At 39.1% G+C, this 975662-nt stretch overlaps 13 protein-coding genes across 43 annotated transcripts in view; 6 read left to right on the plus strand and 7 right to left on the minus strand.

Annotated features, from left to right (window-relative positions):
• TADA2B (transcriptional adaptor 2B) overlaps positions 1-1422 on the minus strand; it is a 6022-nt gene extending 4600 nt beyond the window's left edge. Inside the window, exons 1-2 of the mRNA XM_065836583.2 lie at positions 1146-1422; positions 1-91 (exon numbers count right to left, since the gene is read on the minus strand). The exon at positions 1-91 is cut by the window's left edge and continues 4600 nt beyond it. Of these exons, the coding sequence (XP_065692655.1) occupies positions 1-91; positions 1146-1415 (361 nt within the window). The 5' untranslated portion in view covers positions 1416-1422. The remainder of the gene's footprint in view (positions 92-1145) is intronic.
• Positions 1423-1807: 385 nt separating this feature from the next.
• On the plus strand, positions 1808-4000 carry CFAP184 (cilia and flagella associated protein 184). Its single transcript, XM_065836118.2, has 2 exons — positions 1808-2593; positions 2881-4000. Exons 1-2 carry the CDS (start codon positions 1808-1810, stop codon positions 3433-3435), a joined length of 1341 nt encoding a protein of 446 aa, XP_065692190.1. The 3' UTR covers positions 3436-4000.
• Positions 4001-7957: 3957 nt separating this feature from the next.
• Positions 7958-75907, minus strand: TBC1D14 (TBC1 domain family member 14). 3 transcript variants are annotated; one of them, XM_065836327.2, is made up of 14 exons: positions 75753-75907; positions 69481-70225; positions 53640-53760; positions 37259-37377; positions 34574-34656; positions 32344-32461; positions 30721-30827; positions 29777-29857; positions 28254-28348; positions 27114-27185; positions 25648-25776; positions 22577-22686; positions 14750-15008; positions 7958-11269 (listed from the first exon to the last, which is right to left on the minus strand). In XM_065836327.2, the coding sequence occupies exons 1-14, from the start codon at positions 75793-75795 to the stop codon at positions 11204-11206; spliced, it is 2148 nt and encodes a 715-aa protein (XP_065692399.1). In that variant the 5' UTR covers positions 75796-75907; the 3' UTR covers positions 7958-11203. The 3 variants fall into 3 exon arrangements, with proteins under 3 accessions (XP_065692399.1, XP_071664657.1, XP_065692401.1); XM_071808556.1 differs by lacking the exons at positions 53640-53760; positions 69481-70225; positions 75753-75907 and adding an exon at positions 41752-41772; XM_065836329.2 differs by lacking the exons at positions 53640-53760; positions 69481-70225; positions 75753-75907 and adding an exon at positions 41566-41703.
• A 7353-nt stretch (positions 75908-83260) lies between these two features.
• KIAA0232 (KIAA0232 ortholog) lies at positions 83261-153027 on the minus strand. 2 transcript variants are annotated; one of them, XM_065836693.2, is made up of 9 exons: positions 152809-153027; positions 132972-133475; positions 118840-118977; positions 105932-105998; positions 104478-104559; positions 99621-102918; positions 89060-89141; positions 86896-86993; positions 83261-85927 (listed from the first exon to the last, which is right to left on the minus strand). In XM_065836693.2, the coding sequence occupies exons 2-9, from the start codon at positions 133200-133202 to the stop codon at positions 85748-85750; spliced, it is 4176 nt and encodes a 1391-aa protein (XP_065692765.1). In that variant the 5' UTR covers positions 133203-133475; positions 152809-153027; the 3' UTR covers positions 83261-85747. The 2 variants fall into 2 exon arrangements, with proteins under 2 accessions (XP_065692765.1, XP_071664658.1); XM_071808557.1 differs by lacking the exons at positions 132972-133475; positions 152809-153027 and adding an exon at positions 120121-120183.
• A 40313-nt stretch (positions 153028-193340) lies between these two features.
• On the minus strand, positions 193341-205867 carry S100P (S100 calcium binding protein P). 2 transcript variants are annotated; one of them, XM_065837803.2, is made up of 2 exons: positions 196088-196683; positions 193341-193587 (listed from the first exon to the last, which is right to left on the minus strand). In XM_065837803.2, the coding sequence occupies exons 1-2, from the start codon at positions 196223-196225 to the stop codon at positions 193438-193440; spliced, it is 288 nt and encodes a 95-aa protein (XP_065693875.1). In that variant the 5' UTR covers positions 196226-196683; the 3' UTR covers positions 193341-193437. The 2 variants fall into 2 exon arrangements, 1 of the variants encoding a protein (XP_065693875.1); XR_011739022.1 differs by lacking the exon at positions 196088-196683 and adding an exon at positions 205779-205867 and having other exon boundaries at positions 193511-193587.
• A 17313-nt stretch (positions 205868-223180) lies between these two features.
• Positions 223181-253818, minus strand: MAN2B2 (mannosidase alpha class 2B member 2). Its single transcript, XM_065837351.2, has 19 exons — positions 253504-253818; positions 249656-249802; positions 245935-246040; positions 243381-243553; positions 242028-242143; positions 240860-241037; positions 237683-237881; positions 234769-234959; positions 233727-233913; positions 232673-232806; positions 230373-230629; positions 228264-228455; positions 227078-227330; positions 226867-226977; positions 226566-226758; positions 225779-225931; positions 225312-225424; positions 224309-224426; positions 223181-223411 (listed from the first exon to the last, which is right to left on the minus strand). Exons 1-19 carry the CDS (start codon positions 253816-253818, stop codon positions 223317-223319), a joined length of 3231 nt encoding a protein of 1076 aa, XP_065693423.1. The 3' UTR covers positions 223181-223316.
• A 3446-nt stretch (positions 253819-257264) lies between these two features.
• On the plus strand, positions 257265-459248 carry PPP2R2C (protein phosphatase 2 regulatory subunit Bgamma). 7 transcript variants are annotated; one of them, XM_071808559.1, is made up of 11 exons: positions 315583-315638; positions 360326-360460; positions 361941-362091; positions 401273-401370; positions 401982-402147; positions 406430-406542; positions 407791-407968; positions 429155-429319; positions 441944-442113; positions 446569-446660; positions 456395-459248. In XM_071808559.1, the coding sequence occupies exons 3-11, from the start codon at positions 362043-362045 to the stop codon at positions 456684-456686; spliced, it is 1323 nt and encodes a 440-aa protein (XP_071664660.1). In that variant the 5' UTR covers positions 315583-315638; positions 360326-360460; positions 361941-362042; the 3' UTR covers positions 456687-459248. The 7 variants fall into 7 exon arrangements, with proteins under 7 accessions (XP_065693530.1, XP_071664661.1, XP_071664659.1 ...); XM_065837458.2 differs by lacking the exons at positions 315583-315638; positions 360326-360460; positions 361941-362091 and adding exons at positions 257265-257446; positions 257653-257733; XM_071808560.1 differs by lacking the exons at positions 315583-315638; positions 360326-360460; positions 361941-362091 and adding exons at positions 257681-257733; positions 371283-371438.
• A 12607-nt stretch (positions 459249-471855) lies between these two features.
• On the minus strand, positions 471856-506204 carry WFS1 (wolframin ER transmembrane glycoprotein). 4 transcript variants are annotated; one of them, XM_071808561.1, is made up of 9 exons: positions 505990-506126; positions 505546-505601; positions 503810-504001; positions 485498-485580; positions 481641-481785; positions 480624-480794; positions 479887-479967; positions 476202-476347; positions 471856-474554 (listed from the first exon to the last, which is right to left on the minus strand). In XM_071808561.1, exons 3-9 carry the CDS (start codon positions 503994-503996, stop codon positions 472746-472748), a joined length of 2622 nt encoding a protein of 873 aa, XP_071664662.1. In that variant the 5' UTR covers positions 503997-504001; positions 505546-505601; positions 505990-506126; the 3' UTR covers positions 471856-472745. The 4 variants fall into 4 exon arrangements, with proteins under 4 accessions (XP_071664662.1, XP_065693444.1, XP_065693442.1 ...); XM_065837372.2 differs by lacking the exons at positions 505546-505601; positions 505990-506126 and adding an exon at positions 506171-506204; XM_065837370.2 differs by lacking the exon at positions 505546-505601 and having other exon boundaries at positions 505990-506142.
• Positions 506205-529841: 23637 nt separating this feature from the next.
• JAKMIP1 (janus kinase and microtubule interacting protein 1) lies at positions 529842-760135 on the plus strand. Of its 12 annotated transcripts, XM_071808565.1 has the most exons (27): positions 529843-529997; positions 532561-532680; positions 584848-585042; positions 600539-600807; positions 606205-606699; positions 619922-620131; positions 620815-620934; positions 623192-623338; positions 623981-624121; positions 627277-627336; positions 634030-634158; positions 635426-635554; positions 637415-637498; positions 641042-641104; positions 642338-642436; positions 645456-645557; positions 648370-648423; positions 649438-649503; positions 653191-653259; positions 656459-656536; positions 658108-658311; positions 672970-673035; positions 675811-675855; positions 678318-680486; positions 682683-682834; positions 684539-684677; positions 686728-686983. In XM_071808565.1, exons 4-24 carry the CDS (start codon positions 600679-600681, stop codon positions 678348-678350), a joined length of 2523 nt encoding a protein of 840 aa, XP_071664666.1. In that variant the 5' UTR covers positions 529843-529997; positions 532561-532680; positions 584848-585042; positions 600539-600678; the 3' UTR covers positions 678351-680486; positions 682683-682834; positions 684539-684677; positions 686728-686983. The 12 variants fall into 12 exon arrangements, with proteins under 12 accessions (XP_071664667.1, XP_065692126.1, XP_071664668.1 ...); XM_071808566.1 differs by lacking the exon at positions 532561-532680 and having other exon boundaries at positions 529842-529997; positions 675780-675855; XM_065836054.2 differs by lacking the exon at positions 532561-532680 and having other exon boundaries at positions 529842-529997.
• On the plus strand, positions 628063-629478 carry LOC139827972 (uncharacterized). Its single transcript, XM_071808569.1, has one exon. It carries the CDS (start codon positions 629271-629273, stop codon positions 629460-629462), a length of 192 nt encoding a protein of 63 aa, XP_071664670.1. The 5' UTR covers positions 628063-629270; the 3' UTR covers positions 629463-629478.
• Positions 760136-767865: 7730 nt separating the features above from the next.
• Positions 767866-817966, plus strand: CRMP1 (collapsin response mediator protein 1). Of its 2 annotated transcripts, none has more exons than XM_065836528.2 (14): positions 767866-768462; positions 784163-784251; positions 789869-790053; positions 791560-791724; positions 796931-796992; positions 798641-798721; positions 801824-801892; positions 803659-803779; positions 804882-805038; positions 809182-809323; positions 810962-811132; positions 812347-812526; positions 815038-815203; positions 816953-817966. In XM_065836528.2, exons 1-14 carry the CDS (start codon positions 768091-768093, stop codon positions 817042-817044), a joined length of 2052 nt encoding a protein of 683 aa, XP_065692600.1. In that variant the 5' UTR covers positions 767866-768090; the 3' UTR covers positions 817045-817966. The 2 variants fall into 2 exon arrangements, with proteins under 2 accessions (XP_065692600.1, XP_065692601.1); XM_065836529.2 differs by lacking the exon at positions 767866-768462 and adding an exon at positions 770637-771014.
• A 4915-nt stretch (positions 817967-822881) lies between these two features.
• On the minus strand, positions 822882-872843 carry EVC (EvC ciliary complex subunit 1). Its single transcript, XM_065836527.2, has 21 exons — positions 872673-872843; positions 869107-869217; positions 866316-866399; positions 865572-865804; positions 864513-864597; positions 862276-862374; positions 860486-860623; positions 858393-858551; positions 857423-857639; positions 855572-855720; positions 853215-853313; positions 844095-844307; positions 837506-837615; positions 836013-836223; positions 833101-833307; positions 832179-832323; positions 828681-828789; positions 826653-826779; positions 825891-825984; positions 824589-824700; positions 822882-823569 (listed from the first exon to the last, which is right to left on the minus strand). Exons 1-21 carry the CDS (start codon positions 872841-872843, stop codon positions 823488-823490), a joined length of 2955 nt encoding a protein of 984 aa, XP_065692599.1. The 3' UTR covers positions 822882-823487.
• Positions 872844-872945: 102 nt separating this feature from the next.
• On the plus strand, positions 872946-947566 carry EVC2 (EvC ciliary complex subunit 2). Of its 6 annotated transcripts, none has more exons than XM_065836521.2 (22): positions 872946-873218; positions 875926-875974; positions 882709-882869; positions 883413-883478; positions 888039-888225; positions 890288-890397; positions 891537-891599; positions 896692-896826; positions 898332-898483; positions 909722-910046; positions 913448-913687; positions 916402-916577; positions 919941-920100; positions 921374-921838; positions 924861-925061; positions 926362-926484; positions 933829-934056; positions 936179-936390; positions 937809-937896; positions 944504-944697; positions 945562-945663; positions 946179-947566. In XM_065836521.2, the coding sequence occupies exons 1-22, from the start codon at positions 872946-872948 to the stop codon at positions 946450-946452; spliced, it is 3984 nt and encodes a 1327-aa protein (XP_065692593.1). In that variant the 3' UTR covers positions 946453-947566. The 6 variants fall into 6 exon arrangements, with proteins under 6 accessions (XP_065692593.1, XP_065692591.1, XP_065692592.1 ...); XM_065836519.2 differs by having other exon boundaries at positions 921377-921838; XM_065836522.2 differs by lacking the exon at positions 875926-875974 and having other exon boundaries at positions 873151-873218.
• Positions 947567-975662: the final 28096 nt, after the last annotated feature.

Consider the following 975662-nt stretch of genomic DNA (forward strand, 5'->3'; position numbering starts at 1 on the left):
TGCCCAGGTTGCCGTGGATGTACATGCTCACGTAATGTTCCATCACCTCCTGAGGCGTCCGGGATGCCCCCACGTGAGCAGCCATGTCCTCCTAAATGGAAAATAAGGGCGAATCATAAAGCGATTCCCGTGACACCTCCAGCATAATGTTCACTCAGGTAAGAGCACGGTCTTGTTCCCTGCCCCTCAAAAGCCAACCCTCACAACACCTAAACTTTTCTGGCAATACTGAAATGAGCCAGGTTTCCACCAGATCTGCATTTTTAGGCCCAGTTAAGTACTGACAGGTGCACAGGGGCATGTAAGCCATGAACACAGCACCAGAAACCCCACTGAGGTGAGCTGTGTCAGATCCTCTGGTACAGGAACGCCATCGAGACACAGGATCCACGTGGGGACTCCTAAGCATCCATCGCTTGCTCAAAAAATCCACTTAGCATCACCAGGAAGCTTCCTAAGTCCCACACCAGCACTGAGATCACTAAGTTGTTTGGATTTTTCTCACTTACATTGCATCAGTGAAGTACTTTTAAAGCAATATAGTAATAAAGGTAGTATTTACAGTACAAAATATGGTATTTATGCTTTTCTAGTTATTTAAGAACTAAAACAAGCTACAATGATCATAAGCCTTAATATTTTGAAAAAGTCACAGGATCACAGAATCGACTGGGTTGGAAAACACCTCAGAGATCGAGTCCAACCCTTGGTCCAACTCCAGTCTGTTTACTAGATCATGGCACTAAGTGCCATGTCCAGTCTCACTTTAAAAACCTCCAGGGACGGTGAGTCCACCACCTCCCTGGGCAGACATTCCAATGCCTGACCACCCTCTCCGTAAAGAATTTCTTTCTTTACGTTTAATGAAGCAAAACTTAATCAATTAACAATTAATGAATCAAATGATGACGGTCTCCGCTGCTATTTTTGAAAAGGGAGCCTGGCCGTATACTGACACGGAAGGGAAGCGGCAAGTGCAGAGCGGTGACACACTGAAGGAAAAGGTGGAACACGAAGCAGAAGAGGTACAAGCCCCGTCACGCAGCCAGGCTGGAGGACGGCGCAGCTGGGGCTGAGGGGACAGGTGAAGGCCGGACGCTCCCTGACGGGCCGTTCCCCCGCCCGCCCCCCCCGGCGGCCCTTACCCAGTTGCCGAAGCCGAACTGCTCGATGGCGTCCAGCAGCAGCTGCTCCTCCCGGCTGCTCCAGCCGCCCTCGGCCTCGGCGCCCCAGAGGGTGAAGCGGCCGCCGTCGACGAGCTGGTAGCCGTGCCATCGGCGGTGCGGGCCGATCTCGGCGCCCGCCGAGAAGCAGTCGGGGCAGAGCTCGATGTCGGCGCAGTCGGTGCAGCGGAAGCGCAGGGAGCTCACCTCGGCCAAGCAGTACACGCAGTACTTCTTCCCCAGTTCCGCCATCTTACCCCGCCCGCCCGGCGCCCGCGCGCACGCGCCGGCACGCCCCGACGCCGGCAGCGCCAATGGCCGTGCGCCCGGAGGGCGGAGCCCCGAAAAGGACAGCCAATGGACGTGGAGGGCTCGGCCCTCCTTTCCCATCCCTGGCCAATGGGGCCAAGGCGCCTGAGCGCGAGGGGTATTGAAACAAATCAAAAGCTACGATTGGCCGACAGGGATTCCTCTGCCCTTTCCGGCAGCCAATCGAAGAGGGGATCCTAAGCGACCCCGCTGCTGAGTGGTGGTCAGAAGCGAGGGGGCGGGGCCGAGCCGGCGCCCGGGGAGAAGGGCGGGGCCACCCGCCAGAGCCGAGTCCCGTTGCCCGGGCAACGGGGGAAGCAGGGAGGGGTCCGGCCATGGAGGCGGCGGCAGAGCCGGAGAAGCTGAGCCCGGATGCCGCAGGGGAGCCGCCAGGGCCCGAGGTGCTCGACGGGCCCTGCGAGCCAGAGAAGCTGGCGCTGGAGGAGAAGGAGCCGCCGGGGCTGTCAGAACCGTCAGAGCCAGAGGTCGCGGCGGGACCGCCGGGGCTGTCGGTGGCCGCGCCAGCAGCCGGCGGTGCCGGGGAGGAGGAGTCGAGCAGCGAGGACGAGTCGGCGAGCACAGCGCCTCCCGCCCCGCCGGCTGAGGAACCGCCGGTTCCCCCGGCTCCGGCCGTCCCCGGGGGAGCCGAGCAAGGGGGCGGACAGGAGGACTCCGCGGAGGAGAACGAGGAGGAGCGGCAGGAGCGGGACGAGCTGCTGGAGCAGTACGGGCAGCTGTCGGGCGAGCGGGACCGGCTGCGGCAGGCCAGCTCCCGCCTGCAGATGCGACTGGCACAGCTGCTGCGGCTGCGGCAGGGAGCGCGGCGGCCGAGGGCAGAGCGGGGCTCGGCGCAGCTGTACGGGCAACTCCTGCGGCGGCTGCAGGAGCTGCGGCAGCAGCGGGAGCTGGTGGCCGCTGACTGCCGGGGCAGGCTGGAGGTCCGGGAGCGGGCCGGCGAGGAGCGGCAGTCCCGGGCCCAGGCCGAGTGGACCGTCTTCCAGGCCCGCAAGAAGGCGGTGACCGTGTCCAGCCTCTGCCGGCAGCTGGGCGGGGATGCGGCAGCGAAGGCAGCGGCACACATCCAGGACAGGGAGTGGGACAAGGAACGGCGAGTGCGGGAGGTGAGGGCACGGCCCCGGTGGAGCTGTGGCTGCAGGCGTCTGTCCCTTCTCTGCCTTCTCTTATCAAAAAGATTGCTGCAAGTCCGGCCTTTTCCTCTTGTTGAAGACAGGGTAATTTCTTCCTCTAAAAGCACCTTTTCAGTATTAAACAACAGAAGATGTGTGATGCTTTTCTCCCCTTGCAGTTTTATTATTATCATGACTTAATTGAAATGGAGTCACTTCTTCTCTGGCAAGGCAAAGATTAAAGAAATAGAGTAATTCTTCTTTTATTTCTACTCCTCTAGGCCCGTGTGGAAAACATCAAGCTGAAGCATGAAATCCAAAACCTTGAAACCACCTTAAAAGCTCAGGCAGAAGAGGCGGAGGGTCAGCCTTTTGTGGACTTAGAGCAAATGAAGAAAGAGAATCAGAAACACAGCAAAAGGGTTGATGACCTCAGTGATGAAATCCTGAAGCTCAAAAAGAAGGTAGCAAATGCAGTACATATTCTTAGCCAGTTCAGGGAAAAACTACAGTTTGTGGAAGCTGATAATGCAAGCAGAAAGGCTGAACTGATGGACATTGAGATCGACTTGGCACAGAAGAGAGACATTCTGACCAAAAGCAAACAGGCCAGAGACAGACTGCGGAAACTCAATTTGAAATTGCAGCAGCAATGTGGGTTGCTTGGAAATGAGATACTGCTTCGGGACTTTGAGGAGAAGGTGGATGCTGAAGAGCTGCTAAGTCAGCAATTAGAAACACTAAAACGTCACCATGCTGGGCTAATCGTTACCTGTAGGGGAATTCAGAAAAAGATCAAGAAAGCCAATTACTCTGTTCTTGCTGAGGACAACTGAAGAAAAGAACATATGGAAAACTCCTTTGTTTATTTCTTTTCTATCATTCCCATTTTAACATGCGTCTCTTTGGTAAGCCCTGGGGAATATACCACACCACACTCCTGAAAAAGCCTTTTCCACGTGATGTGTCGGTATTCAATGCATTCAATGAAGAGATTACAGTAGTTACTTATTTTGGATGAAGCCATATACATATGCCTATCTTAAACAAACAAAAAGCTACAGCCAAAAGCCTATCCTGTTAGAAAACCATCTTAGTATTCAGTCCCTTAAGATCACGGCAATACTGCTTAAGCAGAGCACTCACCACACCCTAACTCAAATCCTGATCCTGTCACCCTCTCTGTGAATTTTGGAATATATCAACTTCATCTGTACAATAAAGACACCTGTCTCTGGGCACACGGTGAGGGGGATTTTCAGAGATGTGGCTGAGAAGTGGAGAGCAGCTTAGTGTCAATACCTGACATGACTCACAGCTACTGTGCTACAGAAGCACCAAACCACTCACCCATTTTGAAAATATACTTGGCTCCCAAGTTTGCCTTGGTGGTGCACAAGAAGAAAGGTTAATTACTTAAAGAACTATTTTCATAATATAAATATATACATAAATCTTATTACTCCAAACTATAGTTTTAAGCTTTTTGGTCTTTCAGCTTCTACAGTTTTAGACGGTACACTGCCTTGTCCTCTGTATTCATGGCGTGTGATGATGTAAAGACCGGTACAAGCCCATCACTCTTTCAGCCCCCTCTGCACTGCTGTACTATAGTGTACCAGAATTCCAGAAAAAAAAAAAAAAAAGGTTGAAGAGAAAGGGGAGGGAATAGCTTGGGTTGGAAGGGACCTTCAAAGGCCATCTAGTCCAACGCCCCTGCAATGAACAGGGACACCTTCAATCAGATCAGGTTGCTCAGAGCCCCATCCAGCCTGGTCTTGAATGTTTCCAGAGATGGGGCATCTACCACCTCTCTGGGCAACCTGGGCCAGTGTTTCACCACCCTTACCATAAAAAATTTCTTCCTTGTATCTAGTCTAAATCTACCCTATTTTAGTTTACAATCATTACCCCTTGCTCACAGAGCTTTACTTACAGGAATCAGCTTCGCCTTTCAAAATGATACATTCTTTAAACTCCCATTCCCCATGGCAACCAGCAACTGTGCGATACATATCCTGCAGCTCTTGTTGTTGCTATTGTAGCATTATTTTTAAGGTCACAGAATCACAGGATGTCAGGGATTGGAAGGTACCTCGAAAAATCATCCAGTCCAATCCCCTGCTGGAGCAGGAACACCCAGATGAGGTTACACAGGAAGGTGTCCAGGTGGGTTTTGAGTATCTCCAGAGTAGGAGACTCCACAACCTCCCTGGGCAGCCTGTTCCAGTGTCTGTCACCCTCACTGAGAAGAAGTTTCTTCTCAAATTTAAGTGGAACCTCTTGTGTTCCAGTTTGTACCCATTACCCCTTGTCCTATCATTGGTTGTCACCGAGAAGAGCCTGGCTCCATTCTCGTGACACTCACCCTTTATATATTCATAAACATTAATGAGGTCACCCCTCAGTCTCCTCCAAACTAAAGAGCCCCAGCTCCCTCAGCCTTTCCTCATAAGGAAGATGCTCCACTCCATCATCCTCATGGCTCTGCACTGGACTCTCTCCAGCAGTTCCCTGTCCTCCTGGAACTGAGGGGCCCAGAACTGGACACAATATTCCAGGTGTGGTCTCACCAGGGCAGAGTAGAGGGGAAGGAGAACCTCTCTCGACCTACTAACCACCCCTCTTCTAATCTACCCCAGGTACCATTGGCCTTCCTGGCCACAAGGGCCCAGTGCTGGCTCATGGTCATCCTACTGTCCACCAGGACCCCCAGGTCCCTTTCCCTTACACTGCTTTCTAACAGGTCATTCCCCAACTTACACTGGAACCTGGGCTTGTTCCTACCCAGATGCAAGACGCTCCACTTGCCCTTGTTATATTTAATTGAATTTTTCCGTGCCGAACTCTCCAGCCTGTCCAGGTCTCTGGATGGCAGCACAGCCTTCTGGCGGGTCAGCCACTCCTCCCAGCTTGGTGTCATCAGCAAACTTGTTGACAGTGCACTCTATTCCCTCAAAGGTATGAGATGGATGTCAAGAATATAGAAACATTACAGGCCAGTAAAATTTTGGAGCTCACCATAGGGTATGTTCCCATCACTGAAGGAACCGCAGCCTTTGCAGGTGCCTTACAGACCACCACCAGCTGATGGACCCAGTTATTCAATCAGCCCTACTTCAGTTAATTGTTAACTTCTGTGTGTCATACTTTGCCTAGAGAGACCAGCAACCTTTAGTCCCATTTTTGGTAGTCAGAGTTGGGTATTAAAAGCTCAGACTTAAGTGTTCAAAGGCTGTGAATTTTGCAGGAAAGAAGCCACAACCCCGTGGGAAAGAGCAGGAGTGGCATCCACAGTTTTCTACGACAGGCTGGAACTACACCCCGTGGGACGAGTATTTATCTGAGCTGCTGGCTCTAGTTCCAAACTAAGTTGCACATGCATTTAAATGAACTATGCAAGTCACTGAATACACTTCTATAGGGATAAAAAGTAGATAAACTTACAAAAAGGCATCTCTAGGAATTTGCTGCATCTTTTAAATCATCTCTGAACTGGGTTTTCTGAATTGCCTGGATACTTAAAAGACAAACATACTTGAAGTGGTTATTACACTACTGAAGGTTTAAATCTTGTTCTTGTGTCATAGGGAAATGAGAGAAGAGTAATTTCTTTCTCCAATCACACAGGAGCAGTTTGGTTGTATATCCTCTAAGGTCCTTCCAGTTCTGTGGAACTATTGCATAAACACAGTGGAACAGAGCAGGCTCTTGTTCTGCCCACACCTCGAGCACTCTGTATCTCCAGCAGCTCACACGCTCTGCTCATGAAGAGACATTACATTACACAACTAACATGCAAAAACTTTTTGCAGTTACAAGCATAACTGCCAACCATTTTCTTTAAAAAGAAGACACCAAAATCAGTACCTTTCATCATAAACCATTACCAAATGTGAGCTCTTCTCCTGCTGCAAGAGTAGCTATTGCACAAGCTGAGTAGCCTCCTGGTGCTCCACAAAACTGTTTTCAGTAAATAATTAAGGTTGATCAGCAATCATCTCCCAAAGAGCAGTTACTTTTACCTGATTTAACTTCTTGCAAATTCCTGCCAGGAAAGTTCTTACACTTCTTGCTGCTTTTGGCTTAAGGCAAATAAACCTTCCTTTAGCTTCTTCAACACCATCAAGCAACAAATGTAGACTAAGGGAGGAGGACGAGGGAAACTAAGTCTTAGATGCTTTTGATTGATGCGTATTTGACATCTGGAAAAGGCAAGAATGTAGACAGCAAATAAGGATATGTGATCGTGTATTCCCTGAACTGAATTATTTCTACTGGAAACAAATACTACTAAGGTATTTGCTTAAACTTCACACACTGTCTCCAGGACAGCGCTGAGCTGTTGACACTGCCCACTGCTACCCTGGCTTTCCAAAGCACCATGGGGATGAAGGTCAAAGATTTTTCTAGTTTTGTCCTATAAATATAGGCAGACATTTCGTCAGGAAGCAGTAAAGACAAAAGTCTCTTTATTTCCTAATCGCATGTGCCTGCATGCAGGGAAGTATTTCACTTCTCTTCCAACAGACCGGAATTAGTTCCAGGAAAACAGCTAAGGAAAAGTAAATCTAGTTTTGAACAGTTGTATGCAACTCCTGTAATGTATACAACATAAAACTCTCTTGGTATCAAATTGGTATAGCCTTATTGAAAGCAATTCTGATTTTACATTCTATAATCCAGCAAATCAAACAGTAAAATACTTTGGTACAAGGAAGGGAGAGACGTGTTTACCAGAGGAACTAGAACCGTGGCAGCCAAGTCTTTGACAACGTTCCCCACCTAGTCCTGTTGCACAGGTACTGTCTTCTCTCTGCTTTTTTTTATCTTCTACTTGGTGCTTTAACCTTTTGTCAGTTAAGTAAGCAACTGGAAACTTCTCCACTTTACTCTCTGATGTTATGTCTATGTAAGAATCAAAAAAATAGTGCCTTAAGATGAGCACAAAAATACCTTGTGATTATGAAACTTCCAATAAACCAAGATTTCTTACATTAAAACGTAGAAAGGATAAGGTATCCAGGCACTTCCGAGTTCTGTGCATCTCACAAAGATGTATTCACGTCTGTTTTTAATAAGAAATTTATTAGATCTCAGATCTAGTTCAGAGAAAGGTGTATGAAATTGACTGAACCACGGACAGCATTAAGTATCAAATCTTCTAAATGTCACCTGTACTATAACAAGTATTTTAACATGAGAACTTGGAAAGCAGCATGAAAAAAATCTTCCACCTGCAATATTTAAATGTCCTGAAGTCCAGATTTCAGACAGACAAAAACTGCTACAGAAGCCTGTGAAGAAACAGACACGTACTTGAATTTTTAAATTCCAAACCACACTGATGATAGGTGATTAAGATAACTTTACATGACTTTATTTAACAAAACCATATATTTACAGTTGAAAAAAGTTCCAGTTTGATACACATATCTAAACAAAACAAACTTGATAACTACATAAAACCAATTTAAACACGATGTACGGGGGATGTATCAACAGTTCTCTGTATGTCATTCTACTTTTTTTGAAAAATAAGCTGTTACAAGGTACCTTTTTTTTTCCCAGATGAAATTCTTCACTAAATGAAATAACATTAATGACTGATTGCTGATTGAAGTTGCAAAACGGCTTTATTATAAAGTGCAGGTCGTACAGAATTCCAAACCTGGTTGATGTTTCCTGGTTTCTCTGATCTGCTCTATGTACACTGGTAGGTAGTTGCAGACTTAAGATGTATTGCAGCATTTTTATTTTTCCTTAAATCCAGGAAGAAAATAAAGTTTGTTTGATGGGGACACTTGCTCAATGAAAGAAAATCTCATGCATCTTGTTACAGATACTCTCAAGCACCTGAACAATAAAATTGTCAAAATTTTTTATGCAATCCCTGAATTTTTCACAGCAATCTTCCTTAATGGCTAATTAAGAGATTTGGTATGCTGCAACAAACTTAAAAAGCTCAGTGGCAAGTAATTCTATGCCCTTACAACTCATCTTCTTATCAGAATTCGAGCGTTACCTTCAAATCAAGTTACAGAGAAGTTGGAACAACTGCATCCTTAGGCAGATTATTTTTTTTTTCCCAAATGTATTTAGTTTGAAAACAAACTGTGCAAAGCTCCTTATTGCATTGCTTTTCTTCATTAAAGAACATACCTTATATACACAAAGAAATCATTTAGAAAATATATACATCTTCTAAGAACAGAAAGATCAAATCACAGAACAAAATAATTACATTTGCAAGTAACAAACAGTGCACAAGTGTTGCAGCAGGCCTTTTTCCCCCAGCTATGCCCATTTTCACTGTTACATTCAACATCTTATTGAGAAGAGAAAAAGGAGAACAGGCTGTGGATGGCTGCAAAGATACCTAGTAGCAAAAGACTGCATTTTAACCAGACAAATGAGCCAGACTTGCAGACTTGGTTTAAAAGGAAATACAAATGTAGGTGCAATGAAGACTCAAATCACAAAGCCAGTTACAGTACCACCTGAAACTGTGTACTGAGGAAAAGCTGTCTATGTGTTTAATAAATCATTTAAAAGCATAGTGCAAATGTTTCAGATTGTAGGCCTCTCATAACCTTCATGGAAAGGCATATTTGTTGTAGTAATAGAAAAAGTACTATTAAAAAACACTTAGTGACCTTCCAGCTTTCTATTGCACCTCATAGCAGTGTAGCAATACAAGTACCGGTCATCGAAGGAACAAAGGTTTACAAATTCTGGGAGAACTAACATTTGTTTCACATCAACATCTCGATGTCTGTTTTCAGTAAGTGATGACCTAGAAGTCTTACGGAGGAATTAAGACGGCCATCAAAAAAGCCCATCCACTACGCCAGGTAGACAAACCGGACAGGAAAAGAGGCCCAGGAGGTATCAGACCTGCACGCTGCATTTGCATTACTCATCTTCCAAAGTGATCAGGAGTCCTCAGCAGGGAATCTTGCTCTCACTCTTTTAATAGTACAGTCAAACTGCCCCTCGCAGAAACAATGTTTGTACTGAAGGACAGTATTTTGATTAAGTCCTACAGTCCTTTATATTGTATTTTGAGTTGAGCAGTGTACAACTATTTTTCTCATTTTTTAAATTCAGACAATGCCAAATTAATCAGCATAAACCAGACTAAAGAGCATTGGGAACAGCTGACCATACAGCTAGAGGTTTTAGTAATGCCTCTTTACAGTTAACACAAATATTGCTTCAGTTAGTTTCCCTTTTCAGCGATCTTCATTATTTATAAAATAGATTTTACACTATACATTATGCAATAAACATTCTTGTAAATCAGAGGCACTCATGATTTACAGTTCAACATTGATCTGAGTGCAGAGGGGATCTAAGCTGTATAACAGAATTACACAGCCACAGTTTGCCCTCTCTGTAACTTGCTCCCACATATTAGAGGCTGGATAAAACACTAGGAAACAACAGCTTTGGTAGTATTTATCTGGTGCATTTCCCAATAAACTTCTTTCACTTGTCACTACATACAGATCAGCTCCACGTCATGCTTTCCCACTGTGGCAGCAGCGGCTTCAGGAGATCCCACACAACCTTTTATTTTCAGCAGCAAGGCTGACTCACCAAACTTCTCCCCTACACCCTTCCTCCTCAGTTTTGCCAGTGAGCAGAGCTGGATTTAAAGTAACTATAAAAATTGCTTTTAACCATTTCTCAATTCATCTGCTCAGCCCTCAGTTTTATCAGCATGACTGGAGAGACGGCACAGGAGTAAGTAGCTGGTAAGCAAAACGGCACTGTCCCACAAGAGGGGGTCATGGAAACACACATTTAGCATAATTTCACCCTGGCTTTTAACAAAGGAAAGAGAATACAACTGAGAAATGATGCCAGCTTAATACTAGAAACCCCCCAGTGAGTTTGGAATCTAATCTGATTAATGGAACGTCTTCCACATGCATCCAGATTGGAAACACAAATCTCCAAGGCATCTTGAAGAAGAACTGGTTTTGCACTGCTAGCGTGACCTCTGCGTTTACTTTCTACTTAAGTTTTGAAAGAATGGAATGTAATTCTATGTCTACATGATTTCTTTGGCAAATGGGACCCACAACCTATAAAACAAGAAGCATTTCTAAAGAAATGGTCCTTACATCATTTAACTACAAATTCCAGCACCAGCTATTTAAAACTCAGATCCAGGTTCTGTTACGGGTATGGAAAGTAGATCCTGTCTAAGAATGAAACTGGGCAATAGCTCTCAAAGCAACTGACATTGCTGAATGTCTGTCCAGTCTTTCAAAAGATCAAAGAAAAACCTTAAAAAAACCACCTTAATATTGTTTAGTTTCACTGCCCTCATCAGAAGTACAGAATGTGTAACACTGTCCACAGCAAATGCTCATTCCACTAAAAGTTTAAGGCTAAGCCTAGGTTTCACTTATAAGGGTTTTATCCCCCGGATTTGCCCCCTCCTCTTTTTTCCTCTCTCCCCTTTAAGGCTATCATACTACCAAACAAACTCTGAAATAACACTTTGATTTGTAGGCTCATACATGTCAAACCGTACTCAATACTTCTGCCACTTTAGCTCTTTGTCCACGAGTCACTGGAGGCAACCATAATTCAATGTTTAAGCGAAGGACTTCCTTTTTCCATCTCCCGGTTATCTTTCTGCAGAGCAGCCAGTATCTAGACATTTCGAGGAATAAGAGAGAAAAAAAAGTATTAGATTTAAAAAGCTATTGAATAAGTAATTGTCTGAAGAGTTTCCAATTTAATTATCTCTGAGCAGCACTATTTTAACTTTTAAATATTAAATTTATTATTATTAATTTACAAAACCTCTCCACTGATGGAGACTACTCCCGTGAGTCCTTGTGGCATGGATACAAATGGATTTAACAACGGTTTAAACTCACTCTCCCCCAACACACACTTATGAAGCCTGGAGATGAAATTCTTACCAAGATTACACAAGTCTAGTACTATTAAGTGACGGTGCCTGAGGAGAAGGTATGATTCTCAAGATAAATGGTCTGTCTGAAAACACGGCAAGTGAGCAGCCTGAGCTGTGTGATATTATCTAAGAGTTCAGACCAGAATTACCTTAGCACTGACTGGTGCTTGTCTAGAGCACATCACTGTCTCCAGAGCTGCTTACATCTTTTTCTGAAGCAAAAAGTCCGCATTTGCCTCCACACTGAAAATGTTTATTTCCTATTATCCAATGCACAATTCCATTTCATTAGCCCTCATGTAGAGAGCACAATGATCGCCAGTTTCTCATGCTGCTTAACACGCTTCCTGCCCTATAGTTTGCTGAAGAAGTCCAGCAGCATCCCCAAGAATCACCCTGGAACTGAACGTATTGAGGGCCATTTCATCTCAAATAACTGCAGTTACAAGTAAGCCTGCTGGTTTCTCTCTGACTTCAAAGCAACCTCTGTGCCATCTGAGTTAACAGCAGCTGGGGCTAAATCACTCACAGAGCAATCACACAACACTGACTACGCTTCAACTGCTTCAATGCAAAAGCATCCATGGCTGTTGCAACAGAAGAGTTCATCGTGGCTCTGAACAGAGCCACAGCTGGCTGGCTGTTGGGCAGTTTCTAGAGCTGCAGAGATTTCAGTAAGGTCCTCTTCACAGAGTTTCAGGGTAAATCAGCAGCTACTCAATCACATGGGCTTCTGAGAGTTTCAAGTGCCATAATAACAATGTCCTTGGTAGAAATAAACCTCTTTAAAGATTCGGACAATTACAGAAAAACACGTACGCAGAAAAGCATAGACATCAAGCCAACTAATAGAGCTCAGATTCTTTAGTTATTTGGAAAACTTTATGGAGCTAAGATTTGGAGCACACAGATGACAGAAATGCTAAGCCCACAGTCCAGTCTGTTCTACCATCTCTATTTCTCTGCTGTTGATGACAAAGTGTAACGACAGCCACTCACATCTCAGACTAAGGCTGTATTGGCGCAGTACCCTGGAGTTCTTTGAAGGTTAATTCCAGACAGAAAATAGGGCTTGCAGGTTTCCTATACTGATAACCAGAGTAATTCTTCTCAGAAGTGCCATGCCTGTGATTTATCCGGACTCCTTCAGTCTTTAGTTTCCTGATCACGTTGTCAATGATGCAAAATGGAGTAAGATGAAAAATACACACCGGCCTGTCTGATGAGGGAACCAGGACCATGGGATTCAGATTCATAAGGAGCCCATAACATTTTAGACCAGGCCCTACCTATATCATCATGATACCAGAATGTGACCCACAGGATACCAAGACCATAGTTACCATGGTACAGCAAGGCGAAAGGTTCAGTGAGCAGATGTTTTCCTGAGTGCCAAATGCACCCACTGCTGAGATGTGCAGCTGAATTTGACCAAACATACTCCCTACAAAGAAGTGGTACCTCAAGCTCTGCTGCTTACTTATGCAGTATGATTACTGTAACTAAACAAGATGATGCTAGAGATGGGAACACAAAGCCCACTTTTCTAAGCTCAAGAACACTCTGCATTCTCTGGCAACCAGTGTCCCTGGTCAGTCAGTCCACATAGAGTTTATCTTAACGGTAATGTCCATCACAATGGACATTTATTTTGCTACTTTGAAAAGGTGTTTCCCTACAGAAAACACATGGATACTACAGCAAAGCATCTGACTCCTACAACTATAATTATCCAGCTAAGAAGCATCCCAGCTGCAGGCAGACTTCAAGCACGCTGTGTGGGTGCGTGCCGCCCCAGCGCTGCTACGAGTCCACCTGTGCAACCAAGTCACACACTACCAAAAGCCTGTCTGCCCTGGAACAGCAAAGTTCAGGTTTCTGAATCCAGACTCATCCTGGCGAATTTTAAAAACTTCAAGAGAGGCAGGTAGTCACCACAGGTAGCATCTTAATAATAGAAAACATAATCCCATACACTCTTTGTCTTGTTCATGTTTCTAGGTTGGTTCTAATAGTGGTACCTCAGTAAGTACCTGCTAAGTGCATATGTGAGCAAACTCATAGCCCCTACCCACTTTGGCTTGGTAAAGGACGGCAGGCTAGCGAGTGAAGAGGCTTTCTTGATGGAAACTTACTCAGCAATGGAGCTATCTGGTGAAGAAAGCCGCTCGGTGCAGAAGCCAAGACAGGCAAGAGGTCAGCCAACACCAACCTACGGTGTGCTGTGTCTTAAGATCTATCTGCACCACAGTTCAACAGCATTTTTTCATTCATTTCACCACAACAAGTGAAAACAATCAGACATTCCAGAGCAGTCTGAACGAAGCTGATGAGACTGAGGAAGGTTATTTGGGCTAGAGTACTTTGAAGGAGTCCTCCTGGTATGATAATCAGCACTAAACCTCCACAGGTGTCACCGACTGAAAACCACTGGTTAAGCAAGACCATAACTTGGGGTACCTGGCAGAACAGGACCACTGTCTCCCCTTCTCTGCAAAAGAAGCAGCAGTAGACTGAGAATCGATTTGGTATGTGATCCTCGTCCACACAAGACATGTTCAAAGAAAGTGAGCCACCGGAACGAGGACCAAGACTAGGAGATTACTTGTAGAGCCATTGCTGGCTGAAAAATGTTCTTAGGGACAGAAACAAAGCTGAATCGGTACTAGCAACTTATGACCAAAACCAGAAGGTAAATTCTTTAAAGCTGGGATTTAGTTTGACTTACAGTGATGAGACTACAATTTTTGAAGTAAAGGCTTCAGTGCAAAAATCCAGGGAAGAAATCAGAGTAGTCAATTCTCTACAGCCCAAAATTAGGCAGACTGGATCCTCAAGGATATTAAGATAATGACTGTATGATGATGTGTCTCGACAAATTGTCAGCATCTCCCAAAGACTGAATTTATGCTTTTAAATATCAATTTGTAATGCTGCTAGTAGCCTTTGTAATTAATACATTTTAAAAGTCATATCATCGACTCCACCAAACGTTTCAATTTTGAATGTTGCCTGATGTCTCCCTTTCCAGAAAAGCTCAAGGAATCCAACTCATCTGAATGTATACTAAAACCATTGAGTGAGCTACATTGAGTCCTACCTACCTGTAAAATCAAACACTAGCTCTGTTAAAACTATCTTCCAGATGTTGCCAAACCCCATTTTCATTAGGATGGTAGTCATGTGTTATCAAAGATCAACATTCTCTTTACCTGAGCCCACTTTTTGTTTCTACTTTGCATCTGAATGGCCGCAATAGATGTGAAGAATTCTTCCGAAGGCAAGTCCTCTGGTAGCTTTGTTAAAAACTGAGCTATATGAATGAAGTCCATTTTGGTCAAAATATCTTCAAAAAGTTTTAATATTCCCAGAGCTGTACGGAATAAGAACTCTTCTCCATCACGGCAGAACACATCCCACACACGACATGCCAAGTCTAGTGGCAAAGATTTGCTGTACAATGTGAATATCCTGAAAAACAGATTAAAATTTTCAGAGTTACAGCACAAGAAATCATTTTGGATACTCGCAGAAGTACACAGACTGTTTTTTAGTTAAGTTTGAGGCTTCTCAAATATTTGCACTTGAATACTTTCTTATTTCGAAAGTACTTTTATTAGTTGCTGCAAAGCAATACATGAAACAACATCAAATTGTACAACAGTTACAGCATCTTCCTATCAATCTGGGTCTCCAAGTTCAATTTTCTCAGATCACACCAGGAGAGTCAACATACATGGTTTAATGACGGACATGTACTGGCCACAAGTATAATCAAAGGCATACTTAAACTTATCACTTCGAAGTTGAGGATTGATGCAGTTTTAGCTATGAGAACACAAAAAGATGCATCTTAAGACATACTGCAAAGGGAATTTTGTGGATGAGATGAAGGAGATGTGTAAAATTAACTCTCTGTTCCAGGCTTGATTGACAGGCAAAGTAATAATAGCACGAGTTTTGGAGGAAAGACCAATTTAAATTCTCGTGAGTTGAGAAAAACAAGTAAGATGTCCAGAGAGGACACTGGGATAGCTGCAATATGCTCAGAGTGCTTCAGCAGATATGATCCCCAAAGAGTAAAGATAACAGCAGAACAAGAACTTCCTCCCAGTTGCTAAAGCCACATTTTTGTTAACTGCCAAGAGCACATTTCTTCCTTCATCAAAATGCCTTGTAGCCAGAAATGCAAAATGCTCCCTACTCCCTCCTGACCCAACACTTTGCTACAAGGCAGAGCAGTTTTCTTTGTCACTAATAACGTCATAACAGCAAGTGAAAAGAATTAAGTTACCTGGAGTCATGTTATAGTATTTAAGGGAAGAGAGTTTCAGTGATCTTTTCCTTCAGAATTTAGAGAGAACACTTCTCCAGAGATGCACTGCACAGAAGAGCTCTCTAAAACTGCAAATAATTCTTTGTCCGACAGAGGTCAGCAAAGGCCCCCATTTATATACAAGCTTGCCACATCTTTTAACATAAAATCTCTTCTTAAATATGCTGAATTGAACAGTAGTTCTCTTGTGTTTAAGACTCCCCCCATCCCCTCCAATTTCTTATTTAGGAAATTTGGGTTACATTGAAATATTACAATGGAACAGGATATACACACACATATAGAGAGGTATAGAATACGAATGATTTTCATAGCAAATTCTAATGAAGGTTTTCTGCAGTATCTGCTTTTTACTACATAAGATTATTTGAATGATGCGTCATCAAGTATCTGACTTCTCCGTGAATCAGCACACTTCAGGAAAATGGGAAAATATATTCATTATACAAGCAGCAACATGAAACAAAACCATTTGCACAAATACAGGTGACAAGTAAATTGCAGGTTTAGGATTAATAGGATGTTACTTTTTTCTATTTTTAATTCTCATTGCAATATCTTTATAACAAGTAGAAATCCTTTACATTCTGTTCTCCAAAAGATAAATTAGAAGTATAAAAATAAGCAAATGTGAGGGAGAGTCTGGGATGAAAACAACCACTATTGTTCATATATGTCTTTTACATACATACATGACTCTACAAGAATAGCATGATACAAACCCCTTCTCTGGGTTATTGGCTTACCCTGCCTTGCAGACTTCGTGTGCTCTTCCAGCATTTTTGTACAGTCACACGCCATATAAAAACGTCTTGCTACAGAACACTGACACAGCAGAACTAAGGCTTTTTGTCTATATGGACACACGCAATGGAAACAGCAATAGTTCTTCCATTTAAAAATAACAATGTAATAGGAAACAATTCAAGTGAGTCCTTTCCTGGTCACCAAGTAGCAGGCAAACAGCCTGAAACTAGTCCTGCTAAGGATAAGTAATAATGTCTATTTTTTTAATCTGTTTCTACTCACAAAAGCTATTATTCTGTCATGATTCAGACCTAACCTGAATAACCCACATGTATTAAATCTGCAACTATGCAGAAAATTAACTGTCAGAAGAAATAGACAGAGCTATTTATTAGAACACTACTTTTTGTAGGAAAAGATTTACTTGCAGCAAAAAAGCTGTCATATCAAATAAGGTATTTGACACTGATCTCTTCATAATTTGGAATGAAGTGCAATTTGCAGGAAATTTGCAAGGCAATTAACTTTCATTAATACTAGCATGGAATTAAATGCATCAAGCCCTAAGAATGAAGGGGTCCCCTAGAATAAACAATGGAACAACAGAAGGAATCATTACTGCTAAGAACTGATACAGCACTTGCTCCCTTCAAATGTTTCCTACTGAAAGACATTTTTTAGCAGACATCTGAGCTACTGGTCTGAAACCCAGCTGAAATCCGTTATAGTAATAAAGCAGCTGCTAGAGGAGAACAGTAGCAGCGGTGGTTCTCGGCAGCACCAGCACTACTTGCTCAGGACCTGCTCAGGCTACTGTACCAAGGGATGATGTTGTGTCTGCAGCTCGCTCCCAGTGCGCTACAAGTCCCAGGCACAGACTACACGGTCAACCAGCACAGAGATGGCAGTGGCTACCGGCCACTATCTGTTTGGAAGGGGGGGGAAGAAAAGAAAAAGTACCAGCTGCTCATGATGCAGGTGGACTCTGAGGTGGAGGCATGAAATCCTGGCTCACAGGGAAGGCGTGTGACCATAATGTTACCAAGAAAGCAAAGCACTGTTACTATGATAACCACAGGCCCAGTGTCGTCCTTGCTTTGTTTCTCCTTTCCCCCCCGCTCTTTTCTTCCTAATTAAAATGTCTTCACAAGATCCTGTTAGCAACAGCAATGAAGACAGGTATGCCAGATTTTGGACTGACAACTCACGCAAATCGACTGATGCAAATCAGATCTTGCACTTCAGACCTTGGTTCAGATCAATTCTTGCACTATACCTCTCCCACATCAGTAACAGCGAAAAAATATTTCTGCAATGTCAGAGTTCAGTTGTGGGAACTGATGAACCAAACTACCTTTTAAACTTATTCTTGCACCCTCCCCCCTTAATCCTAGTACTAATTTTCAGTTGTTACATTTTGCATCAATTTCAACTATATCTCCTTTGATACAAACACTGCGCATTTCTAAGTGTTTGTGTATCACCTCACCATATAGTGTCATCTCATTAGCACTTTCAGAGTTATTGCAATAAGCTTGTTGGTAACAGTTTATTTAGTACAATTTTAAATCATCACAGTTGGAAAAAAAGTGGAAGTATTTTCATTAGGAAAATAAAATCTTAAATATTAAGCACTATACAATACTGACTGCAACAGAGCTACTTCTTAGCACTCAGTAAATCTGACTGCATTGTAAAATCTATCAATATATTACAATAGAATGTGAGTTTCTGAGAAATTTCCAACCAGTCAGAAGCATCCCAAAAGCCCTGTTCTCTCGCCCAGGACTACTACACAGCAATGCAGTATTTCACTTGATTTCACCCTAACCTGCAGTGACATAAGGATGAGCACACTGTAAACTGCACTGAAGACTCTGATCTTTTGGACTCCAGTAACAACTCAAATTCAAGAAAATCAGAAAGTCACCAGAAACCTTTGGACAGAATTACAGTCCATTTTTCCTTTGCAAAGGAGGCATGAACTCCAAGCATCATCTTAAGCTTTATTTTTTTAGGGGGTTGGAGAGTTACTGGCATGACATGGACTATGTTTTTCTTAATGAAACTGATAGCAAGCTTATAATACTTCACTGGAAGTGCCCACTTCAAACATCCAAAGTGCTTTGGAGCTTTCTCACAACGAGTAAATGGTGTCAACAGAAAGTTAGTGCTCACAGGGCACAACCACAGTCAATGCAATACTAAAGAACCACTGATCAATCCTTCAGTACAAACAAAGCCCCTGGCTATAATAATTGCCCAAATCATTTTTCTGGGTAGGGATAAAGAGGTGTTTGTGCAGTAGCAGCAGGCCAGAAATAGACAGCACGTGTCCTTCACAAATCCACATTCTGCTCTGCGCGGAAGAGCCTGTGGTTCATCAGCTGACAGGGCCGGGAGGCCAAAGCTGGGCTGTTCAGACACGCTATTTCCCCTCTATGGGAACCTGACTGCATGTTGCTCTTTACACCCCTCTCACACTGGATTCCCTTTATATTCTTCAAAAAAAGTAAAAACCTGTCTAGCTTTTGAATTCTTCCCATGAGATTTATCAGCTGGAGTTTGGGGTTGGGGCACGCTGGTCTTTTTTAAGAGATGTCTTGTTTCTGGCAAGTATCCACTGATAATCACGCCACTGTACCTTTTCATTAAATTCCTAAGTCCTTGGTGTTTTCCAAGCACAAAAGGCAGTGGTGGAACTGAACTGGCAAGGTGGTTCCCCTCCCTAAATCCTCTACCGGCCCCAAGAAAACCCAAAGCCACATTGCATCACCTGCATAGCTGAGCCACCTATATGCACAGCATTTCTTCTTCTTGGAACACATCCCTTCAAAAATGATTGAAGCATATACATTTTACTGCCATTCGCTGCAGCACAAAGGAGGTGCGCTGATCGTGCTGTAATTGCGGCAGGAGCAGGAGGGTTTCCCAGCAACTGGCCTGTGCAGCGCAGGCACCAGGGACACGGGCGGCACACAGGCCTGCACAGCAACCGCGCCAGCCACCGCCACAGCAGCTGGCATCCCTGCCGAGCTCGGAACTAATGAACATTTAAATAAAAGTCATGTTGTCAGAGCAAGGCTGTTTCACAAAGATTTTTACCTACCTCCCTATTCAGAGTGACACTGTACCATGTTCTTCCCTGACTTTAACACACTGAAACCACATCCTTATCTCTGCGGAAGCAGCTCTGTTGTTAATGGAGCAATATCTGTACTACAGCAAATTCCTTGTCAGCCATGAGCCACTGGTAACATAAACATTTTCCGAAGTCCTTTAGTAGTTACTCACTTGTGTGAACACAGACCCACCTGATTTTTCCTTACAACTTCTCTATACTAATTCCTGGATGTAATGGAAGGACAGCACATATAAAGTCCAATTTGTTAAGTTTCCAGTGGTCATTTAAAATAAATAAAATTTAAAAAATCTAAATCTGCTTCCTACAGGACCGAAGTACTTCAAAGTAGAAAGTATACGTACGCACGTGGTATATGTATACTTATATATACATGCACATAAACACATATTTGAATATTATACCTAAATCTTACACAGTTAAACACCAACTCTGCTGTCTAACAAAATTAAAGACAGAGTGGAACAAGCTGTCTAGCTCAAGATAAGCGTGAAAAAAGTTTAATATAGGATTGGGTAAGACAGCCTCAACTAGCCCACATTCCTGTGCAAGACCAGTCTAGGGATGGGGAGGAACACAATAAATTGTCCTTGGGATTAATATAAACAGCTTTAACATGGATGCAGGTAGGCAGCAAGAAATGCTAAGATTTGTCAGTCCACTCATACAAAGACCTTGAGAAGTACCATCCATAGGCACTCCTGAGAGAAGTGTCTTTCAAGTGTTTTTAACAACACCCACAGAAGGAACAAAAAGGGGTCAGTTGTGTCCCACGTGCTCACACTTCAGCACTTCAGTTCTTTGCTGGTAAGTCTGTTTTTTTAAACCTATAAATCAGAGCAAGTGATCACATAAATGTTTACTCAAGGAAATACAACTAATCTATCAAAGAACAATTGCTGAGGGGGATGTAAACCTTCAACCTTTCACCAAAAGTCTTTTTCTAAACCTCCAATTTGTGGTGTTGTTCCTCAGGATTTCTTCTTTACAACATAAAGCTCAAGGTTAGACAAAGGAGTGATATTAACATGACTGCAGCATGAAGACACACACTTATAGTCTCTCCTACATAAAAAGATGACATGACAACATCATATTAAACTAGTAATCCATTAAAAAGATAATAACCTGGTGATTTTAATGCTGTCTATCCAGTTATTCTCCATCATGTTTACAGACTTCCTACCCTGATACCCCTTTTATTCAATTGCTTCTTCCACACACAGGCTTTTCACAACATTGTCTGAGGCAATACAATTTCAACATCTTTCCTCTTATCACTGAACATACCAGCCTCTGCCCTCTTGCTTCCCTTCTATCCTATTCCAGTATTTTTTTAGCATCTTCTTGCTCTGTGCATAGATCTTGTTCGGTTTAATATATTCTCAGTCTTTAGTCACAAAAATCTTCCCGATAGTATTTCTCCAACCAAATGCTGGGAGAAATGAGCCTATCCATTACACACCTCTTCATTCTCTTACTTACACTGCATTAAAATTTAATCCCAGTGTAAAAGCCAAGTCAAACAAAGCCCATATTATACTGTCCTCTGTGCAAGAGGCATATGAAAATCAAGGAACTCAAACAAAACCAGCATGAGGCCTGTACGGACGAACAAGGACCTCGTAAAAAGGAAGCAGAAAAGAGGCTGAAGGAGGGACAGATGACCCTAGAGAAATAGAGACACTGAGTATGCAGGGAAGGGGCTAGGAAAGCCAAAGTCCACCTGGAGTTGAATCTGGCAATGGATGTTAAGGTCAATGAGAAGGGCCTGTCCAAAGACACATCAGCAGAAAAAAAGACTTGAGAAGACATGAGTCCACTGCTGAACAGGGCAGGGAACCTGGTGACAAAACACATGCAGAAGACCATGGTACTCACTGCCCTCTTTATCTCAGCCTTTACTAAGAAGACTTGCCTTCAGAAATCCCAGGTCCTCCAGACCATTGTGAAAGCCTAGTGCAAGGCTGCCCTGCCTCAGGTGGAGGAGGATCACGTGACAGAACATTTAAACAAATCGGGCACATGCAAGTGCACAGGACCTGGTGAAATACACATACGAGTGCTGAGAAGACTGTCTGGTGTCACTGTGAGGTCACTCTCAATCATCTTTGAAAGGTCCCAGTAATCAGGGGAGGTTCCTGAAAACTTGAAGAAACAAATGTCACTCCTGTCTTGAAGAAGTAGGATCCAGGAAACTACAAGCTGGTCAGCCTCACCTCTGTCCCTGGGAAAGTAATGGAAGAAAAACTCCTGGAGATCATTTCAAAACATATGCTGGGCAAAAAGGTGATTGGGAGATGTCAGTATGGTTTTTAAACAACCTGTACTGGGATCCTCCAAATAGGATCTGGGACCACCTTACATTGAATGAGATACTGCCCCAGAGTCTCAGTTCATCCTGCCAAAAGCCCAGGTGTTCGCTTTTCCATAGCTTGCAGCTTTTTGTTGTATGGACAGAAGGACTATGTTTTAACTACTCTTTTCTTGTTCTGTGCAAGAGGACAAACTATAAATTTCAAATGCAAGACTAGCAATACTGTCTGGATATACACCCTGCCACATGAAATAGAAAAGCGGAATTTCAAAACAAGCTTCAAACTCGATGGAAGTACAACAATGGTTAGGCAAAGGTTAAACATCACAGAAGTAAGTGTGAATTATTTGGATTGACAAACTCAAGTATTGAACAAAAGATAAAGTCTTTATCTTAAAAGAACACTAAATCAGGTAAGTGCACTCCAGCTTCTGTCTTGAATACTGACATGGAGCTAAACGCTAGTATGCACATCAATTATGCTTTCAGTGTCTTACCAATCAATAAGGTAGATGTCTGGAGTTAAGTTATTTTTTTTGAAGTGAGCAAATAACTTTGGCAGATTTTCTTCAAAGAATACCTCAAACGCAGCAAAGTAAGTCAACATCTGGGAAAATAGAATGGGGAAAAAAAAAGCAGTTAGCTGTATTAATAGGCTTAGATGTATTGTCTGTTGTTGGATTAATGCTCTTCAAAGCCAGGATCATATGAATTACATGATACAATAAGGAGCTAAACATTTACATAAAGGACAGCATTTGCAAGCACAGAGAGTTTAAGATCCACCCTATATACTGTTCTCATTCTAAACAATGTAATTAATTTTTTGGGTCTTGGCCAGTTTCCTTTGGAAATAAAAATACCAGCAGGAGAGAAGTTATTTGCTGATTTCTCAAAATAATTATGATAATAGAATGGTGCTTTATGCTTGAGGCAGTACTTTAATATTACACTGAATAAAATCCAAGGCCCAATGGATTATAAAATGAAATACAAAACTAAAATAATTTAATAGTTCAACGCATGAGTGAAGTGTCCAGTTGTCTCCAGCCATAAATCATATTCTAATCCCAAAGCTGCTTCTACACCATACATTGTAAAATAAGAGCATTTCTATTGCAAAGAGAGAGAGACAAAGTTCACACATAAAAGCCAAAGATAAAGATAAAACAACTATGCAAGAAAAACAGATAACTCCCATCTGATACCATAACTCCTGAATTGTACTGCTTTTAATACAGAGACTTCCATGTTATTTTAAATTTGAATTTCATAACAGGAGCTTTTTAGCTCCCTACTCCTCCCCTTACCCTCTCCTCTTAATACTAGAGGGAGAAAAGTTAAGCAAAGTCCTTGAATGCTTCAGTAATTTTAATTACAATGTCCCAATAAAAGCAATGAAGAATGGTTGTGATCTCTTCCAAGTCTGAGTTGTATCAGCATGCTTCCCCTCAAAACATCACGACAATAAAGGGAAAAGAGGAGCCTTCTGGATCCTTTTGTCTGAAAACCTTTTAAAGGATGACAGATTTGTTTCCCAGGGTCTTTTTTTTTAATGTTCTTACAGGAAATTTTCCTGTTTCATCTGCCTGAACTGGCAGATGGTGGACTACCTTCAGGAACAGCGGCAAGTGAAAAATTGAGCCAGGTAGTCAGTAAGAGTCTAAAGCAGTCACATAAAATCTCTGAACCCTTAGCTACAGAGAAGCAGTTTCATGGCAAATATGAAACCAGAAATTTAGAAACCCACTTAAGGGAACCGTACAACTAAACCAGCTTCCTAGTATAGATTTTAAATGGATGAAATCCAAGCATCAGGTGAGATCTGAGTATAAAGAAGGAAGCAGGTAATACAGCAGATATTCCTACTTCCAAAATGATGTGTTTACCTGCTAGCACCACAGCAAGAGAGATCTATCTACTAACGCTTTTCAAAGGCACTTTAGAGAAGAGATCTTACACACAACTGCTACGGTCACATCTACTGATAGTAATGCAGGCAGCTCTGTGAGAAATGCAATAGCAGTTTTAGGTATCTTAATCAAAAACATTAAACAAGACAGTTAGTCAGTAGTAATTAAAAAACATCCTAGTTTAATAAAGCTGCAACCAACAAAAGAAATCAAGATAAATCAGCACAAATTACCTTATTTCCACAACTAACTTATGCTGGTTTTTCTGTGGTTTGTTTGTTAGTTTGTGGGTTTGTTGTTGTTCGGTTTGGTTTTTTTTTTTTTTTTAATTTTATTACATGTTAAGACAAATAAGCATTTAGTTTAGTTATTAAACTGTAAAACTGACACAAAAAGATGAGGGTAGACAGCAGATCAGTATATTAACCACAGGAAGCCAAAACTGTCTTGCTTCTCTGTTTGAAGTACTAGGTACAAAGTTTTCTTTGTGCTGTGAATCATGGCTTTGTAATTTCATATGTTAATATTCTTTATGTATCTCCATCTCTACTCTCCATAAGCATTCATTTACGTCATAGCCTCTATTTAGCCAAGCTAACAGCACTAAATGCACTATCCAAGAACATACCAAACCCCCACTATTTCAGCTAAAAGAGCAAAAAATCTTATTCTAGCAAATTTAATTCCAAAACATTATTCGCAAGGATCATATTCACACACTGAATGGATGAAAATGCCCTGTTCTTCCAAGTACATTAATGGAGGTGACTGACACCGCTTCTAGCAATGCTGTCTGTACTGTGGTACATCTCCTCATGGACATTTACAACTGAGGAGATTCAGGGGCTGCAACAAGGAATTTCACGCTGCTCCTACAGCACCCCCAGTGCCCCGCTGTTCAGGCAACGAAAGTGATTGTTGTTGGTGTCATCCATTCCCTTGCTTTATTTCTTCCATTTGAACTCTCAAGAAACAAATCCTATCCTTCATAGCATTAAAAAGTAAGTGAGAAAGAAATGCAGAATGCCATATATTTTACAAAAAAACCCCAAATTTCTGAAGTAAATTAAGAACACATTTCAGGAGATATGTCTAATTTTGCTATGGTACACAAGCAGGCCAGTGTACATGCTAAGAAGGACTTTTAGATCCTTCAGAGAGAACCAGGTGACCAGCTGCCACTGAAAACTGAAGTGGTCTCATCATCTGCTTCCCCTGGGCACATTTTCAAACACAGTGGCTACAGCAAGAGCTGGGAAACCTCATTCTCACTACAATGGTCTATTTTTAGCAACTTACTAGTTCAGGGTAAAAAGCACCTTCAAGATATTTCTTCTAATTTTAAGGTGTTTTCAGCCTTCAACTACAGTGCTGAATTTGAAAAACACCTAAAATAATAGTCTCATAACTATTCTCCAAGCATCATAAAATAGCAGCTGAACAATTTAACTCACCTGCCTATTCAAAAAGGTTAGTGGGGTGGTTTTGGTTTGGTTTTGTTTGTTTGTGTTTTTCAGGGGGTGCAGGTGTGTGTGTTGGGTTGTTTATCAACCACATTGCTTTAAAATAAATTCTGACTTATTTTGCAAGCTATTTTTTAAACTTTCCGTACACACATCTACCACATGTAGATTACTGTTTTCTTGCATACTTACAAGGCCATGGTCCACACGAAAAAACGCCATCTGACAGGGTTTATTTAAAAGGTTAGAAAAAGCAATGAAGGCATCTGCAGTATCCAAGTTCAAGATCAATACTGCTGCTATGAATGACATGCCCTGTACCTGAAGAAAGGAGAAGAGTTACCATTCAGTAATAACTGCATTCTTCCAAGAACACTGCTTCGTTTAGTCCTTGCAGCCACTCATGTTTAACGTACTTGCTGAGCTGCTGAATTAAAGCACTTGCGGAGCTCCTGCGCAACATTCAGAAAGGCAGGGTTTTAACCCACTTGACCCTTTGGAATTGTATGTTCCAAGCACAGAAGCTAATGATCCCCATTGCTGCCTCTTTTCAAAGGCTAAGTAAGATTCCAAAGATAGGTTAGGATGACAGCACTTTCAAATACGTAGAATAAAGATTTTTTTGAGGAACAATCTGTTTCTAAGTAATCACTCCTCTCCTAGGAAAGGATCATATATACCCTTATTTCTAGAAAGCTGACTAGGACACTGGAGACAATGACTGTTCTTTTAAAATCAATTACCAGCAGTTACAGACAACTGCAATGACTCATTTGACAAGCAGCACCATTTTGAGATTAAGTTCATGTTTCATTTACCATAAGCTCAGAACGTTGCTGCATTTTTCTACACAGTATGCTACAGGATCGATGCTCAATCTAGGCAAACCTCACTCAGAGGGTGCAGCGTTGTTGTGCAGTTGCACAGAGCAAGGTGTGACAATCCTTCCTGCAAGCCTGAGGAACAAGCTGCTTCCCAACACAACAGCAGGTTCCGTGCCAAGCAGAGTACACCACCTGATCTCCTCTCTTCCAGTTTCCCAGTAGACACATCCAGCAGTTTTTGCCAAGCATCACATGCTGCTCACAGAATAGGAACGTTCTCTTTCTACATTTGTCTTCTCTAAAACCACTGCTCCTGAATAAAGAATAAGCTCCTACATATATTCCTGCTCAGGGGAAAAAAGACTAAATGGAGTATCTGAAATCCACTCAGTCCTTTCCAAATCACTACTTCAAATATTTTGAGGAGCGCACGTAGCCCTGATGGGCATTGCTTTAAAGACTGTTCCAGAAGTCCACAGTGCTGAGGCACAGAAATGTATAAGCAGGAGTAAGATACTCAACAGAATAGTCTCAGTAAGACTGCCACTAAGAACACTACGTACTTCAAAGGACCAACTTAACTCCATCTTCTCTTTTTCAAACACTGCAAATATGTACTTTTCAGTTTTCCAATTACTTAACCTGTTAAAAAGCTTAAATCTAGAAACAAAACCATTAGATACGCTTCTCAAGCTTGTACTGGAATAGAAGAGAGCAAACAGAAATCTCACAAATATTCACAAAAAAAAATCACTTAATACCGATTTACAAAGGACTGATTAACACAATTCTCCCTCTTCGCCCCCATCCCGCCAAAAAAAATTCTTCACTTACATAGCCTACATCAGGTCTGTAACAAGTATAGGCTCCTAAAATACTGTGCAACGTGTCATGGTAGGGACCACCCTGTAATTAAACAAAAATGAGACATCTAACAGATGCTAAAAACCCTTCAGTGCCACAGACAGTATCTATTGCTTCCGATGACGTTATTTCTCTGTGCAGCTTTGACAGCCCCAAGTCCGTCAAAATAATTTTGATTTTTAAAGTATGAAACAGCCCTTCATACCACATTTATTACGAATGCATACAGTTAATTCAATATATCGATTACATATTAAATCCTTATACAAAAGCAATGTTAGCCCAAGAGACTCCTTATAGCTTAGCAACACTTCGACAATGGTGTCAAGAAAGCAGAACACTAATGAGAACTACTTAACTGGCTGTTAGATTAGAGGCAGAATTCAGTCACAATGAAAATACTTAAAACAATGATATGCCATAACACACAGGAAGCATATCAAGTATGACATGTACAGCTAAAAAGAATTTCACATTGTTGACTACTGACAGCTGCCATATCTTACACTAAGTACTGTAACTGGTTGAGAATTTCCAAAGGGAAGATTTTCAACCAAAGATGTTGATTTATCACAGTCTCAGCTTTTTACAGGGCTTCTGAAATTTGTGTATAGAAGGACAAAATATGTGGTTAAATGAGTCATTAAAGTGCACCAAAAACATAAAAGTTAAATTGGTCTTGCATGGAACCAAAAAAAGGCCACCAAACCCTGCTTGAGCTGTGCTCCCTCTCACTTACCATGTATTTATAACCCACCAGTGTTGATTCACTGATCCAGAAACACTCACCTGCATCACTTCATCAGACAGAAGCCAGCATGAACTGGGTTGGATGAATCACATCTATCAGCCAACAGATTTTTGTTTGGTTGGGTTTTTTTGTTTGTTTGGTTGGTTGGTTTTGGTTTTTTTCCCTCTCACAAATGTATAGTACTTTGAAGTTATTCTTCTAGATTATTTATAGTTTTCCAAAATCTTTAGGAACCTTTTACTCTCAAGATGTCTAGTCCTTCATATTTGAACTCAATAGGCTGTTTCAACCAGGGGACAGACAAGATTACATAAAGTTAATTTCTCTGAGAAGTCAGGACAAAAGTTATCATTGCTTACTTGCTGGAATATACAGAGGTTAGGAAACGTCCTTGAGATATCCAGTTTTATTAACTCCAAGCTTGCTTCTCTGTCAGCTGCAGAAAATCCAGCATCTAAAAAGCCAAAGTTACTGCATTTATTACACGAATAAGTTTATGTTGTTTGTTTGTTTGTTTTCCCCTGGTAAGGGTTAGCTTTTGCATAGTTCACATATTTCAATGTGAATGCTAGGGAGTAAGGGTATAGACAGGACAATTCCCTGAATTCAGCACACAGGCTAAGCAGCAAATATGTTGTGACTCACAGCACCTCTACAGTGCACACTGACCCTCAATATGTTTCAAAGCGACAGGGAAAAGATGCCAGGCAAGGCAGGCCAGGCACTTCGCTGGTATCTGCTGACCAAACATCAGACAGACACACACGCTGGGTAACCTGTGACCCCTCACTCTCAACAAGGCTTCCCAGCGGCTCCTGAAGTAGCTGTCTCTCCTGAAAGGTTGTGGTGGAAGTGAAAAGTCCCAAAGCAGAAGCATTCAATGGATGCCACCTACCTCTACTACCGTCAGCTCTCCTTCCAAAACACTGTTTATTTACTCTTTGTATGTGTTGTTAAATACATCAAAATGGACATTGCAATACACTCTATGTAACTGAAACAGATCTCATCCAAAGTACATTCCTGCAGAATTAGTTTTCTTTCTGATATGAAGAAGTTTTACTTGTATTTTGTCTGCTCTGCTAAGTATAGTCGGGAATTACCTATTGTTACTTATTGACTAATCAAAAAACAAGAGTTGTCACTAATCAGTGCTCACAGTAACCACATGAGCATATATGCTCCAGAAAACAAAGTGCAAGAGGAAGCTGGAAGTGTACTAAATGTCAACTTAGGTAAGGCGCAGACAAACATGACAAAACTAAGTAGGGGATTTCCAATTAAAAATATTTTTCTGTTGATAAATGTCAGTATGTATATCATCCTTTTCTTGCTCAGCGTAATTCCTTACCAAAGGCATTCCAAGTATCTGCATGTACTTTTATACCTTCTCAAAACCAGACAACTCTTCCAATCAATTAGTAAATCTCAAACCACTTCATCTACAAAAATAAATTGCTGCTCGCTGAAATACACCCGAGAGATGGGCTCAAAGCTGTAATAACGGACTAAAACGCTATTTTCTGCTATAATTACAGTTTCAATTCCAAAACTACAGATGCCGAAAAGTATTTTTGTGTTGCCATTCAAATTCTAATCCCCAAACTTTCCTAGTTTTTCTGCAAATCAGCATCAAGTAAGAACATGTACCTACAGATAGTTTCTAAAGAAAAATGAAAAAATGTGTTTTATAACAGACTACAGTTTCATTGAGAGAAAAAACACAGCTATTTCTTGCTTCCGCAAAAAGCAGCTTTCTTTTTACCAGTGGCATCTTCATAGCTGAATTTTTTTGTTTTAAAGCTGTGATTTCATTTTAAGGAATGATTTTACAAAATCTCTCGTTTTATAACACAGCATAAATGCTTCACGAACAACATACCTTCACATTCTACTTCAGCCCCTCCTGTGCTAAGTGATCGCCACTTCTCTTTGGCACGAGCCAGGCAAATATCGTACAGTTCTGGAAAAGGAAAAACAGAGAACATCAAGTCCACTATTTGTACGCACTTGTTCCCACTATCAGGTACTAACTACCAATGCTGTCCCAGTCATTACAAGTACAGTATTTCTACCACAGTGGCTGAATTTCTAAGTAGGTTATGGTTCTAAAAGACGTGTTCCACTGACCTATAACTGAAGATTAAGTGATAAGGAAAGGCAATCTAGGCACAAGTTGCATTTCATGTTCAAGGATTTGCTTCTCTTACAGAGCACTGGGGTTCAAAATTATAGTCTGAATGGGTAGAAATCTAGAAAATTCCATGTAAGAACTACACCCAAGGTAACTAAGCCCAGCACAGAAACACAGCACAATACAGCAGGAATACAGGCAGCCTACCACACTCCCATGTTGGAATGAATCACACATTAGTCTTTCAGAGCTGTGTTTTCCTGTACTCTGAAGTAGCACACTATTTCTATTTTCACAAACACGCACAAAAGTACAAATTTTCCCAGAGTCTTTAAATCTCTCACAAACCTAATGTGTTGCTCTAAAAGAAAGGAAACATGCTGTATGCATACTCACAGGTATTCCAATATTAACAACTCTTAAATCTAAAAAATAAAAAAATTCTGACCATCTCCATCTAACAAGGAAAGACGGTGACAGCAATCATCAGAAACAATTCACAGCAGCACTCCTAGAGCAGTTACAAGACTAAAAGACACTATTTTTTAAAAAAACACATCAAAGCACCACAAAGCATAGCTAGATAACATCTTCTCAACGCTCACACCTCATGTTCTGATACATCATAATAAACACAAGACTGTCCCCTTGCTCTTTGTCTTTGTAAGACGATGCAGACAAAACAGTCTCACCGTGGGTGATGTTTAATTCGTTGCCAATTGCCAAGCTCCAGACTTTGCCTCTCACACTCGGAGGGATGCCCTGCCACCAGAGCTCTCGAACTTTACGGGAACAGCACCTGTTCAAAATAAAACAGATTATTCTAAGAAATACTTAATTGCCAGTTGAATTGCGAATGTGTCCTCCTACCACTGCTGAAGGGATCCAAACCAAAACGAACATCAACAGGCCGAGAAGTGAAACATGGTTTGTGTATACCCATCCTTCAGTACTACTTTGCTTTGAACTGTAAAGGAAAGCTTAACTTTCTTCCAAGATAATGGTTTATTCTGACAGCAGCTCTGCAATCACAATATCTGTAATCTGCAACCACACTTAACCAGGCAAAAATCATAGGAACAGAAATAAACAAATGAAATTGAAATTCACACCTATGTCACTGCCTATGCTGAAGACTGGGAAGACTTAAATCTCCATGTAAAATTAAACACAGAAACAATTTACAGAAGCCTACCCTCTCTGCTCTGTCATCACCCTGCTGTGCACGTGCAATATGCAGTTTCCCACCCAGCTGTGCAGCTCTAACCCTCCAGAAAAATGCATGAAGATGTAACAAGTACCAACTTTTAGGTGGGAGCATGAAAGACATTTTAACAAAAGACAGGCTTTGAAACAGCTGCAGCTGATGCTCAGCGATCTGAGAGCTCAGGAGGAAGAACCAAATACCACCCAAGCACCAATGAAAGTTTGTGGTGGTGACAAAAACCACCACAATGTACTTATCTAAAAGCAGATTCTGAATTAAATGTAGAATAGTGAATACATTGGGGGACTTCGGGATTTATAAACCAATATAGGAAAAGGTGTCCTTATTTTAATAGCAGCTGTAACAAATGCACCTTCAAATGCTAAAGGCAGACATGTAAATCTGTGATTTCCTTATACTGAATTTATTACTTCAGTTCTCCAGAAATGCATTTTCCAACAAATTCCATCCATATTTTTAACATATATTCTCATGACAACTGAATTCCATGATTAGGCAAATTGCAATTGTAGCGCTGTGGAGGCTTACATGCTGTGGTGGTTACATTCACTGGGGGGAGGCTGTTTTTTTTTAAGATTACTAGTGAAGTCCATGAAAAACCAGACAGTGAAAGCAGCTTATCAATTGTCTGTGCTGTTCTTTGCAGGAAATATTTTAGCACTCCGCATTTTTTTAAAAAATAACTTTTTCCCTACTTCTCTTTTCCATCACTTGATTACCCCAGCAGGTAAAGCACTCCGTAATTAAAGAGCCTACATGATACCATAGACACATTTCAGTCTGCACCTGATATTATAACATCAACAATATTATGTTCTGTGATTTTACATTCTTCACCACAGATTACTTCAGTGTTTCACAAGTTCTAAATACTCTGAACCTCCACTAAAGACAAATAACAACAGCATAACTTCCAGCAACCTTGTAGAAATAACATGTCGTTCATTTTCTCTGCAAATGTCCAAAAGTGACTTTCAAACAAAAGTTTCCAAGACCACTTAAAATTATACTTGCTAACTTTGTAACTTATCTTCAGGACACAGACTCGGCAATTGTAATTAAAACTCAGTATAACATACTGTCTTACATAGTTTCCCAGTTGGGCAAGATTTCATTGTTCCAAGTTAAAACAGCATTGCCGATGCTGTCTTCCAGTTTACACCGTTCTTCCAGTTGTTTCTTTCTCCTCTGGGCTTCTTTAAGCTCTGCAGAAAAGCAATTTCCCTTTTAAGTTAATAAAAACAGAAACCAAGTATTCATAGTTAGCTATTCATGGCTATATGCCCATATAAAAGCACACTATATTCACCTAAATACACAGCGGACTGTTCAAATTCTAAAGATTTCCCAGTCATACAGCAAGCTGAGCAGTGAGGCCAAATGTGAATAAAGAAAAAAGTGGAACGAACTATGCATAAGGTTCATTTCTGATGGATGGCGCAAAGGGAGTCAGATAATATACTGCTCCTTTCACCCTTCAAATCTAACCACATAAGTACCTTTGAATTAGCATCTCTGACAGCCAACAGCCCCACCTGGTAGGACAGGTCAGAGCACTTCCCAGTAAAGCCCCACCCCTTGTTTTATAGCAGACTCAAAAAGACTGGCCAATATAATACAGATTTTGTATTTTGTTTTCATCACTCTTATGTGTTGGTCTTTGTAAATCATGAATTATATATACTGTCAGGAAATCAAAAAAGCCACATTTTTGATGCTACTTAGCGCATGCTTAATCTACACGTCATACATCACAAGTATATATATATACCAGAAACATCCAGTTCCTTAAAAAGAAAACCGTTTTCAAGATCTGTTTAAACATATTTTACATTTTCGCATCATTGCTCAGTATTTCTTCTTGAATCATCAACTACTGTTTTTTCTACAGGCAAATTTGCTAGACATGCAATTTAACAAATGCAGGCAGACGCTCTTTATAGCAGCAAAGTGGAAATACAGGATGTGCGTGCACACACACAACGTTCACCACACAGGAAGGTTCTGACCTGGCGAGGAAATTAACTGAAGGACAGCAGTACCGTGAACAAGGTTTTTGGAAGGAACACACACAACCTGATGGGTCCACTTTAAAGCCCAAGGGAAGTTGTGCCTGAGCAGAACCACACCAACCACCTCCTAATATTTTCAGCTGTGATACGAGCTCTTTGCAAGTCTGCCTAAATACAGGCTTACACACTTAAATAAAGGGTGTTTACACTCTCTGAGTTCCTGACCTCTACACATCACTCTGCAAAGCTGTTGCTCTGGAGTGGCTTTTGGGAAAAGGGGCTTGTCAGGATATTTATCCAGGCAGAATGGCATACTCCAGTCCAGTGAAGACAGCACAAGGGCCTGGCCCATTGCCTAAACTAAGCATCAGCCCATTTATCCCAAACCATCTGCTCTACGTGCAAAGAAAGAACAGAGAAGCCCCTTTTGACTACTACACATTAAGTGCGGTACTAACACAGGAGTCACATGAAATTAGAACTTCACTGCTAGCTGCATGATGTTCAAAACCACGAGAGGATACTTTTATTAATATGTGAACTGCAGAAAGCAAGTCTTGTGTTCATATCACCTTTCCACTGTTTCATATGGCTCAGAGGTCTGGCCATCTGGAAAAAAAAGAATTTCCAGTAGCTCTCACTGGACACAAAACTTCTATGAGTCCAAATTTCCTATTATTGCAATGTTTTTTATTAGAAAAGTCAGATGGTCAAAAATGTCAGCAGAAGAAAACCACAACTCTCAGCTCCACCTGACGTGCACAGTACAGTGCTGCTGAGATCCTTCTGTGAACAATGCCACAGAGAAGTGATTAGCAAAACCTTGGGAAAGCTGTAAATTTTAAGTGGGAGATAGATTAACAAATAAACATAACTACATTAATTTTCCTATGTGGAAAATTATGTATTTATGTACTAGAGCCTCAACAGGTTGTTCCCAACATGAAACTATCAAATATACCGTAGTTATCTACATAAGTCTAGTCTTCACTAATTCGACTGATAATCTATTTCAATATATTAATAACTTTTTAAACACACAAACAGATGCCACTCAATTATTTAAGTATTGCAAATTAAAAAATTATTTTCTGCTGGATTCTTGGATTGTTTCCTTTTTTAGCTTGGCATCGGGCTTTTAAATTCAACTACCATCACCCCTCTCTCTTCTCTGGATTGATTCTTCTCGAGAGGAGGTACAGGTCCCTCATGGCACAGAGCAGCAGACTGACACAAGTATATTTCAGGGTCAGAAACACCCCTTAAACTTTAAATTTCTCCTCTGAAGATAAGAAATTCCATCACCTCTTTTTTTTGCTTGAACCACCATTTCTTCGTACTGTTGTCTGTGTTTCTGAGCTTCTTCAGCTGGTTTTGCAGGAAGGTTCCTTAAATTTAAAAAATAATAATAATCAGTCTTTGAAGTTGGCAAGCCTGTCTAAAGAAAATTCTACACACTTCTAAAAGAAAAGCATATACTGCTTCTTGTCAAAATATGTGATCAAAGAATAGAGCAATGGATCCTTGGAAAGATTTTTTTCCCCAGAGTCAGCAGAAGAGACGGAAAGAACACTGACCAGCTACGACTACGTTTATATACAAAATATGCTGAGTAATTTCCTTATGCTTGGCAATCTCAGCATTTTTATTATTGAACCAACTGAACCCACAGGTTGATCTTCATAAATAAAGAGAATATACTGGTATATACCAAGCTGGTAGGTTTTGATTTAAACTGATTTCTACAGATAAGATGCAAGACCATATTCTCTCTTACCACACACCTCATTTAAGAGTTACATTCACAATATTTCCCCACACAGTAAGGACTCAATACATCAGCTTCCTTTTCCCCTTCGCTCTCTGAGACCCCATTTCTATTTTAAAGGCTTAACTCCTCCCCCTCGCTTCTACAGCAACAAGTGGCACTGGAGTCATCCTCTATATTCTCCATTTATCAACACTAGCACAGCCTTTTTGATCAGTGACTAAAGCCTGAACTGGTAACATATTTGCCATACAAGTACACATGCTCCTATCTCAGACCACATTAACTTTAAGCTAATCATATTTGTAATTAACATAACCACTATGTATCTCACACAACTACAGGATCACCAAAACATCAACACAGGAAACAACTAAGTATTCCGCTCTTCTGTATGACAGAACACTGTATTGTATTCCTGGGACAGTTTATATCTTTGGTTAATAACAAAGATATGCAAAAATTCACTGTCACGTTCCTGTAGGGTGTCACACATCAGGCAGCTGCTACCCATCAACGTAAGTCACAACTACTGGTAGCATCCTTTACTATTTACATAATCATATTATCTGTAAAGTATGCATAGCCAGGTGATACATGCCTATGAATATTTTTAAAAATCAAAATTGTGACAAGAACAAGTGGATTTTCACATTACTGTCATTGTTAGCCATGGTTCTTTCACAGTTCCATTTATGTAAATTCACCAGCATCTTATTTAAATCCATGTCTTCAGAAATGGTGTAAGTTAGGGAAAGTTCGGAAAGGAAAAAACAGATGAAACAACCAAGTTCTGTTAACTTAAATTCCACCACTTAAATGATTTGTCCTGTCTCACATACACATGAGATGGTGTTTACTATCTATTAAGATTCAACTAACACTTTTTCCAGTTAAAGCTGGAGTCATTATGGAATATTTATTGGGTTTTTTTTCTATACGGTTTTACCCTAACCCTACAAGTGAAAAAAATTCTCACTACATTTTTCATACAGAAGTTTTAAATATTTTTGTCATAGGAAATTTAGAAAAAAAAAAAAAAACTTAAAGCCTAATAGGTTAAAAAAAGTGTACGGTAACTGCAAGTAAACAATTTTAAAAGATTATGTAGAAAGATTCGTCAGAGGACAGCACTGTTGTCCAGAGCACTTTTCCCTACAAGACAAAAGAAATGAAGATTCATTGTCTAGAATCTTAAAAAGTACCTTTTGTGCTGGGAGTTCCTCAGTCTATCAACAGTAGAAAAATGAAAAAGCAAAATCTGAATGTTATCCTCTAACATATCACTAACTCAGTCCAAACTCTGTACTTCTCAGACCATCTCACATAAAAAATTATTTTTAATAGACACGTTTTAAATACAACAAATAAGCTAGTATGCATCGCTTGCAGCTGCATACAATAAAACCTGCTATAACAAATAATCACTCTTCCATTGCTCTAGATGTCCCAAGAACTCTTGTGACAGTCTACCAGTCAAGTAAAAAACTGTTCTAAACATGAGCATTCTTCATCCAGACTTGTTGATGAAAATACAGACTTACGTCAGTTCATTACAGCAATGCACAGCTCTATTAAAAATGCAGATGCCATGCCTGTAAAGCTGAGTACCATTCATAAATGGACTAAATATGACTTTGTGTGCTTCAGGAGCAAACCACGGCAGAACAGTTGCCAGTAAATCGCTATGGAGTTCATCTGTGTATGCAAGAATCTCCTTACAGTAACTGCATGAAACAACTTAGCAAGTACTGGACAACCTCTAAAATGCAATGCTGAACCCACTGCAGAACAATCATTATGTTGTTCCATTATTTATGAAAGTGTGGTCTTTCTCTGTGTAAACAGGACACTGTATCCTTGCTTCTCAATTTCTTCAGCATGTACCAGCTTTACTTCTATGCTTATGTTCTCTCAGAGAAAATAAAAACCCCTTATTCATGTTTAGAAGTTAGAATTACTCAAATCTAGAGCTCCGCTCTCCTAATTGCCTCCTTTCATACAAATCTGTTGCTTTTATTATAAAATAAGGGTACTTTTGTTTGAATATTTTTTTTCTCATAATCAGCACACTTTCATATTCACTAGCCTGAAAAAGAAAAAATCTATTTTAAATTTTAAATTATCTGTTTAAGCTAAGAGTAATCAAATACACATGGTAAGAAAAGCTTTGCTCGTCTAATTTTAAAGGCACCTTCACTGTGGTATTTCCCAAAACTTACGCTGGTCTGTCCTCTAGAATGAGCGCTGTAGTGGAGAGGGGTTCGAAATCAAGATTCTTCCTCACATTCTGTTTAGGAGAGAGTGGTCTGTGAGCTCGTCCAGTTTTTTCTTCATATTCCTAGAGAAACAAAAGACAGGGCAGGTTGCAAGAGTCAAGAACACCAACATGATGCACATAAAAATTTAAACAGGGCCTACAAAATTCTTCAAGATAGTGCTTTCACATCTCTGCCCAACTGCAGTCCACTTAAAGCTTTTCAACAAGAGCAGCCTCAGAACTGAAAACAATTTATGTTCAGCAGTGAGATTTGATGTTTTTTCCATTCCTTCTGTTTGTAGCAACATCTAAAGTTCCTCTGACTGGCAGCCTGATTTTACAAAGTACTGCTAAGAATGAGCTTACAAACAGCGCATACTATCTGAGGTATAAACTAAGACCTATTTAAAATATTATTGTTTTCATTTACATGGTTTTGAAATTGAAGCCAAAACCAACCATAAGCTCCTTATCTTAATATCGCATGGTAAGATTTCTCCAACTTGAGTTATTTTAAGATGCAACCTTTCAAGGACTGATGGGGGAGGTTAAAATCACGGTTAGACAGAAACCCCACACTTGTTATGATGCCTTGAAGTATGACAATCCCAAAGCCTAACGGAGCACAAGCTACTGTGTTTGTAATATAGACACTGACACAGCAGAGCAAGACGAATGAAGAGACACCAACATGACTGAGGTCTGAAGCAAGTGACACACAAGGAAAGGTGAGAGAACTGGGCTTGTTCAGCCTTTGGAGGACGAGGCTGCGCTGGATCTTCGGCAGGCAGCATGAATGGGACAGTGAAGGCTGAGCATGAGTCTCTGAGGAGCTTGTGTAAAGAACATGAAGACAACAGGCACAAACTGCTACAAGGAGAATTCTGCTCTTAGGGGAAAAAAAAAAAAAGGAAAAACAACAACAAACAAACACTAGGAAGGCAGTCAAACACTGGGACAAGTTTCCCGAGATGTGGTGGAACCTCTGTCCTTGAAGGCATTCAAAACGCAAGTGGATGAACCCTGAGACTCAGAGGTCCTTTCACCCTTAGTTACTGTATCACTATGATCTACATTAGAAGACTTGGCATTACATGTACCATGCTATTATTATTTTTCCCACAAACATCATTTTGAAAGAAAATGTATCAAAAACATAACCTAGTGGGATAAAACAAACCTTACACAACTCCCATCTACTCCAATGCTTGAAATACTAGAGCAAACATTAAGTATTAAAAAACAAGGACAGTCAAACAGTCCTACAGAAAAAAAAATAATCCATATTATATATACTTCTACAATCTACTTCATAATGAATTTTGTCACTATCCAAACCCACCTGTTCTCATGTGTAGTTTGTTTATGCAATTTCTATTAAAATAAAAGAAACAACACTGTGAGAACTAATCATTATAAATGAGAACTACGAACAGTGTTCCAGCCATGGATGTTATCCCGTTAGCACAAACAGCTCCTCAAATGGTTCTGATTTCTTTCTCTCCACCTAACCTGTCAATCAGGTCAAAACTTCCTTGGGCAACAGATCCAACCTTTCCAACACAATCAGAACAGCCTGGATCATTCAGAAACTAAAACAGGCTCCCTACCACTTCCAGAAAGGTCTTCTCCTCCAATCCCACCTTCGAAAAAAAGGGGATAGATGAAAAATATACAGAAATGCCAAGCAACACAGCTGTGGTTTTCTACTCTGTCATACAATTCAATTCTAGTTCACGCTAGGTTTTGTGGGACCCACAGGGGCAGGTCTCCAAAGCTCCTGGGACACAGAAAAACCCTCCTTTTCCTTGTGTGCTAACTGGGCACTGCCTCAATGATCAATCCTGTGATGCCTGCATTGCTGTGACAGGAAACATTGTCACGAATTGGGAATGTCTGGCTCATTAATACCAGTTAATGCTGCTATGCATGACATCAGTTTGAAAACAAGGAAAAGAACCAAGAAAAACGCATTTCAACTACTGAATAACACTTAGCTCTGTTTAATAAAGGGATAGTGCTCATGCTGACAAAGATGTTCACTAAAAAAACTCCATTGAGAAAATAAGGAAAGAAAAATAGTGTGGGCAGGAATGAGGCTAATGGTTTTTCTTTTTCCCAGTTTCAATGAGGAGACCGACTTTTTTATTAGCTATTTTTCACAAATTAACACAGTCAAATATTAACTTCCATTGCTGCTTCAACAGACAAAGCGAACTTCGTCCCTAAATCTAATGTTTTTACTCCTTTGAGAGACTGCTGGTGAATGAAAAACCATCCAGCATCCAACTGCCAATATGCAGAAATCCTCATATATTGATCTCCCTGAAGCATCACAGAACTTGACATTAAAAGACATGTACCCAATGCTTACCACAGTAGAAGTTCCAGAAAAGCTGCTTAATTTTGGCTATGAAAATTATTTTCTGGGCCTTCTTTCACTGAAAGTCAACTGGTGAGCAAATTCGCTTTTGGAAGATGAGAAAAATTGTACACACCCGGCTGCAATGGGGATGTTATTCCTTACAGTAGGATTATCTTGGAAAGCTCATTTGGCCAAGCATAACGTTTTCCAGACCAGCACTACAGATGAATATCATTCTTCCAAGAATTTCTTGGTTAAGGAATGTTTTATTTTCAAATACGGATGGCTAGTTACAGTACTGGCATATTAGTACAGTTACTGAAACACCTTAAAGAGCAAAAGCCCACCCTGTATCTCAGCAAGTATTCACTGACGTGTTCCACTCAGCACTATCCTACAGTAAAGAAGCCAGAGCAGCACAAAAATGGGAGTGGCACATTTTATCCGATTACAAGTATGAGTCTTTTGTAGTAATATCACCCTTTTCAGCAGTAGCCAAAAAAACAGAATAAAAATGTCTGCTGGTGACAGTTGTTATCCACAAGGCTGTTTTTTAATAAGGGAAAAACAAACAAACAGAAAAACCCAACAACAATAAAACCACACTCCACCCCCCAAAAAACCCTAAGAAAAAGCCACCAAAATTCACAGATGACAAAAGCTCATGAAAATGATATTTTATTCCAGTAAGAAAAAAATGCAGTTTGAACAGAGTACAATGTACGATACAGCAGTGAAGGAGAATGAAGCCTCCACAAACTCATGTTAAGGAGTATGTGCTGACTGAGCAAGTGGAAGTATTTGCACATCCAGGCATACTGCAATAGGCTGAACCACACAATAGCTCATTTTAAGCTTTTTTTTTTTTTAATCCACACTCAATTCTCTTACAGGTACAAATAATTCTATACTGTGATTAGGGGTTTCTAACCTGATATGGTTGCAAGTTAATTTTACGATCAATTTAGGATAAGCTGATCGTTTACAATTTAAAATACATTCTTATCACTGAGATCACTTAGGCTGTCTTCCAGGTTTCTGTCTTAAGCTATTCAGCATTCAGCCACAACAGCTGAACGAGGGTTTGAAGATGTTCTATGATAGTGTGCTGCAGATCAAAGCACGGATTTAAAAAACCCAAAGCAAACAAACACAAAACTCCACAGAAGCACACACCCCCGAAACCAAGTTTAATTGTAGGTGGAACCTGACAGCTTTGCAGTTGAGATGCAAAAAGCTCAAGCTGTGGTGACCCCCCCGTAGTTCTTAAAGAGACGCTAATCTGCAAAGGGATCCTAAGCCATCTTTAAGGAGAAACACAAATAACCCACCAGAAAGCAGGGCAGGTGCCACAAGACCAGGGCACCGCGCAGGAGGCGGCTGTGTGACTCCACACACCCACCGAGAACCGGGCACAACCGAACCTGCAACACACCGACTGCTCTACCAAGGTCATCTCGTCTTGGCCCTGTTTATTTGGAGGTAACCACCTTCCGAGGTAGCCGAAGGTGAAATATTCCTGCCGGGTGACAGAGCGGCAGGCGCCAGAGGGCTCCAGGGCCGGTAGCTCCGCTCGGGACGGAGGCGGCGGGGCCGGCACAGCTGTCGGTTCCACCAGCGGCCCCGGCGGGAGCAGCCCCAGCCCGGGGGGCCGCTCCAAACCACCGCCTCCCACGGCGGGGTCCTGCCGCCCCGCCCGCCTCACACAAAGGGAGCCCCTTCCCGGGAAGGGATTTGCTACCAGACCCGGCAAGGCGAGTTAGGAGGAGACAAGGCCAGTTTTACCGATAAGCTTTAGAGTCCGCACCTACTCATCCCGTCTTCCCGAACCCAAGCGCCCAGCAGCCGCCCGTCCTGTCCTGCCCGCCGGCACGGCTGCCCGCACCCAGCTGCCCCTCACTCACCATGAAAGCTGCGGCCTGTCACAGGCGGCGGCCCCGGAGCCCCATGCCCGCCCCGCACCGCGGGCCTGGCTCCCGCCGCGGCGCCGCCCGGGCCCGCACGGCCTCGCGGGCCGCCCGCCCCGACCCTGCCCGGGCCGCCCACCGCGGCGCCTCCGCCCGCCCCGCCCCGCCAGCCTCCGTAATCACCCGCGGAGCCGGCGCAGCCGATCGGTTCTCTCCGCCTCGGCCAGCGCTGCCTGAGTACGCACGGCGCGCCCGGTGGCGGCGGTACCGACCCCCGGACAGCCCGGCCCGGCCCTGCGGCCACGGGCGGCGGTACCGACCCCCGGACAGCCCGTCACAGCCCGGCGGTACCGACCCCCGGACAGCCCGGCCCGGCGGCCACGGGCGGCGGTACCGACCCCCGGACAGCCCCTCACAGCCCTGCGGGCGCGGCAGCCACGGCTCAGCCGCGCTCAAACCAGTCCAGAGGGAACAGCAGCGGTGTCACGCTGAAATATCCCCGTAAGCATCTTCTCAGCGCAACTCCCACCCTGTCCTCTCCAGACAGCGCTAAAACATGAGATACACAGATCTTTCTTCCACAGTTCAGACAAATTCCACATCACATCTCGTTAAATATTTTGCCCTAATCTAGATGAATTAGGTTTGCCACTTTTCCTTTGTCCAGAACCCCCAAATCTAACTCAGGGGAGGTAGCCAATTTGCTGTGGCACCATCTTTAGCAGACCCACATTTTAACCTGTTCATCCATTCATCAGCAGCCGTTAGTTGTCCTTTCCTCAGGACTTCACAGTACTTTGTCTCACTGACTGCAGTTTGCAGCTGCCAGGCTGCCTTGCTCAAGGCCTGATCTTGAACCACAAGACGAGCAGCAAAGATGGACTCGAAAATAACCAAAGTCACCTCAGCATTCTGCATTCAAGAGGTGGCTTTGCAAGAGCTGAGATAACTTATTTTCTCAAAATTTCTAACTGTTGCATTAACTAATGTGTTCAACCCACGACTTCTCATCTAATTCACAGATGAAGCGATATTATACCAAATGAGGAAGAGCTCACTGTTTAAAAGTATCTTGGCTTCATTCCCACCATCACCAATTAATTACAGACATCTGCCATCCAAGCATCTAGTGTCAGAGCACTAATAATTACCACGATGGCAAGTCAATATAGTTCATGGAAAGCACTCCAGCCTCCACTGATAACGCTTTTCCTCATAACTTATCTGAAATAGTAAATTATCGCACATATTAAAATACATTTATGTAAAATTATCGTTACTAACACAAAAAACACCTTCAGATCATGAGGAAGAGCAACCTTAGGTAGACAATAGTAACCCTGTGGTAAATCTCTGTGGTTTCACAAGGTGAAAACAAAAGGAAACTGCAGCTCTTCTGGATGTAGGAAATAGTCGTGTATCGATTCACATAAAGAAGAGCTCAAACAACTAATTCTGCAAAACACTGATTTGGAGAGTGATTTCTGGTGACATGGGAAGATCTGCAACTCAAGCCGTACCCAGCCACACATTACACAGACAGTAACAGTCACTATTTTTAGGCTGCTGCAATTATAAGAGCACCTGAGGCTACCTGAACAATCTACGCACATGCTTTAATTACGTATTTTTTCCACTGGAATCCTCACCTCAATTCAGCATACAACATAGGAACTGGACCGGGATTGCACAAGCAAACTGAAAATTGTTTTTTCCTGTTTTTTGAGTCTCACTGCTACCTACATTTTACTTCAATGTTCCCTTCCGTTGCTTTATAGTTTTCCAACTGCATGTCCATCTGCAACCTCTTGCCTTTTCTTTATAAAGTGGTTTACCAGATAAACTTAGGTTGCTACACGCTCAACACTTCAGTGCCCTCCCCTGCCCTTCTGGTTCCTCACACCAATTTTTTGTATTACTTTACGTAGTTGTGTGAGTGCACAGCACACTAGATTGGGGAAATGATACTGCTAAAAGTAGCACCTTTGGTTTTGCTGGATTAGTGTGGTTACTCTGGCAATGCCTGCTGTGGGGCAATGTGAATGTGGAAGTAAATGGAAGGAAAAGGAGCAAGCAGCAGGACTGTTCTTTCAGAAATGTAATTGAAACTGGCAACTGTCAAATTATGAGAATATCCTTCAAAACTGAACAGAAAGGGAATACAAACTGCTGAACTCAGATATTAAACTTAAAAACATATATGGAGGCTTTTTTAAACTCCAAAACCAATACAGAACTATTCTGAAATCTGTTTAGTTTATTAGTTACTGATCTGACAACCTGAGAAATCAGAGTTGTGCACTCAACCTGCACTCTTTGCCAAAGTGATCTGGCAAATTCTATAGTTAATTAACAGTTCAAGATCCATCGGCCCTACTTGCTTTACCCATATATACATAATATATATATATATAATATATATATTTTCTGCTCTGGTGTATATAGGACACCAGAGCAGAAAATAGCAATGTGATGACACAACTTGACTGAAATAACTATGTGCGTGAGGTTTTATCTTCCACCAGGACAACCTTCTTGTCTTTAGTAGCACAGTATTCTTCCGTTCCATACTTAACAAACTAGGAACGCTTAAGCAATGTAACGGTAAAAGACTACATCCAGTTCAGATGAGGAAAACCCCACGCTACCTGTTTCTAGGCATCAAGTAATCTGAAATTTCCCTCTTTTGCCCTGAAAAGTATCTACTTTTCTCTTCTGATTAGAGGTGAGACAGAACTTGGGCTTGCAACTTTGGTCCCGCACAATCACACTGAAGCAAAAAGAATAAAACAACACACATCTTCAAAACGGTTAACAGCAGAGAGAGACGTAGAAGCCACAACCTCTGCTTTGAAGCCCTATGCTCCAGCCACTGGATTAAAGAAATTACATATCTGTATTTTATACAATTGTATTTTGAGCAATGAAGGCACCAAATTAAGGAACATTTAAAACCTAATACTAGATAAGGTCAAGCAAGGTAGGTCTTCCAAGAAAGAATAACAGTTTGCTGTTTTGGAGTCTGCCATGTAACACGCTACCTATCAGATGGTTCTCACCCTCAGGGTTCATGTTTCATTTGTGCTATATGTTAATAATTTAAGTGCTTTTTGGTTCATGTAGAGTGACACGCTTTATTTTTTAAAAAGGAAGCTAGAATAGTTTCCTATATTGGAAGCACTCTGAGACAAAGCGTACCTCTGAACCGTGTGGCTTACAAACAGCTCTTTATTGTAACCAGCATATTGCTACCAGTGACTCCAGCATGAGTCACAGTCACAAAAAAACTCCCTGCTGCTTAGAACACTGAAAAGGATGTAATTTAATCGGCATATACAAACATGTGCACAGTTTCCCTATATACTGATAGTATCTGATACACTGCAGTACCAAACAAGTGGAAACATCTACAAGAAAGGCTTCCAGCACAGCAAGCATCTGATAAGCGCTTGAGCAAGAGAATATGAGCTAAATGTTGTGGGGTTTTTTTTACGAACATCTGCCAGAATAAAATACTATCAACATCTGCTTTCAGCATATCCCTTAAATGTCACTTTCAGAGACCAGGGTAACACTGGATGTGAGCTTCACATATAAACAATTTTACATAAACTGTATGTCCGCTCACTGATCTGTCCACCTCACCCTTCCAAATCATCTCTCAGCAGCTTTTTCTTCTGACATTTCACATCAGTGCTGATGTTACAGAAGAAAACTTATCTTTCCAATCTCTTCTCAAATGAGCTGTCCCACTCATCCTGACACAGAAATACAAGCACTCTCCATGTCACGTCAGCTGCTGAAATGGCCAACGCACCAGGTAAACTCTGCGATATAGAAACGGAGTCACAGGAATATGGCATTTTATCTTCCAAATTCTCAAATCAGTTGCAAATATGACCTCGAATACTCGCAGTCTTCAAGACAGCATACAAGCCACCCAGGAATGCCATCTACTTTGCAATGCACAGCAACTCGTAGCGTTATGCTGTTTACAATCACAGCAGCACCCAGTTACTATTTTTCTTTGCAAACAGCTGTCTTATAGGTAAGTATGTGCAGGCTTGTATTTAGCTACATGACTTCAGTATGTACACCAAACTAGTGTGAGAAAAGGTACTTCACGTGATACTTTAAACCATATTCCATAGCGAAAAAACTAAAATAAAAGCTTTAAAACTGGAAAGGGTTGGGGGGAACCCCCTCACTTTCGAAAAATACTTTGTAGCTTGCCTGATACTCAAAGCCTATTATTTCCTATTAGCTTAATGTTTGTAACATATTCTGTGCTTTCACATGTTCATAACATAAGGGAAGAAATTCCAAGAGCATCAAAAGCAGCACTGTGACAGCTAGACTCTGTTAGATTATAACACCCGGGTGAGTCTCATTACATTCTTTTATTATTAAAATACTCAAGAACAATCCTTTTGCCATAGTATTAAATTACCCTTTCATTTACTGTGGATAGAAGCTTGCTTTATCTGTTTAAATATGATAGTAGATGTGTTTGAGGCAGGTAATTTTCAAGTCAGGACAACTGTAACACACTCTTTGTAGAGTAATACAGCCAACTGGAATTGCTGAATAATCTGTTTACTACATTTCTTGCTATTTGAGAAAAAGAGATGTTTTCGAACTTCAGTTACAAAACAGATTTCCTTTCTTATTTTTATTTATGAAAAAAATAGATGCCTTTTGTAAATTATTATGATAAAAAATATTTATAAGTGGATGAGAAGGAAAGACGTGAGATAGCAGTGCATTAAGACAACTTGCAAGTTTAGGGTTATAATTCTTAAGTGGTAAAATAAGAGTTACACCTTTATTTCTAGAGACCGCAACAAGAATAAGCATAGGTTAGTTTTAGAGTAACCACAGTAACTATGTCTTCTTGCACTGCAAATGAGCTTTTGTTTCTTTATTCTTAGAAAAAAAAAAAAAAGAACTCGGGCACACCAAAACAGATTGAAAACCTGCGTTTTTGATGGCTGACAAGTAGAAATGAACCCAGAGGAGGAAAAAAACAGGAAATGACTCATTAACACCCCTGGACTTCTACTGCAGAACAGAAAAAATGCACTAGACAGTTTAATACCTAGAACGCTTTAAACTGTGAATGAACTCTACACATAAACAGCCCCCTCGCCATTAGTCAGAACAATTTAACCAGTGATCTATCCAAAGTAAAGTCAGTATGAGCAGAAGACAATGCTTTATCCAAAATCATAGAGATCTAGATCCTTTCAGAATCTACAGCCAGCTTGAACCAACCACTTCCCCTTCACAAGGCCCCGAATGGATCATCTGAACACAGCACAGCGTGTGCTTAAAGCAAATGCTTACCAAAGCTCGTTGTTTTCAGACAACGGCCACCCCCTCAGCAGAGGGCCAGGGGAAGCGGAACATGTGGTGGCACGGCCATGCTGCTGCTCATGGACCTGCACCAGAACCTCCACACAGCAGCAGACGCTGGACTTTTCTCTTTGTCTTTTTCCTGGATAGAACACACTGCTCTCAGCTCCTATCACTGTCTGCCTGAAGCATGACTTGTAGTAATTTCTTTCAGTAATTCTTGCTGGATGCTGCTGCTCTGCAACTCATTTCCACCTAATAGATTTGAACAAAACACTAGATGTCGAGTAAAGTGATTTTTTTAATCAACTGGGGTAATAGCTTAATGGAAAACAAAATCAAGTGAAGATTGACTTGAATGATAACTGATCCAAATCAACTTACACAGGTTTTTCATTGAGTACTATTAAAAACTTAACCATTCATCCCACAAAAAAGGATTGCCTATGAGCCAAGCAATGTATTTAGCTCTTTCGAGAGTTCATTTTCACCATATCACATGCTGCAGAGTAAGCTTAAGTACAATTGAATTTAACTGACTGGAATGCTGAACCCACATATAGTCATGATCTAATTATTACAGAAAAACATAATTGGTAGATCATATTGATTCATTTCCTGTTAGTGCATCACTCCTAAAAGAAAGCCTGTTGTGTCTCCATCTGAAGACAGCCCAGTTGGGAAATGTTATCATTGGTACCAAAAAATAAATGAGACTTTTCCATCTCCCCCCTTTCCTCAAAAGAGACAAATACAGGAATGACTGCGGGGGGGGAGGGGGGAGCCGATTAAAAAAACCCCCTAAAACAGTCTGAAATCTTTTTCAGTTTGGAAAAGTGAAAACCTCTAGGTTAAAACTCATAATTACTTTTTATTATTAAGGAACCACCATTAGGAATTCTAAATATTCTGATATGGAATGTCAGCAAACAAAATAATATAATATTTAGACCTGAATTTTTGAGTTAAGATTGTTATTGAAAGGCCTCAACTGTTACATATGCTGAATTTTACTGGTATCAAAACTCAAGGAAAATGAATATACCCCATTGTGCTCTTACTGGAATTTATACAGTTGAAGTTAAATTGAGCAGTCTTCATAGGGTCACAGCACATTTGGAAGGGGAAAAAAAATATGCACTGATTTAAAAAAATGGATTTTCACATTACAGGAAAAAAAAAAAAAAAGGAAGATAAATACACCATAAAGTATTTTAATTTAAGCTGCTCCTTTGGGGAAGATAGCTATAATGCATCTGCAGGATATACCTAAAATCTGACTTTCCTCTATACACACTAGTACACAAGATCTTGACTGGGCAGTTGCAAATAAGTTCTGTGAAGACTGATCACATGAGAGGAGACAACCAAAGGATACGCCGAGAACAATATTAACTCTTCTTGAATTTTTAAAGGAATTTCTTTTTTCAAGAGCACTCACTAACAAAACCACTGAAAGGAATAAAAAAGGAAAAGTTGCAAACACACGGTATTTACACCTGTTGTTCCTGCCAATCCTGAAAAGAATTCCTGAAAGCAACAGTGGCTGCAGAACCTAGCTCAGCTCTACAGCCTATCCAGAAGGGAAGATAATTTAACTTCAGTTACTACTCTCCGTGAAGTACTGTCATCTGACTTCCAATGCATTTTCACACATCAATTACAAAAGCAACTGGCGTAACCAGTTCTATTTAAGCAGGATTCCTGAAGATAATTGATACAAAAAAGTAACCATGCAAACCTCCACTGCAAATGTACTTGTAGCTTCTCAGACGAGTTCCTTCTGCTGACAGCTTTTAAGCTTTACAACATTTAACTGGATAAAAACTGCATAAAACCTCTTGGTGATCACGCAAGCAGCCCAACCTTAGCGTATGCCAATACTGATTCTTTATTGTGTATCCTGTCAGCAGTAAAAGCCGGCCAAACACCAACTTAGCCAGAGTGACTTTAATCCCATATTGTTAAAACAGAGTATGATGCTTACACATACCAGTTGAACAAGTGAGTGCTGTTAAAAGTTTTTATAGGACTTGAGAAAAGGTTTATGTGCTCGAAAACCTGTTTGACCATTCTTTTGGTGGGAGGTCAGGCAGAAAGCAACGCAACTGCTCCTTACGTAGTGCATCTGGCCTCAGCTGTGTATGTACGACCATCTTCAGCTGTGCTATAATTATGTTCAGTTTGTTAAAGGCACCTGAAGTTTGAGGGTCTGCAGTTTTCAGCATTTATTTATTAAGTAGGCAGCCAGAAGGAAATAAGAACTGGTATTTATAAGAACGATCTTAAACCAGTTCAGAGTGCAATTACTTTTCTTCCCCCTCTCTTTTGTGCTTTACATAAACACACACCTTACTATTGCATTATTTCTTGCAAATTTTATTACAGGGAAAGTATCAGAATAATATACAATGTGAATGTATTTCAAGATTTTTCCCTTCATATAATTTTAATTCCCTACACTTTTTTTTTAATTGTGCACACAAACATTCTCATCCTTTAGAAGATTAAGTTTGCATTTAACTTTGTTCATCTCATTCTGTGAAAAAAATATAAAGGTATCAAAATATGGAACCATGAACATACCAATGAACTCACTATGGGAGTTTACAGCCAAATTAACTGCATAGTCACAGGGCTCTAATTAGGGACCTGCACAATAGATCTCTTTGATGTCTGTCCAGAAGTCAAAGAAGCTGACTTGAGAAAGGATTACTTGGTGGCTCAGTCACCTTATTCCTGTGCACAAAGAGCTTCACAGCAAGCACTAATGGTCAGATGATTTCCCTAGGTATGTGAAACTTGAGGACAGATACAAACAGAAATTGATAAAGGTAGCTAGTACTACAGTCAGGCTATTTTGGTGCATCTTAGAAAATCCAAAGGATTTTTAATAGTCTAAACAAGTTACATGCCCAAGATGGGAAACCATGGTCAAGTAAAAGTCATGACAAAGGATTGATCACCTCTCCTCTAAGTTGCCTTTCCGAATTAACTTAGACCAAGATTCTGCTAACAGAAACACTACTCAAGAACCTCTGTAGCTAGGCAGACCCAGTCTACTACCTGTGGTCTAGTGAGCATTTTACCATGTAGACAGTAACATCACTGCAAACAGACAATTTGCAGGAAGAAAGGTAGGAATATGTTTGTTTTGTTTTGTTTTGTTTTTTTTCCTTGAAAAGGATCAGTAAGCCAAGCCTGAGCAGCCAGAGAATGGAAAGGCTCTTGCTCAATAAACAACCCCTGTTTCAAGTACCCCAGTAATGTCCAGCATCAGCAAGAGGTGGGAACTGGAATAGGAAGGGCAGTGTCAAGCTCAAGCAGGCAGCACAGCCTGTACATCCACCCTTTCCCAAACCTGAGGGATCTCAAGTAAGAGACTCTCAGAAGCCTGTCAGTTTTGTGTCACCAGCAAACAGGCATGAAACCCTTTACCAGTGTCTCTTCAGAACAAATCCAGATGAACACCCAAGAGGCAGAGTGATGAAAAGTTAGTTACAAGGGCACGCCAACACACAATTCTTTTGTTCATCTTGTCAGCAACACAAAACATTACCACTAAGCCTGTCAGAGCACTGAATCCTATGAATGAAGTCAGATAATCCTGCACATACACAAGACGGAAGGAATAAAATGTACTATGGGAAGGAAGCAATACCCATGAAGCTGTGGCCAGCAGCACATGGGCAATGCCTAACTATTTCTCATCAAGTTTGCACAAGCTGAGTTGTGTAATATAATCAGAAAATCACAGCATGGAGTGACAGGTGACTGCTGCTACAAATCATGACGTTAGCTCAAGAGATCAGACAGCAGGGTTCAAAACCCTCCTGACATCAGAAAAACAGACTCTCCCTTTTCTCCCTCCAGTTTGATTTTCTTGAAGTGTATAGAAAGTTACACACAATGCTACGTTAAGAGAATCGTTAGAGTTTGAATTAGTCCCTTCTGTCCAGGTGGTACTTTCCACTCAGACTCTGTGTCCTACCCACTTCTCTCCATAGGTTCATTTAACAACCACGATGTTGCCACCACTGCTCAGAGCCTCAGAGCCCCCACACTGTCCTCAAGACCCAGATCCCATAACTAACAAGTTCATGTAAGAGTGTTCCACGATATTTTCCACATCTCTTTGCATAAGACAGTGTGGAAGTCAACTCATAAAACACTGGTGGCCAGGATATGGAGTCTTGAGCTCCAAAACAGTCACCAACTCTGTGTCCTCAAACAATTGGCTTCTCAGGTACCTAACATTTATAGTTGATTTCATATAATGCAAGTGTAACTCATGCCCCACAGGAAAAAGTGCACACACTGAAATCACTTACTACGACACTAACCATTTACCTTGATCACAGCCTCTCTTGGTCTTGGAAATAAAATACCTCATGGCACAAAGAGCCAGAGCATTCGTTCTTCCGACTTTGTACTGCTCCCCCTTCCCCCCCCCTTTTCTTTTTCTCCAGAAAGCAGAAGGAACTGGTGCTGGCCAACAGGCATCATCCCAATAGTCATATACTGTCAACTTCTCCACTTAAACATATGCAAGCTCTTTAGGTACAAATCAAAGGGCTAAAAGCTTGCCCCTAAATGGGCAAAAAACTGCTACGCAAGTGCTACTCTGTCATTGTCAAAGCAACCCGTGAGGGGTGGCCTAAATTGGGATGTGTCTTTGGGTGCTGGTGAGACTGGATTAATTATTTACAGCCCTGTCTCAGAAATTTTACATGTCAAACCTAACTTAAAGAAAGCACCAAATAAATTAGGAAGCTCTAATTATTGTTATACAAGAGGCATTGGAGACAATTGTTTCAGACTTGCAATCTTGCCAGAAACTCGCTAATGGTTGGATGCCATACCACATAATTTTTTAATAGCTACTTTTTTTCCAACAAACTTAATGTAACCATTCAAAGTTGTAATGTTCTAGAAATACTGAATCCTCACAATGTTTGGATCTAAAGGACAAATCTTCACAGTACCAGTAACAAACACAACATGTTAATAAATTACTTACCCACTTATAACAGATAACTACAATAAAATACACCAAGTGTCAGAGTACTGTGATGATTAAGCCTCTTCAATTGTGTCATCAAAAATCCTCAGTGAACACTTTAGAACTGTTAATTGTATCAAGATAAGCTGTAGATCAAGTCTGAAAGGTTGATCATAATGACAACTTCAAAAAGCTGCTTGAAGTTCATTTAAATTCACAGCCTAGCTACAGCTAAGAACAGTCACATGAGATACCTGGATTTTCAGAGCACTTTAAATTAAGCAGCTCAGTCCTTCAAATCAGCATTCTCATTTCACATACACCGGCTGGTTGTGAAGTTCCAACTGCACGGCCTCTTTCCATGCAAACCTTACTAGTCCCACAGTGGTCCGAATAACTAAGAACTGAATGAAATACAACAAAAGCCTCAAACACATAAAATGTCTATATAATGCAATCCAAAAATCCCAGATCAAGCGAGACAGACTGAAAGAGGTTGTTCCCTTCTCACTGAAAGAGCAGCTCATAAACTACTGGCTACATATTTGGATTTCACAACATTTTTCCCCCTTGGGAAGGCAGGTTCTTTGATTCACTAGCAATGTACTTGGGTTTATCAGTACTCTGACATGTCACGTTTTTCAACAAAGTTATAATGCTATAGGTTCCGAAGTAATATGCAGAGAAGGAGAAAAAGGGTTTTCACTGTGTTTTTTTATTACCTTACGATACACTAAAGTAAGGCCCGAAAAGGATTTTGTATAGCCTCTTCAGCCCCTTCCCCTGCATCCCAAAAAACAGCTGCTAAAATTTGACAAATCATGGATCTCACTACCGGCAAATGTAAGCAACAGACACACACATAAAAACCAATGTCAAAACCAGTTAAGCAGCAATGAAGACAGGGAGAAACCCAAATTCTTTTATGTTTCTGATGCTTTTAAATTTTTTCTTAATTCAGGGAACCACTTCAGTAAACACTTTCAATTTCCTTTTGAATTATACTGTACAAGGGAAAAAAAAAAAACACCACAACAAAAAAAATCCAACAACAACAAAAAACCCACACAATTTTATTCCATGTACTTATTCTAAACTGTACTCTGTTGTTCCAACATTTCAAGTCAGTAATCAAATTTTCATCAAGGACCACACATGGAAAATTTCAACTCCAACAGCAAATACTTCAGAAAACAAGGAATGGGTGAAACCAGCATTCCTACATAAGTTTCTGGTACTCCATCACATTCACTCTATCTTGAATTTATGTATTTTTTAATTACTATTTAAGCACAGATAAGCCAAAGCCCAGCAGAACACTATTTCCCTTTTAATAGCATGTTGTAGATGGGTCCATGACACAAAGGCCACAAACCAGTGAAAACTAGAACGAGATAAAGACAATTGAAAGATTTTCAAAATCTCTGCTAAGCTTTATTAAAAAACACAAAGACACATTCATATACTTCGAATCTTCACATGCAAAGCTTTATATCAAAGTGGCATTTTCACAGAGCACTCAATGTAATGACCACGTAGAACATATTCTTTTGAATGGCACTACTATAATGGAAGTAAAACTTCAATGAAGAACCTTCTTTGATACTGCCCAAGAAATTGTGCACAATTCACCAAAGAAACAAGCTTCACAGACATTACACAGATCATAAACTTAACCGTCACCACGAATCCTAACAGAGAGTTAAACAAATACCTTCTGTGTTTTCTTTGGATCTTTCTGTGAGTTTTCTCTGAGAGGTACTTTTCCAAACAACTTCCATCCCACATCATTTTGTTTTTCAAATCTTGCACTTTGCTTTCTGGTAAACAAATTCCTACAAAAAAAACAACAAGGTCTGATTAAGAGAGTTGATTCATTACAAAAAACAGAAGGACAGACAATTTGCTGACCTTATGTACCCCATTCACACATTCCAACTCCTTTTTGTGGTTGTGCTGGTAGCCACTGTTTCCCATCCTCAAGAGGTACATTATGCAGCAATATCGCCGTACTAGGCAATGGACTTGGTTAATTAAGAATTTTTAGTAGATTAAAAAAATCCATCCATAACTTTCAAAAAAAGCAGCCTCCTTTTTTAGCCTCCCTCTAGATCATTCAGCCTCACTCTTTTAAAATAAGACTAAGACACTGAAATCTCTTGCTGCATAAACATTCTTCACCCACCTATTACAACACACTGCTACCAAAAATCACAAAAAGTTGCAGACATAGCAGCCTTTTACTGTAATTGATATGCTTTCGTAAAAGATTATTTTTCCTGAATAACCTTAAAAGCAGCTATCAAAACACATTAATTCTGAGGTCTCTCTAAACCATCTCAAATTAATCAGCTTAAACACTGTAGTAACAGTCATAAAGCTAGACATAAAGTCACTGAGAGTTAACTTATTTTTACTGCCATTGCTAGTTTTTAATCATGAAGTGATATGCTAGACTTGTGTCTTCTCAGGACAACTATGTGAACAGTTTCTTCTAAAACTGGACTGAAGATCAGTCTTCATGCTTTTGGTAGCTCCCAGCTCCACCAAGAGCACAACATACATTCTACACCCATGGCATGTCTGGATTATTACAATAACAGATTTTCTTTCGTCCTGCTGTCTAGTTTACCTAATATTCAAGTACGTCCAGGTTAGCTCAGTTATTTACACACCTTCTGATAGGTTTTTCTGGGAACTTGACTAGTGGTTTTTGCTCTTTCATTTAACAGAGGAAATTCAAACAAACAAACACACACACAAAACCCCACAATTACACGGAGACTAAAGCACTTCTGCTACCTCAATGATCAGGCAGCTATAGCACCTTCTTACCACAGACACTTCCAGTCTGGCATTACTGCCTTTCCTTACCTACAGTTACTACCTTAATGCCCAGATTGTTTCTTATTCATAAAGCATGGCAGTTTGGGAAATAAAACTACATTGAGCTTCATGTTCTAAAAGGGCTGAATACAACCTGGATGCTAAAAAGGTTTTCCTGGCCACTCCACATCAGCTAACATGAACAATATCATAAATACACCAACAGATAAAATATTGCTTGGAATACATGAGAAATGTTTCACATGAGCAAAACAATCGCACAAACATCAGTGTGCTGGAATATATTATAAAGTTAATAGGATACGCTGCCATCCTTAAATATGTATATATTTACACAAATGATCACATGCTTCTACATCACAAGGGTACAGTTACCTTGAAACCCAAACCAGGAACAGATTATCATATGAAAAGATAAGAACAAAGTGTTTAGGTACAGAAATTACACAAGTGACTAACAACTGATATCAAAGCTTAGCAGTGACTGTAATTCTATCAAACCCCTTTCAGCTTTCCCCTAATCCACCCCACACAAAAAATAGCATTAAGGCATAGGGGAAACAACTGTGGTGAAAGCACTAAAGAAGAACAGCATGGAAAACATGGAAATGCACTGCCATGGTTTGCCTCTTCCCACTTTTTTCAAACAATGAAATTATATTATACAGGTAAACCACTGGATCAAACCCAAATATTTGCTTTGTCTTAATTAGCATACTCCATTTCAGTGTTATGAGACTCTCTTGTAGTTCATCATTACAGCTGTAATGCTACTTAGAGATTTATAAGCTAAGTAGAGAATTAATCAACAAGTTTGAACACACCGTTACCACTACACCTGCTAGTGCTGGGAAAAAGAGACCATCAAAACCAACTTCCAATAAAGGTAACTCAGCTGAATTTGCTTTCTTTTCACCAGCAATTCCTTCACCTTGGCAATAAGAAGAACCCATTCCGCTTGAGCGTTCAGTACCCTGAAGGGATTATACATGTAACTATCTCCTTACCTCTGCCCAGGTTCATACATGTATGTAAGACAGCCTGAAATTATGGATTTATAGGGTCATTTGAGACAGCTACCAGGGAAATAAAATGTAAAGAGAGATAAACATGAGATTATCTTTTATATATATATACGTGTATATATATATAAATGGAGAAATATCAAGCAAGTTCTAAAATATGTCTAAGAATAAAAAGGGAAACATGACAAGAAACAACATCAAAGTCACTGCAGGTAAATAGGATACACAATGCAAGACAGGCTGGCTGTTCTTGCAAAACGTTTTCTTTCAGGTTGTTACTGCTTCAGACGCAAGCAAATGACATTCCAGACTGCACAGTCTTCAGAGAAACAAGAACTTGTAGCAGCAGGGTCACCTGGAGGAGCCTCACGAGGTGGCACAGCTGTGTGACAGTCCCCTGCACATTCCAATCCTCTCCTGTAAGTCAAGGGCTTTCATCACAGATCATTAGCGCTGTAAAAGCATGAAAACTGAAGGACTATCAGGCGATATTCTCTCCCTGTCCATCCACATCAGAGGGTGCTAGCACAGGTATATACAAGCAACAACCCCCCCCCACCTCCTTCGAGGGATTTTAAGAGCAGCAGGTCTTTATCCTCAGAGCAAAACACAGATGAACTGGAATGATAAAGCATTAAAACTCTCTGATACAAGTGCCTGCACAAAATGAACTAAATCTGAAAAGTCAATCTCACATACTCACTTTCAATTCAATTCTGCAACCCTAACTGTCTTCCCTTTAGGGGGAGCGTCATAATAAGTAATCTGTTCCACAGCTTATCTAGCAGATGGCACAGGACTTGCTCAGCTCACTTTTCGCTCTCTGTGATTTTCACTGTATGTTCTAGGGCACCAGGCATCTCTTCCTCTCTTTGTGCTATGTCAGGGACATTTTTTTTTAACTTAAAATATTGAACTGAAAGCACCAGGCATTTACAATTCCCATTCTGTACAGAGCAACTTAATCTCCTTTCCTCTTTTTCCCTGTCCCCTGTCTATGCCTAAGTTCTGTTGTTTTGCTGGTGTCTGCACTCCTTATGCACTCCAGAAAGTCTCAAATGTCTCAAAAGGCATAACGTTATCTGAGGCCACAAACTGGCACAATCCGACGTAGAACCACAAACTACAACCTGTTCTGGCTTTGACTGAGGACACACAACATCATTAAACCCTGACCTGCCCCAGGCTGGAACAAGCCAAATGTAAAGCACATGATGACTGGGCTGGCATGGGAGGAGCAGCTTTTGCACCTCATTTTAGAAAACTTAAGGAAAAAATACCAAACTGTGGAATGTCCTCTGGTCCAATTTCTGCAGAGCTTTGCAATAAATCAGGACAACACTGCAGGGTCCTGATGAAACTACTACTTGAGACTTCTGAACTGAAAACAGACCCTTAAAATATGCAGCTCCCTTAGAGCCAAGTAATGATCAGAGCAAATAATTCATAGCAAAAGCTTTCATTTTCTGCTGCCGCAGCACAAAAAGGTATTCCTTTTTTGCCATGCTTACACAGGTCCACAGGATTTTCAAAACCAGTACTAAGCAGTCTCGCTTCTGAGCAAATATAATCCACCAAAAAAATTCCACTCTAAAGGTAACTTAAGGAGACCTTACCTAATAAAAAATGCAGGTTAACAAGGAGCAAGAGCTCACTATTCGAAAAAACAAACAGATTTCCATCCAAATATGAACTTAGAAATCCCAGGGTAGAAGATCTCAAAGTTTAATTCCAACTGTGTTAAATTATAAAAAGTAATTTGAGATCTTGAACCTAAAAAGGGTTGACATGCCTGGAAAGAAAAGATCACATGCTGATCATTATCTCAGTCTCATTGTCCTCTTCACAACCATTACACGACATCATGCTGATTTATAACAGAGATATTAACAGGAATATCTGACATGATGTCTGCAGTATTCTTAATGTGGAGCCATTAAAGTGTCATGGGTTACATTTGCATTCCTATTGAACATGTTAACTATTTTACACTAAGTGTCTGTAGCTGCTTATTTTAGCAAAACCAAGCACAGAAGTTAAATTGAGATCACATTTCCAATAGATAATTACTTTCGCACAGTCCCCTAAAACAGTATTTGGCACCAACGAGCTGTTTAACCTTGTTATTTTAATTGCGCTGTGGAAAGGAATTACCTGCATGAATAGAATTTAATTCTAACTCCAGAGTCAATGTTCATATACATACAAATAGCATCCTGTGATACAGGAGAGAGACCAAACAGTCTTTTGCTAGAACACACACACACACACACATGCTGCACCATGACCCTATATTGATCTGCTCAACTGCCTTTTAGTGGGAAGGGAAGAATTTAAGACTAACAGGTAAATTCAGCAGTGTCAAGAAAACCTTATTATTTTATGAAAATTAACAACCACTTCATTTTGGTTCTATAAGCACTACTAAGATAAACTTACTGAATAGTTGCCATATACACATACTACACATTCATATATTGCCAGTATTTATGTAGCCCTGTGGGCTGCCACGGCCAAGCTGTAGCCCTGATCAAATTTTAAAAAATAATGTATATATATTGGAATCACATCAACTAGAAGTAATCAAGCCAAACCTATCCATATAGTCCCTATTACAGTTTTTTCCAGTTTATGCTTTTAAACAGTTTATCTAGTTCAGTCCAATTCTCTTTCTAAAAAGCCAACAAGTATGTAATACAACTGCTGGCAGCTACCGCCACACGACATGCTCATTGTGCTGCTCCACAAGCTTTCAAGCGTTCACTTCTTCCACATTTCAGCTGTGGCTTGTCCCACGCAAGGTCACCCACACCTACATGAAGTCACCTCTCAAAGGGTCACCCCTCCCCACCGCCCCCTGGTTCAGTGCACAAACTCTGCACTACAGGGAGCAGAGACAGTGCTGCCAGGGCTTCTGCTGCCCATTTAGTCCGGATCTTAAAAGTCAGCAGTAAACCTCTCCCCTGAAAGATCTCAAAAGTCTTCTCCAGCCAGGGAGGCTCAGTGCTGTGCCCCTTGAGATACCTCTGAATTTTGGCACCAGGCGAGTCAAGAACCGTTTCTCAGGCACACGTCACGGAACAGCAGGAGCCAGGCTGGGCTCCCACAGAGCTGCTGCCAGGGGATGAACCCGGGCTGCCAGGCAACACACAGCCTGGGGTTTCCGCACAACTCCCAAGATACACCAGTTGCCCGAAATAAAGGGTACAGGAGAAGTTTTCATCATTATTTGGGTTCTTCAGAAAATCTGATGTTCGTTATTTTTAACTGTTTTGCTGTGCCTATTTTGCCATGGCTCCTTAGATGAATTTCCACATTACATGAGCTACTGGCATGCAGCACGGAATGACAGTCATGAGCAAAAGGGAGATGGCATAAGCTGCTCTGTCATAGACTACTTTAACACTGACTTCACAAAGAGATTATATTTGCAAATAAATGGGTTCCTTAGTCTTAAAAAAAACCCTGTTGCTGTAAAGAAACACACATGAGAATTAACTAAGAACTGACACAACTCATGCACAGACTGATGCAATTTTTCATCTGCACTTACCCAAAACTAATTTGCAATTGCAAGTAAATTTTCATTGCAAGTGTTAAAAACACATACAACATTTCCCACTCTCAAGATGCATGCTTACATTCTAATTTTAATTACTCTTTGTATTAAGAAGGTTATTTTCAGAACATAAAACAATTGGAATAGTCATGCAATTTAACAACTGGAAGGACTTACCAGTCTCCTAAGTAGAGCAGATGAAAAATAAGGACAGTGGAGAAAGTTCAAAAGATTCAGTTTTTGCAGAACAAAATTACATTGAAAAACAATTTTAAATGAGTATCAGGCTTACATGTGTTCTTAAGAAGCAGGAAAGAAACAAGTCAACGTTCAGTTCATTTCAGCAGCTTCCGGGAAAAGATCCTGAAATTCTCGGATAATTCTACATGTGGAGAGAGCACTCGGGTCTTGAGCCCCTCAGCCTATGCAAAGGCAGTCATGCTGGATAGTTTAATGGACTTAATATAAAGAGTTAGACAGTAAGCAGTTATAAAACACAAGAAGTCGTTAAACCCATGTCAAGCACATAAGCACAGTATAAGAGATGTCTCCACAGACATTATTGCTCAAGGTATGCAGAAACCTACATTGAAAAATGACCATTTTAAGTAACATATTGCACTCACTGAGAAAAAAAAAAAAGAGAAATTTCATTAAATGTTTGCTGTATTGTGTGCAAAAGTGTCCAGCCACCTTACCTGGCATGGTACAAATTCAATTAACACTATCTAGAAAACATTCTCACACTATTATGGAATTCAGGCAAAAGATATAACAACACTGTCTAATCTTCATCCTTCAATGACCTTTTGTATTCTGTACTAGCTATAACCTTCACAACTTACCCTCAACAAACAGGAGAAAGATCTCACCATAGATGTTCCAAATTCGCATGCTGGCCACCTAAACAATTATCAGAGGAACAGAAAATAAACCCTGAAAAATCAGCAATGTATTCTGCCACAGAACTTTGGTTACCTGATTAGCGGAGGAAACATTGACATATAAATCATGATGACTGGAGAACTGACAAGACTTGAGAAGAAATACTTGTCAGAAGACCTACCAAAAATCTGTGAAAAACCTTAAATCTACATTCTCCACAGATTAAAGCCAACAGCTGGTACCCAGGACCAGATAACATTGGTTTCTAGAAGTAATTCACTAGATGGAGTGATTGCCAGTTCCTCCTCCCAACTCCAGATCACCTCTCAGTCAACCTACACCTTTATTAAAAACAAAAACAAGAAACAACCACCAACCACAACACCCCAAACAACCCTCCTACATATACACACACACACACACACACAAAAGTCCAAGTATTTTGGCTCCGGTCAAGAACCTTCATCAACAAGTCAAAAGTTATGCTTTGAACAAGATTCCAAAATCATAGACAAAGGCAGGGTTTGCAGAGTTTTACCTCTAAGAGATTGCCAAAGGTCAAGGTAAAGGAAGAACAATGCTTGGTTTATGGATAAACAAACCCAACAGAGGTACAGCCAGAGAGCCAAGAAGCTGACCTACCTATGAAAGAGGTTAACAAATGACAAATGGTGTTTTATAAATCCCCATCGCATTTCATAAACAAAGTTTTCCAAACACTGACATTCCAGTGTGTTCAGTAAGAATAAAGAATAATGACACTTTACAATGTAACAGACACCTGCAAGTCTGAAAAGAGATTTCCACAGTTGCAGGAGACAGTAATACAATAGAAGTTAGCAGTACAGGATTTCTAACGGCTTGCAATTAGATAACTTTGAAATCTCTCCTTAGATTTCTGAGGGAAAAAAAGAAAACAAAAAAGCAGGGTTCGATAAACTACTTATCAAGACTACAACATTCTGCCTTTTTTCCTAGAGGGTAGCCCTCATTTCAGAGGAGAACAAAGCAGAGCTGCCTACACTGACATGTCAAAGATGTGAAAAGGTAAGTCAGACACTAATCCTGCACGTTTAGCAGTTAGGACCACTTGGAGCAAACCAAGAACTATTTTTCATGTTGGTGATGCCCAGCACTAGCCCACCATGCTAATGCTGCAGAATTCTCAGAAACGGGAGTTTCAGCAAGTTAGAGCCCTCATACAAAAATCAACATCTGGATCCAAATTTAAAGGATTAGAGTCACCAACTACATATAACGGTTCTTTTCTAGCTGGTAAAATTCCTAGTTATCCCAATGCTATCAGAATAATCCAAAATTCCATTCCCAGAGTCTGAAAGCAGATTTCTTCATTGATCTGAAGCACTATTATCACACAGATCAAAAACCTAATGAATACATGAAATGTCATCCTAAGCAAAAAGCTGAACCCGTGTCAGCAGTGAAGACCTTGCAGCAATAAAGATTAAACATGGACTGGGTTGTATTAGCAAGATCAAGAGGAAAAAATGATTAAAATATATCTGCATCCAATTTGGGGGCCCTGGACTAAAATGAAGAAAGATCAAAACCTGAAGGCAGTGCAGTGGCTGGCCACCATGGTGCCTGGGTGCTGAGGCCTACAACACAGAACTGGGGATGATGAGAGGGGGTTTCATTTAGCCTGTGTGACCATTCTCAGAGAAGCAAACAGAAAAAAAAAAAAAAACAAGAGGCAAAGCAGCAACTGCTGCAAGGTAAATTCCAACTGGAAAAAAGGAGGAGAAAAAAAAATCCCAGTAGTAGTGGCTAAATCCTGGACTATGAAGCCTGGAGAGGTTGTGGTGACTCTGTCCTGGGATATACTCAAAAAAGGGGAGTCCAAGCCCTAAGTAAATACCTTGTCTTATAATTGTGACCAAATTCTTGTGTTTATTCTGTCAGTTGTCAGTGTAAGGTGTGAATGACTCTTCACTTACTGTAGGAGTTTTTTTCTTTATTATTCTTACAGTATGGTTCAAAAACTTCTGAGGCACTTAATGGCTATGAAGAGGGGATAGCTCCTTAAAACGGCAATGTAAATAATGCTCAAATTGAGACTAACAGTTCATAAAAAAAAGAAGTCAGATTTTTTTCCTTAAAGCAAATTCAGAACTCTGAATACCCACAGAAATACCTCAAACCACATATTCTTGCTCCACAACACCTGTGGTATCCATAAACTATTTCTGCTAAACAAGTATTCATCCATATATAGAATTCTATTAATAGATCATCTCCTGTTTGAGCCTTCATAAAGACATTTAAAACCAAAAGTTAGTGTTGACTCCAACTTCCCCACAGATTACATAAAACTGGGAAAAGAAGGGAGACACTATTAAAAACAATAATAATCAATGAGCAGATTTATTCCATCTAATTTCACCTTGCTCACTTCATTCTTCAGAATCTCTAACCATATATAACATTCCCTCACAATGTTGACCCTGAATTAAGTATTCTTTACAGTCAGAAGTGGGTGTTTTTTAATCATTTCTGTACTTGAAGAAACTTGAAATAGTTGATATTGCTGACAAGGAAGGGAGCAAACAAAAAGTCAGCTGAACATTAAACGGTATTTTGATGAGAGAGAGAGAGAGAGAGAGTGCCACATGACAGTGATGGTGTTGATAGTTTCCATGTTCCCCAGTGCCTGTCCACTTCTTCTCACGGTTCCTTTCAACACAGGGAGACATCAGGAAAGTCCTTGCGAGTTAACTGAAGATACAAGGTCCATCTAACTCACTAATTCACTAACCCTTCATTTGGACAATGAATCAGAATTAAAACAGACTTTCATTTCTTTCATCTGAATTAGTTCCTGAAGTCTTGTATATATCTATCAAAATGTATGTCATTCACACTCTTCCTATGCAAAAATAAGCACGTAGAACACGTAGAACCGAACCACCACAAGCTCTCCAAAAGGCAGCCTCACATGGGGGATGAACGAGAAGGAATGGGGCAAAAAAGCATTACAGCTGAATGCTGCAAGTCACACACAACACCCACGTACGCTACAAATTTCGTTCACTAGTCAGCAGGAGACCTTGTAATGCTTCCCAACAGCCACTAGAAAAGAAACATACACATTTGACTCTATTTAAAATAATAACAGGATCACATTAAGTCCTCATTTACTGCATAGTTCTGTAGCATTACTGAAACAAAATCCCAGAATTCAAAGAACTGCTGAGCAGATTTTCATTTAACTTCCATGATGAACAAATAACTTCAACAAGCCTCTTAGTTTTGCTGTTGAGCAACTTAAAACAGTTTTGCGCAAACAGGAGTTTAAATAAAGCCAGTTTTATCTGCAAAAGCAACTTCCCTTTATTTTAAAGAGCTGCTTGTCAAGTAAGATTAAGTGCAAAATTTAAGGAAGAACTAATAAAACAATAATTCTAAGCAGAAGTTATATTATTCCACGCATAAAGGGAAAATATGGATTAAAATTTATGTAGGCAGTTTCAGTTCAACACCTAGTGGAGAGCAGGCCACATGAAAAAGTTCAAAACTTGACACACTGAATTACAGGATAAAGAATTCTGAAAACTGTATAATTCAGTTTTCAACCTTTTCAAAAGAAAAGGCTGTTGTCTTTGTAGAATTCCAACTTTGTACCTATGGATGATCTGCTTTGATAGATAATGTTTATTCCAGAAAAATTCTGCAACTTTTCTTTTATTCTACACAGAGACATGATATTAAATACAGATAAAGGAAGACTACTAGTCTTGCTTCAAGCAGACAGAAAGTGGCTTTCAAATAAGTACTATTCAAAACCATATTGTGAAGATTAAAGCAGCTGTCAGGTGAGTATACCTGAATGCCTCTGGTGCTGCCAAGACATTGTTTCCAGCATCATCTGTTGATACAGATAGGCAGTGCCCATGCAGCTCCTCACCCCACAGCTTGTCTGTCTTCCTCTCCACAACCCTTTCAAATGCCTGCTATTTGACAACAATTAGCTCAAAATGCATTTCAGTCCTGTTCTCAGTCTGTTTCCTCCTTAACAACCTTTAATAGGCTTCATTTAATATCAAACAGGCACAGAAGAGGAAACAACATCATATCTAAAGTTTAATATCTCAGATTACTCAATCATAATTATTTTAACCCTTGCTCTTCCACTCTCTGGTCAGTGAATTCACTTTTTGGAGAGAGGAAAGTGGGAAATGAACAGTAAAATGCTCTTTGTTATTCTACCTTCCTTTTAACACCAAAATTAGAGAAGTACAATAAGCTGCTCTCTCATTAAAAGCAACAAACAGCATTATGAAAGGATCCTATTAATTAACACAGGTGCCCTATCTACAGTATTGATGGACATAATTCCAAGTTCAGAACTCCCAAATAAGTGTGACCAGTGTATGAGCGTGCATGTGATATAAATGTACAAGTTACATTATTTCAGACTTACTGCTGAAATCAGTAGTTACTATTGTGAAACTTAAACCCTTTTTCTTCTCAGACTACAATAAGACCACAGCCTGGCCTAGGTTTGTGCTTCTGTGGATGGTGTAGGATGCCAACCCTGCTTCAGAAGCTTTCTCTCAAAAACACAGAGATTCTTTGGACGCAGTAAAGCGTAATATTCTTCTTAAAGCCTTTTATTTCATGTTTAGTCCCTGTTCTCTGTAGAGGTTTCCCAAGATCCCGCTACTTAGAACATTCAAATAAAAAACTTCTAGGAGCAGCCTGAAAAGGAAGAAGATCCAGATTCCTGGAGATATGGACAAAATCCACAGCAGTGGACTAAGTAAAAACTTAGGATTCTTGCAGTCCACTCAAAAGGAAGGGAACTGCATTGCTTATTATTTAAGCTAACAAAGTCCTAGTGCTTTTTACGGTCACTCTGTGTGTAAACATTAAAAGCCTCAGCCTCACTCTCCAAAATGATAAATGAAAACAATAAATGACAAGTACAACTTCTACAGTAAGATCACAACTGTCCTGATTCAGCAAAGCTGTTTAAAAACCTGAGCATTTAAAAAGTCTGTGTGCTTCAGCAGTACCGTACAGAAGCAAAGTCCAAAGGTAACACTCATTATCCTGCACTACTCTGGGTCACTAGGGCAAAGGGACAAACAAGTCACCAACTCCTTAGTCTCCAAGCCAATTATTTGCTCACACTACTTCTCAAACCAAGTTCCTGTACACATTCAAACAAAGAAAAACAATTCAAACTCATGCTTTATGTGAAACACTTCCAGCCTTTTAGAGCTGATACGTGTGACACTTGAAAACGACCAACATGCCAAGTTTGTTTGCCAGCAGCATTTTCATGTGCTAACCTGGAGCCTAATGAGAGCACCAGTACTCCACCTAGCACGGTCCCTGTGATGCCTCAAGCTCTTTCAATGGGAAAGCCATGTGTAAACAAGCGGGAAAGCGGCCTCTTTTTCTCACTTTGGATCTTCCTGCCACACCCAAAAGGCAATGAAGAGCTTGAGGAAACAACCAGATCTTTCATAGTCTCAAACCACTGAAAAGACAACAACTGAGACAGGCGCAGCTCAGGAAACTTTCTTCACCACAGTTCTCAGAAGGGCAGGGCAGGCGCACTCCATGCTCAGGTGCCCTCGAAGGTGCCAGGACTGACGGGTAATGAGCCAATGAGTTCTCCTCTCATCTCCTCTGTAACACGATTTTCAACTGCAACCCCAAGCCAAAACCAGCACTTCATAACACACCACAGATATTGCCACAACTGATACGGAACACACAACCTCACGCGTAGTGCATGTGCACACAGGTCTTGCAAAGAAAAATAAACTGACAGAGTGCTAAGAAATAATTTTACTTTCCAAAGCAGGTGCTTCTCCAAGCATCTTCTTGATACTATAGAAGATTTACCCTTAATTGATACATAAGCAGCTTAGGTGCATGTGATCAAGCACTGGATACATCTAAGTTTTGTCAGTATTATGCCTACAGACAGCCGTAAATCTTAATTGACATAACCAGAGCAAACTCCACCTTTAAAAGTTCAGTGAAACTAACACCTTCTCGGATGACAAATGGGTTTCAATGCAAGTACAGCTGCCATTTCAAGAAGCAAGGGTTCTCCTTTTACCAAACATCCACAACTTGAGGAAAAACTAAAGGTGATTCATCTTTGTCCTCAGTGGTTCAACCCTGCAACCCAGAGGAGCCCTCAAAGAGCAAGACCTGCAGGCGTAGGCTGAGAGCCCCACTGCAGCCTTCCTGGACCATCAGGCTGCTGAAGGCACAAAGGCCACCTACAAAGCACTCAGGTGCCTGTTCTTCCACATCATACACAAGTGTGTCAGCCACTGACCAACGCCAAAACAATTTGGCTTTCTCCTGCCATAGCTCATCCTTGGTTTTCAAAAAATAAGGTTTACGCACTTAACCTCCCGCTCTGCACTGGTGCAGCCTCACCTGGAGCACTGTGTGCAGTTCTGGGCACCACAGGATAAGAAAGACATTAAGCTACTAGAGAGTGTCCAGAAGAGGCCATGAAGTTGGTGAAAAGTTTGGAGAGGAAGCCGTATGAGGAGCAGCTAAAGCCACTTGGTTTGTTCAGCTTGGAGGAGACTGAGGGAAGACCTCATTGCAGCTACAGCTTCCTCACAAGGGGAGGAGGAAGGGGAGGTGTCGAACTCTTCTCTTTAGTGACCAATGGCAGAACCTGAAGGAATGGCAGGGAGATGTGCCAGGAGAGGTTTAGGCTGGACATTAGGAAAATGTTCTTCACCCAGAGGGTGCTGGACACTGGAACAGGCTCCCCAGGGAGGTGTCACAGCCCCAAGCCTGACAGTGTTCAATAAGAGACTGGACAACACCCTCAGACACATGTTGTGAACTGTGGGGTTGTCCTGTGCAGGGACAGGAGTTGGACTCAATGATCCTTGTGGGTCCCTTCCAACTCAGCACATTCTAACCTGCAAGACCTTGAGTATCAAGTGAAAATCCTTTCAGCACAGAGTGGAGTACTAAGAACACGCTCCTCTCAGGATTTCGTTTATAACTATCACAACAATATTTTCTACAAACATCTTTAAGAAGCTCCCTTCCCAGCAAGGTGGTCTTCAAAGATCCTATCCCAAATGTTTCCTCCTTGTCTAACGCTGCACACAAACCCAGGCACACAGCGCTAGCAGGCAGCCAGGCCCCCACAAGTCAGTCACTCCAAACCAAACACTTCAGGGCCTCCGTTCATTTGCTGAAGTACTTGTTTAAGCCCTGGGAATCCAAGGAGCACAAAGGAATCCCAGGGAACACAGACTGTATGGGATCATTAGAGGAAGCAATTACAACCCCATGGACAGCAGACTGCAAATATCAACAAAAACTAGCAACAGCATATTTTGATCCTTAACAATGTGGACAGCATAAATGTAGACAGCATTCCCTGTGGGACAAAAGGACCCTCAGAAGCTCCCTGCTTGTTCAATACCTGTGAAATTCACCAACAGGTCGCACAACAGAAGAGAACAGATGCATAAAATATTGGTGTGTGGAGTGCAAGTACAAACAAAAAGTGAGCAGCTCTTGTTTTCAAAATCGAGCAGAAGTGGATGTTAAAGGGAAGGATATTAAAGGCCAGGTTACAGACAGACCACCTGGAACTTCAAAGCCAATGACCTGTTTGAACTTAATCCTCAGATGCTCATGATCACATCACATGGTGACCAAGATTACATGTTCCTCCTTTAAAAGGTAGTAAGGACAGCCTTTGCTCTCTGGAATTCAACGCACTTGAAAAGATTCAGGTAAAAAATTCAGTTTAGTGAGTACCACCATTTCTGTAACACTGGCAAAACCACTAGAGACTACACTAGAACAGAATTTGGACAGATGGCTCTATTTTGTTGGATGAGAACAGCTGAGCAGCAGTTAAATATCCTACTTTGAGCAGGGTCTAAATGTGCCTGTTCCACTGTGCTTCCTCTGGGCTGAAGGACAGCATTTGTTTGAGGCAGCAGTTGTGCTACCAGAATGAATAACAAAAGTTCACGCTTTGAAGTGCTGAGAAGCCTCCTGCTTCAGAATTAAGTCTGGTCCCATGGCAACAAACAGACGGGTCCACAAAAGTTTCAGCACCTCAAACAGACTGATGACTGCAGTTCTGCTGCACTGTACTCTACGTTAACTTTAACCTAAGAACAAACATCAATGAAGGTTTCAGCCAATTTAGTAAATCTACAGAACCTGCTTCAAAAAGCAGCAGGCTTTCAAAGAATGTTATTATTATCTATGTATCTATATAATTATGTAAGTATTTTATCACCCTATTCATCTCGTGCAAAAAAAAGTTTACATGAGGAGAAAGACTAGCTGAAGCAATCACGTGTTCAAAACATGTTAGATACAGCCAACTCTGCTTGATGTCTGAAGTTTACTTCTAGAACCATTTATTCAAAATATATCATACTTCAGACACTATATGACAAAAATCAGAGACATTATTAAGGCCTTAAATGAACAAAAAACACCAAACAACCCAAACACCAAAAAGTAGACTAGTCCTCTTCCTCATTCACTGCTTTAACTGGGATCTGCATTTAGAATACCTTATCATTCATACAAGGGCTAAGTTTAAAAGAGGTCATGTAACCGCTTTCATTTCAACAGCTGAGTGACAAAATGTTGGATGTTCTCATTCTATACAAAAATGAAGGAAAAAAATGTATTAACAAAACCATAACTGAGATTTGGGAAAATCATAGTAGTCATCCAAGTGTTTGGCAAATATTTGTATTTTAAGCTACATACACTTTCATCGATCAATAAAATACTCCATTACTACTAGACCACTTATGAATCCTTAAATGTCAAAGCTCTTCAATACAGATATGGACTCTACCCATATCTACTTACAGAACATGAGATTAAGAACTATGGCCAAAATCACAAAAGGCATCACTGGAGAAGCCAGAAAGAAAAACCCTTGTTCAGAGGAAAAAAGCCTTGTTCAGAACTCCTTTCACTGTAATATAGAAGGAATATTTTAATTAGATTTAAGATGCTTCCATATACCATAAAGATAATACAAAGTAGGATTCAGAGCCTTAGTCCCTAGCAGGATTTGTCAACTTAGTCAGAACAGAAAAAATATGTCGTTAACACCAATTTAAATTCAAGTAGCAAGCTATTACCTCTTTCAAAGTAAAATATCACAAAAGAACTTCGTCCTATGTTCTTACTTAATCTCCCTGTTAAAATACAAATATACTATATGGAAATACTACCTGGCAAAGAAGTTCGTAAAAGGTCCCAATATTTTTCGTTTACTGTCCACATCTGTCTCTTGACAACACTCATCATTGATCTCTTGCTGGCTCTCATCATTGGTCTCTTTAGTGGAATTCAGGGTAACATCCGAGAAGTGTGTCTCATCAGTCTCCAGATTAACAATTGCACTTGAACTGCTTGTGACCACAAAGTCCAAAATGTCTTCATTGCTAACTGATAAAGTTGTTGACAGTTCTGTGCTAAGACTAGAAACACTACAGACAGAGATATCATCACTTCGATTCAGAGTTTTTGAAGTTGGACTATAAAGTTTGACAGTGTCATACCCAGTTCTTGGGAAAGTAGAGGATTTTCGCACAGCATGGTCACGTTCAGAAGTCAGAGAATGTGGAGGCACATAAGACGGCAGCGTGCACGCACTCTGAAAAGCCTTGTCAGGCACAATTTCAGCTTCTGACTGCTTTCTCTTCACATTTAACACATTGCAGTGAACAGGCTCTGGATTTCCTATTTCTAGAGTTGGAATACCAGAATCCACTGATTTAAGGCTATGACAATCTTCTAAAGCACTGGACATCTGGTCAGGCCCATACTCAGGCAATGAGAGAGATCTTGGGGTCCCGGAGTTCAAGTTTTGAAGGCCCTGGATACCACCCACTCTTGTGTCCAGAATTCCCATGAAGCTCAAACCATTTAAGGAGTTGGATAAATTCACATCAGTTGTCTTGGCCCAACTGGTAACTGGTTAAAAAGAAAGAAAGAAAAAGACAAGATTATGAGTTTGCAGGAAGGTTGTGGTTTGTTTGGTTTTATATATATATATAAATATATATATATATATAAATATATATATATATATACACATACACACACTCAGTCCTGTCATAATTTAGGGTTTTAATTAAAAGTTATTAATCTTCTCTTGCACATGATTACTATTCCTTCTCCCTGCTCGAACAAGCAAGACAATGGCAACTTAAATTAGGCTTCTAGGAAATGTCAAGCATGAAAAGCTTTGCATAAGCAGTTTGTGTGCCAGTGTTTGTTTCATATACATCTCCTGAGAGTGAAATTACATATTATAAAAACTGCAGTACTTTAATATTCCATGTCAATATCAAGATAAATATTTGAAAAAAAAAAAAAAAGTATACAGTCATAAATGCATATTTACTGATGTTGGGGGGCTACAAATCTTGTTTTCATACACTTCAACCAAAATTCTGAAGTGTTCATTTGAACAGAATTTCTTAGCATTCTTCTGGAAACCACAAAAATAGTAATAAATTTGTCACTGAAACAGAATGCATAATATATCAGTTTTGCATTAATCAAGAGATGCAAAATCCGAACACCTATAAAGTTATCCCTATAGCCAACGTTTGGACAACACACATGATGCACTTCATTAGCGGACATCCAGCAAAATTGACACTTGCAAATATATAGTATTTCCTGCACTCAGAGACTGCTGTTCTTCATACCTGCGATCCATACTCACACTGTCTCCCTAGGAGCTGCCAGCGGGGCAGTTAATCCAGTCAGTGCCCCACTTCCAGTCTAAATCCGCGCGGCTCAAAGAGAGGGCAGCCCAGCACGAGCTGCAGGTTAGATGCACTGTCCTCATGGGCAACTGCAGCCTTCCATAAACCTGGAACACCATCAGGACACTGCCCTGGCTCCCAGAACTGTTGCTGACCCTTGAAAACACTACACCATTATATTCTCTTTCTATATGAATAGTTGAATTATCTACAGCTCTGCTGAAATTTGCAATGTAATTATTCTGCAGCAGCTGGCAGAACAAATATGCACATAGTGCTTCAGTTTCTTCACTCTGAAACACTCTGGGCTAAGTGTGAAGGAGTGAAGAATACTCTTCCCATCTCACGAACAGCTTGCTTTCTAGACAGATTTTTCTCTGGTTCCTGAAGCCAAGGCTCCTGCTTCTGGCCTTCTACTCTCTCTCAAGTGTAGTACTTAAAGGTGCCAATTGGCCCCTAAAAGGTACTCCCCGCATTCAGCTTTTAGAAAACAAACAAGACTCACACCCACCCTCCTATCCCCCCTCCAAAAAAATCAAATATGGTTCCTCCCAGCAGTTCCAAACCACTGGCTACTGGCACCCAAGCCCAGACAAACACCAGGGTTTGACACACTTCATTCTTAGTCCTGAACCCATCAATATTTTGACTTTGTGATACTGACAGGGAGTAAGTGACAGAAAACACATTTCAAACATATTCTACTGGTCCAAACAGTAACAGTTTTTGCCACAAGCATTCAGTCACATAAAAAATTCATGAATCCAAATGTACTTCATGTGCTATACCGACTCCTTAGCTTAGGAAGGACACAAATGCTATTCACTTGCTGACGCAACACTCCAGTTCCTATGTGCAGGGAAAAGTCAAGTAGAAACAACTTTGGACATTTCATCTTTCAGACCTTTTCAGAACTTTCTAACCACCAGCTATGTACTACCCATGCAAATCAATCAATGCATCAATTGCCTAATCCTTTGGATAAGCAGGCTTCCAATTACTGTTTTGACCAAAAAGCTTGTGAAAGATGCACACTTTTCATAAAGAGTTGCTATAGCAACTTTTTTGCACATTACCACAGTTTGAAAAGTTTACATCCCCTGCAAATTAAAGAAGTGATGTCTTGAGATAGCTAGCATACCAACTGCGTACATTACAAACCTCTCTGCTCACTAAATTAAACTGCATAGGCCATAGAAGAGAAAACGAAACAAAACAAACACACACAGAAAACCCTGAACAACAACCTGTGAATACCAGCAACAAACTGTTCTACTTCATGAAGTCAACTGTAATAATCAAAGTGTACAGATATAATGTAACAATAGATACAATTACTGTTGCATACACTTGAATCTCCTGCTCTCAGACCTTCTTGCTTGGATTCTTTTATTTTTCCAAGGTAAGTCTGACTATTTTCTCATGCCCATGCTCAGCCACCCTTTCATACACATCATATAGTTCTTTAACTCAACAGCCCACCCAGCCCCGCTGTTTCTCCAAAGCGCATCACACACATTGCAGAACTGTGTCTGCAAGGGTGCAGGTGTTTGCTTTACCACAATTTGTACTTTTTAACGCATCCAGACAATGTAGTTCAGAATCGTATTCAGCCAGGGACAACTTTGATGCTGTCTGGGTAAACAGCACCAGCATGTTCCAATAACAAAGACCTTCAGTGACCGCCTTCTCTTCTGCTCAATGACTTTCTTAAGTAAGAGTCAGTCCTTAGTTTAATTGCACAGCTCTTCTCGACTAAGCTTACAAATGGAAAGTGGCCTTGGAAGAGCCAGTAAACACAGCAGCTCAAGAGACCAAACAATTCTTTAAAGGAGAGAGTTCAAAGAGAAGTGAAAATAAATTTCCATGTGGGGTACCGAAGCTATTTTAACTTGGCTTGGTATTTTTTTAAGCAAGAAATTTAACAGGAAGAGGTCCTTTAAACAGGCAACCAGCAAAAACAGAAATATATAACAGTTACAGCTTGCTGGAACAAATTATGCAATAACAAGCTCCAAAGGTTTTACATAGTTCAGCGAAACTGTTGGAAGCTTTGAAGTATACCCATCAAGGGCTTTAAATGGAAACTTGAGATGTAATCAGCTGTCAAAAACATACATGAGAACTTCTTGATTAATTTTGCATGAGGTTGTAGGATTTTTTTAAAGTATGTAGTGAAGTGATGTTTACACTCCGTATTTTAGTTGCCTCACTGGTAAGTGCAAAAATCTAACAACTGATTTCAAACATTTTAAGTGTTCTGTGCTCCAATGCTAACTTCTTTCCATAAATAATTTAATACCATAACATTATCACAACAATAAGCATAATGCTATTAAAGTATTAGCAGTGTAATAAACTATTGAGAAAGAATAAGGAATTTTTTTCTGCACAACATTCATAATTCCCATGGTTTATTTAGATGCTCATATATTTAAGTAAAACTTATATTTGTAAATAACCTATGTCTTATAGGAACCATGATCTTATGAGTGTGAGTGTCCCAGAAGAGAGCTGAAGAGGGAAAGGGAGATAGGAAAACACAGCAGAGGTCACAAGTGGCAAGGAGAGAGAAGGAAGGCATTATTTACTCATTAACTCTTCCAACATAAATGCTATGGGACACCAAATAAACATAGTTTTGTAGCCAGGTTCAGAATTAACGAACAGGACATAGCTATTCATGCAAAAGTAGCTGAACTGCATAACTCCTTGCCACAGGACAGTGAGGATGCTGGAAGTTCACATGTAGGCTCAGGGAAGAAAAAAAAGCACTGAGGATTCCTGAACAAAGAGAAACTCAGGAGATCTCTGAACTGCAAGTGTCAGAACTTCAGCGAAATACCAGTGCACATTAGTCCTGCTTTTAGGCTCTCTCCCAGCTAAATTCTTCTGTCTGTCAGGTAGAGTTTTGGTCCATCCCAGTACGGCTGTCCATACATTCCACTTACATTCCCCAGATTCTGATGGCAACATGTAAGACGGCTCTGAAAATAATCCGAGGCTTTAAACCAGACTTTGACTTTACATATTGCCTAACAACACAGAGGGAACAAGTCATATCTGTTTATAATTTCTAAGATCTAGAATAAAATGGCTTTTAAATTCATTTTGATGTAAAATTTAAAGAAAGTTAACAGCAATGCCAAACAATCAGGGTAAAACAAAGATCAGAAAGATGCCAGCTCGAGACATGTTGTTCCAAGTTTGCTGTGACTTGCAATGGAATTTAGGCAATGAACTTTCTTAGAAAGATGAGTAAGAAAACTATCTACAGAACAGGCTTTTTATCTTCTTGCCTCACAGGAATGACAACGGTAGCCTATGAATACTGCTCAGTTCTCAAAGAGTTAACATCTCAGTTTTTATCACCTCGTTTCTTCAACACTTATCTGTGGCAGCTTTTAAAACAAGGTTTTAAGAGCAAGGAATTGTTTCAATTACAAAGTTGCAACTGGTTGTTTTGTTTTTTGTGGTTTTTTTCTTCTTAAATAAAAAACATTTTTAAAAGCGAAGGGTTTAAAATCTCCATGCATTTGACGGTATTTTTGTTGAATGTAACCACATTTGTTGAATGTAACAACACATTGCTGCTACCAACAGCAGGTGACCTCAGTGCACAAGAGCATCAAAACCAGTTTTGTTTATTAAACCTGGGTTCAGATTGTTCATGTTCTAACAGCCACAGCATTGCTGAAGAATTCCCGAGCCTACAAAACAGCTTTTGACAAAGCAAGAGAATGAAATACAGTGACTGAGGCTACATGTGCAAGCACTGCCAAAACTTTAATGGCAAAAAGAAACGGGATTTTTTTTTTATTAAGAAGTCTTTTATGTAACTCCCAGCTGGCGTCCTTCACAGAGTGTGAGCTTTACAAACCTGGCTTCCGAGCGAATTGCTTGGAGAATGATTATAAGTAAACCATTCACCGCTTTTCCACTTTTTTGCTATGTCAGGCAGGTAATATAAATGAGTCACAGTGTTCTTCTAAAGCCTGTGTTCCAGAAGCAGTTTACAGGGATTTTTTTTTTTTCCTCCTCACACCAGTATCACTGGGAAAAAAAATCTGAGGCCACATTAAATTATCAGCAGCGTCGTAAGAACTTCAGCTGATGTCAGTAGTTTTATTTGGTGTCTGGGAATCACCTAAAAGACTTCGATTAGAAAGTGAAACAGATTACAGTCGCTTCCTTTACACGGCGCTGACCTGACACCGCGAAGGTTTCCTGGCTGGTGGCCTCCAAAAAAAATTAAAAAAAAAAAAAGTACCAAGCCGATGCGTTTCTTCAAAGGCTTGAGGAAGCAACGCTCACCCTCCCCTGTGGTCTTCTGGTCTTTAAACCACTCGGCGAAGACTCCGGCGGTGCCGAGCAGATCCTCCAACTTTTTAAGGTGGCTGCGGAGGGGCCGAGCGCGGCCCGCCCGGCCCAGAGACCCCGCACCGCGGGGCTTCTCCTGTTCCCGCCCGGCCCAGAGACCTCGCACCGCCGGGCTGCTCCTGCTCCCGCCCGGCCCAGAGACCTCGCACCGCCGGGCTGCTCCTGCTCCCGCCCGCCCGGCGCGCAGGTGGCGGCGGCTCCGCACGGCCCAGCCCAGCCCTGGCCCGCTCCCCCCTGGGCTCTGCCCCTCACCCCAACAGGTGCCCCGCACACCCCCGGCCCCGAGCAGCGCTGCCCGGCGCCGCCCGCGGAGGAACAGCCGCACAGAAACTTTGACGCCTCACCGGGGTAGCGCTGCCCTCCGCCGCTCTCCTCATGCTGAGCCATGCCCGACCCGCCTCACAGCTGCTGCGGGACTAGGAGGCGGCGGGCAGCTGCAGCGGACGGTCCATGTCGCTGTGCGGTCGCCACGGAGGAACGGCGGGTTCAGCGCAGGTGAGGGGGCGCAGCCCCCGCCCGCCGGGCGCTCTCCCCGCACGGCGCGGAGCCTCCCATGGCGCCCGCCCCCGCGGCGGGCACGGGCGGTGCAGCACACACCTGGCGGCGGGCTCTGCCGGCGGGACAGGTGCCGGGTTCTTCCCGGGACGCTCCGCTCCCCGCAGCCCGGCCTCCTCCCGCCCCGCCGCCGCTCCCCCTCCCCAGCGCGGTGGGGAGAAGCACCGCCCGCCGGAGAGCGAAACGCCTGCGCGGTGGGGGGCGGGGAGGCGGCCGTTGGGCGCGGCCGCCATTTTGACTCGCCTCAGCGCGTCCAAGGTTAGGGGTTAAGGCGGGGGTGCGTTGTGAGCCCCAGCTCGGAGGCGGGGCCCGGGAGCGGGGCGGGTGGAGCAGCGGGGGCTGTAACTGAGGCCCCTTGCTCAGAGCGGTTCCGCCCGCGCGGGAGTGAGGCCGGTCCGCCGATACCGGGCGGCTGCTGCTCGGCCCGCGCTACCGCCGGCCGGGGACGGCCGGTTCGGGCTGCACAAGGGTCTTCTTGTGCTCCCGGCTGCATTTAGCAATAAAGCAAAATCTGGTCGGTTTTGCAGGTTTGGGCTGTGGGACGTTTTAGTCGGGGACATACATGAAGGTGTATCTATAGCTCTGTGAAACTGAACTGTAATGCCTAAAGTGAAGGCTTTAAGATGGTAATTGTTACTCTAGCATGTTCGGTTTATCTTTCCGTTTTCTTCACCCTCTGTCTCGAAGTGTCCCCTTTGGATGTCGACAGTCAACCTGTTGTGCACACCCCTCCGCCCCCACACTGACAGGATTCGGGAGCAGAGACCTCATGTGTCCCTGACATCTTCGAACTCTTGTCTCCTTGTGGTTGGGGTTCTTTTTGTTGTTTGGGTTTTGGTTGGTTGGGTGGTTTTTGTTGTTTTTGTTTGTTTGTATGTGTGTGTGTTGTTTTGTTGCAAAGGTCATGTACATTTTGCATCCGGTGATTGTTTCTCTACAATGGTAGTAAGATAAACTTGTCTCCCATCTTAAGGATATAAGTACCAGCCTCTGATCACCTCACTCCTTTTATGTCTACCCTGAAGCTGGAACTTTGAGTGCCGCAAATGCAGAAATATCTGAACTTCTGTTAATGTAATGAGCTCAATATCAACAAGAGCAAAGCTGTAATTGTTCAAGCTTTGATGTGGGCAGGTTGCACCTGGATAAACTGTGAGAGGCTGAGGTGAACTTGTACAGAATTACTTGCCACTGTGACCCCAGTTCCATGTTATCAACATGAGAAGTTGGCACCGAAAACCTATGGTGAACCAAAAATGATACCTCTGCAGGTACTTTCTGTGACTGGGTCGGAGACTGATGAATTTCAGTGCTCATTCCGCTGGATTTCTAAGATGGGTATCAACACAAGTAAGATTGGCACTAATTTCTCCATATCTTTCTTTGAAAACCAGTGCTACCTTTTCGTGACAGCTTGCATATTACTACCAAAAGAAGGTAAATAAAAGCAAAACAGCTTTGAAGCACTATAAACTTATTTATGTGCAAGAGGTATACTATTTTGAAGCATATGCTGTCACTAATTCCTTTTTCAGTATTAACATTTTCCTTCTGATTTTGAGAGGGGATCAATTCTTCTACTGGAGCAACCAGAACAGTGTGTTGTCATAATGGTATCCTCAAACCTGGGTCAAAGTTGTTGAGTTCACAGGGTAAACAGCAGAACAGAAATAGTCATGGATCCTTTAAGTCTGCAGAGTGACTCCAAAGGCAACAATTATAGTCTCATCTTCATAATATTATTTAGGCTGAAAGAACTGTTAGAAAAATCTGCTGCAGGAAATCTTTCAGCAGTGGCAGAGTGTAGAGCACAGCTGGAAGTTTCCAATCATGCAAGGAGTCAGGTGCTTAAATACTTTTTGAGTCAGTACTTATTTAAGGATAGAATTTTGCCTAACAACCAGAATACCTTTGAGGTCCCCTTCTAAGTGATTTATTTTAGTGGATTTCCAACCCACAGATGACTCTTCCTATTCATCTGGTAGGTTTTTTGATAGCCACTCACAACAAAATTCTTACTGTTCTTTGCACTGAGAAAACACAGAACAACCAGGGTCCCAGCCTAGTAATATTAAAAAAATACTTTTTATTGCATGCAAATGACTCTATAACTCGTGGAAAAGGGTACATAGCATTTCTGGTTGTTGCAAGCTATTAGCAAAAATTGACTTTTTGCATTAGCAGTTAGTGTTAGGTCAGTGAAAGCCACCTCCATCCAAGAGAAAATAGTTTCTGTCTGCAAGTATTGTGTATTACTGTTCCTCTGGACTGGGAGAAGCTGAAGGGCTGACATTATGTGACTAAATGCAGCATCACACCATTAGCTCTCAGGGAAGCGTGGCATGCCCCAATTACTGAAAGGAAACAGAACAGGTACTACCAGGCACAGGAAGTATAAATGCATAACTAAGTGCAAGGGGGACCTTCAGTGCCTTTGTTTTTCAGCTGTGCAAAATATAAAGTTCTACCAGAAGGGCACACTGAAAAACCAAGTCGTCTTGTAAGTAAATCTTCAAAAGTATACGAAGTTAGTTGTGGCGTTTACTGAGTGTGGTTATCATCAGTGCTCTGCCACTGATTCAGAGTCAGCTAAACCTGTAAAATACTTAATTTCCTAAAAATTCTTGGGAGAAAATCCTGATGTTTTGCTCAACAGTGTCTTGCCCGTGGCTGTTGTCTAGAAATGAAGCACCACATAGAGTGGCCTCGAACTGGCAACCAGTGTTCACCTAGCGGACAAAAACATGGCAGTGGTGTAATGACAGATCAGTGCTAGCGATTTTAATTTTCTGAAAACATTCAATTAAAAAACCTTGTCATACAAACTCCTACCAGCAGAATTATATAAGCCAATTTTATGGTTACTCTGTAAAAAAAACTCGGTTTGCGCTCTGTTCTGTCTCACAAAATTTGTCCAAAATATACTACATATAACAAAGGAACGCAGAGTAATGGTCCTTCCTTTGTTCCTGTAGAACAAGGTTGAGTTCACAAGCTTCCCTCATGCATCTTACGCCTGTAGATGTAGGAAATCATTCTCTGCTTAGGCTTTCAGTTGTATTTTGAAGCTTCAGCAGTTTTGCAATTGATACAACTTTTAATTTTTTTAAGAACTAGATGGGAACATCTAGATTGAATTTCCATTCATCAGAAGCCAAGTATGATACAAGCAGCTTTCAGAGACAGCCAAACTGAGCTTCATTTGAATTGGCTGTGCAGCTCCCTGCCTACCTCGAGGTCAGTAATTCTGTCATAAAGTAGAAGACAGCTCAATATATTTTTTTCTCTAGTTAACCATAGATTTGCATATTGAGAAAACAATTGCACATCATTGAATAGTAGCTGGTCAGCAGCTCTTGGCTCCATTTGCCATTACTGTAATTTAAGGCAGTTTTAGCTCATGCAAGCAGGAGTGCAGTGTAGCAAGTGATGGATAATCTGTTATCGTCCATCCTGCTAAGAGACAGAGAAGTTCACTCCTGAAGGTGTTAGAACAGTGATGAGATATTGATCGGTGCATGCATGGTAAAGTAACTAATGCATGTTTTATGACACAAGAGAGGGAACAATGAATAAATTCAGGTTTCTACTGACTTGTAGCAATGAGCAGGATGATTTGATCAAAAATATCAATACCTCACAAGAAGATGGTGATGTTTTTGACAAATGGAGAACACTATGCTCTTCAAATTCATCTCACATTAATTGTGCTCACACAAAACTAACATCTGCCTTTTGCGCATCTGTGTTGGACAGCAGTTCATTTCCAGCACAGCCGCTGTCTACACAGGCGTTCCTGCGAGCAGGGGAAGGTCTGTGCACCAATCCGTATTAATAGGTTTGGTCTGAGTCAGGAACAGCTGGAGAAAAGCCTGCCGCCTCCTATAGAGTTTAAACCTGATAAAGGAGGAGGAAAAGAAGCCAGGTCTGTAACTATCATTACTGTTAACCCCTCTGTAACCACTGGGTAAGAATATACTTGCATGGTTTAAAGTTCCCCTCCATGAGACAGCAAGAAAATAAAGAGCAGGAAAGATGGTGTGAGACTTTCCAGCACATTCAAATTGATTTTACTGAAGCGTGATGCGTGTGACTGGAATGTTTCTATCGCTGTCTACAAGCTGTTTAGGAAAGACAATGTGAGTAATAAGGCTTAAAGGAATAAGACTGTACAAACTAAAAATATTGCTACTTTTAAATATCTCAGAATTGCAGAATCTTAAGTGCCCACAAATAACTGCAAACAAAGCCTCCATGGTACTTCTTTTTTGGATCTTAATTCATCACTAAATCACACCAGAGAAGAAAACAAGGTTGGTTTTTTTAATGCACAACTGAATAATGAGAAGTTGGAATGCTGCAGCAGATTCTCTTAAGCGAGCACAATTTAAATTACATTTTCAAAAGCAAACATTCATTCTGTAACACAAGAGGCATTGCACCCAATGTGGTAACTTTCTGTTGGGACTTGCTAGGAAAAAAAAGCACTGGACTAAAAATTATTTTTGTCTAGAACTAGTAATAATGAATGAAACCAGGTAACATTCAACTTGGGCAGATAACAGATCCAATTATTATGTCTCTATGGATTTGCAGTGATTCAAAATATATTTTTGTATTGAATAAAATTATAGGAAAAATATCTTAAAAACATGAATCACAAATGAAACTTCTTGAAGGAGACTTTGTTGTCAAATGAATAAATGTTCCAGGGTCAAAAGACTATGGGCTAAAACGCCATCTCCAAGTGAAGATAATTAAAAGCCAAATGTGAATAAAAAAATTAGAAGTTACATAATATTACAAAAAATGTAAGAGAAAAAGGGAAAATAATCCTACGGAAGGGATATTTGGAACCAAAGGATGCTCACAGTCCGTAATGTTCATTATTGCATGAAGTAACTGTGCAAAAAAAGAAGAATTCAGTACCAATTTCTGTCCTGTATCTGGAAGGGATCAGGATGGCGGATGTTAATGGCAGGTAGGGATTAATGAGGCAAATTATCCTTTGGATAACGGGTTTAAACCACACACAAGCTGTACTCCTTTCAGACACAAGTTTGGGATCAGTAAAGGAAAAACTGCACGTTTTAATGTCCCATAGGCAATCTAATAGTTCTTTTTTTCTTTGTAAACTATAAATCAATTTAATAGCCCTTCTGGATGTAAGCTGTTCCTGTATAGAATACAGGATTCAGAGAAGTCTGGAGATCACTTAATTCCTCATTTTTCCCCAAGGCAGGATTAATACATCCAGATCTACATAATTTTTGACACATTTGTCTAATGTGTTCCTAAAAATGTCCCACGGTGGAAGCGGCATCCCTTCTGTAGGCAGTCTATTCTAGTGCTTACGTATTTGCGTTCAGTACTGCTCCTGTACTACGTGCCATTTCCTCAGGGACTTCCATGGCTATGAGCAAGAAAAACACTGAAATGAACGCATCCTCATCTACAGTTTTTAACAGGCTTAAATGTTTAGATTGATTGTAGAAGAAATTAAGGAATTTGAGACTGCCTAGTCCTGTGATATAAGGAGAGTTGCTACATCTCACTGTGCTCCATTCCCTTGTAGTCAGTGAAATAAAATCGGCACAGAAATGATGGGTATTTAGGCCTTCTTTATATGCAAAGCAATTGCAGCAAAATTATATAGTTGTTACTGCTGTTAATAAAAGCGACCATGCCTTGTGGTGACAGGGACTCACTGCTGCTTTTGCACCATCTCACCGTCTTGGATTAACTGGGTTCTACACAGTAGCAAATCCATTATAGTAACAGACGCAGTTCTTCCAGAAGCACTTGCCCTATGGGTCGGTTGTCAGGTAGGAGAAGGCAGCATACGTGGAAGTCTCTCGTCTCAGTCCCTGTCCTCAGTGCATTCTTTACAGGTGAAGCTCCGTGCACCGAGGAAGGAGGGCAGGAAAAGCCCTGTTTTGCCACCCAGTCACTTTGTCTGGGCAGCGTGCCGACGCACTGCCAGCTCTGTCAGCTTTGCTTTTCCTTTTAATCCCATTATCATCATATTAGAACACACAGGTAGCTCATAAAACTTACAAGCACTTGCATATTATATTTTAAGAGCAGCTTGAACAACGGGAAAAGGGATATTGCATAAACCTAAAACATATTAGTTAAGTTCCATTTGTCTTAAACCTCTGGACTCTCATTGCTACTAGTTTCACAGGTCATAAAATAATGTATGAAAGGTAGATGACAAATTTGTCGGGGGTAATGCTTAAATATGCTGGTCCTGGCAGGAAAAGAATGAGTTAGCAGCAAGGAATCCCAGGCAGACTGGCTCTGCAGGAGCTGCAGTACCTTTCTGTGTATTTTCACTGCAGACAACACTCCCCTAAGTCACAGTTCCATGCGCACCTACCGCCTGTGCTACCACTGACAGGCGCACTTGCTGCCAAGGACAATGCAGAGGGGTTTGCATGACAGCAGCATTCTTTACTTTGGAAACTAATTTTTCAGCATACAACAACTGAAAGGCCTGGCTGATCAGATGTAATTCTTTTATCAAGCATCTTCTGTAAACAGTGAAAATACACTAGTGCTGTATTTAAGAAATAATTAAAAATAATTTATGCCTTTGAAAGTTTTAACTACAAAATTTAAAGCATGCTTGATGTTAATGAACAAAAGTATTTACCCAAGGACCATACAGAACAACTATTTTTCATTATTTCCTGTGTGTATTTATGTGGCATTTTCACTGCACTTCTAGTTCAGGGAAATGGCAAATCATTCTACATACAATCCCAGGTCACTGTGGCTGTAAACTTAGAGCGAGATCATGCACTTGTCTCCACCAAGCTGCATGTGAGCTGTTCAAAAGAGGGTCTGTCTCTTTTCCTTTTTAGAAAAAGAGGGCTGGCCATGGGGTTAGGAGTGAGCGTGTTCTTGTGTATGGGTGCAGTTCTTCTAAAGATACAGTGAGATGCTGACCATTGATGGCTGAACACAAGTTGAGAGCAGAAATGACGTCCGCTATTACATAAAAGTTCTTTGACTGTTATGTGAGAAAGGACCTTGGAACTAAGCTTGTTATGTCTATTTATATATATATATATATTTAAAAAAGAACATATGCAGTGTATTTCATTTTCCTGCATTGTGCTGAAAAAAAAAAAGTTTTAAAAAATATAGCAATGAAACGGACTCCCAAATCAGATACCTCAAGCTCTCTCTCCAGAATGTTTAATGCTTAGTTACCATCTTGTATCTAAGTTATATATATTAGCCAAAGAAAATGAACACACACACACACACACGCACACACGCCATCCAATTGTCCTTTTATATTTTTATTCGGTGTTAAGTAACTCCACAAGAAAACAAAATCAGTTACTCTGGTGTACGTGAAATCAGAACAATACAACCACTTGAAGCAAAAAGTAGAAACAAATTTCAGCCCAGGAATGGAAAACTGATACTTCAGTGCTATGGATATGCAATGCGCTTCATACCACAGTGCGGTTCAGCGTATGCCAACCTGTAATGCTTCTGTTGTTGGTGTTTTGTTGGTTGTTGTTGTGTGTGTTTCTATCCATACAGAAAAACTAAAAACCACACTTCAACTCTCACTGAAAGCTTTAGAGCTTTAGCCATTAAACTATGAAAACAAGTAAAGACAATTTGTTATTGCCCAAGCTCAAGATACGATTTTATTTTCCCCAAAGGTGCTGGAATTATTACATGCCACAATGTAATTATAAGCAACACCTTTGTCATTTTTGAGCCCTTTCTTACCAAAGAAGCAGCTCTAGCCAAAATTAACTGAGCTGAAGTTTGTGTTTGAAATATGTCCATTTGGTCATTTCTTGTTCTTGAATGAAGTTCTATTCCATTCTTCACTGCAGTGATTTGAAGAATTTGTGTGTTAAGTTCTTTTTTACTTTCATGTTACAGTTAACTAGTTCTCAGTGCAGGTGCTAAACAACCTCTCAAGGAAGCTCCAGAAGAAAGTAAAATATATAAAAATCTACCCAATGTCTGCAAATAAATTAAGGAAAGAAAGTGTAACGTGTCAAAAGATCTGTTGTATGAATACAAACCCTAGAACATAGTCTAAGAGGAGGACCAAAAGAAAGTCCCCAGGTAAGGACAAACCAAGCCAGTTTTCAGTAAGGATCTGAACATAAGCGTTACGCAAAGATCGGCATGGTTCTCCAACCACGGATTTAAATTCTTACATTATCAACTGAATAAAGGCAACAAAACCCAGTTACTCAGAAACTCTTACCAGCACAGAACATATTTCAAAGGCAGTTCAGCTCACATTTCACACAGCTATAGTTTTCATGAGTTTTATTGCCTGTCAAAATTAATGGTTAAGCTTTTCAAGTCGGTATTGGACTTCCTGCACTTCCTGATGTTATAGACATGCTGCTATTGTATAGACTAGTTAGTTGTTGTTGTTTTTTAAACTATGAGTTGGTGAAAACTTAGAATGTTTAGTTTTGCAAATATTGCTCCTCCTGGCTTATACATTTTGCATAATGTCTTAAAAGCACAAGGAGTTGATAGTCTTGTACAGATGCACCTTGACAATGTATTGACTTTCTAAGTTAAGAAAATAAAATTTAAAAGCAAGTCACATAAAGCAACAATCACTACTGCAATCACACATGTATGTTGTAAGTCGTCGCTTTCCCTGCCCCCACCCACCACACACAGAACTTGCCCCACACATTCTCTCAGAAACACAAAATGAACTACGAGATTTACTAAATTACAGCCACAACAGCAGCTAACTGCAGCAGCCACAGGATTTCTTTCAAGTGAAGCACTGACCCTTTGCATTTCAAACATTGAACACTCTGAGCATTTTAGATAGTTTCAGTCATTCAGGCTCAAGTTCAATACAGGATGCTTTTGCAGGTTACATGAATGCCATCATCTGCAACAAGATAACATTCTCATTACTCGGTACAAAATTCACAACAATCCACTCACCACCCCAGTGGTTTATTATTTTTGGTGTTACTTTTTAAATGTCTGCCCCACATTGGCAAGTTGCTAAAAAGGACAAAAAAAGAAAAAAAAAAAAAAAAAGAAAAAAAGGAAAAAAAATCACCCACATTGCCTCCATACCTACAAAAAAAATCCTTGGCTTCTCCAGTTAGCAAAAATACAAACCATGGTATCCTCAGTGTTGGTTTGCGGGAGGGGGGAATCATAGGATAGAAAACACAGTTTCTGTAAGTCTCTAAAGCACAACCCTGTTGTTCCTACTTCAAAATTATGAGATTTACTGAATGAAGACTGGACAAGTCATTCATGCTTTTCTCCTGCGCTCAGAAAGGCACTGATAGATTACAGTGTTAAGTATTTATCTCCCAGTTCTTAAAGAACAAAGCCTAATGTGCAGAAAGCTGAAGTCTCAGAATAGCAGAAGTAGTTGTAGACACTGCGATGCTAAGAAGGTAGTAATAGTGGTAGGGCTACAGTTACGAATGAAAATAACTGCAATTAAGATGCAAAAAAGCAGTGGTACTACTAAGACAAGCACATGCACATCCATTCTTGATTTGACAACACAATCTAGTCTAGTTCAAATAGCCAAGAATTTAACAGTTTTTTGGGGAAAAAAAAATCTTCAATAGGACAGCTGTGTCCTCATCTATAAAATCAGCAAGAAGAGAAAGATAAATACACATCTGAATCCATTAACTGAAGAGGAAACTCAAGTTGTTGTTTTAGAGCTACAGACCCTCAAGAAAGATAGTTTTCCATCTCATGTTCCTTTTAAATCATCTTTTCTACTCTGCAGTTTTTATAGTTGAGTTCGAGAAAAAAGCTCCTCCTCACACGGATCAGCCCATTCACTTCCACCTTCTGAAGCTGTCTCTGCAGAGCCGGAGCTATCGCTGGAGTAGATCTTCTTCCTGAAGCCATTTGGTTTTGCCTCAGCATTTATATCATCTGCACATCTTGCTTCATAAACAGAAGAAACCTAAGGATTTAAACTGACAGTGTTGATGGGGAACAATAAAGAACATGTTTGCTTTTGTCTGGGCTGGGAGGCTTTATAATTTTGTAGCTGTTCAAGAGAGAAGTCACAATTACAGAGCAAGTCCTCTTTGCTGACTTAGTCCACTGTGTAGAAAGGATTGCAGAACATCAGGGGAAGAGGAGGGGCTTTTATTAGTTTTTCCTATTCCTTAATTTTAGGATTTGCACACAACAGCAAGAGATTCAAAAGTGAACTTAGAATGCATCATTATCACAGTTCATGTTAGGAAATGACTGTAAAGGTTACCTCCAAAATGTGGTAGTAAGTGTTAAATATGAAGAAAACACAGCACAGATCTGACTAACAATGCAAACCCAGTATATTTTCAGCTGAATCAGTAAAGCTACAGCAAGCGTGTCATGGTGTAAATTTACCTGCTACCATCACTATAAAGTTTAAAAGTACATCAGTAAATGCACAGAGAAACGCAAAAATTTCCCTATGGAAAAAAAAAAAACAGGTGTTTTTTTGCTTGTAAATAAGACAGAATTTGGCATACATTATGTTTACTCCTATAGTTACCAGTCCTTTCTGCCTTCGTAGTGCACATCAGCCCACTCTACGCTTACTGAAATTAGAAGTCAAGGGAAAAAAAGACTCATGTTTAACATAGACAACAAGCTAAAGCCAAATGTTCCCAAAGGAAACTGAATTTGCTTAACCACTAGAAGTACAACTGGGGCTGTAATTCCCCGAAGTATTAATACAACACCAAGGAGTTTCCAGAAGAACGCTCAAGACATAGAGGCAAGGAAAAAACATGAAGCAAGAGAAGAAAAGTTTTAGAAGGTTCTTGCAGAAATTGCATTTGAGGCCAGACTGAAAACTGCGATGAAAGGAAAGATGTGGTAGGACACCCTCATAAAATAAACAAACAAACTCCTCCCCCAAACCAATGACAAACTTACCATATTAAAATCTAAAATATGTTCATCATCATTGGATATTTCCTTTGCATCTGCAAATTCTCCTACACCATTCTCTCCCTTGGCATTTGTATAACACTCTTAGATTGTGTTTGTGGGGGTGTTTCAGAGGAAAAAGGAAGAAAAAACAATTGAGGAACATTGTTATTTACATTTAGCCAAAATGAAATCATCTAGAGAAGTATTGTTGAAATTCACACTCTAAGTCATATAAACTCTGTACTTGTGGGTGTTTTAGTTTGACATCCTTAAAGAGCTTAATACCTTAATGAAGCATCATCAAATCTTACCTAGATAACCAAATTTGAAAGAGAAAAAAAAAGCAGCGACTTAGTTAATGGAAACATCTAAAATAATAAGGTACAAAGACCAATAATTACCTTTATATTATAAATGGTTCAGTGTGTTTTTTAATTCTGATACTGCACAGTTTTCCAGATCATTCCTATTTTTACACCCACACAAAATACACTGCAACAGTAGCCTGATCCTGACTTCAGCTCAGAAAAAGTTAACATGAATGGCTGTGGTTTCTACTTACCAGAGTAAATTTCCAGATATAATACCAACATATATCACAGAGATACATATGGATCACATGCATCAATATAAGCATATAAAAAATACCCATACAGAAATCTGGATACAGCTAAAGATTTGTGAATAACATTAGTTCTGAGGATAAAGCTCTGTTTTTTTAAACTTGGTCTAAAAGAGGAAATTGTGCAACTATTGTACTTCACAGAAATTCTGCCACTGTATTGAGCAGGTTCTGGACTTCACAGTATTTTATACTGTATAGTCTGTCTTCCTCTGATGAAATAAGGTCATGAACACTGAGACAGTTCTGCAGGATCACCAGTGGATGTCAGCAAAAGGATGACACAATTCACTCACAGGAATGGAAGGATTACCATGTTAAATACGTCCTCAAAGAACGTGAGTCACTACATTTGCTAGTACACCAATAATGCCTCTGCGATTATCACTGTGGGGAAAAAACTGAAACTTTACAAAAGGACACTAAATATCTCTACTTTGTAAATACTGAGGTTTTTTTTCTAATATGGGAGGTTCTGTGACCAGTCCCGGAGGGAAATCAAAGTCCTGCAGGCATCAATTTATTCTCTTTCACCGTGCAAACACACTTCTATAGTTGGGAGTGAAGTATGTGAAGATGCTCTTGAAAGTAACCCAAACTGTTCTAAATATCACAGTAAAGAGCATTTACTGTGGCACCGAGAACACCTTTTAGTTGGTTGCATTTTAAGGTGCATTCCAAAAATAGTTCAGTAATAATTACCAGCTAATCTACTTCCAGATTATTAAGGAGGCAGGTTTCTGGTCAAAACTCTTTTGCACTGAGCCTCTACCACCAAAAAGTCTGTCTATTTGGTACACAAAATGTTCTTATTTAGCTTCTTGCCTTCTCTCCAGAAAAGGTAAATTGCTTTGAAGGCAGAAAAATAAAACCAAAACTGTCTGGATTCTCGGCTGTCCACTGAAGGCCTGGGCTTGGGCCAGCTGTCAGATGCTACAAATTCTTGGGAGGCAACAGAGATTGTGGCAGTGCAGCTGCTTCTGCGGGCGAGCAGCCGCCCTAGGGGCTGGGCTTGCTCTGTGCCGGACAGAAAAATTCCCAGATTGTCACTATGAAACGAGTCGCCAAGAGGCAAATCTCTCTCCTCCCCAGCTGGATGGAAATACCACACATTCACTGAATAACTGGCGTGTCATTTACCTGAACCCATAAAAGGTAATTACCATGTTTTCACATCCTTAAAAAATTAGCTACCTAATAAGTATTATTCAGGTTGAAACATTCAAAAAATGTAATAAAGGATTTTCCGAGTCAGAGATTAATATTCTGGCTCTGGAATAGAATAAGTTTGCATAAATATTAAGAATATTTTAAAAGTACTTCAATTTTAAAACTATTTAGAAACATGCTAGAGATTTATTGCAAATGCAACTGAAGCATCCCAGTTCTCTCTCAGGTAAGAGGATTTATTATGAAAGGTTTTGTTTGTTTTCAATACAGATGGAAGTTCCAATTCATCTGCAGCAATTCCAATCCGTAAGAAAGAGCATTTCATTCTAACACAGGTGCAAGAGCAAGTTAGGTCAAACAGGCACAGCTTCTTACCTTCACACTGTGATGCAGGAAAAAGGGGAGAATAGAGCGCCTTTTCCCACCAACATTGCTTTTCCTGGCTGCCACTCATTCTCTGCAGATTAGTATTCAATACAGGAAAGTGTTTAGACAATAATCACACTTCATTATGCCATAAATAATATACTTACATGTATAAGAGGAAACTCTGGTATTACAACCAATTTGCTAGGTCTTAAAGGTCACACTGATTTCTAACACTAACAGGAAAGGACTGTCAAACTACAATAGAACATCCATTATCTGAGCTCTTATAATCAATATGAACTCCACGCAGGGGCTCAAACTTAATCAATACAGAGTTGTACAAAACCAGAACAAAAAGATGAATGCCAGCCCTACGCTTCATAACTAAGTACAAAAAGAAAAACAGATGAGATACCCAAGAGATGAAAATACAATGAAGCAACATCAGTCAACATGACAAATGGTTCAGTGTAAAACAAAACAGAAAAGCAAACAAAAAGCAGCAAAATTTAATGTTTAAAGTATTACCATCAATGGAATAACATAAAATTAGAGAATGTGTCAACATGAGGGAAAGCTGGTTATGAGGGTGATCAATAATTTGACTTTATGCTAAAAATAATCTAAATCTACTCACTAAAAATACCTAAATACTCTCTCCCTGTCTTTTAATGCTAATTTAAGTTTACCAGAACCCTGTCCTTATGAAATTAATGGACATGGCTAAAATACCAAACACTCATCACAACAGTCCCTGTTTTATAACTGCATCTGTGGTAACCTCATCGACTTGGAAAAGATGTAACATTCCTTATAGATATTAAACAGAATGATTCAAAAACTATAGTACAACTAGCTACTACAAACAGTAACAAAGGAGCTTCAACACTAAGTTTCTATCCAGCTTCCTTTTCTGTAAATCTGAGAACATTTAAGCATGGAAATTGAATGAATCCTCTTTTGTTCCTCCTAAAGCTACTCTAGACCTACAAACCTATAGAACCTAAACTCAGAAACACCTATGATTTAATGTAAGAGAAATCCCTCTCAACTCAAATAGGCAACTCAAGAATACTCTGTTCTGAAACGACCTTTTTCCCTGTAAAATTCTGCTATAATGAATACTGAAATTATCCATGCTGTTTTCTTCCCATAACACTGAAGAACAATCCTTTTGGAATGACCGTCCAAAAGCTCGAACCCCAACTCCAGAAAAGGGAGTTTTTAGAAAATTAAGTTATAGTTTAAAAAAGATCTAGGGTATTTGAAGCAGGATTTAGTAAGAAATATGTGCATTTGCAAATAAATTAAATCATGGAAGCTTCACTCTGCTGCTGACTATAGACAGAGGCAGCCCAGCTCCACAGGCACAAAGCTTTATTAAGTTCCAAGTTTCCCCCATCGCTGGTGTTGTGAGAAGCTGGATAAACCACTGTGGGTCACAAGCAAAGCCACCTCGAGTCAGGCAGGTGTAAGAAGCTCCAGCAGCCCTGATTCCAGGGCCAAGTCACCATCAGAGCCTGCATGTCTGCCTCAGGCTGGGCCAGGGACTGAGCTGGTGTTGACTGCAGCTGCTTCAGCCCCTGTGTCCTCCCAGCCCTGCCCAGGGACCAGAGAAGCGACAGAAAGCCAGACACTGAGCTGAGCGCAGCAGCAACCCAGCAAGACTGCAGTTTGAGCTCAGACCTGGCCCTCTTGCCCCAACACTGACCCTCGTGGAATGACTTGTCTTCATTTCTAAACCAGCATTAAGGTCAGGTGTATAAAGCAAATGGACAGAGGGGAACAGACCCACTATTTGGGGGTTTTGTTTGGGAGGTGATGGGGGGCACGAGCTGATGTCAATTTTATACATTCAGTGTTTACTATAATTGCATGGTCTATCATCATGAAAATTTCTGTGAATTAAAGAAATATTCCCAATCAGTATTTACAAAATACCAACTCCAGACTAGTACCATGACTCTACCTTCCTTCATTGGCATTCTTCCCCTTCTAAAATGGCATTTTCAGTTTATGCCCCCTCCTTCTCTTTCACACATACTCACATATACTTCCAGTGTTCTATGAAAAGTTTTACTAAATTTTCCAGCTACCCATCTAAATAGCTATTCTTCTGGTATTAGAAACAGCCAGCGGAAGCCCTTCCTCTCTCAAACCATTCATAATTGTTTCACTTTATTCTTAAGCAGAGCTCAAAGACAATAAGGCAAACCCAACCGCAATGCTGCTGCACTCTCAGTCTTGCTGCAGGTCTGAGAGAAGGCTGATGGGGTTTCTTTCTTTTCTCGCAGCCAGACATATGGTAACAGAGGCTTCTCTTAGAGCCTGATGTGAGGTAAAAATCACTTGAGGACATCAGCATGCCCAAGCACAAACACTACTGTAATGTTATAGTTACACAAGATCCTCCTGCCCTGAGTCCTGGATTTCAGCCACAATGGTCTGTGAATTTTAAATAGATTGGGGTCAGAATTGTACAGTTACATGCAGAAACTACAAGTCCAATTCTGCTTCTGTCCCCGTTACCTCTCCCATATTTAGAGTTAAGCCAACAGCAGAAAAAATAATTTTAATGTTTGCTTTGCTAATGCTTGTACAAGAGTTTGAAAGAGAAAAATAAGTTTCAAAACTTTAAAAAGCACTTGTAAGATTTTCATTGGCATCTAGCTCGCATTTGTTCTTTCCAACGTCATTTTATGTCTTTTTTCTCATATAAACCTTCCTAAGAACTTCATGTAATTGCAGGACTGTCCACTTAGGTCTTTCATCCAAAATTTCAAATGAAACCTCTTGTATACAAAAGAACAACCATTCTTCACAAACATCAACACAAATATTTTCCAAAGGAATAAAAGTATTACATTTTTTTCAACTAAAAAACCCCCAAACCTAGTGCTGCTTCAAAGATCAAACCATAGTGAAATGACTCTCTAATCTAGCTGGTGTAAAGCAGATAACATAGGAGAGATTTTGTAAGTTAAAGCTGATAACAACTACTTGTATTTCATAGAATCATTGAATAGTTTGGGTTGGAAGGGACCTTCAGAGGTCAGCTAGTCCAACCCCCACTTTGAGCTCCAGCATCACAATGGAAAAGCAATTCAGTATTTTAAGGATACAATTGAATAAAATGCAAACAAGCAGAGAAGTGGAAGATTGTTCCCTGCAGCATGAACACCATTTCCTGCAATCCATGGGATTTTTCCTCACCTCTTCACTCACATGCAGGTTTGAAATAAAGCAGCTCAGGAAGACTACTGTTCTACACAGCTTTATTGTATTGCTGCTTTACCCACAAGACTACTATGGAAAGCAGTATGTAATTCATTAGCTGATGAAGTTGTATCGTGAGCATGTAGCAAAATATCATGTTATATTGATCTGGGGAAAAAAACAAGCTGCTCTGGTGAGGACACCTGAGCCTGCGAAGCTGGGCCTGCCAGAGCCAATGCCCAGGAGAAGCATTTCACGCTTCTGCTCATTTTGCTCATGTAAACTGTTCCATATTCACTACAGCAAGGGACGTACCCAACACCAGGGTTTTCGGCTGTGACCAGCAAGTAGCCTGATAAACAGCACATTTGCATGGTGCTGTTGGGTTGCTGACAGAGCTGAAATTTAACTCGAGGTACTGTACAACCGGACACTAAGCCAACTGTTAGGAATATCTCTGACAGAGGTATTTAGGCAGGCAAGGCAATAATGACTACCAAAGCTGGGAAAGACCAGGTCCAGAGGTATGGAAGCAGAATTCAAGGTAAAAAGACCGAATAATATGATAAAATTATAAACCTGGTACACATCTGCGGTATGAGGTTTTATTGCCTGAAGCATAAGAGTTGCAGCTGGAAAAATCACAAAACAAAAGGCAGGAGAAATTTGCAGGAGGCAGAGAGATGAGGTTCCTTCCCCCTCTCCTTATGCATACACATGTATTAAAAGGGAAGTTCATGTTATTAGATTTTTAAAAATATATGTATTTTGTTATACATACATATATATACATGTAAATAGTTCTCCTTGGGTAAGAGCTTGATTGTTCATACACGTAGTTCATTAGGAATTTACTTTATTCTTTCTTCTAGCCAGAATAAAACATATCTTTTTTGCAACCTCAGATACATTTCTTAGAGAGCATTTATGAATATGCAACACATTTTTTCTTCTCCAACAAGAACAGATATAGGATGTACTTAACAACTTAAATCTTATTTTATCAACGATCTGCATAGGGGGAAATCTTAGTATGATGGTTTGGGCTGTTCCTTGTATGAAGCAGCAAACATTTTTGTTGATTTCCTTGCTTCCATCACAAGTTTTTCCCTACAGTTGCAGACAAAAGCCTACAGCAAATTCATATGGCAGATCAGTCACTTGCTAGTTAGAAAAATTACACTGGTCAGAACTTCAAGCATCTTCTCAGAGCTGGAATCTACAGTGTCAAGGACCATCTGCCTGCAGGTCCTGAAAAAAAGCACACTTCCAGTATTTTACAAACAGTTTCATTAAACTTGCCAGCCACCCATCTAAATAGCTATTATTTTTCATCTAAATTGATATGCCTTTCAGGAGAGACTACTTGGGCTTTAGATGCTCATTTGCAACCACCCACATCGAGTATTTCTGCTCTTTCAGAATGCCTACTGACAGCGACTGGGGCAGGGACAAGAGTTTTGCACAATCTGAACAGAATAAGCACTAAAGCCTCATGATCTGAATATTATCTGAAGTGTTATGACTGACAGATTCATGACCAACCACAGAAAAAGTCCTATTAATCTGTAAATACAAATTTCCTTGAACTTGCTCTGCATCCCCTTACTATCAGAAAGGATACAAGAAACACATGAATAATTTAGAAGTCAAAGCAGCAACTAAACCCTTGAGTCCCATTCCAAAAGATCAGATCCTAATTTTAGTTCATCAGCTACCCAGGGAAGATACATCTGGCTCAAGAAACTAGTCACAAATGAATGAAGGGAGCCTGGTCTAGACTTCCCATTCTTAAAACCTATTTGGCAGTCACCTAATTCTCAAATTTAACTGAAAATACATGTATAAGGGACCCCACCAGGTCATCTAGTCTCTGCTCTTGCACACAGCCAGAATCACCTGCAATGCACTATTCCTACACCCTGCATCTCTTCAAGACATTTCCCACTGCTTCCCTAAAAATTACTGAGCCTTACAGTAAGCTCATTTTCTGGTTAGAATTAGTTCTCTTCCACTTCCCTTGCTGTGATTTAAGGTCATCACATGCACTTTCTTTGTGTTTACCAGAGCCTACACCACAACACAGCTTTTTCTGTATCTCTTGTAACTGTGAATCACAGAATGTTAGGGATTGGAAGGGACCTCGAAAGATCATCCAGTCCAATCCCCCTGAACATGGCTTCTGTAAAAATGCTGGGTTCTTCTTCAGGCCTCTGTTTTCAAAACTAGTCAAGTCTGTGCTGCTCTCCTCAGGACATCTTTCCTGATACAGGGTGATCAGAGCTCAGCCCAATACTCCAGCAGAAGACTCTCCAGCTCCAGGAAATGATACTGCTCCTCTTTACAGAAGGGCGTTCCTATTTATATACCACAATGCTGGCTTTTACAGTGTGTTATTGCTAATTCATGCTCAGCTCATGATCTACTGGAAGATGCTTTCCTGTTTCACGTCATTTTCTCGCCTGCCACTGCTCACACTCTGTTTGTGAAGAGGACTATTATCTTCTTTAGAAGTCTGTATTTGTCCCTGCTGGATTGCATTTTATTTTTCAGACCATTTCTCCAATGTAACAGCCTTTTGATTCTAATCCTGTCTTCCAGTGTAACTGCAGAACTTCCCAGTTTCATATCATCAGGGATTTTCATAAACATGTATTTTACACCCCAGACCAGAAAAAATTAATCATCTCCCTTGTCCTCTAATAAACCACTGTTATTTTGAGAGTGCAATCTTTCTGCCAAACCGATACGTTAAAACTTTCTCTGTTTCTCAGGCATCTGTGCCATGTACAGTTTAAAACATTTATTTAGGGAATTAAGAGAGCCATCCGTAATACCCCAAGTTCCATTCTCCTTTTTAAGATGGCAATGTGCTTGCCTTCTACATATTTTCTATCTCCTGTGTGCTTTCAAACAAGTATTCTACTAAGCTTTTTTCAAATTAGTTGCTGCTCATGGTATTCAGCTAAATATTCGTGTGACTAGCTGAAACAGTGTAATTTATCTGTACTACTCCTTTGCTTTGTTGTCTCTCCACCAACAATTCAGTGACAAAAAATGCACTATACAGTACCTTTTCAACATCATCTCTTCACGGCTTTCCAAGTTTGTTAGTTCTGTCTCAGAAATATCCTTTAGTCATTTTCCTGTTTCTGACTGACTTCTAGGACTTTCAGTTGTACTAGATCTTTATTTTATTGGCTTATTTTAAACCTTGTTTTTTTTTCCTCATTATTTTTATGCTGTCATTGTGAACTCTATGAGATATTTTCACCCTTCAAAATCTCAGCAAATTAATGTCTTATTAATTAGAAAGAGCTCAAAGTCTTTGTAGATGTTTTTATCATCTGCCATGATCAGCACTTACCAGGAAGTACCTGGACCAATCTCTTCTCAGCCCCAAATGACTCTCTCTTTTACAGTCAAGTCCTTTGCTTTGTATGTGGACAACTTCACGTGCTCTTGAATGTTTTTCCCACTTGATTCTCCTCATTTTAAAGCATAAAGCAGACCACATTTTGTCTCTTATCACTACTCGGGTTTATGGCAGGTACCTCCTACACTACTGACCTCAGCACCAATGTACATTGGTCACCTCTCTTCCCTTCCTCTCTCGCCAGCCACTCCTAAAGGATTTATACACTTACACTGCACTACTCCAGTCAGGCAAAGTACTTCAACAAATCTAACAGGCCAAATAAGTAACGAGATCATAAACACTTAAGGTTTTTACAAGTAAAGTTTATCCTAGGCATGTTCAGACCTCACAAGTCTGATACCGATCCCAACGAAACCCACGAGTCTCTTAATCCATGTCAAGGACTCAAGAATACAGGCATTCTTAGGACACACCTACTAGATCAGAGCCCATTTAAAATTTGTTGGTCAGAGATTGAGTGTTATTATATTGAGAGACCATTAACTGGACCAGACCATACTTACCCACGACTCCACAGCTAAATGGTAAGAACATTTACTTGGAAGAAAAAGGACCGTACTTCAGCAGGTATTTTTTGTAGGTTATGCTGCTGTTGTTGGGAGTGGGTGTGTTGGTTTTTGTTCTAGTGGTGGTTTTTTGGTTTTTGTTTGTTTTTATTCCTGAAGCTAGGTATACAATCATTCCCTTTTGAAGGAGTTATTGGCAAATTCCTGTTGCGAAATACGCTATGATCCCCAAAAGAAGTGTGCTCATATAGAAGCTAAGTGGGATGAAACTGAACCAGATTTTTCTACAGTCTTATAAACTAGAGTTATTCAAAGATGTGTGTTTGCATGGCACGCACATAATTCAAGTTCATGTGACACAAAACAGAATGTTTTACTATTACACTGTGGTCTACATTAGTATTTTCACATCCATTACTCAAGTAAAAATACCAGAGGTACCTCAGAACACAGCTCAAACTTTATGTTAGATAACAGTAAGTTAAACAGTAATTTTTATGCTAAGTCAATAGAAGCAAGCACAGAAGTTTCATTTAAAAAATCCTTTACAAATATTGATCTATACTGATCAGTCAGTTCCACAGCCTCTGCTCAAGTTAAAACTCTTTTTCCCATGCAGGTATATGTGGAATATCTGGGAAGAATGTTTCTCCTAAACCATTCTAGAATAGGTATTTTATATTGATTTTGTTTATGCTCATGAAAATAATTAATATAACTCTTAAAAAGAAAAAAGTTCATATACAGAAGACATACCTGCATGACATTTGCACTCCTTCCTCCACACAATATAGTAATCTTTACTGATGAAAGCTTACTTCACAATCAACGTATTAAAATTGTTTTAATGCATAAAAAAACCTCTTGTTTTACGCATAATCTTAACTACAATAACAAATTTAGATAAATGTTCTCAAGCCAAAAAGCCTGTTGGTGTGCCCACATCATCCTGAGACACGCTAGACATAGGAGGGGCAGTTAACCCCGTTTTCTGAGTTCAGGTTGTAATCAGGCTCCTGAGGCCCCCTAGGAAGAGCTTAACTGCAAACCAAATTGGAGTCTAGACTGTGGAGATGGTTGTTGGCCCTTTGTACTTCTTACTGGCTTATAATTCTGAACATGTGAAAATGCCTACAAGATCATGCAACCTGAGCAAGTGAAGCCGTTAGTTGTGCTAAGGAACTTAAAGCAAATAAAACACCAGAGCTTTATGAGCACTATTCAGTATCAAAGGTTTTTTTCTGAGCCTCATAGCTAAAACAAACTATGGAACCACTGTAAACTTGTACCAGACATTTGGTACTTTCTTGAATCGATAACTGGTTGATGATGAGAATAAACATTCTCATGGAGAACTAAGCATCCAGAAAGGAGATCTGAAAAGGGCTGGAAGGAACTTTAGACCCTTGCTATCACAAGTAACTGTATTATACCATTTGTTCATTCGTTATGCCCTACTGCATGATGAACTTCCAATTCTGCTTACTCTGGGTAAAAGGCAATTCCCAAATCTATGCTGACTTACAGACTAAGTTTATTCATTTTTTGGTGGCTGTTTCGTCAAGGCCTGGCACAAACCCAGAAACTCCCAGACTTCAGAAAAGATTCTGAGCCACTTCATCGCCATTAACTTAACAGAGTAGCATGAGCCAAGATGGCTAGAAGAGGCCTGAAAAAGTCAAATTTCGTTCTCCTGTGCAAGCAGGGGACATCAACTTATTGACATTGGGAAAAGAAGCTGCAATAGCAACTAATTTAAAGGAGGATCAGAGGATAAATGAAGAAGGAAAATAAGGAACTCTGATTTCTGTTCAACAAAAAGGCAGGTAGCTTTAGTTTCATCAAGAAAAAGGTTAGCTTTCCCATACACGCATTAGCGTTTCAAACTTGTAACTGAGGAGCATACAATCACCCAACACAAGCTGGGTGCAACTCTTCAGTTGAAAACAAAAAAAAAATTCCTCCTAATGTAGATGCCACACTGCTGAGTATGTGGAAGCAGAGGCTGATGAGGAAAAGAAAATGTAAGATGCAACTTATAAGTATTCAGACATCATCTCTGGTCTGGCTGCAGAAATAATTTTAGACTAGAGACCAACAACAACCATCTAGTCCAACTGCTTGACCACTTCAGGGCTGAGCAAAAGTTCAAGCATGTTAAGGGCATTGTCCAAATGCCTCTGAAACACTGACAGGCTTGGGGCATCAACCACCTCTCTGGGAAGCCTGTTCCAGAGTGTGACCACCCTCTTGGTAAAGAAATTATTCCTGATGTCCACTGGATGCCAGATGGAAAAGCTCAGCACCTCCTTCCCCACAGTCCCTCCTCAGGAGGTTGCAGAGAGCATTGCGGTCACCCCTCAGCCTCCTTTTCTCCAGACAAACCCAGCGTCCTCAGCCACCCCTCACAGCACATTCCTTCCAGCCCTACCACCACTTCTGGTGTCCTCCTCTGGAAGCATTCAAGGACCTTCATTGTGCTGGTCAAATATTTCTTGTCAAGAGCAGAGGGAGCTCACAGCAAGAAGAACTTGGATATTTTTGGCTGGAAGGGATTTTTGCTATTCGACGTTATTTAATCTATGGCTACAATGACCTGGAAGAAAACTTAAGAGCTCAACCCATAGTTATAGCGAGACCTCCTTACAGTACGGTGGCAGCAATGGATATTTTACATTCATGTTTTATTTCTTTTTGTTTCTATGCTGACAAGGAACATTTTAATTTCCAGACAATTAAATCTTTCTACAAATCTTTCTTTCCTGAACTTTACATCCAATAATTCAAACTCTTCTACTTGGAAGTAACTATAATTCATATTGCAAAGACGGACTTCAGATCTTCCTCTTCAAAACTTTAGAATAGGTTTGAATCAAAATCAGTAGTATCTTATTACTCGAACTTTATGCACATTTTAACATATTGCAGGTAAATCAGATAAGCTAAAAACCTAAGATAAACAGATTTTAAAGCCACATGAGTGTACACATGCATATATTTTTAAAAGTATGCAAGATGACACCATAATGCCTAAAGATGGTTAATTTTTCACAGAATCACAGAATGACTGAGGTTCAAAAGTACCTCTGGAGGTCATCATGTCCAGTTCCTCCTGCTCAAGCTGGGCCACCTAAAGCACACTGCCCAGGATCTTGCCCAGATGTCTTTTGAGTATCTCCATGGGTGGAGACTCCACAACCCTCCTGAGCAACCTGTGCCAGAGCTAGGTCACCCTTACAGTGAAAACATTTCTCATTATGTTCAGATGGAACCTCCAGTGTTTCTACAAAACTGTATTTTTCTAGAGAACTATACAATTACAAATGTTTAAATTGAACTGTCACATGACAAATTGCTGGTTATCAGCCACCAGCTGCAAATTCTGTAATTTTATATATCCACATACCTCTTCAAGCTCTCCTGAAGAAACAGGATTATCCTCATATGTGGGGAAATGGCACCCTGCTTTACAACTGCAAAACCTGGCAGTCTCCTCACGTGGCTCCACTATTCTGCAGTTGACTTTAGAGCTCTCCATCGCCCTCCCTTCTAGAGATTCTTTCATACTGCATTCTAAACAGGGATCTTGGTTTCCTACTGGCAACATCCCAGCCGACTCTTCTTGGGAATCCAGTGATGTTTGCGCACTCTTCTCCATTCCAGACTTTTTTAATCTGGGAAGAAATTTTCCAGATTCGAGCTCTGATTTTCCATAATAATGCCCTTCTTTTTCTGCATCTTCTTCCAGAGGTTTGAGATCTGCTTGTGGATCCTCAAATACATCTACTTGAGAAGACACAGCAATACCTCCCTCATCTTTTTCTGACTCAAATTCTGACTCGCTTCCACCACCTGGAGAAAGTTCAGATGCAGAAATGGGGCGAAAGTGAGTCCTTGGAGAAATCCGTATAGCCCTGTACTGCGTTCGATCAACACCACATATCCTGGGGTGTAAAACCTCACTGTCTGAATCAGAGCACAGAATTGACTTAGGTTTAAAACTAGGGCTGAAAGACGCAATTCCTTCTGGCTCAAACGAACACTCTACATGAAGAACTTGTGAAAATGGATTGTTCAGGTCAAAGGAAGAGAATGAGTATTCAAGCCCCGGTTCTTCAACTTGAAAGTTACCACAAGCTCCCAGTAAGTCTTCATGGAAGATAAAAGAAAACCCCTTATTTAATCCGTTATCTCCACTCTTTGATTGCTCATTTTGTTCAAATGATACAAATGGCCTCCATAATTGCCTATGACCGGGGGCAAAGCTATTACCTGGAGTCATAAAAACATCTGTACCAGCTATTGTCACTACATCAGAAGCTGCACATTGTAATAAGCTCCCTTTTGAGTGACCAGGTGGCACCACTGCCCATTCTCCATCACTGTTAAATGTTTTGAGCTCCCCATAAACACCACCAAGTATAAAGGAATTTTCTTTATCCTGGTTAACATCCCATGGTTTTGATGGTGTAGTATAGTCACCACCATCTACTTTCGATAAATCATTGGAGACAAAGGCTCTCTTCTCTAAATTCTCCTTTTGACCTTCCCAAAGATGATATTCTGATCTCTGCACTGCTTTATTGGGCTCCTGCAGGGTTTCAACTTTTGCTTCTGTATCCAAACAGCAGCAATAGTTATTTACATCAGTTGAAAACAATTCATCTTCTATTCCTTCTATTTCTACCATGGCTGCAGAATTTCTGTCTGTCATATTTGTCCAAATATCTTTAATAACCCCTGAGCTGTAGCCATCTCCATGTGGACTGTTTTCACTACACCCTTGTGTAGTTTCATAGTCTTTACTTTCTGCTTTTTGTTCTAGCTGAATACCACAGACAGATTCTAGCTTAGATTTCTTTTTGAAAATCAAAGTGGGCATTTCTCCTAACGTTCTAGCTTGTTGCTGGCAGGTTTCCTCTGGCAAAAAATCTAGAATTTCTTCATCTACATAACTCGAAGACACTCTAGGAACTACATAATTCATATCTTCTGCATTAAATTGCGTGGATTCTTCATATGGAATATTTAAAGTCTCATTGTCTGAACGTGTTTCTTCTGAGTGTGACCATGGACTACAGGTTCTCGTTGAAAGATTGGAACAGTGTTCATTTTCATCAAAGGCACTATTTTTGGTCCATATTAGCAATCTAGACTGTGTTTTCCCAAGAATATTAGCAGTGCTACTAGAATCTGCATTTTCATTTCCCAAGTTGAGTGTTTCAAAAGAAAATGGTAAAACAGAGTTACTGCATTGCACTTCAAACACTGAAAAACAAGAGTTTATACCAGACCCTTCATTAATATCTGAAAAGAGCTCTTGATTGCCAGCAAGCATGTGTGAATTAAGCATTGTGCTGTCTAAGATGGGGGAGAATCTGATCGGAGAATCTCCTCCAAAACTTTCCCCATCTGCATCACCAGAACTAGAAGATGAACAGCACTCCCAAAATTGAGCTAAATTACTAAGGTCTTGCAAGAACCACCCTTCAGCACCAACAGAGCTGGTCGAATCTGTCCATATTGCACTTTCCCCTTGCAACTCCATTCCATCTAACACTATGCAACATTCTGCCTCAAAATCAGTTTTTTCTTTACTCTTTTGTCGAATCATATTTAAAATTCGACTCTCCCCTTGCATCGTTTCTGAGGCACCAGGATCCAACATGGATTGATCAATATCCACTTCATAGAAGTGTGTTAGTTCTGACAGATGAACATCATCTAAATATTTGTCGTCCTCTGGTTGAGAACATATTGAGGTCCCAGCGAGGTCAATATCCTCATTTAGAACTGCAGGCATTTCTACAAAGTGACCATCGATGAAAGTACCTGCTGCGAGGTATGTTTTATGAATATTATTGTTGCTAATACAAAGACCATGCACTGATTCAGACAGCTCTTCTACAGCCTCTGATGTTACACCACATATATCTTCTCTGTTGCGGTACGTAGTCTCCAGCTTGCTTTTCCTGCTAAGAGGAACGAAATACTCTGTGATCGGCTCAGTGTACCACAAGGGTTCTTCTTTATACTCCTTCTCATTTCTGCTGTCTAAATACAAATCTTTTCCATCGCTACCACCAGCTTCTTTTCTTCCGATTTCTTTTAATGGCCTTTTACCTCTTTTACACAGCTGTTTGACGGACCCGCTGCTACTGCTGCTACTGCTTCCACTGTGGACTTTTCTATCGGCCTTTTCACCAGATTTCACTGCAAGCCTGCTTTGCCCATTACGCCCTTTTTTGTTTCGAACCTCTCTTGTTTTGTGCCTTACTTTAATGCATTTCATTGATGCCTTGTATTCACCTTGATTACCACTAGAACTTGAGCCAGCCTCACTGGATCCAGATGACCAGGAGCGAGGACGCATCTTTCCCTCAGACTTATGTCGGACTTGCTTTTTGTACAGAACAGGCTTCTCTTCAACAGTGTTGTTACTAAACTTGTTTTCTTTCTCATTTTTACTTTTCTTCTGCTGGGTTCTTTCCTGTACAGTGGCAGATGCTTTATTACTTCTGTCTTTAGTTACTTCACTTTCACTATTGCAGTCCTTTGGAGAAGATGTATCCGTGCTAGTTGGTGGAGCAGTGGATGAAGATGAGGAGCTAGAGTAAGAGCATACTTTGGATTTATTCCATACAGTCATAATTTCCTGCAGGCAAACTGGCTTTTCAGAAAGAGGAGGAAATGCTTCATAGTACCTGAAAGCAAAACAAAAGGGTCCCATTCACTTGGTAGAACTTCAAACAGGCATTAAGAAGTATTATTAAAGTGCATCAAAACACTACCAATCATTGTCAAAAAAAATCGAGTTTGTTCTACACATGCACATGCCAGTCATTGTGTGGTTTATTTGAATGATAAAAAGGGCAGATTAAGATAATATTTAAAAGTGTTTATATTAATATATGTTTAAAAACATACTGCCATGTAAAACAATTCCATTTTTAAGGAGCACTAAACTTCACTGTAGACAGAAATTGTGGATGCTTAAAGCAGTGAAGGCCTGACTCCAGATTTAGTAGATATTGTAGCAATTCACTACACTCATCTTAAACATGTCTGATTTAGAGTTAAAATGAGAAAGACCTGAATTTCAGTCAGTTCAGTCCCAAATTACAGTTTTTTAAACTCTCCTTTGTGAAATGAGACACTGCCTGTTAAGTTTTACACAGTTTGATTGTCCAGTTATTTAAAAAAAAAAAAGCTATTGCAAAAAAAGATTAATTCTTAACAGCTTTGTGCAACAGGGACAAGATTAAAATACATTCTGCAACGTTTAAAGTAGTAGGTGTTTGAGAGTAAAGAGATTTATACTGAATCACATATATTTCAATGAAAAATCTATTACAAAGCATTCAGAAGTAAATTAAATTAAATGCACATTAGCACAAACAGCTCCCTAAGTAAGTGTCATCCATTTAGCAACACATCTACTAGACTGTTGCTACCCATGGTTATTATTAAGAGATACAGAAGCAGTCATATCTCCAAGAAAAGTCAGTGATAAAACTCCTGGGTACTTCATTAACACCAGACTCCGGTTCTTGGTAACTAGTAGACCACTCTGGTTATAAAGAGTTTAAAGGTTATAAGTTTCAGTTTCCCATTTCTGGAACAGAAGACAAAAAGTTCTGAACAAGACAGAACACGGGTTGATGGTTTTAAACTAAATGAGGGGAGATTCAGCCTAGAGATGAAAAAGAAATTTTTTTACACTGAGGGTGGTGAATCCCCAGCCCAGGTTGCCCAGAGAGGTAGTGGATGCCCCATTTCTGGAGACATCCCAGGCCAGGTTGGAAGGGGCTCTGAGCAACTTGATCTGGTTGCAGATGTCCCTGCTTATGACAGGGGGGTTGGACTAGATGACCTTTGAAGGTCCCTTCCAACACAAACTATTCTATGAACCCAGGAAATTGATTCTCTCCCTGCAAGTCTAATGTGTCAATTAATGCTGTTTTAAGGCTTTTCATTTGTCTAGTTGACTTCATCTTAAGGAAACTAAAATACAATATGGTTTGAGTTCTGCAAACAGTGAAAATAAAGCAGTCAGGACTTTTCCAGAAATTGAGCTAGCCCATGGTACCAAATATCTGTATTTGAATATACAAGATTAACGAAAGAAGATGACAGGAAAAAATGTATCCCTTAATACCCAGAAAAATCCAGATTCCCCCCAGGTTAGCTTCACTGTGTTAAAATACGGGAATAAAAGGAGAAAAGCATCTCAGATAGTAATAATAATTTAAAAAATGCATACATTTCTACTTGATCCTTTGCTGTAGGAGATAAATCAGTCTCAGGAGACAAAGAGCCTTCTAACTTTTTGTGAATCTTCTCCTCTGTTTTGGAAGAAAATTCGAAATGCTTAATAGAAAAATTCAGAAAGCCAGTGTACTTTATAACAGTATTTAACAAAAAGCACCAGGATGTATACCTGTAATAGTAATACATTTCCATAAAACACTGTAAATAGCAGAACAATTTATAGTCTGGTTATTATACAAAGAAATTACAAGTTATCACCCAAGATTCAAATTTTCCACAGTTGTCTTGTTAAGCCCTGCGAATGTCACGAAACGTGACTGGCCAGCAGCTGCGCGCAACTTCACACTTAGCAATTCCTCCACTAGGAGGCTTCCTGTTAAATTTTTACTTACTTCACACTCAAATTCTCATCTCCTTGCATTGCTACATATAAGAAAATATTTAAAGCAAAATCAACTATTTAACTAAATATTTTGAGGAACAGTTGCCCACTGAAAGGAAGTAACCCTGCAGTAGCTGCTGTGCTTTGTGTGGAGGTAAAGGCAAATTTCCTGCATGAGAGGTGACTCTAAGGATTCCTAATTCTTTATATTAAAATCTGTAAAATATAGAAAAAAAATGCAGTGAGATACACATTCATTTTACTTTTTGTCATAATAAATAGCATCACCTTGGCTCAGTAAGGAAGTGTCAAAGCACATCACTATGAAACATTAAGAGACAACTAGAATTACTGTTTAAAAAACAGAAGAAGGGAACGGAAACAAACATGTTTTGAGCATGTAAATATTTATCCCGTATTTATTGCTATTTATATCACATAATAAGCACATTAATTTTACTGCTATTGTCAAAGGCTGCTGCTATGTGCCTGAACAAACATTTATGTGTGAATGAACTTTCATGGGAGACATCACAATTTTATATTATGCTCCCTGCCCTAAACTTGACAACATAACATCCCAATTTTCATTCCCCTAAAGCCTGGAAATTCTAAGCACAGCACTCTATGATGGCTACCTGGATGCTTCTCACAGGAGTAGTTGTTAATAACATGTAACAGTTTTGAGGCCCATCTACACTTTGCAAATATCAGTACACAAAAGGAACAGAATATACACTTTATTTTTATTTATTTTGGTGGGGGAGGGGGATGCTGAATATGGAATATTCACTAAAAAGGCAGACACAGCTAGATCTGAACAGCTACAGCTTTCCATGAGGGAAACTCCATTTGTGAATGGCTATTTCTTAGGTAAACAACGCATACTAGTACAGAATTGCTTCAGCTATTTGAACAAAATTATTCAAATGTATTTTAAAATTGCATGGCGTGTATTAAAAGCTACTGAATTAACAGCCTGCTCCCCCAACCCTACATCTCAGAATGTTACACAGCTCAAATATACAATATATGGCCTGAGAGTTTAAAGATGGTTTCCTCACCTTGCTTACTCTGAAGGTCTTTCAGTCTGGAGCAAAGCTCCTCCACTAGCGTTTCAATCCCAGAGCTCTGCACGACAAAAACAAAGAGGGGGCGGGGAGGAAAGAAAAAGCAAAAATCAATACTGTAAACATATCTTGTCAGAGATGTATTTTTTTTTGTATGGTAACTACGGGTTAAAAAGCAGCAAAAAATATTACTAGGTATAAATCCATTCCTATAAATACGTTAATTAAAGGTCAAAATGATTCCATGAAACATGTAGATACATTCATTCAAGCAGAGGTTTCAAACTACGAGTCACATTGTTGCATTATTGTATATTCAAGATTTTGCAAATTCTACAAAAACTGTCACATTTACTGCAGTATATCACTTAGAATTTAGCCAAGAGCCTCATGAGAAAAGTTCAAGAATCAAGTGATCACTAAGATGCATTTTAAAAAGCTAAGCTGGACCCTTCTGGTTGCACAGTTTATGCCTCTGGTAACAGGAGGAGAACAGAATGGAGTCATATACACAGGGGTGGCACGGAGGGAGAGGAAAAGCTTCCACCGCATCTTCATGCAAAACTTATCCCATAGTTTTGCCAGTTTACAGTGCCCAGATTTTTGTTTTCTAAATATTGTACTGTTTGCTCAGGAGAGCAGAGGGGAAAATAAACAGCTTATTCATCTATAAGTCTTTATTTTCCTTCTTTATTCTTCCACATAAACTTTCCATACACTGAAGCTTCCTTTCAAATCCCATTTCAGTGTTATTCTCACATGCTTCTGCTTTTACCATCTGCCTAGACCTGCAAGCAATTCCAGATAAAGCAACAGCAGCAGAACAGCAAATTATTGAAAAATAAACATACAGATAAAGTGGTACAATATACGACCAGCCGTTCCATAGAAGAAAATCCTGTGCTGTTCTAATGGAATAGAAGTTGAATTCCAGTCAGCAAAATACTACATACCAACCTACAGCCTGAAATGACCGTTCCTGTTGGAAGGAAAACTAGGTGAGGTGAGTACTGTATAGATATTTGTGTTCTTAGTATTTCGATGCTCAGGGATCACGTTTGGAGATAAGACTTGGCAATTTCCATAACTACAAACACAAGGCAGCGATCCCAAACAAGTGAAGGTACACGAAGTCCCTGCACATTACCATACAGCTGGGACCGGTGACGGGGGAGAACTGCGCGGCTTCTTGTATCCTGCTTTCCTCAATGTCGACCCCAACACCTTGATCCCATCATACTTGGAGATTCTGAGACTTGTATAAACCTCCCAAAAAATTGTCTCACCGGAATTTGACACGATCTTTTGTGCATATAGTAACGGAATATGCATTCTCTTCAAAGACAACGTGGATCAAGTATCAAGTTACAGAAATGCATAAAAGAGGAGTTTGATTTGCTGTGTGACCATGGTGGTATAAAGATTTAATTTTTCCAAGATCTAAGCATTTCTCCTGTCTCTTCACTACTGAATAAAAATTGCAGAAAAACGTGAATATGTGTGTTGCTAAAGCACAAGAAAATGTTATGGAAAAGGGAATACTAATTTATACAGCGAAACCAGCTTGTTTAACTCTGTCACAAACATACACTTGAAAAATCATGTACTAAAGCAATGACTTATATGCTAACTTTTAAATTTTAATTACCTGCAGTCAAGTGAGAAAGCAATTTTCTACTCCTATCTGCAATGCTGCACTGACGTGCTAAATATAAACCTTTATGCACATACTTAACGGAGGATGACTTAGCAATATTAAACTTCAGAAGACATCTTCTCTATCAGTAAATTTAGCAACAGAAAGTAAATTGTTTGGAAAGAACCGAGCATCAAAGTAATATAGACAAAGATATGTAGTTGTAACAATTGTCACTTTATGCTTATACGGCTCCTGACTCCCCCCTCCTCCTCCCGAAAGGGCAGCAGAGGAGGAGCTGGCCTTGTTTTTGCCTCGCTCTCCCAACTGTCTGATCCAACCAACACCTGTAGCAAACGCTCAATATAGATCCACTTCCTTAACTTAATTATATCATGATGTAAAAAAATAAAAATCACCCCCCAAACCAGGAACAATATGCTCACCATTACACTGAAGAAGTGAAAACTTTTGGAATCAAACGCTTCATTTCCTCCCGTACCATGAAACTAATACTCGAGTCAGCTGACGGGCTGCACGCTGGCTGGCCCGGCTCGCTGATCGCCCTGGCACTAGCTTAAGAAAAATGAAAAACAAATAAAGGGGGTGCGGGGGCACCGTTCAGAATGCCAAGTCTCCAGGGACCACTTGCTCAACCTCTTACTGCAGTATATAAAAACAAGCTGCAGACTTAACGCCTCGACGAGATTCAGTTACTGTGGTTTTTCATTTTTTAAGTTAATGTGTTGTAGTCGCAGCAACCCCATTGCCAGAAAGTAAGATATTCCAGGCACTGGCTTGGTTCACTAGGACACAAACAGTTAACAAAATGAGGTGATCTGCCTGAACCTCTTTGCTTATGTTCAAATTTAAAGACAGTATCCAAATAGTACAAATACTGGAGTACCTTAAATACATTTTTCCACATGGAAGTGCCTAACTATGATTGCTTTTGTAATTCCAACACAAAAGGCTTAGATCTCATGATTATCTGTAAGGCCATTTAAACTACTGACCCAGATTTCTACTAACCCTTTTCTCTTGTTCAAACTACAAAGGGCAGCACATCATTGTTTTAATTTATATTCTTTATTTTGCATCACAAAACCTCCTCTACACCAACCACATTTCATTCTGTTCTACTGTTTCCAACATATTTCTGTTTCCTTCTCCTGCTTTAACTTACAACCAGTTCCATCAAAAGTTGTTCTTTTTGGCTTTTCATCAGCTGGCTGAAGCAAGGGAAGGATTACATAAAGGATAGGTGTTATGTTACTGGCACAGGAGTGATGGTGCTAACAGATAAATTAAGCTCCTGAACTCACCCAGCATGAACAGGAACAGTCAATCTGACTGCTGGAGTTACAGGGCTCTAACAGCCGGTGTCTGGCTTACTGACCAACACAACTCCATTCAGAGCCAAATTAATGTAGTTTTGCATAACGAGGAATGAGAGCAACTAAAAAAAAATTCAAAAACTAGCAAACGTCATGCACATTTATATACATAAATATATATGTATTTTTTTTTTTTACACATATATATATATGTAGTGTAAAATCTTAAATAAAATATCTTTAACATGCTCTTCTTTGGAACCAGAGCACTCAGAGATGACAAGTGGCAACTCATTAGCTTAAAGCAATGCAATTGCTTTTGTAGGTATGTTCACGCCCCTGTATAGCTGCAGAAAATGTTCTCAGAATATACTAAATCTATAAATTTAACTACTTCTGAAATATTTTTATAAATTTAAAATAATCAGTTTAATTAATCGTAAACCATGGAAACAAAACAATGTTACATACACCAAATTCAAATCCACTAAAAGCCATTGCGTGTGTTAACAGGGGCCACTGACTTGCATGTTCTGAGAGTCCTCAGTGAGCAGCTGTGGAACATCAACTCCTCTCAGATTTTTGACCAACCACTTTAATTCTCATTGACATTCACTTCTGCTAGTACATTACTTCTCAACATTGGAAACCAGCACTGTGCAGTCACCATTCAGGAGATTTGACAAGTTTTTCCTGAATTTGGTCACAAATGTTCATGCAGCATTATTATCTCACGTACTTATTCTATGGAACTCAGGACATCATTAGTCAGCACAATTTTTCATTTTCAGAGTTTTTACCCCTTCCTATCACCCAGCAATGATGTCTGGTTATGGCTCTTGTATTCCATCCAAGAACTGCCATGCAAATGTGTGCTTTGTTCCGCAGATCTGCACATATGCAATAGTCAAAAATTCTGGACAAAAAAAAAGGAAACAAAGTTGTGATAGCCAGTATTTAAGAATGAGCTTTCCACATCTGACATACCAAAAATATATATACATAAACTGAAAAATTCCATCTGATTATACAGCTCAAAGGGAAGGGCTGTTTTTTGGTGTTTTGTTTTGAGGGGTTTGGTTTTTTTTTTTTTTCTTTTTTCTTCTAGCCAATAGCTTCCTCCAGAAGCTTTGAACTGTGTACTGTAAATATTTACTAAATATGGCTTGTTACTTCAGGCCTGTAAGGTATGAGGAAAGTCCCTTGTTCCTCTTTTCAGCATTTTGAGAAGACGCAAGCATTACACTTCATTTTACTTCAACAATTAAAATAACAACTCGTTTGTTTTTTGGGTTTTGAGAGCTTTTTAGGTTACGCTTTTAAAACAAATCCTCATTTCACTTTCCCAGATGCACAGAATTGTTTTGATTGGAAAGAACCTCCAGAGATCATCTAGTCCAGACCCCAGCTGAAGCAGGATCAGCTAGAGCAAAATACAGACGCTCTTTTCACAGAATATGAGTTCAAACAATCAAGAACTTAAAATAAATCAATATATTCATAGTTTCAACTCATTCTTTTAACAGGTCACAGGACTCTCCGACAGAGATGGCAATCTGACTGCAGTGTACCAGGCCTGTTTTCTTGGCCCAGAGCCTGTCACCAAGAGCAGGATCAGGTAGCTGTTCTATATGAATCAGCTGTTAAACCACATTAACTGAATAAGGCACAAAATGTAATTCATTGCAACCACACGTCTATTTCTATACTTTGTAGGATGATGAGAGCTAGATAAAAGTCTAGGTTTTCATTTTCTAACATTGTGATAGAGTATAACTCATCTGATCACAACTACTCGCAGAAGAGGTGCTCAAGAGGGACTAAAAAAATAAATCCCTAACCCTGAGATGACCACATAATGCATAAATAAATAAATCAATGAAAACAGCAGCCTCCTTGGGATGTTCAATCAAGGTCAAGTTCAAAGGAATAAAACAAGGTTCCAGTTCGCATTATGGGGTTTTCCTCCAGCATAATAAGGTGGATGACACTACAAAACATTTAAGAGTATGTAATTGTACAATACCTTTTTGACCCTTCAGTACAGAGAACACAATTAAATCTTTCTCTTTTGAGTTGAATACATAATAATTTACAACAAAGGCATTGGACCAGTCAAAAAAACAAATTCTATCTACTAACTTCTCCTTCGGGGTTCACAAATTCTTGAGCCAAGTAATCTTCAAGAGATGTGTGACCTCAGAATATCGATATCCAAGCAGACAAATGGACATAATTTCAAAAAAATTCCAAACAATAGGAGAGCACTAGCTTTCCCATAAGGAGTTAAAATACTTTCTTGCAACTCTCTTAGTCCTGTGTTCTGTGCTAAAGCAGCATTAGGAAAGGTAAATCACTTATCTAGGATAAGGCTCAGATTTCAGAGCTGTTCTTCACTGCTTCACACCACACATTCTCAAAGAGAGAGAGAACAGCACATTATTTACTAATTCTAGACAAAAAAGGTCAACTACTAGCTCAAATTAACTTAAAACAAACACCTGTCCCTAAATGTAGGTTACTAGAGTAGCTAATCTGATTTCTGTTATTAAAAACTTAATTCTTGTAGCTCCCATAGCAGGCTACACTGAGTAAAAAGTTATCCATCAAAGAAAGGATAATTTCTCTCTAGAAATTATTCTTCTTTATTATTCATCGCTTATAAACAAACACCCTGACTTCAAAGCCAGAAAAGACTTTACTATCCTTGTAAGCAAGGCTGCTGCAAGATTCCACTTAATCACAGTACTTCAGCTTGCGGATGATGAAATGTTCGTATCTGTATTACCGACAAAACAGCAGAAACTTTTCAAAACGTGTTCCAACCAATTATGCAAAATTTATGTTCTGCATCAAGTGAAATGCAGAAAGGATGCTTGAAATTTCCTCAGTAGGTAGGCTGACATGTTCACTGAAATCTGCTGGTGTCTATGATAAGAATTCATAACGGATTCCCAATTCAAATTTTTGATGAAAATGATTGTACTACATTAAGGAAAATTATAATCAAATAACATTGTTCCGTGATGAAACATAAAGCATTATTTAGGAGACCTATGTAACCACCTTCTCTGGCATTTTCATGGCCATAGTTGTTTATCTGAAAAACTGGGCCGCCTTCTTCCTCCAAGACGCGTACATGCAAACTGACTTTCTGACCCAGACTCACCAGACAAGCTGCTGGCAAGAGACCTGCCGGGCCCTTATTTCACACACAGGGTGAAATAACTTTCAGTCATACCGAACACCGACTTTCAGCCTCCAAGACAAAATGATCTATACTATAAGGGATATTTAAATACGAGAAATACAAGATAGACATTAATTTATTTTTGCTGGCTTGATGTAAACTGAGAAACAAATGCCCCAAAAAATGTCAGGAAGCAACTTCTGTGTAGACTACGGTCTCAAGAAGAACTTCTCCAGTTTGATATACACTTCTTCTATAGCAAGAAGACTCATATAAAAATTGGAAAAAAAGAAAACTTCTGTCAACTTCCATTAAAGTGACTATTATGCTCAGGGTAGCAGCTTCAGTGACCTGACAAAACAGATACATGGCACTATGAATATCTACTTAAATGCCAAAGTCATAAGGAAAAATGAATGGATTTATTCTAATTATTTTATTCTATGATAGTTACCTTGGCAAGACAAATTCACTTCAGCTTTCTATATGGTATCTGAAGTTATAAAACATAGGCTAATACAGTTTGCCAAATTCAATACCACATAGCTTACTTAGTATATGAATAGAGAAAGAAGGAAAACCTTTGAAGCCAATGGATTGGATAATACAGAGCCAATACAAATTCTCTTAAACCACTACAAATTAAATTATCATAGAAAAAACATGACTGGTTGGAAATAATAAAACCTGATGGTGCCTTCTCACAGAGGTAGACAAGTGCCAGCAGTCCTGGCTTGATTTTACTTTTCAAAACATACATCTTGTCTAAAAGTCTTCTTAGCTCCTGAAAAATTTTAAAATCGTTTCCTAAATAATGCTGTGTGTTGTAGGAACAGCTAGTATACCCCTTTGAAGAAGGTCAATTGGGTGCAGCCTAGAAGAAAGAATATTCACTGGTTTTGTGAACCATTTGGGCATTTCCTCGAGAAAAAAAATCTGAACAATCATCATTGAACACACAGAAATGCTCATAACTGAGCTAGTCAGGATATACACTTCAAGAAGCATTACGGTTGTTTTGGAACCTTAATTTCATGTTTTTGCTTTAATAAATTCAGACTTTTCAACAGAACTTCAGCACTTCATCTTTCTGATTTAAGACAGCTTTTACAAAACTTGCTTCGTTCTTGTACTGTCCTTTACCTTCACATTAGCTGTGTTCGTCCTAGCACTCGCTTACCCTCCTAACAGGGCTTTTCACTAACATTTTTCACGTATTTTTACAAGTCAAAAGAATATTGGGCACTTTCTTTCCAAATCTTTTGTTCCTGTCGCTTCCAGTTAAATGAAGAATCATAACTAATTGATTAATCTGGCCTAATTAGGAGTTTATTTCTTCAAGTAAGGTTTATGTGCAGAGCTGTAGTAGCTGCATGGAAAGATTGACAGTTCTGTACTTAAGAGTAAGAAAGATGACAACTGCTAAGAAAACTTCAACAGAATCTTAGTTTAGACACATCTCATATTTGTGCTGAAAGTAAGGTACATTTGAGATTAAGATTACCGTTTCAGTAGGGCCACACTGGTTCCTCTAAGCGCTCACATTTGATATCAGAAGGGTCACATTTCCCCCTCGTAATTCAAAGTAAGCAAAGCCAGTGCTCCAGATAACAGCATGCCCACACACAACTACATTTCAAAGAAATTACTGTCATGAAGTTTCACCAATTATGTTTCCATGCTACCTCCAAGCAGTAACTTCTTGGAACAGCAGGATGGAAGGCACTGTTTGCTTCTGTCAAATATATTACAGCAGTGCTCTTTCAAAATTCATTATGGAGTCTATTAACCAACACTAATTCTAACTTTAACATGTTGTACGCTGTTTCATATGGCAGTCAGCAGATTTTGAGAGCCTGGTTAGCTCAGGAAGGGACCTTAGGACGTGCCTTGAGAGGTCAGCAGCATTAGTCACGGGCACGATGTCACTGTATGTGCTGTGGAACAGCTTACGTGAAGCGCCCACCTATAGGCAGAGAATTTTGGAAAAAGTCTGGGAGATGTGTTTTCATCAGTGCATAATGTAAGAGATTATACATACAAAGGAGTCTCCTTTGCTTATTCTTAAAATGCCCTCGTACAGTTCAGCAGAATAGAGACACCAACTGCTTTAACTGAAACACTAGCACCATCTTGGGGTAGAATTGCACAGGTAGTACTGCAAGTGTTCCATGAGTGAACTATATATATTGTATAGGAAATGCAACAACACAGCTGAAAACCTGCTTACTCTATCGAGCAATGCAACTTTTAGCTGAAAACTAGTCAGTTAAAAGGTACCTAAGCATGCATTAAGTAGTAGGCAGGCAACATGAGTAGTTTCAATACTACTATGAAATACACCTACTGAAAAGTCTCACACTTATCAGGCTCAACAAGTAACCTCTAATTCCAGCCTTGCTCAATCAGCGTCCACCTTGCAAAAATACAACACAGGCGAATTTCTGAACTCTTACCTTTTTACTAAACTCCTGAGTCTCAAAGATATTGCTGTCATGTTACTGACAAGTTACATTATTCAAATCCAAAGTAATTTACAGACTTTCAAAATTAAGAGGCTTTAAAAAAGAAAAAAAAAATATCTCAGAAATGATACACGAACAAACTGACCTTCTCAATTTTAGATGTACCAGACAGGAATTAGAAAACAAGAAAAACTAACGGAAAAAAAGCCATTTAATGCTGACAGAAACAGCTGTTTTTACTTAAAATCTGAGGCAGTCATTTCAGGATAAAATTTCTTATTTTCCTCAAAGGACTTTACGTAAGTACTCCCCAGACATAAACAGTTTTGGTTTTTTTAATCAACATTTCATTAGAAAGGATACTCCTACTTTGTGAGTTAATTGCACAGCAATGTTTTAAAATTTCTTCTACAATTCAGTGGGATAAGAATTAAGATAAAATCTCTACTCAGGGTCAATATTAACAAGCTCTGTAAAATGTGAACAATTCTTCAGCAGGTCTTTGAACTGCTATTTATAGTCCATTCAAGTATTTTGGAAAAAATAAACTTCAGACCAGCAGTAAGAATAGAAATGGATTGCTACACTGAAGTACTTGTCTTCAAAGTTCTTCTCGCCATCATTCTGTTTTCTGGCAAGCTGCACCATATTTACATTTTCTGACTGCATTGAGAGCATCTGCAGCCAAAGACTCAGCGAATATAAACAATGTGAGACACCAAAATGCTTGTCACACAAAAAATATTGTCCTCAGAACATACACACATCAACAATTTTCATTCTTATCTGGCAAAATCAGCCCTCCTGTCACAAAAATACTTAGTGCACAACATGCTTTGCCACTGCAAGACACAGTGATGCAGAGCAGCCAAAAGAATGAATCTTCTCTGACGCGTCATACTCCATAACCTAGGAAATCTTTTAGAAATAAACACCAAACTGTAGGCTTTTTGAAGGCAAATATTTGTTTTCTGCACCATAAAACTATAATTAGAATCTTGGATTTTTGTCTCAGAATAGTGTTTTACAGGATTACTCTTTTTAATAAGAGACAAAAAGCTTAATTCAAACAAAACTAAGCTACCAGATAAAGTACTCCCTAAGAATCAATATTATGTAAATGAAAACCCACACGAGGTAAGACTTCAGAGTAATAATTTCAACTATTAAATGAAAGACTGACAAAAGCAGTGTTTACTGTTATCAAATCAATTTTCATCTAATCTATTTCATTACTTCCTCTCCCCATCAAGTATCTTTTTGAAGTGATCACCCAATCTTAGGGCCTTTGATTACTGACAGGGGGAGGAGACAGACTGTCTGCAATTTCTCAATACATTACTGGTTTAAGTAATTCAATATAAACACCAAGATTATGGTACCTGGATCTCTTTCATTTCCTGTAACAGTCAGAAAAGTTATTAACCCCCAATACCTTTTCGTCCTCTGCACATTTTCCCCCCTAAAATAGATCAGGCTGCAGAATTCTGAAATTTTAACTTGTCTCCTTGTTTTGTTGGTTTTTCTATTGGTTTTGTGTGTGTGCATACACGTGTGTATATATACTCTTTCTACATACACACACAGGGTAAACATTCTGTTTCACCTAAGTATATTTAAATAAAATTGTGTTTAAGTCTAAATACACTAAGACTTCTTTTGATTACTCCCAATAATAGAGCTACCTCAACCCCGCTTGCTTTGTTCCAATGCTGAGGTTGAAGGAAGAGGTGAGGCTGGAAGAGCAAGTGTTCCATATCCATGTGAGAATACTGGTATTTCTGTATCCACCTGCTCTGAAAAAGGAGCACAGGACACCAAAACTGCAAGCAAGCTCTGGAACTGCCCACACGAACTATTGCAAGAAAAAACTGTGAGAACAAAGCTCCTAGTTGACAGATTTATGAAGATCCTAATGAACACATCTACCTATTCGACACAAAAAGTCTCTACAAGTAAAAATTTTCAGATTATTAAAAAAAAAAAACCACATTCAAGTGGCATTTGAAAAGGAAGTATTTATTTGTATCTCAACAACTCTTACTAACACTCCTCACTCACACACCACTAATCATCAATTTTGGCTACAGTTAAGAGTATTTTTTTGTAGAGATGAAATCATCAACATTGCATGAAGCAGCTTGAAAGCCTCAACAGAAATAGTATTTTAACATTATGCTTCACAGTCCAAAAACTACTGATCCGTAAACGTAAGCACAGAAACCAGCCAACCCGGGAAATGTTTGAAAAGCAGTAAGAAAAGCTACTTTACAATTTACTTTAAAGTATCACTAGCATCAAAGCAGGATCACCTTTTCTCCCAACTCCAGGGTAAAACAACCAAACACATAAATAAATGAATAAATTTGCAATTCTCTCTTATGCAATACATGTGTTAAACTACCTACAGAACAGCTTTAAGTAAAAACTCTTTCTGTAAGTTTAAATGTTCCACTCTGTGTTTGAAAATACATAACAAAAATTATTACCTACAGTTTTATTAAAGACAACAAATGTGCAAGCTTAATTGTCTGAACATGCAACGGAAGTTAAAATAGCCCCAAAAGAGCACAAGTCTACAGGCTGTAGATTATAGGTTAATGTTCAACAATAAAAACCTGACAAGGGGGCAGGAGTCAAAGGAGGAAGCTACTTGTCCAGCCTGTCAGAGATCACACGTCTTTTTATTCTTTCAACACTCTAGCTGAAGGGTTTCTTCCCTTCTTCTGCTTTAGATTATATGAATTTTCAAGTGGAGGCAGATCAGGGATTATTAATAATTTTACTCTTTTTTTTAACTGGATTTAGCTCTAAGTGATGCCTCCTTGATTTTCAGTTGTGTGAAGATGCATCAAGAGAATGATTTCTAAAGCTAAAAAATCAATCATTAGTATTACTGTGGTTTATGCATGAGACTACTACTTTTTGTTGTTCATAAAATGAGTATACAAAGATAGTAATTTCCTCAAGAAGGACATTACTTCTTACAATTATTTCTTCATATTTTCTTCATATCTAAATTAACTTTTACAGTAGTCAGAGTACTGACCTCAGTATTCTGTAACTAGGAGAGCAGAGCAAATGACCAACAAAATTATATTTTGCATCACTTTGTTAGGATAAGTAATGGGAAAATGGGAGCTCAGAAATCTCCCTATTAGTCAATTAGCACCTTAGCAACTGAACAAACACTCAAGTAGCTTCACAGTCAGCCAGTGTAGGGTGGCAATGCTGCAGCAGGTGGTGGTGGTGGCAACAAGCACACAAATCAGCCCCACTTCCTTCGTTATTGGTGGCCAAATCCCTTCCTCGCTCTGGCTGGCACTAGTGCCTCTGCTACAAATCTGACCAGGAAACCTCTCTGTGTTAACATTTCCTTCACCTCCGCCAGGTTCATCTCACAAACTGATTCACTTTCCCAATCCAGTTTTCCACACAACCACACGAATGTTTGCGCAAGCACAAACTGTGGCTAGGAAGACATATGGAGCAATAACACAACCAGACTGCACAGGCGGGGTAGAGTTTCTTCTTACACTCGTGACAGATCAGTCTCTCTGTAGTTCTGTAACCTAAAAGACAGACTTCCATTTCTGCAGTCTGAGTAATCTCTTTGGAAAACTTTCATTGACCTGTGCTACAGATTATTTTTTCTTTTTAAGTATTTCCTTGGATGGCCTCTCCCTTTCTCCACTTTTCTTTTGAGCTACATGGTATCTGCTGCCTCTGGCACTTTCCCTTCAGCCTGCTGCCTTCACCACTCCTCACCTTCTCCACTCAATGCACTTCCAACTCCACTTCCACTCAATGATGTAATGTGCAAAGTGAACATTGGCTACTAGTACACATCACGTTTTATTTAGCAATTCTGGATTGCACATACAACATGCACAAAGCAAGATGGCTTTCCGCCCAAACATTCCATACCTTGCTGCTCATACACAACGCAAAGTAAATTTTAAGAAATATGTTTATGCAAAGCTTTGTGGTAATTTCAACACAAAGTGGTGCATTGCAACTGTCCCTGACAAGAACAGGTAAGGGGTTACAGAAAGGAAAGCATGACACTACTCAGTACATTTCTTTTGTGAAATCCTGCTGCCATACACAGATTTCATAATTTCCTAAAGAAAAATAAAGAACTCTCAGAGAACACTTGTGGAACTTGCATTTTAAGAAGCCATCAAATTAAATTATAAGCCTCACAAGCTAAATCTATCTAACATAAAGAAGGGCATAAAGTCTTAAGAATCTATCAAACAGTCCAAACTTACTTCATCAGAAGCAGAGCGAAGACACTGGACAGCAGCCTGTTTTTTCATTTCCTCTAGTGTTAGATCAGAGCACTTTTTCTTACTCTTTCCCCATTTCTTGTAAGCTCCCTTTTCCCAGCCCAGGAAGATGTCATTCTCCTAAAATCAAAATAAAGAAATTACATTACTTAAAATACCTTAATATCTCCATAGTATAGCAGAACAGACAGCATGACAAATAACACACCGTTCAAAATAAAAAAAACCTCATCCTATCTACTAAAAACTACTTTTTGTCAAATTAAAGATCAATGTGATTACAGAAAACTTGCACTTACTATTCAGAAAAGGACATATATTTTTCACGGGACACAGAGGCTACTCACGGCAAATTTATGATTAAAGGTATTACTGTAATTTACATAAAATATGTCAGAGTTTCACTGATCTCTGAATTAATGATGAGAACCAAGTAAATCAGAGCTAGGATCAAACTAGAGAGAAAGCTAAGCAAGCAAAAAGAAGAAAATGCAATGTTAAACTCCAAAGCCTTCCACTCAGTCTGACAATGAGCATCATTACCATTAGAGACAGCAGTGCCTATTTTAAAAAGAATCTGAACTAATTTAAAAAGAAAATTAGACACTGGGGGATGGGGGCGCTGGGTTCCCATACACGTAAGAACATTTAATTAAGAAAAATAAAATCAAAGAAGAACGCTATTGTATTATGTATAATAATCTAAAGATACATAGTATCTGTTTTATATGGCTTTTCAGAACTTACAAAATTTTTTATCCAACTTGCTCATTCTTTGCTATCTGTTCACATGTATACACTATTTCCTGTCTTCATCTCAAAGAAATCTTTTGGCTACCAGGAAAATAATCTTTAACATCTTTTAATGTACACTAATCTAAACCAGTTTTTCAAGATACCCCTTTTAGCCTTTTCAACAGATCTGTTACTGCTTCTAATGAAGCCCAGGCTGAGGCCTACCCTCCTTTAAAACAACTCCTGATTCCTCATGGCTTCAAAATGAAGTAAAAACAAGTAGTCAGAGAAAGAAGTTGTCTCTGCAATCAAAGATGGAAAAAAAGCAGGTGGAGATGGACCAATCAACCTTCAGAAGCAGTCACTGAAATGGCTTCTGTTCATGATTTCACATGACCGAGTCCTTCAGAAAAGAGTAGAGAAATCTCTTTAATTTATTTCTTAAAGTCTCATTTGATTACCAAAACTGATGAAATGGATTTAGTTCCAGAAGAACAAAAAGCTATCAGTCACTCTGTTTATCCTTACATGTGTCCAAGATGCCAGTGGTCCATTTAAAACAAGACATTTGAACATGGTACTGTTCTGCTATTGGAAAGACTAACAGAAAGGAAGAATAGACAAAAAACATTATCAGAAAAAAGGATGAATGGACAGTGCACATCTACACTCAGTTTTTAAAAAAATCTGTAAGTATTTTCTAAAATTGTAGTTTATATATTTCTTTATACACAACGAGGCTGTAGAGCACTCTAACTCTTCCCAATATCCATGTGAAAGTTTACAAACTGATGAGACGCACCTATGGCCCACCAGCTTCCAAAGCCCGTCCTGCTCACCCACATGGCACAATTACAAATGAAGAAATCCAGACCCACTTGCAATACGTTACTCAAAATGAAAATCTAGGTACACCAGCAAATGCGCACCAAGTTAATCTCATGTATTCTGCTCTTAGGTGGAAAGTTGACTCAGACAACATCTATAATATAAAATAACATTACCAAGATGCTATATATTACGGTACTTTGTTTTATCTCTGCCAACAAAGCTTTGCTTTGCACTGGTACATTGAAGCTAATCTCTGCAAGAGGAGCTTCACTGGCCTTATATGCTGGCAGTCTGGCAGCAGAGCAGTGAGAACCTTCACAGTTAGAGAAATGTATAAAGCATTTCATCAGAACCACACCAAATCAATTGGAAGGAAGGAACAAAAAAAACAGAAACACAAAACCAAAAACACCCCACCCCATCAAAAAACACACCTCACTAGAACAGCCAAGAAAAAAGAAAATGTCATATACTCTAGCAAGTGAATTTGTAGAACTTGATGTGACACACAAACCAAGTGGAATTCTGCTTTTATGAGGACTAAACTAATAATAATAACAAAAAAGTCAATCCAGTGATTTTAAATGGTTTAAATTAATCTCTTGCTTTCTGTCACACTTTTATTTCCTTTGTCTCCAGTGGTCAGGAGCTTGTTAATAGGTTTACTTCGTAGACTGTAAAACATTAATTCCATGACAAACATGAAAGCAAGAGGTTCAACAAAACATCCAGTACGCACAAAGGTAAGTAAACTAGTTACTTCACACAGAAAGAACCACTAGAGACTTCTGTTCTCTTCAGCTACTAGATGCCTTTGTTTATCTTTGTTACGTAACAGAACTGGAGATTGTATGATAACGCTCATTTTAATGCAAGAGCTCTATGATAACTTTGAATTTTCACAATTCTGTTCTGTGGTCACTTAATATTTCATAAAAGCAATGTCATCCTAAACATACTGATTTTAAAAGCATGCATACACATGGAAAAAAAAAGAATCCTGTAAGCCAAATTTCATATTTAAAACAAACTACCACTACTTAATTTTTAAGAGATGACCACCCAATATTACATAAATATCAATAGGAAGCCTAGGCCATCTGGATATTGGAAAAATTTGAGTTTGAATACCTAAACCGCTATTTAAACATCTACTCTTCAGAGTCAAACTGTACCTACCTACTATGTAAATAGATAATTTCATATTAGAAATTAACTGTAAGAACACTGAAAATGCAAAGTTTCATGACAAGAAAAACTTAAGAACCAAAAATGTGGTTAAAAAATGTTGGTGAGGTATCTGTATTCTTTATGCTAATGCTGCCTCAAGAAATCCAGTATTTGGAGTGCTTAATTCAATCCTGAATTAATGTATCGGTGTAAAGTTTTAAAAGAGATTTCTAAGTTGTTTCTTCTGCTTAACTATGCAAAACTAGCAATTCCACCACTTCTCTCCACACTACCAAGAAACTGGAGAAGCAAAAGAAAAGCAAGCTTGGTACCGATTTGCTAGAAATAGAGAAATATCTACTATCAGTAAGGGAACAAATATGGCACCTTGTGATAAGACCAAAAATTGTTTTGAAGCTCACAGTCTAAATAAATAGAAAATTAGTGTTAAAACCTACTTCAAGAATCTTCCAGGAACTACCCGTTTCATAAAAGTTGGAGTCAAGTTCACTGATGCAGAAACACTCGATGACTCAAGGTCCCAGTTTCGACCCAGGTAAGCAAACAGGCTCCAATTTCGCCTTATCCGCAGAACACACAGGAAAGTAATCAGACTTAATACCCGATAAAAAAACTCCCCAAATAGGAAATCAAATCAACAGAAAAACGTTTTAATTTTTTGTTTGTTTGTTTTCCCTTAGATTAAGTTCAGGGAAACTAATTCTCTATGATTCTACCCGTGTAAATGCACTACAGACTGAATTAGTTACACACTTAAATGATGAACAAACATATATCAAGTTTTCAGATAATGTATTAAACAGCCTTAATTATCTATGCGATCAACATTTCTATTAAAAATTATACACAAGAGACTTTAGGGCAAGAATTTCTGTTCTCTCAAAGAAAATAATAAAAAAATGAATTAAAAAATTCTGAATCAAGAGAATTTTGAAAAACTCCTCTTTTTTGTGCATTTCAATTTCAGCATAAACCAGTTGCCATTCAAGCGTATTACCATCTTGACATCTCTTGCTCTCATATAAGTTGTTGCTGGTCAGCCAAAATGTGCTGCTTCAAAAAGCAAGTTCTAGTAACAAGTTCAAAAAAAAAATAACTATTCCATGTCATAATTTCTCAAATATAAAATAATCACCCACACAGAGTCTCTACCTTTAAGAATCCAACTCAAGGAATACCATCACAATAAGTAACCCAAGCATCCAGACACTATAATCTAAAGTGAAAAAGAATTCCCAAAAATTAAGGTATGCAAGTAGAGTCCTGCAAGAATCAGTAACAAACATGAATCATTTTTCGTTCTTATAATTCTCAGTCAACAGATTAAGAGATATCTCCAAGGAAGGGAATAAAATTTACCCACAGGGTTTTTTTTAAAAGAGAATAAACATTTGCCAAAGACTCAGTACAGCGGTTGATCAGTATTTTTGCCATTAACAGCTTGGAGCTGTATGTCTACAGACTGTCTGGCCAGTTCCTGCACAGCGTAGAATATAAAGGTTAAGTTTCGTCTGCTTGTTCCAAACTGGGGCATTAGTCTGCAGACTCCTCTACCAAGCTGTATGAGAAACCTTTCTTACAAAACTTCTTTGAAGATGCTCAAATGCCATTAAAAGAGATCATAAAATTACAGGACAGGCCAAAGGGGAAAGCAGAATGAATGTTCATATAGACAGAGTGAACAGTGAATGAATATGCTGTCATTTCTTAGAAAGAAGCTCAAAACCAGAAAGACAGATCACCGAAGCCAACCATGGTCACAGATTGCAGAATACACCAAAAAACCCAAAATGTCTTGTAGAACTATGGAATTTGCAGACCTTTGCCTACGAGGCAGAATAGTCTCAACTCAAGACAGCAGCATTCTCCAAAGGCATTCACATTCTCCCCACAAACACACCCCAAATAATCCCTGAATACCAACACACACTCCAGAAAATTTCCCTGCTGAAGTCTATCATCAGTTACCTTACGTCAGTGTCAGCTAGCTAGGTCTTCAGTGAATAAAAGAAAACAAAGACTGTATAATCTGACATAAGGAAAACCCAGGTAGTCCAGCAGTCCTGGTCTCTTCCGGCAAGAGCAGTTTACAGCATTGATGTTTAATTAAATGCAATGTTCACATCGACAGGTATGAACCACTGTGCACTACAAAAAAGTTTTCACAAAAAGTTATTCAAAGAACTCAAAAAATCAACTCTTCAGATATTTCGATCAGTAGGAAATGGAAAAAAAATAGCTGTAAGTTTAGCCAAAATGGGAATAGGTCTTCACTACCTCTAGGAGGATCTCACAATGGAGAACTGGAGAAAACTGCAACAGATCATTTCTGTTTCACCTTTAAGATTATACAGAAGCAGATTGTGTAAATACCTTTAATGATCTCCCCTGAAAACATACTTCCCCTAAACATTGCATCTCATTATAATTAATGAGAAAGGTCTATAAAGGGCCAGGATCAGCTCAGACATTCCTCACGGGCTGCCTCAGACTGAGACAAAGATAATGAGATAATACATATGCAAGTCAATTCAGAAGCAAGCACAAGAACAGTGGCACAAGCTCAGTTCATACTCTCCAAAAGACACTCAACAAGAGGTTCTGCAGTCAACCACCAGATAAATACACTTTCAGAGAGCAGCACAAGTCTCCTCCATGTCAAAAACTATGCTACCATGAATGGAGAAGACTGAAAAATGTTATTTAATGTTAGATGATTACTCCACATCCAGGTATTAGCAGAAGAAGAAAAAATAATCTTAGACTTTTTGTGAAAAGCCAGAGAACCATCTGGCTACTACAGCCACGTCCTTCCCAGTTGCTGTAACTGGGACATGACAATCCCAGGCAACTGGACTGCAACAGAAGAGCTGACTATATATCAGACCACATCAAGCACTGCTACAACGTCCAGGTCCTCCAGGCATTCGGGACTGATAATTCCACTATCTGCAGGCAGAGAAGAGCTCTACCTATCAAAACCAATCCATCTGAGTATAGAATTCTGTAATCCAAGTTTCTGTCAATTATAAACTCTTGTTTATAACCCTACCAACTTGAAAGGGCAGTCTATGTGTTGCTCACTAATTAGAAGTTACTCTAGGCTGAAACCAAGCAGAAGAAATTTGATCACACCCACTCCCAAGAGCGGGAGAACATGCAAATGCTGCATCTGTTGAAATCCTATGTTGAGCAGGCTGCCTTCAGAGTTTTTTTCCATTAAAGTAAAAGCAGAAAAGAAGAAAATTTAGTAAGACCATAGCTACAGCGACATCATTTTATTTGTATGTCTTACCTACATGGCAGAAAAGAAAGACAAGAACTCAACAGAAACTGCTACTACAGGCTCCAGAGACCTGAAAGGGACATGTTGTGACTGGAGAAGCTATTTCACATTCTTTACGGTAGACCTCTTGGCCTTTGGGGAAAAAGTGTGGTAAGTATCACAGACCACTGTCATTATCTGATTTCAGAGAATATAGGCAGAGCACACCTATTCTTGGAGACATGTGCTGAATGTACCATCATGCAATGATCTACCGTGCCAAGAACACTAAGCAGGTATCTCAGCTACTCCCGGAATCTGAAACAACACAATTGTATCAGCACAGAGATGGCTGCAAATAAATCCTGAGTGTTAGGACAGCTAACCAACTTGGCACTTGACCTTATATCTCTGCTTTGCATTATGTGAGCCTTTGTGAGAATTCGTTAGTAGTCATAACAATAAAAAAGTGATTCTGCTATTCTTTTTGTGTAGCTGTGAGAGACACATGATAACTAAGCACTAGATGCTACTTAGAAAATCACAAGAGATAATGTAGAACTGTTTTAAAGGACAGCTTTGATTACTCAGAGCAGAAGCTACTGATAACATGTAACTATATTACACAGAGGTGTCTATTTCAACAGGATAGCACAGGAGATAGGCACCACAGACACTGTAAGCTTGATGTCTTGAAATGGATGTTTCACCTATTGGAACAGACATGTTTGCAAAGGAATCAGCATTTCAACGTGATCACTCACACCAGTAGAAAAGGCAGAAGAGAGTATGAAAGAAAAATTCCTCAGATAACCAGAGTCCTTGAGAACAAATATTTTTCTTTTTCACTAACAGATCAGCTGAAGCTGAGCACTCTGAAAACTGTACAGCTTGCACAAATAAAATTACCCCGAAAGCCTAGAACTGAACTCCAAACACTGCCACTGCAATTCTTGTCCCCAAAACAGAATAAAGAATACAAAGGCATAGCCCATGATACCCCAGATTTACCCCATACCTGACAGTCATCAAGACAGAAATACAGAACAGAGCAGTTCTCATAATTAACAAGTTAAATGCTAACTAAAAATTAACAAAGGGGGAAAAGGCAGGAAAAGGGGAAATTCCCACAACTTGAATTTTATGTACTTAGTTTGGATAATGACTAAAAAACTAATGTCAGAAAATTTTAAAAAAAGGTTCCTACCAGAATGTTGCGTAGCTTAATAGAATAACCAGTACCACAAATACAAACTAAACTGAAAATGTTTTGCATTCAAGAAATTTACTTCTACATGTTGCTGGTGAACTTTGAAACTTAACAATACTGGTGTGCAGCAGTCACGCAGCATTACCCTGCTATAACAGAACTATACTCTGCATAGTGTAATGTTTTAAAAAAACACAGGGTTTACATGACTCACAGTAATTTCTCTGGGATGATAAAAAAGCAGTTGCAAAACGCATCCTCTTCCCTCTAAAATATACATGTGAAAAATGAAATATCCGTTACCAGAATATAAATCAGACATCAGGTCCCTCTACTGGGTTACCACGGGATGGCAGGGAGAACAGGTGACAAGTGCTCAGCTGGATCTTGGAACCCAGCAGGTGCACAGAGTGCTGTGAGCAGCAAGTGAAGTGTCCTGTGTCACCAGCACACGCTCGCCAAACGCAGAGGAGTTGGCAATGACATCCCCAGCCCAGCTCAGAGTAACAGGCCAGAAGCATTTACAGAGATACAACCACAGAGTAAAGACCTAAAAATCATCGTATGCAGGCTAAGATCTCTTTTCTACTGCTCTGTTCTTCTCTTAATACAAAAAAGAAAACCATATTTTGGACTTCGAATATGTATGCACTAATGATGAAGAAGCAAGAATAAAAACTATGATCGGACAGTCAGCAGAAGTGTAGCTACCATTCTGCAGCCTTTTTCTATCTGTCCATGTAAAAGATTACCTGAATGGAATGATTTCAAATCAGTCTACAAATAATTAGATTTCCAGAATTAAATCCTCTCTTTTACATGGTGAAAAAACAAAAAGAAAAAAACCTCATGCTGCTCACAGAAGAGCAGAGTTTCCAAAACAACAGCTACTTAATGTTGTGAGTTCGCAAAACATTATCTTTTAAAAAAAAAATTTTTTTTAGGATTTTTACTTTTGAGGGTCAGAAAAACAGTCAGTTTCCAAAAATGAGTTGAAAGGAGCAGATCAAAAGCAACAGAAGCCACTTGATTCAGAAAATACGTGTAACAAATGCATTTATACCTTCATGCTGCATGACTAAAGGCTTCTAAACAAAGCCTTTATCTCTCAGACTGTCTGGCTGTTGGGTTTGGGTTTTGGGGTTGTGGGTCATTTTTAGTAAATGCTCCATCCCTTCAAAAGGGAGAACAGTCTGCAGGCAAGAAAACATGAACTTGTTATATTTGGAAACAGCTACACTTACAAATAGTATGTAAAAGATACAACACAGAACACTGATTTTAATGTTGTACAAATAAAGATAAATGTAATAATGTTTCACACAAAAATCTATTTTAAGGCAATGCCTTCCACTTCACAGAGATTATACTATCTTAATGCAATGTTTACTGTATCACAACTGCTTTGAGAATACACGTATCTACAAATATACTTTAAATTACCATTTAAATAACAATCAGAAATCTTTAAGGCACCTGCTTGGTTTAACAACAAGAGCAAGCCATTCTGATTAAAAATCAGTGTAGTCTGAAGTCAACATGCTGTCTCACAATATTTGGATCTCCCCAACAGCAATTTTGTGGGTCCCCAAAGGACTCTCCTTAATTTATCCTTTATTCCCAAATGAGAAAAATCACTAATAAAATGCAAATGACGAAAGCATATATACTTAACAGAAACACTCTGCACTTTAGCTACCATCAGAGGCTTTAAATCCATATCAATTTTATGACATTTTCCTTAACACCAGTGGTTTTCAAACTTAAAAAAACAAAACAAAAAAAAACCACATTTAAAAAATGTGTATTTAGGAGGTGTTACCATAATTCTTCATAGCTATGTATAACATATGTATAACCGTGGCAGCTCTGGAAGATCTTGCTACCATAGTGTAATTTACCATAAACAAGATTCCTTTCTTGAAAGCTTTCTAGTGCTTTGAAACACAGCTGGGCAACACATACTACCTGCTTATCAATTTTCACAATATTTTAATAGATATTTCAGTTTAAGCCAGTGAGTCAGAATAAAAATTGCAAACATGCCAGTAAAAATTGGTTGCAGCTTTTTAGGGTTTCACTTTCACCAGTTTTTTGTACTGTGCCTCCATCCACAGCCCCCCACACAAGTACCTGTAAAAAGCCCCCATCAACTCTCTGAAAACTCACGACCTATTATCGTGTTGCGATACTGAGCCTGTGTCCATATAATGATACCCACAGAGACCACTCTAATCGGGCAAGGTATGAAATAAACTGTAATAATAAAAGCAAACAACCAAAACCAACCAAACAAAACCAAAACAAAAGCACTCCCCAAACCAGACTCATACTCACACCTCAAAAAAAAGAACAACCCAAAAAACAACCCCACACACCAAACCCTTAAACACATCTTATCTTCTGTCCACATTTCAAACTACCCCACCATACAGAGACAGATAATATTACAGGAAAAGAGGTCAAACGACCAAAGCTACAGAAGTTTGTAGCAGAATCAACACTAGAAACCACATACTCTATATTAGTAACAAACCAGAAGGGAACATCCTGTTTATTCTCCAAAATAACCCTGACAACTTAATCAATCAAGACTTCCATATTCTTTTGAAATACCTATTTTAAACATAAGCAGAAGTGACTGAGAATACAGTAACACTGGTATCTTAAACAGCTGGTTATGCCTAGTAAGGTTGGAGATGTTTTTTTTCATTTATTTTTTATTTTAAATCTTTCTGTACTTACCTGACAGAACTTCTGTCCAGGACTTCAGAGTTTCATTTCCCTGCTGCAGTTGATGACACCAAAACACTATAAAGCAAGCATGGGAGGAGGCTCCCTGAAGCGACTGAAACAGTGCTAATGATGTCATCAACATTCTGAGTTGGAAAGATCTTAACGACCATCAGTTGGCAACTTTTCTAATGAAGACGATCTATAGAGTATCTGTAAGATTAACACTTCATAAATTTGTCCTCCCCACCACATCCCCACAAAGCATATTGCGATGGACTGTTTATAAGTGTAATCCCATCCTAGGGGTTCAGAGACCACATGTTCCTTTTAACCTGTTCAAAACAGAAGCCATTGCTCCATCAGTACTGGGGCTCGTTCTGTTTAATCTCTCTGTCAACGATCTGGGCAAGGGGATTGAGTGCATCCTTAGTAAATCTGCAGATGACACCAAGTTGAGTGGCAGTGTTGATCTGCTGGAGGGTAGGAAGACACTACAGAGGGATCTGGAGCAGCTGGATTGTTGGGCTGATACCAGCTCTATGAGCTTCGAAACAGTGAAGTCCTGCACTTGGGTCACAACAACCCCAGGCAGCGCTACAGGATGGGGAAGAGTGACTGGAAAGTGCCTGGCAGAGAGGGATCTGGGGGTGATGATTGACAGCCGGCTGAACACGAGCCAGCAGTGTGCCCAGGTGGCCAAAAAGGCCAACAGCTCCTGGCTTGTATCAGGAATAGTGTGGCCAGCAGGGCTAGGGCAGAGATCGTGCCTTTGTACTCAGTGCTTCTGAGGCCACACCTTGAATCCTGTGTTCAGTTTTGTGCCCCTCACCGTAAGAAAGACATTGAGGTGCTGGAGAGAGTGCAGAGGAGGCAACGAAGCTGGTGAGGGGCCCAGAGCCCAAGTGTGATGAGGAGCGGCTGAGGGAACTGGGGTTGTTCGGCCTGGAGAAAAGGAGGCTGAGAGGAGACCTTAGCGCTGTCTGCAACTGCCTGAAAGGAGGTTGTAGCATGGGGGGTGTTGGCCTCTTCTCCCAGGTAGCAAGTGATAGGACGAGAGGAAATGGCCCCAAGTTCAATCAGGGAAGGTTCAGATTGGATATTAGGAAACATTTCTCCATGGAAAGGGTTGTCAGGCATTGGAACAGGCTGCCCAGGGAAGTGGTGGAGTCACCATCCCTGGAGCTGTTCAAAAGACACACAGGTGAGTTTCTCAGGGACATGGTTTAGTGCTAGATCTAGGTTATGGTTGGACTCCGTGATCTTAAGGGTCTCTTCCAACCAAAATTATTCTATGCTTCTAAGCAAACAATCACAGAATCATGGAACAGCCCAGCTTGAAGGGGCCTCAAAAGATCATCTGGTCCAACCTTTTGAGGGAAAGAGAGCCTAGATAAGATTATCCAGCACCCTGTCCTATTGCATCTTGAAAACCTCCAGCAACATGGACTCACGTTCCTCAGGAGGTTGTCCCAGTGAATGACTGTTACCATCACTAAAAAAACAAAAAAATAAAAAAAAAATTCTCAGGATGAAACCTCACCCAGCACAACCTGGACCCATTGTCCCTTGTCTTCTCCATATAGCTCCTTGTGAAGAGAGAGCCTCTGTCCTCTTTGTAGCTGCCCCCTAAAAGTTGGTGAGAAATCACTGCAACAAATCTACTACTGAGAACAGTTCTTTCTGTGCAAATTCTGTCATCTTTCTCAAAAATCAAAAGTATTGTATGGGAGAAAAAATTCCTGAGATGTCAAGAACCAACTCTTCTTTGGAATTTATCTGAATTAAAAGAGCTCAGCAACTCTCAATATTTTACTCCTAAATTGTTTTTCATTCAGATGTTTAATTGTTGCACTCATCCCCAATTTCTATTTGTATACAACACAAGTATTTATTCTTGCCCTTTGTCTTAATGTTGTACCCATCGCCAAAATTGGATTAGAACTGCACAGATTTTCTTGTTTCTGAATGACTTAACTAAAATTAATTTAAAAATGCTAAGTCATACAAATAATCAGTAGGCAATAAGTAAAATAAATAAATAAATAAATAAAAGAACAAGCATGTGTGTTTCAAGATTTCCTCAGTTCTCCACATAAGAAATTTGTGTTTGCAGTCTTCAAAGACTAAGCTATTTGAGAAAGGAATTAGGTAGCAGTATAGTTCACAACATATGCATCCAATCATTATTACAGAATAGCATCCCAAAACTAAGTTAGTATTAGGTCTCAAAACTTAGAAAACTGTTATCTGAAGTAGAGGGAACATATGCAATAAAAGTACGTTATAAGTAGGATCTAATTGCAGGAGGTGGATAAAGAAACTTCCACCTTCTTCACGTCTTGATGTCATTCAGAAGACACCTTGTACATTTGTACTACAGCACCTGCTCAGCAACACATGTTCTGGCTATGCTGTCAGCATGGGGCATCCTTCCCTCTTCGGCTCATTAGGTTCAGATAATCAATGTGGATAAAGAAGACACATTCTTAAAGCTCTGCTATCAACCCACAAAGCACACAGTTAAGATATTGAAACAAGAAATGAAGTGAATGAGGTTTTCATAATATAGTTACACTGCTTCTTACAAAGCCTGATAAAAAGAAGACTAATTTTGGCACTTCAGTCATTTCAAATCATCACAGTAGTGACTACACAGTTACAACTATGTTCTAAAATTGACTGAAAAGAAACAGGCCTTCATTTTTCCCCAACACCACAGGGATATCTATAAAGCTCCTCAAATTCTTGTGTGGTTTCACTTGGCGCCTTTTTTCTGTCCTCACCCCACATCTTCCTTTCAAACAGGTTTTGGAAATTTATTCTGTCCCCTTCTTAAATACAGCTATTCACGTCTGACCAAGTCCTAAATAACTTCACTGTTAAGGTACATCACAAAGAGTGTTTACAGTGGTATTATTATTTGTGGTGACTTCCACTGCTGCCAAATAAACTTTTGAATAAAAATTACTTTTGCACATAAAGTTTTCTGGTTTGCAGAAGAGAAACATGAAGGCTTTATACACAGTAATGGTTGGTAAGAGTTCAGAAACTGGCAGCATCTGACGACTCTTTTTCTGCTTCAGCTACATCCACATCTATTCCATAATACCCTGCCCTGCTCTTGATGGATTTTAAAAGGCAAACTGGAAAGCAATGACAGTTCTGAAGCAGTTGGGTAGCACTGTGTGAAGTACAACCCAAAACAACAGCAACAAAAAGAACTAATAATTAAGCTACCAAATAAAATGTATTTGCTTCCTTTCCTTCCCACTGTAATCACAGCCACCTTATGATCAACAGCATCCTCATTCCTCCTTGAAAACACCAGGACTTCCCCAAGTTCTATACCCAGAAAATTCGACCATTAAAAGTATTTTTATATACACTGATGATGCAGAGAAACTAAAATTTATTTAAAAAAAAAAAAGAAAAAAAGAGGTGAAATCAGGACTGAAAAGTATGTTCTAGGAACACAAAATTCATAGCAACAAAGGCACATGGGAACAGTAATAGATTTGTGCCTACTTGATACACAGCTTCACTTTTCTTCCCTCACCTTTTCTGAATTACAGCCATGTGTAGCAACTCACTGTTCCACAACTCTTTTACATGCCTTTTATCAGGATTCAGCATTAACATTCTTTTTTAAAAATACATTAATAATGTATGTGCAATAATGTATCTTGAATACTTGAATGATAAAAAAGGGGTGGGTTTTTTGTCCTTTACTGAAAATTGCACAAGATTAAATCCATGAGGAGAAGTGATGGAGAGTCTACAAACTACTGTGAGACAAGCCAATTTGACACACAATTTACAGTAATTTTATTAGTTGCTAATGTTCCAATATTAAATTAACCTCATAATCATGAGTATTGCAGATCCGCATTTACGATACAACCATTCTGATATCAATTGTTGCAATGTGAAAATTTTGTTTAATGTAATTGTTCATACAGTAAACTAACTACATTAATCTCACTTCACCCGTCAGATTTGACTCCTGCGTGGTTTAAAGCCCCCCTTCCACCCACACACGGAAAGACAACCGCCCCCCCAATCTGAGCCATGCCCACGTATGATACACAAAACATAACTAATACAAAAACTCACTTTCACTGGACAACATCTAAAATATGTAAATACCTGTTCCTGCAGGTCGTAGTCATAGCTATCATGCAGCAGAAGACTGAGGACATACCGAGTATAAATCATGGCATCAATGCCACACTTCTCTAGCTCTTGTCCCAGCCAGGTCTGCACTGGACCCAAAGCATGTAGCAGAGACATTTCAGAAACAGATTCAGGGCCTGGATAAGAGCTTGAGGAGCTTTCAGATGGCAAACCATCCACAACAACTGTACAGATAGGGCGCATGTATCTAGGTGGTTGGCATCCTTATAACGTGAAGCATTTTCTGTAGTTGATATTCCGTCGATATCTGGAGGTGATTTTCACTCCAGTAAATAGAAGAGAGGCTTGACTTCTAGGACAATCATTTATATTTCCTGGCAGTTAGCCGTCTAGAGACGAACATCACTCTTCAGGTATGACCAGTGAATAAACTAACTCCTAATAGCAAACACATATGTAGATGTGTTTTTCTACCTTAATTTCACATTGAGGCCAGATGCAAGTCCCCAGCAGGACCTATAAAGAGGAAAAAATGATAAGTTGTGATAATATGTATCCATACATGAATTATAGTAAACAATGAAAAAACCACCCAATTTAGAAAGCAGTCGTTTACATGCTGCTTAATCCACGTATAGAGTACACCTATGCAGTGTCATTTTGAAGAGTAACAGGAAGCATTCCAAGTTTGAAGGTGACTTTTAGAAAAAGTACTTTTTAAGGTAAGAAGGGAGACCCTGATGAAAGACTTCACAACTAATCTGTTGACTGAAATACAAGTTTGACCTAGCTTTATGAGAAAGTTGAGATTTTATTACTTTCACTATCAGCTAAAAAACCAGCACTTTGATTAAAAAAAAACTACGCTAGTTTGCATGAAGACTGACTGTATATTTTGCATCACTAGAAGACAATATAATCCTATCGGTTTGCACTGATTGTCATTTCTGGAATAGAAAAAAAATGTCTTCTTTGTAAAATACTGAATTAATGAAATTCATCTGGCCAGGAGTTTCATCAATACTACCACTAAACAGTTGCTACCTTCAGGCTTGCATGGTTTTGGTGTTGGTTTTTTTTTTAGGTTCAATATTTGCCTTGCATCAGTACAGTCATGCATTTTATCATCCAAAATCTGTCCCCATAAAAATAAAAATCTCTGGAATAACTTAAAAAATTCAAGCAGAACATAATTTATCAGTACCAGAATTAACACTGAACTCTCTTTACAGAAAGCATACACCAGCCTTACCTGAGAGATTAAACTTTAAACCATATCCTAAAGCAGACAAACCAGCCTAAGACGTAAGACCACCCACAATCCCAAGTAGTCTTGGTAAGTAAGGGGCAGAAGGTGCAAGCATCACACAAACAGGCATCCTGCCCTCTAACCCAGAAGAATCCAGTGCAAAAAAAGGCATTTTTGGACCAGTCTGCCAATCAACCACATGCCAGTCATTTGTGTAGGCCTTCTCTCTCCAGCTTTTCAGCAAGAGAAAACAAAGCTCAGATCCTAGCAGGAAATACCACTTCACTGAAAGGGAACAAAGACTAAAGGATCTAAACAAAATCTACCAGTTTGTTTCAACCTCACTGCAAGATAACCAACACACTCAAAACAGACATCATCTAATCTACCTAAACTATATAATGTGTGCAACATTTCCTGTGGGCAGCATTTGCTTTGTGGCCAAAGAAAATTGAAGGGTGACCTTACAGCTGATATTTATGTCCAAACAACAAAAGATCATAGTTTTTAGGAGGTTTCTTCGCATCACCACCCAGGTACAACTGTATATTTCAGATCTTTACTGAGTCAATAGAGACATCATCAAAAAGAAATCCATTATAATCAGTTGCTGCAGTCGCTACACTAAAATCTCCTTACTTCTCAGATGGCAATGTTCATTTTGAGAAGGTAGGTAACCCAAGAGTATCCAGTCTTTGTCAGTAACATGTTTGTATTAGTCAGAATCTCACAAGTAAGCACAAATAACAGTAGGTAGAAACACCCTTCACAGAGCCTGGAGGTTACTGCTTCAACACATAATTAGAGAACAGAAAGTATGAGAAAAGTCTAACATTGTAACCAAGATACCCCAAATCAAGAGCAACAAGTCCAAGCTCTTTCATCCTTCTGTTGGTGTTCCACATCACAACATGTGATTAACACTCTCCCTAGGTCAATGTCACAATCCCAGTGAGCCCCCCAAATCCCATATTTCAAAGATCTGGGAAAACCAATGCTCTTGATTTGTCTTTTTTGAGACACGGAGCAGAACTACCTGAGTGTTCAGGAAATCAATTTTTTTATAAGAGTTGACAGAAAGTTCCACTGAAAAGGGGAATTATGAAAGGGTGGATGGGGAGGAAAACCAGAAAAAGAAAAGTCAGAAAATGACCAAATAATTTCATTTATTCTAATTCAGCAGGTATCTCATCTACCCATAATCTTTTATTTTACCAAATGTACAGAGAATGGAGAGGGACAGCAAACACACATTCCAAGTAGTCTTTCATCTGCAAAGATACTGTCAAAATCAGTCAAGAGAGATGGGATGGAGAGGGCTTTGTTAAGGTGATTACATCCTTCATTGAAGGTTTTGAATATCCATTTAGCAAAGCAATGGACTTCTGGAAATGGAGTTACTTCAACCAAAAGCAACTGCATCAGTGGACAACAGAAGAGCTATAAATGTTACCTACGTAGACTTCTTTAAGGCCTCTGACACGGTCCCACCCAACACGCTTGCTGCTCAATTGGGAGATACGGATTCCATGGATGGATAAAGAACCGGCTGGATGGCCACGTCCAAAGAGTTACAGTCAATGGCTCAATGTCCAAGTGGAAACCAGTAACGAGTGGTGTCTCTCTAAGATCCATACTGAGAACAATACTATTTAGTATCTTCATCAGTGACAGAGACACAGTGAGACTGAGTGCACACTCAGCAAGTTCACAGGAGGTGACACCAAGCTGTGTGGTGCAGTTGACATGCTGGAGGGCAGCGATGTCATCCCAGGGGACCTTGACAGGCTTGACAAGTGGGCCTATGCGAACACCATTAAATTCAACAAGGCCAAGTTCAAGGTCCCGCACCTGGGTCAGAGCAATCCCCAGTGTAAATTCAGATTGAGGGGTGAATGGATTGAGAGCAGCCCAGTAGAGGATTTGGGAATACTGGTAGTTGAAAAATTGGACATGAGCCAGAGCTTGCAGACCAGAAAGCCAACCATATCCTGGACTGCATAAAAAGAAGCACGTCCAGCAGGTTGAGAGAGGAGATCTTCCCCTTCTGCTCCACTCTTTTGAGATCCTACCTGGAGCACTGCATCCAACTCTGGGGTCCCCAGTACAAGAAGGACATGGACTTGTTTGAGCAGATCCAGAAAAGAGCCATGAAAATCTTCAGAGGGATTGGACTGAAAAGCTGTATGAGGAGCAGCTGAAGTCACTGGGTTTGTTCAGCCTGGAGAAGAGAAAGCTCCAGGGATAGTTTAATGCAGCCTTTCAGTACTTAAAGAGGGCTTATAAGAAAGCTGGGGACAGACTTTCCAGGAGGGCCTGTAGTGACAGGGCAAGGGGCAATTTTTTTAAACTGAAAGAGGATAGATTTAGATTGGACATAAGGAAGACATTTTTTATGATGAGGGCAATGAGACACTGGAACAGCTTGTTCAGAGAAGTTATGGATGACCTATTTGAAATGTTCAAGGTCAGTCTGGACAGGAATTTGAGCAACCTGATCTAATGAAAGATGTCCCTGCCCACAGTAGGGGGGGTTGGACTAAATGATCTTTAAAGTTTCATTCCAACCCAAACCATCCTGTGATTTTATGACAAAGCAAAGGGCTTCTGAATACTGAGGCACTTCAGTCAAGACTTACTGAGACACATGGTTTAAATCCTCAGCACCTAGTAAGGACTGAATTTATGCTTCAGCTTTTCTCTGCATGAGGTGACTATGTGGCCTTTCTTTTCTGTTGTACTGGTTTCATCTGGGATAGAGTTAATTTTCTTCCTAGTATAGAATCACAGAATGTCCTCAGTTGGAAGGGACCCACAAGGATCGTCAAGTCCAGCTCCTGTCCCTGCATATGACAATCCTCAAATTCACACCATGTGTCTGAGGGTGTTGTCCGGTCTCTTATTGAACAATGTCAGGCTTGAGGCTGTGACACTTCCCTGGGGAGCCTGTTCCAGTGCTCCAGCACCCTCTGGGTGAAGAACCTTTTCCTGATGTCCAACCTAAACCTCCCCTGGTAACATCTTCCTGCCATTCCCTCAGGTTCTGCCATTGGTGATCAGAGAAAAGAGATCAACACCTATCCTTCCTCCTCTCTTTGTGAGGAAGCTGTAGATGGCAATGAGGTCTCCTCTTCTCCAGGTTGAACAAACCCAGTGACTTCAGTCGCTTCTCATACGGTTTTCCCTCTAAACCCTTCATCAACTTCGTAGTTGTCTTCTGGACACTCACCAGGAGCTTAATATGTTTTTCATCCTCTGGTGCCCAGACCTGCACACAGTGCTCCAGGTGAGGCTGCACCAGTGCAAAGCAGAGCTGGACAATCATTTCCCTCGCCTGGCTGGCAATGCTGTGCTGGATGCACCCCAGGACATGGTTGGCCCTCTTGGCTGCTGGTATAGCGCTGTGTTCTGGATTTAAGATGAGAAAAATGTTGATAACACAACATGTGTTATGTTTTAGCTACTGCTGAGCAGTGTTTAGACAGACTCAAGGCCTTCTCTGCTTCTCATCCCACCCCACTGATGACCAGGCCAGGGATGCACAAGGCATTGGGAGGGAACAAGGTCAGGACAGGTGACCCAACTGACCCAAGGGATAATCCATATCATATGACATCATGCATTTATTTTCATGAGGCATTTGAGAAATTCAGTTCTTGCGATTCAGGTTAACAAAATCTGATCTACTTTGGCTGATCAGTTAAAGCATATCTTGCTTTTTTCAGATGGGAAGGAAAGGGCAGAGACAGCAAGAGAGAGACAGGTTATCATGGGAATTAAGAAATGAGACAACAAGATTTCTATGATGTTCAAATACTTCAGTCGACTTTTTTTAATATCAATCACCTATTTTAAAATTATTTTAAGTTTTAATATATATACATGATATAAAAATGTAAATCTGAACAAAATTCTGAAATAATTTTGACAGTTCTCATTTTACAACTGTCTCAAGTACTTTGTTTTACAGAAACTCTTAAACATATTTCCATTGTGTTTTAGAATTAATAAATTTTCATGCAAACCAAGTATTTTCCCATCCCAGTACTAAAGAGAAGCTTTCCATATCAAATTAATACAAGTCATTCAAAGAGCGAACATTTCTGCTAGTAGATTTTACATATAACTTTTTCTGATAAATAAGTTATCATCCCTTTTTAATATTTTTCACACTGTCTTGTTAAAAATAACTTTCTCCATCCTACCAATGACCACAGCTATTGTGAACAGGGAGACGACAATATAGTCTAAGTAATTAGCGCAAGGCTAGTTATTTTAACTATCAAGTTGGAAAGAATTCCCCATTTCCAGTTACAGAATATGATGGAGGGAGATGTTGTATAGTAAGAATTACCAAATAAAAATGTACACATCTCTATAACAGTTTTGAAAACTACTGATTACTTACAAATCCTAAAGTCAAAAATAGATTATGAAATTCTTTCAAAAGTATTTCTACTTACTCCACTTCCTAGTCAAATATTTCCTCTTAAGTAATTTTCAGTTTTTGTAATAATAATGAATGACCTTAGCAAGGTCATTGTTAGATAAGCTGTCACCAGCTCAACAACTATGAGCACAAGAGTCAATTTATGAGGTGTCTTGTAAAGGAATAAGAATACAATATTGTGTAAACACCTGGATTTTAAAATTTACACCATCTTGCAACAGATACTCTTTCTCAAAATTCTATTCAGTGTGACAGTCACTAAACATTCTTTCGACCTAAAAAGACAGCAGAAGACAATAACTGAGTTTTAGTGTCCTGAAATCTAGTTATGAAAAAGCAACACCTTTAAATAATCCATAGCAAGAGAGTTGTTCTTGCATGGTCAACGACCTTTTTTTGACAACTAAATAATCTTAGTCTTCCCCTTAAGTGAAATGACATATAGGTATTGTCATAACAAAAGCATAAAATAAAAAAAATTAAAATTGTCATGGTACCACAATAACAAGAGCCACACAAACACCTTCTTCTGATAGCTGTATCTACAGGAATACAGCATGATAACGTAAAATTACACTAAGGTTATCAAAGAGTGCAGTAAAAGAAAGGTGTAATGAAATCATTCTTCAATGAAGCTTGACACAAGCCCACCAACAATGTGCTGGCATATGTAACTGCCCTTATCAGACTATCAGCAGAAAGAGCTTATTGGCTAAAAGCTCATGCCAGGCAAGACATTCCCATGTCTTCAACAGCTTTTTTTTCCTCTATAATTACCTCACATACAAAAAACCAAACCAAACCAAACCAAAATAAACAAAAAGCCACAACAGCAAATGAAAAACCAGGTTATTTTAAGGGACTTAAAAGGCCCTTTTTTCCAATTGTTTCTAATCTCAGAAAACAGTGACGAAAGTCAAATCACAAACCCAATGAATGAATCTAAAGTAAGCTAAATATATCTTAACAGCACCAAGAGGTCTCTGAAAATTACATATCCACACAGCAAGGTTCTGGTCAAACATTTTTTTGTCAATGAAAAAAATATGTAGACTTAATGCTTTAACAAGCTTTCTTAAAGATATACCTACCATCAACTCCTACAGTAACAGAAAATTTTGGAATAGGATAGTAAAAAACATACACCTTATTATTGTCCTTTCAGGTAAACTAAAGGTCCGTAGACTATTTCTTGGAGATCGTGAAAAGGTAACTTAAAAAGGAAGCCAATTGTCTGCAGGCTTCAATTCACTACACTGGGCTCTACACTCTCAGTGGAAAAAAAAATTACAGAAGCTACACATTGAGGAAAGTTGAAAACTCACATTTATTTATATAATCTGCAAAAAAAGTCTCAAGCCTCAAAGTTACTTTTTACACATTTTTGATACATCTGCTACAGATAAGTTGATCTCTTAGATAAAGCCACAGATGTCACCTTTTTCCTTCCATTCCCAAAAGGGGTAGCACCTGCGTTTCCAGTGCTTCATTCTGCCCCCGTTATATGGTAACAATCAGACCAAACGCATTCTCACACCATAGTTAAGTCATAAATGCTGTTTCACACAGTTTCCTCTATTATTCTGTGAAATATGCCAGTACATTACATAGTTTACAATTAACAGCTCTCACTGTCAAAAGTGGTTTTTCCCCGCTACGGTCTTTGACAATTTAAAACAATTCTCCAATGCACAGAGAAAAAGAAAATATTACAGAATTACTTTTTCTTTTTATTCTTTTTTCTTTTTAATGTGGATGTAAGTGTCCACATTTTCTAACCAAGACACATTTTTTTAGTAGCATTTTTCCCTGGAATGGTTAAACAATCGTTCTCCCTGACAACTACACATCACAAAAACATGCAAATCCTAATTAGTATAAATCAAAGTGAAAATTTTAGCAAGTTTGGTCAATAAGATACTAAAATCACATATTCACTTCAGTAAATTTCAGTCCCCTCCAGAAGACTGATTATCAAAAGTACAGTCACATCATACGATGGTAACAGAAGTCCAGAATTATTCTTACATATTACGGAGGAATCAGCAACTTCACCATCATTTATTTTGTTACTTTCAGTGAAAAGTCTATATAAATCCTTAACATACAAACCAAACAGTCACACACTGGAAGGGCACTGTTAAAGACCAGAAAAAAAGCCTATTTAAAATCTACTAAACAACAGAATTTGTGTCCTTAATAAATTTCACATGGCATTTAAAAGACGTGAATTAGGAAGTAAAAGAAGTTGTTATTTTTTAATCACATTCCTCAATAGTCTACGAAATTTGGCTGCATGGCCTTCAGAGCAAGGACAGGTTTTTTATGCATTGGTGATGTTTGGTGCTTTTGTACAATAAACAGCAAAGCAGGGACTTGAGTCATGACTGTCACTGAAACACTGTAATAAACCAAAAAAAACTGATAATGCCAGTGCTACAAACAAGCTCTCCCTCCATCCCAGTTCAGGCTATTTCTGCCACAAAGCTTCAGAAGCATTGTCATGTCATGAGAAACACCTGGCTGGAATCAAAGCAAGGAACACTAAAAGTGTTTCCTTTTTTAAGTATTATGAGGAAGTGCAAGAGTGGTACAGTCTCATTTGTAATGGATATATGTTTGATGGTTGACTGAAGTCTAACGAGGATGGGCTTATGCTGTGCTTCTAGTGTAACTCAGTCAAGTCAGAGAACCCACACAGGGGACAGAAAGCAGCCTGTGAGTGTTACCATGGGATTTTTTTTTCTTGTAAATCTGCAAGCTTATTTTCATAACACTTATCCAAATGAAAATCTGAAGCCGTTAATCCCATATAAAAGCTTAATGGAATTACTCAAAGGATTCAAGAGCTACCATGTAAGCCTCATTTACTTGGGTTAGCACAGAACAGAGATATGACCAAGATGACACCAGGAAAGTCACCAGCAGAGTTCTGTAGGATTCTGCACTGGGGCCTGCATTGCTTAACAAACTCATAAGCGACCTGAAAGAGTGACCTGGTGAGTGATACAGTTAATCAGCTACTTAACAAAAGCAAGCTATCCGGGATAGCAAACGCAAGATAACTAGAAAAATGCAGAAGCACCTTATGAAACCGGACTGGGCAGTAAAAAGGCAAACAAAATTAAGCACAGATAAACTTGAAATGAAAAAGAGAAGGAATAACATCCTCACGCTGTTAATACATAAAACAGTGAGTTGTGAGCTGACTACAAATCCCAGGATCTGTTTCCTGAGTAGTATGTTTATTTCATGTAACTATAAGCTCAAACCCAGCAGTAGCCAGAAGAGCAAATCACAAACAAAAGTCATATTTGTGTAACCAAATCAGTGTTTTGCACACATATTATACATAACATGCAACCCCAGTCCTGTAATACCAAAGACGACATGCCCCTTCATAGATAGAGATTGACTGCTCAATGTATTTTTTTAATAGAAAGTAACAATGAGTTAGTGAGAGCTATGTACAAAACTTTACCCAACAGGTGTTGGGAATCCCTTGCCAAAAGACACTGAGGACTCAAAAAAAAAAAAAAAGAAAACCGTAGATGGGTTTCAAAGGAAATTGAACAAGGGAGATTACTTGAGAGTTTCCAACTAGACAAACCCCATCAGGTTCAGAAAATTTCCTAGACTGAAAATGGCGTGAGGCTGAGGGAGTTTTCAGGAGAGGTACCACATATACTCTCCCTGCTCTTTTTCATCCCTAACAGGCTCACTTATAGATGCTGTTGCAGACAAGTACTGGATTTGACAAAACCTTTGTCTGAACCAGTACAGCTGTTCTTATTAAACATTCATGTTCACCATAATGTTACACTTCAAAAAAAGTAGCTGGAGCAGTTCAATTAGCTGTTCCATTCACAGGGCTGCACATTATTAACATACATGTACTCTTCTACAAGATGTCAAACTATCAGTCCTGCCAGACAGCAAAAACTGAGCTATGGGAAACAGCTGTCACTGGACTTCAGAATTAACAGGTTGAGGCACCTGCAACAGGGGTTCAGCTACATTTTCAAGACCCCAAATTCTTGGTAATCTGAATATTCTCCACTTTCTCAAAACAAGCATGTAATAGAAGCTGGAAGAGGGGAAAAAATAAAACAAAACAAAATCAAACAAGCAAGATGGAAAGAGGAAAAAGCATGACCTAGCAGTAAAACCTACAAACACTGTGAACAACAGTCACAGCACACTATGCCTACCATATACCAAAACTTCATTACTTTAGAAAATTGTAAGATGGTCTGAAAGTGGTTTCATGAACAGTGTCTTTTGAAAGGGTTCCTATGACATACAACAGATTTTTAAGGAGCACCTCTACATAGTGAAGACCAAGGAAGTAGTTCTCCACTACAGGTAATATGACTTAAAAATTTAATTAATAAGCCCTAATAGCTGGCAAGTTTTGCAATCATGGTTCAATAGATGTCTTGATAATTTAGGCAGGAAATTTTATGTTCAAGAGGGAAGTATTGTTATTTCATAGCAACACACAGGAAACTGTTTCAAGAGGTCAAGACTCAATATTAAAGATGCATTTAAAAAAAAAATCCAAAGCAGGAACTTCACTATGCAGCACATAGCCACTGCTTCCATTTCAATAAATACAGGTGAGCCCCGAGCATTTCTGACAAAATAAAACGCGACAAATCAAGCAATTTCTACTACCACAGTTTATTGTGTAGTTGTACCACGTAAATGTAAGTACCATGTAGCTGCAGCTTGTGCCTGCCTCCCCGAAACCCAAGGCACTATGTCTCTAAAAATTTCAGTATTCATTTTAAGAAAAGCTTACAACTGTTAAAGACACCTTCAAACAGATTTAATATATTGAAATATATTTATAGACCGTCTGAATCTAAAGGAATAAAATACTGCTTCACACATTTCAAATGCCTAGCTGTCACTAACAATGGCAACATCTACACTATTTTAGTAAAGATTTGTCCAAACAATGTTATCCAGTTACCAATACAGTCCTAATCATTCCATTCAATTCTTTAAAAACTATAAACATAAACTGCCACGAGAAAATTTTTTTCCAGTTTATTTTGTTACTGTCCAGATCGGACTTTAAACTAAATTTCAAGCTTGCTTAAAACTGATGTTTGAACTAAATTTTACTCCTTTGTTTAAATAAGAGTACTTTTTTTTAATTGTATCTGAAAGAAAAAAGTACAAATATTGCATAACCTAGAAATAAGATAATTTTTACAAGTTAAAAAATATAAATTGGTATCTAATGACAAGGAATTTAAGTAAATACTTTTCACATTAAAAATGAACTTAAACCAACGTTGCATATGACTGAGAACATTTGAAGTAATTACTACTATTGCCAGCACAAGTACCAGCTTGTAAAAACCAGAAGTGCTTTAAACCAGCATTAACTAACTTCCAAGAGAACACCAGCAGCAGCATCTTGACAGAGAACGCTGTGTGGCTGACTCAAAGGCCAGTCAGTGTAACACAAACTGCACCACAACCACATGCTGCCACCAAGAGGATGTTCTGCTGTTTTCTCCCACAGTCCCTTCCTGGCCTTCTCCACCTTTTGTCCCTGTATTTAACTCATCCACTGCGTAGCTGCAGGGACGAACTGGATCAGTTTGTTCTAAATAGAAAGAAATAGTTTTTGGTGGGCTAGTCTTCAAAAAATACAAATACACGATTAAGTCTTCCCATCGCCACAAAATTTCTACATCTGCCATAAGAGAGGAAGCGGGGCCGTGCCATTCAGCAGCAGCTCACTGTTAGATCCACTGAAGTATAACAGGAAAACATTAGGAATGCAGAGTACAGAAACTACATTTTAGCCAAGTCAGATGCAAGTCTTTCAGACCACTACTACTCTTTGGAGCATGAAGCATGGAAGCCAACCCAGGTATTTCAATAGATATCAGATGTACTTCCAATATTTTTATAGAGATTCCTTACAGACCCATGCAATTTATCCTGTACTTGTATCATTCAGCAGATTCAGCCTCAAAACAAACAGAATCCCACAGCAGCCTGGTAATAAAGAAATTTCTGCTTGCTTCTAAGTTTAAGCGAGAGGCAGGTGTTATAACCAGTCTAGAATACTATGGATCACCAAAGTTTGAAGAACTCAAGAGAAAGTGTAAGTGCAAATGCAGAGCGTGGCAAGCGTTCACCTCAAGAACGTAGACGCTGCCTCAGTTCATACTCAGTATTCTCCAACCATCAGTGTAATTTCAGTATCACTGACATCAGGTCTCAGACTGTTCTGTTACCTTTCTTTTTACCACTGAAGTCACTGGTATTATTTCAATTTTTCAATTTAAAATTGCAGATCTTATCGGCATACCAGAGCAAAGCCAGTGACAAATATCTCGCTCTCTCCTATTCACCTCAAGTCCATCACACATCGGGACTGCCTGGTTGGACTGCTACAGGGCCTGGGAGGTCCTGGGGAGAAATACCTGTTTAGCTGTAACTTCAAGGAGGAGACAGTCTTTTTTGTTCAGTGTCATGCAAATCTTCACAGGGACACTATTTATGAAACACTGCGGCTTTCACTATGTACACAAGCAACAGACCACACATCACTGATTACCATCATCATACTTCACTAACTGCTTCTTGGATTTAAGGAAACATAAATGGGGTTAATAAAAAACAACCCCCCAAATAACTAAGATCACAAAGGATGCACACATTTTAAGATCACTGAGACATTTATCTTCAGGACTTTCAGCATGTAAAATCTGTAAGCTTTCTACTTCTTGTGTCTCACTATATTTACTGTCCTTCCCATCAACTAGAATATATGTGGGGCTTAACAACACAATTGAGGATGTAGTCAAGTAATGGAAAGATCTGACACATGCTCTTAACTATTTTGATCACCCTGCTTCCTACTTTCCTGATGTCTTCAATTTACTCAACTTCTAGAGCAGTTCAAACTATTCCTAATAGTTATTGCCTGTGTTTGAACTCCCTTCCCAAGTTGGACAGTAATGGCTCAGAGGCCTGAGCACCACACTACTGTGCATCCATTAAACCAGACCTGCCTCCAGTTTCCTGCCATCTGGGTGCCCAGACACAGCCCCGGTGTGCCCGAGAGCTGTTGCCAGCTGCCTCCGGGGAACAGGCAGCCACCAGAAGGAATTGCCCCCCAGTCACCAGTGGGGCTACCTAACAAAATATTCGGTGCTCTTCCTGCCATCTGAAGCACTACTGCAGCACCAGGCAGCCCAGGGGCCGCTCTTTCAGTGCAACCACATAGGATTTATTTCAATTAATATACAATTTATTCTAAGGTATACACTGCATCTTTCAGTTTGGGACGGAAAAGGAGAATGAATTATGAATTTCAGTGATCCAATTACCCCTGCTCATTTAAATCTATGGTATTTCTCCAGCTATTTATACTTCCAAAGTTAAAAATCCAGCTGTATGTAAACATTTAACTAGTTAATGACCACACTACACATTTTGCTTTATTAGCTTATTTAATTTGTGTGAAGGTCTTCTCTGAGTTAATTAGTACATTTTGAAAAGCTTAAAAAAGCCTCATGAAGGGTTTAAAAACTAATATCTATTGCCTAACTAGACAGTCTTTTCAACAGCTCTTTTCATTAAAAAGATGTTATCATAAATTAAGTTGGAAATCACATATAGACCATGTTTTCTATAATAACTGTGTAAAAATGTACAACATGTGTCAGCCACAAGAGGTTCAGTAATTGCAGATCGTTATGGGCAGTTGAATTTGCAAGCTCTGTGACTTAACCAGTGGAGAAGATATCGACTTTGCAGCAACGAAAATATGGCAGATCTACAAACAAAACGATTTCAAATGCTCTTCTCCTGCACTTCTACTACCTCTAATTTTAATCCAACATGTTAGTAAATTAAATTCTATATATTTCTGAAATTGAAATCAGAGGTAGAAGACTCTGCAATTTTGAACAAAGTAACAATTCACATGAAAGAATCTGTATTTTAGCATTTGAGAGCATTTGCGTAGACATTTTTTTGTTCAGTTTATGTTGTAAGACTGTCAGGAAAACAACTTTTTCTTCTTTTTCTATAAAAACAGTGATGATATTTGTTGTCATATCTTGTGTGCATCTTTATGTTAAAGTATGTTGCTTAAAATGGTATTGTTTACTTTAAAAAAAGATGAGTTTAGACACCAAACAGGTAGAACAGGTTAATACTGCTCTTAAAAAATTTGCTGTTTGCTACTTCAGATGACAGCTGGAAATCTTATTTTATTAAAAATACGAAATATTTAACTATCACCACCAGAAAACCTCTTACAAAACCAGCAGGTTGGCATTACATTACTTCTCTTCAAGGAAATTACTGTACTGTTAACCAATGCATTTCTTTCACAACTCAAGAACAAAGTTACTAAAAACTAGAACTCTGACGTTTCTCTCAAGCTGATAAGATACCCTGTACAGAGAAGTTGGTGAAAAAAATCATCTACCTAAATATGAAAATTAAACTAAATCTGGACTTACAGAAACACTTGAAAACTCGTGTCACCTCACACAATTCAATATGACTTCCAGCAAACCAGCTATAAAGAGTTAAAAAAAAATCCTACAGGTAGTTTAGTTTCACTGTTAAGTACAACAGTCAAATAAGCAGAAGAGTGAACTTCTACCCGAGAAGACAGAACCAGGAGAATGAGAAGTCACTCAACAGCAACCTTCAGCTAATTAGTAACAGTCATGAGCTCAAAATCTTCAGCCAGCAGAATTTAAATATCATGAAACAGTAAGTCTTTCCTAAAGTTTTGTAAGTAAACTTATCAATCAGAGAAATCACTGGAAGCTGGCTGTTTCTTTCAAGACACTCCAGTGTCCTAAATTAAATGCAGTGTTTTAATGTTGCACTCTCAGTCAGTCGCAGAGTCTTCAAACTTGCTTCACGTTTGTAATAACAGATTACAGTGTCACAAGGATTTAGTGAGAATTAATTACCTGTCCAATGCAGAAAAACGCATTACCGATTTCTTCATTAGTGATGCTTCAAGCAACCTTTTTTCTTTAGGCTAACAGAACACTTTATTTTCTTAAAAAGCACATATGACACATGCTAAATAACCAAATAATTTCCTTAATCACTCTGTGTGTGTTTTAGCAGTTTCCCACTTTGCTGTTGAAGACTGTCTTAATCTTAGTCCTGACTAAGCTAATACTGCCTGGAATAAACTGTGCCTTGCAACTCAGCTCTGCTGTTCTGATGCTAAAACTACAGTCTTGTGAAAACAGGCTTTATTTTTTCTGACCTTCAGCTACCTATAGTCTCTTAATCTCTTATATCTCTCTCTGTACTTTCTTCCACAGTCTATATATGCAACACCTCTTCTGCAATGCAACTATGGCTCCCTTCGGAATTCTTCTAGTTCATCTAGCCAAACCATTAAAACAACAAAACCCCCACGCTCACACAATTTAATAACATGTAAAAGGTGTGACAGCTCCTCCTTTCCATACAGGATGTTAAACACAGGCACATTATGATGAAACAATTTGCTTTAATTCACTCAGTGGCAGAGGTGACAGAAAACTGCAGGTCTCTTCAATCCTAGTCCAGAGTTCTATCCAGCAGACCTCGTTCCTTAGATAAATTTAATAGTAACCATGGGAAGATTTTTAGAAGTTACAAGATCACAATACTCTTCAGATGTGAATACATAAATTGTAACAGGGATGACAAGTTTTTTGCACAGAGTATAAACTTTCACACGCAATACTTTCTTGAACAAGTCCTAGAAAGTTACAGAGAAAAGTAAAAGTAGCATGGCCCACATATTTGAAACTTCCGCCTCAATACAGTAAAAAAGATAAACATTCCCCAAATTATATTAAAAATTAAAATTGTTATAGCAAGCTTGAGCACAGACTATGCACAAACTTTACAGGATATAATTTCTCTATTACATATAATATCACAAGAGTGAAACATTAATTTAAATCCTTTGTAATTGAAATTTCCACATTACTGCCTTAGAAATAAATCTCTTGGAAAAACAGATACCAAAGCAGACATACAGAACCTGAGTTATGAACAGAATCTAGATGGTGCAGAAATAATCCATGAATATATGCAGGTAAATCCAAACACTTGCATGTGAAATTATGAAGGAAATAGCAAATTAAAAAATATAAAGCTAGTGAAATAACTTCTGGTAAGAAGTCTGTGAAAGAATAATTGTTGTACTGAATGTTCAAACTACTCAGCCTTTCCTGCCACCCCCCCAACCACCACCATGGCTGAATAAAATACACATTCAATCCCTCAGCATCCATTATAAACATACCAAAGCAACTTTCAGGAAAGTATAACAGGATGCTTTTTAGTAAAAATATTATAGGTAGCTCATCTAGATCTTTTTCTACTAAAACACTCTGACAGTCCTGGTATTTGCCTAGAAAAAGTTGGTAAATTATTTCAAAATCCTGAAAATACATACATTTCCCTCCTATCAGCCAATTTTATTTTTGTCTGTATATTGAAATGTAACTGAGCATTCAAACATTCATTTGAACATTTTTATTTTATATCATGAAATTGACTTTACTCAGAAAAAATTCTTGGGGCGGGGTTGGGAGGGACAGACACAACTTGTTTCTATGATTACATTTACAAATTACCTAACCAGCCTGTCACTGTTCTTGGACTAAATTGAAGGATTCCAATCTCTGTTCCACAACACAGAAGAACCTATTCCAATAAACAGAGCATATTAAATAGCTTCTAGAAGATCATTTGTATTCCAAGCTCCACTAGCAGTGCAGACAACTAGAATCGTTCCCTGTTACCTCTCTTAGACTGCAGGAATTCTAAGCCTTGCTGTATTCCTTACATTCTGCTTTACCACTGTTACTCATCTTATTATAGTAATAAGTTATTATTTTTAGTTATTTGCTATCAGTTGTTATTACCATTATACAATTTTCGTGGCTTCACGTTACGGGTCCATCAGATATGTATGATACCTACACTATGAATGCATGTCTTAAGAAGAGAGAGAAGGAAAACAAGCTGCAATGGACTATAAAGGAATAAGGGTCTTTTATTCTCAAAAACTACAGAAAACTCCAGATTAAAAAAAGATAAAATCTCAAATTTCTTATTTTGAACACATTAAATATTTCCTTTAAAGCCATCTAAATGTTAACACATACTGCTTCCAACATCCATCATTACGACTTTTGTATGCTTCTTTACACAAAGCTCAAAGAACAAGGAAACTAATCAATTTTGTTAGGATTCTAGCTAAGTAGGTAGAAAGTCTATTCTCACTCTACAGCACTATGGCTAAAAAAACAATAAAATTCCACAGAAAATTCACCCATACTAAGTACACAACCAACCTCTTGGCTTCCTTCATTCCTCCTATTCATCTAGAAACAAGATGCTCAAGAAAGACAAATAACGAAGTTATGAGCATCTAAATGTTCCGCTGTCCCTATTCCTGCTAGAATGCACAGCAAACAAGCAAAAGAAAATGCTGACATCATTTTACCTCTACGGAATTTCTCTTACTTGGAAAAATAATGAATAGCAGTAACAACAAATGCAGTGGGGAATGCAGGCTATGATATCCACATACTAAGTTAGCAAGAGAAGTTCAAGGCCTCTATTTTTTTCTCTTGAGTCACATATAAATCTATCTGTTCCTCCCTTTCCTTCTGATTCCCTTGCCGATGAGCATAAAAGCTAGAGGGTCACGTATCCAATCTCAATTTGCAGAATCTGTGGTCTCAAGGAATCGTTACCCCCAAAGAGCACAAAATAAATGAACTCATCAAGTTCTGTGACTGTACATGTGGGAATATCTGCTCAGTAGAATATGGTGGGGTTATAAACTGCTGATGCTTTCAGTGAAGTGTACAAATCAGGATTTCTCCTGTAATCCTTAGACTTTGAAAACTAAGATTATATATATAGTGCTACTCATTTTATTCAACTTACCTACATCCCTTCTTATATCTCAATGATCAAAATAGAAGGTTTTGATACCTATATGATATGCTTTATTGATTGGGAGGGGTTGTACAGTACCATTTTAGTATATCCATACTGACAAGAAACAGCAGATGGAGGATTAGTACAAAATAAAATCTGTATAGTTACATGTCAAGTAACAATCAAGTTCCATGTCATTTACTTCTATAAAGCATATTTTTGTCTTAAACAATAAAGAAAACTGTCAATTTCAAACTCCCATGGATTGTGAGAAGCCTGCAATACTTGGGTTTTAGGCACTGCAGTGAAGTAGTTTGTTTTACACAATTATCTACTGAATCATCACGAGCTCGCTTTTGACAGCTAAGAAACTAAATTTGATTGCAATTCTGACCTCATCCAAGGAACACAGAGGCAATATATGGTGTGCCACAGATCGGTAAAAGCCTAAACATTTAAAAGGATTTGCATAAGGAAAATCAACTACCCGTATCATAGTGTCCTCTGATCCCAGACCTATGAATTACAACACAAATTACTTATATACGGAAAACATCGGAAGATAGGAATGTCTCTTCTCTGAAAGGACAAGCAAATCGTGCTGTTTTCACCCTTCAGATCAGTATCAGGTACTGCAATGAGTAATTAAAACAAGGACAAAACAGAAAAAAAAAAAAGAGGCTGTTTGGGGTTTTTTCGCTTTTCCCAAAGTTTCGTAACACAACTTAATACACGCACACTTTTAATCGAGACGACACGCCGCGAAGATGGAAATAAGTTTGCAGGAATGAAGCGCCAGTTCATGTCACTTCTGCATTCAGCTGTAACCTTCGCCAAACCTTGTCCCCCCCCACCCCGCCCACTGCCTGCGAGCGGTTGCGGCCCTGCCGGGCCCGCCCCGGCGGCGCGGAGCTCCGAGCGGCCATAGGACGCGGCTCCCATCAGTCTCCGATCAGCCCAGCTCCTCCTCCTCAACAGCAGCAGCCCTAGCCCTGCTATCCGCCTTTGCCTTCAATAGGCCCCTAAAGGACAATGCTCTCGGAAAGAAAAAAAGATAAAAGGAGGGGACGGCTTCCCACCAGCTCGGCCCGGGGGTGACCCTGTAACGCCGCAGCTGGGCCAGCGGTGGTTTCCCTCTACCCCAACCCGGAGCGTTTAGACCCGGCTCCTCCCAGCCGGTCAGCAGCCGCTGCCTGCGCTTTGTACAATTACGCGCAGGATGAAAGGTCACGGCGGGAGCCATCGCCGCGCACCGGCCGGGCCCGGCAGCAGCCCGGGGCCGGTGCGGAAAGCCCGGTCACTGCAACTCCACGGTCAGGCCGGGCAGGGAAGGGACTGCTCGGTTCAGGCTCTTACTACCCAGACCCGAAGCGCCGCATCCTCCGGCTTCCCCGTCCACTGCGCAGGGTGACATCGGCGCAGGCCGGCACCCACGGGGGGTGGGCGCTGGGTGCCGCCTTCCTCTCCCTCCTCCCGGGCGTGACCCCAGCTGTAAGGCAGGGGAGCCCCCGCACCCGCTCCAAGCCGGCGCCTCCCCCCAAGCCCCCAGCGCAAGCCGCTCACCTGCCGCTGGGACCCCAGGGGCCAGGCTGGGAAGCAAGAGCGCGGGGGGGCAGGGAGGGCTCCGCTCCCGGCAGGCGCTCGGACCGGGGCACCCCGGCCGGGCCTCCGGCCCCGCCCCCAGAGCTGCCTCTCCGCCGGCCCGCAGCCAGCCCCGCAGCCACCCCCCGCCCGGCCCCTCGCGCTCCTGTCACCCCCTCCCCGGCCCCTCTCCTCCCGTGGCCGCGCTTCCTCTCCTCCCCTCTCCCCCCGGCCTCCTCGGCACGTTCCCGCCGCGCTGCGGCAGGCGCAGCGATAAGCGGGACGCGCCGTTCTCAAAAACCGTCCTCCCAGCGCCGGCCAGACCCGGCCCTGCAACTCCTCCTCTTCTAGGGCTCTTAGCGGAGAGGGGAGGGGAAAGTGGGCCGGCGCGGGCCTCCTCGGCGGGCCTCAAGCCGCCGGCCCGGCGTTCGCCGGGGGCCGAGCCCGCCCGTCCCTCAGCGCAGCGGCGGGAAGGAAGGAGCGGGAGGAGGGCGCCTGCAGCCGCCTCCCGGCTCCGTCCTCCCGTTGCCACGGGGAGGGCGGCAGCCGCCCTCCCTCCAGCCCTGCCCCTCCCTCTGCTCCCCGGACCCGCGGCGGGTATTTACCTGCCGTGGCGGCGTAGAGCGGGGCCCTGGGGCCTCTGGCAGCCGGAGGAGGCGGCGGACCCCGTCCCGCTGCTGCCGTCCCCGAGTGAGGCGGGCGGGACGGAGCCGGGACCTGCCCTGGGAGGCGTTACGTAAACCGGCGGCGGCAGCGGCGGCTCCCAGCGCCACGGGGAGGGAGGGGGCCGGCCGCTCCGTCACCCGGCAACAGGACTCAGCGCCTCGGCGGACCGCGCCGCAGGCTCCTCCCCGTATCCTTCCGCCCAGAGGGCGGCCCGGATCTCGCCGCCCAGGCGAGCGGGTTCGGTTGTGGGCCCGCGCGGGGGTGACTGCGCAGCGAGAGCAGCGCTGAGCTCCCCGCCACGCCGGCTCGGGGCGCCGGGCCCCTCCGTCCCCGTCTGGTAGCGCCGGGGCGCCAGGCAGCCGGCTCCATTGCAGGGCCGCCGCGCAGGAAGGGCGGGGGGAGGAGGGGAAGTGTCCCTTTGCCCTGGTTGTACAGCCTCGGCCCGGCCCGGCCCCGCCCGCCGCCGGAACGCCGCGCTGTCCGCCGGGCGCCTGAGGAGACGGGGGCGGACGAGGCGTTTGAAAGTCACCGGCCGGCGCGGAGGGGCAAGCTACGCTGGCGCTCGGGCTTCGGGCGGCCGTGAGGCGGGCGGTGGCTCCTGCCCCCCCCGCGAGCGCTGGCTGTGCTGTAACGATGGAGAGGGAAACACCCAGGGCCGGGGCGGGAACGCGAAGGAGGAAATAGGGGATAATGACGGAGCGTGGCGGTGTTTGTAATGCGAGGTCGTTTTGAAATCCTTGGCGACTTTTGAGGGCAAGGTTAGCAAATAAAAGTTTATTTCGCTGCTAAATGAGGGTCCGTCTGGAAATAAAGTTGTCTTTTAGAAGACTGATGCCGTTGAAAGTCGGTTTTAGTAGGTGAGCTCCTCAGGAGCCGGGAGAATTTTATTCGAATTGATTAAATGCCAGCTTAATCACAACTGTTTACACAACCGTAATGAAAGAGCAACATTTTTAGCATAGTAGATGGGTGAAAATGGGCCACGGTAAGACTGAAAATATGACAAAGACAACACACCGAAGTGCTAGTTAAGCTTCTTAATTGGGAAAATAATAATGCCCTTTTCAGGTGTACACTAGCACCTCACATTTCTCAAATATATGAACACACTGTGGTGTAAGGAAAGTCAATATTACGTAAGATGTCAAAGTAAGTCTTCTGTCTGTGTGTAATCATAAGGGTTTTCTTCCTTTCGTTGCTGTATGTGTGGCTCCTAGAGTTCCAAAACGGGGTATGTCATCTGGGTTGGCTAATGCTGTTCCTTTTGTGCAAACATCTTCAGTCACTGGAATCAGGCTAATGTTTGACAAAATGTGCCCCCACCCTGGAGGTGGTCCTGTTTAGGCCTTTGACGAGTTAAACTTGTATATAAAAATACATCTCGTAAGAAACCGAGGGAGTAACCACTGCTTCCCAGCCTGTACAGTCATTTCCTGATACAGCAGCAGCATTGCTCTTATCTTTGTTTTAGCTAGAGTTCGCCTTTTTTGATCATCTTTAGCACCCTATTTACTCATAAATTTGATGTAGACTGGACAAAAAGCCTAAGTTTTTCATGTTAAATATGCAGGATTTTGTAGCTACGTGAGTTACCAATATTCGCTTAAATGCTGCCAAGGCAGTAATTGGTGTCATATGAACATGCAGTTAATCAGTTTGGCTTTCTTCAAGCCTTGAAGGAATATTATGGGAAAGCTCTAAAGAGAAAGTAGTGCTTTAAACCCCTTGACAGAAGGACGGCGTCATTCTCTCAACTATTGAATTGCTGTTCAAGTTATTTTCTTGTTACGAAAAGCTGAAACCGAAAAGCTTTGGAGGGAAAATCTTGCTGACTGTTTACTGCTGAGTCATTCCACTGGTTTATCAGAAGCATTTCACCAACACTTGCGCCAATTGCAATCAAATCTCCTTTTGTTCAGGAGCTCAGAATCTGAATTCCTCTCTTCAAGGTAGAAATAAAATACAGTAAAATGCAGGACACCTGGGATTTGTCTCTGAAAACAATTGGTACCAATTTAAATCAATTTCCATTCGGTCTTCTGAATGTATTCTCAATGTATTAGCAATGTATATCACTAATATGAATCCACTTACCTTATATCACCCTTTCTGTGTTTTGGTTTTGGGGTTTTTTTCTCCTCTCTGTAGGTGGGACAGATGCTCAGAACATAGGTGCTCTCCGAATGGAGCAAGTCAGAGCGTGCAAGCCAATGACACGTTACTCTGAATGTTCACATAGTTGCTGTGTGACATTTCGAATTGACAGTTCTGGTTTTGTGGTCAGATCTCAGGAATCCTGACAGTGGAATTTTCTGTTTGCTTGTTGGTTTTTGTTTGGTTTTATTTCCCTAACAGCCAAGCCGATTCTGGTCTCCTTTTGGCAAGCATTTCGGAAACAGCTGGTCCATGACCATATGCCGCGCTGGCGCTGCTGTGAGCTTATTTCCCACTTGTCCTCCTGGTCAATCAGAGCTGCTCCATGTGCTGAAGGACAGCTGGTCCCTTGGCATGCGAAGCAGCTAATGAACTTTTCCTCCAAAAAGCCATAGGGATAGCACAGGCTAACTCGAATCAGTGGCTTTTCCTTTCTGAACTGCTATCAAAGATGGATGCTCTCTATGGGAACTCTGTTTGTTGTCCCTGTGTGACAACCTACACACAGCAAGAACAAGTAGGTGGGTGTGGATTGTAGGTGACAGCACTTGTTTGGAAAATCAAGGCTAAATGATCTGTATTGAAAAGAATGCGAAACCACAACTGAGTGACTGATGGGTTTGTGCTTTGAGCTGTCAGCTTCAGCAAGTACTGCTATTTCCCTTTTTCATTCTGACCCCTGCTGGAAAGGGTCTCCAATAAAGTTCTAAAAAATGTATCAATTTCACCATATAATATTTTTTCCTATTAGGGAGCACGCTGAAGGAGGAATTGCACAGCAGTTCAGTATTACATAGTCACACGTTGTAAGCATTTTACTGTCAGCCATCCATCTTACTTCCTGAAAACTGGGCAATTTATAATATTCCCTAAAATTTCCTGGTAGGTGCAGTAAAAGAAGAAAAAAAAAAAAAAACAAAAAACAAAACCAAACAACTGATTTTCCCCGGAGAGGGCTTCTGTATCAGTTAACTTCAAAAGTCATGATAAACAATAATTAGACCGTCCTCTATTGTTCACACTTCATAAACCGTTCATATGAAATGCTCGATAGAAACAATCCGCCCATTCAGTGGTTTAGGAATGGAGATAGACCAACGTTCATGAGGGAATAAATGTAGTTTAGGAACAAAAAAGATTGTCTAAGTGTGCAGAATCTAAATATATCCATAACTTTATAGATTTTTTTTTTTCAATCCAGAAAATGGATAGACCTTAATGCAAGGTGAAACAAGGAATATCCAACAGATACATGATGCGTTTTATTGGATATCTTGATGTATAGCTGCAGGAGTATATAATTATCTGTTTGAAACTACTTTGCTTAATTGCATGAAAGCTTGCGTAACTTTTTTACTACTTTTCATGGTCCATTTCAGGTTTTGAGCAAAGACTCATGCAAAACGTTCACACCTCCCAGAAGTAATAACTACGTTCAAGTGACACATTCAAAAGGCATTCCTCAACGCTAAATCAGGTTTCAGATTCCTTTTTACTGATCCCTCTTTCCTAATAATATCCCTGCACAGTGAAGAGCAAGCTGGAGATACCCACAGCATCAGAGAGCTGATGTTGTCAGCATCGAGGACCTCCTCTACCAGAGTGGATGGAAAGTAACATTAAATTTTAGTAGGGTCTGCATTAGGCCACAGTTTGACCATTTCCCTTTCAGACTGCTCTGTAACAGGTTTTAGTGTCGTCAATAGGAACTCACTGGCATGGTGAGTTTGGAAGATCTGAGTTACTTGAAAAATCAATTACCTAATTCAAAGTGAAATTATTTTCTGTTTAATACAACTATATCACTATAACCTCAGAATGTGTTTTTGCTTTATTTGAGCACAAACTGCACATAGGAAACTGTCAGAGAAATTGCAGGTCAGGCAGTGCTGTTCTGTAACAAGAATGTCTGGGCATGGGGTTGGCATTCCTTTGGGACCTTAAATTTTATTTAAAATTAATCTGCTTCACTGTGGTCTTGCTCTGTTTCATCCTGAAGCACTAAGAATTGGGAAACTCTAATAATACCTTGAGAAACCTCTGGGAAGCCAAAAATAATGCATGAAGAGGAGTCTGCCTCAACATGCTGCTGTGTGCATAACACAGACCACCTGAAGCCTACTGTAAGAAATATTCAGAGATTATGTGAAAGAACCGCAATAATTGCCTGCACCACTTTGGACAAACAGCCAAACAGTACAAAAGATAAAGAAAATGAAAGATTTATACTACATAATGAACGCCAAAAGTCCAGGTACTGAGATATAGCATTTGAAACAATAAACCAAGGAACAGCTTTCACTACCGGTGTAATGAAAAGACTACAGAAAATACAGCATTCTAAAAATGAAATAATTTCCACAAGTGTTGAAATACAAAGGAAATATTACATGCGATTGCACTTTAAGGACACTTAGTCACTGTAAAATATACCACAGTCTCAAAATCTGATACTTTTTTTGGTAATGCCTATAGAGAAGAATTTGATATTATAATGAGGTACTAATTTAATTGCATTATATTTGTTGCTACATCAGCTATTGTCAAGCCATTAAGTTAATTACATGTTAAGATTTAAAGTAGATGAAACACATTATGACATCTGTTTTTTCCTATTTACTGCAGCATTCTAGAATTACCATGTTGGAAATGTCTGAGGTTTTGGCAGCTTGCTGTCTTACAAATAGTTCATGAATACAATTAACCATCCTTGAGTAGCCTGCAGCATCAGCATCAAATCCTTGCCTTGCTTGTCAGAAATACAGTTATTGTTCCACACTAATTCCAGCAAATATTTTTTTCAGATATTGACCGTATTCTCGGCCAATGAAAATGCTGAAAACAGAGTGGATCGCATTATACGAGCTGATGATCTGGCCACACATTTTGGAATGAACCTACTAAAAAAGTAATTCAACCTTTATTAATGATCTATATGAAATGAAAAGTAAAAGAAACACATGAAAATGTATCAAGTTCTTAAAGTAATTGCATCAAAGGTAGTATTATTTTTGTACAATGCATCAGCGTTTTCTTAACATGATATTCTGCTGCATACCCTAGTAAAAGAAAAGATCCTTTGTGTATTAATGGCTTATTGTCCTGGCACTTTGACATTAGGTTTTGATTGATCAAAAAGCTTTCTTATCTGATCCCATTGTAAAAAACTGCAAATCAAAAGTAGTGCATGTTTACAGATGCTTAAAAGAAATGCATGTTTTGAAAATTGGCGTGTAAGCGAACCTGTACGCGTAACTTATAGGCTATAATAAGCTTGTGTTTATTCAGTATATTTTTTAGTATGTGAACTAACTGTTTTATCTGTGTGGAAACAGAAGAGAGAATGGCCATCGATGCTTTCTGATAGAGCTGATAACTGAAGAAGTGTGCCATTAAAATAAGTGATTCCACAGATATTAAAGAACCATTAAGAGTGGCTGATTAATCCCAGTAGCCATTACAAGGAGTTCATATAGAACAGCAAAAAAAGTTAAGTGTGACAAATGCAGCATTTGAAAAAGGGTATTGAATCCCAACAAGAATATTACCATTTTCTTCTTAAAAAAATATTGTTTTTAAATAAACTGTGGGACCTAGTAGCTGCATTTCCAAAGCTGTAACTGCACTGAGATTTCTAGCTGGTGTGACTGACTACAGGTCTGTCAGCCCGAAAGAGAAAAAATTGAGCAGCACAAGAGAAGGAAAGGATATTTTTCTGTCAGGAGGTAGCTAACATTTCAATATTTTGCAACTACGCCAACATGCTCTCTGAAGTATCTTTCATAATTTTTTGTCTTGTGATTCTAACTAAATGTTATCTAGACACTCATTTGAATAGTTACTCATTTGAACTTGTTAATGGGAACAAAAGTATTTGACTTAGTATTTGGTACTAAGAAAGCTGTCGCTATTGAGACGAAAACTGCTTGTTTTCTAGTTTCATTGGGATTTTGTTGTGAAATTGGCATATTTTGAGTTTGATATTATTTCAGTATCAACTCACAAGAGACAAAAAAGCAGGCATAGCTTTAACAGGCTGAATGAAAATTGCTATCTTGATGTTAAAAACACCGCATATTTCAGCAGCTGAAGAGGTCATGAAATAAAGGAATGGTTACATTTTTAGACCCAGACAGCTTTTTAAGGTATAGGGAAGACAGAGGTAATTTCCCCTAAGAAAGCAATGTATATTTTTTTTTCTCTGAGGCTGATTGTAGGCCCAGATTGAGCTAAATCAAAACCTACTGTGATCTGATGACACAAGGTGAAGGCACTAAAGACTGAGCTAATGCAGTGATGGTGTATCAGAGGAGAATATTGGATGCCAGGTTTGAGCCACAACTACAGATCACAGATGGGAGTATCATCCTATGAGATGGATCGCTTGGACTTCATTTGTTAAAGGAGTAAAATGAAAACAGTATAATTAAATAAGATAATAGTTTATTTCGCGGAACAAACATTATCTTCCTAAATGCCAATGTCAGTGCTCACAGTCATGAATAGGAACTGGCAGCTAAGGGCATTGCTTTCTGGGTTGTGGCAACATTTTGATTTTACAGATTTTTATTCCTGAGAGTGCACTTTCCCAGGCACATGTGCTTCTGTACATTGAGCAGTATTTCACTGCAAAGTTTTTCAGGTGGGAAATGAAATCTGTAAGAAACAAGCCGAAAACTCCATCCTTCGCTGTAGTGTGTAGGAGTGATTTCCATATCTGAAATTGAAGCGTTGCCGTGCCAAAAAATATCATGGCAATATTTCTTCCGCAGTCAATGAAAAGCTCTTAGGCCCTTTGAAAGGGTCTCAGGGCACCTCTATAAGGCACCAGCTTCTCTGACCTGACTGCCTGGGGCTGCCAGGTCCAGGACTCCCGTACGCTGCAATGGAAAAGCACTTAGAGCTCAGCAGCGGATAACACTGCTGAAAAACATCTGAAGAGACAGCAGGTTTGGCTTTGCCAGCAGTATTTCCAGTCACCAAGACATTTTTACAAGTAAGTAGGGCCCATAAGGGCCCCCTGCTTCATATCCATGTGACTGCACTTTCTCCTCACTCCCCAAAACCAGTGAGGCTGCACCCAGGTTTCCTATCAGGGATGGTTTTTGGCATGTGCTATCTCCAGGTGATGCTAGGCAGTGGTTATTGGCCAACTGTGCTAACAGTTAAGTACTACGTAGTCTTATGTTCAAGTCCATACCCTGATTTTGTTTTATATGCCACTGTGAACATAACTTCAAAGTTTAACCTAGCATTCTGTGTCTTCAGAGCAGGCAGCAGAGGATGTAGCTGTGGTGGCTCCATGCACAGTAATCTGTTGATTTGTGCATCTGTCTTGGAAGACAAAAACATTGCTTCTAGGACCTTTTCAGTCTTGAGTAAGCTGAAACCACTGATTCTGATTTTCCAAATGAATGAGCTAATGGCAGAATGCCCTAGGATACAGGCCACTCTCCATCCCTCTTGTTGGAACTAGGTTATTGGTCAGTAAGGAAAGGCAGAACCAAGAAGAAATAAAACCAGACCCAAACTTCCTATCTCTTATTGCTGAAGATACCCCTTTGAAATGAAAAGTCTAAAAGTCTTGGAATTCAGTCTCTATTTCCATTTATATGTCTGCAGTTTAGCCAGCTCCGTAATGCAAAATGTAAACACTGTATCTCATGAGTGAGTTACTAAGAGTTAAGAGTGGGGAGGATATGGACCTCATCCTAAACTGTTCTCTAGGGTGCTGGTTAGAGCGGTCTTTTGGAAGAGCTTGCTCCACAGGCAGGATAAGAGTGCTGATGTCAGCTGGGAGTACTAAATGGATTTTGAGGTAAATTCCATGCTGTTCGTGAATGCTAGGTGTGGGAAAGGGCTCTCTGGGGATGAGTTTAGGCACTTCTTTCTCAATTACAGCTTAAAGAGTTCAGTTTGAGATACTTTTAAACACATGGGGCAGTCTTTGTAGAAAATTTTGCAATCCGACATGGAAACTCTAGTAAATTTTAAGCTTTTCCATGCATGGATAATAGGTGACCCGAATAGCGCCCCCGGATTTTAGGCACCATGCAGACTGGAGATGATACAAAGCTGGTAGGAAGACCAATGAGTGCGAATAGGCTCTTAGAACTGAAATGTGGTATTTGCTCTCTCGTCTTCAAGACATACACATTTGGAAAAGTAAAGAAGGCAGCTTCTCCTGCTTACAGCCACCCAGCTTCTGAATGAGGGAGTTTGGATTCTCATGGGTTGAATTTAGCTCTTTAAGATATTTGATACATTTTCTGTGTGTGTTTCTTCTGTAAATGAGGTTAGCTGTATATATGATACTAGTCTTCGTGTTCCTTGTTTCATAGATTTACCACCAACTGTCTGGTAATGTATCGTGCAGAGCAAGTGAGGCATTCAGCTGCACCTTCTTTTCAGTCAACTCATTAACTGACTGTTTTAGACAATCACTGCTTGTCATTATTTGTGACAAGGGAGTTTTTCAAAACTGTTACACGAGCTAGTGGTAGAAAGAAGTACTTCGGAAGTACATTAAAAGTACTGCTCCATTTGTTTTACAAAGAAAACCTTAGCAATAGCTCAGCTGAAATTTAATATCTGCCTGGTTTCACTGCTGTTAGTGCTCTCATCCAAAGCCAATGACAAGTGCTTACATTTTTCTGTGACTGGTCTCAAATTTTGAGCGTGTGATTGTTTGCATCAACTATTCTGCTTTCTTTAGTTATGTGAGATGATAGCAAGCTTCCACGATTTCATGATTGATTTATTTATTTATTTTACCCATAGATGCATGCCTTGTTCTGGCTCACCATCCCACTTCAGGTGTTTGCCTGAGGCATATCTCATCAGAGACAGACAGGTTTTTTATTTATGCAGTGGCAGATTAAATCAGCATAGTGTTTGCTTGTGATGTTGATTTTGGGGGAATTTTCTGCTAATTCTGTAATGATTAGGTTCTTCAGTGCACTTCTCTTATTTTCCATGGTGGTAGGTTTTGTAGTGTCAGCTGATACTATATTCCTTTGGCACACCTATCATTTGCATGCACATGAGGCACTGAAGGTGCTCATTATTTTCAGATAACAAGTAATCTTGTTCCCACTTGATTTGAAACACATTGTTCTCTGAATCCTAATTTTGGCTTTTACAGTTACTTGCCTCATTGCATTTGGATTACACTGCACCGTGTTTTAATACATCATATTTAAAACCTGCAAGATAAAACGTCGCAATAAATAGATACATAGATATAATTGCAATGGAATCATTGTGGCAGCTCGGGAGGTTGAGATGATTTATCACCTGTCAAGAGTACATCATGGTAGGCGTAGTGGACAGCATGGTGCTGCTCCGTTGAGCGGAAGCTCAGTCTTTCCACTGGTCTCACCAGGCTCTCAGCCTCCCCAGGGCTGAGCAGAGAGGTTGTACCCACACGTTTCTGTGCTCACAGCAGCAGAAGAACTCTCTACAGACAGGCTCTTGTGATCATATTACTGCAGCAGCAACCCATCCTCCGAAGTTGCTGAGAAGGTTTATCAGAAGTTCACACACCTGCATTCTCCGATTTTTTTAACCTTGAAGCAGCTGCTTGACAAATAACGCCAGCCTTTGCTTGCCAAGCAATGGCAAACCACTCCCTCATGTGGAACCAGCAACTTCTGCTGAGATTCATGCACTTCTTCAGTTAGTAATTTCCTTTCTTCTCCACTCCAAGATCGTACAAGATGGTAATGATGGTACGAGAAGAATTGTCCTGTGGGCTGAATTTGGCTTGCATAACACCCACAGTAGGATATCATATTTGCAGACAATATCAGTTACTGTTTACGGTGGCCAAATGTCTCAGTAAGAGATTAATGCCAACGAAAGAAATTAGCTTCATAATTTAAGTAATGTCTTTGGGAGAGTTTTACAACTGTGAATACTTTTTTCGTCTTGCATAAGGGTTGTTTCTTTCACTTTAGGTCCCTTTTCCATGTGACATCAGATAATAAAAAAAGACATTTGTACACTACAGTATAACTGAGTCCACAAGAAGTCGCAGCAGAATATTTATACTGTATTGGAAAACCTGCTTCTGAAGATAAAGTGTTTAGCAAAAAATATGGGGTACATTTAGTTTTCCAGAAGGGAAAATTCCCTGTAAGCCCCAACGTCTGGAAGGACCATACAAGCTCTGCCACGCTTTTCCAGGGTATAGCGGCTATATGAAGTTCTAATAATTTTCCACCTCCAGCACACCGACATTTCAATTGTGGACTTCTAGAAAGCACAGAATAACAATGATGCAGCTGATTTTTCAGTTTAGAAAAGTGTCAGAGAAAACACTATACAGAGATGAATCTGTGTTTACCTGGTTAATATACACAAACCTCTTACTCCCCTGGGAAAAAAAATACTGGTGTTGCAAAGTTTGTTGCACAGGTCCCTAAAAATAACAGCAGCAATCCAAAAATGGACATGTATAAGATAATATATATTCATGTCTTCAAATTATACTGTTTTTTTCAGATAGGAGTGCTGAATGGTACGTCTCTGCATTTCTCAGTACAAGAGTGCATCTTTTCTGTGCGTGTTTCAAGAGATTGACTGAATTCTTGAAGGTGAATGATAAGGGAGTGTGGGTTGTGGAGCAGTGAGATAATGCCAAGAGTCACCTGCAGGGTACGGAAAGGGTGGAGCTACCAAACTTACTACGTCAGACTTCACAAAAGTTGAATATTTCAGTTGTCTCAGTGTTGTTTAATAAGTTTTCCAGCATCTCATGGTTACTTATGTCTCTTTTGGTGGATTGCCTGGAGACTGTGTACCAGTCACAGGGAAATACTTGTTTAGCATGATAAATATTCCTCAGGAATGCATGTTGTTAAGTTTCTCTTTTAAACATTGAAGTGTAGGCTAAGCCTTAAATATGTGCTGAGTTCTCCTTGATTTCACTAGGATTTAATAACAGGTTAAAGTGGTTTCCTAAATTAGGGCCAGAAATATATACAATTTACAACTAATTGAACAGAAAGAACCCAGCCTGTTAAGATCCCAGTCTGTGCTCCTCATCCATATATACACGTTTACAAAATCATTTTCATTTAAGTCTGGGCAAAATTAGAGCCTTTTAACAAGCGTTCATAATTTGCATAAGGTTTTCAAATAACAGCATGGGACAAGACTAAGTAAGGACACAGGCACAAAATTTATAAGAGAAGGGAATATATCAGAGCCTGCCTCTGAACTTCCTTGAACTGAGAAGTCATTGAATTTGGAGAATTAATTCAAACCCATCTCTACAGCAAACATAATTTGGAATGGCCAGAAGATGCCGGGATGATATCCAAAAGACAGTTAATAAAACAAAAGCTATTCATGTATTTCATTACATGCATCTTGGCAAACAGCTCAGTAAAATTGATATTGATAACGCCAGTGGGGCCTGGGTCACCAGTGTTCAAGCCTATACCTTTAAATATTGGAAAAATTTACCAGGACTTGTGGACTGAACCATTTTCATACCTAGGAAGTTTCTGTGTTACAGAAAATAATGTATTATTATAATTCAAAGATTCAGTACCATATAAAGATAATTTATTATGTATACCAAGAATGCAGGAAATAAAAAAAAAGTGAAGGAATAATTCATTATGAAACAGATGAAATAAGTTGACACATAATATTATTGAAATATGTGCTATATCAACAAAAATACCATAATGTAAATATCTCAAATAGAAAATGTATATGTCTAATTAATATGCATACATTTAGTGTATACAAAACAGAGATAACTGTAAAACAGAAACAGAGACAATTTGAATTAAGCAAGAGTAGTTATTCTCCTATACCTAGTGTACAAACGGCTGGGACTAGCTTATGTTTCCTTTACTCCAGTTCAACTCTACTTATATTTGATCCTTTACAGAACTAAAGCAGTAAAACTGAGACCAACTGTGACCTTGTGGTGACAGAACACACTGTCTGGAACTTGCATATGGGAACGTCTGAAAATATCAATTCTGATCTTGAAAATATTTTCATATGTGAATAGTTCTATTTCTGTAGTTGAGACCTTGCATAAAAGACAAGCCACATGTCAAGTAGCTAGTCAAATCAAAACTTTTATTCCTGTTTTTCTTTTTGCAGTTCAATTGTAGTAAATTTACTAGTAAGGGACAGCAAGGAATAATGGGTTCCAAATTCTGGCTTGATTTGTTCAATCCCACATCTGTGTACTATTTTCTTATTTCCTAACTTTTGGTATATTCTTCTCATCAGCCACCCAGCACATGATGCATTCAGCCCATTACTTCATGTGATATATCTGGTTATAGTGTCAGAAATGAGGTTACTTGGTGATTCAGCCTAATGGTAGCAACTGGTAATGGAATTCCTTGTAGCGGTTTCTCTGTAAATACATTATGAGGGGACTCTTCAAAAACAGGTAACTTTACTAAGCAGATTGATTATGTCTATTTGGATAAAATAGGAACAAAATGTGTTTTATGAAAGTATTCCATATGAAAATTTTCATTTACTATAACATATTTAAACATATTAAACATTTAAACATATTAAACATATTTTTAAGAAATTAATACCTCAAACTGGAAAATCACATTCAATAATTTGAAGCTTTGAACTTCATTTGGTATCTGAATTCAGATTTTGATCCAAAATTAGTAAATTATCTAATAAGCAACCAAAGCTGAAATTTCTGCCTTTAATGGTGGCTATAGCACAAGAAAAGAAGATATAGGAGCTAGTAGCAATTCCACCCAAGTAACATATAGCACTTGTTTGTCATTGTTACTGCTCCAAGTACTTTGCAAATTGACCTTCTCTGACTTTGTAAAGGAGGAAATTGAGATGCAAAGAGAGAAGGTGATTTGCCAGTGGTTTTGCAGTGGGCCAGGGGCAGGTCCCAGGTGGAAGCCCGGTCTCTGCCGCCTGGTCCTGCCGTCTGTCCGCCTGCCCCGTGGTGCTCATCAGGGATCACTGGGAAACAAAAACATTCTTCAGAGAGTATTAACCAGCTTCCGCCATAACGCAGCGTGTTGGTTATTTATGTATACGCATTACTTTCTCTGACTGGAAGAACAAGGAAAAATCCCTTCAATTTTCAAGATGAGAAACTGGAACATTATAGTGAAATTAATGCTGGCAGAAACATTTATCCCTCTGTGACCTTTTATTGTTTTCTTAAATGGGCAGCTTCTCTCCTTTTTTTCAGACTGATTCAAGTACTTTTACAGGCAGCTGCCAAATGAATACATTGCATGTCACTGAATTGCAAATGCTGGTGAAGTCACAAGATGCTCAGGCATAAAAGGCTCTATCCTAAACACTGGGCGTTTTCACTTCTCTCTTCTCCTTCTCTCATGCAAGAGGGGTGAGATTCACGGATGCACATTTATCTGTGAAATAAAAGAGTCTGGTCTCTTCATACATCACATACCAATTTAGCTGTGTTATCTGAGCTCTGGCAATTTTTACAACCCATTTAATTGTACAATTTAAGCAGATGCATGCTTGTACTGATGTGAAGGTGTCTTACACCGCCACTGTTTTTCCTTCTGCTAAGGAAAAATAAGATACTCTGATACAGCTCCTCCTAAATGGGCGATTTATCTATAGTAATATATATAGTAATATATGTGTAGTAATATATTTAGTAATATAGCTTTAACTACAGTAATGTAGTTAGGTCAGCACAACTTTCTGTTGTAAACAAGGCCTATATAGCAAGGCTGAGGCTAGCTTACTCAGTTTTTCAGAAGGTCTGCCTACAGAATATGCACAACCAGTGTAACTAGTTGTGTTTTAATAAACACTAATAATATGTGTCTAATTACGACAGTTCATCTCGGCATTTCCTGTGTGCCTCTTGTGGAATGACTAAGCGCTTCTCATCTCGCCACCGAGCCAATTACTGACTACAAGCTGTTATTAGGGGCAGTCCTATGTAATTTTCACGATTACACTATATGTAATTTCATAGCTGTGGACTGCCAATGAGTGAGCACTGTCCATTTAGAAGAGAAAGATTGCCTGCAATTGCTTTCAAGGGCTGAGGGAGGCAAATGTTTACTCAGAGGCACAGCTTTTCTGACCATGAATAGTCCCCCTGATTTCAAAGGGATTATGCCTTGTAGTAAGTACTTGCAGAATCAATGCCCTAATCAGCAAGCTTAAACGTTTAATATTACTCTCTCCAAACATGTTTGCAGGATGCTAAAGTAGTCTCATGATTCTATGCGTGCAGGTTAGCTCCTCTTTTGGAATTGCATTTCGATTTTAAAACAGCTCATACAAGCAAACCCCCCTGTTAAACTTACTCCAAGGGTATTTGTGATGGATATAGTGGTCAGAATGTCACACAGAAAAATACTTCAGTAGAAAGGTAGAAATAATCAGATAGAAATGAGCAAATAATCAAATGACAAAGTTCCAAAATCTTGTTAAATAGTGAGATCTAGAAACTGTGGGTTAGATTTATTGCTAGAATGAACAGACGATGTTCGCTGACGTCAAAGGCTAAGGTACAATGGGAAAAAAATTGGGTAGAAAATAGGGCTTTTATGGAAAGAAAATTGATGTTAATATTATTCTTTTTTTTTTTTTTTTTCCTTTTCCCTCTCCTCTTAACATGCAGACAGCTCCTACTCTCTGTGTTTGCCCTGCGGTCTTGCTGTCATCTTTTCCTGTCTACACCCTTCTCATACTTGTGTGCAGCACTTGATCCATGAAGTCAGTTTTGCCTGCTGCTACCAAATCTGTGGGGTTTGTTGAGTGCTCCTCTCTGCCAAAAATGGATTACAGAACTTTGGCTCTTCTTGTTTCCCTCTAATGTTTAATCCTTTATAAATCGCTAAGGAGTTAAGCCACGGAGGTTCTCACTTTCTTTCTTGTGAGAGGAAATGCCCTTGAAGGTGTCTTGAGCCCTTTCCAAGGAGCTCTGGGAAGATAAATAGCATGTCTGTGCTGTCCACATTGATCTGCTGCATATTTTGCACCTGCTTCTTATCTTCCCTCATCCACAAAGCCTGCCTGCCACTGTGCATTTGCACGTTCAGCCTGGCACCTGATAGCTGGCTCTGCAAATGAGAAGTTCAGTTGTAGCTGATAGCTGGGTCCATACCTGAGCTCCACCTCCGTAAGACTGGCTGATACCCCTGCACTCCTAAAAGGTCTTGAGACCTCTGTGCTGAAGATTTACTTGATGCACAGCACCTGAATTATGAATGCAGTTTTATATTTAGTCAGTGTGATTAAAACCAGAACTGGTTTTCTAGAAAATGTTGCAAATAAGGTAAATTTATCCTGCAGCAGTTCTGTATTACATGAACTTATTATTCTTTGTTCTACATCCTGTAATCATCTAATCCACAAAACAATCAATACATGTTGCTATTGTTTTCACTAATGTATGCACATAAACATGAGTATAAGGAGAAGCTATAAGTATATGTGATGAGGTTAATGAAGCCTTTGAAAATACTTCACTTGGTATTTTCGTAGTTGAGGGACTTTTAGGTACTGATGAACATCATTTAATGTTAATGAATGAAAATTAATAATTTTAAAATGGGAACTGTTTACTAGCAGCAGTTCAGTAGAAAAGTATTTGAAGATTATAGAAGGAAAAAACCACATGCGAATCAACAATTTCATGGCGCTGCACAAAAGTAAACATCTTGTGGGATGTCTTAGGAGGAGTGCTGCATGTAAATAAAACCGAGCAGTCTTTCCACACTACATAGCTTTTTCAAGGTCTGAACTTAAAAATTACTCATGTTATTTTTTTTTTGCAGATCAATGAGAGCAAGAGTCCAAGGAAAAGCAATACAATTGATTGATTCCCTTCCCTGACTGTTCATGACCAGAACCCTTAACTGAGATGCTGCAGAGAAACTCACTGTGCAGATTTTTGCATCTACATTGTGTGTAAGTGTTGCTCAGTTCATCAACTGAGCAAGGAGTAGGCATACCACTAAAAGGATTTACACTTGGTGGAAAGTGTACTGATCTCCTGGTTAACAAAGCATAACTTGCATAAACTGGGACTGAACATGGAAGGATCTGCGTAACAAGAGCAACTTTACAAGGGAGGATTTGGGGCAATATTGAAATAGTAAGGCATCTTTCTCTCGGGCAAGGTTGTGTGAAGCAGCAGCATACAATAGAAGATTAGATTAGGAGCCAACAGGCTGAGTTCAAATCCTGTTCTTGATCTGCTCAGCAGTTGTGGGAGGCCAGCGTATCTCTCTTGTTTCCCTTCCCACTGTACTTCTTGGTTTCTCCTTTATGTATTTTGACCTTTTTACTACCTTTGACTTTTATCTCTTTGGAGCCAGACCATCTTTCCCACTATTTCTGTAAAGTTCAGTACAATGTGTCTCTCAGTCTCAGAGAGAGACTTAGACGCTACCACAATAGTAATTTAGCAGGGAAGAAATTAATTTCATTCTTAGGCAGAGAAATTATCCCAAATATACATTAACATCTGAGACTTGAATTTTAACAAATGGCTCTTTGGTTCTGTGGCATCCACTTCAGCATGCCATTGACCTCACAGTAAGTATGCTGGGGACTGAAGATATACATACACTGCAGACAACTTTCCTTTGGCTGCAGACTACAGAAAGCTAGACTGGCATTAACAGCTGCCTGAAGCACAGGTTACAGTAAAGTATATCATGTTCATATCATCATTACATACCTTGGATTCCAATGTAAGCCTGAAGTCTGGGGGTGAGGCGAGCCCTTTGGACCATAAAGACATTAGCTGGGCATGATAAACTATGCAACTCTGTCCTTCAGCTGAGAGAAGAGAAACTTTTATGCCACAGACTTATTCTTGAGACTGCTGAAGAGCAAACCAAGGCAGGATTTTCTTGCTTATTGCAGAAAACTTGGAGACACTTCTGTCTGTCACAGATACTACTGATATTCTTAACACACCTATGTATCTGAGGCAAGGTTAAGTATAAGTCTTCATTCACAATCAAACTGAGAGAAGTCATGAGTGTTCTTACAGCTAAGTATGCATTATACATTATACAGTTTGTAGAGTGTTTGCAATTTTCTTAAAGGGTATAGAAGAGACACTGAAGAAACAAGTAACAGATAATGATTATAAACCTAGGGAAAAGAGAATTGCAGCTTTTGTGATACTTGAAGATTGTAGAGAAGAAATGGACCAAGGGGACAGAGAATCAAGGATGAGGGAAAAAAAGAGACGTGCTACTTTTATAAGGAGAAGGCTTTGCAGGAAAACAAATGTTTCACTTTCCTTAACACTGAATTCTTCATAAGGCCAAAATGAACATGAGGCAAAAAATAAATCCAGAGGTAGAAATCCGTCTGACTGGAAATGGACACAAGATAATCCTTTTTTCATCAAAGTTCAATATGTAGTTGGGAGATAAAGATTTTTAAAAATAATACATATTTGAAACTATTTGTATCCACAACTACCACAAGTAAGTTCAGCATGAATAAAAATGCTTAATTGCCTTCCCTAATAAGAAAAAAAGGGCATCACACGATGTCTGATTGAGAACAAGTTCTCTTTTTTCTCGTTTGCTGTGGAAGTTCAACAAACTTACTTGCCTTCACTTCTCCCAAATTTTCTGATAGCTTGTCACTTGCAGCCAAACCTTCATGCCATGAAACATAGTGCTGTCAGCTCATCCAAACAAGCTCTGAGCTGCAGCATTTACTGAAAAAACAGTTGAGATTAAATAAACAAATTCTGAATATAGGACATTAGAGTGTTTGTTTATACTTGGAAATCACATTGCTTTTGAATCTTTCTGTAGAAATTGCCTCACAAAGTGATTTCTGACCCTTGATTCAGCTGCTGCTTTTGCATCATTCCCAATCCCTGTTAATCCTGGGCATAAAAACCACCCGAGGCTACTGTGTGCTGCTGCAGAACTCCACACTGTGGGTCAAAGAGACAGCCCTTTTCACCTTTATTTATTGCTCCCTATCAAAGCAAATAACTCACAGATGTTAAAAACATTCAGAGGTAATAGAAGAGACCCTATTACCACATGCAAAGTGTTTTGCAGTGAATTGCACGGGGCTGTGCAGGTTTAACCTGTTTATTAGCTTGTTGGTGTGCAGCTCCAGCCAGGCGGAGGACAGGAGGCCCCTCTAGCAGAGCTTGCAAAAGTTAATCCACAAAGTGTGCCTGCTAATTGCTTAATGTACTTGAACGTGGAGAAATTAGAAAGTAGTTCAACTTTGTTATCTAATTGCGAAGTTCAGCTTTGTCTGCTCCAGCTGAAAGTAGCGGAAGGGACCATTTGCCTGAGCAGCGTAGTTGTTGAACTGTTATATGGGCTGAACTGGCAATTTAAAACCTGGTATTTAGTGTTTTTCTCTGATATGTTATACTTAGCGTGTTTCTTTTCTTTAATTCTCATACTATGTTTCGCTCGTATCTCTCTATATATATTTGTGCGTGTTTTGATAATGTATTAGTGTAAACACCTTGAGGAGATTTTTATACAAATGCAGGAACATTCATATTCACAGATATGAGTATTTGAAAATAGGAAATACTAATGGCATTTATTTCTGTAAGTACAAGTCATTTAGAGAAAGATCCTCTGTAAATGTTATCAGTTTGGGCTACTGTAACTATCGAATTAAGTGTGTGCATTGCAGTAGGTCCTGAAGGCAGTAGTCATAAATCAGGTCTGTGCTGCAAGAATATCAGTGGCTCCAGAAAAATGTGTTCTGCTGGGGGACGGGGGAGGACGCCAGAGATAGCAGCTCGCTCTTTCTGGTTGATTAGACGCCCAGACCCCTGCTAGTACAGCTGGCCTTGTCATATGCGACATGCCAAAGCCAAACACAGCTGAGCTTGGAGAGCTGTTCTTAACTCATGAAGTGTGGTCCTAGTCCTGCAAGGGATCTGCGAGTGCAAGCTTCCTCATCTGTGCAAGAGTACAGGAGTAGTGACTAAGTCATGTAATAGCAGCCGTGGAGCTGTGTTAAGCATTTAGAAGCCCTGCATTTTTTTATCTGTTCACAAATCTTTAAAATTTGAGAAAGAATTAAGGCATTAAAAAAAGAAATGCTTCTATAAGGAAAAAATAAGACATCAACATAGTATGGAATACAGCTGTATTATAATGCGGACACAAAGAAAACCCGTGCTTCTCCCAAAAAAGCTTTGAAAGTGAATGTGCCGCATTGCTACCCGGAGCCCTGCCAAGGCAGCTGTGGGACTCGGGCTGAACGATCAGTCCGAGCATAAATGAAACTACACAGTGAAGCCACACACACTTCCATAGTGAGTTATCACTGTGCTGTGACGTTATAACTGCAGACAAAACCAGCCACCCTACAGTGAGTATAAGGTGAGTGAAGCAGTGCAGTTATTGGTGCAATCCTGGAAGCACCTGCAGTGCCTGAGGTTTTATTTTTGGTTTCTGTGTGCAGAATCTGTGTCTGAGAGATCCAGACATTCACTTCTGGAACTCCCCCCGTTACATTCACTTACTTCCCTAAACTGGAGATTTGCACAAATTGAACTGAGTGTCTCTGCTACACTGATCATTTTGTGGGAAAATATTATATGTCTGATAAAAATGGTTACTTCCTTTTTTCCCCACCTCAATTCTTCCCTCTGTTTTTACAAGGTTTTGCAAAAGCAAAATCCCAAACACTATATGCCCTTGAAAATACTTTTTTAACCCCACTCAGACCTTAAATTTGTACTTATAATCACTGTTTCCTGTTTAAATATTCTACGTAGAATTACATATCTGAAGAGCTGAAGCTGAGAAACTGAGACTCCAAAACACCGACAGTTTTCACAGCTGTTTTCGCAGCGTGGGCCCGCGTCCTTTCTGTGTTTACGAAAACACACTTTATCCTGTTTTATTGTGACTAAACTCCTGCAGATTGTCCGCTTCAGAGAAATACAGCCCCGTGACCTGGCAGGAGTCCCTGCCGGCGATAACCCCGTCCCAGCGCTGGGCCCCGGCTAATCGTGCCTCCCCACCCTGCAGCCTCCTACCAAACCTGCCCTGCGCGACCGTGACATCTGCATTTGCTATTTGACGCAGTTGTTCTCAACATTAGCTCATCTTCGGTATCTCCTTACAGTTCTGCTGGAGTACGAAGGCTGTGGCTTCTTTCCGTGGTCGTTTCTCATTGACTCAGCACTGTTTCTGTAAATACATAGACTGAAAAGGCTCAGTTATGAGCTCACATCTATGCAAAGCTGTGACCATATTTGCAAAAACGTGTGGCAAAAAGGATAAACATTTTCAAGATTACTGCTGCTCAAAGTGAATAATGGATGCATAAAAATAAGAAAACTTTAAAAATGGCACGTTAACATACATATAAAGAAGTGCATGACGATGTAAATACTAAGTCTCTACCAAGATATTCTGGGAGATGAAAGAGACAATTTTTCAGAAATTTAGTTCTGTCTATCCCTCAAATATACTGAGTAGAAACATTTATTTTGGATCTGCTACATTGTTTCTACTAATCAGAAAAATTCAATATTATCATAATATTTTTAGTATTTGCTTTTTGGGGAATTATGACAATAACATGATATTTTTACCTTGATGACTAGGTAATACTAAAATATGGATATGGAACAGTAATTCGGATTATTACAGATATAATGAACAATTTTCTCCTAACTTTTAAAAATTTTGACTCTTTTTTTTTTTTTTGCTAAAGCTATGTTTTTATGGTAAAGGCCTACTCGATTTTTTGCTACCACTGCCTTGAGCCTTGTGACTATGAGACGAGTGTAAAGGAATTTATTTTGAAACTAAATCTGAAGACAATCACCTTATTAAACTGTTTATTGAAGACTTTATGTACATCTTTTATGTGCTTCTTCCCCCAAGAGCGAACAAGGGAGACAGGCAGGATTTTATTCTTCAAATAAATGTAAGCAGTTATCAGGGCTTATAACTGAACTTACATTTTCTGGTGCATTTTCAGTCTTCTACGTGCTCATTCCAGCTGTCCCCTTTTTATGTGAACTAATAGTAGGGTGATGACTAGTATTTTAAGTTGATTCTTGTATTTTTTGCTTCAATTTGATTTACTTTTGTGATAGATATATCAATCACTGTGTCAGTCCTGGTTTTGCATGAAGCAGCAATCAGCCACTCTCAGGTTGGCATTAAATGACTGTGTGGGCTGGATTCCAGAAACCACCTGAGAAGTGTGCTGGTGCTTAGATATTTAAAATATATTCATGTATAGCTCTGCTGAGTGTAACAAGGCTTATATGAACTAAATGACTAAGCGGCGTTTCAGAAGTGGCATAGATGCTGCCAGGTCTCAAGATGTAGTGTGACAGCATGTAAAGATACCCAAATTAGAGGCAAACAAGGTCACAAGTAGAAAACAAGCCAGCTCTGGAACTGAATTAACCCAGCTGCCTATCCTGGCTAATTGGCCCTGCTGAGAGCAAGTGTGCTCATTAATCTGGGTGCAGCATCATCCTCATACCGACTTCAAAACCAAAGCTACTATTTTTGACAGGGAGGTCACAGTGATATGTAGACATAGTAATTTGTGCAGAGGCTCCTGACGCAGCATGGCCTGGCTGGAAGGAATGGCAGCGCGGGTCCCTGTTGGCTTTGGTTGACATGGAGACTCCTCAATGCCCACATGGCCTCAAACAGCAGAGGCACGCCTAGGTGGCAAGTCACGCTGGTCCCGGCGGAAACCAAGACCTATTGCTGGCAGATCCTGAGCTGATAAACCCCACCAAGGCAATTTGGCGTGGCTCCAGCCCTGAGTGCAGGAGATCCAGGCAGGAGCAGGAGAGATGTGGGGCAAGGTGGTGGTGGCAGGTGGAGGGAGGCTCAGAGTGACAAGGCAGCAGGAAGGTGCAGGAGATAAAGTGAAGACAGAGAGGTGATAGTGATGGAGCCTGGGTTTACAAAGCAACATCTTTTGAGGCCTTTTGGAGCCATGAGCACCCATTGGTTAACCTCCAGGAGTGCCTGGTGGATTCATTGCAGGGACTAACAGGCTGCTGCTTCTCTGTTCATAAAAAGCCTGATCGAAACCAAGATTAGGTTCCTTTGAAAATCCATCCATGTTGCACTGGGATAGGGTATTCTGCTCATCACAAAAATATGCCTTGATAGTTCACCTAATCAGATGGAAAAAGGCAGAAGGCAGTGAAAGCTGGGAGATAAAAGGGAAAAGCAAAATCTGCTCAAGGGTAGGACTAATCTGACAGTCCATCAGTCCATCTGTAAGCGGAGAGGAAAGGCTGTAATCTTAAGACTGTATTGGTAGGGTACCAAAAGAAAGTATGAGACAGTTGAAGGCTGATTGTCACCTTGCCTCGCAGCTCTGCCTCTCCATTGCATACTTTAAAAAGTAAATTACTCTTTCTAAACCATGTCCTAGTACATCAGTAAACAGGGTTGGAAGCTTTTCAGCTTCATTTTATCCTGTTGTGGAAGCACATAGTAACCATTCAACTACTATTAACACATATTATTTTGGGGCTCCTTAGATTAAGGCAACTTTGTACTTCTTAATAGAGAACTTTTGATTTTCTTAATATCCTTTTATTCATGCCATCAGGATAGAATTTGCCTTATTTTTTTATATTAACAAAGTTCTTCACTCCTCTGAAGTCCACATACCTCTTTGATTTTGCTATGATGGTTGTTGGACCTCTTCTAGGCTGACCTTTAAATCTGGGTTGCATCTGTGACCAGGACAATCCTCTGATGTACAATTAAGGTGGCAACAGACTTGTTAGAAAGAATAGAAGTTGTTGGTGTGGTTCCAGCATGGCCTCTTGCTCTCATGGAAAACTGGGTTGTTAACTCTAACTTAGATTATTCCAATCTCACCATATTCCTGCAGTACCTGGTTTTATGCCATGTGGTTTTGCTTACTAATTCATCAGTTTCTTGCTTTGGGGTGTTGATTTTTTTAGGTTGTATCTGTGCACACATGGCATGGGGAACAAGCAATGGTAGTGACTGTTCTGCAGAAAAGATGCTGGTATGTGCTGTTGAGACAAATAGTGAGATGTTTGTTAGAAGAAATGGAGTCAGTATGTGTCCAAAGCTAAATTCACTTGAGCTGAAGTGCACATATACAGTATAAATGCAACACTTTCACTCTGGCCTTTGTATTCAAAGAATTGTCTGGACAGCAGGCACACAGCACGAGTCGAACCACAGTGGAAACCTAGATAGATGCTGGTCAGCTATCTGTGCTTGTTAGCTTCTTAGAGAACAGGTGTTTTTTTAAGCTTAAAATTATGAGATATTTCAACCAGCAAGAGAGCAATATATTTACCTTGAAAAAAAATATATACATTGATTGTGAAAAAAAACTTACTGGAGAATCCTGGAAAAAAGAAAACTCTTATTTCTTATTCTGCTATTAAAAATAATAAAGCACAGACACCCTTCCCTGCTCTGTCACACACAAAAAATAAATTGTTTCAGTTCTGATTTGAAGAGACCGGATTTAGGCAGAACTTCCTCAGCTAACAGGTCCAGCTACCAGCAAAGGAATTTCATGAGGCTTGAATTATTTTAGAGTAGAATGGGTAATTGATACTGCATGTACATGACTTATTTGCACTTTTGTTCAGCTCTGACATATTAAATAATTTTATTTTGAAAGTATAATTAATTGAAGAGACATCAGGCTTTGGAAGAATGTTTCTGCAATGGAGCTACACCACAACTGTTTTACCAAAATGGAAACTCACGTTTTTCAACCAAAAGGAATTGAGTGTTAGATGTCTCAAAGATAGTCTGCTTTCACAGGTTTGCAAAACTTAGGCAGGAGGACAGACAAAACCAAGCACCCCTTGCAAAAAAGCAGATGACACTGTGAAAGCAAATGTGTAAGCAAGTGGCAGGGAACTCGCACGAAGGAGGAGAGAGCGGCAGGAAATGCTTCAGTCGCTGCCTGCGCCTTATTACACACAGAATAACCCAGCACACAAAGCCTTCTGAAATCAGCCTTCACATGTGCTGTCAGTCAAAAATTATTTATTTGTAAGACATGGCTTGATTCTTGCTTACAGGCTGATGAAGTCGAAGTGATCTCTGGAGCACAGATGTGTTACCAGCCGTGTTCTGCATGCACACGTTGGGTACCTGCTCTGTCATGGGAGGCTGCTTGGGGACCGGCACCTGCTCTGCAAACACAGCACGTCTCTGGCATTTCCAGCCCCGTCTACCCCTCCGTCATCATATTTTTCCCTGGGGTCGCAGCGCTATCAGTGTCAGTTAGGCCCAAATATTTTCTAGCTACAGAAAAATTGTTTTGGAGTTCCAAGTGACACTGTAAGCAAACTGATGAGCTTCCTTCCACAGCAGCTGGCCAACAGTTTGCTGTTGAGAGGGAAAATGCCAGGCAGCGACTCCTCCTTTTAATCTGCTGTGCAGCTTCAAGAATTGAGGACTCTCTGCTTTCTGTCCTCCACTGAAGACATCACCCCCAGCTTCCCATCTCCCTTTTTCCTGCAGCAGCAGAAGCCATCCCTGTGCTCACTGAGAGCTCTGCCCCTTCCCTGCTGGCCGCAGCTCAATGGACCAGCTTGGGTTTTGTCCCTGGCCTCCACATATGAGCGTGCAGGGGCTGGGACACACTTCCAGCACTTTTCAGACAATAGTAAAAGGTGGTGACTGATTCTAGTGAATTAACCTCAACCTGTGAGCAGTCTACGGTTTGGGTGCAGTTACCTGGGCAAGTGCCAAAGACACCTTGAGTTCTAGATTATAATATTGTGCAAGCTTGTCCCAGATAGTACTTTGCTGATATGAAGGATAATCTGTGTTTCTTCATCAGTGTACCCTTTGACACACACACAGAGCACTGCTAATTCAGAAGATCTCAATTACTGTGGTTGGCCCTGGAGCTGCTTTAAGAAGCTTCTCAGCCCTCGTGCAAGTTGTCCCTTTGATTTCTTTATTTCTACAGTCTGCTTCCAGGGAAATAAATATCAGTGAGGGCCACAGCAGGAGATCTACAGAGCCCTCTTCCCTCCCTTGAAGAGGAGCTTCTTGGTTAAGAAGAAGATACAGCAGAAATCCCACAGGACTGGGGACCTGGGAAGTCATCTCCTCGATGGCCCCATTACCCATTGAGTGCAATGGTCTTGCTAATCTGTGCACCTCCATTTCGCTACCCCTGCAAAACCGGTCCTGAAAAAGCAATCGTGTGTGTGTGTTTCAGGGATGGCAACATGAAAAACCTCAGAAGCTTTAGATAAGAGAAGGGGTAGACAAATGAATTACTGGGCTGGAGGTGAAAGGGGAACCCAGAAGAGCAGCAGTTGATTCACACATAAATCAGCAGAGTCCACTATCACCCAGCAAGATTAATGAATTATCCATCCAAACCTGGACAGTTTCCAAATTCTACATTGCAGATTTAGCTTATCTAATTAAATGTGTTTCAGAGGCTTTGCTTCTCTGCGTGCATCCTCAGAGTTATTTTACAAAAAATGTAGGAAAAAAAGGCAACTACCATTCACACCATGAATCCCAAATCTCCTGTACTTGGGAGTGCTCTATAACCACCAGCCAATAATTAGTTACTAGATGCCTTTATCAAATAGAATGGCCAAGATTATATGCAAGGCAATATATTTGTCACCTGTGTTCGAGAGGTCATGTAAGGCTGCAGTTATTTCTGGTTACTCCTTTCAGGGAACAGCTCTGTGTCCTCTAAAGCCAGGCAGCAGCCCCTAAAGGCAGAGTGTACTTGGAAATAGTCTTAGCTTCTTTCTCATACACCCACCCCTCAACAGAAGTTATTATCTGAATACCTTGAGTCAAAATGGCTTTAAGAACAGGTCACAACAACCTGTACAGATTCTGTTGGGGTCTTACAGCATGAGTAAAGGCCGTGCTCAGAAGTGCATTGGAGTGGGAGCTCATGCACTGTGGGGAATGCAGGAAATTTTTGATGTGACCAAGTGACAATCCTTTTCCCAGGACAGGGAGAGCTTTGGCAGACCTCTGTCCTGCATTAGCCAGCTGAGTCTGCGAGCTATATAATGACTTGCTCCTTGCAGTGTCTTCAGCAAGGCCCCTGGATGTCCCTTGAACTTCCCCTGTGCCTCTACCAGCAGCAACCTGCACAAAGCTCCTCTTCTGAGCTTCTGCATCGCGCCTTCACAAGCCCTCCAGAAATCAGGCTGGTACAGTGTCTTCTGAGGAAAGAAATATTCCACAGTTATGTCCTGCCAGGGGAAGAAGTATGGTCTTTAAATATAAAAGCAGATTTATTACTTGAGAAAAATGCAGGGTGCAATTTGTCAGTATGTTTTTAATACTTTCTGATTTGGAGGGAAAATATTTTATTACGGCAGCAGTTGCCAAGCCAACTGCTGTGTCCCAGCCATCCCTTTGGAGGGGGCAGCCTGTCACCTGGATGTGGGCACAGAGACTGAGGGGAATTACAGCTTTTTTTAATCACATATCACCAGTTTTAATATAGCCAGGTTTTCAGTGGTTATTTAGAGGCTGTTTTGTGACCCTGGTGACATTACTCTGGATTTACTCCAGTTTTAGTAGACAAGAGCTCACATGCTTCGCTGTTTTGTTGTTCTCAACCAAAAGGTCTGGAAAGGCACTGAGGGTAGACTCCCAGATTACTGCAGCGTAGCCTGTGCATACCAGTTATGGGAGAAGCCTGGTCTCCCCTTTCTCATTGCCTTGGAAAGAAGTCGTGGTCATTTGGCCACGGTATCCACTGTCAGGTTTCAGGATGTATTCTCCAGGAATTCTGGTACAACTCTAACCAAGTGAAGTGCTTGAGGACTTTTTAATGCTCATGCCATAGTGGACGAGCTTGGCTGGTATGCCTCTACCAGTTAATCTTTGAGATTACAGCAGCAGGCACAGGCATTTGCTGCTGTTTTACTGTCTGACTTCTTATTTATGACCTTGTCCTCATACTCAGCACTAGAAATTGAATCTCTAACTCTTCTATATATCCGCCTGAAACAGTCTTTTAAAACTTTCTGTTCTGCTTTCTGTTACCAGAACCTGGGTCTGCGAGAAGAAACCTCTTCCATTCCTGGATGACTACAAGGTGTAAGTCCTGGGCCTCCTGGGAGCTCCCCAAATATCCAGCTTTAGGGGTTTTTTGCTTTAGTATCCTTGCTTTGTCATTTCGTAATATGTGCATAGTAGGTGCATCATTGCTGCGCCACTGCTTCTGCGCTCACCTGGAGAAGGTGAATTTGGCCCAAAGGAGTGAGACACATCAGTCCCTTTCCTCTGAGTTGGGAGCACAGAGTGACAAGGACAGGTATGTCCTACTAAGCCCTTAGCAGGCACCCGTTGTGCTACCTCTCTTCTTGTGTTTGATGGGATCTCACTAGCAGCAGTGACGATGATGTGTTTTTAAGGGATCTGTCACTTGCCCATGGCTGAACTGAGGACAGAAATGCAGTGTGCTCAGTGTCACTTATGGCTTTTATTAGGTTACTACTGTCATGCTACTGGTGAACCATTCCTCCATCCTCCTGAAGCTTCAGTTTCTTAAGACCAGCATATATAAGTGTGAGTGTATAATTCTTCCCCTTCTCATATAGAGAAGAAGAATTAAATAACTTCTCCTTTTGCTTTGAAAAAAAAAAATATCTTTTTTTTAAAACTCAGTAATTTAAAAAAGCACTGAGAATGAGGAACATGAAGTCTAGTCTCCTCAATTTCCTCAATTTCTCTGAAAATCTCCTACGCATGAAGCAGAATAAACTGAGAATTATTTTTTTATCCAACTTCTTCTAACCCTTAAATTTGCTCAGTATATATTACTCTACAGTGGATGTGCTTGGTTATTCCTGGATATCTCCTTTCTCCCCAAACTCTATAGAATGCAATACTGTAAGCAGTAAAAGCATAGCACAAGCTAGTCCTATCTGCTACTGGAGGAAAAAAAGTTATCCTTGCCTCTAGAATATAAACTTTATCTTAGGACTGGGATAAGGGGGCTTGAGAGAGCCCTGTGAGAGGAGGGAGAAGGAACAGAAAACAGCTCTTGGGCCACATCAGTATCAGAACTGCTGGTATCCAAGTTTCTTTAATGTTCTAATATTATTTTTTTTGTTTATGGTGGTGGTGTTTGTTTGTTTGTTTGTTTTTTAGGTGAGCATGGAAATTTTTTTTCCAGATCACACAAATAGAGGGATTGTAGGTAATGGACTCCATTTGGGAAAATAATCAGTTATTGCTCTAAGTAGGCATGATTATTATGATTATTCCAGCAAGTACCTGTTTGGAAAAAAAAAAAAGGCATGCAAGTGCATACACCAGAAAAGCATGAGTTTAGGGTCTGGGAATCAGGGCAAGAAGAGAAGGAGATCATGGATGGTTTGCCTTCCTGTCTCTAACAGTCAATTCAAGTCCTAGTTTCTCGTTCATTGACAAAAGGGAAGAGAGCTGAGGAAAAAGTTGAAGTGTCCCGTCAGGGTGTTGAGGGGAGGAGCATCCAAAGTCCTCTGTTCCCTAGTGGTGGGGGCAGCTTCTGGTTTGGGCTGGGCAAGAATCAGTGGGTTGTTCCGTGGGGTGGCTGAGCAGAGAGTGCGGCTGCTGAACAGGGAAGAGACTCTTCTCCTTTCTGATTAATTTTAACATTCTGCTCCGAATATTGGAGAGTACATTTGCAACAGATGTTTCATGGGGAGAAACCTCTTTAATCCCTTCCTTCAGGCTAAATAGCTTTACAAAATCCTCCTCAGGGCTTTGATAACCCAGTAAAAATAACAGCTGAGCTACAGATGATCACTAATCTTGCTGTATGCGTTCGATCACAAAATGGATGGCCAGTAATTTCTCACGTGGAAGGGGTTTTTTGCTTAGATATGACATAAGTTGCACTTCTAACATCTCCTGATAGAAATCAAGAAATTGTAAGGTTGATTATGTACCTCTGGTCATCAAACATCAACCACTTCGAGTAACAGCAAGATGAATATAGGATCTACTGGGATAAATTATTTCAGGGCTGGCAGAAGACTGAGTTAATGTGATATAACAAGCCAAATATTACTCCATAAGAGTAGAAAAGAAATTGTATATTCATGTTGGGATCTCTTTTGAATGAGTGCCTCAGTCACTGTAAGCAACAAAGTCAGAGTTAGACCAACACTGAGCAGTTTGGAAAATCCCAGCCCTGAAAACTGTTAAAAGTCATGTAAGCAACTAGAGACATACAATGAGAGATATTATTAACATTTTTTACTTATCTGGCCATACTGCCTGGAGGCTTAGGTCAGGAATATGAACCTCATTTGGGCAGTATGCATAAATTAGAGCAGACCTCTTTAAATTAGTAGAATATACTGTGTTTAGAGACTGTTTCATGTCAAGAAATATGGTTTCTTTTTGCCTCCATCCATGCCTCTGCCATTCAGAACTAGTAACAACTTAAACAGTGATTTTTCAGATGCAAAATCATCATCATCACATGGTCTGCCAAGAGTCAGGTACAGATTAAACCGCTGGCTTTAGGCTCTGCAGCTTCTGGAGTCACACGGCTACACCAGCATCTAAATTGTTTCTAAACTTAGATTATTTTTAAAAAGGCAGTTCAGCTTTGCCCTTTATTGCGTTGAGCTTTGCTGCTCTATGTAGGTCAGTGGCCAGCCTGTTGGAGCAAACAGTCCTTGATCTTGCAAAAGCCAGCCTGGAAAGAAAACGAAGGTTTGAGACCTTTGTGGGAGGGCTTTTGTTAAGTGGAGCTAAAAGCTGTTGGCATAGCTATTAATTATAATTTTAATTCCTGGGCTTTCAGAAGGCTAAAGCCAGAGATGTGGCTGCTAACTTTGCCTGACTTTCACAGAATCTCTCACTTATCTTGAGGCCTTCTCCACATGTCCTGAAGCGTTTGCTTTCAGGATTTTCTATGGTGGACTGGGAAGACAGAGTCTACTCCTGTCTGGCGTGTCAGGCTGGAACTGATTGCAGGACAACAAGGCCACCACCTTCAGTCCTTCAGCTGCTGGTTGTGCATAGCACTTCTTCGCCTATGGAAATGAATGCATTTGGCTTTATTTGGCCAACAATGAAGAGGTTTGATTCTTCCTCTACAGAAAGGGTAACTGCTGTCTTGGTACAATGTCCTGAAAGGTGATCCTTGCCATCTCCATCTCATCTCCATGCTGTCTAGAAGAGTCCCTTTTTTTTAAAAAAAAAAAAAATGTTCTGTCTTGCAGGGTGCTGCAGTGGTTCCTAACCCAGATGCAGAGTGCTCCCGGAGCAGGGACAGAGAGCACGTAGGAGAGTAAGAAGGGGAGAGAAGGGGTGCTATTTCTGCTGGTGGAGAGTAGATGATGACAAGGCTGAGGCAGAATCTCTTTGGGGAGAAAGGAGCAAAGGGCATGTATGATTCAGATGTCTGAGGGACAGAACCAAAGCTAAAATTATTTTGCTAGGTACTGCAGTGCTTCTCATAAGGTCACGCTTATCAGTGCAATGTAGACATACTCTGTAGATGATTTAAACCTTGCAGCGTCCATTGCAATGGGGTGTTGCGGACTGAGGCACCATCACCAGCAAAGGAGAACATGAGAAAGGGTCTAAACCAAAAGTGGACATGATCCCTGCATCTTACCTTGAAGCAATGCAGCAAAAAAAGTACTTCCTTATCATTCAAAATTTCAGCTCTAAATATAGCCATAGGAATCTATTTTCTTTCTTTTATGCTGCTTCTCCCACTGTCTTGATATTTTCTTTTCCTCTGTAAGCTGTATCTATTGTTCTCACTTGTGATCCAGGGCTGGTGGCTTGTTTGCTTTCATTGTCAAGTATTGCTTTCCGTTTCACTGCTGTGATCCTTCGCTTGTACTTTGAAACAAAGGCACTATGTAAATAGAGAACAAATAATACCCTATAGCAAAGCATCTGAGGCTCTTTTGTGTGTTATCATGAATCGTCTTCTATCACCCCATATTGTTGACCAGTTGTGAAACTTAGTACTCTTTGCTATCAACTGGAATTGAGGACCCAGCACTTTTTCCAAATCTCTTTGAGGACTTTTCCAAGCCAGAATCTTAATCTCCATATCTTTCTGTCAAGGTCCACATCTTGTCTGATGACAATATATTAGCATTCTTGTAGCCTGGCAGGAGGAGGGCTGCTACTTCTGGTCCCAAGTATAGCTGGCATATGATGACATTTGGAGAGATTGTGTGGTTTTTAAGTGTGACGCTTACCAGGTCTGTACATTTTCCTCTTCTTCTTATATTGTTTTCCAGCTGTGCTTCAGTACTATGTACATTTTCAAAGACTGAAATAAAACTTTCAAGGGGAGATGGGTATTTATTGAAAAACTTCTAAACCTATTAGCCTTCCTCAGGCAGTATAAAAAACAATTTTCTGTTTAATTTTTAGAATGCTAAATGAAGCCCAAGTATTTAAAAAAAATAAAATCAAAAAAAGCCAAATACAGTAATAGTACCACAGAAGAGTAAATATACTAAAAATTTATTTCTATTTATTTGAAGAAGACTCTTTCAAAGAACAGGTAGATTTGAAAAATGGCAGAGGTCACACCACCAGTGAAAAGCCCAGCAGCAAATAGCCACCGCTAAACCCTTTGGTTTAAAGCTGACCTCCTCGAGTTACAAAGAAGCCTGCGGATGGCAGAGCGTGCAGCACTGCTGGGTCTCAGCCCAGGCGTGGGGTCAGGTCATAGCAGGCTCCAAACCTCATCTCACAAGACAGCCACCTTCCAACATGTTTTGCACTGCACTGAGGAGGTGGCTCTGACTGTTCTGATTCCTTTTACAGAAAGCATTTCCAAGCACATGTATTGGGTGTTTTCATCTCGGAGAGGCAAAGTATTGATGTCATCAAAATTATGCTTTGCAATAGTAGAAACCTATATAAAGCTATCTCCTCAACCTGTCATCTTGTCCAGAGTCTCAAAGCCTCATCTGTGAGGTGGGTGGTTGGAGTGATACTCGTCTCCCCTTCCCATTAAGGGGTTAGAAGCCCTGCTCAGTATTTTCTGAAGCACAGAATTATAGCTACCTGCACGCTGCTGTCAGCAACTGCATTCTTGCTCCCCCAGAAAGCTGGTCCGGAGGTCTCCTGGACCTCTTTAAAAAGCCTTCTCGCACCTTTCTTGAGTGCATGAAGGACTTCTATGGAGGAGAATTTTATCCAGAAGTGGGATTGCAGGAAGAGCCTGGACTTGCTTGGTAGAGGGAAGCACCACACTCCTTATCCCAAAAGGAATTATTAAACAGATATTTAAAGCTGTTGAACTGTTTCTTGAAGAGCCATCCTGTCCTAATCAAAGGTATCAGGAAAATAAAATTATTTGTCTCTCTGCTTTCCTTAGCACCGAGCTCTGCAGAGGACAGGCTGCCCATAGAGAGATCCTTAGCTCATGCTTCTGTAGACAATATCCCACATTAACATTTATTCATTTTCATTGCTCTAAAACTGGGAGAACTGCAAAACCAAATCTAAAGCACAGCTTTGTTTTATCTGAACCCTGCTGCAAACCAGTCCATTAATAAAGTAATTGGATATAGCCTGAGCAAGTTGGAAGCAAACATTGCTTATATTCAGCTCCTAATGTGCTCATTGTCTGAGGGCTGAAGGACTGAGCTGCCATACAGCAGTTTGAGTCTCACTAGAAAGGACGACGTTGTGCTGGCTGAACTGCGAGCCAAAATAGCAGCCGCCTCTGTCAAGGGGAGGGCAGTTCTTTTGCTTGATTTTTGGGGACTTAGCAGGAGACAAATGCTTCAGTTTGTTATTTACAAAATAAACCACAGAGCGGCTTTCTGCTGAAAAGCTCCTTCATATTTGCGCAGGAAGAAAACAGGAAGGAAGAGAAGGAGGAAAACGTGGGGAGCAGGGAAAAACAAGGGGAGAGCTCAAATTCAGCTGGAGAAAAGTGTCCTTTCCTGCAGGTCTGCCTCACCCCACTGCCTTGGCTTCATCCTGCCCTTTGTTATCTTCTCACAAGGTGATGTGCCTGCAGAGTCTGTGAGCAAGGGTAAGCCGTCAGCGAGGAGCTGCTGCTGCCTTTAGACGTGAGAAAGACGACAGAGTTTCCCTATCGAAAGCCTGGTAGAGCAGTAGCTGTGTTTTCAGGAATTGCACTTGTCCCTGCCAGAGCCAGACTAAAATCCTCCTGCCTCGGAGGTGATGCCTGGGAATGACCCCAGCCTAAGGCATGTGGTTTTCAGTACGGTGGCATGTGGCTGGGCACCCAGCTCTGTGTTCAGACCACGTATTCTGCAGTAGTGAAATCAAGCAGCAGCCTTGAGTTCGCTCTGCAGTATGCTTTCCAGCACCCCAAAACTGCAGCTTTGGGCTTTCCCTTTCTCCCAGCTCTACTCCCAGGTTGAGCCCCAGGCAAGGCACGTATCTTTGCCTCCAACTACAGAGCCCTCAGAGGACAAACCTAGCATCATCCCCGGTTTACTTGAGATTTATTACTTACTTCAGATCCTTTCCAGCTCCCCTACAGCTGCAGCTCTGGGCTTTCTCTTTCTCCCAGGTATTTAATCTGGAAAGTCAGTGATAGGGAAGAAGAGGTTATTTTTGTCATAGGAGATTGAATATTTATTTCAGACAGTCCTCTTAGTACCTGCAGAAAGAGCAGCAGAGGACACAGGGTCTTCGGCCTTTTACTTGTTCTGCAGGTTTTACTGTTCAGCCTTTTAAACCTATTAACTTACACTGATGAATATGAAATCTCATGAAAAGTATGGGGAGACAACTATCTGAGGTCAACACAGGTGAGGAAGTTAATTCAGAAACACAAAATTGACTTTTGTGGTGTATCAGTGGCTTTCAGAACATCTTCATTTGAAACTACTTGGTCAAAGTGTCACAGACTTAAATAACAGAGCAGCATTTGGAAATGAGGAGGAAGAAGGGAGCTATAATCACTATAACAAGAATTTAGAGGCAGTAAGGGAAAATAAATATTTGAACATTAAAATGCTTCCAAAGCAAACCCACAGTCCTGGGATTTCAAGCCTTCATCAGATTGAAACCCTTTCAAGTAGCAAGGCTAAAATTGTGGCAGTGGCCTGAATGTTCGTTTGGTCTCTCTGTGCTTGTGCTTACATCTTGGAGAGGAAATTCCTGGCTCTTGCAGCACATCTCTGCTCAGCGTTCTTATCCATTTCTTTTCAGGAACATTTTGTTCTTTCTGAATGCAACACTACCTAATACTTTAGAGACCTACTTCTGCCTGTCATAAGACTAAAGAAAACGTTATTGGCAATTACATCTAAATAGGAAGCTATAAAAGCACAAGGAGAAAAATAATCAGTGCATTTATTTGGATATAATGGAAAGGTTTACTAGGCAAAATGAAACCTATTTATATAATCTTCTGATGCCCAGTCCTGAAGTATAATGTCGTGTATGCACCTACTGATCACCTGCTGGAGAGTGGCAGAACTGTGCCTTTAAAAAATTGAAAGTTTTCTCTTATTTTAGACAATGAGCAGTTTCCAGAATGGAGCTGTCACCCAGAGGTTTTCAGGTTAGTACAGGAGTAAAAAAACTATTGAGTAGGGGAAAATAAAAGGAATGAGCCTGGGGAAGAAGATGGCCTGAAAAAGCTGCACAAAAGCGTAGTCAATTAGCTGCTGGAATGACTAATTTCCAGGTGGGTGGATCTGAGCAGACTGCAGAAACCTGTGTTAAACCCGAAGGCTCTGCCCACAGCATGTGAGAAAGGTATTGCAGAAAGGGACCCGAAAGCACATCTGTGGGGGAGCTGTGTGCACACAGACAGCAGCAGGTCGGGTCCGAGAGGACACCGGGCAGGATCCAAACCTTACCTCCAAATGCTGCAGTCATGAACCCCCCTTTAGCAAAGCAGGTATCTTGGTCCTTCCTCTTCCTTCCAGGTGTCTGAGCAGGAGTCAGCTTTTTTCTTTTTTCAATTCAGAGGTTCCCCAAGTGCTGCTAAGTGACTCACGTGGGGGATGTGCCAGAAGGACCTTCACTCTGCTGGTGGTGGGCTGGGAATCACCCACCGTTTTATACTGTTTTACAGGGTTCACTGTCTGCCTGGAGTAGGATGAAGATGAGGATAAGGAGGAGGAGAAGGGGGTTGAGATGCTCCCTCCTGTTGTGAACTTTGCAGCCTGTTGTGGAGAACGTAGTCCATGAGAGAGGACCGGAGCAACGACCACAGCTCTATCGCTCGATAGCTTGGGAATTTACCCAGTGAAGAGTGTCTGTTCAGTCATGCTGGCTGTGCATTTTGAATTAAGTACATATGGATTAAAATACAGAATTTGCCTGTAAAAAGTATCTGGGACACAGACACCTGCACTGCTGGCTACATACTCCATTTACCAGGCTACAGAGATGTGCTGCTTCTCCTGCCCCCTTTTTCAGGCCTCCTTGTCCTCGCTGGTCTCTGATGTGATGGAGGGAGCAGGTGGCAGGTACCCTGGGCCTCCTGCCACCCCAGTCCTGCTATGTAATGTGCTCAGCTGACATGTGTGGGTTTCAGCTGAGGAAAGGTTTGAATGCAAATTCCCAGCTCCTACGGGAGCATTTCACTGTGAGACTGCCGCATAAAAGGCAGGTAGCATCTCCTCCTCCTCCTCTACCCACCTTTTATAAGGAAACCAGCAGCTAAAATGTATTTTGTGAAGACCTTGATCTTGACACTCTAGGTCAAGTGTTGAAGGTACATGTTGCTAGTGTGGGATAGTCAAAGGGTCTGGGGAGAGAAATGTTCAATTTGTGCCACCAAACTGGGTTTACTGGGGAGACAAACATGATGCTTGACTGGGTGAATTATTTTTTGCATGAGCCCCGGTGAACTTGAAGGTAAAATAATGAGGAACCTTCCTAGGTAAAGCCACAGCGTGACTACCTGTGACTTTAGGGTTAGGTAACATTATGCTTGTATATACACTCAGAGAAAATATTTCAATATGTCATTTTAAAAACTGAAGAGCCTTGACAGTACCCCACCAAATTTTAAAATGGCAACTATATATACTGGAGTATCTCCATCTACAGGAGGTATCTGCTGTTAATATAAATTTATATTTTTTCAGTGTAAGATGTTAAAAACACCTGTTGGCTGGTTTGCTGCTTAGCTGACTTTTTGACCTCTGCCTTTCAGCCTTGCCTAATTTGAAACTCTTCACAGATGACGATTTCCCATATTGTCCTCTTTTCCCATACCTTATTTTCTGTTAACCTAAGTCAAACATGTACTGCTCACAACTATTAGCTCAAACTTGCTGAGCTGCTCTTGTTGTCTTTTCCCTTCTCTTGTATCTGCCTTATACTGTTTCTTAAACTATCTAATTCACCTCAATACCCTTAGGTCTAAGAGCTGGTATAAAACCAGGCCTAGCATCTCTGCAACTTGAACCTTGAATGACAAAAGTTTACCCAGGGAGGCGAATACACAGTATGTTCGGGGGAAACTGTGGGTTCATAGCAAAAATTAATAATACTGGGGAAAAAAATTAGTGGACTGGAAGATATTAAAGGGATTCTGCTGAGATGCTTTTAAGTTAAATAATACATTCTGAAGAATCACTTTTGTTCTATGATAAGGTGGGAGCTATATGTTAATTTCTTTTATTCCTGGATCGTTTTCTCTCTGAGGTGTCATCAGTTGAATTTTCAGTACTACATTGAAATGAATATTTATCACTGAGTTACAGCTTTTGAAAGATCTGGAGGAAAAAATTTAAAAAGAAAACCAAACCCAAATTCCTTTTCTTCCCCCTCTTTCTGCAGCTCTGAACATGCAGAGCTCCCTCTGGTTAGCAAAGCAGCACACAGCATCCCTGTGCCCCTGGGCACCGTCTTTGGGCTCTCCAGGTGCCCTTATGGGTACCGGTGGGACCAGGGGGCCTAAGGAGAGTTAAACACAGGGGTAAGAGTTTGCAGGAGCAATGGGATAAATAATATCCTGCTCGTTTCATAGTGCACTTGAGCTGGTTGAGGGATAGCTCAGGTTCTCCTTCGCAGAAGTGATGGCGCTGGAGCTCATGGCAGGTGGAGGTGGAGCAGCTACAAAGTGTCTTCATGATGCTGAGAGCAGAAGTGCAGATAAGCAGAGTAAACCAAGTCTTCAAATGCCCTGTGAGCACAGATAAAAGCTGCACAAAATCGGGGAAATGGGCAAAATGGCATAAGGGAGCGGGTGGAATTGTGTGGGTATTGGACACCAGGACCAGGAAGTTCAGAAAATAAGAGTGAAATATGAGATAAATCACAGTATTGCTCACGATGATATACAGCTCTCACTGCTCAACAGCGTGGTTTAAACATCTGATAGATAAAATAGACCAATAAGGTGAATCTCTGGGCTGATAAGGCAGGAGTTTTTCACCAATACACTCTTTAAAATACGTGTTTTAAAAGCGATCTCGATGGGATGTAGAACAAAACTGTAATAAATTGCACAAGAGATTTTCAATTTGCAGACAAGGGGAAAGAACTTTCGTAAGGATGAAACCGGGATGCTGCAGCTAAGCCACACTGAAAGCCCAAGAGATGGAGTCTTTGTGTGGCTCTCAGCTCCTGCTCCTTCCTTTGTGATCCCTGCTCTTGATAGAACACACAGTGTTTGTTTAGAAAAAATTACCATGATGTTAAGAACACTTTCGTGTGGTGGTTTTGTGTGCGTGTGGCGGGTTTTTTAAATCTTAACAAAAATTCTTCACATTCTGTCTCAATAATGAGACCTAGAATCTTGGGCTCAGCGGTTAATAAAAAGGTTGCATTTAGTGCCACCCAGTGGTGAAAAAAATAATTCAATGAGAACGGATATAATGCAGCAACATAGAGGAAACCTTTCGGATGGTAATGCTAAACTTGGGAAAGGAAAAATACATTTTAAGAAAATCAGGATACACCAGTCAATTAGTGACAGGTATCACCTAAATTTCCTCACCTGAGGATGGTTTATACCACTAGCTAGCTAGATATGCAATACATGAAATTTACTTCCGCAATCTATAATCGTCTTCCTTCACAATAAGGAGAGTGCTTTGCTCATTCATAATCTTCACAAAACAGTGAGAGATGTGATACTGGAATCTGACAGCCCTTGCAAGTGATGAGCTGCATAGCAATCATAGGCAGGGACACATGGGATTAGAGCTGTAAAGGTATATCAAATCACTGAAATTATATGGAGTATTTTCTGAAAAAAAAAAAAAGGCTAATTTGGGATGCCTGGATTGGAGAGATTTTTGCACATTTTTCGTAGTTAGTAGTTTTCTTGCTCAGGTAGCACAGAGAAATATTACTGTTACCAATACAGCAAGTAATGTTATTTCTGCATGTGTAATGTATGTGACACAATTAATTTCCAGCCATCCAGGAACTCAGCAACCCTCTGAATGTTGTTCAGCATGATTTTGTGCCACACTGTCATGTCACAAGAATTTGGGGACAGAAGGCAGACCCCTGCTCAGAATGGTCTGTTACAGGAGCTCACTCTGTAGCAGCGCTGGAGTGGGGACACACCATTGCTGTCCCTTTCAGCAGGGGACAGGCACGCTCACACACACAGGCAGACACACGGGCATACGCTTTCTCGGGCAGCCTCTTGCATGCAGATACTAGTTATGAAATCTGTTGGAGAATGCAGAATAACTGCTCATTAGGTTTTTGTTGTATGTCTATGCTAAGCTGGGCATCTGTTCTCAGCAAGGTGCCGCAGAGAAGGTGTGAATGTGGACACCACTCGGTAGTTTTTGGTTGCATAGTAAGTATGTTCTCTGTCTGATTTAACCATGACCATAGGCTAACAGCACCCATTGCAGCACTGTTCGCAGCTGCACCACCAAACTGCTTCCAATCACAGCTCTAAGAGTGCCTGGGTTTGGGGACCCCTCTGCGGGTATCTGTGCCGGGTACGGTGCTGGTCTGCACAGCAGCCATGTCTGGTGTTGGGGGGACATGAGGCTCTGGTGGGCAGTCACATCCATTAAGGGATTTTGGGACGCTGCACCCTTGCTATTAGGAATAAAGATTTATGTGGTGTTTAGTCCATTTAGTCAGTACAGCCAAATTGAGGAACAAAATGCAGCTAGTTGAAAGGACAGCTGTAGTGGTTAAAACAGGATGAAATAATCAAATAGGCCCCAAAAAACGAAAACTCATCTCAAAAAAGATAAATACACTTAAACCTATGTATGCTTATACATGGTTATGAATGGGTTGAACCTGTGGCTTAAGTTCAGACTCGAGGAATGCAGCAACACCAAGTTCTTGGTCCAGCTCCACGTACGCGACTTGACCAGTTAGCTCATTGTACTAGGCTTCAGCAGGAAGAAGAAAATGTTTTTGCAGTTAAAGCAGTGCTCTGCAGCTACAGAGCTCCTGTTTCTATGTGTGCTGTGCAGTGTGATCTCCAGCTGGAGATGGAGCGTGCAGCTGCACATGGAGTTGCAGCACCTGTACCGGCACAGCACCTCTGCACATGCAGTAGGGCAGGGAATGACCTAACTCTTGGTGTAAGATGGGAATAGCACCAAGCAGGACCATTCTGAAGATAATGGAACTACAATTGATTTATTTTTTTGCAGTTTGCACTGGGATGCTCACCTGCAAAGTGCTCTGAAATATGACTTGGTTCAGTCTTGCTCCAGCTGCAGAGTCACAGCTGATGTCTGTTGAAAGCAGACTCCTACTTCTCTGCACAGACTTTTTCAGGTAAAAACCAAGAGCTGCTGTCATTAGCCTTGCTCCATGCAGAAATATTATGGCATGCTATTTGGGGGGTATTTACATTTATTTAAAATAAAATGCTTATAGTGTGCAACCCTACCTACATTGCAAATGGTATAGTAATATTATATTGATGCAAAAGCCTTATCATGTTTTGGAGAAAAAAAAAAAAGTGTTTGGGTTCGTGGGGTTTGTTTGTTTGGTTTTTAACCAAGAAGGAGCCTACATAGCAGCCCTACAACAAACACACAGCTGGGGTACCAAACAGGCACACAGGCAGCCCGGGTGAGACCTGTCTCCTCCAGCCCCGGTGGCACATGCCTGGATTTAGGCTGCAACCTCTGTCACTGAAGCTTGGCAGCTGCACCCCAGAGGTGCTGTGTCAGAAAGGCAGCCTGCAGCTGACTCATGGCCCCAGCAGCATTTACCCTTGTGTTGCCTCTGTGCTGGGATGGATATGGAGCCTTTTGACTAAGAACAGAATTTTAGAAAGTAGAGAAAGAGAAAATACTCAGTGAGAGTTAGTGGGAGCCACTAAACTCGAGCTCTTCCACAAAGGAGCAGAAATTAAGATTCAAGACAGGGAAGTAGGTGCAGTAGGATTTATTTTCACAGCTCAATGTGCTTGTAAACTGCCTGGCAGTACATGGAAGAAGTGAAGGCATCCATACCACTAGCATATGGAGCACAGGCAAAGACAGCTTCTTCTGAGCAGTTCGACAATTATTTGGCTCCTTTCTGCTCAAAATATTTGTGACAGCAACAAGTCAGAGCTGCCACAAAGATGACAAATTCTTTGAAGTCCACTTGGGAATCACCGTTTTCATCCAGGTTCTTGAAGACTTTATCAATGGCATCCTTGTCCTTCCCTGACTGCAAAAGAAAAGGAGCAGGTTGAGGTGAGAGAGGGCACGAACCGTAACCTGGCATCATAACTACCCATTGTCACCCCAAACAGGGGCCCAGGTTTGTTACACCTGAGAGCTGCAGTCACACACCAGCATGAAGCAGCATGTTTGCTATGTTTAAAACAACATTTATAATGGGTAAGCTGTGCAATGCAAAGCCCTGAGGACATTGCCCAGGTGAACTAAATGCCGTGTATTCCCCATCAGCTCCCGTGGACTGGCTGGGCTGGAGCTCGGCCAGTCTGCAGTTCTGCAAAATGGTGTATTCCTAGGACAAATATCAGATTTAAGCTTCATTAAGCACTGTTACCCCATAAAAGACGCGAATGGTCTCAAAAGTGCTCTGGGTGCTCCCTGTGGCTCTGGTGCCTGGCACAAGCCTCTCGCAGGAGCTGGTGTCTGGGCAGGCACCTCCTGACTCAAGCGTGATGCTGAGCTGCAGTTATGGGGGAAAAAAACACCCAAAAAAGCTTTTTCTAAGTTGCCGTAATTCTGACAGGCTGACTGAACCAGTCTATCTTGAGGCTGATGTTAAGTAAGGCACCATTCAAGTAAAAGGAGTTGTTTTTCTTTTTAATTTTGCCAAAATAATTCTAAAAATAAGTTTTTTTCCCTCGAGGCAGCACACAGGAGGGGTTTTTGGCTTGAGTCCTGACACTGATTAATTCCAGTAATTTTAGAAAATGCAGTTTTAAAAATAAACAAGGGATGGCGATAGACACCTATCTAAGGTAGGAAACAACCATGTGGATTTTGTTGAAGCTAAACAAAAAAACCCAAATCTGATATTAAACTAGAAAGAAATTATAGAAACATTCGGAAAATTTTCAGGAATTTAATATAATGACTACCTTAATTGAAATCTGATGGCACTTCTTGATCATCATTTAATTAACTAAACTTCTCTTTCTATAATTTCATGTGTCACTTTAAATATACGCACTTTTAAAATCACTAAAAATTGAACTGGTTCCCTGGATTTGACTGATGAATGTGTCTGGAACGCTTTATTCCTCTTCACTTAGCAAATTGCAATCAGTTTTAATTTTATAAGTGAATATTTCTAATTATTTAGTGAGATAGAAGTCTCTAAACTACTTCTGAAATGCACATAAGGGAATTATATTTTTGCGAACTCTTTATAACTGAGTCCAATCCTTCAGTCCTGTGGTACAGATTTATTTCTGCCTCTGATTCAAGACCTTTCCAGGTAGATGTGAGCTGTGTCAGGTATCACCAATTCTAAGACCAGAAATATTTATGAATACTTAAAAAACTGTGTCCCAGAACATTCTTGTAAATAAAAAACCAATGATATAGATGTCAGTAAAATGCAAGTAAAACTTTTTTTTTTTCCTGGAAGTCAGACTGTTCCCCCCCCCCCCCCCCCCCTTGCAGTTATTAGTCTGAAAAACAAGATGTTTTGGTTTAAATTCATTTTAAGGACTATCATTTCTTTTTTCTTCATTGATAAGATAGGAAGATGGGAAGGGAAGTGGAGACTAGAACATAAGAGGACATTCAGCTAATTACCTCCCTGGAAAATTCCAGTTTTTCTATTACTTTCAGGAAATAAGTAGAACTAGTAAGAGCAACTGTGGGGAACTGGAGGTGGTGCCTGGCCAGCCACCATAATCAGAAACAACCTTTGAGCATCATCCCATTTGATAGTTGTCTAGTGCAGTGGCTCCCCAACTTCTTTTAGAGCAAATCTGAATGTCCTGGAGGATTTTCATGCCCCCGAATTGCGATTTTGTTGTTGAGATTAAAAAGTGTTTTCTGAATTTTTCATGAATGGAAACAAATAAAAACCAATTGAAAATGAAAAGCATTTGTCTTCCAGGCAGCTAAAGCTTCTACTGAGATAAATTTATATGTATGTATGTATGTATATATATATATATATATGTAAAAGAAACCTACCTAAATGCACATGATGTTTACATACAAATCTATGTTGTAAAATACTTTTTCAGGTCTTTTAGTATTAAGGACAAATGCAAACCATTTTGCTCTGATTTCATCTGTTGTTCTTGTTTATGCATCATTTTGATGTGCATACCGAGTCTGTAGTATAAATACCTAGAGAAAATAACTGTATACATATTTAGAGATCTTCAATTAAGATCTTCAATCGCTGCAATGTAAGTACCTTCACAGCAGTTGTGACATGACATGAGCTTATAAATTCAGGGAGAAACAAAAGTAGGTGAATTCTGAAGATGAAATTCAAACTATTTCAAAGCCATTGTCCTGATAACTCGAGTGATGAATTTAGTAAACAGGGAATCGCCCTGAATATTACAATCAGTCTTACACAATATGTACAAAGGCTTTTTTATTTAAAGTTTTTCTACAAACCATTGCATATTTCTGGATGTAATTTCCCCTAAAATGCACTAAAATCTGTCTGCAATCAGCCTCTGTGCCCGTTCCACAGAAATGATGCCACGCTGTTCTCTTACCGAGAGGAAGTTTGGGAGCTCTTTTTCCAGAAGGGTCTTCAGTTCTGCTTTGGTGAGGGTTTGCCTGTTTCCGTCAGTCTTTGCATACTGGTCAAAGACAGCAATGGTCATTCCCATCGCAGTTTCCAGCTGAGACATGTTGCTGCTGGAGTCCGGCTTTCTTCTGAACAGGAGCAGCCTCAGGGCTCTCTCGGAGGATGGACACTGGTCTTGTTCTGAGGTGCTTTATGCAACTGTCGCATCCAAGTTTTGGTAGCACACCAGAGGGACAGTTGTCCCTTAGCAAACATCCGTATGCGAGCACTGCTGGGAGTACACACCTCTGTGCTGGCAGCTATTCAAAACCCAGGCTTTATCACTCTGGTGTGGCTGGTACAACCAGTAGCTCACCAGTAGAAACGAGCCTCTCCTTCAAGATACACAGTGTGACTAACACATGAAAATCTGATTTTGATACTTGCTGTTTGCTCAATAATCAGATTTGTTCCTTCAGATATGCCCATCTGAGCAGAGGGTTGATGGCCCAGCTTTGGCAGAGTGCATGTCAGCCTGCTCAGGAGGAAGAGGAACATCTTGCTTCTCCTTCACTACCATAGTTGAGGGCTCTGCAAGGTGCTGCCTGTGCTGAGCCAAGAGAAGAGCTTGGCTGCCCTTTCTGCCTTGTTGCAGACCAGATGGCTCGCTAGCACGCACTGGGGGTGAGACTCACTAGATCAAAGGAGAGGTCTGCAATGCAGCCAGCTAACAAAGCACAAGCAGATACCTCGTAAGGCACAAGCCTTGTGGGGAGCAGCTGAGAGAATTGGGGCTGTTCAGCCTGGAGAAAAGAAGGCTGATGGGAGACCTTATTGCTGTCTACAACTACCTGAAAGGAGGTTGTAGCATGGGGGTGTTGGTCTCTTCTCCCAAGTAGCAAGTGATAGGACAAAAGCAAATGGCCTCAGGTTGCACCAGGAAAGGTTCAGATTGGACATTAGGAAAAAATTCTCCATAGAAAGGGTTGTGAAGCAGTGGAACAGGCTGCCCAGGAATGTGGTGGAGTCACCGTCCCCAGAGGTGTTTAAAAGGTTATAGACAAGGTTCTTAGGGACATGGTTTAGTGCTAGAGCTAGCTTATGGTTGGACTCGATGATCCCAAAGTTCTCTTCCAACTGAAATGATTCTATGATTCTATTCTATGATTCTAACTTAATCCCCTGTGGCCTGCTGTCAGGCCAGAGTGGATGTCTGCAATAAGTCTGATGAACCAACATCTCTCCAAGACCAGCAAAAGGAGCCTTGCAAAGCCACTCCACAAAGAACTTGCTCAGATAGGGATATCTGAATAAATAAATGTGATACTTTAGTGAACAAACAGTATCAAAATTCATCTTGATCTGCAGTGAAATAACTTGCTATTGACCCTATGCAGCATCAAACCTTGCAATAATATGGACTGTACTGAAAATAAAAGGCCACTTTAAACTCCTCTGGTCCTCTGTGGCTTCTGATGAACTTTGCGATTTGCTTGAAAACTGTGGTCTCCCATCATTAAAAGGCCAAACACATTGGACCCACATCTACACACACCAGAGCTGTTTGAGGGTCTGTGCTGGGAGGTGAGTGGCACGTGGCCTGTGGTAGCTCAGGTGATGGAAGCTGGTCAGCTTCAGCTGCACTGAGTTTGGAACCAGTTCAATTTATGGCCAAGTAGCAGGATAACTTGGCCTCTGCCAGAATCCAGGTGGCTACACTGGACCTGGAGGAGCTCATTTAAGGTGACTTACATATACAGTAGTGTCTGCAGAGTGAATGCACCGAGCAAATTACTTGGGGGAACCTACCAAACTAGGGCATCATGCTTGAATAATACTGATAGACACCAGGCTGCATTCTCTGTAGAAGATCCTGACTATGGATTCCCAAAACTAAACCTGACCTTGGATGTCTGTGGACATACCTCTGCATGCTTGAAGATAATTTTCCACTGATGCTATGCTGTAGACAAGTTACCAAAAAAACCCCAGTTCTTGATTGAGAAGAATTAAACTCCTTTCTCCCAGATGTTTATAGGCACCTGTTCCCCAGGCAAAATCTGTCCTGTAACATCTATAACATCTCAGAGTAAGACTACACATCACAAGTACATGGAAATCTGGTACCTTTCTGAGACAAAAACCTCATGATTTTTCATGTTACATTCTCAAACCAAGTATTTTGCATTTCCCAGAAAACCACAGCAACATCTCAGGGTGTATGTTTTATCTGAACAGTTCATTACAATTATTTGTTCCCGTGACTTTGACCTCATGACATAGTTACAACTGATTTGCATTAAGTAGGTAAGGTGAAGTTTGAAGTTTTTGCGTTAAAGTGCATGTTGAAAACTGTGGGCTTCCTTCAGAAGAAGGAACAAGAAGAGAGCAAACAACTGGCGTTTGTGAGCTGTGAACATTGTCTGGTGTTTGCATACACACACCGCTGGTGTATTGGGCCAGGAACTTTTTTTGTCCTTTTCTGATATATATCTGTAACATGAATATTAAACATAGCCAATAAAGAAAACTCAGTTCCTCCCTCTAAAGGAAAACCGAAGAAAATAAAACGTCTGCTTCCTGCATTCTCATGACTTTGAATCATGAACATTGGTGTTAATTATACAGAATAAAAAAAAAGTGCCCCAAAAAGGCAGATGGGGAGATCAACAGGATATGTCAGTATGTCCACACCTTTGCCGCATAACCTGGCAGAAAAGGTGTCATTGACCCATTTTCCTCTGGAAACTAAGATCACACGCAGCGCCAAAACACAAAATAAAACACAAGGCTTGAATTTCTACAAATTGGAAGGTCAGCACGGCAGCACTGCCTGGTTGGTGCCTTTCTTTTGTTTTGTATTTTAATGTGTCACATTTGTATTCATGCATGTGCTCACACATCAGTGCTGCTCAGACTTTTCAATTCACACCTTTTGTATTGTTTGAATATTTTCTTACAATTCGGTTCTGTGCACAAGGCACAGACTATTACAAGTGTTTGCAAAAACAAAGCAGAGCAGAAATAGGAGGCACACGCAGGAGAGCAAGCAGTGTTCTGATGGCAACCCATCCGTCCAGCTCCCCAGTGAGATACGCAGTTTCTGTGGGCTTGTTTAGATTTTCTATTATTATTTTAATGTAAACAATATCCGTTATTTGCTTTTTTCAGATATCTTTATTTGAAGAATGGTACAGGCAACAGCTTGGATGAGTATTTACTAAAAGTTTGTACAGAAATAGGTCTTGCTGTTCCTAACTTGGGCCAAAAGTTTAAGTTATTTAAGTGATACAGATGTGGACTGTCACACACAGAATTTTCAAAAACTGTTCAGATATACTCAAATTTTAAGGCATTTGTCCAGATGTTCAGGCTTACAAGAGATTTGTGTGACCTTGTGCTGATTTTCTCTTACAGAATTACTGTTATCCTACACTCTTTGCAGCAGCGTCTGTTTTGGAAAAGTCTGAATAAATACATTTATCAGCTCTGCTCTAAAGAGCCATTTGTGTCACAGCCAGCTGAACAGCTGAAATGGGGTCACTGAGATGTTAAACTTCTATTAGAGCTTATCATCCCTTAAAGCTTATTCCGAAAGGTGCAGGAAGTTACATGAGAAGGACTTTTTGACTGTTTCCACAAATCTGTTATATATCTGAATGGAAGAAGCACAGGAGGAAGAAAACACAACCTGAAATGATGAATTCACTGTTTTTCTCAAGTTGTATTTTGGCAGCAGTATGAAAGGCACTTTATTTTTCTCTTAACAAGAGGATAATATCTGAACCATGAACAAGCATTGCATGTTCCACACTGAGATAAAATGATCAAAACCCTCAAATTTTCCAGTGTCCTGGATGGTTTTTTGAACTTAGAATATCAACACACCTTGTTTACTAAAAAACAAGGTTTTCCTTTGCACTGCTTCTGAAAACTTGCTCTAAGTCTGGTTAACAGTTTTTAGGGGTCATTTCATTTCTGCAATGCAAGGTATATTTATTTATGTTTAGTGATTAAATGATGCAATTACTAGATTTGCTTTGCAAAACACGGAAAGATTAGACTAAACAGGCACTGATGAGGCATAGGTAGAAGAGGATTCATACAAGCAGCGTGTGGTGGTCAGTGACACACTGTATAGGCTCTGTTAATTATGTATGTCGAGGTTTTCATTATTTTATTATTCTTTACTTCTCAATATAGCCTTAAATATGTTTTGCAAATGCAATTAGTAAGTTCACATACTGTTTAAGGGCAGGTAAAATGGAGAAGCCCCAGGTCAGCTAACTGGTGGTGTGACTTTCTGAGTTGACAGTTGGGGTAACAAAACTGTCATCTGGCAAAGCTCCACCATGGGAAATAGACGTTCATCACTGTGTGTTGACTCTATGCAAACACATTTATTAGTGTACTCCACATAGCCATATTAGACTCTAAAATCAACGCATATATTACAGCCCATAAATTTATATTTGCAGTGTAAATAGTTCTGTCTAGTTTTCAATGCTTGATTGAATAATTTCCTGGGTGCTAATCTTTACAGGGTTTACTTAATACTGTAGTTTTAAGGTTCATGATATCGAGGCTTTCAAGACTACTTTTTTTCTTTCATTTTAATGGTAGAAAGAGAGGTAACACCCTAGAGTAACTGAATATTGTCCACGCAAGTGCTGTAGGCATGGTTTCTAAGTACTGTGACTGGTCAGCCAGTCTTGCACAAGCAGTCGTTTGCTCTGTTAATACTTATAAAATCCTACTCAGATACCAGCCCAGTAAAAAGTTGCTCTATGGCTTAGTCAGAAAGAGCAGGAAAAAAAGACAGAGGAAAAAATAAAGAACAAGAAAAAACCCAAAGAAAAATAAAAAGATAAGTGAGCTGCGAAAGAGGATGGTTGTTTTGTGAACTTTAGAACAGACTGAGTGAACCTTTTAAAAGGAAATTCCTATTTGTTAGAGAGAGGTAAAGACATGAAAGAATGACTGAGGCAATTCCAAGAAAGCTTTCAAAATACTTTTGTATGCAAAGAAGAATATTTTGGCAGTGCTAAGCTCTCCTGAACTAAACAATACTCTTTTTCCTTCAGTCTGCAAAAACATTTTCTCAGAGGGAAGGAATCCTAAGAGAAAGATGCTTTGGGTTGAGTGCCGTTGTAGGCAATACATTGAGAGAAAACCTTTGCATCCCCCCCTAAAAATACAGATTTTTTTTCGTTTAAAAATATTCATTTATGCATATGTTGAAGAAACGAGAAGGGCTGACCTGCCACCACAGAACTGTGTGTAAAGGGAGTTGATATCCATATGCACAGTCAGGAAGATTTGCAAGGGAATTTGATTGAGTGGAAGGTCCCCAGGCACACACATTTCACAGAACTGGCTGCTTTTGGTTTCCAGAAAGTAATTATGGGCTGTAGTGTGACTGCTAAGAACAAATAGGGTTTTTTCAGAAGGCAAACACTGACATTGTTCTCTCATTCTTAATGGGGCAGTAAATGAGCATGCTGGGCTCAGAAATACTGAAAGGTGGGGTGGGAAATGGGAAGAGAAGTATGCTTTTACAACAGACAATTTAACTTCAGGTTTCACTTATCAGAAAAAGAGGCGGCCTTCAACAAACAGGGACATAAAAAACGACCTGCACGGAACTGGGAGATTCCTCAAGTTGGAAGGAGAAACCCAACCATGAACAGACTCTAAATAAAGCCAGAGGCCGCTTGAGTAAGTTGAGGAAATATGGTCATGGGTATAAATATAGGACTTGCCTTATTTTGGCCAAAATTTACCTTTAAAATGTGTTTAAATCTATCTAGATGGACTACGTACTGGGTGTATTTAACCAAGTAGCCACTGGTGTGACAATTACTGGTTAAAGTGTCTTAAAAATGGCCCGAGTCTGTCTCAGCTTCTCACACTCAGTGCCCTTGCTCACTGCTCACATAAGTTTGCTATCACACTGCAGATCTGAAGGTGAGATGAGAAACCAGCTCTTATTCTTTCTACCCAGAGGATATTAGCTCATTTTTTCCCCTCACAGAGCCTGAATGAAATGGTAGCTACTCTTTCCATTTCCTTTCTTGCTCGATAGCAGTCCTTGTTTAGATAAAACCTAGAGTCTTTAGGTTAAGGTTAGACTGTATTTTAAAAGAAACTTAAAAAGGAGAAATCATATTATTGTACAGCTGCTATACTGAGAAAGGAGAGTTATTGTATCTGAGCAAACCCACTCTGCCCAGTGGTATTTTTGGAATGTCTGCCACCTTATTACCTGACCTTTGTCTGCTGTCTTAATTAGATATGCCTATGATTTTTTCCTCTCTCCAGAATTAAAAGCTATAAAGTGAAAAAGGGAGCAACAGCTATTATTACTTTCATTATTTATTCCCATAGCAGCATCAGAAGCCCTAACCGTGGACTGCAGTTGTGTTAGGCCAGGCAACGTACAGATACAGCATTCCTGCCTCACAGAGCTGGTCTTTCAAGTTTAGGACAAGGCAAGCACATCAGCAGATAACAGAACATAGAGCATTTCAGAGCAGAGGTACCTGACAGACCCTATTTCTTGTTATTATTTTGAATCCTTACACTGTTTAGTTATATCTCTAACCTCTGTCTTTAGTCTGCTAATAATACTTAACACAGGTGCTGTACTTAGTCCCTCTCTGCCTTATCCTTTTTGTATTGCTGTGCCTCTGTGGAGTTGAATACTTTGTGAGACAAAGTTACAAAATAACTTTGATAAGAGCAACTCTAGATGTATAAGATGTTGCCGAGTCTTGCCAACTGGCTGTACTCTAGAAAAAGGACAAGGAATTAATTGTTGTCATATCCTATCAGACAACAAAATCCACCAGTGCCCAGCACCAGACCACGGCAATTTAGCCACAGCCTTGTTACTAGAATGTAGTAGTCCATCAAAATCCTTCCTCCCATCTCAGGATTCTGTATTATGTAGAAAATTAGAAGCATTTATAGATTATCATGTGTCCTTTCTCTTGGTCAGATAAATCGGTTAATGCTCTTTTGCTCTGTGTATTCATTTGTCAGTTATATTTGCATTTTCCTGTCTACAAAATACTGAGACAAGACCACTTATTAAAGGTAATAACAATAAAAAATGCCTTTACAGCCTGTGCTGGTTTTGGCTGGGATAGAGTTAAATTTCTTCATAGCAGCTAGTGTGGGGCTATGTTTTGAATTTGTGCTGGAAACAGTGTTGGTAACACAGGGATGTTTTAGTTACTGCAGACCAGTTCTTGCACAGAGTCAAGGCCTTTTTGGCTCCTCTCACCACCCCACCAGCGAGTGGGCTGGGGGTGCACAAGGATTTGGGAGGGGACACAGCCAGGACAGCTGACCCCAACTGACCAAAGGGATATTCCACACCATATGATGTCATGCTCAGTATATAATGCTGGGGGAAGCAGAAGGAACAGGGGGATGTTCTGAGTGATGGCAGTTGTCTTCCCAAGTAAACATTCCATCTTGCTGTCCTGGAAATGGCTGAATACCTGCCTGTTGATGGGTTGTAGTGAATTAATTCCTGGTTTTGCCTTGCTTGCATGCACGGCTTTTGCTTTACCTATTAAACTGTCTTATTTCAACCCTTGAGTCTGCTCACCTTTACCCTTCCAATTCTCTCCCCCATCCCACCAAGACAGAATGAGCGAGTGGCTGTGCGGGGCTTAGTTGCCAGTGGGGGTTAAATCATGGCACAGCTGCCCTCATTGTAACTACCCAAACTAGCATGATGGCAAAAATTATATCTGATCATCTTATAGATTTACTCTCTGGTTTCTGCTGTTATTTATAGGAGATGTGGCAATATATCTTGGTTTGAAGTCTGATGGTGAAATAGATGCAGGACACAAATTTGCATTTGAGTTTGAAAGCACAGTTCATCAAGACAGAATAAAACCAACACAGCAACTTCTCTAGGTTAGTGGAAACATGGACCCTGAGGACCCTATGGTACACTTCAGTTTCTCCTATGGTGATGTTTTTCCTTAAATTTAGTATCTGCTTGAAGATTTTAGTCCTTGACAGAGAAACACGTAAAAACATTTTAGCTCAAAGTATTGATTTTAACTTTTATTCCCCAAGCAATACTAGGAACTAGGCAAAAATGACAATTTAAACTAAATCCTTCCTGTTGGCACAGGTCAGGCTTTCTGTATAAATTTAGCCTCTATCCAGAGTTACCCTGCCTAAAGGAGGAGTGATTTTAAACCGAGAGTGTTCTTAACTAGTAGAATGAAGACATCCTTAAGTCAGTTTAAGCCTGGGCTGTGGCTGTTGAGTTTTTGAGAACAGTGGCAGTTTTGCAGTGTTTCTTGATGCCAGCAGTACAGAGAAACCACGTTAGATAAAATCAGGTTTCGAACAAGTTTTAGTCAACTAAGTTAGTGTCCTGGTTGTTCTGACAGCACCCTTACCAGGCACAAGAACATTAGTCATAGCATCACACACAAACATGACTATTTTGCCAATACATTGGTTGGGGCACCTCATCTTCCCGCCTGCTATTGGAGATCCAGGAATACCTGCTCCCTACTCTTCATTCACGAGTATTATGAAAGGAAAGAACCCCAGCCCAGGGCTTGGAAAAAATGTGTGTTTCAAGTGAGACCGAGATAATCCATAACCACTTGCTAAGACCAGCTGCCTAGGTGCTAGGTAGATTAATCAAGCTGCAACTCCTCCTTGATGATTGTGCAATGGAGCAGGAAAAAGAAGAGTTCAGGCCTGGTGTCTCAAGGTGACTATACTACCTTTCCAAACCAGGGTCATGAGTGTGACAAGGAGGAGGTCTCATTTTTAGGAGTATGAGTAAGCCAAGTACATTTATGAGATCTTGAAAACACAGCAGAACACATACAAGGCTTTGAAACACATTATGCCCATCTTTCTCTTAAATCAGCATGTTTCAGCCTGTGCTTAACCCAGGCCTTTGAACCTCAAATGAAACTGGAATGGAATCATCACTTTGTAGCACCCTGTTCAAGAAGGACTAACCACCAAAACTGGTTAAGTCAAAGGCCCAAGATTGTCTTCAAGTTCTGTCATTAAGTAGATGGGCTTCATTATACAGGATGTTTCAAAAAGATGGACCCAATTTCAAAGCAGTTGTGGGGTCACCATCTCACAAATGACTGGGTCTGGGGGCTGTTTGTGCACTGGGAGAGGCATATAGTATTTGAAACTCTGTGTCCTGCCCTTTCAAGTGGTAAAAGTTTCATTCATGAGTGGTTTGTGGTTGCAGAGATACAGGGATTTCAAATTTGGTCCATCTTTTTGAAACACCCTGTGTACTGCAAGTTAAATGAACAGTGTCACGGAGGCACCTCAAAGTCAGTTTTAGGTGGACAACAAGTTCCAAAACAGGCTTTATTCTGGCCGGAAAAGTAAACTGACCAAAACAGGGTTTATACAATTAGTTAGCACTCCAACAACATAAAATACAGGTTCGGATATCAGTTGAGGAGACTATTGGGGTGCAGTAAAATAAGAATAATGAGGATCCACAGTGTGCATGCACACACTCACAAGAAACACATCAGAGCCCTCTGACTCCAGGGTCACCTCAGGAAATAATCGCTCACCTGGGTTAGGCAAGGACTCACACTTGCCTGGTTAGGCAAGGACTTATTAAAGGATATATCCAGTAAATTATCACTCACCCAAACGAGGAGGTGAGGCATTCCCAATCCCAGGAAGTTTCCTTAGACAGCATTCCAGACTAAGGGGAGGGCTCCAGCTCAGCAGACTCGCTGCTCTGAGAAGACCACACAAAGGGAATCTTCGGAGGGAGCCCCGTTTTATAGTCTGATCAGATCTGGCTGTGGGCATTCCAGAAGCTTCCCAGTTTCTCTGGGCCTCCCCTCTGCTAACGACCCTGTCATCCGACTCTGGGTCCCACAAAAGAGCCATTAACTGCCCCATTGAAGGCTCCAGTTCTCAGAGGTGGATGTGCAACTGCCACAGACAGCTAAAATTGAGATCATTCCGGACATTAGAATATGTCCTGAGGTTACAGAGCTCTTTATGTTTTAAATCTATCAAAATAACCATGAAGAAGAAAAAAGCAGAATTCTGCCTGCTCTGGAAAATCCTCATCAGGGTTTGTTGCTTCCAAGTTGTACAGAATCAGAGATGATATACACGATATACATGATGCATAGCTGTCAAATTCAGAGTGGGAGCTCTGAAAATACTCTGCTGGCTCATAGCCACTGCCAGCCATAGATAAAAATAGGTCATGATAAACTGAGTGTAGTCTTCAACTGCCAGATGTTGGAAATGATCACATCAGTATACAAAATATCAGCAGTTGTTAATATGGCAGCATTCTTTCCTGGTAGGAACCATATTTAACCAGAAATTTCTTAATGGTGTTGTAATGAAAATATGATCTGGAGACTATTAAACTGTGGTTTGGTGGCAATCACTTCATTTAGTGGTTTTCCTTTAACAGTCCTCATTCTGCTTAAATAGAGAAGTAACCAGTAATATATGGAAAGATCAAAATTTACTGCACCCACTTAGAGCAGTTCCTTCATCAGGGACCTGGCCTGAAGGCCACCACCAGCTGTTCTGATTGTTACTTTCTTATGCAGGGGACAAAGTCACAGGGTTTGTGTAAATCCAGAGTCCCATTGGTGAGCCATGAAGGAATATGGCACATGACAACGTTTCACCATGCATTAAAGAAAGCTATAATAATGAGTTCCAGTACAAAAACCATCAAGATTTTCAAGTGACTGAACTTGAAAAGGAAGGAAATAAAATCCTCTTGCTTTATTCAAGTTATACATAAATATCATGAGATGTACTATGATAGTTTCTCTCAAACAGCGTATATTCACAGTGCAGTGATTATAGTGTATTTGGGACAGCAGTATATTCACTGAAGAAGAGCATTCAGGGTAGGTTACAGAACAACCCAGGAAAGCATATTCACACCAAACAGTGACCATGGCTGAGCGACAGTAATTCGAGAGGTAGCCTTGTGAACTGTAGTCACTATAGCATAGACAGAGCCAGAACATGAGCTATGCTGTATGGCCATGAGGATTTAATTACAGGATACTGAGCAGCAAGGCAGCCATACATTTTGACTACACAAACAGTTTTTAAGGGCTCTGGGAATGCTCATTTGCATCTACTGCACTGCCAGGTACAAGGTGTAACACACTGCTGGAACAGTGACGACGTTTCTCCCTGCTTTGCAGGCAAGGTGATCTAACCTCCAGCTAAGCTCTGAAAAAAAATATAACAGAAGATGAAATAACCCTGGTATATAAATACATTCATATTTCAGATATCTGCTCTTAGTATTCAGCAGTCCTTGGACAAGTGCCATTAGCTTTGCTGCCAATACTCTTCACCTCTGTTGAGACCTTGGAAGCCAGGTTTTACTTAAATTTTCAGTTTTGATTTATTTCTTCAGCGATTTATTCAAAGTTCTAGAGCTGGCAAAAGTGGAGAAAGTGTTAACATGCAGATCTCATGCAAGCATCTCCCACAGTTAGATAATAATTATACATAATAATATTACATATAGCTTCATTTAAACCTATTATTTCATTGTGCACAGGCGAGTACCTTCTCTGGAAGATTTTTTCATAGTATGTGAATGAACTAAGACTAGCAGTCCCTTTCCATGGGAATATAACCCTTTTTGACATACCACGTTTGCTATGGTCATCACTGATGACAGTTTCAGAAATCAGACTCTATCCTATGTGTAGTACTGTCTATTTGGTCAAACAATTACCACCATATGCATTTTTTTCCTCTATATTCTGCTATCAATACACAAGCTGCTTGAAGTAATATTTTTGTTAGATAATGTCCAGAAGATTTTTTCAAAGTATGATACTACAGCCTTTATTATTTCTGGACATGGGGGAAGAGTTGAAGACAGTCTTCTAAAATGACATACCCTCCAAATTCACAGAGTCCTCACCGTGTTTTGTTAGCGACTAAACAGAGACTGCTCGGAACCAACCTTTTTTCTTGTAGATTGTCCCACTGACATGCTTCTGACAGGAAGAACGTAACCCGTTCTTCAGCAGCAAATTATGGTACTGTTTTCAGTTTCATAGTTATTTAGCCATATTTTGGTTATGACATTGTCCTTTTGGTTCTGAATGTCGAAGTAGACGACACATCCTTGTCTCACTCTTGTTCGAGACATTTTCAGCTGCCCTAGTTCGTGGGCTTTGCTCATCTGCTGCATTGGATACAATAGTCACAGTTGATTTGTCATCTTTTCCTCTTGATTCATCGCAAAAAAGAATCAAGTGATTCATAAAGTGTAGACACAGCCTTAAAAAGCAAAGAAAACTCCAGTCAAAATAACTTTTACTCATGAAGTCTTTTCAAAATGAACTTTTACCCAAGACACCGCATCTAGCACACAGCCCAAGGGAACAGAGAGAAACACAGGCCACGGGGTTACAATTTCAGAGATAGAGAGTGTCTCAGTACTAACACTGAAAGGCAAAGTCTTCCTATGTTTGGATTCAATTACCTTAGTTAATTAGGTACCAGGCACAAAGTGCTTATTTAGAATACCAAAGCTGTCAAGGTCCAGTGTAAACAGGTTCTCTGAAATCTGAAATAATTTAACTCCAATATTTCCAAAAAGCTTCATCACACTGTTTCTTCTGGTTGGATGCTCTTTTGATGCAGTAAACTAGGAAACTGCTGTGGTATTCAGATGTTATTCTGGACTGTGGAAAAATCATTTTTTAAGCACATGTAGGATTTGGGATCTTCAGGTAAGTCCTTTAGCAAAACCTGAGCAATGTCTGCCTGAAATGTGCATGAAGACCTGTGCTCACAGACCTACCAAATCAAACTCTCAAGCTGACATGGCATGAACCAGTAAAAAGGTGCAAGTCACCGAGTGGTTGCTTTTTGTCCTCACAGTTATACTTTACTATGGGGGTTTAATGTTTTTGTTTTAATGAATGATGTTCAGAATAGAGAGAGATACTTGCTGGCTGGATGTCAAACAGGAGGCATGGTACAGCTAATCTGTGTCACGCTTCTATGCATTTTTGCACAACCAGAGCACCTCTGGAGTGTGATTTTCGTGTGGTTCTGTAAGCTGGAAGTTTGCATTAACGCTACAGCAGTGCTTAGATTTGGGCTGGAAATCTGCAGAACTTAGCAATGAAAAACACATCAACTGCTCCAAGAATTCCCTTAAGAGATAAACTCCCCTGCAGCTGGCAGAAATGTCTGGGAAACACTCTCTGAGCATCTCAATTCAGTGAATACAGGATGAATCTCCAGAGACGCAGAGACAAGGGCCATATAGTAAAAGCTGACTACAGCAGCCAGCTTTGCTATGGGGATATTCACTCCCAGGTTAATCTACCTTGGATACCTGGAGCTATGTGTTGTCACTTGGCTTGATTGCTCAGTGTTGTTACGACATATGATACATGTGAAAATAAAATCCAGGCCTCAATTCAAGTTCTGTGATACAAGACTGCATTTGCAACCCCAAGAATTGCAAAAAAACATGACATAAATTGGAGACTGTAAATAGCCTTGCAGAGGCGTACAGAACCTTCACATTCTCTGCTCTAGAAATGATGCCCAAGCCTTCCCAGAATGTACAGCAAATTTCCAGGCTTAAAAAAAAAAAAAGCGTAAGCAACATAAAAAACTAGGGTGAACTTTTAGGGACTGACTTTTGCACAAACAGAAAGAAAAAAATTAAAGCAATCATGTCCTGCAACACAACTGAAAGGCAATGAGTGTAGCACCAGAGACACCATAATAGTTACTCATCACTACTGTTTTAATTTGTTCGAAATATAGTGTCCATGCACATTATATGTACTGGCTTTACTAATCTACTGGATCTATTAAATGATTTATAAGATCCAGTTATGCTTTAAAATTTTAAATGACATCCTTAAAATAGCAAGAAGGTCTGTTACATGAAAAAAACCACTGACGCTGTATCATGATATGTCACTATGGCTCGCAGCTGCTAAATTATAAAGCAACAACAAAAGGTCTTTTGTAAATGTATTAACACATTCTCTGGATGAGTCTTTCTGTGCATGCAGACCCTGAGCAGTTAATGGGTCCTGCTCTTCACTCTGCACCACCTCTGATGCTTGCTTTCCCATTCTTGACCTTGTTTTCTTATGTCTTCATTAAATATTAACAAGTAGAAGAGTTATCCATTTATAGCTAGTAGTTAGAATATTATATTACCATGACCAGACCGTCTCATGCCTTGTATTTTAAAAATTTTCTGCTATGATATGTCCTGTAAAAGCAAGTCTCTCAGCTTCAATGGGAATCTACATATTATAAAGAATGAATTTTCACAGCTATATTTTTTTTTTTTTTCAGAATGGTGACTATTGCACAATAATAGCTATTACTGTTTTACTACCTGCATCCTGGTATTCTCTCACCATTATTTCTGCACCAATATGACCAAACCAAGACTGGAGCCAGGTTCCCTAACAGGGGAATTCAGGAGTCTGTAGGCTCAATAAATGCTGTCATGACCATGGGCTTTAGCATTTTGCATCCCCTCTGTGCGGCTTGTCAAAGCCTGTCCAGCTGGTTGTAATGGAAGTTGTGCCTGTCTATGCAAGAGTTAAATTAGGGCTTCATTCCCTTGTCCACTTTATGTTTTAATATAATTAAAAGATGAATAACTGCCTGGAAAAAGGAGCTTGCCTGCAATCTGCTACTTGCTCTCAGCAAGTGCTATAATGACCCTATGAGCTGAAGCTGGTCCAAGGCCATTGAGCTTGATATACAATTATATGTAAAGGGACTTTACTGACATTTTTTGCTTCTCATGCACTTCTTTCATGCAGTCTCTATATTGATATTCTGCACTTTTTGCTGCGCTCTTTTCCAGGCAATTTTATAGTGTCACTAAATATAACAACAGAATCCAATACTGTCCTACTATATAAACATATTTTTTCTTATTTCTGAGTGTTATCTCTTGCAAGAAAACTTCTTTTTTCTTTAAACCTTTCATGTGTAGCAAGATGCTGTCCTAGGGACAACATTTTGTTGCGTGCTTTCTGTTCAGCTCATTCCCTGGTGCCTCATTTTGAAAGTACTTCTCTCACAGCGAGAGTCTTTTTATAAACCACTTACCCATTCAGCAGAACTACATGATGAGTTTTCCTCAGCTGCTTCGTTGGTGGATTCATTTCTCCCGTGATGTTCTGCAACTTCGAGCATCTGCTCCTCCTGGTGCCTTCGTGCTGGCACAGCAAGCTGTGCAGAACCTTAGCAAAAACCAAATCACAGTCACTGCCTGCTTAGTGTCCATTTCCAGAGTCACACTGGCACCCTGCCAGAGCTCTGCAAAGCTCTGGAATAAGGAACCCTTTATGGTCAGTCTTGATGGCAGGTGCCAGAACGGTATTCAGCTTGCAGGTAAAATCAGCTACCTTCAGATTTCTGAACTACCCTTACAGGATGGAGAGCTGGTCAGTGGAGTCTGAGTCATGAAAACTGATCAAGAGAACTAACCAGCTTACCCTTAGTAGACACCTACAATGGGTCACTTCATACAGCTGCCTGTGTCACCTCCACTGATCAAAAGAGAAGCTTAGGGACTTCACTTGTCTAAATCCCCTCCTCCTGCTTTTTTAATCTGCAAGTTGAAGTGCACCTCAAGTTATAGATATTCCACCTATATCCCCGGCAGCTCACAAGCTGACCAAGCCTCACATTGCAACCGTAATACTCATGCTACAGTTACTTAAGAGGCTGCCTTAGGTTACATGTCACTCATCTGTACCCGCTGCCTGCAGATGCTCTACTTTTATCCTGGTCCTGTACTCTTGCCATTCACTGTTCTGTGGCTGCTTCCGTTGTTCATTTCAGGATTTTTATTTAAAAACCCCAAACCTAAACAAAAATAATTAGTTAAAAAAATTTTCACATCTTAAAAAGCTTAGATCAGATCGAAGTCCCCGAGGCCGGATCTTTCAGATGTCACTTCCAGGTGTCACTATCAGGAGTAAGACTATGATGCAGACCTAAGTTCTGGCTCCTCACTTTTTCAGTCTGCTAAGAAATTATCAGAATTGATATCCTCCAATACCCTAGCCTGGTCAAGATCTTCAGACTACGTGCTCGCTCTTCCTGGAAAGATAAATAACAGAGGCAAATGGCTGCAAGAACACTCAGCTACAAGTTGTGCCTCTGATCCCTCCTCTCAGCTTGAGATGTCCACAGCAAATCAGGACCAGGTGAGCAAAAGTTACACACTGCAGTTCCTCTTGGTGATGCCTCTTAAGTGTGCCTGTCCAGCCATCTCAAAGCAGGCGTACGTACTTAGAGAGTACGTGTTAACAGAAATACTCACCAGAAAGTTGTGAGCGCTGTTTCTTTATGTAGCAAAGATACAAGCCTCCTGCTGCCACTAAGAAAGGAATAACAGCCCATATTGGCAAATCCCTCTCTTTCAACGAATGAGCTTCTGCAATTATATAAAGTTACGTACTATTCAAAGATACAATAGAAGAACAGCACCGTAGGAAAAAAAAAAGCGACTTCAGGAGTGAATCAGCGCATCCCCCACCCAAGTGCAAGGTCATCTATGCTTTCCCAGTCCCCAGGGGTGCACATCTGATGAACTGTAACATCAATCCCTCCTATAGCTCCTCCTGTTTGACAGTTTCCCCCTCAGTATCTAAAGTGAGTCGTCTTCTTGTAATTTAAGGCTATTATTACCTGACCAAGAAAGAGATCAAATCACTTAACTCATTTTAGGAGCTTAGATTATTTTAACTCTTTAATAGCCCTTTACTTTCATTTCCCACCATTTTGAACACTACTTCATTCATTCTCCGCCCCTGATGTTTTCTAACTATTTGACAATTTTTCTGCCTCCCTTTGGACTACCAGTTGGCCAACAATATAAAATAGTTTCCAAAACTGGACTCTGCTGGATGAACGGAACAGTTACTTCCTGTGACTTGCCAGTTAATATATGAGTGATGTTTGCTCATGTTACAGGTTTAGTCAGAGCTATTCCCCTAGTCTTTCTCTACGATTGAGAGGTAGAAAGAGACAGGTAGAGATCAGCATCTTCAAGAAGTGATGCATAGTGTCTTGAGGCAGTTGTGTAACAGGAGTGAGATAAATTGTTTTCTAGGTATGATACATTCTTTCCATAATTCAAGGTGCAATATACTTCACTCCTATTGCTGAAAATTTTGTGTTTGAATACTGATTGTATTAATGCTTTTCAATGCTGATTCAGAATTGGGGCCTTAAATTCCTCCCCTGTAAAGGTTAACATATGGTTATAATAAAATAATAAGACAGCCTATGCAAAACATTTTGTCCCAACAATTTTATGGACACAAATCCTTAAAAATATAGCACGCATGCTGCTCTGTCTTCCATATTGATTCATCTCCAACTTTTTTTTAAGAGCTTGTAATAAAAAGATAAAATGGTTACTGAAGGGTAGGTACTACTGAACAGAGTAACCTTACAGCTGTTTCAGCCACTCCTTGCTGCAAGGCAGATTCACTCACTGTCTCATATCTTGCCCACCAAATCCCTCTGAGCAGGAACCGTGTTTGGGTCTTGTGTGAAATACACAGCTGATGCACAGCTGTTCTGGAAACCTTAACTATAACAATAATTCCTATTAGCAAACCCTTAGAGAAGAAAACAAACACTATGCTGGGGGTATCAAGGGAGAGAGCTTAAGTCAGTTGTCCTGAAGAGCTGTTCAGGTCCTCTCTGTGTATGTCCCGTTCATCGTGAGATCCACATCACTGAGAAAGGGATGTGGGAGAGGGAGGAAATGTATAAAATAGCTCAAACTGAAGAGTCTTATGAGGACAAGTTAAATGGCACACATATGTTCTTGCTAGCTTACCTTTCTCTTCAACAATCACCGTTGTCCCATTTCCACATAGTTTCTTACAGAAAGGTATTTCAATAATTATCTCACAGTAGTAAAATCCAGTGTCATTTACATTGGCAGATTTTATCACTAGCATGTCCTTTCTTTCATGGGTGATGTTCGATACATAGAAAAGTTTTGATGATATAGTTTTGGTGATGTTGTCTTTATTAACAAGATACCAGCTTACTCTATACCTCACAATAGATTTTTCCCAAATACAGGCAATTTCAGTGTAGTCTCCAACTGATAGATGTATTTTCGTTGGTGTTTGGATGACTGTTAAATTACTGGCACCTGTAGCTAGTGGAGAAATACACAGATTTAGAAGTTAAAGCAGCAAAGAGATGAAATTACAGCTGTGATGTCTACAATCACAATATTTAAAATAATATTAATACTGTAAAATCATTATTAAATTATTTTTAAATATTATTTACTACCAATTTCTCCTATGAAGAATGGCAATTACTTTCTGGCTAAAGGAAATTTTCTGGTGTGTTAAAGCTCTCCATCGCTGTTTGAGTGCAATAAATGAAGATTTTCTGTGTACTCACCAATATACTTATTTTTTATTTTCAACAAAAAGCTTTTATAATAGAGGTTGAGTCTGAAGCATATGAAACACTCCATCTGCCAGATAAGGAACGACCAAACGGAGTAACTCAGAAGGATTCATCAGTGAATACTGAAAGACTCATCACAATAAAAGAAAAATCCACTACAATTTTTGTCACCGTGTGGTTGTCCTTCACCGCTCCTAACTGGTGACAAATGTACAGCATTTCTGAGATGTGTTCTTCAATTTTGTTTGAACTTCTTTCATTAAGTTTTTGCTGACAGGTAGTTTATAGCATCAGATTCACCTCCTTAGTTTAATAAAAATACAATATGTCACATGGACCACGGTTGTCTCATCAGGTCTGTTCCCTGAGTTCTAGCAAAGGCTGGCTTGAATGGTATGAGAGGAAATAAAACTTTTTACTCTTTCCTGTTTTGAATCTCTTTATCACTCACAGTCCATACGCAAAGTGATCTACAGGAGATAATGCGCAATACTGTACAAAATATTTTCTTCTGAAGTGAAACCACTGTGCAGATATCAGATAACTCAAAAAAAAGTTCTAATGACATTGATGCTCACAAGAGTGCTGATGCTATAAAATCTATCCCCATGACTTCTGAGGCCATTAGTTTCATATGCTGCATGATGAATTATAATTTCCTTTTTTTCTAGCATTTCTACTATTAAACTGAAGCACTACTCATAATGAGAGTAAACTGCATTATTTTCTTCCAAATTTGTTTGTAATTCAAGCACATTACACACCAGCATATAAATTATGGGATGATTTTGCCCCTAAAATGGCATCTGATAAGTTTTATCAGAATTATGTAAATAACCTTTTTTCCTTAGAAAAAGCCACATATTCATCATACCTAAAGGAGTTAGGCACCTCTACTTTTTCCACAATGCAGCGTTCAACAAATCACAGGGATCAATATGGACTATAGCAGTAATATGAACAGCAGAAAAAAAAAAGGGTGGGGAAAGAATTGATGTAGAATGTAAATGACAACTTAGAAGCTGTTCAAGTGTCAGAGAACTGTTAATTAATTTCAGTTTTCCTGTTTATTTGTTTGTGATTTAAAATACAGTTGTGCTACAGGCTGTGCTATGTTTCCCTCTTGGACTTTACTGTCTTTTCGAAAAATATTGCTGAAAAAATCATTTTGCTCTTGCTTAATCTCTTAGTTTTGCCTTCTCTTTCATTCCATTTTGCAGTTTATACTGAACACCTTCACTATTATCCAGTGCAATTTGTATTGAATAAAAAACACAAAACGCTATCTGCTTTGTATTCCAGTACCTAGGTAATTGAGAACAAAACTTCCTTAACATTTTAAAATTTTACATTCAACGCTTGTCGCAATAAATATTTGAGTCTGAAGGTCTAAGAAAAATGGTGCTTGCATTAACCTAACATCATTTTGGGTGTCAAAGTGTGTGATTTGTTCCTCTACACTTTTTCTACACCAATCTCTCATACTGTGAGAAGCTTTTAAAATCCATCTCAAGGTGACTAACTGCAAACAAAACAAAGAAAATAAATAGCACTTACCCAAGGAACCAAAACACATGGTTAGAAGAAGTTTCAGTGAAATGATGATCATCATGCAGGATTATTAACGTTTGCATCAGGTGTCTTTGTCGAAGATGGGCGAAATAACATATGAGAGCATGTCAGATTGGTAGCTTAACTTCCTCTTCCCTCGTGTGGTCAGGATTATAGAAACTGAAATGCAACCCCCATTTTCCCTACACTCTTTGAAACTGCTGTCACAGGTAAGTCTGCTTTAGAGCCCAACCATCCTGTCTGAAATCAGAACATTTCTTCTTCAAATTGTAAATTGTGTCCTAACGGGTTACCTGTCAACACTGGACAAGCCTCTCTTCTGTTATGACATAACTGTTTTTCTGTATGAACACTGGTCTCAAACATTTGCCACTGCTGCAATAGTTCATTTAAAGGCATTTTATGAAGATGAGTCTTCGGTAAGTACTGTGCACATGCTTGTCAGCAGCCTCTTCCAGCCAACTGGTTGAATCTTATCCAAAGACAAAGAGACAACGATTGTACATCGGTTACTCTGATGCCAAGTATTACTCTTGTCTTATCACACATTTCGTTGTCAACTTGCAGAAGTCTTGCCTAAATTCTTCCCACCTGTGAAGTGTGCTTTCCTATTTTTGCCTTAACAGTAGCATAGCTGCATTGGCAGGAATGAGGGCGGAAGGCTGGATTTGAAGACCACGCCCACAGTGACCCCAACGTCCTGTAACGTCAGTGGGAAACCACACTGTCTGTGCAACATGGCTCACTATTACCAATATGGGTGCAGTTGCATCAATGCAATGCTAGTGTCATATATATATGTTAACTAAGGCTTGTTTCAGGAAGATCGTAAGTATGGGTTAAATAAAATGAGGTACAGTTATATCATCATCAAGTTAAGGGCCATGTTGAAAAACTTATTTGCCTTAAATTATTAAAATAAAATTCTACAAATACAGATAACTCTGTGCTGCTTAATGTTCTCTGGTACTGATTTTTGCTCCAGCCCAGAATCACTTATATTGCCTATCCAGAGAAGTGGAAGACAGAACGTTGCTTCAATTCTCTCAACTTGTCCAGTCTTATTCCCTTGACAGAAGTTTCAAATGCAAAGGTGCCAGATCTTACAAACATGTTCAGTTGGATAACATCAAAATTGCAATGACAGAAGTTAAATAAAATAAAATAAAATAAAACAAAAATCAAGTAGAACATGCCAAAAACATGAATCAGTTACATTAAGAAATTGATAAGAACCTGATAAGAACCTATCAACCACAACATTTCCCAGGACTAACTGCAGCACTGGGCAGGTGTCCAGAAGGAACTGAACAGCAATTTGTAATGAAGGCAATGCCACATTTAAAGCCTAAAGCTCCATTCCTTCCCATGTGTCAGCAACAAAAGCAGGATGCATCAGCTCACCTGCTTCTCAGTGTCTGTCTTACAGAGGTAGTTTCCAGTGTTGTTTAGATTGCCAAGTAAAATTAAAAATGAAGCAATAGCAAAGACAAATGTCACAAAATGCTGTAGGCTATCCCAATCTCTGATGGTACCCAGCTGACTTAGTTATCACCTTTTAGAGCTAGTGAGGACATAACAAATACCTTTTAATTCAAGTGGATGAAAGGCTATATTCAAGCAAATAATTTATACTTAAACATATTTTAAAATTATATTAAATAATTCTGTTAGCATTGACATTCGTGTTATCTTTGGTACTACTGATCAAAGACGTAGAAGAAATGAAGTGTGCATGCGTAAATTCAAGGGAAAAACTAGTCTCTCTTGTATTTAAATATCTACATTTGTGCATTTAGTGTTGAATTATGCAGCTGACGGCCCAAGCATGCAGAACATTTTGTCTAGAGACTAGGTGAAGCTTCTTCAATAGTGCTGATAGCTTCTATTTACTGTGAAAGATGCTTTGGTTCTAATCCAGAGCACCTACTCTTACAGATGAAATGAACTAGCATGGAGAAAAAGAGGCTGTGAAAAGACTTTATTTTTAGCCCAGGTTACTTCATTGTACCGTTTTCAACACAACCCCGCAAACTCTCATCACAGCACCGCTGAGTAGGTGCAAAATGATGATGACAAAATTTCTTAAGCCAGCTTTGCTGCCAGGATCTGTGCATTGCACAAAATGACTATATGGGTCAGGAAAGCACCTACAACATAAAGATCCTTTTACATTTTATTTCTTCAACTTAAGCTTAGTTAACCCTGGAAACTGCACAGATGAATGTGCAGTCTGTGAATGTGTGACTTTGCTTACCGGTGTGTCAGAGATGCTTGCAGAGCAGCTGCTCAGCGCAGGGGCTCCCTGTCCTTGGAGAGACAACGATGGTCACAGCCAGGCTCTTCTGGATGCTTTGCACAAATCCACCTTCCCAAAGCTTTGCTACACAATGTTCAATGAACACCAGAGGAGGCACACCAAAAAATAGATTTGAAACTTTCAAACAAAGAGGACCTAAAACCCCTCCCACCTGCTTACCCAGACATCAGACTTGCTAGAGAGCTGGTAGCACAAGTGTTAATGAGACAGCAGCATTTTGGAGGTGTTACTGTCAGCTGGGAAAGTTACCACTTTCTACAGCAGCATCGAGGAGAGTCTATGTGAAACTCAAGGTAGTCTGTGGGACTGTGGGTCCTTGCATTCCCTGATGGAGGGCATGGGAGCAGAAATTAGCCTTGAAGGTATTAAGGCCTACCCATGAGAAAGATGGGAGTAAAGGAGTATCCAGAGATGTTAAGGATGTGCCTGTGAGAGAGAAGGGAGTAAAAGAATAACATTGATGATAGCAAAAACAGCCAATGAGATGTTACTGCTGTAACTTGTAATCAATAGTGAAGAGACACATGAATTGGTAAAACTGTATAAAAATGCACTTGTGGCAATAAATGACATCTACTACTTTTATCCTGGAAGAACTTGGTCTATGTCATTTGTCCGTCTCAACCGCAACAGTAGTCCAGATGAGTTTGTAATTCTGCTGCACTGGAATACGAAGATGGAGCAAATACCACTTACATTTATTTGTTATGAAAACTTAATCTGAAATTTTCATACTTGAAGTAAAATTCTGAAGTAGTAAGTCAAAGACATGTTGTCAAGTAATCAAAACATAACAAATCCTTGAGAAAGTTGCAGCGATGCCAAAAGAATGTTCTGGTGAAAATGGAAATTTGCCTTTTGTTGTGCCTAACTCATGAATCTTCCCCTCTTCCAACTCAAACACAAGGCAAAAAACATGCTACCACTTGAGCTTTATAATCCAGAACCTAACTCTAACAGACCTCACAACTTCTCAGGACAGTCAGTGGTGTTCTATGTGTTCTATACGACACATACACATTATTAGTTTTGTCCAGCTATCATCCCAACAAAACCTTAACTTGGTATTGACTCTAGGACGCTTCTTAGCACACTGATTTACTAGCACAGAAGAAACACAGCTAATTTATTTTCCAACTATGAATAATAAATTACTTCTTAATAGTTAAAACAGCTCCACAGCACAAATGGACTGGCAAAACAAATATGCTGATTGTAGACACTGCAATTAATTTTCAAGTTGTTTTTAAGAATTCCAGGGATTCTTTTACCTGATGTGGTGATTAAAGTGATCTGCAAAAGTTCCCTTTCAAAAGAGTAGCTATGTAATTCTTACACAACAGAAAAAAATGATCAGGGTACCGGCTTCAATATATCAATTGGCAGGACTTTCTTAACCAAGGTATTAATAAATACTAGCATGAAAGATGAACTACTTTCTTTAGCTTTAATTTAGGTTTGCACCTGGCTTAATGTAAAATAGAGGTTCTGAATGAACTTTTCCTAGAAAGTAAAAAAGATAACAAAAAATTATTTTATTTTGTGAGTCCAAATAACTAATACCTACATTTCAGGAATGTGGATGTAACTCGAAGTATTGAGATAGAATATTGCAATGGGAAGTGGAATATAACTAACCTGACCATGTGTTTGCCAAGTAAGGGCAAAACCTGTCATCTTCAGGGCCTGGAAGTATTTTCCTTATATCTTTGTAAGTGAGGCTTGCAGTTGTACAAGGCAAGCCATGGCAGATACTGAGAAATACTAGAGCCAACACGGAAAACATGAAAATGTGGCCTTGGTATTGGAAAAAGAGATGGTAAAATAGGGTTTACTGAGAACTCTTCTTTGTCCCTGGACAGAAATAGGACTCCACCAGCTCTCAAGGACATTCAAACTTCTACTCCTCAAAATTACACAGAATGATGGAACAAATACAATTTGGCTTCCTGGGCAAAATATAATCATCTCCCACAAGACCCAGAACAGAAGGATCTCAAAGCGTCTGCAGCCTGGAGCTGTGTACTAAATCATCTGTTATCAGAAGCTTCTGCATTTCAGACTTTTTGTATCAGTTTCACCCTGGCTGCTGGTCACATCCTCTCCTTCCCCAGCACCCAAGTGCTCTGCTGTCTCCTCCTGGATCTTCCACTCTTAACTGCTACTTCCTTAACTCCAACTACAATTAAAACCAAGGCTTAATTTACCATGGCACAAATGTACAGCATGCATGTGTGACTTTTTCCTCCGCTTATAACATTACATCCACCCTCTTTTTTCTGTGTGTCCCATCTGATATATGGTTTGGAGTAGTATTTAAGTACAGACTGGTCTGATTTCTATCAAGTCTTGATGTAGTGCCGCAATATTTCTCCTCACTATCTTGATACATGTGAGGGAGGAAAAAGGATGATTACTAAATGGGTCCTTCTACAGAGATTTGAATGCCTGCAGGCTTCAATTTGCTTGGACTGAGATTTCTCAGGAAAAAGAACACATAAAATATGCAACGACGTCTTCTTACAGTAGGAATGCCATGCTTTTTACAGACTACAGTCTTGGATGCCTCTGGTGCAAAACAAGATTTGACTCTGGCAAATCACTCCCTGATGGCCAATTGCACTGAAATAACCCCAGATAAAATATTCTGATTGTTTTTGTTTGGTGGTGTTCCCCCTTCCCCTCTCCCCAACAGATAAATCCACTGGTAATAAGGTATTCCTGTTTATAGTATCTTGCACACAGCAGGTTTCTGTAGGATTTGTTCTAACACAGCCTACTAGAAACACATCAGCCTGACATCTGGGAAAGCAGCACCCAAAGTGAGCAGCTGTAGGATCTTTTACTCTTGGCCAGGATCAACCATGCAATTGCCCACTGAAGATCCAGTTCCATTTCTATAATCTACCAGCATGACTTGCTGTTACCAATATATGTATCAGTGAATATCTTTTCAGTCACAACATATGAACTGTAATCATACCAGCATGTACTGTACACACTATACGCATTATACTACATGGCACAACCAAGTAGGAAATGAGAAAAGATGTACAAGCAAGGAAAATGACTTAGCTGAACACATTTCATTTCCCAAATACATGCACAAAACAAAGAAAAATAGCTGCCATCGTGCTTTACTGCATCCTAGTTACAGTGCTATATACTTCCCCTTTGGGCTTAATGTTGCAGGAAAATGGCTTTTACTGCAGCAGGGCAGGTTCAATTGCCATTTCACTAAATATTTATAGCCAAGTATGAAAAACAACCAATAGAAAATATGAAACAACCTTTCTTCACCCAGTAACCGAATGTGGCAGTTTCTGCAGTGATTTTAATGAGATGCAACCAGTTACTATACACAAGCTGTCTACACAAAAAAAAACCTGACCACCAGCACAGCTCTTCCAGCATAACTACTCCACAAGAGCTATTCTGGGAGAGCCCTTTTCACTGTTTCCTTTGTTCTCGCACAGTGTCTCCACATGGAAGAAATTATTGGTGCACAGCTGAAGTAAATCAGAACAATTACCACAATAAACCACATTTTTACATGACTCCAGATCTGGAATTATTAATTGACTGAAAAGGCATCTATTTTCCTCTTTTAAATCTATATATTTCCTCTTTCAGTTTGACATTTCACTCGTCAGGGATAGAGTTTTGTAAAATATTGCACCAAGCATAATTCATCATTGCCACTGCAGTGAAGTGGCTTCCTTGATTCTCATCTCAGCTATGTGCATTTTCATGGCGAATAAGTAAAATAAGTAGAGATACCCAATGGCATGTGAACAGAATCAAGATTCTACAGCTCCATGTTGATTAGAACTAAGAGGAAAAATAGAAAAATGCAACTTTCCTTTTGGACATAAACACTTAGCAGCTATTAGGAAAGCTAGCCACTGCTCAGGTTTCTTTCTGCTGCTGCTCACTCAGATCTGCTTAGAATTTGCACTTACTGCCAGTTTAACCCAAACACAGTCCTCCATAATGAACTTCAACTTGATGCTGATGAAACATCAGTGAAACAAAACCACTGTGCACGTTCTTTGAGCCTGAGAAGCATGAAACTTCACAGTGTCATAAGAACAGTGTTCCTGCTTCACGTTACGTGATGAGTTAGTTACTGGCCATGTCAAAAATACACCTTCTGTGGACAGACTAGCCCCAGTTTACCCAGAACACAAGAATGAACATCCAGGACTGGGATACTATCAAGTAAAGCCAATCAGACCTGAACCTTAAGAGACACAATTTAAACAAACGTAGAGAAAAGGAATACAAATTGTACATTCAACTTCAGTTTACATCGAGGCACAAACTTTGCAGTTGTTGCCCAAAAGACACAGCAGCTGAAACAGGACAGGCATACTTCCTTGCATGTAGAAACAGAACATCATTCAGCAGATCACTATTCTGTGACTTGGAAGTCATCTCCTCTAACAATAAAAACTGTAAGAAAAGACTTGAGATCACCGCTAGTTAGAAAGAAAATTCAAGACTGTACGACTAATACGCTTTGTCAGGGCTCCAGAGTGAAGCATCACAGAAGCAATTACTTTAAAAACACCCACAGCAAACACTGCTACACCAAGGTCATTTCTGTATTTTTGAATTGAATGTTTCAGAAAAAAAGTGAGTTGTAAATAATTAACTAACAAAAATACCCACAGCTCAGGCCAACAGTTTAATACAATGTAGAATTTATTCCAAAATTACTATTCCTTTCATTAAAAGGAATGGTTTCCAAGATAATCACTCATGTCTTGAAACAAAATTTGGAGGCTATTACATATTCAATCCTGAAATACAATGTCAAACTTTATTGACCTTGAAAGTACACAAAGAAAGTCCTTATTTCCTTTGGGTGAATAGTCACTGTACAGTTTTCTGAGGTCTCTGAACTGTTGGAGAATCCTGTAAAACACAAAAACATTGGTAATTTATTCAAGAAGCAGCTTCACTCGAATGTACATATTATTCTATCTCAACAGACTTAACTCATCCCTTCCTTGAAAGCTGGTGTTTGAGCAGATTCTCTCCTTAAAGCCGTAAGTAGCATGAAGCTGAAGATGCACCCATTCATAATATTAAAATATACAACAGTCCATCTACTTTTCACACATTGACTTACACAGAAAATGTGAATGACTCCTCATTCATGCACCTTTTCTTCATCATGAGTAAACAGCAAGCAATTTTCTAGCTGCCGGTCAAGTAGAGCTCTAAACTCCCACCTAGCCCAGCCCAAAACCTCAGCAAGCTTTTCACAAGGCACATACATGGATGTGACAGTCAGGACAATGTCCAAACAACTAAGTGGAATAAGAAATGAAATGAGGTCATCCACAGCCTTTGACTTGAGTGTCTGCCAAAACTTGAATCACATCCACACTGTCCTTCAAGCTGATTACAGTGAGGATTTTTAACTGCAGCTGTCTGGTTTTCTGCAGCACAGGCTCACACTTTAATTAATCTAACACAACTCATCGGCATCTAACAAAATCAATCTGTGTCACAAGTGTGAATTAATGAAGTAGCCACTTCTATCTGGACAAAGATAACTCCAGAAAGATGTGAAGCTTTTTAACACTTCTAGGCAAAACAAGCCCTCAGAGAAATACAGCAGTCTAGTACTTGCAGGGAATCTTTGCTAAATGCTATTGCTTGCAGGCTCTGCCAGATACTAGGTCTGTCATATACAAGAACAATAAAATTTCAGTCTTGCAAGTATTTTTGTATTTTTAATTACACTATTCATCAGCCTTCAATGCTGAACAACAATACAGACGCCAATAACCTTATTTCACCTACCTTTGCTTGGAGATTTTACAGTCTTCCATTTCCACCGCGTCAAAGTGTTTACATCCCAGGTGCCTGTGAGGGATCGCTCTTCCACTTGCTTCACTGATCCTAATCCCTGTAGCAAAGACTGTGAGTAAAGAAAACAAGGAATTAAACCATAGTTTATGTAAAAGAGCATCTCACTCACAGGTCTAGTACACAGTTATACCAGAGTAGAACTTTCATCTCTAGCATCGATCCATTAAGCAGAGCAGCAGAGGCTTTAAAAAACTGTTTGGTCATGCAACATAAGAGCAACTACAGATTAACCAGGCTTCAAACTAAGAAGCTGAGGTGCTGAGAGCTTCCTCTGTGTTGTAGCAAAGCTCAGAGTCTACTAACCTCTCCATTAAAGAACTGAAACTCACGCTGCACTTAAAACAGAGAACCCTACACCTTGTCTCCTATGTTTCTGTCATCACAATCAGAATTTCATATTTAAAATAATAAACCCCTGCCATGTATTATAAAATAAACTACTTCTATATGAAAGATCAAATAAACAAGAAACTGAAAATACACACTACATGATGGAAGTGACCAAAATTTCAGCAACTTGTAAATATAATAGAGGAAAAAAAATGTTTGTTTCCTTTAATCCTGTCCACATTCCATTAACTATAGGTACAACCTGAAATAACTAAAGCAACAACAAAACATTCCCATTCTCTGCACTGGTTAGGGTACTGCAGGAAGTGTTATACAAGCAAGAGCTCAACAGGAACAGTCCTATAGGTATTTAAGCAGATCTTCATAATGTGCCCATGGGAGCTTCATCTGAAACAATGGCTTCCATCTTGCAAAACTGAGTAAAAATAAGATCTGCTTCCCTTCGAGGTTGAAGTTATACTAGTATTTTTGTATCCATCTTCTGTGGAGTCTCTAGCACATGCTACATGGGATGTTTCATTTCAGAACCAGTTCCCTCTGGAACAAAATCACTTTCAGTGTTATTCTGAAGGATTCAGTTTACCTTCAGATTGACGGTCACAGGTTGAGACAGCACAGGATCCTCTCCAACTTCATACAAGTGCCTAATTCTTAGCAGAACACGACTGAAATCTGCATCACCTTGCTTCTGTTTACCTTTAAGGGAAAACAAAATGCAAACATTTACTTACTTTAAAAATAAATTTTTCAACCTTTTTTTTTTTCAGCTTTACATTCTCATAATTTGAACTTAATTCCAATTTTTTAAAATTAGCAACAAGACTAAGATCAAGGAATACCCAGCTCCCACTGTTGACAGGAATGACACTAACAAGCATGACGAACTCATGCTGGAGAAATATTTTACTATCTGAGTAAAGCAATCATACAGTACAATTAGCTTTCTTGATAGAAGTATTCAACACTTTGAACAAATAGAAGTACTAGCCATAGAAGAGAAAGGCACATTCTTTAAGTGCAACATCTAGCCACCCTGTTGAAAGCACCTACCCACGTGGACGTTGTGGACCTGCTCTGCATGATCAGAGCTGTATCTCCACCCTGGAATGCTCAGAGTCTGGAGATGAAGATTAGGTGGGAGAGTTACAGATGACTCATGGACCGAATGCTGCTGAAGTTGTCTGGGTAGCTTTCGTTTATCTCCTCCATGCAAAGGGAAACAAAGAAAACATTAAAATTCCATCACACACACAAGCCTGGCAAAGGTATTGTGGAAGAGTGAAGAGATTTTTGCTTTTTCTGCCAGGCAGATGCAAAGCAGATGCTATGCTTTCGCTTCCAATGCCTTCCGAGATACAAAGCAGAGAGCAGCATGATTTTGACTACTGGAGAAGTATATTAGACCTTTCGATAAAGCAAATTTCACTGCAGCTTGAACTTGCTATTCCACTAGTAGGCTTCAGTTTTAGTTAACATGTCAAAGAAATATTATTGAAAGAGTGACTCAAAAATGGTCATTAAGGACTCAGCATCCAGGAAGCTGTTATATGGTGCACTAGCTACTTTGCACTAATTCCCTCTATGGATACTTTGTTCTCATTAGATGTTTTAAAATTTATTTTCCTCTGAAAGTAGAGATAATTACATAACAAGAGAAACATTTCATGCACTTGGACAACATCCATGTTTAAAATTAATATAAAGCAATTAGCAGGCTCTAAATCTGCCTCCTACCTCACTGTATACTAACTTTGTCACACAGGAGGCTCAAAGTCTACATGTACAAACTTAACAGCATAAATGAGAGCAAAATAAATAAGCCATTCAAATTAGTTACCTGATAATGCTCCAAACATTACTATTGGTCTGTGTTCTAATGCCAGTGCGCTTGTCCGATACAAAATATTGCTGACAGCCTTGGTTGCTAAAATAAGCCAAATCACAGGGCGAACCACTGAGGAGTCGTTCAAAGTGAGATTGTTACTCACGTCCCACTGATGGTTGTTCCACAGTCTTCTGTGAAGCATCACCTGTATTTGGAAGGTAAATGTCACTACAGTAATCAGCCATCATGTTTATATTATCAGCAGTCATGAAATTGTGCTCTCCTAGAAAGAAAAAATAAATTTATATGTTACCTCCACTTGTCCATTTCCTTGACTTGAGACACCATGAGCTCTTTCTGTAAGCAGCATCAGCCTTGTGGTGTTATCTTCAATGTAGGCAGTTTGGACCATGGGATAATAGTTCTGAAAACACACAGTAAATCATGCAGAGATAATATTAACCTGGGTAACAGTAATGGAGAAGGAAGACACAACTGATTTCAGATTACACCTTTGTGCCTACCCGAGCCACCGGGTTATCCACATATGCCTTGAATGGTCTTTTCTGGATCTGATATCCATTGTTGTCAGTATAGAGTAGCTGCTCGGTGTTCAAATTCGTGGTTGTTCTTAGAACTGCTTCACGATTTATTTCCAAAGGCCCAACGCGGTATTCTTGCTCTATCCTATGGCAAAGCATGTTCCCATCGTAGCCTTCTGGTACTGTATATATCCTGGTATATACTGCATATGTGTAATTCTGAGCAGTAACATTACTATAAAGATCAGAGGAAAGATATGCAGAGTTTATGAAGTGGAGCACTTGATCAGTTATGTCAAAACTTGCAAATCATTCATGATGACATCCTACACATAGAAAACTTTCTCACTTGTTTTCCATATATTTCACATACATATACAATTATTTTAAATTTCAATTTAATTTTCAAACGTACACATATTCAGCTGGAGTAAATGGTATCCTACAGGATTTTTAATTTAAAGAGGACTCTTCATTAGATTTGAGAGGCTCTGTTTTTCTCAAAATTAACAAAAAAAATTTAAATATTTGTGACTCCCTAAGCAACACATTTACATTCTACAGAACACATGTATTTTTTTCAATCTGGGTACCATTAATTCTGATGCAAGAATTCCACTGTTTTCCAAAGGTCCTTCTCAACTACAGTCTTTGTATGATGCCATGTAAAGCAAAGGCTTCAATCAAATAACCAGATTTAAAAGTGGTTATCAACTTATGTAATTTTAACACAAAAAAGTAGCTAGTTCATCAGGGGGCAGCATGTCCTTGGGCAGGATTAATATCTCCTTTCTCTAATTTGCTTACAAGGAAGATATTCACAGTTATATAAATGAATCATTAAGTCCAAATTCACCCACGTAAGATGTTGTTAGCTTCAATTTTCACTAAGTTGTATGGAACCAGGATCCTGACAGAAGCTGCACTATGACGTTAACCACGGAAGATAACTCTGAACAACCTTCACATCCCTCCATGCAGCAATATGTGCTATTTCAAGGATGTGCTTGCTCAGCACTACATTTACCAGATGCATGCTAGTTATTTTGTCTAAATCCGAAACAGTACACAGAGCTTGCTGTTTAAGAGCAACTATACAGAACTAATCTCATATGAATCTACAAAGAATTAAACATTCCAGTGAAGTGAAGCTGTAATGGTGTTGTACCTGTAGAAATACTGACGTATCTCTGTCATCAACTTTCCAGAAACCACTTCCAACCCCACTGCTTTTGATACTGGAACAGCTGAACCATTTGGGGCAAAAAAATAGTTATCTGAAATGGGTCCTTTCGCCACATCCCCATTCACATGGTACTCAAGGAACTCCTGGGTCAACTGGACAGTCTGGTTAGTCTCCCTGGAAATCCGCAGAAGAGGAAAAATTATATTACTTACAAACACATTTCGCACATAAGAGCTACAAAGCTGAACTGCAACAGGAACGAGGCTGGGAACATAAGAAAAATAAATAAAAATCTGTTTCCTCAAAGTGAATAAATTATTTTGTAAGATTTAGGAAATAACAGCAGAGAATTAAAGTGCTTCCTGTCGAGATACCTGTCAGCGTGTGAATAAGTGATTCTATGTCATTTTATACTTTTGGAAAATGGAAACATCTTAAGACAGAAACAACATCTACAGTAGCTCATTGTTTTAATGTGAGAGTTGCTACAGGATCAAAAACTACCCATTGCACAAAAATGAGGTACACCGCACCACACTAATGAATAATCAGGTGCATTTAACTGACTTTGTAGCTAGGTAAAACAGCATGATGCAAATTTCCATATTTAACATTGGTAACAAATATAACGGCAACAGGATAGCAAATTTTACACTTGCTCAGTACCTACTTTGTTTCCTCCTTTCTCCCCTGAAGCTTACAGTTCAGCTATTCATGACTCCACATCACAGCCTTTAGTAAGTCATATGAAGGCAATTTAAGATGTTGTTGCCCTCAGTTACCAGCTCCATTCCACTTTTGAAGCCTTGCTGGCAAAATAGGAAAAAAATCACTTACTCTGGCATATTGAAACTGCCAGCCTTTTTAGCAAGTGTTAATACAGTGACCTACAAACTATAATGACTGAGGGGCAAAACATATCCATGGCTTACCTACTACTCCTGTTATAGTGCATGTCCACTGCAGGGGCAGCACCTAGAAGTTCTTAGTCTTGCAGCTGAACTTCATAGGGTTTCACAGCCGATCCCAATATTTTTAACCTTCCCTCCCATTCTTACCTGACATCTCATTTTTTCCCATTACCCCAAAGCAAACTTCCTGAAACTCAAACATCCTGAAGGCTTGTAAAGAAAATGAATATCCCATTTCTCCTACATACTGAATTCCAGTCCTTGCTGCCTGCCAGAACAGGATGGAGAAAATGGAACTTTAATACAGATTTTTGTTCTTCCTCATTATATTCCTTATTTTATTCCTCATAGATCTGGAGGCACTTTGAGAAAGTACTTACTACAAGGCTCTTAGTTAAGGTCCACCTATACTTTTAAAGCTGATTTTAACTATACTGGACGACAAGTTCTTGCTCTAGGAGGCAGAATTATGAACAAAACCACAAAGGTGAAAGGGGTCTAGTAGTCACTAGGCCAATGTCAAAGGGGTCAACTCTTCCATCAGTATATAGCTGACAATCTGAACCCTGAGCAGGCAAAAAGCAGCACAGCTCCACTAAAGCTGAAGGAATTGGGCCAATTTGTGAGCTAAGAAAGACAACCTCAATCTCACCTCAATCTTGACTGTTCTTCCACTTTATCTGACAGATTAAATGGAATTTGCCTAGTTAAATGTTTCCTTTCAAAAAGTTTTGTAGTTTTCTACCATAGAAAGAGTGATACAGGACTTGCAAAACTACTGATTAGTAAGAGAAAGCTCTTGCTTTATCACTTAATGTTCATTGTGTAGGCACAGTGTATGTGCTTATTGATTTTTAATACAAATACACATTCATAACCCTATTTGTTCTAAAGAACAATGAGATTCTGCTGACCTATTAGTTAATACTGTGATATGTCACCTTAGACCAATTGCATGGTTAAACAGGGTAAGAACATTACAGAAATAGTATGGAATCACACCTTTGTCAGTGTTGGTATTTCCTGTAAAAAGGGGGACAAATGAACAGGAGATAAAAGAGAACCATAAAGGATGTAAAGAACATTTTGTTAGCTAGGTCTCAGAATTAAGGTTGGACTTATTTTTACAAAGGGTTTTACAGAATCTGAAACATTATTAACAACAAGCAGGCAATCTCACCTCTCTGTAATGCTGTGCATTAGATTTGTGTTTGGGTCAAACAAGACCTGGTAGCAGTTGTTAACCACAGGAAGAAACTGTTGACTTTTTTGATCTGCACGGGTTATATCTTTTCGCTTGTACTTCACTAATCTTCCAATAAATGCAGACTGTTTACCATTCAAGGGTTTAACATTGTATTTTCTGTAGCTCAGACCACTTATTTCAACTAGAATATAGAGATCATAGGCAGAACGGGACTCCACTGAGCTTTGAACCTGTATGTTAACATACACAAGAATGCTCCATTACAGAAAATTAATTAGCAAGGCAACTATTTTCATGTGTTGTAAGCCCTAAATTACAAAAATTAACTACTACTTTAAAAATAAGTTTCTCAACATGCCATTCTTGCAATTCTCAATTACAATGTAGATCTGTGGTGCTTTTAATTGGGAGCTGGGTGAACTTGGATTAAGCTTAGCCTTTCTGTGACAGAAAGAGGGCCACTAAGAAAATTACAAAGTTAGATCTTAATATGAACAGGGAATCATAGATCTCAATTTAAGATCGTATTGCGAAATGTCTATACGAGCAGAAATAATCACAAATTAAACTCATCAGTCAAACGACAGAAAAGAGACTGAAACATGAGGTAGGTGACCAGTGCAAGTATGAGAAAGCTCTTGACAAGACAAGGAAGCCCACAGACGTGCCCTCACCGTAAGCAACTGAGAGGGGAGCCGAAGCAAGTAGCTTAAACAACAGTTTTTAGCCATCTTTCAATTACATGTATCCTGCCCATTAATGTTATATAATTCAGTACTACTTTTCATTTGGGGCAAGAAAATGGGACTAGAGAAATACTGTACAGATTACATGGACAAAAAGGTTAGTTACAGCTAATCAGAAATTAAAGCAAGTTGTCTGTATCTTCCCACTGCAGATTGGCATTTGTCCAGTTACTCAGACCACAGACCTCCTAACCTTAGTGGTATCAACAGGACCTTCTCTCCCTTCACTACACAACTGCAGAAGCCAGCAGGGCACTTGCCAAACGTCAGTTCCTCTCAGCCCCAGAGTCACTTCAGGGTTCTGAGCTAAAAATTTCTTTCTCTCAAAAGGAAGGAGTATGTGATTTGAATGTACTTTTGCACAGTATATCCTGGAAGAAAAAGGCCTCAAACCATCTTCTCGGCACGGGTAAAGAGATTTCATTTAGCCTCAAGTGACTATCCCTATGCATATTTGGATAACTTATAGCAAAAGAGAGTACAGACCAACTCTGGAACTGAGAACTTTGTCTTTTTAAAATAAAGAACGACAGCTTGACTTCAGGGCATCAAAAATCCTGAACTAAATGCTTTAAATACATGTAAATCTCTTCCTTGTATCTTACAAGGCTAAAGTGATTCAGATGGTTGGACTTCTGGGAGGTAAGTGGGTGACAGGTAAGCGTGACCATGTGTTAAATCAAGAGGCTGATGGCTTCCAGATAAAGGCAGTATGGTCTCATGCCATCATCACGTGTATATGCAGGAACAGGAGACAGCTGTTGTGTGTCTACAGTGTGCCTTGGTGCATGGTGAGAGTCATAAGCCACAGATAATAGAAACTATCCAGCTGGCAGAACCTGCTGAGCTATCTGGCACCTCAGGAACAGAGGGGAGCACCTGGGATTGTGTCAGGCCCTATGTGCAGGAGGTGTTCCTACAGGTTTATCAAACCACTGATGATGACGCAGTCTCTACAGCAGATGCTTCTGAGAATGGCTTGGGCTAACTTTCATTTGAGGCCACTTTCTTCTCTCCCAGGGAACAGCTGGCCTTGTCTTGGAGCTTGGCTATGACAGAATGATATGTCACATGGCAGCTGACTGTCCCCAGTTTCTTTTGAGCTTGTAAATAAGACTTAGGTTTCTTAAATCTCTTCTCCCCAAGACAATGTGTTCATTGTACAAACAAGACCGCCAATTGTAGGGCAGGGCTTCAACCAAAACAGCTTTATTTGGAACAGTGGTTTTTATAGAAAGAAAAGCAAGATAAGAAGTGCAAGGTTACACAGAGCAGGCATGCAAAGAACAAACGAAACACTTTGGAAGAGCAGGAAGCCCTTTTGGACACTGAGACAAAAAAAATCTAATTGAGAGAACAGGCAATTAAAAATATCACTTGAAAAAGAACTAGGAAAATCCCAGTTCAAACTAATACTTGTTTTCACTGTAATACCACATATTACCACACTTTGACAGGAGGTAGGATGAAGTCAGTGCAAACTGACAAGTGAAAGAAAAGTAACCGAAAGAAACAAAGTTGAAATACCTGTGCTGGTACAGAATGTCCCAGTTCATCATAGACACCCATCGCAGAGTGGCTGACAGAAACCGTGACAAATGTAGTGATGTTCCATGCCAGAGGATTATAGACAACAACATATTGGTCAACACCTGTAGCACCTTTGCACACACAAACAAAGCTATCAGTCACTAAAATGATATATTTTTAAAATGTGATATTAAAAACTATATGAGAGATCTGTCTAGATACAACGATCTTATAAAATTTTAACATAAAACCCCGCAGTAAAACTTCATTATTGAAAAAAGGAAAACATTTTATAGTACTTCCTCAAAGTCCCTTCTCTGCTATTCTTCTATTCTTTACCCAATAAAAAGAGACTGTGTATTTAGAAAATGACACCTGAGCTGAACGCAAATGCATTTAGCGAAAATAAGCAGCTTACCACAACTCATTGTCATGCAGTATTATCTGAGTTATACAGAAGATCAAATGAGAAGCCTGATCTAAAAACAACCCTGTAAAAAACCAAATCAGTCTGTTGCACAGCCCACGGCACTACTTACATTTGGCAGTTTAAAAAGTTTCCAAAGGAAAGATAAAAGGCAATGTACAGTCTTTAGAACAGACTCCTTAAAAAATCCTTTACTTTCTTTTTTTTTACATAAGCTGGTAGAACACTGCAGTAGGAACATTTCTTAACTGTGACTGTGCTTCTAACTGCATAATCTTATGTTGCATAGTAAGGTTAGTTTAGTAATCACCCCAATCACCACCTCTTCCTTTCCTCTGTTATAGAGTTGAAGTCTGAATCTGAGAGCCAGGTCTAATACATGCACTGGGGCAAGGCTCTGCCTATCATCAGTTTAAGGCTTCTGGTTTCAGATGCTCGAGATCTGAGAACTCATAAACTCATCTGAGTTTGCCTCAGGTCTAGGAGGTTTCATAAAGAAAACAGGATTTTCCAGCCCTGGTTCACAGAACTTACATGGTACAGAGTACACTGATTGTTTTGGAGAAGAACATGATAGCTTTCATAAGTTAGCCTAAAAATCAGAAAAGCTGTGTTAGAAAGTACCTGGTATTCTTGAGTGTTTATTGTAAACAGAAGAATACACTTCTCCATCCTTCTTTGCGTTGTTCATGTCAAAGATTATGGAAGCCATTAGCTTCTTTACGTTGAACATTCCGTATATCAAGTTATCTGTATACATGTCCTTCACCTTGGGAGACTCTGTGCCTGTTATACCATCGTGATGCTGGACCTTACATTTAAGAGCAATTGGAAAGGTCACAATACAACAGGATGACAACTTCAGGTTTGCATTTGTATTAACACGGTCCACTAACCTTCAGACATATAACTTGAAATAATAAAGTATTACAGTTACGTTCACAGACTGACATTTTGCCTATTCTGAATTGCCATTTACAGAGTGAAACGGTCAAAGACAAGTTGCACACAGATTTCCCTCTATACATATCCCTCTTTTAATAATTAGAAATTACTAAAGTTACATACTTAGAGGGAAAAATATACAAGTTACCAAAACAAGAATGCAGCAAAAATACTGTAACAAGATATGCTTTAAATTTCCTACTAAGGTCCAGTCAATAACTTAGTTCACAAAATACTTATTACCAGGAAAAGCACTGAGCCCTGTAAATGGTTAATGGTATGAAGCTGATCAGTTAACCGCTGAACTCTGAAGAAGCACATCTGTCCTTCCTCTTCTGACTTGCAAAAGTAGACATTAACAGTAATTTTCAGGTAGTTCAGTTCTTGTTTGTTTATCCATTTTTAAAAATGTTTTCTAAATAATAAAGCTAACATTAAGAAAAGGAATTTCACATGCAAAATTTGAAAACACATATTGTTTTACCAGCTGAATATTTGCCAGCAACCATGGCTTGAACGCATGGCTAAGGGGCTAAAGCCACGTTTCTAGACAGTTTTTTGAAAAATTGCTTTGTTTTTACTTATGACTTGCTAAAGGGGAAAATTGTTTCTAAAAACATAAAAGCGACCTTGAGACACTCCAGCTGAAATGCTTAAGTAAAGCTTTGCTTTTGGGCAATAAACATTTTAATTCAAATTAAAAAAATAAATCAATCTTTACCTCTGAAACTGCCCATCTAAGGCTCTGAAGTTGTTTTAAGGCTCTATATTTGCAAATAGGACCTGCTGGGTGTTTCTGGACATACATTGTGAAAAACGACTCTCCAGCATAAAGCAGTGAGCTTGCTCTCCTTGCGATTCCTTTTAACGCGCTTCGAGATGTATAAAACCCAGTCCATGCTTGAAATGCCTCTGTTAAGAGTTGAACAGATCCAGTATGTGTCAAAATACCATTTCAATTATCATGCATTTGTTATTTATTAGACTACTACTGTACAGCTTCTTACATGAAGCCTCCTGTGCATTTACACATCAGCCACCAAACGCAATAGTCATAAGCCCTACAAAGAAACACAGCCATAAACATGCACTTTGGAAAATTACCATCTTTCCTAGAGGCCCAGAAACAGGAGTGTTGATACAAAGCCATTATTGGCTAAGTTAACCTTTGTTTGCAGAAATTTCTTCTTTGGGGGTCTGCACAAAACAACCTTGGACCTTCCACTGAAGCACATTTTATTACTCATTAATAAAGCCAATTGTAATGCTTGGTTACTGCTTGATAGAAGCTCTCTACATTCCACCCTTTTAGTCAAAGGGATTTATCTTAAATTTCATTTCCTCAAAATGGAGTAGAAATAGTGATGTGATAACATGATTCCAAACTCCTGCAGCACTTCAAACTACATCAAAAGATGCCCTCAAGTGGTCATTGGAAAGTTCAACAGTTAATTTGTGCTCATACGCTCCGGTATCCTGAGAAAACCAATATTTGCTTTCAAAACCTCTAAACCCCTACTTAGCTTCGTTGTTGGTAGTGGGTTTGGGAGAGTTTTTTAAAAATATACTATTGATAAATAGTTTTTCCAGAGAGAAGTTGCTTTATTAAGTGCATATTTGCAACTGTAACAATCTGCTGTCAGCACAGGATCAAAGACAACAATTAGAAAATGGGATCTTTAGCTCAAAAACTCCAGGAAAAATTATTTTTGGCCTAAAAATATGCTAGAAGTTGAACCGGAACGAATTCCATTTCAGTTTTCAAGGTTACAAGCAGAAGAGTCGCATATGCATATGCACATTACAATGAATGTAGAGCAGAAAAAGGAAATACTTATCTGGGACTTAAAACTTGAGTTTCCAAGGCATATGTCAAAAGTGACACTGAGCCCAGTGAGTGACTCATAATAAAATGGCATAGAAAGAATGAGAGAGGATTAATCATCAAGAAGCAAAATAGTATGTGGGAGAAAGTGCACTCAAATCTATACTGCAATTGCAAGGCACAGTAAGTTGTTTGAGGAAGAAATTGCACCTCTGTGTGGGCACCCACCTGGAACATTGAAGGTGCTGCTATTACGCAAGCTAATGGCAATCAACTACTGCCTGTAAATTATGCCTAAAGATACAGGTAAGAGCCCAGATGCAAAAGGATATTAGCACTTAAGCCTGGCGATGCATTTATCAGCAAGTTGTTGGATATGACATGATCCCTGGAGGGAGGTGAGTGTGTAAGGGATCAGTCCATGCAACGATTCACAGGAAGCAATAGTTATTTTTATTAATTTAAAAGTTAACAGACGTGTTACAGTATATTGGACGTATAAGCTAAATTTGGATTCTAGTAGTCTGAGATATACAACCACAGTGCCAAAAATGTGATGAAGTAGTAGTAGCTACAATTATATATTTTAATGATGTTAATGATATTTTAATGATAATCCAGGCAATGAAACAAATTAATAAGTTTAGTTAGCTCTTGATATGAGGCCTAAAAAGGTAAATTTACTAGGGAAAAGAATTAAAGGGATGTTGGATATGGCCTATTGAGAAGTACCCGAAGCGCTGTCAGACTGCCTTGGTCCCTTGGTTACCTGCCTCACTACTCATTCAGACATTCATAGACTACTCCATCTCATGTTTCCCATCTCAGCTCTAACCTACACATAATCCAGTTCTTTTAAACAATAACAATGGGACATGGCTCTATTTGGCCCTTCATCTGTTTCCAGGTATCTTTCAGCTTATCAGTTTCCTTTCAGTTCCCTGGATCCAGGAGCACTGTATCCTTACTAGGGTTCATTTTTGGGGAAGAGGAGGAGAGGTGCAACATGCACAGCCAATACTGCAGAATACCTAGTTGACTACAGGTTATTTGTGTGTGTTAACGCATAGGAGGCAAAGAAAGAATTCCAAGTTAAATGTCCAAATGTGAAACAAATAGTCAAAATCTGTATTTGAAGCAGAATGAGTCCTAGGATCTCAGTTTTAGAGAGTTGACAGGACCCCTCCAATCTTGTATTAGTTGTGCTGGTACACCTCTGCCAAGCACCTTTGCTATTACTGCTGTCTGCTAACTGGTTTGCAGTGTGTTACTTACTTTGCAGCCTTTTTTTTTTTTTCCTTCATCCATCCACTGAAATATCTTACTGAACGTGGCCTAGGCCTACAGGTTTATCTCATCACTCACTGTTTTCACTGTAACAGAACCTGATTAGTGAAGTATCTATAAATTGCTTCAGGTCATTTAACAAATTTGGATGACATCACACACGAATATGCCTCATGTTTAGCTTTCCTTCACACTCTATTGTTATTCAAAGACATCAAACCAAAAACCTCAAGGTAGATTTCTTGCCAAGCTTGCCCATTTCTATACTCTTTCCTTCAGGGTCTTTTCCTCCACCCATTGCTTTCAGTGGTTCCAAAGAAATAGTCCAAGCATTGCCCTACAACCTTTCTTAGACCACTAATTTGGGATCAACTTGCCTACTTGATGACACCTAGTAGTGTAAATAAATGTTTTAAGGAGATGGCGTTCTCCCTCTTTATTTCCCATTTTCTCAATTTCCCTTTATTAAACTTTTAAATACCTACATTTGAGGCGGACATTACACAGCTGTGAACTCAATTACCTGTTGAATATGGAAGAAAGTCTTGAGAGTCCCGAATTTCCCATGTAAGATTTCTGTTATAAACTGCTTGGAAGTAATCCCCAACAGTGGCATACTGGACAGTCACTCCAAGCTCATCAGAATGCTTGTTAATATAATCCAGCAACAGGTCCATGTTGGAGTACTGAACAGATGCATTAAAGAACTGTTTGTCACAGCCCTGAAATTCCAAAAACAGAACAGTCAAATGATCTTGGGACATGTAATTTAGCAAGACCTTTTTTAACACTGGTCTACGTCGAAGTCGTATTTCTTTCTTGTCTGCCCATAAAGCTATTTGTTAAAAAATTTCAAGAATGGGTAGTGTTATTTGCACAGATCAGCTGATAACCAACCAGTATTACAGATAGAGAGAAGTGTGTTGACACAGCATATTGTGCAAGAGCATGCAATTTTGTGGTAGCAACTGGAAAAATGCATGTATACATGCCTGGAAAGCGAACCTTTGTTTCTATTCACACTTCACTTCTCCAACTTAGCAGAAAATAAGGAAGTTCTTCTTTTCTGCTCTGAAGAATGCTTACAGCTTTAGGAAGTGCTGAGGACATGATGTGAAACAAAACAATCTGGACAGAGATCCCCGTAGTACAAAAGTCACACAATCTGTTGCTTATATCCCATCATGACAGTACACTACCATACTTCTGATGCTCACCCAGATAGTTAAGAGAGGTGATACACTGTGTATTAAAGCGCCTTTTTTTTGAGCACACTTGCACAACTTCTGCCTTCTGTTGAAGGTGTCTTAATGCAGACCATCTGCACACACAAACATTTTAAAAAAGGCATAACTAGTCATGCCTTTGTTGAACTACAATAGCTGAACAAGAAAATGAGAGTCGGTCAGCCATGTGTATTCTTGTGGTGTAGGCATCCATGTGAAGCACAGTAACATGCTAAGAAACCTTCGCCACATAAAAAGGCCTACTTGAAGCCCTCCAACACTGAGACCAGCTTAATGTATCCTCATCTTCATTTCTCTGTGCTTGAGATAGAAAACACTGCACAAGTCAATCTTGAGATCATTTTCAAAATAAGGATACTTTCAGCAATTTGCCTTCAAAGCCCCAGCCTTTACCTGATGAGCTGAACCCATTCAACTCACAAACAAGCTGAACCTCATGAATTCAGTTGAACTCAAAGGCAATTACTCTCCCCTCTCCCAGACATTATTGCCACCCCCATCCCTTCCGCATTTACTAGGTGTTCCAAGGAAAGTCACTGTCACATCCTTCATAAATTCTAGTGCACATGCCTGTCTCTTGGACCTAACAGGCTAAGTCACTGATTGGAGCTGTGGAAATTCTACTTTCAAACCAGGAAAGTTCTTCTGAGATACCCAGAGATGATCTGCATGCATACAGCAGAAACTGGAAAACAGCTTCAAACTGGGATGAGCTACTGAAAAGTACGGCAGTCAATGCAAACCAGAGTTCCTAATGCTGACTGCAGCTACATTTGTGGGGAAGAACTAACATGTTTACCAGTCAAAACTACTTCATGTTTATAGAGCACTACTTTCAACTCATGATCCATGAAGACTTCCTCGTAAAAAGCAGACTCTTTGCACCACAGAAGGGGGTGTGGTGGGCTGGCAGACTCTGCTTACATGGGCACAGAACAGAGCAGCTGAGGAGCATTGTAGCTCTCTAGAACAAGGACATCCAAGAGAACCTGCTGTAGTGAGTCATCACATCCACTCACTATCTGAACAGAACTTTGCACAGGAATGTTATACATTAGTCAGTTAAACCACACAGGCCAAAAACCATCCCAAGGATCAGTTCCATCCCTTAATACAATTCCATATCCTCATCTACAGCTCCTGCTATGGCTCCTTGAGAGGCAGATTCAAACTTTTACACCGCCCCACAGCCCAGTGCCTTCTCCTGCACAACTAGGCACTTCATATCATGAACAAACACTTGTTTGTCCATATAGCTCATTATAAAAGTGCCAACAGTCCAGATGTGAAGTCTGACCTTAAATGGGAAGGTGTCTATTTCCTGACTGTTTAACTGAAGGAAAAATATCCAAGTATTCCAAACTATCTGTAATCACAAAAAAATATCTATTCCTCTCTACTTCTTTACATAGCACTATGAATGAATAAAAAACCTGTTATTACTTTGTTTAAAGCTCATTATTACAAGCACATAAATCAGGAAATCAGAGACTGGAATTTTCTTACATTACTGCAAAACCACAGGTTTGGATCTAGACATTTTTAATTTATTCGAGCTATTCAAAATACCCTCCCATTCCTGCGTAACTTTCACTATAGCACTAATACAGAGTATTATATCCCATTCTCTCCTCGACCTCTGCCAAAACCAACCAACCAACCAACAAATATAAGCAACAGTATCACAAACACAGGAGAAAAACAAATCAGTGACTCAAACCTGCATCAGTCAGCAAATGTTTTTTTCTCTTTGTAACAACAGACAGTGTGGTGAAATAGCCACCTTAAGAACACACGTCATCCTTTGGTATTGTAATTATGAGACCTACAGAATCCACCAAAATTCAAAACCAAACTATATATTCAGTTTAGGTAGAGTTATTATTTTCTAAGGATTTAAAACTATCGAGAGCATATCAGTGCTATGTGTATGTGTAGGACACTGTTTGGATGACCAAGCTGGGATATGTTTGTGTTTCTAACTAAAATACAAGGATTGTATAAAAAAATTATTATACACCAGTTAGAAAAGACCTTGTCAATACAATATGTAATACATTTTCTTGTAATCCTATCATTTCTGTTAACATGGTGTGCTAAGCAGTTATGTAAAAAGATCATTTAAATAGATGAAATAAGGAGAGAAAAGGAAGCAATATTGCAACATATAGTTTCACAAGGGGTTATGTTCACAACATTGTCACATTTCTTTCTCTATTAAGTAGGGGGGATAGTTGGTAGACAGCTTGCAGACCGTACAAGGAAGTTCTATTTTTTAACAATCATTAATAATCAGACATTTGGACCCCACTTATTGGAAAAACACTTTACCGACATATAGTTTGTACCTGCATTTTTGCAGTACCTTCTGTAGCAAAGTACCATCTACCTCGTGTCCACACTGCAGACGTACCTACCTGCCACTTCTAAAACAAACGCTGATCTGCACTTACCCATGGCCACAAAACATCACTTGTTCGGAACCAGGCTGCTCTCTCCTTAATGTTTGCCACCATGGCTTGTGCGTACAGATGGATATTAGTATCTGTAACAGGGAGACTCATGTCTGGATAAACACCGTCTTTTGGTGGATCTGGGAAAACTGCAATTCCATTCCAATAAAATCCTGATCTAAGTAGAAGAAGAAAGTAATAAATAAAGAGGATTTATTCAACTCGGAAAAGCACATCAGAAGCAGCTCAGATAAAATGCAGACACACACAGGAGTAAGGGACTAAAAATCAGTTTATACCCATTGTTACTATCTAGGTTTTAGTGTCTATTTGGGGGTGGAGGTAGGGGGAAGTTTGTCCAGTTTTCTTTTCGTACTGTGCAACTTTCCAAGTCCCTGCTGCTTGCTGGCACAGAACAAAGAAATCATAGGACAAACCAGCAAGCTTTGCAACAATGAGGATGTTCCCCCAAGTAGACTTCGTTTACAAAGATTATTTTACTGGATAAGCCAGTGAAAAAAATAAAGTTTTCAAGAGCTCCTGGATATTATTCACAAAGTAAATAGAAAATTTTAGTCACTTTAGTTTATACACAGATAATAAACACAATCGCAGCCCAATATAATGCTGAGAATCTCCCATAGAAAATCAATTAGCAATAGCCAAGGCCACACAGAGCTTCCTGGAGTTTTAAAATCTTAACTTTCCAGGCAAAGAAACAAAAATCCAGTCCTGTTTTGGACATTTTCTGTTCACAGCAATTAATTTGTTTGACATTTTTATTCTTTTTTTTTAATAATGACTGACATTTTATACATATACATAGATGAAAGCAGTACCTGTACTCTAAGACTCCTGGTGCTAGAAAACATTATTTTCAAAGTCTGTCAATATTTTGAAGTATTTTAAATGCCTGTCAGTAGTGTCACTTCTGAGCATTCAACTGTTAGGTACTGAGCAAACTTCATGTATTATGGTGTGTAGCTGGGGCTGCATAATAATCCTGACTCAGATCTACAGAGTCTAGACATCTCCTTGACCTACTGCTGGTCAGGAGAAAGCAGTAGAATACTATTGAAAGAAAACAGCCAAAGAAAATGGTTACGCTCCAACAATACAAACTCTCAGAAGCGATCAATATTTCTGCCTATTTGGGAAATCTTCAGACCTGTCTGAAAAAGGTAGTCGTGGTGGGGTACAGTAGCTGTACTGATCCATAACATGGGTGAAGATCTCCTGTTTCTCAGATAAAGAAGGAGAGCCCTGCCACACAAACTGAAGCTTCTGGAAAACAAAAAGGTAAGAAACCATTACCTTTGATGTCAAGTGCAGAAATACCATCATTAACAACTTAAGACTTCAGAGTGTCCATCTTACTGTCCACCACCTGTAATACCATAAGTGCTTTTATAATACTTAAGATCAGCCTATGTCAGGCCAAGCAAGGTCCCACACTCCGTGAAGGAGGCTACAGTGCTGCCTCTTTCTGTTTGAATTGATGGAGAAGGAGGAGGTAGCACACTGCCAGCATACTGCTAAAACCCAGATTTAAGCCTAGCTTATCCTAGGCATTACATCTCACTTGCTTCAGCTAGGAGAGACCCAGATTGCACTGTAGTCGCTGGGAATCGATGTTTAATCAAACAGAATTTTCACAGTTTTGGAAGCCTCCAGACTGTCAAGTGCCAGAAAAAAAAAAAAAAAAAAAGATGCGAAACAATTGTCAAAAGCTCATAAAACATTTAGCAGAATAGAAGTATTGCAATTCACTGCAAACATAAGGCGGTAGGTCCTGGCTTCACCAGGACCAATAGGAATTCTGTTGTCTTTTTCAGAGACTTTTCACCCAAGATTCATAAAAACTGCCTAATGCCCAGTTCATACTGGTCAAAGGCCCTTATTTTAACATAGTTTAGTGTGTAAAACTGATGACTGATCAGGATCCAACATTATGATACAAAAAGAAAAACATTTACTATGTATGGGACACTGTGTAAGAGAAGGCAAAACATGAAACAAAAACTGAATTCAGCAAAAATAATATTAGCTGCCACCCTGACTTAGTATTATCACTTTTACAGGCATAAATAAATGTTTTGAGTACAACAACCACCGATACATACATGTGCCCAAACATGCATACTACACTCTAAAACAGTCTATAGAGAAAACAGTATATCTAAGATTTTCTCAGGTGAAACTCAAACCCATTCTAGATGCCTCCAGTTCCAATACTCCTAATTCAATGTCAACTTACACCTTGCCCAACTGCCCATATTTTGTGTCTTCTTGAGGCTAGACTATACTTTGTCTGTGATCAGAAGTCACAAAGACAGTACCTGACCACATTATACAGATTCAATATATTTCACCATCACCAGATGCAATCAGCATCTCACCTTCAGAGAAGAAATACCTACATCTTCTGGCACAGATCAGAGAGATGCTGATCTTAATGCCACGGTGTAGATTACTGTAAGTAGAAGCTGGTCATGGGTTCCATTCCTAAGGGTGTTTTTACCTTGTTTTTCTGCATGTCATCCTTCAGATCATAGTCAATCCGAGAAATAAGATGAGCATTAAAACCAGCCAGGGCAAAAAGAGTTGGTGTTGTAGCTGAAGCTCCAAATGGATCAACGTGCCAAGAAAACTGAGGCCTGATCCCAAAAGTTTCATACAAAAATCCATGGCCCTCTGCAAAGCAAAATTTATTTATGTTAGGAATACTTTTACAAGTTTATTTTGTAAATTTAATAGGCATATAGTATTAGAGATAAGCACTTAAAGGATAGCTCTTTGTTGCTGTTTTCCAAAGCATTTAAAGTTTCAGGAATTTAATGATTTGCAACAGAAAGTCTCACCAGTGTTTTATTTTGCTGTGCCAAGTATAACTTATTAACTTCATAAAATAAAAATAACACAAAAGAATTATGATTAGAGACAGGCCTGGGAAAAAGTAGTTAGATGCAGATTAATGCTAATAGCCAGGCTGGAGTCTGCATGAAAACAACAAATTGAGGTTTAGTTTGTGTTTGCTTAAATCATACCACCCATTCTCAGAAAATTTCAGTCTCATATCAATGACAACAGGACAGAGAAGCCATCCAGTAAACAAAACTAATATGAACATGGTCCTCAATTGTAAAAAAGGAAAGCCAAACGTTAATAGCAATATTGCTACAAGATGTTATTTACAACCAATGTTATTAATTTTGTATTGAAATGAGTTTCAAAAAAAGAAAATCCAAACTAGAATGACCAGATAGCAGAATAAATTCGGACAAAACACATAAATGTAAGTAAATCAAGCAGCTAAGCAGTAGGTTTTATTCAGAACTCCAGTATATCACACTAGGATTCTCATCATCAAAATAAATAAATAAATAAATAATCTCAAATCTTAATTTCATAGTTCTGGAATTGTGCTCAGAACTAGTTGTAAATACAACCACACATTCCCCATTCTGGACTAACTCCATTCCAAATTTTAATATCACGTTTGAATAACTGAGGTTGCAAGGCATTCTCTTTTCACTTCATCTTTCCCATGGTTAATGTCTTCTCTAGGGAAAATATTCACAAGCAGCGTGTTTATTTTAACTCTTCTGATGGACATTTTAGGCAGAGTTTGCTAGGTTATTCTAAAACACAGCTGGCTGGACAGACAGGAGAAGACAAGAAATGTAGAACCCAAATATCTGCACTGGCCTTGTCTTTTTAAGATGAACTCCACATACAATGCAAGGGTATGGGTTTTTTAGTTTGTATACTCAAATTTAATCTGACCAGAGTGCTTTCAGGAAAAATAAATGCGGATTTAAAAATCCATCAATATTCTTGTTCCAGCTGAAAAAAATTACCAAACTTGATTTTTTTTTAATAAAAATATGTTTATACACAGAATGAAATATTAAATTAGAAATAATGTTATTTTGCAGCTAACTCCAATGAAAGAAAAAGCTTTATTTGTATTTAACAAAAGGACTCCTGAGTCAATATTAGTATTTTCTTTGGAGAAGTCTTAGTGTACTTGGTGTACTAAGCCCAAATAACAACCTTGAAACACAGGAGTCAAATGACAAAAAAACAGTGTTCATCCCCTCTCTTCCTCTTGGCCAGCATGTGACGTGGTGACTCACTGAGACGCAAAAGCAGCTGCTGATAGACGCTGATGAGCAAGGAACAAGGCCAGTGGTGCTGCTGTCAGATCCAGCAAACGACAGATGTGTTTTCTGACCCTCGACTCTCCCATGTAGAAACCTGCCCAGAGCGCAGCCCTGGAACATGCAGGGCTGTACCAGCCCCGGCACACAGCTGTGCTGCTTCATCCCCTCCCACTCCAAAAACGCATGCTGCTCCCTCATGGCATGTTACAGGCATCTATAGCACAGTGGTGGCATGTCTCTTTTTTCTGTTGCTTTTTAAATTAACCAGATGGAGATATATCTAAATACTAAAAGACTCTTCAAACCATCTGATGGAGAGGTGTAACATACAAATGGCTGGAAGCAGAAACTAGAAGATCAAATTGAGAAATAGGGCATCCCTTGGAAATACACACCTATCTCTAACAGAGGCTGCTGATCTCAATTACAAATGGGATCAAGCAAGTCTTCCAACTAAATTCAGATGACCTCAGTGACATCTATGGCCCACATTCTGCAGACTTCGCCTAAATGATACAACCTCCCCACACTCCAAATTACCACCAGGTATTTTCTTTCAGAGTGTTTCATACCCTCAATTTCACCACAGCTATCTTCCCAGAAGCTTCAGCTCTCAAACACGCGCACACAAAAGGCCTACAGTACAAAGGACTTTATAATTGCCATTGATTAAACTTCAAGCCAGCTTTTAGTAACCCTTCTGTTTACTGCAGAACTGTTGTGTGGTGTGGCTTTTTGAAGCAAGGATTTTTATACAGATAACCCAGGGCAAACAAAAATAAAAGACACTTTAATCAGTTGTTAAAGAGTAAGAAAATAATAGCAAACTTGGAGTGGAGAAATGGAAAACAAACAAAACCCTCAAGGTCATAACAATGAAAAATAAAAGTTAAATGCAAATATGCATACCCGTCAACTGTAAAATTTGATCATCAATAAGTGTCACAGCTTCATCATGCATCACTTGCCCTCCAATGACAAATTCCAGTCGTCCCTCCTGAAGCAACTGATGGACCTATGATACGGAAATTAGACACTGAACATAAACGTCGTTTTAGTCTTAACCAAAAGGCTGCAGGTTCATTTCAGATCACAGCACATTACCTAGACACAACACTTGTCAAGAAGGCATCCAGGAGAAAAGTGGGATAAAAGGCTGTCTGTACCAAGTGCTATCAAAAGAAGAAGAGGGGAAAAAAGCATACTAAAGTGCTGCACAGTGCATTCATATACCCAGTTTACACCGAAACCAGTTAGCAGGCACAAAGGACACACTGCCAGGTAGACCTTGACCTTGTGCTGTTTCTCAGTAGGGCTGTTACCATGGCTTTACACCATCTAAACACCAGACTTGTCCCCATACACTGCACTGGCGGCAACCTCGGATCCTGCCTCAAATCAGCTAGAACTAGAGGATTAAATCAGAAGAAACTAGTGCTTCTCCCAAAGTCTGCCTTCTGCTGCATCTGTCGTGGCTTAGGGAAGGCACTGAGTGGCTGGATAAGAGAGCAATATGCCACCTCATGCACCTCAGGGCTTCCCTTCATCTACTACCTCTTGTACAGTTTGGAGACTGAGATCTGAGGGATCCAGGAGAGAGACAGAGGGTGCCATTGCATTGGGGCCACAAACACATCCCTTCTACTCTGTATGCATCTACCTTGCCTCCAGAGCATGGACGGGTTGCTCATCTTGTGAGACGCAGAATGCTTTATTAAGAAATAGTTATTCCACGTGTAGCAGCTTTGCCTGCCCAATAAACCCACCGGGTAACATTCATTTCTGATCTCCTTTTCCTAGTTTAAAAAAACTGTCAATATATTATGACCTGTTCAGCTGTTCAAGGTTTATATTTTTTTTCCTTAAACTTTCAGCTGCTAGAATCTAGAAGCAAACAAATATGCTAACAAGTACAACTTTCAACTAATGTGCTGGATGAAGGGGGGACAGTGTTTGGAGGGAGTCAGTAATAGTCCATGTTCCTTTCTAAAAGTGTTAGTTTTCTGTTTTTATTATTGTTACTTCACTACCTAGAACTTCAAAGAAAAACTTCTGAGAAAGGAAGTTTATAGAAGTATGTATTCTAATCTCCAAACCGCCCTCCCTTTTTTTTTAATCTGTCATGTAAGATGCCAATTCCAGAGCTATTATGTTTATTTCCCCAGGAACCTTCAGTGAATGCCCCTGTGTCTGCTCAGATATGATGCCAGATTGCCAATTTTGATTATAATCATTTCTCTCATTCACAATGTTGTGAAAATGCTTCAGGGCTCAGCATTCACAAATTAGTTCCAGCCGACTGTGGTGACTGATTAGCATGCTGGGAGACCAGATAACTGGTATCTGGTGTCAGCACAAAACTGGTCCTGACCTACATGAAAAGCATCTGTGACTATTATTCCCTATTTGAATGGATGTCCAAAAGAGATACCTCTGATCCAAACTTTATGACATGGAAATGTTTATTTAATATAAGTTTTGTGGAACCACTGAGAGACTGAAAACATGAGAAAAATATTGCAAGAAATTTAACTAATCTGACCCTAGGAAAAAAACCCCAAATCTATACTGACAAGCATTTTTGCTGACCAGAACTGGGCAAAAGGAAGGAGGAACCTGGGAAACAGCCACAGCAGTATTACAAGCAGCAGGCTGCTACAGTGGTAGAACACATCTGTGGTCCTTGTGACAACTACTACTATCCCTACATCTACTCACCCCTACAAACCAGACAGAAGTGGCTACACATGTTATTTTTCCCTAGTTAAAACACTCAGACACCAAGCCAGGGTAAGGCAATGGGAACAGTTCACACAAGCAAATAACGTGGAAATAACATGCACTGAGGATTAAGAAGTTAATATCTGGCTGCATACCGCTGCAATACATTTCACTCCTATACATTCTCTTGTTTGAATTGTAAAATCATCTTCAGTACCCAAGGTACACCTTTCACTAGTTTTTAATGCTACTGCTCTAATCCAAAACAGATATTCCAGAATAAACTAAAATTAAATCTGTATTCCAGGTAAAATACTAAATTAAGAAAAAAAATGGCAAAATTAAAACCAGTGAGCCTGTACTATAGGAAATCATTAATGCTAGAGTTCAAGTGGAAAAAGCAGGGTAGTAACCAGAGTGACCTAATTTGAAGGCTTAACATTCACAACTTGCTAATGCTAAAACCACGTTACTTATCAGCAAGTATCATAGCTCTTAAATATTATTAGAGATTAAATGTTTGACGCAGGTTTAAGAGGAATTTGTTTTTAACAATTCTAATTTTCAGAGAAACAAATATAAAGTAACTAGAGAACTGACTAAAATGCATAAAAGCAACAATTACCAGTAACTAGGCTAGGAAATTAAAGGCTGAATCATATGTACTAGTTTTGCACTACTGAGGTCGAATACGATATACATTTACTCTTCTGGGTTCCACATAATAGCTAGAATAGATAGTAGAAACATGGGACTTTACTTTGGGTTACAGCAGCACACCATGCTTGAAATACGATAAGATCAACCTACCTTAGAAAGTTGGAGTACTCTTCTGTTCCTGCACAAAGTAATTCCTATGCTATTTTTTTTAATTCTCCCACCCCAGACTTACAATACAGTTTTCTAATTAAAAACAGACATGAAAATTGCCCTGCGACAGGCAATTATGGGCAAAGTGCCCCCACAAAAACAGGGAACTGCCTATACACAGCAAAACCTCTCAATCAAAGCTCAGCTGCCTGCAGGTTGTACACTATTACTTAAATTCCAAACAATAAATTAGTAATTTGGTGACGGACTAGATTAAAAAAAAACAGGTACAAGGTGTTTTTTCTACATGACACTTTAAATATCTAGCGCTTTAAACAAACTGAAATGCAAAATACCGCAGTTAATATGCTGCTGTTGGCTGCACCCTGGTAACAAAACAGACCATGGAGTTCTTAGTGAGTACCTGTGGGAAGCTACACCTTTATACCCTTCGGTTTTAGGGTCCAAAACTTAAACATCTGGCACTGCAATGCTAGGCTACCAGCCCAGTCATTGATTTCAGGGTGCTTGTTTTGTGCCAGAAAAAAGAAGAAATGACAGAAATTCACAATGTCTTTACTAGGACTAAAGCTCTGAAAACCGAAAGGCATTAGAGCTTATAAATAAACAAACACAAGAAACAGTTATTGCTGTTGAATCCACAGTCACCCCCTTGCTGCATTATCCTTGTTCACACATGGTACGTTTTTGAGCAGTACTTAACAGGAAAGAAAAAAGGTTCCTTCTTGTGAGCAGTGTCAGGCAGCACTTTACAAGCTTCAGATGTTTAACAGATATTGGTGTAGCCTCTTTCAGAGGACCCCAAATAAGAAAGTCACTGATAAAACAAGAACTGTGAAGTGTAAAGAGTCTTCAGTGCAAAGGTTACTACCTCCTCCCGCTCTAATCTATAGCTGGGGTTTTACCCTCTTGCAACTGCCTTTAGAGTTAAGTTCGTTTCATAATAAGTACTGGATCCAGACACAGCTTACACAAGACCTGGGTAAAAAGCAAATGGTGAAGTACTTTGCCTCTTTTTGCCCCCTAAAAAGAATGCGGATTCTTTGTTAGCAGGAAATACGGCTCCAGTACAACCCACCTCCTTCTTGTGCTTATCTGTGGCTACTCCATCCCACCAGAGTCGAAAGAATTCCTGCTCCACAGCAATAAATTTGCGCTGCTTTCCGTTCATTAGCTCTTCTACAACAGTTGAGTAGACATTTGCTGCATAAGCATGCATACTTTCCTGAAACAAAAAAAAAAAAAAAAAAAAAAAGGATAAAATAAACTCTGTTTTTCTATATTAAATGGGCTGTTTCGAACACTCATTGGGCTGGCGAAACGAGAGATCGAAAACCTCACATTTGTTGCACACCTCCTTTGTATGCTCAGAAAGATCAAGGTGTCTCTGATTACATACAGGCTGTGGGCCCTTCTGCTCCACATCATCCTCTGACTCGATCACGATATAGCTTCCCTGTGATGTGCAGCCACCAACACAAGCTTTCTTTTTGATGTAATGGGAAGAATTAAGGCCTATGGATTTTATTGAAATGCAAACATGACAGCTGTATCCATCAAATAACCTATCACAAGGTTCTATCCTATGATATCAAATGAACAACACAACTTTCAAGCTGTGCACATGAAGGTACTTCATGTACACTTATGTTTGCCAGAACAACTTCGCTGACAAGGTCCAGTCTTCCGTCCCTTACTTGATTTCAAAGTGATATACAATGCCTAAAGGCAACAACAAAGATCCCAGAATTTCCTGCAATGGCCACGTTTTCTTGTAATGAAGTTATCTGCATGTTATAGCACAGTTATTTTAACACTAACCCTAACACTTTTCTACTTAAACTACTGGTATTTGCTTAAGAATGCACACCACAATATATACTGAAAGTAATTGACATATTGATCTCTCACCCACCTAAACACTAATGGGCATGATATGTAAAATATGAATCCAGAATTTCAATTTAGGAATTAGGAAGGGGATGATGCGATCCAAATCAGAAATGAACTTTTCCTAATCACTTGCTTTCCATAACCGAAACCCAGCTATCTTTGTAAATGCTGAAGTGTCATCAGAAAAGCGAAAACATTTGCATGTAGGAGGAATGACTTAAGTAGTGCTAGCCTAAATAAGTACTTGTTCAACGATTTCTCAATCACATCTTAAGTGTTTTTTTAAAATCAAAATTATTAGATGCTTAATACAATGTGAAATTTTAACTAAGGGAATAGCTTCTACGTTTTATTAATACTCAACAGTAACACACTCCAATGATTGCTAAGGAATTTTCATTTTTCACTGGCAATTGTTTGTAGCAATAGGCTACAAACAATACATCCTAAAGCCCAAGTATATGTACAATGATTACAACACTAGGGTCAATTTTACTTCTTAATAGTTAGGTGGAGTACACTAGATTTAAAGAGCTGAATAAGGCCTTTTTAAATTTAATACGTTACCAAAATATTCTGTGTGGTAACTTGTTGAAAATATTTTCTTGAGGTATTTTGGAGATGAGGCAAGCCAGTCTCTATTCCAAGGCAAAGTACACTGGAACTAAACAAGAAGATATTACCCAATTCTACGAAGTTTATTAACCCCAGTCACCTGTGTGGGAATTGAAATAATTGTTCTCATAAACCAGGATACTTGCAAGCAACAATGAGGCTTTTCTTTCCGATTTATGTCTTCTATAAGCTAACAAGATACTCCATACAACATGCAGTGACCCAATATAAATAATAAGGTAAGATTTTAGTTATTTAAATATAGATCTTAAATTTCTACCATGGTGTAAAAATTGGTTAGTACTGCATTCTAGACACCGGTGAGGTGTATTTCACACCTATGGTAAGATACGTCCGTGAGATGCCACATCTCATGTACGTTATGGTATCACTGTTATTATTAGATTGCAACAGACAGCTTGCCTTGAGAGGCAAAAAAAATGAAGTTTTATTATACATCCAATGCTGGAATTCTCCATCAATATTATAATTTCCAGCACACAATGAAGAGATTGGTGTTCTGATATCTGTTCTGATATTTTTCACATATAAATGGAGAAATTAAAAACTAAAGAAAATAGTATGTTGTCAGTCATGAGTGAAACCTAATCACCAAGCAATCCCAAAACATAAAATAGGTTTGGATTACATTAGTATCCCATGGAGAGTTTCCTTCATGTTTCACTTTACTACAGAGGCATTTGAAATGATCCATGGGTAGTCTCCGTGGTTTTTGACTACAGGAATTGCTGATGCTTGTGGTTTAACAGCAGAGGAACTGAGGCCTCAAGCAATTGCATCTTCTCAAAAGAAAAAAAAAAACCAAAACAGAACAGTGTTTCACTTCTCTCAGAGGAGATCTTCAGCTACTAACTGATCCAAAATCAAAACTAGTTTTGTGTTCTTTAATGCAATTTCTGAGCAGGAGTTTGAGGTATTAAAGAAGAAATTCACTCATCTTTCCCAAAAAGGGAAGAAAAAATACAGGCCCAGCAAAGATTCCTTGCTGAGCCATTAGTTCTTTTTTATTATTTACCCTTTAACATCTGATGCTATATCATGCTAGCGAGTGAAATATCCACAGCATCTTTCACATAAGCAAAAGAAATGCATGCCAATGAAGAAGAATTCAGGATTGTGACTAACAAACATAAAAGGTATTGGCACCCCACCTGATTTATTTTGTTCTATGTCTCATTTATTTAGCAAAAATGACTTTGCTACTACATTGCTGTAGCACTAGGCTCCAATCCCACCCCAGCCATCAGGACCTGGGATCCTGCTCTCCTCCTTAAGAAAAGACAAAAAGCTTCCCTGGGGTTTCGGTTTAGTAGAATCGTAGAATGTCTTGAGTTGGAAGGGACCCACAAGGATCATTGGATCACTCCATATGACAACCCCACAGTTCACACCATGTGTCTGAGGGCATTGTCCAGTCTCGTCTTGAACACTGTCGGCTTGGGGCCGTGACACCTCCCTGGGGAGCCTGTTCCAGTGTCCAGCACCCTCTGGGTGAAGAACATTTTCCTCATGTCCAACCTGAGCCTCTCCTAGCACATCTCCCTGCCATTCCTTTTGGTTCTGTCACTTGTCACTAAAGAGAAGAGTTTGGCACCTACCCTTCCTCCTTCCCTTGTGAGGAAGCTGTAACTGTGATGAGGTCTACTCTTAGTCTCCTCTTCTCCAGGCTGAACAAACCAAGTGACTTTAGCTGTTCCTCATTACGGCTTCCTCTCCAAATCCTTCACCAATTTCGTAGCCTCTTCTGGACACTCTCTAGTAACTTAATATCTTTTTTATCCTCTGTTGCCCAGAACTGCACACAGTGCTCCAGGTGAGGCTGCACCAGTGCAGAGTAGAGTGGGACAATCAACTCTTTTGAGCATTAGGCAGTGCTGTGCTGGAGGCACCCACGACATGGTTGGCCTTCGTGGCTGCCAGGGCACACTGTTGGTTCAAAATTGAAGAAAAAAAAAAAAAAAGACAAGAAAATCTGCCACATAACCAAAGCAGACCACCAGATTGAAGATTTTCCTTTAAATTAAAAAAAAAAAAAATCTACCAGGAATATCCTGCAGAACACAGGCATATGCAACCCCAAAACTCAAGGGCACAGCTCCCAAGCTAACCATGCCACCTCCGAAGGAGCGCTGCGATCCTGCACTGCCAGGCGATGTGCAGGCCCCGGGTCAGACTTAGGGCAGGAGCGGCACCTCACCCGGGTTACTCCTCACCCAGGAGCAGGCAGACACCCCGCTGCCGCTACACGACTCCGGACAGTTTTGCAAGCTTGAGGGCGCCTATGCGGCTGAACTGAGGTCGGGCAGCGCACACTGCTCAGCCCCACCAGGCCACAAGCCCACTCCTAGCCCGGCAGCCACCGGCCGCCCGGCCAGCCTCGCTCCGCAGGGGCCCCACCTGCACCGTGTAAATCCAGCCGACGTCCATGTGGCTGTGGGCGACCACGAAGACCCGCAGCCCTCCGCGGCCACCGGCCCGCAGGGGAAGGCTGAAGAGCAGGAGGAGAAGGAGCGGAGTACCCATGGTGGCTCCGCGCGCTCCCCGCAGCGCTTCCGCCTTCCGCCGCCTCGGTGCCGCCCCAGTACCGCCTCGGAACCGCCTCCCGGCCCGGCCGCCCCGGGGCGGGGATGGGGGAGCTGCCACCGACTCCGTGCCGCCTCCCGGCCGCCCCGGGGCGGGGATGGTGCGGTAGCTGCCGGGACGCGGCACCATCGTCACCGCACGCAGGCGTCGGTGCTGGCTCGTCAGGAGGAGCTGCTTTGTTAAAATAATAATAATTTTAAAAAGCTACAGGAGTTTTTCTTTCAAATGAGTAGATTTGTGTGAGCCGCGAGAGCTGCTCGGCAGGTCCTTGAGATCTCTCTGGCTGAACCCCCAGCCTCGAGGGTCCTTATAAAACTATATTGCTCGAAGAGATAAACCTAGATTGCTCAAAGATACATAGAGCTCTGCATCTCGGGCAACAACACTTTTTTTTTTTTTCTTTTCCAGGACATTATTTTGGATTGAACGCAACTTCTCAATAGTTCATTATGGATTATCGTCTGCATCTTTTTTGAAGTTGTAGCAACATTAAATTTTACGTGGTTTACCTCATCCCATTTAAATTTGTTTTATCCACTTGTTTTATCACTGCTAGGAAGAGGTGGACCCTATGCTGAGAACCAAAAAGATGTGAAAAGGAATAAAAATCCAACCCAGAATTTAAAACATGTTATAGGAAGATGAAGGCCAAACAATAAACAAGTTTTGTCTGCAGTTGGACCAGTTTCTGCCCAATATATCATTACGATATTAAAAACCAAACTATTTTAAGCTATTTTTGTAAATTTTGACTCTTTAAAACACACAGTAGCATATTTGACTACCTTGCTCAAGTTCTAGTTTGGGTAAATTATGTGCTTTTAACAATGTCACAATCCTGAAATGACAAAAAAAACCAAACCAAACCAAAACAAAAAAAAACCCAACAAAACACAACCCAAAACATACCAAACTCTTAGGACATTTCCAACAGCACAAAAGTAAAGGACGCCATATGAAGGTGGTACCTGCTCTCACCTCCAAGTCCCTTTGTTGATTTAGCATTACTGGTTTCCAAACTCAGTTAAACCAGTCATCCTCTGAAGGAAAGAACCACAAATAGCCTAAGAGTGACCATCTTACACTGATAAAATATGAACTCATACTGGACTGGCTGGCACTTGGGTGCGAATCAGCCCATCCCAATATTCAAGTCACCTGCAGAAACAGATCACACACTCTAAATGTGGTTTGCATCTATTCCCTCATTTTAGAAGGAAAATAATGCGCACTGCATTACATACCAAAGTGGGTGAATTTTTGAACATACAAAGTTTGTAAATGCTTGAAGTCCAGAATGAAAAATGTTATGTAAGTAATACCAAGTTGATCAGCATAAAATTGCTACATTTTATAAAATTTAAATCTAATATGAATGGATTCTCCCAGAACAGGACCCTTGCTTTGTAATTAGTATGGTAGACTAGAGTTTTCTCCAAAAAGAAGAAGCTATCACTGAAATACTAAAGTTAATTTTATTTATAATAATACCTTGTCATGAAGAGCAATCAAGGTCTGTAGGTAATTTGTAGGGGGAATTAGTATCACTGTAAACAGATGGATGAAGCTTTACTTTAATACAGCTTTATGATACTTTTTTTCCACCCTCCCCCAAAATCATCAGCTTAAACCTTTTCAGTTCCAGGAAAACTAGTGCACATCCAGCAAACATATTGCTAAGGGATATTTATACACAGACTGTCTAAATGAACTGGTGTTCTTTTACCTCAGAAGGCATTATGGTCTTTGTAATTTAGGTGAAGTTCCCAGGAAAGCTTACGCATTGGCGTTTTGCTTTGTTTCTAAAAGTAGCTGAGAATGTTTGCAGAATGTTACTCCCATTTTAAACCTATCTCTTTCAAAAAGTGTAGTTGACCTCCTTATTCTTTCACAGAGGCCACAGTGTGATATTGTTTTGGATTCAGTGAAGAAGAATACAAGTATTTGAACAGAATACTTTTAGTAGGAAAAACTGAAGCAAACAGCCCACAGCTTACACACCTAAAGGCATCAGGAGGATCTTCACTTGCTAGAAAAAGGGATGAATGCAGGTATATCAAGTAGAATTTCTGCCAAAAATAACACTTCCCCACCATTTACATACCATTCCACAAATAGCAAAAAGCTCGATGGAGGAGCCAGTGTAATTGCACCATGACAGCTGCCTACATCAACATTTTATCCTCTTCTTGGCTCCTAATCTCTTAGTATGGCTTGATTATGGTTTTCTTGTATTATTTCTTAAGCTTTTCTCAATTGCCCATACAAAGTGTGCTTGCTCCCTTTGACGGGAGCTGTGCTATATGTGGGCCTCTGACACTGTCACCTCAAAAAGGCAGGAGACGTAGGCAGGGTGCTGCCAGCTGTAAGCTAAGCAGTCACAATTATGTTAAACTGAATATCAAGAAAGCCACCTGGTGAACAGAACAATTAATGTACCTTTGCATTTCCCTCCTGTTGAGTTTTTTGGGTGGATGTCTGTAAGAATAAAGGCATTTATTAACATAAGTTAATGACTTCCAGTTTTAAAATTTGCCATTTCCCTCAAGATTTTACAGTGGAGGCAAAGGTCACTACGGAGAGCACTCAAGCTTACTTGATAACAGGCTTGCTTTCCTACTTACATGTAAAGACAGTTTGCAGATCCACAGGGGTCCATGGACCAGATGAAAACCACTCTCCAGCCCTGCACTGATTTCAGCTTGTATAAAACCTGACAATTCATATGGCGTTTGCAGCCTTTATGTGTAATATAGCCTACACGGCATAGCGATGGTAAACAGGAACACAGGAGTTTCCATTTAAATTTGAGAAGAAACTTCTTCACAGTGAGGGAAACAGAACACTGGAACAGGCTGCTTAGATAGGTTGTGGAGTCTTCTTCTCTGGAGACATTCAAAATCTGCCTGGACACCTTCCTGTGTAACCTCATCTGGATGTTCCTGTTCCGGCAGGAGGATTGGACTAGATGATCTTTCAAGGTCCCTTCCAATTCCTTACATTCTGTGATTCTGTGATGGTAGGAGAACTGAGATGAATGTCGTGAGGAAAACGCAGCTGCTAGTGCTTCGTGTGGTGAGCTGGGACAGATGGCATGGATGCTAGCATGGGTGACACTGGCAGGGCCCTGGTGTGTAATGGGCTCCAGGGGTTCTTGTGTGTTCAGGCTCCTGATTGCAGCCGTGGACCACGCACTCGTGTGCCAGGCTGGCTGCACCATGGGCACCTGTGGCGGGGGCACTGTGGAGGGACACGGCACCACCGGGGCACCTGACGGGGAGTTCACGACTGAAGCTGAACCAGCAGCAGGAAGGATCCTCGGCCCCGGGCGGCGCAGGGAGCCCGGCAGGAAGGCCAGGCTGTGGCGCCGTGGCTCGGGCTCGCCTCAGGCAGCGCGGCCGCCCAGCCCGCGGCGCCCCGCTGGGGCAGCACGGCCGGCAGCTCCTGGAGCCCCGCCGCGGTGCTGGGGCCGCTCCGTTCCCGCTCACACCTGTTGGGGCCGCGGCGGGGCGCGAAGCGGCGGGTCCTGGCGAGGCTGCGCCGCCTCCGCCGGGAGCTCCGGGCGGAGCCTCCCCTCCTTCCCGTCCGCCCTCCCCCGGCTCCCCGAGCGCCCCGAGGCAGCGCCGGCTGCCTGCGCCGCCCGCTCCGCTGGGAAAAGGAGTAGGCGCCCCGAGCTACCGGCGCTGGGAGCAAAGCAAATAACAGTTCAGAGCGCTGGGCGCCTTTCGGAGGGCGATGCACATGTCCCACAAACAGGGTACTCGGAAACGCTCTCCCTTCCCCCGGCCCTCCCTGGTGCCCTGTCATCCCTCCGTTCACTTCTCTGCTCCCTCCATCTCTCTTCCCCACTCCTCCGGCTCTGCCTCTTTCCTCCATCGCCCCCTCTCCCGTCTCCCTTCCTCAGCCCTCTCCCCAAGCCGGCACCGGGTGCCGCGGCTGACTCTGCCTTTCCTCCCTGCCCAGCTGCCGGCGCCCCGGGTGAGAGCACGGGTGACTGGTGCCTCTACCAGCTCAATGGAGCAGCCGAGTTCGAGGTCTCTGAAGGTGAGTACAGGGGTGCTGAGGCGGAGTGCGTCCCTTCGGTTGGTGGCACATGGAGAAATGTGGTGGGAGAGCAGCCATGGCAGAAAGTGGTGGCTGCCTGGAGTGTGGGGCCTGTGGGGTGGCAATGATGGCGTGTGGGCTCGGTGGGGAGGTGGGTACCCAGGGGTGGCTGCTGATGGTCTGCATGTGTTGGTCCTCCTGTGTTTGGGCTTGTCTTGTTTTGTTTTTTTGGGGGGAGAAGTTGGGTCTCACAGCTAGCGGCCTAGAGTGCATCAGCCCTCTTGGCCTTGGCATCGGTGGCTACTGGTGCGGGGGAGGCTGCTGGAAAGTTTTCTGGCCTTTTTTTATTCTCCCTTAACTTTGAAGGGAAAGGTAGCCTAGAAAGTTTTATTTTTGAATATTCAGAAACGGAGCAGCCTTTGGGTGCCAGGGCAAGAAAGTCTCCCCTCTGTCTCTGGATCACATATGATTTGGAACATGCAGAGTATTTAAACTTAGGTGTCAATCTGTATTTCCTGGAGCGCCAGATGATGTGTGGTGTGCAGTGTCCGTGAGCATATTGCAGCGTCTGTTTTCAGTGAGTTCGGTGGAGCTGGGACCTCATCTCAGCGTTCTGGTCTGTTGGTGTAATGCATTTCTGAGGAGGATGCATTTGTGTTTGTGGGGGCTTAAAATGTGTCACAAGTTCAGCTGGACTGAAAAACTTTCCAATGCTGAGGAAACTGACACAGTGTCATAGATGGGCTGCAGGTTAGACATTAGTGAAAGCTTTTCTATGGTGAAGGCACTGGAATATATGGTATAGGTAGACAATTAAATCTTACTCACTTGAGATATTTGAGGTTTGTTTCACAAACATGGGTTAATGTGATAAAGCTACAGATCTTGCCTTAGGGCAGGTAGAAAGATTACCTGTTAAGGGTCTCTTTTAGCTTTATTGTCTTGATTCTGTGGGATGTGAAGTTCTGCATTACCTCTTGCTGTTTGGAGAAGTGATTTAAACCCCAGTGTACTAATAATAACCTACATCTTGATCAAGGCTTTGGAATAACTTTATTTTTTTTTCCCCCAATTATTCTGTGGTTGTTTATATATCAAAGTATACTTAATAGTGTGTGTAACTACACATACTTGTATACTAAAGCATTTATCAAAATATGTTATGATTTTGTGCCTAGATTTTTTTTTTTTTTTGGTGAAACTGCATACCAAACCAGATGTGATGACGATAGGTGGGGGTGGAAATTACATCCGTGTGAGAGAGTGTAATGAGTGAGTGACAGCATTTCTTAGGGGTCACAGAATGCTGAAAACAAGCTTTAGGTGGGCATTTCTTTCATATAAAGACTTTGATAAGTAAAATAGGCTTCTTAACCTTATTTGTCTGGGTAAATACCAGTGTTTCAGCATTGCTTTGAGACTATAATATTTTCTTCTCAACAAGTGTTTTATTCCTTTGATTTTTCAGTTCATCTTTTGCCACATGACATAATTTTTAAAATTAGTTTGCTAACCCTGACTTCAGTTTTCTGTAACACTGGCAATTTATGGATGTCCAGTTTTACTCTATGACTTAAGTGGAAATGTTACATATTTTCCTCTTCTTTACTCAGCATGGAAATATGTGAAATTCAGAGGACAGGAAAGTGGCTGAAGCAGTGTAATTTCGTCACACAAGGTCTAGAGTTAAAGTCATCTGTGGGTAGTAAACCCTGTTTATATTAAGAGGAATATATATAAATATGGCATGCATTTTCCAGAATACATGTCATCTGTTAAATGCCACTGATATCTAAGAACACATACAGTAGCACAATCACCACACTTTGAAGAACTGAAAAACAGTATTTAAAGGAAGGACTTCTATGGAAAATGGCTTGACCTCTTTTGCATGCCAGTGTCTTGGATGAAGCCCTTTTCCTTTTCTGAAGTTTGCCTCAGATAACTTAAATTACACGGAGCCAAACAGAATCCTTAGCTTAAAATGGATTGTTCCTATGACTTTTTTCTTTTCCTGTCCTTATCCCAGTTCTTTTTACTTTTCAGAAGGGCTACAATTCTTGTGATTGCAGCTGCATTGATTAGGACCACCCAACCAACGAACAGAAGGACTAATTTGTGTATATTCAATATTATGTGTTCATCTATATCTGTATAAATAAACATTTACATATTAGTATTCTAAGGTCACTGAATCCTCTGGATACCTCTTGCTGCTTTTGCTATTGAATGCATGCAGTGGCCTTGCATTGCATGGCTGGCTCTTGTCAGTCAGACTTCAGAATTGTGTTCTGTAACATTTTTATCTTAGACTAGGAAAGAAAATTATTCTTTTTCCAAAAATAGATGTGTTAGATGAAAAACATTCATTTACATAACAGAAAAGCAAAATTGCATGTTTCAAATGCAAGGGAAAAAGAGCATAGTAAGTAAAACATCACAATCAAAGCCAAGATAATAATGTTTGATTTAGTCTTGCTGCCTTGAAACAAAACCCTGTTTCAAATATTGCTACTTCTATAATTAACGTCTAAGTGCAAAATATATTTTATTCATGCTAAAGATCTCAAAGCACTTTGCTCACGTTAAGTGCAGCCTCACAAAAGCTGTATGAAGAACAGTATTAGAGTATCCATTTATTGGCTAGCAAAATGAAATATAGAAGTTAATGATGTGATTTTTATAGAAGCTGGATGTCAGCTATGGAGCAGTTAGCACTTGGCACTTCTGAAAAGTCAAATCTTGCACCATTTGCACAGACTATCTAGTGGACCCTTAGCTTTAAGTTCCAAATCACATTAGGCTTCTTGCAAACTTTGTATAACTTAAAGCAGGTTTGAAATAGTTTATGCTGTGAATTTTAAGGTGGCATTACATAATCCTGGATAGCAATACATTCAGTAACGATTATATGGTTAATGAAAGGTTTGAGTCAAAAATAATATTTTTATTTTTCAGTCTTAAAGTTAGGTCATCTGAAACTTGAAATTGACTTACAGTGTACATTTTCTTTTTGTCCTTTTTGTAACTTTATGCTCTGAAAGCCCTGTTAGCCTTAGTGCATTGTGAATTGTGACATGAACTTTCCTTACCTTATGCTGTTTTAACATTGCATTTTATTTCTGAGTAATTTTAAGATATAGTTATTAAGAACATGAATAACATACTATTTTGTTGTAAAGGTTTGTTTGAATAATGTAGCATTTGAAGAGAATAGAAGACTTGTGAACTGATGACTGTAAATTCAATCACTGTCAGGTTTACCTCCAATAGCTTTTTGTTTACTGTAGTTTTCAATCAAAGACAGTAAGTCTGGATTTGGTTTAATACTGTCTTTTCCATTATTACACGATATCCATGGAAAGCAATGTGATTGTACAAGCTTACAACTGAAGTAATGTCCTTGTGAGTCATGCCTTCATTAGTAAGGTCTAATTAAATAGGAAGTCTCCATCTCTAAATGCTTTCACATCTCAGTTCCTTTTTTGGCTGAAGCAAACAATTTGACTTTTCCTTGATCTCTTATCAAAAGGCATGGTAGCAGCTCTTTCCTTAGCACTTCACAATTTGCCAGCATTTCTTTTGATCACCATGAATGGATGTTGTCTTTCCACGAGGCCTTGGATGGATGTGCTTTACAGTTCTGGGCTCCCAGTTGTCCAGTTTGGAGATTTAACGATGTGAACCGTGCCCCTTCTGCACTGCATGATTCTGAGTTTCTTCAGAGGAAGCCAAAGTGCTTGGAGGGGACTGGTGTACCCCTTGTCTTAGTGCAGCGTACATTTATGACACTACCAGCTTGCACAGAGCACTGCAAGGTGTGCCACAGGGTTTGCGTGTACTTTAACATACCCTCTGGTACATCCCTGTTTATACATGCAACAGCTCCCTGTATTTCATCCCTCTTTATTTTACACTTACGTTGGCATTTGTTTGTTTAACTATCTCTGATGTCTGGGTGCTGCTGCAGTGCAGGGAAAGGGCTCCTGTCTGAAAATTGTTATCATCATACTTTACTCCCATTATAACATTATATGTGGCTGTGTAAGACCAGACCCAGTAAATTACTCTTTACAAGAAGATGTGGGTATTCGATTATACTTCTGTTTGTTGCTGCACAATCTGACGTTAAGTTTCAATGTGGAAAGTTCAGCATGCCAGGCAAAGAGGAAGGATTAAGGTATATTAAAGTTATATTTTTTCATATGATAGCTTTATTTCTAGTGATATTTATCTACAATAATAAGCCATTTTGTGATATTTTTATCTTTTATTGAGTCTTTGTTTATACATGATGTGGGTTTTGTAAGGATCTTTCATTCAAATATTTCTTTAGATTACTATAAAAAAGACTTCTTGAATGATAATAAAATACCAGAATGTATATGTACTTGTTATGAAAAGGAAAAGGTGAGTGGTTTATTTACATTTCTCATTTTTTGTTTCCTAATTTTGTGTTTTGAGTAAGAGTTGGTTTGATTTTTATGGAGTACATTAAGTACTTAATTAAGTGCATTAAGATGATTTAATTGCAGTGATTTATAAACCCCTTGCTTTTAGAGTGTTTCTATTGGAAGTTAATATGGGTGCTAGAGTGTGTTTTCACCTAAGAGTCATCAAGTGTCGTTTGACCATAAAGCAAATACTTTGTTAACACTTTGTTAAATTTTGTCTTTTGTAAATATGGGACTGAAGATGTTAGCTCCTTTTCAGTAACCTGAAAAGTGGTGTTGGTGTTTCGATGAAGTTTGAAAAACAGACTAAGGTTTTTGTTTTTGTTTTTTAACCAGGTTTTCCTGCCCTTTTCAAAGATTCAACTCACTCCTCCTAACATGCTGTACTTATTTAGCTAATTCTCTAACTCTTAGACGCCCAAAGTTGCAGCCTTCATAATCTCAGTTTCCAGGATGTGGTCTTCAGTCAGTTGCCTTTTTACTGTCTAGTATCCCTCCTTCCCTCCTTCCCTCCTTCCCTCCTTCCCTCCTTCCCTCCTTCCCTCCTTCCCTCCTTCCCTCCTTCCCTCCTTCCCTCCTTCCCTCCTTCCCTCCTTCCCTCCTCCCCTCCTCCCCTCCTTCCCTCCTCCCCTCCCTTTTTTTAGTGTCTTTACTTACATATTCAGTTGGGTTTTCTAGTTTCTGTTGGTTTCCTCAGTTTTAAGTTTACTTTCCCGTTGTCCCCCGTAACTCCTCTCTCTGCTAAGGGGAGTGTGGGGAGTCTCAGTCCATTGACCATTGCAGAGTCTGGCAGAGGGGTCTCTCCTCTGTGTCACTGGAAATCTGCCATTTGCAGAAGGTGCCCGGAGAGCAAATCTTAACTGTTTTCTCTCTGTCACTATTTCCAGGTCTACAGGGCTTACCGTTTTACATGATCCTTTCAGTTCCATCCAAATAACTCCTGGCAATTTTGGTTTTGTCCATGCTTGAATGATCAGAATTTCCTTGGGTGTTTCAGTTGGATGGATCCTTTAAGATGCACTTGGTATGTGTATCATGAAAGATGAAATCGCACTGTTGTGCACCTGATTATGCAGGTATTAGCAAGTCAAAAATCATGCTTCCAAGTTACCTAGTCCAGAATTTAAAAGGGGCATCTTTTATGCTCTTTCTTTCTTATTACATGTGGAATAATTTAATTTATGTTGTGATTTTTCATATAAATAATAACACTGATGAAGTAAACAGTGATTTCATTTGGGTCACAACTTTGCCGTTTAGACTAATTTTTGTATTTAAATGAAACATTATCATTCAGCTTGAATAGGGATGGACAATTTAGAGAGCGGAGAATTGCCTGTGGTTCCAGCTGAGAGGCAGAAAAATCGCCAGATCTTTCCAAAGCCTCCTCTTCCATTATAGGTCAAGTCAGCAAGCCTCAGCTCCTTTATGGAGTTGAGCTTTATACAGGGGTGGAGAGTACCCATATTCTGATTTTTTTTTTGTCCAATTCCACTCTATAAATGTGTACAGAAATTGTACAAGCTGTCTCAGAGAATGTCTGAATAGCTGATGCACAGAGTTTTTCCTACGTTGCAGTTTTTTTCTGTATGAACCTGTTAAAGCTGAAAGAAATTCCAAGATAAATTTTTCTGTTTCAAGAATTATAACCCAGAAGCTTAACTTCTGCAAATATTAATTCAGAAGTTGCAGGCCATACAGGTGGGAAAGTGGCCTGTTTTTAATATTCTTATTTATTGGTTCTTTACAGTGAAATACAGTAAAATGCATTTTTCAGTAAAATGCAGAGAGATTTAAAACAGAAGTCAGTGTCTTTTCTTTTGCATGCTTTTATGATGCAAAAATTCCAAAATGATATCAAACTATTCAGGGGTTTCAACTACCTTTCTCTCTTAGTATGCTGTTCAGATATAAAATCCTTATTCAGAATAATGGTCAGTAGCTTGCATCTTCGTGAGTCTTCTTGTGATCACTTAATGGTGTATGACAAAAGCCCCAAATAGTGAAAGGCGTTATTTACTAACGAAATTCTGCATCTTGCCATTTAAATTGAATTGTCATTGTTTGGTGATCCAGAAGAGGGAGCTACCTTATAAATTTCTAGCAGTTTTGAACTTAACAAAGTATCTTAAAATCCCTTTGGGGGGGTGTGTGTGTTTGTTTGCTTGTCCTTTTTGGTCACTCAGTTAATAGTTTGCTTATAATTATAATTATAATTTAGAACTGCAATGCTGTTTACAGTGATTTAATATACCATTTGTGGGCTATAAAAGTAATACTATGAGGTACTGGAAGAAGGCATTATAACATGTATATATTAAAACTTGTAATGATGGTCAGGAAGTAGAACAGAATTTTCTGGGCATATTTGAAAGTGCATGATTTAGCTTGGTTCTGGTATTCCTTGGTTGGTAGAACTCAAGATTGCTGGCTGCTGTAATGATAAATCTTGTCAAAGCTATCATACCTCCAGGTTCATTGTTGCTTGTTTTGTGCTAGTAACTGATGCAGTGATGCAACTTTGTTTCCTAAGATAACTAGTGTACTGAGAAACAGGTGAGTCTTTTCTCAATTTAATAATATGTTTTGTGGTTTTTGTCAATAAGAGGGAAGGATGATGCTGTTAGTATTATGAAGCTTGTCTTTGTTTTTCATCAAGAAGAGTGAATACAGCACTGTGCTGCTTATTTCTTTGTGGGTGATCAATCTTATACATTTCATGTGAATTTTGAGGTGTCAGTGGAGTTTTCTTTTTCTGGGAATAAATATAGGAGTAAAAGTCCATACAGTACCACTGGCGGGTAGGAATTGAGCCTTTCATTTGTAATTGACACTGAATATTGCTGCATGTGGTAGTATTCTGCTGTTGACTTACTTCAGATTTCCAAACAGTAAACCTCTGACTGCTTTCATTCATACCTATACATGCTATTGTCATGTGGCCTTCAGGTTACATATGCAAACTGCTTTGTTAGAACATTTAGACATTACATAAAGAAGTCATGTACAACATTCCAAAACTGAAACGTGCCAACATGAAGAACTCTGTGGCTTATTTTAAGTTATTTTGTAAAATGCTTTTGAAAATTCTTAATGTGTTTTTTACATGCACACAAACATACCTGTACACACCAGCACTTTTTTCTGATGTTCATGCAATATTTGTATACAAATGTAAGAAAGTTAAATTAGATCAGTGTATGTGTGTTTGACTTTTTCTTTCTCCAGGAAGTTTCAGAATAAGTACATGAATAAATACTGGTGGTTTTATATACATAATATTTTGCATATGTGTGATACGTAGTTCAAATATAAAATACAGGGTGTTTCAAAAAAATATATACTGCTTTGGGTCCATCTTTTTGAAACAACCTGTATTTTAAATATTTATATTTCCTTAAAACTGATGACCTATTTGTATGTTTTTAAGTCTTCCATTAAAGAATGCATACATTTCCCAGATGTTTTGGCTATTTTTATTTACAACCACATTTTCTAGAGGCTCATGTCACAGCAAATAGAGTTGACAGTTCGGCTGATTGCAGGAATATACAAAATGTTAACCTCATAAATCTCTCTCCACCTATAGTATATTGTAATTTTTACCAAGTATTCAGAAGTATGATGCAAGAGACTGTTTCATTATTTTAGTTGTAACTATTTTGGTATTACAGTTAAAGATGATGTACTCAATTTGGAGACAATTAAGTCTGGACACTAACAGAAGCCATTGATTTGACTTTCTGTTCACAGAGGGGGTGGGTGTCATTCAAAAGGGGGTTGTAAAACCGTTTAGCATGGTTGCATTGTTAATTATGTGCCTCTCCATTTCACACAACAACCATTACTAGTTGCCACATTTAGTAGGAGGAACCCTGAAACACGAATAACTCACAATTTATTTGGGAGATGAGAATTATATTAAGATTCATTCTCTTTACACCCAGAATAAACTTCTGTGTTATGACTAGATTCCAAGATGCAGAGCAGAAGTGTTATTCTTGCAAGACTTAATGGTTTCTTGTTAGATCTGTCTTATTGAGTAAACATAATGGTCTTTGAAATTTTTAATACAAAAAGTGTTTGTTGTTGATATTTGGTTTTGTCTATCAGAAAACTCTTATTTTTGAAGGTTCTCTGGTATGCTCATGTGCTAGCATTATAAACTCTGCTTTGAAATTGAATGTTTATTCTGGAAATACCCCATGCTTCAGACTTTTATTTGCAAGAAGCCCCGACTTGGAGTCCTTCATAATGGTATGCAAAGTAGGTATAATCAATTTAAAATAAGAATCAGTCACATTTTAAGAATAAATCTTATTTTTTGTGCACTACAATTTGAAAAATTAAAAATCTGTTCTTTTTTCTCCTGAGGTTTTTCATGTGAACGGATTATTTTGTTGTTGTTTCGTAAGCTTGGTAAGCTGTTGCTTTCAGTGCATGTGTCTCGTCTGTTCTAAGCCAGGGAATCACAGCCATAGGTCACTTCAGCTGCTTTTCCTGGGTGTCTTAGAGACTGTGCTCCCGAGGAACACTTGGCCTAGTGGAATGCTCACCTTCTCTAAGAGGAAGCGAAGGAGAACCTGTGGGTCTGCCTAGTGTAGCTGTGCACTGATATTTCTTCAGAAAGGTACCACCATGCCTCAGGAACTTTGTGACTTTATGTTGCTTTTTGATTTCCGTCTCCTCGTGCTCCTCCCCTATAATTAAAAATTTTACTTAAAATGTAATACCTATGCTGACTTTTTGTGAAGTGGCAACTGTGCAATGCAATTGATTTCAATTTAAAAATACTGCAATATCAACTTGGTGTTTCCGATTTCTAATCTTACGATTTTAGAGGCGTAATTGTTCAGTGGCAATTCCCAAAATACACAGAGGTGTGTTAAAGGACTGACTTCCTGATGATATAAAAACATAAAATGTACTAGTGGGGAAATAGTGAAAAGAATATTTTGGTTCAAGGAAACTGACCTCAAAGTTTGAGCTTGGTTCTACTGTGAGACAAATCATCTCTGCTAAAGAAGATCTTTCGTAGGGTAAGAGGCCATCTCTCCCTCTCTTGTGCTGAAATGAGTCTCTGTAGCAGCTTGTGACCTGTCTTACATGTCAAATGTCGCTGCTCAATGCTCTTATGGCAGAAATTGCGTCCTTTTACTGTGTGTTCATAAAGTACCCGGAGCAAAGCCTGTGCTGACTGGGGCTGGACAATGCCGACTGTGACAGCCCTGTCACACTTGCAAAGTGTGCTCACTTAACGAAGGAGCTGCAGAACATCTGACACATTGGTATATATAGCCTCTCATCAGATACCTGAAAGAAAGTGTGTACTTAAACCTTGTGGCTAAAAAGTTGAACAAATAAAGGAAGATTGCAACACGGAAACTTGTAACGACGTAATTGCGTGTTACTAGGTACGTTGCTGCATTAGACTCACAGGTTTGATGTGGCTCTATTTTACTTCTGTGTAAGCGATGTGAGCGTAATTAGGGCACTGTACTTCTCCAGACATGAAGCTGTGTGTTGTTTCTCTGGTAAAAATAGTTAATATGTATCCACCTGTGCAGGTTCTTTTTTCCTTTCTCTGGGAAAAAAAAAAAAAAAACCACAACAAAAACAAACAAAAAACCCTCAATGCAAATGCTTAACTCTTTTAATGTAATATTTGAGTTCAGATGATAGCACAAGTCAAAAAATTCAAAAGATATAGTTCCCACAGCAACCATAATTCAACCTCATTGCTGTGAAAGCATAAAAGCCCACACCAAATACCATGCAGAATACTGCATATATGCAAGCGTGTGAGATACAGTTGCTAGGAGAGCCATAAATTTTCATTTCCAGAGGTTTTTTAGATTCACATCTTATATCTATTTGTATTTTATTGAAACGGTGCAGTAATGAAAAACTGAGGAAAACAGCAGTTGGATGAGCGTATCTTTTTGCTTTCTTGTACAAACAATAGATTATATTATTATCTCTGCCTTTTTGTTGGGTTTTCCTTTATTTCTAAGTGAGTAATATTGAATGTGAAATATTATCTGGCCTGGTTCCTTATCTGATTCTATTTTTTCTCTTTGTTTAGGCCTATTCCTGAACTGACTTCACTAATGAGGTCTATTTGTTTGCCTACCAGGGAAAAATAAACCAGATATTTATCCGCATGTAGTCATACATCTTGTTATTCAACCACATCCATAGCTTAAGGTTCCATTGTAAAATATCTTGAAGCATATGGAATGTATTTCTTTTCAATATCTGTTACGATTCTTTTGGTTTCTTTGTTTGCCAGCTGAGTCTGTCAGTTCCCTGGTTTGGTTACATTAGACATGTTTCATTATTATTGCAGTTAGTGAAGAGATGGAAATGTCCTTGTTTTGAAATTAGAAATATGTAAATATTTCAACTATGATACTTGCTTGGCACAAAAAATGTTTTATAAATAATACTTACAGGATTTCTAGAAGTTTGTTGGCTGAAATATCTGTATGATATGTTTTACTTAACCTTTCAGATGTGGCCAGTGGGGAGAGAGACTATGATGTTGCAGACTGGTATATTAAGTCCCATTGGGTACTTGTTATATCTTTAGGCTGGATTGAGCATTCATGATTATTTAAAAAAAAAAATTCCCTTTTAGAAATATGCTAATACCTTTTAATTTATTTGGAAAAAATCACAACATAACTGTATCTCACCAGTTATTTAAAAAAAAGATAAGGAAGTGACACAGGATAAGGAAGGTTAATGATTAGAGTTTCTCTTCAGTAAACTACAAAAAAATTAATTTGGACTTCATCTAGTTTTTCCCGGACTGATTTTTCTCAGCCCTTCATCACATCTTAGCCTGCAATATGAGCCCTTTTATGGACTGTCTGGGCAGAGCTGCAAGACTGATTGGATGTGGAAATGTTCTCCTTGGGAAATCCTTGGATCCTGCCGTTTCCAGACAGTTGGGCAATGTGCTCTAGGAAGCCTGTTCTGACAGCGCCTGTTATCTCTGCCAGGCAGAGTCCTGGAGGGACCATCACAGTCTGCCTCAAAGCCAGGGTTGGGGGAATTCACTCTGCAGCCCACCGCCTTCCAAAAGCTTTTATTGTTCTCTTTTGTTTTGTTCAAAAGCTAGTTATGAACTGCACACGTATTACTGTACATGTGTTTAAAATAAAGTTGTTAGTTTATGTGAAATGTGAGTTTCCTTGTATGTAAAAAATGTGTGAACTGAAGTTTAAACTACAACTGAAAATTAAAGCTAAACATTCCCTGTGGCTCAATTTCTTAATAGATAAACACAGAAAGGTTAGGTAAATTCTGGCTGCCATCTGATCAAAAGTTGGTGTGGTCTTTCCACAGGGATTTTACTGTTTCTGAAATTAAGAAGGGGACTGGGCATTGTTAGTCACAGGAATTCTTCAAGGGGCAGGCAGAGTGCTGGAATATGAGTGGAATTCCAGGTAAATATTTGGTGTATAAGGCCGTTTGTACAGCTGAAACAAAATCCCCTTCAATAAAGTGAATACCTAGGATATTGGTTTTGTGTAAGAACTGTGTTATGATCTTGATCTCACATCAGCATCCTGATGACTTTTCTTGCTCCAGTGTATCAGGCTAATATTTTGGGGCTCTCCTGAAGTCTGAATAGTTATTTTACAAGGGTGGTTTTATTCCCTTCTGTTTATCCTCTTACACCTAATAGTTGTGGTGTTAGTATTTCAACTGAAATAAATAGGGGCAAATTCAGTGGAAAGTAAGAACTGCATTGGGAGGATTAGAGGTAACTGGAAAACAGCAAAACGTTCTACTTGAAATTGAGCTATGCTAGTAAATGGTAATACATAAGTAGAGACAGAGTCTAGAAAACACAAAATTTACATTCATACTTCATTACAAGTTGATTAATAACAGTGTTGCTGGATGATTTGGTGCAGCTATGTGTTGCTATTTCATACAATTAATTGCTCTGGTTTTAGACATGGAGAAGCGAAATGCACAGTTGATACTGCCAGGGATTACTGGTGATCTTGGTGACCTCGTTTTGAGGCGATGGGGATGCTGTGGGAGAGGATGGCTGAGCAGGGAACTGCTTTCTGTGGAGTGGCAAAAGTTTCTAGTGTTGTGAACAGGGTCTGGTTTCAGCAGTTACCACCATCAGAGGAGAAAGTTTGTGTAACTCTACTGATGCAGATATTTTTCCTCAAGTATGTATCTTTCTTAGTGCGCATATGGCCCCAGAGACATGGATTTCCTAACGGAACGTAGGACTTTGATGAAGGTGGATGGCCATGTCACCTTGCAGTTCTCAGCAGAGAAGAGAATGTTCCTTGGTGGGATTAAAACCATCTGCTTGTGTCGTGGGCTGTTAGGTGTGAGATACGATTTGACTTGGATTTGTTAGTCGCCATTAGTAGAAGATGGAGGATTGGTATGTAGAATACAATGTCCCATCTGTTAGGGATTTTTGTCATTTCTCTTCATTTGAAAATATGTATTTTAGTCAATTACAGTTAGCTGGAAAGAATTAGTGAAAAGTTTTTGCAATTTTTCAATTTAATTTTTCAGGATTTAGAGTATTTTACATCTATCTGCAATCATTTATTCTGTCATCCAGTCAAAATTATCACAAAGATGTTTGAATTATACTTGTTAACTGTGACAGAAGTTTTGCAGAGTAGTTGGTAGTGCTGTGTTATTGAAGAAGGCAGTATATGCTGCCTTTTGCAGGATCGTATTTCCAGTTTCCAACTTTGATCAGCTCCTAACTGTTGAGGTTAACAATAATTTTTTTCTGGATTTGCATCAGGCTGACTTTTCACAGAAGATTCTGGTGAAAACTATGTACTTGACTTTAAGCATAAGACTCACAAGAAAATGCTTGGTTTCCTTTAACTTATTAACAAAAGAAAGAATTCCATCAACCTTTCTTTTGAAAAGCTCTAGTACTTACATGCTTTGAAGCAGGAACTTCAATTTGGCAAGGTGAATATAGTCAATTTGACTATATTGAGGAGTGTCTTTCAGTATCCCTGTGAATACCTGCTCTGCTTTGACCAGTTTGTAAACCTCTGAAAAAATGACTGTTCAAATAATCTCATTTAAGCATTGCTAGAGGTGGGTAGATAGTGGTTGCTGGTGGTTTTTTTTTTTTAATTATTATTTTTTTAAAATTTTCAGGCACTTCTGTGTACAGTGAATGTTCCCCAGTGCAGAACTGAGTTGATCTTTCTCTGATTGCAACTCTGGTCTGATTCGGATCAGAGATTTATTTTTTGTTTTTATATTTAAGTCTTACACCTTCCTATTATCTTTTGAATGGCATTGGAGCTTTCTGTCTGCCAGAGGGAGGCAGAGTAAAGGAAGAATCTTCGTCTGTTTTGACCCACAGAGGGAACTGGCAGTCAGGAGTACCTTGGAAAAGGATACTGGGGGAGGAGGAATGGACCGGCACTGCGGAGATCCAGGTGTGTGGGCAGGACTTGTAGTACCTGCTATTGGCAGTGATGTGAAGGAGCTGCCCGAACAGAGGCTGAGAATGGGGTAAAAGCACAGGAAGGGGCATTAGTGGAACGAGAGGAGAGACTCAGAGATGAGTCTCCTACAGAGCCCAGAGTGCAGCAGAGCTTGCTGCTTCGCTTCTGATGATAGGAGTCTGCATGGCATCAGTGGTAGCATCAAGTGAGCCTGTACATATTTGGTAAGGTGCTTGTGGACCAGCTCCTCATTAAATGCACAGATTTGTGTTATCTATAGAAAATTAACAATCTCCTTGCTTCTAGAAACAGGGAATTTTCCAGCAAACTTTATGATTTCAAAGTTGCAGGTGATCTGGGAAGGTATTAAGTTTCCTGTCATCTGATGGAATGCTTTTGCTTTTTTAAGAGCTTGAAAATTTTATACTTTTGAATACCTTTTAAAGAACACTTCAGAATTGCCGTATCAAGCATGCAGTTGCCTGTACAGCCTCATTTAAATGCCCTATGTGTATGCATTGTAGTATAATAATTATATGATGAGTGCGATTTTAATTTTCGCCCTGTTGAGCAGATGAATCAGAGCAGTGAAATGAAGAAGGTTGTTCTGTGGAAGCCCTGTCTGATCTGCTGTGAAAATTGGAAGACATGTTGTCAGCATTTTGTAGAGCTGTAATCTATTGCTGTCCCTCTAGTGAGGTTTCTGTGTAGGATGAGAAACAGCACAGGTTTAAATGTGTTGTCTGTTTGAGATATATAGGTTGGGATGCTGAATTGCTGAGTAGACACTCCTGCAACTAAAGTCAGTTGAAATTTGTCTGTACAGAAGGGTACAAACAATATAAAATATGTAAGGGATTGGACCACATGCTGAGTAATGTGGAGAAAACAAGACAACTGCATGTATGACATTAAGTGAGCTATATTCATTGTGCTGACTAAAGTAAGGCAGAAAGTTTCAGATGATCCCAGCATGTACCAGTCATGGATAGATGTACAGTCTGGCATTTCTTAGTTTCTGGGTTTTTTTTTTTTGCATTTGCACTGCTGGCAAATGACTCCTTAAGAATTGTGTGTATGAGAGAGAAAGAGAGACATTTCAGGCAATAGTTGTTTTTCTTTACGGAAAAGATGTAAAGTATTGCTTGAAACCATGAAGTAGGAGCTGCTGTCTTCGTTCCCCTCTTTGGGATGGAATTTAGGGATATGGAACATAGATACGTCTGCTTTCTGAAAATACTGAAATGTCTGTTAAATCACAGCTTTTCAAATCCTCACAGAGATTTGCTTAGGATTTTTTTAATACATGTAGTAGATGACAAGTAATAAAATCAGAAGGGTTATTTGTTGTATTTTTATGGTTGACTCTGTCACATCATATTTTCAGACTTGTCAGTGGACAGTCAGCACGGCCTGAAGTCTCAGAGGTCAACATCTGAGCACTGTGGAATGGCTGTTTGCACTGCTGTTTGTAGAGAAGGGACTTAGGTTGCATTATGATTTACGTTATTCAAGTGGGAATTCTGATTGCTACAGCTCAGATGACTTATAATGTGACAGGCATGTAATGTATTTGGTTATTAGATGTGCTGATAGAAGGAACTGGGGTGACAGACGTGTAATATAGCACAACCAGTTCTGCAGTGTGGGACGCGGTTGCTCTTACTGAACCGTGTTGTGCTGGCCCACAGGGTCCCTTTGCCAGCCTGTTCTGATGCAGCTGATCAGCTAATGGGAGATTTTCTCCTTTGGATTTTCCCAGATCGGGTGAAGTGATTTGGCTTTTAGCAAAGTAACAATATATCATGTAAAAAAGGAAAATCTCACTGGTAGGAGGTGAGTATGTGGTAAGGTTTAAGCTCTGTGTCCTTCAAATACTGGGAAAATACAGCAACAGATGTGCAGGATTTAAAGTGGTTATTATTCTAGTGCTGTAATATACACAGATAATTAAAATGTCATTTTTACAGTGTCCTGAGTAGCAAAGAGATTGATCTTCTACAAATATCTTTTGATATTGCAATTGGGTTTTTGTTCTTATGTGTTAGATGTTTGTATTCCTCAAGGCACGTTTTTTGTGAATTACAGAAATATTTGTTTAGAATCTCATACTTTATTTTTTTCTTATTCTTCAGTTTTTTTTCATGCTTTCTTCACTATGGTTAGAACTGTGCCTGTAGCCACTTTATTCCATGCTGGCATGGAGAGGATGTTATATTTTTTTGAGTCCATTGTAGTCACACTTCTACTGAACAGTCAACATGGTTTCTTTTTATTCAAGTCCTGTGAAAGTACAATTTCAATGGTATGGGCTATCGCAGGTCTTGTGATATGTCCAGAAAATGGAATTTGCTGACCTAAGGCTGCAATTATTATACATTTTAACTGACTAGAAAAATACCTAAACTTTTCTTGAAGACATTGGTTTCTTTGCAGGCAGGTAGGACGTTTAAAACCACATATGATGAATGCAGATAGCACCCATAAAACATTTAATCCATTTCTATGGAATCCTGTCAGTCTTTGGGTCCAGTTAGAGATCCAGTTCTTGTCAGATGATGGTGGATGTGTTCAGTTGGGGTGAGCTTTGTGCACCTGGACCTCCAGAGGTGAACAGCAGGTGCGCCAACCTGCCACCCCATCACCGCCAGCACCTTAGTGTAATTCAGATTCCTGATGGCATCATATGCAGAGAAGTCTAGACTAATTGTAACTTTAATGAGAGCTACTCTGACATTATTTAAAACATCCCCCTCAGTATGATACTGTGTAAATATACATACTAGATTTTATGCAAAGGCTCAGGGCTTAAGTCTCCAAACATTTCTGAGTACACTGGATTTCAAGGGCAATTGTCTGCTTTCACTGTTATATCATGGTGTTTTAAATATCAGGGACAACCTTTAATAGATTTTAAAATCAGTTATTTTTAAAAAGAAAGAACACAACCCTTATTTTACAGCTTTTTTTTCTATATATGCTGTGTACCTCTGCACCTGTACTTTTTTATTTGAAGAAGTGGCATGTGCATTCAGATTTTCTTGGTTTAGCACACGATAGAAGAAAGCATTTGCTATTTTTGCTGGTAGGAGGAAGAATGTAAACTCCTTATTCATTGGGGAAAAGTCTAGCTGCGTGTGGCTTGAAGAGTCCTTTAGGCCTGCTGATTTGGTGTGCTCACCGTGCCTTGCCTTGTTCTGAAATGTCTCACAGAATCATCAGAGATCAGGCAGGTGAACATGTCAACAGACCCCCTCATCTCTTTGTAGATCTGTACATCTGTTTTCATATAAAAGCCAAAATAGTTCCACTCAGGGCCAACAGTCTTTATAGTGATATTTTAATTAATAATTCTATCTTCAGGCATTATTGAAGTCTTACGTTAATTTGTTGAACATTTTCTTGTTGCTTTTTTTCTAGTCCTTTGATACAGCATAGTAATCTTCTGTGGATAAACATGCCGCCGAATATATATTTAATTGTATTTTCATTTTTTTTCCTTTTTTCTTTTAGTTCTATCATTTATTGCTTGACTAGACTTGCAGTATTTTACTGCATTGATTGCAGTTTTTCTATATGGATATTTATGGGTAAAATTTAGAAACTACTCTCCAGTTGCAGATCAAATGCAGAGTATGAGCCAAATAGATTTGGATTTTGCCGTTCTGCTTTTTTGTAATTTAGATTTCACATATACAAATTAGGAAAACGTTGTTATGCTACCTAGGGGAGATGTGTATAAAATTAAAGTGTTGGAAACATTGTGCTCAGTGTAATTGCAAATTGTCACTGCTTGAAAGTTAATGTTTTTATTAGACAAGTTTAAAAAACAGCATGAAATTGATACTAACTCACTAGTGAAGGGAGGTGTTCAGTAACTTTCAGGAAAATTAAAGAAAACCCACACACTTTGTTGCTATTCTGTGCTAGAGAAAGTATAACATATAGTTAGGAAATATGGGTTACTCTGGTTCTTCTGCGTAAAATGTTGCTGACATGGTTGGGGTACAGGCAGCGAGTGACTTTTGATAAATTAGAGGCTGTAGCTGGACTATTTTGATGACAGTTGCTATGCATTTGATCTATCTGATCTCTAATATGAAGACATTAGGAAAATAAGTTAAAGATAGTTAATAGAAGTATTTATTCTGCTTTTTGTTTCATCATTTATGAAAGCTTCTATTGGTGAAAATTGTCACTTGTAGCTTTGATATTACAGCATCAAGCTTTCAGAGAGACACTGAAGATCAGAAAAGGGAACTGATTGGAACAATTGTGTCTGGCCTGTTTCATAACACAAATTGTGCAGTGACTGCAGCATTAAATGAATAATTTCTGATAGAGCTATATAATTCTCTTTCTATGAATACAACTTTTAGGCTGCAAGCTGCATTATTGATCTCACTTTCATGAGAAATAGAGTTCTTAATTTTATGAGGAGACCTGTGTGGGGATCAGCAGTTCTCCTGTAAGTTTTATAACTGAGGACCTAAACAAGCAAAGTGCTGTTGGCTTTATTGGTAATTTGCTTCAGTGAAAATGGAAGTATTTTGCTTATTTACTTTCAAGTACCTAGGTGTATAGACATGGTTTTTAGTGTATTAAGATGCTTTATGATGATTCTCTTTGCTTTTATCCCTTTTTATTCCTTTTATACCTGTTGAGTATAATTGCACATGCTGGATGCTTAACTGAGGCAGTTCAGCAATTGTTGCTCACATTGAGTGGCCTTTTACTTGAATGAGCAGTTTTCATCCACAAAAGGAGAAATCCAGTTCTGTCCTTACTCATCAGTTAAGGATACCACAGTATTTTAAAATCTATTTTAAAAGCTTCTGCTGTAATGCCAACTGGCAGAGTGTGTAACTAGCAAAGGACAGTCATCATATGCCACACTCTGTTTCTACATTTCGTACACCACATCTTTGTGGACACTGCCTAACTGGCATTGCGATTACCTACTCTTCTTTGTTTCATTGCTCTTCTGTTATGTACTTAAAAAGTTACATACATGAATCAAACAACTGTGTTGTGACTGTGAAGTTTATTTGAAATTTTGTTCCATTAAACTTCATAAAAATGGTTTACTTCTGTGGGAATTGTTTTTAAATTTGGAGCATATGTGCTACATATAGCTTCACGTTGAATACTGTGGGAAAATTTAATGTGATTTCAGAATACGTTTGAGGCCAATTTGTAAAATAACCTTGGCTGTAGACAGCATGTGTTCATTTGGTAATTCTTTCTGGTCTCAAGCAATAGAACATGGAGGTGCAAATCATCTTCTCCTGAGAAAAGCCCAACCAGCCTTGGTGCCTCTGCCAGATATCTCTGATTGTCGACTGCAATCATCGTGTCTTTGCGAGGAAGGTCGTAAAACTAATTTCTGTCAGGCTTTTGCCCACAGCCTGAACAACAGAGTATTTCCACAAATGAGTACTTATTTATCTATTCTTTACCAAATGAACTTCAGAAATTAAATGACAGAGAATTTTAATTGCTGTGCACTAAACCCCTTTGCACTTGCCTTACAGCAACTTCCTGAGGTATGGAGGGGTTCTTATTTCACGGAAAATGTCTTTTCCGGTCTCATCTCTGCTACAGAAGCCTATCACCTCTGGTTCCAATTCTATGCATTAGTATAAAAATTTTAGAAGTACCACATGAATGCAACATCTGTCAGCATTTATCCAAGTCTTGCTTGTCTAGCTGATATTAAAGCCACATGATGATTTCAGACTTGCCATATGGGGCCAATAGGGCATTAAGGGAGACCTGCGCTATTTTCCTCATAATAACCACTTCAATGCATTAGGTATTAATCATCAGACTCCTAAATGCTTTATTTTTTAAAATAAACAGCTTAAAGGATGTGTGCTTAGAGAAGCCCAAAGCTTTCTGTCCTGTTCGTGTAACTGTTTGTTGGTTTGTATTCAGAGTTTATGGTTCTGTATTTGAATTTTAGAAGCTGAGAATCAAGACATTTTTAATGTGGTGTTGACTATTTTCCTGGCCTAGTCTGTCAGTGCACATGGTAACCGAATCATGTGCACAAATTAGCTGTTCTAAAACAAGAAAAAAGGCCTTGTACAAGCTGAGAGGGTTCATATTGCTATTTCTCAAGTGTGTTAAAAAGAGAAATTATACCAACCTGTTTTTTATAGTTCAGTCTAGCTACTTTATGTTTCTACTCAGGAACCAATGAATAAATCATAACTGTTACATATGTGTTAATCTAACCAGATCCTCAAGGAAGAATAAGTAGAGCAGCTGTTATTTTTACAGCTGTAGCTCATTATTTGAGTGCTTTCCATTTAGCTAAGTATTCAAATGCTATTTAAATATAGTGCAGGGCTTATACTTGTGGTAAGTGTATTGATACATCACATCAAGCCTCTTCACTTTTTCTGAAGCTCTAATTTTGTATCTGAAACTAGCTTTTAAACTAGTTTAAAATTAACTTGTACCATAATTCCTTTGGATAAGGCTTATGTCTTCATATGTCTCTGCGTTGCCTAGTTCCATTGTCAAGTTGAAGCTGTGAGTTAGTTTCTCAGAATAAGTGTTAAATAAAACTGTTAAACTCTGGCTTACATGCAGCTCTCCAGTCCAAGGGCACGGCTTCACTGAGCTGAATCTGTACATGTTAAAGAAATGACCTCATAGATATTAAAGGAAGTCTAAGTTATTAGCCACCAAGTCATGGTTAAGTTTAGATAGGTAGAAGACTTGCTATTTTGCTTTAGGCAATGCTTGTGTTGGTAACTCCTTTTCCATAAAGAGCGAAGTTTTTGGTGTTTTGGCTAGGCTTTTTTCTTTCAGGACTTAGATGGTGACCCTGAAAATTGATTTCCCTAAAAGCTATTTATGAAGGACAATGAGATAATCAATATGCAACACATATGGTAAGTAACTACTAGTTTATTCAGATGATTTGTGTATAAAATATTGTTATTAATTTTCCGTTTAATATTTAATTTGTCTCAAGTGAAATTTGTAGTAAATGACATATGAAAACTCACTTTCCAGCAGTGTTCTCCTCTCATAGACACTGTATGTTTTGGTAGTACATTCAAGCTTTTAGGGGAACTACCAGTAACTCTACATGGTAGAGATAAAATGCTTCTGTGTGTTTGAACAAAAAAGAACAGGCTTAGAAACAATTACAGCAAACTAAAATTTTTCTGCCAAAGTCAAAGGAAAGAAACAATTCATTATGACAAAGATGCAGTGTTGTGGCCCAGCATACTGGGACACCAGAGAGATTTCTGGTTTAGTTCGGAGGCTGGTGGCATTAGGGTTATGATTCTGTAAATAGTCAATGAAAGGCTGGGAGCTATAAATAAAATCTAATTAGCTAGCAACTGAAGTACATTTTTTTTTTTAATTTAGTTTTTTGGTACTCCTCTATTCAACTGTGTATGTCACTTCAATATAATAAGTGATTCTTCAGTCTGTAGGAACCCTTTATGTAATCAAAGTGAAATATTGTCATGATTGCTTTTGAAAGATGAGGATGTAGAGCTGGGAAGGAGGGAAAAGGCCCTAACATTTCCCATGGCTTCTAGTAATCAAACAGGTAGCATGAACATTTTGTTGATGAATGATGTCCTGTATAAGTATACGTTATGCCCAATTAGGTAATTACTATGTGTCACTTTATCAGTGAAGGGAAAAACTGTAGTTGATTTCAGGAGGTTGGCACTGCACTGTGAATACCTTTAGGTGCTGTTTTCAGGCTGGGTCCGTGAGTTGGTAGTCCCAGGAACAACTTCACTGCTGTTAAAATTCTGTCTGGCACTTTCTTGCAGTATAACACCATAAAATCAGCTTTGCTGGCTGCAAATGACATGTTTCTCCTGTTTCACCAGGCTGGGATAACCTGGCACCATCAGCTGCCCTGTCAAGGGGGATGATCTGTGACCTTCCCTGTGCTTTTCTGTCCCAGTCTGTGCACACAACAAAGTCCCTTCATGTCCTGGCCCTTTGTGAGTACTTCTTAAGGACGCACATGCACATTGCTGGGAGTGCTAGATGTTTTCTAATTAGCTGTTGAAAAAATCTTACTTTGTATAGCTTTCTGTAGCTGTGCTTCAGATCTTTGGAGTAATGACTGTTTCTGTTCCCTTCAGTGACTGTGGAGCCCTTGGCTGCTTCTTGGCTGGCCACTTTGATTCACAGAATCACAGAATGTCGGGGATTGGAAGGGACCTCGAAAAATCATCTGGTCCAATCCCCCTGCCAGAGCAGGAACACCCAGATGAGGTTACACAGGAAGGTGTCCAGGTGGGTTTTGAATGTCTCCAGAGAAGGAGACTCCACAATCTCCCTGGGCAGCCTGGTCCAGTGTCTGTCACCCTCACCGAGAAGAAGTTTCTTCTCAAATTTAAGTGGAACCTCTTGTGTTCCAGTTTGAGCCCATTACCCCATGTCCTGCCATTGGCTGTCACCGAGAAGAGCCTGGCTTCATCCTCATGACACTCACCCTTTATATATTTGTAAACATTAATGAGGTCACCCCTCAGTCTCCTCCAAATTAAAGAGACCCAGCTCCCTCAGCCTTTCCTCATAAGGGAGGTGCTCCACTCCCTTCATCATCTTTGTGGCTTCAAGCCTTCTGTTTCACTGCACTGAAAACCTTATGCCTTTAAAGCATCAGTACGCATGAAGGATAATTCAGTGGACAAGAAAAAGGAAGCTTGTTGAAAATATGCCACAGTAGTTTCTCTCGGGGTCTGAATTTTGTCTCTGATCAGATCTTTGGGGTTATGAAGCCTTCTGCCACCTAGGGACTCTAAACTGAGGTACCACATTAGAAGGTTTCTGCGTCAGCTTTTTCTGCTGTGTCATAGGAATCACACCTTGCAGTTGTTGTTGCTCAGGTACTCTGAAGCTGTGTCACCGTAGTAGGGAGCTGGGTTAGGATGGAGTCTGAGAGGAAGAGACTTGTGTATTCTCGTTTTGACTCTGATCTGTATCTGTGCTTTGATCAGAACTATGTTTTGCTGCAGCCATGGTTGCATACTTAAAACCAACTTTTTTTTGTGATTTTTGCACTTTCATGATTTCATTGGAAATTAAACCCTATTGAAGTTTGTTTATTTATTTTTTTATTATAAAGCATCTGAAAGACTTATCTTAGCCTTTTTGGCAGCGAAGTTTAAAAAAATTCAAGAAGTCCTTAAATTGGTATCTCTTAGTACTAAAACATCAGAAGTTCCTGTTATTTTGGTGTGACTGTAGGACGTTATTTTAATTATTCCACAATACGCTGAATCAGTTTACGGTGTTGTAAAGTCCAGAGGGACCTGGGACCTGAAGGGTGTGTCTCGCTGATGAATTCTGAGGTTCATAGCACGAGGTTTTGCAATGGAGACTTGGCTTGTGGATCGCAGAGGGTCAGTTCCTTTTTGTTTTGCTCTGAGGGGGAAAAGGTCCAGGTTTAACCAGATTTGGATGTAGGTTTCTGTGGGAGTGTTATTGACAGCAACTTCAGAGTTTATATAATATTGACAGAAGCAGAAATCTCATCTTTATGTGGAGTATTGAGTTTGTTGACTACTTGGAAGCAGATGTTTTCTCTATTGTCCATGTTTTTTGATTTCCTTACAGAAACGATGATGTCTGTTCATTTGCTTTTATTCATTTAATCCAATATGACATTTTAAATATGGCTGTTCCTTTAAGAAAATGAAAACGTAGCAATAATTATTACAGTGCTAAAAACTTTATCCACCTAAGTAGCTTAGAAAAATACTAAGTAGTTGCTAAGTGCGAAATACCTAATTAAGCAAGTTTCATGTCCAGAATAGTTCCTTCTTTATAGGATTTGATTCTGAGCTATAGCAGATATATATCTTGCCTTGAAAAAATACAGAATCATAGAATCATATAGGTTGGGAAAGACCTTTAAAATTGAGGCCAACCATAAACCTCATACTGCCAAGTCCACCACTAATCCATGTCCCTAAGCACCTCATCTATGCATCTCTTAAACACCTCCAGGGATGGTGACTCAACCACTTCCCTGGGCAACCTGTTCCAGTGCTTGATAACCCTTTCAATGAATAAATTTTTCCCAGTATAACCTACTATTACTTATTTTCTTGTTCCTATGTTCACCAATTTATAAAAGAGGTATAGGATTTTTTGCAGGATATTGTCTGTGTAATGGAGAATTTCAATTTTTAATATAGTTTTATATGATAAGCAGGAGAATACGAGGTCAATACCATGCTCAACAGACAAGGCTTATGATTTCATTAATATTAATAACTTAATACTGTGCTCAATAAGAAATGCTTTCATAATTGGACTGTAGGTAGATTAAGTAACTAAATATGAAAGGTTAATTTTAGAAAGTAACTGTCAAGCTAAAGGAACAGTGTTTATCAGCTGTGGTGCTTGCCATTCTGTTCAAGATGGTGTGAAACAACTGTTGCCAAGACTATTCTGGGGGAAGGGATGAGGCCTCTTCCAGGGTTCAGGTTAGGTGAGAACAGAGGCAAGCAAGTATACTGTAGATAAGTTCTTATACATACGACATTTTGAATTACTTTATTTTAAAAGCAACAAGTTCGATAATATAATTAGATCTTGGCAGTTTTGGGAAGTTAAAAATATAATTTTAGGTAATCTCATGTTCTGTGTTTTCTGTAGCATGAGAACTTTTTATGATTTCTTAGTGAAAAAAAAGCAAAATCATTCTCTCAAAACACAGTAAAAGCACCTTTTCTTCTTAAAATGTTTTTGATCATCTTTCCTTGCATAAAGAATGCTTATGTTTTCCAGGCACAGACAACTGCATAAGTATTAAAACGACTTTCTCCTGAAACATTGTGTACCCAGGGGAGAGAGTAAGAGAGCAAACATCACCTGACATGACAAAGGATCTGGAAACACACTCTAGGGAGGTGTTTCAGATGCTTCAGCGGTGAGGATAGAAGACAAGCTCTATAGATTAGAGGAACAGTGCTTTTCCCCTTATTTCTCCCATCCTTTCTGGCTGTGCTTGCTTGTCCTTTCCAGCCGTGCTACAGGGGACTAGGCAGTTCAACAGGATAAAATCATCAGCACTTATGAGCAGTTAAAGTCTACTGGCCACATACTTCTTCAGTCTGTGTATCTCTGATTGTAATGTGCAGAGAATGATAAACTCAGAACCATGTTTCAGAATGGCTTGCTTATACTGATATACAACTATAATTGGAGCAAAAAAATTACATCTTTCAAATCCCCCAAGGATATTTCTTTAAAGGATGTATCTACCTTAAAGTATGGAGAGTCATTATAAAAAATACTAGGGAGTGCACTGTGATTACAAGATAAATCCTTTATTGTACTTCAGTTCTGTGGTATCTTTGATTATTTGGCTTGCTGGCTTAGTCACAGGAATGGTAGTTTGAAGGGATATTCACATTATGTAGTCCAGCCTCCCACGTGAGGCGTTCTGGATTGTGCAGAAGCTTTTTCTGTAAAGATCAGGACAAAAAAGGCATTGAGTCTTTCTCATGTCATTTGTCACTGTGTTCTCTCCTCTGTCTGTCACCCACATATTTTCTAAACCTCCCTGCACAGCTGTTGTGCCCGCGGCTTCCCTACTTGCTACCCGAAAGTCCCTCTCTAGGGAGCTTTGGCCTCCCTGAATTTGTCCCCAAGTTCCTGAACAGTGCTTTGTACTCTTGCTTTTTGTCTGTCTTTTTATTTCCTCAATTCTCAATAAAAATCAGGGAGCTCTCCTGGGAACTCTTCCTCTTTGTGCCTTTTCCTCTGGGATTTTTACCCTGCTGTTCTCTTGAATAAGCTTATATCTGCACTTCTAAAATCCCTTCCCGCTCTGATTCTTAACTTCCCAGCCTTTTTCTGTACCGTCAGCTCAGTCTCTTGTGCTCGCTACAGACCATCCCACTGGACAAGGTTCACCTACCAGTTCATCCCTATCGGTTGACGGTGGCTTAAGCAGCGTTCCTGCTAGTGAGCCCCTTGAGCGATCATGTTAGGAAACTGTCACTGATGCAGTGCAAGAACTTGGACTGCCAGTGTAGTCCTGTGTTGTCCTCTCAGGTGGTTTAAACCCCTCCACTCACTTGGTAAGGCAGTCAATAACACAGCCCTACCCACAGCAGTAGAGACTTTTACTCTCTTGCCTCAAGGCCTTGGCCTCCATTCCCTGAAGAAACCGGTTTAAACCCACCTCACTGGGCTTAGCAAGCCGGTTTGCAAAGATGTTCTTCCTGGTCCAGATCAGGTGGGTGCTGTCTCTCCCCAGTGGTGGTTCTTCACCTCAGACAAGATGATGTGATTGAGAAAACCAAATCCTTGCTGATGACAGCAGCTCTGCACTCTGGTGATGATCTGTGGATATATTTGCTGTTACCTGGGCCTCTTCTTTGGTGAGGATTTTTAACATATAAGGTTGCATGGGAGCATCAAGGATCTGGCTACATGGTGCAGAACGTTGACCTGCAGGGAGATCTGAACTGTAATCTTGTAAAAGAAGACTAATTTTAGCCTACTTTGGGTTTGTTTTCCTTTTCCTCAGTTGTGCTTTTTTGAGCAGGCTCTGTACACTGCTCTGTACTGCTTGTAGCATCTAAACTCGTTTGTCTCTGCAGAGCATTGTGTTATGAGTAGAGTATGCCTCTAATCTGATCTTCTGCATAATGGAGACCAATTTATTATCTGTGTACATCTTGTATCTGATTTCCTTTTCTGAGTTTGGTCTGTGGAACTGGTCTCAAGATCTTACTGTCTCTTTTACAGTTGTGGTTATCATCTGGTTATGTTTTCTGGGAAATTACTAGTTTTCTTTTAGGGCTGCTGACAGGTTGGAGCTGGTAGGCTTTAGTGTACAGAGACTCCATGTTTCTCTGTCAAAAGTGGAAAGCCCTGTTTACATCTTAAGCTTTATTCAGCAACAGTGTCTGGACTGGAATATCCTTCTAATTAGTTTAGAATATAAATTTCTGGCAGATTTACAGTGCTGCTTCTGTGTGGTGCCTAGTACATAAAGCTCTGGTCTATCACAGGAATCTCTAGGCACTAGTAAAGTACAAATGCTAAAATTCACCATTATAGAGGACAGATTTCAGCTGTTTCAGCTTTTACTTTACTCAGTGGTGTGCTCAGCAGTGTCCTGGAGATCTCTTGTAGCCTTTCAGAACGACCTTTGTATAAGACAGTGCTGATTTTAGAATTCAAGAATGGCATTTGAGTTTAAATCTAAAGAGGTTTTCCTGATTATAAATTGGAAGTTCAGCTTGGCTGCTTCTTTAAATATTTTATAGCAACACACAATCCAGTAAACTTATTTGATTGCTTGGCAACACGTAGATTCAGCCTGCACTGTTAGGACGAATAGACAACCTGTACCAGTAAGAAGACTTTCAAATTATCCTTATCTGTTTGAAGCCTTTTCCATCACAGATGGAAAAATATCATAAATTTTTTCACTTCTGTTGAAGATTACTTGCACAATCTATTGTTGTCTCTGTGAAAAGCTTGGTGAAACTACTTGCAAGGCAATAAGCTAACTCGTAATACTTACAGGACTGCCAACTAATGGCTTCATGACCTTGAGAATGAAAATAACAAAATGATGTTTTTCAATAACTGATTTTTTAAGCTGTTTATATAAAAATAAAACAAAGTGGTTTGCACAATTTCTGGGCAATAGAAGTTGACATAGGAACTCAAATAATTAAAAATGTGAGGAGGTATTTTACCAGACGTGGATTTGACTTCAAGAAATAGCACGGCTAAATATGATAGGATCAGCAACAGTTCCTTAAAAAGACAAAAAAAAGAAAAAAAAAATCTTTAAATAAATGTCGATGAGGAAAAGTTTTAGTTTTGGAAAATGGAGCTAAATGTCATTATAGGGCATAAAGGAAGAAAGATGAGACAATCCCTATCAGGTAGCTTTGGTAGAACTGAGTGACTAACCTGACACAGAGATGGTAGGAATGCGTGAAAACACAGCTAATCTATAACAGTCCTGACGGCAAAACAACAACAACAGGTATTTTGTAATTGGGAAGCAAATGATGGATGGTTTGTCCCTTCAGGTAGCTGGCCAGTGGAAAATCTAGTTGCTAGTAAGAGTAAATGTAAGAGGCGTATCCACCCAGAGCAACGCAGAGGCGCTGGAAGCAAAGGGCCGCGTTGTCCTGCTGCTCTGCCCAGTCCAGTTTACTCAACTAGAAATTGTGTGGTGTGTTCAGGGGGTCAGGCCAAGTCATCTGGGGACTTGCTTATGAACCCTGGAATCGTCAAAACTCATCAGTCTGTATCTCTCCTCTATTGGTCTTTATAGAATCAAAAGAATAACTGTGCTAAGTGGAAGCAGCAGAAAATTGATATAAAATAGCCACAATTTCCAGTGTCTTGTGGCCTTTTTCGAAGTCTCCTGAAATGGATCCTTTCCACATGTGTCTGCTGGTTACAGATATTAGGTATGTCTAGCGTAGGTAGTTTCCAGAATAATTTTGTCTAAGATTTTTAAAGCAGTAAATTGGACCCTTTTTTTTTTTTTTTTGTCTGAGAGGTTAGTTTTGAATCTCTGGAAGAAAATAAGACATGAGCATTGCTGTGAATGAGCTGCAATGGCTGGCTGGAAATACTGAATTCAGAGCTCAGAGGAGGTCATGCAAGGTATGTTTTCTGGGGGCATAATAGACCACTCTGTCTTTTGGCTGTAAAGTTTTCGCCAATTACCCTATCTTTAACCTTCCTTTTATTATGGAAAATTAATTAGAAGTTTCTGGAGGGGAAATGGGGACTAACTGGGGTCTTTATTTTTTATGGCCTATTTAGCTTTGAAAGTGCGAATTAAAGTATTTTCCTAATATTTATAATGAAATCGGTCCTCTCATTCTCCTATCTTGGTGATTGCGAAACAAAAGCCCAGACTGCAAGGCTTCAGCCTGTATAATGGAGCAAACAGCAGCTATGTCTTTCCTGTGCCAGCTGAAACAGAAGAATGAAGAATTTAACCAAGGCAACATGAGATGTACTGAGTCACAAAAGTCTTTTAAAAACAAAAATGTTGGTATTCACCATGTCTGGAAGCTGAGAGCTAATATGGGATCTGGCTTCAGCTATAGTGTTGGGTGGAGGTTTAGTCATAAAAATGAAACAGGCTAAGGTAATTTAGGTTAAGCTTACATGGACTACAGCTCCTACTAAAATATTCTAAGGTTATTTTAGGGAACTGAAACTGCATACTGATTTTCATCCTCTTACTTAAAATGCAGTTGTCCCTGTTTGAGGAAGGACTTTACAAAACCATTAGCAACGCTATTCCAGTCTTATTACCCTGCACAGGTTGGAAGTCTGTCTTTCTGTTTTCGTCTGACATGACACCTCCCTCACAGCTTGAGTCCTTGCTGCAAGGTGGTGTATCACAGATTGATAACCGCAGAGCAGATGGAGAACAGAATGCCTGGGCAGTTATTTTATGAGAAGATCAGGAATTATGACTTTATAATCTTTCTGCTTGCTATTTTGGAGAGAAGCCATGTTTACTGCTTTTACAGTTAGGCATTAGCATAGCAAATTATGCTGTCAGCCATAACGAGCCGTGCTAGTGGGAGAGGAGGCAAATAGTGCGGTTGTGAAAGAAAAGGCTGAACCTAAAGAGCAGAGAATCCTGAGTGGAAGTAAGTGTTTGTTACGCAGCCTGTACAATGAAGCATCAATGTCTAATGGTGCGTCAAGGATGAAAAGAACTGAAACCATTTCTTACTCTATTTCTTTTGCCAGCACCTGCAGACAAACCGAAACAGGAGGCAGGCGTGTTTTGACATGTTCTTGTTCTTTGCAGAGAACGTGGATAGGAAGCACTAAAGGAAATGGAGGGCCTTCTGCAGAAACATTTTAAAATGTACAATCCATTTATTATTTTTATTATTTTTGTTGCTGTTGTTATTCATTTTTAAGTACACATACTCAACTTCAGCTTCAGCATTCTGGAGTAAAATTAAGAAGTTATTCATTTTATTCCAATTGTAACATTTTTATACTTGTAGAACAAAGCTGCAGTGTTTGCTTTGGGTCACAAATATATTATTTGTTTTTAATCTGTCTGAGCTTTTATGATTTTTTAATAGTGTGTGATTCACGTCCTTTACATCCCCATCATCTTTCCGTTCTACGAGTCTCTTTTTCTTTTGCCTTTCTTCACCTTCCGCTTGCAACAGCTCTTCCTGTTCTAGACATCAGTACCATAACGGTTTAAAAAATTACAAAGTGGATACTAAGTGTCTCCACAGTCCCTGGAACAGAAAAAGGAAAAATTTCAGGGATGCATTTATTAATGAACTCCACTTTTGATAAATGGTTAAAATGAAAACATTTCGAAATTTTGTATCTGGATATAAACCAACTGCAGTGCAATGCTGTAAGCTTTGCAGATAGCATAAAAAAAGAACTTAAGGCAAAGGTAGTAGTCTGTCATCTCACATATGCTGCAAAGCAAAACAGAGCTCTGGGAACTTATAGTTGTGGATTTTGTTCCACTTCTGTACTAGCAGAGGGGATTTTGATCTTGTTAAATAACAGTGGCACATATTGTCTTTGTTCACTGCCATTTTGACCAAGATTTTTGTGTATTGAACAGGAGTTCACCCCCGTATACTTCAATTAAGGCTTCCTGCAGGAGATCACAACTATCTGTTGCCATTCTACGTACCTCAGCCAATGGGCTATGGTGGGGGACATAATTCTGGAAGATGTCTTGTCCCCAGTGTAACCTGAGAACAGGTTACATTTGATAGGCTGCTCAGAGAAGCTGTGGATGCCCCATCCCTGGAAGTGTTCAAGGCCAGGCTGGACGGGGCTTTGAGCAGCCTGGTCTAGGGAAGGTGTCCCTGCCCATGGCAAAGGGGGTTGGAACCAGATGGTCTTTAAAGGTCTATTTTAACCCAAACCATTTTATGAATTAGAAGACATAATAAAGACAATCCAGAGCTTTTGTGGACACCTTGAACTCCCAGTCCTCATTTTGTAAATTACAGCAAGTTTATGCAAAGAGCTCTCTGAAACTGCAGAGCCAGCTCCAAAGTGACTCGGAAGACTTGCTTATCATACCATTTGCATTAATAGCTTAATGATTGTGATTTTCAACAGTGGGTCTCATGTTTTCTGATAGTAATTCAAGAATTTTATTGCTGGGATTAATGACAAGCCTTAACAAGCGGGTTGTTTGATCTGCAGTTCCAGAGTCCTCACCTGAAGGTGCAAGAGGAGAAAACAAGCATAAAATTTGGCATTAAACACTGCACTGGAAGACACATTATTGTAATGTGAAGAAATACAGAATAATGTGGATATGAGAAATGAACAAAAGTATCTGAACTGAGAGAACAGATCTGGGTGAAAGCATCTTCATCATGATCCCATTAAATCTTTTGAACTACAGCCAGTGAATTAAAACAGTATAGTGTCCCTCAGTCGATATAAATGAATATATGGATGTGTCTCTGGAGGTCTGCACAGTTTACATACCTACTCAGTCTTTGGCTTTTCTGCTGTTGGTGGGTTAACAGATGCCCATTCTTCTGACAGTTTGTGTGTGATCTGCAAACTGGTTCAGTCAACAGCTGAACTGAGTTTGTGAATTCATTTTACACTGTTTACAGAACAGTTGTCAGCTCTCAGATACTGTTAATTTGTGGTGGAGTCAGGTCAACATCTAGATGTGAATGTCTCCTTACTTGGATTCCTGTCTCCTTTGTAATTTTTCACCTTTTAAAATCAATTCAGAATAAAATGTAGTGCAAGACCGTAGGCTTTCAGAGTGGAAATACTTCTCACCAAGTTTTCCTAATCTGAAGTTTTATAAGCCTACATTTTTGGATTTTGAATTTGCTGGTTGTTTTCTAAAACTATTTAGAATTTGGTTTCAAATGTCACAGGAGGTAAGTTCACTATTGGAAGAAGAGATTTCTTTTTGGCCTTTACATTTGTATGTGTTAAAACACAATAATTGAAAATGTTCTTGTTTTTCCCCACTATATTAGAAGAATGTTTCTTAATAATGTGATGTACCTTCAAAGATTAATCACACAAAATATTTTCTCTGTTATTTTTATACATTTTATCAACTCATTTAAGATCCAGGAGTAGTATCTAGTAGTATCTAGTGTGAAGCTTGTTTCAGGATACTGAGCTTGATCTTTTTAATGTGTTTAGGCCTTCTTGAAGTACTTTTCTTTGGCAGTTTTCATACTATGCACTTTTTTGGTTGGTCTGTTTTTGTCATTACTTTTGTATATTTTATTACGACTCCTGTATGTTATTATTTTTGGTTAATGCTAGTGCTGATGTTATTTATGCTTCAGAAAATATAAGTTCAAACATCAATCTGAGGAAGTGTTTTCACAGACCCCTGACAAAATGAGGAAAGTAATAACAATCAAATGAGAAGAAAACCAACCAGACTTTAGGGATGCATTTAAAAGCAGTGAGAATTTTATTTTTTTTTTAATTAAAAGCAAATCCCAAATGGATTTGCCTGGAAGGTAAACTTCCAATATTGAGAGATTAGTTGCTGAGTCCTGAGTGATGACAGATTCATAGCTCTTATACACCTCTAAGAACTAATTCAGTCTTTTGTAAAGTGGATAGGGTATTTTTTATTAACTTCGAAGTAGTGTTGAATCAGTCCTTTACTAATGCATTGTAGTCACTGAGGAAATGAACCCGCTTTCTCTTAGGTACAGCATTTTCCTTAATGGGCTTCTGCTGACAAAATCCTTGCAACTATTGATATCTGTGTGTAAGGAAAGGTAGAAAAAACATGTATTAACATACTTCTTGCTTTGTACTCATTACCCGTTTAATGTACAATAAATTACATAATTTTATGATGTTTTTTGTTCTGGAACCTAATGTGTCTTTTTGTGTTTGTTGTCCCCACCCCCCAATTAATTCTTTAATTTGGTATACGTAATAGCATGTGTATGGGTATGCTTTGACATTGCTTCTGTGAAAGGAAGGAATGATAGGAAGGGGTATGATCTTGTCTTGAGCTGCTGGCTCATGCGGAGCTACGAATGCAGCTGCAGCTGTGATTGAGAGATAGCACTTGTAAATAAAATGGACCAGGATTTCTGCTTTGGATCTAAAGCCAAGAAACATAAAGGTGTGCATCCATACAGCTAAACTCTGTTACTCTCCAGACTGAAGCTGGATGATACATCTGAACTACCCGCTGGTGTGGTCCCTGGCCCATGTTATCTCCAAACCATTGCCAGGCACTGTGGATCCAGCAAAAACAAAAATGATTCTGGGAGCTGCAGTAACAACTTGGCAGTACAGAAATTGCATGCCAGCACCTAGACCCATCCTCTGACTCTTTAGCTTAGCAGTGTAGACACAGGCACAGTGTCTGCATGGTGCCAGTTTGGCTCAACCGCTCGCTTTGCTCACTTGATGTGATAATTTAGCTCCTGTACTTCCTTTTGGAGTAGTTCCCTTCAAGAGAAAACTCCAGCACAGCAAGCGGGATGGCGGATTCAGGGTCTGCTCCAGGCAGTGCAGATGTGGACTGTGCCCAGTGTGACCGTCCTTCAGCACTGTCCTGGCACTACTGCATCTTCGCATGCCCTGGCCTGGCCTGCCTGTATGTACGTGCCTTTGCCATCATGGACTGGGTCTGGTGTGGTGCAACACAACTTTCTCACAGATTCACAGAATGGTTGGGGTTGGAAGGGACCTCTGGAGATCATCTAGTTCAACCCACCTGCTAAAGCAGGTACACCTAGAGTATTGCACAGGAATGTGTCCAGGTGGGTTTGAATGTCTCCAGAGAAGGAGACTCCACAACCTCTCTGGGCAGCCTGTTCCAGGGCTCTGGCACCTCAAAGTAAAGAAGTTTCTCCTCATATTCAGGTGGAGTCTCCTGTGCTTCAGTCTGTGCCGATTCCCCCTCATCCTGTCATTGGGCACCACTGAAAGGAGTCTGGTCCCATCCTCTTTATACCCACCCATCAGATGCTTGTAAGCATTGATAAGATCCCCAACATTTCATTTCTCAGGATTTCAAGCACTTTGAACTGAAAAAAACCCTAAACAAAACAACATTCATTGTGTCTCAGGGGCACCATATGTAGCCCAGAGGAGTTAGAAGACAGTGTGAACATGACTCCAGCTGATCTGAAAGGTGCTGGTCCACAGCACTGTGTGTGGGAACCAGCTCACTTAAACTGGAGTGGGACATTAGACTCTCTGGTCTCCAGCCATAATAGAGATGCACTGCTGATGCTGTCATGTTTCTGTATGAGGCAAGTTGCTCTTGTTAAGAGCCAGCAGGTGTTCCAAATGTTGCCATTTCTTACCAAAAGGTGCAGTATGCTAATGTTCAGACTTAAAAGCCCTAACGGATCTTGCATTTAAAAAGCACTACATTAAACTCTGAGATACTGTAAACAAAAAGCTTTTCACTTCATAAAATGCATTCCCCCAATTTTCTGTTTTCTGATGAAAATGCATATGGTTATAAGTGGGGCTAATATTTCTCATGTGTAAGTATCCCTATGCACTGTTGAAAATGCCCTGACTGAGAATACTTTGTGGACCTTCTTGCCACAGAGCAGGACATCAGTGGTTCTTATATGCTCAAGAACAATTGGATACATTCATGGAAGAGAGATCCAGGAGAGACTGAAATCCAAAAGCTGTATACTGAGGTAATCCCTGACCTACAAATTGCAGGAACCCAAGAGAGTTCTCTCTCTATGCTGCCCCTGTTCTTTCTATCTGTCTTGAGGCTTCTGTTCCTGACAGGATGCTGAGATTAGGGGGCTTTGAGCATGTGTAGCTGATTTTATGCTTTTATTTGCAGATGTCAGTAGTATTCGCTGTTACAGCTGTTGGATTTTCACTCTTCTTCATGCTCAAAGATACTCAATCTCATTTTAATAAAGGGAATAGGAGTTGTTTAAAAAGGGGCTGCTGCAAATCAAAACTAAATTCTGAATGTGTATCTTGTTGACATTGTCCTTTACAGAGCTGGAAACTTTGTCATACCACGGCAGCATTATGTAAGACGATGGTGGTGCATAAATGTTGCTGCAAAGCATACAGATATTGTGTCCTTGTCCCTTGGGGCTGATCTTCGGAAAGGCACAAAGAGAACATGAGTGTGGAATGAGAATGCAACATATATGGAAAGAAGCACACTAAAGATTTGACAGTTTGGTTATATGCAAGTAGTGGTATAGGTCTTCTGTTTGCATGTTTATTAAATGAAACTAGGGATAGCAATTATTATAATGTTAGTTTATACATTTGATATATTGGCAACTAAAACGGGGGAGTGTGTCTGGAAATGAGCAAGGTGGGAAGGAAGTGAGAGGGAGGAAGGGGCCAGCACAAGAAGCCAGAGAAATCCTTTGCTTCCATCAAGAGCAGAAAGGAAATCTCATGGCTAAACCATCCCAAATAATAGGGACATTAATTTTGGCTTGTAATTGCAATTGATAATAAGTTTCACAATATTTTTTTTATTTTATCTGACCATTAGAAATTTGAGAAGCATGGCTAAACTTTGTTTTTTAACTTTTACTGGATCATATATGTGATGAAAAACACTTCATGCCCTACCAAGCGTATTGTAACTCTAGAAGGAAATGGCAGCTGAGTTACATTTGTAGGTTTAAGTATAAACTACTTCGGCTTATAGATTTAAATTGATCCTGGCAGCTCTTTCCCTTGCTGTTACTGAAGTTTTACAAGTATAAGTTATTGATTTTCTGATGATTTTCAGCTTAAAAGTCAGAGGCATGCTGGTATATCACCTTATGCTTTACTAATATAATGCTATGGTAATGCAGATTATTGGTTTTGTATTTTTGAACATGTTACTGAACACCTTTTCCATTCCTTGTATAGTGGTTATTTGCCTAATGCGCAATGGCTTTTGCAGTTTCTAAACTCATCGTTTCACAGTACCTAATGATTTTGAAGTGGCGCTTTTGCTTTTATCCAGTTTTTCTGACCTGGTTGTATCTCTTGAGTATTGCTATGGTAATAACTTCTATTTTCTTTATCTACTATGTGTATTAATTTTAGTCTGTACTGATTTTAGCTATAACAAAAAGAACTAGAACAGAAGCACTGACCTATTTGTATTGTGTTAGATAATATGCATCTTCAGTATAAAGTAAGGTGCATCTTCAAAATGGGTCATGTCCTGAAATCTTGAATAAAGTTTACTTCAAATTCAGCATATTTTTAAAAATTTTAAAAAAGCCTCACTAATACGATATGAAGTGTGAAATTCACCTATAACTGCATTTTCAGTTCACAAATTACATAAAAATATTTTTAAAGTCATGGCAATTAACTGAGGGTCTGTTCTTCCTGATTTGTCTCTAAAGCTTCTGCGTTTCCAAATCATTTTACTAGCTGTTATTTATTGATGAGACATAAAAGCCAGCTCGTAAATCTGTGAATATAGTAAAGATCTCTGTTTCTTCTGCAATGTTAGGTAGTTACATAATGTGTGCAACTTTATATACCTAGCTTAAATGTGACTTTAAGATAACATTCCATATAGTGATAATGTTGATTGTGCTGTTCAAATTAATTCTCCATAGCCTTCCAAATGTGTAACTGATTTTGAACAGGAGTTGATATCTTTAGAGATATAATTTTGTATTTTAAATGTACTAAGTTTATTAAAGATGCTGTTTTAAAAAGTATCAACAAGGCCAGTGTCCTGTCTGTCCTCACAATATTAATTGATGTTTTATCTTTATATATTATTAGATCCTTCATGTTCTGTCCTTTTAAAATTTCTCCATGCAGAGGATGTTCCTGGGATTGATAATGGCATAGCCTGGCACCTATGCTGTAAGTCCTTAGGCTCACTTTGAAACTTAGAGGCAGACACTTTCTTAGCCTGTGGTACTTATATTTAGAGCACTCTTGAGTTGTTCTGTTTAGCTGTTAACATTTTATAGGTGCGCAGGCATGTCATGAAAAAGCCACGTCATGTTTTGCTCTGGCTTCTTTTTCATTATCTAAGTTCCTAGTGGAACTGTAAATCCAGGTTCAAATGTGTTATTATCTTGTGTTCTTCACCTTTGCAAGGAACACAGGAACACTTGAGTACTCTTATGAAGAAAGAGTCAGGTTTCCATTCCTCATTTATTCTAAATCTTCTTTGGAAAATACTAGATACATTCAACTGTTCCTTCTGCAACTTTTAAAAAAGCTTTAAAATACATTTTTTCTTTATTGTATATATTTTATATCTATTTGGATTAATTATATGTATTTTCTTCAATATAGATCTTTCTCTCATTACTAATATCTGGAAATGGATTTGAAAGTTGGAAAGGTAGACTTGAGAGAATCTGTGTTGTAAAGATCAGCTGCTTCATTAGATGGCCTAATGTCTTAATGGCACATATTATATATAAAGATACCTATGAGACCTTTCATTGCATTTGTGTTATCTGTTTTTAGCATCATTTTTCAGACTTGTCATTAGTTTCTGTAGAAATACAGTGAAACTTTACTAGAATTTGTTTCCTGTCTTTCATTATAAATTAAGATTTGATGCTTAAGAAAACTTGGTAAAAGTTCTTTCATTTGCGTACTGGATGTTGTCCATTAACCTGTGTAGTGTAGTTGAATCGTGTGTTTAGGAGTTTGTTATAGTTTTTGTTTGTCGTTTTTAAGTGGATTAAAATTACAAATTTTACATCTTATAAAAGAAATTTCGAAATGATACTGTCAAAATAAGAAGCTATGCCACTCTTGCAGTTTTATTCCATTTTCGGTTCTCTTCAAGGGCTGGGGATGTGCCCCAGAAAACGCTTGAATTTTAGACATGTGAGGTCAGTGCCAAGTGTGCCATAGCAGGTGCTTGTTTATATAAGATCAAAGCAATAAGGGCCCCAATCTTACATACTCTGATCTGTGCAGAAGTTCCTATAAAATCAACCTGTTTCAAGAGAGTGTCCTGTGTGAAGTTGGTGAAGGTCCTTGTGAAATAAGGAATGGGATCAGTCCATGGTGTGGAGCCTTGAGTTCTTTATATGGAGTTGCTTTGTTTTGATAGAAAAAGGGTAAAAACCTGGGTGCAGAATACTGCAAAAATATGCTATTAAAAAGTAGGACAAAGCACTCATCAACTGTATAATTCCAGTTGCTCTGTTGTGGTGCAGTTTTAAAATACATTTGCATTTTAAATATTTTATTCTCACTGAAAATTAAAATAAAATACGGTGATTCACTTTTTTTTTTTTTTGACAAACCGAATAACTAAACATATTTCCCATACACCAGAGTGTTTAGAAGAAAGGTCAGTTTTCATTGTTAATTGTATGTTCAATTACAGTTTACAACATTTGACTGTAGAAATTTTTCTGAAAGTCTTGTTAGATAGGAAATATTCCTCTTGTAATGTTACTTCAAAAATTGTACTTGGAACTTTGAATCTGTTTGATCTGTAGACCTTTAATACCTTTATGAAGAGTCTCCAGAACTTGACAGAAGCCTATTGGGCAACAGAGAGCTCAGTGGCAGCACTTTGGGCGGAGAAATGACCAAATTAATCAACTTAACCTGGGGACCCGTGGCTTTTGATGAAGTTGTCTTACAACCGTTTCTTCAATGTGCTTTGCACCGGTGAAGGGCTTCATGCTGCGTTTCCTTATCAGCTGTGATGTGGTTAAATTGTCTGCCCTGAATGAAAACCTAATTTGCACAAGTTTGTGCTTGGGCAGTATCTCCTCCTTCTGTTCTGTGGCCCTTGGAAGCCATTTCCTTCAATAAGACTCCTACTTCAATAAAAGAAAATCCTGCTAAGAAGAAAATTGATTGGCCTGACCCTGGTGCTTGCTTTGGTGGGTGTCAGCGAAAAGCTGCTGGATGTGATGAGGAGTAAAGACAAGCTCTTGTGAGAAATTATCTGAGAATAAAATAAATAGCTTATGAAAATAAGCCAGTAGAAATTTCAGAACATCTTTGATAAGTAGTAATGTAAAACTTTAGACACCTACACGTTGTGCGAGAGAAGTGTGCCAAAAGACACTGGGCGTTCTGTGTAACAGTCATTACCTTCAGAATCCATGGCAGGAAGATACCGGGTTGCTGAGTGTGCAGCTTTGGATACCCATGCGCAGCCATCACCGGTGTAAAAAAACCCTGCAAATAATTCCAAATGCAGTTTGCCATTCAAAGGCAGATCAACTGCATTAATTTGCTATACGATAAGAAAGGGTAGTGGTAGCAGTTGGCTGCTAATTATGAATAAAGACGTAGTGTTTTTTAACCTTGCAATCTTCAATTTTGAGTGCTTATTTTAGGGATTAAGCTGGAAAAGGTTTGGAAGCAAGCCAAGTGTCAGTGGTGTTAATGTTTTAGACTTTATCGCAGTATCCAGTCCAAAGGATGGACCAGAGTCTTCCTGCACTTCTAAAGCAAATCCAAGTGGTTTCTTAGGTTTGACCAATCTACCTATTCCCTCATTATATTATTCTTTTTTAATTTTACAGCCAATTTTTGATGGAAGACTCTCCATCCCTCTGTTGATGGTACTATCAAAAGGAAGAGATATCAGAATCCTGTTAGCTTTAGTTTTAGCATTTATGTGAATTTAACATTTGCAGCATATGGTTTACTTGTCTCGTAAATTGTATTTGTGAGACGATATTATCCTCTGATCCTGCAAAGCTGAGAATAATGATCTGCAATGTGAGGCCTGTGAAAGACACAATTCAATAGGAAGAGTGAACAGAAATATTAAGATACTTATTATGATATACACTAATCCCTATTATCTAGGTATTGTTGGAGAATAAAAATAAATAAGCCAGAACAAAATTCAGTAACCATGTTTTTAAAATATGAGGAATATTAATATTTTAAAACAGCAATATGTATTACTGTTTTAAAAACTGCTTATTGAGTTTTTTAAATATAATTTTAAATTAGCAGCTACATATGCCATTTGATACTGTAAAATTGGTCTCTCTTATTTTGGTACAGAGTAAGTAATTAATGATTCATCTGTTCTTATAGCTAGCTAATTTATATTTTATGTTGCCAGCTGGTTTATGATATGTCAAAGACACAGAGAAAGGTGTCATGGGTCTACTACATTAAAAATACAGTTTTAATCTATTGATATATAGATAGAAGCTAATCAGAAAGTGGAATTATGACCTTGCATTTCTGAAGATGTAATGAAAACTGAATGTTTTAAAAATTATGACAGCATGTAAGCAAGAAAACACAAAAGCACTTAGTGGTTGCATTTCTACAAATGAGTGGAGCTTTCTGTAATTGGAAATGGAGCATTAAGTTACTTGCTGATGAGATTTTTACCAGCCCCCTTAACTGGATCATCAATGTCATATGTTGGAGGTACTTATATTACTGGATGTTCTCTTTAATTTTATCATTTTTACTGTGTCAGCTTTTATTATCATTAACAACTAGGCTCAACAGACTCAATTGTGTCCCAGCAGGATTTCAGATTATTCCTCAAATTACAGCAATTTGTCATGATGTCGATGTTTTTTAACCTATAACCCTAGGTTACCTACAGAGTCTGCAGAGTCCGGATTTCACATGCCACAGATTCAATTTATATTGCATGTAAACAATTACATTGCTTCACAAACAAACAAAAGGCAGGCATAGTCAAAACTGAGGGTCGAGGTCTAGCTTGCCATGAATCCATTCTAATTGGATTCCTTTTTTCTAAACAGAATATAGGCAATGCAACAGTAGCACCTCTTTACCGTAAAATGAAATAGGAGTGAATTAGTTTCTTGTTAATGGCAGAAACTCTAGGATTGATGGGTTAGGGTTAGGGTTAGGGTTAGGGTTAGGGTTAGGGTTAGGGTTAGGGTTAGGGTTAGGGTTAGGGTTAGGGTTAGGATTGATGGCAGCAACAGAATTTAGAAGAATCATTGTTATGCCTAGTATTTCTGTGACTTTAAAAGTTTTTGAGAGTTCTAATGGTACTGTAAGAAAGAAACAAGCGATTGGACTGGATGATCTTTTGAGGTCCCTTCCAATCCCTAACATTCTGTGATTCTGTGTGCGTGAAATGATCTTGAAGCTGGAAGAAAATTCTAGTTCAGGGACACCCAGAGCTGGGGAGGAGAGTGACTCTTCATCTTCTGGTAGCTTTTGTGACATCCCCAGATGTCCTCAGTTCCGGGGGCTTGGGGATGAGTGGTCTGAAAGCCCTGGATCAGTCCTGCCACCTACGATGGCCAGAGCTGTCTTACAGGACACAGCTGTGCTCACACTTACCTGCACAGATGGACATCTCAGGACACCTAAGCTACAAAGTGGATGTTGGGACAAATTTACCATCCTCACAAATTGTGTGTGGTGTTGAAGTGACTGAGGGGGAATCTGATTGTTAAATGTAATGTAGAATTGCCTCTTTTTTTTCTATCTCAAATGCTGCAACCATATGTTTACTTCCCTTTTGTTCACGAACTTTGCCTGTAACAGAATCACAGAATGGCTGAGGTTGGGAGGGACCTCTGGAGTTCATCAGGTCACCCCTGATCATGCAGGGCCACCTAGAGCTGGTTGCCCAGGACCACGTCCTGGTGCCTTTTGAGTACCTCCAAGGATGGAGACGCCGCAACACCTCTGGACAGCCTCTACCAGTGCTCAGTCACCCTCACAGTAAAAAAAGTGTTTCCTGAATGTTCAGAGGGAACCTCCTGTGTTTCAGTCTCTGCCCATTGTCTCTGGTCCTGTCACTGGGCACCACTGAAAACAGCCTGGCTCCATCCTCTTTGCACCCTCCCTCCAGGTATTTATATACATTAATAAGATCCCCTTGAGTCTTCTCTTCTCCAGGCTGAACAGCCCCAGCTCTTTCCTCATAGGAGAGATGCTCCAGTCCGTTTTTCATTCTTGTGGCCCTGTACTGGAGACTCTTCAGTCTGTCCATGTCTGTCTTGTACTGGGGAGCCCAGAACTGGAACCAGCTCTCCAGGTGTGGTCTCATGAGTGCAGAGGGGAAGGATCATCTCCCTCCACCTGTTGGCAATACTTTGTCTAATGTAGCCCAACATTCCATTACCTGTCTTTGCAACAAGGGCATGTTTGTGGCTCATGTTCAATCTGGTGTCCAGTGGGACCTCTAGATCCTTTGCTGCTGAGCTGCTTTCCAGCTCTGTGGCCCCCCAGCCTGTATTAGTGCCTGAGGTTGTTCCCCCATGTGCAGGACTTTGCATTTCCCCTTGTTGAATGTCATAATCTTAGAATTCTTGGGCAAATTCTCGCTGTTCCAGTGAATAACTGGGAGCTTTCCAGTAGACTCTCTTCAATTTGGCAGAAATTCTGGTTTTGTTGAACAACCGGGTAACGTATTCTCCCGCACCACTGCAAAGTGCTGGCTTTGGGGAGTGGTGATGTGGAAATGGGAGTTTTTAAGAGGAGAAGGACTCAAAGATCATCTTATAAGTAGCAAATATAAAATTTTCCCGTGTGTACTCTCCATTGTGTTTCAAGGACAAATAGTGCTTCTCAAAACTTTTTTCCTGTTGGGTGTTACACAGTCTTTTCTTTATTTGATATAAGTTACAACTGAATGCCATCATTATTTCATGAGTTCACCTTGTGGTATTTGAATGATGTCATCATAAAGTCTTAATGACCTCACAGACTTACAGTATTTTGAGCGGTAGCAATTGCTGGCATGGTCAGACCTCAAAAATGAGACTGTCAGATGTAAATGTGAAACATTAATGAGGTATCTATAGAATACAAGGTACAATATATACTAGTTCTGATTGCATTTTTCTTGACAATTCGCTAAAAGTCTAGCAGTGCTACTTAAATATGCTGCTAAATAACAGTACTGAAGTTTTTCCTAGCTTCAAATAACAAGTTTTCCATCAAGCATATTGTTTCTACAGTCCTATGTCTGTATTGTTTCTTTTTGGTATATTTACAATAGTGATTAACAGCCGTTATTTCCAAGGGTTGAAGTGATTTTGCCTCTTTAATCAGCTTTATTGCTCCCAAACTGTGTTTTCTGGTTCTATGTGGTTCCTCGTGCCTGGCGATGGAAGCTGTGAATGGGTTTGAGCACAGTTTTGTTTGACAGCACCAGGCAGGGGACTCTGCGCTGGCTTCTTTCTCTGTCTGGTTACTGTCACCTTAAAGGTGGAAGGATTGGTACTGAGTGGCCATCTTATAGGAATTTCCATACTCTCTGAAGCATGATTAACATTTTCACCTCAAATAAGCTTTTCTTTCCATTTGATTTTGGCCTGTTTCCATTTTGGAAAATTTAAATAACGTGGCAAAATATGGAATTCCAATACTGGTGTGCTTCAGTTCGAAAACCAATGTAAATTGCAACAAAATGCTGAATTTCAAAATGGAAAAATACGATTTTTTTTTAATCAGAATGCAGAATCATTATAGTGAAAGTTGTTTCATGCAAAAAGGTTCTTTCTGTCCAAAAAAATGCTGGTCTTTCAGAAGTTTGAGATTTAGGATCCTTTGCTGTTGGAAACCATTTGCAGTAAAGTGAAATCTTTGTAAACTTTTGCTGTGGTGAGTGCCCTGTGACCAGGGGTCATGCTGCCAAGTGAGGGCCAAGGAGTCAAGCTCAGAGGTCACTCAGTAAATAAAAATTACAGGTTTGGGATTTTTGGAGCATTAAACCTTTTATCAAGTAATTTTGGTATGATGTTGCAAGAAGGGAAAAAAAAAGCTTTCTGGTGAAGCCTTGACTAGAGCACAATAAACTGAAAATGGTTATATTATAAAAAATCTCTACAGTTAAAAATAGTTATTTTAAGGAAATAAGGAAGCTGTGCTGTGCAAAATGGGGGGAATGGACTGGCAAAAATTTGGTTCATCAGCTTCCAGACCCCCAGTTCTGTGGGGCTCTAGCCAATGCGAAGAAACGAGGGGCTCTGCCTCCTTGGGATTGCCAGAGCCTGTCTGCCCACAGTCTGCAAGCTCAAACCCACCTCGGCCCAGCTAAAAGAGGCCAACGAGACCGCAGTTCTTACGTGTTATTTTATAAATATGAAGTGGAGATTGAACCTCTGTATTCTCAGCCTCTCCATTACCTTAAGCAAGTAGCTAGAGAGCGGCATGCCTTTAAAAAGGGATTTAGTTAGCTGCAGTGTTGTTGAAGAACTTCAGGTTAAATTGCTTTTGTGTTTTCTATTTTACTTACCAATACATATGGATTTACTCTACTTTCTCTGAAATTATATTGTATGAAATTACAGTTTATTCATGTGTTTTCTGGCAAACTTGAAATGCTTACGTCTATCCCTTATATTTGCACAAATGAAAGATAAATCTTCACAGTCTGTTATAGATGAATTGAATAATTAAGAAGACATTCTTAATTATTGTCCAAGGAGTCGTAGAAGTTACAGTTCCAAGTGTGTTACCAAGTAAGTCTTTAGATTAAATGTCTTTAAATAGAACTATGCAAAATGTATGCTGTCAGAGGTTTCTGCCACATCTTATTTTAAATAATCTCTTATAATCTAATTGCATCTGGTTAAATTTTTTAAAAGTGCTTAACTGGTGTGAGGATGAAATTTACGGTTAGATCCTAAACACAGGGCTTAGGTATATGCTTGAATGCAAATGTGATAAATACAAATATAAAAAATCAAGCTCATTGTCTGCCTATTTATGGAAATGGCTAAACTGACTAGATTGTTCCCATTGCTCTACTGAATTTTTGAATCTAAGTAGGGAATTATCCTGGAAGCTCAAGCCAGGCTTAGAGTATTTCTTGCATGCATACATTAAGCCCAACAGAAAATGCAACTGTATTTCCTTTTTGTTATGTTTTTGACACTGTATTAACGTGGGTTAGCTTCTGTGGAGGGGGCGTGCAATAGTAATATCTGGCAAGGAAGGCTGGTTATATGAGGAGGTAGATAGGATTTTTAGCAGCTTATCCAGGTTAACAGCATTTGTGGGCAAAGCAGGGCAATGACAGCTGAGAATCAGTGCTACTTAGCTACAGGAAAATCAAAACTACTAAGGATCACAGGCAATCTCAGCATTCAGTCCATGAGGTAGGTAGTGATGAGATAAGAATGGTGGTGGATGCATTGTCAGAGGAATTCTATAACTAAAGAGATTACACTAGTGACAGTGGATATGGGGAGCAGCCCGTAGTCATTAGCATATGTAATTTTGTGGTTATGTAGACACTTTTACTCCCAGGTGTTTAAGCACTCCCAACCCCTAAGGTACACAAGACCCCTCTCTTGAGCCTTACAGCCCACGCGCATGGCATGGGGAATTGAGGGACATCCCTGCTGGTGCACCAAGGTCATTCAGGCAGGTACTCTACCTACTCTACCTCAGTCAGTTTGCTGCTGCTGGGGTCTGCTGTGTAGATCTTCTGCTGCACCCACCTTGATGACTTCTGGATTTTCCTTTATCCCATCAAAATGACCAGGACCCACATCTTACTTTCCTGGTTTCCCAGACTGCTCACGTCTTGTTTTACTGTTTCCACTCCAGTCCTCAGATCACTGGTCACCATGCCCTTAGGCAACGTGTCATGTAGATGGTCTTCCTCGCTTCTTCCCGGGGAGTGGTTCCTTGAAACTTAGAGACATCGCTCTCTTTTCTTTGATTTATAATTGTCTTGAGCATCCCATTCATGCATTACTTTTGCCATGCTCTTGTCTTTTCATTGTGCTGGCTCAGCAGTTCATTAGTTGAAATTAGTTCATTCTGTTACACACTATAGATATTTTAAGGCCTGGTATTTCTGCTTGCACAGCAGCTGTGTTGGTCCCTGTCTAGCTATAAGGTTAAATATAGTTTTGCAGAGTTTAGCAAAAATTGTATCATTAAGTGGCTACCCCTCCGCTGTGTTTTTGTTAAAGTGATTGCTGATATACCAGAGCCTGGCTTTGCTTAGCAGATGTGTCTCTTCCAACAACACGTCACACTGGGGCATTTTGGCCTGTGTTGAGTGAGGGCTCCTGTTGCCTCTTTTGCCAGGTTGAATTTCCTCTTACACACAGTTGTGTGTAGCTGTGCTTCCAGATCCTATTTGGATGACTGTTTCTTTTGTGTGCATAAAGTAACTGCAAGTGCAAAAACTTGAACTGGCCTCAAGTTGGGCTTAAAAAGTCCAAAATTTCCCTTGCTTTGGTAAGTGTCTCAATCACTAAGACACAGATTTGTGTTCTTTTTAGTTGGGGTCATTTCTGGTTTCACAAACACTGCATTTTTTTTTTTTTTACTGACACCTGGTGTAACTTCAGCAGGAAATATGGTAAACGTCCATACTCATAATTTTTACTCTTGAACTAAAATGAAATTATATTGGATTTTCCATACTAGTTATCGGCATGCTATATATTATAAGGTAAGGCTGTCTCCTAGTTTTTTCAGGGACTGCTTAGTGACACCAACTATTTAAGACTCTTATTAATATCAGACTCTAGGTCTTAAATCAGCAAGCATGTCTCCTTTGTGATCTGATTAGAGACCTCTCAGCTCCAGAATGGAACACACACGTCTCTGTGTTTAGTGTTTCAGGATATGGATTCTAGGGAGCTCCCCCCGAGCCAGCCGTGTCTGCCCTGGGTAGGCTGAGCACTGCACCCCACCTTTCCAGATTCTCCCTGGGGCCAGGCCCCTCTGCTGTTTTCATTGCAACACTTTATTTGTAGGTGCTTAGTCCTTTATGTTGTTGCAAAATCAATTAATGACTTCCCAGTTATACTCGCTATTGTAAATATGGCTCAAAATAAGCGATGTGTCTTCCTTTATTTAATTTATGCTTACTATGTCTTGATAATTCCTTCTGATGTTTGTGCTTCCATTCCTTTCAACTTATTCCTACAAGGAGTCTTCTCAGTCATTGTTTACCTTGTAATTCTCTCTTTGCAATGCCAAATCACCTCTGTGATTTGCTCTTTTTTCTGAATTTTGATTCCTGCTGTTGGTGTGAAGGTGGCAAGAAGTGGAACACAACATTTACGTGCATTTGCTTTTAACTGAAGTGTAGTATGAGGTTTCATACTCTTCAAAATTTGGGGCTTAGCATGTCTTGCAAACTTTTATTTTCATTCAGCGATAGCTTTCTTTCTACATTTCTGCTGAGAATTTTTTTTTCCTCACACCATTGAATGCTTATGTGTTTGTTTTCTGTTAGTTTTTTTTTCCTTTTCTCTTTTAATAACTTGGATTTATTTTTAGCTTTTGTTTTACCAAGTGAGTACTATTTCAGAGGTTGAAGCTCTTACAGCAGGTGCAGCATTTTTTACTGTACTTCAGATGCTGTAGTAATTTAAATATTTGGATGACCTGGAGGAAAGTCTAACAGCAAAATCCTTGTTTATGTTGACACAATTTGGTTTCTGAGAGATTTCCTCTGTCTTGAGGCTGTACCAACCATATTGCAGTATTGCAGTACATTTCATGTACAAGGAAGAAACAGAACAGCTTTTCTTTCACTGTTCCAGGATGTCTGGGGTCTGCAGGTGCTCCTGAACCACAGGATTCTCATGTCTCCTTAGTTATTGTAGAACAGAGAAATGTGTAACTGCTCTTTGTGGTGTAAGGTAATGCTGGAGAAAAAGCTGTTTGCACTACGCCTCTCTGAATTAATGAAACACACTGGTGGAAGGAAAGACTCAGGATGAATGTCCTATCACGTGTCATGCCATTTCTCTTCAGTCTTGTGAACAGCGTAGTCTTTTGGGCTAAGTTCCCTTCAAAGCTGTCATCTTTGTATGATTATGTGTAGAATGCAGAGGCAATAATAAATAATCCTGTATGTTCATTTTGTTTAATAGACTTGCCGTGTGCAGGACTTGTTCCTGAATTATTATCTTCTGAAATATTTTAAGTTCTGAATTAACAAAATGTTAGGAAGAGTGGCTGTGGTTTGCTTATTAATGTGAAAGCAACTACAATCTGCTAAGCTGGTTTGCTTTTTAATTATTTGCTTAAGTCGCAAAAAAGTTTTAGAGGTGTAGCAAATTCTCAGGCAGCTTCTGATAGTTTATGACAGTATTTGAAAGAATTTTCTTTGTTTCCTCTCTTGATCTTGTGCAGAAAGTTTGTCTCTTTGTATTTGCTTTGATGGTTTTTCCCTTTATTTTTTTCTGTCGAAATTATTCACGTTCCAACTCTCTGGGATTTCTATATCTTATCAGCTTAATCCTTTCAGAATGCTGATTTTTGGAAGCTGTTTTAGAAACTGCTTTCCTTTTTCAGTGATTTGACTGTGTAGTGGTCTCTCCACTCAGGTGCCACATCAGGATACTACTTAAATGTGTGTTCCAGCCCATTGCTATTCATTATGTTTTATAACATAATTTCTTCGGGTTGTGCAGTGCTTCCAAGCGACAATTTTATAATTATGTCACACCATGTCCATATTTGCAGGTTCTGTGTTAGTCTCTTCTCAGGCTTTCCTGTCTCATCTGGTTTCACGTCCCAGTCCAGAGCCTGACATCTACAGAGTTATTTAGGATGTGGGTCATCTTGTCTTGGGCTATGAAGTTAGTTTTGTAACTGCAGTCTCGCCTGGCTGTGGAGTGACAGGTCTTGTCTGGAAACCGTTTCTGACAGTGCGTGAAGTGCCGGGGAGGCAGCGAGCAGTTCAGCTCCTGAGCCGCCACTGTTGTGACAGTGCCCAGCAGCAGTCGCCAGCGCTGCCTGTGATCCATTCGTCATGAGCAGCCACTGAAACATCTTCCCTTCATGATTTCCAGCCCTTTCCAGCAGGATTTTAGCTACCCTTCTTAGGACCTGTTGCTACTTTGCAGGTTTGTAATTTTTTAGTAACATAGATAGTTTCCCTGCTTTCTGTGTGCATAAAGGGATGTAATAACAATGTTAGTTTGGAGAAACTGCAGGCATCATGTTTTTATAGGCTTGCATGCAGAAGCATAAATTTAAAAAGTTTTTCTCTCCTGCACAACAGTAGAACTTGGTAGTGAGTTGCTGGTGTTGTAGGGTAATTGAGAGGGAGGATGTTGTCATGGGTATCACTGTAGACAGTGTCCCATACACACCAGGTAGTGCCAACAAGGTCCATGCTCTCTCATATAATAGGCGAGGCAGCATGCAAGTGATGCTGTAAGTGTAGAAGTTAATGAATATCTGTAGAAAATATTTCTAAAACTAAACTAAATTTGCAAAATGAGTAATATGTTTTCTCCAGCATGTAATGCAATGATACCACCCCCAGTTTCTCATTTGGAATATATATGCACATATATATATATATATATTTATGTATATATTTATATTTGTATTTCAATTTGAGGAACTGTTAGGAGCAGAGTAACCTTTGTTGTGAGTAAAGGCTAAGCTGCAAGCATTTCTTTCAGCAGTTGTCCCCAACCCTGCCTTCCTCCTCAGGCTCCAGTTTTGTTTGTTCATCAGTGTGTCTGGCTTGCTTGGCAGTGACAGGCCCTGTCAGTAATAGGTTTTCTATCTGGGACTCATCTTGAACCTAGAAGGCTGCAATTTCTACATAATCTTTTTCTGTGATCCTGTTTGCTGTGGAGTAAATACTCCACCTTATGTTTTAGAGGACATGGAAGCTTGTTTTAAAAACAGATGAGCTTTATTATAATAGCATGGGAACAGCATCTCATAAGTATCAGCATTGCTTGGGGTCCTCCATGAGCCTCCATTTGATGACTTTAGAGGAAAACTAGTGTTTATGCCACGTACTTTTTGATTAAATAGGCAAGACAGAGTAAGAGTGAAAAAGAAGCATAAGGAAAATGACCTGGATAAAGCCTCACAGGTGGAATTACTGTTTAGTCTTTGATTCCTCATCTTCTACCCTTTCCCTTGGACCACTCTTCCCATTCCTGATGCAGTCACTGAACAGGCTTAATCTCAAAATTAGTAAATTCTGAGAAAACTTCCAGCTTCTCCTTTTGGCATCTTGCCTGTTCTTCCTGCTTTTCCTTTTCCTGTCATTTTGCAACCTTGCTCTCCATCTCTCTAGCTAAACCTAGATCCTGCTGGAATCTGTTACTGTATTCTGAAATTTGGCAAATTAAAACTTGCCCTAGAGTGTGCAGAACTATTAATGTTGACTGGAATTTCTTCATGCTCTTGTTGGCTCATTCCTTGTACTCATTAGCTGATAGATTGCAGGATTTGGTTTAGATGTGATTTTAAACCACTAAAGGTTGAGGCAAAGATTCAGTCACAGTCTCTAATACAGTGTTTCAGTGCCATCCAAGGTTCTGCGCTCATGGAATTTGGGCCCTTTTGCACTTTTCACCATTGCCAGATGCTACTTGAAGTCCTGCCTGGTAGCTCTGGCTCTTTGGCTACAGGCTTGCTCTGATCATGCTCAAGGCAGTCCATAGGAAATAGTTTATCATTGCAGTTTCTTCCTTTCTCTGAGGGAAACACTTGAAAACAGGACCTAGTGTAGGGTCACCAGGCTGCGGATTAGTGTGCCTGTATGGAGCTTGGACACGGCCACAGTGTATGCAGCTGCTGTGGTAGGATGGGGAAACCAATGACTTCCCAACCAAAATGACACAGTGACCCTAGAGAGGAGCCAGGGGGGCACAGGCACGTCATGGCTCTGGGCATCTCTCCTGCCTCAGGGGGGCTCCTCGCAGGAACTATTATGCCCAGATATCCTGGCTGCTTTCTTTCAGTTCTGGAAAAGATCATTAAATTAGGCCCAGAGCTCTCCATATTGGTCAACTCCACCACAATCCCCAGCACACCACCAGAAAGAAGAGCGAAAGTTCTTGTTCCTGTGTGAAAAACCATGAGCATGGTGTGGATTGAGTTCATCCTGTGCTCTGGCTGTCTGCAGACCTTACAGTGGCACCGACTCTGCTAAGGGTCCTTATGTTCACTGGAACAGATGGAGTGGAAGATGTTGAAGGAAACTGTCTTATGTAATTTAAATTACTTGGCGATAATTTTTAATTGCTTGCTTTCTAGAATCTCCAGGTGCCAGGAGGCATTAGTTTTATTATCTGTCTAGAGTATGTAGGCTAAAAGTAAATTATTTATTCTGAGGAGTTGTTACTTTTGGATTTAACAGAGCAAAAGGCAGTATCCTGAATGAAGTTCCTCTTTCTGAATAACATAATATTTTCCAATTGTGGTAGCAGCCATTAGGTTTTTCAGAATTTTTGGGCCACATCATATTTTTTAATATTAAATATTCAATTGAATATATATAGTAACTGAAGAGCGTTTGTTGAAATATAAATTCAATACTATAAATGTTAAGATTCTAAACAATTGCTGTTGAGATGTTGGAATAAGACAAAATTATTTACTTTTTCTTGAGAGCTATGATCTATGTAATTTTTCTTTTATTACTTTTTATGTTAAATTTTGGCAATATCTGTTTTTGTTTAGCTGTCAAAGAATCAAAAGTGGAACTGCAAGGTAGTGCTGTATATGTTTTGTTTGGCTATTGGGCAAGTATAAACAAGTCTATTCAGAAATGTATGGCCATACAGAATTTTATTTTTAAAGCAAACTCTTATCAGAGTAATTTATAATACACTTATTACCATCACAAAGCTATTGGATTAATTAATTTGCAAGTAGGCATCAGGTAATGGTGGAAGGATGTTTGTACCATTGATACTTCAATCTCATGCAGGGCAACTTCCCTCCAAGGTGTTCAGCTCCCGCTGTGGTCTCTGCCACGAGGGTTGGGCTGGACTCTAAGGTCTAACTTGTTTAAACTTAGCTTGGGTGTTTCTGCTGCAATTTGCAATGTAGATTTACTCTCAAAGATAGAGGAAGGTACAATCCAGACTGAATGCTTATTCTGGATAGAAGTACTAAGAGAGGACTAGATAGCAGAGAAAAACATTATTTTAAAGTTAGCATTCTCAAATAGAAGTAAAACTACTCAAACCCAAGGGAGTGGATTTGCTGTCTTATCCCTGGCTCAGAGCTCTGAGTCCCTTCTCAGTCAGGAGGGCTGGAGGAAGGAAGACCAGGGGGAGCACCTTTTCGTCACATTGTCATTTCTTGTTCCTTTTCCTTTTAAATGAAAGGCAGCCAGTGAGCTCCAGTATTTCTGAACAGGAGTATGACTATATTATATAATCTTATTTTCTTGGACATTATGAATAAATAAACAAAGAGCAAAACTAATTTGCTGATGGCCAAACTGTAGAAATCAGTAGCTAAACTAGATGTGCATGATGGGAGAGAGCATCTGGCTCATAAATATTCTCTTTTGGTGAGCAAATTCAATTGCAATTAAATATAACCCGAAAGGGTGAGCTAAGTATTTCGTCGTAGTTTTTTTCTGTAGCTGACTAATTATATGTGTTACCTTATTCCATTTGAAGATGAGAAGAGAAAGTTCGCCCTGTTTTTCATAGTTTGCAGATGTTAGGATATGGTTAGAAGCAAATTTTGTCAAAGCACTAAAAAAATTGCAATGACTACAGAAACATTAAGGTAATATTTTAAGATAGCCTGCTTTTGGTGCAATTTGTGTAACTTCTAAGGATTTTTAACATCATAGTACTTTAAATATCTTGTTCTTCAGAAACAGAAGTTCTTTGCCAATTCAAAATTTGGTTCCATTTCATTTAAAGCCATTATGTTTTACTAAATGAAGTATGGAATGATCTTTGTATGAAAAGTTTTCTTAGACAAAGAAAATATTTAAGTATTAAACCACTATTTCTTTCAATTGCAGTTTAAGCTTGATTGCTCTAATTCAGACCGAGTGATGAATTTGGGAGCAGTAAAATGGAGACTTGGAGTACCTGACAATGCTCTATTTCAGATATTGAGAGTTTAAATTATTAAAGGCTGTGCTCTGATGTGTCTAACAAAGCTAAAGAGAAGCTCTTTCTGAGATTGTGTTTATGAGAAGAACAAAAACATTCTCCAGGAACAAAAGAGGAGGGCCAGGTGTTCAACAGGTGTTTATAAATAAGATCACGCAGGAACCCTCAGGTCCAAGTGACTTCTAACACCTAATTCTTCCCTCTCTCACGCTGCAGAACTTCCTGACAGAAATGCAGTGAGCAAACACGATCAACAGTCATACAGCCAAATATTTGCTCTCATCTTCTTCAATTCCTGATCTGTTAGTCTACACTGTTACCAAATCTTTCATTCTCAATTCTGTTTGTATCTTTGCTGGTTTTGCTTGCTTCCTCAGGGTCCTGCTGCCTCCTGATTCAATTTCTGGCTCCTTCCTTTTTTCTTGCTCTACCTTCCCCTTTCTCACGTCTTTCTCCCCAAAACTCTGACAAAGTGAGATGCTGGTTCCTTCCTCTTCTCAAATTATTTTCTCTGCCTATCCTATCAGGTTTTTTCCTCCTGGCACAGTTCCAGCTTTTGTTTGCTGTGCTCCTTTTAATTGCTGTATTTTCTTGCTGACACCCGCAGTCTGTATTGGCACCTGTCTCACGCCTGCCCTTGTGTTTTGCTTTCCTCCTTACCTCTCATTCTCCACTGACACTTTCACTGAATGTCTTACTCTTTAGAATGCATCTTAATACACTTGGTATCTTCCATTTTTGGGGAGGAGATAAAAAAGAAAAAGCTCTTGACCTCCTAGCTGTTCTTCCTCCTTGCTTGCTCTGTTGTTGTTATGCAGTTATTTTTCAGCCTCTTGAATCCAGTTTTTGTTTGTTGCTGCACTCCACAAAGTCTCTAATGACCTTCTTTTGAAGAAAGCTTAAAACCAGGACTCCATCCTCATTACTGACTCCCTGTTTACTTAAATGCATCTGCTGATCTGTATGTAGCTCTTCCATTTTATAGTTTCCTTGTAAATTCTTTAGGATAGGGTACTGCTTTTCTGTGTTTGTACAGTATCCAGCTCAATTAGTGGGTTGTTTTATGGTTAGGACTGTTAACTCCTGTGAAAATACAAATAACTAATATGTTTTTGATCAAAGGTTCCTTTTCCCCTGTCCTCTCCCTGGATATTTGACCAGATCAAATCATGTAGGTTATCAGTGGGACGGATAATAAGTAGAATTTTAAAATGGTACAGCTAGTTATCTGCAAACATTGTTTCACAAATTTGCACTATGCTACCAATTTAGAGCAGAATTTTGCTAATCTTTCTCATGTGAACTGACCTACTTAAGTCAGTGGACTACTAATATTTGCCACAGAGAAAAGATTTGGCTCATAATCTTGGGAAAAGCATTTGCATGCACACAGGGAATATTGTCTAGTGTTTTTGTTAAAGGCTTCTTCCTCATTCCATTCCTCCTTATGAAATTTTTCTTTAACTTAAAAGTGGGAAGAACGAGGTTAGTATGATCTGATCCAGATATATGATACCTAAGGAAGTTGTCTGTGAACCTCTTCAATTCAAATGGTGAGAGGAGAAAAATATCTCTGGGTGGGATTTATTATTTTGACTTCACAAAGAAAAGTCCACTTGGCTCCTATAAAAATGAAAACACTTTTTAACTGCTTAAAATCCACCTAACAAATAAGGGGAGGAGATTTAAAATGAAGGAGCATAGAAATCAGAAAGTTTCAACTGACTGAGGACACATACGGGACAATGATTGCCAAGCTTATGTGGAAAGGCAGGAATATTTTGTAAGGCACTGTAGAAATTGCAGACGCTCCGATCACAGAAATTTAAAGGCATTTACAATGAAAATGACTTGCAGTGGTTTTTCACAGACTGCCAGTTTGACTTTTTTGAGACTTTATATGCAATTCACATAATTTATTATCTATTTTAAATAATATTTTTTCTATTATATCTTTTTATTGGAAAGAAGATAACAAATATTAATTTTCCATGTGTTTATAGATAGAAATTATTCTTGTGCATTTTTAGTTAGCTGTGTGTTGCTTGATTTTTGGGATCAAATGCCATGGAAGGTGACATTCCTTGCAGTTTCAGCAGTCATCATAGCAATGGGAGGAAGCTACTCAGTGTTACCTGCACAGAGGAATCCACACTCTCTAATGCTGCATATCTAGCTTGGATGCCTGACTGAGAAACTTAAGCACCCAGTAAATAAAATGGAGACAGAGAGGTTTCTGATTCAGATGCTCTTAATTGCCCTCCAAAAGCTACACTGAGTGTGTAGGGAGGTCAGGTTCCCAACAGAAGCATCTCGGTTATTCTCCTAAGATCTGTACAGTTTGATTATGTCCTGCACAGATGCTGAAGGGAAGTGGCTTCTTGAGCCAGACTGGTCTAACTGTGGCATTAAGTGCATGATGGTAAACTTGCTGTTGGTTGTACTCTACCACTGACTTCAGCGGAGTCGGGATTTCATGTGCCGTGTGTATTGCTTACAGACCCTTTTGTCTTTGGAAGAACAAATTCAAGATGCTAGAAAAAAGTGTCAGGATAGGACAAATTAAACCAGCTCCATCACATAGATTAGGATCCTTATATACAAAATAAATCTCACCGTTTGCAAGGCCTCCTTCCTCATTTCAATTACATTCTAGGTATGGTTTCTCATTTGTCTTATTTACAGGTTCTCACAGTAACTTTCTGAATTGGAGCTACTATTGTCATCAAGTATTTATGCTCTACTTGCTTCTAATAAACAGGTAGAAAATTCAGAATAATAGGATTCACTGTTGTCCACCCAAAACTGCTGGCAGGACTGGATCCTTGTTTTGGGATAGCACTTTGTACATAAGGCTTGGACTACGTGCCAGGCCATGCGTAGCCATGAGGAAAATGTTCTTGGTCAGGCAGCAGGTCCTGGTTGGTTCAGTGTTGCTACTGCCATGCTCACCCTCTAAACTGAGGCAGGTAATGGCTTTTGTGCACAGCCTTGAAAAGTTGATGGTACCAGTGTGTAAGCAGACAGGACACCCTGAAGCTGAAAGGAATTGGTAGATGAACAAGGATGGGCCATTGAAAAGTTGATGGTACCAGTGTGTAAGCAGACAGGACACCCTGAAGCTGAAAGGAATTGGTAGATGAACAAGGATGGGCCATGAATGAGGAGGGCAGGGCAGGCACTGGAGAGCTGCCTGTACCACCACGGTATTGATTGATGCTCTCAGGGCAGAAATAACATTTCCAGTATTGTCACCTACAAAAGATGTATATAAATCAAATGTGTTCTATACAGGTGCAAGTACTGAATAACTTCTCTTTTCCACTTTCTCAAATGTTTTTTGTAATATTTACTTGTCAGGTTGAAGATGGTTCTGTTTTATTTTGCTTCATCAATGAGAAAGGCAAGACCATTCCATTGCTGTTCTTTCTCTCCCAACCTTACTGCATCCTGAAATTAGATATTTATCCCTGGGCAGGTTTTTATATCATTCTCTACTTTTTCCAAAGACACATGCCTGTTTTATTCTAATAGCTGGGTACTTGAATTTACTTTCAAAAACCATATGTCTTAGCTTTATTAAGAGGAAACAAAAACAAACCCCAAAATTGTCCAAGATTTATGTAGGAGTACACAAAATGCTGCAGTAATGCTCACAACTGGATTCTGGTTTTTGTATTGAATTTCAGGGCCTAAACCACAGGACCATCCTTCTGTCCTCTAAATTGGTTTTGTGACTGCATACTCCCTTTTCATGCTGTTGTGGTGGCTTTGGTACACAGACATTTGTTTTCTGTTCAAGTTTCTAAACTTCCATAGCGCTTATACGTTTTCCAAATACATGACTTCTGCAGCAAACAGTTCATGGTTTTGTGAGCAGATACTGAAAATTTAAGGAAACTGCTTTTCTATTCAGTTGAAAGAATGTTGCTGTTGTATAAGCCATTAAACACTTGGACTAAAGAACAAGCTTTGTTTTATAATACAAGTGAGTAATTTTCCTCTTCTGCTTGTTTTCCTGTTTCTGAGTATACAGATTTCCACATCGCTTTTTCAAGGTGAAGGGATAATGCAGCGAATGAAAGCAGCAGGTCTAAGAAAAGCCCATGACCTGCAGACGTTGCCTCTGTCCAGCCTTTTTCTCCTCTACAGGGAAGCTGCAGAGATTGTTTTCTGCCCCTCAGTTTTTTCACAATTTTAAATTTGGCTTTTATGTACAAAACTGGCAAAAAATAAAAGATAGATAACAGTTGTTTTATCTCAGTTTTGTCGAATGGTGGCCTTGCCTCTAACGATTCCATTTCCATAGGCAGGTATTTGGCGATTTCAGTAATATATGTACAGGCTGACATTGAACGACTGTTGCTTTTGCTGCATATGACAGTATCGACTAGCACAAAATTGTGGTCACACGTTAGTGTGCTGTACATGTCAATGCAAACCCATTTAAGCAGCTTGAAGTTTTTTTTTGCTTTTTCTCTCCCACATCGCCTCCCTTAAATTTTTTTCCTTGGCCGTCTTACCAGCAGAAGAGCTAAAATAATTACCTGCAGTCTCATTTTTCACTTTACTACATGCAGATCTTGTGCGGTTGGGCAGCGAGCGGCTGACGGGGAGGGGCGTGCGCTGATGCAGCACAGCATATGACAGCAGGAGCAGCCACAGCGGCCCGAGCCCTTCTCTCTCCGGCGGGTTTTGCTGCAGTACGCTGATTGCCACTTGACAGCAGCCAGCCAGACCCCCAGCAGCAGGCACTCGGAGGAGACTCTGCGTGGGCACTTGTTTAAGGAGTACCTGACTAAACAATTGGGTTATTCTTTAACTGCGGGAGAAGTGCCTGTATTCGCTTCACGCAAGCTCCCTACTGGCTTTCTGCATTTGTAATTTGTCGGAGCTGCTTCTCCCTCTGTCTTTCTCCCATTACTTCTCTATTTTTTTCTTTTTTTTTTTTTTTCGCAATTATTATTCTTCCCCCTCCCAAATCTGTGCTGCATCACTAGCTCTCATTATGCTGTGCTCAGTAGCCCGGTGTGTTCTCTGCCTCTGCTAGGCAGTGGCAGCATGGATGGTGCTCTTGTGACGACCTCTGCTGATGCTATCAGTCCACTGCGGATAGGCATGCTGAGTAATCCTGCTGTAAATGGGCGAGGACACGGACACACGAAAAATTAACCACAGCTTTCTTCGAGACCACAACTATGTGACTGAAGGTAACATAAACGCTATCATTATTCTCTTCTTGCATTGCATATTCTGTACCAGGAATGCACTGTCATGTTTGGAGATGCAGGCTGTTCCTTTTTTTCGTCTTCTGTTTAAACAGGGGGACTTCCAAGGCATTTTTCTGTGTGATGTAGCAACAGAATCTGTTTGAATTTGCTAAATCCCAAACACATTCTGCCATGCTACGGCAGTCTATGAAACTATATGTGATAAAGAAGGTCTTGCATTGTGCTGAGTTTGTGCTAGTGAGGTGTGCAGCACCTGGCATTGAATGCACGGTAGCTGCAGTGTGGAAGATTGGAAGCAGTTGATCACTTAAAAAAGATGAAAGATTTGAGAGCACTAAAGTATGAGAAATAATCTGTGAAGTTAACAGTTTGCTGGTGTGATAAAGGTTATGTATCTCATTTTGGTAATTATAGCGTGAGCATCACCGACATTGCTGAGTTGATTGTTCCCAAGAGAACAGTATACATTTAGAAGGGATATGTAAGCATCTTCTTCTGAAATACTGCCGCCTTCTTTCCATCCTCTGTGTATGTGCAAGGTGCATGAGAACAGAAAATGTACCTTCATTTAAAATCATTAAATGGCTGGTAGCTTATTACATAAAAAGAAATTTTCCTGCAGGTGACACACATTAAATGCTGTGAGAATTTACCTTTAGACCAGTGAAATGGCTGGATCAGGTATTGATCCATATTTCCTTGCCAGAAAGTTGGTTTTAGAGCAGGCCATTTTAAGATTGTTTGATTGAACAGGAGAAATGTATTTGTAGGTGCTTGACTTCGCAAATATATTTGTGTGTGCAGAGTTTTAACAGCACTTCCCAGCAGCAGAAATAGTACTTTAGTGTAGGCTTATATAATATGAACATACTTAACATCAGGGTCAACCAATACTACTTGAGACTCAGTCTCCAGATTCTGTCGTCATTTGATCAATGCTCGGTCACTTAATACTCCCATGCTGCATCCTGAAATGTGATCAGCTGATGGTCTCTTGATTATTGGTGATTAGCATATTTTTAGAATGTAGAAAACAGCAGGATTATTTCACCATACTGGAAACACAAAGCAGATTTGTCAGAAGAAAAATTAAAAATGCTGTGTACTGTAACTGTTACCACTGGCTGGTGTAATTGTTTGCTAATCTTGCCTCTAGGACATTCTTTGCATTCTGGTTCATGTTTTGGTGCATTTTTTAATTGGTTAACTCTTTTTGTCTGAATGATGATTGAAGTTTTAAGATGTAGCCATTTTTAACAACATTTGAAGAAACTTTGTCTTAAATTTATAAATTTATGCCTTAGATTCTGCAAAATGCACAATATAATTACTGCAGTGTACTTGCTACATGGTGAGATTCAGATGTATATTTAATGGGCATGTGCAGCTGTGTTAAAATTTGGACTTTCAAGTCTGTCAGTTTTGTAATCTGAGAAAAATAATCCCTTGTGGGTTTTGCAAATCAATATTCTCTCTTTTTGTATGTTATGGGTGTTTTAAAAATTAGATGGAGATTTTTAGTATTTTGGGGGACACTGCTGCTGCAAGTTTTAGATTCTTCTCACGTTTTATCTTCACTTGATATTTGGATGGGAAAGACAGGATGTTCTGTGATTGCACATGGAGTGGCTTGTCCGAAATGGGTCAAAATACACCTTGAATATCAATGTCAGCCTGTGTTGTATTTCCCTTTGATCAGAAGTCATCATGAAATCTGTTGACATCTGATTTTGAGCTAAATGAAGTATGGGAAACCTTTAGTAGCAAGGTGTTAGTCCTTCGGCTCTGATTGTGTAGTGTTTCTTGGGAATGCTCTGTTGGCCAACTGTAATAAAATTCTTCACATCTATTACATCTGACATTGCCACACTTTTAAAAAGATCATGAAAATCATGAGGGAATGGTTTTTTATCTGTGAAATTTTTCCAGGGACACCTTCAACTCAAAGAGGATCATCACAAATTTCAGTTTCTCAGTAATATACTTTGTTTAAAATGCGTAATGAATATGTAAGTTATGCTGGTGCTTAAAATGTGCCTTTTGGTTTTTTTTTTTTAATTTTATCTAAAGATTTGGTTCCATGAAACAACCTTTAACACTTTGCATCTGTAATGGCCTGAAGGCCTTTCACAATGTTTGCATTTGGTCTTCTATGTTAGTGCTGTCTGTGTGACAGTAATATACATATAGAAATGCTGTTGCAGGCACTAATGCATTGCTTTGTTATATTGGAAAATAATTTTATTGGGACCAAACCCAATTCTTTCTTTTGGGCTCTTTGACTTTTGTAATCAACTATTTAAAACAAAGAAATACTTTATATTGTATCCAGTGTATTAGAGAAGTTACTGATTCATTGTTGTCTATGAATAACTACAATTTTCTCTCCTGTTTTCAGAGTTTTAAAATCTCGGTAAGGGGTGTCCCTGTCCTTGCTGCTCTATGCAGCAGACTGAATTAATTTACAAAAGGGGTATTTCTGACCTTTTATATGCACTTTCTTTTTCTCTGTTCCCTGAGCAAACTGATAATAAAGAAGATGTGGGTTAACCATAGCATTACTTTAGTTCTCTTCCTCTTTTACTTCTTCAGTGATTAAAAAAAAATCAGGTGACATATGAATTCACAGGGTATAAGAAAACTGGGAGCCAAATCTGATGGGCTCTGCCCTTGCTGAGGGGCCCAGCGTGTTCCTAACAAAACTGCTTCCTTGAGCAAAGTCATATTTCATCTCTTGGGCAGGTCGTTATTTTGTAACATTGAGATTATCTGTATCAAATGTGACTTTACCTTGACTATGGAAAATTGAATTGGTTTTTAAATCTCAAAAATTCCTTGTTTTGATGGTTCATGTTTTGCTGTTGTTGTTATGCTGTTTCTGTTAATAGGCTTTATAGACACACAGTACATGACAACAGTGAGTACCTGCACTTGTTTCTCCTGCCACATTTGCACATCGGCAATAAAACCAATGGAGTTGAAACAAGCAGGACTTGAATAATTTTGTCATTTTAAGTCATAAAAGTATGTTACAGTTGCTCAATGGAAAAAGACAATTTACTTCCAGCAGGAATATTTGGTCAATTTTTCAATTATTACTTTCAAAAGTATTTTTGGAAGGAAACTGCTTTAATTGGAGTTGTTTGTGTGGGAAAAACAGAAAAGACCTGCTGAGACTGGTAAAGAAAGAGAAAGACCTGAGGCCTGGAAAAATGTGACCTGCGAGGAAAGATTGAACTTTTTAATGCGAAGGTGGTGATGAAACACTGGGGTATATTGCCTAGGGAGCTTGTGTACTATCTATCACTGAAGTTTTAAAAGCAAGTGGTGTAGATGTCTGTAAGAAATGACACGGGGATAGCTGAGCCTCCCCTGGGGCAGAGGGATGGACTAGATGACCTCCGAGAGCTGTTCAGGCTGGTGATTCATTGCCGAGCTATGCTTTATCTTTATTGCCTTTTGCACCCCAGCTGTGGGAACCAGCTGCCCGGGAGATGTTGTGTCAGTAAAATATATTATTTCCACAACACCTTTAGAAGAACAGAGAAGAGAGGATAGGCACAGTGTGACATGGAGAGGAAGATGGGCTGGACAGGAGAAACATGAGCCTTCGTTCCTCACAGGCAAAGTCTGTCAGGGGAGATGGTGAGAAAATTGTGGACAGTGAGTTGGGAGAAGGGATAAAGGAGACAAAAGGCCTGTGCGTTTTTGGGGGCAGAGAATGTCCTTCAGTCTGAGAGTTCCCTTGGCATTACCCATACTTAAGATTAACACTAAAACTGACAGGACTGCTGGTGTCCTCTGCTGTCTGAAGACCTTGGGATCAGCCACTTAGGATCTGATTCAGAACAGCGAATTGCATGGTGTGGTTGCTGTATTTCTGGCAGGGGTAAAAAGTTGTAGAAAACGCCAGTGCTGCTTCTTTGAGCAACTGTGCTGTTAATTCAGCTACTTTGTATTTTACAGATTTAATGACTGACAGAGAAATAATGAACAAAATTCACTATCCTTACCAAACTGTGTTAAAGGATACAATTCGTATCCATGAATCCAAATTTATCTGGAGAAATGCTTCTCTAGTGGTAAAGGCTTTCTGCAGGTTATATGCAGACATGTCTGGCATAGTGATTCATCCTACCTTTTTATTGATTATCCCTTCTTGGCAAGAAATAACAAGCTGCTTACACTCTCAGTTTCTAGAGAGAGATGGGTTCCTCCCTTGGTCTAGGCCTGCGAATTCAAGTGAAGGCAGCGGAGTTGCATTGGGGCAGTGGGGCAGAAGCTGACCTTCGCTATCTAGTCATTTATATGGCCAAATGGTGCATATTGGTTCCATATGGCTTAACTTCTATTAAAAAGTTAATCATGTTAATGGTGTATTAACCTCCTCAAATGTGATATTTGAAGAATAATGAGAATTACCAGTGTAGTGTAAAACATATTGAATCATAATCATGTGAAACATTTATTATAGAGGATGAAAAAAAACATTTTTTCCCCCAAATGATTTTAAAAGAAAATCTTCTGCAGATAATGAAAACAGATTGGGGGGGCTTTTTCCCCTTAACTAAAGAAATTATTATCTCTGCTCTTCCTTAATCGAAGTTATAGGAAATGATCCATTTTCATCTGCCTAGAAGAAATTTATTTATGAACTTGTCTTTCATAAAAATCTCGACTACAATATGAATAGGAGCTGACTATCTGAGAGTATCAGATGAATAGAGCGAACAGGTACTGCTCTGCTGGCTCAGGCTCACCATCAGTCTAGTGTGTTCACTTAATTCTGGGAATGGCTGGTAACAAGCTTATTAAGAAAAGTGCAAGAGGTAACTCTTCCTGTCTTAACCTCCAGCAACTCAGGATTTATGTTGTGAATATTAGATGATTTTTATCTTTTTACAAAACTCATTTAGAAACAGTTTTGGAATGACCCTAGAAATAATTGCTTATTCTTATTCTAGTCACTTGTATTATTTTTTTTTCCTCAAGTCAAGTATGAGCAGAGTTAAGCCTTGTTAAAGCATAACTTTGCCCCTTGTTAAACAGGATATAGTGATTTCTTTTTGTGCGTGGTTTTGGTGGTTCTTTTATTCACAGTGCTATTCAGATGAATGTTGTAGGTAGCCTTGCAGAGTTGGATTAATAAGGTTTATTCCATCCAAATGATGTTGCTGACTCTGTAGTCCGTGTAGCTGGGAGAAGCTGCGGAGGCAGGGCTGCAGCACAGCCATCACCCAGGCTTGCACTGAAGCTTCAGCCGTTTGCTCACCCGCTCAAACCGCTGGATACGTGGTTCAGCATGCAGGAAAGTCAAACACTGGTACTATCCAACGCTTCGATCTGCATAGCACAGGTACTAAGGCAGTGTCAAGTATGGGCAACATGGGGCAGCAATTTGTTCACGCAAGCCTGGAAAAAGCAACAGAGATTTAGCCAAAGTGAATTACACTGTCAGCAACACATGTCACTGTACAGTACCAGCAACACATTCAAAGTACTCCACAGATACAATTTTCATACCATGGCACTCATAGTATCATTATCTCTATTTTCCTTAGTATTTCACTTGCCAAATCTGCTTTCTGAAGAAATCATAATGAAGAGTAGGGTTAGGACAGTTCTGACCCTAGACTGGGACTTTGGAGTTTCTTAATTTGCTATTCCCAGAGCGCAGGGACATGTTAGTGTTAACCATTCCAGCCTCCTCAAAAGATCTGCCTCTTCAAGGAATGGGATAGTTTAGCGACTGGTTGTTAAATCTAAGACAGCACTTTGAGCCACTCTGAGCTGCAGGACATGCTTAAAAGGCACAGAGTTAACTTGGTTTGGATCTTCGGTTAATATCATGCCTCCACATGACAGTTATTCACCAGAGTCACACGTACCCTGTAAAATGTTACCACGTGTGAGTAAACTGGGTTGCAATGTTCCTCATTTGCAAAGGCATAAATCTCTAATGCTGGCGTGCTGGTTTCGGCAGGCCGCCCTCAGGGACTGATGGCAACCTTGGCTCTCTTTGCATGTATATATAATCAACAGATGATCTCCCACTCAGTAACTAAATAAGCTATATATAGGTGCTGTGTAGTGTTAGAAGTCCTGGAGTAGTAAGATGTATTAGCAAAAGAAGAGAACCATCTAGAATGTTAGCTACATGATAAACCAGCCAAGCTCTTTCTGTGACAGTGAGTACACAGCTGTAAAAGAACCTGATTGTACCAATCTGGGGCTTTTCTCAGGTGCCAGCAGTGTCTGAGTGGCACAAAAGACAAGTTAGTTTCAGCAATGTAGCCTATATGCGGTTTATTCATGGATATATTATGATATATAGACAAATACAGACTAGAAACATTGTAAATAGAAATGTTTATAGGATATTTAAGTACATAATCACTATATGTAATAGGCTTAGCTGCCTGTAAACCTTAAAAATGGAAGTTCAGGAGGTCAACAGTATAGCGTAAGATAAAATGCAGGCATAAAATGTGATCTATGCAAGCTCGCTCTCTGTGCCAGATTTCTTTCTAATTGAAACTGACAATTCAAAAGCATTGAATAATGTAAAACTAAACAACACCATGCAGGTAGAGTCAGTGTCATCGTTCACTGCAGGAGCGGTTTATTTAGCATACACATCATTATGGAAAGAAAACTGTACTTTGCAGTATGTTTTGTTTTCGATGTAGACCTCAGACATTTCAGCAATGTATCATATATTTAAATGGTGAGTTTAGAGAATAATAGATGTGGTTCTTACATCAGATTAAAATGTGAAACACAATACAATAACACTGAATATTTTACAATAGAAAAATAACTGGATATCTTTTATTACAGCCATAAAAAGGTACTCAATTGTTACTGCTTATGCTGTGTTACTACATCATTACTAGTTTCTGGATATTCGAGACTTAGCTTCAACAGTTTATTTTATCCACTGTAGTAAGGCTTTGTATAAAGGAGTATATGCTCAGAGGAAGTAAGGTATTTGCTGGCTAAGGTCAGTGTAGTTGTTTTGGCCAGGGAAAGGATGGTAGTTAATTTTCTCAGAAAACAGAGGAAATTATTATGGGGATTTTTGTTTTTAAACAAGAAGAGTTTTAAATGCCCTTCTAGCCATATTGAGGCACTGTCTTCATCAGCTGTTTCTGTAGTTCTTAGGTTAACACTAAGTTTGCCTTCAGTGATGAATGTGGTCTGTAATGCTGGTTCCTGGTGAAAGTTTCCCAATTCTTTACCAAGAACAAAAAAGTCACCTAGCAAAGCAGCCTCTCTGTGGTAAGAGAGTTCCTTTCCTCAGGAACGTTTCTTTGCTAAAAACTATTGTACCTGTTATTTTTATTGCTTAAATGCAGGCTGTATTTTGCCAGTGCAAAAACAAGTAACAAAAATGTACATTAAGACACTCAATTCTGAATAAAATCTTTTAGCACAACACGTAATGTAGTTCAATGACTTTTGTGAATTATTAATATGACAGGGGTTGGAGATCTGTATTGTTAAATATAGCAGTGCTTTTCCTTTCATATTTACTGATTCATTTGTTTAAAAAAGAAAAGAAGATGATAGAAACATCTATGTGTAATATAATGACATTTCTGTGTGTTTTACTTAGGAGCAGAGTACAGAAGAGAGTAAAGGATCAAGAGTTGGTTTATTATCCTCTAGATCCAGCTCAACTCAAATCAGATTAGAACTTAAATAATTGTCACCTTAATTCTTCCCATTTGTAGTGCTTTTGGTGTTCATGCGACTCAGGTGTTGCAAGCAGTTGATGACTGTGCAAAGTTACACTGTTTGCATAAATTCTGAGGTTAATACTGCCCGGTGGTAGTACTGATTGCATTCAAGGCAGCCATGGCACACTCTGACTGTTGGGCCAGTTTCTACTAAAAATAAAGATTATCAGTGTTCAGTTAAAAAAAAATGATTGCTTGTTTCCACCTTTTTGTTTTTAATGTGTCTATATTGTTTTTCCCTAATCTAAGACTTTAAATGAATATTTCAAATAGAATAAAAATAGTTCTCAAACAGTGAGCTGGTCACCAATTTTCCATACTTTATTTCTAAATTTGTGTCCAGTTAATGTAACTTCATATTCTATTAACTCTGAGAGGTTTCAATTTATGGTAGAACTTGATACAGGTCTTTAATAAATCTTTCCAGGGTTTTCAAATTTACAGCTGTAAATCAGACTCTATCTGCCATTATTTCACAAATAATTTTGGATAGAATGTCTTTATTTATACATTGTGCTATGATTGAAAAGAAATATTCAAGTAATAAATTCAGTAATAATAATTAGTTAGTAAAATTCAACAAATAGGCACAGTGGACTGGTAAATGCAGGACAAAATTGGCTGCCAAGCTAGCACACAGAACTCTTATGTTGCTACATGTTAATTTTGACACCCCATTTGATTTGATATCTTTCATTTCTGCATGCAGATCTGCGATACGTGAATAACCAGCGCAAGATGAAGTCAGATGTGTGTTCTGTAGTCTGCTTTTGTGTGGAAGATTTAGGTCAAGTATATTCTCTTTAATCAGCAGTGAAGCTCAGAGCAGAATTCACATATACAGTGTCTCGAAATAGGTAGCTGTGAGTTATATGTCTAACAGAAATTCCTAGAACACCTGATGCTGAGAGTCAACTAATGGTCATATGGACTGTTCTGCTTTTCATTGCTCAGGTGCAATGTGAATATGAATTGTGTGTGTTGTGTGTACTCATGCTTTTGTATATATGTTACACTCACAGAAGTCTTGTGAATGAGTGCTAGTGTATGTTCTCTGGTGTGTCTCCAGTTGTTTGCTTGGAGTGTGTATTAATCTGGCTGAGCAGAAATTTCAGCATTGGGAGATGGGACAGTAAGAGCTTGTATGCAGGCCACTGTATGCCTTTACCGTCCCATATAATTCACAGATTATTTTGGTCTATGTATGTCAGTGTTTGCTGAACAGGGAAGTGAAACTTGGTCTGTGACTGGAACGAAGCTTTCCTTATGCCGTGGGTATGCGAAGCAATGTCTTTGCATTTCTGGTTGTCCTCAGTGGTGGTGATGAGCTGCAGTTTTCTGGAAAATTGATTATGTAGGCATGGATTTTATCTTCCAGGTTAGGTCTGTACTTAATTGTTAGATTCAACATTTCTGTGCTTCTGCTTGCAGAAGATGGGTCATACAGAATAGAGGCCTTTGGTGACACTGTGAATGTTAGGAAGGTGCTAGATAGGAAACAAATAAGTGGTGTCTGTTAGCAGCGATGATATTGCAAATCAACCAATTATAGTAAAACTTTAAGACTGCCTACCTTCAAGAATTTACTGTGTGTTCAAGTGAAGGTTTTCAGTTGCTTGACCTTTGAACTGTCCTGCTAAAATTACTGCAGAATATGTTTGTATGGAGTATAAACAAACAGTTCGTTGTGTTAATCTTTCCCAGTTTTCGGTTAGGTAGAAATACTGAGAATGTTTCTTTTACTTCTTCATACCTTCAAATTAATGTCAAGATATTTGAAATTTGGGGTTTGGTTTGAATCTGCTTGTGGATGCAGTTATTGGCAGCAAATAGCCCGTTCCCCAGAGGAAGGTGCAGCCTTGGCTGCCCGTCCTTTGTTCTCTGCTGCTGTTGGAGCCTGTCCCGTTGCAGGGGGAGAATCAGCAGACAGGATAACACTGGTTAGCCCCCCAACATAAGAGTCCACCTTCTTCAGAAGATACCAGCAAACTTGTCCTGTTTTTAGTCCCTTGCTATTTGTCCCTTGCTAGCAGAGAGGGAACCACCCCGAGAACATGGGTTGTGGTGAGTGGCGCTGACTTGCACAGGTGCAAAGTTGCCGTCTATCATCAGCGTCCCATTGCTGCTCTGTCCAAACTGAAATAGAAGTGATGCTTACTGTGATGCTGCTTCAAAACCACTTTTTTAAAGGCTTTTGTAGTATTTATGCACAATAGAGGCAAAGGCGAAAATACAAGCTATAAGGATATTTGAAGAATGTTTGACAGTCATCCTGGGAAATGGTAGTAATAGCCATGATGTTAAATCTGAAAGCAGAAAGCTTTGATGCTTCTGCGCTATAAATAATTACTAACAAAGATGATTGCCAATGTGGAGACTTGTTTTCCAAAGGATTAATTTCTGATTGTTAAGTGTAAGTATATTTAGACAGGAAATGATTTTTTGTTCCTGAAAGCCAAGGAGTTGGTGTAAATTGGAGGAATTAGTGATTTGGACTCCACAGAGCAAACATCAGCCTGGTTATTACAGATGAGACATGACAGATGTCGTTATATTGTGGTTAGCACAGGAAACTATTCCTTTATTTTGCATTTTAATGACAGAATTTGGTTGTTATGGTCAGCATATTATTGCTAGCAATTGAATTTACACAGTTTTCTTTAAAAAATACCCAGTTTTGTACAGTTTCCTTTCTTGAAATTTTGCAAACATTTCCAAGCTCTTAAGGTCCCTCTCACTAAGTCACCTCCACTCCAGAAATCTCCATCCATAAATTTGTTTGTGCATATGAGCATATACATCCATAGATCTTCATTGTCCAAGACGGTAATGCACCCAGTAACTCCAGACACTTTTGAAATTTTAAGACTGAATAGAAAAACCTTATCTGAATTTTGCCAAGATTTAAAATGTACATTTCTATGTTAAAAATGGTATTAACTTTAGAGCTACCAGTAACCATTTTAACTGGCTTTAAGTCTGATTTTTCTAATGTATTCATCTGTCAGCTACCATTTCTAAAATGCTATTTAGTTCTGGAGCTTGACAGATTTAGAATAACTTATGAGAGTATATGAGTTCTGCAGTTCTACATTCTTTGGAAGATCTGTATCATAGGTTAATGGGGTCAGTATTTGAATTATCAAGTTGTTAACTGAGGATGCCTAAAATATATACTCTATCACAATAATAGAATCCAAATAATTGAATTTGAGGAGGAATAAGGGAACTTACCAGAGTCTGCTTTCAAAACTGAACAATGGAAGTGCTGCTGTTCTTTGCCTTTTGCAGGTTTTCAGTGCAGTCCGGAAACTGTGACTCCAAAATCAGAGGTTTTATTGTGTAAGTGAAACCCTCTAGGAGTTTGCAAGGCAAGGTCTATTAGTTAAATAATGCTAATATCTGCATCCAAAAGAAGTGAAATGTAGCTAGATGGAATTTCACTACATGTGACAACAAGAGATACCTGAACATTTTAATGAGGACTTGCCATCATGGGTGGAACCTGCTGCTCGAAGAGGTGCAACACAGTTGTAGCAGCAAACATTAGCAGTTGTTTCACCTAAATGTAGGAACTCCAACTGTTTGCTCATCCAGGACAAGGAATTTAGGGAAGTCTTGTGTTTTAGCTTGTAAGTGGTGGTTCTCATGCATTTATGTAGAGAGTCATTATTTTTTCTGTTCCTTGTCCTGTGAGAAACCTTCTGCTTGAGCATAGGAAGATTTTTCTTTAAGTGTTTTCATTTTATTTTTCAAAAACTGCCTTTTGCGGATGGATGAACAGAGTTTATTGACAGAGTGCAATAGTAGCATGTAGGGAACAGAGATGAGGCAAAGCACCTGTTCATCCTAATAACTCTTAAAAGCAATAACCCAGCGATTCCCTGAAGCTTTTATCCAATTCAGAATCGCCAAGAGCTCCTCTTTTCAACTCTGGGGTACCCAGATCATATCCATTGATGGTCTGTTTTTCCTATAGAAACTAACTGCTTTAGAAACTGCACACTTTTGATGTCATGTTTCTGTAGAATAACTGATTATTTTGAGGGCATCTTGTTCCCGCAATTCTGTGAGAGTCCCAGTGAAGACATGTTCTGGCCTCCCCCTCCGTATGTTCTTTCTCTGTATAGAAAGAGGGGAAAAGAAAATGATTTTGAAGGTTTTATTAGCTTATGTTTCAGAGAGGAGAGACTTTCTTCATTGCAGATAAACTAAGTGCAGAAGTTCATATTAAAACAGGAATGCTTTAGAAGTCTAGTCAATATGGGAATAATAAGCATGTGGATTCTGTCAGTGCTCCGTATGCTGCTCCTCTTTCCATTTGGAGTGGATGACGGTGGTGATGGGCACACCAGCTTCTCGATGCACCCCTGCATTACTGCTGCTACCAGCCCTTTGTGTGGCAACATTGAAAAGTAACAATCAGTTTTTTTACTCTTAATACTGCTTCTAAAGATTAAGTCTCTGGTTATGTTACAAAAAACCAGGGTTGAGTAATGAGCTATGTGTTGCTGTAGTTGGTCGATTAGCAGCAACCAAACCTGCTAGGGTCTTCAGTCAAGTTAAAGCTATCTAGGTCTGCCTGTACCCTATATAATCTTCCCAAATTTATTTCTTCTGTCAGTTCCTAGTTGAGGTGAATTTCATCATACCAGGTTTCTTTTGAAAGTCTCAGTTTACCATCATAAGTACTCATGCCTATTTCATATATTTACTACAATAAATGTGATATAAGACAGGAGATATGGTTTCTCTGTGTGTAATATTTTTAAATTTACAGGTAGCTGACATTTTCCAGAATCTGAATTTCAAGTCCAGTAACATACTGCACTTGAAGAAAAACAAGGATATGCTGATCAGTTCTTATAGTTCACAAAATTGAGCTGAATCTGAAATACATCTGTTGTTCTAGATGTCTGTGGTCAAGACTGGAAATTGTAGAAGAGAGTATGGATATTTTGGAACTAAATATTTCATTTCAGAATAATTTACATTTTCCCCTGGTTCAGATAGCCTTCTACCCAGGCAACAGGTACTTTCTTAAACCTAATACTCTGCCTTGAATTTCCCTTTCGTGTGTTTCTGGTATGTGTCTTCATGCTGCTAAAGTTGCTTTGATCTCCTTTTGGCCAGTTTCCAGACAATCTTTTAATTCCTTTGGTGACATTTCCATACCAGCTTAAATTTCTGCCAGAAGACAATTGTTCCATCCCTGTTCAAGCAGGGGCCCAAAGCTTTAAATTCTCAACATGTCTCTCACTGGAAGCAATACTCCCTGCTCAGACTTCGGAGAAGTCAGGAATATGTAGATCCAAGCAGTGCTGGGGAAAGAAAGGAGGAGACAAAAATATAGTAATTCCTTCCTTGACTACAATTTTTCTGTTTGCTGCTTGACTTGGTTGTAGTAATACTTGGCTTTTGTCTGCAGTACTTGCTACTCTTCAAGCTCCAGAAATCTTTACCAAAAGAAAAGGGGAGCCAGCCAAAACCATAACTCATTTGGCACTCTCTGCCAAGTTCTTTCTGCTCTCACTACTTAGATCCATTCAATCTTGTGAGTGCAAGACCTGGCGTTGCCACTCAGTACCATTATTTACTGTCGTCAAAGGACACAGATGTGACTCAAAATCCTCTTGGACTTGGAGTGATTGATTAATTTGTATGTGACCCTCAGTTGCAAGGAAAGGGCCGTTTAGAAATTTCAAGAGTCCCTACTTCCACACTGTTCTACTGAAAAGGAATTTCTGACTTGAGGAGGAGGCCTGGTGTGCTTCCTGGATAAGGTCCTGGTTAAATAGGTTAGTATCAACAGACTTGTGTGAAGAATGGGGTCAAGATTTTACCTTATTATTATAAGGGAAAAGATAGTGGTGTTTCCTTTTTAAACTTTACCACTCTACTATAGAACTGAAAGTGACTGGAAATAATGGAAGTTGTATGAAGATATTTTTTTAATTCAGTTTTATTTTTTCTACTCAGGTAGGTTTAAAAAAAAAAACAAACCAGAAATGCATTACTTATTTTTGTTAAGACACTAAGATCTGTGTTTCCACCAAACATCAACAATTTCTTCTTTAAAATCCTCCCAGATTGTTACAGTCTTCATGTAATTGTGATTTAGTATCCAACGAATTCTGTTAAGATCCTGTCCATGGCTCCAGTGGAATTAGATCACGGTGCTTGGATTTACGTAGCTGTATTCTGTGTACATATTGGAAGTCCATAAAAACACATGTCTTTGAGAGTCCTGATTTTAATCTCTACACACTTTTTTTTTTTCTAGTTACTTTGTACGGTAACCTTAGTTATGTCTTTAGTACTACATTATATATGTTGTGGAGATTTGGTATATAATCCCTGCTTTCTTGAATTGTTTATCTGACTCAGTGTAAGAATGGATAAAGTAATAGCTTACCAAAAACCTTTCTGGCAATCTCAGTGTGCTGAATCTTCAGAGATTCAAAACCATTACTGGTTTTATTCTTCAGGGCAAAAACGAGTAAAGGTGGAAATCTGGCTTAACTTCACTATATTCAGAAATCTTAGATTCTACAAAGCTTAGATTTTTCTACATGCTGTCAGGAAATGTAAATACACTCTGCAGTTTCACAAGAAAAAAAATCCTGAAAGCTGAAATAATGTGGATTTGTTAAAGGTGTTAGTTCATTTTCTTGAGACAAAAGAGCAGCATTTCTGTAGCTACTATAACCATTTAGAATCATTGTTTTGTTTCTTTGCATAATGGGCTATGAAATCTACTTGGAAATTCTCATTAATAATATAATCTGTTAAATTTAGGGTACTATTAAGGTTACCCTGTTGAATACTATGACCTTAATACTGTCTTTGCAAGTTTTCTTAGGAGCTTAATGTATTCAAATTTGTACTAACAAATGGATACAAACCCATTTCTTTTTCTTTGACCTTTTTGCCTACTCCTTCTCTTTGATTTACCTTTGTTGCATATTGTTTTCTTTTAAATACGTTTATGGCTTTGCTTGAAGCAAAACTACTGTCCAGATTTTTTCTTTGAGGTGATGTTGCGTCAGGCTACTTTTTAACTTTTTGAAATGCAAAGTAATTGTAGTTTCAAAAATATACTGCCTGGACACATTATCAGTTTGTTATTTAAAGAGCTGATAAATGTGTCTAAGTTGTATTAATTTATGTTGCAATAGAATTCAAATTAATGACAACCAGAAGATCTTTCAATGGATGGACTTACATGAAAGGTATAATTAAATCTCTCTGAAAAAACATACAAGAGAGAAGCCAGAGAGTGGTGGTCAATGGTGCGGAGTCCAGTTGGAGGCCAGTATCTAGTGGAGTGCCTCAGGGGTCAGTACTGGGGCCAATATTATTCAATATATTAATTAATGATTTAGACGAGGGAATTGAGCGTACTATCAGCAAGTTTGCTGATGACACTAAGCTGGGAGGAGTGGCTGACACGCCAGAAGGCTGTGCCGCCATCCAGCGGGACCTGGACAGGCTGGAGAGTTGGGCGGGGGATAACCTGATGGAATTTAACAAGGGAAAGTGTAGAGTCCTGCATCTGGGCAGGAACAATCCCAAGTTCCAGTATAGGTTGGGGCATGACCTATTAGAGAGCAGTGTAGGGGAAAGGGACCTGGGGGTCCTGGTGGACAACAGGATGACCATGAGCCAGCACTGGGCCCTTGTGGCCAGGAAGGCCAATGGCATCCTGGGGTGTATTACAAGGGGGGTGGTCAGTAGATCGAGAGAGGTCCTCCTTCCCCTCTACTCCGCCCTGGTGAGACCCCATCTGGAATATTGTGTCCAGTTCTGGGCCCCTCAGTTCAAGAAGGACAGGGAACTGCTGGAGAGGGTCCAGCGTAGGGCAACAAAGATGATTAAGGGAGTGGAGCATCTCCCTTATGAAGAAAGAGCTGGGGCTCTTTAGTTTGGAGAAGAGGAGACTGAGGGGTGACCTTATTAATGTTTATAAATATATAAAGGGTGAGTGCCACGAGGATGGAGTCAGGCTCTTCTCAGTGGCAAACAATGATAGGACAAGGGGCAATGGGATCAAGCTGGAACACAAGAGGTTCCACTTAAATTTGAGAAAGAACTTCTTCTCAGTGAGGGTGACAGAGCACTGGAACAGGCTACCCAGGGAGGTTGTGGAGTCTCCTTCCCTGGAGACATTCAGAGCCCGCCTGGACACATTCCTGTGCGACCTCACCTAGGCGTTCCTGCTCCAGCAGGGGGATTGGACTAGATGATCTTTTGAGGTCCCTTCCAATCCCAAACATACTGTGATACTGTGATAATTTCAGCCCCTAAATAAATTTCTTTTTTATAGATATTTTTCAAGGTTATCTCTACCAGAGCTATAAAAAGTGTACCTGTCTTAACAAAACAGTAATTCTTCCCCTTCATCTACACATTTGGGTACTTTGGGATTTGTGCTTATTTGTTAGGTTCATATTGTCCCTCTAAATTTTAATTTTACAGCTGCCAAATAGTTCATGTTGTGGTAGTATCATCATAACACGGTGGGTTTTATTTGAGCTATGTGCAGAACATTTAGGTAAATACTTGAACCAATGAGGAGTCTCCCTGTAGTTGGTGATTACTGTTAAGAGCATTCCAGAGTGCTTTGGTTGAGGCATTACCTCAAAGATTAACCCACTATCAAGGAATAGACTATGGCTGAAGAATTACCACAGTTGCATTGTTTAGATAAAAAATTGTGTGCCAAATGCAGAATTTAGTCACATAGAGTCATGTAGATTGGAAAAGACCTTTAAGATCATCGAATAAAACCATTAACCTAACACCGCCAAGTCTACCACTAAACCATGTCCCTAAGCAGCATGTCTAAACACCTCCAGGGATGATGACCCAACCACTTGCCTGGGCAGCCTGTTCCAGTGCTTGACAAACCTTTCAGTGAGGCATTTTTTCCTAATATCCAATCTAAACCTCTCCTGGCACAACTTACGCCCAAGGTGACATCCAACCATTACGCCACCCACAAGTCCTTCTTTGTTCGCAAACAACAGGTTCAGTGGGGTGCATTCCCTAGTTGGCTCACTGACCACCTGTGTCACGATGTGAATGGTTTACTCCTGCTTTGCCACCCAGTGCGATGGATTGGCTCCCTTGGTGCTGACCTTTGTGCTTGTAGACATACGGGTGCTCTTGGTGCCTTTGTGTCACTGATGGGTGCAGTAAGCAGAGTGTCCAGAGCCCCACTCCATGCGTGTGGTGCTTGTTCCCTGTGCAGAGGACTCACCGCTTGGAGACTGTGATGTCCACCTCCCAAGAGGCTGCCTCAGGGCAATGCTGCTGGGCTTCTGGGGGCTGATTTGCCCCAAGTTTGTCTGATGCAGGCCTCCTGCCAAGCACAGCCGCCTAGAACAGGCTGCCCAGGACCATGTCCAGATGAGTTTTGAGGGCTGGAGACTCCACAGCGTCCCTGGGTAGCCTGTGTCAGTGCTAGAGCATCCTCAGAGTCAGGATGTGCTTTCTTCTGTTCAGATGGAACTTCGTGTTTTTTCCTCTGTGCCCATTGATTGGTTCCTGTCCTGTCAGTGGTCACTCCTGAGAAAGGTCTGACTCCTTTGCCCTCATTCCGTCCCATCAGGTATACATGCACAGAGGCATCTTCTCCTTCAAATGGAAGCAGAGCAGAAAAATGGAAAAGAATGGAAAAAGGCTCAGGGGAAGCATTCTGTTTTGGTCCTGCTTATCTCAAGATGCTGCCCCGCTTCCTCTGCATCTGAGCAGGCAGCAACCTGCAACCTGCCCACATTCCCCAACAAAGTGTTGCAGAGACACAGCGAGAGGGTTTGTTCAAACAAGGTAATTTATTGTCATCTTTATGTCACATAAAGGTCCCAGAGGGGACCTGACAGGTTGGGTGGTCTCATCCTGTTACAGGTGGTAACAGGAGCCTCAGTTGCAGTGGCATCTTCAGCTGAACTGGTGCAGATTCCGCAAGCTCTGGTGATGCTGAGCTCCTCTTGAGCGGTGTCACCTCCATGCCTAATTTGCTTAGATCTGCGGCACAAATTCCCCAGGTAGTCTCTGGGATGAGCAAATTCTCTGTCCCAGCATCCAAAATTGTTACTGGGGCTCGAGCAGTGTGAGAGGAAAACAGATCCTCAGGGCCACAGGCATGGCTGGAAAAGCTTGTGAACAACCAGGATGCCGGTGCGGAACTGCAGACCTCTGAGGTGGAAATTGTCCCACTTAGACGTGCCTCGTGGTGTGTCTGACAAGCGGCATCTCGACAGCAGCGCAGGTCTCCGGCCACAGTGCGCTGCTGGAGAAGCTGGCCTCTGCCTACTCAAGGCTCAGGTAGATGATGGAGCTGCCTTGCTGCACTGCGAAAGTCATCTCAGTGTAGATGCTCATCTGGGAGGTGCTTGTCAGCTGGAACATGCAGGACTGGTGGGAGGGCAGCACCGTTAGCTGGCAGTGGTGCGACTGAGGCAAAAACAGCCAGGCTGTTTTCACCAGCTCTTGGACCCAGCAGGCTAATTTCTCCACGTCTAAGCAAGAGCTCGTGCAGAGGGTATGTAGGAGATATGAGCTCTGATCCCTCGGCAGGTTGTCGTCGGGGTGGTGGAGGAAGCACAAACTGTCCTCCAGCAGCTGCTCGCTTGAGCACACGCAGTCCAGCGCCACACGGATGCTGGAGTGCCTTGGTGGCAGCTGCCCCATGGTGTCCAGCTCCATGCTGAAAGAGTGTCCGGGTGGTGGCCGCAGGAACACGAGCAGGCAGTAGGAGATGCTGTTCTCATGGGTTCCCCAGGATTCATAGACACCGTCCATCTCAATGGCTGGGTGCATCTGCGGCATGGAAGTCTTCTTGGAAAGCATTCGGCAGACACCAAGCAGGTCACCCACCAGCTGCTGCAGCGCTTTGCACGTGTCAGGCAGGACCTGCATTAGCAATGGGGTGGACACAGCCAAAGACCTGACACCATCGTGTGCACCGTTGAGGTCTTTCACCTCCTCGTTGTCTTTCTCCTTGCGGCTGGAGCTGTCCTGCTCACTCCGGTTCTCAAAGTCAAGCTTCCTTCTCCTGATCAGCCAACAGGCCACAGCAAGCAGGACCAGGACTAGTGCAATGGCCAGAAACAGACAGTGCTGCATCGCAGAGAGGAGCGCGGTCTCTTCTGCGCTCCTGCGCCACTCCATCTCCCGCAGCAGCTGATCCATCTCCTGACGCAGATACTCCTCACGCTGCCGCATCCGCTCAGCCGTAGCCACATCTGTCTGTGGCTCGGGCTTCAGGATGTGCTCGACAGCCAGCACAGCCAGGGCGAAGGCAATTGCCGAAGCCATGGCCTGGAGGAGATGGGAGAAAAGGGGCTGAGCAGGGCTGGGTGGGAGGGAGCACAGGGCTGGGGGAGAGGGGCAGGAGGTGCCTGGAGCTGGGGGCCGGTAGGAGCGGGGGTGAGGGAGGTGGAAGGGAGCAAGAGCGGGGTCTGTGAGACTGCACGGATGGGAGCCATGGGCTGCCCCAGGAAAGCGTTTGGGCACTGGTGTCGACAGGCTTGAATGGGCTGTGGGCCCTGGCTGGAGACAGCCTGGGGGCCATCCCACCCAAGCCACCCCCATGGCCAGCCCCTGGCTCAGCTGTGCCCCATGAAAGGACACGGGACACCTGAGCAGAGGCTCCCGAGGCCCCATCCCTGCCACACAACCATGCCCCATGGAACCAGGAGCAGCTGGTACATCTCCAGAGCCTCCCTGGGCAGCTGCCACCACTGGGAGCCCCGAGCACGTCTGTCCCCAGCCCCGAGCATGGTCCTGTGCCCTGCCCTGTGGGGCTCGGGTGTTGCTCTGCGTTAGAGACCCCCCAGCCATCTGCCCTGTCCCACATCCAGCCCAGCCTTCCCCCTGCATGCTGCACTCACCAGTGGCACAAGCCAAACTGCAGTGGGGTTGCCTGGTGATGGCCCTGGGGACAGCTCCCATTGTGACCTGTCCTCTGTGCTGTCACAGCCACCAGAGCAGCGCCACCCAGCCAGGACCCCCAGCCTTCGTCCCCCCCACCCAGCAGCTCCTGGGCATCACACCGAGTACAAACCTGCCTGGCAGGAGCGAGCACCCAGGGGCTCTCTTGTCAAAGTGGGCAGACACCCCCAAACGATAACTGAAATGAGAATGGGGAGTGTAGGTGGGTGTCCCTGACTTATGTTGAGAGGTGCAATGTTTTCTGGGCCAGGTTGTCTGACTCCAAGTTGTCTAGAAAAGAAGAGCTATGGGCCCTTGGGCAGAGACACGTCTCCTTCTCCTCTTGTCCTCTTGGATTTGTTCTGCTGGGTCAGGACTTGGCCCTGCAAATCCTAATGATCAAGCCTAATGCAAGCCATGTCCCTGGTGCAAGTGGAAAAGATCCTGTGGCCTCTGTCTCTGGCTACTAGCTTGCCCCCTGCAAGGGCAAGCCAGGGGGCTGGAGAGGCCATGCCAGGGCCCCTGCCTCTCTGCTCCCAGTTCAGGAGAGTCCCCTGTACACCATGCTGAAGTGGTCTGCTGCAGGTTGTGCCTCTGAGAAACGTGGCCTGTACTGCATGAGTGCATGCCTTGAGCTCCAGGCACCTCAAAAGCTTTCTTTAGCCTTGCTGCATATGTGCCAAGACTGACACAGGTGCCATGTTTCTGTCAGTTCAGCATAGAGTCCAACCACTAACCTCACACTGCCAAGTCCACCGCTAAACCATGTCCCTAAGCACTGCATCTACATGACTCTTAAGTATCTCCAGGAATGGTGACTTAGCCACTTATCTGGGCAGCCTGCTCCAATGCCTGACAACCCCTTCAGTAAAGAAGTTTTTCCTAATATCCAATCTGAACCTCCCTGGGTGCAACTTGAGGCCATTTCCTCTTGTCCTATTGTTTGTTACTTGGGAGAAGAGATCGACCCCCACCTTGCTACAACCTCCTTTCAGGTAGTTGTAGACAGCGATGCAACGATACAGCGATACAGTCCCCTCAGCCTCCTTGTCTCCAGGCTAAACAAGCCCAGTTCTCTCAGCTACTCCTCATAAGACGTTCTCTAGACCCTTCAGCAACTTGATTGCTCTTCTTCAATTAATCAGTCTTAAAAATTGTGGCTAACTTTTTCATAACCTGGTTCTGCTGCTTAACCATGTTGTTGTGGAATCTCCCATCACGTTACACACTCAAAGCTTTTTAGTTCATCATCTCTCTGAAAATAATGTCAGATATGCAAATAGTGGAGGCTTAGCAAAAGGATTTTGTTCTGAGAACACCTGAGAGTTTCATGTTTTATAACTGGCATTTTGTAGGGGCATAGAAATGGTGTATGTGAGCCAAGACCTCTGCAAGTCCATTGTCCCACTGGAAGCACGATCTTGCCAAAACTATAGATCGGATGTGGATTTGTATAGCTGAGTCTGACAAACCTCCAAGGATGGAGGTGTCACAACCTCTTTGGACAGCCTTTCCAATTCTGCACTAACCTCCAAGAGAAAAAGCTTTTCTAAGTAACCCCAAGCTACCAATCATCTCCTTTTGACCTTGCAACACCATGCACCACTACCAAGAAGTGTTTGGCTCCATTGTCTCTGTAATCCCTGTCAAGCAGTTGAAACTGCTATTAAATTGCTCTTAGCCATCTCTTCACCAGGTTAAACAAGCCCACCTCCTTCAGTCTCTGAAAATGTCCTAAGCACCTGAGCAACTTGGTAGGTGCTTAGGACTTCACTGGATTTTTTTCCAATTTCTCCTCTTCAGCTGGGGGGTGGATTCAAACCTGGACACAGTGTTTGAGATGTAGCCTCATCAGTGATGGGCAGAGAGTGATTTCCCTCTTTCTGCTGGCCACATTCTTCCCAGCACTAGCCCAGCATGTGGCTTGCTGATGCGAGCCCACTGTTGGCTCGTGTTAAGCCCAGCATCCAGGATGGCCCCAGGTCCTTTCCAGCTGGGCTGCTACGTTGCCAGTTGCTTTTCCACCAGATGTGTGGAGCACTTCTGCCTCAAGTGAACAATTTTGCACTGCTTGTTTAAGCTCCTGAATTTTCTCAGAGCCCATCTAGATTCTCATAGGTAGAATTTTTGTTGCTTTACAGCCATTTCTGTGTTCTCTTTGTATCTGAGAGGTGAAGCACTGAGTTTGTATTGTTAGTTTTATCACCACAGATGTTTTTAGATTGGTGATGTCTTGCAGCTCATGGTGAATATACACTAAGTTTGGATGGCACCAAAGTGAGTTTTCTGTATGTTTTTTCATGAATCAATGTAAGTTTTTTACTACCTACAGCTGACATATACCAAAGAGCCTTAAACATTTTTGCTTCACAAAAGACTCGTTGATTTTTTCTTAGTAAGGAAGATGGCATTTTTATCTAATACCTCAAATAACAACATTAAGAATTGCATTTAGTGTGTCGTAGACTTGAAAGAAATCAATATTATTTTTAGCTTTTGTAAAAAAATAATAAATTCTTAGCAAAAACAAAGCATATAGTATATTGAAACTGTCATTGTTCCCTTTCCTGTGGAGGCTATCCATCACGGCTCAGGTACTAGTAACATCATTTCTAGATGCTGGAACATAAACATAGGCTCCCTAGCAGTGCTGACTAACATTATTCAGCTGTAGGTACAAACTGTCAGGCTCATTTTTCTTCACCAGCTTCATGTTCATGGGGGACACCCAGGTGGGACTACAACCCACAGTGTTACTGTCCTCACACACAAGGAACGGGAAAGGTTATGGTCAAGCACCACCTGAGTGTTGTCACCGGATGAAGCATGGAAATGATGAATCCACTGCTGCAGCTATAGATTCACAGATTCATTAATCTAAAGGTCCACACAATGGACTTCTCGCCTTTTTCCAGTCACGGAGACTGAAAGTTACGTTTTCTTCATTTCTCAAAGGCAAAATGAACTGTAAAAAAAACAGTGATTTCCGTAGGACTCACAGGAAAGTTTCTGGTGGATTGCAGAACTAAATCCAGGAGCTGTATTACAGTCCTTATGTACACAATAGATTCTACCCAATATTTAAACAAGGAAGAAGAGGGGATATTCTAGCTTGGGTATGGTGACAGGATATGCGTTTTCCCTAACAAAGCGTGTACTTTCTGCCATGGAAGAGCTTTCTGTTTGAATTGGACTGATCTCTGGAACATATATCTTTCTGCTGTTCCTAAATTGTTTTCTTTTTTATTCCATGACCTATTCTCTCAGACAGCAAAAGTGATCATACTTTTTAGAAATATCTTGTATGGCTGAAGTACCTTTTGAAGTGCTTGGGATACATAGGTCAATACAGACTGTATGGGAGGTTTAAGAACAATAGTTAACTTGTGGGGAAAATATCAGGAAGATGTAAGCATAGGAAAGGCTTTTTGAAGCATTCAATGCATAAGGTGCTTGTTTTTGAATGCTTAAGGCTTGTTTTTGAAACAAATGTAGGTTACCCTCAAAGTGTGAAATGCTTGGTGTTTGATGTTTTTGTAGATTACTAAAGCAAACAAGCAAAAGTCCACACTCTTAACTGTTTCAGCTCTTTCTTTCAGTTGTAGCTTTTTTTTTTTTCAGTTTTAACTTTTACCAGTTTGCATTTGAGGGGGGGTAAATGGAGTAACAGTTGTGGTTGTGGGTGAAACCTGTTTCTGCTACTGCCAGTCCTTCCAAGGATTATTAGAAACTATCCCCAAACATTTCAAAGTGTTTGAGTTCTTTTATCTGGAGAGAAAAGTATCAGTGCTATCTGTGCATTGTTACTGTAATATATGGATTTTCTATCTATCATGGTCTTTTGGGGGCAGCTTTTTGTTGACTCTGAGCAGGGTTTAGGCAGTATGTAAAACCTAAGGTCATCAAGGTTCCATGATGATTTTAGTTCTTTCTTACACTCCTAGTATTTGTCACAGGAAGGAAAGGGGATTTACTGAAATTCCTGTTACTGCTTTGAATAGGTACTGTTTTAGAAAGTGAACAGAAGATCTAGCTGTAGTACTCACTGTCCTATTTGTTTGAGCCAACCTGCTGTATCTTATTTTATATTTAAATACTGGGCTTATTAAATATGGTATTGTATATGTGACCATTTGTTATTATTTCTTTTGGAGATACCTCATCCAAATATCTTGGCCAAAGTCTGTTTATAATCATAGCACATGGGCAGCCATAATCATAGTCCAAGGTAGTAGATATTCAGAGAGACAAACTGCTTTGTTGCTTGGGAGTGGTGAGTATGTTGGAAACTGGGGACTTTGTGAACAGAAAAGCAGTATACAGTGCCAAACAAAAACATAAAAGTAACAATTAGGTAGATACCCTGTCTGGCATCTGTGTTGAGGAAATGAGTGATGTCAAAGTGTATTTTGCCCAAGTAAACCCCTACATTTACTTTTTAGCATACATCTAGCTGAGAAATGGTGCTTAAGTAATTGATACAATAAAAGATGTGTGTGTGTGTGTGGCTTTTTTTTCCTAATGTAGTGCCTCTGCCATATTCTTAAAATCATCATTTTCTTGGCTTGCTTTCCATGCTTTTCAGCAGTTCTGAATTATATATAAACGTCACATATATAAGCTTTGTATTGTCTCTCAATTCACTTGAAAGATTAACATTGCTGTTGACCAAAGTTAAGCAAATGCAATGAAAGCTGGTATGTTTCCAATTCATTATTGGAAATTGTTCCTGCCTGTGAACATCAGTATTCAGTGCACACTCCTACCAGAATAAAATGGCTGGTCATTAGCTTCCAGTTCTCTGTGTCTAAACTTGACATTTCCTCCAACAAAAAACATCACGGTACTCCTGAAAGATAAACAGAGATCACTCTTGGAAGCAAATACACTTGTGTTAGTAAGGCTTTAGAGAATTTGTTTTGAAATTGTAAACCATTGCATTCATCACCACACTCAAAAGAATCACTTATGCATGTATTTCAGATAGGGTTTTTCTGGTCTCTTTCTGTAATGACTGCACTTTTATATATACAAATCATTTGTATGTGTCACACTAAAAACTGGTGACTGAAAACCATTGTCTCAGCTGGAAACCATGAGAATAGTGGAAAGTTTCTTTTTTTTCATTTCAAAGTTATCTTTGTTAGGATTGATTCTTGTGGTAATGCCATTTAGGTCACTGTGGAAATAAAATGCCTCTACGGAATGAGTGGGACAGGAGAAGCAAAAGAACTGCTTCTCTGTTAAATAATTTATAAGGTAATGGTTTCTGTGAAGGAGATGTGTGAAGAACAGTCTAAGAAATTTGCCATTTTGAAAGGGAGGTAGAAGGGAGAGAGTTACCCAATGGCAAGCACTTGTTCATGTCAGAGTTGAGAGATTAAACATTATTTCCTTCTTTATTTTATTTAGGCTGTCTAGTTAAGTTGATTCTCAATGGCCATTTTCCAGCTTGCTATTAATATATAGGTAAATGGCAAGAGCATCATCAACTCATGAACCAAAGAATCCAGCTTGCTGGCCGGGCAGACAAATGGAGCTCCACAGAAGATGTGAAAGTAACCAGAATACTTCAGTAGAAGATGGGGGTTCTTCACCACACCCCAGAATGTACTTGCTTGAAGCAGGCATTGTCAAATTAATTTCTTTTTCCTTCGCTTGTAATGTGGAAGGTGCTGACTGACAGCCCTGGAAATTAAGTCCTCTATTTCTCCACAGGACAGGTATAGCAAGGGCGGCAGCAATGCAAGCTTCCCCACATTGTCCTGCCAATGCTCCTCAACCCAGTACTGAAGAGGTCACTTCTGGAGGTGAGTGGGTGGAAGAGTCTCTGTCCACGCAGTTATTGCTGCCAGTGGTTCCTGCGGGACAGGCTGCTGGACGGAGACCTCCCCCTTGTCTTGGATGAACCACCGGTCTTTAACAGATGCTCACTTTATGTATTGTAAAGCGGCGTGGGCTGGATTCATTGAGGTTGCATTATTCTGCTTGACTGCTGTCACATTTTGATGTTTCTTTGTGGTTGGATGGCACCTTTGCTTTTGTTTTTTTGGTTTTGCACTCTTTTTGTTTTGAGAGACTTAGTTCATGCTTTATGTACACGTCGACAAAGCAGCATGCGAATGACTGAATGCAGTCTGATTGCAAATCTGATACAGAAAAGCAGTTCCTGGTGGCAACCATGTGTGCGAAAGGAGCTTTAGAGCACTAGACCAGGAGGCATGCTTTGAAATGCACCAAAAATTGATAAGAAAGTGAATGTTGGTTTCCAGTATCTAAATGAAGTATTAGGTTTCTGTTGTAAAGCCGTATCTTAACATTTTCTCTTTTCATAATTACTATGTAATTTAGATATTAACACCAATTAAGCCAGTAAACGAATGTTCTTTTTAGATTACTTTACAATTAATGAAATCTGCCTATCTGAAGTTAGACATACAAGATTCTACACTATATGAAAGTAGCGGGCATGTATTATGGTTTCAATAGATAGTTGTCATCCAAACCAGAAGATATGTGATAAATTATATGAGAAGAATTAATGTGACTCATGTGAGTTTTGAGAATAGAACTAATGACCTCTCACAAGTTTGGCAAATGAATTCTCATATACATTCCTGGATTTATTTAGGTACTACATACTTCAAATACAGTGAGGAGTATTTTGTTTTCAGCCAAATTTACATCTCTTAAATACAGAAACACAGTTGAGAAAACGGAAACAAAGGCTTAGCAAGCCTGTTAGGTCATGGTGAATTACTTTTGTAGCTTCAGATGCTATGTAAACGATTTGCAATGACTTGATTTTAATTTGTAGTTGAAGCCCGTAAGTCTGTTTAACTCTGCTTCTATGGCTGTTTGTAAACAGGTATGATAACAAGAGAACATGGTATAATTCAATAACTGTATAAGTTTAGCATTATTCCTGACTGTTTCCACAAGATCTAGAGTAGAATAAGAAGAGTTAATTTTCCTAACCAGAATAGACTTCCTGAAGGGATTTCTTGCATGTTTTACTTGAAAGGATATGAATCAGAACAGTATTCATTCCATATGTAGCTAAAACAGTTCCTGACTTCTTTTTTTTTTTTTTTTTTTTGGTCAGGGTAGCAAGGAATACAGGATTTGGTTCCTAATAAAAATGAATAATAGAGTCCTGTTGGAAAGTTATTTGAGACCAAATAATACATTAATTTTAAGGGAAGAACAGTTTGAGGATCTTTGTCATTAAAATACATGGCATTAGGTAGTATAATATTAGGCATATTTGCTAATAAGTCACCATAATTAAAGTTTGCATGATGCCAAAATAGGTCACATGGATTTGATGTTTCAGCTCTTCTGAATGCAGTGCAGATTGCTTATCTCTCACAGTCACTGACAAAGCTGTAGAGGGGTCCGGAGTTGGCCTCCCACACACCTGTGTCAACTGCGCCCAGAATTTCTGCTCAAACCTCTCTGTGCCACGTAAACCTGTGAGGATAATTATATACCTTATCACAATTAAACCTTTTTTGTAGTAGACTTTATTTTAAATTCAAGTACAAAAATGCAGTTAAATAATTGTCAGTACAAACATGAAAGAACGGTCAGAGAGATAATTTTCTTCACACTGTATTTTATTTATACTGCATTCATTTTTCTGTCTCTGCGTATGCTTTCTGTGAATTCTAATTAATAGAAGGCCTGATTTTTCCAAACAGTTACATTGAATAATGGTGATCTAAAAGAGCGTACTTGTAAAACAAGGTATTACTCAGAGCATCCCACAGCAGGATAGTCCTCATAACCTTGATCCTGGCGTTCTAAGCTGTGTAAGTAGTTCTGTTGATTCCGCTGCGACTGGTCATATGAGAAACAGCCTCAGTATTAAGTTCATAGTTACAGATCCCTATCTTAAGAGCTTCAGTTTTATCAGCCTTTCTTTATCTCCAGTTATGTAGTAGTGATCGCATAGCCTCGCTGGTTATGCCTGAGGACTGTGAGCAGAGGAACGTTAAAGTAGTCCTCGCAGAGGGTATATAAATGTATTTCCTGAATTCCAGTGATATGGTTTGTGGCTTCCGGCTCAATTCACAAACTCATTTTTCTCACCAGCCATTAGGTAACAGAGTTTAAGGGACATATCCAGAATTTTAGGTCAAGTGTCAGAGGTAGAGATTTCAAGCAAGGAATAAGCAGCTCTTTAGGTTCACATTGAATGATGTGTGGACTGTGCATGGTCACAGTTGGGAAGCTCCAATGCTAAAACATTGTTTCTTTTTTGTTTTTCCATGTGTGAACATAATACAGACCTGTATGTGTATGTAGGAGATCTAGCATGACTTTTCCTTTTCCCAGTCTGCTGCAGGTGTCTCTTGAAAAGCGTTTCCCTAGGAGGTTTGCAGCTAGAGCAGCATACATCAGGCTGTGTGTGATGATCTGAAGGGAACTGTGTAATGTTAGATTGTTCAAAAGGAAGCGTTTATTTGATGCACTTAGAAAAGTTTCATGTGTCAGCTCTGGACTTCTAAAAATAAATGATGGAGATGCAGCAGAAGGAAATTCTTTCTGACCAAAACTTTATGTCGCTGGTGTCTGTAAGTAAATGTGAGACTAAAGTACCAAAGCTATTGGAAATGAGAACTCATTGCTCAGATAGCAGCCTGTGCAACTGATTTCATAAATTTACCAGGTAGTTATCATAGCATCCTAACATGTTGCAGCTCAGTAGTATTGTGATTGTAGGAAGGAATGTTTATAAGTATATAAAGGGTGAGTGCCACGAGGATGGAGTCAGGCTCTTCTCAGTGGCAAACAATGATAGGACAAGGGGCAATGGGATCAAGCTGGAACACAAGAGGTTCCACTTAAATTTGAGAAAGAACTTCTTCTCTGTGAGGGTGACAGACACTGGAACAGGCTACCCAGGGAGGTTGTGGAGTCTCCTTCCCTGGAGACATTCAGAGCCCGCCTGGACACATTCCTGTGCGACCTCACCTAGGCGTTCCTGCTCCAGCAGGGGGATTGGACTAGATGATCTTTTGAGGTCCCTTCCAATCCCAAACATACTGTGATACTGTGATACTGTGAATTTGTCACCTGTCTCTCCAGGTTTCATGAAGGACAAAGTTTTTAGCCTCCATTCATCTCCAGGTTGACAGTTTTAGTCCAGCCAATTAATTAGTGACCAGGATATCGGTATCAATCAACAGCTTTGTAACAGTGTATATAAAAAATGTTTGTTTATATATTTATTTAGTTCCTAGTAGTCTGTGGTATTGCTATAGCATGTGTAAAGGTTCAGGTGTTAGCACACGTGGAACTCATTGCAGGATCATTGCCAGTGCTGTGAACTCTTACAGGGCAGGAAACACGTTTTTTCTGTTCGCACAAAAAACCCCAACCCTGCCTCATACTTTGGATAGTCCTATAATGCAGATAATACAGAAATGTGTATTTATAGCAGTCTCTGTGCAAGGAACAAACAAGCAAATAGTCCACCAAATCCCACAGTAACAATTTCACCCATTTAATTATTTTCTTTTGAGTGCCTAGGAAATTGAGACCTATTGAAATGGCTTTTGAGAGTGTCAACTTTAATCTAACCAGAATATTTGAACTCAGACATTGAAAATAGTTTAACAGACAAAATACTGGGAACACAGGATAAGGTATGCAGACAAAAATGAAAAGGTGATACAGAATGTAAATCTTCTTTCATGGGCCTTATGACAATGCCATCTGATTATCATCCTCAAAAATACAATACAGGTACCTCTCATCCTCTGCACTCCATAAAAACCTAGCTCATAAATCAGTCAGGTTTTCATAAAAGTCAAATTGTAGTTTCTTTCTCAGGGTCATCTCTCTACATTTGAAGTTCCTAAAGAATTTCTCCTGCACTTTAATTTCTATTGTGCCAGGAAGCGGTGGATTTTTGGAGACTTTCTTTTGGTTGATCAAATGCTCTAGGCTCTTCCAGGGAGACAAGGCAAATTAAGGAATGGGTTCTTTTTTGAAACACTTAAGAATGTGCTTCAGGAAACAGAAAACTTAGTGGTTTTTTTTGTTTGTTTTTGTTTTTGTTTTTGTTTTTTCTATAGTGAAAGTAACCTGTGATTAAATTCCAAGGAAACTGAACTTCCAGGCAAAAGAAAATCTGAGATGTTAGTCAGAATCTTAGGACAAAGATGGCTAGAATTTAGACAGTTTGCTGTAATGTTGTCTAGAAGATCTTATCTGTGCATATATGTGTGGAGTGCTGAATGACATGGTGACATTTATATTGCTCTGTGGTTTGTCAAAAGAAAAAAGAAAAAGCTTGGTTTTCTAACTAAGTAGGAGAGAATGATACAGTGTATTCTGGCAATTGGTGGCCAGGCTGGGAGAACAAGGTCCTGTTTGTTCTCTAGGATGGGAACAGCAGAGAGAAATTCTGAACGAAAACATTGATTCTGGATAACATGAGGTTTTTTTTGAAAATGCCAAGATATTTTTCTTATTAGTGTCTCCACCAACATTGTAATTTTGTGAGGAAGGAGTCTCAGTGCTAGCTTGCTTAATTTTGTAGGAGTGCTGAAGTGAAGGCTGCTTATTTGTGTCAGGGGGAGCACGATGGGACAGTGTTCTGCAACCTCCAGAACTACAAAAAAAAAGATTCAAAAGAATCCATGTAAATGGAAAGGAAAGTTTGATTGTATTTGGTTACGGTTTTGGGGTATTTTGGAGGGGTTTTGGGTTGGTTTTGTTTGTTTCTTTGTTTTAAATTGAGACTTGGCTGTCCAGTTCTGAATGGTTGGGAATAGTTTGAGGGTGTGTTTGGAAGAAATCGATTCAAGGTCACCACCTGCCCCAGTGCTGCCCAGTGGCTGGTGGCATGTGCTGTCCCCGATGGGGCAGAGGACACTGGAGGACTGTGCAGCTGACACTGCGCTGACTGTGAGCTTGGTACCTCTGCCTCTGAACCTCACAGTAAATGTACAGGTATTTCTTGTTTGGAATAATGGCCTTTGCTGCGGGTGGTGCAAGTGTGTGTTTTCTCGTAGCTTGTAGAGGAATCTGACACAAGTTCAGAGCAGATCTTACATTGTTCTTGAGCCAAACGCTTCTGAGGAACAGAAGGTAAAAGAAGCTGCAAGACAAATTGAGTTGTGCCTTGTCTGCAAGCAATAAAATTTTTCAATCCACAGTACTGCTGCTTTCACACTGATAGGGATTATTATTTTCTAGTATCTCCATCATGATGGTGTTTTTGTTTCTTAATATTTTTACTATTTTGCTTGTGCTGTAAGCTTGGTTATATAGGGTCAGTGTGCTGAAACTGCTTATAGATGAGGCTGTGTTGTAGACATCTGTTTCATGCATTGACCCCAACCATTGCCTTCTTTTCACAGGAACAGGACATGAAGGAATAAAACATTACTATTTTAATGTTAGATACCGAAAAAGTCTTTGCTGTTTACAGGGTCAGTTTTGTAGTATCAATGTGCAAAAGCAACGGCTGAACTGCTGTTTCAGGCAGCTGGCTGTGGAGCTGCGTAGAAATGGGACTGAAGGAGTGATTGGTATTAACAAAACCCAAGGCGCTGTAAAACAAAACCAAAACCTCTCCCATCCTGGAAAGAATTATAAATAATATCAGTGAGTAGATCCATTTCTCACCTGACTGGGGCTTACAGTTTATGTTAGAATTTTTGTAGTAGAACAGGAGATCTTTTTGCGTTGTCTACAAAGAGTGTGTGACCACTTACGCTGTGTTTTACCTGGACAGCAAAGTATGTCTTTTTCCTTCCTTCCTTCCTTCCTTCCTTCCTTCCTTCCTTCCTTCCTTCCTTCCTTCCTTCCTTCCTTCCTTCCTTCCTTCCTTCCTTCCTTCCTTCCTTCCTTCCTTCCTTCCTTCCTTCCTTCCTTCCTTCCTTCCTTCCTTCCTTCCTTCCTTCCTTCCTTCCTTCCTTCCTTCCTTCCTTCCTTCCTCCCTCCCTCCCTCCCTCCCTCCCTCCCTCCCTCCCTCCCTCCCTCCCTCCCTCCCTCCCTCCCTCCCTCCCTCCCTCCCTCCCTCCCTCCCTCCCTCCCTCCCTCCCTCCCTTCCTTCCTTCCTTCCTTCCTTCCTTCCTTCCTTCCTTCCTTCCTTCCTTCCTTCCTTCCTTCCTTCCTTCCTTCCTTCCTTCCTTCCTTCCTTCCTTCCTTCCTTCCTTCCTTCCTTCCTTCCTTCCTTCCTTCCTTCCTTCCTTCCCCAGGTAAACCTGAAATCTAAATTCAGCATTTCATGATAGGGGAAAAAAAAACCTAAACAAACTTTGTTGCTCACATTTTTAACGAGATCCAGTGCTGTGCTAGAAGGCAGAGAGCAGTGTGGTATGAAACCAAATATTTCACTGAGGTCCATATTACTGATTTCATCTAAGTGAAGTTTTCCATGGGCTCCATCTACAACTGAGTAAAATCTAAATGTTACATGTCACTTGAATAGTGGGATTGAGACAGAGATGAATAGTGGGAAGGGGAAGGAAGATGAGACTGTAATAGTAAAACTGTACGTTGTAATAATTTAGGATCACCTCACTCCTTGGCCAGTACCATAGAGACAGAAAATCCTAATCATACCAGGACCACACACAGCCTTGCTTTCAGTGCAAATAGCAAAGGAAGAAGGGGGGAAAAAGCCGTAATGAGTATCCTTGAGAAAGCATCATATACAGAAAACTATTGTGGTATGTTCTGCATCTGCTCTGACCCAGAAAAGAACATCTGTTGCCCTTCTGCACAAGCTAATGCCTTCAAGAGTGCATTTTACAGTTGTGAGAGTGGGAGTGTGTACATATAACAGGACAGGCTAAGCGAATGAAACTCTAACTTTGCAATATATATATGTAAAATATATATGCCTATGTATTTGTAATATATATGCATTTTTTTCTGTCCTCAAATTAGAATAAGGTCTTGCATTTAATTTTAAATGTTTCCTCTTTGATCTGCCTCTTTTGAATCTGATTGAGGGAAACAGCATGTTCCCTTATTGAAGCATAAGCTGCTCTGCCATGAGTCTCCTATTTTGAATGCTTTAGGATTGTTACAGGCTTCTGTAGTAATAAGTTAAATAAATAAACCTCTAGCAGCAATTTTGAAGATATGAGCTTAGTGTGCACACACCTGTTGTGTATATTTGACACTTCTCTCCCCTCCACCCCATCCAATAAGCTTTTATAGATGTCTTTTCAGTATAGTTAACCTGCAGTGCTTGGTAACGCTGACGATGGTTCCGCGACCATAACCATAATATTCTGAATATAAAAGATAAATTATTTTGTCTGTTCATTTTTCTCCTTCTCCTCGTTTCATGTAGAGTGTCTCTTCTGCTGAAGTGCCTCTATATTGAGGACTCCACAGAAGGTAAAGTTAGCACACTAAACTCTTAAATCTTGCTTGTGGTAGCTTCTACTGTCTGAAGATTTGGGAAGGACTTGGCAGTACCTGAGTGTGCACACGAATGGTTTTTCCTCCCCGCTGTTCTTGCTGGCGAATGATCCTTGAGGGACTTTTGCCAGCCAGTGCAAGTCAGAACAGCCTCTAGGAGTGACCGCACCGATAAAGGTATCGGGCAGCCTTTCCTCCTTGCTGAGCTCAGCAAAACCAGGCTGCCAGTGACCCTGATCTATCATTTTCAAAGTCATTTCATATTTTTCGCTCAGTAATCACAGTAGCTGCAGTGGAGAGTATTTAGCTCCACATGAGAGTTGTCAAACGTAACAAAATAAGAAATTAAATGATTGTTACAAAACAAGTGCCTGGAAGAGTGAGCTTCCAGTCTTAATGCTTCTCTGAAACGACAGAGATACCTTTTAAAATATGAGCTTTAACATAAAGTTTCTGTTCAAAACACATTCCTTCTGAAACATAAACTCAATTAAAAGAGTTTTGCAGGTTGGAATAATTTTCATGATGTCTGTAAATACTGTTCTGTAGCACTATTCTCACTGCCACAATAGTTCTGTATATTACCAAGTTTAAACCAACAAATATCTATTTAATAATTAATGGTTTATTTTTGTGTAAAATAATGGAATTTTCTTTTTGTGGATGAGAATTCCTCTTTTTATGTCAGATTGTGTTTGAATTTATATTTCTCATTCTTTTTTTAGTTTGTTTCAAATCCTCGTCCGAACATTTGCCTCTCTCTGACCTCTAATACTCTGGATTAAAAAAAAAAGCAGAACTCCAGATGGTTCACTTCATAGAATGGGGACACCTTTATTTGAAAGGGATTTAAGTATGAAACCAGTCATGTGACAAAGAAAATAAAGCATCTTCATCAGCAGTCCTTAAAAATTATGTATGTGGTTTCGGACATCCTTGAGTAGTAGTATGTCATTGGATCTCCAAGACTTTTAAACACCTTCCAAATTTCTCGTGGGCTGAAAGCTATCTGAACTGAGTCTGATTAGATGTCTCAGAAGCCTGTGGTAGGTATCCCATTCATTCTGATCTCTTTTCTAATTGCTATAGTAGCGTACTGCTTTTCTGCAGCTGTGCAGAAGTGGGGCTTGGTGTCTGGTCATCAGTGAGTGGTTACAGAATATAGCAAAGGGCAGTCCCATGTGTGCCCCTCATGGAGCAAAGCACAGGTCATTTAGTAATCTTTTGATAGATGTCTTCCAAACTGCAGTAATCTGAATTCTAGGACTTACTCTGTGTGCCTCTGGGCTTAGAAGAAATGCTTGATAGAAAGAGATTTCTTGACAAAAGTGCTAGTGAAAATACTGCTCTTTCTCCCATTTTATGTAGTTGTGGGAATAACTGCAAGGTATCAAATGATGAGTGACTAAAAATAAGTTTTTTATGTGAAAGAAGATCTGTACCAAAAAGATGCCAAACATGATGATACAATAGGAGAAACCCCGGCCTCAAGAATAATAATGATAATGCAGAGATTTAATTGAATATGTTGGTCAACTCTCTGCCGTAAATCATAATCAGATGCATATCTTTTTCGTTATTCATGCTGTGGTAGCACTAAGAGTCACTAGGCATAGCTGGTTCTCTAAACACACAAGAAGGAGGTGGCCTCTGCTCAGAAGAATGTTAGTGTTAAGTATGAGAGAGGAGACAACATGAGGATATATTAAACCAGGCAGAACATGAGGTAATGTTAATTGTGCTGGTGAACACAAGAAGCAACTGGAGGATGAACCTTGCTGTCAAATGTCTTTATCTGATGACAATCTTTTTGGTGTGATGCCCAGAGGGATATAGTTTGTTTTAACTGAGCTCAGAGTTGAAGGTAGATCAAGCAAATCTTCCAGTCTATGAAAACATTCTTCATGTTAAAAATATTTTCATGTTGCTCTTAATTACTATTTTCTGCAAATAACCAGGCAATAATAGTAATTATAATATTATAATAACATTATAATAACTGAACAACTGTACTCACACAGTTGTGTGACAGTCTCCTGGGACACCCTGGGGCTCCAGTGTTACCCCAAAACCTTCAGATAAGCTAGAGAACTTTGCTGGTTACCAGTGAACTATGAAAAACCCTTCCTGTGATCTCTGACATGCTGGTTCTTCCTTCAGCCATGCAGCAGAATATATAAAGACACACCTGAGGGTTCCTCAAATTCTGCAACGTAAATACACAGGAATAGGGAATCCATGACAGTAATCTTGTCTGGACAAACTTAGAGGACTTTGAGTGTATGAGAAAGTCCTGAGCAATTTAATCTTAGTAGATTAGACATGGGGGGGGGGGGGGTGTTTATTGAAAAACTATGTACTGTAAACATTTTTAAGTGTATTGTGTAGCTTGAATGTAGTGCAGTAAATCTATAAACCTCGTCATGGGGAGCTGGCATGGCTGGAGTGCTCTGTCTGTCCATGAACAGCCATTCGGTGAGGCTGGGGACTGGTGCTGCAGGGGTCAGGAGACAGCAAAGTGCTTCCCACAGTGGCTTTGCAGCAAAAATGGTTAAGATGCTTCATTGTCCACTACCAGACTCCAGGCAGATTCAGTCTCTCTGGTGGCATCCTATTCCATAATTGATTCATAATATGTCCTTGGAGAGTTTTGATTACTCTCTCAGTCATTCCTAACTAAACTGGATTTGAATTGTGTTCAGCTGGACTCAGCAACAGATGTCAGGTATCACTAAATAATGAAGAGTCATGTATGAGAAAGGCAAGAATATTCACTTTTTCTGTAATCTTGGCCAAATTAATCTTTTACTCTGCATATTTTTTCAAAATAGCTTTGTGTCTTTACTATTAGTGAAATACTAGGATATAGACAATGTATAAGTATTGCTGTGGAATTGAATACAATTATCTTGGGGACGTGTCCTGCTCTGGTTTACTTTAATTCATTTTTCACCTATTATTAAGTGTTAAAATAAAAAATAAGAGAATTACAAGTAGTGCCATAAATCAATATGTGTCCTGAACTGCACAGCAAGTCATTTTTATAAGAGGGTAATCCCCAGTATTTATAATAAATCAAGTTCATTATCTTTTGAGCTTCCTGATTAAAGTAATTAGTCATTTATGCTGATACAAAGCCATCAGTGAATACACTGCTTTGTTTCACAAATATTGAATCTTAAATTGTTTCGTAAGGGTCATTGGTTATAATCAGCTGCACATTGTAATGAAAATTGGTTGTTTTGTTGGTGGGGAAGTAGTTTCCTCTAACCCAAATTGATACACCAAGCAACTCTCTGGCAGTTAGAACAAACTGCCTTTAAGGCTGCAACGTGAAAACTAATTAAAAATGCCAGATAAGACATAGCAGGTGGAGTTAGGCAGATGATTAGGGTCCTAGAGCACCTTCCTTATGAGGAGAGACTGAGGGAGTTGAGTCTGTTCAGCCTGGAGAAGGGAAGGCTGAGAGGGGATCTCATTGGTGTTTATAAATATCTCAAGGGTGGAGGTCAAGAGGATGGGACCAGACTCCTTTCAGTGGTGCCCAATGACAGGATGAGGGGGAATCGGCACAGACTGAAGCACAGGAGGCTCCATCTGAATATGAGGATAAACTTATTTACTTTGAGGGTGCCAGAGCACTGGAACAGGCTGCCCAGAGAGGTTGTAGAGTCTCTTCCTCTGGAGACATCCAGAACCCACTCCGCAGGGAGCACTGGTGCTGCTGCTATCCCCAGGTCTGCAGCCGCCCTGCTCGGACCTGCCGTCCCCCAGACAGCTGTGCAGAGCTCTGGTTAGTGCCATTCACCAAGTCTTTGGGAAGCTGGGAACTGGTTTGGAATGTGAGTTCTTCTCTCCAGATAGGCATAAAACACAGGACATCGCCAAACTAAAGTTCCTTCTCTTGAGCTATGGGAAGGCATGCATGAAATAGGCCTTATTCCTTTAGCTGTTGGTAAGATTAGTCTGTTTTGGGCTAGGCTGAAGCACAGCTTATTTTTCCGTATGAAAACATTGTGTGCATCTGGAATGTGATAGTTTCTCCTCTGTTTCCAGATGTCAATTCTGACCAATAAGTACTTGGCATCATTTCCACAAAAGTCACCCTTAGTCTGGAATAAATATGTACATGGAGGACAAAAGGTGATGCTTCCCTGGAAGAGAAGGTCAGAAGTGTCCTGAGTTGTTTTCTGGTTGTTACTTGGGTATGCCTATGCTCATAGGTAGTGTAAATCTAGCTTTTTTCTGTGAGGGCATTTTTGCTTTTATCAGTACTGCTGTCCCAGACTGGGTGCTCCCAAGAAGAATAATGCTTGTGAGCAATATAATTAATTGCTAATTAATCTTCACTTCCTAAATGAGATGACAATTCTGGTTCCAAAATAAGTGACTTATTACATATTTAAAGGATTCCAGTAAGGAAGAAGGTAAAAGTTGAAAATAGGTGAAATGGACTATGGCCTTTCACTGGCTTCTTCAGCCTTATTCTTTTATCATACTTTCCCCTGTTCCACAGACTCAAAATGTTTCCCCTTGGCTTTCAGCAGCTGGTTTGCAGTTACTGCAGACACTATAAAGAAAATGTAAATGGATTAAGCTGTTCTTCTGTTCATTGCGCTTTAAGTCAAAAGCATCGCCTAATATTAAAAAAAGAAGTGGACGTTACAGTAAGAGAAGTGTATTTTATCTTTTCAAACTGTGGACACAAAGCCATTATACTGACTGCTTGGTCAGGTATTCTGAGGATTGTTCCAAATTCTGTCCCACACCAGGGGGTACAATGTCTGTTTCCATCCTGGACAGGGAGTGCTGGCACCTGACGGTGCCTGAAAGCCACAGCAGCACAGATATGGTTCCTTTGGATGCTGCAGCTGTGATTTGTGTTAAGAACTGAAAGGCGCATTTCAGTTTGGTTCTTGATCCTTTTTATTTATATTGATGGCAAAACTTTCATTGATTGAGGACTGATCACAACATGTTACAGGATCTTGTGAAAATGTAACCTTAGAAAGGACCAGGATCTACTTCACCTCAAACTTTCATTATATTTAAAGGAAGCAAGTCTTCTGATTTGGTTTCTATGTAAAATTCCAATTCAGGGGTAATTATGAATCTCCAAATTCTTTCATTTCATATTAGATTACATCCTTTATTTAAGGTTAAAATAAGGGAAACCTTCCTATCAGTTACTTTGGTCACCTGCTGTGCGAACTAAAAATGCCGTACTAATCTAAAAAGGAGAGTCAGTCAGAATCACATTTGAATTCCAGTGTAACAGGAAGGAGACAATTAGGAGAAGGAAATTAGCTGAACTAGTGCTATTTTATTCTACTCGATTTTGAAGTCTGCAATCAATCAAATACATCAAGAATGGAAGGTATGTTTTTAAAGAGGTACAGGTCTGATTACAGTGATGGTCTGTGAATTATAATTGTAAAATATGAATGCTGACATGTTACTATAGTTGCTTTTTTTCTTATAGCTTATACTCCTGTGGGAAATAAGTGATGACATATAGGGTGAGGATTTGAGAGGTTTGTCTTAGAAGGGAGGGTAGTTGTGACTAAGTGCAGGGTTAACACATGAGCTCTGGCATTTTTCTTCCTGTTGTTAGTGCTGAAACACTGAGCAATTTCACAAGGAAGCTTAAATGTGCATTAGAGAAGGACTTTGCCTATGCTAGGACAAAGAAAATAGATATTTTTCAGATATTCTGTGTTTCTAAGCATTGTAGCATTGTCCATACTAAAAAGCAGGCAGACTACAATAAGTCCTTTAAGAGAGTGAACATTGTCATTTGAAAAGAAAATGGGTACTCGTGACTGTTCACCACCTGGGTATTAATGCAGCCAATTACTGTGTCCTGCCTTTCACACATTATTATGTTAGAGCAAGAAAAGAGCCAATATTGTATTTTATATGACCTTCCTAATGCTATATATACACATATAGATTTGTGTTATTTGTCTCTTTGATTCACCAAATGTTTCTTATTTGTGGCTCAAGGCATTTATTTATTGCAAGGCTTCAAGCTGTGGTAAGCAAGGTCATAGATTAAGAATTGATTTCCACAGTTGCTCTAGCATACAAACTAAATTTCTCCTGGTTGGTTATAAAAACTACAGCTGGGTATAAATTCACCTTTTCAACATTGTCTTGAAAATTAACATTAACGCAAATGAGAAAATAGTCTAACTATGTATTGCATGCTTATTTCAGGCCTTCAGTTAAAACCTAAGGAAGTGAATTGTTTTTATGCTGCAAACTTCTAAGTAAAACCATGCTAGTAGTAAAGTTTTTTTATTATTTCACTTTTTTGTTTTGTTTTGTTATGGCTTTGTCTCTCTTTTTTTTTTTTTTAAATAAGATTTTCTGTATAGTTTCTAGCAAATCATGTTTTGATCAATATGTTGATTAGTTCCTTGGTTTTGCCATGTGCTCTTGGAGCCATTGCTAATTACAAGAAGAATGTAGGTTTCGAAATGGAATATAGTTTCTCTCCTTTGAAAATAGACAGCCCTACTAGAAACAGAAATATTGAGCTATTTTGTAACCTTTGTCTCTAATGTGAAACACAATATCTTGTTAAACTGAAGGAATATTCAGGCTATAAACCTAAAACTCACTAAAATTAAGGAGCTATGCTTTGGGGATGTGTTTAAGGTGTTCTTTGTGGGTTGTAGTGTGTTTTTTTGTGTGTGTGGGCTTTTTTTTTAAGGTGTGCTTTGTGTTAGTAATGATAGTTGAGCTGCACTGTGCACAGCAATCAATTTGTGTAAATGTCAAAGATGTATTACTCTGATAAATCTTTGCTACAATACTCAGATTCCTAGTAACTATATAATAAATTTTGAGTTACAGAAATTGGCTTCCTAGACACATCTTTAAAGAAAATATTTCTAATATAATACCCTGCCACTGCTCTCCATTTTTGAATGGGTATGCCTAGAGCACAAACCATAATATGAAGTGTATGTTTTCAGATCATAATCAACATCATCAGGTGGCTTTACCAACATTAGCTTGTTCTCTACTGTTCCTGCACACATCAGCATTCCTGTTTCTGCCATTAGCAGAAGAACCAAATTGCACAATTATTTTTCTAGGATAACAGAGTATTGTATTTTTTCAATGGGAGTTCTTGGTTTGCAGTGCAGCATTCACACTGCACCTTGTGTCAAGTCTTCTGTGTGACTCTGTTATGTAAAAATAGAGGCTAGATTGCCAACCTTCTTGCACACTAGTGCATGAAATATCGTTCTTCACGATGGTCACAATATGTACGTAAAGAAAAGCAACTGGAAAGCAAAGTGCTGTGTGTGATGAGAGCGGTAAAACAGTTTGGCAGCTAAAACAGGTATGCAGTTGTTTTAAAATACAGTCTTTGTTAACAACAACAACAACAAAAGTGCAGAAATTAAGTACCGCACACTTAGAAATCATTCCTCTTTCCAGTTCACATGGATGTTTTGGAGGAATAAAGATGTGAAATTTGTCTGTTGGTACTGATTCTTATCCCATCCGTGAGCTCTGTTTTGCAGGGTTAGAATTACTGGATCTCCTGTCATGGCTGTTCCCAGAAAGCCATTTTGTTAGTGCTTGATCTTATTTTTGCAAAGTCTTGAGTTGGAGCTTATTTTGAGGTATTGAAACCTGAGGATTTTGTCAGTGTTTAAAATGCCCGTGTATATAATGAACTTCCTTTTGACTTCCTTGAGATTTCCATGCAGACATATCTCAAAACATGCAGCTTTGTGGTGAAATGAAGTGAATCTATTCAACTCAGATTTCCTCTGAATAATAAAACATTCCCACTGAAAGCCTTGTTAGGAAGGAATTACGATTATCAAGTCTGGTAGTCAGGAAGGCTTCTTGTCAGGGTATTACTGCAGGACTGACTCAAGCATGGTTATGCCTGACTGAATGCAACATTTCCGCCTATTTCCAAAATGTGGATTTCTTTTTTTGAAAAGCACTTAAATATGTATGAAGCATATTGGACTGACTGATTAACTTTGAATAAATTCCTCTGACAAATGAGGGAAATGACGAGAAAGCAAAAATAACTAGTTGAGCAGGAATTGTTGTGTGATGTTGGCTGCCTGCAGAGGCACAGGGCTGCTACAGCTGTATCACTGGTAATTCATTGTAGAAACACCTGACAGTAAACTGTGAGGAACACAACCTTTTCAGGAGTAGATCTGGCACCAGTCTCCTCTGTATTGATGTAGCAGAACACATTTCCAGATCTTTTCTCCCCACCTTGCCCCAAGACAGATGAACTAGATGGAAGAATTACTACTCAGTTTTATTCTACTCCCGTGATGAGGTTGGTACAAGGACATAATAGTGCTAGAAACCTGGCATTCTACTTCTTGATCCTCCTTGACGTCAGGTGTGTTCCTAAAAGCTGCAAGGTCAGTCTCTGCAGTCACCTAATTCTCATGCCCAGTTTGTTCTCATGTGGAACCATTCTCCAGTGACACCCAGTGCAAAACATTAAAAAAATGGTGTTTCCAACAAACAGAACAGAAAAGGCTGGTGAGCAGGGAGAATCTCACCATTTGTGCCTTGTGCAATGTGCTCGAAGAAAATAATGGAGGGAGGTGAAGAGAGATGAACGATTTCTTATATAAACTACCGAAAAAGGCCCTCTGAGATTTATGGGCAGGAGTCAGCAGTATACATCTAGGAAAAGTCTGTCTAGCTGCGGCCTAGAAGTTTGGCTTATGAAGGAATCTGTTGTGAAAAATGCTGTTTGAAAAACTGCACCCACAGCATGTGTGTGGGACTGCTGAGGTCTCTGAGTTAGCAGAGAAGTTTGCTACTGTGGTGACTTCCATCTTCCCTTTGCATTTTAATTCTGGCATGTTTGTTATCTCAGCACGCGATGCAAAATCTAGCAAAGTCTGTGGTCTTTCTGACTTTAATCGGAAGTTCCCTGAAAGTTTAAAATGTGTAAATATAAATATTCTTATACTTTGATTTTTGTGACGCAACTTGTGCTTTTTCAAATGTTGTTATCATAATGTACATATACTCCAGTGGTAGTATTCTTTTACTTTAGTGGGGATTAATTCCCCAAAATTCAATATCTGCAGCTGGAGGGCTAACCAGATCATTTCAGAAAGAGCAAGGGACCACAGTCATTTACATTAGATGTGGCTTTGTCATGCTCAGATAGGTCAAAAAGACTGGAGATCACCACTGTATGTGTGGCTGCAGATTCTTCCAGTCTGTGGGACTGCACAGTGATGCAGGGTCAGCATGTGCAGCCTCTGTGCTCCCCACCGCACAGCGTGTGGGGTCAGGGACTGGGCTGGAGACGGCAGCTAATAACAGGAATTCATCTATTGCTCTCCCATCTGCAATCTCCTTGGGAATATAACTCCTTGGCACATGCTAAAACAGCAGTGAGGCTTCTTTAGCTGCTCTGAGGGAAAAAAATAAAGAAAAAATTAATGCAAGTAGTACCTAGTTGTGCTTTCCTGATTTCATCCTCCTGCCACCCGCTGCCTTGCTCTGACACGGATGGTTCTGCAAACTACACTCGGGGAGAAATTGTGAACAGCCACTCTGCTGAGACTCTTCCCAAGCCTTCTTCCATGTGCTGTTCCCTCAACACCAGAAACAGCTTCCTCAATAACTGACAAAGAATTCCAATTACAGAATTTAAGCAGATGTGTTCATTGCTTTTTTTCCCTCATGATAGCATTTTCACCAAGGACCAGATGCCAGCACCAAATGATGGTTTCATCCCAGGTGGCTTTACTCTCTGGCGTGATGGTGGAAAATGGGACCTATTGCATGTTATTATCAGGGTAAAGGAATTGGATGAGCAAGAAGAAAAGGCTGCCAAAAAATGAAAATATGTGACCGATGGAGTCCTGGTACTGTAGGTTTCAAGTCATCTATAATTTAAAAGAAGTATCAAACTCATTAGTGCATCTTATCTGTTTTAAAAGAGCTTTAGTCATACCCCATTCTTCACTGCTTCTCTGCTGTGGAATTTTTCCACTGCGATAAGGCTGATTGAAATGTTTCAGGTTTTCATCTCCCTAGTAGAAGGGGTCAACTCCCAGCCAGCAGAGCCGGGCGTGAAGCAGCTCTGCACTGTGCGTTCCACCTCCGTGCTTACACCATTGCTGTGGTTACATTTGGGCAGCTCTAGATTTCAGTACTGATGCATCATTTTGTTTTCAGTTTTTAATTAACAAGTTTTCATGGCCAGGTGACAGCACAATAGGGGGTTTCATATCCACCAACGGCGCTCCCCCCCAAAAAAAAAGGTTCGTCTGTGAGTGAAATGCTATTAAAAGCAACATTTGTATGGATGCCAAGTGGGAAGAGACAGCAAGTTTGTAATAAAGAACAATTAATTTGTTTCAGAAGGAACATATGTAAAATAATAAATTATTTTAAACCAGTTTTTCTTCTGTTTCTCTTCTTTTAATCTCAGTTTTCCATAAGAATAATAGTAGTGATTTTCTAACTAGGCAACAAAGACTTAATGTCTCAGTAACCTTGCACTGAAATGCTAGTATTTCACAATACTGATATCTAATTTTAGGAATCAGCCTTTATGCATTGAATGTCTTGAAATTTACTACTTTCTACACTTAGAGGTTTTGATAAAGGCAAGCAGACTTCATTTAGTTCATCACCGTAGGGCAGAATGAGACACTTTATGGATTTTTCATAAGCACACACATTTTTGTTTACAGATGGGTAAACACATTAAGTTGTGTAACACCTGTGTCTAAGTACATGTAGCAGCAGTAGGTATTTATGCTGGGCACAGGTTATTTTTTCTCCAGGTATGTAGGCATAAAGCCTGGGTAAAAATGCAATGTTTAGTTTTTAGACATTGAACCAGGTCCTTTGGTGAGGCGTTACTTTATGCAAACATGGTTTCTATATTGCTGTGTGGGAGGACTGTAGCATTCATCATGAAACCCAGGGCTGGCAACAAGAAAATCTGAGAAGCATGAGAAGACCTTTCCAAAAGGAAACTTGCAAGAAAAGTTTTCATTTGAAAGGCCGTGGTTGACTTTCTCAAATTACAGTTGTTTGCTCATCTGATCCGCTTGTCCAGTAAAAGTAGTACTACATCCTGTGACATCTGCAGTAGAGCTTTTTTGATCATGGGGATCCAGTGTTCACTGCTTGATGGCATTTGCTTTTATAAACAAGAACTACGATTGTTAATGTTCTTGTGAGTATCCTAAATCAGCATTTGGAACATACATATTTCAGTTGTGAATATGCAGCCAGAGCTTGATACTATAACCACTGTGTTCCAGTTATTTATTTGGTAAGTATTTTTGCATTTTAAAAATAAAATGTATGGAATTTTTTACAAAACTAAAATTCTTGCAATGGATACTTCATCACTAAAAATAAGCATTATCATGGATCCTTTCTCAGTCTTCAGCCTTTGCAAGTTGCAGTAGCACACCTTCTGAAACACATGAATGCTGATTTAGAAGAACACCTCGAATCGCTGATGCGCGTTTAAGAAGAGGCATCAGCAGTGTAAGATGGCTATACCACTATTTTCGCTCCATGGGAAGTCTGCTCAATGTTTTGCAGTGCCATGCATGCTCTGTTACATGGTTTACCCGTACACTGGCTCGACCAGCGGAAAATCAACAAAAACATGCAGATGCTGAGAGAGGTGCTTGAAGAAGTTGAAGAAGTAGAGGTCATCTGGTGTGAAGCTTCTAGGTATGCCCTTCTTTTTATCAACACAACAACCTAGTACTTGAAATATTTATTTTCTTTTCCTTAATGTCTGAATACAGATTTGTTTATAATATTTATTGATTTCTTATTGATAGGAAGTTGAAGAAGAGAGTTGAGCAAAACATACAGGGCAGTTCATGTTAGTACAGAACTGTTTTCTCTTTTCTACCTTCTCAATAAAATGCAGTGGCATGAGACAATTTGAGCGCAGTCCTAATGACAAGGAAAAGCAAAAGAGAAGGCCACAGAATTGCAAACACAAATTAGGTATTACTTGCTCATTTGAAAGTGGCAAGGAGACAGCCAATACATTGCTCCATGGCTAGCTCTAAATTACTACTGGTGCCCCAGCTGTGTTTTATATATATCATGTCACTCTTGTACTTGATCATCCTTCTCTCATTGTGTTTTACGTTCTTGGGCTGTCCAAGTTCATTTGTGGCAGAGAGAAGCCTCTGTGCTCTTTTTGGATGGCTTTTGGTTTCTGTTTTCCTTTGTTTTAAAAAAGAATCAGGTTGCAAATCTTACATGGGGGGGTTAAGTTGTGGAGCTCATCCTTGCTTTGCTATCTAGAACATGAGCATCTGATACATGCCGGTTCTCCACTTGCTGCAAAAGTACTCTAGCAACACCATGCTGTTCTGATTGCTTTTTGTCTCTTTTTTTTTCTTCCTCTCAAAGGAATGTGTGGATGTTTCCTGATTCATTAGTACTTTTTAATTCATTGAAAGCTATTTCTTTATTTGAATAAAAGAGGAGATAGTAAAAACTAGCTGCACTGGAGTAGACCAGTAGACAGCCAACTAGCTATTTAGGCTTTGTTTAGGGAAGACAGATTTTGCTCCCTTATTGTCTTTCTCTTAAACAAACCAAGAGGTGGGTTTGTTCTCTTTTACACACCCATCTTTACACTTCTTCACACTCATCTGCAAATCAAGTCCATTGCTAAGCTGAGGTGCTCTCTCTGCCTAAACTTAAATTGACCCTAAGAGTAGTCTTAAGAAAGTCAATCTACATGATCTGTGTGCTTTCAGTCTGTATTGTTGTTTGCAACCTGAATGTAATTTGGTTTCACAGCACCCGAAGTGTGCCAGAGGATACCTAATCCTGCAGATGGGTAATACATTGCCCATTTCAAGTCCTGTCAGGCCATAATTGAAGCATGGGTCTGTGCTGAAACTTTCCCTGCCCTCCCAGTATAATCCTGGAATTTAGGTTGATAACAACCTCTTTATATGGAGTGGAGGGTTTGTATGGTGAATGGCAGTTGAATTTACAAGTGAAAAGGAGCTCAGATACCTGCTGAAAAGACTGTAATGATATAAGGAGCTGAGATATTGGATGTAGAACTAACTGACACACAGTTTTAAAAAGCTGGGGGCTTACAGGAGAAATTAAATGACCTCTCTGTTGTATAGCAGAAATGGATCAATGGCTTTGTTTTTATGTTTTTGTTTAAAAGATAACACCTGCTGGCTGCAGAGTGGGTGGATTCAGCTTCTGTCTGGAGCCTGAGCAAATCACTTGAGGAAGATCTTGCTTTCTGCTGCGTCCTAAAGACAACATGGAAGGGGAGAGCATCTATGAGGTTGATTCTGGAGATGGACTTGGAGGTAAGGATGCCTATCACCTGTTGTTTCCATCTCAGATGGCTGGTTACAGGGAGCCCTTATGACAATGGACCTTGGAAACCACAAAAAACAACTGTCATAAAGATGTCCACAGTTCATTGATTGTATGATGTCATTTTACAAGCAATGAATAAAAATATTTGAAAACTATTGTGTCCTAGAGGAAGTGACACACCTAGACACTGCATGTTCTGTGTGTTGTTTTTTAGAGTCTGAGATGTCCCAGAGATGATGCAAACCCTAAATATTTACAATAAAAGTAAAGGCATGTAGCCTTTTCTCTATTTCTTTGTTTCTCATTTTTCTGTCTCTCACGTGCTGAATAACTGTATTGCACACACTGTCTGTTTTGTTTCTATTTTTTAACTGAGCTGCAGAAAACGGCATGAAATGGTACTGACTCTGTCTCTGTACTAGCGCCCCATGTACAGAGGAAAACTTTTCATTCACCTAAAATGAAGAGTTCTCATTCTTGCTTAGCTACTAATTCTACAAGTGTCCTTTGGCAAAGTAGCTAATGTCATGCTGTGGTTTATTGTTTTCATAATGGGATGAAGAGCTTATCAGAGAAGGTAATATTACATACTTCTTCAGAGCTGCTCTTCTTTGCGTGTAATGCAGGGGACCTTTGACACAGTTTTCAATAGATCCGTTTTAAATTCCTGTTTTAACACAGTTTCTTCTGAGATTTGACTAATCGAACACCTTTATCTAGTTTGCAAAACACCATGAACTGCCTAGGTTAGCTCACTTTTGAACTCAGAAACCTAAATATTATGGGAAAGAATGAGTTTCTACATGAGAATGTTGTAATAATATAAGGCTTGGTGTGCTCCACATCTGTTTGATGGTTTGGATGTTTTCCTGTGACTGGATTGTAACCAGGCAGATTGGTTTTTGCCTGAGTGTACCGTCGTTGTGTTAAGATGCCCCCTTTTGTGTTTAATACTTCTGCAATGCTTTTCCCTAGCTGTATCAGCAGTACTGTGTACTAGGAGGACCATTTTCTACTGTCTTACCACTGAGATGCCTTCTCATTAATTAGTTGCTTCCAGACACTCATCAGTTGAGCTACTATGCAGATATGTATTCTTAAACAGTTTATTTTTTTTTTAAGACAAAAAAAATGGTGGCGCAAGTTATTTTTAAAATTTGTGATAATACTGTCTATGAAATATTTTTTTCATAATAAACTTTGTGACAAGAACATTAGAAGCATTAATGCTCAAATAATACCTTTATGCTAAGTGAATGAAGGGTAATAGACTAGCAGCATTCTCTTTGACATTCTGAGCATTTGTGTTGCCCTCTCCCGAAGTTTTTGCCACAGCTGAAGCCATCGTTATGGCTGTTACCAGTTAGGTTACTTTCTCATTTCATATCCTATCTCAAGCATTAGTTTTGCCCTTACCATTGTGTCCTTCGGTCACTGAATCTCTGCTGTGGTGTTGCATCTTTGTCATTTCTTTCATGCAACTTTGAGCAGGGAAAAATTCTTTCAGAGCTGAGGTCAAAGACAATTTTGTATCTCATCCCTCCTTGAGTCTGACCTTTGTTGCTATAATAAGTTACTGTCCTTGATCTACATTTTTCTAATTTACATGGGCGAGAGTGAGTGTGTGTGTTTAAGTACGCAGAATCGGGAACCATATTTCTGGCTTGTCCTGCTTTCTTCTCTTTGAATTCTGACTTAAGATCATAAGCTCTTCAGAGCAAATTTACTATTTTTGGGAAATACAATAGATTGTAATTGACATAAATTAAACAGAATTACTGGTACAAGAACAAAATCTGATCCTGTGTGTGATAGGGCCATACTTACAGGAGCATGTTGATATATCCAGCGTACATATATGTATGGTGCTTTGCTAGATAAAGTGTGCTTGCATGAGTAATACTAATCACAGAATACCACTTCACATTTCTCTGAAAACAGGTGATGTTCTCTCTGTGTGAATTGCTGGATAGCAGCTCAAGTAAAAAAAATTCCTCACTTCATCCTTTATAAACAAAACAAAGGTATATCAAACTCATCAAAAATTTCCATTTGGAAAGTAGGAGGAATAAGCAAGAGCTAGCAGCCTGTTATGATCAGCCCATCAAGCATTCGTATCTGATGAGTAAGGGAAGTGTTGCAAACTCTTGTGTTTTAAAGTCAAGAGCAACTAAAACTATGAATGTAGCTGTGCTAAGTCTCTTGTATTCTCCTTGTCCTGTTTATCCTATTTCTACTTGAGATACCCAGATGACAAGTATATGCTGTTTATGGAGCCAAACTAAGGAATTTTGCACTGTTTTATGGAATGCGAACTAAATACAAATGTGACTTTAAAAGAAATATCTTTCTGAAGATAAAGGAATTGGTACATTCTGAGATGGGTACATAGTTCTCAGTAGCATATAACAAAGTCTGTGTGTACCCTATATATCATAAATACAGACATACCTTGAGGTATGTACATATCAAGTACAAATGTATGTTTACAATTAGGCCGATTTGATATCTGAATTATGATATACCAGAGATCTGAGACAAAACAGAAATGTGCCTGTTTTCAGCAACGTGAGTAGAACATGTCAAGCAATTTACCAGTGTGATGAAATCACCTCCAAAAAACAAAGTATGTTTTGTTAATTCAAGGTCTGTGGTCTCTTGAGAGTAGAGTTTCCTGGGACCATGAACTCCCTGTGAGATTGCTGGAGTTGAGGGCCAAAAGATCTTAAGAATTTTGTGGCCATTTCTTGTCAGATAAAAAATAATAGTATTAGCAATAATATTACCCTATAGTTCTTTATTTCATTAGTAGAAAATCGGGCCACTAATTCAGGAACCCTAAGTAAGGTTCTTTCTTCCCCTCATTTTAATTGCAAAAAAGTGTTTGGATTTTCATAGATGTAGGTGAGTTATAGCATTCCTTAATGCCAATAAAAGCTCAGGAATGATGCTTATAGAGGTCAAGTAAATTAATTTGATACTGTGGAGTTATGTATTTAACTCAGACTTCTTTGGTTTAAAATGTAGCCCTAATATTAAAAGCAGTTTAGGTAGCTGTGCTGTGGGCCTTGTACCTGGTCTTCTTGACTTGCTGTTACTTCGTAGTAGGTTTTGAATGCCTCTTAAATGATGAACAAAGAAACAGAGCTCACTTTTTGCCTGTAAAGCCAAACTGGCGAGGATCCTTATTATGCAGTCTAATAGTCTCCAGAGTACCAACCATCACACACATGGTGGAGAAGAGGCAGAACTGTAATTCTTCATTCTGCAATGCACTGAAGAGCTGTTGTAGCTGGCCTAGAACAGAGGGACACATCCACTGCAAAGCAAAGACTTTGTAGCTTCAGTTCTCTAGGAGAGATTTATGCTTTCCTCAAACTCAAGAACTCTGTGCTGGGTGACCTTGGCTGGCTGTTCTCTCACTCCCCCTCCTCAGCAGGACATGGCAAGAAAATAAGATGAAAAGATGAGAGGGACATCACTCATCAGTTACTGTCACAGGCAAAACAGGCTTGAGAAAGAATAATTTATTGCTAATTAAAAATGTAGTAGGTTAGTGGCAAAAAACCACCAAACTAAAGCCACCTTCCCCTCACACCGTTTCTTCCCAAATTCAACTTCACTCCTTCCTTCCTAACTCTTCTGCCACTGCCTGCCAGGAGCCTGCTCCAGTGTGGGCTTTCCATGGGCTGCAGTTTCCTTCAGGGCACCTCCACCTGCCCTGGGTGGGGTCTTCCATGAGCTACAGGAGAACAACCTGCATCACCATGATCTTCTCCATGGGCTGCAAGGGCATCTCTGCTCTGGCACCTGGAGCACCTCCCGCCCCTCCTTCTTCACTGACCTTGGTGTCTCCAGGGCTGTTTCTCTCACATTTTCTCACTCCTCTCTCCCAGCTGCTGTTGAGGAGCTTTTTTACCTTTCCTTAACTATGTTATCGCAGAGGTGCCACCAGTGTCACTCATGGGCTCAACTTTGGCCAGCGGTGGGTCTGTCTTGGAGCCAGCTGGAACTGGCTCTGTCCAACACGGGGGCAGCTCCTGGTCTCTTCTCACAGAGGCCACCCCTGCAGCCTCCCTGTCCTTCCTGGGCCCACACCCATCATAATCAAACAACCTGGCCATATAAACCCAGCACTGGCTCCTACTGTTACTCCAAAGCAATATGCTCAGGTGTATTCCTTACAGAAATGATGCAATTTTTAGAGGGTATTGTCATTAAGTGATTCTCTCTCTTGCCAACATCTTTGCTACTTTGCTGTGTTCCTAACAGTATTCTCTAACTTGGACAATGTAGAGTTAAGTACATTTGGACATGTTTCTTTAGAAACTTTTAATCCTTTTAATTATGGAGTGACATGATTATTAATTAAACTGTAGATCAAGCTCTATTATTGTTCCACTTCCATGACTTGATTTTTCAAAATTTAATCCTTTTTGTTTTGTTAAAGAGTCTGCAGTGTCTAGATATACAGGCAGAATCAATACCATAGCACACATTTTACCTTGTTCCCTGTAATGTATTTTAATTAGAACCTGAAGATTTGCTGCTGCCCAAAAGGTATTATGGGGAAGAGACTGGGAGGGGTAAGTGGCTTCTGTGGTTCTGTTGCATTGTTGATACTGTGCCAGATCTGCTTTTGGCTGGGTGTTTTCACTTGTAGCTCTTTTTCAAGTAAGAAATCCTTCCTGATTGTTAGCAGGGCTGCAAGCCAGTTGCTATGGTATTCAGCTTCTTTTTTTTTTACCTTTAACCAATCGGTTTGCTTTTGTGATGATTCAGCCCAGAATAAGAAATCGGTCACACAGGCTAAAGCTGTGATCAAAAGAGCAGCTATTGTTGGCTTGAAAATCTATAGAGGTTGGGAGAACAGCAGAATTTCAGTTTCAAGAAAATATTTATCACAGTCTGTGTTTATGGTATATATTCTAATGTTTAATTAAATCCTAATAAAGGTGGTAATAGTGGTAGTACTTTTTCAGGATGATGATAAAAAATTGAATCACTTACCTAATTTCTGTATGTTGTTTTATCACCCCAAAGGCATTAGTATTTTCCTGCTAAAAAATTATCAGGTATTGTTATTCTGTGGCCATCTTTGATTGGTTTTCATTGTGTTACTAAATGGTAGTATGTTTCTGAAAGGATATTATTTGCTAGTGGCATATTAACAAACTCTGCTGCTTATCTTCTCAATTTTAGTAGTGTTCTTTGGCTAATTGGCAAATGCTGGAAGACTGCTAAATGATGTAGAAGGATTTTAAAGTCATAGTGGTGCTGATATGAACCTGCAGTGATCCAAGGATAAAAGAAAGACAAGGTAGTTAAAGAGAAGTGTATTCTAAAAGATGAACTATGCAAAAAGGGAGGATGGACTTTTGTGGGTCTTCTGCAGGTTTTAAGAAGTTCTTGTCTGCTTTCATGCAAAGGAGCTTCTTTCTGAAGTAATGGCTACACCACAAATAAAACTGTTAAATCTAGAATTTGGATTTAAATTTAAAAATCATTAGAAATCACACTTGTAAAAGACAGCGTTACATACCAAAAGGCCATCAAAATCTAGACAGTGCACTTGATAACAATAAGTGTGTGAAAACACATATTTGAATTTGGAAATAACTAGACCAAAAAAAAAAAGATTTCCTGTAGGAATGCTTTTGGTGTGTGTGCTCTGTACAATACAGTGGCACAATCTTTTCCCAGTGGACAGCAAGATCTCCTGAAGAAGTCTTTGCTTATTGCTCCCGGAAGTCTCATGAGAGCTTTCATTTTCTTTCCAGCACCTTGCATGGTAGCCCTTCTTTTTCTGTGTACAGGTAACAATGTCCCATTGTGGACTCAAATGCAGGCAGTGAATAATGATATCTCTGCTCTCACTGACTATGAACAAAACCATCTCCCAGTTATCAAGAGTTTAACTAAGAGTAGTAACCAAATGATGAAGTTGAATCTTGGAGAGGCTTTAAGTGATGCTGGTAGAGACCATGAACTTTTCCACCTCTGTAATATCTCAGTTTCAGTGTTTGAATTCCTCATTGTCACTGGGCATCCAGGTAAACCTCAGCATGCTGTGTATTTGCCACCAGAATAGTAAAGCAATCGGCTATGATGTTCAGGACATACAGGTTTCTCAGCACATGGTACATGACTCTGCAAGAGATCAAGAAGATGATGTGCATCAGCTCATCAAACAGAATGAAAAATCCGCTTTCCAAGATAGTACCAAAAAACCCCCCACCAAAACCAAAATCCTCGAGGCTTGTCACAGCAAACTAAAAGGAAGAGTAAAACTCGTACTTGTTTATAGTATGTAATGTCTTAATTGGTTGCACTGGAATTCCTGCGTGCTGTTAAGTGGAATGTGGAGACCTGCTCATTGAGTGTTTACCCAAACAGGCTAAAGTCTTTTTAGGTTAATTATTAATTTTTATTTATGTCAAATCTATGCTTTAAACACATGCTCAAGGGATAAACTCCCATGTTTTTCAGTGAAATGAAAACGCTAGAAAAATCTGGATGGGTCAAGAGATTAGAGTTTATGGTTTTGGATGGCCAAATTTAATGTGTGTGGTGTTTCACATTTGTTAGGTGCCACTGAATGTCTGAGAACATAAAAAGCATACATCCAAGAGATATGGCTCTTAGGCATGTCTTCTTTTAACAAATATGATTTTGATGGCACAGTTCACTGATGTTTTATTTTCTGATGTTTTCATATAAGCTTTTTATTTGTTAGATGAACTTTTTATTGTTTGTTAGTGTTCTTTAACTTATTTTTAAGAGCTATATACTAAGTTACAAGATACGTACAAATAACCAGCAGTTACTATGGCATTATAGTCATCAGAGTATGGCAGATAGTTTTACACTATAATAAATGTGGGATATTTTATATAGGTTTTCTCTTAATTTAGAAATAAATTTATAAGTACATGAGAGAGAGCAAAGAATGAGAGTTGTTCTTCTTGGACATAGCTTTTTGGTGGCTTGCATTCAAAATGTATAGAGGGCAATTTTGAAAAATAATGGTAATTTGTAACTGTTGCAGATATTAAAAATACTGTGGAAATCATCCTGAAGATGATTATGAAATCAAAATACTCATAAGTACATCACTTGTATTTAACTGACAATTGATGTCTTTGGTCCGTGTTTTCACTCAGTGATGGGAATATAGTTGAGTTTATTGGGGATAATTGATTGAAATGTAAAAGTGAAAAACCTCAACAAATGACTCCTAGTGAAATGACAGGAATACAACTTGCCAGAGTTCTCATAGAGTTGTCTGCTGCCAATAAATGCTTAGATGAGGTCTTTCAGTTGAGGCATAGATGATCTAAAGGTAAATTAATTTATTCTTTATTCAGGCACCACAGTCATTGATCATATAATTTAAAGTGTTGAGCATCTAAAATTCTTAAGCCAGAAGGTGGGGAAGAATATTCAAACTGTTGAAAGTATTTTCTGCTGTGGCCCTTGCATTTTAATACTTCTGCAAGAACATCTATACAAGATATTAATTTTAGTAGTTTTTGGGGTTACATCTAAAGTACATGTTTATTCCTATATGACTTCACTTACAAATTGCCCTTGACTAATAATTGCCTGTCTCTGCTTGCTCCCCAGCTTGTAAGGCAAGTCATAAGGGACAGGATTTCATTTAGTAGAGCTCTGCGTTTTTAGGGAAAGTGCAATGTTAGAGACGGGAAGTGTATTTAAATTTGGTTATATAAAAATACTCTGTGCACTGATCTGTTGTTCAAAGACATGACTTGCTGCATGTCTCTTTATTTGCCTTTCACATGTTACATACACATAGTGATAGTTCTTCACTGCTTACACTGAATATTTGCAAGTAGTGATAGACACCCTGCTGGTGTAAGTACTGTAGCTCCACTTTTGGAAATTATAACAGAGATATGATGGTCTGCATACCCAGAGGATGTGCCCCATTTCCACCAAAAGAATACTGTGGACTTGATTCAGATTCACCATTTATTAGAAGTACTGCTTTTAATAGTGCAAAAGTAAGTAGAAAGAAAACTCTCTTATGAGCAGGATGATTGCAGATACACACCTGAGTAACTAACTTGAATGGATTGCTGCTCTCTGGACTAGATTCACATAATGACAAATGCCTTCATAAAAAGGACTGCTTTGATACAGCAATTCATCTTTCTGAATTTCAAAGTTCTGCAAATTTAAATGGAAGTATGGGTAAATAAGCATTGAAATCATCCTGGCATGTATAATAGATTTTTTTTTTTTTCCCTATTCAGTACTTATATGTATTTGCTTTCCAATGTATCTTCTAGAAAAGAAAGGGTTTTGAAGAAAAGTGGAAGATACAAATTAAAATGGAGAATATATTTCCACACAGATTCATGAGGTTTTTCTCTTTGATGCTATACAGACCTGGGATGAGGCATTGATGCTCTGCTTTGAATACAAATATTAATATAAAATGGGTTCCTTAACTTCCTCTCCTTCTGTTCTGGTGACAGAAATAAAGTTTATTTCTCTGAAATGGAGCATTTTATTTTATGCTTGTATGATTTTTTTTTTCCTTAGCACTTTTTGATTTTTCATGAGGAAGATCCTCCCTTTAAAAGGGAAAGAGTACCTGTTCTCTAGATCCTGTAGACTGATTTTCTGGGGTCCATTTTAAATTTTATTGACTGAAGCTGTTAATGCTTCTTAAAACACTGCTTCAGCAAGCATTCTGTTGAACTGTTCTTCATGAAGGGTAAACTGATTAATGAGTTGAATCCCTTCAACATCTGTACAATGGGTTTCACAGTAAGGAATTTTCAAGGTACTTAATTCTTTCAATGACTTAGATCAGGACTGACCTATCAGCACCTCCCTGGTAGTTCTAAAAATAGTACCTACTTCTTCAGGATTAGGAGTATAAGAGATGAAACTCTCTTGAGTCTCAGCTAATTACACTGATGCAAGTCAATAGAGGAGCTAGAAAGATCTGGGCTGCGGCTTGTGACTTACGCTCTTGTAAATCTGGGAATGCCACCGAGGAAGTATTTTTCTTCTGTGGAACTTATTGGGAGAACAAGGTGCTTGTTTGCTTACAGAGTCAATAGTTTTGTTCCTACTTGAAAAATTATCTTTAGATGAGGAAAGTTTTCACCATTTTTTTGTCTTGAATTTCTTTGTTTTTTAGGGAAAGCTATAAGGAAGCTTGTGCGCAAGGCGACTCTGGTGGCATCTAGAATCCTCAGATTTCCTTGACTGAATCCATCTGGGTTTAGCCCTAAATATAGTAGACAAGCTGCACTGCTTGCACTGATAGATTATATCTTCCAAATGATAGACCAAGGTACAGTCATGTATACTAACCATTTTTGATCTCATTTGACTCTTGATTCTGTTGCTTTTGGGGCAGTTGTGACAGTACGGTTTGTCCCTGTTGTTGTGGACTATATTTTTTTCAGTACTCTCAAAAAAAAATTAATTGAAAGAGACTTCTGGCCTGGTTCTGGCATTTGATGTTGCCAGCTCCTTACGAGTCTGCAGTGTGGTGGGAAACATCCTCTGCTGAGATTAACAAACTTGCCTTCAGTGGCAGGTAGACAGAGGGACTGTTGGCAGCATAACTTTGTTTGGTGTTACTACCCATGGAAAAAAAGTGAAAACCTAAAACAAAACTCCATTTCCTTTTTGACATGTATTTTCCATTTACTTTGTATGCTCAGCAATCATAAAATAAAACAGACTATGTTCTAACAAAGCATAGATCTTGACTATAAAATAACAGCTGTATCACCAAAAGAAAAAATAGGTCAATAAAGTACTACTCTAAGTGATAGTTAATAATTAAGTTTCTTTATATCTGCTTTGGTATCTCAGCTAGCTGTTGGCATGAGCAAGCAATCTCAGTGCCAACTTGCCTGCTTTCTGAGGTCAGAACTTCTCTTTGCTTTTGTTTTAGATGGGAAAAATCTTCTGTCTCCTACCTGTGTCTCTTCTGAACTATAGGGGAGATAACTTTAATAACACAGAATGTTACCAGTTTCAAGATGTTTTTGGAGTGGTGATGTTGGTTTGCATTTTAAAAGACTTTGGTATTCAGTAGAATTTATTGCTCTGCTTGGATTGTCCCTGACATCTAAAAATTAAGACTGATTAAGCATTTTTAAATTGTCTTATTTGAGCATGACATTGGTTGAATATTAATATTGATTTTTACATGATTTAGATTTTGAGCTGGAAGACTTCAAAGCTGTCTTGTCTTTTGACGAACGATGGGGATGAATGCTTCCTGCCTGTGTCTTCTCAGTTTCTTCATGGTGCATGTTGGGCTGCTGCTGTTCATTGCCTACATCTCCAAATCCTGAGCTTTATCCTTATTTTGGTGTTACGCCCAGATAAGAAACCTTCCAGTGGCCTCTCCCTAGTGCACAAAGTACTTGGGAGAGCATCTGGTGTCTGGAACGGGTGGTTGCAAGCTCAGATTGGCTGGCACATTTGGCCAGGTCTTTCTAGAGCAGATCCTACACCAACCATAGCCTAAATCATCAGCTGACCAAAATAAAGAAGTCTGTAGGTCATATACAATTTGTAAGCTGCATATGACTTTGAAGTTGATACATAAAATCTGTTTTCTGTTGTCTGGCAAAATAATATTAAAGAATGAATGCTACTGATATTCAGCCTTGCAGAATTGGTCTACAGATGATTCTCCTTTTGAATATAGTTATTTTAAAATATATATACTTGCTAAGAGGTTAATGAAAGGTTCCCATAATTCTCTTGTTCAATTAGTACAATACAGCAAATAATTGAAGAATATATCTATCTTTTCAATGGACAGCATATGTCTGTCTTTTCAATGGACAGCAACAGGTCACACCTTTGGCACACAGATAATTGTTAATTTTCTGTGTTATCATTAGTGGAAAAGGAAGATGAGTAAATCTTTGTTTGCTGCATTGTGATAGTGTCTGTGATGTCATTCAGCTGGTCTATAGCAGTTTGTGTCAAATGCTTCCCTTCCTTGTCCACCGCCAGTGTTTTGTGATATGTCTTTGTTGTATATCTATCTATACAGCATTTGGCAGGTCAAAGCACTGGATGAGGTAAATAAATTAATTTTCTTTGTTCTAGGAAATTCTGAAGTTATTAAATGATTGGTTTGGGTTATAAAGTATTGTGCTCATCTCTTTATTTACAATCCTTAGGAAAATTCTGACTGCCAACAAAATAATTTCTGAACAGGAAAAGCCCCGAGAGAGCTTCCAGAAACACTGGACACCACACTGGGAATATCTGGGAGCTGGCAAAGGAAACTGAAGTTAACCATAGGCTTTGGCATCAGGCTCTGGAGTTAATGCCTGCTGCGGACAGGCTGTTCCCAGCCCCTGAGAGGAGAGGGGACGGGCTCTCAACCACGCACTGCAGCAGGACTAGGGCTGTTGTGGGACAGCAGTGGCTGGCAGTGTAGATAGTATTGTAGCAGTAGTAAAATGCTGAAGATAGATAGTTTTAAAATCCAGCTAATAAATGAAAGGGATTTAATAGTCACTCATTACAAAGTTTAGAAATACCTGAGAACTGGGAACATTTTTAATGTAAAATGAAAAACGTGTCTTAATGAAGTATCCGAAAGTTAGGAAAAGCTGGAAATTTGCTCATGTTGCTTTTTGTCAGCAGCTTTTGTATTCAGCTGTACAATCACAAGCTAATTTTTCTTTACCTTATTAAATGTATAGAAAGGTATCTTGAAAAATAGTCATGTCAGATGAGTTTCTTCTATCATGGTTTTTGAAAGCTTGATCCAAAAACTCTCCCTTTATTTAAAAGGTCTTCACATATAACTAAATGCTTTTAATACAACTCAAGATGCTCCATTTAGGTACTAGCTTGAGTTAGAGTGTAATGATACACGGACCATCTTATTAGCTCCAACTATTCAGCACAAAGGGCTGAGGACAAATATCACCAGAAGTAAGTAGGAGAGGGTGCAGATTTGAAGTGTTCAGTGGAAGAAATCTCTAAGTTGGTTGTGGAGAGGACTGGTTGTGCTAATGTAATAAGCACACACTAGAGACCTTAGAGTGTAAGGAGGGAAAAGTTAATTTGGATTTTCAACTATTCATGGGATTCTATGGAGATAAAGCAATTATTAATAGAGGGTAAATCTGATCCATTTAGAAAGAACAGTCCATATAGTCGAAGGTTTCCACAACCAGTGGGCCTAATGGATTTGCTGCATTGATGAAATAGTGCAGAGTGGGAAACATGGTGGGAGGTAAGGCAGAAAACCAGAAATAAGCAGATCTTTAAATCTCATTGAAACTCATGGCAAGAGCATGAATATGGCACAATGGAGAGTTTCCAAATGAGGCTTCAGTCTCCTCTCTGTTAATATATGAGGAGTAAATATAATAGCGTTGCATGATGTTTGCTTTTGTAGAGGTTTATTTTATCTAGCTTCATTCCTGCCTAAAACCACACAAGTGGTTAAAACCCAAACATGGTTAGCAGCTAAACTGATGGTTCTCCAGCAGCAGAATACTGATATGAACTTTTATGTATGCTCGGCACTGTAACATCATTGACCGCTTGCTCGCCGCATTGCTATTTAATGCTGCTCTAGTCGCTTCTGACAAGGTGATGTACTGGCACATCAGGATCCTCTATTGGTACATCATGGGGAGACAGGATGATCAGCAACCGTGTTCCCTCGCGGGGCAGCGGTTATAAATACACTGCAGGAGGACATCACTTCTTAGCCTTCTCACTCTTTCAAAAGAGATTTTCAATTTTCTGCATTATGGAGATGGTGCTAATGCAAGCAGTCTCATAAGGCATAAGCAAAGATACCAAAACCTGATATGCGCTCCTGTGTCTTTGATTATGCAGTGCTATGGTTTTTGCCTTTAAAATGCACAAGTTTAATAACTAATGAACATACATTTCCGGTAACTTCCACACTTATGCACTGTTCCTTTGTTATAGAAGTTAAAAGCAAAATACTTGGAATTTCCCTGAGAAAACACGTAATTCTTACCTTTGAAGAAAACAGAAAATCTTACATCCAATATTAGTATTAGTTATTACATTTTAGTATTTTATTCTCATTGGGACAGCAATTAATGAAGATTAGTTTAAATATTAGCTTTAAAAAAAGTCATCTGCCACTTAGCGAATAGGACAAGTCATGATTAAAGAGTTAATATAATGACTAGGTAGTACACTTGCTCTTCAAAGTTTTAAATATTTTGTGAGCAAAAATTATGAAGTGGCAGTCACTTTCAATAGCTGATGATGTACCCTTATCTTCATATATTTAGAAATGTAAACAGCCAAGCTGATTTCTGTCTTCAGAAGTTGTGTAGAGTCTTTGCATGTTCTTGTGTAGCATGCAGTCTAGACATATCCTAGATCAGACTAAAATCTGAAAAAGTAAGCTGCTGATGCTATTTTATTTAGAAGTTATTTTTAAGCCCTCTTGTAACTACACTTAGCAACTTTTTGTTATCTGCTTTTTGTCAGTATAATTTAGATAGCTTGCTTTAATAATCGTAGTTGTTAATATATTGTTGCTTGATTGTTCTGCAATGAGGACATATTAGTTTCTGATTAATACGATGACTTAGACTAAAGCACATGGTCACTAAACAGTAATGCAGTAAATACAATGAAATGCAAAAGTTAAAATGGAACAAAACCCCTCCCCCCAAAAAACTAAACAAACCAACCAACCAAAAAAAAACCCACAACCAACCAAAAAACAAAATACAAGCCCCCAACCTCCTACAAACAGAAACAGAAACCCTCCCCCAACCTAAAACTGAGCAAATCTCAGACTGACTCCTCTCCATTTCCAAAATAAAAATCAACACACACACACAAAATAATGTATCCTTTTACAGTCTAAAAATGGTCTGATTCTGGAAGCGGATGTTAAGCTGTCACTGAGCGGTGCTTCCTAATGCTATCAGGACATTCTGCTGAAGGGGAAAATCCTCAAACTCTAAGAGTCCTTAAGGGTTATTGACAGAGATCTGCATAATTTCTGTTACATTTAATCAGGACTTTGGAATATGTTTATCCATGTTTTACCCATTAAAGTTTATGACTGATAAATTCAAAAGCAAGCATTCCATCTATAAGGTAACTGCTTTTGATACCAGATTGCTAAATGTAAAGGCAGTTAAGTCATTAGGACGTATGTGTTCTCCTCTGTTCTTTCCTAGCATTTTCACTGAACCTATAACATAAATAAATGACTCCATAAGCTCACAATATCTAGCTACATTTTATGTTTAATATGTATTTTAAATAATTTCTGTGCTGCTGCTGCTCTGGTAAAATTAGGATGTTGCAATGCTACTCAATAAAAACCAGGGGCCCTAGGGGCACTGCTTACAAATCGATGGAGTTAATTCGCATTGTTTCATATAGCAATTAATTATAATTTAAGCATAAAACCTGTTGACAAAAGCTAGCCTTTTAATTACTGGGTAACAGAAGGCCCAGGTTAAATAGTGGGTCATTGTTCGCTAAGTCTAAGGTGTTGGTGGGTTTGTGTGGTTGTTTTTTTTTTTTTTAATTTATTTTATTTATGTATTGACGTTTTTCTCTTCACAAAACCCTTATTTTTGTGTGAGAGCTGGCACAGCAGTTCCATGAGCACAGGAGCTCCTGTGGAGCACCGGCTGGGGTTCCTTGCAGCATCCCCAGCCCGTTTAGTTATGATACAGCTTTGGCACCAGTACTTGCTGAAACCACACTGTTCACAGGGCACTCTCATTGAAGTCAAGCTGTTGTAACACCTGGTGTCAGCATGTGGAGGAACAGAAAAAGAAAGCAGAAATTGTGGGTGTGGAGAAATTAGGCAGCTATCATTGCACTGAGCATTGTGTCCACTTGCTGCTTTGTTTCTGCCACAGTTGCAGCAGGAGAAAAGCTCAGTGTGGTTATTGACGTCTCTTGAGTACAACAAATCCGTATCTTTCTTTCTTATCTGTTGTTTAATTCTTAATCATTTGTAATAAAATATTCAGCTTTCTAGTCCATGGAATAATACTTAGCTGATCTGTTTTCCGTACTACAATAAACTAAACCAAACCAAAACCTCCTCATATGCAGATATTACAGTTGCATTGCTCACTGAATTTGTTACCAGATTGTTCCCTTTGTTTCCTGTTGATACAACCAATAATATATTGGATTTTAATCCAGCTTGTAGAAAACTATTTGATAAACAAATGTGTTATGTAGGAAAATGAATATGATTTTTAATAGCTTGGGAAACTGCTATGTTGCAAAATGCTTTTATGAAAACTTTAATAGGCATGGACCTCTTAAAACAGATATAAGGCAGGGGAAGAAGAGACTGCTATGGAGACTTAGTTTGATTAAAATGTTTTGGCAAAGAATCCTTAATTATTTTAAAGAAAGCCACAGTGGAGTCTTTTCTCTTGTGCTGATAAGAAACTGGGAAGTTTTCATATTGCATTCAAATGTGCGATGTGAAATGAATTAGTTATTAGCTATATCTCCTTGGGGCATAGGCACTATAAATAGCTTTTCCAAGTCTATTGCTTTATTCTGCTCTGCACTGTATTGTCAAATTGCAGAGTAAAAATGTCTCAAATCAGTTGCACTCTGAAGCAATGCATATGATACAGATTTGGCTTTTGCAGACCAAGGTTTATTTTAATGGCACACAAGCAAACGGAGGACTCCTTGGTTCACCAACACCTAATTTTCAGAGTCCCAGAAAAAACAAAACACCTGTTTTTTGTATCATCTGTGATTGTTGTCAACAAAAACAAGAAGGGGGAATCTAGGTGTAATTGTTGAATGAGATCTATGATACTATAAATAAATGTGAAAAAAGGCTTTTTCATTTGGCCTGCAAAGAGCCCTTACTGTGAAGGCAGCTATCAGCTGCATTTGCTTTATGTATTGTCATAATAGCAAACAGAAGTGAACTGAGGCCATAAATTATTTTACAGCTTTGAACTTTTAAAAGGGATCTGAACCCAGAAGACCATGGTGTTTTTTGTGGTACATGAACTATGGCATGCTGTTTATCTAGAGTTTTCTTTTGAGTGAATTCCCTGAGCTTGTGCTGAGCTCTGTGAGTGTCCACCTTGTTCGGTAATGCTGTAGAAGCAGGGGAGAACATGGCAGGAGGAGGGAGGACCATTTTCCATCCACTTCCCATGTTGAGGCAACTTGGGAATGGAGAGAATTTGGTTTCAGACTTACCCTGGGGAGTCTGAAGGCACTGTTTTCAATTTTACTTTCTATCAGGTGAGAGGCAAAGCAGGACTGAGACCTTCAGTGTCCCTGCTGTCAGCTGAGCCACCACCCTGGGCAGTGATGGACAATAGGGTCTGTGGTCCCACCACAGCAGGCTCTGAGCATATCCCGTACCAAACATAAAACCTACTGCACTGTTGCTTATCCTGCTCTGCATCCCTGGTCTCACTGAGTGTGGCACTTTGTGGCATCACAATATTTTTTTCCATATCAGTGTCTTGAGGTTTAAATTACTACCAGGTGGCCAGGATCCAAGAGCTGAGAGTTGGGGAGAGAATAACAAAGGTAAAGGTAATTACAGGCAATTGAGTAATTAGCAGCAATGTGGGGAGGTAAGCAAGTGTGCTTAGCTACTCCTCTCGTTACGTTAATGTTCTTGTTCATTTGGTTGCATCAATAAAATACTGCAAGACAAAATGTATATTGCTTTACACTGCCTGCAAATTTTCTACTGGAGTGAAAAATAGTAACTATAGGTTTAACACATATTAAATATTTTCATGTATTATGGTGTATTTCAACTTGCTTGAGTGATCTTGCATGCTGCCTTGGAGGGATGTATCATAAATACAATTATTATTATCCTTTATGCCAAAATGACATTGACATTGGTTGAGATTCTCATGTGAACTGAACAGCATAGCTCCAGTGAAGGAAAAGGACAGATTTGGTACCTTCTGTTTAAGTTGTCAAGGTTGGCTGAATTCTCAGTTAATTTAAAATCCTGCTTTATGGCCTCTATTACACAGGTTTCTGCCCCCTCCTTGAAATCTCTCTTCTGGAGTGACAAAATGGAACCATAAATGTTGCTGCTTTTTGTAGATTTTTTTTTTCCTCTGCTTTATTGTAGGTGGCTTTGTTTTTGCTCTTTTTAAGGTAACAATCTGTGTTGCTTCATAGGCTTGTAGGGAGGTCTTTCTACTTCTTTTTGCCTGTAATGTAAGTCTTTAGCACCGAACGAAAAACCAGATGATTCCATTTTAAAATGCATATGGAGTCCTCATTTTCTGTGGCTGGCAAACTTTCCCATTTATCCCTCAGCCAACTTCTATCCAGTCCACTGGTTCTCCTCCTCTGTGTCATGCTTGCTCACTTTTGCAGATTAGTTTTTTGTTGGAGACTCTATTAAAATGGCATTGGAGATTCACATAAATTATCTCTGCAGCTTTCACTTGCTTTTTGGTGTTGTGAAGGATTTACTAATATTTCTCCAATGCAGCCTGTATTCTCTAAATCAGTACCAAGTGTTTTTCTAATTTGTGTATTAAGCAGTACTTTTAATGAAGTAAAATATTAAGTATGTTATGTAAACTTTAATCATGGGGGAAAGGAAGCAGAGAAAGCCTGTCAATTTGGCTTGTCCTTTCCACAGCTATTAAACCTTCCCTGAAGTAAATTCAGCTGAGCCCTTCCTGCCAGGAGCAGCCCTGGTAGCTCCTGTGCCTTTGAGGAGCCTTTCTGAGGTGCAATTCTTGTTCTTTGTTTCATCAAAGTATGGGGGCAGCAGTTCCTGGTATCCTTTATTAGCAGAAAACTCTGAAATGAGGCTTTGCTTTTCCGTGTCTCTTCAGTTTGTTCCCACCAGAAGAGGAGAGCAGACTGAGCCTCCCTTTGCACTTTGAGATAGCTGTCCTTGAGCGCTGGAGTCTGAGCAGGGATTTATACTCACACAGGAAGAAAATACAAAATAAGTAGTTGTTTTGTGCATGTTTCACTCTTTGAAGTCATCAGGGAAATACCATTTGTTCGCAGTGCCGCAGTGTTTTACCATAAATGAGTAGAGCAGAGAACTCCTGTAATCCAGGTTCCAAATCTGATCAAAACTGCAGGACTGGAAGGTGCAGCCCCTGTGGTGCTCGGTGACAGGATGATGCAGACTAATGGGAGGCCGGCAGGGTGGGTGTGAACAGCCTGCTCGGTGCTGAACTCGTAAAACATTCACTGCTGTGGTCTCCGAGATGATGTTTTGTACATTTGAGACAATAATGAGTGTCCTTAACATTTTTAAGAGTTGGTGAAAATGATACAGTTTTATGTATTTATATATTTGTGTTGTGCAAAGCTGTGCCTGCAAGCCAGGTGTGAGTTAGCCCTTTATTTTGTTCTGAAAAACAGAACAGATTTTAAGACCTAAAAGTCTTCTTTATATAAGGTAGAACCTCACAGATTATTTCAATGTTTGTTTCTCTTCCAGTGAAATTTTAGAAATTTTGTTGTGAGTGAATTGTTTCTGCTTTGTTACAATTTCATTTTAAGGGACTAGACGTTAAGTTTGGGAAACTGATTTAGGGCCAAATTCCACAAGTGAGTTTTTATCATCTAAGAACCTTATAATTTGCTTGCGGTTCCCTTTTGAGCTGTCAAACTGAACAAAAACTGAACCTCCGTTACTTTTTAAATGTACCTCACAAGCACTGTAGTTTATTTAAGGGTTTCCTAACATTTATGATTGGTAGGTAGTGCATGTATAGGTATGAAGGTTAATTAAATCAAGAGGTGAAGTTTGTAGAACAGGGAATGCTTCATTAAGCCCTGTGTGAATTAACACGTACAATCTGTTCACAATACCCCAAGTGCCATTCACTGAGACAGTGTAATTACAGCTTACACACAGTTTCATTAGTTTGTGTTTCTTCTACTGTGGTTGACATGTATGTTGTCTTCACTGAAACCCTGGAATGGAGGAGGGACTGCTCGCTGGTGGGCATCTGAGCATACTGACATTCAGCAAATCATTTTCCCTTTGGGTTCTAAAATGTCTTATCCCAGATGTAATTAAGTTTGTAATTCATCAGCTGACACTTTTTTTTTTCCCCTCAAATTCCAGATCCAGCTGAAGACTTGTGAAATGGCCCTTGTACACTTTTTTTTTTTTTTGCTTTAAACAGATGGGAAACAATAATTATCTTTTCCCACTGCTCGTAGTTCATTTTTGTTTGGTTTATTTTTTATTTAAAAAGTTAATTCATTCATTTTTATTTCCGGGCAGGATATTATGACAACCTAAAGATGCAGTCTTTAAGACATATCTCTCTTTAATGTACGTGGTGTTCAGGCAACCATAAAATCTAGGTGACCGTGAAGATATGATGGCTTCAGTGAAAATGTAACTGTATAGATTCCCGAGAGTTTCTTTTAATAAAAACTTCTGCTACGAAGTGTGAATGCACTTAAATAGACTGAAGTGTTATCACCAGTCCAGGGAAATTTGCATCGCTTTTGGTATGTATTTAGTTGATTCTCAGAGAAGGACTCTTAAAGCTCCAGTTATGATCTCTGCAAGTCAGAGACCAGAAGCGTACATAAAAATCCTGGAACGTCACATGAACATATTTAATATTACCCTTATGATAAGTCCCATGGGCCTATTCAGGTGAGAGAAATTAAAGATGAGGAAACACTTGAATGCACAGGTCTGTAGACAGAAAAGCAATATTAATGAGGGTGATAAAGAGACTAGGAATCAGTGATGAGCTTTATTGCAAATCTTATCTGTATGTTATTTCTTTATATTAAAAAAAACCCAGCATAACTGTTTTTGTGTTAAGTTGCTAGGCTGATGTAAGAAGAGAATACAGCTGGGATGTAACAGAGGTAGCAATAAAACCAGCCTTTCATTGTCCTCTTAATATATTTAAATTTAAAAGGTTTGTGTTTAGAACTACTATATTAAGAGAGCACATGTTATGTCCATGCCATGTGGTGTCCCAGCTCTGCCAAACAGTGGCAAGTGCCAGAGTGGTCGTGATCTTCTGCCATCAGTCCTCTGGCTGTAGTCTGAAAATACTGAAAAGCTGAGAGCCTGCTCTGGTACTACTTTACCCTTTACTACCTTTTGTATTTTTTGGTATCTAATAAAGTAATAGTAAAATATTTCACAGAAACTTCCTGCCAAAATTTTCTCATGCCAGGGATTAGTGTTTTGTTTTGAGATGATGTCCTTAAGTCAGTGTCTGTGTTCTTTAGGTTTTTGATAGATTGTGTATATCTCCTGATTTCAGTGAGTTCTACTGTTGCTCAATACATTTCATGTAAGACCATAGCAATAAAACATGTATGAAATTCTACATGGATTTCAGTTAGATCTTAACAGTATATAAATTATTGCACAGACTTCACCTGAGGTAATTTCAGAAACCATTATCTGCCAAAACTATCTTAAATCATGGGACAGTGTTGCAGAAGTAGCATGTTTTGGGACGGAACTTCCAACTTTTGAGCATATAACGAAGAATTAGAGGAAAGCAGATGAGGGAACAAGGCAACTAAAATGTCATCCATTTGCATGATGTTAAGCCCACAAATGGGTCTTGGTGCTGCTGCACAGCACGGGCTGGATGGCAGGCAGACTGAGAGGAGGAAAAACTAGCATGACGGCTCATTTTAGGCGTGGTGTTTTGTGAATTTATGCATTGGGAGAGTATTGACTATTAGCTTTAGGATGATCCATAGGAGTTTTTAAAATATAAATATATATATATAATATTTGGCCTTTGAAGTGAAGGCTACATTGAATTGAGGCTGTCTTTTATTTGGGTCAATGCAACATACATCATGACTAAGAGCAGTTAGTTGTGTCTTCTCAAAATAAAAGGCCTTGTGTTATTTATTCACTTCAGTGCCACAAGAGCGTATGATGCCTTATAGGTGATTAAAATGAACATGCCACCAGAATCTTATAACTTTGACAGTGCACAGCAAGAGGTGACAAAAAAAGGCAGATAAGTACAGGAAGCTTGAGGGTTACAGTGGCAAAAGCTCATGAAAATGCTTTCATATACCAATAAAAGCTTTCACTTATGCCTCACATATGTTTCCTCACTGCATGTTGCCTGTGTGTCTTGCTGGTTATTTGATTTTTGGTTTTGTTAACGTATTCTACTTGCAGACTTTGGTCCTGATTTTGTTTCCCTTGAAGTCCTAGTGATTTAAACAGTGTTGGATCAATCTCAGTAAGCAAAGACTGTTGGGATGTGGCAATGAAGGAGCTGGCACTTTAAACTTATTTTAAAAGGAAGTGTTTTGTTAGAATGAATAACGAAGCACCCTATAATTGTTGTTGTTAATGTAATAGGTGTAATATTATGTACAAGAATAACACATGCTTCATTGTAACTACCCAAAGTGGAAAGGTTTGCTGTTCTTCGCGTTAGCATCCAACTTACCTCTGCGCATCATTTATCCAGAAAAATGTCTTATTTTCCACAATGTTGTGATTATTGTGGTGAGGATATGCAATTGTTTTGGGTTGGTGGTTGCCTATTTAGATAGATCTTTCTGTCCCAGTTAGTGAACTTTTGTCATAATAAGTGCTCACTGTGGATAAGTGCATAACTGCGTACATCTGACTTGAATCTCACTGATCTCCTTGTCTCAGTGATATTTTGGAGTAGATTCCTACTTAGTATAGAACGTTGTTATTATTAGCTTTAAGTGTGATGGTTTTTGCTTTTAATGAGATTTTTCTTACTCTTGTATCATAAGAAAATGGCAAATTAGTACATTTGCACAAATTGATGCTTTATCATGTCTTAAATGTTATGCCTCTAGTATTAAGCCTCTTGCTTGTGTTCCATCTATTCACTTTTGTCCTGTTTCTGCCATATCCTTTTAGCAGTATTGTTATTTCTTGTGAACTTATGTGTAATAATGTTTAATTATTCTAAAGGATTCCCATTAGCTTGATGCAAATTTTGGTGGATTTTTTTTGGTTGTTTGTTTTTTGTTTTTTTTTAAGTTTAAAATAATTTAGACTGATGTGCTCTGCATTGGCAGAACATATTCTCAAATGCATAGAGCAAACAGGATACATGTACATTATATGTCTTAACATGTGGAGAGAGGAGCAGACAACTTTGACATTTGTGTCTGAGTAGCAAACGGCAGAGTCTGGCTTTGTAACACATATATTTGTGTTATAACATTTACATGAAGGAGAACCACAGAAGTCAAAGAAATCTATTTCCCTTTCTGTGCAGATCCCATTATTTTCTGTGAAGGGGATTTGAGGGAGAAATTTCTTAACTATTCAGATACCTAAATATGCAGATCAATGGCTCATGAAAGCTGCAGAAATATCTGACTCTCTTTAAAATATTTTTAAACCCCATTTATTTTTGTCTTTTTTGGCCCTTCAAAAAAATATATCACTGCTGGTTTTGTTGATCATATGTACCTAAGAAGCCCCCAAAAATACAAAAACATTTAGTGTATGAAATGGAGACAGATGTTTAATAAATGTAACAAAATTTATTCACCTGTTTATGTGAGTGCTGCACATGTTTGATGGGTATAACTATTTATTAAACAGCTCACCCATGTGTTGCCAACGAGTGGATTAAATTCTAGTAAGTCTGCTTATGTAGCTCGATGCTCATGAATATGACCATGAGTCTATTTACACCTTTCCAACTGGGTTAAAATGTCAAAAAGATGTATTTTTGTAATATAAGTATCTCAATTCTTTTGACATTATTTTCTCTAGCGTGTTTTATATGCGTATATTTCTTTTATATTATCATCATGATGGTATTAATTTGGATGTGCAAATTAGCTCTTCATGATGTTGTCATGTCAGCATCTGGATTCAAGATGTGCTGTTTCATAAGCATCACATCCTATTGCATTTCATCAGAGAGTCCCCCTTTCCTAATCTAATTATTCATAAGGAACCTTGGGGATTGTACTAATGGGCATCTGAAGCTATAAAGAGTAATGAAAGTGGTTGTGTTACTGCTATGCAATTAAGTGTATATAGAATACCATTCATATAATTAAATTCAGAATTTTTACCACTCTTTTTCTCCTTTATAGTACATTAATTATTTCTCTGAAGTTAGAAATAATACTAATGGAGCTTAAGAGCTTTTTACAAGAGCTGTAGCATTTATAGTCACAAGTTGATTTTGGCTTTTGTTTTTAAAGGCTTTCATCAAATAAGTAACCAGTCTTATGAAATTATTTTTATGGATTTTTCATATTTTATGTGAAAAGGTGGAGGATGTTTCTGATTGAGGCAAAACATGAACTGCTGAGAAGCTGAGGGGGGATGTGCTGTGTGTTTCCCATTTAATATGATGTCCTTTGGTTTGGTTGGGTGCAATACACATTATGCTGCTGCTGGTAATGTGTATCAACAGCCATTGCAATTTGTAACTTCAGCATGACCTTTGGTCTGGGTTCAGTTTTCTGTCTTTGTTCATTTGAAATAAGTGTTTTGATGAATGAAGATAAAGAATTTAGATCAACAAGTCAATATGTTTTCCACTGATAATTCCATATTAATAAGGGCTGATGGTTAGTGTCTTTAAGGTCTAGTGACAATCTGATTGAGATCAATGACAGCTTTGCTTCACTTAGTTCAATGGGAGCAAGAATGAATCTTTAACCAGCAGAAAATTATAAACGCCAGCCTCTGTTCATGTGTCATTCAGTATGAACAAGAGTTTTTATGGTGCTGTCAGGCTGAAAAAAAATCCTTTTATTTTTTGATAACAAAGCTGCATTTAGCTGAAGTAATCCCTAGGTAGCCTGTTAGAGGTGTTCCAGCTTTGTTATTCCCAACAATAGGGAATGGGGCGACTCGCTGATTCTACTTAAGTAATGGTTGCTGCCCAAAATAGCTTTGGAGACTGCTGTGCTGCTGAAATTCTGCTGCAGACACCCTGCATCAACTGAGTTATCTTGAATTTTCATGTGAAATTCAGACTTTATTTTAATGCTATGGAGTACATGATATTAAATAGGTTGTGCAGTTCTGTTTTCCAGAACATCAGTGACAACCATGATGTTCCATGGCAATGCAGAGGGCAGGGGTTGTGAAAGCACCCTACATCTTTGGTTATACACAGCTGCTTGGGATCTCACCCCATGTTCTGGACTACCTTCCTTTTCTTGACCATAAAAATCCCCCTATAAATGAAAAATTGCTCATCTGCATATGAGCCTACTGCAAAACTGAGCAGTAGCTTCATGAAACAACTCTTCCAGGATATCCTCTTAGTTTTCTTCCCAGGTACCCACCAGGAGAAATGAGCTGTGAAGTTTGAATGAGAGTTTAATAGGTCCAGGTCCTGTCTGTCCAAATGACAGAATGTCAGAGGGGGACTGACAGCTCCTCTCTAATCATCGCTATAAAAGCAAAAGGAGAGAAGAAAGAGGGAGGAAAGTGCACAGCCAGCCTGGTCTCTCAGATTTCCAGATTACTTGGGGCTTTAAAGGTCAAACCCAACGCCTTGGGTTAGTACCTCCATAATTACTAGGAGACAACCTTTAGAGCAGAGGAATAGCATGCTTTTGGCATTGCTCAGCAAGCGTCTGCACTCTACATGAGTTCATGCTTTAAAATATTCTTAAGTTATAGCAGTATATTGGTAGGCCATCAGTCTACCCTTACAAAGGCAGATGAATTTTGCCTTTTGGAAGAAAAGGTTTTGTTCATCTTACTGTCTGTACAAAATGCTTTTTGTGCGTGGTCCTATCAGTGCTCTGCAGAATCAGGTTAACACTGCCAGATTTTATACTGTGGTTAAGGATTCCAGTGGGATGATGGGCACATTTTCTAGCCATTTGCTGCAGCCGACCAATGCTGTTCCTATTTGTTCTTGCAGAAAACTCAGCATTGCTTTTGCATACCTTCTAAGCATATTCTCTGAGATACCAGATGTGTCTGAAAATCGGTAAATGAGAAAAGAAAACTTTTAATCCATTCAAACAACGTTTTTTTTTTTTTTCATTTTACAATGGTAAATTTTATATTTTTATATTTAGATTTTTCTCAGTAAATTAGTTTTTTCCACATTATTTTGGTTTCCTTTGATTACAGGGTAAAATCCTTAATTCTCTGCATTAATGTGTTAAATAGTGGCCAGTTGAAATAACATTCTCATTGGCTATTGGTTGCTTCCTACTGTCCATATTACTTTTGCATGTTTGTGTTTTTCTATGTAAATACGAAAATAATTGTTTAGAACAATAAAAGATCTGATTTTGTGTTCCTGCCCAGTGTATACATGTTTTTACTATCAATAGACAGTATTTTGGGATATTCATCTAAAAATTTAAATAAAGCAAGCCTCTTCTTGAACCTCACATGTGGTTAGTCATTGCTTTCTTAGGCTTGACTTGTAATAGTATTCTTTTGTTCTTGCACTTCATATACAAATTATTATTTTAATGATCCTTAAGTTTAATTTCGTGCAAATCTGATATGAGGGAGTTGCTGCCCATTTCATTGTCAAATCAGTTTCTGTCTCTCCTTTTAAAGCCAATTTCCACACACAAGTTAAAATCCCTTACATCAAGAATATGCTCATTTACAAAGATTATAATTGATTTTTTGGCCATGTTTTTAATACTTTGCACTGTAAATGACATCCCAGTGGAGCAAAATCATCATGCAGATGTTTGAAAGCTCCTTCCTGCCGAGTATGGTAATTGAAGTCTATAAAGTGTTATCAGACTGCACATTGTTTCTAATTAGTACAAGGCAGTTTCTCTTAGCTTTGTGTAGTTTTACTAGCCTCTTCCCTTCATTATTTTACCAGCTGGCTAGTAAATTTTGTCAGTTAATCAAAAAACAGACGACAAGAATGACATTTTTCTGGGTGCTTCATAGTGTCTCGCTTTCCTTTATCAAAAATACCAATTTTTATATGATTTGATGTTGACTTTCTGAAGCTTTCAGTACGCTTGTACCTGCAACTGACCAAGTACTACTCTTACATCTTTTGCAAAACTCTTCATCTCACATCATCAGGAGAAACATTAGTACAACAATAAATTTCTTTCCTCATAATAGGGCCTGTATGATAATGATTCTCATTTGTATATTTTCTGAAAAAAGGAACTTTTTTAGTGAGTGCTTGATGGTTGGATGTTTATGGCAGACAGTTTTCCAGGTTATTCTTAGAACAATCAACAGTAGGATGGAAGTGGGCAGATAAAAGAATTTTCTCTATTGAAACGAGCTCAAAAATCTATGCAAATTCACTGGGAAAATAAGTTTTGCTGCCTGTTTAAGCTTCCCTGTGTCAGTGTAATCAGGTACAGCTCAAATCCTGAGGTTCCTGTTGGGGGCTGGATTGTGCCTCCAAAATGTACTACGTGCCTCTAGTAGGTTAGTTTAGCCAAAAGCCATGTCCCTGTATTTCCTCGTGTCTTTCTGCAAGCTCTTTTTGCCCTAAACAATCTGGGAGTTTATAGCACTTTAGAAGATAAATATAGAGGTAAAGAATTTGCAGCCCCTGGCTACTTTCTTCAGGCATCCACTCTAAGCATCCAAGACTGAAATAAGAGCTACCTCTCTTTATGATAAGACTCCGAGGCAGGACTTGCGATGACTTTTGGTTTTTTGAATATGAAATTTGTATTTCTTCCTTACATGTGGTAAACGCCTTATCTGAATATTCAGATAGCATATCCAAAATTTGTTATGGTGCATTGCTTACACAATTTAATGTTGATTCCAATTGAATGATACTCTAATAATGTAAAATTCCACATTTTGCTTGAAAATTGAGGAGATTCAGGAACATCTATGTAAACAGCTAACAGACAATAATTTCTTGAGCCGACATATATTCTAAGGCACAAGACTAAGATTTAGGAGGTTGATCTGATCCTCTCTGAATTACAGCATCCTGAGGAAATAATTTTGTTTCTCCAAAATGTCTGTGTTTGGGAAGAAAACAATACTCAACAGTTGTTATCTGGAGAAAGCCTGTAGTGTAAATAATTATAGAACTCCTTACTGGTTTCAGAAGGATGTATACTTAGTACTTACAATATATTTAATATGATATTGTTTCACACTAGACCCTCTGGTTAGTGCGAAGTGCGTGTAGAAGCAAACCTCTTTCTCACATGAATTAGCTGCTAATTGTGCAAACTCATACAAGGCTATTAAACTAAAACCAGCATGTATAATAGTATCTGAGGTTATGTTCCAAGCCAAGTGCAGTGACGTGTTACTTGCTGAAGTAAAAAGAATTTATGTGCTACTTTCCTGATAAGTATTGCGACACTTAGGGATAACAACACGAAATGAAAATGTTGTAGTGAGCCAGTTTGTTCCAGGGTTAAGAAAGGGGCCTGCACGTGTCCGCTTCACGGTGGTTTGAGGTCGGGTGGCAACAGCGGGCTGGTGCAAGGCCCGCAGAACACAATGCCTCTCTCCGCTCAACCAGCCTTTGGCAAATTTTCCAGCATCTACTCTGCAATTCTGACTTGGGTAAAACTTTCGCCTTATCACGGTCCTTTGAACAACTAACCAGTGTGTTTCTCTACTGCTTTGCCTCAGAGAAACCTGTCAACACCTTTTCTCTTCATTCTGTGTTTAATGGAGATGTCAACATTGCTTAATGGAGGATGGTGAAAAGGTATGTTGTGTAGTTAGCTCTGAACGTGGCAGCGTGTCCTGGCAGCAGCGATGTCTTGGCCACGGTGTTGTGCTAACGCTGTTGTGTGGGCTCTGATGCCATTTCAGCCAGTACCAGCTCAACTATTCCTCTGCGCTGCTCTTCTGCCACGCATAAATACACCCTCATGCAAACAAAAAATTCAGAAGCATCTCAACTACATATCTATCATTTATAATTATAGTGGGATTAAAATAGACTTGAGTTGGCCTCATGCCTCAGAACTGCTGTATTGCAGCAAAGGCTGTGCGGCAATAATTACTGTGGACTGTGTTTTAACAGCCGCGGTGATTGTAAGGCACAGCTTCGAGGGTATTGGGAGGAGGTTGGAAGCCCTGCACTTCTTTCAAGGGCTTAGATGTCTAAATGTTATGTGTGTGGGCTGCAAATTAGCAGCTCTCAAGACTATATGGCTCTGGGAGGCATGGCCTTGGGGAAAGTGCCTGTGGATTCATGAACCATCACCATATGCTTTGAAGCCCCCCTGATCTGGGCAGGCTCCTAAGAAAATTCCTCTAGGTCTATCTTTGTAGAGGAGACAGAAATCTGACTTACTGATGTTTGTTTTTCCAGACAATTTATTTTAACTTCTCAGCTTTAGTGGTATGATGGCAGAAGCTATATTTTGCATTTAACCTTTTGATGAAGAACGAATGATTGCGCTTGGTGTTAAAACATGAGAGGTGTGGAGCTTTGAAGTCTATGTTCTCCAGTTGTGAACTCAGTGTGAATGGTCTGAGTTTCCACTTGGAATATTATATTATTAGCTTGAAAAAAAATGTCAGGGCTGATCTATGTAATTAATGGGTTACCTGTATGCTGCTGCATTCCTCAGAGAAGGAAAAACATCTGAAATTGCCTGACCAGCAAACTGCTGCTTTAGACACTGTCCACAGCATTTGTAATATATGCTGATCCAGTCCTGTTATGTAATTGATGTCCTTTGGGAATATTCCAAAACAGGAATGTTTATTTCCTGAGGCTGTTAACAGTGTTTGAAGTTTCTTTATCAGACACAGACTGGGGAAAGGTGCATTGATTTTTAATGTGTTCTGTTCTTTAAGTAATTTTTTTAATGAGTAATTATAGAAATACGATGCCTTTAAACTTGAGGGCAAATTTATTATTGGGTTTTGCACACTCCAGCTATCTCGAATTCAATCTTACAGGGCCAGGAGTTCCTCTAGTTCCTCTGACATAATAGAGTATTTAGCATGCTCTTCATTTTAAGCACATCTTTCCTCACATTTATTTAGCTATACATATATGTATATGTAAAAGTAGACTTTGGCCTTTTGTGAACTGAATTTTATGAGATGAACTTTCAGAGCAACGTAAGGTTGTTTAAACCACTGTGAAATTTTTATATTATTTCCACACTCATCAAACTTGAAAACAGTAGGGTTGATAGCGAAGTTGATACAGAACAGGTCATTTTTAGACCAGCTTATGAGCAGCATTTGTTGTTCTGTTAGTAGCAGCAACCCATGTTAACACCAAAAAAATCTGATTTTTCTGGTCTTGGGATCGTTGTATGGACTGAAGAGATCTTGCATGATCTTCAAGCTTGGCTTTAGTTTACACACTTAACCCTGCCATACTACCTGGATAATTCTAAAAGATCACACACACTGATTTCAAAGGATGCTTAGAATGGATTTTATATATTATGATGTGCGTGATTTTCATCAAAGAAGATCTGGCACTCACAGAAGTCCCACAGTTATATGATCTTGTGACAGACCCAGAGGCAAATTCAGAGTTGTCAGCTGAATTGCCTTTGGAGCCTGCCAAGCAAACAGATGCTAATGTTAGATGAATATCTACAGGGCCTGGCATGGAGCTCCCGTGACAGCCAGCAAGCCCTGTGTGTGACCTTAGCTTGTTGGCCCACTGCTAGGAGTCACAGAGGAGATGCCCAGTGATGTACAAGTTAGAGCTGTATGTTATTTATGGTATTTGGATGTAGTTTATTTGGATCCTGTAGTCAAAGTGTCCCATCAGTAGATTTAAATACTGCCATCTACCCTCATACATTAAGACTGGGAGAAGCAAATGTGGTTTGTTTTCCCTGTGCTGGTTCTACAGACTCCAGAGCCCCTCGTTCCCTGGGAAACCCCAGCCTCTGCCCACTGTAGCAGAAAACCCTTCTGTAATTTGGCATAGCAGAGCGTTGGTCTGTGTGCAGCATGGGTTCCTATGAGTTGCAGTCATGAAGTATTAATGCAACTGCCTGAGTGAACTGGATGTTTGGGAGTGCTGTGACCAGGAGGCATGGAGGGGCTGGTGTCTCTGAGGGTGACGTTCCGCTGTTTCCAGAATGTCATGGCTGTGTGTGTGTGACCTGTTGAGAAGTGTCCCTGGCTTGTGCTAACCCCTGAGCCGTGGTGAAGTGGTGTTTTGGGGAGAGCTATTTATCACAGCCAAAAGCTTGTTGTCAAGGTCCACTCTCAACAATAAACCAGTATAAGCCATAGCTCTGCAAAGCCCAAGAACGTCCTGAAGCTCTCTTTCATTTACTGGTGCCAAAATGGCTGGTGTGTCTCTGCTTTCCTTGTCATCACTCTGCACTTACAGACTCTGGCTCTAGTCCAGCTCCTAGCTCCAGCCCTTCGTGATTTTTAAGATTATATCTCCCCTGCTTCACCCAAAAGCTTGCTCAATGGGGCTTTTTTTTTCCTTGGCATGTGATCTTGTGAGGCTTTGTTTGTTAGGGCTCTATCAGTATATTCATTTAACAACATGCATACTCATTTGGACTGAATGCAGGAACGTTTAAGTCTCTAGTCAGGTGATTAAGAGCTTTATTAAATAGAAATGTTTTGCTGAGCCACAGCCTGGATTATCTGTCCCTTAGTATGAGTATAATCAAAACTGCTTCTCTGATCTTGGATAAAAACTCTGGAGGATCTGTTTCATTTTTTGCTTTTGTGTAAAATGGGAGTGCTAACATTTCCTTACTGACTTCCTTGGGTGGTTGGGGGGTTTAATGCCAGGAAAGCACTTTGAACATGAGAACTGCTGTGACAGAATTACTGAGGGCTTTGCTCCTGGAGTTTAATTGCTCAGTTAAGGGGGGGTGGAGGAAAAAAAGAATCTCAGAACCAGCTGGCAGTGAAATTCTGTTTGAGTTTGTACATAATACCTGGAAATAACACACATATTGAAGCTGGTTATTCAGGATTGATTTTAAATTTTGGATGACTTTTAATTACTCTCTGATTCTTTTTTAAAACAACGATTTTTTTCCTTTAAAATTATCAATATGGGTGGGGTCTTTTGTCCTTGTTTTATCATAATGTTTTAGCAAATCTCGATGTTTGCTTGTTGTAAATCATTGCAATTATTCTCCAAAAACACAACCACTTCTGACAGTGAAAGTAAAATTAGTGTATTTTAATAATTTGTACACTTTCTATTTTTGGTATTTATTTGCTCCAAAAGGAGGGGTGATGTTCAGAGTCTTTCTATGCTCTCAATAAAACCCGGTTGCCTAGCATTTTTAACACTTGGCAGCACCATTTCTAATCTGTTTTTTGCTGGCAGCCGGGCTGTGCAGCTCCTCGGTGGGAAGCACCACGGAGTTGAGCAGGGGCTCCCAGCTCAGGCAGGATTCTTTCTGTGAGCACCAGTTTAAACCCTGCTCTGGAAATTGTAAATACATAATGTGATGCCCATGGTGATTTTTTTCCGTTCTGCCCTTCAGTGTTGCTTGGTAAGAGGAGTGGACTGGCACGTTTCCTAGTTGTGCTGATGTCTATGAAGTGGAGTGCTTTAAGCCCGTTACTGAATCCTTGGCTTAGATGACTGCCTCATCGGACAGTAAACCCAGAAAAAAAGACACCAACCTCTGCCTGCACATTTTTTTTCCCCCCCAGAGAAATAAGGAGAATAAGTTGCTAGCATGTGTTACACAGGGTCAGCTGTGAAGAAGCTTTTTGTGACTGTGAAATTTAGAAGCTTTCTGTGCGTATCTTTATGCTAAAATAGAGAATGATCTGCAGTGTTTTCTTAGTTTCAAGTGTTGCTTTTAAGAGCAGTGTTACCAAAGGTGAGAAGCTAATCTTTCCAGTTAGATTAGGTTGAACAGGATGGAGGATCAGTGCTGCCCCATCGCTGGTGGCAGAGGTACCTGCCAGGAGCAGAGTCCCCCACGTTCGCTGTGAGTACACAGGGACTGGTGGTGCTGCAGCACCCGGAGGCTGCTCAGTTTCTGCAGGTGAAGCAGTACCGCTATTGGGGACCCTCTAAATAGGTACTGAAAGGAATTGTTGCAAGATTTTTAGCAGTCCACTGAGTATTTCAGATTATGAAGGCTCAAGCGCTTAGTGACTTTGGTAAGGATAATAGTAACGTTAATTGAGTATTCTGCAGAACTAACGACTGAAACTTTACAGTTTCTGATCTAAGCAGGTCACCTTGAACTTGGAGAAACTGAAGTGCATGTAAACTGAGGCCGAAATTTTGAGAAATGTGTCCTAATTTTCAGCTACACCACATCTGACAAATGTTCCTTGACCTTATTTTCTGCTGAAATGGTGGGAAACTTTCCATTTACCTCAATGGGCAGAAGGTCAAGTCTCTTTGCCTCTTTTCCTGGAGGCTTTGTACTCTGGAGGGATCTGGCTGCCAAAACCTCTGAAATAAGAGCTTTAAGATTTTAAATGAGGAATAAAAACATGGGGTCACTTAACGAAAACCTGAATCTCAGTGACTTGTATTCAGTGTGAAGTGTTTTTAGCACAGAACACAGAACCCAGGTGATTTATTTTACGTATTTGTCACGTCGACAACAAGAAAAATCATGTTGACTGTGCTGCAATAGTTGGGGGGTGTTTCTTGATTTTTCTAATTTGAGAAATATAGCTAGAAATCAGCATGTGGTTAAAAAGCTGTTGTAGACATTTTCTAAGCTCTTAAAATAAATATATACAAAAACACTGGAGGAAAAAACAGCTGTATTAAAGCTTGAAGCTAGAAACAGTAAATACCAGTGGTTAGAGGTGCTCAGAGGGGGTGCAAATTCTGGATTTGTTTTTTAGATTCTGTTTAAGTAAATTATCTCATTGAGTGAGCACCAAACCTGCATTCAAATGTTCTGAATGGGAAGCTGCTTTCCTCTCATGATCAGCCAGGCTCAATGCGTACGTGTAGCGTTTCTAAAATCCAAAAGTTGGATGGTTAAAGATGGAAAAAAAGGAAAGAGGGAAAGATTTGCTCACTGCTGGTGAGGATTTGAGCCTAGGAGATTTTTACTGCCTTTACTATTGTTTACTACCATCCCCTGCTGAAGTATTTAATGTTTCAAGCAGCGTTTCAGGAGCTGTTGAGCATTTGACCCTGTGGTTTTGGATTTCCCATCAGGAGGAGATTGTTTTGCTCAGGAAGAAAGTTGATATTTAGCCCAATAAACTTCCTTGTTCTTGCTTGACAGGACTAAATGGGGCTGTTTGGATTTTGCCCTTGATGTATTTGTCCTTGCTGGCAATGAAGCCAGGCTCCAAGGTGTCAGCTAGGAAAACAACTACATGAAATGTGGTGGACACACATCTCTGGATTGTATTCCATTATTGATTGATCACGTTGTTTCACTGATTCCTGAAGCACTTCCACTGTTAGCATCTATGCTGAAAGTTTGCTTTGGCCAAAATCAGCTGCCTGTTGTGTTTTGCATTGCCCATACACTGCACATGGAGCAAACAGCATTTTGCAGCAGAAACACCCTCGGTTTTAAAGCCATAACAAATGAGAAGAAAACAAACCAACCCCGAGCCCACCCAACCAATCCATCCAAAAAAACCACCACCACCACCAAAAAAAACCCCACCCCAAAACAAAAACAGACCAAAAAAACCCCACAACAAACCCAAACCAAAATGAAACAAACAAACACACAAAAAAACCCCAAACCAAAACCAAACCAAAAAAACACAACCCACACGAACCAAAAGATTTTCCAGGGTGACACGTAGTCCCAGGGGCAAAGGGGCAGATAGATCCTTCATTTCCAACTACTTCTTATCTTCTGCTGTGGCATTGTGCTCTTCCATGCTTTCTCAAACTTGTGTGTCCATATGCTGTCTCACATGTTCTCTTTTGCTCCCTTTCTCATGCTATTGCCCTTTTTAAACATGTTTGCATGCTCTCTGTCCTTCTCTCTCCATCTCTTGCATCCTTGCACTTTATTTTTCTCTCATCTGTCCTCATATGGCCACCTGTATACTGGCTTGTATCCTATGTTCTTTTGGTGACTTGGAGAGGTGATCAGGTCATTTCTGTGTAGGTCAACAACTTGTCTTTTTTACCAGTAGAATGGAGCTGGCTTCCTGGCAAGTTGGCTTTTAGTGTTAGGTTTCCGACCCAACCAGGCTGGACAGTGTGATGTGTGAGATTTTTGCATTGTGTATACTTGAATTTTGAGTGGTGGTTTCTGGTGTCATACAATCCCTGGATGCAAGACTGTGAATAACGCTGCTGTGAAACAAAGTGAATGCACATTACAGGGTCTGCTGTTTCAAGTAGGAAATTTTTCTCTTGTCAGAGATCTCTCCACTAGTTATTTCAGAAAAGAATTCCTCTGACCCTCATAGCTTTGAGGTTTTGCATACCTTGTTTACTAGCTGCTTCAGAAAACCTTTGAAACTTCAGCTTAAAAAGAAAGGTAAACAGTAGCAGGATTTTTTTCTTTCCATCCACTCTTTTTTTTTCTGGTCCAAGTCTAAACTAAATTCTGACAGCACAGCTCGCTGTTTCAGCCTTCCCTTCACATGAGATACTGTAATACTGCTCCTCTTTTGTCTACTGTTTGTCCATTTGTTTTACAGTTCTCTTTCTTGCAAGCTGCTTTGTTGTTTTATCCAGATTATGCTCCTCAGGGACTTTCGTATCAGTCGGACTGAACATTGCTTGCAGCCATGCCAGATTGCGCTGTGATCTTATTGGATTTCACAACCCAAGGTTAGGCCAGGTCAGAACTTGGTTGAAATAACGTAGACTATAAGATTGCCAACCAGCCACTGGGAACAGGCACAACAAAAAACTCCCCTAGATGCTGATTCAGTCAGTTCAGACTGACGGAGTTGCCATGCTGATTGTGGTGGATGTGATATATAGGAGAAGTTCTGTACTGTTCTGGCTGGGAGGATTTCATAGCTATTTTTTTCTTTTTAGGAAAGTACTGATGTTAATTCCAGTGTTCTGGCTCATTCCAAATCCTTTAAGTCTCCATCAGGATTACACTGCAATTCAACAGAATATTATATTCTGTGATCTTCTTTTCCTGCTACTGTTGTGTGATGTTGTTTGCCCTCAAAACTTGGACTGTGGTCCAAGAAGCTGCATTTCTGTGCTGGGTGAAATAGTTTCAAAATTTTCTTTGCTTTTTCTTGATCTTCTGAAGGAAAATAAAGTGTACCAGGGCCTTCAAATTAAAGGCCTCAGAAAGGCAGAAATTATTAGTAGGAGTAACATGCAGAAAATTATAGTTAGGCGTTTCTTAAAGTTGCTTGAGGTTTCTGACCAAAAGGCTGTATGAAGATTAATATGTTCAGACTTCACTGAATGCATACTAGGTAGAAAATGACATGCAGTTATGCTGGAGTACCCAAAATGATGCGAAGATTTATTATATAGATAAGGCTCTCCTAATTATTCTAAAGGTATTTAGACCTCATGTGTTATATAGGAATAGGCAATTAAAACCCCTTAAAATAAACCTGTAAGAGGCTAGAAAGTGAACATTGAAAAGTATGTGATGGTGCCAAATAAAAGTCAGAATTAATCTGTGCTATGTGTACCAAACTTTGTTTCATCCCACACCACAGGGAGCCTGAGGGAGGGCTGCTGCAGGGTTCCTTTGCTTTGGTGGTGGGAGAAGAGCAGTACCGGCAGCTGGAGATAACTTGATGTGCACAGATGTACATTGATAGACATAGATTTGTTAGAAAAGCTGAATACATGTGCTTAAGCAGTAGCTGTAGGGTACAATATAGCCATTAAGAACATTTAAAGAGTGTAAATTGTGAAACTGCAGAGGAATTAATGAGGAACAAAAGGACAGAGGTGACTGAAAGTCAGGGAATGAAATACTTCAGACTGGATCAGGTTAAACTTTCTGTCAGCTTAAGCTGCAGAGTAATGTGATGTCTTTCTGTGAATATGTAAGATTAGTCAGGAGAATGAAGCCTGCAATGCATAGTACCTGCTGGAACAATTTGCTGTGGCGGGATGTGGAACACATGATCAGGTGTGTCCTACACTTTGGAGTATTTTCATCTTTTGAAGCTTTTTGATCTGATTTTCTCAGCCAGCCTCTGTGTTTTGAATGTCCAGGTTGTCCTTTTTTAACAGAGTGAAAATGTTGAGCACCATGACTTTTAAATCAAAGTTTAAACACATTTCTGCACAGACAAAATGGGGAATTTAAAAATGGAGTAGGAAGATTAATACTGGATGAAAGTTGGGATTGGAAAAAGTCTGATTGGAAACATTTGCCCGTTGGCATTGAGGTTACCCGTAATTGCCCTTAATAGGTAAATTATCTCTGTCTCTGATAATCCTGATCGTTAATGCAAAGCTTGGCACTGCCAGCAGAGATATGGAAGGTGTAGTGCAAAGGAGGCTGGAAGGAGTCTTTCATCTCTGCCATCCCTTGCCAAGGGCTTACTGTACATGCAAATTCATCAGCTCTTCCATTGTCAAGCATTTATACATCCCAGAGAGGGTGAAATCTGGTAGTTAACTGCTCTGTATACTCAGGGGGCTGTTCTCCAATGGAAGAATCTTCAGGATAGGGCCGTAGTGGCTGATGTTGCTACAGCACTGAAAAATATGTAGAGGAATGTTCTGCAGAAGGGTATGAAGAACTGTTTTGATTGATTTTGTTCCTACCTCCTCTGTCTTAGGAGCCAGCCTAGCTAATCTCTTTCTATGGAAACAGCATGACTAATGTTCACCTGCTGAACAGATATGCTGAATGAGATTTTTTTTTTTTTTGGCTGTTGTTTTCAGCTGTTATTTACAGGATCAATAAAAGTGATTTTACAATTCAAGGATAATTTTTTATCAACAAACTGCATAGCTTCTAAGGTTGGAATATTGGATTTGCTCTTTTTCAGAACAAGCTAATTTAAAAATGATAGGTAGTTTACAGTTCAGAATTAGTTTTTCTGATAGAAAGAAGGGATACATCTGAAAGAAACACCTTGGGAGGGAAAGAGACAGTTTTGCCTCAGAACAACATAATTACACACTGCCCACAGATACTTAATGTTTTAGCTGCTTTTCATTAAACAACGATCACTTAACTGCACACAATGTTTAATGACAAGTTCAATGTAATAAAATGCAGAGCTGTCTTCTTCTGACCCTGGTTCAGTTACTGTTAAGTCTGTGCAAGTTCTCTTGTGGACTTCACTAAGCATTGGCTGATGTCCCCTGTAAAGTGCGATATAATATTTTGTGAATGCTGTGACCATAGAGAAGAGTATTTCATGCCATTGTGGAAGTATTCCAGGCCAGTAGCAAGTGTATTCATACATGTAGGTTCAAATGCCATTCATTCCTTTTACAGACAGTTATTTTATCTTCTCCTGGAAGCACTACAAATGAACTTTACATGCCAGAAAAGCTGATTAGATTTTTAGATTAAAAAACAAAAAGCCAGTATTTTAGGTCAAACTCAATGCCTCCCAAGCCCCAGATCATCACCAATCATAAGCAGAGTCTCTCTGCTCTTCCTAAGTACTCTAATAAGACTAGAGCTTTTGAGATAATTACCTATAAAATACAGTCTGTGGAAGTCCACATAACAATCAAGTGTCATTAACTTGGAGAAGCTTTGGGTTCCTGCCCAAAATATTGCACCTTGGTATGTTCAATTTTTCTCAAAGTCTACACATCCATGCATTTTATTCAGCAAAAAAATAAAATCACAAACATGCTTTGATTCCCTGTTATTCCTTTATGCATGTAGCATGTGGAGGAAAAAAAGATGAAAGTTTGGTTGGTTGGTTGTTTTTTTTTTTAGACAGGAGAACAATTTGTTGGTGAAGTTTTCTTTAAAAAAAAAAAAAAAAGGATATTTTCTTTAGAATTATTAAAGTTTTCTGGTTTAGATGATGAATTGTTTGTAACCTTCCAGTAAGAATCTGGCTTTTGGATGGCTGTCTCGCTGATGAGCACTACTGGCAATAGAATCTTTCTAACACTCAACTGCTAGTTTATTAGAAGAAAAATAGGAACAGATGTTTTCAATTCATAAAATGTATCAAGTAAATGGTACATCCACTTGTTATTTCAAGTCTTTTGAATTTTAGCGAACTCATTTGGGGCTAGGTTTTCAAAAGAGCTTAGCCCACTGTTGCCTCATTGTTCTCGGTATGAACTGATGGATGATGAACGTGTTTGAAAACCACAGCTTTTTATGCCTAAAGGGGAGCTGCAAACTACTGACGCTTCTAAAAATCTGGCCCATGTTTCTGATGAATGAATACTGATCATTATAGAGGATTCATACATGCAATCTCTGAGTAATACCCTGCATTTGTCTGTGATTTTATATATGATGGCTTCTTAATTTACTATTGCACTAGGCATTTAAATTATGCTAATAGTGTAGGATTAACGGTGGATTATGATGCTAGCATTTAGTGTCATACAAACAGAAGAACCAGTTCTTTTGCCCCCGCTGTCTCTTTCTCCCTTCTCATCCTGATATATAGTGATTTGTACTCAGACTGGCCTCAGGTTTTGATGAGTTCTCTTGTATAAGCTGATGCAATTGCTTAGGGAAAGGGAATTGTTGAAAATTAGAAAAAGAAGAGAGTGGGATCTTTTTATCTTCTGATGACACATTTTTAAGGTGCTGAAACGATTTACCAAAGATCATTATTTGAATGTGCTCTTGTCAGCACTGCACAGGTCTGGATTTGTGTTCATTCCCCTGTGGCAAGACTGGCTACACATACTTTGCTTTTGCTCTCCTGGCTCAAACACATATTTGGGAAAACTAGACTTAGGGGGTTATGTTAAAACCCTCATAAAGGGTGAAGAATAAATAATACATGCAACAGGACTGAGAAGTTGGTCCTTGCTAGGGGAGATAGCAGGAGACCAAGGCTGTTGTTGTGTCCAGTATTGAAAAAAAAGCTTTGTAGCAGCCTGAAATTGCTCTTCTTGAAGCATAACCTCTCCAGAGGTCTCCTCCACTCCCAAACTGCAGATGTACCAGAAACACAAATTTGCCTTGTTGTGTTTGCACTTGTTTCATTGTGTAGCACCCTCAGACTGTAATGGCATGCAGCCTGTTTGCATTAATGACTTGCTGTTGAATTCATCTGTACTCCTTCAAATCCCTCATCGTTGCAACTTTTGTGAAGTGCTTGGTATATTTCTAGTGTCTTTGTGTTGTAGTAGCAGCAGTCTAAAATTGGCCTTTTTTCTGTCTTTCCCTCCACAGCTGATATTATTTCTACAGTTGAGTTCAACCACACTGGAGAACTGCTGGCTACTGGTGACAAGGGGGGTCGGGTTGTTATATTCCAAAGGGAACCTGAGGTATGTGAGTTACCAATGTAGTCCTTAATACCATGCTAAAACCTGGTCTTATTTTTAATACTTTAATTGGATCTAAATAACAAACTCGTTTAAAAGCTCAAGATTCAGTAAAACAGAATGTCCCCTTTCTGGAGAGGAAGTGAAAGAGAGTAAGGATCTTTTACTCTGAAGTTTGCTGTTGCAAACAAAAATGCCTCAAAACCCCAAAATTCTGAGCTAAGAAAAAAGAAGGTTGTTTTTGTTTTTCTTCTACATTGTTTTAATAGCTTTTGCCTGTTTGATGGAACCATTCGATTTAAAACAATGGCTTTGCTGTGATACCTTTATGTTTCACTTTTAAATTCAGTCTATCTGCGGTATCTTTTGCAGAAAGCTTTCCCGAATAATTGACATTTCTTCAGAAATTCTGACTTTTATTAAATGTTGCTTCAATACTTACTGGAAATTTCATTCTTTTAGAAAGAAATCTGTCAATATAATGTTTTAAATGAGAAATTATATTACCCTTTCAATATTTTTGTATTTATAACGCTGCTTATACACCTTTCCTAAGAGATGGAGATATATTGCCATCATAAACCACATGTTTTTCTTGTTCTTATTCTCCATAGAGTAAAAATGAGCCTTACAATCAGGGGGAGTACAATGTTTACAGCACTTTCCAGAGCCATGAACCTGAATTTGATTATTTGAAGAGCTTGGAAATAGAAGAAAAAATAAACAAGATCAAGTGGTTACCACAGCAAAATGCAGCTCACTCACTTTTATCAACAAATGGTAAGATAGGTTGGAGTATATGGGACATACCAGCATTTTCCTCTTGTGCATTTTAGTGCTGACTATGTATATTTGTTCATTTTAATCTACTGTTTTAGTCATTTCCTCTTTCAGAATTTACTAAGAAAGTCAGACTAACTCTGATCTCTGTTATTTATGTATTTTATTCATAGGGATTTTCATGTTGACTATCTACAGACATTTAGAGCGTTATCCATTTTTGCTATTAAAGTGCAGTGCTGCCCTGAAGTAAATTTTGTGACAAAGGCGTCACCTGACTCAGTAGCCGTGTTTCGCTGGGGATTTAGAATTTTGTCTGCTACATTTGTCATAACTTTTGTGCTTCGTAGATATGTAAATGAATGTAGGTGAGAGAGATTAATTTCTTTTTATTCATTATCCTCAGAATTGTTTATTTAAGTTCTAAAGAGTTACATGAATCTTTAGAAGGCAGTAGGAATAATAATAAGATATTTATTCTGAGTTGTGTTTCTAACATGCTTGAGGCCTGTTGGTTAAAAAATTGCAGTATTATTGCTAAGGGGCAATATGCAGATCTGACATAGGATCCATTCAGGTTTTTTTCCCCTAAGATGTAATTCAGGAAACGTTTGGACGCCCACAACCCTTATTACTGCTGGTGATGCATGAGACAAAAATATCTGATTTTAAGTCTTAGATGTAATTGTAATCAGAGAATAAATTTTCTCATTGAAGTTTCAGTATAAATGTGAATTACTGATAGAAAAAGTGTAATCTCACCTTTGGGAATTAATGCATTAGAGCAAAGTAATTACTTCTAGTTAAAACTTACAACAACAAATAATATTTATATTAATTCAGAGTAGATAGCAAATTATGTTTTCCTTTAAGTTGTCTTTTGATTTTTTGTGGGCACTGTTGCAATATTTGAAATTCAATGTATCTGTTATGTTTAGGTGAATTATGCTAATTTAATGATTAGCCAGTAAATGACCATAGACTCATAGAATACCAGGTTGGAAGGGACCATGAGGATGATGTGGCCCAAACTTCCATGGCATAAGCACAGTCTAGACAAGATGGCCCAGCGCCCTGTCCAGCCCAGTCTTAAAGGTGTTCAATGCTGGGGAGTCCACCACTTCCTTGAGGGGATTATTGCAATTGCTGATCTCAAAGTAATGAAGTTTGGGAGTTTACTTCTGCACTTCTCCCTTGGTAAAAATATCCCTTCTACTTCAGATAACTTTAAGAACAGCTTTTTCCAAGTGCATGATACCAAAGCAGATTATTACAAGTAAACTTCTCCCTTTTAATTTTAAAGTGGGATTTTTTTTGACACACTGAGGAATACAGCCCAGTCCTCAAATATGCTGCTTTTACGTTTGGCCTAATAGACCTTTATATCAGTTTTCTGCTTGATATTAACATGGGAAAAAGAATCAATCTGTGTTGCTATGAGTTAATCCAGTTGCAGCAAACACCGAGCAAGGCCAGGACCTGGCAAAATACTTTGACCTCAGTTTTTCCTCCTTAATTCTGGAGCATCCCGGGAGATCTCTTTGTGGTGAGGAGAATAGAAGTGGTGCTACTAGTGTTTGGATTTTGGCTTTGAATTACAGAACGTTTCTATGTGTCAAGGGTTCCTATCTTCCTGGCACAGCAGGACTGAAGTCTGAAGATTCGCCTCTTGGCATACTCTTAAAGATAGGTTTAACTTTAGGATACAGAAGGTCCACGTAGAATTCCTTTCTGTCTCACAGATTACCTGTGAGTAGCTGTTGAAATGTGTATCAACTCCATGCCTATAAAAAGGGATAATAGTGTTTTCTCTAACTTCCAGAGAATGAGGGCGTTACCCGCCACACGTGTTCATACTGGACAGGTTGTAGAAATATCTTGACTAGTGGTTTATATTTAGTCATTTCTGAGCCTGATACTTTAATGCAATTTTTGATATTTTGGCCCAAAGCACAGTTTTGGTCAGAAAAATGAACTGAAGCAGCATCCGTTCTTTCCAGTGGCAGAGGTAGGCAGTACCCAGTGAACTTGCTGGAAGGAGCATCCCTCTGCCAGGGAACATGAGGAGAGAGTCCGTCTGAATCTCACACTCAATACATGAGACTTGACAGGTCGGCACCTGCCCAAATCTGCTTCTGTCCTTTGGAGAAGGACTTTTGTCTGAGGCTGTTCCTGCACAGGTCATGTCTCTTGGAGGCGATCTTGGTTCTTTTCCAGTTCACACATTGGCACCAAGTCATCAGCTGAGCTCTGAGAGCAGTGTCTTAATTAAAGGAGGTAGAAGAAAACCACCAAGGCTTTCAAATCCCACTGTGGATTTGCAGTGCTTGCAGTTAGCAAATTTTTTTTTTTGTGTGTCGTAAACTGAACTGATTTTGTAGTATAATAATAAGTTGTTAGAATTCATTGGTATCTTTTGTACCAGAACATATTTGGGCCACTTTTGATGTGAGCTACATTGGGTAGATCAGAATTTGGCCCATGCAGATCCTTTCATCTGAGTATATCAGACTGCTTACAAGACGTTAATTAATTTAAACTTCACAACACCCTTGAGACCAAATACTGAACTTCATAGAGTTGTTTCTATATTTTCTGAAATATAAGCATGCTTAGAATTTCTGGGGAGTTTTTAAAGTCCAGAAGCAGATGATGAAGAAGAAAACCAACACTTATGATGCCCTTAATTGCTAATAAAATAGTTTTCACTCTGGAAAGAGGTTTATCAATAGTGGTCAAGTCCAACAATGAAAAATAGTTTTTTCTTATCATTGATTTTATAATTGCTATGTTTATAAATTTTAGAGTAGATAAGCAGGAATGCACTATTTACATGTAATAAAAATCTGAAGTGCATGACATGGCTTATATGTATTTTTAATAAGTAATTAACATGACTGATACAAATTAAATGTATTGAGTATTCAAAGGGAGCTTTTCATTTGCAGATCGAACTAACCTGTTGTTCTCTAGGTTGATCAATTGTAGTATTTTTGTTGCTAGAAAATTAGCATGTCAATATTGTTAGGAGGTGCATAATAGTAAAAACAGTCTGAGTAGTGGACCGATTGATTTTAAAAGAAAAAACTATCAAAGTTAAAGTTGCTATAGAAATACAAAGTGATTCATGTATTCAGATATCCTGCCTTTAAAATGATTTGTCCTAAAATTTGAAAGAAGTATCGGATCAGCCACACTAGGGAAAGAATTATGCTTTGCTGCGTACCTGGGGAAAGAGGAGTAAAGGAAGAAAGTGGGGCGAAATCACAAATGATGCAGGAACTGAGATTAGTGAAAGCTGTGGTGGCATTTGAAGTGCAGAAATTTTGGAAAGGCTTTGGCTGCTCCATGAACAGATGTGTGAAATAACTCTTAGGAACTTGGGGACAGACCTTTTTTGCAGGAGAAGAGTTGGCACTGGTTTTTCAGCTTGGGGAGTGTTAGGATTGGCAGGTTAGGCTCACAGCCAGAACGGGAGTGGACAATCAATGTTAGGGAAATCTGCAACTTCAGCTACTACAAAAATGAGGTCAAACTCTGTCTGAAATGCTTAAAACTTCTATTTGTTGGCTTCAGAGGTTCTTTGCTAAACAAAAGGCATCCTAATTCTATTCATCATATGCCTCAGTCGTCATGAGAAAAGGGACAGTTTAGCTTTAATTCCATTCCCTGTAAGATCAGTATATTTTTCTCCACACTTCTGTCTCTTACCTTACAACACAATTCTCCCAGTTTTTTTTTCTCAGTTATTTCTCAGCTGCTTTTCCCCAGGAGAGAGAAATGTCTCATTTTTCATGCAGCCTTTCGTTTGCTGGAGCTCACTATGTTACACCAATACACCACTGCCTGTTCCCACAGTGGGTCAGGCAGGTATCAGTGGTCTGTCTGTCTACACCATGTTTGCAAGTAAACTAGCGAACTGGCTTTAATATCAAGATTATTATTTCCTTGCAAAGTCAAATTGTCAAGACTGAGCTTCAGCAGTGAGAACTGGGTGGTTTTGGTCTGTTGTACCTGTTGGATATGAGAGTGGCTTGTGCTCTACATGGTCTGTCAGCTGCCAGGAACCTCTGACTCAGTTTGAAGGTATGACACGTGCTTTATGAGTATATTTTCTGTTGGCAGCATTTTCTGGATGTGCAAAGTCAAGTGACCCAGACTGTTTCAGCAAGGGGCTTGTCTAAACCAAGGTGTAGAAACTTCTTTAGGGAATATATTGTGAAAGGTGAGTAACTACATTCAGAATTCCTATGCTGACAGTTGTTTGTCTTCTCTTTTGAAGATAAAACAATCAAGTTATGGAAGATTACTGAAAGAGATAAGAGACCAGAGGGGTACAACTTAAAAGATGAAGAAGGAAAACTTAAAGATCTGTCTACAGTGACATCACTGCAGGTAAGCTGCTGTCTTTTTCCAAAATCCAGTTGTTTCTGTGTGAAGAAGGAAGTCATGGGAGCTAAGTTTGTAAAAGATATAAATATCTACTAATGCTAACCATATATATATGTTTATTCTTGAAGTTTTAGCTGACTGATAATGGTCTTAAATCCATTACACATTTTCAAGTCACAAACACTTCATGGTGTAGTGACCAACACAAACATGTTTAGAGGGTTTACATCAGTTTTATTCTCCCTGATAACTCCCTGATGACTTAACATGCTTTCACACAGGATTCTTTAGCCTGATGTGATGGAAGGAAGCATTCTACTTGCAATTAATATTGAACAGTGTTCCTGCCTCATTCAGAGCAACTGAGTTAAAAACAGTACACCTGATTTCAGTCTACTCTTTATTTCACTGGTGTAAAGGAGTTATCTCTTATCTGAAGAGTGGGATTTACATAAGTCTGTGCTCCCGTGAACGTGAGGCTCCTTTAGTGGCAGGCTAAACAAAAAGCTTTAACTTCTCTGTGTTCTTCTTTATACTATCTTGCAGATTGATGTGTGATAGGTTGTTTCTGATGCATGTTCGACAACACTGAATGGACCACAGCCGTACAGTGTTGAATGCTTTAGCAATAGGGAGTAAATTGGCAGTGTCTAGTTATTGAAGCATGACATTGAAGTGACACACAGGGTAACAATGAGGGTGCAATGACGAGTGATAGTCAGTGGTCTTGGCTTCTCAGGAGTATATGTGTATGTATGGTATGTCAGTACACATGTTGGCTTTGTTCTCGAAGACTTCATTCATTGCGTTTCACTGAGATTATAACCTTCTAACCACTTGGCTTTTTGTGAGAGAGACATTAAGTAGCAAAAGAAATACTGGAAGTGATTTACAGCTAACAGCAAACTCTTTAGCAAACACAAAGTATTGGCACTTAGCTGCTTGTCAGAGCCTCCTGCATATGTAGGACAGTGGCTCCTGCTGTGGGACTGGCCTGTTCTGAGGCAGCTGCCAGTGCCACCCTTCCCGCAGCGCTTCCCATCGCTGTGCCTGCCTCTCCTGGCTCTCCCTCCCGGCAGGAATGGCCTTGCCCAGCCATTCATCCATGGGGAAATTCAGCTTGCATTCACTTTGGGGAAGTTTTATAATGTCACTGTCTTTGAATGCTTGCTCTCCACTGAAACTCTGACCCTAGCAAAAAGTATTTGAAATCTTATTCTCTTTCTCATTTGTGTTTTGTTTTTTTGGCAGGTGCCTGTATTGAAACCTATGGATTTGATGGTAGAAGTCACTCCCCGGAGAATCTTTGCTAATGGTCACACCTATCACGTCAACTCAATATCTGTCAACAGTGACTGTGAGACATACATGTCAGCGGATGATCTCAGGATCAACCTCTGGCATTTAGCAATCACAGATAGGAGCTTCAGTATCCTTTATTATGGTTTCTTGCTCAGTGCTGATACTAGTAGTGGGGCTTAAGAGACCTTTTTAAAAAATATTTTTCTGCAAATTTTAAAATATATCTTTACTTACCAGAATCCCTGCAGTATTTGTAATAGAAAGTACTCAAATATAAAATACAGCTAAGAGATTGCAAAACCCAGGAAATTTTATGTGAAAAATAACAGTCTTGTAGTTGATTAATAACAAGTAAACAGGAAACTGATGCCAACTGAATGGTAAGTATCCACCTGACAAGAATAATCTTTGAAGTTATTTCATGATGACATTTTATGCTGAGCTACTCCAGCTTGTTTTGCTGAAAGGTCAGTCCTTACCCTGACTGTGCCCCTGGTTCCCCGTCATCCTGCTTCCCAGAACCCTTCTGTCTGAGCTGTGCAGAGGTTGGGGGTGAGGCTCACCTGCTTGGGGTGAGTTGTTGGGTCTGTGATTAACACAGTTACTGCTGTATCAAGTGCTGACACCATCCTGAAAGCTGTTACAGGATCAGTCCAGTCATCTGTGAGGCTGCCCATTGTACTGCAGCAGGGTGACGTGGAGGAAGAGCAGAAGAAAACATAGCCAAGGAAAGTGTTGCTCCGTGTTTTGAAGAACATAGAGGAACCAGTAAGAAAAGAAACAGGTTATGGGGTCAACCCAGAATAATGTCATTCTTCTTCAGCATTTCAGAAGGAGTTAGAAGAATATTCCTCTGTGGATTTGTACAAGGGACTATCAGATGTCAAAGTGAAGCTGTCCTATTGGGGGAAAATTCCTAAAACAAAGCACTTGTCCCTGGTGATTGTTTGTATTTCTTCCTTCATAGGCCAGATCATCTGTGGAGCTTAATGCGTGCTTTGTTAATGTCACAGGAAACATTTTCGTTAAATCAAAGAACTCTTAGTGTACTTAAAAAGCTGCCCTTTTAGGATTAAATGACAGATGCCTATACCCTGGGGACTGCAGGAAGTATCTTCTCGTTTCTGAGCGCATATTCTTTTTCTGTCTTTGACCTGTCTAGATTAGGCAAGGTAAACGCTGCCCTATTTAATAAGACTATTTGTATAGGACTAATCGATATGTGGCTCCTCAAAGAGCAGCTATGTCTGTCTCTGATATCCTTTAGTAAGAGAGAAAGAGTGGGAAAATAATTTGCCAGCACTTTTGTATGGAGAAGCAGGGTGGCTCCCCACAGCATCCTCCTCATTGTAGCTTCAGTTTCCAGTCTTATTTCTGTCCGGGACACTTTTATATGTGGCTACTGTGAATTCTTCTCTCCTGTGTCTCCTCCTCATGTAAAGCAGAGCAGTGAGTCAGAGCAAGCACGGCAGTCTCTCTGTGTCTGTGTATGATAACCAGATCACACTCCATAATACTAATGCAAGATAAGTCTTTGCTTTTGGCAGTGCCTTTTATTGTGTTAAAAGCTGTTTTGTGGATTGCCAAGAGAAATGTTTCTGACAACTTTTAAAACAAACAAATAAATAGTTATTATAGTTCATGAGAACAACATGAGTTTTTATTAAGTAATTTGTCACACTAAGAGCTTACTGACAGAAATATCAGCCACAAATGAATTTTTAAACCCCAAATGTGTGTAAATCCTTGAAAAGAACAGCCTTACTATGAGAGTTTTGATACAATCAGAACAAAAGTATTGTGAATATGGTAGTGTAAAATAATTAAGAGGCTGGTAGATAGATGAATGTCTGCTGTTTTGTGGATGAGGAAATAGAGACAGAAAATGTAAAGAAATGCCTGAGGAAAACTATACATTTCATAGCCCTGATTAACAACATTTAATTTACCCTTTGTATGAAAACACTTGTATGCAGGCTTTGGAAGCACTTGGCCTCCAGTGATGTGTCAAATTCTAGCAATATACTAGGAAAGAGGTGAAAAGCAGACTGAGTCTTACAATCATAACTACTACCATATGTCTTGATAGAACAACATGGATAGCAAAATTATTTGAGATGGAATAACTATTTAGGATGTTATTGCTCCTGCTCGTGTATCTTCAACCCCTATATTCTGTGACAGCTGTGCAGACTCTGTTTCAAGCACTAACACACTCGTGTCATTGAATATTTACTGATTAAAAAGTGGTTTAGAGTTTGTGGTTGAATCATTGATTTAACTCTTAAAAAATGATACAATTTATAGTAGCATGCTCGGTTTCTGAGTATGTTCTAGGAGTGATGGGAGAGAAATGAAGAATCTGCTTATGAATTTTAAGACAGGAAACTTTTCCTGTATCTGAGACAGTAGCTTTGAGATACTTATGTGGATGACTTTGGTATAACTCAATTTCTATCTTGGATTGGAATACAGATATTGCTGCTTCTTTTGGATGCACATGAATGAACATCTGGGAGGGCTGTGATGAGAGAGTTTAGGCAATGATAGTAGAGCACATTAGGTATAGGGATGATCAATGCTGGGGCAAACCATTTTTGCTATGCTGGCAATGGTGGCAGCAGATTGACTTTTGTGGCTGGATACCAGTACATATTCATGAGAGTAGACTGAGTTATATAGGCTGTATCCACTTCTGTTTCAGACAGTATAAACTGTATCTGTATTCACTTGTCCTATCCAGATCATCAGGCAGATTACTTTTACTTAACTCTTTGATAAATTGAAAAGTTGAGATAGGTGGTCCAAAAGAAGGTGAGATGGTTACAGAATAATACTCATATTGGAGAATTTACTGGGAGACCATCATAACTGGAAAAAGAGGATGAATAAGTTAAACTTGCTTCAATTTTTTCACAGGTATCTTTTTGTCCATATAGAAGCCTGTAAGTCCTTTGACAATTGCAAGGGCATGTTTTCTGCTAGATTTCAACATCTGTCCCATAAAGAAATTGCATGTATGTCCCATAAAGAAACTGCCTTTCTGTCCTACAGAAAACCCAGTTACATAAAACTGTCCTGGAAGTAGATGAGCTTCCGGTGGAAGCATTGAGTGTGTCGGTTGCAATTAGGATGAAATGTATTAAGATGAAACAAATTCTGCGGAGGAAACACTTTAAATTATAAATGAATGTTGCTGGGCTTGGTGCCTTCTGCAACACACTCAGGGAGAGAGGCAGGAGGAGGCTTGGGCTGTTTTAAAAATGCTTGCTTCACATCTTTTTGCTAGATGCAAAATGGAAAGGAAGCATCTTGCTACTTTACATACAAGGCTTGATTGCTTGAAGTACATGTTTAAAACAATAAATAGAAAACATTTTGGTTTGAAGTGGCATTTGTTAATAAGGGATCTGGCAGTGATGTGTGTTTGTCGTTCTACTTTCCCTCAGAGGCAGCAGAGCTCCATATAATGAATCTGTTTACCCGAGAGGCTGGTTGTGACAATGACACAAACAACAAACACAGTGCTAGAATTTCTGGACATTCAGCTCATGTTGGAACACATTTACAAATTGCAGGGAGACACTGGAGAAAGAAAGGATTAGCAGCAGTATGCTAGGATGTTTTTCAAGTAGAGTACTGTATCTTGTAGAATTTAATTTAAGAACAGCTGGGTCATAACCATTATTTTAGCAGTTTTACAAATCACTGGAACTGTTCATTTCTTTGAAAATGAAAACACAAAGCAATGCAGATCTTAAGTTAATTCTCTTTCTGTCTCCTTTGGAAAATATTTTAAATCAGCCTTGCAGAATTCAACCAGAATATACGCCTTAGGTAAAGCCTTAGGCAAATAAAATACAATTAGTGGTTTTCTGGTTTGCTTTTCTATTAGCATAAACTGGGGTAAAAAGCAGACAAGTGATTTTCATGCTAGGACTGTGTAAATTTTCATGAGGAATATGCAAGCCTTCTACACATTGCTTCCCACGTGTGGGCAGATTTGCTCAGTATCGTTTGGACAGGAGGAGGCAAGAGAGAGAAGGAGGTGAGAGAAGAGAAAGGGGGAAGGTCAGCTGGTAAATAGTTGTACATATGAGGCTTTTCTTCACTAAAAGGTTGAATGTGTTTGGTTGTGTTACAGAGAATGAGAGTCAGTGTCCTTAATTATAGATTACATTCTTCAGTGGAAAAAAAGGGAGGTAAAGGTTGCTTTATTTGTTAATGTTCAGTCTGAAATGGCTTAGCAGTGCTGCCCACAGCTTAAGCCTTTAGATAAGTCATCTTGGGTGTAGTGAATGAGAAAACAGGACTGCTGGAAGCATACTGATAAGGTTTACTTCACATCAGCAGCAATCTTTGGACTATCTAGCTGTACTAAATATTCTTTACGAGAATGTGTTGGGATTGCTCACAGAACTATGCAGCTCATAGCACTTGAACTCCCTTCATTTCCTGGTAGCACACTATTTCACTCTAGAGGCTGTCATGGCATTGCTATGGAAACAACATCACCGTTTCCAGCATGTACTCATCTTGAGGCTCATCTTGACTAAAATACTCATTTCTCAGTCAGATCAATATAGTCCAGGGTTATCCCGTTTTAATAAAAAATTCTTTCTTCTGTGTCCCAAAAGGGTTAAGCTAATTAGCAAATAGCTATTTGGCCTTCTTATAGTCTAATGTATTCCAGTATTTGAAGCATATCATGGATAGTCAGATTGTTAGGCACCGTATCTTGGGGAAATCTATTTACTTAACAAGAAAGCAACAACAAAAAAGAAAATAAATAGAACAAACAAAATAATATGGTACACTGATGGAGACCAGGTCTGTGGCAGCCCATTGTGCAGCTGAATAAAGTACTTATATAGGGCATATATATTGCTCTGGGAGAAGCCCCCAGGCTGGGGAAGATAGCTTGCCTTAGGAAATTCCTGTTACATGCCTCAGTTCTATGCATTTGAAAGCTGAACTGAAAGTACATCTACACTATTCTCTTGGCATTTGTGGAGCTGTAAGCTGGCAAGTTTATGCCCTTGAGTGAGATAAGGCTGTTTCTATAAAAAGTCCTCAGCCAGGATGACTGTGTACAAGCTGTGGGCACAAGGATGCGTTTTCTGCGCTCTCAAAAAATGCCTTAACTGTGTGAGAACCCGCTGCCACCTCCCCCAGCAGCACTGTTTTCCTCAAGCATACACCTTGTGTTTGGGGACTTGGCAGACATTATTTCTCTTCTTTTGAGAGCTCCATGAGTTACATTTTAGTACTTCCTATTCTATCAAGAAAGATTCTGCCAATCTGTATGACGTGTTTAGAAAGTATATATTATACCATGGAATCTTATTCTCACTGAGTTGCTACTAGCAACATATGAGTAGCTTTAACTCAAATTTGTGGGCTTCTTTTATTCTTTACTTCCTGGAGTCTCTTCTTCTCCCGCATGCGTTGTCACTGTCTCTCTCTCCTTTAAAGGAGAATGAAAATACCCGCAAAGCTAAAATCAGGTCTGTTTAGAAGCAGACGATTGCGGAGGTACTATGTACCCTGTTGTTATGGTTGAACACTCTCTTTTAAAGTGTAACTATTGGGAAATAGTTGCTTTGCTTTTCTAATTAAAACACTGCTATGTGACGAACTGAGGGAAAAAACCCGTTTTTTCAACAAGCAGATCAGATACTGGATTGATGTAATGTACTCTTTACTCTCTACTTTTTTCAGCAGGGGAATGCTGACCTTCTAGTAAAAATTAGAGTTGACAGTAGTAAGAATAAAGATTTTTGACACTTAACTGTCAACTGGAGGTTTTCTGTGCATTTTGAAAAATGTTGAATTGTGCTGTAATTGAGGCAGACTACTAGAAATGCTGAGGGCTCCAGTGCCCTATCCTACAAAGCCATGGGGAAGAACAGTATACAGAGGAAAAAGGATAAAAAATTAAAAAGAAGGAAATTCTATTGCATGAAATTTAAGTATCAATACTTAACTGTTAGATTCTTTGTTGCATTGGCATTTCTCATCTGCTGATAACGATATTGTAAATTGGTCATGATAGAGATCTTTCCTCCTCTGTATTACTGAAGTGCTTGACATACTTTAACACAATGAAATAATTTGCAATAAAAATATTTAAAATCATTGTACTAAAATTTTGAGGTTAGTCAGCCTTAGCTCCACTTTATATTCAGTGAAACGAAGAATGTTAGAGCCAAATAGGTTTTCTGGAATTTCAACCAGAATCTAAATGTTGCCCAGTTAGATCCCACTTTCTGTTGCTTCCATCCATAATCTAATTCTGCCTTAGATAAAGTGGCAAACTGTTTAGGAGAGAGAATACTGTAAAAAAGGGAACAGAGGTGAAGAAACAGTAGGAAAATGGTTTCATTTTGGAAAAATATCAGTGTGTGTTTGCTCTATAGAGATCTGTTAACTGCCAGAATGCAGTGGGATGGAATTTCAGTGAGCACAGAGGTTTTTTGCTGGGCATCACTTGCTTTACTGGACAGAGGAAAATAATTCAGTGTTTGTTTGGTTGGTTGGTTGTTTTTTAAAGATATGACAATTCTAACCTTGCAAAAGGTAATCAGATGCAAGGAAATCAGATGCAAAAACTTTGTTGATGACTGAAATGAAATTTTACGTTACCCATATTTAGCATCTAGTTATTTGATGGTGAATGTAGGAAAGGGATTGTAGTACCTAACTCTGCTTCTCTCTACCAAACATTTTCCTTTTAAGTTACTCTTATCTGAAGCAATGGAAAATATTTTCATAACTATACCAGGTGGAAATTCATTATTATCTGTTTAGCAATGATTAACAATTAAATTCAGGTTTGTTTTAAGCAATCTGATTTTTGAAGCTCTGCAAAATGGCAGTTTCCATTGACTTTGCCTCTTTGGGTTTGAGATCTTTCAGCTTAGAGTCCTTGTGCTTTCAAAATAAATTATTTTGAAATTACCTATGCAACTGTAGATATCAAATCACCCAGTAATTTGAGGAACATTTACACTGCAGTAGTTCAGTATTTAGTTTTGCTGAGACATGATTAATAGATTGGCAACAGGTACTATAGTTCTTACATAGCTCTTGTTCCTAATGCTGAATATTTATGTGTCAGCAAAGCGTCGTATGTATGAGTAGCAACAGATTATGGGTCATATACCAAGCCTCAGAAATAGGAACAAGCTCCAGCATGAGGCTTATAAAGTGCAGGTAATGGGACCACAAGAAAGTGCTGTCCTGTATACATATGATGGTGCTTAAGGGTATTGAAGAAAATTCTTGAAATCATGAAAAATAATGCCTCATTTCTGGAAAGATTCCTTGCATTAAATTGTATAAGCAATTCTCATAGTCTTTTTCAGATGCCTCAGAAAACTAGAGGATAAGGTTCTGTTTTGTAGCGAGGCCTGACATGTCTTTCATATCTAACTAGATTTTTCATGCTTTTTCCATACTGACTTAAAGCTTAACAAACACATCAAGTTTATAAAAGCTTGCTGGAATTGAGCTCTTTCAGACAGTATTTTTTGATGTGTTCAGTTAGTATTGTGCATATGGAAAAGCAAATATGACTGTATATTTGATCTGGTTACACTAGTTTTGAAGAGGAAAATAGGGGGGTTTGCTACTGTCAAGGTGAAGTACATATATGTTATTTCATGTCTAGAGTGCTGACCCACCCAAATTCTGATATTCTCCTTTTATTTTCTTCTTGGTGGGTTATTCAGATATAAATCCTTGATAGCATGAAAGTAAAAAAAAATCACTTTGTGTTTTCTTTAGTCGTTGGGAGGACTTCCTTATTGTGTTGAGAAGTTCACAATGGTATATGAAATAAATTCCACTGGAAATCAAGACACAGTTTTGTAATCGTATGGGTTTAGGATAGCTTGAATTTCCAAATACCAGAAGTTTATGCATCGTCCTAGGACAGGCGTATCAAAGTCATTTTCACTGGCAGTCACATTGGCCTCATTGTTGCCTTTGAAGGCCAGAATGTAATTTTAGGGCTGTGGAAACTACTTCTACATTCATACAGTCCTAAAATTGCATTTGGTGCTTTGAAGGCAACGGCAAGGCTGATGTGGCCCTGGTGAAAATGACTTTGACACTCCTGTCCTAAGAGATCCATGAGCTAGGAAGGTGTCTGACTCTTTGTTAGCTGATGTAAGAGTTACAGTAAATTTAATCAGTGTTTTTGGAGACAAAAAAGGTTTTAGTGAAATGCATTTTGGCCTCTTTTATATGTTTTTCATGCATCAATTTGCATTTACTTTTTATGATGTTTGTAACGTTAAGCCTCAAACTGTGATGATTTAAACAAAGTACAGTAATCACTTTATTTGTGTTCAGATATTAACTCCATACTACACCTTACCTATGTGTACAAGCAAAGCTAGGCAGAGTTCCAATGTCAAAATTGTATATGCACTGTAAAAAGAATATTTTGATATACATTATACAGGAGAAAGACAGCTCTTCACAGAATAAAACCCAATAATAATTTTAATGGAACTGTTAAGCAGTATTACTAGATATCAATGATGAAATAACTCCTGATTTTTCTTTAAACTGTTTTAGATTCTGTGGGGGTCCACACTAATTGGATACGTAATACTAGATAAATAATAATTAAGAAGAACATAAAAGGAGGAAAGAATTCTCTGCGAGGCTGGGGACCAGGCTGGCTTTGTGGGTGTGTAATTAAACAATGCATCAGGCACCTATTTTTGTAACCACAGTAGTCAAATGTGGTATAAAGTAAAGAATTTTAAGCTTTAAACAAGATATCTGATGTGACAACCAGAATAAGGATTTTAGAAATGTGGTAGCTGGAGAAGTTCTTTTTGTTGCTCGCTAGGAGAATGCAATAGGGATTCTTTTATGAAAGTCACACAAGAAGTGTTTTTAATGTCAACTGTGGAATAAAATTAATACATAGGTAAGTATGTGTAACGATAAGTTGTCATCTTTTTTGAACTGTGTAGAATCCTAATAGTAAACGGAACCTTTCATGAGCTCTCAACAGACTAATTAGTAAGAAAAATTCTGTGTGTCCCTACTGCAAAGTCCCAAGAGTGAACTGCATTTCTAGGATCACCTAAATGACTTTGTCTTGTAGACACTGACATGGATACAGCTTCCGCAACAGGCATTGAATCAGTTCTGCGCTCGTTGAGGTAAAAATGAGTCTAGTTTGCACACAACATTGTTTCTGATGTGGTCATCATCTATTGTAGAATATCTTAATTGAGTACAGTTTTTAAGCTTTTTAGAACAAGAGCAGTCATGTGTTTATATGATATCTTGTGCAAATTGCAGTCTTTATAACTAATTGCTGTAATTCAAATAATAAGTAATAATGATAGCCAGTAAGGTTGTGTGAGTAGGGACTATAAAGATCTTAAGGATGATTTGTTTCCAAGAAATACAGAGAAGTCTCAGGATCTTTTAGGAGGCTTTAGGTCCGGATTTAGGAAACTCTGAAAACCATGAATAAATTTGTGAAAGTGGTCTTTCAAGACTTGTTTGGTTTTGTGTCTTGCCAGAGGATCCTTCATGATCCTTGTCAGAAACAATTGCTTTTTAACTATTCTCATCACCTTAAGCTGACTCCTATCTCAGGAATTTGACTATCAGCCAGTCAGAGAGCACTGGATGACAGAGCAGGTCTGATAGCCAAAGGAACAATATCAGAGCTAATTAAACAATATTTTAGCATTGAATCACTGCCTGAGACTCTCCTGCCAGACAGCTGAAGTGCACAGTGCAGCAAAAGCAAACAATACATGGCTGGAATGTCAGACACCAGGGTCTTCAGGGCCTGGGATACTGCTATGGAAATATTCCCTATCTAGCTGTCCCCCAAAAATAAATAAATTGGAAGAGTTGAGCCTGGCTGTGAAAAACTAATTATAGCTGAGGCCTTTCCATTCTTGGCAAAGGCCAGTTTCTTTTTCTGGAGTTGTTTTGAAAGAAGTTAATTTAATGTGATTTGAACATTGCTATAGCCTTGGGATAATTACTGCACTGCAGATTTATTGTTTAATAAAAATATTAATTTGTTAATCAGAATACATAATTTTCTTACTTATCACTCCTGTCCATACACAACTTGAATGAATAAGTGTGTGATTGTGTTATCCTTTTAATGGATTTCTTTATCTAACCCTCTGTCTTCCCTGATGCAGTTGTCCCCAAATAGACACCCATACCTATTATTTTAATGATGCATAGGTAAGGAAAAACGTAGCCAGAGGCATTAAAATACTCTCTTTTTTTTTTTAATATTGTATAGTTACTTGTAAAAAGGAAAAAGAAAATTGACTGGAGTTGCAGCAAATGATAAAGAATACTGTGAAATCCCGAGCCCATAAAAGCCATTTCAGAACTGAGCTTTCTCAAGTTCGTTGCTATAAAAGAAAGAAGGAGCACTTAGAAGACCTGAAATGAATGTTAGCATCACCAGACATATTTCCTTTTTCACCCTAGTGGTTTATTACATTAGAATTTTCAGGTTTTATCCAGAATCTGAGATCCTTAGCAAAGGAGATGTCGCAAAATGAGTGGAATCCACCTCACTCAAAGGAGAGAAGCAGCAGTGTGTTTTACTGAAGTAAAATAATGATTCAACAGAATTAATGAATTGGATGTAATTTACCAAAGATAAGAGTGGTTTACGAGGTTCACCAAGTTTGATGGCAAGGTTCACCTTATTAATTACTTCATGGAGGAAATATATAGAGGAAGATTGAGTTATCCTCAAGTTAGAATGATTTACACAGAGACTGGAGATGCAGATGGTTAGGAAGTGGTAAGGAAGACCCCCCCTGTTGAGTCATGAGGTTCAGAATGGACCCCATCCCCTTCTAAACTCCGTATGGAGCCTACATGTGGCTATGTCCAATCTCAGTCCCGGGCTTGGTTAATGGTTTATGTCAAAGAAGGGTAGCGATACAAGGAATAGGGTTAAGCAATACAGAGGTTGTAGTGATTAATACTGAATGGCCACATGGATTGGTAATATTTCATTACTATCAAGTTACCAAGGCAAACTCAAAAATACTGTACTACAAGGTTGTATGTGATATTGCTTACCAAAGATTTGCCATTGGTGAAAGGTCTCTAGGTGTCTCAGAGCAACCTTGAGAGGTGTCCCAGCTCAAGGGTAGATCACCCCCATACAGCTACGCTGCCCAACGGGGAGAGCTCCAAGAAGGCTCACCCAGGCTGTCACATTTATCGAACAAAGTAGTTGGCTTGTGGTCAAATCATCTTTCTGGTAAAGGTGCGCATGAGATTCCATGTACCCACAACTTTCTTTATTCCTTGAGAAATTAGGCTTGGAAAACCACGCACTACTCATACATCTCTTGGATGACATGTGCTCTGGGCCCACAGGCACTGGTGCTCCCTGTGCCACTCTGCTCCTTTGTGGGGGAGCTGGAGAAGTTCATGGCCCAGCCACGGCTCAGGCCTTTGGCTCTTTTGGAGCCTCTACCAAACCACCACCAGTCTGGTCAAGGGGGTTGAGCACACCCGTCACAGAGGGACTTGGGAACGATAGCAAGGAATATTAAATTACAGATGAAGGGTCACATAATGGAGCTGATACTCAGCCAAGTAGCACTCATATTTTAGTGTAATGGGGCTGCAGTCAATGAAGTTATTCCTGTGGAAATGGATAACAGCATTCAGTCCGAGATTTATTGTCTTACTAATTTTATTTCTTCAGTTGATGAGTTTTAATCAGTATGGTGTCATTGTGGAAGCTTTTAAATTGCATACTTCTGTTTCCCTCTGGATTAATTTCTCATTGAAGCATTTTAAAAATGAGCCATTCTTTGTTGCCACAGGTGCAGGTGGTATATCCAACTTAAAAACATGTATTATGAATTTATTGAAATTTAGACAAAAAACCCATTTACACAGTTCTAGGTACAATTATACAAAAAGATAATGTATAAATAATTTAATCAGCTCTGCCAGAGGGGAGAATTCTCTTAAATGAGTCTAATTATTCTCGTTCCCATGTGAGTTTGGACTTGAAATTAACCTTGCAAAGCATAATCTTTTGAAAGTATTAACATGAAGAAGAAAATATAACTGGTTTTACTCATTGGCTGAAATCTTTTATCTTGAAGAGTATACCGTACAGGAACAGAGGCGTCATAAAAATACTCACACTGGGTATTGTAAAGCTTGCAGTCTGTACCTCTATGTTCTGTTAGTCTTTAAAACCTGAGACTGCGGAGGCTTTTCTCACTATTGAAGTAGCCAGGGTACTTGTTATTAATGTGGAAGTTTCTATCTTATCTGTTGTCATAATACTTGCAAGGACTGCACTTTAGTAGTGCTGTTGCATACGACATTGCAATAGTTAGGGGAGGTCACTTTTGGGGCCTTTGGAATAAAAATACCCTGTAAATAAAGGCAATATTAACTTTAACACAGTTACAGCACCAGAGTTAAGAATAGGTCTATTTTAACTGTTCGTACTGACTACAAGCTGTGTGACTTGTCTGGAATCAATGTTCTGAAAGCACATCAAGCAAACGAACAGGCATACAGCTGTGAATATTGAACCCCTTTGCCTTGGAGAATAATCTCGGTGTTTCAGAACTCCTGGAATCCGTATTTCTCTGCAGTGCCTAGAGACCAAGCTGATGGACATTTTTGCAAATCCTTTCACATAAGTTAAGCAACTAGTTAATAAATAGTGCCAAAAGGTTTGAATCAGGTGTCTTATATAATTTAGTATAGCTAATTTGGAAAACTCTCACTGTGGAGTTTTTGATGAGAACTGAATCTGTTCCTCATTTTCATTTTCACATTGCTCTCATTCAGTGATTTCTTGGCAATGCGAGCTTAGTTGCAGTCAGAAATATCAGTATAAATTCCGAATATAAGCCTTTAGTGTTTTTAAAGTACCTGTTTTTCAGAAGTATCTAGTTATTTTTTATTTTGATAATTTTATGTGACTACTTCCATAACAAACATGTAGGGAAGGAGAGAGCGTGATGCTATAGAAGACACTTCTATCTAGCTAAATTTTGCAAAAAAAATTAGTCCTTTATGACTTTAATTGCAACTTGAGTTAAAATATGGAATTATTCTACTCTACAGGGGTACAAATACTGCTGTATTGGGCTTTTTTGAAAGGTATATGGAAGACTAAATTGCATATAGGGAAATAAATTCTCTAAAGAGTCTATACCCTCCAGCTGGAAGTTCTGTGTCTGCCTTTTAATAGGCAGATCTTCCTCAGCTGCATGGGATTTTAATAATTATCGAAAAGAAATTTCTTTATGGTATTATCAGTTAGTGCATAGGTTATTCATTAAAAAAAATAGATACGTTATCTCTTCTTTCAAAGTGGGAAACAATCTCTGGCTACTTTTTAAATGGAGTTTAGAAAGTTATATACGTTGTATTTCTGTGTCTTACCAGACACTGGATTCAGCAAACCAAGTAAATCCCTCTCAGTTATCTTCTGAACATCTCATGGATTTCAGGAAAGAAGATTTGTGAATTATGAGATAATATTGCTTGAGTTTATAATTTGTTCTTGCCTTATTGTGTTGAAGTTGCACTCTTACCTTGGAACCCTTGCTAGCATGTCATACATGGTGCCACTTATCCTATTGCATAGAATAATACTGCCTAAGAAAAGCTGAGATAGGTGACTTAATAAGTCTCTTCTATTAATAATTTATATGTACCTCAGGCTCTTCTGGTATTTATGTTCCAAATGTAATGTTAAACATCCCACAGTAGTTTCAGACAAATCACAATTAATTAAAATGCAAATATATTAAATAAATATGACTCTGCAGCCTTTCAGTGATTGAGCACTGTACACAGGAAAGTGCAGATGTGCATTTGAAAAGGCAAATCTTTCTCTGTTGACTCATCCACTTAATTTTGTTCTCAGCTGCGTGTATCCAGATAATTATTTCTTTGCTCTTGAAAACTTGCATGTGCATATGGTTGTCACTAAAGCAGGCATGTGACTGTGTCTACAGATGAAAATGCAGGCGTTTTACTAAATACATTTAAAATATGTAGATGATTTCTTTCAAGTAATATTTGTGTAATGGAGACTTGGGGCTTTCTTGCTGCATTTTGGTTTTATTCTACCGAGATACTATCATTGGAGTGCAAAGTAATTCTGGTGTTACAAAGATCAGAATGAGATCTTTCAAATTTAGAATGAGTTTTTAGACTGGTCTGCATTCTGGGGAAAAATTCCATAAGACAAATGTAATAATAACAAAAGAACCTCTCAGAACCAACTAACCCAGAAAAGAACTGTGTGAATGCTCACATGCCTGGAGTGCTGTGGATAGAGAGGGGAGAGAATGCTAAATTGGAGTCCAGAACTGTTGCTCTTGCTGGCCCTTTAGCAGACTTTTGCCAAGTCTTTGCCACTTCATGCCTCAGTTTCATTACCTGTAAAACACTGACATTGACTCTCCTTTGCTTTGAACTTAATGAATGAAAAATGTTTCCTAATAATACTTGCAATTTCTTGCTAAGTATCCCCAATTCCAAATGAAACTTGAGATACGAAGTCCAGGAGTTGCAGGTTTGGTTCAGAAGTTTGGTATTTAAGTTCTGTCCATGGCTTCCTGTTCAGCCTTGAATAAATCTTGTTAGTCCCTTAGTGCTCAGGGACCCTGGTTCCCATCACCTGCCAGTTAAAACAGTGCCATCTTGATTTTCAAACTCACCTCTGTGCTTCTCATGTTTTGTAAGTTTTATGATGTTAGAAGACAGAAATAGAGAGCTAAATTAGGCACACATCTGGCTGAAGCTTGAGATATTAGATTGTGAGAAGCAGGGGCAATCTTGTGCTGACAGTGGTGTGCTGAGCATAAATGTGAGGCTGTTGCCAAGGAGCACCACTCCAGCACACAGACCTCCTCATTATCCACACTGTACAAATGTGTGTTACCAATAAGACAGGAGATGTATTGAATATATCATCCTATCTCTGGGTAGAGCAGGATCTCAACAGTAGCTTAGTTTTTATACCTCTTGTTTACCTAGCACAGACAAGTTCTCTTTCATGGCTAGTTCTAGCTGAGTAGCTGGAAAGTTATTGCTAGTGCAGCCTCTTTAGCTGTATCCGTATCTTTTCTTCTTCCACTAATATCTCTTTTTCTTCTAACTTTGGCTATAATCCTTGAGTTAAGAAACCTCAGAAGTCCACAGAAGTGTGTTAATGTTACTTAATCTCTTCTTTGTATGCACTTTGTACTTGTTCTTTATATTATGAACAACCCATTTACTTTGTGCTTGCACAGCACTTAGAATAATTGTCTGTGACTCGGCCTTCCAGCAGTTCTTATGCTTTCTGGTAGCCCTGATATGAGGAAAAATACAGGAAAAAAAAAGCTGTCAGAAGCCTTTGTACTATCATAATGGTACTATCTAAACACCTTTGATGGAGATGTTTAACGGCCAATCAAAATCAAGCCATTTAAGTTGATATTTTCAGCAAATCACCACTGATGTGAGACTGTTGCCAGAGTTCCCAACTCCAGTATGATATCTCTAGAATCATTTTCATAACGACCATGGGATTAAAAATGGAATTGGGCTGATATTGTACCACTAAGTAATCTTCAGGTATGGATCAATACCTTGTATTAGCAGATATTATGTCCAAGAACACTTGAAGGAGCACACACTTATGCAGCAGTCTCTGCTTTTGTGGTTCAGAAGAATCAAATATTACAGACAATGTAATTGCAACTCTCTGAGCTTTTAATAAAACCCATACAGTACATGCTTTTAGTGGAGCAGTGTGCGAATGCTGTCTGATAAAAAGCATTGACACTGTGGCTATTAGGGGTATTTAGAAAATAAACCCTGGGTCATCTCTCTGCCTAAGGTAAAACGCCGGAATTTGAATAAAAGGCCAAATCCATTAACCTATTGACTATCCGTTCCAGAAGGCCTTGACTCTGGGACAACAAGTCAGAAAGACACAGATTCAGGAGTTGGACCCTGTCCAATGGTGTCCTTACTGTCATGACATGCCTATGTAGAATTGTCATTCAACAGCGAAAACATACAGCGTATCTTTAAGAAATGAGAAGAAAGGAGTAAGTGGGTGGTTATTTAAAAGTTAGGGCTTGCTTCTTGCTTTCATAAAAAGATTGGTGTAATGACATCCTGATGTTATAAAGCATACTGAGGCCTGATTCTGCCTCTGCTCCCCTGAGGTATACAACCTGGAAGAACACTGTAGGCTTTTGGAATTAATTCCCTCAGGTGGTGCATGGTATAGAAATTATATAACCACCATGTAGGAAGTGTAAAACTGGTAGAGCTTGATTTGTAAGCACCACAGTTCCATCCTTGTGATGAAAATAATGTGCACGAAATGACTGACAGAGGAAACCACTCAGAAAAATGCTTATAGTAAAAGTGTAGAGGCTCAGCAGGACCACAGTAATCAATTACCTAAACTGAAGCCCTGGCAGCTTCTACGAATTGCTATTGATTTCAGCTGCTAGTCAGTGAATCTTTGTAGGGCTAGGCAAGAATGTGGGTGTGAGATGCAGTCAAAATTAGGAGCTGGAACAAACCTCTGTGCAAAATAGAACTAACAGCCAGATTTGGGAAGATATGTTATGCCGAAGTTTACATTGTGAAAGTGCTTAAAAATTGCAAAAACCCACGTCCCATGAAGGGGTAAAAATGAAGTATCACATTAGCATATATTGAAATAAGAAAGATAAGAGGTTTAGTTTTCTTGTGAAGCTATTATGGAAAATTCTGTCTATCTTTCTGAAGAAAGCTGCTGTCCTCCGTTGCAGTTGATTAAAGGGAAGTTAATTTTTTTCCTGTAGCCTTCATCTGATGCATTTCCTTGTTGCATTGAACCCTCAAATCTTACAAAAATGATTCCAAAATAATAATATAAGATTCAGTCCTCTATATGCTACAGCTTGTGAGCTTGAAGTTTGTTGTCCACAAAATTCAGTTTCTTATAGAACGCATTGATGTTTTCAGGAAGACAAAGCAGCTATTTCTTTATGCATACTGTTCGCTTCAAAGGGAATTTAATCTGTTTTGAGGAGACTGCTATGTTTCCATTATCATACAAGGAAATTCATTCTGGAACCTTTTTGGCTCAGCAGGAACCCTATGTATTTTCCACATTCTCATTATACATGTTTTGGCATAAGCATAAAGCAGGCGTGCTCATTTATATTCTAGCTGATCAAGTGAGGAAGTCTGATTAATGCAAATTTTGGATCAAGGTGAGGGTCATCTTTGTAACCTGCACTAAAAGGAACTTTATGGAGTGATTTCTCCCAGAGGAGGATACTTCTCTTAGATCAGTGGCCCAGAGGCAGTGGAACAAATCTTCTTCCTCCTGTCATACTCATTTTAATATCGGCTGCACAACAGCAGCACAAAATACTGGATGAGAACTGAACGTACCATAGAACTGAATCGTGTACTCTGATCGCATCCCTCGCACAGCGTGTCGTACAGGTTGTGAATCGTGCCTTTCCTTATGCTCTTTCCTCCTTCCTCTCCCACTGTTTTGCTTCCCTCAGATCTTTCCTTAATGCCTCCTTTCTCCTCTCAGTCAGGTCCTGTCCTGCCTGCTCACTCTCCTGTGTTATACCTCTGTTCTTGAATTATTTCAGGAAAGCAGCATAGGCACTCTTAGCCAAAATTAAAGGTCACATTGCCTTAGAGTATCTTTGTTGCCTTTCCAAAAATTAACTCCTGGTCTTGTAGCTTTACTAACCCAACTGTAAGAACATCACCTCTCACCATTGTGGTCTCTAAGCATACTAGACCCTTCACTTCCATTTTGCTGTGGAGAGCATCTAGAAAATCTGTTGGCCTCTTCGTAGCTTTATCCCATTTTACTGAGCCAAGCAATGGAGGGGAGAGCTGGTATATAAGACAGCAAACAGTTGGGTTAGGAAGGACAGATCTGTTCTGGTTTTTTGTGAGCAAGAAGATATTTTCTGTTCCTTGTTTTAATGTTAATGAATTAAAAGACTGCCAATGCATTCCAGCCCATCTCTGGCAAAGCATCAGTTCAGCCTTCCCTCAGTACAAGTACCTACCAGGGATCAAAATGCCTTGTTCTTGGCAAGTGTGTGTGGGAGTGAAAGCAGTGGGAAGATATTTTTCATTTTCTTAGGGAAATTCCTACCATGTTCAGGCACAGGAACACCAGCTTTTTTGGGACAACAGAAGGGCACTGCCAATGATTAACTCTTTGGTCTTTCTGTCTCTTAGAAATCTTTGGTCCTAGTGATTTTGTCCACACTCTGAAAATGTACCATGTTACATGTGGTACAACAGGAGTTGGGTGTGACATATTTGGATGTGAGTGGACTGGGGGAGAAGGACTGTGGCCCACTCAGGACATATCTCCAGAAGACTGGATTGCAAGGGAACCCATTAGTGTAGGAGGCGACTCTGCAGATTTGTGCCATTTGAATACTTTTCCCTTTAGCAATGGAATTTTCATTTAGTCAGTTTCTGCCAGTTTTCCTCTTCTTTGAGCTCTTCAGGTTCACCAAAGGGCCTGTTTCTGAACCAAGCTGTCTGGTCCAATTTTTTTATATTTTCCTGCTATGCGATGTTGTACTTAAAAGGAAGAAAAAAACACAAAGGGAAAGTGGAAAAACAGAAATGCGAAGTGTCCCATGGGAGATGCTTGCCCTTACCATGTCATGCTCATTTAAATACAGTTCCCACACATCACATGTCAAGCTGTACCTGATTGTTTTCAAATAGATGGCAAAAATCATGAGAGGAAGAAAATGTTCTTTTGTGTAGCATGTTCTTCTTTTGATACACTGGGTTTTGTAGCTGTCAAAGCAGAGGCTGGTTTCCTGTCTATTATTACAAATGCATTTGGGGTAAATCTCTTGTGCAACTCTGTTCCCTTGATTGTTTACTTCAATACAAGTTTTATTGTTTTATTTTTTCTAAATCTAATGAAATGATGAATTTTCAGTGATGTATTTTCTCTATGATCCTCAGTAGGGAAAGAGGTTCTTTCTCAGTGGAGATTTAGATCACATCTGGAAATACAGCCTGTTTCAACTATTTTCTGCTTTTCTGGAAGGAGAATGGAATATTTAATTTCATTATTCAGCATAGGATTATTCATTTCATACAATGAAGGGAAATTCATCAATATTGTCTTCAGCCTCTAGAAAAATGATACTTACCATGACTGTTTCACACACTCTATTTATATTTTATATCTTTCTCATCACTCAGCAATTACTCATCTCTCTGCTGAGAGGTGAAATTCTTGTAGTGAGTTACTATAATTTCTCTGAACTCCTGAAATGAATTCAATCACTGAAAGCAATTGCTTTTACTTAAAGATATTTCTTGAGGCAGATTCGCCAAATACAAATAACTGAATGAAGGTATTTTTTTCCTTTTGATTTTCAAGAATAGGCCTTATGAAAGAGGTAAATAAATATTGCTACATCTTAATATCCATTGCACTAATATTACTTGTGATGGATTCTTGGAGATGGATGCAAATGTGATAGTGCAAGTAAGTGGGAATGCAGTTGAAATGCAACATTCATTCATTCCCAGTTGCTAATAAATGTCAGAAGATATTAATAATTTTGCTGATATTTTCGTTTTTGAACTACTTGATGTAAAAAAAAAACATCAGTGTGATGTATTTGTCTATTCAAAGTCATCAGGATAATTATCTCTGAATCTTTTGTATTGTTTCATTTCATTGAGTGCCCCAGATCTACATTTTTGGGAAAGATCAAAGTCTAGAGTGTAAAAGTGGTGGTAGACTGTACCCCATTCCCACAGAAATCAATTAAAGGTCTTCCATTTGAGGAGTGGGCACAGTGGGAACAGAAACAGGCTTGGTATCATGGTATGTGGTTTCTCTTACCATCAGTAAAACAGCTTTTCTCGTTTATCTTATCCTCTGAGATGTTTAAATTTTGAACGTCAACTGATTCAAATTTTATGTTTAGGGAATCCAGGCACTCAGATGATTTGTGTTTAGGGCACTGAACTGGGACTCAGTAGATCTGGGTTTGTTCTGTTGTGCATTTCCCATGTTATCTTATGCAAATCCTTTATTGCCTCTCGCACAGCCTCATCAGTAAAATAGGGTAATGTTAGTCTTCTTGTTTGAAGGACTTGTTAATGTTTGGATGGCTTATCTACGGTGGATTGCTGAGGGCCATATGAAAATGTGCAATCTTATTTAAGTGTACTGCTTTACATATATATCCTTGTTTCATTTTATGATTCCACACCTACTTTTTTCTTACAGGCCCTTCATGGGACTCTCTTTCCTACTTTTCTTTGTAAGCAATCTTCCACAGGCTGGCTGCCTCCTCCAAATACATGCTAATAGTGTCCTGGTTTTTAAGCTCACCAAGGCAGGTGAATATGTATGAGTGGATATATATGTGTTGGAGACGCACTATGTGAGCTGTACTTCGTGGGGATAATCTTTGGCGATCTAACTGACAGGTTTATGCTTGAGAAAATTGATCTTTCATGTATTTTTATTGGTGATATGTCCACCTAAATGATTCAGATGTCTAGTTCTCAGTCACAGAAATTCATATTGATTTTGGTAGTGAGCATTGTTTACATAAAAAAACAAGAATGCTGTTTCAGATGCTTCTTTCACAAGTATTCAAATAGAAAAAAACAATACTGTGCACATTTTTTAAGAAAGGATATTACATTAGTATATATTCACACAAAACTATTTGTATAAATGCTTCTGTATTTGCTGCATTTACCTTTGCAAAAGAGTACATTTATTGTTTGAGGCTTTTAAATTAAGCTGTATGTATTTTTTAGCTTAAGTTGTATGATTGTAAGGCCAATGAGCCTTTACTGGAGTGAGCTTATGTGAGCTCTACCATGTTCCCTATCAGTCAGTATTATCTGGGATAGAGCAGTGATTTCAACAGCAGCTACAGGGGATACAGCTTCCTGCTCTCTGTTAGTTTTAATGAAGGTGGTAATTCCAGTCCCCTGGAATACTGTTTCTTTACACAGCATGGACTAATGTTCACCTGTTAATGGCTTCTTCTGTAAAACTGCTGTTGACTAGTGGCTCTTTGAGTTTCGTGCAGATGGTATGAAAATTTAAAAAACACCTTACTGCCAAACAAATTAGTATATCTTTATCTAAAAAGCATTAAATTTATGGACATTTAGATAACCATGCTTCCTTCAAGAAGGCAGTGAGAGTCATGGTTTACCTGCATATAACTGGATTTTCCTTAATTAAACTTCCATTCAGACATCGTAGATATCAAGCCAGCCAATATGGAGGACCTGACAGAAGTGATTACAGCCTCTGAGTTTCATCCCCATCACTGCAATCTCTTTGTCTACAGCAGCAGCAAAGGATCCCTGAGACTCTGCGACATGAGGGCATCAGCTCTCTGTGACAAACATTCCAAGCGTAAGTCCTTGATTCCTTGAGCCCCAGATGTCATTAAAGTCTTATTATTCACGGGCAGCATGTAGATGTGTGCATACCCCAGTGTATTAGCTTCTCAGTTGCAGGCACAGTTGAAAAGGAAACAGCAAAAGGAAGAACCCAAAACTCTCTAGCAAAAGAGAAATGATTCCTAACAAAGTGGGTAGGGGTGGAGGGGCGAGGGGAAGTATTTAAGTAGATGACCATAATGTTTTGTATATACAAATATATACAAGTACTGTTCTGAATACTGCAGCAAATAAATTTTGTCATCCAAACTGCCTTCAAAACTTTGAATCCATTTTCTGGATTAAAAACTATCAGAGTCCTTCCTAAAAATTTAGCCCAGTGTTCCCTATATGTACTTTTTCATTAATGTGTCTGTACAGAGGACATAATGCAGTAAGTAATATTGGGAAGAAAAGGGAAAAGGAAGAAGGAAAGGGTAAAAGAAAAGTTAGGTGGATCTTACTAGTAGGGACAGGAGGAGTTGAAGAAAACACTTGAAGATGTGAGACTTAAGTGGTACACAGCTTTAGCATACAAGCTAATTTTAACTGAAATAAATGTGGTAAAGAGCCTATGACTAGACCTTTTGGCTCCAAGGAGAAGTACACATGCTCACAACCTCTTAAGTTGTTGTCTTCCATTATAGAAAATAACTTTTCAGGACAATTTCGTAAGCAGAGCAGTGTTTTATATTTTTTAGCTGTATCCCCTTGTACTTGTAGGGGAAATTCAATACCATGAAGTGAAGTGCCAGTGTGACACAATCTTGCACATGGTTGTGCCAGATTTTTTATTCCATAATACTTTCATTTCTTCTTGCTAATAAGGCCTCAGTTGCCCTGTGCCAAATGCCAATCATAACTTATTAAACAACAATACAATAACTCTGGATGAAAGAAGGCATTTTATGCCAGAAGGGAACACAAGGTCTAATAGTCATTGATTAACCCCGTTTTTCAGATCCATGAGTTAGAAAATAGCCATTTAATGTAGCGTTGCTGCACAATACAAAATTGATACAACCATGGTTGAACTGCCAAAGTGCTGAAAGGAACCGACCCACGTACTGCTGATTGGAGTTATCTAGTATAGCTCTCAGAGGCAAACAAAACTAATTATATAAAGCCCACAGCAAGCTAGAAGGATATGTCATAAAACCCAATCAGTCTGGGAAATAAAATATTTGTCTGATTGTCTCTCTAGTACCTTCACTGATTCCTCTTTAGAGTTGCTTTACCCGTGATGCACATCCATTATCAGTGGCCTGCTCTCCCAGCTCAGCTTGCATATCCACATTTCCCCATAGCTGGCTTCGCTTCTCAGCCAAAACAGTGATAACTGTGATCACTGTAAACTCTCACGTTCTGCCCCACAACCCTACTTTCTTAATTCAGTCTAATATCACTATGTGCTGGATTTCAGATGCTGTTCCAAGATTGTAATGGAGTAACATACAGGGTGTTTCAAAAAGATGGACCCAGTTTGGAATCCCTTTATCTCTGCAGCCACGAACTGCCCATGAATGGAACTCCTACCACTTGAAAGAGCAGGGCATAGAGTTTCAAATTATTACTACTACCGTTTGTAAATTTCTGTGTAATTGTAACATGGTGCTATTGTGAAATACAGTGCTTTGAAACTGGGTCCATCTTTTTGAAACACCCTCTATTTTTAGGGATGAAAGATCTAGTGTAAAACTTATAAAAAATACCTGGAGGCTGAGCATATGTTGTGAACTTTTGGTTTTACTCCTTTTTCAGACCTTTTGTTATCCAAATCTCTATAGCTGGGCTAAAGCCATTTGCAGCTTCTGGGGCAAGGGCCCTTCCATTTATACAAGCCTAGAGAGTGCCATGAATAATTGATGTGCCATAGTGCCATACTGTATAAATAAATTACATACTAATATCTGTAGGGTAAGTCTCTGACACAGGATGTTAATAAATTATAGTGCTCTTGAAGATTTCTGGTTTGCTAAACTCAGTGGCAAAATCTCTGTGTTCGGCATTAGTGACAGCAACACTATGAGGTTTTCCTTATAAATCTTTCATGGCTGTGACATGGAGAAGACAAGGGACTTCCTCCATATCTACTCATCCTTGGTACCTATGCTGAGATTTATTAGCAAGCTGCCAATTTGTGTGATGAGTTGTAATGGGGACCTCTTTCCCTTAGAAAAAATAGTCTCAGAGCACTAAATCCATCCATAAGGCATTGACAGAATATCAGGTCAGTACCCGAGTTTTAAATGGTCATTGTGATAATGATAAGGTTTGATAAAATATGTTGTTTTTCTAACAGACTTCCTGAAACTGCTTCTTTTAACACCTCTTTAATAGATCATGCAATGCTGAGTGAGCAATCAGAAGCAAAACATGTGGCCATTACAAATGGATATCCAGGAAAGCCCAATCTGTAATCATAGGAGAGATACATATATAACACTGTTCTGTGGTATTATCAGGCTTTGTAAGTAGTGGGAGAAAATTCCATCAAAATATTCTAGAAAGAAGGTGAAAAACTGATGCATATTCCTCCTTATTTAGAATATTAGAGAGATGGGCATAAGGAAGAAGGTGTTATTGCAGTCCTGTGGGGTTATAGGTAAAGATTTAAAACATATATGAAAATTAGACTCAAGCAGAAAGAAAAAGGGAATTAAATAATATGGAAGCTTTCATTAAAACAGTGTACGTGGCAAAACACCACCGTGGTTAAGGTGTTATTCAGGCAACATGCATGGCAATGCAGTGTAGAAAGAAGGCAGTATACTGGAAATTGGTGACAGCAGTGAAACAAGGGAGGGTAATAGCCACCGAAGTGTCATTAGAGCAATTAGCTGGGAACATCCAAGAAATAAAAGACCTACTTCCTACCCCAAATTCCGTAAATTCTCATGCAAGGGATTCAGGTAACAGGGAAGACAAGCACAAGGATACTGTTGCAGTAAGAACATCTTGACTAAAGAAATCTTATAGTGGTATAATATGCGACTGTTCAATTAAGAAATAGTTGCTAATTTGGTTTTGATCTTGTCTTGCTAATGTTATGTTCAGAGGTCCTTATAAATGTGCATGGAGATAATACCCTTCTTCCAGACAACTTGCACACTGAACCAGTACATATGACTGTTTCAACAAATCATCTAATAAAGCAGTCAGCTAAAGAAAACTGAGCTTGAGCATGTGAAGTTGCTTTTTCAGTAGTTTGTCAGAACTGTTTAATTCAGAATTAAGTGCTAGATAGAAGCTGCATAGTTATGCAACATGGAAATTTGAGTCACTCAAGAGTATAACTCCTACTGAAATTCTATGTAATAGCCTTAAGATCTTGAAGTCATTGCATACTTCAGGAGTTGTAATCTATTTAAATACTGTATCTTGCTTTAAGGGTTTTTTTACTGTTAATTTCTTAATATTTGTAGACTAAAAAAAGCCCTATTTCTAATAATCCATTACCCATGTGCAAAATTTACAACAAAATACTTCAAGGAAGGAGGAGCTGCAGTTTCAAGTTTATTTCTTCATGTGCCGTGGTGGTCTTTAAAATACAAACTTTGGGTTTACCTAATGCATTTAGTCCCCATCAACATCAGTTCACACTTTCTATCCTCTGTGTAGACTTCACAAGCTGTGGACATTTGGGTCTATAGCAGGGTCCATTTAAGGCCCCCTCCCTTTGACCAAAGAAGCATTTGTAGATGACAGGCAATCCTAACATTAATCTTCTCTGGGCTCTCCCTGAAAGGAGCAAAGCATCTTAGCTGGTACCCACCCAATCCCATGGCATGGGTAACCATGATCTTAAAAGTGTAAATGGTCTTTGGAGCAATGCAGAGTGAATTTGGGGTTTGGGTTTTGACTCAAAGGTGTGGTACTATCATCTTCTTTTCCTTGAGAGTCCCTTACCACATTTTTATTTGAAATCCAAGTATGAAAGAAATGCCAGCCCTTCCCCAAGTATAAACGCTGCTATCCTGTCAGTCTGGTGTATAACTCAACTTGCTTAGCTGTTGGAATTTTTTTTTTATATTTCCTTTGTCTTTAAACTTAAGAATTCATAACTGTGGAAGCGGCCAAAATGGAAATCAAGGATAATCTACTTGAACATGTTGAATTTTAAAATTTAAATTAATTATATTTACCAGTTGTTTAAAGGAGGTTGGAATTTCAGAGATGAGACAGCTTTCAGACCTCTGACTGAATATGGATTATCTTTCATTTGCAACAGAGAACAACCAGATGCACAAAAAAAGCCCATGACAAAATATCCCTGCTGGATTTGCTAATTAATATTGACCTTTCCAAGTGCATGATGCGTATTGTATGACTGGAAAAGAGACAACTTGTTTTTCTTTTATTTGAGCTTTACATCTAAAATACACTTTCTTATTTCTGCATCTGGTCTCATGTCAGGTTATCATCTGAGAGAGAGACAGCCACAATTCTCCCTTTGTGCACTGAGAAGCCACTGTCAAAGTAATGTCCACTTCAGGCAAAATCTGCAAGGTTTCATGTGACAGGAATGAAACTTATCTCAGCTTCTGTAATGATTTGACCTTGTGCTTTAATAAAGGCTTGTTGTCCTTATCCTGATGCTGGATTTATTTTATAAAGTAAAATAAAATTTTAAAACTTTATAAAAATAAGCAGGCACTACAAAGGCATCTATTCATTGCTGATTTTATATCCCCAATGAAAAAATGTGCCTGCATCCTGATAATTTTGTAATTATGACTGTCACTAAAGATCTGTTACTACAATTTCACACATGCTAAAGCAGATACTAGAAGGGATCCCTCCTTCTGCAGGAATCCCATTGAAATTTGGTAGAAGATTGCCTTTAACATGGGCTCCAAAGCTTCCACTCTGCTCAGTTTCAATGAATGCATAATAGAGACATTTAAAACATCACTAATGAAAATTCCAAAGTCTTTCTACAGAAATACAGTTATGTCTGTATAGTATGTCCTCCAGTTGTGCAATATATGTTAAAATTAAATCAGAGAAATAAAAAAACCCCTGATTTATGTACTTCTAGCTATCAAATAGCAAGAGGAAAGAAAAAAGCCTGAAGCAATGTTAAATGATTTATGATTGAAGAGGTGTTTCTTTAACCCCTCTCCCACAGTCACAGACAGATAAAGCAAATAATTGCTGTACGATTGCTTTAATTACTTAGTCTATTAAAATTCCTGTCTTGTTTGCTTAATTTTTTAATAGCAATGAATACTGCTTTTCAATGTCTCATGAAACCAATATTATTCTTTCAAGATCCTGTCTCAGAGAAAAAATTCACTTATCACTTAACACTTATCACTAACCTTATATATCAAGATTGGAAAGACTTATGCATGAATTTGCCTGCAGAGGAGTTGCGGTTTTATGTCCCATTAACTCCAGGGGATTGCTCACAACATGTGGTGTTAAACACACACATAAGTCTTTGTAAGACCAAGGTTTAAAGAGGCTTGATCTCCTAGATTAGCTTTGCATTTTTTCACTTCCTTGCTCTCTTTAGCGCCATTTCTTTTTATTAACAAACTCACTGGCAAAGTTACATTAAAATAAGCAACTGCGTAGTGAAGTTTCCACCCACTGATCTGTAGCTATTGATCTGGCTTTGCCTTTCAGCGCTAATGCACTCTCCCTTGTGGTTTGCGACAAGCTGCAGCAACTCACTGCAGATGGTAAAACAGATTCTTAAATATTGATTTGAGGCTCCACTTTTAAAAGCCATAATCTCTAGAGGTATTGATGATAAGCCGAGTTTTAATGTTGGGTCATTGGATCCAGGAATGCTTTACAGTAGGTGGAATTTCAGTCTTGTGGTGTGGAAGTAGCTTCAGAGACTTGCTTTTATTCAGAGAAGGAAAATGATGTGTAAGTAACCAAGGCATGAAGAGGTGCTGTCTGAATTACATAAAAACAAATAGAAAATTGAAATATAAAAGGATACTACTTTTGCAGTTTAAAACAGGGTAAGCAACTACAGACTGTGCTAATATAAAATGTTAAATAATTGTGGTTAGTTGTTTATAACTCACGTCTAATAAAATAATTGTATTTTAGATTGTTTGTGAAGGTGTACTCAAAAATACCCACACACATATAACCATATTAATCAATGTAGAATGTGAAGGCAAGATTGTCACATAAGCAAAACATCCTGATCTTGAAAGAGAATTTCTGAAGGAGGTGCATGTATGAGCAGATTGGCTTAATACAAAACAATAAAACATTCAGAGATAGTGAGAGAGTGAATAATAATGGTAAATCAAACTATAACCACAAACAATGAAGCTAAACAGCATAAAGAGACCATGAATTTCAAAGGGAGCTTTGCAATTCATCTTGGTTCACTTTGAATGAACTCAGGAACTCTTTGGTATGAAATCCTGAAGTAGATTTTAAACAGAGCATAATAATGACTATAGCTGGGCAGACCAGACGTCCTTCCCACTCAGTATTCTGGCTCTGATAATGGGCAGTAGCAATATCAGCAGCAAATGTAGAAACAGAGCAAGTGTATGATCTTCAGCCTCTGCAATCTGCACTTGGAAACTTGGGGTTCAGGGAATTTAGTGAAGGCGAACTTGATGCATATCAAATGGATGTTTGCAGATTTTTTCATTGAATTTGTGCAGTTACTTTTGAACCTGTGTATAATTTGTACCATTCAGAATATCTTTCAGTAAAGTCTTTTGTGGCCTAATTAGGCATAGTGTGCAGAACCATCTGCTCTGTACTTAACCTTTTCTTAGTTTCACTTGGTGACCCAGACTTGTTGATTGGAAGAGACAGTGTACAAGTGAACTGTCGTCGCCCATTCATCCTTTCCATGCCACTCCTAATTATGAACCCCTCAGTCTTTCCTAGACTGAGGAGTCCCAGTCTATTTAGTCATTCCCTGTGTGGAAATAATTTGATACTTCCAGTCATTGTTATTGCCTATTTTTATGTCTTCTTGAGACCTCTGCCATGTTAGATGTAAGACCAGAACTACACATATCTCAAGATGGGAGCACATGTTGAAGTAAATGGCACAAAAAAAAATTAATGCTTTCTGTGTTGAAGGGTGGTAACAAGCATCATGGACTTTTAGAAAAAAAAAAAAAGAATATGATTAGTACTTTTATATAAACTCAGTAAAATTTAGCTTGTTTTTTTTTTAATAGTAAACTTTATTAAATATATATTGTGCACAAAATCACAGCTGTCCTGGTGAATGGTGCTAATTTGCCATCTAAATGGCAAATTAATGCAGTTTTCATTTGGAATCTGAAATGAGAGACTTAATTTAGACAATAAATTGTTTGGCCTGAGACTGCATCTGTTTTCTGTGTTTATGAAACTTAAAGCCCACTGGGAGATTATTATACCTGATCCACCACCAGTATTTCCAGGTCCAGGTGAGATACACTTGGTATATGTGTATACGTGTAATCCAGGGGTTATCTGTAGTAAGTCCTTAATTCAGCCTAACTTCAGACTGTTTGCATGCTTGGATAATAGAAAATTATTCTCCCTCTCCTGTTCCAGCATCTTTGCTGGTTCTGGCCTCTGTGGTCCTGTCCCGCCTTATTAACCTCACTGCCCCTTTTTCCAGTGTTGCCAAAACCATCTTCACCCATTTGTACCTGTGACCCCTGAATGGGAACTGGGCAGTTTTCTACATCCATTAGCTGTCTTTGGAGGAAGAGAGTTATTTCACGGTGCAGGATTTCCAAGGGCTTAAATCTAAATAACAGCACTTAAATGCTGTAAAAGAGGTTTTCAGAACAGGATACAAACCATTAACGATTATGTTCTAGAAAAAAAGCTTTAATAACTTAGTATTTGTTCATAGTAGAAAGAAAATGACTTTGGCAGCAGCTCTGTTTTTCTGCTATAGTGAATGACTTTTTAAGGCTGGTTATAATTTTATCCTATGGAATTTCTTAGCAAATCTGTGCAGCTGGTAAGGGTTTTGTTTTTGCTTCCCCCTGGATAATCACATGTTCTGCAATATATGTAAGCATGATTCATCTTGGCTTTTTTTTTTTTTTTTTAGATATAGTTGGCTTTATAAAAGGAAAAAGTTGGTTTTATCTGTAGTTTTGCTTTTGCTTGGGAGTAACAGAAATTTTTGAGGTTCACATCTTTGTGTTTTAAGGGGGTACATGACATTATCGTCTCCTCCCTTGCTAGTTCTCTTTTCTCTTTGTTTTATTTACTGATATTTCACAGTAAACCCTTGTAGTTATGATCAAATGCTGAGGCCATGATAACTAAATTTTGCCAAAGCTTATACTCTATGTTTCTCTCTTTTAAAAGCAATGGAAGATTTGTTTAACTGAATACAGTTGACATTTCTTTTATGTTATCAATCCATTGTACACTTCTAAATTCAGGTCACAAATAAAAAGTAGCTCCAGCTAAACTTTCGTTATATTGGCTAGATAGCTTTTCTAACCCCTGCTCCATATTATCTCAGGTGCTGTTATTGCTTTCCCTTTAAATAGATTGTTCTTCTTTGTGTTTTTGAAAACGTTATGATTTTGGGAAGAATGCGGGGTTTTGTACGCTATATTGGATTGTGACACTGCACCCACCATGTGAGCCATTTTTAGCATTATTATTATTTTTTAAAGTTCACATATGCCAGAATTTACTCCCTACAATGATTAAAGCTCTGCCCAGCAAACAAAAATATTAATATTCAGTGGTACCGTATTCTGGAGAATACCAATGACTTCATGAAAAATATGTGTCTCTGGAAATGGAACAAACAAAGAGAAAAACTTTTTGTAAGAACATGGGTTTTTATGTATTCTGAGGCTGAGTTATTTTTGGCTATTGTTGGGTTAATGGTTGATTGACTCCTAAAATATCATTTAGTTACAATCTGCTCACTGTTTTTCAGCAGAGGGTGCACAGTAATGCTGTTTGGTTTATTACTTTCCTGTGTTCCTCACTGTTTGATATCCCTCTTTCACAATTACTTATTTGGGGAACTGAAATATTGTACAGCAGTGAAAGGTAGCACGTGAAGCTGAAGAGTTGGGTTTTTTATGGTGGTGATGGTATTGTTGGTTTTTTGTGGGTTTTTGTTTTGTTTTCTTTTCTTTTCTTTTTTGGATGCATCTTGTTCAAATTACATAGCTTTCAAGTTTGTGTAATTAGGTCCACATTAAATGAGAAACTGCAGTGACACTTCAGACATGTGGATGTATTTCTACATGATAAAGGCACACCTTAGAGATGCCTTTTCTATCCACTGATTCTAAAGAGGGTCTCCATGTCCATGTTAAATCAAACAAATTAAAGAGACACTGAGGATATTTTCTGCAAGTGATGAGAATATGTTTTTCAGGATATGGCAGTTCCTTTTGAGAAAGAAACAGCGTATTTCTAGGCTGCAGATTTTCTTCAGCATTCAGGAAAACAGGGCTCTGGCAAGTATCTTTCCCTCAACCCATCCTTCTCTCTGAAGTCTGGACTTCTGTGAAAGCCACCTTGTTTTTTAACTTGTGAGAAGGAAGCCATGCAGAAAGGGACTGGACATTTTTATTCCCCTAAGCAGACTTCCCAGCTTGCCCATGTATCTGCTGGTGGTGTAAGGGCCAGGATTAGCCTTACTTGGAGGCTCCTCTCCAGCACTGGCTGTACTCAGAGAGATGCTCAGCTTCCCTCTGTAATCCTGCGATATTTCTGTATTCCACAGTCCTGTCATCAAGGTCGTATTTAAGTCTGAGCAGTGTAATGTCAAAGCTCACCACATCACACCATTTGTGATTCCTATGGTCAGTAGTTTGCAACTAGACAGGTAGGTTTGTGTCTTTCATATAACTAGCTCAGTGAAAGTTACAAAGAACAATATCAATGAAAGTTGAATACCCTTTCTCATGGCAAAAGTTAGTTATTAAAAAGTTAATTAAGAAATTAATCAGAGTATAATAGAATTTGTAATCAAATCTCAGTACAGTTTCTGATTCCAGGCCCTGGTCCAACAAGATTTATTTAGGTATAGAAAAGTAAGCTGGATTTCAAGTCTTGTGATTTGGGTGCTGATTGCCCCCTGGCATAAGAGTGGCCTCCAAAAGATAAGTTTAAGCTGTAATGAACAGAAAATGTGTTTTCAGTGCAGACTTAGCAAGCAGTGGGCTGACACCACGTTTTCTGCTGTCAGCTTGGAGAGGCTGGGGTGGAATGTGAATTGTTTGCCTGAGCTGAAGTCCAGGTCGCATGGCCGTCACTGCTGGTCTGTCTCCAATTATTCAACTTGTATTAGCCAAACTGAACGAGGACTGTGCTTTTTTTGCAGTGTATGCAGAACCTTATGCTAATGCTAAACCAGATATAGCTGAGACCCAAGGACACTGTATCTCACCTTCATTTCCTGAGGCCAATGCCTCGTTCTGGTTGCTCAGGCATATGCTGTGATTTGCTAAGCTTTTCTCTGCAATGCTGGGAGCTGCTGCTTAATTTCCTGTGAAAATTTTCCTGGCTTGGTTATGCTGACTGTAGGAGCTATCTGCAAAGAATTACTGTTACTAAAATTTCTACCGCTATCTTTCATTCTGTAGTGATATGAGGCTTTCATGCCTGCATTAGTTTCTGCAATTAATTAATATAAGGCTTTCTAATACTTACTGTGGTAAGGATAGAAAAGCAAGAAACAGTGCAGATAAGGGATGAAATGGTTTAATCTCGTTAATTAACAGAATACAGAATATCCAGGTATAAATATTACTCCTCTTCTAATCATTGGGAATTAGGTGAGACACATACAGCCAAGAAAATATATCTCAACTATTCATGAAGGTGTAGTTCAGTTAGTATTGTGTTTTTTTAGTGTTTTGGTTTTTTTTTTTTTTTTTTTCCTGGTTTTAATAGCAATTTCACATCATAATTAGGAGGATGAAATTCCTGCCAGCCAAGTACATAGTGTGGACAGATTAAAGGGAAGAGGTATGAGAAATGATAATTGCTTTGTGCTCATCAGACTTCTATTGAAAATCTGACAGGATAATTACAAGATACCTGCTTTGCAGAATGTCTAGGCAAATTTTGAAAGAGCTATTTAAAATCATTCGTTTACAGTCTGTCTGAAAAGAAAAGTTTTTTCCCCCCTTTTTGAAGTAGTTCATTACCATTTAGTTGTGTGGCACATGTTTAAATATAGACCTTATTCTCATGTGCACGCATGGCTGCATTCCGCTGCCCTCCCCCAAAGAAAATTGCCCATAATTTTTTGCATTACCCCACATAGTTCGCCCACATACTCACCCTTAACTTTCAGCAGAACATTATTTCACCTGATGGAAACTGTAACCTTGTTGCTTTCAACAGTCTGAATCATAGTCATAGATAAATTAATTGAGAGATAAATGTTCCAGTGGACTTCACAAAAACTCTGTTTTGACTGACAGTAAAAAGTTGTTCTACTTTGAATTTTTATGTCTCGTCACACGTCTTTTCTTCACCTGCTTTTGAAACTTGAAAATTATACTCACCAAATTGTCAATTTTCAAAGAATATTCTAGATCCAGGTGCCAAAACCCTACTGGTTTTGCTGAGCACTGAAAGACCCCAAAGGCCTGACTTTCTCTAAAGTTCACCATATGCGGTCATTTGGATCACAGGGTGACAGATACCTGCAGAAAGGCAGTGGAGCTGCTGTAGGCACCTGGCAGGCAGGGCTAGAGTTAGCACAGGTGTTTTGGGAAAGGATGAATAGGCCTGGTGATGAGTGGACTTGTAACAGGTGAAGTAGGAGCCCACTGATACCATTTGTTTTAAGTTCCTGCAATTCAATGGAGTCATCCAGTATCATCATTATGTACTGTTGAACAGGGATGACCAATCTCCTAGCTACAGGAGCTGGATTTCCCTCAGTGCTGTAAGCAATATGTCATGATCGCCTGCTGTGTTGGATCATGTGGTGCACAGAACAGCTAACTAGCACATACAGTGAGGTTAGTGCTTTCCAGAACTGTCAGCAATTGCACATCAACTAAGTAGCTCACATGGTAAATCACTGTCTATTTTCTGCTCACCTCTCAGGAAGAGGTAATTGCAATTGCTTTTCAAAATTCTCGTGCTTAGTCTCAGATGCCTTCAGACATGACCAGTGAGTAGCCTGCAGACTGGCCAGCTGGTTCTGGCAACCAGGGCAGGCTTTGAGTAACCACTGTTCCTGGGGATGCAAGACCATTATGAGACCACATGTACACCTTTCATGTGACAGGGACACCTGAATTTTGGCTATGTGTCTGGAAAGAAGGACATGGGGACCCCAGAAAGGATGACCATAGATGAACTGCCTTGCTATAGGTAGCTGTAGTCAACAAACTGGTGTATTTACATAATTTCCCAAAGTGATGCTTTGGGCCCATAGCTATATGGTTACTTATGGTAACATTTAAAGCTTACAGGTTTTATTTTTATATAAAGATAAAAGAATAAATTAAGTGCTGGACATATAATTAATTCTATATCATGTTCGTTGGTACCTTGACCTATATTGTTTCACAAGAAATGTATAGTACAGATTGTTCAACAGAGCATTTTTATAGAATTCTAATTTCTTGCTTGCTTCTTTTTCTTTGAACAGTTTATGAAGAACCAGAAGACCCCAGTAACAGATCATTTTTTTCAGAAATTATCTCTTCAGTGTCAGATGTCAAATTCAGTCACAGTGGTAGATACATGCTAACAAGAGATTACCTCACTGTCAAGGTTTGGGATCTGAACATGGAAACAAAGCCTGTAGAAACGTACCAGGTAGGTATCTTCTATGTCTTGAAATGCAGCAATATAAAAGCATCTCACTGTTCAAAAACTGAATGTTTTCCTAAATTTCTCATTGTTTGATCTGAGAAGCAGCTAGCTAACAGAGCTGCTAATCAAGGTGGTTAAAATCCTCACAGTGGCATACTTGTGGCTGGAAAACAGCAATTTCGGCATTAGTAAGGAAGTGTAAGGCCTGGGGAGTCACGGTAACACTCTCTGTGGATTTGGCTCTTGAAAGAAATTGCGCTTCTGACAAGGAAAATCTTCACTTTGTCATCTGTTTTCAAGTGATGTATTGCACTACTAACATTGAAAAGTAACTTAGGAAAGGATCTTGTGAATTGTTTGGTATTCTGCTCCGGTTGGAACTGCCGAGAGTTTACACCTTTGTCATTTCAGAACTGTTTTATAAAAGCTTCACCTCTGCATTCCTCCCTTGTGCCTAGTTCTAGAAGCGATCAGTGTTAAACCCTGACATCACCACTGACACAGCAGTTTGCGAATGCCAGACAGACACATCTGGTTGCCTGAATTCATTGCGATATTATCCAGACAAAATGCCAGTGGCTCCAGCCAGCGCTGAGTTTGTTCTCTGACATCTGTTCTGTTTGGCAGCAGAGGGCTGAGCTTACGTTTTTTAACTCTGCCTTGAAGAAGGAAAATATGTCTGTGAGACAGAAACTGCTTGTTAGGAAAATGCAATGAGAAAAAGCTGTTAAGCTACCTATAGAAGAGGACACAAAGTAGGAAAAATGTAATTCATCTCGCTTTTACTGCTTACATAGAGACAGTCCTGCGACAGTGGTGGAGCAACCCCTTTTGTTCTCTGTCTGTGTAAGGGCAGGTGGGGTACAGGACTTTACAGTAGCTATCATTAGGATTGGTTTTAAAATAACATGTAATGAGAGTTTGGTAGTGTGACAGAATTGGTTTTCCTCTGAAAATGGCTGCACTTGTAATCTAAATGTATTAGAAATGTTGAAATGCTGAGAAAATGGAGTGGGAGGGTGAGACTGTTTTATATAACAGAAGCATATACCAGATTTTTGGAACTTAGGTAATATTTTCTACTTATGCTAATGGAGCAGGCAACCTTGTCCCTGGAGAGGAATAGCTTGGTCAAGCCAACCTGTTTGTCTTGACTTTGACACCTGCTTTTATTTCCTCATCTCAGCAGCTGTGAAACAAGCTGGCCACCTTTAAATCAGTCTGACACTCAGCAATGGGGCCAATTAAAAAATTATTTTCTGTACTGGTCATTGTGATCAGAAGCTTGTAGGAAAAAAAAGAAAGACCCACAACAACAAAACCCTTGCAAATGTAACAGTGTTCTTGCTGCCTTCCTTCAACCTATGGATTACCTTTCATTTTCAAATATTTATCCAATGCCTTGTAAAGAGTATACAGATGCATTGTTGAGCGTTGCAGTAGACTAAAGGAGAATCTGGAATTCAGGAGCCTTAGGAAGCCAATAGCACAGGACACCATAGGATTACCACCATCAAACTGCGCTGGGCAATCCTTTGTGTTTTTCAGCTGCAGAGAGTAGAGAATTCTGGTCTTAAGAAAAAAGTGGTTTAAATTACTCTTGTATAATAAATAGTTTGCCTTAGAGGTATCTCACACATACCTAAATCTCTATATATAAACTTGGAAATCTCTCAAAATGTTTTTGTGGTGGGTCACTCAAAAAGCACCAAATAAACCTAATATTTTTAGTTATGTATTCACATAATTATGATGACATGTATATCATTAAGAGATTAAAATATGTTTATTAAAAGATTGAATTTCTCATTTAGTCCACTGCATGGTAGCCGCTTAGATATTGTCTAGCTGAGAGATGGATGAATAGGGTCACAACAGGAGGTTTCCCTACAGGGTTGTAAGAAAGAGCGAAGTGTATAACTGTACTACTTCACAGTCAGGTTACAATTTTAGTACTGAAAAAAAACCCCAAACATTCTTCAGGCAAGTTTTTTTCCTCATCAGTGCTGTGGCTAAAAGAATGCTATTGCACTGAGCAGCCTTGCTGAGACATGTTATCTGCTGACAATAATTCAGCATTATCTTCCCCCATTTATGCTTCACATAAGTGAAAAAAGGGCAGAGTATCGTGCACTGGACAGCACTAAAAGAGCAATACAGTGGAATGGCTCCAGCTTGAAAGCTCCAAGCCAGCCCTGCCAGGATACTCTGCCAGGTGATTTATCCCAGCAGAACCATACCAGCACCCACCAGAGCTGAACACATTCATAGCTGATAATAGCTTGATCCCCTTTTGTCAGGGGCTGTTGCACAGGGTTGGGGACTGATGTGTCACTGCTGCAATTCCTGGTTGTGACTGTTCATTCCCAGTGAGACAGCTCCCCATGTAGTCATGTTGCTGTGTTAGTCTGGAGCACAGAATGGCTGGATAGTTCCACAAAGGTCTGACCTAAGCCAGTGCCATGAAGAAAAGGAGAAAGCCAATGGTAGTTAGTTAGGGATGAATTTGGTTGGGATTCAAGTGCTATTCATATGTGGCAAGAACAATATGTAACAGACAAGGCAAATCTGTTTTTACCCTCACTTGGTAGTGGCAGATGAACATGCAAACAAGGTAAAAGTCAGGTGTTTAGCTAGTTTTTCGTAGTCATTCTGAGGGTCTGAATGTGGTCAAAGGTGTTGAAGGGTCCACATGTAGAGTGAGCTGGTTGTTCAAGGCAGTAGTGCAAGTTTGCAGGCAGTTAGTTAAGAAAAAGCAGCTAAGACCTTGAAGAGATCAGTAAGTTATGCGAGAGAGGAACTTCAAAGAGCTTTTAGACAGAGCTGACAGAAAGGCACAGCTCCAGGCTGTGGGGTTGGACACACTTTGTGAAGGCAGTATACAGGACAGTGGTCATGACAGATGGCTGCTAGAAATGGTAACAAGAGGAAGACCTAGAAATGACAGTGATGGGGCAAATGTGATCTACTTCTTCCTTCTACCTTACCCGACTTTTATATTTCTTCCAAGTGTTGGGAGAAGATAACAAAGGAAAGAACTCCAGTTCTGTAAAAAATTACGCTGCTAACATAAAGTCTTTAAGTACAGAGAAAATGAAAGGATTTAATTACAGAGAGTGCAAGAAACTGCATCAGTACTAAAAATGTTCTGATCTATCACTTGCCATGAGGGTAAATGCATTTAATTGTGAAATGTTTTATCTGCATCTACCATTTGCCTATTGTTTGCTGTATAAGACATTGTCTCTTGATATGCAGCTCAGTGGTCACTCATCTATTAATGAAAGTTATCCATGACTACAATGTATAATCCTTCATAACCTTATGTTACAAATATTCTTAGGATGCTGTACAATTTGGCTATTGAAAATTGCTTAAAGAAAATATGAGTGAAAGGTCCTTGTCCCTCATCTGGTCTTATTAGAAGTTATCCTACTAGAAGAAATGTTTATGCCCTCAGGCTGGAGGAGGGAGGATGCTGAGCATCCATGAGCAGAAATAGTCTCCCTGGACTTGCAAGAACCAGTACCTCTGTAAGCCAGAGCTCAATTATGCCCCTCGGCTGTTGGATTGGTATGTGTGCTCCAAGAGGCCATCTACACATCTTTTACAGTTTACAACAGCTAGAAGAAAACATGAGGAGTGAAAGTGCATTAATAAATTTCCTAGCTCATTATTTCCTTGAGGAATCAAACCAATCATCCAGAAGAAAAACTCATAAAATTCAGCAAAGGATGGAAACATTTGTTTTGAGATCTTTATCTTTATGATAACCTTTGTTCAGCAGAGATAGGTGGTGCAGAGAAGTCTTCTGCTGCTTGGTCCCACTTTTCAAGTATGTAAGTGCAAATTTCCAATGTTGTTTTTAAGTCTCAGCCAAATAGGAGATAACCTTGGGCTAAATTAGTGTTCTAATTTGCAGCCTGTTCAACTGCAACCTTGTACTGTATTTGGCTTCTGAAGTACCTTACACAAATACATGCAATACCACACACTACAGCTTCTTTTAATAGAGCCACGTTCTTTCTGCCACAACAAATGAGAATCCACCCATTTTGGAATATGACATTTTTGTTACTATTTAAATTAGATTTCTTGCACATTAATTAGCACATCTAGGGTATCAGCTGGTGAAATGTCTTTGGGAATTAGGCTAGCACTGAGAAAATCACCCAAGCAGGAAACAAATATGTTGAAGAGGGGTGGTCTGCAGCCTGCTAAGGGAGGTATGCTTCATGCCTTCCTGCAACAATAATTCTGTAACAACTGTTTAATTGGACTGTGGAAAAGTACAGATAGCTTCTTTAGAGTTTAAACACAGTATCTTCTGCAAAGCTACCAATCTGTGCAGTTTATTTTGAAAGTGAACGTGGGAGATAAAGCAGAGAGTGGGGTGCTGATTGTGGACTTTACTCTTTTGTTTTATTTCAAGAATAACATTTAATGTATTTGGAACAGGTCCATGATTACCTTAGGAGCAAGTTGTGTTCCCTGTATGAAAATGACTGCATCTTTGACAAATTTGAATGTGCATGGAATGGATCAGACAGGTAAGCCATCCTTTTGTCCATCACTGTCTTCATTTATAATAGCAAAAGAGCTCCCATACAATGTGGAACAATCAGAAAGTAAAGTGTTACACATGGTTATTTTCCATATCAATTTACATTGTCATGTATCAGTGTTCAGGTGGATAAGAGGTGTTTGGATATTGGTGTAGTTGTGTCTCTGACCTCATTAGACATGATGTTGTTAATCTTGGCTCCAGCCTGCAAAAGTTTAAAAGGATGCTGCCAACTTGCACAGCCCCACCAACACACTAAGGAAGTTTGTGTGATCCTGTATTTACACATGAGCTACCTCAGCACTCCAATCCATTTACTGGAAGCAGGGAGTGAGGAAAGGCAGTCACAGGTACCCACTGATCCTCCACAAATTGCTGCCACCTTCCCGCTGACATAAATGATGTTTTCTTCTGACACCTGCCCCGCCAGAGCAGTCCCTTTACCTATGCACTGAAGGAGGGGTCCTGGTTTTTATCTTGGACATCTTGGACACAATATCTTGTTGGATATTTTCGTAAGAAACATTAGCACAACAAGTCAGAGAGTTTGAGTGAGGATATAACGTGCTAATGCCATCATATTAGCAAATGATGGTGAAACTTTGGGGAGCAGGAATATTGCACGGGAAGAACTGAGCAGCAGAGAGGATTGGGATAATAAAAATTGATGAAATCCAAGCGTATAATGCAAGGTGAGGATTTTAGTTGAAAGAAAACACAAACCTTAATCTTATCAGTTAGTAACAACTCACAGGGACATTCATGTGCTAGGTGACTGTTGAAAGGATTAGCAGTCTACAAAATGCATTTGAAAGAGAGCACAGAAGCCAGTTTTGAATGGCACACAGTGACTTCTGGCTCAGCAGAGCTAAGAGCCAAGAGGCAAAAGATTGGCACTTGCTGAGAGCCTGGAACTGTGCCTTTGGCTCACGATCCATGTCATTGTACTTGAAGCAGGCCTGCTCCTCTGGACTGCACAAGGACTATGAAACAAACTGAACAGAGTATGGGGCAGCTGTGAAAAAGGCAAATATGATCCTCGAATGGGCAAGACTGGGATATCCAGCAGAGAAAGGAGTAGTAGTGACATTATGTTTGGGTCTTACTCAAAGACCTTTGGACTGCAGTTACACATTTATTGTCCCTCATCTCCAAGGTGGATGAACTAATTGGCAAATGGACAGCTGCTCTAAAGAGAAGAAAGGGCAGGATTTTGGTTTTGATCAGCTTAGCAGAAGAGAAGACAAGATTATATTTGATTCTAGGAAGTATATCAAGGAGATATCCATAGGAAAGAAGATGATCTAGCTAACATAAATGTGAATGATAATGACACAACAGCAAATAGGTATTGAGTGACAACAGGTAATTATAGCCTGGAAATTAACAGGATATGTGTGACACTGGTTAAAATGATAAGCATCTGAACTTGGAAGTGCAGAACAAGGTCTCTTCCAGTCCTCTGTTCCACAAATGCAGATAAAGTGTAAGGCTGTACACTATGCAAGGGGTGTCTTCTCTTTGGGCTACTTCCCTTTGCTCAGTTCTTGTACCCACCCAATGGAGAGATTCTGTCTTTACTAAAAAATAAAACTTTTCCCTTGTATTGTTTATTATGCAAATCAAACTCTATACTTCCATTATCTCTGTCGTCTGCATGCCAGAGTAATGTGTTTTCTGACAAGGATTTGACTCAGTTTTGAGTATCCCCTGTGATACAAACTGCTGGCCATTTAAAATGATGTAGGGGGACCGCACTGGGCAAAACCCTTCCCAGATTGCTATGAGGGCAACTTGGGCACCAGCTGTTGTGGAAATGGCTTTGATATGGTTGGAAAGTGGGAATTACCCACAGAAATTTTAGGGGAAGGTTCAGGTTTTGTAGTTTTTCTCTGAACCTGCCAAACCCATCCATGAATGGTGCTTTAGCACAGGGTTTTATCAGTAGGCTGGTTACTGCCTGAGTTTGGTCCTATTGGAAAGACCAAAATTAAAGCCTTTCTTGGAAATATGGACGGTGCTGGTCCCTACTTAAATCTGGCACAGAAGAAGAGCACAATCGAATCATTCAGATTTTGTGAAACTTTGGCAAAGATTCAAAGCTTTTCAAGTCCTTTCAAACCATTTTTCTTATCCTTGATGGGAATTCCCAGTGCATTGTACAGGAGGGACAGCCACATGTTCCTGGACACAGAGTCTTTCTTCTGCAGTTGAATGAAATGCTGCCATCCTCATTAGTGTGGTAAGACCACTCACTGGGTAGCTGTCCAGTAATAATATAAATATTACTCAATATGAGGATTTAAAGTGAGCATAATATTTTAGTTCCTACTTGAAAGATTAGAAAGATCAATGCAGTGAGTAATTATTAAGTGGGAACATTAGATTGTGGGGGCTTCATTTATTTTACTGCCCAGACACTGGGGCGTTGTTAGTCGTGCACAATTACCAAATCTGTCACTAAACGGAAGACACTGCTCTTGATTGTAAGAAACTGTTGAGTAGAACAGCTGGCAACATTTGACAAAAGAAAAAGGTTCTCTTTAATCTAGTTGTTTCTTTTTAAGAGTCAAATGTATCAGCACTCATGTTCATTTTTTGGATGAACATTCACTCTTTTGAGCTTGCTTCTGTGTATATATATTGTACTGTTTTGCTGCACACTACAAGTATTTTTTTAGTGGATCATGATTTAAATTATATTAGGGTACCAGTAACTCTTAAAGAACAGCTAATTTGAATAGTAAGGTCACTTAATTTGATCCTTATTTATTTTTTTAAAAAGTACTCCTGCTAAAGGTAAGCAATGCTTATTAACAATGGTACTCCTAAAAGATGCTGCAATACAGTATTTATATTATTGATATGTATATGTAACAGTAGTGACTGCAGTTCTAAACATGTTATTTTTATCTTTTGAAGGCTTTAAAGCTACAAAGACAATTTAAAGTGACAGGATTGTTCAGTTAAAAATGAAAGCATATTTATTATTTAGATGAAAATATTTGTCATTACTAAGGAGTTAATCTAGGCTATGATAGAACCTGATAGTGAGGCTGTTTACAAAAAGAAATCAATGTACATGAGCTCTGATTAGAACGTGATTGATGCTCAGTTACTCCAATGAACAGGAACTAATATGATCAGACAGAACCGATCTCATTTGCTGAAGGGCACATTAATCACTATGTACTTTGGCAACAACAGTGGTCAGGGAGGGAGTCAAGCAGGGGTCTTATAATAATTCAAGCAGATGAGCACATATTATCTGCAGTTGAGTATATTACACTAAAATCATGCCATCTTTATTCTATATACATCATTACATGAGTGTGTAGAACATGTGAGCTCTATTTATACATGAATTTAATTTCATTCTTCCATTTGCTTCCAAAGTCAAGTCTTTTAATAATGACCTGCAAGACACTGTTTTCTTCTCACTGTCAACCACACCCATATTGTTTTACCTCAAAAATTAGCACTTCTCTTTGTGAGTAACAGGAGAAACCAGTAAAAGAAAAAAATAGTGTAGTAATTGTACATGGTAGTAAGTGAATACCTTAATTGCTATTATTTTTTCAAGATTTCTAATGAGTGTATGGGAACCCTTCCAGGGGAACTTCTGAATACCGTCATGAAAAGTGACGTGCTGTAAGCAGATGAGTGAAGTCACATACAACTGTTCAGTCAGTCCTTTCCTACTGAACTGTCATTCATCCCACTGAGTATCTGTCAGCCTTCACTCCAATCAGGTGGAATTGGCAGGTCCCAGTGGATGAGACGTTAACAGTCTATTCCTGTCTGGCAGCACACTCCATGCTGGAGAGCTAGAAGACAACATTTTGTTCTCAAGGCTCGGTGTGTAAAATATTAGTTTGGAAGGACTTGGGGATCCCCTGTTCTAATTCCTGGTCTTATCCCAGCCAGCTGTACCAGAGTCCCAAAGCCCTGAATGCTGTATCTCGAGCTTTCCCATTGGAGCTCCCCAGGAACTTTAAAGAAAGTCCTTCTTTGTGGTGGGGAGTCAGTTGCTTCACACAGTGCAGAATAAAGGAAAATTCCCCAGTATGCCAACAGGCTCTCACTGTTTGCAGCAGTCCTTCCTCCTTTCCCTTGATCATAATAAATCTCATTTTTCATTCCCATGAAAAAATATTTTTAAAGAGTTTTCCTGGAAAAAATCCTCTCTTTTTGTTAGGTCAGCTTGTCATGAAACCAGATCTGGCAGGCCTTGCTTGTCAATCCCAGGAGACTGCAGATGTGCTGTTCTGCACTGGTACACATGCTAGTGAAATCTTGCAAATTTGGAGGCTCAAAATATAATTGGAGGGATGGTTTCAGGTCAAAGAAATGGTCCCTTTTCATGCTGGGTGCCTTGAGGGACTCCTTTGCAGAGATTTGCCAGTCTGGAGGTAGTTCTGCTGGAAGCTGCTCTGAGTCTCCTCCCTTCACACTTGCTTCGATTCAATGTCCTGCCTCTCTTGCTGCAGGGAATGAAGTTCTGCTGCCACATTTGCAGTGAGGGGAGGGTTAGCAGTGCTGGTTTAGTTTTTCTATCATCCTTAAGCCTGACATTGCACTGGTCTTTGAAGCCTGTTCACCCTTAGTCCTGTCACACCATTCCATGGCTTCCACAGGCCTGTGAGCAACAGTTGAGGGGGGAAACTATGCCATGAGCTGGACTTCTCTGGATGATAGAAATCTGCAGGTGAAGAAAAATATCTGTGCCTGTAGGAAGACTAATCTGGGTCAGAGTTAGCCCAAAAATGATTATGGAAGAACCTTAAAAAACGAACAAAACAAAATACCACCATTAACAAAATCAACACAAAACAATGCGAAGCTAGTATGGTTTGGTTTTTAAGCAAGCCTTAATTGAAGCTGATGTCCCCAGAGTTTCAGGGCAAACCCTGACATCCAGGAAGGCAGCTGCATGGAGCAGTTTTGATAAAAGCTGTTACATACAAGGATGCCCACAACATGGATGACATTTAAGAGCTTGGCTTGCAATAAAGAAATCTGAATGAAGTATATGAATAACAGAAATGAGAAAGGCAGAGATATGCTAGTTCTTAGTGACTGACATGTTTGGTGGATTCTTAATGTCTAAAAATATTGTAGAAGATCTCATTGAAGTTTAGGAAAAATGATGAAGTCCTATTCAGATGCCTTTGAAGTTGGTGAAGTAGGGAATTTATTGACCTTCCCACAGAAGCAGAATGTCAGAGAGGGAGGCCACATAATGAAGCATTTCATTTAACAAGGAGTCATTACCAAAACCAAAATATTGAGAGCCAAATGTTTTAAGGTATTAAGATTCTTCAAGATGCTGAAGCCATAAGCAGTTATTAGAGTGGTGCTGTAGGCCCTAAATCTCTGGCCCTAGATGAAACACCAGTGTTACCACTACTGATTGCCTAACCCAAAGGAGAAAGTGAGGGGCTGAGCGAGTAAGCAAGACTGGAGGTAGTGGGTTATGGCAAAGAAAGGGTGAGCAGTGAGACCTCCCAGAGTAAAATGAAGAGATGAGAGGCAAAAATAAGGAGCAGAGAAGGGGAAAGGACAGAGCAGGGAACAGAGGATGAAGCTGAGGAGGACTATTCACCAACAGGAGAGAGAAGCAGGTATAATGTTTTATAAAAGCTGTAAAGCAGGGTAGAGGGAAATGGAAAAAGAGGAGAGGAGGAGGAAGGGAGGAGGGAAAGGTAAACCTAACTGGGAATGTGGTAAAGACCAGAGTAAAGACTGTAGGAGAAGAAAGTGAGGAAGAGAACAGGATGGCAACGAGGGAGAAAGGAAGAAAAAAAGTCAATATAAGTAGGAGTGGACTGTACTGGGGGTTTCTTCTTTTACCTTCTGTAAGAATACATTTGCCCTGCTTGTAAAGAGAAAAAAAAGGATAAGACTTTGGGCCATAGTGACCCCACAGGAGGACTGGAGTTTGGCAATGACATGCCTCAGATTGTGTCCTTAATAAGCAAGAAAGCCCCAGTGACAGTGCAGGCCGGATGAATTAGTAGCGTTTTGTGTTGGCGCACATTTGAGGAATGGTCAGAAACCCTGAGACCTTGCTTGGAGCAGCTCTGACAGGGGGAGCTCCGTGTGCTCTGCAGGGCAGCACCATGCAGAGAGTAAAACGTTTCCTTCATGGGGTAGCCCAGGGGTAGCGTGAAACTGTGTGAATGCATTTACAGCCCTACAGATACGGGGTGTTGCCAACCCTTCCAGAGCACCAGCCAGGCTGCCAATGTGTAAAATGAAGGTAGTGGTAGCCATGTCACTGCCCTTGGTGTTTTTTCCTGCCTTTTTTTTTTTTTCCTTTATTTAAATTATTTTTTTTAATCCTGTCACCGGTAGCTGTGGTGCAGTCCATCAGCAGCTTTGCTCCAGCCTGAGCTATCAGTGCGCCACTCCTCAGGGTGCTTTGGAGCGTGTTCTGCATCGTAAATACCCCTGCGCGGATGAGATGACAGTACCTCTGGCTGTGGGTAGCACAACTTGTAAACCTGCTTTCTCAGTGAAATTAAAGGTGCTTAGAGTTTTCAGGGCTGCCCCCTTACTTACCTGTGAATTAGTGTGGGGAGGTTTTTGAGGGGAGGCTTAATTTGTTTTCTTGAACCAGCCACGCTCGCAAGGGTGTTGTGCAAGCACTCATAATAACACTGCTGTGCAGAGCGATGAGTCTGGAAATATAGAACAGACTCTTCCTATACTCAGCTACAATATTTGTTCTTGCATATATATATATACATATATAATTCTCCCTACCACATTACATTCCATTATTGTATTTTATATTATCCTGAATGGGAATAAATTGCAGGTTTCGATCTAGTTCACTCTCTCTTTTATTGTTATTTTAAGCAGCAGGTAAGGTTATAATCCATCTGTGTTTGTGACCTTGAACACGAATGGGCACTTTCTCATTTACATAATGCTATTTTTTACTGAGCCATTAAACTGCAGAAAACCAGGGCCAGCATGAAAAGTAGTCATCTACATATGTTAAAAAAATAACTGCAGTAAATCCAACAACAAAAAAGAAGCCCCAGACTTTTAAAAATATGCAAGAGTTAAAGAAATTAGAAAGCAAATGGACTGTAAATGCAGTTTTACTGCAAGCAAAACCTCCTAAAATCAGGCTCTTGACATCTCTCTGTGCGTTTGGTGCACGGGTGCTCTGCCTGTATGAAAACTGCTCCCCTGACAGTTTCTGCCTCTATCAGGAGGGATGCTCCTCATTCCCCTGGGGACCACAGCTCTGCAGCCTATGGCACAAGCTGTCCTGGCATTATGAACCTGTTGCAGAATTTTGCCTGGGGGCAAAAAAAATAATGCAGTACTGTGCTGGGCTGTTTGCATCACAAATTGTGTATGTTAGCGCTGAGATATGAAATAATAACCTCAACATTCTCCTGTTGTGAATAACCATTACTGCAGGAGCCATAATGACAAGACACAGTGATTTGGAAGGAGTGAAACATTAGATTTAGTGCTGTTGACTCAATTTCTGAAATGGGCACTAATCTTGATCAATAGGTTTTCTGCAGCTTCTGGGATACATTTTATCAAGCTGTCACACTGATTTATTTATTTCTTTACTTTTTAGCTTGTGAGATTGTTAACTTGTGCCTTACTAAGCAGCTAAGCAGGGTTGTGCCAGGCCTTTTGCAGGTGGGGAAGGTATGGGAAACCTCCCTGCAGACAACCCGTGGGCACTTACTGCTCCTGCCTTCTCCTGCGCGAGGCAGGTGCCTGCCAGGGCTGGTGGCCGCTCTGTATGGACAAGAGCATCTTGCCCATCCCCAGCAGCAAAGCAGTGGTGCTGCCAGCTGTGTGCTGCCTGCAGAGCTCAGGGGAGCAGCTGCCTCTCCACAGGCTGTAGGCTGTAGGTGAGCTGTGGCTGAGGGCAGCACATACTGTGTCTCTGTGCTATGCCCCTCTGATCTGCAGCAGTTTCCTCTAGCGCTTTAGGAGCTGAAAAAGCTTGGTGTGGAATCAGCTGTCATCAAATTCCAGTGTGCCATCAGCAAACATGGAAGGAAGATGGAGCTGGCAGTCCTGCTGGTGATTCACAGGATACAGATCCAACTCACCCGCTTTAGTTACCCTATGGTGGGTCTGAAGCGAGCAGAGCTGCTGTCAGGCGGTAGTGGTAGTACAAAAGCCGTTTAGCTGCGCAGCTCCCATTTGTGCATTTTGCAGTATGTTATTCATTTGTATTACAGTAGCTTGTAATGGCCTCAAATGAGATCAAGGCAGCACTGGCTGGAGGCTGTGCATGTAGTGTAAGACAGCTCCTGAATCCAGGAGCTCCTAATCTAATCAGCTAGTGAGCATCTGTATGACAGAGAGCGTAGTTTAGTCCTTATTCTCCCACAGTTGCATATGCCATGGTTTCCTGCCAGTGTGCTGTTCGACACAGATTCCCCCTAAGTGGGAAACAACAGCAAATGTAGCTGTCATTTGAGATGGAGGTTAGTTTATTATACACAAAACATGTGAAATATGCTCTGTTGGGCTGTACTAGAAAGGAAAGTAGTTCCTAATTGTCTGAGGTTTAGAACTGTGCAGCTTCTCCTGTGGAGACCTAACTGTTAGCAGTGGATTCCCCTTCCAGAATGGAAATCCAGAAAAAACATCCTATTTGGGGTTGAGACAGGAGAGTAGAGCGTGGCTCTGGCTTCGCATATGGAAAAAGTTCACAGCTTTTGAACAAGGCTCTGAAACCCATGATTATGCTAATCCAATAACCTGAGGGCCATGGATGAAATCCTGAATTCATTAAAGTTAGTGACAAAATATCCTCCCCTTGGGACCGGGGGAATGAAGCAACTGGCAATCCATTATTTCAAACTACAAGCTGATTAATGGGGTAATTTTTATACAGCTCGAGGTATATTTTCTGTTCCTTTCTCCCAGACCCAGAAATATATCCTGACTTGAATCTTCATTCAAACTTCATACAAGAGATGACAGAATCCTGTTTATCAATGTGTTTACTTCTAAGAAACATCGTACATGCAAATTATAACTGTGTCTAGACTTGCAAGGTCTATGGCTTCAGGAGGGAAAAGGGTTTACTCTGGATGTAAATTTACTTGTGCAAACTCAGTGTGATTTTTTTTCAGAACCTTTTAAAAGACCTTTCTTCAAAATACTCACTAGAATATGTAATTATGTACTAAATCTTGCTATTATGTCACAAGGTTTGAAATACTTGGATTTTTTTTTTAAAGACTTTTTCTGGAAACATGTTAAATCTTTGCTGTCAGAAAAGGTAAAGCTCTGGAGAAAGAAAAAAGCCTGAAATATATGACTCTTAAAAGTTAATAAAAAGCTGGAAGGTAATTAAAAATAAAAAAAAAAATTAAAAATAACTTATGTTTTATATTACTTTTATTGCCTTTTGAAGTCAGTCTTCTGATGTCAGGGTTCTGACATTTGTGCATGCTTCAGGGTGCTAGTTTTGGGGTAACTGTAATTTTCATTGAATACCGTAATAGAGAAAGGGAAGACATTGCTGGAAGAAAATTATTCACTCTGGGGAATATTGGGAAAAATCCTGTTTTACATTCTTTCTCAGCTAAAGCCAGAAGATGTGTAATCTCTAGGTTAAGGCTCAACTGTCCCGGTCCAGTCATGTTGGTAAACATCCCACAAGCTGCTGTTTAATTTTGTCTTGGTTTTTTCTCTCCCTCTCTCTCTTTCTCTCTACAGTGTGATAATGACAGGTGCATATAACAACTTTTTTCGAATGTTTGACCGAAATACCAAGCGGGATGTTACCCTGGAGGCATCCCGAGAGAGCAGTAAACCACGAGCTATTCTTAAGCCCCGGAGAGTCTGTGTCGGAGGCAAACGGAGGAAAGATGACATCAGTGTTGACAGTTTGGACTTTACTAAGAAGATCTTGCACACAGCGTGGCACCCAACTGAGAACATCATTGCTATAGCAGCGACAAACAATCTGTACATATTTCAGGATAAAGTGAACTCAGAAATGCACTAGATTTATCAATATCCCTCTATATTTACAAACCAGCCTCTTGAGAGTTGTAGAAGAATGTTATCTTCACAAAAATTGTGGCTTCTGTGGTGGGATTTGTAGGTTGCATCCTTTCATCCCTCAGCCTGTATCATTATTGGTGGCAAGCCAACTATTTTCCATCACTGCAACTGTATGAGTAAAAGGCACGACTGCAAATCCAGTACTGTGGTCTGTATTGGTTCTTTTACCCCAACAGGGGTAATTATTCACTTTGGGAGTGTTCCTGAGGAGGGCTGAGACTTCTCAACACCCATCAATCCTTTCGAGGGTCTCAGTGGTTTGCAGGACCACGCTGTTCTGCTGCGCTGCTTGCTTTTGCAATCCACAGCATTTACCACATTGTTAGAGCTTTTTGCCTCAATTGGTTTTATTTTTTTTTTTTTCAGCAACATTTTCCTGTCTTTCAACTAGGCCAAGCCTGTTGGAGCAACTGAATAGCCATATCCCTTTGAGCACATGGCACAGTGGAGGGACCTCATGACAATTATAACTGGAAGCAGAATCTCTGCTGCTGAAAAGCTGCCCTGTTTCACCCATCCTATTCCCTTCTTTACACCACCCTCTTATTTATTTATTTATTCATTCACATTACTAACCTTGTGCTACAACTTAATGAGTGACAGACTGGTATAGTTACTCAGCCAGCTTATTTTCAGAAGTTCATTTTCCATAAATCTCTTTGCTCTGTTTAAAACAATAAATAGTATCTTCATCATGTGGAGGACTATAACAAATCTTGGCATTGCCACTCCAGACGGACTGACTGGTCAGATGTAGCCTGGCAATTAACACACAAACCTGTCCTACCACTTGGGGGTTGGGGTTATGGAAAACTTGGCTAGAAGTGCTGTTCTTGCAGGCAATGATTAAGTGGCAATAAAGTTACGTCACTGCTAGACACTTCAGAAAGTCCCTCATTTATTTACTGCAGCACGGTTATTTTAATCCTGGCATTGGGGGAATACAAGTGATGCCACGGGATCTGTAAAAGAAAGGTGCTGTGAGATTCAGCACTGCTCAGTGAATTTAAATGAGTCCACTGCTGGGTGTCAAAATTATTCCTGGAGGAATAAAAACTACAAACCAAACAAAAGCTTTTTCAACATAAATACCTTTATTCAAATAAATAGTGATGTAAATGGAAAAAAGACGGTACATGCAAGTGCTGTACCACACGCAGGAATTACGTGGGAAGGGTGCAGTGGGCAAGGAGTCCTCTTAAGTTCTGTTGCATCCCTAATAGCTCTGGTAGAAAAAAATAAGATCCCAAAGGATATCTCCTCAAACCATGAATAAAAGAGTGCAACTCAGATGACCTGTTAATCTGCTCATATTAAAACTTCTCAGAAAAAAAAAAAAAAGAAAGAAAAGAAAGAGTCTTGAAGCCATTATGCACTGATATCTTGGTAAGTGGAGAATGTTCTGATGAAGGGATCTGCATGCTTTTGTATTTTGGTTTGAGGGAAAGGGCAAATGAAAATCTGCTTACAAGAACTAAAATAAAACCAACAAAGCCTATAGCTTTTATATGACACCTCAACACAACACATGAAATCCGTATGTTTGAAGTTTTCTAGATGAGTGCTGTATATTTTGTGTGTAGAAGCACAAACGCATGTGCATCAGTTTCCAGCCACACTAAACACATATGGTATGAAATGTGTAGGTTAATTTTGAAGGAAACGAGGAATGTTTGTTTATAAAATACTGTATGCTGTAGCAGGCATGGACAGTATATGTACATATTTATTCTAATGAAATTTAACAAAATTGCTTTTCTTTTTTTCTCTTTTTTTTTTTTTTCCTTGTAAAAAGGTTTAAGAATGTGGTAAATTGTATAGCGAACTTGTTAATGCCAAACTACTGCTTCAAGGGTGTCATACAATGTCTTTGACTTTTGGCCTCCTCCATTAACCTTTGCAGCTCACAAAAAAAAAAAAAGCTATTAGCTCATATTGGCATTTACAGCTAGAAGTACTGTAAAGCATATATTTAACTTTTAACATTCTCAAGTAAGATTCTATAAATACCTTATTATAAAGCAGATCTTCTTAATACAACAAGTTTTTGTTTTTAATTTGAAGTACCTTACTCTGTTACGGCTTTGGGTACCAAAAATACCATGTTAAAATTAAAGGAAGAAATATATCTTTGGAGCTTTATAAAAATAATGAAATGCCCAACCAAAATACCATGAAGTGATTATAGAGGAAATCAATAGAAACCTTTCAAAGACCAGTATTCCATTTCTGTCTTTCTCATCACTACTACGGATCGGTTTCTTGAATGTATGGAAAGTTAACATCGTCATTGTGAACGCTTCCCATTCTCTTTCTCTCTTTAGTTTGAGCTTTCAGTGGTGTAGAGTAAGTGATGGTAAAGTTGGTAAATCTGATTGTTTTGAAAGCTGTTGTTCATGGCTGCATTCTTTGTGTTGCACAAATTAGCTAACTGTTGTTGAATAAAAATATAAATATGTTAATACCAGCTTTTTCAATAAAACTACGACCAAAAAGGCATAAATAGATGACTTCAAGGCACAGCTTATTTTGAAGCTAGAGATGAAAGTGATCTTTAGGTCCTTTTACAAAGGAGGAAGAGTCACAGATCGGGACTTCCAGGGCAAGCTACTGTGTGAACCTGAAGCGTTGTGGCAGGTAGAGAAGTGAACATGGTGCTGTGGATGGGGCTGATGTGGGAAGGGTGTGCACAGTTCCAGCAGAGCTGGAGATGTGCTTCTGGTTCACAACTTGGACCAGCTTTTTCCTCCGCTTAAGGCTTTAGGAACTTTGAGTCTCAGTCTCCTACAGATGGAATAAAAGGCACGTGCAATGTGAAGGGACACACAGGGTAAAAAATGTCATTAGTGTAATCACTGGCCAGGCTGGGAGACCTTCCAGCACATCAAACCATGAGGGCACATCTGAGGTGTGCCCAGGCCTGGTCTCCTGTATGAGACAGACATTGGTCCAGGTGACAAACCAGAGGCCTACCAGCAGAGCAGCATCTGTCTTTACCCCCACCACTCTATTTCTACCTCCACCCCAGGAGAAAATACGAAACAAGCAAACAAAACAAAAGAAAACAAAAAAAAAGGGAAGAAAACAAAAAAGCGGGCTTGGCACACTTTTAAGCTAGGAAAGCGTTCACGTCCCAGCCCAAACATGCCTGACCCTCCCCGGTGATCATGATGCCTGCCCCAGAGCTTGGGCTCTTCTTTGTAATCCCAGTGTAAGGCAGCAAACCCTGCCTGCACCTTCCACACAGAGCCCCGAGGTGTGAGAAACCGCCTGGGCATCAGCGCACGCGAGTTAGACGCTGAAAGGCTAAGTCGGTTTTCTGGATACAGACCAGAATAAATTTGCCTCAGCTGTTAGATTAGGCAGTGTGTTGCTTTGCACAGCTCTCCCAGAGCTTACATGCTAATTTTTTTCCCCCTCTTTTTGGGAAGACACAGTCAATCCCACTTATTTAGATGGACAAATATAACTAGGCACTGAAGAGAGAAATCTCAGCTGAAAATCAACACATCAAGCAATACACTATTTACTTTTCCAGTTTCCCTTTTCATCCTTAAATACCCAGTAGGAGCAGGAGCCAGATGGCCAACTCTCATGCTTTTGAAATTTTCACACGCATATTTAGTAGCCCCATACGGCAATTTAACCCTTTATGATTTGGGGAGATATTGGCATGAGCCACCTGCTTCTGTTTGCAGCCAGAAAGTCATCTTGCTTTCAGGCAGAGTTAAGTTCTTTGGAGCCTTCCAAGGTTGTGATTATTAATCCCTGATGAGAGAGCAAGTATAAGGATTGTTCGCATTCTATGTCCAATTTTTGGTAACATTATTATCATCAATTTGTTCCCATTCCCAACAGAAATCCTTTTCCATTTGCAATTTTCTCAGCAAGTTGCATTAAGTCTAAAATTAAAGCATGAATTCACTTATCCTGCTCATGAAGTAGATCCTCAGATGGCAACAGGATTACCAAAGTGGGCTGAAATTCAAGAACTTGGGCCTGGTTTTATAAGATATTGGGACAAGGTATGTTTCTTTGGTTTTGTGAAGCCATGAAACCATCTGGATATTCTGTACAGGACAGTTTGCCATGGGTGCTGGAAAGGTTTGCTTTCAGAGTACACCATGAGAAAGCTTTTCTTAGAAGTAATTTTTTTTTTCCTCCTCTCTAAAGTTGGATGAAGATCAAACTTTTTTCATGTGAAACTGAGCACAACTCTTGAGGCATTTAGAGATCCTAAATCTGGCTCGTGATGCAAAGCATTTCATGTGAAGCACCTGACTGAGCAAACTCCTCAGTTCCCTCAGCTATAAAAGCTGCCATGAATACAGATCAGCCAGGCAAGGTACAGTTAATCACTTGTCTTGCCATTTGCCAGGTGTAGACAGTCAATGAGTAGGACAAGATCCTTAAACGAACAATTCAATTAAAAATTAATTTTAATTATCGTGGTGAACCCATATATTCTTTTTATAACATGGCTTCTAAAAGGAATAAAACCTACACTAGTGACTGTATCAAGGGATGTGGGGTGGTTTTCTGGACAGCCACTCCTTGTTTTAAAACTAGTACTAATTGTACCAGTGCATGTCTCAAGCAGCAGTTCGAGAGCCAAGATACCACAATAGATCCCCAAGCAGATAAACTTTGAATACAGGACCAAATTCTTCAACTGGTAATAAACTGAAAGTGCTCCAGAGAGAAGAGTACTCACCTTGGAGAACTCCAGAAACCCCATCACCACCCTCCGTGGCTTCATCATCATTTCTGCAATAGAATGAACAACTCTGGGGAGAAATTCACTGTAAGTGATAAATAATAAGTAATTGAAACTGGAATTAGGGTGTTAGACACCGTGGCAGGGGAGGTGGGGGGCCAAGATGTTGGTATTCTTCCCTCCTCCACCTACAAAATAAATGCTGCCCAAGCAGGACACCAGAGTGAGACCCCCACTTTCCATAACTTTTGCCGAAGTGTGAGCCCCACCAGGCTCTCACTTTCATTTCTCCTTCGTGAGGCTTGAACACCAACAGCTCTGCCAGGTGCCCTGGACAAGGCTCCTTCTCCCTTTGGTGGGAAGATGCAGAAGGAAGCGAAGGTTTCCCTCAGATAGTAAAGCTACTGGCACGGTGATCTCTGTGATATGGGAGACAACTCATTAAATTTGCACACATCTTGGACTGTCTCTTGGAAGAGGTGGGGAGGAGAACATTGCTGGTTCAATTATCATCCTCTGACATCTCTTCTAACACCTTTCTGAGCTGAACAGCTGCACTCTCTGTTTCTCACAGCTATTGATCTGCAAACCCAGACAGAAGTTGCTGCATCAATTGCACTCTGTCAACGTGTTAACAATATTCTCTGCAACCTTAGCAGGTAAAGACTTACTTTAGTATCAAATAAGAGATAAGCTGCACTATTTTATACCACCTTCCTCCACATATTTTGTGAACAAGTAGGGATCAGCTAGGCTTCTTTTTTATAAGTTTGTCTATTTTGACATATTGATAATATTTTGTCATACTGACAATGAACACCTGGGAATCCAGCATTATTTTTAAATCTGGTATTTCCTAATCACTTTGTGGAGTTGCTAAAAATCTCTCCTTGCACAGCTTTTCCCAAGGTCCAGTCAAACCAGTCCCAAACCCAGACTCTCCTGAGTTTCACCCTTCATTATGAAAGAGCAGAGAAGGCGGTTCTTGCTCGGGAAGAAGTGCAGCCTGAAACTATCTAAAGTGCGAACAGAAATATTTCCCTTGGTCCTTCTGCATGGTCCATCCCCAGACTTAACCACCTCCTCTGCCCCTGTGCTGCCTTCCCATTCTGCCTGCATTGTCAGTCTTGCCACCTCATCCTATGACTCCCCACATCCTCCCTTTAGCCTCCTCCTTGGGCCACATCCAGTGGCCAGGAGCCACTAAAATCCCATCAGCTCCCAACCACTGGACCACCAGCAGCAGCCTCTGCAGGCTGCAGGAGCAGTTACTCATCCGCGTACCGGTAAGTGCCCTATAATCCTCTCTCCCGAGCTGTCAGAGAGGAAAACCCCATTTGCCAATATACTATATTTCAAGTGGAAGATTTACAGAATCTGAGAGATTGTATCTTAGCAACCACCAATGCATTAAGAAAGCAGTTTAACCATTTAAACCTTCAATTAAAAAATCCACCGCAAAGAGGCAACTGTCACGTATGAGACACAAAGCCCTTCTAGTGATTCACCAGGAGGTTCACAACCACTTGCCAAAGTGACCCCCTGTGAATCTTTTCCCTTCCCAGCATACACAGGTCGGGTTATGGCCCATACCTACATAATTTGCTCTCTCACAGAAAATGAAGTGGAGAAAAGGCATCTTTTTGCAGAGAAACCCTGAGGTTTTGGATATAGGTCTCTTCCCATAGGAGCCAGAACAAGATCTTTAAGAGTTTCCAAGGGGAAATGGAGAAGTCCCACTATGAAAACTCAGAGTAAAATAGGCACAGGGCTGTGATGGCCCCATGCAGCATCTATTCCCTATTTGTACAGATTAGAAATGCAATCTTTTCCCTTCCATGATCAGCCTTCAAATACACCTTTCCCCCAGCTGTCCCACAGACTTGGGCCAGATGACAGGCCAAAGCCAGGCTTCTCTCTGCATTATGTGAACACCCCAAACAACAGCTCTTGTGAGATATTTCTCACCATGCTGACAGCAAACCTGGATTTCATTGTTGACCTGACAGTTATAACAAAAACAACAGGGCTTCTCCAAAACTTGGTTTAGATAAATCACCATTTTCTGCCTCAAAAACTTTCTGTAAAAGAAGCCTTGCTAGTATTTAATGCACATTATATTTCATTTACACTGCAACAGTGGGATGAATCCCAGCATAGTACAAAGGGAGCTATTGGGGCATCTTTATTTTGTGAAAACGAAGGGCTGCGAATAATCCCTCAAAAGGGAGCTGCTTGAGAAGAACATTCAGTAGGAGCACTGCAGAGTCCCTCATCCTCAAACTGAATTTTTTTTTGGACAGTTAGGTTTTAACCCATAACCATAATCCATAACCAGCCGATGAAGGGAGTAGGTGCACAACTGGCACTGCAAAGGCAGGTGTTTGTGTAACCTACAGACTTAACAGGATGGAGAAAGGTGGCAGCTGTTGTCCTTCTTGCTCTTGCCTCATAGATGCACTGTATCGGAGAAACTTAATATAATAATTAAAGCAAAAAAGAAATTCTGCCAGGATGTCTACTGGTCCCAAAGAATGCTTGTGCTGTATGAGAACTGTGATGTGTGTGTGCATGTACTCAGTGTATCCATCTGTGCTTGAAGACAGACCACCTCTGAGCTACATGACAGTAGAGCTGCCCTGGGCTAGAGAAACTTCAGGCTACAGAACTGAAACACTCCCATAGAGATGCACTTTTTAAACAACGTTTAAAGATCAATCGAACTGTTACTAGAAGCAGCATTAGCAGAGATTTATGAATCATCCACTTATAACTCTAGGAAAGCAACTTCTGTAAAGAGAAAACTGAAAAATCCATTTATTGCAAAACCATTTGCTGGGCTCATCATCTGTCTCTCACGCTGCTGCAGGAGCACACACACACAAGCTGTGCGCTAGCGATGGACTATGGTTGGTGATGAAGTTGGTAAATTCCTTGAACGTATTTCCTGCTGGTATGTGCTTTGAACAAAATTTAGCACCAAAAGAAAATAAACTTGCTTTGCATTGCAACCTTTTGATTGACTATGTTTTGAATGTGAAGATTTTTTACCAATAGAGAGCTATTAAAATGTTCAGGGAGTGATATCCATCCTTCAGATGGTGGCTTCAGCTTCGATTATAGACAAATTCTTGATCAGAATTTGATCTGTACACTACTTCCAAAGCATCTAAGCCTTATTAAAATAACATTTCCATCACCTAATTAATTGTTTGAAGGTATTTTCAGTGATTATTTATTGAATTTATAGTTTGTCACCTGAGGCAATAGCATGGCTTGTTGTCGTGGAAACATCCCTGCTGTCACCAGCACTAAATAGGGAGGGAGGAACAGGAGAGGGGACTACAAAAGAGATGCTTTGTTGAAATGCCTTACTCTTTAAAGTGAGGAAATTATTTCAGCTAAAGACAGGCCACACTGAGATCAACACACACCCATTTCTGAGATACAAGGGGGCCTCTGGGCTTGGTTCAAGCCCTTTCTAATTTAGCATGACACAGCTCCTGTTGTCAGGCACTGCCATCTCCTGTGGTTAACAGCAACATGCGCAAGGCCCTTTTTGATGCCAAACTTGCTATTATTGCAGCAAAATAGTGCCATCTTCAAAAATAGAACAAAAACTTTGTAACAACCTGCTGTCATCTTTCTATTTGATCTGTTAAAGGTGAAAATTCAGTCTTTCAGGTTTTCTCCTACCAGCCTTTACCTGGTGCATGATCCTGACACAAGCTTTCTGCTTTCCCCAAATCTATGCATTAATTTATAGTGTATGGACATCTCAATCAAGACTTGTGGTTTCCCTTAAAAGAAACATATAATCTACCTAAGTTTTAATTAAATTCTGTCACAGATTTTCTCTCTCTCTCTTTTTTGTTCAGGTAACAGAAAGACAACGAAGTTAATGAAAAGGTTTAAGCTCTGATAAGCTTTTAAAAAATTATTATTTTGATTTTATCTAACACAGGAAGAGAGGAGAAAACAGAGTTTCCACCAGAAGGGTCATCAGGACTGAATGTTGTTACTACTTATGCCACATCAGAAGCAAATAATGCAGAGCAACACTGTCAGATTTATGTTAAAAGATCTTAGAGATGGGAACCATCCCCAAAAGCTGCTGAGCTGCCAAGCAGTCAGACTGCACAGTCACAAGTTAGCCATGCACTGATTATCACTACACAGTATTTTATCACAAAGAAAACCACGTTTTTCTCCATTTCCACAGTCTTGGATCGCAGATCCGCTCTGCAATGACGACTTTGCTAATCATTTGTTGAACTGGGGTCTAAAAATGGTTATCTATTTTTCATAAAAGATTTTTTCTAACTGCATTTCCTCTCTGAAATGGAGTAAAACCAGAACCGGGTTCCTTTGTTCCTCGGCGGCTCCTCCGGCCGTGAGCCGGCAGTGCCCTCCGATGGCACCGGCGACGAACCGCAGCGCTGCCAGGCTGGTGGTACCGGCTGTGGCGAGGTGGCCTGACAGGGGGAAGCAACCTCTCTCTGGAGGGTGATCAACCGTATCTCCTCGCTAGGCACTGCCCGAGAGGGAACAAGATTAGCTGGGCTCCCTAGGGCTGTATTTTCTGACTTTTTAAAGAACATATTGAAGAACTATAACTCATAAGCAGCTGGGTGATGACTTGCACTGCGATGCTTTTGGTGTCCTGCATCAAACTGCAGATGAGAAGTAAATCTCTGCCAATAATTAAGAATGGAAACAAGAATTGTTAATTATCATTGTACATCATTCACTGATACCTCCATAAAGCCAATGCAGATGTCACTAGCACTGACTAAACCAGCCTCGTAACTAATGAAATGCCAACCAAAATGAAGTTACAAACTCACCTATAAAATTAAGGGATTTTAAGTCAATATCTTAGGTTATTAGCCCATAAAGCGCACTTCCTCTTAAAACTAATTTATTTTCCTAAAATGTACACTGACATGTAATTATAAGATTCAGGGACAGGGTTAAGAGAAATACCACCTGTAACAAGAGTGGGAATAAAACCAGCTGCACTGGCAACACCACAGGAACTCAACTGAGAATGCAGCAGCTGCTGCAGCACCTGCGGAGCTGCCGCCCTGTGCTGAGGCTGGAGCCACAGGGGATGCAAGGGAGGTTAAAAACATCGCTTCCCACTGACATTGGATACTAGAGTTTAAGATTGCATTGTGACCACTATACACCCACATGACTAGTTATGTGCAAATCTGCTTCAAGTTGTTATTAAAATCTACTGTAAGCATTTAAATTCACTCCTGTCCAAGTGGAGCGAACTTTGTACAGTCTGACCTCATGAGTAGAGGATGCACCTAAAAGCTGGCAATAAAACATTACCTGACATTTGTGTCACAGTTTCAAATAGGAGCTTCCCAAGAGCAACCCACTGTACCATTCTCGCTGCTTTTATATGATATTTCTCACTGCGAAGCATGTGTGTGTTTATCAGGCACACTCTTTCTAGCTTCCACACTTGTGTTGTGCATGGACTAAAGCAGCTTTGGAGGTGTGATGCTTCTGTTTCACAAATCTACAACATTCACACCACTCAAGCAATAAAGTTAAGTACTGAAAGGAGAATTCTTGCTAACTTATTTCAGGCCCCACAGAGCATCCTAAATTACGACTCCATCTATACAGTCTGTAGAAGACGACAGGTGATGTTGGAGAAACCCAAGTCATCTGAGAATTTCCTCTCCAAATGGCCCCTGAAAAAAACCCTCACCTGTCACACATTATCTACATACAAAAAGATACCAACACCTTAATAAAGATGGTGTGATTAGAACAAAAGCTGCAACAGAAAAATGTTGCCAGGAGCGACATCCCTGCACTACCTGGGGACAGGAATGGTCCATGCTGGGACCTCCCTTCTGCTCACAGGAGCAACAGGGCTCCTGGCCAGGATCGAAGACCTCTGGGTGGTGCAGTACAGCACACCACCTTCTCTGGGAGTTTGGCATCCCGTTGAACAACCCAGCACCATTAAAGCACTTTGCCATCCAGGGCAGAAGCTGCTGTCACCTCACTGTGGTTGTACAAGGTGCCTTTTCAGTGCTGAGACTCGACCTTCAGAGGAACAATACCACTCACCCTCTGCCATCAAAAGACTCATTTCCCAGCAGAGCTCCTGCCAGCGCTGGACCCAGGACAACAGAGAGCTCAGCACACTGTGGCTCTGGAGGAGGCATCCCTGCATGTGACCTGGCCTGATTTTTATTACTGGTAGCAGGTGGGAAAGCTCAAAACTAATTGAACACAGTCTCCCATGGTAAATTCATCCACCATCACACTGAAGCAGGCACAAACCTTTCGGTAGAGCCCTCTCTTTTCTCTTCATAGTGGGGACCTGCATGGGGAGCAGGAGGCAGCAGACTGGCAATGTGTTGGGGCAGACAATCCATCCAGAACCACCACAGGAACACTGATTCTGCTGCAACTCATGTGAAGTGAAGCAATCTATGATCAAGCACTTAGTGCTACCAGTCTCCAGGACTTCACCCATCAACGCAGTCAGGCTGTGAATGTCTGGGCTGCCAAGTCAACTTGTGTTATTAGTACTGTCACTGCCCTGTGAGCGCATCTACATTTTTTGGTGAGTTTGAAGACAACTGTGGAAAACCTGCATATTCTTCAGAAGTAGTAGGAATGTACCAGAAGACACCCGAATTTCACTGCTTTATTTTCCTTGTTGCAAAGTGAGACGGTTAAGGAGGAATTCGAATCCCAACCCACAGGTGACCTGAGAAACAGGGAGAGGGGAGTTAGAGCTAAAAGAGCCACCCACGTGGCGAAGGTTGGCAGGGGACAGCTGATGTCTAGTCCCAAGGATATGCTGCTTCAGCAGGAAAACTCTAGGAACACACTTACATGGGTGGGGGCAAACCGAAGTGTCAGGTGGCTCTGACGCAAAAGAAATGTATGCACTCACTGTATATACCTACACATGTGCTGGGCATGTAACTGCTTCTTGGCTAAGAATCAATAACCTTCCGCTCTTTTGTTTCTATTGTTTTTGGGAAGTGTGATTGTATATACACACATTTTTTCAGTAGCATTGCAAAGATCCTTGGTTCTATGTTCCCGTTCTGCTTCAAACCCCAAGGTTCAAGTTTATCAGAGGTGATGAGAACACAAGTATTCTCTGCGCTGAACATGCCTCTTTGGTGGAAAGGTGATTCTCATCTTTTCCACATCAGGGTATAATTTATAAGAGGAAATTGCGGGATGCTAATGATTTTTCCCAGAAAAGCTAATTAAATCTTTTGAGCAATAATATGAAAACAAATGAACCATCTTAATTAATGCATATAAACAGTAATGTGATTTGGTTGAGACATCCTATTTGCATTTAAGTAACATTTGCGTGTATGTAGAAGTTGCTAGAGCAGGTATATATCTCCTTACCAGGTGGCAAATTCCATCTAATTTTTGCTGCATGGATTGCTATTTTTCTGACTTAATAACTGAATAGCTGGTCTTCCTTCCTATCTATCTGCTATCACAATTGCCACTGTGAAGCTGAGATCAGAACACAGCCTGATTTCATTTGTTACTGAATCTGACCCTTACCCCCAATAGCTGTAGCGGGTTTCAAAAGTATTAAGAAAGCATTCAGAGTCTTGAAACTTCTTTTCCTTTTTCAGTGGAAACAGAAGGCAAAAGGCAGATAGACACATGTGCTCTGGAAGGTCACATACTATTTTATGTCAAAGGCTCAAGTTCACTGGCTATGTAGAAATGTATAATAAGAAAGCACTGAGCTACCCCAATAGTAACAATCTTATTACCCTGTATTACAAAAAATTGCAAGCACATTTACAATTAATAATAGCTATTTTATGGCGTTTAAGAGAAGACCAATTAGTTCTAGAAACAAAACCACATGTAGTTACTACAGATCTACTGATTTCCTTCTCCGAAAGAATTGGGAAAAACGCAAAGTATAAACTCTGCACTCTTGCCTACTGCAAGAGGCTGTTAGTCATGCCAGAGTGGGCTCTTCAATTATTCAGAATTCCTATATGTATTTTGTTGTTTTTCTGTGCTTATAGAAGAACGTACCAGTTTGGAGAACAAGCAGTACTTTTTCATGTTCCTTTGAGGATGAAATTCAAATAATGAACATTTACTCTAAATTCCATATATTCTAAATGCTAAAGCGGAGCTTACAGGAGAACAGCTGAACCTAATTTAGATGTGTCAATAGCCATGCAATATCCTCCTCTTCAGTTAATTAATACTAATGCAAAAGATTGAATTACCAGCCTAGAGAAAGGGCACCTATCTTTGGAACTGTTTATAATTCACCATGTCTTCAAAACTGAGTAAGAAAATAATAAATGTAGGCTTAATTGAATAATTAACAGCAGCTGCCACATTCTGTCTCTCTCCTTTCCAGTCAGAAGATGGACTGGTTTGGAATACAGAGCTGAATGAAGCACATGAGTGGAGCAAAGTTATTTTGTGCTCTGTTTGCTTGCAAGATGTGAAGCAGATAAAAACACCCTCTGCAAAAATACCTTCCCTGGAACTGCCATTGCTTATTATTAGTGATTTTATGCTTGTCAACGAAGATACGATTTAAAAAAAAAAAAAAGATTTATTTGCTAAAGGTTTCAGAACAGCGAACACCAGACCAACAAGGAAATGGAGCACCTATCCATCATGTTACTGTTAATGTATCCTCTTTTTCAATAAAAATATAAAAGCATCAAGAAGGAACATTTGAGAACTAGCATTAAAGGGCATTATTTAAAGGTCTTGAAGTCAAATTTACCTCCTCTTCCCCTTTCAGATACACAGAAGAGCTGAAAGTGTATGGAAAATTGCCTCCAGTGTGCTAGCATGCAAAACTTTCCACTCTGCTGGAAAAGAACAATGTGACAAACTCAGCTGTTCCCATCAACCTGTCATACAGAGCTTGTGAATTATTTTTCCCAGCATTTAGCTAATTCGCAAGTTATTTTTCATGTAAGTGCATAAAGGGGAATTGTGTAACCTGGAATCTGACAAATTGGTACCAATATCCTTGAGGGAGCTCCCACCCTTCAAGGAACTCAAGAATTTTAGCTAATAAGTTTGCAAATGTAATAACAGTTATATGCCAATATCCCATAGTAATTTCCTCAGAAAAGGCTGAAATACAAGTCTCAGAAGTGTTGGAATTAAGCCTCATAATGATATTATGTTATAGATGGAACTGAGGTACCTGCATTAACCCTTTCATCTCATCTTAAAAAGCAGCTCCTTCCAAAGAAATCAATAAAATACTCTCCCCCTTCTTGCAAGACTTCCCACATCTAACTTCAGTCAATTTGTCCTTTTCAGGATATGTAGTAACTTCTTCAAACTGCATCACCATAAGTTGGTAAATTGACATCCTTACAAAGAGTAAAAGCTAAAAACAGAAAAATTTTTAACATTAGATTTGAATACCAAGACTGTTGCCTTTTTTTTCTCCTGACAAACATACAAACAGAAGTTTCTTTCACAGTTAGAGGTACATAACGAAAATAAAAATCTGTACCTTTTGTGCTTACATTTCAGAGCCAGGAAGAATGTCCAAGTATTTGAAAAGAGCCTATGGATGTTCTAACAAGAGGTGAAAAGGCTAAGTTTGGCTTATTTCCAGCCAAAATGGGACCAGGTAAGCAAAAACATGTCAAAATTTGCATTTACCTGCTACCTTACCCCATTTCTTTTCCTCAGTTGGAAACAGAGACATGGTTGACAGTTTTCCAAACTAGAAAGCACCTGGAAGACATGATCCTACCTCATAGATTTTCTGATGGGCTCAAACATGACCAGATGGCTTTGGATGGTGGAGGCTTCTGCTCTGTAACGTTGGGCTTGGCTCACCACCGCAGAACTGGCAGCTCGTCTGGAGGTGCCTTTGGCTCCTTCCCAACTGCAGCCCAGGGCGATGTTTAAGAGGGCGATCACAGCTGGAGCGCAGCCACGTGCCTCATTTTCCCCAAGATTCCCCAACCTTTCCGTATTAAGAGTTTTCACTGATAACACTCCCCCCTGCCCCAGTTCTCCAGTGAGGACTGATACGCAAAGGCAAATAGGGTCTAATGCACCATCAATGGAAATGTAGTGAGGGAAATATGAACAGCATGATGCATCTGTGAAATACAGTCATGCAATGGTTAAAAAAGGAGTAAGTCACAATGAAAGCAGGGGTAAGGGCCATGTCTAGATTTTTGAGCTACAAGAACTTCAGCCGGCGTACTCCAATTTCATTGCTAGCTTGAAATAATGTGAAGTAATACTACAAGTATCTCACACCCCAAAATTTTAAATGTTCTACACGGTGTTTTGCAGTGAAAGCTGTTATTAGCACAACATAAACAACTGCTCACAAAATCAAAGCACAACGAACAAATGTTGTACCCATTTAATTCAAGTTTGTATTTTATGTTTATTTGCACAATACAAATCATTAAACAAATGTACTATTTCAGTTTCCACTGTAGACTTTTAGGTACTATTTTCAGTTGCTTTGGCTTGTATGTTACTGGCACCATTTCAATACCAGCCTCACTCTCTGGTGTTCATCCTCCAAACACCAGCAGGAATTATACCTTAATGTCATATGTGTAATTATCATAACCAATCAGAACAAATAGCATATTTTGTACACAATATTTAATGCAAAATGGACACTTAAGGACTTTTTACAGCCTTGCTGGGGTGTGAAATGGTGTGCCCTTTCAAAAAAAATTGAAGTCACTATCTTCTGGACAAATACTGAAACAATAACTTCTGTACGCAGATATCACCACCAGGTACTGACTATAAGATCACTTTTTTCTAGAAAACACCAAATAAATACTAGCAATATATGCAACATAAGCTGTTGTCAGCTACCTATTCTAAATCATACCTGTGAAAATACAAATGGGCACGTTGTGAATATTTAAAGAGTAAAGTGCTTTCAACATTGAGCCAGTGAATGCATCTAGTGTTGTACCACAGGCAAATACATACCCATTTTGGACAAAATAGTCTCCATGCAATTAGTCAGCAGCAATCCCCTGCATTCATTTATACTATTAAACTGGTATATAATACTTCAGTCATACAGGGTTTAAAGTCAGGATATATTGTGTACACTTACAAAACTCAACCAATGCTCTACATTAGCATACATTTTGAGCATTGCTACAGCAAGCTGTTTTTTTTCCTTTTCTTCCCTTTTAAGAGGCCAGACCTTTGGTAGTGTAAATGCAGTGTACACTGAAGATACCACCGAACCAATACGAGAGCTCATTATGCAGCTGACAGGAATGGGAAAAAGAAAAAATCAAAAGCGAATTTAATGGCTTTATGCACTGTGCTCCTCCAGTCATGCTCTATTTTCACATGCCTCCCTGCAGGTAAGAGTTTAGACATGCAATTCAAGCAAGTGATTGCTTTCAGTTCAAAGACAGGCCATTTACTGCCAAGACGACCCTCCAGAATTGTGCTGAATTCAATTATACTTCCTTGCCTCAAGTTCAACAACACTTTTTTAAACTCATTGCTTGCCTTCAGCACAATATCTTTGGTTATATCATCCTCCTCTATAGACTTGGTTCCATTTTTGCTACTGAAAGGCATGCCCACAGTTATTTCAAATTTGTACCGATCAAACATTTTCATGTGGCAGTTATGCTTTGTCAAATACTTCAGACGACACAATTCTTCCTCCTCCAAGGTGACATTTTTGGGGTCACAAAGAGGGTAGGATTCGCCATACAAACATCTCATCCAATCACCAATAAAAAGTGGAAGCATGTTTATTGCAGATTCTGCACTGTTGTCGATTTCCGTAACACGCACATACTTGAACCGCCCAGTCCACGTCACTCTGTGTCCTTCCAGGTGACTACATAAAATCTGAGTACGTGCCATGTTAGTCTCCTTCCACGACCGGGGTCCGCAGAGGAAAGCGTACTGATTCCACGTCAAGGTGGAGTTGTAAACTTTCATTCCCTCTGACCGATACACATAGAACCAACAGAACAACACTACAGCTGTAATCCACACCAGAATGAGTTTCACGATTGAGCTTCGAGTGAGGGATTTAACCACGTCAACTACAGAGACGTTAACTTTTGTCCACCATCGGAAGAGCAAAGGAACAGTACACAAAACCAGAGTCACTACAATTTTCATGAGCTCCAGAGACACAAACCACTTAATGAAATGGATAAGACACATCAGTGCAATGCCCACACCCAGTACTGGGAGCGCAAAGAGAAAGAGAAAATAACCGATTGATGCACGAACGAGCCCAATGCCGGAGGACTCCCGCAGAATGACCACAGAGAGCTCACACCACATAAAGCAGACCAGATATGGGACCAGGTAGCAGTAGGTGCCTTTAAAGTTCCGTAGTTGTGCCATTCTAAAGAAAAGATAGAACAAGTACAAGAACAGAAGGCATGGGATGCTTACATTTATCACAAAGAAATGGCCTACAGGAACAGTAAAGAAGGTTTTACCCAGGAATTTCAAGTAGCCAAAATTCCCAGGTAATACCTGCAAGAGGGATAAGCAACCTGCTGCTATCTCGGTCATTAATGCTCTTCGTGTGTAAGGTTCTGCACATGTGCTTAAACTCATGTAACTTGTCACTGTGAAGAAAACTGAGATGGTAGCTAACTCTGAGCATGGTATACAGTCTTTGCTTGCTATAGGAAAACTAAAAATGACAAAGAATACTGAGAGTAAAAAATAAATATATGGCTCTAAGTGATTCCATCCAAAGTTCACCTCAGCTTGCTCAACATCTAGGTTTGGTTCAAAACGAAGCAGTAAGTCAGTCAAAGCGCGGAAGTTTTCCCAAGCCTTACTGTCCTGAAAAACTTTCAGTGTGCAAATCACCATAGAAATGAAGGACAAATAGAATATAACTAATGGAATAATGAAGGCAAAAAAATCAATTGTCAGATTACTGATGATGAAGAAAAAGATGAGAGCATTGATATGGTGTGTTGGAACAATGGTAGACAGCCAATGCATTCCTGCCTTTGATGCAATATCTATAAGGTATTCTTTAATTTCCATAATGGCATGAAGTGGATATTTTACAACCTGGAAAGAGAGAAAGAAGCATTTTACTTATGAGCAGTTTCGTATCCTTATATCACAGATATTCTTAGCTGAAGTAGTAGCAGTCAGTCGCCTAACCTCAGCTGAGATGGAAAGATTTATATTTCAGACAAATGTTGCCAATAAAATGAGATTACTTTGTCTGATATTATTACCTCTATTTTGATTAATTCAGTCAGACGAAGCTCAGAGGCGATTTTGATTTCAGGAAACATGTATTTCATTACCTTTGACACATATAATTAAATGGCTTCCCAGTCAAATATTCTGCTCTGCTAACTTCATACTGAAGATAAACTACATGGCTGGAGTCCTGTACTGTCTTAAGTCATCGCTTGAGCTGTGACTACTGCAGCTACTGCAGCTTTAAAGCACTTGAATCTACCAGTGTTCTGCAAGGATTATACATACATTCTGAACTGCATATAGACTACAGGAAGTAGTGCATATGACTCATACGCACTTACAGGAAGTCTTTACAGTTTTGGTTTACCTTTAAGGCATCTGGGGATGCAGCTGTCAAAATCTGGTTTCAAAGCAGCAGGAATATCTTTAACTACAGTTGCTATGTGTTTAGGGATTCTTTTAACTCCACAACAGTGACTGTCCAGGACCTTAGAGTTCTACCTATGTTACGTGGCAGTTTCCAACACAGCCACCGAACAAAGGCACTGCTGGATCAAATCCTCTCCCTATGACCAACCACAAGCTTTACATAGGATCAAGACAAAGGTACAAGATTTTTCAAACACATATTCAAATATTGCATCTGCACATTAGATGCTGCAAACAATCCTCCTTTTCCCATAAAACCATAGTTTTTTCTGTTTTCCTGGAATTTATGCTTTTGTATTAATTAGTTCAAGGGAAAGGTCAAGAATGCTTCAAGTATATGCATCGTGATGAACTGGAACAACACACATGATGACTTGGGCATAAGCATATTCATTAGCATATTTAGTAGGTGTTCCTGTTCTTCATAAATGCATCTCTTTCAGAATATTAGTTATTCAGAAGACTGGAAAGAGATACGTCTCATCCCCTTCCCCTTTTTTCACCTCTACCATATGATAATGGACAACAAAATGACAACAATTACAGCAAAATCTGTCAGCAGCTAGAGATCCCCTACCTTGCTCAAAATTTATATCAGTAAAGAATACATGCACCTTAATTTTCCCTTCTTTTTTCACTACCTACAGAATTATCAGTATAGCAAACCACTAACAAGTTCTACCATTACAACCTTTTCGCACCTAAAGGCTATGGATAATTTTTCCCACCTGCCTGCTCTTGTTTAAACAAGAAAGATATGAAGCATTTAATAACATCTATAATAAAAATATTGTAGTTATGATAGGAACATTTACATCCTCACTGAGATGTAATAAAGGTAGATTGCCTTCTTCCAGAGAAAACCATGATCCCTTTCTCTTAAATACAACTCATATATGTGAAACTGTAAACATATATGAAGTCAAATAAAAAAAAATTATAGCAATGATTCTCATACTGACCTATATAAACTAAACATCAGCTTTAATAATGAAGTGTACGTCATCTCTGTCTTGTCTGAAATGTGTAAGTTAAAAGGCCTTCTACATAATCTGTTCAGTATTTCCTTTTTACCTTCAGCCGCAGGGGTAACTCTTCAGGAGTCTTCCCTGCCAATTCATCATCTTCCTCCTCCTGCACAATCAGGTTAGATGGGATGATTCCCTTTGCATACTTCTTTGTAATTTCAACAAAGTCATCCAAAGCAATAAATTTTTTAGCTAAAAGATAAAATGAAGACTTTGAGTTAATAGCATCACTACAAAACTGTACTGGTTATGAGCCGGAATATTAATGTGCTTTCCTGATATTAAAGAAGATCTACTCTGGGCTTCAAGAACTGAACTAGTGATAACACAGGCTTACATTGCAACTTGTTCTGTGACCTGTGCTGAAACAACAAGCTGCTTGTGCCAGCAATATTGATTTGGCATTTAACAGTCATTTTTCCGAGTTCAGACATATAATTATGAAAAATGCCCAGTTATTCATATCTACAAGACTAAACACAGATTACTTACAATGTATTGATTTAACACGCTGTGTGACTATACAAAGGGCCTTCCCCAAACTATAGCAACTGTGACCTAAAACAGAAAGCCAGCAACAAAATATACTTTGCTCAGTTGTACACAGAGACAAAATTTATCACTCTGCTGTGGAAGATTCTTATCCACTCCTGTGAGCAGAAAGGAGGCAAGAGGTTACTTCTGAAAACTCTAGGGGTGCTGCAAGACAGAAGATGATTTATACACTGCTTCAAACTCTTCTCACAGCCAGTTCCTTACGTTAGCATAGATTAGCTAGTTTCCATGGTAGACAAGCTTGATGTCGTTTGTAAAGGACGATTAACAGCAAATTTTTCCATACACTAAAGCAAATGACATCGCTGTAGATATGAAAGAGTTTTGAATGACAAAAATCTGTAACACACCTCCTACACATTAAGTTTAGCTAGTCAGCTGATACAAATATATGAAAGCTGACCTGCTTAATACTAGTGTGAGATTTTAAAGAGAAAGAAAACTGAACTGCTCCAGTAAATTTAAAATCAGAGGATTATTGGGTTTTAGACTATTAATTTTTATTTTAAAAAATGCTACATTTGTAGAAGTTATATATAAATTATAAATAAATATAGCAGTATTTGATATTGAAAACACTGTAGATACAGAACAAAAGAAAGGGTTCTTGTCAAGATACTTGCTACAGGAAGAGGGGTGTTGAAAGAGTTCAGCTTACAATCTGTCTTTTGCTGTAATCTTACAACATGGATGTTGCCTTTTCCTTCGTCTTTTTACTCCCCCCCCAGCCTCCACCCCCCCACGAACCTGTATGTCCCACAAAATACCATCTGGCTTGCCTCCCAAGAAACAAGATTTATTTTTGCTAACTGTTCTTATAATTCACAGACTATGAGGTGACAACACTTGCACAAAAAAAATTAGTGAGACTCCTTAGCTGTCTTGGTGTGGTTCAGATCAAGCCTGATAACAAATGTGTCATCTAAATGTATTGTCCTATTGGGAAAAAATATACACTGGTAACACAGTTTTTTTTTGGCGTGGCATCAGCAAGGAAACACGGTTAGAACCTCACAAAAATTCCTTAATGGCACTTTTACAGGACCAAGGGACATCCTGAGACGGAAGGAATCATTAACTTACTATGTATAGATGGCCTATCAAATGGAATGACATGTATACTCTCAGGCGCACAACAACCGTCCATGGAAAATGTCAGCTTTAATCTTCTGTTTAAACCCCCATTAAGGACAGCCCAGATCAGATCTCTGCAAACACAAATCTAGCTTAGAAATTACCTCCCAAGTATTGGCAATATATTAAAACCAAAGGAAGAACCTCTGGCTGGCAAGATAGATGTAGAAACTCAGTAGATTAGAGAAGTAAACGCTGGAGAGTAACAGCTGTCTTACTCATCTGTGAAAAGATAAAAGCTCTCTGGAGAAGAGGTAACAGCTTAACTCCCACTGTAAGTGTTTGATGAAAACTTCTCGTTTTTAAACGTTATTAGTATTTTGTCACCCAAGTGTCTCTTAAATTGATATAAAAAGCGTATGTTGTAGATTCTACTTTATTATTCATAGATTTTTTTCTTCAATTTGGTTATGACAAATTCCCCTGCCTCCCCCATCTGCCGTAGAAAAAGAAAAATATGCACATCAATTTCTGCCTACACTTACATATAGGTTCATTTACTCTCCTGTTATTTTATCTGCCATTTAGGCCTTAAAAAAATTTGCCAGTTCCTTGTCTGACATTCTTTGAATTACTGAATAATCCAGAACAAAATTACTTGCTTTGCGCTCACGCTCTATCAGCATGTGCCAGTTCAGCTGAGGGATGGAAAGGACACCAGTGTCATCCAGTAAGCACCAATGAAACACAGATCCAATGCACCCCAACAGATCTGCCTTGTGATGACCAGACAATGAACCATAATAGTGATATCCTTGAAGGACTACTCCCAGCTTCCCAGAAGTGGCTGACAAGTAACAAGAGCAGCTGACCTGCTCTCATAGAAGTTTTGATAAGACCAGAAGCCTGGTCTCCAAAATACTATTTCTCTATCACCTACTCCCTCAGTCCTGTACACAGGCACACGTCCCTCTTCCTCTTTTACTTCTTTGAAAGTCAATGTAAAACTGAACACTCCACTCTTCTTAGGAATGTTAGTTTCAGAAGTGACCCATGTAGTGAACACAATCCTTGAAGGCCAAACTGGCCTAATGAAATGTAAATCTAATATTTCAAGGAATTTAAAGTGCAAACCCCCAGATGTGGCTCACTAATCCACATATGACACTTCAGTTAAACATAATCTCAACCATAGACGTATTAGTAAGTGATGTGGTTTGCGACATTTAAAAGTGCTCTTCAAGAACTGATCTAGAAGTATTTAATATCATAGATTCATAGAATAATTTGGGATTTGGGTTGAAAGGGACCTTTAAAGGTCATCTAGTCAAATGCCCCATATGACTTACTGTGTTTCAAGAATGTGAGATTTTCCTGACAATGACTAATCAAAGCTTATGATAGGTAAGATTCTTGAAAAACTACACAGGCTGCATTGTTTCTAATTCATTTTCTTAATTTTACAGTTTGACTTTCCTCCTGAAGGCCCAACAGCATAGAAGCATTTCTTAGGTATGCAAGGCTAGTGAGAACCCGTCACTCCACCATACCTCACAAAACTCAAAGATTTGGTCTACAAATCTGACCCTGTGTGAGTTAATTCTCCCCACTACATGAACGAATCTCCTCCTAAGTTATGAAAGAAATATCTTGATGCATCCTTCCTAAATCAATTCTTGAACAAATATGAAAAGACAAACATTAATTATAAGGGAATGGCAAACAGAAGCAAGGCGAATAGAATGGGGGACTGGCTGGCATTAAATGGTTGCATAATTAATTATCTTATTGTAATCAGAAAGCTTACTATAGTTTAGAACTAAAAACAGACTTGTAAGTGATGAAAGGGCAAGAATATAAAAATAACAAATGACATGCAAACTCCTCTTAGTATACTAATCACTGACAAGTTGACTGTAATGGTGATGCCTTCTGTGAGTTCACACATGGATTTACATGGTACATATAATAAACTAGCACTAGCAGTTTATAACAATGAAAACTTACTATACATTCTTACTGTGGCAGCACGAAATTGCTTAGAAAAACATCACAGAAACCAAAACCACAGGTAAAGGTGGAAAGCAGGAGCATGCACTCACATTCACTGCTCACTAATCGCTCCAGCATTCGTCTCTGCTTCTGCACCGATTTGGGGACAGGGCCAGGTTGCTTCTCACCATCTGGTTCAGTAACAGAAGTTTATGGAAAGTCAAAGCAGTCAGTTAAAGTGATCAAACAATAACCAGAACACTCTTCAAGCGACAATATCTGGAGCTGATTGAATTTCTGAATCAGAATCTGAAATTTCTGAATTTCAGAAAAATCTCAATTTCCTCAAATTCAGGAAAAGAAAAACATACATATAAACAGGTAAGAAGTGGCTATATAGCTCTCTATATTCCTATTACTGTTTTAGAATAGGGAACAGCATTGGTATAGCTAACATATACCGTTGTAAGGGCAGAGTGAACGAGATGTCTTGAAGACTGAGTTTGTAAATTGAAATATCTAGTAAAACATAATCAGAATGACTGCAAAGGAAAAAAAAATATCAAACACAGCAAAACCATGAAAGATTTATTTTCCAAGGATAGTGAGTGTCGAATCAAGATATTTTTAATATTTGGTCACTCGAATGAGAGCTGAACTGAATCACAACCTAGACCAAGAGTTGTCAGGCTGTTGTGACCTAATTTTACTGGTCCAGAGAACACAGCTATTAAAAGAGAGATGGAGTCATGAACACTTTTTCTTAGGTAGATCATACAATTTTACTGTTACCTCGTGCCTTTAAGTCTGTATTTTATTAATACCATAAATCAGTTCATAAACAAACCTTCATTGTCAACTTGCCCAACATTTTCCAGCAGTTCAGAAACTGCTAACTGCTTCTTCTTTTTTGGGTTTAATTTCCAGTACATGACTAAGGCAGCTTTCCTCACAGCTCTCTCCAAGTCAGTCTCAGATGACAACTTTTTCACTTCTTGCTCATTCTCAGAAGTGATGCCTCAAGAAAAGAAAAATACATTACAAACTATTATCCCACATCCAAGCAGAAATGACAGATTTGCCCACAATTTATTTTTCTCAGTTGAGTCTGAAACTTCTCAAGTTTCATTCACATCTTGACTACCTAAGTAAATTACTCGAATGCCCTTCTGTGCCCATTACTTATAAAAATCTAATTGCTTGGCTAAAACTTAAACTGTACTTCAAAGACTGTGCAAGACATGCAGTATTGTTATGTCTTGCTTCAAATTTTTAAGTACAGCAGTTCAGGTAAAAGGTGGTGCAGATATGCGTGGGCGACATATAAAAGGCAGAAAGAATTTAACAAAAAGTTTAAAAGGTTTGTTTGTTTGTTTGTTTTTTCCCTATAAATCAGAGTTCAGACAGTTGGCAGACGATAGGAGACCATTCCAAGTGTGAGAAATAGAATGAAGGAAGATGTGAATCTTAAAGTGGGAGGAGATAGTGAAAAAGACTAATTAGGCTAGAGGTCGGAGAGGGGCAAAAGAATGAAACAACAGTGGATATGTAGGTGGTGTGTGGTTATGTATGACCTTCACGGTCAAAGAAAAGAAGCTTCGAGGAAAGGTGGGAAGGGGAAAAACAAGCATGAATTCCATGAAGGAATTCAGGAAAATAATTAATATAAATGCTTTTATGAGCAGTATCAGTAATCAATGCTTTTAAAATTATCTATCTGAACAGACTGTCAGCAACTACTCACATAATTTTGCCATTAACATTCCTATCATATTTTAACCCCTCTTTTCAGTGTTAAAATGAATACAGCATTATTTCAGATCAAGTGGGAAGTGCAAGCAAAAAGTCCCAAGGGAACCCATACCTCTTCTGTCTGCCAGGCATCTACGCAACAGTTTGACGGCTTCTCTTCGTCCTTGCTTAGCAGCAAGGATGAACCAGTCAACTGCACTACAGTTGTTAAGTTCCTCATCCTCCTCTTCTGCTAATCTTAAGAAGTGTTTCCCCACCTAGAACAAGTAGGGAACAGAATTCCTTCAATTACTGAAATATACCCTGTCTCTGTTTCTTGCCTGCCACTCCCTGGAACTCAGCTAGAATAACAAAAGGTCAAAACAGTTGCTCATAGCACTAAAGAACATAGCTGTAAGTTGATCTTCTGCAGGGAAAGATCAGTCTCTAGAACTGGAAGCAAGAACGGATCACGACACATTTAGCCAGGTCAATGAATTAATTGCCGTGAGTCTTTGGGTGTCCAGCAGGATCAGGTAAAGCTGCCAGTGTTAAAAGATTTCTTGAATTATTTTCCTCCTACAGGAATGGTCAGACAACACTGCTAGTGACATTTTAGAAACACAAAAATTAAGCGTAATAACCTGGTGCCCAGTGACATTCAGAAATTCAGATGAAGTTATTGACAAAGGGCCTCGATGTGGAAGGAGGCTTCAGCAATGAAATCCCTGACCCACAGCAGTTCAGCCACTGAAGGTCAAAGGTAACTCATTATTAGTTAGTGAACAGAATAATACTGCTTAAGCATCCAGGAAATTCAGTGAAATAGCCTGTAAAAAACTCTCATATTCAGGATCACATAAATTATCAAGTAGTTGCCTATTACTGTTTTACAGATAAGAAAAAAACACCACCTTTTTTCTTCCTTCTATAAAAATTAAATATATAATACACTAGTAAATATACTTATGCAATAGCATGAAACACTTCTGCTTATCATACCACAAGTCAACAAAACATTAAATGGCAGAAAGTGGCCAAAGCTACTGGACATTTTATCTGCACACCTGGAGAATCTGGGAAATGCTTTTGCTTGGCTCACTGCACTCCTTCTCTCCCTTCTGTTAATTCAGTTACGTTCTAGGAGTAATTAATACAATACCTTAAGAGTACAGTTCCATGAGTCCACAGTGTTACCCGCTGAAAAAAACCTGCTCAACAGTTTCTCTGAAACTTTGCCTTTGGTATGACCACTAAAGGCGACTAAAGAAATACCTTTGAAAGGTTAATAATTCACATTATTCCCATGTAGATTAAACACAGTGATATATCAAAAAGATCTTTTTCTTCCAGTAAAGGTTAAGTCTGCAGCCTTTCAACTGGTTTCATACACCTGAGTGAGTGCTCCAACAACTACTACATAGATAGTTATTGGGTTGACATCATAGTGATTAAACCCATAGCACCCACAGCAAAGCTGTCCAAAACCATACAAAAATAACAAAAAAAAAGGCTTAAATAATCCAAGTCAGAACTAAACATTGATTACAGTCATGCCAGAGTCCAACAGGCAGTGCACAGGTACAGTGACAAACCAAGAAGAGAGTATATGAGATGGAAGAAAAATGAAAGATTTCAGCAATTGCCTGGTAGTTCATCACCCTAACTGCAGATGTACCTTCAGCTATTTATTTCAAAAAGGAATTGCTTGAACAAGTTACATGGAAAATAACACCCTCTGACAAGAACAGCTGTTTGAGATTTTGAGCAAAGCTTCAAGCGTAGAAGCACTTACTGATGCAGCTCTTAAGTTTATAAGGCTCTCTTGGACATAGCACCTCATATTGCAGAGTTTAGAATGAGTCATACTGCACAAGGCAACTGCACAAGCAAAATGACAGCACAACACCTGTTTTATGATATAAGCGGTTTTTGGCATGCCTGTGGTTTGTTTTTAATTGTTTGGCATTTGTTTTTGTTGTTTGTTGTTTTGCTTGTTTGTTTTTGGTGGTGGTTGTTTTTGTTGTTTTAAGTTCAGCATTAAGATTTAATCATCTACCCCTCCAAAAATACATACAGAACCCACCCTCAAAATCTGAGCAACCAGAAAATATTTTCCCTTTATTTTGATTATGAAATTACAAGCCTTTGTATATGTTACAAGTTTTGGTAGCCAAAAAAAACCCCTAAAAACAAAAACCCAAACATCTCCAAGTCTCATAACAAACAGGAGATACTACTGGAAGGTCTATCCGCTCCCTCCGAACAAGCCTCATGTAACAGCCACCTCTCCCTGTTATAGCAAAGCTCCTGCATGAACCACCTGAAGATTGCTGCAAAGCTCTGGCTTGCGGCAATCAAAGAAGGAAGAACTGACAGGACAAGGTATTAGCCTCAGATTTGTCATTTTAGCAGTCTGGGATTCTCTCTCCCATGAGCTAAAACTATGATGTGAAATCATAGCTGGTGACGACTTAACACAGATGTTCATGCTGAACTTCTCCAAAGGCTGCTCTCACCTGTGGGCTTTGCTAAGCGAGGCGGTTACCTGGAGCAGTTCCCCTGCAGAGATCCTCTGGTTAGGGACACAGAGTTGCCTCCTCTCCGTGACAGAATTCCAGCTGTGGGTGTCTCATTTACGTAACTACTGTACAGTTATTCCTCAATAAAGAAACTACATAAAGCTACAGTAATACAGGTTGACAGCCACTCAGAGTGCATTTATTTCCACAGTCATTGCAGGGTTATTTTTGAATAAACTCAGACTAGTAACTACAAGCCATTGAACTGAGTGATTTCTTGTGTTTTACTTCACAATTATTAGCAAGCAGCATAACACTGCTGTCTCAGATTGTCATTCATTCTCCTATAGAGGTAAGAAATAGATTTTTTTCCTAACTGATTCTAAAGCGACATATGCAACAATAGAGAATAATTTTCTTTTTTTCACAGTTGTAAAACTAAGAGTTAATTCCCTCTCCAAAAGTCACAAGTAATTTGATAGCATAGAAAAGACTGTATTTGGGGGTTCTTTTTCAGGCAGTCAATTCATCCTGAGTGCATACTGAAGCAAAATTGTAGGCTGGATCTCTCCACAACAATAATTCTATTATAGCGTGGGAATAGAAAGTGTTCACAGTTAAAGAGCTAAAGGAAGGGAGTGAAGTTGGAATGAATTGAGAAGGATAAGAAATTATTATTTATATACATATATATGCACACATCATAGGCTTAGATTACACTAGGTATTTCTTAGTCAACTGGAAGTTATGTCCTGAAAGCACGTTTCTGGAGTTTGCTTTCTTTTGTGTGGAGGAATAGAGCCAAAATGTGGATTTTATAGGAGTGATTCCCTCAAGGCTAAAGCTTTATCCTCTGCAAAGCCACCAGCTGTTTCAAGGTTGAGGAATTTATTACTGTCTCCGGTTACAACTTCAAGGACACTCTGCCCCTCAAACAAATTGAGATAGAGTGGGAAGCCAGCCCGGTAGCCAGCCTGGTATTGCCATATATTTTTTTTTTACCAGCTTTAAAAGGATTTCTTTCCCACTCTCACCTTTTTTCTTTTTGCAAACAGAGTGGTCATCCATGGGGAACAACCCAAACCACCATGTAGGAGACCATAACCCCGCCCTTTTGCCATCAAAACTGAAGCTGGGAAAGAATGCTCAAGTAAAACACCAACCAAGTTAAACACAAATTAAAACCCTTCTAAACAATATTAAGCTATTTATACTAGACCAGTATGCCAGACAATGGAATGCCAAAGCCCAAAGCCTTACTCAAGAGTCTGACCTGAAACCAGTAACACGCCCAAGCAAACAGCACTTCTCAAGGCAGAAAAACCATCTGGCATCACCTTTCTTTGAACAGTTTAAGTGCAAAACAGATACAGTTCAACTAAAGAGATAGTATAATAGCTCTACAGCAAGCACTGCTATATTTGGAATTAAGATCAAACAAGACTGGTCAAAGAACATGTAAAATTACCTCAGTCTGCGCTTTTGGTTCTCCAGCTTTGGCCCTCTCAAGCAGTTCCTCAAAGAGCACTTCAGGGTCTTCCTTCATGCCCTCTATAAATTAATTTGGTAAAGAAAATTGTTTACTAGCAATGTTTGACAGTATTTTCTAAATCATTGCTATATGTGGTTGAAGAATTAAAGGATTATATCTAAAAAAATCCAACATGACTGTTTAGCAAGTACAGTGGAAATTAACTCATTACAGTATTTACACTCCCTCTCAGTGTTGTACTTCAGCATATTTACCATTGCTTGTTATGTGGTACCTGTCACAGGACGACACATACAGCTTACAGTTTCTCATCTATCACAGTATCACAGTATCACAGTATGTTTGGGATTGGAAGGGACCTCAAAAGATCATCTAGTCCAATGCCCCTGCTGGAGCAGGAACGCCTAGGTGAGGTCGCACAGGAATGTGTCCAGGCGGGCTTTGAATGTCTCCAGGGAAGGAGACTCCACAACCTCCCTGGGTAGCCTGTTCCAGTGTCTGTTACCCTCACTGAGAAGAAGTTCTTTCTCAAATTTAAGTGGAACCTCTTGTGTTCCAGCTTGATCCCATTGCCCCTTGTCCTATCATTGTTTGCCACTGAGAAGAGCCTCACTCCATCCTCGTGGCACTCACCCTTTATATATTTATAAACATTAATAAGGTCACCCCTCAGTCTCCTCTTCTCCAAACTAAAGAGCCCCAGCTCCCTCAGCCTTTCTTCATAAGGGAGATGCTCCACTCCCTTAATCATCTTTGTTGCCCTACGCTGGACCCTACTTCCAAAGGATCCATTTCTCAATAGAGGAGTATTCCTTACGATAAATATAAGCACATGTGAAACATGTAGCATGGATCAGCTTTTGTACTATTCCTATTTTTATTGTTGATAGCACTTCAGCCTTTCACCTGCCAGCCTCTTTGTTTAGTAGCGAAATCTTTTCAAGAGCTTTGAAAAATTAACCAGCCTTTAAAATATGTGCAGTATATTTGAAAGCTCAGCTCCTTAGTGATTGGAGCACAGAGAAACTAACAATGATTATACTTTGTAAACCTCACTCGCACCTCCTTTCATATCTATTGTAAACACACGGACTTTTTTTTCAATTTTCTTATTCAAAAGCATCATATTGCTTCACCAGTCAATCATAAGACATCCAGTGTTTGTAAATAATGTCATGCTGCAGGCTACTTGATGGATGAAAAATAAGTTAAATGGAAAAGCTGACAAAGACCAGAACTGCTACTTTTTATTAGAAGGTTTCTCATAAATTAGTTTGGAGGAATTTTAAAGAGAAAAATCAATACAACTTTTAATTTGTTGGGTAAGTGTAAGAAAAGGCAACAGACCACTGATTCAGAATAACAGTTTTAACAGCCAACCTCTGGTTAGAAAGGAAGATCCAAACTCAACAGTAAGCACCAAACGTTGACCCACATGTACCAAATTACCCCATCAAGGTCACCAAACACACTGCAATACCTGGTAGTGATGTACAGAGGGCACAGACAGCTTGAGAAAGTACGGTGAGGAAGCAAAGTTTCCAAATGTGGAAAATCGACAGAGAGAAGCTTTCTGGTGTCCACTCGAAGTTATAGATTTCAGCCTGAAGCTAATGTGGGCAACAATAACGTGAGAAGCTGGTAAGCATCCCTGCTAGCAGAGGTGCTATTTAGTACCAGCTCTTTTTCAAAAGGTAGGAGGAAAGAGAAACAGACCTAATTCCAACTCCTGAAGAACAGGGCTACTTACATCCTTTAACATCCCTGGTACTGGGACTATTTCCAAACAAGAACAGGCTATAAGCCAAGGCTTTCATTAAAATGGATGTATTTTAACAAGAGTGAGCCATGAAATAAGTTTTCTCCTTCATCAAGCCACAGTTTTGTCTGCCAAGCTCCACTTGGAAAAATACTAATGCCAGATTATAGCATGTTGTCTGGCTAAACAAGGCACATAATGAAAAATAATTTTCATTTAGTACTCGGTCTTTTCAGAAAGCTGTAAAAATATTATTGTAAAATAGGCAAACAGAATCCCTGCAAAATTAACCACTTAATCTCCTTGCTCGGAGATATAAGCAACAGGACTGAACTCTAAACAAGTCAGAAGCCTGTTTTCCAGATGGCACCACTCACACCAACAGACATAACTCAGGGGCTCTCTGCTTACAATAAACAAGAAGTTACAGGAAAAAGCATATTGTTTAAATAAACATAATATTCATCCATCTACCCCAGTCAAATGAAAAAAAGTTGGGTAAGGCAGTTCTTTTCTGTTTCTTCCTGTGCTTTCACATTCACTAACTTACTTTGCATCAAAATTTCTGCAGCAGTCTTGGCTATGGATTTTTTGTGTGTGTGTGTGTGTGTGTGTGTGTGTGTGTGTGTGTGTGTGTGTATGTGTGTGTTCAAGGGTTTTCTACATGTTGAGAACAGATCACCACAAATATTTTGATGATGCTCTGGATAAACCAAAACAGGAAGCACCATTCAGAAATCAGTGTTTGATAATTAAATGGAATTTAGACACCCCCACAAAAAAGGCAAACTATAAAAAGCAGTTTGCTAAACTGATATCAGCCCTAATAAGAAGAGTGATTATCTGGCAGCTTATATGCACGAAGTGGCTTCCTTTCTCTCCTGCTCCACTTGCCACACATGGTGTGGCTCTGAACCCTTCCATCTCTTGCCCAGATTAATGTGTTAGACAAGAACACTTATTATAATAGAAAGCTGTAGAGCATTCCCATTGCATTTCTTCAACATCAGGATAAAGTTACTTTATTGTAATCACATTGCAGATTAACATGTAAATAATGTTCTTTGCAAAGATGTTACAAAAAGAAAAAAAAGCAAAACTTGCATGTGCAGCCTTATGTTCCAACTACCACCCTCTTCACTGAGAAAAGAAAAGAAAATGTGCTCGTACTGCGGGCAAACTTGTTGAAATGTTTGTGCTAACTGAGCTGACTGCCACAGAAACCCTTCCTGCTGTTATTTTCAACCTGCTGTCCAATCCCTCCCACCTGGTTATCACTTCTATGTACTCTCACATGTGACCTATAAATAAAAGATAGTTAATTAAAATTATGTCTGTAGGTTGCTTCTGTAGTTGTAGGGCAAGGGCAGAAGAGCAGGTTGTGGCGTGTTTTGGAGACCAAATTTAGAATAGCTTAGTATCATAGTGTTCCCATAGCTAGCAATATTTTTCCTTTGCTTAAAGGATAAGCAAGAGGATAAAGCATGAACAACTCAAGTTTCATGGTTGCCACATCAACTTACTTTCTCATGAAATATTTAGGTCAGTCTCTGAAGGTAAAAGGTCCAAAACACAGTTAAAGTGTGTTTAGAACAAGGATGGACAATACACACCTTATTTCAATTCAGCTCAGCGCTGAAACAAATACTATGCAGGAGTAAACACACCCACCATACAAATACCATAAAAAGTGTTGATCTATAACTTACCCTCCTTGTTCTCAAGCATGTTTTTAGTCAGAAAAGGGCTTGATGTGTATTCCTCCCACATAAGAGTGCTTCAATGGAAATGCTGTCAGCAAAAGCTTTTATTTTCCAGCTTTTCTAAAAATCCGTGTCTTTTTAATGTCAAATTTTACTCTGTCTTGAATATAAAAATGTCCAGAGAGAGGAACATTCACCTTGCAATACTTCATGTATCTTTTATGGCAATTAAAATAGACTTCACTAGCTGTTGTGTGTCAGGCGCATTTATATAAGCCAATGAAGTCTATCATTCAAGATTCACAAGCATCACAGTCATTCAAATGAAGGCAAGCAAGTGAAACCACACAAGTTTTAGGTGGCACATAGCATTCATAATAAGAAACAAATTAAGACAGGACAGGAACATGGAAGCATGGTTAGTACTTCATTTTGGCTGTAGTTCCTATCTTGCCACCAAGACCCTGCATAAACCTTAGTTCATCAGCTCAATTCCCAATTTAGTTAATTTTGCCTTCACAGAGACAGGTCACTCAACACAAATTCTTCAGGGGGATATTGGAACAATGACATTATGAATAAAATTTTTATGTTTTTATTATTCTGTGTGATTAAGTCTCAGGCTTAACACATTAAACAATATGGTATCCTTTAATTTTCTCAGTTCAACTTAAAAAAAGAGTGGGAAACAAAGATTTGTGATCTGCAAAGGATGAAGCAGATGCATTTTTGAGTCTGCTGCGCTTATGTCCTCATACTACAGAAAGCACTTAAACCTCTGATGGGCTACAGAAATATCCACTTTTGAAATGCAGGTTTTTCATTTGACAGGTTAAAGCTGTCACTTCAACCCGATTTTATTTAAATAATTATCTAAAAAGACTCAATACACTTAAATTGATAAAGGTCTATATGCATTTCACAGTCATATACAGCATTTGCAAGAGCAAACTAAAGCTGCGCATTATTAGCTGATAGACTTCAAAGATGCCATCAAAACATTACTAGTCATTTCTGTTTACTAGAAAAAAGTATGTTTTGCAACTCCAGAAAAATGCTCAGAATACAGAAGTCTAAACACAGCTGTTTACATAGGTAGGCTGTAGACAAGCTGATGAAAACTAAAGACTACTATTTACTTTCTGAAACTCTACATATTACTTCACGGATTGATTACATAAAGTAAGATTCCAGCTTTGCTGATATAGGCTTCAGTGGAAATTTGAAACAAATCCATTAAAGTTATTTCATGCAGAAAGAGTCAATAGAATGCATTCTGAATAATAAAAATGCTTGTTGATTTACTTTCCTACCAGCTCAAACACATGAAAGCTCTCAGCAAAGTGGATTTACCCAGAACAAGGGAGTTTTAGCACCTCGCCTGCTATAATCATCCGCTGCTCAGGTGCGCACAGCTCGTTCTTGTAAGGTCACCAGCCACAGCACCTGAATTCTCCAAATAAAATAAGAGGAGAAAGACCACGAGCAAAGAGTATCAAAGCCAAAGATTGGTATTTTAAATTACCTCAATCTCTTATGCCTTTCAAGCTTAAGATTTGACCTGTTGGAGCAAGTCCAGAGGAGGCCAGGAAGATGATAAGAGGGCTGGAACAGCTCTCGTATGAAGACAGGCTGAGAGAGCTGGGGTTGCTCAGCCTGGAGAAGACACTTGGGGAGACCTTATAGCAGCCTTTCAACACCTAAAGGGGACCTACAGGAAAGCTGGAGAGGGACTTTTCATTAATACAAGGGCATGTAGTGAAAGGACAAGGGGTAATGGCTTTAAACTGAAAGAAGGTAGATTTAGATTAGATATAGGAAGGAATACTTCCCCATGAGGGTGGTGAGGCACTGGAACAGGCTGCCCAGAGAAGCTGTGGATGCCCCATCCCTGGAAGTGTTCAAGGCCAGGTTGGATGGTGCTTTGAGCACCTGGTTTAGCGGAAGGTGTCCCTGCCCATGGCAGGGGGGGTGGAACTAGATGATGTTTAAGGTCCCTTCCAATCCAAACCATTCTTGTTCACACAGTTATTAGGGGTCGGCCACAAGACAGTCATGTTAGCATGTGCAATACTTTTTTTTTTTTTTACACAAACGCAAGCCTGGAACTTCCAAGTGCTTTGAACAGTGAAAACCTAATGAGAACAGGTTAGAAGGAAAACTGAAAGCAGTTTCTCAGACAGGTAGCAATAACGAAGACAAAGTATTAATTTGAAATATATAAGTTTAAAATAAATTACAGGTTTTACAAGTGAATATTAAAGCTGCATGCAAACTCTACTGAGCAAAAGATTAATGCATTAAGCAACACCCACGCTAAGTGTATAAAGAAAACCTGTATGGCATACACACTTTACATGATCACGACTACAAGCATTCATTTGGGCTCAGAAAAAAAAAGTGACAGGGACATGGCAGGAGGATGAGGAAAAAACCCATGTGTAGTGGAGAATAAAGGATCTGAGATGACACAATACACAAGATTTCCAGATTGGCCTTCCCATTTTGTTAGTACAGCAAGTGTTCCTGAGGTGACTGAAAATAGTCACGGAGAGTTAAACACATGCACAATACATCTGATACGTTCAGTCCTAGTCATGGGTAACACGTCCAGCCTCACCACATACCTAGAAAAGTAAATACATATTTTTATCATTTCATGAGAAGATTTGACAGTTGCTGTAGATGTAAATTGCTATCAGGGTAGCTCAGCAAAGTGGGTCAAGCAATGATCAGTAATTAATCTCACAAACGAGTTTGCAAATTTCAGGGTTTTTAAAAGAAGGGTTTTTAAATGCAGATCCCTTGATCTCTCGTTTGAATAAACACAACCAAGACATACGGAGAAAAGTAAAAGCAGCAAAAAGGCCAGAAAACAGCAATAATGACCTAAACTACCTCCCAGAAAGTATTGCATTCAAGAATGATATCAAGATAATATTTTAGATACATTTAATAAGTGACTTAATGAACTCATCAGAGAAACCGAAATACAGAACAGAATTCTTGCTTCTAATTGAGCAATGTACAGAACCCAGTTTAGGAGGTTAGTGAGCCACTCTAACAGCACATTAGATTTAGTACTCAGATATGAGTGTCAGAAGAAAAAAATCTGCTACAGTGGTATCTAAAAGCAAAGCCAGACTGGAAAAGGAGAAAGAAAGTTCTCTAGAAATAAGCCTGCATCCTTGTAAAGCGAAGGACATGCCAAACTAAAGAAAAATAGAAAAAAACCCCAAAACAATGAATTTAAAACATATACGGTGATAGATGAAGATAAAAAGGTCTGGCAAACAACCCAAAGTAGAATTTGTTACTACATTTTATGCCTTTTTCAAGCACACAATCATCAGCAAGCTTAGCAGATTATGGGGCCTATAGACAGTTCAAGGGCAGCTGAGTATTTGAAAAAAAGAAGGCTGCAGTACAACAGATCTCCTAAAACATGGTGGGATTTTTTTCTCCGTACCTGGGAATATCATTGAGAAGTTCCTGTGCAGCAGTCTCAAACATCTTCTTTTAAAAAGATGCTATGATTTCTTTTAGTTGTGTTGAAAACTGTAGATTCTCTTAGTTGTTTATCCAAATATTCTGTTGAACTATATATAATGCAGCGTGTAGCCACTGACTTAAAACTGAGAAATGGAAATCTGCAAGTACGATACCAGAGAGATCTGTGATAACAGAGACCACTAAGACCATTAAGTGTGATAGCCATAGAAGGAAAATACATGGAAGAAATGGAACAAACAACTCCTAAGCCTGCAGAGGGGGCAAAAAAAGATACACTGGGTAAAAAGCCTTGATATTAGACAGCCTTGAAGGAGTCAAAGGGCTGGAGGACAGGCAGATTCAGCTCTTATTTCTATATCCAAAGGCAGGGAGAAAGGCTTCTAAACAAATTAGAATGTAGGCTGTTATGTGGGTAAGAGATTAAGAAATAAAAGACAAAGAATAGAAATACACAAGTTACTTTCTCCTAGAGGAAAGATTATCAGTTTATACATGCATGGATATACAATAAGGTCAATATTATTCAACGCATTTATATGTCAATGAAAAAAAAAAGGGGGGGGGGGAGAGGCTAACATGAAGATGACAAAGTCTATTGATGATTCTGTGTTATTCAGGCCAAAAAAAACCCCAGCACCTCAAAAGCGATTACTGAAAAAAAACCACAAAAACACCGAACTCAAACAAAACCCGCAGAAGGATTTCATGATTGATTAAGTGACAAAAGGCCAGATGAAATGCAGCAAATGCAAAACAAGATGACACCTTATCATTGTATACAAGTGACAAGCTCTGAACTATTACCACTCAGAATAAAACCTTGGAGTTGTAACATGCCGTTTTAGGAAGAAAAAAAAAGGCTCAGTGCTAGCAAGACACCGTTACCAGGGCTTTTTAACCTGGAGAGGAAACTGAAAAGAATGACACTAGATGTATGAAGAATTTGCAAAACAGAGAAAGTAACCAGAGAGACTTTCAGTGTCTTGCCAAACAAAAAAAAAAAAACCAAAGGGTATCAACTGTTTTAAAGTATTTGGCCAATGGCAAATATTTATGAGTTTAAATAGCAACTGGACAAACTGAGAGCAGAAGAAAGAAAAACAAACCAGAAAGCACTACCAAAGATCCCACACTGAGCAAGGAAGTCTCTGGGCTACAAAGTGCTAAAGAAGAACATTCTAAGAAGTAAACAGCTGCCATCAAACACCTTTAACATATCAGTAAAATACAAATAAAGTCAAATGAGGACCGCACTAGCACCGCATTTAGAAAAAGCTCTGTGTCTCTAACAGGCATGCTGTAAATAATAGCATAGAGGATTCTCATAGCAAGAGAATCTTGAACCTGAAAAGGTCTTGTCACCTTTCAGGTTCTCCAGTATTAATACTGAGCAGTGACAGCAACTTCCGTGATCCTTGGTACGAAGTTCACAAACTGTAACGCTCCAGTGTTTGTTCAGGCAGGAGAAAAGAAAAAGCTGGATGGCATTGAGAGGGAGAAAAACTGTACTTCATGTTTTCACTAGCTTTATCCAGTAAGCTCTCTACTTAAATTAAGTGGGTTTTTTACTTACAAGAAGCCACAGGATGTCACCCATCTCCCTCAGTTCCATAGTATCAACTGACAAGAGTAGTAAGGAAGAAGCATTCATCCACAGGTCCTTCCAGCAGCTAAATCACTGGGGTGGGAGCAGGGAGGGAAGAATGTCATCTTCAACATTACATCTTCTCCCACAGATGAACAAATACTCCACATACCGTGTAGTGATGTCAGAACTGATCTTTGTCACACTGCACAGTACTGTTCTTACTTGAAGCTTCAGGCATACATCACTGCTATATCAAGGCCTTACTGTAATTGAATCTGAAAGGAATTATCATCTGAATAACACAGAGAATTACTTGCTTTTACTTTGAGGGGATACTAGCATGAATAATGCACATTTGCTGCTTAACTCCACCCTTCCTGATGTGTCCTACAAGGTAAGTTGTACAAATGTGCAAATGGAGAAAGACATGACACAGAAAAGACAGAGACTGGATTAGTTACTGTATTTGAAAAAGCCTCTTCCAGGACCTTCATGATGATGAACTTGAAACTGGACTCTTATTTTATCTTTTACATCTGGAGACTTCCACAAAAACTTGCCTCTGAAGTGCAACATATCCCACATTCAAGATTACAAAAGTGCCTAAGTACTGTTCTACTATCAGTAAGCTCTAGAGTTATAACTGCACTCTGTGCCTAGAGTTTAGGTTGTAGCTATCTGACACAGCACTGGTTTAGCTTAGAAAAGAAACAGCTAGTAACAGTTCAAGAACATGCTATAAATCCTGTCCCAAAGAAAATTAGGGAGGTGCACAGAAAGGATGCATATCACCTTAATTACTACCATAGACATCCACAAAGAAAGTCAGCTTTCTGGAAGCCAGTCATTTTTTAACATTCATTTTTCATCCTCAGTTTGTATTTAAGGGCCCCAAAATGTGTTCTGTGTCTGCTGGATCTCAATGCATTCTGTAGAATAAAGCTAAAATTAACTAAAAGATAATAAGCATTTGGCTCCCTAATGCCAAGTATCCAGCTGCAAAGGACAACCCACTTTGTATTGCAGACTGCTTTGAAGCATTAGTGTCTTTTGGTTCTGGTCAATAGAACAGGATCCTCAGGAATTCTGTCTCCTACTCCTCAGCTTTCACCAGTCTTGTTCTCTATCCCTCCAAGAGTCCCCTTTGCCAGGGTTACAGTCAGAAAGAGAACCTGTTATACCTTCCTATGAAGGCAGTAAGGGTCTTGCTACACAGTTCAAAACTATGAAGGACTTTAATAATCTTTTTATGCTACTGAAAAAAAAAACAAAAAACCAAAAAAACCCGAACAAAACCAAACAAAGCATGACTGAAGCATCAGAAATAACAGCCCATCACCAAAGTGAAGCAGTTAATTTATGTTTGAAGACAGAATTAATTTGCTTTAAGAAATTCACATATAGAATAAGGGCAACAAAGCTGGTGAGGTGTCTGAACACAAGTGTGATGAGGAGCAGCTGAGGGAGCTGGGGCTGTTCAGCCTGGAGAAAAGGAGGCTGAGGGGAGACCTTATCGCTGTCTGCAACTGCCTGAAAGGAGGTTGTAACATGGGCGGTGTTGGTCTCTTCTCCCAAGTAGTAAATGGTAAGACAAGAGGAAATGGCCTCCAGTTGCACAAGGTGAGGTTCAGATTCGATATCAGGAAAAAAATTCTTCCCAGAAAGGGCTGTCAGACACTGGAACAGGCTGCCCATGGAAGTGGTGGCATCACCATCCCTGGAGGAGTTTATAAGGGGTTTAGACGATGTTCCTATGGACATGGTTTAGTGCTAGAGTTAGGTTATGGTTGGACTTGATCTTGAGGGTCTCTTTCAACCTAAATGATTCCATTCTAAATATGCTAGCCAAGGAACATAGTTTTCTTGCAGATTGTCAGCAATAGCTCACTTGCTACTATAAAGAAAATTTTACTATGTTGAAATCTGAAGATTTTATAACATTAGGAAGTAAGTAACAAGAATGCACACACCTACAAAGTAAATAATACAGATATATTTGTTCAAGGAAAAAGTAGGAAAATGAAAGCTTACAGACATGTCTGCCCAGGGATATCAAGCAAAATAGAAACAGCAGAACACATTTTGTTCAAAATCTTCCTAGAAGGTATTAATTTTGGAGTCACACCCTATATAACACCTCCAGTCCCTCTTGGAAGTAGATGGTGGTAATTCTGATAGTGTTACACGGGATTTTTTCTCTCCCCCCCCTCAAGAAAAGTTCCTTCTGTAAGCACAGATCTGATAAGTTTATCAAAATCCAACAAATTCAAAATTTTCAGGCAACAGTGCACATTCATATTAGTGAGAAAACTAAATCCTTTTGTTTGCTAGAAGATGCTATGTAAGCATATCTACAAAGTGAAAGATGTCTGACTTTCTTTCAGTAAAAAAGAGCTTTAAACTGTTCATCCACAGGTAGATTGTCTATTATCAATGTGCTTTCAAAAAAAAGTTGATCTGTACATTTTGTAACAAAAATTAAGGTTCTAATAGCTTTTGTGTGTCACTGGATTGTACTGCTGAGCTTTAAGTGCTCAGTGGAGCCAGTTTGTCTCGGGAGAAATCCTCCTACTCACTTTCCACAAGCTCCAAAAGTTCAGTGGTATTGTGTGCAGTACCTATGTAGGAGTAAAGTTTCTGGAAAGACTGATGTTCCACTTAAAAGCAGGCATTAAGCATCACGTCATAAACATGATTTGTACGTACAGAATCTAATGACACAAACAGAGGAACTGACTGGAGAGGAAGAAATATTTTGTACAACAAACTTCATGGTTTTGATAAATGTTTTTATTAACCTTAGATTTTTATTTGCTCATCCATGACTGTTGAATCCTCTCGTCCATTTAGAAGCCTCCTGCAATCTTACCTTACCTGCAAAGTAAGGGCTTAGTACAATTAAGAACACACTGCATGTTTTTCTTCTATGTACTTCCACTTTCTTGTTGAGATCTTAGGATGGTCATACTTGCCCCAAGAACAATTGAAAATATTTAATTAGCATACATTGCCCAGCATTCTATTTTTAAAGTTGATAACTTGGATTGGAGATAAGGGAATAACAGTTGTTTGCAGAGGTCTTGAAATCTAGGACTCTGCTTTCTCTGGAAGCAGAAATGCATTTGTAGATATGATAACAGTCTGAGTCACACCACAATTGCAAGTCATCAAATAGCATTAAATGGAAAAGGAAACAACTTCTGCACCTCCACAAAATGAAGGCAAATTGTCAGGAGAGCAATAAGGAAAAAAAAACCCACACAAGATGTAGGTGGAAGACTAAGAGCAATGATATTATAGAGACTATAAAAGTGGATGGAAAACTATTCTTAAAATGTATTTCTTTCTAGTATAGCTATTATTGTACAATGATAATGTAAAGTCATTAAAAAATTTTACACACAACTAATGAGACAGACCTGCTGCTTTTTCTATGCAGGTATCTCCGACTAAGACCTTCATTGATAAGTTGGGATAAGTCTAACATGTTCTAAAACTGTAGCATTAAAAATAAATAAGCTTTCTGTCATTTCTCAGTTGAAAGTCATAATTATTAACCCTCCTCACCAAAACAAAATTAAAAAAAAGAAAAATGCAACCCGCAAGAAAAAAAAGGGAGAACGTTTACACCATAAACCTCATCAAGTCCACATATTTTTGTAGGTGAAGACCTGAAGTTATCACAACAACCTGCACAACACTCAATGGCATTTCAGCAATTCTCCAGTTTAGGCTCTGCACCAGACAGACACGCCAGCAGTTCATTAGTTTACTGCCAAGCAGAGTAGCCCTTAAAAAAGACCCACCCCAACTGTTTTGCAAGTCCACAGTGCTTTACAGCCTTGGTTAGCAAGCAGTTTGTGTCCAGTCTCACCTTCTAACTTTTGCAATGAAGGTGGCCCTCTAACAGCACAACACTTTCGAGTCTCTCCTTGATTGTTGCAGTGTAACATGGATTTGTTGCAGTTTTATTTGAAGATGAATGTACAGACATTAAGTGCTTCCAAATGTTTTCCTCCAAAGCCACTGCAAAATATCTGCAGAAATTAGCAGTTCTTGCTGCCGATGAATGAAGATACATTATATTTGAGAGTTGGTTCAGTTACAGAAGGTACTTTTAACTTTCCAACTGTTCCCATTTAATTCATTTTGTGTGCACAGTGGAACATGCATATTGGATTCCTTTTGGGGAAGACTAAATTGAAAGACTGAATCCCAACCACTAGATTACATTTTTAAATGTGTATAATAGGAACGATTTACAGAGCTAGTCCTATTTCATTACATGATTTACTAATGTGAATTGAGCTCATATTCATCTATTCTTTGGCTGTTCATTTCTATCCCTCTAACACCCTGGGACTTGCTATCATAAACAAACATGGGTCAGGAAATTGATCCACCTGAAAAATAACAAAGGAATATTGAGCTAGGGCATTTTCCTTCATCTGATTGTGTGAAGGTAAAAATCATTGTCAGTAACAATCTCTTTGCTATCAACCAAAGAAAACATTTATGTATTTCAAACGGTGAAAGAGACAAAGATAGAGGATCTTTCCAGAAACAAATGACTGTCCAATCCTACTCCCACATACAGTAAAAGCACCAGCAGGTGATTGACAACAATAGCAGCAGATCTGAAAAAGCCAATTCCCATTGTTCTGTGCTATGACTATGTCCCAGAATTTTATCTGAAAATACAGTCATTAACTTTTGTTTGGATAGAATCCTTTCTCCCCCACAGCAATGCTTGGCAAATGAGCTTTCCAGGAGCCTGAGTAATTACAGGTAAAGTTTGAAGTGGCATTAATAAACTGACAGATAAATTGTTAAGCAATTAATACTTCAAGGCATAATCCTCCCCTTCTAACAATCAAAGATTTTTCTGAGATTTCTTCAGGCTTTACACAAGCATTTCACTTTACCTCAAGAGCTACTCTGTAGAAGCAAATTGCCAGAAAATGAAGACACAGAAGTGCTAAAATAGAGCTTTGAAGCAAAAGTTCTTTGTAACCTTAAGTGGAAGAGGCTAACACTCAGAAAATATTTGTAAATTAGAGAGGTTCCCTATTTGTTAGCTATCATTTAGCAAGGCATTGGAGACACACTGTTGTGCATTGTTACAATGTGCTATAAACTGTTTGGAATATTTCTGTACTATTTATAAAATCTAAGTAATGCAATTTATAAAAGAGTTCTCTTCCAAGAAATATAAAGAAGTCTCATAGCCTTAAGTACAAGCAGAACTCTGCACGTCTACAAACAAAACATAAGAAATTGATTCCTGTCTGCAAAGCTTTCAGTACAAATACCTTCCCCATATGTTCTCAATCCTAGAACAAGAGATTTGTGCATATTTCTTTAACAGCAAAAACACAGACAAAACAAAAATTAGTTCCTTAACCAGAGACGTTTCTTCAAGCACTGCAACTTAGCTTTGCAATGCTCTCAAAACTTCCCAAACCCTCACATTTGAATTCCTACCTGATTCCTCCTCTCCAACCATATTGGCTAGCAAATGTACATGAACAATATTAAAAACAAACACCAAAAAAACCTAACAACAACAACAACAAAAAACAACACCCTAAAAAAACCCCAAACAAACAAAAAAAAACATCCAAAACCACAAACCACCACAAAACTGTTTCATCCACATATGAAAAATTATCACCTTTACACTGTCTCCTGATTTCTCTGTTATGCTAGGATGTCCTCTTTTATCTGCTGACTGGCAGACAGTGAATTTTTAGTAAAGACGCTTTTCATGCTTGAAGGTACTCAAGCATTATGAGAAATGGTAACAGCTACAGATAACCTGCAGCACAATAAATATTTACCTGGGGTGAGACTCAGTACCATTCAAGTTACCATTATAACCGAATTGAAGCACTTACTTGAATCCACATCCCAGGTAAGTATTTGATCACTATTGTATTGTGAGATGTTTCAACTCTGATCTCTTTTTCATCTGAATTAAAAGTGGGCCACAGAAAGCCACCTTCTAAGACAGCAATACAGACCACTTTCTTGGCATGTGCATTCGTGCATCTCTTCCAAAACTATTACATCAACAGAAGCAGTATTCATATACATGCTACATAAGTGAACATGTTGAAGGTGCTCTGCTCTCTGTACACAGAGGAGATGACTCCACCAGAAAGAACGATATTTTTAAGCCTATTTTGAGAGTTCAGTGCTGGGACCTCCAGAGCTCTCATGTGAGCTATTTCTTCTCGCATCGCTTTAGGGCAGTATCTGAAGGAAGGAGGATGCACAGAGTGGATCAAACAGAGATGCCAAAAAGGGGTCTGTATCAGCTGGACAGAAACTGAGGGGGCTGTGCACCATGGAGGAGAAAAAGGCATCTTTGGGGGACTTGAGTCTTAGTATGTTTTAACAAACTCCACTAGCAAGCAGCCACTGGTCTTCATTGCTATACACCATGTTCCTCTTGGCACAGACGACTAGCATCATGGCAGAACTTTTTAATTTAAGTCACTGGCAACTCTCCTGTAATTTGCTTACAAGGATACTGGTGACTCAATGGTTTTAAAATTTCATAAGCTCTAATTAGTAGCGTATACACTTTGCTCACTAATAAACTTCCTGTCCAGGAATATCCATGAAAGAGTAATGACTTTTTTGTTGTTGTTTGTTTGGGTTTTCTTTTTGTTTGTTTCATTTTTAAACAGAGTTGATATATTGATATTCATTCAATTCCTATCACATACATAAAATCCAGCAATGTATACAGGAAGACGTTTTCTAGAGAATGCAACAGCTTTGGGTAGAAATCTGAATACCCTGCTTTAAAGCAACAAAACCGATACCTACAAATCATCTCAAGATCAACAACGGAACATTGTTTTTTCATTAAATTCAGATTTGATTTGCACAACAAATTCTCAGAGCACTGTGACCTCCTATTGTGAAATGAATTATGTAAGAAATAATAAGAATACTACCTAATGATTGATTAGCAGAAGATAGGTTGAAAAACTGCTGACAAAAAAAAAAAAAGCCTAGTACAGGAATTCAAATGAAGTACCTGTGCAGCTGAGGATGTGTGTGTGTGCTTAAGTGCTTTACTGAGTCAGAGCCAGGGCATTCATTAATTTGCTGGATTACACTGCAAGATATGGATAATGCTGCATAAGTAGGAGATGAGTGTTTCCAAGAAGTAAATTACTTAACATTAATGTTGATGCTACAGCCTTAAACACAGCATATGTAAGTAGAGATTGGAAGAAAAAGCACAGATCACAAATACAGATACATTGGCAAGAATATTTCAAGAATCACCAAATGGCTGAAGTCGGAAGAGACCTCTGAAGGTTGTCTGCTCCAACCCCCCTGCTCACACATGGCCACCTACAGCTGTGTGCCCAGGACGACTTCCTGATGGCTTTTGAGTACCTTCAAGGATGGAGACTCCACAGTGCCTCTGGGCAACCTGCACCAGAGCTAGGTGACCCTCACAGTAAAAAAAAAAACAACAACAAAAACAAACACAAAAAACCAAAACAAACAAACAAACCACAAAAAACAAACAAACAAACAAACAAAAAAACACCAAAAAAACCCCGACCACACAAAACCAACCAAACAAGAAAAACTGTTTCCTGATGTTCAGAGGGAACCTCCTGTGTTTCTGCCTGTGCCCATTGCCTCTGGTCCTGTCCCTGAGCACCACTGAAAAGAGCCTGGCTCCATCCTCTGTGTACCTTCCCTTCAGGTATTTATAGACATTGAAAAGACCCCCCGAGTCTTGTCTTCCCCAGGCTGAACAGCCCCAGCTCTCTCACCCTTTACTTGGAGGAGAGGTGCTCCCTTCCCTTCTTCATCTTGTCCTTTGCTGGACTCTCTCCAGCCTGTCCATGTCTATCTTGTACTGGGGAACCCAGAACTGGACCCAGCACTCCAGGTGTGGCCTCACCAGTGCAGAGTAGAGGGGAAGGATCATCTCCCTCCACTTTTTGGCAATACTAATGCAGGCCAGGATACCAGCAACCTTCTTTGCAGGAAGGGCAAATGGGCATGTGGTAGACAGGCTTGAGATAAAACTGCCTTTCAAGATAATTATGAAGATAGGGATGGAAATGGCAATGACAGTGGCACCAGGCACTCAGAAGATTTTCAAGGGAAGAGATTTAGAGTAATCAGGAATGAGTCACAACTGAATTGGAGAAATACAAAGCCTAAAAGTCCACTTTTATAGGGGCACAAACAAAAGCGTCTATGATACAAAACTGCATAGGAATCATTAGTAAATACACAAGCCTGGAAAGAGAACTAAAACAGAACTTGATACAATTTGAAAAGTCCAATATTTATACAGAGTATCTCCAAACTTGCTGAAGAAGAATTCCTGACAGAATCTGTGTAGAACACCACTAGATCAATAGTTTGTATTCATCTTCAGCATCTTGCATGAATGTAGGCACCAACAACAGAAGCCTATGTTTTCCTCTTTCAAATCATATTATAACAAAGTCTAAGATAACTCCATACTGTATTCCTCATGTTGTTGCTGTTCTTTCCCTGCTGAAGCATACTAAAACTGGAGACTGAAGGAAGAAAGCATACCTGTTAACACTCATTCTAAATTAATAATCATGTAATTAATGCTAGAAGTCTCAATTTTCCATTGCCTCCAAATTCTTTTATGGGTGGGTGAGATGACAAATTTGGTAATGATACACGGACGCATGTTGTAAATTCAGGTATCAAAAAAATTCCCCTCTATCTGGAATGTGCCTTTTAATAACAAAGAACCCAGAAGGTTCCAACAGTCAATTTTGAATTAGATATAAACAGTAGATGTGCTAACACAGCTGAACACTGGCCTGAACTATGTGCAGAGCTCAGCTGCATCTCATACATGCCATGTAGTTTTTCACACATTTAACAATTTTAAACTCTTCTTATTACCTTCCACAGAGTGACTCATATTTATGAATGTAAGGGCATGCACATACGTGGTTTCAGAATCAAAAGTCCAATTTTAAAGAAAGTCAAAGAACAGTAATTTTGCAAGACCTCAAACACAAGACCCTCTTGCATAAGTGTTAGATTACAAACTGAATTTAAAACTGGAACTCAGCAGCTGCATACAGGAGCCAGGTATTTTGCTTTCTACCTTTTACACGAGATATCTCATTCCATCAGTTTTCACAGTCTCTGAAACATAATGGGTTCAGACTAGGGGGAGGGGACCATCACTCCGCCTTTCAAAATGTATCATGATTCTTACTCCAACTTCTTATCTGCTTGCTGATCTTAACTTCACTGCTGTTGCTCTGGTTTCATGTATCAGTTTGTTATTCCCTCAGTCTTCATTACAGTAGTACCTATTCATCCACAGTAGAATCCATATTAAAGCTCTAGGTAGCATGAGATCTAGCCAAGTAAAGAAATTAAATCAAAACCTTAACATTATGTTAAATTACATTTAATTCTTCCTGTCAATTTTTCAAACAAACTTCTTTCCTGGTGCTCTGTGCACATAAGAAAAATTGGATGGAAAAAAACCCTCAAAAATATGCATAAAGTAAGCTGCAGAAGAAAAGTCTCTTCCACATCAACAGGTTAAAAGAAATTGGAAAAATTTATTTTTGACTTTACAGTGTCTCTTGAAAAAGAGCTTAGAATACATACACACACAATAATCTCCCAATGTTTAACATAAGCCAATTTTGCATGAAAATTCCTTTCACACTTACCATTTTTTTCAGCTTTCTCCCTGCTATGGGAGTAGCCAGGAACTGAAGAAGTTGCAGTATCTCCTGAGGATGGTCGAGATTTCTGATTGTTCTCACTATCATCCACAGCAGCAGCGTTTAGCTGGGACCTTCCAAGATGCAGCTGGGGCTGAGAGGGACTGGAGGGGGGATGAGGATCTGAATTCATTTTAGCTGCAAAAGAAAAGAATAATGATTAATTATTAGATAGGGTTAAAAAATAAAACCTGAGTTAAAGTTTTAAGTCCAAATATATTTGTATAAATCATTGAACAAAAGCCTAGAAAAGGGCAAGAAGGCTGACAGTAACTTCAAGATGTATTTATACACTCTTCAATAATTCCAAGCATGAGCAGCTATTGTTGAATAAGACTGACCATATATAGCATTGTGCCAGAATAGCAACTGCCTTTCTTCCTAACTAAATAAGAATTGACTCTCAAGTGTAGATAAATGCTAAAATTAACTAATCAATCCTTGAAGTACTGCATATAAATAACTTCTTTGAATCTAATGTTCTACTTACTCATGCAAGAAATAAAGACTAACCCCTAACTTCTTATGGAACAGTACTGACAGGTCTATAATGATAGAAAAATACATTTCATATCAAGAGCCTGGTTCACAGTCACTGCCTAACTGGCTAACAGAGAAAGACAAGAAAGGTAAGAAGGCAAAGAAGAAGATGTAGAACTCTGCCAACTGGAAAAGAGGAGGGGGACACCACCTCTTTATAGATGTCTCCATTTGAAATACACACGATCTAAACTAAGCTGACTTTATTTACTACTGTTCAATTTTATATAAATAATAGTTATTAACACCCCCACCCCAAAACAACCAACCAAAAAAACCAAAACACTAAGGCAGGTAGGGAAAGGCCTTTTAATTGCTTATGGGAGAAGGCCTTTTAACTTACACTGTAAGCACTTCCCTAAATGATGTAAAGAGCTCCTTAATCGGTGAACTTTCAGTAAGTGCTTACTGGCAGCTTAGCTTTTGCAAGACAAAAAGTAGCAAGGTGTGCATATACTATGCAGTATAACCCAGAGTAACTCTTGCTGCTTAGGAGTAACTTCCCTGAAGTTAAACAATTTACAAGGAACACTGTGGAAGGTGTCTGGCTACAAACCATACTTTTTAATTTTGTATGTTCAGACTATTGACCTGAAGATGTCCTTGTAAAAATGATGGTAGTATAGTCAAAACCACAGATACACTACCTAACTCAGCCAACAACTTAAAGGATGCTAAAAGTACCAGCAATATTACCACCATAAAATATTATTTGTAATTTAGGCAACTTGCTTGCCAAAGTTAAGCTTCCTTAAACCAGAAAATATTTTACTAAGTAAATGCATTTCTGTATTATGTTTCTACATCAAGTTATAAATAAACCAACACAGTCCAGTTCAACCTTCAAGCAGTCCTAGGAAAATACAGAGATTAAAATACTTTCCCAGTAAACCAGCACGAGTATTTTTAACCACTGTAAAATCGCAAAAGTTACTTTGCATCTGTTTTTCAACTTGACCTTAGCGCTTTGAAAGGGAGCCGAGCAGGACGAGGAGGCGCTAGGGCTGCAGCCCGGGCGGCGGGCGGAGGATGCGCCGCAGCGGGAGACTCCGGCTCTGGGGAAGCGGAGCTCTCGCAGAAATGGGAGCCAGACAACAAAGGCATTCCGCCGGTACACATGCGATGAACAAGAAAGCACTTACCTCCCGTCCCAAAAGTCGCTCTGCACTTATCCTACAAAGGGCACCACTAAGTTTCCCTAGTGCAAGATCAGAAGTGAAGGGAAGCTGACCCTTAGATTGGACTTCGGAATTTATTGAAAAGCCGGGGACGGGGGGCAGGGTAAGCCTTTCAGGAGCCCGGGTTGCTCAGACGCCGGGACTCCGCCGCCCCGGGACGCCCGCCCGGCCGAGCCGCGCTCCAGCGGTGACTCTGCACGTACGGCCGCCCCGCCGCCCCCGACGGGCAGGACGGGACGGGAGAGCCGGAGTTTGCTCGGCCTCGTTCCCCGTGAGGCTAGAGGAGCCCGGGTGGGAACCGCCGCCCCGAAAGGCCGGGAAGCCCCAGCGCGCAGCCGGAGCCCGGCGGGGGATGGGAGGCCGGCAGCTCGGGCCGTCCTGCCCGGGGTCCCCGCCCCAAACGCTCACCGAGCCCAGCAGGGCGAAATCACCAGCGCACACTCCCGGCAACAACTTTCTCCGTGGTTCCGCGGGCAGCTGGGTGACAAGTGGCGTCCCGCCGGGAGCCCGCAGCCCTGTGGGCCGGCCCCAGCCCGCCCACCCGCCGCGGTCCCCTCCCCACTGAGGGGACAGCGCCGCTGCCACTCACCGCCCTCCGCTCCCGGGAGGCCTCGGCCGCTGCCGGGGGGCCGGCGGGAGGAGGAGGAGGAGGAGGAGGAGGAGACGGGGCGGGTCGCGCCGCGCCGCGCCGCGGGGGGCGGGCTGGGCGGCCGGCCGGCCGGCGGGCGGGGAGCGGTATGGGGAGCGGGCGCTGCCGGGGCGGTGGAGGCCGCGCCTTGTGTGCATGTGCGGCCCTTCCCGCGCTGCGGTAGCGGGCGGCGGCCGGCTGCCTGCCGGTGGGGGATGGGAGAGGGTATCTTAATGGAGGCGGCTGGGGCGGGCTTGGGCAACTCCAAAATGGCAGCGCGGGTTCGCGGGGGCGGTGCCAGCCCTCGGGAGAGGGTCCGTGCGGCGGCCCTGCGAGGCGGCTGCTGGCGGGCCAGGGGCTGCGGGGCTGGGCCGGGCGGTGGGCACCGCCGGGCAGCCAGCGCTGAGCGGTGCCCGAGTGCCGGGGGAGGCGCCTGACAGCTATCGCGGCATCGGCCCCGAGCTGCCGTCCGACGTGCGGCAGAGCTCTTCGGGAGCAGGGCCTTAACTCGTGCTTTGGGACCTTTGGGACCAGAAGGGACAGCTTGGGCCAGCTCTAGCCAAGTGTCTCCTGTGCGCGGCACCGCTTCCCGGGCCTGGCCGACATCTGGCGTTCCTCCAGAGAGGGGAAAAAAAGGGTAGTAACCGAGTAACCAGTTATTCCTAACAGCCCTCCTACTTGCTACTACATACTCCTGTACTTCTGTCGAGTACACGCAAAGCTCCTGGGCTGGGAAACTTACCTGCAAGTGTTGTGTTGGTAGTAAACTTCGAAGCAATAAATTTGTTTTTATTTTTGTGCGACTTTAAAATAAGTAAGCCAAGGTCCCTACAGGGTACTGTGAATAACTTCTAATTTAAAACTAAAAAAACACCCAACCTCACAAACTCAGGAGATTTAAATTTAAACTTTGGCCATTCATGTGAGTAATTTAGTCAGTTAGGTTGATTTTTCACAAGTTCCAAGTTTGCAGCAGATCATGGGGAGCTACTATATGTTTCATTTTTAAAATGTCAGATCCTACTTGATGTTGCTGCATGGGTGGGGTTTTTTTAATCCCCAAACAAAAATAGGGTCCTGAGTATCCTTACTATTATCTTGCCTTAGAAGTCATGACGAAATTCTTCCTTTCACCTAAAATAAGTTTCAACAAACGTGAAGTTAATATTCTGTTTACTTCAAATTAAAATAAAATTTGGAGAAAAACAGTTATTTTGGGAAGATCGCTTGAAGTCTGAGTCTAATATGCCTATATCAGGAACATACAATGCCTGCTTTGTGTTATCTGTGTAGTTGTTTCTTTAGACTGACAGTATGACTTAACTCAGATATGACAAACTGCTGCTGCAATCTGCTCCCCCTGCTATTCGCGTTTGCTTCAAGATATTACTCTATACAATTGATTTGATATTTAGTGGGTGTGCTTAACGGATGTAACTTGCTCAGGGAACAGGTGGAAATGAGGGCGGTAGCTGGAAAAGTTACAAGTGTAAAATGAAGTCTCCCCTGCTCGTGCCCGCTCCTGTCCAACCCAAGGCACAGTCGCACACGGCGTGAGCTGTTCCAGAGTAGCTCGGTTCAAGGGTAAAGCTGCCCCGCTGACTACTAACCTGCTTAATAGAGAGAGACTCGATGTAAAATATATTCTGTGGCTGCTTATGGCCGTTCTTAAATTGAAGACGCACGTTAGTGCCATTGCTGAACTCGATCAGGTCCTTACATAAGGACAACTGAACCTTTGCAGTAAGTGGATTGTCACGTACACATTATATACATACATATAATATTACTGAGAGTAAACCAAGCTCAAACATGATGGCAACTTCCATTTTCAACTCCACGAATTTCACTTTGGCTTACACTTTATCATAAATGATTAGTACCCATTTGGCATTATCACAGTTGCTAATCGTTACAGCTACAAAGAAACATGGAAGTACTGTAACAATTTGTCACAACACCTTTTTTAATTTATGTACTATGACTCATAGAATCAATAGAATAGTGGAGGTTGGAAGTGGCCTCTGGAGGTCGTCTGCTCCAACCCCCTTCTCATGCAGGGCCACCTACAGCTGGTTGCCCAGGACCACATCTAGATGGCTTTTGAGTACCTCTGAGGATAGAGACTCCACAACTTCTGTGGGCAACCCATGCCACTGCTTGGACACCCTCACAGTATAAAAGCTTTTCCTGGTGTTCAGATGGAGGCTCCTGTATGTGGCCGTTGCCTCTGGTCCTGTCACTGGGCATCACTGGAAAGAGCCTGGCTCCATCCTCTGTGCACCCTCCCTTCAGCTATTTATACACCCCCTGAGCCTTTTCTTCTCCAGGTTGAACAGCCCCAGCTCTTTCCTCATAGGAGAGATGCTCCAGTCCCTTCATCATCTTTATGGCCCTGTGCTGGACCCTCTTCAGTCTGTTCATGTCTGTCTTGTACTGGAGAGGCCAGAACTGGACCCAGCTGTGGCCTCACCAGTGCAGAGTGGAGGGGAAGGATCATCTCCCTTCACCTGCTGGCAACACTTCTAACACAGCCCAGCATTCTCTTACCCTTCTTTCCAACAAGGCCACATTACTGGCTCATGTTTAATGCAGTGTTCACCAGGACCCCCATGTCCTTTTCTGCCGAGCTGCTTTCCAACTGGGTGGGCCCCAGCACATCTTGGTGCCTGGGGTTGTTCCTCCCTGGTGCAGGACTTGCCCTTCTCGTTGTTGAACTGCATTAGATTCCTGCCAGCCCAGATTAAAAAAAAATCTTATTTCAACAAGAGCAAAATAAAAAAGGTTGCAGTTCAGCCAATTTCTTTTTGTATTCGAGAATCAATAATCCTTTTACAAATATTTCATAAGTTTACCGAGTGGAGTTTGTTGACTTTAGCTGGTTTCTGTAAACATTGTTTACTTAAGATAGGATAAAATGTAGCAGCAGATTGCCTGAACATCTCTGGTGCAGTACTGAGGTAGAGGTTGAAATTAACTGCTTTTCCATATAATCATCAATGAGTTCAAGAACTATACCTCAACAGGGATATCTAATGATCTGAGCAACTCATGTGTCACCTCTGTTAAACTGCATGGGATACAAAGTGACATTTTCACATTCTCGTGTGAAATTTCTATTTCAGCATCTAGGCATGTGTGTAGTATTGAAAGGTTTTAAGAAAAGTCTGTCTCTTAGAAAATTTAATTCAAAACATCAGAAAACAAGATTTAACAACATTTAAATACAACATTTTGTTACTAAATCAATCCCAACTGAGTTACCTATCATATTATTGAAATGAAATCACATTTGTAATATTGCTGGCATACAAGTGGTTTCTCAACAGTCCAGAGGAAAAACTATTTAATCATACTGTTCTTAAAATGAAGAGAGAGAAAGCAGTGATCCTCCAGGAAAACAGACCTGCATGAAGTATGAATCATTCCAACAAACAGCCTTCAACTTGGTGTTTGTCACAACAGCTCTGAATAAGAGTAAATTTCTTCAGTCCCTCCTGCATTCAGAAACAGATTTGATGTAATTACTCTGGGTGTTTCTGTAATATGTTAATCCCAGCAAAAATATTGTCAGCAGTGCTCTGGTTATAAGAGTGAGAAAAGCTGAGAAGTTCATGGAGAAGTGCCATGTGCATCTTGAATAGTTATGAAAGGAAGTACATTATGGAAATGAAAATGTCTGAGTGATGCTAAAAAACCTGTACTAAAAGCTGTCTCAAAGGTCATCTCTTTTTTTTTGCCCCACCTTACCAATTAAGAGAACAGCTGTTATTTCAAAATAATAGGTTTTGTTGTTTACTCTGTTACACCCATTTTACCATTATCATTTAATTGATGGAAGCATTACATCAGCATAAAATTAGTGCAATAAAAGCTCCAGCAGACCTCACAAGCAGCTGGATACCATTGTGGCAGACTAAGGACCAAGCTGAAAACAGATTTTTTTTTTTTTTAATTTTTTTTTTTTTTTTAATTTTTTTTTTTGAAGGTGGTTTGTAAATCTAAAGCAGTGGGTATTTTCTGTCAGAAAGAGCTTAATACATTAAGCACACTGAGACGATGGACATAGAATTTGGAGCATCAATAATATGGTGTCAACAGCTAAGATGTTTGTGCCATTTGGGATGGACATGAAGGAGAAAGACTTAATAAAAGGCAAAGGTGGGAGGAAACAAATAAAAATACAAGAAAGTGGGCACAATAAGCATGGAAAAATAGGAATTGGGGAGTTTTGTGAAGATTGGCAATGAAGACTCTTTTCCCAAGATCTATGTATTAGATACGCCTCTGTCACTTCAGGGTTAGAGTGGCTTTTTCGTGTGCTAAAGTATATATGGTAATGGTGAGCATCTTTCCCTGTCCACTGCTCCTTTAACCTCTCTTTATTCCACTGTCCTTGTGCCCAATACTCTTTGGATGGCAGCAGGTGAACAGTATTCATCTTCATTGCTTTATATAAAAAGCAACACTGTAATTCTCCCCTAAGCTCTCTCAGCTGTGAGGAAAGGGTCAACATTTTCCTTTTCATGAACACCAACACTGTAGGTGACTTCTGTGGCGTCGGATGTTCAGTTTGCACTTAATTCTCGGCTATCTTTTCTAATCATGGATATACACTCTGAAAGAGGAAAAGATTTTGAAAACAGGCACAGGTACAACCAGATTGACACTGATGATAATTAAGCAAAGCTGCGGAGGTTGGATACAGCAGCTGTTGGAAGAGGAGTCCTGGGTTGGATATGTTCCCTGGAGCAGGTGAAGGGAATTGTGCCCCTCTTTCGCTTCTTTGAATGTTCTTGATTCTTTTCAAAACTTCACTCTCAGCCAGCTACCGTTTTTATTGCTAATCCACGATGTAAATGGGACTTGGCTGCCTAACTAAAGCTGCACCTGAATCAAGGTTGTACTTGTCCTGTTCTGCTGCAGTCTAGAGAGAACAGGGCACGTTTCCTAGATGGGAGGAATATTACTTAAAATGCTAATACATGGAAAAACAGCAACAAGTATCAACAAAGTCTGGAAGTCTTACTTTGAATCAGTTTGGTGTTGCCAGACATGAAGTTTTGTCAAAAATTAAACTGGATATATTTAAGCACTGAGAATTTCTTGACAGAAGCAACTTCTTACTCTCAAGTTTATAAATAGTTTGTAAGTACATGAGGTTGCATTAGGAAGTACCATGGTCCCCCTCAAACAATGTAGTTAATGAAGATGAGTTTGCACCAACCTTTCAAGTTGCAAAGTGACATGAATTTCGTCCTGTGAATTGATCCATTGATGTTCTTTCCTTTGCAACTTGAACATAATCTTTTGCTCACAGTGACCTCTAGTGTGAATGAATGAAACAGATCAGTGCCACCCAAGGTGATGCATGTAGAACTTTGTATGTGTTCATACTGATACCTGTTTAAGGGGACACATATGTGTACCATCTGTTTGACTATATGACAGACTGCTTTATGGATTAAACAAGCTTGCAAGGCATTAACAGGAAACTATAAACCAAAAACATTCCCTCAGACAATACTAAATAAATAAAGAATTTTAAAATCTTTCATGATTTCTCTGTAATTTTGTTTAGATATTTCTTTATCAAAACCCCCATGCGTGATTCAGGTAATTTCCAGTGCTCCCAAGTGCCAGAGGTTGCTTTTGCTTTCTGAAGTACATCCTTGTACTGGACTTTGCATGAGAGACACAGATCAGAAGGCAGTGATGCCAGGTTTTCTGCAAGGCCTGCTGTAAAATGTACAGGTTCTCCAAATCCTGACCCCAATATAATTATGAATTAACCCCTGGATATATTATATACATTTTTATCACCTAAGCATATTGGAGTAACCACTTCCCTTCTCTCTTTTGCAGAACAACTTGAATGGATTGAAAAAAAAAAAAATCTCTAAAGCCAAGATTTTTCTGTTCAGTTCCTCCCAAATTGCAGGAGCACATCATTATAGCAAGAAAAAATTGTGATGGTTGACAGTGTTAAATCTGGAAAGTAATGGTTAAAGGAGATTTAGCTTTGGAATTAGTTAATTCAATCCTTGAATTTATGCTATAACCATCTTCCCATATTTCAGGAGGAAGTAATCTCTGGCCATTTTGAATGAACAGAAACGGCCATTTCTTTGCCAAACAGACAAGTTTACATGGCTTGAAACATAAAGCAATAAGAATTTGCAAAGGATACTACAAAAAGTTTTCTATAAACTACCTTCAGATCTTTCCAGGATTCCATCTACTACACAGCAGCAAACATAGGCATGTTGTTATGTATAAGTTGCTCTCTGAAAGACTGAGTTGCTACATCTCACTTTAATTGATGTCTAATGTGATGGACTCTGTAAAAGAGATTGTGTAGAACCTAATGAAGTTTTTTTAAAATGTGCAAAACTCACATTGAAAACTAAATTTCTGACAGGAAATCTATGCTGTTCATCTTACAGGTCAGATCAAATTCTCTCATGTTGTGGCTTTCAGGTTTTTAGTTAGTCATTAAACATTTCAAATCATATTTGCGTCAACATTGCTGTCTCCAAATCTCACTGCTTCCTGCCTAAAAAACTGGCCACATATTTCAAAGCTTTGAATATAAGCACTTTGACAGAAAAGACAGTGAAGTGTTAAGGAATTATCGGATAGAGAATTTCACAATTATTATTTGCAAAGTTCAAATTATTCATTGTCAATTGCATACAATAATAAAGAGAAAGGGTTCAGACAATTTGAAATGCAGATTTAAACCTCTGTTCTTTGTCCAGTCACCTTTTATCTTTCCTAAACCTTTTACATATAACTTTTCTATTATATGTCACTTTTTTGTTATATATTTCACTATACTTGTTCAGATTTTGTTTTTGCATGTCAGTACTCCAGTTCTGTTGATTAACATCACAAACAGTGGAATCTACCAACTTTGACAGTGACTTTACCTGACATGAAAAGGGGTGTAAGGTCAGGTTGCAACTCTTTAATAATGCTGTTTTGCCATAGCAATTGCAATAACTTACTTATTATCATGGTGCCGAATGCAGTTAGTCCGTATTCTCTCACAGGATGGTGTTGGTCAGCTTGAGACACTTCAACATCTTCACAATGCTGTCTGTAATTACTAAGTTATACATACAAGGCTTCCACCAGGTGGCAATAACACTCTTCATTCTTTTAGCATTTGCTATATTGTAGTTGGTAGAGATGTACGTTATGTATTGTACTAATCAGAGGAGGAAAAATTGTGATGTATAATAAAGTGAAGGTGATAGAAAATGTGACTTTCCTGAAGTCCCAAGTGACAAGCACTTAAAAAAATAATTTGTCTTTGGGAACAGACTGCAGAGTGCTGGGCAATATCCATTGTTAGTTTCTTAAAATCTGTTTCAATATAAATACATGTTCCACTTGGTTCCTTTGAAACTGAAATCAATTAAATTTTCCTTTTGATGAAACCACAAAGAACAGACGGTGTGAAATGCTAATTTACTAGTGGGAGCTTAAACCTCACAGAGGTCTCACAATTTTAGCTTGAAGTTAGACTGATCAAATTCACACCTTTATCTACAAATTCAGTGCTCTTTTTAGACTTCTAATCTAGATGTATTTCTGTAAGTGATGTGCAACTGCTGTATTCTGATCCCGTATTGCTGGAGGAGAAAGCACTGTAAGGCTCCCATTTGCCAGGAGTGGTGGACTTGCTGTGCATGGTCAACAGTCACCGTACAACACGTGACAAACTCCACCTGCAGACCTGTGCACCTGCTTAAACCAGTAGTACGAGATCCACATGCTCTGGGCTTCCAGATTTATTGCAGCCTGGTTATTGGTCTGACAGCTTGTAAGAAGTCCTTGACCAGTGAGAAAAATACTCAAATTTCTCTTAGAAAAGTTACCAGGAAGAAAAAGAGGGCATGTCTGAGAAAACCATAAGATATAACCATCGTGGCATCTCAAAACAACAGTTACCTGACTCTTCAGTGTCTTGTCACACACAGGCATGCAAGTCACTCAGTTGTTTTCTTGAGTTCTCTATGATAACACCTGACAAGATTTGAGTGCCCCAAGATGATCTTCACAAGGAATGAAGAGGACAGCATCCAGTCAGTCAAGTCCTAAGAAAAGAGGTGGAGACATCCTATATACTTTACACAGAGTTCTTTTTCACATTTTCAATCAGCAGAACTCTATGTTCTGGCAGTAAACCCATCATGTAAAAATTGCCACAAATCCTGTGCCAGTAAATTAATTTTTCCTGCTCCCCCATGTAGAGGTGTACATACATAACATTTCATAAGTATTTCCAAACCGTTTCACTGTAACCGCAGAAACCAGAACTGGTCAGAATCCTTTCATGTCCATTCTGAATTTTAAACCTATTGTAACATGTGTGATCACATAAACTGCCCATTTTCACTTTATTCCAAAATGCTTAAACTTGGCATGAAGGAAGACCTATGATGTAGGACAATATGACAGTAACACAAGCATTATTTTCTTCTACCATAGTTGTATAGAAGTTGAAATTGCATAGAAAAATAATTTATAGCATTGTTTGAAATAGGATATTCCATTTGGTTCAGGTTAAGGACAATGTAAGGTGATTTCAAGTTACTGCCTTTATTGTAGGAGCTTATGAAACATAACTGCTAGTTTTATCTGAGTATATATGAAAAATCCATACACCTGAAAAATTATACTGAATGTGCAATTTAATACCAGTTTTAGTTTTCATGTGCTTCTAATAGGTTGTTGGAAGAAAAGCCTTTGAACACAAATACCTAAGATAAAAAAGTGGCAAAAGTTGTTTTTTAAAAAGAACATCTGTTATGTGTTCCCTTCTTTTTTGGTTCACTTGAAAAAAAAAAAAAAGAAGTCTAAAATATTATTTCAATAGGCAATGTTGTGTGCAGAAGTAGAAACTTTACTGCCTTCTACATTCTGGAATAATCTAATGATATTAAGACATTCTGTTTGAGTGGAAAGAATCATTCAAGTACAGGAAAATTACAGCTGCAGAAGATCACTACAACTTCAAACCATCATACACAAAACCACAGTTAGATATCTAAGGCACATTCTCAACTAAATAGGCATAAATAGGCTTCACTAGATACGCCTAATAATGATGTAACTAATTCACTGAAATAGAGCTTCTCATAATGATAAACAGATGAACAAACAAATAACAAACTTTGTAGTGATAATAAATATCCCCAAGTTGCTGAAGTCAGGCATTTATTATCATCGATCTAATGCTGTCCAATCTGAGGTGCTGCATTAATGTTTTTAATTTACTTACAGAATACTTCTTTCTTTTTTTCCTCCCTTTTTTTGGGAATACTTTTTAGAATGCGAAACAGTTAAGAATAAGTGTAGAAAAACATCTTCAGCCAAATTTTGGATGAGGGTCAATAGAACCCACAGTATACCAGATCAGGTACAGGTCATAAATAGCAGCTGTTCCCTTTTAATGATACCATTGTTCCTTGTGACAAAATTTTTCTTCACTAAAGCTGCACAATTTTATACATTAAATCCTTCAACAGAAATAAAAGGTGATGAAGAACTCTAAATTACTTTTCACAGTGGGAAAAATTAAAAAAAAAAAGAGAGAGACAGAAAAAGTCTGTGCAACCGCACTCTCAAGAACACGCTGTCCTGCACTCTTATATATGTCCTTATCTAGATATAGTAATTTGATAGTTGGCATCTACAAGACATAGAGGACATAGTGAAATACTACATACATACCTGAATTTTACCTTTCTTTCACACTATTCAGTGATGTATTCTAATGCAAATAAAGTATTTTTTCTACTACAATCCTTCTTCAGGAATGGTGCCTAAAAAGCAGGAGGCTGCTTTTGTTGAGTGCCACCAGTGACGGAGTGTCAGTAGCACAAACTATGTGGAGATGCACTGATCTTTCTCATACTTTTCTTTAGTAATTTCTGGGATGTATTTCTTGCCCCATTCATCCTAATTCCATGCAAAACTTAATTCTATTTTTTTTTTTCTTTGTAGTCAGTTCTTCATGCATCAGTATTTGGTTTACCAGAATTTTGGGCTGCCCAGGGTGCAGGAAATACTCACACCATTAGTGCTGAGTCAGATACCAGCAAATTCTTTGGTTTGGCACACTGTACACAATAAATACTTCTTTTTTCCTTACTGTATTGTGAGGTCATAGTTGTTCTACTGTATGCTCTGGGTCATTCTAGTATTACTGTTTCTTATTAAGGATTTGTGACTCGGACTGTTGTTTTTTTTTTTTTTCCCCAGGTGAACTGGTATTTCCAATAGGAATATTTTTGTCATACCTTCTCATCCGTGCACTTATCCTCTTTGAGTTTCATGCACTTCTTTCCTCTTTATGTGACTGAATTCCTGCGTTATTGCTAGAATTAGGTTGAAAGTCTCGGTTAAATAAAGCTTAGGTAAGTCTTAGGTGAGTCTAAGACAGCCATAGACCCTTATGATTTACTTTACCCCATATGTTAATTTTCTGGGTGTTTTGATTAGAAATGTACAACAAAATGTTGTGCAGTAAAACCCTTGGAAGAGGAAAATAATGCAAGACTTTGGAAAAGAGATAAATAACAGTCATACATCTGCAAAATGTCCTAGAACCTGAGAGGTGGTATATTCAGGATGGCAGCACACCCCTGCTGTGTTCATCCTTGTGTGCATGCAAACAGTCAGTGTGACATATGGCTGTGGATCCTGCTCTATATGAATGCTACATGTCCTGGCCTTGTCAAGATGTTAAGTTTTCCAGTATTAATGTGTTAAACTGGCTTAAGTTGGGGCTGGGTAAAGAAAAGGAGGATTCAGCAACAGTTTCAGACCAAGAGTCTCATAAAGAAACATTGTGAACAAACAAATGACAGGCAGATATCAGCCTGCAGGCTCAAATAAAAACTGTTTAAACATTTGGGAGTTGGAAAGAACTGAGTAGTTTTATAAACAGAGACATTTTAGCTGCTTAAAAGGCAACAAGCATATGAAAGAGCCATGAATATTTTAAAAATTACTCCATTTCTTCAGAAATGGTATTTCCTGATCAAAATTAGTTAGTAGGGATCAAGCAATATTTGGTGGGATGAGAAATCCAGAGAGAGAAGCCTGCAGGAAGAACTGGCAGGGAGCTTCGTAGACCCTCCTAGAACAGAAGATGGGGAGACAACTGGTAAGAAAGATATCTGTGTTTTATTGTTTCAGAACACAGCTTCTTACAATTGTTTAGTTAACATTGCCCTGTGATAGTAGAATATTTGATAACTGCTTGGCAATTTAGTTGCCCCAGAAGAAAGAAAACTGTAGGTTTGGTGAGGCAAATCATAACTGATTCACTATAGACTGCATCTTGGGTCCAACTGTGAAAGCAGGAAAGGGAAATCACCTTCATGGACATACGCTATTTGAGATCATGCTCCTGAACAACTGCACTTTGAAAAACCAATCAACCTGAGAGAATATTTCTGATAATTTAGAAAGACATCAGATAAGTGAAGTCTATTAAAAGACATTAAGTTTCTTTTCTCCTTGTTCTGAACAGCCTGTCATTAATTCACAGGAAGGCTCTTAGAAGTCTTAAAAGGTCTTAAAGGCTTTTGTCATCTTAAATTTGATTTGTGGCTATAACTTTGGTCATAATAAAAGAGAAGAATCATTGCAGAAAAATGGCATATTATCATTCAGTATTTGCAGATGAAACTGAAGAAGCATTAAGACATGTGTCTGAAATTTCACTCTTTAAAAAGAATTTCTAAATAACTTGAGAGCCATAAGATGTTGATTCCTAAAACTGAATAAAAGCTGCTTAGCTTGAGGAGATAAATGACAGTACAAGAAAATTAATATTAATTTGTTTCTTTCACAGTAGTTCAGACTTGAAAACCATCATCCAGCAAATGCAAAAATCCATTATTAGTTCTTTGTTTCTATGAAAAGTGTTACATTGGTAACTGGGTGTTACTGTTTAACCCTGGGTGGTGGCTAAAACAGTATAACAACTGGTCTCTCTGGCCTTTTCCTTCCCCAGGAGGAGGGAAAGGGAAAGGAGGAAAGACTCATAGGTTGAAATGGAAACAGATTTAATTGAGCAATAAGAAACAAAGAGCAATACAGAGGAACGCTTCGCCACTGGAACATGCACTCCCAGCAAATTAGGCCGGAGGGCGGACACTGTGAGAACAATGTGATCAGCAAAAGGTGGAGATCACGGGAGCAGGAGCCCTCATGGACGGCAACCACTAAGGAACAGCCTTCCCCAGCAACTTCCTGCTTACAGATGGAGTGTGATACAGAAAGAGCTATTGCCTATGGAATTAGCAAGCTTCCCGGTACTACAGATGCTTTTTAATCCCTACCCCTCAATCCATCTTCTAATATTTCATTTTCTTTTCCTCCCAAATAGCAGGGCTATGTTTAGTCAAATTATTTCTCATATACTAAGTTAAAGCGCATCTTCACACCTATAGATCCTCTCTACAGCTGTAGAGATTCATGGTTACACATTCTGTTTTATAAGCCAAAATTTGCCTTTCACACAGTTTTTAATATGCATGTCCAAAAGCTTTCTAATCCTACTATTACCAGATAGATTTAGCAACAGAATAGAAAGTTACACAGCAGTTTTGATAGCCCACACTCCAAAGTTGTATAAAACACCTGCAAAGACACTTAATCTACACTAAAGAAGCCTGGAATCTGAAAAGGCATGCATTACAGTTTTATTTCTCTTCTGTTCTTTTCATGCATGCCATTTTTTTTAATCCTTCCTTTAATCATTTATTTTTTACATTTCTACTCATACAGTTACAATTTTCTGGTTTTGAAGAGATAAAGGCCAACACTGGAGATTTTGTATATATCCAGCAGTGCTGGAGAAGAATCATTATTGTAATACCATGGGTTCTTTTAACACTGAACAGAAATAAACCTGTATGTTTTAAAGGAATCTTGATAGCATACCTAGACCTATTTATAAATGTACCAGGATTAAAACAAATTATAGCAATAATAAGCAAAGCTAAAAACTGAAATGTTATGAAAGTAGAATCAAGTCTTGCACTTGGGAAGGAATAACCACACTAACCAGTAAATGCTGGGGTCCAGTAGCCCACACCAACCAGTACAGAGCAGGGGCCAACCGGATGAAAAGCAGCTTTGCACAATGAGGCCTGGGGGCTGTGGTGCACAATACGCCCACGAGCCAGCAATGAGCTGCTGAGGCAAAGGTGGTTTGTGGTACCCTGGGCTGCACTGGGAGAAGTGTTGCCGGTAGGTGGAGGGAGATGATCCTTCCCCTCTACTCAGCACTGGTGAGGCCACATCTGGAGTGCTGGGTCCAACTTTGGGTTCTCCAGTGAAGAGTCAAAAAGATGTGACCAGAACATGTTTGATATGAGGAGAAGCTGAAAGAACTGAAGCGGTTCAGCCTGGAGAACAGAAGATTCAGTGGTATCTTATCAATGCTTATAAATACCTGATGGAAGGATGTAAAGAAGGCGGACTCTTCTCAGTGGTGCCCAGGAGGCAATGTGCACAAACTGAAACACAGGGTGTTCCCTCTGGAAGTTTCTCAACTCTTTTTTTTTTTTTTTTTTTCCCCCCCCAGTTACCGATCTATTTGGTGAATCTTCATTGAACCTACTGAAAGCAACGGGGTCTAAATGCCAGCTACTTGATGGACACAATAATTGTGATCTACAGTATAGATATAATGCATGTCATTGCATGAAATGCACTGCCAAGTTAGGCACCTTAGCCTGCATAAAGGAAAAAAAAAATCACTAAAATGTTATAAGAGAAGTTCTACGGAGTACTGCTTTCCTATAGGGTGCCCTTGGTCTATGAAAAGACCTGAAAAAAACCCCAAAAATAAAACACAAAGCCCAAAACCAACCCCACCCCTCACCATTTATATGTCCAACAAAATAGGTCATTGTTGCATTCCCTGCCTAGATGGAAAAAAAAGAAAAAAAAAAAAAAGAAAGAGAATGTTAAAGACCAAAAGTATTTGGTAAGCTAGAAGCTACTATCTGCCAAGTAACAAGTAATTCAGACAGAGTATTTGCTGAAAGGGGAAAATTGCCACCAAGGTTTACAGAGAGACTGCACCAAACAGAAACAACAGAAACAACTACACGGGTAATGCTTTTAAGACTATTGGCTTATCCTGATTCTACAGATAAGAAACAATTTTTTTATGTGCTAGGATTCTGCAAGTGCATTTAATACAGGTGTCTGTGCTTGGTAACTCCCATTGCAGGTTGACTTCATAAATTTACAGACATCTCTTTATACTGTTACTTTCCAGCCTCAGACACTCTCAGGGGATGAAAGAAGATAAGCTGTGTTTAACTTCTAGCCCCCATAGCTCTGTTATAAAGGAACTTTGTTTCTAGAGATACACCATTCATCCCCCTCTTTTCCCTTTGGAGTTTTCTGTGTCAATATTGAAGGGAGTTACTTGAGAATTTCAGTCTGAGCTGCTTTGTTCTGTAGTGATGTCTCTTTCTTCATAATGAAAGGACCAGGGTTGTATTCTTATCTGCTCAGATTTGCACGCAACACTTCTAAACTGAGCTCAAACATACTCTAACTAGGGTTGGAATAGGCTAAGAACAGAAGGTGGGTCATCAGAAGCCATAAAGATCTTGAGTGAAATGCTTTCTCCAGGAGGAAGGAAACCCTGACAGTTACCTGAATATATGGTGAAGATTTGTAGCTGAGACATATAAACAGAGAACAGTGCAAATGAAAAATCAATCTACCGGAGTAAAGAAAAGCAGCCAGGAAATCCATATTCCACTTAAGCAGGACAGAGCAGTGAGCTCAATGAGCCACATCAGCTCTTCTCATACAAGAAAAGGCACTGAGTTTTTTGGGGAGACTGGTACCAGGACTGAATTGCTGCCTTGCCTCAGGCCTCACATTTGCCATTTTCTATTGCTCTGTTTCTCTATATGCAAGAGCTCATTAACAGCCTTTCTGAAGGACCTTATGAATTGTTAAATACAGCGAAGATTTAGGGGGAGTTTATTAGGTGAAGTATTATGATTGGAGAAAAGGCCATCCAAGCTTGCGGACACACAAACACTCCAGGTATGATGAAACATTTCAAAATTTGCAGCATATTAAACACTAGCAAAAAACCATCTAGAAATTAACCTAATGTTTGTAGTTAAGCACTTACTCATACTTACATCTGTCCCTATTTAATTATTCATACTAAGAGTACAGAATTAAACATTAAGGACTACAGTAGTGACTTCAGATTTTTTGTACCTCCCTCCTCCTAAAAAAAACCCAAAGCCAAACGGATATGTAGAACAGTGATTCCTTCACAAAAAACTTAAAATATCCAAAGACAAAGAAAATAGGATGCAAATAAGGGTAAAACCCACAGCATATATACCTAAAAAGACAGGAGTAGGTTGCAAAGGGAAATGTAATTGCGGTCTCTCCTAATATTGAACCTCTTACCTTTGTATTCCTTATATCCTTTTTCTTAGGTCTATGTATATTTAAGTAAATGCTTACAAAATCTCATCAAGGTAATATTGGCTATCTGGCGTTTAACATGTGCCATTTATTCATCTCCACTGCTAATGCACCTCTGTTCCTCTCCATTGTTTTAATGCACTTGCATCAGTCACAGGTATAACAAAAGATACATTTCTGAGATACACTTCCAAGAAACAGTGCTCCTGGTGAACAAATAAATTATGTACTTCTGACTTTCCTAAAAATAAAAGGAATACTAGCACTTTTTCAACATATGATAGTATCTGCAGTTCCCTGTTTGCATTTCCTTGGTTTTCCCAATATATTAATCAGAAGATACCATTATATTCTGTATTGAGTGCAAGAGTCAGATGTACTTTTCGTGGAAGGAGATTACCTATTATATCTTCCTCAATGGAATTAGAATTTAGCAACATAGCTTACAACAAACAAAGTACATTTCACACAGCTCACTACCGAGCTTCAGTCAGTTCCCTGCTGATTTTGTTAACCGCAAAGGAAACTACTGAAAAAATCACTACATGATCACACAAACGCAGGACTGGAAGAGATTCAAACCCAATCCTCTACTATTTCTTCCCCCATCCTAGTGCAGGATTCACCTCTCTGCTGGAATTCATCCACAAAAAATTAAACTAAATGACTCTTCACTTTCAAAGACAATCTGCTACAGTTCTTCACTTATTTTACCATTACAATGATTGCAATAGATGGCAGAAACAAGTACAAGATGGAATTTAATAGGAACAAATACAGGATGTTACATTTTATACAGCTAATCTATGATCTAGGATGGGTCAACAGTAGGATAGATCAAGAAATCAACACAGGACAAAGAATAACTGTCTAGGTAGCAGTACATTGGGGATTACATTAAAAAATGGCAAATCAAGAATGTCATTCTATACAGTACCTTGGGGATTACATTAAAAAAATGGCAAATCAAGAATGTCATTCTATTTCAGATAAAGGCAAGTGCCATCATGGCATGTGAGGCATACAGGAGATAATCCTTTCACTACACAGGATTGTAAGGCCACAGCTGCCACACTTCAAAACCCAGGTTTATACTTGGAGAAAAAGTGAATCACCTGGACAAAGTCTAGAGGAGAACAGTGGTGGCTCAAAAACCTAGATGGAATTTAGGAAAAAGGTGGAAAAATTAGTCTTTCAACCTTAGCAAAGAAGGTACTTCAAAATATGCAAAATCTTCTCCAAAGAGAATGCTTTTAGTGCTCAAGAGAGAACAGGTAGCATAACTCACAGAAAAGTAGACATTAAAACTTTACAAGAACACTGAAACAGACCATCTGTACAATCATCATCAGAGCATTTTTAAGAGGAGGCAACAGAAACTTCTATAAGGAATATCCAGGTATTAGGAACAATGCCATGGAGAACAAGATAGTTCAGATGATCTATCAAAATTTCATCCATCTCTGAGATTTTTATCAACATTCCTTTATTCTTCAAATGTAAATAGTTTCTCATCTTACCACAAAGGGTATTTGCTTTATGAATCTCTCTTCTTTTAAACAAGGCTTGAGAAGCTTCAGAATGTTGATATATGTTCAATTCCATATGAATTTTGCAATACAGCACTTTTAAAACGTATGATATTTAGATTATTCAATTATTATTTGCTACTTCTGCTAATTTCACTAAGTTAACCTAAAAAGGTTTTTCTGCTGGACACAGCTGAGACCACTGATCAGCCAGTCTTGTTTATTTTAGTAAGAGCTAAATTTGGATATCTGATCAGCCTAATACTTTGCTTGCTCAAGACATTGCTTAGCTAACATGATGGTTGGCAATATTCACAATTAGCAATTTAAAAGCCCACAATACATCTGTCTTTTTTTACTTATGTTGACATACATATATGAATTATTGTGTTAATTAATCTTCATACAATAAGAGATCTGCTGTTTACACATGTTCAGGATGACATCTGGTTTCAAAACAAAACTTTCAACAGCAGAGTGGGAAGAAGAAATAAACCTTCAAGAAACTCATGGGGCACTGGATTAAACAACAACAACAAAAAGGACCAATTTAATTCTTAATTTAAATGTCCTTTAGTTATCTTAACCTCACTTTGAGCAACTTTGATGCATTGGGAGTGGGCAGGAAAGGTACAGCTCCACAAAGAAATCTACAGATAGCTAGGAAAACTTTGGTTATTTTGCCTTTGAGCATTTAAAAGAATATGGTAATGCAGGAGCAATTTCGATATCTTCACTGACAAATATCATGCTAGAGCATCGCTGGGATGAGTAATGAAGTGCCCATTTCGTCTTCCATAGGGTATAACTCACTGATTCCAGTGTCTTCTCATTTGGTTAGCAGCTGATCCTACCCAATTTCTGCCTCTAAAGAAAAGACCACATTCAAGATTGAAAGTCCTACTCTGTTGTTAGAGAGAGCTGCTTTCTAGCGAGAAACAGCAGACCTGGCACATCTCCTGTGCTCAATTATACCCTAGTTCCAAAGATACACAAATACTTGGATCCTCTTCTCTTTTAATAGGGAAAAGGGAAGGGATTTATCAGGCTATATGTTCATTTCCCCATCATCCTTTCTTCACAAAGATGATCTTCATGACAGCTAACATTTTTTTTTCTTTCATTCTATAAGAAAGGTACATCTGAGGGAATACCTCAGTATGCACCAGAATAAAGACCTTGCAGTTATCTGCAAAACAGAAGTAAAATATTTCTTGTTTTTCTAAACTGATTGAAGATTTACATCAGCGTGCATAACAGAAGCTGTGGTATTTCTTAATGAACATTTTCAGCTAGCTGCTATCCTTTGAAATGATGCATAACCTAGTATTTAGTCCTGACTGTCTGCAGTTTTGAATACATAGATACAACAAAAGCATATCTACTTTGTAACCACATAAACTGCTGTAGAAGTACTAAAATATTCAATATGATTAAATGCTGGTATTATCTGGATGATTAATAACGTATGTTTTCTTTTATCCTTTGCACTTCAAGTTTCTATTACGTGAATGCTACAACCTAGAGTAGCCAAACATATTATAATATTGTATATGTTGATAATATATAAGATCTTGTCTTTAGAAAGTGGCCATCAAATGGCTCATCCTTAAAAAGAAACAATAAGAATCATGAAGAGAAAAAAGGTCCACCAAATTTTCCTGGTTTTAACACCTGTGTTTCACAGCCTTTTTCAACAAAGCTCTGAATAGCTGAATTATGTACTAAAACAGGCGTCAGTGAACTACAGGCTCACATCCTCAGAGAATTCCTTCTAAGAAGTATAATGGCAGTTATTTTTACCGTTTAATCCCTAGCCTCTCTTTATTACAGCTAATCATCTCAACATATGCATTACAGAGAACTATGCAGGTAGCACTAGAAATCAATTGCCATCCAAAGCCCTAGTGCCTACTTCTGTAACAGTATCTTCAACCAAACATGGGTTAATATACTGTAAATCTTCAGGTTTCCCCGTTGTTTTAGCACGAGTCAAATGCTTTATTCCCATCTTCCACAGCATAGTCATTAACTTCATCTATTTATTTTGTCATTTTTAATTTGATATGTTACTGCACAACAAAGCAGCTTTTAACCAAGTCTGTTGTATATAAAGCCTATAATAAATCCTAATTTCTGTATGTATATTCCCCGAAGACTCTCCCCCTCTACCAAGGAAAAAGTGACTTCTCAAAACCAGGTGCAAAAATATACTAAAAGTGCATACATATCCATACAGCCACATGCCCATACACAAAAGAAAGGAATATTGTATGATCCACTCAGTGCAAAACAGAAATGTAACTCATGATTGTTAAAATTACATTTTGAGGAGAACGTCTTTCAACTCTTTAATTGCAGTCTGATTCCTTTCGTAAGCATTCCCTATCAGAAGCACATGTTTGTAACACATGCTATTCCTGGATATTCTACCGACACCCATCTAAGGCAGAACCCATTAATAGGGTTTAAGAGAGGGAAGAACATCTCCAAGAAAATATACCACAACCTGTCATATCAGTGTTTCTAACACTTGTAAAAGAAGATTTGCTTCTGACAAAATACGTGTTATAGAAAGGATTTAACTTGCACGATGCTGCAGGCAGGTGTAGTGGCTTTGGCTTTGGTCAAACTGAACAGTGTCCCCCACCAGTTACAGTTCCACCTTATGAGCTGCAGACACCAGCACCAGATTCCCTTTTGGTTCAGCAGATACGAATTCTGTCTTTTGAAATTCAACAGTATGGTGGGTGATTTTTTTTGTGCATGTTAACGCCACTATCAATTTTATACATGACTGCACAGCAAGACATTCTCTAGGGGTTTGTAAGTAGTACCTCTGCTCTGGGGCCAAGGTGGCCTTGACAGAGATTTACCTGCAGTGGAGAGTGGGAGCCCAGGTAACTCATCTGCAGACACTTAGCAGGTCAGCTCTCTGACCAAAACACATCTCACCTACTGTAGAAAATCAGGTCAGCTCTTCCCAGCAACCTTGCATCTGAATAAATGGGATTTAAAAAACATTTTAAATGAATATGAAAACATTACTGTTTTAAATGAAACTCCACTGCAAGTTTCACAATGCTGCAATAACTTAGAAGAACAAACCTCATTCCATTTCAATGACTCTGAATCTCCCATGCTTTCTGAAATGAATGTCTTGAATCCAACTTTTCTAGAAAAGTCATTCGCATAAAAGATCATGCCCAAATCCTTTAAAGTGGTTAATTACAGTCAGTCTACTTAAAGTTCCCCATAAGAGTAGTTCATTTTTTCTTTCCTGTCCTGAGCAGTGTTAACATTAATATTAATCAGTGCTGATCAGTGAGAAGTTTTAAATATGGCCATATATTATACATAATTGTGGTAGTGTTGCTACGCACTATTACATAGTTGCCTGCAGATGGCTGCATTTCAATAGGAAAAACCATACTGTGTAAAAAAAATATATCTGTCCTTAGATGTGTATTTCTGATTTCTAAATAATAATAGTAATAATAATAATCATATCAAGAACAATACTAACAACAACAATAACAAAAGATGATCAATGCAATCCTTTTACATTTACAGCAGCAGATAATCTCCTCCTCTGTGTGTAAATTAGTTTCAAAAGTGCTATAGGATTTTTTTTTTTCATAAAAGAATGCAAGAGCTGAAAGCATTACAATTATTCAGAGCTGAAGTTTTAAAAACTTCTCACGCCTTCAGTTTTAACTGAGCAGGAGGATCACCACTGTTTACAAGGGATTTTGATTCTGATTAAAAAGTTAGGGCAAATTTAGAACAAGGATTCTGACATCCATCTGCTAGTCCGCATGCTTAAAAGTCTTAACAATGAGTACATCAATATTAAAAATGGATTAACCTTTCAATTATAGCCTGTTCTTGGAATTCTATTTTGCTTTCTACTGAATATAGTTACTTTAGCCTGAGTAAAATAAAGTTGAAATGCTTATAATTCTGAACTACATAGCTGTAAATTAGCAACAAATTTTAAATGCATTTTTAAAGTATCAGTTCTAAGTCTCAATTCCATTCCTCCCGAAGTAAATGAAGAATTTGCATTGATTTTGAGGGATTCAGAACAGCGCTTGGTATTTTCTTGCTGATGTCTCACGTAGCATTTTTCAGATTCAATATTTCAGTCTGCTTTACTAATCACTAAAAGCAGAGCTAGAAAGCTGGTAATGCAATAGCCAAATAAACAGTAACAATATATCAGCCCCTAACTGGGCAAAACGTTTCTTTTCTTTTGCAGAAGTCTTCTGTATTTCGCTACTGCGCACTCTGTGTGTGTTTTTCAGCAGCCTCCCACATTATCAGGAACACCACAATTACCAGGATATATCAGGATTAATTTCTGGGTGACCCACAGAATTCCTGTGTGAACTTGGGCAAGTATTGGAGCACCCAGTCATTTTCTTCCAGTAAGATACAATGCTGATATAAACAAACAAACAAAGAAGGAAACTGATCAGATTTAAAATCTTTCACTCATTATGCTAGGCTCTTGGATATTCCATGTTCATTGGTAGCACTGGTTCTTTGCAGATGAGAACATCTTTACAGTACATCTGTGCAGCACAGACAGTGCAAAGGGTCCCTCAGCTCCTGTGGCTATCGAACTGCACACTCTCCAGGGTTCATGAAGTGAAGGTTGCTCTCCAGCTAAAGGGAACAGCACTTTATAGAGCCACGTCTGACAGGAGGCTGATCTTTTTGACTTTGTGCAGACGAGAACATGGTCACCTAACCATACTTTTACATTAAACCTTAGTTTATGTAAATTTAAAAAAGCTCTAACACTTTTATTAATGAAAAATACTGAGAAACAAAGTGCTAGCTAAGTTATACATTTCATCTTCTTATTTATTTTAAGTACTTTCAAGCAAAAATTATTTAATAATCTCAGAACATTATTTGCATGTACCAACCCTATGCGCCAGCCCGTTATACGCAAATCCTATACAGAACATCATGCCTTTCTTCAGAACACAACACTGTGTCCTTGCACAGGACACAACACTAATATAAGGTCATGCATATATTATTTAAGCGCTTGAATTTCCTCTCTCTCTCTGACCAGGGCCAGAACTAAGGCTCAAAATTCGTGTTCCTGTAAAAAACAGTTAGATAGTGGCTAAAGCGTACAAAGCTGCTTATTATGGTTTCATTAATCTGGACTTGGAACAGAGCCACTAATAAATGCGTTAACATTTATTAAGAGCATATACATCAAACATTTATACCTGAAATTGTCTTGAAAAATGCAACAAATAAACTATATGGAATAATTAACACTGACTGGGACATTCAATTCTTATTGATTTTAAAATCAAAACCAGCATTTCTTATATGAAGGAAAAACTTTCAGGCTTACAAGAATTCTTTCAGCTCCTCTTTGAAATATCTCCCTTGGGAAAGAGATTTGTTTAAATGCTGCTTCACACTGCCCAGAAATGCATGTTCCCTTTTGGTCTGAAAAGGCTGTTCTGACTGTTTATTTAGCTTTACTGTTAAACTATGTGTGCCACTTCAAAATTGGATTTGAAGCATTCAGTTTGGCCATCAATAGTATGGTTTTATCTGCTAGACTGAAGTGTCCCGTTATCAAATTTCTGTCACTGTTGCAGCCCCCAGCCGTTATTTCTGGTGAAACTCACAAACCTACTTCTTTGAGCATGTTTCAAGACTGATGAACGTTTCTTGTTTGTGGTTCTTCTTTCAAATCTATCTAGCTTTTTTCCCATATCCATCTTGTCTTCTGAAACTAAGTATAAACTTAGTACCCCAGCAGCAACTACTCAAAAAAAACGATCAAAACCCCAAACCAACAAAACAAAACAACAAGTACAACGTCAATATTGCTTATTTTCTCTTTGATACCGGGCCCATTACACAAATACTGCATTAGCCATCAACATAACATTAAGCTAATTATCATGACCATTCCAACTCCCTGAGGTCTTTGTATTTAACTATCTGAAATGCTTTTCTAGTGAATCTGGATCAACAGAAATATAGTTGCCAACTCCGTTTTAGTACAGGCACGTTAAAAGCCAATGTATGGCAGGGCAGAAGAGGCAGTGTGGTTTGAAACCTGCAAGCAAAGCCCAGGCCCGAGAGCCTCATGCAGCTATTCTGTTCCATTCTAACAAAATGATGAAGTTTTAAATGGTATTAGGGTTTACAGCCGTCTGACACAGATAGCGGGTGCTAACAGTTGAGTTAATCTGACAACTCCGCGTCCAATTCTTGTGTTCCATGGTACAGCGTAAGATAAAAAAATCAAATTGATAAATCCTTCTCAGCACTCTATTCTTAACGCGCACGGGTCCACCTCTACCGAGGTCGCAAGCCGAGTAAGGGGGTTGTTACACATAGACCACTGGAGCGGCCGTAACTTCTGGGCACTCCGCTTACATCGGCGCGGGAGGGCGGTTCTCGGAGCAGGAGCGGGGCTCCGGGCCACCTGCCGAGGTTGAGGTCGCAGCGCCCGCCGCTCTGGGTTCTCCGCGGCGGCCGCGGGGGTTCCCGCCCGCTCGGGGCGGGGCTGCGGGAGCGCTCGGGGCCGCCGCGTCGCGGGGGCGGGCCGCCGGTGACAGCTGGGGAGGGAGCCCGGCGCCGGCAGCGAGGTGCGGCTGCTGGCGGTGCGTCGGCGCTTCGTCCGCATCGCGCCAGCCGGTCCCTCCCAGGAAGAATCGGGGCAAGGGCTTGGCGGGGCGCTGTCGCGGTTGCCGGTTACGGCGTGGGTGAGTAGCGGCGGCGGGAGGCACGAGCGGGTGACGCGGGGGCGGCGCGGAGGAGAGGGTGGGGGAGGAAGGGAGGATGGATGGATGGATGGAGGATGCTGCCGGGTTCGGAGACTTTGATGGTGTGAGGCGCCCGAGGGGAAAAAGTGCAGCCCAGGGTGGGGCGAGGCCGTTGTCGTCTGCGCTCGCCCCTCTGTGCGAGGAAGCCTTGGAAAGGGCGGCCGGTCTTTGGCGGGGCTCGGCGCAGCCTGTCCGCAGGCGGGGAGAGGCGGCTCCTGCCCACCGAGGGGGCCAACTGGGCCGGGTTCCCCGCCTGCCCTGGTCCTCCCGCAACTCCCCAGCAGCCATCAACGAGCCGGGGCGCGGCCGCGGTGTGGAAGGGAGAGCTCCGGATCGCACGGCTGCGGGGGGCACGAACCCTTCGACCCCACCCGAACTCACCCATCCTTGCCGGCCTCCCCGCGGCCGGTCCTGCAGCCGCCGGTACCTGCGGGAGGGTGGGATAACGGTGCGGCGCATCCCGGTCCCCCGGCCGGGGCCCCGTCGCCCTTCCCTCCTCCTGGGCTTTACCTGGGGTTAAGGCGGGTGTCACTGGCAGAACCTGCGGGGCTTAGACCTGCTCTTGCAAGCCGTGTCCTGCTGGTATGGATTTTCCAAGAGCAAAGCTGAGGCCTGCCCTTGGAGGGCTTGCAGGATGAGGCTTTTTTTTTTTCTTTTTTTTTTTTTCTTTTTTTCCTTTTCAGGGTACTGGCTGGCTGATATTTACATAATAACTCTGCTTAAGAGTGACCTCTTCCCTAATTGGAGGCTTCCTTTCCATTTTCTATGGCAACACTACAGAACAGATCACTCTTGGGAGGGGGGGGCTGGATGAGAGGAATATCTGCATGAAGTGTAATTTTTGTTTATTAGCTTCCCATTAAGTGAATGTGTGAGATTTTGAGAAAAAGTTCTTTACCTCAGCCCTTAAAGAAGCCGTCAGGCCTGTAAGTCACTGCAGATTTGCATTTAGAGAGAGGGCGGAGTGATCACAGGTTTAACAAACAAGCAATAATTATTTTTGTTAGCTATTTACGGATTATCAGTCATATATTACTAGCCTGATAGATGACTTGTGTGTCGTACACTGTTTAATCGAACAATCCAAAGAAATGATGTTAATTTAAACAGATGGCATTGATTATTTTATTTAAAAATGCACAGGTTTATTAGAAGGAAATTCTAACAAATTTGGTAAGGGGGAAGAGAGTGAGTCCCAATTAATTTCAAGGTTTCTTTTGCTCCCTTTTGCTCTATGCTTAGGACCCATCATATATAGACAGTAATATCTTTTCTTACATGATTGGCCTCGCTGACAGTAAGCATGATGTGCATATGTACTCATGCAGGAAGGGGATTCTGTAATGCTTATTAGGGTCTTGTGTGTTTCATCTCTGAGATGCCAGTTTCTGTTGCAGGTTTTATCTGACTGGGGTGAATACGCTTTGTATTGGTTTTCCAAAGCCTGCTGAAAATAAGTGTTTTCTGATTGTAAAGACACAGTAATTCATGGTGCATTTAGGCAGGAAGGCTTTTATGAAGACTTTAAATTCTGCCTCATTATCTTTTGAGATGGTGCTTTTGTTCTGCATTGAAAATATGCATGCTTTACTATTACTAATGCTAGAATTAGTTATTGTAACACAGGAGCTGTGGTATTCTGTAGGACTTAAAGCATTTGCTTTCAGTCTCTGCTGTTTCTGGTTTGTATTTCTTGGTCCACTGTGATGACCTTCTTTCTTGCACCTGAGGTAGCGTGAGGTCTTTTTGAATTTGGGGTTTTTGTTTTTTGGAGGGGTGCATGTCGTGTGAATGCTAATGTGAATTCAGTCCCTATGTTGGAGTTTTCAAGAGAAGGACCAAGAATCTTGGATGCTCTAGAAGAGGTGGAGGGACTAATGTCAGGGAGGATCCTCTACATGTTTAAGGAGGCTGCCCCCTAGGACTCCTTCAGTGAAGCCTTGGAGCTTAAGCCTGCTACTGAAGAGATTAGTGTTTTTAAGAAGCCATTAGTATAGAGATTTGCCCAACATGTTTGTTTTGCATGCAGATAAAGTGCTGTTGGGTTTGTTTTGTTTTGTTTTTAGTGTTTGGAGTAATGCTCACTCTCCACTTATTTATATAGGTGCCTTTAGTGTCTAAGATTGCTGTTGTGGGAACCTAAGTGTTGGAAATACGCTTAAAAGAGGCCATGGTTTGATCCTGAAGTAAAAATAAGTCTTGCATTTGAAGAGGTGTGCTATGTTAAATTGTTAATCTCAATACACAGTGATAGAATAGTTTCCTCATCACGCTTTTTCTCTTAGCGGTCCTTCTCATTCAAGTCTGCTTTTTGTTTCCTATAATTACTTTATTTTTGTCCCTGCTAATGTGCATTTGAGGTTTCCTCCAGCACCACCACAGTTTATCTGAGGTCTGCTGTCAGTTTCTGCTTTTAAATATTATCTGTTCAAATGTTTATAGTTATTTTCACTTACACTTTTTTTTTTCTGTTGAACATTTTGATTACACTGATAAAAAACAGGAGATACAGGAGTGGCAAGTACATTGAGGAAATAAATGGGCCTGAGGCACATTTCTGGACAATGTAAGGCCAGCTGGAGTTGACAGAAATATATGTTGGAAACATAAAATAGTGAAGAAGGTGAGACTGGATTGCTTCTTTGTATAGAAGATTATTACATTTCAATTTATCTATTCATTTATTAATTTTGACCTAAAGTTGCTCTGCTATCAAGAAAACAAACCATTAAATCCTTCCTCATGTTCTTGTCTGTAGTCCTGACTTTTTTTCCTTTTCTCTCAACTTTCATTAACTGTATTTTGCTTCATTTTGAAGGGACAATATGCAGCCTTAATTGCAGCTCTATGTACTGATATGAACAAACCCATTCCATGTCTTTCATTTTCCATTAAAAAAAGGTCCATGTTTAGAAGAGTTGCTGATTTATGGTACTTATTCCAACGTTACTCTACATTACTCAAGAAAATCAGTTTCATAGTTGTTGTTTCATAGTTTATTCACATGTGGAAATAAAACAACTTGGACAACTCACTTTCTAAAAAAAGTGCTTTTATTTTCGTTTTGGGAAGGCTTATCCCATATGCAAATTTTGTATCTTCTTTTTAATTTTTGGTAAAATTTTTTGTAATATAAAACTTTATTAGCCCTAACTTCAGTAATAGGGAAAATATCTACAGTAGTTCAAGAAAAATGGTATAGATTCATTCTCAATGGGGAAACTTGATCCAGTTGAAGATGTCCCTGCCCACTTCAGGGCGGGTGGACAAGATGACTTTTCAAGGTCCCTTCCAGCTGAAACTCTATGAGTCTATGAAAATGGAACCATAGTAGTTTAAGCTCAATTTTAATTAATTCTTTTTCAGTGATACTTTTATTCACATTATTATAAATAATAGTTTGTGGTTTGGTTGTTGTTTTTTTTTTTTGTTTGTTTTAAAGCACATGGAATGCTTTTGTAGACCTTTCTTTGAGACCACTAAAACTTCAAATTGATTACTTCCTTACTTGCAATATTCCATCTCTGCTTTAATCTAATAAGAATGGCAGCTTAAGAGAAACTTCTGCTCTGTGCTATGACAGATGAGGACTACTTCTTTTCCCCTCAGCCCAATGCCAGGCTCATAGATCTGTCACTTCATTCTCTAACTATCTTTGAAGTTGATGCATTCTTTCTTTACCATATATGCTATCAAACAAATTTGTAAATGCAAAGGAAGAACCAAATGTATTTGGGAAGCTCCCACCTGCAGCTTCCATTTGCAGCTGTTAGTTTAAGTCAGACAGCAGATGGATATATAAGGATATACACACGTGTAGTTGTTTTAGTGCTGTCCTGGTGACATGGGGAATAAACCTGATTAACTGAAACCAGTTTCTAAAGGTGAAAGTCTGAAAGTTAAGCAAAAATCACTGAAATCATGAGATGTTTAGAAAGGGTGAATACATGGTTATATATTGGTTATGTCCTCAAAAAGCACAGTCTACATTGGTTTGCTTTGCTTTGGTTTTGCTTTGTTTTTAGTGGAAGATGGTTGAAGAGCATCTCCATTTTATTTTGACAATGACGAGAGAACTTGGATGTAAATATTACTTGTTTTGTTTCTTGCAGATGTTTTTTAAAAAAACTATATATTTAGTCTATGAGCTGGTGTTCTGTAATCAGTGTAAAATTAAGAAGGAAACTATTTATATTATCAGCTCAATATGTATTTGTTTCTGTGTTGCTTATTTGTTCCCTGCTAAATGCCGGACATAGCCACAACTGTAGGAGGACCAAGATGTCTCTCGTAACTCTGATGTTTTCTGCTGTTTTCTTCTTGTTTTCGGTCCACCTTAACAGTATTTTACCCATTCTCTAGCACCTCATCTTGAAAGCAAGGAAAAGGGGAGCTGTTTCAGAAAGTATGGGCTTTTTTTTTTAATTTTTTTGGTGCCATTTTGACTTACTTTCATCCTCTTGGATAACTGACAGTTATCCTCCATTTCAGTTGTCTTTGATGAGACATCAGTGTTGAACGTTTTTAGTTGCTCTTATGGGAGCTGTTACCTTTCCATTCAGTACGGAAGTGTCATTAGTGCCACCCCGCTGTATTTGGCACTTTCACTTTTGATTTAGCAGCAAGGTTAAGCATGTGCTGCAGATGAAAGGCATGGCTTCCTGGGTGTAACCTCGATAAATGGTATCCCTTTAGCTAAGGTAACCATGGTTGTCAACCATCATTATGGGCACTGTCTGCTTATCTCGTTGCTTTGACTTCACTGTGCAGGTGAGGAAGTGATATTTTTTTTTCCCTGTGGGTATAATGCACTCAAATTCTATTTATTTTAAGATGAAGTGAGCCAAGTGGCATGTTGGTGTAATTGAAATTGAAGTATATTATTGTTATTAGTATTTTATAGTGAGAATAAGAGTGACCCACTGTGGAGCCATCTTCCTTGGATTCTTCTTATGTCTTTAATGATCAGAATGAAGAATATCTTATCTATCTAATGTAGACCAATTTTAATACGACTTTGCAAAATGTTGGTGATTATGAGGCTGAGATTTGATTTTATTTTTCTGTTTTCTATCTAGAGGAGTGTCCAGCACCTAGTAACTGTTTATTTACTACACCATAATGGTTCTACTTATGTTAAGAAATTGACAAATATTTTGTACTTGTTATTACTGGCTTGCATTTGAACTGCATCCAAAGGGACAAGCCTTGTTTTCTTGTTGACTACTAACTCTTTGAAAAAGCTTGTTCTCCACCTTTATAAATACTTGTGGCAATGTGATGCACTTGTATACTGAGTCTAATCAGGCAGGACATGTTTCTGCAGCAAATTTTATACTTCATGAGACAGTTATTCTAAGTGTCTAAGCTGCAAGTATTTCTATGATTTTGGAGTAATTCCTTCAGATAGTTCTTCCTATGCTATCTGGATGTAAACACACTGTGGTCTCTACCAGGATGGAGAGTGCATTGTGATGTGTTGCTTCTCTAAATTACTTAGAAATGGGAGATGAAACCCCCAAAACACAACTTTTTTTCCTATCAAGGTGTAAAGCATCACTTTCACAATGTATTTACCTTATGTTGATCTACTCTGAGTCACACCTTGGTATTTCCTATAGAACAGATCATGTCTCATCATTCATTATGTTGTTAGGTATAGACTATAGTACAATTATACTCTTGCTAATTTAGTGTAGCAGACCTTTATTTATTAAGGAAGAATCCAGTACTTTTTCCCCTCATTTTCCTTCCTGGACTCTCTATTTCTTAAACCAGGAGAAAAAAAAAAAAAAGAAAAAGATTTGTAAGTGCATTTTATCCCAGCTTCTTGTATTGATGTTCTTTTAGACTACCCATTTTAAGAAAGATCAGAATGAAAACCTATCTGTGCCATGGCAAAAGAAAATAATTCAGCTGACCAATAAGGATGATGGACTTATTTCTCAAAAAGGCAGACTTCAGCTTCTCTGTGCAGCATAATCCTACTAGAAGATAATAATCCTATTAGCTTTTGCATGAGGCGCTGGCCACTACCATGTGGGGAGGGAGGGTGGGATGCTGTGCCCCAACACTCAGTGTCTGTTCTAGTAATTCTGAGTCTTTTAGTAAAATGGCAAACTCTTACTAAAAACTTTAATTACATTTGCTGTAGCCTGGCTTCCTGTGGAAATGAGGCTTAAATGCTTCTGCTGTCTCTTAGTCCCCTATGACTAATATTTGTATTTGTTGACCAATTTCAAACTGCTTTTGTAAGAAAGGTTGAACTCTCAAAGATGAACCTCCTGCTCAAGAACTCAAGATATATATATTTGAATGGGAAGGTTAGATGAATCTTTTTGTATTTTTAAATGAGTTTCACTGTTGAATGGCATTAACTTGTATTCTCTGCTATGAGTTACCTTGAAAAATGCATATATTTTTGCCATTTCTTTTATTCCTGACATCTCATTATATCTCATTATGAATGTTTTGTTTGGTTTGGTTGGTTTCTTTGGTTTGTTTTGAAAGGATTGCCATAATGCATGACAGTTCTAAGGATATTGTAGATTCTACATTCTACCAGCTGAGAAGTCAGGGCTACTACTACCTCTTGCAGGGAAACAAACAAACAAACAAACAAAGCTTTCCTGAATTCAGCTAGTGGTACCAACCGTGCCTTTGTGTTAATAACAAATTCTTTGTGTATATGTTGGGTTTTGAAGATTTTGATGACTTCTAGGCTATAAGATAGATGGTTATTTCTGCAACACAGTGGGGAAACATGATCACAGCCATGGTTAGATATATCTGAGCTAGATTTAGTCTATTTAGCTAGCTACTAGGAATCTAGCTATTAGATAACAAAGCAGTGGTTTCTAAGAGTAAAAAACAGTAAATGCAGAGAGTTTTTGTGTGTGTTCACAAATGTGCACTCAGAAAATACTTCAAGGATTAACATAGAAATAAATATGTTTGTGGAGACAGTATATCTGATGAACTAGATGAAACAGATGATACCTGCACACTAGCACTATAGTATAATTTCATAATAATGCCAGGTTGTACTGTATGAGGTGATGTATTGGAGATATCTCTGATTTAAACAGTGTTTCAGCTCTAATCAGAGTACTTAGTGTACTTGATATCTATACTGTCCAGGCAGTGAGAGAAGCTAATCCTTCAAAGAGCACAAAAGCAACATAGGTTTCTAATGAATTGCTGATGCCTCACACAAAGCAAAAGAATATCTAAAAATTTTTAAGGGCATGTCCCCATATCACTGTAGGTAATACATACTGTGTATTTCTTGCAGATTTAGATCTGCAAATCTAAAATCCTGTCGGATGTTGAAAAGCAGAACCATAAATATCATTATTGCCAAGAACAATGATTCTTATCTGCAGAAAAAAAAATGTACCCCAGGTTTGCTTTTTCACATCTAGTGTGTCTAGCTCTTGTGCATCTGATGCAAACCTGCAATAGTGGTTCAGCTGCCACAATCAGCTGTAACTGGCATGTGGAGTAAGGGAGCTGGAAAAAATCCATGGGCCTGCACTGGAATGCAGTAATTGCCAGCTCCTTCCCGGGAGGTGGGACCCAATGCGTGAATCTATCACAGCATGAAGCTTAGATCCGCAGAATAATCCTCCTGCTCTAGTTATTTCAGATTTCAGATACTCTGGAATAACCTCTCTGTTTCTCAGGGAAATTATTTTATTGGTATATAAATACAGTGCGAGAGGGGAAAATTAAAATGACTGTAAGAGAATAACTATTTCCATGGTCAGTTTTCTTGTGAAAACAAGCCTGAAGAATCTCTGCAGAAAGTAGGTAAGTCAATAATTGTGAGAAAGATGCAGAAGGAGATGAGTTAAAAGAGTATGCTACAGAAAAAATAAGAAAGAGTGGGTGTTTATGTAGGCAGTTTGTTGATGGCAAAATGCTACGTGTTCTTATCTTGCTATTTGCTTTTTCATGATGGAGGAATGGATGTTCTGCACAGTTTAAGCCATGTCATTTTCTACTTTTTTTTTTTTTTTAGTATGGGGAAGGAATTGTTAATTTAAGGCTTAGATTTCTTCTTTCATAATGGTGCTGTGCAATGGGAAACTCATATTTTTGATGAGCTCTTGAATTACACAGACTATTTCTTTTCTGTTTTGTTTTATATTGCCTGAGATACACAGCACCTCACAGGAGATACACATGTTGTGGGTTCTCTCCTGCAATGGTTGTTGCTTTTAGATAAAAAAATAAGAATCCTCTTGTTATTGTTATTGAACCCTATTGTTATTGACTAGTTTGATTCTGATCTCAGCTACAGTCCGCATAACATGGGTCCATCATCCATACATCCATCCATCAACTTTATTGCACGTGTTCTGGATTTACACTGGATGTAAATAACAAATAGTCTAGGTGGACAGGTTGGCTGTAGTAGTTAAATTTATTGTGACCATGACCAACAGCCTTACCTCCGTACATGGTAAGAGCTGGTACAGTTTTAGGGGGGGGTTGAATACATATATATATCCTTCTTTAATCCGAAGTAAAGTCTAAAAACTAGGATTTTTTTCAGCTTTTAGAATGGCCCACAGCACAATGGTGAATCTTGCCCTGAGAAGTGGGAATGTGAGTGCTTGTATGTGTTTTGATAGACAAATATGATCTTGGGACCACAGTCCAAAACTTTAGCAATTGAAGAGATGCACAGACCTTCTCCCTGATATAAAGGTAACTCAGGACATTAGTGAATTAGAACATGAATAAATTCTGTTAAGGTGTATGGTAGTTCTGAGACTCATTAAATCTGCCTGGGAACACTAATGTCACAAAACTTCAAGTGATCCATCCCTGTGTTTGCTAGGACTTGGTTGCTTGTGCTTAGTTTTGTTGTCAATTCAGGTTCAAGAGCGAAGCCCTTCTCATTTGAACTGCTCTAGAACTTATTTCTTAGCATTTTGTCAGTAAGCTTCAGTGTTTCTGGTGAGCAATATTCTCAATCCACCAACATGTTTGACTTGAATCTGCGTGTGCCCTCTGTTTGTTCTGTTTGGTGGCAGACCTCAGGCCTGCATGAAGTTCTCTAGAAGGGGGTAATATGTGTAGAAGGCAATTCTATGCTTGTTTCTGAACCTTGGAGGTGTTGACAGTTCACAGAGGGAACTCCTGTACGCTAGCTTGGCAGAGCAGAGTTACTGGCTATGTGATTTTTTCCACTATTGAGAATTGCTGTAGATTCTTGATAGACTGACATTTTGGGTGCAGGACAGGCAGTGTATGCTCACTGCACTGCAGTGCCTAGTAGATTTTGGGTGCCAAGAGATGGCTGTGCATTTGAAGCAGGAGAATTCTTACAATGTATACATGCAACATTTTCCTGATTCTCGCAATGCTGGAATATCCCAGTGAGGTGGCTATGGCAATAAAGACGGCAGTTACTATTGCCCCATGAGTGATGGTTTAGTGAACCTGTAGTTTTCACTACCAGGTCTGTGAACCTCCAGTTCAGTATTGGAAAGCCCGCTTTTGGTGCAAGGCTGCAATCAGTTTCAAAGGTGGTGCTCCTGGCTACTGTACCAATGAAGGAAGTAGGTGTTGAGGCTGGTCTTTGAGTGACCCCATCAGAAATGTGTGTACCTGCAGCTTACATGTTGCATGGAGCACATAAGCAGCAAAGAATAATGCTGATATTTTGGTTGTCAACTAAGCATAGAGTCTTCTTCATGAGTCTCAGTGTGGAAATCCTCAGATGTTGTGTGTTAGGTGCTAAGGTTTTTACCTGTTTTAAGCAAATAGGTTTTAACTTTCTCCAAATAACATATTAGATTGTCTTTCTTCATGTTTTGAGAACTTTCTTGTTAATTTCTGATAGGCTTGTGAAACTGTTCTTGGCCCCAAGGTGTTTGGTGGAAACACTGCGTGTCATGTGCTAGATGGAGGTACTGCATGCAGACACCATTGGAACATGATCATGACCATTGCTGTCCTCACTGTAACTTGCTATGCAGACAGCACATATGTCACTCCAGGAAAATAAAATCTCACATTTTTTCTTTGTACAAGCTGCTGTTACAGAAATTATAAATGTTTCATTCTAATTTACATTTTGTGGAGGATGGGAGTCCACCTGATTGTGTTCTGAATCCATTGAACAAAACCACAGACCTCTTTTCCATATGGATTTTAACTTTATAGCAACTTGGAGACCTGAAATAAGCTGGACTTTGCTGTCTTGTGACTTCTCTGGGGTAGCACATAAAATTGTATTGCAGGATGTTTAAACAAAATGTCAAGAGCAGAGACATGGCTTGTAACGCATGTGTTGAAATTCCTGGACAAGCCTTCACAGACTATTGACAATTTCCCCTCTGTGCAAAACTGTGAAGTAGTAGTAGTTCCTGATATGTTTCCTCTTTTTTCAGGTAAATATTTTCAGTATGCTCAGCTGAGATGTGTTTTGTTGACAGCAAAACTGTTTCTCTTTGAAACATGGCCCTGCACACGCACTCACACTTCTCTGACTGCACATCCTCTGGTTAGTTCCTTCCCCTCTCTCCTTGCCAGCAAGGTCTCTTCTAGTGCCTCTTCTGTTCCCTTCGAATTAGAGTCAGCTGTAGAAGAACAGATCCTCTCTAGCTTGACATCCGTTTACAGAGACTTCATCCCATCCATTATGGAGTTTTCATCTCTTCAGAGATTTTTAAAGCATAGAATAATAGAATCACTTAGGTTGGAAAAGACATTTAAGATCATTTAGTCCAGCTGTAAACATAGCACTGCCAGGTCCACCACTAAACCATGTCCCTAAGTACCTCATCTGCATGTCTTTTAAATGCCTCCAGGGATGGTGACTCAACCACTTCCCTGGGCAACCTGTTCCAGTGCTTGATAACCCTCTCAGTGAAGAAATTTTTCCTAATAACTGATTTAAACCTTCCCTGGAGCAACTTGAGGCAATTTCCTGGCATATCCAAGCATCATCTTCTGTGATGTATCAAAGCTTCTAGATCACGTTGGAGCAATATATACTGTGATACTTTGGTCAGCTAGTGCAATGCAGGATGATATTATGTAGGGTTGTTTGACTTACATGAGCAGGGTGTTGCAGAAATGGTGCCAGTCATGTCGCTGAAGACTTAAATGGTGTTTAAATCCATATAGACTAATGAATAGCTGAGCCCAAGAGGAATGTGGGAAATGAGTTACGGGAAATACAGGCATATACAACTGTAGAGTGGCACTGAAGACTGTCAGCTCTTGGTGCTGTTGTCTCGGCTTCAAACTGGGTTGGTTAGTACCTATGCAGATCTGAAAATGAAGCTTTAAGCTATAACTCTGGCAAGCTGAAGTTCAAAGCCAGCTCTAGATCTGTGATTTCTTTTCTTCAGGCTGTTAGCTGTATTTGTGCTAACAAACAGCTTAGAATAAGCCTGCATTGTAGTGAGGAATAGTGGTCTCCATGGGACTGTCAGGTTAAAATAATATTTTGGTTTTTAGTAATTTACATATTCAGGCAAATCAATTAAATATCAAAGCTTCATTACTTAAGTAGTTCAATTAAATTTTGCACTTCTTTCTCTGGTTTTGTAGTTGGAGTAGACCGGCAAATGTTGTGGTGTTTGTGTTCAAAGAAATGTAAACAATTATTTTTTTTATTGCAAGAAAATAAAATTTTAATAGCATTTCTAATAATGTTGGGTTGCATTGGGGCATTAAGCTGCAAGATGTGGCCAGACTTGTATACTTGCATGCCTTTTTGCCTTGGGTATTCCTGCAGTGGAGCTACAATACAGTATAGAATTGATACTTGCATCACTGCAACTAACAAAGAGGCAGTCTGGAAACTGCATTGGAACTTCACTCTGCTTTTGTTCCTAAGTATATGTGTGGGGAATAATAGTCTCTGTACAGGGATTTGTTTTATCTTTTAGTATCAGAGGAGTTTCATGTGCTGCTTCTGTGTTTGGAATACTTGCTGCGGAAGTATGTCAAGGAGACAAAACTATCCTGTTCCTGATAACGCAGAAAGCTGAGTTCTCTAAATGGGTGGTTTTGTTATCCTTCTGCCTATTCACATGGCAGGAAAGGAATAAATTCATTTGTCATCCTTCTACGTGAGATACTGAACCAGCAGGACAATGCCCTGTTCATGGTGTTGACCTCTATGTAATCTGGAGCTCTTAGTTATGTGTTTCTTAACACTGCTAAAACTCATTCTGTGTTTTATAAGTAGTATTTATATTCAGATGTTTCCTGTCTCCATACAATAATCTGCATATTACTTCATACTCAGTTGCTCCTCCTCCTTTTCCTTCATAGCATTATTTCTCAGTTATTGAAGTTTCCTTCCTCCTCTATTGATGAAGCACCTAAGCCTTCTGTGTAACTTGAGCTTCAGACTCTTTGTGATATTTGTTTCATTCCAGATTTCCTTTTTACCTAATTGCTTCTTTTCTTCTCTTGAGATTATCTGTCTCTGTAAAATAGAATATACATTTCAATCTGCATGGATTATCTGTACATATATTTGTGTAATATACTTTTATTAATATTCATAATGTCTTGATATTATTAATTTTAATAATAAATGTTAATTTCAGATTCAAATCTACCTGTATAATTCCAAAGAAACATATTTTATAGTAAGTTTTACTGCCACTAAGCATGGGATTTATCTTTCTGAATTCAACATCAGCTTTCTATTGGAAGATGACGTGGTGATAAATGACTTTAAATTTACAGACAAAGTGTTTTTGTTTAATGATTTTTTTCTGGATTGCCCTTACACTAAGAAAAATGACCTTGTTTTTCTTCTTAATAACAAGCTACTTATTTTCTAATTTCTGATTTTACTTTTAGTTAGCATCACGGCTTTTTTTTCCTCTTCCTTCAGTGTAACCACCCTGGTAAATATTAAATATGTTATAAATTTATTATTAAGAATTTGAGGCTCAATCTATATGCTGAGTCACCATTTACTGCCAGTTTAATCCACTGATTGTATTGTTTACTTCTTGGAACTACAGATTGGCTCTCTTCAGCTTGGGAAGGATGCTAAAAATCAGTCTTTGAGTTTATCATAGCAACATTTATAAAAAATGGTATTTAGACTTTCCTCCTCTGTTTTTCTCTTAAGTGAACGTTTCTTGTGAAGAGGGTTCATCGTCTGGTCCTGACTGTGTAATTGATCCCAGTGACTGGGTATGGAACAGGATTCACGTCTCACTCTCTCCCAGACTGAGCTGCATTAATGTGTTTCGTGTGAACAACCAAACCAACACTGAAAGTACTGATAGTGTGGAGACCATGTACAGTATTGCAACTTTCGAGATACTTTAAATTATTCAAATTTAAAACAGGAAAATGGTAGTTAAATAGAACAGTGTTTGAAAGTAACAGGTGATTTTTTGAATAAGGAGGCAAACAGAAAATGATTATCTTCTTCCTATTCATGTTGCTTTTCCACTTTCACAAAGGGCAGCTTTCCATGTTTCAGATGGTAGCTTCAGGCAGGAAAATCTTGGCAACAAAAATCACCACTAAAGTTTGGATCCCAGACAAGTAGCATTACACGGTGTTTACGTTGCATTCTCATGATGCAGAAACAGTGCCGTAATTGAGAGGTACACCACATGGTGAAAATGATAATAGGATTCACATTCTGTCTCATTTCCATCACAGAATAGAATCTCTGATCTGTTTGTATGTAATAGATAAACAAGCTAAAGGTTCAGATTACTAGTCATCAAATGTGCTTTTTTTTTCCTTCTTCCCATAAACTTTGTATTCTTTTCTTTTGCTAAAAAGAGGTCATTTTTCCCCTGTCACCATGGCTTTTTGATAAATAAAGAAAATTAACGTAAACTATTTTTCTAGGAGGCACCTCACTGTTTCCTTTGTGAAGAGCTAAATTAGTGGAAGAACTTAATACTGGGCTATTGCCTTAGCTTTACAGGGAAATAATTTCCATTTGAATCCAAGATATTACCTTTATGGTCTATTGCCTTGTTTGGCTTTGGGAATCTCCTGTCTCCACTCCTGATATAGTTGCTGTTCTTGGAATCTTGAAATCTGTTGACCTGATATAACAGAGAAAGGCATCCTGGTGCCCCAGAGAAAATGTGATGATTTGAAACTACAGCTCTTTAAACTGCATTTTTGATGCCTTTCTTTTATACACAATATAAGTAGACATAGTGTAAAGAATGTAACTAGTGACACTGAAATTCATAAAGAATGTAACTAGTGACACTGAAATTGAAACTACTTATGCACATGTAATTTTTTCATGATGATCATTTATTGAGACGATCTTAATGCTAATAACTCTTTAAACAGAGTCAAATCTAGAAACAACAGGTACCAAAGTATGTGATGCAATGACAAATCATAATTATGAATTCTTAATTTTTGTTTTGGTTTGTAGTTGGGTCCTTGTCCTTGTTTCTTACATTGCTGTTTTACATTTCATGCTGTTGCTTGATTGCAAACAGTATTATGATTGTATTTGGCAAGGTGTTCACTGTAGGTGACTTGGGTCAAAAAGCATGTTCTGAAAAGCTGCATCCTTTTCCCTGCTCCTTTTACCATCTATCATCTTAATGTGCTGGTTTCTCTGTACACCTTTTGTCACTACAGCTGTCTTTCAGCATGAAGGAGTGAACTAAACTCCTTTTAGAATTTCATTAATGCCACTCTTGATCAGTTGGCAGATGTTACCGAGTGACCGACGCTCACCCTGGCCCCCCTGGTCCCCAAGTGCCATATGTGTCTGCCAGACAGGTGGCTGAATGCAGGATGCTCCAGTGGATGCTCCCTAAAAGATGAAGACATTTCTGAGATGGATGAGCATTCTTGTCAGTGGACTTCTAAAGCAGAAAGAGGCCATGGTGATGATAATTCACTTAACATATAAATCACCTTTCAGTAATTTCTGCATGCATTCATTCTCTTGTAAATGTAGGCACCTACTCTCTCTGTGAATGCTCTAGTGTCAAAGAACTTATCAATTTCTTTACTTACATAATTCCATTGACTATTTCCCTGCCTCAAGAATCTCTTAGTAACACTGTGACTATGGCTATACAGCAAATATAACACAAATAAAAATAAAGCCTCTGTGTTATAAATAAAAGTTAAATTAGGCAGAAGTTTATTTTTAGATTACCGATTATCTTGATGATCAACGTCTCTAAAAAGAGAGTTCTTTGTGCTGTGCAGCAATTTTTACAATGAAATTATACTCTCATTATTGTTGACATGATAGTGCAGGGGACTTGCTGGCAGCATATCTGGGTTAGGCTGCAGTAACTCATTAGAAGCTCCTAAAGCAGGATTACATACATGAGACTCTATCTTCTCAGGTTAAATATAGTTCTGTAGTTTAATCTAATTCGTGGTTACCATAAAGTCACTCTACAGACAGCAGTAGTCTGATTTTTCCACCTTCTCAGTGCTATGCTTAAAACCAAAAGAACAATGAAAACATAAATAACATTCGCTGGTGAATCTTTCATGGAATTCATTGTGAGTTTATTGCTATTATTTAGGGTGTGGTTTATTTTTTTTTTTAATGAAAATATTAGTTAACTAGTCAGATTGGAATAAACTTGAAATACATACAACATACCTTTCATTAAGCTCTTTGTCCTTTAATCAAGTTGTAAAGTAAATTTCTTGCTTTTTCTGTTTTAGGCTATAACCTTGAAGGATGCTTCAGCAAAACTACAGAAAACATTAGTTACAAAAATCTACCAATTACAACATATAATATTCCAATATATCATAATCACAGAAAGAGTAAAGGAAATGTACTCAAGATAAAATAATATGTGGATTTTCTTGGCTTCTTTTTGAGAACTACTAAATTTCTATTGACTTCCAGAAGCAGTCTTGCTTAGTAAGGTGTTGAATATTATTTTATTTTATGTTACTCTAAAAATCCAACTATTTGTGTAATTATTTATAAACCCCATTTTCTAGGGACATTTTTCATAAGCTTCTGGTTTTCATTCAAAAGATTGGGGAAAAAAACCAAAACCAAACCAAACAAACCCCACAAGTACCCTATTCCTAACATGAGAGTTCAAGTAGGTTTTAAACAGCTTTATGTATCAATTTCTCTGTAGGGACTCACCTTGACCTGCAGTCAAAAATGACATAATTTTTCATATAGCCTTCAGGATGCATAATTGTGTGTTTGTGTTCATATGGAACTGTATATAGTACTGGTTATACACAGCAGTCAGACAGATTGAAAAGATATGTGCCAGTGCTTTGATTAAACTTTCTGGTCTTAAAAATCCTGGTGTTGGCACTGCAAGGTTCATTCTGGCGACATCAGTATCGAGTAGCTGTTGTGTAAGCAGCACCACAATTGACAGTGTGGAAGTCTTCAGTATCTGTTTGTTATATCATGAGTTGCATTTCATAGTGTAGCATTGCTTTTTAACTGTGACCATGTGGTGACACATCAGAGGTAAAGTTATGTTCAGTTTCAAATATGAAGCCAGTGCTGTGCCTGCTAGAGGTGTATATGCACGTTTAGAAATGAGCATGATTTGGCATGAGTGAAAGCCTTAGCTGGAGACATGAAGAGCATAATTCATATTCATAATGACTGTGAATTTTTTTTCCTCAGATAAACTTGTACAAGTCTGATAAGGTCCTGCTGTGTCCACCAAGTACAGTCCAGTTGTAAGTTCTAGTTATAGCAGTAGACTTTAAACAAACAAACACTACCCCCCTGCCCCCCCCCCCTTCTCCCACCTAACAAAAAACCCACAAGAAAACCCCAAACCAACTCACTCTGTGAGTAGTTGGGAAACTTAGTCATGGAATCATAGAATTGTTTATGTTGGAAGAGACATTTAAGATCATCAAGTCCAATGTGGCATTGCCAAGTCCACCACTAAACCATGTCCTTAAGCACCTCATCTACGTCTTTCAAACACCTCCAGGGATGGTGACTCCAACGCTTCCCTGGACAGCCTCTCTCAATGTTTTACAACCTTTTCCGTGAAGAAATTTTTCCAAATATCCAATCTAAGCCTCCCCTGGTGCCACTCGAGGCCATTTCCTCTCATTCTTTCAATAGTTACTTGGGAGACGAGGTCAACCCCCCCATGCTACAACCTCCTTTCAGGTAGTTGCAGACAGCGCTAAGGTCTCCCCTCAGCCTCCAGGCCGAACGGCCCCAGTTCCCTCAGCTGCTCCTCATCACACTTGTGCTCCAGGCCCCTCACCAGCTTCGTTGCCCTTCTTTGAACTCGCTCCAACAGTCCTATTAATTCACTGCATGCAGTAAATTTGCTGGTTTATATATGTTCTTGAATTTTAAACAGTTTACATTAGCAAGTTAATGAGGACATAAAAATAATTTCATACTTTTCACTTTACTAATGAAAAGGAAATTATTTATTGAACTCAAGTCTTAATTTTAGAGATTAGGAGCTGTGGAAGTCGTATTTGGTATATGTAGTAGAAACCAAATCCTCACGGGAGTATTTCCATTAGAAACACCTTACTGGTTTTATTACAATTCTCTATAGACAGAAAGAAAATCGTTCTTATGTCATGCACTAAAAATGTAAAAAGCAAGGGCTCAGTTCCCAAAATGTAATTAATGTGACTAAAAGCCAAAAGTAAGACTATTTCTTGTTAACTTAAACATTGCTTTTAAGTTCATCAGTGTTGCAGTTTTTCACTCTTTTCTCCACATCATGTGGCACAAATTTTTGGCTGATAAAATGTTTTCAAGGTACTTTAGGGTTTTTCTGATGGAACAAAACTGGTGTAGCGTGGAACAATAATAAGATTTTAATTTTTTTTTTTTTTTCCTAAATAACAATGATAAGGGGCAAGGGTCTCAAGTAATAAATTGATATAAGTTATTTTCAGTAGATCTTTTCTAAATGTAGTATCCAAGATCATAACTGAAGAAAATGTTTCTTTTAAAACTTGTATGGGACTAATAGACTTGATTATTACAATACATTCTATTTAGATTGAAAAAAAAAAAGGCAAAAGAAAGGTTCTATTTTTGATTTTTTTATTTTTTTTTTTTTTGCAAACACTTTTTATTTAAAGTGGATTTCCATATTTTTCCTTTTTTATTATTATTTTGGCAGGCACAGAGCAGCATTTGGGAAGGCCTTGTGAAAAATCATTTTCTCCTAGTGAACTAGTAAATTTTAAAGAATCTTGGCTTTTTGTCTGCATCTCAGAAAAACACCTCAGATAGCATCTGAAAATTCAGCTCATAGTTTCTCTGCTTCCTCTTGAATTTTAGTTCTGTGGAACAAGTACTGCCCTATACTATTAATTCTAGCTTTGTTGTCAAGGCAATAAATGTGATAATGCATCCAGTATGTTCTAGCATGTGTTAGAAGTATTGTAGACAGGCGACATATGCTTTAACAAGATGTGGCTTTGCTAGTTTGAGTCTGTCTATCCCTGAGCTTTTTTATCTGTACCAGCTTAGGTGATGTTGCAGATGATGATTTTTCCACCTGGACAAGACTTAGAGTATTCTAACAGCTTTGCTTTTTATCCCTAGATAAAGACAGCATGTTTATGTGACAAGCAGTCCCATTTTCAGCTTGTTCTCTGAGCATTTCTGAAATTCTATTAAGAGACCACTTTGTCCAGATTAACTTTGAAATGCTCTCCATTGAAATGCTTTTCAACTCATACAGTGAGTGACGCTCCTTTAGTGTATTTGGGTATATGTTTAATACTTGGATAGGTGTTCTAGATATAAGTACTGTAATAATAAAGTAATTTTCCCCAGATTTTTTTTTTCTTAGGAGTATGTGAATGAACTCAAATTGCCCTCTGTAATCTGTTAGGAATTCAGCTTCTCTCTTGCTAACAAGGTATTTTGCAGGTGTTATTATAAAAATAACTTCTATCAGAAGTCACTTTATCAGATTTATGGTTTAAATTATTTACAGTACAAGATCTGCCAGAAATGTGATGCATGGCTTAGTCATAAGAATGTAAATTCACAGCCTTCATATTTTGAAGTTAAAAAAATGCAGAGAGGATCTGTGAGAGAGTAGTTTGTAAGGCCAGCAGTGATGGGGCAGCTGTATTTCCGTCTGGAATTTCCCAGGCAGAAAAATGTGCAGATGTACTGCACCGCGTTGCTACTGCACACCCTAGGTGGCTACTAAACGTATCAGATTTATACTTCATGGGCAGTAAATTCTATCTTCTTAGAAGTCTTGGCTTGCTCATTATGTATCACATATGTATAGTGAATGAGTCCAGATTTTTTTTTTATATCCTTGGCAAGTATACAAATTCTTTCAAGGCAGGAAAAGTGAAAATGTTCAGGTAAAGTCCCGGTCATTGGTGCCTTGCATCGTGTTTTTTGTCTTTAGTTTCAAATGGTCCTTGCTATGAGAGCCCTTCTCTAATGCTTTGTGTGGACTGTTCCTATAGGTGTCCTGCTTTTGGTGGTAACTTCACAATTAGAGTCCCACTGTACTGGAGAATCATGTGTTGGCAACACTTTAGTGTGAAATCAGTTTTATTTATTTTGTTATTTGTCTGTCTCTCAAGACCAGCTGAATTTAAATAGCACTTGTACACATCTGTTTATCTTAAAGTTTTGCTAAGAAGGCTGCTCTAAAGATGTCAAGGTCTTGTTCCGTTTTATTTTCTGAAGCTGGTTTATGTAATGTTTGTAAATATACTAGGACAGTGGGCATGATTGCATCATGACCTGCATATCGATTTTTTTTTTTTTCCCCTCATCTGAAACCAAGCAGGGTACTCTTTTTGTGAAAATTCCCAAATCACAGTGACTATATCAGGCCAAAGGGGAAGAAAAGAACAGCAGTGTTACAGCATGCACATAGACCTTTGATTTATCTCAAAGAAAGAATGACAAAAAGTGCAGCAACTGAAATAGCCTTAATGTTTGAGGCATGCTGTCATTGTTCTGCAACTTCTGAACTACTGAATAATGGATTTGCACCAGTGTGTGTTTCACCATTATCCCGAATTCCTTATTCTCTCTGCTACTGTTCCTTTTTAATGATACATTGAGAAAAAAATTACAACATCCTTCATTTTCTGTATTTTACTTTTTGAATGTCACTGTAGGCTCATGAAGTCCCCTGAGCCAGAAGTTAGGAGAAATGCTACTGCATATGCACACTTTGTTCTCAGCTGTCTCTGAGCTGGCACCTATGGCTGCAGTTGGAGGCAGGACAGTGCGCTAAATGGTGCTGAACCCATCTGAACCGGAATGGTGGCTCTTAGCAGTGCATGACTCTTCCTTCTTAGTGTAGTGCTTAGGATGGGGCATCAAGAAATCTTGGATAAAGTTGTTACCCCCTACACTGATAATTGGTTTTAGCGGAGTCATATAACTACAGGAGTGAGATAAATTAAAATGGAATTATAATGTGTAAAGAGATAAAACAGGCCATGCTATAATAATAACAACAATAATAATAAATTTTAAAACACTGAAGGGGAGAAGACCTGCAGATAGGAAGAACACAAAGGAAAGACTTTTTTATCTTTTTCATAAGGAAGTGGTCATATCCAATGAGATGAGTTTTCTTTGTATACACATAAGGATGACAGTGAATTACATCCACTTCAATGAGTGTGGCAATATAGGATCTGTGTATGACAGTCACTTGGCAATACTAATCTGATCTGGGCTGGCCTAAGCAGATGATTGCATTTTTGGTGAATTAACCAGAACAGTTGATAGGAATGACAGCGTAGTCTGTAACTTCCAAATAACTGAATTTGAAAGTTTGCACTTTGGGATTATAAAGGAGTTATAATATTAACTTTATAATTTTGCCTTCTCCTGACGCAGCAGACAGCCCTATGTTAGCATCTGGAGCTGAGATACTGTTATATAATTTTGTTTACTATGCTATCTTTTTACTGTGAAATATTAGCTTAATTTTGAAGACTGAGGTGTTTTTGCTACGTGGTGGAGTTTGCATATGACATCCAGCTCTCTCAGCTTTCTTGCTATAAATGTTGCTTGCTTAAGAATAAAATTTTGGAAACTGCTAAAGGTTGAATAAGTGAGAGTGGAGAGACATTTGTAATAGTACTTTACCTTTTATTGATTCTATTTTCAAGACATAAATTAAACAAAAATCATTGTATGGATGCCATATTTATTTGATTGAAAATATGTTAAATTTCCCTCTAATAATTCCAAGATAAATGTTCACTTTTTAGGAGGAACTACTGCCTGTTTTTTGTAATAGCCCTTTGCTTCACAAAGATTTTCCTGATAGTTTCCAGCAAGAGAGAGGTCTACAAAAAACCCGAATCACAATAAATTTTACTTAGTATCTGAACATGCACTATTACAAGCCAGGTTTTTCTACTGTTTGTAACTAAAAAAATTATTCTTCCCGTGGAGTACTAAAACTTAGCTTATAAATTACATTCAGTATCTTATAGGTTCAACTGCTGGCTTCCCTTCTCAGCACCATGCTCGCAAACAACAGCTTCCCATTCACTCACTGTTCCCAGAGAAGGAAACCATCTCATAGTAATGTTCTGATTAGGATCTCTTTTAGTTTATCTTTTCAGATGGATATTAAATCAATGGACTTTAATTTTGTAAAGGTCTGAGACACCACTTGTCCCTGGCCTGCCTTAGCTCTAGCACCTGTCCATTTCTGTTGTTATTGTATCATATCATATCAAGTCATATCACAGCTTTTGCAAATATCCCTTTATTTTTCTTTTCCATGGTTCTATAAAGGTCTTCCAGATATTGGAAAGTCCAATACTATGTGCAGAATGTTGTACAGTGTTCAAACAAATTAGATTGCTCCTTTTCCTTTAATGTCTCCTCTTTCTAGAAATCTCTGCAGCATTTCTGATGGAGACTTCAAAGTCCAATAACAGTGGGAATTCCTGGAACTCTGTACCTCTCTAGAGGATTTAAAATCCATTATTTGCCAGATGCATCAATTTAGTGCAAATATAAAGGGAGGAGCATACATCTGTTAGCAGTGGTTTGGAACAGGTTAAATAGTCTTAATATCTTCCTTCAAACAAAAGTCAGGAACAGAAAATGCAACTCCATTATAGGCAGGAACTCTATGTAAAAGCAAATGCCATTATCAGTTCTTAGATCTGTTTGCAACAGGTTGTCATATACAATTTGCTGGATTTATCATCATTTTTTACAGCTATGTCTAATTTCATATTGTCAGCTAGATCATTACAGATATTGAATTTATATATAGGAGGAAAAAATTATCACATCTATTTGACTGCGTGTTTTCAAATTAAAAAAAAAAAAGAGTGGGCTGTAGAACATTAAAACCTCATTAGATGTTTAATAGGCAGGAGGGTATGAAAAAGTTGGAAGTGGGCTTGTGATACAGTTTAGGCCATAGTTTCATAAATGTTTTGGAAGCCAACCCTGCTATTGAACAAGGTTTTCCAGCTCTTCTGCCATGCCCAGCTGCTTTCTTTTCTGCCAACCTCTTTGTGCTGGCTCCAGCACTTTTCAGATTATGAGTTGGCTCAGAGAGAGTGATAAAGGTTAAAGATACCAAGAAAGGAAAACGACTCACTTTTAGCTTGGATTTGTTCTCTCTCTTGGCTTATCACAGCTGTGCTGGCTCAAGGTAGGAACAGAATTATTTCTTTTTAAGGTTTGCATTGATTTAAAGTGTTCATGAAGCTACGGCCTTAATTGCAGGATGCTGCAGGGAGGGAATGAGCACTCTCACTGTGTGCCCTTCTAGGGGTTGCCTCTGGTATCACTGACTAGAAACTTCTCTCAGGATGGTATTTGCTTCAGGCACGTGCCTCAGTACTCATTTTGTGTCCTATTCCTCTGCTCGTTTCTGGTGTTCCTCAGGACCATTTTCCCCAAGACAGGTCGATAGCTGACTTAATGGCTGATGCTCCACTGCAGCTTTTGCTGAAGTTTAACCATTTTCACTGCTTCTGTGCTGAATTCTGCATAGCTCAGGCAGCGCGGGTTTCTGCGAAGTTGTGATCAGTGGCAGAGTGTTGAAGGGGCTGAGTGCCTACAGGTTGTGGCAACAGCATCAAGTTATATGACCATTAGTAGGTGTTAGTCTGGCAAGGCTGTAGGGAAAGGCTGTTCTCATTGAGACACTGGATTGCCCAAATGTACAGGTGCAGTTCTCAAAATGTCTGCTTAGTAACTTCCACTTTGTGTCTAGTTTCTGAAAGGAAACTTTGTGGGAGTCTGCAGCTCAGCTTTTGCATTTTTCCAGGTTAATGCAGATTTTTCATTGCTAGACCAGGCACTGTTTACTAATGTTTAATGTAATATGTGTCCCTGAAAGGGATGAAGTTGGTAGGTGCATCATGCTAACATACACTCGTAAATTGTGTGTGCCTTAAAAAAATGTAATTACTGGAATTTTTGCTTAGAAATACAATTAAAAGGAGAGTTAGGGTCCTTTTCTGTGTATCTAGAAGTCTTTTGTTCAGATCAGAAGCAATCCTTATACAAAATATTGTAGGATTCCAGTTCCCTATTGAAACTAGGTCACTTTGTATAAAATAATTAAAGATTTATTCATCCTTAGGGAAGGACCTAGATCTCTAGACTAATGTTTGGGGCACTCAGTGGAGAATAGTAAATCACTCATTTGCTGGGCAAGCGTTGTAATCATTAGAATTATGTGAAGGGCTGTTATAACATATGCTTGCAATTTGCATCCTAAAGAAAAAATCGGCACTTGCTTCACTTTTGAAGGAAAGGGCATGGGGAATTGAACTACAAAAGAGGATTCAGAGCTGTATTAACTGAGGATGTTCATCTTAGGAAATCTTAATGTCAGGAATACAGCTTATTGTCCATTTTCTGCTGGGGATTGTACAGAGAGGGAAAAGTGAACTTTCCCATTTATTATAGAGGCAGAGGAAGGGCCAAAGGCTGGATATTGCACTTCCCTTAAGTGATCGGCATCTTAATTGTGCATTTTGTGATGCTGCAATTGCCAAATCCCCTCTGCGGATCTACCCCAAAATCATTAACTAGAAATGATGTAACAATCACCATCAACACATGGTGCAGTTCCCAGCAGTTCAGCCTGCTGCCATCTCATATATTCAGAATAACCTTGAAATTTAGAAGCCATGTCTGTTTTTTTCCTTCTCAGTAGAAGCTTCTGGATGGAGTTGGAAACACTATTAATCTCTGAAAGCTGCTTAAATAACAGTAACTTAAATGAGGAGAATATTGATGACCTAAGATATTTGTTCACTTTTGGCTGATCTTAACGCACTGGGCAATTGGAATAGCAGAGCCACAGCTATAAGAAAACATGTAATATCAAAGATTAGTGAAATTATTTTTATGGTGACTTCTTTATCAAGTGCTCCTAGTTCATTCATTAATTCATCATTCCCAATGAACTGTTTCATATTAACCAGATTTGAAAAGGTGGTCTGCTAGCTGACAGCAGTTGGTGATGGCTCTCAACTGCAGCAAAAAACAACTTGGTATTGGCTTGGCTCAAGCTAAAATGTCATGAGGCTAAAAGAAAACCATCAAAATGAACATATAAAGAACTGTAGCATCCTTATGTAGTAAGAATGAGCAACTAATTTAGCCCAAATGTCAGACAAGTCACTCATATGGCAGTGAACCCACCATGATTCTTATATCTGCAGTAGTCTGCTGGTTCAAGGAGTAAAGCATCTTGGCAAAGGATGGCAGCCTCTGAAGTTGTGTATCTTGGGGGTTCACCAAGTTAGATAAAGCAGTGTAACCCTGTCATTAAGAGAGGACTTGATGCTATCGTGTATTGTAAAGTTTTCTTATTAACCCTGAACAGTGAAGCAATTCATGTTTGGTTGGTTGGTTTGGTTTGGTTTGGGTTGAGTTTTTTTGGTACCTAATTTTAAATAAATGCAGTAATACCTATGTAAACCAGTATCAAATATTCTCTCTGTGTACAGGAAACAATCTATTTAACATTGTTTTGGAAAACTTTTTTCCCCCTCTATTTGAGAACATCTCACCCTTTTTTGCTTGCAAAGTTAGTTGCCCTGAGTAATTTGAGTAACTAATTTGAATTTGCTTTCTGAAACGCAGAAAAAGCAGTAAATGTAATTCTTTCAAGCTCTCTCTCTCTCAAAAAATGACACTAAAATAGATTATCTGAGCCTATAAATGTAGCAGTTTCTGGTATTCTAACTTTCTTCTACTTTGAAGCCCTGTACTCACTTCAATATTCTCCTGCTGTAATAATTTTCTCATTGCCTTTTTTTCCTGTAAATATAAACTCACTGGACTGATGGGGAGATGATTAAATTTTCATTTACAATTGTGTCTACATAACATGTGTCACCTCTTCTGAGAAGGATTTTATACAGAAATAATATATGTTTTTTAAAATTTCTATTATTTTAAGTGAAGCAATTTCATAAGCACTAGTCAGAAATTCTGTTTGTACTCTAACCTGTTTCTAAAGAAGGCAGATTAAGTAGAAATATCGGTTACATCAATATGTAGATGGTAAGGGTTTACTGTCACTGATGTAAGGATGATACTGACATTAAACTTTGTCTTATGCCATAGGGAAGAACAGTATAAGTAGACTCTTAAATAATTGCTATTATAAAATAAGTGCATCACTATTGTGATTCTTAATTTGAACTTCAAAAAGATTTTTATTTTTACTCTGTCATGATAATGTTGTGCCATTACATAGTTTTCCTGTCTTACTCTGATGCAATATAAAGTTAAATTGCATTATTTAGTGACTGTTGTTAGAATAATTCTTCTTCTTCCTCTTGAATGTATCTTCCCGTAGACAGATAGCACGTGGGGCAGTGGTAGGTAGAAGTGATGCTGTGATGCAGTTCTCTCCTAGTCTGTCGCAGCCAACTGAGTGTCTCCAGGATCTGTTAGAAAGCCAGGCAGAAATTGGAAGCCAATGCATGCAGCTGGGAATGCCCTGCAAAGTCAGAACATCCCTCGTAAACTAGCACATCTAGTTATGTAAGGCTTTCCTCATATTTTGTGATGTCAGGGAGGCAAAAACTGCTCTGTCAGTGTACCACAGCAAAGCAGAATTTCTGCAGGATGATAAATGACGGATTTTTGATACTATCTGTCACAGCAACATTAACTCTAGTTGCTGAAGGAATGATTTTTTTTTTCATTCAAAAGCATGTTATCATGTAGCACAACCCCATTTAGACATGAAAGGTTAAACATGTTACTTCTTACACTCTTCATTCGTCTGTTTGGAACATTGTTATTTTGATTCGAAGCATTTGCCAAAGGGTAAGTTCTCGCCTGTGGGTGATGAATGTATAAATCTTGATCCCACAGAGGTAAATTTTATTTTCCTTTTCTGCTGTGATGACATTCTGCTAGAGTAGTAAGATCTCAGGCCTTATGAACAGATTCATAGTTTAATATTTTAAAAAATTATTGAAGAACACCATACTCTGACAGTTCTTGCAAATTATTATAACATTGAATATTATGGTTTATAAGGAAGAAACAGAAAAATGAGGATGTATTTGCTTCTGTAGTTTGAGTTTGAAGGAAATTTTGTGCAAATCCACCAGCTGATAGGACGTTTTGTGGTAATGAAGCATTTTAGGTATGTCACGTAGCACTTCTATTTCATAGCATGAAAATTTCATAGTGATTTTAGAAGTTGGCTTTAGAAGGCCAATGAAATATTTTCTTCATTTTTTCATTATAAGAAACAAATATACATTTGGATTTGTTAAGCCGTTTCATACGAGGGGTAATGGTTTTAAACTAGAAGAGGGGAGATTCAGACTAGATATAAGGAAGAAATTTTTAATGAGGATGGTGAAATACCAGAACAGGTTGCCCAGAGAGGTGGTAGATGCCATTCCAGGCATTCCAGGCCAGGCTGGATGGGGCTCTGAGCAACCTGATCTGGTTGAAGATGTTCCTGCTCATTGCAGGGTTTGGACTGAGTCACCTTTGAAAGTCCCTTCCAGCTCAAACCATTCTATGATTCTACGATATGCAGTGTGAGTCTCTTGTGTCTACTCCCTGTACCCAACAGTAGGTAGCAATAATAAAAATGAAAGGAGGAAAACAGTATTTTGCTCATTTGATTGCATTATCCCTTCCTAGTATTTTTAAGTTTCACCAGTAACTGTCTGACTTTATATCTGTCAGGTCTTTTCAGACCTCTTAAGTTTTTGAGGAAATACAGAGTGTTTCAAAAAGATGGACCCAATTTGAAATCACTATGTCCTTGAAAATGTGTCCATCATTTTGTAAATACTTCTTGTGGTAGAACTTCAGTCAGATATTCCTTTTAATTCTTAGTCTTCACCCTGTTGCCTTTGTATAGTGCCCTTGGGTCCTGCAGTAGCTGTTCTATCTTTCTTGTGTTGTATATCAGGAGAGTTTGTCCCAGATAGAGAAAGATTCCAGGTGTACTTACTTCTACTAGGGTTGGACTGGGTTTGTTTTCTTCAAATCATTATTTTTCAAAAATAACATTGCTATTCTTGAAAAGCATAGTGTAGCTTTACACTGTAGCGCTGGTGTGCCTCATACTCAGCCAAAAGGTAGTAGTCAGAAGTGGTTCATGTAAGTCACTGCGTGCTCTGGGATGCATCAGGGTTCCAGTTTGTGTTCATGGTTTTATAGTGCTGACCATTGTTCACAAAGAATGAAACACAGGCCACTCCATAAATTGATGGAATGCAATTCACCCTTCTGCCATAAAGTTCTTCTTTATTGTTTTAAAGATAATTCAAAGGAAAGCATCTCTTCCAAACATGTTGTGGTGGTGTTTGTTGTTGTTGGTTTGTTTATTTTTTTCTCCAAATAAATTTGTTCTTGAAGTGTCCTAATATTAATAGTTTAGATAACTTCACCACCTGATCTTCTGGCCTCATCACAGTGTTTTCCTGGCAGATTTCTAAGCTGGGTAGTCACCTGGCAGATGGGACAGCCAAATCTAAATTTGGTATTTTCTAGAAATGCAGAAAGGTTGCTCTCTCTTAAATAGAGCCACAGATGAAATGATGTCTAGTTCTGTTTAAAAGTAGGAAAACCCATCAAAACCCAGCTGCTTTGAATTTCCTCTATGAATTATTAGGGTTCTACAATGACACTTATTTAGAGGGCAAAACACTATTGTAGAAGTAATTGTGAAGCTTTTAATGATCTTGACAGAGCCAGGAAATTAACAAAATTATTCAAATCATGATCAATATACTGTCCAAAGGCAGAAGACTAACCTGAATAGAAAATAGTGTCTTCAATAGTCTCTTCCTCCTTTCTGGATTACATGTATCTGTAAGAACATTTTAATGTAAAATAAAAAGCATTGTGAGCCAAGTGTCTGGCTTTTAAATATAATTTACTGTAGGAATTCAGTTACTTTTGTAATTACCAGTATGATTTTATGTCGTGAAGGACTGTTTTTTTACTTCCTTTTGAAACTTTTTAGTTGGGAAGCATTTCTTTCTCTTTTTAGAACATACATTTGATAAGAAAGAAATCACTTTACAGAAATGTGCTATTGTAATTCTGCTTTTATAACCTATTACCATTTAAGCATTTTGTCTTTTTACAGTCAAGATATTTCTCAGGTGTACTTACTTCTTTACTCCTCCTGCACTTTAAAAAGCATTTATTATAAATTAAGTCCTACTGGAATACTGACGAAGACTTTTTGGGGGAGGAAGGCTGTGGGATGCGGCAGACAGTCCACTCTGCATCTCTGACCTTGTATGCTGGTGTTCAAGAATGAGTTGCTATAGAAGTGTGTGTTGCTTTTATGGTACGAAGACATTGATAGAATTTTACACTAGTGATCTCAGAGTTGATTTTTGAGAGTGATAATAGTGGCTGGATGGATGTGGTGTTGGTAAAGCTCAGGTCAGTGAAGTGTACCTTTTATTTTAACACATTAGAAATACCAGACTACAGAAATTCTCATGCCTCTCCTTCCCTGACAAAATTGCTGTTTCTACTATACATTATAGTCTTAATTTGTTTGGATGGAGGATGGCTGATGATAGCCCAGGATGCTTAAAAAACCTTCCCAGTTATTGTGTCATACATGAACTGCTTGATTACACAATCAAAGTGAAAGAAAACTTGGCAAGAGCAAAGCTGGAACACTATTTAAAATAATTTTCTCTGCCATAAATCACGAATAATAATGTAAAAATTCATCTTAACAATAGTGTAGTTTTGTTGCTGCTGTTAGGAAAGCCCACTGATCTATTCCCCTTTGGAAACGTATTTTTTCCTTGGAAGCTTCTGGGTTTTTGAATCTCTAGTTAGCTAATGTACATGTTCAGGACCAGGACAGGGTTTTTTCAGCACTGAGAATACTCCCCAGATCTTCATAGATTTTTAAGAAAGATCTAGAAAAGCCTTTGTACTCATTAACACTTAGATATATTTCCTGTGGTTTCCCCAGCAAGACCTAATATGATAAGAAATAATATATTAATAAGGTTAGAAAATAACAAATAAGAGATGTTATACTGAATAGAGCAAAATGAAGTTGTCGGAAGTGACTAGAAACCCAGTAACTTATTTAGAGAGGCAGATTTTGTAATTTATTATCGCTACCAACAGAGATGATTTACATGCAGAAAACAATAATAAAACAGTTTAATAACGGTAGCCTTAACAACTCTATGTATAAATGGTTACAGGAAAAGTAGGACAAAAATCTATGCAGCTAATGAAAAGGAGTTAACAATTACACAAAATATTATATTTAATAGAATCCCCTTTTACATCTTGCAATATGTTAAAATGGATAAAACTGCAAATAAATGTGCATTATACACTATCAGAAATGCAAAAACTTAATTGAAAATTAGCTTCTGATGTAAAGTAGAGCTTATGAAGAATTGTGATACAAATACAAGCAAGGCACTACCAGAGAAGATCTCAAAAGCGTGGCTTAATTTTTATGGTGGTACAATTAAATAAAATGTTAAAGATAATTAAAATTGATCCCACCATGTCAGGCATCAGCCTGCCAAGGCAAAAGTGGGCTGAAAATTATCTCATTAACCAAAATAATGAGCACCTGTTCTGCCACTTTTTGAGCACTTTTTTTAAGCAAAGAATCCACCTGATTGGTTGGTTATTGTGATTTCTTTGCCTTTGGGTAATCCATCTTTCCAGTTAGAAAAAGCCTTATGTTCACCACAGCTGTCTGTCTCCCCACTAAGTAAACCAACAAAAAATATCCTTCTTAAGTCCCTTTGTTCTTCAAAGAGAGTATTTTTGGAAACACTGTGGAAGTCCACAAAACCAAGTACATCTTGAAGAAAAGCTAGTTGCTCAGTTGGTAAGATCCTTGGCAATAAGTAATCAATAAATAATTTCTCAAGGCATGGTGTGGATCTCCTGGTGCTTTTTGCCTCTTTGAAACACTGGGGATTTTTTTTTTTTTAAATTTGTATGTATGCACACAGAAATGCACATTTCTTTTTCATAAAGAGAGAGAATAGTTGTGAGTGCAGGTTTTTTTGTTGTTCTTTATTTCTCTCTCCTCTCTTCTGTCTCTAGATGGGCTGACAATTAGTTTTCAAGGCTGGCAGCTAGTTAAGGAGAGCAGGAGGCAAAAATATGTTATTGTATAAGGGCAGATAAATGAAATAAACTATTTTGGGGAAAAAAATATTAGGTTTTGTTACTGGCCTGCAATGAAGAGACAAGTTATAACCTTTTCTTAAATGCTGCAAGTTTAAAATTTCTACAGGAACTTATTATTTGGGGTTAGGATAGCTATATATGTGTTTTAGTGTAATCTATGGATCTCTGCACTTTTTGTGTCAAAGGCAAGGATTACGATTTGTATTTGCACTGTATGAAGTGTGTGTGCCCAAAGTGTTGACTATGTTGTTCTCTAGAGTACTTGTGACTTGTATTATCCTTCAGCCATGCAATTCTAGTGGTTTAAATTGAACATCCTACATGACAAAACACCTGCACAGTAACTGCAGGTAGTAATTTGAACTCTTGCAAATGAGGCAACATGTATATTCCTCTTGTTTAGGGGAAGATTCATCTACCTAAAGCCCCTTTGAAAATGGAAGATATGTTGTTGTCTTGCTTTGCTACTTAGCAGTGTTATGACTATTTTATGTCCTATCTATAACCTTTAAAGGAAGATTGCAGTCTCTTAACTCTGCAGCTGGCTGAACTGATTTGCAACTAAAACATAGTGATAAGCTATAATTTTAAATTTTGCTGAACATGAGGATGAAAGCTTAATATATTATTGTGAGGTGAAACCAGTAACTTAAATATGCTGTAGGGAATGTATGCTGGTGTATTAACTTTCCCGGAGCCCACTTGTGGCTCCAAATGCTGGCTGTGAGTGTGTTGGCTCTTACAGCATTGCCCTGGAGGACCTTTTCCTTCCTCACCTTTCTATTAGGTAGTTACCTTTGCTCCCTTGCCTTTCCTCTCTCCCATGCTATGATCCTCATTCTTGCTATTTCACCAGCCCCACATTCTCTTCCAAGCACCACTGCACCTTCAAGAGACTTCTGCATAGTGAAAGGTACAAGTCCTGTAAATTAGCATTACTGAAACAAAGATGTTGTATTTCTGTTCTGCTTCCAGACCGACTTAGTGTTAAAGCAAGTCGTGCATGAATAACAATAGATTAGATTATTACTTTTTTTTTTGCCTTTTTTTTTTTCCAAAAAAAGAGCAACATTGCAAGCAAAAACGTTAGCAAGGATCAGTATTGAAGATGTAGCCAGACTGTTTTACAAAGAAGCAATATGATCTAATGATATACCAGCAGGTGGGGAGTTGAAAATCCAAGTAATTTATTTTGTAATTGGTGGCCTATAATCCTGCCATGTAAGGAAAATTAAATCTTTATCGTTAATTGATATAAATTAGGGAGCACAGAATGGTTTAAGCCTAAAGCAGGCTCTGAATTTAGGTTTGTTTTGCTATTAAAATTGTTTGTGAGCTAAAAGTACTGTTGTGCTCTTTTTGAGGAGGAGTTACACTACTTCATCCCAATGTATACCTCAGGATCTTCCTTTGGTCCTGAAGACAGAATGTATAGTTAGTGAATAAGTTCATTCATAATTTGAATAAGTAGTTAGAAATACAATATGTTGATAACTTTTGACCAAAAAAAAAAAATCAAGACACTGACTTCTGAAAAAGATTCTAAGCACCTTTACACTCTAACATGGTATTCACTGTAAAGTCTAATGGGATATTAAGAGACAGAAGTTGAGGCAACTAAGATATTCATGCCTCATCTCAAGCAAAAGTAAGGGTTTCATAACAAGATTGGTAACTTGCTGATGATGAGATTTAAAGGGATTGTCCTAGTTTGTTCTTTCACAGGCTGCTTGTGTCATCTTGGGCAGATTTTATTTATTCTTTTTCCTCCTTTCCTCAGTTCCCTAATTAGAGGATTCCTTATAGAAAATAATAGAGGTTTTTTTTGTTTGTTTGTTTGTTTTTGGTTTGTTTTGATTTTTTTTTTTTTAACTCTTTCAGGAGAAGAGATATATGCCTATATATATAAAACCATAACAACTTTTCAGAGCTTTTCTCTCTTCACTTTTCTTCTAGGGAAGCTTCAAGCTGTAAGGGCTCAGTATTTCAACAGAAATAGAGGGACTGAAGCTATAAGACTGTAATTTTCTGCAAGATTTATTTTATTTTTAAGAGGAAAAAATTCAAAACAAATTATTCTTAGCCAAACTGCCTAAATACTTCAGTTTATTCCTTCCTGTTATAAAGCAAATGTACACATGGGATTGTGTGTTGAGGTGTTAGATATATGAAGCCGTTTTCAGGAGGAAATGCTGCTAGACTTGCTGTGAAGAGCACTTTTTAACTTCAGCATTGTCAAGGGTGAATTCAGCTTTGCTAGCCTTTTTGGCTTTTAAGTTTTCCTGCTGTGAAACTGTAGCATAGTTGACGTGGACTGAAAAAGATATAGCCTGGTTGATATGAGGTGATCTGTGCTGTTGTGCTGGTACTTCCCTCTTTGCATAAAACACACAAGTATTGTGTAGGTGATAACAATGGAAAGAGCCTGAACCACCCTTCTTGCATATAGACTTCTGTGTTTCCTTTTTGATGATAGAGAATTGGCTTTTATGTAAAGTAAACATGCACATAATAGAACCTCTAGACTAGTTTCTAAATATAGACTTGATGTGATTGGTGTCAATTTGGTATGTTTGGAAGGAAAGAGAGTGTGGCATAGAATGTCAATTAACCATTCTTTTAATAAATATGGGAGTGCAGCAGAAGACTTGAGTGTCACTGTATCATGCAGAATGTATTTTGACATAATAATCTCCTAAAACTTCTTTAAATATTTCTATTTTTCTTTTTCCTTAAAGGTGTCTATATATGATTAGCATCTAAAACACAAACTTCCCTAGATGTAATACTCTTTTTCTTTAGCCTAACAGTTTTTTGTATTCTGCATGTATTATTAGAATTTCTGCTAATACATACTGCTTTAAAGTAGTTGCATGATATTATTTTACATACAGAATTTAGCTAGACAATAGAAAATGGTACAGGTATATAGAACTTTGAATATCTTTCATGGAGTATCAGTGATATGCATGGAGCATTGCTGAAATAAGGGAAACTCTGGGACATTTGTGTCATTCATGTATAATCTCCACATCTTCTAGTTTGTAGTTTCTTATTTAAGGAGAAATATTTATACTCTAATATTAATAACAAAAATATCAATTGGAATATCATATGTGACACGAATATCAGCTGTGTAAGTGTTGTGTGAGCTGTCTCTCGAGGCTTCAAGTGTGTGTGTGGACATGTGCACGTGATAAATCTTTGTTCCATGTACTTGCTAAAGCAACCAAATGAAAGACCAAGTCTTCACCAGTCAATAGTTATTCCAAATTCAAGTGTATGGGGTGCCAGTTGAAACAGGGTAGAAAGGGTAAACTATGAAACTAATTTCAGTGATTTGTAAAGCAGAATTGCTGATAATAGCATAACAATTATAAATAAGCACATTTTTATCAGTGTCCTTTTGAGTATTTGTTCTTATTGTGAGGTAGCATAAAGATGTCCAAGGAAAACCTTGTATTTTTTGATGAAAGGTGATGTGATCAATGGCAACTTTGCTGATTCTAATTATTAAGGTCTGTGAACTGGCACTCACCTAACTTCCCCTCCGTCTCCCCCCATCAGCTCAGGCAATGTGAGTTTTAAACCTTTTGGAATTCTTGGAAAGCTGAACAGCTGTGATAAATGTCATAGAGTGAGAAAAACCATGCCATGCTTTAGCTTCAAATTTTCCTAAGCCTTCATTAAAAAGTAGTCTCAGTGATGTTAAGGAAAAGCCCTCAAGATATGACTGGAAAAAAACAAGGTGTATCAAACAGGATTGTTTTCCCTCCAGTTTTTGAAATCTGCTGTATAAATCACTGTCAGATTGCTTTTTCTTTTCCCTTTTGTGTTCTTTTTCTATGCATTTCAACATGACAACTTGACATGATAATATAGGGTGAAGATAGTAACCAGTCTTTAGGCAGTTATTTCATCCCTCTTCTTGCCAAATTGGGCTTTAATGTCCGTTATTAATTTTTGAAGCTAGAACTAGGCTTGTTTTCTATTCATATTCAACAAAAAACCTGTATGAAGATTTTGCTTGGAAATAGAAATGAAATAATGGCATAGTCTTTTCAAGTGGTACTCACTGCAAGAGGAAATAATTAGAAGTTAACTTGGTAAAAATCATATTTTTAAGAGATGTTCTAAAAGAAAAATCTGATCTTCTGTTAATCTCTCTGTCATTCAATAATTTGTACTTAGTTAAAATAATCAGATTTATGGAAAACATGACAAAGTGGGTTTTTTTTGTTTTAAGTAAAACACTGAATGTTAGCAGCTAAACCACTGGAAGCCTACTTTTCTCATATTGGCTCTAATGCACGGATCTTTAGTCGTATACTTGATCTCGGGTAATGACCACTACTGTAATGTCTGAGAGAAAGTTTCTTGACTCTTTTAGTGTAGGTCTCATTGTAATCTGACACATTTTTCTATGTTTTTGTAATATTTAAGGATAAGTTATACTGTGTCATACTGCATTTTATCTAACACAGCATCCAGTATCCTAAGCAACAGGAAGCTGAGTATGAGGTAAGACTAAAAGCAGGGCAAGAATACGAGACACTTCCCACTTTTCCATCCTCAAGCTGTTTGCAGCTCACTGGTTTTCTGTACTGAATGTGGTTTCTTTGTATTTAGCAACCTTCACTGAATTATTTTCCACTCTCTTCTGAGTTAAAGAGCTCTACACTCAATTTTCTTTGCACAGGAGCTCTTTTATACTTTTTACCTCTTTTCCCCCCTCATTTGCTTTGTTCTTATGTTTATCCAAATACATTTGCTGTTGGATTAGCACCCAGTTAGTGTCAGAGACAGTATGTTAGATGAGATGATCTTGGTGTGGGCCAGTGTAGATATGCATAAGCTCTGCCACAGCTGGTGCTATTGTTTAGTATTGCATATTCTATAAAAAATACATAAGGTGAATCTGTGAGCAATTTAGAAAAATGAATGCGGAAGGAAGAAGTCGGATTCTCCCACCTACAGTGAAGTTTACCAAGGTTTATGTTTACCAAGAATTCTTCACATGTTCACATTTGGGTCAACAATTTGACTGACCAAACTCAGATATTGCACAGATTTTGCTAGATCTTTCTAGATACAGTATCTGAACTTTAACTCATCTGACTCCTCTGTTATGACAGAAAAATTCTAGGGGTTCTTACTTGTATGATGAATCTCGGTGGCTGTTGGTCATTTCTTTCTATCCTTTCTGTTTACAGGTATCTTAAAGTAATACAGTAAGATTTCTGGCAAGTTATATACAGATGATAGCAAAGATATACAGGTGTCATGAGGGAGTAATTTAGGGTTTTGCTTACATCTTGTTTACATCTGAAAAAAAATACTTAAGATATTTAATATGAAAATCTAGCTGTGCCATTTGACTGTCATACTTGCTGTTTTAACAGCACTAGTCTGCATATGTCCATGATTTGTTGACAACTGAATATCAGGATGCAAATGATAAGTCTTACTTCTCTGAGCCATTTCTAGTCATGCCCAAATGCTTCAGTTGGGATGGCTGGAATTTCATTCAATAGTCCAGATGATTTGGGAGTCTGATTTTTTGATTTCTTGAAATTAATAATTTAAAAGCTTGTTCTTACTTCTGTTAGAAATACAGTGGCAAGAGAGAGAAAAGAAAGGAATTGGTAGGTTGTTAGATGCCTGCACCACGGTTGCTGCCAATGTGTGACTGTCTTACAGATTCAGGAATATTTTGCAGATGCTGTTTGTCAGCATTTTTTTATGTATCAATTCTGTTAACCTTTTCTATTAGTACAAAATGGTTTTGATTGCTGCGGTCTCTGTAGGTCTGATACAGGTTTCTTACCATTCTCTCCACATAAGAAAGAAGCAGAGCTTTCTTGCTTCTTTATTTATTTTTGATCTCTGCAGTTTAGAGATTCTAATGAAGACCAAAGTGTTGCCAACATAGTATTTTTCTGACCACTTCATATCTAGGTTATTTTAATATCCAAACGCAGACACTTTATTGACCAAAATCTTTGCTCTGAGCAGGGAGGAAGCATTAATGTCAGTAGTAAGTACTCAGGTTTCTTTTGCATGTCATATACTCTTGTTGCGCACGAGATCAGGAGCTTAACTTGTATAATGTTTCTTGTAAATGGGGAGATAGCTTTAAAGACTGAATTAATTACCTGGTTCTTGTCAGTTGGGTATGTGATTCCCAAGTGTGTCTCAAAATCTCCCCCTCTCCCTTACGAATATTAACAGAGAGAGAAACATTTTCTTTTATCAACATTTTACGATATGGGCTTCCTTAACAAAGATCAATTTATCCATTCAGAAGTGGAGTGAGGTCATAACACGTTCCTGTAAAACAGAGCAAAACATAACAAAAGATTATAAAGACATCAATGTGGTGACCTGACTCATGTATCATAGTCAAGCAGTGCCATTAAAATGTGAAAACTGTTTGGAATGCAGTATTTTCTTATATTATCAGTAAATACTGATATACAGGAAGCATAGAAAATGCAAAGCTGTTGTCAATCTTATTATTTCAGCCTATCGTGTAAAAAAACAGGTAAAGTACAAAACCAGATCTTAAAATGGCATCTTCATATGGTTTGCATTTTTTTATCATGATAAAATGCATGATGTGAAAGTACCAACAATCTTCAAGTCCGTAATCCACTTTTAAAATGCATTTGTGAAGGCAGATCTGTCGAACAAACATGCTGTATCTCAGCATGTCAAGTCAGTTGTGGGCACTGAAGGGTTTAGTTTTGGGAAGTCTTGAGTATTCTCAACTCTTTTGTAGTGACCAGGAGAAGACAATTCTGTGTTTTGCTGTATCAAACCTGCTGTGATGGGACTGTAGAAGTTTGCAGTTAGTTGAACAAATGCAGCATTTATGTTTTGTGTTCAGTCAATGTATGTTTGCCATTTTCAGAGTAATGCCAGTTAAATTAAAACAACACATTGTGCATGTGTGTGTATGTGTGTCCTGTTTTTGTTTTTTCATCTCAGAAGTTATGCTGCTGACAAGCTTGAATAATTTCAGAGGAGTCAATAGGAGTCAATAGAATACTGATCAATTACTGATACTTATAAAGAAGATTGTCCCTACTGCCCTTGAGACAAATCAGTGCTGGTACTTGTGCAAATAGATCCATCATCCTTTAAGATTTGAGGTAATAAGGCAGATGCTTTTTATGTTGGACTGCATATTGAGATGGAATAAATTTGGAGCAATCATTTCATTTGGATGTTTATCTCCTACCATTGCACTGTATCCATGTGTTAGTATGCCTAAATATCAGAAATTCATGAGCTATATTGTATGAACAAATCTGCAAGTGTTTAGAAGAACATCTCTCCAATGCTACACTGGAGCAGGGGAGGAATTTTTTTCTTTTTCAACTTCATTTGTATTTGATTATTTCTGCTCAGGTGGAGGATGGGGCATTTGGTTTAGTTAAAATGTGTTTCAGAAGTGTGTGGAAACATTGATAGTTTTTTTCACCACACATGTGTTTCTACAAATAGTATTTTTTTGTTTTGTCATCTCCCCTGTCCTTTGACTAAATCAGTGAATTAAAATGGTAAGAGGATGTGATTAAGCATAATGATGAAAAACTAGTCAGTGAAACAAAGTGATTTTTGTTTGGTCTGTGGATGTTACTTTGCATTAAGTTGTGGTAACTGCAGGTTTCAGTATCTAGTTGATTAATAAGGAATATGGGAAGGGGAAATATAGTTTGTGTTAATTGTCTTGGGGGATATGTTATAGGTAACAGGGATCTGTTATCCCTGACCTTCTGTTCCTTGAAGGAAAGAGTGTGTTCTGCAAGTTTCAAGAAAAACTGTAATGCTTAGTGGAGGAACCTCTTCTCAGGACAGCCTCAGCTGTTGGACATGGGTGTATTTTCAGTGTACTATGAGCAATCTCTAATTTGTTGTGCAGAGTGTTCCTGTACTAGTTAGAAATTAATTGGAACAGGCTGCTGGGAGAGGTTTCAGGATACATCCTTGGAGGTTTCCAAGACAGGCTGTATAAAGCCCTGAGCAATTTGGTCAGGGGGTTGACCTAGAAACCTCCTGAGCTTCCCTGCTAACCTATGCTATTCTGCTATCCTGTCACCTGGATAACCAGGACTTCTCTCCAAGTATGCTGCACAAGTGTTAAATGTCACTCCTATACATTAATGGGAGCACCAATAATACTAAAAAAAAAAAAAAAAAAAGTCTTTTAATTTTTAACCATTAAGCTGGTCCTGTAATAGCGGTTCCTTAAATACATGCCAGAATCCGTGAGGACATCCATTTGCATGTGTTTTTTTATGTCACGTACAACTGTTTTCAGAATATATTGTGTTAACAAATCCTCAGTACTGTTGCTTTTCCCATGCAGTTTGCATCTTGATTTGCAGCTCATCAGACTATAAGTAAGTAGTTCTTGCTTGTTCTGGAGTTCTGTTATTTACATGTTAATAAAACTTACAAAACCACATGCAAGGATAGGAAAACATAGTGGATTTTCCTCCTCATTTGACCATCACTTCAGGGGCTAAATTTAAAATCTGACTTAAAATTTAGTTCTGTAGTCATGAGATATATAACAACTTTATATTGCTTTGTAATTCTTGATAAATATGATTTTTTAATCAACCCATGAAAATATAAGGAATTTTACTTGTTTGGGTGTTTTGTTTTTGAGAGATTCTTAACACTGAATTCAATGAATATTTTCTGGATTGCTTGTTTTATAGAACCAAGATTTTATTTCTTGGGTACATGTGTGAACCTAGGTGATGTTTCACTTGTATGAAAACATACAATTAAAACCATTCAGTGATGAACTAGTCTGTTAAAACCTTTGAGAAGACAGTGTGCAGTTTAGTTTGGAATTTGGTACCCTGGCTGATTTCTGTCCTTAAAAAGAGAGAAGCCCTACTGTACAGTGCTGCATGCACAAAAAACTCTGCAAGTAAGATGATTGATAAGGCAAGTACAGTGAGCATTAGATCATTACCCTTTCAAAATGCTTTGAGAGTCTTCTAAACAATCAACTTATCTTAGTCTGGCACTTAAGTGACCCTTGAAATTGTGGAGATACATTATAGAAATACTCTTAAAGAACTGACATGCAATACAGAAATAAATTTATCTATTCATAAGCCCCCAGAAAAAAGAAAAATCTGTAAAGGATACAAAATGGTTTTGGACATGACTTGGTCCATTGTCCTTCTTAAGAGTAGGATAGATGGATAAAGCACTACTGACATGTATTTTTTTTGATTTCACTTGTTCTTAATTGACTGCCTGATGGAGATGACTTTTCAGAAAGATTGGATAGATCTTCTAGGTTTCTTCTTTCTAGATTATTGATCTCTCTGATCAGTCTTACTGGATGCCTCTTTCCCTCACAGTATCTGTCCTAAGTCTAACTCCTTTATCATCTGAATCCCAGTTAACTTAATGGGGATTTAACCCTCCTTCTCTTGGCGACAACATATCACAGATATGAAGACTCTTACTATTTCTGTCTTTTTAATCAAGGTTAATAAGCCAAATTCAGCTGTATCTTGCCTGTTTGCAGATGTGGTATGCTTTAGACACTAGTTTGTCAGCTTTCTGAGATACAAGCACAGAACGTTGTTAAGTTCCTAAGGATATTTCTGGGTATGTGCTACTTGGGACCTTCTAAATAGTCTGGTGAAGATGTTGCAAGTGATAACTTGCCTGCTTTATTTATCCTCTTACTTGTCTGTATCAAATTTTCTTAGTATATATGTCTTTTTGTTAAGACCCTTAAGATCATACAGTCCAACCATAAACCTAACACTGCCGTGTCCACCCCTAAACCATGTCCCTAAGCACTACATATATGCATCTTTTAAATATATCCAGGACTGGTGACTCAGCCGCTTCCCTGGATGGCCTGTTCGGATGCTTGACAGCCCTTTCAGTGAAGAATTTTTTCCTAATATCCAATCTAAATGCTCCTCATAATACCTGTTCTCTAGACCCTTCATCAGCTTCACTGAGGTGCTGGAGAGAGTACAGAGAAGAGCAAAGCTTTTCTTGTAGTGAGGGGCCCAAAACCGAACACAGTATTCAAGGTGCAGCCTCACAAACACCAAGTACAGGTGGATGAACACTTCCCTAGTCCTGCTGGCCACACTATTCCTGATACCAGCCAGGATGCTGTTGGCCTTTTTGGCCACCTGGGCACACTGCTGGCTCATGTTCAGCCGGCTGTCAATCAACACCCCCCCAGATCCCTCTCTACCAGGCAGTTTTCCAGTCACTCTTCCCTGAGCCTGTAGCACTGCCTGGAGTTGTTGTGACCCAAGTGCAGAACCTGGCACTTGGCCTTGCTGAACCTCATACAATTGGCCTCAGCCCATTGATCCAGCTGCTCCAGATCCCACGTAGACCCTTTCTACCCTCCAGCAGATCAACACTCCTACCCAACTTGGTGTCACCTGCAAACTTACTGAGTGTGCACTCAGTCCCCTCATCCAGACCATGGGCTGGTTTCTCCAGGAGAATGCTGTGGAAAATGGTGTCAAAAGCTTTACTAAAGTCCGGGTAAACAGATACATGGTTTTATTTCAACTTTCTTTAAAGGGGAGTTCAATCTGGTGTCTTATGATTCCCTTTCAGCAATCACCTAAGAAATGTGAAAGCCGGTGTTATGACTACCGAAAAATGTGTTTATGTGGCTTTACTAAGTGTTTTTGTTAGTTTATAGTTACCTGAATCCTCTAAGAAATGCTACTAATCTGTGTAATGTTCTGAGTAATGGGTTGTGACTTCTGGGTTAGGTGAAGGGCGTTGAGGAAAGCTCACTTAGCCAGATGGCTCCTTTGGCTGCACAGCTGAGGTTCAGCTCATGTTTGCCCAAGAGAGTGATGTCCTGCAGCTGGTGTTCACTGAGAGGCGCTCATGATCCGACAAAGCCAGCAAGTTACTATACTTAATATAGTTATCATTTGTAGTGTAGATAGGACTTCAGTTACATTTCTTAATTGGGCTAAAATCCCATATATCTAGAAATGGTAATTAGCAGAAGCCAGGTCAGGGGACAGCTGTTCTTTAAGTTGTTATCCTGCCTTTGTTAGACAAGATCTGAGTTGAATAAAAGTTCTTGTATCTGCTCATGCTTCTGTCAAAATAAAATTACTTATTCATGTTGTGTTAATCCTGGATTTATTTTGGAGATCATCAATTATTATTTTTTTTAAAGGCGATAAATATAATATGTCACACAAATATTTATTCAGTGCTATATAAGAATAGAATATTATGTATCAACTCTTCACCTGGATTCCTATTAATCAACGCAATCATGTTATTGATTCATTAAATGTCTATCTTAGAAATCTGTGGTGCTACTTTTGTATCAGGTCATCAGTTCTGAAAGTTCAGTCATCAATTTTCTCAATTTCAACAATTTCTTATTGTGTTGTTTGTAATAATACAATATTTTTTTATAACTCTGCTCCTTAACAAGAATGATTGGAGATATTCTTCATGTTACAACACATTTCCAAAGAGCAGTTTGTGGGACTTCCCTTTTATTCCATGTCTCCACCCTTTGAAATTAGAGTAGATTGCATTAAAATTTCCAAATACAATTACCAAGTTTCATGGAGTTTGGAGTAAACAGGTAGTGTGTGTAAAGGAGAATCTAGTTCTATGTGCATAAATCATGTCTCCTGCATCTGCAAACATGCTGATGACTTGCTCATAGCAGTACTAAGTCATATTTTATAAACATCAAGAACAAAAAGGAAGGGATAATTTATCCTATTGCAGTACAGCAGCCAGATAATCTCGTGGTATAAAGTGAGGACTTGATTTCTGTTACATTCTGAGTGAAATAGTACCAATATTTATCAATTGTCCTCTAGCTAGATTTTATTTTCACTCCAGATGTTACTCTTTTACTTGTTATTTAAAACCTGATGATAATTAGGTGGCTCACTCACACATATTGTATCCAGTAAACCTTAATTAAGGTGTTTGTTTTATTTTTAATTTTAAGAACTCCTTTATGTGTGAAGTCTTCAGTGATCTGAAATGGATGAATTTGAATGGATCATATTTGAAATACAATAACATTTAATACTTAGCAATGTTCTAGTGTGAAGTTTAATTGAATTTTGTTTGTTTCACAACAGCTGTTATGCTTTCAGCAAATAAATTTCCACAGTTAAAGAATATTGTGAAGAATTTCACAAGGATTTTGGAAAGCTTCTAGGTGAATGTTGGCTGTACAATAATGGAATAAGTTTAGTGCAGGTTTGCTCAAGCTGATACATGTGGAAACAAGGAATCGTAATTTCTGCTAGATTTGAAATTATAATGGATAGATGCAACCTAGTGCACAGCTTACTTAAAAGCTTTTGGGCTACTCTGAATGAAAAAGATCAAACCCAGCACCCTCACCTATTAGGTGATGGGCACAGAGCATGCTCCTTGGCACTTAAATGCCCCCACTGCCACGTAAGTGGCAATGTCCACAGCACTAATCCTGTCTAGGCTTACATTTTAACAAAGGAAATCTGTGCAAGAGATACAAGTTCAGGGTATGCATCTATCCGTTTTAACCCCTTTAAGGACTTAAAAATAACACAATATTTAAAAAGTTGTGTTTTACCGGTTTAGTGGGAAGATGCATAAGAACTGCTATGTTGGCAAAAAATTTATCATGGGTGCTTGTATGTGTTCATTTTATGTACATTTAAATATATATGTAAGATATAAATATATATAAACTATTGCTGTGCAGAAAAGGATGAAGTATAATCCATCTGAATTGTATCTAGGGACTGCATCCCGTTTACATGGCTTCTTCAATATATTTTATCAGCCACATGTGCACTTCTGCTGATGGTTGCACTTTCCTTGACTTTATTGTTCCATTGTCCCTGATAAATATGGATACTTTGATGCAGTAGCATGCATATGTTAGTTCTCATTTTTCCTAGTGTATCTTTGCTGACTCAAGCAGCAGTCTATTTCATCTGAAACTTTATTTACTGGGAGGTGTTGTATAAATACACAGTAAAAGGAGGGTGGTATAAAACCAATTGATTTATCAAATATGGGAACACGAGAAAAAGAACAACAAACAAACCTGAAAACAGGCAAATAATTTCTCAGATTTCTGTTTGGCATTGAAGTTGTAGATAGTGATGCAATGCAGATTTTTTTTTAAAGCTCATTATTTTGTATTTTGTATTCAAGGTAGTGTTAAAAAGGAAGTGAAAAATAAATTAACACTTTAAACTCTGTGAGGAAAACAGATCAGGTCATAGTATGGCTGATAATTTTATTTGAGATAAAACATCTTAACTGAATTGTGAATAAAAAATATTTGCTACAATGTATTTGGTATTGAAAAGAATTTGACTTGATATTTCCTGACATGATGTTAGAAGAATATTAATTTCAAAATTAGTCTGTGTGTCTGTGTGAGTGAAGCAGCAAAAGAAGGGATGGTTGGTTCAGATGTGGAAATGAGAAAACACAACTGAGCTGCAGTTAGGGATGCTGAGCTTGAACTTTATGAGCTGACAAGGTAAAATAAGCTGAACTATGTCACTGCTGACAGACCAGTAAGAATTTTAAGCTCAGCATATGTCACGGTGATGAGAGCTATGAGGAACTCCTTCATGGAAATGTTAAAAGCAGGTTTGTATCTGTGCCTGGTCCCCACACTCATGTTCCTGAAAGGTGTTTTTTTTGCACATTTGTATAAACAGATCTCTGAAACTCCAAAGGGAGTGTAGCAAACTAGGGCAGTGATTGTCCCCCTGTACTCAGCACTGGTGAGGCTGCACCCCAAATGCTGTGTTCAGTTTTGGGCCCCTCACTACAAGAAAGACATTGAGGTGCTGGAGAGAGTTCAGAGGAGGGTGACAAGGTTGGTGAAGGGTCTGGAGCACAAGTCTTAGAAGGAGCAGCTGAGTGATCTGGGGTTATTTAGCCTGGAGAAAAGGAGGCTCAGAGGAGACCTTGTTGCTCTCCACAACTACCTGAAAAGAGGTTGTACCATGTAGGGTGTTGGTCTCTTTTCCCAAGTGACAAACAATAGGATAAGAGGAAATGGCCTCAAGATGCACCAGGGGAGGTTTAGATTGGATATTAGGAAAAATTTATTCACTGAAAGGGTTATCAGACATTGGAACAGGCTGTCCAGGGAAGTGATGGAGTCACCATCCCTGGAGGGGTTTAATAGACATGTAGATGTGGTGCTTAGGGACATGGTTTAGTGCCAGTGTGAGGTTAATGATTGGATTCAATCTTCAGGATCTTTTCCAACCACAATGATTTTATGATTCTTCTATGAAGTTCCTCCTGATCTTTGTGAATGCTGGCATAATGCTTTGATGGGTCATCATGTTTGGGGCTGAGGGATAGGACATTAGTCATCCCAGAAATCGACTTTTCCTGCCAAATCTGTACCCACTTCTGAACAGCATTTAACGACAGCATCCTGCTTTGGTGTATAGCATATGTGTTACTGTGAGTATGTACATTTATATATAGAGAGAGGATAAAATGTGCAAGGAGAGGAAGGAAAAAGGATTTTAGATACCAGGCTTTTGAGGTGTGTTTCTACTTTTCATTTGTTTACTTAGTGAAACAAGATTAGTTTCTCTAATGTGTCTTGGGAAGGCCACGACAGCCATATTTTTAGGACACTGAGATTTTCACAGCTGGTATTTCCAGCTCCCATTGGGGAGGGTAGAAGCTGAACTTCATCATATAAAAGTGAAAGCAAAGCTCTGTTAAAATATAACTCAGTGGGTTCCTGCCTTTCTGTTCATTAATGACCAAAATCACTCCAATATTTTCCGCCATCCCTGTTGGTAGATATTTACTTCTCAAGAAAGAACAGTGACACTTTCTAAATGACAAGGCAATGTTTGCAGGCAAGGACACCCCCCTTGCTTTTGTTAAATCCAGCTAATGTCAGTGGAAGAGACAGACAGGATCTTGGGCATGCAGTCTTTTAATCAAGTCTGAAACTCAAGAAGCAATCTTCAAAGGACAGCTTATGCTGAGCTAAGAAGACTTGTTCTGACTTTAATTAGATATGTATCAGCCAGAACATCTCTAGAAGAAAAGGTATTCAGTATTCATGGCATACAAAGGATATGTGATGTGGTGGATTGGAAGAAGTGATGAGATATTTGTCTCCAATGGGAGAGAGTTCATTCTCTGTAGGACATGAAGATGGGAGAGGAGATGGAGCAGAGGGAGAATATGATCAATTATATTAAAAAAAACCCCTTGTATTGTGTTTGTAGTTTTAGTATCCAATAGTCTTAGACTTTCTTTCCAACATGTGAGGTGTGGTTTTGGTGCTACTATTGAATTAAAGGACTAAAAATGTCAAAGCCTTTGCCCTTTCTGTGCATAGCAGTAACTGAAACAGGGGTCGTAGTGTTCAGTCTTAGGGACTGAAAAATCTGTGATAGATAAGTTGTGCTTTTCAACGTATATTGATTGCCTATTTTAAAAAATATCATTCGGTCATTGCATTGCATAGTTGTAAAATTCTATATGATCCGTTGTGAAGTCTACCACATTAGATCGTCGTGGTAGAAACATCTGAAGAGGTCAGTTTGGTAAATAACTGGACTGGAATTAACAGAGAATTAGAATTTAACAGCTAGCGTGTTTAGATGTGACTGCATCTCTACAGCACTCATTTATGGTGCTCTTTTCAAAATGACTAGAGGAGGATGTCACTCCATACCTGGGTAATTGTTCTGTGAAGACAAGTACCTGAAGAGCGTTTGGACTGATATATGTATTTTTTTTTTCCCCTCCCATCCCTCATTACTATGATTTTAATTAGAAACAGCTCTTTGTTCATGTAAAACTAGCATGAAGTCCTTTATTGAAAGACAGTGATGTCTTTGTATCAAACAGTGCCTGTTTCAAACTGTTACACTTGTCTTTGTTTAATTGGACTTGCCAAGGTTTCTTAGAAGATGAAACTTCTATCAGTCCTCCTGTGAATCACTTTAACGTGCTGTCTCTGAGTATAAAAATCTCCCTTTTATGAGGAGGTGGAATAATATGCTAGTTGGATTCTGATATTTATTAACTTTTAAGTCTTTGAAACCTGGGAGAGAGCACTGAGAAGCACAGAATTTACAGATGTATGTACATGTGTCACTTTTACAATCATTCTGAAGTCTTTATTGAGCATGCAGGGTCTGTGCGTTTCGTAGCTGCTATGTAACTTTGAGAAATGTTGATACTTGTAAATTTGCTGTTAGAATTGAAGCATTTACTAATAATATACTACAAATCGAACATCGAAGAGGTTACTCAATTTGTATCTTACCGTAGCAAACTAATGCAGTTAGATATAGAAAGGGCAGTTTTTCCTCTGAGGCAGGGTTAGCTGCTGAGCTGCAGTCCAAGCACATGCGATTCAGCTGCCCTGAGTCCTTTTCACAATTTGTTGCTGACTCACTGGGTGACCTTGAGTAGATCTCTTCCCTTGGCATTTGCCCATTCCAAAGGAGAAGTACTAGCAATGACCTGTGGTGTTATTCTTGGATGATGAGTTCTGTGAAACTGCAGATTTGATGTAAATGATTTTTGTTTCATGTTTTATTAGCCTTATAATAAGCCCTGTGTGTTGGTAATAAAAAGGAAGATAGGGGTATATGTGTCAAGGGTCAGAAAGGAGGGAACTGGGATGGAGGGTTGATATGTAGATTGTAGATGAGGTTTTGAGTCACTTTGTCTTCGCATTTCTTGATTTTTAGAGTATATGCTAGTTGATCCTGCAACACTGATTCAAAGTTATTTAGATGTCTGTGTTTTAAAAGGCAGTAATAATAATAAATATAAAAGCTAGTGTTGTAACTTAAAAATAAATTTTCTCCCAACTTAATTTTGGTTCTATTTTCACTAGGTATGGCTTTTTGCATGCGTACATGTCTGTGCTTAGGAATACACATCATATGGAATTAGTAGCATTATGCTGGACTGTCGCCATAGTGGGTCTTTGACAACTTATCTACCCCTTCTTGACAGATAAGACTTGTTTTTGGTAGATACTGTTCTTTTTTTTTTTTTTTTTTCCACTAACTGTCCAAAAAATATTGAGTTACAAGGGTTTGACAAAAGAGCAGCCTCCAAAGCCAGGAATTTGTCTCAAATTAGTGGAAAAAATTAAGGAAAATACTGTATGATCCTACAAGGTCTTTATAACATTGTAAAGCAGAAGCTTATACTTTTCTAGTTGTTCACATGATACAGAGAGTTATTTTTGGAAGTTGAAACCTTTGCTTTTCTATCATGTGAAGGACATACAAGTACATGTAACTGTCTTATCGGTGACAGATATATGAGGAATCCTTGTTCAGGCTTTACTACAAAATCTCTAATATCTGAAATAGCAAAGAAGAAAGTCCATGAATAAGCTTATATTCCCTTTGAGGGCCAGTCTAACTGGTGATCTTACATCACCAATCTTGGTCACTTTATCAAAGTGGTAATGTATGCTGCGTGTGGGAGTGGGGAGGAAAAATAGCCTTGTAAAGCTTCATTATTCCACACTATGTCTTTGAGTAAGCTGTATAAGAGCAAGACAAAATAGCTTCAATTGCTGGGTCAGTCCAGGGCACAAAAAATGATGTTGAGCAGCTTGAAACTGATCTGGAACCAGACTGCTGCCAACAGAGAGCAATGGCACAACATCTCCATTCTTACCCCCTTTAAGAGGTGAGTTCATAAAGTCTGTGTGGGCTGAGCTCCCTGCTGGTGAACCACCAAGCAAACAGAGCAAGAGACATCAAGCCAAGGCATGAGAGTGGCACCAAACTGTATGTGGCTGGAAACTCCCCCAGATCTCTGTATCAGGCAGCAAAGACTGTATAGAAAGTTTGTCAAACTGTATTAATTTGTTCTTAAAAGTTATTGAGTAAACTCACTGGTATTTAAAACTGTATAAAGAAAAGAATATTCCACCTACCTTCTTAATGCGTTCAACGCTGCTCCTACTGAAGTGCCAAGAACACTGTTTTTTATCCTTTGCTCTAGATGATGTGGTATGGATGGTTGTATAAGACTTTGACATTCCTGTTACTCTTGCATTTATATAAATCCTATGGTAATATAAACATTAATGCTACATGAGTAGAAGGATAGTCTATTTTTGTAAGGTTTGAGGAGTCTAGGACCTGTTAGCTGTATGGAACCTATCTAGAAGGCAATTTGGTGTGAGAGAAGCAGTCTCAGAGGGGAGTCTCCAGGAAGCAGGTTGGCTTCTTTGGCAGACTTGGGAACAAAAAGAGCCCACAGACTTGTGTAAACAGCCTGAGAGATGTCACCAGTCTCAGCCTTCAGCAAGGAAATCTGAGTTGGGGAAAATATTTTATGATGAATGTTCCATTTTTTTTTTTTTTTAATTTTTTTTTAGTGTATGAAAAGGCTGGTTCTTACTGTGAATGAGACTCTGTAGTCTCTGGTCATGCCACTAAAAGTTTGTTGAATCTGTTTTTATAAAAAATACATAGAACATTAATGTGCTTGATATTTAATGAATACAGAATGTCATTCATACCTTTGATTATTAGTTAATTATTGGTAGTCTTTAAGGAGATAATTTCACATGCATAACTCTCCCCCACCCAATTTCTACTTCATCCTAGTCATCTTAATTACAGAAAAAGTTTTTGTATATCTTTATTACACATAAGAACTGTGTAACATAGAGAATATAGATTTGCCTACTTTTACACACAAAATCAACTGTGCCCTGCAGTTTGGATACCAGATTTTTCATGAAGTCTAGTAAATACTGTAATTAACTTATTTTCCAAGTGTATTTTATGGAGTTAAATTGACTGTACGTTCAAGTCACATTCACATTCTTCTGAAATAACCACTCAAGAATTCTTACTGCTTCCAACTTCAGGAAAATAAAAAAGAAAGAATAGGAAGATTTTTCTTTGCACTGACAATCCAATTAAAACAACAAGGTGGCAGGAAAGATATCAATTCCTGTGAAAGCACTGCTGCATGATGCATTGCCTACCAGCCATTTTTAGGCCTTCCATCTGGGAATTGTGGCAATATAGAACAGCACAGAAACTAACTTCAGTTGTTAGACCTATTTTTGGTAGTCCACCATTGTTGGCAGAAGTTTAAAGGAATCCCAAGGAGTGAATTGATGCTGGAATCCCAAAGCAGAAAGCTGTAATATAGAGGAGGCAGGAAAGTGAGTGACCGCTTTTATGTCTGTCATTGTTTAGAGTACACAAATAAAAATTCTGTCTTTCATCCAACAAAGACACATTTTGCAATAAAAACAGCAGATTAAAACAGATCAGGAAAGTTTCCATCAATGTTCCTGGTTGTCGTCGAAGAAGTGTTTGTAGGCAAGAACTTGCTTCTTATCACATCTTTGATTTCTACCATATCAACTTCCAGGATGATATTAAAAATAAGAAGTATTAGTAGGAAAAGTTCCTAAAGTCATTCTGTCTTCTCCTCTTTAGGTGTGTTCAGTATATAAGGGATGAAGATGGTGGTTGCACATTTTGCTAAGTGTGCATTGCTGAGAACATGTAGAATATTCTATAAATGTCATGTTGTGGTGTTTTCTTGCTGCTAAGTCTTTGTGTTGAAAGGAGATGCCACTGTGACATGTTCTGTGCTTTTTCTACCCTGGACCATGATGTAGTCGTCATGCTTTACATTGAAGATTCCACTTATATTGTCTTTGTTTCTGATGATTCTTTTAAATACCATGTTTTTCTATTTGCTTTTGGTGCAGCCACAGCAGAAGGCATCAGTTTTCTGGTTGTAATGTGGTATATTAGGTGGAAACTGATTGCGTAAAGGAGAGAGCAAGTGATGCATATTGGATGCAAGTGTCTGTTGCTGGTATATTCTGGCTGCTGACATGTCAAGCCCCATTCATGAAGGACTGCATCTGTGCTGCTTTATTTACGCACAAATAAATTCTTTGCTCTGCTGGAAACCCGAGGGTATCTGGTAACAAAGCAAATATTACATTATTGGAAATCAAAGACTAGAGGCACGAATGGAAAGATGCAATCTTCTTACATGTAATTTGTAAGCATGGCAAATACATGTCTTACTGACAAATTATAAATCAAATGAATACTATGGATATAAAGCTTTAAACTGGAAAGCAAGATATGGTAGTAAAATGTAATGGGTTTTTGGAAAGAAGTGTGGATTTTTTAATAGTTGAACATTTGGTGATAAGAAGGAACCCCTCCTCTCCCTCTTCCAACTGCTGATTAGAATAACTTCTGACAAAAAGCCAGTGCTAATGTACTTTCCTGTTACAAAGCATTTGCAAGCAAAATTTCTAGCAACTACTGCAGAGAACTCACAAATGTGCTCAGCACTGTATTCCCAAAAGAAGTGCCTTTTATTTGGGTCATCCTTGTCACTGCCTACCGTGCTTGTGCTTAGTCATTTTAAAATCAAAACACCTTGTTTCCAAAAGGTCTTCAAAATGTGGATCAGCTGTAGAAGGATATACAGAGGCTTTCTGAAATGTTGAGGGAAACTACTTTGCTGTTACCACATGCGAAGGATGTAGTTGTTTATTTTATTTAGTTTTTCTGCTCTGAAGATTAGAGCTGAACCCTGCTTGTTCCTGTTTGAGGTGTAGGAGACAGGAGGGAGGGTGATTTACTTACATACCTCTGTTGTATTGAAAAAGGAGTTGAGATTATTCCTTCACGATGCCCTCCCCTGCCCCGCCCCGATTTGTAGTCCTCAGACATTGCATGTATGGGATGTATGTGACATCACACAGTTACCAGGGGAACTGTCTCTAAAATAGCTAGTCTCTAAAAGAGATGTCTATCTTAGTAGGTTTGGGTTTTGTTTTGTGGTTTTATTTGTTTGTTTGTTTTGTTTTGTGTTGTTTAGTTTTTAAACCTTCTGCAAGGAGTACATTAAGAGTTCAAATGGATTAAGCTGTCCCATATGACTAGATCCAGCCAAAAATCTCTGAGAATCTGAGTGCTTCACCAATTATGGGAATCTAGAAGGTGGAGGTTGGCATCAGGGTTTACTCTCTTACCTTTAAATTTGTGTTGTTCTCAAGGTATAGTGCTACCTGACACAATGGAATAATGTGTGAGAAAAACAATTTTCACCAAAGATTCTATATATTTCAGTTTCTAATAAAAAACGAATGAACTTGGACACTTTGAGGCCTTTCATAACTATTTGGGAAGTGTTGACAGATTTGCAAGTCATTGTCATGTAAACAGAAATAAAACCTTCATTTTTATAACACTGAACTTTTGTCTAGAGAGCCATTACATAACAAAGCACATAACTGGATCAACGTACTTTATTTAGCATGTACTCCTGTAACTGCAGGGTATGAATATGTTGATAACTTTACTACATTGAGTGAAATTAGCCATTTATTAACCATAGGCTCATCTGTCAAATTATTTCTAGAATAGTTTTAGTTCTTTGAGGAATTGATGACATACATGGTGTATTTTGAGTTCTGAATGAATTTGAACAAGTGTGATTTATGTTCTGGTTTTTTTGTAGATTAAGAGATACATTTCCACAGCAACGGGTTTTCTTCTTTATCCTTCCCTTCTGCCATTAGAAGCAGATTCAGCTTAGTAGTTACTGGAAATGACAAATTAAGTATCCAATTATTTTAAGTTATTTTTCGTTACCATATCTCTTAAGGAACTGTACAGCTGAAGGATTATTGGGTTGTAGGTTTCCAGTGGTTGCTGGCAATTTGTTGTGAATAGCACTATAACAACTGGTAATAGCTGGCATAATTAAATGTTTCAGGTTTGCGATAGTTTCTGCAAAACTTATTGCCAATTAGTCATCTTTTTAATCTCACTGATATGCTATACCACTGAAACATCAATTTTAAAACTATATATGACTACATTACTTTTTTTTCTTATATATACTGTTATTGAAGTTGCAGGTTGTAGATCTATGTTCACCCTTCTTTCAAAACTTTTGTAAACAGTGTGCTCTTCACGTAGGGAAACCAACTGGCTAAAAATATTAAGATACTTTTAATTTCCAAATTTATGAGAAAATTTACATACAACTGTTAATGACTAGTTTTCTAGAATCTAAGAATCCTTTAAAAAGAGTTGGTATTGTGGAATGAATAGATCTGCTAAAATTTAAATACATTTTTAAATGTAGAAACCTTACCTGGATAACTTAGGAATTTGAAGGTGTCGTGTGGTGATATTTTTTTTAATAATGAGATTTATACTAAGCACATCTAGAAATAACTTTGTCCTAACTCTATTTTATTGTCTTCTTGTTGGTCTGATTGTTATTTTGACAAGTAAATTTCTGCTCTCTCTTAGATGTTTCTGCATTTACCTATTAATATGGCAGAAACTTCTATTTCCCTTTTAGTCAAATAGTTTCACATTGCTTCCTGAAGACCAGAAGAAAGCAACAAAATGTTTTATGTGGGATAACAAGATATGAGTATATATACAAAGAGAACAACTCCGAAAAGGTTGATGAAGATAGGGTGAAGTCAGACATATCTGACATCGTATAAAGTAGAGTCTCTTAGCCTCTCCCTCTCCCTGAGGAGGTTCATTACAATATAAATATATTCAATTCCTCTTTTCTAACCTTCTGTGCTCCTTGAAGATGCTGACTAAGCTGTTTCAGCACTTTGATCTGCTGCCATGATCTGGCCCTAGCTGTACTGTCATCCTCTTCAAAAGTGTTCCCTCACAGCAGAGGATTTGGCCCTAAGGAAATGAGTATGCACATTTTTTTCCCATTAAATACTGTCTAGATGGGTGCCTTGATTGAATGAATTAATTATTCCCTGAGGATTTAGCTTTTAAGCCACCAGCAACAGAATTGACTCTGTAGCATTTAACAAACTGCTAGAAATGAGCACAATATTTCCTAGCAAAGGAAACCATTTAGGAGTTATGTTTTTGGGACCAGTACCATTGAATGAAAGCCAGACATCTTTTAGATGAAGTACAGCTTTTTTGAAGACTTGAACCGTGTACACGGTAATGGATTTATCCATTATGTTTCAGTGCTGTTCAGATGGGGTATCGTGTCTGGCTTCCAACTCTCTTGCCCACAGGCCAGGGCCTTTGATCGGTTCTGTGTCATGTCTGTCAACCCTCTGCTTTGGAGACCATGGTATGGCCATGTCTGTGCTGAATGTTGTTGGAATTTGTCTGTCTTTCCTGTATCACTTTTACTCAATCTTTGACTTTAAGATGAAGGGCATGCCATAACAAGATTTGTTGCTTAGGAGACTATGCTCTGTTTTCTGTATTCCACAGTGTAAATAAAGGTGCTGTCATAGGTGTTTAGAGACTCTAGGAAAACTGAGGTAGATGATACTCACTAAGGAACTTGACTTCCTTTTACTTATTAAGCTTTCAGATTGTTATTTTTTATAAAGATAATTTTATTTCTGTAAATAGATTTTTCTGTGCATGGGAAATATTGATCCAAACTAACATGTAGTGCATATCAACACAAATTTGAAAGCTTCTTTTGTTTCCCCTTGTGATCAAAATATGTTGAAAAAATATCAAGAAATGTGAAGTGAAACAATATCAAGTCTTTGTGCATATCTTGATTTTTTTCTGTTTTTGTCATAATTACCTTCACTGTACAGGAGAGTTATACATAGATAGAATAATAGAATTCAGGTTTTCTGAAATTCCATCCTGTCCTCTTTTCTACAGGACATACGATAACTTCCTTATGTTGATGCATTTTTGGTATTTATAAAGATCCTTGGCAATGTCCAGTCTGTATGTGACAATTTGCAGGTAGCTGCCATGACAATTTAAACCTGTAGCCCCAAAACAGGTAACTTGTGTTGAAATGGAATACAATTTAGTGTTAGCTATGTAGAGTTGACAGTCTGGACTGACCTGGCTTAATTGTCAAGTACTTTAGCAGCTTTCATCCATGAGGACCATCTAGCAAAGAACACCATGAATTAGACACTGCATATGTCTTCTTGGTAGAAAGAAAATACCACACTTGTAATTTAGCATGATATCTTCTTCTGCTGCATTTTGTTACCCTGTGTAAATATTTTTTCATCACACTGCTACCATCAAAGCTGTTAATCAAATCTGATTTGGATTAACTATCTTCTTTTTTGTTTAACAGATGATGTCACTAATATTGCTCAGAAATCTCTCCTTGCTGATGAAAAAGAGAATGTGCCAACTGGAGTAGGAGTCGTGGTGTGGAAAGTCCTGGTACAAACATAGCTACTGACTTAGCTACTGGTGCTGCTCAGTCTTCAACTCTTTAAGTTAAAAGTCAACACAACTGCCTCAGAAGCCTGAAGACAAGAGAAAGGTACTGTGGATTGCCAGCATGTTGGTTGGGTAGGGAGAGAATAAATCTACGATATAGATATGATGTTATAAATTTATTAGAGACAATCTCACTTGAAGCTTCTAGTTTGATTTATTTATTTTTTTTGTACCGAACTTGACTTTAAATCCAACCAGATTTTTCAGGCAGTGAAGTAAAACAAAACTGTGCCAAGTTTTTTTCTTTGCTTTACTTTGCTTCTCTTTACATAGAGACTTTCTAAGTTCAGTGAATAAGTTTCTCGCCGATATGAACATTTTATTACTCGTGGTTTTTCTTCATTGATTTTGTAAGGCATTTCCCCCCACCATGGAATCTAAAATGTGAAGTACAGAATGTTTCCCAGTGTCTTATGTTTATCGTATGCTTGCTAACTTGACCACTGTCGTACTTCAGCTACATCTGTCACCATTAGTAAAGAAGAAAGGCTTTAATTGCTTTGGTCTCAGTTGGATGCTAAGCTGCTTTGACAGACTTTCCCAGCCTTCTGTTGACTTCTATGTGTTTATAGTATATAGTCTGGGTATTCAGGAGGAAGCTACATATGCTATGCATAAAAGAACACCACGGTATCTTGGGTGCTTCAAGGGGCCTTCTACTGTATGGTGAAAAGTAGTTGTTTCTGCATATTGGAGGAAGTATGGTAAGTGTGGCAGTTTAATGCAGTACCTAATTCCTGGCTTTTTCATCTTGCAGGAAAGCAGCAATAGCTTTAGGAAATATCCTTTCCCAGTGTATGTTTTGCAGTTCGTGTATTGAAATTGTTGCCCCTTTACTCATGAACCCTGCTGTTATATTGAATATAGTGCATAGTGAACACTTTCTATTTCTGAACAAAAGGATAAAATATGACCCTAAGTAAAGCAAGTGCTGTGGGAAATGACTGCTATGGAGTGTATGACTGTTACTGAAAACTTCATGAAGAAAGTAAAGGAAAAAATGTAGGGTACAGAACGTGCTTTAGGGCCCATGTGGGTAGTATTCAGTTGTCTTCTGTGACACTCAAATACAGCTGATAGTTCATTAATATCTTTGATTTTAATGCTTCAGATAATTTCATTATAGTGTAGTCATTATAAAGAGTGAAAAAATACTTTAAAATAATTTGTTGTTCCTTAATGTACTTAACTTCTACTATAGAGAAGAATTATAGTATATGAATTTGTTTTGGGGGTAACAGATAAACTAAGGTACCCCTAAATTCTCTTTTCTGTTATTGGGAAGGCAGTTCAGCCTTTACTGCTGACTGGGTTTAACTTTACGGTAAATGCACAAGGAGCTTCAGTCATAGATGTATCTAAAAAAACCCATTTCATATCTACTTAATAATAAGAAAAAGTAGATGATTCTGATTTTGAAAAGAATAAAAATGCTGAACTCTAAAACCAGATATTGAATATTATCATTTGGCTTTCTGCTAAGGTGAATGTGTTTTGTTTTTTAAATCTGAGATAAATGCTATGTAAAGATTCTCTTCTTTTGCCTGTTGTCCTTTAGTCTGTCCTGTTCCTATACATTCAAACAGTTGAATATAAATTAATAAATTGATTTAGATGGAATATTTTATTTAGCTGACTCTGCATAATGAAAATGAAATGCTCAAAACATGAGCACCTTTAACAAGTGGTATATTTTGGAAAGTCATTTTGTCATGTATAAATTATATATAAGGAGGTTTGCTACTCTCTGGAACTAGTTGATGGAAATCTGAGCAAAGGGATTTAATAATCCTCTGGATTGCTTATGCATGTTTGCCCAATGCTAGAGGAAACCACCCCCTTCACTATCTGGTCCCTATTTGTCTTATTTGATGAGTCATATTTCTTGCATTTTCATGTCTTATTTCTTTGTCTAGACCATTTCTGACATTTCCAAACTATCTCTTCAGAATGGTGATGTAAACCAAGACATTAATGCAGGAACAGTGCTGTTATGTCATGCAGATCTGTGCGGGCACTTCATTGTAGAGAAAGACTGGCTGCTTCTGCGAAAAATTAGGATTGATGAATTGTGTTGGGTATAAGACTGGGCATGTTTTTAAAATGGCTCTTTCTACATTTTGCTGACTGATCATGAGATTTTCCCCTCTTTAAATTGGCAGAAATTAAATTTAGATAAACTTTGAAATTACTTTTATGTTTCCATTATTTTTTCTTAACATCCTTCGAACAATCCATCTGTGCTGACTAATCATCTGTACAAATATTATTCATGGTCCCTGGATCTGTGATTACAGATCTATTACTATTCAAACACAGAAAAGAAGTACTAGAACCTGCTTGTGTCTGAATAGTTTCTCTTACTTGCAAATCTAACAAGGGAAGTAGTACATTTGGGTAGCTGTACAGCTGCTGGCAGAACTCCCACATGCGTTTTACCGTTAGATAAGACCGTGGCTGGTAATGGTCGTGTTGAGATAAGATAGGTAATGTTTCACTTAGTCATCTAAAAGGACTCATTCATGTGTTGAATGTTTACAAGAGGTGTTGAAAAGAAAACTAAACAAGCTCTTCTGACACTTTGGAAAGTTCGCTTGTGTATATAAGCCTTGCTGTCCAATATTAAGCATAACAGATCTTCAGGCTGTTATGAAGCTCCTTGTCTATTCATAAGTAGGTATGAATGGAAAAAGAAGGTATGAACTGTGAGAAATCTGTAGCCTACATGGTATGCATTCAAAAAATAGCAGTGAGACAATGTGAAGTTGGCACTTTTAACAATTCTTTAGGATACCGTCCTTGTAATACTTGGTGCTTTTTCTTGGTAAATAGGCTCTCTCATGGTTATGGGTGTCTTTCTAGCTTTTTGTTTGTTTTTCTGAGCTCTTCCAGTCAATTAATTTGTCAGTTCAATGGCTCTTCATGGTGTGTCATTAATATTCAATGGCTTTGATAATGTGATCTGATTATGGAAATATATGGAGGGTGTGGCGGCATTGTATCATTGTAGAAATATAGATTTCCAGGAGAAGAGTTTTGAAGAACACAAATTATCTTAACACCTGGAACTTATTCTTTCTGGAGGAAACCCATCCTGTGCACATATACACATATTTATACATGTTCATGTTGAATATACTGTAAGAATCTTTGTTTCACTAGTAGTCTTAAGCAACAATATATTTTAAAAGGCACATTTATGTGTTGCCAAATTATAGTCAGGTTGGGCAATAACAACTGATTTCAGGTTGTTGCTCAGTAGCTGCAGTTCTGCAACCAAATGCTGTAGAGTGGCATAATGTATTATTTTGAGCAAACTGCTTTATCTCAGGCTTTTGTTTCATTCATAGAGACCTTTCTGCTCCTCTTCCACTTTGTGTGATCTCTTTGCACTTACTCTATTTTATATGAAATTAGGAGTCATTATGACTGAAAAATGTCACATACTGCAATGCTCCCATCTCCCAGCTGAGTTCCCTTTGTATTCAGTGTGAACTGTGCTCTGAATCTGTGTCAAAAGCTAAACTTTAACACAAACCAGAAAGTCTATCTTGAGTTTGTGTGAAAATTTACTTCAAATGGAAATATAGTTGGTAGAATCGTATTTATTAACATTTCTTATTTAAAAATGTATTAGTAGCTCTTTTGTGCTTTGGTTATATCAGGAAACAGAAATGAGGAAAGCAAAATATGAGGAAAAATGAGCATCTCATAGGATCATATGAGTGAGTATAGAAATTAAATTGGATACAACAGAGCATGTTAGCAAATACAACCCACCATGATGAAGAAAAAACCCTTTCTGGTGAATATACTCTCTTGGGTCTGGATGGAACCGAGTAGCACAAATATACGTCATGACTGCAGAATCAACAGAGTTCTGATTTGTGTTGAAAAACTGCTTGCTCATCAAAGATGTTGATTTGAAGGTACATTATTTGCATGGGGTACCAGACAGTGTTGTTTTCAGGTACTGTCCTAAGTTCTGTTTTATTCACTTTCTGAAAGTATTTTATCTTGAAGAAACATATTTTGTAAACTCTGAAGTCTGAAACTTACTTCACTGGTTGAATCTCTGTGATCCTCTTTACCAGAATTATTTTTAGATGTTGAATCACTGTTTAGAGATTGTATCTAAGATGTATTAAGCATTTATTGTCTGGAAAAAACACCGTATTATCAAAACCAGAAGTGTTACTGGCTGCTGAAAGTTTATCATTACATTACCCTTGACTGTATTCCCCAGCCCTGAAAAGAGTACTAGTCCATGCTCCTGGAAGAATTCTCTCTATTTACAGTTTAGGAAAGGGAGATTAGAGAAGCTGATAATGCAAATCTGTTAGAGGTATGTATGTATAAGAGGGATTGCTACGTAGGCAGAGTGATGGGTTTTACAGGTGTACTCTGAAGCCAAGAACATCAAGTATGCAAATCTGTATTTAGTCCTGAAGGTGAACGAGATGGAAAATGTTGAAGGGAATCTGTATGTTTGTGGGGATCAGAATTAATTAAATCATTTGAATAGGAAGAAGTTTAAGTTTGATTAGTTGGAAACCCCTAAACACAATGCTGTGCAGGCTTAATAAGCTTCTTTACCACATCCCTGCTACCCTGTGCACTACTTGCTATTAAAATGCAGTAAAGTTTTGGTGAAGGAAATAAATTCTCATTAACTTAAGTGAAATTTATGTTACAATTAAGAAATGCAAAAGGGGGTCAGGTGAAGGAATATGTCGAGATGTAAATGACAAGTGTCCAATCTATAGCAGAGACATTTCTGTTGCTTCATTGAGGAGCTTGTGCTTCTTTATCGAGGAAATACTTTATTGCCTTCTTGTTGTTTCAGACAAGAGGTAGAAAGGAATGCAAAAAAGTTATAGTATTTTACTATTCTTCTGAACCTTACCCTGGTATTGTTTTGCTTTTGAGATCACTTGTACTTTATTCCCTCTGTTCAACAGTGGCAGTTGAATATTTCTGTGTTTTTCAGGAAACTGTGGGAAGCTGACTTCCCATCTTTCTCAAGTAAAAGAACTTGTGTTAAACTGCTTGGAAGAGTGCAGTTGTAACGATTTCCTGCACAAACACAATTTTATATTTCCCCTACCATACATGTAGTGATAGATACGTGAATTAATTTTTTAAGTTACTAGAAGTCAATGAAAGTGGAGCTGGAAAAGTGGATTATATTGCTGGTGGAGAGCTGTTTGCAGGTGTGGTGGATGTTGTTACAATCCAAGAAGAAAAGAGCAATTTGGTAGTAGAAAGGAAGTGGAGAATATATGAGCATTTCAATTAACTTGCAACAATCAATCTAAGGTGAAGGCCTGCATATCTCTAAGACAGCATCTAGTAATTTCCTGTCTTTAATCACTTACAACTTTGGGAAGTGTTAGTGAAGACCTTTATGAGGTACTGCTAGAAAAATAATAATATATGTTTGTAGTATAGCCATTTGAATTGATAATCCCTGGGGAGTAATGGATGTGGTCACACTTAAGGCCTCCTGGTTTTCACACTGTTCACTGAATCAGGCAGCATTTCATCAGTTTTCTTTTCCTGTGCAAAGGCAGGGTATGCAGATAATAACTAAATCTTGTGGGTAACTTTCAGCTTTCAACTTCTATTTTTTTTTTTATTTTTTTTTTCTTCTTCCTCTTCTGATATGCACTTTCCTTTCTTCTGTCTGTGTGAACTGGTGATTGTGAGGAACAAGCTTGGACAGACTCCCCAGGGTGCTGGAGAGTAATAGACAAACAGCAGATAGGACCCTTATTTAGGCTAATGTTAAGAAGTGCCCTACATCACTGAGAAGATTAGCTCTATTCCTTTATTAGAGCCTTCTTAAGCAGACTCCAGTCTGATAGTTCATTCGCCAGGATACATTCCACCACCACTCTCTTCCCTGCCTTCTTCATACTTTGGAAACCGGTAGTTAAAGTTGCTATAGCTGCTGCAGCTTTGCTGTTTAGGAGGTGAAAAATTGCAGTGCTACTGTCATAGCTGTGATAACATTAACCTTCATAACATTAACATTCAGAGATTCACCTAAAGTTTAGGAGATGATGTGTGGTATGGAAATAATAGTTCTTTTGGCAATACCTATTTCTGTATTTTTTCTGCTGTGTCTTCATTAAGACTAAGTGTGTCTGTAAAGTCACTGTCAACACCCTGACTTTTGAGGCTTCCCTCTGCCACCGCTTTTAGGGAATGAGGTGGGGAGACAAACAGATCTGAATACTAAAATGAATTCATAGCAGAAATTATATGAATATGAATATGTTTTTATACAACAATGCAAAGTTATGATTGCTACTCTGTCCTATTTACATGATATTCCAACTTAAATAAAGATTTTTTTGTCCATGGTCAAAGATGATCTACAGAATGATTTAGATCTTGCAGAAGACAGCCTTCTTTGCAGGCACCATGGGAAGAAGGAAGTTGTGTTCATAAGGAATGATGCATAAAAATCTTTCATCCAGCCACAGGGACTCCTGTAAGCTTTAGGTGACATATTTTGACCTCAACTTTACGTATTTCACAGTTTTGATACATATATGTGAATAAAAGTATTTTCTGCAAGTCTTCATGGTCACCACATTCAACTCTAACCATCTTCAGAAATCACATTGATGTTTCTGTTGGCTGACTTGCCAACAACCCTTCCAACAAGCCTGGCGCGGTTTGAATTGAATTTGCTGGCAGTTACCAGAAGAATATTTTATTGGTAGCCTTCTCACGGTGGTGAAGCATTTTCAGTTCATGGATATTGGAGGGTGGTTACACAAAGAAAGTCCTTAGTTCACCAAGTTTCTCCTCTGTGCTTTTCTTGTGCTTTTTCATGCTTGTCTGTGCCCTGTTTAAGCTGAGAAAGAAATGAAAGTTTGCCCCCAGGCTCTCGCTGTGTTAGTATCTAGCTGTGCATTTTACTGGCTGTGGTTTTAAGCTGCTGCACTGCTCCCTTATGGAATTGAGTGAATTGAGAGATGAGAGAGGCTATTGTCTGGCTGAAATATCCAGTTTAAATATTTTATCCCAGGTGATGCGCTTCCATCAGCTTGTACTGCAGAACCAGAGGGACTTAAACTCTTTTTACTCCAATGTACGTTTCATTCAGCAATACTTGAAATGCCAGCACTAGTTGGCTGATTTTCAGAGAACTGTTAGGAGAAAATTAACAGATATTGTGAGGGAACTGTAGTTTTGTGGGACACTGAATTTGATGGTTCCTGCCAACTAACAGTTGTAAACTCTTGATAGCTTCTCATAAGCCCCATTTCTTATAATCACTACCCAGGGTCTATCCTCAGAGTATCTTTAAAAGGTAGGCAAGCATAATACCTGTTTTTCTGAGAGATAAAGTGATTTGTTCAAGGTCATACAAGGAATCTGTGACGGAACTCTGGATGGAACCAAAATCCATCAAGCTTTCACCCAGTGTGTTCCTCACAAAATAGTATTATTATTATTATTATCCAGTTAAATGTGAATGTGGGGTGTCTTACTTCGAGTAAGCTGAAGTTGAGCAGGAGTCCTTGATAACGGCAGTCAAATGTAAATTTGGGGTCCTAAATTCCTGAGGGCAAGTTGACACTTTTTGAGGATTCTGTGACTCTTCAGAATTTAAGCAACAACTGTCAGGTCTGTAGTGTATGTATTTTGATCTCAGGAACCAAGGAACTTGGCTTTAAAAGTGGAGCATGATGGCATTTTATCAGTCCTCCTGTATTACTGGAATAGGCTGACATATTTGTTTTGGCTGAGAATCGTGATTTTAATTACAATATTTATTGAAGTCAAGCTACCCCTTGCTAGGTGAGGAGGTTTTTTCATTAACCTGCTCTGCGTTATATCTTTCTTTATTGTGCTGACTGATATGCTTGTGCTGCTCTGCACATAGTTGTGTAACTCTTCTGCAATAGGGCAGTAAGGTGGGAATGTGACCTGGCTGGTACAATACAAGGTAGCTTGCAGGTTTAGTACAGGTGATTGAATGCACACATGGATTATTGACATCAGAGACAGTGGAATCAAATCATGCCACCTCTGTTTGCTTCACTTTTCAGCTGGTAATTAGATCACATCCAGATATATCTTTTTCCTTCTTTACACCTACTTGACCTCTCATATCTATCCTATTGATTATAAAGTGAGTATTAGACTACCCCATTTTTTTTTCCCACTGATGTTCCACCTGTCTCTCAAGTTGTCAAATTTGGAACCTGAACCTCTCTCCCCAAGCCCAGCAGATGTCTTGCACATTTTCTACATAGCTGTCATCTCTGAATTTTTCATTTTTCCAGTTTCAGGTTTTAACTATTCTTGTCCTTTACAACAACAACAACAACAACAACAACAATAATAATAATAATAATAATAATAATAATAATGATCTATTAAAAAAATCAAAGGAACCTTCCAGCAAAAAATGGATAAATAATAAAACAAAAGCAGTCCTGTATAATCCAAAACCTAAATCGGGCAGGATGATTGATCTGTGGGTTGTCAGTGACAGTGTATACAGATATTGGAGTCTGTCTCTGTATTTGCCATTTATCTAAACCTAATTGGTAGGTGCAACATCTTGCACTTTCTTCCTGTTCCTGTTTTTACTCTTAAATACTGTGCTTTAAAGGGAATACTGCTCGTCAGTGAAAGCCTGGGGATTTCCCTTCGTCACCCCCAGGGTACCATCAGGAGAGCAGGAGGCTGGACATACCTTGTGCTAGACCACAGGCATCTTGTCAGGTCTCCTGCATGTGCTCAAAAGAAAGGACCTGGCGCAGAGATCAGAGGAACAGCTCCGCCTTGAGCTGCCTCTGGGGCTGCAGATAAACCAGCACCCAAAACGGCTCTTAGCTCTGTAACAGGACTGAGTTTGGAAGATTGTGGAGAAATGGCTTTGTTTTATTATTTTATTTGCAGTTGAACTTTGCCTTTTTGTACTATTTTTTTTTTTTTAATTTTATTTTGTGCCACAGGGCTCCTGTTTGTAGCAGTTTGTCTTTTAATATGGGTGGCAGAGTGATTTTAATGATTAATCCACAAAACAGAGGTACAAGTGAAACTGGGTAAATATTGGTAAAGGGTAACAATGCACTGAAGTCAGTGAATATTGGTTTATTTACTTTAAATGCCTGTGATCAAGCTCATCACTTTTCAAAAAGAGATTAAAATCAAAGTTTCTGTAATTCCTAATATATTAAAGTATTGTGTAGTGCAGAAAGGGAGTCAGAGAGTGCACCTGTGCAGGTTTTGAATGGGCCAGCCGAGCCAAAGGGTGTATGTCGAAACAGTGTTTTGGAGGAGATCTGGTTCACTGTGTATCCTGGGAGGCTGTAGTGGAGTCAATGCTTTCTACCACTTCTCTGCATGAAGACTATGTAATATTGTAAGGCAATCGCACTGCTCACTGAGCACTATGTTGATGTCTCCAAATGAACTGTGGTGTTGTGCAAACACATTTGTGGTGCTTTTTGTTCCCATCCCATTATGTGAATTTGTTATTTTGATTGTTCTCGGCTGTTCCAGTAGCTTTGACCTGAGTAGTTGTAGCAATTTGAGGAGATTATAAGTTCCAGGATATCAGACAGGGGTCTCATATCTGAGGTCAGCATCTTTGCACCCAAAGTATTGCATTTCTGTTGTTGCTTGGCAGTAGAAAAGTAGTGACAATTGTCTGTAGCAATAGTCCATTTGCAGTTATATTTTTGAACTGGTCCTTCAGTTGCCCTCCAATATAATCAATGAAATCAGAGACTTGTTGTTCCTTTAAATCCTTGTGGTGGGTTGACCCTGCCTGGACACTGAGTGCCATCCAAAGCTGCTCTGTCACTCCCCTCCTCAGCTGGACACATTAACCTGTGACTATTTAAGTTAAGGGCTAGCTTTTTTTAGGGTGGGCTGCTTATGTTCTTTGGCTAGAATGAGGCCATTAATGTACTGAATGCCATCCAATGGGCTACAGCAGTACCAATGAAAAGTAATTATTCCGTGTTATATGGCTGTCTGTAGTAAGTACACATAGGTTTGAGAGTGTGTACAGGTTTGTTTTTTTCTATTTTGTGGTATGCAGTGACTTGGAAATTTATTTTAGTTGTGTGTGTTTTAACAGATGCATACATGACAGAGGCAACCAATTAACTGAAGTGAAAGTGAATACGTTGGTGAAATTAATTCTGAAACTTGCCACACTCTAATTCTGTTAATTGCCCCGTGAGGATCTGGAAGGCAGTGATTTGTGATGGGAGGTTAAAACACGGATACTGGTTCCTGGGGGCAGTGCAAACTTTCTGAAAGACTGTGGAGATACATGATCTCAGCAGATCACTTTTCCTGAGATGCCGTTGGAAAAGATAATGGAAACAATTACTGTCCTTGGTGGAAGAGCTACCTGACTTTTACAAATACTCTGCTCATCCACGAAGTATCACTTGCTATGGAACCTTTTGAGTGAGGTGTCATAAAAGTGTAACTCATGGTACACTGGACTCTCTACAAAGCAAAGAAGTTGACTCTCTTCAAATGTGGTCAACAGGATTGTGTTGCTCTGAGCTCTTTCTGCAAAACTACAGTTGAAAATACTTAGAGCTTCCTGGTGGTTGCTTTCCACATAGTTTAGATGTATTAGGCATATTGTTATTAAAGCAGGAATGGCTCAGGACTGTAGCCTGTGAATCTGGAAAAATGAAAATGGAACTAGTAGTTAACAATAAAGATGGTTTTGTTTTTATTCACTAAAAAAAAATCACAAGTGACACAAGTGTTGCACTGTAGGGAAACCCTCGATTTCCCTAAGTGGGATAGGATTTAAAATAATCCTCAAAGGCTCTACTGTTTTAGAAATTGATCTATTTCTGTAGGTAGCTAATGAATGGGTATCTAAAATGTGACTTGTCTACAATACACTTAGAAAATGTATCTGATAATTTGTATTTGTATTTCTGGGCTGGGAAAAGTGTTATTTTACATCCTGCAGAGGTTTTGCTTTTATCCATTCAGTCACATTTTATCACATAGAACTGAGAACTGAAGCAAGAAATGTAGGTCATTTGAACCTTGTAAGAAATGCGCCTTGGGCATTGGGAGCTATGAACATTGTCTTTCCCACACAGTCACTGGTTGATTATGACTGGTTTATAAACTAGAACATAGGTGAAATGGCAGTTACTTCTGAAGTTAACATTGTACCTATGTCCCCTGCATTTACTCTTCTCAGGTGCTAGAGTAATCAAATTTATTTTAAACTTCTCGAGTATTCAGGATTGTGCCGTACTAAGAATGTGCTTAAATCTCATGTTTACAAGTATAATAAGAGTTGAGGGTAGCCTATAGTATGCTCTGCAGTAAGGTGTGTGTGTGTGTGCTTTGCTTGGTATTTCAGCTGAGATGACTCGTTAAAAACTTCACCTTCCTAAAATCCTGTTGAAGCTAAATAACACTGTTCAAGTCCGAATCAAGACTGGAGTGATGAATTTTGGATGACACCATTTAGTAAATTTTTCTTGTTACCATGTTATTTAACCATATTATTACTTGAGTTTGACTGTACTCAGTATTCCTGTGGATTACTGTTTATTACTGTTAGACTCACTCTCTAAAGGTATAACTCTCCAATTATTTTCATGTATTCAGTACAGAATCATGTTAAAAGAATTGCATTTCTTTAAATGGAGTTATTTTTCACCAGAAGCTATTAAGTTCCTTCTCTTCTTACTCTTCAATAATAAAAATTCTTAGATGCTACACTTTCACATTTTTTGCAGTAATTTTTTCTTTTTCTACTGCTGTGTTTTATTGGTATTTAAGATCTAGACGCATCAGAGAGCAATTCATGACTTCTATGCCTTTCTCACTAAAATCAGGGAAGAGATTGAAACAGCGAGAAAGTACATTCTTTGATTCTGTAAAGCAAATAGAAGAGAAGCTGAAAGTTATGATTGGAACATTGTTCAGCTGATTGGTTTTCCAGGTACCTTAGAAATTTAATGGATTTCCGAAAAGGTCTGACACAATAGAATAATAATTTATTAATCATGTTAAATGTTTTGATCTCTCGCATGTCAGTCCCTCAAACAGTCAAACAGTTGATTCAAATCCACTGAAGTTTATTTCTTTTGCTGTTGTTTATCTTGAATTACAAGTACCCCTATACCTATCAAGTAAAGTGAGACATTCGATGTGTTGCAGAGACTGCTGAAAAGGTGACTTGTGATTTGGAATCCATTACTCTTTCCTATCCTTTCTTTTTTTTTTTTTTTTTGTGAAATATGCAATGTATTCAGATGATCTTAAGATTTACAACAAGTGCATTGAACTCACAGTGCAGGAAGTGGCTATTTTTATTCATGGAGTGATTGTGGTGTGGTGGCTTCATTAACTTGCCTCTCAACTGACAATTGGCGAATTAATAAACACTTGGTTGAAACTTCTGAATCATGAAAGTGAAATTTTGTCAGAATAGAATATTTTTTCCTTTTTTTCTCACTGTATTTACAAGTATGTGGGTGTGGTGGCGAGTGGGTGTAGTGTGGTTTTTTTGGTCTGTGTTTTGTTTGTTTCTTTCTTTGTTTTTGTTTATCCTGACCTTTCTCCAAACAGTACAAGTGGATACTCAGCTAGAGGGGAATCTAGGCACTCACTCATTCTAACCCTTCCATTTGGGAATCAAGATGCATGCTCTTCTGTTGTAGACCTTGTGTGTCTGGGCTTTGCACCTCTCTGAGTATATAAAGAAGATTTGTGTTGCCATAGTTACTGCTTTTGAAGAAGTTGTATCTATGGAAGGGTGAAAATGGAGATATTTTTATGCCAAACAACACAAGTTGATGGGTTGTTTGGTTTGGGTGTGGTGTGTCGTTTATTTTTTTAATACCTGTAAAAGAAGAAGGTGAATTTCTTCATGTTCTTAGTCTAAACTTCTATTTTACCTGAAAGGTACAATTTTTAATGGTTGCGAGTTACAGGAAAAAGATAGGAATCTCAAAACATTGTTATCTACTTTAAAAAAAAACTCTATTCAGAGCCCAACATTTTTGAAGGTAGACAACAGTGTTATTCTGGTACCTTACCATAGAACCTGATTTGTTAAAGGGTTTGAGTGACGGTGACTCTGGGGTAGAACGTGAAATCCGCATTCATTCAGAGTTTTACAAGACCAGAACTTCAGAGATGGGCCATCCGCTGAAGTGCAGAAATATAAGTTAACATGTTCATATGGAGTGGTCTAGTATCTTCATAATATGCTTGGAAACACACAGTATGGTCAGGAGAAATTGTTGTTGCTGAACAAGATATATGTGATAATTTCAAAACATTCCACGTTCCAAATCTCTTTTTTGGTTCTTTGGATGTCATGTATATCCACATCAAGCACAGTTACCTCACTTTTTTGTTTGACTGATGGAGAAGCAAACGTCTATAACTTCAAACTGTAATTGAGATGGGGGGGTCTAATAAGAATAAAATTAGAGTAACCAGGTTGGTGAGGGATGTTTTTTGTTTCCTTAACTTAGTTAAACATCTACTGAATTAAACCATATATAATGTGGCTGCATTAGGAATTTTATTTTAGTAAGAATTTCAGGAATAATTCTTTGATAGTATGTGAATATCTCAGACAGTCTTTGAGATAAGGAACAACTAATTTCCCCTTCCACTATTGTAAACGTTGTGGAATTATTATAGAACAGATTTTCACATCTGTGTTATATTAGGTTTTCTTTACAAATTGACCAGGGAAATAACAGTAGCAAGTGATTTTAAATTAATTTTTTCCATGCAGTTAAGGATTTTGGATGAAAACATTGATTAAATAGTCTTTAGTTTTAGTCTATAGCATCATAGAAACCCCACAGAAAAACAGCATGAAGTTCATTTTACAAGAACAACAACTCCTCAAGTTTCCTCTATGCACTAAAGAGTTCTTTGTTTCAAGTTACCGTAAGAATATTGTCAATTTATTTTTCTCAAGTCAACAGTTATGTATAAAATCACAGTAGCACTAGTGTTTATTTGTTCTGTAAGGCAGGTTTGATACATAAATAAAATTAAAATTTAACTCAATTTACTCTTTGTTCATAAGTTATATATTTAAAATGTTCACTATAATGAATTTAAAGAATAGATTAAATTTTATTGCATAGCATAAATTGACAGGTTATTAAGTTTGGAAGGAAAGACATCTGATATTATAAAGCAAATCAATTATTTCACTTATGTTACTTAGCAAACAATTGATATAGTTGGTATTTTTTCAGTTATTTTTTATAAATGAAAGAACTCCATGGAAATATTGTCAAACAGACAGAGGATACTTGGTGTCCTGAGCTCTGTGCACATTTCATCTGATTTGACTTGTCATTTTGAACAAGATATTTAACTCCTTGATTTCTGTTTACTAGTCCTTAAAAAGAAGAATAAAATTTATGTATATAATTGAACTCACCAAATGGTGTTTGTCTATACATACCTGAGGTATTGTTAACCCTTTAGAAAGTATGTGCTAAAGAATGCATGTGATTTTTCATTCCAATACAATTCCTAAAATAGCTCCCAGGCAGAAATATGCTGGAAAGAGCAACTTATTGCTTGAAGGCAATTTGGTAGCAATTTTCTTGGAAAGACGATACTCCACGAATGTAGTTCAATATTAAAGTAGGAACCTCTCTGCGTTGTTGGCAATTTAATGATGGATATTAAAAATTAGTAGAACATGTGGGTTTGGAAACTAATTCAGCATTCATAGCATTTGTTGCTCAGTTTGTTCTTGTGGAGCGCCAGGTTATTATTAGAGGAGAGCAGACGAGGAAAAGAGCCTCAGATAACCTTCTATAACTACTCATCCCACTAATTGTGGGATTTCCTAATTATTGGAATTAAGGTTCTTTGTATGCTATTGATATTCTCTTTGAATATTACATAAATCTGATTTAAATAATTGAATACTTTTTAAGCTTAGAGGCATGCTGGGAAATGAAAATGAAGTTAAATACCTTCACGTTTTCATTAGGGCAGTTCAAACAGGATTAACCCTGAACATAAGCAGTTTATATGTAAGATATTTTTAAGAAATCATTTTGAAATCTTTTTCCAGATTTGTGATACCATTTCCATATATCATGATGCTGTGAGACCCGATGGTAATTATAAATTATACAATTATGAGTTATGCACTTCTCACCTTAATGCATCATAAACTATTGCCAGTGAAACACCACCAGCCTCAGTTAATTTATGGTTGTCCCTGTGCCTCTTGGGAATCCTGAGCATGATCCAACTCAGGTCTCGAATAAGATATGATTTCTGTTTATATGCTATATTCATCATAACTGTGAAGACATCACATTACAATGGAAAGGGTTTAGATAAGATAATGAAACACTGTGTTACTTCTTTTCTGATCTATTTCTTCCAAATTCTAGTACACTATGCAATATAGTACTTATTATGAGGAAGTTCAGAGTACTTTAAAATGGATGTTTGATTCTGCTCAATACTGCAACCTAATTCTATTGCTACTACTTTGTTTCTTCCAGGACGTGAGAGACTGCTCCCACGATGGCAGAAACTTGTGTGAAAGGTTTTGTTGAACACTGCATGGCTCATAAGTGCTGAAAGCAAAAGGCACTAGCTCAGTGTGGAGCAAAAAAAATTATTTTAAACTTCAAAAGTAATTATGTCAAAGAAAAGTCGTGCCAAGGGAGAGAAGTCCGACATGGAGATTGAAGCCTTGCAAGCCGCTAATGAGGAGCTACGAACTAAACTAACCAACATCCAGATAGAATTTCAGCAAGAAAAAAGCAAGGTATTTGTCTGATTATATTTTCTGATCGTTCTTCTTAACAGTAGCACTGTTAGAATCCAGCCTGTAACATACTGGTTTCCCTGAAATAAAATTTTACGTAAGAGACATCCAAAGTTTCATACATGTTTTCCCAGTTCGCTTTCTTTAATTTGTTATTGAACCCTTTAAGTAAAATTGTTTCCCTCCATGCTTATTCAATACTTAATCGAAAATTGGTATGTTTGCAATTCTTTGAATATGCATCATTGTGGATCTTGCTGGTGGTGTTTTGGGCCTCTGGTATACAAGTAGCTGGATTTGTTTATGTTACCTAAGGGGTGAAGCATAAGTTGTGGCCCTGCCTTAGTTCCCTTGTACTACCTCTTGTTTTGGGAGCACTGGTTTGATAGGTTTGGGCCACCTGTTGATGTAGCATGTCCTCCTGGGATTGTAGGTTTGCTGCCATCTATGGAGAGGCTGGAGAAGGGTATGCATGAACTGAACATGAGCTCACATACTGCCCTCTCTCTGCTAGTAGAAATGTTTGGTTGGAAGAAATCCAAAATTTGAGTATCAAGTAACAAGTAACAAAAGGATTTGACTGAAGTACAAAAAGTATGCTTATTTCAACATAAATGGAGACCGGACTCACTCTAACTGAACCTTAACGTCTGGTGCAATGAGCACAAGAAGCTGCAGTGAGTGAGCAGGGTCAGAGTCCAGAAAATGTGAATCAGCTCAGTGTTTTTATAAACGCCTATGCTGAGGTCTGTGAATATTTAGGAACAAGTGTTAGAAAGTACCTGCTCCTACTGAGATGGTTAGCAAACATTAGAATGTAGTCTATTTTGTGATATTTTGTTCTTCATAGCAGATGTTCCAGTGTTTACTGTTACTATTGCACCGTCTTCACTGAGTTCTGCTATTGCTGTTAAATATCTATATTCTGCTTGTGACTGTACATTTAAGAGTTGAGATCACAACGCGTTTAGGAGTTAGGATGAATGAGAGATTCCAACTCGGTTGCCACTGTATCATCTCACAACTTTATAGATTGTTTTTGTATGTCTTTTCCCAGATATCCTTTTTTTTTTTTTGAGCTTTGATGTCAGATGTTGAATTTGTGTGTAACAGTCTTTTCTTGTAAGCTGAAAAATCCGTTTTCAATATATGAAATAAAAAAAAAAAAAAGAGCATATCATACTATCAAAACAGCTTTATTTACTGGGGATTAAAAAGGTCATATGGAAAAGAGTTATGGCCAGTATGTATGGAAGAACTCTAAATACAGCTGTTGATCAGAGAATCCAGGCATACTGAATATAGATATGAATGAATGTTATTCCTGTCTGCTATTTATGGAATTAGAAAGGAGCTGGTTAACTTGCTGAACTATAAAGAGTGTCCTGAATAGCAAGGAGGTACTAGGGTATTGTAAGTGGGAATGAAATATGGCAAACCTCTTGGAGTAGGGAGTTGGCTGAAGTATTGGCAAAACCGTGTACTAAAAAGAAACACATCCCTTTGGCTGGGTAGTTTCCTGGCAGCAGTTGAAGGGCGTTTGAATTCAGTTGTTCTCTATGTTCGATACATAAATGTAAATGCTCAGTGCTTAACAAAATCACTAAAACTAGAGAATTCTGGACATTTGTCAAACATTGGACATTAAGTAACAAAATTATTAAGAATAAATATGGCATTGTTACTTCAATCAGAATTCAAAATTATTAAATGAGTGAATGTGCTAGACATGATAGTGCAATGTCTAACCCAGTTAAAAGAGATAATGGAGAAGAGTGAGACATCAACAGATAGGTATTAAGCAGTTATCATTAATTTGGAAGAATCAACAAGAAAGTAAAATAAGTAAACTTTTCAGATGGTATGTTGGAAGAGGGTGACAGAAAACACAGTGGAAGAGAGCCTAAAAAAGTCTGATGCTACAATGTAATCTGGAAAATTCTACTCAGAACTGTAGTAGGGTCTTTAAAATTAATGTATTTTACCAAATTATGTATCTAAATTATTTGAATCTGGAATAAAAGGGCAATCATTGGAGTCTTCAGAAGTTTTGAGGGGATCCAAATATAGCACAGGGAAAAGAGATAAGTTTCATATACTCAAATATGAACAGAAACACATTTCTTGTGATCCTTGGATATTGTCACATAATTTTGAGGGTTTAAGTTAAAAGATTATCAGAAGTGCAAACACTTGAGGCAAGAAAGATTGCAGGAGTAACAAGAAAACATTTTTTTTAAAGACCCCGAGAATTAGGATGAATCCTTTTTTACTGGGTCATAAGGAGTGATAGGCAGCATAAAAATTTAGTGGGTTTAGAAGGATTCTTATTTTTCCTGTTTACCTTGCTCTTTGCTGAAGCTTTGTAAGTAAAACGTCTGGTGATATGTGTTAAGATTCAGTTACTTTGAGTGGTTTAGTATGTGTCCTCACAGACAGCAACAATGCATGTAGATGTTGCCTTCTCTCAATTCAGTGAAACACCAAAAAAAAAATTAAACAAGTATGTAATTTTGTGTAGGAAGTCACATTCATTAATGTGTTGCATTTAAAACTGCTTTTAAGTTGCATGCTTTATGTACAATATAACTAATTTTAAATTACTATAGTTCTGGAGATATATTAGCCTTGTTCATAGATGCAGTTATACAGTTTATTTTCATGTGTCATTGTTACTAGGCTTCATTACTCAGTTTCATTTCAATTTTCTTTGCTCAGCAGTAAGGACATAACTAATAGATTTATATGAATATCAAGCGTTGGTTCATTTGCAAATTTGTTGTCTCATCTACTTGTGATAGTAAGTAGATTAATAGGTGGCTTAGCTTTGTTAAAGTATTGTGAAGTGGTTTGGGTTGGAAGTGACCTTTAATGGTCATCCAGTCCAATCCCCATGCTATGGATGGGAGAGTCTTAGACTGTCCTATGGAATTAGGTACCCTAGGGCAAGCTCTGAAAATTGGTGCTGCCCACTGTAGGCTTTGAACTAATTATCATCCCACCAGGAGAAATAACACATAGATACCTCCAGCAGATAATTTCCAATAGCTGGACTTAACGTTTTGGGAGAAAAATAATTAAATGAAACAATCAATTTTTCTTCATGAAGATGTGTTATCTGAATCATTGTGGAATAGAGGAACAGCATCTCTGTAATAAAATCTGCTTCTGATAATGTCTGATTCAGAGCTGTTACTTTTCCACAGCTGTAATTTAATGTTACGGATTTCTCAGCTGGTGTTTAGCCTTCAGTGTATCTAGATTACTTTAATGAAAATGAAGATATCTTTCCTCCCTCTCCTGCTCCAGCTTGTTTCCTTTCTGTTTTTACTTTGTTTTTTGGGGGTTTTTGTTGTCTTTTTTTGTTGTTTTTTTTTGTTTGTTTGTTTGTTTGTTTTTGGTTGTTTTTTCTTTGTTTGTTGGGTTTTTGTTGGTCGTTTGGTTGTTTTTTTGTTGTTGTTTTTGGTTTTTAATCAAGGATAATTTTGAGTTAATTCTCAAAGATCCTGTTGAAATTAACAGAATCATAAGATCTTTTGCACAGGGAAAGCCTGCTGTCCCTGCTGCCTGAAGACTTCTGGTGGAGTTCTGACTCTGGGAATTCTACTGTCAGTGCTGTGGGTTTGATGAGTAACATATCAGTCTCATCTTATGGTCACTCTAAGGTAGTAAACTTAGATTCATTGAATTAGTTACATCTGAGGCTTTGAGTTAAGACGTCCCATTTTTCCTGAAGCAAACCCACCAAAGTACCTGTTGAAAACCAACCTGTTTTCAATAAACAAAATAATGAAGGTTTCCAGAACTTTCCTGAACTAGTATTATTGCCTTTAATCAAATATTTTTTTTCTTTTGACTGTAGAATCCAGAAACATGCAAAAAAACCCTTGTTTGAATTATACCTTCTTGGTTAGTGATAGTCTGAGTATTAAGAGAGATCTCCCATCCTTTCTTCATTGTGAGGCAAGTTGCCATTCTGGCTTAGTTTAGCATAAATTAAATGTGTTTTATGACTACAGCTTTGTATAGCACAGATGCAAGCAGTCTATGAATATTGTGACAGTGATTAATGTCCTGCTACTCAGTAACCTCCTTTTAGCATGAAGCATTGTTTGGTTTGTATGTTTGTATTGTCACACAAGGCTAAAACACAAGTCTTTGAAACCTCTGCTCTGACTTTGCTTTATGTGAGAAGTACAAGTGTAGAGCCCGCATCTTCACAGTCTCAGCAATCGGGATAATAGAAAGGTGGTACTGACATGATGCATGATGAAATGCACGTTTTTTTCTTTTTTTTTTCTTCTAAGTTAACATCTAATCCCACTTGGAAAAGGCATCGCTTTCCATGCAACCTGCTGAGCATCATTTTATAATGAGGTTTCATCACAGTGGGTATTACTATAATAGGCTATGAGACGTTTCCCTTACTCCCCTCACAACTGTTAGAGTCACTGGCCTATATTTTCTGAAGTGTCTACCGACTGCGAATAGCCTCAGTTTCGGGGTGTCCTGTCTGAAGCCCCTTCACTTGATTTTTCAGAATACCAATTCTTTTGGCTTATCTAATAAAGACTTTCCCATTAAAGTGACTAAGAAATTAAGAAATACAAATCAATGTCTTTTTTTCCCTTCCTCCCCCACTTAAATTTGGTTTTTATTCCCCATGTTCCTACTGATAAGAATGCTCCTTTGCTGATAGGATCTCTTCTCTCTCTTCCTTCAAGGCAAGAGCCTTTCTCATCTGATTAGTAGGAAGTACCTCAGATCAAGTAGTGGGTTTGAGTGCAGTAATTTGGGACTCAAATCCCAAAGACAGTATGTGTGTGAATTAGGTAAATTAATCTACGTCTGTCTGATGGGATCATCAATGAAACAATAATAGTCCTGCTTAGCTACAGAAGTTTATTGTGGGAATGAATTAATTGAATGTGTGTGAAGATCTACGTCGCTATGAGCATCCATGAAGTCTGGTCCTTTAAATGCTACAATATTTTCTACCATTTCCTTCCCAGCATAAACAGAAACTCTTTTTTCTTTGATTTGTTTTCCATCTATCTGTAGGGCACAGTAGAGGGATTATGATTAAGAGTAGTCTGGGATGGTTGGTGGAGGAGATAAGGGGAGAACTAGATTGGAGGCTTCTCAGTTTTATTTTATTGCCTAAAACTGTGAGAACTTGTCACCAATACCACATGTCCATAGCAGATTCCTGCAGACACAGCCTTTTTCTGTCCCTGGTTCTCTAGTTGTGTACTGGAAAGAGAAGCATCAGATATGTGATCTTTGCTTTTGAATGTTCAGGATGGGGTTTTAAATAATGATTTAGGAAAAGTTCCCTTGAAGACTTTTAAAACTGTGGTATCACTTGTTAATTGATATTCTATATTGATGTTCCAGGTAGGTAAATTGAGAGAGAAAATCCAAGAGGTTAAGCAAGAAAGGGAGCAGGAGCAGCACAAGCACACTGCATATGTTTCTGAACTGAAAGCCAAGCTCCACGAGGAGAAAATGAAGGAACTTCAGAGCGTCAGAGAGCTACTGATCCGGCAGCACGAGCAGGAGGTAGCGAGAATGGTGAAAATAAAAGATGGAGAAATCCAGCGTTTGCAGTCAACAGTCAACGTCCTGCGGGACGGGGCGGCTGACAAAGTGAAGACGGCGCTGCTGAGTGAAGCGAAGGAGGAGGCTCGCAAGGCATTCGATGGTGAACGGATGAAGTTGCAACAGGAGATCTTGGAGCTGAAATGTGGCAAAAAGCAGCTTGAAGAAGCTTTGAACAACATTATGCAGGCAGATAAAATGAAGGCTGCTGACCTGCGCACGGCTTATCAGTCCCATCAGGATGAGATTAATAGAATAAAGCGGGAATGTGAGAGAGAGATCCGCAGACTGGTAAGTTCATTAAGTAATGTGTGCTTATTTCATAGCAGGTATTAGTATATTGCTGTACGTGCCCATAAATATTGAACTGTTCTTTTGCAGTGACGTCTCTCATCTGTGCTGGTTGCTGCAGTAGGCTGCTATTTGCACATCCTCCTCCTTACAGCGTAGATGAACCTTGACTCCGTGTTTAACCCAACCAAATCCAAAGCTTTATGTCCCACCAAATAGAATGTGAATAAACCAAGACTTTCCAGGATTAATTTTTTCCACAGATCAAAGATATAGACTTTCCCACTTGCTCAATGGTATTTCCTTACAAATTCCTGTTGATAAAACAGTCAGGCATTGCTGATTTGGCAATGCAAGAACACCTTTGTGAGATGGAAAAATTAACTTTTCAAAGAGGTTTTATACTTATTTTGGAGGAGTCAATTGTGCTGAAACAAGACAATGTCTATGTTTCTTCTGCATCATTATCTAGGTCATCTGATTTTGAACATTGTTCCCCTGTTTTATTTTTAATTTCTGTGCTTTTTTCTATTGCAGCAGCAAAGTTAGGGCCTAGGACTGCAGGCTTTTTTCACGCTTCACAAACCCTAGCAGTTCAGCACAGATGGCAAACTATGCTGTCGGTAGAAAATTGAAAACCAGGCAGTATTTCCCAACAGCAGGTGCCCCAAATATTTCAAATTATGCAGCTTTGTAAAATGTAAAGAATCTAAGATGGGATGTTCACAGTAATACATTTAGAAAGTTCATCATCAAATGACACTTCTGTTTGATACCATGATATTTTATATGGATATGTATATATCTGATTTTTAGTCTGTCTAAACTAGCAGTATCATAACTATGCAAATAAAATCTAAAATTATAGTGAACTTAATATTTATCGCATATCAAGAAGAACAGACTTTAAATGGAATGAAACATCACTTTTCTTAAGAAAAATATTTTATCAGTTTGTGTTTATACTGGTAGATCCTCTTATTTCTTGTATTCCTTTGGAAAAAATGATGGTGATGGCAAGCTGCACATGTGTAATATCTGTTTAATGGTGGTGATCTTCTGTCTGAGACAATGACAGTTTTTAATACAGGTAGTTAATATTTATGCTTTAAATAAACTGGAATTGATCAAATCTCAGGGATATAATTTCCTTGATTAAACACCACTGCAAAAACTGATGACATGAGATTTCAATAAGCATAGTTGCTTTCATATTTTGTTCCATATTATAAATGTAGAATTTTAAAATCCTGACTATAAAGTGCAGCTAGTTTTTAAAAGTGTTGAAGAGGAGAGAAGGTTGCTATGTTGTGGCTTGTATTTTACTACAGAATAGTTTCTAATTAAATTTAACCTTCTCAAACTCAATAAATGGTGAAGTGAGGCATCCTAAATTGCTCCAGTAAACACACCTGTGTCACGTCTTTGGTTGGTATTGTAAAGGAACCAACCACTTTTCTCTTTCAAGAGTGGATGCTTTCAGCCTGCTGCGATACAAATAATTCAGTAAGCATTATAATTGTAGCCTTACTGGGCCTTCATTACTCCATACATCTAAAAAGGTGACTGTATTTGAAGAGTGTGCAGATAACTTCTGTTTCCGGTGCCCAGGGCCCAGAGGAAGCCTGAGGACAGTCTTGTGACCTTTCCCTGGAAGTGTTCATGCCTTCCCCCTCAGAAAAAGTACACAGGAAAAATATCAGGAGCCTCGTGTTACCTTGCAGCATTGCGACTCCTTTCAGATAAAGAATTTCAGTTTTTTCATTAAATTATATGAGTTGTTTTTATGAAAGAGAGATGTTTCTTTTAGGACTTCATAGTAATGTAGGCAGCTGTTATTGCATGGGCACTCTTTAAATCTGGGACAAGGTAAAAAACACAGCAGAGTTCCTAGATACTGCTCTGGAAGTCTAAGTGGGATTATGGAATCAAATCATCAGGATATTTCCCTCCCTCCTCTTCTCCCCATTTTAATTAGTGTGCGGGATGCTTGCCTTCAATTTCAGATTAACTGTATCAGCTGTGGATTTGGGGTTCTTGGTTGGTTTGGTTCCTACCCTTGTGGGATGAAATAGCAAGGATGTGGCAGGTAGTGTTATTAATATTAGCACAGTTCTCTAGCCAAGCTTCAAATAGTGCACTTTTTTTGTATGTCTGTCTGTGTTTTATGTCATTATTAAGAAATCACATATTCGGTATTAATGTTATAAATGGGCTGGCCATACTGTAATTCAAATTCAGATAGAGTAATTCAGGCTGCAGTGTCTGATTGTCTTGTCAGGCTTGGCTGATTTATTTTGCATCTTAGACCACAGGTTGATGGCAGATTAAAATAAAAATCAACGTTTTTACCATTGATTATAATACCCATCACTAATTTGAGTAAAATCTTGCATTTTTTGGCTTGCTGTCAAGAAAAAAAGTAGTAAGAAAGGAAAAAAGCAAAATCCATTATCCATGAATATATGGATACATTTACATTGTGTGCATAAACAACCATGACTATATTGCATGAATGTCAGTATTTAAAAAATATGATTAATCAGTTTTGAGATTGCCTTCACAGTTTTGAGATGAACCATAAAAAGTACCCAGCAAGCCTCAACACAAACAAAATTGTATAGGGAAGTTCCTAGTGCCTAGTAAGGGAAAGTAAAACAGCTATTTGTCAAAAAAATATAACAGACCTTTTCTGTGTGCGGTATGAAATTATATTGGAATTTGTCAGTTCCTGTAATGAACTTTAATATTACAGTGCTATAAATGTTTTCATTAATTTAAGGGATGCCTGTGGACATGGATTCTACCCCCTCAAAAAAAAAAAACAAACCAGCAAACAAACTTGCTCTATATATGCATCAGCACAATGTGTGTGTTGGCAACAGGGAAATGGAAAGTAAAAATAGCTAGTAACAAACTGGAGAGACAAATTAAGCAGATGCTTTAAAAGTAAAGAGACAACTTTGAGAATATGATAAGAAAGCAAGAACAGCTACTAGGTAGTTTTATTCAGACAATGTTTTCTGACTAGTTGAGTCTTAACAGTTGTATTGTTCAACAATGTAGTATGAAAACTATGCTGATACAGATGCAGATGCTTACAAACAGAAATCACATAATGCCCCCTCCCAGAAAATAGAAAAAAAAAAATGAAAGAGAGAAAAAATGGAAATAGCAAATTGAAAAATAATTTGCATGAATAATCTGCCTGAAGAAGAAATGTTAAAGCCTGTTTTTATGGATCAGGTTTTTTTTCAAAAAAGGAATACAGAAAATCATACTCTTTTTGTTTATGGAGCTTCAATATAAACAGCCCTGAAGCATACAGTCAGCTGAGGACTGCATAGGCGAACATGTCCATACCTAAAATAACTTTGTATCGACAGACTTTTAATGGCATTCTTGGAAGTAGTATGGCTCATTTCCTTCTGAGGTCTGAGCTGGTACAAGTTAAATTTTATACACATCTGATTAATGGTGAAGAGAATTTGAGTTTATTGAGTTGTGTTTACTAAGTAGCTTAAAGAGCAGAATTGTACTACAAGGATATTTCATGTTTAAATCTAAATATAAAATAGTACACAAAATAAAAGTATATTTCAGCCAGTTTTTCTTTGAACTCAAGCTTGACATTTAACTGACTTATTTGGTTTTAAAGTTAGTTTTCAGTGGTAAGTAAAATTTCTCTCATTTGCTTCAAATTGCTGAAGTAGCACATTCTAATTATTGGTGAATTTTGGCAACAGACCAACCTTATTCTATTATCAGCACTGTTGTGAAGGAGAACATAAATATTGGGTATATCATATTATTTAGAGGTTACATTCATTCAGGGACTACATGGACACTCTTTAAGAAGGCACTTACTTTGCAAGGCAGATTTCTCTAAGTAGTCTCTTTGCACAGATAAGAACAGTGGACACTTTATGGTGCTTGCCGTGGAAGATGTATGTACAATACAGTCATTAAAAGGATATTGAATTATCTCATCACTGATTTACGGTATTGAATTAGAAGGAAACTCAATGTTTATTTTGTCAGACACTGTTAATATAAACAGAATATTTAAACTTTGGAATAAACAGATGACACTTGCATCTAGTATTTTGGGGTGTAGGTTTTTAATAAATATCATTTCCTCTATTGGAAATGTCTTTTCACCTGTTTTACAGATAAGTACCATTTGAATGTGTTAAACTCTTTTCATATATGGCCTTCCTAAATATTCCTAAAGAGCCTGAATTGAAATGAATAGAAAGATATTTCACGTGAGTGTAAATAGTCCCAGTTGTCTTAATCACAAAATCAATGCAAAAGATTCCACTGATCTTATTAGGTGCACAATCAGATTCGTGTTTAAGAGGGCACACAGTACAATGGATGAATTAAATTTGCTTGTTTCCATTGTATTTTCAAATAACCTCATAAAAAATGCCTAAAGAGTAATGTGACATTACTGCAGCTTCATTGGGAGGAAAAAATCCTTTTGCTGTTAATAAAATCAAAGTAAAATAAATTGTTTTGAGGATTGATTTTCAGAAGTTCCTGATCAGCCATGATTTTTGAAGAGATATGCACTATTTAAATGTCCTTTGTCTCTTCAGACCAAATTATCTAGATGCATAAATTAAAAACCCCTTCCAGAGTGGAACCTTTCTTCTCTTTGGTGTTTGCCATATTTAATGCAGTATCTAGAAGAATATAATTCAAAGTAATGGATTAAGCAGTTTTTAAAGGCAAAAATCAAGACAGTTTCACAGAAACTTCTATTCAACAGAAAAACCCTCTTATGGAATAAGTTTATGTGCCGTTTATATAGTAATTTTTTAATATTATTATTGTTAGTTCAGTTTTGTGTCTGTGTGTAACACTGCCTCATAATTTAAGCAAAGGCTTCTGAAAGACTGAGGATAACATCTTTTCAGAATTAAGAACTACATTATTCCAGTTGAGGACAGATCCAAATTTCATAGCATCATGGAATCATAGAATGGTTTGGGTTGGAAGGGACCTGAAAGATCATCTAGTTCCAACCTACCCTGCCATGGGCAGGAACACCTTCCACTAGACCAGGTTGCTCAGAGCTCCATCCAACCTGGCCTTGAACACTTCCAGGGATGGGAACTCAAGTCCTTCATAAGCTAGTGTTTTCTAGGCTTCTACAGCTCTTACTGTGTTTTTCTGCCTGTTAGTCCTTACTGTAATACTTAGCATTGGCATTCTATACATGGAGTATCATACGATCATGGAAAGGTAAGGTGACGGTTCTCTTGAGATTGTCTGGTCCAACGTCCTGCTTGAAGTAGAGCTGCCTTGAAAGCTGGATCAGGTTGCTCTGGGCTTCCTCGAGTCAAATTTGAAAATCTCTGAAGATGGAGATCCACAATCTCTGTGACAATCTGCCTCAGTGCTTACTGCATCTCTGAGAAATGTCTGCCTTGTTCATCCCTGTATCTCCCTTTATATAGCAGAGGAGGTACCTGCAATTGTAGTGCATCCCATGGTCTACTCTGTCTGGCTGAGAAAGCCCAGCTCCCTCACCAATTCCTTCAGTTCCATGTGCTGCAGCACCATTGTGGTCTTCCTGGACTTCATCCAGTTTTATGGTATTTGTGCCAGTTTCTCAATACCTGGTTTCGTGCTAGGGAGCCCAAAAGTGGCTTTACTGTTCCTGGTGTGGTTTCCCAAGTGCTTAGTAAAAGGTGAAATCTCTTCTCTATCCTTCTGGCTACACTCCTCCTGATTTGTCCTACTATCAAGTTAACTTCAGTCATCACAAGCTCCCATCACTGATTCATATCCAGCTTGCCCTCCAGAACACCAAAGTCTTTTTCTGTCTTTCTTTTTCTTTCTCTCTGTTGCAGAGCTGTCAACTTCAATTTGTGTCTAGTCTTTTCAGTTGCAGGACTTTAAAGTCTCTCAGGGGCAGGATGTGGTATCTGTTTTAGGCAAACTTTATGAGGGTTTTTTGACTCATTTCTCCAACATGTCAGGGTCCCTCTGTATGGTGTTTCTGTTCTCTAGTGCAGTAACAGCTTCCCAGAATTTGGCGTCATCCACAAGTTCGAGGATTGTGCATTCCTTTTTTTAATCCGGGCAGTTGATGACATTTTAAAGTATGTTATTCCCTTCCATTTTTAGGGGATAAAATTTAGAGGACCCTATCATTTAGATGACCTATTATCTTGCTATAGATTCAACAATTATTTTTCAGTAAAAAATGAAAAATAGTAGCAACAGAAGTTTAACACTCTACCAAACCCCAAAATTACATCCTTTGCAGTGTTGGCTACTATTTTCCAATACTTCATGTTCTCCTGCATTCCCATTGCTAGGATTTTGCCCTTTTAATGCAGTGAAATTAATATATTTAGGTTACATTCAGTAGTGGGGGCAATGCAGAGACCTTTGTCTCTCTGAGAAAGTTTAGAGCAGAGGGATAGTTGGCTGTTGGCAGGGGCACTCCATGCCCCTCTGCTGCCCTGAGAAGGATGGAGCCTGGCTTTTCTCACTTTGTGTAGTGGCACGAGTTTCGATCCCCAACCGAAATCCTAGATTTTGAGACTGGAAAGCTGAGTTTTAATCATCCCAGTGTGTGCAGTCAAGCGTGGTTGGGTGGAGCCTGTTGTTGCATGCTTCTGATCGGCCGCTTAAACCCGCCTGTATTTCACACACAGCTGCTGATATCAAATTGTAGGCTGCTGCTCTGGATTTTCCATCTGTTTGAGACGTGTGTTTCAGTTACATTCCAAGGCTGAGCTGATCTTCTGTAAAAACCCCTTCCACCACCTCCAACATTTTAGGACTGCAAATAATACTTTACTTTTGGTCCTCTGAAGATTTATGCTTGTCCCCTCAGGAGCTAAGAGGGCAACATTCCACTCGGGCCTTTTTAACATTTTTTTAAACTTTTTTTTTTCTTGAATCAGGCAGATTTAATGAAACCCTTTTATAGTGCAGGCTCAGCATTTCGTGTTCATTCTTAGTGTTTTCCAAGGACTCTATTATGGTAGGTAGGTCACAAATCTGACTTTTATATCTCCTTACAAATTATGGAACAGTATTAAAAATCCACAGAAGTTACGTAGGGTGTGACACCTGGCAAAGAATCTCCTTAAATTTGTATTAATTAGTCCTCTTACGTTTTCCATCTTTTTGACCATGAGTTAATTAGAACTCTGTAAATGAATGCTTGTAACACATATCAGGAGAGATGCAGTAGCAGAGGTTCTGGTCAGCTACAATAATGCAAAGTACTTTTGGAAAGATGTAAGAAATCTCCCATCAGTAAGTTCTGGAATTGTCTGTCCATATGGTGTTTCTTGTGAAATTTATGAGATTTACAGACTTGAAAAAAAAATATGTGGGAAAAGCTCCTGAAAGAAAATATTGACTGTTGGTTTAGAAAAACTACACATGAATTTAATAAGTCTTGTCTATCTGTGTCTGTGACCCTTCTCCACTGGATGGCTAGCAGCTTTCCTCCTTCCTCTAAGGTTCCTAAATAAGCAGCAAACATTTATTTAAATAGATGACCATGTCTGGTGTAGACAATGCTATGCACAATGCAGGAATATTTTAATTCCTCCCTCCAGCTGGGCTTTCAGCTTGGGGTATTGTTGTTAGGTCTTAGTGTTCCTTTATGAAGGTAAAAGGTGTTAATTCCATTAAGTTCTATATTTTAAGTTCTATATTTTATCTGTTTATTTGAGTAGCATCTTTTTTTATTTTTTTTTTTTTGTCCTGGTAACTAACAATCCTTCTGTCAAGATACCCTTATTTTCAGTGACAAGTATTTAGCATAAAGATTAATTCAATTTCTTCTGGAGAAGAGCACTGTAGAATTTTATTTTTTTGACAGCTGGCTAGGAGATAACTTTGATATGGGTGGGTAAAGAGGAAGGTCTTACACTTGGCAATGCAGCAGCTGGCTTTTTCCACTTTGAAAACTGAGTATGTCGCTGCCTTGATAGATCTAGCTTTGAATTCCCTGGGAATTTCTCTTTCAACTTTGTGAGAGGCTAAAGTTCCCCAAAGGTCTCTGACTTTGTTTCACTGTAGCTATTGAAGTGTGGGGTAGTTAGCAGGGGGTACTTTTTCCAATGGCTGACTTGTTTCTCTTTTGTATTTGATAAATACTGTTAAAACACCTCTTTCTGCTAATTTCTATTAGGTGTTAGGAGGCAGTTAGGCACTAACTTTTTAGTAATCTGTATAACTTTGACATAGGCTATAAATACTAACTCTTCATTGATGTAATGCAACTAATAGCTGTGTTCAGGACCTAAAATTTGACAGCACAAAACCCATTAATTAAGAAATGATACTTCAGAAAGCTGTAATTTTAACCAAGAGCTCCTGAGTTGCTTCTGGTATTCAAGGTGATTTCTCAGTAATTTCCCTCTGCAGCTGCTTGTGGATGTTCTTATTTTCTCTAAAATCTTTGAGAATATTTCTGCTACTTTTCTTCTCAAAGCATGTAATTGAAAATGTGTTCTAACCTCATATTGCTCCACAGCCTTCTTACCGCAGATTTTTTGCACTGAATTGTACCACACTTAATTGCATAAAGAAAAATGTGGTTATTATAAATGCTTTTAAATGTATCCAGAACAGAATGTAAGAGTTCATGTGACCCTGATTATTGTGTAGCTGCAAAAAGTGGGCAAATTAGTTTTAAACTGAGAACAAACTTGAAACCAAAGCAACCAGTTGGAAGGAATTTCTGGAATAATGTATTTGATTTAACATAATACCCACGAGCCCAATGCATGGCTTGGGATCTCACTGTGCTAAGTGTGTTGGAAGAAAAAGGGGTCTCTACCCCTTGTATCTTAGTGAGAGGTCTCAAGTGAATAGTAGTACCAGGGAGAAATACATTAAAACAGTCGTAGGAGATTAATGCAGTCAGATTTCAGTTGCTTGTCCCAGCTACATTGTGCCACAGGTGCAGAAACCTGTCGCAGGTCCTGCACCTCTTTCCCTGGACCACGAGGGGTTGAGGAGCACAATGGAATGGCATCTGATGCTCGGAATCAGGTTATGAATCATCAGGTGAGGACTTGTCTGTCCAGGTTTATTAGCTCAGTGCTGGCCTTGACCTACCTGCACCACTCCCAGTAGGTAAATCCCAGCATTTCTATAATGTGTTTCTTATGTCTTAGGTTCTCAGGGATCTGTGAGCTTAGGTATCCTATTTGATGACCAGACAGTAGATGGTGATCTAAGCAGTGCAATTACTGTTAAGTATTTACAGTTTTTTCATCATTTCCTTTTCTATTTTAGAGGTGTCATGGAAAGGGAGAAATATAAGAGGAATTTGAGGAAGATCAGACAGATAACTAAATGGATGTTTGTGGAATGTCCCTTCAAGTAGGAACAATGGCATGGGAGAAAACAAGAAAATGCATGACTGCCTAAGTGACAAACTGATATCGGGGAGGGGACATAGCATCCTAATATTAGATAAAAGATGAATGGACTCCCATTAGGCTGTGGACACCTTTGTTAGTGAAAGTGATTTTTGTTGTTGTTGTTTAATGTAGTGAAAAGAAAAACAGCTTAGAGAATTCGGAGATGAGAGTTTTCTGGCTGAAAAAGTTCATAATTAACAGCAACATTCACATTGGATGGTGAGCAGGCAGGACTGCATTTCAGGTCAATAAGGAGGGCATTGCAATGACTAAAGCATGATATAGGGACTCAGGTAGAAGTGTACCTGTCTGTATGGATTTCAGAGCTGATATGCAAAAAGAGTCTTTAGATGTAATCAAATTGCACCTGGGAGAGAACCGGATTAAAGATAACTATTTTATGTATTTAAGTGATGAGTAGTTTAGGAATGGCTCCCTAGTGATGTGAAACAGACATTAAAAATCGTGAAAAAGAAAGGAATGCTATGCATGGTATAGTAACAAATTCTGGATCCTGTCTGGTGAATGAGTATTGTAGTAATAAAATACAGGGTTAACCCTTTAAATGTGAGAGGTCATGAGGGGAGCACTAATTGTTATTTTGATTAATTCCATGAAAACCAAGGATGCTCAGCTTGCCTACAGTGGTCATAAATTCCAATTGGATAATATCCAAAAATATGGGTGTATATATAATAAGTGTTATGAACATATATATGTACACTGTGTTTGTTTGTTTATGTACATATGTAGACATATACATATCATAGAGAGAGGGAGCACCTTTATGAGAAAATCAAACTTACACAGGTGGAAAAGTTGACAACTGTTGAAGAATATAGCTTCTTAATCCGATGAAGGGCTTCTGTACCTGAAACCTTGTCTCTTTCCATCTCTGTCACTTGATCTAATGAAAAAATATTCCTTCTCTTTTAGACCATGTGAATTCCTAAACAATCTTGGCTATGACAGTGCTGCTTCCACAACATGTATTTGATCAAAGTAGCAAGCAGCACGGAACCCAGATTAATCCATTTTGATTTTAATTTACCTAATTGAAGATACTCCTCACTAAAATGAAGACTGTAATACGTGGTCTAATTACCTAAAGCTATTTTCCTTTATACTACCAACATTTTTTTTATTTTGTGTAAATCAAGCATACAAGAAAAAAGCATTCTTGTGAGGCAAAAATACAAGAAAACGGTAGTTCTCCAGTGGTACAGAACTGGCATGGAGACTTAGTGTGAGCTTCTACAACTACTTGAAAATATAAGACTAAGCTAAGCTGAAGTCTCTTGGGAGTGATTGTCCTTTCTCTGTAACTGTCAGCTTATGTTCAGTTTAAACCTAGACCGTAGAGCTCCTTTTCCTAGTCCTGCACCTCTCCTTTATTTGCCCCTTGACCTGCCATTTCTCCCATGTGGAATTGAGGGATGTTGTATCTCTGTAAAATATTTCTCTTCCTCTTTCACACCTCTCCCCTTGTCCTCCTCCCCCCCCCCCCAACATAATTTGTGCTCTCTCTGTTAAGAAAACAGACATGGAAGATGAACAAGTTTGCTTCGTAGCATGCAGGGTCAGGCATTGGGGGAAATTTATTAAAATTGAGGCATTGACTGAGTTGATGTAGTTACATTAGAGAAATCAAAGGTGTAGCTGTCACTTTGAGGAAATTGAAGTGAATTTTCTCATGCCCCAGGCTATTTTGTGCTTTTAACAAAATAAATGCTATAGCAATACTATGTGCATTTGTGTAAATGTGCGTACATGTGCTTACATGAGGAAGAGATTTTTTAGTGCATGCCAGTAATAAGCACAAAAAAAAAAAAGGTGTGTAGTCATTGCTATTCTTATTTTCAATTATTATCAACATTTCGAAGATGTTTCTATTTGACTGAAACATGAGGTGTTTCTTGTTTCTGAAAGTTTCACCACATGTAGATTTTATGGTGGAAAAAAACCCAAACAAAACAGTAGCAAGAAGAGCAGAGGGGAATTCTGCCTTCTTTCCTGCCTTCCCCTAACCCCCAGCCCAAAGCCTTACTCTTTCACGGAATTTCTTTGTTACAAGTCTGAGCTTATGTGCTTTGATCAATGGAAACTTGTGTGAAGGGTGACATGGGTGTGATTTCGCTGGTCACACCTGTTTCAAACAATCTGTTCCGCTGTAGTTCAGCAAGTAGCAGTCTGTAGCAAGAGTGTTGCTTTCTTTTTTTCTTCCAACTTAAACCCCTATATCATTTCATTTACCCTTTAAGTTGTTAGAGTATCGAGAGTATGAAATGCGCTACTTATTGGGTGACTAAAATCAAAGCTGCCTGTGTAACCTTGGTTCTTCCTTGTTAAATATGTGTCTTGCATGGCCAAATCTCTATCTCAATTACTTAGATGTTCAGTGTGAACACCTGTGTAATTGAAAGCAAAACTCTCCACAGTATTTAGTTACATGACATGTTTTCCTCCCAAGAGGTCCCTGATAGATCAGTGTTCATGACAGATCAGATTCAGTGAATGAGGCAGCTGCTTAATTTTTGTCATTGCTGTTCACTGCACAGTCCCTCTGAAACCCTGCATGTTGTAAATTCTTCCACTAATGAAAACTGTGTTATTTTCCTGCAAGTCCTTTTTGGCATACTTAAAAGTCTCACAAATCTCAATTTATGTACTGTGAAGAATTATATCTATTTACTGGACTAGGAATTGGGACCCAGCAACCTTCCCAGATCAGGAGAGAAACTTCTGTCAGAACCAATCTTCTTCAGTACCAGTTTGGACTCAAAAGTAGCCTAGACCAGTTTATTCACTTCAAATCTGACCTTTTTATTGCCAATTTGGACTTGACTTGGTTCAGCCAGGCCATCTCCTACCACTTGGATTCTGTATACAAACTGATTTCATGTGCTTTGCAGACTGTGAAAACAGTAAGGCAATAATCCTGAAGAAGCAAACTGTATCCAATCATGTAATCTGATTGTGTTAATCCTGTACATCACTCAGACTTAACTTTAAGTTACTTCTTAACATTGATGCTGCGAGGGACAAATCCTATGAGACCTGCAATAAATCACTAGCACTACGATTTGTTTTATACGAAGGTGTATGAACAATGCAGTTCAATAATCATAGATGCTGTTTAAGAACTGTTTATTTGTATCCCTTATTCTAATGCTCTGTGTGCATATACTTTTTTCCTTCTAAATAAAGACTAGTCCTCATTTGAATCTTATAATAAGGGCACATAAAATACATAGCTATGCTTAAGATATTAAGTTTAAATGCGTGTGCGTGTATATGCTACTGATTTTTAAAGGCCTGTGAAGAGATTTACCACAGGTGATTTTCACTAGTAAAGTGGCAGTCAACATGGGGCAAATGTGTATGGCTCAAGCTTTAAAACAAAGCCCAGGTGAGTTTTAAAATGTGTGTTTTGCTTATCTTCTACTGGCCCTGTGTTTCTTCCCTGAAACATAGTGAAGAGAGATTTTTCTTCTGCTTATAGAAGTGTGTATACTCAGATGAAGTGGATGATTTCAGTGGCTATGTATTCTGTTTCAGTGTATGTTTGCATCTATTTTTGTTTGTCTCTTGAGTTGAGACTGCACTGAGCAATCTCATGATCAAGTGAAGGCTGAATCTTTTTTAAGGGGAGGGGAAAAGGCTTCAGAGGAGGATAGGTCTTCTTTTTAGCCACCACATTTTGGGTACTGGTATAATTCTGAGAGAAACAGAACTTTGCAAGTTTTGGATATGCATGCAGTGAACACTTGAAGATGTTACAGAAAATACCTGCTTTATTTTTTTTTCAGATGGATGAGATAAAAGGCAAAGACAGAGTGATTTTGGCTCTGGAAAAAGACCTTGGTGTCCAGGCAGGCCATACACAGAAACTACTCCTTCAGAAAGAGGCTTTGGATGAACAGCTTGTCCAAGTGAAGGAGGCAGAGCGATACCACAGCAGTCCTAAGAGAGAGCTTCCTGCTGGAGTGGGGGACATCAACGAACTGATGGGAAGCCCGGTAAGAAAGTAGTGTTTTCTTCAATGTTCAACACGGTAATTGCTACCTGGGTGTTCACATTGTTTTTGTAGTTACTTTTAAAATACTAGAAGGACTAATTTGTGCTATATGGTCATGCATTGCACTGTGCTGTTTCAGTGGTGACTTAGAAACTCCTTGGATCTCTTGAATTTCAAAGAATGTTGAAAAATGTCTGGATATAGAACTTTTAGAATTTACATTGTGAGCTTCAGCTCTGAACCCCATTATTTTCTTAGCTATTTCTTTCATAACTTCAGGGATTATTTTAAGCAATGGCAAATACATACTATACTTTTCAAAAACTGCCATATGATTTTAATCTGTCCTGTGCACTAGATTTATTTACATTTAGCTGGTAGTCAGAAATCTGGTCAGAAGTAATCAATAATAAGTGAAACATTGTTTATGTAGGTGGGAGTTCTTTAATTGTTAAACCTTTACATTCATTTCACAGGTAGACACTTTTCAGGTAATGTATCATGTACCATTTTCACAGAACGTTATTGTTTAGTGTTTCAGTTAATTAGATTAAGCTTGAGACATTGATCTAAAACCTCTATTTTAAATTTACACAATCCAATTGCTAAACCATTATATTAAATTTATGGATAATAGCATATTTTTAAAGGTAATTTTATGTATCTATATGTTTTGATGTAAAGGAGCAGCATTTGGATGAACGAGATGTGCGGAGATTTCAGTTAAAAATTGCTGAACTGAATGCTGTAATAAGGAAGCTGGAAGACAGAAATACCCTCCTAGCAGATGAAAGAAATGAACTGGTAAATTAATTAGTAATAACACAGATGGTGGCTGGAAGGGCTTCTTTATGGTAAAAGATTTAATGCTAGAAATTCAGTGTTATAAAGAATTTACAAATTAGTCCTGGTTGGCCTCAACCAGTTATATCTAAATATAACAGAGATTTCTGTAGAAATCCATTTGTGACCATAGAAGACATGGGTGGAGTCTCTTGTTCCAGAAAAATAAAACTTTATAGATTTATTTTGGGGTCATTGTGATCAAATTGACTGGTAACTTGCCTTGCCTATGGCACTGTGTAACGATCTTGTGTGAAATATGCATAAACTATGCACTTAAATTACTGTATTAATCTTTTTGAAATTTGACTTTTTTTTTTTTTCCATGACATGTTTATGCTAGATAGGAGTTAAAAAAGCTTTCTTGTGCTGGAGATGAAAAACCTGCCATTTCTCCAGGGAAATCTCTTACGCAGGTGAAATTATCCTAGGAGAGTGATAGTAACTTACAAAAGAAATGGTATGGCAAGAATTTTAAGAATGAATTTTATTACCCTGCATCACTATTTGATTGCTTGTACTGAGGTTAATGGTAAAACTCATATTGACTGCAATGGGAGGTGAGTTTTAACAATAAGAATTTTTTTTTAATGCCCTATTTCTAGTACCAGAAGAAAGGATTTTTAAAAATTCTAATCAGATGGAAATTGTCCCTTATAGAACCCATGTATCTGATTCTGAAACAATTCTGTTATGTATGGGAGGGCATTCTTTCCATGTGTCAGTCCTATAGATGAGGGAAGCACTGACATCTTCCTCCTTGCTTTGTCAGAATTAGCTCTTTATGTTGAGATATGAAGGATTTTCTTTATTATAAAAGGACTTAATTTAGTTATGACATCTCACTGATTATTAGAAGAGCTAATTTTTGAAGTTTTCCTGTCCAGTATCTTGGCTGAATCTAAATTAGTGAAGGCAATTGAACAATGCTGAACTAAAATTAGATGAACTGATAACACAATAGTGTTTGTTTTTTTTTTTTTCTTAGAACTTTTTACATATCTGTAAAGTTTAACCTGCCCTTTCACATGACAAAATAGATTACTCATTAAAAATTTCAGTTTCTTGGGGTAAGAAGAACATGTGTTTTACCCTGGGTATGGTTCTCCATTTCTCCTACTTTGCCTAGGTACTGTTTGTTTTGTTCATTTCCCTCCCACCCCACTGTAACTGCCACAGTTGCTTTTATCTGCTCTATACTCTCAAGAGCATCTTGCCTTTTTTGGAGATTACATTATGTAAAGACAAGATAATTCAGCCTCCTAATCCTGTGGACATAAGTCATTCAAAACATCCCTGAAGAATGTTGAACAGTTATCCTTCAGTGTCCTTCTAGATGGAGGGCATGTATGACTCAGTCAAGTGCTCTTCTTAGTGTTTAACCTAGAGGCATAAAAAATATATTTTGGAAAAGATATGGAGAAGGTTTTGTTATACTGTGAGACAATATTACATAAAATCAGCAATATCTGTAAGCTTGTGTGATTAAGCACTGTGAAAAACAAGTTTCTTCTGAAAAAGAAACAGAAAACCCAATAGTAAGTGAAATTATCTCAGGAGAAAGATTATATTTTTCTCATTTCCAGTTAAAACTCAGTAAATTGAAAAATCTTTTGATTGGAAAAAAAATAGATTTTTTACAAACAAAACAGCTCAAGGATTAATGAAATAAAAAGAGTGAACTATTGAATGCGCATAAATGCAAGAAAGAGCAGTAATTTGCTTCACATAATTGTCTAACATAATAAAACCACAGGAACAAAATTGAGCAGCTTGAAAATGTCAGCAGAATGCTGAGATTGAATCTGTGCCCCCTGGCTGACTTTCTCATTGCTCTAATTACATATTAGGCATAGGCTTTTTAAAGTAGAGTAGGAAGAGTTTACTTGTACTAAGGGATAGTGAAAATGACTACTTAAGAAGCTTATATACAATGAAATTAGTTTATCAATAAATCACTTTTATGGATCATCGACTTTTCCAAGAGCAAAATCCAGTGAGCAGATCTAGTGCTTTTGTAGACTGTATAAAAATGCTCTGGGTTATTTGTTTGGACTCCTGTAGTTCTTAGTTCAGCAGTAGTCTCTGTCAGATGCCACTTAACAAAAGAACTAAATTTTCTGAATGAAGAAAGAAGGCAAGTGAAAAAACATATATTTCTTCTTTTCTACAGCTACGAGCTAAAGCACAACTAAATTTGTTCCTTTGCCATTTGCAGCTGAAACGTTCTCGGGAGACAGAAAGTCAGCTGAAGCCTTTGGTAGAAAAAAATAAGAGGATGAGCAAAAAAAATGATGATATGTTGCAATGTATCCAGAGAATGGAAGAGAAAATAAAAAATCTATCAAGGGAAAATGTAGAATTGGTAAGTAATCATCACTGAGATGATGTTATAAGGACACATTGTACATAGTTATTTTTGAGGTGGAAGTGCTTGTGAGACTTTTATTCTAATACAAACATTTCAGAGTCCGAAATGCAGCCAAATCAAATGAACCTTCATACTCTAAATTCAGAGTGGCATGTGCTTTGTCTTGTATCAGTTCACACTGATTACAGGAAAGGATCACAGATTGATAAAATGTGTTTGGAGGTTATAAAAATTTATAACTAAATTCAGCTTTAATAAATGCTACTTTTATGATTAGAAGTCAGAACTGAATTTGAGTGCTTGTGCCAAAGGCTCTGCTATATTAGATCATTGAGTGCACGTCTGCTAATTTTGTCCCAGACTGAGTTATTTGACCATGTTTTAAAATATCTTATATGAAGTGTTAACATGTAGGCATACAGAGTTTGTAATACTTTTTTCGTTGGAAGAGGCTGTATGTTGCAGTGGAGTATGCACTGATGGATCCAAAGAATTCTTGATTACTACATCACACATGAGAATTTTCCTACTCTTCCAGCAAGACACTTTCAAATGTTCTCTATGTTTAGTGTTGGTTTTGTGTTTGTTTGTTTGTGTTTTTTTTTTTTTTTTTTAATTTTATGTTTCTTTTTGTAGAAAGAAAAGTTATCTGCACAACCAGCACTGAAGAGGCACACATCTTTGAATGATCTCAGCACCACACGGGAGGAACAAGAAATTGAATTCCTTAGACTTCAAGTCAAGGAACAGCAGCATGTTATAGATGATCTCACAGTGGTAATGCTTATCACTGGTATACACACGTGCATGCACACACATCTATAGGCAAGCTAAAGATTAGAGAGCAATATTTTGACTCCAGTTGTTGTAGTGATGCAGAAATAGTTCTTTGGCATTGAAAGGTTCTTGTTGTTTCTCAACTAGTGAACAGATTTATTTGGAATGTATATGACTCTGTATTAGAAAATACTTACCTGTTAAGAGCTGCTTGTGAAAAGGAGTGCATCTGTCCATCCACCTTACTTAGGAAATTATTTGTCAACAACTTAGGAACTTGGCAGAAAGGACACATTTCAAAATTTAATGACGAAACATGGTGGATGTAGATCCTGGTGCAAACCCAACTACTCCTCTGAACTAGAAATTCTCCTAAGAGAAAGGAAAATGCAGGATGGTGTTCATTTCACCTAACTGAGCATCTCTGAGCTGGCCACACTAACTGCTTTGATTACAGATGGGGAAAAATATGCATGATTCATCCAAACAAAGGTAGCAGCATAGTTTAAGATTAGACTTGCACAGCTGCTACCCTCTGACTGTGAAGACCACTTATGATGATGCTCATAGATGTTTGCTCTGTTTGATTGGGACTTTGAGTTGTGTTAGAGTTGTCTAGTGTGTTTTAGTGCAATGTATGATATACCCTTCTGGTACTGGCAGGAATGACATATCATCTCTGAGAGACCCCTGCCCTTCTGGAGCAGCACCTGGAACTCAGGCAGACTATTCTAGAGTATCTCAAACAACACTGCTGACTGATGCAAAATGATAAAATCAATTTAAGATCATTCTGAAGAAAAAAAGAGTTAAACAATTGGATACAACACTGAAAATAGAAGATCCAAAAAGATAAAACTACAAGATGTGTTATTGCTCTGTCTGGAACATTGTCTCTGTTCTTGGCAATTCTTCTGAGATCTTGACCTAGGATTTCTGACTGTAATCAATGCCAAAGATTGACGTCTGCATACATTCTCCAGTGTTACAAGCAGTAGGATGTTACTCAGGCACTGTGATGTAGAGTCTGATTCATAGAGCAGTGCTGCTTTACCTTCCAAATACAACTGCACAGGAAGGGACTATGACATGATATTCTCAGTATATGGCAGATACAACCTCACTTATATTTCAATGTACAGTGGATATGAAAGGACTCTCTTTTTACTGTCTCAGCCAGTAATCTGAGGAAATATATTGTATCCTGACTTTGGTCAACTAGTATTAACTTGTGTTTAGTGTGAAAGTAAAATAAATAAATATTTATAATATGGTTGAATTTCGGCTTTGTTTCCTATTTATGGATACTTTTTCACTTGCAGAAATAAATTAAACTGTTAGCTAGGGTACTGCTTTTGTTAACAGTACAAACTAATTGATACATCGCCTTTGATATGAATGCAGCGGAGCTCTGCACTTCCATTGTTCTTTTCAGCTACCTTTTCTGGCTTAAGCCAGACCTCTGCAGAATACAAATGTGTCATAATTATCAAGAATGACCCGCATGTCACATACCTGATTAATATAAAGTTATCAGCTTACTTCCAGCTGAGACCAATATGATATAAAGAAATATGAATGACTGTCTTAGGCAATAGGGTTGTCTGAACTGATTAATAGTCATTTGAAGCTGTATAAAGCAGAGTTCTCCCACAACAGTGGTTTTCTGGTCAGTTCTTAAAAAGAAAGCTGTCAAGATAAACTGAAATGACTGCAAAAGATACTAGTAATTCAGCAAATGGTGGTTTTTAATTGGCATTATTATTTTTCTGGTAGCTTGATGTGCTATTGAGACAGTAAATTAACCAGTCTTCTTACAAACAAGATTAGAAACAGGAAGGAGTGGAGAATTTTGGACATACTTGTTCATTTTTCACTGAAGTGAGAGGCAAGTCCAGCTGTTTGGACACCTGCTTGGAATACAGGCAACCCAGGTTAATGCAGGGACTGTGTCTTAACCAGGTACCTGAGGAGGGAGCATTTATCACCAACACTGTCTAAAATTCAACTTTGTGGTTTCAACTTGAGATGAATATATTATTCTGCAGCTTCAAATACCTTCTCCGTTCTACCTTGGCATGTATTACTTTTCTGTATTTTGAAAACCACATGTCTGAGAGGTGCTATATAAGTACATTTGCTTTTCTGAATTATTTTATATTTTCCAAAATTTTGTTCCTGGAACTATGTGCTAATGAAGAGAAATATTTTTATTGTGATTTCTATTGGGAGCTTCCTATCTGTCTAGTTTCTGAACGGAATATAAAGCAAATAACTCCAAATGGAATAATAACATACAGTGAGGAATAACTGCTAGAGAAGCACTTGGGACTCCTACCATTCTTTTAAAAATAGAGGTGCTGCCAACAAAGATGCAGAGCTAAGAAAATAATCAAGAAAAAGGCAAGGAGACAGATCACGTGCCTGCTGTGTTGTTCATTGGTTTCTTTTTTCTATTTGTTTGTTTGTTTTCCTTGTTCCTTTACATTTTTTAGCTTGTATTCCTCGTCTTCTCCTTAGGAAATCAAGGCAGTATTCTCGGGCTTAAATGTTCATAACCCCCGATTTTTATTTATTTGTTTATTCTCCCAGTTATAACCCTTACCTGTTATGGTATGGTTAATCATGATCTTATTCCAAAGCCATAGTAGAAAAAAGGCACCAAGTCGACACAGACCGAGAGTACCTTTGGATTTGAGACTTTTGCCCTACAAGGATAAGTCACATACAACACTATATTTGCAAATGCATCCTTGGGTATTAGAGTGTGCCTGATATAATGACTTGTAATTACTAAGACTGGACACATTTTTGGCTACTGACCTGCTTCTTCAGGGTAGTTGAACATTCGAGTGAGCTTCTTGGTAAAAGAGTCAAAAGAACTGTAAGAAATCAGTTCCCAGTATTTAATAAAGTCTTTTCTAGCCAACTTACCATTAAGAGAGTGAAGTATATGGCTGAAGGTTTGTTTGCTAATGGGTTAAAGCTGCAGTACAGCATGGCGTTATATCATCGTGGCATTATCCAATAGGATAAAGACATCGTGTTAGCTTTACTATAGGCTTTAGGAAAATTTTAATGATATTTCTTTGAGTTAGGCATATCTAAATATGTTTTAAAAGATACCCATGCCAAAATATTCTCTTTCCTTCTAGGAAAGGGAACGGTTATTGCGATCTAAAAAACAGAAGAGGAAAAGTCTGAAGCCTCCAAAGGTGAGTAAACCTTTGGTTTTCCATGCATTTCTTATGTTGTGAATACTTGATTTAAATACTGCCTGAAATTGAAGGTCTACTTAAATTAATAGTAAAATTTCATATAATTCTCCTGTCTCCTCTGGTGAGCACTTAGTATTTTGCTCTTAGGATACTTCAGAAGCTTCAGGTTTTGTACTGCACACAGGTGTTTTTGTTTTGAGTTTTGCTCAAAATAAACAATATACACTTTTAGTCATTGTGGCCTACATATTCAAGTGACTTGAAGCCTAAATGCTGTAATGACTTGAAACAACAAACACTTCAAAGGACAAATACTCAGTCCTTTTCAAAGAAAATACACACTTTAAACTGCTTGTATCGAGTTACTACTTAAGCACAATTGAAAACTTTAACTCATGCTAGTGATGTTATTGAAATTGTATTTCTGTATGTGATATATAAACAATAAGACAACTCAATTCTTCTCTAGTAAATATTTTTCTCTAGAATGCAAAGTAAAAGAGAAAAAATTATGCTGTAGAAACAGAAAAGTTTTGCTTCAGAGTGTGCCTCCAGTACTTAAAGTAATTAATTTTGTTAAATAATGTTTTTTGTTGAACATTAGCAGCCTGGAGTGTGTGAGGGGAGGGAAGTGGGCTAAGAGGGGAAAAAATGCAGGTGAAGAATGGAGAGATCATGATCATCTATATGGTAGCTTGAGATACATTCTGTCTTAAATGGCTTTTTGTTGTCACTGTTCTGCATCGTGTATTCCTGGTGACCACCAGCTGATGCTTTTTTATTGCTCTGTGTTCTGGAAAACTTGTCCTTTGTGATCCTCTGTTTCAGTGATAATTTCTTCAAATTATGCTTCTAATAATAATGTGTCTTTTATATATGAAGAAAGAAAAAATCAAAAGTAACAACAAATCTTGCATACATTTTTATTGTTTGTAATGGAAAGCTGATAGAGACAAAATATATTTACAGTAAACCTGACCCATTATTTCTAGGTGTAGTATAAGTGGAAGTTTGTGTGTTGAGAGTGAGTTTTAAAGTGTTTATGATACGCTCAAAAAAATTGTGGTAGTGCCTGTTTCTCGCCATGATTACAAAAGAAGTCTGAGTTCCTTTATATATAGAGATGTATAGTCTATCTCTTTCTATAATCTATGCAAGTTTTTTATGTCATACAGACGATAACATTTCTAGGCAAAATTATGGGTGTCTCTCTCCTAATCAGCTGTGCTGAAGGAGATATTACTGAAGTAAATATTTGAGTATTTGGCACTTTTTTTTCCCCAGTTAGGTGTCTCTGTTATTTCTGGAGCTCTGTAGGTGCACTAGGTTACTGTTGCTAGTGCTGCTTTGACTAAGCACTCTTTTAATTACCAAGGGGCACAGGAGGTCCACAGAACAGCACTGGCAACCAACTCAGGCTCCCCAAGGAATGGAGCAGCACAGTGGGATGGGCTTATAACCTCTGTGGTTGCAAGGTGTTTACAGGAGTAGTATAGAGATTCTGTATGACTAGGCAGTGTAGGACAGCTTTCTCTGAAGTGAAGCAGCCTGAGTTGATAGAGGGTTTTGTTTTTTTCTTCTATGTTAGCATGCCACCGGATTTGTTAAGAAAAAGATGTACCCTAGATGAATATTCTTTTGCTGCTTAAAGCATGCTTTTTTCAAGATGTGGTGGTGTGTTTGTTTCCTTTTCTTCCAGTTTTGGTAGTGAAATAACCAAGAAACTCCAGAAACAGTATTTTTTGTCTTCTGTTTATTTTTCACATGTCGAATAGAGTTACAGTGATTCCATGACTGATGGAGTCTTGTGTTTGAAAATACAACATAGTTGCCTGGTTTGGAAACTACTGGGCTCTATGGTTTTGTTTCCTTATTTTAGCTTCAATAAATAAACAGTGTTCCTGATAGTGGAAAGCCTGCACACTGGTGTGATGGAGTTCATATTTCTTGTTCTATACTTTTGTTTTTTTATCTGCCTCTGTGTTTTGGTGTGCCTGTATTTTTCTGGCTGCCAAGAAATGACATATAAGCATGAAGGTAAGAAGTTACTGATTAGCTCATCTGATTGCATTACAAGGAAATTAATCTTAAATAATTTTTACCGTGTTAGATTAAGTGCTTGAAAATTAGATATTTAAATGTAAAGTGAAACTACTCTCGCAACAGAGAGATCAGGTTATTTACATGTAATTATATCTAGACCAAACCGTTAAAAATATGAGCGTATATTGAAATTTGCATATAATATAGTCTATGTGTCATTATTGATTTATGATATTCTAAATTGTGATGTTTATTGAGCACCACACTTCAGTAGAAGCATTAATACTTGAGTTATAAAGCCGTAATGCATAATTTTACTTTAAAATTATGTAAGAACATTGATATGAATCCACATGAAAAATACTTGCCATTAAATGCGTGGCAGTAGTCAGTTGAAATTAGAATTTAAATCAGAATTTTTAGCAATTTAAATGACTCTTCTCAGTTATGAAGTTATGATTTAGAAGTAACAAATGTACAAATCAATAGAAAAGAATCTTTGTTAGCTGAGAATGTCCCCATTTTTAAGAAAAGTTTGAATGAAACTTGAATGAAAATAGTGTATAGTTATGAAAATCCGGTTAGTATTGTACGTGTTTGTATATACCTTTCAAAACCCATTAGGATTCTGTTTTTGAGCTATATATGGAACCTCCCTTGGACTTGGTGTACGTATCTATGCCTTATTATTTATTACAATGTCTATCAACAAGTTTTGTATGAATCAAATTATTTTTTCTCTCCACAGCTGTTCCGTTACCGGTTAATTTGTTCTGGTTTTGCTGTGAATCACTTCTTGCAGCTAGTTGCTGCAGATACTAGGTGATCAACAATAAAACCAGCTATTCTTTAATTACATCATGAAGCAATTTATGCATGTGCAATTAATATACAATGGTTAAATACCTTATCTCTATTTGTATGGAAAGTATCTGCTCCACAAAAAGATAAATGTACAGCTTCTCTCAAGAAGGAGTTATTAAAAACAAATAAGTGGTTCACTCCTAAATCCAAATATTAAGTGCAGTCTGTATAGCATTTAACTGGTTTTTACTTTTAACGCTCCTTAAGTGTTAGGGTTTTTTAGCGTGATGGGAAGTATTAATTTTCATCATAATTCCCTCCCATCTAGTGACATATATGCAAATTATTTTCCCCTACTTTTGCTACTAGTGAAATGTTTAAATGCAAGTATCTTCTGTCAAAATAATGGCATTGCTTTAAGTCTCTTCTCAAACCTTTATACATTTATGTAAAATCAAACCCACTATTGTTCTACTATTGTTTTTTTCACTCCATGAAACAGTGTGTGGGGGTGGGTGCATGCAGGGTCAAAGGAAGATACATACTTAACCCAAGTTATTTACAAAAGTGACCGTATAGAACAGGTGTAGCAAAAAAACCTCATGTATGATAAGTCTTAATGTCAGTTTTAACTAAGCTGCTGCTGACCTTCATGGTGCTGTGTACTCTGTGCCATATATATGATAATAAAGTGTAATTTTGTTCTCCTTGTTTTAGAAGTGCTAGCTGCCAGCCTTTTCAAGGTCAAGACTTGAGTCTTATTTACTTTGTCAGAACCTCAAGCCCATACTTCATCACAGGTTTTGGTTGAGCTTTGCTCAAGTGCTTTTGTCATATGTCATATGTCATTTGGCCAAGTACCCTTGAAGCAGGAGGCATGAGCAGGGTCAGGTCATATGTTCTTCAGTCCTCTGAGTTGTTTGTCCTTGGCTAGGTTCCTCCAAACCGTGGGCTTCTTTTTCTGAGTTGCATCCACAGACAAGCTGGTACAGGCAGAAGAGCAGTATATAAAAGTATTGACATAAGAGTCTGTGCACAGCTTTGTTTTGGGTTTACTCTCAGCATCTTCCATTAAAAAGTATTTGCACTGCAAAATGAGGATGTGGTTTTCATGAAATTCATTTGGTTATTGGTTACCTGCCATCAACATCTTTACCTCCATATTATCTACCTTCATCTTTATGAAACTATCTGCTCATCGGTTTGGAGTCAGAAAAGAGTACTTCTTGATGAGTTGCCCTGGCAACCCAAACTAAATTTGTCTTTAGCCCTATTTTCAACTCCCAATATTGTAGTGTTACTGTTAGGTGATTGTAGGCTTCAGCCATTATTCAGTCTGGTAAAAATGCTGGATGGGCCATCTCCCAGGGACTAATTTCTCCTCAGTTTTTGTGGTAAACCTTTGTATTTGAGAGAGAGGAGTCTGAAATATTTGTAATTAGAGTATGAGAATCCATTAGCTTTCTCGATAAGTCTTTATTTATCTAGAATAGATCTTAAACCTGTTCCCCATGTCTTTTGTTTTGTTAAATCGATCAGAATGGCGAACAAACTACTGTAGCATGTGAATGCTGGAGGAAAGGATTAAATTATCCCAGGGAAGTGTTTGTCTTGAGTGCTTTAGTCATAGCTCTGCCTGGTGAAAGGATCACAGTGCTTCCTAAACACCTGAGAGAAATGTGTCTTTACAAGGTTTTAGTGCTATAACTGTGATCCTTTTGCTTTCTTGTGAATACACTGAATGGTGGTCCAGTAGCTTGCAAAAGGAAGGTTGTTTCTAAAGATCATTTGGAAGCTTTTTGCCTTCTGTACTGCATCATATTCATCTTTATCCATATGGATAAGCACAGTTTATTTGGAAAATATGTGGAATTTGATTTTTTTTTTGTTTTGTTTGTTTGCTTAACATCCTTTCAGAAGGAGGTTTTAGTAGAAACAGTCAGTTTAAATATGCATTGTGAATGAAATTTTAAAATTATTGTGATTTGAAGGGGTCATCTGAAGTGAAGCAATTAAGTGGTTCAGAACAGGGCCTTGAAGCTGTCTTCGGTTGTTTGAGTGGGATTAGCTGTACTGTGAAACAATGATGGAGTTGTTAATGTACGAGTGATGAGACTGTGACCTGGTGGACCATGGTAACCAGGGCTGCAGACTGTAGTTGGAGTGCATGGTGTCATGCATGCAGACACCGAGTCACACCGACAGGCTTGATTTTATGGTACCACCTAAACCAAGACACAGTGTTTTGGCTGTTGATGAGAACTGTGCTGAACCAAAAGAATGTATTACGCATTATGGAACTTTCTGAAAGTGAAGACGGTACTTTGTAGACATACTGGAAGAATATATAAAGCTAGGTAAGTCTAGAAGGCTGCAGGGAGAGGTGAATATTTGAAATACATCACGAAATAAAGCATTATAGATAAAACCTTTCACTATTTTGAATGAAATTGATAACCTACAATTCCACTCAACCAGTTTGGTTATGCTGAGATGCAAGGTGTCTGATGTTCTGAATTAATAAAAATGGATAATTTTTTAAATCCTTTAGGCTTTTTCTTTTTTTTAAAAAAAAAAAATCAAAACCAAACAGGGCTATTATTTTCTCACATACAAACTTTGGTTTATATTTGAATAAACCAAAACCAACCTACCAAATTGTGACATCAGGATCTATGGTTCAGCATCAAGCAGTGCCAAAAAGTATAGAGATGAATAGACAGATTTTTCTTCGTTTTCTTAAAGCCATGTCTCTCCACTGTTGTCCCTGTCTAGTGTACTTCGTAACCTGATTCTATTATTCTAGCAATACTGTTTGTTTGGGTTTATTTTTGTTGTTTTCTTAATTTTCCTGCTTCTCTGAATTGTTGGATTATTAGAACACTTTTATGGTGTAAAAGTTGGGCTTTCTATTGATTGATAACAATTATCTTTTGTTACTTTTATTTTGGAAGGAAAAATACTTGAAAAATTGTTTTGCTCATTAAAAACTTACATGTTTGTGTTTTGTTTTTTTTTTAACAGTGTAATTTTCCATAGAAATTTACAACTTTCTGAGTATATACTAGGAAAATGATGGAAAGGGGGTTCTTAAAATGGTGAAAGAATTACTGGAGTTGTCATATTTTATATAAAATATAATATTTTTCACAATGAGTATGGTACTGTTCACTTCTGTTGGCTACTAATTTTCTCTAGCCTTTTGTAATCATGCATTTAATTGATTACATTGTGTAAAATTTTTTAAGTCAGCATTGAAATGCTAAGTTACCCCAACCATAGGTTTTTTTGTTTTGTCTTTTGTTGTCGTCGTTTAGTCAAAATATTGGAGCAAACTTTGGAAAAAATTTAGAATGATTATATTGGAAAAATAAATGGAAATCAGCATCTTGTAGTTCTAAGTAGGATTTTACAAAATAGATACGATAAATTAATCTCTTTTTCTTTACTTACTTTGATGAAATTCGTTCCACATTGTTCCTTGGAATTTGTGGTTTTTTTTTTTTTTTCCATATCTTAAATGTTTCATTTTACTGGGCTACTTCTGAATAAATATTGTATTCCTCAACTGTGAATCTTGTAAGATCTTTATAATTTTGGTAATTAGCTTTTATGCTTTTGCTAAAGCATTATTCTATTGGCAATTACCCAGTGCTGTGTGCAGTACTTATTCAAATGATGTTGATAAAGTAGCTCCTTTAATCAGCGAACAAGGGTTTACAGTGGAAACGTTTTTCTTCCTAAATACTAAAATAGTGGTCAGAGAGACCTTGGCTACTGCTTACTGAGTCACTGGGGTTTTCCAACTGTTTTGCTAGTAACTAAGAAAAACTCACTTTTCAGAGGCATGTTGTGGAGACATTTTTTGGATTTGATGAAGAATCTCTTGATTCAGAAACATCATCTATAACTTCATATAACACAGATAAAACAGATAGGACACCAGCAACACCAGAAGAAGATTTGGAAGATGTAAGTAGTAACTGGTTTGTTCTTAAGTTCTACAAAAATTGACATGTTTTTCAACTATTCTGCCACAGAACTATGAAAGATTTGGCAGAGAATTGCTTTGTTTTGTTTCAAGTTCAGTAACACGTATACAGTCATTGCAATAGAATTAATAAGATAATATTCTGGCTGGCAGATTTGGCAGATGTTGGGCTGAGAAATAAAATTGTTTTTCTCAAACCCTTTCTTATTACTCAGAAGAAAATGAATAGGGACGTTGCTTTGCCAAAAGTCAATAGTTAACTAGATAATAGTTTGGCTTTCAACCTTATAATTTACTTGACTGTTTTGATACAGCTAGGATTTTTTTCCTGTACTTACAATACTAAGAGAAGCATTTGCAATTCATTACAGCTTAAATGATTATAGGTAGCAAAATCCACTGACATGTTCTGTCTCAACTCTGTGATATACAATGCAGCTGGCCTACTTTAAAATATTGCAGGGATGAGGACAAAGCACAAATTAGATGCTCTCTTTTGTCGTTCTTTCCTGTTCCCTAACTTGTCCCAAATAGTTCTCAGCCATTAGAAGCTTCCTATTTTTCTAGGTTTAATATCTAATAATATTGCAATCTATTTTCCTTGGAGATTGAGTTCCTAGAGCAAAAATTAATTAAAGAGAAGCACATTTCTTGCCCTCAGCATTACAAGAAAGATCTCAAAATTGTTGATGTGAGTTACTTAACATTCAAAGAAAATTAAGATTTTAAAAACACTTTATGTGTCAAAAAAACCCCAATGTGTTTTAAAAAATACAATATTGCTTTTGAAATATAACTTCTGTGTTAATGTACTTGTGCTGATAAAAAGCTTTACCCTGGCATTGTAGAGAAAAAGAGTAAGGAAGGAGTGGCGGACTGCATGACAAATAGAACGAACCCCTCTGAAGCCCCTGTGGCTCTGGAGTTGCTGAAGACAGTGGTGCATAGAACTCTTCCCGTCCATCTTTCCCCAGTCAGTTTATTCCCATTTCTGTACTTTACTACCTTATGTAGTAACTTACATTGTCCTGAAACTGTGAGGTAGACACAGTTATTGATCTCTGCATTTCTGCATCATCCTTCCTTCCATTTCCACTTGTTTTAGTTTTAAAAACCTTTAGTAAACTTTGAGACTGAGTATGAATTGCATTGTTTGTTATGTTTGCGAGTCTGTCTATACAAACAAACCCATTATAATATATATTTATACAAACCCACTTTTTTTGTTCTTTTCCCCTCTTCATTAAGAGCATGCCTAAAGAAGAGGCTGAACTAAGGTTCTGCCAGCTAACAAGGGAGTATCAAGCTTTGCAAAGAGCATATGCATTGCTTCAAGAACAAGTTGGTGGAACCCTGGATGCAGAGAGAGAAGCAAGGGTAATTTTTTAACTGAAATTTCTTTTAACTCTGAAATAATTGAAAAAGCTGGAGAAATTTTGAATAACAGGAGATATCTTTTCAGGTCAGTGAAATGCAAAGCACAGTGTTTCAGAGGATTAGAAGATATTATCAGTAAAGTGACAATTTAGATTTCATCTCGTGTGATCAGAACAAAGATATTATACTTTATTCTAGCATGCATAATATATTAAAGATTTCAGTAGTAAGACAGTGTTATTGAGAATTATATCCTAATTTAACCTGCAATTTGGATAGCAACATGATGGATTTAAAATGGATCAAAGAGTAGGTTGTTATAAGTACTTCTATCATATGAGTAGATTAAAAATCTGGCCCAGGTCTGATGAAGGAAGTATGCTTGTGGGAGCAGAATTTCTGTGTGTTAATAGGCAAAGCTTTCCAGATAAAAGCTACAGAAGAATGTAAACTGCCTGACATTATCTGAAGTTATTTATAGCTAAAAATGGTCAACTATTTAGAAGATTCTGGGTTTATTTTAAAATGTATAGTGTTTCAATTTGGGTTTTTTCCAAGGTTCTTTCAAGTGGCTCTCAACCAACTTTAACTTGTTTGTTTGTTAGTTTGTTTGCTTTTTCCTGTGAAATACAATTCTTATAACAGTAAAATTGTCGCTTTATAGTTTTGTTTTTTAGAGCTCTCAGCATCTTACGAAAGCCAAGTCACCGTTGACACTCTTTTTTTTTTAGTGTGGGACACTTTGTCAAGGAAAGTAATAAGGACTTTTGAGACCACATCTCAAGCTAGTATTTGGGCAGAGGGCATAATTACATCTACTATTATAATAAAGCAAGATTTCAGAGACACTCATGTATTTGACAGTTATGAGAGACCATTATATCCTTTCCTAGCTTTTAAAATTTATATTTTGCAGGCATTTGCGAACTGTCCCTTTAGTACACTTTGGAATCGTTGCTCTTTCTTTTTAACAGCACTTTGGTCTCTTTTGTCACATCCATGCAAATCCATCTCTTGAGTGAGTCAGATGGTAGCTTTATGCATGGTTAGTTTTGTAGGGCTGGAGTTCTGGTGGGATGAACATTTCCTATTACTCTTAGATGAGTCTGAAAGTAAACAATGAGGGCTCAAAGATGCAGAAAAAGAATCACTGTAGAAGTTTTTGGACTGCTTGGGAAAAAAAACACCTGAAGTGGGCTGGGAAAAGTACTTGCAGTAGCTCAAGAGACCTCAGTGACTGAATGTCTCCAGAGATATCCTTTGTTTTATATCCTTTCTGTTTAGTACCTTGAATGATCCAGTCCCTTTTTAGGGTATCCCTGTACTCAGGGGGTATTACCTACCATAGTGTAGTAAGTGTCATAATCATGCAGCATGAGGAAAAATGGCTGGTGTATGCTATTTATGGGATATATAAATTATTTTGGAACAATATATAAGATTTCTTCAGTGTTTACTGCAATTTTCCTTCTCTCTTGTCACCTTCCCCACCCTGCAATTGCCTTGAATTACTAAAGCTTATGTATAGCTTCTCAGAGCTCTTTCAGTTCCTAACTTTTCCCCACCCTGCCCTGGGAAGAGCTTTGTCACTGAGTATGGATGTGATGATAATATCTTTTTTGACTAGGAAGGAAAAACACTGTTAAACTGATGGCTTTAAATATTACACAGTATCACATTTTCTAACACAAACACAAATCCAGTTATTTTAATGAAGAGTACTAAAATCTGACTGGACAACCCAGAAATGTATAGAAAGTATCTTTAATTCTGTGTGTAACTGTATCTACCTGTCTACTTGTATGTGCATGCACATACAAGCACTTTCTGATATGTAAATATATATATATTTACCCCCAGACTCGTGAACAACTGCAAGCTGATCTTCTGAGGTGTCAGGCAAAAATTGAGGACCTGGAGAAAGCTCTAATCGAGAAAGGACAGGTAAAAGGCCCTCTTAAAATCCTCTACCACATCATTTTCTCCCTTGCATGCAGTGGTGCCATCTTCATTGCTTGCTGGTGTGTTGGTGTGACTGATGCAGCTTAATTGCTGCTCCAGCAATAGACTAATTAAATAAAGAAAAGTATTACATAGGCTAAGAACATGCCATTAAAGATTCATTTTCTATCATGTAATACACTAAAGCATAATATGGAAGTAACCGTGTGTACATGCTTTGTAAATTCTGTTCCCATTGTCATTTGGTGAAGGCCATTCTCCCATTTCTATTTTGTTTCTATTTGCTATAAATTCCAATCAAACATTCTATATTTGTACTGGAGAATATTTTTGGTGTGTAGCATAGAAAAATTCAAAAAAACCAAATAGCTGCCACACACCCTCAGATAGAGAAAGGAACCACTGACTGTATTTGTCACTGGAAGATGATTGTGATGTTACTGTCCTGGGCTTAAGTTCTTGGAGGACCCAACTGCTTTCAAATTCCTTTACCATCACACAGAGTAAAGCTAGGCCTCATGTTTCAGGATATCTTGTAAATACTTGATTATGGGATTGCTGATGCATATTTAATAGTTTCTAGAAATTTCAGGAAGGTTGATTAATAGTCTTGAGAAAACATTTAAAAGTTCAGTTGCATAAATGTTAGAACACACTGAGAAAACTGGGGAGATGATATTTTACACTTTATTTTTTGAAATAACAGTTTTAAGATTGCAAATAGCATACGATAATAAAATGAGATACAGCTATCTATAGATAAACTTTAGAAAGACTAATGACTCTGTAGCATTGAATAAAAACAACCTATGGATAATTCCAAGTTAATAATATTGCTATTTTTATGGTTTATTATTTGTAAGAAATTTTTTATGTAAGATTCTGTATAAATACAAAGGTGTTGGGAACATATACAAATTAAGGATAAAATTTGTTTATCCTGTATTCCACACAAACTACAATTTGCTTAGTAAATTCCATGTAAATAAAACATTACTAAAAATGGAGAGTATGTTATGAATCTTAAAATGTTGGCTCACTGAGCTGTTGGAAGAACAAATGAAACTGAAGACCTCTTGTGGATCTGCTGCTGACATTTTAGTGTGTTGATGATATAGGTGTTGTGGGCAAATTGTCGGGTAATTGAAAACATTAACAAAATAGTTGACTATTACAGTGTAAGAAGTAAGTACTGTGTATGTAAACAAGTGAGCAAGGATGGCCATGTAAGAAACTATTACTGTGAGTTTACTTCCAAAATGGCATGTCAAAAAGGTATGTCTGGAAATTAGAATTAAATTAGTTATTACTTTGAGATTCATAACCACGTTTTCAACCTTGTATCTCTTAGTAATCATGAGAAGGCCAACAGGGATGTGACAAGGAGCAGTATGATATTGTCTCTAGTGGGCTAGTGTGTACACTGAGCGTTAGCTTTCCACAGAAGTGGTGACAGTGTCTTCCCAGGAGCTCTAGCACCTGCTCAGTTCTTCTGACCTGTTAGTATTTACATTCAACAAAATAAATGGTTGTGATGATAAACTGACTTCTTTGTGCACTATGTGATTTTTTTAATTATTTCTTTGTCATTTAAGAGGTCATGATAGTGATGATTTAATAATACTTGTGAAATGTTTATTTTGGGAACCAGGCTGTAAAGCGCATTTGAAAAGGAAACAATTAATCAAAAGATCCTAGTGTATATCCCAGGAATTTTTAGTCTGTCTTTGCAGCTTTAAGAAACAGAAGGAATGAAGACCTTCACGATTTCACTGAAGTCAAATTCAGAACAGAAGATTAGAATCTTATTGTTAAAAATGATTTGAAGCTTGGTTTATAACAATTTATGTGTAATTTCAAAGTGTCAAAGGCTCTTGTTAATCACTTCTGAGCTCGATCTGTCAGAATTCCCCTAGACATAAAAAACCCTAATAGTCCATTTCTGCAAGGTACATTGAGGTGCATGCATACAAAACATTATATTAAGGGAAGAAAATTTATAACATATTAATAGTGGTATATAATAAATCTCAAAATATTGGAGTATGTAATATTCCAGATGGATTTTTTTGGAATGTTCAGCTCTCTTGGTGACCTGGTGTGCATATAAATACAAACACACTGAAGTTAAGAATTTTTTCAGACAGTTGAGTGGAACTAACTTCATCAAGAAAGACACAAGGTTAACTATCAATAGGGCAAATTAATCCATTTTTTTCTACTTGTGTGAACTGGAGTAGTGGAACTTGCAGGTCTGATGTAACTGTTGAACCTGCCTTTTACCGTATGCATGGATTGGGTTATGCACCCTAAGTCAGTGAGTGCAACTCTTTGTTCATTCCTTGACCTTAGTAAAATGCTAGTTAAATGTTAAACTAGACATTGGATTTTATTTTCAACGTTTCTTAAATTTGTTTGAAAATTTCTTCAGTATATATTTTACTATATTATTCTTAGTATGATACTTTTAACATCATAAACCTGAAGAGCTTATTTACTGCATGAAAGTTAAAACACGCTTGCACATTTTTGTATATATGTGGGACAAGGAGAATGACCAGTAGAATGTGTAAATGTGATGGACAGTAAGCAGAAAAAGTAAACTTTTGAAAAAAATGTAAATATATAGTAACATTTTAGATATTTTTGGTTGATGTGTCAAGGCTAGTTGATGGGCTGGGATATCCAGATTTCATTAATTTCTTGTGCAGCATCAGTGTGCAAACATCTTGCTGACAGAGTAAGTATCAGCCTTAATACTTTAGTAAAGACATTCCAACATGTGAAACTGGTAGCAGTGAGTTTTTTTAGCTTAAGTCTTTATAGGAATATTTGATGAGGCCTTTTGAAGCCATGGAAAAACCCAAAAGCAAAGATCAGCTTTGCAACAGGTGATCAAATGGAAATAAGGTTTTCAAGTGGAGTATAGAATGTCTTAGATCACTACTCTTCCTCCATAGCCTTGAATTCCGTATCACAAATACTGTGTGTTAGCCTGATTCTCACACTTTTAGCAGAGAGCAATTAAATGCATACTGCTAAACCTTATTTTCAGTCATTTGGGGTAATTAAATATTTTTTGTTCCCTTTCTCCATTGGATTTGCATTACACCACTGAAAATGGGGGTGTTTTTGCAAGAAAGTTCCCATGGAAAGTTACAACAGAAAGAAACAGTTTTGAATTAAGCTGTGTAAATAAATGCCTTTAAAATGACATAGAATATCACATGACTGAGTTCACTCAAATTGTTATATGGAAAGATTTTAAAGTATATGCTTAGCTGGAATATATTAGGAAAGAAGAGACTCAGCTTCAGGAAAAGAAAGGAATTTTTATTTTCTCTGTAACTTAAAACGCTATTCATCCTTGAAATATTTATGAAAGCCGTTATTTTTTGATGCATGACCATTTCATACATGAATGTACAATGATGTCTGAAATCTTATAACTCTTGTGGTTATTCATTTTTCTTGATTAAAGAAATATATATACTTTTAATATTTTAATCCTCTTCTTCCTCACAGGATTCAAAATGGGTAGAAGAAAAACAGTTGTTAATCAGAACAAATCAGGAGTTACTAGAGAAGGTATGTGTTCAGAATCTGGGAATATTTTCATAATTGCTGCCCTTTCTCATAAAAGGAAATGAACGTATGAAGTACTGGAACATCAAAGTGAAAATTGGTTACTTTATTTCTCTCCAAGAACAGAACTTCAAATGAGAGTCTGATGAAAGTACCAATATGTTTTTGTACTCTTTGGGAATGGAAGCTGCTCTTTACTGTGGGATTACATGTTGTGTTGCCAACAGTTGAACCCAACCTGGCTGATGTTTCTAGTGTCCAACAAAACAGAATTGAAAATATTAAGCATAACGTGGAATTTTGTATTTTGTAAAAAAGTTACACAAAAATTATTATTGTCCTGATCACTAATAAAATTACCTACTCCCTTGAGCCTCACATTTTTTACAGTTTTTCTACACATTAAGTAATACTGATTGATTTAAGACTATTATATCATTTACTGTCTGAGATACGCAGATCTGAGCACCTCATTGTGCTTCACTGGTGTTGGTGGGAAATTTAGTACTCAGGAAGTCAAATAATTATTTTTTGTTAATTATAGTACTAGCTCAATATTAAAATAATAGGAATGAGATAACCAATGAAAAATTCATGACTAAAAGTAGCTACAGCTGGACTTAATTTATTCAGACACTTACATGGGTATTACAAGCATTATAGTATATTATGCCAGATGTTACACTTTTATTTAGTTTCATACAAATGAAAAGATCACCCAGTTAAACTAGACAAGAGATCAAAGCTATTAGTTGGCATAATGAGTAGTGAATTTTCAATTTCTGTTTTGTCATTACTAGCACGCCAAAGCACAAATCTGCAAAATTAAATAGTAGGCATCAAAACTTCTCCATTATTGTCTTTCATATACTGTAAACAGTACGTCTAATTATGCAAAGACAATGAGAACAGCCTACACAAATGTGAATGTAACCTAGTTTCATTCATTCGATTTAAAGGAAAAAAAAAAAGCTTGTATTGCTTAACTTATTTAGATATAATATTCATGTCACTTTTCATACTACCAGATTACTGTTCTAAGAAATCATTGACCATTTGCTGCTCGCAATTCTCACAAAAACTTTCTGATGTGATGTCCCTTTATCTCCAAGACATGGCCCAACATCTAATGAGAAACTGCAATAATTAAGTTTTGTCTTAACCCCTTCCTCATTACTCTGTACAGTGTCTTTTTCGCTGCTTATGTGGTGTTATGATGATGTGTTTTTCTCATAGATTTACAGAATGGAGCAAGAAGAGCATCAGCTGAAGAATGAAATGCAAGACGCAAAAGACCAGAATGAGCTGTTAGAATTCAGAGTGCTAGAGCTTGAAGTAAGAGATTCTCTCTGTTGCAAACTCTCAAATGGAGCAGAAATTATGTTTGAACCCAAGCTGAAATTCTTGTAAAGATTACTGATGTCTTGTGCATGTTTAGGGAAATCACTTAGGTATCTATTTTTTCAATTGTTGTATTGTGAGATAATGAACATGATGCCAATGCCTTAATAAGTTTTGAAGAGAGTGCTCACTAATGTTTATAAAGATGTAATATAGCTAATATATATTGCATATAGTTTGTTTTTCATCTAATAAAATATTTTGTTTTGCAATGTTTTGCCTTTTTTATTTGTTTCATTTCCATAACTGCTCCTTTCCTGCATGTAAAATCACTCGGTATGTGTACTACAGCCTTGGTTGGCATTGTTTCAATTAACACACCTTCTCACATCTTGCATGCAATGATCTGACTAAAGATCTGACACATCCATCACATCAATGTATAATTGCTTTAAGTCACAGTAAGATTGACAACAACTATATGAAGCAAAATGATCTTAAAAGAACGCATTTTTATATCAGCTTTAAAATAATTTGTCTTACCTTTCCTGTTTGTATAAAATGGTCGTGAACTGGAAATAGTTGGCATCAGCCAATGGCAAAAGGAAAAAACCCCCTGAGTCTGTCAAAGTTAAACTAGTGAAGCACAGTTACAACTTCTGTACGTGAAAGTAGTATGTTGGCGATAGCAAACAAATTCTATCTCTTGCATAAACAAAATATCAGTGAAATTATTTGTGAATAACAGTTTTAACATGTAGCCTGTGCTTACAGTGGAAAACAATGGTTCTCATCACATTGTAAGTGGGGCCCATGTGGAGCTTAGTAACACTAAACTACTCGTGTGTGATACCCAGTTGGCACATAGTTGTATTGCCTGACAACACACTGTTCAACTTCAAAGATTATCAGCATTCTTAACACCATTTAGAATGAACTCTCTGAGAAATCTGTCATTGTCACGCCTCCATAATTTTCATCACCCAGCACGTTTCACCATAAATCTTGGCATGTGTAACTTCTCTGACAACGACAAAAATGTCATGTCCTCCTGTTATGTGGATGTTCTGCTTTTTGTCTTTGACCTTTCTGAATCTTTTTTTAATCCTTTATCTATCAACCATATATTTTGATGTCATAGGCTATTATATTCAAAATTGTGAATTTAGGTTTTTAGAATTTCAGTAGATGTTCAGGATAGATAAATAAATATATAATTCAAATAAATATATATATTCTATTAAGCAACTGTAAAGTAAAACACTGAAGAATTCAGCATTTGAATTGGCAGAAACACTAGAAACTGCTTCCTAAAGTGTAAGTACTCTTAGAAGTAGAACAATTAAAAATTTTTTTCTTACTAAAAGAAAAAAGTGCTTCAATACATCCTTTAGGAATACCTTTTTCACACAGAAGAATCACATCAGAAATAGCTCAGTGTAATATGTTGAGATCTTCCATGTGCCGAATCTTTAAGGACTTGTTTCGCAGAATAGCAATGGAAATATTTTTGTGTGATTGCAGGAAAAGGTTTTTTTTTTCCTTAGTAGGTAAGCATGTAGACACAAATGTGACTGACAATGTGAATGCTTTAGTAAAATAATGAATTCTTATGGTAATCACGACAGTATTTTTTTAGAAAGCAATTAAATTATTTCAGATGAAAATCAAGCTAGAATAGAAAACACAACCATTTGTCTGTCATTTAATGCAAGCAAATTCAGGTGAGTTTAATGCACTAAAATAATTTTTTAAAAAATATTACATGGTAACTGAATTGGACAAGAATTTAAATTTCAGTTTTGGATTACAGGAACTAGGTCATTTAAGCACATTTCAAAATCAGACTGTTATTGCAAAAATTATTTAAAATAGAGTATATGAGAGAGGAAAAATGTGTAGAGTACAGAGATTTCCCTCTATATTGTTGTTTCAAATTACATTTAAGCTAGTTAATGAACAAGAGTTGGCATGCTTTGCAACTTGCTTTAGTGGATGCAGCCCACTTTCCATACCAATTAAAGCACCACATTTTGTGGTTTATCGTATTGGGCAATGCATGGGTGGTTATAGGGACTAAAATATTTGCAGTAATTCCCTTTCGCTATACTGTCAGAAACGGAAGCTCTTCTTGCCAATGCTGCTTCCTGTAATATGGAGAGGAAACTTTTCCTTACTTGTGTTCCTGTGGCCATAGAGAATTCAGAGTAAGATGAAATGCCTTGGTTGCTCAGAGCCTTAATCCATTCATTTTCACAAGCATGATAAAATTTAATTTAAGTAAAGTGTCTTATTTATTGTTTTACTGTATTTCTACCTACTGAAAAAGTGATAGGTGGGTGTTTTGAGGAAGCACATGAAGATCAAGTTGAAAGGCTGGATAAGTTTTAGAAATACTACAGTTTTAGATAAACAGGAATGTATAGTTTTTAGTTTTGGCACAAAATGTAGAGTAGTGTTGCATTTTAACATATTCCAACATCCTGGGTTTTTCAGTGAATAGGACTGGGGATTTTATATGCTCTAATAGAAAGTTTAACTGTAGAACAAACAGGGAACAGATACGCAACTTAAATTTTATTGAGAAAATCTTCAGTAGTAATACTATTTCATGACGGAGTTTAATTTTTAATGTAATTTATTCTTTCTAAATCACTGTTTGTTCCATGAAAGAAAGCAATAGTTAAATACAGTTATAACCAACATATAAAACTGCAGGTTTTTAGGGCTCCATGCAGGTATTTGGCAAGTGTGTGAGGGTTTCGCCATCTGAGGAGTGTTGGTTAACTTTGCAGAAACTATGCGTGCATGGAATCAGTTGGAAGCTAATACCATTTTTGTGCTTAGCTAAAACCAAAATCTTTCACATACGTTGAAAGTAGGAGGAAATACCATATATTTGGAATGCGAATAGGAATCTGCCTTTTAAATGTACAAGTATGTTTTGAAAACGTGGGAAACAAATATTTACATATAGTCACAAGTGTTGTTTTTAAACAAAATCTTTCCTCAGGAGAGAGAACGAAGGTCGCCGGCATTTAATCTTCATATAACCACCTTCCCTGAAAACAATGGAAGCGCACTTCAACTGTTCTGTCAACAGGAAGGAATAAAGGTATATGTAGAGCATTCATAAGGGCTGGATGGCCAGGAACTTTTTTGGAATGACCAACCCAATACCCAAACAAATGGTTTGCCTCCTTACTGTAGGGAAGAAAATTTGAAAAAATAAATATAGTAAAAAAAAAGATATTTTTAACTGTGGAAAGAGTTTCATAAAAATATAATCTGGTAGTCTGTCAGGAGTTCATCAATGAAAATGAAGGCTGGTCAATCAAGATCATTTACATTTAGTTTAGGGTACTCCTATGAAAATGTTAGAAGAATGTAGATGTTGTGTGGATCGTTGCTTGCTACAGTAGTTTGTTCTTTATATTAAATGTTTTCATCTAAGGTCAGAAATACAACATTAATCTATTATTTTACACTCAGTTTAGTGTGGCACCTATGATTTTTGTTGTTCTTGTATTAATATGCTTAAGTTATTTGCCTGGGTCAGGGCCTTGAAGCATGAGGTACCTGATCAAAAACTCATTCAAATAAGTGAGATTCTATCTACCATTTTAAATCATGCAGAAGGCAAACATTGGGATCTCACTTGGTTAGCTACACTAAGAGTAAGCAAGAATTGCTCTCTTTACAGCTGTTCTCCCTTGAATAGTCTGGCTGTACAGGTTGATTTGCATACTGGTTCACTTAAGACTGAATTCAGACTTCCTTTGTGAGTAATGTTACACAACAGGCCAGGGTACCTATTCTACAAGCAACTAAAGTGGAATATCTCTATGTTATATTCCATGGCACTCTCTAGTAATTTATGCTTGCATCTGTAATTATATTTACAAGTCCTCTTAAAGAAGGGTTGTTTCTATTCAGTGCCTTAATAAGCACAATATTATCTTTATTGGAAATAAACTTAAATTTTAGGCTGCGCATTGTTTGGGAGCTGAGTAGTCTAAAAGAAAAATAAAAGTTAAAACCTAATTATTACCTACAGGTTTGATTGGGTAATTGTTTCCCAAACCACAAAAGTAGTCATCAGTTAGTATATTACCTTTCAAACAGAACCTCTGTGGGCTGCCAACCTTGATTTTTTAGCTTATCTATTATTCTAATTTACACGTTGGCTGTAACAGATACAGCTTACCAGGACCTAGAATTTGTAGTTTTTCCACTGTCTTCAGTTGCATTCCAAAACAGACGTGTTTTTTTCAATGTGCCTTTTCAGTTCACTTACCTGGAATCGGGGACAGTCACCTATCAATGGACATATTGAAACTGTTGGCTTTTTACATGTTTTCAATGTCTTTTGAAATCATTAGCCCTCAGTAACAAATTAGATTCTAGACAGATGCAAAATCTGATCTGGTTTCTAAATGTTCCTATATGCTTCATCATGAAAATAAACGAATTAGAATGAATATTTCTGGCTCAATAGTTGCAAGAACTTGCATGTCTTACTGAATTTCGTTCTTCACTAGTGTAACTGATCAACTGAAGAAGTTTACATTCAACATTGTCAATGCTGATCGAAGTCAATAATTTTGTTTTTAACGTCAATCCAAACACAAGTGTGTATTAAGCTCTGCATCATTCTAAAATTATTGATGTGCTCTTTTTAATAACTAATGTAATATTTGGAGACACTGCTGAGGTGTTTGAGGAGAGACAGAAGAGAGGGAGGGACATCCCAGGCTACGGCACATGTAATTCCTCTTTTTGGAGCCAGGATGGACTATTTTGTAGTCTCCCCTACATCTGTGTCTGGTCTTCAGGAAATCTTTAATTTCTTATTAAGTCTTTGTCGCTGGAGTCTGTTAGGTACAGAATCATGAGCAAATGTATTCTGGTGTAGTTATGTAATTTGCAAGGATAGCTAATTTAGCTTTTAAAAATTTTAAAGATTGATCATTCGGAGTACCCACACAATGCAGATGCACAACACATAGACACAAAGCAGCATGTTATGTGCTGTAAGTAATGAAACCAGTGAGCCAAGACACAGCCCTGTGAAATGCTGGCCTCTTCTAAGGAGTGCTGAGTAGAAGTTGAGTGATTAACACAGGTTAAACAGTTCCATGAACTTTTCCAACAATTTTTTGCGGTAGAAAATAGGGGCCTGAGGCCTAGGAATGGTTCCTGACACTGTGCAAAATGCAGAAATTGTGTGAATTTATTCCTCTCTTTTTTTTTTTTTTTTTTTTTTTTTTTTTTGGTATCAGAAGAGTGTTTTTCTTGATTTCAGTGACTAGGCCTTAATAAGGATGGGTTGTGGATCTGGGGGCTGACTGGCAGAGAAACATGGTTTTCTGCTCACAAAGGTTGTGAGCTGACAGTGCTTGGTGGAGCATGTGCAGCTCACTGTGCAAATTCCCTTCTTCTACTGTAACGCTGATTTGAAAGTCCACTTTTTTGTTTAACAAAGAGAATAAAAACCAAACCACCCAACAAACCTTCTTTGCAATTATTTTGTCCATGCTCTCATTTTGACTTCTGTAGCTCAGTGTGCTTGATGCTCTGCTTCAAACAAACAGGAAGAAAAACAAACAAACAGTCCTTTCAGCTTGTTTATCAGTTTTGATCTTTCCTCTGCATACATCAGCAAGATGGTAAATGTGAATTGTACAGGAATATTCTGCCTTCATACACAGACATCCAGGTTGCCTGCTATAATGGAGAGTGACATTTGGTTTTGTCTCTGAAAGTATCAATAACACTCTGTAATTGTGATGCAAAACCAGTGTCTCACTTCATTATATTTCAAGTCTTTTTGCATGCAGAAGTGAATAAAGGGTACCTAAAATGTAACATATAAAAACTTTCTCACCTACTATATAAAAAAAATAAGTGTTAACCATCTTTTTCAGGACGTGAATATATCTGAACTTATGAAGAAGCTAGATATTCTTGGAGATAATGGGGTAACAATTTTTTAATTTCAAATATACCTGTAGTTTTATGGTTATTTTAAAGCATTTTTTCCCACAGCAGAAAATAACATTCGAAGAAGTGAACAGAGCGATTTTTATGTGTTTATATTTGCATGAACAAAATAAATGGTTATGTACTATGTTTACAAACTTAAAATCTTTCAGTTAAAGTGATATTAGTGAAAAGTGTATTTCTGAAGATAGGATTTGATCTTGGCTGAATGACACAGAAAAAAATAGGAACTGTAGTAGATAGAGTGAAAATATGTAAAACAGGCTAGGGGATAAAAAATAGGGACGTAAAAGCCAGACCAAGTTGTTACTGATTCTTCTCTTGAGTATTAATAGTGATAGTAGCACCTGTTATGGTAAAGGATGCCTCTGCCAGGAATGGATTTACTAGGAGAAAATACAAGGATAACTGGTTCACTTTTGCCCCCTGTATTGCCAAATACAGTATAAAATCTTTGTCATGGGGCAGGGGCACAAACATTCGTGGAACTGGGCCCACTTTAAAGGTAGTTTCAACAGTTTGAGGTCTTTATAATGCTAGTTTTAAGCTCCAGATTTACTTTTTATGTTCAAATTTGTGTGGAGGTTTCTACGGTACTTGATCTATCTTTACGTTGTTTTTGTTAATGGGAAATCTAGCTCTGAAGAGCATGTGGGGGAGATTCACTTGCTGCAGGGCTACCATTCAGTGAACTGACATTTTTGTGACTAGGGAAAAAAAAAAAAAATTAAAAATCCCAGACAGAAACCACTTAATTTTCACTGAATAATGAAATGTTATAAAAGTGTTGTGGGATTGATGTATGGCAATGAAGTGGAGACTAAGTACTCTTGGGTTAACTTTCAATACTTTCAATCATGGGATCCTTTATGGGCATGTTTATAAAATGCTAAATGTTATAACTGACTTATTCTTTAAAATACAGTTAAAAATTATCACTTTTTGAAATATGAATTTCCAATCCAATTAAAATGCATCTTTTTGTATTTTAGAATTTGAGAAATGAAGAACAGGTTGCAATAATCCAAGCTGTGACTGTGCTTTCCCTCTGTGAAAAGGTAGAATTCAATAAAGAATTTTCTCTGCCTAAAGACTGGCCATGTCTTCTAAGACACCACATAACATTGCCTGGGAAGCAAGGCTTCTGTGTTAAAGTCATCTGGATTGGAGCATGTATTCATCTTTATGTGTCTTGGGATTGTGGTGTCTTGACATAAAATCAAACTTATAAAATAAACGCAATTTAAAAATAAAGCCAAGTTTGGATTATATTCCCTTAGAATAAAGTACTAAAAAGCCACTTAACAGAAGAGACTTCATTCTCAGAAGTGCCAATGTACTCAGCTCTCTGGGAACAGGTTGCTGGGAAGTCCTCTGCAAGTTGTAACAACATGATCCATTTTGGGTCTGTTTCTGTGTATGACTGAAAAGCCTCTGAGTGGTATGTGGTCCTGTTCTCCATGAATTACTAGGCACAGATAACAAAAAATTATTTATACAAGGTAGGTAACCAGTTGGGTCACTCGGTTGTGCTAGATTAGTTCCTTGCTCTTCCAATTACAGAGAGAAAATAATCTGTATGTGAATAATGATGACATGTAGACCTTAGGCAGACTTACCGCCTTCTCTGAAGAAGTTTTGTTCATCCTTTTCATAGGTTTTTATTAAATCTTTCCTAGATGCATTTCTGAAATCCAGAATCTGAACTTTGAAATTAAAATTTGAGCATTTTGTGCTAATTGTTTTAATTGGCATAATTTTGGTAATTAATTATGTAAATATCTTAATGTAGAAAATCTAAACTAGGTAATTTAATAATCATTGATTTAAGTGTGTAATTGCTATAAGCAAAATAAAAATTAGGGAAAGTGCTATAATCCACCTGGCTTTCATTGCGTTAGAGCATTAAAAAGAGGAGGAGATGATCATAGTCTAAATCCAACAAGGAAAGTGGAACAACTCCAGTACACAAGATAGAGAGCAAAACCGGCCAAACTGTAGAGACTGGATTAGGTTATTATTCCTCAAGTAATTTAGTGCTCGTAAACAAGTGCCACTGGAACTGGTGAGTTTGTTTAATTTGTGTCAGTTCTGCAGAATAAAACATACACTTTGCATTACTGATGACAGCAATAAGGGATTGGAAGCTTTGTGAACTAAAATAGTTCCTTAAAGGAGTAGAAACATACAATTACAATGGCAGTTTTATTTATTTATGCTAGATTTAGTCTATAATTTCATTTATTTTCTTTTTTTTTTTTTTAATAAAATTTCTGCCAGTTCCTGCTTTGTCTCCATTTTGTTTTTTGTTTGCTTGTTTTCTTCACGGTCATGTCATATAATCTGATTATTACAGAAACTGAACCCTCCATCAGAAAGATGGAGATTTTAGTTTTATCTTCTATAGAGAAATAGACTTCATTTAAATAATGAGATTGAAATAGTTTGTGTTATCTATGGACTCTATCAATTTGATGCTATTTCAGTGAAGTGCCTCACAGTAACCTAGTAAGTACAAGCTGACAGCAAATTGAATCAGGAGGGTGCTCTGAGAATCATGAATCCTTTTCATCTATTTCATGGTGCACATTTGAGGTACAGGCTAATCAAGTGACTCTAATTTTCTCCATAACGAAAGGCACTATCCATACCCAAAGTTTACTAGGCCAAAGAATAACAGAAAGTAGCCTACACTGTCCTTAACAAAATAAACATGATACCACATTTCATATTATATTTTACAGCACAGACAAAATCAGACAAAATCTAATAAGTCAGACTGGATGATTGTCTTGACAGTTATTTAGACTAAAGGAAATTTCAAACAACTCCACTGCCTCCTCTCAGATATCCCTCCAAATAAGGGCCAGACAGCTTCCCATGTACATTTCTAAAATTCCTAAATTAAAAGAGACTATCATATATAATCATCTCATAATGGGAACTTTTGATAGAGAAATGGTACTGCAAGCATAGATATGATGCTAGTTATATTCACGTGCTAATTAATCGCACTTGGTCTTTATTTAGGTCAAAACTGTTATACTCAGCCACTAGAAATGGTCTTTTGGAAATCAAGCTGCCAGGCAAGGAAAGTTTCTGGATACCGCTGGCACAATTCCAGAAGCTTATTTTGAATGCTACAACTGATTACAAGTCCTAAATATATGTTTATCTCTTCTGTGGCCCTTGGTTCCAGAAAGGCTTGCAGGAATAGGAAGATCAGAATCAACATTTAGATTAAGCATATCATTCATACCTTCAAAAAAATTAGACCTCTAATTTTTGCAAATAACCTTTCATTTGCAAATATTGAGGGTAGCTGCGAGAGATGCTGAGGACTTCATATTGTTGTTGAAGGGTTCAGAATTCTCACTGTCTTGCCAAATCCTTTAGCAACTGAGTGGCTTTTCTTAGAAATATCTTCAGTCTTTCACCTTCAAAATGAAGAAAAGAAAGATGATGAGAATAGGATCACTGGGGAATATGGAGTTCCTGTTCACTTTTTTCAGCTCTGTACAAAGCTAAACCTACTAAGTAGATAAAACAAGATTTCATTTTATCCACCAGCCTCTTAAATAGTGGAAGGCCCAAAAGGATGAATTCACATTTTTCTTATTTATAAACTTATTTATATTTCTTATTTATATTTATAAACTTATGTTTGCACATTTCCTATCTAAATCTTTGGTAAAAAAAAAAAAAAAAGTCATTAATTCCTTTGAATTTGAGCCCCAATGAATTCACCAAAATGCTAAATTTAAAAACTCAGTGTGTAATGCTTACCAAAAGAATTAAATGGGTGTAATCTTGTGTTAATAAGCAAAACATTTGAGGAAAGTGATAAGTATCAGTGGCAAAGCTGCAGTTAGTCTCAGTGGGAGCTGGTGCTACAAGAAGAAGCATTAGTCTAAACTATATTCTGTAAGCTAGTCATTGAGCCTTATTGTAAACTGATAAGGAAATGAAAGAAAACAATTCAGAAATGAGCATTCCTATCTATTCCAATAAACTTAAATACAGAATATTAGTATAATCCTGCTGATGGTTAGAAATTAAACAAGAACCTTCTATCCATGCATTTGACTATTACAATATGTAATTTTACCCTTGGAATGCAATCCCCCTTCTTCTTAAATCTGATTGTTTTGTTTATCACCAGAATGGTAAGGGATTCACTGTAGCAAACACATGAACTTCCATCTTTCTGTCCAATTTATTGTTCCCTCTACATTACCAATATTTTAGAAGTGAGCCTCTTCCCACGGGGGGTGCAGTAAATTGTGCAAAATAGAGGATTGAATTTACCACCTTGTCTTTTCTTTAAATTTCCATGTGGAAAAATGTAGGACTGGTACCCTGAAATCATATGATGGTTTTGCAAATCAGGACATCAAGTATTGTGTATATCAAGTCAGAAACAATCAGGTTATTTTTGCATTCTTCACCCATGTCTATTTTGTATATTAAATTTTTATGGGGGGGCAGGGGGGAAGCCTTTAGTTTATTGTAGGAAAACAGCCTCCACTTGTTAGCCTTTATTATGTTTCTACAGTTCTCCATTCGGTCTATATTTTCACAACCTGTTTATTCATGTGCATCTTCAAAGTGAATAGATAGTACGTTGCAATCATATACCTGGGAGTGTTTGCAACAAACTTGCAAAATGTTCATTGCAAATTTTTGAAAAACTCTTTTTAAAACATATTTTATTTTTTCCTTTTCGCACTGCTATGTTCATGTAGTGGTTAAAACAGATAGAGGGGACAGAAGCTGCACTGACACAGAAGATGTTAGACCTGGAGAATGAAAAGGTAAGGAACGATAACTAAAAATATAATTCTTTTAGCTAAAACTTATGTCAAGGGGGCATGTATAAACTTCATCAAAGGTTGATTCGCTGCCTTTCTCTGCTTAACAGAAATTACTTCATGTTAATATGAAGGTTCCTAGAGGTTCCTAGAACAATGTATTGCTTTTATTCTTTAGGGTGGGAGGGAGCTGTGAAAGCTATATATAACAAAAATGGCAAAATATATACAAATTAGGACATGAAGGCATAACTTTATAGAGCATATTAACCAAACAGTGTGAAACTGTCTTTGTACTTTCTCTGTGTATTAATGTGTCTGGCAACAGCATAATCTTTTTAATTTTGGGGTCATGTTATTTGAATTGTCAAGGATATTCCTTTGCTCTCTGGTAATCAGTTTCTGGACAAGCTGCAAAGACCTCTTACTCCAGATAAAATTTCTTGTCCCAGGGTCTTCATGCTTGAAGACAAAATATTTTCTCAAAAGCAGTTCTGTCTTGCATAACAAACTCAGTGCTATCCCAACCTTATTTTTCCATATGTTGAACAAAGAGTTTTGGCATGAGTGTTTGATTTTATTGGTTTACCATGCATGCCGTGCTTCACATCTTCAAATGATTTTACAAACACTGATTAATCCTCACCACACCTTTAACAGGTAGATAAGTAACCAGCATTACATTCATCTTGATGAATGGGAAACTGAGACAGGGAGGTTAAGCGATTTGCCCAGGGCCACTGAAGAAGTATGCATTTGGGCCACAATCAAAAAAAGAAGTGCTCAGTCTTTGCTCTCTGTTGAGTGTAGCCCATCATGCTGGTTGTGCTTTAGCACAGGCATGACCTTTTACCAATTTAGTATGTATTTTTAACTCTTGTTGAGGAAAATTTCAAAGGCTTTCATGAGGGAAAGTGCCAACAAACCCTAGACTCTTTCGTAAAATGGATTGGAAAATGCTCATTTCATTCTAACTTGGTTTATTATCTTCCCACTTACTACCTGTGATATTTTCAACTCTTACTCTGAACAGCCCTGTGTCTATGTGTTTAGTATAGCAATCTGAGTGTCTTCATTGCTGATTGTTGCGTCTCCTAAGACTCAATGGCGAAATGAGTTTAGCACGCCACTTTCAGAAGAGCTGAGCACTGGTTTAGTTGTCCTGGAATCCATGTTAGGAGTTTGAGATCCTATTCTTGTTTTCTCCCCTCTCCTGCTTTATTTGGCCAACTTTTATCATGGCTTTTGGAGAAGCAGCTGCATTGCTCTTCTGGGATCTGTTGGTAGCTCTCACCCTCTCTATAGTCTTGGGCAAGTCAGCCTACTTCTTTTGTGTGAGACACTTGTAAGCACATTAGGACCAGGCCTGTCCTTTACTATGCATTAGTCTTTCACAATAACTATGTAGCTGTTGCTGTAATCTACATAAGAAATTGCCACCTGGCTAGTCAAGGTGGGATTCAGTTGCATAAACATGGTGTCTAATGCCATGTTACATTCTTCGGAGTTCTGGAGATGTCCATGAGGGGTTGAGAAATATGTCCTACAGGACCTATTGGAGATACCTATCCTGATCCAGCAGTTGAAGTAGCATACTGTAAAATGGCTATAAGAACAATAAATGCCCCTCTGTGGGTAACTCAATTCCAGCACCAGGATCGAAGCCTGACTTAAACTTTGGTTCTACACTCAACATTAATTCATAGGCAATTAAAAGAACTCCAAGTTTACAAAAATACGGAATAGTAAATGTTATATCTTATACAGAAAGCAAGTAGCAAGTTATTCCTCCAAGACATCTAGTATTGGTCCTATATGTTGCTGCTGTCACCAATTGTGAGTTGTTCTTAAAATGTGGGAGGTCATCCATAGTCATTTTATGTTCTGAGCCCCTCCCAGGCAATAATTTGTTGATCAGAATGGATTGATTTGGTTTAAACCAGATGACTGGAATGAGAATTCATTATCATGGTTCATGCTCAGGCAAATTCCATGCTGGTGCTATACTGACGACTGACAGAAAAAAATGTTGGAATTCCACATGTATGTCTGAAGGTAAAATTTGGCCAAATTTGGGGCAAAACCATATCCAGTAAAACTAACCAGACCAGATTTTTTTAATACAAGCTACAGTTAATCATCCTAAGAACACTATGTACTTAATTTGGCATTTATTCTCTATTTGAGGAGATCAAGAGTTTGTCAAATAGTAAAAAGAATGATGGAAAATATTAAATTCGATCAAAAGGCTTCTCTGCTTTCTGGACTACTACTATTTTTTGTAAGCATGAAAACCTGTCTAGAAAGAAAAGCTAATAAAATCAATCAACTATTTTATATTTTAATTTCTATCATCCAAAACATTTTAAAGGCATGTTTTGCGAGAGCACCGTCACCAGTCAGATCTTGCTTGACTATTCAGACAACCATGCAAGCGTCCACAACTTTCCTGCAACATTATGCTTTTGGATACTGCGCCCCACTGAAACCTCAGCCTGTGTTAGATATGTGTAAATATATGTAACTGTGAAAATTGGTGAGTTTGATTCTAAAAACAAAAGTAAAAAATCCTTGTAAATCCTGTAAAACGTTGAAGACTTCTTCAGCTAAAGTCACTTAACCTCTCTGGGCATCACTTTACCCATTTCAAAATGGCTTCTTACCTTTACAAATCAAGCACTGAACTTTTACTCCCATTGCACTAGTGCATCAGGCAATGTTGCTGCAGAATCCAGCTAGGACCCTGCACATTCTGATTTCCTGCCTAAAGAACAGGATAGACAACACAAATGACAGTTTCCTCATTATTTCCTTTAGAGTGCACATTGGATATATACAGAGAATCACCAGAGTGCCCTCACTTGTGTTTCTTTCTCCCCTCCCTTGGCCTGCCCTGTGCAAGTGACGATTGCCGGACCACATGCATCCACATTTCCAGTCACCTTTTGGCCATTGTGTGCATGTCTGACAGGTCAAGGCAGGTTTGTACACTGGTGTAGAGGTCTACAATTTCTAGATAGACTTATTTTAAGTGCTATTATTGTAAATTTGATATTCTGAATATCCTTAGGATGAATATGGTCAGTTGCTATAGATGTTCTTTTGCTTTCAAATGGAAAGCTCACATAAAAATGATGGCATTTATGATTCTTCATTAACTAGGATAAAGAACAAATACTCCCTTCTTTTTATTATTGCTTAGGACCTGTTCAGTAAACAGAAGGGTTATTTAGAGGAAGAACTCGACTACAGGAAACAAGCTTTGGACCAGGCATACATGGTAGGAAAAGAACAGTAATTAATTTTTCATGTTTGAACAGATTTTATAAAATACAGGGGTTCCTTTATCTTTTAATTATAAATACAGCTCTTTTTTTTTTTTTCTTCTTTGCCAGACTAGGAAATCAAATATTGCTTAAATGGAGACTTAGGGAATTGATTACAGTATTTAGAAGTGTAATGTTTTTGCATTGCTTTTTTTTGTTCTAAAATATGTGAACATCCTGTTAGTACATCTGGAATGGGAGGAGCTTATTTATGTGTACACAAAACCATGGCTGGTAAAATACACTAGAAATTACTTTAGAAATTTTCCAACATTGCTTTTCCCTAAGCATTTGTAAATATTACTGCTGCTAATCTATCCTATTTTCGGAATGCCTGTTCTTCCTATGTGATTCCTTCCTGTGCTGTCCTAACCTTAACTTTCCTGGTTTTTGAAAGAGAAGCTGCAGCCTTGCCTTCTCTCATGTTAAGCAACAATTAGAATTATCTAGAAACTAGTAAAACGACACACCCAACTTTGTTAATAGTGAATCTTCAGGAAATAAAAATATTTATGCTCTGAAGAATAATAAATACATTGTAAATATTTCTTGTGAGGAAACTGTTTTCAGGGAAAAAAAAAAAAACAAGGTCTAGTGCTCAGAGCAGATAGCAGAGATAAAAGCAAATGGGCTCTATTTATAGCACTGTGACCTTGGGCAAGCCATTTAACCTCTCTGTGCAGCTGTTTATGCAACACTAATATGGATAGAATTACCTACCTCACAAAGGTGTTATGAGGGCTAAAGGAATGCGAAGAGATGCTCTTGATCCAAATATTGACAGTCTGGATGCTGATTTTTAATAGGATCCCACTAACACTAGTGATCAGAGAAACACGATTCTGTTCTTTCTTTACTCTAGGGAATACAGTTCTCCATATGAGTAGGAAGTTCTCCTGTGCTCTCCGCTTTGAAAAGTACAGCAGTTTTGGTCAGTGCAAGAGAATCGGGTTAGGAATCTGACAAATGGCAAGAGACTGATGAGGGATTAGTGTACGCAAATACACCAGCGTTCCTCTCTTCATTGCTTGTGGCAACTTGGAACTAAGCCAGTGAAGTAGACAATGACAGGACAATAGGGATAGAGAGAGTGAGACAGTAAGATTTCTGTTGTTCACAGTTCTCCCTGTGGGCTTTTTTTTATAGGATGGCTGAACAATTTAGTTGCAGTTGAAAGGAATCTGTTAGCTTGCATTAATTTTGTAATGTTCAGCATCAGGAGTTGGGGTTTTATCAGACGTTGAACACAGACCTGCGATTTGAATTTTTCTTACATAGAAGAAATCAATCGTTTACTAGAATGGGAAGCATTGCCTGAGTGTAAATCAGTGCCAGGAGGCCACGTGCACTCTATGTGGAATGCTCCTCACTGCTCACGACTGTTGCTTTCTGTCTACCTGTGTGTGTCTGTCCTTCCCTCCTGCCTAAGGCTTTGCTTGCTAGCCTTCTCCTCTAGCTGTCGGTGGGTCCTTTGCTTGCTGGATTCAAATGGCAGCCTGTCTGTATGTGATTTGGGTTGCACTAGAAAATCCAGGAGCTGGAAGCCACGCTGTATAATGCCCTGCAGCAGGATCCAGGAAGGTGGGCGAGCGAGTCGCTGACCGAAGCCCAGCGGGAGGATTTGCGAGCTGCAGTGGAGAAGGTGCGGAGGCAGATCCTGCGGCAGAGCCGTGAGTTTGACAGCCAGATCTTGCACGAGCGAATGGAGATGCTGCAGCAGGCGCAGCAGGTAATCCTGGTTCTCTCTCCTCCCCTGTGTTGGTGTTACCTCTGTGGTTGCCACCACTGCCCATACAACAGCATCGCTTCACCCTCACCTTGTCAAGTTACGCTTAGTCTAGTCTTTGTATTGCTGCTATGTCAAGGAGACGAGCAGTGTCAGGGCATGGTACACACACACAAAACAAGTCACTGTCTCACTATAAGGTCCTGTTGCACAATCTGTTTCATGTGCATACAATGACACAGTCTTCCACAGGACTGACTCCATGGGGAGCTTGCTGCAAGCTTAAGGCCTAAATCAGAAAAAGCCAGAATGGAAGGTTTTAAGACTGTAACAGAAGCAGTAGTTACAGGAATCCCAGTGTCTTATTCTCATTCCTGCCCCTTCCCACCCCCCACCCCCCTCCTTTATTTCTTGTAGCTGTGAAATCTTTTAAAATTAAACAAACAAACAAACAAACAAACAAATGAGGAAGTCATAGGAAGTCATTTACAAAGCTTCATGCCTTTAAATTAGTTCAGAAAAGCATTGTCTGTCTAAACCACTTCCTTAAGGAGAAATACTGACAACTTGAGTTCAGACAAGGTCCTGGTAAGTGTGATAATTATTTACTGAAGAATCATTTGGTAGGATTATTAGTTTTTCTGTGCAAATATTCAGGGAAAGAAGAGAGCTGAGTGTCTCAGGGTGTTAATTATTCCAGCAGGAATAATTGTTCCTAGGGATTATAGTTTCTCTCTATAGTTAAGCTCTGGAAGATGCAGCGAGACGTCTTGGATCTTGAGGACTACCCTCCAGTTGCTCTAGCTACTATCTGTACAAATCCAGAATCACATATTTTAAATAATAAACTCTGCTAGGCACAGCTCTTGAATTTTTTTCAATGGGTGTCAGAGCAATGATGGTGTACAGAAAGCTGGAGAAGGTAGGCACCAGCTGGTGCTAAACGTATCAGAAAGAGACTAGAATAAATATACGAAATTTGGTGAAAAAAGGTGTAGACAAAAGTTATTAGCTTATGTTATTAGTGTAGTGAGATGTGGTGTGGGTTTTTTTGGTTGGTTGGTTGGTTTTTTCCAGTATCTTAGACAGTCCGATTTCCCAGCCAGACTGTTGGTGTTTATTTAGAACAATAAAGCAATGCTTTTCAGTTGAGTAAATATTCTTTATCAGTGATATTTAATGGAAATGAATGATGTTGTGTGTTGACTGATGCCTCTACACCTAAATAATGTACAATTTCAGGTTTTTACATCAGGCTACACATAGTTTGCTCCTTTGTTTCTACCAGGCATGTAGTTAGATGCTGTTTGAAGGATCCCTGTTGGCTAGGACCTTTTTGTGACCCTTATTGGAGTGTATTCTGGGGGGACACCTCAGCAGAGCTTCTAAGTTAGTCTCATATAATATTGGCAAATAGGAAGCAAAAGTAGGAGGAGATTTGTAGAGTGAAACACTTTTCTTGAGGACTCAATATCCAAACTAGCTGCGTATCAGGGGGTTTAATTTGGACTATGTTCTGTTTGGTCCCACGAACTACTCGCTATCAGTCAGTGCATTTTAGGTGCACATCTGGAGCGTATCTTCAGTTTAATTCCAGTTCATGTATTCATTATATTGCTCCACAATTTAAAGCTAAACATGGTGAGTGTGGATAAGAACTTCACTCCTACCCTGAACAAAAATGTTAGTGTAAGCATAGCCTCATTAGCCCTGTATGTTCATGTACTTGTCTCCAGTTCAATTTTATAGTCTGTTATTAGAGTTTTGTGTTGTGTCCACCTCATTAGACATGCTAATGTTACAGCCCTGCAGGACATGTTAAACTGAATTCTACTAGTTAATAATGAGTTGAGTATTTTAGTCACCTACTTTGCCCGCTCCCCCTTGGTAGACAGGAAAAACAAAGGCAAAGTTAGTAGTTAGTTTGCCTGGTGTATGGGAGATTAGCAGATTGCATTTAAAAACCTTTTTGCAGTTGTTTTCTTCTTGAAGGTTGTATTTGTTGGTCCTTATGGGACCAGGTGTCAACACTGATAACCTAGTAGTTGTATGCAAATGTCCACATCTTGAACAAAAAAACCCAGATCAGTAGCGTCACAGGGCTAATTCTCATAGAATTATATTCATTTGTACTAAGAGATGGAAGCTGAAATGCTGCAAAAATAAGAGCATACCTGTGTTGGCAGAGTCCTCCAGGTATGGATGAAACTGCCATAAGTATAGTACATTCCTAGATGCTACATTAAATGAACCCTCTCTTTTCTTGATACATTTATGACCTCTAGAGATTTTGCTGACATTCTGGCATTAGCAAACACCTATTACACTTTTATTCTGGGAAAACAGTAGTCTGCTCCTGGATATGTTTGTAAGGTCTACAAAGCATTTACAGTATGCATCACCCTTCTTACTTTGCTGAATATGGAGAATGATATGACATCATGGAGAACCTCAGGACTTAATACAGAACGTCCTTGTTGCAAGCACTCTTGAACTTTGCCTGAAACATTAACCATGTGTTAAAGACTCCAAATTCTCTGAAACTCTGAAAGTTTGATCATTTCCAGAAGGCCTGTTTCTTTGCTTCCATTACGTTCTGGTCTGGCTGATACAAGGGCTTAGAAAGAACAACTCTACTTATGCTGGCAGACTGGGTATGGCCTTCTCTGAGTCAGAGTTTCTGTGTCAGACATGTGGAGTGGGTGTCCAAGAAGATCTGATGATGGAGAAGGAGAAGCTGAGTTCTCTCCTTGTTTTTACATGATCCTTGACTGTACTGCAGGATGCAGAAGTGGCAAGGCATGAGATGAATGCTGCAGGTAGATCTGCAAGGTTTCATTATTGGAGAATTACTTCACACAGGGACTTTGAGGATTTAACTTGTGATGTGCTGGTTTTATAGCGCAGGTAAATGCTCCTCCTTGAGAAAATACACTCCAAAAAGGACAGGGACTTGCATAAGGGGTGGGTAAACTGTTGTCCAAATGTGAGCCTGTACTGCTTTGTGTGCTTCTTTGTCCAGACAGAAAGCCTTAGTTCTTAGCCACTGGGTATTGATTTTGTTCCAGTGGAATAAATGCATTTTAGGATGTTAGAGCCTGTTTTATGTTGGCAGGTCTGTTCATCTTGGGCATGTGTAGCCTCGTATTATTATTGTTCATTAGTATGTGAATGGAACCATTCATGTACACCACTTGTGTATTAAGGAAACAGGCCTCTGTGGAGCCAAATTAGACAAGCTGTGTGATGAGATCTGCTTGCTAAGGCATAGAACTCTTTTATTAAACCCACAGTGTAGCATGCAGGTCTAGGGGAAAGATCTTCAGCTGAAGCATATTGACAGTACTCCCTTAAAGTCAGAGAAGGTGCTTTGATTTACACCATCCTCCCAATTAGGAAGGAGGCAAAATATGTTAATTAAAAATCTGTCATGAGCAGCTTGTGATATTTGCTTCTAGCCATAGGGTATGTGCAGTTCAACTGCTATTCCTGAATACATTCCCATCAAAAATGTCTCATTGTGCTACACTGTTATAAGCCTTTGTAAATCAGTGTCTGGTTTATTTTTAGCAGAACTTCACTTAAAAGTAACTTTTGTGCTCTAGTCAGTGCAGTGACATGACTTCTGTGCATTTTGGAAAACATGAAGATCATTACTAGCAGGTTCTATTAAGAAGGGTGATTGTTTGTGTGTATATATATACACACACATATATAACATGCTAAACCATTTGTAGAGAGAGAGAAAAATGTGTTGATGTAGCTATAAAAACCATCTCTGAGAAGAAATATTTCAATTGGAGCAATATGTTTCTGAAGTAGTGTTATCAACTTCTTAATTAAGCAAATTCAAAAAAAAACCAAAACAAACCACAACCCCCCAAAACCCCAGCTGCCCCAAAAAAACAACACAAGAAATCCACAGAGCATCATAGTTAAATCACCCTAAAAATATATTGTGATTGTGTTATCTGATGAAATCAATGAATATTTAAAGGTCATGTTATATCTTATATAAACCAAATGGGATCCAACTTGAAATAGATTCCTGTTGGTTTGACTGTATCTGCTTCTGGACTAAAAAAACTGTGGAAAGTGATCAGAATCAGGCTTTAAATTAGGATAGATTAAATCAAATTGCACTGGTGGCAGTATTCAAACACAAAGAAAATTTATAACAGAAATAGAGTTTATTCTGATCTCATTTTAAGTGATTTTAAATACAAAGAGAAGACAGAAAGTCCTTGAAGGACAGCAGATTGACACACAGTTGCAAAAATGGTTGATGGCAATCAGAAAGGATATGAGACAGATTTTATTAATGCAATCCAATAATTTCTAAGGGCAGCCTTATCTTCGTATAAAATTGTAAGAAAAAAGAAATTGAAAAGATGTTAGTTTTTTGTGTCATCAAAAAGTGTGAAACTCTGTTTTTCTCTGAATTGCACTGCGGTACTGTGCTAAAATGGGGATGTTTTATTCTGAGTTAGTATATTCTTGGGTGGAGCTCAGTTTTGCAAAATAAAACAAACCATCACTTCAGTTCCAGACCTGAACATAAAACATCTGTGGAAGGTATCCAAGTTGCAGCTTTAAATAGTTGGAATGTAGCTGGAATACTTTACTCATGTTTTCTTTAAACTACAGCATTTAGTCCTAAGACAAGGTTGGATTATTCATCGCTAATAAAAGCAGAAATCACCACTTTCTTGGCACATTTTACTAGAAGAACACATAGGACATTCGTTTAGGACAAAACAGGTATAACTTAAAAACTGACCTCTATATTTCACTGCCATAGAGAAGGATTCAATGGAAATGTACTGCTTCAGGCACTTTTTTTCATGGACACCAAGGAAAAGTCAGGAGCAATGATGTCTTTTTTCATCCTGAAATTTCAAAATATAGCTTGAAATAAAGAAACAACAAACTAATTTCCTTCTCTAAGTTTCTTTGTTCCTTTTTTTTTTTTTTTCCTCCCTGACCTGAAAACCAAGTTCTTACCGCCTATAGATCAAACAAAGCTGTATCAGATGTTACTCCTCCATGAGTTCTCCCTGCTCTCTTGTAGGTAGGGCACCTTTTTCACATGAGCAGAGTAGTTTGTTTGCAAATCCATGAGATTGTATGTCGCTGTATCTATAAGATCCTGTTGGCTCAGCCTATTGGAATACAATTTGACGTTTCATTGCTTTTGTCTGAAAACCTTTCTTTTTTAAACAATTAATTTGTTAATACATTAATTGCCAATGTGAAGTAGGAGCCTGAGATTTAGCACTTGATGTACTACAGATGCTGAGGTGAAGTTTGGATGAATCCAGCAGCTGATCTGCTCCCCTTTGCTGTGTAATCTGTCATGGTTGATATACCATCCATTTTTCACACAAGGTTTATTGTTTCCTGCTGGAAAGACTCTTGGGGGAGGGAGGTTGCTATACTCAGAGTACCTCATTGATAGGCATGAAGAGATGTTGTCTGAAATTTGTCGTCTTTGGCACATGAAGAGAGGATAAATCAAAGACATCACCTCCTCTGGCATGTTGCCTTGTGCCAGAGAGGCTGGCTTGGTCAAAATCTCACAGCTTTGCCACACAATTCAGAGAGGTAGAAGTATTATTACTAAGGTTACTTACGCAATAATAGTAATAATTGGGTCAAGTCTCAGATCATTTTACATCCAAATCTATGTATGGGTACCATATGTTTTAATGTTTGTATTTTAAATCTGAAGTGCTAAGATGCTAGCAAAGTTCATCCCCCCCCATATTTCCATACAGCTGTACACGAATAGGAATTCATAGGGCAATCAGTTATATTTTTCTATTTTTGCAAGTACTAATGCCTGCAATTGAGGAATGTTCTGTGCTTTGCTGTTCAATACCTAATAGATTACTGTTGATAATGCATTTTTTATGTTCATGAATTACTCTTACAGGCATCTGCTATTCTATCTGTCTAACTGCAATCTATCAAGCACATCATGACTGAGTTAATCATAGTTGACCTTGGGTATTGATTTGTCATGCAGGAGTGAATGTTGAGTCTTTCAAGGCATCATTGCTATTATAATGACAATATCATAATAAGTTTCTGTAATTTCACACAGATTACATGCATGGCAGATGAGAGTTAATTTCAGTTATTTCTATATGTTTATTTTTCAATATTTCCTTATGTATGTTTTGTGTATATTTAGACTTCAGGTCTAACCACACCTGTTTTGTTAACTGCCTCAGTGATGCTACTTGTCTGAATAAGTGATGACAGTAGGACTGGTGTAATACCTGCAAAACATATCTGAAAGGTCTGCTCCCTTTGTCCTAAATGAGGTGTAATTGAAATTGTTCTCAAGAGCAACTGTGTGTCTTAAAGTAGTATTAGAAACAAGAAAATTCTAGTCTGAAGTTTGAATGCTGAAATCCTCTGATCTGAAATCGTGAATACCCTGTGTTTCTTAGGAAAGGCCAGTGGGAGCTGAGGAAAGGCAAGTCTAAAAAAAAAAGTGTTGCCATTCAGTATCAACTTATAAAAATTATTTTAAGCTAAATACATTCATTAAATTCAGTGATTTACTACTAAGAGCAATATGATTGAACATATTAACTTCCATGTTGAGAAATGCATCAGTGCAGCTCTAAAAGAGTCATTCTCCTCAGGAAGGCAAATAAGTAAATGACAAATGCCTAATAAAGATTAACAGGAACAATTCTCCTGCTTCAATAACAATTAATTAGATTATCATGGTTGAGACTGCAGAACACAGAAAGGAATGATATTTTTGCCTACTGTATAAAGAAAGAACCTAGTGAGAATCAGAGGTATAGTATAACCAAAATGATGTATTATTTATGATATTCAACTGGATGAAATTTATATTAAGTTTTCATTCATAAAGTAAAATAAGATGGCAACAAAGATAGCTTAAGCTAATGCTGTTACAATGTGCTTTCTATTTTCTTATGATCATTATGCAAAATCACATTCTAGGAAAATGAAACTAAAGGAAACATCTGGATTCCTGAGTCTGGACCCCTTACAGTAGCAGATGCAACAGATTGAGTAAATGCATGTGGCAACTACCTATGCAAATTGTATTGTAAACACAGTAGAGGGCTATTGAAATACATTAAATTTATGAAAAAAACCCAAGATAATAATATATTTATTTTCATTAAGGAATTTTATCCATTAGTTTAGTGATTTGAATAATAGCTAAAGTAAATCCAATTTATATTTATCTTTGTTAATTTTATACATGTAACATAGTTACACTGTTCACATTATCAAAGATATTACATACCTGTGTCTTAACAGCGTTGAGAAGCTGCTTAAGATAATGATATAATGAAATACTATTGATTCTTCCCTTTGCCAGGTAAAACATTTCCCTTGCTAAATTTTGCTGCAGAATGAGATACACTCTTGATCATAAGCTGGCTTCAAAGGTTCAAAACATGGTTCATGTCTGATATAGTCCATCCATAGTGTCTATTCTGTAAATATACATCAGCCTGAACCTTTCCAACATTTCAGAGCAGAGACTCTAAGCAGCTTAGCAAATCCTTCTTTGTCTGCTTTGTGCTAAAATTATCAAATTGTTTCCTTGGATATGCTGATGCATGTAAATCCAATAAGAGTGTGTCACAGGAACTATTAAGGTGATTTCTAACCACCTTGTGTTTTCACAACTATTGTAGCATGGCAAGGAGCATATTTTGCAGCTGGATAAATTGATGTTACTGTTGTTGCTGTCAGTAGAACAGTATGTTTGTTGGGATGGGCTCTTTAGTTACACACTTATCTAGGAAACAAGAACATCAGTTCTGCAGCTTGACAGCTATATGAAGGAATGTGGTCATCGTTGTCTGGTAGATGAAATTTGTCACTGAAGTTCCTTTCCTGGTGGTGTTTTCCCTATTTGGCAAAATTTGAGGAATGACATCATCCAAAATTTTGTTTGAGGACTGTAAATGGCTGGCTCATGGTATGAAAGGATTATGGAGGACAAAAGGCTTGGATGAAGAAGTCCACTTCATCTACCAGCATCACTATACAATTAATGGAAATCACTGAAATTCTCAGAATCTGTGTTTTCTGCTAAAAAGGTATCTGGGAGATGGTATCAAAAAAACCAGAATGTGTGTAAGGGACCATATAATTGCAGAGAGACACAGTCCATTTCTCATCAGAATTTGTGGTATCCTGAAAGGAAAACAAAAACAAATGAGGAAATACACACTTTTGAGTAGGCTGGAGGGGGAAATTTGGACCTAGCATTTTAAACTAGTAGGGCACTTCATTACATTTCAAATCAATTTTCTTTCTTTGTAATCCTGAAGTTCCTCTCATGCCAAACTCTCAAAATGATGACAAATCATTACTTGGCTGATTTATTTCCTCCAGCAGAAAAATGATAGCTCTGAGACTGCAATCTGGGGCTCACTGAGCTTAGTGAAAAGATTTCCATTTATTTCAGTGCTCCTTTACATTAGCCGCTATATAAATGGAGGTGGTACTTAATGTAGATGAATTGCTATTATAATACAAGTGAGGCACACATGCTTCATATGTGCTGTGAGGGAATGTAACTGACTTTTTTTTTTCTTTTTCAATAGAGTAATTTTTTCATTTTAATTAAACCATTCAATGATGTTAAGTAATGGAAGTATAGTATTATCATTTCCACTATCAAGTTCATTATTTGTACTACTTGGCTCCATAATGCAAGAGGAGTTTTCTAAGCCTATGTTATTGGAATTTCTGTGTTAGCGAAAATAGGCACACATCCACCATTTCGCTGTTTGCATTTCACTTAAACCTTGATTCCTCAGATGTCACAGAGATGTGGCTTGCAATGTTGAGGTTGCACCATAGCCACAGGAGCCACATCATGCTAAAATTACAGAAATTTCCCTTTTGAAACCAGTATCTATCTGGTTCTCGACTGCCAATGCATTATATCATTCCATTTGAGCTGACCTCTGATTTGATGAATGAACTGCAGGGAACCTGTTGCCTTTAACTCAGTTTTTAAAACTGTATTATTCCTCTTTTTGCACCTTTGTACAAGTGATTAGTGAAAATAATAAATTTGCATCTCAGGCTATCTAGGCTTTGGCTGAGTTTGGATGTATTTGGAAAACAAAAATCTCTAGGAATTTATCCAGCTGCCAGGAAAACTGAGCTGTAGGTGCAGAGGCACCTGGATTGGTGCCACATAGGTCAGCTCAGATAACGTAATACCTATAGAGAAATGCTCCATGCAAACTCGGAGCCTCAGCTTCTGGAGGAAGGTCAGAACTGCTGTGAGTATTAATGTTATGTAGTCCCATCTTGTGTCTGAGACCTCTGTCACCTCAGAAAGGAAGAACTGACTGCCTTAATTTCCCTACTGGTACTGCAAGATATACTCTGATGGATCCAAGTAAATACTTCAGTTACTTAAGTGAATAATTGAACTTCAAGAAATGTGTACTGTTTCCCAGAAAGATGAACTTTCCTTAATGAGGTGAAAGGAAATGAGGGTTATGAGCATTTAGGAGGAATCCTCTACAAGTTAGGAATCTTTTGCTGAAAAATTTGTTTAATTTCCTGCTTTTGGGCAATCTGACAGCGCCTTGTGTTTGGGAGATCTTCAAGCATTGGATCAAAGGGGCAGTATACGGTCACTGCGGTCAGTGAACATATAATTTATACAATTGCAACTGACTGACGTTAAACTTCCCTTTTACGGCTGTGTTCAGTGAGGTGGTAACTAGTGCCATGGTAGCGGTTCTTTAGCAGACTTTCAGTCAAATGCCTGTCTTCACACTACAGATTTCCAAAGGAAATGTATGCATTAGCTGCCTTAACTTTCTGGATGTTCTCTCTTTTACCTAACTGTTAGCATTTTTAGACTGTCCATTTGTGTTATAGCTGTGCCCCCTACCTTTGTATATATAATGGATAAATAACTACTATCAAGAAAAAAAATTATAATGGAACTTTAAAGTCTGTTCAAATTGCAGTTAAGTAATAAGTAGGGCATATGTTGTACATCTTTAGCATCTTCGTTCCGTAGCTGTCTGGAGATGCAGATGGTTTCACAGATGAGCCTTACTCGTGGCAGAGCTGAAGCCTCTTTTCCAGCCGTAGCTTGGCCAGCAGAGCCATCTGCTGTTAACTCAGGACAGCAGTAGGACCCTTTCAGCCCCTGCTGCTTTCTGGTTGCTTGCAAGCACTTCCTCAGAAGTGGCAGCACACTTCATTGCTAGCGGAAGGATGATTTATCAAGTAGGTGCCTGCCATACTAAAATGGATGCACATCCAAACTTCCTCCCATACTCAGGAGAGCTACATGTGGGTGGAGGTAGTAACGGGCAGTCTTTGCCAATCTATTCATCCATCATTCAGCAGTTTTGTGATGTTTTATTTGCTATTATAATAAAATCAATTACAAGTTAGCAGTCATTATTTTGGCAGGTTGGTTTTGAATGCAGGCAAGGCAGACAGTGTTAAGAATCCATGTCCCTAATGTTTGCATTCTTCTCTTTCATGGTTGCATTCTCGTTGCACTATTTTTGTCTGACTGTGGCTCTTTGTTTGCCTACAGTAATTCCTTTGTATGGCCTCGTGATTTGACATCACAGTGTTTTCTCATGAATCCTGTCAGTCCCGAAAAAGGTGTCCTCATGTGACTGAGGGGCAGCTATTAACACAGGAATTGATGGAACCCAACAGAACACCTCTCCATTTTGTACCTGATCCTCACTCTGGTTTTGGGCTGTCTGTCCATATCTTCTACACCTCCTCTAAAAAAAAAAAAAAAAAAAAAAAAAAAAGAAACCAAAAGAACGGTCTCAACCAAGATTTCTCAATTTTTGAAGGCAAGAGATAGTAGATTTTGTTGCTTTCTCACATATTTTTTGTGCAGTTGAAAATGTGCTGGATTTACCCTGCAAGGTTCCTCAGAGCTTTGTCAAGGACAGAGCTGAATGAACCATTTATAGCACAACTGTTATAACTCTCTGACACAGTAGGAAAAGTTTGACTTATTGATCACCCATTCATGCCACAAAGTGTGGAAGTAGGTAGAATTTCTTGATAACAATATAATAGTTCTGCATGATTTGTTATCACAGTTATGCTTTTGCAAACATAAACAAATCAGAATTAATTGAAAGCATCTAGTCAAGTGTAGAAAACCTGAGAGTGTGTCCACAGGTTCTTGATTGCTAATTCTTGCAAATAAGAGGAAGAGTAGATAAAGATGAAAATGCTTATACTGAATCTCAAGCAGGCCAGCCTTTGGTCTTAATTAGTATGTGTAATTCTTGTGTAATTTCCTTCTCAGTAGTTTAATACAATCTTTGACTGAGGAACGTCTCTAGCTACTTCTGGAAGATACTTTTCTTTTTTTGTTAAAGCTAGGATTGTTGAATGTAGCTTAGATATACGTTTTTAAATTAATATTTTGGAAATTATTATCTTTGTATGATCAACATAGTGCTGTAAAAGCATATAGGTACAATGGGGGAAAAGAATTATTTTTATGTGTCGAACAATGTATGCAGATGTAAATCTCTTTTTTCCTGCCAATATATTTGTATATATTTTTATACACATATATTTGTATATATGTGTATGTACTTTTAAGGCCATTTCTGCAGTTAAATGGAAATAAATGAGTTAAATCAGATTATTCAGGATATATAAATAGCTGAGCTAGACTGTTTATCTTCCAGTGCTGACCCTGTGCAGTCAGAGGATATTGATGGGAATAGCTACGCCCACTTCATCCTCCTGGATAATCCTCCCTACAACACTTCAGGTGAAAGCAAGTAAACAACCAGAAGTAAACAACCCCAAGCTTTGATACCTGATGGAAAATTCCAGCCCATCGTTGTATTTTAGAAGAAATTTCTGACCTGTCTAGCTTTGAACTACTAATTTTTGTAGTAAAGAAGTTGGTTACAAAATCTTACTCATTTGCAGCTTAAGTCTTCTGTCATTGTGATTTCTGCTAATATAAGGAAAATAGTAACTATTTAAATAGTAGTCACCTGTCTTCAACATATTACCCTTAGGCAGCAAGTTCAAGGTCTACATGTACACATGTATACATGTAAATATCTGCCCCATGGACTATATCCACCCTGTATGTATCTACCTTACTGACATAAATCTAGTTGTTTTGAGATTTATTTTGTAGATTTTTCACTGCTGAGGAGTTCAACCCTATATATGTTTCCTTTCAATTGCTACGTTGTCTGATTTTTGAGAAAGTGTATATTTCTTTACCTTGAAGCTATTTTCCATCTTTCATCTCACAAAGTATAACAATTATGATGGGTTATGGGTGGGAACTGGAAAACAGAAGCCTTGGCCTTTTTTTTTTTTTTTTTTTTTTTTTAATAGAACTATTCTGAATAGCTGGAGTGAATAGCTGTAATTTTTTGGAAAGATTAAGAATTCATAAGGGAATAATAACATCTCAATTTTTACTTAATTAACAAAATTCCTAAATCTGAAAAATGTCATCTTATCCTAATTAACGTGTTATTTTATGAAAGAATACTTGCTGTAAACCCTGAGGTGAGAAACCCACCAGATGTTTGGGGTTATTTTCATTTTCCTTTTTTTTCCAGAGGGTAGTTCTCAGCAGATATTGAAAAAATATCTCGCATTCAAAATCTTGAAGGTGAAACTGATATTTAAAAATATTGCTTTTCTCCACTCATCTCACAATGGTCAAACTTTAGCACAGAGCATAGCAGAACACCCACAGAATTGAAGTCTGTCACTCAGATCTGGGATGTGGCTGTGAGTAGGAATCAGCATAACAGAAACGAGTAGGAGAGAAACAGGAGTGTAACCTAAGGGACCAGAGATCTCAGAGGTGATTGCATCTGCCTGCTTCTTATCCCGTGTCTTCTTGCAGTGATTGCAGTATTCCTGGTACATACAGTATATAAAGATGATTGCTTGAAAGATAGACTTGCCTCAAGCGTGCAGTATGAATCAATTCAAATGTAATAGGGGAAAAGCAAAATTAATACAGCTGTGCTTGGGGCATTTGTTACTGTCAGCAAAGCTGCATGCACTCATGTCACACCAGGATAATCTGATTTGTGCTTTTCACAGAATCATAGAATCACTTTTATATTATCGGAGAAAATCTCTGAACAATGCAGAAGGATACAGTTGAGGCTTTGATTGACTTATTCTGACTGCATAATATTCAAAACTGTCATTTAGGCAAAAAATATCTTGTTTTAAAACAGCAGCAACAATAACAAAGCTATTGCTTGTGACCTGTCTGCAATATTTGTGTGGAGATGAGTATGTCCTAGACAAGATGAACTGCAGAGTGGACGTACCTCATCTTTAGGGTAGCTCCAGGTTAGCTTTGAAACATTCAAGCTGAAATCTGTAGTTCTCAAAACCAATAGAAAGCGGTCAATGGATCAGCCACTGCCTTGCTGTGACTGTTCTGGGCTACCATGAGTGGGGGGCATTTCCCAGTATTTGAGGTCTTTGAATTGAATGCAGGTAATTAATTATTGACGGCAAGTGATCACACATAAATAATGATTGGATGTTGTTTTGAAACAGTTACTATTGTGTAAATCAGTTTGGGTGTAATAAAATAACTTCGGAGTGGTGCAACAGCTGCTATGTTAATTTTAGTGGCCTATGCATAGAAATTAGACTAGATGATTTATCTTTCAACATTCAGAAATTTTTAATAACCTTAACTATTGTAAGTCACACAAAGGTCAGGTAATCCTGAAAAAGCTGATAGTATAAAATTGCTCCTTGATTGCCAGCAGGAATTAGTAGGAGATTCCAGGTTTCTGCCTATAAAAAAAGAGAAAAAAGCATACTAATATACTATACAATATACTAAAAGTGTAATAAAATGCATCTTCTTAATGTAGAAGCCCAGAAAAATAAAAATAAATAAATAAGAAAAAAAAAAGATTTATGACTTATAGAATGGAAACAAGGGGACAGCAGTAACATAGGACATGAAGACTCAACAACAGTCATATTTTTTGAGAACATTTGTGGAACTGAACAAGGAAAATCCTTAAAAATGTGGAGAGCTGCACTGAAGGACACATTCTGTCTGATTCTGGTGGGAGGTGACTCTGGCAACAGGACATAGCTGAATCTCTGGATAGTGTCGTAGTGATTATATGAAGATCTGGGTGCTCTGTTTTTCTGGTATAGCGTGACTATGCCAGAAGCATAGTTATGTTTCACAGGAAATGAAAGTAGAGAGTTAAAATAAAAGGTGATGCTATAATCTGCTGTCTGTCTGATTAAGTAGAAAAAACTTCTGGCAGTTGCAGAGAAAGAAGTGTTGTACTTCTAAAAATTTTGGTGCTAACTGGAATTTTCTGTGTATATATATGATAAATTACAATTAATGAGTGGCGATGATTAGACTTCCTGGTAGTAAACATGATGCTGTTAATGTGAGCTGGTTTAAAATGCCACATTTTCATGGAAACGTGGGTTGATCCTGCCATGAACATACCTACTGTAACTGTAAAGGAAGTGTTACCTTAATAATGGGCATTTGCTGTGTTAATTTTTAATCTATTTCTTATATTTTTATTCATATACTTTTCAAATTAAGTCTAATTATTCATATTTTGCTTTTTTCTTTTCCAGCGAATTCGAGATCTAGAAGATAAAATTGAACTTCAAAAGAGGCAACTCAAAGAAATTGAGGAAAAGGTAAATAAATACCTGGGAAGTGCCAATGGATTGTTTTTCGTAATAATTTATTTTTCTCTGTTGCATTGACGTTGATAGTACTTAATATCATGAAATCTATTTTAAAACGAAAAAGATAAAATTTGTGTTCAAGTCACTGCTGCATAAAATGAAGCTCTGTCCCTAATCTGCTCAAAATAATTTGCTATCTGGATTTTCTTTCAAGTACAGAAAGGAATCAAGAGGTCTGAAAGACACTAGGCTAAAAGGGGGGGATTTGCTGTGGTTTAGATCAAGAAACAATATAAAGATTTGTCTCTGTTTGACAGAAGCAGTTAGTTCAGCCCTGTTCTTTGAATAACATTGCTTTGCAAAACTTGCAAATACTGAAAATTTTAAAAAAGTTAGTGATGTGCATGTGGCAAACACTGCAACCAAAAAATATTTCTTGCTTTAAGATAGAAACAAGTTACAAATGAAAATCCGGAATCCAAATTTTCTCCTCTTTTGAAGAAGCTCTGATGGAGCATTAGGACAGCAAATGTATTTGGGTCACTCTGGTTATAAGCAAGAGATGCCACAAGGTTCATGGACTGCGGCCTCAAGTGTTTCCCAGATCTGCGGAGTTCAGTCCATTCTGCAGGACATAGGCTGACAACATGGTTTTCTTTGAGCTCTAGGAAACTGTTTTAGTTATGTTGCTTTTACTAAACCAGTGCCTAGATCCCAAGATGAGTCACATCATTTCATGTTCATATTCTCTGATATATATGGGTACAAACCTGCTGCTAGAGATGTTAGGGGAGATTTCACTGTTTGTTTGTTTGTTTGTTTTTTTCTTTTTTGATCAGAACAGGACAAAAGAGCCAAAGGAAGACCTTTGTAGAACTCTGAAAGGGAGTTGAAAGAGGCCAGAGAGGTCTGTGGATGTCAGAGAGGCTTTAGGGAGCAGCATGCTGGATGTGGGAAGGTTTCTTCCTTACCCTTCACTAAGTTCACTGTTCCTTCACCTGCTCTCAGGATGTTGCAGCCCCTCTATGTCACCCTCAGGGGGTATTGCACTTCCAGCAGCTACTCCAACTCCCTCAGCAGCTTCCTTGGCCCCTTCTGCTCCTGCTCTAGTTGTCTCCCCTCTGCAATACCTGGTTCTGCACTTTTTGAACACTGATATCCAGCTGGGTTTGTGGAAGAGCCAGGAGAAGAGCTGTGGGGAGCTGGGCTGTCTGTTGCTGTTGATCACTGTCACTTTACATCAGCCCCACTCCTCCCAGGCTGGGGCTAGTCTGTCTGTGTCCATCAGGGAGGCAGTGGTCCCTGTTTCCAGTAGTAGAGAAACACCGGCAGTATCCAGCCCTTAAAGGGTTCTTTTGCTGCCTTTGCCCTCTTCTGCCCTGGACCCATTTTACACCCGAAGATGTTCCTGCCTAGCAACCAGTGACGTCTAAGATGCTACAGTTAACTCCTCAAGAGAGAGAAACCTTGAGGGGATAGGTGATATGTCTACATGCTAATTATTGCAAATATTAGTGTTTATCCACCGATTCTAAAAGAACAAAATCTCTAGATGTTACTATTTCCAAAACGTAACCCTTTAATCATTGTCATTTGTCGTTACAGTTTACAGAGAAGGTATTAGGCAGACTGCTAATTTTGAAAATGAAAGTTAGCATCATCTGTGCCGGTTCATCAGTGCAATGGATAGGGAAAAGTATTGGAAAAGAACCAGCTTAATCACAAGCTTAGCAGAAAGCTGGTAATGAAGTGAAATGATTGACATTCTCTTTGCCTTATTGTTGCATTCACAGGAGACCTCACAAAAACTTTATCATTTTCTATCATCCTTCAACTCCTAGATGGGTGGCAGGCTTCCTTTTATCTATATTGTCTTTGATTTTTTTTTTTCCTTGGGATTAAATCCCATTCTGAATTTGACTGCCTGAAGGAAGATTGTGTTGTCAGAGAATCAATGTAATATATACTTTGAATTTATTGTTCTTCTGAAGGTTTAATATGTCAGTGGGTGCAGACTGACACCTACATTCTGTTGATACTGAACACAACAATTTCTTATGGAGTAAACTCTTATGCTTCTGAAGGAAGGGCGATACTTAGACCTGGGCCTCATTGCTGGTTATAGCTAAAGGCAGTGCATCACATATAGTTAGTGTCATGAATATGGTTTTTCATTTTCTTTCAGGAATGGATTCAATTTTAAAGTTTTATGTGAAATTCTGTCAAATAAGAACATAAGGATGACAGTATTTTTACGCTATAGTTTCTTCAGCAAAATGTCCTTCCTCTAAAGGCTATGCAAAAGAATAATGCAAAACCTCAGTTTTATTCTGCAAATTGATACATGAGGAACGAGTGCTGTTTAAACACTTCATGCTGTTCTCATAACTGATTCTCTACCATTTAAGTTTCATTTAGTTTGTGGTCTTGGCTTGGTAAGTCTTGGTTCAGGAAAGCTTTAAAGTGTGTAATTGTATGTACGTGCCTAACTAAGTCAGAGAGCCGAACCTGATATTTCTGAAGTTACATAATCCACAAATGTTACCATTTTTAAACCTTCCCTCAAATACTGAATTTTGTACTCTGCTACCCTTGCTTAGAGTAAGATTTGTATACTGTATGTCTCTTTCAGATCAACTTGATTAATATTGATGTAAGACTAACTGCTGTAATGTAATTTGATTTCATATTACATATCTTACATCTTTTTTCTTTTCTTTTTTTCCTCATTTTCTTTTGATCTTATGTTATAGTTTTTGTTCCTTTTTTTGTTTTTTTCACTAGCTTTCATTCTGTGGCCTTGATGACACAACTGAGCCAAGACGTGTGGTTGGTATTCTTTATATTTCTTTGTACTCAACTTTTAACTCTCAGATTTTGCCGTGTTTGGAGAAACGTCTTTGTAAGACCCTGAAACCATGGGGGAGGGTACACTGATTTTGCATGCACAGAAAGTCACCTATAAAATCCAACTTTGGTGCCTTCAGTTACCTTCCTAGACTTCTGCAGGTCATTGAGTTTTCAACGAGAAATGATTTTGCATTCCAAGATGCTGACTGCACTAACTGCAATGGGTGCTTTTTAATTCTGCAGAGCAGATACATTTTGTCTAAGGGTTCAGGTACTGATGTAGGATCCTACCTTCTGTCATGCAGGATGGAGAGGTGGTGAACACTGGTTTTCAGTTTTGTTTTCTAAAAAGCCCTGTAAGTATCACTACTCATGCAAAAAGGGGTTTCATTTCACTTCATTAAGATCCTTAAAGACATGAAATATCTTGGGAATAACAACATAATTTCCCTTTTATGAGGTGATGTGAAGGTTGCAATGTGACTGACCCTCCATGTGTCCATGCAACATGGAAAGGGCAAGGATAAGAAACCTCGATGTCTATTTCCTGAGACGATGCTGTCATTCCCACTGTCCTTTTCACAGTGTCCTGGTCCTCTCAGTTCAATGTAAAATACACAAGGAATTTCTTCTATAGCAGGAGCTATAGCGGCAGTGCTCACTTTTCACACTGAACAAGAGGGAAATACAATTTAGAAAATCATTCCTAGCTCTCTTCTGTGGACCAATGCATGTTGCACACTGACTTTCAGTAAGGATGGTAACTCAACTACTTAACTGTTAGAAGATTAAGCTATGGTTTAAAACTATTGAATATTTACACAGTATTTTTGTTGTTCCTGTTGTTGTTTTGGTTTGGAGTTTTTTATGGGTTTCTGTTTGTTTGTGTTTTAAACTGAAAATACACAATGTGTTTACCTTTACAATTTTTCCAAGTTTTTTTTCTGTGGAATCCATTGTTAACTATGTTCATGGAATCTCCTTGTAGTAGGAAATATGGTTAATCAACCCCTTTGAAACTGTGATCAAGTCTTGCGTGATGAAGAGACGTGATGAAAATAGTTACTCAAAAAAGCTATTATGTTTACCTTACATTAGGCTTGAAACAGTATTTTCTTCTGCCCAGATCACAAGTACTTTTGAAAAATCAGACCTGTACAGTCACAGGCTCTTTTCAGGGTTTATTCAGCTCCCAATACATTTGGTTATTGTCCTTCTGTTGATGCTCTTGGGAACTGGTTCAGGTCTTTCATTATTAGCATTACTGCATATGCTTTATATTTTGTAAAAAAATGATGGTAGGTGCAGATGGGTGGAATGCAATCCAAGGGTATTATTGATTTGTTACAAGTGCAGTAGCTTTCTTTTCAATGCTAGATGAGTGTTGAAAATTACTTGAAATAGAGCAATAATTTTACAGCACTTTAAATGTTCCTTCTGAAATTTCCTTAATTTTGTCAAAAATTGAGCACATGCTTATAGAGATGTGTAGAAGAAAGGAGTATTGTAGTACATTTTTCACCTTACCACAATCTGACTTGACTTTTCTGTTCTGTGGAGATCAGAAAGGGCAGATGCTACTTTGCTTACTGTAATTTGGAAAGATTAATGTTAAAGCAAGTCATCAAACTATTGTCTTTGAGTTTCATCTAGCTTTTTTACTCCGGTCTTGATTAGAGATGCTAACATCTGGATGAGCATATTTGTTTTTAAATACCACAAAAAGTATACTGGCCAAGTTTAGGGACGCTATATAAGCATTCTATAACCTGAGATCACCAGCATTTTAAAAATTCCATTTAAAGTATTATGAAATACTGTTAGTTCAAACATTTTTGTGAGTTCAAAGCTTAGGTCTGATCTATTAGATTCCATGATCGTATACCTGATAGTATTATGGGTCCCCTTTGGAAAAAAAAAATAAAATTACAGGTATAATTAGACTCCAGAAAATACGTTGCACTGATGTAACCTACTACTCTTCCTGTCAACAACAACTATTTAACTGTTAAATTCAAGGTTGGTGACAAGCATTTTGAGGGGATAACACAGGGATAATAGCTGTGTAGCCATACAGCTACTCAACTCTCATATTTTTTGGAGTGCACATTATATTGCGATGCTAGTGTGGAGGGTAATTCCCTTTAACTCATCTTGTCAGAGGTGAATCTGTCTTTGGTTAATGTAAGACAGCAAAGTCTATTTTAAGAGACTTAACTATAGTTGGAGTCTTTAACGCTGTTCATTATTTCAACACAAATGTGGTTTATTGGTAGTAATGTTCGTTCTTGTTATTTTGAAACTAATATAAAATTTTGCCTGTGAATTTAGGGCTGGATGCCAACGCTTATTTCTAAATTAATGTCATCCATCTAGAACTCAGCAGACTTTTTCTTTTTTTTTTTGGTTATTTTTGTTTTCTGGTTTTGTTTTGTATACAGGCTATTGGAAGAATCTACGGAGTGAACAGCTGAGTCCACATGCAAAAATATAGAAAATAGTTGTTAAGCAGCTTTAAATTGGTGCATTTTTTTCATAAAACAGTTTACGTAATACTTGAAGCTGCAAAATATTTGAATTTAAAATTAGAGACTTTTTAAAGGTATAGCTTCAAGCTGGAATGATTTGATAATCAAGTAATGACCAGCACAACATAAACACTGAAAAAAAACCTAAACAGCATTTACACTCTCACACCAATCAAACACTGGAAAAAATACAAGTGCAATTACTGGCTGCTGTGTGAACTGTTATCTACCAAATGGTTTTCTTACAGTACTGAGATCTTTGTCTCCATACTGCATGCTTTCAACAAACGTGGTTTGCATTTCACCCAGGAAACACAGAATCTCCTTTTTAATATCGATATAAAAAAGCTAAGTGTTTGACAATAAGTTCTCTATAGTACACAGCAAACAGGAAAAACGAACAAACAAACAAACAAACAAACAACTGTTCAAAGTTGGAAAAGAAGAGAGATTTACAACCCTGCAGTAGTAAAATTCATATTCAATTCATTAATTGTAAATCCAGAGAGAGAAAAGATGGGTTATAGAGAAAGGCAAGATGGTAGATTAAACCAAGAAACTAAAAAAACTTTGAATTGGTAAGAACTGCGTGGGACAAATGAGTTCTTGAATGTTTCTTGAAAATTAAGGCAATAACTTGTAAAGATAGCACTGGGAGAATGTAAGATCTCAGGGTGGCCTGAGAGGTCAGAAAAAGAATGGATGATGTGCTGTACTCAGTTATCTCTTCAAGAAGAAAGAAGGGCTTGAAGAAATGGGTGTGTAGACAAATGTGATAAGCAGAGAAATAGTTGGAAATAAATATCTGGAAATCATGGCATCCTACCAGGTGAAACAACAACAACAACAACAAAATATTGACACTAGCTACCATGAAGAAAAATGGCACAATCTCAACAGGCAGAGGTAGATGAACAGTCAAGGACACTGACCACCTGAACTGCAAGATAAATTCTGGGTGAAGTAGACATTTAAAAAAATGAAAACTGTAAAGAGTTATTTAAGATTGAGAATGGTTAGAAAATTCAAAAAGATTAGGCTTTTCTTTCAAAAAGGGAAAAGCAAATCATTGTTTCAGAGCTGGAAAAGCAATATAAGAAATACATGAATTATTTCTGAAATGTTGAGAGAAACTTAAAATATTAAGAGCACAACATTAAAAGATAGCTTTCTCTCCTTCACATTTTCTTGAAAATAATCTTTGTGTTAAAAGGGCTACACGGAAAGCTACAGATGAAGAGGTCTGCTCCCATACACACACTGAACTCCAACATGAACATAGAGTGGAGTAAGATGATTACAATAATACATGAGATAAAGTGGAAATTGTGATTGAAAAAATAATGCAAGGTAAAGAACAATCAAGGCAGCACAAAGAAAGCTGAGAAAGAGGTTTGTCATAGCAACTGAATATCTCTCTGTTGAAGGTGCAGGAATCAGCCTAAAACTAAGCCAGTTTTCTCAGATGAATTTAGTCTCTGAAACAAGACCAGAGATGTACTCTCCACAGAGTCAGCAGACAAGATCATTTACCTGCTGAAGGAGCTGAGGAACTCCACAAGACTGATTCAGTCAGATGCAGCAAACTGTGGCTTCTGCAAGGGTCTGAATAACCCTGTTTCCTGGTACAAAGCACAATTTAAACTGGAAACAAGGACCATACAGAAGTTTGGAAACTCAATTACCAAAGGAATGTATTGCTCACAATATGTTGTTCAAAAGGATCAAGCATTTAGAGAATGTGTTTTCAAACAGAGATTTTTCATTATTTGGTTAAAGCTTTTAGTGGTGTGATGACAGAATGAGGTCTTCACTGCAAAAGGAAGAGATTTGGCATTAGTCTAAAGAGAAGGACCATAACTAAACAGAGCTTGGAATAACCAAACCAGGTGCTGATGAAGGAACAGAAATTGGAAAGTGTGATTTACTTTGCAAAGAATCACTCTTCTCATAGACATCATTTTGCTCATCACTGCTTTGGAAATGAAACTGCAAGCACAAATGCAAGATGGTCAGAGCATGTGGCTGCAATGGTAAATGCACTGCGGAGACAGGAGATTGTCTTGTTATGAAGCAGAAAAGGTATGAATAGTTTCATTTTCTTAATTTTTATGTGTTTCATTACATTGTAATTCACATGTGCCAGTTTTCTCAAAGAAGCTGGCTGATTTGGGGCACATTTTCCATGACATTCGTGTTTTCCTTCTTTACTGAAAATAGCAGAGTTTGTAGTTTTGGAAAACCTAGTATGTTGTTCCAGTCTTACTATCTATTGCATATTCTTCTTTATTATAGAGCTGGGAACAGGTACAGTGTGTTACCTGACTAAATTCAGCACATGTTAAGATGCTGGACCTGATTTTCACTTCCTGTGACACAGCTTTTAAATCATCTCTCCCAGCTGCATAGGTGAAGAAGGAAACAATAAGTTCCTAATTTCTGAAATGTCGTAACAGCTTTCCTGGTCTTATGCTGAAGTATTCAGTAGTTTTCAGGATGAAACATCAGAAGCTTGGAGACTAATAAATTGTGACGTTTGAGGGAACTTAGAAATAAACTTTATAAATTGTTGTATTAACTGCCATTATATCTGTGAATAAAAGTGCACTTTTAACAAGAATATGTAATAGAAATATGTGAGTAGAAATCAGAGTAATGATTTTAAGAGTCAGTTTAATTCCTACCTGGTTTATTCTCCCTGTTTTTATCTGTTGGCTACATTCTGAAAAATATACCACTAAGACATTTTCTTTTCACACCTTATGAGTTGGATATTGGAGTGGGGCACAATTGAAAATTGCATTAATTTGGCTTCCAATGTAAATTGTTAATGAACAGAATAGCAATGTCCACTATTATTATGTATTCCCTTTGCAGCAGTGTTCAGGGATGCCCGTTTCGGGGAACAGGATGTCTATTCACTTTACAAATAATAAATACAGACAAAATATGAGTGTCTCAAGGGGCTCAAAATTGAAGATGCTGTTCCATTTGGGAAATTATATCAGCCAGGGAACAGCCATGATTATGTTTGCACGTCTCAGTAATGTATGGTCTCTGAGAAGGGACTGGGCTTGGTAAGTCTGGAGGAGATCCCAAAATGGTTTCAGCTTGGTTGTCCATGTGGATTTAATCTTTCTTTGTATTTACACACCTGGAGCTTTTAAGTATTGTGGCTTCTCAAGGGAGTGGCTGAATCTTTTAAGCTCCAGGTTCTTGAGTGGCTGACATAAGGCCAGTGAATGATACATTGGGCCAAAATACTAAAATTTTATGTAAATTGCTATATGTGTGAATAGCACATATCAAAACATGGGGCAATAAGAGAAGAACTGTTTGTTTATTCTTTTTGCAGTGACTTTTTGATATTTTCTACTCTTCAGTGACAAAAATAAATACTGTCTGTTTCCTGGAGAGTAGGTCCAAACTCAGTGGTTAAATTCCAATTATGGATCCAGTTCCAAATCAATGCAAACGTAGCAAAAGCAATTTCACAAATGTGAGTTACAGGACTATACTTACCAATGAGAGTTTCTATAACTGAAGGTGAACTGCAGGCTGAAGAACTTTTAGAGCTATGCTAAAAGAGACAAAGAAACAAAATAGGCTTTCCTTCCCAAGCCTAAGTGAAAAAAAAAATCCTTTTTTGACATAAATTTTTCATAAAATATCAGAGGTGAAGTAGACTTGTAAGTCAAATACTGAATGAAGAGTTCAAAAATTCCTGTTAAATATACCAAATGTTTATCTGAAATACTCATAGATTGCTTTTTAAATAGGTTATATCCTTTTTTAAATCTTCTGTATTGAAACAATAAAAATATCATTCATTTATCCAAAACAAGCACATTTTTGCTGATAAATATACTCAATTTTATGAACTCTATTTAGTAGAAAATCATCCTCTTTTCAAAACTTCAATGCTTAATTCCTTCATGAATTAGTCTAATTGAATCTTTTATGAGGATCTCATGTTCTAAACTGCAGCTCCTTTCATACATGCTGTATTACTTTGGGGCTAATGAAATGAGACTCTCTCATAAATAATAAACACGTTCAGAATTGAGAAGGACTGTTCATTTGATCAGCAGAGTCTTAGACTCTCCTTGCATGCTTAGACTGCAGTACATTGAGAACATAATAATTTGGGTTTTTTTCGTCATGGGTACTTCAGCTGGGAGAGAACAAGGATTTTGTTACTGTGTTAAAATGCCCAGTAATGAAGGATTTGATATGCTGGATTTCAGTGCTAAAATTGACACTTCCTGGATTTTCCAGGAATTAGAAGATGCAAGCATACCTGATCAACAAGTAAACAGTGCTGGAGAAGATAATTTGAACCTCAGAATAAAAGAGCTGGAAAATTCTGAACAAAAGCTGAAAGGTATTCTAGAGAACTACGTGGAGTCAGATTCTATCCTAAGAAATAGGTAAATAAAGGTTTTTTTGCATTCCAAATTAATGTGACAAACCTACTCTTCCCTTTGTTGCATGTACTTGTTGTCAAATAACACATGCAAAGCTAGCAAAAAGAAAGACTTTCTGTGTTTTTAGGGTGCCATAAGATGCATGTATAAGTGTCTTGCGTAGCTGTCAGAATAGAAATGCAATGTTCAATTTTTTGTTTTATTATCTAATTCAGATTTACAGCATAATAAAAAATATTGTTGCAAATAACTAGACAGCCTTCTCAGGATGTGTTATTCTTAAATATTCAAAAGTGTAAATTTTGTCTGTAATATACATCCCTTTCCTTTTAAGTTGAGTTAATTTGGAATTTTGTGTTTAAAAAAAAAAGTTGCTTGTTTCAGAATGTTTAATCTAGTTTAGCACGTTAATGTTAATCCTTGCACAGGTGCCATTAAGCACTAATTATGTAGTTGACTAGAATAATAACATCAAGGTTTTGATAGTCAGCAACTGCACTGTTCCAAACAAAGCCAAATAGTTAAAAGGATAGAAAACATAAATGGCATTCAAAATAGTTATTTGTATAATTTCTTAATTGTTTTGATTCATCAAGGGATTTGGCCAGAAATGTTTAAATAATGGACTTTTTTCAAAACAGTTATGTATCCTTTTTAAATGGAAGCTTTCATAGGAATGGGCCTATTTTAACAAAGATTTCAGGGAGAGGAAAATATAAATGAGGGGAGGAGCCAAGTGGAAGACAGTTGAAGGTTGCACGAAGAAATTCAAGGAAGATACGGTACAGCACAGTCCTGAGGGACACAGGGTGTAATGTGTGCACCTCTGAGATGAGAAAAGAGGAGGTTCTAGTACCTGCCATGGGAGATGAGAGACTGGAAAGAAGATTTCCTTAACAAGAAAAGGATATTTCAGAATTCACAGCTACCTAAAGCATTGAGAAAAATTTGATATCTATGCTGAAAAGGGAAGGAAAACCTTAAGGAAGACGTGAAGCCTGTTCTCATAAAATTATCTTTTGTATTCCTCCTGTGTACAGGAATCCCATCACATCACACCACATCACCTTACTCTGCCCACAAACCTGGATTTTGACAAAATTTAGGTTTGCTTTGCCTGTTGCTATTAAAATGGTAAAGTCAATACAGTTATACACTGTAGGTTTCAGTACCCACTGTGAGTTATGTTAAAGTGAGATGTTTTACCTGCACTGCAGTCAGCAAAAAACATAGTTACTTGTAGGTTACCTGTAATATTCATTTTGATGGGAAGTATTTATCATTATCATCAAATTTGAATTTGCTAACCGTGAACTTAGCAAAATCCTATGATCAGATACATATAGAGACCAAAGTGTTGTGGTTGCCTTTATGGTAAATTGTTACTTCATTTAGCATGCCAAGTTTCAGTGAACATTAATCTTGTAAATGTGTTTGCTTGTGGTTTTCATATAAAGCCAGAAGTGAGAAAGTGAACATGGACATCTTTAGCAGTTTTGAGAGTCTCCAGTGTAACGTGCAAACCCCAGCAGACTTGTTAAGAATTAGGTGTTTATTATTAGTGATCAACAATTTGTTATTATTTTACTGTTGGGAGAAGAATGGAAAAATAAAGATAAATTGATGCATTGCTGATGACTGCTTATCCACCCAGAACTGTACTGTGTGGTATTTACTTAGCAGAGATCTTCTTTCTCACTATCACAGGATGAATGAGCTGGAGAGGTCACACAAAACACTTCTGGTGACGACTGATCAACTAAATGTGAAGTTGCACCAGGTTGAAAATGCAAATATGCGTGTTAAAGGGAAACTGCGAGACATTCGGGAAGACCTGATCAACTTGGTAAGGAAGATACTGTTTCAAATGACCTAGTTTAACTTCTCTTTGTGGTAATAATTTGTAAGTCAGTCTCATCTCCAGCGTTCTCTCTGTTTCTAAGCAATAAATCATCTCTTTTTCTACAACCAGAGGAATCAGAATAACTTTTTGGTCTTTTTTTCCCCACTTTCTCTTTATCCAATATTTTTGACCACACTACCATTATTCCTCTCATTTGGGCTCTGAATCTTTGAGATATCTGTTCCCACTTCCTTCTTTTTCCCCAGAACCCACACAGTGTACTCCTTCTCCTTAGATTGGACTTCATCTTTCTGGCTGCATAATAAAGGTTCTATTTTTTTATTCCCTGCCATATACGACACAAGAGCATAACACAGCTAACACAGCCTGTTTTCTGTATAAAATGCAGCTGCTCAGCTTGTCATCTGACTCCTGAATTGCTCACACATTTTCAAGCTGGGTCACACCTGTTGCTGCAACCACTTTAAGCTTCCTACTTTTAGTTTTGTGTCCTCTTGCAGCTTTCCCAGGTTGATTTGGGTCTTGCCTTCTTCCCTGTGATGCATTGGTGTGTGGGCCACCATTCTGCCAAGCCCTGCTGGTGCCAGCCCTCCTCTGCAGAGCACCTTTCACTGGAGCACGCTGACCTCCTGCATTGTCAAGAACGTCCCGCTGCCGATTTCATGCCCTCACAACTCCCTCTTCTGCATGCGTGTTCCGAAACCCTCAGCCCTTGCAGCAGAAAGCTTTCATTCTGCTGAGTGCTAGTACTTCTTCACATGAATATTTTGTATCAGGAAGGTCAGCTCTTGGCTGATAACACATGACTGGCATTTCTACCTAGTTTGCAGAGCTCGTTGGGTGGATCCATGAAAATAGAGAAGAAATGGAAGATTTTCAGAAATAGTCTCCAGTGAAACAATATATTTTGATTCTGTTTATCATAAGATACATTTCATTTTCTCAGCATTTTAGGTCACAGCTGAATACTCTGACAGGACACTCATAACGTGCAGCAAGACTCATAAGAATAAACAATAGTCTTTGCTTTTTAATTAATAACAAAATGTATTTTTCAAGACTCAGGAAGCTTAGACATACATGTATTCCCATCAACAGTTAACCAAACAAAGTATTATTCCAGACCTACCTGACTTTGTGTAACGTTTCAGTCTGGTGTTCCTCCTGTCCTGTCCTTGCCAGTGAACCTCTCATATGGGAAAGCACTGAAGATTGAAAAATCTGTCCTAAATAATTCCTTGAAGAAATACAGAAATGTCCCTGTGCCTTCAGTATTGCTTCGAAGTTGCCACAATGGTTCCATGATACCGATGGTCTTATTCTGCTCAAAACAAGGGCAGCATGGAAATCATGAAAGACTCCTCTGTCTTTCATCAACATCTTTCACCTCTATATGTTGCTATGTTCAAATATACTTTGGTGCAAAGGAAAACAGCAAAGTCTTTCTCAAACGGATTCGAAAGACCTCTGTTCCTTTCTCCCTTTTCGGGGGTTTCATGAAAGGAGCTGACAGACGACAGGTGTGGTGAAGGGCAAAGGGCAAAATCTTGGACTCTGGAAAGCACGTGTTCTGTTTGCTGTAATAGAACTGCGGCTTCTGTGCCTGTAACATCTCAGACCTACACAACTGTCAGTGTTAAATATCTGTTACTGTGTAGTTCAGAGCTGGTGGTATGGATTCCAGTTCAAAGGTTTCTTTTCATTTAATATGTACTGTAGAACATGTAAAAGAAAGTGGTTAAAAACTTTCTGCATTTTATGTAGTAGTAGATGGTGGGTGACATTGTGGTTTGTTTGTTTGTTTGTTTGTATGTTTCCTACTGAGAAGTTTCAGTGATGGCTGAAATGACACCACCACAGGGTTGTTTTGCTCTTAATTTGCATGGCTTCACTGTCTTTAAAAGAATGTTACTTATGACATCCCTGAGTTTTCAAAAAATAAGGGCAGAATTATTTCAAAATTAAGAAAAATAATAAAGGAAGGAGAGATTTAATATTAAGATGTTAACCATACAACTCACTGACATTGTAGGTTGAAAAGCAAGGAAAGTCAGAGAAGAAGCAAAAGGAAAAATTACGTTGGCTTCAGGAGCAGCTGAAGACAAAATAAGATGAAATAAAGAGCCAGTCAGAGTATTTTGAGCACTACAAACAAAGGCAGAGACAAAAGACAGCAGTGCTGAGAGAAAGGGAATGTTACCTTCGGGGTGAGGTATCTAGGTTGGAAAAGCAATTCCTACATCTTAGTGCCCATATTGCTGTTTTGACATCCAAGATAGAAGAGGGAATGGTGCAGTATCTCCAGCAAAAGCTGGAATCAATGTTCAGTGGGACTCGGTGCTGCAAACACTCTGACCTGGAAGTAATGAAATTGAAAACTTGCATTGAAAATGTGAAGCATGACGTGATAAGCCACCTTGAGGCACTTCAGCAAAATTTGAAGTTTTTCAGAGAAAAAGAGGAGTATGACAGAAGAGAACAGGCAGACCTGTTGACTGAGCTCCAGTACTCTCAGGACACTGAAGACTTTCTCAGAAGAAAATTGGAAGAATCTTGCCGTCATGTTTATAGCCTGAAATTATCTAAAATCAAACTACAAGAAAAAATGGAAGAGCTTTTGGATGAAAATAAAACCTTAAAAGATCAAGGTATGGTAAAATTTAAAAAGAAGAAAGAAAAGGACTCACAATTTACAAGACTGGAGAATAGAGGAGAGAGTGTTGATCTGGTAAGCAAAAATAAGGCAAAATATATTTATATCTTTATATCACCTTGGATTACACTTGTAGTTAGATGTGCAATTGAGATGCAAATGTTAGGCTTTTTCCTTCCTGCATTTATTTCCCTTTATTAATGGATTAGTACTTCACAGTATCTAATTCACACTCACTGGAATCGGTAGTTGGAGCTTCATTGTGTGTCAGTGCTTTTTCCGGGTGCACGTTGAGGGTACTTCAGAAATCTTGTTTCCTTAGTTTTTAAGTGATGTACTCAAGGCAAGAGGTCTCAGTTGGTGCTAGAAGTAGAGGCCAGAAGAACTGCTGAGACCTCTGTCTCGTGGACACCATTCAGTGGAGGAATACACATATGGTTGGGTGAGTTTTCGCATGTTATTCATGCCCAAGTGCTGAAGAAAAAAGCACAGCTGACAATAAATCTTGTATATGAGATTTTCTAGATAATGGTAAACAAGGGAAAATGGATACAGTATTCATGATTGGGAGTGAGTTGAGATATTCAATGGTTTTGCTGCTTCATAGCATTGTGATATGCCCTGAATACACTGAATAGGACTTGTTTGCTTCAAGCACTTTGCTCCAGCATTGCATGGGAAAGCTCTGCATATGCTGAAATATGGCATTCAGCTTCTGCCAATTCATTTGCTGACAAAGAACAATTATTTTCACAGAGAGGACTCACACAAAGTTATATTCTTTGTGCACTGAAGTGGAGTGTATTTTTATTCTGAGGATTTGTTAAATAAATTTAAACCAGCTAAGCCTCACACTCAGCTACACCATTCAGCTTGTGACCTGATATCCCAAGAGCTCTTCTGATTTTATTATAACTGCAGTTAACCAAGAGGTAATGGGCATGAACAAAGCCCTTTGGTGTAGGAGGACAATCAGACTGTGAGTACTTCCAGAACCAGGATAAGGTGGAGAGGATCTTTTGTCTGTAGAAGCTGGAAGCAATAAAGATGAAGTTTTTTAACCTGGTAGTTGAATTCAGCATTGCAGACATGGTGATTTTGTACCATTAGTGGCTTTGCAGTCCCAAAGAGGCAAGCTCCAGGAGGTTCTCTTTGCGTGTGAGAGAACAAGTGGTAAGGTCATCCTGCAGTAACTGGCAGCAGATGGGTGACCTTTGTGGAGAACTCAGAAGCTGTTCCTCCCTGCACATGTCTCCATACCTGCGCCGAGGTGGCAGAAGGACTGAGTGCTGTTGCTTATTTTTATACTTAGCCTGAACCATTGCTGTAGTTACTTTAACTAGTGAGTTCACTTTTCTTGGAAATGAAGAATAAGGTTTGAAAATATTTTAAGATATTTCTAGAGGAACTTGCACAGATTTTTAAACAGGTACAACAACCAAGTGCACTATGAGGAGACAGCGCTGTTAAAATCAGGAGGAGTGAGGGCTTTCAGAGCCAGGGAAGAAGTAGTGGAGAATTACTACTGGTCTGAGAAAACTGAGTAGAGGAGAAAGTGAATGTTGAGTTATTTGAAGATGTGAAAGCAAGCTATTAATATATCAGCTGAATAATTGCCTGAGACTAATCCAAAAAGTCTTCAAGACACAGGACCAATTCCTGCAAGTATTTCATGCTGTACCCTAATAAAAAGTTATTTTTTTCCTCTACACAAAGTTTTGTAACCATTTCTTTTCTGAGTATTAATTTACAGCTGTATTATCCTAGGAGGTTACCCAGTCTCAGTTACTCAGTCTTTGCTATAAATGAGCAGTCCAGAATTTTTGTCAGTTTACTTTGGTTTGCTACCCAGAAGGCTCTATTCCTTAAATACTGTATATAGCATCAACAACATCAAATCTTGTATCTTCTGCATTTCTGGTTGTTTTTTCCTCCTCTTTTGGTACTGTTGCCCACTCACTTGGATTTTTTTAGTAGAAAATGGCTTGAGATGGCAGGGAAAAGATATCAATATCTATCATAAAAGGAGGAGGGAGACATCTGGTGTTGTACTGTAAAACTGGATTGGACTCTTTCCCCTCATTTTGTGTTTTACTAGCACCTACTAAAATAGAATTTCCCAATCTCATTACCTTGATCTTGTAGTAGTCAAGTCAAATAGTTACAAGAAAATCCTATTTGAGCTCATCATAGTCCATCAACAACTATAAAAATGAAAAATTGTGTGCAATACAAGAAATACTTTCCTGCTCTTACTTTCCTGGAAAGCTGCTTATATATCATTTTTCAGTGAAAGAGCAATTTCACAACCAGGAAAAGGCAATTTGTGAAGACAGGCTAATCAGACTCCTGTGAAATACATGTGGTATGAGATTCCTCAGTAAATATCATGTCATGCAAATGGCAAGCACATCACTTATTCTTGAAAACTAACCTTAGCCATTATTGCATCTTGAAGCACTATAATTGTTTCCAATTAGGTGTTTTCTTCTGGTACTGTAGAGGTGAACTGCATCTCAGGGAGCAGTGTAGTCATGTAAATTTTGTTGGAAATTTGAATTTCCAGGTTTGGTATTGGAATCCTGTCTGCAATATTGCAATTGCAACCTATGCGTGAATGAAAAATGCTCAAAGAGCAGCTGTTTCCACTTGTCTGTGTCTTGAATTATCAGGCAGTTTCTAGATATGAATATTTAGGAGTCTGCTGAAATAATTGGTGAAGGCAAAGTATGAAACCCTGAGCAATGCAGCTTTCTATAGGTTTCACATGGCAGTGGAGGTCTTGGTTTCACAGTATGATGTTCCTGGCATCCAAGCATTGTATCTTTAACATCATTTTGTATAACTTTCTTTTGACAGAATCCACATATCAATAAAGAAAAGATATCTGGGAAGAAATAAAGGCAAACTTGCAGGAAAAGAATGAGTGTGTTTTAAGGAATTAACATTAACTTCAATATTACTGAGCAACATGAAGGAAGAAATCTTGGAAGTGTTATGGTTTCCACTTTAGTCATGCCTCCCAGTCAAGATCTTCCAATAGAGCGTTATAATGTGGCAACTGATTTGGGTTGAATCAAAATTATTCTCACCAGTGATCTTGTAGAAAATCAAGTGGCTTTTTCTGATTCACTATAGACTAAAGACTCTAAAGTCATTGCTTTTCCCATCCTTATGTATTTTTAAAGCTGCAGCTCAGCCTATAGGGACCAAGTTTGTTTTTTGCTAACATTTGATGCAGAGTAGTGCAAAAAGACAAAAATGACTGTGTTGGTTTGTTTTCTGTACTGAAGCTTCTTTGATTACCACCTCGACTATACGTTTTGTTGATAAAATGCAATCTGAGTCTTCTGTTCACTAGAAACGAGCACAGTGCATGTAAAATGTGACCTGTTGTGTATCAAGCAATAAGGGTATCTGCTTTGCACAAGAAATTGTCACAATTTCCAAATTCAATCGGGGAGTCAAGTTAAATGTCAAGAACAGAATATATAATTTACCATTAAATTATCAATGGGAAAGAAAATTTTATTTGGAATTATTATTCTACATTGAGTTTTCCAACCTAGGAACAGTTGTCTTCGTAGCTGTGCACTGAAGTATTAGTCTAACTCTCCACTTGATCGAACTTTCTTTTGTCTTTGTTTGTGAGCATATAATTTACTCTCTATTTTGATAGTGTTCCAGCTGTGATCTGACATATAACATGCTTCTTACTCAAATTTTCTTGCTTAAGTCTTTGTAATGTATGAAGAAAACATTAGGGGAAAGTTTAAAACCATGATATTTACTAGAAAATGTTGGAACAAGAAAAATCTATGGAATAATTGCAACTATAATGAGATAATGGGTCTTTTGAATGTAAAATAGGAAATTTATGTGCCTGTTTTTCATATCACAAACACCATGTATATTTGTATTTTTTTTCCTTCCCCAATTAAGAATGGAGATCTAATTCAAGATGACGTTCAAAATCTGAAATGGGAAGCAGTCTTGGATTCACCCAAAAGCAGAGTTACTCAAACTCCAGTTGTGCTACTACGTGCTAAAGAACTTGGTATGAAAGCAAACTGGAATATTTACTTTTCTGTCTGTGCAATAAAAAAGTAAAGTTTATTTGATTTGTGTGGTATGCATGAGTTAAAAAGTATAATACCTTCTAAAAGCCTCCTAATCTAGAGTCTGTATCTTGGGAAGGTTAAAAAATAACTATTTGCTAGTATGATACTAGCATTTAGATATAAACTTTCTCAAGAAATCCCAGAACTTCCAAGAAGCTACAAAGATGAGGAATTAGGAGATACTTCCCATGTCCTCACTGAAGTGTTAGGGAATGCTGTGCAGCAGCTAAATTTGCTTTTCAGACCAAACAACATGAAATCTCCAATCTTGACGAATTGTATCAGGTAAATTCTTCAACCCAAATTAATGGTATTTTTATAGCAAATTTCAATGTATGCAAATGCAAGCTTTTAACCCAGAAGTCTGACCCTTGAGTTTTCATCTGTGCACTGTAATGAAATGTATTTTCCATTTTTAAATGTTTTGAGAATTTTTGGGAGGACCCCAAATATGCCTCATTTTAGAGGTTACTATTTATGTTTGCTTATGAAGTTTGTTTTCTTGTTTAATGCCATGTTTATCTCTGCATCATTGGTGAAGTATGCTTCTCTGGTAGAGAAGGTAGTTTTGAGCATACTCTCACTAAAATATTTTTCTGTTCAAAACATCTGTTTAGATGGTTTTGGATTTGTTTTTCATGTAACTGTCTGGGAGTGACATTACACTTGTCCAGTGTTTTACGATAACAGAAACACCAGGATCTAGCTGTGATGAGCTAAAGCAGATGCAGGAGCTACCAGAAGAACTTCTACCAGTTTTGGAACACAATTCCAGTGCCTTTGCAAAAGTTGTTGGTCTAGCTGAGACTGAGCAGGTGAGAAGAAAAGCTACCACTATTCTTCCTGCTTTGTGCACAGTGAGTCTGTGAATCTTCAGATAAAATGAAGAGTTGGTTTATTTAAAGATGAATATAAAAGTAGCTTTAAATCATAGCTACTAAAAATGTTATTCAAGATTAATACAGGTGTGCACTAAGAAAATTATTTACTTATTTGAACCTCATTTGTATCATTACTCATTGATAATCTTTAAATAATTTTAAAACTCTATCTGGAAATATTTTCTCATCTATCTGTAATCAAATATTTTATGCATGAAGTGAAAAATAATTATGATTATCAACACAGAATGATATGTCTTAGCTTATATTTTTCGGTTTGAAACATTTCTCTTTTGCTGTTACCAGGTCACCCTTGGAACAAAGAGGGCAGGTGCTCTAGAAGACAGTTTCACTTTCTTCAGATGTACCCCAAGTTATTGTGCAGCAAGACTATTTCCCCCTTGTTCTGAGAAGTTAACTAATGGTGAGACAAGTAAGGAAACCAAAGATGAAGAAAACTTTTCTCTCTTGAAAGAACAAGGTCTAAGTCTGCCAGCAAAGATGTTCCCTGTTTCTGTGGTTGAAGCTTTGATGAGGAAGAAGCTCCAACTTACTTTGTTAGAACCTGAAAGTTACCATGTATCAGCTGTCACCACTATGAAGAAAGTGAGGAGTTTGTATTTCTGTGAGGCAAATACCAGTCTGTGCTCTGATGGCCTCTGCTTTGTTGCAGAAAGAGGGTTTTCTGACAAAACCTCTGCACATTTTTGTGGAAAGATGCCTTACATTCTGACTGAAATTTTCACAGTGTCTCTAGAAAAATACCACATGGAAAAACCTTGGGAAAACAAGCAAATCCTGCCAAAAAGCTTAAGTGGAAATAAATCTTTGGATGAAGTTATTAATGATGGAAAGTATCACAAAAAAGTCTTTAGACAGAAAGCTGAAGGAGAGGAAATACAGAATGAGAAAGCCCAACCGCAACAGATGACCCATGTTCCTGAAGAGAGTTCTAAAGTTTTAAATAGAACTGAATTGATCAAGCCTGGGAAGCCAGGAATGGAAGACAAAGACAGCCCAAGTAGTCCACAGGATGTCCAAAATTCATCTGTTCATTTTAAAGACTTTAAGAAGCATTTTGAAGGGAACGCTGAACTAATGGATAAACAAGGAAACCTCTCAGAAGTCTGCATTTCTGATACAAATAAGGTATATAATAGAGAAGACATAATAAAAATGGAGAACAGAGAACAATCTCAGAAACCAACTCACCAAACAAACCCTTCCAGTATTATTGGCTTGAAAGAAAAGAAAGATCAGACCCTGAAACTATGTGAGCCAAATGAGAACAATTCCTCATGTCAAAAAATAGCTGCTGAAAACATGCAATATGCACGCTCTCAGAATTTTCTTTGGTCACAGGAAGAGAAGTATCCACTCAATATATTGTCTCCTGTGCAGGAGAGGGCTGTGTGTTTAAGCAAACTGTTCCTGTCAGGGAGCAATTTTTATGAGTGTTCGTGTCATCTGTCACCACTGGAAGCTGGCAATGACCGCAATGTGAAAATATGTGCGCTGGAAAAAATGGTGGCTCTCTGTTCTCAGAGGATATTTCTACTGATGCAAGAGAACAAAAATTACTCAACAAAAGTCTGTGTATTACAACAGGAGAATGAGAGATATGCTCAGATGGTGCATGCACTGGAAGAGGAGATGGATGCATATTTTCAATACATTTTAGCAGTAGAGGAAGCTAACATTGTTTCGTTCCAAAACTTACTTAATGAGAAAGAAGTTACTGGTGAATGTTATAATAACTTATCAGAAGAAAACACCGTGATCCCAGGAACATGTTTTGTTGAAACCTTCTCCAAGAACTTCTTATGCCTTGAAGAGAAAGGTAGGAATTCTGAAAAAGAGTCACTGACAATTGCATCAAATACACTTTCCAGGAGTGTTTTATCCCTAGATGGAAGGAAAACGAGATATTTCCAGCTACTTTCTGACCTGAAAGAAGAAAGAAGCAAATGCTTCAAAGAAATAGCTCAATTATTACAAGACAAAGAGAACTACGTGGCTAAATATAATGAATTATTACAAGAGAGAGATGGAAATTTACAAAGGATATATCTTTTAGAAGATGAAAAAGAAAATTTGTTGGGCTGTTTGGCAGAGGTAAAGCGTGAACAAGACAAATACAGGACTTTGGTTTCAGAACTTCAAGAGTGCAAAACCAGTAGTTTTCAAACTATTTCTGATTTACAGGAGGAAAAATGTGTAATGAAAAGAGAAATAGACAGAGTCAGGAAAGAAACTTCAGAACAGCTTGGTGAATTTCAGAAAGCAAATGCAAACTTCCTTTTAGAAAATAGCAAATTGAAAAAATTAGTATCTTCCTTGGGTTTCACCTACGAAGAGCTGAGAAAATATAAAAGTTTGGGGATGAAAGAAAAGATAGTAAAACTAAAAGAAGGAAGTCAGCAACATGGTCTTAAGCCAATGAAAGTTGAAACAGCATGTGGTATAACTCAGACTGAAGGAGTGCTACTTACAGACCCCTCAAACTATTATGCTGGAAAAGAGGTAAATAATAACAACGAGAAATGTTATCATCTGGGATCTTCTAAAGAAAGTGGGAGATATAAATGTCATTTGGAAGATAAAGCTAAATTAACTTTGTACTATAGAAAATGTTGTAACCTCTTATGTACTGGACATCTGAGGTGCTAAAGTTGACTTTGAAATAGAAGGCAAAATATCAGGGAGTTTTTTTTTCTGAAAGGTGCTTTGGAGAATTTTAAAATGATACAGCAAGCTACAAAGCTAAAAAATTATACTTAGAGGAATACATTGTTTGGGCATTTTTTAAGGTTCTTTGTGTTCTTGCAAAAGAAAAAGCTTCTGGTAGAGCAAATTAATTTCCATGAAGTTCTGTTATAATGGTGAAGTATTCAGATTTGTGAAACAATCACATTATTGAAAAGTATTCACATGTTCACTTAGTAACTTCTATTCTAATAAGCTAGGGTTTTTTTCTCTTTTGATTTTTATGAAACATATGCCTATAGACAGGGCGTTTATTTATAGTGGATTTCTTGCCCATGTTTTTCCACTGTAGTCATTAATCTTACACCACGGTGAATTCCTACAGGAATTACTATGTTCTTGTTGAGAATAATAAACAAGGAAAGATTTACCTCTAATATCTCAATTTTATGCAAATGCTGTTAGTAATTCAGATAGAATGAATCCATATATTGTTCTGAAAAAACAGCCTGACATTTTATATGAGGGAGTGGAGTCACATCTTTCTGTTCTCTATCTAGGGCAGCACATTTGAAAGCTACAGTGTGATGAAAAAGCAAGTTGAGAAGGCAAAAGAAGAACTGCAAATACAGCAAAAGGAATTAGAAAAATCAAAAAAAGAGGTAACCTCCTACTCTGCTGTAGCTCTAAGGAGCCAATCTGTTTTTTTTTTCTTCTTTTCTTATGTGGCTATTCTTTCTGCTAGGATTTAACACTCTTACAATATAGGGAAGTTGCTGATCTGCAGAACCAAAATGTATCTCTGTGATCTTTCAGTTAAGTGATAAGTTGCACAGTAATTTGTGGTTGGCCGAAACTTCAGGAGAAGCTGCGTTTCTCCAGCACACTTTGACAGATGCTGAGTGCTTAGTAAAGACAGAAAAACTGTTGCAGCCATCTCTGAGCAGGTTACTTCCCTCCCCATTGCTAGGAATGAGGAGTAGAAGGCTGCATAAGCAGGAGGATTAAGGCAAATCTGAATGCAGTAGTAGTTTTTGAATGAGAGGAAAAATAATGTAAAATTTGACACTGTCAATGGATCTCACTATATCCAGTGACGGTGCAGAGCTTGCACCCTGCCCTATCTCTCAATATCTGTGTAGTTAACATGAAGTCCAACACCACCTATGTGGAGACTTGTTTGGATGTCCAGTTCTGTGCCTGTGTAAAGTAAGTCTGTGGTTTTAACACCAAGGAAGCTTTCAGTGTTTTGCCTCTCCACATGCATTAGTTTTTGCATTTCTATATTTTATTGAACAGTCTCCACTCTATGCTTATCTAAGGAGAACATATTGCCTTTGTGGCAGGCATGCAATTGTGGGGCAGTTTCATGCAATAACAAACACCACCCAAACTCTGCCACTGGCAATGACAAGTGTGTTGAGTGTGTAAAAGAGCAGTAGGATTACACATGGTGGGTGCCAAAATGATTGTTCTTTGGCAGTTACTTTGTAGGACTTCCCAGATTTTAGGTGTGGCAACTGGAATGAAGGAATGGATTTGGATGAGTGTTTGGATGGTTGTTAGGTATCACAGTATCACAGTATGTTTGAGATTGGAAGGGACCTCAAAAGATCATCCAGTCCAATCCCCCTGCCGGAGCAGGAACGCCTAGGTGAGGTTTCACAGGAACACGTCCAGGCGGGTTTTGAATGTCTCCAGGGAAGGAGACTCCACAACCTCCCTGGGCAGCCTGTTCCAGTGTTCTGTCACCCTCACTGAGAAGAAGTTTTTTCTCAAATTTAAGTGGAACCTCCTGTGTAAGGACTTCTGATCCTGATATACGGATATGAAAGAGATACTTTGATTTTTTTTTATTATTATTTTTTTAATCTTAATAACTTGGGTCCTTCTAATCCTTTTGGGTGTGACAAGGAAGTTGTATGTCACAGCTACATCCCCAGTTTACTTGTAGGAACATGAAGCCTTTGCTTTCAGAAGGGAGAAGCAATGATCTCTCATATGAGGGAAGGAGTTTGAGGTCAGGCAACCAGCTGATCTACAGTCTGTTTGGTGTGGTGGTGTGTGTAAGTACAGAAAATGCGTCCTAGAAGAAATATAAAGGTGAACATACGGAGGGCTCTTTTTCCCTCCACTGCATTTTTCATTTTTGACATTTCTCAGGAAGACTTCTTTTCCCCTAGTTGACAACATCTTATTTTCCATTTGCTCTGAGGGCTTTCAAAGAAAATTGTGAAATTGTGAGTGCATTCACCACTGCTTTTTTTAGCTTTATTCAGAACACTCAAGATACCTTCAAATTTAGAAATCAGTTTAAAAATTCATCTATTTTTCTGCATAGCTCTAGTTAGATATGTTTCTATAGGACTTACTTTAAAAGTCTTACTCATTTCTTATAATACAATTATAGTGTATTGTGTAGTTCCATTTATTTTAATCAATTTACAACAATTTAGAACTTGTCATGTGGATGGAGATCAGACTCAAGTCCATGGTTGTAAGGTGGTATTGAGAAATGATGCTACTGCTAGACCAATTACGCTAAGTAATTTTGTATTTGTATTTTTCCCGTTAGGCTCAGAAATGGTACATAGAACTTGGTTTTGCTGAAACAAGATATGAAGAAATCAAAACTCATTTGACACAAGCTCTCTCAGAATTAGACCGTCTTAAAAAAGAAGCTGGGGACAAAATGCTTGTAAAGCAGCACTGCAAGTTAATGGTACGTATGTAAATGAATGGAAAAAAGATTATCCTTTTGGAGAGAGTGTTTTGGATGCAGAGAAACCCAATATTGCTCTTGGCAATAGATTTAAAGCAAGGACAGAGTACCTAGAACCACTTCAGCTATAAACTTGAAAGTAAGCAGATAGTATGCAAGGTAGACCATCTCTCTACAGGGTAGTCTGGGCTCTACATGGTCATTAGTGACATCTCCAGTTTTGAGGAGGACTCTTGTCCTTCTCTTTCTAGCCAGAATCCATTTCCAAGGTATGGATTTTCAGGTGGCCTTAGTGAAAGGTGTTTCCCTTCCATTTTCCTCTGCCTTTATTTTTCTGTGGTTGGAGAAGTCTCCAGTATTTCCAGTATTTGGCCTTTGCTTTTAGTTGCCCTGAGTACTAGATTTGGACACACAAAATGAAGTTGTGATGCTGAATATTTGGTGGAGCAACTTCCACTGCAAGTGAGCAAGTGGTGTGGGTTAATGAGGAGCCAAAGTCTGTAACTGTTGTGGACACCTCAAGTGTTTATCCCTCAAATCCAGGAAATCTTCCTTTCACATGAGGGAGAGAAAGTCTCATTGGAATGTATCTATATCACAGAAATTCTGGCTTTTCTGCAAGTGAAAGCTTTTTGAATTTTCAGGTGGCTCTGTGTCTTGATAAAGTTTTTAGGTTTTCCACCAAAATGAAGTGTTTTATGAAAAAAAAATGAATTATTGAATAATCTTCTGGAAGGAGCTTTCATAAAGACTTTTCAGCTAACCTTGAAATTATTTCTATCCCCTTTTTCCTCTAAGCATCTTCAGTCAGAATCACAGAATGTTAGGGATTGGAAGGGACCTTGAAAGATCATCCAGTCCAATCCCCCTGCCGGAGCAGGAACACCCAGATGAGGTTACACAGGAAGGTGTCCAGGCAGGTCTTGAATGCCTCCAGAGTAGGAGACTCCACAGCCTCCCTGGGCAGCCTGTTCCAGTGCTCTGTTACCCTCACTGTGAAGAAGTTTCCTCTCAAAATATAAGTGGAACCTCCTGTGTTCCAGTTTGTACCCATTGCCCCTTGTCCTATCATTGGTTGTCACTGAGAAGAGCCTGGATCCATCCTCGTGACCCTCACCCTTTATATATCTGTAGACATTAATGAGGTCACCCCTCAGTCTCCTCTTCTCCAAGCTAAAGAGACCCAGCTCCCTCAACCTTTCCTCATACAGGAGATGCTCCACTCCCTTAATCATCTTTGTTACCCTGCACTGGACTCTCTCCGGCAGTTCCCTGTCCTTCTGGAACTGAGGGGCCCAGAACTGGACACAATATTCCAGACGTGGTCTCACCAGGGCAGAGTAGAGGGGAAGGAGAACCCTCTCTTGACCTACTAACCACCTCCCTTCTAATACACCCCAGGATGCAATTGGCCTTCCTGGCCACAAGTGCACAGTGCTGGCTCGTGGTCAGGGAGTGTTTCCATTTTTTATTTCACGTATGTTTTGTGTGAGAAAGAAGAAGATGTGCAAAATACCATGTCTCAGACTCATCCTCAGGATTTTATCACTGAAAACCTGATCTAATCAATCTTGATGTGTCCAACAATTGCTATTGTTCTTCTCTCTTAACACAAGAGGGAGCCAATAAGTTTGGTACAAAGCATGCACGACTTCCTTGAATGCTGTGCATAGGAGGTTATATGGTCTTTCTGCAGTATATCATATATCTGACCAGAATTTTTAGCTTTATCACTGAAACGTCTAATCTTTTTAGACTCTGTGTATCGATTCTTTTTTTTTTTTTTTAACTATAAGTTCATAACAGCATAAATGTTTTTCACAAGACTTTCTTCACTTTTATTCTTAGACTTTGGTTTAATCCAATAATACCACTTCTAGGAGCTGACCTTATGATGCTAACCATCAGCCTAAAGCTCTCACTAATCCTTTCAATATATTGCACAAAATTAAAAACAAATCAAAACAGAGAGCGGGGGAAGAGGAGCTAAAGTCAGAAGTTCCTCCTTCCACTTGTTCTATGTCACTGTCCCTGCATTTTAATATAATAAATATTTTTTAAAAATATTTTTGAAATTTTTAAGTCTGATTAGTTTTTATTAATAATCTTCAAAAAAAACCCAACAAAAACAAAAACTGGGAGAGTAGAATTTGCTTGCTGAGATAAATATATGTGGAAAGACAAAGGGTGTATTATATAGCAGTTGGAACAGGAAACTGGGGACTTTTGAGTTCTGTTCTTACTTACTGTGTGACCCTAGGTTGGTCATGTAGTCTGTTCGTGCCCCAGTTTTCCCATATATTTAATGGGTATAATACAATACTTACTTTGAAGGAGCGTGGTGAAATCCCAGTCCTACACTTGTTCTCGTGAGAGACTGAGAATTGCTTGCTCATAAACAATTTTAAAATTAGTACAAGGTATTAATGTTAATATGTTTATGAATGTTTGAAGTAATATGTTTTATATCCACCTTTTTTTTTAATGTACAGGTCGGTACATGTATTGATTGAGAGGTTTTGTGTTCTGAATTATGCTTGAAAATATTTTAATTATATTATACATTTTCTAATTTGAAAATCTGTTTAAATTTGCTCTTTAGCCTGTGTACACTGTGAAAGATGGCCAGGAAATAGAGGAGAACAAAATTGCCCATAAGCGATTACGGCAGCAAGTACTGACCTTGAAAGCCCAGCTCAGAGACCAGACTGCATTACAAAATCAGTTTCATGACTTGCAGAATGAAGTGGAACTCCTTCAGGCTCAGCTATGTGAAAAGGTATAATAAAGCCATTTTCTGTGTGCTTAAGTGGGTGGACAAATGTGAGCTTAGACTTCAGATTCCACATCTTGCTTCTCAAAGGAGAGAACCAAAATAGTCTTCTTTCTTGGGAATGAGTCTGAGGATAATTAAAAGGTTTGCAGGTATATAAAAGTGTCCCTGACTTTAGACAAATAAGGAAAAGATGGAAACTTCCTGGGTGGTCAGTGTTATGGAAAGATGGTAAACTACAATAAAAGTTGCTGTCAGTCTCTGCCATAATCTCTGTAGCATAGCGCAAAGTGATGCTGCAGTGCTTTACAGAGCAATCTCCTGGGCTTATATTGTCAGGATTTTTAACATTCCTGACTCTCTTGTTGCACTGCATCAGATTAGGAAAAACAGTGAGCAAGTGGTAGAATTTTGGTAGGTTTTTTTCCAACTTTTTAAATCCAGCTGCTAGGGTTACTCATAAAGAGTTTCACTAATACATTTTCGGTTTGGCATGTGGTTTGTATTTTTATTAATTAAAATAGTTATTCTGGTGAGAGCCCCTATGTACACACAAGTACATGTACATGAACAATTTTTACACATTTGCATTGTATTTCACCTGGCAAACCAGAGCAGGTACAAGCATTAACATTTTCAAAGCCTACTGCCTCATAGTGTGACAGCAAAGCTACTGCTCTCAGCTTGACTTAAACTGCTGAATTCCTAGGTGGAAATAAACTCCTGCTAGAACTTTTTACCTGGAATTTATTTCCTACTTCTTTGGAAACTATTTTTAAAAAAGAGATAATAATCACAATGTAAGCCAAATTGGAATTGACCATCATACTATGAAACAACTAGTAAGTTACATTTCCCCAATAGTCTTTTTCATACTATGATGTGATGTGTAGAACATGCCTCTGCTCTGACTTTCCTCTGAAATACGAGAGATTATTTTCTTCTCCCTACTGAGTGCAAGTTTCATCCTACTTCCTCCACAGTAAATCCACCTGTTCTACAGTTTTAAGTTTTTTTTGAGGTTTTGCTTGCTAATTGTTATCATTGGTTCTGTGGCTTTTTTGTGTTTGTTTGATTGTTTGTTTGTTTTTCTATACCTTTGTCATGTGCTGTGATTTGCTTTACACCAGTCCTGTAGAGAGGGTTAGTGGCTTCTCTCAGGTTTTGATTAAGAGGTGCAGAATAGTGATGGCGAAATTTTTTTGTACTCTCTTCTGTCTGTAATGATAGATGATGCATGTCAGGTGCATATAGGGTGACGTGTTATCCATATAAATTGGCAATTCCTAGTTGTTCTGTTGCATTGGAAAAGTGTTTTGCTCCATGCTTCATCAGAATTTAATGCCACCAGTGCAGGGACCTATTGCCAGCTTTTTCTTTGTTCCCTCTGTGCTAGTCTTTCCTGTCCTATCTACTATGTTCCTGCCCAAGCCCACAATCTATTAGCTGAGGACTGTGCGACATCTTCGGCATAACTGAATTCTCATAAAAGGAGATTTTTTTCTTTTTGATGCACATAATATACTTATTGTAAGCTTTATAGAAATACAAATTGTCAAGCAAAACAAATGCAAAGTAATCTGTACTTTATTGCCAAATAATACTGTATTGATTTGTAACAGAAACTGATTTTACTTGGCAGGATACTGTATTTTTTTCTGCATAATCAGAAAGCAATGTTCCTATTAATAATAAATATTTTAGTCATAAGGTATAGACTAGGTCATCTGGCTCACCTCCTAATAGAGGCCATGCACCGATCTTGCCAGTAGAATGTTGTCAATGTTCACTTTTCAGAGCCTGCCATGGAGTACACATTCAGAAAATCCCTCGTTTCTTGCATTCTGCAACATAATATAGACAAGAAAGAGAAGGAAAAACTTTTCCCCAAAAGAGTGTTTTGGAAGACTCACGGAGAAAATGGGAATATGAGGGCATAAAGAAGAATACCAAGTCATTAATGTGATGCAGTTTGATGAAATAACCCCACTCAACCAAAAGCATTTGGTAATACATTAATGCTAGTGGGGCAGTGTTTGTGTGCTGGGGCCTATCCATGTACAACCAGGTCCTTATTCATCTTGCTCGTGATACAGGGCCACACGAATATGCAAAGTGTGTACCTTGAAAGTCAGGTCTAAATCTAATAGCAAAAAACTGCTACAGTATTTTTAAATAGCTCAAATAAATTAACGCAGAATGTTTTTCAACCTTTCAGGAAAAACAGATTCAGAAGAGAAAGTCTGAAGAGAAGTTGGCACTAGCTCCTCTGAAGGTACTGTATTTTCCTGAAAGCCAGCACAGGACCTACACAAAGGTGTATTCCTTTGTTTGCTGCCTTCTGTGCCTCTGCCTGCCTTCTGCAGCTGCCCCAGTTTACCTGCTGGCTACTGAGCTTCAGGAAAGGGCTTGCTGATATTATTGCTGTGGGTGCTCCTCAGCCAGTCAAAAGGGTCACTTTGTGCATGGAAAGGGAATATCTCTTTCCATTTTACCTGTGCACATGTATTGTTACTGCAGGGTGCAGAGGCACTTAATGGCTTAGGAACACAGGAATGAAATCTATAGTTTTGGGTCAAAATGTGTGAAATTGCAAATCAGATATGAAATACACTATTGCAGTTGCAACAGGACATGAAATCAGTGTGTATTTGTTTATGCCACACAGGCTAAGCTGGCTTGCCTCACCCAAAAGTGCCAGGAAAGGAACAGCTTCATTGCCAGGATGCTTAGTGAATTGCACAGGCGAGGAATTATTACCTCTGCATTTGATGAAGAGGTGAAAAACTTCGTGAATGACGTGAGCCTGGCAGAGTACACAGTTGCTTTTACATCAATGCGTGATCAAGAGGTAAGTGTTTGTATTTCCTTGTAGGATCCTCCTATTTCTACTATTGTATTAAGTCAGTGATCATATTTTTTTAAGAGTTTGGTGAGACTCAGTGTATAGTTATAAAATATATCTCAGCACTTAATATAAATATTGGTTCAGATAAGTCAGCATAGTTGGCTGTCTCAGTGCCTTTTTGGTAAAAGCTTAAATCTCTGGAGTTTATCACAAAGTGTGTCAGTGCTCCATGCAAAACCCACTCAGTATTTCGACACAATATCTAGCCTAGTGGATAATGTAGATACAGTTTGATGTTTAAAGTGTATTTTGCATGTTCTTCCTGCACAATGTATTATCGCAGATTTATGAAGAAACTGGAAAATGAAAAAAGGTCTGGAACAAATCATTTTAAGATTTAAGTCAACTCAGTAGACATTCATATTTAACAGGGAGTTAGTTATGTGTGTTTCACTGGCAAGAGGAAAGTGGTTCAAATGGGATGCACTCTGCCTTATACCTGATGCTGTTCAGCATTAATAGCCCAGATGCTGGGAATATACTTCATTTTTTGGGGGGGTAACACCTGTCTGAATCTATTATTAAGGACAGAAATCTGTATCTGGCAAACTGGAGAAACAGGAATCCCTTTATAGTACTTCAGTAATCTCCAAGCAAGATCTTTTATTTCTTTTCTTTTGTTTTCTCTCTCTTATTATTTTAAATAAAGCCTGTAAAAATAGCCAAACAATAATTGGTAATGTTTGTGTCAAGTATAATCAGGCAGAATCTTGCTAGTTAAAAAAGGAAAAAAAAAAAAAAGTATTTTGCCTTAAACATTTGTAAAATATTGAGAAAGTGGCTGCCTACCACAGCAAGACATGGAACATTGGTTCGTACTATTTTTTGTACTTCAGTTAACACAATGTACTGCAAAATGAGTACATAAAAATAATTTATTTTTCCATGACCTTGACATCCATTTTTCCTCAGTAGAAGGAGAGATGCTCACAATGGGCGAATAGTATGGTAAATCCACAGGATTATTTGTCTGATTATTTCACATTGTTACAGAGAGTGGTATTCTGCATCACTTGGAAGAAGTTTATTCTTCTAGTGTTATTAATTGTTGCAAGTTATTGCTCAGTCATACTTGTTTCTCTGGCAAGAAATAACGTAACTGCATGTTAAGTAAAAAAGTAGTTTTATTCTTCAATGTAAATAGCATACAATTTCTCTGTAGTAATTAGAAAAATAAACAAGAATGTTTACTGGTTCATAAACTTTTTTTTTTTTTCTATTACTTATGTTTGACTAGTTCAGGTTTCACATGTTTTGAGTTTTTCTATACTTTGGGCTTCATGTGCCTTCATATCTACATAAACTATCATCCTATCTTGAGCAACGCTGTCAATATAAGATGAAAAGGAACTGTGGTTGCAGGATGGGACAGGATTTTGTGTCTCGCTGTGTCTCCTTTGAGTGTGTCTGGCTCCACCACTGTCTTACCCAAGGTCGTACTGAGAAGAAATGTTTTATGTGACAGTAGTCAGTAACTCATCTGTGAGAAGGGAGATAATACTTCACTGCCTTCACATATTTTCTCAGGCATTGCTGTGATAAATGGGCATTAGTGTACAGTTTCCCAATACAATAAATATCAAAATACTGTGCACATTCACACTGTCTCCCTGAATGTCTAATTATCACAAAACTTACAAGCTCCAGCAGGAGAGAATTGGATTGAATCTGTATTCTGATGGCCAGTGAGTTAATTTGCAATGTGAGAGACACACATTCAGTTCCCTGCTTCAATAGATATTTAGCTATTCATGCTAAGTGGAGCACAAACCCTCTCCCATAGGGTCCAGCATTGTAGTAGTCAGAAGTCCAATTTAGGCTCAGGCACACTGGGATTCAAGCCTGGAGTTTATTTGGATCATGCAGAGAACAGGCTGGGTCTTGCTGGGTACTGAGCTTTGGACCATTCTGGTCCTTGATGAGTACTGTAATAAGTAATTCCATGTGTAACAGGGGAAACCTGCCAAGGCAGATCTGTATGTTCCCACGAAAAATTTAGGTTTCCATGGATCAGTTTTCCAATGGAAGACATTTTAGTGAGAAAATGTCCAAGTGTCAATACTCCTGATTTAATAAATAATGGTTACGATCACAAAGAAGAGAGACCATTTAATATTAATGTGATACATGCCTTTGATTTTAAATGTCCTGTACTGAATTCTGTACACATATGTTAAACTGAGCTGACTTTTAATCTCTGAGGATTTGATTTTGCATTTCAACTCTTATTCTTGCTGGAATTCACACCTCAGATTCCAGAGCTGTGTCCAGCTTTTATTTACATAAAAACTCCTTTGAAAGCTCATTCCCTTCCTTCCCCTCACATTTTCACTTATAAATAATTCCTAACATTTGAATGCTTCTAGAGAAAGAACAGTGGCTTGGTATTTTTTTTCCCCTTCATTCCTCCATTAAAGATTTTCAATTGGCTTTGTTCATTTCTGGACCCAGTGACAACTGGAAGGTTGTTACACATTGGCAGCATTGGCTTACTGATGAATTTCAACCGAAAGTTTGCAATGACGCATGCAGGGCTAATCTGACTGCCTTTGAAGGGAAAAGGGATTCTGTATTCAATTCAGTGCCTGGTCTTTCGTAGTTCAGTAAAACACTTTGCGCCTGCTTCTCTGAAGAAAATATGTTTGAAGATTCTTTCAAGAACTTTTTTTTTTTTTTTTTCTATATGGAATTAGATGTAGATTGGTTAGATCTGCCCTATCTTTGTGTTAGGAATCTCCAGCTTCAGTGGAGGCCTTAAGGGCATCAAAAAGTTACTCATGCTTAAAGACAAAAGTGAACTCATCCAGGACACAAGGGATGGTTGGTCATTCCTTTCCATTTGCCGGAAGCATTTTCTTCCTAATGCTCATCCCAATTAAGATACTAAAATATGATGCAAAACCAAGCATCTTCGGAGCTTCTCATCAGACTTCACTTTCAGTGTTTGGGACACTGTTCTCACATACTTCAAATCACTGTTGTCCAAATGGCTTCATTTTGCTGATTAGCTCTAAATGAAAACTTCAGTAAGTTTGGTTCAGCAAAACAGCATGCACTTTGAGCTTTGTCATTCTTGATTATTTTCAAAGCCTACTGTTACGTTCAAATGTTTTTGATTGAGAAATAAAAGTTGCTTGAACCATGATTTTGTTCCAGCAGTGTACTTTTCACTGAGGGCAGATACACGCTGGAGTAATCTATTCAGAAAATAAAGTCAATTTTCCTTCTATTAATTTACTTTTCAAGTCCCTGTAAAGAGGACTAGATTTTGAATGACTTTTCCTCACTATAAAACTGTATACCATGAAGTTCTTTATTTGTAATTTAGATGAATTTGGTAGTATAGTGTAATTTAATTCAATTTCGGTTTTGTTTATCGTAATAAACATACACTATCACACAGAAGAGTCTCTTTCCAATTCTTTTTCATCCAGAGAAAACACCTATGTCACTGCAGTGAAAGCAAAAGTGTGCAAGATGGCGAAGAAAAGCTTCATCATGTGTGTCTCTCAGTTTTGAAAAAAATAGCCTTTTGGGGAGTCATAGGAATGATAATTTATGTCTAACATGGACTTGAAATTTTTGGAGGCACAAATTAGTTAATTTCTAAGCCTTTGTGATTTATTTTCCTTTTAAAAGACTTCAATTGAGAAAACATTGAAGGTCCTTGTAATGGATCAAAAATAAATTTTGGCAATTGAGATAACTAAAACCTTGTCTAATTTTGTGTTTGGAAAATGAAAAGCATGTGTCTGAAGAGGACACATCCCAGGGACAAGAGGTGCCTCTAGCAGGTGACTGTGGCACTGGGCACCATGTCATAGCTGGGATTCACATGCACAATGTCAGGCACAGAATATGGGGGCATTTTTGGCCTTTTGTCATGTCCCATTTTCATCATCTTCTTTTAAATGCTGTTATCTTTTTTAATATGAAAGGCCTTGTCCTCATCTTTCTTTTCTTGCTGTTGTGGAATTAATCATGGACATTATTAACAGTGATTGTTTCTCTGCCTTTCCCAGTGGAAAGTACAGAGGACACCATTCATCAACTGATGTTAGACACTCATGTTTGCTAAACAGCAAAAAAGGACGGGGACTTACAACAACTGGTTTACTTGAGTTAGTAACAGCAGGAAGCAAGAGAAGGTGCTTAAGATAACTAATAGGAAATGTGAAAGAGAAGGCTTCACTTCTTTCTCAATGTAGGTGTCTACTTGCAGATTGAGAAACAGGCTTTGCCTGGTTTGACTTGCTTGAGCATGAGGCTGTGTCCGTGCTGCTTTTGATATGTTAGAGAACCACACAGAGGAGCAAGAGAGCTTGGCGTACCCTTCACGTGAGCTCATCCCAGTGTGGCTGTGCAGTTTTTTGGAGCCTTTTCTGCCTTTTTCAGGTTGTGTGTAGAGAAACCAGGAGTATGTTAAATTCTTTCTCCAAACTGACTGAGCCAACATATCCTGGTTTTATGCCAACAGCCTCTGTCCAGATGACTGATGTCTGTGAGGGATAATGCTGCTGTAGTCATTCACTTCAATTTCTCTTGCACTGGAAGGCTCTCACTTGATGATGTATTTTACATATTCTTTCCATAGCGGATCTGAAACCATTGTGACTCTGTGCCCCCATTTTTCAGGGCTGAGAGGGAATTTATGAAGGAGTATACAGATAAATGGTAGTGCTTTTTATTGCTTTTCATTGAGTCATCTTAAACCTTATGCATGGAAAGCTCCAGGCGAATAATGTGTCCAGTATAGTGAATTATTTGTTCTACAGAATAGGAACTAAATGTGCAGAACAGTATAACTTAATCCTCCTTTGTATCAGATAATTTCTTCCAAGATTATTTTTGGTAGAACAATGCTGTTGCTACTTCTTTTTTTCCTTTCTTTCTTTTTTTTTTTTTTTTTCCCTATTTCTACTCATTTCTTTGCAAGAAACCACTTAGTGCCTTCCCATGAATCATATTTGAAGGAAACAGACCTGAAATAACATTCTCTCTCAGATGCTCTCCTTAAAATGATTTGTGTGTGTCTGGTGAGATCAGCAGCTTTTCTGACACAGGGTGAGATATATCTCATGTTTGATGTCTGTACTTCAGACAATTGTATCTGTAATCTTTCTTTTATCAGTTAGTGGAGAGAAAGAGGTTCTTACAAGGAGATATCCTGCCCATTTCAGGTATCTGATTTAGATAAGGTGAGAGTGTTGGAGGGCTGGACTCCACTGTTTGTGAAGGGAGCCAGGAGGAGAAATGGTTCAGTCAGATGAGTCCCACCCTCAAAGGGGAGAACGACTTTAACTTCTGGGTTTCAGTCTCTTGGGCACAGTGCTGTTCAAGACCAAGGGACCTTTCAAGACAAAGACTTTTGCAGGAATAGGCATCTCTTACCGACATTACAGAAAATGTGGCTTGAGTCATTGGAATTCCAATGGGATGAAAGAAAGGAGGTGGTAGTTGTTATTGAGTAATTTTTTTAAAAGAAGAGTAAAATCCATTCCTAGATTATGTTATTTTTGACCTTCAGGAAGTTTATTAAAAATACTGAAGGGTATAAAATATGAATTAAATACAGTTAAGGGCAGCCTGGCCTTTCCAGTGAAATAACTGTGAGAGCTGTTCAATAGTTATGTAAATGGCTGTTAGTACAGAGAGTATCTCAAGAATTTGTAGTGGCTGAGGAGATGGTACATACTCAAGGTTCATCCCATTTTAAAGTAAAATTGAGGTTGGTTGACAAAGATTTAGATCTGTTTCCTGACTGCATACTTAATATAGACATTTTAGCACTCTTTTCTCTCTAATTCGTGGGTAACAGCATGCATTTGTCTAGAAGTTTAAATGCAAGCAGAGTAACAGTTATGACTAAAAAATAAAAGCTTTAAAAACTAACATTCCTTTATTTTCTATTAAATGTTAGAGTTTAGATTAGAATAAAACGTGCAATTAAAAATAGATGAATTAAAACATTTTATTTTTATCTCTGACACCACTGACTTTATTTTTTGTGGTGTTGTGGGAAGCAAATTTACTTTTCTTCAGGTTTGGTGGGATATCACAATTCATTACCTCCTAGGTGGGATAATACATGAAAACTTTGGAGGAAAGCAAAAAATATCAAAGAAAAATAGGATAAATATTCTAAATAAATAAATCAAAAATTACAAAGGGAATAATTAACTAACGGAAGAAATTCATGTCTGCACATTGAGACGAAGTGCAGGATTTTTGCTCAGCTACAGAAAATGTGATCTTTAGTGTTTCACAGAGTGTTACAAAACTCTGAGGATGAGCCTTTTTGAAAGGATCATACAAGCTTTCAAATACAGCGCAGACCATACTGTGAAAACTTCATCAGTGTAGTAGCAGCTTCACTCATTCAGGGTTTGAAACAACCTGCTTTTCTAATGAGTTTCACTACTTTGGCTGCAGCAGAATTCAGTAGAGACAAAAGAGTTTGTGAGTTGAACAGCTGAAGAAAATAGAAGGAAAGACCCTGTCAGGAAATTATTTTTCTAGAAATTAAATGGGGTAGTGTCACAGTTTTGATTTGTGTGTGGTGTTGTGTGTGTGGGGGGGTTTTGGCTGGTTGGTTGGTTTTGTTTGTGTTTTGTTTTTTTGGTTGATTGGTTGGTTGGTTTTGTTTGTGTTTTGTTTTTTGGTTGATTGGTTGGTTGGTTTGGTTGGGTTTTTTTGTTTGTTTTTGTTTGTTTGGGGTGGTTTTGTTTTTCTGAGAGCTTTAGCAGCTCTTCTGCCTATGAGGAGGGCAGTGATTTGCCTTTGCATGGGTCATTGAGCTCCAGAACTTGTCCTGCCCCTGCTGACTCTCATCTGTCAACAGGGATGCCTCTAACTGTGCTTCCTGTAGTGAGGAAATTCTCATAAAATAATTTTAGATCCAGTCTCTTCATGCCTGAAAACATTTCAGGGCTGCCCTTTGTAATCCCTCCATTGCTTTCAACCAGCTAGCCTTTTTTGAATGTTAGAGAGATACTGCACTCATAACCTTGCTTAGAACCAAGGACTTCTTTGGCTTCTGTGTTTACAGGGGAATGTCCAAATGTATAGCTTTCACTTTCCAACTGATCTGTGCCTGTGATGCTAGTATGTGAATGACTATTCATACCACCCTACCTAGATAAAAGCTGTATCAGAGATAATGCCGTGGACTCGCTCTGTAATCGATGTAGAGAAAGTAAGTCTTTTATGGAAAAGCAGCAATCTGAGTTATATGCCCAAAGTTGGTCAATATGAGTGGCCCTTCAAATCCAGGATGTCACCATCTTATTTCCTGGCCTGTTGTTCAGCCTGAAGTAAATGATCCAGGTGGTGGCTGCTACTGAGGAGTGTCTCAACTGGACAAACATGATTGCATTTAGCTTTTTCAGGTCTGGCTAGCTTGTACACATCAACAGCTGGCATTCAGTGTCACCTCTGAGGGTAAGGGACAGTACAGCACCACTGATACCTGTATGCTCTAACCCTGGTGCTGGAGCTGCTTTTGAACTGCTTGCAAGCAGCATGTTTCTCATAAAGATTCACAGTGATCACTCCTGCAAGACTTCTCTTGGCAATGGCAACAGTTTACACACTGTACATTCTTCTTCATGCCATCATAGAATTATATTTCGATGCATGAGCTTGTCAACACATGGTCATCTTTTTGGGGGGTCACCAGGGCAATGTAACACCACTATGGCATTTGATTTTTATTTAATTTTTTACACTAGACACAAGTGATATAGCTAATGCTCACTAAAGATGTAGAGGAAAAACCATATATTATTTTAAGTAAAATATATTTTGTATTAAGTAACCATTCCTGACTTGGCATATTTATAGTATTTGCATTTCTGGAACTTTTTCAGAAGGACTAATGAGAATGAGGTGATAACTCATTATGAGACATGAATTTTGAAAATAAATAACTATTTTTAAAAACCTCAAGGCTGAAATTGTCATTAACAATTTTAAACTGTACAGTTGTAAGAAAAACAGTAACATTAGTCCTGTAGCTTTTATAAATTAAATTTTCCATGACAAAATGCTACTGCCCTGTGATAGAGATGTGCATTCAGGGAGATCTTTTCCTGCTTACAACTGTTATGCAAAGGTGCATGATTAAACAACTGCCATTTCTCTCTAAACTCGGCTTCGTTTCAGTGAAGATATTCAAGAAGGTTAATGTTTGATGTGGTGTTAAAGCTGATTTGGAAGTGAAATAAGGTCAACTGAATTTCTATTATTTTTATTCAGAATAGGAGGATCTGCTTTAAGAGTTCATGCAGTTGAACTTATACACTTTTGAAGTCCATTCAGCTTAACTTTCTTGAGCATTTATAAGTAGACAAACACTAATTTATTGTGCAAAGGGAAGAGAATATGTCTGTGAAAGAATCACATTAGAAATTTTGACATTCTTCAAAAGGATACCTAACATTATACAATTATTTAAATTAGCATTATTTCTACTTTTTATCTAGGTTTTCTTAATATTCAGATGCAAATTTTGGCTGTAGTTAAAGCTTAGAGATTTTTTTAATTTTGAGGAATAGTTAATGAATGCAAGATTCCTTTTTAGACAGATGCAGGAAAGCTTCATATTTAAAATAATTGGTACATTATCTTTTTTTCTGTATTTTGGTAAGTGTAGTTGATTTACATTTAATTTCTGTGAATGTTTATTGTAATGAATTCACCCATGTGCCTTCCACTAATCCAAAATAAACAGCGTTGGAAAGCTCCATCTAACTTGAATTTCTTGAAATGCTGTTTTCTCTTGCAGATGCTGCCTTCTTCCACAGATCTCTCACAGGCCAATGGACAGCCACAGGATCATGAGACATGTATCAAGGTGAGTGGAATGACTGAGTCAACACCTGCAAACTCTCAGCAAGAGGTGGATAGCACCTGCAGATCTCGCATCACTCCACACATGTATGATGCTTCTCCTATAACATTAACAAGTCCAGAGAAGGTCATAGCCTTGCATCAAGAACTAACACAAATCCATCACAAAAACTGCCATGTCAGTAAAAATTTTCTTATCATTTTTACATTAGTGCAATCTATTATTCTTGGCAGTCATTTTGTAGATCACATAGCCATTTAAATGATTGCTTCCAGAGATGCAGAGTTGATTTTCAGTTCAAACAAGCTGAGGGTAATAAATGCTTTACGTTTTTCATTATGCACTTTCTTCTCCATTGTTTAGGAATGGCTTGGGGCTTGTAAAAATAATTAAGAGGTTTTGTTTTCATCATGGTGTACTCTCTGATAAGACCATCTTTGAATATAGTTGGATGTTAAAAAAAGGGTTGTTATGTTGATCTTGTCCTACCTTTTTCATCCTCCAATTCTTTTTTTTTTTTTTAGTGATCCAATTATTTCTGTGCCCTGAAGCTCTTTATAGTAATTTCCATTAACTGCAGGAATCCTGTTAAGAACAGAGCTGATCAATTGCAATTGCATTTGTGACAGTCTGCTGCTAAACTAAACACGCAGGAGATTTCACCCTCTCTGAGACAACATAACCTTTCCAGAAACAAAATTCAAGTATGCAATTACTGGCGCCAGTTAGCTGGAGTAGTTATAAATATTATTCTACTGAATTTCCTTTATGATCTTGGATTAAAATAAATGTAATAAAACAAATAAAAGCGTAGTTTCTGCTTTTGGCATCGATAGTTGAAAAAAAAACATACAAGATATTAAAGTTTTTTGTAGTTAAAAAATATATTATACAATGAAATAGTGACTCAGAATTCCAATAGCACGTGAAACTCTTAAGTTATTTAGTCCAGGGGATATGTGTGACAGTTCATATCCACTTTCCTGATCAATTTCTTTGACACAGTCACATATAAAAAGAATCAATTAAAATATTGTCATAAAATAAAACTATTAGGGAGAGCAGAACGGTAGTAGCTTTTTGATTGACCTGATCTTTGTAAACTTGGGGATTTTCTTTTAATACACATAATGTGAGCTTTAATTAAATGCCAACGAGAGCATGACTTGGGCCTAATGTACAGTTATATGGGAAGCTACAGCTGAAATAAGCCACAGTGCACTGGGACATCCAAGGTTACGTTTTCTATTCTTCTTTCCTCCTCAGATACCTTCAGTTGTCTCCTCCAACTCAAATCTGAAGGCTGACTGCAACCTGCCCATGATCCACAAGGAAGCCCCTTGGTCTGTGCTGTCAAGGATGAAGGATGCACTGATGCCTCTGGACCATGGTGCTTTCTGGGCCACGAAGGGGAGGGATCAGTTGTCCAAATGTGACGATGTATTTTGGGGTCAAATAGGAAATCAGCATGCAGGTGCCATTCCCCAGGCAATGAAACAGAAAAATGCCATTATGAATAAGGCATGGCTCTCTAGAGAAAAAACAGATGGCTCAACCTCAGCTACCACAGCAAAAAGCTATTTGTCAGACGTGTTGTCAGCAAGTAATAAAGGTCGAAATCCTGTGGGGAGAAATCAGCTGCACGGGAAAGAATTAAATCCACAGAAATAAAAAAAAGGTAAAGCATCTTAGCAATGTGATTTTCACATTGTTGCAGAAGTACTAATCATTTTCTAAAGCAAAGATATTCTGCTAGTTTGCATGGCCTAGCAACTAGTTGGAGATGACTGAAAAACTTAGATGATCAAGAGCTGTAATACTTCTTGTGACCAAAATTTCTTAGAACATTTGGTGTCATTGAAACCTATGGATTTTTCAGTAGTTGGGCTGCCATTTTCTTTTCACCGCTTGTTTATGACTTGCTTTTCTTTTAACCAAGACTGTGAAACAATCTATTAAATTACTTTTACTTTTATGTACAATCCATTTCTTCAGTGTGTGTGCAGTGGCAAGTTCTGAAAGAATGCCTGCCTTGCATGACTGTTTTCTCTGGAACTTAAGGAAATGTGATGTCGTGGTATTCCTAGAAATGCAGTTTACAGGAACTGGGGAGTAGTTGTGCTGCTGGTGTTTCTTTAGTGTTTTGGAATTTTTTTTAACCTTTTTTTTTTTTTTTTTAAATAAGCTGGATACTCAATGTATTCCTGTAAATTGTTGCAAGCTGTAAATTGAACCTAACTTGAGTAGTTTTACTGGACATGGTCTTAACCACTTGGATATCATGAGTATGGTAACATCTGAGTTCAAGTGGTGGATGATACAGACTGCACCCTGTGCTGCCAAACCCCTACAACTACAATAGGGAGAAGTAGATGTGGTGCCAGGACACCTGTGCCAGCAGAACAGTGGCAGTGCTTCCTTGTAGTCTGGCTCAGAAATAGATGCGGTCTGGGCTGCAGGAACCTTTGATGGATTGTGGTTACGGGTGAGAGGAAGGGAGAGTATGTTTGGCCAGGTGCATGTGTGCACTAACCCTGGTTGACTCTCGGTTTTAAAGCATGGTTTTAAAACCCCCAAAACAGTGATTTCTATTCAGAACCCACCAGAGTTAAGAATTTTAGAAAACCTCCATTATTCACATCTTTCAGCTATCTTTGTTTTTAATCACTTTTATTAGAAAAGGGAATTTTTAACACACAATAATATGGGGCCTCGTTCCTATGCTTTTCCTCCGCCTGCATCGATTACCCTACTCAGTTCATAGTATGTTACTACTTTGATGCTCTTTTCAGAAACCAGAAACAAAATGACTGGTTTTGAAGGAATATTAATGCACACACTCGCACTTTATCATGGGAAACCCATCTTCCTTTACTCAGTAAGGTAGCAGTGCAATTGCTTACAGCAGTAACTGCATTGGTTTTCATCCAACATATCTTTAGAAAAAACACACCAGATGCCAAGGGAAATAGCCCCTGGAAGTGATGTTTTGAAGCATTGTCTAAGCAGAGGAAACAAACACAGGTGAGGTTTCAAAATCTTGGCTTCTGCTTTTGTGTTTCTTTCTCTTATTCCTAATGCCCAGACAGCACTTCTGAAGACAGATATACTTGATACCTAGCCACCAGCTCCCTTGTCAAATGTTAAGATATTTTGATGTGCAAAACCACTTGTAAATATTTAACATAGTGGCTTTTATATTGGTAAAATGATGCTTTAATAATTAGAGCTTATGATAACTGGTTTTTGAGCTTTATCTTGCTGACTGTACAGTACAAGATCTGTTAGCTCAGATTGGAGGTCAGACTGTAATGCATGAGGTGTTCTAATCATAAGGGTATTAATAATAATACCCTGTGATGATAAGATAGTCTTTGTTACCCTAGTGTAGGTACCTACTTTGTGCTTAGGGCCATAATAACCATGAAATAAAGCCTTTCTAAGACCAGTCCCTTTCTGTCAAAGACACGGTGATTCATTTTAAACTTTAGACTTCATCTTAAGCTAATTAGGTTATTTGGCTTTATTTTCCTCCTGCTGGCATTACTAGTTTCCTGAATAAAGGCTGCAGACACACACAGGTGTAGATGTGGGAACAGACACTTGCAAGTATATTACCTGCATGGAAGCCCTGTAATGCAAAACGGACTCAAACCATTCCTCAGGAAAATGGAATCTGGCTGGAATCTGTAGATTTGCTTCACAAGCCACAGATTCCAGTTAAAATCTGGTAGCGCCTTGTGTTTTAATTTTTTAAGACATCCATTCTTCCTACTACAAAGCATTGTTTAAATATGTGCATATACCACACTTGTTGTTTAGGCAGCTGTTTCAGCTTTTCATTTGTCTGAAGTAAAAACCCAAGATTTTAGACACTATCGTGGAAGGATGCTAATAATTTAACAGTAATGTTTGGAGCACTGCATGCAACAGCATTAGAAAAGGTGGGTCAGCTAAAGACTTCCATTTTTAAACCTCTGTCCTACGCCATTTTTTCGCACTACTAAGTGGGCAAATGAGAAGTGATAGATTATGCCAAACAATTATGCATTAACTGATGTACAACAAGATGAGATGATGCATTGCATCATCGAACAAGGTCCTTCAAATTCTTTAAACACAGTCATTTATAGAAACCAGCTCCAAGTTGTACAGTGGCTGGCCAGATGGTTTGTATATAGTTGTCCTGCCAAGCTGAGGTCCTTTGGGAGTCTGAGCTTGCTGAGTGACTGATGCAGAATAATTAATATTGCCTCTCATTCTATAAATGATTTGGGTGTTTTTGTTTGTTTGTTTGTTTGTTTTTTCTTTTTAAATTGAGGGTGATCAGAACACATCTGAAGAGTTAACTTCTGTTAAAACTGCTGTTTGTCATCCATGGACTTGCCCAAGTCAAATGGCATTTTCTGCACTTGACTGATGATCAGGACACTGGAAGGAAGGTGGACGACAATGTGCTTCCTACCAACAGATGCTCACTGAGCCTGTTTCCCATTCAGACTCTTCCACTTACAAAGAACTTGTTTGAAACAGCACAGAAGACTCTTTACTAGAATCAATAGTTCACATGAAATGAGTGTTTATTAACATATTCAGGCAATATTTCCCCAGTTCTTTTTTCTAGACTTCAACTCCCCAGTACTAAAGTCAAAATATCTCATTTTAGCAATTAAGTGATATATTTTCTCTCTAGTTTTAACAGAACTATTACTTAGAAATGTAATATAAATATAATACATGAAAGTAGTAACCTGAAATGGTGCATAGTGTTTTTAAAGGCTGTGTGGAAGATACACTTAAAAAGGAAACTCACAGTTCACTTGAGGCTAAAAATGGACTGTAGAGTAGTTTGTACGCTCTTTGGGGGAGGAATTGGAACCACTACAAAGAATAGCCATTCTCCTTTGACAGGTATAAAGAAAAAAAAAATCCATCAACTTTTTCTAACATTGAACCGGCACTTTTATGTAATCAAAGAAAATTAATAATCCTCCTGCACTTCTGCTTTGTCTCTTTTGCTCTTCCCTAGTAGGAAGGGTCATAAACAGGGAATGTAATGCCAGTTTGTATGTTCAGATGAACAGAAACACAACATCTACAATGACAGATCATGTGTATTTTAAGAAAGTTCTCCAGTCAACACAATTGTTGTATTAGGCTACTCCTTCTATTCCTTATATTTCTTTTTTCGGGAAAATAGTATTCATAATATATATTTTAAAAGAAAAAAAAAAAGAAGAAAAAAACGTTGCTCGGTATTTTGTGTACATACACCTGTGCATGTAGTCTCACTTAATGATCAAGAATTCATTATTGAAGTTCAAGAGATAGTCAGTCGCCAGTTTCAAACAGACATGGTTTGGTCAGAATCAGTGGAAGAAAATGGCCTGCATCCCTCTGAGAACTGGATGTGCTGTAGAAGGCCTGGAAGGCACTGAGAACTAGGAAAGATGACAAAATTCAGTTTATTTAAAGTAAATGATGCCCAAGTCCACTCTGGGCTCTCCTGAAGCTTATACATTTGTAGAAAATATAGAAGGGTTGCTCTGGAAGCCTGCCACTCCCTGTCTGTTGCTTATCTTATGCTGTGAAAAGCTTTCATGTGCACAGTAGATCTGGGGATCAGATCTGATGCTCAGCCCATGTTAACTCAGTCCAAGTCTCAGGACTGATATTTGTATGAGTCAAAACATAAACAAGTTACCCATTATTAAATTTCCTGCAGTCCTTAATAATTCCTGTTTGTATTTTTTCTGTAGCAATTCTGATTTGTAAAAGCACTGTCTAATATCTTCTTAGTAACAGTCTTTTCATTTAGTCCTTAAGCTGATGGATAGTAAAACTTCTAATTAAAACCAGATAATGTATGAAATATTTCAATAGTGAAGACTTTTCTCTTAAGGGCCCGATTAAATGAAGAAACTCCCACATTTGTTTGTACAACTGTATTCTCAACAGTTCGGGCAACTGGTAGCATTGACTTAAGTCCATCTTTCCTGCAGTAGCTTTTTCCTGGGAATAAAGAGAAGAAAGATTAGGACAGAAAATGGAATGTTTCAGAAACCTTGGCTTTTAACTAGGAATACTGTCTTTCCCCAGTCTGCGGATCTAATCCTATCAGTGAGGATAATGGTGAAGTGTAGAATAAATTATCCTTTTACAAATAAGTATACATAAAAAATTTATGTGTGTGTATATATATATATACACACATATCTGCATAATTGCATGGGGTTTGACATAAATATAGTATAAAATAATACGGATAGGTCCCTTTCTGCATATCTTTTTTCTTTCTTTTTTTCCTCTTTCCTTTGGTCTTTGCTAAGAGAATTAGGAACACAAGAAGAGACAGATTTTTTTAATGTTTAGAGGAAAGTAAGACTATGCAGTGGCAGTTCTGGTTGTACCTTGGCTCTACTGCAGGTTTAAAATCCAGGTATGTATCAATCTGTCTTCCATTTCCCAAATACACTAGTTTCCTTGGGAAGGAAGCTCGGGTGCTTCAACTCTCAGCCCAAGTGTGAATGACAGTTGGACCAGGCCAATGGGAAACACTTGCCCTATAGTGGTTTAGCTCCCCATTGTCTCTTTTGCTGCTGAAAGAGGGGAAAAAAAAACCAAATCAATGGTTGTGTAAAATATTCTCAGTACATTTTTGTCTTGTTTTTATGTGCATAACCTATTGAAGCTTTACTGGGTAGGAGTTAGACACCACTTGGGAAAATGCCAAGCTCCCACAGTGGAATCTAAACTGACTTGCACCCTTGTTAAAATCTCTTGAACCGTAGCTGCTCTTGTATTTCATTCAATATAGCCAGCCTCCCTTTGGAAAGTTCAGTCTATTGTGGTAAGTTATTGAGAGAAAAAGTTATGACTTGTGAAGTAAACAGCTCTTAAAAAGAGCAAGAATATCTTATTACAGCTGATGGGTCAAGTTCACCAGCTGAGTTTCAGTCTGGCGATCCAGAGCAACTGCAAGCTTGGCTTCTCAGGCACTGAAACTGTGTTTATGTTCAAGCCATTGGTGAATCAGGTCAAATATCTAAGGATGGAGAGAAAGTTATTTTTTCTTGGGTTACTGGGAACATTTAATCAGCAATTACAGAAATTAAGATGTTGTCTGTTCAGCCTAGTCACTGCATTTTTGATCACAGTGTGAGAACATGGAGCAGAGTAAAGGGGAATTTCAGTAAAGGATTCCTTGAAGTTTGCTTGGGTTGGACTTGTATTAATTGTATTTGGACAAGAGAGAGAAGCTTTGAAGTGCCATGGCCTCTCAGCATATGGCTGTCTGGCAAAGCCTTCTTTAAGTGGGAATATCCTGGAGCACATTGTTGGTTTTTGTAACGTGGCTCCAAGATTTAAAGTCTTGTGTGATTCTTTCTCACCCTTAGTGAAAGCCGCAGCCAGAAAGGGAGGACGTGGCTGCCTCTTGTTGCCCTCCCTTGCCCCCACCATCTGCTGGGTGCTGCTTCTATACTTTCCCATCTGTGGGCTGGGGACTCTGTCTCTCAGCAGCCACATCTTTGTTTCCATCTGGCTGCAGACAGTCCCTTCTGGTGAATGGGCTTTAAAATCTAGGGTTACCTAGCTGGAGAGTACAGATAGTTTGTGACTGTTTGTGCAGGGAGCTTTGCTTGGAGAGCATAAAGCAGGTCTCTCTCAGAGGAACATTTCAGGGGAAACTGCACTCCATTGTGTAGCTACTTGGTGGATAGTGAGGGGCTGGGTTCTGCTTATCTCTGCCACCCTCACAATTTTCCACCCTTTTTCTGGACATTGTCACTAAGATTATGTGGTTTCTGAATGAACAGTTAGTTAAGACGTCTTTTGTGGGTGGTGGATCTTTTGCAAATGGCAGTTTATGGATGAGCAGACAGGTTGTCTGATGTACATGAGCTAGCCGGAAAGAAAGTCTGAGCTGGGATGTGGAGGTCTTGGTCATGTATTCTTTGTGGTGGCTGCAGAGTTTTTCATCCTCCAATTTATCTTTCATAGCTCATCATGGCCCCATTGCCTCCTACTCATGAATAGAAATTGCTGTCTCCCCAAACCTGTCAGTGTGGCTGCTCCAGTGATGATTCCTTGAAATAATTTCTGTCAAAACTAATATGTTAAAGATCAGATGACCACAGAAAGAACTCTGCAAGAAGTTCTGGGGAAATAGTGTTATGTGGCAGGTGGCTGACCCTGAGTGAGTGTTGGAGAAGGTATTGCAGGCAATAGCCTCTTCGGGCTTTTAAAACCTAAGAAACGAAGCTGCAACTGTTGTGGAGAAGCATGTCTGTGTGTTAGGTGGTATGAATTGGATTCAGAACAGAAAGTACTTGATGTGACGATGCTGTGAAGAGCCAGAAAAAAGTTACTGCTTTTTATATCTGACATCTGCATCTTTCCCAGAAAAACACATTCCTGTAGTCCCTCTTTTAGATGTCTCTGTGAGACTGGGATTTGCACTGACTTCTACATGTGGACAGGCAATTAACTCAACATTTCCTGGTTCTTCTCAAGTGACATGATATCTTTATTAAGCTACAGAATTAAGTTATTTACTGCTTACAGCTAAGCCAACACTGCAGACCTTCACAGCAGTGACTGTCAGATGTCTGCCTCCCAGGCAGGGAATTTGTCATCATGTGTTCGGGAATTAAGATTAATTCATGCTCTAGGGAGTGGGATTCCTTGGAACACGCATAAGTCTGAGTCAGTCTCTGACAGTCATGAAGAGAAATCAATACTCGATCTACTGGACAGGATTTGTTTCATCATAATATACGTCTAAAACAGGCAAGATGATCTGCACTCTAGTGGTGACTATAAAGATGAGTTTGGGGGTGGGCTGCCTCAGATATCAAGTCTACACTGCAGAAGAAAGGGAAGGTGATTCCCACACAACTACTTTAGTAGCAAATGTGACAAGGGTCATGCAGGACTTGGCTGTGGAGATCTAGTAGTGCCTAGCAGGACAAAGACTTGGAATCTTCCTCATGTTTCCTAGGTGACTGAACACCGGACTATCCTTCTCATGAAAGATAATTGACATTAGCGCTTGGGAACCTCTCCTTTGTGTTGTTCTAGCTCTTTTTCTGAACTGAGGACTTTTCCTTTGTACTAATACCTTGGATTAACTATATATATATATATGTATATATATATATATAGTTTTGTCTTAATTAATAGTCACCAGCTCTGTTGAACTCATTGTAAGATGCTTAGGTACCAGTTTATAAACATATTAAATAGAAATTAAAATGTATATGTAGATCTGAAGCCTTGTTGACCTGACAAATTCTCCTGAGGACCCATAAGATCAGAGATAACATTCATCAAGTAAGGCATTGAACATATGCTGGGCCTAGTGCTAATACTCGGGAGCTTTTGCATAAAAATAGGCTGGATTCACTATTCATCTGTGAACTGTGCACCACCTTTAGTTGTGCATGCTTCCCCTTGAATAGTGTAAAATAGGAAGTATCAGAAGAGAGGGCAACAACTTGTAAAATTATGGATTGAAACACATGGATTCAGTTTGAGCTGTGAAGAGTTTTCTTCAGTGAATTAACACTTGCAGCTCTGTCATTCCCCTGGGAAATCATATATGCACATGTGTTTCCTTTAGAGGGCTTCTGACCTTGTTTGTGTTCTTTTTAATTTCTGTGTCCAAAGTAAGGAGATATTAAGGCAAATCCTTGTTGATGCTTCCCTGGGAGCTTTACAGAGTGTAAAGGAGGGAAGTAGTTTCTGCTGCTCCTAAATTAAAAGCACTTGCTCAGATTCCTGCAAGTCTCTTGAAGATGACATATCTGCTAAGAATGAGCACTGCTCTTTGCACTGGCAAACTGGATGTTGGGGGCAGAACAATGTGATTGTCAAAACACATCTTTCAGGTTAATAAACCACTCTGAGAAGAAGGCTGTGCCTCAGCTTAAAAACAGTCCTTGAAAAAAGAATTCTAAACATTAGCATGAAAATAAACACTACTTTTCTATTTTGAAATAAACCTACTTTCTTTTGACATACTTAGGTACACTGTAAATTTAATGTTTATAGACAAATGAGCTATGAAAAAATAGAATTGCCTTAGCAGTATTATTAGGAGTAATAACTTCTGCTGTGGGTGAATCTGATGCTTTTTGAATGGAAAATCATTCATATTTTATTTCCTAGCCTAGCTTTTCCCTCAGAAGAGGTTGCCTTGTCTGTAAGACTAATTTGAAATGTCATGATATATATCCTAGTCTGAATTACCACTTCTGAGCTCTCAGTTGAACAGAGATCGTAGCAATATATTGTTTTGCATGTCTCAACATGATATTCTGGAAGCTTAACACTGGGGGCTTCTTTCTGTGCCAGAATGATTGTTTTGGGGCTGATTACGAAGCCACAGTGTTGTACAAAATGTCTGAATCTGCTTGCCAATCCCCTCCTTGATTATCAGTGGAAGGAACTGCATTACCATCTGTGTGCTTTACATTGGGACCCCTGTACATAGGGATCTCCCTTCCCTTCTGTCCCCTGGCAGAGAGTTTATACTGGTCCCACAGTCAGTGCACCCGGTGTATTTTCCCTTGACACTGAAGTCATTACATCCCCACCCATTGCAAAGCTGACACCCATCCATCAACACTCAAACAACAGAAAACAGATCTCAGGCCCTGGGAGCTGCACTGTGTATTCTGCATGTGAAGCCACAGGATCATTGGTATTTTTGGATTACTGCAGCTGAATTTGGTGTTATCTGTTGATGGTCACAGTATTAAAAAACAACTTCTAATTTATTGCCTAATTTATAGGCCAACTCGATAGACTTGTGACACAAGTTGAACTTACGTTCAATGATTAATGTGAAATAGAAGGTAGTGTTACATGGCACAGTTAAATTAAATATTCTTGATCTAATCCTGTCACTCAGCCACAGCTGTTAACAGTTTTATGTCCTTATAAAAGACTATACCTGTGCTGCTGCTGGTTTTCAGGATAAAAAAAAAATCATATTATAACAAAATATATATCCAGATATTATATAACTCAGTAGGGTACAACACAAACATACATATACATAATCACAAATTTATAGGAGGATATGTTTAAACATGTATGGTTTTTATCCAGATTTCATTGCCTTTCCATTTTAGTTCATAAGTAACTCCTCTTACGTCTTTGAGAATGCCCCCTGAATTGTTGAATTTGGTTACACACACCATGTACAGCCATATAGGGCCAAAGGTGAAGGTTGATTGTGAAGTTTAAATTTTATTTTTATTCAGCACAAATTCCCAGTTGAAATATTTACCCATGGGATAGTATAAATAAAAGCAGCTGAAGAACTTCAAGGTGTTTTCGCTGGGACTTGGTAACATTCGCCTTTCTAAAACCTGGTAAGCAATAGGACTGTTGAAAAGTCTTTTTGTCACCCTGGGTATCAGGAAGCAGATGCAGAGTTGACTGCCATGCTACAAGGACAGTGTAATCCTCAGTCACGTGTTGGACTTAGTGGGAATTAACAGATCTTAAATGAATGTTCTTATTAGGAAGGACACTTTTCTTCTCCCCCATTTTGTGTGACAAGATCAATATCTCATCAGAGAAATCTTCAGTAGACAATATTTTGAGTGAATATATGAGAAATAATATTCTCTTGACTGCACTTGGGCTATAGGAAAAAGAGTTTTTCTGGTATAATGAGTGATAAGTAGAACAAAGATCATTTGGGAATAGAATGTAGCTGTTTGATCCATTTGATAATTTCCATCTGGATGGCATTTTCTTCCTTCAGTAAAGGGAACTGAAGCTGTCTATTTCTAGGCAATCTGTTCAGCTTTTTTCACTGGATAGGACAGTTTAGCTATTCCCTCCATATGGGCATACATTATTACATCTAACAAACATGTTGTTCATCTTTCATTTTATTCAGACATTCTAAGCAGTCTTAATCCCTGAGTGGGTTGAGATGGGCATTGAATATCCTCTTTTTTTCTTTCACCTCTCTCCAGAAATCAATAAAGGAGAGAGATCCCCATTACTCTGTACAGACACATGTGGATTAATTTACTAAAACAAAAGAAACTTTACTTGAGGGAGAGGAAAGGAAGAGGATAATGGGCCAAATTGCACTAGAGGAATACAGGTCTGCAAGTGTAGCTCCCTGCTGTCATGGGACCCAAGTCCCATGTGATCTCAGTCATAATTTAAGCAAGCTCTATCTCAAGACTCCCCCTCCTTTAGAACAGTAAAATATTCTAAACATTAAGAGAATCATTATAATTGTAAAATCTTGACTAATCAAAAATTTTCTTCATAAAACGAGGTGACGCTGGTTAATACTGTATTTTTGCCACTGCCCTGAGACTGCTGGATCTTGTGCATTTTTAGCAGAGCTTTCTATTTATCTTTTTTATGTTTTTGGCTGAGGCATCCTGGGCCCTTTGATTAGCTTTCAGGAAGAACTGTCTATCAGAGGGCACAAATCAGAGCTGCTCCACTCTGACACGCTGGGTGGGCATTGAAGTCTGTACTGTGATCCCCATGCCAAGCATAGTCATTGCAGCATGAATTCCTGACATCCAAAATGTCTTGAGGAACTTGAGTGCAATAACCACATAGGCGCTGGTACTTTGACCTTGGGATACTTTTGTTTGAAAAGTGATTCTATTCTCTGGATCATTATTTTTTTTGGGAAGTGTTAGTGTCTAAAACCTTTGAAAAAGTACTGAAATATGTTCCTAATATCCCTGTGCATAAGAGCAGGAGCGAGTAGTAGTAGTAGTAGTAGGAATTGCTGCTCTACTGGCTGTAGTTTAAGAGGACAACCCTATTTTCCATATTAAATCCAAGCTTGGCAATTTTTTTTATTTGGCAAACCCATGTGATATATTCCTGCAGAAATGGACTGTTGTGTGACTGAACGGAGCCAAGAAAAGGGTCAAAAATTAAGAAAAGGGTGTAACTCAGTGCCTGGTGTTTTAGGGGCACATCTTCATCCTCTCCTTGCTCATGGTCCTTAGATACTGCTTATTATCTCTCTTGGGTTGGTATGACTTGCTGGGCTCTTTCAGCAGTGAGTTTGAGTTTTGCCTTACCATACTGAGTATCCCCAGTGGATGCTGCTGTTGTAGATGTATGTGGGTAGCTCAGCTGGGAGTTCACCCACAAATCAGTTTAGAATTAAAAAAACATTTTGTTGTTGTCACTAATAGTCATTTGCTCTATCAGCAAAAGTTGCCACCCCTACATCAGGTCCATGAGAGTATGAATGGCTTCCAAATGTGCTAATTCAGCATCAGAACTTTGATTCTAGCACCAATTGCTCCTTAGCATTTTGAATCTGAAATTGTTCTTAATTTTGATATTTGTGAAACAGATGTAAATTGAGACCTCTAGCTTGCAAATACTCCCATGATCTAAAGAAGTCTGTGAAGGATGATTACACTCCATTTTCAGTTGAGGCTTATAATGATTCTGTTAGGGTGTGGTTCACAGGGAATTTCAGTTTATTGGCAAATATGTATTTCATCAGTTAATTATGAACTTTGGATTTCAATGCCTAACTTTTTTCCATTCTCTTTGCTGCTTGTTGGTAATGTTCAGGCCGGACACAAGTAACCCCAAAGGGCGCAAGATCTGACTGCTTACATGGTGGGTTTAAAGTGAGTCCAGGCCATAATGCTCATGTTTGGGATGTGCAATCCAAAAGACAAGAGAAATTTTAAACTTCCAGAAAATACTTTTTTTCTTGTTCTGACATTTAACAATCTGTACCAGTGAACAGAGCCATGTCACAGGCAGCTGAGAAGAAGGCACTTGGCTCTTTCACAACCTGCATCTGATGCCCCTCTAACATGGGGAGGGGATCCCACCAGACCTCACCTGCCAGCTCCCAAACACAAGGGTTTTCTGATACAGTTAAGCCAGATCTTTCTGCTGAGAAGTTTTGTGATTTCTTGTGGCTGGAAATAAAGGATTTAGCTTTAATTCCAGGCTAGCTTAGCTGTCTGTCACCTTCAGGAGTGCTTCTAATCTCTCGTAGTGACAGGAGGTGATGGAAAAGAGACTGTTTGGGTTTCTGGTCGCGTGGGATTTCATTATTCATGGAGTTCACAAGCCACACTGAAATTATGAAGGATTTAATCCCAGCAGGCTGAGTTAGCTAGAAGTGTTTCTTTCTTACTCACTTTAAAGGAGGTAAGGAGGGAGAGAAAAAAGACATAATGAAACAAGAATCTGTCCAGGAGCAGAAGCAGAGGCAGAAGAGATGAAGTTATGTTGGGGAGGAAAGACTAGAAGGACAACAGGTAGATGCGTATCAGGCAGGACAAAGATTAGAACCTGAATCCTCCTTTCTCAGTTCTGATTACTATGTTTTATAAATCTGTATATATTCTTAATCCTTTAGTATGTATTTATTTTTTTTCAGAAAAGCATAGTTAAAGCCAGAAGCATTATGATTTATGGTGAGGATTCAAGCAGTTTCCTCCAGCAATAGAGGGCTTTTAATGCTGATAAATGACCCATATCAGAAACAAAAATAATCTAAGTACTGTAATTACTTGTCTTTCTCCATGTTGGTGTTTCCATGGAACATTTTCAGTTTGTTGGGGGAGCAAAGCACAGTAACACCAGAAATGTTCTGGATTGCCTTATGTGTGTATTGCTCAAGAAGCAATTATGAAGGAAAAAAAAAAGATTCTCAATTAAATTTCTTGTGGGTGAATTTTAGTAAGCAAATGTTGTATGACACATTAGGTTATTCTTTAAAATAAGAAGAAAAGGAGGATTTGTGGAGTTTCCTTCTGTTCTCAGAGTTTCAAGAACTCATGGTTGAGACAGTTAACGCACACATTTTTCATGTGAAATTCAGTCTCACCATATTGGAAGCCTTTGTGCCTCCACAGCACACAGTCAGGATTAGAAGTTTTCAGGTGGGTTGACTCAGATGTGGTAAACAAAATGAGACAGCAAAATGTGCTGTGTACTGAGGGCTGGGAAAACACATGTGCCTGGCAGTGTGGAGCCCAGGCACTGAAGGAACTCTTGGGGACGGGATGGGGGATGTGTCAAAATGAAGAAACAGGTATTGCCTAGGCAGGAATTCCCATTCATTTTGTTTGCTCACCTGGCTGTTGAGGAAACCCCATGACAACACGTTTTCAGCTGACAGACATTTTATAAGATTAGCTGTGACAAGTGCAGTATCTTGTTTTCCATGGAGAGAGATGATGCTTGTTACTGCTGTGTCACTTCAGTTGCGGTTGGGGACTTTCTTTTTCTCTTCCTCTGAAAGTATCTTTAAGTAAGCCAGAAGTAGTATCTGGCTAGTGAGCACTAGTTAAACAGACAGCTGATTTTTCCTTCCTTTGCCAAAGCCCTTAGTGCTCTCTTTGTGTTCTTTAAGATTTTATCCAGACAGATCATGGCTTTGTCAATCCTGGTGGTGTGTGATAGCTGGATCTTGCTAATATCTACACCCTGAATGAGTTATTAAAGTGGGCAGCATCATTCAGAATTTATTTTGTGCCCTGAAGCCTTCCTGAGACCTTTTTGTCGTGAGACAACAGCGGCTACTGCTGGCAAAAGGGGCTTTGCTGCTGCAGAGTCGTGGCAATGCAGGGGTTGTGCCAGTTGTGCTGTGTGGTACCCCACGCATGCTGACACTGTGCTGGAGACATCCTTTGAGCAATGAAGATACAGCATTCATATTGTTGATGCAGTTACGTTAGGCATAATTTCCTAAAAATTTGCTTTATTCTTACTTGCAAGGTTACATTCTTATGTATTCTACAGACATATACTAGAACACAGCTAGTGACGCAAATAGCCAAATCGTTATGTTGTTTCTCATGTTTAGAGAATGGGAACTTCCTTGTGGATAAAAGGATAGAAATATGCTTGTGGATAGAAAAGGAAGACCCATTAAAAATGAGCCAGCAGCTGAAAGCAGATACTTTGGGGAAGAGAAGAGAGCAGACTAATACTCTCTGGGACTTTCATCATTTGCTGCTCAAGTACTTCCTGAAGCAGAACTAGTTTCTATTGATTCAGTAAACCTTGATGGACTTTTCTTCTATTGGGTTGCCAAGTCTCTCTCAAACTTGCATAATTTTTTTTTGTATTTCCAGTGCACCATAGAAAGGAGCTCCATCACTTAATAACATGCTAAGAATCACTTCACTATTAACCCCTTAATAATGTTTTCATTAGCACACCTTGACTCTATTAATGCCTTGCTTCCCTCTCCGCTTAGATATACTTTTATCCAGGAATCAGCCTTCACTACAGAGTGTGAAGTTTACACAAGAATCTATCTAGCAAACGGAAGCTGTGCTTACTCTTAGCTTTTGGACTCAAATTTCCAAAGCCATTTCAGGCCCTATTTAGAGTAAATATGTTCAAAAGGTCCTAACAGCTTTTTTTTTTTTCTCTGAAATTGCAGACCTTAGTGTAAATTACCACTTACTATTTTTTCTTTCATTTTAAGTAAGAGAAAGTACTCACTGGGCCAATTCCAGAGCACAGTCCAAGCTTTTGGAGGTGTGACTAATACTGCAAGCTGTGTTCCTTATCTGAGCTTGGAAGATAAATCAGGCAACAATCGGTTGCAGGAAGGTGGACTGAGTTAGGAAATAAGGGGGTACCATTTCTGTTCTATTCCAGTTCTTCAATGTGAAATATTTGACATCTATCGTGTCTCTTTCTCCTCTGTACAATTCCGGAGTATTTTGTACTCTGGAATCCCTCAGCTTCACAAATTATTGTCTCAGGTTAGTACAGACCAAGGCAAAGTGAATAGGAAAACCTAAATGAAAGTCTGTTCTTGTCAGCCTTTTAAAGCTGTGTATGCAAAATTAACATCTTCGTGCTTCCTCTTCCTTTTTCAATTGCTACCTATTCCGAAAGAACTTTTAAAACCTAAGCCTTTATGTCTTTTAGACACATTTCTACTCCAAAATGCCAAAATACTTATTCTGCTGCTGAATATTAAGAAATACAGTGAAACTTTTCTGGTTGAAGTGTTGTTTTTTCTCAGAGAAATTGAGAATTCAACAGCTATTTTTTTTTTTTTCAGATATTGCCTTTTTTCCCATGCTATAGTATTGTACCTGCTTCTTTTCATTCATTATTTTCTTTGTTAAATAAAAGTCCCCTTTCATCACGGTAATTTTCCTACCACATGTGATCCAACACTTTAATGACAATTTTATTAGTCTGCCTAGCTAATACAGAAGATAGTGGCTGAGAAGAGTAACTGTTAATGTTTTGCAGTTCTCCAAAATATAGAATTAATAGGGAAATTCATGGTATTGTTAGGGAAGCGTTGATGCTAGATACCCATGTCCTTGTTGATCCAAAGCATTTAAAGCATGTGCTGAAATTGCATTGTAACTTGAAAGCTCTATTGGCCAGGGGGCTAACACTTGACAATATTAAAGTACAGATTCAGATTAAATGTTGTGCTGAACTAGAGACACTGTTAAATTGACTTTCCTCACTAAAAAAGATAAAAGCTCCAGCGTCTGTACTTACACTATGTCAGTGATTTGAAAAGATAATGAAAATGGTATTCTTGCTGTATGTTTTTTTCTGTTTTCTCTCCAGGGATGACTTTGCCTGTTGGTTTGGTCTACATTATTGAACAGTGGGGAGAAGCAGCCTGACGGTTGGTTCAAAGAGTCAGAGTTCAGATGATGAATTAGGATTTTGCAAATGACTTTCATTGCAGAATACAAGGTAGGTTAAATACAAATGAACGCTGAATGTTTTATCTCAAAAGACATTAAATAAGCTTTATTTATGCTGCTGCTTTTTTTTGCAGAGTTTCCTTTAGATAACTCCTGTATGCTAATTTTTCGAAGTGTTCATTTTCAAATAAAGCACATTGATCTTGAAACACTCAATAAAATCAACATAACCATTTCTGATGATATATACAGATCTGCCATTTTTTGCAGAATGATCACTGACATGTAACCTATTCTGGTGCCTTACAATTTAAAAAAAAAAAAAAAAAAGAAAAAAAAACAGCAAAATATGTAGAATTATATGTCATCTATATGATTGCCCTATTTTTAGCTGAAATATCAAGTTTAATTATATTTCCTATTCACACTAGAAGGCTAGATTTCTCTCTCTTCATTGGCTCTGGTCCAGCACTTGGACATAGACAGGACTTGGGTTGTAACACTGTTGCTGAGTCATTTGTATCAACTATTTACCTGTCTCTTATGAACTATGTGATGCTTTGTCACGGAAGCACCCCGAGGCTGGTTTAAGGGACAACAGAGTCCAAAACAACTTTTATTAAACCGGTGAGAAACAGGGTTTTAGCACTCCAAAAGTGACTTAAATATAGGTTCGGATATCAGTTGAGGAAAATTATTAAGGGGTAGCAACTAATACAACAGGTGGTCCACAGTGTGCATGCACGTGGCTTCACCCAAAACAATGCCGGAACCGTCTCTGAGTCCGGGAAGAGTACACACTTGCCTGAACTTGGTGTGGGATTATTCTTAAAGAGACACAGGTACTCGTAGTGAGTACAGAAAGTGTACGCTCGCGATTCTGCGAGGGTAAATTTATAATACACTCGCAATCCTGCGAGGGTTAATTTACTTACACGTGCAAATGTGCACGGAATACTACACGTGCTTATACGGAAGCATCGGAGGAAAATACACTCGCGATTGTGCGAGGAAATAATTTAAAGTACGCGTGCAAATGTGCACGGAAAGTTACTCGTGCTTGTATTAAACACGGAAAGTTACACGTGCATATGTGCACAGAAAGGAAAATACACTCACGATTGTGTGAGGAAATAATATAAAATACGCGTGCAAATGTGCACGGAAAGTTACTCGTGCATATGTGCACGGAAAAGATAAATATACTCGCAATCCTGCGAGAAGTTTTACTCACACACATGGCAGCAAGGCAAGCGGAGTCTCCATCCCGGGGAGGGGGCTCTCGGCGGCAGCATCTTGCTTGTGCTCTGAGAGACCCGCGACAATGGGCAGAGTCTCAACGAGAGTCCCGTCTTTTATAGGCTGATCAGACCTGACTGTAGGCATTCCAGAAGCTTCTCTGCACCCCCACACCGGCTGTGGGGTGCCCCTGAAGCCTCCAGACATCCCCCACACTGACCGCAGGTGCCCAGCGGCTCACTGGCACCTTGGCACTCCCTTCTCCTAATGGCCCTGGCCAGGGTGCTCTGGGGCCAAACAAAAGAAACTGTTAGCCTCAAGTAGCAGAGAGAGGGAGATGTACCTACTCCTTCCGTACTGAAGGAGGGCGGGGAGAGAGGGGGGTTTGCATTCTACCACATGCTTCCTTTGGTGACATTCAAGATCCCTACACTCTTAAATCTAGTTCCCCCTTTACTATGCCTTTAAAATACAGTAGCTTTACCTTTTACTGAGGTACAGAGAGATTAAACTCAAGGTCATGTGTGATCTGTAGCAAACCAGGGTATCAAAGTCTCGTCTAAATCCAAGGGCAGTGCAATAAGCACTACATCTTCTTATGACAGGAAGGAAGAGTTGCTAAATTAAGCTTTACCCAATACAAATCAATGTACTAAAAGCTGACATGTAGTTTTAATGGGAAATTGATTTATTTGTATTAAATGAATTTATTTATTGTGAAAGGTGCCAGACTGATTACCTGTGAGATTCCAGAATCCTATACTCATCAATGGATGCAATTTACATTTATATAGCTATTGAAACTTATGTAGGCTTGAAAGAGATACTTTTCTACAAAAATTAGAGTTCATACTTCAATGTTTTGATTGTCTAAGTGTTTATAGTACTATTAATGGAGGAGACATGCTAATTCAGCTCATTATGAGAGACTGAGGACTTATTTCCTACCTGCTGCCCCATCTCCCTCTATCACAAATCAGAAAGTTTCCTCACATTCACAGTAAGTTCAACGTTTCCTCTGGTCAGTCCCATTAGGCTCCTTCCTCATTTCACTCATATGGTCATTTTAAGAAGTACATATGTGCTGACTGATTCAGGATCACTTGCCCCTTTTTTTCTCATGAAAACTGAAATCCCTTTTCAATTAACTGTTGAAAATGTGTTCTTTTGTCAATACATAAATTTACTACATTTTGTTCTTTATACTAGTTTGGTATTGATGCAATATTGAAGGTGTACAGGGCATTCTGCCACTGTTATCTGTAGCTTGAAATTATGTTCCCCTTGCAATTCTTCCACATCTCCCTATGCATAATTAATTTTAAATATATGTCTTTGCTGCCCTTTCTAGTTCTCTAAACATAGTCCAATTTAATGTTGTGTCACTTCTTGTCATCCTGTCACTTGGATTTATGCATGTATTATCTGAAATGACTTGTGAACTTCCAAAGTGATGCTGTTTCCATCTTCTTATCAAGGGCTTAATCCTGCCTTATTAAAGACAACAGTAGATCCATTTTCTTTATTAGGAACAGTTTTCATACTACAGCAATTTCTGTAACTTGTTTAAGAAAGACCTCCGTACACGCACACATCATAATAAGACAGTTGTTGAAGAATTATGATTGCTCATGGTTACCATATGTTTGTGTCTGTTTTTTTGACTCAGCATTTATACTATGGTACACATGAGAATTTTTGGTAAGCAGAGATTGTATATGGTTTAATGGCTGAAGCCCTTGCTCAGTATTACACTAAGTGCTGATTCTTCAAGCTCTTGAAATCCATTGCTTCCTGAGGATTAATTTGCCATGCAAAGGTGAAATTGAATCTGAATGGCTCAAACTGAACTGAATGGACTGAAGATGTAGACACCGACTTAAAAGAGGATTCAGATATATCTGCACAGCCCCAAGCAGATGGGAGCTGGCAGGAGCATGTGCCACTTCATTTATGCAAGAAGCACTGGGTCAAGTCAGAGACATTCCTACAGCTTTCTGTAGCATGAGGCACAGGCAGATCAAGCTGGCAGCTTCTTATGAAAGCCTAGAAATGTACTTTGCTTGAAAATAGCATGAGATTTGACTGAATGCCAAAGGTGTTTAATTATTTAAAGATGCTTAAGAAAGTCAGTTACCTAAATATGCATGTGGGGGCAAAAGAGAGTAGTGACTATAGGATTTCACCTAATATATTTAGTCTGGGCTTTACAGTTTTACACGGCTTCTGGTTGCCCTTCTGCAGTCATTGATGGGTGTGAATCGCAAGATGGGTTTGGATCCAGACATTAGAAATCTTTTTTAGGACAATTTCTAGTTATCTATGTGGGTACCGCAGCTGTGCTAGGGTCAGAGAGGCTTTTATGTTGTTCATCTCCAAGCCTTACGGAAAATCTGCTTGCCATCTAAGTCCATTTATTCAAATCATTATAAAGTCAGTGCGATGAAACATAAATCACCCTTTAATATGTACCTAAAGGTTCATGACCACCAAAGGCAAATATCTATCCTATATTAAATCATTTTAATACTTTGTGCTTTTCACATCAATGTTTTACCTATTTTTGTTCTGTGCCACAGTTATACACAGATGAGGAATTATATAAATGCCATGTGTTCAGCAAGTATCAAGGTAACCCAAGTCTTTGTTGCAAGATATTATTTATTCTATTAATATTTAATGTGGATGAACCACTGAACTATATAATTTGATAGAAATGTGTGTGCTGCTCCCTGAATACCCCTAATGCTGTCATGCTTTTTTCCACTTTTTAGAAGCAATATAAAGGAATAGACACCAAATACTGTGTTCTGAAAAAAAAGTGTATAACAAGCTAATAGGACTTGGTTTTACACCTATATTTTCCTGACAGATTTTCTGAAACTTTCCTGAGGACTCAGCAGTGTCTCTTAGCCAGTTGTTTGCCTGGGGACTTTATGGCACACCAAGGTTGGTTCCCAGCACACAATGTGCAAGGTACCTTCTCAGATACATATCAGCTTCTCCTGGGATTTATGGTTCTTCCCCCAGTGAGCTCCAGCAGACATTAAGTTAGTCATCATGAGCAGAGACACTAGGTCAGTTTGCTCTTGGTGGCATTGCTCCACGCTCATTGTTGGCTTTGAATGCTGAGGTAGTTTCTGGGTCTGTTATGGCAGCTCTTTAACAGCATCATGTGAAGTTATAACTGTAAGTACACTGACATGGGGTTTGTTTCCCTAAGCTACTTAGAATTCATCCTGAATATTATTCAAAACAAATTCTGTGAAATCATCATCTGTGTTGCTTTGCCTGTATGTCCTTTTTCCCATGTCTTCATTGTCTGACATTATTTGATCCAGTCTGCGATCTAAAAATGCGTTAGCTCATTTGACCCTTTGTTTCTCATGTCAATGTCCTGCGTCTGTCCATAGAAATTCAGTAGAGTATATTTTTCCCACTGCAGGTATTGTTTCCTTTCTCTGTCTTCCTACCTATGTGTCAGGTGTATGTGCAGGTGATAGAAGTACGATAAAAGAATACGGAACTGCTAAAAACCATACACCCATGTGAAAACTAGTTATCTTCACCCAATCTCTGCTCCAGGGGACTCTACCAGCACTCCATGTCACTGACTTAGGAGATGCCATTAAAAATACAGCAGGCAATTATTTTTTTGTAATTATTGTGAAATTTTAACAGATACAAATTGCTTCTGTGTGGGTTCTTAGAAGGGGGTCACAGATATGTCAAGGATAATTGTTTGAAGTCCAGGATATTATTGTATTCTCTTCCACAGGAAAGGGGGAACTTTTTTCAATTATTTAACACATTCATTTACATAAAGTTTGAGATCATAGACTTGAAGCCATCATTTTTAGCATAAAGGAACTAAATTAATTTTTAAAGAATTTTATTATAATTTGTGGGCTCTTTACAACAGAAATCCAGATGCCCACACCTAGAGCAGTGAGGCCATGAGGTACTTTGCCACAAATATGTTTTACATATTTCTAAAGAATGACAAGTAGAGAATAAAGACTTCTTCAGATTTCTTCAAGTGGTCTGACACTCCTGTGTAACCTAAATGTTCTAGAATAAAATAAAACTCAATACTATTTATCCTCTGTATCTCATTTCATGTACCCCATATTGCATATACATATCATGTAGTACACAAAGTACTGCAATCTCTGCTGCTGCAGTCAGGTAAAACTCCTTTCAAGTCAAAAGATTAGTACTAGTTTACTGACTTGGTCTAGTATTGAGTCAGAAAACATTCCCTAGTGAGTAGAATTGCTAAAAAAGGCTGTAGGAAACAAACTTATTGTGCAATTAATGCTTCTTCTCTTTCCAGACTGTCTTAGAAAACTCATGCTCTCTGTATATTTTATATCAGTGTTCAAACTATTGATGTGGCTTGATTTCTGAGAAGACAAGTGACCAGTGCAGTCATAGGAGCAACGTCCCCTGATTTGAAGCACGGTCTTGCTCTGAAAAGCAACAGCCTGTTCCCAGCTCATGTAAAGTAGCAGTTGTATTCTTCATGTGAAAGTTAATGCCGATACTTATCCTCAGAGCATCTCTGTGCAAACCCATGCTAGTGTCTTTATTTTAAATATATGTATGTTCCAATGAGGAGAGACTTTTATGCCAAAGAACCTGTAAAGGGTCAGTAGTACATCAAGGTAATTCAGCAGAAAAGCATAAAATGGTTTTGTGCTATTTTTCTTTTTCTACTGGAGCATCTGTGTGTGATTCCTGACTAGATATCATGTATCTGGGTGAACAGAGTTTCAATGTCTTGTTAAAGGCAAGTTCCAAGTGATGACAGATGGAGTTGGAGCTAGGATTAACTGTAAGGAAAATGAGAACTGAGGGTATTTTATTTCAGTTTTAAAAATCAAACCTCCTACCCTGGTTAACACTGAGATATTTGGATTTGATACAGATTGATAAGGAGATTACCAGAGCAGAGATATAAAGAGCAATCTCGTATTGCCTGATTAGGATCTGATTTTATTCACTGTAACATGGAAAAACTGTTAGTAAGGGCACAATAAGAGAGTACTCAGTTATGGTAAAGTTTACTTTGAGAATTTAATAAAATTTATATGTAAAAATTTGAAGGTTAGAAATACAGGGAGTTCAAAGTTTGGAGGATCTTCTGAAGCTTGTTTAAGAAAGTTATTATTTCACTTAATAAAGAAAGAGGCAAACAATGTGTGTTGGTGAAGAGTGGAGAAAAATACTGGCTAGGTAGAGAGTTTCTCTGACAGAGAGATTTTAGTCAGGTCCTTCTATGGTAAACCAAATGTCTTTAAAAGTCAGGTTCCTGCAATGCATGAAGGAACAAAATGAAATTGGATTTCCTCACCTAGTGCCTGATCTGTAAGATGTGACATCTGGGTTTGACTTTGGGTTTTGCTGGGAGAACATTACATAGTGCTGACTAACCAGAGAATTCCCCCGACCTGAGCAGTTCTGCATTATACACACCCTAGAATGCAAATGGAAATAATAAATACCTGCTGTTATGTCCACCTGCATGCCAGGCTGACACAAGTAAGTAACAATAGTCGTCTAAAAGTTTTTATTGCTTCAGTTTTTGAAATGCTCTGTAGTGCCTTTGAAAAGCCACCAAGTCAGCCCCTCAGCAGGGAACAGTTTCAGGTCCCTTAGTTTAAAAGGATATATATTATATTGTAACTTTTATGTATTAATAGGTATTTGGGTGTAAAGTGATCTTTTTTTACCTAGATCAGAGTGACTAATGTTCAGGCATGAACATGCTTTCTAATGTTCCCTTCTTGCTGTTCTGTCTCCAGAGAGGAGATTCTCTGATTTATTACTCCTGGACATGCCTCCCATGTTGAGTGTCCCTGCATAATACGTGTCCAGGGGAGGGCACAGGCTGTGCTGTACATCGCCACGGAAATTAAATCAGGCAGCCTGCTAGATTACAAATGCAAGACAAATTTGCCCATTTGAAAAACAATCTTGTTTGCTTTTGAATTTTTTAAAATTTTATTTTTACCTCTGAAATAAAAATGGAAAAACTATTAATTTCACACATTTGCAGGCAACTTAATCTTGGTGACAGATCTGACAAAAGGAGGTGACATTGATCCAGGCAAATACGAGAGAAATGTCTTCCTTGTTTATTCTGTAGGCTAGTCAAGGGAAAATAATTTCACCCACCTAAATGAGAAGTGGTTCTTGGGTGTTTGTGTCAGACAATAGATCCTGCATATTTTTTATGTTTCTTTTTAATTAATGTTTGTAAAGCTTTAATCAAAACTGCTCACAAAATATCTTTGAAATCTCTGATTATACTGAATATCTTATTCAACAGATGCAGATTTAATATTTGAAAACATTTTAATATAGCTTAAGACCCCTCTTTTTTTCTCAATATAAATGTCATCTGACCTATGCCAGATAAAACTGACAACTGTGTTGGCAAATACCGTATCAGACTGTAGTAAGTGAATAGAAAACTAATGAGGAAGAAAACTACTTGTCTTGGATAAAAGCAAGAGTTCTGTGGCTGCTGATCTGCAATACTTTTTTATTCCATAGCTTTTATAATAAATGAATGAGTCACATTGTAGTGGGGACAAATTGATCCAACACATTCATATGAGGGTTGTTGAGGGGTCTACAGAGGTGAAGAACTAATGTGCTATGTACCATGTCCCCATCTGGACACTCAAAGGCAGGTGTTTCCTCATGTTTACCTCAATCTTTTGCTGTTAAGAGAGTTCATCTGGGGGAAGACGCAGAGTGAGCAATGAGAGAATAATGCAAGAAGTGAAGTAATACTTCCCTCAGGCTGCACGGGACAGTATGTCATCTTTCTTGAGCTTCAGGCTCAGCAAGAGATAGAAATTGTTATTTAAACTTTAGCTAAGAAATATATATATACATTAATTGTAACAACATGAGTTTTGCTTTTAACTATAGTAGCTGGAATATTTTTCAGATGGAAATGTAACTTTCTTTCGTGAAAGTGTCTCTTTAAGTTGTATATTAATTTATGTAGCACCATTTATGCAGTGCACCATATGCTAGTGATTCTCTCCTTTCCAGATTGGACCTCACTGATTTTCAGGAGTAACATGAGGAGTAATGTCTGTAGTGCCAAATTTACAAAGATACAGAGATAGATGTCAGGTTGGTGTAAATCCCTAACTTGCATTCAGACTGGATGTATTGGCCTGAAAATGCTCTCCAGCTGCTGATGGCATTCTGTCAATTGAGCAAGACTGAAGCTGTTTCAAAATCAAGACCCCCAAACTTGTATGGTATAGATATTTGGTCCTTAACACTATTTTTGTGCTCTGTCTGCTTCTGTTGCACTCCATTACTTGTTAAGTTAGACAAACCCAAAAATATTATTGGAAAGTTAACATTTCAACTTTAGATGCTTTTGTTGTGTTTTAGATGCTTTTGTAAATCACTAAAGGCACCTTCCGAAACCTCAGTAGGTCAGCTTCTATGACAAGAGTGTTCTGTACCAAAATATTAAAGTCTAAATAAAAATATATTTCCTTTCTCCTGAATAACTTTCATAGATAGGAAATGCCTTTAAAAGCAGGTATTTGCTGAAAATCTGAACAAAAAAATATTTGTAACCATGTATTTTTCAGACAGATGCAAACATACGGTCTTTGTTCTTATGATCATAAAATCTTGAAAAAGCTGTGGTAACTTGGGACTGAAAGGTTATTTGCTGTTAACAGTGTTATTAAATACTTACTTGCCTGTTTTTAGTAGCAATAGAACAGCTCCTATTGAAGTCAATAGTAAAAATATATTTCACTTCAGTTAAGCAGGATCAAAGCTCAAATAAACAAACGATTTCCATCTTGCTTATGGTGCTCTTCATAAAATATTCATTTTTTATCCTTTACATGTAAGTAGAGCCTCCTGAGACAGAGCTTTGCTTCAAGATCAGGAGCATGCTATACTATCTCTGGTTGCACTTTAATCTAGAAGTGACAAACAGGAGAGATTGATCGCTTCAATTTGAGTAAGCCAAGTACCACATTAATTCTTTAACAAAGGCAGCACAGACATGATTGCCTCAGATTTAAGAAATAAAATATTGACTTGGTTTAAAATACATTCTTATTTAGCTTAAAATATTTTAATATCACCATAGAGATGGGAATACTTTGTGCACTGCAGTACCATATCAGCAAAACTGCTGAAGTGTATGTTTAAACAGATGATGAAATTTCATGAACTTCAATAGCAAAAGGCATTTATCCAAAGGTATAGATAAACTGAGGAGCTAAGTAGGTGTTTAAACATTGGGGCAGTTCTTACATCCTTGTTTTTACAAGGAGACAAGATGCAGAAAGGCTGAGTAATTTCTCCAACATTTCCCAAGAAGTCTGGTGAGGAAAAAGAAGCTGAAGCCAATTTTCTTGTGCTTTAGACACTAATTTAGACTGAAGAGTTACCTGCAAAGTCACCCTTAGAATGCAGAGCGTCAGCACTGGTATTTATCAATGCAAATAGTGGTGCGATGGAAAAAAAACAAATAAACAGTGTTTGCACCACAAGGGGCTTTTACTAGACATGTTTTTACACAGATATTTTATATAAGATATTTTATACTAGTTTTATCAACAAAAATTACTGAAACTTTTAACACAAAAATAATGTATAAAAGTTTTAGTCAGGACTTTGACATGTTTGTCCATATTTTTCTTTTTCTTTGCGTTGTTTTTAGAGGCTATTCGACCCTTTTCTGCAAAAGATTAGAGAGATGGACTAGGATTCAAAGGAGCGTTGCAGAAATGATATTGATATATTTTAATTGCTAGTCAGTGTGCTGTCCTCTCTAATAACACCTTTCTTAAGTCAATTAAAATAAAAGGCTTAGAACACAGGAGGGTGCAAAGAGGTGATGAGAACTGATGTGCAGTCATATTAAGTGGAGAGATGCAATATTCATTTTCAAAGGCACAAGGGAATGCAACGGTGATGGGCCAAGAAAAACCTCTTACCATCTTTCTGTCATGCTAGGAGCATAGGAAGATTTTTCCGTGGTGGTTGATAAGAGTGTTGCAAAAAGTGCAGTCTAAGACTTTCTGAAGATTAACTCCTGCCATGTGAGACCACAACCAAGAAAAGCTAAGCACTAGTCAGACCTCTGTGATGGTGTGACATACTCAGCACTTTAAAAAAAATAGGTCATTTAAATATAACTGAGAGGCTAAGGACAACAAGTTTTTGAAATCTTAGCCAAAACCCTTAAAATACCAAAGAGAAATAAGCGTAAATGTTGCAAGTGTGAAGTTAGACATATGGTGTGATAGTTTTGGGGTTGGGCTCAATTATGCAAGTTGATTGGAATTAAGTAGAACTCTATCAATACTGGGAAAGCAAGAGAATGGACCCAATTTAACCAGTTTCTCTCCTCCACAGGCTTAGCTGCTTATCTTTTAAATCAGTGTTTTTGCTGGAAAATGGATGTAGACTAACAAAAGAAAAAATTTCCACTGGACTTCTGAGTGCCTGTGTAGAAGATACAAAAGCTCTTTGTTAGTTAAATCACCAGAATAAGGAACAAAATCTAAAAAAAACCCAGTGAACTAATCAACCACAAAAACCAAAAAAATCCAGCTGTCCATGCGATGACAGAGCTGTTCAGTGCAAGAATTCCTAAAGCCACTGCCTGCTTTATGAGACTCCAAGGGCAAAAGAGCTTCTGCATTTGTGTCAAGACTATATTGATAGAGATTCTTACAGTGGGTTTAGTTCATCCCTGCCAGTTCCTCCACTGACATCGGTGGGGTTTTTTATAGTGTATGGCTTTGAGGCACTCAATTTCGCCCCTTCCTGAAAATAGAAAAGTAATCCTACTGCCTTTGGGAGGAGTTGGTTCAGAGGAGAATTATATTAGCAGGACATATATAAAAGAAAATGAAAAGAAAAAGGAACTGCCTGAGAACAACAAACATTTATTTACTGTCTCATGGAGACAGAATTTCGTGACTGTATGGAAGGTCACCATATGACTTATATGCTACTTAAGTCTCACTTGAAGGCCCACTGTTGTGTCTCTTTGGCTTGGATCATTACTCAGAATGAGAATTTCTTGCCTGTCATGGATGTGATGCAGTTAAAAGCCAGATAGAGCTACCCAAGTCTTTCCAATATAAGATTATGTGTGCACACTCAGGCAGTTTGCGCAGTCGTCATGAAGGAAAAACATGCTAAAACTCTGCTTGCTGCCTGCCATTCTTACAGTAGCTGAACCTGTATTTTAATTACACTCCAGCAAAAGAAAAACAAAAATCAGTTACCTAGTGTCTCTCTCCATGTACAGCTTCTTCATGTCACCATCCTTGGTTGTGTGAGCAACTTTCATCTGGCCCTGGATTCAGGAGCAATATCTTCTTTTGTCTGCTGAAGAACAGTCAGTCAAGCTTTCAAATTTATGTTGATCTGTTATGAACTTGTAATTAACTGCTGGCAAGCAAGTCTCTGGTTGAATGAAAGTTAGTGACTTATTAAAAAACACCTGTTGAGTACAGGAAAATAAAAAACATGTTGAAGGAGAACACTATCTCTGTGCTTAATATTCCATGAGCTGACTAACTAGTTCTGAATTTGTTTACTTTAAATATCACAGAAATAGACCAAATCTGCAAATATGGTTAGGAACTCTAGCTTCTACAAGATGCTAATAGATTAGTCAACCATACTGTAAAGTATACATTAGTCTTTGGACTTTATGAAATAGGTTAAGCATGTGCTAAACCGAAAGTAAAACAAACAAACAAACAAACAAAAACCAGCAAATTTAAATACTGTTGTCTTAATATATCATATCGTGTACTCTGGTTTAGCATTTAAAGATAAAAGTATTTTGAAAAGGACATGAAATGGGATAAATGTAACATGAGTAGAGTATATATGAATTTCATAGACCATTAATCTTTAATCTTTGAAGTTTCTTATTCAAGGATACATACACATTAATTCAGCTATCGGTTTTTCTCTGCAATCTTGATTATGCAGGTCACACAGAGGTTGCTATAGTAATCTTGTATTACCACTGTGTAGACAGTGAAGGATATACCTATCTAGATAAATACAATAATCAAGGGGTGCTTGCAACCTTGTTCCACTGAATGAGCACTTAGCCCCATGTAGATTAAGCCCTTGGCTTGTGGAGTATGAGAAAGTCTGGCACAGAAAACCAGTTTCATGTGGGAACAAGTTAGGAATCACAGAGATGCTATGCACTGGGAAAGACTGTGCATTGTGGCATATCTGGTCTTCATCTGTTGCAGTCTGCAACCACACTGGCAAAAGACTTTCCAGTATGGTTTTAGTGTGTGCACTCAAAGAAGCAGATATTGTTTGGATATTTTGAAAATGAAGAAAAGGTGGTTTCTGTGAAGCTGAGCCTAAGTCCACGTTGTTGAATATAGTTGTTTAAGCACAAAGCTCAGTGCTAATGAGGACTAGGCAACTTCATGTTACAGGAAAAAAAGACTAGATTTTTTAATTGGATTTGCCCATGACTTGAATATTTCTGACAATTACTCCAGGGGCTTGAGCATCAGCTGAAGTTTTGCAGTATTTGACACACATGAACTCTCTAGGGGGGAAAAAAATCATAATTTGTGCAACTTTTCCTCTCATGAAGAAGCTTATTGTGGGAGTTGCTTTCTTTTACAAGGCCTCTAAGTTCTCAGAAACTTGAAGGAAATTTGAAGCTTTTTCCCTAAGTTGGTTTTAGTTAAATATGGCCAGAGGGTTCAGAAGTAACGCAGGGATGTAGGTACAGAGAAGCACAGTAGCGATGAATGCTGTTTCCATTGGAAACCAAGCCTAAAAATACTCCTGTAGCCACAGCTCAACTGTGCCACCAATTGAAGCTGCTGGCTAACCCTGTGAAATAACACTTGAGATTAAAACAGTGAAATAAAAGAAAGAGTTAAAGTTGTAGCCTCTCGTGAGCCTTTGTTCAGCCTTCAGTCCTCCAAATAAAATCTCTCACTGCTTTAGAAGGGTCCCAGCTATTTTCTTTTTTTGTCTGGGCCTAAAAAGCCAAATCAGTTTTGTGACTTGCTTTGTTGAGACTGTCAGCCTGCTTGCTGTGAGAGGCTGCTGCTGTCCTCACAGCTTTCTGCAGGGCGGAAAAGGGAAAGAAAGATTCTGCATCAGCAATTCCATTCGTATTTCTTTTCCTTTCCTCCTTCCCAGCACAAAGGTGGTTTTGTTTGTGCTCAAGAGCCATCTAAAAAGCTTGGCTGTGAAATGAGCTCTCCTCTGGAGAAGAGGGAAGGGGTAGAAGACGTGACATGTGGCTGCTGGACACAAACTTCTACCCACTCGCTCCTCCAGGTCAGGGGCTAGAGATGGCTTTTTCAATTGCTGGTGGTTGTGTTGTTTCACACAGCTGCAAAGCAGCTAATGAGACAGCAGTTTCTGGTTTTGAATCCTTGATAGAAACAATTTAGTAAATTAGAATCTTTAATTCTAATGTTGCGATTTAATTAGACAGGAGAGAACTTGAAAGAAAAGGTGCTTCCCCCCTTTTTGGTGGGACACGAGGAAAAGGAAGGTTGGATATCTGTAATTTGCTCACATTGGTATTTGTTTCAATTCAGAATCTTTGGTGCTGTCAGAACAGTGGGAGAGAGGTAGAGCAGTTAACCCCTACAGCTAACACCCACATAGACATCTCAAGATGGTCCTTACATGAGCAGACTGAATAACATTAGACTCATTAAAATAAAAATTCTCCCAATAGTTCCCGCTAGTGTGTAGTGTCTGCTGATAAAATAGGTTCTGCCTCCGAAAAGCTCTTATTCATATTGCTTGTTCCTTGTGCAACTAAGGATTTGCAGGATCAGAGAAGTGTTCACATAATTCTTTTTCCTGTCAGAGATGAGGTAGAGATATTGAATATAGGGAACTCTCTTGTCTGCATTAATCTTGTGAAAAGACAGGCACGGGCAAGGCACTGCTGAGCACATCTCAAGGTTTAGACTACAGTGACAAGAGGATAGGCATGGCCCCTGTACCCAGGGCAGTCGGGCACCACAATCAGATGGGTAACTGGATGTCCAACTCTGTATTTTTAATCCTTGAGTAATGATGGAGGAAGTCTGGAGGAAGGTGTGTTTTTACTTTTACTTCCACAAGAGACAGTGATTTATATATTTTGAAGCAAAGAAATAAAATGTAATGCCTCTGTAAGAAATTATAATGAAGTGAGCATACCTAGAAGTTGTCTGGTGTCATTCTTTATGAGTTTAGTGCCCTTTCCTGGGCTCAAGGCTAAGGAATTTGAAGGATAATCAGCTACATTATTCTCTGCAGCTCTGTACATTCAAGCAAAGTTACAGGATACAGAATGTCTGGGTAACTAGCCATTTCAATATTCTTCCAGCTTTTTTGGCTAAAATGACTTGGAGAACTGACCTTTGTCTCTGGTGTCTGGTACTGCAAGTTAAATGCTGGCTTGGGGTTTGAATGGAGAGAAAACACAGTCAGTCTCTTCCTTGTAGCTCCCTGCACACAGACATGAGCCATGGAAGAGGCTATGACTGGTGAAGCTACTCCCCATCGGAAGAGCACACCATTTGAACTGGTTGTATCCTAGCGTTGTTGATGAATCTTCTGAAGACATTGCATGAAGATCTATCTATAAAGGAGTGAGGAAGGGTGGAAGGAAAACAAGGGTAAATTAACCATTTTATTTAAAAGTTGGTTTGTGCTTTCAATGAAGGTCTATTTTTCTCTTTGAATTTGCCAACATCCCTTAAGTCTTATCATCTAGATTAACATGACTTCTGGGTATAAGGTAGATTTGCATTGTCTTTTCCGTATCAGTAAAAAATGATTACCAGGGGAGATACAAAATGTAAATTGGAGATGAATGAGGTATAGCTGGTAATAAGTTAGATGTGCTATCTCCAGCCAAGGCCTTAAGTCAAAAGAGAAGGTCACCTGCTATTGTTAAAGAGCACTGCAGCAAGTATTTATGTTTTCATTTGTTTTCTTTTTTGAATTGAATTTTCTCCTAATAAACAGTGCAACACTTCTCTGAGGAGGTATGTGTTCTGGCTTCTTCTTAGACTTCCTAAATTATATTTTTGTGATACAGTTTATGTTTCATAAAATAGAGAAAGGAGGGACCTGTATTTTATTGAATGACTGATCTTCCCTAGTTTCCTGGAAATATGTAAATTTTCCCTTTATTTTCTTTTCTGAACAACCTTCTCATTGAGCAATTGCTGTGAGAACAATTCAGACCATGAAAACATTAAGTCTTACTTTTAATAATCTATATACCTGTGTTGGAAATAAATATTTTTATTTTGTTCCATATGCATCATGACAACATAGCCTAGATTATGCTGAGTCAGACAGCAGTGTAGAAAATGTACTAATTAGTCTCATGAAGTATCCCTCATGCTTTGCTGAACAACAGAGGACATGTTTCTTAAACTCCAGGCCTCATTTTTCACATTTAGAAACTAGGGCTGAAATTATTGATCATAATAAGGTATAATATATTGAACCCTGGTTAGTTGGGGCAACATTGTGCTGGACAAATGTGTTGAAGGGAGAGGAGTATGGTCTGCCTTGAACTCCTCTCCAGATATTCCCAATGAGAACAAGCAAACTGGAAGCAGATGGAGACTTGTCTCTTGTCTTGTGTTTGCTGAAGTAGGACTGGTTGTAGTTGGTCTCCTAACAGACCCCTGGGTTTGTCTTTGTATGGAGCAAGAGGAAATATCTGAAGATTTGTGCTCCTGAGGCTAGAACAGTTCTACTCTTCGGAGGACTGGGGTTAGTGTTATGAACCATCCACCAGTGAAGTGCTTAAGCAATAGTGGACTTGCTATTTAATTGAACTCTGCTTTTCTAGTTGTTAATTACACTCATTCTATGGCTTTTCATGTTTGAGCTGTATCATTATGCCTAACAAAATGTTTGTTGTTACCTGCTGTGATTTTGAATAATTCATGGTATTAGCATGCAATTTGAGACTATCGTGTTCTCTCTGGAGAAAACCGAAGGTTGCCGTTTTTGAAGGTGAATGGAAGAGACAAATTGGCTTCCATGGTCTTATATCAGGAAGTTAATTTTGAATCACCCAAGCAAATTAATGAAGACGTAATGAGGATATAGTACTCACAATATTTTTGAAATATTTTTATGAAATACCTTGCTAAGATATAAACTAACCTGAGTAAACCAGCCCAGGACCTCTCTAAATAGCAGTGTCTTGTACTTTCAGTTAATTGTTTCCACAGAGGTAGTAAATGACAACATTGTGTTTATCCTGTGGCAGTGTTTCTGCAGCTCTCAATTTCATTTTATTCTGTTTCCTTTTCTTAATGGATGAGTTAACCAAATCTAAAAATAAAAATCCATTTTTTCAATTATGACAGGGATTTTCTTACTTCAGTTCTGTGAGTTGCCCTGGAAACAAGAAAACACTAAAGTAAGGTCCGAAAAATGGTGCCATGACAACTATTTTTTCTGTTATTTTTGGATACAGCTTAATCCTAGAATAATGATATGGCTGAGGAGTCCAGCTACTAGCTGATACTGTCAGGTAACTTCTGAACAAAGATAGGTGTGGTAAAGTTTGTTTTGATTAGATGAAAGTCAATGGGAATACTCCACAGTAAAAAGCCATTGTGTCAGAAAAACATCTTTTTAAAGAGTTTTTCTCCTCCATCCTGGCATGTTCTCTGGAGTTGCTTCACTCTGCCACTGTCTGTGCTTTGCTGCAGTCTCAGGATTGGATTGACTCCATCTTTATACAGTCTGCATCGGCCAAGATCTTTCAGACTGCAAGGCTGAAATCTTCTTTATGGTTATCTTCACAGAAAGTTATGGAATAGTTTATCATTTTCCAAATGATGAAAGTGCTGGTCCTCTGAACATGAAGCAGACCAGTTTAATGTTAAAACAAAGGTCATTCCTAAAGGTTAACTGCTTTATAATTAGCCAGATTTTTCCCTCCACTCACTACAAGTTTGCAATCTGCTTAATGTATGCAGAGTCAGGGAAAAGCTGTAAATATGATGCTAGAAGCAGACACTTGGAACTATTGCTCTTGCTTTTCTTCAGCTTATGCAAGTGTTTGCAGTAGCTTAGTGCCAACAGAACTGTTGTGTCCCAGCACTTTGGGCTTAATCTTATAAGTCTTGAGAGTACACTGTTCCCTTTCCAACACTCTTGAACAGATCTGTGTGAGGAGGGTTTGCAAGACCAAGTGGTTAACTGAAAGCCACAAGTACATCACCACCTGCTTAAGCCATCAGTGTAAAACTGAGCTCACTCATGAAGTCATACCAGCTGAAATCTTGGCTAAAAAACCTCCTAACCAAGCATTTTGGTCATGAGAAGCCAGCCCCGCAAATTTTATTCAGACGGATCATTCCACCTGCTTCTTCCCTTGAAAATGACTGAAGTTCCCTCTTGCAGAGGTTTTCCGGTGAGTCTTGCTGATCTTTAAACTGCAGCTTTATGTCCATTGATAGCTGTTCTTGTCTCATGCCCCTATTCAATGCATTGCCCAAAAACGCAGAGGTTATCTGCATCCATGGCCTTCTCTCTGCAAACAAACCTAGATGATCTTTGACAGCAAATAGCATTCTTGCTCCACAGGCATGTAAATCCACTGAGGGTGATGAGTTGACCCAGGAAATTGCTGCCCTCATAAACTGCTGAGACTGCATGCTGGAGGCATAGTGTCATCCCTGATACCTGTCTGCCACTGGTGATCTCCAAGAACTCCTTCTAAAATTACAGTCTAAAATGTTAACAAGGCGTGGGAGGGAAGGGTTTATTTTATGTAAATTTAGCCAGGAAGTCTTTGAAACTAATTGCTTAAAGAGGGTGGGGAAAGTTGATGGAGTGTGATAGACATACAGATTTTTTTTCCTGCTTTCAGAATACAGTGTTGATTAACTGGGCTTAGTATAGCACTGCATATATTAACTGAGGATAAAATTGCTCAGTGCATGAGCCTGCTCTGTGGAACAGGCTGTGCTCTGGATGTTACTACAGATGCAAATTTAGGAAGTTTTAGAGTTATACTTCTGCAGATAAAATGTTTGCTTCTAGTGAACTTGGTATCAAATTATTGTCCTCCTTGGTGTCAATATTTGAATTTGTGGTAAAAATAAAATCAAATGCAAAAAAAGGATCTGAAGCCGTACCTACAGAATGGACCATTAATTCAGAAAAGTTTCAAATTCAGGAGTGACACTAGGGAAATCCTTCTTTACATACATGCTACTCTGCTTAGCTACCCTGACAGATGTCAAAGGCTTTCCTGTCCATCAGCCTTCTAGTTTACATGCTAAGCCCTGTTTAGTCTTTCTGGTTCATGTTTGTTGGTTGTGCTGACTTGTCTAATAGAGCAGCCTCTGATCTTTCTTTGGTGCTGTTCTGGACACGGTCTACTATTCTGCAGGCATGGGCCGCACACCTTGTTCCTAATGCATCACGTTGTATTTGAGCATATTAAAATATTTATAGAAAATCAGTGATTTCATTTCCATGCTAGTTGGAGACTAGCATTACAAGTTAGAGTTACACTCTCTGTCTAGAACTGGGAATTGCATAGATGTCTATATGTATTTGATAGCTGAATAAAACACAGTATGGTGCCTACTGTAGTGGGTCAAATCTGTTGTTCTCAGGTATGAGTGCATGTCATGAATCTATGCATACTTCATTTCAGTGTGAAAGCCAGGCACCTGCTGTTGACTTGTATACCCTTCCCTTCACAATATCTTAAGCTAGTTTTAATTGAGAGAAGATTTTTACAACATCCAAGTCTGTAAAAATCCAAGTCTCCTCTGTGCTGTGTCCCATGGACATGTATGAAGTCCCTGACCATTACCATGACAGTTTCACAAGGGTGAATGGTTACAAATTGAACTCAAAACAATATAGTAAAATGCAAATGACATGAATTAACTCAAAATATTTTATTTCCAGAAATAAAACTACAGTTGAATGGATGGGCACTAGTGAATTAAAAAAGAAAAAAGCCTCATGTGGATGATGCAGTGTGTCTGATTGTAAGCACCAGGCTGAAAACACATAACAGTTACAGGCCTTTGAAAAACTGAAGGGTGAGATTTCAGTGGGTCTCCTTTAATAGGAAGAAAAAATTGATGAGAGCCTTTGATGAGCAGCACACAAGGTTATGTAGCAGTCACAGCATATTCTGTCTTACTTATTTGGGACAGAGAGGCAGATGCATCACTGTTACATAAGCCTGCTGACCTGCATATAGAGCTTTATGGCAACAGAAATTTAGGGAAAAACAAATCCTATGCAATATGAAGGTAAGAAATTAGTGTCTTTTTAAGTTTTATGTCTTTCTACTTGCTTTCTTTGGAGTTGCATGGCTCTACAGGTATGTTTAAAGGAGAAAAACCCACAAAACATATTATTCCCTATAGGGCTTAGTTTTGAAAACAGAATTGCGAGGGATGAATACCTGGGATAAAGAAGAAGGGTGAGAAGACAATGAATGTGATGAAATCTCAATCTGATGAGTAATGATACAATTTGACTGTTTAGGGAACAGGACCACAAGATGTGTTTTATAACAGACATAACAGCCCATTATTTAAGCGGTGCAGCATGAAAAAAGATCATGCCAGTTTGCAGAGAATTTTGATAGATTTATTTAATTTGATTTTTTTTTCTGATTTGAAATAAAAAGGAGTGTATTTTCAACTCTAAATGAATAGAATATTTTCTGTTAGAAGGGACCTACAACAATCATCTACTCCAAAGTTAATGACACTTGGAACTGGAGGTATCAGAAGCTCTTGGGTCCCCATCTTGAGGAACTGTCTGGATCCTCTGGCTGCCTGGGATGCCAAGGAGCTGCACATCTCCAGAGCTTCCAGACTCTTGCTGCTTTTCTTTCTTCATGGTGGGCTAACAGAGAGCTGGCAGCCTTGGAGTTTAAGAACAGGGATACTCTGCTCTTAGTTTCTTGGCACGCTGCCTACAGAGATCTGTAGAGGAGCCAGCAGCTTAGGAGCTCTGCAATCTCTGAGACTATCCTGGAGCAATAACTTCTTTCAAACTCCCACTCTCTGTCAACCTGCCAGGAGCACTGTTGAAGAACAGGGAAGGGGAACTGGCAGGAAATCAGGCGTGATTCCTGCAGCCTCATCAAAATCAAATTTTCCATGCAAAATGTTTCTGACCACTTTTAGTAATCCCATGTGTAAACCCTAACATGTCAGGACCTGATCCTGAAAGTCCTGCATCCCCTTGCTTTAGATATGGTTGCAAAGTTCAATGAGGGAGAAGGGAGGACAAAAAGATATTTACACCATCCTAGTATCTCTGTAGCTGGGATGTGGGTCAGCTGCAACTGTTCACATAGCACTAGAGTGCCTGCAGTCAGATGGCCTACAAATCCCAGTTGTCCTAATGGTATTGGAGGACGTGATTATTTTAGGAAGGTTCTTAACTGGCGTAGCAGCTAATATGGTGGTACTGGAAAGGTAAATGAAATACGTGTTGCCACTCAGCTCTTTTTCCCATGCTTGCTTTATGATTGACCTTGAGGTCTATGTCTGAGATATTGGTCCAAACAGTGTGGACAAGAGAATTGTCTGGACACATGTGCGTCCCAAGCATGTACTTAAAATTCAACACACATATTTTCAATACAGCCTAAAGGTTACTGTAATTTTTAGTTATAATCCATAGCTATAGGGCGATGTGTCAGCAGCTGAGGGTCCCAGGAAGGTGCTCTTGCTTTTTCTAGCCATAGAGAAGGAGGACGATAATACAACAGGCCTTGTGGCTCAGTCATAGCTACGGCCCCTGCAGGGTGAATTAGGACTGATGGTGCAGTGCAAAAGTGCCCAAATCACAGAGAGAATCTGGGCCACTGAGTTCATCTTGTTTGATTTACAAATTTTTCAGTGCTCAGGGGGACAGGATTATAACAAAGTTTGACTTCCTGCTATGTAGGTCATATGCTATATGCTGCATCCTCCATCACAGGGGTAAAGCTGGACCAGGGAAACTTGCTGTGCCTTTGTAAACATTGATGGAGATAGCAAATCTTTTTCTTTTATTAACAATTTTCAATTACTTCATTTTGGGATAAAAGCATTTAGACTTTTACTGCTGGTGATACATTAAAATATGCTGCAGTAACAATGCATTGCAGTTATTGAACTCTGCAGCCTTTACATCACTGCCTCTCAGCAAAATTCACTGTTGGTCTGGAGGCTTTCTGGGTGACTAGTGGACTGTCTGGCTTTGTCATGGGCTTTTCAAGGGTACTCCCACGCTAATGCTCCTGCAGCCGTGGCTGTGCATCCCCTGTCTTTGGCAGACAGGGCTGTGCAGGCTGACACACAAATCTACTGTAGATTGATCTGGGAACAGGGTGAGGAAATAAACACAGAAAGCCTAGGATTTGCTCACAGACTGATAATAATACTGTTTTGATTACTACTTTTAAAAAAAAAATCCAACCTACTCTAGCACTCATTCTGGCTTGTTGCAGGACTTCGTAAAGATCAGGCAAGGAAATCAAAACAGAAAAGCTCAAATATTGTGTGCTCCTTTCTTCCTAAGCTTTTGCTATGGGGATCATGTAGAAATCCTCATTCTCAGGTGCTACTCAATCTATTCTGGATGTGCATGAAGAATTTGTCCCCGTGTGGTTAGAGGGGTAATGGAATACAAAAGTGCTTTACTGAAATGTGAATTCACTTGCCTATTTTTCTTAGCCTGACAGCAGAAAGGCAAACCTGCTGATTAGTGTTGCTTGTATGACTGTGCATTTAAGGGGAAGATATTTCTTTGTTACTGCTGCAGCTCTGTTGGAGCAATTAAAAAAAATGTGTATGAGGAGGAGGCAATAACTCTGAAAGTGTCTTTGGTGACTAAACATTACACCCTAAATATACAGCGTTGCTACTGATTTTCCTAGTCTCCTGTGAGTCATAAAATCTTGTCTCGTATTGAGTGAGCCATTCTTAATGACCTTGACTTGAAAAAAAAAGCTTGTGACTTCCCCACAGTCAAATAATTTAAATGAATGGTTTTCTGTAGGACATTTGTAGTCATTTTCAGATAATTAAAATTCCTGAAGGGCAAGGGGCAAGTCTGCATTTGCAGGCATCACTGCTGTTGCCAGAACAAAGCCCAAAAGTTGCTGTGGCTTAGACGAATGCAATGCTTGGTCTTCTGGGCAGCCTTTACCAATGCAAATGTGAATAGGGCTGCCTGGGCAGATCATCTGATAAAGAGACAGCATGCTTCAGAGGCTGGAGGACTCAAATGGCCTCTACTTCCAAGGATCTTATGTTGTCCTACTCACAATTAGTGCTCTGCTGTTCCGGCAGGTCTTTCAGATTTTCACGGGTGTACTTACCTCCTTGGCTTCCCCAGTGTCTCCCACAGTGCTGCTCTAAGCACAGGCTTTCCCCTCATAGTCTGTTGGTCCAGTTTGCAATGTCTTGCTGCAAGGAGGTTGAATCAAACTCAGCAAATGAAGCATGTATTTAAAAGATTCATAGCTGTTACCTATTGCAAATTTATGTGTTCCAGTGGTGTTCTACAATCGGTCTGTGAAACTGGTATTACACATTACCAGTAGAACTTTATCATTAAGATCTTGCTATTAAGGATACTCTCTGAGAAACTGTAAGGGAAAGGAGTGGGGCCCACTAGCCCAAAATGTTTGGAAATAACCAAGTTGAACATGCTTCTATTGCTTTCTAATTTTTGTTTGATTGGTTGGTTGGTTGGTTTTTTTGAGCTGTGAGACTGCTGTGGGTCAACCTGGTGCTAAAGCATCTTGTGGTTGTTGCTACTGTCTGTTACTGTTAGTAATTTTTTTATAATGTTCATGTCTTTAACTAACCTCAGTGAAACAGGCACACCAATAAAGATTGCCTCCATTTTTTACCTGACAAGATAATCCTTCTGGAATTTGCTTTTTGATTGTATTGAGATGTTAGTCAGGAACAATGTGTCTGCTATATAGAAGGTATGATGCTGATGTCATATTTGGACATGTCACGCTGTTATTGTCTCCATAGTGTGAGGCTGACTTGTTTGTATTAGCCTTCAAATCCGTTATAACTGGTCTGATGGGAGAGATGTAAATGACCATAAGTTCGTGTCCTCAGTTTACCTTAGCACAAAAAATACCCTATATTTAATAAGTACCATTAGATTTTCAAGGCTAGTAAAACTCTGGGGTATATAAATGGGGTGGTGTCTGTACAGGAAAATCAAATCAGTAAAGTAAATGTGGTGCTGTGGAAGATGCTTTAAATACAAGGGTGTTTTAATTGTTTCTTATTATAAATTGGAATAGGGCCACTCTTTAATTAGGACTAGCACTGGGTGAACTCTATCATAAAAAAATAAAGGATTCCAGCTGGTTTTTCCTTTTTGCGTGTTCTCAACAATCTGTGATCAGACTTCAAGGTTTCCTGGTTTGTCATTTCAAATTATTGGACTGCTTCATATCAGTGTGTTTCACCCTAAGCTTCTTGGCAAGCTAGCTTGCTTTGGCTGCATTTTCAAGATTTTGGGTTAGGAATTGATCTCATATGTGTGTATGTTACTGCTGCCTGCCTGCAAAGTTGTGGAATATTTGATGGGAATGAGGTTAGGCATCGGGATTCTTCTGTAAAAATTTGCATCTCAAAGCTATAAAGGATTGCAAGGATATTATTTTAGAAGACATTTTGGAGAGCAAATATATTCTTTCTATAGATATTGACAGGCCATTAAAAGAAGAATTTAGCTTCCAGAATGGCGCTCAGCACAGCAGTGAATTCAGCAGTCCATGTACATTTGTAAGATTCACATCTGCAATCCCTGTTCGCTGTGGTTACTCAACCCTAATTAAGAGTTAAATTGTTCTTCTCCAAACAGTAGGAAAATGAATGTTGAGTGTCACTTTTCTGAAGAGTTCCATAATGTTAAAGAGCGGCATTGCTTGTACATTGTATATTGACCATATTCAACTATTAATGAAACTAATGTATTTTGCATCGAGTATGATTAAAACAAACTTCCTTCATCACTGCATGAATTCATTTTACCAGTTACATCATTAGCTTCATAATAGAGAAATTGGCATAAAGCCAGAGCAATAATGTGGAATAAGATCTATAAATGTAACGCTATTTAGTATTTAATGTCTTTATTAATCACAAAAATGTAGAACAACATAATTTAATTTTCTAACAGAAGAGAATATCATTTATTCATGGTTTTCAACATCCATGGTTGGTTAGGGTTTTCTGTTTGGTTGGTTTTGGTTTTGTTTTTTTGTTTGTTTGTGTGGGGTTTTTGTTGGTTTTGATTTTTGTTTGTTTGGTGGTTGTTGTGGCTTTTTTGTTGTGGGTTTTTGTGCGTGTGTGTTTGTTTTCTTTTGTTTTGTTTTTTTCCTGGGTTGCAATTGGTGTGGCTTTTCCTTTCCTCTGAGATACAGGCAAGATTTGTTGGCCTTTGTTTATAATTGGGATCAATACCTCTTCATTCAGAGTTTAATGAGATTCACACCTCTGGAGCTCCAATGTGAATCCATCAATTAGAAATGAATTTTATGAGCAGCAATCTGTGAATCAGAAGACTACAATGAATACTATTTGATTTTATGTTTCTGAAATACAGAAATCAAATGTTTTTGCAAAGATCAGTATGTTCTTGGTTATACAGCATTTCTTACCAAATGGCTTAGGGATCCCATGTGTATTATGGTAAAATGCAGCTGTGCAACATTTCCTTTCTTGTAATCACTTTAATTTTTGCCAGTTTTTCTGTTTGCAAGTAATAAAACAAACAAACAAACATGAAATAAATATGTTTATATTTTAAAGTAAGGTACTATAACACACACACAAAATAGTTTATGGTAGATAACTTTCTACTGAAGTGTGTGTGTGCCACAGACACATTTGATTTTCTGTAATTAATAGAAAGTATAGTATGACTGGATGTTCATGATTATTTTAGTTAGAGCAAGTAAAATATCTGTAACTTCATTAGCAAATACTAAAGAACAGCACAAGCCTTCATGCCTGACATTTTCTCTCATTTGTGGTACTGTAGGTCCAGAGTAGTGGTAGAGGCCAGTGGCACTTCAGTGATACTAAAGAAAGGGTAATATGTGACCCTCGATAAGGGCAGAGACACAGTAGAGTAATTCCTTTATATTTTACAGCAGAAACTCTTTGCAGGTGTGGCATAGTATCTTCTTCAAATATTTGTTCACAATAGCAGAAATATGTATTTCCTTGCTGGGTACAAAGAAATTGTATTAATTTATTGAATTTTACACTTTCATGATTTTAAATACCTCTACTGCTACAAAACAATGGAAATATGTTGTGCTCACTCTGCTTATCAGCGTTGAAGTGTAGAGCACCCACTGTGTACTGGTGGCTTCAGATCTTTGATGCTGTGTGTATTGATGAAATGTTCCCTGTATGTATTGACTGAGGTTATTCAGAGTGAAGTAGTTGGAAACGTGTGATGGTCCACTACATAAACCTACCTCAGCTACTTGGAAAGTTAGCAGATATTATTATGGTATGTTTTTACACCATATATCGTGTCCTCTTTCAGAGGATCAGAATAACATCCTCCTTTTTCCGTGTTTAGCTTGGATGGAACTATTTAACTTAAAATCTTATGTGTGCTTTCATCAGTTCAAAAAGGGACTCTCTGAAGATGCTGTAGAGATCTTAGGAATGTGTACAGTCCTGCAGTTGTTTGGGGTTTTTGGTGGTGGTGGTTTGGGGTTTTTGTTTTGTTTTTATTTTTCATTTTGTTATTTTGGTTGCGGGGGGAGGGGATTGGTTTGGTTTAGGTTTTATTTGTTTGTTTGTTTTTTCCTTCCGTTCCTGCTGTTGTTTGTCTTTAAAGTCTATATTGGCTCATTTCTTTTGGACTTTGCACACTTTGCAAATTTTTTGCAAAGCTTTTTCCTGCTGTACCTTCCTAAGGGAAACAGGGTGGCTTCTACTCTGTGCTTTACAAGGGACAGAGGCCATATACCCTGGCAGTAGGCACAGAGCTCTGCTCTCCAAGGACCTGACTGAAGTGGAGGAGTTGAACAAGGCAGCTCTCTTTAGGAGGAGGTGTGGTTGGTCAGCATGAGTTCTGTTCCACCAGTGTGAGCTGAGGTGGATGAGCTTGTGCAGACCATTCAGTGTCATTTCTATCATTCTGTTCTTTGTATCAGCTGTCTCTGAACAAGCTGAGCTGGCCAGGCGATAGTGATGCCATTGCCTGGCAGTACTGGTGCTCTCTGAGCTTCCTTAAAAATGTTAGTTTAGATGCTTGATGGGGTAGACCACTTGTGCTGTGAGGAGATGTCAAGGGACCTTGACTGGTTGGCCCTGGAGAAGAGCCAGCTTTGAAGAAACCTCACAACAGTCTTCATGCACCTACAATTATAGAATCATAGAATAGTTTGGGTTGAAAGGTACCTTCAAAGGTCATGTAGTCCAACCCCCTTGCAATAAGCAGCAACATCTTAAACTAGATCAAGTTGCTCAGAGCCCTGTCCAGCCTGGCCTTGAGTGTCTCCAGAGATGGGACCACCACCACCTCTCTGGGCAACCTGTTCTTGCACTTTACCACCGTCATTGTAAAAAAAATTCTTCCTCATGTCTAACCTGAATCTCCCCTCTTCTAGTTTAAAACCATTAGCCCTTGTCCTGTCATAACACACCATTCTAAAAAGCCTGTTCCCATCTTTCTTATAAGCTCATTTTAAGTACTGAAAGTCTGCAATAAGGTCTCCCCAGAGCCTTCTCTTCTTCGGATGAAGTAATTGAGAAGACTGAGCTGGGCTCTTTGCAGTGGTGCATGGTAGGGGGATTAGTCACAGTGGGCATAAGCTGAAGCAAGGGAGGTTCAGACTGGATATAGAAAAAGCATTTTCCCCAAGAGGACAGCTAAGCAGTGGGACAGGCTGCCCAAGGAGCCTGTGCATTCTCCATCCCAGAAGGTTTTCAAGGTTTGACTAAGCCCTGAGCAAACTCGTGTGATTTCATAACTGACTCTGCTGTGAATATGTTGATCTAAATGACCTTCTGAGTTTCCTTCCTATGATCTTATAGTTTCCTGATACTTAGCACATGATGAACAAGGATAGATGAGGAGGATTGGGAGCTATTTCTTCTAATAAATGCTGGTGGCTCACAGAGGTGGTAAAGGAGTGGAGAACACCAAATGAGTGCATGAAAATGGATTGCTGATCCTCATTATGTTGCAAATGATGCAGTCCTGATGCAGAGAGCAGTGCACAGTCATCACTTTTATGTTGCAAGGTTCCCTTTAAGACTCCAATGTAATGAAGAAATCAGTTTTGTTTAATGACCTTGTGCATTAGCAGTTCTTTGTGTTGGTGACTGAAATTAATTTTGCTTGTGAGGTGAAGGAACATGAGCCTGGCCACTGCATCATTGCTCAAGCATGTGCTTTAGCCCTAACAAAGAATGGGAGGCCATCAAATTTCTGAGCATCAGAAATACCCATGCTGAAACTCTTAGGTTCATTGATGATAAAGACTCAGCAGGTTTTTAATCACCGTGACGCATGGTTGGAAACTGCACCTCTGCAGTTTTGCTCAAGCACTGGAAATTCTTGGTGACATCATGAAGACCTTCTTTATTTTTCTTGAGCATCTCACAAAACAGACTTCCTCCTTGACTAGAGTAATTACAAAATTGTTCAGTTGTGGTTTATGTTGTCATACTGCTTATTTAAATAAATGGTGTGAAGAAAAAGAATAAGAGAAAGATGAAGGATAAATATGTCAGGGACATAAAGACTGCAAGAAGCACGAAGTTTCAAGAAGACTTGGAGCAGAGAATAAAAGGAAGGAGAAATAATGTCATTTAAAAAGGAGGAAGGACAGACAAAGACGATGAAAGGAATGTGAAAGGGAAAGTGAAGTGTCTGACAAAAACCAAGAGAAATATAACTGATGGATAACATTTCAAGAAAACATAATAAAAATAGAAGGAAACACAATGCAAATAATGACTTTTACGTTTGTAAATGCTCCCTGGTCTAGCAATGTGTGCTTGGCAAATATTCTTTATCCTTGACTTTGGAAAACTGGAGAACTCAGTTTAAATTTAAATTAGTGGATAGCAAAAGATGTAGTCAATAAAATGAAAAAAAAAAAAATTGAATGAATTAAGTGTGAATATGGATGGCAAAGGCTGCAAATGTGTTCTGTTTGGTCTTGTTTTGATTTCACTTAGGCTACAAAACACCGATCAAAAAAGAAGATGATCTATGAAGACTCTAGTAGTCTTCCCTTTCTTTGCCTGGAGACAAGAATGAACTGCAATGGACTTTATTTATTTGCAGTACAGCCCGGAGCTCTAGTAGACCATGGAAAGACAAGAAATTCCAAAACCAGTTTAGTTTGGATCCACCTTCAGCAGAGAGAGTGATAGTGTATAATGTCTTAATAAGGCTGCAGAAAGCTTCTGGTGTTGTTTTGAATCAAAGGAAGTCTGAACATTCGCCACCTTCTGATCCAAGGTGGAGATCTGAACTAGGGAGTATGCAAGGGCTCTAAATGCCTCTCATCACTAGGACTCCTAGATGTGGTCCTGCCCAATTGGCACTCTTCTGGCTCAGTAACTGATTTTTGCATAGCTCACTGGTTTTATGTTCCACAATTTCCCATCTAGCTGCTTCTCCAAAAATAACGGCCTCACCTTCCTTATTCTGCCTCAGTCTGCAGGATTTTTTTCCAGTTCTGTTCTTCACGCTTGGAAAAACCTTTCCATCCTAAAGGACCAGCCATAAAGGCTCTCTTCTTTCCCAGTTTTTAATTTTTCTTTTTTGAGGGCGTGTCAGTGAATGGGATCTGTTTTAGTAACGACAGTTAATTACTATAACCAGGTGGTTATTGTAATTATAATTACAATATGCCATTAAAAAAAATTTTGTATGTTATTGTCATTTTCTATACTCTTCATGAACCAAGATGTATGTTTCTCCAGTAGACATCAAGTTTTAACCAGCATTAAGAGTGCAGGCACTGCAACGGTGATATTTAACAGTAAAAGTGGTAGCCTCAGTGGAACTTGCAAGACCGGACACAATATTTTGCAGGCTTTGAAACGTCATATCTGAGGAAGAATTCAAATGATGAGCATTTCGCTGGGAAGAGGCATAGAAATAGGACTTGGAAGGTTGGATTTGTGATGACTGTCATGCCTGGGATGAAGTTTATCCATGAGACTACTTCTGTGGATCCCTGCCAAGGGGATTATGAAACAGTGTTGGGAAGATGACAGGGAGTGTTTATTCCCATATTGATAAACGAATAACAGGAATTTGCTTACAAGATGGAGTGGCAAAAAGGAACAGTGTGGAATGTGTAAACATCAGTAAATCATGGGAGAATGTCTCAATGTTTTTTGAACAGTTCCATTTCTACAACGTGTTTTCTTTGCACTGCCATTATTTTATGTTTGTGAGGAAGCACCTAGGCATGCTTCTTCCCAAATGCTTTATTTTGGCCTTAAATGAATAAAAAGCAATTTCTTAAATTGTGGAAATCCAGATACTTATCTTATGCTTGTGTCTTGTTTTGTTTTTGTTTGTTTGTTTTCCTCCTTTATCTTATCCAGGGAAGAATGTCACACAGATGAAGCAATGCTGCTCTGAAGAATGATGAAAAGTGCTTTGACCTGATGGTGACCACAGATGCTTCATTATGGGAAAAACTGAGAAGTTGCCCTGAGTTACTATCTGCCACATTTTAGCCACTTCCTGTAGTGGCCGTGCGAGCCAACCCAATGTGTGGTTTGAGTTTTGTTTCTTGGGATGTCAGTATTTGCATTTTAAAGGAATGATAAATTTAAGCACAGATCTCAGTCTTCATGGGTCTGCTTGTGTGGGAATGTAACATCTTCAGCCTCATATAGCTTTGAGCGTTGCCTTTGATCTGAGTTAGGATGTTTAGTATTTCTGAGGATGTGGTACTTGAGGGTACAAACTGTTTAGTAAATGGGACAGAACTGCATTTTTACAAGGGTAAGTAGGAATTGAGAATGTACTTCATGTGCACTGTGAGGCACTTGGAACATCAAAGCACTGTGTCCTAATACTCTGGATTGATTATTTCAACCATATGAATAGGCTGCACTGAATTTAACTTTCAGATACATGCTCTTCCTGAAATAGGTGTTTTTGTGCACACTGGTTGGTAATAGTACAACTGATGCAAACACATTTTGCAACCACACTGCACAATGCAGATTTATGCCCCCATAACCCATGGTATTCATATCTGAGTTTCCATTTGTGAAGGCAGGGAGATGTGAATGCAGGAACAAGACCTGTGTGTAAGGGATCATATGGATATACCCATTCCTTCTTTAACTAAAGGCTTGCACAGGGCACTGTTGAAGTCAGTGACAATACTTGTGTTGTCCTGAATGGGAGCAGCCATGGCTACTGTTCTCTCAAACTACCCCTTACAACATAATACATTCTCAGTTTTGACAACTGTTTTATTACTTGCATTCCTTTTTTTTAAATGTGGAGCTAACTGCTAGAATGTGCTGTCTTTATAATGCTTAGTCGCCCGGTAATTACAGATCTCCTTTGAAAGAAGGCTGCAGGATAATAAACTGTGGAATCCCAAATCAGATTAATGTAATGTGCATTTCTAGATTATGATTAGTAACAAGATGACATGTTGGCATGGTAACACTTGAAGCTTAACTACAAGTCCTTAAAATAAAGCGATGGCATATGTGTAAGTTTCTATACATTTGCATACTATCCATGTGAAAACATACATCATTTCTACAACACTCAGGCAATTAAACCGTATTTCTTACTTTTGAATTAAATGTTGAACCAAAACATCATGCATCTTTCCTAGTATTTATACATGATCTCTCACCATAAATTATAAATGTTGGTAATGAACCTGTCCATTTGGTAACATCTTAGGCTTTTTGCCATTTGGTTTTATTTTAAAGCAATTATCATAATGAATATAGAACATACTTTGTTCTTTGTGGTTTGTACCACATTGATCTCCTTTAAGTTCTGCCACCTCCTAATATGAAAATTGTCTCACCAATATTGGAAAAGCCTGTTCATTAATTACATTGATAGACCAGTTTGTGCATTTCATGTGGCTGAGGATTGAAAATTGAAATCTCAACTTTACCTCAAATAATTGTAAGAAAGAAGTAAAATTTTAATGTGAGATTATGAGCTGAGACAGAGAGCCTAGCTATTATTTTCTAGTTGCCTTATGGTGAAAAGTGTTGTCTAGTTGTTATGGTCTGCTCAGCTTCCTTTTGTTAAGCAGAAGTTAACTGGTTTATTTGTGCTATCTATGATAAACATGCCAGAGGATACTTCACGTGTATTGTTGCTTTGTGTTAAACTTTCTCAAAATGCAAAATTGGGCACTTTGTTCTGATTGCTTTGTATGCACAATATTGCTTTGACCAAATTCCTTACAGTCAAAATTAAGATGCTGCTAAGCGCTGCGTAAGTAAATACAATCTTTTCTGTCACCTTAAACAGACAAAATGGCAATGTTACATGGAAAATACAATGTATTTGACAGTTCACTTATTTACATATACTCTGCTGTATAGAGCATTGTGGGATATTGAAAATACAGCTGGTAGTATTTCCACAGCTCCTTGCACAACCTTTAAATCCCAAATTCTGTTCTTCAGACCACTATGGATGGCAGACGCTGGAAGTATAATGATTGACTCCAGCGTGATAATCATGTTACATTCAGAATAATACAATTGCCAGGAAATCTTTCACATACACAGCAGAGTTTCCAGGATAAACCTCCTGCTAAGGCATGACTGATGTTTGTCCTTGTGGCCTTTTAAAACATGGAAACCCTGATCTCTGTTTCATAAATCTACCTGTTATTTCTCACTTGCAGATGAAGGATTTCAGTATTTGAATTTACTGTGGTTGTGGGGTAGAGGGAGGGACATGTACATGCTGGGTTTTGCCACTAATCCTTTGGAAATCCTTTAGTGCCTTAAGGAGGCAGAGGGGGAACAGACCTTAGGATTATAGAAACTTGTTCAAACCTCTTTCCTGCTTTAGTAGAATTTCTTTAAAATATATTGTGCCTTTGGCTCCAAACATATTTGTGTTAGAAATCAGTAGCCATGGGATTATGGACCGGAATTTTTGTCCATGCACAAATGTTAGGAAATAGAGTATTCTGTTTCTTATATAGGGTGTGATTTTAAAAATCTAGCTAATTTAAGTTCTGCCACTGTAATCCACGCATAAACCATTACTTGGCAAGTAAGAAAGTTGCAAGTAAAGAAAAAGAAGGGGAGAAAAGTTAAATGTGCTGGATGAAATGTTTGTACCACTGAAGTGACATGCAAATTTCCACTGGCTTCCCTGAGACCCAGATTTCATGCTTGCTTCTACTTGACTTAAGAAATGCTCACATATGATAGATACTTCAGCATCATACTTCAATGTTTTCTATGCACATGGGAGAGGAAAAGAAAGATTAGTAGTTGTGGACATCTGCCTTGATTTGGAGTTGTTGGGATCTGTGGCATAAATCTCTGGTCATTATTGTTTCTCTGTGAAACACAGGTTCTTGCCACAGGAATATGAATACACAATTGTAGATTCCCATGTAAGAAGTTACTGCACAGTGTGCCCTAACCAATGCTGAAAAACTACATTTCTCTACTCTCTGAATTGTGATTTTGTCTTTTTTAAAAAGCAAGAAAATGTAATTAACAGGTGAAAAATACTCCTGTGCAAAAAAAAAAAAAGCCTGTGTGAGGTAATTCATGTACTCACTGATGATCCTAAGCAGATGTTAGGAAAAGCTGAATAAGCATTTAGAACATGAGTGGATTCTATCATTTAGGAATTAAAAGCAATTTGTTAGTACAGAGTTACAAAAAAAATTAAAAAAAAAAAAAAAAAAAAAAACAAGGTGGAAAAAGGAGGACCCGAAAATCAAAGTGGTAGTGGTTTTCTATTTTGCTCCCTGTAATGACAAGTAAGCTTTAAAGAATATGTAAATAGTTCAAAGCAAACCATTACATGGCTCACAGTAGGTAAGACAAGACCCAGCATGAACAGATTTTTATGGCTTGTTTATAAATTATGTTTATGTCTTTTGTTTGGAACTTGGAAAAAGAAACCATGTAAATTAAATAAGGAGTAAAGACTTACTGCACACTTTTGTTAGACTGGAACAAAGATATTTCACCACCTCCTGAGGTATTAATGAGAAATCTGGGACGAACAATATATGGAGATCTTGCCTTTTAAGCTCCATTGCTGTGCAGGTATTATATTTAACTCCTTAGCACAGCCAATAGTGGGATGGTGAGCAGAAGTCATGAAGAGCAGTTGTTAGAGCCACAAGTTGGGATCCATTTGAAGAGGTGCCAAAGAATGCACAAAAAGGCTGGGGCTTATGGTGTGATACTTATTTACCAGATGTACTGGCTAGATTGGGGAGGGTTGGGTGTTTGTAAATATATGCAAAAATTTTAAACATTGACTCATGACCACCATATAGTTGGGGGTCAGACTGGTCTCAGCTAAGTGATAAGCTTCAGTAACATGAAAGAGGCCACTCTCATTTTGATCTGTTCCATTATAACCTTCTCAATAATTTTTCAGCAAAAGATTTCCACTCTAAGACATTTGTCATAGATATATCAACTGTACATATGTATTAATTTTCAGTATAATTAGGAAGGATACAGAATTGTAATGAAGTCACAAAGTCTACTTGATGATTATCACAGATTTGTAACTCTCACTTCAATTATGTAAGATATGTTGACATTTTATCTTGTTAACAAGATGTATTTTTCTATGTTAGTTATATGTATAATTTGTATAATTTTGTATATTAAATGTATGCATATTTTAAATTAAAAACTTTATAATTTAAATTATTTTTAACTCTAAAATGGTGGTGGAGCTTCTGAAATATAGTTGCAAATACAGCTATATCCCTGGATAGCAACCAGAAAGTCTCTATTTTGAGCAACGGGCCACCTGGTCTTCTAACAAGATAAGGAAACAAGCCTGAGTTCTTGCTCCTCTTGGTGGAGGAGCTGCCATTCAACTTTGCTGATTTAATAGAATTAATGTGAATTAGCAGAACGGGCTGGATCACCACTGAGGAAGTGGAAAATCTGAGGCTTCCCCAGCTTGTGGGCTTTTAGATCTATGGTTCCAAATCACCAATCTGTGGGGTGGGGTTTTGTTGGGGGAAGAGGCCAGTGCAGCCAGAGATACAACAGTCATGTGGAGCAGAGAGAGAGGCTGATTCAGCACCTTAACAACTCAAATCACTTCTCTGGGAGATAGAAAACTTGGGACTCTCTCACACTCAATCCCTTTGGGTTGTTTGTGTCTTTTTTTTTTTTTTTGTCTGATGATTCTGTCATAGAACACACAATAGCAAAAATACGTGCAAAATGTACACTGCATATTCTCTGAGCACCTGCACCAGGGAAGTCCTGTTCCAGCTCATGATGTTCACACTGTTGCAAGAAGAGTTCCAGCTACAACTGGAGTCAAAACAGTAAATTATATCTTTCTTATTGGACTGTTGTTGAAGGTTTTTGTTGTATGAAACAAGCATGTCTCTAGGTTTTCTGCTCTCTCTCATCTAGTCTATTCGGAATATGATTTCTTTATCATTGATGCTATATCAGTATAAAGATTTAAGGTCCTGTAGGAAGAGAGTGCACTTTCAATCAAATTCCGTCCTCTTTTCATCAGTCTGTGTCAAGACACAATGAGATGCAGTGTCTACAAGACAGTATATCAAAGCAATATATTTCTCCAAAGTTGCATACATGTTTTTAGGTAAACTAACTGAGTGACAGGGTATCAGGCTGCAACTAGGTCTGCTTTTGTAGCACCTAATACTGCAGCTTTATCTCTAAGTGAAGAGAAGAACAGTAAGGGCTACAATGTGCAAAAAATCCATTTAAAAACAAAGAAAAACTTTTATATGATTTTATACCTATTTCTGACTTGAAAGTTTTATGCTGCATTCTAAAGCATTGATTTGACATGTTCTGAATCTCATGTATTAGCATTAAGATGAATATACTAGCTTAATATTAAAAAAATAGCATTATTATTTGTCATTAAAAAAAAACAAAAACAAAAACAGTTATAGAAACCTGAACAATTATTATCTAACTAGATCCAAGGATAAACAGAGTCCATCTTTCTTAGCTTTATGGATGTTAAATAAAAGACGGTCTTCATTTTGCAGATGCACACACTACATACAACATATTGGACCTATTATGGGACCATCAGAAATATTTTCTGGAGGTTCAAATTGATTGGAAAGAAATATCTCTTAAAATGAATAATTTTTGCAATACTGACGAAGACATGCAGGTTACACATAGCAGTCTGTGTACCACCTGATTATTTCACTATCAGGATTTGGTGTCCTGTGAAGAAGCAAATTGAATTTTTTTCCCAACATGATCAATAAATAAAATGTTACCATTAGGAACAACAAAAAATCGATACAGAAGAATTTAAGGAAGCAACAAAGCAATGTCCTACAAAGTGTACTTATTTTTCCACACACCAGTGAAACCTCCATGTGACATTAATGTTTTAATGTGGTAGCAGGGTTTATTAAGTTAGCTGTGGAATCCTGGGTAATATGTTCTCAGAAATGCCAGTCATGATGCTGCAACTACTAAAATCAGTGTGTTAATAATCAGTGAACTTTTGACTATTTCCCTAATTGCCCTCATGCAAACAACACACAGTGTTCCAGGACATTCAAGACAGAAGGCACCACTGCATTGGAACAAATGGAAAAAACCAAGTTTTCCTTTGTCTTGTTTTGGCAATGTTCAGGTATGTTACATCACTGCCTTTTACATGGTTTTGGTGCATGGGTAGTAGCTAATAAGAAAGATGGTTATCTGGACTTGCTTCTGATGAAATCCCATGGACCTCTGTCTTTCACCTCTCACTTTTCCTCATCAATATACAGCTTGTGATTTTTCTTGTGCTGGGATGACCAGGCATGCCTGTGGGCCATAGACAGTAGTGCTGTGTGGCTGGGCTTGTATTCAAATGTCATAACCACACTGTATGTGAGCACTAAACAAGTGTTATGAATGATTCACTGCTTCAAAATTGCTTAGTCGTTTAATCAATCTCAGAACAGTTTGTTCCAATATATTATTTCAGAGCAATGGAAAATGCTCCTTATGTAGCTGCTGGTGTATTCAAAGACTGTCAGAATTGTCTGAGATTGGCTGTGTGTGTAGGAGTGTCCAAAGTTTTGTGATTTCAGTGGATGATCTCAGGCATTGTAAGACAGGTAGAAGTGTAAAGATGGACTTTCTCAAGTGGTCTGTGAGGAGAGTTGAGGGTAACACATTCTCCACTCCTCCTGCTTTAAAAAACCCTCTTTGATTTTGAGAACCGGCATCCCTCACAGCGAAACGAAGCCCTCGGTCTCAGGCCCCCGTGGCTGTCTCCGTTTGCCAAAGTCAGGCCGGGGATGCCGCCCGGGGTGCTGAAGGGACAGCTCCGCGGGGCGCGCCGCCCTTCCCGGCTCTGCGGGGCTCCCGGCGGGGCGGCGCTCGGGGCGCTCCGTGCTGGGCCGGCTGTTCACCGCTGCCCGCGGAGCCACCGCTCGCAGGCGCCCCGTCTCCGGTGGTGGAGCCGACGGCACAGGCAGCGCTCGGCGCGATCACTTCCGTGTCAGGGCCGGCTGCTGCCGCCGTGCCTGCTGTCTGCGCGCCGGGATCGGGCGCCCCCAAGGCGGCGGGGGGGCGGTGGCCGGGGACGGCGGGGCGGAGCGGGGCCGCCGACACTCCCCCGGGCACCAGCTGCTGCGGCAGTGAGAGGGCACGCCAGCCCCCTGCCCCGGGGGCCTGGGGCTGCTTGTGCTTCCACCGCCCACCCCGGACACCCCTCCTCCTCTACTCGCCGGTCCCCCTGCGGTCGCCGACCGCCCCCGAGCGGCGGGGCGCAGTGCGGGGTTGGCCGCCTTCACTCCGCACTCCGCACCGCAGGCTGCCGTGGCCGCGCCCCCGCCCGGCACCGCCGCAGCCTCCTCCTGCGGAGGGAGGCGGGGGGAATGTGAGTGTGCGAAGTGGAAGAAACTCCCTCCGGCTCTCTCGGCGGGGAAACTGGGGGGATTTGGGGTATTCTTTTTTTTTCTTTTTTTCTCTCTCTTTTTTTTTTTTTGCTCTCTCCTGAAGCCACGTAGCAGCAGGTGACTGGCGCCCGCCCGCCGAGAAGGACCCTGTTTGCATCGGCTCTGTGTGCATGTAGAGGGCTCCCTCCTCCCCCTGCCTCCCGCCCCCCGGATCATTCTTTATACCGGGGGAGCGTGTGCACTGCAGTCCTTGCTCTGGGAATTGCTGCTGCTCTTCCTATTCGTCAAGGGCTTTCCAATCACCTGCCTCTGCCACCCTCTCCGCTCCGCTCTTTGTACTTTATTTTCACGTGCTCTTTACTAACACGGCTATTTTTAAATCCCGCTTGGATTTATTTCTTCCTCTATCTTTCTCTCTTGTTTTTCATCTCTCTTTTTTTTTTTTAATTTTCCTTTTTTTTTTTTTTTTTTTTTCCTCCGGGGGGTTGGGAGGGGAGGGAGGTTAACGCTTGCATCTCCCTAAGGGAAAGATCCCACCAGCCAACCCAGCTTCGCCACTGCTGCATCCATCCATTCATTTTTATGGTCACTAACAGCCTATCCCGGTAGTAGAAGGTGCAGAGAAGTGGGAGGCAGAGAGAGAGAGAGAGAGGGAGAGATCCGGACAGCGAGAATGGCTGAGAGAAAGAGGAACTGGAATAAAGAAGATGACCTGCCTGTGTATCTAGCTAGGCCGGGTACGACAGCCCAGACACCGCGGCAGAAATACGGGGGGATGTTCGCCTCCGTGGAGGGGGCCTATGAGAACAAAACCATCGACTTCGACGCCTACAGCGTGGGGAAGAAGGGGTCTCGGACTCCGCGGAGCGGCAGCCGGCACGACATGCTGGACGGAGGGGACAACTACAGCGAGACAGCCAGCGACATCAGCGAGGTCTCCGGCTCCGTCATCAGCTCCCCGGGAGACCGGGAGGACAAGACCCCGGGCGTGGAGATCAGATACCCCGCGGGGAAAGAGATGCTGCAGGGCCAGGACAATGGGCAGGTGAGCGGGGCCCCGGGCCGGGGGGCGGGAGCCGCCGCCCCCGCTCGCCGGGCGAGCCGAGCCGAGCCGTGCCGCAGAGCCCCGCTCGCCGGAGCGGGGAGACGGGGGCGCCTTCGCGGGGGAGTTTCGGCACGGGAGGTCGGGGGGGCACGGACCCCTCCTCTCCGGCACGGTGGTGCTATAGGAAGAGCCCAGCTGACCCCTAAACTCGCTTGTCTGAGCTTAGTGGGGGCAGGGGGCACGACCCCAGAAATTGTTTTCATTTGTGATAGTGATGAGTTTTCTCCGTTTCCCGTCCTGCTGGGAAAACGCTGCCGCTGCCGGGTGTGCTGGAGGGCAGCCCGAGCCCCGCGGCGCCTCCCGCCGCCCCCCGGAACAAAGCGGCCGCCGCTGCACTTCCGGGCTCGCCGGGTAACTCCGCGGAGCCTGTCCCAGGCACAGACCCCGGCTCTGCCCCCGATTCTCCACCGCTCCCCGTGTGCCTTCATTGTCTTCTCGACAGGTAGAGCCTAAGGCAGGAGGATCTACTGAAACGTTTGCCCGGGGTTTCCCCACCTCTGGTGTTGCAACCTGGGCTCATATTGTAGACTTAAGGAAAAAGTGTGGCCGGTGAGCCTGGCCAGCCCCTGCCATCTGTGCTTCTCCATTCTGTCTGTGGCACGCAGGCTGCAGGCAGACCTGGGAGGCTGGCCCTCCTGGGAACTGTAGCTATCATTGATTTCTCCTTTAGAAAGAAATGTGGCCTTGCAGTCATGTTCCTACACAGATGTACCCTTTCTCTTAGCACCCAGCCTGCAGGCTCTATGGCCTGTCCATGCTCTGCTCTTTCCATAGGCTAAACCGACAGTTTCCTCTCTTTCCTCTTACTCTTCAATGTGGGCATCAATGGGGTGTGGGTCCTCTCTGTTCTGCGGTCTTGGTGCAGGTGATATGAGGCCTCCTGTGTAGACCAGTGGGTGCCCACTGTGGTGTGACACTGGAGCAAGCAGGCAGGGCTTGGTGGGACATTGCGCCTGCGATGGTGCCGCTTCACTGCAACGACCTCAGGTTGCCTTCAGAGGCTGCCAGCTGCAGTGCAGTCATCTCTTTCCCTGCTCACCTGAACCCTTGTCCTTTCCTTCAGCACCCTGGGGCGGCGGGAGGGCACAGCACATCCTGAATGCCCCCCATCTTCTGGGACATCCATGATGCCTCTTCCTCTTCTTCGCTGCTGCCTAGTTCAGCCCGAGACTCAGGCTAGCAACCACATTGCCTGTTAGCCCTCCAGATCATACTGTGCTTCCAAAGTTGTCTGGCTCTGGATTGGACTTGGGCGAAGAGGGCAGTGAGGATGAGTGAAGTAGGCAAGATTTGGTCACTGGTTTACAAAGGTGCACTGTAAGCAGCAACCACGTGCCTCACCCCTGTACAGTGGTGGCTGGACCTTTTTGCAAGGAGGGAGGGAGACGTGTCAGAGATGTGGCCTGGGTAGGAAATGCATTGCACTTCTGTATGCGTTGCAGGGATAGGTGTGTTAAAACCCACTAGCTCTTTGTTGTTTGGGGGATTAACTTAGGCACCACTTTGCAGTGCCTTTTACCCTTCCTTCAGTTGTTGCATGCAGCCTTAATCAAACACCGTGGGCGGAGGGAGGCACTCTGTGAGTCAGAAAAAATGGAAGGGTTTCAATTAGCCACATTTCCTCTCCTCCAGTTGAGTGGGGACAGGGAGTGCCACTAGGACAGTGAGGAGGGCAAAGCAGGGCAGTGCTGTTGGGGTCACAGCCATTGGTGGGACAGAGCAGGGAGTGCCATTGAGGTCAGTGCCATTGGGGACAGAGCAGGCGGTGCCGTGGGGTCAGAGCAGGGCAGTGCCATCAGGGGCAGTGCCATGGGGACACATTAAGGCACTGCCATGGGGACACAGGAAGGCAGTGCCATCGGGGTCAGTGCCATGGGGACAGAGAAGGCAGTGCCATTGCCATGTGCTGCGCAGTAGGACCCACCCCAGGGTCTTCACCTTGCGGGAGCCAACGCGTGGGACCCCGCCGGTCACCTCAGCTTGCGAGCGGGGCGGCGGCGGAGCTGGGGGGCGGCGTTTCCCAGCGCCGATGCAGGAGAAAGGGAGGCTCCAGCTGGATTGATAGACTGGGAAGGGGGGCTGGGGGGTAGGGGTGGGGGACAGGAGGGAAGGAAACGCTTCCTGGGTTGAGCTGAGCGAATCCTGCTCCGACCTGCAGCCGGGAGGGCGCTGCTGCCGCCGGGAGAGGCAGCGCTCGCCGACCCCCTCGGGAGCTGCGTCCCTGTTTTATTGCAGCCGGGAAAAAAGGTGACTGGTTTGCCTGGCTCCTCTTCCCCTTCTGGGCGAGGAAACTTTGCTTCCATTACACAGCTCTGCCGGGTAGCCCCCGCCCCACCCCATCACCCAACCGGACTCCGAATTAGTGTTCCTCGTATTACCACCGATATTGTTCAGTCGGGCTCGGCTTGCTTCTCGGGGTGTGTTGCGTGCGCCCGGCGCTAGCGAGAGCCGACATGTCTTACCAGGGCAAGAAGAGCATCCCTCACATAACGGTAAGCCGATCCCTGCACGCAGCGAGCCGCTGCCCTCGCTCCTTTGTTAGCGGGGTGGGGAAGGGCGTGAGGCGGGAGCGCAGCGGCCGCTCCGTGCCCGGCGGATGGCGGCGGGAGCCCGGCCGGCTGCGGGGCTGCGGCCGAGCTTCCCCGGGGCTGGATGGGTGCGGGCGCCGGTGTCCTTTCCTCCTCCTGCTGGAGCTCCGGGCTGGGAGTGATTTGATTTTATGTTTTTTTTTTTTTTTTATTTTTTCGCTTTCCTCCCTCTCCGCACAGCCGGGGCTCAGCGTTGCGTGCTGTCTCGCCAGCTTGGGGCCGGCGGCGGTGGGTCGCGGCGGGGAGGGCCGGAGGGAGGCTTGCCCCGGGCGCTGGCAGGCCGGGGGTCGGAGTCGGCGGTGCCGCTCTCCCGAGGAGCAGGGCCCGGGGAGGCTCGTCCGCCTGGCGAGGCAGAACAAAAGAGGGAGGGGACGATCCGCAGTACAACGTGCCCCCGCCACCACCCCCCGGCAGCGGGCAGGGGCAGCGCAGCCCCCCCGGCAGCGGGGGCAGGGTGCGGCGGGCCAGGGTGGGCTGGGGGTGCGGAGGGATGGCGGGGGGAAGCGTAGAAAATCAAAGAGCGCCATGATGCCAGCACCAACATCTCTACGCGCTATTAATACATCAGACATGGTGGGGATCAGAAGTCAAAGAGTTAATCATAACCATCCTCTTCCTATCTGTGCCTGTCTCCTGCTAGATGCTTTTATCCCCGAGCAGGACTACAATAGAGAGTGCTTTCCATGCCAGAAATAAAGGATCTGAAATCCTCTGATTTGGTATATTGTTTCCCTTAGATACACTGGATCGACAGGGCTGGGGATAAAGAATTGCCAGAGCTGGTGGGGAGAGGGGCTTCAGGGGAAATCTCCCCCAGAGTTAGGTCACAAAGAGATTTTCTCCAGAGATAGTGTCTGTCTGTGGGCTGGTGCCTGCTTTCTTCTTGGGGGGGCCGATCAGTGGGTGATGGGATCACTCCTGTTGTGGGGTGGAGATGAGTGAGGAAGCAGGGTGAGCTCGAAGAGGCTTGGGCTTGTGGAGCTTTCCCAGGAAAGCTGGCACCATCAGGGTGCCGGGAAAAAGGGCAAGTTTCAGTAGCTGTGGAGTGGGCTGACTGGTGGGTGTGGCAACTTCATGAGCAAACCTGATGGTTAAAAGCATTATTTGAGCCAGTGTTACAAGGCCTGGAAACATCTCAAAGCTTTCACATTACGTTAAAACAAAATCCTTTAGCCAGCATGTTTTGTCAGGAGGGGAACAGCCTCATTCTAAAGCCAAAATGGTGCATTTTTACAGTTTTCCACTATCAACAGGCAGTAGTGCGTGGTGGTCATGACTGCGCCTGGGTGTTGCAGTGGCTTTTTGGGTGGTGGCTCTTTCCACATTGGTCCTCAGTGTGTCATATGACTTGCAGTTACTCAGGGTACCCCTGGACTGGCGGGGGGGGGGGGGGCTGGCTGCTTGCTGGGTGAGTATCAGGTGCTTTGTGAAGGGCTTGACCTTCATTAGCAGCTGGAGTGTAACAGGTTCCCACCCATAGCTAGTTGTTTCCTCTCCAATTTGGAATAAAAGAAGAAACTGGAAGAATTATGAGTGCTTGCCTTGCAATCAACAGTTTGTTTTAATTTCTTCACTTCTCACAAATTTCATTCTTTGTGCTGGTGAGAGGATTGCTGGGAAAAAGAAAGACCAAACCTCAGCCTGCTCTCTTTGAAATGGGATGTGTTGAAGCTTCTATAAATGAATATTCATTAATGCTAGTGTTGAGTTTTGTGACCCAATCAAAGGCATAAATTAACATTAGTGAAGTTGGCAGGCATCAGACTTGGACTGCCTTTTTCTATTTTAATGTTTTACACTTCTAGCCCTTCTCCTCTAGCAAAAGCAAGTCAGACACTGTGTTATACCTTGTATGAGCTGCCTGTCCCACAAGACCCCACTGGATTTGCCTGCATGTGTCTTTTAAAAGCCCTGTTCCAGTATGGTAAATCAGATGTTTCATCCTACCACTAAGGAAATACATTGGAGCTTCAAGCCTTCTGGGCTTTGAGGAAATGTGATAGCTCTGTGAAATGATGCGACAACAACAGCAATGGTGAAATCATAAAAAATGTCATTTGTTATTGTGTTTAAAATTTCCCCCCTCGCACACACTCCTGCTCTTTAGAATAGCAAGGAACTAATTTTTCAGTGTCCTGTGCACTGCTGCTTTGCTGTGGATTTTCCTGTAGCAAGCCTGTCTTCCTTGCATGGGTCCAGGAGTCATCACTGAGCACACAAGAACAGCCACTGGTCAGTACCTGACCAAAACATCCCTGTGGGGTCAGGTCTGCCACATCAGGAACTTTGTGAAGGAAGAGACATAGGCTGGTTTCAGCCCTGATCAGTGTGGGAGTAAATATCACTCTTGGGAAGAGAAGTCTGGTGTTCTTTCTGGGTTACTCCCCTTGGTGCACGTAGACATAACTGCCTTCTTGTGCTTCATCTGAACATGCCTCACCTTCTGGCCCCTTCAAACTATCGGTAGTGCCTGACCGATAGCCCCCCCACTCCTTTCTTCTTAAACAGCTTTATTCCTGCCTTCACGTCTCCCCTTTCTCCTGGAAGTATCCAGGACAACACAGACACTGTTGCAGACAGGCACGCTTTGGCACCAAGCATCTCCCTGCACCTGCTGTTTGTTTTTTTTTCATTTCAGCCCCTGAAAATTCATGGTTCTTGCAATTTATCCTGTTTGTGACTCTCCTGATGCCCTTTATGAATCCCATGCAGGCTGCAGGCTTGCTGTTGTTAGCTGAACACCAGCTCCAGTGTAAAGTACCATTCAGTTGTGAGTCAGACTGGAGAAACTGGGCCCATTTCACTGTAATTACTGTGGGAAGGACCTCTTTTTGAAGCACTAGACCAGTCTCCAGGTGATGTAAAATAGAGATGCACTGAACCAGTGTAAGTGTAAGCACTTTGGTTACATCCTGTGCAATGCATTGAAGTCCTTGGGGGGATCTCAGTCCCCTGATCAGAAGTGTTAGCTGGGGATGGAGCAGGGTTTGCATAATGTAAGGATGGCCAAGAATGCATCTGTGGGAGCATATTTCTTAGGCTGTGTAGAACAGTCAGCCACCACATCCATTGCTGAGGTGTTTTTCTGCGTGAGGTGGCAATCTTTTGTGCTTTGGTTGTGCAGGCATGCTCTCATGCAGACCAGATTTTCCAGGGTATGTCTCCCCACCCATTGCTTTTAACATAGCTATTATATTCCTCTTGTGCAGTGTATTATAGGGAATCAATGGGGATGATGACAGTGAAAGATCTGTTGTAAATTATTTGGGCCTGTGTATCTTGGTAGTGCTTGGCACTTTTCAGCAAGGCCTCAGCCCAGATGAACTCAAAGTTACAGTATATACAGAGCACATTTTAGTAAAAAGCATATGGCATGTAAAATGTCTGTTAGAGGACTCGTTTGATCCAGCAGCGATTGCAACTATTGAAACATAATTGGTGTGAGCTCAATGAAGAGGAGGTGTGAAGACAACTCTACTGAGCAAAGGGAGAATAGCTAGTCAACAAAGCAAATGCAAGGGTAGACATGGGAGAGGCAAATGGTGCCCAGATCTTTTAGAAAAGGCAATAATGTTCCTGGGAATGGTCCAAGGGTTGGCATATGAGTGGGGGAAGGAGCTGCTGGTCCTGAGCTGGCAGACTGTAAGGCATGGGGAGACAGAGCTCAAAAATGTGGTGTTACAGAGGAAGGATCTCACTATTGAGCTTAGGAAGTAAAAAGAAGAGTTGGCACAAGCTGAGAAAAAGAAGCAGATGCAGAAAAATGAAGAGAGACTGGAGAAATTCAGAGGAGTGGGCACAAAGAATAATTTTAGTTGTAGCGTTTTGAAATGATTGATTTGAAGAGAGCTGAGAAATAAGTAGGCTTCACTAGAACATGGCAGAATACTCTGAAGGAGGAAAAAATGTATTTGTTTGGACTTTTGCTGTGTGAGACTTTGGTCTCAAGCTAACTACTGAGCATCAAGATGGGAAACCTTCTGTTTGGCCTGAGCAAAGTGCTGGGGTAACGTGAAGTGTTCTGGTATGAGACAGTGCAAGAGCTGCCAGCCACCAGCTAATTCACTTTTTGGGCATCAGGGGTTACATGTCCTACAGATGCAAGGCATGATGAGTTCCAGGAATGGGGAATCAAAGTCCTTGTATCTAGGTGTGAATCTCTTCCATATCACCCCATGCCATGCTTTTTTTTCCACCCACCTTTGCTTAACAGTATGAAGCTACGCAAAGATTGGTGTGTGACTTGTCAAAAGTGTTTGAAAAGCCTACTGAGTGCTGGGCATGGGAACAATGTCTCACATTGTTATTTTCTTATTGGTGCAAGACTTGGACTGATTTAAACAGCACTTTTTGCCTTGCTTTAAAACACCAAGGCCTGGGACCCCTTCTTATTCTGAAGTATTTGCTTAACACTTAAAGTTACATTTTTCCACCTGTAGCTGTTTAGTAGACTTGGCCCCTCACAGTTAACTTGTCTGTCAGTGAACATTTGTGAGTTCACATTGCATATTCCACTGGACTGGACAGCTCTGGAGATGCTTTAGCTGCTTCATTGGAAGTTGTTGGACTTCTAATCACCATTTCTATGATTCTGTGTGAAATCTTTTCCTTTCCTTTTTCTACAGGAGAAAAAGTGGCCACAATGTTTAAGCCAATTCCATCTGGTGTCTTGAACTACATTCAGAGTAGGTTCTTCTGGGGACATTTCTATGGAGATTGAAGCTTTTGGCAGAGGGACAGAAAGAAGGGTTTGGGGCAGTGATTCATTTAAGTGCCACAGCAAGTTTGTCAGTCAGTGCCCTCAGTAGGGCATCAGGGTGTTCAGCATCATAGCTGATGCCACCATGGGGAACTGAGCTGAATTTTGCTGGAAGCTGGACTGGTTTGGAAAGGGGACACTGGCTGTGTGGGAAGATAACTGATGGGGTGAGGTGGGTATTCAGCAGGTCTGAATCTCCTTCTTACGAGTGCCAAGAGTGACTACTGCCAATGAACCACTTTCCTGACAAGAGATCAGGGTCTGTTTTCTGCTTTGCTGCCATTTATTTCATAAGCAAGTTTATACACACAGTAAAAGGGAGAAGTTTCATTTTCCTTTGCGGGAGCCAGGAGAGTCCACTGGCTTGTGAGGCACTTGGACACTGTGAGAGTTGGAAGAAAATTCTTGCTGCTTTTGAAGGGATGAGAAAGATGGAACAGAGATAAGCAGCAAAATAATTTGCAGGTTTCTGATCTTGCTACATGTAAAGTTGATGGCATTGTCCCTTGGGACAGAGATACTTGGGGATTACTTTTGCTTGTCCCTTGATACACTTGTCACAATACAAAGTTTCTATTTGTAGTGCATGCCCTGAAGAGGTTAAGGCCTCAGCTCTTGCTTAGGTATGTAATAAATGTCTCCAACTAATAAATGTCCCCGCTGATTTCAGGAAAATCTATGCTCAATGTAAAATCTCTTAAGTAAAGCTGATCACCCTTGTCCACCTTGCATGTGACTGCCTAAGGGACCACATGGTGCTCAGAGCTGGGAGACTGTGGAAGGGTTGTTCGTGGGCTGGTGCCAATACCACGGGAGATGGAGCAGCAAGTGTCGCAACTTACTATGTATTGCAGGGGAAGTAGATACATGAGACAACACAACAGCAAAAAGTGTCCAAATGCAAACTATACACATCTGTATCCACTGCGTTAGTCGATTGTGAATTAGCATTGCTAACATCATATTCAAGGACATTTTCTGCTGTTCTGCTTCCCTTGCACCCACCTCCTGTGTCAGAAAAGGGTTTCCTTATGGTCTTAGGCAGATTTCGACTGAGTGGTACCAAGGCTCGTGTGTCCTAGTAACGTGATGCAGGTTTCTAACTACAACTTAGATAAAACTCATCTTTAGTTCAGTGGCATGCAGCAGCCAGCCATGCTGTAAATTGCTGTTATTTTTTTCCAATTTTAACCTTTCCTGTCTATGCCTTGTTGAGATTTTGAGATTGGCTCTAATTGACGTAACCTGTGTGCAACCCAAGAGACGGCTATAACAACACACAGTGCAGCGAGCCCATACTTAGGTGAAACCCCTGCTGATGGCAATGAATATTGTCATCAATAAGATGTTTGTTGTGCTTCCCTTCTAAACACAAAGCAAAGATGACATTTACAGTGAAGACATCCCCATGGAGTTTGTAGCTGTAGGAGTAGCCTTTTTAGACTGTGTGATTAAGGAGTGAAATTACTAGCTGAATAGAAAGTCAGGTCTCCAAAGGGGAAACAAAAGAACATCAGATCTTTTAAATGAATAAAGATGAATGAATATATTGGCTACAGACCAAGGTAGAGCATTACTACCATCAGCATAATCCTCCTAAATGAATTGCCATCTACTGGAGTGCATTTGTTAAGAAAAGAACCTTAAAAGCAGGATTCTCCATTAGTGATGAATCGGAAATGATACCTAGCTAAAAATTACTTCCTATTGAGGGTAACCTAGACGTGAAATTCTAAAGGAAGGATGGTGCTGATTAAAAGCAGATCTTCTACAAGCAGACAGTACTTCATGAAATCCCATTTACAGCTCTTTGATCCTTATGAAAGTATTTTAACTAAGCATTCCTCTTGGGAAGGATGTCTTTCTTCCTTTGCCATTAAGTTAAAAAATGTTACTTACTTGTAAGTACTTTGCTAAAAAAGGATAATTTAACTATATTGTATCTCAACTGGCTCTGAATCTGAACAGATCTGACAATAGACAACCAAATATATCCACAAAAGAAATATTTTTAAAATCTATTGTGTATTATGGCAAATAACTCTGCAAGGAGGAATGCAGAGAAGCACAGAGGAGCTCTGAGTGTCTCCCTCCCTTATCTGCCAGTGGGACATTTACCTTTGAGAAACTTCTCCCTTGCAAGTTATGTTCTTGTGGAGATTTGCATGATCAAGGAGAACACAATCTTCAGCCTGTGGCTTTTGAACCTTCCCTCTAAATTGGGGATGCTGTGTATTTTCTAACTCTTAGTAACCTTTTTAAAGCCTTCACAACAAAAAATTCTTCCTCTCAAATGCTAAAAAAAGGACAAATGAATGCCTTCGCTGAAACTGTGATAATGTAGCCTAATGCCTTCTTTTGTCTGTTGTGTTGCTTAATCTGATGTCTTCTAAATGACACACATTTGTATGTAGAGAACCAGAAATACAGGTGGATTTGGAAATTAAACTGTTTTCAAATGGCTATTTAGCATAAAATCCTTAGTCATCTTCAGGGCCATTGACTAACTTGGATTTTAGAGAACACAGCCCTTGTTGCTCTGGAAATGTAAGGACAATGGTATATTCTAGTAAGTCCTTAGAATTATGCAAAGGATGAAATCACTGTTGAGTGTTTTGTACTCCTTTAGGCCTGGAAAATCTGGGGCTAAGTGTATTGCACAGACTATTTCAGTTGGCCATGGCTGCAATGCAGCAATCGTAGAAGCCCAAATCCACAGATGCAGCGGCACTTAGACACGTATGCTGGGTATGCTGTATAAAGTTCATTGTAGCTAAATTATAAATCAAATTGTAAATAATTAAAAATATGTTATTTACTTGATATGGAGTTGGAGATGTAATACGTAGATATTCCTTTCATGGAAGAAAATGAAAAATGTGATAGCATATATCAGAATTGAAGTCTGGACAGATGCTGCTATTTGATGAAAACGCTGCTCTTGAATTCTCTTTGAATCTTTTCAGATAGCTGGAACAGATACAGGCAGATTTCTTTTTTCCTTATGCTCCATCTTGTCTGATAGAGGTGTGGTTTTCTCTGGAAGGTGCCTGCAGTGCAGTACCAGGGATGTCAATACTGTAGAGAAGTGTGTGGTTTGCTATAACTTGTGCTGCATTGTATTTTGACATGCTGCACCAACTTAATATTTGTTTATTAAATATTAAATCAGAAGATGGCAGTTTTATTTCTTGTGTTACTTTGTTTTTCAGTAGGTCTAGAAGCAGATTGAGAACTGTATGTGTAAAAAAATGTATTTGAATTTTGTTGTTTGTGATATTTTTAAATACCTGTAGCTCTGAGTGGGGTAGATGAATTAAAGAAAGGCTAATTTTAAATTTCTTTGCAATTGTTCCTGCTCTACCATTTGAAGCTAACATTTGGATCATATTTACAAATAACACAGAGCAGAATGATTTACTGACCAAGGGAATTTGACTTCGCTTATGGCTGTGCAGAGCCCACTGCAGAACTGAGGACGGCAACAGGGATCGGGCTCATCAGCCAGCAGGTTGATGCAGATGCTGCTTGTCTCTGCTGGCCTTGTACCTTTGGAGTGTATGAAAATATGGACATGTTTCACAAGAGCTGAGCCAAGCTGATTTTAAAACCTCAACAAAATAGGCAATTTGTTCAAATTGTGCTTGTCACTAGCTTACATATTTTTCGTGTTGCCCGTACCGTAATGCAAACAATAGTTGTAAGGGAGTGAAAGCCACAGCCTTGTGTCTGAACAGCCAGCCCCTCCTCCTGCATGCAGCAAATGATGCTGAGTTTGTGGCATCTCCTTCTGCTGCCATGAGAATCGCTGTCATGTCACAGACAAAGCTCTGTGGCTTTGCTGCCAGATTAAGCAAGAGAAGCTAGATCGCTGTTAGCAAAGAATCACCAGGAAAGCAGTGCGCAGGGTTTGAAGGTAAAGAGCTGTGAACACAGGAACGACTATCATACTAAACAGCGAGCTCAGCCGGGAGGTGCTGGAGTGCTTGTAAAATGGAGCTGCAGAGAGACAGAAGATAAGCATCATTGCTGTGCTGATGCTGTGTCATAGCCAGGCACAAGGCCCAGAAGCAAACAGCGTTGCACTGATGTAGTCGCATCATTGCAGCAGTGATGGGCGGAGGAGAAACACCTCAGCTCCCACACCTCACGGTGATTGCTGAGCAATGGCATGGGTTTGCAGCAGTGCTGTCTGCACCTCACATGTCAATGAGAGCAGGGTATTTTTAATCTTGAAATCTTGGCACCTGGTGAATTGCTCAGTTAATACGTTCAATATAAATAAACCCTGCTCTCTGTTTTGCTGTGTTCTGTGCTGTTTCCTTGGCAGGCTGGAGGGAGGAGAGGGTCCTGGCAGCTTTCCTCACCTTGCACTGGGGAGAGTTGGGTGGGCAGCTGCTTCTGCCAGGCAATGCACTGAAAACTTGGTATGGAGCCTTTAGGGCTCAGCAGGCAGGGCACCAGTGACTGAGACATCTGTTAGCTGAATATAAAGGTGGCAGCCACCCTAGAAAGACTTACATGCTTGCCACCTCCCGTGTTGAGTAATGAATGTGTTGTTTTGTACTGTGAGAGAGCCCAAAGGTCACTGGAATGGCTGAGGATACATATGAGAGCTAGGCAAAAAAGGTGTCCTGCCTGAAGGGATTTACAGCTGGGAAGGGTCAATATGGATCAGTGCTGTGTGATTAATACATGAGCTTCAGGTCACTCCTCCCTCCGACCCCCTGTGCTTTCCCCAGGCTGCTACAGAGTGTGGCTGTCCTGCAGCCTGGAACCTTGTCCAGGTAGAAGAGGATTTTGATTCCTAATTTTTCTGGACATTTGGCAGTTGGTAAGAAAACTGCAAGCAGCCTGCATCAGGCCCCTGGTAAATAATAAATGACTCTTGACCATGCACAGCTGGGCTGTGTGCTCGAGGAGGCTAACCTACTTCTCAGACCCCGTGTGTGCCCGGATTTCTGTCTAGGATTTCACTGCCGCAAGTACTAGTGACCTAAAACAGAGAGGAGCACGCAGGCATCAGTGGCCATGGCCATGGTGCAGCGTGGCAGCGTCCTTTTCCCTTCAGGCCAGGGCTGTCCCCAAAGCCCATGCTTAGGCTATGATGGGGGCTGAATACTCACATTCTCCCAAGGGCTTCTATGAAAATTTATTTCATGAAGAACATAGCAAATTGCTTGTCAACATTAACTCATGCCTCCCTGCCAGTCAGTTACATTTCTGTAATTTTTCCATTGCATTAGTTGAAACGGGTCTATGAGTAGGTGCATGCAGGTGTTTGGTACTGCTTTTTGGCTCAGGACCAGTCACCCCTGGTGCAGAGCAGGGTACAAGAGGCAATGCCTGTTTGCTGGGACACAGGGTGCTGCCGAGGTGGCCACAGAGCACTGAAACCGCACCTGGGTTGCTTGTGCCCATCAGCACCATCTGTGTAAAGGCACCCTGCTTCGCTTGTGCTCTTGGCTTGCAGTGGTCTATAACGTGTCCTGCAGACATGCAGACAGCTTGAGCTGGTTGGGAAAAGTGCCAACAAAACCATTTTCTTCTGAATTTGCTGGAATGGAAATATGTGTCAGAGACATTTCCGCATCTATGAAGTCCCAATGAAAGCTGGGCAGAGCTCCACGGCAGTCTCCCCAGTGGTTTGGCAGGCTACCTGGGGAGCATCAAGATTTGTGGTTTTTCGGCAACCTGGTCTCCCATGGCTTCCTATTGCTGGCTGGGGCAAGCTTAGGCACAGGCCAGCTCAGCTGCAGGATTTGCTCCCTTTTGCAACAATTTTGAATGGTTTGTATTTTCTTCTGAGTCAGAAGGTGTAAAGAATTAAAACTTTGAAAGTCTGCATAAAGTACCGTTTTCTTCACCAGAATTTCTTAGACTCTCCAAAATTCTGAAGAAGGCAAGATGTTGTAGCTAAACGTTCAGTAATCCTTTATAAACTGTGACAGGCTTAATTTAATGGATAACTCACATAATTGAGTGTTTTCTTGAAACTGCATTTGTATCCTAAAAATCCTGAAACTAAAAAGTTTCAGATTATTCTAATGCCTGGTTTTGCCACTTGTGTATCTATATTTACATATAAAAATGTGTAAAATCCTTATGTCAGTGATTATTTTTCTGGGCTTGTACTTCTGCTTTATTTTAGTCTGCCTTGTTTTCCCAGCCTGTTACATTTATTTCTATTTATTATGCATCTTCTCCTGTTTTAAAAGAAATAAAATGTGGAAAATCTTGATGAGCATGTAGATTTTTGACTCATTAGCAGTGACAGATGCAGTGCTCTGGTGACGTGCCCTGCCCGTGTCAATAAGCTTTTGCCTCTTGTAATTGGACAGTATTAATGTTTAGGAAGGCAATTGAACGAGCTTAAAAAGAGCTCACAAGATGGTGGTCTCTGCAGGTCAGCAGGCAGTGTAGTAAATCATCTCGGTGAGGAGATGCAACTGCCAGCACATGGCAAAATAACTTATTAGCGTTTGGGTTGCTGATTCACAAGTCCGGCAATTACAAATGAGAGCAGAGAGGCTGGGGAGAAAACAGAGCCTGCTCTGGCAAATTCCAGGCTGAGGATATGCATTCATCTCTGTCCTTTAAGGAGGGGGTACCAACATCTGAGGCAGGTCATACTTCATTGTATTTTGGGCTTTGTTTCCCCCAAAGTTTGTCTTGCTGCTGCAGCACATGGAGAACAGCCTCAGACCTTCTGTTTACGTACTTTTTTGTCATGCGCTGTATTTGAAATGTCTTTTTTCACTTTCTTTCTCTCCTTAAAATGTCTGCTTCTCCATTTTAACTTTCCTAGAATGATGTGGAGGGCGATTGAAGCTTTGAACCTGCAAAATATTCAAATGCAAGCTGAAAATGCTGCATGTAACTGAAGAAAGGTGGTTGTAACACCCCTGGCTCTGACTTCGCACTTTTTAACGAACACATTTTCAGGAGATCTCTAGTGTTGTCCTGGTTTTAGAGATGAGGAAACATATCAACTTGTTTAGTTGTTTTCTAAACTGGGAACTTGGGACATGCATGGTTTATATGTGTGAGTCATCCTGTAATTAAACCAAGAATTAAGTCTGGAGTAAGTAGTATAAATCAAGGATAAAATGGAGATTCTGAGTTATTGTTTAGTGAGCCAAGGAAATAATTTACAATAAATGGCTTTTTATATATATGTATGGGAAAAGAAGGTTCTGACTGCTTTATAGGATTCCAGCATTCACAGTGACTTGGCAAAAGTCTTTCCAAAAGTGTTATGTACTGAAGTTACAGATTTGCCCTATCTCTGGGTTGGTGGTAGAGTGCTGTTGTTTCCAGGGTGACCTCCTCAATGAGAGAGTTAAGTATTGGTTCTCAGGAATATGCAGTGGTAAAATTTGCTTTCTGTAAAATGTATTTTTTGGGAACAGAATGTAACCATTTGAATAGAGAAAAATGGAAACAGATGATTGTTGTGAACAGTGCCCAGCAGACCTGATACTTGAACAGTTCTTCACAGGAAAAAAAGTTTGTTTTCTGGCACTTTAGAAAATACCAGGAGGCAGTGACTTTTTGCTGTTTCTAGGATATTTCAGGTAACCCAAGCTTTTGAGGCTGCACTCCTGGCTTCGTTCATGGAGTGAGACACAGTGTGGGGAGCCTCAGTACAGAGTGTAATCAGCAGCCTGCGACCTGCAGGAATCACAAATTAGACACCTTTTCATTCTTCATGCCCGCTAGAAACTAGATTTTCTGCGGTCAGTCTGTAACACAGTACAGAAGGCACAAGTGATGGCACAGCCATGTTGACCCTGCTGAGCTGATGTTGCTTAAAGCAGTTTCCCTGGGCAGGAGTTTCTGCATTACAGAGCTCAGCAGTCTCTCCTGACCTTGTTCCTTCCCATTTCAAGCTCAGTTGCTCATCCAGGGCTGCTGAGAATCCCAGGTGAGCTCAGCTTGGTCATTCCAGTGTTGGGCAGTTTATTCTGTGGGCTTCTCTTCCCTTTTTGGCCTTTGTACAATAAGGTGGTGGTAAAAAGGGAATGTAGTGGTATTTCAAGTGTTTTCATGTGCAATGAGTTCTACTTTGACAAAAAAAAAAGGAAAAAAAATTACTGTGATGACCATGAGGCCTCATGTTCCAAAAGTCAGAAGTAAACAATAAAACAATGTTTTTTGTCTTCACTGTCTATGTATCCACCTGATTCTATGGCATAGAACTTTATATAGGGTAAGTGCTTTGATGTTAATGACTTTCTATAAAATGTAAGTTTCAAGAAACCCACATTTCTTCCTCTTTTTTTCCCCCCAGAGTGACCGACTACTCATTAAAGGTGGAAGAATTATCAATGATGACCACTCCTTCTATGCAGACATATACCTTGAAGATGGACTTATAAAGTTGGTTTTTTAAAATATTGAACTTCTTTTGCATGCTTGTTAGTGTAGACTACTGTGATTTCTTGATGGTGCTGACCTGAAATCTTTCAGCCAGCATCTTGGTTACCTCTAGATGTGGGGCTGTAGTAGAGGAGTGTTAAATTATAAAATTCTGCCATTTTATCTTTGCTAAGAGTAGATAAGTAGACAAGTTCTTTATTGCAAGTTGAAGGTATTTGCTTTTCAAAAAGTTCAATCCTAGTTTCTTCTAAAATAGTTAGGACAAGTAGGCTCTCTCAAGAAGTAATGCTAAGGACAATGGATATTTTTGAGTCCATGTATGACAAAAGGCTCATTACAGCTTTTTTCTCCACAACTGAGCAGGGTGAATGCAGCCACGCTCTGAAGAATTGTATGTCACAGAAATATGCTCTGTGTTACACAGTGCTAATGGGACCTGCTCCTTCTCAGTTCTCCTGTTGGTTAACGCTGAAGTGCAGCATGTTCTGTTCTTATAACATTGTTATGCATTGCTCATGTGTCCCTTTTCCTATTTAGCAAAGTTATATAATCTTAAATCTTCACACAATTAGACAGAAAATCTTACTGATTTATCAAGATATAAAATACAGGAGCTGGGAAATTATTCCTTAGGTGGAAAAACATTAAATACATGTTACTGATAGCCTGGGAAATGGTGACTGAGATGTCTATTTTTGTAGTTTTACTGGTCTTACCTTGGCTTAGTGGAGATGGGGGTCTCTAGTTTTGCGAAGTTATCGAGTGTGTACAAAGCACTCTGACGTACAAAAGGATCAAAGCCTTTTTCTTGACTGCTAAACATTTCCACTACTGGCCTAACAAGTTTGGTCTCCAGAGGCTACAGTTTAATGCACAGAAACATAATTATGGCTATCTGGTAAATAATTAATTACCTACTTGTTCTCAGAGCTCCTTTTTGTGAGAAGATACCATCAGATTAAAAGTTTGATTCTTTATATATCTGTGGCTACTTACATTATTCATGATTCAGGTTATTATAACAGAAGAAATTCTGAACACTTTTGTCCATGGACTGTGCAGTTTTCTTTTTAATTCTTCACTCTGCCATTCCAGTTGTAGTGTTGCTTGCATTGCAGAAGTGGCAAAAGGAGCATATTATTTCAAGTGGAGAAGGCACACAATTTTGAAGATGTATCTTTTTTTTTTAAATAGCGACAATGAATCAAGTTGTACTCTCTTTGGTAGGCATTTTAGTTGAGTTTTTCTGTGCTTGCTTTGTTCAGACACAAATTTCCTAGTAACACTTACAAGTACCAGAACTGTTGTAACAACTAAGTGCATGAGATGCTGAGAGTCTAAAACTGCTGTGGATTTTTTGCCTTGACTGTAGAAATGCAATGGTATTTGGTAGGCAGGTTAGCAATGCCAGGCTTTCAGCTGCCCCTGTTAAGTGCATAGACTCCCTCTGAAATCCATGCACAGATCCATACCTCCAGAAAGTATCTCAATAGCCCAAGATAGCTAGGATTAATAATGAGTAAACAGGCAACATTTTAGTTTTTAAAATGCCTTTCTTTATCTTTGCCCAAGGAGACAAGTTTACTATTCAACACTCCAAGTCGTGCCTGGTGTCCTGGATTTAGATGACCCAAGATTTTTCTTTGTAAACTGTGCAAGAAGTCCTGATCTGAAAAAGCCGCTAATCTGTGACAGCAGCTGGTGTGAGATGGACTTGGGTCCTAACTGTGTTTGGATGATAAATTCTGCAGTGTAGGAAAGCATTGTATTTTCTGGGATTGGTCTCTTTTAGCTTCTCCAGCTGGAATTGCCCGTTGTGTCTCACTATTTAACACTGCTGTTAAATGTTTCTCAAGATCCTTTGGAACAGGACTTTGAACCTTGGGCATCTACATTTCAGCTGATGCCCTAACTCCCCAGCTGCAGATCCCGCTGATAATACAGAATTCTTTCCACAGAATGGAGCAGACACAAAACCACTCAGCCCAGAATAGGAAATAGTGTCCTGGTTTTGCTGGGATGTAAAATATCTGGGTTAATTTCCTTATACTGCAGTGGAAACTCACTGAAAAATAGATGGTTGGGTTTCTTTTGCAAACTGATGAAATCAGTAGGGTCTTTTAATACTTGTGTCCCTGCAGACTGTCCTGCAGAGAAGAATGCAGATATAACCTTCAATCTGAAGATTAGCTATAGTTTGGAGGATGGTAGTTGCGTTCTTGTACCTATCAACGCTCAGACCGGCTCTCTAGATACGGGGGAGCACTGGTACATGTGGATTTTTCTTAGCTGAAACTTAAGCCCTGCACACTCAGATGACAGCTGAGAGGCAGTTCTCTGGTATCTAGTAATTTAGATATTTAGTAATTTAAATTGCTGTTGGCACATAAATAATATATTTTGCCTACATCTATCCTGTCATTTTTTATCCATGTGAAGAAATGAGTCCTGGTTTCCGTGCCACGCAGCAGGTCACATAGTCTGGTGCTTGTTGAACTCTGCTCTGTTCCTGCCAAGGAGAAGGTTGGGTCCCTCCAGGCTGGAGGGGACTGACAAGTGTGCAAGATGGGTGACTGGGGATGGGGTCTCCAGAGCTGGGCAGGAGATGAACCAAGTTAGAGGGAGCCTCAGCCTCCTAAAAGAGATCTGGGCTTGATAATGACAGAAATAACTCCACAGCATCCCAGGGAGAGGTTTTCAGCTTTCTCAGGTTAAGCTTATGAAGAGTTGAAGCTTGCTGTTTCCATTGTGCTTTAATCAGCTTGTGTATGACAGAATTTACCAGTTTGTTCAGCTGAAGGATGCAGACAGCATCAACTTTCCATGAGTCTGATTTTTTCTAGTTGTTGGTGCAATCATTTATGCAGTGCCAAGAATACAGTTATCTGTATTGTATTTTTCACCCACAAGTAACTGAACCCCATTCTTATTAACATACACTTAGAATTAATGAGTGAGCAATTCAGGAATTCTGTCGCATTATCTCTTACTCTCAGTTCTAGTCAGTCAGAATGAAAATAACCTTGAATGCCAGTGAAGATCAGCCTTCTCCCAGCCTTAATCTTGATGCCAGGGCAAGAGATGAGACAGGCTCCTGACAGGTAATAGCACAGCATCATCCACACAGGCCATGTGGTCCCAGGTCCCTTCACCATTGATGACTTCAGCTGTTGCCAAATAAGCTGTTACTCAACTGTACACTGAAAATAACGAGCAGTGAGTCATCAAAAAACTTCAGTACATACTCAGCACTCTTTCAGTTCATTAGAGTTGAATAGGGAACTGGTAGATTCTGATTGTGTGAGAAAATTAAAATGAATTGCTTTACATTTTTGTGTAGGTTTTCTTTAGTATTTTCAGAAGGTGTGGTAGTCCATGGAGGGCAATTCCACCTTAGACATATTTAAATGAGATTGGTCATAATACATTTTTTTTCCAAGTTCAATGTTTTAGCCACACAAACACTGTATGAAGGTTGAGGATTGATCTGATTAAAATTTTGGGAGTGGATTTAGCTAATAAAAATTAGTGAGACACCGTTACTATACGTGGGGGTACCTAACTTTATACAAGCTTTTAATGTGCTCATTGTAAATAGGTTGTGTTGGAAGGGACCTTCAAAGGTCATCTAGTCCAACCCCCTGCCATTTGCAGGGACATCTTCAACCAGATCAGGTTGCTCAGAGCCCCATCCAACCTGGTCTTGAATGTTTCCAGGGATGGAGCATCCACCACCTCTCTGGGCAACTTGGGCCAGTATTCTACTGTTCTCATTGTAAAAAATTTCTTCTTCATGTCCAGTCTGAATGTCCCCTCTTTTTAGTTTAAAACTGTTACCCCTTGTTCTTTTGTAACACGTCCTTCTAAAAAGTGTGTCCCCATCTTTCTTATAGGCTCATGTGTTAGGGTGCCTTATGGTCTACCTTTGTGAGTCAGATTTTACCAGCAGAGGAGCTTCTTGCACCTTGTTTGCGCAATTGGATGTGCTGGGCTGCTGCTGGCTTTTGCACACATATCAGTTCCCTGTTTGTCATGGTATTATAAGTGTTTTGCAGAGCTGTAAACAGGCTATGACATGCTCCCAGTGCTGTATGTGTTGATGACTGTTAGACACCAGACATGGAGTTGTACAGCTTCAAGCTGTGATATTACCAGCTCTCACGAGCAAGGCCTTTTGGATTTGTTCAGTACTGAGCAGCTGAGACCCAGCTCATGATGCTGGGCGGTTGCTAACCTGATGGCTGTGCTTCCCTCCAGCCAAAACCCAGAGCACCGCGGGAGCCGAGCTGCTGGAGGTGACATTTTTGCATAGCATATGAAACAAATTCTCGACCTCGTGGGGCTATTTATTAACTCTGGCGGTTTGGCCAAATTCCAATGTGAATAATTATCCCTGTTTTTTTTCACTGGGTTTAATTAATAGCTATATTAATTTTCGGTTCTAGCTTATTGCAATTGGCTGTTAATCAGTTGCTGTATTTTGCTCTGTAGGTGGGAGTTGCATTTTAATATGGGAGAAACAGATTCAACAGCTCAGATGTCTGGGGTATTTGTTTAGCTGTGGATAAATGTTATTTTATCCCAGACAAAAGGAAATTAAGGCAAGGGCTGTGTGTCTGTAATACGAGATAAACTAAGTGAACTTAAACTACCTTATACTTATCTCTAAGCCCAAATATATTGTGCTGTAACAGTGCGGAGCCATGGCTTCTACACAGACCTGTACCTTTTCCTGTTTGGCACCATGCGAAGCAGAAAATAAAAATGTAATGTGGCTTTAAAAGTTAAAGGTTAATTTACTCATAGTTGTGTCCATGAATACTAGAAGTATTTTGATTGTGAATATCTGGAGTTTGCTTGATATCAGCATGGGGGAGAGATTAATATTTTTAACAGTGGAAAAAATATCCTGTTTTGAAGAACTGAAGAGGAGAACACGGCAGCAGTTAATTAACATTTTCTTCCACACAGTTGTGCAGAATGTTTCACTAAGTTTTAGCTGTAAAAGAATGATGAAGAATATGTGACATGGTAGTTTAGAGTTATTTGGGTCTTTTAAATATGTATTTCTCTATCTTAGCATCTTTAGATTTCTTTTTAAGTAAAAAATTGCATTACTTATTTACAAAGTAATTATGCCTCCTTTCTGATGTGCCCTGTGCTTCTGCCATACACTTACAATTCCACCCTGCTGTCATATTTGATCTATGTTTTTCTGTTTTCATCTAAGAACTTAATATACAAAACCAGAGCCCCCAAGACAGTGTTAACTCTAGATATTTGTAATTGTTTAAGGATAGGACACTTAAGTCTCACCCTGAATCATATAAAAAAATAATCAGTTTTTAATGCTGGTGTATTACAGCTTCTTTATTGGCCACTAGAGCAATGCAAAACAGCCTGAGCACACGGCCCAGCTACTCAGGCTCATGGATATTTTGTTGTGCCAGTGCCGAGCAGAGTGGCTGGAGTGGGTGCTTGACCTTCCCCTTCCCTTTGGGGTCCCAGTTCTTTCTGTACGGCCCCTTGGTTCCTCTCCCCTATATGCCTCAAACAGCTTCTGTCCCCCATGCTTCTTTGTTTAAGTAGAATAATGTTGGTTTTCCTTGCTGCCTAGGCAAATAGGAGAGAATCTGATTGTTCCTGGAGGAGTCAAGACCATAGAGGCTAATGGGCGCATGGTTATTCCTGGGGGAATAGATGTCAACACTTACCTACAAAAGCCCTGCCACGGAATGACTACTGTTGATGACTTCTATCAAGGCACAAAAGCAGCGCTAGCAGGGGGCACCACCATGATCAGTGAGTACTAGCAATACTGACTCTTCCCACCTCAGGCTGAGGCTCATGTAGCACATGTGGGGATAGCTAAAGGAGGCTCCATACTGATTTTCTGGGATCTTCTGCAATTAATCTTCAGATTTCTGGGCAATGTGTTGGAGACCCATTCATTATTGTCACCCAGGGTTGGCCTGAAGATGAACCTGCTCCCAGAAAGAAGCAGCATCATGGGGAATTGTCTCTTGGATTTCCCTCTGAAGTGCAGAGCAAACACTGAGGGATAATATACCTGCTCCTGGGATTTTTGAAAAACAATGTAGTTAGTGCTGTAACTATATGACACAGAAAATCTGACAATGACCTCTTGTTCCCACTTAGTGACATTTCAGGGGTTTTGGAAATAACAAGATGCTTATTTATGGATTTGGAATGGAGGAAGCCCTTACTGGAGGAGCATCTTTCTTGGTGGAAGGCAGAATTGTTTCTAGTCGTTAAAGACTCTTATTCCGTCTAGTAGATGGCAGTACAAGATTTATATCTTTCTTAGTAGCAGTGTCTTGGCTTTTGCTTAGATTTTGTGAGGCAGTTGTTCAGGTGATACAAAATGGGCTTAGCTTCCTTGTGTAGAAGAGCTGCCCAGTGGGTTTTACTCCCACTGAATTGGAATGTGGCTTTTTTTTTTTTTTCTGAGTGGTGTTAGCAATTACCTGTGTTCAGCAGCAAGTATCAACTGAAAGGATCTGGGCAATAAGCACAAGATGCACTGCTGTTTGTTACTTTTGTTAATAACTTTTTCAGTGAATGCAAATCTCACTGGTAAGCACATCTTGCTTTGTTCCCGTACTTACTTTTGACCTAGCACTGCAAAGATAAGTATATATGCATAAGTACTCATGTCTTTATTTTATGTCAGTAAACATCGTGGCATCATTAGATGCAGAAAGCCTTGAGACAGTGCAGATGCATAGTTGCAGCACACTCAGTCTGCCATATAGAGTGGCTGAGAGTTTGTGCTCTACAGCATCTCTGTTCTGACCTTTGGCTGTATTCCCAGTTCTGGCTGCTGAGAAAGCTTTCGACATCTCCATTGATATATTGGTAAGGCAGAGTGGGCCAGTTCAGTGACTATGAGGCACTGGTTAATAATAATGCTTACCATGAAATATATAGAAATGGACACTCCAGACAATAAATACAGATAAGTCCAGAACTTGTGGTCTCTTACAAAACAGTAAAAAGGGATAAACAAAGGTTCTCTAAACTGTGAGATGTTTGTCTCTCCCATTGTGTGTCTGCTGATGTTGCAACAAGCAGGTTGCCAGACTCAGCTTTAGCATAGACTGTCCACAAAGTCTGCAGTACCTGAGAGAGCAGGACCTGGCTAACATCTCGAAGTTACAGTCTACACACTAACTGCCTCCAAGGCTGCTGCTTTGGCCGAGACGCTGGAAAGCTACTTACTCACAGGCACTGAGGAAAACTGAGCAGTGTGCGGTCTGGGTAACAGACACTGAATCTCTTTTCCAGTTGACCATGTGCTTCCAGAGCCTGGATCAAGTTTACTGACCTCCTTTGAGAAGTGGCATGAGGCAGCCGACACCAAATCCTGTTGTGATTACTCGCTCCATGTGGACATCACCAGCTGGTATGATGGGATTCGAGAAGAGCTGGAAGTACTGGTGCAAGATAAAGGTTAGTGATTGAAAATTAGTAGTATTTTTTGCTTTTAATGAAATATACGGAGGTAAAATTTTGAAGTATTTTAATGAATGCATCATCCAAAATGGAAATGCACAAGTGCTGGTTATGCCGCCCAAGGTTCTGCACTGCCTTGAACTTTTGTGTTCACTTGCTACTGTGTAACATAGACCTAAAACTTCGCCCACTAGTGCTAGCCAGCTAATAGGGTGAGGTTTACCCCAATATAGGCGTAGAAAATTAAACAATATATGTTGTCAGATACAAATGTGTCACTTTACGCTTGTTTGTACATGTGGAAATAGGCTCAGACATTTCATAGTTAGGTTTTATTTTAAGACAGAACTCAGAGATCAGCACTTAGGGCAATCAGCCCAGTCACCTTAGATCCTCTATTTCAGGGGTGTCAAACTCATTTTCACTGCGGGCCACATCAGCCTCCCGATTGCCTTCAAAGAGCCTAATGTAATTTTAGGACTCTGTAAATGTAACTACTCCTACTACTCCTTTGAAGGCAACTGCTAGGCTGATGTGGCCCTCGGTGAAAATGAGTTTGATACCCCTGCTCTATTTCCTGAATGGAGAGAATGAGACATTTAAAAGTAACACTGCGGATTTTAACTAAACTGGAACTTGCACATATATCTGCTGAAATTAAGCCCAAATATGAAAGGTACATGTGTCTGAGAAACAGTCATCACAGGCTATTGCTTGTTTCTCTGCAATGCCTTAGGATAACTTATTTATGAGACTAGATTTTTTTATAAAATATGCCTATATTTTAAAATAGGTTCAAGTTATTAGAAAAAAAGTGATGCTAAACTTAGGTACATAATACTGAAAAAAATGTTCTGATTTTCTGAAGTGCTTGATCTCCAGTGGCTTTCCCTGAAGTTACTAGAAGACTCCTTGTTTCGAGACTTACAAAAACGCAGGTCACTTATTTAGGAATCTATTTAAGACACTTATGGGCTTGACTCAGCTTCATTAACAGGTCTGCTATTATGTGAGATGCTGTAGATTACCCTATCTGGACTCCAGCTACCATGCCAGAATAGTACAGATGAAACCTCTCATAAATCCTTTTCCATACATGCAGACTTAGTGTGGCAGTTTCATCTATGGAGGAAATCTTGTTGACACTAGATATATGTGTGTGGGCGATTGAATCTAGTCTTCAGAAAACAAAAGTTTTGATCTAGTTCCTCAAAATTCTGTCTAACAGCATGGATTTTTTTAATCCAGAAACATAATTTTTTCAAATGTTTTTCACTTGATACTTTCCTTGAAAATTAACGGATATTAATTAGGAAATATTTTCTGAAATGGTATTTAGTTACTCTGGGTAAATCAGAATGATCCTTGTGCTGGGAAGTCTAAGTAATATATGTATGCAGCATCCTTTGTAAGGTGTAGTGCTAGTGATGACTTAGATTTAAAAAATGCTCTTTAAATAGAAGTACAGTATCAAAGTAGAAAAACAAAGCAAAATCCTATTTTTGAGTGAGCAGTTTCTCACTGAGATACTATGGAGGTGGAGCCATGTAGGGGAATTTATCCTGTGTTGCAGCATGCTAGCAGTACACCTGCTGTATAACCAGATTTTAAGCAACAAACCCCTTCAATCAGCAAGATTAAACATAATTTAGACAAATGGCAGCTAATTTTACATAGCTCTTTATTATATAGGTGATTTTTACAAGGTGATGACATCTGTCAACACTGATTGTGCCAGATCTGTGCTGTTTCTCTGCTATCAGCATTAACATGGTTATGCTGCTGTGCATTAGCTGGCTGTACTCTCAGACAAGTATACTGTGCCTTGTTTCGAAGGTTGCATACTATTTTCCAGAGCTCCCAGATCACAGATGGCTCAGCACTCCTAAATTTGCCTGAGGGCTTACATTAACAGCCTGATGCAGACAGGTTAATAGTTCTCTCCAACTATAGAAATTTGAGTTTTCAATATAAATCTGACCTGCCATTCACTCTTCGGGGCAAGCAGGAATCTGTTCATTGGTTCCTTAAAAAGAATGTGTGATGGGACCCTTGGTGGCCTCTTTTGGTGGCAGTAGCATTAGGAGGTCACCTTTGTTCTCACAGATGCTGCAGTATGTCTCAGGCAGTCAATGTGAATTACTCTTGTGTTAGAAGACACAAAGTAAGGATGAGTATGAAAGGACAAGCACAATAGGAAATATTTCAGTGTGGCAGGGGCTTTCAAATTAATGGATAATATCTGCTGATAACTGGAAACATTTGAGCCAGCTGGTGCAAATAGACTTGATATTAATGGAGTGACACTGGTTTTCATCAGCTGGGAATGTGGATTGAATTTGTTCCGGGCTGATTGTCTGGTGGGTGAGTTAGCAGAGTCACAGGGTTCAGCTAATCTTGTTTCAGTACTGTGTGTGCCTAATACAATCTTGGCATGAATAACAGGGAGCTGCTGTTGAGGTGCCTTGTCATGAGGTATAATTGAGTAATTGATCAGTTTTAAATCAATACAAAGCTCATTTAAGGAGACACAAGCTTTGGAAGGACCTAAAGATTTTGTAGAACCAAATGTTGATTATAAAGATCCAGGCTTGTAGCATTTTGGCAGCAAGTTTGGAATCAGGCTTCTCCAGTATATGCAAAGGAACAACAGCCTGAAATGTGTTGGCAGATGCCTCACTGCTTCCTTTAAGCACTGTACTTTGTCACTGTTCAAAAAAACCTGTAGCACTGTATGAAATTTGGAGAGGATTCTGTTGGGTACTCCTGGTGCGAGAACAAGCAGGACATTAAGAAGAATGTAGTAGGTAAAAAATGTTAAGCATTAAAGTCGATAGACCATGGATCAGGTCTTTTGAAAAGCCACATCTTTCCAATGATTAGATCAAGACACCATGCCAAGTCATTAGGCACAGAGTCTAATCTTGGATAAATGTATACGTAAATTGTTGTTATTTTATCTTGGTATCTGGTAAAGGTATCTGGTTCGAACTATCTCTCCTGTTAGCTGCAAAGGCAGCCCATGAGATGCCCTTCCACTTTGTGTGTATATCTGGTGTGGTAGCCAAGGGCGTGGATGTGCATTTAGATGGGAGAACTCTGCTTATGGGCTGTGAGAGCTCTTGGTACGGGGCAGGCTCAAGATCTGATTGACTTCAGGCAGAACATTAACCTTAGTGGGAGCAAAACTCATAGTCATTTTACCATTTACTATGATGATACAAAAGCAATAAAAAAAATGGAAGGGAATTCATATTACTTGGGTATGTCTTCCAGCCACAGTCCCCAGAGAAAGCTGCCTTATCTCCTGTGGGACTGTGGTTAAATGAATTACCTTTGGCTAGATCGAAGTGGATAAGAGAGCAATAGGTAACCCAGCTTGTTGCTTACAGAGAAATGTGTACAAGGAGATTCAGTCGTGTGCCTTCACTGATGCTAGTCGGTATGGCTCGGACCAGCCTTGGCATGTCTCTCATTGCTTCACATGTGCATGGTCACCCATGCAGAAAGGTGGCTTCCAGCTGCAGCTGACATCTGAGACATGGGGTGGGTTTGTGAAGAGAAGCAGAGCTTTCCTCCAGGGCAGGCAGCTGTGACCAGTCAGAGGGGTGGAAGATGGTGCTGCAGGCATAAGGCTATAAGCGCTGGCCCCAGGGAAGGCGTAGTCAAGCTTAGTGTTTCAAAACAGGGACACACTGAGTGCATTCAGACTGTGTAATGAGGAATAGGCTGAGGGATTACAGTTAGTAAAGTGCATGTGTGTTTTCTGGGAACTTGAGAAACAAGAAAATCAGAAGAAAGACAGGTTCCCAGGCTGATGGGGCTCCACGGTGCAGGCTGGATTTGCTGAGTGTGGAAGTCAGCAAGGGAGGGCCAGCTCCCGCTTTGTATTTCTCCCTGAGCTGCCTGGCTTTAGCAGGAAGACATAATACCAGGGATCATTAAAGGTTTTATCCTGCATATATCCTAGGGTATTTCAATAATGTAATTGTGAATAAACAAACTCTTTGTATGTGAACAGCTATGGCCTCTGCCTGAGGATATATCTGCACCTTCTAGACTCATGAAGGAGTTATATCTTCAACAGAGAGACTTATTCATTCAGTGTAGCCAACATGAATAACACGAACAGATCTCTTTCTTTTTCCTCTTGCCTCAGAAAGCATAGTTTTCTTTACAGCTGTTTTGAAATACAGCATATGTGGCTTAGACATAGATATCTTAGAATTTACTTTTCTTTTAAACTAGAAAAGTCTGTGATCAGTCCCTGTACCAAACTGGGGATGTCATCGGTAGACTAAAGTGTAAGGCAAATTTATAAACTAATAAGAATTCATATGTACAGAAGATATGAACAGAAGATGTTTGGAATCCTGTTCTCTTAGAATACAAAGTTGTGTCATCCCTCTGAGCAAATATTTGAAATAAATAGCAAAACTTGCAGTGCTTTGAATACAGTTGGTCCTTGGCCACGGACACTCAACACCAGCAGTTCTTACTGATTGCTAAAATTTGGAGCTGTCATCTTTCATGGTTTTGTATGACTGCCAATGTAAATCCTTCCATCTTTGGAAGGTGAAAGGTGAGGCATGGTGAGTTGTCCTCGTAACTGGTTTCGGGCTTTGCTTCCACTCCTTCCGAGTGTCTGCCATCAGCTAAGCTGAGTGCTTTGGGCAGTGGGTCAAGAAAAAGCAAGTTTGTATACAAATTCAGATACACAGTTCTTACAGCTTCTCGGCATTCTGGGGAAACTTCACTAGAAGTTTTTTCTATTAAGAAGATTCAGGTCAAGGTGAAGTATTTTCTTGATTAGCTAAAGAAAGCTAAAAAGAAAAGCAGTGATTCACAGAACCTAACAGTTGAAAGTTTAAAACTTTACAAATTCTACATGCTTGCCTTAGCCACCATCACTTCTCTGTGATCTGGCTATAAGCAATCTCATTTGTGGTGGTGGCTGGGTTGCTCCAGGGCTAAACACGAGCAATCCCTAGAGTCCAACAGATTCCCTCAGAGAAGAGAAGATTTGGACTTCTAGTCCTAGCAGCTGTAACGCACCTGTGGAGCTATGCTTTATTTCTGTCAATCACTGGTGAAAAGCCTAGGCCAGACATATTCTGCGACTTATTTTTCCTGAAGTTTTTGTTCAAATACAGGTTAGGAATCCACTTACTTGACAACACCTTTTAATTTTGTCTTGGAACAGGTGTGAACTCTTTTCAAGTCTACATGGCCTACAAAGATCTCTACCAAATGTCTGACAGCCAGGTATTGTTCTAAGTGCTTTTCATTGCTGTGATCTGTCCTCTCTTCTGTGATCTCCCAACACTTGAGGAGTTGCTAAGGTTGAATCCCAGAGAAACATTCTCACTGACCTGAGTGGCACTGAGGGAAATGTGCAATGGGGGATTTCTCTGTGGAAGGTCAGTGCTGAGCAGTCGTTAACATCTGTATGTGTTCTTCCAAGTGCGTGACATTCACTTTCTGCAAAGATTTTTCTGGTGTCTCCCAACATTGCAGCCACTCAGCACTGCTCAGGATTTTGCCCTCACTTTATTTTGCTGTTACCTTTCATGACCTCTAGGTCAGAGATGGAAGAAGATATGAAGCACTCGAGGCAGTGGCAGTTTTTCAAGAGCTTCTCAGTTGCTGCAAACAGCTAAATGGAGTTGCTCTTTGGGGGAGGTGGCCTTTTCTCATTAGAGCTGGGGATAACAATGAGCTTGTTTGTCCAGAGCTCATTACAGATTCCAGACTCTTCAGCTTTCCCATTCATAAGTATCAGGTCATTGTAAATGGACAATGGCATCTGTTAGTAATAATAATGTTTGCTTATTCGGTTGAGAAAATGTTTCTTTCTTATGTATTCCCAGAGCTATAGCTCTTGGTCTCTTAAATAACTGTTGTTATACCTCCATTCCATGTGGTTTTAATTGGAATTTTAGACATAATAATATATAAATATTCTCTGAGAGGCAGTGCCTGTTAAATTCAGTTCTCTGTTGGAATTGCCAAGAGAAATACATCAAACTGTTTAATATGTGGCTAGACTAATGCCTGTTACCTTGCTTAAATGCGCCTGTTGCAGGCTGTGCATTCTGACCCATTCAATACTAGCTGAAGTGCCCTGGTGCAAAGTGGGCACTGAAGAAAGCCCATCTTCACTATGTGGTCTGTGTTTGGAAACTGGGCTCTCCCGTGGTGCTGACAGCTGGTTTAAACAGGGAATGTGTTAGCTGAATACCTCGTGGAAAGGAAACTGAATTTTAGTGGATCTGTGCTTAGAAATTCTCAGTAAAAGCAATAGGATCAACTGTTTCCTTTCTGCATGGATGGGGTCTGAATCTTAGAAAGCCATCATAAAAAAGGATGCTTTAGAGAAAATATTACAAATTTTAGTTGCAGAATTAAAGATGTTGGTGAAAGGTTGACACTGTCTTCTGTAAGAAGATGTTGCAAAATGCAGTTCAGAAAAGATGTGTTTTAGCTTACTAAAAGTGTCTGTCCACTGATTATTTATGGGAATAATTCCATTTTACATTTGCTAAAACTGCAGAAAAGAGACTATTAACTAAACTTAGGCCTGCATTGGAGGGTGTGAAGAGGTACAAGGGGCTGAGGGAGGAACTATGTCCAAGGGAGATGTGACCCTGCTCTGGACTGACCCTGTCTTGGTGCAGAAGGGCAGAGGCTCATCCTGGGGCTGCTGGTGTGTAAGGGGATGGGTAAATCATCACCAAGCAGTGAAGCTCTGGCTCTGTATAGAAAGGAGAGAGTGGAAAAGGGAGATAATTTGCAATACACCTGGATAATTACCAGTATAGAAGGTGCAAAACAGAGGGGAACAGAGAGGTCTGAGTGTTAAGTAATGTGTTTTCCTTATTCAAAAGTGTTTCCTTCTTTGTACTACCTGCAGCTTTATGAAGCCTTTACCTTTCTAAAAAGTCTTGGGGCTGTTATCCTGGTCCACGCTGAAAATGGAGACTTGATAGCTCAGGTGAGTGAACAGTCATTTTTACTTCATGAGAAGACAGACACAAGAGAGGAGAAGTAAAACCCTCCAGTCAGAGCGTGGGTAGGAAGAAATGAACTACCTGGTAAGTGCCTTGAGTGAGCCTGATGCCCTGTACACCACTGGTCTAAAGCCTGGCATGAGAGGATGGAGGTCCTTCTGTGTGCTTTGGTAGAGCATCTGTGAGGTAGAGCAGCGATCCAGACAGCTCCTTGCCCTGGCAGCAGATGAGGACTGGATGAGGTGGGCAGAAGGAAGCAAGACGATCTCTTTTGAATCTGGCAGAGACAAGTGAAGCAGAACAGAGATTTTAGGGACAAAAAGTGGAGCTGGGAAGCTTTATGCTCATGCCTCTTGCTGCAGCTATCAGCATAAGCAGCACAGTGAGTATGGAGTGGGTGGTGAAGCTCTCAGACCAATTTATTTTTGAGAATATTCTTATAAATCTCTGAAGTTTGAGAATAAGAAACCACTGTCATCTTCTAAACATTTAAAAAATGTGCATTAAAGTGTAAGTCATGCTCTTTGAAGATGCCTGTCGGAACCGGGAAACTGGACTCAAATTCAGTGTGTTCTGTTAAAATGTCCTGGATCCCCAGTGCACTCTTTAGAGGTCAGGTCCCCCACCTGGGTACTGTCCTGGTAGTGTGCCTTAGGTCTTATCTGTGCCACAGCACATCCAAAGAGATACCCCAAGGACTGCAGTTAATAGGAACCTCCGGCTGATCTTTCAGAGGTCAGGATTCTCCTATGACAACAATGGGCAGGCTTGGTTTGGTGTTGTTATGACTCTCTACATCTGTGGCAGCTGAATCTTCAAGGCTGTTGCAGAGATGTCTCCCTCCTCTGATCCCTGCACATGCATAGAGCCCCTCTGAGATCCATGAGGCTCCGAGTGAGCTGACTGATTTATCTACTGAGCTCTTTATCTGCTGGTTTATCTGCTAAGGACTAGGCTGCAGAGCTGACAGGGAAATCAAAACAGCTGAAAACAAGTTGTCTTTGAGATCTGGACTAGGGAAGCCACATTGTCGCATGATTAAGGGAGAACCTCAAGTGAATGTTTGAGTGGTTGGGCAGTATGTAAGGGCTCTTGCACACATGAGTTTATATTTTTGCTTTTCATTCAGTGGGAATTTAGGCTCTTTGAGAGCCTTCTTTCCCTTTTCCCTTCAAGTTTGGCCAAAATAACTGCTGGGCTCAAAAGTTACTAGGGAGGACTCAACAGGCACATACAGTGTGGTGAAAACCCTCATTGGGATTCATTGCTGTAGGAATGGCAAAATGAAACAAATCAAATGGCACTCGTGATGTTTTGATATGTTCCACTTTAAAATCAAGGTACACTTGTGGAATTGCATTTCTGGTGGAAATCTGTTTCAGTTACATTTTTATTTGATCAGCTTTAATACACAGCCGTGGAATATGAACATACAGGACAGAAAAATTATTAGGAAAAGAGGAAGGAGTAAAGGCGTAAATTATGCTATACATCAACATACTTCTTTGTGATTGCCGTGTCTCAAAAGATCAGTCTGTCCTTACGCTTTTTCTTAGAAGGATTATTTGGATAGTGAAAAGAAAGCTGCATGCAGGGAGGTTTTACAGGACTATCCTGTGTGAAAATCCAAATTTGATCTTATCAAACAAATATTCTATCTTATTAGCGCTATCAAATCCTCTTACAGTGGGTAGTTTTATCATATTATCTGATTTTATGACTTCCTTCAAGATGCAAACCTATCTTACTTTGTGTTGCATCCTTTGCCATTTTGTTGTTTTTTGTATTATATGGTTGCAACTTTATTGTTTTTTTGTATTTTAATTATATGAAGTCTTTAACTGGCACTGTTCAGAGCTGTTGCATTAATGAATCAGAACAGCTGCTTTTAAGAATACCTTTGAAACACCATGATTTTCTAAGCAAAATAATCTTAATTACAGAGTCAGATTAACACATTTCTATTAATACCTCTTCAGCCTTGATTGACTGCAGCAAAGGCAAAAGTATATGTGAATATTAACTTGCTCATATTTTGCTGGAGTATGTTGGTAATGTGTGAGCTTTTCACCCTCAGGGACCTGGGATCAAATATTTATTAGCTGACACAATAAAGTATGTTCAGTAACTTCATCCTGGTCTCTAGGGGGCATTTGTCTGTATCACAGAGTCATTACATTTGTTAAGTTGGCTCGTCAGAGACCTGTGGGCAGGGCAGGCCAGGGTGGGAGGTTCATCAACAGCTCTGGTCCCACTTCTGCTCAGCTGGCAGACATGGACCAACCTCAAATCAGAAGTGATTGACCACCATTTTCTACAAAAAAGAGAAATTTATTCCAATATCACTGCCTGACCTTAAATTAAAAGATATGTGAAGCATTTCATGTAGTTTTAAAAATTGATCTCACTGCTGTGAAGCTGGATATCACAGATTTTTTCTGACAATCCCCCATTGGTCCTAGATGGGCTTTTTGGTGTGGATACAGTGCCCTCACAACTGGAAGGCATGGTTTTGCTTTCATGAAAACATAATTTTAGTGATTCACTCTGTAGGAAAAAAGTGTTATAGAAAACTGGATGCCAAAGGCAAGACTTTATCTGATGAAGTGTCAGCAATGCTGAAAGTTTAAGGAAGATAATAATACTTCATGAATTGCAGCCAGAAAGGAAGTTGTGTGAGTAAAGAAATAATTGTAGGCTGGAAATACCCATAATTACTATGTAGTATAATGATTGAAACAAGTTCCCTGGTTTGGTGTCTTGGTGTCAAATAAGACTTTCTGGAGGGCAGAGACATCTAATGGTGCAGCCCAATGGCTTGAGCCATGAATATGCTCTATCACACTGCAGTGACAAATCTTCCTCTGAAATCTGTGCTGGCTGCACAGAGCAGACACTGGCGTGGCATGGGACCAGTTTAGAGCCAGTGTTTTCAGTCCTCCTCCCCCGGCAGCAGGCTTATGCACCTGCATTTACACAGACAAAAAAGGGGCAGTCAGAAAATGTGGCTTTTAATCTGCCAGACGATGCCGGGTGCAAGGGTCTCATCCTGGAGCGGCTGTCAGCATTTATCTCTTATCTTGCAGGAACAAAAGCGTATCCTGGAGATGGGAATCACCGGACCCGAGGGACATGCTCTGAGCAGGCCTGAGGAGGTAAGAAAATTCATTCATTTTGTTATTTGTGGAAAGACTTTGTCAAGTATGTAGTATCGGAGCTTGACTTCTTTATATACAGATGATAGACGGATGCATGGGGGAGGGCAGCAGTCTGCTTCTCCCACAGCCTCTTCCAGTGCTGTTCAAAGTCTTGAAAATCCAGGTTCCCTTGGCCTGGGAATGAGTGTATCCTTGTATACTCAGGAGTTGCAGCTCCTGCTGCCCCAGGCACAGACATTCATGTATTTTTTGAGTGTGACACTTGTGATTTAATTTGCGATGACAAAGAGATAAAAGGTCTTACCAGGGAAAGAATCAGCAGTACAGCTTGTGGTTTAGGCTTTGGAGTAACTGCATTCATTAAAACGCTTTGGCTGAAACCTCCTATAAGATGCATGTGTATGTATATACCGTGCATATGTGTATGCCCACATATAAATCTATGTTTATGCTAGCAGATACATTTGTAGTAGAAATGCAGGCTGTAGAAATGCAAATATGTGAGAATGGAAAGATGCTGCAAGGTAGCTCAGTTTATGCAACTCTATTACAATAAAAACCAGGCTCTGGCAAGTATCATCTCAGGCATCTGGAAAGGGTTTCTTTAATGAGAAGGAAAAGGTGGAGACATGTGGATGTCCCTTAATGTACAGAGTTCAGACTGTTAATGGGATGATGGAGGGCGGTAGTGGGAAGTGTCTGCTTTCCTTGAAGACTAAAGTGACAAGGCCCTGGGGATTTGAGGCTAAACTTGGAGAGATTGTTGTGGTTTGCAGATATTTATATAACCTCTCCCCAAGGCAAAAGGAATCAGCTTAATTGGTCACATTCTTCTATTGAACTGTTTATGTAAAGTTTCATTTTGCCATTTAACTTCCACCTAAATTATTCTAAAAAAATGGAGTAGTTTCCTTTTAATTAGAGCAAGGGCCTAAGGAAAATCTGCATTTGCAGTTCCAGAAGGGAATTTTTCATCTTTCTGACTGTGTGTCTGGCCACCTCAGCCCCAGCGCTGATGTACAGAGGTAGTGCCTCCTTCCCTGGTCTTCTGCAGGTGATTTTGGGGCTTCCAGAGCACATGTTGTGATGAAAGTCCTAGGAAAACCTGTGAAGAATTAAGCCATGTGGTTTTGGAAGGGCTAAAGTGCTCAACATTACTAGCACAACTCCTTGAGAGAAATTTCTGTACTATCGAGTCAGTATTTTCAGTGACAGTGGAGTTTTAGGTATTAAGATAGTGAAACTGTGAGTCCATCCGGGAAGGAGGTATAAACTGTTGAGTGGGGAAAGGAATCTCCAGAGCTCCTGGGAAACACAGCTCTGTCTGAAGGTGATGCTTTGTGTGCCACATCCCAGATGGCTCCGTGGAAGGAGATTGCTTTTATGCTTGCTGACAGAGGGGACTTACTGGGCGATGCTTCAAAGGCTTCTATGGATTATGGGCTAAATTCAGTCCATAGTGCTGAAGTTGCTGTTTGAGAATACTTTACATTCACTGTCATCTTACCCTTATGTAAAGATTGCACAGGGTAAGCTGCCAGGAGACCTCAGAGCTTGTCTTCAAGCTGGGGCAGTGTTGTCTTGCTTTGTTCTCCTTCCAATTGCAGGGTAGAAGTCTGAAGCAGAAAGGTGGGAGGATGGTAAGGAGGAGCCCCATCAGCTGCTTGAACATGACCTTTCCAGGGTACAGGGAGATGCCCTCCAGTTCTTTTTTTCTTCAGTTCTCTTTTACAGTTAACTTTTTTCCTCCTTCTTTTCCTCAGCTTGAAGCAGAAGCAGTTTTCCGTGCCATCACCATTGCCAGTCGAATAAACTGTCCAGTGTACATCACCAAGGTGATGAGCAAGAGTGCGGCTGACATCATTGCACTGGCCAGGAAGAAAGGCAAGAAACTTCCTTTTCTCCCCCAAACTTGTATGTTTTTTTTTTTGTTGAATAGGAGCTCAGTGGAAAAACCTGTACATCTTGGCCCAAATCACAAGATACAGGGAGAGGTTACCTAAGAATGGTACCACCATCACAGATGCTAGTTATTTACTGCTGGGAAAGATGAAGGGAAATCCTACATTTTTCAGCTGAGAAATTTGCCCCACAAACTGTCCCCTCGAAGACTGTGGTGTAACTCTTCTTTATCCTGTGTTCCCTTTTACCTTTCCCTTAGACTGCTGAATAAGGGTTCATGGGAGGGAGATATTTTCTTCCTAACAGGGTCTAGCACATCCTCTCTGCCTTTTGGGTGTATTTCAGGGTGTTACCCTCCAACAGGTGTCTTGAGCAGTGAACCTGCTGTTAGAGATGCCTGGTGCTCTCTCCTGACCTTGCTGCTGGAGGCTGAGCCCAGCAGATGTGCACTGGGGACACCTGTGAGTCCACACTAGTTACTGGGGCCGTGGAGGAATCCAGGTTACAAAGCATCCAAAAGGGATGTGTGAGCCTGGAGGCGGCTTTTTTTGAAGCTGCATTTGCGAGCTTGGATTCTTCTGCTGGTTGATGCTACAAAGCACCTGAGCAATATGGAAAAGCCAAAGAGCAAAATATCATCTTGATATTTGTATTCTTGGAGACTTGGAGTATGGTGCTTGGGACCATATGCTGCTATCTGCTGGTGCTATGCCCAAGCTGGGAGTAGTAAAAAGGCATCTGTCTGCTGGAGCCCATCCTCCACCTAAATGCAGTCCCAGTTGGAGCAACGGAGAGAGCATGGCTGTGATTAAAACAGTACAAATTAAAACCAGGTCTGAACTGTCTCCTTCTGGATTAGAAGGGGAGCTTTGTAAATGTGCTGATCAAAAGTATTTGTAGCTCAGAGAGCCTCCTGATTAATTTTTTATCATACAGACAAAGCCAGGGCTGCTTAATTTTCTGGGAGCTATGCTGGCCATGTAGCAGTGCATCAATTATACATGTCTGCGTGCAGCAAGCAGTATAATGTGCTGAAGAGAGAGTGGGTTGTAATCAGTTCCTGTGTATCCTTGCTTTCCCTGAGGTCCCCTTGTTTTTGGAGAGCCGATCACTGCCAGCTTGGGGACAGATGGGACACATTACTGGAGCAAAAACTGGGCCAAGGCTGCAGCTTTTGTGACCTCACCACCTCTGAGTCCTGATCCTACCACTCCAGATCACTTAAATTCACTCTTAGCATGGTAAGACCTTCATATTTTTTTTTTTTTTACAGGCTGATGGTCAGGCAAGTGCAAAAGCCACATGGGATGAAGCTTCTAGGGATCAGCTCAGTTTCCTTTAGATCAGTCTCATACACAGAACAGCAGAGAGGGATGTAGAAAACCAGAGCTGGTTATATCCCTGTGTTTAGGCTGTCAAACAGATAAGCAGGCATGGACTCACCAGCTCCTGGTTAGCATGACACAGAGGAAACTGCTGGCTATTCAGGAATTAATTATTTTTCTTTCTGCTTTTCAAGTGATTTTTAGTTGTACTGCTAGATATTTTTTAGCCCACGACTTCAAATTGGCTTTCTCCCTAGTCTTCTGTTTTCTCCAGCCCAATTGTTAATATGTGATCGGATGGCCTCCTCACCATCCAGCCCAAGCAACAGACCAGTGGATAGACCTCCTTCTGCGAGAACAGACACAGTTTCAAGCCCTGCAAATCTGGCAGCACAGGTCCTGAAATCAGGACCCGAATCAGAGGTCTGTAGAACTGAGAAAACTGTCCTGGTGCAGTTTTTGTCAAAACTCGTGCAGGTCTGTAAGTCATCACTTGTCAGGACTGGGGTATGGGCTGTCTCCAGGTGGGTAGAGAGAGGGTTATCATTAGAGAGATGAAGGGAATGTGGACAGCAGAGGGAGAAGTGTCTTTCTCCTACAAAAGACATCAGCAATGCCTGGGCAGCAACACAGACCATAAACCCATCCCTGAAAGTGTTTGCTGCCTATTGCCAGCTGTGGGTCTTCTTTAGCTTAAGCAAAAGACCTCCTGCTTTGAAATGATATGGAAATTCACAGCTGGAGGCCCACCAGGACAGATTGTTAGCACTGGAGTGAGGAACTCAACTGTTCAAAACCTTATTTAATGCAACGTGGTGGCACTCATGCCACCTGCTGCCTCCCCTTCCTAGGCGTTCCAGTAGAATTTGAGCCCTAAAAGTGACCCATTGGTCTTCAGGAAAGATTTCCTCCTGAGGTTTTTTTCCCACATTACTAACTGGCAGGCTGTAAGGCAGATAGTGCAAGTGGGGCTGGTAATATAAGGCCCCTGTAAGTGTAATTCACGCCTGGGCAGAGCTGCCCTTTAGGTGGATGGGCACATATGTGTCACAGGAAGCTGCCACCAATCAATGCTACTGCTGCAGTTTGCACATACCTGTCCTTGCACACGCTGGGTCAGGCTGTGCAGGCCAACAAACCTGGGTTTTAAGTCAGCTGTCCTAACGATGCTGCATGGACTGCACTATTAATGAATGCACAGTTGGGCTCTGAGTTACATGATGTTCTGGTAAGAATACACACGAATTTGTTCTGTTGTGATGGTCTGGTGGCAGAAATGGTTTTCCTTAATTGAGCTTTCTGTTCCTTAAAATAAGGACAAGGAAGAAAAAAGGCTTTTCTGGTCTGATCCATCACTATCAACACTGTAAAGAGCGAAGCTCGTTGTGTGAGGGTAAGGCTCTTAGCCAGCACATGTGAATGTATATCAAAATGTTTGGCTCTTTACTCTGTCAGACAACGGTTTTCTAGAAGAGAGTCCCAAAATAATAGTATGTGGGTCAAAACAGATTAGTTAAAATAGCAAGAGAATATTTAGAACCGGAATCCAAAAAATGACTTTTTTTTAAACACTAGCATCAGAAAGACAAACTGAGGAGTCACAGGATTTTTCATTATCCTCCAAGCATGCAAAAATGGCTTTTTTTTTCTAGTGACTTAAAGTCCTAGATCTTAAATGACAGCAGCTTAGCCTGCTTTTGGTTTTAATACTTTAAATCTATACTGTGAAACTAAAAAAAGAACTGTATATTTTATCTGTCTGCCATGCATTTGAGGGGAGTTTGATGCAAGGATGATGGTAAAGACAGTATTTCACTTTTCTATCGCCTTGTTCATTAGGAGACCAATATTTTGCATTCATTAAAGAAAGCCCTTACAGCATTCTTCCTCTGCAAGTATACAGCATACCGCTTGTGTTGTTTTCCACAGAAAAGGTTGATTTTTCACTGAAAGGCTGAATGTTTAAAAATCCAGCATGTCTCACAGGGTTTACAGATTGGATTTGCCTCATGGGATTTGGTCTTTGTTTCACTTGAGGCCATGAAGTAGCTCTCATTGTCCATAGTGTCCTGCTGCATTATTGCTGCTGTCATATGCCATCTCTTCTGAACTAGAGATGTGAGATCTTGGTGCTTCACGGAAGATGTAACCTGCCGTGAAAGTCTTGTTTATGGTGAAGAACAAGATGATGAGATATTAATGATTAAAGATACACATATGTCCACTCTTAATTCCCACCACTCCTTTGGAGATGTTTTCTGTGGTGATCCTTTTTTGTCTCTCAGTTTTACAGTTGATCTGATGCTCATCCCTCATTTGACAAGAGAGTGTATCTAGACAGTAGGAGTGCACGTGTGGTTGACCAGGAGGTGCTGGGTAACTCTCAAGCAACATGCTTCAGCCTCAGAAGTCTTCTGTTGATTAGACTGGAGAGTGCAGTGCATGTCCTTAAATGTCACTAACTGTGAGAGGAAAGGGAAAATGGGGTTCAGAGGAAGCAACACCTTTTTTATATCTTTCAAGTATAGGAATTAATAACATGGTGTAAGAAGTGCAACATAACCTCAGGGAAATGGGCAGCGAGACAGGGCCTCGCTGTAACATTCATGGTTTCATGGTTGTATTCACCAGAGTCCAGAAGAGAGAGAGAGGGTAAGCCACAAGGAGCTTAGCTGACACAAGAGGAATAAAAAGGAAGAAATGGCATTGCAATCTTCCAACTTTATTGTTGTGTTTGAATAACTGAATATTTAACTGATGGACTTGGTTTAATCCTATGGAATAACACCAGGCAGTCATTAATAATCAGGAATAGCTAAAATGTAGCTACCTTTTCACTATTAAATACATGGGTTTGCCTGTGATTCTGTGTGATTCTGCTGATGGATGGACGGATGGATGTGAGGACGGTGAAGAACCAGGAAAGAGGCCAAAGGTTCTTCTCTGTCAGCAATTATTAGGGCTGGCAGCCTAGAAAATTGCATTAGAATTACTGATGTGTGACCCTTTTTTCCTTTGTACTTAGCTATTTGCTAGCTTGCTGCGATCTAAATTTGTGGACCAGAATCAGTCAGATGTTTCAGAGCTGGAACTTACATAATCAGTTAAAAAAAAAAAGGATGACAGGCTCTTGGGGACATCACACTTTTGGAGTGATGGAAGATAAATCATAGTGTGTTTTAATGTGCTTGACTCCTGTAAGCTTAATCGAGACCTAAAAATATCACATGTTCCCTGTGGATATTGAAGAACTGACTTCCCCCCCCCCCCGTTTTTGCAAGATTCTGTGTATTGGTTATGTTGTTCCTCCTTATTCTAAAGAGCAGCTGTGAACCAGTTTTGCTCTCCGCAAAAAAAACCCAACAATTCTCTAGGCTGAAAAAATCAACTTCTTAAATAAAAGCATTATTATTTGGTAGATCTTTTTGTGTATTATTCCATGCCTTTTTCTGTGTAGGACGTTTTAAGTGAGCTAAATGCAGAGCACATGTTTGGCTTGCACTCTTATTTTATTTGTTTAATTAGAAGACTATTTGACATAAAACTTTCCTTCTGTTTTATTTTCATGGTTCTGTTTTGGAAGGTCAGATAAGAAATATTTGTGTAAGAATTGCAAGAAAAATATGTGTGCAGGGGAGAAATACAGGGAAACAAGCTTGATGCTTATGACTTCGTATTGTAAAATCTGCTATTATTTTCCAGCATGGTTGTGAATTAATTTACTTCGAGAGTGTCAGACATTTCATACAAGCTTCTGATCATTTCCTTAATCCTGGAATAATCCTTTGTCCTGGTTAGTGGGCTTGTGCCTGATCTCTGTCGATAAGCAGCTGGAAACCCAAGGGAGCTGTAGTCTGGGAGTTCAGGGTGCTCCTGGGGGAAAGCAGAGATGTCCGATGTCATTGTCGCTCTTCAATGATCTGTAGCCAACATGTAACAGCTGCTGACATGATTTACAGCCTCTGGTGTGTAGGCTTGAATGGTCCATTCATGGCTAGTCTGAGACCAAGGTAACCTTGGTGATGCCTGGTCTAAACCTTCTGTGTGTTAACTCCGCAGCGGGGACCTGCAGGTGACGGGAAGTGGACATTGCCCGTATAGCACTGCCCAGAAAGCCATTGGAAAGGACAACTTCACTATGATTCCTGAAGGGGTCAATGGAATTGAGGAAAGAATGACTGTTGTCTGGGACAAGGCTGTAGTAAGTAATTACTTACTTTCATTGGCTAAAAAGAAATTGAGTGTTGGCTGAATAATGAAAGCCAGGAGACTCCTGGCCAGTACTTAAGTGACTTTCTAATATATTTCTGAGAATTCCCTGAGAGAGCGCTACTAGGAGGTGAATTGTTTATTTCAAAATCCTTCTCTAGTTTTATAAACTCGGGGCTGTGTTTCACTTCTGACACTGCAACACCACCGTGTTTTATTAGATGTGAGGTTTCACAGACTCCGCCGCTTAATATTCCAGTTGTGTCAGAGTGGATACTTCTCAGAGATGTAGGATCTGGAGCAGTTTAATGATTTTGAAGTGGACCCCATATAAACATGATGAATGGATTGTTTGAATTTAGGAAGTGTCTCATTGCTTTTGAGAAATTACAAACGGATGGCAGCCGAGCCCGAGGCTAGACGATAAAATGCTTTGAAGGAGAACATCGCATGTAATTCATACTGGCATATTTTGCGGTGGGGTGCCGGTATAAGTTAGCAATTCTTTGATGGTTCCATGGATCCTAATATATACTGATATTCTCCCTCCGTTGTCTGTCTTTGCATATACAACCCATGCTCCCCCTCACACACACACACACACTCATTACCTTACATTGCATTGCCCTTGAATACATACTGTAAATTGGGAAGTGGTGGTATTTAAAGTGCTCTCATGAACACTTCTCCCAGGCTGTGTTTAATAACCACTTTATTCAGGGACCAATATTGATGTTCCAAGCACAGAAGCAGGTTCAGATATCTGGTGTGTAGGAGCAAAGCAGGGAAGCAAGCAAAGTACAGCCAGCTGGCAATATTTCCCCTGTGTTACTCCCACAAAGGGAAGGATCTGCAGCAAGGGCTGCAACATGGGATTTATAGGTGATAACATTCAGTCCTGCACCACCGAGTAGTTCATATTTTGTAAATCTCATGTTTTACCAGGCAGGAAATCAGTGTTTAATACTAAAAAGTTTGGCACTGTTGTCTTTCCTTAGAACATTGTTCTTGTTTATTGCCAGGGAAGACCCCAAAATACTCTACTGAGAAATCCAAATGCTGTTGTGCATGGATGCTATTAAGCCATTACTGACTGTATAAAATCTTCAATTGGTGGTGACATTTCTCTCTGTATATATATTATAATTGGGGCTGTATTACTTAAATGTATAGGTTTGGTAATACTAGTACTAGAATGGACTTAATTTGCAAGAAATGTTTCTGAAAGAGTCTGAATTTTGATCTTTATTTAATCTCATAATACTCATAAAAGTATCTCTGTTTTAAAATGGTTAAAACAATTAAATGGAAATTACTAGGACTAGCAACAAAACACATGTAGGCATCAGTGTGCAGAAAAAGGGACTTTAGATAACTGAGCAACCTGATGGTATCATCTGCATTCAGGTTTTATTGGCTGTTCTTTGGAATGCCAGGAATAACATGCATTTATTATAAACCCACAAGTAATGTGCCTTGTATAAAGCCCTGCTTGATAAAAACTCTGTTTCATGCAACATCACCATATATGTGAACCACATGCCTTCCCACATCTCCCTGATTGTTTGGCACTCTGAATACAAAATCCCCATTTTATAAGCATGTTTTGCTCAAGTCTCATTGTTTTTAGGCCACAGGTAAGATGGACGAGAGCCAGTTTGTAGCTGTCACCAGTACCAATGCTGCCAAAATCTTTAATCTGTATCCAAGAAAAGGCCGGATTGCTGTAGGATCGGATGCTGATGTGGTTATTTGGGACCCTGATAAGGTGAAGACTATCACAGCTAAAAGCCATAAATCGGTAAGGAGAAAAGGAAAACCAGCAAGAACAAAGAAACGTCGCTGTTGCTTTTCAAATGTTGATCTAATTCATGTGAACACCTATTTGTACCTATCATGTGAACTGCCTGTTTGTATTCTGAAATGGGTAAATGTTTCAGAAGATGAAAGTACTGAAATCTTGCATTGGAAGCACTGGGATCAGGAAGGATTTATTTTCTTTCTGTATATAACATTGCACTGTTTTTCACATGCTTGTGGCAGATCTGTCAATAGGCGTGAATCAGCAGGTCTGCAGCTGAGGTGAGTAAGGCTGTCATGATGAATTTAAAACCAGCTCACTTTTTTGCTTACCTGAAAAGCACCTGATACTATAAACTGCATGATTAAATCAACAGTATTCTAAGTTATGACAGATCATTAAATATTTTGATAATACAGCTCTGAGCAGCTTCACGGCTGGGATTTTCTATTTAATTCCAAAGCTTTGCTGCATATTTCTCTGCCCTTAGTGCAGAGTACCAGTGACTCACAGTTGCTTTGATTTTGACTGTGACAGGTTTTATATTATGTGTTGTGTATTTCAAAGTTGTTATCTTACTGTTTGGTGGTTTGGTCTTTTAGTTTGGGCAATTCTTCCAAATGTTTTACTTGAAATCGCATAATATGGCTCCTATTAGAAAGGCAGAAACCCTTAGAAACCTTTAAAAAGTAAGGTTAGGTGATTCAGTTTTTACTTTGCTGTCTTGGGATCTATCTGTATGTTGAAGAAATTTATAATCACCTGCCCTTTTACAGTCATTCCCATTTAGACACAGGCTGTCCTGGTTCTTTCTTTTCAGCCAGAAATATGTATGTCGGCCCCTTTGAAATTCCCTTACACACTCACAGCATGTGTGTAGTGGGACCACATCCTCTGGGTATCTGGCAGCTGAGTCACAATTTTCCTTCTTATTAAGCCTATCACACTCCTAGATGCTCTGGATAAATACGGAAAGTCCTCAAAATCAAATGATACAAAGCCCTGATGGAAAGCGAGCAATGGAAAAGTCTGATCAGAGAGATTCTTTAAAGTAATTTCATAGCAAAATGCATTGCTTTCCCTTCAGACAAAACAATTTCGTACACCTCTTAATGGCAGTTGTCTAAAAGTATGACTACAGATACAGATTATAAGTTACTAACTGAAAGAGATCTTGGACCAAATTTGCAGTGAATGTGTTGGTTGATCCCTAGGCCATTGAGTACAACATCTTTGAAGGAATGGAGTGCCATGGTGCCCCACTCGTGGTCATAAGCCAAGGGAAGATTGTGTTTGAAGATGGAAATCTGCATGTAAATAAGGGAATGGGCCGCTTCATCCCTCGCAAACCTTTCCCTGAATATCTTTACCAGCGCATCAAAATCAGGAATAAGGTAATGTCAGATATTAATCTTCTTTACAGCCATACACTCTTGGCACCACGGTACCACATGTTTTTTTATTATTATTGTACTAATATGGGTCGATATCAGATGGACAGTATTATGACGTGCAAAATGTGACCAAAAACCTGGTTCCTCTGCAAGTTTGAACTGATGTAACTTAATTTTAACACCATGAGCTTCAGTGAGTAGAGCATATAATTGCCAGTTGGACATAACTGCCTCATGCCCAGCTATGCAGGCTTTTGAAGGGAGGTGGAATAGTGACAGAATTTACTTTTAGTTAAAATTAAAAAAAAAAAAAAAGAAGGAAAGATAAAGCTTCTCTGGGAGGAGGGTTAGCCAGAAGAAAAACAGAATTTTAAATTGTTACCATGCATTGCATACTGAGCAGCCACACTGCAGAGAAGAAAAAGCATGTAAGCCAGAGATACTCAATGTATTTGGCATCTCTGAACTGTTCTTGGTGCATGTGCCGAACTGAGCGTTAGCAGCATTCACAGCTCAGAAAACTTTTCTTTTGTGTTTAATAAATAGCTTGGGAAACGACCAAGATTAAGACTGGGTCACTTCTGGTTTTGGATTAATTCAGTGCTCCTCTGTTGAAAACCGATTGGCTTGGCACTAGTTTGGGGTTATTTGGAAACTGCTTTTGCCAGTGAGAAAAAAGTCACTGTGTGAGGACAAGCAACAGGACAAATTGACTAAACCCCGTTTTCTTCAACCAAGCATATATTATAGCCTGTGGGGATGGCACCTGGAATTAAGACCTCATGATTTGTGTCTTTCATCATGTGTTATACAAATTCTGTCAAGCTGTGGGATACAGAAGGTCTGCTCTTCTAATGAGAAAAGGCACTATAAAAGCCAAATGCATCTGGAGAAGTTTTGCAAAATGCCAATCAGTATTGCACTTTCTTTACATTATCCACTTAGATGACATGGGCCTTCTCTTCACACTTGCCCCTCAAAGATTTAGTGCATGAGAGTGCTATATAAATAGGATTATTTTAATCTGATAATTATATGTGATATATTACTATAGTAATATAATGTAATATAACATTATAAATTAATTATATAAATCTAATTTCAATAGTGAAAACAACATTTTAAAAACAAATATCATAGAGTGATGTCTTATACCAGGAGTATGCACAAAAGTAACTGGGCTAAGTAACTTGCATTTTGCAAAGTGGGCCTAGCGGTTCTTAGGGACATGGTTTAGCGCTAGTGTTAGGCTGGGTTATGGTTGGACTCGATGATCCTGAGGGTCTGTTCCAACTGAAATGATTCTATGATTCTATGTTTTTGGGAAAGACCTTTGATTTTAGATACTTAAGGAAAGGTCTGCAAAAGGACCAACAAAAGGACATATATTTTTGCTCTTTTAGCTCCCTCTGCTGCCTGCCGAGAGGAAGGGAGAGCAGATTCATGTCTGCATTTCTTTTCCCACTATCAAATTTTACTGATCAGAAATATTTAGAAAAAAACCAGAGATGGTCGTATCAGCCACCATTTGAATATGACACTGCATGACAAAGGAATATAGAAACACATGTCAGACAAGTTGCTGCAAAGCTGTAACTGGCATAGGATAGCAGTATAAATTTATCCCGGAGCGGGGATGGCGGTATAAATTCCTGCCTTTGTGGGTCCCTGCAAGATTGATTAGTTGCTGTGATCGGCAGCTGCTCCCTTCTGGGTATTCGTTTTGGGTCGGCCTGCGAGACAGTGGCTTTTCTGACCCTGATGTCCCTATCACTGAAAGCAAAGAAAATGCATTGATTTCTGTAAGAGCTGGATGAAACCAGGGACTATACAGGGATCAAATCTAGAGACCTCAAACTGAAATGAGAGCTCAAATGACAGATATTCTGTTGACAAATAATGAAAGATGGCTCCCATGCCACAGCCTAGCATACAATTGCTTTTCTAGCTGATGACAAGAAATGGAAACTTTTGAAATTTTAATTTAAAAATTGCCACCACTTTTCAGTGAGTTCTAATGAAGATAATGAGGTATCTGAAAAGGAGGAACAGAAAAAATATGGGTAGGAGATGAAATTGCTCCAATCAGTATAGCAGGTATGAGTCTTGCAACAACCCAAGTGGGATTCAGCAGATGAACCAACACTGCTGAACAGCCTCTGAATGGAGAGAGATGATGTGATGGTGACTGATCTGACTTAAACATCTTAGGTCAGACCTGTAGTTCTTTCGAATCCCATTTCTCCCCATTGACTATGCAAGCTTAATAATTTCTCTCTTATATACATGTGTATATACACGTATATACACGTAAATGGAGGGAGGAAGCTTTATAATTTCCTTTATATATAAAGCAGACTGTAGCTTTGAGGAGAGTATAGGTATGTTTTTAATTCAGCTAATGCAGAATATAGCTCTGTGCTCAGTGCTCTCTGCCTATTGGCAGGAGTATCATTAGGGAGCATTATCAGAGCATTCAGTGTCTGGATTTTTATTCTCCTTTTGATCTAGGTGGGAGGACTGCAAGGAGTCTCCAGAGGAATGTATGATGGACCTGTGTATGAAATCCCAGCTACGCCAAAATATGCAACTCCTGCACCCTCAACTAAATCCTCCCCTGCCAAAAACCAGCCCCCACCAATCAGAAACCTCCATCAATCCAATTTTAGCTTATCAGGTAAGTCAACCTGCCTCCTCAGAAATGTTTTAAAGCCAGGAGTATGGATTATTGGTTATAAATTTGAATTATAATTACTTCTTTAATCAAATATGAAAAGATTATATATATACTCACATACCTGTATATATTTACATAGATATATATATTTACATATATATATGCATGTATATATGTTTTTATACATTCTTTCCCTAGGAATACTTTACAAGTTGCCAAATACTAAAAATGTTTGCAATCTAAATTTTTTTTTCTGTATGCAGTCCTTTAATATTATTTACCTGGCCCATTACAGTTAGCTGAGGACTCTGGTTGGTGTGACTGAGGCCCCTTGGTGGTGTGTACAGCTGATGGGACTTTAGGACTTGCATCTGTTGCAACCCATGTGGCTCAGACATCTCAGATTTCTTTCTTGCTGCACCACCAGAAACTGCTGGACATGGAAACCTCAGCTCTCCTTGTCCATGGTCAGCAACCCATAGGCAGAAGCTATTCATATGGAGATAAGAGGATTTCTTGTCTTCTTTGCTCTTGGTGCCCAAACCATTTTCTGTGGTACGTAAGAAGCAGATTGGAAAATCCTGCTTTGGCATTGTTGGAAATAATTCTTGTCACCTAAAGACAAGTGTGTCAAATCCTTATCCTTCAGAAGTCTAGAGCCCAACTGGTAAATAAGTGGCTCCTTATGATGTTACGAAAGTCAGTGGATTTTCTTCCCTGTGGGAGCTGATGGTAGAGTTTTCCTCCCTGACAGATCTCTAGAAACTAAATGAAACTACCAGAGGAAAGCCCAAGGAGAGCAAATATGTTAAAAACCCTTCTAGTTTGTTGAAGTATATTTTTGCCCATAGACCGGGGGCCATGGTGAGCACATACAGATATGTAAAACTATATAAAGCAAAAGAAGTTATTAGAAATTTGAACTCTAATAATAATAACTGATAAGTGGGGCTTTCATAAGCATCTGAATTGATGGTTTCACAGTTCACTGCTGCATCTGGGTACTACGAAGGCATCTAGTGGTATGAATTAGATACAAATCAGGCAAACACACATTACTGTGTTCTTAAGCAATTATTAGTAAATGGAACCAGAAACTGTGATAGCATTTCAAACGATCCTACACTTTTATGGTAGCCTTACATTGCCTTTAGGAAGCTGAATGTGATCAGACAATATTTATCCTAGCTGAAAGCTTGCTGTCACCTTAAACTTAACCTTTCAAAATTTTAAAATGCAATTTGAAGTGGGTGTGAGTTTACATCGGGTTGGTGTTCCTTTCCGCTTGGGTTTATGATCGCTAACATCAGATTTGCTGTACTGTTGACCCATGGACTCAGTAGGGACAGGTATTCTAAATGAGGCAGGTTTGAAAAATCCACTCGCACATGTATGTTTTTAGGGTTTTGTAACAGTAATATTTTTTGTCAGGGTCTGACCTTGCAAAGGCAACTTAGTCTGTAGGCTGTCATCCCTGCATGGGCTCTTCTTCAGGTCAGTGGAAAACAATTCCCCATGGGGGGTGAGCATCCAAAAATTAATCCTACACTTCTCATGGAAGACAACTGGAGCTAGGCAGAGAAATGTGTTTTGAAAGTCTGTTTAGCATCTCCCGTCAGGGGTCTGGCTCAAGAGAAACCAGTTGATGGTGGTGTGATGGCACACAGCTGGAACAAGATGGGTAAAATCTCAGCACTGCTGGTTTTTTTCCTTTTCATAGCTTTGTTTCCTGATTTTCTGTTGCTGCAGGAGCTCAGATAGATGACAACAACCCACGCCGCACTGGCCATCGCATCGTGGCACCTCCTGGTGGTCGCTCTAATATTACCAGTCTCGGCTGAAAAATAATGATGGACAGAAACACAAGGATGAAGGATCATGGGAATGTCTGTTCCCTTCAACATCTGTGTTATCAGACCCACAGTTTTATTTGGTACTAATGGAAATAAAGAACGAAATGTCTTTTTTTGTTTTTTTTTGTATAGGAAGAGGTGATAATAGTGTGGTGTGTTTGCTTGGAACTACTTGCCTCACAATTGTGCTTTCATGCCATAGTCACCTTAAAGCATGGTGCTTCCATTGCCCCTTTAGTGACTACAGGTTTTAGCTTTGTCTCGTAACTGAATGATGGTTCCTTTGCACCCTTTTGCTGTACTAGAGTAGTTAATGCATGTTACTGAGTTATTTATGCAAGTTGCATCTTGTGAGTGAGTCCCTTTAGAACACGTTGCCAACAATTGACTAGACACAATGCCAAGATTAATGTCCGTATTTGAGAACCACCACCAAAAACACTTATGAAGGAAGAAAATGGCCATTTGAAAGTATGTAGTAGAGTAGTATAGGCAGCTTCTGTTTCATCTTTAATTTATTATAAACCCAAAAAGCACTTCTCTCAGACACAGAAAATCAGCGGGACATGTAATGACAAACGGTCTCTGTAGCACCTGTCTGTTCCCACTCAGTACGTTCCAAGTCTGTGTCCTTCTTGTTTCATTTTAGAGCCATAATTTATACATACCAATGCCATTGCCTCCCCTGCAGGGATTTCTCCACCTGGGCAGTAGTGCTCTACTTCTGCATGAGAACTTTGGTACTTACAGGTAATCCAAGTTGCCGTCGGATTTTTAAAGTTTTTTGTACAAAGTTTTTCCTTTGTAATCACATGCATTTTTACTTACTCTACCGTATCAAGATCTACTAGTCGTGGTTCAATTTCTGAATTCAAAGCTCGTGAAATAAAGGAAATTAATTCATGGGTAAGCGTCTTCCTCTGCTTTCCAGTGCTGTTGCTCAGTGATGGAGAATTTAGAGTGGAGAAGCTCAGGAGAAATTGTCTTTTAGGTTGACATCATGTGCAAGATCACAAGGGTGATAAATGTAGAGATGTCTGCATATGCATACTATAGCATACCATAATCTGTCTTAATTAAATCGACCTCACAGTAAAAATATACTTACCATTTACATTCCAGCTACCTCCATTTTGGCCAAATGAGACCAAAATTATCTTTCTCCCAAGACCTTCAAGACTGCATCTGATTTGCTGAAATGGTAATTGTTTGCAGTCCTCTTCACCTGTAGTAGAGAACCAGTATGCAGTGCTCCAGGTTGACCTAAGCTGTATTTGACTTCATACTGTTTTTCCCTGCTGACTGGACTAGGACAGTGTTATGCATGGCGTGAACAAGACATGCTGCAGTGGATTTGAATTCTCTCTCTTAGTAAGATCCTAAGAAATACTTTTATTCACAAACTATGCAAAGAAACCTTTTCTACCACTTGTTACTTGTCTGACTGATTGTGTTGCAGATGTTGTGGGAGGCATGGGCTATGAACAGGTCAGCAAAATATCTCCCCTTGGCCATGTGGCACTTTTCCTGGTGCAGATCTGTAGTATAGACAAGGGCAAACTCTTGCAGCAGCATGGTGCCAGTACAGTGGTTTTATCTATTTGGGATGCCTGATCACTTTCCTTTCCATGCATCAATAAATTGCATTGGTACATGGCACATAGTGTACTCTAGGTGAGTGTGGGACATAACTGTTTTGGAAAGGGGCCTACCTGAAGCCTGTCACTGAAGCCAGTATGGTATTACCTCCAGCTTGCCTGGGACAGGAAGGGCTTATCTGGAAAACTCCATTTCAGCCAGCTTGGTCTGAAAACCTGGCAGCAGACCTGGTCTGAATAGCAGCTTTTCTTTTTGCTTTGGCTCTGACCTGAACCAGTGAAGAAACACTGCAATTCAGCCTGAAGGGAACTGAACTGATTGCTCCCAAAATAAGAGAAAAACAAAGCTTTTCATGAGCAGCCCCTTCTGCTAAGGACTCAGATTCCAGTTTCCTATTGGCTGGAGACTGTGCTTATCCCGAGGCTTGCTTTCTCACTTCATAGTCCAGGTGCTCCATATGAACTAAAATAACTTGCTTACTTGGTGGTTCAGGATTTTTTTATATTAAGTAAAATAATGCTAGCAGAGAAGGCCGAGGACAACCTGCCCTGGAATAATCCACTGCCTAGCAGGTAAGGCAATCCTGAAATGCCAAGTCTCCATCTCCACTGTCCTGTTCCAACCCATTTGCTATGAGTGTTAGTAGAGCCAGCAACAGTTCAGGTAATCTAACCATGAAAATAGAAATAAAGCTGGCTTGTGAAACTATGTGGCAAATTTGACACAGTGTGAAAATTTTGAAACTGCTGGTTACAATTTCTTCAGTGATTTTCTTGCACGTGTTTGTGCAAGTAGTGATGATTGCTAACCTCCGAGTAAAACTTCTACTCTATCTATGAGGCTTGTCATGCTTGAGGTGACAAGTGATCGTTGTGTAAATAGTATTGACAGATTCCACTTTTCCTACATGCTAAACAACATCCTAAACCAAAGAACCCTTTGCCTACAAGGTAGTAAAGATCCACTGTTGTTAATATGTTTATTTTTGCACGGTGAAATGCCTGTGAATAAACACGTGTGGGTGTTTGTGAGGCACTTCATGGTTCAGTGCTTGTGTGCAAACAAGACTGTGCTTGTCAGGTCACTGTAATGCTGCTATGATTTCTCCCAAAAGAAATACACTAGCATGCTCATGATGTTCATAACTCCCCACAGCCCAGCTGCTGCTCCCATGCCGCTGCTGGGTGTCAGCTTGCAAGAAAATCACGGATCCTGTCCTGAGTCTGGGTCTCTCCTCTACAGACGTGCAGTACCACCTGGATGTGATTTGAACAGGCTGTTTTTGGAGCACAGGTACCTAACGGCATGGTCACCAGGTGGGTGAAGGATGCCTCACTTGGATGGTTACTGTGACACTGTCAGAGAGTGGGGGATGTTTAAACCAAGCAGCACCAAGTAAGTGGTGCTGCTCTTACCATCTGCAGGCCTTTTTCACAGCAATACTCCTGCCCCACATTACTAACCTGTCCTTAAAAAAATAAAAGAGTGACAGTAAATAAAATGTGGATTAGCTGGTGATCCCAAATACATTTGCAGAATAGGAAACTATACTTGACTTTGATCCCTTGTAAGAGCACCAAGCTGGGAGATGTTAAATTTGTGAACTTGTAGGTGGGGAACTGTTAACTACAAGAAGAAAGCAGTGCAAAGCTTTCATGCTTTTTGCATTGTCAAACTTCTAAAAATTTGCAGTAGGGCTGTAACCTTTTAATGCTTGATGTAGTCCTAACAATGTAAAGCTGGCTCTTCCCTTTTGCCAATCTGAGGACTATATTTGTCAATCAAGTGATGTAGAAGAGAAGGCTGGATCCATGGATTGTTTCCTGAGTGATAGTTTTGCATTACAGTTTGTCTCCTATGGAGCAATGCAGTTACATGTTTTGAATTTCAGTGTTTGTAGCAAAGCCTGTTAATTGTGGTGCTAAGACTGTAACAAAACCGACAGCTGTCCCAGCCCTTAAGTGCTTCTCTTTGCAATACACCGATCTTCATCCTTAAGGACTGAAAATGCAGACTGGACCGGGTCAGATGACTGTGTACGCTGGGTTCTAGTAGCCAACACCATAAGCTTAAGGGAGGCCAGAAGAAGGCAGCAGGCATATAATACCTATATTCCTCTGTGTGTCTTCCTCATTTTCAGTGCCTTGTAATTTCTTGAGAATTAGCCGCATCTTTGTACTCCGTAGTGGGCAGTAGATTTTTCTGCCATGAATTTATTTGCCAAGGTGCTTTTGTTCACATGGAAGAAACACAACCGAAAAGCTATTATACTCAAGGATCTCTAGATGTCAGAACAGCTCCCAAAGACTGCTATAGATGCCATGAACTTTTACATTATAAAGCGTTTTGAGCAGTGACTGGCACCTAGGTATCCCTGTTTACGCCATCAGACATCCGCCATGCTGGAGAATGCTCTCAGCTGGCAAAACTGCTTAGCAGTTTATCTCCCAGGGACTTGCAAGCAATCTCCCTGTCTCACAAGCATTTCTACCATTGCTTAAAACACAGGGAAGGTATAAGGACGGTGGCGTTTTGGGGGGAGACAATACACACGCACCAAACATTTCAGTAACTGATAGTAACAAGGCATATTAGAATCATAGATAGATTTAGGTTGGAAGAGGTATAACCTGGAGTACAGCCTCCTACTCAAAGCAGGGCTAGCTCCAAAGTTAGGCTGATCAGGAGCTTGTCCAGCTAAGTGTCAAAACTCCCCAAAGATTTATATTGTGCATCCTCTCTGGATTACTTGCTCCAGCAGTTCACCCATTTCATGGTGAGAATCTTTTCTTCCTGATCAGTAATTGGAACTTCTGTGCTGAAACTTGTGACTGTTGTAATGAGTTGTGCCCAATTGGCTGGTGACAAACTATTTCACAGCATCAAGAAAAATCTCTGTCTCTGTACTGCTCTGTGTTGGCTCAGAAATAAGCAATATCACATGGATTTAAACTGAATAGAGGGGCCAGTCGTAAAGAAAACCCCACTCTGTAATGAGTATGTCAGGAGACAGGAGGGAGATGTTCAGCATCAGGATACAGATATAGGCTATTATTAAAGTTGAATAATGTAACAACATAATATAATATTTGAACAGTGCTTAATGGAAGAGAAACTGTTGTGAGCTTAGTTTGGCCTTTTCTACACTTGTTTCTTGGTCTAATGAAACTCTTGTTCAATATATGCACCACTGTCAGGGGGTGATGTTAAGTAAGTGCCATGACACATACGATACCTGCACAACTTCAAATAAGATGGCAAATCCACGGAGTAACTCAAGGAGACTGAGAAGAAAAGGGGCAGGAGTAGGGGGTGTTCTGTCAGGAAGCTAACGTGAATTTGTGGGAGAAGAGAAGGAGAAGTCGGCACCTTCCCTGGCTCCTTCCCCGGAGCTCCCAGTCTCTCACCGCCACCAGCGAGGGATGAAAACGCCGCTCACTGCCCAGAAGAGGGCACTGCTGCCCTGTTTTTGAGATAATCTGACCCTTTACACGTTTTCTAAGGGACAGAAAAAGGCATTTCAGCCCTGCCTAGCCAATGGAGTCACAGGGTGTCCCGGGAGACCCCCGCTCGGGTGATGATGCCGCATCCTTAACTGTGATCGGTACCGCATGGTTTAAAACAGCATCAATTCTATCAGTAAAAGCTTCCTTTTTGCTATCCATATAGAGTGCACTGCAGAATTAAGATGTTCAGAGGTAAACAGGCTGCAACTGTTTGAAAAAAAGCCCAACAAGCAGCAACATAAATGTCTAGATCAGGAAGGTAGAAACCACAGAGACCAACTGCTGAAATACCAGAATCAAACGCTTGAAGTGCTACAGTTTAGAAAGAAGTACATTTTTACAATAATCAAGTTGAAAGGCCGTTTAACAACCGTGCATAACATGCCTGGCAAAGTTGCTTTTATCTGAGGTAAACTGCATAACTGACGCAAAAAGGTCTGTTCATTTTAAAAAGACAGAAAATTTTCATTTTGTGAAAGCTGTAAGATTGCTTAAGTGGGGCAATTTATTACACAATACAGGTGCTCTGTACAGCCAGTAAGAACTAGCTGTTTTGCATAACAAGAATTCCCATAAGAAGTGTAATGACCATAACCAAGTATGTTGGAAACAAAAGTGTACTGAAGGAAGAAGACTAGAAATGGAAGTATAAAACTCCAAACAGTAAACCAGTTTTGTCTCACTCTTCCTAAAGATAATAATTTGAAATCCGAGACAAAGGCAGAGAAATACCTTTATAAAAATTTTTGTACAAATTTTAAAAAGCATACATTGCTTTTGAAAATATAACAAAAGAGAGATCAAATGTAATCTTTTGACATGCCAATGCCATCTGAACTCTGTTTACGTATTCTTTACACTTACATCTACTTTTGTTAGTCCAAAGCAGCAATCACAAAATATTAAGACCTGATCTATCACATTTAGGGCTCAAAAGCAAATGGTACATCACTATTGTAATGAAACCTAATTCAGATATACTGACCATGGCAACCAGCCTAAGTGTGGATCTGTTCTCCTAGGAGCGCACTTTCCTTAGGTATATTCGTAATCTAAAATTCCCTCTACATTCCCCAAATGACCTGGAAGAGCTTATATTAAAGAGTTCTTTGTTCCTCCTTAACAAAACCAAGTGGGAATGTTCTATTAACAGCTAAAGAAAGTCAGGATTGATTCTTGGTCCATAGCTAAAGAAGATTTCTTGGTTATTATTGATTTCTTCGTTGTTTCTCAGTAAAGCAGCTCAGTAAGTATTTATAGCTGTTGAGATTCCCCAAAAGAATGCTTTGGTACTCTGTGTTCAGACAGCTCAAATAAATGCTTTTACTACCTGTTCCCTCTTTTTTTCAGCATCTTTGAGTTTTCCCTCTGTTCAGTCTCTCCTTCATGTGGACTTTTTAACCTCTCTCTGAAAGAAGCAAACAAGAAAAGTAAAACAAAATTGTAGATTTTTTTTTGTTCAAACGCTACAATTCTCAAACTAATCTAATTTGCTAAGAGAAGAAAGGTGCTTGCTATATAACTTCTGCACTCACTGTTTTCAGCTGCCCCTGTTGAGGCTGCCAAAACAAAGTTGCATAAACATTCCTTTGTTGGGTTCCTGTTCCCCACACACGTATTTCTTGTTGGCTGTGGGAAAGCAGTGTGTGAAAAGGGTTGATGCCATCAGGGAAAGGAGCCATCTCCTGAAGTCAGTCCCAGGCTGAGGTCACTCAGGGGATAAATACTTTTCCCCAAAGGCCTGTGGCTCCTGAGAACCAACTGTTTGCTTTGCTTGTCAACAGGATTTGCTCTGCTCAATATATCAAGCCCCAGTGACCAGCTGGCTGGTTTGATCTGCCCGTAGTAATCAGCTGGCATCTTTCAGGTTTGTAGCCGTTTCTTCTCCTCTAGTTAGCTCCCCAACATACGCCAACTGAAACATCTATCAAGAAAATAATTGTTAGAGCTGCTACCCTCATCAGCCAAAGACTGGCGCTTGTCTTTGTTCCTGAAATAAAGGTGGAAGTTGAAAGCCTAAATACCACAGACCATATTTTGGTTGCTACATGTCAGCCTAGTTCCACTGGATTCACTTGTCTGTGCTGATTTATGTTGTCTGAGACTCAGGTTTTAAAAAAAAAAGAATCCTAATTAAAAGAAATTTGCAAACAGTATTTCTCATTTCACTACCTAAAATCAAAGTTATTTATAAAATGCGTAACAGCACAGTCAAGCAAAGTCAGACTATTTTCCTAAATTAAAAAAAGAATATGGGGGAAAAAAGAAAGGTCAAATACGTGTGAGAAGTAAGTGTTAAGGAAGAAGCTTAGCTAGTGTAGGTGTTACATTTTGTGTTTGTTTGACAAACCTGCTTATCAAGAAGATTTTGTACGGCTTTTTATAAATAGTTTTTCACATGTCCATTTTTTTTAGCCTCTACTGTACCTGCACAAGCCAGAATTCAGCCCAAGGGGCTCTTGAATATTTCCATGAGAATTATCTTTGTCTTCTGATTCTGGTGACTGACAGGTCTTTATTTTCGAGGTTGTTTTTTCCCCTGAATTGCCAAGCGCATGTGGATTAAAAAGAAAGAATCACAGATAGTAAAGCTTGTTTGCTTTTGATTAACCTAAAGCAAAAAAACATACTCTAACGTTAATTTCAGACATATATGTTTTAATTCCAAGGAAATCATTCCACTTTACATTAGCCTAGAATACTTGTTTTTTACTATCAGTTAGTTATCACAGAGCAGACATTGAACTTCCATGCATGCTGAACACTGAAGTATGTTTCCATGAGGTGGAATAGTTGAAAGCCCTACCATATAGTTTTGCAGCAAGAAACTGAAAATGGCTTCTTACTACCAGCAAACAGAAGAAAAGTCACTTCATAAATTTATGTGATTTGAATCAGAACAATCTGACATTAAAAAGTCACTGTTTTAGGGTCCTGAGCTATGCTTCCACATGTGTCATTGTGCATACCAGGACAAACAGCTTTGAACACTTGGGAAATAACCAACTGGGCAGAGAGATTTCAAAATTGTCCAGCTGAGTGAGCTGCTTTTCCCTTTCAGGTATCTGTCTCACCATTTAGCATTTTTCAAATGTAATGCCATGTGTTTCATTCTGATAAATGACAGAAGAATTGCATGGTTCAAAGGATGAGAATTTGCGTGCTCCACCCCAAATATAGATCAGGGAACACAACTACTATTCTAACCATTGGTCCCTAAGTGTCTCTTGAATAATGAATTAGTCTAACTTGCTAAAACTGCAGTAAATTCATGTAAATATTTCAAATTCCTGTTTCAGTAAGGTTTTACTTCTGAGCACGTGTGTCGGAAGGACAATTCTTCCATTCTACCAAGAGAATGAAAACTGGATGATCCGGCTCTACTGTGCTCTCAAAGACTTAGTGATCAAGATGAACAGAGTCCTTTTTAAAGAATACAATAAAGACGTGAAATATAATTCTCGTTTGAGTAAGGTGAAGACCTCAGCAGATACAATATGATCTATTAGCTAAAGGACTGCTCTTGGAGTGAGGAACAGTGACGCTTATATGTGGCTCTGCTACTGGCAAGCTGGATGACCTTGGAAGGTTGCCTTACTTTTCCATATCCCAATTAGGGAAATGGCACTGACGAAAAAGCTCTCCTAAATCTCTCTTGTGTTACATCGCAAAATACACATTGATACATAGGATTACGTGGTTTTTAAAACAATCCAAGGTTGCACCAACCTGCTGGTTTGCTCCTTTTTGAAGGCTTCTTCTTCACAGGCACTGGAACTCGGGCCAGTGCAGCCAACTCGCTCATGAAGTCCTGCTCAGCTTCCTGCACATAAGGATGAACCAGACATCAGTTAACACAACACAGCTTGATTCTGGGTTGTGTTATTCTACATGTGGCATGACAAAAAGGTGTATGTCACTGCAGAAACACAGGAAACAATATGGCTAGCATCACTGATGTTCTTCCTACCAAAGACTAACTTGGTGAGAATCACTCTAGCTTGTTGTTAACAGCACTTGACAGAAACAGGCTGACAGCGTGCATGTGAAGGGGAGCAGGAGATCTGATGTGAAACGTGGCTAGTCGCGTCTACACTGTGTTTAGGCCTGATCCCTGTTCTCGTTGCTGTGAACTCAAGCACACTGATGTACCACCAGAGAGGTTGAGTACTTTCCATCTGATTAGGTAGAGATATTCAAGTAACCAAAAAATGAGTCTGTGCTTGCAACAGACACAATACAGAGCTGTCAATAAGCACAACACAGAATGTAACACCTCTGCCAAGTCCCTGGTTCTCTTTGTAGGAAACAGTTTCAAACTGTTAACTGTCTGTATGTGTCACGGGGTTTTGAGCTATAGCTTCAATGGTGAAGGCAGTGGTGAATGCTTCCACTAATTTCAACTAAGGGGCAGCTAAGAGACCTTTATAACCTGTCTGATGTTCTCCTATGGACTGCTTCAGATCCCTGAGCCATTTAACCCTCATCTACCTTTAGCAGATTCTCCAGCTCAGCTTCAAGGTGATGCAGTCCCAGCAGCTTTTGTTTCAGAGACTCCAGACGAATTTGCTGCTGCAGTTCAAACTGAGACAAAACCTTCTCTTGCTGCAGCACCATCCTGGTAAAGAGAAATTTAAAAGTACCGACGTTGTTCAGATCAAGGGAGGAATACAATTCTGGTATATTCACAAGATTTTGCAGAGAGAAAGACTTATCAACAGTATCAGCCCATCCAGCTTCTCCTGGGACCAACGATTTTGCAGCAGATTTTACTTTGATTTACTTAATAACCTGCTTGGGTTCTCCATGGAATACAAGCTTCTTTCAGAGGCAGAAACTGCAGCAGGAGTTTGGGTTGTCCATGCTTGGACTTTGGGACTTGGAGTTCAGCTCTAATGTTGAAGTTTGCTTTCAAAACCATTGTACATCTCTAAAGTCAGCTTTACTGTCTTCTTGCCAAAGAGACAAGATGTTAGAGGATCAGGTGTGAGGATAAGGGATTAAGAATTAGGCTTTTCATTCAGGGCTCTTCAGTACGAGGCTGAGACTGAGCCAGAAATGTATTAAGTCAAAACTTGCCAACTGGGAGCATTGCCAACTACATTCTTCACTAGTTTTATTTTGCTGGTTAAAGATTAATGTTAGTACAGTAGAACCTGGATGGCTGCAATTTTGCTGAATCTATATTTCTCCTCTTCTCTTCTCTTGCCTGATCTACCTTGAAGCAACACTGTCAATCACCCAATCATTCCTCAGGGAGGTGATAACACAAATGGTTTCTGACAACTACACATAATGAAGTTGCTATTGTAATGGTCAATGCTTACAGAAGGTTAACTTTCAAATTGCTTTTTGAACTCACACTCATAACCTTGCACCAAGAGCAAGAGGAAATAAAAGAATCTATTTTGAGTTTAATGAAAGTTAGAAATATTAATGGAAATTTTGTCATTAATTTACACAGGACTGGGATATCACCATGAAAGAAATCATAATGGCAGTAGGAAAAGCAGTTTGATTACTAATGGTTATGAGACCAGCTCAGATACTGAATAGTTACATCCTTGAATGCCATATTCCTGCTTGCATTATGGCTAATTTGATGGTATTTTGGTTTAAGACACTAGAAGAGATTATGGGAGAAAAACTGAGACAAGAGCTAGAAGTTAATTTATATGTCAGAATAAATTATAAACTTGATAATGAATAGCTAACAGATCCTTTATGAAGCCTTTTGTTACACAAATCCATTTCTATACTGATTCAAACAAGGATGAGAAACAGAAAGTGGGCAATGATTTCCTTCAACTTAGAAGTAACAGGATGTCTAAAAAAAGAATTAACCTCTTTAAAATGTCAAAACTGTAGATGCTATGTTGTCCTGGGTAATAAATCAAGAGTAAAGATATAAAATGATTACAAAAACGTATCCTGTGCATGCAAAGCTGTACAGCTTTTAATGACAACTTGTTGCTTTGTAATTGCAGTGCTCTTTGTCTGGACTCCAAGTTTTGTAAAATCACTAATGAATTAGATAAGAATTTCATTTAATTAACATTTGAGGGATTCCACTCTAAATTTAGTGCAAGTAATCTTGATTGTCCAAGGCATTCACTGAAATCATAGTATATGGCTACTCAACAGCAAACTAACAAACACGTTTTATGTTAAAAGGAGAAAAGATGGAACAGAATGAATTAGAAGGCATTGGTTCCCATCCCGTATTGATGTTATATTTCTTTTAAAATTTGGCATATGTTTTGGCATTGGTTTTCAGTCTCTTTTCCAACTGTCTATGTATAGTTCTTCAGTCTGTAATTAATGAGCATCAGTTTATTTAATAAGAAAGTAATTTTCTGAGATCAAAGAGCAGACATAATTTGGCAACAGATACTTCCTTTCCATCAAAGACAAATATAAAATGCAAAACCAAGTAATTTATTCAGCTGGACATTTATGTAGATCTGCAAACACTCACAACATTTGAATAGAGCCAGCAGCGCTGCTGCCTGCTCTTACCTTTGATGGACTGTGGATGATACGTTCAGGAGGCCTTTGGTCTGCTTTTCTTTCAATGCCAGTTCATTCTCTTGTTTCTTCCTAGGTCTGTTCCTTTCACCTCTTTCTGCTGAAATAAGGTTTTTGTAAAATCTTCTGCTCAAAATTACAAACTCTGAGTTGTGGTAACCTTAGAATTTACGTTTCGCATCAGCACAAATTATTCCCTGTTCTAGGTAGTCTTTCCAAAGTTACTGCTTAGGGATATCAAATACTTCTTACTCTTGCTCTGCCATTGTGATCTGTTGATGGACAATAGTCTATGCATCATTTATCTGAGATGGTAATGTCACTGAATTCCTATTCTTACCTACTTCTCCCACCAGACTAAATGATTAACATGGAATTCAAAGCAGAAACTTTGTGAAAAGACCTTGATGCCTTAAGCCAGAAATGTAAATGAAAAATGCAATATAAAGAAAACCTCTGCTCGGAGGCTATGTAGTCCTGGGAATGCAGGACTGATGTCAAAGTATTCTGGTACTTTTGTGTATTCTCACACTCTGCAAGTAACTTGGCATTTATCTGCTGACCAGACTCCTGGCTCTTGCCCTTGAAGTCCTGCCTGGCAGCAAGGCTTGGGGCACGTCAGACAGGTAGGTCCGGTTTCCCTGCACCACTTTTAAATAAAACACAGAAGGAGGGAGACAGATGGGTATGTAACAGATGAGGGTGCATAACATTATTTTGGGGAGCATCTGACCTTTTCCAAAGGCTCAGAGAGGCTGGCAGGCACCTGCCCTACCAACAGCACCATCAAGAAGCAGTTATTGGCTGAGCTTTATGCTGGGCTGAGCTGGCTAGGAGAGGGGAGATATTCTCCACCTTTTTTTTCCTGTGGCTGTGCCAGACAGACCGTAAATTCAGATTTACTAGGCAAAGGGATACCTAAAGAAGCAAAATCCTCTAGCCTAACATTAAACTCAGTCACTGGGAGAGAGAAGCCCAGCATTATGCTCCTTACTCCCATTTAGTTATCACTGAATGAAGTACATAAGAAATTTCTTATGTGGCCATTCTAACCTCAGGGCTATGCCATAGTAGGTCGCTCCACCGCCAACACTGTTTTTTCTGTCTTGTGTTTTAGAGAGAAAAGTTATAAGAGCATTTGATGAGGATCACACTCTCAGCGTGGCCATCATGCCTGGCGATCACCTTACAAAGCAGGCTCTACAGCAAAGGAAGAAAGACGGATGTTCTGCCTCCTGGCTGAGCTTGAATGGAAAGCAGTTGGCTGCCTAGCAGGGCCAGAGCAGACATCAGGCTGTTAAGAATCATGGAGATAAATTTAAGTGTTTCTGGGGCTGGTACAGCAGCTGAAATGAAAAAGGAGTGGAGTTCTGCATCACAAATTTGGACGTAGCTTAAAGACAGACTTGCATGTACTAAAACATGTAAGTCACTCATTAAATGGTAATCCCCACTCCTAATGTAAAAAGCACCAACAAAGCTCAAGTAGTTATCTGTTGATTCTGAAAATCTCACCTGGGCTGCAGCACACACGTATAGGTTTGCAATATTTTTTCACAGTACCATTTAATTTGATCTGTGAATTTCAGTTAGATTTCTCTCTGGACACCCAAATCTAAAACACTCCTGCTTTTATTACCACCATAAATATTCTCATTCTCCCTCGTGCCTGCAGGCTTACACTGCAGCAGCAGGATTTTCTTTTTCTTCAGTTGAAAAGAAAATATGCTCTGCTTAGACATGTAATTTTCTTCCTTGTAGTTCACGGAACACCAATACACTGAAACAATAACACATCCACACAAACTATAGGAGAAAAACCAATTCAATTGAGCAGTTACCAGAAGGCCTACCTTAGTTCTAGCGACTGGTATTTTAGGTCTCACAACTTAATTGGGAGACTAGTTGAGAACAATATCAAAACACTGATGAAGCAGAACATTCAAGTGTGTGATGACATCCATCTAAGTTCAAATCAGAGAAGCATTCTGGAACAGGGTTCAGTTTTAATTCCTGCTTAAATCAAAGGGATTTCAGTCTCTGTAGTTGGCTGAGTCAGGGCCAAAGTCGTCTTTGGAGGGACTTTGCAAGAACTCAGGGAACTGAGTGACTTGTTAGGTGCCAATGTCTAAAATACAGATTGTCAAAAATGGCCACACAGATTTTGCCTAACCCTGGTACTTCAGCTTCCAATATTAAAGTCTTTAAGGTTCATAACAAGTGGTGCAGAACAGATTGGTTCTGTCTTATAACCAGTGAGCTTATCTAGCTCCTACTGGGGTTCACAAATCTTTCCTACCAGCTCATCTCTGCATCTCAGCCTTGAGTGGATATGCCTGTTCCTCTTCAAAAACTCTCTTCTGTGGTTAAAGTTCTATTTAAAATGGTATACTCACTTTTTAGAAAAAAAATCCATTCCATGTGTCTCAAATACTTAGCTTCTGATGATATCGTCATTTTGCTAACATGCTTACTTCATTAAATGCCAATAGTCCTCACCCAGGAGAGGAGAGAGTGTTTACAAAAGAAATCAATAATCACAGTTTGCTTTTATTCTCCTGTCCTGAAGGAACTGAGCAATTAAAAATAATTCCAGGAGAAATTGCCTGTATTTATGTGAGATTCAGCAGTCCATAAACATCTTCAGCAGTTTTGCAACTGAGAAGAGGGTCATGGGTGACAGCTAAGAATCAATTCAGTAGCTCACACAACATTCCAGGATGGGCATGCTTGGCTTTTTGGTGTCTCCTCTAATGCACTTCCTCAATTTCAGAGACAACAACATTTCACTGAGCTCAAAAAAAAGGAATGAATATGAGAATCTACTCTCCAAAGCTGAGGGCAGTCACCTCAGAGGAAGCAGACTGTCTGCCAATGATGTTTATGTTTTCTAACATGGGAACAGTGATTGTGAATCCAGATCTCCTCCCTTCTAGGGAAAAGATTCAGTTTGCAGGGGCCTGTCATATACCCTCTATCTCCCCCTTTGCATGCTTGATTCATGGATTCATTTTATATGCATATACCAATATGCAAAGTTGAACAGTGTTTATGGTAGACGTCAGGTGCACAACCTAATACTTCTACAACTCTTTGCTTCCTAAATTATTCGGTCTTGTGTTATGATTCAGAGCACCAGAAAATCAACTGGTGGTGGTTGTGACTATGGTGGCATCTCTGATCTTCTCTTGGTGAAGCAGAGTTTGTGGTTAAGCTATAACCTCCAACACTGGGTTATCATTCTGCGTGTCTGTACCAAACTTCAAGTAACAGGATCCTGCATCTATGACTGTAATTCAAGTCATTATTAATAATAACAGTTCTGCCTCTTCAAGGATGGAAATGGACCTGCATGTTCATTTTGCTTTGTTGTTTAACTTTAAATAACAGATTTCCATTATCTTTAAAAGAAATCTTTACAGTGATAAGAAAATTAGTTTATCTGTTAAAAACCAAGAATTATCTTATAGTTGTCAATCTCATACATACCTTGTAAGGATTTCAATTGTTGAAGCTTTTTCCCTTCATAGTCTTCCATGATTTTTCCTAACCGTTGATAGTAGTTTTGCACCAGTTTATTGATATTATTGCTGGTCCCATACACACTTTCTACAGCAGCTTCCACCAACCTCTCCTGCATTACATAATACAAGTCACAATTAATTTTCTAAGTCAAAAACTGAAGTGTTTTGATCTAAGACTGAAGACCCAATCTAATTTTGTATGTGCACACAAAATCCTGAATTTTATGCTTTAAAAATGTGGCAGACTGAGATGCTGGAAAACTGGTATTTCTATTCATCCATGGAAAACTTCAACACCAAAAATCACAGTAAAATCTTTCTAATGTGCCTCACCCCCACCTGGGAATGGGCTATTCCCCTATCTGTTCAATTTCTATAGCCCATTTTACCTGTCAACCTGACCTCCAGCAAACTAAACCAACATATACGTAGCTCTATTACAACTTTTCCTTACAGATAAAATCCAAATATTTACTTTGAAACAATTTTATAAACCTGTGAAACAAGTTTTATTTTTATTTAATTATTTATGAATAAAGCTGTTAATATACAAATACTATTAATTAACCATAAAATCATCATCAGGACAAAAACATCTCCACTTCTTCCTTATTTTTGCTATTATCTGTCCTCAAGAACTCTCTCAATATTTTTAATGTTCCTGGGTTTGGCTTGATAAAACTTGCTTTGGCAAGTCACTACAAAATACTGTATTTCTACATAAGTGTTAGTTTGTAAATACTTTGCAAAGTATATTCAGTTTTGACACAGATTTTTACAGCATAGTCTCCTGCTGAATATTTCTAGGCATAGAAATGAAATTGCCTTACATTGTAGAAAAGTAGCACTCATTTTGCTTGGAAAACTGCTATCAAACATTTCCATACCTTGAAGTCCTGTTCATCATCTGTACTCTGTTTTCCAGCTTCCCGTCGGGCATGCTGCAGCAGTGTCTGCCCAATCACCTGCTCCATGTGCTGCTGAAGAAAATGAAGAGCTTCTTGAATTTCTGTGACTAGCTGCTGGTGAAATTCTAAATTGGTCTGCTGTGTTTCTTCCTCAAGCTTCTCCTCCTCTTCCAGAATGTGGGACTCCTGGTAATGAGACAAAAAGATTGCACTGCCATTTAAATACACTGACAAACTTATTCAGCTACGTTTTAAGAGAAAGTCCTACACCTATTCAGAATGTTATTGTTTTAATACTTGGAATAGTCTAATTTCCAGATAAAGTTTAGGTGAAGTCACTTAACACATTCGTCCTTGCAACAAAACTATCGCTTCTGTCATGATACATACAATAACAGTTGCATTTTGCCCCATTAGTCATCTCCAAGTGATGGATTCCCAACTTTGTATTCTGTGCTGTTGAATTTGGTCTCACGTTTATTAAAAATATGTAAAATCTACGTCAAATATCCTGAGTCCAGTAAAGGATAACTACAAATGCCTCGATAAAGTGCACAGGAACAAGGCAAGCACACAGTTATGCACCTGGAAGACTCGTACACTTTGTGGGGTCTACCTAAGGAAAAGTTGGTATATTGGTACTTATATCCATTCGGAGAGATCATGAATGTGTTTAATAGCATTTGGAAACCATTCGCACTCTTGGCATCTACAGCATCCTCTGGTGATGAGTTCTACAGTTTATTCACACATTTCTTATTTTTGAAACTGCCACCTAATAGCTTCGCTCAGTGCTCTCTTCTTTTATTAGAAAGAAGTGAAAAATTGTTCCCTATTTGCATCTTTTATGGCAGTTTTAAAACCTATAATATTGCAGAAGACATCTCTTTTTTAGGCTAAAGAGTTCTAGTCTCTTGAGGTCTTTGGACCACCCTTGCCACCATTTTCTATATTTCTTCTAATTCTACTTTTCGTCTAAACTCTCTTTAGCACACAATAGTATATGCTCACCAGCAGGACCGGTTCTGTCTTCCTTACATGTACTAGTCTTCCACAGATAGCCTTCTATTGAGTTGCTGATGTCCCTCTTATATCCTCATTCAAAGTTAAATGACATTAAATTATCCTGGGGCATTCAACAGTACCTATTTTGATTCACCCTTGGAAATAAGAAACGCAAGTAGGAAAAAAAACCTGCTCTGCCCACACTTATCTGTGGAAAATAATGATGTCCCTATTAATGCTGGGTTATTCTGATGTCTTTATTTATAGCTCAGACATAGGTTTTTGGTGTTATTTTAGACAGCTGGAATGCCATTTAACCGTTTCTCATTTTTTTTAAGAGTCTCAATGTCAGGTTATCATGTCCAAGCTAGGATTCTCTAGTGTTGTTTTACATTTTATTTGAAACCAACAGCTAGACATGAACCTGTCTCCCAGTCTAAAACTGGCACAAGCTCAAAGTAAGTTTAGTCCAAACAACATAGTTTGTCTAAAACTCTGGTCAGGTGTCTGTAAATCAACCTTTTCCTTAACTTCTTATACATTAGTTCTAGTTTTGGGGGTTGCTTATAACATCTTTTTTTCTCTGATTTTTCACAATTCCTCACATAGGCCCTGCTTCTTTGGCAGCAAGAACCGTATTATGTGTATTTTTAGGCACTTCTTTTTGAGATGGGTTTTGGTTGGCCTTGGAAAGAAGCTGGAATGGAGAGGGGCCAAAGGAACAGTAATACCTGGGGACATTTCATTTTTGCTAGGGAACATGGTGACTGTATCAAATAATGTCCCTGTGGGAACTAAGTGAGAGGGACTAGTGGAAAGCACATTAACAAGAGAAATGTAGTCATATGCATCTGTATTTTATTATTTTATATTTTCTTTCTTCTGAAGGCTAATGAGATTGTTCACACTTAATAGGAACTACTTCAATAGAAGTATCAAATATGAAAATGGCAGTAGATAGAACTTTCTTATTCCTCTTCCAAATGGAGAATCAGGGTTTGTATTATGCAAATCAGAATTAGAGGGACACAAAATATTATCTCTCAGCTAATTTTCAGCAACAGCATGGAGCACACAGCTCCAAAGTGTCAGATGGGTTCAACCCCTACGTGCAGCAGCAGTGGGTTGGGCAGGGGCTATCACTGACACCTGCTAGGAGGGTCCTCTGAGGTTGAAATCTGAAATTCTGTGTTGTTCTAGGTAAATATTCAATGCAGGTAAGTAAATATCTGACAACACTTACTGGATTAACCCTAAAAACCAAACACAAACAGATTTGAAAGTGACCTGTGGGAATATCAAGTCTATAAATCCTTTAAACTTTCTCCCGCCTACAGGAGCCAGATTATTTGGAAGGATGTCGGGAATGGATGCTGAGCATCTCATGGATAGAGGAGATTGAAAAAAGAATGAAAATGATGACAATAGAGAAGAACTTGCTAGGCCTAGTGGAGGGAAGAATTTCTTCTGACACTCAAGTAAGAACTTTTCAAGTGCATATTATGATTGCCAGCAGAATTAACTGGAACTTATCTTACTCTGAAGCAGTAACTTGTGTAGAAGCCCTTTATAGATGTTGGCATGCCTTTTTTAAACAGTATTTTCATATAGAATAACTAGGTAAATATGCTTGCTATGATAACACATATCACAGATAGCTAGCCAGTAGATAAGGCATTAAGGAATTTTAAATGTCTGCCCAAACTAAAACAGGCACACACAGCGACCTCCTGTGTCAGCAGTGGGTGCATTTTTGACAGAATATTTTCCTTTCTATTTGGAACTGAAATATTTTTATTTTTTGATATCTTCTATGACTACTTCTAATGCCAGACATCACAGCATATGAGACCTCTGGAGAAAAAACACCCAGCCACTGTACCTACCACCGCCTTCTGTAGCTGCCACTGGTCCTCATCTTGGCAGGGGGACGATCCCTTCTGCAGGATGTGCTGCTCTCTCAGTTCCTGAAGCAAACTCTTCTTTCTGGACATTCTCATGCGAGTCAGGGCTGCCATTCCAAGTCTTCGGAGGGTTAACCTTGTGAGTACTGGACACAGCAGAAGTTGGTGCTTTTGCAATATATAGTTGACAGACCTGCAAAAAGGACCATTGAAAATCAATCAGCTAAGCTGTTTGCTGATTTGGCACACCTATGTTCAGCAAAGTCATTGCTCAAAGATGACAAGAGTTACTATTCACTCTGTAATGTCTTCTTGTACAAAGCACACCTTGGAAAACTACTCAGGTATAAAAATGGGAATTGCTGTGATAGACTTCTAGTTCTGTCACACTGAAGTTAAAGGAAAAATAGAAAAGAGATAAATAATCATCTATAATGACATAATGAAAGTTTGTTTTGTTTTGTTTTTTAATAGGAGACTTGAAATAAGATGGAAAGAGCATGTCATCAGAACTACAGGAAAATTATTTCAAGAAAATGCAGGACAGCATATTTTGGATTCCCAAGGAGGTACACTCTGAACAGACACTGAAGAGGCTCATGTTAGCTGGCAGGGCAGACATGGCTGGAGCAAGTTTGTGATGAATTTTAAATAGCGAGCAAATTTTGAAATTGATTCTGGACCAGGCGAGTGAAATCTGTGCACACATATGGGATAACATTGTGCCTGTATCTAACTTTTTTTGTACATGTAAGGCATGGTGAGCATTCCAGATGCTGCATCTTGGGAAACACTGAAGTCAGAATGTGAAAATGTAAGGCTGAACTGAAAAGTAGAGCCAAATAAAGGAATGCAATGGCAATAATACCAATATTCCAAATAGACAAGTTTTCAAATGCTTTGATCCTTGGTAATGTGAAGATGTTGGTGAATTAAGTCATTCGATATGTTAATCAAAACAAGGAAAAACTGTGTTTTTTTGAGAAGTATCTATATCAAAAAGATGTTTAGCTCTAGAATGATGATATAAAACTAGAAGTTTCCTTGGTAAATACAGACAAGAGAATGCAAGAGAAGAGTCATTATCATGCAAAGTGATGGTCAGTGGTATTGTAGTAGCAGAAAGCAAAGGCAAAGCTGAATGATGCTGGACTGAACATTTTATCTTGAAGGATATCCAACTTCAATGTGATATATAGAATACAAAAAGAGGCTGATTCAAGATTAGAAATCACTCACAAACCTAGGAGCAGATACACAGAAAGAACACCACTTGACACTGTTTTTTCTACTTACCAGGAGTCATGATAACTTTTTTTCCCAATATTTAAGCCAAAAACTAGAGTAACTGCCTCTGTCTGAAGACGCTCATAGTCCCCCAACACTGCTTTCCAAAATGTAACATACACAAGATTTTAACTGTGCATGCAGCAGTGTAGTTCTGCCCCACCGCTTACTGATAAAACCAAACTTACTCATCACTGAGGCATCCTAGTCTGCTTACGACACCTTGAATTATCTTCTCTTGTTTCTCAGACAGGTGCTTCTGCATCACAGCAGACAGAGCATATTCCTTTAGCCATAGCTAAAAGCAGAAGGGAAGAAAATGCAATCATAAGGTACTCTGATTTGAGTCATTCCAGTCATCACATTATGAAACAGGTGGTTATTTGATCTTATTTTGCTAAAAACAACCATCCTCCTCTTTCAAGAAAAAAATTCATGCTGAATTAAAATTATTCTACTTAGAAGTATTTTTTTCTCAATGGTCAAATTCTTAAACAAAGCCCACTGAAAAGACAGGGAGGCTTTGCAACTGTTTTGGATCGGCCCTGAGCTGTGTCTCCTACAGATTTTCTGGTTTCAGCAACAGAGGAACAAGAAAAAAAAAAAACAATATCGCACAAAATATTGCATCGACTGTTATCAGCAGGTTGCAGTGGGCTTTTTTTTTCACTAGTAGAGAATGTAGTTTTTATTTTCACTGAACAAAATGAATGTATCATCTTCCATCACACTTTTGTGTATAGTACACAGTGTTAATAGTTAGAGATGGAGATTGTATGATTAGGTGCATAGAGCGCAAGTTTACAGCTCCTTCAAGGTGATATTTAGATCAAAGAATTTAATCTTTAAATGTTTTGATGGATTTGCCATTGGACTGTAAACTAGTGGAGATATGGACTTCAGATTTTGTTAATTAATTAATTTAATTAATAATAAGCTGTAAAATTAAATGTTTTTAAGGCCCAAACTCTGTTACTGTGAGATGAAGAGTATATTTTAGGCTACACTGGCAGCTGGATAAATGCAGGTTGCCTGCAGACGTATGCAGAGTCCTTAAATTAAATATAATACTCGGGCTCTCTGACAGCTTCACTTCATGTTCCAGCCTCATTCAGAACACGAGGGACTAAATTTTCTACTATTGCAGACAGCAGGGTTTCACTAGATCAACATGTCTAGTGAAGAATTAGATGTGTAATTACAACAATCCTTAGCGTTAGGAACTAGGGGTGGTACTGGGCCTTCCTACTGGATTTGATAATCTTTTCCTTGGGAAGCAGTGACCTGTGCAGGAGAAAGGGTCTACCTGTGAACACAGAATGAACTCCCTGGGAAACACAGAACATTAAAACCACATCACCTTTGCCTTTAAAATAAAAATGTCTTTCTTGGATAGTGCTTTCTCTGTGGTATACACAGCAACACATATAAATGACCCCTCTCCATGCAGAAAACCTTTCCAAAACACATGCTTCTGAGCAGGATGCCTGGAAAGGATGGGCAGCCAGCCAACAACAGGTGACAGATGGAGGAAGCTCAGCTGAGCATGAGTAGCACAGCCTGAAAGTCCGCACAGCGCAGGGGAGCCCACCAGGCTGCTCTCACGAAGAGCCGCAGGATGTACCCATGTAGCCAGACTTCCAATGATTTGAGTCTAGGCAATTCTTAAAAATCACAGAGTACAGCAGAGCACAGTGCCCTCTCTGATTGCATCCTGCAAGTGTCAGATTAAGGTCTATCAGGTCTCCAGGTATCATCATGACAGATGGCAAATACTCACTTGAAGTAATAACTGTATCAGCGTTGTCCTTCAGCAGCTCTATGGATATGGTTTCCTAGTGTTTCACGCCTCTCTGTGTATGCCTTGTAGATCCATCACACTGTGTATTTTAATGTCTCTTTCAGCAATTAAAAGAAGGCCTCCTAATGACCTTTTACGTTCCAGAAGTACTTTCATTTTCAACGAGAGCCTGCTTGTGGCTCAGATGTGGCGTCTCAGCAGTTTTGGAGACATGGTTATTCACTGAGAAGTTGCTCTAGAAGGGCCTGTGTGTACACTTACTCTCGAACAGCATGTGGATTAAATCTGATATAGATCACCAAGATGTTTTCTGAATTACAATTGGAATGGTAAGTCATATAATATTGCAGCCAAGAACCCCAAATTTAACACCTCTGCTGCTATCCATACATCCTATCCAAAAAGGCACTCAGAATGATATCAAAGACAGGGATTGTAGTCTCTCTTCCATTTATGAAGAAATAGTCTAACTCTGTAGTGGTGAACACAGAATTTCTTGTAAAGGAAAAGAATGAGTCACCTTTTCCATTGCAAGTGCATTTAAGGTCGGTTGTACACAAAACTGGCCTCTTCACTGCACCCCTCCCTACTCCCAAGACCTATGGAAAGCTCAGAATACAGCAGAGTACATCAGCCATGTGAGTAGTAAGAGAACAAAGAGGAGAGGGATTATTACACATTTAAGATTGGATGATAATTAAGGAAGATTGAGGTTTGGACCAAATACTAAACCAGTGTTCTGTCTCAAAAGCTATTAAGAAGATGATTAAGAAGGGAGGGATCAGCTGGGAATAAACAGTATTTTTTATGTTTTATTGGAAGCAACACTTCAGAAGCTCACTGGAATGGGCTAGGGGGAGATGGGTATTTTCCACCTCTGAAATATCAGAAGGACTTTCACACACAAGCACAAATGCAACAGCAAAGATCCTCTGGGAATTTTAATTTGAGGCTGCTGATGTACAGCTGAAAGCCAGTAAATCAGAGGCAACTATTTCATCAAGCTGGTTGGAAAGGTCAGGCTTTGTGCTTCACCGGTCTTCCAATGCTGGGTCAAGCCATCAGGCGCCTCTCCAAGCTTTCCCGTTCTTGGGGTGGTCTTACTTTGCCCAGAGACAGCTCAGTATGAAGCAGAGAAAATCATGCTGCTGCACAGACTCAGCAGCTGGAAGAGAGGTTGGGCTCTCTGATTCCTGGATTTTACCAGTAACACCAGTGACAAATGCATCATAAATAGAGGAGTAAAGCTCCAAGGAATGTCTGGCTCCTTGAAGAGTCATTCCAATCGCTATGAAAAAATGAGTATAAAATTAAGAGATAAGCAGATAACTGATAAAACTGATAAGCAGATACTGGTTCAGCTTTCTGGGTGTCAAGAAACAATGTAGAAATGGATGGGAATATCCTCACCCCTATTTTCTCTGTAAGCTTCTCAGTGTTTTGCTTCCTGGCAACAAGTCCATTACAAGATCTTCTGGAGGACTGCTAACATTAAGCATTACTCTCTGGCAATAAAGTTGAGGAATATGCCTTTCGTAGGTGATGAAACCCATAAAACACTTTAAGTTAGACCTCAGATACAATGGCAAATTAGACCCAAATAAGCTCACTCTTTTTTCTGCAGCTCTCAGTTTGACATTTTTAGGACAGATTCTCAGGAAATAGAAGGAAAGCAATTTCTTCCTAACAGCCTGTAGATGGGGTGTGATGCACACTGAATGCCAAGCAAGTACTTGATCCTGGTGCAGCTGACAGCTCCTGTAACCACTGCCCAGGCAGGAGAGGTGGGCTACAGAAATCATGAGGTAGTGGCTATGTGGGAAAATGCTCAAAATTTATCTTCATTAGTCATTTATTCTCATTTGCCTCACTCACTTCCTCAAGTGTATAAGACAGAAGTGAAATATGAAACTGTTTTTTTCTTTTAAATTGTAAAAGAGATTCTCTTCCCCCAAAGGACATCATATTCCAGACATATATAAATGCTAGGAAAGATAAAACTAAAAAAAATAATGCAGTTCAAGTAAATGGGAAAAATGTCTTTTCGAGCCACCTTGAAAAGCACACGTAAATACCTTGGTGAAAAGCATTCTGGTGTTAGATTTCCCAAGTCTGTAAAGCAGGTTGACTATGTAACTCTTAATACAGTACATTTATCAAGAGACAAATGAAAGACTTATTCTGCTGGAAAACGCATGACAAATTAAAAGGCCTGTCAATATGCATGTTGATTTATGGATCTTCAGTCACTTTCAGCACCATAACATCTATGGAAAATCCTAAACGATGTGATCACCTGTTACAAGTGCCTTATCTCTCTTCTTTTTTTAAGGTGGAAACCAAGTGCTCCTTTTTGTAGGATGCAAGTGTCAGCTTATTGCTTAAATGTGCATGCTGCTGCATTTATGCCAGGAAAGGGCCAAGAGATCCACTTTGCATTTGAATGTAATTTAATGAATTGTGTGATATTTTTCAGACTCATTTACAAGGAAAATCTGTGAGCCCAGTTTGGTGGAAGAGCTATCTCCCTGCACATGCTCTTTGGAGACACAGCAGACTTTTTTCCAGTTTAGTTCAAACCACTTCCAAAAGGCCACATGCACAAAAGCTACTATCACCTAAGCTCAAGCAAAGAATATTGTATTGAAGGATCACACATTTTCCCACTAGAATAAATCCTTGTCTCTTCTAGGAATTTATCCCAGAATCACTCCTTCTTAGGACTGCTCTGTCTGCTGCTCAGGAAACTTTTTGTTGAATAAAGCCCAACTGCAGTGCTGGTGACCCAGAGACCAATGTGAGAACTCTGCCATTGCTAAGTGAATTCCTCTATAGCTCAGTAATTACTGTTAATGATGTCAGCAAACCCTTTACTGTTGTTGGTTTGTGGGTTTTTTGTTGTTGTTGTTTGTGTGGTGTTTTTTTGTTTGTTTTGGTTTTTTTTCAGCTAGGAAGCCATCTGCTTTGTATTATGAACGCTACGCTACACTGAAAGTGATGGTAAGTCAAGTTTCTATTTTAAATAACCTATGCTTGGGCATAACTGGAACATCTGAATTCACATACAATGACTCCATCACACAGTTCGGCCCAAAGAGCTATTACCTAGCAACTGGGTGAACTAATCCTTTTAATCCCTTGAGGAAAAATCCCAAGGCGTGGTTTCTCTACTCAATACTTCCAAAGATAGTAACAGAGGAATGCATAAACAGCATGTTTTTAACAAAACTTTAGATCTGAGATCTCCCGCTCTGTGGAGAGTCTCCTAGCTGTTAAACAATATCCTCTCTGGTCCTAACAATTGCTGAGGTTCAATGGGACACTGGAAGGACCAGACCAGAGGTGTCCTAACATGCACTCTGACTTCTGAGACTAATCACAACTTGCACACCAGAACTTTCTCCTTCTTGGACTGTGGTTTTCAATGACAGGAGATACCACCACGGTGCTTTGGGCTCCATGCACATACTTGTACTACACCTACTAGTCCAGGCTGCTTGGAACGTTCACATACAAGGGCAGGCAATTCGTGAACTCTTAGTGAATATGAAAACGAACAGCAACCTAGAGGTTTAAGCTTGCCAAGTCAGGAATTTACTCTCATCCTTGATAAAAAGGGGCAAAATAAATTAAAAAAAGAGTGGAGGTCAGACATTGTTTCATTAACCACTGAATGTATAGGTATGCCAAATTCAAACACTAAATGCCAGTCAGCAGTTCTAGAAAACACAAATGACCATGCTTAACCTAAGGCATGTGAGCAGACTCACTGCTAACAGTGGTCAGTCAGGGAGGTCCATGCTGTATAACTCTAGATTAAGGAGTTATACAGCAAACCACTCTATCAGATTCAGTAGGAAGTCCAGAGTTTCCTGAATCATAGGGTTTTATGGAAGAACCCTAAATAAGATTGGGTGGGAAAGTGAAACACCTTATAGCAGTCTGTAATAATTAGGGACTCAGTCAGTACCTTATTAATCATGTGCTGGATTGTCCAGGCACTTTGGACAATGAGGCTGGGACAAAACATGTGTTAAGGAAGCTCTAATTAGGGAGGTCAAACTCATTTTTACTGCGGGCCACATCAGCCTCGCGGTTGCCTTCAAAGGGCCAAATGTAATTTTAGGACTGCAGGAGTAGTTACATTTATACAGTCCTTTGAAGGCAACCGCGAGGCTGATGCGGCCCCCAGTAAAAATGAGTTTGACACCCCTGCTCTGTATGTTGCAGCACACACTTGACATTTGTGAAGGCGCATACCTGCGTGTGTGGAAGGTCATTCTTTGACTAAGCTGTCAGTCTTCAAAGTATTGTTAACAGAGACATACTTCTGCATGAATAAACTGAAGGTATATTTGAGTTCCAGCCTAACTCTGAAGACATCTGCCTCCACATTTACTGTTGTTGCTTTTCACGTCTGGTGTTAATGCCTCCTATGCTGGGCATAAACAGAGCAGGAAAACTGGATGTGTGTTTCTTTACCTTCTCAGAGTAAAGAATAATTTTTATATAAAGAGTGTCCCATATGTCTCCAAATATTATAGTATTAATACATTAAAATGATTAAGAAATATTTATTGTTGTAAAGCCTCCTTTCCTGTAAACTGGATTCATATGTACCCTCTCCAAACAGTCCACATGAAGGTTTTTTTTGAACTGCTTCTGTAGATGCTCAAGAGTTAAGGACATCAGATAGCAGCCCTGCCAAAAAATGTTTATGTGCTGACAAAGCTGTCAAACGCTGTGGACAGATGTTCAGTAATTACTGGCTGACTCTTCTATGCAAGTCTACACGCACAGCATATATATTCATTCTATACTTCAGGTCAAACTGCCCATCTCGAGTCTGGATTTGTGTCTGCACCTGGGATGTGTATTTATACACAAAATACTCCTCATAGATAAATATTTTGATAATTTTTTTCCATATCCCTGTTTTCAGACCCTGGGGTCCCAGGACATAATATGGGTCTTACCTTTTCTTCTTGCAATAGCTGTTCCCGGTAAAGCTTCCAGCGTCTCTGGTGGTGGGTCTCCCATTTCTCCAGCTGAGGGACCAAATTCTCCTGCCATTCCTCTTTCAGATGCTCACATTCTCTTACAGAAAGACCCGTCACAAGAGGCAGGGTCTGAAGAAAAAGCTTTGTCACCAGCTCTGCTAAAGCATGGGAAGCTTTAGTGTACAGCTCCTAACAGAGGGACAAAGAGAGACAGAGACAGAGAGGTGAGAAAGTGAACTTTTGGAGCTGCTTCGTTGCATGTCTCCATGATGCCAGTGAAGGAACCATGTCCCACTGAAGACACTGGGCCACTGACCGACCCTTAGAGCTAAAATCCAATGCCACTAGAACTTGAATTTAAAAGATCCGGTTTTGTAGATGAACAACTTAATTTTTTTGGTTCAAGGCACACAAGGGTATTTAAAATGCAACAGTGGCATGAGCGTGAGATCTTGAATCCTAACTGTTGCCCACATGCAACTACCGTACAAATAATATCTTGTTTTACTGGCTATTGCAATGTAGTGTAAAAACACTTATTTTGCAGGTTGCTGTGGAAACAATCTGGTGTAGCACGACACCTCATAGGCACATTTTCAAAGGTGCTGATATGAAATCAATGAAGGTAAGAAAGAAGGAAGAGTTAAAAGAAACAATACGGCATTTAGTTAGACAAAACTGAGAGTAATCATGTTTAATAGCTGGTTCTTCAAAATATTACACTCTTCAATGCCTTCTGGAAAGACAGAATTATTCAAATTCCTTCTGATACAGAATAAGTTCAAGCCTAGGAAAACAAACACCTTCCGGTAGTTTTATTAAAATCAGTCCCATATGAGTGCATTTCAACTCCTAAGGCTGTTTCACTCTCAAGAAGAGTTGGGGTGATTTTGTCAGGTGGCATCCAAGCTAAGAAGTCTGTTCAAAACACGTAATTTCACTGTCAAATACGAAGTGATGACAAGAGCTGTGTTTGCAAACCTGTTACAATTTGAGATGGTCCCTGAGGAGAAGGTGTGAGGGCAGGTAGCTTTCCCCAGCAGAAAAGACAAAGACACATCAGAAAGGTCACATGGACACTGCTGTACTTTAGCAGTGTGAAAAGCTATTTTTGTGTGAGTTCTATGTGATCTTACCAGTCCAAAAAGCTTTACTGCCTACTTGGTTTTGCCTTCATTGTAGATCAGCGTTAGCCCTGTTGAAAACACTTATACTTCTTTTTCCTTACAATATAGCTAATATTTTTAAAACTCTTTTCAGCATTCCTCTTGCAAAAATAAGCTAAGCCTTCTAGTTGCTGCCATTTTTTGAATATTGGTTTAATTACAATCTCTTAAGTGATCAAAATCTGGAAGCTCTCAATAGAAACACTGATATTTATCTAAATGTCAAAACCATTTATCTGCAGCTCATAGACATGAGAAGTTTTGGTGGACTTGTCTTTTTCTGGGAGACACACTGGGATAATGTACTATTGTTCAGAATCTATTCCGACTGCTACGTGTGGTATCATGAAAGAGAAAATAAGACAAAAAAAAACCCAAATCAAAGCAAAAAACCCCACAATACACAACATAATGAATGGACAGATTTATTAAAAAACTTTACTTCATATTTCTCATCTGTTTTTAAAATATCCAAACTGTGCACTGAATACTAAATTATTATTTTCTTCCTGGGATCCCTCTAGGATGCTAATCACCAGATTAATGAACCGTTTCACAAACAATACATAGCTTATCTTAAGAGCTTCCTGCAGTAACTTCTTCTTAAGGATAAAATTGAGGCACAACACTATCAGAAGTGTTCACTACACCTTCGAGATAAGCTATCTTGATTTTTTTCCACTCTTAGCTGTTCAAAGCAGGTAGGATTTTCTGAATCCAGTGGCCATTGGCTTTGTTTAATCTCAAAGTGTTTTGAATTCTTGTGAACTGGGCTACAGATTTCCCAAAACTGGGTAGTGGGTTTAAGTATGAGAATCAGTTAAAGACTCAACCATTAGACACTTCATTTCTGGTAACATTTCTCCCATTTCTAGCAATTGTTCACAATCTGAACATGACAGTATCACTGGGGTAATGCATGCTACATCCTATGCTGATCTCCACTACTCCTTAACTATAAGTTACCAACTCCTGTTACATTTATACCATCTTAATCACCTGTGTAGTTGTGGGCCTGGCTTACCTTGCCAACACTTCCCCAAAACGGTTTGCTTGAATTCTCTTTTCTGCTGCTTTTTATTTTAAAATTCAAGCCTCCAGATGCTGGGATTTAATATAAGCTCAAAGAGCCCATGTTTCTAATCTCTGTGTCCCATACAACATTTAAAGAACGGTCACTCTGTATCTGTAAATCAGCTCTCTTCTGAGCTTTACTAGCCTTTCAGGACAAGTTAATTCTCCTGCTTTAACTGGGTGTTCATGGATATAAGAATTTCTCTTGGGTGTGAAATAATTTATAGGCAGTCTAGAGAAGTCTGTGGCATTTCTACTACAACCTCAAAAGATCTCAGGCAGGGTTGTTAAACAGAGTTCCACCTATGGCAGCTAAATCACTTTGCAACACATTTTGCTGCAGAACTGATAGCATTTTTCTGGCACACAGACAGTTCTGTGTTATTATTTACTAGGAAATCTTTTTGTACAGGACATAAAGAAAGTATTTTGCTACTTGCCTTCATGCCATTTTGTTTAAAGACCAAGTGAATAGAGTTCTGCTTGCACTCCCTGCAGCTTTAAATTATATTGTGCACTTTGGTACAACCAGAGTGGATACATAGTTACCCAGGAAAAATGTGACTAGGTCCTATTCCTACAAAATTAGTTACCTGCCTCACCTCATTAATGTGATGGGTCAAGTTATTTTTAGATCAAGGGTGCTTGACTATTTGTTTGCAAAATATTTCCTCTGCTGAAAGTGGTGTAGGAAAGGACAAGAAAGTGTGATCAGAATTCCAGGAGCAGTTTTTCAAATCAACAGTCCCTTTAAAAATAAAAATCCTGGGTGAACACATGGAGGGGAAGCAGGACTAACCAGTATGTTCTTTACAACTCACATAAGTTGCAAACTGCCACGCAAAGCAACAGGAAGCCTGGTCAGGTGCTCTAAGTCCCTGGGATGGTGGTTTTTGACAGGGGTGAACACTTTCCTTCAAAGTTCTGGTAGTATTTCTCCCCTGTGTAGCACACCAATCCTGCCCTTACTGGTTTCATCAGTGGTCTAGGATCACAAAACAAACCACTGTCGGTGATGAATATCAAAATGCTACCTTCTTGTCAGTGTTCAGGGAACCACTGGCCGCTGGTTTCTTTAATCTGAAGACATAATCATACAGACATCAAACTCCAGCCCCTAACACGACAGCCTGCTCTACCCACAGGACACACGTCAGGTACAACATGATACCTACACTGTCTAATGCGGCACTTGAAAAAAATGCAGTCAAACGGCCTCATAAAATCTGGCAGGGGAAATGGTAACTCTACGTTTAGGAAATATTGCACGTGTGATTGGATTCTACCAAAGCAACTCAAGCTAACAAAATAGTTCAAAACTATTTGTATTCTAAGGAATGTACTTGATCTGAAACAGTAATAAAGTCTGTGAACAAGGACATTGCACTACCTATTATAAAGATATTTTTTTCCACAGGAAAAAAAGAAAACCATTCCAAAAATCCTGCTGCTTCCAGGATCTTATTTTTGGACTAAAGCTCCTACAAAACAGTCCTTACAAGCTTCCTGATAAGCCATCTCTTGTTTTTAGGACTTTTACTTAATGAAATTTATTCAAATTGATTCCGTTAATAGAATAGCTGATTGCGATGTTGAATGAACCTGTTTGTAGTACCTGGCAGGCAATCTCAAAGCTTTTTAAAAAATCTCCAGAGAAATTCATCAAGCATAAAGAAATACCATGAGGTATATGCAGAAATAAAATGGGCTCAGATTAAAACAGAGTGCACCTGCATTTCAAACAAGGCAACAAACATATAATTTTGACAAAAACCAGGGGAAATACAGAGTTTATCAGATTTCACCACAAAACCAAATAACAATATTAATGCTCACCCTCAAGCCCAAATGATTAAAAGGTTTCTACATGCAGATGAAAATACAGTGAATAATGAAACTGTGAAGCAGGAAAATATATTTAGAAAGGCTGGTTGTACTGTATTTTAAATGCCAGCCACTGCCTAGTATATATTATCTCCAAGAGGCAACCATATAGCCATTTGTTAACTTACGACAGTGATTTGTTACCTTGTGATACAATAGCATTTCATTATAATAATTAATATTGCTGGTCAAAGCTGCAGAACACTCTTGCATGGATCTCCAGAAGCTCAATGGCTAGGGCATTTTTTAGGAGGTTAGAGATTCATCTGCCAACCCATACTGTATCTTATTAGCATGACCTAATAAAAAAAAGTTCTATTTCCATGCATTAAAAAAGAAGGTTCAGCGAAATTCTAGTTTTGCGCCCTCACTGGTCCTTGATTTGTGGAGAAGGTTGTTTCAATCTTCTCTTTCTGCACCTCCCTTTTAGAAATATGCCTTTCTAGACACAGTTATGTCCTTTACTAAATCTAACTATTAATATATTGTGAATTCATATAGCGGCAAAATACATTTTCTTATGCAATAAAGTAAGAAGCAAACTTCAGAATGAAGGCTATCCATATCACGCATCTTGTACCAGCTTTGACCGAAATGACTAGATCAAATTTAATCAGTCCCCAAATCCAGAACTAGATTGAGCTTGCATGGTAAGAGTTCACAAATTTAATCTATTAGATTATACTGTTTTTTAGCCTTTTGGGGCTAAGTCACAAGGCAAAATTTGCAAAAGTAAGCATTTGAGTTGGAGGTCTCTTGATATGGATTTCCATTTGAGACAAGCTGTGGATAATTCACCTTAAAAAGCAAGTATGTCTGGATACTTAAAAATGCAGTCCCCTCCATGAAAAGCATCCCTAACCATCTCTCATGTTAATCAAATCACACAAGGAAAGTAATTAAAGAGTAAGTCTCTAACAACCTGTACTATTTATTTTGACAAAGATAATTTTTCCCCTTTTATTAACGAAGGAAAAAAATACTTTGCTTCAACCTCACATTCATGTTTATCCATTCATAAAATGTTTATTCCTTGCCTGTTGATAATATTCATTACTTAATAGCTTTTAGTCTAAATTTTTGTGCATTTCTATGTTCTGTCAAGTCATATTAAATAACATCCTGGTGAGCTGCTATCAGCAAAGAGGAATTATAAATGACAGTAAATTGTGTGGGTTTTTTGGTTTTGATGTTATGGCTAACGAAAAATAATTATCTTACCATAGACTGTGTAATATTTAGCTGTTAATTGATTTCCTTTTGTGTAATCTGCATGTTTGTCTTCTTAGTAATGAACTGATAACCACCAACATCTTTTCACTTCTCCCCTCCCTACTGGAATAAGCAGGTAGTTCACAGGTAAAAAAGGAGAAAGAAAAGATTAAGGGTTGATTAACATATGATATCTTACACTTGGGAAAGACTTGCAAGCAGCTAGCCATTCATCTTTGCAAGAGATCATAAGAAACAGAACAGGATATATTGGGGACAAGCGGGTACTTTCTGTAAAAGAAAATTATGGTAAAATCCTTGCAATTGAAAAGCTACCCAAGTCAAAACAGAACTGTTACTGCGACGCAATATCCCTTGTGTATGCGCTAACTCTGCAGACTGTGTTTATGAAAATATGAGGCTGAGCCATTCAATTAGCTCTCATGCAATTCCTCCTTCAGTTATGATATACTGTGATAATCAAAATCACTTGCCCCCCTTCCTCAGCTTGCACCTCAAAAATTAGTTGTGGACCCTGTGTCTATACACAGATCATTCAACTACAGCGCACTATTTTAATCCACTGCAATGGCTGTAAAGTCCTACAGTCTCCTCCAAATATAACTTGTTCATTCATTTCAGGCATCAACAGATTCCATTGACCTTGGTTAAATAATTTAAATCAATTTATTCATGTGTACACAAAACAAACCTACTCAATTATTCTATGCAAATACAGTCAGCTTCCAGATCATTGCATTTTTACATATTTATTCGCCAATTTGGATAATTCTTCGATGTACTGTAGCACTGCAGGCTGCAGTAGTGCTAGAGGGTTATATATATATCCCTCTTGGTGAACTCATAAACTGTTTAAAAGGGGAAAAAATGAAAAAATAAAAAACGCATAGAAATTTGGGAAGGGCTTAGAAGAACATTGTCAGAACAAGGTATGGATCTTCTCCCACAAGTGAGCTGCATTACAGGTAAGGGACATCTTTTCTTCTGTCCACAGGATATTAACTGCTTCCCCATTTGGTCAAACCTTTCCCTTATATTTTAATATCAGCTCTTGCATTGAAGTTATCTTCTTACTTATTCATGGAACAAAGTCTGTCAGGCTTGCTTCCCTAGTGTTTCTATTAGGACAAACCCAGGTAACTGTTGAAATAAGTCATTCTAGCACACAACTGAAGGAGGAATGGAGGACCTAAACCTTTTATCACATATAAGCCTTTATCACATATAAGACCTCTCAAGGTCTTTTTGCTGTGGTTAAAAAAAAAAAGAAACAAAACAAGTGTAATGGACTTCAAATAAAGCAGCTAACCACCATAAGTTTAGAGCAACAGCTGGGAACTTGGGCTTCTGAACTTGGTCGACTGAATTTTCAGAGTGTAACCCTTGGGAACCATGTACCGCCTGTCTTCCTTGAGGGTTTATTCTGGTTTGTCATCTCCAGTGCAAGTTTTGACACAGTACTTAAACGGGGTGGATGGTTTAGGAAGGTGATCTAGAATGGAGGCACCTGTATGCTCTACAACAGATGCTTTGAAAGCTGCTGGAAACTAAAGGTATGCCTGAGAACAGGACCTAACTCTAGCTAACTGGATATTATGCATCTCTCTAACAGTGGAGCTGTCACAGTACATGAACTTAGTGGATATTACTCCAGTCACTCGTCTGAACCAACATAGCTGTTCTTTACTAGGATAGAAGAACAGAGCTGTCCACTGGTGAATTTCTTTTCTTTCTTTCTAGCTATTTAGTAACACATGCTTGCAGTTATGGAAACATGGAGAATAAGTGAACAATAGAATCTTTAACCAAATCCTTAATGTCACCATGGGTATTTTGCCTTCCTGGCTGGTAGCAGCAGCTCCTCCCTACCAGAAACCCAGAGAAACTAAGTGGAGGGGCAAAGCCCTGGTGCTCCAGGGAAAGGCTGCTTCTTGTTCAAGCTGCACTTCCACTCTGAAAGTGTGGAGGGGCAGAGAAAAGCAAAGGCGTTGTGGTTGTGAAACAGAACTCCTTCCCTTAATGGCAAATCTACTTTTGCTTTTATACCCCAGGTAATGGACACCATGTGCAACTATTGCACTTCCCTCAGCTGTAGAAATCAGAACAGCTCTCCATTTACCTACAGCGGGGCTATGCTCATTTGCATTTTCTCTTCCTTCTAGTTTATCCTAGAAGCAGTATGCTCTCCTAAAACAGTCTGTAGTATTTGTATTTAGGATTAAAGAGAAAAAGTGCAGTTGTTCATTATAATGGCACAATAAAAATGTTTTATTATTGGGGAAAAAACAAATTAGAAATTAAGATCTGTGGACCCTCATTCAACAGATGTCAGTTGGATCACAATACTTGCAGTTTTTCATGTCTGGCAGTGTTTGTTTGGGTCTAGGAATAAGAGAGCAGCTGCAATACAGAATATAATGGCTTAGAGCTGGGTGAATTGGCAGAGTTCAAGTTTGTTCAGCTCTCCTGGCAACTTGGCAATTCTAGAAACACTTACCCACACTGATTTTTCTTTAATGGAAAAGAAAATTTAGCTAGCACTGCTGAAAGAAATAGGATTTTGAGTCTGATGTTAGTGTCACTAAAGCAGAGTACACAATAAAGGAAAGGAAAATTTCACAAACAAGGTGTAACTGTGCAGGGTAAAAAAAAAAAATAATTTAGTCTCCAGAGACTTCATGTGAATTGAGAAAGGTGGTGGAGTAGTTAAGAACTCTAGAGAATGGACTGTGTGTAGTAGTATCAGCAGACATGTTGACCTCTCTTTGTACAACGAGTCTACTCTTGATTCACTGGCATAGCCCTCCAAGCAAACTTTTCCTTTCTCTCTAAAGCAGCAGATCTTTTCAAATATCCTCTTGCTTGCACTATTACATAAAACCAAAACTATTAGTTCTAAATTCAGTAGTTTTATTTTTTTATCAATTGAATTGGAAAAAGTGCATTTGGACTAGTGCTATTTAAGATTGTGTGGCTATCTTCTCCTAATGTGACAGGGACAACGAGTTTCTTTAACACCTTGATCTGGTCTTAATTAATCATGACAATGATCCTGTTGATTTGAAAGTGATTAGTTCTAGCCTAATTAAAGGTCACTGCTGGCTATAGTTTTGGGCTTCATCAGATAAATCATGTTATCTTATTTTTTCGGTTCAGACAGAAAATAATTAAAGACGACACAAAGGCATGAAGCGTCTATATATTCCCAAATCAGTAACACAAAGAAACGTAAAAGTATTACTCACACCAAAGATCTGAACTTATTTCAGGGAACTAAATAGCGTCAAAACAATTTCTCTGAGAGGAAAAGAGGTGAGAAGTTTATTTTTGGAGATGTAGTGAAGTTAACTAAGAATAGCATCATCCTACTGTGTGCAGAGGAGATAATTATGCTATATAAATGAAGTCTCTCTCCTGGTAGCAATGCCAGACGTTGTAGGCTCTCAACATCATAGCAGGCTTGTCAGGCACCCACATACCACGTTTTGGCAGACCACGTAGGCATTTTCTGAATAATATGAGGTTAGGAAACACAGTGTGTTAGGAAGATAATGGAAAAGGCGAGCTAATGTGGAAGACTGTCCTGTCTCCACCTCTTGATTTGCCAGCCTCGCTTCCCAGAGCTGCCATGATCTCCCCTGCAATTCCCCAATCCTCCCTGATGCCTGACATTGTGTAGTGGGATTAGAGAGTCTTCATAATTATTTTAGTAAATGACACGTATCACTAGAGGTGGCACCTTATAGAGATCAGCAACAGTCTCTGTGCTCTTGTAGTCCTCCTCCTCCTCCAGTTCCCACTGTGCTTGCCAATGCTTCTCTAACAGTCCATGATAAGCCTAAAAGAAACAAATAGTTATATTTAAATAGTTGAAAAGGTTTTGATAGCTTCCTGTGATCCTCCCCTTCCCTGAACCCCTTCCCATGTACCATCACAACAGTGTTTATCTGGAACCATGACTGACAGAGAAATAAAACTTGCCTTACCACCTAAATTTCAGCATACCCAGTCTTGCGTATGAAACTCCATAGCCTTAGCAATTTGAGGTTAAATACTATGTACCTAATACTGGACAACATGTGAAAAGATCTGATTTGCAACCTGCTTTCCTGTGTACGAATATCACTTCATCATAGCCAGTACTGCGAGGTGCAGAACAGCCAGACACCTTAGTTACAGCTGTATCACACTGTATAATGCTTTTGCACTGGAGCTGGTCACCATGTCCCATAGTACTGTCAGATGGCACTCAGCTTAAGAAGCTGATCTATGACTTGGTCCTGATTTGGTCCTTAGTCACAGGTTTTAGAGAGATGCAATTTTTTTGTCAAGACAGGACTGTGATGTGTTGGCAGGTCAATGTGCTGTAATAGAAGACTGAATTTCAAAAAAAACATCTCATTCTATAGACTAATGAGTGGTCATATGCATAAATATGTCATGTTTTGATTCAAACTGCCAAGTGCCCTCCTACATTCCTGTGGTAAATATGGCTTTCTTCATCGGGTATGTCCTATTGCAACAGGCCCTGCTTAAAAGTCTGTCCTCACCTTTCTTATAGGCCCCTTTTAAGTACTCAAAGGTCACATTAAGGTCTCCCCAGAGCCTTCTCTTCTCCAGGCTGAACAACCCAAACTCTCTCAGCCTGTTCTCACAGCAGAGCTGCTCCAGCCCTCTGATCATTTTTGTGGCCTTTCCTGGCCCCTCTCCAACAGGTCCATGTCTTTCCTGTACTGAGGGCTCCAGAGCTGGATGGAGTACTGCAGGTAGGGTCTCACCAGAGCAGAGTAGAGGGGCAGAATCACCTCTCTTGACCTGCTGGCCACACTGATTTTGATGAAGCCCTAGATATGGTTGGCGTTTTGGGCTGCAAGTGCACACGGCCAGCTCATGTCCAGATTGTTAGTCTACAGGTTAACTAAGCATATTTGTTAGCTTTCTAAGGCATACAGAATAGAGCATCTCTTGCTCAAAGCTGTGCGGCTCTAACTTTGTGGGGGAGAGGTCTTAATACAAAATTTCTAAGCTTTGTTTAATGAGGCTGGGATCTATCCAAGAGTTTTGAAATGCTGTGTATATGGAAAATACATTCATGAGTGCTCAGTGGCTACAAAAATCTGTGACAGAATTATTTGCCTCAAGTTATGAAAAGCCAAAGAAGTAAAATGTGCTCTACTGTTTTAAAGTGCATGAAACCTTTTTTTTTTTAACCGAAGTGTTGCCTGACAGGTGTTGCATACAGGAACAATAACTGCATTATCCAATTCATAAAATATAATTAAAAAACTTGGCCCTGGAGTACAAAATCGCAGCGTTGAGATCAATAAGTTTTGACAGTTTGCTCCAGCTGTAATCTGAGTCTTCTCATACAGTAATTTGTCTGTTATTAGATTTCATCAAAAGTTTAGTGCTGCTGGATGTGACCACTTTAACCTTAAATGATTTATTTTCATGAAAATTGAGAATGTTTTAAATTTCTTAATAACTTGGGCATGTAGTTCTCAAAAATTATAGGAGTTTTGCAGCTCTCAGCATTTACAGTTAAGGCCTCTGATTTCTTATATACACTCTGAACAATAAAAATAGAGCTCTATAGAAAATATGGCCAAGAAAACGTTACACTGGCCATTGTATAACATATTAAACTATCTATTGCAAACCTTCTCTAAGGTCTCCTAGCAGTGATCATAATGAGTTTTCCCTCTGCTTGTATGAAATTTGATAGCCTTTTGAGCCTCAGTAACCTCACACATAGAAATGCAATTAGATCAGCACAGTCTCTTTTCTTCTGTAATGCAGGCCAGATACTTTCCTCCAGAGACTCCCTATATTGAACCAAACACATACTATCTGAGTAAAAGATGTTTTCTACAAAACATGCAACCTAGCATTGACTTCCTTTGGCATTTTGTTCGGGTGTGATGAGACAACAACTGGAGGAAAAGCCTCTAGGCAAACCTAGGTACCAGGGAATCTGACCCTGATCCACAGCTGTTACTGTACACGATTCTCAGGATGATCCCCCAAATCCCTATGTGCAATATATTTGGCCCTAAAAACTAATGGAACAGTAAAAATAAGTTTTTACTTGCTCACCTTAAGAAAATCATGAACATTTTCAATATGAAAAGTTTTACTGAGAAGATTCCCTTGTTCGGCTTTCTGTCTATGTTTGAACTCTTCTCTCTTCTTTCTACGGCACTCCAGTAGTTTCAAGATCAGGTCTTTACTTTGCTGGATACATTCTGGAACATAAACCACTGATGATTAGACAACACAACTCCGCGGGGAGAAAGTAGCATCTGCTACTGTCACGCAACATAAGCTCACAGAAATCTGTTAGTGAGTGAAACAGGCAAGTAATTGTTGTGCAGGATTTCAGATTTGATTCTTACCCTGTTGGTATTTTTAGACGTGAACTTTTGGGTTGTTCCATGGCACCTGAATGTATCAGGTTTTTGGGTCACCTACTATCCTGCACCCCGTTCACTGCTGCTGCTTACGCAAAGGCAGTGAGTTAATTCAAGAAACAGATTCCCACCTGCAGCATCCCAAACCTTCCCCTCCTGCTTTGGGAAGGTCCAGAAGAGGCTCATTACCTAATTGCAGATACGTAAATGCTGCCGCAAGGACAGGGGCAGTAACATATGGTGGGGAGAAAAGGTCTAGAGCAGTGCTAGTTCAGATAATGTTGAACTGGCATGCAGCCATACACAGCTTCCAAAGTGACACATCCAGGAATCTGCAGCAAAATTTGTCAAGGTCCCTCTGATTTTGTGCTAGTACTGTGAGATATTTGAGAATGAGTTCTTTCCCTTTCCGTCTCCCCTGCAGCTCCAAATAATTTATAAATTAATGAGTCTATCTGGGCCTCACACTACAGAGTGGATTCGGTGCTTACAATTTTCTGCTATTAATTCATGTCTCATTGCCCGTCCACCTAAGAACAACTTTATTCTTTTATTCCACCCACCCTGCCCCAGATCTTCACTCCTCACACAGGCAGCTAAGGGGAATGCAAAAAAAAAAAAAAAAGCCATCTGTGGCCGCTGTGCTGCCATCACATCAACTGCTTTAACTATGAGAAATTATTTTGTGGATAAATAAAGTAGCACGGTACTGTAGCACTGAGCCTGCTACTTATTCTCCATGCTAATTTATCAGGCTGATGATGCAGTGACAAAACGCTTAAAAGTGCACTGAAAGTACAGAAAAGCCTGTAATAAAAATGTCATCTGAACAAATGTAGCAATAGTTATTTTTAAACATTACTGGATTCTTTACTACCTCCTTGTTTGTTTCCTAGGAGCACAGTCTTGCAGGCTTTGTGTTCTGCTTGTGAATTATAGGTACAGTTTAATTTATGTATTTAGGAGCTCAAGCAAGGTCAACATAGACTCTCATGTGAAAATGCTGCACTCCAGATTCAAGCACATTTCATTTCTGTCTAAAACCAGCAGGTTGATAATACCCGTCTGCATAGGCTGTACTAACTATAATATAATATAGCTATATATGGCTATAGACAGCTACTTTGCACAAAATCAAGGCCTTGACAGAGGTATTTTTGCTTCGGAAGAAGAGAAACTTGACAAAAATGCGGAAAACACACCGACGGATACACGTTCTTGCTTAACCAATGTTACCTGTTGAACTTATGTAAAGACTATGAACTAAGCATGCCAGTTTTAGAAGAAAACGTCCATGAAATAATTTCATAGTAATAAGTTCATAGTAATGCCTGAAACAAGACCTAGAAGACTTGAAGCCAAAGTTCCTATTCTAAGCACCCATCCTTCACAGTAACAGTGTTCTTGACCAATTTGTCAATACCTTTTTAAAACAGAGGGGTATAAAGCTGAAATAGTATTTTTTTTACTACTTACTACAATAATAAGAACTCACACCCATATTTGTTAAATCATGACCTCTAATCTAAGTACTCACCATTACTGAAATCTGCCAGCTGTTCCCAGAAGGCCTTGTGCAGATCAGTTAAAAGTTCTTCCTTTTGTCGGACTGAGAGATTATTCTTTACAGTTAAGTGGTCAAGAATATTTGATACAACATTTAATCTACACTTGCATTCTTCTGGTATATAGGACTTCAGTGAATCGATCATTTTTACCATAAGCTTCCAATTGAATAAACTTTCCTGAATGTCCTGAAACAAACATTAAACAGTTCTGTTTAGAAAATAAGAATTGGTCTTTGATTGTGCTTGTCATTACATTGAATTATTCATTCCCAAACTATGCAGAAAACTGAGAAGACTTCACAAGACCACATGAATAACAACCTCCATGTATTTAAATTCTTCTGAAAACCTTGACTTTTAAATTTCAAGTAATTATTTCAGTATGCCCCGTGCAACGCAAATAAAAGATCTGTTAGATTTAACACAACGTAAAGCACAGTGCTGATGCATTTATAAACACATTTTTCCCTCTTATGGCCATATCACTAAGAGATGTTAAGGACTTCCAATTCCAGTTAATGTCATTGGACACACAGAATCAGCCTCAAATTTAATTTAGAATTTCTCAGTCAAAGTGGCATAAATACTTTGAAAGAAAAAGAAATGTCCTAATACCCAGGGTAATGATTCTCCTTCATTAATAGATCTAGTGCTCTTGCTCCTGGCTTACTGGTTGCACTAATGTAACTTTTTCCTAACATGACTGCCCAAATGGTATTTCAAGAATTAGAACTCCAGAGCAGAGAGGTTACCCCTCTGTGAGTCTTTATAAACTGTGACAGAATTTGAGTTCTTTGCAATAAAGCCAAAGACGAAGACTGGAGTCAGCAGTCTACATTCATTCCTGAGGCAGGACTGACAGACTTCGTACACTTGTGTCATGCTTTGTGTTCACACTCACTAAATCTCTCTCAACTTTTAAATCTTTTCGTACTTTACCATTGCCCGCAAATCTTGAGATTCACTTAATAAGCTTTCTACAGCAATCATCTTCTCGGTCAGATCCATCGCTATCTTTGTTGCTTTGGCACTTAAGCATTTTGATTGGTCCAAAACCACCTGCTGGGCTTTGTCAGTCTGCTTCCAGAAATCTTCCATCTGTGGAATACGAATCAAAAACCAATCCATGTTCCCTCATTAATCATCTACTATTTTATTACAGCAAAAGGCATATGAGCCTACTGAGAAACAAGCCACTGAGACTACAGACAGCTTTCAGTATTGGTTATACTTAGCATCTTGCAAAGTTGAACAGCCTATTTATTGTATGACAATACATGTGTTGGTGGCATATAACCTGTAGGTCAGTCCTGACTTTTTAAACATAGTAATTTTGTACAGCTTGCTTAGAATTTGTTGTTAGTCCTCTGCATCTATAAAAGCCTATCATGTTGTTAGTATTAATAGGAAAACTAAAAAAAAAAAAGAAAAAAAAAGAAAAAACCAAAAACCAAAACATGCTGCAGCAATTTTTTCTGGGAATTTTATTTAGCTGTAGGAGCAGGCATTCCAGTCAAACAACATTTTTGCTAAAAAAGGAAAACTGAAAATTGTCGCTATTTTGCATCATTGAAGCCTTTCAAAGCCACATACTACAAAAGCACTTTATTAACTGCACTGGAATTAAGTACTTCATGCAGTATCAGCACAGTGCATGTGCCCATTCTGATATGTTATCATGTGGGTAATCGATAGTTTTAAGGCTTGTATCCCACAAACACTTATGACTCTGCACAACTGAGTATTCTGTGGTCTTCAATGGGCTTACTAGTAAACATAAAGATAAGAAAATGTATCCATCACCAAGATTTGTATTAAATATCTGTGAGTTTTGACACAAAAAAAAGGTGCCTATAGTATCTGTGAGTATGCCAAAAAAACCCTTTATTCTACTGAGGGAAGAGTGGATTAGTTCAAGGTGCTGACCTATATGAATCTGTGTACAGAGAAATTATTTTCAATATGGATGAAAAGCATCTGCTGGCATAAGAGTGACAGACTGACTGAATGATGATGGCCACTAGTGAATAACTGCCTCATGTTGCTCAGTGAGGCTGCCAGAGAGTTTTTATTGACTAACACTGGAGAACTCTAAACAATCAATTTTTCAAAGAGCAAAGTTAAATTGCAAAAGAAACTTTGACACAGAGGTACCATCATTTCCAGGACTTCCACTATAAAGTGAAAGGCACAGAGAATCACAAGAAAACTGAGAAAATTCCTAGTGAAGCATGTTAAAAAAGTTAACTCCTCTATGAGAAAGGCCTGAGGCTCAGATGATGGGCTGTTTAGTTCAGAGCCAAAGTGCCACCATCAATCAGAGCAGGCAGCTCACAGAGCCATGAGTCTGACTAGTGAGTCACTCATTTTCATCAGCAATGAATTTGCTCAAAACTCAGAAACAGGATTGAGAAGGAGAAAATCTTCCAGACTACTCAGTTTACTGGAAAATAATGTGAAGAATATTCTTAACCTCTCAGTTTTCTAGATGCAAGCTATGTGGACACAAGGACACTGCTGCACAGAGGAAAAAAAAACAAACCTACAAGCTTCCCTTCAAATACCTGCTATCAAACTACATTCTTTACATAAAAACATGTAAATATATTATAATGTGCAGAGATGCTATGGCAAAATGTTTTGCTAAAGTAAATGTTTATAGCATGCTAAAAGGTATGTTCTCTTATTATTTGCTTATTCAGTTATGGAGGACTGAAGAAAACAAGGTGCTAGGATAATATTCCTAGAAGTCAGGCTATACCTTGGCTTGAAATAAATCCTACCATCTGACAAGTAATAGACATTTCTCAGCTCTAAACCCAGTGTGATAAAACAGTGTTTGTTTAAAAACCTCATTGTCTCCCAAAGGGAGCTGGAAATACTTTGCTGGAGCAACGTAAGAATGTTTTTAGGACACCTAAAGCACTAACTGTGGACTAGCCAACACAGTAGTTTAAAACAATAAAAAAGCATTCCCCATGGAAAGAATAACATTAAAATAAAATCTTAGGAGAGAAAAATTAGAAAGTTACATTATCTATTATGTGCTCAGAATATTCTCTTTCTTTTCTTTCTAAATCTTCTAGAGTCTGGTACTCTGAATTGTGGGCTCCTGACATTTCAGTATTCTGGAGTCTAGAGTCAAGTTGTTTCTGTAGTTCTTCAAAATCCTGGGGGAAAAAAAGCAAGTGATTTGTTAAACAGAAAACCAGATATGATTTCTAAATTTGGGAGTGAATTTATATGTCAGTTGTGGCTCATGGCTAAGGAAGCTGAACAAAGAGTGCTCAGAAAGTTCTGTCTCTGGGTAATACTCCTCCTGCAGCAAGTAAAGAAAACTGAAGGTATATATATATGGCAACTCTGAACTACTACACTCAATACAAACACATTTCCACTAGTATGTGACTATGATCAAGACTCTTATCTCCACTGAATTCAAGTTTCAGCAAACACTGCTCCATGAGCTTTCACATGAATAATCCTGTGAACCTATCCACAAGCTGTTATTTTAATGCACGTGCCCCATCTTAAATGGCAGCTATGAGCATATACACTGTGTTTGAAAGCACAAAGTGTCCACATATAATAATCAGACAGTGTTTCCTGCAAAGTGTTAGTGCACATGGATGAACACACCTGTAATACTCATCAGGGACAGACTACAGGGTACGTGATTATATGGAGTTTTAAAGTTTTTCAGTCCTTTTAAACCAGGATGATTTTTTTCTGACAGCTAATGATACTGGCAAATACTAGTCTTCTGCCCTTACTTAGTAGTCTGGTACTGAAACGGATGATGCTTCAGTTGCTGAAACACGTCTTAAGTAACAAGTATTTACTTTTAATATCACACAATTTTGAGTGCCAATGCATTAACTTGACAATCTGCGTCTTAAAGAAATGTAACCAGATTTTGACAAGCTCCACAAACAACTTCATCAAAATCCCATTAATCTTTTTCACAACACCGAATTAAAAGAGGAAAATGCTGTCTGAGAGAAGAATGAAATAGTGGACTAGGCTCCCCAGAGAAATGGGGAGTGTCCTTTAGTGCAGATATTCCAGATTTGGGTTGGCAGGGGACTGGACAGCCTTAGGTTATGCCTTGCTTCCTACAGAAGACTGGACCAGATGATCTCCAGAGGTGGCTCTCAACCCAGACTTTTCTGACTCTAATCTGGAAAACAGGAAGTGGAACCAGTAGCTCTCCTATTTAGTTTAGTTTTGTAAAGCTATTTTTCATTCTAATAATCTTAAAAACAGTATTGTGACTTCACCTGAAATGCATATTGACTGTGATTGTATGTCATCTATAGTTCAGAAATGGAAAATGGATTTTGATACAAGTATATAGAAAAAAAGGGATTAAAGAGGAAAATAAGTATGCTTTCCCTTGATTAAAAAAAAAAAAAAAAAAAGCCATCAGTTACCTTCTGGTACTTTATTTTCTGCTATTTTATTATCAGTAATGATACACAGAACCAAAGACCTGATAATTAGAAATTTTTAAATCTGAGGGAATATGGCTCACAACATTCTGTTCGCTTGAATGGATTCAACTAAACAACACTTTTATTCTTAACAGATAGAATACATCACTGTCCTGATCACCTCATACAACAAGAGGGAAATGTGGACACGGTAATGGAGAGAATCAACCAACAGGGGAGCTTCTTCACATTTTTTCTGAAATAGATTACAGATGACATGGCTGTTTAAAAAGAGCAGGTGAGACAGCCTGCTGCGGCAGCTTGCAACAACTGGCTGGATTAACTCTTATTTTCTGTGTTTTGAAATATTAACCAACAAAATCACTTACATTTTCCTGTATTAAAAGAACTTTCTTCAACAAATCATCACTAATCTTCTTTTTAGGACAAAAGTCTGTGAGGTATATTCTGAGAACCTGAGTAAACATCTATTCAAAAGGAAGGAAACAAAACCCATGGTAAGTGCTTGTTCAACATTGTAAGGGTATCTTTGTGATAACATTTGTAGATTTAAATCTATCAGTGAGACTACAGTGAATCATAAGCAAAATAACAAAAACATCCTCAGAACTCTGTAGTTCTTCCATTATGAAAAACTCTTTAGCTTTGGCTTCAGTAAGATCCTGGAAGATGGTGCTATGTTCAAACCAGGACACAGACATAATGTCATATAGCCTTTCAGCCAGACTGACACACCTGAAACTGTCCTTCACTGGACAATATATAGACCACCTAAAAAATATAAAGTCAATTTTCTGAAGTTTAAAGAACCCCTAAGCTGAAGTATACTGACATATTTGTTACTATGATTTGAACTGTAGTGGGTCAAACGAAGTACCAATTATTTTTATATACAATAAAAAAGTAACCATCTCAAGTTCTAGCTACCTTCTCTTCCAAAAAATACACTTATTTTCCAGTTGTTGTTTGTTTGTTTTTTTTAAAGACTGAAATACTAGTGTCTTCAAAAAGATGTTTTTAAACACTGGGATAATTTTTACTACACCTCTTCTCCTCTTGCCTCAATTAGAGTGTCAGTGTAAAGACAATTCATTTCATTACTAAATGTTGCAGCATTTTCCAACATAAAGATGAAAAATACATGAAATTTAACAGCCACCTGCCTGTTACTCATGTACTTTGTAAACAGATGATGCAGAAGTTGCCCACTTTAAAAATGTAAAAACGTAAATAAAACTATGTCTACATATACAAACAGTTATTCAAGCCAAGATTTCAGCTGAGCAAAATCTGGAAAGTATGTTATCATTAGAGTTGAGTAGAAGCCATGCTTTTGGATCTCATTTGCCAATGTTTTGGACTGGACTTTGGCAAGTTTTGAAAATACAACACCAAGATACCACATACTGTAAAAAGGGAAAAAAATCATCCAGGAAAACACCAAAGGAAGAGGATATGTTTCCTTTTCCTAGACCTGACACCAAGAAAGACTGACTCTGAAATCAGACCAAGCAGAGTGGAAAAGGAAGAAACTATTCTCTAAAATTACGTTGGTTTTCTTTTTCCCTTTTCCCCTGCTAGTGAAAATACACAGCCATTGAAAGGTCAGAGTCATCTGACTTTTATGGTAACGTCTGGTGGGCCACAAAGTACGTTAAATGCTCATTTCTCGCTTTTTCTGTGATTGCATCACCATGTTGTTAACTTATCTTCACTTACAAATGGATGATTAACTTTGAGATCAAGTTCAACCTTCTCTAGCTAAACTAAATTTCCTTCTGGAATCTGATCTCTAGTTCCCCTCCTCATCTACTCAGATGAGAACAGATCTCAATAGAAGGGAAGTTGTTTTCCAGGTTTACTTTCATGCTTATGCTTTTGGATTGTGTAGAAATTAGATCAGAATATCCCAGAAAATAAATATTTTCACTGCATTTAACAAATGGTATCAGAAATGAGAAATCCATTTAAACAGACATTGGGAAAGAAGGAGAGGATAAAGCTTATGCTTTATGTCCAGATTTATACTAACTAAGCTAATTGTAATGACTTGATCATAACTAGCCACCATAAACAATTGTATGCATTCTTTTTTTTTTTTCTGTCAGCTTTGGATGCCATGACTTGATGTAGTTAGCTATCTATGGTTTAAATGGGTACCTTAATTCCTCTATCACAAAAATCAGGACTATTATACATATGACAATGGTACTGATTCAGTTGAACTACATTTCCAATTTTATTCAAAGAGCTTGGAGTCCTTTGAGTTGCAATGCACAAGCATTGTTCTTAAAACAAACTCATCTATTATTTTTTTTCTATTTCTATAACCTTCAATTGCTGTATGTTTTCTCTGGAGTAAAGTTTAAAACCAAATTTTTACATTATCCAGTCTGACCTCCTCTATTTTACAGCCCAAAATATTTCTATTTTACTCCTTTGTGAAGCTCATATATATGCAGAACAGAGAGGAAAGAAGAATATTGTAGAGACGCAACTCTGCTGCACTACTTCCTAGCTAGTCAGTATTTTATGTTATTTCCTAAATTGATATTCAACTAAAATCTTCAAAACAAATAGCTATGAATGAGACATTAATACGTACCACATGTTTTTCTTTTCTGATTTCAGTATCAAGAAGCATGAGCTCTTTTAAAACAAGACTGCAAAGGCAGAGCTTAACATCGAAACTAAAATAAAGATTTTAAAAGTGTTAGTATCAATCTAAATGAAGGTCACATCAAAGAGCAACACCAGGTAATAGTTTCCTTTAATCACTAAATTCTCCTAAAAGCACAGGCCCTAGAACAGCAGTCAAGTCACTTCATTTCAACATTGCCTTGTCTTTCAGATAAAACACCTCTACATAAAAGGAAGCAAAACAAAATAGTAGTTTAACAAAGCTGGAGTTGCAGTTTCCTTTAGAAAAAGAGAAAGTAAATATAGACCATAAGTGGCTACAACATAAAGAAAACAAAGCTTTAAATCCAAACAGCTATAGTAAATGCGAATTTTGAAAATATTCTTCACCTCTAGTACCTTTCCCAGTCCCTATAGTAACAGAAATATAACTGAATTTATTCTTGCTAATGAGAATGCAGACACATACATATTCATCTAGGGGTATCTCACTGCTGAAAGAAAATCAGAGCTGATAAGCCATTTTTTATTAGCTTTACCTGCTCATCACTGGAAAGGAACAGTTTCCCCACAATCTGACATGAGTAGTTCCCATTAAAACAGAGAGAACATACCACTGCCACTTGCTGTTCCCAAGGCACCTCCTGTGTGACCTGACATTGTACAGTGCAGACGACTCTGTCCCCAGCCGAGCACACCACTGCATGCGTGAACTGAGCAAATGAGCCACAACAAAGGGATCCTATCCTAACAGTGACACACTTTTTATGAGACTTCTTTCGCCGAAGTTCTGATTCCCAGAACCGCATAAAGAACACACTGACTTTCAATACACAGCATAATGTATTACTTTAACCTCCTCAAACACTTTTTTACGGTTATAAGCAGATAACCCTGTCTTGATGTGTCAAATGTATGCATTCAAGCTCAGCCTTTAGTTTACACCAGAGCTCTAGTGATTGTCCCGAAAACCACTCGGGCATGTTAGAAAATGACTGAACACGAGGGCAGGTTTACTGCTCACCTCTCACAGGTTAGCACTTCAGGGAAGCTGGTCACCTTGAGGAAGGCTCGAGCCTGAAATCTGTCATCACTTGTTGTGGAATGTATTGTTGTGGAGGAACTGCAGTCATCTTTGTCCCCCTGGCTCAGGGACCCCAGGCTGCCTGACGTAGATGTCTCCATGACCTGATTAGGCAGAACCGCCTGCTTTGGATTCTCATGCAAAGATGGATTGGATGAGCCATCTGCCAAAGGCTACAGTCAAAGAAAATTTACAAAGTTAATTAATACAACACAATAAGGAGATAAACACCAATTTGCAGTGTTTGCTTTCAAGTGAAAAATTAAAAATATACACAGCAAAAGTGTTTCCACATAAATTAATATTAATCATACGGACAGGTTTCTGCATTGCCTGGAAAAGCATTCTTCTGCTGTGGCTGTCTGTGTGATGCACGTTTTCTTACTGAAGGGCGGATGGGCTTTTCTTATTGCTCCTTCAACAGACCCAACTTCCATTAGTGTTAATGGGAAGAAAAGGTCTCTTGACTACAATGAAAATTGACTGGACACCATGTAAAGCACTTGCAGGTTTCAGGGGGAGCTGAAAGCAGCTGATGACTTACAGAATAAGCCCTGAGTCAATGGATTATACACAAAGATCCCTATTAAGCAGACTGGCAGCACGTTTTCTTCCATTACTTGACTCTGCAATTTACACAGAATGATTGTCGTTAATTTTTACCAATAGAATCTAAAACCTTACCCTAAATTTTTGATTGATGGGATAGATCACTTTTGCCTTTAATGCAAATGCCGTGACGTTACTGTGCAGAGGAGAATCGCTATCCTGTATGGAAGAGAACAGAAAACCATTAGGGAACAGCAGTAGACCTGACGGTTGATCACTGTAAGCACTGTATGCCCCTCTTGGTTACACAAATTTGAAATTCCTACTGATAACTAACTGTTTATTGGCTGATTCTGCTTTGGCACAAGAAATCTTTTCGTAAGGCTTGATTCAGAGCATAAAACCCAAAAGAGACAACTCTGTCACTACCACCGCTCCAAAATGTTTTCAATCCTGCCATGGAAAATACGTAATAGCTGGTATTCACAAGTTATTTTCATTTTGGATTTGCTTCCCACAGCCCATAGTGCAGCAACTAAAGATTTCACATGCGCGACTGAAATTATCTTAATAATACAAACTACTAAAGGATAAGTTCCACACATATCATCATGGCTACAAATTCTGACTTTCAATTTAAATAAAGAAACAATAGATTAAGCGAAACTAGTCATCATTTTTTCAAGGAAGAACTTTTATAGTACAACCCTTACCTATAATCTAGAGAAAATACCAATGTTCTTCCACAGAACTTTTTATAGATAATGCATTCTTTTCATACAATAAGCTATATCACGTAATCTGATTTTCTGCTCCTCCTCTTCCATAGCCCCTGCTTTATGCACTGGAACAATGGGATAATCAACTTTGTTTTGCAAGGTTATGCATAGCTTAATAAACCTATTTGACTTTTTCGGTTTGGTCATGTAAAATGAAAGAATCTGATTTATCAAAACACAATTTTCTTTTTATAGATTTTTCTAGGAAATATCAAAGCACTAATAACATCTAAAAATAGAGACGAGAAGAGCAAACTATGTCATTCAATAGACTCTTTTATCATTGCACCTTTTCATCTCCATTTTATTTATTTCCAGAAGTCATTTTTGGATTTCCTGATAAAGTTAAAAGCACGCACTCAGCATGTAAAACACTTGCTTGTTCTCAGCAGTCCCACTGCTGGAGTACACATTCGGGGACAGATCCATCGCTCTGCAATGGCCTGAGGGAGAGCAGCCCCGGGCCAAATCCGTAAAGCCACATTGCAGTGAGTTAGAACTAACACATACTGCTTCCCAGCAGGCATGAGTAACACACAGTTATTATTAATACAGTAATTATGGCATTATTGCAATGTGGAAAGTCTCAGAATGAAAATACCTGTTTTTCTGAGGTGCTCTAACCTAACTAAAAGCATTTTCCATCTGTGCTTCTCCATGAACTACCAATTTGGTGCTAGTAAAAGCAAAAGCCTCTGGGAATTGGAAGAAATGGCTAGAAAAAAAAAAATACATGTCTTCAGCAGTTAGACAAATAGGTGGGAGAAAGTCCCTTCAAATAACATTGATAACACACTAAGAAGTAACCTTGTCAACATGTTTGGGAAATGTGTATAGTTGTGCATTATTACCTTTAAAAGATCATGATCCCATTTCAAAAGGACTGGTAATATGCATAAAGTTATATCATTACATAAGTTATCCCACAGGATTTACACTCCAAAAGAGAATCTAATCCATGTTCACTTATTATGCTTATTATGTACTTTAACTCAAGCAAAACGACCAACCATGGCTTGTCACCACTCCTGATCACAAAACTGAAATGAAGATTAATTACCTGCCAGGATTTAAAACAGCAGTAAAACATTTATAATACTGTTTGTCTTCTCTTTGTCTTGAAACCAGTTTTCATTACAAGCTGTGCACCAGGCTGGCTGGCTTTAACTGACACTTTCTGCATGTATTTAATTTATGCATAATAGATTGAATGAGCTGGCTGAACTACACATTTTTTGAAATGTGCAGTTTAACTCACAACCTTTAGCTTCACCAAGAGCAGTCAAATCAGCTTCGGGTGAAAGGTTGTAATCAAACAACTACAAAATAGGACTGGTTCTCAAGTTATTCTGAGATTCACGCACACACACACAAAATGTTATTTGAATTTTTGATTGAGGGTCGGTTTATACCCTCTCTTACTTTTCTCTTGGAATTGTTTCTCTAATTGTCCTTGAATCCCAGCTCACTACACTGTTGTTTCAGTATTCGTGATGATTTGACCTCTGTGCTGTATCTTCAGCTGGTACCTGATGGAAGAACTTCCTATGCAAGAAAGCCATTAATGATGCAGCTGTTTGCAAACATTCATTTTACTACTTTTATTCTTTCTGCTTCCATTGATCTACTCAGTTCGACTGAGAGTTGGAGCCTCTAAAGAGGCTGTAGAAAAGAAGTACTTGTTCTAGATTGCACTTGATGAGGTAACTTTGTTACTGTCAAAATTTCTCTAATAAATCTCCTTCTACAGAAAAGAATCCAAGATCAACTATCAGCACTGATTTCAGCATTTAAGAACTTTTTCTTATGTCAACAGTGTTAACTTTTCCCATCAACCTTTTGAAATTAAGGACAATGCAGAGACAAAACTAAAGAAGCCCCCATCCAAAAAGAATTAATGATCTTCAATAAAATAGCCAAAAAGTGTCCCCCAAGAAAAACGGAATTTATAAGGCGAATGAGTGCCTGAAATGGCTGCATTCATGAGCAGACATTAACTCACACTCTCTTTCTTATGCTTTTTCTGAACACTTTTTAAGAGTTTAATTCCAAACTCAATAAAATTAAGACAGTTGGGACAAGGCCCTGAGTGCACTCATTGCTACATCCAGCAAAATGGACATTCATCAACAAGAGCAGAGCTTTACCTCCAGCACGATGTTCTCTTTTGATGTACAGGGTTCTGCTTTGCTTTTCATGAGTGTGTGTTCTGTTTCATCAGAGTTGAAGCTTTCCAGAAGTCTCTGGGAATCATCCTTCTGAAATTCCAAGAGGAAACAGATAAAATATAACACTGAGATCATGCAGATTCACTGGAAACATCTTTGGCAGCAGCCTGGATACGTTCATGTCTCCATCCTGAAAATTATTTCAGTATAAGTGAAAAATTTTGGAAAAATACAATCTGAAAATGAATGAGAATTTTACATATTCAGGAAGCAATAATTAAAATTGAAGAACTTTATGGATCTGATTTGTCAGTCCAGAAGTAATCTGAAAAGTTATAAGAGGCTGTAAACATGTCAAATCAATCCATGTGCTCTAAAAACAGACTGTGCAGCCAAGCTCACAGTCTGAGTTCAAACTTCTCAACTAAAGCAAGTTAGTGAAAATTGTCCATAATTGTCTACAACGAAAAGAATACCCAGTATTTTTGCTCCTCTGCTATGAGAAAAACTTCCTAAATTAAGTTTTATGTGTCAGAAAGTTCCTGTCAGGAAAAAATAGCCATCAGAAAATGTTTACTACCAAAAGCAGCCCATAGCATTGGCCTTAAGTTCTCCAACAAACACACAGAGCCACTGGTATGGACACAGACGGTGTGGGAACAAAACCTCCTGCTGCACACGCTCTTCCCTGTGCACTAGACAGACCAAAATGTAACACTAACACATCCAAACACAGCCTTGCAAGGAATTTAGTGAAGGAAAATATGTCAGCCACCCTACCTTAACTACTTTTTAAATTATTTTTCGGGTTTTCATTCCAGTAATTGCTTTCTATGTAGTCTATCAATATGGTTGCAGTCACTTTGCATGTAACTGTCTCATGGAAAGACTTTCCTTAAATTATTTGGCCACTTGGTATATAAAGTAGTCAATTTTCTCAGAACACAGAGAACTGCCCAGCCTCTGAATACATTTCACTCCTCAGGATTTGCCTCTATCACCTCTCTGGAGCTTAGATCTTCAATAATACAGATCATATTCTCGGGTTGGCCTCTAAGACGTGGCAGATGCTGGTTCCTAAAAATCTACTGATGACAAAAGCACAGCTACATGTCTCCCTCAGCAATCTTGTTACTTATTTGCCCCAAACAAGAAGTTCACAAAATTTAGGTTCAATGATCAGGACTTGTGTTAGTAGCCCCATTTGATTCAATGCTGTACCTTATATAATAGCCACTGCAGAATAAGAATTTGCTTTTCTCATCCTATTTCTCTGACTGTTCATATTCATCCAGTATTCATTCTCACTCCTTTATTTCTCCATCATTATAATTTTAAAAGTACTTGAATTTTTCCAGGATTCACTTCTCTCCTGCTAATATTTCTAATCTCACTGTCTTCCTCTCCATTTGTGTTAGTCCTTTGTTATTTTTGCAGCTGAAGTGCTACTGATCTCCTCTTTTAGAGAACAAAAAAAAAAAAAGAAAAAAACTAACTGTAATTACTGTAACACTTCATCAAGCTAATCTACCAGAATACCATGAGACAAGCTCCAACCCAAACGGTCTCAAGAGCCTCCAGGCAACGCCATACTCTAACAGAAGAATATTATTGATAGCAATCTATTACAGTACGTTACATGCTCTGAAGTTACCATGGTAAGGGTTTCTTCTTATTACTTTCCCAGTGCCTCCTCTTCACGAATCATCAAACCAATAAGGCACTTAACCGCACACATCCAAGGCTGAAACCTGTAGAATCGTGATTAACTGGGCCTGAGTGACAAATGCCTGTAGCTTATTGTGGTGACCATGGCTGCTTCAAACTCCGGGTACTTGCCCTGCTCCCACCGCATGGATAACTCAGCTGCTTGGCAAGCAATAATGCACACTTGGGTAAACTATCCCTGCTTTCTCTTCAGATACAGAAGGCTGATATGTGCAGTTCAGTACCTGCTACACATGCAATCGTGTTGCTCCATAGCATCAGTGGGGCAGACAGCACAAAAAAAAGGAACAGGCACAGACAGACTAAGGTAGATCTGTTCAATCTGGGAACTCAGACCCATAGGATACAACCTGCCCACCATGCAATGTGCTCTGTATGTGTCAGTGTGCAGTGTATTTTTCTGTCAAAACAAACAACTCTTTTACAGCAGCAGCATTGATTTTGATGCCGTTTAAGCGCCTGAAGATCTGGACCAGAGAGAACTGACAGCTTCTATTCCCTATTGACATAAATGACATCAAGGATAAAAATGTACATGGCTATATTTGAGTGCGTAGTGGCAGCACAATAAAGATACCACTTATTAAGGCAGGGAAAATGAACAATTGAATCAGAGAGGCTTGCACTTGCATGGGATGCATTGATCCAGCACTTGAAATGCCTCCATTACAAGGCTAAAGCACGGCTTCAAACAGAGTTTCAAACCTCCTACGTAAAAACAGCTGGGAGCAAAAGGACAGATTTTTCTCTTATGTCATGTTTAATGACGATCAACACTAGCAGATACACACACACAGCAGTGCTATAACAGCTGAAAAAAGGTGCAGTTAAAAACCAAGCAAACCAGACTCCCCAGTGCAGGTTGGCAGAGCGCTCCACAGGGCTCTGAATCTCCCAGCCATGCCAGTACCAACCACTGCTACAGACAGTCAGTTCTGCACAATTCAGGACTAAATGTGATGTGAGAAAGATGCAGCAGTCAATAAACAGTTCTCAGAAAAAGTATCTGCCTGGTAGCAGTTCTGCGGGTATACGCTACCTCTGCAATCCTGGAGTTCAAACAAACACTTTATGTAATAGAGGGATATGAACCATCCACCACAATCCTTCAAACAGTGAGGCAGGTGTGTAATTAACAAACTCACACGCTTTAGAAAACCCGGTCAGTTTCATATCAAGGAAACTGTCAGACGCGCACCCTCAACGCAAAATTTTTGCTGTGTTAGTACTCATACTCTGCCTGTGCTATCTGTAGAATGAACTTTGGAAAAGTTTGTAAAATGCTTTGGAAATCAGATTGTTCTTACTGGTTTAGGATGGAAATTAGTGTTTACTTTTAACTATCTCATTGAGTTTCTGCAAGGTGGGTACATCATCCATTACCCCCCAAAAGCAACACAGCTTCATACGACGGTTGTGAGAGGCAACTAGTGGGTCACCTATGCCAAAAATACAGACCAGCAGGGCAATATGCAGAACATATGAATACTTAAACCGGCCCCTTTTTTGAGACAGTCCCTTTGTTTCAACAAATTTTTAAATGAAGAGACTAGTAAACAGAGCTGTGCCGGGAATTACGGGGCTCCTCACCCACCACCGAGCTGACCCCAAGGCCGCAGAGTTGCCGCTGCGGAGCTCAGCGCCGGCCGCGCCGTTCACCCCCTTCCCCGGGGCCGGCCCACGGGTCCCGGCCCAGCTCGGTCAGCCCCGGCGGGCCCTGCGCCCCTTGAAACCCCGTCCTGACTCCTCCTAGCAGTTCACCCCGCGACAGGCCCGAGGCGGTGGGGAAGGGGCTGCCCGTCCCCGGCCCCGCGTACCTCTCTCCGCCGGCGCGGCCCGAGCGCGCAGCGGCAGAGCAGGGCGGCGACGGCGGCGCCCAGCAGCAGCCCCAGCAGGACGGCGGGGGCCAGCAGAGCGGGGAGCGCCTGCAGAGAGCGAGCCCAGAACTGCAGCCCCACCGCCCGCAGGCAGCCCCCGGCCGCTGCCATCGGGCCCGGCGCGCCGAGAGGCGAGGAGAAGGGAGGTCCCGCAGCTCGGGGCCCCTCCGCCCCCCGCCCTCGCCGCCGTGGGAGGAGACCGATGGCGGGGGGATGCAGCGGCTGAGGCCCGGCCTGGCTCGGGGCAGCGCCTGGAAAGTCTCCACGGCGCTCTACGCGACCGCGGAGCGCCCGCCCGCCGCCATGCGGGAGCTGCTGGCCGCCCTGCTGCTGGCGCTGCTCCCCGGCGGGCCCTCCGCGCCCGCCCAGCCCCTCGGAGTGGCCACCTGGGCCGCCCGGGTCCGGGGCCGCCCCCAGCCGAGCCCCGCGGAGGGGGCCGGAGCGCCGGACCCGCCTCGGGAGCCCTACGGTCAGCCGGCGGCTGGGGTAAGGCCGTGTGCCCGAGGGGCGCTGCGCGGGCCCGGCGCGGCTGATGGCGGGCGAAGGCGAGGCCCAGTCTGCGGGGACTGGGAGCCCCGGCCGCGGGGTGTGCGGGACTAGCGATGACCGGGCAGAGCTGCGAGCACTTCCCGGGCACTGGGACTGACGGCAACGGGCCCGAAAAGTCGCCAGGGGCCGCCGTGGTGGGGTCACTGCGATGTGCCACATGACGGCAGCGGCCCCACCTCGCTGTTGCTCCAGCATTTGATGCCTTTTTATCTAGTCACAGCACCCGTGCCCACTGGTGTCAGCCCGCTATTAGAAGTGCACTAGCGCTTTAGCCTCCTTTCCCTTTCCCTTTCCCTTTCCCTTTCCCTTTCCCTTTCCCTTTCCCTTTCCCTTTCCCTTTCCCTTTCCTCCTCCCTTCTCAATGTGTGGTGCAACTACAAAATGTCTAATCATCAGGAAATTGTATTGCAGGGGAAAAACAAAACAACAACAAAGCAAACAGATCTTATTTTTCCACCAGACAAATAAATTATTGTAAAACATAGGAAAATGTCTGCTGGCAATGTTACTGCATTGAATCAGTTACTTGTGAAGCATGATGTGAGTGCTGGCCTGTAGAATTGGCACTGTTTGCTGATGTGCAACCCTTGTGATGCCCTCTGGTATTATGGACATGCTCTGCAGCAGCGTATAAGAATTGTACCGAATATCCAGACTCTATTTTTCAGTGCAGACTGCTGAGAGCTGAATGTCAGATAATGCAGAAGAAAACACAAGGATTACTGGGATGTCATTTGTAGTTGACGCACACGGACATATAAATACCCAAGATTTTTGTGCGTGAGCTGTTGTAAGACCGCAGATGAATGAATGCCTGGAGTCTGTGGAAATTGGGAGCCATTTGTACTCTGATTTCCTAGGAAGTAGGGAATAAAGTTTGTTAGCCAGCAAGCCTGCATTGCCTTTATGCACACTTAGACCTCTGTCCACTTTTGTTACAGGTTCATTTACAAAGGAACAGTTGATATTTAATATTCACATTTGTATGTAAACTGATACAATGTGTAGAGTCATATTTGGGATTTATAAACACTGTTTATTTCAACATTTAACGTAATAAAGCCTGGTATTGGTGTTTTTTATTTTCACCTGTGTTTTACACTGGTGTCATGATGTCCATTTAGTGTACTGGTACACATCTCCTTGATGCAGATAGGGCTCTAGACTTCTCTAGAAATATCTGGCAAAGGTTAATGCCCTTTTAATATGTGATTTCTGTTGCTGCATATGCATATACGGAAATATATGCATGTATCTATTCACCAGACAATTTTTTGTTTAAGTTTGCCACTGGAGTTTCCTGTTCTTATCTTTCTGTGTTCTTGAGATGCTTGGCTACTCAAAATTCAGGATCCTATAGGTTGTTTAAGCAATGAGAAGGAATTAATCATGGTATTAGAGAACTTGGACATAACTCGGTTTGTGTGCCAGAATTCTGGAGTGCAGGGAGAGCTGTACAACAAGGTATTTGCAAATAGCCCCTGGTGAAGAGCTCGGTGCCTGGGGTCTCCAAGAGCTCAGAGTATGCTGCATGTTCTGGCTTGTGTTTGTTTCTTTGTTCTTTCTTTCTCCTCTGTAAGAGCTGCTTCTAATCCCATATGTACTTGCTTTCCAGAGCAGTGTCCAGTTAAAACCCAGGACTCCTGGTGCATCCAAATTTGTGAGATATCTTGCATTTTGTGTTACTCTAGGTGGTAATGCCCTATCTGAAGTGAGAACTATTTTCACACAAGGTTAACTAAAGTTACAGCCCCAGCAGTAATCAAAGTGATGGCTTCCCCAAGCAGGCAAATAATAAAATTGCCCATAATTTGCTGTACTGTAACAGTGGTGTTGACATAAGTCAGTACTTAACATTACTGACATGCAGTGCTTGGCAGCAAACAAACAGCAAGTGCACGTCACATCACTCAGCCGACTTCGAAGATTGCTGCTGATCAGCTGACATGCCTAACTCTGTATTGTCTTCTGCAAGGAAACATTTTTATTAAATGAAAACCTGCTTGTATGGCTACTACATCCTGATCAAAACACTGGGCATTAACAACCCTTAAAAACACTGGTTTCTTTTACTGATGTTTTAGAGCTGTGATTTCTGTAGCAATCTCTGCAGTGTGGGCACAGGCGGGAGGCTGTCAGAGATTGCCTCGTAAGCTGCAATTTTTAGCCTGTGGTCCTTTAGAAAGGCACTGTGTAACACTCCGAAGGAAAAACGAGTGTAGTGTCAGTACATGATCATCCAATATGGACACGTTCCTACTGACTCCTAGTAATTGGATTTTCCTGTGTCCTCAGTTCTGCCTTTGAAAATGTCAAGAAAAAATATTTTATATAGAACAAAATAATAACAAACCCTTCTGCTCCGCTATTGCACAGAGGGCCAGCCTAGCGTTACTAGCTACAGTTTAAACCCCAAGTGTGCATAGCCATACTAGGAGACAACAGTCTCATACTGCTTGACAGGCTGTGGGAGACCTCTAGAGCTGTGTTGTATCTCTTCTGGTAATCAGTTTTGGGAAACTTGAGGCTTTGTGGAACAGAGTTCTGTCTAATTGTGAAGCATGAATTCACCATAACAGTTCAATATTAGACATTACTGAAAACAGTTCTTTTCTATAATCACTCACTTCTGTGTTAACTTTAGGTTGATAACCTGTGGCTTCAAAAAGAGCTGGGATGTCTGGGGATGACAGGTATGTAACTGTTTTCTCTCTTTTCCCAGGGCCTGGATGTGCCGAGCGGTAGGGACTGTAGCCGTGCCCTGGTGCCTGCTGTCATCAGTGGGACTCTTGATCCTGTTTGCTCAAGTGTTAGGGACAAGGGTGCTCTAGGCTTCCTAAACAGCTCATCTAGAATACAGCCCCCTACAATAAGATGACCTTGTTTTTTACCTTGCTCTGAGTAATTTTCAGGAGGAGCCCTTTTTCCTTATCAGACATAATGATGTAGGGGAGCACCCTCTGATGCCCAGTGTTGCCAGTGTTGTAGAAAACCTGTATTACTTAGAGCTGATCAAGACCTTGTTCCTTTTCAGAAGCTGATGTACCCTCTATGCATTCACTACCACTGTTTCAATACCTACTCTTGAAACTACTTTCAAAGACATCTGCAATTAAAATAACTAAGATACTTTGTCCTGGACCAAATCGCTACAGACTCACAGATGTAGGGGGTCTGGAAGTGTTGCTGGGAGGCTTAACGCTCTTCACAGTGGGTATAAAGGATACTTGTCACTGATCTCAGATGCATCAAGCATCCCCAGTGGTAGTTGCGTAATTGATCAAAATTGGGTACCCTGATACTTAGAGAGGTCACAGCTTGGAGGAGCAGCGTCTGAGGGCTGACTGCCACACACTCCTTATGTACATTTGGGTAAATCACTTAGTTTCTCTGAGTCTCTGGCCTTTGTTTATTGTACACATGTAGAGAAAATAGTGTCCTACCTTGCCCAAGTGTAGTGGAGATGAGTAGACTGAAAGTTTATGCCATCCTCATACAGCACATGAACAGAGGCAATGCAACGTCTGAAACAGACCCCCACCCGTGGCTGCGGTTCCCCAAGAGATGATTTCATGACGTGCACTTGGCAAGAAATTACATGCTCTGAAGCAGTCATTTAGTGAGATGCCTCTAATTTCTTTGCCTTGTGCCATGGCTAATTCACAAATGAGTTTATTAATTTAAATACGAAGGCAAATAATTCAGATTTGCTGAGCTTCCTTTTTTTTTTTACTGTGTTTATTCAACCTAATCTCTGCTGCTCGCGTCTTACTTTCTGATAGGCTGCAAATTATTAATGTGCCATCCACTGAGAGAGGAAATATATATGATTTTGTGGTTCAGAAGAAGCTTCTGGTGCTAAAGAAGACGTGGGGAAATTGGAGGATTTTGACATGCAATATCTTTTTGGTAGTGGTTGAATCTCTGTGATTTTATTAGTAGTTAAATACAAGTGTTAAATGAGAGGCTGCTACAAGCAGTGAATTGTATGCTTGATTTTTTAACTGAGAATTGTCCTATTCTAATAAACATGAATTTTTAACATATTTGAAGCAAGGTTTTTAGTGGTTTGCTTAATCAAGGTGCTAGACTCTTTTTTTTTTCATACTGAAGAAGTTCTTAATGAAAGCAGTGAGATGGGAATAAGACATTGCATTGAAAATACGTAAGATGTCATTGAAAATGGCAGTGTGCTGAAGTAAAAGAGTTTGTGGCATCACACTGATCTCAGAGTTGCTGTTGGAAGCTTTTTTAAGTCATTTCTGCGTGCAAAAAAGCAATCCCAGAATAGCCCTCTGATCGGGAAACACAGTGGATTTTTGAGAGTTATGTTTGAATCTTCTCTGACGTACTCAAAACAGGCTTGGAAAGTAGGTTTGTTTTGTCTTGTTGATGTCCATAGTTTCTTTGACTTTGTAACAAGAAAAGCTAATGGCAGCATTAAAACGGAAATACAGTAAATTACTACCTTTACCTGTTCATTGTTGTGTGTAATTGAAAGGACTCTAAGTTGGATCCTGTATCCTGGGTGGTTTTCAGGACAGGGAATAATTCAGAACAACAGCAAAAATACAGTAAGCAATTATATTTAACTCTTCTTCCCCACTGAAATAAAGCAAGATCATTCAAAATTTTGCTGATAAATTTTTGGGGAAAGCAAATCAGACTGCAGACTTGAAATATGCAGCTCTTGAGAGTTAAGAATTAAAATTACTGTCTTAGTTAAATCACTCTTTTTCCTCTCAGTGTCAGGTGATTTGTAATTCTGAACTTGACATTTCACAAACTTGTCCAAGTCTTCACTTTCCTACTGTAATTAGGCAAGTTAGGACGTATTGTAAAGGTACAGGAGCCTTAAGGACATACTGGAGTCTTTGCTGCAAACCTGTTGCAAGTCTATTTTAATTTTCTATCATCCTATTTAATTACCTGGGCCAAGTATAACCTTCACCTTAACTTCTGTCAAGAACAACTAAGGCAGTGTAGTGTTATACCTGCCCTTCTAATGCTTGTCCATCTGTGCCGCTAACATGTTCAGGACTCAGCGTGTTTAGTCTGGTGGTAAAGGCTTGTGCTTTAGCCCTGAAGGTCCCTGTTGTTACACAAAACTTAGGAAAGGACAGTATGCAGACCACAGACAACAGTTTTTTTTCTTAGATACCCATACTTCCACCCCCAGCCCCTATGAACACAGACCTGCTGGCCCCACAGTCTCCATGCATTAGGTACATTTTCTGCCAGGTCAGATCCTCTCTGCATTTGCATACCCTGAGCAGCAAGTGAATGCGGTGAGAGCTGGGAGTGGGGAGCTCTCCGTCCTAAGTGTATTGCGTGTGCTGGACATCCAAAAGCGCAAAAGATCACTACGCAAAGCAGTCGTGCACAAAGCTGAGGAGTAGCAAGTGACTCCTGAGGGAGAACAGCAAAGAAAAGATGAACAGCATTAAATAGCAGAGGCTGTTGTCAACAACTTTGCATTTGTCATTTCATATTGTTGTGGCACTGTGCAGATTGGGGCTGAGGGAATGCTGGAGTAACATAAGTGGTAAAATGTTACACCAATCTTCCAGCTGTTTCAGCTTTAATAATATTTATTTTTGTATTTCATTTTGTAGTTCAATACAAATTTGACCTACCAGCACTGGTAATGAGCTAGGATTTTGCAGCTTAAGACAGGGTTCTGGCATATCTGTATTTGGTTTATAGAGGATTAAATCGTGGGAAAACAGTAGTATGCTAATTAAAAGTAAAATAAAATATTTAACAACTTGATAATACATTGCAAAATATGGAGTGTTTATGTAGGGAAAACAAAGAAAATTTCATCTTAAAGCTGGTTATATGGTCTCACATCTGAAAATAAAGTGAAATCACTGCCTTTGATGAACTGCTCACTTGGCATCTTTGGCAATGTTTGTGAGAACGCCCAGTATTAACGCCACACCATCTGCTGGTTTGCTTGGTGGGAGGTGTTTTGGCCGGAGGTGTTGTGCTCTGAGAGTGCCCGGTGGCAGCCTCGCAAGCACAGCTGGAGGAGGCTGCTTGGGCTGTGTCTCAAGCTGAGACACTTACTCTGCTTTGCAAAGTTTGCCTTTCCAAAAGTAGTGGGAATAGTTTCCCTTTAGAAACTAATGGAAGTGAAGACCAGGCAGCTGTGATAATGGCTTTTCTGAAAACAGACAGAAAAATTGCAAAGATTGAAGCTGTAAGAAGAAAAGAGAGTGGAAGGAACAAGGAGATGGCAGAGTCAGTGTCAGAATTGGGGGCATCTCTGAAGGGGCACTGACAATGGTGTGCTCACGCTTCTGAGCAGCGGGGTATCAAAAAGAAAGCTCAGTCGTTGTTATTGAAAGGCCTCAGGGTCAAGCTTTAGTGTTTTCCAACCTCAGATGGATCTATTTGTTAAAAAACCCAGTTTCACAATGGGAATCTAGAATAGACATGAAAACCTCAGAATATGTTGTACCTGTACTATCCTATCTCAGATATTCAGCATCGAGCTTTTCAAGCAATCATGAGCCATCTACAATCCCTCTGAAACCTTACGTCAAAAGAGACAGCAGGTGAATTGATAAAAACAATTGTTTTGTCTTGATGTTAAGAGTATGCAGCCAGTCGTGTGATAAAGCAGTTATGTTCTTGTAGGTCAAGTGGACTGAGCTGCATAATGTTCTAGTGACAGTTAAATATATGTGGATCAGGAAAAGGTTATTTTGTTTAACTGATAGTCAATACTACAAAAATAATGAGATAGAAAAGTGCTGCATTACTGTCAAGGAAAACCAGGGTATTATAAAACAGCCTGTATTGTTAAAAATTAATAGAAAGGATGAGAGAAAATCTGGAGAAAGGCAGCGGCACATGTTGCTGTATGGACATGCGTCACACTGATTGAATCTATTTAAGCAAAACCTTCCTCTGAGTGCCAGGAAGATACAAATGAATTTGCAGAAGTATCCTTGTAATCATTCTAAACATTGAGGCTACTTAACATAATGTCAAGAACCTGCAAAATCCCCAACCTCCAATTACTGATGATGGAGCAGCCGAATAACGTGCCTGGAGACTTCTGCTGGGAGCTGGGTGCATTATCTCGGGATTGCAAATGTTGACGGAGCACAACTTGAAAACAGATTCATCTGTGTAATTAGTAATCCAGAGATTTATTCAGAGTCGAAGAACATGATCAGTTAATTAAATTGGTTTCTGTGAACTTGATACTCTCCAGAGGGGAGTATCAGGATTTGCTGTCACATGAAAAGTGTAGCTGGGTGTGCTGATGGAGATGTTATTCTGCATAGAGCACAAGAACAAAAGATATTTTATGAAGAAATTAGCCCTTTCTTCTTGGCTGACCTCCCTTCAAGGCAGTGGTGGCTCAACCCAATCCATACACTTTGCCATTTTGACTTCTTAGTCTTACGAAGCCCTGCAAAGAAGCTCCATGTCTTCAATCAGGGTTCCTGTTCACTATAAAGGAAAGTGCATCTCCTGTAGTCTGACAAGAAAAGAAAACGGGAGAATTGGTGCTTCATCTCCATAGGAATGGGGTTCAATTGCACTAATATATGAGAGACACAGCAAATATAAAATGATTTTTTTTTTGATGTTTGGATATATTTATACAAAACTGCAAAGAGTCTTCATTCAGTAGTCAGAACTTAGGTTCAGAGCCATTGGAGGTGGGATATAGTATGACACTTGGGTCTGTTGGGGAGTGCCATGGCCAGGTAGGCTCAGCCTGGCAGCCAGCAGGTCTGTGCTGCACTTAGAGTTCAGCACTGGTGCCATCCTGGGTGATCTGCGGTGTTGCTTAGTCTTGAAACAGAAATACACCAGGTGTGTTTACCCGGAAAAAATTCCAACCCCAAAGATATGCAGACACTTGGTGTTGTAATTATACACATTACTGTTCTCACTAAGTTTACCTTGTTATTTTTACAGTCCCCAAAAGAGTCTGTTATGTTGTTTAACAGTGGTTTAAGTATTTAAGTAAAACTTACAGACTGAATTTAAACTGATCATAAAATGCAAACAACTAGCTTTTTCTGGCCCATATATCCACAATTTTTGTCCAATATAAACCACTCACAAATAAAAAGCATGCAATTCCAGCATGGGAAGACAGCAAAGCTCCCCATGGTGCACATGTCCTTCTGGCTTCTGTAAGCAGCAGGTCTGCATCTCATTCACTATGTTAACAGAAATCTTTTAGGTGATTCATGTCCATCAATGTTTTAAGCCTCTTTATAGGACCTCCTTTTAAGGGTCCAATTCTGGATGCTCTGTGCATGTCTTTTCTATTTACAGTTAACATTATTTCTCTATATTGTTCTTCCAACAAAGCGGTATCTTTTCAAAAAGATACTGCTTCTCATATTGAGATTTTAGGATCTTTAGCTATTCGTATTTCATTAATGTCTTCATTTTTAAAATGAAGACTTTATAGAAAAATTTCATTTGCCAAAAATCTTGGCTTTTCAATAAGTTTTTGTTCATACAAATATATATTGCTAGTGATTAAAATATGGGATTTAAAAATAAGTAATAAATGAGAACTATTATGCAAGGAATGAAAAAAGTATCTTCTTGAAACACAGTCAGCTATAATTTAGAAATTTTCATGATGCATTTTGCTTCATTCTGCAGCTTTGCCTTTTGACAATTTAATGTATTAAATTATTGATTTTCAGTATAAGCTCCTTTTATGAATGTCATAGGTGCTTTTACTTTAATAAATGAAAGTGATATAGTTTCAAAGTTGTTCTTGTAATTTTTTGTGATAACATGGCCTACTCTTTCATAAAAATATAAGAGTATAAGCCAGCATTTGCATTGCTAATTACTAAATTGAGGAGCATTTGATTTCCTGGGTACCCCAGTTCAGCTGAAATAGATCTGAGACCCTTACTCAACTGACAAGTATTTTTGTTCTGTATTGACATGCTTGATGGTTAATGGTTAATTGGCACACTGTATCTTTGACACAGAATACCCTTAACACTGACACTCTCACGTTGTAGAGTGCTTACATTATTTACACTTTGCTGAAAGTTTCTTTGTGTTGAAAATATTCCAGTTGATTTACAGCTGGAAGCTTTTAATTACTGTATTAGGTGCTTTAGAATTTATATGGCAAGAAGTTTTCTGTGGGGTATATGTGAGTTCCCTAGGTAGGAAACAGCATTATTCTAACTCCTGCTGGGTTTAGTGCAGCAAATCCCATCTCTGTTTCCTGTCTGGCTTCATATCTCTGCTGCCTGTATAGATTTTAAGCACTTGGGGGGAGACCACACTGGTCACTGAGTGCACACAGAGCACCAGGTACCACAAGCCCCGTCTCTGGCTGTAATCTGCTGGGGCTGATGTGCACTAAGGAGCTGTTGGAGGTGGTGTTGGCTCTAATGCAGTGTTGCCTTGGTTTCAGCAATGTTCTCACCTCTGGTCGTTCAATCAACTGAAGCCCCTCACCAGCTCCTGACTTCTGCAGCCTCGGATGATCAGTGGAGCCATTCACTGTTTGCTTTGGTCCCCTCATGGACAAAGAAAATTTTGTTCAAACGAGAGTCTTCTCTTAACCATCAGCTGGTCAGTAGAAGATGGTTTGCGACTTGTAATATTTGTAAGGATTGTAACAGTTATATCAAAAGTGAACATTGTTGGGAATTTACTATCCAATTAGTACATTTCTAATTCTGTCTCAGGTGATTATGCTCCCTTGATGTGGCTTCAGCAACACCAACTAGTTGTGAGACTTCCAAATAATTGTTGTGACAGATACAGCTATGTCATTGCTGCGTAAATTCTGATAAACACTTAGTAATGAAATGCCTCTGTATAGTTTGATAGACTTCATGCATGGTGTATTTTGTTAGGGAATTGTGATGGCCAAAGGATGAATATATCAATTAAAATACTTATAATTACTTGTTGGAATAAGTAGTTCATACAAATTTGGACTAGAGAAAAGGATTAACTATTGTGATAACAAAACTCTTAAATTTGAAGGTGACTAATACCCCTAATTATTTTTTTTTTCTCATTTCATTGTTTGCATAGTATAACTTATGCTGCAGTTTGTGAATTAAGACGTTTTCATGCACTATGTAGACTTTCCGCCTTCCTCCACAGCCTGAAGATGTGTCTGATACATCATTTTCTTCCGGATTTGGAATAACCCTTCAGAAATGTGGTGTGGTAGGTTTTCTTACATTTGTTTTGCTAAATCGATAGGAAGTTTGTACCCAAATGCCCTTTAAAATTAGGAATAGAGTTGTGTCCGTGCTGAGTATTTGTGAGGATGTCCATTTTGGTGTTAAGATGGTCACACCCTCTGTAAGAAGCACAGTTTTGCAATCTTGATTCAAAACTGAAGGCAGTCAGTGAAATCTCTCAGACTGAAGGGGATTTTGGACTGCAGTCAAAGTAAATACCTCAGTATGAATTTGTAAAACTACGAATGAGCAAAGCCCCGTGAACTCTAGGAACTAACTGGCCATAAGGCTGGGCAGAGATAGAGGATTAGAGAAACCTTCTGAGATATTCTTCTGGCTCAGTCATGGGTGCCCTACCTGTGTCAAGTATGGACTCCTTTTGAAGGATGGGGCACTGAGTGCCGTGTTGCCCACCGTATCCTTGGGCATCCTGTCACGTTGCCATAGAAAAGCCAATGTGTCACAGTCTGCGTATTCAGTGGGACTCAGCTATAGCACAGTATTTAATGAAAAAAAGGTTTCATTTGACTTGTGTAAAATGCTTATGGGAGCAAAGACCTCCCTACTATAAGGAAATTTTAAACCTTCCATTTTATTTTTACTTTATGTGGCATAGGTTGATAGATTTACCTAGACTATTATTTTTTCTTTCCTTTTTTCCCTAGGTGGGGTTTTTTTGTTGTTTGGTTGTGGTTTTTTTGTTTGTTGGTTTGTTTCTTTTTGTTGTTGTTGGTTGTTTTTTGGTGTGTTTTGTTGTTTGTTTGTTTGTTTGTTTTTACACTGAATGAAGCAAGTCTGAAACTTTATGATTAGAGACAGTTCATCTTACCTGTCCCTTGGAGAGAGAAAGCGCATCTAATTTTAAGACACATCTGAATTCAGCCACTGAAATGCTGCATATGAGGGTAGAGGACTCCGTAACCAGGTCATTTGCATAGTGAAGAATGAATATGCATCTCATGTCATGGCACTGATTACCTGCAATGTTGTTGTTGAAATGGCTGCCTATCATAATTAATGAGGTTGTATAGTGAGAATTTCAGATGTGAGAAGCAGTAACATGGGATGTTCTGCTTTTCTGGCTTTAAATTCCCAATTTTTACATCAGAGCTTCTCAGAAAGTGAGTTTGAGACAGTTACATGTTTTTTCTGCTATTCATAGCACACCCTCACACAGCCTCATTAAAAATTGCAAAATCCTGATATACAAGATCAAAGTTTGTCTGTTGTAGATGGTAGGATCATAATAAAATAATTTTGCAGTGCTCTTAGTTTTAAATTACTAAAAACTATGCAATTGTATGTGATTGTATTTCACCTTCAAATGCAGTTCACATTTTATTTTCCTTTACCTACCTTGTAATCTACCTCAATCCTAATTCATCTGAACAGATGCTTTCCTGCTAAGAGACAGACTGGCCATATGGTGGCCTTTAGCTGTTTTAAATGGAAAAAACTGATCTTTGCACATTTTCCTCCTTCTGCCACGAGTGGCTCCTCAGAGCATGGAGATGACATATGTTTACTTCTTGGAGTCAGGATTTTTCCAACACCTTATCACAGAAATACCCTTATTGAAACTGGGGGGTTTAAATTTTACCTGTGCTTCTGGCACCCAGTCCCTTCCTTCTTTCCTGAAATGTCTTCCTTTACGAGCTTCATTCCATAGTATGATATGAACTTATCTCTGATAGCACTTCTTAAGGACAATGACCTTTAGCAGAGCTGGAGTGAATCTTCGATTTTGACTGTTTGGCTTTTAACACATTTACTTGTCTCATTTCTCAGTCTCCTAAGCATTCTTGCATTGCAGATCATCTATGATACAAGCATCCTTCATTTTTTCCTCCTTTCCTGTTTCTAGTTGTTCTAACTTATTCCCAAAGTACCTCCATCCCTTTCACTTCCATGTCAATTCCTTCCTCCTCACTCTTCTCCTCGCATGTTCTTGCTCTTGCCGTGGTTCTTTCACTCCACTCTCCCAGGCACCTGAAGTGACATCGCTTGCAGGGGGTGATGACACACGTTTGAGTGCACACTTACGTGTCATCAGTGGCTGCCATTGGGTTTGGTTCCTGTAGCTCCAAAAGCAAGAAGAACATCTTCAGGGACATTAAAGAAGCTGATCCCAATGGCAGTGGTGTATGGAGTAGGTTCTTTCTAGAAAAGGTCAAACCCAAGAGGTTCCTTACTGCTTGATTCTCATCTGCTGCTTTCTCTGGTGCTATCAGGAAAAAAATTCAAGTTTTTCCATCGCCTTTGCAATTCAGCTTAAAACTGGTGGCCAGTCAAAAAAAAGAATGCAAAACTTGTATTTAGTATTAATCAGAAATGCGACAAATGTGGCCTTTTTACCACCCGAGGAAGATTGTGGTAGGAGGTAGGTGGTATGGTTGGGTTACCTCTGAAGGGTTGCTTTGTTTAGTCGCTGAATTAAGAATTCTAGTAAATGAAACAAAATTAAAAGAAAGTGCAAAATCAGTTGGAGAAAGAGAATAAACAGTGTGTGGGAGTACACATTAAGCCTCCTGCCTAGGGGAAGTAGAGGACCAGTGCTGCCATATTCCCCCACCTGTTTGTGAACATACGCATGCTACTTTCTCTATTTTATTGTGCAGATTTACCTAAGTTACTGTTTACATCCACTCTCCCTAAATGGAATATGTTTGTGCCTGATTATAAGCATAGGAAGAGACCCTGAAATCCTCATTTTTTGCTTTCATCTCACAGAAGAAGAGAGGAAAGGTGTTGGAAAATGAAGGGAGGAATACCTTTTTCTGTTTCCCTGTTTCTCCAGCTCCCTCTTTCGCTGGTGCATACATGTTTGTACAAGCCCATCCACAGTTACCGTGGAGCATAATACAGTATTAACAACTTGTACAGTTTGAACCTTGAATCTTTCAAGGTGTGTTTTCTTGTTTTGGTGACTGGGTCAGGGTCTCTGCTTTGTGGTGTTGGATTTTCTTTATGTGGCTTTGAGCCTTTTTTTCCCAATTAATTTTGTTTGTGAATTTTAAAGCAAGTTTCTAGCACAGGTTGAAAGGCATGTTGACTGCATCATGCCAGTTCATAAAACAGGAGAGAGAAAATCTGCCAAAATATATTTTTAATATTTGGTGATTTTAAGTCTCATAAATGTTGGGCTATTTCATGATATACAAACATAGGAAACTGGTAATGCTTTCCTTACAAATATGATTGAGCCTATTTTTAAACATGCTGACAATTGTAGAATCTGTTACAATCAATATTTGGGGTTTTTCTTCCGTAAGATTTGTTTAATTAAATTGAGGTTGGACTTGCTGTAATGAGTTCAGGAATTTTAGTATAATATACCAAGTATAGATAGTTATATAAACAGGTTTATTCGAATGCACTTTAATTGTTGTCACTTAAATCCAAAGATGCAAACTAAGCAATAATAATTTCAATAAACTGTTTCTTCTCCTTGATTCGTTTCTATACTGAATTAGTATGAAATGCAGAGATCACTGGTGCACAATGAAATTATAACTACATATGTTGAACCCCGTGGCTGCCATGAATTGTGGCGTGATTTCTGAAGTCTATCACAGTTCATATTTTCATAACTCATTTCTGTGGGGGCTGCTTTATTGTTTACATTTGCTGGTGTCCAGATACAAAGTAGACATTTCCTAAAAAGGAGGAGAAAAAAAGAAAGGCTTGGCCTGAATCCTACTTCTGTCAGTTAAATAACTGTTAATTTGGTGTCATTACTAGAAACTTGATATACCATGGCCAGAAAATTCTAGACCTGATAATTCTGGTTTAATATGAGTTGTAGGGGAAAGCGATTTGGAAGGTGAGAGGTCAATAACCAATTCTGTGCTCAAAGTAATTCCATTTTGAGTGTATAATTACTCAAGAAGAATTAACAACCTAATGGAATAAATAAATTAAAAAAATCATCTGAGTGCTTGTTGCTGGAGACTGGTGATGGGTTTTGAATTTGACCCCTAACGGGAAGCAGAGCCATGAACTCCAAATCCACTGGTGGCTCCATCAGCCCTCCCATGGGAACGGCAAGTTGAGGCAGCCGGCACCCTTCAAAGAGTGTACTTTCTGGGAAAAAAAGAGAAATAGAGACCAAAACTGCATGGAGAGAATGAGTTTGCAGTGAGGGCAGCTTGAAAAAAGAAATATCCCCTTGTTACAGAAGTTCAAAGTTAAGAATTTTCCAGGCTCTGGTTCTAAAGTTATGATCTGGTTCTGTGTTGTATGAGGTACCACAGGGATATTCAGGTTCTTGTTTTCACTTCTGGCTCTGCGTGAACTGGGTTTCCAACTTCTGTCTTTCTGTCCCTTTGCTCCAAGCAACAACTTGACATAGCAATGATTAAAGTCTCCTTGGGAGTGTGAGATCAGACTGAGTGTAGTGCCATTTGCAGGCCAACCAGAAAGCCTTCAGAAAGTAAGTTTACACATAAAGCGAACTTTAATTAGTAATCAAGACTACAAATTTTGTTGTTAAGATGCACATACAGCCATTTTGCACCGTTAACATTAATATTTCTTTTTGCAGGTGGATGTTGAACATGACCCTCAAACTGCATACATTACACTTCTGATTAATAACACCAACATGCTGCTTTCAACAAACATTACAGATCTTATCCTTCTGGACAATATCACTGGTCTGCATGTTCCAAAAAACAGTGGTAATAAGACCACAGATGGTATACAGATTTACAGGAAAAGATTCTTGCAAGGTAAGACAATCTGCAGGGAAGTACCCCTGCTTTTACATGTGGAAGAGCACATGTTCAAATCAGAACATTTATTTATTAATATTTATTTTTTACTTTTTGGTGGTGTAAATTCTCTGGTTATAAGTTAATACAGATGTAGAACTCTGGGAAAGGTTTCATGCTGCAGTTTATAATTCAATTAACTCACATTTTCTCTCACACATTTGAACTGCTTCTGATCTCCCAGGCACAGAAGTGACCTCCTGTACTCCGTAAAAGTCACTGCCATCAAAATGAAACAAAATCTTTCATGATAGTCTTTGTTCATTTTGGATACTTTTAAAAACTGCTGCACAAGCCATTTAATCAACCTGTTAAGTCTTCCTTCTTGAGCCAAGCAGGCAAATTGGCTTCCTGGGGTACTGAAGTCCATTGGAATTGCAAAATGCAAGATGATTCATCAGAAATAAGGCAGCTCTTCTCAGTATCTGTTTTCCTCAAACTGAGAAAATTATAAAATCAAAGCTAGTAACAGAGAGATAAAACTGTCTACTCTTGGAGTGAGTCTGTTCCTTTGGTAGCAGTTGGATCATTTCACCTTCATAAAATCTTATTTTTCTTGATTTCCTTATCTCACTTTTCCTAAGCACAAGCAGATAGAAAATTAGTAGCATGCTTTTGAGAGTCATGATATTTCTCTTAGAGCTTTAGAAGTGTTCAGTAAGATCTGTGTATTGTTGAAGTGCCCAGGGTTATGGTTGTGTTTTACTGGTGAAAGATTTCCAAATAGGCAAGGGGAATAGGTAGACCCAGGGCTGCTGTCTGACTGCAAATGGATAGCCAGACTCCATTTCTGATAACATCAATGTGAGGAGCGGAACTGATTGTGGGGCTGGGTTTTTTGAAAACATCACGGAATTGCTGGCTCTCAACAGAGTTCATAAGAAAGATTCAAGGCTGGGAAGGAAAACCATCTTGCAGAGCCAATCTAGTAAACACAAGTTGGAGCAGTTATTGAACTTACTGAATCTGGAACTGAATCTAGCTTTACCAGCCCATGTAAGTTGCACAAATCAGCATGAAGAATACTGAAGTAGAATAGAATCCAACAGAACAGATTTCTGCATAGTGTTTGGTCATTACTATGTCAGTCCTGGTCTCAGCCCCTGTCTTGCCAGTGGGGATGGATGGAAGGGCTGTGCCTACGTTTGGCTATATACTGTCATGCCTCATGTTAGCCATAATAATTTTTCAGTGCTCCAGTGCACTGTGAATCAAAATTCAGCTGAAATCTCAATCAGGTTTCTCTTTGGTTTCAGTGTGAGGAGAATCAAGTTGTTAGTGTTTATAATGTAGGCTGACTATTTTATTTTTAAAAAATTATGTATATTTTAAATATCTCATGTTGAGTTTTAGTATCAGGCAAAACATGATGCTTTTCAGTAGCTTGAGGCATCATTTAATGCAGTTTCCAGGACCTGGGCCAAATTTGCTTGAGTTTTTAGAGGCAGCAGATACAAAGGTTGTTGCTGGGCTTGTGGCCAGGAGCTCTCTACTCTGGATGTGGGGCATCTGCTCAGTTGGAAAGGAAAAGATCCACTGCTTTCCCAAGCCTTCCCCAGAGATCTTTCAGATTTTTCTGGGAAAGAGCAAATCTATCCGTATCCCTCCTCTCTGGACTGTGCTGGTCGGCTCTGGCTGCCTCTGCTGAATTCCTGTGAAGTCAGTGATGTGAGCTTAGTACAGCTCGGCTCCTCAGAGAGCACTTTTGCTGGTGAGGAGGCACAGTCCAAAGGGAAATCTAAAAAGCTCCTCAGATGTTTTATTCGTATTGAACTTGCTTTTCAGATTTCACGAACATCTGTAACTGCAGCTGAGCTCAGCTGGGTACTCAACTCTTCAGAGATTGACACCCAATCTTCTGTAAAAGAAGATGTGCAACCATACTGGGTTGTTTTCAAGTCAGTGTAGCTACTGTTCTGTTTAAGAAAATGCAGACGTAATTACTTAGAGGCCACTATTGCACTGGCAGATGTATGTCACGTGCTTAATCTACACAGTTGATTTTTTTTTCTCTTAACAGGCGGAGAATACTTTGCAATCAACTATTCTGCATGTCTTGATACAAAAGAAGTGTGGGATGGCAGGGTCTTGACACTGCCTGCGAAGCTGACTTTCAGGAGTTCATCACAGGTATTTGCTTTACGATTTTATTTTGTTCCTCACAATTTTTGTTAATAAAAAAAAGTCTCCAAGGTGATTCTTGTGTGCCTAAGCCACGAGGCCTGTGAGTAATGAAATGAGGTTCTTTGGCTCTCTGATTGTTTAATGTGAATTTATAAATACATGAGTTATTCTTCATGGCTTAGGAAGTCCTAGGCTTCCTTAAATAGGTGAAGTATATTTGTATGTTGTCCTGTAGGTTTTCTCTCTATTTTTTTTATTTCTCTCCAATTTGTCTTTGCACCCTGGAAATCATAGTATTCCGTTAACTTATGTGTGTATTCTTGTAGTCTGTGAGAGATTGAAAGTTTTGCTGTATTTTTATCAGAAAATAATTTGTTAAGACAAAAAAAACCAAAAAACAAAACACCAACAAGTTGCAGCAGAGTAAAAGCTGCTTGCTCATAAGGAAGATGCTTTTTTTGTTATGAAAGTTATGAAGCTTTGAAAGAGATTTTTCAGAGAAGCTGAGAAATCTCCATCCTTCATAATATTTGAGAACTCAGTTCTACCAGGCTCAGAGAAGGCTGGTCTAATGCTGGAGTTAGCCCAGCTTTGAGTAGGAGGCAGGACAAGTGGTTTCTTCCAACATAAAATTTTCTAATTCTTAAATATGGCTTGATATTTTTCATGTGTTTTTTGTAATTGCATGTAATTAGAATCTGCAGATGTATTTTCACTTCAACTGCTGTATCTCCTTTGTTTTAGAGGAAGAAGTGTTCAATGTGCATGAGAGTGGTACTAGAGTGGCAGAGGGCAAGACTTCAAAAAGCAGGGAATCGTAACAGTAGAGATGTATGCACTGACTTTTGCTCCTGGTCTGTGCATTTTTAGTCAGCCTAGATTTTATAGGCACAGAAAAATGTAATTCTGTGAGCACCAGAATAGGCATCTGTGTGATTAGAAGAGGAGTGTATCCCACAGAGCAGCTGCTTCCGTGTCTGTTAGCATTACCACTAATACACTGTGTTTTTCCAATTTATTTCAGCTTTAAGCTTAATGAGAGCTATAGCTTAGCTTCTAAGGAGATGCTTTTCTAGAAATTCTGGGCTATTTGCCAGTAGATTCTGCTCTTTTTAATACATGGAGTATTTTTCTCTCTCTCTCAGAATGAAACACGTCTCGTATCACTGACAGCATCGCTCACCATAACTGAAGAAGGAAAGACCAAGGTAGGTTCTATAATTTGGTATTCTATTGACTGTCCTGCTTAAATTTATGGACAATCTAAACTAAATCCAAGGAACTAAGGATGTACTTATGTGCTTATATCTGATCTTCAATTATGAGAAAGCCAAGTCTAGACTTACATCTTTTACACTAATAGAAGCTAAGAGGGCAAGAGATCCCCAGCAAAAAGAGAATACTGGAACAAGAGCCTCCTCTATTGGCTATTAATCATACACCAGTTCTGCCTTCTCTAGTTTTAAGAGGAAAAAAACAGGAGTCAAGTTGGGAAGTCGTTGTTGTCTTAAAGCAGCAATATTTAATATGGAAAATCTACAATCTTCCATTATATTCTTAGCCATGCTTTCTCATTTGAAGAATTGTCCAGGCAGAGAGAATTCTAAGGAGGAATATGTTCAACCGCTCCTGTGCATTCACCATGAGAAAGCTTTTGCCTTTTCCAGAAGGGTGGAGTTACCCTCCACCTGCTGAGGAAAGGTATCTGTATCATGCTGATACACAACTCACAAAATGGCTGTGTGGGGAGCCTGAGAAATAAAACTACAGTAAGAGAGGCACAGTTTATATTTGTTTTAGTTTTTTGACCAGTTGTCCATTCAAAGTCATATCTTTCTGTTCTTGTCGTCTGAATTAACATGGTTTGTAAGAGACCAAATAAACCTTCACAATTACATTGATTGTAGCAAACTGTATTATTCTTCTAGATATTTTTTAATTAGAGAACTCCCCACTGCATCCATCAGTTTCATTGCTAGAGTTGTGTCTCCACCAAACTTATTTTTCTCCCTCAACCCTTCATTACCTTGGCAGGCTGCTGTGTTGCAAGGGGTCTTTTTTGAAGGAGCTGTGGCTTGATTGGCAAGAACACTGTGATTATTTGTGGTCAGGGTAAAGAAAATAGTTTGTTTCACCCCAGAACTTTTTTGCCATGGTTGCATCATCTGAAATCTCAAGTTCATGTGGATGAGGCTTACGTGTAGAGGTCCTGAGGCCTTGACCACTCATTTCTTCCATAGACCTGTCCCGTGAGTTCTGTTCCTCCTTTAAAATCAGTAGTCTATTTGGAAATTTGGCACAGGAGGCTCTTGTTCCAGTATTCTCTTTTTGCTGGGGATCTCTTGCCCTCTTAGCTTCTATTAGTGTAAAAGATCCAAGTCTAGACTTGGCTTTCTCATAATTGAAGATCAATTCTCATTCTGTTAAAATTGAAGGCAGAATTACACATAATGTAAAGTAAAACTATGCATCAGCTAGAGGGCTTATTGTTGCTGGATAAAGATCTAGTAAGATTTAAAAGGATTGGACATTTGCATAGCTAAGAATTATGCTTAGAATTAAAATAAATGCCTTTTTTTGGAAACTCTTGGTCTTAAACGTATAAGCCATGCAATAGCTGACTGGGTTAGGAAAATAGCTTCATGAATGGTTTGCTGTAGAGTTCAGTGTGAATTGATCAGCAGCAGCTGGTGATGTTTAACCTAAGACTGTAAGCTACATTGATCTCAGCCCACTGTGAAAATTCCTTTATATCTAAAACCTTTATAGTGTTGGTTTTTATTTTTTTGTTTTGTTTTGTTTTTCTTTCCCAACCTGAACTTGATAGTTAGACCTCAACAAGTTCCTGGGGACTATTCCATAGCTAGGTAAAATTGGCTCAGCTGCATTTGAAATTACTAAGTGAAGAGGTTTTGTAATTAAAATGTGTGGTAAGGGTATGTGGAGAATACTGTTAATTTTTGAAAAATAAAGCCTAGGAATTATGGAACACATCATGTTTCACATTCATAACATTTGCCTTTGGGCTGTGGCCAAACATAAGGTGTTCCAGAATTAACAGAATGGAATCAGTTTGTGCAAGGAAATTACAATCAGCTGAAAAAGGTGTGATGTATTGTATTTCAACCATATCTTCAGCAGGCATAAATGCTCTCAATAGCAAATTTTATTTATTAAAAATCATTATTTCAACCTGTTCATGGGTGTGATGAAGCCAACACTCATGTGTGACTAAATGTTGACTTTGGGGACAGAAAAGAGTTAATTACGTAGTCATGGCAGTGCCATACTAAGCTGGTCCCATTTTTTTTCACGTGCTTTGTTTGCACACTCTGCTATTCTTTAAAGTTTTACAAACCCTGTGGATTTTCTCTTCTGTGCCATTGGAAGAAAGTGTTTGGTTGCCTGTGACAAGGTAGTTTTGTGAGTTATGGAAAAAAATATGAGTGTTGCTGAGTGTCTGTGCCAGATGCCTTGCACAGCACTACAGAGGCTGTGAGTACCATGTGCCTCTGCCCTTGGCTGGGTGGTTTTGATGCTGAAGAGGTAGCTGTAGTGAAAAGGACGAAAGGAAGTTCTCCCATCTGAGCACATTGCATGGGATGAAAGATAATAATTACTTGGATCTGATTTTTACCAGGCTTGCTTCCCTCAGCATCCTTCAAATCAGTTGGGAGCACAGCAGTTACTGAAAAAACTTGGTCCTGTAATGCCTGTTCTTGCTATTGGAGTGGCTTTAGATGTTAGCTCAGGATATGGGTTTTGAGGCTCACTGATGTGTCAGTGGTTTGAAGGTTGGCCTGCAGTGCCAACACTGGTCTCACACTGTGGCTTGTGGGGGGGCTCTGGCACCTGCCCCACAGAATCTGCTGTGATGCTTTCTGATGCCATTAGGTGCCTGCTGTGTCCTCCTGCTTGGGTTTGCAGCCGCCCAGGGACATAGACTGTCCTTCCAGAACACATTGCCTCACAGATAATTCCCTGTCCCTTTTTCATGATCAGAGCTTAACCTCTAACAGAACTGCCTGTTCAGGTGTAGAGTGTTTGTCCCATCTTAGGTCCTGCCTTTTACTTAGAAAACACAGGATTGTTCCCTAGCCAGTGCCTTTTCTCCATCAGAACTTAACCAGCTTCATTTCAGCTTCACTGAACCCATAGGCTCACCAGATTCCTGCTTTCCCCAGAAGCCTGAAGAGATCCCTACATTTCAGAGAGTGCTTGAAAATCAGACAAATGCAAGTGAATTCAGACAAAATGATGAAGCAGTTCAAAGCAGCATTTTTTTCCTAAGTATTGTCTACCACATCTCCTGTTTCTTGAAAGCAGTGGGACCTCAGGCAGAGCCTTGGTGTGGCACAGCTCAAGGAGAACCCTTCTGTGATTCTGTCTTGGCCACCTAGTGCAACTGGAGAAGCTGGGGACAGCAGGTTGACTTAAGAGGAATTGCACTTTTTCCAACTCACACAGAAATGTTTGTTAGCTCTGTGACTGTTCAAGGGGTATGGGCTAAAACCTTTTGATCTGTGAAGGGAGTAAACACTGGGTTAGGAAAAGGAGTTACTTAATATTTACATAATTGTAATTCAAGATGAAATTATTTTGATGCAAAGTGATGCAGCTTTAACTGAGCTCATGACAGGGAACTAGGGGCAATGCAGAGTCAGGGGAGGAGAGAGCTGGTGCTGATGCTCATGTAGATGTGCTGGGTGTCCTTTGTGGTTGGCCGTATTACAGGGGAGTGTAACAGAAGCAATTGGCCAAAGTAGTAGGAAGCTACATCAAGAAAATCTTTCAATATGTTGGTAGTGACACATGTAACCGGGAAATGAACGTGTTGCTCCCCTTTTCCTTTTCTTTCATGTTTCTGTTTAAAACTTAAAGATATTGAAAGGTATTAGAAGGAATTCAGCACATGGCTGGCTTACTCAGATAAATACGTAGTCCCAAGCAATTTTAATGAACCTCAAAGTGCTTTGAGTTTAATTATTTTAGACTAATCACATTAAAAACCAAAATAAAACAGTAAACCAAACCAAACTTACCTCTGCCTGTCAGAGCAATCGTTGATTCTACATGTACAATACTGTGAAGTAAACTTTGGATCCTCTTGGAACTGTGCCAGTGCCAAATATTAGCCTGTGTTAACATCTTGATTATCTCCTTGATAATGACATTGTCACCTAATTCAGCTGAAGTCAGGTTTAAATCAATGAGTGCTGAGCATCTCCAGCAGCTTTGAGGACTTGAGCCTGGGAAACCACAAAGTCTGATGTGAAGCAGTTCCTTTCAGTTAGACAAATGACAGCAGGGAGAGAAATACTATGCAGTAAAAGGATAAAATTCTACTGTTAAATTGGAATAAATCCTTTTCAAATTGTGGACCACAATTGATTATCACTTCCAATGCAGAATTATCATTGACTCCATGTAATGCTCTCAGGTTTCTGCTCCAAGTGATGACCAAATCCAGCTTGCAAGCAGCCTGTTAATTATTTACACTTTCTAGTCTCAGCAGAGTGCTTAGTTTGTGGTGAAACATTATACTAATGGCTGTGCTATGCTTTTCATCCAGAAATCTCAAAGAATTAAACAAACACTGAATTAACTTTGCTACATGAAGCATGAAATAAAAATTAATTTTTAATGCAATTCAATTTGAAGATTAAATTAAGAGCTAAAGTGAAAGTCCTACAAAGTTGTTAGCTGGCTCACAGTTCTAGTACTCCTGTTATTCTTTTCTCACTCTGGCTCATGCAGAAACTACAAGGGTGCAAACAAATTGGGTGGTTTTGTCAGCTGTCAGTTACATATTTATTCTGAACCGATATCAGTGCAATTTTCTTGTGGTAATTACTCAGTTTTATTGAATTGAGAAATAGCCATTAATTGAAGGTAGCCAATATCGGACTGATTTTTCAGAGGCTCTGAGCAACGTCAAGTACCATAAATTTCAACGAGACTTAGAAGAGTTTGGCAACACTGGAAAACAGGCTATTAAGTACAGGACACCCAAAAGTCACAGCACCTAGAACAATCTGTGGGAGTTCTGTTGCTTGGAGTTACACAGGGATTTGGACTAGTTGAACACAATGAACCATCCTCACTTGAAAATCTATGGGAAATAGACACTTGTTTGAAAAGATTGATAAAAATATAATTATAACTCACTGCTGAGAAACGCTGAAGTTTTGTGAAGCCATTTAAAAATTAGGTACCATGTTGCTTAGAGTTATAATCTTTGAGTCTGATCTTTAAATCTATTTAAAATATAATTTTAATAATATGGTGTTTTAATTTCAGATTTCATACAGCCATGCCATCCATGCTTTGGGGTTCTTCATTGCTTTTTCTGTTTCCCTTGTATTGACATGTGCTGGTTTTTTCATTGTTTACCAAACACAAATATTAAAATGGAATTTCCATAACAAAAACCAGGTGAGTCATACTGTCTGTAATGGCACTCTATTTAATTTATTTCATTGATCTTACCTGATGATATGGCTTGTTAACTAATACATATTATCTAAAGAGTATTTGAAGATAATTAAATAGCCACGAGGTGATGGATTGGATTCACAGGTAATGTAATCCCTACAACCTCTAATCCTTAGCACAATCAGATTTAGAGGGGTGTATAAGAATGATAATCTGATCAAAAGATCTGCTGTCAGGAGCTGCTTCAGACTGGAGCGAGATTACCCTTTGGTTATTCATATTTTTTTTGTCTTCCTCCCTTCCTCCTCTCTTCTTCATCCCCGAAAATGAGAGAGAGGAAAGGTGTCTGTGGGTTCTAAGCAGTTGCCCAGGGAGTAGACCACTTACCTCAAGCACAGCAGACTTGGGTCCAAATTGTATTTCAGATTATCAGGAATAGAGATTTGAATTTACATCTTAGTGCCTTGGATATGCCTTAGTCTCTTGAATTATTGACCAAAACAGTTGGGTTTGAGGATGGAGCGTTCTCAGTGTTCTTTGTCCAGGCTGTGTTGGTTTCGAGAAAGTGTTTCAGTCCATACTGGAGAGAGAAAATACAGTCTCTGATGAATATTCATCAGGTTGGCCCAAGTTCCAGCCCTTGCTTCGACTAATTTTTTAGGAATTTATTTAAAGTGGGACAGCTTCAATGGGAGGGAGCTAGAGACCTCAATCAGAATGTTGCAGTGGTTGGAGCAGTCCCCTAGTAGCGGTGTGCTCAGAGGTATGAACCCCTCCTTTGCTCAGACAGTGGTGGATATCCCATCCCTCTGGACAGAGCAGAGTCACTTCCAGCCTTATTTTCTGCAGTTGAAAATTACTCTATCAACAAGTCTTATTTTTTTTATGCCTGAAAATATAATCCCTTTAAATGAAAAGCATGTGCTTTGTTTCATTTTACATAAAAAGCTGTGATAATGAAACCTTAAAAAAGGGCCAGTTTGGTCCTAGGATGAGACATTTGTACTGTTTTTTTGTGTGCTATTTTTATTAGCTCTCAGTCTCAAGGGAGTCTCACTGAACTGTGAACTGAGGCACTTCCATCATTCATAGGATTAGCTTTTAATTTTGTTTGCCTTGTAATACAGTAATCTTGCCATATGTAATTTCTATACCATAGTAATTTTTTAGAAATTGACCTATAAATTTTGTAAGGGAAGATAACCTCCTAGAACGTTTTCACAAGCCTACTGAAGTCAATGTAAAGTCTTCTGTCTTCTCCATTCATTTCTTCATTCATGTTCTGGATCAGTTACATACAAAAATTCAGCCTGAAACGGAAGTAGTATATTTGATTTTAGATACATATCTGAATTGTACAATCTCTTTATACCCTTCCACCTTTACGGTTTGATGACAAGTAGGAACTTTCTCACCCAGAGTTACCTGCAATAAAATTAGATCAGATGCTCAGTGTAAATTTTTCTATAATCTGAAGCTTACTTTTTTTTTTTTTCTTTTTTTAGGAGATACAGCATGATCTCAGTCAAAATCACAAACTGGAGCATTCTCTATTTAATTCAGGTGATCTCTTCAGTGAAGATATAATTATGAATGATAAAATCATTGATATTCTGTCCTTTGAAGAATCTGGCAACATGCTTCAGGCTTTAGAAGAGTAAGAACTCACTGCTATTACATTACATTTGTTACATTTATTATCAGCCAAACCTTTGAACATGTTTTGAGTAGCTACCTTTTAGTTTTTCTTCATATTATCTGTTTACGTATATGACTGCCCTACTTTAGGTTTTTGAACTGTATTAAATAGCTATCTATGGGAACTGAAAATTGTCATGTTTCATATTGCTTTACCTGTAGAAGTCACAACTCCATCTAGGCCTTAAGCATGCAAGTTTCCCAACCCAAATTAACATATACTTTTGCTTAGCTGTGGTTCACTAAGCAAAGGGAAACTTTTCTGTATGTACGAAAATGTTGAAAGGGTGTATTCTACTGCTGCTGAACACATTCTGTTTTCAAAAGGGGGTGCCAGCATTGCCATGTAGCAGCATGTTTTGGAAAAACCTGAATCAGAGTCTAAGGGGTAACAGTTCGTAGAGCTGCCAGAACAGCACCACGTACCTGCCATCGGAGAGACCACTGGGTAGACCAGAGAAACTCTCCTGATGTTGAAAGGCCGGTCAGGGCTGTTTGACAGAAACATGCCGCTGTTAAAGGTCATCTGTTCTTCAGCTGAATTTGATAAAAAGGTCTGATGTGAGGACACAGCAGATTTTGTTTGTTCAGTCTTACTGTTAGCTCCTGGCAAGTCAGGTTACAGACAGTATTATGCAACTGTAAAGTCTGCAGAAGCTGAAAAGGAGAAGTTACGTGACCATGGAAGTAATTTGCTTTCTCAAAGGGTAACTAACAGCATTATTATTTCCTGCATTTCTTTGATAATTGAGATCCTATCTCTGTAAATGGCGTATTGGTCCTTGCTTTTATAACTATATAGCAAGTCAGGCTTTGAGAAGATTTGTCCTGAAAATCATTATGTGACTGTTAAGAAGAACAAGATGAAACATTTTTTTTAAACTCATGTTTGTTTTAATTTATTTCAGGGATAGTGAATATATAACTAGTTTGAAAAAAAATACTGGACTATTTTCAGATATGTTGTGGTTTAGGGAAGTAAATATTCTTGCAAGCCTTTGGATAGGATTATTTTTATAACTGAATTATTTCTAAACCCATAAACCAGGATTCATTTCTTGGTTTGAATATGTATCCAGGGACTTTTTATATTCATTCACAGTTAGCACAACTGTCTCTCTTGCTTCCACTTCTTTCCTCACAGTTTCTATCTTGTCTGCCTCTTAGGAGGTAGAGCATTGCAGTGAATAAAATAGATGCCCATTAGCAAACAGTCACTAACCTTCTCCACCTTCTGAGTTATCTTTTCCTTTTTCCAGGATGAAGATAGTAGATGGACCACAAAGGCAGGCAGAGTTGCAGTGGTTCCTTCTACAAAAGATGATTGAAAAGCTGATGGTTGTTACTGTGAAGGGCTCAAATCAGCCTCTGTCTGTTAGCAGTGGATGCTTCCTAATCCCTATTTAGATTATCCCAATTCTTCTATATTTTTTTAAGTTTTAAACTGGACCTTCTGATTCGTTTTCTGTTAGGAGATGACACACAGATGCACTTACCATTTATTTTCCATTCTTTCCCTCTTTTTATTGGCACATGTTGAATATGTGTATTCAGTCAGTACATACCCATTCCTCTCTCATTGGTGGTGCATTTTATCTGACTGAATGAGGATCTCTGCCATGTGAACTCCTACACAAAATCCTACAGCCTGGAGTTACCTTTTCTACTCAGGGGTGAAAAAGAGCATTTCTAGGCTATGATTATTCCCATCCTAAAGTAGACTTCCAAAAAATGAGTTGTATGGGAGCTGTGCCCACGGACCCTGAAGCCTGAGCTGATTAGCCTGGCTGTAGGGATCTGGAGGTGGGTGAAACGAATCCCAGTCTTGCAGACTGGTTGCTAAAATGGTTAAAGCATTGCTTTAAAGCCTGTATTAGATATGTGCAATATTGGTTTGCTTTCTTCAGTAGCTATAATATAATACACCCCTTCTTTTATCTCTCATTGTTAATGCTTTTATACAATATCTAGCTTAGGATGACTCCTCATCTCTTAGTGTTGGTTCCTAATTCATTCTGCAAGTTGGAGTAAAGCTGGCCTTTAACTTCTGACCTATATTACTTGAAGGTTTCATTTTAGTTTGCACTTAATAAACTGTTGTACATTATCCAGGTTTTTACCTGATTCCAAAGACAAAGTGATGTGCCTTAGGAGCTTCTATGACAGTGATCTAGACTGAAACCAAAATCCTTCTTTTTACTGAATTGCCTGCTTTAAGGATAGAAATTTGCAAAACATAATGGAACAAAGAAAGATGGTGCATTTTTGATTTATTAATGGATAATTGAAGTCAATTTGAATGGATTCTGCCCTTGAATGAAATGTAATTTTACTAGTTGTGGTCAGAATCAGTTTTTCCACAGTGTTGCATTTTGTTTTATTACATTCATCATCACCCAATAGAATAGTTGGGTTTTCTGTACGGAGCTGAGGAATGAGGTTTGTATTGTCTCAGAGGAGTGGCAGCATACTGAGGATAAGAACTGGGCTTGTATTTTGCATGCAATTCTTTTGTGTCAAATGTATACCAATATGGATTTTGGCATAACGATCCTTGTTATTATTTGGGGAGGCAAAAGTGTAGAGGCTTTTGTTAGAGAGCTTTTGATACTTTAGATATTTTCAACCAACCAACATCTTACTTGTATACTAGTTTAATAATTCCTTCTGCATGCGTTGGTGCAGCTATTTGTTATTTTCTCTGCATGGCTTACATGTAAGCTTGCCAACATAGTTGATGTATTCTTTTTAAATTGCACTGTGATAGTAAACATGGTTGGAATTATTCTGGTGCTTTGTTCTTTTGTCCAGATACAAATGAGAAAATTACTCAGAAAAGTAAGAGCCATGTGATTCTTTTGTTCTCTTTACAACATTTAGCTATGTTAATAGTCCGTGCCTTTTACAAAGTGACAGTGCCAAATTGTTTAGCAAACACATTAAAGACCACGTGTTCAATATTTATGGACAGGGACATCTTTGGAGTGTAAACAGTTCGCAATGTCAGGAGGATTGGATAGAGAACAAAACATACTTTAAATATTTCATAAGGAAGCTTCTTAGTTACTCATTTGGTGAGTTTTGTCTTAATAAGTCATATTCTTGATGTACATTATGCAGCAAAATAGCTTGGCTTTTATTCTCAGTAGGTTCCTTACCGTGTATATTCCTGAATATTGGCCCATTGGCAATGAATGCTGATGAGAAGCAGCTATGTGATTTGAATATTTGATGTGCACACTAGAAGATCGTATTCCATAAAGTTGTGGGTCTCTTTCTGTATGTCTGGAAAAGAATATGAAGAGAGCTAATCAGTTTGGGTTTGTGTCCAATGTGATAAAGTCTGTCCATGCTCGTAGTCTCAGAAGATGAAGGGCAACTTAATTTCTTTAAGTGTCTTTCCACTACTATAACTTTTCTTTTTCATCTTCCTTTTGTGCAGCTATGCTTCCTTGAGTTTGGCAGAGCTGTAACTGAACCTGAACCTACTTGCTGAAACACAATACATACTGCCAATTATGCTGGAAAATCACAAAGTAATATGTATGCATTTCAGCTGATTTTTTTCTGATGGTAGAGGGCATTGAGGTCAATGTACTAGAGAACAGGATCAAACTGTCTCCAGAAAACCTTGACAGAAAAGTCAAAAACCATTTACTATGATATTAGAAATTCTCTTTTTCTTTCTAAATGTAGATTTCTTACTGTACATCTCATTTTAATTTGCTATGGAGCTAATGTGTTTTTTTTTTTCACCCTGAATTCAAATGGAAAGTAAGAATAAAAGATGCAATTGTCATAGCAGCTAGGCTTGAATATTCTTACATACAAAATCGTGAGACAGAGTTACATGGTTAATAACAAAAAAAAATATAGAGGTGCTAATTTGTGTAGTTCATAACTTTTGAAAAGTGTAATCAAAAGTTTAGAGTTTTTGAAGGGAGGGCAATGTGTACAATGCAAGAACACAATAATAAATACTAATCACATGGATGTAACAATAAGGTTCCAGTATAGGTTGGGGAATGACTATTAGAGAGCAGTGTAGGGGAAAGGGACCTGGGGGTCCTGGTGGACAGCAGGATGACCATGAGCCAGCACTGTGCCCTTGTGACCAGGAAGGCCAATGGCATCCTTGGGTGTGTTACAAGGGGGGTGGTCAGTAGATCGAGAGAGGTCCTCCTTCCCCTCTACTCCGCCATGGTGAGACCCCATCTGGAATATTGTGTCCAGTTCTGGGCCCCTCAGTTCAAGAAGGACAGGGAACTGCTGGAGAGGGTCCAGTGTAGGGCAACAAAGATGATTAAGGGAGTGGAGCACCTCCCTTATGAAGAAAGGCTGAGGGAGCTGGGGCTCTTTAGTTTGGAGGAGACTGAGGGGTGACCTTATTAATGTTTATAAATATATAAAGGGTGAGTACCACGAGGACGGAGTCAGGCTCTTCTCAGTGGCAAACGATAGGACAAGGGGCAATGGGATCAAGCTGGAACACAAGAGGTTCCACTTAAATTTGAGAAAGAACTTCTTCTCAGTGAGGGTAACAGAGCACTGGAACAGGCTGCCCAGGGAGGTTGTGGAGTCTCCTTCCCTGGAGACATTCAAAACCTGCCTGGACACATTCCTGTGCGACCTCACCTAGGCGTTCCTGCTCCAGCAGGGGGATTGGACTAGATGATCTTTTGAGGTCCCTTCCAATCCCAAACATACTGTGATACTGTGATACTGTGATACAGTGAATAGACATGGAACGAACCCCAAACCATGCATTTGTAGTTCTATGTTGTGATTGCTGTTATGAGCTTGACAGATGTGTAAACTATACATTTTTTTCCATCAGAGAAACTCAAATGCTTAATAGGTGCTAGGAGTCAATAAGGCAGGGGAACTGAAGAAAACGATTCATTTGAAATTAATGAATACATATCCCTTTTCATCTAAAAAATGTCAGTTTTCTTTGATGTTGGCTAACCATGAAGAAATTGTGTTCAGAATTATATGGGTCATTTCTGCTCTGCACCCAGAACAATTTATCTCATCCAAAAAAACAGTCTGCTTTTGAGAGCAGTACTGTTAGTGATGCTTTACTCCATGTAATTTTGAAAGAAGGCTGGTATCTCCTACTGTTTCTGTCATCTGAATACTCACCCTGTCTGAGTAGATCAGAAGAATCTGAGTAGATGACAGAAAAGTTGGACGCTTCTCAGGCATTAATGCATAATGCATATAGCCATAATATTTATTTATGCTTTTGATAGTATCCAGGCTGAAGTTGGTGCTTTTAAAATCAGCAGTAAAATGCATGATAACTTCACTGGAAGCAGGACTAGAGTCTTTTTAATGCTTTTTTTCCATAGTAGATTTTGAGTGAAATAGCATTTCCTGAGCTATGTTGCAACAGCTGTATTGTAGCTAGCTGTATTTTTAAAATTGTTTTGCTGAAGATCACTGATTTATCAGTTTTCATACTTTCTGCAATCAAAGCAGAGATTTTCAGTCTCTTAAATGCAAGATTTTTCAAATGTTTTTTAAACAGTTTAATTTATGAATTGAAATACCTTTGATTTCTTTATATTGTTGTGGAGAGTTAAAGGAATTTGATAGTGAAACTGCTGCCAAGTCTAGTGCATGTACTTCTGGCAGGTTTTCATGAATAATTTTTTTTTCTGAAGAGCTACTGGTCTCTCAGCTCAATTTATCATCTTTTTCATTTCTGGTTTTGTCAGCATTCTGACTTTTTCTGGAAAGCAGAACTTAACCCGTGACTCATCCATGTGAAAGCATCCTTAGGTAATCGTCACATACCTTTCTTAGCAATTTTATCTGTTAACGGCATGTCCTGTATTCCGGGTCGGCTCATGATTCAGCTGTACTCACTTTACGCTTAGATGCATCAGTGTCACAGGACTGATGGATGAACTCCCCCAGTTCAGAGCTGGCTGCAGGCCAGTACAGCTACTGGTGTAGCACAGAGCATCTTCAGACCCCGTCTAACACAGGCGGGCTGTGCCCAGCCTGGCAGCAGGCAGAGACCAGGAGAAGCAATGCAACCTGCTCCGGCATGGGACGGCTGAAGAATTTGAGCAGCCAGTGGCTGTTGGTGGCCGTTCTGACCTCGTACCATTACTTCTGCTTCTACTTCAGTGCAGTTTTGGTCTCCTGCAAAGATTTGCACCTCATCACGCTGCAACCTGTATAAATCCCTGCCCTGAAGTGTTTGCAGTCTCTGTTGTGATGGGACCCAGCAGGAGAGTGTGGGAAGCAGAGGAGGGAGAAAGGGAGGGAGAAACTGAAGAAGCTACAGCACCGCACACAGTGTCCACATGGACACAGCAATTAAAGCAAAAAATTAACAAACAAACAAGCAAAACCAAAACAGTGAAGGAAACAAAACACAGCCCAGTGTACTGATATTGTTTTACTAACCTCTCAATAAACAGATGATTTAGGAAACAAAAAACAACTGCAGCTGAAGACCTTTGATGGCTTTCTCTGCTTACTGTAACCAAAGCCAGCACTGGCACATGCTGCTTCACGTCTTGGCTGTATGATTCTCCCTGTCTGATGCTCTCTCCGTCTTCACTTCTCTGAAGCGTGACAAGGCAACACAGATCATAACAGTTCTTTTCTCTTCCTCACTGCACCTGTCCCATTGGCGCTGTGCCTGTGGGTTCAGGAGACGTGCTGCTCTGGCTCTGGTGGTGGCAGTGGGTGCCCTGGGCTGGGGGCAAGTGTGTTTCTGTCTGTCCTTCCCCAGCTGTGTTTTTCTCCCCAGCAGGAGCTGGTGCAGCTGCTGTGCTGTGGTGCTCCAAGTCACGGCTGCAGCATGGTGTTGGGGACAGCAGAGACAAACTATCCACAAATGACTCTAAATTACAAGATTTTCAGGAGTGTTGTGTGTCACAAAAGGATGCTTTTGCAGAAACTGCTGTCGCAGGGCGCCAGTCTCCTCTGGATGCTGTTCTAATACATATGCTTCTAACTGGCTACCATTTCAAGATGAGATGAGTCTTCTGAAAATGATGGGGTTTTCTGTTTTGGTTGGAAAATGTCACCAGAGGGGAGTTTGCTTGATGTTTGTCTCCCCTTTAGACTTCAGAAAATTGTGTCACAGTAGTTTTTTTATCTTTGCAAACTCTGCATTAGTTTTAAAAATGTGTCAGAAAGCCATTAGTTGATTTTATGACTGTTGAATTCAGCAGGTTTTAATTCTCCTGTTCAAAAATTCCCTCTGTTGGCCCCTGATTGGAATAATAAGACTTAAAGACATGATTCTTTTGTAGTTAATGATAGCTTTACTTTTGTTTGTGGTGTGATGTGTTGTGTTTTTTTCTTTAAAATAAATCTGATTGTTTCTTTCCTGACCCTGTCTGCTTTCCTGTATTCTTTTATTAGGTCTGTGGAGGATATGAGATGCTCAGACTCTCTGCTTCTCTGTGTTTGGTGTCTGGGATTCTTCTCTCCCAGTTCCCTCTGACAGATCTTTAAATCCTCTTCCTCTTCAAGTGAGTGAAAAATCTATACATTTGCTGTTTACAGTTTCATTTTTCATGTGTCTTTTCCCCTTCCTCGCTTCACACTTTTGTACCACCTACCTTCTATACTGTCTTCATCCTTTCTCTGCATGCTTTGTCCAACAGAAGCTTTGATCTTTTTCATCACTAGGTTGCCATCTGCTACCTGTACTTCTTTGGCTTTCTTGTTTCTATTATGTTGAATATGCTCAGGAGGAGATGTGAGGCCTTTTAAACATGAATTGCTGTAACAAGCAGAGTGCAAAGCATTTAAAGCAACTTGTTAAATCTGCCTCAGTTTGAGAAGGCACAGAGTGTCAGGTTAGGATTTCTTTTTCCCTACGTGTCACAAAACATTGCACATTTAATCTGGATGGTGGTAAGCAAGGTTCTTCTGATAAGACTTGTGTCTGAAAGCATTTGGTTTATTTTATGTACAGAATTCCTGTTTTGTACTGACTGTTGGCATCTAAGACTGTTGATGCAGCTTGTTAAAGCTGCCCTCAACCTCTCACTTGGAATAAGAGCTTGAATCAAGGTTTCTGGTGCATGTGATGAGCTTGTCTCACTCCCACTGGCTACTGTGTGGAGTAGGCAAACCAGAAACAGAGCACATCACGTGGAAGGTAGATTTCAAGTTTTTACAGACACAGCCTTTCTGCAGCCGCCGCTGAAAAAGGGTAATGGTCTGGCTGCTGTCTTCCAGGATGTGACCTGAGAGATCTGTGGCTTGTAATTACTTTTTCTCCATGCTGTTACCATAGGATTGATGGAACAGTTCATGCGCTTCTTCTACTTCATTGCCTTCTTCACAGATGTGCTGTCAGGAAAACGGAGGGTGAGAGTTGTAGAGTAAATACACCTGAGATCTTAACAGCCTTATCACTCACTCACTGACATGTGAGCCTCAGGTGAACTACACTTATTGCTCCTCTTGCATTCAGCATCACGATCATCAGGAGTGGAGTTAACTGGGTACCCTTGTTCTTTCTGTGGGTGAGGAGCATGGGAATTCTGCTCAAAATAAAATGAGGTCTAGTCTGTAATGACTTACAGTAAATAGGAAGAAATGCTGTGGAAGACTGGGGGAAGATAACAATAGGAAATACTGTGATGGTGTTTTGTTTTGTCTTTTATTCTTGGGATCACTGCTGAAGAATACTGAAAGAGTAACAAGTAAGGAGAAGGGTGAGGAATGGCTTAATCTTTTTTCAAAGCATGCTGAAAAAACCTCCTGTGTTTGTGGTAATAAATAAATGTTCTGTTATGAGCTATGTATCAACATAGTAGAGTTGTGAAGTGTTGCTTTCCAGGGAGAGATATGAGGAATTTGGTCTTTCACACCTCAGTAAGAAAGGGTTAGTAGGTGCTGTGACCACTATCTATCGGTGCACACATGAAGAACAGAAAAATAATGACTAAGGAATTTGTTATTCCAGCAAAGAGAGATGGAAGTTGAAACTAATCAAATTCAAGCTGAAGATAAGGTCACCATTTTTAGGTCTTAAGGGAATTGTCAAGTGGAGCAATTAATTAAAGTGTTGTTTAGTTCTCTATTACGGGATGCTTGAAAACCAAGATGAGATGTTTCTCACAAAAGACAGTTACGCTTCGATGAAATCAGAGCTATTGGGCTTGAAGCAGGAATTAAAACAGAAAAATAAATCCAATGGCTTGGATTTTACAGGCTAATACTGAATTGGTGAAGCTACAAAGGGAAGCCTCCTGCCACTGCCTGACAGTCAGTAGGGAAATGCTATAGCATAAAGCTCCTGTTTTCTAGATTCTTCTTTTATTGAAGTCCATTTGCACAAAACTGAAACACTTCATTTTGAAGTTAGTTGTCATATGTCAACAGCTTAGTACTAGCTGGCTATGTCAGCAAAACTCCCAGGACTTCTGTAAACAGAAAGACTTAAGAGAAAAACCATATCTGCGCTGCCCATTAGAAGTGCTTGCTGTGTTGCTTCAGCATCCTGTTCCCTCGGTCCTGCTGTCACCTGTCCTCTGTGTCTGTCCCGTGGTCCTGGAGCAAGAAGAACTCTTCCCAAGCAGAGGGAGCAGATCAGCACTCTGGCAGACTTGACCGTGGATGCAGCTGAACACCACTCAAGAAGGCTGTGCTATCCTGCAATGTCCACCTGCACACAGCACAGAGAAGCTGGATTGTTGTGTTGTCTTGGGGACACTATAGAAAATATTAGCTCTTACAGGATTTTCAAATTACTGTGAAGAAAATTTCAGTCACAGGGATCTGGGCCCTTACGGCAGTGATTCCTGCTCCTGTGGGGGAGGTTTTTGCAGCTGCAACCAGCCAGTCCTGGAGCAGATCACCAAGACAAGCATGGGCATCACTGCTGCAGCAGAAAAATCTCTCTGGTTCTTTGTGATCAATTATCATAGCTTAAGCTCATGTCTCTTAAATACTTCAAATATTGGAGTCATGGTGAGAAAACAATTCCATCCCATTGATTTCTAAATGAGAAAAATACATCTCTTGTGTTTAACAGAAGGGAGGTGATAATATATCACTGATTTACTTTTAATTAAAATTTATTTGCTTACAGAGGAAAGTTTGTTTGACAAAAAATTGAAATATTTATAGGTTTGCATGCTTTGATATGTACCATTCTGAATGTAGTATCATTCTATTTTGCAAATCTTGACAAGACCTTTGTTATGGATTTGAAATACATTGACTGTGGAACGAATCAAACCAGTAGTTTATCTTAATTGAAAAAATAATGGATTTAAGCTCTTAAAGGGCTATTTTGTAGGACACAAATTCTGTATACTTAGTCTATACAGAGAAGAATATGTTTGTTCATGTAAATTGACATGCAAGGGCAAAACCCACTTATATCTCTGATCTTGAATTGAGTGCAGAATTTGCAAAGCTGTAGAATGTACAGTAGTTATGTACTATATAAAATTAGAATAATTATAATTCCAATTTAATAACTCTAAAAAGAAATGAGAATGTATTCATATGCAACATGACATTTATTACGTTTTATAAAAAATCTTGTATTTCCCTCTGGTTTTAATCTTTCTTCTAGACCTCTATTAATGTTGATGAAAAACATATCAGCTTTTAAAATTTATTTGTATCAGCACACAATCAAAACACTCTCCCCTCTTCCCTGCAGAGGAGGGAATACACCAGCACAAAACAGTGATGTGTTAGTGAAGATGGGTCAGTGAGTTGGGAACTATTTTACAAAGTCAGTGAAATTTCTAGTCTATTCATATACTCACTTCATCTGATTATTCTCACAGAGGTTGTGTTTGTGGTCATTTGGCTTTCTTGTTTGTTTTGGCTTGGTTTTGTTTGTTTGGGGTTTTTTGTGGTGGTGTTTTTGTGTGTGTGTTTTGGTTTGGTTTTGTGTGGGTTTTTTTGTGGAGGTTTTTTTTTGTTTTTAAACTGACAGAATTTTTTGAGTTGTGAAGGAAAGCTTTTCCTTACTTTCCTTACTTCATAAAAGCTGCTGTAGTAAAAGTTGGCTCACCCAGCTATTTAATGAAGGATTACTATCATGGTCAGTAAACTTATATGCTGTGATATCTGTGCACTTCTTTGACTGCCATTCAGTTACCCAATATGGAATGAATCTAGATAACCTTGTTTTCTGATAGAATTTTCTTGTAATCTGTGTTTTCAAACAGTCTTGATTGCCTTTCTGCAGCTTGGAGGTTGCCAGCCTGACCCGTGCGGATGCTGAACTGGAGGCATATCGAATGCAGATATGTAAAGAAGTGATTGCTATGATGCTGAAGAACATGGTCTTAAGTCACAGCCTCTTTCCTCATGTGGAGAAGAGGATGAGTTTGATTTTCAAAAAACAATTTCTTGCAATGGAGAAAGAGATTCAAGAGGAATACAGAAGGAAGATGGTGGCTTTAACAGCTGAATGTAATCTGGAAACTAGGAAGAAAATGGAGACTCAACAGCAAAAAGCGAGAAATGCAAATGAAGAGGCTGAAGAATTAATTAAGAAAATGAATGAAAAGGTAAATCTGATACAAAATCAAGATTTTTGCATGATAGGTGGTTTTATGTAGATGGTGTCTCTTTTAGACTAGAATAGCAGAGTTGTCCTGTCAGAAGAGTAAAGAGCTCTGGAGTCCTTGACATGTACCTGTTGGAGAGGGTCCAGAGGAGGCCATAAAAATGAAAGGGATGGAACACCTGTCCTATGAGGAAAGGCTGAAGGAGTTGGGGTTTTTCAGCCTGGAGAAAAGAAGGCTCTGGGGAGACCTTATTGCATCCTTTCAGTACTTAAAAGGGGCCTGTAAGAAAGATGAATACAAATTTCTTAGTAGGGCATGTTACAATAGGACAAGAGGTAATGGTTTAGAACTAAAAGAGAATAGATACAAGACAAATGTTTTTTTATGATGAGGGAGGTGAAACACTGTTTTGTGTTGCCCAGAGAGGTGTTGGATGCCCCATCCCTGGAAATATCTCAGGCCAGGCTGGACAGGGCTCTGAGCAACCTAATCTGGTTGCAGGTGTTCCCTGCTCATGGCAGAGGGTTTGGACTAGATGAGCTTTGAATGTCCCTTCCAACCCAAACTATTCTATGATTCTAAGAGAAAAACTGTACAATTTAAATATGTTAAAAATTCAGATGTCATAATTAGAGTAGATGGTATTAAGAAACTGTGTTTTATTTCACCAAAAAGTGAATTTATCTCAAGAGAATCTGTGACACCTGAAAACAAAAGGCTGTCATTGCCCTGATTTTCTTTTTAAGTCACTTAAATCCCTGCAACATGATGTATTTTTATTTACTGTATTTTACTGCAGTCAGACACTGTATAAGGTATTTTGCACATCCAGAGCAGAGCAAACTCTCTGCATCATAAAACTTACAATCTAGGTAAAAAGCCTCCAGTATTAATATTCTTATTTTAAAGAAAGTGAGAGTATAAGTGCAACCAAAGGCTGATTTCCTCCAAACTGAGTGAAGACAAGCAGAACAATCTATATTTTAGGCAGAGCAGGGAGTGGACTTTGCTTGAAAATAGCCTCTGGATAATAGCAAGATAAATAATTTAAGACAGAGAATGATTCTTTACAAGTTTAGAGTCTTCCTTTAAATAAAAGCTTAGTGCTTGTGTGTGTCACTTTCTTTCAAAGATCATTGTCCAAATGGGTGTCATTACCCAGGATTTCTCCAGCAGTCTCTAGCTGGAATTAGAGCCCTGGTCACCAGTCCAACATCTCATGTACAAAATTATACTCCACTTTTCCATGTCTTTTTTCAAACATATAAAATGTTTACAGTAAAAATTATTTCCATTCCCCCTTCCCCCCTTTTTCTTTCTTTTTTACTTCATGTTTTTGAAGAGGATTTTGTTAGATTTTGTATATTTCAACTCTAAAAGCTTGAAATGCTAAAATATAGAAATTAATGTTTCATGGTTGTCTAATTATAACTCACATTAAGAGGATGACTTGCTGGGAATAAATAGTGGAGTTCATTACTTACCAGTGGGGCTCTGCTTCTGTAGCACAAGTGGATATGTGGGTATTGAATGTGATGCTCCTGAGTTTCCAGCTGTCTGTTTCAATTTGATGACAAGGAAATAATAAGTTATGTCAGGAGTGTAATCCCTTAGACCAGTATATTCTTTGCTGTGTATGCTCTCTTTGTAGACATCAAGTTTTGACCTTCTGTTGCTCTGTTTTTTTTTTTTTTTAATATATATATATATTTGCATGTCATATACCTACAATTGTTAGGGACTTTTATGACAACTCATGATCGCAGTTTTGACAAAAGAAGTTTTTTGCTGAGCATGACCCATCAAAGGTACTACAGTATGTTGAGGCTCTCAGGAAGAACTTTGGTTGATCAGGCTGTTGCATGGAGAAAGTTGACAACACAAGGCTAGCGAGCCAGTTGGATTACTTGGATGTTTCCAGGTGCATTTTCAATTGTGACTCTAGGGAGCTTTCAAATACCTGTAAGATATGAACATCCTGAACTAGATGCTAGAAAGTCAAAGGAGACAGCAAGGAAGGGACACATGCAGGCATTGTTTTAAAGATGAGGTGAATTGTACCCTGGAGAAGTTGTTTTCCTTCTATTGGTTATAGAACAAGCCTAGACTAGATGTCAAACACTTAGACCTTGCTCAGATAAATCCTGCCTTTGCAGAGAGAGGGGCCTGGCTGAAACTCAGTAGCTGAACTCACGCTGAATATGCTCTCAGCAGAGTGGTGGTTACACAAAATACATTGGTATTGTTTCAGTCTGGTTTATATTGGAAATCCTGCGTGATAGGAATCAAACAAGCAATTAAGGCCAATCCAATACCTGTCTAGATCCATTTATCCTATATTGATCTCTTGCTGCTTGCTTTCCTGTCTGCGAAAGGGCTTATTTTTGTACTTGCCATGGAACCTGATCCAAAAAGAGGCACCGGAGAACTAAGGATGGCCCACATATGCTCCCGGCAGCAGCTGTACTGAGGTCCAAGAGATGACAGTGGAAAACAGCTGGAGCAATAACCTCCTCCCTTTCTCAAACAAAACACAGAATGTATATTCCCTGTGTTTTTGATTTATTATTTGCTGTCTTGCAGTGAGTCTCTTGGGAAAGAGGAGTGAGGTGTGGGGGGCCTCAGTACAGAGGTCAGTTCTCCCCAGATAAATAGTATGAAATTTAGAACAAGACCAACATAACTACTGTTAGGTAGCTCTGCTGACATGAGAGGCGTTCTTTGCTCTTTGGGATGTGTATGTTTTGATTTTATGACGAGTTTATGCCACCTGAGATTAAAACTATGAATGTGTCTTCCTGGAGAGCTATGAGAATGTATTTCTTGCAAAGAAGCTTTTGAATTAATTGCAATTTAATTCTACTCCTTTGTAACTCTGAAACGATGCTCTTGGATCAATTCGTAGAAACCAATAAAGTAGGTCACCAGTAGTATGAACTTTCAGAGATTTGTAGTAGAATATTATTTCTAATCTCTATTGTTTATAAAATGTGTGCTTATTGTTATTTCATTGTTCTGACTTATATGAGTCTGTTTAATTTTAATAGGATTTCAGGATTGGTGAAACCTAAGAAATTAATTTCACATATAACCTTTGTGTTGAATTTCATGCTGTTTTCTGTAATTTATTTTAATTAATGCTTCTGAATTCTAAAAAGACTTCATTATGCCTTGGAAGTGTTATCTGGATTAGAGATTGACAGCTGTACAACCCCTGTCATTCCAATCAGACAAAAACCACGGAAAGTGTACAGTGATTTAGTATTAGCCTCATTCAAACCTGAAATGACAGTAATCAGAGTATGCATAAAATATATATGTGAGCTAGTAGCTCTGATACTTTCAAGTATGTTGAATACTGAAAATCACTTCTGATTTATTTATTTCTCTCTTCTGTGCAGCCTGCTATAGAATACAGAAGTCTGCTCGATAGACTTCACAGACTGGAGCAGGACCATCTGAAGAGGTTCCTTCTGGTTAAGCAAGAGGAATACTTTGCAAAGGCTTATAGGCAGCTGGCTGTCATCCAAAGGAAGGAGCTCCATAGTATATTTTTTACACAGATAACACATGCTACTTTCAAGGGAGAACTGAAGTTGGAAGCAGCTAAAACATTAGTGGAAGATTACTCTAAAATACAGGTAATAGGATGATAACTCCATTCCTAACCTAATGACGGAATATAAGCCCACTGTAACTTTTGAGAAATATTTCAGTAAATATATCTGAGGATAAATGTTAACACTTTTATAACTAATTTTCTTAGGAATAATTTTTAAAAGTATAATGCCATCATTATGCACATCTAGACTTCTAAACAATGGTATATTGATGCGTACGCATAGCCTTTTTCTACAACAGCGAATTAGATGTATTTGCCACAACATTATATTCTTAGTGCTGACTTTTGTTTTCATGAGTAATATTTCCAAAGCACCCAAGTACCTAAAGCTTGTCTTTACTACTCAGGGAAAATAAGACTAGTAGCTAACCTGTTTCATGCAGAAGAGAGAAATTTGAAAACATATCTACACCATGCAAAGGAAATTCTGCAATATAAATCCCCAGTTTTACAGTGAATATTTTGATGTATCTGCACATCTTGGGGCTCTCCTGTAATCTCTGTTGGTGCAGCTCTGCCCCTAATCCCTTCCCCGCAGGATGGTCTGAAAGCAGATTTGTGCTTGTGTAGCAGACTTCTGGTTCAAGGCCTACTCTTACTGGTGTTAATGGGGCCCTTAGCATAGGATCACTTATGTTGGAAAGACCTTTAAGAGCATCGAGTCCAACCATTAACCTAACATGGCCAAGTCCACCGCTAAACCGTGGTCCTAAGCACCACATCTACACATCTTTTAAATACCTCCAGGGACGGTGGTTCAACCACTTCCTGGGCAGCCTGTTCCAATGCCTGACAACCCTATAAGTGAAGAATTTTTTTCGTAATATCTGATCTGAACCTCCCCTGGCACAACTTGAGGCCATTTCCTCTCTCCCTATCACTTGTTACTTGGGAAAAGAGATCAAGCCCCACCTCACTACAGCCTCCTTTCAGGTCTCCCCTCAGCCTCCTTTTCTCCATGCTAAACAACCCCAGTTCCCTCAGCCTCTCCTCATACATTTTGTGCTCCAGACCCTTCACCAGCTTTGTTGCCCTTCTCTGAACACGCTCCAGCACCTCAATGTCTTTCTTGTAGTGAGGGGCCCAAAACTGAACACAGGATTTGAGGTGCATTCTCACCAGTGATAAGTACAGGGGGACGATCACTGCCCTTGTTCTGCTGGCAACACTATTTCTGTCTAATACAAGCCAGATGCTACAGCGTGGTACAGAAATGCCAGAGCACCATTTAAAAAAGTAATTTCAGCATAAATAAAGGGACTTAAGCAACTAAGAGATCAGTTAGGTACCTAAATCTATTTTATGAATGTCATTTTCTGAAAGAGATCAGATGCTGTGTAATGAATGATAAGTACATTGGGAGGCCTGTCTATATGTGCATTTTCAAAACCTCCAAGGCATCAAGTGCTTTTCTGTACTTCAGAAGATGTAGTGAACCTCTCAGTATAAATATGTTGATTATTGAAATTGCGGTATGTCTAAAGTGCTATGGTTTTATGCATTGAGCAGTGGAGTATCTCTAGTGTATGCAGTCAGTGATGCGATTGAAGAATATGTTCAGGACTTCAGGGTTTTTTTCAGTTACATTTTAAGCCTCTTGCAACAGAATAGCTTGAGTTGTTTCCTCAGGGTTTTGGGTTTTTTTGGTTTGGTTTGGGTTTTTTTGACTCCATTTGTGTTGAAAATTAGTGTTCTAGATTCCAAAAATTCTGGGAATTGTTCTTCTGTCTGCTTCGTGAAGAAGAATATGATTGTTGTGGTCCAAGAGGTTGAGGGCCTGGAGGTTAAAGAGGAGCATGTGAAAAGCAGAAGTCATAACATGTGAGGCCCACTCCTAAAACTAGATACTCTGTCAGATCTCAGTACAGAAAAGCCACACATTGATGACTGTCAGATATAAATGCAGCAAGCACTTGTGCAAAAGATAGTTGAGCAGTAAGCAGAAGATAGAGCAAGTGAAAGAAGTTTTGGCAATGTTTTGGCTGCTCAGACATGGGTCATCTGAGTATCAGACCTTGTCGTAGGTATCTGATGCTAGCAGAATATCTGCTATAGACCTCTCTCTGCCTACCTCTGGTCTCTGGCCAGACCCCTTTGTAGGTACCTAAACTATTCCCCACTGTTGGAAACCAGAGCTTCTAAGCCAGCCTGTGTGCAATGGCCTTGGCTTTCCCCAGGCTGTACTGGACACACGTGGAAGACTTGGCTTTGAAGTCAATTTAGACACCTTTGAAAATATTACTCATTGTTTATTTAATCATACAGTACATAGTGGAAAAGAAAAAAAAAAAAAAAAAGAAAGAAGGACTTGATGCCACTTGCTGCTGTTAGTAAAGACATGCTGTCTTCAGGTCCCAGTTCAAGAAGACCTTTTAGCCTGTGGATAACTGTGAGAACAGTTCTGCTAACACTGGTAGGGTTGCATGTGTATTTAATTGTGGGTATCTGATCAAATGACCTGTTAACTCACGGTCTCAGGAGGTGCATTCAGGAGAGTACGCACAAGGTTGTGGTATTCAGGCCAAAAGCTCAACATGTTATCTATTTTTTTGTTGGAATAACAGTTACAATGAGACTTGATAATTAGAGTTAATATAAGCTTATTGTTTTTCATTTGTAAGAGCTTTTTAACTTTGGCTTGTTAGTGAACAAATCTCGTCTGAAACTCACAGGTGTTAGCTGCAATTAACATTACATCTAATTAAATATATTTGTTCATGTTCTTTCCCACAGGGAGACATTGAAGAGCTAATGGATTTTTTGCAAGCTAGCAAGAAGTATCATCTGAATAGAAGATTTACTTACAGAAAGTATCTAATAAGTAAGATACATTTCAGGGATTCTCAAGCCTCTGCTCTTATAAATGCAGCAGCAACCCAGATATCAAGTCTCATTAGGAAGATGGGAAGGTAAATAGTTCAATTTTGTTTGTCACAGCTATTTGACTATATTATCTCAATAGCAATAGAATAGTCCTCAAACATCTTTTTAATCTGGGTTCCAGTGTTTTTCAGGAAAAGTTCATAAACGTGTTATATTTTAAGTTAATTCTGAGAAAGTTTGTTGCAACTAATGGATTTATTACTTACTATTCTAGCAGACATGAAGATGAGGCTTTGTTGCTGTGTCCACTTTGTACAGCACAGAGATTAATTGCTGGGAATGTGTATAGTACCTGTTTGTAATTCTGACTTCAGTGGGAACCAGATTCATATGAGGGTCTCCATGTCTTTATATATCCATTATTCATGCAAATAGTCTTCAATCATGTGAAAAGTCCATTGTAATATGTACCAGTTAAGACCCTTTGTCTGGGTTCTTTACATGTGAATATCTGGATTTAACAGGAAAGAATGGTTTTGATTCAGATGTGACTGAATGTGTTTGAGGAGCTGGATATACAGTCTCAAGCCGAAATGCGTTACTATTTTCTAAAGACAGTTGATGAAGTTTATAAATAATGTAACTGGAGAGGATGTTGACTAGCAACTCTTGCAGGCAATACATAAAAAAGTAGAACTTCAGGTGAAATAAAAATCCTTCCTTAGCTTTCATAAAACAGTCTTCCTTTGCTAGGGTCCAGCATCACTTACATAGTTCTCCATAACATCAAATACAAACTACTACTTTTTGCTTCTAGTGCCCTCACTTCACTTTTTCTCGTAATTCTGTTGGCTTTCGTTCAGTTCAGAGAAGTCAAGGTCTGCCTTGGATTGACCTATGATACTGCTACTGTTGACCACACTCTTCATCTGTTCCTTCCATGGCACTCACTGCATTTGGGAGGATCTCCCCCTAAACATCCTTGTTGTTACTGCAGTATTCTACTTCATTAAAATTCTCCTTGTTCAAAGACATTAAACATGTGCCTGTACGTTTCTTCAGTGATTAGATGTCTGGTATGCTGTGACCAAGCAGTTTATCCTACAGTCTATACTGTCGCATAATCTTTCTCCTCTTCTTCTATTAGGTGTTTCAGTTCAGAGTCCTTTGGGAAGAGGACATCTTCTGATTCTAGTACTGTAATTGTTTTAATACTGTATTTCTGTGAAACCAGAAATTGCGCCTTCTAGGAATTACTATAATACTGTTTAATGTAAGTTCCCACATAAACTCCCGTAGACTTTTGTGGTGGTAGGCATTTTGCCTGGTTCCAAATAAATAAATAGGTTTTACAATAGTGCATCATCTTCACTTTGAGCTGTGGACATATTGCATTTCTAAATAAATCAACAACTGAAATGGAAATAGTGTAGACTAATTTTTTTTTCTTTCCATCCTAAGAATAGGTAGGTATATATCATCTTCCCATTATTCTATGTTGCATGACTTTTCCTATATCTTTCATTTGCTGAGTGGTTCCAGCACATCTATCTTTTTCTATTACATCCCCTTTTCACTGCTCTGGACAGGGATTTTAATTGGATGTGGCAAGCCTGGGTTTATTTCCTCAGTACAATACAGGGTAAAGGTGTTAAAAATAATATCTTGGTTATTATCTTGCCTCACTTCCCCACTGTAATAAATCTACCTGATGTTTACTAATCTTTTGCCTTAGGTTTAATCAACAAAGGGGGGTAAGTCTTAGATTTACTAAATATAGGTACAAAATTAGGTGTTAGACTTTTGTGGGTTTTTGTTTGGTTTGGTTTTGGGGTGTTTTGGTTTTGTTTATTTGTTTGTTTGTTTTTAACATACAATTAAATTTAACATTGATTGCTTTCAAGGCAAAAAGGACTTGTGCAAAAGATCCATGAATGTTGCTTGGTGGATTGCTGTCAAGGTACTGAGAGTTATTTTAATCCCCTTTGCAGAAAATGAAAGAAACACAGCAGATAGACATTGGAAAAGCTCTGCAAAAGGAGGCTGTCTCTGGTTGACATAACTGTGTGATAAAGCAGATCTGAGTTTCTATCCAGCACATTCATTACATAGGTGATGATGTTTTGTGGCTTGCTCAGATACTTTTGGATGCTTGAGCAGTAGGTGGATTGATGTGAATTGTGGAGTCTGGCCACCGTTGTTACAGTGTGGTGGCAGCAATCAAGCTAATACATTAATCTTCTGTTTTATTTCTTTTAGCTTTTAGTTTGGTGATTTTATTTGGAACTAAGCTGTTATAGTATCAACAAATACTTATAAACCAGAATGACACTTTCTCCTTTCTGGAGAAGGGCTCACAATGTTTAGCTGCTACTCTAGTTTATGAATTGGGGCAGGTATCGTGTTGAAACAGGGACTGCATTCACCTGAATCCACTCTTTGTGTGTGATGTTCATGTCTCTGAATAATGGGGATTTGAAAAATAGACCAGAAAGCGTTTGGACAACATCCAGGTTCAGGTCAGGAATTGGTGTTTTCTGCTCAAAGTTCCATGTTCACCTTTTCAACCCCACATTTTGGAAGTCTTCTCTCTTCATATGAGAAATTATAACTCAGAAATGTCCAACAGCCTCGTCCAAATTTAGATGTTCTTCTATTCTTTTGTGTGAGAAAGATTTGGGGAAATTCTTTTGTAAGTATTTCTGAAATTCAGTTTCAGTTTGTGGACAACGAGGATTTTCTGACTGTTGCAGGCATGGCTGGGATCTTGCTTACCCTTTGAAATTAAATGCTATAGCAACTGGAGGTAGATCATAGTCTTAAACTTCCATTGGAAAGCACTGTGTGCTTAAGACTGAGAATTTACTCTGTTAGATTATTGTATTTCGCTATTAATTTGAAATCTTTATAATTTTTCTGATTATGTAAATGTAATAGGAAATCTGAATCTAAATCTTTTCATGTGTTATGATTGCCTTGTATCTTTAAAATAAGTTTTAATTGTTTTTACTTGATTAGATTACATCCTTTAAAGAGAAAATTGTTTCTAATGAGAGGGAGTTATAAAAGACGTCTAGAATTGCATTCCACAGGCATTAAATGAAAAATGTAAATATTATGAATAATATATAAGGTTTAAAATGTCTCATTTGAATATCACATTCCTAACTGATATGTAACTGGTTTTGCATTTGGCTTCCCTTCCTTCTTCCCATTCGTTCTTGAGACACTTTGACTCTACATTCACAAACTGCCTCAATTCTGCACTCACCTCTGAGATTCTTTCTGTTATCCACTTGCTCGTTTGATCCCCTCAGGTATCACTGCTAAAGAAACAAAGATCATTCTGCGTTCCTACTTTGTTGAGCCTTTTTGTGATACTAAGTGCCTTAAATATCCATTTGCTCTTAAGAATTTGGGATAACAGGCTTCAAACACTGTTATTACAGAGCAGGTCATCTACCTGAAAGTCACTTGGGAGTGCTGCTGGATCAAGCTGAGGCTGAAATTAATTCTGTAAAACAGAAGTTTGATCATGATTTAAAACAAGAAAAGCAAAAGCTTCGCCAGAAACTCATTACCAAGCGAAGGCGGGAAATGCTACAAAAGGTAATTTATTTTCAGTATATTTATTTTCACAGGGCTTATCAGGAATTAAAAATGGAATCAGTTGAAAAATACGGTTCTTAGGACAGCGGGTAGCATTTCCAGGAGCACACATGAAGATAAGTGTCTGTTGTTTTTAGCTGTGTAGCACCATGTGCTGTATTAATTACACGGTAATTAATAGCTGTTCTTTTAGAAAAATCTGCAAGAAAGTGCCGTAATTGGAGAAACTCGTGAAGCCCCTCTCTTTAGTCTAACCTGTCCAAGGGGGTTATGACAAGCCTCTAATGTGCAGACAGGCAAAAGCCAACAGAGGTTCTGGAGATTATGAGGGAGATGGCACAAATCTGCGACAGTCATCCTTTTCTGAGTTCCATGGCTGTGTGTGACTTGAATGACTTCTACAGCACAGTTAAAATTCAACTGCAAATCAAAACTATTTAAACCTGTGGCTGCTTGTGGTAGAACTCATGTCACCTAACCTCAGACATGTAAAAAATCAAGGCTAACTTGAAGAGCTCCAAATCATCTCATAATGGAAAATGACTTGCAGGTGATCTGAGATAAACAGAAGAGAGTTGTTATCCAGAGGTCCCTACCTTACTCTGCCTGAAGGATGTAGAAAAAACAGTCTTGGATTAGGTGATATTTCGTTAGATAACCCAAGTTAGGTGAGGTTAATTTTACCTTTTGTGGGATATGTATTTCAGTGTTCTCTGCTATTTAACAGATATCAGTGCAAGGAGAGACAGCAGATTTAACAATGGAGACTTAATTTGTTGTATTTATTCGCAGTATAGGTAGCTTTGGTTTACCTTTCCGGTGAAATGGATACATGCTGTAAGATGGGGAAAATAAGATAAAAATCACAGCCTTTTCCTTTCTCTTTTCTTTTTTCTTTCTTTTTTTGTCATCTTTAGTATTTGATACAGATTCGCTTCTGGAATGGTGTCAGATCATTACTTTTCAGCCAGTTTGGTTTATGTCAAACCACAGATTATGCAATTGTATAGGTGCTAGTCCTTCTACCTAGCAACAATCCAAATTATCACAGACCTGTGTTAGCCCTTCTATCTAACAATAATCTGAATTATCACAGGCGTGCTAGATGCACACAAAGCCAGGGTTAGGTAAGTCTTTGGACACTGAAAAGCAGTTTTGAGAACACTGAAAAACAAAAGTATGAAATTTTGCATTGCTGTGTAATACATATTTAAAGAACTAGAATTTGAGATGCTCCTCTTAACCTTGTTCCTCCTTTTGGCAAATGAATCAGCAGAAAGAGCGTTGGAAGGAGCAGCTGTCACTTGGAGACCCCTTCAGAACTACTAAGGAGGTTGCTCACTACCTGAGCCACTGGAAAAATTTCCTGAATGATCACACCATTGAATTTGAAGAACTTACTGAAAAGCTTGACAATGAGACCAGTGAAGAGCTGAAAGAGCTTCTTTTCAGTCTGACAGAGAAAACTGTTGAAGAGCTTAAACGTGTTCAGTATGGAGTATTTGTGCAAGAACTGGTAAAGCTCAGTGTGCCAAAGATGTTCCTGCTGGAAGCTGTGGAGGAGCATAAAAAAGAAATGGTTGTTAAACATGAACAGCTTGAAAGGGAAGAGCATGACAAGAGCACGGCTGCTGAGGAGCTGCTCCAGCTCACCAGGCAGAAGCTAAGTGAAGAACTGGAAATGAGCATTTCAGAACAAAAAAAATTAAGGAGCTGGGAACAATCACTATTCATGCAAGTATCTCTCTGCACCTTTTTCGTTATTATTGCAAATAGAGGTGAACTAGGAGTTTGGTATGATTCCGAATGATCAAGGCAGGGGGGAGGGGTTGGTTTGTTTTATTTGTTTGTTTTTTGTTTGTGTGTGTGTATTGGTTTGTTGTTTGTTGTGTTTTTTGCAAGTTCAGCCCCTGCAGTGCCGGTGGCTGAGCTGGCACTCCTAGTCCTGCAGTGGAAATCCCAGGAAACAGTGGTTTTGAAACCAGAAATGAATGGTATTTTTATACTTCCATTCACTCTGTGTCAGGTTTCACTTGCACATCTTTCATTACTATCCTCAGTCTCTTCTCAGAGGTCCAGCACTTTAGAAATGCCATTTAGTATGTTAGGCCCAATTAACCCCACATCCAATTTCAATATATTTCTTCCAGCCACTCATCATCTTTCTTTTAAGTTCTGCCACAGAATTTCCACATATTCCATAAATACACAGCATAGTAGTTGACCTCTCCAGCTCATGGGCTCCATGCACCAGACTTGGTGGATCTGGTCTGCTGACCAAGTGCCCTCGGTACTGAGCCGCGAGCCAGAGAGGCCTCACAAGTGATGTTGCAGAGAGGTTTACTGGCCTCGGATGCACCTTATGGCCATCGCTACAACGTGACCCTGGGGAGGTGGGAAGGTGGGTGGTGGCTTTGCCACCATTGGGAGATCTTGTGCAGGAGGAGACCACAGCTGCAGCTAAGAGCCATAGTGCGTGGTGCCTCGTTGGCTGGACAGCAAGGTCTCTGAAAGATTTGCACTGTGTTTCTTCTTAGCTTTCAAGTACATTTATGTTTAGTTGTTTTATTACCTGAATATTTACAGTATGCAATGTCTATTTAATAACAGACATTGTTAGAGATATGGGAACATGAAAAAGTAGTCTGCTGTCAAAGTTGCAGCTTGAGGGGAAGCAGCTGAAACAGGCAAACCTGTATGAGGCTGTCTACCCCTGGAACAAACGTCCTGAACATGATAGATCGAACAGAGAGAAAAAAAAATTAAAAAGGGGGAAAAAAAGCATTAGTAAAGGTTTTTCCTTCATACTACTTCTTTAAAGCAAAACAGATTTGCATGGGCAGTTTTTTCCAGACAGCGTATTTGTAAGTTTCCCTGCTGCACAATGTAAACCCCATATAACAGAATGTAAATAAAAAAACTTTGCCCATTACATTTGCTTAAAGAAAAAAAATCCATTTATGTCTTGTTTTGGTTCTAATTTCAAGAGCTTTGTATTTTATTTTGCATTTTAATCACTATTCTGTAAGCTCTTTCAATGTATTCTATTTTGTCGTATTATCTCTTATTTACATTGTTGAGAGCAGACCTGCAGGAGCAGGGACGTAAATTGTATGACTGAGCATATATTTCCTAACTTATGATTCCATAATTGTATTCCACTCTGCAGTGTCACCTGTTATATTTGTTAGATGCTATCTTTATTTACAGAAATGGTAAGTTGTTTGGTTTGTTGTTTTTTTTTTTTTTCCAGTAAAATACTGGAAAATGTGTACAAAAACGCAGCATTTGCTCGACTGTCCTATCAAAAGCCCCTTAAAGTCTGTCACTCTCTTTATGTTCAGTTCACTGCTTGTCAGTTTTGATATTTTGATGACAGATACCAGCTCTCATATTTCTGTTCTCATCTGCTATCTAGTTTTCACAAAGAATTATTTTGAATGATAACTTTTCATTTTTGTTGCTTATCAGAGAGACCGTTAGTCCAAAATATTTATGAAGATCATTAATGCTTAAGGTCTTTTATAAACATAGACATGACAAAACTGTAATTTGCTGTATTTCTTTTATATATGAGTATAATATTGATATATAGTATGGATTATCTTCTAAAAGTCTAAGACAATGTGAGAAATAGTTAAGTATACTGTAGATGCTTGCTTGGATTAATATTGCCTTAAAGTAAGTAATGTTTTTAAGATAAAAACTTTATACATTAAAAATGTTTTAATTTAGGATTTAGCTGTACTTTGCTGAATCAGTAAACAGAAATAAGGATTGCTAAACTCGAGAATATTTTAGTGAAATGATGAGGTGGTATAGGCTTGTAATATACTGAATAAAAGCATCAGTCCTAATGGAACATACACTATAATGTATTTCTGAAAGAAAGCAACTTTTTAAAAAAATATACTGTTCATGCTTGAAATGCAGATACATTTTTTGGGGAAATAGAGATAGTCTCCAAACAAAATTAATGCTATTTTTTATGAAATGCTCATACAGAAATATTTCAGTCACAGGATAGGATGAATGTAGTCAAAGGTTAGTCACGACTGGAAAATTAATTTAGACTTTAGCATGCTTTATTTTAAGTCAACTTCAGCTTGACTTGAGGATCAGTTCCCCAGAGTTCCATGTTGAGAACATTCCTTCTACAAAGTGGGAACTTTGAGTAATTCAAATTACTGATAAAATATATTCTCTGTTGTTCAGACTGCTAAAAGCATTTTTACAAAGAACAGCTGGAATCGTTGTGCCTTTGTGAGGGGAGGGAAAACATGTATGAGTTTATAATAGAGACTTTTTAATTTTATTTTATTCACCTCTCAGAAGCTGTGACTGGGAAACAGCACAGGGAGGCTTTATGGGAAGCTTTCATTTTGATTTCAGCCCTAAGTTCAAGGTTTGTATTGTCTGAAGAAGTGGAAGGATTCAGTGCATAGAAAGAGTGCTAAAATTGTGTTTGTTTTTTGGTTTGTTTGTTGTTTGTTTGGTTTTTAAATATTAAAAAACTGTTTCTACTTGAAAATGAAGTTTTACAGTCCAGAAAGTTCCATATGCAGAATTTAAAGTATCCTCAAGGATATTTAGAACATGCTGAGCAACTCAGTCCAATGTGTGGAATCATTAACTGATATGTGAATAAGACAGAAAATGAGGATCATTGTCATGTAAAGTATTTGTGTGTACGTCTCTTTTATGTAAAAATAACTATATCACTGAGCTTTTGGCTTTTTTTTTTTTTTTTAAACAGGCAGCTTCTAAGTGTACCCCTCTCACTTTCAGAAGAGGAATTGCTTAGAATGAGGCAAGAGCTGCACTGCTGCCTCTCCCAGGTGGACAGTAGCCTGGCTTGGCCCAAGATAAGAGCGAGAACCTTGCTTCAGACTTTCGAGGTGGAGCAAAGGGATGCAGAACTGCTGAAAGTTGATCAGAATTTAGCCACGACAAATAAACAGGTAGGACTGATGTGGGATAAGTGTAGGGATGTGCGAGGGGTTCATGAGTGTATCCACAGGTTGTTGGCCTCAGCTGCAGGTGTGGGCCCATAGCTTCTCCATAGGTGTGACAACAATGCACACTTCTGTCTGTGTGGATCGGTGGACCCTAAATATAATTGTTTGGATAGCAGCTGGGTAAATACTTTCTTCACACATGCCTACATATTTCTGCTGCTTGCATGTCCTCCAGCTTTCCCAAGAAGGCACAGATATAAAGAAGCAGATGGGTGGCCAGAAGGGGGCTGCACCTCTGAGAAGAGTCAGCTGAAATGATAAAGATTGGAGTAATGCTGAGCCTGGCTCTGAATGTCAGGGACAAGTTAGGTGCTTTACAGCCCAAGATTTGTCTGCCAGCCCCTAAATATTGCTAAATTTGGCACTAAATGAAGGAAAGATTTAGGGAGTTTTTCATGGCAATGTCCCACATGGTCTTGTCTGTGTAGGAAGGGGTGAGGGTTGTTTAATTCCTTCAGTAGAATGTAAAACCCATAGACACATAAATTTTCAGTTCTTAAATAGGAAGAAAAAATGTGTTTCCTGTATGAATTGTATCTGATACTATAATAAAAAGGAGGACTTCACCTTGCTTTGTTTTTGTTCAGTCGTGTTTTCTAAATGCGTAAACTAATTTGGGTTAATTGTAATAGGAATTAGCCTAGTTCAAAGCCTTAGTAATTTCTAAAGTACTAAAGAAGGGAAATGACTTTGTAAAGCCTTATAGTTGAACAGATGTTATCATTTCCCCAAGAGTACATTATACTTAGTTGATATTCTTGTAAAGAAATATAAAGGTCAAGAATAATTTGATTACATGGAACGGTGCCCCTTAATACTATCATGGTTCATTTGTGATTCATACACTGTGTCTTGAAAACAATGTAGTTCTTAAATTAATATTCTTCATTCATTTTTAACCATGCTGAGGAGACAACGTATCAGTTAAAATCTTCTTATTATTGTTGCTAAAGCTGCTTTAAAATCAAATCTATGTGCCAGCAGTTTTCATGGAAAGGATGAATATATATTTCTGCTTGAAATAAATTAAAAATGAAATTTCCAGCTTTGTCTGAATGTCTGAAAGGAATCTTCTGAATCAATAGGCAGCACTTTCATTTCAGAAATATTTTCTCAGTGAAAGTCATCTTGCCAAGTGTTTCATTAATTAGTAGATCTGCCAATAATAGCAAGTAGTGATCTTAATGCTAGCATCCTCATATATCTCTCACAAACAAAGCATTTCATGCTCATATTCTTACAGCCACATTCAAAAATGAAAAAATCAGGATCCAGGAATAGAAATAAGGTAGATATTCTGAAGAAATGTGTACAGGACAAAATTTTCATTTATGAAGACTCTGTGAAAGGTGAAAATTTGAATAAGGTAAGTGCACAATTTTTTTCTGTACCGAGGTCAAAACCTTGGTCTTTACTAATTGAAGAATGAGAGGCTTCTATCAATGTGAGTAAGAACCAGATAACAAAGGCATGAGGTTTAATGGCATGATGCATCTCTCTACTTTTTCTTGCATTTGTCAAGATGTTATATTTCAAGGTTAATAGTTTTGGCTTTGTTGTAATTTTTGCACCTTAGTTACAGAACTGATTTCATGTGTCACCTTTTTTCCTTCTAGTGGTTCTGAGGCTTGACATATGTATGAATGCAAGATTCCCCTAGATCCTGTGGTTTTCTTAGTATGGCTTTCGGAACATGTAAGGTGCTTCATACTTCAGTTGAGCAAGGCGTAGTTCTTGGACCTCTCCCAACGCTACTGAAAACCCAGAAATTGGTTCTTAGATCCAAAGACTTCTTGGGTAGAGGCTGAGTTTATTTGTACAAAACTTATTGAAAGGGAGCCTTGATTCTGGTGGGTATCTCTTAAAAGGCTCGCAGCACCGGTCTAAAGTTAATCATTAAGGAATGAGTGGAGCCAATGCCAATATGGGATTTTGGAGGCTTTTTCCTTCTCTGCCAACAGATGTTCCATGATGTCTTGTTTCTGTTCTTTACCCTTCCTCCCCTTCTCTTTCCCACTTGTAAAATATGGGTGATATTACTTTTGTATCTTACAATGATAGCTGTGTTAGACATAGGTGGTGCACAGCTATAAGAACTATGCAGAACAAACAGGTGTCATGGGTAGTCAAAATTAGTAGATAAAAAATAGTTTCACAGATGATTACAATATCAATTCTAGTACAAATTGGACAAAAATCTGATTTTACACCTCTTTCCTGTGCTTTTTATACTTGTATCCCAAGGAATGAAAAATACTGGGTCAATATGTTCATTCAGAAAAAATTTCTCTTTTATGTGAAAGCAACATATTGTAAGGATTGGTTGCAGGTGATAAAAGCAAACATTCCTCTAGTCCAGCAGCCAGTCTTTGAAAGTGGGAGCAGGTTCTTAGGCAAGAATGCATCAAGTGGGTGTGTTCTAGCACTCTATAATAATTTAGTAATTCTGGTCCAAGAATGCTTTAATCCTTTAATGGAGGCATTTAAGCTTTTGGCTTAAATACCTAATGCCCTGACTGCCAAAATATAGATTTTTTTTTGTACTGTTACTTGAAAACATGATGGAGTATGGGCTAAGGCCTTATATTACAAAAAGTACTGAATACTTGTTTCATGTGAATATTTCCTTATATTTATGTTAGAATCTTCCTTTAATATTGTAAAGTTAGCTTCTCTGAGCCTCATTATTTCAGTTTTATATGCACCATCTGGCATACCTGTTGTTGTTCTAATTGTATGGCTGCACTGTAGTTACAAATAGCCAATTGCTTTGGGTTTTTCCCAATGAGGAAGCTAAACTATTGTTAAGAAAAATCATTAGTTCACACATTATCATTAGGACACGGAAGTATAAGCAATAAACTTTATGTTGATTACAGAAACAGCGTTTGGCTGTTGCAACTCATTACCTTGTTCCTCGTTTAGAATCTTATTCTTCTAAATTTTGCATTAATTTGAATGCTTTTATCATCTTACTCAATTACCCATCTGAAGTTGGACAGCCACTTCAAGGCAGGGACTTCATATCGTGTCGTGGGTTCTGTCTTGCTACAGGATGGCTGTAAAATGTTTGCCCGTTAATGTTTATGAAAGCAGCAGTGGGATGTGTTTTGTAATACTGTAAAACAGGCATGACAGAGAAGAACAACTCATAGACAGGAGGTAGTGAGCTGAGAGGCCACCGCGAGAAGTTTGAGTCTTAGAGCACCTGAGAGTAATCATTAACCTTGCTGTGAAAATCTTCAAAAGCAAACTATATCTACTTCTTTTGTGTTTCATGGCTGTTTTGAGCTGTATTGTATGTGAGGAAGTAGCTGTTACCTATTTCAGAAGAAACACAATGATAAAAATACTGTCATTCTTTGTTTTCCCTGCTGGGCTTTAAAAAACCCACAATACTTGCATGAGAAATGTCTTTGAGGTTGCAGGTTATCAAGTACATTTTCAGATTTTTCCATTTATTTGTAATATTTAGGACTGAGACAACACTAGTTAGCAATTAGTCTGAACTAAACATGGAATTTAGAAGTCAGTGCTTTCAAGCAATGGACTAATAATAGTGCATTTACAGCATTGGCATTGTTTTTTGTAGTTTGCATGTTTCAGGTGGAATCAGCAGCAAATGTTCAGACCCAAAGGAGTGGATTAATCATAACCAAAGTAGTTTAATACTGCAACAATATTATGTCAAATAGTACAATATCAAGCAGTATTTAAGTCTTCTATTTGGTGTGATAAAAGGCTTCAAGAATGGCTGGGTGATATTACTTTATAATTAGTTTCTAATTTAGTTTATAATCAATATTTGATCCAGCTTCTTCTGATATCACCTTCTATGTCACACTGAAGTCAGGTCTGCCTGCAAGCTCTGATTTTTCACAAACGTATTCCTGCTTGCAGAGCTGTGATTTTAGAGCTGACAGGAGGAAGAAAGAAACTCGGGTGACTGGGATGGATAGTCAGTACCAGCTCAGTAATACAGCATTATGTTTGGTTAAGTGCAGTTAATTTACTGTCTGATGTTCAATAGCTGCTGAATAATAAAGCTGAACATCATTCCCATAGAATGGTTTGGGTTGGAAGTGACCTTTAAAAGTCATCTAGTCCAAAACCTCTGCAACAAGCAGGGACATCTTCAACTAGATCAGGTTGCTCAGAGCGCTGTCCAGCCTGGCCTTGAATGTCTACAGGGATGGGGCATTAAGCACCTCTCTGGGCAACCTGGGCCAGTGTTTCACCACCCTCAGTGTAAAAATTTCTTCTTTATCTCTAGTCTAAATCCACCATCTTCTAGTTTAAAACCATTACCCCTTCTCCTATTACAATTGGCCCTGCAAAAAATTTGTCCTCATTTTTTTTATACGCCCCTTTTAAGTACGGAAAGGCCACAATAAGGTCTCCCCCAAGCCTTTTCTTCTCCAGGCTGAATAAACCCAACTCTCTCAGCCTTTCTTCATAGGAGAAGCATTCCATCGCTCATATTTGGGCACGTTTCACATATGACTTCATACTTTGTAATATCCAGATAATATCTAGTTTTGCAGTTTGGGCCACAAATCTTATGATTCATGGAATATACGTATCGTATAAACGTCTGTTATATGAAGTCCTTGACAAAAGTATATGTGTTTCTGTCATCAGTGGAATCTCTTTGCCTTTGAATTCAGCGGCAATTAAGATACACGTTCTTGTGTCTCCTTAGAAGTGAACTTGAGTTGTCAAACTGCATTTCCATCCTTATTCATTTTAATGGGTTCAAACTTACACTAAAGGTCATCACTCTTTTAGTCATTCATCTATTCATTATTTATTCATCCATCCCCAGATTTCACATATATATAATTAATTTAAAAACCTTGTGTCTGAAACTGAGCCTCCTGTGAAGAAAGAAGCACACTTTCAATTCAGTTGTGTGCGCATACCTGTCAAAACATTTGTGTCATTGTTTTAGTCTACATTCTAAAGGTTTGTAGCACATCCTGTTCCTAAACCACGAAGGCAACCTTCAGATATTACTTACTAATTTTGTGTCATATAAAACAAATCATACCTCAAACATATATTTTTTCCCCTTTTTTGAGATAACGTAAAAATGTGTGTACTCTGGCAGTCAGTATCTTAGACATGTAAACAAAAACTGGAAGAAAAGAAGAATAAGCTTTTCATTGTTTGCATGTACTCATTCAAGCTAGTAGTGTTGTAATAATTTCTCTTAGTTCAGAAGCTACCTTAACACATTGAATAGGGAGCATTACATAGACTTAAAGCATAAATCTTTTTGAAAATAGGCCTATTTCCTTCTAGTCAGCTAAGTCTACTTGATTATTTTTTTTCCTATTTCTTGAATAGGTACTATTGTAAAGAAAATATATAATGTATTTAGTCTCTTGCAACTAAAATGTTGATTGTTCTCATCCATCTGCATTTTCCTGCTTTTAAGTAAACTCAAAACTGAACATCATTGCCAAATTTTTGAAAGGTGACCTGTGGCATTAGTTGTCCAACCTGGTTTCTTTCTAACATACATTGCCCCTTAAAGTGATGTCTGCTGTAGCGAAGCACCTCCCTGAACAACTTGCTAGGCAGCAGCTGTTGTTATTGAAGTGTTAAGTGGCTGAGTGAATCAGATATAAATTCCTTGCCTTCCTTTAGAAGCTATTTCTTCTGGTATTTGTTAACATGTTTCTTTCACTGCTGAAAAGAGGGGCGAGGACAAGTCAATGAAAACTTTGCAACTGAGACTTTAAAAAATTAAACAGTTGAAGAATACAGCTCTGAAAATTGCTTATTGCTTTTGAGGATGTTGTCTTGTGTCACAATTAATTCAACATCCCTTTTACAACAAAAACTTGAGTTGTATTTGAGAAATTAGTTGTGTGCACAGACTACAGAAAGCAAAATGCTTCAAATTCACTTGAATAGGTTTCTTGCCTGCCTGCAAAGAATGTAGAAGATTTATATAAAAATATATTGTTATTATTAATATTATTATTATTGAATTTTTTTCCTATTCAAAACTGAAACACAGAAACAAGCAATAGGTACTTCTGGATCTGTCCTAAGGCAAATGTCATCTCCTTTTTTTTTTTTTTTAACAAGTACTGGAAGGCAGCTCAGCTCTTTTTCCATAAACTCCCAATTTTGGCTGTCTGTTTTGCTTTTCGCTGGAAATCACTCCTCATGTGTTCCAAACTAACAGGTTGGTTTTTAGCATTTTGGTTACCATATTTCCAGTATGATCTCTGAGCTGAATTCTCATCCTAACCCGAATATCATGTATGTTAATTTGTAACCTGTATGCTTACTTATTATTTAGAGTTTCACACCTACATTATCCAAATGGATTTGTTAGATTAACAGTAAAGCTGAGAGACAATGTCTGTCTTTTGACATGGAAATTTGTTAAAAATATCAAGGAAATGAATCTTGCCTCTACTTTGTGTCTGTAGGATGATTCCTTACTCTTGTCTTATAATTGGCTTAGTTCGTATTAGTGGGAATATTTTCTGAAGGTAACCTTCCATTTCTTATGTTCAAGGACATTCCAAATGATGTAATGGAGACTTTGGAGAATATCAGATGAGCATGCAAATATTGCAAGCATATTTGGTTCCAAATCACGTTTTAAATTTAGTTCTGTCTACTGAATAATAGAATTTGTGTGAGACACAATCGCTGTTAGCAGGTCTCTTATAAATAAAATTTTCAGAGAAAATTCATGGGCATCATGTTACACATTTATTATCTTCGGATTCTTATAACTTGGTGGAAGTCTCCTTAAATGGTCATTTAAAGTTAATCATGAACAGAGTCAATAATGTAGAATTCTGATTAGCGTAAATATAAAGCTAATAAGGTTTTAATATCTTGTGTACATACCATCTCTATTTGTGCAAAAGATATTCTGAGGGGCAAAACCAAGTCTTGTGCCAATGGGAAGCCATACAGTGTGTGAAGACTACAGTTTACCTTTATAATGGTGGTGTTCACGATTGCAGGGCAAATATTATTGGTCTTTATTATTCTTGTTTTGTAGAGTGGTAAAACTGTGGACAGATCAAGATTGTGTGTGTAAAGGCATACCACAGGATTCCTGCCATGCTAAGATTCTAACCATGTAGGGATCTCATTTAAATAGGGATGTTCATCACTGCCTGTGCTTTAAGAGAGGAGCCAAACTTGATGGGATAAATACTTTTCTATAGAATACAAATGTGACTACCTGCTCCCCAGTACCACAGTGATAATAAACTTCAACAAAACTTATTTAAAAGTTTTGATCGCAGTTCTTCAATTTTGTCACAGGCAACAGTTATTTGACCATTGCTGTTAAAATACTTAATACTGGAAACTCCTGAAAATGCTGATTTCTGAAAGCTTTATGTGTGTGTGTATGCTGTGAAACCTGTCAGATTAGTTTTATCAGGACCAAAAGAGAATTTAGAGATGGAGAAAGGAGAAACCCTGCACTCTGATGCTAGCAGTGTACAGATGGGCTGTTCCTGTGCTGAGTTTTATTCTAAACCTGTTGTGTAGGGCAGTGGTTGATACCAACACCAAATAGTGGAGTTGGAGCTCTCATGGTTGTATGTGCTTCATCTCTGTGTCCTCTCTTTCTTGCAGTCCAGCTTTTGGGCCTGTGTGGATAGTACAGGGCGAGAGAATAAAACCAAACTGATAATTTACTGTCTTTGAAGGTTCAGCTATCCAAATGTTAGATATATAGTGTATACATTGATGTCTAACCTAGACATCCACACTTATGTGTCAATGGAAACACATTTTTTTTAGGATAGGAAATATATTGAAAAGTTTCTTTTCCTTTCCTGTGAAAAGAAACTTTGCCTTTGAAAGGGAGCTTAGAGTGAGAAGCTCAGATGGAAGTAACTAAAGAGGGTTATTGCATCTAACTACTGTCCACATTGTCTGGCAGAAAGATGGTCATGGCAGCAATATCACTGGCTGTGAATGTCATTGGTACAGCATGGAGAGCTCATCAATCACATTGCATGTGGTCATGTGCTTGCATGTGCCTTTCAGCCTTGGATAGTGTTGGTGGATGTCCTGTCAGACGTGTGGCAGCAACAGAATTATTGAGTTAAATCATTTTGATTTAATCCTGTTTGATGTCCATTCAATCCAGTTTTAATCCTGTTTGAAATCCATTACCAGTAGACTCTTGATTTATGGTTTAACTTTCTTTTATATAGGAGAATTTTTGGTTATTTGCTTAAAGAATAGCAGGTTGAATTTCATTGGTCAGTATCAACTGAGACTTGCAAATTTGGAACTAAATAGAGTCTTTCTATAAATTTTGCATTTTTGCCAAAAGTGAGGTTGTATTTTATCTTTCAGTATAACCAATCACATAGATAAGTATAAGTTTATTTATATTACTAATTTTTTACTTTTATTATATAAAAATTATATAGATCCTCTGTTTTAGATTAGTACTTAAAGTTATGACTGCCCTAAAACAAAGTCTGATCTCTTTGAAGTATCTGACCTGACTGTAATACTTTTTTGATCACCTAAACACTGTAAAAGCTGGAATTTAATGTTGAAAGCACTTTTAAAAACAATTTAGTACATTATAAGATAACAACATTGATTTGTTTGCTGTTATAAGTCCTGCTTGTTAATTACAGGGTAGTAAAATCATGAGCCCACCTGTTAATCTTGTTCCCTTTTGTGGTTTGGTATCTTTCAGGTTAAGCACAAGTTGCTGCTTGAGAAAGAGTGTCAGCTGCGTGATCTGGAAAATAAACTTGGAGAGTATATTACTGCTTTAGCTTTTCAAAAGACTGTTAAAAAAACCAGAATGTTGGAGCTGTATACTGCCATCATAAGTGTACAAGCTTTGCTGTTTGAACAACTGAGCACGTCAAAAACCCTGTCAAAATTGGAATGTATTCAAATTTTAGAAGCACATAATCCTGTAAGTAATGAAGTTGTGAAAAGGAAAATTCCTGTTAGGAGACAGCAGCTATCACAGTAGCTTATTTGGCTTTGATTTAGGTGGGCTGGTTTGCAGCACCTGGTGGTCCAGCCTTTAATTTCTGTCATTATGTGCACTATAATGCACTCAGTAGAAGAAATAAAGAGAAGGAAAGTATTAGATCCGGGGAAGATTGCATATTTTTTTTATAGCAGCATCTGGAGATGTACAGTCAGAAAGAGCAGTATTTTGGTGGGTAATTAATATTAAAGTTTTATTGACTACAAGGAAGAGAATGGGGAATTAGTTGTGAGTCATGCCTGGGGTAGTGTGTAAGTGGTCATGACTGTGTTACAAAATTATTCATGTTACGGTGTTATCCATACGGTAAAATCCATAACCACATGATATGCTTCAGTCATTGAGTTTTTAAAGATTTTATATAAATCTATCTATCTCCAAGCATGCTTATATGGTTTAAATACAGTTTTCTAATCCTTTTTTAATACTTCAGTGCTCAGTATTCATAAGGATCTTTTTTTTTTTTTTCTTTTTTTTTTACATCTGCTATTTGCAACCATCCAAGTGAGGCTTGGGAGAGCACTGGAGTAGAACAAACAAAATGGGTTTTTAAGAGCAAAAGCTCTTAGCTAGAGGTCATCATTAGATAGCTATTGCTGTGAAGACTCCGAGTTAAATTTTAAGGCTGTCAGCTCTGCAGAGTTTCACTTAGAATGGCAGTTAGAATGCTTACATACTTCTAGTTTTGCTTATATTCATATTAAATCTGTAGTAAATAGTGAAACTGGTATGTAGATGGAGTATTAAAAATAATTTAATCTGGAATTACTGCTTTTTATGCAGTAAGGGGGCTCTGCAAAAAGTTGCTTTTAGCTTCTTTGTCCTCGAAGAGGTAAAGAAAAAGAATTGAAGGAGAGGCAGAAGAGAGACCTAGAGTAGCTAACACTGGATTATATATCCACTGTGTAAGAACTAAGTTGAGTCCTATTTTGGGGAAAAATATTTTAGGCATTGTTTGAAGTGCCTGTTAGACTTGGTTTATAGGACTGGTTTCCTGGTGATCAAACCTCTCTCTCTTGCTATGTTTTTGACCAACTCTTGTCCCAGGAGCTGGCAAATTTTAATACCTGTTGCTTTAAAACTAATATATCAGGTTGTATTCCCTAATGCTGATGACATCAGTAATAATTTTGCCAATTTGTGAAACAAACATATCTGGCTGTATGTGAATTTGCATTGTCTCCTTGGAGATAATAATTTAATATTCATTGTTAAGGGGGTGGATCTAAGCTCCGATGTTAAATCTTGCTTACTGGGGAGCAGACACTTAGAGATGCCGTGCTCCAGTGAATCCAGTCTGAATACAGCTCTTGGGGTGGAGGAAGTTTAAAATTTGGCATTTTCTCCAAGGTACAAATTGGAATTAGGGCACTGAGATATTAAGCAACTTAAAGCTCAAGGTCAGACAACAATGACATTTGAAGACTGGAAAATGAAGCCTTCCTTCTGATGTCTAGTTTGACTCTTTGACCAAAGAGAGATCTTTGGTATGAGGGATCTAGTTCACTTAAGACTTTGGGTTTTAACCCTTTGATTTTTAGAGTATTGTATTTTAACCGTAATTTTGTCACGCTAAATTTGAATTATTGTCTTTTAACTTCAAACATCTTTGGTATTAGGTGTTGATTCAGTATAACTATAACTAGTCAGTCTGAGTTTCTTAGGCTGTTTCAGTGGCTTTATGCAGCTGATAGATGAATCCTAATGGTGCCATTCTTTTGTTTGGATCTCAGCAATGCTAGTAGTGTGCTTTCTAGATGTCCTCTATAGTGGAACATTTCAAAGAGCATTGACCTTTAGCACAATGAAAATTGACTCATATCTTTCAGCATTGTTCTGATATTTATAGCGTGCCAGTCATGTTTACTGAAACCATATGATGAATTGGAAAGTGTAATGACTGCAAGTGTCTGGGTAGAATGAGAAATGAATAAACTCATATCAGAAATTCTGATAGCATCTTTTTTCTTCACTCCAGAAGAAACCTGTTTTTCCAAGTTAAAGTATGATTTTTTTATCATTACATGTTTTCAATCTCCAGGAGGTTGAAGAACTTGGCAGGAAGCTGGAGAATGAGATGTTGCATAAGGAGTCAGCTCAGCAGCAGCATCTAATGAGTAGGCAGAGGTGGACACCGGATGGATTGGGACTCTCAAGTGAAGCTGTGGAAACAAATGCAGACAGACAGGTGACAGTTCTGCTAAGACAGGCCATGAATAAATGTAGGCAGTTTATAAATCTGCACCAGCAAAGGTAAGTGCTTTGCTTCAGGTTTTACTAAGTTACTGCAGTCCTTATATATAGACTGTAAAATCTCATAGACAAACAGCCGGCTAAATGTTCTGCTGTGTTGGGGAGGGACTATACATCTGTGTTTGTACACTGCATTTTTGTGATGTGGCCCAGAGCATAACTGAACGGTCTTGGGAATATTGAACTGAGAAAAATGAAATAATAATAACTTAGTTACATATAGATTGTGGTGTCTTGCATGGCAATCACCATTTCTTGATGGGGACAGGGGAAAAATAGCAAGGAGGAAAAGAATTTTAATCCTGTTCCTTCGTCTCTCAAGAAGATAGGTCAGGGCTTCAAAGAAACCTTATCTGCTGGGGTCAGTAGTTGAGACAATTTAGATTGGATTCCCATCTCCAGTGTCACCCTGTAGGCTGAATTACCTGTCACACAACTATTTTTTATGGGATATATAAACTCTTCTTCAGAGACAGGCTCAATTTCACTTTTCCTTGCCCAGTTTTTAGATGAAGATATCAGTGACAACAACAACAGCAAGCCTCGTGGGACATATATAAAAATACTTGTCTTGTGGAGGTTGGCAAGCAAAAATGAGTGATAATTTGCAAAATTGCAAAGTATTGTATTACACAGTTGCATGTTTATTGCACAATAGTAAAAGCCTGTCACATTTCAAGGTCCTTGTAAGATCCTGAGAGGATTCTTTCCATTACAAAGAGGGTTTTTCATGGAACAATTCATATGTTAAAAATGGCTTTGATAGGTTTTGAGTGAACTTATTGCACTCTTAACTCTGTTTTAATTCTGAAAGGGCTGGAACTCTACTCTGTATAGGTTAATGACTCTCCTGTTGCAGAGGTGAAGAGTCACTAGAAGAGCGGATAGGTTACTGGCATGTGGATACTACTGTAGAGATAGATCAGTGAAGCCTTCAAAGACACTGCCATTAGTCTTTACTAATTACCAGAAAACATAACAGAAGGAACAAGTTTTGTACTTTTCCCAAATGACATCTGGATGTCTTCATGATTTGCTCCAGAAAGAAAAAAAATCACCAGTAGAGAGGAAGTTAATTGTTGACTATTATATTCCAGCAACAAAAAGATCTGCATCTCAGTATAAAGCATGGTGATGACATTTAAAGAAGAGGATGGGGAAAGGTTGAGTCGTGTTGCTTTGGACCAATTCTAGATTTGAATTGTGTGCAAGAGCATAGCCTTAGATTCTGCTCTAATGTTTGCTTGGTGGTTCAGAGGAGAAAGGAGAAGTTGGCATATTTTTGAGGTTATGCTGCTCACCCAACTTGACTGACAGAAAGATATGCTTCCTGAATTGATGACTTTCAAATATTGTTTCTTATAATAAAGTCATTTGGCCTGGAGATATTTCAGTGTTAATTCTGTCTTTCACTTCAGCTTGAGAGATGAACAGTGGAATTGTGCAGTGCTTGAAGATCTCTTGGAAAATATAGAAATGGATGCATTTTTGGCACTTTATAGTCAGGTAAGCATGAAATTGAACAAAGCATCCAACTTTAAATTACATCTGTATCTGGAAATCAGCTTTTCTTGCTTTTTTTGGGAACCATTACAGATGTGTTTGGACCCAGTTTTGCTAATAGGCACTACCAGTTCTGGTGTTTGCAGCCTGTATTATCATTCACTTCAGTTAATTCTGACCTACTTTCAGCCTTTTGAATTTTACCGAATTATACTTCTTTTTGTTCACTTACAAATCCTTCTTGGGGGTTGTCCTGTTACATCTTATTCTGTGAGACAACTAAATTGCCTGAATTTTTGATTTACAGACAGATTTACAGTCTGATTTTTCATGTACTGAGACAACGGGTTTGTTTAGGCTTCAATCAGTGTTAGAAAGGTTTTGCATTGATCATGTCACAAAACTAAATGATGGAAGGACTGCTAGTTAAATTTTCTGGTATTGTTACTTATATTGTTTTTGAAAAGAAGATCGTCTCTTCAGGTAATTTCCTATCTGTTGGCTGCCTGTCAAGACCACTAAAGGCATTAAAAATGAATCGCTGTTGGCCCGGAATTTTATCTACAGACCTTGGTTGAGATACGTACTGAATTTCAGAAAAGAAACTCGGTGTTGCGACTTTTCACATCCAAGTATCTTACCTCTTGAGGACAGGAGTGCTTGCAGTCACCTGTATCATAAATTGAAGCATCAGAGGCCAGCAAGCCAAGGAGGGACCACTTAGACTGAAAGTCTCTCCTCTTTTCCTGTGTCTCAACTTGTTTCTGCTCAGTTTTCTGAACTCTTTATGTTCTCCTGAGTTAGATGTCTGTTTGAGGTCAGCTAATCTCATGATGGATTCGAATGACATTCCTGTATAATACACCTGTGCTAGGAGATTCACCTGGAAGGCAGCACATATTTTCAGATCCTTACTCTGATTTGAGTAAGGAATTTGCATCAAGAACCACTAAAGCTCACAGGAGAGTGGTAGTCACTTCAATCCCTGCCTCTTGTGGGTACACTTGGGTTCCATTCAGAGTGGAGTCCTCTCACTGGAAGAGACTTACCTCTGAATATCTGCCAGCCTGATGGTTACAGTGCTGTACTGGAACAGATGTCACTTTGTGCTAATGAATTAAATGAGGCAGACTGGGAATTCAAACCTCATCTTAATGCTTTCCAAGAGCATCCTGTTCCCTGTGCATAATAATATAAACACCAAAACCCCGTTCTGTTATGTCTTGCAGAGTATAGTATTTGAAGATGTTTGCTGAGGAGGTCATGACCAGTGTTACCAGCCTTCCAGTTTTAAATCCAAACTATATGTTCTGTTAGAGTTTGGGGCTTTTTTTTTTTTTAGTTTTATTATTATTTTCCTCTTTGAGTTCCCCCCTGCCTCCTGTCGCAACTGTGGTTTTTTTTTCAAGCCAGCTTGGTACCCTGTTGGCTTTGACAGTTTGGGTTGCTGTTAGTGGATGTGGCTGTCAGGTGCTGCTGAATTCTGTTCTGGCCTTCAGTTCCTTCTCACTGTTTTCTGCCCGCATGGCCAACTGCATGTAGAGCTCCTAACATTTTATTGGAAGTTCACAGAAATAGTATCCTGCTGACACTGATGAAAGTTTCTCCTGCAAGCCTTTGTAGGGTGCTTATGGTGTAAATATTCACATGATGGTGAGGTTTAATCTGATTATTTCTTTATAACTTTAAACTTTATTCATTTATGCTCCTTTAAAATAACTTGCATAATGCTGATGAGGCAGTCACCTGCTATTTTCAATTATTCCTTCAGTTGTGGAATGGTGATGTGGGCAGTGACAGCTATAGTGCTTTTCAGAGGCAGTATTAAAATTGAGGATTTATTTGCCCATTTGTAGTTACAGTTTCTCTAATAGCTTAAGATTTCAGTACAATTTTCTAGGAGAAAAGATGATCTTTGGTACTGTTCAACTGTTTTGTAAAACAGGTAAGGAGCTAACAGGCTTGTGTGGATATTTTGCTGAAACATACTGTGCTTCACGTAAATGTTGAATATGATGAATGTAAGATAAATCTGAGATAAAATAACCTCCATTCAGCAGCACTGGAAAATAAACATCAGAACAGATAAAAAAATTGAAAATGCTTTGAAAGGTCCTTTAGGCTTTGCTGATCTTTCCCTCTACTACTGTGCTATAAGTCATTGGTCTTTGTGGACCATAGTCTTGTGAATTCTTTTTATACTGTTGGGTTGGTTTTTTTCCTAGTTCATTGTATCTGACAAAGTATGCTGCATCTAGAAATGCTGGCCCTTTTAAAGGCTTTAAACACCACGGGCCAACTCCTCCAGATCAGCACTACAGAGACCGTTGTCATAGTTTAATTTCAATGCTTCTAAATCCTCTATTGCCTTGCAATCTTGGACTAATTGAAGAGACCTTGTAGAGTGTTTATTTAGCAATTTAATAGGCTGGCAAAAACAGTCGCTGCTAAGTAGGAACTCTTAAAAGAGAGCATGAAGACTGCATTAATCTCATACTGTTGTTCTTAGCTTCTTACTACTGGACTTAGAGGGGTAGGAAGAAGATGCATGAAACAAGCCAGCTGCTCAGCAGAAGAGTTCTTAGCTTGAAAAGGATGTTGTGAAATGTTTTTCTGCTGCTCTCAAGTTTGGTTGTCTCTGATAGAGCCTCAGCATCTGCCTCCCTCAGGAAGGCAGGAATTCGTGATGTGTGGCATGGGAAGATGAATGCTGAAGCAGATACGTAGGACTTGGTGGGTGAGAAGAGAGACAAACCTGGTGGCTGAGTGCCACTGCTGCTGGCTGTGAATCGTTCATTTTGAGGGGAATCTTATCCCAAGAGAACTTGGCTCTTTTCTTAGCATTTCAGTTCAAAGGCAGTGCTCTTTTTCTCTTGGAAGTGTTAACTATATTTAGTATTGGACTGCCCAGGACTAACCAGGAATATGCTGGTTTTGCACTTTATTGTGGCTCATTTTGGCCCGAGAAAGTTTTATAATTAAATGCTGACACTCGTTCTATATTCCCCAACATCATACCACTTGGGGAGGGGGGAGTTGGATATTGCTTTTTAACAGCATAGAACATAAACCATGTTGTTTATGTTGCTGACAATTTAATTGTCTTCCTGTTATGTTGTTTAGGTTTCTTTGGCACAGATACATTGTGAAAGAGCTTCTCAACAGCATGGGGGATATTCTGCAAGTTGAGAGGTTAAAATAATTGTTTTGAAGATTACAGATGCATGCAAACAGTGTATGTCATAATTTTCACAGTACCCAGTCCTCTTAGCACCCTAGCAGGTGAACAAGAATTCTTGATAATTACAGATTTTGATGTCTTGAAGACAGAGATTTAAAAGTATCACTGTCACCTCATTGCACTTGAAAAACTGGACACGCTGTTCCGTGTGTACTTGGGGGACTGTGCTTTATGTGATTCCCTAAACAAATAATTAATTTGTATAAATATGCATTAGCTATACCACTGGGGTTTTTGTTATTTATATTTATTCATGTAAAGTGTAGCCCAGAGGTATTCTGAGACATACTTTATTGAAATACCATAAACCTGTGCATATTTACCCTGCAGATACACAACATTTCTGTTCTCATCAAGCATAATAGTATAGTAATTTGAGACCTGACTACTCTTTATTCAACTTTTTGTGCGTAGTAGAAGAGTGATTTATTAGTTTATTAAGGCTCACAGTGTAACATGTTCCTCCTTTTGGATTTGCTTATCCTGTGAGCTGGCATGGGAATTGATTTTGAAATATTTTTTCCCCGTTGTTTTCTTAAAATTTATAGAACATGTTATATTGGCAAGTATTAGGAAACTATAGCTATTGTACCTCTTTATCTTACACACATCCTTTTATTTAAAGAGGATTTTCCCCTTTAGACTAGTTTTCAGAACTGTGGATGCAGCCCTTTCTGGAAAACCAGGTAAGGTTTACTTTTCTACATTTTGTGTTTCAGCTTACATCCTCATCAAGGCAGATCTAGGTCAATAAGAGATTTGCTTGAAAGATAGCGAGTTCAGGATCATAAGCCTCTGGCTGAGAAGTTACTTTTAAGTAAGCTTGTAGTTATGTCTCAGGTTACACCAGTTGCGTTGTAGAGACAGAAGGGGATGCAGGCACACTGTCATGTGGAAACAGCACATTAGGATCAAATTTGTTGGTTCTTGCATTAGTTGTTTAAAGACATATTGCTCAGTCCAAATACTTAAAAGTAATTGTGCTGTTTGTAAACTACAATTCATACATTCCTATTTTTATTTTGGACAAATTCAGAGAATACAAATGAGGTTATTGGCAGTGCAAGTAGCATTAGATGTTATGAAAAAAGTGAATTCGTAATCTTTGCTGTACCTTAACATACAATATACCAGAAGAATCGCACTCATCCTGCCCTATAGGGCTTTTGGTCTGACTAGTGTGACTATTCCTGCATTTGCATGCACATTCGCTTCTCTGTCACACTCCTGGGTAGCTGTGGGTGTCTGAAAGTGCTGCTCACCCCTGGTGCGTGTTCACACATCAGCACTGCCCTTGCTGTACATATGCTAGATGCACCTGTCCACTTTCGGTACTGTTGACAGCGTTGTGGTACTTTGCAGGATTACTTAATTGTGAATTCTGCTGTGTTAGAAAAGCATTAAGGGTTGCATGTCAGTCCAAATCTTACTTACTGCAGAAAGGTAAGGGTCAGAGTGGAGAAAAGGAACGTTTTAAAGAGGAAACTATTGCAGAGGAAAGCAGTACTGAAGTCATGTCTCAACCATCTGCATGTAAATTACTGAGTTAAGGATCCTGAGACCATTTAGCCAAAAAGGGCAGAATAGGTCACAGAGATGGTCATTTTTATTCTCATGTAATGTTGTTTTTTGTATGTTTCTATAAAGAACAGTTTTAAAAATTGAAAGTACAACACAGTCTATATACAACTATAGAAATGAAACTCACGTGTCTGTATTAAGATTTAAGCTCTTATTTACATTCAGAGAAGAATCAAATCATTTCTTGCCTTAAGTAACCTGAACAGACATCTTTTTTACCTAACTTTGGTACCCATTTAGGGTGAAAATATTGGACGTGTTAGATACCACATCAATTTACTCTCATCAGTCTTAGGATTTTTTCTTGTTCCTTCTGGTATCCAAGTGGTTTCCATGGAAAATCTATAACAATACTGAAGAGCCCAGGAAACTTAAGGAAGTGTCTGGTTTTCCTGCCTTTTAGAAACAAGTTCTCTGCTGGGGAAATGGTTATTTATTTATTTTGTGTGGCAGTCTAAATTTGGGTTAAGGCTGTTTTGGGGGTGATTGCTTTGTTTTTACATGGATTTATCAGAAAGAATTGTCCTTTATACAGCATCCTTTTCATGAAATGCCGCCTTTCCAAGAAGATTCACTTAATAAAAGGATTTCCAAGGTGCATTTGCTCTTCTGAAAATTTGTCAAGCAAAAAGAAGCAGAGTTTGCTGTGACAATTTGAATCCGCTGTGGATAAAGAAATTGGCTGTCCTCCTGTGTGGTGGGACCGTGTGGGTTTTTTATGTGACATGGACTTTGTAGTCGTCATGTATCATGTAGCTTATAGGAGGGTCTACAGAGCGGAGGTGACTCAGCTGTAGTGAGTCATCGTGAACATTTCACGCATCTTACCTAACTTCAGCTACCTGAGATACGTCTCTGGTTTGAATAGCCTACAAGAGCAGTTTCCTGGCATTAAACTTTAATTTGCTCTACTCCTTCCTTTCCACGTAGTTCTCCACATATTGTAGACTTTTCATATTTGATACACAGGAGAAATCTGCAGAAACAGCCATGGGGATGCAGAAGTTTTTATGGCAGAGCAGAAAATAACAATGGGAGTTTGGTGTTTGGAGGGGGTGGGAAATGGGACTGGTGGATTGTCTAGGGAGCAACTAAATTTGAACTTAACCTATTTGAACACTATGGAAATATACTTTACCACTGACCTTTGAGCCAAAAAAAGAGAGGACATTTGGAAAAACAAAACAAAACAAAAACAACAACAAAAAAACCCCACCCAGATGCTTCCTTCATCTCTTAACAAAAGTTACAAGCTGTTCTCTGAGCTTATCATGGAATCTGGTGTTAAGAGAGGCTGAACAATGAAGTGCTCAACCATGGCAATTTGCAAATGTCGTCATGAGGTTTCAGAGGCGATTTTTTCCCCTAATTTTACAGAACAAGCCATGCCAAATCGCTTCATTGCTATCTTGGAAGGATTTCTTTATAATAGTACAATCTATGCATTAACTATACCTCACATGCTAGAATATGGTTGCATTGTGATTTTTTCAGACTGAAGGACAGCAAGTACATTCCGTAAGCACATACTCAGAGATTGACTGGTTGTTTAATATTTATGTTGCCTTTATCCAGAATGAAATGGACAGCTGTAGCATATATGGGCTGGTGTGGGCAGAAACAGTGAACATGGGATTATGACCACTTGGCACCAGAACTGTCACCAATAACATAATTTCCAGTAATATTTTTTGTTTCCATAATGAATAATTTTTAATGATAGTAATTAAAATTCACTAACACTTTTTTATTTTCAATTTATCTGTCTTCTGCTCATTAATCCCGTAGGAGCTCCGACTGACTGGTTATTTAGCCAAACTGACAAGGGTACCAACAAGCGTGTTGCACAGGATCCTGAACTTGTTGCTGCCCTCCAGCTCACAAAGTGACATTCTTCCTGTCCTCGATTCCATCAGTAAATATTCGGATGATGTTGCTGAAAGTGACAGTAATGCAGATGAGTCTGGCAGCTGTAAGAAAAGGTAAGTGTGATATCTCTTGGTAGACCATTGCAAGAGAAGATTATTGCTTTACATGTATATATATTTGCTGGGTAAGAAAATTGACAACAATAGAAGAAAATCACAGGTGCATAAGTTTCCTTTTTGAAATATTTTTGTGGGTAAAAATACTTTGAAACTGCTACCTTGTTTTGTGAAATATTTTAACTATATTAAATGGATGAAGAGTTATTACATTTTATAACTTAATGAACTAAACTATTATCTTGCTTTATAAATCTTGCTTTGATCATTGTTTCTGTTGACTTTAATTGGAGTTTATGAAAATATTTTCCTTCCAGTTTTTGTATTTACAGTATTCACAGCACACCAGATTTCAGGTGTCTATAGCTCCTGAAGATATAAAGGAGATCCTCCTTTCTAATAATGGAAGTTTCAACCTTGCAGCTGCCTGTCCCTTTGTAGTTCATTACTAAAGTCACAAGTGGCGACTGCTTTGTCCTTTACGCACAGAGACAGGTAGTCTCTCAGAACCTTCATCCTTCCAGGTTGTCCCAGTTAACAGCAGCTGAACACAGAGAGGTGCTCTGGACCCCTCTCCCAGCTCTCTGCTGGGAGAAAAGCTGTTTTTGCAGTGCTGGGGCATCTGATTGTCAGGTGTGAGTTGTCAAGGAATACATGAGGGTCCTTGGGACAATGCTGACATGTGATCTTGCCTGATTTAAGTCATCATGGCAGGACAACAGCAATCTTTGAATGCTCTTACTGACTGTATCAACTGTATTACTGTCATGGTTTTGGTAGTTTAAATTGGAAAGGCGAGGAAAGTGTGTGTGTATTTGGGGATTTGCTGCTGGGAATATTTTTTCTTTACTGCTCCTTCAGGAGGAGCAAAGAGTTGTGGCAAGCACTGGAGAACAAAGTAAGGCAAGATCTGATAAACAGAAGCTTGGAAAAGATCCCTTATCTAAACAAAAGAAGACAGAGGTAAGGAGAAAAGAGGAAGAAACGTGTTGGGTTTTTTTGGGTTTTGGTGGGTTGATTTGTTTGGTTGTTTTTATCCTTCATTTCAGCTCTAAAGGTTCCCCTTGTATCTATTAGTAACCAGTAAATATGTGTTCATAAATACATACTTTCTGACACTGTTCTGCTGTTTGGTGCCTGTCTCCTACAGGATATTTACACATAATAAGCAATAATAGTAATGCCTAAAATAAATTTTCCACACATATCCACAAAGTTCACACATTTTTCATGTTACCTTGCCCACCTTCCCTATGGTTATTTATTATAATGTTACCTTTTCTTATGCAGTTTTGTATCTCATAAAATGATACGTAATTTACTGGGGATTGGAATGGAAGTTACACTTCTGTCTGCTGAAACACCATTTTCTTTAGCTTGCAAAGTCACCACTTCTATGTTAGGATATGACATAGTAAACTATGTTTTTTTGGCCGAGTTTTCAGTTTTGTTTGTTTGTTTGTTTTTCATTAATGTAGCTTGGTAAAGAAGAAGCAGCTTGATCTCCTGGAAAAAGCATCATTCATCCATCTTGGTTGGTTGCACACACATCCTCCAGTAGAACGGTCTGATCCACCTGTTCCTTTGAACACGGCAACTGCCGAAGCCATAGAGCTGTTAGACACAGGGGAGAAGGTATTTTTGTTCCGTGAGACGAGTGATCCAAAATTTTCTTTGCAAAATTCTCCAAGGAAAAAGAAAAAGAACTTTCTTAATTCCAAAAAGGCTGCTCGTGCAAATATGGACTCATGAGGCCAACTTCCACGCGAAGTATCAATTAGGGAAGAGGAAGTTATTTAAAATTCAGACAAATAATGAGAAAAAATGGATTATGCAGTTGAAATAACACTTGTGTTGACTTAATCTTATTTGTCTGACATTGTAAATAGCTGTAATTTTAGGATGGTGCAGTTAGTAATGTGTATTGTGCATTTTTTAATTCTTGTCAGCGTATGGTGCAGTAAAAATATGGGTGTTTTGTGATGTACATTCTGGCAGGCAGGACTCGGTGTTCCTTCAGTACATTTTGGTAATTTTTCCACTGTATTTTCATAATTTGTATAGAAAAGTTATTATATAAAGTTATTACTGATTTGCAATAAGCTGTGGTATAGCAGATGACCCACAAGTCCTCTGTTCTCTTGCTTTCTGTTACTGTAGCTAATTTACTGTTCAGTGCTGTGCTGTTAATAGGCTTTGAATGTTACTTCTGCAGTCTGTGTTCCACAGTGATGACTGGTAGTCCAGATCTTATACATATATATATATATATATATATATTTAGCCTTACATCCTGGAGTAGCTGTAGCCTTTCACTATTGTTTCTAAACTTCAGCAGAACTAAGAATGTGGCTATAGTTCAAATTGTGTTAAATATTTGCAACCTATTGCGATCTTTTTCCTGGCTAAGCAATACCATCACACTAGCTCATCAGAAAAAGGCAAAAATGAAAGTGGCCATGTTAATAACGTCGAAAGGGGTTTTTTGTAATGATGCTGCAAAGTGTCACAACTTTAGGTGGGTATTTTTGAGGTTCTTGTTCCTGGATTTCTCTAAATTGATGAGGCTATCATTCTACGTTTCAAAAAGATATAAGTTTCAAACCTTTCTTGTTGGCAGAAAGAAACCTGTAAATATGAACCCTAAAAGCAGTAACAGGAAAAGAGAAGTTAAAAGAAATGTATATGTTTGACAATATTTCATGATATTCAGCCTTGTTCTGAGAGTTTTTGATCTGTATTGGAATGCTGTGTTCTGCGCGTACTGTGATCACATATTTCGAAAATTTTCATATATGAAACTTTTGTGGCTTTGTATTAATAGGATGCCAGTTTCTTTTTTTTAAAAATAAAATGTTACAATGTATATGGGTCTCCTTTTGTCCTCTATTCCAAATGGAAAAAAACTTTTCTTTTTTTTCCCCCACTTCTTGTGGCAAGTTTAAATATTCATTCCACGGTAAACAACAATTAGTGTTCCATATCACCATTAGTGATAGAAAATGTGTGCCTGATAATCCTAATTATTTTTGTTTGTGTTCTTGAGTCTTTTCATAGAAGTCATGGCTCTCACAGAAAGAGGAATGTGTCAGGATTGTAGGAGTTCAGAGCTGCCACACTTTAATATGTCTGGTAGGTTGTCCCCGAGGCGTGGGTAGGTGAGCACAGGGTCTGCCCTACCTCGGAGCTGGGTCAGAGCAGCGTAGGAGGAGGCTCAGGTGTTTCTCAATGGGGTTGGGCCCTATGCAAGAAAAGCCAACAGGAAAACCTGGGCTGTGCTTGGGGCTGCAAAGAGCGCTTTAAAGGTGAGGTACCCTTTCTTGAATGTGAGTTTCTTCGAAGATTCCTTTGTGAGCCCAGACTCTAGGCTGTTATAATATAAAAGGGAAACAACAGCACTAATCACAGATAAGGCATTGGGGCCAATAGCTTTAATCAGTTACAATAATAGCATGCATCATCTGAATATTGATTGCAATATCAATTTATTATCCTTAATAGATAATCTGTAAGTCTAATACTAAAAAGCTGATTTGTAACTTTCACATGCCTCGTCACTAATTTGAAGCAGCTCAGTGATTGTAACTATTCTAGTGGGGAAAGTCATGCCCTGCTATGAATCAGTTTGATTTCATGCAATACATATTTCAAGAAATGTTCACATTTTAACTTCTCTTGTTTCTTACCCCCCAGCATTGGACACTTAGAAGATTCAGCTGGACAGGGTGCAGGGCCATGTTGTCTAGACTGTGCTTTTGCCAAGAAAGGTTGGACCAGATGATCTTTGTGATCCCTTCCAACCTGGTATTCTAAGATTATGAACTACTACCTAGGCAATAGCCCACTTCAATAAACAGTTTCAATGAGTTCTGCTGTGAGTTGTTCAGAGGCCAGAGGAGGGCCAGCTGTTGTACATGCAATTCTCTGTGTGTACCATAAATATTAGCACCTGTATTTCACAGTTGAAGCTTTCCAAGGAATGTGTGTTGGACAAGACATTCAAATTAAACCCTTTTGACTTTGCAGTCTTCAATAAAATAAGTAATATAAGGCAAAGTTCTTCAGGAATGTGGACGTTATCCATGTGGGCCAAACTGGTTTTCATTCTCATTAAACTAACATCAGAAAGGGACACCTAAAGTCTGGATGAACCTCCTGTTTTAAACAGATGTAGCCAAATCAAAAGAAAAAAAGTACCTGGTACAAGTGCTAATATTCTGCTCATTGTAGAATTGAGACTTCAAAGAAACGCTTCCCTTGTTTTGCAGCTCTTTCTGTTGGTTTCTACCTGGCTATGTATTTTACTGAGATTGAAAGTACTGGAAATGAAGGACCTTCTAATTAATCCCACAAGTAATTGCATTGCCCTGGAAGTTCATTAATTTATTGAAGAAATTATAATTTATTGAAGAAATTAATTCTCCACACTGGACTAATAACACGTAGATTTTTGTTACCCTTCCATCAGTAGGCACTTAAGTAATGTTGGCCTGCAGTCTGTGCCCACTGCACAGCGCATCCCTCGTGCCTGGGGCACAGCCTGGCACAGCCTCAGGATTTACAGGAGGCTTATTAGTTGTACACAGGCCCCTCATTATTGTGAGCACAGCTGTTAGTGTGATCTCAGATGAAGAAGCTTGTGGTGGTCATCAAAATCGAGGGTTGCACTGGTTGGGGACAAAAGCTAGTGCTATATAAAGACTCAAAATTATTTTGAGATATTTTGCTCCTTTTAAGATTAAGTGGGGACATACTGGAATGTTTTAAATTGTCAAGGTCTTCAGTGTCCATAGATTTAAACAGAATCAGTATCCATATCCTTCTGGAACTGTGCAGCTATGTGCCACCAGATTTTCTGCTCTGTCGTATGATGACCCTATTCTTGTTGTATGCTGTAGTTTTCTCGTGAAGGCATTTACTGAAGTCTGATTCATTTGAGGAATGGAATTCTTTGCTACATCTCAGAATAGAGGTTGAAACGAGAATCACAGTGTCATAGATAATAGCACGAAGACTGCATAGTTCCCTTGAGAAAGCATAAGATTTTAAAAGATTGTTTATTGTCCTTGCTGTATTTCTAGCTTCACATATCAGAGATACAGATACTGGATTAGCACGCAAGACATGTTGCTCACTCAGTTGTTTAGTTTAAGATCAAACTTTTATTTAAAAGATTTCATTGTAAAGGGGTTTTTTTAAATACAAAAGATCCCACACACTGAAAAACATCTTAGGGGAGATGTACACAAAATGTTCTGCAATGACTGAGCTGAAAATGCTTCCATGAAGCGAGCTGAGATTTCTTACAATAAGTTTCCATTTCACTTCCCTTTCATCAGTACTATGTATTAATTTATTATAAAGTAGAATACACATGCTAAGCCTAATGAAGGGTAATTAATACCAATAATGAATGACTGAATATTCTGGTAGAGACTTTTAACATTGTGTGAAAAACTCAATCAATTGTAAACAAAAGTGAAAATACATATATGGATCTGGCACTTCACTACAGAAAAATGTAAAAATTGAAGTTAAAAGATTGACATTTTTGCAGAATTAATTGTAATATTTAACTTTTTCTTATTGCTAGAGTAGTTTTGGTTTTGGATTAATTTTTCAAGGGACAATGTGTCTTTAATAGGGTCAATTCTGAAAAACACTTGTCTGCTTTATTTGAACCTGGGGAAATGGTGCTGCTTTCTTTCATTATCTTGTGTTTACTCAGCTGCTATTTTAACACCTTTATTTCTTCTGGGGAATGTTAAGTTTTTATACTGTTATCTTAATACAACCACTGCCAATAATTACGCTGCCTTTCATCAACAGCTCTGCCCTCCCCAGAGCCTGACAGCAGGATTTTCGGAGCACCAGAGGCCACGTCCACTTGCTCAGCTGACCCAGTTCCCCCACTGCCCTGCACTGGAATGTTTTGCTGGTGTAACTGGTGCCAACATAGGTGTACCAGCATAAAGCTCATTTTCCTTACTGAATTTAAATGATATTGTCATGGGCTGTTGAGTGCTGTATGGGAGCTGATATGAACGCTTGTACCAGCCGAGCAGTATCATGCAAGTGATGAATGTTTTCCTGCTCACAGAGTTCTGCAGGTCAGATCCAGCTTTTGCCCCTCTCTGCTCAAGTTCTCTTCTGCAAAATGGCTGGCAAAGGCCACCAGCTCAGGCCTTACCTGCTCTCTTTCAATTCATTTTCTTGTCATTCACAGGGAGCAAGGCAGGGAAAGTCAGGCTCAATCCTTGTGATAGACTACAGTGTGCTCACCATTTGCCTTCATTGCAGACAAACTGTGGTATAAATGGTCCATTTAATGAGAGCTGATAATGCCAATTTCTTTAGTTGAGCAGTCTGTGCTGCTTGCTACGTATAACCAGTAGTTATTTTTCCCACCTCAGCTGTATCAAGAGGCTTAGATTCACAATTCTGTTTACTAGCTTTTGATCTAATTTTGTATGACAAGCCAGCATTCTGCTAACATGGTTGTCTTTTTAAAGGGATATAGTATTTTTTGTGGAATACGTTGCTGTTTGCAGCGATACCGGAGCAAATGAGGTCCTGAATTCCACTCATGGAGGACCATGGTGAGCGATGGTGCTGATGAACTGTTTCTGCAGTTAAAACCTCTCAGCAATAACAGTGCTGTGCTGATCTCAAAGAGCTCCAGTCCCCCCAGCTACCCACAGCAGAGCTGGAGCTGTGGGGCTCTCCTGGTGTGAAGAGAGTGCAACAGCCAGTGGTGGCTGCAATGCCCCAGAAACCCTTTGCGCTCTCAGTTCAGGAAATGAATCTGGGGGGAGTGGTGTTACTCTTTTTTTTTTCCCTTGTAAATGAGGTTTAGGAGAGAGAATAAATATTTAAATGCCAGCTTACTTTACAATCCCACTTATCCTTCTGCATGTAGTCCCTATTATAATACCTCAGTGCTAAGAGACTGCTTGTAGCTTGGGGTCATATCTTCAGTCTCCAAGCCCAGGTAATTATTCTGCCTTCAGCGAGAACATCAGATGTCTGATCCCTTTTCTTCCATCTCTGCTCAGCACCCTCAGAAAGCACCAGGGATCAGCTGAATCCTTCCAGCTCTGCTCCTGCCTCACCCTCCAATTTGTCACAAGCACTGGGCGCAAAACACATCAGGAAGTCTCCAGGCGTTTTTCTCAACTTCTTTCATCCATATTTGCTTCTCTGTCATGAGTGGGTTAAACCAGGAAACCTGTGTGAATGCCGGTGCTGGATGGATAAACACCTGGTAAAGGAGGCCCCAGTGCCCTGCATTTCACTTGTGAATAAAACAAGTGAAAAATCATACCAACACTGGAATAAGGCACTTCTTGGCCAACTGTTGAATATGCAACACGGTCTCTTGTGGGAATTGGCTCCTGAGTAGCACTGCAGTGAAGTAGAGAGGGCTCATGAGCTGTTTGTCTGCTCCAGGCTGGGCACAGAAATGCCACAGATTCAGCAAATTTCCTGTAGGCTTTTGATGCAAAGCAGGAAACTCTAACACTAATGGAGAGTTTGCTGACGAAGATCTTTAAAAGCATCTTGCATGTTGCTGTCAAGAGTGGAGTTAATTTCTGATACCAAGCCTAGACTTCAAAATAGATAAAATGAGATTACAAAATGACTATTCTGACAATAATTGTATTGCTGCCTTTGTGTGTATGTTTGAGAGGTTGTCTTCCTAACTGAAGTGTATGAAGAGAGTGCTTCTACTTTTAGCATTTGGAAATAATATTTGCAAAGAATATGTGATAAAAAAATATGTTAAGAAAAGCTCCATGTATTTGAGGGAGAAAAACCCCTGCAGAAATGACTGGGCATCTTTCTGGCACCTCCAGTTGTTATGCATATGAATAGTTCCTTAAATGTAATAATAATCTTCACATGAATAAAGATGTCAGGGTTTGGTTAAAACATCCCCTGTACACTGTTGATTCAGTGTTGTATCAGACTAGAGAGTAATTCAGCATGTCACAAAATCCTGCCTGCATGTTCTGGCTGTCAAAATGCACTTTCTGCAGAGGGTACGTGCTGCAATTTGTTTTGTTTTATTTTGACCATCTAAATGTCACGGTGTCTAATTGAAGGTAAATGTCATGGCTTTCCCCATAACTGAGACAGGTCCAGGCACTACCCCAGGATGGTTCATTTAACACCTACGACGGGCAGCATAGGTTGTATTTCGAATAACTCACTGCTTTGTTACTAAATGAAAGTAGACAAACTGAGAAATTTTATTCCATACTACTATATTCAGATAAATATGTATTTCTTCTTCTCCTGGACTTCGCTGTAACTTCTGCAAAGCAGGGGTACATTTTCATTGTGGGTCTGTGAGCTTCTTCGTAGAAAAGATACTGAGTGCCAGACATCATGGTGAAGAGGGAGAAGAACTGTATTTAATAGATTAACTAATATACTTGGGCAAAGCAGAGGAGCTTTTCAGCATTTAAGTCTTTCTTTAAACAAAACCAGATCTTTTCAGTTTCTGGCTGCAGTTGCCGTGGGAACACTTTCAAACAAATATTTGATTAGAGCTGGTCAATATTTTTAATGAAGGCATAGCTTCTGTTTCAAAAACGATCTTGTTTAATATATATTAAACAAAACTGGATACAAAAACATTTAGTGTGGTTTGTTTCCACTTTCCTTTTTCCTCTTGTCTTTAATTCTTTTTAATGACTGAAAAATCTTATTATTCTTCCTTTCCTTGAGTTTATGAAAATAAACCCTGTTTGAGTAGAAGAAAAACATGGTACAAAATACTTGGTTGAATGACTTGGTCATTTTAAACCAGTCATTTAGGGCTAAACCCACAATCTCCGGACTTGACTTGTGCTAATAATAGGGTATGTATTGAAGTATCCAAAAAGTGATCTTCAATGAATTCCTCCCCTGCTCTCAATCCGATAGCGCCTACATTCCATAAGGCTTCAACCTTTATTTTTCACAGTTACCTGACTACTGGTAATTATGTGCCAATGGTCCTGAAGTCGTCCAGTCTCACTGGGGCTTGTTGTCTTATTTATCCTGGAACAAATTTGTCATTTAGAAATGAGATGGGGCTGGCTCAGTTGAGGCTCTACAGCTGTGTGCTGTGCCCAGACCAGCAGCTTGTGCCTGGGCAGTTGTGGGGCTGTGCTGGTGTAGCTGAGTGACGTGGACCAGGCTTGCTAGAAGAATCAAGACGTATAGGCACGTTTTTATTCAAGAATTTGTGGTTTGGGCTTTTTGTGTGTTTGATTGTGGGGTTTTTTTATTTTGTTTTTGGTTTTTGTTTTGTTTTGTTTTCTTTCAGCTCCCTTCCTGATGAGTCAGCAGGGCTTTACAAGCTAAGAGTCTTTCTTTAAAAGACTTTTTAGTATTTCATCCTCAGAAAACAGTAATTAGTATAAAAAGCCAGCCCTAGAAATCACACAAAAATGCAAACTGAGAGCCCTCTCCTGCCTGTATGAATGGGGACAGTGTAAGCTTGAAAGACCTATTCCCTTGAACCAGGCTGACTTATGATACTGTCTAAATCCTCTAAAAGTCTGAAAATCGATCATTCAAATTGATTAATTTCAGGACCTAAAATTGCCGCCACAAATTAGTGGGTGAAGAAACATGAGACAACAAAGTCACCCAGCCCCAGTGTTTGACTTGTTCAGGACCCTTGGCGCACTCAGGCTGAAGGGAAGCAGAGGTTTGGGGGTGGTTTTGCTCTTTAGCTGGTGATGTTAAGCAAGACTTTGGATTATCACTTCATAGCCATCATCAGACGATTTTTGAATGAATGAAACATTTCTGGTGAACAGTTAAATTCTGGCACTGTCACACTGAGAAATACCTCTTTGCTGAAAGCAATTAATTAACTATTTTGAGCAGCTGCTGCTGGTTTGTGTGCCTGCAGCGCTTGCTCCTCCAGCCACTGCAGGCAAAAACTGGGGCTGAGCCCAGGGAAGAGTTAGGTACAAACCATTTACAGGAGACCAAATGATATTATGAGACCAAGATGCTCAGGACGTTGCTGTGCTCAGCTGTAACTTGCTGTGCTGTGGGTGAGAGCTTTGGTTTTATTGCTGCAGATTGTGTTAATCAAAATGAACACCAACAAATCTCTAGACTCCTTTCATGACAGTTAATATCTACAGAGCCTAAAAGGCTGTCTTGGAGATATATTTTCCTGGGAGCGCACGACTGTATTGCTGACATTAGAAATCTGCTAGTTCTTGTTGTTGAAGATGATGCCATTGTGCCCAGGAACTGCTGCTGCAGTGGGTTGAAACACAAGTACTTACCCATGTGCCAAGCAATAGCGTTAGAGAAATCAAGAGTGTTGATCATATCTTTCCACCAGACCCAAGAGGAGGTTGTTTTTATAATTAGTTCTTCCTGAGGCTTGAATTAAATAACCAGCAAACTGAGGATACATATGTACTTTATGAAACAGCAGTGTTATATTACATATTTGTGAAAATTTCACTTGGAGCCAGATCTCGAGCACAGATCCATTGATGTTAACAGATGTATCCTAGCTGAAGCTCTGTTGATGATTCATATGTTTCTGCTCTGTTGTTGTGATGCTTTGTTGTTGTGGTGCTGGTTTGTTGTTGTTGTTGCTGGTTGGTTGCTTTTGGGTGTTTTTGTTTTGTTTTTAATTTCTCTTTTTGCTTTAGCATAAACATATAAACAGAAGAAATAAATACATCTCTGTGTGATTTCCTTAGTGTAATTGGAAAAAATTCTTAGACCTGAAATCCATATCTGTTGTATTCATCCTTGTATACTCTCCCATTGTTTAGGAGAATTTTAGTTTCATATGATTCCCACTGCAGTTAAATTGAATAATACTAAGTACTCCTTTGCATTTGGACTGTCTGGCAATACCGAGCAGCCTTGCAAGGTCTAAAGAATTGCGGGTAGAATGACAGTTACCAATCTCATAATGCACACTGTGAGCATGTAAATCAAAGTGTAATTTGCATCTTTTCCTTTCACTTACTTTGAGTGATTTTTATTCTTTTGAAAACAATTCTTCATGTTTCAGTAATATGGACTTCACATTACTTCTATTCTTCCAGTATTTGTTCTGAATCAACATGGTAAAGAAGTATTGCTACTCTCATTTACCAGAGGAGAAAATCAAGCACAGAATAAATAGACTGAAGGAAATAGAGAATGCTATATGATAGCACTTGCTGGAAAGTTCACAAACCTGTTCTGAGCAGGTGATGCCATCCCTTCCCAATGAGGAGCAAAGAACAGCTGACATTATTTCACAATTGCCCTAAACACAAAGGTCTGTGAGAGCAGTTGAGGGAGAAAGAAGGCAGTAACAAAAGTACTTCTTGAGTAAGCAATTATTTGAACCAAGGTCTGAAACTCTTTTGCTTCACATAATGAAGAATGGTCATTAAAAAAGAACATCTTTATAACGACACATAATGTAAGTTATTCCTTGAAGATATGGTTCATTTCCATAGTCCTTTCGTTTCTATGCCACTATGAAGCTAATCACTTGAAAAAAAGGTGATTGCAAAGAAGATACTGTAGAATTAAGGGTTATCAAGCCAATTCTGCCACTAATACTTCAGTGAAACTTGTGTGGAGAAAGACAGAGGCATGGGATGCAAGTTTCTTTCTTTTTCAATGAATAGAAACCTGTTCAAGCTGTCACAAGGTTAAATGAATATAACGTCTGATCTAAAATTCACAACTATGGATAGACTCATCAGGAAGAGTTGCAATCAGCATGCAGAGAGTATAAAAGCTTTGAAAAGATGTGTCTGGGTACAGGTCTCCTGAAGCACTATTTCAGGTAGTAATTCTGAAATATCAATTAATTTCTTGGCCTAGCAGAGTAAGCACTAAGCCATAAGCCCTGGGTTCAGAGTTATCACTTACACTGACTTGGATTGTCACTTCGTGTTTTGTCTGAAGTGCTGATGTTATTAATAGCATGAAATAATGATATTTAAATTACTGTAATCATAACTGTTGATTGTAGTTGATTGGAAAATTGCTATTCTGGTTCCTTTTTCTTGAAGATAATTTTTATTTGTTTCCACAAAGATCACAAAAGTAGCATTTTGCTCAAACTTCAAGTGTTTTGATTAAAAATGCATGCAGCATCCGTCTCCTCTTGATTTCTGCTAGGAAAAGAGGGCAAGAAAAAAAGAGAAAAATACAAGGAAAGAGAAAAAGAAGAAAGGGAAAGAGATAGGAAGGGAAGGAGAAACTAGAAACCAAAATAGTGAAGAAAGGAAGGAGAAGGAGAAATAGGAAAAGAAAAAAGTGGAGAAGAAGGAAAAAATTGAGAAGAAAAACTAAAACAGAAAAAGCCCAGGTATCTTTAGCAGCAGAGAGGCAGCGAATGCAGTTCTCTGTGTAGTGCTTCCCTGGTCTAAGGTTTACCAGATCTGGACAAGAACTGAGCATCTCTGTTATTCTTTTGTCCACTCTCATTTTGCCTTTCAGGAAGGAAAGTCACCCTCAACGAGCAACAACAATTCTAGTTCCTCTCTCTTCTTTATTTTTTTTCTTTTTCCCAAAGAGACAGCTGAATGCTTTAATACCATTAAAAAGACTAACAAATAAATGTATTATTTTCTTTTAAAATAGTTCCTCTCTGCAGGTGACGGGAAAGAGGTGAACAGCATTGCTAAATTGAATTTCACTTTGTCTTTCACTTTTCAAATGCTTTAACAATTTTCTTTTCCTTTTTTATAACTTTAGGATATGGTTAAAAAAATTTAATTGAGGTTGTTGCTATGGTGCTGATACCAAGGTGTCTGCATTCATTCCACTGAACCTTGGTTAGTGCTTGTGCATGTTTACAGCTTTTTTTTCTGATCTATTTGCTCCGTGCTTGTGCTTGTTTTTGCCTTGAGAAGACACAGAATAAATGCAACGTGAAAGAAAGGTCTGCAGGCCTTTTTTAAACAGTTCTCAAGTGTTTTCATAGACTTGGAATGTCTGTGTGCAGAGACAGACTTGAGAGATGCTATATTTGCCAATGTTTGCAGATCAGGGGACAAATAACTTAGGGTTTTTGAGTGGTTTTGCTAAATATGACAACTGATTGTGCAGTCTTTGCCTGCTGACATCACAAGGAGTTATTCCAGAATGACTTTATCATTGAAGCTTTATAGAGGGAAGGAAAAAAAAAAAAGAAGAAAAAATACCCACTTAGTGTGAGTCTGAGCTGTGTCATAGCTCCTTGCTATCGGTGATTATCCTTTTTTTTAAATTATTGGTTTAATTTTTTGCGATGCAGACAATACAAGGGCATTTAGCTCTGAAAGATCAGATAGTCTCCTGTCCTGCCTCTGGATATGGAGCAGAGGAGAAGGCCCAAGGAATTCACAGTCCTTCACGCACCTTGCACCTGAGCTCTTGCCAGATGCGAGGGGCTGAGCTCCAAGTCCAGCCTTTGTGCTGGGAAGCTGGCCATGCTGCTGAGCTCTGCTGGTGACACGAGTGGCCTTTCCCTCTGGAGACACTGCCCTGTCCAAACTCTCTCCTGCCCTTGCACACACCAGTGCCTGCACAGACATCGGGGCAATCAGGTCCTCCCGAAGACACAGCATAGGACTGACAGATTGTCCAAGCGCTCCATCAGGTCAGGGCTCAAATTAACATTATTGTACTCTAGCAGAATTATTAGTGAAGCCCACTGTGAAATATTGTGTAATTAAACTGCAATCTGCATCATTATCTGTAGCAAATACCTTCTATTAAAATGTTAATCTTGGAGTTGAAGCACGTTTCAGTCCGAAAGTGCTACTTTTCCTGATAAAAAGTGACATTTTTTCTGTAGGAGGGGCTGAACTATACTAATACTTGAATGAAAACGCACACAAAACAAACTGCAAGAGCTTGTGTTTCTGATGGCTATACATCGTTTTCCTTGTATTTCTCTACCATTGCTTCATTTGTGAGCTGATGGCAGTACCAGTCATTTGTTCAGTAAGTATCATCAGCGGGTTTAGGTTGTATATTTGCTGTCCTTCATCCTGAGGTAAATCTGATACCCCAAAGAAATAAAAATCAAGAGATATTGTGTGTAGTTGTTCGAATTTAGCATGGAAGCATTTTCTCTGTGTCAAGTAAATTGTCCTCACTTTATAATCATAGTTGTTCCAAAATAAAGGCTGTTTTTCTAGTGATTAAAAAAAAAATAATCCTTATTTCTAAGGAGAGGATGGCGTCAGAAATGTGGGCTGTCTGTATTAGAGGAGAAAGAGTAGAACACTGGTCAATGGTGACAAAGGTCTCTGCTGAAGCTTTTGGCCTTGATGCAGCCTGGGTGTATCACCTTGAGCCAGGTGTGGTTCAGGTCTTGGCAATAAGAAAAAGTGCATGTCCAGGAAAGTTTATTCTGAAATGCTTTAAGAAATGCTTTACCTGGTCCATCCAAAGGTCTTTTGAAGTCAGTGTTGCCCCAGTAGTACCATAATTTAGTGTCAAGGGAAAAACAAGAACTGGTCCAGCAGGTATCATCTTTTCCCGGCCTGCAGCTGTTTTAGCTCTCTGACGCTTGCATGTGTTTTCTATGTTTTCAGTGGGTTTCTCTTTCATGTGTTTCTCCACCCTTGTACTGGTGTAATTTCAGCACTCACAGCATCCTTTGGCAATGAGTTCCACAGGTCTGTTTGCTAAGAATACATTTGGTTTGTTTTGTATAAATGAGAGTTTGTGTAGGACATGAACAGTAATGTGTCAAGCCCTTTTGGAGCCAGTCTTTTCTTCATTCTGTCCATCTCTAGCTCTGGCAAGATCTGATCTCCTAGAGCTGCATTCCTCCTCAGCACATGTGAGTGCCAAAGGAAAAGGTCTGAATATGAATCTTAGCACTGCATGGCATCACTCAGAGTTTGCATGTTTAATCTTAGCTGTATTATTTCTAAGCTGTCGATGCTTACTATACTTACTGTACTATAGCTGCCGATGCTAACTGAAAAGAGAAGTAAAAAATTCCCATCTTTATAATAAATAACATGAAAATGTCACTTTGAAAAATACCTCCTAGCAGTTTGGTGACTGACAGTATGAGTTTAATCTCAGCATAGTTTATTTTTGCAGGGTGCTTATCACCACAGTGTCTAAACCTCTTACAATGCATCACCACAATTGCTTTCTAGGGAAGGATTATGTTTCTTTTATGGAGGGAGAGCTGAGGCATTTCAAGGTCTGGTCTAGCACCCAGGAAAGCTGATGAAAAACCTGTTTGCTAAAGGTCAAACAAGGAGTCTGTGGCAGAGCTGAGAGTAGAATAACAGCTCAATACTTTAACCTCTGGACCATTTTCTCTCTCTTTTTCCCATTATTTTTCCATTTTTTTGAATGTTTTCACTTGTCAGAATTCTGTCATTCATCTACATCTCTAAGATGATGTATTATTAAAGTATTTCAGCAACTGCCGTGTATGTTCTGCTTAATATTTGTGATCAGTTTGAAAGTGCATTTTCCAAAATGGTAGACCAGTGGGTGAAGGAGCATTGATAAAATTTCATTTTCTCCAGGGATCTAAGTTCTTGGCAGCATCAGTCTGTTATTTTCTTCTCTTGAAGCAGATCTAGTAGGGTAAGCTACTGTATTTTTTACCACTTATACATCCTGAGTTTATTAAATGTTTTCTCCAGTGATAAATAATCCTCTAATAATGTGTTTTACGTGGCAAGAGACCACGTAAAATTGAGTTTTCTATGTGACCAAAAATGTCCTTTCATTCTTATTTTAACTCTTATTTCGATTTTGCAAACAACAGAGAAAGGTGTATTCTCAAAGCTTGTCTTTTGGTTTATTTTCTCTGCAGGACAAGCACTTTATTTTTTCTAGGATACTGATTGAGATGTCATTTTAAGTGTCTTGATCTTTCCTCAAAGTAACCTACAATATTACTGTGATATTTTTCTCCAATTTTTTTCCTGGTTTAGTTGAATAACTCCATTACTGTATTTATATTTAGTGAAAAAGTTTTGAGTACCACAATTTTTTCTTCTGAATGCCTTTTAAAAAATGGATACAGTTCCAGAGCCAGGCAACTGATGTGGGATATAAGCATGGATGATGGATTCCTGGATGATTATTGCTGAAATAGTCATAAGAAATGCTCAGAAATTGTTAGCAGCAATGGCAATCTTGGAAAGAGAGATCATAAATCTCAGGACAGCAGTTCTTGCTGTTAAATATTACTGTGGGTTTAGATAATGCTGTCCATGTACTTGCAAACAATTAGAAGAGTAGGGCAGAACTAATTTAACAAAAAGTGTATTTTTGGCTAACTACTAGCTGGTTCTGCTAAAATCTAGGCAGTGAATCCTGACCAAAAATGGTCCTAATGAAAAAAATCAACATTTACCAAGGATTACTGCCTTCTGAAATATGGGACCACAGTGCAAAGACTGGACTTAGAGCCTCTGGCCAGGCCTGAATATAATAGTGAAACAAAGATCCTGAGTCAGTATCTCCTAATGACATTGGAAAGATTGTCATTCAATTTAGAGAATTTTGAGTCTGATCATCAGTTATCTTTTCTAAACACATTTGTCAGCCAGTCTGAACTTCCTGGCATGGCTGTGTCTCCTAACTGTTAGCACTGTTCTTGGAGAGATGCTAACGCTTACATTTGTATGATTCAGCCATAGCCACTGCCAACAATTGAAATACAATGGTTTTTTTCTGTCTTTTTTGGTCTCACAGTAAATTAACATTGAATTCTTTGACCATTAAATCATGCAGGCCACTACAGATATTTACTACTAAGCTGCAAAACTGAATTCATTAATCAATCAACTGCATAAAAGCCTCAAACAGAGCAAATAAATTGTTCAGTTGAAACTAGTACAAAATCTATTGCAGCAGGAAGTTCATTTCAGTATTTCAATTAATTTTATTAAATGGCAAATTCAATTAGTTTAGGCTGATTCAATGAGTTTAGGCTTATTTCAAAACACTGATCTAAGGTCTCCAAGTCCATGTATTTTATTTCTGTTATTCTTTACTTCTTCCAGGTCTCCAAATCCTAAACTTCTCATAGGTATAGTTTTCATTTAGCTTTGACATAGACTACTAAGTGTAAGTCTCACATAGATTATTTTAATGTTTTATGGGCTGAAGAATCAAGAAATTTTCTGATTTGCTGTACAGCTAAAGGCTAATATTTTTCTTTTCTTGTTCTAAAGTTCCCATAAAATAGGTCATGACTGAAATGCAGTGGTGTGTAACAGTAGGCCATTATCAGTGAGAAATTTGCAGATGAACCGGCTCCCAAATGCAAATGCTGGTATCCCATACTAAGATTTCTAAATGCTCCCCCCTTAGCACTTCATATGTTGATAATAGCAGTTCCTTTCTCTGTCAGGTCAGCTTGGGCAGAAGCTGCGTTCATCTAACTGAGGCAGATTTGTGTGGCATCTCTAGCAGATACTTTGCAGAATACGAAACGAAGTAGAAATACCAGGTTTTGGTGTATACATAACCAATAAGGCTTTAGGGAGTAAGAACACTATTTATAACTTTCATTACCTTCTAGTTTTTCTTTCACGGATAAAGAAAAAAAAAAGAAAATGGAAAGGGAAAATGAAAATAAAAAGGTAAAGAAAAAGAGTATGTCTAAAATGCTGTTGAGCTACTCCCATGCACGCTCTAAATAAATTGTTTAACTGATGGCTTGTTCTAATACCAGACTTTTTCCCCATGTTTATTGTAGGCTCTTGTGTAACACAGCTCCCAAAATTGTAATTTAATAGGACTAGCCTGAGGGCAAATTTGCCATAACACAGGGCTAAGTTATTACAGTAATCAGCTAGCTCAGAAGGAGCTTGAAGGAGTCAAATGCAGAAAATGATGCTATTTTTTTCAAAATTTTAGGTGGTATGGAACCTGAGAACCATTGCCAAGCAATGAAACAAGCAATTGAGTTTCAGCATGCTAAAGATGTAAAATAATTTAAAAAGAGTTGGAGTTTTGTAACTATTGAGATTACATAGTGGAACTATTTAGAAAATTTTCTAACTATAGTTTACATTGTATGGGATATTCTTCTATTTCAATTACTTTTTGTCTTGAATTTTGAAATACCCTGGAAAAAATATTTAATGTTGCTTCAGTTTGATTTTCCTTGTTCCCTAAAGACAAAACCCAAAGTTTTTCTTTGTCAAAAAGAACTAAGACTTATGAAAATTCTTTTTTAAAAAGTGTAATCTGAATTATTTTCTAAGAAAGTTTAATTTCTGAACTTGTCAGTATTCTTCCAGAAACTTTCTGAGCAATTTTATACTTAGAATTCCCACTGAAATGCAGAGATTTTATTCAGGATAATTATATTTGCCATAGACTGCTGCAAATTTATGTAGCTGGTTGTCATCTTTATCTTTTTATCTCTATTTATAGGGGAAAAAAGATTGTGAATTTTATATCTAGGAAATAGAGGAATTAATTCTGTATTAATATTTTGAGATGCATCTTGCCAGGTCCCATAGATTTATGTGCGTTTGGGTTCCTCAGATGGCCACGAACCTGATCTTCTGTTACAGTAGGAGGGTCTTCGCTCCCCCAGTCCCTGTCTTGTGGTCCATCCACTTGAGAGGTGTGGGAAGAGAGGTTGCCAGTGAAGACTGATGCAAAAAAGTTGTTGAGTAACTCAGCCTTCTCTTCATCTATTGTTACCAGTTTGTCAGTCTTGTTCATTGGCAAGGTATGCTTTCTTCGACCTTCCTTTTCTGGTTGACATACTTGTAGAAAACCTTCTTGTTATTCTCTGCGTCCCTTGCCAAGTTTATCTCCAGCTGTGCCTTGGCCTTTCTGACCCCATCTCTGCACAACCATGCAGTGTCCTGATACTCTTCCCAGGATGCCTGTCGCTGCTTCCACTGCCTGTGCATTTCCTTCTTGCCCTTCAGTTTGACCAGCAGGTCTTGACTTGGCCATGCCAGCCTCATGCCCTCCTTTCCTGAGTTCTTACACCTGGGGATCGAGAGCTGCTATGCTCTATGGAAAGTGTCCTTAGAGATCTGCCAGCTCTGTTCTGCTCCCTTGTCCCTGAGGGCAGTTTCCCAGGGGGCCTGTGCTGGTTATGGCTGGGATATAGAGTTAATTTTCTTCTTAACTAACTCCCTGAACAGCTGGAAGAGAGAGTGTTCAACACCCCATCGGTTTCCTTTGTTGAGCTTAGCAGAAATGTGTGATTCAGACAATGCAATCTATGCTATCTTAAATGCTGATGCCAGCAAAATATCAAAAATAGAAAACTACTTCTTAGTCAGTAACCTTTTTCCAAAGAGCTTAAAAACTCCTTTTCAGCTGCATTTTCAAGCAATACAATGTAGCTGAACACTGGACAATAATGAATGCACTGTAACTTGGGAAATTAGAACAATTCATTATCAGGTACATAGTTAAGAGAAGTATTATTAATATTGGCTTACGGTGGCAGTGTAATGTCAGAATGAAACATTAGTGGTCAGATCCCAGATGCCTGGCTTTACAGAGGCATTGCCCCAGTTCCCTGGGCAGCCTTGGGGAGCAGAGGCTGGGGAAGGAGGTGTCTTCAGCGCAGCCAGCATGTGCTGATGGGGACCGGCACCCACCCATGAGGGACACCAGGAGAGACTCAGACCCTGCATTGTAATTTCTTTAGGAAGGGTCATATAATTTTAGTTTGTTGTTTTTTTTTTTTTTTTTATTTCAAACTATAGCCAGAGGAGAAGACACATCTTACCTTTCACTAAATAGCATTAACGCAGTAAGTTCACCACCTCCCTTAGACTCAGACACACACATTTTCATGCCTCAGAAGAGCGAGTTCTAGCCACCAGACTACTGGAAGAGGTGAAAAGGGGGCACTCTTCACATCTCATTTCATACAGTGCTGTTTTCTGCAAAAGGAATAGATGATTTCTGCAGCTATATGTGAAGGTTTTTGGTTTTATTCCTGCCCTCAGCTTTTCCCTGTTTTTTACCTGTAAGCATTTGTGTGCAAAATCTGCTGCATATTGTTAGAAATGTGTTTAGGTCCTTACTGATGGCAGTGCTGTTACAACCTAGTATATTGTGTTCAGAAACAAGGATCTTTAATGCTTGCTCCTGAAGTGGAAGTCAGAATCCTAAACGAGACATAAAAATTATCTGGTCATGCACTCAAACCTTCAGTGTCCACTGGGGCACTGGCAGTGCCCAGGAATCTTTCCTCCTTATGTTTTACTTTCCATGTGAATGTTTCAGCTTTGATAAAAGTGTATAATAAAGCAAGATGAAAAGATATAAAAGCTCTTCAGAAAAGGAGTCAAAATTAGAGAAGGAGAAGCGCTGAATACTTGCATAAAATACAAGACTGTAGGAAGTTAATCTTAACATGGGTATACTTAAAAGACTGTCAATACTTATCCATTAAACCTCATGAAATCACCATGAAGGAAGATTAGAAAATTTGGATTTCTTTTGCTTCCCTTCCTACTGAATCCAGACATTGATTAAAAGAGCACGAGACACACAAATTCCCCACTCCTGTTTTGCTCAGGCCCTGCTAACATCAGCCAGCACAGCGCTCCTTGCCTGTCAGACCAGTGCTGGGTTCCTGGTCCCTGCTCCTAGCTGCCTCAGCAACCGCTTCTCCCCGAGCAAGAGGCACAACAACAGCCTGAACATATGGTTAAGTGGCTGCTGATTACTCACAGGAAAATTGTTCCAAATCGATGTCTATTCGCTGTTCATTTTCACAAGACGCAGAACTGTTGTACCTTATTGCGCAGTATGTTTGTGGGATTTTGCAAATGTAGTTTGGTTGTTGCATCTGCTGCCTAAGGAGGGACCCAGGGCTCTGCTCTTGCCCGCGGTTTCCCTTTCCCATCAATATATTTAATGAGCTGGAATGTTTTTCTGTTGCAGAGTACCAAAGTCCCATGACATTTGCAGCCTGGGAATTGCTGGCATTTGTAAATGGTTTCTGTTGGGCTTTTTAGATCAGACACTGACTATTGAAATAATACATGATCTTAAACAAATAAAAGAAAAACTGGAAACATCCAGTCTTTACAGAAAATGGAATCAAAGACGAACAAGCTCTGTTTCTTGTCTGCGTTTTGTATTCAAAACTAAGGCATACCCATGAGATTTCTGAAGCAATCCATTTTCACACTGTGCAGTATGAGCAATGAGTACCTTCAACAGGCTTCTTGCAGGCTCTGGTTGCCTCAGAATTCCAAGGAGATGGGTTTCTCACTCAGGGTCTGTAGCATTGGACTGCAAGTAGGTGAGGACATGTCTTTCTACATGTTTTTCCCACAGGTGAGACCTTTCCTTTTAAAATCTTTCTTCCAAGGTGAAGGAGGTTCTTCCCTTTCAACAACTCAGTGATCAGGGAACTCACACAAAGTGGGAAGAAATACTTGTTCAGTGCTCTCCTCTGACTGAGGGCAATCTAATCCAGGAATAAAGCAAAAGCCATTAACCATAGACAGAGGAATATTTTCTCTATGTGTGTGTTTAATAGGACTCTTGCTGAAGCCTCACTGCTGATGGCCAAATGAGAAAAGAGGATGCTGACAGCATCTAAATCCTACTCAGGTTCCAAAAATCTTTGTTGCTATAAATCTGGGGTGCTGCTGTTTTCATTACTTGGATTATAGAAACACTGACCATAATTGCTGGCCATTAAACAATACCCTGTAGAAGAGACAAAACCCTTCTGAAAAATACTGCTTTAGAAAAAATAAAGAAAAACAGAAGTTTTCCACTGACTCTCCCAAATTGCCTTTGGACTTCCATTCTGTTTATTGTGGGCTCTTGTGCCAAGCCACTTTTTTTCTGGCATTCTCTGACTTTTCCCTGTTTTTCCATGAACATCTCTTAATAATATTTTTGTGTGTAAATCACTAGCTCTGTCAAGAAGCCAGAAAACCAGGATTCCCTTTTTGTTTTGAGCTGGTAGGCATTTTCAAAAGAGCACGCTCTTTCAGATAATAAATATTTGCAAAAATCCACAAGTTCCAAGGGAGTATATCTGTTTCCATGAAATGCTGAGGGGAGCCTTCCCTGACAGCCTATTCCCCACCTCTCCAGGCCCTGGCAGCCTGCAGGTGTCAGCTTCCCTGCCCTCCAGTTTTGGAGGCACCAAAAGCTCCTGTTGTGAGAGTGCTTTGATTGTTTCAAAGTGAACAAATGCACCTTCCGGTCCTGGAAGCTCGTGGGCTCTAATTGTACGGTACCTCCTTATACTCATATGTTTCCTCAGCAAGTCTGGAGACACTGAGTCTCTTGCACAGACCTCTGTTCCCAGTAGGTGTATTTCCCCTTATTTCCCATTATTTCTCCACAGAACTGGAAAGGCATTACATGTGCTTTGCTGGAGGATTCACAGCATTTTCTAATACCAGAGGGACAATGAGAAATCTCTCTGGCAGGGAATACATCCCACTGGACACCAGCTCTTCCATCTGCACCTCATGAGCCTGCTTTGTCCAGTCCTGTCAGACCTGCCTTCAACCCAGGTCTCTCCCTGCTCTTGCTTCCTCTGCTTGTCCTTCCCTTCACTTACTCATCCCTGGCCTCCTCCGTCTGTGCTGCCTCTCCCTGACCCAGCTATGCCAGCAGTCCTAGACTCCTGGGTTTGCGCCTCTCTTGGCTGTGTCCCAGCTCTAATCTCCAGCCCAGTCACCTCATGTAATCTCAGACTATAACCTCTTTCCTTAGTTTTCTTTCTCTGTTCCTAGACTCAGCTTTTATGACCTTGCATTTTTAGTTCTTTTGCCTCACCAACACCACATTTGCTCTTTCTTCTCCGTAGGTACCAGTCCGGCTCTCCTTGTTCACAAACATAACACAGCAGCATTGAGTGAACCACATACAAGTTAAGGTTTTGATTTCATACACCATTTTGGTTTTAGGTTTATTAGCATTTTTCTGAATTTGATGCAATACGCTAGTGGTTCTTGTTATCACAAAGAGGACTGATCACTCTGTGATCTGTGTCACTCTGCCCAGACTACTGGCAGTAACTTGGTTTTAATTGGGTACAAAATCTATCACAGGAATAGGATAAACTGGAATCTGGTGAGCTGCTTGTGGCTGACACTGTGGAGCACTTGGCTTTGATTTTATCCTATTTGTTACACAGCATGAACTTAGGATTATGTTCAGGTGCCATGTGTGGTTGGTCTGTGCTTTTGCAGAGAAGCCCAAATTTTGGACCGTGATAATTTCTTTGCATCAGCTTGCAGCTGTGCAATGGCGACAGCAGATGAGAAAGGTGTTAAAGATGAAGGCAGCTTCTTTAAAGGTGAGTAAAGTGAAATATAGCTCTCTATCTTCATTCTCAGGAAGGAGGGAATGGAGAAAGCTAAGATTCTTTTAAAAATAAATCAATGCGAGCCACAGACAAGACTTGAATAAAATATTAATCACTGAGTGGATAAAAATAGACAAAGAAATAAGCTATAGAAAATATGAAGTGGTAGGCAAGGGACCAAAACCTGTTTACAGTATAAATGATGTTTGTCTATGCATCTGCTCATATTCAGTAGTAAGCAAAAGACTTGAGTTTTTCATTATTGGCTATTTTTCCTTTAGATCGATTGTGGGGAGGGACCTCCATTCTGCACTTTTCTAGCAGACACTGATGGCTATTTAACAAGGTTAATATCAGTCATGATAATTACCTTTGTCACCGTTCAGCAGCTTTTACCTACTAGAAAATACTTCAGCTGACACTTGCTTTTATGTTCCTGCTTTGATCTTCCAATGGAAATGGATCTATAATAGCACTAGGTAGCTCCTCTGGCTCCCTTTAAATTGAAGAGGCCTTTTCAGGTAATATGATTTCTTGATAAAAGAACAAGGGACATACTTCTCCTTACTTTGGTCCCACTGCACATTCCTTTCCTTCCTCTGCTTTTTTTTGATGATGGACTACCTTACAGGCTGGCCGAATGGTGTTCACTTGCAGTTTTGTTTTTGCAGCAAACGGAATGAATTTTCTTAGCCTTATGTGCCTCATCTTCCTCTGTGGTGCACACTTCTGTCCTTTTGGCAAAATAAAATTCTACATGAGTCTTAATGAAGAGCTCTTGACAACTGCATTTTGTTTTACAAATACATTTCCCCTCTCCTTCAACACACTGACCCAAAGGCTTTGTGCAATAAAAGGGATCATTCAGTGTAGTTGTGTTTTGAACAATGTAAATTCAAAGGCAAGCCTCATTTCTCATATGTCTGAAAAACAGGAGATAGATGTTTTTAAATATGCTTTCATAAAATGATTGGAATTCCCTAAAAAAAATGTTTGTCATCTAAGAAGCAATATAATGAAAGACAAAACCCAAAACACACAGACATGAAGATTTGTTGGAGCAAATAATTTTCTTCTAACCAATGTGGACAAAAATGCCTGAAATACATCAAAGCTAACACTGAAATGGAATTAATTCTCATTTTAAAAACATGGAACTGTGAAACATTCCAGTCTCTCAGGATCCTGAATTACGGTTTGAACACTTTCATATGAATACTGATTAGAGAAGAATAACTTTTTGTCCTGTAGCTGATCTTAAGAGCAAACAACATAGATGTGAAACTTGTAGAGTGTGTATTTATAGTTTTTATTTTATTTTATGTTGAGTATACTGCATGCATTGTGGTCTTCTTTACAGTCATCTATATAATGGTATCTTGTTTTCTTTCATAGCTTTCTGTCCCATAGTTGAAGATTTGTAGGATGGTCATGGTATCTTAAATTCTTTAGAGACTGGGAAAAAAGAGAGATGTGTTTCTTTCTACTGTCTGGCCACTCTCACGCAAGGACACGTTTTACAGTCCTTGGGTTGTGTAAAGTTTCAAACTCTAGTTTTCTGTTTTCTGGATGAATTTTCTCAGTGTTAAGTTGTCACAGGTATTGCTGGTCCAGGAGTACACTATCTCTAGGACAGCTGTAGATCTGAGCTAGATGGAGGTTCTATTGCTTCCAGAGACACAGGAGTTTTGTACACACCCCAGTGCTTAGGACATTTTACTGGTGAGGTCTGTATGTCTGATACAGCTGCTTGGGTCCCTGAGGTGTCTGTGAGGTCTCCCTGTGAAGTACCCCAAGGTTTCCCTGTGAAATATAAGAAAAAAGTTGGTTTTAAGCACATGGTTCTGGATTTACCTGGGGTCTGTGGTTCAGACATCTACATTTACAGCACTTGAATATTTTAGTCACTCAAGTCCCTTATTAGAGTTGCCTCATAATTATGGATTGAGAAGGTCCAGAACATTCAGCTAAGGACTGCCAAAGAAGGGATTTTTTATCTTTATGGTAGAAATGGCATCCATTATGGCTAAAGAAAATCTTTCTTTGAAGGACAAAGAATTACTGTCACTAAATCTAATAAAAACTGATTTTACTTGAAAATAAGACTTGGTGGGAAGCAGAGGTGCACAGTTCAGAGTTGAAATTAAGTTATCGAAAGAAGAGGAACTTTGACACATAGGCATTAAAAACAGGCAAAAATGGAGAGGTGCAGAAGGGAAGTTCACAAAGCTTCAGAATATTTGGATAGAAACAGACAGAAATGTATCTGTCCATAATAGCTCATGAGAACGTGAGAGAAAGTCCACCACATGCACTTTGTTGCAAAAAAACCCTTTCCCTATTAATACAGTACATCTGGGTAAAAATAAGCTATGGCTGGAGGAACACGAATGTGTTTAAATGTTTATTTTATGCCTAGGCTTGCCTTGTTATGTGAAGGAAAGCACCCTTTTTTGGGAAGACATGGGATTTAACAACTAAACATTATCAGATTCCAAATATTGGGCTGGAGTGTTTTTCTGTCTCTTAGAAACAACCCCTTCTCTCGAGCCTAATCTAAATCAATTTCTATCTTTTCTGGCAGGAAATCTGCAGATGTGGCTGCATTATATCTCATTATATTTAAGTGTGTTATTTAGCTTGGAAGACTGAGGCTTCTGCCACTCGTTGACAGGAAAAAACTCTTTTTTATGCCACAAATGTTTTCCTATGCCTTTATGTTTTGACTTGTCACTTCTGAAGGGATATATATTCCAAAGCTGCTGGTGACCGTGAGGTAGATGGACTAAGAAGTATCTCACACAACTAAACCTTTTAATAGTAGATTAATATGTATATGCCAGATAATGAGCTTATCCTAGTGTGAAAGATCACAGGGATGGCTGCATTATTTCTATGGAAAGTTTTGAAATAACTGTCTTCAAGAAAAATACAAGCATGTTTTCAGCAGATAATGCATTTTAAATCTCATAATGTTCATTTGTGAACTGACTTAAATAGTTGATAGGAAGGGAGAAAAGTTCTTATTTGAAGTGTGCTAAATGGAAAAGGTTTGATTTGTTGTTCTCAGCTAGTATAAATAAACACTCCTTTTTCTTCAAGGAGAAAAATACAGTCAATTAATCTGTTCATACATATGTATGCTCTTCAAGAAAAGTAGGGATATGTCTGTGGTATAGATACTGGCTCAATAAACCACTAAGCTTGTTCCTACCAACAAAATATGATAGTACAACATGGTGGAAGGTGAAAATCAGTATTGACTCAGTCCAGGTTGGAAGGAGCAAGCGAGATCCTACAGTAGCGTAAAACATGATCATATGAAATACTAACAAGGTCATGCATCTTAAAAATGATCATGCAGCTTCATGTGAATAACTTACCTGGTGGGGAAATAGTAAACAATCAGTGCAGTTCACAGAGAAGTTTTTCCAGAGAGGGACAGAACAATATATTAGAGACATATAGATCTTCACTTATGTGGAAGGATTGAAAAACCCCATGGCAGGAGGGTGTTTGTGTTGTGTGTTCCCAGGGGAATGTTTGTGTATTTCAAGAGGAGACGAATACAAGTGAGAACACTATGAAGCAATGAAGGATCCAGAAAAAGCTAGTTATGTGATCCTATTCATCTGCAAAATAGATGAAAGAAAATTAAAGGAATAAAATTTAAGACTGATAATGTGAAATGATATTATTTTTTAAAATGTAGTTCACATGGTTTGACCTGTAAGTTTCAATGTCACTACTACAAGCTTTAGCAGAGACTTTATCTTGAAAAAAATCATGAGAAGAAGGTAATGAAAGTTACAAGCTACTGCTATAATGACAGCACACTATCAGTTATGTATGTTTAGAGGGATTTGTCTGCCCAGATTTTTCTGAAAAGAAAAAAAAAAGCACCACACTTTATGTTGCTTATTCAAATAGCTGTGCCTATAAGATGATAAAAACATATTCCAGAAATCTCTTTAAAATGTTGTTTTGCTGGTTGTCTTCCTCTATTTAGTGTTTTTTCTTTTTTATTAGCTGCTCAGTATTAATGTGTACCTCTCTGAAAAATATAAAATTAAGCCCAGTATTGCAGTAAGAGGAATGTTGGCTATGAGAAAAAACCTCTGAAACACTTCGACCAGTAGGCTTGTGGGTTTTCCACAGGTTCTAAGCATTTCCAAGACCTTTGATTCTTGGAGTTCGTGACTCATGTTAACAGTAACAGTGTAGGTGCAAAACTGGGTCTGTTGTCTGATGGGTCCATTTCTGAGAGGAGGTGGGGATGTATGTCTGTGGGTGGTGCTTGGCAGCACTTCGGGAGAAAAGTGATTGATTTGTATCAGTAAAACTGTGTTCAATGTAAATTGATTTCTGTGCTGCAGTGTTAACACATGGATGTTTGCACACCACTGCCTGATGGAGGAAATGCCCTTGCCAGACCACGAGAAAGAAAGGATTTATAGATATAATCTGTGCAGAAAATAACTAATTGCCTTCTGAGAAGGTTATAGCACTAAGGCATGGGTGTTTTGATGTGTTACAGTGCTTAGGGATGGAGAGGGGAGGGGAGGGGTGAAGAAAGGAGGGGAGGGGAGGAGGAGGAGAGGAGGAGCCATTTGAGTTATACCATTTGAGTTCTACCAGGAGGAAGCAAGCCAAAGGCACCATATCTGCTAGTGTCCTTCCATCAGGCAACATGTTCAAGGAGGGAAGGAAAGTCAAAACTCAAGGAATGACCCTTCACAGGGGGTACTTCCCTGCTGAAGGTGACAGGCTTTGCTTTGGTGAACGTGTTGGTTCTTGTGAGGTGGTGCAGAAGCAACAAGCCAGCTGTGATGACAGCTCTCATCCTCTTTGCATACTGCTTCAGTTGAACACTTCTCTTTGGTTTGATTCAGCAGTTGCAGAGGTTTTCTACCCAGTGAAAGTATCCTCTTATGCTATAGCTGGCCTAAACTGGGCAGAGGACAAGGCACTGATGGCAGCTACTGACGTCACTGCAGCCAGCTCTGCTTCTACTCTCCCATCCCTTTCTCTACTCTCCAGGATTATGTAGCTTGAGCTTTCAAATATAAATGAGAAATTTATGGCCTTAAAGGAGATGTTGCATGTAATTTAATGCAGAAAAAAATCCATAAATCTACATTATATGGTTGCTCATTACATTTAATAAGCTGATTTCACCGTTACCTGCTTCCCCGAACACTTTCTCCGGTTCATCTCCAGCTTCAAGTTATGTCTAATAAAGCTAGTTCAAACTGTAAGTTCCTTACAGTAATGTCTGTCTTGACTTACCTTAATGTGTGGATATATTGTGTGTCATCATAGGGCTCAAGACGTAAAACACTCTCTCATTATTAATTAACCAAACTTAAATTGCCTCAATATCTTAACACATTGAATGGAGAAAATTATATTCACTATAGAATTGTACAGAAAAGTTATAACCACTAATTAAATTGTATAGTAGTCCTCCAAGAGGGATTTCTTCAAATACAGAATAATCACTGTGGGAAAATTTCAGGGATGTAATATAGCACACATCAAAATAGTGAAAATGTAAGATGTAAAAAATTTTTCAGACTGCTAGTTCCAACATATTTTTGGCCTTGAAAGTGTCTATGACTAGATCTATTCAGGTAATTCCATTCAAAGGGCACTGATTTTACACAATTCTATATTCGTAGACATAAAGTTTAGAAGGACTTGGACTCCAGGGTTGTTCTTAGTTTTATTTCTCTTAATGGGTACTGAAAGCTACAGAGATTTTATTATGCTTACTTTGTTGTTTATAATGGATTTAAAGAAATTTCAAACATCAAACAACAAAGCTTTGTGTTCTATATTATGATTTTGAGTCTCTGGGAGGACTCATGAGGATGGTTTGGCTATTTTGTAAAAAACAGTGTAATTGAGTAGATACATTCCTCCTTCCCAATTAAAGATTACAAAAAAAGGGAGTTTGTGATTCTGAGCCAAATTCATTGATGTATAGAGCATAGCTAATATCAGTCATTATTAAGGTCCTGATTGTACTGTGTATTTTCTCATAAACATGATTATAGCAATCTAATTTGCATTGCTAAATGAAGGCTAAAAATATCAAAACATTTTCCTGTGCTGGTCAGAGAGTAGCTGGTCCAATCATTAAAATACAGATGAACAGAAGTAACTACTCTGATGGAAGCAAAGATGATTAAGCACAATATGCACAAGAAATTAGTTACTTGGCTACTAGTACGCTCTCCAGCAGAAGAACTGGAAAGCTCTTGTTTAAGAATCACATCAATCTGTCATGAAGGTTTTAGTGCAGCACTAGAAAGATCTTTAAAGCTTTATATTACAGCTCATTCAAAATTTACCACAAGGCCTGTTGGCAGCGTTTGTTTAGGGACTGAACTGCAACTGCTGTGTAGGAAAAAATAATTTCTTCTTTTCCTAGCAGGGCTGATGACTTTGGCTCCAGTGGCTGCTATAAGTTGTTCCTTTTGCTGTTACAATAAGGCAGAGTCTGGGCAGCCAGCACTGCAAACAGGTGGGATCTTCCCTTTGCCTCTGATTCAGAGCGTGCGTACATGAACCTATTTAACCACAGATGAAATCTGGGCTAGATATAGAAATAATGGGGATTATTTGCAGCACAGTGGTTTGTTCCAGGTGTCCTCTTGAGGTAGGTGCTAGAGCACTGGAAATTCAAGATTATACCTGTGGGGTTTTATTTTAATTAAATGCATTTTGAATATCTGCTTGCTTTTCATCTCCCACTAAAACTGTAAATGTATCTGTCCAAACCATCTAAGCTTCTTCTATGTTGGCAGACCCTTTTTCATAGCAGAAGTGTTGGCATAGCTACTGAACTGGAAAATGGAAAAATGCTTTGGGTTTTATTCAGCCTACCACAGTGCCTCAGTACACCCCAATATACCAATATTTAGGTTTAGTTTAAACTGTCAGAAAACAGTTTGAAATTGTGATTGCATATTTCTGCAAGCAGAAAACATCTAAATGAAAGGAACAGGCTGAGGGATTGGTGCCTAGCATTTCCTCTATTATGGACTTTTATGCCACTTTGAGTAGTGTGCCAAGATCTATAACCAGCCCTTCCATGCCCCAACACCAGAGGAAAAACTTCTGGAAATATTTCATTAATCATTTTTATCAAGATTATAAATGAAAGGAGCCACTTGTATTTTATGACAGTTAGTAATTAAACATTTACAGTATGGTTCCAATATTTAATACACAGTGTAGAAGGAGCAAACTGAACAGAAGGCAAATCTGGCAGAGTTTAACACAGACTGATGCTGTGGGAATGTGCCTATGTAATCAGAGCTGTAACACCACAGAGCAAGTGGCATTGCAATAAAATGTTGTATCAGCAAACTGCTTTTCCAGCTGTGTTAGACTTCCTTCTTTCTTTCCTGGAACAGAAATGGGAAAAAATATTTTACCCTTGAAATAATTTGGAGAAACCAGATGAGACTTCAGGAGTTAAGATCACTGGCTGCTTTTGCAAGGTAATAAAGCTGTATAGAATAGATTAGTCCCAAGGAGTTTCTTTAGGTTTTATGACTGCCTCACTTTATTTTTCCTCTCCACCTCACTGAGTATTTTGTAAAAACCTTCCATATCTTATTTAGGTTGCTTTCCCCATTTTCATTTCTGCTGGAAAACAAGGTGG

Source organism: Patagioenas fasciata, chromosome 4 (genome assembly GCF_037038585.1).
Source record: "Patagioenas fasciata isolate bPatFas1 chromosome 4, bPatFas1.hap1, whole genome shotgun sequence".
Taxonomy (NCBI): Eukaryota; Metazoa; Chordata; class Aves; order Columbiformes; family Columbidae; genus Patagioenas; species Patagioenas fasciata.

What these genes read in the sequence shown, in the direction of transcription:
- WFS1 (XM_065837372.2), bottom strand. Translation starts at nt 503,996, where the DNA reads ATGAATTCAGATCCTCATCCCCCCTCCAGTCCCTCTCAGCCCCAGCTG. An exon ending in GGAGAAAGCTGAAAAAAATG is followed by an intron (nt 485,581 to 503,809) that starts GTAAGTGTGAAA and finishes ATTAATTTATAG; the next exon opens with AGGGCATGAAGGAAGACCCT. An exon ending in TGGGCAAGTTGACAATGAAG is followed by an intron (nt 479,968 to 480,623) that starts GTTTGTTTATGA and finishes TTACTGAACCAG; the next exon opens with ATGGTGAGAAGCAACCTGGC.
- LOC139827972 (XM_071808569.1), top strand. Translation starts at nt 629,271, where the DNA reads ATGGAGTTCATATTTCTTGTTCTATACTTTTGTTTTTTTATCTGCCTC.
- EVC2 (XM_065836521.2), top strand. Translation starts at nt 872,946, where the DNA reads ATGCAGCGGCTGAGGCCCGGCCTGGCTCGGGGCAGCGCCTGGAAAGTC. An exon ending in ATTTCCATAACAAAAACCAG is followed by an intron (nt 896,827 to 898,331) that starts GTGAGTCATACT and finishes TTCTTTTTTTAG; the next exon opens with GAGATACAGCATGATCTCAG. An exon ending in TAGCCACGACAAATAAACAG is followed by an intron (nt 925,062 to 926,361) that starts GTAGGACTGATG and finishes ATATTCTTACAG; the next exon opens with CCACATTCAAAAATGAAAAA.
- EVC (XM_065836527.2), bottom strand. Translation starts at nt 872,843, where the DNA reads ATGGCAGCGGCCGGGGGCTGCCTGCGGGCGGTGGGGCTGCAGTTCTGG. An exon ending in CTCAAGATTTGCGGGCAATG is followed by an intron (nt 857,640 to 858,392) that starts GTAAAGTACGAA and finishes TGTTTGTTTCAG; the next exon opens with GACATTCAGGAAAGTTTATT. An exon ending in GGCAGCTACAGAAGGCGGTG is followed by an intron (nt 833,308 to 836,012) that starts GTAGGTACAGTG and finishes TCTCATTACCAG; the next exon opens with GAGTCCCACATTCTGGAAGA.
- TBC1D14 (XM_065836327.2), bottom strand. Translation starts at nt 75,795, where the DNA reads ATGGCTCAGCATGAGGAGAGCGGCGGAGGGCAGCGCTACCCCG. An exon ending in CGGAGGGCAGCGCTACCCCG is followed by an intron (nt 70,226 to 75,752) that starts GTGAGGCGTCAA and finishes CTTTTTAACCAG; the next exon opens with TTACCAGTTGGGCCAAGACA. An exon ending in ACCTCTGTATATTCCAGCAA is followed by an intron (nt 27,186 to 28,253) that starts GTAAGCAATGAT and finishes GTTTAATTACAG; the next exon opens with GGTGGTCCCTACCATGACAC.
- CFAP184 (XM_065836118.2), top strand. Translation starts at nt 1,808, where the DNA reads ATGGAGGCGGCGGCAGAGCCGGAGAAGCTGAGCCCGGATGCCGCAGGG. An exon ending in AGGAACGGCGAGTGCGGGAG is followed by an intron (nt 2,594 to 2,880) that starts GTGAGGGCACGG and finishes CTACTCCTCTAG; the next exon opens with GCCCGTGTGGAAAACATCAA.
- S100P (XM_065837803.2), bottom strand. Translation starts at nt 196,225, where the DNA reads ATGTCTCAGCTGGAAACTGCGATGGGAATGACCATTGCTGTCTTTGAC. An exon ending in AGCTCCCAAACTTCCTCTCG is followed by an intron (nt 193,588 to 196,087) that starts GTAAGAGAACAG and finishes TTTCTTTTGCAG; the next exon opens with TCAGGGAAGGACAAGGATGC.
- CRMP1 (XM_065836528.2), top strand. Translation starts at nt 768,091, where the DNA reads ATGGCTGAGAGAAAGAGGAACTGGAATAAAGAAGATGACCTGCCTGTG. An exon ending in TTGTCTGGGACAAGGCTGTA is followed by an intron (nt 809,324 to 810,961) that starts GTAAGTAATTAC and finishes CATTGTTTTTAG; the next exon opens with GCCACAGGTAAGATGGACGA. An exon ending in ATCCAATTTTAGCTTATCAG is followed by an intron (nt 815,204 to 816,952) that starts GTAAGTCAACCT and finishes CTGTTGCTGCAG; the next exon opens with GAGCTCAGATAGATGACAAC.
- PPP2R2C (XM_065837458.2), top strand. Translation starts at nt 257,425, where the DNA reads ATGCACATGTCCCACAAACAGG. An exon ending in GCACATGTCCCACAAACAGG is followed by an intron (nt 257,447 to 257,652) that starts GTACTCGGAAAC and finishes CTCCCTGCCCAG; the next exon opens with CTGCCGGCGCCCCGGGTGAG. An exon ending in CTACAGTGACATCACTGCAG is followed by an intron (nt 406,543 to 407,790) that starts GTAAGCTGCTGT and finishes TTTTTTTGGCAG; the next exon opens with GTGCCTGTATTGAAACCTAT.
- JAKMIP1 (XM_071808562.1), top strand. Translation starts at nt 686,983, where the DNA reads ATGGTGCAGTATCTCCAGCAAAAGCTGGAATCAATGTTCAGTGGGACT. An exon ending in GAGGAGAGAGTGTTGATCTG is followed by an intron (nt 687,424 to 691,290) that starts GTAAGCAAAAAT and finishes TCCCCAATTAAG; the next exon opens with AATGGAGATCTAATTCAAGA. An exon ending in ACTATTATGCTGGAAAAGAG is followed by an intron (nt 694,874 to 695,616) that starts GTAAATAATAAC and finishes TTCTCTATCTAG; the next exon opens with GGCAGCACATTTGAAAGCTA.
- KIAA0232 (XM_065836693.2), bottom strand. Translation starts at nt 133,202, where the DNA reads ATGCGCCCTATCTGTACAGTTGTTGTGGATGGTTTGCCATCTGAAAGC. An exon ending in TCCTGCATCACAGTGTGAAG is followed by an intron (nt 86,994 to 89,059) that starts GTAAGAAGCTGT and finishes ACACAATCTAAG; the next exon opens with AGTGTTATACAAATGCCAAG. An exon ending in ATATTTTAGATTTTAATATG is followed by an intron (nt 85,928 to 86,895) that starts GTAAGTTTGTCA and finishes TTAAATCCTTAG; the next exon opens with GTTTCTTCTGTTTATGAAGC.
- MAN2B2 (XM_065837351.2), bottom strand. Translation starts at nt 253,818, where the DNA reads ATGGTGCCGCGTCCCGGCAGCTACCGCACCATCCCCGCCCCGGGGCGG. An exon ending in TAAACACTCAAGAATACCAG is followed by an intron (nt 232,807 to 233,726) that starts GTACTTTCTAAC and finishes GTGTGTGCAAAG; the next exon opens with GTGCTACAGGTGTTGACCAA. An exon ending in TGTAAAATCTCCAAGCAAAG is followed by an intron (nt 223,412 to 224,308) that starts GTAGGTGAAATA and finishes TGTGTTTTACAG; the next exon opens with GATTCTCCAACAGTTCAGAG.